The sequence below is a fragment of the Sciurus carolinensis genome, chromosome 12 (assembly GCF_902686445.1).
Source record: "Sciurus carolinensis chromosome 12, mSciCar1.2, whole genome shotgun sequence".
Lineage (NCBI taxonomy): Eukaryota > Metazoa > Chordata > Mammalia > Rodentia > Sciuridae > Sciurus > Sciurus carolinensis.
The window spans coordinates 72081066-73234498 of NC_062224.1; the positions used below are offsets into that span (position 1 = coordinate 72081066).

A 1153433-nucleotide genomic window follows, 5' to 3' on the forward strand; every position below is an offset into this window, starting at 1 on the left:
AATCTTAATGATCTGCCAATTATTTCTTTCCTTGTGGGTTACATTAAGATATCTTCAATCCATTATTTCTGCTCAGAGATAGATAATTGCTTGATAGTATTCCTATGTGCCAAAAGAATAGATATTTTTATTTCTTAAATTCCATCTGAAAATGCAATGAAGGTGTTTCCTCTGGATCCAAGATGGCTACATACAACTCTGCCCTACATATGGGTATGAAGCTGTCCTGGTCCATTCGTAAATTATGGGTCCAGGAAAGAATTTATCGTGTGGAAGAAAGATGCAACTTTTAATTTGTCCAAATATGTGATTTGGATCAGCAATGGCCCTAGATAGTGAGACCATTCCTCCCATTAATTTTGGAGTTCATTTAATCCTAATACATCAAGAGTTCCATTTTTGTTTTTAATAGTTTCATACATTTGATTGTTGGGCATATGACTCAATTTCAAATATTTTCTCTTATAGACAATACTGTATTGAATATCTTTGATCATGTGTGTATCTTGTTCTAGGAATAAATTCCTCAAACCAGGGTTGATGTATCACAGAGCAAATGTATTTGCAATTTTGATAGGTATTATAAGTTGCCCACTCCATAAATGTTGGGTGCCTGTTGGCCATCACCTCCGACAACCAATGTGTCATCATACATCTTTACTAATTTGGTAGGTGAACAGCTCCTTCTAAAGTAGTTTTATTTTTAGTCACTCTTATGAGGGAAGGATCTTCTCATATGTTTAAAAACTAAGTTATAGTCTTGTCTTTTTATTTATATGGTAAAATCTTTGTACATTATTTCATTTCAACCTATCTTCATCAGTGTATTTTAAGAGTGTGTATGTATTATCTATGTCATATGACTGGATTTTAAATTTTGATAATATTTTTATATGCTAAAAGAATAAATTTTTTTTTCTTAAATGTCATCTTAAAAAGCTATGCAGGTGGACTTGGTGGTGCATACCTATAATCCCAGTACTGGGGAGGCTTCATCTTTTAATAGGAAAGTGTGTTACATTTATATTTGTTGATATGAAATATATGTTTCTGTTATAGTACTCTTCTTATTTTATTCTTATTTTGTGGGTTTTTCAATCTTTAACTCTACAATTCATATTTTCTTTAAACCTTTAAAATACAAGTCTCCTTCTGAATGTTTATATACTGTTTCTAATCTTCCAGTGCTATGTTTTTAGAAATTATAAATTTAGAACCAAATTTTATAAGATATAATAAACTCCCTATTTTTGAAGATAATTATCTATTATTTACCTATTCAAGAAATAGCACAATTACTATATTTGTATTTCTTCCCATCTCCCATCCTCCCCAGTTTGAGTTTAGCTAATATTATTATTACTCCCTTGGCTTAGCACTTCCTTGTGATTCTTGAAAAGCGTTTGAACATATACTACTTAATTTATTTCACTGATTAAAGACACTCAGCTCTCCCTCTTTCCTATGATAAATCATGAGGAAACCAAGCTACATACATTTCCCCCTTCTTTCCCACCTCACTGGTATTTGTGGTACTGCATTGTTTCTATTGCAGTGATTTCAGAAAGGAAAAGAGGAAAAACACCTCCACTTAGTTGGAAATCTTAATTCATCTTTGCCTTTTGCATGGTGCCAGGTACATTATTCTGCATGTAATAGTTACTCAATATATTGAAAATACCATGACTAACTTTCCATGGTTAAACTGGCCTGGAAGAGCACTTAATCCATTTGAACATATCCACTTGGTATAGGCAGCGTTAGATAATTACAAGGGTTCCTTTACAGAGATACAATATTTTTGCCTGAGCTTAACAAGTGGCCGAGAACAGACCAATGCTTACCCTTTGGTAAGCAGATAGATCTTAAATGTGACTCTCAACAAGGGCTGAGTCATATAATCCCAGTTCCTCCTCCCAATGTTACATGATGGTGAGGAAGAGAGTAGGAGTGTGCGAGAGAGACCAGGAGGGATTTAACTAGAGAATTTTTCTCCATATAGAAGGAAATATCAGGAAAAGGAAGTGTGTGTCCCCAATCTTTGTCCTAACATCTCACCCATTTCATATAGTTTGTATAACACTTCCTAGATAAACTAGGAAGTAGCTAATAATCAATCACAAGTAATTCTAGAAGAAAGATAATTGCATGAGACTGCTTGATATCATAATTACCTGCCTTTTGATGTTTGGAATTGCAGTAGGCAGAATAAAGGTCCCCCAAAGATTTCCATTCACCAGAATCTGTGAGTATGTCAGGTTGCATGGCAAAAGGGTCTTTGCAGATGTGATCAGGTTACAGGACTTTAAACAGGGAGATTATCCTAGATTATCTGGTGGGCCCAAACTAATCACTTGAGCTTTTAAGAGGAAAGCAGAACAGTTAGCCTGAGATGCTGCATAGGAGAGGAGGGAGGTGAGGTTGCAGCAGCATGAGGGCAGATAACTGCAGATAAGGGCTGGAGGAAGGTCTTCACCTCGGTCCTACAAACTGCATGGAACTGAATTCTGCCAACAACCAGGAGGAAACTGGACGTGGATTCTTATAGACTCTAGAAAGGAATGAAGCCCCGATGGCACCTTCATTTCCACCATGTGATATTCTAAGCGGAATATTAGCCTACTGTTCCTGGACGTAGTAAACCTTAAGATAATACATTTTGTCCTATTTTAAGCTGCTAGTTTGTGGCGATTTGTCATGGCAACAATAAAAAACGAATGCAGGAATAATTCAGGCAAAACAAAACTCACTTTGGAATCTGGTGGTCTATACTAGCTGTGTTTGAGATCTGTGCATCCCTTCCTACCTGTGGTAAGCAGACATTTGACAGACAGGCACTTGCAGCAAGCATCATGTCAGTATGAGTGAACTTGAGATCCTGCACTCTAAGTGATCTTGCTGAGACTAGGAAACAAAATAAAAGAAATTTATTTCCTCCATCCATTTGATAAATTTAAACACTCAAATCAGTTGTTGGTTTGGTTTTCCCAGTTGTCTGCAAAATTCAAATTTACAATGTAACTTTCAACATCCTGTCCTTCTCTGTCGCTAGGCATACCAAAGGGTATGAAAGAATAAGAGGGAGGAAAGAATAGGAGCAGACGATATCTTCTGTCTTCACTTGACATCCTGTGTTTCCTCATCTGTACTATTAGCAGTGAAACTGCATTCTATCAGCATTGTACACTGTGAACTGCAAATTTCAAGACCAAGTGGACATAGTCTAAGACAATAAACTAAACAAGTAGATGACTTGTTTAATCAGATATCTAAGCAAGAGTTACAACCTAAAAGTAAATTAAATGAAAAAATTTCCTACTAGTCTCATCTCTTACCCTAGTATTAATATTAATTATGTTACTGTACATTGAATTATCTAGATGCTTTTCTTTGGGGATACTGTTTTCATTTCACCCTCCTAATACTCCCTATGTATAGATTACATATGACTCTGGAAGCACAGAGAAGTTAAGAGAATAGGTTAAGCTGACACAGCAAGTTCCTGGCAAAATTGGGGCTGGTACACGTTTTCTTTTATTCTTAACCACATTTCCCTTTGACACACTGAATTTTTTCCAAATAACTAAAATCCCTATTGTCCATTAAAAGTCCAATCGGATGGCCCTAAAAATCTATCCATTGCCTATACAATCATCTAGTATTTTGCCATCGTTCCATATTATGATTTCTCACCATGCAATGTTTATTTTGAGACCAACAGCACTTTTCAAAAAAAGATTTTCCCCTAAACTTTAGCTGTCACTATTTCCTCCTAGAACAATGAAAATTTGACAGCATATGGGAAATCAGTCTCACTAGTCCTTTTCTTCTACGTATTATTTGGAAACTCAAGAACTCAATAACTTTTAGTTAGTTTCTCTTTTGCCTATGAAATGCAATCCATGTACTGGTCTCTTATGCAGAAAAGAATCTATAGTTTTAAATGAGAAGATAGATGTATAAAAATAAATCAGATGTACACAAACCCAGAGATTTGGTGAGTTTTGTACCATGCAAAATCTGTTCTTACAACATATTTCTGAAAGGAGATGTAGGAAGGAGATTTTTCACCCTATATTCTTTTTGAAAATTTGAATTTATACTGTATGTAAACTCCACCCATCTCAAATGTAAACTTGAATTTCAAAGACAAAAAAATTAAAATGAAAGTAGAATTCATAGAAATAAAACAAGGCAGCAAAAGACTAAAGATTGAAATACAACTGTAATGAACAACATGAGTGGTCTACCCGGATGCCCAGGGTCCCTTCATGCCCTTTTAACGCACCCTGATCTCAGCACACCTACTACACCATGCTTGACCTTCTATGGACAGTGCCTGAGAATTCTTTTCCAGAGAATAAGCTCTTGGACCACAAGAACCAGTTTGCCCACCCTACTCAGCAGGACAGAAGAATCTAGGGGTGTATTGTCCAATTGGGTGACTACTCTTACAAGACAGATGCTACAGAGGTAGCAAAAGCTAGCTCCTTTATTCAGGTTGGAACAACTCTGAATGTCAAGATCTGGCTGAAGTCTACCTTCTGAGGCCTTTTGCCCAAGACCACACCCATGCTGGATTTCCTTCCGGTCCTTAATCCTGTCTTCCCGTGCATTTCCTAGACTCCTCAGAATTTTTTTTTTTTGTATTATTTTCTAAAATCATACAAATTCTCATATCAGGGAGAACTTCTGCAGAACTCTTACAAGATAGTTTGTATCACAGTTGATCCTAGGAAACTGGAAATCCAGAATGAATTCTGGAATTGGATATTTGATGGTCACCTGAAAGCAAAGGCCCTTGTATTGGTGCTAAGTGGGGTAGTAACTCTCCCTATGTTACTAAGATTTTCATCTCTGTCAGGTTGCATTGGGACACAGATGGAATGGATATTTTTGCCTTGTGCAACATTGTTTGCATTTGCAAGAAATGGGCGCAAATCGTAATTACAAGGATGACGAAATTGGTTGTTGCTGAGTGCGCTGATTGCATCAAAGAAAGAAAGACACTGGTTTAGGTCCCTCATTCACCTACATAAGGTACAGTATTGAGGTCAGAAGAACTTTAAGAGCATTTAAAGACTTAGAAACACATTTTTCAGCCAAAGGACAGAACATGCTAAAGACTGGACACATGACTCAATGGTAAGGGTAACACCTATTTCAGAGAAGTCTTGAACAACCATGATAAATGCTCCACCACCAAATTGTGGTCTAGTTCGGAAGGAGGGGACCCTAAGAATCAAGATAGAGTCATCTGCGTAGATGTGCTATAGAGCACATTCAATCACGATTGAGCACTCTGAGTCTGCAAAATTTCCAAACTCTCCTTTTCTAGAGTGAAGCATTCCCCTGTGTGTTTGGGGAGCCTCAACTAATGTGGATACACTGAAAGGCAATATTTTTTCCTTCCTTGTGATCTTCCCCCATGTTTTTTCTTTAATACTAGACAGATATGTAGTTTCAGGTCTCAGTGTGATTCAACTGGGGAAATTTGGCCAAGTTAAGGGAGAAAAAAATGATTTTCCAAAGAATCTCCAGGGCTTGAGTAGTGTGTACTCTTAGATACTGGGAATGTATGTCTGGAAGTCAATATTGCAGGATGCTGGGCCGTGATGGTGGATCAAGGAGAGTTTACTGATGATATAGGGACCCTTGCCTATAACTCAGTATTTAACACTCACAAGATCACCAGATTGGAGCTGGTCCTAACATACCACTGCAATAACTCCTTGATATTTTGAAAAAAATATGATCTGGCAGAGTATTAAGACACAGATCAAGGGATGTAGAGGTGGTTACATAATTATGTCCCTCATGAAAACCTGGAGGAAAGCTCCTTCACAAAACAATGAAGAACATGTCAATGACTAGGCGTAACGTAATTGCTAAATTCTATAGCAGTTGAGAGGCATCTAGAATGGTTAGTGTAAGAGGGGGTGATGAGATATCATCACTTTAGGACCAGTTCATGAGCAGAGACCATAGCTTCTCTGACTAACCCTTCACTTCCCAATTATTCTCCTGAAATTTTGAGCACCCCAACCTTAAAGGATTGAAGAATTATTCCCAGGAAAAGGGGTGGTCTGTAACAGAAAATATTTGTGTTTTGCACAGATCCTTTCAGATTTCTTGTGTTTTTCATGCACAACCTCCACTGGACCCTCTGCCAACTTCTATGTATTTGTAATGACTGGAACTTTAAACTCTTCTCAGGAGGACTGGATCACTCCTATGCCAGAAGAATGGACATACATGTTTAGGGTTTGCTTCTCCCCGACAGTGGCCCTGACAAAGGACTGCTGGACACCAGAAGTGAAAGTCCAGCTCCCAGCCTGTGGGGAGTACTCTTTCCTGACAGAGCGTCTTTGCAGGATTTGCTTCCTTTCCCTATCCTGTGTCCCTCACTCCCGTACTAGTCTCCCCAGGACGCATTTCCTGAATAATCACATGTATAAGGGTCTTTATTACAGGGTTTGTTTCTAAGGAACCCAATCTATACCTTCAAACTTCAGTCTTCTATAGTTTTGATGAAAGAAACTGTTAGTATATCATCTTTTTGTCATTTCGTTTGTTTGTTTTAGTTGTAGGTAGACACAATACCTTTATTTTATTTTTATGTGGTGCTGAGAATCAAACCCAAGGCCTCATGCATGCCAGGCAAATGCTGTTCCACTGAGTCATAACCCCAACCCCAGTAAATCATTTTGGATAGCACTGTGTCCATTTCCAAAGATAATCAACAGACTTCAAAATGTGTATAAGGTTCAACGATTCATAACTACCCACCCCACATAAACACTTATGTACAATTAGGTTTAATACAGTGTGGTATATAGTAATAGTGAAATAGAATGAATGTTTCTATAGAATAGAATATATGTTCTATAGAATAGTGAAATAGAATGATTGCTTTTCTGTTTCCCTTGTACTTAAGTTTAGCCATAGGATTGAGTTCTTCTCAATAGAATGCAAACAAATATAATATATAATTTCTGGGTGATGATTTCCAGAAAAGGGATGTTCTTTCTTCTCATTTTCTTAAGACTTGGAAAATGGACATGTTGGTAAATCATCTTGGTCTGTGCAAAAGGCAAAACAATCTAAATACAGTGATAACAGAGTTAGTAAACCAGGACACATTCATATCATGGAATATTAGTCAGTGAGTGAAATTAAAATTATTTAAGAAATGAGAAAAATAATCAAATGAAAAGATTATTCCCACTTTTTTTCAGACTGATTTTCATGTTACAACTTGTCTCTCTACTGTCTTTATTATGGGAAATGAATTTTTTTAAATCTCAAAGTGATTTAGAGGATCACTTTAAGCCATCTGGTAGATAAGTAGAAACAAAACTGCACTTGTAATGCCAGAATTTCAATTCATATCCCAGTTCTCCAGTTCTTCTATTTACTACCTATGGAGGCTTAACCAAGTCATTTTGCTCCCCTGATGATAAGAAAAATGTGTTCCTTCCATTATGAAAGCAAAAAACAAACAAACAAAACAAAACAAAAACCTAAGGTTAATCAACAAAAGGATGAGCTGGCTTCATCACATAGGTGCCAGTCATCAAGAAACCAAATAAGATGAAAATATTAGCCTCAGTCAGTTGTGGGGCATATACATTTATAGTTCCTATCAAAGAACAAAGAATGAAAAAGAGGGGAATGTGGGAGAAAAGGAGAAAAACTTTGCCCCAACAAAGCAGGTAACATTATCCAATGGTTTAATCAGAAAGGATCTAAATAAAGCGTCACAACAGAGTTATAAACATCAAATATTTGATTTAGGAATGTCCAAGACAATTTGAAGGTATGGGTATTGGAAAGATGGACTATTGTCCTCAATATGCATTCTTTCCTCTTTTGATGGTCATAGCACTTCTTTGGACAACATAAGTAAAGATTGTTTTTCTGTTTCCCTTATACTTAAGTTTAGTCATAGGATTGAGTTCTTCTCAATATAATGCAAACAAATATAATACATAATTTCTGGGTGATGATTTCCAGAAAAGGGATGTTCTTTCTTCTCATTTTCTTAAGACTTGGAAAATGGACATGTTGGTAAGTCATCTTGGTCTGTGCAAAAGGCAAAACTCAAAGATCTCCCATGTTCTTGGACAGGCAGAATTAATATTGTCAAAGTGGCCATACTACACTATTTGGAGTCAATACAATTTCAATTAAAATCCCAATGATGTTCCTCATACAAATAGAGAAAACAATCATGAAATTCATGATTTAATAAGAGACCCACAATAGCCAAAGCAGTCCTGAGCAGGAAGAGTAATGCAGGAGGTATCACAATACCAGACCTCAAACTATACTACAGAGCAATAGTAACAAAAATGTCATGGCATTGGCATCAAAATAGACAGGTAGACCAATGGTACAGAATAGAAAACATAGAGACAAACCCACATAAATACAATTATCTCACACTAGACAAAGGTGCCAAAAACATACGATGGAGAAAAGATAGCCTGTTCAACAAATGGTGCTGGGAAAACTGGAAATTCATATGCAGTCAAATGCATTTAAACCTCTCTATCACCCTGCACAAAACTCAACTCAAAATGGATCAAGAACCTAGGAATTAGACCTGAGACCCTGCACCAAATAGAAAAAAAAAGTAGGCCTGAATCTTCATCATGTTGAGTTAGGACTAGACTTCCTTAACAAGACCCCCAGAGTGCAAGAAATGAAAGCAAGAATCAATAAATGGAATGGATTCAAACTAAAAAGCTTTTTCTTGGCAAAGGAAACAAACAATAATGTGAAAAGAGAGCCTACAGAGTGAGAGAAAATCTTTTCCACATGTACTTCAGATAGAGCACTAATTTCCAAAATTTATAAAGAACACAAAAAACTTTACACCAAAAATATAAAGAACCCAGTCAATAAATGAGCCAAGGAATTGGGCAGACACTTTACAGAAGACAATATACAGGCAATCAACGAATATATGAAAAGTGTTCAACATCTCTAGTTATTAGAGAAATTCAAATCAAAACTACCCTAAGATTTCATCTCACCCCAATTAGAATGACTATTATCAAGAACACAAGCAATAATAGGTGTTGGCATAGATGTGGGGAAAAGGTAAACTCGTACATTGCTTGGTGGAGTTGCAAATTGGTGCAGCCAGTCTGGAAAGTGGTATGGACATTCCTCAGGAAACTTGGAAGGGACCCATCTTTGACCCAGTTATCCCACTCCTCCATTAGTACCCAAAGGACTTAAAATCAGCATACTACAGTAACACAGCCACATCAATGTTTATAACTGCTCAATTCACAATAACTAGATTGTGGAACCAACCTAGATGCCCTTCAATAGATGAATAGATAAAGAAACTGTGGTATATATACACAATGGAACATTATTCAGTCATAAAGAAGAATAAAATTATGGTATTTGCAGGTAAATGGATGGAGTTGGAGAATATCATGCTAAGTGAAATAAGCCAGTCCCAAAACAACAAAGATTGAATGTTTTCTCTGATAAGTAGATGATGATACATAATGGGGGGGGGGGTGTAAAAGAAGAATGGAGGAACTTTGGATTGTATAGAGGAAAATGAGTGGGGAGGGGTGGAAGAAGAAAAGATAGTGGACTGAGACAGACATTATCCTATGTACATGAATGGTGTGAATCTACATTGTGTACAACCATAGAAATGAAAAGTTGTACCCCATTTGTGTACAATGAATCAAAATGCAGTCTGTAAAAATAAAAAAAAAAAAAAAAAAAAAAAAAAAAAAAAACTCGAGGCCAGGTGCAGTAGCACACACCTGTAGTCCCAGCAACTTGGGAGGCTGAGGCAAGAGAATCTTGTGATCAAAGCCAGCCTCAGCAACCATGAGGTGCTAAGCAACTCAGTGAGACCCTGTCTCTAAATAAAATACAAAATAGGACTTGGATGTTGCTTAGTGGTCGAGTGTCCCTGAATTCAATCCCTGGTACCAAAATAAATAAATAGATTTTTTTAAAAAAGATACACTGTAGGGATATTTTAAGTATTCAGTGAATATTGACTCTTTGGGGGTGTATAGATTCTGACTCATGGCAGATAATAAATAGTAATTTATATTTCTATTAGTTGATTCAGACTGCCATATAATAAAATACCACATACTGAGTAACTTGAACAAAAGAAATTTATTGTCTTACAGTTCTGGAGGCTAGGTGCTAAAGATCAAGGTACTGGCAAATTTATTTCTTGGTGAGGGCTTTCTTCCTAGTTTGCAGGCAACCATCCTCTGATTATGTGCTTACATAGGCCTTTATTCTTTGCATGGAGAGACAGAGACAGCACCCACTGGTTTTTTATTATTACAGCACAAATGCTATTGGATTAGGGCCTCACTCTTATGATCTCGTTTAACCTGTATTAACTCCTAAAAGGCCCTGACTTAAAATACAGTTACACTGGGAATTAGAGCTTCAAGATGGGAAGGGGGCACAATGTCATCTACAATGGTCTTGTTAATTCACCAGCCCGTGTCTGCATATGTAGTTATTGTAAAGAAGAGACACAAATAAGAAGATTCATATTAGTAGAACATCTGAATTTCCTGAACACTGATAAGATGCATGTTGAGTGATTTGTGTTGGATATTCTGAAAGTCATAGCCTGGTTGTAAAACTATCTAAATACTTGGCATCCTATGTTGTAAGGGATTCCATTGTAAATAGATTTAATTGGTAATTTTTTTTGTGTTTATATATTTATATATATATATATATATTTGTATATATTTATACAATATATATATGTATAAATATATACATATATATAAAGCTATATGTATACTTATAAATTTAGAATACTACTATTTTTGTTTCTGTGCTCATACAGTATTCTAGTTGACTGATGGTTATGGTCGAAAATTCATGTCTTTTTTCAGAGTATATAGCTTTGGCTAGATTCTAATCTCTGCAAATGTAGAAATGATATTTTTCTAGTTCATCAATGTCATGTAATAGATGCTCAAAATATTTATGAATAAATAAGCCTTGATTTTTTTTGTTGTCTGGACTATAAGCCCTTACATAGAGCAGGTTCTGTCTTATGATTTTTTGACACTGAACTATACCTTACTCAGTATCTATCATGTTGGTACCCATTGAGGAAACTCTTTATAAGGCTAAATACACATTACATGATATAATACTAATGAAAAAAGAATCTTAGAAGATCAATTGGCTACTCTTTCCTCATTTTAAGAAAGATTTTTTAAAGTATGTATATTTTATGGAATTAATAAGACTATTTAGCAATGATCGTCTGGGCTATTTCTCAAAAAAGAAATAAATATACACATACAAATGGAGATGTAACCAACTAATTGATGTTATTTGCAAAAAATATAAATATCTTTTCTAAGACGTCGGTGGTCTCTAAGGGAACATTTGTTCAATTTTTAATCATTTGTGAATGTTACAGCCCTTTTTAATAGAAAAAGCCCTGAACTATCTGTAACTCAGGTGACAAGGACTCAGAAGTGGAAACACAACCATAGACTCCACCACATGAGAAATCAGTTTTCAGGGATCCATGTGCCAAGTCATCTAGAAAGTGAGGGCAAGAGAAGACTGGTGGGAAAGAGAACTGTGGGGAAAGAGGTCAGAGGTGAGCCTGGGCCTGGGGGGGCAGCATGTGAAGTCAGTGATAAGCCCAGCCTCACGAAAATGGAGAGAGAATATCTCTGTAATTTCCTCAACAACAAGGAAGAAACTTTTCAACTTAATAGGTGAAAAATTACAAAGCCCATGAAGGTGACACTCATCTTGTGTCCATATAAACTTGAACTCTATCATTGGGTTGGATTCAAGCTTCTACCCTAACATAGCACCACAAACACACATATAGACAGACAGACAGATACACACACACACACACACACACACACACACACACACACTGGATTCCACAGGTCCCTCTGGCTACTCATCTATCTCTTCTTCCCCTGGCAGTCACTTGTGCTCTGATACCACAAGTTAGCACCTACTTGTTCTTCCATTTCATCTCAAAATTGTCACCTTCTTACAGGACAGTCTTGGCCCCCACAATTGACAAATCCCCCTATTACATGCTCTCATTCACTCATGTACTTCTGTTTACCATTTAGCATGGTTATAATTTCATGTATCTGTACCAGACAATCCAATTAATATCTATAACTTCACTAGACTGCAAACTTAATTATTTTCATTATTATTATTTCTATTTCCCAGGCTCTTGCAGTTAGTGGAGGAAAAAAAATGGCCTTAAGAGTAAGGAATTATGAAAATTTAAGATGGGCCCAGTCCCCAAACAACTCCTAGGTGTCACGCGAAAGCTATTATTCCAAATAATTAGGCTTTTCGATCCCTTGACGTCCTCTGGCACTTCTTGAGGTTGGCACTCAGCATGTCTGTGACTTTCTTTCCTCATCTACCTACAGTTCTTTGATTTGTCATGTGCCTGCACTGCCATGGACACTTCTTTCCGTGTTGAGCTTGCCCTTAGCCTACTCCCCATGATAACCAGATGCACTGTGGTCACCACAACAGGACTTGAGACTCACTGGCTTTCCCCCATGCAAGATGTTTCCATTGTGACAATGTTTCTTCCATTTCCAGATTGAGAAGTCACTGTCAATCTACTTAAGATTAACCTGGACATTATTTCTACTGTGACTCCCTTTTCTGGGACTGACTTAGCTGAACTGATGGTGTATTTCTAGGCCTCTTACAAGCAAGCTGCCAATGAGGCCAAACTGTCTGCTGGGGAATTTGAGAAAAATGTTAACTAGGGCTGAGTAGGAGCTTGCCAAATTCACAGTTTGCCCTGACATTTAGTGGAGACATTCGGTGTACTTAGCACAGTCTCCCAGTCTCCCCTCTGCTTTATTTAATATGATGATTAATTCCTTCCTTGCAGGGTGGAGTTCACTGAACCAAAGTGCATGCTCCTGGCCTACATCTGGCCAGGGAAAAGATTTCCCCATGCAACATTTATAGAACCTAGGCAGTTGGCCTCGGGGGACCCAAGGCCTTCTTGAAGTTCAGATGCCTGAACTTACTGTTTGCCACGACATCTTTGGCTGTTATCAACCCTCTCATCAGAAAAATGCAGGGGGACTTTGGAGTTTGCCATTAGGTCGCATGCAGCTCTGGCCTTCACGGTGGTTCAATGCGTATATAACCTCTGGTAAGAACAATTTAAATGCACCATTAATCCCTCGATGGTCACGAGTAGCCGTACCCTCTGGGGTTTCAGTGGCAGGTACACTGGCATCTATTTTCTCATGATTTAGCAATAAAGCCAACAATAATTGGCTTTGCATCTTGGTCCTTTTCCAGTTTTATTCCTGATTCAATCTGTTAACCTTTTTTTTTTTTCATGAGAACTTTCTTTTGCTTCCTGTACGTGAATGCCAATGCTTGAACATGGCCATGTTTTTACCTCCTTTAGTTGGTGAGTGCAGAAAAGAAAGAACTAGATCTTATCTACATTTCCAGTACCTAGTACAGCATCCAGAACATTGTGGGAAAAAGTATATATGAACCAAATTCTTTTAAGTCTCCTAAAATTAAAGCTGGGTATTGCCCTACTGTGTTTTTTCCATTCTTTAATGGGAAATTAGATGCTAATGGTGGCCATTGTCCTGGTCATTGTTTTGGATATTGTGCTTTTCACCATAGAAAGAAAAATTTCTAAAAATAGTTTTGCTGTTTGATATCTTTTGAATGTTGTATCCCTCAAAAACTCATGTTGAAGCGTAATCCCCAGAGGCTCAGTATTAGAAGGTGGGTCCCATGGGAAGTGATTAGGTCACTGGGAGCACTTCTTTGCCTGTTCCGTCCCTTCCGCCATGTGATGCCATCGTGGAAGCAGAGACCTGGCTCTCACAAGGCACCACGCCTGTCAGTGGCTGGATGGCGGTCTTCCTAGCTTCCTGAACTGTGAGAAATAAATTTCTGTTGTTCTTAAATCATCCAATCTCATGTATTCTGTTAGAGCAACACAAACAGTCTAAAACATTGCTATAGAAATAGTTTTCAAGATTGGGAATTTTGCTGTGGATGTATGTTGCCAGAAGCACAAGAGAATTAAAGAATCAAACCAAAATATGAATGGTTAGGTCTTACTAAGGTGGCAGTGTGTGTTGGGGATGTTTGAAGAGGGGACTCAGATGTCACATATTAACCAGGTGGGACTCAGGGAGAGGAGCAACCATGGGAGTTTCCTCAACAGAGATCACAGAGGAGGGAAATACATTGCACATTCCAGGAACCGTTACCCAGTGGATTATTGAATAGAGTCTCCTCTCCCTGTACTCCATGGAAAGACTCTGGTCTCTCTCTAGAAGCACTAAAATCTAAGGCTTGCAGGAAACACTAGACTTCATCTCATCTGATTCTTTGATTTTGCAAGTGAGGAAACTGTGACCCAAACTGATAAAATGACTTGTCCAGGGTAATACAACTGGCTGGTAGCAGCACTGTACCTAGAATGCAGATTTCTGAAATTCAAAGTTAATATATGTGAAATACCTGGGAGGAGAACCTGATACATAGATTTAATAATGTTCCTCTCCACCAAAAAGAACAGTCCTTGTCCCCATTCCTGGAACCTGTGAATGTTATATCTTTGCAGATGTGCTAAAGTAAAGTATCTTGACATGAGATAATCTTGGTCTACCTAGGTGGGCTCTAATTCCAATGACAACACCTTTAGGAAGACACTGAAAATATGAACAGAAGAGGAGGAGGAAATGGGATTATGGAGAGAGAAACTGGAGAGATGTAAACACAAAGAACGTCCAAAACACTGGAAACCAGAAGAGCCAAAGAAAGGATTCTTCCCTAGAGTCTCCTTCAGACTCTAGACTCCAGAACCATAAGAATAAATTTCTGTTGCTTTAAGCTGCCAAGTTTCTGGTGATATGTTATGGCAACCCCAGGGAACTAATACAGTAGATATTGAAGAAGTAAATCCTATTCTTTAATTCTGCTTCTCACTGCTTGCCTCTTCTTGAATAAGAATGTTCACAGATCACTTGTTATTTTAAGTAAATGGCAGTTAGAGCTACCAGGACCCCTGCTTAGCACCACGGCCTCCCTGGGATCCAGGGTAATGTAGTGAAGAGAGAGACCAGTTTGGCTCATTGAATCTTAGGAAGTTTTATTGATCTCATGATGCCTACTGGCATCTTGGGAGCAGGCAATAAAATATCACAAGTCCAATTTCCTGGAAGAAATTTTCATAACGATTTATATAGTTTCTATCTCTGTTCATGTTATATAATTTTTCCCAATACATCGCAACTGCCAATTACCATAACCATCCACATTCCACAATATGCTACAGATGATTTATCAGGATAGTTGGAAGAAATAAACCTCCAAGTACGATCTTAGCTTCCAGCTGAGAGAAGATTATGATTTAGATCCTGTCCGGTAAACTTAGTTGCTGCTTTTGAGAAGTTGGCATCATATGGAAAACGTACCAGCTTGCAAATCCTGGAAAAAAACCCAGGTAGATCTGGACACCCTCAACATTCCTAACATAGTCTTGCATGTGCGTCTCCCCAGTGGCCAGCCTTATTAAACAATAAGACATACAAATACAGATCTCACACAGGCCAAATTAGGGGGTAGAGAAAGGGCACTACTCTTATTATAAGACAAAAGGGAATGCCTGCAACAACTAGAAAGGGTGACAGCAAAGGAGAGATCACATTTTAGAGAGCAGTAGAAACCTTATCCAGGGAGAGAAGGAGCTGAGAAGAGCCCAAGGCAGCCGATCGCAAAACTGTCTTCCTCATCTGAGGGGGTACAACCTGACACAGTTTTGAAAGAAGGTATTCCCTCCCTCACTGAAACCAGCGGCTGCCAGTGAAAGGACTTCAGAAAGAGTAAACATCCTGCTGGTACCTAAGAGGTCCAGAGGGCTGTCTAAATAATGGCATGCAGCTTGACAAAGGCTCCTGACTAAGGTCTACTTGGTGAGCCCCCGGGGCTGCCATTACCACGCAAAACAAGATATTCCGGGGAATACTTGTTGTTTTAAATTTTCTTGATTTTTCCTGACGGAATGTAATTCTGTATAAAAAGGGCCCTGTGAAAGGGCCATCTGTCAAACATTTCCAGTACCTCTGGTAGATTTAAGGACTTTCTTCTCTGTTACTATAGTCCTAGGTTCATAGAATTAACATAGCGCTAGTCGCATGGTAAAATTACATAAGCTTCTATCCCTGGAGCAGCCAACTGGCATGATAGATAATTATAATAATGAGTGATGAATAAAAGGCTAGAATGGACGTGTGGATGAATCTAATATTGTTTCTTTTTGACTGTACATAGGAGTTTTTCCCATGAATCAAGTCGATCATGAGGTAATCTTAAGTCACAAAGATACGAGAAACTTGTCTAAGAGCAGGACAAGTGTCTTTAATATATAGATGACTATTGCCTCTTCCCTTAATATCTAAGGGGTAATCTTGGATAGTAGACTCAGTTTCGAGGGAACCCTTAAATCTTTTGGTCAAGTAGTTCTGGCAGTTCAATTTCACCCTAAATAAAAAGCTGCCTAGTAAATTGGTATAGTTCATTTTCAGACTTTCCCTAAAGACTCTTTCATTCCCCGATGGACTCAGCAAGCTAAAGATGTTCATTAAATTAAGATTACTATTTGGCTTTGACAGACAAATGTGTTTCCTGGAGCAATGTTGCTTGTACATTTAGAGTGTTGTATTGCTTTGTTTTAAAAGACATCAGACTGTTTCTTGGGATATTACCAAGAAAGCAACATCAATCCTTCTGGTCTCAAGTAGGAATATATATATATATTTTTTAGCAAATGTTGCAGTGGAATGACATCACTCTGGAATGTACATCAACAAATCATGCTGTTCTAAATCTAGGTTTTCACAAATGTTTATACTTTAACCAATGAGTAGCAAAATTCTCTAAGATTTGCTGATTCATTCAGTCATATCTTTCATTGCACTCAACACTCAGTGCATTATTTATTCTTCTGACTGTTTTTCCTCCTTTAGTGCTAGAGAGAAAGATCCTTAAAGTCTTTTGATGATAATAACCTGATTGGCTTCTCTCCCATGAGTGAAGTTTACCATGACTTGCCTGTTTCCTTTACTTGGCTCCTAATTTCTTTTGGAACTACTTTTCTTATCAAACTTTTGGAAACTACTTATCAAATACCTTTAAAACACTTTCCTAAACTAAAAGGAGTAATTGGCATTATCCTTTAAATAATTTCCAGAAGGGCCTTAGTAACCATTAGTTCGAGCTAAATTCATCTTCCCTTTCTATAGCAGAAAACAAACTCATGCAATTTCCTAAGGTCTGCATTAGTGTTGCTCTAGTGTCCAGGGTAGAGTTACCTATCCATCAGATATTTAGGGCTAAGAAAAAGCAGCTTTAGGAATGAAGGTCCTTTCTAGCCTCTTTGGTTCTAAGGTCACTAAGAACAATATCATTACTACAGGAGCTTCTGGTGAAGACAGGATCCCACCACTGGCTCTGAAAGAAAATCTCCTGACCTTATACAAATCAGTGAATTAGCTCAAGGGGACTCCATCTATGGACTGACCCCTGCTTAAATTCTCAGGAGTTGGTAATAAAGTTTTGGGGTGAAGATGTTGGATATTTTAAATGTAATAGTTTTAAAAGTCAAGAAACCACAATGAGATATCACCTCTCTCCAGTAAGAATGTATGTGATCAAAAAGATAGAAGATAATGAGTGCTGGAGAAAATGTAGCGAAAAAGGGGACTCTTGTACATTGTTGGTGGGAATGTAAGTTAGTACAACATTATGGAAAACACTACAGAGATTCCTTCAAAAGTAGAACTACCAAATAATCTGCCAATTCCACTAGTGGGTATACATCTTAAGGAAATGTTTATTGCAGCTCTGTACATAATAGCCAAGATATGGAACACCTGAGATGTCCATCCAGTATGAATGGATAAGAAAATATGGTTATGTATACAAAATGGAATATTATTTAGCCATTAAAATGATGAAATCCTATCTTAGTGGCAACATGGACAGAACCGGAAAACATATGAAGTGGAATAAGTCAGGCACAAAGAGATAAATATCATGTTTTTTACTCGTTTGTGGAAGCTAAACAAGCTGATCACATAGAATTAGGGAATAAAATTAAAGTCACTAGAGGTCAGCAAGTGAGGAGAGGGTAAGGTGAGAGGGCAAATAATGGGCTCCAAAGCACAGTTGGAGGGGGAAGTAGTTTTAATTTTATTTAGAGAAATAAGAAAAATAGCATCTACAACAATTAATTATATACTTCAAAATAACTAGAGAAGAATTTGAAAGTTTTTAACACATAGAAATGATAATACTTGAGGAAATTATTTGAATCTGATTTGATCACTACACGGTGTATGCATATATTGAATTAAAATACTTTACCCCATAAATAAGTACAAATATTATGACAATTAAACAATTTAAAAGAGAAATAAATAGAATAAGTAGTCTTTGAGTAACTTGATTTCTGGATTCGAAAAATTGGGGTTAAACCCTGGAAAGTTTAAACCAGTGTAGAGAAGATAGCACAAATAAGAATTGAAAACAGGATAAAGGAGTGCAATTAATGAGGCCAATTTAAATGGACTTTTGTCAAATAGCCAGAGTAAAAGAATACTCAAATAAATCAACTGGCCTCACTTTTATCAGAGACTGACACCAAATGAGAGCATTGAACTGGACATCAGTCAGTCCCTGACAGACAGAATCCATCTTGTTTTTCCCTTCCTAAAATGGTACTCAGACATAGTCCAGCACTTGAATAGTCTTCCTCATTTCACTTGAACCAATCAATATTTATTCATCTCTTTACAACAGAGCTCAAAATATTACCCACAGGTGCTTAAATATTAACTTAAACTCATGCCTAATCTCCTACCTCAGAGGTGTGTGTGTGTGTGTGTGTGTGTGTGTGTGTGTATTGTGTAGACAAAGTAATTGGAAAAATGACTGTTTGGAGGGTTTAAGATGTTGTTTGTGTGGGTACCAACATATTCAGCAGTGGTAAGGTCATAGGGAAGATTCCAAAACAATACTCCTTTCTATCTCTTACTCCCTATGTCAAACCAAATACTAGCAGTTCTGGTTAGTCCAAAATATCTGTTTGACTGTTCCAATGAAGTAGTCTTCTTTCCTCTGAAATCTTATAACACTTGTCAAATGTAAAACTCATGATGGATTCAACATACATAACATACTAAGCTGCAGCCTGTTTGTTGGTGCTCCATGTGTTCATGTGATTTACCATCTCAATGAAACTGTGAGCTACTCAAAGCTTGGAATGAAGGCTTAGACCTCATTGTCTCCCTACCTAACAGAGATCTAGGGACACACAGGGTTTTTGATTGAGTAATTATTGTTAATTATTCAACATACTTATTTAATTATGAATAATACAATGAATTAACAGTTAATAATTAATTTACTCTACAAATGTTAAAAAATGATCTACTTGCTATGTGCTCAATAGTATTACAAGTGACAGGGATTCAAAACAAAGAGTGCCTTGGTCCTCATGTGGTATGTATTCTACTCAGAATGAAAGGCGATCAACAAATAATGAAGCAAGTAAATAAAATAATGCCAGATTGTGATAAAGGTATGAAGACAAATAAAGCTGGATGAGGAAATAGAAAAAAATTGGGCTATTCTAGAGAGATCACTAGAGGTGATCTCTTTCATATTGAACCATCTCTTATTTATTCAAACCTAAAATCACTAGAGATCACTAGAGGTGAGCTGCAAATTGGTATAAGTGAAGCAAACACCATGTGAATATCAACATCTAGGCATAATCTTTCAAGCACTTGATAGTGCTTGGTTTATGTAAGGAACAGCAAGAAGACTCTGGTAGCTAGAGGAGAATAAGTATAAAAGAAACCATTAGGCTAATATTTATGAAATCAAATACTTGTTTTGATATCATTTTGGAAAAAACCTCAGAAAACTTTGTTTCAAGAAGTTTCTTACTCTTTTGTGTTTATTATATATGCTTTTTGTCCTCATCAATTTTTCTTGTGCTTTGGTTCCAATCTCCTAGTCCTTTGTCTTCTCCCATATTTACTTCTTAAAGCTCCTTTAAATCCAGACAAACCACCTCAACTAAAGAAACACTAGCAGACTAGAATCTCTTTCATACTGACCCATCTCTCAGTGTAAATACATATTTCCAATGGTTGATTTTAAGCTACTAATGTGACCTCACTGGGTACAGAGTCAGAAAGAAGTACGTTCAATTGGCTCTTAAAAGACCTGTGAGAGTAAGCTCAATTATACCACTGACCAGGCTGCACATGGTGTATTCCATTGAGCTATCGCAAAAACATGCCTACAATAAGTTCCCTCAAGAGAGAAGGAATTTATGGCCTTGACTCCTTCTTATTTCCTCCTCCCATTCATCATTTCATCTTATATGAAACTAGCTACCTTGCACTTCTGAGCATATAATTGGGCCCCTTTGACAGCTGCTTAAGAAACTAGATTCTTTCCCAAGGGGTGGTGTTTCATCCCATCTGTAAAGGAGAGAAATCAGAAACTGGCTGTTTAGTTGTTAAGGCTCAGTTTGCCAGAGATTGAGGTCAAAGTGAGAACTCAGGTAGAGCAAATAGCTGAGGTTCTAGAAGATAGTGAGCCTGAGAGACTCTGAGTAAATAATATGTGAATAAAGTTATGCTTTGGTTGCTGGTGGGACTGCAAATTGGTGTGGCCACTCTGGAAAGCAGTGTGGAGATTCCTCAGAAATTTTGGAATGGAACCACCATTTGACCCAGCTATCCCACTCCTTGGTTTATATCCAAAGGACTTAAAATCAGCATAGTACACTGAAGTGGCCACATCAGTGTTTACAGTGGCCCAATTCATAAAAGTTAAGTTATGAAACCAACCTAGATGCCCTTCAACAGATGAATGGATAAAGAAAATGTGGTACATATACACAATGGAATATTACTCAGTCATTAAGAAGAATGAAATTATAGTATTTGTTGGTGAATGGATGGAGCTGGAGACTCATGCCAATCCCTAAAAACTCAAAGGCCTAAGGTTCTCTCTGATATGTGGATGCTGACTTAAAATGGGCAGGGGAGTGTGAGGAAAGGAGAGAGGGTTCACTGGATTAGACAGGGGTCAGTGTGTGGAAGGGAGGGGTGATGAGAATGGGAAAGACGATAGAATGAATCGGACAGAAGTTTCCCACGTTCATGCAAGAATACATGACCAATGTAATTCCATATCATATACAACCACAAAAATGGGAAGTTATACTCCATGTATGTATGATATGTCAAAATACATTCTATTGTCATGTATAACTAAAAAGAACAAATTAAAAATTAAAATAAAATAAAGTTATGCTTTGGGCCACTGGAACACACTTACACCCTTTTAGTCTATGTCCAGTTCCTGTACTTCAATATTGAGTCTCCATTGCGTGTGTGTGTGTGTGTGTGTGTGTGTGTGTGTGTGTGTATAAGGCCCTTTATTTCTTCCTGAGAGGAGAGTCACAATCCCAGTTAGTTTATTAGTTTCCATCACGACAATAAACCATCTCAAACTCCTGAAAGACCTAAAGCCTGTTGGGGTGACCTGGACCTTTTTCCACAAAAAGTCTGAAAAGGTAGTTACCCTTCTTTTTTTGTGATGCACTTGCTATAATTGTCTATAACAGTATTACTAGGCCTGGAAATTAAAAAAAAAAAAAAAGATTTTCCTGGGATCTAGACATGCTCCCATCTAAATGCATTGAGGAGTAGCAGACCGAGCTTCCCACGGTAATCAGGGTCAAGTACTCTTCGTGATAATCAGTGACAACGATGCTAGCAACTCCTGCTGGTGTGCTGGTATGAGAGAGCCAAAGTGGCCAAGTGCTAGTCAAACTTCCAGTTTAGAGCCATTCTGAGTGCTTCCTCTGAGGGCGATGTTCCATTTCTGGAAACCAGGACTGTAGCTTGGTAGAGCCTAAGACTACAGGTGTGTTTAGGATGTGATGGTGAGAAGAGTCATTCCAATTGCCATTCTTTGGGTCCCAAACTCATCTATTCTAATTGTGGAGATACAACTCCACATGTCATCCTTTGGTTCAAAGCTCACTGAAAGACAACACCCACCCCGCCAAGATGTCTCCCAGCTGCATATTTACCTAAGCCTTTCACAGCTGTTTTTGAATAATGGGATACCTGGTAAAACCAGTGGATCTTATGATCATGAGCCCACTGTCACCTCTTGGCTTCAGAAACAGTCCTTTAATCTGAGTCTATATTCTGTGGTTTATCACATCAATGTTTAAGGTATTTTGTAAACCCTTAGATTCTTTAAGAACTAAGAGAAGGGAAGGAAAACACATAATTCCTTACAAATCAATTTGAGTATGAATGAATTTTAGCCTTTTCAAAGTAGAAGGACCTGTTGGAATTGACCTACTACCAGATGGCTGGTTAGTCAGTGGTATATTATTAGGGGCTTAGCGCCATAGTATACCATTAGCTTATTGGGAACTGAGCACCAAGGAGAATGTACTTGACCATGTTTCTATTTATTGCCTGGTTCCCCTAAGTCTCTACTCTAACAAAGGACCACAGTGGAACTGCAGATATGATGGGGTTGAGAATAGTTTAGTCTCCTCCATTGAAAGTACTTAAAATATTTGGGCATTCCTCTTTGCCTAGACTTGTCAGTAAATGGCTACAGGTCCCACTGAGGAAAAAATAATAATTTAAATATATTTATTGCTTATGCTTGTGCTGGCATCTAAAAACTTCTTCTGGGGAGCTGGACCTTCTCTTCAATCAATGGACTCCATGAGTTAAATTTGGAAAATGGATGAGACAACAGGATTTTCCTATGCAGTGACATTAGCCCTCTGCTTAGCTCTTGAATTTGTTGTTACACAAACTTAGTAACACCTTGTGAGCTGTCTTTCTGCTCTCCCCCTAGGACTGCCATAGTTCCTGTATATCAGGCACTCTGACCTGGATACTATTTTAGTAATTGCATGTAGTCTCTCAGGAATAACAGTTGCCAGCTGGCCTCTGCCATTCTACTATGTCATTTAGCATTGTGGATATTAATGGGCTCATTTTATCATGGACTTGGCCTATAGAGAATAATCACAAGTGAGCTTTTCAAAAATACTGGTATCCTCATCCCTCCACAAGTGGTACATTCTCTACTAACTCTCAGAGAATGTAGGTGGTGAACTCTCAGGTCATACATACTTATCCAACATGCCCACTTCCCCAATACTCCAGCCTCACTTCCATGTTAACAAAGGAAGTTCTGGCATCTCCAGTTCACTGGATGAGACACCAGGATTTTCCTTTGTGGTTACATTAGTCTTCTGTTTAACTCTATTATAGGCCATCTTCGAGGTAAGGCTTCAAGGAGCTTTCTTGGTAAACCATCAGGTCTAGTGCCAGTGTCTTTTCAAGACATTGAACCCTGAAACCTAGTTGAGTGCCCTCATGTCAGTGAATTCTTTCTCACTTAGCCTTATTATTCTTCCCTCCTCTCTCTGATCTAACCCTCAAGATACAGTCCTCTACTTTTCACATGTGTTCCTTTGATTCCTATAATTCCTTTGGCATGTAGACTATTTCTTCCCAGAAAAGAGCCTGGACTTTCTTGCTTGGGGATGCTGAGACATGACTGTTCATCAACTTAGAGGAAATAATGGATAGTGTGGGTGGATCTTGAATATCATAACATCAAATCACAAGGAAACTACTTCAAGTGAGGCCATCGCATGGTCTTCAGGAAAAGGGAGGCTATTTTTTTTTTTCCAACAAAAAGAAAGTCTGCTTCTGTTGGCAGGATGATTAAGGGAATCTTGGGACTCAATATTCTCAGGCTTGTCTAAATGTTTTCATATGAGGTCTTAGGGTCTTATTTTTTCTCTATAAGAGACAAGGCTTTGTCATAGGAGACCTGTCAAGACTGTTTGCATTTAGTCTTCTGTAATTCTCCCACTTTAGAAATCAGATCTGTCCCATAGCTGATTGAGACCCTTGTCTCTGAAATTTTTCATGAAGACTTTGTGGATTTTAAAGTGTGCCTTAGGTTATCAGCTAACTACCTTGAACTTGTTATTTTATTTATTTTATTTTTGTAGACACAATACCTTTATTTTATTTATTTATTTTTTTGTGGTGCTGAGGATAGAAACCAGTGCCTCATGCTTGCTAAGCAAGTGCTCTTTCACTGAGCTACAATGCCAGCCCTATTTTATTTATTTATTTTACAAGTTTCCAACTCCATCAAAACCTTGCCCTCCCTGGTCTTTTTAATTTCAACTCCTCCCATAACATTAATTGCCTTAGTGAATTGATTTCCCAGTACCTTCTCTTCTATATATACTGATCTCAGCTGACCCCAGAGTGTTTATTGTGATGCTGGTGCTTACCAGGATTAATCCCACCCACCACTTACACTGGATTCCCTACTGCTTTCAGACAAGCTGGAAATCTCACTCTAAAGTCCCTCCTCTAGGTGGACTTTTGAAAATCTAGTAGCAATTATCTTTGACTTGGCTTCTTAGAAAGCAGAGACTAAGACAAGTATCAAGTTTTGCTGCTTTACAGTGGAGATGAAATCCAGGGTGTTGGAGGGAGGGGGCCATGAGATAGGGAAATAAGGGAACCAGATGGAGTGGCAGGTTACTGTGCAGTCAGAACTTCCAGAAGGGCTGCAAAGAAACAGCCAATCAAATGGAACCATAAAATATTCATACTCAGTGGGATCAAGTCAGACATTAATAGCTTGAGGTCAAGTCTTGCCATCAAATGAGTTCAGTTTAGGTCAAGTTTTGCTCTCTAAGAAGTTATGAAAAAAAAATAAACTTCCAGTTTTAGATTTTGACATTGTAGATAATGGGTAGTGGGCCTGCACTTCTCTCACAGCACTTATCTCATTTAGTATTTTAAATGAGTATTTTGTAGCTTATATTCTAAAATAGTTTACCTGATCTTCCCTACTGTAGTGAAGACGCTGACATATGTTTGTATCTTCAACATAGAGTAATATGAAATACAGCAGACCCTCAGTAAATGTTTTTAGAAATTTATTGAAAATAATCCTGAAATGATAATCATATCAATAAATATGACCACTTGTGATTCTATTATATGCTCAGCACTATGTGTGAAGTCTATATTAGTTTTCTGATGATACCATAACAAAATACCATAAACTGGTTGATTTAAACAACAAAAATTTATTTGTCACAGCACTGGAGACTGGAGTTCTCAGATCAAGTTGTCAGCAGGTTTGGTTTCTTCTGACACCTCTCCCTTTGGCTTGCAGATAGCTAACTTATGCTTACTGTGTTCTCATGTGGTCTGTCCTCTGTGTTTGTGTAGCTGTATGTCCAAAAGCTCCTCTTCTGGTAAGAAAAAGGTCATATCGAATTAGGGCCCTACTCTGAAGACATCATTTAAAGACTTTATATCCAAATGCATTCTGAATTACAGGGGGTTAGGACTTCAACATATGAAGTGGGGAGGGGGGACGGGTGACACAATTCACTTCAGAACAGTGTCTTAAGTTGTATTCTAAAATCCCATTGTCATAAAATAATTTTCTAGAAAACTCAAAATTCCTAACCAGTTCATTTATTTTGGCTTCTCTTTCATTCAAAATAAGTTCATTCATAAATAGTCTAAATAGTTCTTAATTGGACTTATAGTGTATATTTTTTTAAAACACCAGATGGTGCATCCTGCCTAGTTCTTGATCATTTTCCCTTGAATTCTCTGGGTGCATGCTTGTTCAAATGCAGTGAGTCTGGGTCAGTGTGAGCACATGGTTTTTCTAACATCTGGGTGTTATAAAGTCATGACTGAGGGATCCCACAGATGATGGTCCCAGGTGTTCCTGAAGCATTCGTTCCTGTGCAGTTTTCCCTAGATAGGCAAGTACTGCTCCTGGTGTTCACGTATGTTAAGAGAAGAATCAAGTCAATTACCTGCATAATTACAGTGTGAATGAGTCCTTCTTTTACTTATCTATTCCAGGAAGATATTTGAGGGCAGGACCCTTTTATAAGATGGCTGAAAAACTTTTCCTATTCCTCACTTTGCTTGGGATACAGACACGTTTTCTATATCCATGATTCTCAACATGAGGCAATTTTGCCTCCTGTCCCTGGCCCCAGGTATATTTAACAGTGTCTGGAGACATTTTTGATTGACACAACTTGAGGATGTAACTGGAATCTAACAGATAGAGGCTGGGGATGCTGTTAAACATCCTATTATAATGCACAGGACAGTCCCAATTGTAACACAATGTTTTCCAGTCTAAACAGCCAGTATCATCGAGGTTAAGAAACTAAACCTTGTTCTATCCATATCTGTATCTGTGATGGTTACACCCAGGAATTTGTTGGGAGAATTGTGGCTAGTTGATAGGGTTAATGACCTTCTTCTGATCATTGCTATTGAAGTTATAAAACAAAATCACTCCTGCAAAATGGAAAGGAGAGAAAATCTAAACTCTCTAAATTGAAGTAGGACGGCGAATGCATGTAGGAAACCCAGGCAAAACTTGCCATTGTGATTTTGTTTTTAATAACTAAATCACACATTTGAATCATAGCACAGCACTACAAACATCAATCACCTCTTTGGTCAGACTTTGGTCAGATTTCAAGCTTTTCTGTTCTACAAAGACTTCATGTTATGTACCTGAATTCTGTACCTTCAAAATCTTAATCTTGAAAAGAAACTACCATTTCAAGAAAATTACACATTGCGCAGAGCAATAATTAAGATAACTGCATTTTTAAAAAAAAAGTCGAAGAGCCAAGTAGAAAGTCCAGAAGTTTTCGTAAGATATTAATTTCCCCTTAATGAAATAGGAAAGTATTGTTTTGCCCATTGCCCATCTTTCCTGTCATAAGAAATGTAGCTGTGTGTAAGAGAAAACTAATAGTGCTTAGTGACTTCCAGCTTCACAGAAATCAAAGTCAACCAGAAATATGCTTTTGAGTCCTGCCTCATATCACTGTGAAAACAGCCCCTGGTAGAGGAAAACAGTAAGTTTGATATTTTCCTTCAGGGTTTCCAAATTTGTCAGAAAATAAGCATGGTCAGATGTGCTTTTTTCCAATGTAAGTTGGGTAGGTGTGCTTATTTCAAAACAAGCTCTCTAGTTGATTCTCTAAAAAAAAAATTAGTTGTAGATGGACTCAACACCTTTATCTCATTTATTTATTTTTATGTGGTGCTGAGGATCAAACCCAGTGCTTCTCATGTGCTAGGCAAGTGCTCCACCACTGAGCTACAAACCTAACTCTCCAGCTGATACTTGATGCTTATAGGAATGTTGGAAAATATTATCCTAGAACATGACTCCACAAACTATTACCCATGGGCCAAAACTGGCTTGCAACTTGTTTTTGTAAATAAAGTCTTATTGGAACACAGTCATATCCATTATTTTACTTATTATCTATCACAACCATCATGTTATAACAGCAAACTTGAGTACTTGCACGTTAACAGCAAAGCCGAAATGTTTAGTCTTGGACCATTTATAGAAAAAGTTTGTTTTGACCCTCTGCTTTGGGTAGGGGTAAAGTGGATAGGCAGATATGAGCAAAATAGACTGTTCCCTGTCTAAAACTGCAATATAGCACTTGCTCCAAATCAAGAACAATCACTGGAAATCAAGCACTTTCAAGGAATTCTTTGCTTCTTCAATTAATCAAGCCTTATTGAGTCCAAAAATGCATTTGGAAATATTTTAAAATGTGAAGACCCAATTTCTTTAGAAAAATTGCCAAAGATAACATATGTAAGTCAATTAAAGCAAAATTCTGTGCTAAACTGTATGGTACTGACTAGAAAATCAGAAATTCGAAGAAGAGATGAGTTCAGATAGAATTAGTCTGGGCAACAGGAGATAAGGAAGGTGCTGAGGTTAAGTGTGAGATTATGCTGGGCCTGGAAGAAGTAGTAAAAACATACTCAACTGGTTGACTGATTGATTGACTAATTTATTGATTGATACGTTTCAGGAGAGTTTGCATCTTGATGAGCAATGGGAAATAAAATTGGATACTGAATTCATTATCTACTGCTGCATAAGAAATTACTCCAAAACTTAGTGGCTTTAAACAACAAATATTTGTTATCTCCTGTTTTCTGAGGACCCTGAATGTTCAAACAGCTTAATTAGGTGGTTCCAGTTTAGGGTTTCACAGAGGGTGAAGAGATAGGCTAAGATTGCAGTCAAATGAAGGATTGACTGGGGCTAGAAAGTCCACCTCTCAAATGGCTTAGTCACATGAGTGGAAGCTGGAAGCCTCAGTCCCTAGCTGACTACAGTCAGAAGAGTTTGTTCTTTAATGCAAAGACCTCTTCATAGGGTACCTGAGTGTCTTCATGACATGGGAAGTAACTCTCTGCAGGCAAAGTGTTATGGATTGGATCTTAAATGTCCCCCCAAAGGTTCATGTATTGAAAGCTTGGTCCCCAAGGTAGCAATGTTCAGAGGTAGGGCATTTAGAGGCAGTTGGATCATGAGGAATCTGACCAAATCAATGAATTAATCCATTTATAGCTTAATGGGCTTGCAGGGAGGGCTTTGTTATGAAAGCGAGCTCTCCTCTTTGCTTTTAGGCTGCTATGAGGTGAGCAGCTTTGCTCTATCATGAGCTTCCTGCCATGATGTTGCACCTCACCACAGACCCAGGACAATAGAGCCAAGTGACCACAGATGGAAACTTCTGAAACTATGAACTGAAAGAAATCTTTCCTCCTTATAAGTTTCATTTCTCAGGTATTTTGTCACAGCAATGGAAAGCTAACAAACAGGGACTAAAAGGGGAGAGAAAGCAAAAAAAAAAAAAGTTGTAATGCTTTTCTGTGATCTAAGACAGATCTGTCATCACATCTTCCATACTCTATTTGTTAAAAGTGAGTCAGGGTGCTGGGGAGATAGCTCATTGGGTAGAGTGCTCACCTCACAAGCACTAAGGCCCTGAGTTCAATCCCCAGCACCGCAAAAAAAAAAAAAAAAAAAAAAAAAAGTGAGTCAGGAATCCAGATAGCCTGATTCCTTTCCAGGAGATGGGAATTAGGCACCTATTTTTTAAGGGGGTGGGGGTATTAAAGAATTTATGGGAATATTTTAAAACCAACATAAATACTGGTATTAGACGTAAGTCAAGTAAGAATCTGAGTCTATACTGAAGAATTGATGTTTTCTCTAGATTCATGACATGTGACTTGCTTCTACCTGTGAAACCCCAAAGCCATCATTCATCATTAATCATTATCTCTCTTGTATTCTACAACTGGGCTTATCAAAAACCAGCAGAAGAATGTTTTCTCTTGATGTACACAGGATAAAGACAGTGGCTCCTACAGTCTCCTCTCTGTGTATGCCTTTCTTCTATCAGAGGAAAATCATGGCCATGTGGGGGAGAGTACAAAACGTAAGTTTTTTTCCTTTCATTGCTCTAGGGAGTATATTTCTAAACCATGCCAAAAAGTCAGAATCTTAATGTTAAAATACTGTTAAAAAAAATAGAAACCTCAGGCTCTGAAGTCATTTCTAACAAAAAGTATGAAATCATTCTTATAGGTCTTTAATAGTAAATTTTATTTGTAAGTAAAATTGTGAGTTGAACAAGTTTGCTTAACTTTAGTTTCACTTGTGGTATTGGCCTAGTGTGTATATAGTTGTGTCTTTATTCTTACATACAGAATTTTTAAAATGTTATTCATTCATGTGTGCTTAATATGATAAGCTTCTGGTGATAAAGCATGGGTGTAGGCCAATTTTACCACATTTTACAGACAGCTTTAAGAGTAGCCTTATCCAATTTAATCAATCATTCCTTAATTCCATTATACCTGCCTCCTTCTCTGGTTTTGGTCCTAAAGTACCCCCTCACCATTCTTGAACCATAAGCATGACAAACAGAAGCCTCAAATGACAAGCCCCTCAGGGAGACTTAATGTTATTAAAAAAAAACAAAAAAAAAAACCCATACTTTCCTATCTCAAGCACATATAAAAATGAACTCTGTTCTGAGAAATACCCCTGGAAGATACTTCAAGACTTTCCTGGGGTTGATGCCATTCTTGATGCCCTAAAGCTATTTCTGTGGTCCTAGGCCAATAAGTACCTCCTGTTCCTCTAGCCACAGTTAGGAATGACCATGTGACCCTACTTGGGTCCCTGTTCAGGAGTCAGGACCTGGACTCTTTTTTCAACTATTGATGGAAAAAGCCTTCCCTACTTTCCTTGAAAGTGTTTTGCTGTTGCATGGAACACCTTGCTTCCACATAGAGATTAAGGATGAAGTTGATCTTGGGGGAAGAACAGAAGGAACCAGAGTAGATAGAAACATCGAATGAGCCTCTGCATTAAGACTTCCTCAAAGCCAGGACTGCGTGTCTGTCACTTGAATACAAAACATCCTAATTGATAAAATATTTGTATATTTGATTTAATTAACCTTTTCAGTGTTGTTATTTGTGTATTATCTTGTTTCAAAACTCTTTGTGTACAGACAGGACAAATTATACCACTGGGCACTGACTGGACTATTTCTCAGGACTGCAGTTCAAGTAAATATTTTTTAGTTGGCTTATTTCCTTTTTATATGTGCTTGTGATGGGAGAGTATGGTTTAGTTTGTTTTTTTTTTTTTTTTTTTTTAACATTAAGTCTCCCTGAGGGGCTGAGGGGCTTGTCATTTGAGGCTTCTGTTTGTCATGCTTATGGTTCAAGGCAAAAACACTCACTAAATTCAATCTTTGAATTAAGCTGTAACCAAGCTTGTATATTCATTAGAGGAGAAAAATTCTCCTCGAAGAAGTTCAAATTGTTTATTGATTTTCATTTCTGTGTTCAAAGGAAGCCTGAGTAAGTCTGTCTCAGCACAGTCCCCGTGGGCTAAACGGCCAACAAGTGCATCGCATTTAAACCCAACTGAGCAGCTACCAACCACAATGGGAGGATTCTTCTAAAACTATATTAATAAATGGCGAGAGGATGAGATTTCCAGTTCAATAAAGCTGATTCTTAATGAGAAATAATAAATTTGCCACCACTGGCGATAAATGACAATTTGGCAAAAAACTTGAGGAAAAAAAATGAAAATCAAAAGTAAGGAAAGGAGAAAGTACATTTAAATGGCCCCTATTGCCTATGTCTGGGGTAGGGAGAGAGCTTTTTTAAAAAAAACCCTGTCTCCCTTAACTGTGATGATTTCATTATATTGGCGGATACTCCATTCCCCATCATGGGGAGAGTGAATCTAAGGGTTCATGAAGACACAACCATGGTGTTCTATTTGTTAACTATCACAGGTATCTTATAGGGATATGAATTGGCTCTGAGGCATCTCTGAAAGAGGGAGATACCAGTTCACAAAACTATGAATATTTTATGCATCTTTTTAAAATTTTAAAAATTTTAAATTTTTTCTACAGACTGCATTTTTGATTCATTGTACACAAATGGGGTACATCATTTCCTTTCTATGGTTGTGCACAATGTAGATTCATACCATTTGTGTACTCATACATGTACATAGAGTAATGATGTCTGTCTCGTTTTACCATTTTCATACCCCCTCATTTCCCTCTATGTAATCTAAAGTTCCTCCATTCTTCTCTCACCCCTCACCCCCTAACCCCCACCTCCATTAAATATCATCATCCACTTATCAGGGAAAACATTCACTCTTTGGTTTTTTGGGATTAGCTTATTTCACTTAGCATGATATTCTCCAATTCCATCCATTTATGTGCAAATGCCATAATATTATTCTTCTTTATGGCTGAATACTGTTCCTTTGTGTATATACCACAGTTTCTTTCTCCATTCATCTATTGAAGGGCATCTAGATTGGTTCCACAATCCAGCTATTGTGAATTGAGCTGCTAAAAACATTGATGTGACTGTGTTAGTATAGTATGCTAATTTTAAGTCCTTTGGATATAAACCGAGGAGTGGGATTAGTAGGTCAAAAGGTGGGTCCATTCCAAGTCTTCTGAGGATTCTCCACACTGCTTTCCAGAATGTCTGCACCAATTTGCAACTCTACCAGCAATGAGAAGACGAAGTAGACCAGAATCTTCATCATGTTGGCTTAGGATCAGACTTCTTTAACAAGACTCCCAAAGCACAAGAAATCAAAGCAAAAATCAATAAATGGGATGGATTCAAACTAAAAAGCTTTTACTCAGCAAAGGATACAATCAATAATGTGAAAAGAGAGCCTACAGAGTGGGAGAAAATCTTTTCCACACGCACTTCAGATAGAGAACTAATCTCCAAAATTTGTAAAGAACTTACAAAACTTTACACCAAAAATACAAATAACCCAATCAATAAATGGGCCAAGGAACTGAACAGACACTTTACAGAAGAAGACATACAGGCAATTAATAAATATATGAAAAAGTGTTCAACATCTCTAGGAATTAGAGAAATGCAAATTAAAACAACACTAAGATTTCATCTATTTTATGCATCTTGAAGCAAAATCTAAAAATGAGCTTTTAAAAGTGGATGGGATTTTATAGCTTTGTTTTTTTTCCCCCTGTACTAAGGATTGAACTCAGCGATGCTGTACCACAAGCTATCTCTCTAGCCCTTTTTTATTTGTTTATTTAGAGACAAGGTCTTGCTAAGTGACCCAGGCTGGCCTTGAATCTGTGAGCCTCCCAAAAAGCTGGGATTATAGGTGTGCACCACCACACCCAGCTTTTTAAGTCTTTTGATAGATGTTCAACATCAAAAAACTCACCATACTCTGATACATGCAGGGCTATTTCATTCTGTTCAGACTGTAAAATATTCTTTTTTGTCTTTCTTTTAAATAACCTTCATTTTAGAAAACAATTTAAACATGTTTTTTCCTCTCAGTACAAAGACAAACTTATGAAGATTTATCTTCTCTAATTTAACGTTATGCCTAAAGATTTTTTCAAAAATATTTCCACAGTTTAGTTTTTCTATTCTCCCTGAAAGACTTGACAATATAATGGATGGGAATCAGTTTTAAAATCAAATCAAGTTTTGAATTAGAAAATTTTGTGAACTTAGTTTTTATCTTTTTTGTGTGAAATAGGAGAGGAAGTTCCTTGCCTATAAACCTCTTGAAGATTGAGTTTTTGCTTCAGTCCTGCCAATGCTATCTATACACCTGGGGGAAATTTCTTCATCTCTCTGTTTAACAGTTTCCTCATCTACAAATGGGATAAATGTTATTTGTTCTGCTTCTGAGGAAGATGGGGGTTGTTCTGGGGATTGAACCCAGGAACATTTAACAACTGAGTCAGTCCTTTTTATTTTGAGATAGGTTTTCACTAAGTTGCTGAGGCTGGCCTTGAACTTGTAATCCTCCTGCTTCAGCCTCCTGAGTTGCTGGGATTACAGGCACGTGCCACAATGCTGGGCCTTCTGAGGGATGTTTGAGGATGAAATAACATTGACAACAATATTTTTGCAAAACTATAATCACATAAATCTATAAAGTTTAATAATAGGAATGATGTTCTATGGAGGCCAGATTGCTAGAAGAATAATTGTTCAGACTTGATGGCAGTGTTATCTGACACAAATAGTGTCTGTTACTCAAGACAGTTACCATCCATAAAAATAATGGTATAGGGAAATCCTCAAGTAAATAAGTGATCCCTTCTAACTATATCAATAAGCAGGAGTTCTTGGAAAGCTACCTGACAGGTCTAAGTCATGTTTCTCCAAAACTTTGAACACTTTAAGACTTGATTCAGTTTTTAAGGTTGAGAAAAGACAAGATTTAATTACAAAATATAAAAATAAGCTCATTAAAATGAATAATCAAACAATCAGAATATTAATCTATACAAAGTTATACAATGTCTAGAAACATATTGGCTTTGATCTGGGTGTTTAGCACTGGAGAATTTGTCCTGGATCTAGGCTCAATTCTGAGCAAAAATTTCATCTCTGTTTATTAACTTCAACAAACTTAAGGTTAAAAAAAAAATCAGACTGTATCCAATAAAGAAATTGAGAGTGAACTGGCTCATGGGAAAGGTAGCAATGTTCAGGGCTATGAATTATCTCAACATCGTGACAGTGGTGAAAATACTCAGGCCGAGAGAGTTCTTTAATTTATCAGTGAGGCTCCATTAAGTTGAATAATTATAATTCTAGCAAGATAATTTTCACCAGTAGTTTTGCATTAAAGGGAATAATTCATTAGTGAAAAACATCATCTGAATGAGAAATGTAATTTTTAGAAAATGCAGTGTAGTATAACAAACTTCAGGCAAAATTTTTGCATTTTAGTGTTAGATCAAGCTCTGGTTTACTGTGCATGCTTACGTAATCTGTTTCCCCTTTGGTGTAGGCACAGCAAACATCCAGATGAGACAAGAATGAGGGCCTTCATCCATGAGTCCCATATGGGTAAGGACTTCAGGAGCATACCTTTCTCTGGTGGTTAGGAGGCTCCCAAAGGATTCCCAAAGGGAAGTGGATGTTTTGGGGTCCTCTGCTCTGCACAGAAACTCTCACATTGAGTCCCTTGCTTAGGCATTTGTCTAAGCCAAGTTTTGTTCCTTCATAGAACTATAGCTAAGTGATTTCCAGGTTATTATCTCACATATGCTGACTGGTTTGTAATCTAACTTTTACTTGTCTTTTTTATTCTACCTCCTATCATATTTAGAAACTGCAATGTACATGAGAACACGCCAAACAGTACTCCTTGGTGACTGTGATATCACTTCCAGGTCCTTTGAAACCCTGGACCTCATGAACATTCTATACCTACTCCTCCTCTTGAGCAATTTCACACCAGACTTCTCAACTCCAATGCCTCATTCTAGTCTATTTCATACTCTCCTTGAGCTCTCTCACTGCTTCTTTTTTACTTCAGAGAGAGAGAGAGAGACCTATTCTTTGGTCCCAGAAATATTTTCCAGTCTGTCTGAACCCTCCTGGCTTCAAGTACTTTGCTGCTCAGTTCGGACCTCCTAATTGATCACCTGGTGTATTTTTTGGTCTGTGTGCATCAGTAGGGCTCTCTAGTCTCTGTTCACTCCTCTGATCTCAACATCAGGCTCTGCTTGCCTTTCTTTGCAGGAAGGATATCAACTCACAGTTCTTTGCAAATATCACATAGTCTGTTTTATGTCCTTGGGAAGATTTGCTTCAGGCATCCTTTTACCTAGGATTCATTCCTTGACACTTTCTCCCAGGACTCTGGCACACTGAGGCGAGAGCCCTTGTCCCCACACACTGTGCTCTCATGACCATCATGATCCTGACCACATGCTAACATTACTATGTTTCCTAGTAAACTACAAGCTTGCTGGAGGACTTTATTTCTTCAATCCTTGACTCCTGCCAAAGTAGCTGGAGTATAAAGATGCTCAGTGAATATTTCTTTTTTTGTGGGGTAGGGTGGGTGTTTGCCAGGGATTGAAACTACTCAGGGGCACTCAACCACTGAGCCACATCTCCAGCCCTATTTTGTATTTCACTTTGAGTCATGGTCTCACTGAGTTGCTTAGTGCCTCACTATTCCTGAGGCTGGCTTTGAACTCTTGATCTCCTGCTTCAGCTTCCCGAGCTCAGTAAATATTTCTTAAAATTAAATACACTAAACTTTTTCCCTTCTTCCATACCTGCTCCTCAAATGTTCCAAGCTGGAGCAATTAAGCAACCAGTTTTCTTCATTCTCATACCATATAGACTCTCAGTGTCTAGACAATGAAGCACATATTAGGCACTCAAATATTTTTGGAATTTCAGTATTTCATCTAAATGTATATTTTTCCAATACTAGGTGGGCTCAAAGCACATTGAATTTTTTTTCTCACACTTGAATAGATTTTTCTCTTCTCTTCTTTGGCGATTACTTCAAAACTCTCCAAGTGTCCTCAAGCTTTTAAATACATCTCCAGCTAATGACCCAGCTTCCCACTTCCTTGGACAAGATGGGACTATCAAATGTATACCTCTTCAATCCCTCTCACTGTGATGTGCTGTGGCTTTGTATCTACACTAGAAATTAAGAATTTTTTTCACAAGAATGCAAATGCCAACATTTTCATCAATTTCATTACTAAGGCTGACTCTAAATCTGTGCCTTCAAATAAGCAAAAATAAGTTTGTCAAAAAAGTTCTTTTGAATTTTTGCTAATAATTATTTGCTTTATTAAATCATCTTGTAATAATCAATGTTATATTTTAACATTTTTATAAATAAATAATTCTTGTAGCCCTCACATGAGGATGACTGATCATGTGACTTACTATAGAAAAATACTTAGGAGAAAAATCATAGAGATTTTTAATCATTCAACACTCTTCTCATTAAGATAAGCAATAATTTCCATTGGAGTTGGGGTCCTAGAAACACTGGGTGATAGTTCCAGAGGATTATTGATCTCACACAGAGTAACCTAGCTAACCCTCTGGCATGGCTGTTTACTCAGAAAACATTCTGATAAAAATGAAAAAATTAAAAATGCATTTGATCTTTTTTCTATATTTAATCTACGTAAATCACAAGTCCAAGTGTTTTATAGTTTCCAGTGAACTTTAATTTACTCCTTCCCATATACACACTGTGCTTTTAGCTCAAGTTCTGTTCTAAACATAGCTTTTAGAAAAACTATAAATAAATACATTTTAACAAAACACTCAAGAGATCAACCAAACTTTCCTTGCGTTAGGATTTCATTGCACCAAATAGTACTTGAAATGCAGGAAATAAGAGTTAAAAATCTTGCTCTAAAGGAAGATTTCATTGCAATATGACTTGTTTCAATGTAATTTAACCTGTTTGTAAACTATAATCAAAACAAATTAAGAGGTGCAACGTATCAACATGCAGAAGCTTTATCGCTTAAATTACAAAAGATTTATTTATGACTTAAAAATTTTAAAGTTAATTTTTTAAGGTATTGAGCTGAGAAATAATGGGTTTAGAACCAATTAAACTAATATTATTGACTTCAAACTAAAAGCTTTTTTATTGTCATTATTTTTGAATTATGTCAATTCAATACATGTTTATTAATTAAGTTAATTGTCTGTATGGAAGAAAAATAGACTTTACATTAATGTCATCATTTATTTCAAAACTTCAATCAGATTTTTCCCCCATACTTGGAATGTATTCTATTGGTTTGCAAACTATTGGTCCAATTTTTCAAGCAAATTCTTTTTATCACAAGGATCATTATCATATGCTCAGATCTAAATAACTGAATAAATTAAAAGATTGGAAAGATTAAATGTGATTTATACTAACAAATATGCTTTTCCTAGACTAGACTATTCTAGTTGAATTGAGTTGAATGATTAAAAGAAAGAAAGTGAACAAGAACTATTTTTTTGGAAAGAGAAATAATGTGCATGGAGGGGTAGAAGCAAGAAAGGGAGAAAGAACTAGGAAAGGTGTGCTGGCAGGTAACACACCTCACATATATAAACGTTCATGAGAGAAAAGCAGATTTTTTAATTAATTAATTAATTATTTTATTTTTACAGACTGAATTTTGATTCATTGTACACAAATGGGGTACAACTTTTCATTTTTATGGTTGTGCACCATATAGATTCATACCATTTGTGTAATCATACTCGTATATAGGGTAATAATGTCTGTCTCAGTCTACCATCTTTCATACCCCTGCTCCCTACTCACTCTCATTTCCCTCTATATAATCTAAAGTTCCTCCATTCTTCTCTTACCCCCCAGCCTCCAACCCCATTATATATCATCATCCACTTATCAGGGAAATCATTCAGCCTTTGGTTTTTTGGGAGAAAAGCAGATTTTCACACATGGAAGTCTATTGTTAAAATTCATGTATTTTACACAATAATCCTTCCAAAAATATTTCCTATGAAGAAAATTAGCTCAGAAAGCCTGGTGATTGAAAATCTGTATATCAACATTCATTCATGCATGCTGCTAGAGAAAAATTCCTCTGAATATGTTCATAAAATGATTGTGACTGGCTTGGTTTTAGCGTGACTCAAGTCATTAAGAATTTGCCAAGTTTTGTGATGCCTTTTGTTTATAATACAATGGGTGATATTTGGATTTCCTGCCTCTTGAGACGAAAGCACTAAGTTAAGTCATATTCACACATGACTGGATACTACCAAATTACTCAGAGGTAGCTGAGATCCAGCCATATGATCAAAGGAAGGGGAAACATTTTTGGAGAAGAGTTGTCGGTCTATACCACACTGAATGCATATGAGCCACCATGCATAATCTGAAAATATGAACTTCAAGGAACTTGCATTCTACTAGGAAGACAGATATAGAAACAGATCATTACAAAACTATACAAAGATGCAATAGGAGAGATGTGTTTTGATAACCATACAGCTCTGGGTCTCCCACTGCCAAGTGTCAGTGTAGAAAGCATATCTCTCTTTGCAAGTGTGACTTTAAAAGCTAGTCTGTGAAGCAAACAGGTTCAAGAGGTTTATGAACTTGACCCAAATTATCTTGGTCAAGACTTTCATGGTAATGTGAGAAAATAGTTTTGTATCTATGAAGCACATTGGATAATAAGGAATCTAAGATTTGATTGTTTAAAACTGGCTTGATTTTTAGATGGCTAAGAAAATGACTTCATTCCAATTCAATACCCCGTGCTGTTTAGAACCTGTCCCCAACCTTCCTTGGTATGCATACTGGTAACAGATCACTTGCTGCAAAGTAATTTCAACTTAAATTCCATTTGGGTGCAATCTTAGAGTTTATGAGAAAAAGGTTCTTGCCAGAGGCCCTATTATAATAGTTTTTACAAAATAGGCTCCTGTTGATCCTTTCATGGGAAACTTGCATTTGATTACTGCCTTTTGAATGGTGTCTGATGTGCCCAGAGTGAGCCCCTGGGTGTCCACATGCTAATAAAGCTTCAAGTTCTGCCCCTAAATCTCACCCTTTGGACTTAAAGCATTTAATAAGCCTTCTATATCAGTTTTTTGAGTTGTGTTCAAGTTTTTTAAAATTCCTGCCCTGAACTGGAGCATATTTGTCTGAAGAACTGGTCCTCTGCCCAGTTCTGCTTCATTCTTCTCTTTCAGAAAACAGATCTTACTACTTCCTTGAGGATCCATTCCAATCTAACAAAACTCCCCAGAAAAATGGTTACAGACCCAAACTCTAGAGATTCTCAATAACAACCCTTCGCCAGATTGGAATCTGGATAGCCACTCTCTGAAGGACCTGTGTTTGTTATACTCTTTTGGAGGAGACAGCAGTAGTACTAACAACCTCAAGCTAGACTTCCCAACCAGAGCCCACTGGGCCCACATATCTTGAACTCTTTCTATTGACTTGCTTTATTTTTTTAGATACCCTCGTAAAAATCCATGAAAATTATAACAAGCATCTATGCTGAAATTGGAACAAAATGTTCTAAACACTGTTCTTTTATCATTTCTTAGACCTGCACAGAAAACCACAGTAGGAAAGAAACTTGGTTATAGATGTCTAACATGGCAAACGTGGTTCAAAAATATTTGAGTCCCTACTATTTTGCCAGCATGGTGCTAGGCAGAAGGGATCTTATAATAAACCAGATACAGAACATATCCTCACACACACACACACACACACACACACACAGAGACACACAAATGCTCATGATCTCATTGGAGAGTTGGGCAAGTGAAAAGGTAGTAACATTACGGAGGCATGCTGTCTGAGGTACATAGATAGAATGTTATGGGGACCTATGAGGGATTCTTAATCCAGTTTTAGGAGTTGATGCAAAACTCTTAATTGGAAATGAAAACCATAATTTGATATTAAATATTAGGGTGATTGATGGTAAAGCAGGAACAAGTAGAGAGAGACTTGTGGCAGGGAGCCACAGAGTACAATACACGAAAAAGAATAGAGATGAATGCAAATATGGTGCATTTATATAACAAAGGTACTTCTTTCTCATTGGATTATAATTGATAGAAATAAGTAGTTAGGTAAGTCCTAGAAGTAGGCTTTACAATTAATTTAAAATACCCACCATAACAATCTCACCTCTAATTTCTCCATACAGGACAGGACTACTCAAAATATTTAATTTCTCTGGCAAATGGACATAAACTCTTGGACTTTCCCTATGACAATTTTTTTTTTTATTTCCAGTGTAGTATCTTAGACTTCATTCCTCTTTTGTCTCTTTGCCTTCTAGGTCTTTAAGTCTATTATGAAAGGAAATATGGAAATCCAAAATGAAATTCGGAAGCATAGCTTGTATTACTACAACACAATAGCAGCAAACAGTCTTGATGGGTGTGTAATAAATACAAATGAGGGTGGAGTAAAGTGTAATTGGCAGATAACAGTGAGGAATGGTGGACTGGGAAATGTCTTCAATAATAGTTTCAGAACACCTGTTGACAGAGAATAAAGGATTTTTTTTTTTATCTAGAGCATTGTATGCATATAGAATATAGGACTCAATTTGTCCCCTACTCCCTTGATTTTCTATTGTCAGTTGCTACTGTCAAATTAACTAGAACATTTCAAGTTAGTCTTAGACAAAATAATAAAATCACCTTTTAGGAATTTACTTCCTTCATAATATTGATATTAGGTAACCAGTGTATTTTTTTTTCCTTTCCCATTTTCCTTTATAAAAGTCTCTCAGATCCTTCATTCCAACCTAAGAACAAAGGTCTGATAATAACTAATTCCCTCATGGGAATTTATATTTTGATGAATAAATGCCTGGTTCCTGAACTTCTGAGCATCAGTTATCAATGAGGTATGAAGGATTTCAGGGAGACACTGCACTTCCTGCCTACCCAGAATCCACATCAATAGATAGGCATCTACTCTGCTCTAACTCTGTGCCTCTGAGAAACTATCCAAAAAGTGTCCTCTTCAGGCAGTAAGGTCATTATATCTGAAAAATGTGGATATAGATGAAAAGTTTGGATCTAGGAAGCTTTTTAACTTAGGAAAGGTGACAGAAGAAGGTAACATAAGAATCTAGCAGGATTAAGGAAGGTAGGAAGGTAGATGGTGCCAGGGACATCTCTGGTAGCAAGTTTTTAGATACCAAAATGAAACTAAGGGATAGGACTGAAGTCAGGAAGAAAGCAGATGCTCAGCAAATGACTAAGTCAGAGATCAGAGCTGTTTTTGGCAACAAGATTGGCAATGTGAACCAAATACTGTCTTGACCTATAAGCCAAATACCCACATCGACAAAGTACCCATAAAAGTGCTGAGGTAATAGTCAACATGCTCCTCGCCTCTTATTGACATTCAAGCCCCCAGGTGCCTGTCCCTTCTATGCATACCTTATTTGTGATCTTGTCCTCACCCTCTGCATTTCAGTCCCCTGTCCCAGACTGGGACTCCCACATTGCTGTCCTTATTTGTTGATCACCTTGGGTATTCCCTTCCCTGGCTAACCCACTGTGAGCCAACCCTCAAGATCTGGAACCCGATCTGACTTTTCTACTTTTAAGGAAAGAACACTGAGACATCAGGATCGTCCCAAGAACCAGAGACCAGACTGAACTTACAAGTGAAGGAATCCAGCAGTCCTCACTTTAGGAAAATAATGTGAATAGCCCGGGCTTAATTACTAGACACACCTCTAAATACAACTTCTCAGAAAACACCCAATGTGTCTAAGATACAATGATAACATTTTGAAGAGGTTTCCCAACATGGATTTATTCTGTTTTTATCACACCATAAAAAGTCATAACTTCTATATTAGCCTGTGTGGATATTTCCCTTTTGGTGTTACCTCTACCTTCAATTTTATGGCTTCTGAGTTCTTTATTAATTTACTCATGTTGTATCTGCCCTCAATCATTGAATTGACTGTGTGTGTGTGTGTATGTACACACATACATACATACACACACACACACACACACACACATATATCCTAGTATATATATCTAACATTTCAGTCTTTTTCAGAGCAAAATTAATTTGATTATCCATATTACAATCTCATATAGACAATCAAATCATATTTTTAAACTCTTGTTTTGAACTGTTATTATTAACCATGTGCTAAGCACCTATGTAATTTTGATTTTCAGTTGCTTTTCCATAACATCTGGGAGCATGATCCCTTCATTCTCTACGTCAATGATGAAAATCTTCACAAAAGAAACAATGGATCTAAGATCCATTCCTCAAGAAGCCCTCTCATCTCTACTCGGTAAGTCAGCTCACATTTGTATATTTCCATTAGTGGGAAATATTTCCATTCCCATGAAGATTCTAATCTGAAAAGCTGCTTTTATAGTATGTGACTGGCAAGTTGACTTGCTGGAGAGCATTCTAATCAGTCAGGTTGAAAGCCTTCCATAAACGAGACGACTGTCACCAAGGTTCCTTTTCTCCTGTCCCAGTGGCAATAAAAAAGAACAAATAAAAAGAGAAAACCATAATTGATCTGGTAATTGAGCCATGAAAATATACTATAAAAAATGGAAAGCTAAAGGAAAGCCACAGAAAAGGTGGCATTCCCAATAATTCAACAAGCATCTGAGGAAGACGCCACTTTGTCCTGGCGTGTGTATCTGAAAACAAGTGGTTTTGTTTTGGTGGTGGTTGTGGTTGTTTTTCTCACTTTTCAACATTAAAGGAATGTCAGCCACACTTGGGAGAGGAACAAGATTCACTTAGGGATTTCCTCTCTTCACTAGTAGCATGTGAAGACATTTCTGAAAAGACTGTCATTTCATTCAGAGCCTCATTAATCTGACCCTTTGTCCTCATATCAGTTGAACAAAGGAAAACTTTTTTTATTGTTACTGGCTGAAAATATGATAATCTGACATTTTCTTTCCTTCCCTTGCCCCCAAGTCTTTGGGACTTTTGTTATTGTTTTTGTTTTTTTACTTAATCCATTATTAATGGAAACTTATTAACAATTTATATTGTGATATCATTCTGCAATTATGACACATCCTCACATAAGGAGCATTTCTCTGCCATACACTGCAAAAGAAGAAATAAAAGAAAACTCACTAAGCTGGACAATTGATACCATCCTTGTTGAGGAAAAAAAAAATGTCTAGCCAAAGGATAAATGAAATGCTTTAATCCCAAAACCTTATTCATGATGCTTTTGAATTAAAAACTATGGGTATACAACAAGTAGCTGGAATATTGAGAATCAGGGGTATACAGGTGGGCAGGAATAATTGTAGCTGAAGGTAACAGGCAGGTGAATAAACTTTTCCTGCTCCAAGATCCACCTTCCCATTAACACAGATGTTGGCACTAGACAGCTAAAGAGTTTAACAACAATGGATAAGGAACACATGCACAGGGTGAAGTCACCTGTTTTCATAGTCAAACCTGCTGGAGTGACTGCAGATTCTCCAGTCGTTCACTCCACACTCCAGCAGCTGTTTGGAAGTCAGGATCAGCTCTGTAATAAGCTCAGTGGTAGTAATAACTATTCCCAATAAGTCCCCCAAATCAGCCAGAGCATCTATTGAACACTACTAGTTTTTAAACACAAGTAACTGGGGATATGGTATTGAACAAGAGAGCCTCCACCCTCAAAAAGCTCAGACAGTATTCTGGTGGGTAGTTGGGGGGGACACACTCCTCTTAATAAATAATGTGTCAACAGACATAAACATAATTTGTCATGTTCATGTGTATTTTTTAAAATTTTTAAAAATTATTTTTATTTGTTCTAATTAGTTATATATGGCAGTAGAATGCATTTATACATTTGGATAAATCATACATAAATGGAGTATAATTTTTCATTTTTCTTATGGTACATATTGCAGAAAGATGATGAAATAAGATAATATAGAAAGAATGACGTGGAACTGGAAGCGGTTGTTTTAACTAGATTTCCAATGAAGGCCGTGGAGCAAGTAGAAGTTGATATCTGAGAAGACAGACATGATGGAATCTGGGGGAAAGTGGTCCAAGCAAAAGCAAGATTGAATGCCAAGTCCCTGAGATTGGAAGAGAACTGAAATGTTCAAAGTGTTCAATGAGGGCCATGTGGCTGGAGTAGGCTAGGCAAGAGGGATGGTGGCAGGTGGCAGGAGAGTAAGAGAGGAAGGATAAGGTCAGGACTTATGTTGTTTGAGAGTTATATGGGGGCTTTCCTAGACAAAATAGAAAACAATTTTTAGAAGGTACACTAGCAAATACAGTGTTGCCTAGCAAGCTTTTCTGGATTTCCCTTCAATAGACTCTTTCAGGCATTACTACAATCTAACAATCCAGAGCAAAGCAACCAACTTTTGATGATGGTGGTGGCTTTTGTCCCTGTTCAAGGTGGATGTTGAATTCTGATCTCACAGGTGAGCTACTGGGACTGAATTATGTGATACGACTTGGAGGGTGGATTATTTTTTCCTGAGTGACTGAGAAGGAGTAGGACATTATTGTGGTAGCAAGCATGTGGTTAAAATTTTATCAATTTTTGGACATTTTATTGGTGTAACTTAAATGAAATAAAATGAACACCACTCTTATGGGTATATAACCCAATGAATTTTTGCTAAAGTATACACTGTGTAATCAACATTGAGATCAAGATAATAGAGCCTATCCAGAATCCTAGAAGGTTAGCACATACCCTTTCCCAATCAATATTGCCTTTTATTATAGCAGTCACTTAACTATTTAATTTAGTTATTAAAAGAAATACAACCTAATTTGACCACATATTTGGGTCAAAAATACATACAACCTTTTTTTTCCCACAAACTGATCTGTGGCTTTTTCACCTATCATTATCATGAATATTTGCAGTGTATACAGGCACATTTTACAGAGTTAATAGTTATATAATATTTTAGTAGATAATACTATATTTTGTAATTAATTATCAGTGACTGTGTGTTATGATTATAATCCATTTTAAGCTATCTTTAAACAAAAGAACCATGAAAATCCTTATATTGATATTATAACCTCATATTTAAAACTCAGGATTCAGTCATTGATTTATGTTAATTAAACAAGTACTTTGTCTTTGATGGAGTCATAGAATCTAATGCTGTACCCTTGGCAACTATTATCTAACACACAGACAAAACTTTTTAGTCTGTAAAAGACTAGCTACTAAGAAAAAGAATGTTTTACCTATGAATATAGGCATATGTCTTACATAATACCCAGAAAAACAAGTTAATACATTTGATAATAATTAATCCTTCAAATGGATTATCCACCTATTTGAAAAAATAGAGTGAGCTTTTATGTTTCCAGCAATGACATGGTAACTAATACTGGACTAGTAAGACTTGTGGAATTGCCCTCCTATTGAAAAACAATGACATATTTGGACAATATGTAGTAAATAACTATTTTCAGGCATTAACACCAAGCAGAGTAGAACTTCAACCTTTGAGAAAAAGTGAGCCTCTTAATTTGCTCTGGTTTTCTGTCTTACTCATTTTTCTGCTTTGGTGAAGAAAGTTCAATTCCAAGTAGAGCAAAGGTCTTCTGAGGAGGCAGAAGTTTAAATTCAAGTCCTTTAAAGAAACTGGAATTATCAGGACAGAGTACTGGAAGGAAGGGAGTTACCCAGAAATCTAGGTAGGAATTCTCTGCAGGTCCTTGGCTGACTGCTAGGATAAACATCTACTGGGCAAGACTTTGTGAGCCCTAATAGGTACTTTTTCCTAGGCATCTTGAGAACTGAAGTAACATCAGAGGTCATGCTGCATGGAGACATTAAATTTCTGGTCAAGTCTGAGTGAAAAAATCTCACTGAGCACTTTGGGCATTCATCTGAAACCCAGAAGACCACAATTTATAAGCAAGGATAAAGCCTAAAACTAAGAGCCTTATCATAGAGTTATGTTCAAAACTGAATTAGACCTACCCTAACAAAAAGTAAAATAGCTGTAAAGGACCAAGAGGATCTCACAGAACAGTATATCATTGCTTTAAAAATATAAATAAATCAACCTTATGAATTTTATCCTTTACACTGTCCAGCACTCAATGAAAATTATTGAATATGTGAAGAAATAGGGAAATATAACCCATATTTGAGAAGAAAAAGCAACCCAATTACTGAGTTAAATCAGATGTTATAGTTAACAGACAAGATACATATAGCAAGTGTTACGAATATGACCAATGACATAGAAGAAAAGATGGCAATAATGAGAAAGGGATGAAGAATTTGGAAGAAATGAAAATCATAAAAAAGAACCAAATGGTAGGGAACTTAAAGGAACAATGATTTGAAAGAAAAGAATTACTATATGGACTGAAGAATAAATAAAAATTATAAAATAAAGAACCAATAATGTGAAAAGTAGAACAATTAAGATGATCTAATCTAAAATAGAATTATAATTGACATATCCGTGATGACCAATGGGATCTTATCAATCCGGCTAATGTTCAGGTGATTGGAATCCTGGGGACTAGTTGAAAGGAAATAGTGTAGGCAAAGGTAACTGAAGAAATGATAGCTGAAAATTTCCCAAATTTGGTGAAAATATCAAATTACATACCTTAATAAATGTTTATTGACATTGGTCTTAATAATAACTTTCTGTTTATAAAATCAAATGTTCAAGCTAAAGTAATCATGAACTGAAACCTCTGAAACTATAAGTCAGAATAAATCTTTCTTTCTTTCTTATAAGTTGATTTATCTCAGATAATTTGTCACAGTAATGAAAAAACTGGCAAATATACTCATTATGATGGTTACAAAAAAACAAAACAAAACAAGCAAATAAGTAACAAACAGAAAACAAGTCTGGGCAACTCTGTGGAGAAGCTGGAACCCTTGTGTCATGGTGTAGAGAATACAAAATAGAATACTTTGGAAAACAGTATGGTTATTCCTCCAAATTACAAATATAATTACCATATGACCCAGTAATTCTACCTCTAGGTATATACACAAAAGAATTGAAAGTTGGGTCTGGAAGAGATAATTGTATACCCATGTTCATATCAGCATTATTTACAATAATCAAAGTGGGGAAGCAACCTGTGTCCATCAGTAGATGAACAGATAAACAACTATGGTATATACACATACAATTGAATATATTGTTTAACCTATAAAAGAAGGAAATTCTAATTTGAGTTTCAAAGTGAAGGAACCATGAGGGCATTATACTGAGTGAAATCAACCTGACACAAAAAAGAGAAATACTGTATGATTCTACCTATATGAGCTAGTGAGTCAAAACAATAGACACCGAACTTAGAATGGAAGTTGCCAGGAGCTGAGGAAAAAAGTGAATGGGTGGTTGTTTAACAAGTACAGAGTTTCAGTTCTGCAGGATGAGAAGAATACTAGAGATTGATTGCACCATAATGTGAATTTACTCAAAACTGTTGGATTGTACATTTAAATATGGTTAAGAATGGTAAATTTGATGTTATATGCATTTTACAGCAATTTTGTAATTGAAAAAACATATAGATGCTGTTAAAAGATGATTAGAATAAAATTTACAGCTTTAAAGCCTTCTAATATAAAAGAAGAAATCTATAATCAATGAACTAAGCTTCCATACTACAAAGACAGATAAAGAAGAGCACATTAAAGTCAAAGAAGGAAAATGAAGTAAATAGTAAGAGTAGAAAGAAATGAAATAATTTAAAAAGAAATACAGAGTTGGTTCTTTAAAATAAATTAAATTAGTAAATAAATTGATAACTAAATTGATAACCCCCTAGGAAGATTGACAAAGGAAAAAAAGTGAAAACAGAAATTCCAATATCAGAAATAAAAGAAATATATCTACCAGTTCTATAGATATTAAAATAATAATAGGGAAATATTATACATAATTTCATACCAATAAATTCTACAACTCAGGTGAAATGAGTAAATTTCCTGAAAAAAGATGCAATGAAGTTTGAATAGACCAAAATTTGAATAGACCAATTCAAAGTTTGAATATCCATCAAAGAAACTGAGTAAGCAATAGTCCTTACACAAGACAGAATCAGACCTGGTTACTCCACTAGTGAATCCTACCAAACATTTAAGAAAGAAATATCACATTGTTACATAAATGTTTTGAAGAATAGAAAAGGGAATACTTTCCAACACATTTTACTATGTCAACATAACCCTAACACCAAGGTTGTCTAAGATATTTTAAGAAAAGAGAATTACAGTTGTATATCTATCATGAACATACTCATTAAAATCCTTCATGAGTTCTTAGTAACTTTAATCCAAAGCTACCTAAAAAGATTAAACATCATAACCAACTAGAATTTATTCTAGTAATGCAAAGTTGGTTTAATATTTGAAAATCAACCAATGTAATTTAGCACATTAACATAAAAAAGGTTAATTTATGATCTAAATGATCATCTCATTAGATGCAGAGAAAAGCATTTGATAAAATTAAGCATGTGTTATGATTTTTTAAAAAGTTAAACCCGGAGGAATCTAAGAGTAGAAGTGAATTTTCTCAGTCTGATAAAAGGCTTCTATGAAAAACATTTGATCAGAAACTGTAATTATGAACCACTGAACACCATGTCTGTGAAAACAGAAACAAGAAAGTCACAACTATTTTTTACCATCATATTGCATTGTATCACAATGATGGAATGCAAAAAAAAAAAAAAAAAAAAAAAACAAGGAAAAGATAAAGGACACATAGATCAAAAAGGAAGAAGCAAGACACTCTTTATTTGAAGAAAAATATAATCATCTATGTAGAAAGTCTTAATAATCTGCAATGAAAAACCCTACTTCAATAATCTAATAATGAATTTACCAATGCTATATTATACAAAGTTAATATATAAAAATCAATGGTATTTCCTTAACACCAAACTTAGAAAATGAAATTTTATAAGTTTCCATTTGCAGAAGCCTCAGAAAACATAGTGTTCAAAAATAAAAAATTTCAAGATGTTTAATAACTCTCTAGTTGAAGCTATAAAAATAAGTGAGAAAATAAAGGAAGGTCTTAATAAATGGAGAAATATGAAATGTCTATACCTTGGAAAATTCAGTATTGTTATCATTTGTTTCCAAATTGATCTATAGTTTCAGCACAACATCAATCAAAATCCTGAGAGGCTTCTTTTTTTTTTTTTTTTTTTTAAGAAATGGACAAATTGATTCTAAAAGTTATATGGAAATTAGAAGGCTTGAAGTGACCAAAATAATCTTGAAGAAGAACTTTGGAAAACTCATTCTACCTGACTTTAAAACTTACTATAAAATCACAGTAATGAAGATCACGTGGCAACTAAGTAGGTAAAATAGATGATTGGAGCTTAATAAAATTAAAAAATACACCCATACATGTTTTCAACTAATTTTCAACAAATGTGCTAAGGCTCTTCAATGTGGAAAGGACAGTTGATACATGATGCTGAAACAATACATAACTCAACTTCTCCATCATACTATACAGGGATACTAATTTAAGATAAGTTGTTTATCTAAAACTAAAAGCTATTATTCATGAAGCTTCCAGGGGAAAAAAGAATACAGTTGTCACCTTGGGATGGACAGTTTTCATAGTAGGAACACACAAAGTACTAACCACACACAATATGGACATAATGAAGAAAGACTGAATTGGAAGAAATCACACATGAGTGACAAAAGACTATCTAGAAGATAAAAATATTTCAAATCCATTACAAAACGACAAGTATTCAATAGAAATACATACCAAAATCTTGAATGCTTTATTTTTTAAGTTTTATGAAAGGGAAATAAATATATGAAAAATTGACCAACATCACACTATCAGGGAAATCCAAAATAAAATGACCTTTCATTCATACCCACAGGAATAGTTAAAATTAGAAAAATAGAAAAAATGTTGGCAAAAGATGCAGAAAACCAAAACCGACAATAAAATTACTTCAGAAAACCAATGGTTTCTCAGAAACTCAAGGTTTACCCACCTACCAGAATATCCACTCATGAATAAATACTAAAAATAGATGAAAATATTTGTCCACTAAAAGGACAAATACACTACGTGTATTTTACAAGAATACACTTAGTGGCTTCCTTTATAACAGACACTGTAAAGAAACCAAATGTTCATCAACAAGATAATAAATAATAACAAGTTCTTTTTATTTATATAATGGAATACTACTTAGCCATAAGAAAGCACTAACTACTAAAATACTCAACAATATAGATGGAGCTGTAAAACATTAAGTAAAAAATGCCAGACTCAAGTCTATATTGTATATTACATTTCTCTGAATTTCAATAATTGATAAAAGGGGGCAATCCAAGATGATGGACTAGAGGGTGACTGCATCTACTGTCGCTCCAGAACCCAGGATTCAAGAAGGGGAGGCATTGAGAGACTCGGACTAAAATATAGCCACGGGGTGAGTCTCCCCCACCGGGTGAAGCTCCACCCAGATGGCAGGCCCGGACAGGGGCAGCTTCTCAGAGCAGGGTAGGGCAGTTAGAGTCTTCCCCAGGTAGCCATGCTCCCTCCGGCGGTGGGCTCCTTCCACACGGCCAGCTTCTCGGAGCAGGCCCCCCAGTGAGAGCCTTTCTGCACAGAGCCAGCTCCAAGTCCCGGAGCCAGCAGCGAGCTCCGGCCCGCAGGCAGCTTCAGGGACCAGGACAGGGCAGCCAGGGACTTCCCCAAGCAGCCCTGCTCCCTCCGGCGGCAGGCTCCTTTCATGGCCAGCTTCTCGGAGCAGACCGCCCAGTGAGAGCCTTTCCACACAGAGCCAGCTCCAAGCCCTGGAACCCATAGCAGGCTAGGGGCAGCTTTCTTTAGAAGAACTGCATTATCAAGTTCCTCAAAGACTGCAGGCTACTCAAGGCTAGGAGGTGATATACTGGAAATCTACAGGGACACTATAAGCCAATAGAGGAAATCTGCAATATCTCAGAGTCCCACTGACATCTGACCAATATGAGAAAACAAGGGAAGAAAATGTCCCAAACAAACCTAGATGTTATATCAATAAAACCCAATGACAGCACAGCAGAAGAAATGTCAGAAAGGGAGTTCAGAATGTACATAATTAAAACAATCAGGGAAGCAAACGAGGAGATGAAAGAGCAAATGCAGGCATTAAATGATCGTACCAATCAACAGTTAAAAGACCAAATACGGGAAACAAGAGATCATTTCAATAAAGAGTTAGAGATACTGAAAAAAACAAACAAACAGAAATCCTTGAAATGAAGGAAACAATAAACCAAGTTAAAAACTCCATAGAAAGCATAACCAGTAGGATAGAACACCTGGAAGACAGAACCTGAGACATTGAAGAAAAAATATTTAATCTTGAAAACAAAGTTGACCAAACAGAAAAGATGGTAAGAAATCATGAACCGAATCTACAAGAATTATGGGATATCATGAAAAGGCCAAATTTAAGAATTATTGGGATTGAGGAAGGCTTAGAGAAACAAACCAAAGGAATGAACAATCTATTCAATGAAATAATATCAGAAAATTTCCCAAATCTGAAGAACGAAATGGAAAACCAAGTACAAGAGGCTTATAGGACTCCAAATATATAAAATTACAACAGACCCACACCAAGGCACATTATTATGAAAATACCTAAAATATAAAATAAAGACAGAATTTTAAAGGCCGCGAGAGAAAAGAATCAAATTACATTCAGGGGGAAACCAATACGGATATCAGCAGATTTTTCAATCCAGACCCTAAAAGCTAGAAGGGCCTGGAACAACATTTACCAAGCCCTGAAAGAAAATGGATGCCAACGAAGAATCTTATACCCAGCAAAACTTACTTTCAGATTTGACGACGGAATAAGATCCTTCCATGATAAACAAAAGCTAAAGGAATTTGCAAAAAGAAAGCCAGCATTACAGAACATTCTCAGGAAAATATTCCATGAGGAAGAGATGAAAAACAATGATGCAAATCAGCAACAGGAGGAACTAGCCTAAAGAAATAGCCAAATAAAGGAGAAACCAAATCATGTCAAAAAACAAAAATGAGACAAATGACTGGGTATACAAATCATATCACAATAATAACCCTGAATGTTAATGGCCTGAACTCATCAATTAAAAGACATAGACTGGCAGATTGGATTAAAAAGAAAAATCCAACAATATGCTGCCTGCAAGAGACTCATCTCTTAGAAAGAGATACCCATAGACTAAAGGTGAAAGGATGGGAAAAAACATACCATGCACATGGACACAGCAAAAAAGCTGGAGTATCCATCCTCATTTCAGATAAAAGGTGGACTTCAAGCCAAAACTAGTCAGAAGGGATAAAGAAGGACATTTCATACTGCTTAAGGGAAGCATAAATCAGCAAGACATAACAATCATAAATATCTATGCCCCGAACATTGGCTCATCCATGTACATCAAACAAATCCTTCTTAATTCCAGAAATCAAATAGACCACAACACAATAATACTAGGCGATTTTAACACACCTCTCTCACCACTGGATAGATCCTCCAAACAAAAATTGAATCTCAATAACACAATCAACAATTTAGACTTAAGGGACATATATAGAATATACCATCCAACAAAGAATGAATACACTTTCTTCTCAGCAGCACATGGATCCTTCTCTAAAATAGATGATATTTTATGCCACAAAGCTACTGTTAGCAAATACAAGAAGATAGAGATACGACCTTGTATTCTATCAGAACACAATGGATTGAAATTAGAAATAAATGACAGAATAAAAAACAGAAACTTCTCCAATACCTGGAGATTAAATAATACGCTATTATATGATGAATGGATAATAGAAGACATCAGGAAGGAAATAAAAAAATTCTTAGAAGTAAACAAGAACAAAGACACATCATATCAAAATCTCTGGGACGCTATGAAAGCAGTACTTAGAGGAAGATTTATTTCATGGGGCGCATTCAACAAAAGAAGTAGAAATCGACAAATAAATGACTTAACACTACAGCTCAAAGCCCTAGAAAAAGAAGAGCAGACCAACACCAAAAGTAGTAGAAGACAGGAAATAGTTAAATCAGAGCCAAAATCAACAAAATTGAAACAAAAGAAACAATTGGAAAAAATTAATAAAATAAAGAGTTGGTTCTTTGAAAAAATAAACAAAATTGATAAACCCTTAGCCACACTAACGAAGAGAAAGAGGTAGAAAACTCAAATTACTAAAATTCGGAATGAACAAGGAAATATCACAACAGACATGAGTGAAATACAAAACATAATTAGAAGCTATTCTGAAAATCTATACTCCAACAAAACAGAAAACCTCGAAGACATCAACAAGTTTCTAGAAACATATGAATTAACTAAACTGAACGAGGAGGACATACACAACTTAAATAAATCAATTTCAAGCAATGAAATAGAAGAGGTCATCAAAAGCCTACCAACAAGGAAAAGTCCGGGACCAGATCGGTTCTCAGCCAAGTTCTACAGAACCTTTAAAGAAGAGCTCATTCCAATATCCTCAAAGTATTCCATGAAATAGAAGAGGAAGGAACCCTCCCAAACTCACTCTATGAAGCCAATATCATCCTGATCCCTAAACCAGACAGAGACACATCGAGGAAAGAAAATTTCAGACCAATATCCTTAATGAACATCAACGCAAAAATTCTCAACAAAATTGTAACAAATCACATACAAAATATATTAAAAAGATAGTGCACCAGGATCAAGTGGGTTTTATCCCAGGGATGCAAGGTTGGTTTAACATCCAGAAATCAATAAATGTCATTCACCATATCAACAGACTTAAAGTTAAGAATCACATGATTATTTTGATAGATGCAGAAAAAGCATTCGATAAAATACAGCACCCCTTCATGCTCAAAACACCAGAAAAAATTGGGGTAGTGGGAACATTCCTTAACATTGTAAAGGCCATCTACGTTAAGCCCATGGCCAATATCATTCTAAATGGTGAAAAACTGAAAGCATTCCCCCTAAAAGCTGGAACAAGGCAGGGATGCCCTCTTTCACCACTTCTATTCAACATCATCCTTGAAACTCTAGCCAGAGCAATTAGACAAACCAAAGAAATTAAAGGGATACGAATTGGAAAAGAAGAACTCAAACAATCCCTGTTCGCTGATGACATGACTATATATTTAGAGGAACCTGGAAATTCCACCAGAAAACTTTTAGATCTCATAAGTGAATTCAGTAAAGTAGCAGGTTACAAGATAAATGCTCATAAATCCAATGCATTTTTATACACAAGTGATGAATCTTCAGAAAGAGAAATTAGGTAAACTACCCCATTCACAATAGCATCGAAAAAAACAAAATACTTGGGAATCAATCTCACAAAAGAGGTGAAAGACCCCTACAATGAGAACTACAGAACACTAAAGAAAGAAATTAAAGAAAACCTTAGAATAAGGAAAGATCTCCCATGTTCTTGGATAGGAAGAATTATTATTGTCAAAATGGCCATACTACCAAAAGTGCTATAAAGATTCAATGCAATTCCAATTAAAATCCCAATGACGTACCTCACAGAAATAGAGCAAGCAATTATGAAATTCATCTGGAAGGATAAAAAACCCAGAATAGCTAAAGCAATCCTCAGTAGAAAGAGCAAAGCAGTGGGTATCGCAATACCAGATCTTCAACACTACTACAAAGCAATAGTAACAAAAACGGCATGGTATTGGTACCAAAATAGACAGGTAGACCAATGGTACAGAATAGAGGACATGGACACAAACCCAAATAAATACAATTTTCTCATACTAGACAAAGGGGCCAAAAATATGCAATGGAGAAAAGATAGCCTCTTCAACAAATGGCGCTGGGAAAACTGGAAAACCATATGCAACAGAATGAAATTAAATCCCTATCTCTCACCCTGCACAAAACTCAACTCAAAATGGATCCAGGACCTTGGAATCAGACCAGAGACTTTGCATCTTATAGAAGAAAAAAGTAGATCCAAATCTTCAACTTGTTGGCTTAGGATCAGACTTCCTTAACAGGACTCCCATAGTACAAGAAATAAAAGCAAGAATCAACAACTGGGATAGATTCAAACTAAAAAGCCCTCTCTCAGCAAAGGAAACTATCAGTAATGTGAAGAGAGAGCCTACAGAGTGGGAGAATATCTTTACCACTCATACTTCCGATAGAGCGCTAATTTCCAGAATCTATAAAGAACTCAAAAAACTCTACAGCAAGAATACAAATAATGCAATCAACAAATGGGCTAAGGAAATGAACAGACACTTCACAGAAGAAGATGTACAAGCAACAACAGGTATATGAAAAAATGTTCAACATCTCTAGTAATAAGAGAAATGCAAATCAAAACTACCCTAAGATTCCATCTCACCCCAATTAGAATGGCGATTATCAAGAACACAAGCAACAACAGGTGTTGGCGAGGATGTGGGGAAAAAGGTACACTCATACATTGCTGGTGGGGTTGCAAATTAGTGCAGCCACTCTGGAAAGCAGTATGGAGATTCCTCAGAAAGCTTGGAATGGAACCACCATTTGACCCAGCTATCCTACTCCTTGGCCTATACCCAAAGGACTTAAAGTCAGTATACTATTGAGATACAGTCACATCAGTGTTCATTGCTGCTCAATTCACCTTAGCCAGATTGTGGAACCAACCTAGATGTCCTTCAATTGATGAATGGATAAAGAAACTGTGGTACATATATACAATGGATTATTGCTCCACCATAAAGAATGATAAAATTATGGCATTTGCAGGCAAATGGATGAAATTGGAGAATATCCTGCTAAGTGAGATAAGCCAATCTCAAAAAACTAAAGGACGAATGATCTCGCTGATAAGCGGATGAGGACATATAATGGGGGGTGGGAGGGGTTAGTGTTAGGGTTAGGGTTAGGTTTAGGGTTAGGGTTAAGGAGGGTGGCAAGAATGGAGGAAATAAGGACTGTATAGAGGGAAAAGAGGAGTGGGAGGGGTGGGGGGAAGGATAAAAAATAACAGAATGAATCAAAGAACATTACCCTCTGTAAATTTATGATTACACAAATGGTATGCCTTGACTCCACGTACAAACAGAGAAACAACATGTATCCCATTTGTTTACAATTTAAAAAAATAATTGATAAAAGTAACCTATGATAATAGAAATTAAAATAATGGTTGTTTATGGTTAGTAAGAGATTGGGAGGGGACACAAAAGAATTTTCCAGGTTGATGGAAATAGTCTTTAATCTTGATTAGGCTTTTGGTTATACCAGGGCATGTATTTGTTATAAGTCATTGAGTTGGACACTTAAGATCTATGAATCGCATATATAGAAATTTCACCTTAATTATAAAAAGTTAGGTATTAAAAGATAAATAAAGTACATTTATAGAAAAATCTTTCACCCAAATAACTTGCGTGGTAGTCCTAGAAAACAGAGAACACTCTAGGGTATGTGCTCAGGTTCAAGATGTTTAACATGTTTAACAATAGAACTCTTTATGGCTTAGAATCTGATCTCAAGTCTTCCAATACGACAGTGTAGTTATTTACTAAAGGTGAGAGGATTAAAAATAGATCCTTCTAAATTTCCCTAGAACTGGACCTGCCTGTGAAGAAGCAGCAGCAGCAGCAGCAGTTACTAACTGAGGCCAGGGGCCTGACCCGGTTCCCGTCTTCCCTCAGCCTTGCTTTGGAGACTTAAATGGGTCATTTGGTCTCTGTGGTGCTCACAGACACTACCAATAAGAGGGTTTGTCAAATCATTGGCTTTCTAAGCCACATCTTCCAAAAAGCACACTCAGTGTTTCTGTCCCCATAGACATGGGTATTTGAGGAGAAGTGTGCCCCCAAATTCACCTGGTTAATCACAATGATAATGACGTATTTTCATGCTCTCACCCAGTTGCCCAGCTCCTCTACAGAGTAGTAGGAATTGTGTGAAGTGTTGATATGGAACTTGATATAAGGATGCTCATTTCCTGTCTCACTCCTTGCCTACTCACCAGTGAGTCGTGTAGAAGAGGGAGCAGGTTTGGTTGGAACCACTGTAACAACAACTTTGTCCAATTTCTCAAGGCACAGTAGAAGCACATCCTTATATTGTCCAGCTGTCACCCTTGATCCCACAGAATCTTAAATGTCAGATCTTGGCACAAACAGGATTCAAATGTACCCTGAATTTTATTTTAATTATAAACTGAAAAGTCATCCGCCATCTGAACTATATTATCCTGGACCAAAAAGATGACTGTTCTCAGGGGTTATCAAAAATTTTTATTACTTTTCTATCGGGTGCATCTGCAGTCATAAAATTTTTTAAAAATTTAGTATCTGAGCATTCATTTAGCTGAATTGCATAATTTAAACTGCTCTTAGGTAGCTGTTTGAGTAGAAGGTGCTCTTGAAACTTGAGACTGTAGGTACACTTTAGCGACGCCGACAGAGGTGGTAGAGAAATCATTTGCAAATACTGAAGCACAAAATACTCTCCAGGCTTTACTTCCCTTGTAGGACCTTCTTATCACCCATTTTGTCACTTAGCCCAATGCTCTCTCCAAAGCAAACTGTCAGAAGCCAGTGTCTGGCTTTTGAAAGAAGACTCTATGATAATAATGTACTGAAAGAGCATTTCTTGGAGAAAAAAAAAAATGCACACACACACACACACACACACACACACACAACCACCCAATAAGACCTTCCATCATTTCTTCATGATCTAATAAAAGGGACAAAGGGGAAGACAAACATTTATGGAGAGGGAGATTTTTCTCATAATGGCCCCAATAAATATGTTTGTTGTAGAGAAATAAATGTGGAGGGAAGACATGCGAGCCTGATGTTGAAGAAAAGCTTGTTCATGCCTAATACATTGGAGAAATTTTCAAGAGCTGCTCATCCATGTTAAAAAATATTACCCCTGTAATGCTGCCAAGGACAGGGAGACCTATGCTGGCCAGCTGAGTAAGTGCTGGCCGTTCACGTTAAAATGCCAGGGGGCAGAAATAATTTACGTACCCAATTTTTCCAGCATGTCGACAACTGAAATTTCAAGGAGGAATACATGTATCACTGGCACATGGGCTGCTTGTTTATAAACACACGAGAGTGCACACATGTGCGCACATACACCAGAGAGTCCCTAAAAGTTTCTTTTTGTTTTCATAAAGAAAAAACTGGAGCAGAGAAAAATGCCTTGTTCACTTCCTCTGACAAGAGCCCAACTACCTCTGCTATATCCCAGCATTATCTGTGAAAACTATCTGAAAAACAATCTAAAGATCCAGAATAATTCTAGAATAGGAGGTTGAAAAAAGTGGTATGCTTCAGTGGTGAATAATAAAAAGAAAGGCTACGTATCTCTAAGCTACTTCAAGCCTTATCCTCAAAGGCAAATTACTACAATTATTAAAGCCAGAAGAATTGAATAAGTTTGATATCCTGCTTATGATTTCTATATCTACTTAATTATCTAGCAAAAAGTTTGGGAAAATGGATGCTTAGGTCACTGTGTGTGATACGGGGGCCGATGCTGGAGAATCTCTCATTGTAAGCTCAAATGCTAAAATAGTATTTTAAGCACTTTCTAAATGTATTAAATTATTGGGTGAAATGTTCATTTTCAAGAGCTCTTCCCTCCACACCCAATAAAATGCTCCAGACAATTACACATTCATCACTTGGTTTCTTTCTTCTAAATGAGACTGCTCACCAGGAATAAGATAGTTAAAAATTCAAATTCCACAATGGAATTGGGATGGTACAAAATCCCTCTCCGTCTGTGGTAAAATTTATTGCAACTCTGAAAGCTCTCTGCCAATCACAATTATAATCACGAAACTGAACTAGTATCACAGGTCATATAACCAAGTCTTCAAGGAGAGGATGACAAGATGGATAGGAATTTAATGGATTTATGGTATTAGACAATGAAGAAAAATACCTGTCTGGACTAATCATAAACTTTTCTTTAGCTGCAATTAACCTCATGTTGAAATCCTACGTGGAGGCTATGTAACTGATAGCACTTAGGGAAGCAATGAATGTATAATTGTCTGGAGCTTTGGAGGGGGAGCTGTTGAAAAGGAACAGTTTTCATCAAAGAATATAACATTGTGCTTATATTTAGAATGTGCTCAGTATACTATTTGAGAGTTTATAAGGAGAGATTCTCAAGCATTGGTCCCAGTACCAAGGACGGTGACCAAACAATCCATTTCCCTGAATTTTTTGCTGGAGAATTGAGTGGATGTGTAAATCACAAGAAGGGTATCAATCAAGCTTATTGAAGCGATATGGTCACATTTGAAATATGAATACAGGAACAGATGGAACCCAAAGTTAAAGGACTGGCCTGTAAGCTCCTTTCGGACAGCAGTCTCAGTTTTTGTTTTCCTCATTATAGGTTTTTGATTTCTCCACACCTTACATCCAACCCTTAGCACAAGGCCTAGAACATAACAGGTACTCGAATACTTTTTATAAGTATATTCAATAAGTAAATTCATGCCAGACGCTGTCTTTGGTCCCAGACTTACACTTAAACCATGTTATCTATATCTAGTTACTTTCCCCATCCAGTATTTAGTCCTATAACCATCAGAGATGTTTTTTTTCCACCAGGTTGGGCAGAGAAAAATAATCAGTTAAATTTGTGAAGAAGAATGTTTCAGCTTTTATATTTTGAATTCCATGTCATGTCTAAATTCTCAGTCTCTGATTCTTTACCTGAATTTTCACTTTGACTACTCCAGTGACCTTTCCAAGCAGGCAGCTGTAAAAGTGACACCTCTTACCTATCTGCACATCAGCTTTGGACTCATGGTTTTCTGTGATCTCGATCTTCCACATGGATTTGTCTCTTTGGTGTCTCTCCCTCTCTGCCTTCTCGACTTTATTATGACCCCTCGTTGCCTTTAGGATGCCAGACCATGGTGCAGATTTTGGTCCTGAGTAATATGATAGAATTGGAGAATAGGGTTCCATTAAAATACATTATTCAGCAGAGCTATAATTATTTATTTGTTTCATTGTAATGAATGGCTCATTTATTTTTCCCATATTTTTATTTGTGCATTGTGGTTGTATATAATGGTGGGATTCATTGCTACATAGTCATACATGAACACAATATAACAATATAATTTGGTCAATATCATTCTCCAGTATTTCCCTTTCCCTCCTGTCCTCCACCCTCCTCATTCCTTTCCTCTAATCTACTGATTTTTAGAATAAAAAAAATCTTTTGTTTTAACTGTAGGAATAAATCCAAAGACTGCATAATGGAATGCACCAAGCAAGGAGTAAATATGATATATTGATTCAATTAGAAAATTTAACTCTAAACTTTTCTGTCACTGTTTTGATATTTAAAGCAAATTTTTTTTTTCCAAAATCAATTGTTAGAAGTGGGATCTATGTTACTTGAGGGTGCTTAAATTATTCACCATCTGCAATTTGCTAGTATTCACCAACCCCCGCCCCCTCAAAAAAAGAACAGATCTTTACAGGGATCTTTCTGTCTTGAGTACAGATAGTTCCCTATCCTTGTGGCATAAGATATTGCAATAGGCAGGATTCTGATATGGCCCAAAGACTCCATGCCCTGTGCAATTCACTTCACTTAAGTGGTTAGGAAATGTGAGTGTGATAGAATATTCAGTCCCTTGATTGGGCAATACATATGACATAGGTAATGGGATAGTCATTTTCATGATGAAATTTCTGGAAAAGCTGGTTTTCGAAAAAGCATAGTACAAGGACCAAAAATGGACTTGTTAGAATGTTCTGAATTAAAAGAAATCTCCCAGTCATACCAAGTGGTCAGAAAACCAAAGCTATACCATTATTACAATGCAGTGGAGCAGAGAAGGCATTCTTTGCACAAAACAAATCCCAGAGAAGCAAGGGTTCAATCGAGAATGCTCACAAATTGTCTGAAACTCACTAATCAGGTAGCTGTCAGATTCCACTCTCTTGGTGAGGAGCTGGAGTAAGAGGTAGAAGGTAACTCTGGAGAGCTGCCTATATATGGGACAATGAAAGCAGAAGAAAACAAGTTTTCCCTCTGTCAGAGAACTGGTGATACACCATCAGCTTTCTATTTATTTGTCTTGGGTCTATCTACCTTAAATATAACCTTAAATATAACCTTCTCCTGGCCAGATGTGGTGGTGCATGCCTATAATGATAGGGATTTTGGAGACTGAAGCAGGAGAATTTCAAGTTTGAGGCCGGACTCAGTATCTTAGACTCTGTCTCAAAAAAAAAAAAATAAAATAAAATAAAATAAAAAGGACTGGGGATGTTGCTCAGTGGTAAAGCACCCCTGGGTTCAATTCAACTATATATATATTATGATATATGTATATCATTAAAATATGCTAATTAGTCATGCACATGAATTTCCTTAGGATTAACTAAGGAAATAAAAATTGAAACCACAATGAAATACAAATACATACTCATTATAATTGTTGGTAAAGATATATAGCAAGTAGAACTCTCATATGTTACAAGGTGGACTTAAAATGGTACAGTCATGTTGGAAAAGAATTTGACAGTTTCTTGTGAAGTTAAGAATGATATCTTAAAATTCAATAATTCTACTCCTTGATACTGATCCAAGAGGAATGAAAACATTGTCTCATATACACACAGAATAATTGTACTTGAATGTTCATAGAAGAACTTTATTCATGATAACCCAAAGCTGCAAATAATTGCAATGACTATCAACCTGTATCAATACATAAATAAATTGTGGTATATCCATACAATACAATACCAATCAGCACTAAAAAGGTGTAAACTATTTATCTCTTAGTTATTGTACCACGTAGAAGCCAGCTATAAAGGAACATGTTTTCTCATATTTAAAATTCTCAAAACATAGTGACAGAAACCGTTTTCAGGCAGGTGGAAGCCAGAAATGGGGAAGGGGTTGACTAAAAGGGTGCATGAAGGAAATTTGGGTGATGATGTAAATGTTCCATTTCTGATATTTGTGGTTGTTAAATGTTAAAACCCATGAAACTAACACATAAAATGAGTGGGTTCTATTTTATATTAATGATGCCTGTTATGGTTTGGATGTGAGGTGTCCCCAAAGTTCACATGTGAGACAATGCAGGAAGATTCAGAGGAGAAATGATTGGGTTATAAGAATCTTAACCCAATCAGTGAATTAATCCCCTGATAGGGATTAACTGAGTGGTAACTGAAGTGGTAGGGTGTGGCCGGAGGAGGTGGGAATTGGGGCGTAGCTTTGGGTATGCATTTTGTATCTGGAGAGTGGAGTCTCTCTCTCTCTCTACTTCCTGATGATGTGAGCTGCTTCCTTCTGCCACAGTCTTCTGCCATGATGTCCTGCCTCACCTCAAGCCCTAAGGAATGGACCTGGCCTTCTATGGACTAAGACCTCTGAAACCGTGGGCTCTCAAATAGACTCTTCCTCCTCTACAGTTGTGCTGTTCGGATCATTTAGTCACAGCAGCAAAAAGCTGACTAAAACAATGACTTCATAAGCTGATTTTTTTTAATGCAATAAAGATTACAGTTTTGCTTTTGAAGGTATTTAACCCTTCAAGACACTGGAGAATGATAATCAGGGCCTCTGCATGTCATTATATAAGTTGTGTTATATAATATAATATATATTATATTATATTATATTATATTATAAAGTTATGTTATATAAGTTGTGTAATATAATATAATATAATATTATATTATATAATTTCCTAGCTGAATACAGAGACCCACTAAGGGACCCCTATAATAACTGCAGTCCACTAGGACAGAGACCATTCAGAACCTGAACTGGTCATTAAATTGCCTTCTAAAGCTTTAGTTAGGAAATCTTACTCAAAAAAGACAGGAAATCTCAACAAACTACCACATTTTACCACATTTATACTTGGACAGGGATTGGATTAATATTAATACACCAGGCACATCTTATTTGTCTGACAGTACTTTGTTGAGATTTCTAAGTTTTTGAGGATAAGATTTCCCTCCTAACTCTTAGAAGGCAATTTAATGACAATTGACATTTTGGATGGTTTTTGCCCTTGTTTGGGTGAGACAAGATTAGGAAAATGATCCATGCTGGAATGTAGTGGGTATTATGAGGGCTCCCTAGTGGGTCTTTGCATTCTCTGGGAGGTTATGTAAACATAGTACTCTTTGACTTGTGCACTGTGCCTCCCTTGGGCTATAACTCCCTTTGAATCAAATGTAAACCATGTAGGATTGATGTTGTCCTTCCCCTCCCCAGGTCCCAGAGGTGGCCTCATAACCAAACCCAGCCAGAGTGTTTCATCTCTTTAGCTATAATGTTTGATTCATGGGACCCAAACAGGATTCAGAAGACACATTCCTCAGAACTTTGAGGTAAAAGGACCACATAGGCCAGGTGGGGTTTTGCATGCCTATAATCCCAGCTACTTGGGAGGCAGCAAGTTCAAGGCCACCCCGGGCAACTTAACTAGACCTTGTCTTAAAATAAAATACAAAAGAGGGCTGGGGATACAGCTCAGAGGTAGCATTCTTGCCTAGTATGTGCAAGGCTCCGGGTTCAATCCCCAATACTGAAAAAAAGAAAAGAAAAGAAAGAGAGAGAGAGAGAGAGAGAGAGAGAGAGAGAGAGAGAAGGAAAGAAAGAAGGAAAGAAAGAAAGGGAAAAATAAAAGGGAGAGACAGTAAAAAACTATAGCTTTGGGGAGTTTTCTTTATGCCTCATAGAAAGAGCCTACCTGGGAATTCAGTCAAAAGCTAAAAGCAAAAACTGAGAGATGAACAAAATCAGAGTTCAGACAACACTGTTTGGGCATGGGAATCCCACCACATGCCGTTTCTAGAGCCATGCAATTAAGCAAGTCTGAGTTGAGTTTCTGTCACATGCAACCAAAAGGGTGCCAACTAATCCAAAACGAAGAATACAAGACACTTCATGTGACAGAACATGAACTTTTTTTTTGTAAAAAAAGTTGATAAATCGAGCATCAAATAGAAGTCATGAGCCTCGCCCTAATTGCCACTGACTTATCTTGTAACACCGAATCAATATTTTTTACTTTTCAAGAAGCAGTTGTCTTAAATCTAAAATGAAGCATTGAACTAATCCACTTTGAACTCTCTAAATGCCACAGGGATTCATGACTGGCAGAGTTAGAGCCCCAAAACTGTTCCTGCTAACAACCCTCCTCCAAGGCTTCCCAGTCTGTCTTAACAACTATCAATAAGCACAGATGTTATTTTAAAACTGGTAGAGGAGTTTCTGGGTAGGATGAGGCAGAGCGTGGCAGGGGTGACACTGAGACTTCCTCATGGGGTTTCACAGGCAGTGTGAGATGACAGGCATGAGAGGACAGAGCAGCCGAGAGAACCCTGCTAGGTGGTTACAGGGTGCAGACAGGTGGGAGGCCACCCTATTATGAGTAATCTAAGAAGTATAACTGAGATGAACTTCATGAGGAGTTAGGAGAAGAAACAGTGGTAATAATCGGGCCAGTGGTGGTTCAAGTGTTTCATATATGCTCATTTAAAAACAACCCAAAACAAAAATATGCTCAAATCCATTTATAATAAAAATTAGAATTAAAATTATGCTGAGATAGCATTTTAACATATTTTCTGTTGCTTCTACTCTAAAACCTAGTGGCATATAGTAGCAACAACTTAATACTTCTTATGATTCTGTGCCTTGGCTGGGCTTGGTAGGGTGATTCATCTGGAGGATAGGTTTGGGTTACAGTCATTTGGAGATCTGACGGGGAGGAAACTTCCAAGAAGGCAGGTTCCTACAGCTGGTGGTTACTTCTGCTGCCATCTGGCAGTTTATCTGGGGCTGTTGATGAGATAGGTTACTCAGCTCCATACTTCTTCCTCACCACGTGCTTAGGCTTCTAACTGCATGGGTTCTACAGGAGTGACTGTTCAAACAGTGAAAAAGAAAAAGTTGTTTATTTCTCAAGGCCCAGCCTCAGCAGTTCCATAATGTCACTTCTACAGTATTCTAATGGTCAAAGCAACTCACAGGGTCAAGCCAAATTCAATGGCAGGGAACATGGACTCTACCTTTTGAAGGTAGGTAGACAAAAGACAAAGAATTTGCAACCATATTTCACCCAATACCTTTTATAATAAATTTATATTTATATATAAATCCCCATTATCTAAAAGAATATAAATGCATCTGCACTTTGACCCAGAAATTTATCCACTGTAACATTTTTTATAAGTCAAAATATATTTTATTTTAGGGAAAACTCAATAATATCAACAGGGGATGCATTAAACAAATGATGGTCCATCTGTAAAATGAAGTAATTTTCGTCTATTAAAAACATTAAGAAACTCTATAAAATTATATGAAGATATATCTAAGATGAATTAAGCGTAAAACAATATATAGAACATTGTGAAATATGAAAATATCTTTAAACAAATTGTGTGATAACTAAAAGTGTATTGTTAAATTTATTATAATTTCTGGGACCAACAGGTACAAAATAATAGACCCACATCATAATCCCTTATTTGTAATCATAAAGGTCAGATAACTTTATAATTCAGAATAATTTCAATTTTAGAAATGTATTATTTCTTGTGTGACCGAAGCAGCACTGCCTATCAAATATATTGATATTTTGGTGCAAAATATTTGAAAATTTGTATTAAGTCATTTGGCACTATATATAAATAGTTTTTAGAAAGCCAGGTCAGAAATCGTAGGCTTGACTATTCACATGCATCTTTATATATACAATATACACATAAATGTAAATACATTTATTTAATTTTTTGCTTGAATACAGAAAAAAAATCTTTTGGAGAATATACCACAAAAATAATAACCTTAGTTGTTTCTGTAGAGAGAACTATGTCTATTTCAGTCAGTTTGCATCACTGTGACGAAAAGATCTGATAAAAACAATTTAGAGGAGGAAAAGTGCATTTTGGCTCATGATTTCAGAGATTCAGTCCCTGGTCACAGACTCCATATCTCTGGGCCCAAGTCGAGTCAAAAGATAGCAGTGGAAAGGAATGGCAGTGGAAAGCAGCTTAGAATACAGCGACCAGGAAGCAGAGAAAGAGAGCTCTGCTTACCAGGGACAAAATATAATCTTCAAACGCATGCCTGCAGCGATCTACTTCTCCCAGTCACTCCTATCTGCCTATAGTTACCACCCAATTAATCTCTATCAGTGGACTGATCCACTGACGAGGTTATAGCTCTCATAATCTAATCATTTCACCCCTGCACATTCTTGCATTGTCTTACCCATGAAACTTTTAGGGGACACCTTATATCCAAACCATAACAATGAGACTAGATAAAAAGCATTGGATGTTGAATAATTTTGTAACTTCTATATTTTATGACTGTATTCTTATTCAAAAAATAAATGTACAAATTCGTATTTTTCAAAATCCAAATGGAGCATAGAAATTCCCCATCTCGGCATCAGCTCCCAGAGGAATATAAGGAAGCATGAATAAGAATATTATTGCAGCACTGTTTGCATCAGTATAAAAAATGAAAAAACAAATGTTTACTAAGATCAGAATGATTAATAAATCACTATCTAATCATATTATGAATGCTATGCAAAAGTTTAAAAGTGAAATCTTTTATGTACTTATATGTACTAACATGAAGAGTTCTCCCAGATATATTATTGAATGTTTAAAAATAACACTTCTAAACAGAAGTGTGAATTCTCTTTATTAAATACATAATCATACAAATACATACATATACAAAGCACCCAGAAAAGAATTGGAGAGGACTAGGGAGCTTCAGTCTCTATGTGGTTGATTTTTTACAATGAAAAAAAAAAAATTATATTATGTATACAGTTCTATACTAATGAAACTAAATTTTAAATTAAAAATAAATGCCAGGCCCACACAGCCAGCTTCTCCAGGTTCTCGGAACGGAACTGGCCCGCTAGTGAGAGCCTGTCTGAACAGAGCAGGCTCCGAGTCCCGGAGCCGCTGCAGTGCAGTGTACTCCTGCAAAGAACCAGCGGAGAGCCTCGATCTGCAATCAGCCTCAGGGATAAGGGCAGGGCAGCCGGAGACCTCTTCAGGCGGCTCTGCCCACTCCGGCTGCGGGCTCTCTTCACGGGGCGATCCAAGATGGCGGCCTAGAGGGAGACTGCACCCCCAGTCGCTCCAGAACCCAGGAATTAAGAAGGGGAGGCATTGAGAGACTCGGACTGAAGTGGAGCCACGGGTGAGTCTGCCCACTGGGTAAAGCTCAGCCCGGGTGGCAGGCCCAGATAGAGGTGGCTTAGCAGAGCCGGGCAGGGCAGCTTGAGTCTTCCCAAGGTAGTCTTCCACACTCCGGCAGTGGGCTCTTCCCACACGGCCAGCTGCACGGTGTGGCCCACAGTGAGAGCATTTCCGCACAGAGCCAGTTCCAAAAAGTGGAACCAGTAGGGGGCTAGGGGCAGTATTCTTCGAATGAGCTGCTTTATCAGATTCCTCCAAGACATCAGGCTACTGAAGGCTGGGAGGTGATACACTGGAAATCTACTGGGACACTATAAGCCAATAGTGGAAAACTGCAATATCTCAGGGTCCCACTGACAACTGACCATTATGAGAAAACAAGGGAAGAAAATGTCCCAAACAAACCTAGATACTACATCAATAAAACCCAATGACAGCACAGCAGAAGAAATGTCAGAAAGGGAGTTCAGAATGTACATAATTAAAACGATCAGGGAAGCTAATGAGGAGATGAAAGAGCAAATGCAGACATTGAAGGAGGAGATGAAAGAGCAAATGCAGGCATTAAATGATCGCACCAATCAACAGTTAAAAGACCAAATACGGGAAGCAAGAGATCATTTCAATAAAGAGTTAGAGATACTGAAAAAAAACCAAACTGAAATCCTTGAAATGAAGGAAACAATAAACCAAGTTAAAAATTCCATAGAAAGCATAACCAATAGGATAGAACACCTGGAAGACAGAACCTCAGACATTGAAGACAAAATATTTAACCTTGAAAACAAAGTTGAACAAACAGAGAAGATGGTAAGAAATCATGAACAGAATCTCCAAGAACTATGGGATATCATGAAAAGGCCAAATTTGAGAATTATTGGGATTGAGGAAGGCTTAGAGAAACAAACCAAAGGAATGAACAATCTATTCAATGAAATAATATCAGAAAATTTCCCAAATCTGAAGAACGAAATGGAAAACCAAGTACAAGAGGCTTAAAGAACTCCAAACATACAAAATTACAACAGACCCACACCAAGGCACATTATTATGAAAATACCTAACATACAAAATAAAGACAGAATTTTAAAGGCCGTGAGAGAAAAGAATCAAATTACATTCAGAGGGAAACCAATAAGAATATCAGCAGATTTTTCAATCCAGACCCTAAAAGCTAGAAGGGCCTGGAACAACATATACCAAGCCCTGAAAGAAAATGGATGCCAACCAAGAATCTTATACCCAGCAAAACTTACCTTCAAATTTGACGATGAAATAAGATCCTTCCATGATAAACAAAAGCTAAAGGAATTTACAAAAGAAAGCCAGCATTACAGAACATTCTCAGCAAAATATTCCATGAGGAAGAGATGAAAAACAACGATGCAAATCAGCAACAGGAGGCGCTAGCCTAAAGGAATAGCCAAATAAAGGAGAAACCAAATCACGTCAAAAACAAATATGAGTCAATTGACTGGGAATACAAATCATATCACAATAATAACCCTGAATGTTAATGGCCTGAATTCATCAATCAAAAGACACAGACTGGCAGATTGGATTAAAAAGAAAAATCCAACAATATGCTGCCTGCAAGAGACTCATCTCATAGAAAGAGACACCCATAGACTAAAGGTGAAAGGATGGGGACAAACATACCATGCACACGGACACAGCAAAAAAGCTGGAGTATCCATCCTCATCTCAGATAATGTGGACTTCAAACCAAAACTAGTCAGAAGGGATAAAGAAGGACATTACATGCTGCTTAAGGGAAGCATAAATCAGCAAGACATAACAATCATAAATATCTATGCCCCGAACATTGGCCCATCCACGTACGTCAAACAAATCCTTCTCAATTCCAGAAATCAAATAGACCACAACACAATAATACTAGGCGATTTTAACACACCTCTCTCACCACTGGATAGATCGTCCAAACAAAAATTGAATAAAGAAACTATAGATCTCAACAACACAATCAGCAATTTAGACTTAACGGACATATATAGAATATACCATCCAACAAAGAATGAATACACTTTCTTCTCAGCAGCACATGGATCCTTCTCTAAAATAGACCATATTTTATGCCACAAAGCTACTGTTAGTAAATACAAGAAGATAGAGATACTACCTTGTACTCTATCAGATCATAATGGATTGAAATTAGAAATAAATGACAGAATAAAAAACAGAAACTTCTCCAATACCTGGAGACTAAATAATACACTATTATATGATGAATGGATAACAGAAGACATCAGGAAGGAAATAAAAAATTCTTAGAAGTAAACGAGAACAAAGACACATCATATCAAAATCTCTGGGACACTATGAAAGCAGTACTTAGAGGAAGATTTATTTCATGGGGTGCATTCAAAAAAAGAAGTAGAAATCAACAAATAAACGACTTAACACTACAGCTCAAAGCACTAGAAAAAGAAGAGCAGACCAATACCAAAAGTAGTAGAAGACAGGAAATAGTTAAAATCAGAGCCGAAATCAACGAAATCGAAACAAAAGAAACAATCGGAAAAATTAATAAAATAAATAGTTGGTTCTTTGAAAAAATAAATAAAATTGATAAACCCTTAGCCACACTAACAAAGAGAAAGAGGGAGAAAACTCAAATTACTAAAATTCGGAATGAACAAGGAAACATCACAACAGACACGAGTGAAATACAAAACATAATTAGAAGCTATTTCGAAAATCTATACTCCAACAAAACAGAAAACCTTGAAGATATCAACAAATTTCTAGAGACATATGAACTACCTAAACTGAACGAGGAGGACATACACAACTTAAATAAACCAATTTCAAGCAATGAAATAGAAGAGGTCATCAAAAGCCTACCAACAAAGAAAAGTCCAGGACCAGATGGGTTCTCAGCCGAGTTCTACAAAACCTTTAAAGAAGAGCTCATTCCAATACTCCTCAAACTATTCCATGAAATAGAAGAGGAGGGAACCCTACCAAACTCGTTCTATGAAGCCAATATCACTCTGATACCTAAACCAGACAGAGACACATCAAGGAAAGAAAATTTCAGACCAATATCCTTAATGAACATCAACGCAAAAATTCTCAACAAAATTTTAGCAAATCGCATACAAATATATATTAAAAAGATAGTGCACCACGATCAAGTGGGTTTTATCCCAGGGATGCAAGGTTGGTTCAACATTCGGAAATCAATAAATGTCATTCACCATATCAACAGACTTAAAGTTAAGAATCACATGATTATTTCAATAGATGCAGAAAAAGCATTTGATAAAATACAGCATCCCTTCATGCTCAAAACACTAGAAAAAATTGGGGTAATGGGAACATTCCTAAACATTATAAAGGCCATCTACGCTAAGCCCATGGCTAATATCATTCTAAATGGTGAAAAACTGAAAGCGTTCCCCCTAAAAACTGGAACAAGGCAGGGATGCCCTCTTTCACCGCTTCTATTCAACATCGTCCTTGAGACTCTAGCCAGAGCAATCAGACAAACCAAAGAAATTAAAGGGATACGAATAGGAAAAGAAGAACTCAAACTATCCCTGTTCGCTGATGACATGATTATATATTTAGAGGAACCTGGAAATTCCACCAGAAAACTTTTAGAACTCATAAGTGAATTCAGTAAAGTAGCAGGTTACAAGATCAATGCTCATAAATCCAATGCATTTTTATACATAAGTGATGAATCTTCAGAAAGAGAAATTAGGAAAACTACCCCATTCACAATAGCATCGAAAAAAATAAAATACTTGGGAATCAATCTCACAAAAGAGGTGAAAGACCTCTACAATGAGAACTACAGAACACTAAAGAAAGAAATTCAAGAAAACCTTAGAAGATGGAAAGATCTCCCATGTTCCTGGATAGGCAGAATTAATATCGTCAAAATGGCTATACTACCTAAAGTTCTATACAGATTCAATGCAATTCCAATTAAAATCCCAATGATGTACCTCGCAGAAATAGAGCAAGCAATTATGAAATTCATCTGGAAGAATAAAAAACCTAGAATAGCTAAAGCAATCCTCAGTAGCAAGAGCGAAGCAGGGGGTATTGCAATACCAGATCTTCAACTCTACTACAAAGCAATAGTAACAAAAACGGCATGGTATTGGTACCAACATAGACAGGTAGATCAATGGTACAGAATAGAGGACATGGACACAAACCCAAATAAATACAATTTTCTCATACTAGACAAAGGTTCCAACAATATGCAGTGGAGAAAAGATAGCCTCTTCAACAAATGGTGCTGGGAAAACTGGAAAACTATATGCAATAGAATGAAACTAAACCCCTATCTCTCACCCTACACAAAACTCAACTCAAAATGGATCAAGGACCTCGGAATCAGACCAGAGACCCTGCATCTTATAGAAGAAAAAGTAGGTCCAAATCTTCAACTTGTTGGCTCAGGATCAGATTTCCTTAACAGGACTCCCATAGCACAAGAAATAAAAGCAAGAATCAACAACTGGGATAGATTCAAACTAAAAAGCTTTCTCTCAGCAAAGGAAACTATCAGAAATGTGAAGAGAGAGCCTACAGAGTGGGAGAATATCTTTGCCAACCATACCTCAGATAGAGCGCTAATTTCCAGAATCTATAAAGAACTCAAAAAACTCTACACGAAGAATACAAATAATCCAATCAACAAATGGGCTAAGGAAATGAACAGACACTTCACAGAAGAAGATGTACAAGTAATCACCAGATATATGAAAAAATGTTCAACATCCCTAGTAATAAGGGAAATGCAAATCAAAACTACCCTAAGATTTCATCTCACCCCAATTAGAATGGCGATTATCAAGAATACAAGCAACAATAGGTGTTGGCGAGGATGTGGTGAAAAAGGAACACTCATACATTGCTGGTGGGGTTGCAAATTAGTGCAACCACTCTGGAAAGCAGTGTGGAGATTCCTCAGAAAGCTTGGAATGGAAACACCATTTGACCCAGCTATCCCACTCCTTGGCCTATACCCAAAGGACTTAAAATCAGCATACTACAGAGATACAGCCACATCAATGTTCATTGCTGCTCAATTCACCATAGCCAGATTGTGGAACCAACCTAGATGCCCTTCAGTTGATGAATGGATAAAGAAACTGTGGCATATTTATACAATGGAATATTACTCCGCAATGAAGAATGATAAAATTATGGCATTTGTAGGCAAATGGTCGAAATTGGAGAATATTATGCTAAGTGAGATAAGCCAATCTCAAAAAACTAAAGGACGAATGATCTCGCTGATAAGCGGATGAGGACATATAATGGGGGGTGGGACGGGCTAGCATTAGGTTTAGGGTTAGGTTTAGAGTTAGGCTAAGGAGAGCAGTAAGAATGAAGGAAAGAAGGACTGTGTAGAGGGAAAAGAGGTGTGGGAGGGGTGGGAGGGGTGGGAGGAGTGGGGGGGAGGGGAAAAATATAATAAACATCATTACCCTATGTAAACGTAAAAAAAATAAATAAATAAATAAAAATGTAAAAAAAAAATAAATGCCAGCTTTTGTCTCAAGATGTGAATCAGGAATTCTGAAGTGGTGGCTGTTGTGTTTGTCTATCTCCAAAGGTCCACTTTTACTCTTACTTTTTCTGGCAAACCACACTCCACCTGGTTGAAATACATGATAGAACGCAACAAGAATAGCTAAATTAAACAGTAGTGCTAAGCAAAATGTGGTAATAAGTAACAGGAAGAGAGGTTAGAAGAGAGAATAAATAAAAACAAAATAACATCACTCCTGCTATCAAGATTACAAGAAGTTGGTTAAAATATACTGTAAAAATAATTACTTTATATTAAGAAGTGTATGCAATTTGAATCACTGAAATGCAGCTTCATTAGCTAACTGTCCTTCACATATTCTGGGAAAAAAATTTTAAAACCATTTTCCAATAAAAGTAAGATTGATAATGTGCTATAAATTGTCATAAGGAATCCTTCCTGAGTTGAAATGAGCATGAAAAAAAACTGCCTTATTCTACATTTACAGGAGTCATAGAAGGTTTCCATTTCCTCCTTAATTCATCCAAAGATAGGTCCTGAACCTTCCATGTGAAAAAGAGAGTATGCAAACCTTCCATGTGAGACACAGATTCTGCAGATTCTGCTTGAAAGTCTGTAAAAGAGATAGATATTCAAGAATCTACTACAAGCAAGTCTCTGGCACTAGGTGTGATAGTCTACTTATCTGGAGCGTGGAAGAATGATTAAAAATAACTACTAAAAATATTGTAACTAATATTTTGAGCCCTTACTATGTGGGGAGCACTATACTATGAGTTTCCTCTTTATTTCTTCTATCATTCCTACTGTGTAGGTAGCATTGTTATTTCATTTTTCTGGTGAGAATTCTGTATTCTAAGGACATACAGTCAGTCACTGGTAGAGCATGTATTCTAGCCCGTGTCTATCCGTCCTCCTTGTCTCAACCTTTTTTTTAGGAGTCACAGAGCATCACTGGTCTTCAAGGATGTTTCTTCAGTTGACTCCTAAGAGATTGGTAAACTGACTCAATTCCATTTGGGGAAGGTTTTAGACAAGGTAGTATCTTTGAAGACCTATAGTTGGTTAAACTTGGTTTGAACTCAGGCATTGTGAGGGAAAGTAACAGGACATGGAGCTGGACAAATAGGCATACCCTGAACCACAAATGGGTTATATACCCATAAAGGAATTTGGATTTCATTACACAAAGTATAGAAAGACATTAAGGAGTAACGACAAGTCAAGAACCATAATTCTGTCAGCACAGAATGCAAGATGTTCACAGGTGTTCGAGAAGCAAAGAGGAAAATGTTTAGAAAGTCTAATCAAGACACAAAAAGGACTTAGAAGTAAGAGTGGAAAGCGAGTCAATTGAAAATTCATTTGAATTCATTTGTTGCCAAGGTTTTGAGAGAAAATAGAACTGTGCTGAACAAACTATGTTATTACCCTTCTCGTTCCAACATGGTGGCCACAGTCATAAATTGTGGTTTCCTGCCTCATTTTAATTCTTGGGCCACTGACCCCAGCCCATGAGCAATTCCTATATTCACATAGCGCTGAGAGAAATTTGATTTGGGTCGGTAAGATTTTGTAGCTCAGAAGATTGACAGATACAGTACAGAGTTGAGTTATTTTTCAGTGACTTTCTAAATGCAGGGTTTAGTCTTTGCTAAGTACCACCTTGTTTGCTAATGCATTGATTGATCTTCTCCAGAGAAACAATAGCTAGCACATGTGTGTGTGTGTGTGTGTGTGTGTGTGTGTGTGTGTGAATAACATGAGGACATTGATTATAGGAATCAACTCATGTGATTATTAAGGCCAAGAAGTCCCAGAGTCCAAAAGCTGGAGGTCTGGGAAAGCCAGTGGTATATTTCCTGTCCAAGATCTTAGATCTGAGTCCTGATTTGAGGCCAATAACTTGAAATCCAGGAGCACCAATATCCAAAGAGAGAAGATCAATATCCCAGCTCAAGCGAAGAGAAAATTCACCTTCTGCCCATTTGTTCTATTCTGTCCCTCCCTGAGTTGCTTGGTGACCACCCATGTTTATGCAGTCCACCAATTCAAATACTAATCTCTTCCAAAATCATCCTCACAGAATTACTCAGAAATAACAATTTACCAGCTATCTGGGCATCTCTTGCTCAGTCAAGTTTGCACATAAAACTAATTGATACAGTTACTATACAAGGTGTTTGTGTTTTATATTAACCAGTGTCCCAGAGAAAAGTTCTTAATAGGCCTTGAAGGGAGGAAATAAAATTCAAGTAGGTCGATTTTGTTTCTTAATTGCAGCTCTCACAAAAGGATTGGTACATGAGGAGATTGAAAAGATTAAAGTGAAAATTGGGATTATTTGCTTTTTTCCAGTTTTCCACAATTACACTTTAGCCAACAGCCAGGGAAAATCAAAAGTCAGTCATACTGTTAAAAAATCTTCCTATGAATGGAACACATCTCACGTAAATGAATGCTATAGTAGATTATTTCACGTTGCCTTTTCAAATTGAAGGGTGTCAATACTTAAAATGTGTCAACTTTTCAGTAGTATTATTGCTACTATTTGTCACTCTTCAGGTAAATATTTGAGAACTTCCACAAATTTTAAATATAAAAGACAATTCTTTTCACTAAGGCAAACTATTGATTATAACCATTACATTAGCAGAGAAAATAATTTTGAATATTTTTAAAATTCTGAATGCTAACAACAATACTAACTGAAAAAAATATTGCTTTGAATACCTCTGTCACAGAAGAGGCAGTCTGTGCAAGGAGTGATTCTGTGGACCAAGGACTGGGAGAGCTGCCTTCCTTCTCACTCAGCACGCTGGAGATGTGTCCAACACATCCCAGGACTTTTGTTTCTCTAGCTACAAAGTGGAGGTTAAAATGGCTTTTATATGGCTTCTGGGGAAGATAAGTAATAGTTAAGCAATCTTTTGTTTTCTTTTAATCATGGTAACAAAGAAAAGATCTGGCTTAACTGACTCTAGTTTCCCTGAAATAAGGGAATTGGTTAGTCACTTTGACCTAGATGGGTCCCTCTTCCTATGAATGCTCCAAGGTGAAGACCTGCTGATTAAACATGTCTCCAATTAGTCTGTTCCTCCAACATCCATTGCATTTCCCTGGCTCAGGGATTGTTTTTCCACAAATGCTGCAATAACTTTCACTCATCTCTATGCCTCCACTTTTGTCCGAAATTTCCTCCTCTGGGTCATTTTTCTTTTCTTTTTTTTAGTTTTTTTTTAGTTATCAATGGACCTTTATTTTATTTACTTTTATATGTGCTGCTGAGAATCAAACCCAGTGCCTCATGCATGCTAGGCAAGCACTCTACCACTGAGCCACAACTCCCTGTTCCTCTGGGTCATTTTTTAAAAACTCAGTCTGACCACTGCTATTTCCCATGGGATAAAATCTATGCTCCTTCGCCTAATTTGCAAGAATTTTCATGAACTTCCCCCCTTTACTTAGTCAACGTTTGCTCCTTCCACTATAACCCACCTTGTGTGTCACCCTAGTGATAGCAAACCATTTACAATGGCTTGCATACACCAGGTCATTTTCCCCCTTGTGATTTCTGGATGCCTTGGGGCATTAATCCTGCCTTTCTTCCCCAAGTCACATTCCTCATTACTCCAGACTCAGCTAGTCATTCTCTTCCCCTGGAAGACTTCTCTAAACATTTTATTTCATTTGAGCCTTCACTACTGTTTTCATAACCCACCAAGCTTGCTTTTTCCAGCATAATTATCTTTATATAGCATGATATTTTCCCATCAGGCTGCAAGTTCTTTAATGGCAGAAAACATATCTTGATCATCTGGGTCTCCAAAAACCTGGAAGAGGGATGGTTTGTGGTACTTTCACCAAGGTCCCTTGTGCTGAACCTCTTTTACTTTTCTGCCTTTCTTTTATTGTTATAGAATTCTTAAATGAAATTAGAAACCACCCGGTCCAATACTTTTCTCTCCCAACCCATTTACAGTAGAGCAAACTGAGGTTAGGATTATGTACCCAACATCATACAATTAAATAATGGCACAGCCATTTATGCTCCAGAGTTTGAGGATTAAACTAAAGTTCTGATGAAGGGAAATGCAAATTGAAACTATATGGAGATTCCATCTTACCCTAGTTAGGATGATTATTTTCAAGAAAACAAAAAAAATAATTCTGGTAAGCATGTGGAAGGAAAAGGAATGCTTATATACAGGTGATGGGGATGTAAATTAGTATAGTCGCTACAAGAAAATAACCTCCAAAAACTAAAAATGTAACTACCAGTACTGGGTAAATACCCAAAGGAAATGAAATCAGCATACCAAAGAGATACCACATACTCATCTTTTTTGTTGTTGTTGTTAAATTATTTTATGTTGTCATTTTCTGTATTCTCAAATTTTATTTTGTAATAGGATGATAATCTTTTATATGTTAGTAAAAATATCTGATGGTTTCATCACACTAAGGTGGTAATGTATTTCTTTTTTATTTTTTAAATTAATTAATTTATGTATTTTGATTCATTGTACACAAATGGGGTACCATATACCCATCTTTATCATGGCAGTATTCATAACAGCCAAGTTGTGAAATCAGATGGCCATCAGTGGATGAATGGGTGAAGAAAATGTGGTAATTATATACACACACTGGAGTATTATTCAGTCATAAAGACGAATGAAATCATGTCATTTGCAGGAAAATGGATAGAACTGGAGATCATCATGTTAAGTGAAATAAATTGGGCACAGAAAGACAAATATCTTTTCTCTCATATGTGGAATCTAAGGGGAAAACAACATGAAAGTAGAAAGGCAACCACTAGAGATGGAGAAGAAGACTGGGAGGTAGAGTAAGAAGGGGAATTTGGAAGGGTGGACATATTCCAAGTACATCATATATACATGTGGATTAGAACAGTGAAACCCATTATTTTGTACAATTAATATATGCTAGTGATTATAATGAGAAAAGTTTTAATGAAGTTCTTCACAGAATGCCCTAGCACGCAGTAGGAGCTTAGTAAACGATGGACTATTTTTCTTCTAACTCCAATTATCTATGATACTGCACTATCATTTTGCAGGGGGAAATCTTCCATTGCTTTCTTTTGGCTCTTCAATCTCTTGGGTAGATATAGCTACAGAGACTAGAGCTTTGGAAGCATTTTAGAACACTAAAAAATGTTGCTGCATGCTGAAGATACTCCATTAAAAATGTTAACTCACCAGGACCAGAAACACCCCAATGAGGGTGCAGAGTTTTCCAGTTACATTTAATTAAAAGATCATTTTTATGACAACATCATATGAGGGGTGATAAAAGGATCATAAATTGCTTCATGAGGTCACCAAGAAAGTTCCAATGCCCCATTAGTTTTCATTGTCCTGTCCCCAGATATCGACACTCACTTTTATCACAAAGTACATAAAACATACTGACCTTTCTGCTTGCAGTACACAAATGTTCCCCAAAATCATATTGAGCTCGTTTCACATCTTAAACTTATTACTGCCAAGGGCAGATGTAAAATGTGACTAATATTTTATATGCTATAAAATGATGAAGTTCTGGAAAATTACAGATGTAAGTGCTTTGATCTCTAAAACTTAACATGTTGTTGGATAAATATCACAACTTTAGCCTCCTATTTTAATTACATAACTGCAAACTGCAACATACGGTGGAAAACCATATATAAACAAGAATACTGCTAAGCAAGTATGATAACTGTTTAATTGAAGCACAAGTATTTGTTTTTCAGAATTCAAGAGAAGATTATTTTAATTTTGTTATATGTGGAAATTCAGATATTATTCTGCAAAATTGCATGTTATTAGGTTATTAAGAAATGGTTTTATATGGTGTCAAAAGACGCTATTAGCTATGATTTTTGTGAAGAAGCAACTATTTTCACCAGTGACCAAATCTTCTGTTGTCCTTACTTTGGTTTGGGCATGCATACTTACTATTCAAAAAATCACAGTGCAGAGGAATTTCCAGAAGTCGGGTTCTCCAAAGTGATTTTACAAAGCACTAATTTCTAAAACCTTTATAAAATGATTTTATTAAGACCTTCACTGAAAACCTTGATTCTTTTTTATCACCTGGTTTGCTCCTCTTTCCAAAGGAAGTGACCAGCCAAAACTGTCTGTATGCAACAAAAAGATAAAAATTTCAATTAGGCTCAGCGCTGTCATAAGCAGACCACATGAGAAAGCTTGAGATAATCCACATTACATATTGATGTCTATCAGCGCCGAGACCACAGCCGTGATTCATTCCAGGCCCCTTTTGTAGGTTTGGCAGCCACTGCACCCAATAAAGGCCTAATCATATTAATTTATGCCCCTATCAATTATACATTCAGATTCCCCAGATAGCTTGTCAGTTTTTATTCACTATTTTCCAAAATATACGCCTATTACAGTTACTGTGCAAATAGTAGGACTGTCAGAAATGGAGATTTAAAGAATATTACTTAAAAGAGGTGGGCTTCCTTAATTTATAAATGTTGTATTATGTGTCATACATGTGCTAGTTTTAAAATCAGGGGCAGTGTGAAAGATGGATGTCACATGAAGGACTTTAAAGATAGGGTGTGGGTCTTCTCAATCCCATTGTTGTGCTTTAATAGTTGTTTAAACCAAACAATCTTTGGTCTATTTGTAAAATATCCCAGATTTGTTATGGGAAGCAATCACATATCTTTGCCTCTCAAACAAGAAGCCTCTCTCACATGGAACTTTGGAGGTACTATTTTCATGTTCTATTTTGCAATGTGGCTGAAGGTCTTTTAAAGGTACTTCTTGGAGTGTCTCTGTACTCTTTTTTGGGGTGGTATCTAAAACCTGTCTGTAGGCAGGTATGGGGTGCTTCAGCATAATGGGGAGTTCTTCTGCAAAGGCAAGGAAGTACCAGGACCTAGGACCCAGGAGCATCGTGGGCAATTCTGCCTTCAAGGGTAATTCAAATCAGAAGATCCTGGGAGTTTGTCAGGGAATGAAACTGAGCAGGGTGTAAATCTAGCACTGTGCCCTTCTGCTGATTTCACTCTCTGAATCAGTTATCCACTCATGTCTATGCTTGCACAACTTTGCTCTCCTCCAGATGACAATTAGCTCTTGATGACATTAAGTCTGAATTGGCTCAAAGATGAATGTTCCCAAGAAGAGGTGCAGCAAAGAGTCTGTATGTGGGTTACCTGAGTGATCTCCTACACTCTAGGCAAAGAGACAGAGATTGAATCTGGTTAGACCACATTGGACAGAGAAAGTCCTACATTCATTGAACAAAAGCACATAGCAGTTTACAAAAATAAAAAAATAAAAATAAATAAATTATGCAGACCCTGACTCATAGAGTTGAGATTCTAGAGGGCGAATAGAAAATCAACAAATAAGGATAAAATTATAAATTGTGTTGTCATAAAGACTAATGTTGGATGTTACAAGAAAAAAAATAAGACTCATTTTGATGAGAAGATTCAAGGAGTTTTACCTGAAAAAACAACGTTGAGGTTCAAGGTTGAGTAGAGTCTATAGGGGAAGAAGAGCAACTTGAAGACACATGTTACCTCTACTCCCTCACTTCACCGAAATTGCAACAGGAATTTAAAACTCTAAATTCCCAGGACAAAAAGAATAAGAGAAGAAACTGCAGCAAACATATTAACAAGGCATTGGATTTGGAAAGTGTAATTGGAACTTTGGTTCTGATAAAAGCAGAATAAGAGATAAAGTCACACATGAGAAATGAACGAAGACAACAGATAGGAGAAGGTGGGTGCTGTGGTTTGGATGCACATCCCCTAAAGGGCCATGTATTAAGGGCCTGGGCCCTGGTGTGGTACCATTGGAAGTTAGAAGAACATTTAGGAGGTGGGCCTAGAGGGAGGTCCTTAAGTCACTGGAGGCATGCCTGGATGGGGATAGTGTGACCCTGGTTTCTCATCTTCTCCCTCTCTCCATTTTTCTTTTCTTTTCTTCTTCTTAGTTTCCTGTTACATGATGTAAGCAGACTGCTCTACCACTCACCACCATTGCCATCTGGTGCCCTAACCAGAGGCCCAAAGCTTGGGACCACTGGACTGGGAATCTCCAGAGTCATAAGCCAAAATAAACCATTTCTCTTTATAAGTTAATCACCTCACATATTTCATTATAGTGATGGAAAACTGACCAGTTTAATAGGAAATGTGGGATAAGAAAGGGAGTCCATGAGGTGGTCTCTGCAGTGCATAACTGGAGCCCAGTTCCTTGGGGCATTTTCTGAGGAATCATAGAACTAATTGAGAGCAGGCTAGAGTATTTATTCCTGTCCCCCTCCTGCAACCATGAAGGGCTGCCTCCAGGAGTGTTAACACTTTTTTATTTCTGGGTTGCTGCCAAGCAAGGACTTCAGACTAAGCCCGGGGGCAGCAAAGCAAAGAGAGGCTGAGGCAAATGTTTGAAGTGAGTTGCAGACAACACACACGAGACTGTCTACCCTTGCATTGAAATCAGCTGGACCAAGGGTTTGTGGCCCATGGTGGCCCACAAGGGCTGCTACAGACAGAAAACTTTAAAAATAGAACTCTGACTGCAGGGGGGACACCAACAAGAACAAAGGTGGCTCCCATCACAAACCCCCCTACCTGTGAATGCAGGGAGGTGAGGTGGACTTGATAACAAGAGCTTTAAAGACTGGGCAAGGAGTATTTACTAACCTGAGCACTCCTTCTCCAGCGCAAACAACCAAGCAGTCCTTGCCACACCATAGCTCCCACCACAGAGGGGAGGCTCTCTTCTAGGGATTCCAATGGGGGCCATTGCCGAAAAACAGCCATTCTTGATAATAATTGCTCCTACTCTCTGCCTATTTTCTCTTTTATTTTGCAGGTTACTGAGAAGTTATATGAAGAGCTATAGGCTTTTCTTTAGTTCTCTCATGTCTTATTTTATTTGGTTCTGTTCTTCTTTAATGAGGATCATCCTCTACATTCTGTGAATTCCAAATGAACTTGTATGTAGATATCACCAGGAGCTACTGTGCATCAGATGAACGCTTCCTAAGTTCTACTCCCATTCCATGGGAAGGAAAGTCTGTCAAGTTGTCCTTCAGCCAGTTACCTGGTCCTATTCTCTTCATCTAGATGGATAATCCCCAATTTCATTCTTCAGTTATCAAGTTCCTCCCTACCTTGCTGCCCCCACCTTAGTGCCAGATCTGAAGGTGGTGTGGATTATTCCCAAAAATATATCACTGGGCAGAAATCATCATACGACCCCACCTAAATGCCAAAAGGACACTGAGAAATGAGGGCCTCTAATGCCTAGAGGAAAACAGAAATCACAGTTAAACACACAGCATTGCCTCTGCACAGTGAATTTGGTCAAGGACCAAGTTCAGTATTCTAGAATGCCAGGAATATTATTCTTCCACCACCTCACCCTTCCCTGTTTATTTGAACCCATCTATATTTGCATTCATCTGTATTTGTACATTGACTTGAAGGAACCAGATTTAATGTAGCCAACACAATGCCTGGGAAGGTCTCTGCCTATTGCCCAGAGAACGGAATTTCCCTAGGGTTTAAAACAGGAAGTTGATAAATGCAGGAGTAGAATAGAGAAGACAAGCATTGTTTCATTTGAGAAAAGCGAATGGTGCTGGAGCAGACAAATGAATCTGATGCAAGGACTAATCAGAATGTACAAATGAAACAAGTACAAATATTCCCTGGAAGGTCGAACCACTAAAACTGGTTGATCCAGAAAAGGGGACTCAATGAGAAAGAAAAAGAAACTGGGAAAAAAGGAGAGGAAGAGTTGTCTTAGTTCAGGCTGCCATAACAAAATACCACAGATGGGGGTGACTTAAACAAGAAATTTATTTCTCAGTTCTCGATATCCAAGATCAGGATGCCATCTTGGCTGAAATCTGGTGAGAGTCCTCCTGTTGGGTTTTGGAGTAAACTCCTTGCTGTCTTCACATAGAAAAGAAAAGAAGTCTGGTATCCCTTCCTCTTCTTTGGAGCACAATAATCCCATCATGAGGGCTCCATCCTCACTACCTTATCTAAACCTATTTAGGGTAAGGGCTTCAGTATAGTTGTTTTGGGGAGGGGGACACAAACATTTAAACCATATTAGCAGGTCAGTCAAGAAATAAAATTATTAATGAGTACACAACCATGTTTAGAAAGGACAGAAAATAAACATTAAGGATTTCCCTATTTATTTGTAGGGTATTTAGCTTATTATTATTATTATTATTATTATGTGTGCATGTGTTGTACTGGAAATTTAACCCAAGGCCCCATCCATATGAGATAAATGTTCTACCACTAACTATATCCCCAGACCTTGACTACTTATTATTAACAAGAATAGAGAAGTTCAAGAAGAGCAGCTGGTAGGTTACTAATTCAAGGACCTGGGCACCATTTGTTACATCTGAGTCATATACCTCTGAAGGAAACCATTTAAAAAGAAATTTGACATTGCAAATTCCTTTAAAAGATTTTATCTGAGTGTCTAACAGGCAAATTTTTTAAATTAAAAAAAAAAAGTTTTCTATTGTTTTATCAACTTTAGTTATTCAGATTTCATATCAGCTTTAGCTGAACTGGGGTTATTCTATTGCAGTCAGCTCTCAGGTTTCCAAATAGGAAAGCACTTATCACTTGGCATTTGAGAATTTTGACTGTTATTTAAATATCCGCTCTCTTCCAGGTAATTTTCTTGGGGTGCATACAGTCTCTGCTTTCATAGAACTTGCATTCTTTTGAAGAGAGACATACACACGAACAAGAAAACAAAGTAGGAAACTCAGAAGGTAAGAAGTGATAGGATAAGAATTCTACTAAAAAATAAACTAGAGAGTGATCAGGAGGTCAAAAAAGCCTCTTTTTAGAAGAAAACGTTTAATATAAGGTCTCAGTTAAGAAGAGGTGCCTACCATACCAAGATCAGGGAGGAGGAACAGCCCAGAATAAGTTCTAGGGAGCTAAGGTACAGCCTGGTCTCTGAAGTTAATAATACTGTATTGTGTACTTGAAAGTTGCTAAGAGAATAGAGTTTAAGTGTTTCCACTGCATGCATGCACACACAACTATGTGGGTAGATGAATGTGTTAACTAACTTGGTTATAATAATCATTCCATAGTATGTGTGTATATCAGTCATCACACTGCATGCCTTAAATGTATATGATTTTGTTTTTCAGTTATAAATTCACAAATCTGGGGGGGAAACATTCTGGATGAGGGAAGAAAAGAGTCTCTGAACCAAGAACAAATCCATTAAATTTAAATTATAGAAGAAAAATGTTTTGACTTAAGAATTGGGTTTCAAAAGGTAGCAGATTTTGGGGATGCTGATAATAGGGTAGGCTATTCATGTTTGTAGGTAGGGGGGATAAGAAAAATCTCTGCACCTTCCGCTCAATTTTTCTGTGAACCTGAAGCTGTTCTTAAAAATAAAGTTTTTATTTAAAGAGAGAGCAAGAAGAATGAGAAAATGTTGAAGAAGTGGGTAGGAGTCAGATCATACAGAAATTTGAGAGCCTGAGTAAGGATTCAGAATTGGCTTCTAGGAGTTATTGCAATTCTTCCCAGCCCCTTTGTATTGTGCCTTTGCAGTGGCTCTCATCAAGAGATGTGGTTTATTTCTGTACCCCTTTGAATCACAGGCAGTTCCTGTGACTTGCTTTAGCCTGTGAAACATTAGTGGATATGACATAAACAAAGACTAGAAAGTTCTTTGGCATTGTGGTTTGAATTTTCCAGCTCTTCTTCGGAATTCTGAATTCACCATTGGTGAAAGCCTGGGATATCTTGCTCGAAGATGAGAGAACACGTGAGGAAGAGAGGAAGCATCACAGCCAAACTCTCCACCCCTTGGCCAGTTAGCCAAACATGAGACATTTTGGACAAGGTCTCATCCCAGAGCATCCAGCCCCAGATGAGCACCCGAGACCAAGTAACATTCAATGCACCCACAGAATCAAGAAAGAAAATAAACATGTATTTTAAATTGCTAAATTTTGAGGTAGTTTGTAATACAACAAAGCTACTTAATTTGGTGTGATACATTATCCTTTGGGGGGTGGTAAATAGAGAAATTGCCTGATCCGATTTGCATGCGCATCTTTTAAAACCACTTCGGCAGCAGTGTGGACAGTAGATAGTGAAAGAACAATGGAAGCAGGCAGATCTTCTGGAAAGTTAATGAAGTTCAGGTAGGAGATGAAAGGAACTTGAATGAGTCTAGAAATATTAGCGATGGTTGCTGTGATCTCATCTGGTTTCAAGTTTTTAAACATCACACATTTGCTGGTGAACCCACAATTTATATGTCCTGGATCTCATCCATGATTCCTTACTTATATACCCAAATGTGCCTTCTGAGCATCTCTACTGTGATATCTAACTGGTATTCCTAATTTAACAGAATTTGTGATTGCTACCAGTCCCAGCTACCAAAAAGATATCAAGCCTACTCCTCTCATAGTCTTCCCATTCTCTATCATTAACCATTCCAAACTTTCAGTTGTTGAAGCCAAACATCACAGAGTCTTTCTTGACAACTCTCACTCACACTCCACATCCAATTCATCAGCAATCCTGTGGTCATCACAATACATACCATTACCACCCTGATCCAAATTCCCGACATCTCCCATCTGGATTATTGCAAAACCTCCTAACATGTCTCTCTGCTTGCCTCCATCACTGCCTACTGTATTAGTTTTCTATGGTTACATAACAAATTGCTACAAACTTATTATTTATTACGTTTATTTGTTTATTATTTATTGCCAAAACAAGAAAGCTTTATCTCACAGTTTCTGTGGGTTAGGAGTCTGGGTATTGGTTCACTGGGTCTTCTCAGAATTTCACCAGGCTGAAGTCAAGGTGTCAGCCAGAACTGCAAAGTCATCTGATGCTCATAATCCTCTTTTCCAGCTCACAGGGTGTTCACAGAATTCTGCTCCTTATTGCTGTATGACTTAAGTCTTTATTTCTTGCTAGTTGTTGGACAAGGACTACTCTTATCTCTTAAAGGCTTCCTGTAGCTCCTGACCACATGATCCCCATAAGCATTTCACAATATGGCCCTTGGCTATCTTCCAGGCCAGCCAGAGTGCACCTGCTGCTGCTTCTCCTTTTAAGGGACTACCTGATCAGGTCAAATCAGCTTTTTAGTAACCTAACCACAAGAGTGATATTCCATTATATTCTCAAATTCCACCTACATTCAAGGGCAAGGAGTTATGGGATGTATACACCAGGGGGCAGGACTCTTGGAGATCACCTAGAATCTTACCTACCACACCAACTTTAGCTGGACTTTCCAAAGAGAGCAGGGAAGAATAATCCTATTTTTCTTGTTTTGCATTTTAATGAGATCATGTCAATCCTCTCCTTGAAACGCTCTGAGGACTTCACATCTCAGTGAAAGGGAAAAGTCCAATCTTTATCAGCATCTACAAGGCCCTTTAAATGATGTGGCTCTCCACTGCTGATATGCCTTTGTGTCCTCCCATTTACCCCTGCTTCCAGATATCTTGGCTCCCTTCTGGTCCTCACGCTCCCCAAGCATGTTCCCATTCAGGGTCTCTGCATGTACTTTTGACTCCATCTGAAACACACTCCCTCCAATACTGGCATATCTCGCTCATTAATAAATTCACAGATTCTGCTTTTTATTTATTTATTTTTTTTGGAAAGGTATTCAGAAGGCACCCTATATATCTCTGAGTCACTTTCATACTCCATTCTATTTTATTTTTCTTTTTAACACTGAGTCAGTTTGGGTCCTCCCAGAAGCAAATGCCAAGATGAACTTAGATGTATAAGAAATCTACCAGGTGAAGTGCCTTAGAAAGATCACAGAGAGAGGAAGGAAGATAGGTGGGCAGAGCCTTCAGACAGCACTACAGATCTGACACCTGTAAAAGAAGAGGAAAAGAAGGAGGGTCAGGTGGGGCAGTGGGCAGAGAGGGCCTCAGGTTATAGTGCAACTCTTAGGAGGCCTGAAACCAGACTGACGGGGAACCCTCAAGCAAAGGAGCAGTCTCGTGGTAAGTCAAAATGATATGACCCTAACACCTCTGCTCAGTCACTGACTAGAATCAGCCTGTAGAAAGTGAGGCCTTAGTGTGAACATGGTAAAAGGTCCGATGAGTGCTTGGTAGATGTCATCAACCAACTGTGCTCCTCATAGCAATTTCACTTAAAGAAACTCCATAGTAACCTAATGTCTAGCAACCACAAGCATTATCATCTGATGTCTGTTTCTTCATTTCTATCACCATCTCCCCATCCCATTAGAATGTAGACTCTCGAAGGACTGGGTCTCTATTTATGACCATGTCCCCAATATCTCCAACAGTACCTTTTACCTTTTAACTACTCTGTAGCATTTTGGAATGAATGACTAAGAATAGCTAATGATGTTTTGAGTGTGTAATATGTACTAGGTATTGTTAAAAGTGTTCATATTTTAACTGGATTAATTCTTACAACCCAGGAGGTAGATGGTTTTTGTTGTTGTTGTTTATTTGTTTTTCTGGTACTAGACTGGCACCCAGCACCTTGAACATGCTAGGCACGAGCTCTCCCCACTGAACTGTATTCCCAGCCCAAAGTAGGTACCCCAATTTGAAAATGAAGAAAAATGATATACAGAAAGTTTAAGCAACCAGGCCAAGGTTTCACATTGAGCAAGATGCAGAGGCAAAGGTGAAACCCAGATAGTGAGCTGAGTGCATATAGCCCAAGCTACTTGGGAGGCTAGAGTAGAAGGATTGCTTTAATCCACAAATTTGAGGCAGGCCTGAGCAACATAGGGAGACCTCGGCTCAAACAAACCAACCCAGGCTGTATGACTCTGGAGCCCAGGTTCTTAATCTTTGCTCCATATTCTTCCCCAAAGACAATAAACACATAGAACTCAAGATGTGGTTGTAAGTAGAACCAACAGAATTACTAATAAATTTACTGTAAAAAATAAAATTAAACTGAGTACTCTTCAATATTTGTCTTGAGCAATTTGGTAAATGGCAGGTATCAAATGAAAACAAAATCAGCTTTCTCCCATTTTTTTCTGGCTTGGGGAAAAATAGTTCGGGTTGTGTTAATTTTAAGAAATGTGTTAAACATCCATGAAATCATAAAGCATCTGAATATTCAAGACTGGATTGATTTGGAAATCATAAAGTAGATATTTAAAACCATGAAACCAAAAGAGGGGCTACAAAGATAGCAAAGGCAACAGTGTTGAAATAATATGAAAGTCACTAAAGAAATTAAAACTACCACATGACCCATCAACCCCTCTTCTGGATATATAACCCAAGGAAACACTCACTGTGTTGTAAATGTTCCTGTAGCATTATTTAAAATACCCCAAATACAGAAATGACCTAAGTATATATCAACAGATGAATAAAGAATCTGCGGGTGTGCAGGTGTGTGCACGCCTGTATGTGTGTGTATGTGTGTGTGTGTGTGTGTGTGTGTGTGTGTGTGTGTCTGTGTTATTTAATCGAAAAACAGAAGGTGATCCTGTCCTTTGCAACAACATGGGTGAATCTAAAGAACATTATGCTAGCTGGCCACAGTGGCACACATCTGTAACTGAGGCAGGAGAATCGCAAGTTTGAGGTCAGCCTCAGAGACTGAGAGAGACACCGTCTCCAAAAAAGGCTAAAAAGTGCTGGGGATGTAGCTCAGTTGTAAAGTGTAAGTGGGTTCAATACCCAGTACCAAAAACTTAAATAAATAAATAAATGGCATTATGCTAAATGAAAGAAGCCAGACATAGAAAAATACTGCATGATTTCACTTATCATTGAATCTTAAAACAAAATCCAAGCTGGAACACATAGAAACGGGGAGCAGAATGGTGTTATGAGGAGAGGGGATGGGAGGGAACAGAGGTCCAGTGGTGCAGGATGAGTGAATTCTAGAGGCCTAAAATACAGCCCAAGGACTGTTCATCACACTCTATTGCATACTGGAAACTTGCTGAGAATGTAGATTTTAGGTACTTTTGCCAACCACACAAGGAAAAGTAACTATGAGAGATAACGGGTGTTAATTTGCTGGACTAAATTTGCTGAACATAGTAGTCATTTTGCTATGTATATTCAAGTTAAAGCATTACGTTGTGCACCTTAAACTCATTCAAAAAATAAACTAAAAGAAAAAGAAGTTTTTTAGAATATGAAGGAGAGGAGGAGGAGGAAAGGAGGAAGTGCAGAAGGAAGATCAAGAGGAGGAAGCAGCAGCGACTCAGGCAAAGCCCTGGCTGGATCTCAAGGGCATTACACTGAGTAAACAAAGACAATCACAAAAGAATGCAGGAGAATTCCTCTCCTGTAATGTTCTCAAAGTGACAAAATTATAAATCACAGATTGAAGGGTTCCAAAAGTTAGACTGGGGTAGGGGGAGGAGGAAAGTATGACTATATGTGATAACCAGAGTCTCTTAGTGGTAATGGAAGATTTTTGCATTCTGATTGTGGTAATGATTGTGCAGAACTACCTATGCAATAAAATCTCTTAGAACTATAACAAAAAAGAGTGTTTTTAAAATCTTATGAATCCACAATACATCAACTGCATCATTATTATTGCTTATATTGTGGCAAAGTCCATTTCTGGGTTTGGACAATGCTATTTGTAAGATGCTCTCCATGGGATAGCTGGGAGAAAGGTGCAGGGAAATCCCAGCAACTTCTCGTGAGTGTTAAACTATTTCAAAATAAAAGCTATTTACAAATCTAAAGATAGTCTGTTCTTCAAAAGTGATAGCTGTATGCTTATTTGGACAGATGTCCTTTGATATTTTTCAATAGTTTTACAATTTTTGACAACCAAAAGAAAAGAAACATATTCCCTTGTGTTCCTAGATTGAAATATTATAATAAAAGAAATAGACTTCAGGGGGGAATAATTTATAATATGGGGAGTCATTTAATTCATTTATTTACTCAAGGAAGTCTAAGCACCTATTATGTGCTGTGTACTGTGCAAGGTGTTAGACACAGAGAGATACAGAAGTAAACAAGAGCCCACAGTCCTTCTGTCATGTGGGTACCATTCTGGGTGGCAGGGTGGCAGGGTACAAACCACGTGGCTAATAACCACATTGCAATATTGTACATTGTGATGATTTTATTATAGGAGCTATGGAAAGGAAAGCAAGTACTAGTTTAAAACCCTATAAATACTTACATTTTTTTAAAAAAGGCAGAGACATTAACCTTGTATTAGTCTTCAAGGTCTGAGGACAAGATTATTTTGGTTTCAATTTTACCAGACTTCGGCTTCTAATACTATTAAATCGTTTCCTAAGCAAGAAAAATGACTTGGGTCAATAATAATTAGGCTATCCTTCTACCTCTCAGACCTCAGAAGTAAATAAGCCAGTAGAAAGCCTGCCTGTACACATTGTGAAGTTGGAACAGGCAGGAAGGGATCCCACTTCTGGTGACAGGAGAGGGCAGAATTATAAAAGGACTGAGTTCTGATCCCAAGGAGGTGCTGCTGGGGTTGGTTTGTTCTTTTCACTGACACTGAAATCAATTCATTCAATTTTCTCCTATAAGAAACCCAGCACAAACAAGTGAAGATTCAAAAGGAAAAACCCCCAACAATGGGAGTGACCTACCTTGGCATCAACGAAATAGAAGTAACGGAAGGTTAGTGTCATTTTTCTTTCTACCTTTTTAAAAAATGAATTGTCTTCTTTTCTTTAAGAAAAAATGCCTGCATTTTAATGAGGAATAGTGTATTTACATAGTGTCAGAGTATCTTCTACAAATTACTTATAAACTTAAAATAGCAACTTTGTAATAGAGAAACCCAGCAGACACATCTTAACCAATGATCACAGTTCAATCACCAATATCAAGACAGACATCACATGACAAGTGAAAAAAAGACACCGAGAAGACTGTGACGTCATTTCTGGTTTTCCTGCCAAAAAAAAAAAGAAGCAGCTAAAACTAATCACATAGAAACATCAGGCAAAACCATATTACAGGACATTTTACAAAATCAGTGTCTTGCATGCTTCAAAGATGTCAAGGTCATGAGGCAGAAGGCAGAGGAAGTGCTCTGCATTAAAGGAGACTAAAGATGGTTCACAACGCAGGATCCAGAATTGGAAGCTAGACTGAGGAGGGGGATGGGAGATAGCTATTAAAAATATTACTGCCACAATCAACAAAATTAAAGATAGACTGTGAACTAGATAATAGTCCACAATTTATTTTAAAATTTTGAGTCAGAGTATTGCAATCTATTGTATTGAGTATTGTGTTCTAAGTATATAAAAAGTATATAAAAGAATGTCCTGTTCTTCAGAAATAAATGCTAAAGTTCTTAGGAGAAAGCTGTTACAATGGCTCCAACTTTCAAATAACAAGATGAAAATGAGAGAAATTTATGCATAAATACATGTGTGTATATGTATAGATATAGAGAGAACGATAATGCAAATGGGGCAAATTGGTGAATCAGGGGGAAAGGGGAGTATCGAAGTTCCTTGTATTATTCTTGCAACTTTTCTTCCTAAGTCTAAAATTAAATCAACATTTATAAAACTTGGAAAATATGAGCATAGCACTGAGTGCTGAATTTGATCAGTGTGCTTGTGTGCGTCAGGCTGAGGTAGGTTTGTTCCAACAAAATGAGAAGAGTAATAATAAAGATTCAGAGCCCAGAGACTCTGAAAGCAAGAGGAGAGACCCCTAATCCAGGCTTTGGGGCATTCTCAAAATGTCTGAAAGAATGAAGAGTTGACCAAGCAGAGGAGGGCTTTCTGGTATTTGCAGAGGTGGAGAGAATTTGGATCTCACATTTCTCCTAAGATTACTCCTAGGGTATTCCTTCTCTGTGTCTATAGATTGCATCATTTGAACCCCCTTGCCCTTGGTCCTCCAAAAGCCTGACCAAAGAAAATTCCAGTAGAGATGCCCATCCAGGTTGGGAGAGAAGTGGGGTAGTTATTCTCATTGTAGTCCATAGTATGTAAAGCGACTGCTCCTGTTGGTTGACCTCCTCATGTTTCAGCATTCTCTGGGCTTTGGTGTCATTATTTATTCCTCTTGCATCTTCAGTTCTGGGGTAGAAATTCCCAGGTAGCTCACCAGCCTTTATTGTTTCCCTAACTATCCACTTTTCTGAAAATAATTTCTCATTGAATTATAGTTAAGCTGTTAAGTATGACGAGTTTCTTGACAGGATTCTTCCTAAAACACTAACTATGGCTACAACAGAGGAATGGTGGGAGATGAGGTAACATGGGAAAGGAGCTGTACCAGAAGAGCATAGCTTTAACTTGTGTCCCATTTCTGTGACAATCCAGACATTACAGAAGGACAGCTGGGTGAAGGAGAGATCTTGGTAGTGGGATATATCTCAACCCTAAGATCTTGGTAAAGAACTCCTTCTGCCTGGGCTGTTTCCTTATTTGTGGGAAGAGATTAACCTCACAGGGTTAATGTGAGGAATATATTGGGAACATAGCAAGTTCATCTCCTTTCATAACTACCACACAATATTTTAAAGCCCAATCCCAGCACCACCTCTTTTCCAAGACTTCTCTGGCTATGTTAATCCCTAGTAATGCCTCCCTTTGAATGTCTGCTGAGCATACAGTTATAATCCAGAGCTTATTCTTCATCACATCTAATCATTTTACACATGTGCACATTCGTTTGCTTTGACTCCCCAGCTAAATTTTAAACTATTTCATATAAGGGACAATGTTTTATATATCTTTGAATCTCCTGGTGCTGAGCAGAGTAGGAGTTCATTAGGATTTGTTTGATAAATGGATAATAATGATTTTGAGTGTCATACCACTTAAGACTATATTCCTAATCCTCTTCTGACCTCTCCATCCCTACTATAATATTAATCTAAAACCAAAACAAGTGAAAATTCTTTCATCCTTTCCTTCTTTTATTCATTCACTCAATCCTATCTTTTAACACCTACTATATATAAATATTCACAGATATTTTTGATTTGTTTTATTAACTACAATCATTTAGGAGAGAGGAGTTTGAAATGAATATAAAGTTCCAAAATTAAGCTATATTTATGTTCCCAAAAAAGGGCCAGATGAAATAATACTTAGGATATGATAATTTCAATTGGGCATAAGAGAGTCCCCTCTGTGACTGCATAAATTTGCTACTTCCTTTGCTAAAGTTGCTACCTCATAACTGTTTTCTTTCTCCATCGTCCGTAGTACTAGGTCTTTCCATTTGACAAATTTTTCCTTAGTGAGAAATAAGAAGTTTATTTTAAAATAAGTAGAATTGTGACTAACATTAACATATCACTTGAAATTTTTCTCACATTGTCTCATTAATGCTCAGGGCACCCAGGAGGTCACTAAATATGATGATTATCACTTTTGAACAAATTAAAATACCAAGGAACAGAGGGGTTCACCAACTTCCCTACTCCCTACACACGAAGTTTTGATTAAAGCTTAAAAATGGAGCTCATTCTGATTCAGCCTAATTTTCATGGCTTCTTATGCCCTCCAAATACTTTCTCTAGGAAATAAAAAAAAAGTAATAATTAGAAGAAGAGATATCAAACCAAAGAGATCTAGAGTTGGTTTTTCTCAGTCTGAGAATGTCTACCTCTTCTTTGTGCTAAGAACAACCCATCACAGCTCTGACCTTGGCTATTGGCAGATATGGAATTGGTCCCTTGCACAGGCCTGGGGTCAGGATAACATTGGTCCCACAGGCCTTTGCTTTGGTATTCTACTTCCTGGAACCCCTCAGAAAATGGGTCTCCTTCCCTCTAGTCTTGAATCCTGGCTCCAGGAATGAGGCCTTTTTTAAAAACTTCTTTCTGTGCCGAGAATGGGACAGCTATCCACCATAACCAACAACACCAAGGAAGGAATGATTCTCAGTCTGTCTCTGCATTTATCCCCCATATGTATTGGTGACAAAACCCATAAATCTAATGTTCATGACCAACCAATTCCTACAAGGATAGGTGATGTACATAAGGAAGGAGAGTAGACTATCTATCCATGTAATCGCATTCCTAAAGTAGGTTGTCTGGTCTGGGCAAGCTGCAGAGTGCAAGGCCAGTTTAAAGAGAGTTGTCATCTCTCAGCACCAGCAGGCCCCTGAGGAAGATGTGGGCCCTTGGGAATAAATAGGCCAATGTTTGAAGAGAAGTAGAGAATCTAGATTTCTGTGGGAATAGAGTTTATAAAATAACTTAAATTTTATTGAAAACATTGTGCAAAGCAAGCATCCATGAATAACCAATTTATGACCATTTTGATATTCAGATTTCCAACTGCATGGGATTTGGTGACAACATACATGATCCAAAGTAAAGAGAAAAATGAGAGCTCAGGATAACACACAGTTATTAGGACTGTTCTTATGAGTAGGTCTAGCTAGGAGATAGAGGCAGATGACATAAATATTCTGGTATAGATTGCAGTTTAAATGAAAGAGGCAGAGGAAGGAGGTGTAAGGGAGCAGCATTTTTCTTTGCACATTTGAAGCTAGTGGTTTCTACAGCAGTGAATGGATTAAACTTGTGTATGGCCCAACATGTCTTGAGAAGCTTAAAGACATGCTCTGGCGCAGGAATCTTATTTTGTAGAGGGAAGAAAAGTTGACTGACTTAACAAAAATAATCAATTTCATAGGAAGATACAAAGGAACCCTGAGAAGTCATCAATTCAGTTCAACAAGTTATTTATAAAACACCTACATTAACCATTCTATTCCTGTTGTGGTGGGGGAAGTCTCTGCTCTCATTTTAAGAGGTGCTTTAGAGCTTCAGTGTGCACAATAATCAACTGGGGAGCATGTTAAAGGGGGACTTGAGGAATTTGGAATCTGAGTTTTAGCAAAAAGTTCACAGGATCACAGTGTAAGTAGTTTGGATGACACTTTGAGAAACAGACCTCATACCACCTCCTCCTGCCTCTGCCTCCAGTCCTCAATGACAGGATGCACTTGATAGCTTCAATCATCTTGTTGACTCTGAAACCTGAATTTCCTTGGACTTAAAAATGTTATATGAATGAGTATTGATTGCAGATATAGAAAAATATGCACATTTTTACTATACAACTTCCAAAATAAGAACAGGTGTTTAAACATCCTGATCTTTCTAAGGCAGACTGTAAGGATGTGTGTGTGTGTGTGTGTGTGTGTGTGTGTGTGTGTGTTTACATGCATTCAGTCAGTGGTATTAAGATAGGTGGGGAACCAGTGATATAAGAAGCTATTTTCATAGGAAGGCAGCATCAATTAAAATCAAGTGCTTAGTTTTTTTGTAAACAATGACATGTTGCTATGTGAATTTTGGTTTTGTGTTTGTTTTGTTTTTAAGAGAAGGGTTGCCATTAGTTTAAGGTTAAGTTCTGTTGGACTTTCTGAAGGAAAGTTAATTTTTCTTTGTCCAGTAACTCGCACTCAAAACTTCCTCAATATTTGTAGCTTTTAGTAGTTCATAATGAATTATTTTTATCCCATATTTATGTTGGAAACTCTGTCCAATGAAGATAGGGTTTTTTCCCCACTCCATTTTGTGGAAACTTAAGTCCCTCTGATAAAGTGCTAGAGTTGATCCGTTCCTTGAACTTCCTCCAGAGCATGTCAACTGAGATTATTGAAGGCTGGAACAACAATCAGTGCCAGGAAAGGGTAAATCATATTCAGTAAGTTGGTTCTAGGTTGTTTACTTCACGTGATGGGCACCTGGGTGATGTGTGACTATAGCCTGCCTTGTCTTCAAGAGCCAGACACACCTCTGTCCATGGAGGGCAGGAGCAGTTAATCATTAACTGGAAATGACTAGTCATGTTTTGTTTCCACCTTGTGTTTCAGAAGCAAATGTGTGTGGAGGTTGTCTGCAGAGTATTCCCAAATCTGTCATCCTTCCTGCAAAACAAAAACTCACTTGAAGAATAGTGAGAGATCATGTGGTAGTTTATTTATGTGCCTTACAAAAATTCTTGTCTGGCTTGTAGTGCTCTTGAACTGGGTATTCACATTTAATAACTTTTTCTAGAAAAAGAACTGCTTCAAGTGCCCCTAAAGAGATTTTGTCCTTGGCCTCTTAAGATATTAAATGTTCTCATGGTTCAGATGGCTGCTTGACTTCTACAGTGGCACCACTGAGGCCAAATAATGTAGTCACCCGAGAGGAAGAATGAATACAACTCTCCCACCCCTGGTAAGGACTTCAGTGACTACCCTTCCTCTTTATGTGTTAAAGATTTGAGCAAAAGTGTTCAGGCAAAGTGAGAAATCATATGGACAGAGGGGGAAGAGCATAATATAACAATGGTTACTGAATTAGTCTTCCATGACAAAATACCACAGACTGGTGGTTTAAACAAGGAAAGTTTATTTTCTCACAGTTCTAGAGTCTGGAAATTCAAAATCAAGGTACTATCAAGGTTGGCACCTGGTGAGATCCCTTCCTGGCTTATAGATGGCTGTCTTCTGATCTCCTGTCCTCACATGACCTCGTCTCTGTGTGTGACTGGAAAAAGATAGACCTCTGATCTCTCTTCCCCTTCTTGTAAGGATTCCAATTTTGTCAGATTAGGGCTTATATGACCTCATTTAACCTTAAATTAGCTCTTTAAGGCTCCTATCTCCCAATAACAGTCATCTTGGGGGCCGACATTTCAACACATACATTTTGTGGGGACACTTTTTATTAGAATTTTAATTTTTAAATATGAATACAATTAATCAATTTTTTATTTATGAATATTGATCAAAACTACTTTATATAAATAGGAAAATAATTCCTCTAACAGAAATCATTTCCATAAATATAATTTTTTCTAGTTTCTCTCTTATATAACAATCTAGCTAATCCTCTAATAATCCTTTGGTTTGTATACTTTATAGATACAGTGTATCTATGCTATGTGTATATGATTTGTCTAATTCTATTTATACTTATATGTAAACATCTATCTATACATATAAGTGTATGTAACATAGATACAAAGGCAGATACATACACTTGTATGTATTTATCTAAACCCACCTACCTATATATAATACCTCTATATATAATATATGCACTCTATCTTCATATATCTATGTACAATGCCTACCTCTATAGATAAGTGGATAAATATAGATTATTATGTAGTATGTACTTATACTGAAACTTCAAGTTACCTCTTCTTTATCCATCAAATGAAATATAAATGTGTCAATTTGTACTTTAAGACTTCCCATTCTCAAACTGTCAAACTATGGTCATTTTTCTGGAACTAGTCATTTTTCTGGAACTTACTCTTGGCCCTAACCAAACTTGGCCGACTAAATGTGCCTCCCTCCAACATTCCTCTCAGCCTGTCTGAGTTTTATTCTAAAATCTAATCAAAAGGGAGTTCGTGTGAAGGAAAGAACAAGGAGGGGAGGTAGGGAAGGAGGTGTCAACCTCCCTTCTCTGCCTCCTTTCCCTAGAAATGTCTCCCCCAAATTCAGCATCTTGTCAGCATCACTAATTGGCATTTTTTTTCCCTTTGGGTGTTCTTAAATATTTGTTGGTACTTCCTCAAAATACTGGTACTAAGAATGAAGTTAGAAGATGACAAAAAAAATCACCCCCCAAAAACTTAAGCAGGAAAAAAAATTAGTAAGAGAGGAGAATGGCACACATCTGTAATCCCAGCACCTTGGGAGGTAGGAGCAGGAGGATCACAAACTTGAAGCCACCCTTAGCAACTTGGTGGAAACCCATTTTAAAATAAAAGAATAAAAGAACTGGGTATGTAGCTCAGTGGTGGAGCATGAGGTAGAGCATTTGCCTCACATGCACAAGGCCCTGGATTCAATCGCCAGCACCACAAATTATTCAAACTCTTTGCTTAACAGAATCTGCTATCTACATGACAGAATGACTTTTACTTCTGCCACTTCATCTGGATTCTCCTACAACAGAGCACATCGCTACAGTCTATATTCATTAGGTGCTCTCTGAGAATGCTGACACAGGCGATGTCTATGCCACAGAAAACTAACTGGTTGAAAGTGAAATTTTAGGTCAATAAAATTATCTGCAAAATGATCTGAACTTGCAAGCTTGATTGAATTACTGTTGTGGAATAAGCATCTGATTTGCAGGATACAGAAAGAATACGTTTTTATCTCAGAATAGCTGCATTCTGTGTGTACATATGTGCATGTGTTTTGTATGCATGTGTATATATTTTCTAAGTAAATTGGAAGAACCATGAATATCCATAGTCCTCCACACAAGATTTTAAACTGATATAGTAAAATATATGAGAATTTTTATGTACAGAGTATCTTCTATAATCAGTTTATCTTAAATATTACAAAGTTTTATTCACACCAATGTACGTGCTCACAGTAAAACCTCATTTATTAATCCACTGATAGTAAGCAAATAAAAAATATAAGGAATTTCAGTGGCTTGGAAGACTGAAGCAGGAAGATTTTAAGTTCAAAGCCAGCTTCTGCAACTTAGCAACATCCTAAGCAATTTATCAAGACCCTGTCTCAAAAGAAAAAATAAAAAGGGCTGGGGATGTGGCTCAGTGGCTAAGTGCCTTGGGTTCAATCCCCAGTACAAAACAAAACAAACAAAAATCAAACAAAAAAAGATAAGGAAGAGTATAGTTCAAATTTTCAGGACTTTCTCACTCCAAAATTTTACATTAGGACCAATTATCACTGCTAATTTTTTTCACAATCCACCAAAGGGCAGGTTTTTATTTTGAATCTCCAAAATTGTGCCTCACTAGTGGGTGTGCAGTTTGGTTCAGTGTGATTTTACCATCCTCTGTAAATTCTTATCAAACAGAGAAACTGGTCTATTATGTCCCTACAATGTGGGGAAAACAAACAAAAATAAAGAAAGGAAACATTGGTATTCAGAGTAGACCTTACCACCAATCACCTGGGGCCAGCTGCAAGTGAGAAGACAAGACTTTAGTTGAAACCCATGTGAAACAGGATTCAACTCAAGTGTGCCCTACAAAGCACCCGTCAAGTGAGCTGCTTTATAAGAAAAGGATTCTATGGTTAAGAAAGTTTGGAAACATTGACTACTATGTCTCCCTCCAGAAAATTCTGAATGTTCCTTAGACTATAAAAGGTATCACAAAGCCCTAGAGTAAAGAAACCCATTTAACTTTGTTTTAACCAATATTCCTAAACACAGGTTGGTTTAAAAAAAAATCTTTTTATATAACATTGCCCTGGGAAATGGTGTATAGAAATTTAGTTTCATCTTAAACCAAGAAAACTGATCAATGATAAGAAAATAGCCAGCATACTTATATTTTCATGGCTGGTTAATGTAAGAAACCACAAGGTTCCTCAAAAATTCCTAGGGAAAGTAATTATGACCAAGATCCTTTATTATCCCTCCAAAGAATAAAGGCAATAAGTTGAATGATACCAGACATTTAGTAGAGCCTTACCTTTCCCCAAGGGCATTAGTCTACCTTTCCTGCCCATTCAATCCCGAACCCCACAGACTGACCCAGATTATAGCATATGAATTATTAGGGTAAAATTCTGGAGAGGATCCACTGTGTACATTTACACACCCAGATTCTGCACTGAAGAGAAAAGTATGCTGTACTCTCTAAGTAATGGCCCTCTGGGAGCTCTTATTTTGTCTTTTGGGATTGTACTTCCTGCCAATGCATCTTAGAGATGATATTTTACTGTGAGAGTGGGGCTGTGTGTATGTGTGTAAATCTCATATTTTCCATCTAAGAAATACAAGAAAAGCTACTGCATTCAAGACCTGTGGTTTTTCTGATCCTGTATTTTATCTGTCCTTTGTTGTACCTAGAAAAGGTGGGATGAGTAAATGTTCGACCCGTCCTTTGCTTTCTTCCAGGTAGTATGTTTTCTTGGCTTTACTGTCATCTTGAGCCTTGTTTTGGAGGGCAGAAGAATGCTTAGGTCATGTTTAGTTTTTATAGCCTCATTTAGTGGAAATGGATCCTTTGGGCCCAGTCTATGCCCATTGCCTAAATTTAAAGTTCTTTTTCTTGCAGGTGGCTTAATTTATATTTGTTGATGGCACAGTGAATGCAAATAACCACACAGGTGACCTTTAGGAGGCTATAAGAGCCAAGCCAGTTATGTGAGTGACTGAATTCAGAAAGGGATTTTGATATATGTTTAGCATTTCTACAAATACCTTTTGAGGAAGGAGAATATTTAATCACCCAGTAGGAGGTGTTTTGGAAGCATACAGTGAGCTAATCTGTGGTACATGATCAGGTATTTCAGTATCATAACACTAGGGGAGTGATACAGTAAAAGGAAACCTGAACGGAATTATAGAATCGTTAGAGTGAATTGATCTTTGTGAGAATTATCTGTTCACTTCATTTTATCACATTCCTTTCTATCCTGATAGGCTGCACCTATATCTCAAATGAGAGTATAATTGAGACTGAGTCATGACCTAATATGAAGTAATATATGACTGAAATAAATTGTTTGTTCATCTTAAAGCTATCATCAGGGAGATTCTGTCCCCAAATTTGTCCAAAATGATGCTTTAGCCTACAACTTATAATTAAATCAGGTAAATTAAATACTCAATAATTTGCAATAGATGTTTCTAAAATATCTACTGGGTGATTAAACAGTATCCTTCATCAAGAAAAACATTTGTAGAAATGATGATCATGAACGAGATCTTTTTCTTGTCAGAAAGCAAAGTTGGAAGTTACTCAATCCTCAAATCTTGGCTTAATTTGATCAATAAGGCTAATTCCATAAATCTACATGTTTAAAGCTAATAAGACTTATTTCTAATATTAGCATCTCTAATTTAAAAATCAATTTGAGAATTAAAAAGATCCCTCTGCACTGTCAGGAGAAAATAAAGCAAGGGGTGGGGATGTCTAACTGAGACCTTCTATTCATAACCAGTACTCGTGAAACCTGCGTGGCTCACACAGCCTGCTCACCCTCCTCTCTCCACAGTGGTGGCCACTCCCTCCACCCACCACTATTTCTATTCACTATTTGAGGGTCAGTCTTGACTTTAAGTAAGAGCTCCAACCCAGCACCTTGGAATACAGGATAGCCACTAGTTCTGAAGACCAACCTTCAATTTATTTCACTGTATCTACCTGATTCTCTGTCTTAGTATCCCATCTTTATCCTAATCTTGACAATGAGGAGGAGGTTTCCCTCTGCAGTAAAATTATCTATGCCTCTTCAAAGTTTTGTAATTGGTAAATCTATTTCTAAATATGTATATTATCATTACAGCTGGGCACAGTGGTGCATGCTTATAATCCCAGTGACTTGGGAGGCTGAGATGGAAGGATTGCAAGTTCAAAGCCAGCCTCATCACAAGTGAGGTGCTAAGCAACTCAGTGAGACCCTGTCTTTAAATAAAATACAAAATAGGGATGGGGATATAGCTCAGTGGTCGAGTGCCCCTGAGTTCAATTCCCAGTACCAAAAACAAAACAAAACAAACAAACAAGAAAAATAATCATTTATCAACACATTGTTAAACAAAGAAAAACAAATGTAGTGTTTACATTTTATCAACAATCTCTTATCCAAGCACTTTATGCCCTAAAAGTCAAATGCCACCAAGAATAAGAATTACTCCAGTAATTCAAAGAGATGAACTATTGTATAAATACAGAATGTTATATCAGAGGACATTAGAAGTTAAACTCTGATCTCTGAAGTGTACCCTTGTTTTCTCACTGTTGAATTGACTTGGACTTTGTTTTTCTTGACATCTGCCAGGATGGGGCTTTGATCATCTCCTGATTGTGGTTCCTCCATAATTCTTCTTTACTTGCAAGGTGATTCAATTAATTTAACTATGTCCAGATGTATTTTGTAACATAGCAGGTGTCTCATTCATAAAAAAAAAAAAATTAAACAAAAAATCCATAATACCTTAGTCTTCTTAGAAGATAAAGTAATATATTCATTAGAAAAATACCAAACTAATGGGAATTTCAGAATTGCTGTTGATTTATTAGGATCATTTTTATATATTTAAAGATTTCAAGCTAGGCATGGTGGCATATGCCTATAATCCCAGGTGGTAGGGAGGCTGAGACAGGAGGATCATAAGTTCAAATCTAGCCTGGGCAACATAGACTTTTTCTAAAAAATAAAAATAAAGAGAGTTAGGGGTATAGCTTAGTGGTAGAGCACTTGCATGTGTGAAGCCCTGGTTTCAATCCCCAGTGCCACCAATAAGATAAAATAAAAACATCTAAATTATGATTTTTAAACTTTTTTAAAATAAGTATAAATGCAAGTTGCAAAACAGAGTAAGTGGTCCTATGTACCCATCATTCAACTTTCCTCAGGTAACATCTGGCATAAGTATCATTGATTTTTAAAACCAGGAAATTGACATTGACACATTTACCCAGACCACAGAGAAAAAAGGTAAAGATGTGCATTTAAGGAGCAGCAGGCAATAGTCACACAAGGAAGGAGAGGAATCATTTAGAAAGTCAAAGGGAAACTTTGCTGTTGTATAGCTTGACTTTATTAATGGTTACAAAAATTTACTTATGTATCAAAAAGGGCTATTTTATTCGCTATTTAATCATTAAAAATTAAAAAAGCCACAATACTGAAATTTCATGTTAAAAGGAGCATGAGCATATTCAATGCTTAATATATTTTTATAACAGAAAAATACCTCTTCTACTAGAGGAATAGACTTCTAACTCCTAACTAAAGTATGAAACTAAGTAACTGATTTAGTCTTATAAATATAAAATGATAGCTTACTACACAATGAATTGTTTGGGGGAACATCTAAAAAATTTTTTTGGTTCATCATGTATACATATGCTTAATCTCTTAGATGTATAAGTTATTTCATTTCTTGGGAAGGTTTTATTCATTCAGATAAAAGTAAGTGAACTTTCAAAAATAAATTGTGAATAAATTTATGAATCTGTTCAAATGCTTGAAGGAATTCAATTAAATCTGCAAAATAGAATGAACATTTTTGAAAACTCCTTCTAAGTGACTGATCAAATCTGCAGATTTAAAAATAACATAGTATGAAGGTGAAGGGGGAAAGTCACATGTCTCAAAAAGGTGGAGATGTGGAGTGATGGACCTAAAGAATTTCACACATAGTGAAAGTGTCATGAAGACAAAAAAGATCGTTGACATTCACAGCTTGTAAATTTTTTCAGGACACTGTTACTGTTAAAAGTAATTCTTTTTTCCCAAGCAAAGACAAAGCAAAGTAAGCAACTTTGGAGGGTTTTGCTCCTTAAGATAAAAATAAAATTTTGCTCCAGATAAACATAAATTCTCAACTTGGATATTCTAATAATATATGGTAAAGCAGGAAGAACACGTGACTAGGAATTAGAAAATGCCAGTTCAAGTCTTAGCTTCTCCTGAGAAGGTACACTCATCTTGTCTGATCTACAGGGAATAAAGATTGCTGTATTGCCTGTGTCACAGAATTTTTATGAAGATCAAAGAGATAATAAATGTGAATTTTGAAAACTGTAATTCACTATATACATAAGGTAGATGCAAATGAAGAGCTCCTAAGAAGTATTAATTCTGTTTGAATACATTTTATCATTAGAAAGTCAAGACTTAATTTTCATGAATATTAGAAGTATTTGTACTTTCGATTACCTCCTTCCAGTCTAGCTGAAAAGCAATCTTTTTCTTATTTTTGTACTTAAATCTGCTTTTCTTCCTGTCTCTTCATGCACCCTATTGCCCCTCTACAAAAGTAGTTAACACTCTGAAATCTAAGATAACTCCTATAATAAAAATGATAATCTCTCCTACCCAATATCTCACCCCCAAAATAATTGTGAGTTATAGAATTATATCCAAGAGTTCAGAAACATTTATATTTATAGGTAAAAATGAGCCGTCGGTGAGATAAGTTTTTATCATGTGTAGGTCTTATTTTTTTAAAAATTTTTATTTAATATTAACTATATATGCAAAAGAAGTTGCAAAACATAGCAGAGAGGTCCTGTGCATGTCCCATCACCTAGTTTTCCCTGGGTAACGACATCTTACACACCCATACTACATTATCAAAACCAAGAAGTGGCTAGGTGTGGTGGCACACACCTACAGTTCCAGCTACTTGGGAGTCTGAGACAGGATGATCACTTGAGCCCAGGAGTTTGAGGCCATCCTGGGCCACATAGGAGGACCCTGTCTGAAAAAATAAACAAGAAGTTGACAATGGCACAGTTAACCAGGCTGCAGAAGCCAAGCAAAAGACACAGGTTTGAGGAATGACAGGGAATGAAAGGACACTATTTAAAGAAAGACCCAGCAACCAAGGAGTCCATTTCCAGAGTGCCCTGAGCAAGTAAGTATTCTACTTGGTGGAGTTAGGGTTATTAGGAGAAGACAGAGTTCATAGGCCAAATGAATGAAGGAGGGAGGGACAGGTGGGACCTGGAGAAATGGGTTTCCTTCCATTTTCCAGTAACCAAAGATGATGCGAGAAGTGTCTTTAGGTTGATACTGGAGGTTTTAATGAAGAACAAAGAAAGAGTGGTTTGAATGTACACTGCATTGAGAGTTGCATTGAACTACATAATACTTGAGATTTTCCCACTCAGATCTTGTCTAGCATTCATAGACTTTGTATCACCATTGGAGTTTCACCCACCAGCGGAAGTCTGCAAAGTTGGACAGGATGGGGAGGGGTAGCATTGCATTGTAGGAAGGTATATGGGGAGGGAAAGGGGGAAATGCTAATACCAAGAGCCCAGGCTTGTGAGGAGAAAATCCTAATCCTTTTGTGGCAGGTGGTGAAGTAAAATTCATTTTTCCAAACAGAACATTTTCTGTTTGCCAACCACCAAGGGGCCTTATTTCCTTATAACCTCAGCAAGGATTCTTAAAGCAGCCCAGATCCAATTCTATTCAACAAATTAAGCACAACCAAAAGGTAATGAAAGCAAAGACTGCTTCCATCTTCTGGTACTATAAAATAATTTGAGCTTTATTCTTATTTGTATTATTCTTTTTAGTCTGATCAAATCACTTATTCAATTGATAAATAATCTCCAAATTCTTCTGCTCTTCTTCTAATCATTGTCCCCAGAGTTAGACAAAGAGCTAAAGAAAAGATTAATTTATGTCTTTGATGTACTTTGCATGATCTTTACATTTTGACCTTGTTTATAATTTCAGAAGCCATGTGTGGAATTGTGGAGTTAGTCAATAGTATAATCCAATCATCAATAAGATACAAACTTCTTGTTTATTAATACATGATTAAAAATGTATATGATAAAAAGATATTGACTGTACCAAGTGTATGGATGACAAGAACAATTATGGTGCAGACTCCTAATCACTGTGTGAGCTGAGTACCCCAGTGAAAGTCAATAGTTGGTTTAAAAGTCACAACACATCCTTCTCTTTTTAATCGTCTTCTTTCTTCTTTTCAATATTCAAAGTCTAGCAATGAGACTTGATAGTTTTTATTTCATATCTTGATTTAACATTGAAGATTTAACTCACAGAAGAAAACTACCCTGGCTCTGGTCCCTCAGGAGGCTCTGATGTTTCAGAAAATAATCCTGCTCACAAAGAGCCATGCTGACTGGATGCGAAATCTTCACACTGAACAAGAGCACATTAGCATCTCCTTATCTAACTGGGTGGGTGGTACATGCCTGTAATCCCAGTGACTGGGGAGGCTGAGGCAAGAGGATTGCAAATTGGAGGTCAGTCTCGGCAACTTAGCAAAACCCTATTCCAAATTAAAAAAAAAAAAAAAATTAAGGACTAGGGATGTAGCTCAGTGGTAAAGCACCACTAAGTTCAATACCTATTAAAAAAAAAAAAAAAAAAAAAGAAAGAAAAAGAATCTCCTCATCTGAAGAGCAGTTGTAAAACATGTGAGCTCTTATCATTTCAGCAAGCATGAGCTAACTTGTTACTCCTTCCAGAGGCTGTGAAGAATGGGGTTCACTCTGTAACCAGGGAGTTACATTCCAGTGGTTTTAAAATAGTGAAGCTGAGAGCCCCTGTGTGGTGGCAACACAAAAGGTGGTTATGATTTATATCAGGCATAAGGAGAAATTTTTATTTCTGTAAGATGGAAGGCAGGAGGGAAAAGTTACTGTTTTTGTTTATTCCATTCAGGAAACCATTCTTCTGGGCAAATTATACAGTGTGCCTTCACACTGTCTAACTTCTATGCACGGGCCCCCAAAACAAAACAACAAAACAAAATAAAGAACAACAAAAAAAGTAGAACACAGGAGAGAGAGAGACAGACATAGAGAGACAGAATTGTAATGCCACACAAAGCAAAACTATTTCCCCGTAATAAATAGCTAGTGGCACTCACTGCACAGAGTCCACTGAAGGAAAGCAATCCTCTTAAATGCTGGCTTTGAGCAGATCTGGAAAGTAGCTATAGCTTAGCAATATGGTTGATAAAGATGGGATGTGAAGTGTGAACTTTGGAGAACTAATGCGAAGATTTGAGAGCCTGGGCATTCTTTGCAATTATTAGTAAAAGCCCTTATACAAGGAAACTATTTCAATCCACCCTGACATGACAATTGGGTGCACAGAGAAAAAGGATGAAAGAAGAATATAAAGGCATTTCTCTAAACCCAGCCATGGTTAAGAGTTTCAAATCTGTGTAATAATTAGGAAAAAAAATTGTGGAAGTTAATGTCCCCACTTTATGCCATTTGTGATTGCTTGTATTATCTTTTTGCTAATGCTAAATCATCTCCATCCATTCTCGAATAATCTTTCTGTAGCTATTATGAAATTTCTGCTTCAGTTTGAATAAGAGCACAGAGAAGGATAGAGGCAGCACTAGAAAAGGTTAACCTGCCAAGAGACCTTCAAGGTGATGTTTTATAGACCTAGAGAATTTTCCAGGTCCAGAATATGGTCCTTCATTAACTTGATTTTAACATTATGTCAAGACTATCCCCTTCTGAGGGTTAGATTCGTGTTACTACAGCTCATGGAAGATTGACATATAAAACTAGGGTAGTGCTTAAGAGTGAGGACTCTAGGGCTGGGGAGATAGCTCAGTTGGTAGAGTGCTTGCCTCCTAAGCACAAGGCCCTAGGTTCAATCCTCAGCACTGCAAAGAAAAAAAAAAAAAAAAAAAAGAGTGAGAATTTAGGTGAAACAAACTAGTGTGTGAATCCTGGCTCTGACATGTGTAAGCAGAAGTATTTTCTCTGCTTGAACTATACAAGTCCTTTTTCTTTTTGTCTGCAAAATGGGCATAATAACTTGCTTTAAAAATTTTTATTTTACACTTATTTGGAAAGTTCAACATAATGTTATTTTTTATGTAATTTGTTTCCTAGTTGTATAGCACATTGTTGTTCCATTAAAAAAGAATACTAAAATCTTTCAAAATATGTTGTTTTCTGTTTTGGAAGTATTTCTTAGAGTGAATTTTCTTGTATCCATTCAAGCATCCATGAAACTATTTTAACACTATTATATTCACATTTCCTTATCTTTATTTTATGGAAATAAAAATTTTGCTGGGTCACAAGACCTAAGGCCTAAGAGTTAGAATATACTACTAATAACTTGCTAACATCATGACAAATCATTGACTTTTTAAAATTATTAATCAAGGAATTTACTTTAAGCAGCAGTTTTAGGTTCCCAGCAGAAATTATGATTACCTTATACTTCCTGTTCTCATGCACCCATGAAATCCTCCAATATCATCATTCCCCAGAGTGGACGTTTGCTACAATCCTTGAGTCTAAATTGAGGCCCAGAGTTTACATTAGGGTTCCCTCTTATGCTGTACATTATCTGTGTTTTGACAAGTGCATAATTATATATATGCCATTGTAGATATATATAAAGAGGGGTTTCACTTCCTTGAAAAGCCTGTGCTCTGATCATTCATCCCTCCTTATGGCCCAACTCCTAGGGACCAGTGATATTTTTTAGAGTCTCCATGGTTCCAGAATGTCATATACTTGGGATCAGAGCATGGAGCTTTTGCAAATCCACTTTCTTCACTTGGTAATATGCAGTTAAGTTTCCTCTATCTCTTTTCATGACTACATGGGTCATTTTTATAACTTTATAGTAATTCTTAAAGTTGGGTAGCATCAGTCTCCTGACTTTGATGTTCTCCTCCTCCTTTAATACTGAATTGGCTATTCTAGGTCTTTTGCCTCTTTGAATAAACATTAGAACCAGTTGTGGAATATTGATTACAAAATCAAAAACTTGCTGGGATTACACTGAATCTATAGGTTAAGTTGGGAAGAGCTGACATCTTGAAAATATTGAGTCCTCCTGTCCGTGAACATGGACTATCAGTCCATTTATTAGTTCCTTTTAATTTTTCTTCAGAGTTTTGTAGTTTTATGTATTTTGTTAGATTTACATGTGAATACTTTAATTTTCCATGTGATTTAAATGACGTGTGTTTTTAATTTCAAATTTCATTCATTCATTGCTGGTAGATAGAAAAGTGATTAACTTTTTCACATTAACATCATATCCAATAATCTTTCCATAGTTGCTTGTTAGTTCCATGAGTATTTTTGCCTATTCTTTCAGATTTTTAACACAATCATATCATCTAATAATAGTTTTTTTTTCATTTCAATCAATATCTCTTATTTCCTTTTCTTGTCTGATTCTACTATCCTATTAATTATAATGCTAGTTGGAGTTTTGGGTAGATATTCCTTATTAAGTTGAGGAAGTTCTCCCTCTATTCCTACTTTCCTGAAGGGTTTTTTTTTTTTTTAATCTTGAATAGATGGTCAAATGCTTTTTCTGTGTCTACTTACACAATCACGTGATTTTTCTTCTTTAGTCTGTTGATGGGATGGGTCACAGCAATTGATTTTTGAATGTTGAAGTAGCCTTGCATACCTGAGAAAAATCCCCCTTGGTTTTGGTACATAATTATTTTTATACATTGTTGATTCTGTTTGGTAATATTTTGTCATGGATTTTTGCATCTGTGTTCATGAAAGTTATTGATCTGTAGTTGTTTTCTTCCTTTTCTTCTTCTTCTTTTTTTAATGTGTGTGTGTGTGTGTGTGTGCACTACTGGGGATTGAACCCAGGGTGCTGTACTACAGAGCCACAGCCCCTCCCTTTTATTGTTTATTTTGAGACAGGTGCTCACTAAGTTGCTGAGGTTGTCCTCAAACTTATGATCCTCCTGCCTCAGCCTCTTGAGTAGCTCAGATTATAGGCATGTGCCACCATGTGCAGCTTAGTTTTCTGCTGGCTTTTAAAGATGGTTTTGATATTAGGGTAATGCTGGCTTAATAAAATGAGTTAGAAAGCATTCTCTCTACTTTTATCTTCTAAAAGAGATTTTAGAAAACTGATAAAAATTTCTTCCTTAAATGTTTGGTAGAATTCACCAGTGAAGTCATCTGGACCTGGTATTTTCTGTTTTAGAAGGTTATTAATTATTAATCCTATTTGTTTAATAAGCAGAGTCCTGTTCCAAACCATCTAATTTTTTGTAAGTATTGGCGGATTGTGTATTTCAAGAAATTGGTTCATATCATCCTAGTTATCAAATTTGTGTCAACAATTGTTCATAATATTCCATTATTATTTTTAATATCTAAGGAATATGTAGCAATTGTCTTTTTTCTTTGCTGATATTAGTTATTTGTACTTCTGCTTTTTTCTTTTCTTTTTAAAAATATTTTTTATTGTAGATGGACACAATGCCTTCGTTTATTTTTGTGTGGTACTGAGGATCAAACCCAGTGCCTCACATGTGCTAGGAAAGCACTCTCCCACTGAGCTATAGCCTCAGCCCTGCTTCTGTTTCTTTCTTAGCCTGGCTATGGGCTTTTCAACTTTACAGAGCCAGGTGTGGTGGTACATGCCTATAATCCCAATGACTGGAAATGCTGAGGCAAGAGGATCACAAGTTCAAGGCTAGCCTAAGCAACTCGTGAGACTCTAAGCAACATAGCAAGACCCTGTTTCAAAATAATAAATAAAAGGGCTGAGGATGTGACTCAGTAATTGAGCATCCCTGAGTTCAATCCTCAGTACCAAAAAAAAAAAAAAAAAAAAAAAAAAATTATAGAACCAGCTTTTGGTTTTGTTGACTAAGGATTTCCTACTTTAAATTTCATCAATTTTTGCTGTTGACACATTTTTCTAATTTTTTAAAAATTTTTACAGATTGCATTTTGATTCATTGTACACAAATGGAGTACATCTTTTCCTTTCTATGGTTGTGCACAAAGTAGATTCATACCATTCGTGTAATCATACATGTACATAGGATAATGATGTCTGTCTCATTCCACCATCTTTCATAACCCCCCTCATTTCCCCCTACGTAATCTAAAGTTCCTCCATTCTTCTCTAACCCACCACCCCCATTATATATCATCATCCACTTATCAGGGAAAACATTCAGCCTTTGGTTTTTTGGGATTGGCTTATTTCACTTAGCATGATATTCTCCAATTCCATCCATTCAGCTGCAGATGCCATAATATTATCCTTCTTCATGGCTGAATAATATTCCATTGTGTATATATGCCACAGTTTCTTTATCCATTCATCTGTTGAAGGGCATCTAGGTTGGTTCCACAATCTGGCTATTGTAAATTGAGCTGCTATAAACATTGATGTGGCTGTGTTACTGTAGTATGCTAATTTTAAGTCCTTTGGGTATAAACCGAGGAGTGGGATAACTGGGTCAAAAGGTGAGTCCGTTTCAAGTTTTCTGAGGAATCTCCACACTGCTTTCCAGAGTGGCTGCACCAATTTGCAACTCCACCAGCAATGTACAAGTGTGCCTTTCTCCCCACATCCATGCCAACACCTATTATTGCTTATGTTCTTGATAATAATCATTCTAATTGGAGTAAGATGAAACCTTAGAGTTGTTTTAATTTGCATTTTTCTAATTACTATAAATGTTGAACACTTTTTTATATATTTATTAATTGCCTGTATATCTTCTGTAAAGTGTCTGTCCAGTTCCTTGGCCCATTTATTGACTAGGTTCTTTGTATTTTTGGTGTAAAGTTTTGTAAGTTTTTTACAAATTTTGGAGATAAGTGCCCTATCTGAAGTGCGCATGGAAAAGATTTTCTCCCACTTTTTAGGCTCTCTTTTCACATTCTTGATTGTATCCTTTGCTGAGAAAAAACTTTTTTGTTTCAATCCATCCCATTTATTGATTCTTGCTTTGATTTCTTGTGCTGTGGGAATCTTCTTGAGGAAGTCTGGTCCTAAGCCAGCATGATGAAGATTTGGACCTACTTTTTCTTCTATTTAGTGCAGGGTCTCTGGTCTAATTCCTATGTCCTTGATCCATTTTGAGTTGAGTTTTGTGCAGGGTGAGAGATAGAAGTTTAATGTCATTTTACTGCATATGGATTTCCAGTTTTGCCAGCACCATTTGTTGAACAGGCTATCTTTTCTCCATTGTATGTTTTTGGCTCCTTTGTCTAGTATGAGGTAACTGAATTTATGTGGGTTTGTCTCTGTCTTCTATTCTATACCATTGATCTGTGTATTTTGGTGCCAATACCATGCCATTTTTGTTACTATTACTCTGTAGTATAGTTTAAGATCTGGTATTGTGATACCTCCTGCTTTACTTTTTCTACTCAAGACTGTTTTAGTTATTTGAGGTTTCTTATTGTTCCAGATGAAGTTCATGATTGCTTCTCTATTTTATGAGGAATGTCATTGGGATTTTAATTGGAATTGCATTGAATCTGTATAGCACCTTTGGTAGAATGGCCATTTTGACAATATTAATTCTGTCTATCCAAGAACATGGGAGATCTTTCCATCTTCTAAGGTTTTCTTTAATTTCTTTCTTTAGTGTTCTCTAGTTTTCATGGTAGAGTTCACCTCTTTTACTAGATTGATTCTCAAGTATTTTATTTTTTTGAGGCTATTGTGAATGGAGTGGTTTTCCTAATTTCTCTTTCAGAGGATTCATCACTTATGAATAGAAATGCATTAGATTTATGCATATTGATTTTATATCCTGCTACTTTGCTGAATTCATTTATTAGTTTTAGAAGTTTTCTAGTGGAGTTGTTTGGATCCTCTGAATATAGTCTTTTGATTATTTTTTTACTGAATTTGCTTTCTAGTTTTCAGAGTTAGTAACTTAATGACTTCGGGTATAGTCATTTCCCCAAGAATTACATTTGATGCTAGATATTATCCTCTAAGTACTGCTTTCACTGCATCTCACAAAGATTGATGCAGTCTATTTTCATTTTTATTTAGTTAAAAATATTTTAAGTTCTCTTGAGACTTCTTCTTTCACCCACTTTTAATTTAGAAGTGTGTAGTTCAATCTCCAAGTATTTTGAGTTTTCCAGCTATCATTGCTTTTATAGTTTAAATCCATTGTGGTTTGAGAGCAGACATTATATATTTTCTGTTCTTTTAAATGTTAAGTTGTGTTTAATAGTACAGATTTTGGTCTGTTTTGGTGAATGTTTCTTATATATTAAGACGTTATTTATTTTCTGTTCTTTTAAATAAGTTGTGTTTAATAGCACAGATCATGGTCTGTTTTGGTGAATGTTTCTTATGAACTTGAAAAGAATGTATAAGCTGTGTTCTATAGATATCAATTAGGTTCAGTTGATTGCTTCAGCTACTGAGCTCAATTAAAGTCCTTACTGATTTTCTGCCTGCCTAACCTGTCCAGTTCTGCTACAGGAGTATTTCAGTGTTCAAATATAATGGTGGATTGTAATAGTGGATGAATCTATTTCTCCTGCACGTCTATCAGTTTTTGCCTCACAAATATTGATGCTCCGTGATTAGATACATAGACCTTAAGGATTGTTATGTCTTCTTGAAGTATTACCCCTTTATCATTGTGTAATGTTCCTCTTTATCTCTTGTAACGTTCCTTGCACTGAAGTCAGCTGTGTCTGAAATTAATGGAACTATTCCCACTTTATTTTGATTGGTGTTAACCGAGTGCATCTTTCTCCTGCTTTTTTTTTACATTTAATCTGAGTTTCATACAGGCAACATATAGTTGGGACTCATTTTTTGATTCACTCTGATAATCTCTTTTAATTGTTACATTGAGACCATCAACAGTCCATGATTATTGATATACTTTGATTAATGTCTACCACATTTATTACTGTTTTCTGTTTGTTGACATTGTTCTTTGTTTCTGCCTTCTTCTCTGTGTTGTCTTCTGTATTTTAAACATTTTATAAACATTGTTTTCTTTCCTCTTACTCTGTTATATTGCCTAAAAAAATTTTTTAAAAAGACTTTTAGTGGTTGTCCTAGAGTTTGCAATATACATTTACAACTAGTCCGAGTTCATTTCTAAATAATACTACATGACTTCATAGTGCTAATTCATTGTAATGAAATACTCGTAATTCTTCTCTATCCCTAGAATCATTGCTGTCACTCATTTCCCACATGCATAAACATACATAAGTGTGTGTAATCAAATATATCATCATTATTTTGAACACAATGTTATCTGATTAGTATGAAATAAGAAAACATGTTTTTATTTTACCTTTACTTATTGCTCCTCTGACACTTTTTTCTCTATGTATATACAAGTTTTTTACCTATATAATTTTTCTTCTTCTGAAGAACTTTTAAAAATATTTCTTGTGAGACAAGTCTACAGACAACAAGTTCACTCTTGTTTTAGTCAGCTTTTTCACCACTGTGACCAAAAGACTTGACAAGAGCAATTTTAAAGGTGGAAAAGTTTATTTGGCTCTCAGTTTCAGAGGTCTTAGTTCTTACACTGTCAACTAAATTGCTCTGTGCCTGAGATGAGGCAGAACATCATGTCAGAAAGGTGTAGTAGAGGAAAGCCACTCAGGACAAGGCCACCGGGAAGGAAGGAGAGCAAGAGGCAAAGGGAGGGAGAGAAAGGGAGAAGAATTTCCCTTCTTCAGGGACAAGATATATGCCCAAAGGCATGCTCCTAATGACCCAACTCCCCTAGTCACACCCTATCTGCCTACAGTTACCACCCAGTTAATCCATTCAAGTGGATTCAAGCACTGATTAGGTTAAGGCTCTCATAAACTTGTCAGTTCACCCCTGAAATTTCTTGCATTGTTTCACATATGAGCTTTTGGTGGACACCTAATATCCAAACCATAAGGTCTCTATTTTTATTTGTTGGAGAAAATATTTCTTCTTCACTTTACAAAGTACAGAATTCTAGTTTGTGAGTTCTCTTTCTCCCTCTCTGCACACCTGAAATATTTCATTCCACTCTTTAAAAAAAAAATTATCAGTTTTTTACTTGTTCTTTTTAGATATACATGACAGTAGTGTGTATTTTGACATATCATACATACTTGGAGTATAACTTATTCTAATTAAGATCCCATTCTTGCGGTTGTACTCATTTTACTCTTCTCTTGCTAGCCTGGTTTTTAGAGAGAAATAGGATATAATTCTTATTGTTGTTGTTGTTCTAATTAGTTACACATAACAGTAGAATGCACATTGACACATCATACATAAATGGAGTATGATTTCTCATTCTTCTGGTTGTACGTGATGTGGAATCACACGGGTCATGTAGTCGCATATATACATAGGGTAATAAATGTCTGACTCATTTTATCCTTCCTATGCCCATATCCCCTCCCCTCCTTTCACTCCCCTGTCTAATCTAAAGTACCTCTATTCTTCCCTAGTTTCCCCCACCCTAATTGTGAATTAGCATCTTCATATCAGAGAAAACAAACAACCTTTGGTTTTTTTAGGATTGACTTATTTCACTTAGCATGATCTTCTCCAGCTCATCCATTTATCAGCAAATGCCATCATTATCTTTGATCCTCTGTAGGTAAGATTCCTGACCTTGCCTTCTTTAAAGATTTTTAAAAAAATCTTTGATTTTATAAAACTTGATTATGGTATACATAGGTATAGTTATTGGAACCTTTAATATCCTCAAGCTTAGAGATTCTTTCCTAGGTCATGTTCAGCCTACTAATGTGCCCACTAAAAACAAATCTTCATTTCTGTTGCAGCAGTTTTATTCTCTAGCATTTCATTTTTTATGGTCTCTTCACATTTTCTTACCTCTTCTTGCATTCTGCATCTGTTCTTGCATGTTTTCTACTCTTTCCATTAAAGCATTTAGCATATTAATCTTATTGTTAAAAAAAAAAAATCCTGATCTGATTCTTCCAACATCCCTGTAATATCTGACTGTTTCTGATGTGTGCTCAATCTCTTCAAACATTTATGCCTGTTAGTATGCTTTGCAATTATTTTAATTCAAAGACAGAATTTACTGGGTAAAAGGAAGCAAAGTAAATATGCCTTTGCAACTAGTGGCACTATGGTAGTGCATTGTTCTGAAATCCTGTGATTAGGTCTCCGTCCTTTGGAGAAGCTGTTTCCTTGGACTATGAATTTCATCTGTGCTTCTAAGGACTCCTTCATCACCTTGGGTGAGACAGGATAGTCAGATGAATCTGGAGTTAGGCATTTAACTTTCCCCATGTGGAAGGCTGGAGGGATGGGGGTGGGAATGGAGCAAGGTTCCTTCCCTTAGGTAAATAGGCTCTGATAAAAATCCCAAGGAGACTGACAAAATAGAGGTTAAGTCTTGTTAAAAACAAATCAAAATAAACAAATTAAAAACCCAAAACAAATGAATACCCTAGTACATTTCAATATAGTGTCTTTTCCTTTCCCCTTTGCAGAAACTGAGGACCTGATAGGATTTTAATGAAACACAAATGTGTGGGTGTCCATCTGTGAATGGGTTCCCATGGAATTTTTAACTCTTAGACTTGTCCACACTGAGCCTCCAGCAATTTCTCATTTACAGTTCAGATTGTCCTACCCTGGCACTTGTTCCCACAGAGGTTTCTACTTTCTACTCAAAGGTTCTTATTCTGTTAAGTTGTGATTTTTTTTTTTTTTTAAGGCAGTACTGAGGATTGAACCCAGGGGCACTCTACTACTGAACCACATCCCCAGTTCTTTTTATTTTTTTGAGACAAGGTATCACTAAGCTGACCAGGTTGGCCTTGAACTTATGATTCTCCTGCTTCAGATTTCCAAGATGCTGGAAATACCACTGTGCACCATTGTGCCCAATTTGGTAAGTTGTGATTCTCCTTAACTGCCCATCTCTCCAATTTTGGATACAGTGGTTAGCCCTGTGACCTCACTTCTCTATCAGATCTAAGGAGAGTCACTGGTTTTTCAGTTGATTCCGTTTTCCACCTGTTGTTAGCTTTGAGCGATGACTTCTGAGCTCCATACGTACCAATTGCAGTAACTGGCTTTACAATAGACTCTACTTAGCTCATACTGCTTTGAAATGAATACGACTAATAAAGGAACGTAGAATTATGTGCCAACTTAACAAAGCTTCTTTCTGCTTTTTGATTTGGATCTGCTGAATGAAGGGTGATCCATTGTAACAGTTCAAGTTTTATCTTTGTTTGCCATCATATTTCAAAGAGCTTATGATATTGTGATTTTTGACAAAGCCTTTCAGAAAGAAATAGAATTACTTCATAAACATAATCAAGAAATGAATGGATAAGCAATTTCCTCAGATCCCCTACATTCTAAGCTGACTGATACCATTAATACTTCTAAAAATGTTTAATATCAAAATCCAATCTCAATGCAAATTCTCTTCTTACTAAAAATAAAGTGGACATACACTGAAGCAATAAAATCTCATATATAGGAGTTTTGAGTGATATACAATACCAAGGTAAGTACAGTAGTATTTATCATGCCTAAGCTCTTCTTGTAGGATCACCTGGATATTCTTTGTTCTTGTCTCTGCTCCTCGATAGGTCTTGCTAGAGAAATTTCATTTGGATTGTAGACATATACTCCTCTATTTAATGCTGTAAATAGTACATGCACTTAAGCATTTTAGGGGTGTGTGTAGATTCATTAACATTCTTGATTGGCCTTCCTGTCACTTCCAGCATACAATTGTCCAGGGCTGATCAGGGTTTGGGAGTGTAATACATGACTATGGAATTTGGACACAATTAACCACAAGATCAATTCTGTGCCATATTCTGATCTAAACTACTATGCTTACTATCTTCTAATTATCACTGAAATAGTTGATTGGTTAAAATAATGAATCTAGTAAAATTTTCCATTATAAAATATTAAGCAACTATTTTTACTTACATGTATACTATACTAAATTTTTGTTTTAGAGTAAGGTTTAAAAACAAGCCAAGTAACTTCCCTCCAATGGAGGTAAGAGAAAGTTCTTTCATGTAATACCTAAAAACATCTTAGGATTCATCTGAATGGTAAAGATCTTAGCAAATTTTTTGGTTAGGTCAAATCAATGCACTGGTAGTATTTGCAAACATCTGGAAACAAGACATAAAAATAGATTATCATTTAGACTCATGCATATTTATGTGTCATTGTGCATGCACATTTGTACAATAGTGCATTTTTGTTTCCAGTAGACAAAAAATAGATTGTAGCATTTTACTAATTATTGTCATTCCATTTTTTTTTCTAAATAACTTGTGACCTAAAAGCTACAACTAATGGAAGAAAAGTCATATCTCTAGTAGACATTTTCATTGTTTCATAATCCTGATAAGGATTGTTATCTGTTTGCTGTGCTTGTGTGTATGTGTAAGATTTTCATTTCACTGTGAAATATATCCATACTTTGAAATTTAGCTTGGTCAAAAGTCTGAGCATGATTCAAATTACTCTCAAATAATTCCATAAAACATTGACTTTGACCAGAAATGAGAGGTGATTTTCAAAATTGTAATTATGTTCAGTTTCTTGATTTGAGGGGGGAGCAGGCTATGTACTTCTAGTTACTCTGACATTTAAAAGTACAGTTTTCATTTTTTAAGAAAAATAGTCTTAGTGACTGAATGAAATCAGAAAAATGAGAACTCAGTTTCCTTCTGATTTCAGTAAGACATTCTGGGTCTTGCTGTTTACACACTACTGGAATTCAGGTGGAATCAGACACCTGAAATATGACTGAATTGGATGCAAACAATTACTATGAAATAATCCATGGGCCCTATACACAGCTTATACAGTGTGTAAAAACTAAACATCCTTCAGAACTGCTATTTCACCCTCTGACACCATCTCTACACACTGGCAAGGTCTTAGCTATCTTGATTCAAAAGTATTACCTCTATCAAGTATCAAGTGAAGACTGAAAACATCAAAAAGAATTAATCTAATGAAAAGTTTCCCTGGAAGGTTATTAAGCAAATTAGCAGGGCATTGAAGATGATACCTATTTATGGAATACAGGGTTGAACTTCAAATCCTTTTTCTCTGAATAATTATTTTTTTGCATGTTTCATATATTGTTCATTATTTTAATTTATAAAGTAACCAGGGAGGTTTGCTACTTCATATATTCCAAAAGCTTCCACAGAAACAGGTTGTTATGGGACACTTAGGTGCTACGGGCCTGAAGGACATGGGGCTATTTATGCATCTTTAAAGTCTATATGGTTTTCCTACAAGCCACTTACCTACTTTCTTTGAGAAAGACAGAAGGGGGAAGAAAAGATAAATGCTCACAGGAACTGATGATATAACACCGTGCAGCTGCTAATGCATATGGATGTGTCATGCAAATGTCCCCAGCAGAAACACATTCTTTAGTTTAAACCTGCAACCATATTCAGCAATAAAAGAGTTTCCAAATCAAACTGCTGACTCCTTTTTTTTTTTTTTTCTCCTTATCAAAACATCCCAGCATACATCTTACCAGGCAGAGTAAATCAAAAGAAGAACCAGCTGGAGTTACCAACTCTTGTTTTCCCCTAGATATCAGGTGTGTGCTGCAATTTTGCAGATCAATTTGTGAGCTGAAACAAGAACTGTGGTCCACTGAAACTGAAAGCTGTTTGGGCAATGCTTGTGCTAACTTTCCAAAGGCCTTATCTTTTGCAAAGGGACATTGTAATTTACCAACTGATTGGTTTTTCCCTGTCCAAAGATGTGCTTTGATTATACCTTTATCTGAATATAAAAAGATCTGGAGGAAGTGAGAGGAATACTGAGTAATAGCACTTGGTTCTCTTTATCTTTTCTATTCTTTTTGTCTCCAATTTTGCAGATTCTCTGATAGGTGGGTAGGAAGGAAGAGTAGATTCAAGGGAAGGACAAAAAAGGTGTAAGAATAATTAAGAAGGAATTTGGAGATCAATCTTGTCTCAGTAAATTTTTCAGAGCATGGAGATAGAGCATATTGCTGTGAATTTATTGTTATATATTATCCCTCATACTGGTTCTGCGTATATATTGAAAAGTTCTGTATTGGGGAATGAAAAATGTCAAACAAAAAACTTCAGCTGTTACCTGGAGGGGACATTAAACGGTAACTGGGGAGTGATTCACTCCAACTTCTTTATGGCTGGGAGAAGGAATACCACTCTGACATTTTTTATAGGCTTGTACGCGGAAGTTAAGCACTTAGAGGAGCGAGGCAGTTGAGATTAGATTCGGAAAGAGAAAATGAGTACGTATCTGGGGATTAACCCGCATTTGTGCTCTACAGGGAAGCAGGCTAGGCACTCACTTTGAAGACACCACTCCAGTGAAACGCCATCAATTCTGAATGAAATTACCTGGGTGAAATTGCATATCTGCAGGTGGCTTCGTCTTGGCTGCTTTCAGTTTCTTTCTCCAACAGGTGTTCTACTGGCCCTAGCTAGAAAACGTGGGCTCCAACAGCCCACATCTCTGGGAAAGGGCCTAGTGTCCTAAAAACAGTCACCTATTTCCTTTGACCTAGCCTGGCAACAGCGCGCTTCAACCAGCAAGAACATCCATTCCTCTTTCTCCGATATGGGGTCCTGGAGCTGGTGGTTTAGTCTCTGAGAGGCTCGGGAGAAGGCCAGGAGGTTTGAAGGAAGGCGGCCAGAACCTGGAAAGGCCCTTTCTCTCTTTCCACCAGGATTCTTGGGCATTCCTATACTTACTATTACAGAACTTGATCCATTCAAAGAGCCCGGGCTCCAGATCTCACTCAGCTCAGGCCAATATCAGGTTAGTTAGAAAATGACTTTGGCGGGTCTTGCCTCCCAATTCCCCTAACTTCCGTGCCCAGGGTCAAATCGCGCTAAAGAATGTAAAAGCCTGCTCCAGGAGCCGGCCATTTACTCTTTTTCTTTGTTGTTTTCCTAGAGGTGAGGCGAGAAAAGCGTTCAACAGAAAGAGAGCGAGCGGTTGCAATTTGCACCCCCTCCCGCCCCTCGACGCAGGCAATTCCTTGCACGCATCTGGCGGCGCGGGCCGAGCGGCTTCCACGCGGCTAATATACATATTTCGAGGGGGAGGCTGGGCGGCTGCATCTTCGCCAGGTCAATGTGTTAATTAAAAGTTGGTCGGAGTTGGTCAGCACGCAGTCCCAGATGTGCTTAACAGCATGCAATTAACACATAAGGCAAATCTTTTTGAAGATACCAGAATTGAAAACCCCCCAAAGAAACTCCACCCCACCCCCGCCCTTACGTGAAATAGCGATGGCAAATAAGGGAAAAGTCATTAAAAGACGTAATTAAATGTGGGCCACGGTTCTTGAAGGCGGTCGGGTTGGGGGGAAAAAAAAGTACTAAATCTATATATTTCAAAAATAAATAGCAAATTGATTTTTTTTTTTTTTCTCCTACAGAACTGACAGGCACGGAGATCCGCTTCCCTTGGTTCCCACCCCATGTATATTAAACAGCGGGCGAGCGGCGGCCGCGCAGCGCGGTGACCTAGCGAGCGCGGGAGTCCCCGGCCACGGGGAGGACCCGCGCGCCGCCGCCGGCTATTGCACAGGGGCCTCTCCTAGCCAGATTGGTTTCCATATCCAGGGTTAATTACCGCACGTTCACTTGCCTAGAGTCCTTTATATTTTCAAAAAGTGTAGGGGAAGTGGAGGGGCCGGGGGCGGGAGCGAGGTGATAGTCATTTTAGATAAAATATATTTATAAGAAAAGTAAAAGTATTCATGGACCTAATATCATCGACATCATCCGTAGAGCCAGTCCGGCTTCCATGCGCCGGAGGCTGTATCTGCCAGCTGCTGCCTGCCCGCAGTTTTCTACCTTAGCCCTCTGCCCTCGGTTCTCAGGCCTCCACAAGTCCCTTTGCTTCTATTTGCTTTCATTCAAATTGACTAATTTAATTTTTCCCCATATCTCAGAATCAAACAGAGACCCTGGGTAAAGACTGTGGGGTTCATTTTCTTTCTCTGAAATCATTTAGACCCCCATTCTCTTATCTACACACTTTAACCAGGTACGCGTACTCACACTGCCCCCCCCCCCCACCTCCATTGCAACTTCTTCATCTCGCTGAAATCAGGTCGGGACTTGATGCCCATTTGGGCACCTGAACGTCATGCCGAACTTCTAGACTTAGGTTTTAAGTCGGCTTGGTTTTCGTGGATGAAAAGTGATTTCATCACCAGTACCAACCAAAACCGGGGCCAGGGATAGCAATTCTAACCAATTAATTATGTGTGTCGTATCTAAAGGGCGTGCCTTATTGATGACACCTAATGAAGCAAATAATAGATTTGCAGTATCTTGGCTATTCATCTACTCTTCTAGTAACCTGGGTATTAGGGAGAAATGGATAGTGATGGATGAAGAGAGAGACAGAAGGGGGTGGGGAAAAGAGAGAGAAAGGGTCGGTTACAGATCCTTGGAAACCGACCAGATTTGTTGAGTGTCAGCTTGAAGAAGGCAGTCTGAGCCATGATTTAAACCCGGGCGGCATCATTGTTAACTAGTGTCCGACGACTGCCCCCCTCCCCGCTCCCGCTCCCGTCTTTTCTCCCTTTTGTAGGATACAGAAGGTGAATAATGAAACCATTTTGCTAATAGTTTATGAGCCATGAGATTGGAAATGTATATGGATAGACCGAAGCACCAGACTAAAATCATTTGAAAGAAGCGTGAGGCTTGGCAGAGAAAGAAACCCACCGTGTCCTTTCTCCCCAGCCCGGAGGAAAGGGACGGATGAAGTGGCCTCGTACCTCCTCCTCTCCGCTCCATCCTAGGGCAGCGGCATGGCCTGTCCTCCCACCAGCTCCTCACCCTCCTCATCTCCCCGAGGGGTTGGAGCGAAAGGGAGATGAATTGGGGTGATGGAAAGATAACGCGAGCGGGAGATAATCGTTATCACCAGGATTTTTCTTCCAGTGATGGGATCTAAAAAGATCTATCACGCTGGGCAGCCTTCCCCTAGGCATAAAACAATATAGACGTGAACCTTGAGTTTAAGACAGCCAGTGGGGCGCTGCCTCTGAGCTATTTTTGTCCCATAGGGCCTATTCCCCTATAAGGAACACCCAGAACCTGCTATCACACCACCCGCACTCCGCACTTGGTCCGAAAGATCTTCCCACCCGCTTTCTTTGCAGAGTTCTATAGTTTCAAAGCCTGGGCTCCGTTGGCGGGATGCAGGAGGATCTGGGGGGGGGGGGGGGGGGAACGGTGGAGGCTAGATAGGATGAAAGGAGAGGCGCTGAACTGGACCCACCAAGGGGCCGCACAGCCTAGGGAAATACAAGAAGCTTTTTGAGAACACTGGCCCAAGCCAATGGCCAGGGGAGAGACCGCCCGCATCTGGTGGCGCGTCCTAAAGAGCAAAGGCGCGAGGGGGAGGAGGAGGAGAGGGCGAGGGCAGGCTCCGCAGGAGGCGGCTGGCTCCAGGCCCGGCCAGCTATTGGAGCGGGAAGGTCAGGACAGGTACGTGGGTAGCCTTGGACGCTCAAGCGTGAGGGGTGCCCGGGACCCCTGGGCTCTGTCCAATCCCCGTCTAGGAGAACCCTTAAGAGCACTCCCGATGGGGCCAAGGGGTCGCACCGCCAACTCTAACCTTTGGGGGGGAAGTCGGGAAGAGCAGTCAGACGTCGAAGCTCCCAGAGCGCCTGGTTACCAGGGTTGGATGAGAAAGCTCTCCCGCACCCGCCACCGTGGAGTCAGGGGCTGCATACCCCGAGCAGAGGGTTGCTGCCCTAACCTCCTTAGCTCCTCTGCCTTTTCCCGCTCCTTCCTAACTCGGCGGGATTCTGGGGCTAACAAGATAACTTTTGCAATTTTGAGGAGATGACTGGAGGGAAGCAGTTGGAAAAGTGCGATTAAGGCACCAATGCCCTCACAGTAACCAAGTCGGAGATCTCTTTGGTCTTCTCTGGCGGCTGCAAGTCGGGTTAGGGGTTTGACCTTTTCCTGTGTGGGGCCTCACCGGTGGTGTTGCGCCGACGTGGGCAAATGAAAGAACAAGCACCACCATTCTCGTGCGTCCCTCTTCCCCTTCCAGCTAGAGGCCTCTTAGGGAGGGCTTGGTCCCCCACTCCCCAGGCCTGGCGAAGAGAATCGAGTCTTCATAGGGGAGCGGCACAAACTCCCTTCACCTGCAGCTCCTCGCTTCAGCTGCAGCGTCCTAAATTTGTCCAATCCCCACAGCCACCTGTGTTGATTCTTCTATTGACCCTGTTTATTTTTGTTAGCAACATCCAGGATAAATTTAGCGAAACAACCTCCTGAAATGGGTTGTTTGAAGTGGAAAGCGAGTAGCTGTTGTCCTCAGGGATTTTATTTTGAGGACCTAGAATGAAAATGAAAAACTAACCCAACCACCACCCACAACTCGGCCCTGTCCCAAGGAAAGGGGGAGGGTGGACTGCGAGTTGCGCCCGGGACTTCCAATCATTTAGACAGTTCGCTTTCTTCTGGGAGGCAGGTGTGAGGGGGCGCAGAGAAAAGGCATCCCGCCCCCGGGGTGGGGAGGACTAAGTGAGGAAGATCCCGTGGTGCATTCCTCTGGGTGAGCTTCTCCCAGATCTTGCGGGCCCCACGCAAGCAAAGACACAATTCAGGTGATTGCCTTGGCGCTTCGGGTCGGGCCCCGGAGGAGGGTTCAAGCAAAGTAATCGAGAAAGGGGTTTGCTAGCACTGGAAGGCTATTGTCTGTGGGAAAGAAACCTGCAGTCCAGGTACTCTTGCGCCACGTGAATTCACCCTTTCGCATTTCCTCCCGAAATGCGGGATTACCAAATTCCTATCGTGGCACTTCAACAAGATCCCAAACCCTGTCACTGTTTTCCTTCCTCCCTATCTCCCCTCCTCCCTATCTCCCCTCTCCCCGCGCCCCAGCTTCCGTCGCTCCGGTAGTCCCGGGGAAACCCGGCTCGGGATCCTCCTCTTCCTCCTCTCCGCGTCAACAGCCAACCCCTTTGGAACTCCGCTCCCCTGGGTCTTTGCCCTTTCTAGCTGGTGTGGAGCTGTGGGCCGGGGTTGGGGTTAAGAGGGAGTAGCTGCAAAGGTAGGTGGGTGGGGAAGATCAGAGACGGTGTGGTTCCTTCTTTGCAAAAGTAACAAAAACTTCTGTAAATTCTACTAAAATTAAATTCCACCCCCCCCCCTTCAAATCTGTCCCCTCCTCCCTCTTAAAAGAGAGTGTGTGTGGTGATGGTGGGGGGGGGGGGTCGGGCTGTCCCCGGAAAGGGGGGATCCTGCGCAAAATTACGCCCGCTCCTCTCATTTGTTAGTTGATTCAGTCCAAAAGTTTGCTATTTATAGGCTACACGAGGCAGCCCGAATCCCCGCGCCCGCTTCCTTGTGCCAAATGAGAGCGGTCCCGGAGGCGCCGAGCGGCCCGTCCCAGTCGTGTCCCGTGATTTTTGTTTTGTTTCTGCCCTCACGCTGCAGGCAACCAGAGAGAAGACCGCGGGGAGCCCCCCAAATCACCCACTCGCTGTAGCTGAGAGCCGCTCTGCACTCCAACCATGTGAGTTTTCCACTGACCCCGCGGTGCGCGCGGGCGGGAGGGCGCGCAAGAGGCGCTGCGGCTCTGCAGCCTCGGCGCTCGCACCCCTCAATCAGTTCTCCCTCTCCGCCTATGCCCTCTTCGACCTCCAGCTCTTCGCTCTCTCTCCTCCCTCTTTGATCTCTCCCTTCTCTATTTCAGTGCATCTTGTACTCTTCTTCACCTCTTTGGCTCTACTTTCAACTTCCAGTTGAGTTTGCTTCTAGACACAAAACGAGAGAAAACTGGCCTTTACGCGGGAGGCGGGGTGGGCGTGTGTGCTTCTTAAAGGAGAAAACTGCTGGGTTGGACGAGGGAGGGCGGGAGGGGAAGGCGCGTGCTGGAGCCGATCGGGAGCGCGGACCCGCGCTCTGGGGGAGGGGACGAGGTGCGTCCGGACCGAGACCTTTCTCTGCAGAGGCTCTGACCGCGGGATGAAAATGCAGTGCTGGTGTAGCCCAGCCATTTGGCGCAATCCCGGTGCGGCGCAAGAACAGATTTGTCTTAATCAAAATCTCGGGACCGCTCTGGTTTGAAAGGAGCGAAAAGGGAGGGAGAACGTGGGCATGGGCTGGAGATGGCCGGAAATAGAGTCAGGGTCAGGTCTCTAAATTCCAGGTACACTGGGCGCTGCGATCTTTTTTTCCAGTGACTGCGGACAAGGGACTTGGTTGAGCAGAGACCAAAGATGCAAGCGGATCGGGTGATAGGTCCATCCCTAGGCCTTGACCTTGCCCTCTTTTCTAAATGCCAGAGCCTCAACCCTTGCTTCTACGTTTTAGAAATCAAATGTCAAGGGGGTGGGAAGTACGACAGGCTGGAAAGGTTCCCTGAGCCCGGAGTGAAAGGAGCTTAAGGCGCGCCTCTGTGGCGCAGGGAACAGCTGTGCGCCGCCAGGAGCTTTCTTGCAGGCGCACAGCGGCGGGCTTGAGACTCTCTCACTGTGGGTCAAAGTGCACTTTTCTGTCAGTGCCTAGGCATGACTATGAAGGGAGTGAGAATGGGAAGATTATGACTGAAAATAGTTGCGGGCTTGAATACTTTTGGTCGAAAATGAGAGCATAGTGCGGGGGAGGGGGTAGACATGGGGAGTAGTTAAGAACTACAGAGGGAAGGAGCTGACTTTGCCTCTCTGTTGGCCCTGGGCCCCGTGCCCTGGCCAAGTGCACGCATCTGGATTAACTTCTTACGTGCCATCACTTTTTCCCAACACAGTGAACGTCACAGTTAGAAATGGCCACATTCCCCCAAAATCCCAAGGGTCCTTTGCAGATAGACTTGTGGGGAGAGTGAAGACCAAGCTCCAGTTAGTGATGCTGCCACATCCAGAGGACATACTTCCCAGGGTGTGTGACCAGAGTTGCCCTTCACTGAAACAGTACCAGGTCGGTTATAGTGTGTTCCCAGCCTGTATCCCCACCTCCCTCTGGAGTTCATACTGCAGGAACAGTCTGGTTCAGACTGGGCCAGGGGTATCCACACCTGGCCATGACCTATCTAGATTCTCACCCTTGCCCACCCAATACACCTTGTAAGCCAACCAGCAAGCAAAAAGCAAGAGCATTTTACTGCTAGTTTCCCTGGGCCACAACTGGGAAAATGGGTAGATGTGAATCTTAGAAAAACTTCATAGCTAGAAACTAATGGCCTTTATGCTAATTATTAAAATTTGGGAGCTGGAGGTGCTGTGTCTTAGGATCTCTCCCCAATCCCATTATGGGACAGAAAATGCCATTGAACTTTCCCTGGGTTTATCTGGGTTGCTTTTCCTTTTTGTAAACCTTCAGGGAAGGAAGGAAGAAAATAAGATGGAATTAAACAGGAAAAGAGGGGAATGGAATGATAAAAGGGAAGCCACAGTAAAAAAGAATGACCCCTGCTAGCTGTTTTTTCCTCCTTGTCCCCTTCAGAAGGAACAGAATCTTTCCAGAGGGAAGAAATCAGCCCAAGAAAGCTACTCTTCACCTCCAGGTTCCCTGATGATAGCCAGCCAGTGGGCATGTGTCTGCCTGTGCAATGATTTGTCCTCAGCCCCCACAACTCCTCATCCTTGGACACACCTTGCTCAGGCACTGATCAAAGACAAAGTCCAAATGTGCCCTCCTGGCAACCCTCTGGAGTTCTATTTTGGCATAAACGAGGTGTCCTGAAGGTAGAAACTGAGGTGCCAAGCTTCTGGGCTTTAGTGGGAAAAGAGCCCTTTCTGAAATCATTTTGCTTTTAGGACTTTTGTAAACCAAAAGGGCTTTCCCCCGCCTTTGACAGAGTCTTAGAACTCTGAAGCTTCCTTTGCTCAGCGAAGTGAAATTAACTTGCTCCAGCAATGAGCTGTGGCTCAGCTCTCTATGCCACTGTGCCTCGGGAATCCTAGTTCGTTCTCTGCCAGAACAGATTCCTTTCTGGCCTGTCCTTCCTCACTCAGTCTCTGTTAAAGTGGCTTCAATCCCTGGGACTTTATGTGCAAGTTGGGACTCTAGATTAGAAGTTTTCATTCTCAGTGTGCATAAAGATGACATTTCTACCTTTAAGACAAAGAACAAACTTTCTCTGAAGGGAGTTGGTGACAGAGAACAGGGAGGTCTCTTTGTTTCCAAATTAACCAAAGGAAAAGAAAACTTCTTTTCTTCAAAACAGCTCGTTTTCAAGGAACTCTGGAAAATGGCAGGAAGAATGGTCCTTTTCCAATTTCTTCAGGTCTGCCTCCTGAAAACCCATAGAAGAGGCAATGAGAGGGAAACCCATGTGCAATTGAGCTAAACCACCTGTGCCCAGCTGTTGCCCCTCCTATTATATGGCCTTAGATCATGGTTATGAACAGTGGTCACTATTTTACCTTTCATAGCAGAAACACCCCAACTGTCTGTAAGTGATGCTTTTTGTGACTGCCGAATGACCTCAGATGGGATGATCAGCTTGCACTACCCCAGACCAAGGACTTTTTATTAACCCCAAATTTCTTGTTGGAGCGTTATAGTTCCTCCCTTTCTCAGCCCCACCTCCAATGCTTGAACCACTATCCTGGCCTCTTTCCTAGTTTAATTGGGTCATCTGGGAGTGAGAAGGACCTTGGAGACCCTACTTGCCCCTCTTCCTTCCCCAGGCTAGACCTTTGACAGAATAAAGAATTTCTGTGCTGAGAGTGCATGTTTGGATGAAGACAATGGCCAAATGCATTCCTCAAAGCATAACAATTCCTTTGGCTTTCTCCTTTCCTTTGACTCCAAATACCATCTTTCTTGGTCTGTAATCCCAGGGCTCCAGCAATGTGGTCTTCTTAACTGAGGTGTCCTTACTTCTAGGGGTGATTTTGTTTTGTTATTTATTTTTGTTTAGAGGGACTGAGTGCAGTCTTCTTCCAGGATTTCATTTGATCATTAAATTTACACATTTCCAGGCCTGAGGCCCAGATGGTAAAATGGAGGGAATTAGGAAAAACTCAGAGAGGACCTAAGGGACTCTATTGGACAAGGAATTTTAGTTAACTTGATGTTTTCTTGTTATATCACATCAGTTTTTCTCTCTCAAGTGAAGGAAATGGAATTGTTGAACTGTGTAACTGTTTTAGCCACACATACAGGTCTATATTCTGGCTGAACACGTTTAGAATTTGACCTTTGGCTACATATGCAACCTGCAGAGTTTTCTGTACCCTCTTCTATGCCACTTAATTTTGACATAAAATAAAAGGGTTTACTTTTCATCAGGTTCCTTGTTCACCTTCAACAGGTTGGTTTCAGTTTCTGTATTTCTCAGATTTCTTTAAAATAACAGGACATGAACCAGATATGTTTAGTTCTACGGGACTGGATTACTTGGAGCACACTTCTCCAGGTAGTTCTGGCTAAAACCGCCTTTACTCTCACCTGAAGTAGACAGATACTTAAGATGAAAGAGAGGGATTTTTTTTTTAATCTGAATTATTCAATGCCGTCTTTTTTTTTTTTTTTTTTTTTTTTAAATTCTACCTGTTTGGAATAAATCTAGTCATATTAACATTTAAATAGACATGTCATAAAAGGTAAGCATAATTTTTTATGTGGATAATTTCTTTGAGGTATTTTAAAATCATAGCTTAGGTATTTAACATAACTTCAGGAAGCTGTACCTTTGAAATTAATTGACAGCTGCTTTTATTTTCAGAACCTTCTATCTTACTTTACCATACTTTATAATTGTATTCTTTGATCCAACTGGATCTGCAATCAACAGCTTTAGGCAAGTACACTTAAATGAGATTTTTCCCAACTTTTTAATTTGTCCAACTTTTTCTCCTGTGTAACTTTACAGTTCAGAAAAATTAAATCTGGGACATAGTTTATTTTACTGGTCTGCTTATTTAAGCTGCATTTTATTGGTAAATATGTTTCTTTGTGAGAGAAAAATATATATCATCTTTTTTAGGAAGTCTTTTTAAATAGTTTGTCTCCAGTGTTCTTTATTTTCTCTATGAGATACAGTGCTATTTCTGGTTCATTTATCTCACATCAACTAAGGAAAAATTCAAATTACTGATCTCTGAAAAATCATATCCCTCCCCTTACCAGAGTAATTAATGTGTAATTATTTTGAATTACACATTTTATGTAATTGTGAAAGGAAAAGGTTTCACACATATTCTTTAATCACTGATGGCCAAGTTGGCTAAACTATTGACAGGGAACATTTGGAAGTAGAGATGTAACATTAGAAAAGTTGAAATTTCTACTGGCAAATCAACAACCCAAAAATGCCATTCAAGAGCAAAGGGATAATAACAGATGGTACAATGGAATATAAGGAATGAGGACAACTTGTCAGCTTCTGAAATTCAGGATGCAGTATTTCACTCTTTGAAAGCTTTTGGGATGGGGCTGGGGTGCTTCTCAGTGGTAGAGGGCTTCCCTAGTATGTACAAAGCCTGCGATTGAACACAGGCACCATGATACTTGTGCGTGTGTGCACATACACACATTATTTGGGTGATATACTGCATTAAATTATTTTGTATGAGAGGAAGAGACTTTTTGCATCTTTCACTTGGGGTTCAAGTGAGTATTTTAAAAATGTAAAATGGACAGAACATAAAATTCACCATTTTAAAGCATATGACTTAATGGCTTTTACTACATTCATAGTAATGTGCTATTATCACCACTATTCAAATCCAGAATATTTATTACCCGCCCCCCCCAAAAAAAAAAAAAAACCAATCTCATTTAAGCAGTCAGTGCTCATTCCTCCCTCCCCCTCTCCTCAGTGCCTGGCAACTACTCTCCTTTCTGTCTCTATGGATTTGCCTATTCTAGATATTTCATATAAAAGGAATTACACAATATGTGATCTTTTTGGTCTGATTTCTTTCACTTGATAAAGTGTTGTCAAGGTTCATCCATGTTATGACATGTATTAGTACTTCTTCATTCTTGTCTGAATAGTATTTAATTGTATAGATTTACATATCATGTTTACTCATTCATCAGTTGATGGGGATTTGGAGTGTTTCTATTTTTTGGCTATTAATAATGAATGCCACTATGAACATGTACATACAGACTTTTGTTTAAACTTAAGTTTTCAGTTCTTGGGTACAACTTTCGTGGGAATTACCATATAGCTTTCCATAGCAGATACCTAATTTTATATTCACACCAATGAGGATACAATTTTTCCACATCCATTAACATTTATTTACTTTTAAAAAGTGATAACTGTAATAGTGGGTGTAAATGGTATCATATTTTTATTTTAATTTAAATTCCCCTAATGACTAATGATGTTGAACATCTTTTCATGTTCTTATTAGCCATTTGTACATCCTCTTTGGAGAAATGTCTGTTCAGGGCATTTGTCCATTTAAAACAATGTTTTCCCTTCTTGTTGAATTGTACAAATTCTTTATATGTTCAGAATACTAGACATAGATAATGTACAAATATTTATAATTCTATTTTTGTGGGTGATTTTTCATTTTCTTGATAGTATCCTATAATCTGAGTTTTAATTTCAATAAATAGCAGTTTATCCATAGTTATTTTTAAAATTTGGTGCATTTTATATTCTCAGGAAGACTCAAGTACAGCGCGCACACACACACACACACACACACACACACACACACACACAAATTAAAACTCCAAATCCTAAAGAGAAAACTCTTTTGTACTGCCTAAATAACTTTATGAAATGCAGGTTACCAGAGAGTACATGAAGTTATTGCTGTTGTTCAAGAAAAGGAAACAGGGCTACATTGACCTTTTTATTCAAAGAAGTCCTGACTTATTCAGATAAGGTGTCTATCCTGGTGAATGAGATCTTTTATCTCAAGAGGACGGTCATTGTTTTTTTAAAAAATTATCACTATCAAATTCATCTACCAAGAAATTTCAAATAGTCTTCTCTGTTTAAATAACATTAAGGATCTGCCTTAAACCAACAAGAACCAGGAAAATCAAAGTAAAGGTTGACAGGGTGTTCCTAACTTAGCAGTTTCTATCACTCAGGCCTGGACAGTCAGGTGACCTGCTCTTAAAGTCCCTGGGAGAAAGGTCTTGGAGTCAGAGAGAAGAGAAAGTAAATTATTACAAAACATTGTTAAATCAAAAGTTAATAAAAAAGTCAGATTATAAATGGACATTATGGAATGTCAAGGATTTGCCTATTATCTCAAGGTGGTTACTCTTGAACAATTCATTTATTGATTAAAATAGCTCACAATGGTTTGAGTCATATCTTTATATAATTATTTAGTTATTGAGAAAGAAACCCCGTGGTGAATGCTGGTTTGGAGACCTCTGATTTTGTCCATCTGAGTTCTTGGCTCAGATTTGTATATTTGTCATTTTCTGGAGTGTACTTTTGGGCAAACCATTTTGTAAATGCCTATGCCCATTGCTCCCAAATGGCTGATGAGTACATGCAGCTGCCTCCCTAAAGAATTCCTGACGGGCCCCTAGGGAAACTCAGTGTCCTTATCTGTGGAGTAATATGGTCATCCCACAGTGGGGATCAAATGGAATAATATATGTGAAAATGTTACCTGCCCATGAGTTGTATTTATAAAGCACTTTGAGGTTTTGTGTGTTTCATTGTTTATGTAGCACTTGCTATATGTCAGGCATTATCCTAAGATTTAAAAATAGTAAAAAAAAAAAAAAAAGGTGGGGGGGTTGGTGGTATAGCTCAGAGGTATAGCACTTACCTGATACCCATTGGCCCTGGGTTTGGTCTCTAGCACCACAAGGGAAAAAAAGTTAAAAATGGAGTTCTCAAACAATCTTAGAAGGTAGGTGCTATTATTTATTCCTGTGTTACAGGTGAGAAAATGGAGATGCAGAAGTTTTATAAAACTTGCCTAAGTTCCTACAGCTGATTAGTGGCACAGCTAGATATTGACTCTAGGAAGTCTTGCTCTAGAGTCCATATTCTTACTTATTATATTAAACTGCTTAAAATGAAAATTCTACAAAATTCAGATGAAAATGAAAATCTCTGTATTAGTTGATGTAAATATTTGTCAAGTCCCATTAGGTACCAGAGTGCTCTTAAAACATTGGAAGATCTATCAACACTAGGGTTGTTTTCCTGCATTCTCTCATGGGTATAATTGGCTAGAACTGAATTATCACTGTCATCTTTTGGCGGTTGTCCAACTTGGCTTGATTATTCACTTATTAGTTACTACTAACATATAGGCAAGGAAAATGGGTCATAGCCAAAACCATGATGATAAAGGCAGCAATAACCAGGAAATGAACACTGTGCATGAATTTAGATCTGCAAAGTTTTCTTGCTGCTAGTGCTAATCCCAGAACAATGGGCCATCAATTTTGTTAGGTACCCACTCAGTGCTTGAAAAACTCTGATAATTTGTCTTCTAGGCAGAGGTCTTTTATTATAGAATTTGTTTTCTTGTTTTATGCACAGGAGGTAAGTACAAGACATATCTGATCTATTCCAAAAGCAGATTTCAGAATATATCACCCAGCTGGGAAACAATCCTATCTTTAGTGTTTTCAAAATATTCATGTTATGCAGTTGAACTGTGTGCCTAGCAATTACCCTGAGTACTGACCACTCTAGAAGGGTCTCCTGAATGGAAAGACAATCAAGTATGCAGAGTATATTATCATTATATGTATTTTAATACATTCTAATTTTTGAATAATAGTTAATTATTAGTGATAAATACTTGTTAGAGCCTTCCTTTTGTAAATATGTCAATGCCTACTGAAGAGTTTACTTTAGTTATTTGCCTATTTAAGATTCAAGAGTCTGCTTTTTGAAAGTCTGATATCAAGCAGAAGAAATATTTCAATGTTCTGTGGTTTGTGGCCATTGTCATGTAGTGTTGCCCTTATCATGATTTGGCCAATGTCAGATCCATAAGCAAGAGCCTTTACAGTTTACTGGGTTGATTGACATGATATGCACCGTAGATTGCTTCATACCTATTTTGTCTGTCTTGAAATATCCAACAGAAACCTTTTGGTGCTGTCATACTTCTTTTGTTGTGATGTGGTTTGTTGAATATATGTTAAAATAACTGCAGATTTACTGACTTTATTGAATAATATATGTTTGGTACCTACTAGGTTTCAAAATAGAACTTTATAAACACTTTCTCCTTTATGAAGTGTTATGAGGTAGATAAAGAAATTCCAGCCAGGTAGGTTATGAAATGTATGATGAATCCCACAGAGAGGAGAGTGAGGCTTAGAGATTACTGTCCATGACCACGTGACTAGTGAGATTGCTGATCAGCAACTTAAACCCAGGCCTCTGATACCAAGTCCAGAGTTTCTCTACCATGATCTCTTCATCAGCTTTTCTGAGAATGGATTCTACCTGAATACCTGTGTCAGAATGGCCTAATTATTTGTGTAAAGTGTAGCTTCCTGGGTCCTGCTCTGGAAATCTTGAGGACTCAGAATTTTTAGTAATTCTGAATCTCTGGAAATATACACAGTAGATAGAAAGCTTTATTGGTCTAGATCCTTGAAATATTTGGTTAAGTTAGTTTGGCACCAACAAAAGATAGTTTGAGCTGAAAAGAGAAGTTTCTGATCATATTTGGTAAATTCTTAGTACTTACTTTACAAGTTGGAATTTATTTTTTTTGCAGTACTAGGGATGGAACCCAGGACCTTGCCCATGGTGGGCCAGTGGCCTGTCTCTGAGCTTATGCCCCTAGCTCCAAGGTGGTATTTAAGAGGTTCAAAGTGACTCTGAAGTTTGGGAAGGTTGCACTTATTTAAAGTATTTCATAGAAGTCTGATACTTTTATTACATACTTTCACAAAGCAAGCTCTCTGGTTTTTCTGCTTTACTGACTGTGTGGTTCTTTCCACATTGTTTCTCTGCAATCCCCTGAGGTGTTGTCTCATTTGCATAGTTAGAGCTAACCCAACTCTGGGTTATCTGAGAAGAAATTCAGGACAAGTGATTTCCTTGAAAGCAAGTGGCACAGAAGTGCCCTCTTCTCTTAGGGACTGTCAAGAGCTCAGTTGTATGGCCACACCTAGTTGCAAGGGAGACTGGGCATTGTGGCCATTTTTAGGTTGTCATGAGCTCATCTAAATCAGCATTCTGTAAAAGAGGAAGAAAAAGGACTTTGGGGGACAGCCATCATTCTGGAATAAGACTTTGGCTCTTAAACATCAAACCTTGCTGAGTTTAAAACCACATTCAACCATCTAATGGAATCATTCTCATCTTGTACCCTCTAACTTGTACACTAACCTCCTCCCATGCTCCCAGGGAACAGAGAGATGGCCTTTGACTCTTTCTTCCCTTACTCTTTTTTCCATCTCTTTTGAAACTGCCCATTCCACTTAATCCCCTACTTTTGCCTTGGTTCATGCCTCATCATCTCTTATCTGGGCTTGTAAAATGGCCTCCTAACTGGTCCCCCTGTCCCTAATACCAGCCTATCAAGGACATCCTTCACACTACCAGGAGAGTGATTTTTCTAAAATGCAAATCTGATCATCATTTTACTCCCTTTTTACAACCCTTCAGTGATTTCCCATGGCAAACATCCAAATTGCTTTGCAGAGCACAAAAGGCCCTCTGTGGTTTAGTCCCTGAATCTCTCCAGCCTCACTTCTGACACTTCACTATTTCCCTCCCCCAGGCAGATCACACCCACAGCTTCAGTTACACTGAATGATGGCAAACTGTTTTGCTTCTCTCTGGCTCTGCTCATGTGCCCCTTCTGCCTGATAAATGATGATATAGCCTTCAAGACCCAACACAGCTGACCCCTGTGCTGTGACATTATCCCAACCCTTCAAGACCCAACACAGCTGACCCCTGTGCTGTGACATTATCCCAACCCTTCAAGACCCAACACAGCTGACCCCTGTGCTGTGACATTATCCCAACCCTTCCCCAGGGAATCTTCATCACTCTTGCATTTATTCCACAAACTTTATTGGATTGAATACCTATCTTTTTGGCACTGTGCTAAGCATTGGTCATGAGGACAGAAGTAGATCTGTTCCTGCCCTTATAGAGCTTATAGTCTCCTGGCACAGTTGAACTTTGATCAGATTCTCACAGTAAATGGGAAATTGCAACTGTGGTAAACACAATGAAGAAGAAAAAAAAAGGGGGGGGGGCATGATGATTAGATCAAGAAGAGAATTTGACCTAGTAAAGAAGCACAGACAAGACTTTCACCAAGGAAGTGTGCTTGAGCCAAAAGGTGAAAGATGAATTAACCACTTGAGAAAAATTAACTGTAGGTAGAGGAAATAGTGTATGCAAAAACCCTGTATCAACAGGGATTTTAAGATATATGATGGAATTGAATAAAACCAGGTTCAGTGGGGTTCTGGGTAGGGGTGTTAGGTACAGGAGGACACAGAAGCAGTAGGGGCCAGACTCTGAAGAATATTATAGGTGATGTTAAGGAGGTTTCTCTTTATTTTTATTTATTTATTTTGCACAGGATGCTTAACTACTGAGACATATCCCTGGCTCATTATTTTAAAAAATATTTTTTATTTAGAGACAGGGTCTCACTAAGTTGCTTAGGGCCTTGCAAAGTTGCTGAGGCTGGCTTTGAACTCAAGATCCTCCTGCCTCTGCCTCCCTAGCCACTGGGATTACAGGCATATACCACTGTGCCCGGTGATTTCTCTTAATCTAAGAGGAATGAAGAGATTTTAAGTGAGAGAAGCGAGGATCAGTTTTTCTTATTCTTTTTTTTTTTTTTTGTTCTTTGTTCTTTGTTTTAAGAACTCATTGTGACTACTGTGTGCATAATGAATTTAAGGGTTGACCTGGTACATGATGCTAGACTTATTAAGCAAGATATTCTGAGATACTGAGTTAGGGTCGTGATAGTGGAGATGAAGTAAAACATTTAGAAATAGGTATGATATATGAAGGAGAAGACAGTTCTTGTATACCTGGATGAATACAAAGCTGGATGGCGAAGCTAGTCATGGGGCTAAGGAACATGAGAAGAAACCTAGTTTGAATGTGAGAGACTATGTTAGCTCTGTGTTTCTGTGACAAAATACCTGAGATAATCAACTTACAAAGAGAACAAGTGTATTTTGGCTCATAGTTTTAGAAGTTTCAGTCCATGGTTTGGCCTCTTGACTTTAGGAACATGGTAAACCAATTCATCATAGTGGGAGTGTTTGGCAGAGAAAATCACCCACCTTGTGGTAACCAGGAAGCAAAGATAAGAAGGGGCTGGGATTCAAGAACTTGGCTCCAAGGATCTAAGTTCCTCCCCCTAGCCCCTACCTCTTAAATGTTCTACCATCTCTTAACAGAGCCCCAGGTGGCAACCAACATGGCCTTAAGGGGAATGTTCAAGAGCCAGACTATAGCATGTGTTTTGGAGAAAGCCCAGAAGAGTGATTCATGTTATATTATACATATACCTATTACTTCATATTTACTGTATTATGATTGCCTTTATGTGTATGTGTGTGTGTGTGTGTGTGTGTGTGTGTGTTGTCAGACTGTGAGCTCCCTGAAGGAATAGAGCAACATTTATTATTATTATTATTATTATTTTATTTTTATATCCCCAGTACTATTCCTGTAACCGTTCATAGTATTTGCTCAGTAAATGTTTGTGAATAAATGATGTAACTGACCCCAAGGCCCACACAATTTCTCCCACACCAGTAATGGGAGGGGAAAAAAAAAAAAAAAAAAAGAACTGGAAAGGCAAGTTGGGGCTCAGTTGTAGAGTGTTTTAAATCCCTGGCTAAGAAGTTACATTGTGACATAAAATGTAATTAAACCTCAAGTTTACATTTACTTTCCAATCCAACCTTTGTTTCAAATAATACTTCTGTTATTTTTAAAATCATATAATGTTTACTCAAGGGACATTCTCTCCTAAGTAAATCAAAGCCAGCCAAGCTCTGAGAAAAATAGAGATCATGCTATAAAAACCAGCTATGCTTTTAGGCTGCAGGACCAAATGAAATTAGAATAAATTCACATGAAAAAGGTTCACCGATACAAAAGAGATGGAACTAGGACTGTTTATATTTTGGCTTTCTCCCTTTTCATTTTGTATTGGAGGTTAGGATTCAATCATTAGGGCAGATCTAAAGAGACATTCAGACATTTACATGGTCTGTTGCTGGGTTATTTTCACAGCATGTATCTGAAGAGATTAATGTTGAAGGGCTACCACTGTTTCTTGGAGTCACAGTGATAGAACAATATTTTGAATGTGTTGAATTTAGTCATAACCACACAAACAGCCTCTATCTGTGGTGAAACAAAGCTAAGTCTATAAATGGCCTGTGAAGTGCTTGGAATTAAAACTGACTTGTGCAGAACCTAGTTTGAACTGGGTTTGTACACAGTAATGAATGGGTCTGTTTTAGGTTTATTAATCCAGACTCAGATGAGAATCGCTTGTACCATAATCCTGAAACTGGATACATCATCCTGTATTGTTTTATTAGAAATTTTATTTTTAAGGGCCCACACCTATCTCCCACACAAAATATGCAAATATTGAGGCCAAATAATGTATTTTTCCCTCTTGGTATGCATTTTATTTTTGCACATACAACTCATTCTATTTCTTTGAAAGATTGTATTTTCCTTATCTCTTGTGAGCAGAGGGAACAGTGGTTGTCTTGGATGAACCCTGTTTTTTCTTGTTGATCTTAATGATGAGAACATGAATTGAGTATCATGCGACTGACAGCCCAATCACATTGATTTTAATGACTGACTCACAAGTATGACTAGATACAGTTACAGACTATGTGGTTACATCTACAAAGTACAAAGTGTAAATCTGATGGTTTTCCAGTAACTTCAGTCCTCAAAGACAACCGAGCTGAAGGTAGATCTTAGAAATGCTGATATTTGCATTAAGGAGTTTAGCAGAGTGATTTAAAGTCCAAGATCCAGAATCAGAATGCTTGGGTTAATTTCTTCTTATAGCCATTTATTAGCAGTATAACCTTGGGTTAATTATGTAACTTCTTGTTTCTCAGTTTCCCCAAATGGACAAAGAATTATTAATATACTTAATGCATTGGGTTGTTGGGAAAAATAAAATTGTTATCAGTAGACTGTTTAAAACCTGGCACATAGGAAGCACCAAATAATTTCTAATGACTATTAATTAGATTAGGAAGATGCTTAAGAGATGGGTTTTATAGAGACGAAGATTGGTGAAGGCAAAGTCAGTGCACCTTTTGGTAAAAGGAAAGAATTTTGAACTTTCTGGTGAAGCATTAAATATATATCATCTGCTTGGGCTTTTAAACAATTATTTTAGAGATTTCTTTCTATAAATACTCTCCAAAAGTATTGGGAGTATCAAAAAATATTGCAGAGAACCTGAAGATATAAGTGTCATTTAGTGATAATTAAAGACCTTGAGATGATTTAGTTTGGTGACAAGAAAGTAAAAAAAAATAATATCACTAGCTTGGACTTGGAAATGGATTTATTAACATGTGTAATAATGTCAAGTATTTATTGAGTGCTTATTACATCACAAGAACTTTAATTTCATTTAATTATTTGATTTCATTTAATTCTTTAGTCATTTAATTTCATTTGCCCTTATGAAACTCGGAAGTATTGTTATCTCCATTTTACATCTAACTAAACTGAGCCTTGGAGTAATGATGTGGTTTTTCAAAATTCCCAAAGTTGGGTACCAGGATCAGTATTTCAATCTGGTTGGGACAAACTTGGAAAGCCAGTTCTATTATTTTATTTATTTATTTAGTTTTTCAGTGCTGAGGGTGGAACTGAGGGCCTCACATGTGCTAGGCAAGTGTTCTACCACTGAGCAAAAACCCTACCCCTAAAACCAGTATTTTAACATCTATATTTCCTGATGTATACTGTTATTTATATTAACAACTATCATCAATATGGTATTTTTAGTTTTACAGGGCACTTAAAAAGCCTTATAAGTTAAATATTCTTTAAGTCTCTGTTCTGCTGGTAAGGACATTGAAGCCTAATGAGATGGATTGATTTGCCTAAGATTATTCAGTAGCTATGTGTTTTAGTCAGTTTTTTCACTGCTATTACTAAAGGACCTGACTGGAGCAACTATAGAGGAGGAAGAGTTTATTTGATGGCTCACAATTTCAGAGTTCTCAGTCCATAGATAGCCAGCTTCATTCCTTGGGGCTTGAGATAAAGCTGAACATCATGGTGGATGAGTGTAGTAGAGGGAAGCAGCTCATATGATGATTAGAAAGCAGAGAGAGAGGTCTCCACTTGACAGATACAAATATATACCCCCAAAGCCACACTCCAATTGCCACCTCCTCCAGCCACACCCTACACTTAAGTTGCCACTCAGTTAATCACTATTAGGGGATTAATTCACTGGTTGGGTTAAGGCTCTCACAACCCAATCATTTCACCTCTGAACCTTCTTGCATTGTCTCATACATGAGCTTTTGGGGGACACCCCACATCCAAAGCATAACACTATGAATCCCATTTTGATGGCTCCAAGTTTTCTATTGTAGACACAATCCTCTAATCGTGGAGATTCTTGCTAACTCCAAATCTACCATCAACCCAGTTGACTGATGTAGCAGAGGAGGGGTAGGAGACAAGAGAGATGCCAATAGGGAAGGGATTCATGAAGGAGGGAAGCAGCCAGGATGTAGGAGAAAAGCAGGGCTCTAACTACACTCACACTGTCTTTACAAGTACATAGCATCTGAGTTTTCACATTCTCGGCAACATGACGACTGACTTATTTTTCCCCCTTCATTGACAATGTCAAAATTATAACTAAAAATGTCTAAATTAGACTGAAGAATATTTTGATAGTATGGATATTAAAATGCTAGGGGAACTATGGGAATTTGCTCTCCCCTTAAGTTATGATACTCATTCTACCTATTGCCATGTTATATTTCAGGTAGGCACCATTACAGTCAAAACATTCCGCTTTTTGATAAAACACTGCCTGCAAGTCCAATAGATACTGCAGGAGCTTACATCAGGAAAACTCATGGGCTTAAGCACATCAGGAAAATCATGGATTATTAGTTGGGTTGAATTAGTAGCAAGTCATTATACCCTATCTGGGAATTTGCCAATGAGATGACAACCAGAGTTAGGACCTGCTGGCAATTGCTCCTATCCATTGTGATGGCTTTATACATTCCTCTCAAGATAATTAAGATATTTATATCCATAAAATGGAAAAGTGCCTATCTTAATCTATTTTATCTATAATGTCTACCTAGAACCTAGACATTTTAACAGGCTGAATATGAGATCAGGATCTTTGTAAAAAAAACACATTAATCAATCTTTCATTCAGTCTTTTTCCCCTTCTGTATGCACTTATAATAAAAATTACCATTGAGAAATATCTGAAAAACTGGTAGTCAATGGATTGGAAGTCAGCCTGCTATACTCATTCATTTATTTATTCATTCATCAAATTTATATTGAGAAGGCCCAGTTCTGGGGGCTAGGTAGTGAATGAAAATGCAAAAGTCCTGGGGCTCCTGAAACTTAGGTTTTAGGTGAGAGATAGTGAGCAGGTACTATGTAGAATATAAGATAATTGTATGTTTTGTGGAGAAAAGGAGGAGGAAGGGAATATGAAATGATCAGGTGAACAGAAAAGGCATCTATGAGAAAGTGAATTTGAATGCAGTTGTGCAGGAAATGAAGGAACCTCACAGGATCTGGGATTAGAGCATGTTTTAGTAAGTTTTTTACTTACTGTTGTAACCAAAAAGACCTGACCAGAACAATTAAAGGAGGAATTTGGTGCTCACAGTTTCAGAAGTCTCATTCCTTAGGTCCTAGGACCCTCCCTTCTGCAGGGTCTGAGATGAGGAAGAACATCATGGCAAAAGTGTGTGGCAGAGGAAAGCAGCTAGGAACATGGCACCAGGAAGCAGAGAGAGACTCTCCTCAATCATGGACAAAATGTGTATTCCAAAGGCATGCTCCTAATGACCCAGTTCCTCCAGCCACACCCTGCCTGCCTACAGTTACCATTCAGTTAATCCCTATCAGGAGATTAATGTACTGAGCAGGTTAAGGTTCTTATAACTTGAGCATTTCACCTCCTCTAAGCTTTCTTGCATTGTCTCACGCATGTGGGGTGTCCCCCAAAAGTCCATCTAAACTATAACAGCATTTCAAGGAGGGGAACAACAAGTACAGAGGGGTTCAAGGATGCCCAAGCAAGGACAATGAACCTGGAACACAGGCACAAGAGGGTGAGCATAGGAGATGGAAGAGGGGTTATGGGAGATGGAGGATGGGAGAATGTGTACAGATCATGTAGTGTCTTAGAGTTCAGAGTGGGCAGAATTTGACTTCTTGTCATTCTAAATCCAGGAGGGTTGGGGCAGATAGGGAGGGGATAGATGCTTTGAAACAGGTACAGATGAGGCTCTTCCCGTGTCAATTGAAATTTATTGAGCATCAGCCACATGGTAAGTACTGTGTTATGCTCTGGAGATCCAAAGAAGTAAAGATATTTTCCCCTAAGTTATTCAGTTTGGTAGGAGAGATAAACAGAATCTGGTAGAGAACACAGAGTTCACTGTTAAATCTTTTGGACATCCATGTACAATTGACAGGTGTGCCCCATACTATGAAATAAAAATGTTCTTGAAAACTTGTAAATAGATTGAAATTGGGTCCAATGAATAATATTGAGAATGAACTCTGGGATATTAAAATGCCAGTAAATCTATGATTTATCATCTTGTGAAATGAAAAAGTACCTTGCATTTATCAGTCTAAGTGTTCCTACTCTTGTTTTGGCTTAAAGTTTAGGTAGAGCTGTAATTAAACACCTTGTTCTGGGAGGATTAATATTTTTCGGCCTTGCCCAAGTTATATGGCCCAGGAAGGTACGCTGTTGCCTCTGTCACTCAGGTTGGGCATACGAAGGACATGGCATAACTCAAAGTGCATAGGGCTTCGTGACATTTCCAAGACCCAATACAAAATTTATTCTTCATTCACTGGAATTTTTAAAGTCTTGGTTATTTTATTCTACCTATTTGTGTTAGCTTTTCATCACTGTGACCAAAATACCTGACAAAAACAACTTAGTGAAGGGCTTATGGTTTTAGAGGTTAAGTCCATGGTCTGCTGTTTCCATTACTCTAGGCCCAAGGTGTGGCAGAGCATCATGGAGCAAAGATGTGATAGAGGAAAGCTGCTCAACTCATGGTGGCCTGCCCTGAAGCAGAGAAAGAAAGAGAGAAGCAAGGGACAAAATATAACTCCCAAAGGCATGCCCCCAGTGATTTTCTTTCACCAATCATGTCCCACCTGCTTACAGTTACCACCCAGTAATCCATTCAAATTATAAATCTGTCAAATGGATGAATCTCTGATTAAGTTACAGCTCTTCATAATCTAGTCATTTCACTTTTGAACATTCCTGCATTAACTAACATGGGCTTTGGGGGGACACCTCATATCCAAACCATAACACTAGTACTCATTTAGTTTCATACATCAAACTAGCAGGAAACTTCAAGCCTGAACACTTTTTACTTTTTCTTCTACAAGGCAAGAAAATACCCCAAATCCATGCAGTGAATCTATTCTATAAATATAAGTGTTCTGTGGTTTTGATATTACTTGAGAATGTCCCCCAAGGGACATGTCTTAAGAGCTTAGTACTAAATGTTGCAGTATTGAGAGGTAGTAGGACCTTTAAGAGGCAAGACCTAGTAAGAAGTTCCCCAACTGGTCCTTTTTCCTCACTCTGGCTTCCTGTATTGCCATGTGATTTCTCTTGCTCATATTCCTGCCATTATGATGCCCTCTGCCATTAGGTCTCCACTAGAGGTGAACTGATGTCAATGACATGCCTTTAACCTCTAGAATGGAGAGTTAAATAAGCCTATGTTTTTATAACCTCAGGCATTTCATTATAGTAACAGAAAACTGATTAATACAGGGTCCCCCTCTTTCAGTCTGAATTCTTCAAGGGAAAAGTAGCAAGAACTTGGTAGATACCTCTAATCAACCACAGTTGATTTGTTAGCCTTCTGGTAATAATTATTTATATTTTTCCAAAATGAAAACTACTCTTTCCCAAGGCTCCCATAGTTTCTTCTTTTTAAGTAGCAATGGTTTTAAAATTTAGGATTTTGTCATTTAAATCAGGTCCAGATATGGATAGGGCTTCCTGGGCATAGTTCTTTGAAGATGGGTTCTCTTAATCTGAAGATAAGTTATCTGCCATCCCCCCCACACACTCCATTTAAGATGGGGGTAGAGACACAACTTCTATAAACATTCCCATTCAGAAAAATGGGAGGTGGGATGGGAAGTTAAAGCAGTTACTGATCCACAGCAATTATCAAAATTGAGCTTGTCACATGGTGCTAGTTCCTTGATGAGAGTCCAGTCTTGCTTCCTTAGAAAATCTCTGGAGTTCTTGTTTCTGTTCTCATATATATATTGATTCCACCTTTGATTCTGTTTTCCTTAAATTGAACAAAAGCTCATGTCTGTAAATAAGTAGGTTTCTCAGCTTCTGTCCTTGTATTAGAAGATTGGGAGTCTGAAGGCTTCATTCTGCACTGTTTTTCAAGACAGGTAACTCTTCTTTCAATACAATTCTCTTAAAGATTTTTATGGATTTCTCATGACTTATTGGCCTCACCTCCATATCTCTTCAATACGTTTTTCTTTATCTCGAGCCCTCTATTAGGCTACTTATAGAAAAAAATACACTTTGGATATTTAGAGGTTTTCTTAATTAACAGTGTTTCTATGAAGCTGGTCTGTGGGACCTTAGAAAGCCCTTTTGTAGTGGAAAGCTTCTGTAGGTCATACCCTCAAGTCTAAGTGAGGTCAACCTTCTTTCCTGACCTTTGTCCATCTATATTGGGAATGAAACCTAGGACTTTGTGCATGTTAGGTGACCACTGTGCTATACTACCCGAACCCTTTCTGAGGTCTTAACAAAGACTTAGGATTTGATCTGTATTAACCATTTCTTGCTTTGAGAATCCTTTTTGAGAGAGACTGGAGGTAAGAAACAGTTTATTTTGATACCCAGTAAATCCTGGATCCTTTGTAATTCCCCTGAATTCTGTTTACATTTTTTTGAACAGTCTTTTTAAAGTTTATCTTTCTCTTCCTGAATTTTATTAAAGGCAGCTACAAGAAACGTTTTCAACATTCTACCTACAGATCTTCTTAGTCATATTCTCAAAATCATTAGATACTCGGTGTCTTCCATTTTCCATGTTACTCTAGGCAAAAATTTTGCTAACTGTTCTGCCTGTGTTTAACTTAGGTGCCTTTTCAACAGCCTCCCCCTATATTTTTCTCTCTATCCTTCAAGTTCTCATTTCCATTAAGCTCTTCAAGCTTTCATTAACCATCTCCTCCAGGTCCTAATAGCTTGTGTCTACCTCTTGGTCCCCAAATCAATGCCGTATTTTTTTTTTAGATTTTCATGACAGAATACCCTTTTGATGACAAATTCTGCTGTACTTTTATACAGCCATGTGAAAATCCCATGAAAACTTAGTGGCTTAAAACAACCATGTTATTTTGCTCATCATTTTGTGGATCAGGAATTTGGGAAGAGCTTGTTGGACATTTCTTCCTTTGGATCTCTTCAGTATTTGCAGGCAGATGTCAGCTAGACAGCACTGTGGTTAAGGTTAGGTCTGAAGGCATGCATGGACTGGAAGTCCAAATGGGTCATTCACATAGCTGACAGTTGATACTGACCATTGTCTGGGAATTGAGAGTGAGGTTTTAGAGTACTGTGTTGAGAAAAAACCATGCGGCATGGACTTCTCATAACATGTGGCTGGATTCCAAGAGGGAATGTCTGGTGAGAGAATATTTCAAAAAACCTGGATAGAAGCTTCAAAATTTCTCTTGAGTTCACCTTGGAAGTCTCAGAATGCCACTTTTACTGAATTCTAATAACTCATATTAAATGGGTGGAGATATTGATTTCTCAATGAGACCAGGAACAAATAATTTGTTGTCATCTTTAGTTTTCCATAGTGACTTTCAGAGACTTCAAAAACTATGCCTCTCTTGAGAAGATTTTGTTGACACGAGAGCCAGTTGTTTAAAAATTGGGAGATGATTCAGGGGACTCTCTGGATCTAGGGGAAGGACTTAAGGAATTTCAGTCCAGAGAACTCTTCTTGCAAAAAGCTTCTGTTCTGAAAAGATTCTCAAGTTTTTGAAATCCTGCAAACGTTTTTCTTTGGCTCATTCATATTGTTCTTCCAGTTTTGAATGCCCTGGACTAATCTATACATACATTTTGAAATTGTGTGAATCCCTGTCAGAATGATCCATTTGTTAACTTCAGCTGAACACTCCACCCTATTTTACAATCTGCAGCAGGACTCAGTGACCTTCAACAGTGGTGTATCAAAAGTCTGACCTTCATTTTGGTGAGCTGGGTGCTGCGGATGGTAAGGCAGTGAAACGGTTTGTCACATCTTGTGTGTGAGGGGATGCTGTAGGTTCCAGAGCTTACAGCAGCCATCGAGGTGTAATGATTCTCAAGGTGTCTGAGTTGAAAGGGGTGTAAGAGAGGGGCCAGGAAATTTCAGTGAGTCTCCTAGGCAGTCAATCTCTCAGCATCTTGAGCTCCAAGTCCCCAGTGACTGATGTCTGTTCTAAGGATGCTTTTCTGTATGGTTCATACTTGGAGCAAACAATACTAAATGAGAACTCTTCTAGAATGACTGGATGTTTGCTTCTAACTCTGAATGACATTCGTAAAAGGATGGGGGTGGAGGCAGGGCTAACCCTCATAGGAAACTAAAGCCAGGAATCACTTGGGTAAAATTCAAGATCACATGCATGCACGGCTTGGAAAGTGAGAAATCATAACTAATATCAAAGTCAGTGACTCCCTGTCATCAATAAGCTAAGTTTGGAGGATGAGATCAAGAAAGAGACAAAGTGAGATTTCTGTATCACAGGGATGGTATCATGGTTTCAATTCACACTGATAAATTGGGAGTGAGGTTTTAGAGTGCTGTGTTGAGAAAAATCCTGAGGTTATGTTTGGAATGGGTATGAAAGGGTACCATGATCGGTTGATACTGTCTGCCATGGATCCAGAGGCTGGATAGGACTGTTACACCAGACCTATTCATGCACTGTGACCATTTTCCCACTAGCCTCTTTGACATTTTTTTGGACTCTTTTCTACTCGTGTTTTTTTTGTTGTTGTTGTTGTTGTTGTTGTTTGTTTTTCTTTCTTAAACTTTGCCTACTTCACCTGTCTACAATCCCCAGATTTTGTCTTGAGTACTGGATGACTTCAGATTTCCTTCCAACTGCGGTATTTGACTCCCTTGGCTAAGACAATGGTTGGGGTAAATGGAGGCAACCTCCCCTCAGGGCAGGAGTGTTTTTGAGGGTAGAGGGAATGTGTGTTTTAAAACAGTACTTAAGTTGACTGAAGTGGATGATGGCACCTGGCAAGAAGTTCCCTCTCCAACCCTGTGAAAAATGGAGAATGTTGACTGTTTCCTCATCTCCTTGGATGGCTTATCTAAAACGTGGGTGCTTCGTCTAGTTTAGTCCAGAACATAAGCAGAGAAGCACATCTAAATATATTCGATTGTAAGGAAACAGAAAAAGGCCTCAAATCTCTTGCCTGAGATTAAGGTGGTCTCTGGATTTATGGCTGTGGGTGTTAAAAAGTGTGTATGGAATAGAACGTAGAGTTTGTAGTCAACTTCCTTGTTTTTCTCAGAGCCTATTTAAAGTGGCTTTGCATAACATCTAAATGGAAGAAAACTTTTATTCCCATTCCATGAAGTCCTCTTGCAATATTCTCTTCACTGGTTTCTACAAATTTAAACCTGAACACTATGGTAGGAAAATCAGCAGATATTCTGCTCTTCTGCATTTGATGTTGTCCCAAAACTACCATATAGATAAAGCCCATCTATCATATAGATAAAGATAGTCTTTTAGGCTATCCTGGTTCATGTTTTTGTATTGATTATCAAACATCATGATTTTAACCGGGACCAATATAGCTTGTTGTAAATCTATTATTATAATGATTTAAAAAATATATATATAAGGCCCATTTGCTTTCATTCAGCAGTTTTATCTTTTATTTTTTGTGGCACTGAGGATCAAACCCAGGGGTATTTTATCACTGATCCACATCCTCGGCCCTTTTTATTTTTTGAGACAGGGATTCACTAAATTGCTTAGGCTGACTGGAACTGGCAATCCTACCACCTTAGCCTCCTGGGTCACTGGGGTTACAGGTGTGCACCACTGCACCTGCTACTTATATTTATTTATCCCCCACCCAACAACTATTTGTTTTTTGTGAGGTTGGGTTAGATGCTGCAGTCTGCAAAGACTTCAGACACTCCTCTATCCTCCATCCTATCCTCAAGGACTATATGAATTTATGGGAATAAGGATAGAGCACTCTCCCCACCCCCACCAAGGGACACCCATAAGTACAAAGTAGAGTTATGGCAGATACCATGAGAGAACTGTAACGAACTATGAAAGTCCAAGTGATGGAGAAGTGATACTTACAAGAGGAGGTGGAAAATGACTACAGGGAAGTAGCATTTAGGAAGAGATTTGAAGGATGAATAGGATTTTGACATGTGGAAATAGTGGATTTTGAAAGAAAATTGGAGGTTGGGATATACTGGCAACTTTATCTGGTCTCTCTTATCTAGGTTAAAAAGTTGTATGGTAAAGGACTAGGAGAAATGGCAGAAAACAGTAGAAAAAACTGCATAAATTTGAGTACCAGTTTAGGGTATTTGTTTGTAATTTGGTAAGTTATGGAGAGAACTGATTTTTTTAAATGTAGCAGTAATATCATCAGAGTCAGTAACGACATGCTTTAAATAGAGTTCATCTCAAATGGGCCACTCTGTTTATGAAGATTTTTATCTATATATGCACATAAATATGTACATATAAATTTTCACAGCCAAAGGAAAAGGTTGTATATTATGGCATCAAATTATATTTTTTTGGCTCTGACTCAGCAGTCATAAAATCTAAGTATTTCCAAGCATAAGAAAGATGGAAAACACTCTTTATAACATCTTAAATAATTGTATGGAGGCCAATCCTACAGCCCTTGCGCATAAGTAGCTCAGATTGAATTTTAGGAGAGTTTTTTGAACATTTCAGCATTAACTTTGGGCATAGAAACAGACCATATATCTAATGGGTAACTTCCTTGTGAACTTTTAGTCCCAACTACCTACAATGAAATGTTCATATATGCATTTAAATGCAACCATTAAGAAGAACTGGAACCCTTTTCTATGTCTGTTGCCTAATAAAACAAACTTTCCAAACTAACCCCGAGGGAGAAAAAGTGCAATATAAGTTTTCGATTCCAAGCAAAAGGACATAACTGGAAATCACACAGGATTCTGTCAGGGAAGCATTGACATTTGATTCATCCATGAATAAATTATGGTTGTAGTTTGAATGCTGGGTAATGCCACTACTAATAAAAATTAATGTAAGCTAAACTGTTTACCCAGGACAGGAAAGTTGGAGTCATGCAGAATGCAGTGAACATTAGAAAGGAATATCTTATAAATATTCTAAGAGAATTAGTAAATACTATTATTTGCTTATCTTTAATTTTTCTAATGTAACATAATAGAATGGCAAATTTCACTAGTTTTTTTTTTTTCCTTCTGAATTTGAAGACTAAGCCAGGTTATTATCAGCCAGAAAATACTGAGAGGAGTCAGAGTTTGAGTTCTGCTGTAATATATCTGCTTAGCTTGCAAAACAGATTAAAATATGGAAAATAATCAGTCTAATCAATATGTCTAGATCTATTAAAATTGTCTTCATCACTCCAGTTTAAATTGTTATTTTTTCCAGATAGATGCAAACAGAAGAGGAGAGATGGAGGACTGACTTTTAAAGCATGATAGGCTTGTAGGTGGTGGTAAGAACATAAAATCAGGCAAAAATCTATTGCGTACACTGAAAGTTTTACAGTGTTGGGCACTTGAGAGTGATAGGAGTGAGTTTGGAAATGCCCACAGCCAAGTAAAGGAGGTTGCCAAGGTCAGAGGCAGTGGGGTTGGATTATGGGAGTGGAAGCAAAATTCAAAGCCAAGTGTCCCCGTGTCAGCAGGATGGCAGGTTAGCCAAACATCTGGTAACAAGAGAGGTGATGTTACCAAGAAGCCTACTATGGGAATTTTGTTTCCCAAAACCCCTCTTGGCTAGTGATGCTCTTTATCCTGGTCAACTTCGTGCTTTTCTTCTTTCGTATCTGAAAGTAAAACTATTGATGTTTTTTTATAAAATTTTTGTGAAATTCACACAAAACACTTTCAGGAATTAGTCATATAATCCCTTAAAAAAAATACTGAGACCAGATCCAGTTTTTGTGTGTGCTGATATGTCTGTCTTTTTCAGCAAGGGGCTACCTGACAGGTCTCCCTGACCGGAACAGGACAACCTAGAGGAGATATGGCCATCATTCTTCCATTCAATTAGAGATTCTCCCCTTTGATTTCAGTTCTATATTGAGAATCCAAGTAGCATTCCTTTCAAAAACAGTGGCGGGGCTGGGGAGATAGCTCAGCTGGTAGAGTGCTTGCCTTGTAAGCACAAGGCCCTGAGTTCGATCCCCAGTACTGCAAAAAAAAAAAACAAAAAAAACAAAAAAAAAACAGTGGCACCCTTGTTTGGAAATTGTTTGAAATCTGTAGCTCAGAGATTATTGTATTCATTATTCTCAGAATTTTAGTATGTGTATATATATATATATATACACACATATATATATATATTTGACTTTGAAAAAAACACATTTTTTTTTTTTATTCATGGCAAATCAAATCTATCATTTTGGTTACCAATTTGGGAATGTTGCATTGACCTTTGACTTCCACCCAGACAACTGAATTCACTGGTCTAATATAGTCATTCTGGTTTGGTTCTTAACATGATTATACAGTTTAAAGGTTTATTTTGTTTCTCTAAAAAGTGACATAGGGTGTAAGTAAGTGAGTATGTTTATTGGTATCTATGTGATGACCTCTAGCATTGCCCCCTAAGAGACTCCAAGGTCACACAACTAACAACTTCATGTGCTTAGAAATGACCAGCTGGAAAAAACTAAAACTTGAGACTAGAGGTGGGTACTAAGATAGGGCAGATGTTAGGTTGATTGTCCACTTTCAGGGTGGAGGAGAAAAATCTAAGCAGAATAGTGTGCAAAATCTGCTACCATGGAGACAGGCTGGTGTTCCTGCAGGAGTCAGCATCAGGAAGTCCAGCAAGTGGTAGGTAGTGCCTTCCCAGCTATCCAGGAAGTCCAGGTGAGACCAGTTGGCAGTGACCCAGATACAGGCTGTGGGCTTTAGAGAGGACTCCCACACAGGGTCAACATTCAGGAGCCAGGTGTGAGCCCCCAGAGCATTCTGACTAAGGCTGGGGAGATAAACAGCTCAATTTGAATGCTGGCCCCACCACTAACTACTGACTCTTGCCAAAATATTTAATCTCTCTAAACTCCAACTTCTACAAAGTCTGTAAAACGAGATAGCACCTACTTTGGAGGATTATTGTGATGTTCAAGTGCTTAGCACATGCCTGAACCACACTAAGAGTATAGCATTTAATAACTGATTTTTTAAGAATTGGCTACTGGGGTTATTTTTAGAGCAAAGTACTGAGGTGATTATAGAAACGGAATTTAGTTATTAGAGTTAGAATATCTGGTCAGCATAAGACCAGAAGAATAATAACCATGATTTAATATTCACCTTCTTGGACTGGAGGCATATTGGCATGAAACTGAATTTGTATGTGAGTCTGATGGGGTCATCTTTAGGAATGAGCAGGTCATGGGCAATAGGGAATAGATAGAATGTTGTACTTTAATAATCCCACTGAATTCACATGGAACATGCTTAACCCATGATCATCCTAAAGCTTTTTCCTATAAGTTAACTCATCATTGAAGTCTTTCCCCAGATTTTTTATTGACTGTGGCATCTTCATCCATAGTAAGAGCTTTATGAATCTGAAATCATACGGTTTATCATATTTTTATTGTGAAATTCAAAATATTGGATAGGAAATATACTATAACTGAGAAAAATGTGACTTCAAAGAGACTATTTTCTTCCAGGTTTCCTTAAGTTTTGAGTGATGGAGACATATCTAGAAACCAAGTTTTCTGAGTCTAGGCTCTAAGACTTTTTTTTCCCTCATCACTATGTTGACTGCATGATGGCTTTCTATTTGTTCTCTCCCATTTCATTTGTGTTTTAAACAATAGCCTATTAGGCTTTTCCCAAATGGTTAAACCCTTACTAGGTACCAGAAATCTAAGCAATTCAGGGTTCATTCCAGCACTGTTTTTAAGAGGCTACAGGAGACACACAATATAGTCTCATCTTCGACCTTGGTCATATTTTATTTTGTTTGAGCCAAAGTTAAGTATATGAAAGAACAGATGTAAGAATTTTTGTGGAGCTTCATAAGGAATAGGTGCTGTGGAAAAAACAGGGCTCTAGAGAACATTTTGAGTATAGAGTCCTATTCTAGAAATAGTTGTAGTGTATTTGTGTTTGATAGCATCCAGGATTAGAGCAAATGATGATTCTTGTCAAAATGATATCAGGTTGCTCCTCTGTTGGGGACCCTCCAATGACTCTGCTCTCTGCTTTCCTCTGGTTTTTCCAGCTCCCGACTCTGTCCTACTTTTGATAATGCCTCAGTCTTTGGAGACTACTTGCAGTTTCTTTTTTTCTTTTTAAATATATTTTAGTTGTAGATGGAAACAATACCTTTATTTAATTAAGTAATTAATTATTAATTTTTATGTGGTGCTGAGGATTGAACCCAGCTCCTCACACATGCCAGGCAAGCACTCTGTCACTTAGTCACGACCCCCAATGCTACTTGCTGTTTCTTGAATAGAGCAAATATGCTGATTCCTCAGGGCCTTTGCACCTGATTTTTCTTCCTGGAGTGTTGGAGAGGTTAAACAACCTTAGGACATGAGGAAGGTGCTTTAGGATTGTGTGGCTGGGAGTAGCATTGGTCATCTGAGTATTCTTGGGAATGCATTCAATCATGTAATTTCCTTTTTAAAATATCCTTTAACTACTGCCCACTGCAGCATGAAGTCCAGACACCTCAAGCCAACTGGGAAGCCCTCTCTTTCCCCTTTCTCTGCTTCATACTTCATATCGTAGTAGCACTAATGGGGGTGCCACTTCTGACCACAGGAGGAAGATGCTTTAGCTCCTATACATTCCATCAGTTCCCCATTTCCTCCAACAAGCTCCAATAAACACGTAATAAAGACCATGTCCTTATGTGTTAACCAAGTATCCCTGATCGACATGACTAAAATTAATGTGCACATGGGTGTGTGTATTTGTTGGTGTGAGAGGTAGAGTAAGATAGGAGAAGGATCTGAGATCAGTTTTCCCCTTTGACATGGAATGGCATGGAATTATTGACATGGAGTTTCTTACAGTCTCCTACTCACAACAGTCTCTGTGTTTGTACTTCCCCTCCACCTCCAAGCCTCTTTCTCTTTTTCCTCCTCCTCATCTCTCCACCCTCAGCTGCCTGGCTGACTCTCTAGGTCTCTGATCTTGTCCTGAGTGGTCTTTGACTCCCATCATCTCACCCCATGTTGCATTAGAGGCCCTTTCCTGGGTACCTCTACAGGACCCATATAACAGTAGAAATTATCTATTTATGTGCCTGTTTCCCCAAACTGTAAGGGATTCTTATGGGCCAAGGCCATGTTAGATTTATCTTGAATGTGTGAATGGTGGATTAGAAAAACATTGCTTTGAATATAGTTGGTCTTCAATAACTATTTGTTAAAGAAAAAATAAAAGACAAGGACTGAGTTTTGGGAAGGTTATTCTGAAATCTGAGGGTGAAGCAGTTGGGGAAAATTTTAACTTGGAGATATAGAGAAGACCTGGGAGGTAGTTTCATTAGGTCAGATAGTTCACAGTGGAGACCTGAACTGGATAAATGGCAGCTCATACTCTGGGTTGAATTTCCTAGTCTGTAAAAGTGGTGTTTTTGTTTTGTTTTATACTAGGAATTGAACTTAGGGGAGCTTTACCACTGAGCTACATCTCCAGACCTTTTTATGTTTTGAGATAGGGTCTTGGTGAGTTGTGTAGGGCCTTGCCAAATTGCTGAAGCTGGCCTCGAACTTGCAATCCTCCTGCCTCAGCCTTTTGAGTCATTGGGATTACAGGCATGTGCCACCACACCCAGCAAAAGTGGGATTTTAACAGCATTTACATCAGAGGATTTCTATGAGAATATGTCATGTTGAGAATGCAATACATTTTAATTATTATTACTTGAAAAATCTTAACAGTGCTGTGTAGTTGTGAAGACAATGCTCTGGGGCCATTACTGACAGAATTGACTGCAGGTTTCCAGAGTTATTTGCTGATTAGACCTCTGCATATTTCCTAATTTCTTTTCACCTAAGTTTTAAAATCTTTATAATGGAAATAACAAATAGCACCTAAATCATAAGATTATTGTAAGATTTATATGAGCTAATGCATGTACTATGTTTTGACTTGGCATGTAGTAGTTTAATAAATGTTGTTTCAACATACACACACATGAATGGAAAGAAAAGTTGTTAAAGTAGAATCAACATGATGTTGTTGATGCACATGGGTGTGTGTATTTGTTGCTGTGAGAGGTAGAGTAAGATAGGAGAAGGAATCTGAGATCAATTTTGTTTCAGAACTGAATCACCCTACTATATGATACCTTGAACTAAGATCGGGAACTGAGAAGCTAGAAGATTTTGGAAAGTTGGGCCAATAATTAATTGAATTTTGTATCCAGTCAGTTTGAAATGTTAGTGAGCATCTATGTATTAATATTAAGGAAGGAAGGGAATTTCAGATCTAGAATTTGAGTTAAGGAACATTAGCACATAAGTATCAAAAGTGATAATAGCTAATATGTATTGAAACCTTTGAGCACTGTTCTAAACATTGTATATACATTATCTCAATCCACTCAGCATCCTGAGGAGGTAGGTACTATCAGTAGATACATTTCACAGATAAGGAAACTGAGACACAGAGCAGATGAGTAACTTGCCCCAGGTCACTTGACTGAATAATGAGTAAGGGTTTGACTTCAGGCAATTTTATTCTAGAGCTTCCACTCCGTTCTGGGACTGTCTCCAAATAAAAGGTTGAAGCTATGAGATTGACCCAGACAGCATCCAAGAGAGGGTGTGTCCAATGGGGGTATGATTTTGAGCTTAGCCATCAAGACTTGAGAAAAGGTTCCCCTTTATAAAACCAAGAGCAAGAGTTCCGTAGGTGATGTGTGACAAATGAGCGGGTATTAGAAGTTTAGACTTTGAGGTCATTAACTATTCTAACTGGCTCAGGATGGTGTTGAGACACCAAACCCAGGCATTCTAGCCCATAGTCCACAACAAAAACTGGATATCAGGGATCATTCAAAACAAACTCCCACTTTTCAGCCCTGACTCTACTACTGAAAAAAAAAAAAAAAAAAAAAAAAAAGTGTATTGGGGTCAGTCTGGTATGCTGTGTCTCTAATACATACCTTGGAGAATCAATGGGCGGCCGGCTTGAGACCCACAACACTGACCAACCCAGTTTGCTGGGAATTGAAATGTGGTATTTTCGTTATATAAAGTTCAGCCATAAAGAAATGATATTGCTTTTCTGTATGAGTCCTAAACCAGCTATGAAGGTGATTTTAAAAGAGAAATTCCCAAAATGTTTAGAGCAATCACAGGATCACTGAGGTAATTACATAGCCTCCCCAAGTGACTATTTCAAAGGGAAATGCTAGTTTGGATGTGTAGTTTCTAGTGTATTTAATAAATACCACTTTTATTACTAAAAGAACTTCCTTCATAAATGTGGTTTTTCTGGATAAAAAGGGAAACGTAGAGGAACGGAACATTCATCCAGCATTATTACTATGTATTCTCCATTTCATTGTTACTCTCTGTGTTTGGAGTGGACTCGGTCAATTGGGTCATTTTCTGAGCCCGATGGACCATCATCATCCCTGCTTATATTTGAATTGTTCACAGCACTTTGACCTTTACAAAAAAGAACTCTACACGGACGCAAAGAGTTGTTATTATATATCAGAGCCCATGTGAAAGGGAGGGGAGGCCCCAACTCACTCCTGTGTTACAGGCTGACTTCCATTAGAATTCTACAGAACACTTTTCCAGAATATGATTTGACCCTATGGAGATCTGAATCCACATTTTTTATGCCAGGGATCTGCTAAATTTTTATATATCAGCTTGGTCTGGTTTTGGTGGATAGATGGTAGTTTCCTGGGCTGATATATAGTAGGTCTCTGTGCAATTCATGACTGACCACATTTCTGTGAGGTTTCACATCTGCTGTTGGAAACAGCCATTCTAGACGCTTTCTCTCATAATAATTACGCAGAAAATTAAAAGGATCAATTCAAATTTAACAATCATTTTGCTTAACCAGTGTTTTGCTCTGCTTACAGATCGAATTGCTTTCTCACTTCATTAGATCATTGTGAGGGATAACTAGAACTGGAAAACAAAGGTGCTTTTAAAGGGGATCTAATTATGGAACTATTGCCGTCATTTGATTTTTTCCCATGGTGCCTTTCTCTTTGGTTAATCACTCATTTTTTTACCACACATTTACTGAACACCTGTTCTATGACAGTTACTTTTCTAGGTACAGGAGATAATACTGCGAGAAAAAAAAGTCAATGTTTTGGTCAGCATTTTCATTGCTGTGACCAAAAGTTCTGATAAGAACAATATAGAGAAAAAGTTTATTTTAGCTTATGGTTTCAGAGATGCAGTTCATGGTTGGCCAACCCTCTAGCTGTGGACCCAGGTGAGGCAGAACATCATGGTAGAAGGGTTTGGCAAAGGAAAGCTGCTCAGGATATGGCAGTCGGGAAGCAGAGAGTGGCCTGCTCATCGAGGGACATAATATAAACCCCCAGAGGTAGGCACCCCAGCTGCCCCACTCCCTCCAGTGAGCCACTTCCTGCAGTCACACCCTACCTGCCTATAGTCACCACCTAGTTAATCCACGCAGATGGATTAATCTACTGATCAGGTCAGAGTGCTCATGATTTAAACATTTCACCCTGAATGTTCTTGCACAGTCTTACGAGCTTTTGGGGGACACCTCATAGCTAAACCATAACAGCCAGAAAATGCTCTGCTCCCATGGAGCTTGCAGACATAGAGGGTGAGGAAGACAATTCATGGAATAAATAAGTAATTTATCAAGTATTTGAAGGTGTTGAGGGCAAAGGGGAAAATTAAAGCAGGTGAGTAGGAGGGGAGCACTGGGCTAGGGACAGACGATGTTTCAGTTTTAAATAGGGTGGGGAGGTGAGTGGGTCCTCCTAAAAAGGGCGACACTGAAGGCTGTTTAGAAGGAACTGAGGATGGTAACTGTTATCCACTGGTGTTCCTTGGGATGTTGGTCCTGAGAAATGTGAGCAAGAAAGAGTTTCACCACTCAATCAGTTTAGAAATTATATGTTTTAGACATGTACAGTGCTTATTAGCATATTAAATAATTTGCAAAGGCCTGATAAAATTAAATCTGTTTAATTCAGATACCTTTAACAATATTTCCTTCCCTCTCTTTCCTCCCTTCCTTCCAGGTATGTTAAAGAAACTAGACCATAGCTCTGAATCCACCCTCAGCTGTGGATGTGATCTTGCTGAGTGGTGATTAGTGGGGTTTACCAGACAGGATGGTTCAGGTAAAGAGCATTGATTCCAGAGTCCTGGGCCTCAGTAAAACCCTTGAATCTGCCACTTTGTCCCAGAGCAAGGTGAACTTCCTTGTAGTTTTTGATATATTTTTTAAAATCTATAAACAATAATAATGCCAACTATGCAATGTTATTGTGAAGATTAAATAACACTTAATAGCTCTTGGTAAACTAAAAAGTACTACAGACATGGGTGTTTTGTGTGCTTTTTTTTATTTGCTGTTTGGGTACTTGGGATGAGTCGATTCACTGTTCTTCTGTCTACTGTTCATTTACAAAGAGCTTTGCCAGAGGATCATTGAAAAGGAAAAGGGATTGAATTAACATTCTGGGTTTGTGCAAGAGCTAAGAACTATCCTGTTCTGGATCCGAGTCTAAACTTGGGTCCTGTTACCATTAGGCTCCAATTGCTAAATTAGCCAGCCACAGGCCATTTCTCCGCATTGCTCAAACTTTGCTGTACACTGAAATCATGTGGGAATTTTTCAAAAGTACTATGGCTTGATTCCGAACCTCGGACTTTTCTGACCTAATTGCTATGGGGTGTGATTCAAGCATCAGGAATTTAAAAATCTCCGTAAGTGATTTTATGTGTGGCCAAGTGTGGCAACTACTGACATAAGTTAGTCCTTGTGTTCCTCATTTTTAGAAGTCTGGCTATGTTAAATTGTTACTGTAACAAAACCCCTGAGATAATCAACTTAAAAAGAGGAAAGCTTTATTTTCATTCACAGTTTGGGAGGTCTCAGTTCATGGTTGGTTGGACTGTCATTTTGGGGCCTGTGGCAGGCAGCACATCATGGAAGGAATGTGAGATGCAATAAACTGCTCACTTCGTGACAGCCAATTAACAAAAGAGAGAGCAAGGGAAAGTGTCACGTACCAATACCTTCTTCAAGGGCATGTCCCCAGTGACCTAACTTCCTTCCACTGGACCTTACCTTTTAAAGGTGCTACCATTTTCCCAGCACCACAGACTAAGGACCAAGCCTTCAACACATGGACCTTGTGGGAATATTTAATGTCCAAACTATAGCAGTGGCCAAGAGAAAAGCTCACAAGTTGATTATGGTTACAGACTGATGAACTTGAGTCTCTTGTTCTCTAAGAAGGAAGAAGAGGAAGAAGGGAGGAGAATTGTTTATCAGCTACCTACTTTGACAAAACATGGCGCCATTATATGCATTATCTCATTTAAACCTCCCCCAAACCCTGATACTTAAAAATTATATTTTTCATTTGAAAGGTAAAATATATAATCCTAGAAGACTAAAGAAAATTCTTTAGGAATTTGAAAATGGGACATTTGGAGTGCCTTCTGTGTCCTCTCCACAGTCAGTGAATTCTCCTATAGGTTTACAGTATTTTTTCCCATCTTCTTCGTTTTTCTTTCCTCAGCTTTCTGGAAAAACCTGAAATAAAGCATGTTTATATCAGTGTCATATGAAACCAGTGTTAACATTTTTTTTGAGGAAGGGATAATAGGATTTGCATTTTAAGTTTAAATCTGTTTGAGAAATGAAGGCCTTTATTCCCCTATAAGAAATTCTAAGGGAATTTTTAGGCCAGTACACAGTAATGTAGAAATTTTATGATAGAGAGGCCCTTCTGAGCGAAGCACTCTGGTCTGTGGCCCATCAGTAAGGCTGGCCCAGCGTTTCCCATTTTCCAGCTTACCTAAAGCATTTTCACATAATGGGAACATGTGCGGACAAGTGTTCTCTGATAATTGTTTATTCATTTAGCACTTATGGTGCATCTACTGTTTGCTGGGCTCTACAAGTCAAAAGATAACTAAAACATCTGTTACATTAAAGACAGCCAAGACCTCTGAGCAGACAGAGTAACAATAATTAAAGTATGAGTATAGTCGCATAGGTCTCTGTGTACTATAGGTGTGTCGGTGGCAGTGGAGACAAAGAAGTGTTCACCACACTGGACTTACAGTGGAGAAGCAGGGAAGCATCACTGTGGAGGAGTTCAGAGAAGAGGTGACTTTTGAAGCTTGTAGTGGGCCCACTTATGCCAGCCTATTGGGGATCTCCAAAACAGTGTAGGAATCATGACCCAGAGATGGTAGGGCAATGACTAAAGAGGAAATCCAGACAAGGAGAAGTTGAGTGGATGGCCACCACTGCAATAGCAGTAAGAGGCAGGAATGAGACTCACCCTCAAGGGTTCTGACTCTAAGTTTAGTGTTCTTTCCATGACACGAGTTTCCTCTGCTGCTTCAGCAACTGGCAAATCCACAGAGGTGAAAACATAGTCTGTAGCTTGTGGCATCGGGTGACATCTTGATTATTTTTTCCAGTTGAACCTGGTTGCCAAGGAAAATTATCTTTCCCTTCTACACCCAGGCAGTGAAAGTGGTATCTGAAATGGAAAATTGTGACTTGAAAGAACTCCGGAAAACCTCATGTTGGAGTAGAATTCTGAGGTGGACAGTGCTTTTTCAGAAATTTATGGTACAGTACAGGTGTCTACAAATACTTAAAAATCACTAATACCATTTGCCTTGGGTGTTATGTAATTTTACATTCTGCATATTAGATCTTATTCAAATAAATACAACTTTATGTCAGACTCTCCTAAGTAATTTATGTTCGTAATTTTTCATCACCTTTATTACCAGCATAAGCTGACCCCAATTCACTGATGATTCCCAAATAAATTTCTCCAGCCACAAATCTGTTCTTAATCTTTCCCAGGGCTGGTGGAATTGGGCTGTTCTGAAGGGCTTTAGATGCAACATATCTCAAACCAAATTAATTATTTTCTTAACCGTTTTTTTGTATCTTTTTAATAACATACCCTTAACTCCATTGTCTAAACCAGACACGAAAGTCTGTGGATTCCAGTCCCCTGCCAAATATCCCTCCAGTTCCTCCCCGAGTACCATGATTTTGCTTCCAATCCTCATTCTTTGCCACCTCACAATTGCAGTGGACTCCTAACTACTCCTCGAAACAATGACTGTTCTCCTCACTCTCCTACATTAATCCACCTTGCCCAACCAGCTTAGACCAAAACAGAAACCTCATTTCAATTCAGTGTTCAAATCTTTAGAATAGGCTGCTGTATTTTCCCATTGTCAATTAAAGGAATTTCTTTGAGGATTTCATTGTGTCTCAAGGTCATCATTCTGAATACTGATGATTATTTTATTATCTATGTTGCAGCCAGTATGATGTTTGCCTTAAATTAATATGCATCTTTTTAAAGTTCATTTAAAACAAGTTTTTAGATAAGTTGTTCTTAACCTTTCTGGAATCATAAAGCAATGTGATGAACGTGATGGATTTCTCTTGAGAACAATATACACACACTCACATGGCCTACAACTTTAAGATCTTTGTAACTCAGCTATGGATCTCCAGGTTTCAGCTATCGTGACACCTGGTTGAGGACCCCTGCCTGATATGAAATTATTTTTATGTCAGAGGTATGCCATACATTCCTATTTTAAGTAAATGTTCTAATGAATTTGGTTCTTTGTTGCGATGTGATTAGCCGTCTGTTTTCCCAGAGTCTGTACCACATACTGTGGACAGGGCAATTGGTTCTTCCAAGCTCTAGGACTTGGTAAAGTCCTTTTAACTAGTAAACTGTGGTAGGAATCAACTTGGGTTCTCAACCATGGGACCTGAATTCCTGTCTCCACATGCTCTACTACCTTTGGGCAACATTTTAGAAACATAACTCAGGTACACAACTAAGCACATCTGACATAATATTCTATTTGAATTAATGGCATCCTTTTCATTTCTACTATATCATTTTCCACAACAAAAACTTGGATAGAAAATGAATAGAACCATTTGATACCTAAGAATAAATAAGGAGGACTGGGGATTAGCTGACTGGTACAGCACTTGCTTGGCAAGTATGAGGTCTTGAGTTCAATCCTCAACACCACAAATAAAACCACATAAAGTAGGAAGAATAAATAAGGAAAGGAATGCAAAGAGAGGCTTACTGAAATTAGTTCCAATCAGGAAACATGCCAAAAGTTCCCTTCAGGTTCTAGCACCCAAGTCTCTTCATTGGTAGATCTCTGCTTTTCAACTAGCATCAGGATTCAATTCAAACTACCTGTAAACTGAAGACATCAGGCAACATAGACTGAATTATATCAAATTAGGTTCATACAACAATGTAGTCATGTTAGAAAAGAAGTTGTAGGCTAGTATGAATACTAACAACATTTTGACTGAAATGATAGGCTGCTGCTATATGTGGTCATTAACAATTTTATCTTGTCTAACAGGGACACTTGGAAAATACGAATTTGAATATGCTTTTGTATATGAACTTAGTTTTTCTGAGCTACCCTTAACTATACTGTGGATTAGAATATGAACTTGGCTAACTTTACCTGAGTTCTCTAGAATCTTTGTAGTATCCTCCAAAAAAATCAATCCCACCATGGGCCAAATATTCTTGCTTGCTGTTTCTCTCCTTCTAGCTGAGCCTTTGCAAGAACCTTGGAGATTAGTTCCATCTTGCGTAGGCAGGGAACTGAGGCCAAACGTGGGTAAATAATTTGCAGAGGTCACACATTGCTGACCAGTTGCCAATTGAAGGTGAGCTTACACATCTTCTGGCCATAAGTTCCCACTTGTTCTATCTTTTAAATCAGAAAGCATTAGTTAACTCAGAAAATGCAAAATGGATCAGACAAAGGCTCATCAGCTAAAACCCCCATAAGGATTAATTTTACGATAGTTTTCCAAATACTACAATTATATACTTGTTCACCCTCTTCACCCCCACATCCACTTCTACTTCATAATATGCTTTTCCAGTTAAATAATTTTGTCATTGATCTGACTTGATTGTTTTCAAGGGACTGTCTGAAATAGGCAGAAACAGGTTTATAGTTTCTTTAGTTAAAAGGATAAAGCCTTTGTTACATAAAACTTAAAAATTTTATCAAATTGAAAAGTAGCATCCTAGCTATCCAAAGGGCAGTTTTGTGTCAATTAATGTATCAGAAGCTATTTAATGAGAGCCAGTGCTGTACTTGGCACTATGGTAGGCAGACAGGAAAAGACAGAGAAAAAAATGCATAATACTGTCAGAAAGGAATTGAGAGGTGAAGAAGGGATTGAAAAACAAACCTCAGAAACAATTAGAGAACAGTGATGTTCTATGTAATATGAACATTGTGGAACAACGAGAGAGAATGATCAATAAACCCAAGAATAATAAATAACAGCTTTGTGGGCAAAGTAGGATTTGAGCTTGGCCTTGACCAGTGGATAGAATTTGCCTGGAAAATAGAATTTAAAGAGGCAGGAGGAGGACATCGAGTGCTTGGGCAATGGCATTGGAATAGGAGTTAACGGGGTTTGTGAGATGAACAATGGTTGACCACCCAGATGGACCCAGAGTCCATGATGCCAGTAGTTGGAAATTAGGTTGAACAGGAAGGTAGGTAGGTAAGCAGAAGACTGATGGAGCTGGAAGCTCCTGAATTTGAATCCCAGCTGTGCACCTTCAAGCACAAAACTTCTCCATGCCTCAGTACCCTAGGTAACAGGAGATGATAACAGTCTTCCTGTCTTATTGTTGAGGAGATTTAATTCCATTCACAAGTTCTGAGCACCAGTAAGGTTTACTACATTGCTTTCTATGTGTTCTATCTACCTTAGTAAGCATTTTCATGCCCTTTGGTGTGGTTGGGAAGTTAAATTTAACATGCTACAACAATATTAAATGATTATATTTTATGCGAAGTCAGACAATAAAGACTTGAAAGTAGTCAGAGTCTGAACTTGAATAAATAACAGAGAGCTGTTCTTAAGTAGAGTTGAACTGAGAGAATCTCAGTTTAAAAAGTGTCTATTCAGACCTCTGGAGCACTTGAATACTCTACTCTGCTCTCAGACATCTCACCCTGGGGAAGGAAACCATTTGGCCGCCTGCACTGGCATGTGGATTGGTGACAAACAGCAGGGACAGCATTTGTCTGAAAAGAGAAAAATGAAATTGGATTTCAGGGGATTAAAGTTAGTCACATTTTTGTGGTACTTTCCCTTTGCAGTGGGTCTTTAAGAGTCTGATTCTGAGGTGGTTAAAAAAGTTGGAGAATGAGATTGAATATTAACAAGTACCTCTTGGTTAGTTATTGGAAAGTTACCCATAGCATCTATAGAAGGTCTCTGCTGGCATTCTGAATAGGCCTTTGCCCTCTTAGAAACACTAACTCTCGTAACCTCTAGTCATGGGCTTGACTGCACAGTTCATCCTTGTGGTATTCCAAGGAGACTGATAAGCAGAGGCAGAGGAGCCATGTCCAATTGTCAAGGGTGGAGAGGCACCGCTCAAGTCTTGGGATCTGGCCATTAGTCAATAGTCCTCTGACCCTCTTAGACTACTTCAGCCAGGCTCTTCTCCAATTCTGATTGTCTGGCCTTTGCATAATTACAGTGTCTTCCCTGTGGGATTTGCTAGTGATTCTTGGACTGTGATGCTAAAGCAAAGAGGCCCAACAAGTTACTTGCTATTTTCATTAAACTTAGCCAGCTCTCCAATAGTTTACCTATTTAAGGTTAACTATGTTTAAAACTACAACAGTTGCAGATTACCTTAGATGAGTTAAAAAGTTTTTCTTTCAAGCAGCTCTGCTTTTTCAGATTGAACATTCTCCTTGGCACTTTATTTTTTGAAACCTTGGCTTCTGCTGTCATTTTTTAGGAATTTGGAATCGAGTGGGCCTGTGATTTTACCCATAGGTGATAGTGACCAAGGTCAAGCAGGAATTTTGGGGGGAAAAGTCCTTAATCCATTCTGCTACTCTATAAGGGTGATTAGTAATAAAGAAGGACAAAGTGTTAGCCAAACCTGGTGCTAGATATTTATTTATCAGGAACATACACATGGTGAGTAAAATACACAATGTTATGATTAAGAGAAGTTACATAAAACATACCAGACAGTATACAAATAAGACAAAGTAAATATTATAAGAAGTTATCTGTGCTTTACCTATCATGTGGTCATACCATCTAAAATACATTATTTTTGCTGAAGTAAATATTAAGGACTGTTCTTGAGACCTTTCCTACTGATTCTGAAAAATAATTATAAAAGTGACAAATACAGTAAATAGTCCACAGTAACATCTTTGTATTTTTTAAAAAAAGTTTTCCTGCCACTGTAGGATAAGTCAAAAGCTGGCTATCCTTTCTGCCCTTCCAAACTCCCCTGGTGGGTCTGATGCTAGGAGGCCCTCCTTCCTGAATTTTAGGTTTGTCCATAGGGCCCCTCAAATAGGAGCTTGGACTTCGCTCTTTCTGTTTCTGCTTCCTTCCCCTCCCCATTTTTAAAAGGCTTTAAAGAACATCTCTGGGAGACAAAAATAGCCCCAGTTGTGAGAGGCCTGCACACTGGGAATGCAACCGAGACATGCAAGTCAGCAAGTGCAAGCCGCGAACATGAGTGTCTGGCCCTGGGTGGATGCTCCTCGCTGTCTTGGTGCCGATTCTCTGCCTGGGCCCGGTGGGTAGAAGGGAGAAGGGTTTTTCAGGGTGGGAGGTGGGTCGGGTTGGTTTGGGATCCGATCGCCTAAGAAAAGGAAACCCCAGCATTCGGGCTCAGGGGGCTCTTCGTTCCCCTCCCCCCACGTTTTTCAAATTTATTTTGCCCAGGCGGGGATTGGCAACGGTCAGAAGGGAGCAGTTGGTACTGAGTGTCACCCTGAAGGTAAAATGAAAGACAAAAGATGAACGCATGCTTGCTTTCCTTTTGCAGCGGCTGCGGCGGCGGCAGGAGCAGCAGGATTTAAAGGGGAAAAAAAATCACACGCACATACACACATATATACACAGCCAGAGGCGTCAATTATGCAAACGCAATAATGCGATCAGATCATGACAGTGCCGGGAATTTTTTTAAAAAATATAGATATTTATTTTTAAAAAGAGAGAGAAACGCATGCAAACAGAAACGTGCACATACCACGTAACCACCCGAGGAGAACCTGGCAGCCTCTCTCTTCTTCTGCCAAGTTATCATTGAGAAAACAGACAGGCATCATGACGTCCTGGGTCACAGGGAGTGCGGACCGACGCTACCAAGAGAAAAGGGAGGCGCCTCAGCGCTCCAGCTAGCCGCGGGCGCCCCTCTGCCCCTCGCAGCCTGGCTCGGTGAGTGCACAGCCGCTCGGGACGCGGACCCCCGGTGACAGGCCGGCCCCGTGCCCGCAGGGGCAGAGCCGGGGGCCGTGCCCTTGCCACCGGCGGGCCGGCCAGCACCCCCTCGCCTGCTGAGGTCGTGGGAGCCCAGTTAAAGGAGGCGTGTGTAAGATGTGCAATGTTCCTGCATGGGGGTTTTGTAGACTTTCATAGCCAAAGAAACCGGCTTCGGCTTCTTTAAAATCCCCGACGACTCACCTGATTAACCTGCTGCAGTTCTGACCCTGCCAAGGTAACTGCTCCAAATCCTTATCATCAACATCTGGAGACAGACATTTGCATCTGGGGCATTCTTTATTTGCAGTCCTGGTTGAAATCTGTATTGCTCCCCCCTTCCCCCTTCACTTGCTTAGAGTCTCTTAGAGGAGAAAGAAAAAAAAAAAAAAAAAAAAAAAAGAAGCAACCCCTCCCTCAATAACACAACCATAAGTACTGCCCACCTCTTGTAGACTTGCCTGACCATGACTGCAAAACTGTCAGCGTGCGTGCTAGAGACACAGATAAATCCTAATTGCAATTAGATTTGTTCTTCAACACCCCTCCCATCCCCCTTCCTGAATAGAGACTTCAGTGCTTGGTAAAGTGGCAAAGAGTGAGGGCAGAGTTCAGCACAGGCACTGGGAGGGGTTAGGGGCAAGGGGATGTGGAGCAGGGGTCTTGTGGGAGAGGGTGGTGCCAGGAGTTGAGGACTGCTGTCACGGGCTGGAAAATCCTTCTGGTGACTGCAGCTGCTGTAGTCCTAGGTGTCTTCCTCCTGTCCTCTATGCCTCTTTCCCTCCCGTCTCCCCAACCCTTTCACCTTCCTGAGGGAGTCGCTGAAGTTGCACAGAGGTCACCCGACCCTCATTGAAGTATTTTAAACCACCCCCTCCCTTCTGCCCCTGAAGTGTGTGAGAGAGTCTTCAGGATAGAGTGCCCCCCTCCCTACCCCTGTTTGGTGATGGGAGATTCTCAGGGAGAGAAAGACACCGAGGGCAAAGCTCCCCTTCACCCCTCCTCCTCTCCTCTTCCGGCAACCTTTCCCTAGCTGCACCCCCTCCCCCTTTCAGAATCTTAATGAGCAATTCTGGAAGAGTCCGGAAAGGCCTGCAGAACCACTGCCCCCCCTTTCCCTGTGCCTCAGTGCTGTGGAATGATTATGTATGTGTTTATTTATTGTGCTTGCTTGGGTTATGTTGTGAATTGCCACATGGGTCTGCTTTTGCTAGGGAAGCACGTTTGCTGTGTTTGTGTTGTTGAATCAGAACCAGTGGCAATGTGAGAAGAGGGACACACAGAGAAACCAAATAATTTGGCTAACATAAACCAAAGGGCAGTGTTGAAAAGGGCACCCTCTTACCCCCAACCCCTGCAAAAAAAAAAAAAAAAAAAAAGAACAAAAAGAACTAGAGAAAGAAAGAAAAAAGAAAGTCAGCGAATGGGTTAAGAGAAGCCCTTAGGTCCACACATGACCACCCACTACTTTTAAAACACTCCTGCTTAATACTTTAAAGTCAAGATCTAGAGACCTGCTGATGTTGTGAAGTGTGTTTCAGAGCAGCTGAGTGACTTGGTCTAGTTTGAAGAAAAACTTGTTTCTCATGCTGCCCAAAGACCCAATAGGGGAGTGTGTTTGGAAAATGCCAAATTCAGAAGCAGCAGGCAAGAGGAAAAGAGTCAGAAATGTCTTAGAAGAAGACAGGGGATGGAACTTGGGAGTGGTTTCAGGATCTTTTTTTTTTTTTTCTTTCCCCCTCCTGTCCAGTAGATTTGATGTTATCAAAATGAGTTAACCAACCTGAGAAACAGTTCTGTCATTGCGAGAAAGAGAGGGAAATTTGAACAGTTCTCAAATCTGAGCTGAGGAATGACTGACAGAAGGTACACAGACGTGCTGATGGAGATGAATTGACACTGATGGGGTTTCTTTTCCTTCATATTTGAAAAGAATCAACTATAAAATGAAACGGGCCTAGCTGATCTTTGAAACAGATTTGTCAGTTATGCACAGCTTTGTTATTTTTCCTAAAGCAATTCTCATAACTGTTTAAACTTGCATTGCATAGAATTAAATGTGTATATATTGGGAATGGTATCATATTGCGCATCAACCTTTCCATTGACTGGGGTGATATATGTAGATAAAAGATGGTTCTTTTTCTTTAATAAATCAAAATAGCATGTAAGTCTTCGTGCATGATATGTACTAAAATGTGCTGGTTGTCTTTAGCGGGAATTGCCTGGGGAGCTGAGGGAGTTTCTGATGGGTGGTGTTTTAACAAAATAGAGCAGATCAATCGATTAGGTTTCCATGTGTGTGCGGCTCAATTTATTCTGTACAATTTTTCCAGAAATTAAAAGGTTACCAAGAGAGTACCATGTTCCCATCTCCAACTGAGCACCACTTATTACTGCAACAGTATTTCAATATTAAGTGATCTTCAAGATATTTCATCTTTCATTTGAGTTCTGAATTTGAATCAGCATGAGAATGGCAGAGCAGCAAGATAAGGTATAACTCACCACATGAACCTCTGAGGGGCTCCTGGGAAAGTGTTGCTGAGAAAAATATCCAGACCTGTTCTTGGTCACCTTGTTTACAGGAACATTTCAGTTGAAGCTAGAATTCTAGTGAGAATCTGCCAGAGGTAATGGACTTATGTTTGAAATTGATCTTAAGTGTCTCTTTTTTCCTCCTTAGCAGACGTGCTATGCACCTTGGCAGAGAACACTCTAGGCAAAACTTTTCTGACACTCCACGACATTTTCTAATACAGAGAAATCCTTGGATTAGTGTGCCACAGGAAAGGGGGTTATTTATGAGGCTCTCCTTTTGTTTACAGATGTGTTAGTACCAGTAACTTGAGTCTTTTTTTTTTTTTTTTTTTAATGTCTGTTTGCTTGGTTCTGTTAAATGCAAACCAGATTGTATTTGGGGGAGGTTCAAGTATGCCTTACAGATTGACCTATGCAATTGGTTTCAGCTAGACATTGAAGATATTATCACACTAATGAGGGCTCTTTATGGTATAATACAGATATTTTGTATTTGTTTCAGAATTGTTGGAAAACTGTTGAAATAGAAAGATTTTGAGGGAAATGCCAAAAGCCACATTAATGAAGAAAAACACTGTTGAGATACTTTTGAATAATAGATAGGATATGTAATGGTCAACCACAAGATAAAATTTTTACACAGTATTTTTATGGCTTTAAATTGGCTGCATTGTAAACTAAGCTTACTACTCTATTAAGTCATTATACTTTTCAATTATTTAACATTTCTGGCGGAGCTATCTTCTGTGGTCTTTTTCCGTACACATCAGAAATGATATGTACAGTAGTAATTGCTTGTTGTTAGTGTGAGGACTTTGCTGTGGAGCAAGGTTTAATTTTAACTTCTAGGGACAGACATTATGAAGAATGCAAAGAGAAAAATGAATGTTATAGAAATAACCCTCACCCTATGAAATGGGGATAGCTACAGCATTGAAATGCACCTAATACAATCTGAGTTATGCTCACTAAGAAACCTTGACAGTATCTGCCTTCTAGGTACTGTGCATTTGAAAATAGTATATCTCCATTTAAATGCAGATCTTCAGTTTTCTCCAGGGAGCAGTTGGTGAATCTTTCAATTGAACCACTGGTATGAGAAAACCTACTGAAATTTCTCCATGAACAATAGAATCGGTCGTTTTGAAATAACAATTACCAAGTATCATAATGTTGTGATTTTTAAATTCATTGAAAAATCTCTTTATAAAGTCAAAATAATGTACCGGGCCCTCTTGTGCAAACAAAGAAGTTTTCTCCTGTCACCTTGTTGTCAGTTGGTTACAGCTCTGAAATATTGTGGCTCTGCATTTCAGGGTTTAGGTTAGCCATCCCAGTAGTGTAAGTGAAACTTCAGGTTCAGAGCAAGGAATTATGTATAAATTTGACCAGCTCTCATCTTCTCATGCTGGCAGGTAGGAGTGAGGAGCTGTAGGAGAATTTAAGGATCTTTCTCTGGGCCAATCTTCTTTATGTTATCTTGAACCTAACTTATCATGGTACTTTGTACTGGAATGGGTGGTGGTGGTGGCGGCTAAGGAGAGCCAGAGCCTGAGTGGTCTTTTTTTAAGAAAGTCATAGCTTTTTGAAATACAATATTGACAACACCCCCAGGGTTCTGGTCCCCTAGAACAAAGGGAATTGGACAAATCCTTGCACATCTTTAAATAAAAATTCCTGACAATGTGGCTGCGATAAGATCCCTGTGATAATGCTACAAGTCTCTATGTCTTTATCACATAGATAGGGAACTTTTCTTTTTCTGGGAGATAAGTTTCCATTCATTTATTCAACACTGATTATTTTCAGTTGGCAAAGGCCACCTCCTTAAATTATCTCTTCTACAGTACTGGTGTAAACTCCTCTTCCTATTCAGACATGCATACAGACATTTAATAGTGCATTTAGAACATTCTCAATAACCACCAGTAGTTGTGGAGAAGTATCTCTTACAGTTTTAAATCAGGCCTTTATTTATATTTCTAAGGTGGAGAATGTGTTATTCATTTAAACCAGGTAATGATGGTGGTTACCACCAAAGACGGTTGTTTTTGGCAACCCTGTGATAAAATGCTGGATACTGATGATTCAAAGATATTTTATTTACTTACGGACAGTTATGACTGGTTCAGATGGCAGTCTGCTACAATAAATAACCTAGGACTGGGGATGTGGCTCAGTGGTATTATGCTTCTCTAGTACATATGAGGCTCTGGGTTTGATCCCCAATACTGAAATCCCCCCAACTCCCCAAATCCCTGGATAGGAATATAACAAGGATACTAACACATTAATTTACTTCCCTTATACAAATTATTTAACTTGGAAAATCTGCATATCTGACCACGTTTTTTACTGTTTTGAAGATCGAAATGCAAACTACCAACAGGATATGAAGCATAGCAAAACTTGTATTCCTGTTCTGAGATACACTTACATGGTAAGAAAAATAGTGCTTTCAGATATCTGTGTTACCAAAGTGGCCCATTTAAATTTGCTCTGGCTCTAAGATATATTACGTTAATAAGGCTGATTTTTTTTGGCCAATATAATTTATATTCACAAACACCTATTTTATTAGCACAATTATAGATTGTGAAGCACATTTTCATATATGTTAAATACTAACAAAAATAACATTTGTATAGTGAGTTAGTTTATAACAATATATCATCCATAAGCTGAATTTATTGCACTTTCTCAAGAAGGCTGTTGCTTTTTACAGTGTAAACATTATATGAAACTAGATTCATTTATAAGAGTTTCCTCCTTTTCTTTCACTTTTCCTCCTTTTTTCTTCCTTGTCCTTTTTTTTTTTCGTCTTCCTTTAAGGGGGAAAATAATCTAATGATATTTCTTTTGATAAAGTATATGTAATTGGTCATCACATATTTCTATTGAAAAAGGAGATGTAACAAGCAAGCCCACATGATTTTTGGACTATATTTTCTGCTCACCATTGTTCTTGAGGAAAATGTAAGGTTGCAAAAATCATTTCATGCCCTGTATGTTTTCAAACATAAATCAGGAAAATTGTTAGCGAGTTATAGCTCTTCTTAGAGACTGTAGCTATCATGCTATAGTAAACACAGGCTATATATTTTTCCAAGTTATTATGTGTGGAGAGAAATCCAAAGTTGGCTATTTAGATGAACACTTTAATTCAGTTATTAGAAATTCATTTTCTATTTATATGAGCATTTATTTTCTGAATGTTGTGGAATTGGAGTATAATACCTGATGACTCTTTGGACCAATCTCCAAGATGAGATGTTAGAGATGTTAGAGATTTGCTCTTTATGGCTAATGTGTATACTACTGAATGTTGGTTTTCAGCAAAAGGTCAGTCCCAGTGATGGTAAGTAGAGTGAGCAGTGTGACCAGATTGTCCACTTCATCTGAGAACAATAGCAATCCTTGCTTTTTCATTTCTTATATGAAGGGTTTGACTAGATAGTCTTTGACTTACTTTGCCCCTGTGATTCTGAGTTAAGTGATTGATTAATAATGAATCAACCAATTAATCATACTCCTATTTGTTTCAATTCTATAAACTAATTATTAAGTATGACCTTATGCCATGACTACAAATATTAGTGTATACAGCAGTAAATGAGCTCAGGTTCAGTGGTTTGAAATGAAAACCTCATGAAATTTAGACAGGTTTGCATTTAAATGTTTCCTTTGTAGATCAATTATCAGATATTCAAAGCATACCCCCCTCAAAAAATCTTAAATACTGATTACTTTCCTTTGCTGGACTATAAAAGCATATTGTTACCCATTAAAGTGAAATTTTGTATTATCAGTGATGAATAAAATGTAAAGAACAAGTTCTATTATGATACTAGTGATAAACATAACATAAAACTGAATGCTAGTTCATCATTTATCTAGACTCAGGAGGGTTGATGTTTAAGAGAATGCACATAACTGGAAGTCGAAAAGATAGATGGGAAGTATTGCAGAGTAGCTGAAAGGGATTTTTAGAAACTTTCAGGATTTTTAGTGACTGGTTGCAAAGTATATGACTTTTCTTTCCCTTGAAAGAGTGAAACATTAGCACTGCTGCTAAGTTTATTACCTGTGATAAGATTTCTTTTTGACACCCAAATTCACTGAAAGGCAGGAGGAAGGATGTGTGGAGATAGAGAAAATAATTTTCTGAAGCCATTTGTCAACACGTGAGAAAAGGTGGAAGGTAGAAAGGTGGGGGGGGGGGTGCCCGCGCGCGCGCGCGCGCACCCGCCCACCCGCATGTGGAAAATGGCCTGGTGTGTATTTAACTGAGCTGTAGCATGTGAAACCAAAAGGAAAAAAGAGGGAAACTAATGCATGTAGATTTCTCATGAAGGGAGAGTACAGTGTGTTATGTGGAAAAGCTTTGGAAGTAGGTTTTGAGCTCTTGTCTCAAGTTTTCTACTGGGCCACTGACTGCCTGTATGATTTGGGGAAATTATTTAATTCTCTGAATTGTCAAAATGTGAATAATCAAAAAATCAATTTTTCAAGATGATTTTGAGAGTCAAGTGAGAATCTTTAAACTGTATATAGTTTTAGGTGATGAGGAAAAGTCATAGGTCTATCAGTTCTCTGCAGTGCACAGGTCTGACCATTTCAAGGGGAATATGTTTAGCCCTCGAGTGGTCTTTGGTGGGCACATTTCTTGCCCTCTGAGGAACAAGCACTGAGGTAGGTACTTTACATAGTATTCTATTTAGGGAGGAAGCAGGAAATAGTATGCAGCTGGGCAGTTGGATGTGGAAGATGTTCCCAAACATGATAATTCTAATGTATGCAGTGCCAGTACTGGAGCGTATTTACTTTCCTTTACAGATGGCCAAGCTTGTCTAAATAAACAAGTGAATGACTTTGGAAACAAAAACAATGTATTTGGTAATTGTTTTTTTTTTTGTCTCAAACATTGCCTATCATTTGCACTCTTGCCATGACATTGATAGTAATCTAAATTTCCTGCACTTTTGTGAAGGCTAAAGGAATTATGGTTTGGCAGTAAATGCTTACAAGTGATGATATAAATCCCATTAAAAAAAAAAGATTTCTAAGATGTAACATTTGCAATGAATGTAATACATCACTCCAAGTTCTAGGTACCACACAGATTTTTCTAAAGGGTATTTTTATATATGACTGGCTGATAAATATCTAACCAGTTTATCCACTAGAAATGGAAAATGGACTGTATTTCAAAACAGAATGAAGTAGCAGGTCAAAAGTTATTCAAGAAATTTGAACTGTACAGAGAATATATTAAAAAACAGATTAAAAATTAGCTTGAATTGTATCTGAAAATGCTGTATGCTCTGCTCTGATTGACAAGATGATGATCCACAGAACTGTCTACTTTGTGATCTATTAAACTTAGAAACTGGGTGAACCTAGAAATCAAGAGATGTCTTAGTATCAAGTTTGAATATAAAAGCCAATATTTAACCATTCTTACCCCCCAGTCTTTAGGTTCTCATACAGAATACATGCTAAACAAATTAAGAAAACAAAATTCAGGGAGTTTAATTATGAATCAATGTTAAACACTTTGAGATGCATATGATTATTTGGAGGTCATTGAGAACATTGTATGAGGACTGGAAGGTTACAAATAACCTCTAAACCATCATTTATTAAGGCTCTGGCTTCCTTTGAGGTCGAGCATAGATAGTAAAATTGACTCGGCTTGAGTTTCTTTTCAATTTAGAAAAATTTATTGAACATTTAATTTGTTTAATATCAAGCTAGGTGTTAGTGAATTGAAAGTAATTTCAAGATACAGTGTCTCTAAGAGATTCATTCTACCTTTAGGGAAATACAGTATGCCCCCATGAAACTATTAAGGTAACAGTACCAAGTGCTGGTGATGTAACTGAGTGGTAGTGTGTTTACCTAGCATATGAAGACTCTGGGTTCTGTCCTCAGCACTGAAAAAACAAACAAATGAAAAACAGTCCTATACAAAATTGTGCAAAATATGAATGCTGCATGGCCAATTCATATAGTTAACTTTAAACAGTACTTGGAAGAATCTGAGAGCTTCGGTTGACATGCCCACTGTGATGTACTAGCTGGTCAACCTTTACCTCTTTGAGATGTGGTTTTCCCATTTGTAAATTCGGCATAGCTTCATCTATCTCATAAAACTATTGGCAGAATCAAATGAGACAGCATTTTGTTTTGTAGTGTCAGGGATTGAGACCAGGGACTTGCATATGATAGCTAAATGATCTACTACTGAGCTACATCCCCTACCCCAAGAAAATGGAAGAAAAAAAATTTTTTTTTTTTTTTTGCATGTGATAGAGACTACATAGATTATGGGAGGGAAGGAGGGAGGACCTAACACGTATGGACCTGTACTTGAAGTAATGTACTGTTTCTTAATCAACTCTGTGCCCCCACTGTCTGGCACTGTGCCTGGTTCTGCCGGGAGACTCAGTAAATGTTTTTGAATGAATGCATGCCAGGCTCTGTGGTTGGTCCTCAACATGTGCTATCCTTTAAATAGTCACAAGAAAATCTTGTGAGGTAGATAAGCTGTCTCTACTTCAAAGATGAGGAAATAGAAGTTTGGAAATGTTAAGCCACTCCCATCCTTGTGCAGGTAGAGTAGGAGAACCAGGAAAGGAAGCAAAATCTGGCACCCGAGCCCAGATTCTATTCATTACACAACATGGGTTCTCAGATGTAAGGAAATCATCATCCTGCCTGAACAACAGGAAAATGCAAAGAGATGATCTCGGATGGTTCACCAGTCCTCCAGGCAGCTTGCTCCTGGACCCGTCTCAGAGGAGGAGGAAAGCAGCGCTCTGAGCTGCCTGACACATTTCACATGGCCTTTGTTAAGCTGCCGTTGTGATTTCTGCCCTTTGAAGTAAAATGCACAATGGTGAGAAAATGCCAGGTTATGTACTGCAACCTGGATTCGTCCTAGGGGCAGGAGAGAGAAGTAGAGAAGAGCAGAGAAGAACTTGAGGATAATGAAGTGGTCAACCAACAACTTGGATACTTGGATTAGGTTTGTTATAGGCCTTAGCAGACCCCCTATGTCTCTATTTCTCTTTCTTTTATGCTCCTTTAACATTCACTTCTGGAAATGGTGAGGTCTCGAATTTTCCTTCTCTTCCATGTTAAGGGTGATAATTAAGAAGCTATTTCTATTGCTACTCGGCACATTCCATGTTCTCTGTAACTTGTCTGCTCTTGGTATCCCTAGTCTTATGATAAGTGAGTTTTACTGGAGTGAAGGTTTGTAATCACCCTAATTTATAGTGAGCAGTAATAAAATGGCCCCAACAACACAGTCATTTTAAAACTCCAGCCTCTGATTTGGGAGGCATAGTGTAGAATTTGGTACGTATTACCCAATCTTACATTATTTTTTCTCTGGGTTTATTTCTGAAGAACCAGAAGAATCTTAAATATGAGAAGCAGAAGGACATATATTTTGAGAATTTGAATTCATTTTTAAAGTTCTGTTCAAATAATAGTGCACAGAAGGTCAGGACAGCAGACAGAAAGTACATTTCAGACAAGTCCAGGGAATACCTTACACCATTGTCCAGGTCCAGCCGGTAACTGTGGTTTCCCAGGTACTGTGCTAACATACCCAGGGTGAAAGCTGGCAGGGAGGCACCTTCCACTCTCCTCCCGACCTGTGGTAAGTCTGCTGGGTTGAATTGTGTGAAGTTGTCAAAGGTTGCTCTGCTCTCCAGCACTTGGCACGGGCTCCACTGAAATGTGATGCCATTGGTTTTCAGTAAAGGTTCCTTTCTGCAGGGCTGCAAACACAGATCAGCTGCTACTGTGTATACACAACCAGGGAGCAAATCAACCAGCACATTTAAAGCAGCCTTTTTAACCCTGAGACTTTCCAAGATCTCCTCTTCACGCAGGAAGTTTCCTTCTCTGTTGTCAGATTTAGCACTGTGCTCCTGTCATCAGATCCGAGCTAGGCTCCCTGCTGCACAGTAGAGAGGCTTCCTTAAGACATTTGTCCTTGAAACTGCACCAAACTCTTGGAAGAACCCAGAACGTGTAAGTATGTATGATTTAGGCAGCACTAGTACAGGGCAAAGCTGCAGTCAACCATTATACCATATCCGATTAGCAGTGCAGGAGGGGTTTTTCCAACGTTTTGTTACATTCATTTTCAATTCGTTCTGAGGAAACAAATCAATTCTAGCTTCTGATACAGTGACTTTGCAGTAGATGGGGTTGTAATATGTTAGCTTTAACTATTTGCTGTTCTCATTTAGCATTTAGATGTGACTTGTGGGACAATTACTGTGGGCATTAAACTATAAAACTTCTAAATTTTTATTAGGAATTATAATTGTTGGTCATGTCTGTCTTGAGAAACAAGTTAGCTTTGGGGAATGTTTAAAGAATTAACTACATAAATTCATGGACAATAGAATGAATTTGTACTGTTTCTTGCTCTCAATAAAACATATTAGTTTGCAGTTTTAATTTACTCATAAAGAGCATTCCACTGAGGTTTTGTCTTAATTGAATTCTACTCAATGCTGTCGGTTTGGTGTTTTACTGTCTTGTATGTGTCTGTTTAAGTTACTTTGCTGGGATTGCAGTCTGGGTAAACCTGTATTTAGGTACTATTTAGATTCTAAGAACATTCAGGTGAAATAAATGCTCAAGGAATTTTGGGAGGTGGTGGATTTGTTTTTGAGGGTGGTCGTATTACCCTTGAAAGCATTTTAGATGCACAACGTGAATGGCTGTCAGATGGAGACCACAGACCGAACACTCAGAGGCTCTAAGTCAAATCTCAGCTTGTCCACTTTTCTAACTCCAACCAATAAAAGTCCGTGGCCCCTTTCTATCAATTTTTAATATGCGACAATACTTATGTTTATAAGATTAATTTCTCTCAGATTAGTCTGATTGATAGCTGGATTGTGGTTTCTTAAGAGCTCGCTCCCTGAAACCCACAGCAGAGCTGCATTCCATTTAACTAGTGAATGTAAAAACGGGTAACCATGGATTCAGCCTCCACTAACTGCCAGAGCGGTGACTTGTTGTAAACAATACAAATGAGCCAGGAGAGCAGAGGCAACCAGACATGAAATGATTTTAATAGAAATTACGGTAAAAGGTCATGTGATTTGGTATCCGCTTCTGTTCAGTTTTAAAGGGGAAGTCTTTCTTTTCTAACCCCCCTCCTTCCCTCTTACCTATTCCCAACCAACCCAAGTAGGTATCTCCTTAAACTTGGCAGGTCCCACTTTGTGCTTCCATGGAGAAGGGTGGCCCATGTAATTCTGGGCAAAATGTGGTGACTTGTGGATTTTCACTGGTAAGTACCATTATTTTAGACACAGATAGAAAGTCTGTGTATTTCAGGGCTTCCTTTATGGAAGGTCATGATAATTACATCACAGAAGTTCTCAGGCCTAGGTGTAAGAGGGTCATAGGTCATTTTGTTTCTTGGTTAAAATGGTATGACTGTCTTTCTTCTCCCTTCCTAAGTCTCTGGATTAATTTGTAATCTTGATCTTTCTGAAAACTGGTATTTGCTTTAGAAACAACTTCTGCAATGTGGTAATAAGCACATATAGATGCTATGTAAAGGACTGTGCTTAATCTAAGGGTTTTCACTCACCAGATCATTTCTGAGTTCTACAAGGACCAGGTCTTACAATAATGTTTGCATTTCTCTGGTAGAGATACTTCTATATGTGAAAATGATTGTATTCATAAATATGTCTTCAATCAAGAAAATGAGCAAACTGTATCTGTTAGGTGCTAACCTCATGGTTTGTTGCACTGTCATTAGCTATGTTTAAGCAAAGGAAATGCAAGAAGAAAGTCTAGTAGTCAAAGTTGGGGGACTGGGGAGCACTTAGAAGCACAGCTGTGTCTCTGTCCAGATTTGGGGGGTATACCTATTTGGCACATAGGAATGAGGATTTTAAGAGTCATGGCCTCACACAAATAGGCATTTTAAGCAAAGGACTCTGTCTAGACATGTTGTGTTATATGGTAAAACAGACCTGAACTGGTTTTGTGGGCTAGGTTTCTTTTCACATGCAGATGGCTTATATAGTTGGAACAAAAGATGATGATGGATTTATATTTTGCCTCCTTTGATGTATAGATTCTTCTGAATGGACACCTAATTGTACACATACAGATGACACAGTGAGTGATAGAACTTGGGGTGTGTAGTTTTCTATTAATACCTTCACTAGGATAGAATCAATCAACACATGAAAAAAACCTGAGGGTTATAATTTAGCAACTCAATAAGATGAGCATCAACCCTTCCCAAACACTCAAAATTTGTTGTAACAAACTCTTTGTTTAGACCTGTTAAGTGTGAAGTGTTAACAGCGTACCCATATTTGTAAGCTTTCTTTCTTTCTTTCTTTCCTTTTTTTTTTTTTTTTTTAATCTTTCTGGGGTTGAGGATATGACTTAGTGATATAGTGCTTGCTTAGCCTGTGTGAGGCCGTGGGTTTGATTCCCAACGTGCGACATGCATACACGCACATTTTTAAGATGCTGGAGAACTTTTCTACATGCTTAGACTGAAAAATTCTTCAGAATGTCATGATTGAGGGTGTAGTCTCATAACTTGTTTGCTAGTCTAATACCAGCTATGCTTCTCAAAAAGAGTTGAAACTCCAGTAATTAATGCTGGGAGGAAAAAGGAAAAAAAAAAGAGGCAATTTCAAACAGATGTGGGAACACCAAACCCAAGTGAGGTTCTCAGTAAATTATAATAAAAAACTTTTCTTTGTCTTGATTCTCCAAACAGAAGAGCAGCACAGAAAGTCTCAGCCACAGAGTAGTTAGGAGCACAATCTTTCATGTTTCTGACATGCATTAGAGTCTTTGCTCTTGATCTAACTTTGTGTAAAGGATTTTAGGCAAAGCGATGTCCCCTCTCTGACCTTGCACATCCTCATCTGTAGATTGAGAAAAATCATGCATGTCAGTGGGTGGTTGAAATGGTTATATGATACTCTATGTAGAAAGTATTTAGCACCATGTCTGGCATAGTAAGTGCTCAGTAAACTGCTGTTAATTTCATTATTATTTTTGATTGAAGAAAATTATAGTTAGGTAGAATCCTGTCTGGTGGTGGGGGGCAGAGAAGGACAATATCACATCATAGATTGGTCCTTTCCTAGTGACATTTGTACCCTGCAATAATGTGTCATCACTTTGGAGACGCCGATTCAGTTTAAAGCATATCATAGTGCTTTATATAACATTTTATTAAAATTTAAAAGTAATATATATATTTTCATTTTCATGCAAATTACATCTGAAAACTAAGGATGTTTTTCATTTATGATCTTTGATATTGTGATTGTTGAGGCTGTATGCATTTTTACGTTTGATCTTGTCTTTATAATTGTAGGCAGAAGGATACTTAAAGGTGTAAGATATTCAAATTACACCAATCCTAAAAGTTTAAGACCTGGTGGTCCCAAAGATAATCATATAGAACAAAGAGCTGTAATAACAGGTTTGTAAGCATGAGATTATGTGCTACCAAAAAAAAAATCTTGGGAATATTATATATAAGTTCACTTTGTCTTTTGACCTTTGCCCTTGACCTAACCCAAAGGTCTCATTTCCTCAACCGTCCTTCCTTGGTCCCTCCCTTCTACTCTTGTCTTCCTTTCCCTTCGTCCTTCTTCCTTTCTTCCTGCCTTGTTCCATGTCTCTCAGCTGCATTGCATTTTCTTTTTCTTTGTGAATCAGAGTGCTCAGGGAAGGGAAAAGAGGGACAGGAGACCCACAGTCTTTTGATGCCAGCTCTGGTTTTATAAATGGAAACTTTAAGAGAAGTCAGAAAAATCCGTTTTTCTTTCTCCTGCTATTGAACTGAGAGCCACATCTGAAGTGACCTGCAGACCCCAGGGAAGCCTTGCTCAGTAACTATTTGTTGATTCATTGATTAAACGGCATGAAGAGAAGGGGCATCAAGCACGGAGATTCCCTTAGTAGTGAAGGCTTTGAAACCCCAAGCTGCAGTGTGCAGTAGGATGGCTTCTCTGTGACCTTCCAACAACTAATCTCCTTTAAGAACTGAATCAAAGCAGTTTAGGGATTTTGTCAGATGGATTTTGTCTACAGTTGGGTTTTTGGCAGTTGTGTGTATAAGGCAATACATTCTTTACAAAGATATGAATTTCTCTCTCTCTTTTTTTTTTTTCAGAAAGGAATGAGGACAAGGGGCCAGCAGAGATCTCTAGAGAGGGACTCTTGTTTATCCATGGTTCTGTGCAGGCAGGGACAGCTGCAAGGTAGATGCCTTTCTCACACTTCCAGCCAACCTTCTCCTTAGCCTCTCTTGTCTGATGGTCCCGCCAACTAGCGCACCAGCCCAGTAGGTGTGCTGTAGAATCTGCTCTTCCCAGGGTGGAGAAAAAGCCCATGGTCAGAAGTAATATCATCAGTGGTGATGGGTCTCCAGAATCGATATTTATGGAAATCATAGCATGTAGATTAGTGCTGGAAACATTTCATTTTAATAGATAAGTTGTCTAAAGTCATAGAACTTGTGACTTATAAAGCTGGGGCTACATTTTGGAATTTCTGATTTTTAGGTTGGCACTTTTTTGAAAGTCCCTGCCTTCTAGGGCAATAGACTATGAAAGGAAGCTTACATCATGGGAATTTAGGAAATGGTGAGACTATTCTAAAGGGATTGCTGAAAACACTTGTGTTTTCTGGTTCAAACCCTGAAGCTATAATTTAGCAATTCTGTAGTCCTTAGGAAAGATACTTAACCATTCTGGACTGTGTTTTTTTAATTGAGATTAAGAATTCTAATACCTACATTTTAGGTTTGTTGCACACATTTAGTAAAATTACATATATATAATGACTAATCCAATGCTTGATGCAAAATAGATAGTAAATATTATTGTCAATCCTTTTCCCCTCTTGGGATTAGTGGTAGAATCATGCATGAGAGAATGACAAAATAAAGGTTTTCAGTGTGTATCTGAAATGGTGTAGCTCAGTGGTTTTCAACATTTTCTTCCGGTTTAGCACATTATAGAAGATGTTTATAGAGAATCATCCTATGCCTCGCATAGACTGATAGGTAAATAGTGATGATGATAATAGTGGTGGTGGTGATGGCAGAAATTTAACGCTGGTGGGTGATGTGAGCATACCACAGATGAGCCCAGGACTCTAAGCAATTCCCAAACCTTACCTTGGATTGCACTGCTTACTTGTGACAGGAGAGGGAAATCAGAATGTTGGTGAGCAAGAGGGGAGCAAGAGCCATACTATTATAGGTGCAACTGCACTCATTTAAATTAAAAGGAAATAATCAGTAGACCAGCACTTTTTTACTGGAAATGAATACTGACAATGTACTGCCTGGTTCTGAAGGTGACATCTCTCCTGGAGGAACATGATTTTGGAAGATCTAGATTCCATGTCAACTATCTGTGATGACCCAGGGAAGTAGCTGACCCACATTGTTTCTATTTCCTTATTTTGAATTGGAGTAATAATGGTAGTCACTGAAATGGTAGGATTGAATGAATGAATGCATGTCAAGTCCTAAGAAAAATATCTGTCTCACAGTAAGTGCTCAGTGTACATTAGTAATTATTAGAGGCTTTTGTTCTCAGTCTGTTAGGTGGGCAAGCATCCTATCTTGAGATTCTGCCCCCAAAATTGCCACTATTAACATTAGCCATAGTGTCACTAGTACATAAAACTGATTTTTAGTTTTAACATAATAATAGCTATTCTTTATTGTGCACTTACCATTTAACTAGGCATTATGCCATGTGTTTTATATGGTGTCCTAAGTGATCTAATTCTCTCATTATTCCTATGAGATGGATATTTTTACCTCATCTCACAAATGAGAAAATTGAGCCTTCAAGAGGTGACAGCTTGCCCAAGTCCACACAGCTAATAAACTCTGGAGCCAAAACTCAGTTTTAAAAATCTTTTCTACATATTTACATACTGCTTCATTCAGTTGTATACAATTTGTAGGATTTATAGGAAGGGTAAATTTTATGGAATGAAAAAAAAGTGAAGAGGAGGAAGTAGAGAGAGGGAGAAGGAGGTGGAAGAGAGAAAGGCACTGGGTCTTTGATTTAATACTCAAGCAATCCTGAAAGTACATGGTCTAGGAGCATCATCCTCATTTTAGACTTTATTTAGTTCAAAGCATCATAACTAATAATGATGCATTTGGGATTTATATTATGGTATTTTTACCTTTAAAAATCCAGTCTTCCATATTATGTTACCCTCTTTATTTTTTATTTTATGTACTGTAAATAAAAAAAATTATACTACCTTTAAAAAAAATATTTGTTTTAATTATTTGTACTATACTACCTTTTGAAACATAAAAGATCCATGCAGAGATGCAGAGAAGCAAGTACATGTACATTGACATGAGCAGACACATAATAGAACCATCTTTGCCCTTCTTCAGATATTAACATTGAAGATTTTCCAAAACCCTGTTGTGCTTTTGCAACTATAGGCATAAACTAATCTATATGCAGAAGACTAGGTATTTGATATTGTTTTAATTCTTCTCATTTAAAAACAGCTTTTAATTTTCTTATTTAGTGGATTTTTTTAAAAAACATCTAGCTCAACATGTTACATTTTCATCCCAGTTTTACAAATGAAGAAATGAGTTATGTAGTTTCCCTAAATTATTTCCCTGAGATCATGGTGACATGTAGCAGATGAAAGTTGTTTTCTGGATTTTGATAACTCCAGAGAAGGATTTTTCTCTCTACCGTGGTGACCATTTCTAATTGGTGTGATTGCCACCTAATCAACTTCGAAGAAGTGAGGGACATGTGGATGGAGAAGAGTCACACCTGTGTACATAGTGAGGCCCTCTGGGAGGTGGAAATGGAAGAGTGACTCTTTATCCAGGTCTGCTATCGCCTTCAAGTCCACAGTGCCATCATTTGATCTGTAAGGATGATGTAAGGGCTATGGTTTGCCCCATTCTGATTTTCATAGAATCCAGGCTGGGCAGAGGACAGAATATAGTGCCTTCTTGTGTTTAAGCCTCCTGGGGTCCACCAGACGCCATGGCATCTTCCCCAGACAGTTGCCTGCTGCTCCCATGAGGTGGCCGACTGGCACTGTGTTTGTGGAGCAGATGGAGTTCCTTTCCGAGAGGTACTTCCTGCTCTGCATGCTTGTTTTGAAGATGTGGGTTTGGTAAGTACAGGAAACCAGGAAAAGAGAGGAGATACCAAACTCTTGTGTGAGAAATGAGATGCAGTGCAAGGCAGAGGGGAAAGAAGGGACTGGGAAATCTTCATAATTTCCAAGGTTAAGGTCAAGGTCAGACTGCTTTCTTATGTCACTTTAAACATTATACCTGAAATTAGCCCACTAGTCACTTTTTTCTTGGGGGAAAGAACTGGGAGTTTCCCAGTCACCATTTTTTAGTTTTTAAGTATTGGAGGTGAAGAGGAGAAATTATAAAAAGGAAAAGGTCTTGGATTTTCACCTTTTCCTTTGGAAGGTCGTAGAATCATAAGAGCAGCTTTGAGTAAAGCTACCTGAGCATAACTGTGTTTTGTTGATAAAACAATTGTTTTCTTATTGCTTTCACTGAACTAACATGCAAAACGAACTCCCTTCTGTTTCTCTAAATGTATTTCTTCTAATAACACATGATATTTGTGTTGTGAAAGTTTACAAAGACATAAATTATCGTTTTCCTTTTACAGTTGAGTTAACTTAGCAAGATTAAGTGGCTTGTTCAGAGTAAGACAGCTTGTTTAAAAAAAAAAAAAAAGCAGAATACTAGAAATTAGGTCTTCTGACATTTAGATCCACCTCTCAGAAGTCCTAGTTTTTAAAAAGGGTTGATGCAGGGGGGACTGAAGATTGAGTGTGAATAAAGTTGGGAAGGGGGAAGACAGCCTCAGTATGTTAGAAGAAAGAACTGATAAGGCCATTTTTTGAGTTGATATGGTATCCATGGCTACAAGATGATGTAAAATTTCTGATTTCCTCCTTAATTGAAAAATGAAGACAAAAAGCACAGGGGATGGAGCAGTGTCCCATGAAGGCTTACACAGGAGGCAAATCACCTCTCCCCGCTGAGGTCTCCGGCTTCCCCTTCATTTCAAGTTTGCATAATAGAATGGAGGATGGAGTTGAAGGAGCTCTAAGCAAAAGAGAAATGACCTTGTACTTGCAAGTTTAAGTCCCATGTTTATCTGTAGTCCCACCCACTTTCCCATGTAACTGGAGAGTAATCCCTGTCAGTAACATCATCTTAGAAAGACAGGGACAACTTAATGAGATCTAGTGTGTGTGTAGAAGGTGCAACATTCTTTCATCAAAGCAACTAATACCCTCAAGAAAAAAATGCATTGATCTAATGCTTAGCTAAAATATGGGTGCTTTTTTTTTTTTTTCTTCCTTGGGAATGAAACCTTTTTAGTCATGTGGATAGCAGAAGGTGAAATGAATGTGTATTCTCTTTGATATGCTTTATTTTATTAGTACCAGGTAAATAAGATCCTAATACAGCTCTGTGTATTAGGGTGAATTTCTTGACCTGGCTTAATTCTAAGGCTAAGACAAATAAATTATCTTTTTTTGATAATGGCTCTGAAATCTTCAAGTTCATCTGGCATAGTCAGTATTTGACTATAGATTCCCGGTAGAAAAGTCCATTCTAGCTGTCGTTAATGCCTCAGAAGTACAGTATGTTACTGGCAGACAGAACAAACTGATGTCATAGAGACATCAACTCTTTACCCTCAAAACCATCATTAACCAGGAGGAGATACCACTTAATATTTCAGTATTATTTTTAGAATGTCAAACTATTATATAAACAGCAAATGTATTCAGTTAAAGGATACATGCTTTAAGCAAAGTGGATCTTCCTTTGGTCTACTTCAATGTTGTTTGTACGCTAGAGGTTTGCTGTATTTCCCTCCATTGGATTATTTAATAATCAATTTAATTTTAGTAAAGTTTCACTTTAATACTCCTAGAAATTAGAGGAAAATATTGCCTACATTCATTTGCTATGTTACACAGACACAGTACACAGCAAAGGTAAAAGATAAAGGATCAATTCTTATGGATCTCATAGTTCCAAGCTTTTAAGGCTGTATTATAGAAACTTTGTAATTATTGTGTGTAATCTTGCAGAAAATTAAATGTTGAGTTTGCATATATGAAGAAGTTTGGACTGTTTTGCTCACCATAGCTTGTTAGTACTGAGCACCTCACTGTCCCTGGCAGGCTTTGGGTTTTGCTTTACTGCTAGTAAAATGCTATTTGTAGCATAAATGAAATCCTCAGCGGGGGTGTATCATCTTATGCTTGAGATGTATTTTAGAGAATGTACATCTATAGTTCACTTGCTTGTTTCAAAATGATTCTAGACAAGTAGTTCTCAGCTAGGGGTAATTTTGCCCTCTAAGGCACATTTGGCAATATCTGGACATAGTTTGGATTATTATGCCTAGCAAGAGGGGTTGTTGGCATGTGGTGAGTAGGGCTCAGAGTTATTGCTAAATCATACTGTGCACAGGGTTGTCTAGTCTGAAAAAGTATCTAAACTGAAAAGCCCCCATTCTAGACACTTGCAAAATCTAAATGGCAAGAGAGAAAATAGGTAACTTAGTTTCAGATTTTTAGAATGGATGATTTCATGGAAAGAATTTTCCCTTGGGACAGAGAATAGAAGTGAAAACTACAAACATGTCACCTAGCCTCATTTTCACTTAAAAAAAATTTAAATTGTATTAATGTGTTGTGACTAATTGAGTCTTAAAATAACTACCATCACTACCATATCAAACGACATGACTTAGAGCTTCCTAAATGTACTAGGTACCATTCTAAGTGTCTGTCCATTTATCAATTCAGTTAATCCTGAAAGCAACTTCACTGGGGAGGTGCAGTGACCGTGTTCTTCAATCCTGGGGCCTGTAGGAATATAGTGATGTGGTCCAAAGTGATAACAGAATATCTGGAAATAGGGAGTCATATTTTTCTAAATGACTCTGGATGATAAAGCTTTTATTCCACAGTGCTAGCACTAAAAGAGTGCTTCTCTGGGAAATTAAGATCACCCTCATAAAGTAGGTTTATATTTGCTTCTAGAAGGAGAAAGAAGAAGAAGAAGAAAAAAAAAGACTTTGTAACTTTCTGCTTGCCAGTTCTGCACCTGGTCCTGTGTCTGTCTTTTCCTCTTTAGTGCCCATTCCTGACTGAACTGGTCTTTGGGTTGTGTGTAAATGATAAAGAGTGAGTGCCCATTGGAGCCCAGCTGAATCATAAAGTGACTGTTCCTATTTGTGGCTGTCACTTTCTAATCGGCTGTCCTCTGAGTCTTATTCTAAGTTTGCAGGGGGGGAGATGAGGATCTCCCTTTATTTACTTACTTAGTGGGGCTAGGAATCAAACCAGGCTTCTTGCATGGCAGGCAAGCATTTACAACTGAGCTACATCCCCAGGGAGGGTCTTCCTTTAAAATGTCATCATCAGGGTGGGTTCAACCCACTTTAATCTCATGTTTGAAAAAAGAAGAGTAGGTAAAATTTCTCTAAGCAAGTCTCATGGGAGATTCTCTAAGAATGCATTTAACAATGGAATTTTCCCTGGAAATGCCACATCAGAAGTCATATTCCCAATGGGCATTTCTGTGGGAATTGGGAAGCTAGCTATATTTGCTGCTTTCACATCTCCTGAGGGTTTTGGTTCTGGGAATTCGGTTTGTCATAGCTAGACGTTTTACCTTTGCCAAATCGGTCTTTTGTATTAAACCTAAGTTGCCATCAAAAACCGGAAAGGAAAACATCACAAATCACTAGAAATATATCAGCATTCTGAGCAGCAGAATTTATGAGGCACTAATGGATATCCTTGGCTATTTATCTTTCTGGTGGCTGTTGAAACACCTCTGCCTTTTTCTTAATGTAAAAGGGCTTTCTGTCTAGGAACTGTAGAGTCCCCAAGCCCTGTGCTGCGGTAGGAGGGGACATGGCATTCCAGTGCTTGTTTTCTTTGCAGGGATGGTGGTGGAGAGTTACTTTCTTGTCCTTTTCTCTTTTGTCTCTTTTCCTTCTTCATTAAAAACCCAAAGTAAAGTGCAGTCTGCATATATTCAGGTTTGGGGTATCTATGCTGAACCTGGCACGACTGGAATAGGATGGAGAGTGGCCCGGTCCACCTGTTCCCCACTCCCTTCTGATTGAAGAACCACCATCATTTATTTATTCATAGCAGGCTTCTCTGTGTCTAAAGGATGATCCCTGTGTGCAATTATATAGTCTATTTTGTTCCTCAAGTTCAAATAAATTTTATAAGGAATGCCCATGCTTTGGGGAGGACTACTAATATTTTGTACATATTAGTTTAGCCCTGTCTTAATCTCCTGGCTTCATTCACTCTTGTCTGCTATGGAAGAAAGGCCTGGAATACAGGAGAATTACACCTACTCAGGAAGGACTGCAGTTCCTCTGCGACTTCTCCCACACAGGTCTGCGGTTCCATTTGGGAGGGAGATCTGGGTTCTGGGCCTGACCATGCTACTTCTTAACTTGTGACTTTGGACCAAATTATTTGACATTGCTCAGCCTCAGTTTGCACAGCTATAAAATGCATCGAGTTACCTGTCTATAATTAGGTGTGTTGTGAAGATTAAATGATATAAAATATATGAAGCACAGAAAGGATTTAGTGGTTGTTTCTGGGATTGTATGTACATACTACTGGAGTTCTAAGAAACTTGACTTCACCCTTTCTCCTTTTGAAAAAATATGTTCTGGGAACAACAAATTTGAATTGCCTGTGCACTCATTCAAGAACAGATTCCAGGCCTGTACCCCAGTGCTTTGAATATGCCTCTGGTGGGTGGAATCTGCTCGCTTGTATTTTCAGAAATGCTTCTGGTAACTTGCATTGTTAAGCACTCCAGAGTCAGCAGGTCACTGGGACCAACAGTCTCTTTTCCCTATGATGCTCTTGATCTCCTGAGCTGAAGGGTGGAATCTAGAGAATTTTAGCTCCTCTACTTGAAGAATCTTCTTACCCTGGTGGAGTCAGTCTGAGTCTACTAACTCACTATCCCACTTTATAAGCAGTGCTTTTTATGGTACGCCCCACGTGGTTGGGTAACCTAAATGATGTGATAATGAGGATGGACTAAAGGTCACAAGATTGTTAACATGTGTGAGGAGATTGTAGGCTTAGCCTATCAGGTGAGGGAGAGGTTAGCGCACCAACTGTATCCACACTTCAAAGCGTATAGCCGGTTTGCTGCACTAACTTAATTATCTGGGCTATTGATATCTTTGAGGGACATATCTATACCCCAGATACAGTTACTTCACTGTAGGAGATAGCAGGAGGTGGCTTGTTCAGTTGCCAACTTCCTAAAATGCTTTTTAGAGTCAGCTGGGTTGCTTAGTCCTCTCTTGCTCTTGGATTAAATATAAAAATAACTACGTAAAGCATATCAACCCTCTTTTCCCTGTCTGCTGAAACTGCAATCTCCTGTGCTTTTTCTAGAACCCATTAAAGAGGGAGGAGAAGAGGAGGGGTAACAATATCCAAAAACCCCAAAGCCCCAGATCAGATAATCTCCCAGAATCAATCCTGCAGTTAGATCTCAACCGAGGTGGAAAATAGCTGGTCACGTTGGTACCTACCAGAGTTCCTTTTTGATTATTTGAGGGTTGATGAAGTAGCATGAACTTTATCCTTATTCTTAGGGTTCTTCTTTCTCTCTATAGCCATATTAGTTTTATTAACATCTCCACCAGAAGCCTGGAAGGGACAGAAATACAACCCAAACCAGGCGATGTTTTCATTTCCAAGCCATAAAAGTGTTTGATGTTAAGAAACATTTGAAACTATAGACTGAAGGGAGGTATTTGTCTCTACCCGGTTTTCACTGATCCTAACCAGCCTCCTTCCTGTTTCCACAAAAAACAGTAACTGGTTGCAAAGCTTTCCGTAGAGAAGAACTTTCATCTCTGACACTGGCTTTTGGCTTTTAGCTCAGAACAGGTTTTCTCTGCCAAGCATTTCTTACCTCCTCACAAGCAGTACTTTGTGTCCACCTACCTGAGCAGTGGTCATTATTTGGAGCAGTTGATTTTGTGGACTTTTCTGTTAGCAGGAATGATCTGAAATGTAAAGAGAAAGGATTACCCAAACCCCTCACTGCACTGCAATCGAATACAGTGCCCTGTTCTTTGACACCAAAATGTGGCCTGCTGTTGAAAAGCTAGGGCATTTAATGGGCAGAGACCAGGGGAGAAAATTTCAGCTTTTCATCCTTCCCACTCTTATAAAGTCTCTCTCACAGTTTGCCATAGCTTTCAGAACATGGTCATTTTAATGATGAAAATGCTGTGGAGAGGGTGCTGGAGCATCACGCAAAACCAGCTGTGGCATCCTGCGTGACGTTCCAAATATTAATACAAATAGAATTAATTCCCACGCCAGGGGTGTCTCGGGAATCCATTTTAAGTTGGCACTTAACTTCGGTTTGAGATTTCCCCGTGACTGCCCATGTTGAAAAATGTTTGCTAAACAAGACAGTGCTGGGCCGCCCTCAATCTATAAATTCACTCACACTAATTCATTAACACTTGGTTTGAACTAGAAGCAAACCAGGTTAAAGAGTAGATGGCTGTTACATGTCCTTGGTTAGTGGTGAGGTTGGTACAGATGTTTTTTCTGCATATCACTCCCAATTGATCTCATTTGTTTTACTTGGGGGAAAAGAACAAAGCCGATATGTTTATCATTAGTGTATTGTTTAATTGTATAATTTCCTAGTTCATTAAAAACTCTTTTAAATATATCTGGTTTATAAACACAATGTAGAGGTGTGGATTTCTTGTATCTTGCAATTAAATTCAGATCGTGACAAAAGTAAGACTTTTGGTGTCTAGTTCTCCCCTAGACTTGTCTTTCTATTTCTGCACGGTGAATTTAATAAAGAAACTATCTTGGAGTAATAATTCCTACAAGCCCTGGACATTCCTTTGGGGGAAGAGGACTGACCTTTCCCTGTTTTTAATAAAACCTCTGTGAATTTGGGCTTGCCTCTTCTATAGTCCAGTGCAACTGTCTTTTTATTCCACATTTAAGGGTGGGGTGAACCTTTATTCTTCTGATTTGGAAGCTCAAAAGCAGTCCTGGGAGAGAGGGCTCCTTTGAGGTTTGTATTACTCAAACCTGCTCATTTAGTACTTATTTACATGCATTTAGCTACCTTAGCTTATATTATCTCCTTTTGGGGGTAAGGGGTTAGATTTGTAAATTTGTGATTCAGTACCCCACTTCTAAAAAACACAGGAAATAGTGCTTTTATAATATAGGGTTGAACTATGCTCTGGTGATTGGCAGGCTTTTTTAAATCCTGTGACACTGGCAATTTTAAAAGCCTCATTTTTGTCTTTGTCTTGAACAAGGAGCATTTTACACATTATTAAGTCCTGAAAATCCCACTGGATAGATAATTTGGAATGAAAGGACTTAAGACCATTTGGGGGGAAAAGGAACAAATCCATAAGATCCCTCATGATTATTCTTTATGGTCACTAAAAATATTTAGCACACTAAATAAAAAGACCATCCATGAAAGTTTGATATGTTTTGAAATAGAATAATGGATATAAAGTCATCTTTTCTCAGGGATATCTTCTCTACAGTCACAAGAAGATTCCTGTAAATTTGTTTTGATTGCTCAGACACCAGGCATACTCAGAGGCATTTATTCCCTGGTGTCTGTCTGTCTCTGTATCTAGTGTTCAATGTCGTTTTGATTTTATAACTCAAAGTTCACTCTTTTCTCTTGGGTCCTAGCATATTCCCTGAGAAATGGAGTAATTCAGATGCTTGAAAAGAAAAAAAAAAAAATCTCTGGGTAAACTTAATCTAATGTACATGGCACAGAGTGTAAGTTTCTATTAAATCCTAATAAACAGGGTTAGGGTGGCTTTACTCATGGAAATGGTTCCAGTCCATGGCTCTTCACCTACCTAATGCTACAGTTTATAACCTAAGTTTACGCTGCATCATCTTTCTTTAGCTCTCTTTGCTTAATTATACAAATATGAGAATCAAGTAAATGATGGAGACATTAACAAGTTCAGAGGAAAGGGGGAATCACTGGACTCATAAAATCTTTATGTGAATCAACTTTGTCTTCCAAATTAAATATAACTTTGCAAAGACATTTGCTGCCCTTCGCAGTATGACCTCTATCATCATTTGCTAGCATTCTTTTCCACTTCAGGCATGCACTTCACATTGCCTTCTCAGGGATTGGATGGCTGTGAGAAACACATAGTCTTTTTAAAAAAATATTTTTTTTACTGTAAAAAACACAGAGAAAAACCACACGAACCAAATGTATAACCTGACATTTTGTATATTCATCTTTTGTACTGTAAAATTATTGCATAATACATACATATGTATTCGTATTGTGTATGCATTCTATACCAGGCAGGATAAGATACAGGCTTTCAGCATCTCCCAGATCTCTTCATGTGCCTCACCCAACTATAGCTCTTTGTCCCCCTTATAAATCACCATTAATCTATTGTAGCAATCACTTCTTATATTTTAAGATATATTTATTATCTATTTGCATCTGCAAACCCCAGAATCCAGTCTTACCCACTTAAGAATACTGAAGTTTTAAACTCTCTTTAATCTGTAAATTCCTCCTTAATCTCACACATGTCCTTGTAATTTATTTATTGAGGAAACAGGCTGTTTGATAGGTGGTTTCCTTGAGCCCATGTTCACAATGTTCCTCTGCCTCCTGCATTTCCTAAGAATTGGCAGCTGGATCACACTTGGGCTTGTTTGATTCTTTTGGCAAAACTGTAGTTGGTAGTTGGCAAGGCTACAGCCATTATTGAAGCTCCAGTTGTTCCACTTTAGCCAGTGGGAACCTCTGCAGGTTGGTTCTTGAGTCCTTTTGTCATCACCTTAAGAGCCTTTGATAGCTTTCCTCCTACCTGGTAACAAAAGACCTTAGTGTTTGTCTGGTATATCTCCTGCCCTAGACCTAGAATCGGCTTCTTTTTGGAGAAGTTCTGACTCTTGGAGGTGAGAAATGTGATGTGAAGGCCACAGTCTAGGTGCTGGGGATGTTCATTGGTACAGGATTGGTCGTTGTTTCTTAACTTTTTGCAAATGACAGTTTTGAGAGGTCTTATATATAAAGATATGCATATATGTATGTATACACTTGAACACATTTTATTACATTTCATGAACTTATGAATTTGCATCACTACCCTAATTAAAATTTGTGATTGTAGTTTTATTTAACTTTTTCTTTGTTACATTTATCTATTCTTCCTTCCTTAGGCATCTTGACTCTCAAGGACACAAGGGTTAATAGAATTAGGATATCCCAATATTACTCACTTGTTTTATCACATAGTCTTTGCACAATAGTCTCGGGAGAATTACACTCATACTGCTACTAATGCAGTAATTGAAAACATTAATGTTTTTTTTTTTTTTTTAAATATAAGGTTCTCTCCACCTGCCCGCATTTTAATATAGTGCTCTGTCTACACAGCCGATAGATACTACTATCTCTTAGTCCCCTTTCAGTCTTACATCTACAGGTAGTTGTATAATTAATATTTACCACCCATCCTTATGGTGATAGTCTCAGCAATCATTTTGATTATCTGAAATGTGGTCCTCAGAAAGGACTCTTAGGAACAATAGGAGTTTTTACCTGTATCCATACCAGTTTTTTTGAGCCCTTCCTACTTGCAAGTCAGTTTTGCTGGATATAAAATCGCTTTGTCTCCTCCGGAAAGAGTGAGCTACTCCATTTTCTTCTAACACAAATGCTTTAGAAAATCAGTCCATATTTTCTTTATGCCATTAGCCATGCATTTTTTTTCTGTACTGCAAGTTGAACCCAGGGATGCTCTACCACTGGGCTACATCCTCAGTCCTTCTAATTTTTTAAATTTTGAGACAGGGTCTTGCTAAGTTCCTCAGGCTGGCCTCAAACTGTCAATCCTCCTGCCTCAGCTTCCCAAGTAGCTGGGATTACAGAAGTACGCCACTGCACCTGGCAAGTCATGCATTCTTTTGGCAAAGGAAAAGAATTTTACTGGACTGTGTCTTGCTATTGGTCTTTTGGGGTCAATATTCTCAGGTGCATGGTGTAATTTTTCAATGTGTCATTTCAATTTTTTTCTTATATCAGTGAATTTCCTTGAATTATAGTTATTAGTATTGTTCTCCTGTTTCTGTTTCTTCTTTAAAAACTCTTGTTATCCATGTGTTCAATTTTTTTACCTGTGTTCACAATTTGTCTCTTTCTCTTAAATCTGTCTTCTCTCCTCATTTCTTTTTGATTTTTAAGCTTTCTTCCTTTTTGCCTTTTTAATGTTTATGAAGAGATTATCTGTTCTGCTTATTTGTTTCTAGGTTAGTTGCCATTTCTGAAATTATTGTTTTTATTTCTGATTTTTCAATCCTGTCACCATATTTATGAGCTTTTCTGATCTGACGCTAGTGTACTTTCATATTTATATCATTTCTTAATGTCTTGAAGCTTCTTTTGAAATGATAGTGTACAGTTTTGATCTGTTTTGTGGAAATACCTTTCTGTTGGGCTTTTATTGTCTCTAGGGATGCTATTCTGCTTTTTCCAGTTTGTAATTGTAATAACTTTGTGGGATTTGACCTTGACCTTGATACTTTTCTGTTATTTTTATGTGAATTAATTTTTCTTGCCTTTTGAAATGAGGTGTGGTTCAGGAAATCTTACTAACTTTACAGTGTTACTAACTTGTGTGTGTGTGTGTGTGTTGTGTTAAAAAATTTGGTACATTGCTTTCTGGAATTCCCTGACTATATCCCCCTCTCCCATTTGGTCAAGAACTTCTCTTTGTTTCTGTTCTCATATCCCATGTGACTCAGGTTTGATGCCACTTGAAATTTTTTAGTGCTGGCTTACACTGTAGGGGAGCCCTGGTGACTTGATAGTTCCTGGGGGCTAAAGTGCTCCATCTCTCTCAGTTCCCTTACCAAGTGCCCCTTGTGTACTTAGGTGTTAAGGAAGATAAGAGCCCCTCCCAATTAGAGCTATTGTTTCCCATTGATCCACTGCACTTTCCATTTGAATAGTGTTGGCTTTTTGGGGGTTCTCTTATTCTCAGGTCCATAGATGCCTGGCTGTTGTTTTCTTCTTCCCATTCAGGTAGTGATTCCACGCAGGATTTCTAGGTGTGGGTCATTTGTCCCTTTTAACTTGTATTTGGGTGTTCAAGAAGAAATTTTGTCTTCTAGTTTTGTCATAAATGTTGTCCTTGGTTTTGAGGTTTTATTACCTAGTTGCTTTATTGATATAGTAGCCAAAAGATTGAAAAACTATGCTTTCATTGCTGCCAACATCTTTCCAGAATTTTCTACCCTCAGAATGTCTTAAGCAGTGCCCTTTATGGTGAGTGGGATACATCAGAAGAACAGCAGCCCAGGAAAAGGGATGCAGGTAACCAGCAGAAGACTTTCTACTGGGCTTATGAACACGGTCTCAGTGGCACCATGTTCTAGACAACTAATCAGTCCAGAAAAGGAAAAGTCTTGAATAGTTTGTTTTGTTTGGCTATAAATTCAGTTTCTTTCCTTTAATGAATTTCTATTTATACCCAGTCTTCTGTCCCAGACACATGTATAGGTGACCTATAAAAATAAGCAAAATAGTAAAACATAAAATATAATTCACTATATCTGGTTAAACGCATTAATCAAAGTTGACTACTGCTGAAGCAAACACCCTAAACATTTTGGTGTCTTAAAGTAATTCTCACACCATAGTCTAACTTGTTGACAGGGTTTGGTAAATAGGGTACTCTCCTCCACTTAGTTATTCAGGGATCCCAGTGCCTCCTTAAGGGTCTTGGCACTGGAATCATGAGAGAAAGGGAGAGAGATCATGGAGGTTCTCCAGGAGAGAATTTTAGTTCTGTCTTGAACCGTTACCATGTACATTTCAATGGCCAGTGTTGAGTCATGCAGACCTATTAGACAGCGAGGGAGTTTTGGAGGGTAGTGTGGTTGTGTGACCAGGAGAAAAAGGAAGTAGGGTTTGGTGAGTCCATGATCTGCTACAGTGAGAAAATGGGACAAAAGAAGGATAAGGAATACTTTACTAGAGGGCTAGAAATGAATTGTAGAAAACAAGACATATGGGAATTCAAATGTGAAACTGAAAGAAATTTTGGTATGGTTAAAACTCAGAGGAGATCTGAAAAAGAGGCTGAGGTGGTCTTAGAAGGGTCATGTATATTAAAGATTCTAAGCCTTATTCTGCTTGATAAAAAAACAAACAAACAAACAAAAAAAACCAAGAATATTGGTGGTTTATAGGAAAGTGTTTGGCATAATCAGACTTGTGGCTTTGGAAGATAATTTGGGCCCCTAACTATTATGAGCAGTGCTTCTGAAACTGCAGAAGAATCTCATTCCAAAGCTTTCTTGACCACACACCTGGTTCACCTCTGCTGGTGCCCATCTCAGTCACACTGGTAGGCTTCCACTAATGTGCTACAATCACAACCAGAGTCTGTAGTGAGTTCTATAAATTCAGACTGGAAATGCAATTTCAGATCTTGCAGGCCCTGTGTTGTTTCAGTGGTATTATAATCAATGATTGTAGGTCTCTTCAAAGCTCATAAAGTGACCTCTTTTGACATTGATTTCTCATCTGTTTTTTTCCCTGACCTTTCTTCACCTCCTATGTTTCTTTATTTGCTAAGGCATGGTGTTTTATTGCCACGCACCCTTATAATAACCACAGTAGCCATACATTTAGCTTTGTTCAGGTCATTACTACCTAAATAGACACTGTTGTGGCAAGAACTAGTCCAAGGAACTGGTATTGTAACCTTCTCAGGGAGAGACTGTTTGTTTTTTTCCATTAGAAGATACCCAAGTGTGCCGTCAGGTATTTTTGCTTAGGCTAGCATCTAAGAAGATTGTCACATATGTTTTGTTCTTTCTTTGGAGTAGATCCCCTAAATGAGATAAGTTCTGGAAATGATAACAAATATTATACCAAACTTCATGTGGGCATTTCCAAGACATTGCTGCATCTTGATAAAAACCTGTGTGAGGTTAAATGGGAAGGTAAATGAAATGTGTATCTTCCTTAGAGAAACATGTGGTTTGTCTGGCATTTACGCTCCTCCCAGTATGACCTTTAGAAGAGAATATGATCAATAGCCTATTGGATGGTCTCTAGTCTAGCTATCAAGGTCCAGAAGGGGGAAGGGGGAAGTTGAGAGATTCTGATGAAAAGGATCTGAAATGACTAAGTGCAAGCTTAGTAGGAAAATACTTATGCTTTTCCAATAGTTTCCAGAAAGTTCTGAAGCACCTGATATATGATGGGCTTTTGCATTTTGGGCATCTGCTATCTTTGCCTAGCTCAACATTCCAGGGAGGACTTTTTTTCTTTTCTTTTTCCCAGAGCTCAAAACTGAACATGTCAGCAGTGAGCAGCCACCCAGCTTTGTAAAGAATGCCACGGCTGACAACTTCACAGCTGCTGAGGAACTGGCTGAGCCTTTCTTGTAAAGCAGTACCATACACAAGAGCCTTTGTGCCTTGGGACCCACCATGGAGTTTCCAAATGCCCTGATTCCTGGAAAAATGTGCCAACCCCTCCCTACCAGGTTGCCCAATGTCTGGTGATAACAACCATGACTAGAGTCAACTCTTTGGTGGTTCTCGAAAGGAAACAAAGGGGCTATTCTGTCCTTTTTATTTTTTAATTTTTTAATTTTATGCACACACACAGTCACCATATTTTAGGGACAAGATTGGTAATTTATTTGTCATACCACTCAAATTGTTTGGAACAAAAGACCAAAACTTTGGAAACACTTATAAAAATGTGGAATTAATATTTATTCTTTATGAGACAATCTGTGTCTCATGACTAAAATAACAGTCACATAATTTTCTACAGTGTTTTGAGTTTGTTTTTGGAAACCACTTAAGGTGTACAGTTTTGATATGAAGAAGCAGGAATGAATGGAGGAAGATGAGAGAAAGGTACGTCTTGATCTCTGTGGTCATCTTTAGGTGGTCTATTTTAATGAGAGCTCCCCTGATACATAGACACTCTCTTAGTGATTAAGGTGTCTAGTTGATGGACCCTGTCTGGAAGACCCAAGATTTTTTAACCCAATGCCCCAGATTACCTCTGAGAAACCACTTAAACAATGCCCTTTATTGTTAATTATCATAAGATGAAATTATAATCAGATGAAAATCCTCATTATCCTTCATCCTAATAAAAGAGTACAGACTGTACTCTTCTAAAAATGCTGATTTACTCCTCAGTAGTTCTAGAAATGTCAGTCAAGAAAAGCTTATGACTTGTTCAAAGGACTCAGTTATTTTGCTAGAAATGTCATTAACTACCTGGTTTTGAATACATATGTCTCTTTGATGGCATTTTTGGAAAGAGAGGAAGCCAGAGTGTGGCTTTCTAATGTGAACATAATATGTGGTTACTGCTCAAGATGTAACAGAGTTTGGAAGAATATTTAGATGGAGAGTCCTTGGATATTGATGTCTGCCAACCTCTGCCAAACTCCTCAGCATCTCTTGCAGGGTGCCCAATGTGTCTTTGGGTATGTGGACATAATTTTCTGAACCAAGTCTTAAAGCTGATCAGTATGGAATTATCCTTGTTTGTTTCGTGGCACTTCCTTGGAAGTTGCGTAAATACTTCCTTCGTAGTTTTAAAATTCAAGCTCCAAATCCAAGATGCATTTCTATTCTATACATTGGAATGCTTCTGAGCAGATACTTCATTCAAAGAGTTTTTCTGCTCTTGCCTTTTTTATTTTGTGCCTTTTATGAGTGGGAAATAGGGCTCTTGATGGGTTAAGTTATTTTTTGCATAAGTCCACTCAGCTGTGCAAAAGCATGGTCAAGACATAAGCCAGGTATTTTGTCTCTCAGGCCAACTCCTCTTCCATATGGCTCATTTCTCTCTCACTACTTGGTGCATAATATGTTACAGTGATTGTTTCAGGAACATAAGTAAAGGATGGCCCATGCCAGTGGGCATGCATTGACTCATGATCATTGCCCTTTTAATTTGAGGCTCTAACAGATGGAAAATTATTTGGATGTTGCAGAAACAGCAAAAAGAATGTTGGCGTCCTCTCAGTTTTTGCCTGGAGAAGCCCAAGAAGCCTGTTTCTTATAATTAGAAGGTGCGTGTGAATCTGAACAGTAGCACAGAGTCAGCCATTGTAAGCATTAACCGATTCACCTTAGATGTGACAAGTGAAGAAATCAGCCTAAGGTTGCCTGGAGCTTTCTTCAGGAAAATACCCGAAGGGAAACCCTTGAAGGTTCAAGCCAAGAAAATTATCAAATGACCCAGTCTCACTCCTTCCCCAGCCCACATGATCCACTCCTTTCTCTCTTGTCTCAGAACCACCTGAGGACATGGAACTGCTGACTTCAGCTTCCTGGCCAGTGCCTGTCTCAGATCCTGAACGTGAAATAAGATGGAAAAAGCTCTTTCACAAAATCTATCTTCCATGATTTCATTTTTCCCTTTGTCAGCTTATATATACACACCTTAAAAAATTATTCTTTCCACCTTGGAGTCTGTTTTGTTCACTGACTTTTTCCCCCTTACACCTGGCTAACCCGAATGGCCAAAGTAGTGTTCCTTGACTAGAGCAGCCACCTCGGGGGGCACAAGGGGACACAACTTTATTTTTTTAATCATTGTGAGTCTTCAAAGAATCTTCTGATAGAGGCTGCAGATTTTCAGAACCAAAGAACACACAGAGTTAGGCCATGACTGTACTCAGACTTTCTGATTATTAGTTTAGTGACTTGTTTATTTTGGTGGAAGTCTCTGTTGTGGCCATTTGTAAGTAAACCCATTGAGGAGTAGCAGTAACTGATAGAACAAAGGAGGAGATGCGATGAAAACAGTCCACATCTCAGTCTGGATAGTGGATGGGCTACTTCCTCCTCCCCTGAAGATCTAGTTCTTCCAACCATATGGTCATTCTGAGAGTGTTGGTTATGGGAGGTTGGCACTTCCTAGATTGATGCTCAGTTGTCTGCCTCTCTCTGGAGCTTCTTTTGAACTGGAAGAGATGCTTGACATCCCTGCCAGCAGCCTCCAGGTAAGGGGTCATTCACATGCAGTCTGTCTGGCTCCTCAGCTGTTTAAACTTGAGCTGTCCCCAAATGACCCAAGATCCCAGATGATGAAGCTGTACAGGTTATGTGGTCTGTCCCATAGAAAATAATGTCATTTTTCCTGGGAAGGGCTATATTTTATCAAGATCTTTCTCATGTGTAACCTAATTTTTGTTGGACTGCATCTCGTTTTACTACTTCAGCAACTTCCCTGGGCCAAAGAATCCATTTATTAAGCTGTGTTGCCAGAAGTTCTTTTTCACCCCTCTGGCTCAGATATCTTGGCACATCACTGGATGATCTTTGAGGTCCAGGTCAGAGGATCACATAGGTAAGATTGCCTTCTAATAAGGTTCTTTGACATCTCAGTTATTAAATTCCCTTGAATGAAGTGAAGACACGTCAAACTTACAGTGATGTTGGCCCCATGCGGATAACACCATTGGTCTTCTGTTGTGAAGTGTTCTCATGTTTTTGCTCTTCTTCATAGATTTACCTACTTATCCCGAATAATGCCACCTCCGTCTCAGACTACACCCTCTCCAACCAGTCTTCCCAAATGGGAGCAGAGAAGACCAGCTTTTACTCCATTTCTGCTCCATTCTGACTTACCTTCTTTTCTTACAGCATTTTCTTCTGGCTGCCAGGAAAGCTGCTGTTGATTTCTCATGGGTGGCACTGGCTTGTCTTCCTGGACTGGAGCCAATTCTAGTGCAGTCTGTTGAACAAGAAGAGGGTTCTTGGAGTTTAGGTTGAAGCTATAGGCCTAGGACTTGGGTAGAGAACACTTGCTAGTAGGGGGAACATGAATATATTATTCAGGGTGAGCTTCTTGTACCTCAGGACTTCTTGACTGAAGAACAAAACAGTTATTCTTTTTCTGTCCTCTGCCTTATCACCTTCTTCAAAGAAATTCAGTTTATGTCTATCATAGAAATGGTATTTTTTTTTTCTCTTCTCCAAGAAGCCTTACTGTTTTTAGTTGATTTTTGTTCTTCAAAGATATATGATTCTTGGTTCTGTGATTTTCATGTCAGGATTGACCAAATAATTTCTTGAGGATTCTAACTCTATAAAATGGAGAAAAGATGTGCAATAGGGCTGGGATTATGGCTCAATGGTAGAGTGCTTGCGTAGCATGTATGAAGCACTGGGTTTGAACCTAAGTACCACATAAAAACAAATACATAAAATAAAGGCATTTTCTCCTGCTACAACTACAAAAAATAAAAAAATCACGAGAACTTAAGACTTAAAAAAATAAAAAAAAGCTTTGCAATAGATTGGATAACTGTCCCCTGAAGGCCTGTGTATTAAAAGGCTGATTGTCAGCCTGTATCCCTCTTGGGAAGTAGTGCAACCTTCAGGAGGTGGGGCCTAGTAGAAGGAAGTTAAGTCACTGGGGCTTGAATTTGAAGGGGAGAGTGGGAATCCAGTTCTTCTGCCTCTTTTTGTTTCCTGGGTGCCATGAAGGGAGCAGCTTCCTCCACTGTGTGCTCCAGCCATGAAGTACTATCTTGCCACAGGCCCAAAAGCAATGGAGCTGCCAGGCACAGTGATGTATGCTTGTAATCCCAGGGGCTTGGGAGGCTGAGGCAGGAGAATTGAGAGTTCAAAGCCAGCCTCAGCAAAAGCAAGGTGCTAAGCAACTCGGTGAGACCCTGTCTCAAAAAAAAAAAAAAAAAAAAAAAAAAAATACAAAATAAAACTGGGGATGTGGTTCAGTGGTCAGGTGCCCCTGAGTTCAATCCCCTGTACCCTACCCTCTCCGCAAAAAAGGTGGGGATATGGCTAAGTGGCAGATTGACTGCCTATTATGATAAAGGATCTGGGTTCAGTCCCCAGTACCACAAAGAAAACAAGCAATAGGGCCAACAAACCATGTATTGAAACCTTTGAAACTCTGAGCCAAAATTAATCATCTTATAAGTTGATTAGCTCAAGTATTTTGTTTTAGTAACTGAAAACTAACACACCAGGCAAATAAACTTAGGAAATTGTGACTATTCTTACTGGAGATTCAATGTAATATAGTAGAGATCAGAATTCCTGCAGTAAGGAAATTAGTCTGTGTAACTTAAAATTTCCCAGGGTTAAAAATCCTGGTCAGGGAAGTCTTGCCTAAGGAAGAAATAGCTAAATTCTGACTTAAATGATGAATGAAATTTTGAGTGAGGGAGGAACTTTGGAAGTAGCATTCTGGACTGAGGTGATGCAAGTTTAAGAACCGCAGAGGATACCAGTGTGGCTGGAAAATAGCACACTGAATTGACAGAGGAGTTGGATGAGCAGGAGGTCTGATTAGGGAGGGCTTATTAGCTACATTAAGGATTTTGTTCACTACTCAGTGACCAAAGGAAACCCTGGGAATAGTTTTCACAATTTGCAAAGTATAATTTCATGTGCATTGTTAACAAAAACACTCCAGCTCCAAGTTGAGAGCAGATAAGGGGTGGTGGAGTTTAAGGATTACTCATACATATTCAGATGTGTGAAGGAATTGTGAGTGTCTTCATTTTCTATGACTGCTCTGATTTTTCTTGAGTTCCTACTTCAGGGGGTAGATGGGAAATGTATTAATCTTAGACTCTTCAAGTTACACTCAGTCTCCTTTCATATAAAATGGCTCTCTTCAGATAGCTTTCGTGTCAGTTGCACATCCAGTTGGCTGGGAGCACTTTTTGTGCCTGAGGTGTGGGTGAAAGGGGCCTGGAGTGACATGTGGGTGTTCTGGTGGCTCTTTGGGTCCCTACTACTGCCCTCTGCAGGAGTGGTAGCCTCATCCTCAGCTTGGACACTACTACCTTGCATCTATTTACTATGAACTCTGTACCTGAGGAACCAATGTCTGTTCTAATGCAACTTGGGTAGGTTCGGTGGATACTTTTTGCTTCCACATTAGTGCCTGAACTTTTTGTGACTCTGTGGCTTTTTTTTCTTTGTGACTTTGAACCATCATTGCAATGACTCTGTTCCATCTGGAATATAATGATATTCTCCAACTTCTAACCTCAGCCTCTAGTAGGCTCCTCAACCTAGAACCATTGACTGCCCATGTCCCTCCACATTGCACACAGGATCTTCTGGATCCTTCTCTAATATACGGACACAAAGGGAGTAACTGGGAAGCTAACTTTGGGCTTTCTCTCTGCTTATTCATGTTTTCCCCACATTTACTCTGCTGGGCTCCAGGTTGTGAGGTAGGATATACCCTCCAAGATGGTTCCAAATAGGGAGTAAAGAAAAACTCCCAATTAAGGCTACTTAATCCAGAGTTGTGAATCTATATCTTATGACCTCTTTTTGCTACCTCTGCCCACCTTCTTCCTCTGTCACCCTCCCTGGAAACGTGGGCTATGTCTTTTCCAGTCTAAAGTCAAACACTATAATCTGGCATAAAAACTGAAGAATTTAACCTTGGGATGTAAATTCCTTTTTCTAAAGTCAGTTGTTTGAGATTTCTGTCTAGCTATAAAGGTCAAGCAAATCAGCTCAAGACTCAAAGATGAACAGGTTCTTCCTTCTTCTTAGCTGTCTGCATCTACTTCTTACACTAGGACAGTAATCCTCACCGCTCAGCTCTACAAATGGATAGGTACAAGGGAGTATAATTTAATACATCTAGCTATTATTTCCAAAATATTCTATTAAAATTAGGATCAGGGTCTGCTGAGAGATATTTGTACCTTGGACTTGGGTGATGACAATGAGGGTAGAGAGAAACTAATAGATTAAAAATTGGTAGGATTGATAGTATTTGCTGCTTGATTATATGAGATGAATTGATTAAATATGAGAGTCCCAGGTTTCTGATTGGTGTGCCATTTCTTGAGATGCAGTATACTGGAAAAAGAATTGGTTGGGGGAATAGATCATTTAGGGACATGCTGAATTTGAAGTTCCTGTGAGATATCCAAGTGAAGATATCTAATAATCAGCAAGACATACAGGTTCAAAGCTCAGAAAAAAATGGAGATTTCTGTAGGAAAACACATCATAATTATAAGGATGATTGATAAAGAATGAATTGAAGAAGCAATTCAGAAAGTCAAATATAAATAATTTGATGCAACCATTTCACTTTTAGCACAGGCTTACAATTGAGTCCAGATGATTAAGTATATTGGCTAATATTTCTTTTGCTGTGGCAAATCTCATGGTGGACCATGCTGCCTCCCCTTCTTATGGATCCTTCTTGTGTATATATTGATATGTTCAACTAGATTACAGCAAATTTTACCAACCAGGGAATAACTTTGTCTCTTTCCAGTGATGTTGCATATCTCTATTCTTATCCTATGATGCATTACTCTTAAGATTTTACTCTTGTCAATGTTATTTTTTTATTACTACATTCTTAAGATATCTGCACAACAGTTGGTGAGAGGTAAAGCTAGAATGTAGGAAGGAGCACAATTAAGTCAGATATTTGGATTTTACCTTATGGTTGGTAATGAAAAGCCGTTGAAGGGTTTAAGTCAGGGAAGTGAGTAACCTAATTTGGATATGCTTGACTAACAATGGCTCTCCTGATCTCCTGCCAGCAGGCTGATTCAACACCTGTTTATTGATCATCTCTTTTGTGTTAGATACCCTACTGCATGTTTCAGGGCTATAAAGTTATAATTTTTAAAAATGTGTCTCCTGTTATGCTAGTATCCTTTTGGGGTATAAATAGACAAAGCACTAATTTTATGTTTTCACTTCAAAGGAATGTGTAGCATAGGATCTCAGTGGTTCTGATGTAATTCCTTTTATTGGAGATATGCCGTAACTTTTCAGCAAGTGGAAATGCCAACCTTCTTGTTCTTGCTATGTTTGTCTTGTCATTTAGCAAAATTATTTGATTTTTCTTCAGATACCTAATGGAAAGGCTTCTCAATATATACTGTTTTTAAAATTTTACTGTTAAAAACAAAAACTAAACAAGCAAATAGGCCAAAGACTTTTGTGTGAAGATGACATATTTCAAAAGAAACATAGCAGCATAGGGCAGTGTACCTCAGAAGAAAGGTGGCAAAGTGATTTTTTAGGGTTGGACTTTAATATCTCTGACCAGTTGGGCAAAAATTGTTTTGAAGATGTATTACATTCCCTGATCAAATGGAAAACATGACACCTGCCATGGTATCTAGGAAACACCCGGCTAACATGGCCAAGAGCCACACACTCTTTCCCACATGGCCTCGTTGTGAAAACCTTCCAATACCCCATCCTTGGCAACTGGGGCAACCTTGTGCCTCCTCGCAGAGACTGGCCTTTTCAGATCAGGAAAAGCTCTAGACTTACTATTTTCCTTTGGAAATTCCCGAGTGGAGTTAATGAGTGATTTTTTTTTCTGTCTAATATTTAACCTAGCAGCCCCCCCCCACATACCTTTTTTTTTTTTGCCACTTTCACTACCACTCAACTTTGTAGATACTTGCACATTCAATATATGAGTCAGGAGGTTTTGTGAAAATGGTGTTATATTAGAAATTTCTGCAGGATGCACTTCAGTGTTGTATATCAGTGGTTTCCTGGATTTTGAACTTCATCTGACCTGGCTTCTGGTTTTTTGTTTTTCCAATTCTGCAAGGGTTAATTTTCTTTGCTGCTTTTAGGGCTTGATGTGAATCCTCCTATATTAATGTGGTTTTTGAAATGAAAAATCTCTACATGCACAAAGAGTGCCTTGGATAGTTTTGCATTTACAAATAAAGCCCTAACAAATGCTCATTTAAAAAAATATATTTCCCCAGCTGAGCACATTAAGGCTATATGCTGCATCTTTGTATTCACTTCAATAAACCAGGTGTGCTTCAGGAGATTAGCTATTTTTTTATAAAGAATGATTTTGAAATAAATGACAATGGGCTCATTTCTCTTTATGCTGAGGATAACATTAAAGGAAAACTGCCGTGATTAGTTTTAATATCTCAGATAGCTTAATGAGTACTTACTAAAAATGTGAGTGTGTGTGTGTGTGTGTGTGTGCGCGCGCGCGCGCGCGCAAGTGTGCGAGCCTACAAGCACAGAGGGTAGATATATGTGTACACATGTGCCTGAATTATTTTCTAACATCTTAAGTGATACCTGTTAGGGATTTTAATAACCCAGGGCCAATGAATTATTCTGGTGGCTGTTTTTGCTGAGGCTTTTGATAGGAAGTCCATTTTCCTATGGAGTTTTTTTTTTGTTTTGTTTTATTTAATTTTTAAAGTGCCAGTCAGAAAACATGAAAATGAACTGAGACTTTATGTGTCACTTATGGTCAATGATTGTGTGCCTATTTTTAAGTTATCTGCAGGTTATTATTTCTTTATTTATTTTTTGCACTTTGTCTCATTGGAAACATGAGTTGGAGTGCAGCATAAGGATTTGGGGTGTTAGGGTTGGGTTTAGAAAACTTAGTGTGAGTTACAGTAGGAATCAATGAGAGATGAGTCACAAATTTCCAGAAAGGAGCCACATGAATTTAATTTAATACAGCATGAACTTGGGGCGGGATGGAATTGTGTCTTTCTGTGGATCTATATAGTATAGTCCTATGGCTGATGAATAGAAAGAGTATCTACGGGTGGTAGCAGGGCACTGTGATTGAGAAAGCAAGGGAGGCAAGATTGCCAAGGTATTAGTGAGGCTCATGTTCAAGTGGTTTGTCAGAGAAGCCAATCTTGGCAGGATTTCCATGTAGCCAAAAAGGAGGATGGTCAGTGACAGTGATTTCACCGGAATGTGTTTCTAGCTTGTGGAAGGGGATGAAGGGCCTTGGACTCCTGCACTCCAGGGTCTGCTCCTACTTGAGCAAACTTGAGAAGTAATTACTTCTTTATTAAACAATTGATTAAGTCTTGATGACTTAAGGACAGATTATCCTGGGTACAGTAGTCAAAGGACCCATTGTTTTTTTTTTTTTTTTTTTTTTTTTTTATTTTCTCTTGCTGTTGGCTATTTTACTGCTCTTATATCTTTTCTAGAACTTGAGAAAGGTAACATGAAAATCTTGGCAGTTTTACTTTTTTAAAAATTCCGAACTCTAGATAGTGCTGTAAATGAAGAAATAAGGTTGCTTCACCTGTCCAAGCTATTCCCTTCATGGGTGAATATTCAGAAGAGACAGTATCTCTGTTTTCTGTTATCCCAGATTAGTATCTTTAGCTCTGCCTTTGCATTCTTGTTTTTGTCTTTTCCTGTATGGGCACAATCTATATAAAGAACATTAACACTTTGCCTTTAGAAATAGGACTTAAATTGTTGTCAATATGTCTTTTTAAAAGCTAGGATACAGGTGCAAAAACAAAAACATAACCCAACAGCATTATTCTTTCTAGAATTTTTTCAATTTTTTTTTTTTATTTTTACAGACTGCATTTTGATTTATTGTACACAAATGGGGTATATCATTTGTTTCTATGGTTGTGCACAATGTAGATTCATACCATTCGTGTAATCATACATGTATATATGGTAATAATGTCCATCTCATCCCACCATCTTTCTTACTCCCCCTCTCATTTCCCTCTACGTAATCTAAAGTTCCTCCATTCTTCTCTCACCCCCACGACAACATTATTCTTTTGTCTCTTTTCCTGAGACACTGGCTTAATACAAGAGTAATAAGAATAAGGACAAAAACAGTCAAATTTAAAACTCTAGGTGAAGATAATGGTTCTTTAATAAAAGTATGCTGTTAATAAAAGGAATGCTGTTGTAACAATATTCTTTTGGGGCTATTGTCAGCTTAAACAGCATCAACAATATTGTGTTTCATTTTAGGAAGCATGACTGAGAATTTTGGTTCATTAGAGATAAGTTTGCAACGTTCATTTATTATTGATGGGCTTTGAAAATGACACAAACTTTTCAGGTTGACTCTGGTGATTTTATATTGCTCGTGTAAATGGGAGAGAAAAGCTTCCTCTTTGTAACTGAACCCAGCTTCCTTCTTTCCATTTATGGAAAGCGCCTTTGAGCCCAATTTAGCTGCGATCGGTAAGGGCGGCTCACTTTGCTGGGTGTAGGATTGGAATGGGGTGTGAAGGTGCTATAAATGTATAAAGTTTGTCTTCTTTGTTGAGTTTCCTGATGGATGTCAGGGCTCGCACATCTTTTCGTGGGTTGGTATGGAGTCGTGCGTGTGCGTGCATGTGTGTGTGTATGTCTAAGAGTGCTAAGATAGGTTTAATGTTTGGCATTAAATTTGAGCTGGGAGTTAAAAGAGAAATAGCAGTTCGTAAGAGTGCATTTTAACATGTTTTTGAGGATACGCTGGGAGTTACCAGGCCATGAAGAATGGGGACATCATTAACATCCTTTTCCAGAGAAGATAGTTAACCTGATCATCACATGACTGCAAATTGTGACTTTCTTCACTAGGAACTAGGAAGTATACCTCACCCTGCAGTGGAGAAGTTGACAAACAGCAATTCGTTGGCTCTGTCACCAGAGTTCATGGTTCCTTGCCAAATCCTAACTGCTTTCATTTAAATAAAGTCTTTTGAAGAGTTTTTTTTTTTTTTTTAAATCAACAGATCAGGAGTCTAATTTTAGTTCCGGCAGTTTATAATTAAAATAGAAACATCTCCAAACTTACTTGTTTACAAACACCTGCACCAGTACTGTTTGCTGGTTTAGACTGGACCTGTGGGGCAAGGGAAAGGGAGGGAGACCTGGGAGCAGGTATAGGAATCCTCCTGTGCTTTCACTTACTTCTGCTGGATGCTGGAGCCCATGTGGTGTGTGTGTGCTTCCATCTGTGTGTGCACCTGAGTACCTGTGTCCGTGCACATGCATTTTTTTTTCCTTCCCTCCTAGATGAGTGCTTCAAGCCACATATAGAATGCTCTGCACCTGAGTCACACTGCGAAACTCTTCCTACTTGAGAATCAAAACAATTGGTGGTCAGTTGTTATTTGGGACAAGGTTAGATTTTAAATGACACCCTAGAGAGAAATTTTAGTGACTCATTTTAGCAACTCAGGATCTGCATCAGATAAAATGCTTTCTCTATTTCCATAATTTCTATATTTATATGTCATTCAGCATACTGTATAGCTGAGTGATTCAAGAAAAACAAATAGAGCTATCCATAATATAAATAATTCTACATTTTATCAAAGCAGAAATACATATCTGTGGTTAGCATGAGCCCACCTAGTGAAGTGATGGGTTCTTTCAACCTGAGATGGAATGCTGTCAGAGAGCATGAAAAGATGACAGCGGCACAGTGGGATGATAGATCATAAAATGTCAGTTGAGAACCTACTGGGTGCATTGCTTTGAATATAACCTTGGTGATTTCTGAGGACGAGCATGGTTATTTCCTTCAAAGAACGTAAAAAGATATTGCATGCCAAAGCAAAATTTAAAATAAAAAGTAAAATTAGAACCCATACAGACCAATATCTAATTCTAATTAAATTGAGGATTCTGTAGGAAACTGAGCAGGTGTGGGCTTTAGCTGTGACACTTGAATCTGCCAGCTGGTAGGGTGACTGTCAGATGCCTGTTTACTCTCTGATATCCAAGACAACTTAATGTTCCAGGGAAGAAACAAAGTAGAGGCAAGAAACAAATAGTCTCTATACAGGGCTTGTTGTGGAGACTGATTTTTTTCCAGAGAAGGCAAGAAGGGAACATTTACTTCTCAAATCTAATCTGAGCATAGCTTGCTTCTTCAGTGTTACACATGGAATCAGATAGATTAAATGATTATTTAAGTCTCTACTGAGCCTATTTCTTTTAAAACCGTGGACTGTATTGTACATGGATGAATGTGCACATGTGTGAGTGTGTGGATACGGACATTCTTTCACCTCTTAAAATGCACTACCTTTATACCAACCTGCAATGAATGTTTAAAGGATTTAATGCATTTGCTGTCTTGTATCAGAAGAATGATGGGGGATTAGATGAGGAAAAAGGGCTTTTGGCACAGCTTGCAGGCTGTTATTTTCACCAACTGTGATGTCAGCTATGATCTTTTTACAGTGCTTCTGACTAGGGGGCCTCTTAGCTAGAGATCCCTGGGTCTCCGTGATTTCTTTTTTTTTTTTTTTTTTTTAAGAGGATGAGAATTTTTTCCATGCTTCCATTGAGTACCCTGTAGACACTAAACTAAAATCGAAGGGGAGAGTGGAAGGCTAGGATATAAACTACATGCAAGAGACTTTCTTAGCTGTTGAGATTGTCCAATGCAGAAGAGAATAGGTGAATATACTATAGTACAGTGGGATGTATTGCCAGAAACTACAAATAAAACTAAATGCTCTCTGGTGAAGTAATTGATCTGGGATGTATTTCCCTCAAGCCTAGGACATTTTTGAGCCTTCCTTTTGTTTGAGTGGGGTGAGAACATCACTTATTGAGTACCACTGTGTACCTAGCATACATGGAGGGAGAAGGGTTTGGAGTCAAGTTGGTGTGTTTTGAATCTCAAACCAAACCCTGCTGACATTGTGTGACCTTGGGCAAATTACCTCGCCTACCTCGTTCATGGCTTTTTCATAATCAAAACAAACCATCTTATAGCAGTTTTTTTTCTAAAGATAAATGTATACTTAACATTGTGATGATATTTCACAGAGATGGAAAAAATTGAATCCTTGTTAGAAAAATCCTGAAATATTCCCAAACTAAAACTCTCATCAGAAAAAAAAAAAAAAAAAGGTTTTTGATTGCTAAATCACTGCCATAAAAGTTTAAGGCAACAGCTTTATTTATTATATCTCAGAGTAACATAATGAATAATTTGAAAAGAAATATAAAATTGCAGTCTGTGTTTGCCTCCAGCATCCTCTCTGTTCCCTTCATTCATCTGGACTATTGCCAGAGAGACAAGATAGTGAGTTCTGACTGTCTCAGCCATGGATCAAGAGTCAGAACTTGAACTTGGTTCTGAGTGGCATTTTTCCTTCTATGACCAGTCAAAACATCTGTTCTTTATACAACCCATTTAGAAAGCACTGTCCAGAAGATGAAGACTACAGGGCAATAATGTATGCTGTGGGAGGTATCACAACATGAAAATTGAGATTTGCAGTTCTGGGCGTCCCTCATATCTCTCTCTCTCTCTCTCTCTCTCTCTCTCTCTCTCTCTCTCTCTCTCTCTCCTTGTGTGTGTGTGTGTACATGTGGGTGGGTGGTGTTTATCTTTATTTCTGCATGTTCCCATGGAGCCAGCCTACAAACTTTAAAACAGAGATTCTGAGGATATGTTATTCACCCTGCGGTCATGTATAGGATACTACTATTCACCAGTGTCAGATAGGGATAGAAAAAGAATGCCTTCAAATTGTAGGTATTCCCATTCAAGGTGGAGGACCCTATCAAGACACAAGCACTTGGAGAACATGTCAGCAGCTTTTGAAAATATGTACACATTGGGAGCATGAAGCATATGTACCTAAGTGCTTTAAAAGAGAACTTGCAATGGACTTAGTTAAATCAGAAAAAAAAAAAATAAGGTCTTCTTAAAGTCTTCTTTTAAAAAGGGGATGTGAATAAATTATATTGTTCTTTTGTATGTGTATATGAATATGTAACAAGGAATCTTACCATTATGTCTGTTAATGCACCAATAGAAAAAAGGTGTGTGTGTGTGTGTGTGTGTGTGTGTGTGTGTGTACACCTGAGTGTACCTGATAAATATCTACACTATCTGGGTCATAGAGAGAAATCTTAGAAGACCAAGAATCCCAAAAGGGAAAGTAAAATGTGTATGTGTGTGTGTGTGTGTGTGTGTGTGTGTGTGTGAGAGAGAGAGAGAGAGAGAGAGAAAGAAAGAAAGGTGGGGGAGATGGGTGGATGGATGGATGGATAGATAGATATTCAGGCTCCTTGAGACCTTTGTCCATACCTTACCTAGTTTCTCCAGAACATGTGAACTTAGCCTTGTAGTCCAGAGGTAAGCAGCTTGGCAGTGATTCTTTTGGCTTTAGAGTGGGGAATTCTTCTCTGTTGATCTGCATTTTCAAGCAGGATTCAAAGAAAGGGTGGTACTCAGCACTCAGCCCTGGCCTGACTAAAGAAAGTTCAGAAGGAATGAGGTAGATACCAACTTGGGAGAGGTGTTCTGAGGCTGACTAAGGACTGGATTCCCCTCTAGGGTGATATGCATTACGGGGCACAAACTTTGACCAGAGGCACAGACATGACTAAGGCTAACATGGGAATCTTAGATCTCCTTAAAACTCTGACAAGTCATTTAGGTGTCCTTTGAAATAGGACAGTTTCACTAGAGTATTTCATTCAAGTTTTAGACTTTTGGATTAAGTATAAATATCCTTTTAAACATTGCAGGGACTGGTGGTATCTTTTTATTCCCATTTTTTAAGAATGTATGTTTATCTTCTGTGGCCAGAGATATTAGGAAGGGACTAGCCTTGTAGAGAAGACTAACTGGGGAGGGAGGGGGACTATAAGTGAGGACACAGGGACACAGGCCTGCTTCGAGACTGACTGTATGGAGAAACCTTGGCCTCATTCATCACCTTCTGATTTCTTATGTAACCACTAGAACTAGAAGTAACAACAATGGCTATTCTTGTTAGCACTTGCTAAGTACTCCTTGTATGTCATCCATGTAACCCTCACAGCAATTCTAATGAGGCAAATGGTATGACTCCCACTTTAACAACGATCAAACGATGGACAAGTAATGTGAGGAAACCTGGCTGACGTCACATCACTTATTGCCTGGGATTTGAGCTCAGGACCCTTTTTGCTTCTTGGACTCCAACCGTCTTGGTCTCCATCGACAAAAAGGGTTTGTCACTCAAGTAGAAGAGCTTTTAAAATGATTTGAACATGTTAAAAATGAAGTAATATGTGGATAAGTAGAAGGTATTATTCTATTTTCTATACGACACAGGATATTCTAGTTATTGACCCTCTAACTTAAGGTGCGTTGTTCCATTGTGGATCGCTTGTCCTAACTCCCCATTATTAAAGGTACCGTTTGTGTTGCACACAAGCACAGTGTGTCTGATTCCTCCCTGTCCTCGTGGAGCCTCCGAGCATGACACGCAAGAGCAGGAGAGTGGGAGTGAGTCAGATATACCTCGATCCACTGCCTTCTCTTGGCTCCCATCTTTGTGTAAAAAAGGTTTTGTGGGAGAATTTTGGCTCCCATCTCAGGGGAAGCAGCACTTGTCCTGGTGATTCAGAACCCTGTACCACAAAAAATGTGTTCAATTGTTTTGTGCCAGAGTGAAACTTCCTACAGGGTGTCAGGTCTTCTAGTGGTTCATGGGACTAAACTGAAGGGGTAGAAAAGTCCCTCTGGGTATATCTGAACTGAAAAAAATGGAAGGGTTTGTGACCAACCAAGGGAGACGAAGAATATGCACAATATACGTGTACCAAAACATGCATGATTTATAAAGCAAAAAACCAAGCAAACAAAAACCCTCCGGGGTGTGACTTTGACAAAAGGAATTCAGAAGATAGGAGAGAGAAGTTCAGGAAGGTGGGAAAAAGTGGAATGTTTTCAGTATCCAGAGTCCATGTCAGCTATAACCTCCTGGCTCAGCGGCTCAGCTCACAGAGGGAGAGAGGCCATGCTGGTTGATTCTTAAAGTAAGAAATGGCCTCTGAGACTTGGAGGTCTAGAATGGGTGATACCTGAAGCAAGGAAGCTAGGGGACTGGGGCATAGCATAAATGGGATAGATGCTTCTGTGGGAAGAAGATATAGGACACAATAGGATTATTATTTTTTTTTTTTTCTGTTTATTTTATGTCTGTCCCAGGCATGAGCCACTTTAGCTCCCTAGACAGGCTGCACTCTGGGCAAAGCCCAGGCTGGGGACTTGACACAGTGCTCAGCTATTGCTAACAAGGTTTCAGGGGTGCTTTTCTAATATAAATAAAGGATTGTAGGTGTACCCCTTTTAATCTCTCCTCCCTTGCATAAACCTTAGTCATGGGTTGCTGCAGGCATGTGGCCACAGGGGACTGTCTACGCCTGAGGCTATCAGTGGAGATAGCTATTTAAGAGGTTTTACTTTTACATCTGAGCAGCCAAATTGTGCATATAACAATGGGGACCAATTATTGCACAATAGAGCATCCCCAATGAAACAGAGAGAGTGTGTGTTTAATATGCAATGAATGACACCATGGGCTCCTAAACAATGAGAACATTTCAGTACCCTTTGGGAGAGGGGAATTCCATTCTTCAAGTTTCAATTGTTTGTGGAAGTGATATGTACTATCTTGGCATCCATGGTTTTCAAAACAACTGTTCCCAAATAATGAATGAATAATAAAACAGCATCTATGTAGGTTCATATGTGTGGGATACATGACTTTCTGGGTTTGCAGTTTCATTTACATATCCTTTTCCTAGGAAGCAAGATTACACTGGGTTGTTTTATCTCTAATTTAAGCAATTACAGTATTGGACAGTTTAACACATTATTGAATAAATAATCTATCCTGTGGTTGGAGGTAGAGAGCTTACCTACCTTGCAAAAGGCCTGAGTTACTGTCCCCAGCAAAATACCATGTACACGTGCACACAGGTCCATCCTGTTGACTGCTGTTGTCCAGGTATCTTGAATGGAATGTAATTTCTGAATTGAGAATCATCATTGCCCTCAAAGTTCTTAAAAATCTACGGCATTATTTTCCATCAGAAGTTACTAAGGAAAATGAATTATCTATTCAGTATATTTTATAGAGGGAGGAGGGAGGCCCAGAAAGATGGAAGGATCTGATCCAAGGTCATAAAATGACGGAAGTGAATAGTCAGTGGAGAACTCACTGAAAATTTAATTTTCAGTAATTAAAAGGCAATGAAAGTAGAAAAAGGCAAAAATTCAACATGTAGTTTTGTTAAGCAAGATTTTTCTATTAGAAAACTATGAGTAGCTTTGCATTCTTTAGATAATAAAATAGCATATTTTTTTGTTGGTTAGATTTAAAAGTGAACAGTTCACCCTGTTTTGCCCAGAACTGTCCTGATTTTAGCTCTTTAGCAAGTCCCACATTCCAGGAAACCTGGTCTTAGAGAACTGGGACAGTTGGTCACAAAATTTGGCCAAAAATTTATGCTACTGTAGTAGGTTAAATTTTTCATGTTTTGCCTCAAAGGCTCCATTTCTTCATTTTAAGCTGTTTTCTTGTAAGAGGAAACCTGAAATCTGTGAGGTAGAATATTGGTAAGCTTTGCTGCTACTGAGCTTAGGCAGGGGGAATATAAGCATTGAGAGTCTGGACTCTTCTTCTCCTTCTGGATTCTCTTAGACTGTCCCACCAGACTTTAGAATAATGGAGGAATTATGAAGATTGGTGGGGAAATTCTCTCCCAGTATTTTTTATTTTTTTTTTTATGGGTACTGTGTTCAAGACTTGGTATTACCAGAACCCTCAGAGGAGAGCAGTGAGGCGAGGTTGACAAACTTTTTAGTAAAAGACAAGACCATAAATATTTTAGCTTTTGCTGGCTGTGCATGGTTTCTCTAACATTGTTTTTAAAACATTTGGAAAATGTAAAGCTATTTCAGCTTTCGGGGTATATAAACACAGGCAAGGACCAGATTTGGCCATTGTTTGCCCGATTCTCCCATGGCTGTCACTCTGCAGCAGAAATACAATCTGAGTCACATGTTTTAAATTTAAAATTTTCTAGTACCCACATTAAAAATCTCTAAAAGACACTAACTTTAATTTTTAATAATTTATCCTAAATATTACTGTTTTAACCGGTAATGAATGTAAAAATCATTGAGATCTTAGGCCTTCTTTTAGTACTATTTTTTGAAATCAAGACTAGCCATATTTAAAGAACTCAGTAGCTGCTACACATGGCCAGTGGCCCTGGTATTAGACAATAGAACATCTTTGGAGTGTATAATTTGACAAATGCTTGGCCTCTCTTCTAACACATTAACATATCAATGAGCATAGAAAAAAATGACTATTTTAGAATTGAGGGAATGTAGAGGTCAACTAGTCTAACTATTTGTAAATATTGGAAGCTGAGAATCAGAAAGGGTCAGCAGTTTGCTCAAGGTCACACAGCTGAATTAGCAGCAGAACTGATATTATGACACAGATCTCAACCTGCCAGTGACTTTACCAGCATACAGTCTCTTAATTTCATAAAGTAGCTTTAGAGATCTTAGACTTCAGGGTCATTAGGAAAATGGTTGATTTCCTGGTAATGGTGGTGTGTTTATCCCATGCATAACTCAGCATGAGCTCCAACTTATGGTGTGTAGTGCATGTGCAAGAGCTCTGGTTGGGCAAAAGTCTGTTGTCTATGACTGTGGGTAACCCAGCTATCTCACTGTTCCGTCTATACCCAAAGGACTTAAAATTAGCATACTACAGTGATGTAGTCACATCAATATTACAGCAACTCAAGTTACAATAGCTAAACTATGGAACCAACCTAGATGCCCTTCAACAGATGAATGGGTGAAGAAAACTTGGTACATATATATAATGGAATATTACTCAACCTTAAAGAAAATGGAAGTATGGCATTTGCAGGTAAATAGATGGAACTAGAGAATATCATGCTGGGTGAAATAAACCAATCCCCCAAAACCAAAGGCCAAATTTTTTCTCTGATAAGTGGATGCAGATCCATATTGGGAGAGGAAGATAGGGAAGGAACTTTGGATTGTGTAGAGGGAAGTGAGGGAAGGGGTGGGGCAGTGGGGATGGGAAGGACAGTAGAATGAGACGAATATTATTACCCTATATATGTGTATGATTACACTACTGGTGTGTGACTCTGCACCATGTACAGCCAGAGGAATGAGAAGTTGTGCTTCATTTGTGTATAGTGTGTCAAAATGCATTCTCCTGTCATGAAAAACTAATTAGAACAAATTTTAAAAAAAGAGCGAAAGGCAAGGAAGCCGGTGCTTTGTTTCCCTGGATTTTGGAAAGGTGGATAAAAGTGTGTGTGCTCACGCACAGGCATGCACTTGTGGGTCACAGCTTTTGTGCTGCCTTATTCTATCTGACCTTGGCTGCAACCTTGACAGAGGCTGGCATCAGGACTGGAGTCTGGTGTCCTGGAGAGGACGCTGAGCTTCAGTTGTTCTCTTTTCTTGGCTTGGGAAATACCTGCCCCCATGCTCAGGGGAGGACCAAGCTGAGTAAATATTAGTTGTGTAATTGGAATTAAATGGAGTCAAGAGCTGTTTGGTTGCTGAATGAGTGGCTACTCCAATCCAGGCCTTTCCTAGGCATTCCTTTCTTTTTGATCAGGGTGCATTTTCCTCTTTTGGACTTGACTCCTTTTCTTTCCACTTAAGGGAGTTGCAGACCAGCTCAAGAATTTTATGAATAAGAAAGCCCTGTAGTGCATTTAGCTTGGGAAAATGTCCCCTAGAATAGATTGTTTCTGAGTCAAGTGTATAAATATTCTGGCTCAAGACTATACCCTTTTTTCTTAATGAATTGGTCTGGCAGTTGTTAAAGCCAAGTGTGGTCTAGCAGAGTGCTCCAGAGAGAAAATTGAATGGACACAAAACCCCAGCCATGGTTTTCCATTTTATATAACGCGTTTCGCAACATATTAGAAAATTAACTTTATGACAACTGGCAGGACCTGTTGTGTTGGTCCGCCAGTTTGGAAGCCGTTTGGTGTCTTTTCTTTCTTCACCTGAGCCTTCCTACCTAGTGGATTTTGCAAAGACAAACAGCTGCCGTGGGACCTGCCTGGTTTCCTGGTAAGCCATTCAAGTTATCTTTCCTTGTAGTCAGTTTCTGAGCTAGTGAGTATAAAAAAGGAATATTTCATGGACTACTTTAAAAAAGGGCTGCTAATCAATTTTTCTTATTATTTTATGGCCTCTGCTTTTACACTACCCCCACCAGCTGGTTAATCATGCAAAAGCTGAACACTTCATTAGCCAGTACATGTTCGCCCGTGGGCATTTCTGTAGTAAATTAGTTCTTTCTATTTATACAGGTAAGTCATGGCCAAAAGTCTTCTAAGGTGCCAAAGGTAAGGGTTAGAATTAATTTCTTCTCCTTTTTTCCCCCCCCAGATTTTTAGAAAACTCGATTTAAGCTCCAAGCTGTAGTGTGGCACACGACTACTTTTGAATTAAAGATGAAATGAAGGGGAGGGGTTTATTTTGCAGGGTCCAATGTTATGGGACAGGCATGGCTAATGCCATTTTTGGCACAAGTCTTGCTTTTCAGAAAGAAAGGGCATAGGCTACAATATTTAGTATTTTTTTTTTTTTAAGACAGGGCCTGGAAAACTTGTGAAGAGTCTCATTCAGTGCAGGCTCAAGATGGACTAGAGACAAGAGTCACCAAAACATTCTGCTCAAGGGTTGGAACCCTATGCCTGTGTAATTGGGTGTATGGCCCGTGCACAAACCCATTAACTACTTCATTTTTTTCCCTTTTTTGCCATTTATTTAGTGCAAATTTTCAGGAATTGGGAAAATATTCTTTCCCAAGTTGACTTTGTCAGTGCAACTACTTGTATATTTAGTGATGGCAGACTCCTGAAATTTTCTACTCCTAATGACACAAAGTTGAACCCAGAAGTTTTTCTCACTTTCTTCCTGGGAGGATTTGCTTTCGTTAGGGGTTCTAGAATTTCGTAAACTTGGCTACCAGGCAAAGCTCATGCCCTGCTGAACTTGGCATCGAATCTCTCAGAGAGTCGTCCTGCACAGGAGTTTTGGTCTTCAGTGTCTCCAGCCCAAATTCTATGCAGGTTTGAGTAAAACTGTGGTCTCCAGTGTGGGTTCTCTCAGACTTTCTATTTTCTGCAGAGCCTTCCCAGCGGAAGAGTCGTATAACAACATCTCTGCTAGTTGCTTCCTGCATGGATCTTTTAGTCCTTCCTGGTCTCTGAGTGGGGTGGTAATGGTGATAGAGGCTGAATTAATTCCTTCCGTAAAGCTGAATTAAGATGTCATTCTTTAAGGTCTCTATCCATTAATAGATTATATTGAGAAGCTATATGAACCGATGGAGGTGATGGGGAAGGGGATGCATGGAATCCTAGGAATGAAATCCAAGGGTAAATACAAGGTCAAATCTGCTCATCATTTAGGTTTTTGTGATTCTTGGTGCAGTTTCTAGAAAATGGAGATAAATATCAGTTGATTGTTCTCTTTCTTATTTCTGAAAATAAGGCATTAGTTTAGGAAGCCTTGATTGGCTGAATTGGCACAATGATTATGCCCAAGTGACACTAGAGAGGACTTTTTTCATTCATTCAGCCATTAAAGGGTGAGTGCTGTCCTTTGTTGGAGTTTGTCTTCTTCACTCTGTCATATTTTTATGCCTGAGGTTGCACACACCCCAGCCTGGGCTGGGAACCCAAACTTCGTCTCCTATGTTCTATCTCCCTTCTGCTCCCTGGGGAGCTTCTTTTTTACATCGTGGGCTGGTGATTGCTGGGAGTGAAACTTTTTGCTTTTCACATATAGCTTTAATTCCCATTTAATGGTGTGGTTTGTGGCTCTCTGCTTGCAGTTTCAGTTCCTGTTTAAATACTAAAATCTATTGTTTGTCTCCATTTCTAGACAACATAATTGCATTGCTAACTGGCAGGAGCAATTAAGTGTATAGCATTATGAAGAAATAAAGGTTCCAGGCCCTAAGATTTAACTCGATTTCTAATTACACTGAGTCCGCTCTGTGAGGACGGTTTGTAAGGACTGAAGAATGCTTTTAACAAAGAAGCAGGGTGTAAGAAGAGGGGACAATCATTCAGTGAGCTGGTCTTCTCTAAGGGGCCATTGTTGTGGGGGAGATTAGTGACCATTTCTTCTATTTATAAAGTATTCAAGCTATGTTCATTCTCTTTTGGGTACTGGACATTGTAACAAAAATCACTGGTTTATCCAGAATTATCATAGTATTAGAAAGTTCTTGGGGACAGTCTGTTTGTGGATGAGGATGAACATGTGACCTTTGTGGTAGGAAATTTAAAAAAGAATTTTTTTTAGTATTGGGGATCAAACCCAGGGTGTTGGGCATACTAGGCAACCATTCTACCCCTAAGTTTTGCCCCAGCCTGTCTTAGATTTTATATTAAGACAGGGTCTTACTAAGTTGCCTAGGGTGACTTCAAAGTTGGAATCCTTTTGCCTCAGCTTTGCTGGTAGCTGGGATTATAGGTGCATGCCACCAGGTTGGCCTAGATTTTTAAATTTACCTCAATAATATTTAAAGTTCTTACCTTTTAAAAAAAAAAAAAAAAAGGCATTTTTTCAGCTGTTTTGGGGGACTTGGCCCACAGTAAAATCTAGAAGAAAAAGAGATGTTGTATGGTCAGAGAGAACCTGGCAATTGATTAAGATCATTAACACCCTGAACTGGGCTTGTTTTTGGGGTGAGGGGCTCTCAGTTATGATTGACAGGGAGGGCATCCCTTTTGTGGGAACATTTTTTTTCCCTAGCATCAGGGCTCTGTGTGGGATGTTTTTTGTTAAGTAAGTCATCCATAAGGCACCGTAGACTGTGTGGGACGGTATGTTACAGGCTGTGAAGTTAATGCAGTTAATATTCAACACACTTTTGGGGAGTTACTAATCCTTTAGGCAACTTTGCCAGAAAAAGCTACACATTAATAGCACTCCAAATTAGACACCCCCAAGTGGATAGCCACATATGTGACCAAATTTAAAACACCCCATTGTTCCAGCCACACTCAGGCCAGAGGTGCTGTTTAATAACCCGGAAGCTGGAGCTCTGGTCTTCCTTGAACCCATAACTCTTTGAGAAGAAGTGAATTATCTTGAGTATGTGTACAGTTTAATACTCTTTAATTAACAGTGAGTGGTGTTTTTAAAACTCTTTGCCATTTGCAGTTTCTTCCAATAAGTGTGGCCGATTGGATTCTGAATCTCTGCTGAGTTTAATTGAAGCATTTCTTGGCACATCTTCCTCTGCCTTAAAGGGAAAGATGTTCCGTCGCCCCATTTGGCCAACTGGCTGGATTAGGGAGGGAATCTAGTCACAGGTAGAGCAGCTGCTGTCACACAGGATACACGTCAGTCTCTTTCCATGCCTCCAACTCAGGAATTAGATCACGAGTTGCAGAAAGTTCTGTGGGGCTCAGCAGGCAAGATAAGAGGTCAGGAAACTGAAGGCAAGGTGTAAAATCACCATGCTCCACCGAACTTCATGGAGAATAGTAGGACAAAGGTTGTTCTCTGCTGGGGGTCATGGGCTTCACTTCTTATTGTTTTATAAGAATTTGCATTTTTCAGTTATTTCCTCTCTCATTTCAAGCCATGTATTATTCTAGATAGAAATAATACATAAAAGGGAGAACAGAGAAACACAATGAAAATGACCTTCTATGACTATGGAAATTAAATGGTGGTGAACTCTAGCCACACATTAGATGTTTTCCAGGTGAGGGCTTTCCTGGGAGGTTCGCATTTCTTCATAGTGATTCGTTAGTATAACATGTATTCATCCAGTATTTTGGGGGACACTTGACTTTGGGTATATTCTGATCCTGGGTTTTACTATAGATATGGACTGCAGACCCATCTACATAAGGGTAGGACCAAGGAGTAGAGGTCAGTCTTGGAGAGATTGCTGTTTTCCTGGTGAGCAACCTTGATAGGCGATTAGGAAAGCATGAACATTTGAAAATGACTAAAAGAGAGTTTTTTCTTATCTGTGGATATTCTTAACTCTTCTCCCTGTACTTTGACCAAAAACAGTTAATTTTCTTGTGCATACACATTTTTTCTCCTATAAATACTGGTTTACCCTGGAAGTTAGAACCAAAAACTCTGAACTGATTTTATTTAGTTGTTTTTTTTTTTTTTTAAGGCTTTATTTTTGGCTGCAATGATTTGAAATAGACTCAGCCTACTGAGCTTTTATTTTTAATGACTGAAAACTGGCAAAATCATTTTCTAAGAACATATGTTAAATAAGTCTTGCCTTGTTTTCACAAAACAAAAACACTGTGTGGATGCCTTCTTTATGTTTCCTAGATTTCTTAATAATTTTTTGAACCCCATAATGCCACAGACTCCAGGCCTGATCAGGCATTACTATTTGCCTTGAACATTGCTCCTGGTCCATCAAGACTTTGGGTCTCAAGCAGGATAATGAAGGTGGGGAGTGCTTATGAGCATGGGCTCCACGGTGGGATGACCTGGTTCAAGTCTGGGTGCCTCTTCTTACTAGTTGAGTGGCCTGGGGCCTGTCCCTAAAACTCTTTGTGCTTTGGTTTTCTCAGATGCAAAGCAGGAAGGATGTTTTCAACTATATCTCTGTTGCTAATTGACTGAGTAATTTGAAACAAGTCACCTCATCTTTCTGTGCCTCTGTTTGCTCATTTACAATAACATGGGAATAATTTTAGTACCTACCTCACAGAGCTGTTGTGAGGATGAAATAGGGAGGTGAATATTAAAGCACTCAGAATAGTTCTTGGCATAATAAATGCTATATAAATGTATGTCACTATTATTTCTATAGTTGCTAGGAAGGAAGCCCTAGGTATTATGAGGGAGAAGTAAAGATGATGAAGATTAAAGTGGGTGAGTAGAAAAAGAGGGGATAGGAAAAAGGAAAGATAGGGCAGAGAGAAAAAAATAAATGTTAAGATATTCTAAAAGTTATATTTGATGGGGTGTGATTGATTGGCACTCACGTCCCCAGGCCTTGGTGTCTTCGTCTCTTTACCTGGGTATTGGAATAGATGTCCGTGTGTGGTGTGAGGTAGGTGATTGCCAAGGTCTCTCCTGACTTGAACCTCTGGTGGAGTCTACTGAAGCAACCACAACAAAGTCTGTACACATCTCCTAGATTGAAGTGTGTATAGCTCCAAAATTTCTTTGAAAACCACAATATACTTCTATTGTATTATTGATTATAAACTGTTTTGTTTCTAATTATAACTTTCCAGTTTTTAATATCTTTTTTGTTGCACCATGACTGAATCTTCTAGTTATTTTCTCTGTTGAGAAGGTGCTTCATCCACTCACCCTTCGCTGTGCATGGAAACTTTTGATAGACAAGTCCGGAACTAGTCAGTCCTGATGGGTAGTCAGGGAGAGCTGAGGTTTGATCACTTTTGACAGAGTGATGGTTTTCACCAGATTCTAGATTGCTTGGAGGGCAAATATTTCCCTTTCCTGTCCCCAGTCTTAAGCTTAGGACTAGAAGATAGGGAGTGTAGGAAATAAATCCCATGACTCTTGTCAGGACAGTGGCACACCCAAGAAGTTTATATCTCTGTATTTGTTCCAGGAAAGCATTTTAAAAGAAGGGGATTTCCAGAGTCTCTGGGTATGGGTAAGTTTGTAATTGATGTTTCATAAATGGAGTTCTTAAGTAGCTTATTTGCCTTCCTTCCAAGTAGTTCCAGAAACAGTAAAAATTCACCCTCACTCTGACTGGTGATTTCAGTGTCTCCATGCTCTGTCTCTGCATTGAGAACCTGGCTTCAGGGCACATCAGAGTGCCCTACCACAAGTGGGAGTAATGAAGTTCCAGGAAACTCCCTCTGGATGCCACATGGGTACAGGCAACAAGAAGGAACTCCCAGAGTTCCCGTGAACCTTCCTTCAGCGCCCTTCAGGTCAGCGTCATGGGGTCTACGTGTCATTGATGTAAAAGTGCAGCTGATCCTACTTCTTAATGAAGCAAATTGCAGGAAAGTCTTAGGGAATCTTTGTCAGGCATACTGGGTTTTGTTCAAGTCTACTGCATGTTTTAATAGAACAATGTGCTAAATTAAAATATCATGTTTACTTCTTTTCTCCATTGTGAATGGATCTTGGGGCCAATGTCGAAAAAAGTAATGGTTTGATAAAAGATAACTGATTGGTGCATTTCTGTGCCTCCACAGTAGGTTTGCTTTTAGAACTGTGTATATCCTAGCATACAAAGAACATACTTATTTAGAAGACAGGATGGGTTTAACACCTAAGTCCTAGGTGAACTATTGAACTAGCAGCCTGCCTACTTTTTCTCCTCTCTTCCTTCCAAAATATTGGTTGAGCGCCTACAACAGGCAGACACTGCTGGATTCTAGAGATGCTATGTTAAACAGACCAGGCTTACATTGCTTCCTAAAGCCCTGGAAGGGCCATTTTATTTGATCATGAAATTCTACAGTCACTAGACATACCTGTTGAGGTGCCACACAAGCACAGGGTCAGTGGCCCCATTCAGCTGGCTCTTGCTGCAGCCTCCCAGCCATGAGGACCCTCGGGAAGAACTCATTTGCCATAAAGTACAATCAGTGTTAAAAGAAATGACTGCCAGTAAATTGAGGAAGTCTTCGTTTTAATTTCATCCCCTCACTGTGTGCATATGAGCAGCCTGCCATTTGCATATGGGAATCCTGTCATAACAGTTTCGGGAAGTGATTTGTTAATAATCAAGTTCTCCGAATGGCCCTAAATCGGTAATTGATGTGGGTCTGGATAAAGCAACCCTTCCACCCTCCCATTTTGGGGACCATTTTTTTTTGGCAGAATCTGAGCCAGAATGAAAACTGGCCATCAGAACAAAATTTAGGACAGCTGGGATGCTTTGCAGCAAAGACTTTTGGCTCCACAGTTCAAATAATCACAATAGCAGCTCAATTTAGCCTTTGGCTGAATGACTTTGGCAGGGCACAATGAAAAATAATTATTTCATGGCCTGCTTATTTTTCCCTTAACCAATAAACTCTCAGACCTCTTCAGGCTTATGTAAATATTCTGCCGTGGATGAGGCTGAACACACCATAATATCCCTATTTAGGAAATGGTTGTATTTCACCCTTGTCGGGTGAAAAGCAAAACCCAACAACTTTTCACGATCTCTGTTTAGAATGGGGAAAGGAAAAAAAATGGGAGGAAATTTCAGGGCTGGAAAGTGAGCTCATAGTCACAGCTGCAGAGATAAAGAGGTTGAGTCCCAGACCCTCACTTAGAAGGAGGGATTGGGATGAGAGCTTGTATCTGCTGCAAAGGGCATGATATTGAGGAGCATGCAGAGTGTGTTGTAACACTGAGCAACAACAGTCTACTCCTTTGTAGCTGTCCCTTTTTAGACTCTTTGACGGGTCTCAAAACTTTCTGGGAAGTGCTTTCCCAATTTGTTCTCTTTACATTCAGTGTGCTGTAATTCTCTGTCCCTGTTTCGTAAGTCCTTGCTTTCACCCTGGGTGATTTGAATGGAGTCAGGGAGAGGTGCGTGGGATAAATTAAGCATGGCAACAAGCCTAACAGCCACCCTAGACCCAAAGCCCTTCAAGGTTTTTGCTCGAATCCCATCAATCTCCTGTATCTTATATGTGCCTTTTCAGGTCAGCTGCATCTTGGGGCATCGTTGCCACATGATGACCAATTCCTATTCAACGGGAGTCCAAGGCTTTGCAGCTCAGTTGGTCAAAGTGGAGTGGTAATGAGATCGGTCATGGGTTTGATTCCTGCAGGAGCCAGTTAACTCCATTCTGTCCCATTAACCCCTGCCAGCTGCCTCAGGTCATGGGTGGAATGGGGTGAGAGAGTGTGAATGGCTCACCGCAAAGCAGCCCCACTACTGGGTGAGGAGCTCATCTTGCCAATGGTGGCTCTGGAGTGTTCTCCGTGAATACAAGGAACAGCAGATGGATCATTAGAAACAGAGAAACAACTATGAGCTCTATGCTGCCTCCTCCCCCTTGTGTGAGTGAGGGAGTGAGTGTGCTGGGGGTGGGGGAGTTTGTGTTTCTCCATTAGGACAGGGTAGGTTTTTCTTCTTTTGCAAAGCCTCCACCAAATCAGACTCGTACTATGATCTTCATGATCCGGGTTTAATGAGTGGCATTTCTTCTGAAAGTATCTTTAAAAAAATCGGTAGTCATGTCATGCATCAGGATGAATTTCTAAATGTAAATGAGATTCTCCCAGTAATTTATTTACATTTGTTTTCAGCACAACAAATGAGACATCACGTAGCTTCATAATTTTCCATGACCGAGTCACCAGCATGCAGTGTGTAATTTACCATGATTTAAGATGCTTATCTGTAGATTTTTCAACAGTACCTTATAAGGCTTAAACAAGAGAAAGAGGTCCACTGTCCCCTTTCACTTCTTGCTTTCTGTCCTTGCTACCCCTAGCCCTATAACAATTGATCTGGGGCTTATTAAAATCTATAGTCTTGCTTGTATCATTGAAGACCCTTATGGGTTATGTGAAGGGTAGAAGATATCCATCATTTTTCCATTTCAAACAGGGCTGTTATCACTGACAGAGCCCTGAGAGAAAGGAGAGGAGGTCATGTTTCCCTTTGACTATTAGAATATGTGAATTTGCATGAGTTACTGTCCATGACTGAGTTTCCTCCTTGTACAATATTATAGGAGATAATTTCTACAGTTTACTACTCCTGGCCAAATGGAAGGCCAGGACTGTGTCTGGTGGATAAGTGAGTATAAACTCCACCCAGCTGTTTTGCAAATTTGTTATGTTTTCCAGAAATTCTACAGTATTCCAGTGTGTGTGTGTGCACACGTTTTTATGTAGCTTTCCTTAATGGGTTAGCATCCTATTTTAAAGGAAAGAGGAGAAAATTTCCTGAAAATACAGTGTGACCACTTTTGTGCCCTTTCTTCCAGGGATTTATTTATTGGGGGTGGGGATGGTACTGAGGATTGAACCCAGTCATGCTCTACCACTGAACTATATTCTCGGCCGTTTATATTTTTTATTTTGAGACAGAGTCTCACTAAGTTGCCCAGGTTGACCCCAAGCTTACAATCCTCCTGCCTCAGACTCCTGACCAAAGGGATTTTTCACTCTTCTTTGTTGATTTGAGCAAAATAATGTAAGCCCATGCCAGTACACTTGGGATTTAGGGGGAAGAAGGGAAAGGAGATGCTACTTATTTGGTCACACAGAGTAAGCGTCTGCCTGAACACCCATGGAGAATGATATCAGGGACACTAGAGTTTCGTTCACTTTATCTGGTCCTTGACCATGAATTATCCCAGTACAAAAAATATGACCTTGTTCTACTCTAGTCACCCAAATCAGTAAATCAGAAATACTTTCTAAGTAGAGCTAAGATGCAGAAAGAGATTTTTTTTAAGGTTTATTTTCTAAGTGAAAAATTTCTAGTTTTGTTTAATAAATGAATATTTGGAGTTTTCTGCAGGACAGCCACTGTACTAGGAACCTACAATGAACAAGACCCGGGCATGCACTTCTGGAACTTGACCCAGATATTCACTTCTGGAACTTACTCTGTTCCTCCTAATAAAACACAAAGTCTTGTTTCTAGAAAAACAAGGAGGAGGAGGAGAAAAAGAAGACCAATAGGCTCAATGTTTCTTAATACATAATGTATGTTCTTTAATTGTCCCAATAAATTTAGACTGTACTCATCAGTAGCTTCTCTGAATAATATTTGAGTGCCTCACATACATGTTTTGATCCTGGTGGGCTATTCTGTCAAATCTCCTTATACATGCTAAGTATCACTCTGCTTGAAATGTTTTTCATCTTACCATGCTTGTAAATAGGTGTCAGGGTACTCCTGTCATTGGCACAATGTGGCCAGCTTTCTATTACTGTAACAAAATACCTGAGTTAGTCAATTTGAAAAGAGGAGAAGTTTATTTTGGCTCACAATTTTAGAGGTTTCAGTCAACAGTTGTCCTGTTGCTTTAGGGCCTGTGGTGAAACAGTGTATCATGGTGGGTACTGTATGGTGGCTCACTTCATGCAGGCTGGGAAACAAGAGAGGAAGAGGAAGGGGCTGGAGCTCCCACATCTCCTTCAAGGACATATCCACAAACCTAACTTCCCCTTATTAAGTCCTACCCCTAAAGCTTCTACTAGCACTTCCTAATAGTACCACACTGGAGACCAAGCCTTTAACACGTGAACCTTTAGGGGGCCATTTCAGATCCAAACTATAGCAGGAACATAGAGCAAATGTTATCAACACACAAAATCACTGCTTTGAAAATTATGCATTTGTGGAAAATTCTACAGACCCACGTTCTCCCTCTGCATCCTTACCAACATAAAAGATTTCCAATTTGAAAGGAATATCTCACTGGATAAAATTTATCTTTGTCTAGTATAGATGATACCCTTTTAAATGCTTTGTATTTAAATGCTTTGTATTTCTAGTTTGGTTAATAGATTAAGGTAAAAAGCAGAGAATTTCATTCACTCTGAACATTGAACCATTTAGAGTTCTTCATGAGAACCACTATTAAAGAACAAAACTAATATTTTTCTTAGAAACAAAAAACATCTGAATTTCCCCTTACATAAAAGTTAGTGAATACTGACTTTCATATACCTTTAACAATTAAAAATGTTTAAGTAAAAAGTATATGAAGTTAAGGAAGAAGTACAAAAGCACTTTTTGTTGTGAAACTGAGGCTTCTAAGTACATGGTTTTGTAAGACTGCTGGGAATGGTTACGTGAAGATCAGGGAAGAACAGTAGCCCAACATTGTGGCAAGTCATTGTGATATAATGTGGCCCATGTGGAAATGCAATAAACACATGAAAGTAACAGGCTTAAGATGTGGGTGATCAGAGGAAATGTGAAGGGATCAGGGTGGATTTCAGACATTAAATTTTGTTTAAGGGAATGTACAAAGGTAGATCTGGTTGAGAAAGGACAGTCTAGCAAAAGGGCTACTGTGAGTCAAAGTACAGAGGTAAGAATTTGTATATCCAAAGATCTACAAGTCATGTGGCTGAACTGGAATGTAGGCTTTGTGGATCAGGAGGGAGTGAGCAGGAAGATGAAGTTGGAAAGAGAGGCAGGCTCACAAAAGGCTTTGTGCATGATATTAAAAAGTTAGACCTTTGTTGAGTAGAATTATAAAAGGGCATTGAAAGGTTTTAGCATATGGGTGACATGTAAAGTTTCATTTTAAAAAAAGCACTCACTACTGAGTAGAAGGTGGATTGATTGGAAACAGAAGAATCAGTGTAGAAAGCTGCCAGGAGAGAATCCCCCTTCACATCCCATCTAGGAATATTTGTCTAGAGAGAGAGCCTGGCCTAACAATATGGAGACAATGCAGAGTTTTCAAAGAAGGGCAGTGAGGTGGTGAAAGAATTGGGATACCAGATTAAGAAGGAAAAAGAAATGAAAATAATTTAGATGAGATGCAGAAAAGCTGGGGAGAAATTGAATAACTATGATTTCCAGAGTAAAATGTGGCTCATAGATTGGTTTATTAGTTCAAATGCAAAATCTATTGTCCACAATTCTGAAATCCAAACAAGTTGTTACTGGCTTTTATGTTTTAATTTATTTTATGAATTTGGCCACAAAACTTAGTTGGCAGCAAAAACTGACCTTTGCTGACATCAAGCTATTTATATTCTTTTGTTGATCACATTAAGTGTCAATATTTATATCTTTGGCTGCAGAAATATTAGCGTATTTGATTATGGCCTACTGAAGGGTTACATAAGCAGTGGCGTATGCCTTTGGTACTGCTGATGTGGCCACTGTACCACTTTGAGCTATTAATACTGACTAACATTTATATAGCATAATGCAGTTTTCAGGATATCTAAAATATTTTAATTTCAATTGATAATTTTTGTTCAGAAACTCTCTGATGGAAATACCATTTATTATCTCATTCTAAACACATGAAAAAAATCAAGGCAAAAAGTTAGATGACTTTTCTAAAATAACATATTTAGGATGAAATCAATCTAGAAATTAAACCCTGATTTCTCTTCTTTCTATAACTTTAAGGAAAATAAGCAAAATACCTTAACAAACCAACACTGAAAACAGTGGAATGGGCCCCCCATTTCTTTTTTCTGAGTTCTGTAGACTCTCTTTCTCCAGGGATCTTGTAAATAAAAAATCAAGATAGATTCCATTGTGTCTGATGTGACTCAGATGTGATCCTGTCTGACAGCAGCATGAATAATAACACTTTCATTTATTCTCAGTGTGAATGAGGCTGAGAAGAGTTGTTTTTATTATATTAGCTGCTTCTGCATTTGTATGTTGGTAATTTATACTATAATGTATTGAATTTTGCCCCTCCCTGGGTAAGAACCTGTAGTGAAGACTATATATTCTACTTCATGAGAGAGTACAACTGTAGAGCTAGTCATTGCATAAGATAACTGATGTCTACAGTTCTAAAATAAGAAGCTTTTTACTTGTGTATCATAGAAGAACATTTTGTCCTAACTTCTGATCTATAGCATGCTTATTGCTGAAGTCAACATCCTAATGTTACCAAAAAGTAAAACCCTACATCACTTATTGATTTGTACTCTGTTAAAGTGACAACAAGCTTTTTGGTTATGTCCCTCAGTAAAGGAGGTCACTTATTGGATTTTCAGTTTTCCTGTATTGTGTGAGGATAAGCTATGTGAACATAAGCTTGTATGCATAGGTATCAGGCACAAAGTTGATAACTACTGTTTGCAAATTAATTCTGTAAATATGGATAGCTTATCCAGATTATTAGTTTAATGGCAGTGGCTAAACTGGATTCATTTATAGCAAAATTTAACAGAACACTTAACTTTGGAGATGATTAGTAGAGCTGAAGAAAAAGGATATAAGGAAAATCTCTTGAGGGTGCTTTTCCTGAATGGGTAGATAAATCACGTATAAGCATGTGACTATAGGAAACAAAGGTAAAACTGGATTTCCATCCTAAATATTTCCCCCACATAACGAGATGACAATGATGATGATTAGGATTGGAACAGAAGTTGGGAAATAAAGAGGGAGAGAAGGAGGAGGAAAACAACCATGTTAGGTTGAATTTGAAACTTAGTGTACTTGCCTGAGGTCACATATCAAATGACTTGAGAAGTCATATTCCATCTCATCTCACTCAAAGTTCAATACAAACTGTCCCCCAAACTATAATGGTTTGATACAGAATGACTTTTCAACTTAGTGGTGGTGAAGAAGTGTTCCCTTCCAACCATTCTGGTGTTCATTTTCTGAATTACATGAGGCATTCAATACTTCATTATAAAATAGGCTTTGTGTCCAACTATTAGATGTGTTTGTCCAACTATAGGTTAATGTGACTGTTCTAGGTACATTTAAAGTCAGGCTAGTCTAAGCTCTGATGTTTGGTAGGTTAGGTATATTAAATGCATTTTGACATATGATATTTTCAACTTACCATGGGTTTATCTGGATTATCAGCCCATCATAATTTAAGGAGCATCATAATTATTCCACTGGACTATTTTTTTTTTTTTTTTTTTGTGGTGCTGGGGATTGAACCCAGGGCCTTGTGCTTGCAAGGCAAGCACTCTACCAACTGAGCTATCTCCCCAGCCCTGGACTATGTTTAACAGCAAAAAGACACCTATTTTTATAAAAATACATGGTATAGTACTTGTGACCAGTAAGTTACTTAGCATCTTAGTCTGAGTATGATAGTTCTTATCTCTGCCCTGCTTATTATTTTCTTGATTGAAGATGCTGAGATAGTATTTCTTCAATAGTGTGTCTTGGAATATCATTTGTTCCCTTTCCTGACCTTTTTCATTTTTCACCATTTTTATCCAAGATTTGTACTAACTGAACTTATTTAGACCTTTTATAGTAAAGTCAGAAAAATACATCTCTCCTCCAGTTTATCCCTCAAAGCAACTGTTGCCACCATGAAGAGAAGGTAAGGTATACCAAGTCTGCTCACTAGGATATTTCTTCCCTTTCTCATTCTAAATTTAGTTGGAAAAATTCAAGGTCCCTGAAATGTCAAACCATGCTTTGCCACACCTAATTGGCATCCCCTTTAATCTCTTGGATCTTTTATAGGTATTTGCAGTTGTTGAGAAAATACGACAAATATTTTTAGTTGATTAAGTGAATTTTCTTACCTCAAGATGTTATTAACACTTAGAGCTTTTGCATAGTAGGAAAATCAAATCCTCCTATAAACCCTCTCCAATGAAATGAAAGAAGAAATTGTGTGCATTTGAGTTAGGTTTCAATAAAATAGAAGTGTATTACTATATATTATTCTTCCTCCAAACTATGAATTTAATTTTTATTTAGGTAGTGCAAATCTGAAGCATTACCAAGGGGGAACTTTGCTTTTCCAGCGGGGGTCTGGATGATGGCCCTTAACAAATGCAAAATTTGACATTCATATAAAAGAGAGCTAAACAAGAACAATAAAAAGATGGCAGAAATTGACTGCAGCCAGAAAAATACAAAGAAATGCAAACTCTCAGCCCCTGAACTCTATTCAGAAATTGAGCTGCTGACCTGTCTAGAGTCCTGTGCTGTGTTGGTGTGTGGGGTAGGATAGAGAGGTACTTGTTTAAAGAAAATAGATGATTGAATTCAGGTTCATAGGAAGCTGAGTGTAGAAGAGGGTCACTCTTCATTATTTGCAGAGCAGATGATTCCATGGGGTTTCTGCATTTGTGTTGTGGGTTTTCTTTTCTTTCTTTCTTTTTTTTTTTTTTTTATTAGTGATTCTTGGAAAGTATTCAGAATTCAATTGCTCTTTGGGCTATAATGAATGTCTGGAGAATCATAGTCCTGAGAAGTAGGGGATTTGGGTCAGATTAGGATTTTGTTGGGAAGGTTTGCATCTTATTTATTCATATACCCCACTTTCCAAGACAATACTACAGGTATAGAAGAAATAAATGAATAGAAACAAGAATAATTGAACCCAACTTAAATATTAGGTAACTCATCTGCTCCTCTTTTAACATGCATGCATTTTCTCATCTCCTGAATTTCTTCTTTAAAACCCTAAAAGTCAAGCCAGGCATGGTAGCACATGCCTGTAATCCCAGTGACTCGGGAGGCTGAGGCAGGAGGACTGCAAGTTCAAAACCAGCCTTGACAACTTATCAAGGCCCTAAGCAACTTAGCAAGATCTTTTCTCAAAAATTTAAAAAAGGGCTGGGGATGTTGCCTAGTAGCTAAGCATTTCTGGGTTCAATCATTGGCATAAAAATAAATAAATAAATGAACAAGAAGTCATCCAGTAGATACAGCATCAGGATGGAGCTGGTAGGCTGCCTAAGCCCATAGCTATATAAGTTGGGAATTTCTTTGGAAAGTAGTTTTTCTTACTTTCTTTTCCTAACCTGTACAATTTCACAGGGGGCAAGTGTCAAGGGGCAAGGTAATGAACAAACAACCAATGAGAGAAAACAATGTTGGAAAGCAGTAGTTTTAAAGCAAAAAATCGTGAATACTTATACAGAGCAGAACAGTACAGAATGAACACAGTTGCAGGTTCTGATAGGTATGTTAGAAAAGAATCACTGAACAGGTTCCTATTAATTCCAGAGCACTTACACTATTTTAAAAATATCCCACAAACCTTTGCCTGACAAAAGAAGCGTATGAAATAAAGCCTTAGTCTCTGCAGTGACAGCTATTTCCATAGCAACCTGCCTGTCAATCAACACCCACTTCATCGAGCTTCAGAAAACACCCCCAGAAATAAATGTCAAAAGTCTTATGTAGGTTCCAAATTTAAATCAAACTTTAAGATAAATTAAAATAAGAACCCAAACACCCACAGCAGTCACCAAAAGTAAATTTTATTTTGGAAGGAGGGAAAAGGAGGTGAAAAACAAAGGCCAAAAGAATCCTATAAGCAGATGCAAGGAGGAAAAGAAAGGAGGGTAGTCACCCTTGACTCTCTCCTACCTGATGGAGCTTTATTCACCTGGAGGAGCACCTGTTATTGGTGTATATCTTTTCTCCCTTGCTTTGATGGTTAGCTTTCATTTTCATGATCATCACATTATATTTACTCTCTGGTATACGAATAGTTCAGACTCTCATTTTGATAGTAGGAGATGAGACAAGATGCTAATTGCCATTCAGGTGGATCAACATGCTTGGTCACTAAGGGAGATACCATTTAACTAATCTTGAAGGGCTTTCCTGGCATTTAAAATGATCTCACATGTCACATTAGGTCCTTATGTTGCTGATGCATGCTCCACGAATTTAACACTAAACAATTCTCACCTCTTTTATCTAGAGATAAAATACATCTAAAACTTTATACTTCACTTCAGGGGTAAGTGATCTGACTTCCCTTCTCTTTTCTGTGATCCTTAAATTACCTAGCAGAGGGACATTTAAAGGAACTATAGCTTATCTCAGAAGTTATAGAATGCTTGTTCTTCAAAAAGTTAGCAACTTAGCAGGTCCCGAGTTAACTTGTTAAAATGTCTATGAAGATGGGAGTAAAACAACAAGAGTTATACAATTTCATAGCATTCACTGCCAAATTTAGTATCATTGTCACTCAACATCATGTCAGTTTTTAATCTTCAATTTTTTGCTGTTAATGAAATGTATTCTTTAAACACTCCTTTGGCATCCTAAGGTTATATTGGGTTGCTCAGTGAACTTATTGATGATCACCTCAACTGCGCATATTTTTTCTTGGTGTCTAATAAGGAGAACTGGCGATAGTCTAGTTATAGATTGTCTATCCCCCACCCCAAAATATGTTGGACTCCTAACTCAGACCTCAGAATGAAACCTTATTTAGAGATCATCTTTACAATGATATTCACATTCAAATGAGGTCATCAGGTTAGATCCTAATCCCAGATGGCCCTTATAAAAAGGAGGAATCTGGACACAGACAAATAAGCACAGAGGGAAGACAATGTCATGAGACTCAAAGAAGAAAGTCACCTGCAAGTGACAAGGAAGGACTGATTAGACCCTTTCTTCACAACCTTTGGAAGGAACCAGCCCTGTCAACACCTTGAGTTTGGACTTTAAGTACCAGAACTGAGATAAATAAATTTCTGTTGTTTAAACCATCCAGTTCATTAGAGCAGCCCTAGCAAGCTAATAGAAATCCTTAGAGTATATTGCAGTGGTGCTCAAAGAACTGAGGAAAAGAAGCCCTGGTCCTTGTTCTTGGGTCAGTGTACGAAATTGGTTTGAGAACACCCTGCCGAGTGTAGTTTCTGAGGGAGAATGTGGGGAGCAGGGCATGGAATTGAGGGAGGCAGCTGGAGGATCATGTGGGAAGAAGAAATGGGAGAATGTTCCCAGACTCTTCACTCTCTTTAGCCTAAACTTAGCCTTTGAGTCTGCCTTCTCTAAATCGCTAGTATCTGTGTCAATTTCTTGCTATCCGTAACTCTAATAAGGGCTCTCTAATGCTATCAGGTTAGGAGCTGCTTCAAATGCTGTCAATGTAGATGTGTATCAGTAGCTGTTTTTAAGAAAATAATCAGGTTCATGAGCTTCTATTTTTCTCAAATTTTATGCATTGGAGGTTTGGGGCCCCTCTGATCCCAGCTCAGCATCACTTGTATTATTTACATCAGTGGCTATTGATTGCATGCCACTTATGGGCATAAACACATTCAGGTTTTATTAAATTCTCAGGAAAACAAAATCTTAAGTACTGTAGAAATAGATAGGCTTCTTAGAAGATTGGCCAAAACCTTTAATGGCAATCTACTAGAATAATGGAGTTCCAATCAGACGTATATTTATTGAGGAACTGATGAAATTCAAGGAGCAGGTCACCTCCCTTGCACTGGCCCCCTGAAAAGTTTTGTTTATAATTTTACTTTATATTTTTGTATTCTTTTCCTTAAAGCAAGTTCTTCTCTGATTGTGTGGGTTTCAGATGCCTCAAAACTGTGGTATGTTCCTGGTTTCGGTGATGCTGGGACTTCTAGGAATCTGGAAATCCTGCCTTAGGGGAAGGAAGCCAGACAAGTTAGAATAAGGTGGAAGAAGACACCAGGGTGAAAGATACCAACAGTTCAAATGTGCCAAATACTCAGAAACTAGCGATCAAGGTGGAGCTGGGAGAGGGTGGGGTGTGTGCTGGCCAGGCTTGGGAAGAGGAGGAAGGCAGTGGTAGTCTACAGTGGGTAGCCATAGATCTCAGAGGAATCCCTGGAGGATTTAAGTGAGGAACTTGATGTAAGGTACCCACAGTGAGGGGTGAGTGGGTAGGCGGTGTACATGCCTGGTGATCTCTCATCTTCCTTCCCCAAATCAAAGAGAAGAGGCAGTAGGCTCTCGACAAGTATTTTTGATCACTTTGGGAGAATGTGTAGCAAAGGTTTTGTGTGTAGACACTCAATGAATCAGCTAACAAGCAGGATAGTTAGCAACAATTTAAGCCACTTGCAACCTCTGTTATCTCTAAAGCTAGTGCAATAATTCTAACTTTTGCCACAGTTTACCAAGTCACCACTCAGATGGGTTCAGAGGAAGGCCAGCCTTGCTTCTGGGAATTGTAGTGCCTACCTGTAAACCTGAGTATTGCATACCAGAGACTTTTTTTTTCCCCCCAGTTGGACCTTCCTTTTATGTTCCCAAAGCAACCTAAAATCAGGAGAAACCACTCTGAAAACCTGATTTTATACATCCCTTTCACTTGGCTTCTTTCAGTGATAGGCAAGCAATGTGTCATTTTCTCTGTAGAGGATATATGCAGCTGGGAAATGAGTTATTTATAATAAGACTTTGCACGTATGTAGAAATTTGCATAGTAAGCAGATCATATGGTACTGTGAGTTGACAGCGTCTGGTGGGTAACCTTGGAATTCTCAGAATATCTAATTATTTAGCATGGTTTGTTGGAATTTGCAGGCCATTGCCCGTGTATATGTTAGCCTATTGGTGCTGACATCTGTCTACCAAAGATTAAAGGCATTTTCAAATCTGGTCTGTCTCTAGGGATGGGTAAGGAGGCAAGGGGCTGATATTTTAGAGAAGAGAATCAGATTTCCCTATCTTCCTTCTTTCTACCTGGGTTTCCTAGTTGTCACACTTATTCTAATCATGATTTCCCATAATTTTCCAATCAAGATCATCATTTCCCTGCTCTTTGGACATTTTATTTCAAATCTCTTAGCCTCTCTCATTAGTCATACAGTGACTTCTCTTTTCACAGGGTAAAATTTGGTGTGAGGTTCTATCTCCATTGTTCATTTGGGACCTTTGAATGAAAAGATAACCTTCGACATTGCTTAGTTTTTTATGAAGATTGCTGTTAGCACATTGCTTGGCGGGTGGCACATTTGTGGGAGAATTCATTTGAACAGATTTTCTATCAAAGAGTAAATACACCCCCAAATCACAATGGTAATCAGAGCCAGCCGCCTAGTTTCTGATGATTTTACAAATCAGCTGGGCTTCAGAGATGCGTCAACATGTCACTGTCCCCACACTGAGTTGTTCTGGCTGCAGGGGTGGCTCATCTTTTCCCCCTGCCCCTCTCTCTTTCATTCCAGCTGCATTTATGAATGTTTCTCATCTCATCCTTTGCTAAAATATGTTTTTTCAAAAATGTGATTAACAGCCATTTTCAGATACAGATACTAGCTCTCCTTCGCCAAAGAGACACAGCATGTGAGGATAGGCAAACATCAAAATAATGCAAACTCATTGGAAACTGTGCTGATGACTACATCTGCCCTCTCATTTTGGACTGGCTGGGATCATCTCTGCTCTTCTGATTTGTTGCTGTTTCTCCCTACAGTGAATTCTTTTTCACTTTTTTTTTTAACTCCATAAATCAAAATGTTCCCATGGATAGTTTGATATTTATGCTCTGAGTGTAAGTTAGAGTCATTTAAAATTTGAAAACTATACTACATGAGACCTTCTCAGGGGTCCATGGATATCGAGGTCTGATACTCTGAGCATTCCTTAAGCAACTTTTGGACCTATAACATTCTTGCCAACACCATTAGCAATAGACAATGACCTGATGGAGCAGAGCAACACAAACACTAGGAAGCTTTATGTTTATTTTATGGCCTGTCTTTTTTAATGTTTATTTTTCAAAACAGATAAAATAGTGATCTTATTTGAGTTCCTTGAGATACTGTGTCTCTGGATCTATTTCATTTGAGTCTTAAGTCCCATAGCTGATAACTTGATTCTCCCAAGGGGTTGCATGTACCTTAGGCCCATCTCAAAATGTGAACACTATCTGTAGTCCTGTGGAGTGAGTTTTGAAAAGTAGTCTTTAAGATCATATTTTAAAGAAATAAATGAACCAATATATAAAATCCAGCTGTGAGCCTTGTGTTGTGCTAGGTGCTCTGAGAGAGGAAAGTGGGTAACTCCTAGTCTTAAACATATAGTACGTGGTTCAGATTGATTTGAGTAGGAGGCATTTTAGTAATGAGGAAGCAAGAGGAAATAACAGAGAAGGAAATGAATGTAACATGTTGAGACATAAAATATCTCTTTCCATGAAGTAGGGTGTTTTAACTGCTTCTAAACAAACAACTGGCTGTATGTAAGAATAATCCTCCCAGATGTGTGTGCATCAGGTGACAGACCACTAAAGTCTCTGGTGAAGATCCAGAAAGTGGTTATTGAAGACACTGGTCCATCTAAGTAGGAGTCTTCATCACAGAAGGAAGTGGAGTGAGTTTGAACTCAGCCACAGTGCAGAACCTTGGAGGTGCAGACTTAATTGGTAAATAAAGAGCTACTGTCCCTGATTAATAAAGGAAGACTTTTAAGATTTCCAGAGGTAGACGTTGGGATGCTGTTCCACGTGGCAACTTGTCACAGGCATCTGTGATGCCTTCGGGGTTCAATCCATCATCTGTACTCATCTTTCCTACTCCCTGACTCCCCACTCCAAATGTTCTCACAGGCACAGACACCACCAGCCTCGAGGTGCAAACAATCTAAATACAAATGATGTGTTTCCTAGGCAGCTTCAAGAAATCTTCTTTCCTTATTAGTTGCCATCAGCCTCCCATCATGCAGATGTTCTAGAGCAGTCACTGGAAGCAAGGGCTCGGATTCAGTTGCCAGACTGCACTTTCACTAAGCACATACTCTGACTGTGGAGAAATAATTAAGTGTGAGGAAAAAGCTCAGCATTTGGAATGTGAAGTCTATTCAAGACTTTAGCTGTGCTATTTCGCTCTGTAACCTTAAAGAGTCCCTATGCTTTGCTGAGGTTGAAATTATCCTTCTATAAAATGGAGGGAATGCTACTTCCCTCGCCCTTGTCAAAACAGTGACTATGAGGCACACAGGAGTTAAAAGGTATGAGTGGCTTGCAGAGGTCAAGATTTCAATGTCTGCTGCCCTGGACTTGGGGCTGCTGATGATGTAGCTATTGTAAAGTGCCCAGTTCTGCTTTAGGATATGTTTGGGCACAGTGGGCTAAGGTAAGACTGTTATGGGACTACATCACTGTGCAGAGGGTCTGAGGTCTTTGACATCCTCAGGACACCATTCTTGTTGACATCAGAGCTCAGTTCTTGGTCACGCTGCATGTCACTCAATACTCCTCTCTTCCCTCCTACCTCTCCTGCCCTGACCCATGGTTGGCCTGGACATTTTTTGTCTTATTTGCTTCTGACTCTGATACCTGGAAGAATATTTGCCACAGGGTAAATGCTTAGTACACATAAACTCTGAGAGGAGGAAGAGAGGGAGAAAGGAAGAAAAATGGAAGGAAAAGAAGTCAGTGCAAGTAAAAATTTCTTGAATAGGTTTAGAAAGCTTGGTTGCATTGAAGAAAGTAGCCTAAGAATAAAAGAAGGGGAAGAATTTTATGGAGAAGGCTCTGATAAAGATATTTACAAGACGGAAGCTTTTCCCTCTCTTATCCTCCAAAAGGAAGTCATAAATGTTTTTTGAAAATAATCCTTAGAAGTATTTTCAGGCATTGAGCTGAAGATAAAAATGGTCTTGAATTATCCAGTGGTGGCACACTAGCAGTGTTATAAAGTTTGTTATGAAAATGTTGTTGGCTTAGCATTTCTCTCCTCCTCCCTCTCCCCTCTTGGAAGGAGACACTGATGTTGTTGAGTTAGCAATTATGTGGTTGTGTAGGAAAATAACTTAAAACTTTTAGACTAAAAATATATAATGATGGCACTCTCTCTCTTCCCTGCTCCAACATTCCCTTCATAATTTCCAGGGGAATCTTAATATTGGGGGATGGTAGAATATTCTACTCCTTTAGAATACTATGTGTACATGTATATGGGGTGAGGAAATACTCTATTCGCTCTTTTTAAAGATCTAAGGAAAAGACCCTGATCAGTCATTCAAAGGATTAAATCACATAGAATTAAAATAGTTACTATAAACCTTATACTGGCAATAGGATTTCCAAACACTCATGGGGAAGCTAGTCTTTATCACTGATGACAACAAATAGAATGCTAGTACAGTTCAAAAAATTACCCTGACAATTGTTGTTTACTAATTAGTAAAAATCAACTATTGTTATTATGCCAATTCCAAAGTATCTGGAGTGCAGTATCATCTCCACATAGTCTTTGAGGCTTATTGAAGCTATATGTATACTGTAGTGTTAAGATGGATAAATTGAGTCAGGAGTGTAGCTTAAGTGGTAGAGCCTGTACTTATCACAAGAGATCCTGGAATCAGTCCCCAGCATGAAAACAGACAAACCCAGAACAACGAAATCATCAATGGTGTGGTTAATAGAAGAAATGTGTGTGTGTGTGTGTGTGTGTGTGTGTGTGTATGCATGTGTGTAACAATCACTTGGATGAACATATCACCAATAATTAAAGACTAGGTTTTCATACTAATTTATTGTTATATTAAGGTAGTCATATTTGCTTTTAACATTTTCAAATGATTTATAAATTTGATTTTAGCTTGATAAAGTAGGTTGAATATTAATCATGGGTTTATTTTTCTACACCACTTTAGTATATATAAGAGCAAGCCTGATAAGTGAGAAATACTCAGTTCTATGGCTTAAAAGTCATTTCATTTCAAACTGGACTTGTCCATGGGAGTTAGAAAATAGTTTTTGGGTTTAACACTAAAACTGTTCTGTCCTTAATTATTGGTTATTTCTCTACTGAAAATAAGTTGTGACATAGGATAAAATATCCACCAATAAAGACCTCCATGATGGCTGGCTCTGAACTTGACAAGTTAGAAGTATGTAAAGGAGTAATATTCCTATGAACTTGCATAGGCTTCTTGACTTAGTCATGCATAGAAAAAGAAAGAAGACAGAATTTTGATATAGAAAATTGTAGATTTAATTTACTCTTTTTTCAGAAGAGCTGTTGAAGAACCCACTCCAGTGTTAGTGTATATAGGGAGAATCAATGGTATTGCAGATGTCAGGTTTCTTTGGAGTTGAGTATGATAAACAGCAGCACTTCTCTTTGGTTGACACATTTGGAGAAGGAGAACTGCATGGAAAAAATTCTTCTACAGGTTGCTCTCTTGATTTAGCATTATTCCACATGCCCTGAGTTTCCTGTCCCTTGTGGGGGACTTATCCTTGAATACCAGATGACAATTGAAATTTCTATGAATTTGACTGACTGAGCTGGTTGTGGTCATGAAAACCCACAATTATTTTAGCATCATGGAGTGAGAGCCACCAGTCTTGGGTGTGATATTAATTTCCCATCCTACTCATTTCATTCTGAAATTGTGTTCTTGGGCTAATCCCAGAAACATTCTGATCTTGATTCTCTTTAAAAGGAGTTGATTGTATCTGAGCAGTTCTCCCTTTAGAGTCCTTGGGGGAAGTAATTTGGTAATGACCCATTTTTGGGATTTAAGATGCATAAAGAAAATAATGTGTAAAATTATAATGCACACATGCTAACTGAACATATCATTGATTTTGCTTTTGTTTAGTATTATGTGAATTCCTCTCCTCTTTTTGGATCACACTGAATTATCTTAGGATGTCTCTCTAATTCTCCTCTCTTCCTTGTCCTTGCTGCAAGTCTCCTGGCCTCCTGGCTGTTTCTTGAACTTACCAGACTTATTTCTGCCTCAGGGTCTTTTCTCTGGCTGTTTCCTCTGCTTGAAATATTCTTTTACATATCCTCATGATTAACTTCCCCTGTAATTCAAGTCTTTCCTCAAATGTTGCCTTTTTAATGCAGTCTATATCGGCCACCCTATTTAAAAACTCTGCCTGGAACAGTGAACCTGGGAAATGACAGGTGCTGCAAAATATTGTGTTATTGGATGAAGGAATTATCAACGAAGGCATAGAAAGCTTCTCTTGCTGCCTTCTGTAGTCCAAGGTGGTTTGGAATCGTCCACTGACTTCTTTGCAGACACTGGGGTTCTCAAAGGACCTCTAAGGACCACAATCGAGCGTGAATGTGTTTTATTTCTGGGAGAGATTTCCTGTCATTCAAAAGCTCGTACTTCTTCCATCCCTGTATCTTTAGAGTTCCAACATTAAAAAAGGAATAGAAGAAAAGAAAAGCACTTCTACTAAAGTGTGTTATAGGGGACAGGTTGGTATTACTTAAAGGAGGAAATTAATTGAACCATTTCTGTACACATTAGGCAAATTGTTTCACTCAGAGTTAAAAAGCAGCTCGGGAGTATTAAAGTATAGGGTGCCTGCCTGCACTTTATGATGGGCTTAGCTTATGACCTTATATTGCTTTTATTTCTCTATTAAATCAAGATAGATTTCATTGAGGCTGCCATCCCACATGACATTTGTTCATTTTGGTACATGTGATCAGAATTGTCCCTGACTGAATGAAAAGGTGTTATCTGTCTTTACCATGTATATAGCTGGAGTTTTAACTGCTGTGGATCTCCAACTTTGCTCAGCTTTGCTGAGCTCCTGTCTCTTCTAACCCTGATGATGTGTCTCACCTTCTCTGTGGCTTTCCTGTGAGAGCACTCCTACAGAGCCCTTCACTTGGAATGAATTTAACAGAAGAAAATAGAACCTATACAACTTATGAAGCATCTGAAGAAAGCTTTATATAAAATAAATTATGGGTTGAATTGTGTCTCCCTAAGAGATGGGGAGAGGTCCTACCACCTAGTACCTCAGAATATGACCTTAATTGGAAAAGATATTTATAGATGATCAAGTTAAGATGAGGTCATTAGAATGGGCCCTAATCCAAAATAAATGGCATTCTTGTAAAAGGGGGACGTTTGGATATAGAGACACAGGAAGAACGTCACATGAAGTTTGCTGTTTTGGTGCCATAAACAAGCAAACTTCAAAAGATTGCTTGCCAACCACCAGAAGCTAGGAAAGAGGTTTGGGACAAATTCCCCCTCACAGCCTTAAAAAGGAACATCCCTGGTGACGTCTTAATTTTGGACTTCCAGTGAGACAAATTTCTATTTAATCCACCCAGTTTATGACACTTTATTACAGCATCCCTAGCAAACTAATACAATAACTGTTCACTTACGTGTAACAACACAAGCATTAAGCAGCAGTCCACTTAGCAAATTTTACATGGGGAAAAACTGGGGTAAAAGCAAAGATGTATGGAATAGATTGTGTGCATGTAATGAAGCAATTGTTTACCCACTTTTCCACGGAATGCTGTTTGGTAATTACAATAGCTTGGTATTAATAGGCCTACTACAGAATCACTGTAGCTATTATTTGGGAAACAGAGCAGATGTATTGTTAAGTTTCTGCCTTTAGAAATGAACATGGAAATGAACTAATTTCTTATCATTTCAGAAGAAGGAACTAGGGTACTTTGTCTGCCGTAGTGGGAACATGAAAACTGGGAAGGAGGGTTATCATGCTGTCTGAGAATCAATCCAAGATTCCCATCCTTTTTTTTTTTTTTTTTTTCTTTTAAACATTTCTTATCACAAACTCTGAATCATCAGAGTATTCCACCCATGTTTGCCGAATGAAGAGCTAATCTAGAGATTTTAAAACCAGAGTTTAGGTAAAATACTGGATCTTATTTCACTAGTTTTTTAAAAATATTACCTCTCAGACTGCAAAGAAAAAGGAAGGCTTTGGAGTCAGATGGACTCGGGGTAGACTTGAGTCCCATGGAACCCATACCTCACTGTGTGAAAGTGGACTAATCTTTTCAAGTCTCAGTCACACCAACTTAGGAACTGAGATAAGAATATTGTGCACATTTATTGCTTAATGTAGGTAAAGTGATGAACACAGTTCCTAGAATGTATGTGCTTAATACACAGTAGCTCTTTCTATTTAAATATCCTTAAAAATATTAGACATAAGAACTACAACCTTACATTCACCTAAACTCTGCTGCCAATATGGAAGGTGCCAATATGGAAGGTGTACTAGAATTGACTTTCTCTTAATGGTGAGATATGAACCAGGTTCCAGATCTTGTCTTCCTCCAGTCCTGATTTTATCCAAGATCTAGCCATACTTTTGCATGTAGTTGGGGATGGACTTACTATTTTTGGTCCAGAAAGGACAAAACAAAATATTTCACATAAGATTCCAACCCACAGCCTTCTCTATTCTGATTCATTGTACTCAACACAGGAGAATCTTTTTTTTTTTTCTTTTATCTTTTTTTATTTAGCTTTTAACTTTTTTACAGACTGCGTTTTGATTCATTGTACACAAATGGGGTACATCATTTCATTTCTATGGTTGTGCATAATGTAGATTCATACCAGTTGTGTAATCATACATGTACATAGGGTAATGATGTCTGTCTCATTACACAATTTTTCATACCCCCCTCCCTCTCATTTCCTTCTACATATTCTAAAGTTCCCCCATTCTTCTCTCCCTCCCCACTCCTCCACCCCCAAGGAGAATCTTTTAAAAATCACAAGTCATGGGCCTGTATCACATTCCAATAGTATGCAAGAGAAGAATTGGCAGACTAGCTCCAGCTGTAAGTCATGAATTTCTTGGCCCATGCAAATGTGTCTGTGTTTGGTTATCTTTTCTGAAATCTACTTCAAAGGCTGGGTATCACCCAGGTTCATTTATGAGTTTTGTCATAATTTTTAAAAATAGCATAAACTTATCAAAAAGCATTAGAAATCCATTTATATTTTTCTTGTTCAACACCTGGGGGACTATGAGATTTAAAAATTTATTTCATGGTATATGAAAAAATATTTCTAATTCTCTCTTATAAATAGAGTGATTAGGAGTATACTCAAATATGCACATTGCTGAGACTAAAATCACCAAAATTTGGTTCTTAATTGTGATAATTAAAATACCAGAATATCAGTAAAATGCTTAATTATGTGGGGATAATGAAACAGTAGATAATATTGACTTTATATTTGCAGAAAAGTAATGTCTGGGTAAAATATTTTATTTTCAAAACCCATTTTTAGATTGGTAACACTCCATGAACTGAGGATGGTATGATAAAATAATAAAAATATAGTTGTCCCATGCTGACAGGCAAAACTGCACTGCAAAGGTGTAGAGAAAACATGTTGTTAACAACTGAAAGTTTGTTTCTCTTTTTTTTTTTTTTTTTTTTTTTTTGTCATTTTCTGTGTCCTAACTTTTCCTTCAGCTTTAAGAAGTGAAGGATCATAGAGGATGTTAGTGTCTATTCTTTAGATAAGACATCTATTTTATGTTTTAGGTATTTAGCTTTTTTTTGCATTTTATTATCTGAAACAATTGCTTGAAAACAAGTCTTTGTTTTATAAGAGGTTAGCTGCTTCTACTTGAAATCACAATCCTTTGTGATATTAAAATCAGGCTCCTTTGCAGGGACCATGATGTCACCAAGGTGGAGAAGCAGCAGCAGTAAAAAGAACTGTTTTCATGCAAATACCTTTAGCTATTTAAAAAAAAAAAATAGTGGAGGATGAGTGGAGACTGGAGCTGGTAAAACAGCTATTGGTGCTACATTTTTAGGGAAAGTTGTTTAGTCACACAAACTGATAACCTTTACAGTTCTCTCAAGGTTAGTGGGACCCAGGGAAGTGGAATATAATAATTTGGGTTTCTTAGAAGTTTCCTAACATGTATGTCCCTTAAATTTGCGAAAATTTTATGATGGAGGGGGATACTATACATTATAGACTCCCTCTATCCTTATTCTAAGCTCCTCACCATGTGAAATCATACAAAATACTTAAGAAAGATAGCCTCAGAGATGAATTATGTAAATTCTCCCTCTATTCAAATTAAATGGGAAGCTACCATTGGTAACCCAAATGTAAAATAGTACAGTATATTCGTTATAGGAAACTTGTAATATAATGTAACAACTCAAGGTCTAAGACATTCATATTAAGACACCTCAAAACATGGCAATTCAGTAGAACTGTGTTGCTGAACTATGTAACGAAGAAGGTCTCTCCTGATGGGCAGAAAGAAGCTGTTTGGTTCTCTGCTGTACATCCAGCTGCACCTGGGTCTATTTATATGCAGGGCCACCAAAGGAAGTGGCTGCTGGGTCTGCACAAGAACAGCCTGCTGGAGCATGCTCCCAGGGCCGCCTTTAAGGAGCTCTTCAGAGGCCAAGTGTTTTGGTGTTATCAAGAGGGGCTCATTACACCAAGGGAATCAATTTAGAATGACTTTAATGGGATTGGGAGTCAAACTGCAGTATAGCCCTATGACAAAGAGAATTTAAAGTACCCTGTATTTATTATGCCTTTCTCTCTTTAATTATGTCTGTCTTTAATATTCCACTGTTAGCTCCTTTAATGTTTTTCTTCTCCACATTTTTGGCATTTTTATGATTTGCAGTTCCATTCTAAATGGGCACATGTCATAATGTCATCTAATTCTATTGAGAAAAAACGCCCCTGTTTCCTGTGGCTTTTGGCCAAGTCATACTATTACTTTTGATTCTGATTTTTTTTTTCCCACAGATTATGTAGCCTGGATGATACAAAGTAAGGGATTGTTTCCAACTTGAAAATGAGATTTAATACTTTCTTTTGCAATCTCCTTGGAAGCATGGCTGATGGGTCTTAGAGTTGGATTCTTAACACCTAATACAGTGTCGGGCCCACTGAGGGGTCTTAGTAAATATTGGTTGAATGAATGAATGAATGAATAATACTAGCTTTCAGGGTTTTTGTTATATAATAGGGATTTGCTCTTCATTGACTTGGTTAAGAAATAGCACTTTGGGGGTATGATGAATACATAACATGATAGAATGAAATCAATGTCTACATATTTTCACTTTTGACTATTCCTTGACATTTTCCCACCTTTCATTCATTCACTTACCTATTCAACTACCAAAATAAGGCCCTACTCTGTGTAAATTACTATGTGTACACTGTACATACCTTCCCTGACTCCTCTTCTTGCCTACTCTTTCTCCCTTCTTTCCCTCTGAGTTCTCTATACTTTTACATATGTTCTTCTTGTTGATTTTTCCTCTCATTGCCTCATCTTGTCCCTTTTATCCTTTGCTGTTCTGTTCTCCTTTACTTCTTAGTGTCTCTACTCTCAATCCCCTGCCTATGAAATCTCTTCTTTTTTAAAAAATTCATTCTACCCTCTCAGCATCTACCTCTTCCTTTCCTTTCCTTTCCTTTCCTTTCCTTTCCTTACTTTCCCTTCTCTATAAATTCCAAAGAAGCAGGGTCAGATACAGTCATGTAAGAAATCATTCTAGGCTCTTCTCCCTCATTTTAAAGCCATGGTCAGATTTGCTTATTGTAACCACTGAGTCTGCCTATTCCATTATTAGTAGTTAAGATCAGGCCTAAAACTCGTCAAGCAGGGAATCAACTGTTTGTTTATTAATTGTTATTATTTTTAAGGAAAGCCATCCTGAAAAAGCCATGGTTTAGTTTTCCTTACTTACCAGCTTTTGAATCCTGACTTTGGGTGGAGATTCCAGTCCCCTTTTCATTCCTGTTTGTTATGGTTCGGATATGAATTGTCCTCCAAAGGCACATGGGTTCAAGGCTTGGTCCTCAATATAGCCAGGTTCAGAGGTGGAGCTTTTAGGAAATGTTTGAATTATGAAGGTTTTTAAAATCTTATCAATGAATTCATCCATTGAGAGATTCATAGCTGAATGGACTGTTGAATGGTGGTAGAAACTGTAGGAGGTAGGATCTAGCTGAAGGAATGCTTAGGGGCATGCCCTTTGGGGCCAAATATTGTCTCTGGTTCCTTTCTCTTTCTCTTTGCTTCCTAGCTGTCTTGGGTTGAACAACTCTGTTCTGCCACACCCTCTTTGCCGTGATACTCTGCCTTACCACAGACCCAGAAACATGGAGCCAAGTGACCATGGACTAAAACCTCTGAAACTCTGGGTCAAAATGAATCTTTCTTCCTTCATGTTGTTTTTTTCAGGTATTTTGTCACAGTCATAGAAGGTCGACTAACACACTGGTTTTCTCTGCTTTTATGCAAAGGGGGCCTCTTGTGAAAAAAGAAAATAACAGAATGGGATTAGTATACAAGTTTCATTTATAGTAGAACAAAAAGGATAGACAGAATATGCTCATAAAAGAGAGGAGATGCTGTGAGTCATTCTTCAAATTCTGACCTTATTTATTCATGTTATTAGAATCTAGATACCATATTAATGACTAGGGATTTGACCGTGAATGAGACTAAGATCCTGCCTGAAGAAGATAACATTCCAACATAGTGTGGTGAGTGAAATGACAGGACTATGAGAGTAACATCCAGTCTAGAACATGGAAGGATCAGATTCAGTCCTTCAAAGAGATAGCAGTTCAGCTGAGTCAAGAAGGATAATTTAATAGTAACTAGAGAACATAGTGGAAGGCAACACTCCATGCCTGAGAGTGGAAGCATGTTCATTGTAGGAATGACAGAAAAGGAGGCTAGAAGGGTGAAATCACAAAGGTCTTATTGCCTGTGCTAAGACTCATCCACTGGGGTGCCATTGAAGGGTTTTCAACATTTTGGGGAGATGCTCTGATAGTACCCTGGAGAACAGATGGCATAAAATCACAGACAGATTATGAGGAGGTTATTGCAAGAATCAGGATGAGAGATGGTGATGCTGATGATGGAATTAAAATGAATTCAGGTGTATAAACAGGACATATGGACAGGCCATGCTGATGAAGGAAGAGTCAGAATCAAGAATGGCATTGGGTCTCCTGGGTTCTAAGGAAAGGTACTATTTCTGAGGAGTCATCTGAGTTTTCTTTGATCTTTAAGTGCAGGATAGTGCTCCTAAAAGCTTCCAGATTGACATCCCTGAGGACTAATGCCATCTTCTGTTTCATCACATTGAACAGCAAGGCAGGCTCATGAAGATATACTCATCTATTTGCAGAAATACTGCACAGCAAGAACAGAACCACAGAGGGTCGTAGGCAAATCCATGAGTCGTGGAAAAGCTTGAGCTGAATTGAGTGTTGTCAAATAAAAGGTATAAATATATTTCTTGTGTACCTTATGAACAAGTTCAGTTAGAACATTTGTGCCAGAACACGTGCATGTGTGTTCATATGTGTGAGCATTTGGGTGCATGTGCATGCAGGTAACATCTCTTCCAGGTTCCCCATCCCTGGGAGGATCTCCTTTAATGTCTCTGAGATAATGGTGGCACTTGAGAAGTGGAGACTGAGGAAGTAGGAACCTGAACTAGGAACCAGAGAAGTGCCACGACCCTTCTTCCATAAGAGTAAGCCAAATAGTTGTCAGTGGTAATGATTGTGTTCTCTACTTGAAGTCTGGACTAAATTTGAACTGGTGACTTCAAAATGAGTGACTCCATAGCCCATTACCAGTCCCTTGAGATATGTAATCTACTTTAGACACTCATTTAAAATAACCTACTATGGGAAATAGAGTTAGCAAGCTCAGAGATATGCTTACATTTAAGAACTCTCAGAAATGCACTTTCACATTTAAAAAAAAACTGCAAGGAGTAAAATGCGAATGAAAGAGATGATTCATTTTATTAGTGCAATTAAAACATTGGCTCCTGTTTTCATCCATCATGCTCATGAAATAAAAATATATTGGAGAAAAAGTGATATTTACCTGGAGATAAAATTTAAAATATAAGAAAGATAAAAGTCCATTTTTCTAAAAGAAGTAAGAGAAAACCTGCTGTAGGTTATAATTCAGGCAGAATCTCATCATTATGGACCAGGAGCTGGAGTGAGATCATTGTGGAACGGGAGCCAGAGCGAGCGCAATCTCTACCCAATATTTTTTGAGGCACGAATGTAGCCAGGAGTGAGTCATTCAACAGGGTACCTCAGAGGTGGAGGGTCTTGGATACAAATGGGCAAAACTGCAGTACAAGGAAACGCCCGTCACCTTAACCTTGGATCTGCCCTCATCGTCTCCCGGTGAGTTCAAAGAAATCAACTTCTCTGATTCTGGTCTGTGCTTTAGGCCACTTCCGTACTGCAGGGATGCTTCAGGTGACTCAGAAATGGCTCTGAAATCTGACTATCTCTGCTTCCAAACTCCAGTTGATATAACCTTTCCTTCTTGGGGCGCAAATAAGTTATATAAAAGTAGCATGGGACCTGATTAATATGCATGGACTTTTTCACACTGTGCTCCCCAGTGAATGGGCAAGTGAAGCAAAAACGGGAAACTTTGGTTCTACCAGACAGAGGTGGGAGAAGGTAAGGGGAGGGATGGCTTTCCCTCTCTTTTTGCTTATTCCATATGTGTGGGTCAGCATGGGGTACCAGGAAGAGAACAGGACTTAGAGAAATATGGATCTAGTTTCCTGGGGCTAGATGTACTACTTTGCAGAGTTGTTTTAAAGGATGAATAAAGTCATTCGCTCACTTATTCATTGATGCATCCATCAACTATTTATTGAGCTTTTAGTGATTGCTAAAGATCCAAGAGTGAACAATGAAGATAAAGTTTCTACTTTCATGGGACTTGCATTCTGGTTAGTAAAGCTAGACCTAGAAAAACAATCGGACAAATAAATACATAAAATATTGGTGGTGATAAAGCAAGGGAAGAAGTAGAATGGATCAACTGGTGACTAGGGGAACCTCTTTGATGGAGGAGGTGACCTTGTGTGAATGAAGAGGAAAGAGCATAAGGAAACACCTAGCACAGTGTTGGATGCATGGTTAGCATTTAATCAGTGGTGATTATTATTGTAATTACTGTCCTCGTTATCCTTATACATTAAGCCTGTATGGCCTTCATAAATTTTGGGACTCTATGAAGTATTATAGGGAGTTTGATTCAGAGCACTCTTACAATGGAATTCTGTATCTGTATATATAAAGAATTTTTGTTTTCATTTACAGTTTAATTTTGGAGATAGCTAATAATGTTAAAAGGAAAATCAACAAAAGCTGAGTGTTTAATGTAATTAAATATCTTGCAGGTTTTTTTCTCATCAGTACAATGAAACATCTCTGGATCTCTTACCTGGGTCGGCCACTATGCTGGACACTGGGGAACCAGAGTCTTTGCCCTCGGGGAGCTTATAATCTTAGTTTTCTCCTAGTAATTCACTACTTCTTCACTTGGTTTTAATAGACACTTGGTTTTAATAGACATGCGAGAGGGATTTATATGCTGACGAGGCTCTGAGAGTTTAGAAAAAACAAGTTGCACTTGAGTGTTAACTTTGATGTTTGTTTAGTTTTATAAAATATGTAAGAGGCTTTTCCATTAGTGAATAAGACTTTCAAAAAGCTTTCAGAATCTCATGTCACAAGTAGTTAAATATTGCTAAAGGGGAGTCACAAAGACTGACAGCTTGGAATCTTAAGCACTGTATGTGGTTTAGGATGTGTGGCCAAAGTGAAGCCCCCATTCCCATCTTAACTGAGGTCATGCAGGTCCAACTGATTCATTGGCTCTGAAAAATCCAGACTATGTGGGAATCCAAAATCCACTTGGCAGCCTTCTATTATTCTTTGGCCTTTGTAAGCAGCGTATCATACCCTGTCTGGGAAAGAAAGGTTAGACATAAAAATCAGCCCAGGCACATCCTACTGATGGGATGAAGTAGAACTTGGGAAAAAATTGTCTATACTTGAGGGGTGGGTATGGGTAAGTGTCATGAGCCAAACATATTCAGAAATTACTTGCTAGAGGCAATTCCTATTCTTTGAAGTCTCTATACAATGGAACCAGACAAGACAACTCTTCAGTGGCCTACCTTTTCTTTGACATTGCCATAGTTTATTACATTCTTCCTTCTCTGTTTCTTCATCTTCAGAGGAAGATTCCCTTTCCTTTCATTTGATTCCCTTCTGTGGTTTTCTATTGGGTATATATTTACTTATTCTTTAGCTGTCTCCCCCATTAGGTGGGTAAATCTCGTGAGGGCAGGACCTTTGTCGTCATCTTCTTTGCCTGGTGCTACTGGTAGAGTAGGTACCCTGTGAATATTTGCTGAATCAATGAATTTTAGTTAAGATGGATGATAGCAATGGCAGCAACATGGCAGGGGAACTTGACTGTGGAATCAGCGCAAGACTTCTCTTTGTTCAGATGAAGTACTACTTGGTTCAAGTGAAATAGTGAGACCTGAAATGAACCGCTTTCACTGAACTTTTTGAGATAAAACCAGTGCTGTATATAATGCATAAGAGAAGTAAAATAAAAATACGGGTAGGGCTAACACTTTTTTTGCACTGACTGTTCAATGGATTCTTACCTTCTTTTTTGCACTTTGGGTAAGGAGCACTATTATTCAATTTTAATGATAGGATCCATTGGTCCAAATTATGAAAACATCCATGTTTCATGGTGGGGGTGCACACTGACACCCATATGTCTAGAAATATCATCTGTGTCATTCATGAACTACTTTTCTCAGAAAGTAAATTCCAGAAAACTATTAAAACAAACCTAGCAACCAGTGATACAAAAGAACTTCCCAACAAACACTCTCCAGTGGAAGTGGAGAAGGATTTGTACATCTATGGCAAGGGCACAGGAGGAAGTCCATGGAAACATACAACATGCAAGTCATACAACAAGTTGTAGAAATATACTTTTTCTATGAATATGAAGGGAAACGTGAGCCATTACTGAGTGGTTGGGCATAGGTGTGTAATGAGCATATGTATATCAGAATGGGAAATAGTATGAAGGAAATTGGGAACTATATTTTGATGCACACTTGCTATCAAATCTTTGGTTGGGTCTTTTGATTAATGGTATCCTAGAAAGCACATTTGCACTTACTGGTTGATAATTTTAACCTGCAAAAGAGTGAAGCATTAGATAAATTTCTCTTTTTGAATTATAAGGTACTCATATCTAATGTTCAGTTTTGTCTTATGATTAATTAACAACTCCCAAATTTTCAGACAAGTCAGTAAATGCAGACACTTACACTTATGTGGACAAGAAAGACTGTTTCTGTATTTCATCTGCCTTCATATCTCATTGTGGAACTCTGCTGCAATTCCAACAAAAGACCTGCAACAACTGTAGTTAACACTTAATCAACCATTGCAGTGAAATTGAACACTTGAGGCACTCCTTCAATGCATATAAAGCTCTTTCTATTCTTTATGCACTTATTTTCGCATTGAGTTTTGTTTGAACAATTGTTCCTAACAGATTCTCCTTGAGGATGTGGTAAATTAATGGGGTTAAACAGAAGCCATCCCCCAAAGTGTCCAGTGCTTCTCTTTCAAATGCACAGATCATCTAGGAAGATACCCCAAGTAGAAGTTGAAGGGATTAGAATGGAAGCCAGGGAAAGGTACAAGCGTGGGGTTGCCAAGCCCCAAGAGTTACAGAAAGAGAAGGCAATGCGAACTGAATGGTCAAGTCACTATATCAAAACTCACTGGATCTGAGGGATAGGGTTCTCAGACAGGGTTGGAAAGTGAGAATGTGTTCATAGAAAAGTGTGAACTAGAAGGACAGGGAAGCGGAGGAAGGAATTCCATGAAGCAGGCAGGAAGACAGTACAGTAAATTTGCCACTAAGTTCCCATGACCGGCAGTAATCATACCCTGAGCATTGAGAGTTACAATAAGGAAAACTGGCATATAAGGAAATAAATTCTGATATTAAGTAATTCCCCACCCTCCAGGCCTCTTATTCAAGGTGACTAGAAGGAGAGATGCTGAGGCTTCTGGACTTAATGATAATAAGCAGAGTAATGGTAACTGTGCTGCTCTGGGAATGTCTTCACTTCTCCTAGTTGTTTTCTCTGATGAGGTTTTGATATTCCAGCCCTCATTTCTGCTTCTCACAGAAACAGACCCCAGGACAAAGCACCAACATCAAGTAGTTTGTTTGGGAGGTGATACCAGTAGAAAAGTAAAGAAGTCAGAGAAGGAAGGCAGCTAGTAAAATGTTCAGCTCAGTCCTACAGGGATTCTTTGAGGGTCTCAGAGTGATCCCACCAAAGGATGAAGGAGATGGAGCATTTCTAGCTAACTCTTCTGTCCCTCATTAGTTAGCACTTCAGTGGGGGGGAGGGGGTGATACCTTGGCACTTTTCCATTGCTATCCAAGCAGAGAGACAAACCATGATGATGGCCAGAGATTGCCTCTGACCAACAGTTCCAGATGATGGCACCTGAGCCATCCTGATATGACTTCATAAGGCAGAAGGGAACCGGGTGTAACACCAGCCACTGCTGTTGCACCTAGGGAGTGGCCTTGTCTACTCTACTGTACTGAGTTTATAGGGCAGAAGAGGTAGACAGGAAATGAGTACCCTCATCAAATCCTTGACTCAGATTCCTCTACAGGGTCTAGATGGAATGCTTGGCTGAAACCCTGAGCATTGCTTCTTCCCCTGAAATTAGAGTTCCCCTCAGATTATTTAGTTAGGATTACAGTGGGATCACATCCATTACTAAAGTGTAACTATTCAGAGATTCCTAACCTTTAGTACTGGAAGATATTTCCTAACAGGAAAGAGAAGCTGGACCAGGCAGCAGCAATGATTATTCCTTCTTGCAGAGTTATGGGCATAACCACTGTAGTCGTCGACTTTACTGTGGGTTGATGGGTTTCTTTCTGTTTTAGTCAGCTATTTTGTTGCTGTGACTATAAGACCTGATCAGAACAACTGTAGAGGAGGAAAGATTTATGTAGGGGCTCACAGTTTCAGAGGTTTCAATCCACAGACAGCAGCCTTTATTCCTCAGGGCTCAAAGTGAGGCAGAACATCATGACGGAAAAGTGTGGCTGAGGCAACCAGCTACCTGATGATCAGAAAGCAGAGAGAGAGACTGCACTCTCCAGATACAAAATATATACCCCATAGCCATGTCCCCAGTGAACCACCTTCTCCAGTCACACCCCACCTCCCTGCAGTTACCATTCAGTTAATCCCATTAGGGATAATTCACTGATTAGGTTAAGGCTATAACCCAATCATCTCTCCTCTAAGCCTTCTTGTGTTGTCTCACATGTGAGCTTTTGGGGGATACCACATCTAAACTATAACACTTTCTTGCTTTCTTTTCCCCTTTCAGTACTGGGAACTGAACCCAGAGCCTTTTGCATGCTGGGCAAGTGCTCTACCTACATCCTGTCCTGAGATTTCTTTTTGAATGATGCCACACGTGGATGACCACTCCTTCTTCTTAGCTACACTAGAGAAAGGATATAAAATTAAAACTGCAAATTAGGAACAAAAGTGAATATACATGTTCAGAATAAGAGGAAATCATAAAAGTGATTTTAAATTTAGGAAAGCTTATAAATATCACAACATTCAAAAATTCAGAAAAAATATAATTTTAGTTAGCTCTGACACTCCTCTATAAAACATCTCCCTCTCCCTTTTTCTCTCTTCTGTTGCATGTTCATTGATTGCCTCTTCATGTGACAACAAAGATTTCATAATCTCATTTTCTACAGAGAGAATAGAAAATTCAGTCTTTCCTCTAGCATGTTGATTGAAATTTGTTTTTTGTTATTGATGGTTTTAAAAGGCTTCTTTCAGTTGCACTACACATTATTGGCAATGTGATGTAAATTTTTAGGATTGTTGTCAAATTTTTTGGAAAAACTCTATCAAGCTTCCTTCATCTATGAGTGGTGAGATTAGAAGAATTTTCCAGACTAGGATCCTGCTTCATTCCTTTCAAACCTTCTTTCTAGTCCATGATGAAATATGTTTGGCTCTTGGCCCCCAAAGGACTTGTTTGCATTTTTGTTTGATCTCTGGCCCTGCATTCTCCACTCCCATTAGTAATTGATAGAGTGGGAAGAGCATTCCTGCAAGTTATTTCTACAGGGAACGGCTGATAACAATTTAACTGTATGTGGAAGTGATTATGAACCACATAAATATAAATGCAAATTAAACTTATCAATGACTTTCCCTTAACCAAATTCTAAAAATGCCTGTAGCCACTCCTCAGTCACCCAATGAAGGGGAGATGTGGAGGAAAAGTCAGAGATCAATTGTGGTTAAAATATCTTGCTTTAGGAAATGTCACCAAAATACACGCCAGGTGTACACAGGGCCGTGGTGAAGTCCCGCATAGTGAGAGAACCTGAAGTTTGGACTCTTTAGGTTTACATCAACCTCTGCCTGCAGCTCAGTTTCAAGAAACCAGTAAGGTCTTTACCTATTTCACATCCTACATAGGAGATCTGTATTTTTATCTCCCAAGATTCAATATGCATTTATATGGACCGTGCTTAGCTTTGCTTTCCAGTTTCTTGCCTGTCCCCATATGACAGATGCCATCTACCCTGGCAGCCTCTCCATAGCCAACCTGATTTTTCTGGATCAAGTAGAAGGACATTGTTTGACTACTTTTAGCCTCTGAGAGCTTGATTATTAGCTGTTGATAGTCTTCCCATGAATGATAAGATCATGGTAGATTATGAATGACATTAGGCAAATGACTTTTAAGCAAAACTTGACCTTCCACAGTATTGAACAGTAAATATTATCCAGTTTAACACTATGGAAAGGTTATTTCTTAGCTGAAGATGATAATCATACCATGTATGAAAAGTATAGAGGTGGAGAGGATTAGCCCTTGTAGGGAGTTATAAAGTCACTTATTGGAACCTAGTCATCAGAGGAGTAGTTATGCCTTGAAATGTTTGGAGGCAACTTTTGCCACTTCTTTCTTCTCCATCCTGGTCTGAAAGTGACCTTTCTAACATATTTCTCTGAGTTTTCTTGGTTAGGCATTTGGAGGTTCTTCTGGGAAGCACATCTGTTGGTTAAACATTTTTTTGCCAGTAATCCTTAAAAATAGGACTGGAAAAATTTGGAAGGTGGTTTATGAAACTGTTCAAAAGAGCTTCCATAACTTCAAAAGATATTGATAAATATTGACAACTGACCCACCCTTCCAGCTTCTGATATTTAACAGTATCTTTTGAAGTTCAGAGTTAACTACAGACTCTCTCCAGATGATCTTTTACAAGTTAGGTTTTGTAAAAGCCTTGGGATTCAGACCTGCCATAAAGGGGTTCCACACTGGCAAACTCCACTGTGACTCTGAAACGGCAGGCTCCTTTTTGCCTGTGAGGAAGCCATTGTAATAATAAGGAATAATAGTTACATACACTGGTGATTTGTATGAAATTATTCTTGAGTTTATTGTTTAATAAAGAATATTCAGAAATAGGCAAGTAAAACATGTCATTGATGTCACAGATGAAAAAGCTACATATATGTATTAATGGTATTCATTCACTGGTTTATGGACCCCAACTTCTCCTGGGACTCTACAAAACCACATGCATATAGACCCCTCTCAATTTGACAGGAATGCAGATTAGTCACCAAATATCTTTGAATAGCCCAGGATTTTGCAAAGAATTCTCCAGTGGCTCAATATAGGGTTCTCTTACGCAGCACATATCCTAGAAAATATTGAGTGGAGACAACCCAGAGACTTTCAGCAATGTTGATTGGTTTTACTTTTTGCTGAGCAGACTTTTTATAGACAGACACCTGGGCCATCCTCCCTGCACAAAGAATCTTTGTAAACATTTCCTCTAGTCAGCACTTTCCCATTTTAGGAATGGTTAAAGTTATCAGGTGTCATCCCCAAAACAGATGTTTGTTTCTGCCAAAACATTGTGAAAAGCATCCATATTGGAGATGCTAGAGAAACAAATACTTAACTGAAATATGTACTCTGCTTGTTAAGACTTTGCCAAATAAAACTTTTATGTTTAGGGAGCTATTTGCATGAAGTTAGTGTCAGCTAGGGTGGGCAGGTCATTTCCTAAGTATAGTAGGGTGCAGCTTGGGGATTAGAAGGTCTTAAAGTGGTCGTGAGGATTTATTTTGAGCTCTCAGTTCTTCAAAAGAAAAAATATATAGAAGAGTGTACTCCTGCCAGGAACTCTGAGAAACCTGGATGTAGCCCTTGTTTCTTTTGTTTCAGGAAACAAAGCATGAGATTTGCTTGAATCCTCCACATGGGAAGTTCTAAATGTAGTCATGTTCTTTGGTTATTTATAGCACATCAACCTCCACCTACCCTCCCTTCCTATTATCTCCCTCCCCCTCCCCCAGCACTGTGACCCTATATTTAGATCTGAAATGTCATCTTCTGTGGCCACAGCAAGGTTGAGCCTGGAAGAAGGATGGCAGGATATGGGGTTATTTCACCAAATGGAGGAGATATCTGTTTGGGACATTTTTAACTTCTGGAAGATAAGACTTTGCTCTATATAAGAAATCCAATTAGCAGGCAGGACCTTTTTGATACAATTTTATGGAAGGTAGCATTTTTAGCATCTGGAGATGAAGCTCAGTGGCAGAGCACTTGCCTTATCCCCAGTACTACTAAAAAAATAAAATAAAAAGATAGCATTTTTATGATAAACTGATATACATTGCAAAAAAAAAAAAAAAAACCCTCTGCTGTCATTGCTTATTACCCATTGTTTGGAGAAGATTCCTATTGTATTTATGTATATATTTATATATCCACAGATGGAAATCACTGTGTTCATATTTTGGTAAGATAAGAAATTTTAGTTTATTAACCATAACAGGACTTTTAACCAAGGAAGAACTTTAAAAAAAGAAATAAGTATTTGAAGAGGTCTTAGAAAATTACCAAAAAAGAAAAAATAGTCAATGCCACTAGGTTGGTACTAATTCTAATGATAGCTAAATTTATGCTAAGCGTATTTCATGACTTATTTACTTTAATCACCATGTTATATATCAGATGTATAGTAAGCAGTCCCACTTTACAGATAAAAAAAGCTGAGGCTTTGAGGATTAAATAACCAATTCAAGTTTTAAACTCAAATGGTCCAACTCCTGAACCAGAGCTTTTAACCATTATCCTAATTGCTCATAGATCTGACTTTCTGATGCCTTTTGTCTCGTGTGTATGAAGATAAAGTTATTGGTGATTATGACCAAAGCATCTGAAGGTGAAGGAAAAAACCAGTGTCACCTTTATTGGCAGAGTCCTCACTGCTGGTTAATTCAGTCAAGAGAGTCTATTGCTTATTGTGGACTTAACCCCTCCAGTTCTCTTGCTACTGGAAACCGAAAAATCATGTGGCTAAAAGTGCTGTTTAGAAGCCCATGACTGGTTTTTAGTAAGGTGTTTGTTCTTCTCTCCACTATTGCATTTCATTGGAACAATTTTCCTTCTTCCCCTTTTCTCCTGAAAGTGCCTCATGAGAGCACAGGCTATGCAAAAATTGCCCTTGTCGCCCTGCAGAGCATCCCTATACTCTAGTACCACGTCTGGATGGGCAGGTGCCCTCTGCGTTGGAGAAGGAGTGAGGGCTGCACTCTGGGAAGGAGAGTGCTTTACTTACAGGCAGGAAAAAAGCAGAGTGGGTAGACCAGCTTGTCATTGCCCATCCAAAACAAAGAAAACTTTTGACTTGTTTCTTAGATATATTAAAAAAAATACTTTCGTAGAAAATACCCAACTTATATTTATGTGTTTCTATGCAGTGAAAGGCAATATGGGGGTATTTCGTGTAGAGAATTTACATTTTATTGTTTTGTTTTGTTTTTTTCTTAAAGTGACATTGGGTACAGCTAACCTCTTAGGAATGCGATGTCAAGATTCTGCATTTAAAAATCACCTATTTTCTGAAAAGGGGGAAAATGTCCTGGCATTTGGGGGAAAGATTTTTCTCTGAAGAAGGGAGGAAAAATATGGAGAATAATGAATTCATCAAGCTGAAAATGCACGAAGCAGCGAAGCGCTCAGGCTTCAATACATGGCAAATGGAAAGAGAGCTCCCATTACTGTCGAGATGCACAGACACAGCCCCGCTAATCGCTTGGTCATGCTTGGAAGACACTAAGTCATCTCGGGCCATGACATGGTGAGAACAGGGTGCCAGGGGTTTGTTGTAAGAAAAAATTGTTTATTTAACATCCATAACCAGCAGCACTCCCTTCTTCAACCCTCATCCTCAGATGACAAGCCTTGGTTGGAAAAATGCTTGCAGGTGTGTGTGTGTGTGTGTGTTTAACTCTTTAGGTTCAACACAATTGAAAATCACAGGGGAAGTAAAAATTGCAGAGTAAGTGACTGAAGCAAGGGTTTAATTTTTACTGCTACAATTTCTTATCTCTTAAATGTGTACCTGTGCCATATTAAATATAAAGTAATAAAAGGTACATTTATTGCAGAGTTGCTTTATGCTAGGTGCTGTTTTGAGATATTTGTGTGTATCATCTTGTCTGCTCACATTTGCACCATGAAATAGGGTTCTAGTATTGTCCCCATTTTGTAGATTATCATCTACATGTCCGAGGTCACTGAATTCTGAATAGGGGAACTGAGTTTAGAACTGAAATTGATTCCAAAACCTGTGTTGTTGACAATAATGCCTTGCATTAGATTATGTCCATTGAGAAATCCAATAAAACCAAAGGACAAAATAGGCGAAGTGACAATGAATAGGTTTTCATTCTTTCAACACATATTTTATTGAGTTTTATGCTTGTGATAGAGTGGTATGGCAGGTATACACATGATTCCCACTTAATCATATTCTTGCTGTCATGGAAAGATGCATTGGGACCAAGGGTTGTGTGGAGGAAAGACACACCTGTCTTTGGAGATGACTTTAATTTGCCTTGCTCTGTTAATAGTGACTTGCATGGGACCTTCCTTAATAGATACTCAATAGTTAGCGTATTCAGAAAAGGATGCAGATGGGTAACATTTATCGGAGACTTTGTGAACAAAATAATAGTTTCTCTGTGTATAAGGTAGGCAAAGGTATTCTTAGGTGAGATAAGAGTATAATATATAAAGTCCAGTGACCACCTGGCATGTTCTAGAAACTACTTTCTATGAACTATTGATTCTGTATTGCTGGAGCATAAGATGGAAGATATTGAATGGAGGCATGAGAGGGAGCCAAGATTATTCGGTCAATAGGCAGAGTGTGATGGCATTATATGCCATGCCATAAGGTATGGGTTTATCTAAAGGAGTGGGGTATATGGTTCAATGTAAGCACTGTGAGGTGTGGTCCAGCTGGTTATTAGAGAAACAGCACCATAGGTGACAGAGTAAAGAGGGTAGGAAGGAGCCAGGGCTAAAGACTATTGTAGTGGTTCTAGATGAATTGTGCAGTGTGAACTGGCAGAGTGCCCGGGAAGTTGGAGAAGTCCAGTAGATTAACCAGTGTCCAGAAGACAGCATAGACAAGGCTGATCACTCATTAGATATGAGGAATGAGGAGATGGGAGAAATTGTGGATGGATTTCTCATTTGAAAAAAAATATAATAACATCATTATTTCAGATAGGGAATAAAAAAAGTAGAACAGGCTTGGAGTTAAAAATTGTGTTTTGTCAATTTTGTCAGATTGGAGGTTATTTGGGACAATAGGTTGAGATGTCTAGAAGGCAGTTGGATGCCTGTGATTCATCCTAAGCAACCTAAGCAACAGGGCTGCATTTGATGAAGCATCAACAGCAGATAAGAGGTCATAGTAGTAAATTTTACCAACCAGGATTATCATTCTATGCCTAGTGTAACATAAAAGACAAGTATTGGTGGCAACATGCATTCATAATAAGGCAAGACAACATAGGATTTAGTAATCATAGATGGGGTTATTAAATGAACTTCATGAAAGAAGAGATTTGGAACTAGAAAGTGACAATTTAAATTGAAGAGCAAGAAAAGAAAGGGGAGAGAGAACAATTTTGGTTGGAAGAATCCTTGGATTTCGCAAAATGTTTTCTAAACCTCCCCTCAGAGGTATTCATTTCAAATATTGCATTGTTTGGTTCTGGAGGTGATGGTACTTTAAGAATTATTCAAAAAAAAAAAATAGAAAACTAGCAGAAGAGTGAAACATGTGCATTTTAATTAAATCATTAGTAAGCTCTTTTTTTATTTTGACATTGGTCAGCTGACTACATGTGTAATGTATTAATGACAGTTTTTCTTAAAAATCCAATTTCAATTTTCATCCCAATTATTAAGCACCTATTATGGTCATTACTTGTGGTGCCAGTCATGGTTCCATATACTGTACATCAGTGAACCCATGGAAATTTTAGACACTCCTGTTGAGGTAGGGATTATTACTGTCTCCATTTTACATTTGAGAAAATAGAGGCATAGTGTTTGAGTGATTTACCAAGCAACTAGTAAATGGCCAATCCAGATGTTGTTGCTTCACTGTCCTAAATTATTTTGTCTCCCTGATATCATAGCCAGAAGACACATGAATCTAATAATCCTGACCATGACCAAGCTTTCCACCTCTTGGAAACCCCAAGGTATATTTATAAACAAGAAAGGAACTAAAAAAATGGCAGATGAGAGTAGTGGGTAGAGGTGAGGTTGTGGCTGGCTGATGCCAAATTCCAAACTAGAACCCTGGTATGTCAGGTGAGAGTTGGGAGGAGAGCCAATATTGTCCCTTAAGGACAATCCTGCATAACATGTTAATACACTGAAAGGAAAGGCCTGTTCAACATGTTTGTAGCATGGTCTAAGAAGCTGGGCAGAAAGACATAGAACCAGTAAGAAAAAGTGCTAGAGGGGTTCTCAGTTTCTGAAATCAATCCAGTCTATGCTACACATGTGAGTATTCCAGGCTAGCTTCCAGGAGTAAAAGGGGAAGAAGGAGAGAACATGGAGTGACCTTCTATCTAAGGCTGGTTGACTCTAATGGAGTGAGTGGATGAGGAGAGCCCTACCCCAATGTGCATGTGGCCACTGTGGTTTTCACCTCTTGGAGTGTGTACCCTGATTGGCTTTAGGAATTTGAACTAAGAAAAGAGGGTGGAGAGAAGAGGACAACAAAAGAAGTCATTGGTCTCTTGAAAGAAACCAGCATGGCCCATCACACTTCTTATTTCATCACCCGATAGTTGAATACGTGATAGGCACACACAGTGTATGCACTTTAGTAGAACATGATTGGGTGCTTGCATAGAGATAGCTCTTTCTGAACGGTCATTGAAGAGACTAGCATTCTGAAATCCTGGCCACAGAGTTGGGGTACTGAGATGCTGGGTAGGCCATGGGACTAGTAATGTGGATTGAAGTTGAAAGATGGATAATGGATGCTCCTTGGCAGAGTTGAGCCCACAATGTCTAGGAGAACCTTCTGGATTCGGGTAGGTTTAGGGTTAGTATATTCAACCAGATTACATCTTTTTCCCTGGTTAAAAAGAGATTTTCTGCATCCTAATACCAATTTGATCCTATCTGTAGATGTTAGGCTAGGACTGGCAAATTTGTTCTGCAGGGTTAGGTGGTAAATATTTTCTGCTTCACTGGTCCTGTGACCTGTGTGTCAGAATTACTCTGCTCTGCCATCATAGTGCAAAAGCAACCGGAGGCAATATAGAGATGAGTGAGTGACTCCATTCCAATAAAACTTTATTTAGAAAAGCATATGGAGGTGGCAGGGTGGGAGTTGGGGGCAGTACATTTGGTCCACCATCTTTGTTTATCAACCCTTGTTTTAAGCAAATGGCATCTCTGTCTCAGTTTTCCCAGTCTTCCAGTTGGTAGTTCCGCCTTCCAACTCGAGAGCTATTGCAGACATTCAAAAATAAATTATGCATCAAAGAAAAGCACTGGGAGAATAGTCAGGGCATTTGGGTTCTGAGAGGCCCAGGAACCTGCCAGGTGTGGAGTGTTTGCCCTGAATTTATTTTCTGTGCTTCAGGTTCCCATAGGTAGTGAGGGGTCATCTTTAAGGATCTTCTCAGCTCTCACATTTTATGTAGAAGGATTTGAGAAAGTGTTCTACAAAGGTGGAGGAAAATAGAGACAATAAGTATAGCTAAAATATACTTCTAAAATTTAGCCCACCGCCTACCTGAAGTTTAAAAACAATGTATGAATTCTCACTGGAAAATTTGTATAGGTCTCTTTGGTAAGACTTTTTTCTTCTCATAGTTAGATTATATTAGAACCTTACTCCTAAGGGCCTAACAGGTAGGATCAGTGCCCCCAGGGAAAATGTACTAGTCCAAAGAAAAGAAATTTCCACTTAAAAAATGTTTTAAGTCAATCATGCTGCAAGTATGTAATATTTTGCTGAGATTCCCAGGATTTCTCTAAACAATGCAAGGGGTAGAGAGAGGGAACCAGGGAAGGGGAGATAGGGAAATACCACTAATTTTTGCCCTTTTGTAAATATAAATGGCAGTGAGCCTGAGTATAAGAAAAAAAGTGACTCCATTTCTGCTCTAGATCCTCCATATTCTGAGATTCACCATAATTTAACTGGAAGAGGGAGGAAGTTCTAGATTTTCCTGTATCTTCCAGTGTGGTGGATATAGACCAGCTATGTGCCTAAACTCTCTCTCTCTCTTTCTCCTTGCTTCTGAAAGTCTTAAGTGTAATAAGGAAGAAAAACAGACTCATTTGAGCACGATCCATGGTTTAAGCTCAAAAGAAAACACAAACCTCATTATTGAAGGGTAATAAAAATGAGTCTAACTAGTAGTTAGGTTCCTACAAGAAGAAAAAAAAAAAAAAAGTCCCTGGTATGGCTTCCATTGCCCGTCTTTGTAAAATAAGAAATGAATGCTACCTTTGTTCAGTGAGCCCATAATTAAGAAGTGTTTAACATTGAAGACTATTGCTTTAAAAAAATATTGTCAGGTAAATGTCAGACCCATGGAGACACTGGGTTATGAAGATTACACCTGCCGGAGGAAAACTTAATAAAACAGCCAATGGCACTGACATGGTTTGGAGACTCACCGTGAACTTTGGTGTTTGTAACTGCATGGAAAAGCATCCTAAGTTCAGTTCTCTCCTATTTATTTATTTTTATTGATTTATTTTTATTACCTAAAGTTTAATGTTTTACATATATAACCTAAAGTGAGTTATTAATTTAGAGTTATTAAGGTGATTTATATTTTTCAGATTTACACATCTTTGGCACAGTGTTTTTGAACTTTTTGTACTAACAAAGTGCTTTACCAGTAGTTTTGTTAGATATACTTTTCCAAGAAATTTGGAGTAGAAATTTGTATTAGGTGTTGGATACATTGGGAAACCCACTCTGAAATAGACTTTGGTTCAGGAGGTACTGTGAAGCTAATCAATGTCCACAAGAGTTGCCTCTATCATGGAGAACAGTAATGAAATATTTGTTGTGGATTAATATAATTTTATACCCCAAGGTAATTTGTTTTGTGTATCTGATTCTTAAAATGGTATATGTAAAGAATTCCACCCAAGGTAGGCATGTAGTAAGTGCTCCATAAATGTGGTCCTTTCCCACTGGCATAAGAGGTGGCCTGGGGTGTTCAATGAATTGCCTTATTTTTAACCTCCTTAATTAGGCTCATTTTATGGAATCAAAGAGATAAGATCCCAGAACAGTTTTTTTCCAGCATCTCCCTTTATGGCTTAAAAGTGGAACAACACAGTTTGAGTGTAGAATTAGATTCTTTCAGATTCTATGAGTACTTTTTTTTTTTGTACTGGGAATTGAACCCAGGGACACTTAACCATTGAGCTACATCCCCAGCCTGTTTTTATATTTTATTTTGAGACAGGATCTCACTAAATTGCTTAGGGTCTCACTAAGTTGCTGAGGTTGGCTTTGAACTCACAATCCCCCCACCTTGGCCTCTCAAGCCGCTGTATGAGTGCTTTTGAATGAGTATGGTGTATGTTCAAAAGGCCTGATGTTCATTTGTCTCTGACTTAATAGACACCAGAATCAGAATAAGGAAGGATCCTTCAAGATCATCCATGGAGTTGGCAAGGCAACTATATTGCTGTAGAAGCGTTTGTGGATCCCATTGCCTGAGCTCAGCCCTTGTACCAGGCTTACTGGACTTTCTGACTTTCCTTCTTTTGATACTTGCCTTACCAACGATTAAACCGAAGTTGCTTCTGTCTTTCCCTTTCCATATTTGTCCTTGATTTGCCCAGCCTGTTGTATTAAAGTCCTGGAAAGTGGCAGGACACTGAAAGAAGAATGTGAAATAGAACAATGGCTGTCCCTTGGTTGGTAAAACAATCTGATCTCATTTCCGAGTTCCCAGTTGATGTTTGCTTTTATTAAAAATGTCTGTAAGGATAACTGTTCTGAGTACACTATCCAAGATAATAACATTAACTGGCTTTGCTGTGGAATCAATAGGAGTAGCAAAAATATATGTCTGTTGATTAAGAATGACATAAAGCAAATTTGTGAACTAAAATAGATAGCGTCAACAGTTTAAGCAGACATCATCTGATGTTTAAATCTTATGCGCAGTTCTTAATTTTAGAAAGAAATTTATAAATTACTTTTAAAAATATGTTTGTAGCCTTCTGAGTAAAGATTCTGGTCAGGGGGGTGGGGAAGGAAGGGGAGCTCAGAAACTGCCCTCCCTATGCTCTGAGGGGAGAGAGACAGAGAAAGAACAGGGTGGGGGGATGGGAGGAAGGAGACCTGTATACTTCATCCAGGGAAAGTAATTGAAAATGCTAATTCTGTGCCCACAGACGAAAACTTTGAAGGACAGGTCCTTGTCATTGGACTCCTCGAGAAACAGCAGAGCAGAAATAAAAATAGATCATTGACCAAAAATATCCCTTTCCAACTGAGAAGTTTTAAAGTGCTGCAGCCCATTTTTCTGTTTAAAAATTATAAACCAGCCTTTTTATTTTTTACCCTGAGAACTTCGGAGACTAATGTATATGTGGTTTAGGAATAAAATATTGTAGATCTCAATTAAAGGAATGTTGAGATCTTTCTATTGATATGTTTCACCCCTCCCTTTGGAAAATGAATATTCACAAAAGTCAGGTCCAGATTATGGTGAGATTAGGAATTTCAGAGGTTCAAGTGAATTAGAAAGATTTTTGGAAAAATGAACACAGATGAAATTTGCCTACTTTTGTTCTTCTAATACAGTAGTGTTGGTGATAATGGTTCCGGTTATGGTAATTATCTCTTTCTACTTTAATTTAAAGCTCAAGAGTTATACTAGGGTTTGTGCCTAATTTGTGATTGTGATTGATTGATTTATGGCAACATGGTTTTAGAGTGGGGATATAGTTACTGGTTGATAAAAATCAAGAATAATGTTAGAAAGCAGGCTATATTTGGAATTCATTCATTCGTCCTTTACTTCTTTAACATACATTTGTTAATCCGGCACTGCTCTGGGCATTGGGACATAGCAGTGACAGCCTCAGTCAGCGTAGAGCTTATATTCTAGTAAGAAAATAAGCAATAATAAGTAGCATACCCAATGGTGCAAAAAGCAGAACAAAAGGAGGTAGTTAGGGTTATAACCATGTAAAGAGTGGTCAGGAGAGGTCCAGAAAATGGTATTTGTAAAAAAAAGACCTGAAGAAGTTGAGGGAGTGGTTTTGTGTGTATTTGGGAGATGCATATTTCAGGCTGTGGGAATGGCAGGTATGAATGTTGTGTGGAAGGGACTTGCTTGTCTGGCATGTTCCAGGACATCGAAGGCAGTAATGGGACAGGAGTGATGTATAATGAAGAGACAACAGTAAGAGGTGATGTCAGGAGAAGAGAGCCGGGCAGGGTTGTGTTGGGTCCTTAGGTCAGTGTCATGGCTATGGTTATTACCCTGAATGAGATAAAACCATTATAAGATTTTGAGGAGAGGAATGACAATATGTCACTCACATTTTTATTTTTGGCGCTGGGATGAAACGCAGGACCTCTGCATGCCGAGCACGTGTTTTACCATTGAGCCACACCCAACCCTGGCTTCAGTTTTTAAAGGATCATTCCAGCAATGTTAGAGAAGAGAGAAGGACTGTAGAAGAAGCTGGGAAACCCTGAGAGGGTTGACGCCATCATCCAGGGGAAAGGGGGCCGGACTCCGGGGTAGACATGGGGAAAAGTGGTTGGAGTCCCTGACTGCGCTTTGAAGGCAGTGCCAAGAGGATTTGCTTTAGGTGGTTTAGATGTGAAGTAAGAGAAAAAGAAAATCTGGGACTCATGGATTCTTACATACGACTTTAAAAACCGTAGACCATACCTACCTTTAATATCAACTAGAACAACACAAACTTAGATACACCTGTACTGTACTCTAAAAACCGAAAAGCTTTTTTTTTTTTTTTTTTTTTTTTTTTTTTTTTGCATTAATCTAGTTGAACTTATGCAGAAAAGATTACTCATCTTTTATACTAAATACAGAGAAGCCTGGTCATGTTCAATACTCTGGCCGTGCTGATATCGCTAGTTGCAGGTGGAACAGAGACTTGCATTCAGGCTTCCTGCAGAATTGGCATCACAGAAGATAATCCTCCTTGTTGAGTGTCGGGGTCACAGTTTATGGGGTTCCAGCATCTCTGTCCACTGAGCAGCTGAGTCGATGCAAAAGAACTCAGATAATATTACTGGACACTATTACAGGATGTGAATGTGGATTGTCTTTTTTGTATGAAGGGTGGAAGTGCTGACTTACAGTGACGTTTGCTTGACCATACACTTGGCATTCTATTATCCTAGTAACTAGTGATTAATTTACCCAGTTTTAATTTACCCAGGACTGCATACATCTCTAGTGACTCTTGCATAGCTCATTAACAGTTTGTAGTTCGGATATGCCTACTGGATTGCAGGAAGAGGGCAAGACTAATTAGCCTAACCAACAGTTTTAACTAGTTTGACCCTGATTAGGTGGTTAGTTTGCTAACCGTCTGACCAGGCCATTACATTGCCCTGTTTTTATGAATGTAGGTGACAACTGGCATTGTTTCAGTGTATCAAGTGCTTTGTCAGGGTGAGAAAAACTGGCTCATCTATTGGTCTGATAGGTGGATTCAAGGCTGAAGAGCATGTGGAACTATCTATTAATGGAAAGCAATATAAATAGCAAAAAACAAAATGAAATCCTACCAATTTAGTTCTTCAGACGTAATAATATCTAAACACCTTAACCTCAAAATCATTAGTCTTAAATATCTCAATCAATATGGATTCTCTCAGAAATCAATTTGCTGCTACAAATATGATTGTTTAATAATTCACAAGTTATGGGCCTTCAGGCTAGAAAAGATTAGTGTAGCAGAAGGAAAAGAGGTAATCTTCACTTCAGATAAGATTTCAATTAAAAGAAGAGAATGTCTATGAGATAGAGTCTAATGTTATGCATGTCAGTCTTTTATGTGTGTGTATTTTGAGCTGTGTGTCCTACTGGGGGGACATCAGTTTAGTTCAGTTTCTTTGTTCATTTTTAGATCAGAGTTATTTAGCTCTTTTCCTGAAGTATCATAAATATTTCATTAAAATAAACCATTGCAAATTTCGGTTTTACTTACTAGATTAAAAACAATAATTTTAAATAGCTAATGACTTGTGCCGAATCACATGAACATTCTTTCCTGCAGTATCTGAGAGGAAAAAGGTGACTCTTGTAAGACGTTCTGGTAACCATTTCTTGACTTTTCTGTTTTATATCAGTGAAAGTGAATGCTGTTTTGTAAATTTTGCCTTTGGAGTGGCGCTTACTCAGTGTCATCAGTTTGGATGACATGAATTTCCAATGCTTATAATTCATTCTAACATGTTACTTTCATGATATATTTGTTCACTGTAAAGATGTTTTATTTAAGCCTGGCTCTACGAGTGCTCTCTCTCTAGCCTACAGTTATGCAATGTGCACATTCCAATTATTAATGATTCTTCTAGGTTGCACTTTGACTCTCTTCTTCACTATCTATCCTCCATCAAGAGTCTCTGGCCTAAGAATCTCTTTAAGCCGTTATGAGAAGAGAACATTTTTTTTTTTCCTCAAACATCAGTTTCTGCAGCCACTGACTGAAATGTTCTTCTACATTATTTTATAATGGAATAGATAACTGTTGGAATGAGGGCTGCAAGGGTCACTGCTGTACACCCAGGAGAATGTCCTGTCACCTGAATGACTTGGTTCTGCCCCCACCCTGGGCCACACCCCCATGTAGGGCTGGGTGACCTTTCTGTCTATTTGCATAATCTTCCTTCCTTGGATTTATTCTCTGTGCCTGGGTCAAAAAATGGGGCTCATTAATAAACATTTATTGAGCACCAACAGGGTATTATGTTCCAGATATATTCCCCTCCCTGTAGGCCTGGAATCCACAATTTTGGCTCCCAGCAGTCACCTCTGCCCTGATTTTGAGAAGAGTAAGTTATCTAAGCAATTGAAAGGACATTCAAATATTTGTGTACTTCAAAGAGAGACAGTCCTTCATCTAAAACGTCCTTTTAGATGGTCAAAACTTTTAAATATTCTACTTGTCTCGGAAAGTATAGTGCACCATGAGTTTCTGAGATGCAGATAAGCCATGATAAGGTTAAAAATATTAACACTCTTAGATAATAATTAGGTTCTCAAGTTAAAAGCATCTGTGCAGTTAGGTGTGAGGACTGTAGAGAGAGAAAAAAGAACCTCATAAAAATGGAAGAACGTTGTCAAGGTCGTTGGCATATAATTTTTAAAGTCATTTGGGCTAGGTAGCCATTGTGCTAAAAATTCGATCAGTAGGCAAAGTTGAAAGAGACACTGTTGTTAGGATGTGTGAAGCTTTTTACTGAAGCATGATAAATAATTGAAAATGCCTTTAGCAAATTCCTGCTTTAATGGGAAAATACTTTGTCATGCAGTTTTTCAATTAGTATTCACTAATTCAAATTGGTTTATCATTTAGCCAACTGCACATTAGATTTTTAGCGATGCATTTTCTCATCTTCATTTTTATTTGTGGATTTTCTAGTTGATAGTAAGACTTTTGTGGCTTTAATAATGTTTCTAGTGGTGGTTCTTAGCATTTTCCTGTCTGATAGAAATAAGCAAATGCTAAACAGTGTCTCATGAACTGGACTCTGACGAAGGGCTAGAGGTTTGTAACTGCTTAAATTACAATCTAGGATGGAAAGAGGAAGAAGTTTTAATGTAAAATAAAGGAGGAGGTGGTTCATTTATGTTCCCTTATTTCTTCCTCTTATATTCAAGGCTGTCCACACACATGAGTTTTGAAAAGCATCTCTCATCTCAGATTTAACATTTTTGTTTGAAGATTTCCATAGAAGGGTTCATAGTCCAAATTGTGTCTTGTAAAACATCAGCCAATCATTTAAGTATTTATTAAGTGCTGAAGGTGAACTCATCATTGAATTCCATAAGGAGCTGCAGTTGTAGAGAATAGGAAATCTCCATCTCCATTTTTATTTTTACTTTGGTGAAGGAGAGAGCTAACTGAAAATGAAATTTTTTTTGGATACCAGAAGAGACAGAGAATGTCAACATTTATTTGCTTACTCATTTAGTGCTTGACGAGTATCTCTTCATGTGGTTGACTGGCAGAAAGGGTTTCTCATGTTTATATTTATTGGTTCCCCATCATTTAAATATAAATTCTATGCAGGTAGAAAGTTTTATGTGTCTGACATCATCTCATAGTTTAGGGTAACAAGTGGAATATAGTAGACATTAATTAATTGCATAAGTGAATGAGTTAAAGATTAAATATGTGCTTTAGAAATATTTCCTGAACAAAATGACAAGGAATCTGAGACCTGAACATCCAATAGGAATTAGTCCAAGAAGAAGGAAAAATGGAAGTAGAAGGAAAAAAAAATCCTTGCCAGAGAAAATATGGAAGGCAGTCCCATTTATTTTAGCACCCAAGAAAGTGAATTATTTAGGTATGCATCTTAAAAAATGTGTGTATATATATATATATATACATATATATATATATATATGGTCTGTGTGAATGAAAATGAAACTCTGATTAAAAAACAGAGAAGAACTAAATGAATGAAGAGCTTTTCTATGGTCATCAATAGGAAAATTCAATATTGTCAAGATGTCAGTTCTTCCCAACGTGATCCATAGATTCAATGCAGCCCCAATCAAAATCCCAGCAAGTTACTATGTGAATATTGACAAACTAATTCTTAAGTTTATGTAGAGAGGTAAAAGACCTAGAATAGTCGACACAATATTGAAAGAGAAGAACAAAGTTAAAGGATTGACATTACCTGACATTGAGTCTTAACTAAAACGTGACAATAGTCAAGACAGTGTGTAATTTTTAGTGGCAAAAGGGTGGACTAATAGATGAATGAAACAGAACAGAGAGGCTAGAAATAGACTCATGGAAATATAGTCAACTGATGTCTGACAAATGTGCATAGGTGATACAATAGAGAAAAGAAAGTCTTCAATAAGCAACAGGACATTCACATGTAAACAGTAAATCTATACTTAGATCTGATACGCTACAAATATTAATGCAGAATGTGTCATAGACCTAAATGTAGAATGCAAAACTATAAAACTCCTAGAAGATAACAGAAGAAAATGTAAATGACTTCTGATATGGCAGTGACTTTTTTTTTTAAGTATTTTTTTAGTTGTTGAGGGACCTTTATTTTTATATATTTACATGTGGTGCTGAGAATCGAACCCAGTGCCTCACATATGCTAGGTGAGTGCTCTATCACTGAGCCACAACCCCAGCCCTGGCAGTGACTTTTTGATAAAACACTGAAAGCATGATTCATTAAAGAAATAATTGATAAACTTGCTTCATGAAACTTCAAAATTTTGTCTGCAAAAAACTCACTCTTGTAGAAGAGTCTTGAGAAGATAACCCATACATTGGGAGAAAAATAGTTGTAAAAGGCATATCTGATAAAGGATTATTATCCCAAATGTGCAAGGAACTCTTAAAACTCAATAATAAGAACATGAATAACTGTACTAAAAAATGCATGAAAGACCTGAGCAGACACTTCACCAAAGAAGCTGTACAGATGGCATATAAACATATGCAAAGATAGCCAACATTATGTGTGATTAGAGATGTTAAAATTAAAACAACAATGATTAAAGCAAAATATCTTGTTCAGGAAAATTCTAATAATCCAGTTAGATGGGAATGTACATAAGGTTGGAGTGCTGAGAGATGTGACCCAGGACACAGACAGGGCCATCCAGGGGAAATCTGTGAGCCTCAGGGTTTAGGATTTCACCCTTTTCTCTTAAGTGCATACATTTTTGCTGTTATAAAGGAAGCTACCTTCTGTGGGATGGATGGATCTTGATAGCTGCAATATGCAATTAGTATTTTATTATTTTTCAAGACAAAGGCCGAAACTGGGTCTGGTTTTGCTCAGAAGTAGATGGATAAATAAGTCCCTGGGACCTCAAGAAAGATGCTGGAATAAGGAAATTAGAACCAGAAGTTTGAAGTTTATGAGGAAGAAAGGGCATGTAAGGAGAATCTCCTAGAATGACTAGGGGTAAGGCTGCACCTGCTCAAGATACATTCCTTTCTGGAAGGAGTGGCAGGGTTCTACTCTGGTTTCCCTGGTTTCTGTTTAGAAGATGCCTCTTAGAATTAGAGGTAGAGCCTGAGACCCTGGGGTAGTGAAGACAGGTAAGGCAGGGTTGCTGCAGGAGAAGTCTTCATTGTATTCACACCAACAGAAATAGTATCTCTGGTCAGGTGCAGGGCACTCACACCTATAATCCCAGTGACTTAGGAGGAAGCTGAGGCAGCAGATTACAAGTTCAAGGTCAGCCTCAGAAACTTAGTAAGACTCTGTCTCAAAATAAAAAATGGGGGTGGGGGAAGGACTGGGGATGTAGCTTACTGGTAGAACACACCTGGGTTTGAGAGAGAGAGAGAGGGAGGGAGGAATTATTAGTATCTGTGGGAAACCTGGGTAACTACCTGGGACATTATGCGGGGCAAAGTTAATGAATACCAATAATCCTTTGTCAAACTTTGTACTCCAACCAAAATCTTTCCTTAAGTTGAGCTTTCTGTGGAAAGGGACAGATCACTCTGAAGAAAGAGAAAGGCCACGGGTCCCTCTAGGATAAGAATACAAATAGAGACCCACAAACCATAGTTACTTAAAAGCTACAAACCAAGCTAACAAATTGTTAAATAAAATGTGTATGTTCGCGTTCCCTCACGGTCCTCTTTACTCAGCGTGTGGCTCCCATGGGGGCAGTGTCAGCATCATCTTGGAGCTCACTGGCTGGCTAGACTTTCAGCCACTAACCTAGACTTGCTGAGTCTGAATTTACATTTTAACAAGATCCCTGGTACTTTTTAACACATTAAACTTGGAGAAGCAGAGTTCAGAATGACCTGGAAAGCTAAGTTCTGATTTGGAATTCTCAGACTTCTTAGAGTACCACACCAGCTTACAGCAGCATACTGGGAACTCGTTCTCAGCCCCGGGCCCTAGCTTGACCCTCTTCTCGCCCCACTCCCAGCACCTTCCAGTGTCTTCCAGCATCCTGGGGATCTTCATGCACACTTGTAGGAATTCCCTAGTCTACACACTCGTATCCTTTTGAAATAGCTACCCATTGGCCTCCCCTCAGGCCTGGGTGCATCTGATTAAACAATCAGCCACGGGAAGGATGAATTTGGGTCTGAAGTAGGTTTAGGACAGTTTGAGTAGGGAATTCCAGGCTTCCAGGTACTTCAAAGGTCTAGAAGGGAGCACTGATTCTAGGCAAGGATAGGCTTCTTATACCACAGAGCACACCCATAGCTGTGTCTGCCAAAGCATGGGACCTATGTAAGAACCCCTCTTGCTCCGATCTAAAGATTGTGCTGGACAAACAGATCTGTTTTTCTGGATATGAGATTATTTCTGTGATGACATTCATACTAGGATGTCTACAACTAAATCAGTAATGAATAGGTGGAAACTTGTATCAGAAAATTCATCTATGTATTGAAAAACACGGAATACTGAAAGGCATCCAGGATCATAGAACACCTTAGGATTGACTACTCAAATTGAGGGCTGGATTTCCTGCCATTCAGGATGGTGTAGAGGAAAGATGCGTCATGTTGAAGGGACTTAGGAGATTGACAGACTAAAGCTGAGGAGCAGGGGAAAGGCACGTGTGGAACTTCTCAGTCGCATTATACTTGTCTGTGATACATTTGACTCATGTGTTCATGGTTAGGCAAAAAGTGCTTCTCAAAAGATGTTTTGTACCTTCTTTCAAAATCTGACTCTCCATCAAATGGAATTTCTTTGAAAACAAAATGTAATGAAATGTGATTAGTGCAAATGTCTGTGAAATTTATTGTACTATTAAAATCCTATTGGGCCTTTGTTTATGAAATGTATTTTTCTGTATTTGAGGTTTAGGAAGGCTTGATAATGAGGCTGTGAAGATTCATGGCCTCTTTTCTATGGCTTAATTTAGGCTCTATATCAAATATGTAAAATAACATTATATCTTCCCACCACCTCTGTGGATCATACATTTTGTTATTATTTCCTTGCCAGAGTTTTTTTTTTTTTTTTTCTTCTCCTGTTATAAATACAGAACTACTAATGGTAGGAACATTTTTAATATAAAGAGTCATTATCTAAACCAGAAAGAAGAGTAAGTTTGGATGATAATTTCTCTTCGCAGGTCCACCTTTAGGGTTAGGCAGAGACATACAGATTCACATTCAGGGTCTGCCACCACCCTCACCTGTCTGTATACTCCTTCCTTTTTAGGAAATGCATCATACTCTGCCATTATCAAACTCTACAGCCCATCCTCAGCTTCTGCAGGGGCAAAAGACTTGTTCAGCAGAGTGGCTCATGAGGTACAGAAACAGACATGGTCAGGCTACACAGTACATGATGGAGAGGATCGGGGGTGCTGCCTGCACACTTGTGATTTAAGGAAACTTCCAGAAAATTTCGGTCCATCTTCTTTTCATGGCAAAGTGGTTAAGACCATCCTTTAACCCTTCCACATGCAATTCCTAGGTTTGTTCCATGATGATCTTGTTACCTGCATCACCCCAGTAATTTCACATTACCATGAGGATGAAGACTGAAATCTGAAACACGGCTCGAAGTCCCCGTCTCGTCTGCTCAGTCCCACTCACACCTTATCTCTACCCCATGAGGCTGCCCTGCTGCTTCTGTTAGATCCAGAAATTCACCATGTTCCTTTTGGCCACAGGTTCCTTGCACTCTCTGTTCTCTCTGCTTAGAAATCTCCAAGTCCTCTCTTTGTCTAGTTAATACCTACTCTCTTTCCTTAGATATCTACCCCATCTTCGCATCCTCAGATAATTTTTGTCTGACTTCTTTTGGTTGCTCAGATTCCTTTATTGTCCCCTTTCACATCATTTATTTTCATAATGTGCCTTTAAATAATGTCTGACTCTTCTACTGGACAGAGACTCCTTGGGGCAGGGTCTGTCTGCTTGTTTGACCTGTATTCCCAGGACATACCATAGAGCCCTGCACTGAGCAGGTCCTCAGTGTCCCTTGTGGGAGGAATCAGAGAGCACAATGTGATTTTCTTCTTCTCTGGGTTTCTCCATAGATGGCCCTGCATGGTTTAATATTTGGCAAAATGCCATCAATTGTTTTTTTTAATGGGTTGGAGTTTTATTTTAAAAAAGCTTCCTTTGGGGATAGTGGTGGGGGTTAGGCAAGTTTTCATTCAACTTTGACAAGAGGGAGCCTACAGATGCTGTGGAAGGACATAGTTGATGCCATTAGATTCCTTAGGGTCCCAAGAACCATGGGGTAAGTCTGTCTTTAGAAGACTGAGCTGGCTAATGAATTTCATTAACTTTGAGCCCAATTCTGGGCAGCAGAAGAAAGTGTCACATGCTCTATCCCTTGACTTCCAGGCAAGATTGTTTTAATTCTCTTAAACAGTGGTGGTTTATAACCTCAGAAAGCAACTCTGTCGCCTGCCTTATAATGAGTGTCACAGTCAGGATGCTTCTCCTGCTGCCTAATATAAATTCCTTTCGCAATAATTTAATAAACCCATTTCCTTTTGTTCTTTCCTCAGGGAGAATCTGTTTTGATAATTATTCTTTAAATAGATGAATCACATTTATATAGTGCCTTACAGTTTACAAAGTGTTTTAAGTGCGTCAGCTCATTAAATTTTCGAACAACTCAGTGAGTTGAATATTATTTTCTCTCCTTTCACAAAACAACCAAGAAAGATTATAGAATTTGTTCAGGGGATGTGGCTTATATGTAACGCAGATGGGTCTCACATCCAGGTGTTTGGGTTTCTAAGCCCCAAGTTGTTTCCACAATATTGGGAGCAACCATCTGTATGCAAAAGTGATAAAGTCCCCAGTCCCAGTTCTTGCTTGGGCTTATCACTATCTCCTCATATTCATGTGTATATTTTCTCAGCTACTGTTTTCCACCCCTGTGTTCATATTCAATATTTTTTTCAGAGTTCTGTGTCTTCTGTGTGTAATATTGGAAATGTAGCCCCCAAATGCAATGTCTTTTTAGAAAGCTTTAAAATCATTCGGTTTCAATGATCCCTTAAATAATGCACTTCTGTTCATTATTCATTCTGGTATTTTGCTGGCATTGTGTTTTAGCAACAGGACTTGTTAACGTAACAGTGAGTTTTGCAATGTAACACACGTGTACACACACACACACACACACACACATTAGAAAGGTCTCTACTTGTCGGAACCCACTATCTAATGGTTGAGACAACAGATGCAGGACTTTGCAGATGAAATTTCCAGCCTGAGATGTTCATTCACACCCCTCTCTCTGCCATGCTTTTAAGTGGGAACACATTTTTAAACTTTCACAGATAAAGGAATTTTAGGCACTTAGCTACACTAAGCCCTATCTTCTTGGAATGAAGACGGCGAGGAAATAAGAAAAACTTCAACAGAGTCTCCAGTTGGGAGGAAATGACATTTGAAGGTGCTCAGCCAATGTCAGGGCTCCTGCTGAAGTCACCCACTTGCTACCATGTTGCCCACCCATGGAAAGTCTGCTCAAAGCCTCCCGGACTGCTTCCTGTATCTTTTCATTCCTCTGGGTTTATTCCATAACAAAGAACTAGAACCAAACTTAAAAATTAGACTTTCTCTTTGGGGTTGCAAATAAAGGAAAGGAAAGCACAGCTATGTTTCTTAATATGGGTTATATAAATTATGCCATGTTTGACTATTGCTTTAGAATCCTTAAAAAAAATTCTTAGGGAAAAATAATTGTAGTAATGATCTTATAACAAGGACCATACTGGGCAATTCTTTCAAATTGAGTAATCCAAAGTAAAGATTAAGTCACAATTTATTTTGTGTGTGTATATGTGTGTGTGTTTTTCTCCTTTAGCCAAATGGTCTTCAATAGCAATTACTGAGGTGTCAATGACCTTCCCGTTCAATTGAATTAAAAAACTTAAATGAAGTTTTACTAGTATCAGTCTTTGCTGTCATACAGGTAATTGAGAACATGATATATGCTACAACAATGCCACCTATGGTTAGTAGCCTTTGTTTAAAACAAGGTAGAATTTTAGAAATGCTGCAATAGAAAACAGCCTAAAATAAAATTCTGTTAACAGTGAATTGGGTTCCCACTCTTCAAGCATAGGAAGAAATAGAGACAATAAAAATAAGGTACTCAAATTGTGACTGGCAAAGATAGGATTGCACTTCAAAAGGAAATCCTTAATAAGAAATAGATAATATGTATGTTTTACACATACACATGTATGTGTGTGAGTTTGTGACTTTTGCCCTTTATTTTCTTCATAGTATCCTTTGATGAAAAGAATTTTTTAATTAGAATTTATCAATCTTTTTCTTCATGTTTGGCATTTTTTTGTGTTGTCAAAAATAATTTTTCTTTTTGTTAAGTGAGAATTTGTAAAGATATTCATTTGTATTATCTTCTTAAAGTCTTGTAGGTGTGCTTTTCACAGCATTTAATGCAGCTGGAATTTGTGGTCCTGTGTAGTTCAAGGTAGGTCCCTTTGAAAATGAATCAAGTATCTTAGAACCATTTACTGAAGAATCCTTCCTTCCCCACATATCTTCTTTTGTTAGGTACCCAGTTATTGCCTAGTATAGTCTTATTGCTAAGTTCTCTATATGGTTCTATTGATCAATTTGTTTCTCCTTGTATAAATATCATATTGTCTCACAATAACTTTATGATACATTTTGGTTTCTGATGGAAGAAGTCAACAGAAAGATAACAAATAAATTTGGTATGTTCCTACAATGGAATATAGGAAAGTAGTGAAATCAATGATCCACAGCTAGGGGCATCAACATGGATGAATCACAGAGGTATAATATTTAATGAGGAAACAAAAATAACCAGAGAAGACTACACATAGTACGATGCCAACTTTTTCATTTTTTGATTCTAAGGTTTGAGCCCTGGGGTGCTCCACCACTGAGCTATATTCCCAACCCTTTTCATTCTTTATTTTGAGACAGGATTTCACTAAGTTGCTGAAGAGTTCTTCTTTCTCCACAGATTTGTGATTTGCTTTTGTTAGATACCAAGTTACCATCTGGTGTGGTCTTGTTGCTAAACTTTGTATTTGGCTGGCCTGGAATTTACCATCCTCTTGCCTCAGCCTCCTGAGTCACTGGGATTATAGATGTGTGCTACCATGCTTGGCTGTATGATGCCATCTCGGAAAATCACATGGAAATAAAAAATAATAAATATTATTTATGTGCACAAAAATTTCCAAGGAAAACCAAGAATTATACAAATATAATTCAAGATGTGTTTACTTGTGGTGAGAAGTAGGCTTGTGTGTGCTTGAGGAGTGTCCACAGCAGCATGAGCAGTTTGGGTAGTTCTCCTTATTTAGACTGGACCGTAGGTTCATGAGAGTTAATTTTATTATTTTGTTTCATGATTTACATTTATCATACATAGGTACTTTTTATTTTAACTATTTCAAAAAGGAATTTTAAATACTGCAACCATGTACATTATAATTTTATAAAAGCATGACCAAGGAACTAGAATTGTTATGCTTTTTTCTACATTACAGACTTCATTTTTGAATGTTCTATTTCTAATTCAAATTAAATTTGCATACCCAAACATGTACACATGTGTACATGTTTAATATTTAGGCAGGCTCATACAATTTGACAAAGTTTTAATTCTGACTATGGAATTGACTAGTTGTATGAATTTAACAAGTTACTTAAACCCTCTGAAACCTCAATTTCCTAATCTATAAAGTAAGAATTCTTCTTCAGATTCTTATGAAGATTACTAGTTGCTCGCACTTAGTAGTTGGTACAGGTTTGTTTATTTATCTTTGTTACTAAACTTTACTTAACACAATATAACATATATGATATATATATACATACATATACAGATGAGTCTTTGGTAGAAGAAAATTCCTGCAGAGGTACACTGAGTGGTCCTTCAGAGACTGAAGGATGCTGAGATGTCTGAAGCCAGCTGATTAGGACTAGGATCACAGTTACCTGGCAGCAGATCATGTGGTACCTTCATGAATGTTGTAAAGATTTTGGCTTTTACTAGGTGATCTGAATGCTAGTGGGTATCTCTGAACAGAGGAGTAACAATATGACATATTTTAAAAATTCACTCTTTAAAAATGGACTAAAGAATAAATACCTTACAAAATAAAATGTACAAATGGTTAATAAGCACATGGAAGCATATCAAAATCATGAGTTATCAGGGGAGGATGAAATCAAATCACAAGATTCCATTTCAGGCCCTATGACTAAAATTAAAAGAAATAACAACAAAACTCCACTGACAGTAACCAAATGCATGTAAGAATATAATGCAGTCTGAACTTTTCTCTGTTGCCAGTGAAATAACACAAGACTTTGGAAAATAGGCGGTTTCTATGAAATTGATAATTTCTCCCAAATGACCCAGCAATCCCACACTCAGGTATTGATTAAAAACAATGAAGGTATATGTCCACAAAAAGGCTAGTACAGGGCATTCATAGAATTTTATTCTTAAATATCTAAAAACTATGAACCAATCCTAAAGTCCACTAACAAATAATGAGCAAATTGTGGTATATTTGTGCAGTGGAATACTGCTATTTAATAAACTATGAACTATGACTACACTCAGCAATGACAAACTCATAAATGTTAGGCTGTACAAAAGAAAACCTAGGCACTCATACAACAGAATAATATCATGTATTCTCATTCATGTGGAATTTCTCAAACAGGCAAAAATTAAGTAAGATTTGATAATAGAAATTGGAACAAAATCAGAACATGGTCTTTCCTATGGCAGGTGATTGGATAAGATCATAAGGGAAACTTTCTGGGGTGATAAAAGTATTCTATAATGATCAGGATGGTTTTGAGGATATATACATTTGTAAAAATTCAACACATTTCACTTTTTAAATCTGTGCATTCTGTTGTAGGCAATGATTAATAATTAGTAATTGAATATTTGCTTTTAAAAAGAATATACTATCACTCTGGCTTCTCTGTGGAAAACAATCTTAAGAAAGCAGAGTTGGACTCTGGGAAACCATATGCAATGCCACCACAGTGATCCAGGATAGAGATGATGGTGGTAGGGACTGGGATGGTAAAGATGAAGAGAACTAACGGGTCAGTCCTGGGTATATTTTGAAGGAAGAGCCAAATGGATTACCTGGAAGATATTAAGGAAAGAGTCAAGGATATCTCTAAAGTTTTTGATCTGAGCAACCAGAAGATGGAACATATGGAGGAAAGAATAGATTTGGTTAAAGGGTGGGAATAATCAGGAGTGACTTTTGTAAATGTCCATTTTGAGATGCAGATTAGATGTCCAAATAAATGTGCTGAGTAGGAAGATGGATAAATGAGACAGGAGCTCAGAAGAATCACCTTGGCGAAAGTCAAACTTCTGGGGTATGTGTGTGTGTGTGTGTGTGTGTGTAGTATTCAAAATTGTCAAATGTAGCTGTGACCACCTGGGGAATGAGTACAGAGAGATGAAAGAAGATATCCAAGGACTTAGCTTCTTAAGCATTCAGAGGATGAGGAGCAATCAACCTAGAAAATGGAAGAAGCTACCAGTCAGGAAGAAGGCAAAAAAAAAAAAAAAAAGGTGGTATCCCCAGAGAATTGCTTTTATTCTTAGTACCTTTTTTTTTTCTTTTCTTTTTTTATTACTGGGGAACAAACTCAGGGACACTGTACCACTGAACTAGATCTCCATCTTTTAAATTTTATTACTAGTTTGAGACAGGGTCTCCCTAAGTTGCCTGGGCTTGTGATCCTTCTGTCTCAGTCACCTAAGTAGCTGGGATTATAGACATGTGCCACTGTGTCTGGTTTTTGACAATTACTTGTGATTTCATGATGATGTGGTGCTTTCCATACCTGTATTTATGATCTTGAACTTTTCATCATCTGGAGGACAATTTCAAGACTATTGCAGAATCCTAGGGTTTCATCTATTTTTTGTTTGTTTTTATTTTGTTATTTTTCCTACTTGGCTAAACTTTGGGTTTTGTTTATTGCTTGATTGAAAGCCTTTGACTGATAAATGATTGGCACATGAGCGGCAAAGTAATTGTTCACACCAACCTCTGTTAGCATTGAAAATTCTATAATTTCTTGTGAAAGGCTTGGCCATTTCTTTTGTCTGTAACTGCATTGCCAGGCATGTGACAGACTAGTTCCTATGCACACAATGGCTTTATTTCAGTGTAGCACCACAGGGCAATCTTCTCTGAAGGCACTTTAAGAGATTCAAATTTAAGTTAAAACCAACTTCATGTGCCGTTGCCAATGCAAATAATATCAGCGAGGTGACAATCAGATGAACAGCTAAGTTCACACATGCTCAGGCAGGATCGCTACTGAGATGTCACAACTTACTCCTCTGCCTGTCAGTTGGCAAGTGTCTTAATTGAGGAAATACAGCATATATGTTAACAGGAACCATATCCATTTATATGTGATAGCCTTGATATTCTGAGGCATGCATTTTATGTACATTTACAACCAAATGAGAATATCAGAATACTGTGCGACTGATAGAATGCACAAACTATGATCTTTGACTCATTTTCCCTTATTTACATGTGCTTAGATCATGTAATTACAAGCTTTTGGAGGCATTATATTGATGATTGTATAATACATTCTGCTCCTGTTTGCCTAGAAGAGGCCAAGATTCATCATGTTAAATTAAGCATCAAGAAGTGGGAATAAAGATGATATTTCCAGGGTGTAGAATGAAGAAAACTGAACTTGATTTTGATAGTTCCAGTGCTAGAGTAGAGAGTTCTTATAGAGTATCTTTTCAGAACTTTCTGGAAAGTGGTCACCAAAATGTGTGAATATTTCTTCAGGGGAGAGGTGCTGTATTGAGGTTTAATTTTTTTTTATCATGTAGTTATTACTTAAGGCATTTAAGAAGAAATCCAGGCAGTCCTGCAACTAAAAAATTACTGATGGGACTTGTATTAACAAGCCTGTTATCTCATAATTTTAAAACATGTTCAGAGGTAAGATACTATGATACAAACTGACTTATAATCTAAAGACCCAAGATGACAATTAGTTGATATTTAGGGATTATTTTTCTTCTTTTAAACAGTTCAAGAATGAGTATGGAGTTCATAGAAAATCTAATAATAGCAAAATATAGTGTCTGGCTCATTTTTCATTTTACATGGGCTGTTTTATGTTTTCCTTCTAATAGTCTCATGATATTCCTCCAAATCAATGAATCGTTGATGATGAACCACATTATTACATTTAGTATTTGCCATTATATCTGTTTAAAAGGGCACTGATTTATTTATGTAGGTTTATATATTTATTTAGACAATTTTAAGACATTAAAAAATAATTGAGCTACACATATATAATTTTAAAATAATTTTAGCACTCTTCCCACTGCAAGAGGCGCTTTTACTGGTACAGCTCCGTGATTTATGATGACATCACGTCCTTTCAGAGACAACATTATTATGTCACTGAACCTGAAGTGGTGAGGTCAAAAGTACATGTGAAGTAATTATGGGCTTGGAGAACCATGCTTCAGTTCAAAGGAAAGCAAGCAGGGATGGGAGGGAGGGTGGAATCTGCACAGAGGGGACAGAAAAGAAGAGGAGGAGAGCAAATCTCTGAAATATGATCATTGGCATGAGCAGAAATTTTGTCCTCAGCAGTTTCATACTATGCTTTGGGAAATGAAAAAAAAATAATAATAATAGTGAAGACGGGGAGGGAAAAGCCAGCAGGCCTTTAAAACTTTACTCCATTGCATTACTAAGAAAGGCTTTGGAAAACGGGGTTACGTAAATGAGAGCAGGTGCGGTGGTGCAGAGGTAACTATTCAGCATATGTAAGTGCAGTTGGAAAATCATTGTCTTGCAGAGAATACTTGAAATTGGTCCCTAATGGCCTTGGTTTTTGTCATATGGTCTTGATTATAAGGCTAAAATTGCATTGCCATGCCTTTAGTGTGAACGAGATGGATGGATAATTATTACGTGCGCTGAATACCTTTCTGCATGGAGGAACTAGGACATCCTCTGGTCACTGTAGCTACCATTTCGACTGGCTGTCAGAAAAGCTCTAAGCGGCCAATTCATCACCATATTTATGTGGGAGAGAAATGGAAATGTGCCTCTATGGTTGGGTGTACACACTCCCTCACATATATGCATATGCAGATTGTAGACAAGCTGAAGTGACCCAGCGCGAGGGACTGAGAGGCAATGTTCAAAGAAGCAGTTGGATTAGTGGAAGTGAGGGTAACAAAGAGGAAACAGTGAGTTCTCTAGAAAACTAATGGCTCCTGGTTATGTCCACATGCTAGTAGCTGGCAGTGATGCACTGTCAAGAAAGATCTGGGGGTTCAGTTTGATATGTTGCAGGAAGATGAAAAATCTCAACAGTAGGAGATAACAAGTAAACAAGGAACATTTGTGGAAGACCAATGATATTTGATATACTGAGAAAGAAACATATCTTCCCTTTGTAAATATTTTTATTAATTTAATTTTATTTTACAATGCTGGGGATTGAACCTAAGGCCTCACACATGGTAGGCAAGTACTTTACCATTTGCCCAACGTTGTAAATATGTATTTTTTTTTAACCGATTCTGCTTGCATAGCTTTCAGGATTCACTTAAAAGGTGAACTTAATGATAGTAACAAAAAATCCAGTTACAGTTGCTGTTGAGAATAAATTTCATGCCTGTTTAGCAGTTGCTACCAGCATCCTTGCTGGTGAGGACATGAAGGGAGGATGTTCTGAGGAATAAGAGCAAACCCAGAGCTTTGTCATATCTGAGTGGACAAGATTCAGGACTGCACTAAGATCCCCAACCATGACCACACAACTCATTCATCACAGAAACATTTATTATGGATCTTGTCCTTGTGGGGCTGTGGCTTCCTCTTTTGATATAGCCCTTTGCAAAATATGGGTAATTAGTTTTGAGGGCCACTGTCCCTTTCACACTGAACCTTGAACTTTGAGGCCAGCACTGAGGAGAGAAACAAATCACACTTTGCTGAAGAGCTCACAGAAAGTCTAATTTGAGAAGCAGACATGAGTTTGAGAGAACAAGGTTTTGAGTCCAGAATCAGCATTTAGAAATTTTCTGATTATGATTTATGTAATTTGTCACTCAAAACCTAGTGTGGGGCAGTTTTACAAGTTGATTGAGCAGATTTGGGCAATCATCCAGCTGTTCTGCAGATGCTGTTTTGATGTGTATTTAAGATAACGAGTAGACAAAATGTTAAGGAATTAAGGATAGATGTTTCTTTATAAATTAAAGAAAAAGAATATAAAAGCACAGAGCCTAGATATAATCTGTATGTGTATTTATATGTAAACGAATTTAACAAAAATCAGAAATCAGTAGTAATTATTTAGCATATTTAATACAAGCTCTTATTTTCTGATACGTATTGATGCGTATACATATATGGTTCTGTTACACTCAAAATTATGCTATACAGTAGTTAAATCTGGGATTCTAGGGCAATAAAGCATGAGTATTACACTATTTTGGTGCTGTTTTTAGCTTTCATTTCTATTGAAAACTGCTAAATTAGTAGCATTTTATGATTCCCGATTTAGCTCTTTTAATAAGAAGCAGAAGCTAAAAACAGCCCAACCAAGCAGTTGAAGTCTTATCACAAGCCGGTAAGATCAATAAGCTAAAAAAAGTATGAAAAGTTTTTGAGTGACAGCTTAAAAATGGAAAATTTAAATATATATCGCTGCCTTCTGCTCCATTGTGTAAGGCATAAAGCCCATTTTGGCAGTATATTTTTAAGCAGTCAAGAAAGTGATTTATTAGTATCCCTGGATTTGTGTTTATATTCCATGCTGTAAACTGTGCTTATAGCATTGTATCTATATTAAGGCACTAATACCCAGAGGGGTACCTAAGCTTAACATTGCTATTATTGTACACAGTGCAGTTTATTGGGCTATACATAGTAACATCAGTATTGACACTTGCTGCATCATCTAAGTCTCTGAATAATCTGTGTTTGATGCTAAATGAACATACTGCTGCTAGCAGGATATAAGACACAAATGGTGTAGGATCCATGGTATGCCATGGCCATTGCTGGTATCTCTACTCCCCTTTGATCTGCAGCACAGCACTCCGTATGCTGATATGTAAATAGATTTTCCCAGTGTTAGAGAAAATGACATCTTGGTTTTGAACACTCTCTTTTCATAAGACCACTAAATTTCACAATAAACATCTTGTGAAAATTCTATGACCTTTCATTAGGTGGAGAGTGTATATTAAAAAGAATAAAAGAGATGTATGCTTGTAGCATAAGTCTAATAATATGAATTTCTGGATGCATTTCCTACCTCTTGAAGTGATGGCAACAACTATCTACCCTGGTTTTGTGCTTACAAAGCTCAGTATTGTGCTGTTCTTGTACATCAAACTGTAGTTCCCTTTTACTCAATAGGATGAGCATCTTTAGTAATTGAGCAAAACAGTCTGTGTTGCAAATAAGAACATTTACTGCCTAGCATAGTGGAAGGATAGTTAGCAAACCAAGCATTGGGTTTCTCTTTGACCTTCTACACTTAGTACTGGTCTTCACTTTGACATCCAATTGGTTTTTATCTATTAGCTCATTTAAGTTTTAGTTGAGGATTGATTCCTATATCCTACATTGTGGACACTGTTTCCATACACATGTATATTTTCTAAGCTTGATTTCTTTTATTGAAAATCAAGACAGCATTTCAATTCTGTTTGAATTACACCAGGTATACTCTCCTTTATTAAAGGCTATAAACAATGAAAAAGCTCTTTCTTAAAGTTACTTTCAGGATAAGGGGCAAAACAGTCACATAAATCATGAATGTGCTGATTTATCTAGTTGTTCCTAACTTTACATTGTAAAGACTAATGGCATATATTAAATCAAGTTTTGAGATCATTAGAATTGAAAGAGAATACTCATACCTATTAATTTATTTCTTCATTCATTAAGCATACTTTCATGGAGTACAAAGCATGTGCCAGAAATTGTGTTGTTTGTGTGAAATTACAGTTTTTCCTCCATATATATAGATTTGTTCCAGGACTCTTAAAGACACCAACATCAACAAATCCCCAAGTCCCTTATTTAAAATAGTATAATATTTTCACCTAAACTGCACACATTCTCTTATGTAGTTTAAATCATCTCTAGATTACTTAGAATACCTAATTAATGGACATACCATGTAAATAGTTGTTACATTGTGTAATTGAAGGAAAATAACAAGAAAAGTGAACACAATCAGTAGAGATGCACTTTTTCTTCCAATATTTTCAATGTCCAGGTGGTTGAATCCACAGATACAATTCCTGAGGACATGAAGGGCTGATGGGTAATGGTAAATGAAACACACTCCTTATTCTAAAGGCAAAGTCAAATTATATATCTTATGGAGGGAATTCTAAAGAAGTTATAAAAAAAGTCAATTTTCCACCAAAGTAGCAAAAGAGAAAAATCATAATAGTGACAAATACATTTTTCATTAGTTTATAATTTCTTGCTCATTTGTTATAAGAATTTGATAGAAACAAGCTCACTGAAATGCTAACAGACTTACCTCTTCCACCTCAAATGTCATTGTTTTTGGAACTAATTAGGTAGTGACAAGAAAGAGACCACTTTTGTTTTCAACAACAGTTTTCAACAAAAGTTTAGGTGACACAAAACAATAGCTTATGACTTAAGACATCAATACTAGGTATGCTAACTCTGCTGAACATTATTAGTCATGTTAAAATATGGAAAGCAGTATGGAGATTCCTCAGAAAACTTGAAATGGAACCACCATTTGACCCAGCTCTCCCACTTCTTGGTTTATACCCAAAGGACTTAAAGTTAGCATACTACAGTGACACAGCCACATCTGTGTTTATAGTGACTCAATTCACAATAGCTAAGCTATGAAATCAGCCTAGGTGTCCTTCAACAGATGAATGGATAAAGAAAACATGGTATATATACACAATGGAATATTAATCAGTCTTAAAGAGTGAAATTATGGCATTTGCAGGAAAATGGATGGAGCTGAAGAATATCATGCTGAGCAAAATGAGCCAATCCCCCAAAATCAAAGTCCGAATGTTTTCTCTGATATGCAGATACTAATTCACAATAAGGTGGGGAGGGGCTAGGGAAGAATAGAGGTACTTTAGGTAGAGGGGATGAAGGGAGGGGAGGGGTTTGGAGGTAGGAAGGATAATAGAATGAATCTACATTATTACCCTATGTACATATATGACTACATGACTGGTGTGGTTCCATATCATGTACAACCAGAAGAATGAGAAATTATACTCCATTTATATATGATGTGTCAAAATGCATTCTACTGTCATGTATAACTAATTATAATAAATTAAAAAAATGAAGGTAGCAAGTTTTTACTGTCTTTGTTTCAACTGAATAGTGGTAAGTACCAGAGCAGACAGGGAGCCAGGAGAGACATAATGTTCTCATCAAGAAAATAAGAAATATGGACTGTTTATTTTCAAAGCCAGGAAAGTTTGTGCCTTTCATTCTCCTATAAGAAAACTTTACTATTCTTATTTTGCAGTAAATAAACCTGTGGGCCTTTGCAGTTTGCAGATAGTGAGTGTGTGTTTAATGCATTGACAACCAAGAATGGGGGAAGTCACATGAAAATTTTCTTTCTTTCATTTAATGCAGAAGGAGGAAGCTGGGAGTGAATGTGTCTAGTCCAAACAGCTTATTGCAAGAGCCACTAACAACAGGAAACACATTAAATTCTAGAGTTTCAGGATGGTGAAGAGGTTGGGGCAGAGTGCTTTGTTCTTTTCTAGTTGGTTCACTGATAGCATCCAGAACAGCACTTGGCCCATGGTGGATGCCTCCTGCTCAAGAGTGTATGCATGCTCCAGAGAACTCAGAGCATTCCGAGCCTATGTCCTTGTTTCTTTAGTCCTCCATACATACTTGGAAAAGTGTGCAAGACAGTGGCAGAGTGAGGGGTGGAAACCCAGGGACATATGAAATCCAGTGTTTTTTTTTTTTTAATTTATTCTTTCTTGCCTCCTCTCTGAGTTGAAATATTCAGCTTTGGCCTAAAAAGAAGCTAAAAACCTTATGCAAAGAGCTTGTAAACAAACACCCACTTGAACCATCTGGTTTTGTAGCACATACAAGTGATTAAGCTTCAGAGCTGTGATTGTTAAAATTTTAAAAACACAACAATCCAAAACACCTCCAAATAGATTCCTTATGCAAGTTTATAGGGGCGAGACATATGATGCTTTATATAGTAAATAATCTGGAAAAGTTAAAGGAATTTTTTTTCCCAATTTCCTTCCCTCCTTCTCTCCCTCCCTCCATTGTTCCTTCCTTTTGGATGTTAGGGAAGATACATGCACCCAAAATATGTTTATATTTCCACTGTCCAGAGTCTGTGTCATTAACTGCATGGCATGGTTCCTGATTTTTAACTTTATCATCATATTTGTCCTTGATAGAGAAACCTGCATGCTTGGATGTATGTGCATGTGCACACAAGAGGGTGTCTCAGTTCTTTCCAGAATATATTAAGCAATCTGGGCTATTTGCAAATAATGAATTCATACTTTTTGTCCATAATGACTGAAGAAAGTCAGGTCAGGGGGAAATTAAATATGTTAAGAGCTCTCATTTTAATTGTATAATATCGATACTGTCTTTATAGTTAATTTCCTTGACAAGTCGTAGGGCATATGGATTGGATTCTTCATATATTTCTAACGTGGAAATGATTCTAAATTGGAACATCTCATTTAGGTGACATCACTGAAGGGAGAAAGAGGAAGCTGCCCCCTGTACTGCAAGTTTATGGGAAGAGCATAGCTTTATAGCTGATGAGCGTGGGAATGAATTGCCCAGGCACACAGAACCAAAGATTCTTAAGTGAAATAAAAACTGTAGGTGAGAAAGCAGTTATCCTATGAGACTCCCTAGGTCTGTCTTCCCCAGCTTGACCAGTCCTCACCCCTGGATTTATCATATCCAAGAAAGGGAGGAAAGAAAATAGTTGGAAAAAAGAGGAGAAAGAGTTTTGAGTTATAGTTATGGTGATTCTGGTATCAAATAAAGCCCCCAAATATCTCATGTTTCAAAAATAATAAAAGTTTTCTTTTTCTTCACATAAAGTTCATAATGAATGTTCCTGATGGGGATGAATCTCTTTCAAGTGGCAATGTGAAGGTGACTTTGGTAGCAGAAAGGACACCATGTGGGATATGGGGCGAGGAAGGGTTTTATGTACCACCAATGGAGAGACTCCCCTCACTCCTCTTTCTGCATGGAGGAAACTCAGTCCCATGACAACAGAAGTTCAGGGGTGGCCAGAGAAATGGTTGTAGCTGTGTGCAAGGTAACAAGAAGTTTGGGGAACCACTGGTTAGTCTTCATCATGTGAAACAAAAGAAAAGATGGGTATTAACGTGGGACACTCCATAGTACTTCTTATTTGCCAGGAGAGAAATGATAACATCAAAGTCTTTTCCAGTGAAATGATAGTAAACTGGCTTTTTCACAGGGGTGTGTGTGTTTTGGGGAGGGGGAACAGCCTCATCTGATTTCTGTTTTTTGCTGAGTTTCTTCATGTAAATACTAGATAGTTTCAAGCTACAGACATGAGTTCACTGAGTGTGGAACTGGGGAGAGATGCCGAGGCCTAACCCTGCAAGCTGGAACTAACCACTCTGGCTGTTCATTCTACTGATGAATTCTGAGAAAACACATATGAGGCAGCCCATTTGTGGGAAAGAAGTGTGTGTGTGTTTTCCCCTTGATATTTGACGCAGGGGAAGATATGCTTCGAAGTGGATCTCTTTAATCTCTGAAAACACGTTGATATGATGTACTCATATCAGCAACAGATGGGGGGATACACTTTTGAGTCAGAGAAGAATAGCACCAAGGGCACTCATGAGGTGTCAAGGTCGCCCATCTGTACTGAGCCGTGGTCCACTCTTGGGCTGTATTTACAGTGCCTAGAACAACTTTCCAAGGACCATCCTGAGAAGTCAGATGCTTCTTCTGGAATATGTATATATATTGTATTAATAATTTTCTTGGAATTTAATGTGTCCATTCCCGTCATTGTTTTCCAAGAAGGGAGAAAGACTTGGAGATGGGATGGATCATGGTGATGAGAGAAAAGAGATGCCAAGGATGTTCTTTGTTTCTGCAAAGATATGACCTGAGCCAATCTGTGAGTTTTGCTTTTTCTTTTGAGGTGCTGGGGATTGAACCTGGGGTCCCAAGTATGTTAAGCACATGTTAAGCACATGCTCTACCATGGAGTCACATCCCCAGCCCCTGATCTGTATATTAAGACAACTCTGAAGCTCAAATAAATGCCCAGGTCTCAAGTGGCTAATTAAGATGATAATTAATAGATCAGTGACTGTACCTGTATCCTTCTGAAATTTTCCTTTATTGCTTCTCTATTTTTGCTGTCCAAAGAGGCCATGTTTTGATCAGTTTCATTTGCTCTTAGCATTCTCTTTGATCTGTGTAGATATAAAGTGGTGTTTTGGTGTCCCTGTAGTGGTCCAGGGGGGTCAAGACTCATGATGAACTAGGCATCAGCCCAGTGATTTTGCTGTGAGTGGTCTTGTTCTCAGAAGTTCTAGAGACATGGCCCTCTTGAACTGAGTCTGTAATCCACGTCTTCACTGTAAAGACCCAGGATTTTGTTTGAGGTGTTTATTATTTATATGAGGCAGGTCATGTCAGCATCATGAAGATTCTGGTCTCTCTATTAATTATTTGGAATATAAGCCCAGGCAGTACAAAACCTAAAGGGGAATCAAATCTGTGGTGTATTTGATTCCATTCAGTTACTGGTTTATTTTAGGCTACTTGCTATTTTTAGAAAGTACTAAAACTGGTAATGACACTCAGGTATTGAGGTCTCTCCAAAAGTTAATTCATTTACTTAGTAAATAGTAATGAGCCATCCCAGGAAGCAGGTCTCCTCCTGTATTTTCTAATCATGGTGAAAATTAAACATCTCTGAAACTAACTTCCCTCATGCCAACCCACTCGATTGAATTTTTTCCTTAACTGAGCACTGCCAAAATTCAGAACTAGGGCTTGGCATACCCATTTTGATCAGACCAGCCATCAGAATCATAATGTCCTAAGTACAAAGCCCACTAATTGAATTTCATTCACTGAACTGAAATACAGCAGCCAAAGGCAGAGAACACTGTCGGCTATTTTTTATGAGGTCCGGAGTCTAAAGTCATTTTTTAAATGTGAGTGATGCAATTTCTTGTATCTTTCATTTAAAATGCTACTTGGTAAACAGTGTTACAGATTAGTGTATTTGTAATTTAAATGAAGACAATACATCAAGCCCAATCTGAAAAGAAAGGAGAAGTTTAGGAAATGATTCATTCCTCCTTTTGTGTGCGATCTACTGTAGAAAATGATAAATAAATAGGTGAGGAGAGTGGGGGGAAGGTTTGTGGATTTTAGGAGCCAAAATTGAACTATTTCTAAACAGAGTGAATCCCAATAGCTAAATCTTTGTTTTCTTCAAGTACACTAATAAATTCTGCCTAATTCATTTTTTATTTTCTCTTGGGGTCTGCTTGCAGATTTGCTTCAACGAAGGAAGCATCATGTTACATCTTTTAAATAATTGATTGCTCTCAGTCCAAGTGAGCTTGAAGGAAATTCTGAAAATAGGTACTGATTGAGCAAATGCCTCCTTCCTCCCCACATTCTCTCCTCAGCACTCTCTGCTCTTATCTTCCTTTAAAAAAAAACTTGCATTTTCCTCTTTTGTTTCTTTGCCTCCTTGATGGAGCAGCTGATGCTATCGAACTTTATCTAGTAGTTAGTACCTCTCATTTATTTTGTATCACACTATTTTACTATAGGGGGAGCTGTTAAAGTAGGCCAATGTAATGAAATGTTCTTAATCAGTAGAAATGTCATAATTACCACCAGAGATGGTTTGTTGGGACAAATTAGCTCCGAAGCTTGCCTCTATGAAGTTGCAGTGTGTACTTTCCAAGGTTGAGGTGACCCTGAAAGCTGTGTTAGCTCTGGCCTTGTCTAACTCCAGCTGTTCCTGCAGGTTCTGAGGCAGTGAGCTGATCTGTGTTTTCCCCAAGAGAAAGAAGAGCATCTCCATCTTATCTCACTGTGGGTGTCATTAACCGTCATCTAAGGCTTGGAAAAGCCATTACTGTTTTCAGGCAGCTGTGGTTGGTAGAACATTTGAGTGACCCACAGTGATTCTGGCTTCAAGTCAGAACTTTATGAGTCACATTCCCTTCCAGAACCTCCTCCTTGCTTGTAAAATGAGGGCTCTGGGGAGAATCATCTCTAAAGTCTCTATCAGCAATGGTCTTCTTCCATCCTCCATGGAAGGGGATGATAAAATAAGGGAGGTTGGACTCCATTTGATTTTGAGTATATGAATGGAATTCCAAGCTTGAGTGAATGGAAGTTATGTGATCCCTCTATGCTAACCTTCTTGTTTCTTTCCATCATTTTCTTAGTCTTTCTCTTATTTCTCCTACTTGTTCCCTTTCTTTCCCCTTCCTTACTTTTTACATTCCCAGGGTTAAAGTGGAAGGAGAATATTTTTTTTTTGAAGGAGAATATTTTGCAAAGTGCTAGACTCAATAATCTTGGCTGACTTAATGAAGAAATCATTTATTTAAAAAATACTCTGCCCTTACATAAATGTTTTCTCTAAGCTTCTCTAATTGCAACAGAGAGTAGGCAATGCTACTGAATTTGGGAAGATGTAATTGTGGAATGGCAAATATTGGGAGAGCTAATTGTAAGAATTCTAAGTTTGAGCTCAGTTTCACCGGGAGAAAGCCTTACATTGTGTCAATCACAGGAGGAGCTGCATCTGAATGGTTGGATTATTGTCTACTTTCAAAACTATCACAATCTCTGACCCACTCTTCCTTTCAAGGACCATCATGTAGATACTATCATTCTATTTTCTGTCTTGTTACAGCTAGTTCCCTGGGGTCTGAACACATCTTTTCTCCACATCTATCCAGCAACCAGTAGCTCACTTATATGTCCTATACTTGCCCTGGGTAAACTTTTAAAATGTCTGTAACTGAAATCCTTAAAAAAAAGTCTTCAAATATCCAAAGCTATTTAGAACCACTTGAACAACATATGGTTGGGAATCTAGAAACTGAAGAATCTATTGTGTGTTTTTTACTATCTGACTATACACTAAGATTTTATTTCAAAGGTTCAAAGGAACTGTTTGGCTTCTCCTTTTACATCTGCTATAATTTAATTTTTGCAAGTACACGCTCCTAAGACTTTTGGACCTGTGCATTGATTAGACTATAGGTAACTCATCCCAGTAAGATATATTTCAAAGGTTTTAGAATTCAAAATATGCTTTTCTTCAAGGACAACTGTGTTGTTAATGGTTGTGTTCTACTATAGCACTACTGTATTTCACATATAGGATGTTCTAAAGGCTTCATTTTTTATTGGAATGTTCATTCTTTGTACATTCTGTAGAGAAAGATCTGTCCACATCTTCAGATCTTTCTACCTTCTGAAGGTAGAGAGCTAATTCCCCTTTTAAGGAATTATTTTAAACTGTATAGTTATCTTTAACAATGTAGAGGGTGATGTGATGGTGGTAGGAATTGTATAAGTCCTGTTGCTTTTGGGTCAGTAACTCTGTGGTTGAAGGGTCGCTGATAACTTACTTACCTAGATACATTGTAAAAATATTCTCTGGGAGAGGTAAGGGAATACAGAATCTTCCTCTTGTAACCTCATACTGTATAGCCATGGTGGAATGGCACTACTCAAGTTATAAGCTATGTGACAGATGCCCCTAGATTTGTGTGATGCAAAATCTAAGGGACTAGAATTAATATCTTTGTTGTCAATTTATGTCTCCAATCGCAGTATTTAATTGGGTATAGGTAATTCCCAGTTTACAAACCAGGTGTATTCCAGTGCAACTATGTTTAACAGTGATTTTTCTATATCACCCATAAAAATCTTCTCCATCATTTGGTAGCTGAACTTTTAAAGACAGTTTACAGTAGCATTTTTTCCCTATTCTTCAGTAAATTATCCATAGTGTTGAAATCTTCCACCTGGGTTGATTGTCACAATCTAAAACAATTAATCTAGGGAAATGTATACTATATTTTATCCTAAGAGGCCATCGTAGCAGTAATAGGAATTAGTTCTACTTGCTCTTCTGATGCCCATATCATTTCCTTACCCATAAACCCTGAATCTCCTGGGTTGAATGCCTCTGCTCAGAGAGTTGCAAATGTGGAAATCAAAAAAACTGGTTCCCAAAGCCATTATTGCAATTCTAACATCATTTTTTATTTTCATCAATTTCAGAGGTGAAATTTCACAATCTACAGTCACATTGGTTATGACCATTGTCAGTATTACCCCAACAGTCACACACCTGTTGAAATCAGCACCTGCAGGATTTTGTTGACTTATGTCCTTCTTTTGTCCCTCTCAAGTCCTCAGCTTTCTTTAAAAAAATAAATAACAACCTAAATTAGCTCCTGTCAGGCATCTATCCCAGTAGTGCTAATTTTTTAATATTTATACAAATTATAGTTTTTTTTAAAAAACAGAACTCCTGTGTTCACAATCCTAGAAAATAAATGTTTAGATTTTCTCATTTGAGTCTTCTATCTTATTCATGAATATATCCTAACTACCCCCTACTTTAATCTGCAAAGCACTCTCCTATCTATTCTAAACTCTGTCAAATTCTAATCTATACCAGGAGCTTCCTTGGTCTCTAGTCTTAGTTAATCCTTGACTCTCATTCAGTGCAAGAATTTATTTCAAAATCATTCCTTTGTTTTCTAGTACACAAATAGTTTCCCTTTGGCATTTTTAAAGCAAATGATCAAAACATGATTCTGGTTGGGTTTTGTAGCATTGGGGTGTTGAGACAAAGTTGGGACTGAAAGGTCAATCTTATTTGTCAAGCATGCACCTTTCTTATTCTTGAAAAAAAAATGGGCAAACTCTGGGTTTGGAGGGGGCCTTAGTGAATAGATTTTGAGAGCCATCTAATGGCAACACAAGCATCTCTTTAAAATGCTCACTCCATGGTGTCTAGATTTACCACATTCCTGCCTCAAGAAGGGTGATAGGAAACGGCCAGATGCCACCTGGCTGATTAATTCCACCACCTCTTTTATGTAATAAATTGCACCAAAGTGTTCACCAAACCAATTGTTAGGGTATTTCTGTCACTTCTTGTTCACAGCCTTCTCCCTTCTTCCTAAGCGGCAAGTTCAGCACAGAATCCCCTTGGATATCTGAAGGATCACTTTGTTGCTCTGAACAGTCCTTGTATATGTGGGTGAAGATAAGAGAACTAAGTTAAATCATATGGAGTTGCCATTTTTGTAGGTTAAATTTTGAGAAAATAGTGACAATGAGGTTCAACCCAGTAGCTTCCTTTGAAAGACATTCTTCCTAAAACAGCATGAATGCATGTTGCTTAAAATCCACTGTAGTATTATTTGAAACAGAAACTTCAAGTTCTTCCATTAGAAAACTTGTGCTTTTCTTCCTGTTCCCTTTTGTCTTTTCCAAGAATCAGAGCAATAGGAAGCAAAGTCCTCATATTTGTAGAAATGCATATATTTTGAAACTAATGTGAAATAAGTGAAAAATACATTGGTCTTGGAAAGTTTTTTTTCCTGAAAGTTACAAATGTTATAATGGAAAATGCTTTGAAACCCTAACCAGAGCATTCACTATAAAAAAGAGAGGAGCGGAAGATTAATAAATCTGATAAAGAAGAAAAAATAAAAATGAGGATTGGACCTTTGTGTGAGTGTTAATACAGCCCCAAGTATATATATAGGAAAATCAAAGACTTGCTAAAGGCAGAGCATACTAAGTCATAGCTATTAATGTGTGCTTAACTCTATTGCCTGGGAGATTTTATTAAATGCAGTAGTCAAGAAAATTGACCTCACTTTTTTTTTTTTTTCCTTTTTTGGGTTGGATCCTTGCTCACGTCACATAAATGAATAGAGCTGCCAATTTACTGGTTCATCAATGAAACAATATTAAATTATGAAGATGTAAGGAAAAAATCCTACGCTAACAGTGTTGCAGTTTGAAAGGTAAGCTGTTCCCTATAAGATAGGAGATGTTAATATTCTTCACAAATCTGTATAATATGCCACATGATTCACACTAAAGGGTTAAGTGGCCTCCACGTCCTTGTCTCTCAGTGTTGTGCTAACAAGTGTTTCATTAGTAACAAAAATGAAGAGACTGTGATATTTCCTCATTATGCCTTTAAATTGCAAAAACATTTTTAATGCTTTTAAATTGTTATATATTATGAAACAGTCTGACAAATTGTACTTTACTGAGTGTCTGTTGCCTGATCCCACTGTGATTTTGCCTTTGTTTTTGGTGATTGACTAAATTGACTGGTAAGCAGTGACTGATTTCTTGTTTTTTGGTTATGTGTAAGCAGTAAAATATTATTTTTCTTCATATCTTATCCTGTGCTTAAGAAGCCCTGTCTTCTGATTCTAGCCTATGTGAACTTGCTGAACGTTCTTTATGTCATTAGTTACCAATTCAGTACTTTTTTTTTTTCTTTTTTCTAAGAAAAGCTGAGTTTACTGCATTTTTTTTTTTGGTGGTGGTGGGGAGTTGTTGGGGATTTAACCCAGGAGCGTTTAATCACTGAGTCACATTCCCAGTCCTTTTTTTTTTTTAAGTTTGAGACAGGGCCTCTCTAAGTTGCTAAGGGCCTCACTAAGTTGCTGAGGCTGGCTTTGAGCTTGTGATCCTCCTGCCTCACCTCCAGAGTTGCTGGGATTACAGGTATGCACCACCGCTCCTGGCTGCATTCCATTTTTGAAGGAACATCGTATAATACCTATTTTCTCAGGTTCCCATCAACAATTCAGTCCTATGAATGACCCATATCCTCCACATGGATCTAGGAACTCTGTGCTAACAACTGTCACAGGAGGATAACAGTATGTTGCGGTTCTTGGAGAATTTCTCTGCTTCCCTAAGACCCTCGAGTGGGTGTGTAAGTCAGCAAGGGTGGACAATCACTGCCTCCTCTAAGGCAGGATTAGTGATTGATTGGTTGCACTGAGTGCCTGTTGCGGTATCCAGCAGAGCGGCATATAGGGATCCATTTGTACTTATTCCCAATGGTATTTCTCCATGGTGTTTGCTACCAAATTCTCTGGAATAAGTCAGATTTCTGAACAGCATTCAGCAGATTCCTGCTTAAGTGTTGAAAAGAGTGTTGGAAGTGGTATTACCTTTTTCATGGCACCCAAGTTGCTTAATTCACAAATTGAGAATAACTTAGGCAGTGGGAGAATATGTTTCCATGTTTGCAGTGGATTGGAATGAATGTGGTGTTCATTCTGTTTAAGCTCAGACTATCCTAAAATGGAATTCTGGCCCCATATCATTCAGTTACATGATTCTGGGATATCATCTGTTGTTTTGTGTAGGCATCAGTTTTGGTTTTAAATATTGGTGGTACTTAAATCTACTTGTTATAAACTACAGGTGTGCCCTGCTTTTAAAAAACATGGATGTGCTTCAAATTCACGGTTGTTGTGCTATTGCATGAAAGGGCAGTTATTTGCACACTAAAAATGTCTTGGTTTTATAAAATAATTTATCACCAGATTCCTCTAAATAACCAACTGTCTCAGAGCATTTAAAATATGATTTGATTTGAAAAATCAATGACTACTTGCCCAACTTTCCAAGAACACATCACCTCTAAAATGTGGGGCAGGTGAAGGGGGGCAATCAAGCAACAAGAAGTGAGGATCTTTAGTAAGCTAACTAGGAATTAATTTTTTAATTTAGAAAAACATTTACTTTTCTAGAATTTCCAGGGGGAAACACCTTTACCTTTATCACCTCCAGAATGCATAAGGAAAAGAAAAAGGGGCAGGCCAGTCTGAATTTGGAAAAGAGAAATCTATCACTCTGGTGGGTCGCATTCTGCATTATGCATGTGTGTACAAGCGAGGTTTGCTTTGATCCTGACTATTAAAAGTTTATTTTTAAACTCAGACTGGGCAGGAATCCAGCGATGCTCTTTCCCCTGCAACACATCCTGGGTTTCAGGTCCCCAGCCTGGCAGAATGCGACTAAGCAGCAGGAAGTAGTTGGAAAGTGTGGAGACTTGATGGGTGCTGAGGGTTTGTTCCCCCTTCCTCCCCTCCATTTTTGAAATTCAAATTGAATGCAATTTTCAGCTCATTTGAGCCAGAATATACTGTTGCTGAGCTTCAGTGGCTCTTAAATTCAAACTCACAGGAGAAAACAGATATCATCTGTCACAGAGGGTGGGAGAGAGAAGACTCCAGCATTTATTCAGGGCAGGCAGAGCTCCAGTAACTAATTCAAAGCTTTCTGACTAATCGGTTAATCATTCACCAGCAAACTGATCAACTAATCAATGAATCCTTTAAGACAACCATCCTATGAAGTCTTTGAGTAGTTTCCCCGTTGCTTTTTTAAAAAAAATTTGTTCACATCTATTTTTATATTGTTGATATTTTTATACCTATTTTGCAAACTGAGATGGAAGATCTAGGCGGTCTTTATTCTGCACTTCCTATTTTTATTGTTTCCTTCTTTAATGTCTTTGTCAATGCTATTTACTTATGACTGAGAATTAGCAGAAGGCTTAATGCTGGCTAAATAGTGCCAAATTTTGCAATTTTTTTTTTTTTTTTTTATTAACAGACTCTCTGAAAATATGCTTATTTCTCTAGGCAAATTAAAAAGGGAAGACCCACTCATATGGTTCTGGAGTTTGCAAGTGTGGCTAATCTGCAGGGTGGATGTTTCAGAGACCTTGAGAATGCCTCTCGATAAATTTCTGCCCCTGGGTATCTGTCCAGGGAATGCAAATGAATTTGAACAATGATAGTCGAAAATTTCTCCTCTGATTTCAGGAAGGATGTGATGTGGCAATTTTGATCTTGAAATGTAGGTTATAGGCTTATGCATGACTGTTTTAGTGTAAGTCAAAATTTCCATAGGAATATGAAGGCTATTAGCTTTCTCTTACTATTTTACCTTTTACCCCCTTTTCTCCTCAGGATCCATTTGAGACAATTAATTATGTTATTTAAAAGTGAATAGGAGTAAAAAATTGATCTCTAAATACTGTTATTTCTAATCAAGTCAGTTTATAGTAATGCCACCTGCGGTAAGTATGTGATTGACTATATATATTTATGCACATACGCTTGTGTGGTGTTTACATGTCTTCAGGGTCTCTAAGAATGTGACAGCAGGAACCTCCAAATGTTCCCTTTCACATTAATAAAGTCATCAACCCCTTTATCCTCTTAATGGTAATGTGCTTATGCATTAAAGTCCTGGTAGAAGACATTGACTTCATTTCCTTTATAAGGAATGATACCTTGACATATTAACCTATTTTTCTCTATTATGCCTCCATAAAGCTATTGACCTATACTATAAGAAGTCAGAAACTACTGTGAAACTAAAGGCTGTGAAATTGTGATTTATAGTCAGAAATACATATTTGGTCTCTGCCCCCAGTTTCTGATGCTCTCTTGGAACTCCTAATCCTTAGGGATTTCCTGTGTGACTGACATGAGTTTCTTTTGTTCTAATGACACCACTCTTATTGGTCTCCTGGATGGAAGTGGGTCACCAAAAAGACCAAGCCAAGATCAGAAGCACTGAACTTTCAACCTCACCTCCCATTCTCCAAGAGCAGAGGGGAGCTGGAGAGTGTGTTAATAGCCTGTTGTGCCTGCTTGAAAAAACTTTCATGAAAATCCCTTTACAACAGAGCTGAGAACTTCCAGGTTGCTGAGCACATGGAGGTCCTGGGCAGGTGGTGCATTACAGAGAGTGGGAAGCTCTAGGCCCCTTCCCACAAACCTCTTCCTATGTACCTCCTCATCTGTGCATGTGTCTCCTTTGTAGTAGCCTTTATTAACATAATGAACTGGTAAAAGCAAGTCATTCCCTGAGTTCTGTGAGCCTCTCCAACAGATTAATCAAATAAGAGAAGGGGGGTCATGGAAATCTCTAAATTGTAGCCAAGTCAGACTGAAATTGCAGGTAGCCAACAACTCTTGACTGGTATTTGAAGTGGGGGTCATCTTTTGGGGCTGAACCCTCAACCTGGATGATACGGTACTCTTTCCAGGTAGACGGTGCCAGCCTCAAGTCAAACTGTGGGTCAGCCAGTTGGTGACTGCTGAAGAATTATGTGTATGTAATATCCAAGACATCCGAATACCGAAGTGTTTTGTGTTGAGTCAAAAAAGTAGGAAAAATAATTTGACTTTTCCTATGTTAATCTATCTACCTTGACAAGGGATCTACATTTTTAGCTAATTACTGAAGTAATTAAAGAAGATTTAATTTTTCTATTTAAATATCATCTCTTCCAGTTTTGAGTAGTAATACTGGGGATTAAACTCAGGGGTGCTTAGCCACTGAGCAGCTTCCCAGCCCTTTTTTTGTATTTTATTTAGAGACACGATCTCACTGAGTTGCTTAGGGCCTCGCAAAGTTGCTGAGGCTGACTTTGAACTTGCCATCCTCCTGCCTCAGCCTCCAGAGCTGCTAGGATTACAGACGTGTGCCACAGAGCCTAGCTCAAGTAGTTACTGAGTACTTACTATGGCAGACATTCACTGAGCTAAGATTTTTCAGTAGTTGTTTTCAACATTAGTGACATAGACAGTGGAGGTGAAATGTCAAAACTGTCTCAAACGTACACTCTGTTCCTGCCTCTTTACTACGGTTGATAATTAGTGGTATAAAACAGATATTGGAAGAAAGGTTAGTATGCAAAATAGTTAGGGGTTAAGATAATAAAATGTGCACACTCAAATGTTAAAAATGCTAACAGAATTGTGCAAAGGAAGGACCAATGAGGTGCTGTTATCATGCAAGAAGGAACTGAGAGGTAGGTAGGTCAGGGATCAATGGAGGGAAGGAGAGACCGTTCCAGGAGGGAGGCACAGCAGGATCAAGAGAAAGTTCCATGGAGAAAACTGAGTGAAGAACAGCCTAGGGAGTGAGCTCACTAGTACACTGGAGCCTATTCCTCCCAAGAAAGGCAGTTATTTCATTTCTAGGAATTATGTGAGCCAGTATTTATTTAATATTAAATATTAAATGATATAAATTTACAAAAACAATTATGTTAAAACCAAAAGTAATAAATACTCAAAAGTTATCACTCTCTAATTATATTAATACATTTTGCTGGTACCTGTGCTCTGGAGGCCTCTCTCTTGCACCCGCATGGTGGGAACACTGTATCCTGGGACACGCATCTCTTTACCAGTTCCAGGTACCATTGTCAGATTGGGAGTGGAAATCAGCCATCTGGGGAGTATTTAAACCATGGAAATCGGCATGTGTCAAAAATTGGGACTTTATTCATTTGAATGCCAATTGTTCAACACACAAGCATGGGGGTGGGAGTGGAGATAGAGCTAAGGAACTGGAAAATATAAATAGAAAAATATCAGAAGATAGCATTACCTTGGGAAATGGTTCTATCAGTATAGAGCAGGATATCAAGTTACGCAAATGGGTTACAGTTGATTTAGAAATAATTGGGAGACAACTTTCTCTAAGTACTTTTACATTGTAATATACCATTATATTCTGAAAATGCATCCTTAGGTGGTCTCATTGTTGTGAGTATATCATAACACATACTTACATAAACTGGGATGCTATATGTCAATCACTTGACATGGCCTGTTGATGCATTTAAGAGACATGGTAAACATGAGATATAGGAGTTGGCTGGTAGGGAACACATCATTCTGTTTTATAATAATTTTCTTAAAAAAATGAGTACTCTCTAAAATAACAATATATAATATAGTCAATACTACAGTCCTAGATTTTTATTATCAAGTATTATATACAGTACATAATTATATTGCTGTGCTTTTAACATCTGGCAGTGCAGTGGGTGTGTTTACAGAAATATCACCATAAACTCGTGAGAAAATGCACATGTAGCAGCATCATTAGAATTTTCAGTACCATTATAATCTTCTGGACACTGTGGTATATGCTGCCTATTGTTGAATGAAACAGTGTTATGTGGTACATGATTATATGGTTATTATAGACAATTTGTAAAGTAGAATAATAGCTAGCACTGCTATAATATTTTCCAAGTGCCCCATACTTTTTAAGTATTTATAATCATTTAATATTGGAAGAAAGACCTATAAAGTAGTTGCTATTATCCCATGCTAAAGACAGTAAAATTGAGGTTCAAAGCTGTTCAGAGCTTCGGCCAAGTGGAGAACTATGATCTAAATGCAGGAAGGACCCACCTTGGAGTTCACACTGTTATCCTACCACTCAATAAAGAAATTGACAATGAGCAATAATCCAACCACCCAGAGATTCTGTGAGACACTGGACTAATACTGGTACCATCTGTGTGGGAGTGGGAGTGGGGGGCTCAACTGTAACAGAATTTGAGGCGATGGGAGATCTAAGTGATGAAGCTCTCGTGGCACTTCCTCAACCTTCTTCTAGTAGTGTACCAGGATAGAGAAACAATCGTCTGTGGGACAGGAGACAAGGCTAAACTTCTCAGGGATTAAGCAGAGAGAGAAGAGCTTTAAGGAAAAGTCATTTGAGGAAGAAAAAGAAAGTAACTTGGTGAGTGAAAGAAAGAACAAGTGGAAAGGGAAGAGAAAAATTAAGAGGGGGTAAAGAACAACATCACGAAGATAAGAAAGGAGAGTTTTGGGAAGAGGTTGCTAGTGAGCAATGCTGAGGGCTTCAGGGAAATTTTATGAGGATGACCATATCATTTATTGTCCAAGCTAACTTTGTAGTGAAAGGGGGCGCTATTGATCATTAGGCTGGGAAACAGACATAGCCCAAAAAATAATCTGTGGTCATACTCAGTTGTCAGATGTTGAAGCAGGCAGATGCTGAGTTAATGTTGGTCTTCAAAGAACTTCTCTTTAACTAACATTTCCTGAGCTACTGTCGTGAAGAAGGCTAAATGTACTGAGGAGAAATGTACACATGGCAAGACTTAAAAAAATAATAATAATAATTGAGGGGGGAAGATAGCAGAGGGACTTGGTATAGAACACACTCATTTTTTGCCATCTTGTCTACACCTGGAAAGAGTCACTATTCATAATTTGTTGCTATATATTTTTTGATAAATTCCAGATTATCTGTATATAACTAGCTAGTTTTGTTCTCAACTGAAAAAAATGTAGCCATATTATTTGTAGGCATGTAGCCATACCATAAAAAGATCTACAGTATACATATTATATATATATTTTTTTTTCAATTGAGGACCTACTTAGTTTTCCCTTTAAATGGGTATATAACATTTAAATTCCCTTATTGACATATATTTAGCTACTTTATTTACTTAGTTTTGGCAGTTTCCAGTAATGCTAGGTAAATATTTTTATTCTTGTGGTCTTATTTCTGAAAGATAGATGTCTAAAGTAGTACTAGCTAAGCTGAAGTGCTTGTACATTTTCTATTTTATAAGGAACTGCCAGTGGATCTAATGCAATTGTACAAATTTTCAATTCCACCAACAAATCCTAGTTAGCCATGATTCTCTTAGACTGTATTTATTTATTTGGGTCAGTCATTGGGAAATGGTATCTTACAGCTATTTCAGTTCACATTTAAAAATCATTAATGAAACTGAGCTTTTATACTTTTTATTGGTATATCTTTTATACTTTTTATTGGTAATTTGAGACTTTTTGAGTGAACTTACACATTACACATTAATATTGCCTTGCCAAGTTTTTTTTCTATTGAAATATTTGTCGTTTTCATTTTCCTTAGTTGTTGAAAATACTTCTTTTTTTTTTTTTTTTTCCACAGTACTGGGGATTGAACTGAGGGCACTTTACCAACGAGCTGCAGTCCCAGTAATTTTTATTTTTTATTTTGGGACAGTGTCCCACTAAGTTGCTGAAGGTCTCACTGAATTGCTGCAGCTGGCCTAGCACTAGTGATCCTCCTGCCTCAGCCTCCAGAGTTGGAGGCAGTACAGGCGGTACAGATGTATATATACCACTGTACCCAGCAAAACTCTTACATACCAAGGAAAGTTAACCCCTCTTTTAAAAGGGGTTACAAAAATGTCTTCTTTTTAAGTTTTTCCCTTTTAATTTTTCTTCATATTACTTTTAGTCATAGAGAGGTGGTCAAATATGTTTGTTTATTGTTTGGCATTTCATTTTCCTGCATTGATTAGATTGACTTCTCCTGGAAAGTAAGAAAAATAATATTTACTATTCTAAATTTTTTCATGTATTTTTCAACATGATCCTTGGTTCCATAGCTTATAGGCTGGTGGGGAAGATGACTGTGGAGTGCAGGAGTTTCTGCTTTGTAGGGTCAGTGTCTGCCTGAGGGACTCTCCAGTGCCATGAGAAGCCAGTTGAGGGTGCTGGGACTAGCTGGGGTAGTGGAGAGGGACGGAGGTCAGCTGGGCCTCCTGGGGGCTGATCTTTGAGTTGAACCTTTCAGGCTAAGGCATCAGGGGTAGGGAGGACTTCCATTTGTAGAAGCGACAAGTCAAGGAGACTGAAAACCGGAGTCGATAAGTTTTCCAGAGCAGGGAAGAAGAGTTTTCTCTAGATGGGTAAAAAAAGTGAGTCTGAGGTCAGGTACCTTGGTGCATGCCTGTAATCCCAGTGTTTTGGGAGGCTGAGGCAGGAGGATCAAGAGTTCAAAGGCAGCCTCAGCAAAAAGTGAGACACTAAGCAACTCAGACCCCGTCTTTAAATAAAATACAAAATAGGACTGGGGATGTGGCTCAATGGTAGAGTACCCCTGATTTTAATCCCTGGTACACCCTACCCCACCGTCAAAAAGAAAAAAAAAAAAAAAAAAAAAAGAGTAGGTAACTCTGGGGATGTGTCTCAGCTGCTTGTCCAGCAGACTCAAGGCAGTAGGTTCAATCCCAAGCACCACCAGTAACTAAGATAGGTCAAGAGGGGAGACATATTTTCTTGAATTATTTTTTTTTTCTGAGTTTTCAACAAAAAACAATTATTATTACTTCTGTAACCAATGAAGGAATTTTAAACTGAAGGAAAATGAAACTCTGAGATTGGGATTTACAAAACCAAATAAGTCAACAAGGATAAGAAACAACTTCTTCTAAAATTGTTAGGGATGGGTCAAAGGGAACAAGGATCCTTATTTGAGGAAGAAAGTTCACGTTATCTTTAATATCCATATCCATGTCTCCTAGAACAAAGTGGCTCAGACAATTCAAAAAAGTAACAATAAGGGCATGGGAATGCTGGTTATCCTGATTTGATTGGCATACATAAATAGAAATATCATACTCTACCCATAAATATGCAGAATTATTATGTACTAATAATTTTTTAAATGAATAAGGAGATAGAAATGCTAATTGCCATGATTTGATCATTATACCTTGGATTCATGTATTGAATTATTATACTATCCCCCATAAACAGGTAAAATTAAAATTATAATAATAATTTTAAAATCCACATGCCTTCCTCTAGTTGCTTTGGGACCAGACCTGACCTAGAAAATGTGTATGTGGAGGAGAGCAGAAGAGGCAGAGATGAGGTTTTTAAGTTGCAATCTGGAACTTGAATGGGAATTAGGCAAAAACCAAGCAGTATGCAATATACATTCCAGAGAGAAAGAATAGTACATTTGAAAGATGATACAGGTACCTTCTATCTGAGACCTTCAGCTTCTCAGCTTTCAAACCTCACTACAGGCCCCACCAGAATAACATCCCTTACCATGTTAGCTTTCCCCAGAAAAATCACATAGGTTCCCTTTATCTGTCTTGTTTGGCAGTAAAACTCTCCACAGCATTGTCCCATCAGATCTTTCTTATTTCTGCTCTTTACTTTAACAAACAATCACTGTGAGACTATGTGCATCCCAACCACTGTCTTTCCAGCTGCAGTTCTTCTGTCTAAATCCTCTTCTGTGACCTTTGTCAGACTAGCTGGAACCCACTTATCCTTCAAAACTTGGCCTAAAAGTCTCCTTTCTACAGTCTTCCTGACCTTTTTAGCTAGAAGAAACTTGATGTTGAAATATATACTGGTGCCATGTAAGAGTCATCCTAAAACAGCAAAGTATCATGGTGAAATAGTCCTACCTGTTGTTAACTAGTTTGACATTTCTAGAAGCACAAGAACCATGTCGGACGATTCTTTAGAGTTCTCATCTTTAACAAACCATTGTTCCTAACAAAGACTGGAAGACCAAACCCATCTCAAGAAGTAGACCCAGGGACAGCAAAAGTGAGGACAAAGAGGATGCGCATAGAATAAGTAGCCAGAAAATAAAGTTATTCTCTGAAATCAGAGGATGGAGCTTGAGGAGAGATTAATTCTAAATAAACCTCTGAAGGAAGTGAGTCCAGGTATGCTCAGGGAATGAATAAGTAGATCACCAGGTATTCTTGTGGAGGATGATGTTGAAATTAGAATGAGTAGGAAGTTGCATTTTCCTTCACAATTGGAAACTCAAGACCAATACGCGGATGGAAGAAATTTAAGAATATCTGAAGGAGAGGGAGGAGATTAGATGAGAGATTAACAATGCAGGAGAATGAGCGTGAAAAGGGAGAAGTGAGTCAGAGAAAGGTTCTTGAGAGGGGACGTGAGTCAGAAAGGAACATTACGTAATCAAGTTGGCAGGATGTATCTGAAGTGGGAATGGAGGTGAGGGTTGCCGACCCTGGACTCCGAGATGAAAATGTCCAGTGAAGCCATGTGTCACCTCATAATGTGCATGAGTTAAGAGTGGATGGTGTAGATGGGTTTTTGTGTGTGTTGGAGGTATCCCAGGAGAGTGGGAATGAGGTACAATTTCTGTGAGGACTCAGGGAGTATGATGGCCTTATTGACAAGGCCGTTGTGCTTGGGAAGGAATGGCATATCAGTGTCTTTTTTTTTTTTTTTTTTTTCATTATGTAGAGAATACTTTATTAGTTTCTGTAATAATCAAACCCAAGTAGATTAAGAGCTTACATATTTAATACAGTGTTACCCCTGTACAAATGGGAAAAAAATTTAAGTGTAACGTTTCTAGACCAATATGCCTGCTAATTTCAGTACAATACCAACTCAACATGGTAAACTGGGATACTTTTTCCAAAGTTGACAGCACGGCTCAAGTTTCCAAAAATTCAAATTGTAACTATATGTGTGTGTATATATGTTTATATTTATATAAAAAGACCAATAATAGCAGTATGCTGTGCATCAATAATAGCAACAATCCTTCCAGGTTCTGCAGCCATCTGAACAAAATTAAGAAACATCTAGCATACTCCATTAAGAAGTGGAGGCAGGGGACAGGTGAAAAAACAAAACAAAACAAAACCTGAGAAAATAGCAAAGTTCTGTTACTGTTGTGATACCTGGCACCATTTTTTAAAATTAGCTTTTCAATCATCATCTGAAAAGAAAATATTCTAGAGTAACATCAGTAAAAACAGCTCTGATAAAGCACAGTCACTACTAAGTATCATAAAGCAGGGCAGACCAGCATCTTAACTGACTCACATAGTAGGGAGGAAAGGACCTGGAAGACCAAGTCTAGTATTCTCTTTGGGATTTTAGGGAAAAAATCTAAAAGATTGAATGTCATCTCCTAGACCCTTATTATTTACTCCCTGCCTGTCTTTTAGGTTGACTACATGCCTAGCCAAACTACCCACGATATCCTAAGTTTTACCTTCTCTTTCTTCTCCCCTTTTTGTCTAGAATGTACATTACATACTGCTTGGTTATTGCCTATTAAAGTTCTAGATCTCAACTTCAAAGCCTTTTCTCTGGGCACTGTCTGCTCCACACTCCTCCTCATACCCAAAGTCTAGGTCAGGTCTTCCTTGCTTGTTTCCAGGCAGCATTTTCTGCTTCTCAACTTTTCTGAGACATAGTATTACTTCTTGACAGTCCCTTTTCTCTTCTCGAGAATTCTGTTGCTACCAAATCTTCTAGGACAGTGTCAGACACAGAGCAGTTGCCTAATACATATATCTGGAAAGAAAAAAAAGGAGGAGGGGAGAGGAGAGGAAGAGAGGGAACTTGACTTTAAGTGACAACTTTCCCCACTGCTTGTTGATAGAGCCTGACATGTATCCTCTGAAATAGTCAGGCTTGATCTGCATGTGACTTGAACATTCCATGCAGATTTGGGGGACCAATTTTTTTCCCCTAGTATTTTTCTTTTTTGATCATGGTAAGAAACCTTACCACTTTAACCATTCTTAAGTGTACTGCTCAGCGGCATGAAGCACATCCACATTGTTATGTAGACATCGCCACTGTCCATCTGTAGACTCTATCATCTCAAACTGAAAATCTGCCTATTACATAATAACTCCATTTCCCCATTCCTCTCCCCTCCACCCTGGCATCCTCCTTTCCACTCTCTGTCTCTGTGAGTTGGACTAACTCATAGATGTGGAATCAGCCAGTATTTTACTTTTGTGTCTAGTTTATTTTCCTGATCATAATGTCTTCATGGTTCACTCATTTGCACCAGGTATCAGAATCTACCTTTTTAAGGCAGAATAGTCCATTTTATGTAACTAACAAAATTTGGTTTTCCATTCATTTATCAGTGATGGACATTTAAGGGTATTTCTATAGGAAGCCATTGATTTACATACTTAAATATATAATTCCCCATGTCATTGGTAACCTGGGGCATGACCAGTAGCCAGTGGATTCCAGCAGGGAAAGAAAGAGTATACTAATAAATCAGCTCCATGCTTTGCAAAGTCATCAGTAATGTCTAGGAACATGAGGACTTGGGAGGAGGAGGAAATGCTCCATTCAGGTCACAAAAGGGTTGACATGAAGAGGGTAATGAAGACAGGTGCCATGCATTTCACATGAGAGTAAATATTGAGAATTGGGATTGAGAGACAATCCACTTCCCCACTTCCCTCCATGTTGAAGTGGAGGAGAGAGATGAATGAGAAGAGGTAGAAAAAAGTGAGACATTACCCAAGAAACGACACTGGGGAAAAGAAAAAAACTGAAGAAAGGTGAGTTTGACCATAATCTAATAGGTATTCCACAGGACACAGGGAAAGACATAGTGGCAAAGCCAATCCATCTTAATTCTCAGCCATTCTACAGAATTCAGGTAGGAAGCAACTTGGCACTACAAGACCCATGAAAATCCACCTATAGTTCATGACAGTGTGAGGGAAGATATTCCAGAGCCAACACTAGGTACCAGTTCCTTATATTCAAGACTCTTTTTTTTTTTTTTTTTTTTTTTTTTTTTTTTTTCCAACTGGACCAGTTTGGACTCTTTCCTTCTCCTTGACTTCTCAGTAGCTAGAAAAAAATCATTGAACCTCACCCCATGAAAATCCCTCACGTGCCTGAATTCCTTCTCAGTTAAAGATTGGAACTGGATTAAACTCTTTTTTCTCTTAATGACTTCTAAGCTACAGTTTTCTAAGCCTTTAATGCCCTTTGAATTGTCGACTCTAAGTTCTCTTGGGTCAAAGCAGGTAGGAATAGTCAGATTTTGTTGAATCCTGTTAGAAGCTGGTGTTCTCCTGTCACCCCACTGAATAGGGCCATATCCATTGTGGCCTCAGCCTCGCCTTGGAGTGAAATGGTGCCATATTCCTGAAAGAAGCCCACTGGCAGGGCCATTGTGTGCCACCCCTTCGAGCCCCACCTCTCAGCCTAGAGGCAAAACAGGTAACTTCCCAAGCTATTGATGGCCCTGAGATTGTGTTACCTTTATGGAAATATTACTATTTTTTTCTTTCTACTTCAGACATGCAGCACGTTGGCCCATTTCAAGTTGCCTCTGATCTTTAACTGCTCCTCCTCAGCCCCTTGAATCCATCCCTGGGGAGCTTCTCACTGGTCACTTTGCAGAGCTCCCTCAGGCCAAGAAAGCCTCCCTCACTTTGTTTCTACTTAACCCTTGCCCTTCAGGGTGGTGAGGGGCCTTCTCTGGGCTGCCTCCCTTGTAGTCTGTTATTACTTGCAGGTGATTAGCAGGTGGCTTCTAAGCAGAAGGGAACATTGCCCCGGGCACTGCTCTCCCATAGGCTCTTGCCATTTTGCTACAAAAGAGAAAAATGGAACCTTTGAAGAGTGTATATACACTATTCATGTACTTAGAAAGAGAGGAGTGTCTATAAAATTCCAGGAACAGTATTAGATTTTACTCAGTTATCAGAGAGAAGAACTCTCTGGTTATGGCTTGGGATCTTTTCGGAATTAAAAAGAAAGAGTTGCCATTTCTAAGCATCCAGGCTTTTAGTAAAAGCTTATTTGAGAATTTCTCTCTAGACACTAATCCCCCAACAAGTTATATTCCCCTGAGACAGTGTCCATGAAATATAGTAATTGGGACTGCGTTGAACCGTTCTTGCAGGGGAGCTGGCTTTGTGACAGCACACTGTGACCAGCATTGCACATTTCTGCCCTGCGCTCTGGCTGCACATTTGACCAGATGAAAGCTCCCTTCTCTACCTCCATCCTCCAGGCCTTTTTGTCACCTCCACTTCTACCTTCAGATCCCCCAGGGGAAATATTATGTTTCTTTCCATATCTTGAGGCCCTGTCCCCAGAATTAAATGAAACATTCACTTTTTTTTTTTAATCTCTAAACTAATGTGAGTATAATATCCTCAAACAGAAAAAGGAAAGGAAAAGAAAAAAAGAGAGAAAACCAAGAAAGTAACTACTACTTTTTCCTGAGTTTTAAATAGCTAATTTTTTTCCTGTTATTTTCAGTTGAAAAGTAAAACTTAAGAAATAAGACTAATCTCCTCCCTTCCTCTGCCAAACAAACATTTAGGGAGACATTTGCTATTTGGCATCAAGAGTGTAAGAGCTGCTTGAACATACCATGGGGTAGTTTTCTCTCGCAGGTGTTCTCAGCTTTTCTGGAAGGGAGGCTGGTTGTGTCAAAGAAGCTGGGTGTGGTGTAGAATAGGCTCAAGAACAGCTCCTCTACCTCCTCAGGTTCCTTGGCTCTGAATTTGACTTCTTAGTTATGAACACGTGATGTATCTCTCAGAGTACCTGGCCATGTTTATCCATTCCAGTGTTTCCCAAATGTGTCCAGACCTGCAGAGCAGAGCCTCCAGGGAGGGACCTGGTACTCTGTATTTTTAACAAGTGTCAGAAGTGCCTCTTTGGACCCAGCAAACCTGGGAAACACTGATCCATTCATTCTGGCTTTTTGCCAACAAAGCTGTAGCTGAATTGCAGGGTTGTCTGGGGCTGGGTGGGGCTTGTGTATAGAATAGTTTTTGTGGCCTTCTTTTCTTGCTTTGGCTTAGATTCTTTTGTCCTGAGGGGATCTTGAACATTGAACAGCAGGTCCACTTTGAATGAACCAGGAAAAGAGGAAACTTATTTACCAAAAAACAGGATACCAAACCCCACCTCCACAACAGTAAAGCTGAGAATGACCTTAGAAGGTATAAAGTTGGAATATTCCTCAGGGTGACCGCTACTCTCCTGCTTTATATGACAACAATCGTAAAAGCTGTTTAGCCACCCTGTTGAAGTCACAAAACCAAGTGGATTCTTTGTTTCCCTGCATGAAAACTGCATGTGGTTCCTATTGCCTGATAAGGTGGCTCAGAAAAGTGACCTGTTTCAATGACCTGGAAATCTTTCCTGAATATAATCCTCTAGATAGTGGTAGATGATAGAGAAGAAACCCAGGGAGCTTTGGGGTTATGCTGGGGCAAGCCTCTGGCTGTAAATATACATAAGGAAGACAGGGCACTTTTATTATCTGTTGAAAGAAGCAGACTGGGCACTGAGGAACAATTGAAAACAGTATCTTGGGTATATAATGGAGTTTTAGATTTTCTCACCTCACCCAGTGTGGCTTCCCTGTTTGCCCAAGTTACATTTCTGCCCTGCCACAAATAAAACTCAAGCTGGGACTACAGACTATATCAACACTAACAAAAAGCCATGACATTAGCCTTTCGTATATTTGCAATACTCCTTGGATTGCCATGGCAACAATAGTTTTAATTATGGAGAGCCAAAATGATAACTTGTGTATCAGATGTGGCTCATTTTTCCCTGTGGACAAAACTCTGATTCGAGGGAAGCTTTGTATGTGGTTTTTTTCTTCTAGGCTAGATTTTATTATCTGCTTCCACAGACAGCTCTTTTGCGTATGGAACGAACCAGAAGAAGCTGAAGCACTGGCTCAAGGGCTGCTGGACAGAGGCCCTTGTGGCGACAAACTGGACCTTTTTTCTCTTGGAGACAAACTGATGTGCTGGGCACTGCTGCATTTAAAAACCAAACAAGCCTTTGCTCTGGAGGGCTGCTTTTGGCTTCCCCTTTCAACCAGTTGAAATCTGCATGTTAGGATAGAGACTTGCATGAAGTATCATCTGGTAATCATCCTTGACAACACTCAGGATTATGCTGGGGGGGACAAACAAGTAATTCCATTGCTGTGGCAGTCATGGAAATAACACGAATCACAGCAGCTTTCCAATCAGAACTATAGAGGGGAAAGCGGGGCAGAAAGAACTCTTTCCTATCAGTTTTCCCTGCCTTTTATTTCTGGTTCCGCTTGCTCATTCTTTGAATTCCCCTTTAGGTTGGGGGAGGGACCACACCATATCTGAATATTTCTGGGCTCCCTCATTTTGAAAGCTCTTGCAAAGCTAAATAATCATCCCCTTAGGTAAACATAAATCATTGTCTACCTTCTTTGCTCCTTGAGTAGACCTTTTGATACATTCATTAATTATGGCCACTGCCTGGTGGCACAGTGATGACTGAGTCGCTGCCGTGAGCATCTTTCTTGGAACGCCCTGTTTCTGACACTGAGCCCTAAAATCCAATCTGGTGTTAAAGAGGCCCCTCTTCTTTGAGATGGACAGTCAGATGGTAACAAGTAAAAAGAACCATGCCTGACATGTAGCAGCCTGGGTGCCAAAGTGAGGGTCGGAGGAGAACAGCACAGGGACTGTCGTTGTCCTTAAAACCTGGTGCAACTGCTCTTATCTTGGGCAACCCCTGGAATAAGATCTTGATTCTCTGCTCAATAGGTTTGCTGTCTCCACCAACAGTTCAGTTAATCAAAATCCCAGCTTTTGAAGACCAGAATGCCTATGCAGAACTGTTTAGGAAAAGCACCATGATTCTGATTTTTAATCCTTTTCCACATTATTTAAAAAAAGAAAACGACAACAGAAAAAGTCCCAATTTTTGGTAAATCTTGCTTAACTAATGACACGTCTCTGTGTTTGTTTTCTTTCCACATTCAGGAAGCTTTGCGGCTATGATTTTGATTTTGGAGTTTAGGCATGTTAATTAAGCCTTTGTATGAAAGCAGAGGGGTTCTGTTTCTTGTTTGTTAGTTTAATAAGATTTTGTGTTAAGAATGGCACTGAGAATCTGTCAGAATTAGCTTGGCTGCATATGTGTAGCTCAGTGCTTTGAGACCCTTGAAATGTCTGTTTTTAGGACATCAGCAGGGGGCTAATGAAAAGGCTTTGTTGATTTTAACGAATTGCAAGCCACTGTAGCCAAAATAAATATAATCTGCTTTTTGGATTAGTTGTCACAGATGATTTTACCTACTAACAGTGATTAAAGAACCCGAGTGGACCAGAAGCATAGCTGCTCTCTGGTGACTCTTGCTAAAATAGCAATAAACAGAAGTAAATAAAGACTTAGGGCATTAGTTATCTTTAATAAACAGTGACACCAGATAGACGGTGAGCAGGCGTGAAGGGGTGAGAGTGAAGGCTTAGGGAAGATCAGGGTGTCAAATACCTGTATGGTGTGCACCCGCGTGGTGCTTACTGGCACAAAAAGCATGCAATTGCTGAAAGTACACTAACGTGCTCACTGGTCATGTTCGTATGTTGTAGTTGCACCTCATTAGGAAGTGGTAAGAAACCAAGAGCCGTCTTCTCTTTTCCTGCTCCCTCTCCAAAGCCAATCAGATGGATTCATTGCCATTCTCCTCTCATCTTCCCTTGGACTCTGGGACCAAAGTTGAAATCCTGCAACTATAGGATTAGAGTATGAAAATGAAGGAAGTGCTAATTACTTGTGTAATTATTAACCTTCTAGCTGCAGTCATTCTACCCAGGTAATGAATGGGAGACCAGCCCTGTCTCCTTTCCTGTATATTTCTACTCTGATGAAAAGAGTAGTTTGCCCCAGACAGTATACCTGGTCCTCCTATTACCCTGGAAGTCTCGATCTAGATTTTCCCTTGTTACTGCTTAATTTCAACATGAAGACAGAAAGGTTCTGGCTGAAATCCTTTTAGCCCAGACAAGTAAATGCCAGCTAAAAGATGCCTTTAGTGGTCAGAACAATGATCAACTGTGAGAAGCTATGGTTTCTCCTATTATTTTAAATTTTATCCAGTATATTATTAAATAATGCTGTGGATACTTTAATCACTGGTGGAAAAGCAAGTCACAGCTGTCCATAGCTTCTCTGCCTCCTGCAGGCAGTTATTTTTCTGTCTGCTTACAGATGCAGAAACTGGTATGCTCAAAGCCCAGGAGTAGATCATGGAGACAATCAGAACCATGTGTGACCCAGTTGGGCTGCTGACTGGGCCAAAGCAGCAGTTCCAGAGAGTATAACCTTACTATGGTTGTACACCTTAAGAGCTAATAACTGTCATTTATTAAGGTCCCCCCATGTGCCTTAGGCACTGTACTGTGTTTATAGGTAACATGCCATTTGATACCTCACAACAAATCTCTTCATCCTGTGAATATTTATTAAGTCTCCTCAAGTACCAGGCTCTGCTTTAAAGATACAACAGGGAATAAAATCAATATAAATTCCTGTCCTCTTGAAGTTTCTATTCCATTGAAAGCAGCTAAGTCAATAAAAACAATAAATTCTAAAAAAATAATCATTACATTCGAAGGTGCTTGGAGTTATGAAGAGAAAGCAGAGTAGAGGGGCTGGAATTCTAAGTGAGGTGAATAGAAAAACCCCAATGCACAGGTGAGGCGGGGTGGAGACTTGAAGGAGGTGTGTGAACAGCCACATGGGGAACTTGGAAATAGTGCAAAGGGTTGCTGCAGCTCTCAGGCACGTGCGTTTGTTAGAAAAGCAGCCTGTTGGCCAGTAGGGAAGGAAGAATGGCAATGTCAGAGCTAATAAGAAGTCAGGTCCGTGAGTTTGTAGCCCATTACCAGGACTTTGTCTTTTATTCTTCGGAAGATAGAAAGCCCTTGGGGACTTTCAGGCCGAGGAGTACATGATATTTGCCTCATCCCAAATCCTAAAGGTAGGTTTCATAAACCTCATCTCAAGAATGGAGCATGAAGGAACTGCAGAGTTCTGGTAAGTACTTGGAAAATGTCACGTGTGACCGAGAGACCATCTAACTCCTCAACACTACTGCCACTCTGTGCCCACGGAAGATGGACAAGTCTGATATTTGTGTGATGTCCTTCTTATCAAATGAGAAAAATCTTACCTACTTTGTAAAGACTAGCCTTTGAATGTCTGAATTTTAAGTCAGGTTGTAACTGGATCATTCAGGATACCATTTGCATCATTAAGTTCAGTTTCCAAATGAGGCAGAGTACAGTGAAATCTATAAACTGAAGATTATATTAAGTAGGCAGCATGGAATTTGAATCTAATTCTGCGGCCAGGCTCTGAATCTTGTGTCCTGAGGCATCATGGTTCCTCCATGGCACTGGTAATGTTACATACTAATATGTATTCAACAAATGCGGAGAGTGAGATGCCTATAGTAGTGACCTTTTCATGAAGCTTCTTTCTTTACCCTCTTCCTCCATGATCCAGGACAGATCCATGAGCAGATAGCCAATTATCCACTGGACAGTACTGAAATGCTGTGGCTAGGGCAGAAAGCAGTGTTCAGATTCCACAGTACTTGAATATAGTTTTGCATGAAAATTGTCTTTTGGGAACACTTCTTAGATTTCAGTTATATTTGGGAATTTATTTTCTAAATCCTGTAAACTGCTGCCAGGTGCTTAGAGGTCTCCCTGTACATCTGTAGTGGTCTCTTCTGTCTTCTTTTGTGGTGAATTTGAAAGGTAAGATAACCACTATTGAATATTCTCAAATTATTACAATGAATGTGAAAGGCCATGTCCAGGCAACAAAGGCAGGGACACTGCTGTGCACATGGACAAATGCACACCCAACCGGAGTTCTCTGTTTTCCAGGTCTTTGCCTTGTTAATTGTCTTGATCACCTCTTTAAAAAATCTAAATTATTATACTCTCTTCTTTGAGACCTGCTTTGCTTGCATCAATCCCAACTTCCAGACAGGTCTTTAAAAGATGACTTTACATCTAAAATCTTTAGAATTTCAGTGGACTAACTGCTATTTTCCTTCTCTCAATAACCTTGCATTTCAACCTTGTATTTTCCACTAAGGGAGCACAGCTCCATGAATGAATGATATACGGCTTCAGCTTGCTTCTGCAAAAGTTTCTTCTCACTGTATCTCTAAAGTTCTCATATACTGCAGTTCTACCTTTTCATGAGGTTTATGCAGCATCTGCCAGCATTTCCCTGAATAACGTAACAAGATGCCAGTGATACTCAGACTTATTAGAATAAAATTTAATACAGGTGCTCTGTTCATTTTCCATGGAAGTCTTACTTGGGTGTCTGGCATTTTGAAATAAGAGGAAGTAATTATCTTGTTATACCACTGTACACTGACAGGTGGGACGGACCTGAGCAAAAGCTTGGTTCTGCTTAAAATTCAAATTAACAGCCGGGTCAGCTCTATGGTGGTAGAGAAACATGATATTCCTCCTCCATGCAAGACTAATGTGGGCAAGGAATGCAGGTTGCTCTTGTCTCCTTTACAGAGAAGGGGCCTAGCTATGGTGATAGCCTGTTTGTTTTCTTTCCTTATATTCTTTGATAGGAATAAACAGACTGTATTCTGCTTTAGTAAGTTATTAAAGAAACAAAGTGTTTACTAGAAAACATTGTTAACTTAGCAATGGATTTCTACTGATTGGTGTGTGATTAGACTCCTTGCCACAGCCTTTGAAATGAGATGTTTCTTAGCCCAGACCCCTGAAGTGCTGTTCCCAGAATGATTAACATCTTGACAAATTGAATGTAAAGGTGTCAGTGCCTCAGGAATGGCATTTTCTCTACAAAGGGACAAACTAGTATCTTTTGCTTAGCAGGTGATTAGGAGTTAGTACTAGAAATTAGGAATCGGTTCTAGGAGGAAGAACATGGGACCAGAACGTGTGGGGCTCACCTTTATGGGCCTCAAAGCCAGGGAATAATGAATCCCATAGATTTGTTAGTGGCTACACATAAAACACTTTTACTCTGAAATGGGGAATGAAGCAAATTTACACCAATTTATATTTTAAACAGATTAAGATAGATAACGGTTCATGCCACATGTTTAAGTATTACCACCAATGTTATTTGTAGTTCATAAAATATCATTCAATACTCAATAAATATGTGATATGAGTAGAATAGACATTATTATCATTATTTTATTTATTAATAAATTCCAGAGTTTAATTTATGCTTCTGGAGTCACAGATCTTTGATTTTCAGACTCTCTCACTTCAAATATAGGGCTTTTTAAATCACAGAACATTGGGACTGGAGTGTGGCTTAATGATAGAGCACTTGCCTGGTATGAGTGAGGCCCAGGGTTCAATACTCAGCTTCACATATAAATAAATAAAATAAAAGATTCATTGGCAACTAAAAGTATATTTTAAAAAATTAGAGCATTGACTTTTATACATTATTTTTCTTTTTAGCCAACATGCTGTTTTATTAAAATATTTATTTTAATCCAAAGTACAGTTGATCACAGAAATTTGAGTTATGGAAAAGTCCCATTTGATTGTTAATACTTTTTTTTTGAAAAAAAAATCTCATAGTGGGAAAGTTAAACAATAATAGAGAATAGGAAGAGCATTTGATGAAATTTGAATGTCAGGAATAAATTGAGAATACAGTATGTTTATATAGAGAAGCATAGAGTTCTAGAACTGTAGAGAAGGAAATTTGTACTTTTTTTTTTCACCCTTACAGATAGATGACAGATAATAAACTTATGCCCTACCCTCCATCCCGTCACCTGCCACCTATTTATAGAGCTGAAGCAGAATGAATGATAGAGAAAAGCATCCTTTGATTGAGACAGCAGTTTGCATATTGGCTTTATAAGCCCTCTGTGGATTTTCATTAGTACATTTAAAATGAATAAGAGAATTTGGGGTATTCAATATAACTTTAAAAGTCTGCATCTGAAGAAAAGAATTCTCCCAGGAGTAAACAAAATTAACTATCCCAGAAACTGATGTTTGGAACAGAATTACAAATGCCTTTAAATTTGGCAAAATGTGTTCAAGCATCATTTAAAAATAACAACTTTAAAGTGCTCATAAATAAAGACATAAAAGGCATTTTGACATTTAATACAAAAACAGCATTTTGATGAACTGGGTAAAAATGAATCATAGACATATGGATTACATATTTCTTATAGTGTGCCTGAGTTTTTAAATTGAGGCAGTAGAAATCTGGCAAAATATTTTTGGGGAATTTGCTATATATACTATATTTAAAAAGAGGTGAAGATGAACTCCAGACTGCTATGATTGCTCATGACATTGAATTTGATATCTTTTAATTTGCGTATAAGGCATTCTTTGGAAACAGCTCAATCTGTCCATGTGTGGTAGAAGTGATCAGTTGGAGACATTGTATACCAGTTCATTTCACACATAGTCAACAAACATTTGTTTCTGGTTGCTCATTGAATGACAGACTCTGTACTAGACACAGAGACAGCTGAGATAGTTAACATATGTCAACTCTCGTTGAAGGGGCATATAGTGGTCAAAGAGGCTCGTGAATTTCTGGCTACTAGAAATTCCAAGTGCTTTGGGATACATAAAGGGACTTTACAGTGTATTTGTTTTATGCTGGTAACTGTGCTAATCACTTTCTATTCATTTTCATGATGAATTGTTAGGTCTCCATAAAATAGGAATTATTTTCCCGCTTTAATGGATGAGGAAACTGAGGTCACATCAAAGTGTGTACATTCAGTGATTGGTTAAGAGCTTCCTTGGTGGCATTTGGCATATTCACTCTAGTGTGTAGTTACTGCCCCTCAAACTGAGCTTCCTCAAGATTTCCTTTAACCCACTGATTGTGGCAGAAATGAATTTGTTCTATTTCCAGACTGCAGAGTTAAGCAAGCCTCGCAGCTTCCCCTTTTGTAGTATTGAAAGTCGCGAGTCAGTTTTAAGAAAATCTAGTTACCTTGCCCAAGAGGCCATGTAGAAGGACATAGGGAAGGGAGAAACCCTGAGGCTACAGGAAGGTGAGAGAAAAAGCAAGAAATCCAGCCAGCCCAGCATCCCTGGGGGGGCCCAGACCCCAAACAGTAAGTGAGTTGAATGTACTTATAGGGAACTGAATCAGTGAGATCACCAAAAAGAAAGTCCAGCTGAGCCCAACCCATACCATAGTGTTGTGAAAAAACACAACGGTAGTTTATAACCAAGGGATTTGGAGTGGTTAGTTATACAGCAAAAGAAGACCAAGACAGTGAATTGGAACCCAGTTCACTCTGACTCTCGTGTTCTTTTCTCACTGTTTACTCATGAGATGGGGGCTAGAATCCAGTGGTACCGGAGCACCTCTCCAAATCATCCATACCTGACATGAATGAAATGTGAAAAAGTTAGAGGGTTTTTGTTGTTGTGGCTTGTACTTTAGAAGAAGAGACAAAACCACCAGTGGTGGAATCCATCCCCAGTGCCTTCTTGCTGCCTGTAACTCATGTGTGTACCAGAAAGAACATGAACCAGGTGTCCAGCAACTCTCATTCCAGGTCCTCTTTCTGGGCAAATGCTAGGTAAATGTTTGTATTGACTTTATTTAAAATTATCAAACTAATAACTGATGCTAATGAATTTCCACCTTTCACCTTGGAGTTTACAAACCCATCACCAAAAGGAGCTTTAAAAAAAGCACCAGTGCAACGCCCCCCTCCCCCCACGGGGGTGTGATGAACAGTGACATGAGACAAACGGTGATCAAAAGGTATGAAGCAGGGACAGCGTGCAGCGGTCAGGGAGAGTTGAGGGTCCCTGGCTGATAACACAGGGGAGCACTTGAAAAGATCATTTTCTAGCAAGTCCACGTTTGAAGTGATGTCATCTTTTTTATTCTCTCAACTCAATTGCTTCTCTGAAGCTCATTCTTTCCATCCTGATGAGGAGTGCAAATGTTACATCAAAGGTTAACACTTGAGTGGAGGTTGAGAGAGAGAGAGGAAGGTGGGTGGGCACAGGCACGTGTGTGCACACACACAATGGTAGAGAAAGAACCACAGATGACTAAAAGTTCTTAAAAATATGTTATAAAAGCAAATAGCTGTCTTCCTCCCCTGGCAATAGTTCACAGGATTGCCTAGGGTTTGGATGTGGATGGTCACACTGCATACCAATGAGGGTACTGTCACTAGCTGTTTCCTTTGGAAGCTGGCGATGGTCAAGTGTATGACAAAAGGCAGCGTATACCATCAGCGCTTCTGGTGTGTGCGGCAAGCTCGGGATTTGCCAAAGTAGCTGTCACTGAAATTCTTTTCTCAGCATTATCACGGTATGAGTTGACAGTTCTCTTTTTCTAATTCCCTTTGGCAAACTCTCTTCAGTGAATCTACCCCTGCACTCTGTGTATGCAGGACCATAACAGCAGTTAAAATTTCTCTTTGTTATCAAGTACACATTTCAGTGATTTTTTTTCTCTTGGTACTAGAAATTTAACCCAGGAGTACTTAATCACCGAGTCACATCCCCGGCCTGTTTTGTTTAATTTATTTATTTTGTTTTGAGACAAGTTCTCACTAAGTTGCTTAAGGCCTCACTTAATTGCAGAGCCTGGTTTTGAACTTGTGATCCTCCTGCTTCAGCCTCCCAAGTCGCTGGGATTATAGGTGTGTGCCACTAAGCCCAACTTTTTTTTTTTTTTTAATTTTTAAATCTTGGTTGGTTATCTAGGGTTGGATGGTAGATTGATTTTTTTTTTTTGTATTTATGCAACCTGCATGCTGAAAGAAGACATTTTCAATCTGTGTTCTCTTTCTTTCCTCTCCACCCTATTGACAGCCTCCTTAAGGATAGTAGAATGTGTGGTTGTTTCTCTTAAAGATGTCCTAAATTGTGGCATCTTTGTGACAACCAAAGGGTGTGAGGGCCAGGAGCCACTGGGCTCCTGGGTGTCTTTGCAGAAGTGGAATGGAGGTGGCCTTGCTGTTTTCATCTCTGTATTCTTCAACTAGTCCAGCAATGTGGTGGCCCAGAGCTTCCTGGGTAAATAACACCCACAGATGAGCACTGTAACTCTGAGGTGGTGTGCTGCCACCCCCAGAGAAACCAAGTCAGTGGAGAAAACCCCATGTTTGTTCAGTGTTGGAGGGAGGAACTTGGAAATAGTGTACATAGGTTTGCCTACCCTGGTGACTGGTGCTTATTCTCCCTCTAGTTTCTTCATCTTATATTTGAACTTTTGAATAAAAGACATGGAAACAGTACTTTGAAAATAAACCCTTCCTGTCAAAGAACCTAGAATTGCTGGATTGGGTAAGGCAGGGGGCAAGGGATGTGCTGCCTGTCAACCACCTATTGGTTCTGGTGACATTGCCTGATAGGCTGCAGTAGAGCATAAGAGATGGTGACGTGCATATGGCCACCACAGCCAGTCTGTTCCCTGGATTAGCAGGAACATCAGCACCAGGCACCTTCTTGGCTTGGTGAGGATGCATCAGGGAATAATATGCCCAAGAGCAAATTCTTTGTACTGCTGGTTAAGAGAGCCCTTTTGGAAATTGTTCAATTCTGATTTTTAGTAATTTCAGCTGACAATTAGGCGTGTTTACATGGTCAGAGCCCTTTTTCATACTGAAACATTTTATGTGAGTGCTCCTTCTGAGAAAAGCTGGAAGTTTTTGAAAATTGCAGGGCCACTAATGGTTTGAAAAATGACCTTTTAGCAATGCGTTTAAATTACAGGGGTGGAACAAGTGAGCGTTTTTATAAGTAACATTTTATTTTGTTTGCGTAATGAAGCTCATATAATAATCAATATTAAATATGCACTTCGATGTGGGGGCCAAGTACCCATATGGGTATGCTGCTAATACTCGTTAAAAAAAAAAAAAAAAAAAAAAAGAATTTTCCTCTTCAGAAACATTACAAATATTTGTTTATTAATCCCCCGTGTGAGAGCTGAGATTAGAACTCAAGCTTTAGCCTGCCAACAAATTCTCTTTATCCTCTGAGGGTAGCAGACAGAGCTCATGGCCCAGCAGCACAGGAAGACAGTATAAAGTTAAAAAAAAAAAAAAGTGGGGGGAATTGATAGGATTTTTTAGGAACTTGAAATGGGTTTTTCTTGGCCACAGCCTATTGGAATAAACTTTTCTGGCACTTTCCATGTTGTTATTTCTGTTGATTATATATAGCATTGTTGTTTACTGTGGTTTGTATGGAAATGGGATGCATTGATTCTTTATTTTTTCTCCTCTCCCTAATTCCTCAGGATACAAATGAGGACCTTTCAAAGTCATAGAAGTGTGAAACTGGTGCAACTCCTGCTTTAATTATAATGATAGTTAATTTCTCAGGCTTCCACCAGGCTTATAATTATCACTAATAACAATGACTTATAGCATATAGAGTTTTATACATTGTAAAGCATTTATCACATGCATTATATCATTTGATATTCGTAACTGCCTTTCAAGGTAGACAGGGAAGATAGTTTTTATTCCCATCTTAGAAATAAGAAACAGGCTTAGCATGCTGGAGGGATTGTAAAGGGCCATAGAATAAGAAAGCTTGGAACAAGGTCAGTGTCAGGGTATCAGGGCTTGAACCCATCCCCTGACTTCAAAGCCATAATCCACTGATGGTGTGGAATATTAGTGACATTTTCAAAAATTCTAAATGTTAAATATAGCAATATATATATATTTTTTCCTTTCCTTTAATGGCACTAGAAAATTACAAAGATATGTAGTACCATATGAACACACATCATAATTTTTAAATAGTTTCTATAATAGTATAGACTGAACATATAGTAGGTGGTTATTTAAATATCAAGTACCAGTATGAATAAAATTACAAATGCGTTTGTGGAGAGAGATAAGTAAAATGAAGACATGTGTGTGTCATCTAATTATTTAAAATATATAAACAAGTGCAAGCAGAAGTGGACTTTGATGTTGCAGAAGTGGACTTAAATCGAATCCTTCTGCCACATGTAAATGAATGTAAAAGTTTGAGCAAATGACTGTTCTTTTTGACCTTTTCTTAACTTTTTACATTTATTTATTTATTTACTTATTTATTTATATTTTGGGCAGTGCTAGGAATCAAATTCAGGGTCTTGTATGTTCTGGACAAGCACTCTATCTCCATTAGTGCCATCTCCAATTTTTAAACATATACTTTGTGTCTTCAGGAAATTTTAGATTCCCGGCCAAATTTGAATATTGAGGGAAAGGTCCAGAGATTTCCCATAAGCATACTTCCCCCACACTTGTATAACCTCCCACCAGACGGGTTTATTTATTAAAATCGATGAGCCTACTTGACACATCATTATCACCCAGATCCACAGCTCACAATAGGATTCACTCTTGGTGTTGTATATTCTGTGAGTCTGGGAAAGTATGTAATGACATTTATCTATTATTATATCATGCAGAATAGTTTTATATAAATGGTTTCACTACTCTAAGAATTTTCTATGCTCTACCTATTCGTCATTCCTCTTCCCCGTGGCAACCACTGATCTTTCTACTGTCTCCATAGTTTTACCTTCTCCAAAATGTCATATTATTGGTATGAGACAGTGTGTGGCTATTCAGATTGACTTCTTCCACTGAGTAATGGGCATTTCAGGTTCCTCCATGTCTTTATGTGACTTGATAGCTCATATCTTTTTAGCACTGAGTTATATAGTCTGTCGTATGGATGTACCAAAGTTTATTTATCCATTCACCTCCTGAAGGACATCTTGGTTGCTTCCAAATTTGAGAAATTGTGAATAAAGCTACTATAAACACTTGTGTGTAGATTTTTGTGTGGACTCAAGTTTTCAACTTTTGTTTACTTTTTCCAAGGCTGTTTTGTTTTTGCAATTATAAAATGACAATGAACCATTAGATAAGAGGATGTATAGTGATGAAATTAATGCCAAATAAATGTACATAAAGTACACTTTATGTGAAAATATTCAATAGATGATTGCCACTAATAAAAGCAACAGATATTTAGGGCTACCATTTTTTTCAATGTATCTAGTATTTGCCTGTAGTCCTCATGGTTTTCTTAGTAATGGTCTTTGTTATTCACCATTTTTTCAGGATTCAGTTCATATCAAGGTGTGTAGGCATGTTTTTAGTAAAGTAACAGTCCACCATCCTGTTGAGTGCTTTACCTCATGCATTTGGTTTGCTCCAGGCCAATTGAGTCTCCATATATAGTCAGTAATATATAATGTACCTCACAAGGAAAGCATTGTCTGCCCCATTTCCTGACATCAAGAGTATAATAGTCTTCTGTCAAACTTACTCAGTAGTGTCCTAGTTATTAGAAATGCCAAATTTTTATCCTCTATCTAGTCCTGTGACTTGTGCTGAATTGATGTGAATTGCTTTTGTAAGGTCAAAACCTTCGTGACAATGTAGTGAAAGTTTCAAGGAAGGTAGTGATGACGGATTTTTCTTTAATTCATTGGAGTGCTTGTAATAAAACTAATGAATGGAAAGGACTGAACATTTTCAATTAGCCGCATATAGTAAAATCCTAAAAATAATTAGTGGCTGAGATGGTGTGCAGTTATTTTAAAATACTGTTTCTAGTTTGTGAGGATCTTGGTTTAGTTTGCTTTGGAATCGAGCCATGTGGGAAAGAGGAAAAACCTACAGTTTGTGTGTGTGTGTGTGTGTGTGAGAGAGAGAGAGAGAGAGAGAGAGATTATGTCTCAGCAGAACTTTTGTATTTCTGTACATAATATAGTAATGGTGCTCATATTTTTTAGCATTTTGTAATATAACTAACTTTTATTGAACTTATTCCTCACAACATCATTTTGAAGTTAGCATTATTATTCTATTTATTTTAATTTGGGAATAGACTATGAGTGAGGTTATACCTTTAAGTTTACATAGCTTAAAAAAGATTTAGGGAGTTAAGCCAGGTCTTCTGGTGCCAGTTCCAAGTTTGCAGGGTTTTTTTGTTTTTGTTTTTGTTCCTGTGTTTGCTTTGTTGGTGTTGATGGTGGTAGTGTCTCTGCCTGTCTGTGTCTTTCTCTCTCTTGTCTTTGCAGTGCTGTGAATTGAACCCAGGGTCTCACACATGCTAGGCAGGCTCTCTGCTACTGAGCTACATGAATGGCCCTTTTTATTTTCTTTGGAGACAGGGTCTTACTAAGTAGCTCAGGCTGGCCTTGAACTTGTGTTCCTACCGCCTCAGCTTTGATTACAGGCATGTACCATTGCACCTGGCATGGTGGTCTTATTTTTTAAAATGGCCTGTAACATTTGAGTGCTTTTAGGTTTGATCATATCAATATCTGGACCTGATTTCAACAAATATGTATTCTAATATTTGCTAAGTACCTAATATGTTGAGTGCCTAGTACTATTTGTTGTTCTAGGAAGTAAAATACACTCGACAAGGGCTTTTTTGTTTTTCTTTGTACTCAGGATTGAACCCAGGGGTGCTTAACCCCTGAGTCATATTCCCAACTCTCTTTTTTGTTTTATTTTGAGACAGGGTCTTGTTAAGTTGCTTAGGGCCTTGCTAAGTTGCTGAGGCTGACTTTGAACTTGCAATCCTCCTGCCTCAGCCTCCCGAGCTGCTGGGATTACAAGCGTGAACCACCAAGCCCAGCAACAAGACCTTTTTTTTTTTTTTAAGGAGAAATACACAGGTATTTGTAGTTTCATTTCTTTTGCAGTCTAGTTTTGCCCAGTGAGAAGTGGGTACTGTCCATGGTGTTATGCTTAGTAACTAATACCACCCAGGCCTTCTGTACTCTTACTTTCTTAGGCAGAAGAAGACTGTACAGTTACTGGTGAAAATTGGAGTTTTGTGAATCTGGATCACATGTGTTCCTGATTGAGATTTTATAACTATCAGTATTATTCATCTGTACATTTATCTTACTGAATCTTCCTGGTAGCCAATGAAATATTTTTTATTACCCTCATTTTAGACATGAGGAGTCTAAAGCTTAACAGCATTGAACTTCACTTTCCTTGTAATCTAACTGAATGTTTCTCAAAATGTCCACCCAAGTATTTCAAAAGCACCAGTCAAGAAACATATATGTGTGATTTGTGAGGCTATGGCCTAAAGTAACCAGTAGCAATCAAAACATTATTTTTGAGACCAGCACAGTGGTGCATGCCTACAAAACCAGCAGCTTGAAAGGCTGAGGTAGGCGTATTGCAAATTCAAAGCCAGCCTCAGTTAAAGCAAGCGCTAAGTAACTCAGTGAGACCCTGTCTCTAAAAAATACAAAACAGGGCTGGGGATGTAACTCAATGGCCAAGTGCCCTTGAGTTCAATCCCTGATACCCCCCCCAAAAAACAGTGTTTTTTCTTTAAGTCTCTGCCTTGTCTTTAGTATACATATAAAATTGGCATTCTACTCCATAATGTATGTTTTAATACAAAAAGTTATTTCTCAAACCCAAATCAGAGGGTAAAATCTAAACCACTGGGGAATGCCCCATGTTTTTTTTTTTGGGGGGGTAGGGTGTATTCCCATAGCATATGGCCTTGCATCCAGGGCTTGCCCAATGTGATGAGGTAAATTTCACATCTTTCTAGCTTTAATAATTCAGCTATGTGATCACATGTTTTACCCAAGAATTTAGTTTGTCTTTCTTGGTGCACGTGTGTGTGCGCACATATGCTTTCTCCTCTCCTCTCTGTCTCTCTCTGTCTCTCTCTGTCTCTTTCCCTCTCTCTCTCTCTAATTCGTTTTATCTTCCTTCATTCCAAGATGATCTGAGGGGACTCTTATAAAGATATATACAGTTCAATACAAAAATCTGTGAAAATCGGGGTGAAAAAGCCCATGGTGTCCAGCAATATTAAGTTGGGGTGTTTGTGGGGGAAGGGAGAGATTCCACAGATTTGCTAGAAACAGGTATTGAGTTTTGCTTTCTTAGCCCCCTGCCCAGACACTCTCTGTCCTGCGTTTTGCCTTGTGTGTATAATCCACATTTAGGAGAAGCCAGGCTAGACTAGTCCTGAAGTCAGGGAAACGAGTGCTTGGGGCCTACATGAGATGGTCACACTCTGTGATTGCCATCCGTCCTGATTAACACTCCCATGGCAAAACTCACGCGGAGTGTTGTTTGGCTGCCTATTACAGCGTCCCTCAGGACAGCTGGAGGGTATAATACCAAAACACAGTGTGACTGTGGCAGGCCTCAACCCTGGTTTTCTGCCTGCAAGTCCACTGTGATTTCTGACTAGGATGGATTACTCTCATTTCTTTTCCATCCAAATAGCATTCTGGATAGAGTTGAGAGAAATGTATAATAATATGTTCAATGTAGTGTTTTTCTCATTAGGAGAGAACATGACTATGTTGGAATTTTAATGGGGAACCTTTTAAATAGCATTGCTTATGATTTACTATTCTCCTTGGGATTTTATTCAGAGTTTTAAGATCTTAATAAAAATATATATTAAAAAAGAGATTTGGGCTTCTCCCTGTGGAACAGGTTTAAACAAGAAAAAAGAAGGATGAATTTGCACAGGGGACTCAGAAAGGGTGATCTTCATTCTTTGTATCCCTTTTCCCTTTAGCTGGATATAAATGAGACCCAGCAAGAATATGAACTGTGCCCACTGACATGGTTCTGATTAAAAGGTTCTTTGTAACTTCAGATTTGAAGGCTTTCAGGTTACACACATTTAAAAAAGATGTGTTTTCGGAGTTTACGTATGTCTGGTGTGTCCTTTTTGTATACCTAGCGTGAGCCACATGATTCTTAGGTCAGTGAGATGTCCCAGTACAAAGAGTTCTTCTGTTGGTGACAGGTCCAAGGGCTTGAAGGAAGGGGCTATTCCTTGACTAGAAGGGGCTATATCCTTGGCCAACGGAAGTGGTAATAAATTAGACTGGATTGCTCACATCATACCTGTTCATTTTCAAACAGTCTCACAAATTGCTGCAAAGCCCTCTGTGTTCCTTTACAGTCCTCTTCTGGTTCCAGACGTTTGATCACAAATGCAGCCTCTCCCTCCTAATGCTGTGCAGGTTGATAAAACAGTTGCCGAGCCGGAATCCCTAAAGAAATTATTAATTATCTGGTTAATGTGCATCAGGCTGTGGGAGTGTGAGATTAATCACCAGCAGTGGGATGAGTTGCTGAAGTGGATTTTGGTTTTTTGTCTCCTGTCACTCGGTAATGGCTTTTCCTTCCTTCACCATCAGGTGAACAGGTGCAGAGCTGCTGTGTTTTCATTTTCCCAGAGTCAGTAACAGCCGGTGGCCAGGCGATGCCTTTTCCTCAGTCCTGCTGCATGAGCACTTTACAACATGGAGTATTACCTACTCAGAACGTTCCAGCTCTTGGAGAGTCTCCCAACGTGACAGGGCCTGCCTCAACTTTTTCAATTTTCCAAACGAATGCACATGTCCACACACATCCCTCCACATTTCTCTCTTTCTCTCTCCCTCTCTCCCTCTCCCCTCTCTCCCTCTCCCCTCTCCACTCTCCCCTCTCCCTCCCCCTTCCCCCAACCTCCCCTACACAGTTATAAATGTATTATGCTATGAGTGAATCTATGCATAGGACTTTATCTCATTTCTTTCTTTAGAAACATGGTCTTTATCTCTAAATGTACAACAAAACTAAACTGAAAGCAAAAAGATGTTTTTAGTTACTTCTGTAAGAGAGAGAGGGAAGTTCCACACTTATCATTTGGTAGTTGATAAGATAACACAGGTATTGTATGAATTCTCTGGATTCTTCCTTTGCTTTGCCTCTTTTGGGTGCTGGGTCCCCTGTCCAAGGAAAGTCTCAGGATTCAGGTAGATTACTCATGTGTGGCATACTCTCATCATTATGGAAAGCATATTTTAAGAATGTCAGTCTTTTGTTTCCAGGATGTTAGGGTGTCTTGGAGTTTTTGGCACCATAGAGCAAGGCTGGCGAGCTTGGAATGTGATAGAAGGCGGGGCGCAACCTCAGAGGGTTCCAGGAGAGCTCTGTTGTCTAGTTAAGGCTGAGATTTCCTGATCATCTGTGCAGTGAACAAAGGCTCAAGTAGATCAGAGATGCCTGAGGATTCTGTAGGTGAGGCCATGTAACCATCAAGCTTCTTTCTTTACCTTAGGCTGGCGACCGAGGGTTTTCCAGAATATTCTCTGCTTCACAGTGATGCTAAGGATGTAAAACCATTAATAGCACTATTGACTTTTGTATTATATTTATCTAGAGTTTGCCAGTTTTTCAGTTTGAATAGGTAAAATGGAATAGAAGGCATATATCATGAAAAGGTAACCAGGTTAAACTAGGAAAAACTGAAATATAAAGTTTAAGAAAGTATGATGTTCTAATTTTTCCTTTAAAAAATAAATATTTGTTGGAAGTCTTCTAATTTCCAAGCACTGTTCCTTATAATGGGGCCTGCAGAGGTGATAAGACAGACAGGGTTGGGTGCTCACAGACCTGGAAGTCTTGTGGAGGTTTTCCATTGTTAAATATGTATACAAAGACAGTTGTCTGGAATTCCATGGAGCAGTAGGCATTAGGAGGACAATCAAATGGGGATGTGATCGAAAATGACTGGACAGTTAGAGAAAGTTTGAATGTCAAGGGGTCAACTTTGACCTGAGACAGAACTAAATAATAAGGAGGACCTGACCCTGTGGGGGGGGGGAATTTTTTTTTATATGGGGATTGAACCCAGGGGTGCTTAACCACTGAGCAACATTCCCAGCCCTTTTTATTTTGTATTTTGAGATAGGGTCATGCTACGTTGCTTAGGACCTTCTAAGTTGCTAAGGCTGACTTTGAACTTGCAATCATTCAGCCTCAGTGTCCTGAGCTGCTGGACTTATAGCATGTGCCACTGTGCCCAACCCCTGAGAAGATTTGAGGGCAGAATGTTCTTGGTATATTGAGGATCAAGTGCAAAGGCCTTGAGTTGGAAATGAGCTAGGCTAGTTCAAGAAAAAAGAGCAGCACACAGGAACCTAGTGAATGAACGTTGGACTTGAGGATGGCAGGTAAAGTGACCCAATCACGTTCAGCTTTGCAGCCCTCTACCCCAAGGGGCATGCAGTGCTTTCTGTATGTGATGGGTACCTCTCAACATCTGTTTGCATCTGTGAAAACTTTGAAGTCCTTTTGCTTATACTCCCTATCATGTCTACTGCATATTTAATTAGATAGGCTAATCTTTATTTACAAGGGATATAAAGAAAAATGCAGCCTATATTGGATTTTCATAAGAATTCTGTTGTGGCTCCAGTTTGCGTGAAATAAAATGCCATGTTGTGTTGGATGGCATTGAAATGGATGTCACCAGCCATTATCAGCACTGGGCCCTTAATCTCGTTTGGGATAAGGAATTTTCCTTGAGCGGTTCAGAAGGAGGTAGCTTTTGTTGGGGATATTCTCTTTATATCTCTACTCAGTGCTAAGATACCAGAAACCTCTTATAGCCCAGCATGTCTGACTTGCCATCAACTTCCAGGCAGTGGCTGGGATTGGCAGCCATGCAGAATTCTGTCAACCTATTTGTGTTCTAAGAGCTGAACCTGCCTAGTGATCTTGTGGCATCTGGGGGTGGATGGCATTACGCTGTCTCTGGGCTCCTCTGAACATGGCTTCTCTGGTGTTTGAGTCTTTCCTTCTCCTAGGGCTTCCTGAGCTCACTCTGATAAGTAAAGTCAAGTTTACTTTGGTAAACTCAGCAATTCCCAGCAGTAAAGAGATAAGGCCCCAGAAAAATAAGTATCTTTAGGAGAAAAGCAGCTGTATCTGTGTATGTAAGGCACTAAGTGCGATTTTAAATGACTTTAATTTTAGCAGTCTCACAGTATGTTTGCTAGAATACCTGCAATATCCTATGAACTTTGAAGTCTAACAAAGGGTTTGATGAAACTGCTTGTCTCTGGTAGAACTGCCTTGTGTACAAGTAGAATCTTCTTGAGTTATTTTAGGAAAGGAAGTTAGTTGCAGTGTATCAGTCATGAGAGGGTATGTTGTTGTTTATCCTTATTTAGGACCTTAAGAAATTGAAACAAGCAATTATCAGTAAGGAGGTGGTGGTGATTGGCAGCAAATACTCTAACTGGAAGTCCTCCCTTGAGTTTTCAGAGAAGTTACTACTGACTACTTTGTGCCGGGGGCTTTATCAAAGTCATCTTTAGTGCTTATCGCAACCCTGCCAGGCAGGTACAATTGCTATCCTTGCTTTGCAAATGAGATTAAGTGATGTGCCCTGAGTGGAGATTCAAACCCAGGTCCTTTGTACTGGGACCTTGGGTCCAGGAAAGGAGGGTCTTTGTGAGTCCTTCTTGAAACAAACATTCAGGTGACCAAGCGAAAACATAAGTGGATCCTGTGTGGAGTTACCTCTTGTCTTTTATCACAATAATAATTCATACCTGGTAGCGTACTGTCAGAGGTACACAGGGCGTAGCCATCAATGTCATGCAAACAACATGTCCTTCAACCAGGACATCCACTGCCTTTATCCTCAGTTCCCTAAGGTACTTACTCTTCTTGGTGGGTTTTTATGTTACACACCCCTGAGTATTTCTCCAGTTGAGGCCCATTCCATCCCCCTGAGTATACAGGCCGCCAGGGCCTAGCAGTGCAGGGTTCCATTGCCTATTCTTTCCTCTGGGGGTGATGTTCTCTGTGTTCCTTACAGCTGGGAAATCAAAGCCTAAGGATATCGCCTCAATGTATAATCTCATTCTTCCCATTCATTCCTCCATAGTCTCCCTGTATACATACATACATACACACACACATACACACACACACACACACAGTCTTCAACATGCAAATATCCATCTCTTTACAAAAATGCCTTTTAAGTTAAAAAGATTGACCCTAGTGCTAAAAAATCATGGTCTTTCAAAAAAAAGCACCCAGGAAGAATTATATGCTAGGTGATGTCTATAGACATTTCCTATGACAGGGATTTACCAGCCTGCAACATTATGTAGCACTGCTAATATGTGCTATATGACATGGGACTTGGACACACAAGAACTGAGAAAGAGAATAAGAACCCACATGACTCCAGGTATGTTATACAAAGTTGATAGTAACATGTACACAAAACATGCAAATGTTACATACAATTATGTGCAGGCGGGCCCTTAAATTTGAACTATGAAAGCAACCCCAGCACTCTTTCTCAGGCAGAGACCTTTAATAAATACTCAATGAAACAGTAGTGGCTTTGTGCCATTTTGACAATTGGGAATGTGAAGGCAGAATGAAGTTTAGTGACCACTGTGGGTCACAAACCAAATGTGTCCGCAGTAAAGAACCATCCACCAAAAGACTGGCAGCCAGTGCTGTACATGCAGTCTTGTAACATCAGCTCTCTCCATCAGGTGGAACACCCTCTAGGCTGAATTTTGTTTCAGTCATTAGTATTGCTTTCAGTATGGAGCCACATAATCATTTCAAATGTTGCATACTTTTTTAGTGGGTGGAAGCCTCAGAAGAGTTGGGAATGGTCACCTGTTCACTACAGAGTTGTAGAAGGAGTTAGGAATAGTTTCAGTGTGGAGGGGTGTGAATGGGAACACCAGAAGGTGGACAAAGCAGACTCCATGATTTTCCTTTTGGTCATGGAGGCAGAAATGGTTATCATTATTTTCAAGGTCAGAACCATCATGGATCACAATGAAGGACTTACATAGAGGGAAGCAAGGTGATTCAGAAATTAGAATTTTGGGAACTATAAATTGGGAAATAAGCCTTGTGAGGGCATGCTGATGGACTTTAGATGTGAAAAGAAGTATTGGTCACTGATTTTTTTTGAGAGAACAGTTATGCTGCTAAAGAGACTAAATTTAAATTTTAGAGAGAAAGGACTTGGGATCATATGTAGCAAACTGTATATCTGAATGTTAAGAAGAGGAGGAGTAATAATTCTCTGTAGGTGAATTACATATGCCATGTAAATGCCCAAGGATTTTTCTAGTTTCTGACTCTCTGACTCTGTTCCCACCCCTGCCACCCATGCACAACAAGGTTGATGCATTTTTCAACCATCCTAGCCCACCCCCACCTACTCTTTCATTTCCAATCATGTTTTCCTAACAGATACATAATCACAGGACCAGGAAGCAAACCCCAGCAGCAACGAATCTGGGATCGCTTCTCATTGTCTAGCCTTAGTTTCCTCTGGCCTGACAGCTGGGAGCTAGCAAGTGAGAAATTGGGCTCCCTGCATGAATATTCTAGAAGCTTATTTCACTTGGCAATGTGACACCCTTAGTGCACTTCTAACTTCTGCTATTTCTCTTCACAGTCATTATCTGAGATTCACGAGAACTAGATATGGTTACATGTTCCGGAGTTCTCTCCAGTGTACACTTTGCAATTTAAAGATACAGATATAGTAAATGTATTATGATTACCTGTGAGCCCTTAGTGTAACTAAAGGGGATCAAGCTGCCGTGGTTTAAAATTTTATTGCATAATCTACCCTTGGTCCACTCCTTAAAGTGTCAAGGTCCTTATGATTTGGGACCATGAGATAAAATGTGAGGCTTACTTTCAATATAAAGGTTTGAGATAATAGGGTGCGCAGCTTAGGATAAAGTTACACACTAGGTCAATGCTTTCTCCCCAGAGCAGCGTGAACCACATGCACGCACTCATGCATCCACGCCCCAGATGTAATTTTTGTTCAGTTCTCTAACTGCCTCTGAGAGCTTGTTCCCATCACCACTTTCTTCGGGGAGGTTTCCAATGTCAGCAATTTGAACACCAACATGAGTGGCAATATCTTTTCCTCACTTTTCTGGGGAAACATACGCATGTTGTATTAAAACTGAATATTCAGAGTTTCTTGTTTGTCTTTGGCAAAACTTTAAGATTCCACATTTGGGAGCTGTCCGCTGGAAAGTCCTTGCATGTTATTTGAGGTAGCTCACCTTTACATTGCCTCTGTGGCTGCTGACCAATTTGAGGGCCACATACAGTGCTGCAAATGCTAATATATGGGGGATTCCATGCCTTATTATGTCAATCTATTTTTAGTAAGATTACCAAATCTCCTGATTCTGAAGGATAAAAAAGCTCAGTTGAATTTCTTAAGTGACTTTATGAAATCACATAGAGTAGACCAAAGTGTTAAATTTACAAAACAAAGAGATGAAGGGAAACACCCCTTGGCTTACTGGAATGAGCACTTTTAATGCACAAGCCGGTGGCAGGAGACATCACAAAGGACCATGAGGCAGTGGGTTAAAGCTCTATGTTCAGAGGCCTGGGAGGTAATCCAGCTACTTTTGGGGTAACTGTGGCTATGAGTGCCTGTCAGGCTCACCTTTTGGGTGGGTTGATTGGTTTCTTCTGTTTTTGTCCCCACCTCTTGTTTGGCCTGTCTCCAGACTTTCCCTGTCTTCCGTGTAAGCAGATCAACATTAGCATCCTCTGTATCTCTGACAGCTTCTTACCTCTCTGTGGGATCCATATAGCATTGCCCTATGCAGTTGGGGAGTGAAGCACACTGAAATGGTGGTTCAGGGCCCCGGCAGTTTACATCATGACTGGCAACTGCTCACTTCAGGTGTTCACACATTGAAGTCAGAGAGGAATGTCAGAGATGTTCTGTTCCAGTGCAAATTCTAAAATGACCTCCTAGGTCTTCTAGAATTGCAAAGTGTAAACTAAACATTCCTTCCCCTCATCCTCAGTGGCCCTGAGCACTTTAGAGCCTACTTTGAAGCCTTTGGCTTCAAGAATAAAATTAGTAATTAGAGAAGAAATGACTGCATGAACTCATTCCTTTTAAATCGCTTCTCAGTCGTATTGGAGAATATTAGCATGTGGACATTGTCTATAACATTTAAAACCAATAAGAACATTCAAAGAACAGATTCCATGTGTCCTAGCAAATACTATTTATGAAAATGTGGTCAGGTACTAATATGGAAACAAAACCTAGGGATTTAATTCATGCATCATTTGTGCATAACTCTGGAACTTTGTTTCCATTATCTCTATAAAGTTTTTTTTTTTTAACCATTTGTCACCAGAAAGAGTCCGTATGTTTTTTTTTTAATAAAAATGAAATTAATAACATGTATAGATGACCAACATATTGCACCTTCTGATTTCCCTTGGAAACCTTCAAAGCTCTATCTAGCCCTACCTGTGACCCTGATGGGGATTAACTGAGTGGTAACTGAAGTGGTAGGGTGTGGCTGGAGAAGGTAGGAATCAGGGCGTGGCTTTAGGGTGTATATTTTGTATCTGAAGAATCTCTCTTTCTGTTTCCTAATCACCATGACTTGAGCTGCTTTCCTCTGCCACACTCTGCTGCCATGATGTTCAGCTTCACCTCAAGTCCCAAGACATGGAGCTGGCCTTCTACGGACTAAGACCTCTGAAATTGTGAGCCCTCAAATAAACCTTTCCTCCTCTATAATTGTGCTGGTCAGATCATTTAGTCACAGCAGTGAAAAAGTTGACTAAAACAACTTCTGACCCCCAAAAAGTTACCTAAGGCAAAAATGGTCAGAGGCATCTAAAGGGTCCCCAACTCCACGAGTAATTCAGTGGTTTCGCTGTAAGTACTATCTTTGTATGACAAATCCAGTTTCCTTCTCATTTGTACGCCCCCCACTACCCCTGTTCATTTCTTCCCAGAGTTACTTTTTCAAACTTCCATGCTCTTCACAATGGCTGATCAATGAACTTAACATAAAAGACAAACTTAAACTCTTCTCATCTCTTTTCATCCTTCCACGGCAAATGCCCTTTCATCTTCCCAGACATTCCAAAATGTGGCAAAAAAGATTGCTCTGCAACAGATGCAATTCTTTCTAGGTCTCTAGGTAACATTTTAACCTGTGTAATGTTCACTGCACAGCATCTTAAGTAATATTCCAGGAAATACACTGCTGCTTGTTAAAAAGGATGGGACCCCAGAGATGTCTTTAAATATGCCTGTAAAGTGAGAGGTGCCAAGAGAAAGATAATATGGCTGATTATAGTTATTTACCTTACATTTTCATTCGCTTTTAACTGGGTGTAATTTAGGGGCATGAAATCTCTTATTGGAAGTGTATTTGCATTAAACAGCTCTAAGCAACCATGAAAGTGCAGAAACTGAAAAATTGACAGACTGGGTTCCCAGAATCCCAAAGTAGTATTTTTGTAATAGGCATACAAACAAATCGAATAAACATGTTTTGCTTCAGCGATTTAAAGAATATGGTCTTTGGAGTAATTTGTCTTTTTTTAACTATCATTTCTAACCTTTTCATTGCCTATCTCTAGTTTGCAGTTCCCCCTAACAATCTGCGGCAATTTCCCAACCAGCTGTTGATGTTCTAGTGCTTGGTGTTTTGTTTCGATTTCCTGGAGCTATCAAATCAACCTATAAAGGGGATTACCTGAGTGCTGTTGTTTCCCAGGTTTGCATTTAGCAGTGGGTTTGTTTTTCTTGTGTGTGTTGTTTTGTTTTCATTTTCTCAAGATGTGTCATTCTGTGGAATGTATGCTTGAAAAATTGCAATGGCCCTCATCTGCAATGCTCAGGCCACGTCTCAGAAGACACTTTCAATAACATGGACTCCTCTTCCTTCCCGATTAACAGCAGCCCACCAAAGCTTTGATCGGTTGAAATTTTAGCTTAGGTTTTCACAGGTATGAATACAGGTATGCATAGAGTTTCTTTGAAAGAGAATGCATGTGTATTTCATCGGTCTTGATGCAAGGTGAAAAATCAATCATTGGTATACTTGTTCCCCTTTGTAGAAAATGAGGGATAAACAAAGTCAGTATTTGCCCTTGGATTCTGTGAAAGAGAAGCTTCTTATCTAGTTAAAGAGCTTCTGAGTGAGAGAAGCTTCTTATTTAGTTAAAGAGAAAGCAAGGAAGCCTATTAATAGTTGATGTTCTTTAGAGGAAAGTTCTAATGTCCATTTGAATGCACTTTGAAACCTGATTATTTGGTCTGGTAGTGAGGATACTGCTACTTGTCAAATTATTAAATAGAGGAAAAGACAGAGAAAAAAGAGGGAGAAGAGAAGCATTCTCTTTGGTTTCCTTTTTTCTTTTCCGTACCTGCCCTGCCACTGACATTTTAATTAGTCTGTCTGGCTATAGTTGGCGAATGTGCTTTCAGTGACATCTCCATCATTAGGAGGAAAAGTTGACTCTAAGCTTGTTTCCTACATTGCGAATAAGATTTGCTCATCTGAGAAGTCCTTTTAGTTTATTGGAACTTGCTAAGGTGGAAGAACATTTGTATCTTTCAGAGGAAAATTTTATCTTCCAATTAGGGTCAAAGAAGAAATTCTCAGAGACTTACTGGGTTGGAACTGACTTCCCTATTTTCCCATGATTCTGATAAAATGACAAAAATGTCCCCCCTGATTGACCCTGTAAGTTCAGCTCCCTATAGATGTCAATAGGTGCTTTCTATATAAAAATAAAAATGAAAACAAACAAAACCAGATCAGTGAGTCTTAATTGGCTTTATGTACTTGCTTTTAGATAGGCGACATATTTTTAAAAGTTAAAAAAAAAAACATGAAAAAATGTTTTCCAAGTAATTTCTTTTATACTGGGAAGAAGTTGAGAGAAGGGTCTTATTTGCTGTCAGTAGCATTTCTTTTGTGGTTAACTGTCAAAGAAATTAGATCCATTTTACATCCCTAGGAAAAGTGATATTGTTTTATAAAGTAAAACTAGAAGGAATATCTATCTAAATATCATTTTTTTAAAAAAGCATATTTCCAGTGTGATGTATTTATGCCTGCCTAATTTTTATGGTTTGTTCTGTTCATTGAAAGAAACAAGTTATATAGAGAGTTATCATACAAATTCATATAGCAGGGCTATACCAGGCTTTGAAAAAAATACATTTTTGTAGGTTTTTTTTTTTTTTTAATTAATGGGATTTAGAGGGGGAGTGGTCTGAATAAAATGGACTAAAAATAAACAGCTGTATACTACTTCATTAAGCTGCTGCTTGGAGTGATTTTCCCATTGATTAGTCTCAGGGCTAATGCTGGTTCATTCCTCATTTCATTGCTAATTAACATCGGCGCTGTTCCTAACCACTTGACCGTGTTCTCTGGTGAACATGTGCTGGTTTGGCAAATAATCACTCTTTTCTCCTTCCCTCCCCCTACAATCTTCTTTCTCAGTCTCCAGCTTCTCCCTTTTCTGCCTAAAAATAAGGGTTTAAGTGAGGAGGGAAAGAATATTTTCTTTAGGTACAGGCTGCTAGTTCCTCTGTAAGGACAGAAAACTTAATAAAGAGATTAGAAGCAACCAGGAGAGATAAACATAGCTACTCTACCCAAGCATTTGATTGGGGGGCTGTGTAAATATAGATGATTCACCGAGGCTACCATATGAATTGACTGGCTTGGTTCATTTCGCATTTGTCTGATTGACTCAGGCTCTTTCAGAATATTTGCAGGACAAATTACCTGGCTCAGGGAATTATGACCAAAGACCTTTAAAAGAGAAATTGGGCATTGGTTTTAAGGCATCTATTTTTGAACACTGTGTACCTTTTGGTTCCTGAGTCCATGAAATAAAATTCACTGCCAGGTCATAGTTTCCCAATATGACACATATTTACAGCTTTTGCTAGGTGATCCACAGTCAAGCAGAACATAGGTTATAATCGGAGCAGAATACTCAATTTGGCAAACCAGGATTAGAGATGAGAGAAATCCTCAGTATAAACATGATGAAAATCACTTGCTTCTGTTCCAGGTCAGAAGGTCAATATTTCCATAAACTCAAGCCAACATGCATTTTGGAAAAGCCTTTTCAGAATCATTGAATAATGTGTTGTTTTGACTCACTTCCAAATCATAGCATCTCTTTTAATTGAATCAAACATTACATTGCATTTAGAAAATAATTTCAAATTAGTTTTGATTCTTGCAATTTGGTGCATTACATTCCCTAAGTAGTCATAAAGCAGATCTTCCTTCAACTCTACCTTTTAGCAGCAATCACTAGACAACCTTCACATTTCTTCTGCTTTGAAGCATGTTATTTTCCTTGCCATCATCATTTATCCAATAGAATGTATTTAACAATGTGTTTAAACTTTATCATTTTGCTAAGACTATAAGCTCCTCAAAGGGAAGAACTATGTGCTGTTTTTTACAGTTCAACCAATATGCACATATTGGTGACTTCTTGGCAAACACTGTGCTCAGGAGAAATGACGAACTCAACTGAGTGAAGATAAACGTAGCAACGTCATTTCTTTTTTTTTTTTTTTATTTATTTATTTATTTTTTTTACGTTTACATAGGGTAATGATGTTTATTATATTTTTCCCCTCCACCCCACCCCTCCCACCCCTCCCACCCCTCCCACCCCTCTTTTCCCTCTACACAGTCCTTCTTTCCTTCATTCTTACTGCTCTCCTTAGCCTAACTCTAAACCTAACCCTAAACCTAATGCTAGCCCCTCCCACCCCCCATTATATGTCCTCATCCGCTTATCAGCGAGATCATTTGTCCTTTAGTTTTTTGAGATTGGCTTATCTCACTTAGCATGATATTCTCCAATTTCGACCATTTGCCTACAAATGCCATAATTTTATCATTCTTCATTGCGGAGTAATATTCCATTGTATAAATATGCCACAGTTTCTTTATCCATTCATCAACTGAAGGGCATCTAGGTTGGTTCCACAATCTGGCTATGGTGAATTGAGCAGCAATGAACATTGATGTGGCTGTATCTCTGTAGTATGCTGATTTTAAGTCCTTTGGGTATAGGCCAAGGAGTGGGATAGCTGGGTCAAATGGTGTTTCCATTCCAAGCTTTCTGAGGAATCTCCACACTGCTTTCCAGAGTGGTTGCACTAATTTGCAACCCCACCAGCAATGTATGAGTGTTCCTTTTTCACCACATCCTCGCCAACACCTATTGTTGCTTGTATTCTTGATAATCGCCATTCTAATTGGGGTGAGATGAAATCTTAGGGTGGTTTTGATTTGCATTTCCCTTATTACTAGGGATGTTGAACATTTTTTCATATATCTGGTGATTACTTGTACATCTTCTTCTGTGAAGTGTCTGTTCATTTCCTTAGCCCATTTGTTGATTGGATTATTTGTATTCTTCGTGTAGAGTTTTTTGAGTTCTTTATAGATTCTGGAAATTAGCGCTCTATCTGAGGTATGGTTGGCAAAGATATTCTCCCACTCTGTAGGCTCTCTCTTCACATTTCTGATAGTTTCCTTTGCTGAGAGAAAGCTTTTTAGTTTGAATCTATCCCAGTTGTTTATTCTTGCTTTTATTTCTTGTGCTATGGGAGTCCTGTTAAGGAAATCTGATCCTGAGCCAACAAGTTGAAGATTTGGACCTACTTTTTCTTCTATAAGATGCAGGGTCTCTGGTCTGATTCCGAGGTCCTTGATCCATTTTGAGTTGAGTTTTGTGTAGGGTGAGAGATAGGGGTTTAGTTTCATTCTATTGCATATAGTTTTCCAGTTTTCCCAGCACCATTTGTTGAAGAGGCTATCTTTTCTCCATTGCATATTGTTGGAACCTTTGTCTAGTATGAGAAAATTGTATTTATTTGGGTTTGTGTCCATGTCCTCTATTCTGTACCATTGATCTACCTGTCTATTTTGGTACCAATACCATGCCGTTTTTGTTACTATTGCTTTGTAGTAGAGTTGAAGATCTGGTATTGCAATACCCCCTGCTTCGCTCTTGCTACTGAGGATTGCTTTAGCTATTCTAGGTTTTTTATTCTTCCAGATGAATTTCATAATTGCTTGCTCTATTTCTGCGAGGTACATCATTGGGATTTTAATTGGAATTGCATTGAATCTGTATAGAACTTTAGGTAGTATAGCCATTTTGACGATATTAATTCTGCCTATCCAGGAACATGGGAGATCTTTCCATCTTCTAAGGTTTTCTTGAATTTCTTTCTTTAGTGTTCTGTAGTTCTCATTGTAGAGGTCTTTCACCTCTTTTGTGAGATTGATTCCCAAGTATTTTATTTTTTTCGATGCTATTGTGAATGGGGTAGTTTTCCTAATTTCTCTTTCTGAAGATTCATCACTTATGTATAAAAATGCATTGGATTTATGAGCATTGATCTTGTAACCTGCTACTTTACTGAATTCACTTATGAGTTCTAAAAGTTTTCTGGTGGAATTTCCAGGTTCCTCTAAATATATAATCATGTCATCAGCGAACAGGGATAGTTTGAGTTCTTCTTTTCCTATTCGTATCCCTTTAATTTCTTTGGTTTGTCTGATTGCTCTGGCTAGAGTCTCAAGGACGATGTTGAATAGAAGCGGTGAAAGAGGGCATCCCTGCCTTGTTCCAGTTTTTAGGGGGAACGCTTTCAGTTTTTCACCATTTAGAATGATATTAGCCATGGGCTTAGCGTAGATGGCCTTTATAATGTTTAGGAATGTTCCCATTACCCCAATTTTTTCTAGTGTTTTGAGCATGAAGGGATGCTGTATTTTATCAAATGCTTTTTCTGCATCTATTGAAATAATCATGTGATTCTTAACTTTAAGTCTGTTGATATGGTGAATGACATTTATTGATTTCCGAATGTTGAACCAACCTTGCATCCCTGGGATAAAACCCACTTGATCGTGGTGCACTATCTTTTTAATATATATTTGTATGCGATTTGCTAAAATTTTGTTGAGAATTTTTGCATCGATGTTCATTAAGGATATTGGTCTGAAATTTTCTTTCCTTGATGTGTCTCTGTCTGGTTTAGGTATCAGGGTGATATTGGCTTCATAGAACGAGTTTGGTAGGGTTCCCTCCTCTTCTATTTCATGGAATAGTTTGAGGAGTATTGGAATGAGCTCTTCTTTAAAGGTTTTGTAGAACTCGGCTGAGAACCCATCTGGTCCTGGACTTTTCTTTGTTGGTAGGCTTTTGATGACCTCTTCTATTTCATTGCTTGAAATTGGTTTATTTAAGTTGTGTATGTCCTCCTCGTTCAGTTTAGGTAGTTCATATGTCTCTAGAAATTTGTTGATGTCTTCAAGGTTTTCTGTTTTGTTGGAGTATAGATTTTCGAAATAGCTTCTAATTATGTTTTGTATTTCACTCGTGTCTGTTGTGATGTTTCCTTGTTCATTCCGAATTTTAGTAATTTGAGTTTTCTCCCTCTTTCTCTTTGTTAGTGTGGCTAAGGGTTTATCAATTTTATTTATTTTTTCAAAGAACCAACTATTTATTTTATTAATTTTTCCGATTGTTTCTTTTGTTTCGATTTCGTTGATTTCGGCTCTGATTTTAACTATTTCCTGTCTTCTACTACTTTTGGTATTGGTCTGCTCTTCTTTTTCTAGGGCTTTGAGCTGTAGTGTTAACTCGTTTATTTGTTGATTTCTACTTCTTTTTTTGAATGCACCCCATGAAATAAATCTTCCTCTAAGTACTGCTTTCATAGTGTCCCAGAGATTTTGATATGATGTGTCTTTGTTCTCGTTTACTTCTAAGAATTTTTTTATTTCCTTCCTGATGTCTTCTGTTATCCATTCATCATATAATAGTGTATTATTTAGTCTCCAGGTATTGGAGAAGTTTCTGTTTTTTATTCTGTCATTTATTTCTAATTTCAATCCATTATGATCTGATAGAGTACAAGGTAGTATCTCTATCTTCTTGTATTTACTAACAGTAGCTTTGTGGCATAAAATATGGTCTATTTTAGAGAAGGATCCATGTGCTGCTGAGAAGAAAGTGTATTCATTCTTTGTTGGATGGTATATTCTATATATGTCCGTTAAGTCTAAATTGCTGATTGTGTTGTTGAGATCTATAGTTTCTTTATTCAATTTTTGTTTGGACGATCTATCCAGTGGTGAGAGAGGTGTGTTAAAATCGCCTAGTATTATTGTGTTGTGGTCTATTTGATTTCTGGAATTGAGAAGGATTTGTTTGACGTACGTGGATGCGCCAATGTTCGGGGCATAGATATTTATGATTGTTATGTCTTGCTGATTTATGCTTCCCTTAAGCAGCATGTAATGTCCTTCTTTATCCCTTCTGACTAGTTTTGGTTTGAAGTCCACATTATCTGAGATGAGGATGGATACTCCAGCTTTTTTGCTGTGTCCGTGTGCATGGTATGTTTTTCCCCATCCTTTCACCTTTAGTCTATGGGTGTCTCTTTCTATGAGATGTGTCTCTTGCAGGCAGCATATTGTTGGATTTTTCTTTTTAATCCAATCTGCCAGTCTGTGTCTTTTGATTGATGAATTCAGGCCATTAACATTCAGGGTTATTATTGTGATATGATTTGTATTCCCAGTCAATTGACTCATATTTGTTTTTGACATGATTTGGTTTCTCCTTTATTTGGCTATTCCTTTAGGCTAGCGCCTCCTGTTGCTGATTTGCATCGTTGTTTTTCATCTCTTCCTCATGGAATATTTTGCTGAGAATGTTCTGTAATGCTGGCTTTCTTTTTGTAAATTCCTTTAGCTTTTGTTTATCATGGAAGGATCTTATTTCATCGTCAAATTTGAAGGTAAGTTTTGCTGGGTATAAGATTCTTGGTTGGCATCCATTTTCTTTCAGGGCTTGGTATATGTTGTTCCAGGCCCTTCTAGCTTTTAGGGTCTGGATTGAAAAATCTGCTGATATTCTTATTGGTTTCCCTCTGAATGTAATTTGATTCTTTTCTCTCGCGGCCTTTAAAATTCTGTCTTTATTTTGTATGTTAGGTATTTTCATAATAATGTGCCTTGGTGTGGGTCTGTTGTAATTTTGTATGTTTGGAGTTCTATAAGCCTCTTGTACTTGGTTTTCCATTTCGTTCTTCAGATTTGGGAAATTTTCTGTTATTATTTCATTGAATAGATTGTTCATTCCTTTGGTTTGTTTCTCTAAGCCTTCCTCAATCCCAATAATTCTCAAATTTGGCCTTTTCATGATATCCCATAGTTCTTGGAGATTCTGTTCATGATTTCTTACCATCTTCTCTGTTTGTTCCACTTTGTTTTCAAGGTTAAATATTTTGTCTTCAATGTCTGAGGTTCTGTCTTCCAGGTGTTCTATCCTATTGGTTATGCTTTCTATGGAGTTTTTAACTTGGTTTATTGTTTCCTTCATTTCAAGGATTTCAGTTTGGTTTTTTTTTCAGTATCTCTAACTCTTTATTGAAATGATCTCTTGCTTCCCGTATTTGGTCTTTTAACTGTTGATTGGTGCGATCATTTAATGCCTGCATTTGCTCTTTCATCTCCTCCTTCAATGCCTGCATTTGCTCTTTCATCTCCTCATTAGCTTCCCTGATCGTTTTAATTACGTACATTCTGAACTCCCTTTCTGACATTTCTTCTGCTCTGCTGTCATTGGGTTTTATTGATGTAGTATCTAGGTTTGTTTGGGACATTTTCTTCCCTTGTTTTCTCATAATGGTCAGTTGTCAGTGGGACCCTGAGATATTGCAGTTTTCCACTATTGGCTTATAGTGTCCCAGTAGATTTCCAGTGTATCACCTCCCAGCCTTCAGTAGCCTGATGTCTTGGAGGAATCTGATAAAGCAGCTCATTCGAAGAATACTGCCCCTAGCCCCCTACTGGTTCCACGTTTTGGAACTGGCTCTGTGCGGAAATGCTCTCACTGTGGGCCTGCACCGTGCAGCTGGCCGTGTGGGAAGAGCCCACTGCCGGAGTGTGGAAGACTACCTTGGGAAGACTCAAGCTGCCCTGCCCGGCTCTGCTAAGCCACCTCTATCTGGGCCTGCCACCCGGGCTGAGCTTTACCCAGTGGGCAGACTCACCCGTGGCTCTATTTCAGTCCGAGTCTCTCTATGCCTCCCCCTCTTAGCTCCTGGGTTGTGGAGCGACCGGGGGTGCAGTCTCCCTCTAGGCCGCCATCTTGGATCTCCCCGTGAAGAGAGCCCGCAGCCGGAGTGGGCAGAGCCGCCTGAAGAGGTCTCCGGCTGCCCTGCCCTTATCCCTGAGGCTGACTGCAGATCGAGGCTCTCCGCTGGTTCTTTGCAGGAGTACACTGCACTGCAGGGGCTCCGGGACTCGGAGCCTGCTCTGTTCAGACAGGCTCTCACTAGCGGGCCAGTTCCGTTCCGAGAACCTGGAGAAGCTGGCTGTGTGGGCGGGGCCCACCGCCGGAGTGCGCAGGACTGCCTGTGGATGACTCTAGCTGCCCTGCCCGGCTCCGATAAGCCACCTCTATCTGGGCCTGCCACCCGGGCCGAGCTTTACCCAGTGGGCAGACTCACCCGTGGCTCCACTTCAGTCCGAGTCTCTCAATGCCTCCCCTTCTTAACTCCTGGGTTGTGGAGCGACCGGAGGTGCAGTCTCCCTCTAGGCCGCCATCTTGGATCGCCCCCGCAACGTCATTTCTTCTTGGTTTGTCTTTAAAGTTCATTTTATTCATGTATTTGGAGTTCACATTTATCCTCATTTATTTGATGGGACTCTGGTACTATGTTAAACATGCTGAATTTTTTTGTCTGATCTGATATAGAGTTGGGCTAATTATTGCTGAGCAGCAAAGGATAGTTTCAATTTAGGGGAGACTACAAGTGCCCTGAATTCAGGAACTGTCTACTTGTCCCCCACCCTATATCTCTGAACTATGATATTGCCAGGCAAATTCCTTGCTAACATATGCTGTCAAATGAAGGAAATGGATGAGGGAGCACAGTATGAACAAAAGCTTGAAAGCTGAATGAGTATATATTTTCAACAAAGAGTTTACTGAGTGTGATATATATCCAAAGAAATACAGAAAACAAGTTTGGAAGGGTTGCCTAGGACCAGCCTGTGAGTTAACCTTAACTGCATAGCTAAGGAATTTGGACTTTATTCTTGTGAGCAGACAGATCACACTGTAACCTTTATTGGAAGAAGGTAAAGTTGGTCACCACAGATGAAGAATACGATGGTGGGGGTTGGGGGAGAGTTGGGCCTTTACGCTGGTTCTAGCGGTACCAAGCAGGGCGGGTGGTGGGGAGGGTGATTAAATAATTTAGATGTGCTGGCTTTAATTGCCATAATAGCTGAGCACTGGGAAAGGATGAGAGGACGGTGCTGTGTTCCTTGCTATAGATCAGCTTGTCCTTTCTTGGAATTTAATTTCTCCTTATTTTCTTTGCTTTATATACCACTGGTTCAAGAAGAATCCCACAGGCTCAGCTTGTATAACCTGAGGGCCTCTAAACCCCCAACATCCACGTTACCTTCCATAAAGAGGACAGAAGGAGCTGGAATATTCCCTCAGAGCTTTAAACACCACAGCTAAACTCCCCATAGTGTGATTTCTGTTAATAGGGGTGAGTTTCCTTTCCTCTGGTGGAGGTCATGTGTAAACCCCTAGGGGACCTTCAGAACAGAAGGCGGTGCTCTTACTAAGAATCTAAGGTTTCAGGGACTGAAAATCAGAAAGAGTGACACTTCCCCTTGGAAGTATAAACAGATCTCGAGTAAGGGATCTCCCCCTTAGTGGGTGCCCCTGATACGATTCACCCCTGAAGTATCATTTTGTAAGGACAGAGTTTTAATTGTGTTTTAGTTATCAGAATACTGCAAGAGACATGCTGGAAGTTTTCCATTAAACAGTGTTCTCTTTTGTAAATTACATAACTTCAGGTTGAAATACCCGCTCACAGAGAATATACAGATTTAAAAGTGAGCACAGTACTGAGAATGTATTTATTTTCCTTGAAAACTCCTATTTTCCCTTGATGCCTTGATTTCCTCTGCCCCTGAAAGAAAAAATGGTGCCTGTGAATAAATAGTAAGAGACTAAATGGAAACTTTTTTAAGAATTCGTCTTAATTGGCCCATGTTTTGCTGTCTCCATGGTGTTTGTCCTCTCTAGAATATAAACTGATGAGGATGAGCAAGTGGCTCTTGCCAAGCTTCAAGGCAGAAGCAGGCTTATTATTCATGCTCATAAGTCAGCCACCTATTATGTGTATACTCTGTGCATGTGTACACAGACACCCTCATGCATGTGCATGGAGGAAAGGATTTCCTTATTGAGGTTCAGGAGAAAAATAAGTTTCATTAGTTGAGCATCAAGGGGAAATTCAGCCATAGGATTGATTGTAATAAGCCTCACCATTTTACTAAAAATCCATTTACTTTTTGAGCTATTAAGTGATGAAAAGGATTAAGAGAATAAAAAAAGTCTAATAAAGATGATAACACTGGAGCATTTTGCAAAATTTGCATGTGAATTTATAACATTATAATCTGTCGGCAGACAGCGTTGTTGTTCAGCAGAAGGGAAAAACTGTACCATACACATAGGCATAAAAAATGCAGCAGCAGAGTTTCCGGCCAGGAAACCTTTTTTTCCATATGGGCATCCATATGTTTTATCTTGAAATCCATATTTTTGGCCTTGATACCCATATGTTAGCTTTTTGCCCAAATAAGATTGCGTAATCATTCTTTATTATTTCTTCTTTCCTAGAAGATATTACTCCAAGATTCGGGGGTGGACCAGGATGGGGGCAGGAGAGAAGTAAATGAACTCTTTTGCATATTAAGGATCCAGACATGTAAAGGAAACAGTGTGGTGGGAGAGACATATATACAACTTTATGAATTGTGTGTGTGTGTGAATTTGTTTTCAGTACTAGGTTCATGTTTATTTGGTCAAGACAAGCCCCCTGCCCCCAGGGGTTGAGTTTTTATATCACAGTCCATCTGTCCCAGATTGATGTATCCATATATCCAGCTGGGCATTGAAGAACACTTTAAGGGTGGGAGGAGCGAGGGAACATACCTGACTGAGTGTATACTTCTTCTGCACAATGGAATTGCCCAATATATATTCACTGAACATCCCAGACTTTGCTATTTCTATCCCAATAGAAGTAGGGACAAGGTCACATAATTCTTATGTCATAATGTCCAGTTATATGTAAGACTTCTGCTTTAGACAGTGAACTCCTAGAGAATAGAGTTGGGGTTGTATTTTTTTTTTTTTGCTGTTCCATCTCTATCTCATAGCTTATGTTTGGATTTCAACTAAAGAGACTTCAGGCCTATTAATCTATACAAGTTCATTCATAAGGAAAGGTGATATAGGCTTTATAAAACTGTTCAAATCAACAAGTCCTCAAACAAGCAAACTCTGTTTATTGCAAGTTGAGATTTAATGCAGAGATAAAATTGACTTCTTATTGTATGTGTGCTGAGCTATCTCCATATAAGTTTCCAATATTTTCAATCCTAACCAAAAGTAAACCAGAAGGGTCCTTTCCATCTCTTTGCTCCACCTTCCATACACATTTAAATAATTATTAGATTTAAATATCCTCACGTAAATTCAAGCAGAATTCACTCGATTCATTAAAAATTGATTTATTAAGAAAACAAAGTATGATATACTCTTCCCAATCAGAAATACTGTTGGAAAATGAATAAAGAAACAAAAAAAGTAACAAAATTATGAATATCAACTTTGTGGAACTTTCTAAAAGTAGAGCCATGAAGAGTGCCTTTTCCTTTGCTGGAGGCCCCATTTGCCTTCTGGAGGTGAAAGCGTAGGATGATGTACCATAGATTTACAAAAGGAGACCAAAAAAGGAGAAATTCCTTTTAAAAATAATTTTTTTCATTAGGGACTTTCTGCTGTCAGCCACTTTCTCCTTCCTTTGATGGCCTAGCAAGGTCAGAAGTGGGTATTCATGGTCTGTCAGCCTCAGGACCTTTGATTGACAGTTTGCTGAATTGCTCTCTGCAAAAGAGGCTGCTGCCTTGTGCCTAGCAAGTGCAAAAACCCTCTACATTGACCATTTCCCAGGCATTTTTTGGCTTGAAATTGGTGCTTCAGCAACCTTCTTGGAAACATCCCGTCGAAGAAGCATGTGTCAGGGCCACCTCTGCTGGATATCTGTCAGTGTGGAGAGTCAGCATTTTGACCTCCCACCAAACTAGAAAGGTGTCAGCAATCTTTCGCTTATTACATTCCTAGGAAAACATGCTGAGATAACTCTGTAACTACTCAGGATGTAACTTCACTTGATAGGCAGAGGAAGTAAAAGTTTACACTTCTCAGTTGTAAGGGTTTTAAACTCTGAAATTCTGTCTCTTGCCTTTTCTCATTCTTCTGAGGATTAGGATGCAAGTACGAGCTTATTTTAAGATTCCTTAGGGCTCATTTCATTCCTTGACTCTTCTATTCTCTGCCGCATTACCTCACTGCATTAGTGCTTGTATCTCCCTCTGATGGCATCTAGTTTCCTTTCCATTCACAGTGGTAGGGGATCATATCTCTGATCCACTTAAAAACACAGTGAGCTCTGCTTCTGAGAATGCATGCTTTCTCACTCACATTAATTGATCTTCAGGGCTCTATTTCTGGATTTCCATTCACACACTCATTTGGCATTTCGAATATTGTTCCTTTGAGGGACAAGAGTTGGGTGCTAGGAAGTAGATAAAGAATATTTCTTTAATTCTGTTGAAGTGTGTTTTTATATAGGTATCGATAAGAGTCTGTGTGAATCCCACATTCCAGAAGTAAAATGCAGAAATGTAAAATGTAATGAATTCATCTTGCTGGGCCTGTTGAAGGAAATGAGCATTTAAGGAAAAAAAAAAAAAAAAAAAAGAAAGAAAAGGGAAATTTTGATACTATAGTCAATAATTCATTGACACTTACCATTATAGTACCTAAATATGAAATGCATGAATAATTAAAACAAACAAGCATTTAGTCTCAGAAAAATAGTGGGTTATTCCTCAATTGAAAGTCCTTTTTCTAAAGATCCACAGAGCATATTCCTTCTAAGAGCCAGTGGTTGCTACAATTTGGAGATAACACATTTTATGATGTTATAGGAAATAGGAAATAAGGGAAAGGAAGCCCAGAATTGGATTAAAAAATTCTATAGCTGTAATAATGAATTGTTGCCATGAGAAAAAGACCTAAATTAGAGGAGAGTGACTGTCTATCTTAATAAAAGCCAGAGTGGAAAGCCCTTCTTGAAGTAGAAGTAAAATAAGGGAAAAATTGCATTGTTGCAGGGCTAATTTGATGAAAGAACCTCAGTAAATTGTGATTGCACAGTTAATAAACCCTAGAGCTTTTTTTGGAAGACAAAATTAGTTGTTTAGTGATAAAAAAAAATCAATTACAAATTGTGTTGTCTTCTTTAACCAATCAGGCAGAGAAACCACCATAATAATGAATACTCAAAGTGAATAGAACCTCATTGCAGCTAAGATTTAGCCTATTTTCAACAGGAGCCTGAAAACTAAGATTCCTAAATGTGAAAAATGTCCCTTCTTAATGACTCTGAAGGAATGTTTCTTATTCTTTTGATACAACAGGTCGATGGAAAGATAGGGGCATGTTTAGGTTTATCTTTCAATACGGTTCTGTGATGATGAGTACCTTGTAGTTTGTCTAGAAAAGAAAAACTAGCCACTCAAAGGAAGCAAGTAGGTTTTTCTGCATGTGGCTGAAAATTTTAAAGCACATATGAATAGGTCTGTTATGTTAGTAGACAAAAAAAAAAAAAAAAAAAAGTAGGATCCTATAAACAAAGCCATAACATGTATGTTCTTATAAATAAAAAAAATAAGCAAAGCAACTCAAAGTTCATGCCAACATGCAATGTTACTGTGGTATGAAAGTGATAGCCTGGGTATTGACTAAGAGTAAATCTTTCCATTTTCTTGACCTAAGTCTGACATATAGTTGTATAAGAAGTCTTGGAATTAAGGGTACTTGTGTTTTGATAGTTCAAGTTTAAATTAGTTTCTTGAAAAAAGTATTTTCTATAGTCAGAATGTAACCTATGGCAGATGGACTCCTCTAGGAAACTCTACTTAAATAACGTGTTGCTAAAGTTCTTTGTATGGTCAACACTAAGTTAAATGGGTCCGAGTGCCCCTGTTGGAGGATCAGGGCTTTGGAATTGACCCAAAGGAAGTTGGAATCTTATCTTCATAAACTCAGGGATGTGGGTGGACAAGTTACATTGCCATTTGGTCCCTCAGTTTTCCAATTGTGGATTGTGGGTAACTGCCCTAAGAATGAAAGTGGTAGTTAAAATATTTGTAGATTCTGGCACTACGCAATTAAGAAAATAGAAAAACGAAACACTAATTTTCAAATCGAACAATGGTTCTTTGCTAGTAAATGAATTCTTGAGGAAATACAGGCTTTTAGGGGAATTGGAGAAGTTTTTAAAGACCTGTTGGCAACACTTTCATGGACTATGATGTTGACCAATCCTTTATCACATGTTTTTCATAAATATGACTTCAATTTTTCTCTCCTACACATTTTACTAAAGGATATTCTTCCTCTGTCACTACATCTTCCACAACATTTAAAATATTTGATTGTAACCGTAGGTTTATATGAGTACTTCCCACCTTGACCAAAAAGTATTCTTAGATTATCCAGTCAGACAGATTTATAGATGTAGAATTGTCTTTGCTCAGGACAGTGGCGCACAAGGAGGGACAATTCCCTTTTCCAGCTCCAGGTGAACCTGAAGGCATGTAACTGTATATCATCACAAAGGAAATGTGAAATGGAGTGAATGAAGCTCAGGTTGGCTGAAATGCAGTAGGGAAAAGGATCCAAGTTGTGTTCAGCTGGTTGTTGAGTCTGAAGGGACATTCATACTCAGAGGTCTTCCCTACTAGGCTCAGTTTGGCAATTCAGAAATAAAAATGAGATAGAAAATATGAAAAATGCCTTAGAAACTCATGATGTTGAGCTTAAAGGTAAAATAGAGGAAAAGGAATTAAGAAAAGGGATGATGGTGTTATAGGGTAGAGTTTCTAGGCAGGAATTTATGTAAGAATGGGGCATGACCTTGTCCTTAAGGAATAAGTAGTAATTGAGTGGAAAGAAATAGCCTTGTGATTAAGCATAGTTCCTTTTACCAGAGGGGAAAGAGGAGGGCCTTATGGGGCCTAGATGAAGAAAAGGAAGCCTGAGTCTTAGAGAATCAGTGAAAAAGGAGACCAAAAAGGTAGTGAGGAAGAGGAAGTCTTTTCCTAAGCTAAACCTTACTTGGAAACTTGAAACCCTAATTTATAGATGGTGAAATGGAACCACTCAGGTTAATGGTTCCAAATACCCTACCTACCTCTCGGCACTTCTTACCCATGTTTCCTCTCTCCAGACAATCAGAGAAACTGTTTCATTGTTCTATACAAGTGCATATTCATACATCTATATAGTTAATATATATCCTATGTATGTGTATACTATGTACCATAGATGTTCATATATGTATTTTCAGTGATTAAATAATACATATTAGATGAATGCACAGTGAGTTTTATATTCCTACTTATATTTAAGTGAATCAAGCCTCTTTCTCTTTCTGTCATGTATTCTGTTACCTTTCTGAAGTATCTGAACCCTAAGTCATATGGTCACCTTTATCCTCCCACTTAGAATAGTTACACTTCTGAATGGTCATTGATTTTTTTTTTCCTTTCTTTGAGGAATCCAGTAAGGACTGAGGGGAGGGGATTAGCTGAGTGCAAACTCGTTTGATTTCATCTTATTTTCTGTACCTCAAAAATAACAACAGAATCTATGGAGTGTAGCCAGCCTCTTAATTTATTGCTGAACTGTGTGGTCATCCTTAAAAATAAATTTAGTTAATTTATTAGGAAATTTTTTATAAACTAGAACTAAACAGGTATAAATCTCACTACAATCAAAGCAGAGCCCAATATAGAAAGCAGCCAACATCACTTCAGACCTGTTCTAAGTGAGACTTAATGTCTATTTCTCTATCTGAATCCCTGACAAAAGGTTCCAGAGATGGGTCTCATCCTAGACTATAGAAAAGGAAGAAGCAACTCCATGTACTGTAGAACCCACAAAGCCAAGATTTTTGAGAAGTTTTGAGGGCCTCCAAGAGGCCTTCCCTTTGCTTAAATGATTGTTCCAAAAGATGGAAAGTTCTGGCTGCTGTTACACACAGACCAAAATAAAGAAGTGGGGTTTTAAAGATTAAGTTACCAATAGCTGGCACAGTGTCTTGAACATAGTAGGCTCTTAATGAATGTTTCATGAATAGAACATTATAATGGATAATGTTCATCAATAAATGTTTCTGTAACCCAGCATTCTGCATACTTACTATATATTCAAGAAAGCAACAAATGTATTTCTCAGTCTAAAACCAAATCAACAAACCTAGTTTCCCTCAGCAGTGTTAAGTGACTTTTTGATGGGATTCTGGAATATTTCTCTCACAAGCCAAAAGGGGAGCCAAAAAAAAAGAGTAAAACTTTAGGATGGTGTAGTCAACAAGGTAAGAAGTCTGATAATGCTGATTTATAAAGACAATGTAACTTTTAAGCGTGTACTTTCAATCTGAAGGACTGCAGTGGGGATTTAAAATATGACTATTTAATTTTTTAAAATTACATAAATTAAGTGAACAGCCCATTAGCAGGACGCCATCAGGATCACATGGCCAATTCAGATCAAGTTATATTATCTTGCCTGCCAGATTTGAATAAGAATTAAGAAATTACTATTCCAAAGTGGTGTTGGACATTGATCCTCATTTGCAGTGATATTCTTCACGGTAACTACCTGGAACTGACTGCTCTTACAGACATGCCCCTGAATGGTCCTGGTTCTACCATTAGGAGGTGTATTCCTTGGCAAGCAGCAGCTAATTAATTGTTCTACCTGTCTTTGATGAAGCCTTAAACTGCAGGGATCTCATGTTGGAACGGGAAACCATACCGAATGGAAATGAACTTTGGTGTGGCAGACAATAGCTTTACGTTTTTGTTGGTTGCTCCTGGACTGCATCAAAGCAATAGAATTCCTCATTGTACTCACTACGGACTCTTTTCTATACCCCATGTATTCAAACTCTATTTTAAGCAAGTGTGTCACGGCAATCTCATTGAGCAGTGTATCTCAGGAATAAGCTCTACTGAAGATTTATCATGCCTCTGGACTTGAAATTGTCTTTAACACGGTGTCAGTGCACTCTGTACTTGAAATGAGGAAAGAGGTGTATTTCAGTCAATATAGGCTTATGCTATTAGATAGCATTATTTTTATTTGACAATGATTTCAAAATTGTGACTCCCCTAAAATTACTAAAAAGTATTAATACATATTCTGTCTTTTGGGCTCTTTAACAACTGACACAATGTAAAAATGATTAGATTTATTAAACTTAGAAATAAAGATAAAGCAAATGTATTCTTACTTTTACTGATAGCATTTTTAATACTGTGTTTAAAAAGCTATTATTTTGCTTCTGCCTTATTTTTGCATGTTTAAAGGCCACTTCTACCCCCATCTTTTTGTCTATCATTAATAAGCTAGTTGTTTTCAGACACATCTGAAATTCTGACTTCTCCATGAGACATCCTTGACTCCTCTAGTTATGCTTTGTATTAAATAATTTGTTTTTTATAATAATGCATATGTTGCTCTTTCCATTTTGCCAGCCTTATTAGGATAAAAACCTATATTTTGTTATTTCCAGCATCTGTCATGTTGATAACTGCATTCTAGGTACTAGGAAATATGTAGTGTTTCTTCCCTCATTAATTCATGCAACAAGCCTTGGTTGTCCTACTGGGAAAGGTACTTTGTCAGGCACAGAATTCTTAGTCCCTCTTTTTTCTCAAGGACTTTACAACCAGCTCAAGAGCGATTAGCCAAGGAGAGGAATGCTTTGATAGCCAGTAAGGCTCACCTGATTCAAGGCCCATAGGCACTCTATGGAAGTGAAGAGAGCAAGGAATTCATAGGTGAAAGACCTGACTATGTATGTAGCCATCACCTGGGTAACCTTGGGAAAGTCACTGAAACCCTTTCAGACTGAGTTACCTCCTCTGTGAAAGTAATTATAATTATAATAGCTCCCTACCCATAACATCCTGGTGAGGGCTGAATGACTGTATGAGATGGAACATGCTTATGTTAACTCCTAGGATACCATACAGAATTTTATTTAGAGGTCAAAGTCAAGCCTTTTATTTAGGATTTTTTTTTTTTTTTTTTTAAATTCTGCATAGCAAACTCCTTGCATCCACAAGACTCTCATCAGCACAGTTTTGGAATTCTGTACTTTGAAAACATGACAACAGATGCTAATGTATGGGGCTATATAAGTCACTTACCAGATGGTTCACAACACATCTTTCCTATTAGATTTATGCAATAAATCTTCATTCCCCTTGAAACATTTGCCTGAGTGTGTCCATAACTTTTTAATCTCTTTTCATATGTTTGTGCGGTACACATCTGGCTTCTTTAACCTCAGATTTTAGTGAGGATCAGGTATTCTCTTCCTTGACCTGTATGGACAAAATTGATTCCTAATTTTGGTGGTGGGGGGGTGGTTCTAGGAAGAAGTAAAAGGATATAAATGATCATAATGAGAACTATAGATATATAGGCAAAGTTTTTCATGATTGATATTTTTGGTCCTCCTTTGGTACAGCTACCACCTCTCTCTAGCCCCACCCACCCCTAAATCTGGTGTCTCACCTTTATCCCTAACTTCTCTGCAATATTAGAAGAGGACCAAAGGAAGTTGTGTGACAATTCATGGGCAGAGGAAATGTATTATAACAGATGTAAATCTGTTAACACCTTTGAAAAATGACTTGTCAGTGTCAATGATACAACTATAGTTAATTTCTTCAGAAAAGAATGCTGTATTTGGGGCAGGGATTGTAGTTCAGTGGTGGAGAGCTTGCCTAGGGTGTGTGAGGCACTGGGTTTGATTCTCAGCACTACATATAAATAAATAAAATAAATGTTTGTCAGCACCTAAAAAAATTTTTAAAAGAATGCTGTATTTGGCAAGTTACTAAGCTTTGTGGTTGTTATGAGTAGATCTGCATCTTCTTTCTAAAACCTTTATAGATCTGTAGACTATCTGCAATAAAGGGAAAATTATGAACTGTGTTGAAATATTTGTGAGTTTGTTGAGGAAGTGGTTTGCTTTAAATCTTACCAATATTTTTTCTTTGGTACCACATTTGTTCATTCTTATTATAAGAATTATTTAATGTACATTAAAGTAGAAACATTTGAACTCTGATAGTTAAATTTATGCATTTTTTTTCTTTTATGTTGTATTTTACGGATTTTCCCTGTGGCTTACTGCTGGAAAATTCTGCTTCAATTAATATTTTTTAATCTGTAGGTTCAATCATTTTAGAATAGGAAGAAAGCATGTTAAAAGGGAATAATCATCCTAGTGTATGTTTAATAGTAAGAGGTGAGCAATGCTTTTCATCTTTGCAAAATAGACATTGTCTTTTATTTAGTACTTCTAGAACCTATTTTGAGAATTCCAGTTTTCTCTTGTTTGTGGATTCATACCTCATGTTCTTTAATAATATAGTTTCCTACCATCTTGTTCTTTACTATCATATGATTGTAAATCAGTAGTCAAATATCTTCTAAATTCATTTAAAAGAAGGATAAATGATGTTGGTGTTACAAATGTAATTACTAAAGTTAGCATGCACCTGAAAAAAATCAAGTAAAACTAATTTGTTGGAAAGTCACGAATATAGATTTGGAGCTACATTTGGATGAAGCTGATAAAATTTGCTTAGTAGAATCTGTAGGTGACTGCCTTAAAGATTACATTAAAGTCCCTTCCCTTTACTCCGCTTTATTCTCCTCACCTATAAGATAAATGCCAGATAAAGTTATCTGTGGTTTCTTTTGACACTAACACATCAATTTTAAAAATACTAGTAAATGCTCCCACAGTATTTTATTGCATGAAAATGGTTCAACCTTTTTAAACTACTTTTATTTTCAATAATTATAAATAAAGATAAGCATCACTGACACATTTTAATTTCACATAAATAACTGTACAGGCCATAAATTCAGAATTTGGAGACTCTAATGAATGAATTTTTTAATTCCCTTGGTGAAACCAAGACATTTTGCCAGTTTAAATGTGATGCAAGTATAACTTATTTAGAAAGAGGCACTGGGAGAAGGGAATGGATTCAGAGTGAGAAAGATTGCTGCTAAATCCTCCTACTTTAGGAGGAGAACAGCATTGAGATTGAGGTAATTATGGAGGGGAACCATTTGTTCAGAAAATTCCATGACAGCGCTTCCATTAATGCTCTAGTGATATTGTCACTAAAGGAATAGGGGAAAAATAAGAAACACAGAACTGCAAAATAGACATCCTGTTTTCTCTCTGCTGTGTTTGCATTAATGTAGCCTCATAGCAGCTGGTGTCTTTTTCAAAGAGCTTTTTTTTTTCCTCCTAGTGGCCTTTTTCCCCCTGAAGAGTGAGGCAACCAGATTTTCACTTTACAAAACTGGGACAGCCTAGCAGGGGATGAGAATTTTCATGAGCCATCTTCTGGGGATAATAATATCAGTAATCAGAGACTGTCATGGCAATTGCAGAGCAAGACGAACTGCAGTGGACAGGAAGTCAAGAGTGTTTTGTTTGTTTGTTCTTTTATAAGTGAGTTCATTGCTCTCTAACCATTTACCAAAAAGTTGAGCTTGAGTGTAACCCCCTGTAAACTCTTGAACTCCAAGTTATTTAGAGAGAAAGACAGATGGCAAAGCAGATTTGCTAAAGAATTACATAAATGGACCAAATTCCAGTGGCTATCTGTTCACCTATTTGCCTTTGGAACTAAGCTATTTGTGCTAAAGCCAAAATTGTTGGTTTAAATCTAGTTTCTCATATCTTGCATGTGGTTTTTGGGCTCTGTGTTCAACTAGTACACTTTCTGTATACTTACTTAGTTATAATTTAATCATTTCTGTATTCAAAAATGTATTCTGTGAACTGTTTGTCCCCAGGCACTGTGCTCTGTGATGGGAAATATAAGGATAAATAAGATGAGCAAATCTAAAATACATAGGGAAGAATAAAGATCTCCTAGCACGTTATCCATACTTCTTATAAATTGTTCAACATAACAACCCATTTAAATATTTTGAACAGACAAGAGGTCAATTGTATAGAATAAAAGTGAAGAGAAACTTAAATTGTGAAAACTTAATATGGTCATGAGCTGCATAATGACCTTTCAGTCAATGACAGATGGTATTTATGACATTGGTCTCATAAGATTATAATGGAGCTGAAAAATTCCTGTCACCTAGTGACACTGTAACTGTCATAACATCATAGCACAGTGCATTACTCACGTGCCTGTGGTGATGCTGATATAAACAAACCTACTGCACTGCCAGTCATATAAAAATGAATAGCCCAAACAATTATGTGCAATATTATGTAATACTCAATGGTGATAATAAAGATCTGGGTTACTGGTTTATGTCTTTACCGTACCATAATTTTATCCTTATTTTAGAATGTACTTAGAAAAATATAAGTTTACTGTATAACAGTACACTGTGTGACCCTGGCAGCAATCTCATGCATTTTATGTTTACCATGTCTCTTGATAGCATCAAGAAAGCATGTCCAGTGATTGACATATACCACCTAGGCTTGTGTAAGAACACTCCATGTTGGTCACACAATGACAGAATCCACTAAGGATGCATTTCTCAGACCATGTCCCTATCATTAAGCAACACATGGCTGTATAATATCAAGGAAAACAAGCTTGGCATAAAACATACTCTCTATGTGGTTCTACTTATATAAAGTTCAAAAACACATAAAAATTCAAGCTATTAGAAGTCAGTATAATGACTATTTGTGGGGAGGAAGGTAGAGATGGTAATTTAGAGAAGTCTAAGAGGACTCTGAGGTGCTAGCGATATTTTATATGAGGATTAGTGGTAGATAAAAAGTGTATTTGTGTTAAAATGGTTAGTTAAGTATAGATCATATAGGTATGATCTATACATTTTTCATATAATGTTTAATTTTTAAAAAGTTTATCAAAGTAATATTGTTCAGAGTTATATCCTTGAGTGGTAAAACTATAAAGGACGTGAGAAAATTATTGCCTGTAAGATCAAGTTCCTGATTACCTCCATGTGTGAGAGAGGAGACTAGGCATGGAAGGACACACAGAGGGCTTTAAGAGGTTAGATAGTGTGTTCCAGTTTTTAATTTAGAGGAGGGAACAATGATATTATATTATTCTCTAAACTTTCCATGCATGGTTTATATTTTGTGTATGATACATTCATTTCACAATTTAAAAAAATGTTTACTTAAGATTCGGTTCAGGATAAAATGGAGTAAGCACAATCTACCTTGTACCTCCCACACAGTTCAACTAGCAAACCTGAACAGAATTCATGGAGTTACCAAGTCACTTGTTTGTCTGCAAGGCAAACAGCAGAATATCAGAATTGGAAATACCCCTAAACTGGTGGTGAGTTTGCCAAGGTTTCCTCTGACAGCTCCTTGCCAGATCCCATTGTATTCAAAACCCAGAAGTGGACACCAGATGGAGAGTTCCAAGAAAGACTTCTGGTTTGGTTTAAGAAGTAGTAAAGGCAGAGAGAGGTCTCTCTCTCTCTCCCCCTGTCATGTTTATTCACTTCCTTCCATCTAACAAGTTTCATGAAAGTGTCAACATGAATGGCAGCAGGTATTTGCAGGTGCCAAATATCTGAGAGAGGGGAACCTTCTTTTCACATCAGTGAAGTTGTGATCCCAAGAGGGTAGAGCACATCCCTGTTGCTTCCCCACCTGTTGTTGCACTGTGTGACCACTATATGGGCATACGTGATTGAGTAAGATAGCTAAATCCCAAAAATTATGGATGAATAAGTTAATAAGGGCAGCCAAAGAAAATAGAAAATGCCAGAGACAATACAGTGGATAAAAAAATTGGGAAAGTGACCCATAAAGATGTTTAAAAATTCCCAGGATCCCCCCTAGAGTGAGGATCTGATCATAATTCAGCATATCAAAAATCCTGAGAATTAAACTAACAGGCACACCATTGCCTACGTCCATCCTGACCAGTGGGTGGCACACATACAGGAAGAATATGAATAGCACTGCAAGATCTTTGAAAACAAACGTGACATTGGAACCATAACCCTCAGAAGGCCAGTGGAACTTTTGGTCAAACCTCACTAGTTTGATGTCTTGGTACAACAAAAACATCACATACTCCACAGGAATTAAAAAACATAGTCTTATAACACCTAAAATATCCAGATACCATCCAAAATTATTTACCCAAGGATGAACCAGGAAAATCCCAACTTCCATGGAAAACCCAGCAAGAGTCACCAATGCTGACAAGATACAGATATTGAAATTAATGTCCAGAGTCTTTTATGAAAATGATTATGAAAAGTAACAACAAATAATCATAAATACTCTTAAACAAAATAAAAATTCTTAGCAAAGAAATAGTAAACACAAAGAAAACTGAAGTGAAAATTTTTGTTCTGAAAGATACAATAACCCACGGTCAAAATTTTACTGGATTGACAGCCCGGGTACAGAGGTTGCTTACTTCAGGGCCTGGCAGATTTGTTTTTGCAACTTGGGCCAGAGGCCTCTGTTGCAAACATGCTGTTCCAGATAATGTGTCAGGTCAAGCAGCATCCAAGCTTGATCCCTCTCTTTGTATTTATTGGAGCAGGAGATTCTAGAGCAGTGCTGTATATGATAAGTCTGGCATTGTTCAATACAGATGTCTGCTGGCACAGGAAGAATAACCCAGGACCCTGGAACAAACTGGGTCCCATGATCAATACGAGTTCTACTCAATGAATATGGAGTACAGCACACTGAAGAAAGAAGGTCCAGATTTATAAATGAATTGTTTCACTGTAAAGCTACTCAGAATGAAGATCTTTCAAGAAGTGATCCACCTAATTTTCCACTTAACCTGCTAATATAACTCTGTTAAATGCAAGATTATGTTGATCTGTTGGAGTTCATTGCACTGATTAATAAATCTCTAAAATTAAAAAAAAAATACTGGATCAACTCAATAATAGAATGGAAATTAAAGAGGATGCATCAATAAACTTGAAAATAAATCAGTAGAAATTATCCAACATAATAAACAGAGATTTTTGATTATGGGAAAAATAAAGCCTAAAAGACCATCTGAAAGACTGGTGGGACCATGGGGAAAGAATCTCATAGTTTTGTCATAGGCATTCTAGAAAGAGAGAAGAAAGAGTATGGTACTGAATTCTACTTGAAGATATGGTCAAAACTTTGCACACTGGGGGAAAGAGAATAACCCATAGATCCAAAAAATTCAGTGAAAATGTAATAGTTTAAGCCCAAATAAATACATGTTTAGACACATTAGATTTGAAATTCTACAAAAATAAAAAAAGGGTAAAATTGTCCAGAGATACATTATGCATTTCCTATAGAAGAACAACAGTTTAAGACTATGGATTTCTCATTAGAAACCATGGAGGGAGGAGAGAAATGACACAACATTTTAAGGAGCTAGAAAGAACTGCTGAGCCAGAGTTCTATATCCAGGAAAAAAAAAAAAAAAAAAGTACTGCTTAGAAATATAGATGAACAAAAGGAGAACTGAGAGAACTTGTTACCAGCAAGCCACCTTAAAAAGAAATTCTAAAGATAGTTCTTCAAATAACAAAATAATACCAGGAGGAAACTTGGAATAAGAATGAGAAGAGCAAAACAAGGAATAAATATTTATCACTTATATTCTTCTCTTGAGTTCTCTAGAATATGTTTGACAGTTGAAAGCATAAATTTTAACCTCGAGTGATAGTTTTCAATGTAGAGGTCATATATAAGGCAGCTACAACACAAAGGGCAAAGGTCAAAGGGGACTGTAAGGTGGAAAGTTTCTACATTCCATATGATAAAATTAATTTAAAGTAGACTATGAAAGGTGAAGTATATGCATTATTGTCCCTGGAACAACTATTAAAGAAAACTAAGCAAGAGATAAAAGTATAACTGAAAACTTAAAATGAATTAATTAAAGTACTCAAACTATGAAGAGGACAGGAAAAGAAAACTGAGACTTAAATAACAAAGAGATTAGAAAACAAACAGTGAAATGGTAGCTATAAATCCAAATGCATCTACAAGTAGGTGTAAATGGTCTAAGTGTAATAATTTAAAGTTGAGATTGCCAGAAACAAGTAAAAGAAAACATGACCTACCTCTGTGTTGTCTGTAAGAAACTTATTCATGATGTAATGATATAGGTAGACAAAAAGTGAAAGGTTGAAAAAGGATGTTCTGTGTGCACTCTAATCAAAAGCTGGAGCAACTATGTCAGAGAGGGAAGACTTCAAAACAATACAAAAAGGAATATCCGTACAAGGAATACAGAGTTCATTAACCTGGGATGGAGCTCAGTGGTAGGATGTTTGCCTTGTATACTTGAGGCCTTGCTTTGATTCCTAGCACTGACCTTTTTCCCCAACAAAAAGAGAAAATTTTTAAATTTACTTAATGATGAAGGGGTCAGCTCACCAAGAATATGTAGCAATTCTAAACATATGTGCACTCAAATTACATGAAGCAATAACTAACAGGCCAAAAAGTAGAAAATATACAAATTCACAATTATTGAACATTACAACATTCCTCTCTTGATGGTAGGTAAAATTATTAGAAAATCATAATTATAGAAGAACTAAACATCAACCAATTGGGTCTAATTGATGTTTTTACATTATTTCACCCAACAATAGTAGAAACAGAGGTGCTTTTCAAGGAAACATGAAACATTCATCAAAATAGGTCATATTCTGGGTCTTAAAAACAATTTTAAAAAGGTAAAGAATTGAAATATCATAAAATATGTTCTCAAATCATGAAAATGACATTTAAGTGAAAAATAGAATGATAATAGGAAAATACCCCAACTTAAACATTAGCCAGTGTATTTCTAAATAATCCATGATCTAAGAGATTTCTTGATGGAAAGTAGCAAATAGGCTGAACTGAATGAAAATGAAAACATACTATCAAGATGGGTGTGATAGAGCTCAAGTGATACTTGCAGAAATTTTATTAAATGTGCTAACTGCTTGTATTAGTACAGAGAACAGATCTTCAATCAATACCTCTTAACAAACTAGAAAAAGACAAGCAGAATGAAGGGTATAATAATAAAGGTATGTACAGAAAATAATAAAATTAAAACCATAAAGATAATAAAAGCAATAAAATCAAATCTCCTCCTTTAAAAATAATCAATTCAATTAATAATCTTCTGGCAAAATTGAGAAAATACACAGATTATCCATCTTAGACATAAGAAGATATCACTCTAAATCTTACAACCACTGAGAAGCTAATAAGAGAATACTGTGATAAATTTGATGCATAGGAATTTGACAGCTTAGAAGGAATGGACACATTTCTTGAAAACCATGAACTACTCAAAGTCGCTCAAGTAACATAAGTTACCTAACTTCCATTAAATAGATTGAATTCTTGTTAAAATTCTGCGAAAGAAAACTCTAGGCTCAGATATTTTCATTAGTGTGTTCTACCAAACAATTAATGAAGAATCATGGTAATTCTGCAACATCTTTTTCAGAAAATAGGTGGTGAAGATGGAACACTTTCCAACTTATGAGGTCAGAAGAGTAACTTTGGCCTTCAGAGTGTAACTCTGATAGCAAAACTGGGTAATGATGAAGGGAAAAAGAAGGAGAGGGAAAAAGAAAACTGCAAACATTCCTCATGACAATAGATACAAAAATTCTCAATAAAATGTTTGCAAATCAAAGTCCTGAGGTATAAAAAAGAATAATATCTACAAATTGGGTTTGCAAAACTGGGTCAGTGTTAAGAATTGATCAATGAAGTCTGCCATATTAATAGTCAGCATGAAGAAGACAGCCACAGGCTCATATTCTTTGATGCAGAAAAAAAATTGCCAAACCTTAACATCTCATGATAAAAATCCCCTGCCAGGAAGGAATAGAAGGAAACTTCCTCAGTCTGATCAAGTTCATCTATAAAGTACCTATAACTTATATAATTCATAATGAAAGATTAAATGCCTTTCCCATAAAATCAGGAACAATGCAAGGATGTCTACTTGAAACACTCATGCAATGTTGAAGTCCTAGTTAGTGAAGTACATTAAGGAACAAAATAGGCAGATAGATTGGAAATAAATAAAATTGTTCTTCATGATTCCCTTTATAAAAAAAAAAAAAAAACTCAAGATAATCACCTAAAAACTCCTAGTTTAAAAAGTGAATTTAGCAATTTTTCAGGATACAAGATCAACATATAAAAATCTCTGCATTTTTGTATACCAGCAATGTACAAGTGGAAACTGGACTTCCAAAACTTTTAAAACATTCACAACAGCTGTAAAAAAATTAAATACATGAATATAAATGGAACAAAATATTTACAGGATATATATGCTAAAAATTACAAATACTAATGTAAGAAATCACAGAAAACTAAAATAAATGTAGAGATACACCATGTTCATTAATCAGAAGGCCCAACACAATAAAAATGTTCAACTGAATCTAGATTTAATGAAATTTAAATAGAATTCCCAGGAAAATTGTTTTATAGAAATATTCAAGCCAATGCTGAAGTTTTTTTGGAAGGGAAAAGGGACTAGAAGAAGAATAAACAGAGGAATCACACTTCCTTATTTTACTTTACAATGTAGTCATAGTAATAGACATTGGAGAAGGAATAGACAATTATCATTGAATTCCAACAGAGAATCCAAAAATAAACTCACAGATGTGGACAATTGATTTTTGACACCAATACAAATGTTGATGTAGTATAATTTATAAAATAAAAATGTTAATGTTTATACATAAAAAAAATCCTGCCATCATTAAAATTAAAGAATAGAGGGGAAGAACAGAAAGAGACATGCAAAAAAATAAGTTGCTAAAACAAAAAGAATTAGGACTGGATGTAAAGGCATGCTAATAGAGGTGCTTTGAGGCTCCCTCTTTTTTTTTTTTTTATACAAATTCAGAATAATTAGCTCATCATACTTTTTGTAGTGATATAGCTGCTTCTAAATTAGCAGGGTCCCATAAAGCTATTTTATCTTAAGTAATTAAACATCTCTTATACAGATTTGTTTTGCTATTCGTTTACTTAGAGAAATCTTCAGAGATACATGAAGACAGATTTCTGTCCTAGCCACAAAAATTATTATAAATTAAAACAATGATATTTGAATAGTTGTTTATGGAAAAAAATTTGGCTGCAAAAGTGAAAGGTAGAAAAATAAAAAAAGGAGAATTCTTTTGAAATGATTTTGATTTTTTTTTTTTTCTCTCAGCTTGTTTGCTTGTACATAATGGTCTTTACAGGATGGTGGATAATTGATTTTGTTCTGTGCCTCAGTTTCCTCATATGCGTAACGTAAGAATAGATATTCTGACTGTTGATAGGCTTCCTGAGAGTCTATCCCATGACATACATATTGCAGTATAAGTTTTCAAGGTCCTTGAAGAAAAACACCAATATTGCAAATGTACATCATTTTACTTCTTAAAACCAAATATATCTTTTATTCATTTGACTGTTGAACACTGGTGAAGAAAATGAAAGAAACTTGTAATTAGGGAAATTTTAAATATTTAAGGTTAAAAAAATCTGTGGAACAGAAGAAAGGAAGAGATTACTTTATGCATAGCCTCTTTTAAGTTTGAAAACGCACATCAAAGAATTAAAGGCAATTTAATCACAGATGCTGGAGTTTGAAGGCTGTAAGGAAGCCATGTGGAAGAAGAAATACAGACTTACCTTACATACCTTTGGAAGATACTATGAAACATAAATCTTTCTATTACATGGGACAGCTGGCATATATGATTTTAATATGATGGTTCTAGGAAAGTTTAAAGTGGAAATTCTATAGAAACCAATATGTATGCTTGTAACTTTCCCTTCATAATTACATATTTCAATATTATCAAGGACATGCATACTTAAATAACAATAAGAGCATTCTTTAAAACATTTACCATATCGGTATCACTGCACAATACAGAGGGTATGTGTGTACATATCTTCTTATATATGAACACATGAACGACAGCTACTTATACCCCTGTCTGATAAAATGCATGTTTGTGGATACATAGCTTATATGGGGGACCTTTTAGTAAATATATTCTTGATGGTGTGTTCTATAATATTACTTTTCATAAAGTGGTAGGGATGATATTTACTGCTGTTAAGCAGCATGTTCACAATGTTTGCATTTACTGAGCAAGAACTAATGGTAACAGAACTTCTGTGTCAACCCAAATATCGGAGCAGCTATTTCAAGGATAGTTTATAATTGTATATTCTAAAGATAAACTGGAGACTCTGCAAAATGTCATGTCTTCTTTAGAAGACCTTTCCTTAGGCATTTTTGTTGCTGTTACTATGAAGTGTAAGACTCTGGAACATGTACAATATAGGAAATAAGTATATTAAATATGGATATAAAAGATGCTAATGTTACCTCGTATAGACACTCAGCATATAGGAAATGCGAAGAAAATTTTAGCTCTGATGTCTCAAAAGGAATGCCACTGTATGAAACATTTCGGTGTCGCAGGAGAAACTCAGAGTTTTTCTTTCCATTTTAGCATTATTAGTCAAGTGGTAAGAGTAAAAATCTTGAAAATTAAATATTGTATCGGGATATATTTTTAATGTGCATTGAAATTTTGGATTATACCAATTGCCACAGCAATTGAATCATATTTACTTTTTAAGTGTAATCTGTTTGTTCCCCTCCTCTTTTAATTGTAACACAAAGTTTTCAAAGACAAAAAAATGAACAAAGGCCTGCTATTTCATACGTGCTGTGAAACCAGGCAGGAAGCTTAGCTACTTCCCACTGCAGCGTACTTTGTAAATGTGTTTCTGAAACCCTTAAGGTAAGACTTAAAAAAAAAAAAATTGGACAATTGTCAAGGATGGTTGATTTTTAAGACTTAACTACCTGAGCAATGTTCATTTAAAATAACATATGAGTCTCAATCAAAATGATCTAAGCTGAGCAAACGGCCGCTTTGTCCTTCCCTTTCAAGGAAGTTCTGAGGTGCTACAAAATCGTGAGAGTGAAATTTCTTTGGTTAGTGCTCTTTATTCTTTTGTGGGAGAAAATTTTCCCTGCATAGCTTTAAAAATAGTCAAGCCTACTGGAAACCTTGTAAGAAACTTTTCTAGTTACAGTTCAACTTTTTTTCCTCATTCATCAAAACAGATCTACCCAGAAAGAATATGAGGTAAAAATATTTATCTCAGAGGAGTGGAGAGCTTCTCAGGTCATTTCTTGTGGGGCTGAGGGCTGGGATTCATTAGGCTCTTTGTGTGGGGTCTCTAATATGTGAAAGTGGTGGAATCTGGGAGTCAAGCACCCCTTTTTGGATCAGCTGCTTCCCCTTGGCTGGGCTTATGCAGTAGCAACTTGCATTCCAAACATGGCCCATCCTCCCAGAGCATCCTGGGTGTTCTCCCAAGATGTTGGGCCCTTGGACAGTGTCTTCCAAGTTGAACAGAGACTGTTAAGTCTATCCTGTTTCTGTGTCCCAGCTATAGTCCCCAACATGTAAAGAGATCACCATGGTGTTCCTTAGAGAAATGTCTAGGTGGCCCTTACTCTGCTTGGCCTTCTTAACATACTCTTGCTTCTGGTCCAAATGAAATTTTTCAGGAAGATTTTTTTTCTGTATCATTTTTATTTTATCATTTCCTTAAATATTTGTTTTGGGCTATTGTAGCAGCATTACCCCCAGATGTCTAGAATCGTCAGAAAGAATAATCAGGATCCTTATGTGTTACCTGAATCCATGAGCAGACATTTGTAAATGGCTCTTGTAAATGTGTTAAATGTGTTAAAACAGCACTAACCTCCTCATAGGTAATTCTGTTAACAGGATTGGGCTCTGGTTGCTTTTTACTGACTTGTTGATTTAGGGACCAGCTGCCTCCTAGGAAATTGTGATCAAATGCTATAAAAGCAGAACATAAATATGTCAAATGCATGAGTAGGAATTGGGAAACTTGATTTGTCCTGTGATCCAATCTGGATTCAAGATTGGTGCCACTTGAAATTACTCTCCTTAGAGAACTTGTTAACCCCCACCCTAGATCACTTGCCTGTGTATGTGTGTGTGTTATACAAGTATAATTTCATCCCATGTCCTTCTAATCCAATTTTTACTATTATGGATTTTTGGGTCCTGTTCTTTTCTCTCCCAAACACTCTGTAACTCAGAGAGGGTCAGGGGTGTTGGAATTTCCCAGATGCTATTTCATTCTATTAAAAAGACATAACGTATTTGTTTGAGAAGTAGAAATAAATAAGAATGAACATGGTAAAATGATTTGGAAGAAAACACCTGAGCACAGTGTTGAGGGCCCTGAATGGAGACATACAGTGGAGAAGAGGAGAGCAGAAGAGATGCAGAAGCGAGGTAAAGAAAGTCCTGCCAAAGGGCTCGAACTTAGAGGAGAAATAAGAATGAGCGAGAGGAAAGCAAGCCGGTGAGGATACAAGGCGTTGAACTCAAAGGGAGCAGCAAAGAACAAAGCTATGATTGAGAAAGATATATTAGATTTTAAATCTTAACTATTCTTATTTGTTTTTAACTCAAAATATAGTTTCTATTTCTCAAAAGGATATAGGAGAAAAAACAGTTGAAGTATGGCAAAACATGGGAATAAAGGGTCTGAGTGGATAGACACACCTTTGCCTGATTCTTAATTTACTCCCTGGTTTTGATATTTAATTGCTCCCTGAAGTGTTGGTAATTGTCTGTAAAACACTGAATTCTGCACTGAGCATGAAATCTGTTGAAAGGTGTGGAATTTTCTGTAGGAATGTAGTAAAATTGTGAAGAGAGAAAATTCTCTGAATAAAATAAAATTGCATTCACCTGAATTTTGTTGTATTTCAGCATGACCTTATGGAAAGATAAATAAAGCTTTTCAAAAGTGCTGTAATTTCATTTTCTAAACTGAATTTTCCCATTATGTTGTCTATTCTCACATACATAACAGTGATCTTAAAGGTGTTATTCTAGGACCAGCACCATCAGCATCATCTGAGAACTTCTTAGAAATGCAAGTCCTTAAGCCCCATCCACAGACCTGCTGGATCAGAAACTGGACATTTGTCCTAACAATCTGTTAATTGTCTCCAAGTGCGTATGAAATTTAAGAATAATTGGTTCATATTCTTATGCTCTGTATGAAACACTTCATATTGTCATTAAATAAATTAATTTTGTATTCATGTTTTGTTTCAGTAACTTTTACATTTCCATGGACAGTGATCTGATCTTTGTTTTAAAAAGTTCTGTTGATCTATAACTGGCATATATTAAACTGCACATTGGATGTGTACCATTGATTAGTCTTCACACACACAAACACACCCAAACACACCCATACCCATGAAACCAATGCTGTAATGAAGACAGTGAACAAGTATCTCACCCCAAAAATTGTCATGTGCCTCCTTAAAATCATTCCCTCTGACCCCTCCCACTTACCTGCTTTCTGTCTCTATAGATAAGTCAGCATTTTCTAGTTTCATGTAAGTGGAATTCTACCGTGCACTCTTTTTGGATCTAATTTGTTTCAGTCAGCCTGATTATTTTAAAATATATCCATTGTTGCATGTATCAGTAGTTTTATTGCATTCATTATTGAGCTCTATTTGATTGTATGAATATACCATGATGTGTTTATTCAGTAATCTTGCAGTGGACTTTTATGTTGTGTCTAGTTTAGTCTATTAAAAAAATGAAGCTGTCATGAAGTTCTGTGTACAAGTCTTTATATGCCCACAAGCTTTCATTTCCCGTTGATAAAAACCTAAGAGCATAGATCATATGTTAAGGGTATGTTTAACTTTTCAAAAAACTGCCAACATTTATCAAAGTAGTTGTACTATTTCCTGTTCTCGGCAGAAGTCTATGAATGATCCATTTGCTTTAAATCCTTAGTATAAAAAAATTAGTATATTCATCCTTTTTAGTTCAATTCTTTCTAACAGGTGTGTAGCAGAAGCTCACCTTTGTTTTGTTTTGCATTTTTGTGGCACTGGGGATTGAACCCAGGGCCTCTCACTTGTTAGATAATTGCTCTACCTTTAAACTATGTTCCCCAGCCATTTTTACTTTATTTTGAAACAGGATCTCACTAAATTGCCCAGGGTGTTTTCCAACTTGTGATCCTCCTGCCTCAACTTCCTGAGTAGCTAGGATTTCAGATGTGTGCCACTGCTCCTGGCTTCTCATTATGGTTCTAATTTTCCTGAATGACTAATGATGTTGAACATCTTTTCATGTGCTCATTTGTCATTCATGTATTTTTTTTTTTTAAGTGTCTCTTCAAATTTTCTTCCCTCTTTTACATTTGGTTTTGTTTTCTTATTGAGTACTGGTAATTCTTTCTATATTCTAGACAAAAACGCTTTATTAGATTTTATGATTTATAATATATTCTGCCAATGTTGGCTTGTCTTTTCATTAACAGTGTCTTTGAAGGAGCATCAGTTTTTAGTTTTTAATGAAGTCTAATTTATTAATTTGATCTCTTATTAATCCTTGCTTTTGTTTTACCTGAAAGAAAACATTTTGACTAGCTTAGGTCACAAAGATCTTGTGTCTGTATGTTTGAGAAAGATATAGTGGAGTTTTCATTTATTTTACTCAAAACTAACAATCTCTACTTTTTAAATGGGATATTTAAACCACTTATGTTTAATGTGGTTCTCTATATGGTTAGTTTTAAATCTAGGATTTTGTCATTTCTGTTTTTCTCATGCGTTCTTTGTTTTCTTTCATTCCTCCCTCTTTTTTATTTTTTGCTTTCTTTTGGATAATTGAATAATTTTGTTATGATCCCATTTCGTCACCTCTGTTGGCTTTGTTTTATTCTTACAGTGGTTGCTTTAGGATTTATTGTGCATATCTGTTACTTCTTACTGGATATATTTGAATGTAATTATACCACTTCATTTACAGTTTTAGACTTTCAATGGTATACTTCCATGTGTTCTCCCTTGGATTTTTTTTTCCTGTGATTGTTACATTTTATGTTTGTTACAAATCCCATACTATATAGTTGTTACTCATTTTTGCTTAAACAATAAATTATCTTTTAAAAAGATGTAAACAATATAAGAAAAATATGTATGTATTAACTAATTGACTGTCATTTATGGTGTTTGTCACTACTTTGTATAAATGCAGATTTCTATCTGTTATCATTTTCTTTCTGTTTCAAGGATTTTTAACATTTTTGTAGTACAGATATGCTTATGATGAATTACTTCAACCTTTGTATAACAGTAAAATGTTTTGTTGCCTTTTTTGTTTGTTTGTTTTGTTTTTGGTTTGTTTTTGTTTTGGCAAGGTATTTCAAATTCTCAACTGACATTTTTGTTCTTTCATTACTTTAAATGAATTGCTCTACTTTTCTTACTTGCACTGTTCTCAATGACAAACTGCTGTCATGCTTGCCTTTGTGTCTCTACTTTTGTATCTTTTGTCTCTGGCTGCTTTTAAGATTTTTCACTTTAACAGTAATTTTGAACAACATGATTCTGATGTGACTTGGTGTGGTTTTATGTTTTGTATATTGAAGTTTGTGGATATTCATTGATCTATAGGCTTATAAATCTCCCTTGCTTTAACTTTTGGAACATGTAAAATATAGTTATTATTCTATTTGTCCATTTTCCATTGGTATAATAAATACCTGAGTTTCAGTAACTTGAATAGAAAAGCGGTTTATTTAGCTCATAATTTTGGAGGCTGTAAGTCCCAACAACATGGCACCAATTCTGGCAAGGGCCCCCATGACTTTGTCTCATCTTGGTGAATGATTTCACGTGTAAGAGGGACATATATGGCAAGACAGGAAGTTGGAGACCAGGGAGCAGCCAGGCTCACTCTTTCATATTAACACCTCTTGGTGGGAACTAACTCGCTCCTAGGAGAACTACCTTCATCCCTTCCAAGGGTAGCACTACCAACAACCTAACCCCCACAACCTTTTCAAGGTTCTACCACCTTTTAACACTGCTACTCTGGGAACCAAGTTCCTAACTCATAAATCCCTGGGGGTGCATACTCAAGCTATATCTAAAGGATATCAATTATAATAAAGTATTTTAAAATTCTTTTCTGCTAATCCTAACATCTGAATCAATTGACTGATTATTTTCTCTTCATTTTGGGTTATATGTTCCTGCATTTTTTTGAATGATGGTTAACTTTGCTTATACTCCAGTTATTGAGAACTTTATCTTTTTGTATGCTAGATAGTTCATATTTCTTTTAAAGTCCCTGAGCTTTGTTCTGAGATGCAATTGAGTTATTTGGAAATAGTTTGGAATGATCTTTAGGATTTTACTTTTAAGATTTGTTCGGTGAACTACAGCAGGACTCAAGCATTATTATCTACTAATAAGTCACAACCTTTCTGTGTACCCTACTCAATGCTCCATCAATCGTGAGGTTTTCCCATCCTGAGTGATGGGAGCAGCACTCTTTTGAGCCTTGTGTGAACTCTGGGCATGGTACCTCCAGTCTTTTTTGGTTGGTCTTTCTGCAGCCTTGGATAATTTCCTCACATGCATGTGCTCATTAGTATTCAGCTGAGTACTTGAGGAGGACCATCTGCAAATCCCCAGAGTTCTCTTGCATTCTTTTTTCCTAGTAGTCTATCCTTGGGACTTCAGCAATCCTGATCTTCTGAGCCTCTCAGCTTTGTCTCCTAAACTGAAGGAGTTTGCTGGGCTCTGCCTGACTTCACGTACCAGCATATGGCCTAGAGCTTCTCCCAAGGAAGTAAGCTGAAACAATCAGGTTATACCTCACTTTTTTCTGAACTCTCAGACATCACTGTCTCTCCTCACCTCATTCTAGTATCTTGTGAATCATTCTGAAATTTCCTTTGTGTTCTATTTAAGATGTAGGGTAAACCTGTAGGCGGAATGCAGGAGTGACTAATCCTATTTATTCTCATTCTCTGTGTTAGAGCATTTTACACAGTGCTGGAGGAGAAGGTTAATAACAAGTGTTCACATTTATCAAGTACGCACTTTTCTTAGGTGTTTTCCTAAATATTATACATGGATGAGTTTATTTGATCCTCACAACAACCGCAGGAGATGAGTGCTGTCTGTATTTTACAGATGCAAAAGTGAGGGATGAATGACTGGCCCAAATTCCAGTGCCAGTAAGTGTCAGAGCCAATATATCAGGAAGGTGCCCTCAGCTCATCCCTTAACCTCGATTCACAGAACTGCTGTCTCATACAAGAGGCTCACCAGGAGAAAGAATGGTCACAGCCTGGAACATTTAGTGAGGGTGTTTTATGTGTTCACTACAGTGATTCAAATCTGAGTTCTGACACTTAGGAAATCACTGAATCTCCCTGAACTTCAGTTTCCTTGTTTGTAAACAGGGAATTACCATCTCTAACAAGGGAGGTCTTGTGAAAATGAAATAAAATAGAAAGTGTAATCAACCTATTACACTACATGATCAATTTATTAAAAACTTGCTGATAAAAGGTGAGAGGTGGCTATGGCCAGCACTTGAGAGGCACTTGCTACTAAGCAGAAATTAAAACTTCTGGTGCAATTCTAGTGAGGACCTTATTTCAATCCCAGTGTGTAGTGGTGTAGCCTTCCTACCCATCTTTGCATCTCTCCTTTACAATCACTATCGAAGAAAGAGTTGTTTTCCCCCTTGTCTTACAAATGGAGAAAATGAAGCAAAGAGAGGTTAGAAGATTGGGGCAAGACCTGAAGATTAGCAGGTGGCAGAGCCAAGCTTGCCACTTAGGTTTTCGGACTTATTCAAGTTCTTATACTAAGGACAGAATGTCAGTCAAAATCTGAAAAATTCTTTGAGAAAGTTCGTGAACTTTTAAGCCGGTTTATTTATGTTGTAAATGTTGCAATTAAATCCCAAACAAGTAATATATTCCCAGTAAATGGATGTGCGTTTTGTTGAATGAATCCTTATATTGCTGAGAAGGAAGAATGGGTTTTTTTGACTCCAGCTTTTGTGCAATATTAGCATCTGGACTAGACTTAGTGTTCAGAATGCCCTCTGACTCCCCAAGATCCCCAGAGATGATGAGATACACAGAGTTGCAGAATTAGATTTTTCTTTCTCCTTCTAGACTTTTATATTGTGTGCGTGTTAAAGAACACTTTTAATGTTTATTTTTAAATGTGATACTATGTGGGTGATATTGGTGCATTTCTTTTGATGTGTCCAAAATTTAAAGCTGCAGGCAATAGGAGTGTTGAAGCAAAATTGGCCCTAGACAGATAATAAATTCTAAGCGGGGATGCATAAATCAGCAAAGGGTATTTTTTAAAGCCACCCCCTCCCCACAAAGGGTAGTTAAGGGAGAACAGGAAAGAAATGTCTTTGGAGAATTGTTTTCTATCAGTTCAGAAAATAGAGGAAAGCATCCAGCGATACCCAGTGCTGGTTAGCAGATTGTCATTTTTAGGTTTGATGTTCCAGGGTTTAATTGTCTTTCATGTGAACAATAGCAGACACTCTCTGGTGTGCTATGCTAGCATGATAAAAGGGGGTCGTTCTTGCATAGCAATGCCTTTTTTTATTATTAGCGTAAAAAATTAGCAAGCTGGAAGTCGTTAGAAGGAGTTCCACTGGCATTAATTGTAATGCAGCCTGAATTTGTTTGCAGACCAGTGCAGCAAGACAATAGCAGGGAGAAAAAAGAGCAATATTAATAGCCTTCTACTTATTGTATCATTTTAGTGGGCCTTAATAAGGTGTCTGCTGTCAACCGGAATTTATTAAAAAAAAAAAAAAAGACATAGTAATTGATGTATTGCAGTAAGTATGGAAGAGGGCTCAACTTGATTAATGTATGAGTTGGCTTTTTAAGGCATTTTAAAAAGGCTTCTTAACTGGGTCTTAAGAGACTGGCACAAGCCCACTGTAAACTACCTCTTTGCCGTTGGAAAACAGCCTGACAGCTGCTGACGTCTCTTGTGGGTTTTTCTCTTTTTTTCCTTCTTCCTGATCAGAGAAAACTGAAGTAATATACTCCTCGTCAATAATTGCAGTGCTTAAAAATCTTATAAAGGGATTTTGACTCTTCTCTCCAGAGAGAACTTTCCAAAGGTTAAATTAGTTTTACTTGTGTGTGCTTCAAATATCACCACTTTCAATAAGGAGTGGATTTGGTTTTTAAATAAGCCGCTATTTTGTGGGTTGCCAGAACCTTGACCCTTTTTGACATAAACTGTTTTGATGTCAGAAATGGACTACATCCAAAAGCAATTTCAGGTCAAGATGAGTTTCTTCACTGTAGCATGGATTGTGTTTTTTCTGTGTGTGTGTGTGTGTGTGTGTGTGTGTGTGTGTGTGTGTGTGTGAGAGAGAGAGAGAGAGAGAGAGAGAGAGAGAGAGAGAGAGAAGGAAATAGATATAAGAGAGGCAGATTGATTAAGCAACTGGTAATACCTATGTGAAAAAGTAAGGAACATATTTCCCAGGAAATTTTCCTTCATATCAGTTTCAGATCCATTCATTCACTTTTCCTTTTGCTCTGCACACTGTGTATCAACCCTACTCGATTTTCCTGTCATTAAAAGTTTTTTTTTATGAGAAATAAAGCACCTGACTCATAACCCCAAGGGAGATAGGGAGAAAAAAGAAAAAAGGAGAAAACTGAAATACTTTACCTCTTTGGTATCCATAGGTGTCAACACAATGCCCCAGGTAGTAGGGCACCTCTTTTGATAATAAGAAAAAGAAGACATTTGAAGAATCCCAAGCTGGTTGAAAGGATCAGGCTATCACGGTACAGGGTTAAAGGAAGCACCTCATTACTATTCAGCACCATTTCTTGAGTTGAGATAAAGTCCATAAACATGAGAGAAGGAAACAATACCGGAAAGAAAGGAAGGAAAAGCACACTTCGCACAGACCTCTGCTCACCTGGATTTTCCCATCAGTGGCAACTGTCAGGAGGCATGTTCTGCACGTGCGTTGGCAGCATCTTTGCAGCTGGGCTTATCTGGTTGGTTCACAGGTGTACGGCCTTGTTTCCCAGCTGGGATGGGACTTGTAGGGCAGTGGGCGTGGATGACTTGCAGATGTGTCTCAGAGAGAATTCTGCCTCCCACATGTCACTTCTTCAGACTTTTTGTGACTGGGGTAGTGCCTTCTGGATATTGAGTTTACAGAGCATTTTGTTTCCTACTTTAGCTGGTTATGGTTCCTAACTCACTTTTTGAATTTGTACACATTTCTGAATCTTTCAGAGTGATTTTTCTCGTTTGTGAACCAGAGAAACAATGGTAGTCACAGAGATTTTTCTAAGAATTAAATGAGATCTTTCACAGAAAGCACTTATCCCAGGGTCTGGCACCAAATAAGCATTCAAACCAACTATAATCACATCAGCAGCAACTCTAAACTGAAGGCAGGGCTCTTGTTTGTTGTTTCCCTGAGGTGCTGTTTCCAGGAACATGGCTTTGTCTCTAAGCTTTGTTATTGTTCAAGCCAACTTTGATGGGAATGTTTTTTGTTTTGTTTTGTTTTTCTTCTTTGTCTCACAGTATTGAATTCAAATGTATCAGTTACTCATAGGTCCTAAGTGATTTGGGGGAAAAAAAAAATTACAAGCATGACAAATTCTTACAAAATGGTGCCTCACATTAACCCAAAGAGCATAAGCCTAACCTGACATATTCTTCAGCTAGGAGCTTCCTGTTGGCTCAAGGATATTTTCAGACGATAGCACTTCTTGAGACCTGAGCCACGTAACTGGCCATTTCTGATATCCGTTAGCTGAGACTGCCAAATGTTCACAAGTAACCCCGTTGGGCACCATGAAGGCTACCATTTCCCACCATGTGCACCCATTTCTTTTTTTTTTTTTTTTCTGCCCAGAGAAATTAAAGTAGAAAGGGTGAGTATGCTTAGAACAGACGGTTAATTCAATTGCACTTCAGTAAAATTTATTGGGTTCTCGTTTGTGTTCATACTTGTGTATACCTTTGGGTGTCTACAGGTATTTGATGATCTAAGATGCACAAAGGTGGATATGACAACACCCTGATATTTAAGAAGATCCCATCTAATAAGAAAGACACATGGGGAGACTTCGTGACTGCTGAAGAAGCAGCCAACTGAGCCTAACTCCCAGCTTCTGCACAAAGTAACTGAGGACATTATGACTGGGCTTACCCTATACATGAGCATTATCACACTGTTTCAGGTGAGATAGAAGACACACATGTTCTAGAAGGGGTAGACAAACTTTTATAATTGTAAATGGTACAATATGTCTATTTCTTAAAATGGTTCCATCAGATAGTAATAACAAAGTCTCTATTTCTGTATCCAATGAAGCAATATATAAGCCGTTGTATCATTTCATCAAGAAATTATTCTGAATTGCTTAACAAGTAACAGATAAAATAAAAAGATTAAAGCTAGAGGTAGCGCTCAAAGCAGCTCACTGTGGAGTGTTCCATTGAGAGTTTTTAAAGGGATGGCATCTTGGAGGACCGACCAGTTTAGCTGGTCTAGAGAAGACAGGTAGAATGTGATGGGTGAATGTGTTAGGAGTGGGGACAAGGGAACACAAAGTGAATGTGTCTGTGAAGGAGGAGGGTTTAGGATTCTGAGACTGCCTGAATAAACACAAGGAGGAAAAGCTAGAGTGGGGTAGTGAATACAAACCCAGTGTGATTACTAAGTAGAACACTAAGTCACCAGCAAAGTATGAAAGATCTCAACTATTATACAAAAGAGCCTGGACTTGATTATTTATTATGTAGGAGTATGCATTGATGAACATTTTTGAAGTTCGTGTGACATGATCCACACTGGATACTTGAAAGCCAATTGGCAGCATGTGAGGGGTGGGTTGATAAAGACATGGAGTCTACTCTGAAAGCTAATCCTCAATCAGGACAACCGTCGTTTCCCTTTTCTACCAGTCAGTTGGGCTATATCACTGGTTCATAAAGGAGACTTAGCTGTTTTTCATCCTTTAATTGATTCATTTTTTTTGGCATAACCAGGTTACAGACATTTTAGGTAATGTGTCTGTGTCCTGGACTGAGATGCTACCAGGTTTGGTTGCAAAGGGCAGGTTTCTCATAGGCTGAGATATTGTAGGTTAAAAGCACTTCTATAAAATCCTATTGACAGAAAATGTGTGAAACAGTGAGCACCTTTTATATTCTCATAGGACAGAAAGAGGGTGAGCTAGTTCTCTGGCCTGTTCTAAGGCCACTGATCCCATCTGTGAGGGCTCCACCCAGTGGCAGTTACCACCAACAGCCCCACCTGCTCTCTTCACATTGAGGGTTAGGCTGTCAACATATGTATTTGTGGGGAGCATAAACTCTTAGTTCATAGTGAACAGTTCTCTGGTAAATTGCTGTATTCCAAGACTGATTTAATGCCAAATGGAAGGGGAAGAAAGCAAATGCACCTCAATGGTTTCAGGTCATGCTGATTCAGAGCAGGCAGCCTTTATTAACAGGCAGACACTTTGAAAAGTGTTGTTATTTCTTTGGTACAAAAAAAATTATATTTCTAAGTTGGCATAGATCTTTAAACTTGTGTGCTAGTCTGGTCTTGCCAGGAAATCCAAAAGGAATTCAGAAAAATATTGTATCACAATATCTGATCATGTATAAAATATATTTTGTAAAAGCAGGGGTTTACTTTTATTGTATTTAATAAACTACTTATATAAACTAGTACATATAATCCAAACTTTTTTATATTTAGTTACCAATTTATTGAGGGTCATATCTTTAAGACAAGATGAAACACTCATCAGATTATCGTCTTGATAAAATATGGTGATATTGTCTCAGTAAATCTCTTAACTAAGGGATATTTATATGGATCTTTTGTCCCTTTCATTCTTGGTAAATGCTTCCTTGGTAGATTCAGATGACCAATAACATCAATCTTTCTCATTTCTATTTTGGAAAACAGCAAGGTATTTATTGCAGATTATATGAAGAATTTAACTCCTAAGGAAAATAATATATATATATATGTGTTTTTCATATTAAACTGTTGTTTTAATATTGCACACATTGAAATGCCATCAAGAAATGCACCTTTAAAATTGAATGAGGTGGTACCCACCTGTAGTTCCAGCTACTTGTGAGGCTGAGACAGGAAAACCACATGAACCCAGGAGTTTGAAGCCAGCCTGGTCAACATAGCAGCATAGTAAGATTCCATTTAGGGGAGAAATTGAAATCCTAAAATAACTAATGAATTAATGTTTTCTTCTGGAGACAAGGAAAGGTAAGAGGTAGCATTTATTATACACTCTATTCAGATCAAAATCAGGTAAAAAGTAAAAACCCAGCTGTCATTTAACAAACATTTTCACAGTGCATTTCATTTGTAGAGAACTACAATACACAAAAAGTGTTTTTAAAGAAATTATTTATTTGGAAGATGCTGGTGATTTAACCATCTCCAGTTTAAAATTGCGTGTATATTTCTGGATGAAGTCTCAATGAAAATATTTAGTTTATGATAAGAAGAATAAGATGTTCTGTAAAACTAGTAAAAGAAATTGTATCTTGAATAAGGATGTAAAATTAAATACATTACACTTTTCAGAGTCCTCATTTATTTAGAACAAAACTTTGAAAGTTTAATTACAAATGTTTGTAATAAATCATCCACTAAAGCAAGAAACTTCACAAAATTCTTATTCCTGAAAAAAAAATACTTTCATAAAAAATCATGTCCTATCTTAAACCCAGGACATAATCTGGAAAACTATGGTGTAGACAGTTCAGTGTTGTTGCTTTGTGTAAGCCACCTCGGAAGAATCTAGACAACCTTCCTTAGAAAGAGGAAGGCACTGAAATTTCCACTAAAGCAGTTGCCATTTCTCAATATCTTAGGAACTTGGGCCTTTCTATTTTCTTATTAATTTGTTTTCTGAATAATCAGTATCAAAGCAAGTGCTTAAAGCAGATTGTTCCTGATAGCCAATGCTGAAATGAAGTGGGAAGAACTCTTTTGATCTCTTGGGAGTAAACTCTGTTTGCAGATAATACCTCACAAGAGCGGTTCTGTTCATTCACTCTCCAATTTAATAGGAGCAAGTGGAATTTGAGTTTAGCAAGAGATAAATAAATAAATAAAAGCCTTATATAGGCTTTTGAATGCATACCTTTAAATATCAAAAGATAATGATTTGTATAGCATTGCTGTATAATGCATTTCTTGTCTTCTATTGGGTTCATGTGACAAATTCCAGTTGATAAGCCTCAGACTCTGGAGTCAGTTGTCTGGCTAGTTATTAAGATTAAGATAAGTACTAAGAATGAAAGATATAGTGCATTGTACTACCTTTATGGGATTGGGTCACCCAGGATTCTGAGTGTAAACAATGAATTAGTTCACCCTGACTCTCTTTTAAACCTGAGGCAAATACTGTAAATACTGGTGAAGTATGATTAAAGATTATTTTTAATAGAAAATAATTTTAAATTACAAAAAACTCTAAAATATGTATAAATGTGGCAATAAACTTACAGAAAAGAGATTTGCTGTCCAATTTTTCCTTTTATATTGGTATTAAGAAATAAAAAGATAACTAATGGACCATAGATAGTTCATATCAAAAAGACATTATATTCTCATAAAATATGCCAGGAGGAAAAAAATACAAGGTATTTAAGTGCAGTTAGGGTATTTTTAAGATGAAAGATATATTAGTAAATAATATATTTCTAATGCATATTCAAAACTAATATTGCCTGTTAAAGGCTTGTCACTAATTTTTCAATGAGTGGAAAAAAGTGCATGTACTGTTTCCCAAGCTGATGGAATGTTCCAGAGGCACACCAAACAGAGACAAATATTTTTTAAAGTTCAGTCAATGATTCACACTAAATATAGTAAATATGAGCTTTGCTGCAAATTGGTAGGCAACATTTCCAGCACTGCAAAGTTTAGCTGTCTCTGAGATTGCAGGAGGAGTGATAGAAAGGGGTAATTTAGCAAGCATACCATAGCAACATGCTGCGCAGTGTAGAGCACTGGGTAGCTATTAATTTTTGTTAATGAATTTAAAACTAGATGTATGGAAATGGTTATATGAAATGTATACACTGCTAAACAGTTAACTAGTCCTTAGGGCTTAAGTTTAATTATCTATGTGTAAATCATTTTGAGCAGGGCGACCTAATGAGTCAAAAAAAAAAAAAAGGAAGCCAAGAAACTCATGTCTAGCTTTGTAATGACTGCTGAATACAAGGAGCAAGTAAGAGAAACCTGCAGATAGAGAAAAAGTTCCCATGTTCTTGGAGAGCTCAGGCCTCTTGGAAGTTGGTCAGGGTGGTGTCACTTGCTGTCATTCACATCCCAGAACCCTTTTGGTTAGACGAGATGGTCAAGCGCTTTGGGTGTTTCTGGGTCTTCTCCTGTCTTCAGGTTACTCTCATCTGCCCATCCAGGGGATATTTAGTAACGTCTGGAGACAGTTTTGTTCATAATAATTGGGTGACTGTCACTGGCATCTCATAGGTAGAAACCAGGGAGACTGTTGTTAACTGTCCCACGATGCACAGGACAGTCCCCAACAGCAAGGAATTATCTGCCCCTAAATGTTAACAGGTTGGGGACCACTGTCCTATGTCATCATTTTTTGACAGTCTATGTTTATGATATTAAAAAAAAAGCAGCTATTACAAAAGAAGGAAAGAATGGGGTGTTCCCCTTCTGCTCCCTTAGTATGCTTTTGTCTTAGACTTTTTGAGATAATAACCACTGTCACTGTATTTTGTTTGTTGCTAGGGCTTGAACCCAGGGACTTCTGCATGCTAAGTGCATGCTCCACCACTGAGGTACACCTCGGGTCCCCTAGCCACTGTGTTTCTTGCCATCCAAAAACCCAGTATCTATATGTGAACATGGATTCTTCAACTCAGTGGTACTAATGCTCTGAAAAGAGGCTATGAATGATGAACAAGTTTACCTGGAATTTAATACAACCTCCTAACACTAGAATCAGAGAACTGAACACGCCCAATTTTGAGAGAGAGTATACTTAAGAATAATGAAAACAGCTCTGCTGACTCAAGAACCTGGACTAAAATGACTCATGACATAATTCCAGCCCCACCATCTCTGATTGGTTGTAGGAAAAGGGATGTATTTGTATAGTTAAGAGCAAAACATGACAGAATGCAAAAAAAAAAACACTCACAGTCCCCAGAAGAAAGTCATTTTAGGAATTAAAATTTATCCCTTTTCTTTCTACTTCAGTTAAATCATGGTGCCTTTTGGACTCCCTTGAGAATGTATTGAGATTCCTTTTCTGCTAAGAATAAAGATAAATAGCAAATAGGCTCTCCACCCCTGTACAGTTTATTAAGTAAAACTAAAACTGGAACATAATGCCATGTGAAAGCAGATTTATAGTGAAAATACTAAGCATTACCTGAACACTTTAGATAGAATTTGTTTATAGTCTCACACACTTTCAAACTTTAGTAATATAGAGCCCCTTGTAGCAGGAATTGTGCACAGCAGGCCTTGATGTACTGTAACGGGTGTCGTCACTTCTCCTTTGTGGCCTGCATGGTCATCATGATGTATGATTAACAACCTTCCTGTCTTACTCACTTTGAAATAAGGCAGCAGCAATCATCCCGATGCTGACTACCTTTGAATTACTTACCTGGTGGGAATATGGAGTGAGCAAAGCCAAACCCTTGAGAATTCAAGAAACTGGGTGGTTTTCTTTTCTTTTCTTTTCTTTTTTTTTTTTTTTTTTGGTTTCTTGGCTGTACTGTTGCAATCAGTATCACTGGAAACTTATGATACTGAAACTTTTCTGCATCTGAATCAGGTATAAAAAGTCTGTCTTTGAGGAGAACTGCATAGATGAATGCCAAATGAAACTGAAGCCCAGGCTCAGCCTCATGAGTACTTCACTTTCCCTCTGTTCTGGGGAATGTTAATAGTGTCAAGACTCCTTTAAGTCACTAAATTATTTTGTTACTGTAAATACTCAAGCAAAACAACCATATTTGAGATCACTGGATATTTATAAAAAGATCTTTTGTTAAAAACGTTCACATCTGGGCTGGGGATGTAGCTCAGTGGTACCTAGGGTGCCTGAGATCCTGGGTTCAATCTCGGGTACTGCAAAATAAAAAAAATTCATCTTCTTTCACTCAGTGAGTCCATTATTGGACACTCTGATAAAATACTCAGACATCTAGACCAGTGGTCTAGATGACAAACTATTGCCCTTGGGCTAGATCCTGTACAATACCCATGGTATGAATAAAACATTATTAATGTGTAATTACAGATATTTATTTTTATGTATTATCTATGACTGTGTCAAAATTGAATAGTTGAGACAGATACCATATGGCTCATAAAGCCCAAAATATGGAAAAAGTTTGCTAAATCCACTAGACAAAAGGCATATGTTGTTTCCTTGTTTATAAGTTAAAAAGTGGAATAATCATTATAGGTAAGTGTTAACTAGGTGGCAGTAAGTCCCTGTCATAAAGCACTCTGTCCTGCCCAGAATGTCTATCAAGCATTTTTTTCTTGGTGGTGCTGGGGATCTAACCAGGTCTTCAATTCATAGTAGGCAAGAGCTATACCACTGAGCTACATCCCCAGCCCTTTCAGCAAGAATTTCTCATCTCAAGATTGGAAATATTTCCACAATATAGTAAGCAGGGAAAAATAAAACAGATTTAAAAACAAAATATAGATAACAATATCAACTATGTAAAGAGGCCCAAAGAGAAGAGACTAAAATGAAGCAAACTATAAATATTTAGGTACTTCAGAAGTATGCATAATTTAAATTTTCTTCTTTTTACTTGATCACGATTTTCTTCTGTGTTCCTAAAGAATTTCTTATGCTATCAGGAATCAAAAAATCTTAAATTGTTTCTGTAATAAAGAAAAGACGAAAGATGCACCTGCGGGAACCTTCTGTAGATTGTTCCCTTCTTGGTGCAGTGGAGGGCAGCTCCTCTTTCCTTTGCTCAGAGCAGGAGCAGGACTAGCTTGGGTGGAGGACATACGACTTTTCCAGGAGAGTGAGGTCAAGTTCACAACTCCTTCCAGCTGCTGCTTCTACAATATGGGATTTTATCACATTAGAAAAGACCTGAGAGAATGTGGTACCTGAATTTGAATGTTTTGGCAGAAGGACAAGGATGAGTCAGAAAGTTCCAGAGTAGGAGTGCTTTTGGAGGAGGGGAAGACCAAGTCTGGTTCAGCCTTAGAGACCACTGAATGCTTCAGGGTAGAATCAGGAGAACAATACAGTCCACCAGTGGCAAAAGGGCACAGGATAGAAGAGGAGGGAAGCAGCTTCCCCCTCTTTCCCAGCTCTGCCCAAGGCCACCCTCACGCTGAGTCAGGCTTTTTCTTGAGCTCTTCTGGGTCTCCCTACCAAAGTCAGTGATACCTGCAGCCACCAGTCTTGTTTTCTACAGGAAGTGTAATAAATTAAACTCTACAAACATTGATCTTTATATTCCTTAGATCTTTATTGTACCACTGATAAAATTAGGTGAAGAAAATTTGTGTCATTTATAACACTGTTCTGATAAAGCCTCTTGTGTGTTTGCCTCTGGTTGAATTAGATTCATTCACACCTAATATTCATAGCTCCCCTTCTACATGCCAAGTGCTATTCTTAGCACTTAATATACCAAAGTGAGCAGGATGGAAAAATATTTTTATGAATAAATATTTTTATGAACTCATGAACCTTAAAGTACTAGGGTGGGAAATAGACAATAATCATATATATACACACACATACATAGGTATACATGCACATTCATGTAATATTTCAGACAGTGATAAGTGAAAGGAAGACAGTAAAGCAGGAAGCTAGTGACATGGGAAGAGGGTAGGGAAGGTGTTACTTTAGATAAGAATCATCTAGGGGGTCCTCTGTAAAGAAAGCTTTCCACCTGAGACAGGAATAATAAGGCAGAATCAGCCATGCAAAGATTCAGTGCAATTCAACTAAACAAATATTTGAGTTGTGCTAGGTATTGTTATGTTCACTTGGGTTATATCAGTGAATGAAACAAAGTCCTTGCTTCTAAAGAGGCATCGTTTTTGAGTGTGTGTGGTACACATATTACTAATTTGTGCACACTTGCACACACATACTACTGCTGTGAAGAAAAGGAAAGCACAGATAGCCTGAGTAGAGTAAGGTATGTGAGTCTTAGTTATAACAGAATTAGGAAATTCTCTGTAAGACTGTATTCAAGTGGGAAGTGGAAAGGAGATAGAGTCTCAGAGTAGAGTGTCTGAAGCAGATGGCGCCAGTGGAGGGGAGCTCAGTGTTTAGATGATAGAAGATCAGAGCCCAGGGTGCAGATTCAAGAGCAGAAGACTAAGAACATCCGAGCTTGGCGGGGCGTAGCACATAAGGCCTTTAAAGTGAACAGTTGAGATTTTGATTCACTTTACAATAAGCTAGCTTTTGGGGAGGTTTGGAGTTGAGGAATGATGCTATGTGATTTCCCCTTAGCTGAGAGACTTAATAAAAGTAGGCAAGATGGTAAAAATGCTTAAACTAGCGTTTAAAATATCCGGACAATGACCATCTATTAAGTTCTCTAATCAGAACTTTTACTTGAACTGACCTCAGAAAGAATGAAATTGGGGGAGGGTCTGGTTCTTAATTCCCAGCCCTGTAATGAATTTCAAGTGCTGTCCTCTGCATTCGTAAAGAGATTCCTGTGGCTGGAAGGAAGGGGAAGCAGAATTTTTCCTCTCCCTCTTTCCTTCCCTCATTCTCTTGAATTTATTAAGAAAAGAATTGTATTTTCATCTTCTGAGCACTGCATATTAAGATAACAAGCTCAAAGAAGAATGCACCCAAACAGTGCATAAGGTAAAATTAGGACAATACTTGGATTCCTGAGGACTGTAATTAAAGCTATCTGGATTAAAAAAGAGTTATTTCACTTCAGATTTATGTTCCAAGGAAACAAAAAGGGAAGAAAGAATGGGAAAGTGAAATACAGCAAAAAGAACTCTTAATTCCAATGTATTCAACTCACCCATCAGAAGAAATGGCATTAATTCAGGTACCCAATTACAGTAATGTGGTTCAGAGCACCTCAATAGGTGTTTCAATCTCAAGCCAGGACTAACATTTGTAATCCTTTAAATGCACTTAAGAAATTGATGTTACAGCCCCACAATCTGTTAGCAGCCTTGCTTGCTGGATGATTGCAAAGTATCCCACCATTAATTGGATCATCAGAATGTGATCCGCGTCCTGGTCCCTGGATTATGGAAGACTGACTCTGCTCTGATGTGTTGAACCAGAAGCTCCTTTTGTGAGAGATTTTGACCCTTAATGTAGATAAGTGGTATTTTTCATCAATCTTAGCTTGCATTAAAAAAGGGGAAATGTCAATTCAATGTGGGGCATTTAACGTAATTCAACATCTTTTAATTTAATACCTTGGAAAAGTTAGTCTCTCCGACCTGCCTAACACTTCTGCTGATGGAATATTTTGTTAAACCCTGTTGAAAAAAGGTTGTCTTCCATTTGTTAATAAAAATCACAATTTTGAAAGTTTCTATGCCATGTGTAGTTGTAAAAAGACAAAAGACAAACAGAAACCTTAGAAAACTTATATAAAACATAAGGGAGCAAAATTAAATTTCTTAACAGCTCCCTTTGTTGGGAAGTTGTTGAAAAGATACATGGAGATTTTTAGAAACTCTCTCTAGTTAGTTTCCTGTTCACTAGTGTTTGGGCTATGGAGAAATGAGGTGTTCTGGTTGCCTGATCATCTCAAATTAGGGAGAAGGCAAAAAGAGTCATTTTTTTTTTTTTCTTTAAGGCAAAAAGAAAGAATTAATGCAGACCAGTGTTTGTTCATATTCACTATGTTTTTTGATGGTATGTATTTCACAGGTATGAGTCCACATTCCAATTTAGTGGGGTTTTATGGAATACTACCAGTTAGAAGCAGAATAACATCCCACCATTAATGTATTTCAGCACATATCTGGTATCTGATGCACTGAAGTTGTCTTTAGCAAATCCATAGTGCCTTTGCTTCTTGGCTTAGTGTTGCTTCCCTGCCAATGGGAAGATAATGATACATATCTTTCTGTGAAAAACCACTGAAGACTCAACAAACGACCAGGTCAGTCTCTGGCTGGGTTGCTTTAGAAGCACATCACATAGGATCTAATTGAAGCCTGACGATAGTCTGGTTGCTGCTGCATCTCCAGGAAGAAAGTATATCTGCCTTGCTTTTTGTAGAAATGTTACTTTTTTTTCTCTTTCTGTGGTGCTGGGATTGAATCCAGAGCCTTTTGCGTTCTAGGCAGGTGCTTTACCCCTGAGCTATACCCCTAGTCCCATCGGTTTCTTGTTTTATGATTGCTAAGGATTGGACAGGGAAGTGGAGTTTGTGATGGAGTACAGGTACCAGCTCCTGATTCTCTGAAGACGAATGGATCCCAGCCGTAGTGGCTGCAGCCAGCATCCTGGTGCTCCCGGTCTGACAGCTTTGGTTTCAGACTTCAGTATGCCCTTCTTTCCTAATGGGTCCCTTGGTAGTGAGTGCCATGCAAGCACAGGATGGATGAAATACCCTATGGACCTGCGTTAGATGTCTCTTGTGAGCAGTGTCTTCCTGAACTGTGAACCAGGGTTCTTCTAAGCTGCAGGAAGAGGATATAAATAACAACTTTGAGACAAAAAATGAAGTTAAGAATCTTACATAGGACTGGCACAATTAATAGGTTTATAGTGTAGATTTCCTAATTATGAGTGTCTGGCATTAGTAATGAACTTTGGTTTATTAGATATTTAATTTTAGTCTTTCTTGCCAGTATGAGTAGTAAAGAAAAAAATATATTCTGGCCTTACTTTGTCCAATCTGGCAACAGACTTCTAGGCAAATTAATTTTATTATCTCTGATAGCCAAAACTTTCTTTATTTTGGGGGGTTAATTTAGCTTTGAAAAAATGAAAAAATAAATGTGAAAACTGGACTTTGTCATGGAAAATAATCTTTTATGTAAATCCTCTATGCCATATCAAGGCCAGATATTTTTTCTTCTTTTTTTTTCTTCTTTAAAATATAAAGATTAATAAAGACTTGATGCTTGCTTGATTTGCTGAACCCGTATGAACTAACATGTACATTTCCCAAAGGTGTTTTGCTAGAAGGAGACACTTACCTTTTTGTCTTTTATTCCAAACCATGAGCTACATCTGACCCCACAGGCTCGAGGGGAGGTTAAGAGGTGCTGGTGTGATAAAGTAAACTTGCCATAAGCTACCTGTCTTATTGTTTCGGGTTTTCACCTGACTTGCCACTGTCCCTGAGCAGGCATTATTCTTAACTGCTCTCCAAAGTGGGCTGAAAAATGCTCCTAGACCTTGTTCTTTCATGTTACAGTTCCACCCTAAATGAAGTTGGCAGCTGTTTTTGTCCAGTGCTTGTGTACCTCTGCAGTTTCCTTCCTGATTGAATTCCTGTAGAATCCCCTAGGACAAGGATGGTGTGCAAACCAGTGCTGGCCAGACTGCTAGCCTCTGGTGTTAGGAGTAAAATGTTTACCCTGAAAACAGGTCAGTTCTATGCTCTAAGACTTCCTAAAAAAGAAAAAGTACTGTTGAGAGACCAGGACTTGGAATGTATCCTGAGTGTGTGCAGTAAGCATGCAATGGGGCTCATGTGTTCTCTCTCTTCTCTGCCTCCTCTTCCTCCTCCTTGCAGCTTCTCCTTTTCTCACTCTTTCTTGAGACCTTTAGAAATGTCTCTGGAAATTAGAAATTATATTTTAATTTAAAGATCCAGAGTACCTGTTAATTTTGGGTTAGTTTGAGTAATAACTATTTAACAATATTTCAACCCAAACAAGTCTTGTTTAGGGTTGTTGTTGGTTAAAATGTGTTAAACTGAGGACCAAGTCACAGATACCTGTTGTTATGGTTTGAATGTGAGTTGTCCCCTAAAAGCTCAAATATGAGACAATGCAGGAAGGTTCAGAGGAGAGATGATTGGGTTGTAAGAGTCTTAACCCAGTGAATTAATCCCTGATGGGATTAATTGAAGTGGTAGGGTGTGGATGGAGGATTGGAATTGGGGTGTGACTTTGGGGTATATATTTTGTATCTGGAGAGTGGAAACTCTCTCTCTGTTTCCTGATCACCATGTGAGCTTCTTCCCTCTGCCACACTCTTCCGCCTCACCTCAAGCCCTGAGGAATGGAGCCGGCCTTCTATGGACTAAGACCTCTGAAACTGTGAGCCCTCAAATAAACCTTTCCTCCTTTTCAGTTGTCCTGGTTGGGTCATTTAGTCACAGCAGCGAAATAGCTGACCAAAATCCCTGTCTAGGCCTGCTGCTTCCATTCTTTGATAGTTCCAGTGTTGCTCTAAGACTTATCACAGGTTTCAGCCACTGCATTATCAGAGGAGTGTCAAGGTTTCAAAGTCATTATGGAAACCAAGGAGAAAATGACAGAATGCATGAATGGGATGAACTTTGTGCATTAAGGACAACACTTTCATAGATTGAAAAACAAATTTAACCATTTTTGTTACCACATTGAGCTTGTTTGATCATTGCCAAAATAAGAACCAATTACCACTCAATGATATAGAGAAGTTATGATATGGGTAAACAGGAAAACATCCATCTCATCTTTCCCTCTCAATACCTGCTTTCAGGAACTGTGCCAGGAGGATGTCATGGGAGGAGCAAGGTGTTTCATCTATTGGGTGTTGACTAAACACCAAGGCTAGGCTCGGCTGTATTAGTGACTTCAGTCTGCATTTCACGCCTTCTTCATTACAGCTGTAGAAGTGAAGGGATACAGTGGGGGAGACCCGGTGAAGCTAAGCTCATTTCCAAACCTGTTGTGATAGACTTTCAGCTGTATATGAGTTTAGGGCTTTTAGTGGCATGCCCCTAAATCTACTTTCCTTATTGGAGAAAAAGAACCCCATGGTATGAAACTTTTGATTGCTGGCTGACCTCGTGACCTACTTTTGTAAGAAGTCTGCACCCAGAGTTGTTTGATAAAATTAATTAAAGCCCTTTTGTGCTGTTAATTTCACAAAGGACAATTCCCCAACTGATCTGTGGGTCATCTTTCTGCACACAGGAAGCCATTGCATGGCAAGTGGTGGTCAAGGTTCATGGCCAGGACCCCATCAGTCTGCTTTTTAGCTCCCTCTTTCCCCTCAGGATGAATTCATCTTCTTATCCAGCCTATTACATCAAATACTCCTGATGACCCTGTGACAAGAAAATCTTTGGACTCTGGGCACAAACCTATTGGTTTATCATTAGCGTAGGATTTGCAAGTCCTAAACCAGTGACTTCCCTGGCCGCACTTCTTCCCCATAGTAATGACTATTGGACATCTATATATTAATTCAAGCATGAGATGACAGTTTTAATATTCTAAAAATGAGATTTCCATGGAAAGGTCTACTTTTGTTTTGTTTTTTGGTACCAGGGATTGAACCCAGAGTATCTAATCACTGAGCCACATCCCTAACCCTTTTTATTTTTTATTTTAAGACAGGGTCTCACTAAGTTGTTTGGCACCTTGCTAAATTGCTCAGGTCATCTTCCAACTCACAATCCTCCTACCTCTGCCTCCCTAGTCACTGGGATTACAGGCATGTGCCACTACACCCAACGGAGTTACATTTTTTTTTTTTTTAATTAAATACAGATCTTTACCTGTAACTGGCCCAATCTTTTACCAGATGCCATTTTATATGGTAGTTATTCTTTTTATAAGCTGGTTTCATGCTTGTTCTATCCAGTTCTAAAGCTTGGAAGCATTTGTTTTTCCCCTCTGATTTTGAGTGTACATGTATACATGTCTAGAAGAGAGCAGCCAGTTTTATCTGGGATTATCATTCTCAGTTATTTCTCTTCTTTCCCCCTTTTGTCTCTGCCACTCAAACCAATTTCAGCCATCTACCAGCTCTCATTTGGGATAATAGCCTCTCTTTTTGCCATCGTCTTGTCATGTTTGATTTGACCGCACGAGGATTTTAAATTAGCCAAAACGTTTGCATGCTGGGCTCACTCTGCTGCCCCAACACATTGTGGAGCCGCTACTCCACTTGATGCCGATATTGATGATTGCTCAGAAAAAAATAAGAAATGGTTGGTGGCTGTCATAAAATTCATTCGTGCCATGCCCCTTTTATACAACAGAGAGGGAAAAGCAGGGAGATCACCTGCTTTCCTGCTGCCTTGCTGGTCATCCCATTGTGCTGGTGCCTGGCTCCCACTGGGAGATTACAGTCTTGCTAGGCCTGTGATTGTAGAAATAAAAACAGTAAAAAAGTGATATAAAATAATAAAAGAAGTGCAGTTAAATTCAATGACTTACTGCTGATGGATTTTAACTCACTGGTGAGAAAGCAATCTGATTTTCTTCATTTGATTCTTCCTGCCCTGAAGTTTGCTTATTATAGACTAACAGTACTGATTCTTGCCAGACAGAATCACAGAAAGGAAACTAGAGGCCTGGAAAGATCTTTAGGTGGTTGTTTCTAAAAATCTTGCTGTTAATATGTCTGAGTTGAGTCTTTGCATTCTCTAAAATCTACTAATTTTCTTCAGTATTTTTGTTAGGTTTATAAATCAGACTCAAGATAGCAAATATATTTCTAATTTATAATCCCATATTTTTGTTAAAATAGCAGCATTGACTGCTTCCTTTGAATAAGCAGAACCTAAAGCTCCTAAAATATTTCACTTGTTTGAGAGGTAAATACATAATTAAGCTTGTAATTTTTTTAAACACACTGCTTTTTGAGATAGTGTGATGCTGTTGAGCAAGGTTCACATGGTTCCAGAACAATGGGATTAAAAAGTAGAAGGAAGCGTCAATAAACCAAGCAGTTTTGTTTGCAAGACATTGTAAAATTCTTTTAGCTAAGTTCCCTCATTAGATGTTGTAATATAAATATTACAACCCTCTATTTTGTGGAGACTTGCTTTGCTCTTTCACCTGACTCCTGTTACAGGTAACTTGAAATTCTTTCAAGAGGCTGGAAGTTGTCACATACTTCATCTTGCTACTCTTGTCTGTTGTCAAGTTCAACAGGCTTTTGGTGTCTTCTTTCCACTCCCACCTCAGGTGAAATGCACTTCCTTTCCAGAGCTGATCCCAGTGTTTTAAGGTTCTCTAGGAGTCAACTTTATCAGTTAGGCCTGCCATTTTTATACATCCTGAATTCCTCTAATTCCAAAAACAAAAACCTTTCCCATACTTGGGTAATCACTCAGAGAACTGTCTTCCTTGCTTCTCTCATAATTTCACCATCAATTTTCTCATGAAAATGTTTCATGGATCTCATTTCCACCTAGCCATCAGGACCATTCCTTACCCTGCCTATATCTCTACCAAACTTTCATTGCAGCCTCTGAGGTCACCCCTGACTTTGCCATCTCCAGATTCATTGATCTTCTCTTGGCCTCATGTTCTTGAAGTCTCTGCTGTATTTAAGAACCCTTTTCTTTCATAAAAGATCATTTTATTAAAAATTTTTAACTGATAAATAAGAACCTAAAAATTATACCTACTTACGGATACCATATGATGTTTCAATATGTAACATCTTGTAATGTTCAAATTGGGTCAAGCATAACTGTCTCCTCAAACATTTATTGTGTTTTTTAATAATGAAAACAGTCAAAATCCTTTCTGCTAGCTTTTTGAAATATACAGTAGATTGTGATCTGTAGTCATCTTAATGGGCAGTAGCAATGCCAGAACTTCCTACTGCTGCCTCTCACTAGTACCCGTTGATCAACTTCTCTGACCCACACTCTTGTTCTTCAGTTTCTGTGACCTTTGGTGTTCATGCCTGAATTTCTCTTCTCTTTTCTTTTTTTCTTTTTTTTTTTGTTGTTGTTGATGGATCTTTATTTATTTACCTATTTATATGTGGTGCTGAGAATTGAACCCTTTGCCTCACACAGGCTAGGCAAGCACTCTACCATTGAGCCACAACCCATCCCTTTTTTTTTTTTTTTTTTTTTACAACATTTGTTTCCTAATTGCCAGCTTCCCTGGTCATCATTCTTCCATGAGTAAAACTTCAGAGCTTGTGTCTGTGCATAAAGTACTTTGGATTCTTGAACCTTCTTCCAATTTCCAACAAACCTTCAAATGCTGATCAGAGCCACCTGAATCTGCAGCCAGAAACTCAACATACCCATTTTTCAAAGTTTTTCATGCCTTCTGTTCTTAGTTAACATATCCTGACTATGATTTTGTTAATAGGCTACCCTTTCCAACATCCGCGTTAAAACGACTCCAAGTCACATTTTTTTTTTTTTTTTTTGTGGTACTGAGGGGTGCTTAACTACTCAGCCACGTCGCCAGTCCTGTTTTTATATTTTATTTAGAGACAGGGTCTCACTAAGTTGATAAATGCCTTGCTAAGTTACTGAGGCTGGCTTTGAACTGATGATCCTCCTGCCTCAGCCTCCCAAACCACTGGGATTATAGGTGTGCACCCAAGTCCAAGTTACCTTTAATGCTACCTTGGTCTTATCCAGTTTTATAGATTACAAAATTCACAAATTGTTGCAAAATTTTATTTCATCCTCATTGCAGTACTTTTAGTTGGACAATGCTGTCTCCATGCTTATTCTGCAAATGAGGAGACAGAGACTAATGTTGTCACCTCTACTTGAACATTTGATGCACCTTAACCCCCATTATGTCGGGAATAACTCTATGATGTGACAGATAGGGCCTTCCCAAGGCAGCCAGCCTCAACATGTGTGCTAACTGTACTATTTTATTACCACTTGCTCATTCTGAACAACTATGTCTGGGCAACACAGTGCTGGCAAGTTGTCCCCGGCAAAGTCTCTGAAGAATACTTTTTTATATGAACAGTGATACACAGTAGCCTGAGGGCAGCTGTGCTGAGAGAAATTTGGTAATTGGATTAACCACCTTGATTTAGACAGATGATCTTTCTTTCTCCCAAATTTAGCTTTAAGCAGTGTCTGCTGATTCCTCCTTTAAAAGAGGAGTTAAGAAAAAAAAAAAAATGAGGGTACTAATTAATTTTGTGTGTCAAAATTTCACAGAAAAGATGAGTCCAGATTATGAAGACTGACCAAGCATTGTTATGCCGTAAAGCCTGCAGAACTGCAAACAGAAACCTTGTATTATTATTAGGACAGACCTAGGAAATTCCATCCAGGGCTCATAATAGTAAATACAGTCTTGGAACTAACTCCCAAAGAAGTATGGATTTTAGGATTGAATTCTTATGATCAAGTAGATTTCCTTATCTTCTGTTGTTTGTAAAATACACATTTTCACAATACTGTGTAGCCAAATAACTTACAAAACTTGAAGTGTAACATGTTATTTTGATAAAATATGCAGTTTTTGCTGCCAGAGGTTAATCCACAGGTAGTTTTTTGAGTGCTTACATTGTGCAAGGGCTTGGATGAGATAGACAAGTGAAGAGGTTCAGGCTGATCCATTCTAGGGCTCCTGGAGAACAGCGAAGAAGAATCCTCACCCACTGACCCTGCTCGGGCTGTGACTATGAGTACATCGTTGCCTCTCTGTTGTTTGGTGCTTCTGTTGCTTCCCTAAATTTTGATGGATGTCCCACAGGAGAATAAAATGAAATCCAAAGACTGAGGGTAGTGAAGGAGTTTTTAAATGAAGTACCTCTGTCTTTTCCCAGACTTCGGCATGTGGGAATATTCCATCAGATGGGCTGCTTGACGGTTAGAAAAACTAATTTTGCCAAATTAGTCTGTAAGCTTTTATTTCCAGGGTTGTGAGATGTAAGATGCTCCTTGGGCTATTGCTGTTTATATAAAGAGTTATATAACATGACCCTGCAGCAGGATGACATTTCAGTAGGTAACTTGTCTCTCTCTCCCTCTCTCCTGGATTAGGAGAATAATGCTAGTGTTTTTCACCTAGAGGAGAAACCTGGCCAAAACTAATAGTCAAAAGGAAACTTCTGTTCATCTGAGGAGCTTCTGTTAGTGTTGAACAAGGAATTCCCTGAAATCTATGTTATACTTTTCTATTTGTCCATATGTTTTACTTTTTGCTAAAATAGCTGCTTTTCCTGAATAGAAATAATAGTGGCTTTACAAATAAGGAGGCAGGTGGAAAAAAAAAAATCAAGAGTGTTATATGCACAATGGAGTCAAATAAGCAATTGTTTTAGTGCTTGCTTGGGGAATCGAGGCCCCACCTTGCTTTGCCTTAGCATGTTGCCACTTATACAGCATACAAGAGCCCAAAGGGAACTGTGGGCACCCTGAAGTCCACAGAGTCAAAGTGTGAAGCATCATTTGTATACATGGGCAGGTGAGGTGTGACAAAACTTGAGGAAGCAGAACAATGGATAAAAATCTTCTGCTTTTAAAACTGTAGTGCATGTGGATACAACGATGTACATCTTGTGAACATCTTTCTCATTATGAGTGAGGTCTATTTCTACCCCATCTGACCACACACTTTACATTTAAAGATCAAAGAAGTCCTTAGTAATAGTGAGTTCTGATTTTTCTCATTTCATTGCCTGGAAAATTATTTGTAGCTGATAAAGAATTGATTTTATTCAAATATCATATTGCAATGGGTAAGAATCATCTAAATTTGTTATGTAATAGTTTTCCTTAAATACTACCAAATTTATTTACTATATCTATTAGTTTTTGCTAATAACGCTTAAAAGTCCATACTCTCTCTGTTGAATGAGAGGCAGAAAACCTCATGTTTTCCCTAGAGCTCTGTTTCCTCAGGCTTCGTTTGGTAAAAGCAAGTTTAGATTAGATAATTTTAGTTCTTTGTGTGAAGCTATTTTTAAATGTAATTTTTGCTAATAATGCAATTAGTTGTGTTTTTTGCATAATTTGAAATAAGGTGTTGAAGTTTAAGAAGCTTCATTTTATTTTAATTAACAACTGATCGGTAATAATAACCAAGCCACTGCTAACATCACCGGTTTTAACTCTTGAAAAAAATATGCATCAGACTCATAACTCCTCCTTTCCCTCCCCCGCTTTGAAATATTTAATAAGAATGCCATGTATAAAATTACCCTGCTGGAGGGAAGCAGAGCTGCATGCCAATATAGACCACAATGGAAAATCACTCAAAACTGCCTCATGTGTTCTGTCCCCCAACCTCTCCTCCCCTCACTCTTTTCCAACTGTCTATCTCATAGTTCAGTCTTAGGGGGTGGAAGCATGCACAGGGTTGGGGGGATTGTGACATTTTAGTTTACAGTTCCTAACAATTCCTTTGCACATTCCATTAGCACATTATTTATAGCTTCATAAAAGTGTCCCCTTTTTTTTTTTCTTCTAACAATATCCTTGTACCTCTGATGATAATGCTATCTGAGGATTGTATTGTTATTTTTAAAAAATCTATTTCACAGTTTGCTTCCTCATTGGCCCACTCTCTTCAGCCTCCCTCCTGTCACACTTAGAAGTCTGCCCACAAATCCTCTCAAGAGACAGGGCTCCAATCTAGCAGTTGGAAACAAGTCTGAGAGAGGCTCAGGCTGATGTCCTGCATCTTCAGCCTGCAGTTTCCGATGCTGCCCACAGCCCTGAGCTCCAGATGTCTGTATAAACAAGACTTTCTAGAAGTCATTACCTCATAACTCCTCAGAAGCTTACCCCTGACAAGCCTCTCAAACCCGGAGGGCTATGTTTTCCTTAATAAATTCCTTTTTGAGCCCACTTGTTAGTCAAGCGTTGTGCACACTAACTACAGAAAGGACCCTGTGTCTTGGGCATAAATTACTCTTCTTTACCACTGTCTCCGAGCACCCCCCAGTTATGGATTACTTCGTTCTCGACTTGACAGGAACATAATTAGAACTGTTGATGAAATCTACCAAATTGTTCCTCCGTGGCCTCAGTGGTCAGGAAATTTGGCTGAGTCGTATTTGTCACTGATGTGGAGGCTCTAAACACTTCATATTAACTACGTTATTAATGTGCCCTCTAATCTGCCCATGAATTGGTAGCACTTGAAGTGAGCCCGGCCCTAATGGCACCTTGCAATGAATACATTGTGGCGCTGCATTAAAAGTTTCAGCCAGGAGATGTTAATAAAATTCCTGAGAGAGAGAGAGAGAGAGTGTATGTGTGTGTGTGTCTCAGTGGCACATTGATGCTTTCGTTTTGAAACACGGCTTTCTTTAGGCCTTTATGGATGCCTCAGTTTATGCATGTTCAAGTTTGTTATTATTGCTGCTGCTTTATCCCACATGTCCTCCTTGGAAGGTCAGAAGACCGTGAAGTAGAGTGGTTAGGAAAGTGGTTTTTGGAGTGAGGCAGATCTGGGTTGAACTTCTTGCTTCTGTAATCACAGGCTTCTTGAACATGTTTCTTAACCTTGTGCTTCATTTTTCCCATCAGTAAAATGGGAATAAAAGCATTCACCTTGCAGGATGATTGTAAGGATTCAATTGAACATGCCTCTGAGTGAATTTAACACAGCAACAGGTCAGTGGGCAGTGGGAGTTAGTGTAGCCCTCCCATCTTCAGGGATGCCTCCTTGCTAGTGGGTGTATGTTTACAGACATGACATGCTCCCTGGTGGCAGGAGCTCAGCTGTTTTTTAAGTAATGGATGTAGTCTTGAAGAAAGAATAAACTTGATAGGTTAATAGCACAAAAGGGGCAGTTGATTTCACATCGAATTCCACAACGGTTTTATCAGTATGCCTCATTTACTGAGACAGTTTAATCTTTTAAAATAAAAGTAAAATAAATGTCATTTAAGATATACACATATAGCAAGGTATGGTGGCACACTCCTGTAATCCCAGTGACTCGGGAGGCTGAGGCAGGAGGATCAGAGTTCAAAGCCAGCCTCAGCAAAAGCGAGGTACTAAGCAACTCAGGGAGACCCTGTCTCTAAATAAAATACAAAAATAGGGCTGTGAGTGCCTCTCAGTGGTCACGTGCCCCTGAGTTCAATCCCCAGTATCCTCCCCCAAAAGATATATGTATATATAGACACATATATTTGTCCCATTGTTTTTCATTTCTTTACCAATGACCTGTGGCCTCTGTTTGTGTGGGTATTCCATAGACTGATTCTTAAGGCTACGTGTGTATCCTAACCATGGGGCACTGGACCGGGGGTTGACAAATGTTCACTGAGATGTGTTCCACAGTCAACTATTATACATACAGTGTAGACTAGGATGATGGGAATTAATAAAAGAGAATGGTTAAAAGATGAATCACTGGTGAGAGAACATCATTTTTCAGGTAGAGTTCAATATTCCTGAAAGCACAGTAACAAAGTTACTGGTTATTGAAATATAGCCCTTTGTTTCATCTGTTAGGCATGAAAAATTTTTAAGAAACTAAATTTTCATATTACCAGTTGTCTTTTTTGGTTCTGTGCCCTGCCTGAGTTTTCTACTTATAAAAATTAGAAATGTTAACACACATTAAGAGTCAACAAGTAATCTCTACAACAATAAGGGAAAGATCTGGAGGGGGTTGTGTTCTGGTAACATGATTTTGATATTCTCTCATTTAAAAATTTATGAAGCTCTATCACTGCATTTTTAATAATAACACCCTAATACAAGTACAATTGGCATCCCCACTTGGCAGATGTAGAAGCACAGGTTAGAGCACATGGTCTCTCCCTCTGCCGCTGCATACCTGCTTTCAACAAAAGCAAGGAGTGCTTTTCCAAACACTGAACCAACCAGCCAACCAAGCAAACAACCATGTAAATAAGTCCATACATTAAGGAGTTGTCAGAATTTTAAACCCAGACTAACCAAATAAAAATAGTACTTGCTCTCAGTTCTTAAATTGCAGAGATATAGAAAAATTGGCTCTATGACAGGACTACTGTCAAGTGTCACAAGAGTCTGTTTCCTGCCTAGCTAAAAGGGCTATGCATGTCACAGGCCCCAGTCCAGGGCTCCTCCCTCTGGGAAATGTCCCCACAGAAGCTTGGATTCTGTCTAGAGTTTTTTAATCACTGCTGTGTAAGCAGAGACTAGTGGACAGTTAAACAGTAGGAACTGATTTGTACAGGCATAACACTAACAGGTAGACATACATGTAAAGAGAATTCAGAAGTTCCTAATTTTTCTTGAATATGCATCCCCAATTTCCAGCTTATGAAATTCTGCTCATCGTTTAAGGATCCAATTAAAATGCCACCTTATACGTGAAGCTTTCTTGGTTCTGGTTCTATTTGGAATTGACCTCCTGCTTCCCTGATGTGCCTTATCATTTAGTTTGTTCTGAGGTTGGATATATGGATCTACTGGGTCCTACCTGATCACTAGTGACCAGGTGTTCTTTATTTTTTCTGTTTTTCACACATCCTTCTTGATGCTATGTAGACCCTTTGATTCATTTTACTCATTTGATCTATTGGTGAAATAGAACACATACTCAGTGTCAATCCAAGAAAAGCTAAATGTCAGTGGCTTGTTTGAAATATACCTTATATTTACCAAGAGGAAACAAATTATGGAGGATTAGACAATTTTAAGGAACTCTATCTCATCACAAGGGGATGAGTATCATTCCTGGTTTTATAGTCAAGGGAATGGAGAGGTTCTGTTATTGCAGGTCTTGTAGCTAATGAGGGGCAGACCCAAGGTGAATCTCAAATTTCCCCACAGTGAATTCCATGTGTTAGAGATCAAAGGAGAAGGCAGAGAGTAATGGGTGAATACTGTGTGACTGCAGGTCACATCTTAAAAACTTTTATTTAGTTTAATACTGGGATTGAACCCAGGGGTGCTTATCACTGGGTTATATCCCCAGTCCTTCTTAATTTTGAGACAGGGTCTTCCTTATTTGCTCAGGCTGGCCTCAAACTTGCATTCCTTCTGCCACCGTCTCCCAAATCAGTGGGATCACAGGTGAGTGGCACCATGCCCAACTTGAATGAGTTTCTAAAACCAGAACAGAATAAGGAGAACCTCTTAGTATGATAAGAGAGAACATTATAGAGACAGAGATCTTTTAACTAACTTAACCAGACCCGTATATCCCTATGTTATTTTTGATATAAGTTTTGTTGGAATAAAATAATTCCTATCTATTGTAAAATATTTTAATTATACAGACAGATCTAAAGAAAGTGAAATTCCATTGTACATAAAGAGCCACTGTTAATATTAAGCATAAGTCTACCAGGCTTTTTTAAATGGCCATAAGCTATAGAACTGAGTTGTATTTTTCTTGTAGTTTTGAAGCCATCAGTGCTTCAATGTCAGTGTCTGTGATGGACAGTGGGGATCACCCCTCTCACCTCCTTCTGATATAGTTGTGAAAAAAAGAGCTAAAAGTGTCCTCATGAAAATTCTGCCCAGATGATAGATATGGAAGGTCACTTCAATTGGTCAATTGAGCACTGAACAGCTTTACAAGCCCTTCTAATTCCAAAAGATGGAAAAGTATGGAGGAGATATTTCAAATTCCTTTCTGAACCAAATCTCAGAAGCAAAAATAATTTCATTATATTAGAGACTCTGAGACAGAATCTGAAATTGGAATTCATGTAGTATGATCTAAAATTAAGAGAAGACCTGTGGACTTGGAAAGACTAAGTCTCTTACCCTCAGTTTTCTTGTCTGTAAAATAGGATCAATAATATCCACCTCAGAGACTTATTAGTATCAGGATGGAATTAAATTGTAAAATGTTTATAAAATAATCTCACATGATATGCAATAATATTATGTTAACACAATAGAATGATTGTCACTAACCTCTGCTTATCACCTATATTAGCTTCTAGCCAGGTTGTAAACTGTGGTGCATTGGATACAGCGGGCAAGACCAGATCTCATGACTAGTTCTCAAGGTCACTAGGTGTACTAGCTCCTTTATTCCCCACTGTACATTTGATCCTGATACTACATTTCATTTTGCCATTTGTTTACATATCCAGATAAATATATTATATTAAATTGTACCTTTAGCCAGTGTTCACTGACGCACTGATTGCACACTGACTATACGTCTCTGCATGTGTGTGTGTTTGTCCTTAAATAATTTGCTTGGATCATGGTGACTTGAGCACTTTATCACTAGAACTTAGTTTAAGCAATTTTCAAATATGTAAGCAATATTTGAAGTCAGTCTACTTGCCCTCCCTTTACAACTTGGCATGTGAACATTTTTAAATAAATCTTGCTGCTTCCATAGTTATGTTAGCAAAGAAAAAACAAGTAACTTGAGTGGGAGCTTAAACTCCCAGCTAGATACTACATAATCAGCACTGATTGACCTCTCAAGTCAGACCATGATTAGTTTCATTGGTTAGGAAGTTTTTAGCACAGAAAAACTAATAGATTGAATTTAAAATTTGGGGAATTAGAGAGTGACTGGAAGCCCATCTGCCTGTACTGCTGCACCTTTTACTACTGGTGGATTGAGTGAGGATATACTAGCATTACCTTCCAGAAGGTTCTTGTTTGGAAGTTTATACTGGAGTCATGTTATCTTAAGTCCATCTTAGTCCACACAACTTTGTAGAGTGTAAGCAGCAAAACTGATTGGCATCCCAAGGCTGCCCAGCTAACCACTGTATATTCTTCCATCGTCAGCAAGAGTGAATAAATGAAGTAAATAAATAAATAAATAAATAAGGCACATTTATTTGCCTTATGCACTTATTTCTTTTCCATTTAGGTTATTATTAATTAAATATAATTTAGAACCCACTGTCTCAGATCTTCTGGCTCTCTCCTTCTCTTAGCTTCTGAAATGTTGCTAACAAACTTGATGGTCTGGGCTGGGGATATAGCTCAGCTGGTAGAGTGCTTGTAAGGCAAGCAGAAGGCCCTGGGTTCTAATCCCCAGCACAAAAAACAAAACAAAAAGAACTTGAAGGTCTGATTTTCCTTTTGATAATACTTCACATTTGCAAAGTTCTTTATAGTTCATGTTTGCCAGTGGACACTTATAACCACCCAGTGTAGATATTATTCTTTTTTTAGTGTTTTCTGATTTTAAAAAAGTTTGAATTTTACTGGAGTCAGAATTTTAGGATGAGAACATGTAACAGAAATCAGAGATATAACCAATAATTTGTGGAGCTCAGTCCTGAACCCTGTTCTTTGGAGGCTCAAGCCAATGATTCTTTCATTCAAACCTTGCCTTAAAGGGCAGGAAGGATGTGGAAGGATTTGTCTCCAGGCCCAGAAGCGTTCAGAACTGATAGGTAGAGGTAATGATACCTGCATTTCCTACATTCCTTGTCATGAAAAGTGGGAGAGAGCCCATCTCTACTATCATGATTTTCATGGTGTGGAGCCAGAAACAGATGGTAAAGGAAGGTTCTAGTTAGAAACAAGCAGATTGATCACCTTACCAATTACAGGCCTCTAAGTCACAGTGAAACATTCTGTAGACTACTGACCTCATCTAGCACATAATCTGTCTTCAAGCAGGACCATATGCAGACAAACAGTGACTATGTATTTTTAAAACATTATTTTTCATTAGTAAGGTGGGCCAGGCAGACAGCAGATTCAATATGGTTCATGGTTTGTTATTTCCCATCTTCATTTCTCCAACAAATATATGCTCCAAGTCCACCATAGTAAGAAGCTAGTTCGGTAAATGAGTGTATGCCTTCAGCATTTCTTGTGTGGAGCATATGATTGCATTTGAAAGGGTGACTCACAATTAATCATTATAAGAAATAGGTTTACCACTTCATAAACTCTAAAAAAGACTTTTCAAACATTTACTCAGCTATTTTATGCATTAAAACCCAATTATAGGAATATGAAAGATGGTGGAATGAGACAGACATCATTACCAATGTACATGTACGATTGCATGAATGGTATGAATGTGTATTGAGCACAAACATAGAAATGAAAATTTGTATCCCATTTATGTACAATGAATCAAAATGCAGTCTATATCCCCAGCACCCCAAAAAAAAAAAAAAAAAGAAAGAAAATGCAGTCTATAAAAATAAAAAAATAATAATAATTTAAAAATTCAATTATAACTTAGAATGTCAGAGAATTTCTAAAGCTATTCCCTGTAGGACAGCCTAAGACTACATTTTATCATTCAGTAGTTCCCACTTTCTCTAGTATAGGTTTTTAAAAAATTAAATAATTTAAACCACAGTGAGACACTTGACAAGACATTGGGCATTATTCTCTCATGGACCTTGGAGAAACATGGGAGAAAGTGTAGTTTTGCAGCTTCTCTGAACTTTCCTCCATTGTCATACATGGTTATATCAGAAAAGGAATAAATATGGGAAACATCTTGCAGTCAGAAAAGGATCCCCAAGTCCTATAGAGTTGCAGCCATGCCTATTTTGTAACAGGTGTAGTAAAATAGAATTACTTTTATTGAAGTGAAGGGCCATCCATCAGTTGCAAAAAAATGAGTGTATTACTTTAATCCTTTCTGCACTCTAAGTTATAAAATCATAGGCCAATAGTCAGTGGAAGCATCAAGTTACCTTGAGAAATCTCTTGCAGATTAATGCCTTGAATCCTGTAAAGGAAGCTTGCATTCCCACCTGAAACCTGGTGGCTCTACCCTTCTAGAAGAGAAGATTAAACAGGTGGGTAGAATTAGGAAAACTAAAAGTTGGGAAGAGCTAGATTTCAATTTATTGGTCAACCTAGACTGGAAATAAGGGGAAGTGATTTGAATTTCTTAAAAAAAAATATGCTTTCTTTTTCATTTTTCTAATAAGATCATGAAATTCTAAAGGCAGTATAAGGAGTGCAATGTTGCAATACTATCATCTCCAAAAAGCATCAGAGAAACATGCACTTAGTTTCTAAATGTAAATGAAACAGCACAAATAATGCATTGCCTCCACTTGGTAATATTTTCTATGATCTTACATGCAACAGTACCATGCCACACTTTGTCTACCTACCAATAGGTCGATCAATTTTACCATTGTAACTATATTAAATAGTAGAATAAATGGCTATTAGTAGTGAAAAGGGTCTTTGCTACCAGTCATATTCCCTGTTTTACAAATCAGAGACATGGGGCTCAGGGAGGGTTTGTGACTTAGACCCACACTTTCAGATAAGGGGAATGCTGGCTGAAATCCGGGTACCCGAATGGCAATCTAAGGTTTTTATCACAAGACTCCTCCGAACGTCCTGTCAGTTTGGGCAGGAGTCAAAAAGCTAGAAGGCTAAGAGGCAAGTCAAACACTTTCTCTAATCGAGATTCTCAACAACAAAAATTAAAGTAAGCAAATTATTAGGTGGCAGTATTTTTTGAACCTTGTCTCAAGTCAAGACAGTGTCTTCTTTGTGGAGGCTAAACTAAGTTAAGTATCTGGGTTGTGTGGCTTTAATAAATCTGGAAGACTGAATTCAGGTTCCAAATGATGCTGAGATTTGCTAAGTAAAGTCCTACTTGTCAATAGCTCCTCTTGTTGGATATTTAAAGTTCAAGAGCTTTGTTTGCTTTAGTTAAGTGCTCTGAAGTGTTTCAACAGCCATTGGCCCATTTATATAAACAAATGAAGGAACACGCTGATAATCCATGACACCCGGAAGCAGCCCTAGTCTAAGGAGAAGCAGAAATCCTTTATGACTTAACAATAAGCCTTCCTTCCATACACCTGCCTAATTCACTTCGTTAAACAACAGGTGTGTGCTAATGGCTTTGACTAGTTTCAGAGGAAATGACTGGGGGAAAAAATTCCAGATTTGACCATGTTTTTGTCTTTTTGTTGATTTGTGAGCATCTTGCTAAGAAGTGCAATGGCAATCTTGACATAGTATTACTCATTTTCAAAATAAACTTTTTTTGGTGGTCATCCCTTTTATACTGGAGACAATTTTAGTTGGGTTAGTTAATAGTTTTCTTCCAAGTGTCAGTTATTTTATGTACTTATCATTCATGCACACTTTTTACAGAGTGGTACTATTTGTTTCTTAAGGAAACTCCCTGTTAGAACATTTCCTTTTTTAGACTTTTGAGTAAAGTTGCCTGTTTACACATAGGCCAGGCAAAGTACATTTCTATGTATTGGCTAAAATTTACTATCAAATCATGTCATCTTCAAAGAACTCCAAAAAAATACAACTCTGTTTTTATAGAGAGAGTTGAATGGCCCCAGCCTGAGATCTTGGGGTTTATCATGCCAGAGTTTTCACAAATTCTGATGGGTGTGTCTGTAACAAAGCTCTAACTCCCATCCGGGCTGGCCAGGTGGTAGACAATTACTGAGTAACATCAAAACATGGAGGTTAGCAATCTGAGCTTTGAAGCCACAGAGATCCAGTTTTAAACCCCAGGTTTTGTGGAATTGTAAATTGGTAAAACCACTATGGAAATCAGAATGGAGGTGCCTCAAAAGACTAAGAATGGAACCACCATATGACTAAGCTGAGCTACTCCTCGATATTTATCTGAAAGAATGAAAGTCAGCATACTGCAGTGATACATGCATACCCATGTTTATTGCTGCACAATTCACAACAGCCTAATTATGGAATTAGCCTAAGTATCTGTCAACAGCTGCATAGATAAAGAAGATATGATATATGTACACATGAAAATTTATTCAGTCATAAAAAACATTATGTCATATGCAGGAAAATGAATAGAACTTGAGAGTATTGTGTTAAGTGGAATAAACTGCACTCAGAAAGGCAAGGGTCATATGTCTTCTTTCATGTATTGAGGCTACAAAGGGAAAAGGAGAAAAGAGGGGTGGGAAGAATCTCATGAAAATTGATAAGAGATCAATAGAATCCAGGAGAGAACCAGATGGATGGAGAAGGGGAGGAAAAGAGGAAGCACCGGGGAATGTAATTGACCTAATTATGTTGGTCAAATATGATATATAACAAATATATAACAATAAATCCCACTATTTTGTACAATTAAAATGCATTAATAAAAAATAAATTAATAAAACCCAGTTTAGCCTGTGGGTGGTGTGATACTGCACTATGATCATAAAATGGAGAAAATGCCATGTACCAAAAAATACAATTGTGAAATTCAAATGAGAGAGTGTATTAGGTTAACTCATAAGGAATTTTCAATACTTGACTATTACTAATCCTTCAATAGAACCATGACAATTTCAAATGGTTCAGTTGAATGGGTAAAACATTTAGAATAGTTCTCAGCAAATAGAAAGTCGTACTGAAACAGCAACTTCCACAAAAGGAATAGCATAGGCTAGAAGGATGAAAATCTGAATTTATTGGGCAGGATAAAGAACACATCTCTCCCAGGAGAAGAGAGTAGGCAAGGTAAGAGGCAAGACAAGCGCCTATGTCGTCTCTTTTCAGTGTCTGGGGTTGGCCTAATCCTGCTTTATCCTTGTTAGCTTATGAATTAACATACCTATAGCTGAATTTATAAGACCAAGTCAGGCTCTAAAAACTTCATAATGTAGTTTATGCTTTAGAAACATTTTCAAAAACTCTTGATCAAATATAACAGCCCACAAAAGTAGGGAAAGGAAAACTCATGAAACCATAAAGAGAGAACAGTTAGACAAGGGAGGGAATGCTTTATGGGAAAGGTAAGACAAACTTTCATGATTGGGCTTGGTAACTAAGCATAGAATTTAAAGGTTAGCAAACTTACCCCTTTCTCTTTCCCTTCATAACTGACACCTTTGACCTGTTGTCATAAATATCAGGTAATTTATTAACCCCAACAAGTCTAGATGGCTAATTTGAAGCAGTGTATTGTTTGTAAGAGGCTCTAGCCAAATGCTGGATATACTCGGCAAAGAATGTCACAGCAGCTGAACCACCTGCTTGGGGTTGACACATCTTGGTTCACACAAGAACTTGAGAACACTCCTGAATTCTTGAATGAGTGCCTAGAGTCAAAAGGCTTACTAGCATGGGAATTTGAGCTGGAAAAAAAAAAAAGAAAAAGAAAAAGAAAAAAGAATGATATCACGCTGTAGATAAGATCACTGTGTCAAAATCAGAATGGAAGGCGGTTTGCTCAGATACCAGGTGGAGGGGGTGTAAGAAGATATTAAGCTCAGTTTTTTTCCTACAATTTATATCAGATTCAATAAGTTATTTTGTCCTTTTTTCACCCCTTTTCACTTTACTTTAAATACTTCCCCCATCAAGTTTCTTTAAAGGGAAATGAAGTAATAAGTTTAAAGTATTCAAGAAAGAATTGGATTTTAATTGGATAGTTCTCTGCTTGACTATGGAATGTATCTGGAGGTTGGTAGCAATTGGTGACACATTACTGATATGCAAATGACAAAGAGTGGTTGGCAACAGATTTTAAGAACTGTTTTTTGGCATGCAAGAATTTCCTTAAAGCTTTGCTTCTCATTTAAAATCTCACCAGGCCTTTTTTTTATACTTAACTACATTTGGATGTGGGGGCATCTCTCCCCTTAAAGAAACTCTTAAGTTTGTCTAAGTGGAGTGAGGAACTCTTCTCTCTTCTACATGTACCTCTTTAATCTGTTATATGTCTTTCTCTTGTTTGGCAGTAATGGGGACTTTGTAAAATTTTATTGTTTGTGTCTGTTCCATACATAGTCAGTACATTTTTTCATTGGTCTGCGAAATTGCGTGCTTTCTCTTCTGTTAGGCTTGGAGTTTGAAGTAGTACGATGTGTTGGCTCTCTCCAGTTTGTTTTCTAAGGAGGTATTTTTTATCCCTCTGCTCAAGTTTATTCATGGTTCATATTCATACCTGGTAGATTTGGCTAATTGAAACAGCAAACTAAAAAACAGTGTAACAGTCACAGAAGCACTTAATAAAACTAGTTTAAATCAATTCAGTGGCAATGACAAAATTTTTACTTAATACCACTAGGCATAAAGAACTGTGATGAGTATTGCAAGAGCCTTCCCCCTGAAAGGGACATGTTTATAAGCTAAAAGGCCATATACAAGGCAGAGTAGATTTGTTGTCAACATTGCACAAAAGGAGGGGCCCATTCCTTTGGGTGAATGGAAAAGAACACCTCTAAAAGAAGAGATATATGGGACTTTAAAGAATAAGAAGCATTTTAAGTATTTTCTATTTTCTTGATTTTTTTCCTCTTTGTTACAAGGCAGTAAGTTCTCGTTAAATAAAAATAATCAAAACATAAAAATAAGCTGAAAGAAGATAGTTTAAAAGCCCCACACCTGCTGAAAGATGGCTACTGCTAACTCTTGGTAACTAAAACACAAGCTGGAGGGACCATGCACGCACCTCACTGACCTGCGCACCTGACATTCACCTTTCCCTGAGTCCCAAGTGCTTTCCTGAAAGTGCCCACACCAAACCAGTTGGCGTTGCCTATTCCATCACAATTTTCTATTCCTCCCGACAATATTCAATAATGCCCCAAAGGTAGTCTCATCTCTCTGCAAGGGAAGGTAAACAGCAAAGCAGAGAGGAAATACCAACCTTTAACTCTTGCTAGTATTTTCATCCCATATCATATTACAGTCAATCAATTAATTGTTAATTAAGTGACAAACACATCACTTCATTCCCCCTACGAATGAGGACAACTTTCCTTTCCCCCAGAGGACTATTTCAAGAGTTTTTATGGAATGAATAAATGTATTTCTTTTAACACTTGTGTTGTTTAAAAATGCTATTGTTTCATTTGAGGTGTGAGGAAATGTGCTAACCTTGTCATCGTTGGTGCAGCAGTGCAGAAATGATAACTGTATATACATTTTTTAATAAAAATAGGGAGAAGCAGGAAGGAGAGAGACAACTTATTTAAATCCTGAATACAGTCAGACCTCATATGCATTGTTAAAAAAAAAAAAGCCCTAAAGAATTGCATATGGATTAGAGGGATGAATATTCTATTATTTCAGTCTGTTCTGCTGATCTTCTTATTGTGACTTTGTGCTTCAGAAATCTGCTAGGAATTTGGCTTTGCCGTAGTAGGCAGTAATTTTAAATGTGTATCAAGCACTTGATAGTGTATGATTTGCGTGCTGTTGCATTCCTATTCCCTAAATTTTCCACCAATTTATTACTTTTTTCATACTGTTTTAATATTTCAGGATGATGAATATATACAGCATCATTAAAGGTAAATAAAAAATGCATGAAATTAAAAAATGGAATATTAGATGTTTCTTTGCTGTAATCCCTGGCCCAATAGGAATGAAATGTCTCTGTTCTGTCGAGTAATCCCTAAACATGATTAGGAACCTGGTAGTGTCCACACAGCCCACATAATATTTGTATCATCTAAGCCTATTTATGTAAGGTTTGAGTAAAAGTTGTTATTAGAAGACCTATAAACCCATTTTACAATTTTGAAAGATATGCTTGCCCCTTAATCTTTTCTACCTTTATTATTTCTCCTAGAGTTGATGACAATGTGTTCTTAATTCATTTTTCAGAATGCTATTACTGTACATCTTTTTCATATTCGATGATACATGGGTGATTCTATTGAAATACATTTTTAAGACTAAGGATTGAGTTTAGCAGTTCATTTGCATCATGAAGCTGTTTTTCTTGGATTTGAAGGAAGAAGAGTTAGTTTCCTAGGGTATTTTACAACTTCCAGGTATTATTTGATGTGTGTCTAGGACCAGTTTTTCCCAAAGCATTTCCTCTTTAGGATGTCATAAACAAAAATAATTTGCATTCTTTGATGTGTTGCCAAAAAAATGTTTAATGATGGTTGTGAGTTTTGAACCCAAGAAGGCAGAGTTTTGTAAGAATATCTAAATATAAAAAGACTAAGAAATATTTTCTCTTTTTTAAAGTTGTATGGATATCTTTTTTTCTCTTTCCTCCAATGACATTGTAGCAGATACTAAGGTTCTCCTAATCCAGTTTAGTTCTTTTAAATTTGCAAATATTGATCTAGCAATTGCATGTAAAAACTATGGGATGTTAGGAAAGTTAGGGTGCACTATTTGCAACCTTATTTCAGATATATTCAGAGTACTGGAGCTTTCCTAAAAGTGTGGTTCTTTTACTGTGGCATTGTTATTTATTGCTAATTTATTTTTGGCCTAAGCACAAAAGCTATTATTTTACTATTCACTACTTAACCAAAGTCATGGAATGTGATGATTATTAACTCCTTTTCTCCAATTGACCATTATAAATTCTATATATTTATCCCATGTGTAGCATATTGTTTCGCAATATGTATGCATTGTGAAATGGATAAATTGAAATAATTAGTATATGCATTCCCACAAATTCTTGTCATTTTTTTTTTTAGGAGCTCAAGTCCACAGTTAAGAGCTATGTCACTATTAAATGACCTTAGTTTCTACTAAATACACAGATGTGGTATAGTTTATTTTTTGACAATGCTGGGGATTGAACCCAGGGCCTTGTGAATGTGTTCAATTTTTAAACCATGTTTCTTTACAGCACTCCAAAGATGTGATGTGATGAGACCTTTTAAACCTTGGATCCCATTTTGGCAAGTTAGTTCTGATGAGCTAAGACGAATCTTAGTAGTGAAAGAGGCATTCCTTTAGCATCTGTGTAAGTCAAGTTCAAACTTGCTTTTTCTGCAGATACTAGTTGAAGCAGAGTAGTCGCAGCATTGCTTTCTTTATACTTTGCAAGTGTGCCATTTGGTCTACATGCTGTCAGCAATCATGAACGTTTTCCTCTGGAAGCTGGTTTCTGTGTGTGTTCCCCAAGATGCAAAAAAAGTGACACCAAACAGCTTGTGGCCAATAGACCCCTAGGTGAACTTTACCCCTAGGAAGGCATTTAAGAGCCAGGGATGAAACAGTTTTAAATAGTCCACACACTTACGCTACAAAAATTAGCCAGTGCGCCTGTGCTTTCGTAATGGTCCTGTGACAGGGCTGCTTCATTGTGTTCAGTTCAGCGGAAATCTGAGCCTCCCTCCACCAGCTGCGCTGAACTGAACACAAATGTCTCGGGTTCAGTTGGCAGATAAAGCACTGCTGTGTCACAACTGCAGTATGTGGGGGCTACCAGGTGCAGCCAAGCCAGGGAGGCCTGAACTCGGGTGGTCTTTTTCCCCAGGCAGGTGGCACAGAGCCGAAGAGAAGAGGGAAAATCTGGGCCACTCTTTTGGAAATTTTCTGGATTAGGTATGTAACATATCCTATTCCCTTGCAGAGAATGCTGAAGCCAAAATTGTAGACAGCAGTGTGGCCTATGGGTTAGAGCTCGACCTTCGCAGATAGTTCCCAGCTGTGTGACCTTGTGCCTTTTACTTACATCTCTGTGCTTCAGTTATGTTATTTGTAAAGTTAGGATAATAATATTATCTACTTCAAAAGATTAAACAAGATAATCCTTTTAAAGCTCATAGCTCAGTGTCTGGCACATAGCATTTCACAATATTATCCCTGTGAAGCTCCCAATTGTGGTGTGTGCAATACTTTCCATTTTATAAATGGAGAAACTGAGGCTGTAAATCATGAGTTCACCTAAGACTACTTGGCCAAGAATAGAATTTGCATTTCCTGGCTCTCGACCATTAAGCTAACCACCAATCTATGCTCCTTCCCTGTATCAACTCTTAACATTCCTATTCTTGATTAAAGCGAGAGGAGGACTTCAGAAAATAATGGTAAGAAATAGCCTCAGAGATTAACTTAATCTGCTGCATCTCATCCTTGTAGTTGATCATATTCAAAATAAATAACGATTTGGTTCTAGTCAGTATCTCCCCACAGCTCAAGTAACTGACTTTTAAAATTGAAGATTTATGTTCTTGGTGAAATTGGCAAATTTTTAAAATATAATTATTTTTTGATGACTTTGGACTCTGTGTGTTTCTGAAACTACCCACAGACATTTAAACGGGCTCTGAGCCTTGGGCAGAATAAGGTAGAAAAATGTTTACAGTTCATAGTTGTGAAAGTACGCTGCAGTATTTTGCCTTAAGCAATACAGAAACTCCTGGGATAAGCAAAAAAGCACATTTTCAAAGTAAAAGACTGAAGAAAGTATCAGGAATGTTACATGGTGAGGTTAAAAACAATTGTAAGACTGGATTAAAAAGCATAGACAGTGTGGAGTCTTTATGCTTCTATTAATATCAAGTTGTGTCTACATTCACAAATTAGCTTGCAGGTTAATATTTGGATTTGGCTAAACAACTGGTTATTAATTTTTTGAGAAAAAAAAAAAAAGAGTTGAATTTGCCAGTTATTTGAGTGGTATGAACACACAATTCCCCAAAGAAGCAAACAAAACCATTTGCAAATATAGGCATCATATAATTCAGCTCCCTGTAGGTTGAACTTCATTCTACAGATGGAATTCCCTTTCAACCCCAAAATAAATACTAAATAAGCACAGGTCTGCTGCTCATGTCCACGGCTCAGTCAGGCTGCTAATTTGGTTTGATTACTAGATATGGCCCAGTGGTCCGGGGGTGTTACTTCTCAGCAAATGACAACAGCATTGTCGTGGGTAGAGAAAGAGCTTTTTTTGTTTGTTTGTTTTTTGTTTTCATCACCACAGAGCGAAGCCTTTTGGGCACATTAATGCTACTTTTAGCAGTAGGGCAAAATGGGAAATAATTGGGTTGAGGAGCTCTTGGGATATTAGTGGTGCTGCGGGCAGGAAAGCAGGCATTGGAAAATAAATGACAAATTAGTATGCTTAATCTCTTTATTGTGAATCAGATGCCATGGCAGAGGTTCATAATACATTAATAAACACCAGTTAATGCAACTGAGAACTATTCCTCAAATTCACAAGAGGGCTAACAATGCTTTCCCAAGAAGGTCAGCGTGTTTACCAAGTGATTTCCTTTTATCTAAGGAGGGCTTCATGGTATAAACCGAGGAAAAGAATAGATACCATGATGTATGTAAAGTTGTATGCTCTGATGACACGTGCATGCATGTCAACCTGCCTGAGCTTCCCTACTGTCTAGGACGTCCCTGTTGGGGCAGGTTTTTCTATTTCTCTCATTTTATAGACAAGCTCCCTAAGGCTAAGAAGAATTAAATGTCTGACCAAATGTTGCTCTGTATTAGCCATCCAGGGACTTTAATCTTCATTTTCTCACTTCTGAATTTGTTTTCTTGCCACCCTATCACCCCACCTATGTAAAACCCAATTCTGTATTAAGTGTAGTTCTACATAAATTTGATATCCTGAGTTGAGCTCTTCCCTAATCCATTATAACTAAGATCTGTAATATTACAAGTATGACTAAATTCCAAAATATTACTAAGTTACTGATATTGCAAAGTCTTCCTTTAACGTCCTTTCTGACCTGTGGCCTTTTTGACACGACCTTTTATAGACAGTCCTTTATGTTCTTCTTGACATAACCTTTAACATATGGAAACTCCGAGATGCACAGAGGGTCACAGCTGAGCCACTTCTGTCCAGAAGTATCACTAACTAGACTTGGCAAGACCGAGTGCTCTGACTCTGGGCTGATCATATCATGTGTTTAGCAAGCAACAGTATCTGAGTCGTGGGTTTTCAGCTCCAGCCTCTCCAGAACCTGAGTCAGTCATCACCGCTCACGGGATCTGTTAGTGACTGGGCACCTTTACAGCAAGCCCTTCCAACTTAACTCTGCTTACTCTGCTGTCTTCTACTCAGCAGTTAGCTGTTTACCTGTGCACTGTTCCTTTGTCTTTGTGAACAGGATGTTCCAAAACAAGTATACCTCTTGTAGCAAATGCGAATGCCGATTCTTTGTGGTCAAAAATGGTTGTTTCAGGGCTGGGGATATAGCACAGTGGATAGAGTGCTTGCCTTAAAAGCATAAGGCCCTGGGTTCAATCCCCAGCACTGCAAAAAAAAAAAAAAAAAATGGTTGTTTCTTTTTTGCTTCACTCATTATTCAATCTGTTTTATGAACAAATAGCCCTGTAGAAATCAGAGGCTGTCGATTCCCTACCCCAAATACGTTAATTTATTCTCATACTTGTTATGAGGGTGATATTTTTATATATAGAGTCCTTGTTATTTTCACTGATGTCAGCCCTTTCTTAATTGCTATATGGCATAGAAAACAGGAACTAAATGTCTATTTAAATGTTTATTGGTCAGTTGACCTAGGGGCTTTGATCAACCATGATCCAGCTTATTTGTTCATGCAAGAGTACCTTTCTGATGATCACTTAGGATGTGATCACATTAGTAATGGGAGAGAAAAGCTGATTCTGGCCAAGGTCATGGGAGGATGTACAAGAGGACTGGGGTTGTAACTTAGTGGGCCCTGGGTTCAGTCCCCAGCACCTGGGGAGGAGGCACAACATGTACAAGGGATGGAAACTACAGGAAATAAGGTTTATATTTGAGCCAGCATTATCAGAATTAATTTCTAAGGAAGAAGAACATTTGGCTAAAGACAACAAAACAGTACATAGTGAAGAAAACCCAAAACAAGTATACCTCTTGTAGCAAATATGAATGCTGATTCTTGGTAGTCAAAAATGGTTGCTTCTTTTTTGCTTCACTCAATATTCAATCTGTTTTATGAACAAAGAGCCCTGCAGAAATCAGAGGCTGGTCAACTCCCTACCCCAAATACATTTAATAGAAAAACTATCCCCATTCAGCAGTTATCTAGATATAAACTTATTTACTTGTATTCATCCATCCTTTCATTTATTTATGGTGCTAGGAATTATACCCAGAGCCTCATGCAAATTAAGGATGTTCTCTGCCACTGAGCTTTAATGCCTAGCCCCTTTAACCTTATTGTTAAATTTAGTTTATACAAGACATTAAGTGCTGTCGGATAAAAGAAAAAATCTCATTCTTTCTCATTTTAAAGAAATAGGTTAAAATAGACAAGTTTAAAAAAATCATTGATTTTGTTCTTTTATATAATAATCCAAGCACATATTCCACACAGTAACTTGATTGTTCTTCTAGTATCTTCTCTTCAGAGTGCGATGGGGAGGCTTCCAGGTAATTATGCCTCCTACCTTTCTAAGACAGTCTGTTACTGTTTTCTCTAAATAACCTGTGATCATGTAATGGATAAACAGTATTACCTCTGTTTTAATGACCCCCCTGATTTGACAGTGGCCAGCAGTGTGCCAGAGTCAGCTCCTTGGACACTGTTTTTGTTCTACATTCTTCAGTACTACGACAAAAACTATTTACGTTTTGCTTGAATAGCTTAAACACCATTTTAGAAGACTTTAGATTGCTTTTGAACATATTTGAATGCATCTTTAGCCATCACTGGGCTTAAAATGGAAACCCTTTTTTCAGCTTATCTGTATTAAACACCTGTAAAAATCAATGGTACTGTACTTTTTTTTCTTATAATGCTCTGTTCCTTTAACTAATGCCAGAAATAATGCACAATTTATTCTGGCGTGTTCTTTTCCCTTTGCCTGATGTTCTCTGGTAGTAAGTGGCATAGTGTGTAAGAACTCACTTCTGCTGACTTAATAGTAAAACTGCCAGGTTGATGTTGAAATTCAACCAATTGGACCCTAATCCTCAAGAAATTTGCTGTCTCTCCTACTGATTATCATCCGTCGTCTTTATAATGAATATGCAGAAAGTTTATTTTATGTTTTGCAAGGTGCACATACTTGTACGAATGACCAATAGAAGAGGTTAGAATTAACTAGTGATTTTTTTAGCATTGTTATTTTTCCCTAAAATCAGAAGTCATTACATTTATATTGAAAATATTGAGTAGTTTGTATGAGCTTTATGCCAAACTAAGATTCGTGTGCTGTAGCCCATTACAAATGTGAAAGATTGACCATTTTTTATGAGTTAGAATAAAAAATATGATAATAATGTCTTCTCATCATCATAAAGGGATGATAACGACTAAATGAAATATTTATATTATCTCATTTTATTTGATAGGTTCCATCTTCTCCCATACCAAACACTTCCTTAAGAAATCACAGCCTCCTATTAAAAAAGAGAGAAATCTTTGTCGAATTCAGGTTGTTCATATTTGTGCTAATACAATAATCCAGTATTTTACTCATTTTTATTCTCTTAAATTTCTTCTGTACTTGTCTGCACCCCTCAAACCAGAGCCCAATGATCTAGTACATTTCGATCAGGGTTGTGCAAAAAGATAGGTTACATTTTAGCTTCTTTATGCATTTCCTACTTGTCTTTTCCCAAATACTGCTTTTTAAAAAGTAGGGTTCATTTTTAAAACAAAAATAGGTGTATTTGTGTATGTGTGTACACATGTGTGCATACTTATATATGTGTTCACACAGAGATAGCCCTCTATATCCATGGATTCTGCACCCATGGATAAAAAATATATTTTCCTCCTTGTTATTCCTTAAATAACACAGTATATTAACTATTCAAATACCATTTACATTGTATTGGGTGTTACAAATAATCTAGATTTTTTAAGTATATACGGGAATGTATACAGGTTATATGCAAATAGTACATCCTTTTATATAAGGGATTTTAGCATCCCTGGATTTTGTTATCCAAAGGGGTCCTCAGAACCAGTCCCCAGAGAATACCAAGGGACAACTGTATATACACGTATATCACCATGACACACACACACACACACACGTTGTATATATATATGTGTATATATATAAATTTTTGTTTAAGAATTACCCTTTATGGGACTTGGAATGTAACTCAGGGATAGGAAATGTGTTTAGCCTGCTTGAGGCCCTGGGTTCAATCCCTAGTACCTAAATAAATAAATAAATAAATAAATTGCCCTTACTTTCCAAAATGTATATCATACTACATGTACATTATAGTGATATATATGTGTGTGTATGTGTACACACATTGTATATATAATTAGTCCTCAGTTATTGAACAGTATATTCTGTGAGCAAACCTTTTCATCAAGTGCAGTTTGAGGCTTCCCAGACTGTGTCTGTGGGACTGTATGTCTTGCCCTCCTGTACTAGCTTTTCTTTTCCCCTGCAGGACTCTTGCAAGACTTTTACATTTTCCTTGAGTTGTAACAGAGGAACAGTGACGTATATGCCACTGTAAAGTCCTATAAAGACTCAGTTATGACCCTGGCTGCTCTGAGCATAGATATACAGGTTGTAACCAAGTACATGAGGAACAGAAATGGCATGGAAGGAAGGGTCAGGGGTTTCTGCCATTTGCACAAAGTCTTCAGTGCATGCCTTGAAGTGTTCGGTGAAAGGTTAGGGAAGGAATTCAAGCCCTGGTGATCTGAACGCAGCAAAGTGGGTGACCTGGTCCTGCTGCTGCGCTGTTTTCACTGTCACCAGGCATAAAAGATACCAAGACTTCCCAGGAACAGTTTGCAGGCATGTAGCAGTGTCACAGTGCTTTCATGTGAACTGCTCTATCTTTCTCTTTCCTCCCATCTCCATCTCTCCCTTCCTCATTCCCTGCGATCAACTCATTGAAGTCAGAGAAAAGAAGAAAAGATTTGAGGCTTGCCCAATTTGTTCTGACATAAAGAGATGTCTAGCTCTGTGAAAGGTGGTGGTGGCAAGCCGAGGGCCTGACTGACATTTCAACAATGTGTCTGCAGGGACTGCTGGCTCCATACTCCTCCCCTGTGCCACCCCTGGCCCTTACAGAGATCTCGCTTTTGTAGCTGCATGCAGGAGAGGTGACCAACCCATGGGCTTTGGTGCAGGATGCCTAGTTAGATCCGCTGATTATGAAGTTGGTTTCATTGAGTACTTTTTGCAGGAGGTGTTCAGGTTTGCTTAAAGTCTAAAGAGAATCTTCTGAGGAATTTTAGCTTTTAAGGAGAATAAACTATCCTGTGTTCTAAACATTCAGTTTTGCTTTAAGATTCTCTTAAATTTCAAGAAAACATCCTGGATTCAGCATAAAAATGTAGCAATCACCGGCATTCCTTTAATTCCTCTTGTGCAGGCTTCAAATGATAGAATACAACTCATCCTAAGTCTTTATAGTATGGAGCTACTTATTACTCCCAATTTATTTTGCTCTGTTTCTAATGATGATGAATTTGGGTCTTTTCACATGCATTTCTTGTAGTGTAACAACGCACACTGAAAAACAACAGGAGGAAAAACACCAATCAGCCCCGCGTGGTTGGAAGATAGAATTTTAGAGTCCAAGTTTGTTGCAGGGATTTGGCTTAATTAATTATCTTTTGTGAGTCTTCTTGTCTTACTAACATTAGAAAAAAAGACATTGTTGGGAAAATATTACCTGCCTTGCAAGATACCTGTGAGAACTTAGGTAATACATAAATGTAACTTAGTGCCTGGGGTGTAAGTATTATAGACATGGAAACCAGTACAGCATCTGACAACTAAGAGTCACTTGACAGTCCTCTTGCCCTTCTCTCCTCCTTCCTTTCTAGCTTCTTTCCTTCCCAGTTGATAAGAAAAAAAAAAGAAAAGAAAAAAATCTTTTGATAAAATTAAATGACATGAAACTTGATGTTGAATAGAATTATTTTATGAACTGAGGAATGGTGGTTAAGGACCTGCCTCTGAAAAATAAAATTACAAGTCAACCTGTATATGCAATTGCTATTAAACCTGATGTGGTAGTCTCCAGTTTTTAAATTTTAGATTCATTGGTAACCTCTGATCAAGACTCATCCAGGTGTCTATATTTCAGGCAGGACATTTTTTTCCGCTAAGTAACTTGGTATGGGTTTTTCTTTCGTCCTGCGGAGTATTGATAGCTCAGAGATTGTGGTACTTTGTGTTATCTCACTTCCAAGTATTGACCAGGCCCTGCTTAGCTTCCAAGATCAGATGAGATGGTAGTGTTTAGGATGGAATGGTCATGGACACCTCACGTGATCTATAAGCCATGTTGTATCTTTAGAGCAATAATAGCATGCAAACATCAAGAATGCTAAATGTTCTTATCAACATGGATCCAAAAACTTTTGGAACTTACTTAAATGTTTCTCTAAATTCTACCAGAAGGTCTCCCTAAAAGATTTTTAACCTGTCAGGACAGGTGCAGAGGGATTCCACATTGGAAGGGAGCTTGAATAAGTACCTTTTTAAGATTTCATTCACCTGTGGGGTCCTATGACCTTTTGATTCTAAGTTAAGAATATGCCAACTCCTGGAGCCTTCGTGACTGGCTATGAACTTAGTAAATTTCTTCTGTAACCTAGCTACCTCACACACTAAATCTGTGACTGTTACTGGGCTTTGTCGTTTATCTGAAACTTAGCAAGTTATTCTGTACCTGGCACCTCAAAAGCACTGAGAAATGATTAGCTGTTGTAACTATTTCATGAGCCAGAGTTCTTAGGTAGCCATCCTCATTTTGGTTCTTTCCCTTATCTGCCTCCTTTGAAAACTATAATCATGCCAGGCATGGTGGCATACACCTGTAATCTCAGTGGCTCGGGAGGTTGAGGCAGGAGGATTGCAAGTTCAAAACCAGTCTCAGCAACTTAGCGATGCCTTCAACAATTTAGCGAGACCTGGTCTCAAAATAAAAAATAAAAAGGGCTGGGGATGTGGCTCAGTGATTCAGTGCCTCTGGCAGAAGAGGGAGATGCTGCATGGAAGAATGAAAAGGGTATCAGAACCTCATTGTCCTTGTCCACCTAGCACAGCTGGGAACTGCCTCCGGTCAAATACCTGTGCCCCAAATCTCCTTACTCTTCATCATCAAAATGAGAAATCCATGCTCTAAAACAAAAAGCATTGCCTCCCACCCATTTAGTATTTTTAGATTACATTTTAAGTAGTTTTAGGGACTTCACACAAAAAAACCAAAAACCTCTGTTGAAAAATGGAAACAAAGTTGGACAGAATGTCCACTTGGTAAACTAAACTTGATACTCCTCGGATAGTAAGGCATTTTTTCTGACTCCAGAGAACTATTTTGACACAGTTATAAGACCTGAACCATATCCTGAGAAAAAATGGAAGAAAAGAGTTTTTGAGCACTCACAAAATGGTGATATACTTCATGGGAAGATGATGCATGCCCAGGAGTCCTGCCCACCTGCTTCTGCAGGGGGAACAATGCTGTCAGACAATGGGACATTAATTTTAGAATTCTTGGAAACCTTCAGCTTGTTCTCCAAAGCAGCAGCTAGTTTACTAATATACACATGTCGGACTGTGGCTCAAGACTACCATGAACTTGTTAATTGTTGATTTCAGATTAGAGTTGCCCTCAGAACGTATTAAAGCTCAACAATACAGAATTGGTTCCTTAATCAAGAGTGTGGAATTGCCCGGCTATCACATAGAAGAGGAAAATGTACAGGAGTTACTGAGCTCTGGCCTCGCAGATAGGATTCCTTTACAAGCCCACAGGTGCCCATTATGCATTCCCTCTCCACCATAAAGAGGTAAAGGCAATAACATCATTTGATGATGGGTTTATTCTCTCCAAATTTCAAGATTGAAATAGAAAAACAACACCTGAATGTCATGGCCAGGGCAGCTTCCTGCTGTCCAGCCCTCCGGAGTTGCACAAAAGCAAGGGAATCCTGGAAAAAGAGCATTAGGGGATTTGTTTGTTGGAGCTCAGTATTTCTTACATTCCAGGTTTACTCTATACTTAATTTAACTCCTCGAGTAATATCATACACTAGGGCAGAACTAGGAGGAGGTGAACGGTACTGCAGCCTGCACATTATGCCTGACCTTGCAGCTGAGTATTAATTTGAAGTAGTGGAATTAAATTTTTCTATTCTTTTGCATTGTCATGCCTCACGTTGATAAGCACAAAGAAATGTAAATAAAAAAGACCTATTTCAAAACCTTCCATACAACCTTTTTGTTTTATGACAAAAGACAGTTAATTAACATACTAGCAGTAAGCAGCCTTCCCAAACTCATGCTAATTATGTATTCTGTTGACCGTGACTCTAGTCATACGGTAATTGGCTTGCAGCAACATGACATTTCAAATCATCTCTTGAAATTACATCAAAAAGCCAGCCTGTTTTGTTTTGATAGGGGAACAATCAATTTGATAAGTGGTAACACAGCTCATTGTTTCACATTAATTAGACTAATTGCTGCATGTTAGCCTCTGAAATAGACAGAACTTGGAGAAGACAAAGGCTGCGGCCTTTAGCATGCAGTGCGTGTGATGGTTCCACTTGCTTGCACATACGGTAGGCAGAAAACAGAGCTGTTAGGAGGCAGCCTTGCGGGAGGCTGGGTGTTAACAGTAGTTTGATGTGTTATGCTTAATACACTGGCTTTCAATTATAGCATCCAGGTTCCAAGTCCCACAGAGGAAAGAGAGGATGGCTTTGAAGAAGAGTTGTTTCCCAGCTAACCAGGTTTGGGTTCCGAGGGAGTTACAGCAATCTTCCAGTCACCTCTCTCCTTCAAACCCATCCACTCTTCTATGCTTGCCTGCCGGGGAGATCCTACTTATATCCCTTTGCAATATTCTGGGCATAAATGCCTTAAAAAAAAACAGAGGGAAGCAAAACAAATAAGTCAAAGCAAAACCAAATACCTGAAGGAAAAAAATCTCTCTTTTTTTTTTTTCCCTCCCTAATTACAACAGTGTTTTAACCCACAGAGGTTAAAACTGACATTATGAAAACCTAACACTTCAGCACTACACATGCCTTTCACTTTGACAGACTGTACCTTGGCTTATTCTTGAGACCACCAATTTGGTCAAATTGGACAGCGTGATCTTTTTGACAGCAGCACATGTCAATCTCAATTGGCAGCCGAGAGAATTTTGCTTGTGACCCGCCCGGACTTCTGATGCTCACATAGGTTGATGATATCGTGTTACTGGGCGTCTGATGCAATGGAACAGAATTCCTGTCCAAGCAAGAGGCATCCGGCACTTTAAAAACCCAGATGCACTGCCTCTGTTGCTCTGACATTGTCTAGTTATCCACACGCAGCTTGGGAATCTTCCTATCTAACTGAACCACTGTGCTAACCGGGGGCCTGTTGTGTGTACCGACTCATGTCTATACTGTTTTTACCTGTGATGTGGGAAATTAGTCTACATATTTGATTCTGCAGTTGCATATCACCAAATTCACTGAGGTTAGATGGTAAATCATCTTGATGGCTTTGGGCTGAATTTGATCTAAGAGACAAAGTGTCAAACAACAGACTCTGCTAACTGCTTCTGCAGCTCGATTTCAAAGGATAGTGTCCACATGTTCCTGGTGTGGAAAGGACTCTGTTTCTCACTAGTTTCTTCAGCTATGCCAAGAGTGGTGTTGTCTTTGAACAGGAAGGACAGCAAAAATAAACATAACAGTTTTTTTGATAAGATACACAGCTGCATTACACATCCCAAAATTGTAAGTACGATGTTTCTCCATTTGTGAATGCTTATGGGCTTTCATTGAAATTGCAGAGGGAAATTCGGACCTGGCTTGGAAAATGAATTAGAAACATTTAAACCAGAATGATTTGCTTCTGTATATGAAGGTATCTCGGGTGGGGAAAGGGAGGTGTGCTGACATTTGTGCCAAAGGAGAGCATTTCAATTCTTCTTTTTATCAGTCCCTCAAAGAAATGATCCTTTTGCAGGAACTTCAAAGCACAAATTTGTGCAGCAGGTTTAATTTGGTCATTTAAGAAAAAAATAGTGTGTGGTGTAGCAGAAGCAAGCAATTAAATGATTGCTCCTACAAGTTAATAAATCTTCAACAGCCTTTTTAAATGGTACAAGGATTTGTGATGTAAGTGTGCTAATGTGCTGGTTTTCCTCTAAAATCCCAGGGTTTATTCAGAAGTTAAATGATTGGGGAACAAAAAAAGTACCAAGATTGAAGCCCCTTAACATTCAGTTTAAGTGCTGGTTCCACTTGCCTGAGCACAAGTTGGAAGTTGCTTTGTTAGGATTCTAGCCGGCATCTTCGCTGTCACTACGGGTTCTTGTACAGTCAAGCCCCACTCTGTGCAGAGCAAATCTTTGCTCAGTTAAGCGAGCGTCAGTCACTGGTAAGCTTGGCTGCTGGCCCAGGGTTGTTAGGCTTTTCCATGCTACACCTGAATGAGATATTGACAAAACATTGCTATCTACACAGAGTTGAGGAACTGGACAAATAAATAAATTAATTAAATTGTCATGGGGCTGACAGAATAATTTCGAAAATGCAACTTACACATCCAGTGCCCAAGCAGAACAAGGAAGCAACCACTTGCTTGGTGTGAGCTGGTGTACCATTTGGTGGTCTGGATGCTTTCTTTCCTTCCTTCTGTCCATCTGTCCATCCGTCTTGAAATTGTGGGTTTAGACTTGGAGGGTGGTTAGAGGGAAAGATGTACTGGCAGAATATTAACCTGTGTAAAACCATTTGAGCCAGTTACTTGTTTAATTCCTATAGGCTTTGCCCAGTTGTATATTTAACAAAAGCTCCCCCAAAACACTGTGGAATAAAGTTACCAGGATTTGGAGTGGGGAGAAAACTCTGATAGTAGGTAATTTCTGCTGAGGAGAAAAATAAGGATCAGAGAAAATCAGGGACGAGTAGAAAAAAAGACATAAAATAGGAGTAGTTTTTAAATAGGAATTGCTGGCAGGGCTATTAATCACACAGAGTGCTCCCAGCTACAAGGGTGTGTGAGTACAGCTAAGACCAAAGGACAGAAGCTTGACAGGAAGCTCTGAATATACTACCAAACACCCCCTACAAGGTGTCAGAGAGATGACCTGTTCCAAGAAGCTGAAAGGAAAATCTAGAAAAATCCAGGGAATTTTTATAAATATTTAGATTCTTTAAGTAATACTGCAAATGAATACTCTGTTGTGATTGTGGCCATTCTTATTCTCAGTCCTATGAAGAGAAAGTGGATTTCATTGATGGCTGTAGATTGGCTACTCAGCAGGATTTGGCGATGGTGGTGCAGGGAGTAGTGTCAAGTACTCATGATCCTGAACATTCGTGTGAACTTTTATTTCAAGAAACTCTTAAATTGAAAGTTTGCAAGGAGAAATCAGGAATCACTGTAGATGCTAAAGATTTAATAACATCTTCAAAGGTAGATTTGGTATTCCTATAGTGTGTATTTGCTATTTTAGTGCATAATTTCTCCTTATAATTATGTCTGTATTGAAATGGGGTAGTTTTGAAGGGGTGGCATTATGCCCCTGCACACTCACCCCACATTGCTACCAGAGCTAACTGTTCTGGGACTCCATGGGGCAGTGTAACTGGCATGGTGACTTGTGATCTTTCCCACTCAAGTTTGTCACTCACTACTGTAAACACAAACACTCTGGTTGACCTCACAGAATCTGGACTTTCGTGGTGCAGGCAAAGACAAACCCAAAGAAATGAAAACACCCATTCATAAGTCACTTTGAGCTCATGATAACAGCATGACATACGGCATTGAAGAATATTGTTAAGACGGATAGGATCACTTTTCCCTTTAGTATTGCTTTCCCTCTCAATGTTGGATTCATAATCTGTAAGTGGAGTTAGTAATATCCACAGCATAGGGGTGCTGAGCAAGTTAAGTGAATGTAGAACTCTCAGCCTAGTGCTTAGTACCTATTAAATGAGCACTGTTTTGAAAATGTGGAATATTTATCCAGTAGCAAAGGATAGGCATAAACTGCTATGTTTGTAATTATTTGATTTCATCTGTGCCTTCCTATTCATTTTCCTACTAAAACTTTGGTTGGATATTTTAAGCTAGCTTGCAGAATTAGGGGGCAAAGGATAACCATTCAATTGATTCTTCTGTTTTGACTTTGTTGCTGCTGCTTTCCTTCCATTGAGGCACAGAATGCTCCAACATCCTATGGTTCTTACCATTCTTTTGCTAGAACGCCCTGTTTCCTTGGAAAGATGGACTCTGCTACTTCTTCCTGCCTTGGATAAACCTCACTTGGCCTCCATTAAAGTCAGTTTCCCCACTTCCCAGAACAGAAAAGACACCTTGGGGGTGTCTTCTTAGCACCAGTTACAGGCTTACTGGAATGCTTCCCCAGGCACTGCAAGGGGCAGGACACTCTTTGAGGAGAGGGACTTGGGCTCTTTCGAATACCTTGCATCTCCCCACTCAGACACACTGAGTAAACGAACATCTGGATTACCAGAACTGCCCAGAGTACAACTGAATTATTTTTGTCTTGTCTTTTTTATACCTGTTCTCTCTGCTTTACTTATACAGAGTATTTTTGAGTAGCATGATGCCTCAAAATGTATGGGGTTTGGACTGGAAGGAAATACAAATAGGCAGGAGAACCTCCAAGATAGAAAGGAGTTCCTATTTAGATATTTATTAGGAATTGGTAACATGAACTGGAGATGTAGCTCAGTGATAAAGTATGTATGTGCCTAACCTGTGTGAGGCCCTGGGTTCCAGCCCCAGCACTACCATACAGACAAACAAAAACCAAACCAAACCAAACAAAAAATAATTAGTCACTCATATACATCAAAAGCAGAAAAATTAATAACCCACTTTTTAAAAATTGGGCAAAGGACCTGAATAGACTTTTTCAAATAACACACAAAAGTGGCCTGTAAGGCTATTAAAAGGTACTCAACATCACTGGTCATAAGGGAAATGCAAATAAATACCACAGTAGAATATTACTATGAATCTGTTAGGCTGGCTGTTATCAAAAAATAAAAATGACAACAAAATCAAAGACATATACAGGTAAGGATATGGAGAAAGGCAAACCTTATACAGTATTGAAGGAAATTGACCACAGTGAAAAGAGTACAGAGGATCCTAGAAAATTAAAAATAGAATTATCATATGACCCATCAGTCATACATCTAGGTATTTCTTCAAAAGTATTGAGATCAGGCTCTCAAACAGATACTAGCACTACCATGTACTTGGCAGCACTATTTACAATGGCCTTTATATGACTATAACCGAAATGTTGACTAATGGATAAATAAAGAAAATGTGGTATATATGGACAATGGAATATTATTTAGCTAATAAAATAGATGAATTCTGCCAAGTGCAGTAACATGGGTGAAAGAAGTGAAGGAAGCCAGTCACAGAAGGACAAATGCTGACAATTTTACTTAAGAAGCATCTAAAGTCATTCAACTCATAGAAACAGAGAGTTAGAATGCTATTTTCCAGGGTCTGAGAGAAGGAAAAATGGGAAGTTGCTAATCAATGGGTATAAATTTCAGGCAAAATGAAAAATGGATGAGTTCTAGATAACTGTTGTATAACGTTGTGCCTGTAGTCAACAATACTGTGTTGTCCACTTAAAAAGTCTGTTAAGAGGCTCAGACTGGTGGTATAGCTTAATGGAAGAGAGTTTGCCTAGCATGCAGGAGGCCCTGGGTTTAATCCAAGTACTGAAAAAAAAAAAATCTGTTAAGATGGCATGTTTCATGAAGTGGTCTTAGTCTTTTTTTTTTTTTTCATTTTTTTAAAATTGTAAACAAATGGGGTACAACTTGTTTCGCTGATTGTACATGAAGTAGGGGCGTACCATTTATGTAATCATACATTTACATAGGGTAATGATGGTTGATTCATTCTGTTATGTTTTTGGTCTTAGTCTTACTACACTAAAAAAAAAAATAGAAGAATTGAAATAGAGAATTGGTAAAAATATTAAATTGTATACCACACAACCAGTGATATGAATCTCATTTTTGTAATAAGATAGTTATGCTCTTGCCCCCAAATCTTAAATCATGCTTCTTTAGCAGAGGGCTTTATAAATTCATGGTTTCGTAAACTGTTAAAACATGGGTCCACAAGACAATAGAGATCCTGTATAGGGATGGGCTTGATGGTGGGCAGAGATGTGAGTTAGCAAACTCTGAAACAGAATGCTAAATTTGTGAACTTATACAGTTATCTGCAGAGAAAGTTCCCAGCTTTCAACAGAGCCTGGAAGGAGTCTCTGGCCCCAAAGTAATTAAAGACCCATGTTTTGGTATTTTAGTTTGTAAAAAGGATGTTTCTTACTGATTAAAATAGAAGACTATATATAATGATTCATCATTATTAAAGAGATGCTTTTATGGTTTATATACACCCCTGTTTATCAACTGTGTATTTAGAAAGGGTTTCTTAAGTGGTCTTAAGCATTGATTGAAAAATATCGGTGCTTGCTTTTTAAAGTTTTCTGTTTTTCTACTAGGAAAAGCCTGGAATCTGATCACTTTGCAAACTCTTGGGTGCATGGGGGTACACCAGGAAGTTTGTGCACTGTTGGCTTCATGGTGTGTTCCTTCTGGTTTTCTGGTTTCTTTTTAGAATTTGTATCATTATGTGCTTAGAGCATTTATGACAAGATGTTAATGGTTTCCTGACTGGGCAGACGGCTATGCTGCAAGGTGTTATATTTTCAGTAAAATCATCTATTTTATTAAACTTTTCCTTCAATGTTAGCTTATTTGCAACTTAAATTCTGTTTTTTTGTTTCACTTTTAGCACTTCTATTTCTTTGTTTTAGTGTAATTTCATTTGAAAGTACTGAAATTCTTCTCCCCTTCCCCTTTGATAAGTTAGTATATTTTTACTTATAAATATGGGAATATTTTGAAGAGGATTCCCCCTTCTCAAGGAAATTTCAGTTAGCCCTTCCTATCATTTGGTTTCACATCTGTGGATTCATCCAACTGTGGATTGATGATATTAAAAAATAATTGTGACTGTACTGAACATGTACAGGATTTTTTCCATGTCTTTATTCCCTAAACAATACAGGAAAACAATTATGTGCATGTTATTTGCCTTGTGTTAAGTATTATATGTAATCTAGAGATGATTTAAAGTATACTGGAGGTTCTATGCTAATCTTATGCCATTTTATAAGACTTGAGCATCCACAGATTTTGGTATCCTTGGGGGGACCTGCAACCAATCCTCTGTGCATACCAAGGGATGAATATTTATGGTTTGAGGGCTATATAAATTATAATTCCAAATTACTGGCAAATGAAACATTTTAGTTATCATTATAAACAAATTTGCTGAGCTTGGTTAAAGTGCCTGGGATGTTTCTGTTTTGCTTCTAGTTTGTGTTTGTGTTGAGGATGTGTCTTGTGCCAGAGGTTGATAGAAGTGAAAATTTTCCCTCTTGGTTGAGAGTTTGAAAATGTTTTATTATATAAAAGCCTCCTTGTGATACTGTATCCCAGTGTTCTTGGCTCTATCATTACACAGTCCTCATCCCCTTTCCTATAGAGTCTTTCCAGGTGACCTCGAGTCTTCCTTGAGAAATCATGGATAACTTCTAGTATTTCATATTTAGTTCTCCTGTGTATGAACTAGCCTCACCTCCCTAGGTAACTTGAAAACTCTGGGAGGACAAGGGCCATCTTCTTTGTGCCAGACACATTTTTAACCTCAATGAGTCAATGGCTGTGTTGTCCCCTCCTCTCCTGGGTAGACCTGAGTAATCCGACCAGTCGCTTTAGCTCTGATTCTGCAAGAGGCGGGTGACTTTGGATGTGTAAAGCTTGTTGAGTTAGATTCTTTCCTGAAGTACTTTTTAAGCATAGCAGAAAGAGCAGAATAGGGTCACTGGGTAATGGGTACAAATGGTAGAACAAATTCTATGGGTCTTGAATGTGAACTATTTTAAGAATTTTTGTAAAAATCAGCTTCATTCTGGTCAGAATGAAACACTTGTTTTCCTATTGTCAGGTGAGGTGTGTGTGTGTGTGTGTGTGTGTGTGTGTGTGTATGTGTTGGGGCAGAGGATCTGATGAGCATAACAGTGGTGAAGGTTACATAAGAGGAAAGACATCTTTTATGGAGTGAACTCTATGTAGTGGAGCATATCCTTAGACTCCCAAAGAACAAAGGCTGGGAAAAGTCAGCGTTTAGGGTTGAAGAGGTCTTGGAAATTACATAACCACACCTGATTATATTGTGATCTGGGGATTGTTTCCTCAGTTGATTTAGATAGATACCTATTTCTCAAGATTTAACTGATATTATTAATAGATACTAATGCAAGTCAGGCCCTTATTTAAGAGCTTTGTATGTATTAACCAATTATCTCACAGCAACTCCATGGAGTTGAAGTAGGTATATTATCAAACCTCACCCCCCACCACCACCCCACAGCTTTACAGGTGAAAAAACTGAGGTAAAGAGAAGTTAATCCATTTACCTAGGATCACATATTTCTATCTACCTCTCGAAGCTATCCATTTTTCTCCCTCTTCACCATACCTACTGTTATGGTTTGGATGTGAGGTGTCCCCCAAAAGCTCACATGTGAGACAGTGCAGGAAGGTTTAGAGGAGAAATGATGGGGTTGTAAGTCTTAACCCAATCAGTGAATTAATCCCTGATGGGAATAATTGAAGTGGTAGGGTGTGGCTGGAGGAGATTGGAATTGTGGCATGGCTTTGGGGTATATACTTGGTATCTGGAGAGTAGAGACCCTCACTGCTTCCTGATCAACATGATGCAAGCTGCTTCCCTCCACCACCCTCGACTGCCATGATGTTCAGCCTCACCTCGAGCCCTGAGGAATGGAACCAGCCTTCAATGGACAAGACCTCTGAAACTATGAGCCCTCAAATAAACCTTTCTTCCCTTACAGTTGTGCTGGTTGGGTCATTTAGTCACAGCAGCAAAATAGCTGACTAAAACACCTACCTTGGACTAAGCTATCATTGTTTTCTCTCTAAACTTCTGCAAAGGCATCCTCACCAGTTGTCCTGCATCCATTCCTGTTTCACTGATAGAGTCTGCCTTAGACTGGTTTAACAATGTGTTTAAAATTCCCACCTGCTCATGACACTTCCTTGCTTTTGGTGACCACATATGGGAGGTAGCCTATCCCTTTGTGGAGGCCTCTTTCATCCTCTGTGTTATACAGCTTTCCTTCACTCTTGCAGATCAACTGAAATAATCAACCTAAGAAGAGGAGTGGTCTGGGTTGGGTTTCAGAAGTTTGAGTCCATGGTTGCTTGGTCCTGTCACTATGGGCCTGTGGTGAGGCACAACATTATGACAGGGAACATGTGGTGGAGCATCTGGAGATAAAAGCAGAGTAAGAGATCATTGACCCAATATCCCACTCAGGGTCACCCTCCCCCCATCACCTAACTTCTATTTTCTAGCTCCACCTCCTAAAGGATCCACCACCTCCTAAAAGTAACTGGTGACCAAACCATTAACATAGACTTTGGGGGACACCAAAGATCCAAACCATCATCCTCTCTTTCTTGCTCATTGTATCACTTCTCCAAACTCTCTCATGTATCCGAACCTTGGCACATGCAGTCCCTCTGTCTGTAATGCTCTCTTTTTTTCCGGTATTTCTCCTTATAGATTTCTACCCACCATTCAGATGATAACTCAAGTTGACCTTTGGACTGGGGCTATAGCTCAGGGGTAAAGCACCCTCCCAGCATGTGTGAGACCTTGGGTTCAATCTCTAGTTTGTTTTTTTTTTTTTTTTTTTTTTTTTTTTTAACCACAAAGTAAAAAACAAAACAAAACAGTTTACCTTGTCAGGGAAGCCTTCTGACTCCCTAACTAAATGGGATGCCACTCTTGCAAGCTTTTGAGCCCTCAGGGACTATCTGTTTGACTTACTGTTGTGTTTCTAAAGCTAATACAGTGCCTAGTACACAGCAGACAATAAGTATTTGTTTAAAGAAGGAAAGAAGGAAGGAAACCCTGAGGAGCCAAGGAATTATTAATTGCTCTCCTGGTTGGTCAAGGTTTTGAATTACAGAATCTGATTTGGAACCCTGCTGTACTGCTTATTTATGAAAAAAAAAATGGAGGAATTGGGGTCCAAGGACAAAAGAGGAGTCAAATGCAATTCTGAGAATTCCAAATCATCTCAGTAGACACTCTGCCCTACAGGAGGTGGAACATAACTCCCCACTGCCTAAGTGTGTCCTGGGGGGGCTGGGTAGAATCATGTCCCTCTCCAAAATTATACAGTATGGAAGAAGGATGGAAGAGAGTGACTTTACAGTGGAGTCTGTCACATCCTCATTCTCCTCTTCAGGTGATAAAGATCAGTATCAACAATGATCGTTTATGTTGGTAGTACATATATTTCATAATGATACAATGAACAGTACCTGTCTTATGTGGTCTTACTTCCCCTAACTCATAACCCCTATCTAGTCACCAGAAAAATATTTCCACTGAGGAATTCTACAAAAATACCTGACCAGTGTTCCTCAATGCTCCCAAGGTCATTAAAAACAAGGAAACTCTGAGGAACTTTTATAAGAGGAGCCTTAAGAGTCATGGTAGATACTTATAATGTGGTATGCTGGATGGGAGATTAGGACAGAAAAAGAGCAATAGGAAAAAAACTAAAGAAATTCAAATGAGTCATTGTATCTCTGTTGGTTCATCAGTTGTGACAATTGTATCATCCTGATTTTAACAGTAGGAGAAATTTGAATGGGGGAAATGGGAACTCTGTACTATCATAATGACTTTTTGTAAGTCTAAAATGATTCTGAAATTATAAGTTTATTTTAAACAAAGAAGCAGTGCTGAGGTTTTGCACACATGTGACTAGGAAAAAGTATCAAAACAGCAACAGAAGAATCAACTTTGAGTGTGGGGAAGCAAACAGTGCAGCTGATGTTAAAATCAGACCCGAGAGTTCAGCAGATGCCAGGAGACAAGGAAGGGGAGGTGCCAGAGGAGCTGGGTAGGGAAAAGCAGGAAGAAATTGGACAGAACCAGAAGAAACAATAGAAACCAGTGAATTTTTTCCCCCATAATTTGGAGAAATGAGTAGAAGAAATTTCTATGAGCTCAGAGGCTCGGTCCATTCATAATGAAGAGTGCAGCACTGAAAAAGTGCCGATTAAATGCATGAATGAAGGCTGTCCATGGGTTGATTTTGTAAGAAGGCAGTTTTTGTTATTGTTGCTGTTTAGGAAATCCCACAGTATCGTCATTTCTAGTCCTTTTCCTAGAACTTCCATTTCTCCAGTTCAGGGTCCTACCTTGGAGATATACAATGACCTGGGACCATTCTGGGAGCTAGTGGGTATCTAGCTAGTAGCTAGTAGCTGAGGGTATCAGGCTTTTCTACCAGGTTCTCATGCCAGCAGGGTATTCCTGGTACCCCATGGCTTCCCCCCTTGCCCTCTCCTTCTATCCTTGTCGTCAGAGTTTCTCTACCTCAATTTTTCCTAAGGCAAAGTGTGCATGAAGAGTGGTTTCTATGCTTTTTGGGAAGTAGGTAGAGGATGTAGGGGGCAGAATGTCAGCCCCTGCATTATACCATTATCTGGTGCACAAAGCCATTGAGCCTTGAGCTTTCTGGGTAGAGTCTGATCTTTGTTGATGCCCAATCAGTCTCTTGTTCACTTCCTTTTTGCTCAGTTATTACTCTATGCTCTGCAACATTATCTACCATGGTTCTGAGTCCTGGAGGTCTCCTGTTTTCATCAAAGATGGAGAGTGTGTGTATGTTTCTTTTTCTCGCTGTTTTACAGAAAATTCTGAGATGAAGGGGATAGAAAAGTCTTTCCTTTCTTAATGTCAGAGTGCTGTGATTCAACATTTAAATGTACTTTTGTTTCTTATTCATTCAAGTTTATATTTTTAAAATGTTAAAATATAAGATATATCTTAGTCCATTTATTTTACTGAAAAAGCAGATTACATCAAGGAACAGAACTGTCCATTTATTTTTCCATCGAGTCTGGTTAGTTTAAGTAAGTTTAGTCTTTAGAGCAAATTACTTTATGCCTTTGGGGCAATACTCATATTTTTGAGAGGTAAGCAGTCTTTGTCAAGTGATGGAAGAATCAAAGCTTATTTTCTTGAATGGAAATTAACTGAACCTGAGGCCCTTTCTTGTACCACCGCCATTTGGTTTTTTTTTTTCTTTTAATATTTTAGTGAATTTTTAAATGACAAAAAAATGATTCTGACTCTTGACTTCAGGAGCTACATTCAGTTGTCAGCTGGTTGAGGGTGGAGGAAAGGAAGACAGCTTTTCCTGAGTCTTTCTTTTCCCTGAGAAGGGAGAAGCTTGGAGATTACCCAGGTTCATGGTCTCTGAAGCTATAGCTCAGGCAACCCAGGCAGGGAAATAATTTCCCAGGGAAAGGCTGTTCTTTTCATTCATGGAACCTGAACTTTCCTTTGGTAAAACTTCAGCTATGCTGAGTACAACCTTTGCTTTCCTTCTCTCTACTCAGTGAACCCTTTTCACTAATGGTCTGAAGCGATAAGTCTACTAACTCTTTCCCAGAGGAGATCACTATCTAAGAAAGGGGCTTAGTCAGTGGGAAAAAAAGAAATGTTGCCCTGTTAGTAAATGTCAGCTCAGACAAGTATAGCTCCTGGGAAGTTTCCAAATGGATGTATCTTTTCTTTACATGGTAATGGGATTATTTTACCCATTTATGTACCTATGTTTTCCCAGTAGGAATGCATTAGAATATGAGGGTTGGTGGATTTGGAGGATAGATACACTGTGAAGTATCTATCAAATCTAACCTCTGGTACTTTGGAATATAGTGCCTACCTACAGAAGATGGAGAAGCTGTTCCCTGATTCTCTGGAGATCATTATGTTAACTGAAATACACCAGGCATAAAAACACAAGTACTGCATGATCTCACCCATGTGTAATATATAAAAGTTGATCTCATAGGAACTGAGAGTAGAATGGTGGATACTGGAGTGTGGGGAGAATAGAGAAGAGGGAGTAATGAGGAGAGGTTGATCAAAGGGAACAAAGTTAAAGTTAGAAGAAGTCTCAGGGTGCTATTGTAAACTGACCATAGATAAAAATTACATACTATATTTTAAAAGGTTAGAAGAAATAGAAGGATTTTGAATGCTTTAAAGAAATGAGGACACAGACATGTTTAACCCAATTTAAGCATTGTATAACATATACATATATCAAATCTTCATATTGTACCACATCAATATGTATATTTTTATGCTTTATGTATCAGTTAAAAATAATAAAATAATTGTAAGTTACTTACCATTAGGAATGTCTTCCCTAAGTCATATTGTGTAGAAAATTCTACTGTCCCCTAAATCCAAGACCTACAGGAGTTTATTTCTTTTATACTTACGTCAGCCTTTAGTCTTTCCCATCATGCTGTCATGTCTTAGTTGGTGAGGCCAAGTTTTAGTTTGTAATCATGAATGCTTAACAGGCAGGAGGCCAAGGCTTCCTAAATTGCTCACTGAGCCTCATTGTAAATTTATATTGAACTCTTAATGGTGGGAGCATTAAAAAAATTGGAGCTTCTGAAAGGTGATCTCATTTCAGATTTTTTTCTCTTCTATATGCTCTCAGTTAAACCACATTATTAAAAAAAAAAAAAAAATCCTTAGTTAAGCCAGAAGTCTGGAAGTGTAATTGTCATTGAATTTACTTTAATGATAAAAACAGGAAGGAGATGATCATTCATTCAGAAAATGGTTATTGAATCTGCTATGTCCTTAGGCACCCTGCTAATCCTAAAGATGAATGAGATATGGCTTCTATCCTCAAGTCACTTAAACATTGGAAAAAAACAAAACAAGAGCAAAAACCTATAGTACCTTATGGTCTGTGTTAAGCTGCACTAAGAGATAACCTGAAAACTCAATAGCTTAAAACAACAAATAACTACAATCTCACAGTTTCTGAGAGTCAGATTCTGGCTCAAGGTCTCTCATTGGGTTGCTTTCAAGGTGTTGGCCTGACTGTAGTTATCCAAAGTCTCCACAGGATAAGAGGATCTGCTTCCAACAGGCTACACATGGCTGTCAGTTGGAGCTCTCAGTTCCTTACCACATGGACCTCCCACATGACTGCTCCCAACATGGTTGCTGGCTTTGCCCAGAGAAAATGACCTGAGAAAAAGAGAGGGGCCAAAGCAGAAGCCACAGTCTCTTTTATGATCCAAACTTAGAAGTGACATAACAGCACTTCTGTATTCTATTGGTCACACAGACTAATCCTGGTACAATATTAGAGAGGTCTCTTCAAAGATAGGCATATTGGGGAAAATTTTAGAGTCTTACTACCACCAACTTCCATTCAAATACTATGAACTGTTCAGTTTCTAAAATTAGTGATGAAGAAACATGACCAGACATATTCAGGTTTTGGCCACCCCCATGGGAAGAAAAGAGCAGTAAAATTTAGAGGTGGGGTGGTGGACATAGAAGATAAATATGAATCAGTCAAAAGGGAGACCAGGCTCAGATATTTATCTAGGAAATTTGTTATATAGAAATTCTGAACTCTTTCTGACATGATTTTGATTTTGCAGAGAAAAGGATTTAAGGTTTCTAATCACATTCCTATCAGAGGCAGTTCAGGAACAAATTTTCACTAAGTGATTATGGTGACTTATGATAATTGAAACAGGAATAGCATGAAAGGCTGTTTGGGTGTTCTATGGCTACTACAGTAAGGCATAAAAATAAACTAGCTAGCCAGGCACTTCCTAGTTAATGTTTAATATACAGGCAAGGTTAAGAACCACTACACTAGAGCTGAGGTATACACCTGTAGTCCCAGTTACTTGGGAGACTGAGGCAGGGAGATCATAAGTTCAAGGTGAGTCTGGATAACTTATCAAGACATGGTCTCAAAAATTTAGAAAGGGGTTGAAGTTGGGGATGTAGCTCCTAGGTAGAGCACTCTAACTTCAATCCCCAGTAAAACACACACACACACACACACACACACACACACACACACACACACATTTCTACTGGATGATTTTCTTATGGCTATACAAATAGTTTTTATTCACCTGTGGTATAATAAAATTGATAGTACTTATAAATGCAAAGTATCAATAACAAAAAAAATTCTTCCCTATAAGTGAATTTCAACATTACTTTTATAACTATAGCTTTAGAGTGGTGTTTGTGAGGATGGAAAGATGTATGGCTCCCAAATATGGATCATGAAGAACACATATCTGAGAAATTATGGTGATGGTCTTGCAGGTAATATTTTCTCTCTGGTAGTGTTAACTGTCTACAACACTTACTCTTTAAGTTGAGAGCACTTTTAACTTCAAGTAACAGAAATACCAATTGATTTTGGGGTAAAACTAAGCATTTAATTATCCCATATCCCATATCACAAAAAGCTTAGAGATGAGTACATCAGGGTTCCCTGAGCTGCTCCAGAGTGGAGATACTGTATTGACATCTCTCTGATTCTTTGGCCCTTCCATTAAGAGCACAAGGTGACTCTCTTAGATCCAGTCAGTGCATCTCTTCTGACAGTATCTCAAGCAGATCTCTCCTCTTCCAAGTGCAGGCAAAGAGGATGGAGTTACAACTGAGTAAGATCGATCACAATTCATTTTTCTAGTGTTCCAACCTTTCTTATACTACAATCTGACCCTCAAATTTACTTTTACAGCCTTATTTTCCATCACCCCTTCCAGATTCCTTTACTGTAGCCAAACTGTCTTCTACTATTTCCTGAAAAAATGAATTATATATTTTCAATTTTGCACTGTATACTTATTCCATCCTTATACATCCTCTTTGCAAGTTGAAAATCTTATCAAGCATTGCTAAGACTCATCTGAAGTTCTCTTTAATCTTCTCTTTTATCTCCCTCTAGCTGGAGTGACCAACTGAAAGCATTTGTTCTTTCCTTTGTCTTCCTATATTAGTTCATAAATTTGTTATTGTATAAAAATATTTTATAGAATGATTTGCGTCCATATTCCATTAGGTCAAAAAAGACAAATATGATCATGTCCATTTTACAGATGGAGAAGGGTAAAGTGGCGAGTGGTTTTCTCAAGGCATCTTCCCACCCAACACTGAGTTTAGGACCTGAATGAATTGGGGGTAATAAGCTTCTGTAGCAACATTCTTCAAAATGATATGAAATGAAAAAATACAAATGTCAGTTTCTCTCTTGTGTGATAGATCCCAGTGAATGCTGTAGGTGTACAGGTAGCTCTGCTCCTCACCATTTCTTAGAAGACCCAGACAGACTATTTTCCCATCTTCATCTGTGGTTTTCAAGATGTACCCATTTTTTTCCAGCCAAGGAAATGAATAAAGAGAGAAGCTCAGGTTGGTATTTTTTTCTCTTGAGGATTTGAAGTCAATGTTGCAATTTTGCATTATGCATGGTTGCCATAGACCTAGAGTACAGATCTTATACTTCCAAGTCTGGTGACCTTTCTCCTACGTGATACTTCATGTTTTTAATTTGTACTAGTCAAAACAACATGTGATTGTGAAGAATACTGTGTACAGGGATCCCTTTTGTTCAGCTTTGCCAGAGATCCAGAAAAAGACACTTCATTCCCAGACTTTGCTTTCCTCTTTTGTTAAAGGGAGGATATTAAGATTCCAACATCCTCATCAAGTTCTAAAGCTTTTTGGTTTGCTGCTTGTGATAAATTCTCTCAACAGATAATTTTGAATGTCTAAAATGTGCAAAGTCGTGTGTGAAATACTGTACACATCAGCTTTTCATCACTGACAAAAATACCTGAAAGAAACTTATTAAAAGGAAGAAAGGTTTATTTTGGCTCATAGTTTTAGAGGTTTCAGTTCATCACTGGTTGACCATATTGATTTGAGTCTGTGGCAGCCTAGTACATCATGTTTGGAACACTTGGCAGAAGGGGACTTTTTACCTCATACTGTTTTGGAGGCAGAGATAAAGAAAAGGAAGGAGGTAGGGTTCCCAATATCCCCTCAAGGGCACACCTCCAATCACCTTTCTCCAGCTGGGTGGAACTCTTAAAGATACCACTACCTCCCAATAGTTCCACAGGCTGGTGGTCAAGACTTGAACATATGAGCCTGTGGGGGACATTTAGGATCCAAACCATAACAGATGCTTATGTGTTCTCTATTACGTAACTATCACTGAACCTAATATTGCAAGGCAATTAGTATTATCTGACTCCAATGACACTATAAGAAATCAGGCTGGAATTTGATGATTTTGGTGCAAAACACATATGTACTGGCACTATTAAATCAATGTTTTGTTATTTTCTTTCTGGGTTATTTAGAACTGCTTTTATTATTAGCTAACATTAAGTTTTTGAATTATATGTAACTTTACTCATGCCTGTTGTGTGTATTTCTGTTAGTTTTACTTTCTCAATGTATTTGCTCACTCCGTGAGAACAGAAACTTTTTTTTAACTATTTCTTTGGTGTTAACACCATATTTCCTAGTCCACAGCTAAACACATAGCAGATCACTTGATACACATATAATAAATTACTTGTCTTTATATGCATATATTTTTATGTGTGATTTCAACTTCTGAGGTTATATTCAATGATATTTAGCATGTTTCCCATTCATGTTATTTATCATTGTTCTTTTGTTCCCAATGGGAGGGTTTTATCCATGCAGGGCATGAATCTCTAGGTGAATTGCAACAATTAAACAGTTTAGTGGAGTGAATTCCTTAGTGCTCCTGGGCCACTCACATCCCATTTTAAAAACTCTGAACAGCAGTTTTCTTTTACAGACATAAGAAAATAGTACACCAGACATTTTCCACCTCCCCGGTGGCTGACCTTTAGGGAGCAGCAGATCAAACATGTTCTCTTCCATCCCATTGATTGTACCATTCCTAAACTCCCACCACTAGATCTAGGCGAGCTCTGTGCTATTGTCGCTCCAAGCATGCAGCAAAACATGCAAAATGTTATGATTTGTTGCCATGCTGACAGTGTCAACTTAACTACAGCTGACAAACAGTTTTTAAATAGAACATGTCAGTTCATTATAGTATTTTCCATCTGTGTTTTTTTTTTCTCTTTCCCACACTTAACACCAAACATTTGAAGAATGTTGCCACAAAGGTTTAGTTAATTCTTCCAGCCCCTTATATTAAAGATTGCTAACAATGATATGTTAGACATGAGCAAAACAATAAATAGTATTTATTTTTTAAAGAGACGCTTGCTTCTCTTGCTTGAGAAGGCTTTTCTCACAAGCATTTTTAGTTGTTTAGTTTTCATTACATAGCTGTATACTTTCTCTTCTCGCTCTCTTCAGTGGCTACCCCAATAAGTAGCTTTTTCTCTTCCATTTTGAGCAAAATATCTGTGAAGTTCAGAGGGCTGTGTGAAATACTGTCCAGGGCAAACTCTGCCCTGACCCTGTGCTTTCTGGAACCTTGACCATCATCACAATTCAACTCCAGCACCTGACACTGCTGAAGGAACAAGCTGCCTTCCTGCCCCTATACTGGCTCAGAGGCGATCCTTCCCTTCTTCCTGCTATTTACTGAACAGAGGCTGACATTGCCCATTAGTAACTTTTAATGCCAAAACCGCATTAAGCGCCTTAATTGTGTTTTAAATGATGTCTTGGGTCTGTGTGCACTTATAATGAAAATATAGACTGACAACGTATGTCTTTAGAGGCTGTTCCTGTGATGGTTCAATTTTGCTAGCTTTTGTGTCACTACAGATTTTTAAATTCTAAAGAAATTTGATTTTTTTTTTTTTTAAAGTCGTGTTAATACTCTACTTTTCATTCTGGGCACTGAGGGTATTCCTTGCTGTTTTCGTCCTTTCGGCTTTAGCTGCAAATGTTTGGACATCAGCTCAGAACATCGTCTCCGAGGGAACATTTTGCGAGTGTTATCTCCTTGTTCACAGGAATCCAAGGTGGACCTAGTGGAGAATTGTTTAGTGATAGAAACTGAAATAGCAATAAAAAGAGGGATGGCCAAATTATGTAAAATCAGAGTGCATGAATAATTCAGTGCTCGCTTGAGTGTGATTTTTATTTTTATTGTTAAATAATACTAGCATTTCCATGAACTAATAACACAGAGACTAACCAAATGGTAAGCTTTTTGTTGGGGGTTTGGGGTGACAGGAAAAAGGAAGGAAGAAAAGAAACTAGAGCCAAGTAATCAGCTTTTTAAAAAGGTATGTACTCAGTAAAGCATTGAAACAATTACCTGTTTTATAATTCTTCAACTATTTGGAAGGTCGGGGAGGTATGTAAATGAAGCAGCAAGAAATTCATCTTTGTTTCTTGATCATCTGGAACAATCATGGTGTTTTACGAACTAACCTCTTCCCAAGTGAACCCCAGAATTTGAATCTGGGGTATCTACTTTTTACTGTACATTCTAGAATTAGTGTATTCCCATGTTCATAGAAATAAAGTAAATAAAGGTTTCTTTTACTGTGATTCATGATATGTGATTTAAGTAATAGAGTACTGTGGAATAGAATGAAGGCCTCTTCGAGGGACTGTAGAAGTTATTCTTAGCTAAAAGGATAAAAATCTTGACTATAGTTAAATCTAACAACATGGATATTTTAAACAGGCGCGCAATGGAAAATATGTGAAAGTTGACATTAACTTATTTTGAGAAAACTAAATGCTAGAGAGAGGAAAAAAATAAAAATTTTATTATAGAGGAAAAGCTGTCAGAGGAATATTATGCAGTGATAGGAAATTTTAGTTTGTGTATGAATGGACAAACACAGCTCTTATTTAATTTATTCATTTATTGGTGCTGGGGATTGAAACCAGGGCCTTTCACATTTTAAACCTGTGCTCCACCACTAAACTACACACCCAGCCCCACAAACAGCTTTTAATGACCTCATTTAAATAAACAAATTTGTAAATAACTCAGAGAACATGGTACTAACCAAGAGATCAAGAAAGAAAAGCAAGAGGCATAGTGTAAAACAAGTACATAGTCCCCCAAAAGATGGCAGAATCATTCAGAATTGCCAAAAAATGCAAGTTAGTGTGATTTTTTGAAACCCCAGCTATGGTGTTTTTTTGTTCTAATTTTGTGAGAAAGGGTACAAGAAATTGTATAAACCAATAATGAGCAACATTTAGAGCAGAATATAAACTAGGAAAAATCAGGAAGTCAGGGCAAAGGTCAAACCAGGAGTCCTATGGGAGAAAGTCTTGGGAGGTCACACTTGATATCACAGAGTATTCTGTGGAGATCCTAGAAAGGAACATCTAGGCACCTGAATCCATCAGGAATCTGTGACGCATTGAGGCAGAGGTAGATTAACTGCGATCAGGAAACTGAGTATACAAGCAACTATTCATTTGGGATGAGAGTATGTATTTATAGATGCAAAACAAAAACTAAAGGTGGGATCGGGAAATCTGATTTCCTACAAGGTAGAATAATCCAAGCTATTTTTTATTTTAATTAGAGATTAGTGATGAACAAATTGGGCCTTTTTGTTAAAAGACAGTTTCTGCAGGAGCTCTGTGTTATAAGTCCGATTGTGCCATTGTTAAGTATGTTAATCTTAGTAATTGTGCAACGAACAAAGTAGCATGGCTTTTACAAACATCTCAAGTATGTGGTAGTTAGAATTAGCCACATACCTCAGAGGTAGTCACTCTACAGACTTCTGGTGAACGAGTTGTTCTGAAGGAATAGAGATTTGAGCCATGCATAATGTAACTGAGACAGATGATCAGACAAACCCAAGAAGTCCATGCTAAGTTCTCAGCCCAAAGATATATCTGAATCACCTGAAAAGTATTTTCAAACTACAAGGCTCACTTCTTGCCCACTCAAGCACTAACACCCCAGGAGATTCTAATATGTCCAGTAGCTATTTTTAGGGGAAATGGTAAGGTTAGAATTATTTGGTTCCTTCTTTAATCTCCCTGATAACTATACATGTGATTTTTATAATGAACAGGGACCATTCAAATAGGATATTTTTTTTAAGGAAGAGAACATAGAATGAGAAAATATTTCCCCAAATTTCTCTCTGACTCAAAAGATTGAATACCTGTTAATATAAGGGATATTTTTTATTTTCAACCACACATTTTCTGTCACTTTCTCTGGCATGCTTGTTTTGTTTATTTGTAACACGGTAAATGATTACTATATAGCTGTTTTTGCTAGGATCCCATAGTTTAATAAAAGGAATAAATTGGAGATTTCAGACTCACATATGGCTTTCTTTAATGATGATCATTAGCCCTGTTCTGAACTATTGACAAAATGTTATAGCATTCTTGAGAGCGAACTTATATTCTTTTAAATAAATAACTAGTTAATTAAAGGCTCTTTCTAATGAAAATGACCTAATTCTGCTGCTAAGTGCTAACTTAGGGGGAAAAAAAAAGAAAGCTAAAAGATAGTTTGCAAAAATGCATATTGATTGACATAAATCAATGTTGGAACATGATTGAGGCTTGAATTCCCCTGGAGTTCCTGAAATGCCCTCTATCTTCCCTGTGCAATAGCAGAAAATGTTTGCCTGCATTTTGATAACCAACATGGAAATTAGATATTAATATATACAGGGAAAGACAGAGACAGAGAGAAAATACTTAACACCCAAGAAAGAAGAAATCGTGCCATTACTCACAAGTGGCAATGCCATGAGTGACTTACTCAGTCATCCTGTAACAAGTGCAGATCTGTTCCTGTGACCAAAAACAAGAGGAATTTAAAGGGCAGATCAACCAGCCTTGTTATATTTTAAGTGCTCTCGCGTTTTGCATAAAAACCAAGGCCTTTGTAATCAGTCTGTAACTCTTTACTCACACAAGGCTTGCAAATAACAGAAAGATATGTGAAATCCATTTTTTAAAAACTGAAATCCATTTTTTAAAAACTGGGGGGAAAATGGTGCATCATAATTATTTGCTTTAGAAATGCTTATTAGGATTTTTTTTTTTTAAATTTGTTCTTTGTCAACTGAGGGGAAAACAAGGCCAGGTAACCCCAGGTGAGGTTTATTGACCTTCAGACTCTTCAATCTTGTCACCTTGAAATCATCAGCCTTTGCAGGTAGCATGTTTCTACATGTCTGTGCAGGACATAAATGTGAATGTAGCCAATCTGCACATCAACAAATCCTAGGAATTGTCTGGAAATGAACTAGTGTTAGACTTGTCACTCCTCTGTGATTCTGTCTTACCTGGTTACAGGTTACTGCTTGACTTTACCAGGTTGCCACATAAGGAGACAGAAGTGAAGAGGGGTGTATTTGCTTGTGTAAAGGTGGTCTCTTCTGCATTAGGGTAACAGGGTGGTTTGTGTATTGGTTGATTCCTTTTGATTACTTTAATTAGTCTACAAAGATATAAGTTCTTTGGAACTGTAATCATATTTTTGGTTTAGCAATTAGAATGTAAAAGACATTAAATAAATGTTGATGGACTTGTCGATGGACTCTTACTGCATAGGATCACATGGTTAACTCCATTGTTGGACATTTAGAAATAAGAATTTGTTGCTTCTTTGAGGAGCTTACAAATAAATATATTTATTATTAGCTATTTTTACCCTCTGTTTTTGGAGAGGGAAAAAAACTAAATTTACCTGGTTTCCCTATACCTCACTCTGCAACAAAGAGCAAGGCAAGAGATGTTTTTAGTTATCCTTCCCTAGTGCATCCCTAGTGCTGAGTACAGTGTCTGTCACATAATATGTGCTCAATAAATATTTGCTGAATGAAAGAATGAAAATGTTGTGCAAATAATAACGAAGTTAAAATAGTTATATACTATCCTCATCTTTATGCCTATTGTCGACTAACCAGGTATATTTCTTATTTGCTTTATATAAGACTGTAATATTGTTTATTACTTTTAATTTAGGTTTAAAAAATAAGGGCTTAGTTACCCGTGTTGGGCTGTATCACAAAATTGTTTATATTAAATTTTACTACACAGTTGAATTTTGTAGTGAAGTAGAAAAGTATGGGACTCACATATATTGTTTAGAAATGATCAATCTTAAGGAAAGTCATAGTACACAGTATTATATGAACATATAAAGCTTTTTTTTTTAAACAGAAAACATTCTAATCTCCAGTGTCAGATCCAAAATCCACAGAAGACATGAGGTACATGAGAAAAAATGTGAATGTGGGAACTTATTTCTGGTCTTTACTTGATTACTAGCCATGGAACCCCCCCCCACACACCAAAATCCCTTTCCTCCCTGGAGTCTATTTTCTCTTCTGTAGCAACCCACCCCCACTGTGTGGCAGTTATTTTTGGAGATAATATAGATTACAGGAGAATAAGGCACACAGCCCCCACACTCCTTCCATTCCTATTTTCTCTTTGGCAGAATGAAGATAATGATAATCATGGACACACAATTTCTGTGACAATTAGAGAGATAATTTCTACATAGCACCTGACTTATTGTTTAGCAAGTTTCACCAATTACTTGCTGTTCTTTTTATATCCAAATATTTACAATTCCATAAGAAATCATCTCAACCTATCAATAATTCAACTTAAAAAATGTCCAGGCGTTCCCAGGGTCCATCCTGATAAGTTCTGTCAGGTAAAGAGAAGAATTGCTGGGTTTTCCATTTCAAATCTTATACTTGGAGCATTTTCAATTTTGAAAATGTCAGCACTTTGACAGTACTCCTTTAAAAGCAGCTTTGTTGTTTTTAAATTACATTTGTTAAACTTGGAATCCATAATGTGAATGATAGGCCCTAGTGGTATTTATATAAAAATTAAAACTGTCAAGTTGTATTAAGGTTTAATCATCAGTTAGTGCACAGAAGTCACAATTCTTTGTATGAACCCTCTTGATGCACTTTTTGTTTGTTTGTTTGTTTGTTTTTGCTGCTGTGAATCTGAGCCCTCAAACATATACATGGCAGGGTTTTTTTACTTGTGTTCTTAACAAATTCCTTAATTATGTGATGTCATGACAAGACAGAAGAAACTAAAACCAGCCCTGCTTCCATGCTAGGTGCATACAATATGGTGGGTGCTGGTGACTTCGTCACCTCATCTGATCTTTAATATTAATCCAGTGGCACATTATTATGCTCTTTGTACAGATGAAGAATTTCAGGGAGATAAGTCAGTTGTCTAGTGTCAATCCCTAAATACCAAATCGTAACCCTTTATTATGTCCTTCTAACATCTGCCTACAAGAATCCTGTCTCCCCTTCTGTGACCTCTAAGGTATTTTTAATTATATCAGTACTTTGTCTAAATTGCCAGAATGATATGTTAAAATAATTTTAAATCCATTATGGTTCAAAGAGTAAAACTGTAACCAGTAGTACTCTATCAAAATACTGGAAGTTTTTCTAAGATGGGTTGGATAAACATACTGCCTAGTGGTTTATATGCATATAATTCAAATGTTTAATGCCTCCACATAATAACAGAGGCATAAACAGAATTTGAGAATCCACTAATGAGATTTCTTCACAGTTCAGGTTTGGTTCTGGCATTGTTTTCCTATTGTCATGCCAGAGTGGAGTGACTTTGAGTGGAAGACCTTGAAGCTGCAGATTAACATGGCTACCTTGTGGTGTCCCTCTCAGGACCTAACAGCACAGATAGGGGTTTCCGTTGAAAAGCTCAGTTCTCTCTCAGCTCCAGTGTGTGTATCTGATGTTAGTAATGATCCTCAAATGGTAGTATTTTCTTCTTTCAAGATTGACATTAGATATTTCTTCCTTATGGGTTGAATCCTAACTAGATGTCCCTCAAAACAGGAAAATACGTTATTTTTATCCAAGCAGGAAAATTTTTAAACAGATGTACTCTGTATTTCAGCCAGAAGTATGGCTCCTCCCACATGTTTACAGTTTATTGGGGGCTGTTCCGTACTCCTTCATCAGGAATTGCTTGAGTGTCACTGAGAGTCCAACTCCTGGCTTCTGGGGTGGGCTAAGAAAGATAATTAGAGGCTGCTACTCTATTGCCAAGTGACCCAGGGATCTGAGAACCCTGACGGTCAGGGCCTGACATAGCATCTCTGGTGTGCTGCTCAAATTCCTTCAAGCAATTCACTCTCACAGCTGCCCAAAGGGATGGCCCACAGTTGCATCCCTCCCCAGGAATGACCTCCTTCCTTCCTGCCCAAGGACGATCCTTTCCCAGGGCACCAATGACTGAACTGCATAGAGTTCTAAGAACTAGTTCCTTTGCCTCTAATAGAGACAATGATGAAGGGCCGTTGGAGCTTCGAAGCTCCTGGTAGGATCCACCACATTTCACTTCAACTCCTCTACCTGTCCATTTCTGCTTCCCTCACCATTCATGTCTTAGGAGCACTCTCAGGTAGCCACCCTCACACAAATCTCCAGTCTGTTTCCTGAGAAGCCAACCTACGACAACCTTCAACAAGTTATAAATTTCTTTAAAGCTGAGACTAGGTACCCCCAAATGGCTCCTTGGTAGCTTATTAGTTAATCTCAGCATGTTTTTCTTCTGATAGTTTGCACTGACAGGTACCAGGTCATTGGTACTTCATAGGAACTGAAGGCAGCCATTGTTCAAATTTAAGGTATCAGGCAAGGCTAGGTTTGACTATTGATAGCAGCCCTGGTTATATTCATAAATCAGAGTGGGAGGGATAATGAAATAGAAACATGTGTCATTCTACAATAAAGGATTATAAATTGTACAGTGTATCACCCTTTCAGAGAAATATTTCTGCCAGGATATCAACTATAGTAAATGTCAAATTGTATGCGTGTATGTGCTTATGTGTGCTGAGGACGGGGAGAGAGAGAATGCAAATGATTTGTAATAGAACTATTGCATTTTGTTAGCATTTGGGGCTAGAGAGACGATTAAGACAAGATCCCCATTTTAAAGATGAGGAAACTGAGTCTCCATGATTATTGAATTAGAATATAATTACTCAGTGATGGAGTCAAAATTGAGACTCGGATTTAACTCCAGTGCTGCTGTTCTGTATACAGCACCTTGCTGATTCTTATCCTTGTTTTCAGTGGTCTAACATGTTACAAAGAGAAGCCTACTTGACCAGAATGAGTGTGAATGAAATAAGTGGAAAGAAAATGAAAATAAACGCTCTGGATGTTCCATTCGGGATCATAAATATTTGTGGAAATTCTTCATGAACTCATATGGAGACCATCTTCACATGGAGCAGGCTGGGAGCTAGACTGGTGGGATGCCTCTGGGTGAGGAGATGAGCTGCTAGGCAGAATTTTAGCTTCACCTCAGAACGCCATCACTCACAGACTTAAATCCTGGATCCTCACAGCTGGAGGAGACTATCTGTAGTGCTTTATATTCTATTACCCCATAATATACAATGCATTTTATTTATGTTAGTCATCTTTTATACAGAACTGTCACAAAATACGTCACTGCTGATTACAGCCTGTATAGGCAAGCCACACGGGTGAATTATGTCCCTGACCATAGATCATGCCAATCGTACCTGGCTGGGAAGAGAGGAGGATAAATTCAAAGCAATGATAGATATACTTCAAAAGGTTAAGAGATGACTGGGTGTGGAGGGAAGCCTACAGTGCCTTGTGCCCTCTTTTATTTCTGACTTCTTAGGCCCACATTCATCTTCTTAGAACATGCTGTTCCCAACCAGTGTGGGCATTTGCAGTTCCTCCTCCCATCTGTGCACACTCCTTGTCCTGCCTTCAAACTGTCCTTCAACACGGTCCAGACCAGCACCACTTTCTCCTTTAACTTTTTCAGGTTTACCCCCACCACACACACACACACACATCACTTATAATATTTTTTGGAAGTCATGGAGTGTTCTTTTACCTCCTGAATGCTACGGAATTTCTGACTATCAACCTTTTCGAAGGGGGTTTCCATCTAATGTTGTCTCTACCAACACAATGGATATTCGAATAGACCTTGGCCTTTAGAAATAGCCATTCAGCATCTATTTATTCTGTAACAAACCATAGGAACTGTGCTGGAGTTACATGATGAAAAGTAAGACACAGCCCCAACCCTCAACGAGTCTGAAGTCCAGGTAGGGAATGTAATCCAATGGACAGGCAATTTTAACAATGTGATAAATGCTGGAACAGGGATAGAACCAGGATCTTTGGGGTTACAGAGAGCAGAACAGTTGCCATATTGTCCAAAGAACAGAGTATGATTGGAGAACTGCAGGCCACATATCATGGTTATTGTGGTTTGTTATTAGGTTGGTAGGGAAGGGAAGGTGACGGCAGCTAAAAAGGAGTCAAAATGTAGGCTTAGGGCAGGACGAAAAGGATCTTCAAAAACGTGGTAAACGGTGCACCCTTAATCCTAGGAGTAATAGGGAAGTATTGTAGAAACTTACAGAGAGGAGTGATAGGAAGAGCTGCCTGTTTTTAAAATGATCACTCTGGCTTTGTTGGACAGAAGTAAGGTGAGAGGAGAAGCTGGGAATCATTCATAGGGGTCTTTGCAGTGGTGTTGGTGAAAGGTCAGAACAGCTTCAGTGAAATCAGCAGTAATGGGTAAAGGTAAGAGTGATCCTGGGGTGCTATTACAAAAATAAAAAATACATGTAACCATGTGCCATTCTATTTATGTAGGAAAACTCCATGTGTCAGGTTGGAGCAACCGGGAATAGAGTGGTTTGTTTCACCAATGTGAGGAGTACAGGAAGAGGAACATTTCGGGGAGCAGGTGATGGCACGTGAAGTCGAACTGCTTACTAGATAGGATGGTTCGGATGTGTTGTTCATTAGGCCACTGGTGAGAGGAGCTAAAGGTAGAGACCATGGAGGAAACTTAAGAGAGGGCAGCTGCATCCACACAGGGAGAATCCCAAGGCTTAGAAGGGGCCAATCTGAGAATCTGGGGGAAGGCCTTGCTGTATAATAAATAGATAAACAACAGATTACAGAAAGCAAACTGGATATATGACAATATTTTTATGTTAATATTTTTACTTAAGCACAAGTACCATTTTCAACAACAATGAAAGAGAAAAAAAGAATCATTCACTCCTCAACAACTTAATTCATCGTTTCCACATTCCCTTTCAGATCCTGTTCTGGTTTGGTCACAGTTGACACTCACTTTAACCAGAGTGTGGATTTAGTACTGCATTCGAGCCTGCTCATTAATATCTTAAAAGCATGTTTTGGTGTTATTTCAGGGTCTTCATTTATGAACAATGGCTTTGAAACATGACAGTGACTCGAGTGTGCCCTCTTTGCAGGGGTAGGGGGAGATTCAGAGGGTCGAGGAACAAAGATTTTCATTCATAAAGTGAGAGTGTAATACGATGAGAGCGCAGCATGACTGATATACAGAGGAGACTTACGTTTAGGATTTCATGTGGCTTTTGCAATTCATAACCTCCCACCACACTGTGTAATGGAACATCATGTGCTTCGACATCCGTGACAGGCGCAGCACTACAGGGTGAGCTGCACTGTGGCCCCTGCCACAGACTTGTGACATGGGGTAAATCATCCTCTTGAAAGGAACCGAAACATTTTCTCCCCTGCACCGATGGTGCCAACACACAAAGGCACAAGAGGCGGAGAGGGTGACAAAACACCAATTTCATTTCCTCCGAGAATGTGTTCTGACCAAGCTCTTTAAAGCAGCACAGACATGAAGTTCACGATCCTAATGTTCCAAGGTCTATATTTTGGTTCAGATCTTGGCTTTCCCACTCCTAAGCTGTGTGAGCTTTATGGTCAGTAATGGATTTGACTTTAAATTGTAGCTAGTGATTTTTTTTTTTTACAGAATTGGCAAAAAGACAGAATGAAAATATATACAAACAAACCAAACTTCAAAATATTAGTTACTGTTTCATTATTTTTGTTATTATAATCATTTAGTACTTATGCATAAAATCCCTTTAGTACTTCAGCTTATTATGACTGGAATGTTATTTATGATGATAAAAAAACTATAGTTCTGCACCCCTGGATTTGCAAAGATCTTCTCCATTTCCCAATGTGCATGATCCCATTAATACCCACTACTCCCCACTTTTCATCTTATCTTTTTAAACCTCAAAACAAACTGATCTTCATCTGCTTTCTTGAAAAGATCCAAGTCTGTTTTCCCTTATATAAAATATAGCCATATTCTGTTTCTTCATGAAAGAACTTAGTGGCTGCATGTGGGAGATTTGTGAATGTTTTCCTATCTTTTGGATATTTATGGAATCCCTAACATCATCTTTTTTCTTTTTTTTCATTCCTTTTGATTGTGTCTGTCTCACACCATGTATACAAAAACGTTTCATAGTCCACTATAATTAACAATTTTGTCAAAAGTGGAGAGATCCCTAAGGTGTTCAGTAAACTTCGGTGGAAACAGGGGTAGAGAAGCAAATTCCTTAAATAAGATAACATATCTACATCAAGGAAATTCATAGAGGAAATAAAACTAGATGTTGTTTAAGTTGGATAATTGTATTTCTGATGAAACTTTTAAAGCCCAAACAAGTTGTATCTGTGTGCAAGTTGCAAGAATTCCATGGTAAATCTTTTATCTGCTTGGAAAACCCACTCAGGTTTCTAATTCCTCTCTCTTAACACAAAAACTATTTATATCATCTTTTTATTAGGAACACTACAGAAGAGCATATATATTTAAAGTCTAAATTTTTCTTAATTCATTGGGGTTCCTTGGTTGAGATATTTTTCATGCCCTGGCTTTCTTGTTTTACTTCTATGTCTAAACAGTCAGATCAAAAGCAGGGTAAGACCTGCAGAAACCATGTTAAACATTAAAAGGGATGCCCACCTCCTATATCCTACCTAGAGGAAATAGCAAATAAAAACTGGCAAAGTACAATAAAGTTCTGATGTTTCCTCCAAAGTTTACCTCATGGTTTCTTTTTTGAAAACATCAAATATCAACTTCTTTCAAAAAATATTTTTAAAAAGTGTGAGTGTTCTTGATGTGCTGCTGCCTAAGCACATTTCTTAGCCTCTCTTTGGGTAATCTGACACTGGGTCAGATCACTAAGCTCTTTGGGAATCTAGTTCCAAAGCCAGGAGATGTTGGTGAGCGAAAAATAACTCACTATGTCTTTCTATTTTATAAAACCAACTTTACCGAGGTCACTGGTAAATAACACATACCTTTCAAGCTAAAAATGCTTAAGTATTGACAAATTACAAAGAATTTGTTTTGATAGTTTAAAATATGTTGGGGAGAAAAAGCTTAGGTCCTTCAGTATTCATATCCTAGTGTTGGAGTAATTGTTTATCACATTCTGTTCTAGCTACTGGATGAATGTAGACATGTGTAAATCTAGGAGTCTTTCAAAGGCTGTGGTATTGAAGAATCTTCTGGAGCTAGTTGTGTGTAGCCTATGCAGAAGCTTCTAAACTCCTCTGGGATATTAGAGTAGAGGGATAGCAAAGAACTCTTTTGGGGAACTTAACATCCTAGCCCTACCAATTTAGAGCAGGAAATTACCTGCAATCAATGCAAATTTTGGTAAGTGGCTGTGTGGGGACTGCAGATTTGTTTTACTTGTGTCTTTGTTGTAGTGAACAGTGAGTGAGAGTGGTTTTAATTAGAATTTGAAGGCATGTAGATAGTGTTCTCCATTCTTTAGCTCAACCTGGATTCCTCTACTCCATGTCACTTAAACCTGGCTGGTACCTGCCTGGTCCCAAATAGGCACCTGAATTTATGAAACTGTCACTGTTATAGAATTGCCATCAGTTTATGCTGATGCCATCTCCTCTTTGGAAAGAGTTGATTCTCAGGTTGTAAGAGTGAAGTGTTCATCTAGGGTCTTAGGGAGAGAGGAGAGAACTCAGGCCCCTGAACAACTAGATCTGTGTCATTTTCACCACATGATTCAGGGACTGATATTTAAGTTTTTACCTCATTAGCTATGTCTTTCAAAAAAGGAAAATATAACTTTAAAAATACAATAAATTAATTTACTTCTTGCATTTTTAATGGTATTGCAGGGGAAAAAAATACCACACTACAGTAAATAAACCTACCAGGGCTTGCTGTCCCACATTATTTTCTTAAGATATTTCTAGTCATTTCCAGGCCTGTTAATTGTTTTTCTTGCAGTACATAAGGAGGTTTTTAAATACAGTATATGAGCATCATGAAATAAAGACGTATTTTTTCCTGTGGCAGGAATATTTTAGACGCATACTTGGACATAGTTATCAGCATCTCCCAGTTACAAAATTTTGACAAATTCTGACTTTAGATGTATATTTCACACACCATTAGAATACATTAGAATATATTATAAATTCCCTTAGGGCAGGGCTCTTCTTCCTTGTTTTACATATTTTACTTATTAGATAACTGTATGCACACGCTATGGCAAAGATAATAAGGCATTAAATTAGAAACGTGCCTAATCTTAATTTTCCAATTGAATTTCTTTACATACTGCTTTAAGCATATTTTTATTTACGTTAAAGAATTATCGAGCATTTCTATTAGATGAGTAAAATTAATAGAAAAAGCAAGTATTTTCTTTTCTTATTTGGACTTTAAAAAAATTCTAATTAAAGTATGGTATTTTGATCCATTTGAGCAAAAAAAAAATTATCTATGAAATTATTTGTAATGATGTGAAATTGATAAATCAAAGCTGATGCTTTATCTTACCCAGTACCCAGTATAGAGTAGATATATTTAATGAATCAGGGAAGGAAGGAAGGAGAGGGAAAGAGGGGCAGATGGGTTTGTGGGTGGATGGATAGATAGAAGAAAGGATGAATAGATGGATGAATGGAAAGAAAGATAAAAGGTTGTTTAGCAGGATTTACATAGTGAATCTATTATCAACTTTTTTTAAATGAGCGGGGATTTTTTTAAGTACTTAGATACAAAATAGAATCCAAAATTAAACAAGTATTCTTCAAAATGTGGTTTTTAGACATTAGATAAATTATGTAGTCTTGTGTACTTAATGCTTATCATTGTACCTACTATATATGGTTATCATATTGTTATTTGCACCCTTGTTCTGATAATTGTTTTAATGTTTTAAATGTTTGAGAAATGTATGTATTCAGAAATGTGGTCATCAAAAGAAAAAAATGTTGATCTTCGGTGACTTGAGATTATGTGGGGAGCAAAAAGAAACAGCTGACCGATTTCCCAGTGTTAAAGACCTTGGCACGTGTTCGAAATATGTACTGGTGAGAAGTGCTAACTAATGCAGAAGAATCCAGGAAAACGGAATTAGTTCTCAGCGTACCTCCTCTTCTTATACATTCAAGTCTCCTAGTCCTTATAAAAATTTAAACCCATCTACACCCACTGTGCTCTTCAGCAGTTCTATTTCTTCCTTAGACCACCCCCAAATTTCTTCATAGTGATTGGTACTCACTCAACTGTCAGCCCACCAACAGACACCAGTGTTTTCTTTTTATCAAATTGGGAAACTTTGTGTTACTTGTGGTTTATCCTCTCCCAGTCTGCAGTATTTTATATCATGAACCCTCTTTTACCCTCTTTCCTAGCTTCCCTTTGCTTCTTTTCCCCTGATCAAACTCTCACTTTCTCTGCTTCCTAAAACTAGCCTCATCCTTTGTTAAAATCTTTATTAGTTCTCAATTCTCTTAATGCTGTTTTCTATCCACTATCCCTATGCAGGAGAAATCTAAAGTAATTTCTATCACAACTCATGCCCATATTTAATTTCCATAATTTTTAAGTGAGCTCATACCTCTATTTAAACTCCATACTTTCAAATGTCCACCAGAAACCTCTACACAGATGTCCCTTCAACATTTCAAATTTGACATGTCTAAATCTATACCTCTGTTACCAATCACTTGAAAGTTCCTGACACATTGTCCTTAACCCTGCTTCCTGCATTTTCATCTGTTTCCATATCACCATGGCTAGGCCACCTTCCTTCCTATTTAGAACACATGCCTATTTAGAGCACAATTATCATTATTAACTACTCTACTGTGGTAACTTCATAACTGGCTTCTTGACTAACATTGAACATTACATACCAATTCACATGTGGCTAATTTGGGTATGGCATAGATCATTCTCCTCACATATCCTCTCTGGCTAAGACCTCCATATATGCCTATATTTTTTAGCCTATAAGTTGAGATCTTTGATGATCTTAAATGATCTTCATGTCATTTTATACTGCTTTTCTACAATACAACATATTGAAGCTCTTTTGGTTCAGTCACTCTTTCCCGTCTTTCCATAGTTTCTTATACTGTTCATCTACCTAGAATGTGTTATTCAAATCCAACATTCAGGAACTACCTTTTTTGGACTCCATTTCTCAAAACATCTACTTCGTGCCTCTCATGTCAGTGATGTATATTAAGCATTTAATGAATTATTTCATAGTACAAATGTGATTTAAAATAAGTGAATTCTCTTTTAAGGCTTAAAATACAGTGGTTATAAGTGAGACATTTGGGTATTTAAATTTTGGCTCCTATTCTCAGGAAACAGTGATCCTAGACAAGACACCAACTTTTCTGAGACTGAATTTCCTGTGTATTAAAAACAGTTATGTAATATTTACTCACAGGATAACTATAAGCAGCCAATAAATAAAAATGGTTCCTCCTCTCTCAAAAAATATTTTTAAAGAAGGACTGTTTGAGGATATTACAGACATCATTGGTGTGTTATAGCGTAGCTCATTCATCTGAAATTTCAAGGCAGTCCTTTCTGAATGGTGGGTGAGTATTTTATAGGTCATGAGAGGGTGGCATAGCTGCAGGATATAGCCTGGACTTTGGAGCAAGACTTTCTTGAACTTGAGTAGGAATTCTGTACATGTTAGATATTTGATTTTACACTGAGCTTTGCTTTTCTCAACTGGAAAGTAGGATTGTAATACTTTTCCTAGAGGATTTTTGTGAGGATTAGAGATGATCTATGTTAAATGCCTGCCACAGAATAGGCTACCCTCAAAAATAAAACATACCATTTGGTTAGGTTCAAAGACTTTGTTGACTTTTTACCTTAGCTTTCAAGTTTTCTTTAGTTAATGATCTTAGGTGTAGCTTTCTCTTGGTTTACTGTCCTATCGTGGAAGAATTGTTACGTGAACAAAGACAACTGGCACATTTCAATCACCTTCTTCTTTGATCAAACTCTTCCTGTCTATCTGGTCATCAGATGTTTTCCCAGGATCAAAATGAATACTTAAGTTTTGAATACCATAAAACAGAACTGCCATATTGAGAAAATTCATCTGCAGAAGGAAAACTTGTAAAGGGCTCCCCTGTGCCATTCACACCTTCACCTGGCTGCTGGCATGTGACCACTTCCCACCTAGGTTATCGGCTCGGCATTGCACAACTCAGGTATCTGCTTAAGTAAACTGTTCTAGTAGCAATCAAAGACTTAATGATTGCTTATATTTTTCCACCATGAGATATATTGAAAATCACAGACATCATGGAGCTATAGCTGAAAAAATCTTGTTGTTCAAATAGCTTTAAAGTCACTCTTACCATAACCCATGATAAACATTGTAGGTGATTAGATTACTGGTAGCCCAACTTGGTGGCATTTTAGGAAGTAGTCTCAAAAACTTCCTCCTTCTGGAAAGGACATATATGAAGATGTCAATAGGTGCTTGCTCAGAATCTTGATATTAGGGGGTATTTTCAATTTCTTCTTTGTTTTTTTATGGTAAATATTATCTTTATAATTTTAAAAAAGTCCCCTTCCTTCCTTTTGCCCTTAGTTTTCAGAAATAACGTCTTTGAAATTTTGGCCAGTTACCACTTCTCTGTGTGCGTTTTTCTTTTCTTTTTTTAGAAGCCAATGTGACTTATAAAATAGAAGGAACAACGAAAGAAGGGAAAACCTTGTTAACTTGGGATAACTTGCTGAGTCAGCATGAGAAGACTTAAACACAGCATCTCCAGTCAGGTTCACTGCTTTCTGTGACCTTGGATGAGTGCCTTTCCCTTTGTTGTACCCCAGTTGTCTCCTCTGTTAGAACAGGGAGTTGGATTTTGTGGATTTAAGATCCCTTCCCATTCTTAAGTTCAGTGATTAAAGTAATCAGAGTTTCATCAAGTTTTATGTGTTAGGAAAAGGAAATTGGTAAAGATCAGAAAACAGATTAAGTAATAACCACAATCAAATATACAACATCTACTCTAAGTGGATGATGGTCGAGAACACTGGATCTACAGCCAAAAGCATTCGGTCTGAGTCATGTCTGACCCCAGAGAGCAGAATCATTGAGATCAGTGATGGATAAAATAGAACCTTCTAAAGAGACGCCGACTCTCTTTTTATATAAATGCTGGCAATAGGTCAGTGTCTGTGGTGTAACTTCTGATGGATGTTAAGGACTTCTTGGTGTTTAATGAAGTACTCTGGCATCACATCAGATATCAAGCTGGGTTCCCTACGAAGTCAAGTAAAGATTTTCAAAGTGACAAGATGTTTTAGTACTGAAGCCCAGGAAGTGTGCTGCTATGTGGTGCTGGGAGAGTTCCACTAGGTGAAGGAACAGTTTCCATGTCTCTTTTTTTTTCTTTTTCAGTCTTAGTAATCTCCATATTTGGACTAGGCTGAGAAAATGACAGGGAGAGATAGGAGGCACAGGGGCATCAATAAGAATCAAGGAGCTGAGAAGAAGCGAGGTTGTTTTTCATCTCCTGACTCTGAACATTTTCCTTAATCCTTCTTCCTGTGTAATTCCCTTCGCACATACATCTTCTTTGCATAATTGTTCCTCCGGAGCGCCCCAACAGGAGCAGTGCTAAACTCAGGTATCCTGTGTGGGGAGTTTTTATCTTCTTCCTTGTGGAGGGCTGAGGATTGATTGAGCAAGAGTGAGACATAATACTAACCTGATCATAGGAATTGGGTTCTTTTTTTTGTCACCACTTTACCTGTGAGCACACCTCGGCGAGGGCAAGTATGCTGAATGAAGAGATCAAAACCCGACAGGCTCATTTTACAAGATTTGTGCCGAAGATTGCTCTGCTTTACTATTACGTTCTATTTTTACCTCCACTGCCCTGAGATATTTTGAGTTTGTGTTTCTATTGCCACCAATATAAAAAGTTATATCAGTAGCAAGAAATGAAAGGTGAAAAAAGAACCAGGGATCCTTACTGCTCCATTTGTGAGTAACAATAAAGCTGTCTTCAGGCTCAGCATGCCGAGTTCAGCTAAAGTCCAGGGATTAGCTCAGCGCCCACGTTGTAGGAACAGCATGTCCAAAAGCTTTGCAAGGCAGTGGGGCACCCCACTGCCTGCTAGGAGAAAAAGCAACTCCAGAGGCGGGTGCTGGGAGCTTCCTCCTGTCCCCACACTGTCTGCCCAGCCACGTGTTTGATGTTTTCCTCACATGCTGGGCACTTTCATGTCTCGTGTTCCTTGGAATCCAGGACCCCCTTTCCCTCCCAGAGCACCTTTCGAAAGAGCAGGACAGAAGGATGGGAACACTAGGACTATTCACACAGTCCCAGGGGGCAGCTTGCCTGGATAAACTCAATTTGCTGCTAAAATAACTATAAGCTTAGGCAGGTAAATTAACCTTCTCTGCCTTGAGTTCCTCACTGGAAAGACTGGGTTGATAAGAGGACCTGTCTCATAAGGCTAAGTGCTAACTACTGTCTGTGCATAGTGAAAACTTCAAATAACTTCATGTTGGAGGGAATTTTAGTTGGGAGGACACATGCAAATCATCAGATGGAGTCAGGGTAACTTTGTAATATTGGAAGGACATAATTGATTGTTAACTAGCTGAAAATGCCAGGCATCCATTAATTTTGTAAGCGGTTTTCTCTTTGATGGCTTATTTTTCAGGTTTCCCTGTCATTCTCCTATTTTCTTGCCTCTAACTTCTTGCCTCCACTGTACCTTTTTGCCTCCACTGTACCTTTTTGGTCAGAAATGTGAACTAAAATGGAATTTGTAAAAGAGAAAACATTTGAAATTAGCATGACTACTACAATTGAAAGCAAAGGCCTTTTTTTTTTTTTTTTTTCAAAATAGTAAAGATTTTGTTTTTCTTAGGGCTTTACTACTTCCTGAAGAGGGACCACCACAACATGCTTTGGCCTGAAAATATTCATACTCCACACTTTTTTAAAATTAAAAACTGTGTGAAAGTTTATTCAATACATTTAGGAAGAAAATTCAAATGAAGAATTAAGGGAAAGGAACTTAACTAATTTTCTTGCATAAATACCACTATATATTATCTATATATTTATATGGGAAATATTATACTTCCCAGTATACATGGATGCCCAATATAATTGTAACCCTTTTTGCATCCATTAGCCCAGATTTTAAGTTGCTGTTTTAATCTATAAATAATAAGAACTGATCAGAAAAAAAAATCTATAGGATTTCATGCTCTTATATAATGTGTGAGTTTAATTCAGAGAGCATTTATTAAACCCCTGCTGCATATGCTGTCAAAATGTACAAGTTTGAAAATTTCACTCAAATAATAAACCAGTGATTTGTTTGTGTAAGATACTTCTTTATATTCTCATTCAATTTCTACTTTGGGGAGAGCATTTGGGCTCAAGATTGAAGTTTGTAGACCTTAGAGTTGTTGGAAAAGTGCTCCCTGACCTGATCCATTACTGTGGTTTTTTAGTTCTTAACTTTCTGGCCTTGGACAATTTGCACAGAAGTTCCACTTCTCCCATCTTCGTTTCCTTCTCTGTAGGAAAAAGGGGTACTTAAATAACATAACACCCATCCTAGAGTGTTATTGTGAGAACTAATAAAGTGATGGATCTAAAGCACTTGGCAGAGTGCTAGTATTATTATTGTTATTGTTAATAGCCACTGCAAGGTACCTTTATTGCAGTACTTGACAGTCAGATAACTGGAGAACTACATATACACCCTCAGGCTGTAAAGCATAAAGCAGATTCCCTGAAAACTGGGCAGTGCATTGAAGAGCTGCACGGTTCTAAATTGTAGACCTTAAGTCTGGAAACAGATTGCAGTCCAATGGAAAGGAAGAAAGGATTTGTAAATGAGCTTAATCACTTTTTCCTTTACTTGAGAAGTATTAAAGCTATTTCAAAGTGCAGTCTCATTTAAGCCTTCGCAAGAAGCATAGGCTTTTAAGGCCTGATCACACAGGTAAGGATTAATTTTATTTATTTTTCCAAGTATTTTATTATTGCTATTATTGTTTTCAGATATTGTTTTCTTAGAATAGTAGGTACTCTTAGGGAAAAGGAGAATAAAATGAAATCAAGTCAGCCCACTCGCTTACTTATAGCCACTGTCCTTTAAGATTTGCTGGGGTAGCTAGGTACAGTGTTATACATCTGCAATCCCAACTACTTGGGAGGTTGAGGCAGTACCATTGCAAGTTCAAGTCCAGCCTAGGCAACTTGATGAAACCCTGTATCAAAATACAAATAGTAGAGCATTTTCCTGGCATGTGCAAGACCCTAGGTACTGAACTGAAAACAATTTTTATTTATTTATTTATTTTTTTTGCTGGAATCGATATTTTTGCATGAATGAAATTGTAGATCATTTATTCACTCAACACATTTAGTCAATCAGGAAATAGATTACTTGTAAGATTTTCCTTTATTTTGTTTTCTGATTTCCATTACTAAAAGTTGCCACTTCTAAAAATTTTTATTGTGAAGACCAGTACATTCTTCTCATTAACTGTATAAATTAGGAGATAATCGTGTGACTCAGAGCTGACTTGGTAGACGTAGAGTTTATTAGAGGAAAATGCCAGCTATAAGTAAAAAAGAAAGAGTATATAAGGTGGCAGAAAACTCACTTTCTCACTTTCTTGAGTAAGAAACCATTATTAGGTTAGTATAATAGGAATATTATGAAGCAATAATAATTGTATAGAACTCCTTCTGGATCTTCTCTTTCTCTTCTAGGCTTACTGTCTCTTCCCTGCAGGTGACTGAAGTGGACTTTGGAACAGGAGATAGGGGATGGAAGTACTAGATTGAGCCTCTGATCAAGGGATTCTAAGCAGATACTTGGAACACTTCAAAGGAATTTCTTTGTGTCTTTGCTATCTTAGCCATTCTTGCTTTTCCTCTGGACATACAGTCTTAGAATTGGTAGGTTTTAGTTATCTGTGACCATCTCGTAATTCCTAGTACAGTGCTTATCCTATCAACTTCAGCCAGTAAGTATTTGTCAAATTGAATTGAATTTACATCTTAATAAAATATTGATTTCCCTGGTCAAAATTGCAAAACACAGAAAGTATACCTATCTGTCTTCTGATTCTTCTGAAGTCTGCCCTTAACTCTCTTTGGGAAGTTAACTCTACCTAAAACATCCTTTATTTCTTTGCAATTCTAATGATAGAACAGCAAAGTCCCAGGCCATGGATATCAGTTGAGTTCTATTCTTTAGGACATGTGCGTGTGTGTGTGTGTGTGTGTGTGTGCACGCGTGTCTCCATTTTAAAAGAATTTCAGATATTTTTAATTGGTCATGAGAATAAAATAATTTATTGTAAGTTAGACACCTGTCCATCTATCCAATCATCATCCAGGAAATATTCATTGAGTGCCACTTCTGTACTAAGCATGGTGCATCACTGTTGAGGAGTCAGTAGGGAACAAAGTAGCCCAGTACCCATCTTCCATGGTGCTCACAGACTTGAGGGGGACATGCTCAGGCTATAAATGCTGCAATGTGGGAAACCCCTGGGTGCTGCGGGCTCCTCTCAGAGGGACGTGTTCCCCAATTAGGGGTGAAATGAGTGGGGGTGTATCCCTGAAGAATGACATCTGATCTAAGGTCTGATGATTGAGTAGGAATTAGTTAAGTGAGGAGAGGGATGATTATATACTGTATATGTAAATGCTTGGGGGCATAAGTGCTCATCCCCTCTGAAGAGCTGAAAGTCATTCCAGAAGCCTAAAGCAAAGGGACATAAATAAGGTGTGACCTTCTGATTCTCTCCAACAAATTATTAGATCAAGAAGAAGTTGTCATATTAGTATAGTAGTTATATCGGGAAGCAAATATTAGCATACCTGGTACGCACACAGCCTAGGACTTGGAACATAACAGCCACTCAATTCACATTTTCTGCCTGATGGGTTACATGACTATTCAGTACTATGTAATAAGGGCCATACTTGGATTTCTGTCATCCCGTGTCTTTTGATTTCATGATGGGACTGATGGAAATTAAAAAAAAAAAAAAAAAAGCGTTTTCAAAATCGAACCAGAAGTCAGCAAAAGGGCATCTGAACCCACAGTGACCATGAGGTGGACCTGGGGAGGCTTACTGGCATACAGTGCCATGACTGGGACCCCAAAATTTCTATCTGTGAAGAATGGGAGAATTTGGCCCCAGTCCCTCTCTGTTAAGCTCCAGTGGTGAAGTTATTTGTTCTAACTCTGATGTAATCTCCACTACCTGGGACTCAGCAGCAATAGGCAACCTTCTATTCATTCCTAGGAACTCCAGCCTGGGACCATAAGGGTAGTTTCCGCTAAAAATCTGGGACACATCATTTGGCAGAGGTACAAAAATTTACAAACTAGAATATCCCAGGAACTACAGATTGTATGATTGTTATAGACATACATTGTTCAAATGGGTATGAGAACCAGTTTTTAACAGGGCCATATAGCTGGGAACATATGCTTTAAAGACAGTTAGACCCTGTTTTAAATAATGTTGTCTGTCTGATACCAGCAGCGTGACCCTGGTAAGTTTCTTCTCTTCCCTAAGCATCGGTTACTTTATCCGAAAATGAGAATAATAATACCTTCTTAGGGATTATTTGGCTGCTTCAGCAGGAAAAAATTAATATACAGTGAGTACTTAGGACCATACCTGTGATAAAATAAATACTAAATAGTGATATTACTGTTAAGAGAATAGTAGTAATAATACTGAGCTCAATATGCGGGGATAATTAGATTCTGCTGGGAGTTTATAACCCCTGATGTCTTTGACTTTCCAAACACCCATCATTCCCAAGTCTGTAAATGTGTTTTTGTTCTCAGTTTAGACTTTTATCAGGCAGGATTCCCAACTCACTGATTAAGCTGGCTTGTAGGCGCCAACCTGAAAAAGAATTTGACTTTGTCAGTATCGAGAAAATATTTGTAAAATAGTACAGTCAATAAATAAATATAGTGCAGACTTCAAGTCGCTTAAAAAAAATTGCCCAGGGTGAAAAAAAAAAGAAATTCTGGAAGCACAATGTTAACTGAGTTTGGTTTAGTATTTGGACAAAGAAATCCTTGCTCTGAACTGAGCAGAGAGATAAGCGCCTTGACTTGCAATAGATTAAGAGAACTGCATTGGTGAGAACAAACCAGTCTGAGGCACTCCCTGAGTGCCGCCACATTTAGATTTAAGATTAACTGCAGCCGAATGGTGGAGCGGCTGTTTGTTTTATGAAACAATCGCTAATGACATTAAACAGACGGAGCCCCTTCCAACATGATTGTTCATTTGCGATAAACTGAGAGAAGCCCACAAGAGATTGAAAAAGAAAACTCATAAGTGCTTCATTTTGAGGCTCTTACAATATTCTATTGGAGGTGACAATTAATGGAAGTGAATGGGAATCTAATTCAGAGCACATTATACCAAGGGAGGAGGTATGGCAGCAAAGAATCAATATGAATTTGCTTGCTTTTATATTTATATTAAAGAATTGAGTAATCATAATTTCATGACAAGTTATCCAAGGAGGATTTTCTTTTTCTTTCTTTCTTCCTTCCCTTCTTTCTCTTCCTTCCTTCCTTCCTTTCTTTCTCTTTCTTTCTTTCTTTCTCTTTCATTTTTCTTTCTTTCTTTCTCTCTCTCTCTTTCTTTCTCTTTCTCCCTTCCTTCCTCCCTCCCTCCCTCCCTCCCTTCCTTCCTTCCTTCCTTCCTTCCTTCCTTTCTTTCTCTCTTTCTCCTCTTCATTTCAAAAAAATTAATACTGTTCATTTGTTCATTTCTCCTACCACTATATACTCCTGGCTGTCTAAAGCCAGCACTTAGCATTAGCTATATTAAAGAGTGCTATCTCTTAGTGCAATTAGACATTAGACATTTACTTTTCAATGTATTTGAAGCCCGATTTGATTTGGGTCCAGTCATTTAAAATTAAGAGAGCAGAACGGTGTACAGAACTGTGTACAGATATCTGTAGCTCTGAAGTCTTAATTGCAAATTCAGATAAGGATTAGACAGAACTGTATCTCTCTGGACCAAAGGTATTTGCTAATACCTGGGATGGAAAGGTTGTGAGATTCTGTATTTACTAATTCATGCTTCTGCCTTTGCATTTTTATTGAACTTTAATATTTTGGTCAGAAACAACACAATTTGCACCAGTATTAAGGGTGTATGTGGGTAAAATTCCAAATAAGCCTCGCTCGCATTTTCATTATTTCAGTCTAGCTCAAAATTGAAATAGTGTTTATTTTTTAAAAAAATTGTCAAAGGCCATGTTGCAGCATTAAGCTTTTGTTTTATACACAAAGAAATATATTAATGAAAAGTGTTTTAAGTGCTTATTATAGAGATGGTTTGTTTTGAAACATGGGCTTTTTCACAGCAGTTTTACACTTCATTGTGTGCCATGAAAGACATTCTAAGTAGAGGTTGTCAGTCTCCCATCAGAAGTAGAGTACTGCTGGGGAATGGAGCCATTTAGGATGTCACTCAACCAGGACTAATCTAGAGTAGATATCTTATAAATAACCGGTAACGAAAAAACAAATCATTCCTCTCCCCACCAGAGCAGAGAGAATTACTGCTTAGGAAAAGGAAATCTTTATAATAAAGATTTACAGTTGGAATTAGTGAATTGTTTAGAGCAAAGCATGGCAAAAAGTTGCAATGACAACCTTTAGATAGGAGTTCAGGGAGCTGTGGAATTGCCTTTCCGAGGAGGGAGGGTGAGTTTAGGAGGGTTCTTGTATACCTGTCTCTCTCCCTTTGGTGTTGGGGAGGTTTGGGTGGATACCCCAGAAATCTTAGAGTTGTAAGAAATGAGTTCATGATCATAGTTTTCGATGTGTACTCTACTACATGCACTTCCTTGTGGATCCTGAAGATATTTTCAAAATTAATGGATGACCATTCTTAGTATGGAAAATTGTTGTGTACCATGTAAGTGACAGCAGACTGCAATGGAAGAATTAAGAGCCTTCTCTTTTAAGCTTTATGTTATTTCACTTGTTATTATTTCAGTCTTGAATTTCTTGAGATAAACACTGGCTTCTTTAGATATGTGCAAGTTCATGATCTTTGGAAATCTTGCCCATACCTCCCTTCCCTTGCCTTTTCCTCTTAAGTATCTGGAAGGATCTCTTTCCCAGTACCCAAGTGGGGAAAGAAGCTCTCTCAAGATTCATTCTAAGGACTGCATCTAAGAGAGAGGAAAAACCTGAGTTTCTTGACTTCTCATAGGTACAAGTTCCTCTTGTTGATGCTCCTGTGCAGGTTGTAGTGATATGAGAGAATGACCAGGAATGTCTTGCAAGTTAAAATAATCTCAAGTCCCCCACCCCAAAGCATTCTCTTATACCAGGACCAAGAAATGGCATATTTCCAAGGCTTTTAACCTGTCTGTCTATTAGAATACACACACAAAAAAGAGGTTAAAAAAAAAAGATCCCTAATATTTATATGTAGCTTTTTTTCCCAGTAGTTCAGTTTTGAGGGGGTTGGGGGAAAATGGATTTTATTGAATGTCTGAGCTTTCTATTTTATTACATCTATTTTCACACATGCCTGTAAGTAGATAGAACAGATGCTATCTACATTTTTCAGATGAGAAAATTAAAGTACATAGACTTCCTTTAGATCTGGCAACAGGAAGTTAGACTTATCTGGGGTACATCAGAGTATTGGGAATGCACATTACTTGGGGATCCAAACTACTTTGGGTTTGTGGGGCAAGTTAGTCTTCTTAGATTTCCTGTAACCTGCAGTGGGCTGGGGTTAGGCAGCACCTCTGGATTGCTCCTGTCATTCAGGGCTACAGGGTTCTTTATTCAACTAGAATTCTTGAAATGAGCAAATAAAAATAGCCCCTGGTATAGAAGAAGTTGAAAATATTTTCAATACTTTATGTTACGAAGTAATTCCTGAGCATAAAACTGCATGCTCTTCTTTGTTGTCTCTGTTACTAACCATCTGTACTGAAGAGAGATGTTTCAGTTCTATGAACATCTGAGTGTCTGCTCTGATCCAGCCATCTGAGAATCTACAGAATTTGGAGTCTGGGTTTAGGGAATTAAAAGCATGTGATGAGCCAAATGTCATTCTTCCCTGATATGTGGGGGCGAAGTGAGGTAAATATAAGTAAAATAGGAATTTCATTTTCACCAACAACTATATATATATATATATATATATATATACACACACCATGCAGTATAATAAAACATATACATGTATGTTAACACATATATATTTTGTATATATATATATTATATATAATCATACAGGATAAAAATTCTGTATCAAGGATACAGGATACAAGCCAGGTGTGCTGTAAAGTGCTTATAGTCCCTTCTGCTAGGGAGGCTGAGACAGGAGGATCACTTGAGTTCAAGAGTTCAAAACCAATCTGGGCAACTTATTGACACCCCATCTCAAAAAAATAAAAATAAATAAAAGAATATATGATACAGTTATTTTGAGAGTTCATTTAGTTATTTATTAAGGCAACTGTTCCTTTTCTTATAACATAACATGAAGTACCTGAGCTTTGGAGGCTTCAAGATTTAGGTACTGGTCTGGGTGGAATGAAGAAAAACCATGACTCCAATTATCGAATTCATTTCTGCTTCAAAGACAAGTCATGCAATTTGCTACTACTCTGCAAGGAGTAAGGTTTAATATAAAACTATAATTTGGAAAATTTTAAAACATCAAAAATTCATCCATTTGGAGATTTGAAAAATGTAAAGTCAAATTTCATTAAGAATATCTTATTGCAATCAAAGAAAATAGAAGATAGGATAAAGATGTGAATTGTTCTGGACCCCATAATATATTCTTTATGTAGCTTCTTTCTCTTCATTGTTGCTTATAAATGTGTTCATGGAATGCCTAAAATGTATAAACAAGCAGGCTATCCTGTCTTTCTTCCATATTGTCATAATCTACCTCTTTTAAGGAGGCCTGGTTACATGTTAGCAAATTTGATGTCCCTGTCATCATCTTGAAATATTTGTTGAATGAATGGATGGATGCATTCCCCATCTGTGTAGTCAGTTCTCAATTATCCATTATAATGGAGCTGAAATAGGAAAGGAACGTTTGAGAGTGAAATCCACAAATCATTGAGAAAGTTCATGTGACCCATTACTTTCAAAGTTCCCCACCAAACCTTTTCACAACTTGATTAAAATGTGGCTAAAATGGCTACGTGCAATTTCTTTTTCTTTTGCCTGACTCTACTGACTTGGCTGTTAAGTAATAAAATTCAAAATTAGGAATTGAAATATATGTCTAGATACAAAAGGCTGAATGTTTTTCTCTAGATAATCACAATAGCTTAGATCTGATTCATTGTCCCTATACAGGAGAATTTTTTAAAAACTGCTGGTAAATCTGAACTAAAGGAGCAAAAGGAAGGTGTCCCCAGAGGGATATTATGCAATGAAAGTGGACTGTCATCTTTGCAAGGGGATAAAGAGGAAAAAAACACAATTTCAGTTATCTGAGTTTCCTAAAAAGATGCTAGACTCCAGAGTAAAAGTTTTAGGTATTTATGTTCTTTTGTAAAGGTGAATCCCAAGATAGGACTCTATGTGCCATCCTGTGGGCATAAGTGCCTTGGGGGAAGGTGTGGGACTCCCCAGGGCCTAGGCAGCTTGGAGAAAGGCATAGGTTGGATCAAGGTCATTTTCATTCTTGGTTTGTATGTTTAAGCATATTTGAAAGGAAAGGTTTTTTTTTTTTTTTTTCCTTCTCTTTTAAAATGTCTAGCTGCTTCCCATTAAGTTACTTTTGAAAGCTCTTATGGTTTGGAAGAAAAAAGTGGCAGTAAAATCAGCATGGTTTTTGACTAAAGGCCTGCAAGCAACAATGGTAGAATAACCAAGTGCCAGGTGGAGTTGATCACACCGAGTGGAGTCACGGCTGAGGAGCGCAAGCCCAGGACACCCAGCTTTATGTTGCGTACAAGATCACTGGTGACTGGTTTTATTCCTGATCTGCAAAATATGTAGACGGTACAGACACATCTAGTCTTCCTTACCATTCCCCACCCCCGCTGTCCTGTGATCTTTGTAACTCGGTTTCTTAGATTCTGATAATAAGTCATAATGTGTACTCTTTAATATCTTCAAATAGCCTTCATTTTTCAGCTAGGAAATTAGGTGTGCTTCCATTCTATTTGGATTATACCTTCATACACTATATTAAAAGACAATCCTATGTGAACATATAAATACACTGTTTTGCACAACTATTATAAATATGCAGAAAGCACAAATGCTCTCCTGAGATTGTCTATAAACAAAGCATAGCCCATAAATTTATACTCTTATGGGTTAATGAAAAATAAAACTAAAAAAAAAATTTTAAAGCAACACATAGACTTTATAAAACCTATGAGCAGTGGTAGTATTCGTTTGTTGAGCTTCTTTACTAATATTTTCTTGTGTCTTTTTTTGTACTTTGAGGGAAGGTGGCAGAAATAGTTAATATGGATGTTAAAAATAAACTTGAATGGCTTTCCTTTGCCATGTCTCATAAATACCAGTCTTCTTTGATTATGAAAGAGTCTGATACTACAGCTTGACCAAAGTTTCTGAATATTATTTTAAAGCATCCTATCAAATTGTCATATATATGCAAAAAAATAAACATAAGACTGTGTACGGATTTAATTTTTTTTTGTACTGAGGATTGAAGCCAAGAGCACTTTACCACTGAGCCACATCCCCAGCCCTTTTTATTTTTTGAGACAGAGTCTTGCTAAGTTGCTTAAGGTCTTGCTTAGTTGCTGAGGCTCACCTCAAACTTTCAATCTTCCTGCCTCAGTCTCCCAAGCCACTGGAATTATAGATGTACATCCCCATGCCTGGCTAAATTCTTAATACAAGAATACTAGGGACTAGGTTATGTTTGAATAGGAACTTCTTATTAATGATACTATTCTGGGTGTGTGGGTGTTCCTTTGCCTTTAGGGTATCATTTGACCACGCTAATTGGTAATGTCTGAGATTATAAAGACAGAAAGTCAAATTTATTATTTTGATTAATGAAAATGAGACACCACAATACCATACTGGTTAAAACCTAAGCCTTGCTTCCTAATTTTGCCTTTTTTTTTTTTACTTTGATAAATTTGAAACTTGAGAGAAAAAAGAAACAACGAGAAGGCAGCAGAGGATTCATACTGGAACAATTCTCTCCTCTGCACTGTTATTCCTTTAATTTTCCCAGCAATCCAGTGAAGCAGGGACTGTTACAGACCCATTTCATAGGGAAAGAAACTGAAAAACAGTGAGGCCTGACAAGGGCAAAGATGAGACCCAGACCCCTGTTCCAGGAGAAATGCTCTTTGATCACTGTGCTGAGGTTTTTCTAAAGTATGTTAATATGAAAAACATAGATAGGAAGAAAGGAATGTGAAAGACTCAAGAAATTAGTAACTCCCATTACACTGAACCCATGCTCAGCTAAATTGTGATTGTGTCAGTTTTAGCTTGAATGCTCAGAAGTGCTTTGGGGAGAGGACAGTGGGTCTGGGGACGTCCAGTGGTAGAGCAGTTGCCTGGCACTTAAGAGCTCTAGCTTCCGTCTCCAGCACAGGGTGGGGGTTGCGGGGGGAGGCCTGAAAAAAAAAAAAAATAGGACCTCCAACAGTATGTTGTGAACTGCCTTCCAGAGATAAAGACGATCATGTTTTTCCCTTTGGCTTCAGGGGAAAAATATACATAAATGTAAAGAATTAGTTTCTATCTAGCATTTTATTAACTTCACTAAAAATTTTATTTTTTCCCCTAGAGGCAGCTAAGGTAAATGATAAAGCACCTCCCTGTTCAATAAGAAATCCATTTTCTCCTGTCACTGCACCTATAGCTTCAATTGATAGAGATTTTCAGAAAGTGGAAATGTATGTGAAATTTCTTATATAGAAAGAAAGGGGAAAAAAGAGGACTCTGCTCTCTTGCTGTTGAAATAAAGAGCAAATCCTGCTTTCTTGGTTCTTAAAAACCATTACAAATAAAGCAGTTAAGTCTTATTTCTCAGTTTCCCCATCTGTTAAATGGGAATAATACCCTTTCCAGGTGCCCAGATGAGGCTATTTGAAGGTTGGGAATGTAGCTCAGTGGTAGGGCATGTGCTTAGCATGCCTAAGGCCCAGCGGGTGGGAGGGGTTCAATCTCTAACTCAACAAACTAAAACAAAAAATGTGATCTTGGAATGAAACCCATCTATTTTCTTTCAGTACTGTGGCCAAGGCCCCTTAAAGGAACCAAGCCGCAGAGCAAAGATGATGGCCTTTATCATGTTGAGAGTAGATGACCAGATGGCAGAGCCCATTCTACATAATGACTCTCACTCTGGTGGTTTGTAATTTATGAAGTAGCCTTCTAATCAAAGGCACCGTTGGCTGCCAGAGAGCCCAGCCACAGCATGGAAACAGCATCTTCCAAAAGGAAAAAAAGAAATCCACCTAATTGTCTTCCCCTCACTCGTTAAACAGTCTAACACACCAGACGAATTAACAAGACCATTCTGAATTCTGTTTTGTAAATCTTGAGGAAAGAAGATATGGCACAGGTCATCTAAGGAGAGACCTTTTCCTTTGACTTTGTAAAGGAAGAAACAGGAAGTATTGTAGCCACACTTGTAACTTGTGTCTTTAGGATCTGCTGGTGACTCCCAGGCCCTGATGCCGAGGCAGGGAGGAAAAAAGAAAGAATCAAGGGAGCTCAGGAGCAGACAGAGAGAGGGCAGATAAAAGTATCAGAGCAAAGGATGAAAAGGGTTTGCACAGCTGGGCGAAGGCAAAAGATCCCCACCAAACGTCAGTGAATGCCTTTCCCACTACAAATCATAGACATCACAAAGACATGGGAGGAATTGCTTTTATTTCCGTAACTGGAGTTTTCTTTAAATCAGAAGTATGATGATCATGATAATGATTCTGCCACGTCTTTTCATGAACCCTAAGATGTCGCCCCTTCCTCTCCTCTGCTGGAGCTAGAATTCCTATCATTTGTGGTCCCAGGTCATCTTCTAAAATGACAAAAATGGCCTCACTAATCTAGTGATAGCTGAAGTCATAGCTTCCAAAGAACTTTGCTTGATATAGAGATATACACTGCCCCATTTTTTTCTTAAGCATGTAAGGAGACTAAGAATAACCTATCCACTACTCGGTGTTGGGTACATTTTCAATCTGGCATGCCAAAATTCCCAACTCCAGGGTGAGAAATAAATCTGTTTCTTTGAATAGCAATGAGAAAGATGGGTAAGCATTTTAAAAGGGTAGATGATGAGAGCGGGTTACAGTGCTAAATGGAATTTTATGTTCTTATGAACCATTCAGTGTAAAATGATAGAGTGTTTTCTGATTAGGTGATTTTAGCTTTTATGGTGAGAAAATGGTTAAACACAGAGCACTTTCCTAAGGTATTTCATGTGAATGCTTTTCTTCTTTACTGAAAGCACATCAGGGAAATGGATGATGCATCTCATTTGATTCAAGTGAAACAGTTTAAATTGTTATGGCTTTGAGTTTTTTTTTTTTTTTAAAGCAAATAATTCTCTATAGTAAAAAACTGTATCACAGTATGTTCTTCTGCAGATAGTGCCCTGGTGCCTATCACCTTATTAATTTGTGACATTTGGTAAACTATATCACTAGCTGTCGGGACATACATTTTTAAAGGGTCACAGCCTATGAGACTTTCATTTTTTAAGCCAAGATACTAGAAGTAGCATGATCTTGGAATAAGTTGCATTTAAGTGGAGGTAGGAAGAAGAAGAGCAAGGCACGAGGAAATGCTTTGAGGACAGCCATTCATAATCCAAAACGCCAGGAGATATTAGAAAAAGATCATGAGCTATTACCAAGCAACAGCTTTGTAAAGCAGTGCTTTGAAAACTGGGAGTAGAATATAGACTAATAGGGAATGAATAAAGGTAGCTTTCTTAGAAGAGAGGAGATGTCTATAGCAAATGGAAAGTGGTGTGGAGGTAAACTAGCTGGGAGGCCAGCCACAAACAGAAGAGCGCTTCTATTCTGTCTCAGGCAATGTCTGCCAGATTAGAAGCATCAGTGCCCTCTATTGTTCACAGGAGAACTGCAGAAGAGCCCAAGAACACAGGCCAGGCATTTTGCCTTATAAACAGACTTCCTCTGTAAACTGTGATTGACAACAATCAATGAAGTTGGAAGGAAGGAAGGAAGAAAGGGAAGGAGGGAGGGGGGGAGGCAGATTGATTTGTCATCATTGTATTATTTCTGCACTGTTGTCCAAACACTTAAAAAATGAAATGAAATGTATCAAATAGGGGTTTTTTGTTTTGTTTTGTTTTTCTGGCCTAGCTCTTTAGTTTATTAACTAACAAGTATTTCTCAGAAGAAAGGTACAGTTTAAATTTAGTAATGATGAAGGCAAGGCTAACTGTGGAAAAGTTCTGTTAACTTTTCTGGCTTTCTATCTTTGCTTTACTAAACCTTTTTCCACATCAGGCTTTAAATTCACTTGGGGTAAGAAAATGCTGATAATGATTTCTAGTTTTCTCCTTTACCTCATTTATATTTCTCAGTTATGTGTTGTTGTTGTTGTTGTTGTCAATATGGCAAATATAGGGCTTGGAACTTTTTTTAAAGCTAAAATAACATTTAAAATAACATTGCTCAGCTATGTGTTTTACTAAATTAAAGATTACTGCAAGAATGACAACTTCATTCAAGCGGATCATTTGGAATTACATTAAACAGCTGCTGTTAAACAGCTGACGACAAAGGAGACCATTTTGATCTCCACAGCGCAGGGAATCTAGCAGGGCGCTCCCTGCATGGGGTTATGAAGAACACATTGTGCTCCTGTAGACCCACACACAGCGCACTCCCCATGGCGCTTGTTGCCAAACACTGGGCTTTCTAATCACTTTGTATTCAGTCAGAGATCCAGGAAGTCCAAATCCAGCCAGACAAATGCAGAACAGCTTAGCAGAAGCAGCTTTAACAGGTGCCATTGGTATGATCTTAGGGAACCTGAGAGACAGGACAAACAAGGAGAACGGTGGTCATCTGTGTCTCTTTGCTCAGCACACAGGATGGCACAGGTCCCTGAACAGCAGTTGGCCACAGAGGCTGCTTAATTGATCTTTAAGTGATGGCATAACAGTGCAAAAAGATATTTAGACACCTTTGCTCTGCATGTCCCCTGCAAATAGTTTGTTGCCAGGGTTTCTTGCCTGCCTTCCCTGTTCCTCAGAGTGCCAGAAACAGGTTGGACTGCAATAAAGAACTTGGACCTGTTAAAAACTAGAAGGGATGGATGAGTGATTTGATTTAAGCAGGTGCTGCCTTCCTATGTTGACAATAGGCTACTGAAGATTGCCTCCACATAAGCATAAATATAACTGGATGGGTCGTTGTCCTGTTCTGTCCCCGTCTGCAAGGACAGGTGGTGCACCCAGCAGGCCACACTCATGGACCACGTCTCATGATTATTTCTAGTTTGCAGGGCCTACTTCACTCAGTTATGGATTTGATCTCTTTGCCACATTCTGGATCACCCGCCAAAATCAGAGCGCTTGATTAAAGTGAGTTTGCCAAAGTTGGCTGACCCTACAACATCCTTCCAAATCTTTTCACTTTATAAACACAGAGACAACTTATATTCCCCCTAAGTAATAGGAAATTGTCAATTGACAAAAAGTTCATGAACTAACTTGCATACCTTGAGCAAATGTAAAGAACTTAAGAGGATTCTGCATGTATAGTTAGAGCAAATTGCAGGAGAAATTTGAAACATTTGCATTAAGGTGGAAACAGTTGGTATAAATAGTTCTATTAATATTCAGACTCTTGGTTTGGTACCGATAATAAAGAGAAAGAGAGAGAGAGAGAAGTGCAGCAAGACCATATTTTAAGTTCTTTGAAATTACTGGCAAAGTGTTTGTGCACTTGGGATAACATTTGACTCTCTTGTATGTTTTCCTTATTCTTCTTATACTAGTTAAAAAACAGGGTCCTAATCAGATTAATTGGTATTTGGGTGCCAGGAAATAGCCATTTCTGTCCTTCCAGGTAATGTGGATTAAAAAGTACACGTGAGTTGGGTGTGGTGGCACACACCTATAATCGCAGCCACAGGGGAGGCCGAGGCAGAAGGATCACGGGTTCACCTCCAGCCTCAGCAATTTAGCAAGGCCCTGGAAGCTTAGTGAGCCAGGCAAGCAGTTGCACATGCCTGTAATCCCAGAGACATGAGAAGTTAGGGCAGAGGATCAGGAGTTCAAAGACAACCTTAGCAACTTAATAAGGCCTAAGCAACTTAGGGAGACTCTGTCTCTAAAAAAAGAAAATAAAATAAAAAGGAGCTGAGGATGTGACTTTGTGGTTATGTGACTCTGGGTTCAATCCCTGGTACGAAAAAAAAAAAAAAAAAAGAGGAGGGGAAGGAGGAAAAAATGAAGCTTAATAAGATCCTATCTCACAAAAAGTAAAATGGGCTGGGGATGTGACTCAGTGGTTAAGTGCCCTTGAGTGCAATCCTCCATATCAAAAAAAAGAAAAAAGTACAAGTGATACTTAAAAATTGTTCTGAACAGACATTGATCAAGGTTGTGCATTTACAAGTGAAACAGAACTCTATCACTTATGATAAATTTCCACTTTGCTTTTCTCTTCTAGAGCTGGGGATTGAACCCAAAGCTTCATACATGCTAGTCAAGCACTTTCCCATGGAGCCACACCCACAGCCAAAGTCTCTGCTTCTTCAAGCTGTATTTGTAAATATGTAATTATACCCCAAAGTAGTCCTGTCTAAAAAGACACACAAGTCTTTTTTAAAGTATTAAATCTGCTTCAGTGGTATTTATCATTCAGTGGTATTTATTGTGCTTGTTAGCAACATCATAGAACTAATATTACTTCATTATATTCTCCTTTCTAGTTCAGTTGCAAGAAACTGAGCAGAATGGGTTGATAAAATAAGCAACACTATATACAAAACAAGGATGAATATTTTAATTGGATTCTATGTGTTAATCATATTTTAGCCTCCTGAGCACTCATGTTCTTTGAATCATAGCAAATACCATTTTCATAGATTAATAATATTTGGGGGTTTGAACAGAGTCTGCATACATTGGTCCGTTTCCTTCCCTGGAGGACCAAGGCTTAAGGAGAGTGAATGATTTGCCCAAGGCTACACTATTTGTTGATAGTAGAACAGTATTCTATACAGACTAACCTTAGGTATTTTGGTAGTAAGTGAGTATTGATTATTTGACAAAACATACTTTCTAGTTTGGAAGGAAGTGCAATAATTGCATTCCATATATTCTGGTCTCTTATATCCCTGTATCAGGGGACATCTGGAGAAATCAGGAAAAAGCCATGTTGCTATGGATTGGGGAGGGAAGAGGATTTCAAGGCTTTCATTACATTGACCTGATGATAAAAAGGAGCTGGGCGGAGGAACAGAGTGGTATGGATGATCTTATGAGGTCTCAGAACCTGTGACAGAGTGATATTTAACACTGGCCTTTACCTTTTTATTTCTGTGTCTTGCTGGAGATTGAACCCAGGGCCTAGCACATGCTAGATAAATGCTCTACCACTAAGCTACATCCCCAACACTGGCATGATTTTAATCACATGGTATTGCCCCAGAGGTAGAAAAATGAAGAGGTAGCTAGGACACAGAGGAAGCCTGATGATAGTTTGGGGTATTAGCTCTAAAAATTTGTCTCTGCCACTTACAGATATCATCTCATGCAATTTAAATAACCTCTCAGAATCCTAGTTTCAGAATCTGTAATACTGGAGAACTAACATCATTTATCTTGCAAATCTGTAACAAGACTAAATCAGATCATGTGTTTACAAGCATTTTGGAAGCTTTAAAGTAATATGTTTGTGCTGGAAATTAATATGATAAAACAAGTTAGTATACAAAATCTATCAAATCCATTTAATCTCTTTTATGGGTTCTTCAATGAGATTTCCTTTGGAAGTCATACTGATAATTACTGGTAATAACCTTAGGTCTTTTGAACATGTTGAAGAAAAAATTTAAATTAGTCTGTTTCAAGGAAAATAGCCAAAATTTCATGCAAACAGATATAACATAGAACAAGGCAGAAGAATGTTTGTGTGAGAGAGAGGGAGAAGGAGAGGGAGAGAGCGCAAGCTGTCATGTGTACATATTCTTCATTAATTTGATGAGTAGACAGTTTTTGGAATTAGGGGCCAGTCCCTCCTTACTTAGCTTTTGGCAACTGCCTGTGATCTCCAAGTTGGAGGATGAAGGATTAGTGGAAATTTTATTATTTTATCTAAAGTTTACAGGTTACACAATGATCAGCTATAGAAATTTTTTTAAATGATGTAATGTTTCAAGTGATATCTTTGAAAATGAAGTTTGTCCACATGTTTAAATTTGATACAACTTTTATTCTATTCTTGGACCATAAAAATTGCTATGAAAATTAAGAACTTTAAGTGATGAATTCTTTTTAAAAGTTGGCTTTGATAACTTCTGCAGTTTGCAACTGCATGGATGCCATCCTATTTAGGTTGTGCAGAGGAAATTAACATTTTGCCAATTAGAGTATTTTGCCTATAAATGTTTTATCAGTTTGGTATTGTTTTTCTTTTAATTGGTAAAATAAGAACAGAGTTTTTAGGCAACTTTCTCAGGGACAATTTCTAGTAAGGGGCAGAACTGACAGGGAAACTTACCCAACCACCTAGCCAGAAGAATAACCAGTCTGCACGATCTATGCCCTGAGATAGTCAACAAAAGGAAATTGAGGGAATGTCAGCCTTCCAACTCAAGAGGGTAAAATCCCTAACCTAGCATGGTACCTGGAACAGAGCATATAGAATAGATATTTCTGAAGTGAGTGAAAGAAGGAAAAGCAAAGTTCAAAAGAATACCACAGAGTGCTGTATTTTAGAGACACAACACTAAATGACATCCCAACCTAAAAGGAGAATGGAGACCCTGGACTGAGTTCTCTGCTGGCCCAGCCAGCAGTTTCTTGAGGAACTTTTGAGTCTGCTTTCTACCCTAGCAAAGTAGGCTGCAAACTTTGGTAAATAGAGCGGAAACACAGACATCTCCTAATAGTGAACTGAAATTAAAACCTGCTTAGAGAACTACAGAAAAACATATATGCCTGCTCTCACCTGGAGGGTAAAACAAATGGGGACCAGGGAAAATCTAGTCAAATGACATCATGAAGGCTGATGTAGCTACAATGGCAGTAGGCCAGCAATCTTCCTAGAAGAACAGATGGAAGATGGGACACATTTGTAGCCAAAAAGAGACTGCTCATAGGTAACACAGCATGCATTGCCAGGAATGAAGATGGTAAGATATAGAAATAACCTCTATAAGTCCTATGTGTGCACATTTCTTAAATTCAGTTTTTTATAGTGGTGTGCATTTTGAAAGTTTTTGCCTAAAATCTGTACACTCTTGGCATCATTGAATCTTTGCTTTAAGGAATGTGTACAGAGATGCATATGTGTGCATGTGCACATACCCAAGTGTGTGGTACTAGACTCAGATGAGAGATGTGATTAAAACATCAAATGAGTTTCCCCATGAAGATTGTACAGGCGATGTTCGATGTTTACTTGCTAAGGAGAGGATATGGCTTGCACTTCCCTTTTATGTAAATATTTTGTTTAGCGCCTACTGCGGTGCTAACAACAATGTGATAAATGCTGGCCAAATATAGTGTAGATAAATACATTGATTTGACACCAAGAAGTTGAGTACTCTTTATTTCATTGCCATTCTTTTGGTACAAAATAGAAGAGACTAGCCGATGATGTAGTTCTAACTCCCTCATGATCCCTTATCCATCTGAGATTGATCTCCTCAGCTTTGTTCTCTTAAAGCACTTAACCCTTTCAAGCTTTTCTATCAACACCTTTCTGTTCACCACTTAGATGAAAAGAGGGGATACAGCAGATAAATGAGCAGAACTACATTCTGTGTGGTGCCATGTTCAAGGGAATCTCAAATCATGGTTCCAAATGGCAGTAAATATGATGGCTAAGAGCAACAACTATGTCCCATGGACAGGGATAGAACGGTTTCTGTGAGTTATTCATAGTGGAAGTTGTAGTAAGTTATTAAGTCTTTTCCTTATCAGTAAGATTGGAATATCATTAAGATTATTATGAGGATCAGATGAGTTAAATGATATAAAATGTTGAGCATTTTATAAATATCCTAGCATATTGTAAACTCATGATACTGATCAACATTGGTCATGGTGATAATGACAGTGACAGTGATAACAAGAGATGATAGAGCACTTAGTGGCCAGCAGCTTGCTAAACAAGCAGACCAACAATGACAATAGTGAAACTCTTAAAAGGAACCATACCAGAATCTAGTTTCTAGTTTGTGTTTTGGGGTCTACCACTTTCCTACAAATGTGCTCTTCATTTTTGGAAAAGTTTTACTAGTTCTCTAAATTACCCTGAAGACTAAGAAGTTCCTATTTTTCATCTAAGGGATAGTTTTTAAACCCTGTGTCATAAAAATATAGTTTTATTTCTAAGATGTGCATTCCAAGATTCTCTCTCCTGGACCAAGAGTCACATCAAATATGGTGTATGGTTCTATTTCAGCCACCTTGGCATGCCATCCTACCACTAATGCAAATGAAGAGATTGCTCCTCTGTTAACTTGTGTGCTCTACCTACTCAATGGAAATTTGGGGGAGGGATATTTTTTCATTGTATACTACTGTTGCAAAGTTGTATCTTCCTGAGTTTAAAGCATACCTTTTATACACAGAGCCTGAAGCACAACTAGCAGCCTCATGCCATTGGTCTCTAATGGCTCTCATGGTGAGGCAGCAACTTTTGACAGAAGGAGGAATTCGCTCCATTAAGCAAATATACTGGAGGTGCCATACCTTCTTGGAGTTAAGGATTCAATTCTTAACAACTGAAGCAAATTCGAAAGACACTATACTTCTCACTCAATGCTCATTTCATATTTATCATAGAAAGCAGGATGCTCCATTTTTAGAGGGAAAATCCTCCTAAAATTCTTAAGCTTGAGGGTTTTTTTTTAATTGTCTGGGAGAGTCCGACACCAGAGGGCGATGTGAATACAACATTTTCTCTAGTTTCTATATACAGTTTATTTTTGATGTGTAAACAAAATAAGTATATTTTGTATTAATTACCATTTTCTTTGTAAGAATTTTTTTTTCAACAGCTGAAATCTTAGTGTTCTTCTCCCTGCTTTTGGACTTAGGCAAAGGATGGAAAGATTAAGAAGTGTTTTATTCATTTGATTGGCATTTATTGAGTACCTACTATATGCAGGGTATCATACTAAAGGTTTGGAGGGGGTTAGTACATAGTGGATAAAGACTCATTAAACGAATATTTATTGGTCGACTGTTGACACAAGGCATTCTGAGAGGGGCTGCAGGGATGACTAAGATGAACTAGCTAGTTGCTATCTTTAGGAAACGTATCTTGCACTGAGGAATTCTAATCCTATTCTTCTCTTCCATGATTAAAGGCTATCTCACCATGTGAATGGTTCCTCCCCAAAACTGCCTTTAGAGCCTTAGCTCAGAAAACCCATCTCCTTCCTCCAGTCTCAAGTAGAACTGGCCATGTCCTTCTAGAAGGCTCTCACCTGCTTTGTGAAAGACATATCACAATAGGAAGAGCATTAGAACTGAATGGACTTCACCTACACAATGGTGGGAATATCTGGAGCAACAGTCCTGGAACTAGGAATATATTCAACGTGTTCAGATTAACTGGGGATTATCATACCCGCCTGTTTGAAGCAGAATTATGAGAAATAAAACTAGGAAAGAGGCTTTGGGTCAGATGGTGAGCAGACTTGAATTTCAGGTTCCAAAGATCTTGATTTTGTTCTATAGCTGTGGAAAAATACAAGGAAAGTCCTTGTATTCCTTGAGAATAGCAGATGGGATGAATTAGAAAGAAATAGAAAGATGGAGGAAGACTAAGGAAAACACTAGTTAGGAGATTCTGGCAGCTGGAACTTTAAGAATATAAAGATGGGGGAAGAAAAGAATGTAGAGATGATTATGGTCAGAAACAATAGGACTTAGAAGCTGACAAATTTATACCAAGCACCTATGTACAAAAGGGTGTGTTGTTTTGTTTTGTTTTTTGATAACTGAAAGGGTTGCCTAAATCTTTCTCATAATCAAAAGCTCAGAGGGCAGGGAACCTGAGTGCTTGCTTATATTCATTCATTTCTTTAGTAAACAGCTATTGAGCATCTATCTACTCTCTGTGGAACCCTAAGCTGTGATACAAGCATTCAGGGATAAGACAGGTTTCTGCCTTCAAGTAGCTCACAGTTCAATGAAAGAAATAAAATGGTGCATAAATAGATTTAAGAATGCAAAATAATGGCAGGATAAGAGATGCCTCCAGGAAGGGGAGGCTATTTTTGAGTTTCTATATGAAAAAGAGAGAAGTATGTAGGTGGGGAGAGGGGTGGGATGTGTGTAGAGGTGTAAGGGGGTAGGTTTGGGAGGGCCTATGGGGATAGAGTTATAACGTGAGAGACCTACATATATAATGATGCTGGGTTGTGAACAGTTATAAAGAAATAATTATAAACTACACTGATCCCAAAGAGCTTTCAATTCTTTAATAATGGTTCCTTTGTCCAATGCTTTTTCCATTATGTTGAATAGTCTCCCCATATGGGAACTGGGGTGTGGAAGAAGAAAGAAGACAACAGGTTAGGAACTGTGATGACTCAATACCAGTTATATTTAGGAATCAATCTCTTATATCATTTAAAAAAAAGCAAATTTGACTGACAGTCCAATGAAATAGTTAAAATCAGATGATGGGAAAGTCAAAGAATATTAATATCTATGAACCCCCATTTTGATACATATGATGAGGTAAATTCAAGGTCACTCAAATAAATATCAGGCCTAATACAGCAGTATTGTTTGAGGAGTAAGGAAAAATATTGTATGTAAAAGATCAAACCCTTTAAGTTATTGATAATTTTTTAGATACCTTGTCAGTTATATAGAAAGCATTATTTCTCCACAAGTGTCTAAGACAGGGTTACTGTTTCTTTTTCTCTTTCTTTCTTCTTTTTTTTAATGTTAAGCACGTCCCTTTGCAGGGCTTAGAATTCTCTCTAGTCCAAAATTGAACAAAAAAGGCCTCCCCTTGTGCTATTTTTTTTTTCCAGACTGATGAAGCCGTATAGAAATGTAAATGTGATATAAGGAATGGTAGCTGGAAGCTGGTGTTGTGCTCTATGCTCTCTTGTAAGAAAATTCCCTGATTTTGCTGTGTGTGTGCATCTTGTGTATAAGGGCATTTAATTAGCTACAAGTTACAACAAAGACTTTTGAAAGGAAAATATATCTGTGGTGCAGATGCCTTTATTTTCAACTGGCGAACAGTGAGGTGTTTAACTCCCTTATCGAGAGCTGCATGAACTGCCCAGGCTAAATTGGGAACATCTCCACACTGTTTGACAAATAGATTTTTTGTAAACTGATTTAGCTTTTTCATTGTTTGCATTTCATTATATAGCGGACTTCATGTCACAAAATCGGTATTCATTCAAAATAGAAAATTTAGAGATAGGACGGTAGCCAGATAAAAAAATATTGCACAGGTCAGGGCTATTAAGCATAGAATAATAGCAAGTCAGTGATCCAAGGGCTTGTTCTTCAGCAGCAAAGGGACTACCATAGCTGAGGTCAGGAGTCAGGTTCAGGACTGAAAATGTGTCTGTGGCCACATTTATAAGACAATCAGCAGGAAGAGACAAGAATGAAGAATTCCTGTAGGATGAAAGAGACACGTCTCTTCTTTGCACCTTAAACCTCATCCTCCTCAGGGGCTGGAGGTGGGAATTTTAACAGGTTAGATGCATCCTGGTACTGAAACGTGCTCATCAGAGTTTGGGGTTCTGTGGCACCTACTGAAGAGCCTTATTAGGGAAAGTGATTTGGAAAGAGATTCAATAGTGAGATTGCTTTTCATTTTTCTTCTAAATCTTTCAGTTTACCAGCAAGTCTTGAACTTGAACATGTATCAAAATCTCCTAGGTGTTTTGATAGAACAGATTGCTGGACCCCAGCCCCACAGTTTCTCCAGGTGGGGGTCTGAGAATTATTAACAATTCTCATGTGATATTGATGATATTGATGCTTCAATTTGAGAATCACTGGCATGAACTCCATACACCGTCATTGGAGTACCAAATTATTAGCATTTTCAGAGTACCGATCAGTTAAACCCACTGACTGAGCAATGGCCCTGGGCAGCTTTTCACTGTCAATCTCAGTAGGAAGTCTGAAAGATTGCAGAAGAAAGTTTATAAGATTTTTTTGTTTTATTTTATTAAAAAAAAAACAAACACAAGTGGGACAATAATTGTATGACATCTTAATCTTGCCTTTTTAGGAATTCTTGCCTGTTTTCCACAGCTAGGTAGGTTTTTGGTTCACTACAATGAATCACTGGAGGTTGCCTTTTATGTACTTTTCCATTAGTGTTGGGATTTTTATAATGATAAACAGGATGCAGTTTTACTTTTGGTAATCTTACAGTCATGGAGGAATCAGATTAATACAAGTAAAGCATCAACAGCATTTGGTTAGTGGGAGGACGGGATGCTGAGGTCTCTGTGTCTTACAGGAAGCCTTCCCTGACCCCTATAGGGCAAACCAAGTATTAGGCATCAGTAGGACTTTGCTAAACCAAAGGAAACAAGAAGAGCAGAGGGAAGGGGAATAATTGGTGTGTGATCAGTAATCTGCCATCAGTTGGAGTTCTAGATATTTTTACTGGTAAGTGAGCCATTTTTTACCTCTTTCAGGTCTGGCACTTACTTCACTATATCTTGATTTAGTATTTTTGCCCCACTCAATCTACTGTTTTCCCCACACTAAATTGCTTTGTTGTTGTTGTTGTTGTTATTTTTTTGTTTTCTGTTAGAAAAATAATCCACATTCATTGTAAGATCATTCAAATGCAGTATTAAAATATAAGAAAGTGAAAAGTCATGCTGCTCAATGGTAGAGTGCTTGCTGGGTATGAAGGAGATGAACAAGACCCTGGGTTCAATCCCAGTACCACCGCAAAAAAAAAAAAAAAAAAAAAATTTACTCAACTGTGTTATCTTATGAAACCAAGTTTTTTGTTTCATCACTTCACATTGGTTTTTACTCTGAAGCACAGTGTTAGTATACTGTTTAGCTGGGCCACAGTGGCACACACCTATAACCCCAGCTACTCTGGTAGTTGAGGCAAGAGGATGACAAGTTCAAAGCCAGTCTGGGCAGCTTAGTGAGACCTTATCTCAAGCCATATTTTAAAAAACAAAACAAAACAAAAACACCTAGAGACATAACTCAATGGTAGAGTACTTGCCTGACATGCACATGGCCCTGCATTTAATTCGCAGTACTGAAAATATATATGGTGTGTGTGAGTGTGTGTGTGTGTGTGTGTAATTATATACACATATAAATATATATGGATGTATATATATACACACACACATATACATAAGCACACTATTAAATTATAGCACTTCATTGATCAAAAATTTTGTGGCTCATCTTTTTTTCCTAGATGCTTGTTTTTTAGTTAAATTCCAGGAAAATTCTGCTCCTTGATATGACGTCACTACAAAAATCTGAGGCCCACAGATGGTTTTCACCTTCCCTTAAGGCACTTCCTCAGTGGTTAACATGACCTTTTTCTTTCTTCTTTCAACATTGCTGCAGTTTAGAATTACAAGTGGCCCTCACCCCCAATATGCCACTGTATGGGCCCCACCTCAGAGAATCTGACTTAGTGAATCTGGAATCCATAGATTTAAAAAGTCTGGAGATGTTTCCAATGCCAAGCTGGATTAGCTGATCCTGTGATTGCTGTTGGGCTTTGGGGTATTCCCATGGTCCCAACCACAACAACAAAGTTGATGCCTCATCTTTCATACTAGTCAAGGTCTAGGAGTCAGTTGTATTTAGTGACACCATCTAACACAGGCCACTGACACTTTGCAGGCTGGAAATGATTTCTATGGGCTCTATGGAAAGAATTCTCTTTCCTTACATGTATCTACTTCATAGAAGCTTGGATTAAAATTACACATTTTGTTCACAACTTTATGAAGTGAATGGAACTCCCCCCCTTCCCTTTTGCTAATTATAATTCTTAATAAATGATAAAACCAAGACATAGGAGTTCGGGTACTTTCTTAAGATCGCACAGCCAACATTCTGTAAAGCCAGAATTAAAATGAGACCATCTGATAGCCCAGTTCATGCTTGAACCCAAGTTTTCTTTATATGGTCCAATAGTGTAAAATGATAATTACGGGCCCTGCACTCAGGCCCTTACCAGTGGTTCTCAGTATCACCCTTGGCTGCATATTGAATTAATCTGGGGAACTTGAAAAAATCCTGATGCCAAAGATTATGAATTAATTGGCTAGGACTAGGCCTGGGGATTGGGATTTTTTCAAAGATAGAAACCACTGATATACAGACCATTTCATTTAATCTCCTTAGCAACAGTATGAGGTTAGAGTCATACTGTTTTTTTAAAAAAAATGAGGAAAATGAGACTAGAAGTGTTTGATCGACTAGCTCAATAGTCCACCAGCTGGCAAATGGTAGACCCAGACACAGCAAAATAAACCAGTTTCCAGCTCTTTTAGCCACTATATCTGTCCCTCACAATGTTAAGGTTTTTTACTTCAAAATTTTAAATAGTACAATTGAGTGGATCAGATGTGCACACAAGAAAGAGCCAAATACAGAATTTTCTAGACATTTAAGACCAGATCATTATTAACTGGTAACTGTTTGTTTGGTTTGTTTTGATGTTTCTTGTAGGATTTTATTCATAAGGTTCCATGTGTTGAAAAATGAAGTAAAAGAAATTCATGGGGTAATAAGTGAATATCAAAGTGAATTCTGAGTTATTTGTGTTTAATACAGACTCTGTTCCTGATAATGAAACTCTAAACTTTTAGAGCAAAAGTGCTCTATAGAGATGTTCTCCAGCCAGTGGTTCTTTTACTTCCACATGCTTCAGAATTTTCTGGAGAAGCCTGTTAAAACAGAGATTGCAGGCTGGGGATATAGCTCAGTTGGTAGAGTGCCTGCCTCTCATGCACAAGGCCCTGGGTTCAATCCTCAGTACCACACACACACACACACACACACACACACACACACACACAAAAGACAGATCTCTGGACTCTGTCCCTGAAGTTTCTGATTCAGTAGGTCTTGATAAGGCCTAGGATAAGGGTAAGGCCTAGGATTTCCACTATTTTTTTCTTTGCAATGCTAGGAATTAATTAAACCCATGCTTGCTAGGCCATGCCTACCACTGAACCACATTCACAGATCAGCATTGGCATTTCTAGTTGATGCAGGTTCTACAGGTCTGGGATCCACACTCTGAAAACCACTGAGTTCCATTCCCTGAAGCCCAGTGAGATGAGATGCCTGGCTCCAGTGCACAGGTGACCCAGGAGAGCCATCACTTCTCATCTGTCCTTTCTACTACATCTCACTTCTCTGAGTAAGACAGGGACATTTCAGAGGTTTTATTTTAGCCCTTACCTAAAACTCAGCTTGGCTTGAACTTGAGAGCATAAATTTCAAAGAGAAAATTACTTTTTAACTCCTTAGAAGCATCAGATTTGGGATGGGTTATACAGTCTAGAAAGATTACTCATTAATAGAAACACTTGGGTTACTTGTTAATCCTTCTTGCTCTTTTCTTTCTCATATGGAGTTGATACTCAAGACCCAAGAAAGTGAGCTCTCAAATACATCACTCAGTGAATTTAGTCGAGTCAAGGCCACCTAAGCATATTGATTTACTTATGAATATGATGTTATGGATTGAGGACGGAGAATAATTGTTCTAGAAGTTCTCTCATGCATGGCAGAGACTGCTTCAGAAGGGCAGGGTTCTGTCATCACTGTGCAATGCTATGGCAAGAAAAAAGCGAATACTGAAAAACGTAGTTGTAATTCTTCTTATCCACGGGGGGGGGAGGATATCCAAAGATAACAACACTCCTTTCTTTCTAAGTGGAAATATGTTTTATTTAGGGAGTGGTGAACTGTGAAAGAGTAAATATCAACCCCATTAAAATGTTGAGAGAATTTCTTCAGCGACCCATTGAAGCTCATTTACCAAAAAACAAAACAAAGCACAAGTTGCATGAGTATAAATAATTTTTTGCCCAAATCAACAATTATTTGGTTATAGTGCTAAGCACAGCAAGGATGATCAAAGACTCTCAAAAGTTTACTAAATGAAAGACAGGGGGACCCAAGCACAAGAACCTTGACATAAACCAGTAAGACCAGTTATACTGCAAAACATTATGGGACACAAAGGATGGAGCCATTGATTCGAGGGTCTAGTGACCCTCGAGGGAAGCTTTACCTGGAGGGGACATTGCAGAGTGTTCTGTCTATACTGTGGATTGTTTTGCTAAATATTGGAGCTGGCTAAATGAGAGCCAGAACACAGGGACAGGAACACTTTCTTTGCAATACTACACATTTTATTTATAAATATGGAATTTTGTCCCCCAGAGAGGGCACATGAATTAAGTCTGTTAAAAATAAACAAAATGTTTACATTTATTTTCTGTACATCTCAAAATATTGATTGGGATTGAATAATTGAATAGGTCTAACTGCACAATCGATGGCAATGAGGCCAATGGTGGGATAGAACTTGGACAGTACTGGAAAGCTCTGACCACAGAAGGAGCCCATTAAAACTAATATTGTCTCATTTAATCATTTTTGCTAATAGAGGAAACAAAATGTGGCCATGTTTCCTTCCAAGATCTTCTTAGCAACAATATGACCAGGCCCAATAGTACCTGGCACTCTGCTATGAAATCTTCTTCTGCATTCTGGAAAGATTAGAGAGGTGATATAGAATAATTCTGAAGGAAGAACTTATGTTTATAAAGCTGTTGCATTACATGAGTTGATCATAGTTTTTTTTTTTTTTTTTCTGTTTTTTGTTTTTTTTTTTAGTTAAGGAGGAGATCCTGGAAAAATTCCAGGCCTCTATGGTTGTTTTAAAATGTAATTTAAATTCTTCTTGGATTGTTGTTACTTCTGTTTTATGGAGAATGCTTTTGCTCATTCTTAGTCCTCTCTCTCCTTTGGCATAGATTTCTAGAATTATTCCCTGGTTGTATGACTGTGAATCTTGGGGAAGAGAAAGGCAGCAACAGAGAGCCATAGCAAACCTTTGTGAGTTAAATCATGATAGAGAAGGGAAATAGATACTGCAGTGCTTCCTTTTTGAGTCTTAAATCCTTAGTATTGCATGTGTTGATCCCTGAAAACTGACACAGGGCCTGGCACAGTGTAGGCATTGAAAGGTGTATATTTCCCAAACAGTGAAGGGAGAATAGGATATGAACTTGGTAGGACCTGCTTAATTGCAATTTCCTAAAAGAAAACTATTTGTTAATAGTCAAACATGCATCCTGTTGAATGCTTTTTCTGTACTACTTTTGTGTCCTTCTTAAAGGATGCATGATTTATAGGAAACAGTTTGAGATTAGGAGTGCTAAAGATGTAGAATCAAAACAAAACAAAAACTGGGCATAGTAACAGTCTGGGCTACTTAGGAGGCTGAGGCAGGTGGATCACAGGTTTGAAGTGAACCTGGGCAATTTAGCAAGACCTCCCCTGCACCTAAAAAACAAAAAACAAACAACCAAAAACAGCTAAGAAGGCTAGAAATGTAGCTCAGTGACTGAACATTTATCTAGCATGTACAAGGCCCTGGGTTCAATCCTCACTACTGCAAACCCAGAAAATAATAAAATCAGGTCCTGGCTTTGCAACATAAAAACTGAATAAATTCTTTGGGTCTCAGTTTTGTCATCTATAATATGGGGATGATGATGGACAATTATAATACATAGCTTCTATATGCTACATATGACTGTTTTGAGGAACAAAAGAAGCAGGTAAGCAGGTATGACACTTCTTATGTCATAGTCCCAATATAGATACATATTTGACATATATATATATATATATATAGATATAGATATAGATATAGACATTCTCCTTATTAGTTATAATTTTAAAATGTTCTAAACAACTAAACTTTTCCCCCTAGCTATATCTTAAAATCACAAAGTTTTAAAAAATCTTCCTTCGTTAAATTTCACTTTTGTTTATAGTTCTAATTTATCCAAGGGTGAATTAAGGTTCTCTTCTCACTAATGAAAATTTTCTTAGTTTTCTAATTCAAGTGGTAACTGGATTTGAAGAGGAAAGATGGGGTCTTTGATTATGTTATTTGCTTTGGATAAACCTTCATGACAAAAACCTTCATAAACACAATACGTACAATCAGAAAAATGAGAAATTATACTCCATTTATGTAGGAAAACGCATAAATGAATTCTGTCATGTATAACTAACTCAAACAAATAAAAAAAAAATTTAAAGCCTTCATAAACAAAAAGCTCTGCACTTAGCCACAGACTCTAAATGAGACTATAGCCCCCAGGTTTCAGTGTCTTACTACTGTCCTCACAAATCCCCTCCCCCATCAAGATTCATGTTAACCTATTAAGGAAATGGGAAGGGAAGTCTTTCTCACTCTTTTTCATCCCAAGTGTGATTTTCTAGAAATAACATTTGGCTCTCTTCAATGTGCTGTGTTCTCTTCAGGGTCTTACTCTTGGAGTGAAACCCCCAAATAAAACATATAGGACTTGGTTAAAGAACTGTAGGGAGTAAAGAGAGGAAAGAGCAGACTGAAAGGGGAGACTTTGGCCTTTTCTGCTGATTGATTAATTCCCTTCTTCCTCTCCCCCTCAGAGAACTCTGCCTCCTTTCTGCAAGAATTCAGTGTTTGCTGCCATTCCAGCATAATCCCTCATAGAGAAAGGAACGATGTGGCCATTCTTTATGAGATCCTCATCAACCCTTAACCAAGAAAACGTTTATGAATTCAGAAGGATCCTTAATACAGAAATTTTTATATGCACACAAAAGTCAACTTGTAGGCTTTGATAAAAAATTATTTGGTTTTAGGACATGTCTGAGATCATGGTTTTTTAAAAGCATTTGTTGTCCTGTCAAGTGAGAAAATGTTTCCATGTTATTCTGCAAAGTCATGGTTCCAGGCACTGATGTGGCAGCTTTAATAAGTTTTTGTCTTAATAATATTTTTTTTCATTTTCCAATACTTAGTGTGAATATTTGGAAAACAGAAATAAAATGAAGAGGAAGAAAGCAATCATTCCACATTGCTCTTTCAAGAATAAATGATGATAAAATGCTGAAGTACCTTTGTTTATATGTAGGCCTTGTGCTGACATCCTACCCTCTCTTTTGCCTTTTTCTACCAACCTCATCCCCTCCAGTTATCTTTTGTTTTTTAAATCACCTTATCTTTTTAAATGTGTTCATATTAGTACTAACAACTTGGCAGCCTCCCTTAAACTGAAAAATAATAAACTAAGTAATAGAATTAGTTATTAATTCATTCATCCAGGACATGGTCTCTGTACTCCTAGAACATGACAGAAATATTTAGCAATTTCAATTAGTGGTCCTGGGGACAGGGTCAGACCCCACCCAGATTACAGTTAGATAGGGTTTGGAGTAGGGAGTGGCCATTTAGTTAAAACTGACTTTGTAGGGCTGGAGGTATAGCTCAGTGGTAGGGCCCTTGGCTGGCATGCTGGAGGCCCTGGGTTTGAATCCCCAGACCTGAAAAACACACAAAAAGAGTCCCCAAACACAAAATTCTGAATTCCTAAAGGAAAGGAGAGTTCAAATGCACTTTAAAAGGACAACTAATTAGCTGGGGAAGAGAGAGATGATTATCTTTGCTAATTCATCCCTACTTATTTTTATATATGTGCCTTTTTAAAAAAAATTTTTTTTTCCTAAGCTGTTGGAGAAAGTAGAGGACAGCCTAGCATATACCCTTGATTATTTGTCTCAGGTTCAGATGTCTTGGCTCTTATCAGCACCTTTGTGCTCAGAGGGTTCAGATCTCAGGAGTTCTGTGCTCAGGTGTGTTGTCAACAATTGTGAGATTAACATTAGTAGCTTGTTACTAACTAAGCACCAGAAAGGGGAGGAATGTAATCTTTTCTAATATAAGCTTTCCTCCTACCTGGGTGTGTAACCTGGGTTAAGGCTCTTAACTATCCTTAGCCTCATTTTCTCCACTTGCAAGGTAACCAACTTGGACTCATAATCCCTATGGCCTTTCCCTGCCTGTAATTCCCCATGGCCCAGACTTACTGTTCTGCCATAGATTAGTGGCCATTCAATGTAACAAGAGCAAAACCTGTGAAGAAATTGAGTTCTTGGGATATCTGATCAAAAGAGCTCCTGAGTGAATGAGCTGGTGCTTGGGATAGTAATAAAATCAGCAGCATTATTGACTGAACTGCTAGGGTAGAAGAATGTGGAAGAAGGGTCTTAAAGGAAGAGAAAAGGACTAAGAGCAATTTCTCTCTCCCCTTCTTTCTGGGAAACAATGCACAATTGAATTCTTGGGAGAGTCAGCAGAATTTAACTTCCCCAAGACTGTTTTCCTCATTGAACATGATGGTAGTTTTAAGGGGAACATCTTTCATTGTTCCCTGTCATTACATTGAGCCAATGTATATGTGGCACTATCCTAAGCATTTCATAACATCTTTTTATAAAATACATCTATTTATTTATTTATTATGTGGTGCAGAGGATCAAACCCAGTGCCTCACACATGCTAGGCAAGCACTCCACCACTGAGCCACACCCAGCCCCTCATAACATGTTCTGGTAAAAGTTATCAATATTTTCACTGGAGAAAACTTATACCTAATTTTCTTCTTTGTATTAAGTTCCTTGAATGCTCATTCAGAGTTGGAGTCCAACTGAATTATAAATGCCATTCTCTTTTATCTCTTCCTTCAGTTCATAAGATTTAAAAATAATGTGGCTAATATTTATGGAAAGTTCACTTCGTGGAACATGACAATAAAATTTATTACCCAAAATGGTATACTTTTGAGAGTTTAAAGAGGGGCCACCATAAATTATTAGGCTATGACAACTGGCCCAAAATAAAATGGTCATATGGTCCCCGAACTAGGGCCAGGTACTGTGCTAAGTTGGTTTAACCTGTTTAATCACCATAGCAAAATTGTTCTCCTTATTCCTGTTTAAAATCTGAGGAAACTAAGACTTTGTTGAGTGAACTGACTCTATTCCATAGTTTTACCCCAGATAACTGGAATTGGAGATCAACATATGCCTCAGAAGTGGCCGTGGCCCCTTCCGTGTATCCTTTTACATTCTCCTGACTGCTGCCAGTTTTCTCACACAGACCCACACACACACTCATAATTAATTAGTCTTGGTTGGGAGAAGCAGGTTTTTAACAAACATATTCATTTATAAAATGGAACCTTAGAAGTGAGTCAGCTGTAATGTTAAAAAAGAGTAATATATCTTTAAACCTGTTTATGTGACCACGAGATATGAATATCTCACCCATCTTTTATTTTTTTAACTAGTGCTTTGAAAATGTGGACAAAGGGGTTAATGGAAGCAATAGGGAAAGAGAACTTTCAAAGTATATTGAACATTCATACACATCAGTAAAAAGTAGTCTGTATTGGTGCTGGGGATGTAGCTCAGTAGTAGTAGTGCCTAGCATGTGTGAGGTCCTGGGTTCAATCCCCAGCACTGCAAAACAAATAAACCCTCTGTTTTTCTGAAGTTTCATGGAGATATATATCTCCTCAAATATATTTGTTTAATGGGGTGGTTAAAGTGGGTAATTTGATCATTCTACTGGTATCATACCGTGTATTGCTTATTCTGAAATCTGTCATATTTGTTCCACTTCCCCCTCCTCCTCTATTCTCCACTTCTCCCCCCTCCTTCCTCTCAGAGGTAAGCTACCCTTTATTTTGGACAACACTATCACACACATGATTGAGTCAACAATTTATGGCTTTTAAAAATAGGGATTTTGTCCTCTCTTTGGTTTATTGTTTATCATAATCATCTTTCAAGTGAAAAGGCTAATTTACTCTTTCTATAGGAATATTTTAAGCTTGATTATCATAATATTACAGCTGCCTGAAAAGGTCTAAAATGGGACATTGACCTTGAATGTTTTCTGCATTTAGCTCGTGGTGCTTAACATTCAGGAAAGAATATAACTGCAACTCATTTATTAATGTATAATCTCAACATGTTAACTATTGCTCTGTAAATACATGCCAGGCAGATTATAGAAAGCTTGTAAGATACCATAAAATGCATTTGATATTTTACTAGGGTAAGTTTGTTGGAAATACAACATAACTAAAGCCACTTTTCCCATTGGAACTTCTGTAGTTTATAATTTAATTTTTACTGACATTTCACCATGTATATTATTAGCTTGACAAAATGAAAGTGAAATAATCCTGAATTAATTAAACAGAAACCAAATTGCCTCTATTTTTTTTTTTTTTAACTTCCATTTTCACACAAGACTAGGAAAAGAGTTTAGTGTGTTATGGAGGTGACATAATTGCTCCCCAGAGAATGGGCATTTTTTTATATAGACTCCTTAATTTGAGAATGGGATAGATTTATAGGACAAGAAGTTTGTCAAAAGGCAAGATTTTTATTAGGGCTTCTGTGGAAGCGATCACTTTCAGCAGAAATGATTGCTTCTTGCCAATCGAGACAATAATTTAAATATCAAAGCCTGTGCCCTAGAAATGAAAGGCAACAGAAAATGAGATATGATGAATTGATAGAGGTTTGGAGTAATATAAAGTAGTCATCCTGACTTAGAAATCTGCCTGTTCTTGGTGGGAAAGGTGTGTTCTTGAGCAGGTTTATAGCACAATAGAAATCATACCAATCCAGGACTAGGAATGTGGCTTGGTAGTGCTTGCCTACCATGCATGAGGGCCTAGGTTCAATCCCCTATACTGCCAAAGGAAAAAACAAACAAACAAACAAACAAACAAAAAAACAGATTACAATTTGCAAATGAGGGAACAAGTGACAAATAAGTGAGGGGACCTGTCCAAAGCCACACAGCTCATGAGGAGACAGAAGAGAGTATGGTGTCTAGGCCTCCTTGCTTGTCATTTAGGAATCCCTTCCCAGGGAGGTTCATTGTGGATTTTCTTTTGGAGTTAAAGATAGTAGTTTGTAATAGTCTTGGTCCACTTTTTGTAGTATGATATATTATACCATACATGATACATCAAAGACAGCAGGGAGAACATTTCAAAAAACTAAACAGCTTTTCAAAGGTTTATGATCTTGAGGAAAAATCTGTAAAGGCAGATTACAAGGCAATTTGAAAATCTAAATTTGTGATGACTTGTTTAGTTTTTAATATTTAACACATGAGTAATGTGCAATATAAAATTAAATTGTTTCAAAATACAATGGTGGATTTGAAATATTTAAATATAGAGTCATCCTGTTAATTTTCAGAAAAGGTAAGAGTGAAAAATAGTTACTAATATGCAATAATAGCAAGACTGCTTTTCTCCTCACCTTTTACCAACATAAGAATTCACAGAATATTTTAGGCAATTATTTTTACTAAAATGCAGGACCATTTCTGGTGTATACAACTCCGAGGAATTCACCTTTTGTTTCCACTGGAGTTTTGCTGGTTGCCATTCTAGTCTTTCAAATGGAAATTAAGTATAATCTCTGCTTGGTGCCTATGTGTTAGTTGGAGATGAAGTTGTTTGGCGATTTGTGACTGCTGAAGCTGTGCATAGACTGAGGGCCTGGTGCATCACAGACTGGTATTAACTAATTTATTTATACTCTTTGTGAAAGAGTCAGAAGAGTCCTTTTGTTTGGCTCAATTTCTTCTGATTTGGGTAGACTCCTTGTGGTTAGATTGTGAAATGTATAGAACTGATTAACAATATGTGTTTATTCTAAGTTGTTTATCTGTTTTCCCCCAAAACTCTTTATAGCTGAGATTTTTGAAGGTATAAACTCATTATTGCCCATGGTGTTGGTTTTTTTTTTTTGGATTATCCATTCCTTTCTCATTCAAGGTAAGGACACTGACTGGGGAAGGCTCTGGAGATGACTTGAGCCGTGTGTTGATAAAATATTCTGAAGCTGTATTGCAAGTTTAGTGCAATAGATATTATTTTAAATCTGAAGTTGGTTAAACTGGATTCAAGACAGAGGTGGATCTTAGGTCTTGACTTATGCAGGTGACTCTGGCTCCTAAGGGGAACATATTCAGCCCTATACACCTAGTACATCTCTGGTCATTCACAAAGCAGCCAGATCATTAAACACTGTACCTTGCAAGGATGAAATAGGATAGTGAGAGAGCAGGGGGATGACTGTGTGCATGTATGTCTGTGGATACAGAAAAAAGACCAACACGTGAACATGAGCCTAAATATTTTTAATAATATAAACCAGATAAGTCAAATGGCTCTTAATGAGGGCAAATAAGTGCCTAAAGGAAAATAAGAAAATTCTGGGAAATAAAATATCACTCGTAGGCAATGTGGTGACTTAAGATGCATTGGTAAACAATTACCTACAAATCTTGTCTTTAAAAAATCATTTCAAAGGAGTAATAAACAGGTTCTGCTATAGCATGATAATGCAAAGAAACTATAGAATGCTACACAAGTGCAAAATCTGAGTGTTTATTGAGTACATTATATGTGTTTAGTACATTAAATAATTTTTATTTTTTAAAGAAATATTCCCAGATAAAAGTAATAATGAAACTTTTGGGGGGAATTTCTTTAAAAAATATGTACAACTGAATCTACTAATTACCTTGAGAATTTTAGTTTATTCAGAAATCAAGATAGTAATCATATGAACCAAAGATGTTTTTCTGTCCTTTTAAAACAGTATTAGCTTCTGTATTTCTTTGATTGTACTTTAGAAAAAAATCATGTTTCTTTTGCAAAGTGCCTTTTTTATTTATTTTTTTAATTGTAAACTGATTACATGTCTCATTTTAGATTGAATAGACAAATCTTTTTTTTTTCCCTGGGTGTCTACAGAATGCTTGGATTTTCTTCTACATCTCAAAGCTCTTTTAATTCACTGCTCACAACCAAATTTACATCTTAATTGCAGAGTTCACATTTAACAATATAGACAGCATAATGCCACTGGTAATTAAGCTTTTACTACCTGCTTTTATACTGTATTCTCAAGCACAATTTTTTTGCTATGTGAGTTCTGATCTAGAAACTTGTATGCATTTAGACCACAAATAAAGGAATCAGGCCCATATCTTAGATATAGCTAAATACATGGCAGGGAAATTGCTTTTTTCTGCGGGGGGACCAAATCATGTCTGTCATTTTTATATTCTGAATTTTAATGTGGCTGTTCTATTTTAGTGTTTTGTTTTTTTAAAGGCCTAGAAATTTGAGAGGGTTGAGAGAGAGTTGAGTTCTGATTTAGTGAATTTAACACATGCGGAATATCTGAACTGATTTATTTTGATCTCGAAGATTATACTATTTCTATCATGTAAGACTTAAGATGCAAAAGGTTGGTAAGCAGTGGAGCTGAATTATATTAAAATTGTGGGTCTTCCACTCTCTATAAGGTAGCAGTTATCTCTTTGCCATAAATAGCTGGTATCTATTCCAACGTGCATTTGCTAGTATAAAAAATCCTGTAGTTTAAAATAGAACCTAAGCCTGCTCTCAGTTATATGGAAATTAAAAACACACTCTACACCATTTTATGAGGAAAAACCCAGTTTCCCTCTTATATTCTCTTGTTTTTTGGTTCCCCCCCCCCAACACTTTTAACTGAGAATTCATAGTTTGGTGAATTATTATCTGTTGGACACTATTCTTATAGTGACTAGGCTGTGTGATGTCTTATAAAATGTGAGTTGATTTTTTTTTTTTAAAGCATATAGTATACATTATGTATAGAAACAAATAGGTACACTGTATTTTATTTGAAAGGTTAACATTTTGGGTAAAATCTTATATATGGATATATGTCTTCCTGTTTGGAAGCTTATATTGAAATAAATATATAATTAAGAACACTTTTCATGCACTATATAGTAAAGCTCTCCCTACAAAAACTGCAGTCTTTATTTTTTCAAAATGCACTGAGATACACTTAGCACACTGAAGACCCTCCCAGTTTCCCGCTGGAAACTGAAGGGGACAATTTGTCCCGCAGTTGTTTACCTTTGTTTTGAAAGGCTGCATTGTATGTATCTATATATAGAGAACCCTGGAGCAGGTATAGAAATGTTAAACGTAATTTGCATAGCAGTCTCTTAAATTGTACTGATGCACACTATTTCCTCTTCTGTAGTTGGGAACAACTGCATTTCACCTTAGGGATGAGGGTCGAAGTTCACAAGCTCCAACAATTTAGAAGAATGTCTTTTTATTTTTTTAAATGCCCATAATACACCAGAACAGCAGGAAAAGACACGATTAGGAAGAAACGGAGAAAGTACACCACCAAAGAAGCCGCCGCCCCCGGTGGACTCATAACACAGACAACCGCAGGACAAACTTAATTCTCTACCTTCCGCAGAATCCTTCCCCAAATTAACTGAGAGTCTGCATGAGTTCTTCCTTTCAAGGCGAAATGGATCTTAGATTAGAAAACCAAAGACAAATCCCTCCAGTGCTTAGAGAGTTAAGTTAGTTATGTTTCTTTTGTAGCTTCCCAGAAAAGGTGGGGGCGGGGGAAGAAAAAAGAGGGTTAAAAAAAAAAAAAAAAAAAAAAAAAAAAAAAAAAAAAAAAGGGCCCAGGGTATCTGCTGGGAGCTTCTCACTTGCTCTGGTCCTGGCTCGCTTTTTCTCTTCCCACTCTCAGTTCTCACCCCCTTCGGTTCCTTCTCTGCACCCAGCCTACCTGCCTGGCTCCGCTCGCTCGTGCAGCCTCCCGTCGCCTCCCTCCTGATTGGGCAGAGGCCCCCCAATCGGCTGCGCGCCTGGGCCGGTGGGACTGCATATGTAAAGCCCTACTTCATATTAATAAGCTCCAATCGGGGCTTTAAGTCCTTGATTAGGAGAGTGTGAGAGCTTTGGTCCCAACTGGCTGTGCCCATAGGCTTGTCACCAGGAGAACATTTGTGTTAATTGCACTGTGCTCTGTCAAGGAAACTTTGATTTATAGCTGGGGTGCACAAATAATGGTTGCCGGTCGCACATGGATTCGGTAGAACTTTGCCTTCCTGAATCTTTTTCCCTGCACTACGAAGAAGAGTAGGTACCTTTTTCTTTCCTTTTCAAACTCGGCGTGGGGGTGCGTGTGTGGGGGGTGGACAGAATGTATCTTTGCACACTGATTCAGGTAATGCCCTGGGTATTTTGTGTGCACCAGTGCTTGTTTGTGTCTGTCTTATGCCTTTTGTGTCGAGGGTGATCTCCTAATTCAGTAAGTCGAGAATTGTTCTCTGACTACAATGTTACCTTTGAGGCAAAGCTCAGTGACTGTCAGTAAAACAGCTGTGTGACAGTCACTTCTTATTCAGGTGCTAAGAATAGGCACTTGGCACAAATGCTTAGTGAACTGTTAAAATGCATCTTTTACTAGGACCCATTTTCCCAAGAAAAGATGTTTTAAAATACAATATTCAAAATGATTTATACTATTGAGTGCCTCTTATGTATTTGCAGTTTGACAGATATTTTCAGCTCCCTGTCATTTCTTACCGCGCAGAGTTAGAGGCAAAATTGCACATTTACTAATTCTCCTTCAGAGAACAATTTAAAAACTAGCCCTATGCAATTCAGAGCTAGAATAATGTTATTTGCATGGTTAGCGTTAAGTCAGCACTTAACTGACAAATCAGTCCATTAAGTAACATGAGATTTTTCACACATTATAAATATTTAAGGGGGAAAAAAAACTAAAGAAGAAACAGTAGTGACTTTTAAAATTCCCCCTTAAGTAGACAATGCTCAGATTGTGGATGTGTTTCCTATATTGTGTCCAGAAAATAGAGAAAAGTACTTTCATTCTTATATGCAGTTAATTCGTATTTATGAATATCTTTATACACATAGAAATGTCTATTTAGATTATTAAAGATGGGGGGAGTGATTGGGGGTAGGGGAAGTAAATTAGGCATTCTTGTGTAAATGAGTAGGTCATAAACTTAATTTCAACCCACTGTTAAGATAAAATATTAGTGTATCACGGGAGCTGTCACTGGTTTCTCTCTTTCTGTTGAGTCAGTTATATTGCTTTGCTTTCACATTACAGAAATACCAACTGTTATAATTCTGAAAAGAGTGCTCTTGGCAAACATTTCTCTCTATAGATTATGAAGAAAATATAAAACTATGGACGATGAGGTAGTGCATTATAGGTAGATGTCCACTAGCTGTCCTTAGTGACTGCATATTGCATTGCTTTGTAATTAAGTAAGAGATGAAAAGTGACTGGCAGTGTCAGTGGCTGCTCGTAGATGTTTGAGTGTTAAGAGTGTGTGTGTGTGAGTGTGCATATATAGAGATACGCTCACACACATGCATACTCTCACACATACCCACATGCACACTCACACAGGAAATATTAGCCCAGAGATGAATTTAGGAAGAACTGAAAGATTGTAAACCTGTGTTGCATCATTTTGAAAGCACTCAAGGGAAGAAACAGCCTTAAAATGCATGAAAATAAAAATGAAAAATAAACAAAGGTAGGACTACCCACTCAAGTGTAGCCTGAAGTTTAGTGCACCTGGGGTTATAGGATCGGAGAATTTGAAATGTCTTCATGTCAGGAAGAAAGCCCTACTCAAGCTCACCCAGAGTCTGAACTTTCTTTCGTAAATAAATAAACAAAATAAACTTTCAAAACCCCCTAGAGCCTTCTTTTAAAAGTAGTTTCCTTGAATTTAACTTCTTATAGCTAATTTGAATAATTAGTTTAGATAAGCCTCTTAAAGCAGATGCATTTAAATGAAATCAGGGCACATGTCCTTTTGGCTTTGGCGCAAGATTCAAACTAGCTTTCTTTTTGGTTCAATTAAAAATCATCTTTTAAAAATACAGATTTATTGTCTGGATGCAGTTCTGATGGTTACGTGGTTCACTGGACAGACAGAAAGATCCAGTGCTAAGCAACGCATCTGCCTCTCTGTCTCAATTAATAAACCACAGAATTTATACATGCTATTAATATTCATAGTAATTGTACTGGGTTAAACCCCATCACGTGTGTGTATACATAGAAATGAAACCAGAGTTATGCAGTTTGAGAGGAAAATATTGGACAGTTTCTGCTTTGGAGGCTGTTAAAAAGATTCATACAATTTATTGACCACCATTAAGAGAGCTTAGAATGTTAGCCTCTAACTATGTGTTTTTTTATTTTAGGACATGTGCCAGCACATTAAAGAACATAACATTTGAAAGCTTGTTTCACGTTTAATAGCAGTAATAGCTGATAGCATAAATAGATGAAAATAATATATCTGCTCATTCTGACATATGTGTCAGTCTAATCATTCTAAATGAGTGTGCTCATCACATGAATCCCTTTCAACCTCTGATTAAAATGTAACATTGACTACAGGATTATAGAGCGGACTTAATTTTACTGACTGTTTTAACAGTTGTCACAGCTGTTGGAAGAAGGAAAGGCAATTGAAACCCTCCAAAACAGACAAGGCAAAGAGGGAGCAGTTTAGTAAATTTCAGCCTGATCATTGAAATCCAAACATTGAACATTTAACAGTTGCATGCTTTAAAATTCCTGCTCGGGGCTACCCAAGTTTTATTTTGTATGATTCACTCTTTCTGTTTCAGGGTTTTGATATTTTTCCCCCCTCTGCTCCAACTCTTGTTATTAAAAGCTAACTTAATTGAAATGCAACTATCTTAAAGTAATACTATGATGTCAAAATATACGGGCTAAAAATAGGAAGGAAAAATTTATATAGTAACAACAAGAGAGAGCCTAAGTTAGACTGGACACTATCTTTGAAGAAAAGATAGGAGCTTGCCCAAGTCACTTGAGATGTGATATTATTTGAGAACTATGAACAAGATACTTGAAGTTTATTTTTCTAAGAAAGAATGCTTAAACTCCAGTCTTGGAGCTCCTATTGCTTTTCTTCCTGTTTCTTCTCTATCTGTTGAAAACACCTGCAGCCTTAAAGGTAGGTGGTGTAGGTGAGGTTTTCAGACGATTTCTCTGTAAATTACTGGAAGTGACAACCAGCAGCAATTAGGGGTGAGCATGCTGAAGCTGTAGAATCTTGTAATCTTACCCATCACATCAGTAAATCGAACAGAGTAATTCTATTTTTCTAAGAATTAAATATCCACAGTACGTGTCCCAAACTATAGATAGTTGAAAGAACCAGACGATGTCTGTTATGTAACATATGATTTTTCTCCTTGAAGTAAGGGGGGAAAAAAAGTGTTCCTGAGTTAATGGAATAAATGTTAAATGGGAGTGGTGAGTTAGTGATGGGCATCTACGTTTCACTAGCCCTTTGTGTTAGGGTATTTATGTATTACCCTATATACATTTGGTGGTAAGTTTAAAAATCCTCCTTTTACAAGGAGAACTGAAAAACAGCTTTCCATTTCCTGGGCAGAGGCAAGGGTGATCATGGTGTTGGCTGGTTCTTATAGTGATGGTTTCTCATCTTAATGTGTTTATGGCACTGCTGCTTTATTTACTGAGCCTAGTGTGTTGCAGCGGTAATTAACCCATGTTATTAGCAAAGCCCTTGTGGATATGCATTAATTCTCTTGCATGGATGATCATTTTTCTAGTGTTTTTCCCCCAATAAGGTATCATTGTTCTTTTTTTTTATATTCTAAATTGATGGCCTTTGATATGATTCTTTGATTTAATCTGACTTGTTATATATATACTGACCATATCATAAAGAATGGAATTGTAATTCAGCTCTTAATAATGCTAATAGGAGGAAAGATTTTTCTGCTGTTGTTGTTCTTTTCAAAGTAAAAAAAGACAAGACTAGAAATTCAAGCTTAAAAAGGAAATAATATAGGAAATCAGTTTTAACTCTACATTTTCCAGATCTCAGAATTTATAATTTGTATCTTTGAGGTCTTTTAATCAGGCTTTTATTTAGTTAATAACACTTTAGGCATTTTTGTAAAATATTGAGCCAGCAGAAAAATACTTGTGCTTCCTGTGCTGAGAAAAGATAAGGACCATCTCATTAGCCGGGCCATACTTTTGCAATTAATTTTAGATACCTGGTGCTATTCATCAAAGAGGGCAGCTAACTTCTCTATGATTCTATTTAACAATACTTTCACAATACCTCACTCCTGCCAGAATTACAGACAAAGAAGGAGCGGGTTCTTTTGGAAGGTAGACATAATGCCCAATCTCAAGTCTGTATCACTTGTGAAAAATTCCTCAACATTTGTTTTCAGCTAGTGACTAAACAAAATATTTCTTTGTTTTACTCGTAAAGTAACACTCATCACTGAAGGTTTTCCCTTTTATTATTTCATACAAGAAATTAAAATACATGCTTATGATTGATACTTTACACACAAGTGGCAATTAATAGCAATGATTTTTATTAAACCAATTAATATCACATAAACTTTAGAATCGGCTATCAGGCCTTTAGAAAGAAGAGGAGAACATTTGAGGTATCGTGATCGAACTTAAAAGTCATTGCAGCAGATAAGCCTTGCTCTGAATTTTGCTTCATCGCAAATTCATGGGTAGGAGAAACAATGCAATGTTGATCTGTTATAAGTGCATATGAGCTCTGGCCCTTGGCAGCTCTCTGGAGAAAATCTTTGATTACATTGGTCCAGTTTGCTCAGTTTTTATCTCTTTTACATCCACTGGCATTGTATTAAATTGTCATTGTCCTAAAGCACATGAGATAGAAATGAATTGCAGTTCTCTACATTCTCTGACAGTGAAATATTTAGCCTCTCTTTCTCCAATCATACTTATGTGTATATTTGATAGTGCAGGGATGACACCAAGCATCTCTGCGGCTTCACATTCTTATTGCATTTTGTGTGTTTTGCCATTGATTATTATTTCCATAGTCATGCAAATCTGAATGTACATCATCTATACCATTATTATTAAAATAAATACATGGCACTTTAAAATCCAAAACAGTAGATAGGATACACACACGAGTATGTTCGCGTGCATGTCTAACATGCGTGTGAAATATGCATATATGTGGGGAAAGGGATATATGTAGCATATAGGTGTGCTGTTAAGATTGTCTATTTACATTTGTATAATAAAGTAGATCTCAAGTACTATTCTAACTAGTGGTCAGTTAAATTTGCCAAGCATGATTGTGACCTGGAATTAGTATTTCTGGTATTTACCAAGTCTGATTTAAAACTGAACTGATTTAACTACTGTATATTAGACAGGTAACAGGTAACCTAGTAAGTAAATTTGTTTCTGAATTAATATAATTTTAATTATTTTCATTCATGTATTCAATATATAACCATAAATAAACTGTAAAATAGGAAATAAACTACTGATATTAAATGCATAATTTAATGGGTTGGGCCCATATCCAAGAAAAAAATTTGAACTAGCTTCTGGCTACATCTTTCCCTATACAATTGGGCCTGACAAATATATCTTAATGCAAAGCATGAGAGCTTTCAAAAAATGCAAAATGTGAATTTAATTTGCCTGTACTAAGTAAATAAGTCATTTGCTTTTTTTTTGCTAAAAGCAAATATGTAAAATTAATAAGTATTATGTTCATATAAAATACATCATAGATTTTAGAACGATTTAATTTGATCCTATCAGGTAAGTTTAGAGGTCTGTTATTTTACTTTGGTAAATCCGAGTGTTGGACAAAAACACTTACAGGATTGCTCTGTCTATTCTTCTATTCTTGTTCCAATTCATATTTTTGTTTAAATTCCTAGGTTCATTTCCTATCTTTGTTTGTATAACGCTTTAACAAATTTAGTGCTATTGTGCTAAAAAAAAAAAAAAAGTGCTAACTGCCTCTTTATACCACCCATCAGATCAAAGTTAGCTCCCTTATTATTTGAAGGTGGTAAGTGACAGCCTTCTGTCTTTTGAAGAATTTACCTGGCCTTTTAGTCTTGTTTCAAGTTCCTGTTAGATTTATACTTCCTAAGGTCTAGGAAACCTCAGCTAATAAAATAATTTCCATTCAGTTTTAGTAAACATATCTTTCCTCTCTGCTTTTTCTTTCCAAAAGTACAGATGTCTCTTTTTCTCAGATTTGAACAATATTTTTCAGTATTTTCTAAATGTATTTTATAATGAATTATCCAAAACCATTGAATTGAGAAGCTTTAGATCTTTAGTGAGACCTTTAGGCACATGTATCCCCCTCATAATTTTTGAAAAATATTTTTCAGTGTTTGGAGGAAACTTGCTTTTTATGTTTTGATTTCTTCAAATGAAATGCCATTTCAATTTATGGTGATGCACATATATTTGGAAGGTAACCTACTAAGGCAAGGCAATAAAAAGAAAGGTTCAGTTTTTTTAAAATTAGGTTTCTCACTGGTCAATTAAAGTTCATTTAATATACTGGACTATGTGCATTTGGCTATAGATATGTAACAACACTACCATTAGAAATACAACTTATGGTTATATGCAATTCTTTCACACAATATAGTAAATGAAAACACCAACTTTTGGCATTCAGAATTTCTTAACTACTTACTAAAGTGTTCAAACTCATGGAGCATCTACTTAAGTTTAGATTGTATTCTAAAAAAAGAAAAGTGAATTTCTGTTTTAATTATAAAAAGCTGGTTTTGTCACATACTGTCCTGTGTGCCTTCTCATATTGCTTTGAGTGAAACAAAATTACATCTATACCTTTCATCATTTTGATTGGAAGTACAGATTATGTGTAATATGCTTTGGCAGCACTTACCTAGCCAAAGAAAACAAATTAATATTGGGCATACTGAGGACTGTCAGGCATATCACAGACATGTCAATTTAACTTTGCTTCATCATACACCTTCTCCGCAAACAGTTGGTAAAGATGGTACTAAATAAAAGGCAAGCTACCAATAAATCCTCACATTATATCAGAGATTGATGGCTAGTAGAAGTGTAATGAAAACCAGCTTGCTTGCTTACTTCTCTTTCAAAACTAACTGTGGGAATACAGAGAGCATAGGGAATAATGAGTTTTGTATAACTGAAGCTCATTCAAACCTTTCTACCACCCTGGAAGTAAAATGGGATGTTAAAACAAAGTCTTTGACTTGGTAAACCTCAGTTGCTCTTATTTGTGAAACAAATAAAAACTTAAGGAAGTGGAGAATCAGGGAGTCTGGGGAATTCACTTTTAAAGGAAAGCTTTGTATTGCACTTTGCATACATTTTCTGGGGAAGAGAAGAATCTTCTTTTTGTGTGTGTGTGTACCTTATTTAATTCCTCCCCCACCCCAGAGAGAGAGAGAGAGAGAGAGAGAGAGAGAGAATTTAAAAAGTAAATCAAAAATAAAGCAAGAATTTATGCACAAAAAATAGGCAGAAGCACATTAATTATTTTCCTTCCTGATCAGAATTATATCTTGGCAAATGATAATTCTTTTTTCATCTACTCTGGAAAAATTTTACTCATTTTTAATGGCTTTTGAGAATTTAAACAAAGGGTTTGTTAAATATATTCTCTTTCCTTTTAATACATTGTGAGCTAAAACATTTTAAAAAGTATACTCTTCAAGGCAGTTAATATGTAATAATATTTATAAGAATTTACTTTGATTTGAAAAGAAGTGTAAAAGCAGACTACTCATATATCCAAAAATTATATCCAGAGTTAGCAAATCTAGCAGATCATGTAGAAAAGTATAGACTGGGGTCCTTAAATTTTAACAGAAAAAAATCAAAGGTGGAGTTGTTCAGTCCATTGTCCTTTGCCCTCCATAATTCCACATTATTGTAGTATTTTCACTTCTCCAAAAACATTAGGTGGTCATATTAAATTGTGTTCCTTTAGCCCACAAATGGAAGAACATTTGGATGATTTTTTTTTTTTTTTTTTTACAGTCATTCGTCTATTAAAAAATGTCTAGATCAGATATTTGGAGGAGGACTATTGTAACTGTTCATGACCAGAAAAGGAGAAAGGTATACATGGTGGATGAGAACCATGTCTGTGTCCTATGAGAAAGTGGCTGTATACAGTTGGTGCTGGGTCCTGTGAAATGACAGAAGCATCCCTTTTATCCATAGACTTGAATGAGACCTGCCTCATCAGTCATGGCACCATAGTGTCACAGATGGGAAAGCAGCCGTCAGCTGAATTGTACTGAACTACACACTTGGCTAATTCATCTTATTGCTCTACACATCTAAAGGAAGGCTCTCTCTGTTCTTGGAGTCTAGACAGCATCAGGAGTTGGGCTCAGGTGGGAGCAAGTGACTGCCTTTCTCTCCTAGCTAGTCAGCAGAGGGAGGTGAGGAACAAATGGACAATATGTACACAAGCTCAAGCAGAGAATCCTAGGGTCAGGAATTTGTTGATACCCAGTTGGCTAAGTAAATTTCAGAGGACTCCCATGTTCTAGAAATGTCATGATTGTCTTTCATGCTCCAAAGTACTATCCCTAGAAGAGGTGTGTCTCCCCATTCCTAGGGACCACGAACTGGTATAAGCATTTTTTAATAGATAGAAATGGAGAACAGATAATCTGTGTTAATCTGGATGATGTTCTTTTTTTCATACTTTTATGTTAACTATTCAGTTGGTTAAGTCTGAAGAATAAGAAAAATAATGAGGTTAAAAACTCAAATTGTATTTTTTTTATTTCTTTATTTCCTTATAGTGAACAAAACTTTAATGTCTAGAGCATTTATGAGGGTTTTAATGATTGGAAAATCTATCCTGAGAATGTGGTCACCATATGTGATAGCCTTGCTTTCTATCTTGTCTTCAGTTTATGGGGTAAGTTCGGTGATATTGTCTATTGTCTTACTTTGCTTGCATTGTAGAACCTGTGTGCGTTCACATTGAGATTATCCGAAATGTGGGGCAATGCCTGCTCAGTTCTAAAACAGTTCCCTGTACACTTCCCCCTCCTCAATCCCAGCGATTTATTCTTTTTAAAATTTCTGTTTCTATTAATCTGTTTTGCTAAAGGATCATTTACTTGGGTAAAAAGGTAAGTGCATGATATTCAGCTATATTTGCACACAAAGTACATGTTATTTTCCCTGTGAATTCCAAAGAGATTGCCTTCAACTTTTAATATTTGTTTTTCTTTTGTTTCTGTTTGTTGTGCATTCTAGTTGAGTGCTTTTATAGTGTTTTCTTGATTGTTGTCAGTTTGGGATACTCGCAGCTGACATTTTTGTTAAGTTAATGTCACAGCAGAAAAACCTATGGCAAACTGGAATGTTGCTAGAGTGCATAGAAGATACAACTTATGTTTGATTGTGTGTAAATACAGTTAGTTAGTTGGGGGTTTATCAGATAGCTTGGCAGAAAGAGAGGAGCAGTACAAACTGTTTTCAGTAACAGTGCTGTTCATACACCTGATAAGATTGAGAGAGCTTTTCGAAATGCTGATAGGCCTTGAATAAGAAAAGAATAATCACTTCTACTGGCACCAGCTTATCGGGAATGAAGTAAAATGCCAACACTTTTACATTAGCAAAAGTAAATGTTTTAGACACTCTGGGCCTTTTTTCATGCAAGTCAAATAGGAGGGGTGCTTTAGAATGTACTGTAATGAATAGAAGGATTTTTTTACCTTGACTAAATTACAGGTGAATTTGTTGATAAAGGAACTTTCAGCATCAAGAGCAGCATCTTTGATAAGCAGGTACATCTATGCTGGACATTCTCTGGAGAAATTAAGCATTTGCTTTTCCCTCCAGTTCTATTAAACATCATTTCTGATGTTAGAAGATGCAGCTATGTCCTATGTCAATTGAGTCTCCTTGTTTTTCCAGCAGATGGGTGACAGGCATTTGAAACTTAGCTTATCAGACATAAAATGCTGGTGTGCTGTGGTTAGTAAGTTTGGGCACATCACTCAGTTTTGAACAGTTGTGCTGAACTGGCAAACTATAAAAGCAATCTCTGGGTTTTTTTCAGGAGTGGAATGAGATTAATTATAAATTTAGAATGCCTTAATAAGAAGATAAATGTATTTTTCCAAGTTATAGTCCATTTTAAGATGCCTCCCTTAGAGAGAAAGATTGGCCTTGCTTTTCAATATAAACCATTAACTTTCCCAGTTCTACCATTTTCTCTTCTTTGTAATTTGACGCCTACAAATAATTTGGCGTATTCAGATTTGATAAATGATAGTGCAAGAGCAGATTGATTGATTTTGGATTACTATTGATTACTCTCAATGAGATCACTGTGACACACTCGAATCAATAGTATTCGATTAAGCGAGGCACCACCGTTCTATACATTCAGGAGCAGTGGGGAATTCGGGAACAGAATGTTCACAAGCTGATAAATTGACAAAGCGTTCAGCTTTAAATAGCCCTTTGTTCAGCACGAGTTCCTTAAAATATATTTCATTGGAAAGTTCGTTTTTGCAACTCGGGGCCTTCTGTGGAAGAAAGGTCATCAGTTTAAGGTTTATTAAATTTTAACTAAAAACAACTGGGCTCCATTTAGGTGTAAAATAATTTAAGTACTTACTGCAGGCAACCTTCATGCTTTTGAGCTGTCGCTCAAAGGTTTCATTCTTTTATGAAGATGTCAATTGTAAACATAAAAATGCATCGCTGGAAATGGAATGGTTTAAGATTCAAACTGAAATAAAAATTCCTGCCTCAGGAAAGCACTATAATCAAAATAAGGTGGTCTTAACTTTCCTCAGAAGTGGGCATGCTTAGGAGCAGCGCTGGGAGGCAGCAGCAGGTGGAGTAGCTTGATCAAGCCTGCTCATCTTTTCTTTTTTTTCCTTCTTATCTGAGGGTGTTCACTGTGTCACCAATACTCCATGCAAAATGCTAAATATCATTTGATCTGAAAGCATGTGATACACTGAAATCTTTCTGTCCTAAGCAAACTTACAAAGTCATTAGGAAAAAAAAAAAAAATCATTCATGTTTCCAGTCCAGCCAGGCCCTCAAGGAAAAGATATCATATTCCACCCTTATGCAGTCTTGGCACTTGGAATGAAACCTTTACTCTTACGTTATATGGTATTGCCGAGTTGCTTTCCCAAAAGGTGAACTGTGTTATAATCACTCCACTGACAATGTTAATGTTCTTACTTAAAAAAATCTGGTTGCAAATGAAATTTTGGCTAGTAAGACCTGTTTATTCAAGGCCTTAATAGGTCGAACTTGTCTTCTTTCCCTTTTTCTATTTTTTTGGAGGGTTGAACCTATGGCCTCACCTGCCAGATGAGTGAATTGCACGCCCAGCTCAAGTTCAAATCTTAAAATATAATTAGATAAGTGCTCTCATTTTGATACTAATTTTTAAAAGAGAATCCCCCCAAACTAGAGAGATTATTAAAAGAAAAGTCACGTTTAGAATCCTAAAATTATCTATCAAAATATTAGGCATTTTTTGCATGGAAGCAAGGTAATGGAATTCTAATTATATGAAGTTGAATCATATGAAGTTGCATTTTGGTAGGTCAAAAATGTGTTCAAATATCAGCAACTTCATAGGATTTAACCCAATAATTGAATTTATTTCTGTACTTTTCATATTTCATAATAAAGTGGGAGTAACAACTAGTTTTTATTTTCTGATGGGTTGTTTTATGGAAGACACATGAATTCTATCTATGATTATCGCAAATATATTGTAATATCATTTCGGGCAACTGTGTCTTTTTTGTTTAACACCACTAGTGAGTTGCCAACTATAGTGTCTTGCACGCACTGAAAACAGTGTGCATTTATCCAGTATCTGTCCTATGGGAGCTAAACTGCTTCTGAGAATCTGTGTATGCTTTTTCATCTTCTGAGGAAGACCTGGTCACAAACAAGACAGCTGCCTCATTGTGTCAGGAAATAGTACTAACACCCTCCCCACCCCAAAGAGCACATTGCAGAGAGTAAAGTTTCAAAGGAAATCGAGGAGAGATGCCAACACCTCAAATATTTCATCCTCACGTTCATTTGTTAAGAGAACCTTAATATGCTAGTTAGCGCTTTGCATGCTTTCCCCAGAGAAGTATTAAAACTGTACTCCATGAAATGTGTGCACCACTGTGGAGTAGGCAGATGCAGAGTGCCCCGAGTTGGCACTGGAGCTGTCGATGCTTTATTGACCATTGCAGTCAGGAAAGGGGCTTCAGGAGATGTAATAAAATGATCCCAGAGCCACCATTTGACCCCCCAGATGTGAAGCTCCTTAATAGGAGCTGCCTGTGCCGACCAATAGGGGCTTTCTGTGCCCACCTGCAGGCAGAAGCTGGCTCCCAGTTACGAAGGGAATTGGCTTGTCTATAGGTTGGAGGGAGGGGCTCTGGTGGCACGGCTGGAAATGTCAGCATGTAGTGCATCTTGACTTGGGGTCACGTCAGGACTGGGTAAGTTCTTGTTACTCTGGGTAAGCACACGACAGCTTACATCTCGTTTTGGAGAGGAGGGTGGGCATCGGTTCCTAGAACTTGATTGAGTGAATGCCTCTAACTGGTACCACTGTCAGACTTAGAGTTTTCCCTTAGTAGTGCTTTTCCCCCCTGTCTGTGGCACTGAATTTGATTTATCGCTGGTACTAAGATCAAAAAAGAAATCATTCCTTTTGATGTTTGCTATTAGGCACATGCAGTGCAGGGGGCGCAGGGGCACTGGGAGGAGACCAATCTTAGCATACATGTCACTGTCCTGGCCACACTGTGGCTACTGATGGCAGACTATATCCTCTGTTCGTTTTGATTGTAAAACTCTGTGAATAAAGAGGTTAGCCATAGAGTGTTTTAAATTAATTATGTTTAAGTACAGATTCTTTTGGTAAAGACACAAAGCAGTAGCTCACATATTATACCTGATCAGAATGACATTTTAAAGCTGTATTTGCATCACTTTTACCAAAAGACATAAAAAGCTCAGGAATATAAATAACCCAATGGGGTTTAGTTTTTCTGTCAAAAAAGAGCAATTTTTTTTTTTTTTTTGTTTTGTTTTTTGGTGGATGGCAAACTTGGGACATCAAAGCCTTATTTGTGAAAGAGAGGTAAGATTTTGTGGGGTCTGCTTCTCCTGGATCCGGATCAGCCTTTGTTTCCAGCTCTGTACAGTAGCTTTTGTCCGGCTTCTCAGTTAGTGGGATTTCTCTGAGCAGCATGAGCCCCAGCCCATCAGCAGGCTGCTAGTCAGCAGCAGGTGTGAACAACATAAAACAGGATTAACACTGAACCAAAGTGTGTACTAAAAACAGAACCCCTGCCTTGCTTTTAAAAGGACTGCAGAACTGGAAGATAGAAGCCACTCTGGACCTGTACACTCCTTGTTTACTAAACAGTGTTCAATGGGCTATGTAAATGGCTCTGTTTAGGTGTGGAGGAGGCAGGAGAGGGAACATGTCCTCATTCTCTCTTTCTCTTTTTAAATATAAGCTCAAAACTTATGGAGAAAATCCTTCTAGGACTTTCAGAGGAAAAAATAAAGCAAAAATTTCCTGGGTAAATCTTGAACCACAATTATGGGTTAATATTGCAAAGATATTGTCCTTGCTTACAAATTAAATGTTGAAAATCATTTGATATGCTTTATTTCTCCCTTGTAAAAAAAATTAGAGATTGGGTTTGTTACATTTTTATGTTTAATTACATGACATAATTTTTATTTTTACCTAAATAATAAACCAAAAATAAGTAATTTCACTAGAGATCATATAGCCCCACAACTACCCTATTTTAAAAAATATAATTACTACATACTTACAAACAAGAAAGCTGTCAAAAAAAAATCAAAGTTAATATAGGGATCAGCAGGAGTTTAGCAAATGGAGTATTTTATTGAATTTATGGCATCTGAGTCACTTGATCAGTATTTTGTGTAGGGAAGATAAAGGTGGTGTTTCACATTGTTTTCTCTTTTGAGTTTATACTAAATCCAGTATATGTTATATATCAGATTAAAATTTGGATATCTGTTTTCTTTATTAGGTTTAGACTAATCTATATTTTGAGACTTAGGGCTTGGTCACATCCAGTAAGAGGTTTAAAATGAGAAAACAACAATTCAATCAGATGGAGAGATTGTATTTTATATACACACAGAGATACACCTGCACACACATTAACAAACCCTTCTTTCAACACATGCAGAGTTTTTTGCATGTGTATATAATGTCACTATACTGATTTTGATTACTCTAAAAATATGTTCAAATATAAACATTTATATAAGATAGATCTCTTCAAGAATATCATGTATACTTATTAAAAATATTTTTGACATGTCAGAAATCAGAATTGTGATCATCATTTCCTTTCAGCAGCATCTTGGTAATATACGTTGCCTTTTTTACCCTTTATATCCAAGGCTTAAACTGTAATTACTCAATCCTTCACCCTTTGCTTATACTTACTGTTTTTTTTTTTTTTTTTAATGGTTATTTTTCTAAGCTTTTGCTACTAATTTTATTTTAAAAGTAACCTTGTCTGATAGTTTAATTGTGGCGGTCTTAATACCCATTGAATACACCCAAGAATATCCAAATCATTATGAAATATATAAACTCTGAAAATTGTATTTTAATTTCACTGTTACTTTCTTAAAAAGTTGATTTAATACCATTGGCCTTCTAGTGTCTTTCTGCTTGAAAAATGCCCATTCCCTTCTGTTTAGTATGTTTAAGTACCTCTGTTATAAACATCAATTTGGGTTGTGGGATCATAGCTTAATGATAGTTAATGAAATCAGATTTAGAAGATATCAGTTTAAGATTGATTTTTGAAGTTGTATTCCTTATATTGCTGGCTCTCTGGTGTCAAATTGATTGCTTATAGTAACTTCTCATGTTGCATCAAAGAAGAGTGCATGTATTCCTTTACAATTTTTAAAATCACTGAAGTCATCAATTTAGTGCTTAAATGTGCATTTTCTTGATCATTCAATCATTTGAATATATATAGGCACTGTTTTAGGCACTAGAATCCTGAAATAAATAATAAAAGCATAGAATGTTCATGAATGCTTATAAAATATTTTAAAATGGAACTTTTTATATCTAAGTCTCCCATTTAAATGGAGCCAGTCTTGAGAATATAAATTCAGGAATCTGGGTAGTGTTATTATTTACATAACACTTGAGCAAATTGGGAGTTTCCATACAGATTCTCTGGTTCCTTCTTTTTAGAACTGAAGTAAGTTAGTACTATGAACATAAAAGGAAGTTTACATTTAGATCCGATCCCTAATAAGGATGTGATTGGGGTCTTGGCGTTCAAGTCCTGTCTTATTTTTTCCACCTTTGGTGCTGTGGTTGCACCCAACGCCTGACCCTGCCAGGTAAGGGCTTCACCACTGAGTCACACCCAGCCCCATGAAAGCTGGCCTTGTGGGTGTTCTTTCAGCTAAAAAGTGGGCTGAACTCTCCCTCTTTGAAAAGCCTTTGAAAATTTGATCAACAAAGTTATCCTTAAATCTTAGAATGCTGGAAATTAATTGCATGTGATTTTTGTCTTTTAGACTGGTAATAGAAAGTGAAAAAAAATGTTTTCAAAGATCCTTTAAGAAAATGTATTTCCCAGGTTTCAGGAAAGCAAAGGGGTTTTACTTGAACTCAAGAAAGTTGATGTTGTTTGACTTTGAGGGAAAGATTTGAATTAGTAAACTCATTCTAATCAAAGTAAATGACTGTTGAAGGTAGTTTTTATAAGGAAACCTTTCCCTTAATCTTGAGATAATCTCTCAGCTATTGTCTTTGTCCAGCATTCCTGCAAAGCTGCCAGGTAGAGTTCCCAAATGCCTGGGATTTCAATTTGCCTGAGGACTTGAAGATTGAATTCAAAGCAGTTCTCTCTTTGCAGCTTCTCATAAGTGGATGCATTTTATTCAGGTGTTTTATGTATTTATTTTCTTTTTTGAAGATACAGATTGCTTTGCTTCAGGTCATTAAAATTACTGTCTTCCACATTTTTAGATGTTTATAATTAGATGATTAGTGAAGTTAGGCAGTAAGATTTATATTAGCATCAGTTAAGTTTATAGAAGAATTAAAATCATAGTATCATGGTACCATTGCCAATCAGAATATGCCAGAAATATCTCGGGAGAGCTTTTGTCAAGTGTTTATGCTCAATTAAAATTTATACTACATGTTACTGAATGCCTGTCTCCCACAAGTTTCCAATCACAACTGACATGCAATACTATTTTTGTGTTTGTGTGTTATGGTACTATAGGATTACAAACTTTGCTAGGCAAATGCCACACTTTTGGAAATGACACCAGAAAAACGACACAAAGAATCATCCCCACTTGGGCACAGCTTATATTTTCTGCAGCACCAAAAGGTTATCAAAATATGCTTTTGTCTCCTCTACTCCATATATGTAAGGGACTATTTTCCTTTTTTTTGTTAGCTGGGCAGTCAGGAGCTGAGCCTCCTCACCTATTTTCTCTTCATTTGTGCTTTTTTGCAAAATATTCCTGAAAGTACTTCGTTTCCCCATAGTCTTCCTGACTCTACCTGTATCATTTCCCTTGAATCCTCTTCACTTTTTAAAATTGAGGTGGAATGTTTAAAATAGATGCGTCTTTATGCATAGTGCCTGAATATGTATTCTAAAACCTTCCCCATAGTGTTCAAAAAGAAAAACCTACTAGCAAAGCAACAGCATAAAACGTCGGGGGTTGTTGTGGGGGGGTGTGTAGGGAGGGAGAGGGCAGCTGGTAATTTATGATTCTTCTAGTATTGCATGTAAAGGATTTGCCAGTGCCCCACTTCCACCCCACCCCCAAACTGCACACCGCTCAGTGTTAGGATGATGATAATGTACCTGGAAGGAAGAGGCAGTCCATGCCCAGGCAGCAGCCTCAGACGGGCGCCTTGCCATCTGCACCTCCTGCTGCATCCACCAGTCCATCTGGTGACTGCAATAGCTCATTGTAGGCCTCTTCTGAGGAACATTCGGGCTGAAAAGCAGGCAGTGTGAATTATTTAGGTAGCTAGTATAAATAAATAGAGGGAAAAGAGAAGAATAACAGGGGAAAGAACTAAAGGATCCTGGTGCTCCCTTAGTCCTTGGTGCTTTGGAATCTTCTAGTGCACCAAAGCATCCTTTTGCATATAGATTTAGATGTATAGATCCCTGTGTAGATTGCAAACCAATGAGTTTTATCTAGATCGAGATAGCACTGGCCCTGTTTTTCACTTAAAATATGGACGGCTTCAGGTAGGGAATCTTCGGAACTATCAACCTAAGTGAAACTGATAAAATGTTATATTTTTTAGGCATTAATTTAGCAGAAGTGAAGTAACAGTGTGTCCTTTTTTTGTGGGAACAACAACTTTGACTTTTTAGTGAATTATACTTTATATACATTTTGGGTTTTTTTTCTAGTAGATATACAAAAATTTTAAAACAAATTATCTTTATTTGTATGAGTGGCTGGCCAAAATACTTTTGTTAGCTACTATATACAAAAATCACTGTTACTATATCAGCATACACACCCATATACATACGTATATACATATATATACATATTAAATATTGAATGAAAGTCTTCAAACATAGATATCTGTGATTAACACTGTAGATTTTGTAGCTAGATAGACCATATAGACAGGCATTAAAGTCTTAGGAATTATGTGATGAAAGCCAAAAAGAAATACTTGAAGAAATTGTAGACTTGAGTGAAATAAATCATGTATACTAAAATAGACTCTTTATTGAAATAAGGAAAGTTTAAACAAAATGGTTTTTAAAGACTTATTGGCATTTTGTATCTAACAAGATAGTTTTATGAGGCTATAATTGTCATGAAGTCTGGGAAGAGCTAGTTTGTATAAAAATGATTATAAATTGTAAATGAAGTTTGGAACTCTGAATGGAATTGGCAGTATTCAGACTTTAAATAAACAATTCCTGTGTTCTTTCCTCAGTCATTATAGGATAGTAACATTTTCAGGTGATGGGGCTTCATAATTAATTTATAATTCTTTTTATCTACTCTCATTTTTACTTTATAGATTAATTCAGATATACAAATCATGTCATATATTATATCTTGCCCATTTAGTTTTTGAAACTTTGTTAAAACCATGAGAAAGAGAATGGGCTTATTAATATTTCCCCTGGTTCCACATGTCAGAAAGGCACCTAATGTTTTACATTCTAAAATAAACTAGGTTCTTAGGGTTAGTTTTCTCTATCCATTGACTTAGTTTGGTTACAAAGTAAATTTAATTGATCTTGGGGGGACCAGTGAAGCTCTAACTATCATTTAAATAAGCAACATTCATATCTGGAGCCAAATATGCATAAAAATGAATCACATTGCTCATTCTAAAGGTAACCAGTAATGTCTTCATATTTTTTCAGAGAAATGCTTTTTTAAAGAAATTATTTTTCATATATATTTTTAGTTGTTTATGGACCTTTATTTTATTCATTTACTTATATGCAGTGCTGAGAATCGAACCCAGTGCCTCACACAGGCAAGCGCTCCAACCACTGAGCCACAACCCCAGCCCACCAAAATACATTTTTTAATTTCAAGAAAATTTATCCTCACTCTTTCCTATTTTATTCAACTCCTTTTTATCTGTATTTGAAACTGTTGTGCAGCATCAAATAATATATTTGTCCTAAGTCAAGAAACTCTAAAATTTAAGACATCCAATAAAATTCATGATTTAGGCAACACTGAGTTTATCTCCTAAACCAGTCTTTCTTCCTAATCCCACAGTTTCTCCTGTGACATTCTAGCTCCCTTTTTCAGCTTCACATTAAACAACAAAGCCCCCTAGCCATTCACTTTTAAAAATACAAATTTACATTTATACAGAATTAGAATTAGGGACCAGTACTTCTTATTTTTATATTATTTTTTCCTGGAAATCTGTCTGTTCTTCATAGAGTCAATGCGGGTAAATTTTTCCCCCTCTAGCCCAGCAAAGGACAAAGGTGAGGGACATGGCCTCATTAAAAGTAACCAGTACTGGTCCAGAGACTATAGAGTAGAGGAAGGGGACTAAGGAAAGGGAGGAAAGTAGAGAAAGGGGGAGGTACTGGGCACATTGTGTGCCTTTAGGAATATGTAAAAACGAATCGCACTCTTAGAAAATTAAAATTATAATGCACCAATAAAAAACAAGTAACCTGTCCATGTTCTTGAAGTTAGCTACAAGCACAAGAGTGGCTTCATTGTTTAGTTGACAACTTCAGGGAGTATCTACAGTTATTTACAGGCTCTTAGATGTACAAGGTAATTAAATGTTTCAAACAATCTGAAAACCGTCTATCAGAACACTTTTTCCTTACTGCTTTGTTTTCACCATGACTTGCTCTGATAGTTTTTAAAATTCTGTTTTTGATTTAGGATTTACGGGGAAGAGGCCTCCTGAGCATTGTCCTATCTTCTGTTCTGGTGTCAGGGCATTAGGGGTTTTCTGATCTAATGTGGACAGGACCAGGATAATGCACACATGTGTGATTTCATCAGACCATGTGCTTATGGCAACCTTGCTTGGAATAGGTAATCACTTACATTCTCTTAAGATTGTGTCAAAATGTATTCGTTTCAACAGGGGGAGCCTAGAGTATGTTTCTTTCCATAAAAGGACAACAGAAGTCTAGTAAATGAACATACATCAGCAAATTATACTGATAGTGACCACCTCTTTTTAGCATTTATAGATTTTTCCCTTCTAGTGTCATAAGACTAGAGAATCCATAATCTGGATATTAATTGTAGTTATATTTGCTCAGCATATGTCTTGAAGATGTTCTTCAAAGACACAAACATCATCTCTTAAAGGAACTTATGTGCCCAAATATTTGTTAGGAATTTTAAAAGAGAAATTTTATCACTAATCAGAGATACCCAGAAGGAAATTAATTAGTGTTACTACTTGCTTTTAAGAGTGCTGACTTTATAATTATGTAGCAAATTGGTGAGCCTAATGATTTCATTAAAACTAAAAAATAAATAAAAAATAAATGTTAATAAAAGCCTTTGTGTAATACATTATATGTTTCAAAAGTCAGTCTCCTTTTAGTGGTTCTTATTGAAATTTGCCATTGACAGTTTAGTCAAATCAGCTATATTTATGGTAGGCTAGCTGCTTTAAATACTGCTCTCTAATAGCAGTTATGGTGTTATTAATTATATGGGATAAGTAGCAAAGAGTAGCATCCATGTTGCTTCTTAATAGCCTCCCATAAAGAACTTCATTACCCCATTCATAGGGAAGAAGAGGGATATAATAATAAATCAGTAGTATTTTTATGGCTGCCTAAGTAGGGAGGTAAGGTGACCATTTGGGGTTTCCCCAAAGCAAGGCTAATAAATAGAATGGTATTTACTTAAGCACTGAAGACAGTGTGTCCTGGTCATCATTCGTGTGGGGATATCACGTCTGGTCCAGGCATGATGCCAGATTCCTTTATCTTCTTAAAACATAGAGATAAACCCTGGTTGCATTTGGTGAGAGAGAATCCATGGCAAGAGGGGAGACAGGTCTGCTGATGAGTGCAAACAGAAGGAGCAGCATCTGTGCACAGAGAGATGAGGCAATTAAAAGAAATCTGCCAGAGCCTTTCTGCAACCATTTCCTGTCAAGATCTCATGGGCTTTTGGACAGTTCTTAGGCTTTGAGTGTCATCTTGGGTGCAGGTTTTTAAAATAATGCACTTTATTTTGGGAAGCAAGATAGTATGGTACAGTCTGTGGGTTTGAAAGCCAGAGAAGTTTATGCTGCTGCTTAAAGTATGTTAAGCAAAAAGTGCTTGGCGAAAGCGGGCTCTCAATAAATATTTCTCCCCCTCACTTTGCTCTTAATAATGGGGTTGTTAGTAGCACTAGAGGGAAAGTACAAAACTGAGATTTCACTTCTCAAAACCAAATTAGCTTCTTACCTCAACCGACAAATTCTGAAGTCGAAATGAGTCATAATAAGGATTAGTCAGGGAAGCTTGAATTGAACCTATTTCTCTTGCATGTGTGAGTCCTTATCAGTCTCCTACTACTTATAATTGCTGGATTCACTTTCTGAAATTAGCAAAGGGGAAAGCAAAGTAAAGACAGAAACCCAGCCCCTTGCTGGTTTCTTCCCTGCCTAGAATGTTAGCAAAAGAGTAGGGCTATAAAAACAGAATAATTATTGTCATTAAAGGAATGTAGAAATAAGTCAGAGTTGTCTTCTAAGTATACTAAAGGAGATAGCCCTAAGTTAAAGAGATTTGAAGAGATTCTCCTATCTGTAGTTTCGTCTCTCTTTTGAAAAGCACAGGAATTAGTCATCTTTTATACTAATCCCATAAACAATAGCACCTGGATTTGGTACTAGGCATCCCTCAAAAGCCTCAGTAGGAGAGCCCAGCTCACATATTCAAGAGTGTGAGCCAGTGAGTGTGTATGTGTGTGTGTATATACATGTGTATCTGGGAGGCGATCCTCAATTTCAGGTGAGTTTCTCACAGGAAGGTGTACATCAACCAATTGGGCTGATTTTATTCTCCTGTGGTGATACTTTATGTATTATTTTAAACGGATAAAATGCTTGGCAAGTGATTAATTTGTCAGGGGAACATCTTGTTACTGTAAATTTGCTGAATGTGTAATAAAATTGCCATAACACAGATGGGAAAATGAAGATTTAAAAAAAGCTGAAGTAGCCAAAGAGTCTTCCTTTCAGTTTATTTTCACTCACTTTTCTCCCTTTAAAATAACAACATCACAAGATTCCCAGCAGTAGTGAAGTCAGGCAGCTGAGCTAGGAAGGAGGGAAAAGTCCAATGAAAACCTGGAGGGTGCCGTAATAGGAACAGCAGATGGGGCAGGAGATGCTGGTGCCTTGTCCTCTCCCTGGACCAATGATGACTGATACATCCATTACTTTTTAGCCCAGGCTGATTGACTGAGTGGATTTATATAAATTAAAAAATTCAGGTCATATACCTTTTCTGATAGACTGTAAATGAGAAATAGGAATTCCTTTAAACCTCAAAGGAGGAAATCCTGAGGCAAGGTTTCCTAGTCAATAAAGCAGTACAGCGTCCCTCTTCTTGCCATGTCTGTACAATAAGTTTTAGTTAAAAGATAGATATTATGCCAGACTTTCCCCGACTTTTTCTGCAAAAGGCAATTTGTAAATTAATTCACGTGTCATTGAAGATTTTCCAGCTTTTCTTGCAGTTTGAATTTGTGCTTTCTAGACATGAGGTGTGTGGGGGGGGGCAGGAATCATCACCACCTCCATTTTTTTTTCCAGTGTAACAAGTGAAAATGGCATTAGTTAAGGAACAATGACTTTTATTCACACTCATTCTCTCAGCTCCATGTCCATTTGTCCATTGGAATGAGCCACTTATCATTCTTCCAGGTTTTTCCTCTTTCAACATCAAGAGTTATGAAAGGAAAATTCCATTTTTTCCTGGCCCTCCATGACAGGCAGACTGAAGATTGTGGTCATTTGGATTAAAAACATATCCATCACCACCAGCCGGCAGGTTATTATGATGTCTCCTTTGAATATATGAATTTCATACACTGCATGTTGGAAGTCTAAGAATGCCAACTTTTTAGATAAATAATTATCCCATTGGTGATGTACAGCATACTGTTGCCATATTTTCTCACTTTTACAGCATTCTTGCCCTTATCACCCATAACATAAATCTTTTGCTTTCACATTTAATAAAACTACTAGGGTAACAACCCCCTGTACTCAGTACAGTCAGCCAATCACACACCATCATTTGACTATCATTATTTGTTTTCTCACGACAGATATTTTTAGTAGGTTGCCTAGTTTAAATTTGACAGCATATTTGATACAGCAATGCAGGTAAATAAGCAGGTGACCTTATTTATGTGCTGGCTATGACCTCAGCACACAGCCCTCAGCTTTGTGAGGTTGCATGGATAGAAAGATGGATGAATGAATAAAGTTCCCAACATTGATCAGCATTATTATCTGAGCCTGCTAATCTGTCAGCTCAATTTTGGAGAGTGAGGAGAAATATATGTATATGTGGAGAAGGCTAGGGCAGGAATGACCATTTCTCAAGGGATCGAGATTTCCCTAAACCTTAGTTCCCTGAGTCCCAGAACCTTTGGGAGAGAGGCCTTACTGCATCTCATAGTGAGAACTGAAAGTGATGAACCAGTCCTAACTCCACTTTACAGTCCTTTCTCTGATCCCCCTAAGTGTGTTTCTGTCAATCTGAGCTTCCTTATGTGTAAAGTTCATACCCATATCCTGACCATCATGTCTTTGGGTTTTCTAGTTATTAGCCTGGAGTCTGAATGGGGACTGTGTGTTCCAGGAGGAGTCTTGAAATCTTAGCTCTCTCACTAGTTGGACTCTGTGTAACAGTGTCAGTGATTCATGAGATAGATTATTTTAATTTCCCCTCAATAACCCTTCCTTGGGTTTGTAGAAGAGAAAGAAATATTCCTGCCCAAATTCCTTTCTGGAAAATGGACAGATCACTGTCATGGAAGAGCATCACCTTAGGGGCAAAGTGTCTTGGACTCTGGAGGGTGACCCCACAGTTGCTGAGGCTGAGAACTGTTCTTTTGCAGGGGTCCAGAAAGAAGGGTTTAATGGCTCTTGTGTGAAGACTCTTCATTCATTCCTAGGAATCACTTTTTGCTGGAACTGGTGACACATGCTTTCATATACTGTCTTGTCTTGTTTTCCTTGTGGTCTGTGGCTGTGATGGTTGAATGTATTTAAGCAGTTTTTGAAGTTGGCACTAACTACATTTTTTTTTTACCCAGATCTCTGTTAAATTGTTACCCATGTGGTGGGGGGCTCCAACCTCATTAATTTCTTGCACATCTTCCATACACCCCTACTTCCTAGAGTGGCTATTTTGACCTTCCCTGAAACTCACCACATTTACCTTTGGAAAAAGACCTCTTCATTCTTCACAGCCAGCACCAGGCCACACACATAGAAGATGCGAGAGATGTGCGAACTGACCGAGTTAAAGCTGCACTGTAACAGTTAACATCACATCTTAATCTCAGGTACTGAGTGAGAAGTTAAGGAAATCATTGTGTAGAATATTGTGAGTTAATGTGAAAAGCTCAGACTATATTACCAAAGTGTTTTAACAAACACAAATCACAACAAATCTCCGGCGTTAAGTATCTTTTTTGCCACTACCCTGGGTAAGTATGGATTTATATTTCAAAATTAGATGCAGATTTACTTTAAGATCTGATTATCCCCAAGATTAAAAATAATGTTGTCCTTCAAATTTAGAGTAATCATTTAGTTTTGCATAATGCTTTAAGCTTTTTAAAAAATTTTAAATCTATTTTTTTTCTTTTGAGTCTCAAAATTCCTGTCCTTTAGATAGGATAGGTATTAATACTAGATTTTAATTATCAGATACCTAAGGCACAGCAAGTTAATGTTTATTAATCATACATATCAATAAAGCTAATTAATGACAGCACCTAACTATCTAGGAACTCCTGATATCTAGCTCTAGTTTTCTATGCTATGAAATGTCTCTTTCTCTTTATTAGAAGATTAATCAAATCAATAATAATCATGCTTCTGCCTTCTCCTTTCCATTATATAAATAATCCCACTATTTTTTAAGTTGCTTACTAATTTTGACTTTTCTACACTATTATTTTTTGACATTTAAGAAAAAACTAGGTTTTTTGTTTTGTTTTTGTGTTATTTTGGTCACATTTTGTTATCTTGGGTTCAAATAGTTATGAGAAGAACATAATAGCACTTAGTACATATACAGTTGTCTAAGAAAGCTAAACCAATGAACAGTAAAATCTTTAGAAGATTCAAGTACTAGTGGTTATACATGTGACCATAACTGACACATTAAGCTGATTTTATAAAACATTGTTATTATATCTTGTGATGCAGTCTTTGGTAGTTTAAAGGATTCAAACATTAAAAACTGAGGTTCCAATTCTGTACCTAACACAGTTCTACTACACCTCATCTGTAAAATGGAAATAAAACTTAGCACAAAGGGCTTCTCTTAATAACCAGTGTAGGACTATAATTTCTTTCCTCACCATATTGAGGAAAAGCAACAACAAAGTACTTGTAGATATCTTCTTGGGTTTTATGAAATCTCATCAGTATTTCTTGAGAATGCTGGCTTAACAATTTACCATTCTCTTAGAAGTGGCAGAAGAGAGCTTTTATCTGTCTCTCCCGGCCAGCATCTTCATTACCTTGATTTTCTGGGATCCAGAATCAGGTATTTAAAGTAATGTGTACAATCAGACATAAACTTGTACATGATCAGTTTAGAACAACATTAGTGGAAAACAGTGATATCTTCAACTGATGTAACATCTTGTAGTTTATTCATTTATGTAACACACATCTATTAACTGACAAATTTATGAAGTAGCACAAGTTCATCATAGTACAAATTACTGGAATACAAATGAAATATGATACTACTTGTACTTTTAAGGAAAATGCTAATTTTTAAAATATCTTTTATTTTGAGATAATTATAGACTCACACGCATTTGCTGTATAGAGAAATTCAATGGAAACACCTTGCATAATTATAGTATAATATTGCCACCAGGTAATTTATATTGACACAATCCATAGAACTTTCATATCTCAACAGTTTTACAAACATTCATCTGGAGGCATGTTTAGTTCTATGCAATTTTATCATATGTAAGATTCCTGTGACTATGAACAGAATCAAGAAAAAGAATAGTTCTATCACAAAGTATTAATTTGTTTTGTTTTATATTTTATTTAAATATTATACTTGTGTCAAAGAAATTTTGACTTAAATGATGATTAAATATTACTTGTGGATCTCTAGGGCTGAAAACCTTTTCTGATGAAGGCTAAATATTTCTCTCTTTTCCCTCTTTGTTGTACTGGGGATTGAATGCAGGGCTTCATGCCTGCTAGGCAGGTGCTCTTGACATTGAGCTGTACTCCAGCCCCTGTCTCCCTTCTTTACATTTTCTTTGCCCCCATCCTAGTTCAGGGTTTCCTCATGTTTTATCTGGATAGAATAGCTTCATGGTTGGGCTTTAAACACTGAGTTTGAAGATCTGACCTATTTTGTTTATAAAATTGTAGGCCTAATACATAATAGGAATGTATGAATGAACACGGCTGGAGCCAGATCTGTGTTTAATAAAAACACACATTTGTTCATTTCCCTTTTCTCCCTAGTTACTTTAGTAGCTTCCTTTTGGTGCAGTGTGATGTCTAATCCATGTATTATGGTATTCAGACATTCCACAGTCTGGTTCCAATTTATTTCCTGAAGCCTTTGCTGATTCCAAGTCCCTCCAGTATTCTGTAGAACCACCTCCTTCTTCATTCTCTTAGCCTGCCCTGCAATCTCCCAATTCTGGGGACCTCCTCCACCATGACACAGTCTTTTTTCTTCTTCTTCTTCTTGCTCATTGATATCCTTCTAAAGTCAGTGCTCTGTCTGCAAATGACTCTTCTGTAATCCTCACACAATTCACAATAAGATGCACTTTCCATTTAATAGATTAGGCTTGCAGATAACATATCAGAGGTCACCTTTAATAAATGACAGTGTTAGTAAACTCAGAACTAGATCTTCTAATTCAAAATCAGAATTATTTTGCTACTTCACCTCACAGACTTGTCTTGTTTTGTTTTGAATCAGATCTCTTGGCAGGCTTATTGTGACCTAAAAGATGTAAAAATAGCTTTTCTGTGCTTAATGTTTTATCTCAGAGATTCTTGAGATTCTTGTTTTATCTCATAGATTGTGTGAACAACACTCGAGGATATGTGTGCTCCAACATTTAGAGTCCACAGCTTTGTGTGTGTGAATCCATGGTTGGTTCACTTACTTAGCAACCCAGGCACAAAGGTAAATTTTAGGAATACAAAATTTCTAATGGATAGTCTTTCTCCTCCAGTGGGAGATGGAAACATAAGTGTATTTATTAAAAATCACATTTTAAAGTGTGAGTGTAGAAGTTGGCCCATAGAGCTGTAGGAAGTTCAAGGAGTGTCAGGAATGACTTGCTAGACAAGTGGTACTAGGCTGGGCTTTTATTGATGAGTAGGAACTGATTGGAGGATGGGACCCAGGACAAGGGGGATGCAATTTAGAGAGAAAGAAAAACAGTCTGAAAAGCAGTTTGGCATAGGGAATTATAAACCATTAAGTAATATATATATATATATATATATAATATATTTAAATATGTATAAATTATATATAATATATAAATGTTATATCTTTCTTAAGGGCTTACTGTATTTATAAGATATCATATATAATCTATTCATATATATCATATATATTTATAATATGTATCATATATATGCATATATGTGTGTGTGTGTGTGTGTGTGTTTGTGTGTATAAATGAAGACTGGGAGAAGTAAGATTTGGATTTCAGAGAAAGGCTGGGTTGGCTCAGGCCATGTCTGGCTTGCCTGGTATAGAGGCTTAGTTTTCATCAACAGGGAGAGTGAGGCATTTTAAGAGATAGATGGCAAACTTGGCCAGATTTGTCTTTGGGAATAAACATAGTTTTATTATTCTGTGGAAGTCTCCTTTTAGGAAAACATGAATTAGCTATGTAATTGTTTCTCCTTAGCTAGTACCTTCCTGTGTGTGAAAGTTGAAGATGGGACAGATGTGCTCTGTGACTTAATCCTTTACTTGCCAGGTAGTTCTACTTGAGAAGCATCTGGCAAATTGGTGGTGAAATCATTTGTGTATTTGTGTAAGTTCCCTTGCAAATTCTCTCCTTTTCAAATATATCATTTTGCCTACTCAGGTTTTATATATTGCACTTTTTTCTCTAACATTTTTACTTTGTGAATCCCTGCTTACAACTGAACTATATTTTTGAAAAATCAAATGAATCTCTTATTTCCACTTCCTAAAACTTAATTTTTTCTTTATTTTACCTCCTATAACATCCACTTCCTTATTTCAACAACCAAAGCAACCAAATTTTTAAAGCCCACCCTGAATTATTCATATTGACACAGTAGGACTACCTGAATGTCGCCTATTTGCTAAAGTCATTTTATCATGTTTTGGGGGCAGAAATGAAAAATAAAGTCAGATAAGCTTTCTTTTCTTCTAAAATGTACACACAGATGTTTGGAATTATTCTGTGGATGGTCACAAGTATTTTACAAGTTTTTTTTTTTTAAAGATAGAGAAAAGACTTTATCCTTCAAATCAATAGACTATTCTTCACCATGGGCCAAAGTTAGAAAAAGATATAGTCTAAGAGAAATCTGAGCCAGGTGTGGTGGCACATGCCTGTAGTCCCAGCGGCTCAGGAGACTGAGGCAGGATGAGGACCACAAGTTCAAAACGAGCCTCAGCAACTTAGTGAAGCCCTGAGCAACTTAGCGAGACCCTGTCTCAAAAAATAAAAAGGGCTAGGGATGTGACTCAGTGGTTTAGCACCCCTGGGTTTAATTTCTGGTACCCCCCCAAAAAAGGGAGATCTAGAATTTGGACTATGTTCTGCCTGTAGTTCTTGGGAGTCTTTGAGTAAGTCATCTCAATTCTCTTGTCCACTGTGTCCTTGTGTATGAATGAGAGAAGAACTAGGTGCTGATGAGGAATACTCTAGATCTGGTTATTTAAGATCTGGTAGAGCACATAAGGATCAATGGAAACTTCTAGTAATAAAAAGTTATTACATTTAGCCTGTTTTCCAAATTTTGTTTAGATCAACTTTATTAAGATAAAATTAACCTACCAAAACATTAAGATATTACATACAAAAAGAACAAAGATATTTTCTCTGTACAGTTAGATGTGACAACTGTGATAGATAAACACCATTTTCCTTGTGCCCCTCTTTAGGCCATTCCCATTGTCTGCTCTAGGCAACCATTGGTGAGTTCAATCATGATAGATTAGTTCAGCTTGTTCTAGAACTTCACAGACACAGCATGTTACAGAGTGCCCTTTTTTTGTATCTAGTGTCTTTTGGTTGACAGTGTCTTTGAGATTGAGCTATATTCTATTTATCACAGTTCATTTCTTTATTACTGTTGACTAGCATCCTTTGTGTGTTTATGTATGTGTGGGTATGTATACACGTGTGTGTGTGAGTGTGTGTGCATGTGTACATACGTATCACAATTTGTTTATGCTTTTGTCAGGGATGGACATTTTGTTTTTTAAGCTCAGAACTCTCTTGAATAAAGCTTTGGCATACATTTGTATACAGCTTTTTTTTTTTTCAGGAACATGTTTTCACTCTCAGTGAATATGTAAGAGTGGGATTGTTGTGATTTGGTAAGTGTTTCACTTTATAAGACACTTCCAAACTTTTTTTTTTCCAAAGAGGTCATGCTGTTTACTGCAATGTGTGTGAGTTCTGGTTGTTCTGCATCCTCACCAGCACTTAGAATTATCAGTTCTGAGAATTTTAGTCGCTCCTATGTGTGTGAAGAAATTAAAACTTTTCTTTCATTTACAACTGTAATAGAAACTGTAAAAACTGTGTAATACAGATCTCTATATATAGTTTACAGATATGAGAATTAGCATGTTCCTCAAGGAACACTGAAAATTTTAACAATATTTTCTTATATTTATTTTATCACCTCAATAATCCTGACTTATATTTGTTTGTGATACCCATTGATATTTTTATAGTGGTGTATATGTAGTCTATATATGATTCTGTGTGTAAATATTTTCTCTGGTCTCCAGTTTTTTGGTTATAACAACCTTATAAAACAGTTTATTTTCTTACATACTCTCTTGTATCTCTCAAAAATCAAGATGTTATTGTTACTAATAATTGGCAATATCTCTATAGCTAATCTATAGTTAGATACAAATCTCTATAACCATTCATAAAATGAAAAATTTCTTCCTAAAAAGTGAACATCTTCATGCAATAGTTGTGAAACTTTAAAAAAAAAAAAGGACGTTAAGATACTTATCAGATCAATGATAGACTTTATTTAAAGTCTTCTGTACAAAAATATATTTATGGGTAATAATCACACCTATGATAAATATAAATATTTTTATCACAGCCTGTCCACGTATTTACTGAAACTAAGGGAATGACACCATGTCATCCTGCTAGTGTTCTGCAGTACCAGACCAGAGAGAGGACAATGGATAATTCTTCTAATGTTCATAGGAGAATTAGGTAGTAAGCCAGTTGACTAAAAGCATAATCAAAACTCATGGCAGTGTTCAAAACATACCTTTTTCTCATTTTGTAATGTATGCCTGTAGATCTTTATGTACTATTGCCTTTAGAGATAACAAATTTTCACAGACTCAGAAAGCAATAAAATACATTTAACACTAAATCTTTACTGAGCATAGTTTAATCTTTCTCTGATGCAGAAAGCACTTTATAATTTTATAGCTCTGCAGGCTCATTATTGTGAATGCCAGTTATTATATTGGCTAAGAGTGGATGCAATGGTGAATCAGAAGTATGTGCTAATAGAATCTTAGATGAAGAGAGGTTAATGTGTATTTACCCATATACATCTCTTTATTTTAAAATATATTTGTTTTTCTCCACTTTCATTTATCCTGACTTTCCCCTGCCTTTCTCTACTCTTTCTGATTATATGCATCACCCTCTTGTATTTTCTTAACAAAAATATAATTTCAGTCTTTCTCTATGTGAAAACCATGACAAAGTGATTTTAGAGCCAGTTCTGAAAGTGACTAAACTTGACAACAATTGTATTTTATGACAACCTCTGCTTTCATGTCCCCGGCCTACTTTTATATCATCATTTTTTTTAACCCCAAATATGAACAATTTCATATCTCTGCATTGGCTGAAAACAAATCCCTTTACCAGGGATACATTTTAATGGAAGAAAGCATGCTTCACTAAAGTCACCCAAGCCCTAACACCTTAACTCTGTAATATTCAATTTCTCACTCGCCAAGAACAAGAATTCTTTCTTTTTTTTTTTTTTTTTTTTTTTTTTTTGGTAGTTTGTGTTCATAAAGATTGGGGAAGAATTAGTATTATGGAACTAAACCAGATTAAGGGGGAATGTGAATTAGATTTGGTAACAGATGGTGCTGTGGAAATTAAAGGCTCTTTGCGAATGGCTGCGACAGCAGCTTGCCTCTGTTCTCTCTGTCTCTCCCGTTCCTGCACTTGATAGACGGGTATAAATCACAACAATCCTGTCTTGACAGCCAATTTCGAGAATTTGATCTGGTTAAAGACATGGCTTTCCTGCTCCACTCACCGAAACCTGCTTCTATTTTATTTTTACACAGCACCTTGTCATATTTAGAAAAACACACTCACCTGCCTCGCCTTAATGAAATTTTTCTTAATTACAGTTTTAGCTCTTTAGTGTTAATTACTTTCCCATTCAGCCTGAATTTTCGTGATATCACTGAGGGATTTTTTTTTTTTCCTTTTTCTCCCCACCCTTATTGCTCACACCTATGTTTTTATTTTTTCCCAAAATGCTGTTCCTTGCCAGAAGCTGTTGTCAGAGGTCCTATTTGAGACTGTTTGAAAAAGCCTAATGACCAATATCATTATTTTAAGGAGGAAGAATTATTTTAAGGAGGATGTAATAAAGTTATCAAATCAGAAAAAAAATTTTTTAAAGGTATCAGATACAATCACCAAAAATAGCAATTAATTTCAACAAAATGGCATAGACTAGGAGAATACCTACTCCATCAGCGAAAACAAACCCCACCAAGTTTTAAGTTGTGACCATGATGTGCCAGAGCCAGTTTGCTGCCCTGTTTGACCTTGTGAAAATCTTGGACATTGGAATTAAAATGCCATCTTCAGATGTAGGGCCTCTAAACAAGAGGCTGGAAATATTGAACAAATTGTACAGACCCCTTACATCCAGGCCCTGAGGTCTGACAAGCTCGGGGAACGAGCAGTAAGGTTGCCTCGTACAAATCCACGTGGCATTTGAGCTCCTGACATGTCAAGGAAAAGGAAATAGAAGGAAAAATCACTCCAAAAATGAAGAGAAGATTCTTTGAGCGAGCAACTAACAGTTGGTAGAAATGAAGCTTCCTACTGGCAGTCAAATCAAATGTAGTAACAACTCAACGGCTCCCTGCCGCTTGCTGACAGCATGGTGTCACACACTGGGACAAACATTCACTTAAACACTGATTGCAGGGAATTGCCCTTTCCGCCAGCACCTCCCACCAAAAAACGTAATGAGCAAAAAGAAAACCATTTCTAGGAAAAAAAAAACCAGGAGTCTTGCTCCCTAGCTCCCCAGAATGATCACTGCTCTATTTGTCCTTTTGCAGCCCACTGGGAATGATTCCTGAGTGTGGCGGCAGCAGTTTTACCGTTTCGTGACGAGTTTATTTCTTCTCCAGTAACACACACACACACACACACACACACACACACACACACACCCTCCCACCTTCCATGACTCTTTACAAATCTGATTGTAATTTGTAAAGATCAGTGCATGGACTTTCTATGAACTAGGTGTGCTTTAGTGCCATTGCCCCAAAGATCTAAACTGAGCCATAGGCCAGAGTTTTGTTATTGTTTGTTTTCTTGAGGTACCAGGGATTGAACCCAGGGGCATGTACCACTGTGCTGCATCCCCCAGCCCTTTTTATTTTTTCATTTTGAGACAATCTTCCTAAGCTGGCAAGGCGGGCCTTGAACTTGCAATCCTCCTGCCTCAGCCTCCCAAGTCCCTGGGATCATAAACACATGCCACTGCACCCTGCACCAGTGTACTTTTTCTTTGACTAACTTATATACTTGTAACAAATGGCAGAAGTACTTAGGGGAAGCAGGTAGCCAAATCCTGTCATTTGACAAGGGCAAAAACAGAAAGTCAGGGTGGTGGGGTGACTTACTATATAGCGCCAAATGCAGAGACAAGGGACCAGGTCTCCCACTCTGTCCAGTGCTGTGAGAAGGTAAGTCACCTGGGAATGGAGAAGACAAGCACAAGGGAGAGAACTCCGTTGATGCCTTTTTTAAAAAAATTATTGCACATTATAATAGTGAGATTTGTTGTTACTTATGTGCATATGTACACAATAGAATATAATTCAGTCAATTCTGCTCCCCAGTACCTCTACTTTTCCTCCCCTTATCCCTCCCCCTGGTTCACTTCCTCTGCTGACTGTTTTTTTTTTTTTTTTTTTTTTTTTTTAAATCAGTGTTTTAGAATGGCAAATAAGATTTAGAAAATTTTCTCTGTATGTTTATATTTGGAGCTTTCAATGTGACAAACAGCAAGCAAGTTCCTCTCATCTGAACTTCTGGCTCTTTGAAGGCTTCTCTTGGCTTCTCTGAATGCTGTCTCACTGCCCAATAATCCCTTTTTACAAAGCCCGTCTTAGTGCAGAACAGATCCTTAGTCATTTCCATGGCTTGAATTAAATTTGTGTGTAGATATATGTAACTTTTCCTTGCCTGCAAATAGTGCCTTGTGTGTTTTAGTTTCACCTTCTCTGCAAGCTGCTAGCTCACTGAAATGTTTAAAAAGAGAGGACAGGGAGGATTCTTAGAATTAATAATCAGTTGCTCCACCGCCACCCCACCCCCAACTCTCCTACTTCAGCTGGACAACACCTGATACCAACAGAATATAATCATAACCCCTGCTGTCATAGATCACCAAGACTAGCAGCATTTGCATCCAGATGTTAACTGTTGCAGACTAAGCTATTAAGTTAAAAAGTATAAATATAGTCTAACTGCTGTTGGACAGATGTGGTTTGTTATCTCCAGTTGTACTGCAAATCTCCCTGTAATATGGAAATTTTCATATGTGCTTAAAGCAACCTTTTTTTTTTTTTTTTCCCCCTCCCAACAATGATTCCTTCTCAGCAGTTAGATTTTTCTCACCACTGTAATTCATCCAGTTTCAGAGTAGGTTTCAGAGTTCCACTTCAAGTGAACTAGCCTAGCTCAGTGGAGGCAGCTGGTTTATGGGTAATTGTAATTGCTTTTGCAAAACATTTTCTTAATGAGTAAAGGGTGACATCGATACGGTGATCTCAATATCCTTACATCAACTCCTGATAGCATTCTTATTTCCTGTTTCAATGTAGCAAACAGAATAGGAAAGGGAAATTCAGGCAGCCAGGGCTTTCATTGACCTGGATTTGATTTGTGAACTCCATCACCAGAGTATGTGTGTAAAGCATCTATATTCGATTGTAATTTGTAAAGATCAGTGCATAGACTTTCTATGAGTTGAATGTCTGTTTATTTCTTCTCCAGTGAGATGCCGTGAGAAGGTCTTCATTTAGCTGTCAGTCCCCTGTTGTGTCGACTTCCCTTCAGTATACCCCTTGACTGCTTGAAGCCGGAATTGTCTGAACACAAGTTCACTTTATTGATCCATATTTCTGTTTGAAAGACCAGAGATTTGTAGAAGTAGGAGACTATTTCTTTCCTCTGGAAAGCTTACTGCAGAGGAGGTCTGCTCATGGCATAGTAAATCTCTAAGACCGAATAAATGTTACATTCAGCATATATCGTAAGCTTCATTTTGATGATTTATCTTATGCAGTTTTTTACCCTCCAAGAACCTTTCTTTTTAGCGGTGCTCCCCACCCGCTGCCCAGGGCTGTTTTAGTCCACCCTGGGGATGGTGACCCAGTCATCACTGGGACATTTACTACCCAAGTAAGTTGACTGTAGGGCACGCTATTCTGAAACCCTTCTGGCTTCTTAGGCTTTGGGTTCCCAGGAGAGTAACTTGTGTAGAGTAAGAAATATTCCTAGGAATCAGAGATAAAATGCTTGTTTTCCCATCTGTTGTGCATCTGAGCTTCAGACTCGGCATTTCTTAAGATTTTCTTTTAAGATCTGTAGGTGTGTAGTTGGACAGTTGTTAGGACATAGTTAATTAAGCTGCATTAGGGCAAATGTACACACTTGTTAAACACTTAATTTGCCTCAATAGTATTGATTACATGGCAGAAGTTTGTTTAAACTAAATGGTATTTCCCCCCCACTGTTACAGTGCTTGAATGCAATCTGTATAATAGCTAATAGCCATCATCAGTTAAATATCATGTTAGTTATAAAGTAATGTCATAAGAATTGATTTGGACTTGGCAGTGGAGAAGAGTGCTCCCTTCAAAGCCAATGCCGATGATTAGCCAGAGTTTTAAGCAGAATCATGGTTCATATAAACTGTGTATGTTTTATAGACTTATAGCTACTCTGTATTACATGAGTGCCCATTATATTAAAGAAAAGCTCAGACAGTTAATTATGCAAAACATCATGTATGCAATTACCTAGCATTATTATGCATTTAACAGTTTTATTGATTTGCCAGTAGCTCACTTACTGTATTTAGAGCTGTAAACAAGAGATGCTCACCCCCAGATTGAAATAGGTCCAAGAAAACCAGCTAAGGATAAATTACACTGCTAAGCGCCTCTGCATCAGATCGAATCCTTAAATACAGAAACTGTCAACAATCATAATGTGCAACACATTGTGATATCACAGGACCATTTCTTTTCCCATTAATAAAGTTTATCAACCAGGAAGCATAAGAAATCACCTGGCAGTACAAATTGAAGCAACCGCAGTTTTCTACATCTAAAATAGTCTGGGTAACTTAACAAGGCGATCAGCAGTGACTTCGGGCCCTTAAGGCGTGGAGAAAATGGATGTCAGTAATTCTGTGTCACTTCTAGCATTGAGTACGTCACAGCACCCTCAGTCCTCATTAGGTTGGCACTCTTATTAGTGCATTTCTCTTGACATCTCTCTGGACCTTCATTGCTGAACGTAATCTCCAAACTTCCATTGCTTTAGGAATAACAGCAAAAATGACTACATAGAGTCTCTGGTATCTCTTCTGTCTGATTTGGAGATCAGCCATCCTGGAAAACCTGGAACGAAGGGGCTTTTGAGTTTTAGACCAGGATAGCTGATGAACCTTACTTCAGAACAAAATTGAGTAAAAAAGGTTCGTTGAGCTCGAGGACCCTAAAAGCAGATAAGGGTTCTGTCAGTCTTTTTAAATAAGTGTTTAGTCATTAGGTGTGAAGTTCTAATTTACAGGCACTTTCCTTTCAATGACTGCCCAGACGGGAATTTAATGTCCCTTCTTTGTTCTTAGTTTCCTTTTCTGGTGTAGTAGACAGGCCTTCACAGAGTTGGGAGAGCTTTCAGCTTAGACAGGAGCTCCAGTTCATTTTTTCAGGGGCTGGCCCCTTGTCTTCACACTGCGTAGCCACCTCTCTTGTTAGCAGCTAAGCACCAGCTTGGAAAGCAGCTGTTTTCTTTCTCCTACTCTTGATGGAGTGAGCTGGAAAGAGTCTTTGGACTAACTGCACAAGTTATTTGTTCAAAATACCAAGAGGCAGCATTACTGAATGATCATGATCATTATACAGAAATCTGTTCTATTAGATGGGCCTCAATGTTTGTTAGAGAAGACCTTCAAATTATACATAAGTATGTGTGTGCCCATGTGTTTTTATCTTTCTGAGCATACAGGTCAGGATTAACAATTCTTCTTTTACAATTAATGATCTCCTTCCATTAGGTTAACCAGGCAGACCTTAAGATATTTCTTATTAAAAGAAAAAATCCTTTCTCTTCCTTCCCCAACTAAGCCAGTGTACCTTAATGCAATGATGATATGTTAGACCCAGCAGTTGTCAAAGCATCGTATTACTGTGATGCCATAATGACACCCTGTCTCTGTAAAGTAGTCATGTTTTCTCAAATCACACGTTGCACGGTTGATTTCTGACATGACACTTCATTCGGTTGCCTTCCCTTTCTTCAGCATCGCCATTCTCTGACAATAGCAGCTGGTGCCCATTTTGTTACTAAGTGATTCACATTTTGCCACTTTACGAGAGTGCAATTAGTTGAAGCAGGGGGGTGGGGGGAGCTCATTGTAAAGTAGCATGCTTGAAGTTGTAACTCAGGCTGCCATGGGAGCTACTGGGGTCATAGGCTCTGAAGCCTGCACCTCAGGGAGCTGCAGTGTGTCCTAAAGGTTTTCTCCTAAAAGCATTAAAAAACAAAACAAAACAAAAACCCCTCTTGGATACTCAGATTTTATATAATTTTTTAAACAAAAATACTTAACTCTGGTGATTTCAGAAGGTAGTAAACCAACCAGTCCCCTTAGATTCATTCCTGTGTTGAACAGGTAGTAATTAGGTGGCAGATTTAATAATCTTTCCTTCCAGCCCTAAAATTCTATGATTTGGTGAGAGGAACTGTATTCTGTAAATGTACAGCTTTGCTGGCTTCCATATCCGTGTACAAAATTGTCAGAAAAACATTTTTAAAGTGTTTGGAATTTGTAATGACGATAAGACCTTTTCAGGACCTTGAGGATGACAAAGAAGCCAAAACGGCAACTTTTCTGATTGACACCTATTTAGCTGTGAAGGTGTCTGTCATTGGAATAGGTATAATAAATGTTTCAGAAGATTTTGCCTTAGTATAATCATCAGGAATGTCTAAGATGACCTGCCACAGGTGTCTAATGAGATGTCTAGAGAATTTCATGCACTGATAGGAAACAAAAGTTATGTGTAAAATTCAGTTGATGAGAAAAAGAGTTGTTTAAAAATTTATATTTTGAAGAAAGTGTTAAAAATGATGTTATGAAATGTTATTGTCATCTTAGTGTGAGAAATAAAAAGTATTGCCTAAGCTTAAGTCCTTTCTTTCAAATATCGACCACTGGACATCTCCACATGTGTATGAAAATTCAAATTCATGGCTGTTCATTCAGGCTCATACATTTACCTGAACCTAGGTAGAATCACTGAAAACAATTAACCTGATAATTATAATATAGATTGAATATTAGCTTACAGATTAACTTATTTTTCCTTATAGCAGCAACTTGAATTGATTCTTATCTTTCACTTTCTCCTTCTTTGCACACACATACAGTTATTTAACTTCCAAGAATTATATTTTTAAATAGCACAGCCACTGAGAAGCTTGATTTGCCATATCTATAGTATCGAACATCAAAGATAAATTTTATCTTTGCTTTCCCTGAAGCAAGGCAAGGAAACAGATTCCTCTGTTGGAGAAAAGTCAGAATTGAGACACTGTCATCAACTGTATTGAAATACTTTTTACAGCACTGAAATTTCAGGAAGTCTATTAAACTCCTCAAATGTAATGTCTTACATAGAAGCCAAATGTTATACTTGTTTTGTTTTGTTCTTGTTTTTGTTTTTGTTTTGTGGTCCTGGGGATCGAACCCAGGTCTTCTGCAAGCTAGGCAAGTGCTCTATCACTGATCTACAACCCTGTCCCCCTAAATACTGATATAGTTGCTTTCCCGTCCAGTTTATTCTGGGGTGTTCATTCATAGACTTTTGGAAAGCAGTTTGTGTTACTCCCTTGTCTTTCTCATCATTTTTCTTAAAATAATAAAATAACCTGTATCAAGTCTTTAAAATAAATATTTCCCACATATTTCAACATGTGTTATTTCTATTCATAATTCTTAACTAAATTTAGATTTTTATTAATCCAATGTGACCTAAAATTTCTGCATTAACAGCACAATGTGGAATTGGGCTTATTCTCTTTGGCTACAGATAAAGCCATCATCTTGAAAATGGCTCTTTCTGACAAAAAGGTGTTCTTTTGAAATAAAGTCTTATTCACTACATTCCTCTTAGAGTTAATGTGAATTTTAGTGCCTCTAATTTTAGATTGAAGTGAAGTCTAGAATAAAACCCACCAGCTGACAATTGAATTTATAGATAGTTGTGAATATTTCAGGCTTGAATAATAGAGCTGTAGAATTTCAGAGACAGAGAGCGAGAGAATTAAGACTCGCTGTAGTTTTAGGTTATAATGCAATGGTGTCTAGGATGTGTTCAGTGTAATAAGCTAAGTAGTAATTAGGAGACAACTGTGTTCTTTCAGGGATTCTGTTGAGGCGTCACTCCAAGCCATGGGAGTGTGACTCAATAGGGCAGAACTGCAGCCTCTGTGGTCTCCCCTTCGGCCCCTCTCCACTCATGGGCGAGTGGGAGATGTAATTGCTGAGAAATAAAAGCAGTAGATCTCTGTGTGTGCCACCTCTACCCCTGCCTATACATCTACATTTTTTTTTTTTTTTTTAATGATAATTCTGTTAAAAACTCAGTTGGCTTCAAGGTATTTCTCTTCTAGACTTTGGAGTGAGACGTGTTCAAATCCTGCCTTTACCACTTCCTAGCTGCCTGACCTTCAGGAAATTTCTGAATATCTGAGACTCAATGCCTGGCACATAAACAGCATTCGATAAGTGCCCTATTAGTATTTCCAGTGGGCAAAGGTATTAATTAAGGAAGCAGTTCATGTTGGAAAAGAACCATCAACATCTTAGAGCACAAATCTAGTTTGCTTGCATTCATTTATAGCTAAAGTGGCCAGATCTTATTTAGAAGGTATTTCCACATTTCCTAGAACTTCCCTGGCAGTTACACCTTCTGAATTGCCTTGCTTGCTTCCAGGATACTGTAAAGTATGGACTGAGATTTTGGATGAAGAAACCCCATTTTTCTGAGACTTGAACAACATGCATTTGACACATACGCTTTTGGTGACTTGGCAAATAACTCTTCCATAAATGAGGGGGTAATTTCTGACCTTGTTTCCTAAATCAAGAGTTCTGCAGTCCATGAGAAAAAGCCCAAGGGGAAGAAAATTGGGATGAAAATGATCCTAGAGAATGCAGAAAAAGAGAAAGAGAACAGTGGGAGGGGGCAGGGGGCGGGGGAGCCTGAAGTATGTTTTGTTCTCAAACAACTCAAAGCATCTCCCCTCTGGGGGAAATTTTTTTTTTTTTTTTTAAACGGTGCCTTTCAGGCAGATGGTGAAAGAGTTAATTGTCATAGCTGTGAGAAATTCAGTGCCAGAGAGAGGAAAGGGGAGCAACCATGGTTTAGTAGCCTAATAACTTCTAACTCTAGTCTAAGATCATAATGTATGTGCGCGCAGTCCGGTAATTATAAGGTAATAAGTGAAGTGGTGGTATAAGAGCTCTAAATTAAAAGGAATTCACAGGCCTGCTGTAAGTCAGTGCCGACCCGCTTTCTTTCAAACGTTGACTTGAGGAAAGTGCTCAGCCCAGAGTGCAAGCAGGGAGACAAGGAGAGCGATCTATTAATTACAACGCTCATTAACAGTGACGGGTACAAGGCAGCAGATGCAGAGGAGAGGACTCTGTAGTTGGGGTTGGCGAGGGGGATATTTTTTCTTCTGCTAGCTCTGGAGGAAAGGACAACCCAAGTGGGTGGGTGAAAACAAGGAGATATTTCGGTGGCTTTCTTCTTCCTGTTTGCATTCTGCACATCCTGATATTGCTTGACTTGCGTGAGCAGAGCACAGTTTCCCAACTGAAATGTATTTGTGTAGAAGCAATCCTGTCCTCAATGCTTTGCTCTTGAGACTGCTCTCTGGAACAGTTAGGTGAACATTGCTGATAGAGAATTCCATCTTGTTCTCTGTTTGAAAGGAGGAGAACAGTTGGGGGAGGGAGACCTGGGGACAGCATGAAATTTGTACAATGATAAAATATCATTAGATTTATAGTGAAAGAGATAATTGCATCCCTTTGGTTATACTGTGACTACTCCCCCAAATTCTAGTGAATGACCATTACACAGTAGGATTCCCATAAATCAGCTTTACACAGGGAAGCAATTATCTAAGTCCTTTCTTAACTGTCACCTCTTCTTTCTATGGTGGTCTCTCAGAAGGTTCTCAGAGGGCCTTGCTAAAAGGGGTTTTACCCTATGGCTAAGCAGAAAGACAATAAGACCAACTATATCTTTGCATCTAATTACCTTTTCATAAATCCAATCACTTATGGGTCCAACAAAAGAAGAGGAGTGAGGTTTCTTCTAGATAAGAGAAGTAGTTTGTCAGATTAGATGCTTTGTCATATTTCTTTCAGGAGGTATGGTGTTAATGGGGAAAAAAAGTACAGGGAGGAGTATAGGGACCATTACAAATCTCATTTTTTCCAGACAAAACTTGATACATTTCTATACTACTCAATGTGGGAAGTATTACATTTGTGGACTCAGGTATACTGAAGGTAAAAATGCCTTTTACTAATTCATCTATTAAGATAATGGCAAATCACACACAAAAGTCGCAAATACATGCACATATTTATTAATCAGTGCTGGTGATCGTTCACGAAGTTTTGTGGGCTTTAGGAAATAATCCTTAAATATTGGATAGAATTTCGTGCTTGATATCTTTATACGTTGTGAAATGGCTATGAGATAGAGCAATTTAAATAAAGAAGCAAAGCAATTGAAGATATATTCCTTATGTGTTTCAGTCAGATCAATAAAAGACACAGTTATGCTTATGGAAGCGTGCTGACAAACAGTAATTACAGAGCTAAGGATCATCTGTTCAGTCTTGAAAGATAGAAGTTTGATTCTGCTCATAATAAAATGGATGCAGAATGTACCAGAAGGTGGAAGGAAAGACTGGGTGAGGATAAATACAGTTTTAGAAATGATTTAGACTTTGCAAATCACTACCTCTTCTACTGATAAATTTAGGATCCAGAGAGCTGATTTATATATTGACAGTGGTTCTCCAAGAGAAAGGTAAAATAAAAGCAATTGGACCCTTTAGAGCCTTTGTTTATGGCCTGTCTGGGTGCTCTGATGTAACCCTGTCAGGCCCTTACACTGATTACCTTCTTGTAGAACAAGAGATATTGACTAGAGAATGAATGATGTGCCTCTCTCAGTCCTCAGGAAGCACTCTCAAAGAACAATGTCTTTAACGTACAAATTCTTCTGTTTTTTTTTTTTTTTTAAATCCTTTCATCTTTCTCTTACTTTTTTACCATCTCCATATTTCTACCTCTGTTGGCCTCTGTGTCTGACTCACTCTCTCCCTCTTTCTATCTCCCTCCATCTCAGGCTTCTCTGCAGAATGTCAAACAAAGATCGACACATTGATTCCAGCTGTTCGTCCTTCATCAAGACGGAACCCTCCAGCCCAGCCTCCCTGACGGACAGCGTCAACCACCACAGTCCTGGTGGCTCTTCCGACGCCAGTGGGAGCTACAGTTCCACCATGAATGGCCATCAGAACGGACTGGACTCGCCACCTCTCTACCCTTCTGCTCCTATCCTGGGAGGTAGTGGGCCTGTCAGGAAACTGTATGACGACTGCTCCAGCACCATTGTTGAAGACCCCCAGACTAAGTGTGAATACATGCTCAACTCGATGCCCAAGAGACTGTGTTTAGTGTGTGGTGACATCGCTTCTGGGTACCACTATGGGGTAGCGTCATGTGAAGCCTGCAAGGCTTTCTTCAAGAGGACAATTCAAGGTTAGTACTGGAGCTGCTAATACCTGCCTCCTTCCAACTTCCTGTGATGTTTTTGTTTTCTTTCCCCTAGTTCTTTTTTTTTTTTTCTTTTTTGGCGTACTAGGAATTAAACCCAGGGACATTTTACCACTGATCTAAATCCCCATTTCTTTTTTTTTTTTTTTCTTTTGAGACAGGGTCTTGCTACATTGCTGAGGGCCTCACTGAGTTGCTGAGGCCGGCCTCAAACTTGTGATCCTCCTGCCTCAGCCTTCTGAGTCACTGGGGTGGGAGTGTAGGCACGCACCACTACACCTGCCTTAGTTAGTTTTGCAAGTCAAGTTGCATGGCATTAATTCTATCTTGAGTAGAAGACAGAAATAGATTAAAATTGATAGTGGGAAATTTATAGAATAAACTATCCCCAGATATGCTCCCTGTCCATTAATTCTGCTTTTGCTATTATGCTCACATGATACAAAGATAATGAAAATAGGGTGGAGTTTAAAAGAGCATAACTATGATTAGAGCAATGTGGGTCTGTTTAACTACTAAGCAAATGCACATTAGATTAATAAGGCTTTTTATCCCTTCGATTCTTACAAATGCATGGAAGTAATGAATAATTTAGTCCAGTGGTTCTCAAACTTGAATGTAGATCAAAATCACCTGGCAATCTGGTTAAAATGCAGATTACTGGGTCTTATCCCCAGAGGTTCTGATTCATTAGATCTGGGCAGGGGACCTCAGAAGTTTTACATTTCTAATAAATTTCCAGATGATGCTGTTCCATCCAGGGACCACACTTTGAGAACCACTGTTTTAGATACATTTAATCACCTCCTTATCTTCTTCCTTTCCCTGTGGCTAGATTTGCATAAGAGATTTCTAAATTAAACCAATGAAATTTCATTGAATTATAAAATATACCTCCAATACATACAAGTGATGCATATCCAAACCTTTATAAATCACCAGATTTGTAAATAATGTTATTTCTCACACAAAATATAACTACAGTTTATATGCGCTCCTTTTAAACTGGTAATCCATAAATATAGAACTCAGCTCACTTTTAGAACCACAGATATATTCTAACACAAAATTAGATTTCACTTTTTCAATCTCTTGTGATATACTTTTGAAGAAAATGAGGAAAGGAAAATAAAATTATTTAATGAGTATCAACAGCAAGCAGTGATTCTGTTCACTGGCTTACAAAATACATCCTTTTTTTAATTTGTTTTTTTCATGCTGGGAATTGAACCCAGAGCTTTGTTATAGGCTAAGAGATATTCGCTTTACCACTGAGCTGCACCCTGGCCCCCCAAATATATCTTCTTAACAACCAGTTGTGGGGGCTGTGGTTGTAGCTCAGTGGTAGAGCACTTGCCTAGCCATGTGTGAGGCACTGGGTTTGATCCTCAGCACCACAAAGTAAATAAATGAATGAATAAACAAATAAATAAAGGTATTGTGTCCATCTACAACTAAAAAAAAAAAAATACAACCACTTGTGGACATGCAGAGTCAGTCTTCACTGACAATCAGTGTTCTCAAGCTTGTCAGCCTTGAACTTAATTTTTTTTTTTTTTAAATATTGATGCCAGGGTTTGTACTTCCAAATTCAGAATTAATTGATCTTAGATGTGGCCAGGGCAAAGGAGAGATTTTTGAAAGCTTCCTAGGTAACACAATGTAAAGTCAAGGTTGGGCTGGGGTTGTAGCTCAATGGTAGATCACTTGCCTAGCATGTGCAGGTTCCCATGCTCACACACACACACACACACACATTGTAGCTCAATGGTAGATCACTTGCCTAGCATGTGCAAGTTCCCATGCTCACACACACACACACACACACACACACACACACACACGAATGAGAATAATAATACAAAGCCAAAGAGCTATTAGACTAGTGGGCATGATGGTGCGTGCTACTGGGGAGAATGAAACAGGATTGCAAGTTCGAGGGCAGCCTGGCCAACTTGGAGAGACCATGTCTCAAGATAAAATTCAAAAGGGTTGAGGATATAGCTCAGAGGATATAGCTCAAGGCAAGTAGAGTGCTTGCCTTGAATGTGCTAGGCCTTGGGTTCCATCCTCAGTCCTTCCCCTAATCCCTAATCCCCTCAAAAAGAAAAGAAACATGCACCAGTCTGTTCTATATTCTACACAAAGGGTCCTTAGTTTGGTGGTTTGACCAGCAGTATCAGCTTGCATTTTATTAGAAATACAAATTCCTTGGCTTCATCCTGGGTTAACCAAACCAGAATCTCTGGTGGTGAACCCAGTGATCTGTATTTCACCAATTATGCCAGGTGGTTCTGACGCTCACTCCAGTAGAATAGCCACTGCCCTCCACATTGCTGCTGATTTACCACTGACATCTGAGCACTGTCAACTCTTGGTGCCTTACTGAATATAACTAAAATTAGTTTATTTGAAACCTAAATAACTGCATAGTGTCCTGATTTTTAGGTTGCAAAAAAGGTACTGTTTGTTAAACTCTAATGCTTTTAAATATTTTAACAAAGTTGATACTAGAACCCTTTATGTGTACACAGAGTATTCCTTACTCTTCCCTTTTAAGAGTGTCTGGCAGGTCGGAAGCAGTGGTGCATGCGTGCAATTCCAGTGGTTTAAGAGACTGAGGCAGGAGGATGTGAGTTCAAAACCAGCCTCAGCAAAAAAAGCAAGGTGCTAAGCAATTCAGTGAGACCCTGTCTCTAAAAAAAATACAAAATAGGGCTGGGGATGTGGCTTAATGGTTGGGTGCCCCTGAGTTCAGTCCCTGGTACCTACCCCTCCCCCCCACAAAAAAAAAAAAAAAAAAAAGAGTGTCTGGCAGTTCAACTCTTTTAAGCAAGTTCTACTGAAGATTTTGGCAACTGTCAGTTGTGTATTCAGCAGTGAATAGGTCCTACCGGCTCCCCCTTGCTGTTTGTTTTGTTTTGGGTGCTGGGGATCAGACCCATGGAGCTACCACTGAGCTCCACCCCACACCTGTCCTTTGCTTATGTGTAGTTTATTGGATAGCACAGTTGATCTGTGGTTGAGAACACTGTTTACTTCAAGAGCACAATTTTTCAAGTCATTTTAACTCTTACATAATAGAATGACTGTTTCAGCTTAACCTTTTCACAGCCTTTTGTAGACTTCACTGAAGAACTCAAAGTCAAGTGAGTGTGCACTAAAATGTTCTTTAAGTATTTTAGTAGCAGTATTTTAATTTTTCTGACTCATCATTATCTTATTTCATTAATATTTTCCTAGAAATCCTCATCCTCTGGATCTTTATCTCCTTCTGTAAACTTAAGGCTTTCATACCTGAGAAAAATTCCTGACAGTTGTTTTTAATAATCTTATTACTTAGATATTAACAGCTATGCAGTAGTGATTTGCTGAGCAATAATTGTAACAGAACCATTGGAGTTCTATGCATGATTATTCTTTCGGTTGCTGCGATGCTACCAAAAGCTTAGCAGAACAAAGCACAGGGTGATTCTTGGCATTGATGTATAGTGCTCAGTTTCCCTCCATATTGGAGAGAGCAAGTTGCAAGGATTCTGAGCAGGAGACAGAGATGTCACTGTCCAGATTAGCACTCTGGACTTGCCCACCTGGCTGTGCTTGTAGCTGGCAGCTGGGCAGCACTCAGTAAATCTACCCTGCGAGCTACATCATCAGGCATCACACTGTGGTGCTTACTTAGCCCCAAAAAGCCAGTGAGGCAAATAAAGGGATTAAATTGTGAAAGTATAATGTAATAATTAGGGCGGTAATTGTAAGGAGGATTGGAACAGCCCCTCCTTTTGGTGGCCAAATAGTGATAGCGATTGAACTCCAAAGATGTTGAAAGTAGCCTGAACATATTGTACCATCACAGACTCTTGTTCCTATGTGGAAGGGGCTGTGAGTCGGCTCCATGCCTCCAGGAAGCATTGTAGCCAAATTATTCTTGACAGATAGCCTCTCCCTCCCCTCCCTTGAAACTCTCCAGGGAAGGAGAGGAGATTATGTAACTCCCCTTGAGAACAAGTCCTTCTCAAGTAGGACTTAGCAAGTAGAAACTGTCTCACAGCTCCTGTGGCCAGGACATTATATAAGTGTGACTTCTGTCTCACCAGGGCCTGGTTCTGCTCTCCTAGACTTGACTAAGGGACACGTGCATAGTGTGGCAATAGTGCCTCTTGAGAATCTTTGTTTCTTACCATGTCCATTTATTTTTAGGATTGGTTATTGAATGTGTAATAAATATAAGTGTAAAAAGTTGGACAAGGGAACACTTATTTTATGGTATAAAGTATTGCTCAATTCTCACATTTAAAATAAAGCCAATTCAGATCCTTAGACTAAAAAAAAAGTTTTCAATTAAAAAAAAAGGCAAAATTACTTCTTAAACATGGAGCTAAAAGAACACATATCTAAAACTTGAGAAAAATAGTAATAATTGTTATTTTCAAATCTGAATGTGGCATCTTGTTTTGTGAAAATCAGTTAATCATAGATTTTGGTAAAGTCAACTAGAAAGACATATTTTATTTATTTGACTACAACTTCATTGGCTCTTTGCAAGTTATCATTGAGAAACAATTGAAAAGGGTTAGTAGTTAAGTAGAATTTCAGACTGTAGATTTTACCTTTTTTTTTCTGAACAAAGTACCTTCCCCCACCCCACCCCTCCCAGTTCTAGGGATTGAATGCAAGGCCTTGCATGGGCTTGTTAGCATGTGCTCCACTATATAACTGTATCCCAGGCCTCAGATTACTTTAAAAATACTTTTTAGAGGATTTTGACAGTCCTATCATTAGGTAGGATTAGAATGTCAGCAATGATTTCATTGTCATGTTCATTGTCATTTTGTAGGAATGTTAATTTGGGGGTGCGGTATAGTTCTTCTGTATAGGCCTCAATTCATAAATTAATTGAGATTTGTTTGGGGGCTTTTCCTTAATAGTTTCCCTGGACTCTGGTTAAGGAGGTAGGAAAAGGAAAAGATCTTTATACCCCAAATAGGTCAATATATATTTCATTATTTAATACACAAAACATGAGTCCCCTGAAATTTTTAATTATATATAAGAATAAGGAAAATCTCTTTCATTTTTTTTATTGTGTAGGTAATAATAATAGCCATTCCAACTGCTCATTCTAGTGCTAAAGCATTCTTCTTCACCCCACATTTTTAAAAAAGGAAATTATATATTTAAAAGATATGAGATTTTTAAAAAGATATTTGTTCTAGCATGGGTTTGGGATTCATGTGAATTAAGGTCCAAGTCTCAGCCACTTATCAATTGTGGGACCTTAACCTGGCTGCTTCTTCCTAGGTGATGAGGTTTAAATGAGAGAATGTATGTCACAGTTCCTTACCCATAGTAAGTGTTCATAATTTTGGTTGATATTGAGAATATGTCTGGGGAAATCATGTTCTGAATGGATCAGATATCTAGCACAGAGAAGGGTCTGCCCATGGTACTAAACTAGAAGGACATGAAACCAATCTTCCTAAACTCACAGCAGCTACTCTTTAATGATGACAATGAACCCTCTCTGTATATGGCCTTTTCTCTCTATTGTTACCTTTCATAATGGGAGGCATTTTAGGTGGACTACCAGGAACTTTGTTTGATTTTGTTTTGTCTTATGATCATCAGTTAACTTTTTTCCCCCTGTGAATATGAATGGAAAAATGGGTAGATCTAAAACGAAGCCTGAATCTTGGAGCTTGCATAAAACATCAAGTTGCCAGTTAAGCTTCCTATGTGGGATTTAGGAACTGAAGAAATATCATGAGATATAGGTGTGAACATTGTGGGAACAGAATCTACTCTCAACACTGCGGGACCTAGGAAAGGAGGTGTGGATACCCACACGCCATATATAGAAATATGTTAAAGTTATATATCAAGATAGACTGCTAAGTAAAATATGTCCTATTCTCTCACTTAACCAAATATGCCTTCCATGGCCTGTGAGGTCCATTTTGCATTTTTCAGTCATAAACTCCTAGGAGTTTTGTGTTAGTACAAGGACAGCTAGTCCTTAGCCTGTGGGCTACCCCCTTTCTCTTCCCATCTTGTTTTGTACACATGTGGAAATCCTCGCCATCACATCTGTGGCCCAACAGAGCCCCTTGGTCTTGTAGAGGTCCCATAATGTGCACACAGCAGTTCACTTGAGGATGCACCCAGGAGACAAGCTCTCTCAGACCCCGGAATAGTCTCATGGTGATTTAGCCAAGGAATATGAAAGTTACAGGGACTCAAGATCATGGTGTAGACAGAAAATGACTCCAGTCCATTTCCTTAGAAGCTTGAATGGGCTGTTTGTACTGTAGATGTCTTCTTATGCCCAGGGCCCACAGGCAGGACATACTGTTGTCTGTGTCTAAAGGTGGCATTGGTAAAAGCTTAAATCTCAGCTGGGCACTGGGGTGCATGACTGCAATCCCAGTGACTCAGGAGGATGGATGAGGCAGGAGGATAGCAAGTTTGGGGCCAGCCTCACCTACTTAGTGAGGTGAGGCCTCTAAGCAATTTATGGAGACCCTACCTCAGAAAGGACTCGAGACATGAAAGATTAGGCATCTTCCTGCTAAGCCCCAACCCTTAGATCCGATGCTGCCAGCTACCTTTCTTCACTATGAATTGTCTTGAATGTTTCCTGAAGCAGGTGGTGTAGTCCTGGGGTATCTCTCCTGGTTGAAGCATTTTCTATGCTATCATGTGCTATTTCAGTCCTAGAATAGAATATTTGCAGAAATGGAGAAAATCACTTACAAACTGAGTGTCTATATAGCATATGAATCTTCTAAAGGAAAATAATATTTTCTACTTAAATAGTGTTTAGAGAAAATAACTATTCCAGTTTATAGTAAATGTCAGTTTTAAACTTCTAATATATTCTCAAATTAAAATCCAAAATAATATGGAAATGTCTAAATTGACTTGATGAATCTCAGTGATTATCAATTTGAAAGTAGCATTAAACTAAATATAGAAGTAATATTTTCTAAAGAAGTGTTATCTATAATTCACTTGCTTTGGCTCAGAATTTGCTTGTTATAAGTTTAATTGACTTTTTAACTTTTTCTTGCATTTGATGCTAATTTGGTCTAATTTTTTTTTGAAATGCATTAATGTTGCCTAGTATTAATGACAAATATTCTACTTTTCTTATTTTATTTGTTAGACTCAGTGTTTATTTTCATAGTAAAATTTAAGTGACAGGTGTGTTGGTACACACCTATAAAGATAGTGACACAGAGGCTGAGGCAGGAGGATCACAAGTTTGAGACCAATCTAGACAACTTAGCAAGACCCTGTCTCAAAATAAAAATGAAAATAAAAACAGCTGTGAATGCAGCTCATTGGTAGAGCACCTCTGGGTTCAATCCCTAGTACTAAAACAAGCAAACAAAAAAAGTAAAATTTAGTATTTTAGATTTTCTCTAGTAAAGAAGAAACATTATGTGAATAGATCCCTAAAACAGCATAATATACAATTTTATTTCTCTGGGTCTTAACTTAGTGAAACCATTTCTTGGAACAAATAAGTAGCGATTCCTCTTCCATAGTGTCAACTGATGAACTGGCCAAAACTATCATACTTCTTGGGTTGTTTTTTTCTTGTTTTGGTACTGGGGATTAAACCCAGGGTTGTTCTACCACTAAACTACACCCCAGTCCCTCCTTCCCTCCCTTCTTTCCTCCCTTCCTTCTTCTTTCTTTCCTTACTTATTTTGAGATGGGGTTTTGCTAAGTTGGCATGTTTGGTCTCGAACTTGCCATCTCAGCCTCTGGAGTTGCTAGGATTTTTTCTTTTCCCCCCTTGAAAAGGACCAGGTAGTAAACTAGAGCTTTTAAATATCTTAGGATAAACAACACTTAGGATCTGTAGACTTCATGCCTTCTCTGTTTCATATTGTCTTGTAAGTTTTTTAAAAATATGAAACTACTCTGAGCTTGGGAGGGCTGGATTGGACCTGCTAGCCATAGATGGCTAATTTCTATACAGAAACATTCTCTCATTATCTCCCATGTAGGCAACATTGACATACAAGATTTTTACCCCAGAGGATTTCCTAGGCAGTTTTGCATACATATAATTTTAACTGAAATCAAGTTCATCACTTGTGCAATTTTTTAGTCTATTACCTCAGTTTTTAGAATAATTTTTCAGGGATCAGAATTTTCTGGTCTCTTTTGGTATTGACATATTTTCAGGCTTTTTGAACTACACACCTAGGGGCACTGTGATGTATTGGGTGTGTGTACGTGTACACGTCTGTGTATATGTGTGTAAGTGTGTGTTGACTAGCTAAGCAGAAAACAGAATCAGTGTAAATTAAGATAAAGTCACAAATGGCTGATTTTTTAAATTTGAGTTCTAAATTACAGAAAATGAGAGTGACAATTTTTAGAGATTAAATTGCATGGTTGATCTTTGATCTAGGAAAGGAAAATAAAGAAGATTTGATGAGTTTTACTACATTGTAGTTCTTCAGATGTTAGAAACTCAAATTTGCAGACACCAAAACCTCTGTGTCACTTACGTGTTCATTAAACTTAGTATTTTTAGTTGTTACTGTATTTTATTTTGTTTTTACAGTACTGGGGATTGAATCCAGGGCCTTGCCCATGCTAGGGAAGGACTCTCCTGCTCAGTTATATCCCCAATCCTATGTTACTGTCTTTTAAAAGTCACTTATATTAGTACGTCATTTTAACATTTGACTTACAGGGTGTATTTCCCAGTTGAATGCCACTGGATGAGAACTGTCCTGCATAAGGAGTTTGTGACAGTGGCATTCAAGAAGGAAATGAATTTGCTGTCAAGTTTTTTCATTTTGTCTTTGGTACTGTGGATTGAACCCAGGGTTGCTTTACCACTGAGCTACATCCCTATTTTTTTTTTTTTTTTTTAAATTTGGAGACAGGGCAAACTAAGTTGCTAAGGCTCTTGCTAAGTTTCTGTGGCTGGCCTCAAATTTGTGATCCTCCTGCCTCAGCTGGGATTACAGGAATGCACCACCATATTCAGCTATTTTAAATTATTTCTTAAAAGGCATCTTGGGACTGGGTGTATAGCTTAGTGGTAGAGCACTTGCCTACCATGTGCAAGGCACTGGCTTTAATACCCAGCACCAAACAAGTATACCACATATACAGAAAGACATCTTATAACAGCAATATCACTAATTTATAATAATTACAATAAAGTGACCAAACATTTTGGTAATTTTTTAAAACTTTAAGTATCTCTATACTTTAACTGAAATTCTAGTGTATGTAATGTAAGCATTTTCTCCATTGATTCTTCTGTGATATGGCTTATGTTATAGAATATGGAAAAAATAAACGTTATTTTGAAATAAAGTGTCTTTACATATGCATATTTAATCAGAACATATGTTCCTGTTTATTTTTGTAAACTTTTTCTTTAATAAAGCCCTTAGTCCTCAGAAAATGCAATCAATTCCCCAGGGCTAGCCTGAGCCAGTAGTCTAAGAAGTAGCCACCTAGAGGGAACGCTGCTCTTCCGTAACTAAAGGTGGACATAGCCTGCTCCTGACCTGGGGCCTCTTTTGCTTTCCTTATCCTCACCACCCAGGCCACCCAGATACCCTTGCTTCTGATCCAGTCATGTTCCTTTGGAACAAAAGCCCTAACACTGCCATTTCTTCCAAAGATTTTGTTCCTTATTCTCTTAAATTAGCCCTCCTTAGTCTTCAAGTTGTCAAATCCAGATGTCCTAGCAAGTATTTGTTAAGAAAGAAGTTTGTGTTTATGTGTTCAACCCTCACAGACTTCACAAATCCTTTCCAATTTCTAAGATACTGCCTCTGAGGGCTGGGGATGTAGCTCCGTTTTAAGGGCTTGGTTAGCCTGCTTCAGGTCCTGGGTTCAAGTCCCACCATCACACACACACCAGGGGGGGGGATAAAAAAGAGAGAGAGAGAGGACATTGGCTCCTCAGTTCTCTTGTCTTTTAGCAAAGTAGAATTTTACCTTTCTGATGGAATTTAGGTGGAGTGTGGTTGCTAATTTGTGGGAAGACTTTGCCCTGAGGGCATGTGACCCATAATCAGTAATATCCCATGACTAATTGTTTTGATGAAGGGGGCTAGAAACTACTTTTGATTACAAGATTAACTCAAAGGTATCAGTGCCTCTCTTTTATTTATTTATTTATTTATTTATTTAGCAGTGCTGGGAATTGAACCTGGGGCCTAGTGCTTTCTAGGCAAATGCTCTGCAACACCTTCATTTCCAACATTCCCTGCCCCCAACTCTTGTTTTTTTTTTTTTTTAATATACTTTGTTTTGGGATAGGGTGTGACTAAATCATCCATCTTGACTTCACTCCTGATCCTCCTGCCTCAGCCTCCAGACTTGCTGGGATTTTGGGTGTGCACCGCCCACCAGCCTCCCAGTACCTCTTTAACCTTTTAATTCTTTCCTTCAATTCTTCTTGCTTGTCCTTATTTGAGAACCCAGTTTGGACAAGTAAGTCCATTCTATTTCCCCCTTGTTACAGTAGCCACAGAACAACACTTTACAGGTGTGGGGACAAAATAGTGGAATGATAGCTTATGCTGTGTATTTTTCCACATGCATGCTTTTTTCATAATTGCACAATAATTCTCTTCCTGCATAACTATCTCAAAATTAGTTATGACTAAATACAGTTAGAGAAGATGAGATGAGAATATTCATTCTTTTTTGTTTTGTTTTGTTTTTTGGTGCTGGGGGTTGAACTCAGAAACACCCAACCACTGAGCCACATCCCCAGGGTCTCACTGAGTTGCTTAGCACCTCGCTTTTGCTGAGGCTGGCTTTGAACACAAGATCCTTCTCTCTCAGCCTCCCAAGCCACTGGGATTACAGGTGTGCACTACCATACCCAGCCCAGAGTATTCATTAAAAAGGCAGGAAACAAAAAAATGAGTGATAAGAATTCTAATATTTCTGTTGATGTGGTTAGCTTTTTTTGATAATGAGTTATAGAAATAAATGGCTTAATATGATTTGCCAAGTGAAGAAGAAAGGCAACACAGGTCTTGTTAAAAGTGAAGTCATGGGGCTGGGGTGCAGCTCAGTGGTAGAGGCTTGCCTACTATGCTTGAAGCCCTGGACCCAATCCCTAGCACCACTAAATAAATCAATAAAAATGAAAGTCCAGCTCCAGAAGCTGTGAGACCAGTTTTGAAGAAGGACAGGGTGGGGTTCAGAGACAAAGCTCAGAAATTTTTTTTTCTTTATTTGTTAAAGCCCAGAGCAATGATTAATTTTTTCTGATGTATTCTTTTTGATAAACTAGATAGTATCTTAGGGCTTATAAGGTATATTCACTCATTTAAGGTATAAATTCACTTTCTTTTGAAATTTCCGATAAAGAGATTTTGACAATACCAAGGTGACACCTTAGAACTCCCTTTCAGAGTTTTATTATTTTTTAACTTAATTTTTGGCACTGGAGATTTAACCTATGGCCGCTTAACCATTGAGCTACATTCCTAGCCCGTTTATTTCTTATTTTGAGACAGAGTCTTGCTGTGTTACTCAGGGCTTCACTGTGTTGCTGAGGCTGGCTTTGAACCTACGATCCTTCTTCCTCAGCCTCCAGAGCTGCTGGGATTATAGGCATGCGCCACCACTCCCAGCTCCTTACAGAATTTTGAAAATTTTACATAAAGCAAAATGAGGTAAAAGATGCTGGTAAAGTATTGTAGTATTTATGGTGAAAAGAAGCATGTTTATTTGTCTCTTTCTTTATGTAAGCTGAAGATTGAACTCAGGACCTTGCACTTGCAAAGCATATGCTCTAATATTGAGCTACATTCCCAGCTGCTAAATTTATATTTAATAGAAATTATAGATGTTTTTCTTTGTTAGTTTTTTATTTTTATTTTTATTTTGTTTTGTTTTGTGGTGCTGAAGATTGAACCAGGACCTCATGTGTGCTAAGCAAGCAATCTGCCACTGAACTGCATCCCCAAATCAGAGAAGATGTTTAAACCTCAACTTTTATTTATAGTGATTTAAAAAAAATCACATACCATAAAATTTATCATTTTGATCATTTTAAAGTGTATATAGTTGAACAGTGCTAAATATAACTCCCAACTATTGTTGTATTACAGAGCTCCAAAACTTTTTAATCTTACAAAACAAACTTTATATTTGTTAATCTGCAGCTCTTCATCCCACTCCCGTCCCTTGGCAACCACCACTCAAATATTTATTTCTGAGTTTGACTCCTCTAGATGCTTCATATAAATGGAATCATGCAGAATTTATCATTTTCTGTCTTATTTTACTTCAGTATCTACAAGTTTCATCCATGTCCTTATATGTGACAGAGTTCATTTTTTTTCATTGAGTAATATTCCTTCTTATGTATATACCACATTTTCTTTATCCCTTCATCTGTTGACAAGCATTTAGGTTGCTTCCACTTTTTCATTATTGTAAATAATGCTGTAGGATACATGGGTATGCAGAGGCCTATTTGAGATCCTGATTTTAATTCTTTTGAAAATACACCAACAAGTGAGATCGCTTGTTCATGTGATTGTTCAATTTATACTTTTGTGAGGCACATCCTTTTTGTTTTCCATAGCAACTCTACCACTTTATAGTCCCACCAACCCAATACTTTCAAGTTTTTCACATTCTTTCCAGGACTACTTTTATTTTATGAAGCTTGGGATTGAATCCAGAGCCTTGTGCATGCTAGGCAAATAACTCTACCACTGAGTTATAACCCCAGCCCTTATTACTATTATTTTTTATAGTGACTATCCTAACGGGTGTGAAGTAAATATTTTTCAAGGGTTTCAGATATGCCCCAAGTTGAAGTTCTAATCTTTTATTACCTTAGACTGATCCATGTGTAATAACATTTGGGCAATGTACATAGATGTTTTCAGTCTGAGTTCTGTACAATGCCTAAAACTAATACAATACTAATAATAGATAAATATTTGTTAATCTGCAATAGTAATAATGAAGATAATTAGTTTTTTCAGTGTACCACATACTGTTCTAAAATGCTTTACATTATCTATTTCTTTCATCATCCCAATTAAATAGGTACTATTATTATTATTTTTTAATTTTTTAATTATTTTTGAGACTTGGCCTGACTATGTTGCCCAACTGGTCTTGAACTCCTAGGCTCCAGCAATCCTCTTGTTTCAGTCTCCTGAGTGGTGGGACTACAGGTACAGGCCTCTGTGGCAGATTCATTATATTATCTGTTATACAGATTGGAATTTGAGACACAGAGAAGTAATTGCCCTACCAGAAATTAGGTCCCAGAAAATCTGAACCCATAGCCTGTACTCTAACCCTACTAATTATACTGCCTTCAATGTTTTAAAAGCTTTTAAAAGCACTGAATAATTTTTAGACTATTTTTCTTGAGAGATTTAGTCCATGGGCAAAATTTTCCATTAAGTTGTTAAAATAAAAATGGGGAATTAAAAATAACACAAAAGTTACACTTAGGTAATAGTAAAAGTTTTTAGAAAGGAGATAGACCTAAGTTTTAAAATACCTAATGTTTTATAATTCATTTTCAGAAATTCTTACTTGTAAAGCTTGAAAATTCAACTCTTTAGTATCACTATTTTTCCCCCTCTTCCCTGGGTTTTTATCTGCCTCTCATTTTTCTATTCAGTTTTTGATCTCAGATCTGAGAAGTGTGTCTCCACACTCACTAAATGGTCATATGGTCGTATTTATAGACTTTTTAATTCTTGATTTGAGGAGGAGAGAGGCTTAGTTCTCTACTTGTTTTGATATGAGACTGTCCACTTATATAAACTTTGAGATCAGAAAATAGGGCAGCTTGGAATTGATTCCTTTACTTTTTCTTTTTTTCATAGGCTGAACATGAGTCAGAAGGAGGGAAAAACATATTCTTGCTTTTGACGAAAAAGATCTATATACTTTGGAATTAAATCTGGTTTTATCTTGATTTGTCTTGGTGGACTGGAAGGAATCATGTTTTGTATATTTTTTAAAGGGCATCTCTGAATAATACCAGAATGATAATAAAAAAATTTAATGCAAAGAACTCCTGATCAATTTAGAATTTAGAGCTTAAATTCTCAATGTACCTTAACAATGACTCTGAAAGTACATCCCAAATCTGCATTCTGATAGCCGTTTTTTTGCACACTATTTACATAGTTCCCAGTCAAGGAAGATCAGAGATAAGTACAAGAATCTTCAAAGGAATGACCGTAGCCCCATATCTTGTCCTTGAGCACTCCCGCTTTTTTCTTTTGCCTGGGAAGCATCTTCCCCACTCCCAAGGTACTGCCTGGCTGCTGGAATGCCTCTGTTCCCCAGAGTCCTCAGACTGCTTTATATGAGCAGCAATTTCAAGTTTTGCAGATACTTAGAGCAAAAGATCCTTAGCTCATTATCTCATTTCTTCTTTCTTTTCTTTTTCTTTTGAGACTTAGTCTTGCTGTGTTGCTCAGGCTGCTCTTGACCTCCTGGGTTCAAGTGATCCTCTGCCTCATCCTCTCTAGTAGCTGGGACAATAGGCATGTGCCACCATGCCTGCTTTTTTCCATTTGTACTTTTCAAATATTTCTAATTTATAAGAATTTCTTCTTTAATTGCTGTACCTTACTTGTGGGAAGCTACCCTACAAGTTGCAAACAAGAAAGGAAGTCATGGAGAAGAGATTGTAAAGTGTTTTTATTTCTGCAGAGATGGCTGAACTAAGGCCCAGAGGCCATTAGGGTAAAATATTCCATGAGGACAGAAAGCATCTCCTTCCACTTCCCCTGGACAATCACAGAATGGGAAAACTCCCATCCCTTGCTAAAGTTTCTAATGTACTGTACTTCCTTTTCTTACTCTTCCTCCTATGCAAATTCCAGGAACTTTTCTGCAATCCCTATCATAGCAGATATTTCAGATGGACATATTTAATTCAGAGGGGAACAACTGCAGACACAAACTTGGCATGAAGATCTTTCATTGTTCTCTAGGCTTTCCTTGTCTTGTTATAAATCCAGCCAGCAACTCTGCCTGAGTTCTCTGACCCTTGGGGTAATCACACTTTATTTCATGTTCCTTCTTTCATGATGAGGTCCACATGGTGGTCATTCGGTTGCTTTGTTTGCTTGTGCTTCTTCACAGAATTCCTTTTGATTTGGACATGAGGTCTCTGCCTTTTGGACAACCAGCACAAAGTCAGATGAAGTTTTCTTGCCAGCACTTCTTTACTTCCATGCTGAGAACTACCCTTTCATCCACTCACAACCTAGCAAGTCTTGATTCCACTGAGTTTTCTTGGACCATCCTGAAACCCTTCCCTGAGTATAGTTATTATGTTGTAATTATTGACTGAATTTTTTTTTGTAGTGTTGGAGATCAAATTCAGGGTCTCCTGCATGCTTGGCAAGTGCTCTGCCCCTGAACTACACCCCCAGCCTATAATTATTGTTAATAATCAATGTTCTCTGTCAGGTGCTCTGTTACATATCTTAAATGCATGATTTTGCTTTATTTTAGCATCAACCCCATCATGTGTAATAATTCTTCATGGGTAATAATTCTTACCCATCCTATTTCATTCATAAAGAAATTCAAATTAAAAGCTTTCTTTGTCTCCACAGGAAGTGGTAGGGGCAGGATTTGAACCTGATTTGACTCTAGGATGTTACCTTGGAATCTGTATGTTATAGTGCTTCCTACAGGGTGCCTTCTGGTGAATTACTGTCACTGTGTCAAGCAGGAATTCACCAGATCAATACGGGTTGAATACCCCTTTATCCAAAATGCTTGGGATCAAAAGTGTTTCAGATTTTTTTTTTGTATTTGGGAATACTTGCATGTACATTGTGAGATAAGGATCTCTCGAGGATGAAACCCAAGTCTAAAAGTGAAATTATTTATGTTTCATATTCACCTTATACACATAGGCTGAAAGTACTTTTATGCAATACTTCTATGGCACCTGTATCTGGACAAAGTCAACGTGGAGTTTTCTACTTGTGGCATCAAGTCAAAAAGTTCTAATTTTGAAACTTGGGTTTAGTATTTTCAGATTAGGAGTTTTTGACTTGTATTAATTTTAGAGGATCCTGATATTTGTTGAACTTGTTCTTGGAACTCCATGATACCAATGTCTCTGTTCTGACATAGTCCTGGGCAAATCAACAACATTCCAAAACTGAGGCATTTAGGGACAGTCTTAGGAAAGGCTTTGCTTGTTTTTGCCTGTTTAGGAAAAATCTTCAATAAGTCAAATTCCTATTTAGGAGTCAGTTGCCTTTGTCACCTAGGGTGTGATCCAGATACCTCCAGCACCTGTCCTATGGCTTCAGTTACCAGTCTGTAACTGTGAGAAATTTATACATCAAAACATTTAATTTATTTATTCTTTAATTTATGGTACTAAGAATTAAGCCCAGCACCTGGAGCATGCTAGGCAAGTGCTTTAACACTGAGCTACATTCCCAGCCCATTGTAGTTTATTGTGAGATAAGGTCTCACTACATTTAAGTTCTAGGCTGTCCTCGAACTTGTGATTCTCCTGCCTCAGTTTCCAGAGTATTTGGGATCATAAGTGTGCACCTCAATGCCCCATCCTTTTTTATTTTTAATTTTTTGTAGTAGGAATTGATTTAGGGATACTTTACCACTGAGCTACATCCCAAGTCCTTTTTATTTCTTATTCTGGGACAGGATTCATTAAGTTGCTGAGGTTGGCCTGGAACTTGCAATCCTCCTGCCTCTGCCTCTGTAATTGACGGGATTATAGGCATGTGCCACTGCTTCTGCCTATTGTTCTGTATTTTAAAAGAGAGACAGGCCAACTTGTTTAAAATTTGTAGGTAAAGAAAGAACATATAAATTTGTCATTGGATACTGAATACATTAAATTTGGAGTTTCCGATCAGCTCAGCTTTGACACCTTTCTTGTGGCAGTGGTCACCTTTGATCACTTTTTGAGGAATTCTGTGACCTTCATTTTAAGAATTTCAAAAGTGACCAAGCACAGTGGTGCATACCTGTAATCTCAGCGACTAGTGAGGCTGAGACAGGGAAATCACAAGTTCAAAGCCAGCCTCAACAATTTAGCCAGGGCCTAAGCAACTGAGCAAGACCCTATCTCTAAATAAAATGCAAAAAAAGGACTAGGAATGTTGGTTAGTAGTTAAGTGCCCCTGAGTTCAATCCCTGGCATCCCCTCCCCCAAATATAAAGAACTTCAAAAGTAGGATGAGGGCTTGGGGTCCAGGTCTGGTAGAGTCCTTGCTTAGCACGTGCAAGACCCTGGAATCAATCTCCAGTACCTCAAACAACGATAACAGAATTAAAACAAGATGAAATGGACACATTAGGTAGGATATGCATTCTACACTGCAGGAGAGGAGTGGCCTCTCCACGAAGGTACCATCCCATCAAAACTCAAAGCACTGGCTTTCTGCTTTACCTTAGAGGAGAGATATTTATAGATGCCATTATTTTTATTCATGTTTATATTTTTATTATACACTTCTCATACCATTTAGTATGTATTTCAGAACACACCCTCATGATTACAGATGACTTTTCCCTCTATCATGAACAATAGCATTATTTTGAGATTGTTAAAAGGCATTGTGTACCACCTGACACCTGTTGCTTTGGTGACATGCTCTGTTTGGTTTCTGTGGATTTAAACAGGCCACAAACCATAGTGGTATGGAGACAAGTTGAGGGATTTCTTTTTGAGGTGTTGAGAGATTCCATTCTCTAAAAGCAACCCTATCCTAGCCCACAGCTGCCTTGCACTATAAGTCTGACAGCAGCAAAAGGCAATGCCAAGATCCACCTCATCCTGGCACTCCCAGGCTGCTGAGCCAGGCCCCAGGTTTCCTTCCCCACCAGCAACAGTAGCAACAACAATAGCTACACAAAGAGCCGTTTCAGAAGATAGGGTTTTCATATTGTATTTCTATTCTTAACAACAGTCAGTAATTACTCTTAGAAGATTAGAGTTGGGCAGCCCTGCATCATAGTTAAAAGCACAGGCTTTGGATAACAGACTGGCCAGGTTCACGTCCTGGCTTTGACACTTGTTAGTGGAGGGATTCTGGGTGTGCTACCTGTTCTCTCTACCTTAAAGCACCTCCCTGCCATATGAATAGGGTTCATAGGTACACAGCACATCAAAGAGTATCTGGCACTATTAATGTTTATTATTAGGCTCTTTGGTATTGACATCTAAGATTTCATGGGTCCATTTAGAAAGCATTGGACAGGAAGTCAGGGTATCTTGTAGAGAGGGTTGAGTGATCAGAGGTTAAATCGGTGTGTATTTACCATTCTGCTGCCTACTAAAACAAGGGACTGGAGCAACTGGAATATAGAATCTCTTTGAAGTCTAATATAAAGCATATATTATAAATTTCATTAAAAATTCATTTCAATGGTATGAATTTGTTCTGTCAAATGTGTTATTACTGAATTGCTTTTAGTTTTATGCTAAATTTTTTTTCATGATCCTAGAGATTGAATCCAGGACCTCAAGCATGCTAAAGAAGTATAGATCTTTTTTATTTTATTATTATCATTATTATTATTGGTGCCAGGGATTGAACCCAGAGGCGTTTAACCAGTAAGCCACATTCCCAGCCCTTTTTTATTTTTTATTTTGAGACGGGGTCTCATTGAGTTTCTTAGGGGTTTGCTAAGTTGCTGAGGCTGGCTTTGAACTTGGAATCCTCCTGTCCCAGCCTCCTGAGCTACTGGGATTATAGGCATGTGCCATCACGCGCAGCCTTTATTTTATTTTACTTATTTATTTATTTATTGGTACTGGGGATTGAACTCAGGGGCACTTGACCACTGAGTCACATCCCCAGCCCTATTTTGTATTTTATTTAGAGACAGGATCTACTGAGTTGCTTAGCACCTCACCATTGCTGAGGCTAGCTTTGAACTCACGATCCTCCTGTCTCAGCCTCCCGAGCTGCTGAGATTACAGGTGTGTGCCACTGTGCCTGGCCTTTATTTTATTTTTAAGATAGGGTCTTGCTGAATTCCCAGGCTGAGCCTAATGCTGGTGACCCTCCTGTCTCTGCCTCCAAAATAACTGAAATTTTAGGCATGTTCACAGTGCCTTGGCTCTAATACTTTTAGTAATTGATGGTTAAATACTAAAAGGGGAGATCGAATAATAGCATCACTAAAAATCAAGTTGACAAATAATGAATACTTTCAGTGGATCATTGACTTAACCAGGCACTCTGCTAGACACGGGATTCTGAAGGAAGTACCTGCCCTTTAGGAATATATAGCTGAAAGGCTGCTGTTGTAGCTCAGCAGGGAGAGTGCTTACCTAGCATGCAAGAGGCCCGGGGTTTGATCCCCAGCACCAGCAAAAAATAAATAAAATAAAAATGTAAGGTTGGGACAGTAGGGGGCCAGTTCAGTAGACATAAAGAATAGAGCCTGGGCTAAGTGCTAAGAGAGAGGCTCATCTGGAAGGTGAGTGTGAGAAGGAGTGTCACCCGTAAGGACCTCTCCCATGGTCTTGTGAGCCCTGGAGAGCTTCCCTGAAGACATATAACAGTGGAAACCCACGCAGAGGACCAGAAGGGAGGAGAGTGCTGCTTTCTAGGAACTTCCAGGCTTCAGTGTTGGTGTCAGACAAGGTGGTGGCCTTGGGAAAGGGGTAGAAATTGACCTGGGAATGTAGAAAGAGATAAGGCTGGGGTAAGATTTTTAAAGAGCTTTGCAAATGCTTTGCTCTGTTATAATCAGATTGCACCTGGTGATAGGCAGTGTATTAGCTCCAGTGCAGCAACAGAAGCATTCTCGGGAAGATGTGGCTGATATGTTGGAAATGCACTTCTTAGGCAATTGCGTCCTTTAACAAATGACTGAGTCCCAAAATTATACTTCTTTGCCGGCATGTATAAAACATAGCTATATACCCTCTGAAGTTGTTGGCAAGACAAAAAACAAAACAAAACAAAAAATCCTCTTTCAACTTCTCTGAGTGGCATGTTCATTTTGAGATCCATGAATAAATCTGAGAAAGTTTTTCTTTTTTTTTTTTTTCCTTATGATATTCCCAAATACCAGATTTAGGTCCTAGAGTCAAGGTATGTAGTAGCCAATAGAATCTTAATATGTTTCCCTCCTTTCTTCTCATGTTTCTGTCCTTTCTTCTCAGAAGGAAGAACAGACTATGTGATTTTAATATCTTTATTTCATATAACTCGCACACACTCATTAAATAGATTATTTCTCCTTTGTACTTTATATTTTGTAGTACTGGGGACTAATCCCAGAGGTGCTCTACCATGGAGCTATACCCCCTCATCCTTTCTGTTTCGTGGTTTTTTTTTTTTTTTTTTTCCGGTGCTGGGGATTGAACCCAGGGCTCTGTGCTTGTAAGGCAAGCACTTTACCAACTGAGCTATATCCCCAACCCCTCTATTTCGTGTTTTGAGACAGGATCTCCCTCAGTTGCCGAGGCGGGCCTTGAAGTTGTGATCCTCTTGCCCCAGCCTCCCATGTTAGTGGGATTATGGGTGTTCACCCATGCACTCAGCTCCAGTCCTTTTTCATTTTTATTTTGAGACAAGGTCTGACCTTAGTTACCCCAGCTGGCCTTGAACTTAGGATTCTCCTGCCTCAGCGTCCCAAGTTGCTGGGGTTACAGGAATGCAGCCCCACACCAGCCTCCTCTTTTGTACTTTAGCAAACTGAGAGTAATAAGGCTAACTAATTCAAATTCATGCAACTAAATAAAATGGGAGAACTGGAATCTGAACCTAGGTCTGCCATTTTTTCTCCCCCATTCTCTCTCCCACTTTTCTCCTCTACTCCCCTCACTCATTCCTTCTCATGTATCTTCCTGGACCATAGGCAAGGTAAACTCTTAATGATGGACACAAAATGGGTATATAAGAATTTTTTTTTATCACTTTCTCTTTAAGGTGAACATGTATCATGTTCACTGTTTAGTTAATAGTGAGAGAATTAAAACAAAAAAGAAATAGACATGTTTACAAACTCAGGGGAAACCAGGTTCAAACACACTCTTATTTAAACTGGAAAAAATAATTAAGGCTACATAATTTGTCCTCTTTTTATAGCATTTATTTTCTTGCTAACTGTTTCTCATTTAATGTAATGGGGATGTGTAATCTTATGGCTAGATATTTTGTACAGAGGGATGCTGCCAATGCTGGTGTGGTCTGTGGGTGCACTAACCCTTCCAGACAGTTTGCTATGGCAAGGAAGCAGAGTGTGTGGTCTCCAGGCACATTGCTCAGGGTTAACAAGCCTACCTGCTTGTGGATTTCTTTCTGGTCCCTTTTTCCGAGGTGCCGGGGATTCGAACCCGGACCTGGGCACACGCAAGGCAAGCTCTCTGCGTGCTGAGCTATTTGCCCACTCCCTGTGGTCCCTTTTTCTAGAAGGCAGGGCATCATCCATTCCCACTTGGCAGTTAGGCCTGGGTTTACCGTTTAAAGTACAGCAGTGTACTGCAGTGCTGTTGTGACACTCAGAGGCTACATAATCCTATACCTTTAAAAAATAGAATGTCAGAAGGTCCTTTCCATACCTACCTGTCTCCCAACTCATTTTTAGCGGGTAGAAGATTGGCACAGAGGCAGAGAGCAGGAAACTTCAGTGTGACCCCAAGTATGAAATTGCTTTGATGAGAGCCCCTCAAAACCATCATCCTGATCTGGCTCCTGTCCTTCTGCCTCAGTGTGCCACAACCTGCACTCCAAGGCCGTCCCTTTGGTCCCACACTGCCACTCCTTGGGGTACTTGGAATCCTGTATTAGAGACTGAGGTAGATTCTTGCAACAGTTGGGCAGTGGCAGATCTCTGACCTTTCAGGGTAGATTTGAAACTTAATAATGAGCGAAGATCTGCTGGCATCATGACTTGTGATGAAGAGGACAGTCACAAGCTTTGGGTGAAAATGAGGTGTAATGTGACCCCATACCCCCCACTTTATAGTTTGTAAAGTGACTCCAGTGACAGTTCTAAAGAAAACTTCTAAAAGGTGTTTAGTGATTCTTTGGGACACAGGTATGGCATCCATGTGTAACTTAATTTGAAGCCTAGCTTTGGGTATATTCTTTGAAAAAAAAAAAAAAAAGCCCCCTTAATCTATGTGTGTGTGCATGTGATTACTATATTTAAAAAGTTACAGATACCTAATAAATTATTAGTACATATTATGTAACCCAAGCTATAGATAGTGTTATTTTCTATTTTATGTGGAATGGGTTAGAAACAAAGAGTATTGAAAAAAAGAAAAAGGAAAGAAAGAGAAGTTGTATGTCTTTAAAAATGGGAAGACCTTTAAGAATACAAAATAAAAGGTTTTCTTTCTTGCTTGCTTGCTTTTTGTTTCATTTCAGGGAATTTAAGACAAAAATGCTCCAGATTATTGCCCGCACATTTTCAGTGTTCTGTAATTGTGTACCAAGGCAAATCCCATTATTTTTAAATCACTTAATGTTGAAAAACAATTGGATAAACCCCACTTGGAGTGCCCTGTGGGTCATCTCAAGCCATTTGGTTCTGTTAATAAAATTAAAACAATTGTGGGAAATATACAGATGCTTTCAAATTGGCTTTACAAAAAGAGGGCAACTCTCAGAAACCACATAAATCCAAATGCATCGTTACCGAGTGGGAGTGATGTGAATCAGGAGTAAAGATCTGACATATATTTTTATTTTGAGATGCCACGCTAATTTACATCATTCAGCCCTTTCACTGCCAAACTGTAAAAGTCCATTAAGTGACTGAAAGGAATATACAAATTATCCACTGGCACTCCGGGCTGGAGTTTTACATACACCCTGTTATTCTATCCGCCAGCGAGCTGCAAGATTCTATTAAGCAGTAAGTGAGAAAATTATATTGCCTGCAAACTAATTGTACAAAAGACTCTGAAATAAGTAATCAGAGCCCGGGACTTTCTGAAAAGCAGCCAGGAGATATTATAAATTGCTCCATCATTCTTGTCAGCCTGGTTTAAAAACGGAGAGCTTCCATGTTGATTTGGTTCCCTCTGCAGCACAGCGCACTACCCCAGCTATTGACAAAACTGGGAAAATTCCAGTTGTGACATCAGTAGCTGCCCAATTCAGTCCCTGGTGCCATCTAACAAATGTGTTCCAGAAAATAGCAAGCTATAATCCAAGAAAATGCCGTGTCTGAAATGAGAAGCCTGTGCTGCGAACAATAATTTCTGCACCTTCCTGAATGACCGTCCAGCTAACGTTAACATTGCAAGTGCCCGCAGTTGCTATTGGAAATATTTTTGTCTAGTTTTCACTTTCAGTGACTCGAAGGAAAACAAGTGCCCCATAGAGATGCTATGGTCTACTGGGAGTAATGTCTTTGAACCATTACCAAAATAGATGTAACATTGTTATCCAGGTGCTTGGGGCAGCACATTTTTAGGTTAAAATGCTTTCTTTCTTTCTTTCTTTTTTTTTATTGAATAGAAAAAAAACAACAGGGAAGGTTTTTCAAGGGCAGAATCTCCGTAGACTCTAACATGGATCAAAGACTTTCTGGGGTTGGGTGATCATAGCCAGCAACAATGAACTAAGTTACTCAATGGGAGGGCTTGGAAATTAGAGAAGTTTTCCTCCAGCAAACAAGTTATTTAGAATAATGTTTATTTGTTTTTCAAGATATAAACTAGAATTACTTAGTGAAATCAAGGTTATCATCCCTATGTGTCAAGACAACCTTATTGAAACAGAATGTTTGTGAAGAATACCTGAGCCATTGCAAACAATTTCCCAACACTTAAGTAGAAAATATTTTTGTGAAAACATGTAGGACCAGTATGTTTTCCATCCATTCACAGTGAACTTTTTAGAAAAATGCCATTGTGTTTCTGGTAGCTTTGGGAAGATTCTTTTATGCCAATGTAGTCATTTATTCATTTCTCACTCCATAGTTCAAGCATGTTCCTCTGTGTGAAGAAGTTACTGACTCTCCCAACCACATTCTGTGTGTTTGTGTATACACGTACATTCTAGTCCCGCATCCAAAACTACTGCAATACACACTCACTGTTATTAGTTGCTGTGTCTTGTCTCATCTTTGTGGACCATGCCAAGGAACAAAATTTCAGGTTTATTGGTTAACACTGAAGATTCAGCAACGAATAAGATAGAACTCCTTCAACAAGAATTCATGGAGGAACTTTATATTGTAGAGAGAGAAATGAGAGGGAGGGGGGTATGAAAAATGGTGGAATGAAACAGACATCATCACCGTGTGTACATGTGTGATTACACCAATGGTATGAATCTACATCGTGCACAACCATAGAAATGAAATGATGTACCCCATGTGTGTACAATGACTCAAAATGTAGTCTGTAAAAAATAAAAAAATTCAAAAAAAAGAAATAGCACAAAAAAAATTCATCTTAAGGCACTATTAAAAATTTTTTTGCCTTTACATTTCTCTTTGTCACTAAAGAATTATGGAATGCAATGGTCAGAAAGGAAATGAGAATACTTTTCTATGTGTCATCTGAAACTCTGTTGTGGCAATTTGACAATTTCCCTTCTGGTATTTATTGTTTGTTTGTTTTGTACTGGGGATTGAACCCAGGGGAGTTTTACTACTAAGTTACATTGACAGCCCTTTTTATTTTTTATTTTGAGGCAGAGTCTCACTAAATTGCTGAGGCTGGCCTCTGACTTAAAATTCTCCTGTCCCAACCTCCTGAGTTGCTGGGATTACAGGAATTGTTTTCCTTCTCTTTTCTTGAAGAAATTTAAAAATCTTTACACCATTACTCAAAGTCATTAGATTTAGGTACTATCATGGAATCACTCCTAAATATTTCTCCATTGTGGCTCCAATTTTTTTTTTAACCAGATATTGAACCCAGGAGTACTTAACCACTGAGCCATATCCCAAGCCCTTTTTATTTTTTATTTTGAAACAGGGTCTTGCTAAGTTGCTGAGGCTGACTTTGAACTTGGAATCCTCCTGCCTCAGCCTTCCAAGTCTCTAGGATTACAGGCAAGCACCACTGTACCCAGCCAATGTGGCTCCAATTCTGATCACATTTATTTTGTCAATAATAACCAGTATTAGAATAACATAAAAAGTACTTATCTCTTAATACCATTCATCTGTATTGCCTGTTTTTTCAAATCTCATTTTCATTTTTTTCTTACCCTATCAGTATCAGGATGTATTTTTATTTTCTTTAAAGTTCTTCCTTTTCTTTTTTTTTCTTTCCTCTCTAGAGTGTTTTGTAATTTTTTTGTTTTTTAACTTCCCCTTCAGAATCTCTCTGTCTTTGGTCACATTGTTTTTTTCTCACTTTCAAGACTTTCAGGAAATCAGATTTCTCTCTACTTTTTTTTTTGATCATTTGTGCAGTGGTTTTCTGAGTGTTCTTAATACTGTTTCCTAAAGGTACATCCAAAGCTCTGGTCCTGTGGCTGCCACTACATTACAGCACCATGATAAATGTTCATGATAATAATGACCTTGAAATAACAAGAAAATATCAACTTATTATAAGTATTTTCTTTTACTTATATGCAACTTTTTGGTGGAGTATTTTTATACTGAATGAGAAATGGTCCTTGTCTTCCAGCATCTTACCATCTAGTAGGTAGTGTGTATACAAAAAGGTCTAACAAAATATGGCCTATCTGTATGGGATGAGAGTACCTGAAAAGATATGAGAATCAAGAAATCATTTTCTGCTAGGATGGTCTGAGAAGTTTTTATAAGATTTCACTGGAATTGGAGTTGAACATGGAGCCTTAGAAATAATTTTAAGAAGATAAAAGGGGCAGAGAGACATCATTCTCAGAGGGAAGTCTGAAGGACACATAGCAAAAAAAAAATGAATAAATCAAATTGGCTGCATCAGAAAGTTCATCTAAGGTAATAATTGTAATATTGCTGTAAAGGTAGATGAGAGTTGGATTGGGAGAGAAACTTATTTGCTAATCTAATATTTTATATTTAATTCAGGAGGGCATAGGAAATCTATTGATCTTTCTTTTTTGGGGGGAGTGGGAGGGGCTTGCTTATTGCCCAGGTTGACCTTGAACTCACTATTCTCCTGCCTCAACTTCCCAAGAAGTGATTTGAAATTTTTTTTTCTTTCTTTTTTTTTTTTTTTTTTTCCTCAGTGGAAGGGAATGAACCAAGGGCTTTGTGCATGCTACACTATCGCTCTACCACTGAGCTATACCCCCAACCCCATATTGATTTTTTTTTTTAAATTAGGGTAGAGACATGATGGAAAAATCGTAGGAGAGGAACTAGATAGCAGTGTGCAGCATGGCCAGAGTGGGCGAGAATGGAGGAGGTAGCTGTCCTGGTCCAGGTCTGAGCACCCATACTTGATTTATATTCCTGTCATAAGTGCCTTGCTATGAAGTGTTGGGATATAATTTCCAAGGAGGACGAAGTACGAGTTTAGAAAGAAAGATGATTGTGTTAATTTGTGGTGATAGGTCATCCAGGAGAAATTTCCAGGCTGGTGTAAGGGTGTGGGACCAATGTCCATGCCTCAAAATGGGAAAGTGGACAAAGTATTACTTTTTACCCCTGTTCAGGCACATAAGAAAAATAAATGCTGTTTTAGCAAACTTTTTTTTTTCTAGTCCTTCTAAGCAGTCATTGTTCAGTCTTTCCTAAGACAGCAAAGGCCTACGTTTCTTTTTAAATAAATATAGAGAAAGTCACAGAGAATGAAAGAATCTGATAGTGGTACACTAACTCTTAGAAAATTACTAGCAATAGTCTTTTGATGCAAAATAAATTTTCAGAGATGGTTTTAGGAACTCTGCAATGAAGAGTGGTTCATCTAATGTTCAGATTCTAAATCCTTTTATTTTCAGCCATGACCTAGCAAGTCTGGTTCCTTTGACTTATTCTTAGATTTCTATGAGTGTAGCATTATGAATATTTTTGAGAAGATGATGGTCAGTGTTCCTATTTATGTGAATAACATCAGTCTTATTGTTTAAGCTCATGTTAAAAGCAGTTGCTTTTAATATTATTTATCCTAAATTAGAATGCTAATTTAGTCAGTTATGATAGGCTTAGCTCTAGTTATAATGCACAGACTTTTTTTTTAAGTCATGCATACTTAACCAATTTTCACTAGTTATAAGTGGTTAGGTATTACTTCCTGTTGAATTAGCAGTTGCTGAGTAGTTGAGTCTGTACAATCCTGCAATCCACTAATGTGATATTTAATGAGGAGACATCAGTCTGGAGAAAGGTAGTCAATATAAATCAGTGTTTACAAAGTGTGATTAACTCTGAAATATTTCATCAATGCTGTGGTCCCAGGCAGCCTCTATGCTAATTACTAGAATCTGCGCATGTTTCAGGGGACTTGGAGGGACCCTGAGTATTGCAAACATGGAGCAGCAAAATTGCAATTATGCTCGGACCGTCTCTGATGACAATTTATGCATTTGGTGTGATGACCTCCCCCTTCCCAAGAGGGCAATAAACAGAATGCATTTTCATTAAGATACTAATGCACTTAATCACAAGGGGAAAGGGTTAGGAAGTAGCGAAAGACCTTCAAGCTCTGTGTGACAGAGCTGATAGAGGAAAGAAGCTTTATTTTAAAGACAGTTTCTTTACAATGCTGTGGGCATATACTGGCATTGTCTCTGAGAAATATTTAAAGTATGGATCTTCTCCTTGTTGCTTATTTACCATTTCTAATGTATAGGCACTTCCACAAGTAGTGTAAAGTCTAATATTAAAAATATAACTTCCTAGCGGTTTATTTTTAATTATTACATTTTCATGGAGCATAAGTGTTTGGAATTAATGATGCAAATCATGTAACAAACCTGATGATGGTGTTCAGTAGTGGTGACCAACATCCTCCTCCTCATCATCAGTAAACATTTACTGAGCAAAGAAACATTTACCAGCTCTGGTAGCTGGTAAGTCTTGCAGGGAGACCTATGTAATTCCTATCCCTTCCCTCTAGGAACTTGCCATAAAGCTCTACATTGACCTCCTGATCATTTTGTACTATAAGGTTTATGTTGTTCAGTGTCGGAAAAACCATAAGTCTGATGCATCAAAGTGCTAGTCCCCTTTGGTCCAAATGTTGTAAAACAGTGTGCTTTGCACAGGTGGACTTTGCTTATTGCTCCTTTCCTGAGTCCCTCCATGCAAAGTAACAGTCTTCCAAAAATTTAGGATCCAAAATAAATGTCAAAGAAGTTTATTATCATAAAATCCTCATTTTAAACTTAAGTTTTTCAAAAGCTTCAGTATATGTACTCTTGTTGTTCAATGCATCCTCAGAGGTAGTAGCAGATTCATTTCTCACATTCCCAATGAGAAGCAACTGCTGTGACTTTTGGGGGAGGAGGGAGCAGGAGTGACAGAGTTGACATTTTCTTTGGGATGCTGATATCTCCTGGGTCTTGCAAGTCTAATAGCTTCTTTTCTTCCAACTCTGTGTTTTAGGTAACATAGAATATAGCTGCCCTGCCACGAATGAATGTGAAATCACAAAGCGCAGACGTAAATCCTGCCAGGCTTGCCGCTTCATGAAGTGTCTAAAAGTGGGCATGCTGAAAGAAGGTAAGGCACTTGTCTAGTGTCCCTGTGCTTTAGGTTTCGGGGGATGGGATTTGGAGGTACAGGGAATTCCACTAATTTTAAAAAAGCCAGAAAAAGCTGGGGTAGCAGTAAGTGCTCCGCATTTCTTGGCCCCTGAACTTTCTGATGCGTCATTGCTGACTGCTTGACATCAGCCAGAAGGACAAGGCAGGATGCATCTGATTTGCAGTTGAGCACACCAGGTATGCTTCACACTTCTGGTCTTGTCCTCTTTACAGTTTGCAGAAGGAAAAAGATGACGACAAACAAGCAACCTAACTGATGTTGTCTTTTTGCTTTTTATCTCATTACCGTGTTCACGGATTTTTAAAATTTGTTCTAATTAGTTATACATGACAGTAGAATGCATTTTAACACATCATACATAAATGAATTATAACTTCTCATTCTTCTGGTTGTACATGATGTAGAGTTACACAGGTCATGTAATCATATATGCACATGGGGTAATAATGTCTGACTCATTCAACTGTAATTCCTACCTCCATACCCCCGCCCCTCCTTTCAGATGCCTCTGTTTAATTCAAAATACCTCTATTCTCCCCGCACCCTTATTGTGAATTGGCATTCACATATCAGAGAAAACATTTGACCTTTGGTTCTTTGGGATTGGCTTATATCAACTAGCATAATATTTTCTAGTTTCATTCATGTACCGGCAAATGCCTTAATTTCATTCTTCTTTAAGGCTGAATAATATTTCATTGTGTATATATACCACAATTTCTGTATCCATTCATCTGTTGAAGGGCACCTAGATTGGTTCCATAGTTTAGCTGTGGTTCACAGATTTTTTTTTTAAGTCAATCTTGTGTTTAAAGCACTCTTTATAATTTCCAACCTTATTTTCTACTAAAAAGAGTTTGTGATATGATATTAAAATTGCTTTCCATTTGCTTTTAGTCAGGGATAACAACAACAAACACAAAATATGAACAGTTGAACATGTATCCTGTGTTAAACAAAATGCCTAAGTTTACCCAGTTATAACAGCTGGAGCCAGGAACTGAACCCGTGGATTGCTGGATGCCTCTCACCTATTCTACACATTTCAAAGGAGCTGAAATATTTGTATATTTCATCATGTTTATTGAGACAAACATTTCAGATTAGAGATAGAGAATAATTGTTCTTTTCTTTAGAAGACCTACCATTTAGTGTTTTATTTTTTAACGTGTCTCTGTACATTTGTGTGTTTTGAAGGTATGCATTTAACAGGTTACATTTGGACCTTTCTGTTTCTTCCTCTTCAGAAAATTTATCAGTGTTTAAAGTAAATATGACAATATATAAAAAACAAAGACAAAACATGGTGAAGCTTGGAAAATATTAGGTTAATTAAATTTTTAAAAGTATAGATTCTGTTGCATCACAAAAATATGCTTTATTTCTGGGATTTACCTTATTAGTTTGTATATTTTGTTGTTACTGGATGTCCTCACTTTTTTTAACTTCTAAGTCTGCATGGGTCCAAGTATTCATTCACCAAGTTGAACTGGAACTTTGGGTGTGTCATTACTAGATCTCATAATTTTACCTAGTTTATTTCACTTCCAAGATTTCTCTGGTGCTATGATATAGAATTAGTACATTAGATTTTGTTCCAGTACATGGAATTTATACCATACTTGTCTGCCCCTTATTTGTCCACTAGGAACAGTGCACACCCTCTCAAATTCTTCTTCAGCTTTGCTTATCTCTTGAAAAAGAGCTATATACAAACATAGATGTTTATAATTAAAGCATCATGAAAGGTAATCAACACCCATTACCAAGCAAAAGATAAAGTAAAATGCAAACTGTTCTAGTGTATGACTCAATTTATATGTATGTCTGTAGGGGTTGGGGAGAGGGACATGGAAAGAAGAAAGAATGGGAGAAAGTAGCTACACACCACTGATGATATATGCATGGAGAAGTAGAAGGAGGGATACATTAAGATTGGTGTCAAGGTTACACTGGTGAATAAAAATGAGGACTTTGGCACTGTTAGGATTTTTCACAGTTAATCATGTGTTTAGTAAATATTAAGATCCTCCAATGTGCCAGGGACTATTCTAGGTTTCAATAATGTAAAAATGAGAAAACAGACTCAGTTTCTCTTGCTAGTGAGAATTTATATGAAAATGACAAAAGGACCATTTTCAACAAAGGCAAACACAGACATAAAAACTCAACAACGACAATCTAACCCATAAGAGAAAAAATTTTCCTTTTAGTTAAGATGATGGTAACTGTGTACTGTGGTTGAGGTGGAAAACTTTCTTGGCCTTAAAATGAATAGCAGAATGATAAGCAAAGTACAGTTCAGAATGTCAATTTGATTCCCAGCACCACACACACACACAAAAAATCAGATTGTAATAATAATTGATAGGCACTTTTTAGTCTGCATTATATTTATATTGCCACTTCGTTAGGCAGTAGAGATTCAGGCTAAACTTATGCTTATAAGGAAAGCTTAATTAAGAGCCATTTCAAACTCTTGAAAGTTGAAGAATCATGATTTTTAAAATGCAAGTCAGTTGTTTTAAATGTTATAGAAGTAATCTGTCAATGTATATATCTTAAATGAATGTGTCCTAGATTTGGAATATCCCCCACCTGCACCAAAACTAAAGTGCATAGAGACTCACCTTCATTTCCAGGAATATAGATTTTTTTGATGAGTTTGATTTTACCACTATAATTTACTCACGTGATTGTCCTTCTAGATCTAAAGAGGGAAATAAAAAAAAAATTTCCCTTAAATAATTTTTCCAGTTGTAGCTTCTAACAGTAGCATTTCCTGAAGAGTGGCAAGAGTGAACAGAGAGGTGTGAACTATGTTTAATTAAACATTGTTGGTGAAAGTAAACGGGACTCTGCTTATCTATATTTCACACCTCTTCAGTTGCTGTTATCAAGCCTTTAGAGGATCTGTTTTCAAGGGAATTGCTGCCATTTCTGATATGCTCAAATAATAATTTATTTTCCTTTACTTCTTTCTGCCCACTTGGATAGTAAAATCTCAGTTCTCTGAGCCTCACTTCCCCCTCCTCCAAACAGAAAGGTTGGGATAGTTATGAGTAAATATGGAATATTCCTTTTTCTTTTGTACTTAAAAAATGCAGTGAAATATTGCATTACACCCTGCATATAAATGCACAATTATGTTTGGCCATCTTCTTGGCCCAAGACTTGCTTTCTAAGCCTGGAGAGAATGATACCGTCTTAAACGTATCTTTATGGATGTAGAGGGATTTCAGTCCCACGCAGTATGTCAGAGATCATGATGTAGTAAATCTATTCAAATGTAAACCTGTTCAATTCAATTACCAGTCCATAATAAAATTTGCTGCTACAACCCCCGTGTTGACCACAGCAGTCCATACAGGCTGATGGCACAGCGGGTCTGGAAATTGACAGACAAAATCTATTTAAACAAAAAACAGCATTAGTTCTAGAATCTGAAATGAAATCAGATTTCAACAGCTTTGATGGGAACCTTCTTTCCTTTAACAGGTATTTTTATTCAACTCGCCAAACGCATCGTAGATAAAGGGCTGCCTGAGGGAAATGAAGTTTTCATTAAAAAGGTGGTTTATAGAAAGCTGAGGCCTTTCCCATTTTACAAATAATAACTCTTAGTTATATTGAGTGGCATTTCTCCTAATTGAGGCATATCCTTTTGAGAAGCTGAGTGCAGTTTGGAGCATGAAAGGGAAGTGATGACTTAGTTGGAGAATTCCAGTTGTATCGCTGTGTGCAGAATTAAATTCTTATTAGTTATGCCTTCTCATTTGTTGGCACCAGAATTATATCTGAATGAACAAATCATATTTGATTTTTTTAAGTTGTAGGTGTACACAATACCTTTATTTTAATTATTTTTACATGGTGCTGAGGATCAAACCCAGTGCCCCACACATGCTATGGAAGCGCTGTACCACTGAGTTACAACCCCAGCTCCTGATGTTTGATTTCAATGTTAGCATTCTTAACTTTGTGTGTGTGTGTGTGTGTGTGTGTGTGTGTGTGCATGTGTGCTACTGAGAATCAAACCAATGTCCTCACACCTGGTAGGCAAGTGCTTGCTCTACCATGGAGCTATACCCCCAGCCTAAAACTGGCATTTTTGAATTAAAAAATCATTACCAGTTAAAGCGAAAACAAAACAAAATGAACAAAAACCTTAGAAAACCACATCAAACCAACCGAACAGAATCCCTCAAGGAACAGTTGTGTTGGAGAAAACAACATACTGTCACACCATCACCAAACTTTAAGCAGTGCTGTTAGCAAACAATAATTCATTTAGGTCCAAGTGGTAGGACCATTCAGCATCCTGAAAAATCCCCTCATCTTTCTCCTTGCTCTACTTTGCTGGTAAACGTCTCAAATGATGGGCCAGCATTATTTTTTCAGCATTATACCATACTGTATGTCAGAGAAAACCCATCTATTACTTGATATCTGGTCTCAACATTCCCTTTTCATTTTTTTCAGGTATTGCTTATTTGAAGGAAAAAACAAGAACTAATCAAGGTGTACCTATAAATCTGGTCAAGATTTATTTTTATTTTGATCTCTCTCCTTGGTTATTTAAAGGCTACTGTAGGACATACTGGTTCAGTTTTCTCTTTGTCAGTAGCAAACAGGGACATTTTATGAAAGCAATAATTATTTTATGTAGGTATAGAATTCAGTGATCAGAGAACTGAAGGACGTTTTGATATTTATTGGCACAATGGGTTTCACTTTGGCAACTCAAGTGTTTTTCTCCTAAACTCTTGCAGGTGAGCAAAAGAGCTACATTTACACATGACATTTCTGTTCCCTAACCAGGTCAGCTTCCATGAAAAAGGTAGATGAATCAGGCAACAGAAAAAAACAGTTTAATTATTTGGTGCCAAGAAATTATTTTGTGACATTTACTTGCCTTTAAGAAACTACTACTTAACCTTTCTGATCTTTGTTTTTATAATCTGTAATATGATGATATCACTAATATTTACAAATAAAATGTTGTGAATATTGGATAAAATATTGTGTGAGGGGACTGGACATGTAGCTTAGTTCTAGAACGTTTGCATAGCATGTAAAAGGCCCTGGGTTCAATCTCTTGTAAGACACACACACAGATACACAGGACATTTCAGGTTAAGTGCTCACCATGCCGTGTGACCTAGAGTGACAACCAGATCAAAATTAGTTACTGTTGTCAGAGACAGTAAGAGTTGGCTAATTTTGATCTGGTAAGACTTTTGTCTTATTGTCAAGGTTTGCTTGTCAGATGGAAACCCTGGACCTGAGACAAGTTTGTAATTGCTTTAAGCTATGTGTGCTTAATTATACCCATTAAGGTGAAAATTGTTCCAGTGTGGACACTGGGTCTGGGACATGGTGAGCTGGAGATAGGAGAAGTTAGAATCTGGGTATCATATATACCCAGATTGGTTGCTGAACCAACCCAAGGTCTCTTAAAATTTTTTATGCTTTGACAGCACCAGTGGCCTTAAAAGTGCTTTCCAAAGTTTTTTATAGAAGCACATCAATAAGTGAAAATTTATTTGGAAATTTACTCTTCAATATGTGACCTTATGTCAAATGAAGAGAAACAACAGCATGAAAAGAGAAAAAAGGACTTAAGCTCAAGAAGTTTTCGCCAACATTAGAGGCTAATAATGCTTTGAGCTAGTGATTTAGCTCCAGAAAGAATTTACTCCTTTATCTGAAAAGGAAAAGGAGGAGGAAATAGCAGCAGCCTGGTAGGGGGAAAAAATCACAGGATAGAAATAAATTTAAGTAAATCTCAACAAATAGTAATTAGCTTCCCCAAGTGCCTGGCAAAATATTATGGTTTAGCTTTTAATTCCAATTTTTCTACTACTTGGCACTGTGATTTTGAGCAGGTCCATTGGACTCTAAGAGTCTCCATTTCTAAGTGTGTAGGGAAGCAGTTAGACTACATTCTTTCTTTATTGAATCATGCAAGTTATATTTTGAAATGACAGAATGCCTACAGAAATCCACACTAATATATGGCACAAAGGTGCTATAGAGGAGATGATGATGATGATGATGGAGATAATGGAGATAATGGAGATGATGGAGATGATAGAACCGTAGTACAACCGTGGTTTGATAGACATGGATAGTGACTCTTGCTATTTTGTAAATTTTGTCTTAACTGAAAACTATATACTTTTCACATTTGTAGACTATCAGGAAATGTTATATATTTCAAGTTAAGTGAGAGTTGAAGAAGCAATAGAGCAGTTAATAGGTATGTAAATACTTAGGAATTGAAGTATTGATTATATATTTTACCTGTGTTCAAAAAACTTCCACTCTTTATTTCCTCACTTTTCCTACCTGCCATCTCTGTCAATATATTGAGGTATAGTCAGTATAGTTTTATTTCTGTGGGCATCTGAAATCTCATATGTCTGCTATTAGTCAAATTTTATCTGAAGTTTTGCTGTTATATTTTTAAAATAAAAATCTTGATAGCAGTAGGAGAGGAGAAGAGGAAGGTTATTTAATTGTAAATGCCTTTTAAATATTTCCTATGAGGAGGAAAAATAAGTTGTTAAATAATATAGTTGCTATGTATTTATAGATATTCTTATTTGATTTTTATATATGATTTGACTTCTTCAATGTATGTTTCTGTTACAGAGATGATCAATGCCATCTATGCTTATCCCCCCCCCACTTTAAAAAATCTAAAAATATCAAGCACAAAGATTCCAGGTAGGAAATATGATCAATATAGTAGAATTATGATCATCACAGGATAAAGTAAAAACAGAAACTGGGAATCAGCATTTGCAGTAAGTCACTGTTGAATATGGAAAGGTTATAGGTTATTCATGATTAATAATCACAATAATCACAATAAAACCCCATTCAGTACAAAAAGGTGGGATCCTGGGTGTTGGATTTTAAGCACATAAGAAATCCAAGGTTCAGAGAGTTTTAGTGACTTGTCCCAGGTCCCACTGCAGATAAAGAAGGGATGGGATTAAAAGTCAGATGAGGTCACATTCCTAGGTCCATCCTATAACTTTATTAAGCTTGACATAGCCTCAGTCCAACAAGGAATCTTTCCTGCTCCATACTGGGGTCATATGCACACATTTCAGCAGAGACTGGACATAGTCATTTGGATTTGGAACTAGGAAAGGACACTGGATAGCCCAGGAATCAGCCAAGTTAATAGGTTTAAGCAGGGAGTTTGAGCCTGAGGTATACATGCAAGTGACAGTCTTTAGGGAGGGGCTTTGCCTTAGCATTCAGTCTGAGGAAACCAGCCTCATACCTGGAGTTTAATGGGGCCTCTGAAGACACAGATAATGATGGGAATCAGTGCAGAAAAGGTCTTCATTGGGTAAGTGAGCAGACCAGAGTATCTCTCACGGATGGTGAGTTGAAGTCTATATTAGAGCTAGGAGGTCACTGTGGCAAAGTTGAAGACACTGTCTGAAAAGGGTCATGTCATCTATGCCCAGCTTCAATCCTTTGGCCTGACAGATCTTAAATCCATCAAGAATTGCCTGTCTCTGTGTAACTTTTTCTCTGACTCATGGATTAATAGGGCTGACCTATCATTTAGGAAATCTTTAAGTTAGAAGAAGTGAGTACAGAGGGTGAGGCAGTCCCTCTTCTTCCACAGTAGAGGACTGTCTGTCTAGAGGTCCTATTTATTCTGAGCTATCTCATTACAACCCATAGGGTATATGTCCTATTTCCACCTGTTAGAGATGGCAGTTGTGTGTGTGTGTGTGTGTGTGTGTGTGTGCATATACATGAGAGAGAGCACAAATTATACATTGACTCATTTAGCTGCCATTCTCTCTCCAGCCAGTTGTCCAGAGCCCCCAGGATATAAAGAAAAACTATCTCAGACCTGTTTTGCTGCAACCACAGCTTGAATCTTGATTTCTTTATGGCAGTGGGAACTCTTGAGAGTCTTCTGGGTTTACTCTATCAGCAGGGGTAGCAAAGAGCAACTTACTTGTCTAATTACCCTTCTGTTTCATATTTCCCGTTTTAATAAAATGGTCATTTAAAGGGTGTAGCATTTTCCAAGTAGGCTCTCTCTAAAAAATATAAAGCTACTCAGGTCACTTAGGAACAAGTGGATTTGTTTTTGCTTACTTAACGAACCTGCTTCTTAATTTATCCGAACAACATCTATTTTGTAAAAATCTCTGAAGAAGACATTGCCAAGGTGATTTTTTTTTTCTTCCCGAGGATCATTATGCTGCCAAGTCAAAAACAGAAATTATTGGTAGCAAAATTTGGGTTCCTACTGCCTTCAAAAAGCAGAACAAAGAAAAGGAGAAAGCTTTAATGGTATTCAAGGAAAATATTTCTGTGTTAGATGACAGTTAATAGAACTGCGTTGACCTCACTGGTATTTCTTGCACTCTCTGTTGTAATATTATTCTAAGAAGTTCCCTCATTAATGCAGAGCATTAAACAAAATTCCCAAGTTATAACATAAGCAATAGCAAAGAGCAACTTCTTTGTGAGCTTTGTCTTGACATTAAGCCATTTGGGAATGTGTTTAAGGTGCCACAAAAAGTTATTTCATGTACAGATATTGCATTAGCAGATGGTGACTTTTTCATGTTTTGTTGATATGAAACTTGAATAGTCTGCTTCAAAATGAATGGCCAAGATTTTGAAGGTAAGACTAATAACACATTCTTGAAAGTTTAACATGCATTAGACTGTGTACTATGTGCTTTAGTTGAATTTTATTTTTGTTAATTCTTACAAATGACCCCCCCAGGAGTAGGTATTTCCCCACTTTACAGAGAAAACAAAGCTTAGAAAGATTATGCTTGTGTTAGGTAGTTTTTCACTACTGTGACAAAATACTTGAGAAAATCACCCTGGAGGAGGAAAGATTTATTTTCGCTCATGGTTTTAGAGGTTTCATTCCACGGTTGACTGGATCCATTGTTTCTGGGCTATGGTGAGGCAGAACACCATGGCAAAGGATCACAGTAGAGCAATGTGGCTCACCACATAGCAGCCAAAAAGCCAAGAGAAAGCTTTACAGAAAGATGCCAGGGAAAAGGAGTTGTCCTCAAGTATGTACCCTGAAGACCCACTCCTTTCCGCTAGATCCCTCCTCCTACTGTTTCCACCACTTCCCTGTAGTCTGTTCAGCTGTGAATCCACCAGTGGGTTAATCCATTGATGAAGTCAGAGCCTCATGATCCATTCCCTTCCCCAAATCCCCACCTCTGAATATTGCTATGCTGGGGATTAAACCTTCAACACTTGAGCCTCGTGGGTGGCATACCAGATCCAAGTCATGACAATGATACTTGCTGAATTTCTCCCGATGCATGAGGAAATTCAGATTCTGTAACAGGTGCTTTGACTCTGCTGCCTATACTCTGTATTTGCTTACTATAGTTTCTCCTGGTGAACTATAGGAATATTCAAATGCATATTTGGCTTGTCATTCTTCATAGGCTATGTACATTATGTGTCAGTGAGCTCTTGAAAGTTGACTTAAGCACCTTCCAGATTTTTTTCTTTGAAACAGGACTCATTTCAGTGCTTCAGGTTCTTGACCTTATGTCCCAAAATAGCTGAACTATGTGCAGTAAGTGACCCACCATTCTGACAGATATTTTAGGGAACAAGTTCAAGTATACTATCAGGATGAGACTAGATCTTTTGTGTTGATTTCCCACTCTGAGATTCTTGTTATCCCAACAAAACCCTTGAAATAACCTTTCTTCCCCTTCCCTTTGTGGTGCTGTAGATTGAACCGAGGGACTCCTACATGTGAGTAAGCACTCTTACTACTGAGCTATACCTCCAGTCAACTTTGGAATAACTTAACAGTTATGACCAATGTGAATAAACATCAGCAACACTCAAGGGGTCTATGTTTTTGTCAAACAATGTGTGGCATTTTGTTTAAATACAAATTGGAGTATGGAGGAACATTTTTCTTTGTGGCATAGTTTCATGCTCTGGCTCAGTTTTTAGGAAGTGAACTTAAGAAGAACATTTCTTTTAAGTTTTGAATGCGTGACTTGAGCATCTTCTACCCCAGTTGTTTTGAGGATGTGGCTATAGTGTGACACTTGGGTGTTATTTTAGTCAGCTTTTCACCACAGTGGCCAAAATATTTTGGTTCAGGTTTGTAGAGATTCAATCCACAGTTGGCTGACTCCTTAGCTTTTGGCCTAAGGTGATGCAGAACATGGTGGAAAGGTGTGGTAGAGGAAAACTGCTGAGGATGTGGTAACCAGGAAGCAGAGAGAGTGAGCTCCATTCACCAGGGACAAAATATAAGCCCCAAAGCCATGTTCCCCAGTGACCTACTTCCAGCCACACCCTACCTATCTATAGTTATCACCCAGTTAATCCATTAGTGGATTAATCCACTGATTAGGTTATAACTCTCATAAGCTAATCATTCCACCTCTGAAAATTCTTGCGCTCACACACGAGCTTTTGGGGGACACCTCATATATAAATCATAACAGGTATTATAGTCTTACCCATTTTATAAATGGGGAAAATTAAAATACTTACATTTAAAGATTTGTCCCTGATTCTATATATAATCCATGTGGCTTCATGGGCAACATGTTCCCTTGTACTCTTAGATGTCTGAAACAGTTTTATATTTATATTTTGTTTTTTTAAAAAAAATCACAATTGCATTAGAATGAGGTAGATAAACTCTTGCATGAGCTAACCAAATGTAGCACTAAGAATTCTTTCAATGAAATAAGTCTCCCTTTTCTGCATTAGTGTTACAGAGGATAGAGAAGACTGAAATCACAAGAAATAGGTCTTTTATCTCCCTTCCTCCTGATTTAATTGGAATACTATTAAAAGTTAATCATTTATTTGATTGTCCCCATTTGTCATTTCCATTTGTGAACTTAAAATAGAAAGCCAGCATTTAGCTAATATGTTACAACTTTTTATTCCTTTTGAATTATACAAAAATCCCTATGGATTTAGCCCCAAGGGAGGGAAACCTGCTTCGACATTTGCTCAGACATTTGAAGTCCAGTGACAGCACAATAAGTGGCAAGGGACGAGGCGGAGAGGCCAGAGCATGTAGGACTCCAATGTGGAATTTTTTCCCCACCTGTCTCTAAACAACAGAGTTTTGTTCTTTGACACAAATACATACATTAACATAGTGTTGATGTTTATGATGTTGTGCTTAAATTTAATGTCAAGGAATTATGGTACACATTTGAACCAAGCCTTTTTAATGAAGTACTCTTTTGGGTTCCCTTCTTAACTTTTTTACCTCTCTTCTTAACACTATGAGGAGTTCAACTCCTCTGTGTTGTGTATTAGACATGATTCTGTTCATCCCTAAGTCTCCTTCAACTGAAAGTGAGTACTGGTCATTCCTTGAGATATTGTTCTATAGTATACTCATGTTACTATCTCTCTCTCCTCTTTCCTGCTTAGTAGGTTGAAGAGCCACCAACCAGCTTCCCTAAGGCAAGCTGTCTGCAAAGGAACAAGCCAGCTGGCTTGGCCAAGGTTGATCAATGATGAGAGGCAGGCTGGGTTCCAGGTTCACAAAAGCCACTCAGTGGAGAGTAGGTCAGCGGCTTCCCCAAAGCCAATTAGCTGGCAGAAGTCTGAGGGGCCTGGTGCTAGCCAAATTCCCTGAGCCTGATGGCACTGGTGGGGAGTCCATCCTTGGGCTTCCTGGCAAACCAGACTTAAGTGAATGGCAGATTGTGCTTTTTGAGCACCAGTGTGTCTTTGTGGCTACTAGAACAAATATCAGGGCCCTGCCACTCCCACTCAGCATTACCCAAGTAGACTGCACAACTCAGGCATAATAATAACTGACCTTCAGATGTGATGGGCCTCAGCAGATTATCCACATCATGAACTTATTTTTTACCTTACTTCAGCTGAAATGCTTTTTGACATTGACACAAATATGAATCATGCCATTAAAACAAGGTAACATGGAAATGGTTTTAGGAACAGGAAACATTATAGAGATCTTTGACAGGAGCTTTAGGATTTCTACTATTTAAAAAGTCCCCCTTGTAAGTTATTCTTCTTTTATGAATGACAATCTGGGATCAAATGGGACCTATGGCCAAACCCAAAGGCAGTGGTTATTAGCAGTTACCTGGGTCAATCTGTTCCTCCAGAGACTGTTTGTATCTGGGGTCGCAGTCTCTTCCCTGTTTTGCTCAAGTATTAAATTTCATCTGTTAAGTCTTTTCTACATAGGTTGCTTAATCATAATTTAAAGCCTAGATTATTAAAGTCTCTACGTATCTTGAGGATGTGGAGAATTTAAGGAGTATGATATGTGAAAGTGAGGTAATTTACACTATACAACTTAATATATGTTTCTAGTTCAATCTGGTTTCTGTTCTAAATTCAGTTTTGTGTCTCAAATTGAGACATCACGTTGCCCACTTAGGAAGTCAAGTCCATTTTGCCAGCTCTATTTCTCAGTTCTCTAAGTATTGTTTTTTTTTAAGTCCACCTGAGTCCTTGCTTAACAACTTCTCCCTAGATTGTCCAAACAATATTCAGAACGAAGTTTCTCTCTCACATATAACTTTTGGAGCACACACAATTTCTTCTCCCTCTATTGAGTCCCCTCTTTTTTTCTTTAATTTTATTGTTCTAGTAGTTTTCTGTGAAAGCCAGATTTATTCACAAGTTGGTGATTCCCAAGCTGTGATCTCTGTAATTATTCCCTCCCTACCCCACTTCCCATGGACACCTCTCTACTCTCTTAGACATTTAGTCTCTTAGACTCCAGGCCTATTAAATCTCTTCAGCATCAACATTATCATGATCATTAGTATATTTGAAGCCAATTAAATGGCAATTACTCTGACCTCAGCCAGTCTTAGGCTATTATCAATTCGTGCATAATTTGGAAATATTTGGAAGAAAAATGGATTTTTGCCTTATGGTTTGACCTGTATAAATATTTCTATCTGCTATCCCAGAAATATACACTGTTCTTTATCTCATCTGAAATCAGGGTGAGGGAATGCCTCCCAGGAGCTGCTTTCTATCTACCTGTCTATCCAAGTAATACCCATTTGTAAGTTCAACTCTTAACATTTATTCATCCATCTTTTTTTCACCTATTCAACAAGTATATTTTGAGGATATAATCCTTACTTTATGAAGTGCTAGGAATATAAAAGTGAACATGAGGCAAAGTGGTATATGCCTGTAATCCCAGCATCTTGAGAGACTGAGGCAGGAAGATCTTGAGTTCAAAGCCAACCTCTGCCACTTAGCAAGATCCTAAGTAACTTAGTGAGACCCTGTCTCAAAATAAAATATAAAAAAGGGCTGGGGATGTAGCGCAGTGGTTAAGTGCCTCTGGGTTTAATTCCCACGCCGACCAAAAAGTGAATATGACGAAGTTGGGCATAATGGTGCATGCCTATAGTCCCAGATACTTGGGGGATTGAGGCAGAAGGATTCCTTGAACTTGAATTTGAAAGCAGATGGGCAACATGATGAGACCCCCACCTGAAAAAAAAGTAAAAGTAGACATGATGGATGAGTTTTTTGCCTTCATAAAATTTATGATCTGATCCTTCAGAAACCTGATGACTTAAAATTGTAAAGGTCTTACCCCTTTCTGAATTTCACCAGTATTTGCATTCTGTTTCATACACTTTAACTTCATGTTTTCCAGAGTGGGAAATAGAGCATAAAGAAAAAAGCGTGGTTTGTGGGATCAAATGGAGTCTGTCGATATTGATTGAGCACTTGAAATGTGTCTGATGCAACTGAAGAATTCCACTTTTAATTTTATTTAATTTTAATTAGATAAAATTAAATAGCCTCATATGGCTGGGGGCTACCATACTGGGTGGTGAAGGGAGGGAGTCACAGTTCAATCCAAACTTTATTACTTACCACCTGTGTCATCTCAAGCCAATTACTCTACCTTTTGAAGCTTATCTGTGATTATACATACATCAGAGGATTTTTTTGTGGCTTAAATGGAGTAATGAATGTGATATTATTGGCACAGCCTTTATTGAACAATAGCACTCAGAAAATGTTAGGAGTTATTAATTTTTGATATTCTCTTTTTCACTTTAATATGTTTCATAGAGCAAGCATCAACAACTTGAGAGAAGGGGTCATATTGGTTTCTGTTGTAGTCCTTCATGAACTTACACAATGTACACTTATATAGTGGTGATTACTGAATATAGATATTCAATAAACTATAACGGATTTTTCTTTCTTTAGCCTACTTTGGTACACTTTCTTTGTATGCCTGTGGTACTGAGGATTGAACCCACGGCCTCATGCATGTTAGGCAGGTACTCTACTTTTGAGTTTTGAGCTAAGTTCCTTGCCCCACTCCTCTTTTATTTTGATTTGTTTGTTTAGTTGCCACAACACACAGCTAGAAGTTTAATTTTTATAACTTGGATGCAGGAATAACTTTTTTCATAAATCTTTTTAGTAAAAAAAATTATACGTAAATTATGAACACATTTTCCTTTATTCATGGGGTGACCATGACAGAATTGTTATTTTGGAAGTCATGTTCTATTGAATTTTATGTTGACTACTCCGACAATATGGCAGTTGGTATCAAAAAAAAAAAAAAAAAAAAAAAGGAAAAAGAAGAAACAGTGAAGAATGACATTGTTTTTCATCTAACTTTCCCATAGATGTTTGGTAATTTAGTGAATATAAATGAGAACACAAAGACCTACTTCAAATCACTTACATAAATAACTTGCTCAAGATCAGATATCTAGTAAATGGTAAGACCAGGATTCAATGTGACATTCACAGACTCTGTAGCCCATATACTGGAGTGATATTTATAATGAAGTCTTTTGGTTCTCCTCTTAATTATTCTTACCAAAGTGTTGAAAGGTGAAATACTGAAGCCACACGAAGCTGCTGTTTTTTTTTTTTTTTTTTTTTTTTTTTTTTTTACTAATACTTCCTTTTGTGAGCAAGATCTGTATTTCAGGGAATGTTTTTGGTGCCAGAGCTGTTGCAAGTTCCAGAATCATTGCTTACTGTAGACACTAACACAAGAGGACTTAGCCATACAGGAACATTTTCTGATTTCTGCTGGAATTGCTCTCTGCAGAACCAGAATATTTCTTGAATTTTCTGTGCAGAATATTTCTGCCATGTCTTAGATATGGTTTAAATAATGCGTGAGCATCTCCTATTCTGAATAGCAACCTTTCTATGTATAAGAATCATAGTCTATTGTCTATGCTAGGTGAGTACTTTACCACTGGGCTACATCGCCAGCTTTTTATTTTTTTTTTCCCAGCAGAAGAGATTCTGCCAGTGTCCAGCATCTGTCCCCGAGAGGCTGCCCAGGTCATTGTCTGATGATTTCATTTTCTGTTTGTAGCCTTGCTTTCATTCTTTGCAGTCAACAGGTCCAAATTTGTGGTCTGTGAACAGATGTATTTCTCACTGATGCTGTATGTGTCTGTAGGTCTCCCCAGAAGTCATTCATTAGGAACTAAAGCAGATAGTGTAGAAAAAATAAAGCTTCACTAATGGTGACAAAGTGAGAGGAACAGAAATTCAATTCAAACGTTGTGTGCCTAAGAAATGTTAGAGAATCTCTTGGTTATCTCACAAATCTTTAACTATTTGGTTATGTGCTCCAGAGGAGAAAAATCCATCAAAAGTTTTGTTAAGGTAGGAAAGAACAAAATCTCCCCAGCTTTTACAAGTAATTCTATTTCTATTTTAATGCCACTCGGGAACTGGCCTCTTTGAAAGTTCTCAAGCCTATAAAGCTAGGAATTCTTCCCTTCCTCACCTTTCTTACTTAACTTGCAGTTACGGAATCTAACTAGCAGCCTCAGTTAATGCATTGATTTTAACTGGAAACCCAAAAGGAGACAGTGCTGTAGTCAGCTGAACTCTGAAACCAGTCCTGGGAGACCAGAGTCATTTGCACATCGGAAAACAGCTAATGGGCCAGGGAAGCAGAGGTTAGTTGCAGGACCTTTCCTCCTGTCTTCTTTCCATCACCGTGAGAGCTCACTGATAAAAAGTCTTCTAACACGAGGGGCTCAGGCATATATATCTTATTCTTTTTCTTTAGTTTTCCTTTCATTTTTCTTCAGGGCAAGGTATTTCAATGAAACTCAAGGCAGAGGGAAATGGAGGAAAAAATGATCACCGTTAATTTCGTCTCACATTGCAAAATCCTAGTAGGTACTATGATATCTTACAAAGTTGTAGGTTTAATATATTTGAAAAACAAAGACAGTACATTTGGAAGTGTGTTATAAATGTGTCATTCTGTATAGTGTATTATCAAAATCTTGACATTAGCTAATAACTCAGTTGTTATATCACCACTTACTAGCAAGTCTCTTAATGTCTTTGGTAGCCTCAGTTTCTTCATCTGTAAATTATTGCTAATCACAGTGCCCATTCTAGAGTTCTCTATTAAGATTAAATAAGATAATAGATTTTAAATGCTTAGCTGAATATCTGACAAATTGAAGTCCTCAGAAAATACTATTATCATCACCCCCATTACATTGTTGCCCAATTGCTTAGGACCTAGCCTAGCTGCACCCAAGACAAATCAGTTCTGCTTGGTCTCAAATGTCATCTCCCTGTGTTTCTTTCTCTCTCTCTCTCTTTTTTTTCTTTCCCTCCAAAATGACCGAATGCTGTGTTCACAGCAGGCCTGGATTGTCTTCACATTGCTTTCTCTCCTTGACTCGCAGGGGTCAGAGGTCCCTGATAATGCTCTGTGTGACTCCGGCCTGAGACCCTTTTCTGTGCTCAGGAGACCTGAAGGTGACAGGCAGGGTCAGCAAAACCTGCCAGAATTCCAGAGACCCCTCGGTGAATTGTAGGTGGACAGCAAGAAAGTCTGTCACTGACCAAAAGCAAATGACCTTGAGTCCAAGGGATCACTTTTCATCCGGACGCTGCTAACTTTTTCCAAGGTGTAATTTATGGCATCTACAGTTACTTTTGCACATGCTAATGTGTTCATCCAGTTCTATCAGGATAAAAAATACAGGAGTCATGGTGAAGAAAGGGTTTTCACAAAACTCCACCTAAAATATTCTATAACTGTGTTGTCCCGTTGTCCCTGAACACTATTTTGTTGTTATTTTTGAGTCTCTAGACAACTTAGGTTTGTAGTTGCAGATAGCTTGAAACCTGAGTTCTTTATTTGCCTTCCTAAGTTCTACCTTAAAGCCACTATTCCAGGCAGGGAAATAAAGAATAAGAATTATTCATGCATAGTAGTTCTTCATAGTGATCCCCTCCTTCCTTTCCCCTACCTCCTTTCTACCCTAAGACTGACTCTAGAACATTAAATAAATGTTATCCTCTTAGAGTTCCGTGTAGCACTGAGCACTTTAATGCTGGGTTTGTGCCTGTACTGAGTCCCATGATAATGGTTTCAGTCTCAAAGTATGAATGAAAGGTAGAAGGAGAGAAAGAAAAGAGAAAAGGAGGAAGGAGAGAGAACAGAGGGGAAACAAAGAAAAACAGGCTTACACAGTGCAAATGACTCGGTTGTGCTTCACTTCTAACTTTGCCATCTTTAGCACATGTTCTGTATATACAGACATACTTATGAGACCAGAATGATGTTTGAATCTTTCTATTGTACCAACCCATGGGCTGGGGATATAGCTCAGTTGGTAGAGTGCCTGCCCCACAAACACAAGGCCCTGGGTTCAATCCCCAGCACCGCGGAAAAAAAAAAAACAACCCACACCCCCACTTTTCTTTTGGGGAAGGAGGACATGTATCAGTGTCCCAGTTTGTCCCTTTACGGGTTGCCTGAATGAATCGGAGACCGTCCCCCCCTGAGCAGTCTGCTTCCTAGGTGGAGGCTCACTGCCTGCTGAGTTGTTCCTGCATTGGCGTCTCTAATTAAAGTACTTGCTATGAACGATTTTTAAGTACTGGAGCTTAATGAAGTTAGAAAAAGGATTTGGATGCAGTTTGTGAAGACTTCAAATTGTTTTGAGTTTTTTCTCTAGGGAGAACTGTAAAGTCTGGAGGCATTCTGAATTACTTACAATGTATTCCATTTTGTTCTTTTCAGAAATTCTCTTTTAGTGGTAGAGAACTGAAAGAAAAGCCCACTGCCTACCTTTCTCCCGCAGAACACCGTAACTCTTGCTTTGCAAAGTGGCTTCTTGGGAATTTATTAGTCTTTGAATACTGTTACCTAATTAAAGGGATGCCTGTGTCTTTAATTCTCATCGGCAGTTCTATCTTTGACCTTATAGGATCTAGGAGTTGAAAGTAAAAATGCATTCATGCAAGATAACTTGAAGCTTATACATTTGGATGCTTATCCCTTCATGATGCCTGAGCTGTATGCCTTGGAGATACTGGGCCGAGCAGGAAAAAGATCATCTACATAGTTCTGTGTAGATCTATGGAGTGAATTTCTCTGTCCATTGGTGGCTTACTGCCAACCAGTAAAATGCTGGCTAATACCTTCTGTTAGAGATCGGAGTACCAGTAATTTGTCATCAATACTTGTAATTAGGTTTATCTACCCTTTTAACCAATACCATAATCTTTACCAGATTGTTATTGTTTGGGGCCATGGAGCAGAATTCTGAAAAAAAAAAAAAAAAATTTTTTTTTAAAGATTGACTTCAAAGCAGTCGAATCCTTTGGGGATCATCTTATTATCCATCCCTTATTCATTTTCCTCTCAAATATTCAAATGCTTTCTCAGAACAAAATGTCATGAAAGCCTGTCATGTATCTGAAAAATAATTAATATAATTGACAGGAATGTCGGTTTTCTGCTGAGGTGTGTTTCTCCTAATCCCAGTGTGCAATCTTTAATATTGATCCAATTGTTAGGAAGTGTTATCATTCTCCACTCACCATACCTGGGCTAAATATTTTCAGGATCAAGGATCCTTAAGCTAAGGAATATTTACATCTGTATAATAATAATCATTAAACAAAAATAGGTTTCCTTTCACTTATAGGCCGGGGCCTTATGTACATAACGTCTGTGTGTGTCAGAAGTGTCTGCAGGCTAGATATAATGTTCACCCGGATTTGACAGTTTATTCATTGTGTACATTGCATATAATATTGCAAATGGCACATCCAAGTGTTGGAATCTAGGCGATGGGAGTTCAGCACTTAAAGTGTCCAGGTTGCACCTGAACTAGCTGGAGCCTGCCAGCCCCTGCAAGCCCACTGAGAGCATCTGTCTCGCCACCACCTTGCTCATGCTGTCTCCTCTGCAGGCCCTCCGATTCTTCTGACTATGAGCATAAATCATCCACCTGTCAGGAGCTCTTGCTGCCTGGATTATGCAATGTGCCTGCCTTCATTTGGAGGTGGTGTGAGCAGGAGATTGCTGCAAATGGTTTGCATTCATTTTAATGTCTTTCCAGCATTTCTTTAGCTTTAATGAGGGGATTACGATGGTGACAATGACTTTCAGAGACAATGAAAGTCTTCAAGATTCTGAACTTTGCTTTGTATGTTGGGTAGAGCTCAGTTTGAGATCTTATTATTTTTTTTTTAATCCCAAATAAACCAGTGGTTTAAACATTTAGGCAAAGGAGCAGGATAGTGCACAAAGCCAGCTGTCTAAAGCTCTACTTATCGGCTTTATAATAGCTCCCCCCGAAACTGTTGAACTTAAATCAGCCACATATATTACTGATCTTTAATTAGTTACTTTTACCTTTTCTCAGAAGGTGATTTTATACATATTGTGAAGCCCCTTTACCTTTTTTCCCTCCTTTGCTACCCTTTCTTACTCTAGAATGTGAAACTAAACAAAACAACAACAAAAAAACCTTGAAACTCTTCAATAATTTTAGCTTTACTAATTATTGGCTAATAAAGGTGAATCATACATTTGGAAAATCTCTTTTGTGTTTTAAACTTTCATCTGCCCTGGTATATTTGGGGTAAGCTCTACTGCAAAGACTGAGATTTCCTACCCATGACCCACCATCAAAAGGTATCAAATTTCAATTAAGAAAACTCTGTAGCCACGATAGCTTTATATATGTATGTTATACTAAAAATGTAAAATTATTGTTTTCTTTAATTAATAGGCCCCTTTGGCATTTTCAGGCCTCAACTCAAATGAATTCTAACTAAAGCTGTGTTTATCTGAAACTGGGAGGGTGAAGATTCTGATGATCTCTCCACTTGTGAATAGTGAGAGTTTCACAAATTCTCTAGTTCACATGTATAAGGTGCATGGATCAGGTGACTGGAAGAAAAGATTGCTTTAAAAATGGAACTTGTACCTGTGAAACACCAGCTAAAGTTTGGAGAATGAAGCATGACATTATGCATTTTTTGTAATATCTTTTGAAAAATGTTTGGATATAATTTAATATAGGAATGTGAGTGAATTAAATCACCTGGTGGTATAATTGACAGCCAGTGTGTGTTTTCTAAAACACACATTCTTAGGTTCTTAGAGCTTGAGGTAAAAGCAGGCATTAGATTTAAATTTCTATATATTTTTTTTCATAGACGCCTCCAGGACCTTCTGCATGTGTTTATTTGCTTAAGGTGGTATTCAGGGCACCTCAGATGAGAGAATGACAGTTCTCTGCTGACTTCCTGTCCCCCTGCTTCAGCACTCCAACTCTTTCCACTTCTTCCACTGTCAACACCAAAGAGCTTCCCAGTTTTCCTTGGCTACATGTGGGTGAATTTTATTAAAATTTTATTAAATCATTCATGAAGAAGAGACACTTTCATATTTGCATTTTGTGTGTGTATATATATATATGTTACATGTGTACATGAAATACATGAACCTATGCATGTACATGTAGTTTATATACTTATATAATATACATTTCTGTATATATATATGTATTTCACATGTACATATATATGCATATACACACATGTATATGTGTATCCCTTTTCACAAAATGCCTAAATTAGATTTTATATTAATGCTGAACACACTGAGATTTCGTCTATTTTAGGGGAATAAACAAAGGAAGAGAATTAAATAGCACTTTAGAGAACCTGGATTCTTTATAACAAAATTTTTGATAATTCAAATTATATTTTCCTCTCAACAATATTTTCAAACATCTTAGTTTCACAAAAATTCTTTGGGGACTTGAAATGTGATTTTAAAAAAGAAAAAAAAAACACACACACACTTTCCTGGTATTCAAACCACAAATAGTTTACCAAGGTAATGTGTAACCATCAGATCCGGAGAAGGGAGCTTTCTCTATGCAATTAATGTGGTGACAGATTTTTGTGTTCACTGAGGAAGTGACTATATGGAAATGCAGTTTGAACATATCAACTTCCTGTGGGCATTTTTGGGGACACAACTGAATTTGGTGAATGGATGCATACAGAAGTGAGTTTCACACTTGGAAGTTTATTGGGCCACTAGTAACAAGTTAGCCTCTCCTGGTTTTTGCCTGTTTTTAACAGGGAAAAAGTATCATGATTTCTTCTTCTCTTCCTCTACAGTTGTAACTTTACAGAATCAGCTTCCTAGAACAGCAAGTATGTTTCATCATCATTTTTCCCCATCACTGACAAATCAAAATTTATGTATATTTAAAAAAGAAAAGAAAACAGGAGCATTTGAAGAGATAAATGCAACACAACACTGACAAAATCTGATGAAAAATCTCCCTCTTTTATCTATGGAGAAATTAGGTTTATCATCAGGAAAGCATTCTCTTTTCATTTTCTGAAAGGTGCTTTTTGACAGACCCTTTGCAGTGGACGTCACACTCACAAAACATGCTGTCACAGGGCTATTTGAATATGGTGACAGGCTCATTATCATGTTGAAGACTCCTGACAACACTGCAGAGGGGAAATGGACAGGGCTGCCAATCAGCTGTTGAAAAGACTGTGGTTGAAATAGGGTTTTTTGTTCCAAGAACAGTAGTACAAATTGACTGCATTAATTCTTTTTATTATAGCCGTGCACACTGTAGTTAAGGGCTCCGGAGGGTTTCCATTATCAATCCCTGTTTTCAGCAGGTTTATTAGCTGGCCATAAAAATTTGTTCCCAGCTGAAATTTGGCAGAGGTCGAAGTCTTTTCCTATAACATTTAGTTGTGTAGTTTGTGTGTGTGTGTTAGTTTTACTAACGAAAAAAATTTGCCAAAAGGAAGTTTGATGAGCATCTATCTAGACAAGACTTCCAAAGTCTTACTGTATAATTCAGTCATCACTATATGTTGAAAGGGAAAAATAACTCGGGTTGATAATCTGTGATTGTGTTTTAGGGTGTCAAAAGTCTCTCTTTTCACAGAAAATGAACAAACCTGATGTGCTACAAACCAAAATTCACAAAAGTGGTGGCCATAAAGCAAGCAGTTTCTCATGGCATTCCTCAGTGTTTGTCACCTAATCCTGACTTCATGTCAAAAAAGCAATACGTGCTTAAAAGTCATGTTATTTCCATTGTTTTTAGTCATTTCATTAGGATTTTGCTTACATGATGGTGTCAGAGTTCTCATTTTTGTGCACATTTGGGGGGAAGGAGTTAGTCTCAAAATTGTGTTGTGTATCTGTAGTCTTGTTTTTTAATTTGTTTTAACTTAGTATCAGGGACTGAACTCAGAGGTGCTTAACCACTGAGCACCACCCCAGATCTTTTTAATTTCTTATTTTGAGAAAGGGTTTGCTAAATCACTGAGGCTGGCTTTGAACTTGGAATCTTCTTGCCTCAACCTCCCAAGCTGCTGGGATTACAGGTGTGCACCACCATGACCGGAATATATAGTCTTTTAAAAATTATTTTTATTAAAATTTTTCTTAGGAGAGAATTCACTCACTATAATATCTAAGATAAAAATGATATTCAATTAGTGTTTAAGATCAACAATAGACAGTGACAGGAATTGTAAACTGTTGTTGTTTTGTAATAAATTTTTTTAAAAATTTTGACCCTTTGACAATGGGTAAGCCTTGTTATTTTACCCAAGTCCCCACTCCATGAGCACCTAAGAGATCATCAAATTCTTCCCCCCCACCACCACATTGCTTTTCATTGGTACATTATGGTTGTACATAATGGGATTTGTCAGATATTCACATATGCACACACTAAACAATGTGATTTGTCCAATATTACTCCCCAGCACTATCCCCATCATAGATCATTAAATTCTAACCTTCACGTAAAACAAGGATATTTCTGTTCATAGGCTTTGCATAGCTGCTGCTAAGGATTCCTTTTCTATTCTTTGCCTAAGTTACTTCCTAGTGGTAAGACACTTCAGGAACCCACAAGAGGAACATTAATTTTCCTCTGCCATTTGGTGTATTGCAGCATTTATACACTTGATTAGACTCTGTTCTGGTGAAAAAAAGTTAGCATTCCTGTAGAAGAGCCAAATTCTCCCCTGGGAGTGACTTAGATATTGGAGCTAATAATTCCAGTAGGGAAATTCTACTTATCTTCCAGAGCATAGTCCAATCTGATTTAACTTGCTATGTCTTAAATTTGCTTTCTCACAGTGGTTATCTTCTGTCCATGTGCACAAATTAAGCAAAAATCTTGTGACTTCTAAACATTATATTTAAGAAGAAAGACTCTTTTTAAAAAAAAAACCCTGGAAGGTCCAGAGCCAGCTGGTTGGTTTCCTGCTGAGGCTTCCCTGGCATGCTATTTTCTTACCTTCTTCTGTTCATTGATTCATGCAGCAAAGGTGTTGTAGACGACCTCCTTTGTTCCAAGCAGTATTCTAGGTGAGGGGGATGAACAGTGAACAGGAGGTGAAGGAATTTGTTGTTTATTGGTGGTGAGGAAGGAGGGCATCAGTGGCCAGGTGGCAAGGGAGCACGTAGGAGGAGCATCTGACCTAGTCTCATGATATGCAAAGTGGACCTGATGAATGAGCAGACTTAATTAGTGAAGGGCGTGTGTGGGGGGTGGGGGAGCAGGTGTTCCAGGTAGAGAGGTCAATGGATGCACAAGCTCAGAGGCCTAGGGAAGAAGTTTGCTCCTCTGAGGAAATCAAAGTTGCTAAGAATGGCTAAGGGGTTATGAGTGGTAAGAACATGCAGGTTACTAAGGATGTGGATGGAGTCAGCGTCCTAATAATGAAGGATCTTAAAATCCAGTTAAGGGTTTTGGACTTTACTCTGGGTTAATGAGGAGTTTTTAAGGTTTTGTTCTTTCTTGTTTTGAATCAGGTTAGAATTTGTGTTTTAGGAAGAACACAGTGGCTACAGCTTGGGAATCAATGAACTCGTGAGGATGGGGTATACTTAGTCCTGTGATTATTTTCAGAATGAATTTTATTCCTTTTCTGCCTAGTTTATTTCTGTGATCTTTTTGTCACAAATCAAGTTTAAACATGTGAATTTTATTCATATTGTGGTACTAATCAGGTACATGCTCGTTCTTGTACATCTCAGCTCCAGAGAAGACCATAAGGGAGCCAACTCCAAAATGGCTTTTAGCTAGATTCTTTGAGATTTGATCTTGTCAGGTTCAACAGTTATTTGTATTCAGAGAGTGTTAGCTATGAGCATAGAAAGGGCATGGATTAACATTTGTGGCCAAAGACTCTGAGAGCCTGTCCAGTCCTGAATATCCATTGTTCTAATCACAGGGATATGATCCACAGACTAACTAGAGTGTGTCTGAGGACAGTTCACTATCAGGCTCCAGATTCACTGTGCAGCCCACAATCTGTGGACATTGTACAGTTCCTCACAAAGGAATGTGTGTTTTCAGAGATCCATACTCACACCTTTGTGATGAAATTAATTTTTACATGATTCCCAATATACCTCACATTCTATAAATACAAACCAAAACATTGAATAAATTTTTTCTAATATTTCAAACTTTTACCATCTAACACTAAGGAAAAAGGCTTTTAAACACTCCCTAGAGAATATTTTTACAATTATCGAATAACTTTTATTAACAAGTTTGTGTTAGTAAAACTCCCATAATAGAGGAAATAAACATTTCTTGTCTTTTATTTATTTATTTTTTTTGACTGAATAGCCCTTACTGAACTCAGGCATTATTAGATTGAACACATTTCCTTTTCTATTCAAATAAGTGTCCTATCAGAATGCTGTTTCTGTCCAGGTATTTGGGAACCTGGACTATGAGATTTAATTTATCTAAGCAAAGTAAAGGTTTGCATACCTGTGTCTAGACTTTGTTTCCCAAGTTTACTTCCTAACCCTGCACAGAAAAGTGTTTTGTTTTTTTAAGCTGCCACCACAGTGTAAAAATCAGAGTTCCACTAGATGGAGCAGAGTGGAAGTAGAACTAAGTAGGAGTGAGATGTATTGAGAGAGCTGAATTGGCATCTGAGAGAGTGAGAACCAGGTACAATGTAATCAAAAAAGAAAGGAACTCAGAATAGAGAGTGTAGAGGTAGAGGGAAGGGATTAGAAAGAAAGGACTACAAATGTACAAAAACTTCTAAACTTTACAAAAAATGGCCCCTAGGAACGAAGGGATTTTCAAATTTTCAGTTTTAAAATTTATAGCCAAAGGCTAGCTTTAAAAAACAAAAACAAAAACAAAAACGTGGATTAGAAGCATTTTATTTATTATTGACATTCATAAGGAGCAAGACTTTCCATACGAAATCATGCCATCCTAAACATATAGAACATTTATTTTAGTTCTGGAAAGCAGTGAGTTAAGAATGGGTTAGAAACCTGCTCTTGATGTTGCCCTTCAATGTTCAGTAGTGGCACAAACTCCAGAACTGCTGCTTTTCTTAGGCTTTGAGTCTTTTGGGTTCTGGCAGAGCCACATGTCACAAAGATATGAAAAAGGAAATCTCAGTCCCGTGGAATAAATTTACAGTACAGCATTGCTACTTTTTTCTTTCTTTCTTTCTTTTCTTTTTTGGTAGTGGGTACTGAACCCAGGAATACTTTACCATTGAGCCACATCCCCAACCCTTTTGTTTATTGATTTTTTTTTTTTTTTTTTTTTTTGAGACAAGCTCTCACTAATATGCAGAGGCTGGCCTTGAAGTTGGCGATCCTCCTACCTCAGCCTCCTGAGTCACTGGGATTGCAGATATGTGCCACCACACCGAGCAGCACTGCTACTTTTAATTTCAACCTATTTTCTGTCCTTGCCCTGACTGTCTCTACTAGAAATACCTTGCTGCTTCCCTTAAGTATGAGCTGATCAACCTTACTTGTACCTGTGGAGCCACACAGAAGTCTGTGCTGTGCACAGGATGGTTCCCCAAAGATCAGAAGCTGCTTTTCTTCCTTTGTGTCTTTACAGGTTAAATTGTATCTGTCTTTAGTTCTCCCCTAAAACTACTTCCAGGCCTCTTACTCTGCTTGCTCTGCTTTCATTATGTTTTAATTAATAAATGACCTTCATAAAAGTGTGGTTCTCAGACCTGTATAAAATAGTGCTGTTTTATGACTGAATGTTGCCTGCCCAGATCTGTGGGCTGCTTTGAACATTACAGCAGCTCTTCCCTTACTGTTCATGCTACTATACTTCATCAGCTCCAATCCTTTGGTGTTTTTTCATGAATAATTAATAAATTATGAACTTTCTCTTTATTTTCCTAATTGATTTCTCAGTCTAATTTTGAACTTGTCATTTAGCCTTATTGCACATAAACAAATCTGCTTGACTCAGATCCTATAGAATCCCTTTGGGATCCTCTATAAGCTATATAATTGTTTTTTGGATTACCTATAAATATAATAAATTTGTATTCTTCAAGTCATTGAAACTAATGTTGAGAAGGACATACAATAAAAATATCAAGTCTACCCCTGGGGGTCTCCTTCCCTACAAATTGATATCAATTCATTCATATACAGTATTTGAAAATGATAGTACATGCTGCTGTGACTTTTCCTAGCTCTAATGTCATTTAGCTTCACATTCTTCTAAATTTCATATCATTTATTCTACATTTCTATCTTGTCCACAGGATTTTCATGAGGATTTTGTTAAGTACTTCTTCAAAAGCTCTATCAAAATAACTGTGGTATTTCACTCATATGATAGGAGACTAAGTTCAGCAACAACAAAAATTGGGTGCAGTGTTTTTATATGATATGCTATGATTTGAACTTTAAATATTTTGCTTCTACTTTTGAAGGTTTAACTCCTCACTATAAGATATGATTGTGGAAAATGCAGAATAAAAGAAGGAAGAAAAATGTACCACCAGACTACAAGTACTGTTTCTATTGTGTGCTTGAGTGAGTGCTTACTTGCTCATGGGATGCTGAACTAATTCATCCTGAAATTTGATAAGGGATACATGTGGGGATCCCTATTTTAGAAATTCCTGTTTCCCCTTTTCTGGAGAATCCTTTGAAGATCACATCTACAGATGTGATTCTTCTATTCCCATGGCTTCTTAAAGAGTAAGGAAAACACTTCTTCAGTTTCATGAGTACATTATGTTAGGAGTCTGAATGTGATTTCCTGAGTTTAGAAATTTGATTTTAACTAAAGCGTATAGGTTCACTCTTATTATTTATTTATTTTGTGTGTGTGTATGTGTGATTTAATTCCTTTTCACTCTGCTCTAGTTAGAAGATCATTCTCTTTGATGGAAGAAACAGGAAAAAAAATCAGCAAAGTAGTTTACTATCACTTGGCCATATGTTCTGTTACACTATTTCACCAGCCAGAGTCCATGGTAATCAATAGAAATCGATTGTAGTTAACTTAAGCAGAAAAGCAGTAGACATGGGCAGCAAGATTGGTTGCTCAACGGTCAATGGAAATCAGAGAAACAGGCTCAGAGAATGGGCAAGGAGTACAGGAAGCTGAGTGACTGAGCCATGTCTGAGCTCATGTCCAGGAACATCTTCTTCAGGACACTGCTGTGACCACAGGATGGTTGCAGTTGGCCCTGGTGGGATTTCTCAGCACTTTCTTCTTTCATTCCTCTTCAGAGAAGGGATTCTAATTGGCTGACATGTCCCCATTTCCTCCTCCTGGGGTTCAGGTAAGTGAACACCCTGAGTGTTAGTGTTTTGTGATATGCAGTAGGTCTTTCACCAATAAATACGTGAGTACATACTTACTATGATCATTTTGGCTAAGCAAATGAAAAGCAAGACAGGTGAAACAGATTCAAAGATTCTTGTCATTTTGACCTCTTTTATAAACCATAGTGAATTTGGGATTATGAATTTCTTATTTACAATTTCTTTCCTTCCTTTGGAATTTGTTTCATTTTCCCTTCCTTTACTTCTGTTTTATTTGTTAAAATCAAATTTGTGAAAGAATGGCTAGCAACAGGACTTGGTGTTAGAGAGATTCTATGTCAAAACCAAGGCAGATTTGGGTTTGACTTTGTTCCACTTAGTAGCATTGAACCTTGGATGAACCACTTAGCCTCTCTGAGATACAAAGCCCTCATCTATAAAATGGAAATAGCAGCTGGGGACAATGGTGCACACCTATAATCCCAGTGACTCAAGGAGCTGAGGAAGGAGGTTTCCAAGTTGGAGGGCACCGTGGGAAACTTAATGAAAATAAAAAATAAAAGGACTGGGTCTGTAGCTCAGTGATCAAGTACCTTTGGGTTCAATCCCCAGTACCAATAGATAGGAAATAACAGTGGGTACTTTGTAAAGTAAATGTATGGACTGAAGATAAAATATTTTAAAGTACCTTGTCTAAAATAGCTGTTCAATAAATAATCACTATATCTTACCCTTAGCTACACTGGATTCTGAACACACTGCATTCCCTTCTTCTCTTTGAGATTGTTAGCGATTTGATGATTATATTTTAAAAACAGAATTCAGTGTATATAAAACCTGATTTTCCTGTTGGTGCCATGCTATGTTTATAGTCTTTTAATTTTTCCATTTTGAAAGCAAATTTACTGCAAATGTAATTTTTTACTTTTCTTTCTTTATGGTCCTTTTATTGGTATACATATTTCATAGTTGTAATCATGGTGGTTGAAGTAATTTTTACATATACTTTTGTGTTATTTTAATGCCATGTCATTTAATATTAATGCCATAATTCACCTAACTGCTTCATATGACCTTGTTTATTTCTAGTTTTTGTTTTTATGAATAAGATCTTAAATATCATTTTTCCTCCTTTGAATAATTTCTTCAGAAAAAAAAAATTGCTAGGAGGAAAAACTGGGTTAAGTTCTATAGTTCTATGGTGTTTTGTTTGTTTGTTTGTTTGGTACCAGGGATTGAACCCAGGGACCCTCAACCACTGAGCTATATCCCTAGCCCTTTTTGTATTTTATTTAGAGACAGGGTCTTGCTGAGTTGCTACGGGCCTCAATAAGTTGCGAGGCTGTCTTGGAACTTGCGATCCTCCTGCCTCAGCCTCCTGAGCCACTGGGATGACAGGCATGTGCCACTGTGCCTGGCAGTTCTATGGTTCTTGATATAACATATATTTCACTCTGAATTTTGAAAGATCTGTGTCTCTATATTTGGACCTATACATGGTTGAGCATTCCCAGTGTTTCCTTTTTGCACTATGATAAACTACAAGATGATATGAATACTTCCCCTGAGGTTTCTTTCATTCCCATACTCAACAATATACAGCAGTTCTTCCTTAATGGAAAGAGTGGCCTCTTAATTCTCTTGATAGTATCTTTCTCCTGAGACATCATATTATCACACAAGCTGGTCACGAATTTAAATATGTATTCTTTTACAGCAAAAATATTATGATGATGCCCCTTATGCATTGAGAACTGCAGTTAGGCTCATTCAATTGTTCATTTAATAAATTCATATTGAACAACTACTAGTCACTCTGCTGTGTGCTGGATATAGTGATGAATTAGGCATGGTTCCTATCCCTACCAGATTCTGGCTATGTGAAGGAGGCAAAGCAATTATTAGAAAGAACTGAGATATTATGAGTATGCAGAAGGTGCAAATGAAACATGAAGAGGGCTTATCTAGTTCAAAGTTGGGCAGTCAGCAAGGACTTCCTACAGAGATGATATCCACATCTAGCCCTAAATGTTATCCCTGCACTGGAAAAAGAAAACAGAGTCAGGAGGTAGTAAGAGAAGGGAATGGGCAGAACGTGGTAAGTGGGATGCAGGGCAGGGACACACATAGGCATCTCTGATTTGAGCCACAGGGTAAATGAGTGGTGCTACATGTTGCTGCCCGGGAGAACTCAAGACAAAGAGCAGAACGTGGGAATAGAAAGAGAGAGGAGTTGCTCATAGTTTCACCAAGCTGAATTTGAGGTGAGATAGATGATCAGAAACATCTAGTAGGCAGAGTAGCCTGGTAGAAGAGATCTAGAACATAGGTGGAATGGGGCAGGAGTCAGGGAGCTTGTGATGGCACAAGCCATGGGGAGATTTGTTCAAAACTTAAGAGGAAAAGTGAATTCAGGACAGGATCCTGGTGTTGCTGAGAGTAAGTCAAAGGTAAAGGAAGCTAATCTGAAAGAGGTTCAGAAGATCAGAGATATGGGAGAGAAAGCCAAGAGAATGTGGTATAGGGGAAGGCAAGGAAATGGAGATTTAAGGAGGAAATGGTATCGTGTACAACCGTAGAAATGAAACGAAGTACCCCATTTGTGTGCAATGAATCAAATGCAGTCTGTAAAAAATAAAAAATAAATATTTGTTTTTATAAAGGAGCAGATGGTAAAGGAAAAAATGGAAAGATACAGAATGGTCAGTTTAAAGAACTGGAAAATATTGTGTTTGGCCACAAAGAAGGCAAAGCTGCTTTTGATGTAAACAATTTCATGGGAATGGTATGGGCATGACTCCTATGAGGCGAGCATGAGATGTCAAGAAGAAGAAGTAATGAGGGTAGAAAAATATTCCCTCGATCTTGACTGTGTGATGGGGTGGGAGAGAGAGAGACAGGAAGAAGTAGAGAGAGAGGAGGGAGGTAGGAAGAGAGAAAGAGAGAAGGGAGAGAAAGAGAGAAGCAGAGATAGAATGAAGATGAGAATAGTGACTATCATAAATAAAATAATAACTAATAGTAACTGAGATATTAGCCATGCCACGTAGTTCTCTAAGCACATTCTGTTTACACACACATGCAAACACACACGTAAGCTTATTTTATTCTTACAACTGTATGAAATAGTTAGTGTTATCCTCATTTTCTCTGTGAGGATACCGAGACACAGAAGTGAAAAGACTTGCCTAAAGGTCACATGAGTTTTAAGTGCTAGAGCTAGAATTTGAATCCAAGCAGTCTTCTCTGGAATTCAGATGGTGACCGCTATAGTATATTGCCTCCGATATTATCAACTCTAGTGGTCTGGAATTTCATCTTTGTGTAGGAAAGCAGGATATAACTAGCTGAAAACAATTAAAAATCAGACAATATTATAAGGATCAACTTCATGTGGAGAAAAGTATTAATATAGATTTCTTTCTTCACCAAACCATCAGGAAAGCATTTGCATAAGTAAAGTTAGGACAAAATTGATAAAGGGATGATATGAGGAAATTCCCTCTGTGATAAGGAGTGATTGGTGGGGCGGACCCAGTTTAGAGAAATATCAAATGACAGATATGGTAATTTAGAGTTTTGAGCAGGCTTGTGTTTCTATGTAAGGAGCAAAGCTATTATTTTATGAATACTAATCCCATAGTCAGATTAGATGAAAGGGGAAAGGGATTGCTGATAATTGTACTAAACCAGGAGACATTCCATGGCCTATCAGTTCTGAAAGTTGTAGCATTCGAAGAGATACCTGACAGTTTGAAAGAAAAGATTGAGATATTTGGGAAGTATTTGAATGAGGACTGAGGGAAGGGAGAAACTTAGAAATCAGTTATTTCAAAGAAGCATAGTAGAAAACCCACAGCCAAGAAAACAGAACTGGGGACTTGTAGACAGAAAATAGGGATGAGACTGAATCTCAATATCATGTAACTCCACAAGACTAGGATCCTAATGTTTTTAATGAGAATAAGATGTATTACTCCATGTCTGTATAAACATATCAAAACAGATTCTTTGGTCATATATAACTAAAAAGAACAAATAAAAACTTTAAAAAGCAGATATAAGAAGGAACAAAAATTCACTTATTAAATATGTTGAGTGCTTTCTCTGTCCTATGAACTGAGACCTCTGATAAGTGCCGAACATGGACTCCTCATGGGTTTAGTTAAGGGGTGCTGGGTTTTAGGTAATGATAGGGTATTCAAATCAAAGTGACTTCCAAGTAATAAAATGAAGCTGGAGTCATGATGAGAATTTCAGGGATGGTGATATGGATCTAAGAGCAGAAGCATACAGATGAGAGAGTTGGGTCCTTTATTCATGAAAACCCTAAACTGAAAAAGAATATCACTTTTTTTTTCATGTACCTGTGTGTAAATTTCCATGTGGTACTGAAGGCAGGTATGCTGAATATTCATTTCGAAGTATATTATCTGTTCCAGATAGGGCATAAAGATGATGTCTTGATCAGCTGTCATCAAATATCTCATGGCACTTTTTTTGAGTTAACACTTGAACCTCAGGGTCATGGCCACAGTGTACTGTAGGTCATTGTTTTTTTTTTACCTCTGGGAAATTTTGACAGGTTTCTTAGAGGTCTGGAATTATTTCTGTTCTAAACTCTCTGCTATTATTAGACACTGTTAAGTATCTGAAGGCTTTTTCATCATTGACCTGATAAGTGAACAAAGTAACACAAACTCACAGTATTACTGGAAACGCCCAAAGGCAAGTTGCTATTCATGGTTCTAGGAATGCATCCTTCAGGTTTGTAGTGTTTTAACACCCAACTGCCTAGGATTTGTGAGAGGAGACCAAGGCTAGCCTTTGGTGGTCACTCTTGGGGTATTTGTGTCTTCCTGGGCTTTTTGCCGGGTCTTAGTGGAAATGATATTGACAGCACATTTTGGAGAAAAGGAGTAGTCCAGATCTTTTCTATATATTATCAGTCTGGGAATGTGAACTTGATTTGGAGAGTTTGACTCACATTAATGATTCCTGCTGGACTGGTATACTTCAGCTACACGAATATATTTGAACCCAGTAAATATGTGCTCTCTGTAGTTCTCCCTTTGTTCTGTATTTGTACTTCTGTGCATCTTGCTATATATGCACGCACAGCTCTTTATGCTCATTCCTACTCCATCCAACTCCAGCGAATCTAGTATTTAGTTGCAATTAACACCATTCAGAGGGTGATGTCTGCTAAAATGGTCAGCAGTTTAATGTGACATGGGAAGTTTGCAGTTCTGAAGTCTAGGGTTTTTATTTTTATTTTTTTTCTGTCCATACTTTTAAGCTTCTGCCTAGCTTTAAGAGATCTATTTTCTTTCTTTGCACCTCCAACAGTTGGTAATATAACTCTTGGACTTCCTTTGTCCCTTGATAGCCGAGCTTTGTAACTGGTACTTTTTCTGCTTTGACATAAGAGCAAGGGGAGAAAATATTTTACGTTACTTTGTTCTGGTCACAACATTGGGGTGTGTTGATTATAGGATGCAAGAAGTTAGCTAGGTAATAATGATGTCATGGCTAATGCTTATCTACATAATGCTGCAAGCAAGATTTTCCATAGTCCTTGTATCATATTTGTTCTTATAAATTAGAATTTAATCATTTTTTTCTTCCATAGTAGGATTTGAACCCAGGGCCTGATGCATGGTAGGCAAGTGCTCAGCTTCTGGCCTATATCCCCAACCCTTTTAATTTTTCAATTTTAATTTTGAAACAGTCTCACTAAGTTGCTGAGGCTGATCTCAAACTTGACCATCCTCCTGCCTCAGTTTCCAAGCAGCTGGGAATACAGGTGAGTCACCTTACCTGGCTGAGCTTACTAATTTTGACTGATGTTAAGTTTAGTCATAAGTTGCATTGGACTCTTGACCATAGAAGTAAATATTTGGAGCTTCTAGAGAAATAGGAAGAATATTTTTTAAATCATGAGATCTTGGATTGGAAGTGTTTAGATAACTTCACATGACTCTTATCTCCCTTCTTCCTTTGTTTCCAGGTCTTTAAAAGCAGACTTTTTAAAAATCTAAAAACAGGGAGAATTCTTTCAGAAAACATAAGTAATTTATTTACTTTGAGACTTCAGAATGCTCAAGTCAATGTAGAGCACCTTGAAAAAGAAATCTAAAGCCAAAGTGATTGATATATATAGAAATTTCTTCTTCAGGAAGATTCTGAGCTTATAAATTGAGGTTGAAACTGATAAAAAGCCATGGCCTGTGAATGAAATAATTATCACTATCTTATATGGACAAAGCATCTATATGTGCATGCATGTGTATATATGTCTACATATATATATATATATACATACATGTATTATTTTAAATATAATTTTCTTTGTTTTTTATTGGAACTATTTAATAAAAAATGAACACACATTTCTCTCTCTCTCTCTCTCTCTCTCTCTCTCTCTCTCTCTGTGCACTTTTAATGGAATCTAAGATCTTTCAAGCGCATACACAGTGGTTCTATCACCGAACTGCATCCTCAGCTCCACATTTCTCTTAATATAATAGTAAACACATTTTCTATTATATATAGGCCACTCTAATGTGTACAGAGGATTTCAGATGTAGTCTGTGACCCCAACGGGCCAATGATCCAGCTGAGAAGTATTTTTAAATGCCTAAAAGAAAACAATTCAAGAGTGCATAGGTAAGATCCCATAGGCAAATGGTAGACACCAGCCGATTTCAGTTCTTGAAGGGATTAAAGATGATCAGCATATTTTTAAGTCTTTTAGACGTAGCATCTTTACTGTTTGTGAGCATGCTCGTTCTTAGAACTGTACAGGTCAAGAGGAAAGGCTTTCTCCACAGAGGTCATTGTCATCAGCAGAGTGTCCTTGCTGTCACTGACTTGGTGTCATAATGGCACAATAGTTATCATTTGAGCCACAGGCATGTTTTTGTAAAAGACAGAATATGTCGATAAGGATGGAGAAGTAGAGAAGGCCTAGTTCATGGACCATAATCTTAAATTCCAGGCCCAACTGTAGACAGTTGTCATCTAGTTCAGGCCTTGGTGCAGGGAGACCATGGGTACATCATGTGCGTGTGATGGCAAAATGGAGGGAGGGATGGGCACTGGTCAAGAGAGAACAGAGAACATTGCTGCAGGTATTTCAAGTGTCAAACAAGGAAGGCCCATGTGAGATTGGTGGCAATGGAATTATAAAGAAAGGTGGACTTGAGAAACATTCCCAAGGCTGAATTATCCTGACTGGATTTGGGAATATTGTTGGAAGGAGCAATAATCACTTCATCAGGAAAATCAGTGCCACCATCTGTTGCGATAGATTAATCCCCTTATGCCACCAGTCTGCAATTCTGAGAAGCAAAGCCAACATAACTTTGGAGAGTGAAATGTTGTCTTCTGTGGTTGATGACCTGCCCCAAATGCCCTGATTAATTATGAGGCATTTTCTCAAGATGACAGTGTGGACATGGTTTTGTTGAGAACTTCAGGTGCTGACTAGAGATGAGAAATAGCTGAAGGAATCCTTTCTTCCAAGGGGAGTGGCTTTACCATCATACACCATGAACATGTGAGTTAAGAGCTTTCTTCATCTTTTCCACAACCAATGGCCATCTTTTTAGTAGATGTATGGAACTGACAAAATTAGAATTACTAGGCATGGTCTTTGATATTGCACCTCTTTGTGAAAAGTCTTTGATCACATATTGTTAGGATGTTTCTTTTAGTAGTGCCATGAGCTAGACAGCCATAATTTTCTAATAAAACATAAAGAAAAGAAAATTTTCTAAATTGAATAATAAATTTGATTTTTGCCCACTTGGATAGGGTAGGTCAAGGTTAGAACTTTCAGTGTGTTAGCCTTGAATAAATAAGTAAAATTTATACATAAATATCACTTATATGCCACTTATATTAAGTTTCTGCTGTGGATACATATCCAGTGCTGCTTCAAGTATCTTTTCCATATTTATTGCCGATCGAAAAACAAAATGGGATGGGAATCTTCATTGGAAAACACCACAGATCTTGATATCCAGTGTCCAAACATGATGCTAATATTGATATTACCTCAAGGGATAGCAGACTTCAGACTGATAAGCCAGACATATTTAAAGATCAGTCCCCTTTTCTGAATCATTCAACATACTGCTCTCCCTTGAACTATTTTCTTAAAATGCAGAGTATTTAAATAGAAAGATGCTCCAATTGATATAACAGGCTCAAGTCAAAGGAGAGTGATAAAGAGAGATTACCTCCTTTTAGGAATTTCTATTTTTCTTTTCCCCCAACATTTGGATGTGTATTTTGTATCCCTTGAATGTTAAATACACACTCGTGTTATATAACATATAGGATAGTATAATTTACCCAAACCTATTGAGATTATTTCAATATTAAACGTAAAGCATAAATAATGACTTTTAAACCATGCATGAATGGTACATGCAATTTGAGTCAGTGATGACTATATAGCAGGGCTATAAATAAAATGTTTATAATAAAAGATAACCAATTAAATACTGATAAATTTTTATATAACTTTTCCTCCCAAATACAGTTTGCTTTGTCAGGAATGTACAGTCTTATAAATATTTACATTTTTTTCCTACAAGTCAAGTAAAATACATAATAAACATTTTCACATATTAGTGATTAAACCCCTTATTCTTTGGTCCCTTTGTTTTGTTTTGCAGTGCTAGGGATCCAACTCAGAGCCTCATGCATGTTAGGCAAGTTCTCTACCATTGAGCTATATCCCCATTCTTAAAAACCCTATTTGTTGTGTGCAAGCAAGCAATAGAAATGAATTAAAGGTGGGGAGGCTTGGCATATAATATTCAAATAGTGGCCTTCACTCCCCAGTATTCACACTTACCTGCCAGGAATAGGCCTTATTGTTTCCTTTAATTGGTTTGCCATTCCTTCCCTGGTATGGCCTTCTCTAAACTATTTTTTTTAAGAAAATTAACAATTGAATGAATGAGTGTGTGAAAAACTAAATAGATCAATAAGACTCCTTGAAGCAGCATAGCATTTAAACTAGCAAATTGGTCCAGTGAGAAGAACTGATCTAAATTGTATTATAGAATAATGATGGTTTAAAATTAGTGCTTAGCCTGCATTCTTAGTACTTTATGTGTACTGAGTCATTTTGTGCCCAAAACAACCTTGAATTTGGTGGTATTTTTAACCCATTTTGTGGATGAGAAAATTGGGGAACTGAGTTATTAAGGTACCTTGTTCGAACATGTGCAGCTGAACAGTTACAGAGTTGTAATTCAAACACTGAAACTGACTTTTGAGCCAACATTCTCAAACTGCATGATGCTATTTGCTATCATAGAGTGGAGGGCTCAAAGTTATATGAAAAATTCCTTTTCCACATGTACTGAAATAGATTTTCAATATCAGAAGGAATTTTAAAAAAATTTTTTTGGAATTGTTGAAATAGAGCATAGATGGAGAAATTGTGGACTTTGGATCTTCTCAGCTCAATGTTAGATACTTAGAACTTCCCTAATTCACATTAAGCATTTCAGTTTAGAAACAGACTAGGTATTTCTCATTAAATTTGGCTCCCCTGGCCATGTATATGGGGTCTCTAACCTGTGGATTATTCAGTAATGGAGTCTGTTTCCCAGGTACATAGTATCTCTTCAACTAAATAAACCATTCTATATTGTGAAAAATGGAATTGGATTTTAATATTAACCTCAAAAAATATGACTGGGAAGGTAAACATGCTTCAGAGTAAGGACCCAAAATATATTGCAAAATCTTATTTGTGGTCTTTTGTCTTCAGATGTCACTATTACATATATATCAGAATATGGCAAAATTTGTAGCTTAATATTAGCTATGGTTTTATAATAAAAATAGTTCTTGTCCTAGTTGTAAAACTCACATAGCTGCCATATAAATTGTTGCTCAAGCCCTCTTACTTGACAGCAGATGAAGGTGTGAAACCTTAATTCCCTTTTCTTTGATGAGGTGAAGAAGGAACAATGGAGACCATGGACTTTTTGATGAATTTGTTATCCACAACAGAATGAAGGTGGCCCCAGATAGCTCTGATTTTTTTTTCTTTGCCTATTTATATAAACTTCTGAAACATGACTTGGCATTTTGTTTTATAGTTCATACTTTTTTTTTTATAAATATCTGATGATATGAATCTCTATAATTTCCCCCTCCTATACAGGGACACACATGTACACATAAACACATATCCCAAACATCAGGATTGTCTGGAATTAGGAAATTTTACACTTCTTTGATTTCATCATATTAAATGTTTTGTAAAATATTTATAGATATTTATAAATATTTTGTAAAAGCACTAAACAAAGAAAAGAGCCAAAGACTTATATGGGTATGGCTTTTACGCCCCATGAAATTCTGCGGAGTCAAACACCAAATTAATTTGCCACTCATGAGGCTCCAGTTCTAGTGAATGTATTTGCAAATAAATCACACATCCCAAAGAAACCAAAGTGACCTATGTCAGTGGCATGGCTGTTCTCAGAAGTTTGGTTGTTGACCTTAGGCCACCCATCTTCCTTGAGTGCCTCCATATATCTCTCCTCAAGAATTTCTGCTGACCTACTGTTCACTCAAGTTCATTGAATTTACAGTGCTCACTCCTAACCTTAAACATATAAGGCAAAGAAAGCAAATCCCACCAGTTATTCTAGGTTTATGTTATACCCTAGGTTTGTGCAAATTTTGAGAATCACAATTTTGAAAATTACTTTCTTTAACATTTTGAAATGCTCTGAAAAATCAACTTAAGTATACTAAATATCAAAATCCTGAAGTACTAGAACTTGCATAGACTTTACAATTTTGAAAACAAAAGTGAACTACACATATGTATGTGTGTATGTGTGTGTAGGTTTATCTATCTACATATATGTGAATAGTTAAATGCCTATCACTTATTTATATGTAAGTTAAATTAGGTGGAATACACTTATGAGTTTTTAGCTGAACAGAGTAGGACATGATACCAAATGAGGCTAAGGTTGTAGACTTAATTTCTTATAGATTGCTTAGTTCATTCTGTTCTTTCCATAGATTGAACCCCTGACTCTTGGTCAGATCTTGTATAATGCAGCTGGTCCAAAAATGCAGAATGAATTCATCAGTGCAACTCACCCCATTACTTGGATAACAAGCAAACCTAACAGGGTAGATCCATAATGTAGCTGTTCTTTTAAGGGCACATTTAATTTTACTCTCAAATTCAACGTAATTTTGATATTACTGTGTTAAGTCTCTCGTTAAAATATGTAAATAGGGCATTTGCTAAACTGTCTTTATTTAGTGTTCTTTTAAGTGATCATAAAATTTTAATGACTATTATTACTGATACTCTAATAAGTACTTCAATGAATTTTTTGATGGTTAAATATAATTTGTATGTGACTCTAGAATCTCAATATGGAGATTTTAATATTGAAGCATCACCGTAAAATATTCATGCCATCAGCCTTCCATATTGCTATTCCATAGAATAAATGCATGTTGATTTGAACTTAAATCTTTCTGACATTCAGTGGTTTGAGTATCACAAAATCTTGTAATGCATTAGCCATTCAGTTGAGGGAAAGTGACTTGCATTTTCAGAGTATTTTTAAATGGATGTTAAAAACCTGTTATTTCGTTTTTGTTTTGCAGAGCAGGCTCTTGCTTTACTGCCTAATTTTGGACGTATGCAGGGTTGTTTAAATAGAGAGATAACATTCATCTTTCTGGAGCAACAAGTGCTGGGTGGGGTCAAGGTCAAGAGATTAGCATTCCAGTTATCAAAATGCTTTTGTTAGACTTAAGGACTACAATACAGGACCATTGCAGATTGATCAAATAATTAGGATGCTTTTTAACTGTTTTGTGATACTGCCTGTCCTCACAATAGCATCCCCCCACCCCCCAACTTTTTGTTTGTTTGTTTTGTTTTAAGAGCAGATCAGCAGTTAATAGGAAATTCTTCATCTTCCATTCTAGTGATTAGCAGGAAACCAAACAAAGCAGCTCATGATTTTATATTCATGCTGCTATTTATATGGACATTAGGTAGGGGAGCAGGTTTTTAACAATATGACTGCTTGGGCCTTATGTTACACTTCATGACGCATTTTGTTTATGCTTTATAAATAGTGTCACCTATTTATAACCCGAGCCACTATTGTTTTAATGGCATTCTCGAGTGGCCTCTGGTTCGGTTGCTATCAGCCACTCAGGCACTTTTGTTCTGATGCTTGAGAAGTTAAATGGGAGTAGTTGAATTTTAACTGGCCAGTCTAATGAAGCTTTTGGAAATTGTTAGGGTCAAGGAAGTTAAGATATAATTGACATCAATATAACAAACACTGAAATGTAGAAAAGAAACAGATCGGCTGAGTTTTATATTACGAAAATGTCATCTGACAGATGCTGTATAGCAGTTTCATTTGAAAAGATCTCTACCTATGCTGAGAGTCTTATATTCCATTAAAAGAAGAAAAAGAAGGAAAAAACCTGAGGTGACAGGAGATTCCTATGGGGAAAGAGCTGTCTCTGCCTATCTCACAGAATCTTTGGGGAACATTTATTCTCATCTTGGAGGAAGAGGGAAGATTTTAAAGTTAATAATATTTCTGCTCCCTTTCTCTTTCCTCCCCTTGTGCTTACAGGCAAAGGTGAAAACCTGCCCTGTGTCCCCTGTGTCTAATAGAGAATCTACATCAAAAGCAGGAAGTGCTTTTAGAGATAAGGGAGCAAAGAGGGAGGAAAGTGAGGAGGGCAGATCAGCTCAGTGGTTTGTGGCAGCCTTAAAAATCAGAGACAGCCTTGGCAGAACTAGGAGCCAGGCAGAACTCGCAAAAAGTAGAAGGAATCTGTTAACAAATTCAGGCCAGTTGGAAAGCCTGAGCAACTAGTTAGTCATCACAAGAGGAACAAATCCTGACACATTTGCATTTATAAACAATGTAAAGAAAGAAAATGAGAGGAAGGGGGAAGGTATCCGTCTTTCAAAATTTTTTCATCTGATGCTTTTTGGCTAGACAAGAATTAATGTAAAGAGAACTAAACCAAACCTGTATTTTCTGTATCCCTGTACCCATTCCCTACTGGTTCCCAGAAGAACATATACCTGCAGTTTACACCCAGTCTCCTGGTAACCTGTCAGTAATAACAAAAGCTCTCCTCTTCCATCCTGTAGGCAAGGGTGCTTTGTGGTCAGTACACTTTAGGTTCCTGTGGGTGCATGAGGGGCCGGCGGCGGATTTTCTGTGATCAATCACTGTAGTACCTGCCTTAGCATACTGCTGAAAAAATAGAGCTGCTGGGCACAGGCCCTGGGGCCTTCTTATGGGCGTGGAATACCATTTTCTAGAGTATGTAAATGCATAGTTTTTATAATGTGATCAGAGTGGAAGCAGAGACCCTATCTTTAATAGGCAAGGTCTTTAGGTCATATGGACTCTATTCGACCTTTCCACATACGGGTAACAATGGGGCGATGACAAGCAGTAAATCCCAGAGAGGATAGAAAGGTCCATCATGATAAGGGTAGATTAGTGTCTATCACAGTGCCACGTGCCAAAAATGGAGTGACTTTTCATCCACACTGATTACTCTGAGATGCTGTGTACTGGGGTCCACTCTGTGGCTAGCTGGGTTTCTGGGGAGCATATATTCAGCAGGATAGTTACTTTAAAATGTGTGTAAACATAACTCAAAGTGAAGGAAAGGAACCAGGATGCAGAGAAGTCCCTGAGCTTGCCCACATGCATAGATCACACAGTAGAAAATAGCTTCTGTCCGAAAACCTTAAATGTATAACTCTATTTCTTTATAAAAGAAGTGCTCAAAGAATCTAGATATACTTTTATTCTTTGTAAACAAAGTTATTTCAGAGTGATTTCCCCCAAGGTTGACGTTAACCTGCCTGAAGGTTTGTGGTCAACAAAAGTCTTTGGGGAAAGATCTTTAGTCACTTTGAAGTAGAAAGTCAATGCCTGTTCTAAAATGTGACAGGCTCATCACCCCAAACAGGACTGAATGGAGTGGAGATATGAGAATCAACTCTTCCTGCCATTCAAGTAGTAAAAAATATTAGATACTCTCCTCCATTGGTCTGTTGGATTTTTTATTTTATTCTTTTATGAGTAAGACACCTCTTATTATCCTGCAGATTATACAATTAAAACACATGAGGGTCCCTTTGATTTCTGAGCTGTGGGTTCCATCTTGCATTCCTCAATTATTTCCCAGAGTCAGTATTTTTTTTTAATTTTATTTTTTTAACCTGGCAATGATGTCAACTTCAGTAAGTTAAGATGCTCTGCTCCCTAGGCTGTTTATGCTTCGGTGCCTTATTAAATGCACCAGCTAAACAGAAAATGCGGTATAAATATGTTTCATGAGTCATTTAAGGATTCAGCCAAGAGACATTACAATTCACTCTTGAGTCCATTTTTAGAACCAACTCTTTCAAGACTCTTCTCCACAGGAACACTTCCCCCTGCACTAGAACTGACAAGACTGTATGCATTACTTTATTTTGATACTGACATTTAAACAATAAAATAAAGCCATTTAAAACAAATAGTAGTGCTTTAAGTGTCTGGGCTGTCAAGATATCAAATTATATAACTTGGAAAAAATCAGAATTCATTGTTAATGGTATGCACTTAACACAAAGGGTCGCTGGAGTACTCAGCAGATATATATTCAGCTACCATGTTGGAGCTAACAGGCTGTATTCCTTTAGATAGAATTGACTATATTCACTTAAATGGACTTGACTCTGGTACAATCACTGTATTCAAATGTCAAGGAAAAAAAAAAAGGAAGGAGAGAGAGAGAGAGAAAGAGGATGTCACAGAGGGTCACAAATTATGTTGGATTTTGACAGATTGTAGCCTTGCTTTACAAGAGCAGTAACATCTCATTTGTCACCGTTTGATCTGTAAGTGCGGGAATGGGAGCGGAAGGCCCTCCATCTCCGCCACAATTTAATCGCTCTGAGGCCGACAGTGGTGGTGGGAGCCACCTGCCCATGCACCACACTGCTGATCTGTTTTAATTTAATCGTCCGTCAGCTGGATGAAAGCATAAATCGTCTCTCTTTGATCTGCAAATGGTGTGTTTTTGTAAAGCAGGGTGTGGAATTCAGGGAGAAAGGACCTAGACTTTTAGTGCAGTCTGGACAACATGGCCCTGTGAAGACACCTGAAGTTGCAAACAGGGAACAGACTGTCATGAAACTTGTGACAAAGCAGGGGAAATAGCAGAAGTAAACCTGTTTTTATTAAGTGGTTACCAGTAAAATAAAAGCTCTGGGCAAAATAAGATACTGCGCTTAGAAAAATAAAACCAAGTTCTCCCGTTCATATCCATCATCTTTCAAATATGTTTATTTCTTGTTAGCTTGTGAACTTGGGTGGCAGGGGAGGTGATGGAATGTTAAAGGAAGTTTTATATCAGCCCTGAGAATGGACAGCATTGTATGCAACCTGAAGTTTTCTAAGGAGAATACAAATAGCAAGATGTGACTTTGTTAAAATTGGTATACGTAGAAAGACAGGCTTCTGAATTCAGTAAGTGATGTAAATCTTTAAACACAGTTAGCCTTACATCATGGTAGTTATTTTGAATCTTTACTTGGTCTCATAGAAAACATTTTAAGGTGCTTTCCACATCCTTTTGTAATCTGTTTCCCAGAATCATAAATAATTTATTTTTTATAAATAAAAAGGAAAAAAATTCATAGCACCTGTGCCAAAAATAAACTGAATTATGAAGAATTGTCAAAAATGCATCCCATGCCTGTAGTTTCTTAAATAATGACTTCTTGCTGAAGAGATTATGGCAGTAAGATGTGGTTTATCATAATTAGTAGAAGCACTTTCACTATTATGAGATGCTACCATTTCAATAACATTTTTACAAATCCTGTAAACAGAACATTGGGGGAATGCTACAAATCTTTGTGCAAAATTTTTACAATCTATCTTTTAAGTTAATGACCAAAAGATTTCTAAAGAAGAATCATTTTAGGAAAATCCCCAACACTAACCCAGAAGTTTCCAGAAGACTTTCCCCAGTCCACAGGGAATCAGTCTACAAACCATAGAAAAAGTTCCCCTGAAATTCCTTACAGATACCATGGAAAGCAGAAACAATTTACAGTTCAATTCAAAAAACTAAAAATTTCTTCATTGGTAATGATTCTAATAAAATTACCAGCAGAGAAGAAGGCCCCTGAAGACCAGTGGAGTCATCCTGCTTATTCTGGCCCATGTATTTAGTTGGCTTTCGCCTTCCATAATTCCCATTAATGGCTTTTCTAAGCAGTATTTACATAGGAAACATAAAGGTGTCTCTGCCACTTCCATTTATTAAGTTATTCCACTGTGCTGCTGCAGGCTCAGAGGTAAACATCGCTGAGCTTTCAGGTTAAATAAGTCCCACAAAGCAGTTTCAGAAGAGCTTGAATTTTTATAATGGGATTTTGAGGAGTGTAAGGTAAACTGTGGTTGTGACACTAGTGTTACTGTGAGTGAAATGGGAATGCAGATTATATAGATTCTTTTCCTACCCCGTATGCCTAAGCTCTGCTGGTGTGTTTGGGGCTCAGACAGAACACAGAGAAGGGGAAAGGAACCCAAGAAAGGAGAGGCAGAATGTAGGAGAAAGAAGGAAGGAGAAAGGGACCATAAAGATTGTTATATATGTCTACCTAACAGTCCACATCATCAGAGTCTTCTGTTCCCACCAGTCTTTGTACTGCATACGATCAAGTCCAGACTCCTTAGTAGGCATGAGGTACCCATTTACAAGTAGACACTGGCTTTTCTCATTAGCCTTCTCTAGGCACCATGTATTTTAGCCCCCTTGCCTGCTCATAGCTTGTATTTTATGCTGTATATTTCTGCTTATTCATTCTCTCAACCTGGAGTGTCCATCTCACCTCATTCATTTGTATTTTGTGTCTTCTTGAGCTGAATTTGTTTATTGCTCTATGTTTCCATAGGATTTCTTAAATACCTATAACATAGCATAATTTATATTTGAGTGAATTCTTAAAAAACTCTCCCAGTGGATCATTGGCCCATGAAGGCAGGTGATAAATCTTATTTTTGTCTGACCTCCTCCACTCATTACCCTAAACCCAGCATAGTATTTGTGACCTGAGACGATGTTCCATCAATATTGATGATAAACTCATTGACAGTGGATATTCCATGAGACTTTCTTGGAAGGCTTTCTTGAAATTTTTGCATGTGTCTGTGTGTGTATGTGAGTGCACAGAAACACATGTGGGTGTTCATGTTTGTGTTGTATTTCTAGTAGGCATTACATTTATATATACTTTTATAAGATTTTGTGCCTAGTGATTCACTTTGAGAATCTGTTTTATCAATTGTATTCATTCTTCAGGCTACTGTAAGAGAATTTGATTATTGACTCATTTGAAAAGGAAAGGCAAGAGAATTAGAAGAACCTTCCAGGTGTATCAAGAAACTACTGTGTGCCAAACTGTCTCAGATCATCTTAGTTAGACCTCTCAGAGGCAGCACAATGCCAAGTTCTTGGTTCTGCCATTTTGGGTTGAGCAAACTTGGATAGATACTTACATACTATGTGCTTCTGTATGCTCTGCTCTTTTCTGTATAGGGTTGTTGTAAGGAGGAAGTTCATACACATAAAGCGCTTCAGACATTGCTTTACTCATGATAGGTGCTCAACATCGTCAGCATGTGTATATGTATGTATATGGATGTGTGTGTATAATTTAATAGCACTTACATAGAGCACTTAATATTACTTTTGCAAATGAGGAGGTTGAGACTCAGAGGGTACTTGTGTGTACTGCTCCAAGTCACATAACTAGTAGATGGCAGGGCCATGGGGTGGATCAAACTCAGTTTTAGGTTCTTGTTCTTGGTATACTCCAGGGTACCTCCCTCTCAAACACTCGCAACTAGAGACCAGGTTAGTCTTACCACACTAAAGCTTAGTCAAATAGAAGAAAAAAAATGCTCCTCTATTCTTTAAATGCCTTCAAGTTCTATAAGTTGCATCAACTTAACTTATTACAGAAATGGAAAAATTAGGCCAGGATAAAGCTGGTTGTTGGGGGCATTATAAACCTCTACTTCTTTAAACTCAACGTTAACCTGCCACCAGTAAGAATTCTGATTTGGGAAATGGCAGCATCTTTAAGTTCATTTTGGAACCTGAAATAAAAGAAAATACTCACATTGAATTTTGTACAGTTATCCAGACTTTACTCTAAGGGCACTTTATGTTATTAAAGATTACAAGTCGATTTTAACAACTTATATTTCTATTGCTAAACGTGTGACCTCTAAATCGAAGGCACACCTGCTATCGTGTACTCCACTCTGCACCAAATACTGTATAGAGAAATAAATGAGGGCTAGGCCCTTCTGTGACAGTGAACTTCACGTTCGTGGAGACTGATCGCTCTTGAGTGGTGATAAATGCCAGTGGAAAGGTGCAGTAAGCCATCATATATTAAATATGGAAAAGTACTTTTAAATAATACTGAAACAGGCAAAATACCAGCTGACAGCCGTCACCAAATAGAATCATGTGCCAAGATTTGGTTTGAAAGAATTAACTCCTAAGAAAGAGTTTGACAGAAAATACTAATATGTGTAACATACATATTAATTAATATTAACTAATGTGTCAACAATAATGCTGTTTTTATATTTACAAATTCTGTCTTTATCATGGCAGTATTTGTGTGTGTGTGTGTGTGTGTGTGTGTGTGTGTGTGTGTTGTGCTGGGGATTGAACCCAGAGCTCACATGCTAGGCAAGCCCTCCAATTAATAATATTAATTAAATTAAATTGGCTTCTTGGGGAAAGTTCTGTTCTCATCAATTGAGTGTGTATGTGCCAGACACTGTGCTAGGCTTTAAGTATATAATCATAAACAAAAGCTGGTGTAACTCATGTTCCAGAAAAGTTTATAATCTAAATGTGTACAGACAACACAAATAAAATCATCTCATGTGTGAATGCAGTATGAATATAATTATGAAAGTGTCATGAAGTATGTGTAACTAACAAACACAACTCTTATGAACATCCAGTGCGTACACATTACTAAACACCTATTTTTGGTAGACTTGTTACAAAAGGGTAGCTTTCATTGGAGATTTTAGAATGTACAGGAGAAGGTGAAAGACAATTAAAAGCCAGTAACTAGGAAAGATGCTTATGTACCAGAATTGCTGCTGAGAAATACCAAAGACACATGTCATTCATTTGTCTAGCTTTCACCAGAGAATTCTTCCTCTTTTTTTTTTTCTAAATTATTCTGAATATACTAATTTTAGAGGTGTTTCGTGGACTATAGGAAATTGGTAAAGCTGTTTTTCTAACAAGATGCAATCTGATTGCTTCATTAGGTTTTAATAATATGCTTGGTGATTTCTGCCTACTTTAAATGAGCACAGATTCCTGAGAACCGTCAGACTTGGGAACTGAATAACTGTGCCTCTGGTCGGGGAGCTGGATTAAGCTAAAGGTGGCAGCTTATCAGTAGTAGAGCCAAAAATAGAACACTGGCTTCTGAGTTCAGTGTCTGGGCACTAGACTATCCCACACATTCCAAGCACAAGGGCCCAGCCCTGTTGTCCACCCCCATGTTTCTGGGACTTGGACACTAGGCGCTCCAGGGAGGATTAGGTTATGATTTGGTCAATCTTTGATTCCCTAAGATGGTCTTAGGAGGTCTAAAAATACCTTCCTCTTCTCTCTTGACACCTAGAAGGAATCTGCTTTATGATCACCTCAGAAAAAAAGACTGAAATGAATTTATGATCTGAATGCCTATATTAAATATTTGCCCTAAAAGCAATGAGACCAGGGCTACTATGCATACATAAAATACAGATTGTTTCAGGAGAACATTTTCAGAATCTGCAGTCATGACAAAAGCAATAAAGGAGGATAATATTTAAGTTGATAAAAGATGCAAACATGGCTTTATTGGGTTTCCAAATTCAAATTAAAAGAATAAATATTTCATCAGTGATACTAATTAAAGATTGGTCAAAGATTTGTCTGTGTCTCATATAGCAAATACCAATCAGAACTGATTAAGAGAAGTAACATTTATTGGACTGCTCAGTTGTAGAAAGATATGATTACTGTGATGTCCATTTTACTGAGTAATGATTATTTGATTATAACTTGACGTTCAGACGACATTAGTACTTCCTTGATATCTTGCCACCCTTTTCTTTCTACAGAGTAATATTTTGATGGGGGTGTCAATAGTGCTCTAGAATGTTTGATTGTGTAAACTGGTTTTTGGTGGTTTTGTGTAGCTGCACATACTTTCAGTGTTTTCATTTGATGTCATCCTTGCTTCTCAAAAAAGCCACTTAAAAATTGATTGCAAGAGCTATAATATTCAGCCCCTTATCATTTGATCATGTTCGTCACATATTTCTTTTCCATTTTAAATATTTATATCTTTCATTAGATGCAAAATTCTGATAAAACTTCATTTGTTCTCAGTAAAAGCAACTGAAAATATTGAGGTTAAAGAAGAGAAATAATAAAGTCGTGTTTACTGGCCTGGGTTCTCTACTGTATTAGGGAGCCCTTCTGTGCTGTGGTCCAAGCCGTGCTATTTCAGAAGCTGGCGCGAATATGTACAGATGTGTTTTATGCTGTGACATCCGTCCATTCAGCTTCATTCTTTAAGTTTCTAAGTCTGTAAATTGCATACAGTTGCCCACTGTGTCTACCTTTCCTGACCGTTGTGCTTGCTCTGAACTCCACTTGCTTTTATTTTGTAAGTTAAGCTGATGCCAAGTATTCTTGCTTGTCTACATAATAAATGTAAACAAGTGGCACAGAGATCATCATGGTCAAGCCTGTACTGATGTCATCCTTAGTGTCCGGTTTTTTTGACATCTAACTTCATCCACTTTTATCAAGGCCAGGGTCATGAGGGAGCATGGGGGCTGCAGACAGCATTCAGAGGAGCCATCTTTGACTGTCAGGAGTCTGCATGTGATTGGAATATCAGCAAATTCTTTATACTTTCTAGGTAACATGTTTTCATGAATGTGGAAATTCTTTGCAGTTTCCTAAAGATAACAAAACCATTATGGATTCATTTGCTATTATATTACAAGAGAGTTCTCTGTGAACAGCCTCCTTCAGAGATTCCCTGGAAATCTACAGATCAATCTGTGGGTTTATCTAACGATAAATTACCTTTCTCTGTTAACCAGAGGAAAAGTCCTCAAGCACTGTGACATCTTCTCCCACCCCTCAACAGTTGTGCTGCACGTCTAGACAGACGCATGTCTACTTGAAACTGTTTTCAGTAGCAAATATGAGAAACAATGAAGAGTTAAAATAATTCTCCACCCGACCTATGAATGCAGCTTCCACACTGTCTCTTTTTGTATGTACGTGTTACATACCAGGTACATTAAAATTCACATTTAAATTTCAAATGAGTTAAATACACCATTGCTTTCAAATAAGTGACTGATTTTTGTTCCTCTCATGTTATATTAATATTAATATTATGGAATCTTCTGTACCCTTGCGTTCCTTGCTGACTATCTGATAATTGGGTTGGGGGAGAGTACTGAGGGTCATCTTGTTTAGCTTATCTCTGCAAGAGAAAGAGTGGCCAGTAATAAGGGAAAGCGGCAATAAAATGGTAACAAAAAATTGAAAAGAAGATTTAATCTCTGGCCAATTTGAAACATATCCCAGAGAATCCATAGAGAAAAAGATAAAGTGTGACTATGAGTAAGTTAACTAAACACATTACACTGTGTGCGAGCAAATGGAGTTAGCCCATTGTACATGTTTAATTTCCTATTAGTCTCTGGCGTTTACTACCACGTCTGAGTTGGGGCATCTGTAAATTCAGTTAAATACAGTGCATTGTCTAAACATATCACAGCTCCAATCAGTCACCCCAGCTGCTGATAAGAAGCCTCTTGTATTATTGAATCTACAATGGGGAGGCTCTGCAGGCACCGAGATAACAGCTAGGTATTTCACTTTTAAGTATGAGGGGAAAAAAAGGAAACCTAGCTGCGCCTCTGCTGTTACATCTCTGACATTTATTACCGCACTCTGATTTGCTTTATGCTAGTGATGTGGTTTTGGTTTTTGACTGTATCGTGATTTTCTTTAGTTTTAACTTAAACTCTGTGAATCAAAGAGAAGGCAAGCAGAGTATTGCGAACAAACAAACAAAAATCAGTTTTCCTATTAATACAAAGACAGCAACAGTTTCTGTAGAAGATTCTTTTATTTTCTTTTTAATTTAAGCTCTCTTTATTGATTTTTGCTTTTCTTCTTGTCTGGGCACATAAGGATGAAACTCAGTCTTTCTTTTATTTTTCTCTTTCATAGTTTCATTGAAATTTTTAGGAGTTCCTCTAATGATTGATCCTCAGAAAGCAAATCATGTTGCCTCTAATGAACCTGAGGGCAGGCCTGTGCGTACTACAGCAAACATCTTTGCCAAGTTCTGCATATAACTTTTCTTTCCTGTTGTTTTTATTACTTTATTTAATCCTACATAATTATATTGGACCATTCTCCTATCGGTGAAAGCATAAACAGACACATCGTATTATTTTGAGATGTAATTGCTATTTTATATTTTTAAAATTTCTTCTTGCCAGGGAGATGTTAGCCATTCTCATTCCCATGAAATATTTGCATATCATTTTCTAAAATTTTATTCAGATACTGACTAATACATTGTGTGAAGATCATAATGTTACCCACTTTACACTTTGTTTTTTAATAGAATGATTGATAATCTTCTGCAAGCGGCTCCATATGTCTAGTAGCTGCATATTTGTGAAAGTGCAGATCACATTGCCTTCATTTGATTTTATGAGTTTATATTTCCTCTTTCCCAAACAGATGTTTTACTACAGCTGCTATTTGTTTAGTAAATTGGTTCACATACCATAGTTCTGTTTTCATATAACACTGTGGATATGACCAGCAACATTAGGGAAAAGAGAAGAAGAAAATAGAAAACTTAACTCCTTTATCAAGTTCAGTTGAAGCTCTGTTTCTTGCTTACTTTTATTTTGGTGATGGGGACTGAAACCAGGCCCTCACGCATGCTGAGCAGGCAGTCTACAACTGAGCTATGTCCCTGCTCTCTCGTTTTGGGGCCTAGTTTTGTGATCTGTTTCTCCGTATAATCACGGGCTTATTGTACACATAGAGTCATACCTCTCTCACACACAGGCATCTCCCCCTCCTTCCACGCACCTGTCCACCTGGCAATGAGCCAAAAAAGCCCTAGGGCCAGAAGGGGGGCTAGGGTTTCAATATTTTCCAAAGGTGTGTGTCACCCCATGCAAAAATACTATTGTGTGTTTGGTGACAAATTATGATATAATTTGTCCTTTGAAAATTGAAAGGTCAAGAATTAAGCGTTTAGATCATGGAAGAGCAGAAAGAAAAAGAAGGTAGACATGGGCATTAGGGGCTGGACACTAGGTATAAGCAACAGTATACTAGTAGCTGTCTAATGCTATACTATGCACTTTAGAGGGGTTACTATTTTCTGTAGATGAGGCTGATGATCCAATAATTAAAGTGCTCTTAAGCCCACATAACCTCCACAAAGGGACTGTCTCTCAGCTCTGAGCTCACTCCTCTTTGGGATGTGGGGACCAGCCCTCAAAGCATGAGGAGGAGAGAAGGGATTTCATCTTGATACTTGCTTCCGGTTGCTTATTCCTGACAGTGCTGCTGCATGAAAGACCTTTTGCCCTCCTGACAGGTGATTCAGTTTCCAGCTTTTCCTGGTACTCTCAGATCATAATCCCTTGCACACCTGGGAAGTTTCAGCCCCAACCACTGCTATCCACCCCTTAGGTCTGAGGCTTGTTCCCCACCCCAGGGCCTCCTTGCTGGACTTCAAATTCTGATAGTGCTATCTCTTCCCTTGGTCTACACAATTTCCAGAGGCAACAGTTACTTCCTTCCTGTTCTGCTTTTGTTCTTAAACTTTCCCAGTACCCTTTGAGCCAATTTACAAATTTTCCCTGTTGAAATGCCTACTGTGGTTTTTCTTTTAGTCTCTGGACTCCCATAAAGATGCAACAACAATTCCTTGATCTTATATATGTTACTTTTTATGTCACTTCATTACTGGGTGCTAGCTAGATGTGTGAGTAGGATGTCATCTCATAAATTTAACAGTTTTGATCTTTGTGTTTTCACTGGGAATCCCAGAGTTCTAGAGAATAGCTGGAAAATTACTGAAGTCAAGAAACAAGTGCATTTTTGTTATTGTTTATGCCTACACTATTGAACTTTTGTGGAATAATCTTGGCATCCTTAGCATTCAAGAATGTCTTTTTCCAGCAAAAATTGAATAGAAATTTGTCTTCATACTTTTAAGTCAAACATAAGTAGGTAAATTTATAGCAAATATTTCCAAACTACTTTGGTGAAAATTAGGGTCAATTCATCAATCTTTTAGAGAATGAATGAGTTAAGATGAATTTTGAGAAACTCTGTGTAGAATATGAACTTTGAATTATATTTTAATGTTAGCAATGGAGTTTAATGATCTAAATGAATAAAAGTGACATGATTTGAAAATTAAATATTTTTAAAACTATATAGATTAATTTTTTTGAAATATTTCAGCATACTTTGTGATTAAGTAATATCATATATAAAAATCAAGAAAATTGATGTGGTTTTTCTGGTCAATATAGATGGAAATTGATTTTAGTAATCCAAGTAAAGAGATAATACTTTTTGATCTCTATTATCAGATTTCATTATCTATAGAAATCAAATTAAATGGAGTAACTATCTCCACCTATTTTTCATGGTCCTGTGTAGAAGCAGCTTAGCATTAAGTTGTGTTGGCCCTGAAAAATTATTTTCTCTTAATTTTTTTCACATAGACAATGAAGAAATGTCAAATTATTGATTAGGTATCAAAGACTAAGATAATTTAAAGTGTGTTTGCTTTTTTTTTTTTGAATCTTGAAAATAATTTCTGTATTCTCTTATGTTGTGAAGATGTTGCTAGGCTACATAATTTATTGAATTATAATTTTGAAAACTTAGTTTATATATACTGTGTGTCAGTTAAATTTTAGAATAACCCCCCCCCCCAGAAGATTTTTGTATGCATCTCACTGAATCAGTAATCCATTTGGGAACATTTAACTTGGAATTGATAATCCAGGGAGGCCAGGTGTTAAAATGTCCAAAGAGTTCCAGGTCAGTTTATGGATTATACAGACACAGTGGTTCATGGAAAATTTTTTATTAGCACCTGTTACAGTTGACCCTGGTTCTGATTTTCTTACCCCAATTTTATTGTGTGAAAAGTGTAATGAAAAGGTCTATAATTGGTGTTGAGGAATATTTGCTTTCACAAGCAAAATTTTATTTTTTATGTAATGTTTCATAGACAAACTTGTATGTGCCTGGAGTAAACACAAGTCTTCACTCAAAGCCTCCTCTGGAAAATGTAATAGAAGCAGAATCATATGTTTAGCACAGCCAGTTAGTCCTCATTGTCCTCCCTAATCATTACAAGTAACTGCAGATGTCTAAAGCAGCATTTAGGACAGTACTTTCTTTGCAAATGTGGACAACAGCTTCAATGCATGTTAACCAGTTATTGTGTTTGAAAGTATGAGAAATGTAAGCAGAAAGTATATTTTTAATCTGTGCATATTTCCTACTTGTATGACTAAGAACAAGTCATTCAACCATTTTGAGCCTTTTTGTAGTTGTTGTTATTGTAATTGAAGACATTAATAATTTTCCCAAAGGCCCATTTCAGTTGTAAGGACTTTGGATTTCAGTTTTTCAAGATATGTAGGTTACATAGAAAAAGTTCTAGAAATTCATAAAGCATGCTGTAGAAAGCCTGGCAAATAACTAATAATAGTTAAGGAGCCATATAACATGATTTTTTTATCTTGATGCAAGCCACTTCTTCCTGTGTTTCTATTTCCCCTTGTAAATTGTAGGTAATAATATCTGCCTCCTGTTGTGGTTATTAATGAAATAATCTTCCAACCTATAAGCAAGAGGAGAGTGGGCACAACAGCTATTACAAGGGACATGGGAAACAAGCCACTAAAGACAGAGCAATGGATGATTAGTTATTTGCACTAAATATAAAAATCCCAAGCCCACTACTTTTCTGCCTGGAATAAAGGCACTCCCTTATTTATTTACTCTCAAGTTACTCAGAACCAAAACAACTCATAATAATTAATACTCTTCAGAAAATGCTTTCAATAACCTACTGGTGTATGTCTCCTTAACACTCAAGATGTGCTCTACACAGTTCTGGTCTCTAGTTTTATGAGTAATCCCCTCCTTGGTGGTTGTGGCATGTGTTCCTGGTTTCTGTGAGGACTCCTGTACTGGCTCTTGATGCACACAGCATACTCTCTGGTGGCCCTGAGGAAGTCTCTGGAAGTCTGAGTAGGGAGCCCCTGGGAGAAGCGGGGCAAGCTGGCTGCAGGCCAGGTGTCCTTCATGGGGCAACCCTTCCACCCAGCTGCTCTGCTCTGGTGTGCTGGGCTCTAAGCCTCCTACAGGCGGCTGCAGACCAAACTGGCAGTGGTGACCAACTTCCTCCCCACCCACATCTGCAGTACTGCAGCCTCCCCACAGGCTTCTAGGCCTCTGTAAGGCCCTAACTACCGGGGGGAGCCAAATCCCTGTGAAAAACTGGGGAGGATTGCAGAAGCAGCTTTTTCTCTGTCATAATTTGAGATATTATTTTATCTTTAACAGTCTGTGCTCAGAAGGGAAAGATTGGGCTGAATATATGTCAGTGAAACAGGACACAGGCTCACAACCAGAATGTCAAAGTTATGTTTTCTGTGACCTGCTTTAAGGCCCATCATTCTGCACGGACTACTCTTAACGTATGTACATTTTATTAAAAATTGAATTAATTAAGGAAATTCAGATGAAAATTACATGATCTATAATTTTAAAGTGCTTCCATGGAACTTATAATAAATGTAGTATTCTTGTAACCTCAAAAGTGAGTTTATTAAATTTTTAAAATTCTGTTCTTTTACTTATTTTCAATACTGACAATTGAACCCAGGGCTTCATTTATGCTAGGCAACCACTGTACCACTGAGCAACATACCCACCCTTTTTAACTATGCATTGAGCCAGAGTCTTACTAAATTGCCCAGGCTCCTCTTCAGTAACTGGAATTACAAGCATGCACACATGGCCCGAAGAGTCTTTGTTTTTTTGGTACCAAGGATTGAACCCAGGGTTACTTAGTCATTGAGCCACATCTCCAGCCCTTTTTTGTATTTTATGTAGACACAGGGTCTCATTGAATTGCTCAGGGCTTTGCTCAGTAGCTTAGGTTGGCTTTGAACTTGTGATCCTCCTGCCTCAGCCTTGCAAGCCACTGAGATTATAGGCGTGCACCACTGTGCCCAGCTGAAGAGCTATTTTTTAAACCAGTTTTATGTTCACAGCAAAATTGATCAGATTGCACAAAGTTCCCAAATATCCTCTGCTCCCACATGTACATAACTTCTGCCATTATCAACATCCCTCCGCAGAGTGGCACATTGATTACAATCAGTGAACCCACATTGATACATGTCGACCACCCAAAGTCTGTAATTTACATTGAGTTTCATTTTTGTTATCCATTCTATGGGATTTGACAAATGCATAGTGATGTGTATCCACTTGTTATAGTTTCATACAGAAGGGTTTCCTGGCCCTAAAAGTCCTCTGAGATCTATGGATCCATTCCTCCCTACTCTTAACTCCTGGCCAGAAGTGGTATTTAAAAATAATGTCTCAGATCAGAAGTTTCTTCCTAATTAGTTGCTTGTTTTCCTCATGGAATGCTTGCTGCTCATAGGGAAGACATTGTAGCATGAAGTATTCTTTCACAGTTTAGGTTTTGTTAACAGGGGCTATTAGTGTGTGTGACTCCCTAATCCCCCTTCTGCTGAGGGGCATCTCCAGCCCAACCAGTTTTAATTAACAGGGAAATGCTCATATTATTTTGGTACACTGATTATGGGCAAAGCCAAAGTGGAAGTCAGTTTGGGTCCCAAGGGATCTCTGTGTTAAAATGCACAGGGTACCTTTTTCTTTTCTTTTCTTTTATTTCCCCCACTAATTCTCCTCCTCCATGAACTCCAGATAAGCAGCAGGCCTGAAGGCCTGAGCCAGATTTCATTACTATCACGCACTCTTCATGGTCATCTTTTAATATTTGAAAGGATCATTTGTTAAATGGAAATGGTCAATTTTTTTTTCTTTAGCTTTTGAAATATAATTTTCAATTTTTAATTTGATTCATTTAGATGAAATCATTAATCAGGGTTGAAACTGAGTTAATTTTCTGGAAAATAAATGAGGTTGTTAGAGGGAACATTATTAAGTGGGCTCTTTGTAAGAAAGGGATAATAGCTGAAAATATGGAATACTTGGAGAACTGTAGCACTGGGGTAAAAATCGAAAGGTTTTTTTTTTTCTCTCTCTTGTTAAGTGGAATAATTCATTTTAAAAATTAGATTGGAGGATTTTCAGCATTAAGCATTATAAACACCCCATTAATTATATCAGAAATTGTAAATAGCAAAGTTTCCAGAAATTATAAGTGAAGCATACCATATGGAATTCTTCCTTTTTTATTTTTTCCATGGTGCTGGGGTTGGATCCCTGGGCATTATCCATGGCATTGTTAGAAAAGCCTTCTGCCACAAAGCCATACCCCAGCCCAGAGTTCTCATTTTTTTTAATGTTTTTGTTACTATATTATATCTATATGTAATAGTAGGATTTATTTTGACATAATCACATGTGCATGGAATATAAATTTACTCCATTTCAGTCCCTAGTACCTCCTCCCTCCCTCCCCTTCTTCCTTCAACCCCCTCCCCTCTGCTCTACTCCACTGGCTCTCTCCCCCCAAATATTTATTGTTTTTATAAATGGCTACTTTATAGGTCTACACAAAGTGGAATTTACTGTGGTACATTTACACATGCACACAGCCTAATTTGGTCAACCAAATTAATTTGTGTGATGTTAGCATATTTCATTTTTGATATGATTTTATTCTTTAAAACAATTCATGAGCCAGTTCTAGCTTTATTCTACTTTGTCTCATGTCTCTTCTCAGGTTTTCAAAATCTTTAATTGTGGTTTATTGTAAAAGAAGAAGGAATTCTATAGATATCCAGCCCTGTGTGTTTAGTTCCCAATCCTTCCTTTACAACCTGATTTTCAACCAATCTCCTCCATGTAATCTTTCTTAACCCCATATACTCTGCTTATCACGTTATTCCAATTTCCCAGGTCCCTCTAGCACGCAAGGATTCAATTTAAGATATATTATTTTAAATATTAACTATTTGTTGATTTTACTACGTTGCCCTGTTTCTTCCTCTTTGAATGTTTTGTCTCTTTTAACTAGGGTTTAAAAGCTTTGAGTTTCAGGATTGTCAGTTTCTTTGTATGCCATATCCTCTTCTCTGCACCCAGTAGGCATTCAGTTAATTCTTTTTGACTGATTAAGTCAGTGAATTATGGAAATGTGATAGGATTTTAGAGGAGCTTGGAATCAGGCCCTAGCCCATATCAGACTTCCTTTTCATCTGAACTTGTATCAAATTTTAGCCATTAAAGAAGGAAGTAAATTTCACTAACTTGCTGTGAAGAACTGCATGTCTTTTAAGTGATTAGGATGGTGAGCGAAATACCCTTCCCAAGGAAACAAAGAGTGCAGATTTGGCCAGACATCCAGTTACCTCCATTGGCCTTTTTGGTGAAATGCAGGTCACTAGAGAAATCGCTGCTCATGATTGCTTCCAATCAGTGCCTCCATTTGTTAAAGTTTCATAAAGGTGACTTTCCTTATGGACAATCTCATTCAGAGTTTTTGCTTGAATGTTTTATGTAAAGAAGTTCCTAGCAAGGCAGCTGAAGTGATTTTTATTGGCATTTCCATGAATGCCATATTGTGTATTTGCTGATGCATGTAGCAACCACAGTCAACTCAGCGCTCAATTTCCAAGATAACCTGCTTAGGACTTAAGTTTGGTTGGCAGGTGCATTACACCATTGATTCAACCTCTCTGTGTGTTTTTCTATAGCTTTTAATTCACAGTTCTTCATTTCTAGCCCTATAACATAATATAAATGAAATTAAATTGAAATATTGACCTTTAGGAGTTAACATGTTTCTCTAAGGCATCCTTTACCTCCTTGATTTTAATGAGTTAATAATATGAAGTATCTGGGGTCGTGCCTGATCCACAATAAGCATTCAAAAGGGTTAATTATCATTATTAGTATTCATTGAAACAACAATAAAAACATAGATGGTTGGTATTATGTGTGTGGAATAATGTGTGTGAATATGGATGTGTGTGTGTGTGCAGGCTACCTTCCACGTGTAGTTTGAATGAAGCTTTTTTTTTTTAAACACAATTCTGATTGATTTATCTATTTTCTCTCATTTATACACTCTACTTATTCTGCTACTTAAATGCATTGTTTTCTCCTCAAGAATTCTAAGCAAAGGCCTCCATTTCCTTCAGTCATTTCTCAGGATCTAAAGGACTAGGTCCCTTCATACATTTCAAACTTTGTAGCTTGTCACTTCTCAGTAGTCTACATCCCCAAATCAGTACTTTGCAATAGACCTTTTTACAGACCTATCTGCTCTGTTCGATATGGCAGCCACTAGCCGAGTATGACTTTTGGGCATTTGAGACCAGTATCACTGAGAAGCAACACCTTAAAGTTTGTTAATTTAACTTATTACACATGTAGTACACCATGGTTCCAGGTCTTGTTTTGACTTCCCTTTGCCACAGCTATTCTCAGTGACTTAAATGCCTTTCCGTCTTCTTCATGTGCATATAAACCTTCACAGTTTAATACAGCAATGCCCAGGTATGTTCATTTCCTCAGGAGGAGTTAAATTGTCTTATGCTATTCTAGGACTTTCCTTGTACTTTTATCGCAAAGCAAACATTTCAGAGCTATTATTATTTATCTGTGTCCCTTCTGCACTACTAGACTGTAAGGCCCAGAGGGAATACCCTGTCATTGCCCCATGCCTAGCGTAGTACAAAGCATATATTAAGCACTTCACACATATTTGAATAAATTGAATTGAATGGCCAAAAGATAGAAACAGTTCCTTTTAGATATAAAAGATCATTAAATATGTGTTCTGCTTATTACTACTACTACTATTACTATTATTAATTATTATTATCATCATCATTAGTGGGGAAAGTTTAAACATTTTAGAAATACAGAGAAAATCCTTTAGATGGTCCATAGCTTTTAACATTATTACAAACATGATAGATATCCAAGGGTTCAAAAAACCTATGTCTAGCCTTAATTAGTTAACCTGTCCCCCTCTGGTATTTGCAATAAACTTAACACTAGGAATTGTATAGCCTTGGTACTCAGGATGTCATGGCCAGATCAGATTTGGCCCAAGTCATATTGCAGACAGATGCAAACATATGCCACTGATTGCAAAAAAATTAAATTTAGTTACTGTTTGGACGAGGAAGCCTGAGCTGAGATTCACTTATTTCAGAATTGACTGCATTGGGATGGTTTGGCCATCTGTCCCACATGTGAAATGTTCAGCTCACATATACTTGGAGCATTGATATTGGCTAGTGGTGTTGGCCAAAGCGAATGCAAATGTTTATTGTTCGCAAACAGAAATTGGTTTAGAGATAGCTGATCTGTTCTCCTCCCACACTCCCTCCCTCCACTCCCAAGTCTTTAGGCATTGTGAAATAAAAGTGAGACCAGTGGAGAATATAATGGCTCCACTTCAATGGTCTTCCAAAGGAGGCTCCCAGATCAGTTTCCATCCGTTTCAAACCTCCTCCTCTGACTTTGAAGACAGAGCAATACCCCCACCATCTCTGAAGCTGGGCAATGGCCCTTTTTGTTTTCACGCACTGAAAATAAAGTGTTCACGTGAGCTCATTTACAGAGAAGTGGAGTTGGCAGTCTTATCAGGAGAAGAGAAAGGAGCACTGGAGATGAAAAGCTCTTGCAGTGACAGAGGTCTTTATTACTTTGGGCAGTAATGGAATGCAGTGTACACAGGGTAAAGTGACGGCTACCTACAGCATTTAGGGAGAACTAGAGCGGTAATCGTGTTTTATGTTGTTCCTCATCTGACTTTCTCGCTGAGCCAGTTGACCCCAGGGATGGGGCTTGTACAAGTTGGAAGCAAAGTACGCATGTTCTTCTCCAGAGACAACGAAACTGTGGATAATCCCTGATTGCTCTTTGAATTGGCTCTGGGGCAGCATGCGTCAAAATCATACATATGAAACATGACAGTAAACTCTTGTCTTTTCTCTGACACTACTGAGAACACTCAACTTGTTGCTGATTTTTATTGTTAAGCTCCTCTTTTTCTACCAAAAGTATGCAGAGAAAAAAACACTCTTGATGCTTTGTATAATTGTTTTCATAATCCAGCATTGCAGAAAATGAAATTGGCACTTGATCCCAAGGGCTTTGAGATGGTTTAAGCATAAATACAGCATTCTCCGGGATCTGAAGTTGAGGGAAACAGTCAGGAAGGCCGTTAGCTTTTTCTCTGAGTTGTACTTGAATAGACAGCTAATTAGCTACACTCAAAATTTATTTGTCTCTAGAAATAGAGGAAAGGTGCTAAAAGCATAATAGAAATGAAATCTACAGTGTACCCTTTCTAGGAAATTGACATTTTATGCATTTGACATTTGATACTAGCAGTTTATTTTTTAAATTATTTGAAATTTATTTACTTGAAATCATTTAAATGGGTTCTTACTGTACATGCTTCCCAATGAATTTGCACAACATACGTTAAGTGGGAAAAAAATAAATCCAATATGATTGACTATATTAGCATATACCAGTTGTGCCACTTCAGAGTTTCCTATCTCTGGAGTATCATGGCCCTGTCATTTTTGAGCTAACTTAGTTCTTAAAGTGAGAAGTGCTGAGTGCCATGCAGACTGGGGAATTGGAAATGTCAGTGAATCCTTCCTAAGTAATAAATGAACCTTGAAAAAGGAGCCATGTTTTCTATCATTAAACATTCTTTTCAGACGTGCTATGTAAAGCTTAGTTTTAATTACACTAGTATCCTTTTCAAATACGTATTTCAAATGTTTGTCTAGAAAACAATGTCCCTGTCTTCTTTCATAGAAGGGAAAATAGACTGCCTACCCTTACACAAGTGCTTACAGGGTTTTTCCTAGTGGAGTTCATGGAAACATCACCTCTAGCCATAATCTACTGTCTGCAGGATGGATTCAGGGGTTGTCTATTGTGATATGACAAGTGCTAGAAATGCACCAGGCCTCACAATATTTTCCCTACCAAGGTACTACTGACTCCAGAAGTTCCACCAACAAAGACAACTTTCTTTGTATTGCAGCTGCTTCCTTCATACATGCATCCTTCTAAGGAATCAGATGAAAGCCATAGGGAGTTAATATTCACTATGTGTTTGCTCTATGGCAGGTATTGTGCCTGATATAAATCTTTATCCTAACTCTACAGAAGAGGAAGGAAATGATGCTCAGTGGTGTTAAGAAATTGTGCAAAGTTCCCAAAGTGAGAAAATGGGAGAGCTGTGATTCAAACTCACCCGAGTTATTGTTTGTTTCACCTGATTATAAATTGAGTGATCAAATTTTATTAACTGATTTCAGGATGCTGAGCTTTCTGGTCAGCAATTCAGGTGGAGGTGGACTGCTTCAGAAAATTAGGTGTTAAGACAGTTTGCTAAAGTTCTTCTCTGCAGATTAGAACTCTGATCACACAGTAGGGCAGATGGGATCATTGAGCAAACAAATATTCCTGGGCATTTTGCTAGCCTCAAAATATTCCAACTTGAATTAATATTCAAGTACAAATAAAGTTATCCTTAACATACATTAATTATGTTATCCTTAAAATACATTAATTTCTAGAAATGAGGGAATTTCAAAAAACTAAAATCAAGCATAAAGGATAGGAAAGTAGATTTATAATGCAAATGTAAAATGCTAATAATAGCTAACTTTTTTTTTTGTACAAGAGACACATTTCCTTTAGTTATCGTGTGTGTGTCTGGGAGACATTTACTGTTACAATCCTCATTTTACAAATGAGCAACGTAAGGTCCAAAGAGGTAAAGGACACATATCTGGGAATTGGAGGAGGGGGACTTGACCCCAGACTCAGGAATCTGAAGTTACAATGCCACCATTGTTTCTTTCTTTATACCAGTTAGAAGAGGTTTCCCTTGTGTTTCAGGATTCTTACTACTATTAAGATTCAGTTTGTGCAAGTGGAATAAATCCTAGAATTATTCACTGGGAATGTATTCAAACTTATTTATAGTTCTTTTGATTTCATGTCTGCCAACTCTATCAAATTACTTCAAACCAGATAACTGTCCAAACTTTACAAGAGTGTGCAAAGTGATAGACTTGTAATTAGTTAGATTTTAGAGGAATAATTAGAATGCAGATAGTTACATACAATTGGCCATTATCAGATTCCAATCTTCCGAACTGTGGTTAGCTAGTTGTTGTAGATTTTCCACTTTAAAAAGATCCGGTAGTGTGTGTGGAGGAGGGCAAAGTCAAGTTTGAATTGTCCTTTTAATGTCCTTGAAACAATGAGCCTATATTTCCATTTAATTAAAACAGTAAAGTTGTGCTTCAAATATATGGAATTCACCACCAACTTGTAATTGATTTTGTTCATTTTCTTTTTTGTTCCTTTCACTTCTTAAAAAAAATCACAATTAGCAATAAAGGACTCTCCATTTTAGTTAAAAAAGCAAAGCAGCATTGAAAAAGAAGATAGATTACTACAGTCTTGAATACGTTAATTGAGATGGCATGGTGACTGTTATTCATTTCACAATGAGCAACCTGAACAATACAAACGTATTTTAGGGGCAGTTTTTTGTCTAATTGATTTCTTCTTCTTTTTTGTAATGCTGAAATGCAGACAGTTACTGAATATAAGGAAAGCAGGCATCTGGTACTGATGTTGGAAGGGAACACTGAGTCCACAAACCTTGAATCTGCCTCCATTTTTTCATTTGTAAAATGGAAGCCATAATAATAACCATCTTAGAGTGGATATGAGGGTTAGAAGAGGTTAGCCAGGTGAAGTGCTTCAGAAACCAAAGAGGAGTATACAATTTTTCTTCAAATCACCACCTCTGATGGACTTTACAAAGATAGTAAGACCATTCAGAAATTGTAGTAACTCTAGATTCATTAACATCAATTGAAAATTGGAGGGTACATAAGTATTTTGGCAGTACTTCTTCCAGGTAAGACTAACATTTTTGAGTTCAGGGGAAAGGAGGATATGGGAAAAGGAAGAAAGTGAAAATAAAAACATTCAAAGGTATACTAAAAACTCTAAGTCCAGTATTTTTCCATTGGTACAAATTATGAGTTTCCAATTGAATTAACATTCTTTTGTTTACTTTCATGACTGGCAGTTTTGAAGATTATAAGCCAGTTATTTAGTAGGGTGTCCTTCAGTTCTGGCTATAATGATGTTTCTTCATGATTAGATTCAGATTATGCATCTTTGGCAGAAATATTACAGAAGTGATACAATGTCTCATTGCACTGTAGTGGGTGGTCCACTACTGCCATGTGTCCCCTGACTGATGACTGATTATTGGTGTCCATCAGGCTTTTCCACTGTAAAGTTGCTCTTTACCTCTTTGAGAGAAATGAAAAAATTGTGGTGTATTAATTTGAACCTATATAATTATTTCATTCTCCCTCAGTTTATCAGTTTATTTGTGGTAGTATGGACTCATGGGCTCCTATTTTATTCAGTTAGTTATAACCCATTGTTATCATTATTAATTTTGATGCTCAGTGTGTCCCAGATTTATTTACTAGAAACCCCTTCAAGATGGCTTCTTATGATATATTTACACCTTTGTCATTCTTGGTTTACTTTCTTACTTTTTTAGCACAAAAAGATTATCCATGTTCATTTTGTATCTTGAATGCCTCAGCCTTATGGCCAGCCATAAAACTCCCAAGTTTTGTTTCTTTGTGGTATAAAATGATATCAAGAAATGAAGATCTTGATGCCATTGCTATTTCTTCATGTCATCATGGGGTATTTTCCAAGACCAATAACCAACCAGTTGTTTGGGCACCAACTAGGTATTCATTAATTCAGTTCAATTCCATCTATCTGTAATTAGTATCCTGTCCCACAAGTTCAGGGATCAGTCCCGTAAGACTGACAGGGAGGGGCACAGTTTCCATGTCCCCTCTGGGTGTACCACCCTGCTAGACTCTGTGTATTCACTGGAAGCTCTCTGAACCCCACTGTGTAGGGGGTGTTATGGAGGTTTCATTACAGAGACACGATTGATTAAATCATTGGTCACTAGTGATTAAGGATTCAGCTCCTTTCCCCTCCTTGGATGTCGGGAGGGGTAGAACTGAAATTCCAAACTTCTAATCAAGGCTTAGTGTTTCTGGCAACCAGTCCTATCCTTTGGCCATCTTGGGGCCTATCAAGAGTCAGCTCATTAGAACAAGAGAGGGTCCTCTCATCCTCATCCTCAAGGACATTGCAAAGGCTCTATAAGTGCTGTGCCAGGTACCAGGGACAAAACTCAAGCATCTTTCTGTGATATCACAGTTGTTTTTATAAATGGAGCATCACCTTATCACAGTTTAGTGCTTATGTGTCAGGAAAGGTTAAGTTTTAGAAGTCATGTGTCAATAGAGTGTAAACTTTAGTAGAAGGAACAAGTGTTATCATGCCGTCCTTCAGTTACTGAATTGGGATCTAATTGAAACATTGTCTTGTGGCTCATACTGAGGTTGTAGGTGTTATGATTCTTTTATATACTGTCTAATAATAAATACAGACAATACTGTATGTGTTTAAAGACTTGAAGTCACAGAATAGCATTCAGTGCTGTGTTTTCATCTTTAGAACCAATTCTACTGCCCTCAACCTCCATTTATTTAAAAATCTATAACTACATCTTTAGCCCAGAAAACATACTGCTGTTCTTTGTAAGTGAAACATAGTTTTACAAGGTGTAAGACTGTAGTATACTTATTTTCCATACTCCAGACAGAATGGGAAGACGCCAATTCAAACTTATTTTTATATGCACATCTGCATTCTTTTGCCCATTCTTAACATATGTAACATTCTTTTATAAATCTTTCATTTTAAAGTTCATAACCATCAGAGTATTTTTAAAGCACTGTAAAGTGGTATCTGATATGAGATTGGTTCTTTTCAGAATTTAACAATAAAACCCCAGAAATACACAAATTAATCCAGGCCTATATTGTGAGTCTTAGAATTGCCGGTAGCATGAAACTTTGTGGTTTTTCTAGAAGATATTAGACTAATAAAATTATCTACAGTTTAATTGTGTACTGATATAGACTCATTTGAACTGCTCTTTTTCCCCTAGTGTGTTAAAGAAAATACAAGATGTATTGCATCTCAAAAACTGAAGATTACCTTTAAATATATACAAATAGAGCAGTAAGTTAGGATGTAATAGTTTCCCTGTTGAAATGATGTATGATTACATAGTAATGTATTGGTCACACTTTTAATACTCATTACTATTAAAAAGGTTTTTGGCTTATATAAAGATTGGTGACAATATATTTTCATCAGGTTGATTAAAAAATCTTGAAGAATGTGCATTTATATCATTTTTGAGATATTTAGTTTTATCATCCCTTTCCATAATATTGTCATGTTTTTCTTACATTGTTACTGTATGTTTTTCCAAATTTTATTGTTTTAATTCTTTTGGCTGAATTTACATGAATCTCTCTTCTTATGGTCACTACTTTTGGTTTCATCTTAATGGTTTACATGGCTCAATAGTCACCAAGTTCCCCTCTCATACATTTTTAAAATTTTTAATATTTCCTTTACAGATTAAGCCCAGGGCTTCATGCATGTGCTCTACCACTGAATTACATCACTGGTCCTTGTTATTTTATTTTATTTCACTTTATTTTATTTTAAGCCATGGTCTGGCTCCATTGGCTTGTCTGGCCTTAAACTTGGGATCCTTGACATCAGTCTGCTTAGCAGCTGGGATTACAGACATGCATGACCACACTCAGCCTCTCTCCTACTTTTAGAATTACTCTCTTAGTGTTTCCTTCTCTGTTTTCACTTATTACTTTCTCTCTATATATATAAGTAGTCCTAAAATTGATCCTGTTGTGCAAAACAAATCTGTGCTTACCAAATATCTGTGTTAGTGATTCAAATTGACAGTGGTCCTGGGTTCTTTGAGAGTCTTCTGCGATATACCTCGGCTCTCCCAAAGTCATCTTAAACTTGGCATGCACAAAACCACACTACTTATGTTTCTTTACAAACTGTTTTTTTTTTTTTCTGGATAGAAGTTTTGGTCAAGAGCACCACTTTCCTTTCCTTTGGATCTAAAATTTCCTTTGGATCTATCTTCTTTTCCCTCCCACATATTCAATACACACTTAGTATCTTAAAAATCCCTGCCTTTCACTTTGTTCCTATTGATTGTAAGAACTCAGAGTACAAGTAGATTATCAATTTGGGGGCTGCAGGGAGTAAGTGAATGGATTATCTGCTTTCCTTTTTCTTTCCTTTGTTTTTTCTTTATTTTCTTATTTTAAAAATTCGGATTAGAATATATATGTGTATATGTATATATGTGTGTGTATATATATGTATGTATGTATATATGTGTGTGTGTGTGTGTGTGTATATATATATATATATATGTATGTATGTATTTATCTGTGTGTCCGTGGCTATGAAAACACTAAAATCAAATAGAATTTCTCTCCTTTGGAATCCTTCTCACATACCCCTCCTTGCTGTTGCCACCCTCAAGCAATAACTGATCTGCTTTCCATCATAATACATGATGCTCTACAGTTTTATATAAACATAATGCTGTTTTCTAATTTTTTTTTACCATTTTATATTCCAATAAGGAACACATGAAAATAGAGATATCTATATGTTAATATAAAGAGAACTTGGAATTAGAAAAACAAGTATTGGGTATTGATAAATAAGTTGCTTAAATTTTCCAAACTCATAGACTGCAGATAGTAATCCTGTACTAAGCGCACTGGGTAGTAAAAATTTAAATGAGATGATCTGAGTGAAAGTCATTTGTAAACAATAACAATTTGCTTATGTATTAACAACTGATTGTATTCCACAGACTTTGAAACAATAGTGATTAATCTGTTTAAAATACCTGGAACAGAAAGGCATTAAAATTTTTATTACTTATTTCTATTTTATATCTGGCAATGCCTGAGTTATTTCATTTAAAAAATTTACTAATAAATGATCCATATTACCTTGCCTTTTTTGTTGTTTGTTTACTGTAACATTTCTACACTCTCCTGTCTTTGCATACACAAAGGTTATAGAAAAAACTGTAGCCCAAGTGGACAAGAGAGATAATAGCAATAAAATTTGCAAGTTTGCTAAACTCAGCACCAATTTCTTTTGCTAAAATCTGTACTGATCAATGGATAACAATAAATTAAACCATTAGATTGAAAATAAAGGTGAAATCCCAGATATCATTCACTTATTTATTGATATTGGTCCACATAATCGTTGAATGAACATTAGTCAGGGGAAACACATGTTAATGTCTTATGTCCCCAAAGACACAGCGGCATTCACATATCTGCGATATGTTTTGATTTTGTACTGAAATTGCTAAAATAGGATCTTACTCAGTTAAGAGCTCATGCAGTTTCAGAAGATGTTTAATGCAAAATTAGGATTAATGGCTCAATGTAACCTTTCTAGACAGAGAGTCATGCTTAAGAAATAGACATACCTCAGCAATAGAATACTATGTACAGGAACACTAATTTTCATGCATTATGTTCATATGTTCATATCAAGCACTGTACTTAGCCTGCAGGGTATCCCTGTTTTAAAAAGGTTTATTACCAAAGGCGAAAAACTACATGTTTCTTGTTCCTTAATTATTTCCTTGCAGATTCTTTTCCTTTTGTTTTTTTTACCAATAGTTTTATTTTAAAATGTGGATTTTTTTTTTTTTTTTGTGAAACTCCAAAACATAAATGTTTTTGAAAGAGGGGGAAGGGAGGCAAGCCTTCTTTAGTGACAACAATTATTGTCCTTACTTTTTTATTTATTCATTTTTGGGTTAATTTAGTCTGGCTAAAATTACATACATATTCATGTTTCTTAATAAGAACAAAGCTTTACTCTTGGTTATTTTCCATAAATTTGTCCTCATAAGCAATTTGATAGACATCTCCTTTAACTATTAGAATCAAAGTTCACAGTGAATCCATGAAACCTAGTTTCAGATCTATAATTCATTAACTCTTTCCCTAAAGGTCCAAATGCTTCTTTATCAGATTACAATAAAATTGCTACTGCTTTCTTTTTAAAGTTCGGAGTAGGCACATATTGTAATTGAGGTATAAATTGTCTGTTGTTAAATGCACTAGAGTTTTTTAAAAACGTAATTCCATTTGGGTCTAAAGCATTAATTTCAAACAACCTTATGGTTTGTTAAATAAGTTACAATTTTTTAAAATTATATTACTCAGAGGACCATGGACTATATATCCAAACTTCAGACATTAAGTGTACAGTTACTTTACTACCATTGTCAAGTTATCATAGATAAATGTGAGGTTTACAGTATTCTTTTTACATTAAAGTATCATTAATCTGATTATTTATTAAGTTGTCACTCATCATGGTTGGATGGTTGACATGGAAGTTAAGGATAAAATGTCATTTTAAATATTATCATGATTCTAATAAAAGGAGGTTTTGAAAGGCCAAAAGGTGCTTAGACTATCAACTTCTTCATACAAGCAGACATTGACATAGAGTTCTCTATTATTTCACTTCGTAGTTTTGTAATTATTACATATTATATTTCTGAAATAATTAGCACAACCCTCTATTGGTCAAAGTTAATATGCTTTTTAACTTTGGCATTAATTTTCTTCAAGCTTAATCTAAAAGAAAACATCAGCTATTGCTTTTAGAAATGTATCTGTTTATGGCAAAGGTATCATTAGATACCTTTATTCTCAAATGTTTTTAAATTTTTTTTTATTCCCAAGTCCTGGAGAAATTAACCAATTTTTTTTGGTAAGAAAGTCTAAACTTCCTCCCTCAAAAGAAATATAATTAAATAAAAGTCAAAACCCTGGGAACTACAGAAATGGGGCTTAGGCCGTACAGAAAAATGGAAAGATTGCCAAGATGAGGATTTTAATTAGAGGAATTATTATTCTGCTTGTAGCTCATTTGTACCTATTTCCATTTCATTGTATAAGAAGTAAAATGTTACTTCTTCTTTAAAAACAACTTCTTAGATATGAAAGTTAGCTTTGTTTGCTTATACTCTATTGGATTTAGTTCTTAGGATTGTTGAAATTTAGAAAATTGGTTCCATATTTCTATGTATGACATGGTGACTTTTTTTTTTAACTTAAGCTCAACTGCTCACAAACATTTATTTTGACATTGCTTTAAAGAAAATATTCTGCTTTTGAAAATTTTTTTGTTCCTCAAAAATTTTAGATCATGTTTTCTCCCCTATTTTGTTTACTTGTTCGGTGAATATTGGAGGATTTATTTATATCCTTTTACTTGACTGGATTCCTTGGTTTTAAGGGAAATTTTGCTATTATGTTATTCTACATTCAGATCTCTTCACCTGTTCTCTATTAAATAGGCAAAATATGATTCACATTTAGTTAATATAATTCGAATTTAGAGCATACTTTACACTGTTCAGTGCAGTTCCATGTTAAAAACTTCTATGTGAAAATTTAGAATATATTGATAGTTTCCTAAATGTCACAATATTGATTTATATGCTATATTCTTTTTAAAGATTTTGTAAATATATGTTTTTAGTTATAGATGGACACCATGCCTTTATTTTATTTTATTTTTATTTTTTTAATGTGGTGCTGAGGATTGATTCCAGTACCTCACAAGTGCTAGGCAAGCACTTTACCATTGATCCACAACCCCAGTCCCTGCTATATTCTTTTTTATCTCATGTTACTTTAACTATATCTCATTATTGACAAACAAAATCTATAATGTTCACCAAGGAAATATGGAAAATCCAAAGCAGTGTTTTCTGTAGGTGATTTTTTTATCTCTAGATCTGGCCCCTTACAGCATCTTATTTAACATTTTAAACTTATCTCAGTTTGGGACTGAATACATATTCATAGATTAATGAACTCTCACTTTAGTAGAATGAACGATTAAAGTAATTTGTTATTTTTACTTTATCCTTAATAACAATGAGTTGTTACTGATTCTTTTGGTACCAAAGGGAACATTTTAATACCAACATTTAGCATACACATGGTGTTAAAACTGTTCTATACATGTTGATATTCTTCAGTCATCCTCTCAGCAATAAAAAAGTAAATCATATTATGGAGAGATGTACAGGGAATTACAGAGCTGAGCTTTGTTTTCCCATCTGTAGCACTATTAATACTGGGTTCATAGGACATTTTGTATTTTCCTTGATTTTATAATCAAGCCATAAAATACATATAAAAGTGGTATGGACATTTTTAAGAATACTCAAAGGGTTCTGTTTATTATTACTGGGAAATTTTTTGAAATCTGAAATAATTTGAACAATTTGAAGTTTTTAATAAAATACAGTATATAGGATGATAAAAACTTTTAGAAAAACTGATCTCATGCTATATATATATATATATATATATATATATATATATGGTAACTATATATGTGTGTGTGATTAAGTTGGTTGGGCGATAAGGGAAGGAAGGGAGGATAATAGGAAAAATTTGCTTTTTTATTCCCGCCCCTAAAACACATAAACTCTTGACTATGCCAGTTCTCTCCTTCAGGATGTGGTTAAATGCATGAGCAAACAAAGACATGACTAAACCATTTTTTGAAATTTAAATATTGTACTTTTTCCAGTCTTAACCTTGCAATAGAAATGTTATTATGACATTAAAGTATGTTCCTGGGCTGCTTTGGTGGCCCAGTCGTTTCGCTTTCTGACCTGCCATGTGGTTCCTTGGGTTCAATTTCACGGTCTTTCATTTCCATGGTCAGCAGGGACTCCGAGTGTTGAGAGGCCAGCCATGAAGCCCCTGTAGATATGGGGTTTGCCTCCTGTTGCCCAACAGCAGCCTTCTTGACTGATTAGTGTCCTGCCATGGCAGCTTCCAAAGGGCTTCTGATCCGATTCTGTTGATGGCAGCAGGGACCAGGGGCTCTGAAGAGTGAATTTGTGACATGGGTACATTGGAAGTAGCCAGTAACCCTGTCAGAGAAGCCCATGTTATTGGAGTGATTGATGTTCACAGGAATTATGAAATAACCATCTATTTTAGCAGATATACACATTTGCCTTTCATTTGATGCTAAAAAATTCCTTTTATTTATTTATTTTTTACTTATCCTGGCTCTCATGGTACTGATACTTGTGTTGAAGTGCCTACTCCTGGCTGTTTTGTATGTGTCATGGCCTACATAGACCCACTTTCCAATGTATTTAATGTGTTATTTCACAAATATACAGTTCTTCATATTGTGCTTGTATATTCTTGAAAAGTTAATAGAAACATTTTTACATCTTCTTTCAAACTTAAGTGTTTTTTTTAAAACATTCAAGAATCTTTTCTAATTAAGTTTCCTTTCCTTTCCCTTCTCTCATAATATCTTTGATAATCACATCTCTTGGTCATGTCTATTCCCTTTATTTTTCTAATCTAGTAGCATCTTCTGTTTATTTCTACCCTTTGGCCCACTAACCCAAAGGAAGCACTGTTAATTCCTGGCTCCCCCTAGGACTATTCCCCAATGTGTTTGGCTACTTTAAAGTCCTTCTTCTTTTGCCACTTTAAAGTCCTTCTCTTCCATATAATGAAAGAAGTTGGGGGAGGAAGGGTCTAGACCAACAGAAGAAAAAATTTTATCAGATGTTTCCCAGTAATGATTAATGTGGTGTTATCTTAGTGACAATGGAGACATACAGATTGAACATCAAGAACTGTCTTGCAGGTTCCAACCCATGTCTCTGAACTGGAACATTCTTTCCGAAGGTAAACATACTGAAGCAGACACGATGGATAATTTTAAAGAAAGCCTTTGGTGTTATTCATGATAAATACCAGGGGGGAACAGTGCTTAGCAAGTGATTCTTTAAAAGAGGTCTTGTTTGGACCAAATATGTCAACATTCTTAAGAGATAGGTGCTAAGTCTGGGTGTGGATGATTGAACTTACATACTAGCCTGAATTATATCTAATGAAACCCTGATATTTTATGTATTATTATTCTACCTGGATCCCTAATAATAGCATTTGTTAGAATTTCAAGATGTAGCCTATAGAACAACATAAGCACTTAGGTCATTTAATTTATGCATCTGTAATGAGGGCATAAGTAAAATTAAAGGATCATTTCTAAATAGCTGCCAACCTAGCATATGATCATTTAAACCAGCCAGTTGTCCAACTTGGCTTCTATCAGGGATTTTCTTACAGTTGGTCCCTTTGAAAAGGATACCAAAAATTATAAACTGGCAGTCTGAGGGCCACATAATTAACTTTAAAAATTTATACAAACCATCAAACATTGATGATTTCATATAAAGATTCTGATTGCTGGTTTCTTTGGGGAATGGAAACTCAGCTAACACTGAGTTCATATTCAAGCTTGCTTACCCCACTCCCCCAAGGCAGTATCTGGTTGGTGCTGAGCAGAGACTGTGTTGTTCTCTGTTCACTACAGTTTATACTCCTCATTTTTTCTTAACATAGTCCACTTCTTACCACATAGTCCACTTCACATGAAGTTTTTGTGTCACTTTATGTTGTCACCCTGTAGTTTGAATTTGCAACTGTTGATGTAAATGTTATTGCAAACTCAGATAATGTGCATTTTTCTTTGGAAGAAAAGATCTTGCAAATAATTCTCATGAAATATTTTGGTCAGGTCAAATGTCAGAAAAATAAACTGAATAATGTGGTATTGGTTTAGAATTGTTTGTATGTATATCCATATCTGTGTATATATGTATATAGAGTAGTTACCCCTAGCTGCAGATTCACTATCTGCAGTTTCAGTTACTCATCGTCAGCTGGAGTTTGAAAATATTCAGTGAAACATTCCACAAATAAGCAAGTCTTAAGTCTTCAGTAGTGCTCCATTCTAAGTAGCATGTTGAAATCTTAGACTGTCCTGCTCCTTTTGCCTAAGATGTTAATTATCCCTATTTCCAGTGTATCTATGCTGTATATGCTTATCTTGCCTGTCATGTAGTCTCAGATCACAATGCTTGTTTTTGAGAACTTTATTTTACTTAATAATGACCCCAAAGCTTGAGTAGCAATGTGGGCAGTTTGGATATCCCAGTGAGAACTCGTAGGGTGTTTCCTTTAAGCAAAAGTTCTCAACTTTGTAAGGAAAGAAAAATTCTGAGGTTTCCAAAATCTATCATAAGAATGGATCTAACTATGAAATTGTCAAAAAGGAAAAGGAAATTCATGCTGGTGTTGCTTTAATACCTCCAATTTTGGAAATCACAGCCACAGAACATGATTAGTGTTCATTAAGATGGAAAAGGTCTTAAATTTGTACATGTAAGCCTAAAAGAAGCACAGTAGGGTTCAGTACTATCTATTGTTTCAAGAGTTTCCTGAGAATCTTAGAATGTATACTCTATAGTTAAGGGCAGGGGTGGGGCTGCTGTCTGTGTACATATGTGTATAAATATACTGAAAAGGAGGTGACTACAGGTGTTGAGATGGAACATACGCCACTGTGGTGAACTGAATGAAATATGGTCATATTTAGCCAAAAGTTTTTTTAAAACCCTAGGTAAAATTCAGTTTAAAAACAGACTATCTCACTGCTTACTGTTTTTTTTTTTTTAATATCCATTATTTGACCATATTTTACTCAGTATAATCTGGTCTATATGTGTTCAAATGCCTGCAGATCTGAAGCTATTTATGATTTCCCATTCTTCATTCTCTGCAGTGATGTGCAACAGACATTGATCTTTTCCTAATGCAATAATAAGCGAGAAGCATTTTTCAAACATGGGCGCTTTATTTGCTTTATTATCATCAAGAACAAAAGGAAATGCATTTGGCCAAGGTCAGGGTGAGGGGAACACTAAGGCCCGTGCCAGAAAGCCTTCTGCTCCCTGGTTCATTAGTGCTATCCATTTGGCTCTGGTCTTCCCTGATTTAAGATATGAAGTATGTTGATGCTTCCAACTGCCAAGGCAGTTAGTTGTAGGACTCTGAATCTGTGGGTCAGTTCCATCTTTTTAAGTACATCATTTCATTCATAGAATCCTAGAACTGGAAGAGAGCTTAACACGTGATCAAACTCATTCATCTGCTTCCAGGCAGAAGAGCAATAAAAATGTCTCAGGAAGAGAATGGTTTTCTTCATTTGTCAAATTGCCCAAGTATAGGAACCTATGGTCTTTCTTGTTCAATATTCAATATCTAAATATATCCTCATCTGTCAGTTCTTTTTAATATCTGAGATTTTTCTCAGCAAATCCAATGCTGTTTCCTCTTAGATTGTCTGGGATGAATACTGAAAAATTAAACTCTGAGGTTCTACTTTCCAGACAATTCCTGTTTTATTCCAATGCTTCATTGTGTTTTGTTATCTTCAAAATTTCTATACTTTTCTGAAGTTATAATACACTAGCACATTAAGGAAAGCGTGCCTGTTGGGTGAAGTGGTGTGCACCTGTAATCCCAGCTTCTTGGGAGGCTGGGACAGGAAGATTGCAAGTTCAAGCCAACATGAACAATTTAGAACCTGTCTCAAAAAATTTTTGACAAGCCGGGTGGGCACTCTGGGGATATAGCTCAATGGTAGAATGCTTGTTTCGAATCCTTGAGGGCCTGGGTTCAATCCCAAGTACTGCAAAACAAAACAAAACAAAAAGAAAAGAAAAATATTCCAAACAAGAATTATGGAGAAGTTGGGAGTGGTGACACACATCTGTAATCCCAGTAACTCTGGAGGCTGCCACAAGAGAATCATGAGTTCAAAGCCAGCCTCAGCATCTAAGCGAGGCCCTAAGCAACTTAGTGAGACACTGTCTTTAAATAAAAAATAAAAAGAACTGGGGATGTGGCTCAGTCATTAAGTGCCCCTGGGTTCAATCACTGGTAGGTACAAAAAAAAAAAAAAAAAAAAAAAAAATATATATATATATATATATATATATATATGAGAGAGAATTGACAAGAGATGCATATCTTTTTGTGTGTTCTTTTAAGATTTAGAAGTACTGAAAGAAAAACAAACAAAAGCCTAATTAGTACATGACTATAAAACATGCTGCAAATTTATTTATTTGTTCATTTCCTCAGTATTTATGATTCATCCTGTATGGCAGAACTGTGGTATATGCTGCATATTTCATGATGATAAATATATAATTAAAACATACATCAAAATCATTTGGCTTTATTTTGATCCTTTGCAGCTGTTTCAATTAGTATGTCATTTCTTGTGATGCCTACAACCCTCCACTTTTTGTGGAATTAAGCCATGTGCAAAAAATGAAATATCTTGACATTTGAGTTTAGGCCAGGCTGTGTTTCAAATACACATAGAGATACAATTGACAGGAAGACTAATAAAGTTTGTATGGAAAACTGCAAGGAGATTCTTGGGAAATTCTGCCTTCTCCCACATGAGGTACTGACAGCTGGAGTTTTTCCTCCCAACATGTAACCTTGAGCTGCCAGTGACGAGAAAAGTGTTTTTTCTTCACACACTTTGCAATTTAAAGATTCCTTTCATCAATTTGGACCATTTTGAGTAGCCCAGCAGTTACTTTCTAACAAACCTCTCACGTAGCAAGTGAACACAGCAAAGTCTGTCAAGAAATTCTTGATTTGGTACAAAAACAGGCTTCCCTCAGCAGAGATCCAGTATGTTTGGAATTGGGAAATATCATTGCTGTTTTCTATAGTTTCACACATTCTTCACTCATCCTGATTTAAGAATTAAAATATTGGCTTTGGAGCTGGGTGTGTGGCTCAGTGATAGAGCGTTTGTCTAGCATGTTCAAAGGCCCTGAGTTCCATCCCAGCACACACCATCCCCCCAAAAATTATAGGCTGTGGAATATAATAGCAGAGAAATTTTTAAAAAAAGTTTTCTTACTAACCTTCAGAGTATGTACCTCCCCAGTTGATGCTTTCCGTGACAGAACATTTGAGGTTTAGATTTACTTATCTGTAACTTTCCCCCAATTCTTTAACATTTTATATCAATTAAACCTGATTCCTAAGTCATTCCTTATTAAGACCTAACTACTCAGAGTAGTAAAGTAAAAGTATCAAAGATTTGACTTAAAAACCAGATGTAAAAAATTAATGCCTTTTCATATGTGTGTAGTTTATACCAAAGCAAAACTGAATTTAGTGTCATCTTGCTAAAACCCAGCAAAACAGAGGTTCTGAAATGTTCAGGAGATCAAAGGATGGTAAAATGAAACTAAACATATAGGAAACATTACTTATTTAGAGTTTGTCATTGATGCTGTTTTCTTATGTATCTTTATTTAATTTTAGTGAATATGTCACTTATGTAAATGTGATTTCTTATTGTCACTGCCACTCATGATTCCCCTACATCAGTTTTTCTCATGAGATCTTAGATTCCTCAGTGGTCTCATTGTCAGCTTTCGTAGAAAAAGCTTACATTAATTTGTTTGAAAATGCACCCTCAGAGGGAGTTCACTATTTGAATATCTCAGGCTCCAGGCGACTGGGAACACCCTCTGATTCCTTTGTGTTTTTCTCCTCAACTTTAGAGTTTCTACAAAACTTTCAACTTCCATAATCTCACATGGTTTTTCTTTTCATTTTCTTCTCTAACTTTCTTACATATATTTAAAAGCACGATTGTTAGATAAATGGGGGTTAGTAATGCTCTACATATAAAGAGTTGGTTGAGAAGGGAATGGAAAACTATTTCTTTTATATCAGACCCTGAATCAACCCATTTTAAAGTAGCTAACTCCTTTTTAATGTGCCCTCATGATTTCTTGTTTATTCCCCAAAAGACTTACATTGGAGTCATTACACTAAATGAGTTCCCATTGACTAAAACAAAATGACTGGATCACAACCCAGCCACTTGAAAGTCAGCTTAGTTAATTTCATATTTAGTTCATCTTTATAGGGTATTGAATTCTGAATAAATAATACTTTTCTGTTTACAGGAGCATCCCCATGGGATACTGTGTGTTGTTATTACTATTATTATTATATTACACTTATTGCTGCTGTTGTCACAAGAAATAAGAAATGTGTCACAATGTTACAGGAAATCTTTCACTTGCATGCAATTTGGGCATTGTATATTAATATTTACATGTAATCTCTATCGGACTGATTTTTTTCCTACATATTTTATGTGTCAGGTATAATTCTTTTTACATATGATCTGGAAATGTATACTGTGTTTTTTGTACTAGATTCACATTATTTTGAATCTCAACTTTGCCAGATTATAATGATCACCAGAGAAATAGTATGCACTTTTCTTGGTATCTTATAATTGGTTCTCAGATTTTATGCTTGAGTTTGGTAATGAATTTTTATTGTCTTTGACAAATTACTAACACATTGTCTAGGCCTTATAGTTTTCCCTTCCTAGAATTTCCATAGACTGCTCTTTGAGCTTTGTAAGCCCTTCCTGGGTTGTGCATGTGATACTGATTCACACATTCAGAAACCAAATGACTTCCAGACTCATGCCCACTTTCTCGGCCACCCATTTCCTTTTTTAAAAAATCTATAGTTTCTTTGAAATCCATATCTGCTTTTTCTTTTCTTTTTTAAAATTAGATTCCACTATATTCCTCTCAAATGAAACAAAGTGACTCTCGACCCAGCAACGTGTAAACCAGCTTGGTTGATTTCATGTTTAATTCATTTTTATAGAGCATTGAATTTTGCATAAATAATATTTGTGCTTTTGTTGATCCAGAACATCCCCACAGGGGTACCATGCACTGCTATTACTATTATTATTGTGTTTAAACTTATTGCTGTCATTGTCACATGTAATTGTGAATTAGTAGAATCACTTTGGTTGATGTTGATGTATAACCATATTTCATGCCTTTACCCAGTAATTCATACTTCATTGACATGAGGCAGCAATTTCAAAAGGAATAAAGGGAATAATCCCTAGTGTTAAAATAGTAACAGAAAAAATATAGTGAAGTCAAGTCATAAACCACAGTAATCTTTTTCAATAGTTTATGAAATTTTTAACAGAGAAAAAGAAGAAAGATTTTCCTTTTTCTTTTTTTCTTTAAAGACAGCCCCTATATGTAGCAAATGCAGGCCGAGCATGCATAAGCATGTTTTTTCTCTCTGTGTTTCTGACATCAAGCAAAGTAAGAAATAGTGCCTTTCGAATAGGAGATTTCCTTTAATTACATTGGGGAAGTGATAATGGTAGGTATTGCATGTTTAATGTAATGTTCTGGATGCCTCTTTTTCTCTTTTTTTTTTTTTTTTTTTTTTTTGCCCCCTTCACAGCAACCTCATCTTGAGCAGAAATAAAAGGTTCAAGGCTTGTCAGCCTCAGTTTATAGATAGCTGTTTAAAAATAATGAGATATTAGGTATTGTAAGGCTCAGGGCTGTCTTGCCAGACTCATTTATTTCCATTCACCTTTTGTCAGAATTGCAGACAGAAGACATTCAATTAAAACTTGTCACCTGTTGCAGATGACCTAATTTGTACTTGTATGTGTCATAGATTAGGGCTCCATGCTTCAGATGCAGCTACTTTACCTCTGCTGGAAAAACATTTCCCTGTTAAACATTTTGTTTATGGTTATTTCAAATTTCTGTCATTTCAGTTTTGGCTCCAAACCAGATTATAAATTTAGTGCATGAACTTTGGAACCAGCCAAGAGCAGCTGATCACACCTGAGTGGGGGAGAAGGAACTTCTCTGGGGTTACATCCTACTCACAGAAAAGCACACATATATTTTGGAATGCAACTTGAATCTGAAGCAGAGGGAAGCCTTTGTAATTTTCTATGCAATCCTTACACATTTAATAGTCCAGATAGCTATCAGGAGACCAAAATGAAAGACTTCCCCTTGCTAATTGTTAATTCATCTGTAGAGCATGGAATCTTTAATGTGAGTCATGACTTTTATCTCTCTTAGTGACTGAGGACTTGGTTAAAAAAAAAAAAGGGAAGAAGAAGAAGAAAAAAAAAAAGCCAACCTAATGGATGTGCATTTTTCTCTCCCTGTGTAATTGTTTTCTTTTATATCAGTGGACAGTTTAGTATTTCCACATGCAACCAAGCAATTTCCAAAGTTCCTGAGTTGTAGGCATGATATTCTAACATGAGTCAAGGTAATCCTTGGTGAGGAAGTCTAGTGAAATCCAGCTGCCCAGGGCTCCCTTCCCAGTGAGTTTTGGTACCGGGGATTGAACCCAGGGGCACACAACCACTGAGATACATCCCTAACTCTTTTTATTTTTTTATTTTTTAAATTTTGTGACAGGGTCTCACTAAGTTTCTTAGGGCCTCACTAAATTGTTGGAGTTGGATTTGAACTTGGGATCCTCCTGCCTCTGCCTCCTGAGCTGCTGGCATTACAGGCATGTGCCACCATGCCCAGTGATTGGTTAATTGATTGATTGGTACTGGGGATTGAACTCAGGGGCACTCAACCACTGAGCCACATCCCCAGCTCTATTTTGTATTTTACTTAGAAACAGTATCTCACTGAGTTGCTTAGTGCCTTGCCTTTGCTGAGACTGGCTTTGAATTCTCCATTCTCCTGCCTCAGCCTCCTGAGCCGCTGGGATTATAGGCAGGCACCACTGCACATGGCCTTGCAGTGATATTTTAAAAAGGAACCACAAGTAAGGAAATTTACATCTCTGGGTCCTTGCCTCAATGGAAGGGCAGAGAACCCTTTTTTTTTAACCATTAAGTTTGTTCACAATCTAACAGATGCAAACTTTTTTTAGGGAAAAATAACCTAAGTAATAGATGCAAAATCAGTAGAACAATGCTCTGCTTCCCTTCAGGAGCAGAAGTATCTAAAAGGATACTTATTAGAAATATTTTGCAAATGTTGTTTGCTTCAATAATTGTTGTTATCTCCCAATTCCTCTGCTTTTCCAAAAATAAACTTTGATGGTATGGTAGAGAAGCAGTCTCAACATACAGCTTAAGAGCATGAGTTCTGCAGCCATTCTCCCCCAAATCTACTCTTGGCTCTGCCTCTTATGAATTCCAGTTTTCTCATCTGTCAAATGGGTTAATAATAGCAACTGCGGCTTTGGGGATTGCTGTAAGGATTAATTGTGTTAATACATGTAAAGCTATTACCCAATGCCTAGTATGTGACAGACTTTCAATAACCAATATTTTTGAGTTTTTGCATTTTGGTTTATTCAAGACGCTTTATGCACAGACTGATTCTTTCAATCAACAATAAAGACATTACTCATTAGGGGAAGGCAGGCTTGAGGAGGCAAAGACTGTTGAAACAGAAAGAAAGGAACTAAATCATGAAGCCACATTTAACAATACCACTGTCTATTTTGAGAAAGGGTATAAGAAGTTAGAGAAAATATCTAGGGGTTAGTTTGTTTCATTGTCTTATATGATCCTCAAGAATTTAATGTAGTTAGATTCTCCCTGGAGCATACATGTGAATATACAAATAATTTCCACTCATCCCCTTACTGAGAAGCCTATAAATATGCACATCTACTCTGGATACAATCCCAAAGGAGAACCCCATCAGAGGCTGCCACTAAAATTCCCGCTGCTGTGTTTGATACTGCTAATCTGCCTGTGCTTCTTTTCCTGCAGCTCCTCAAAGGGATTTTCTCTGTCCTCTTGTTAATGATGGTTCCCTAACAGTAATCTCAGGCGAATTCAAGGGCGTTGCTCCATAGGTCTCTTCCTAAAGGGAAGCAGGGCAGTGTTCTTAGGCAACCATCGGAACCACAGTATTGGGGAGACACATGCAGTATCAGAGAGGCCCCCACTCTTCATCTCATTGTTTCAGAAGTCTTCTTTTTCCACGATGCTCCCTGTACTCACTAATAATCCACGTGTAATAAATGTACTTTAACACAACTATTTATTATTTTTGAATTGTCTTTTTAAAATTATCATTACTTCTTTGTGACTGTTTACCTCTTCAGTATTCCAGGGGTGTGTATAATTAATGTTTTTTTAGCCAACTTTTGTTTGAGAACAACATAATCAATGAATTATCTTTCAACTAGGAAAGTAGGCTAGGGTATCCTTGTGTAATTCTCTGAAGGGGAGATTTTTTATTATCCTATGAAATGCCTCTAACTTTGTGCTATTAAAAATGTGAAAAATACTTTTGACTTTGTACTATATGATATTATAAAAATTTGCATTTGAGCATAAAAGGTGGACTTAAAATTAGCTGACCTAAGAAGACCTTGAGCTGAGCTGTTTTACTTTTGTTAGTGTTTATATCCCTCACAGCAATTTTTTCCTCCTTGCCCTACTCTTGGGTTCTCAATTTTGTAAATTCTGACAATGTAAAAGATTTGTAATCCCCTTGTGGCAATGTAGGCACATGCAGTATTTGAAGAAGCAGCAGTGTGAAACCTTCTATTAGGTAGGTAATGCCAACTATTAAAATCTTTTATTTTTTTAAAAAGATAATGGCAGTCTCCACATGAGCGGAAGATCCAATTGCCTAATTAACTTCAAATTCTGTCACACATTGTACTTTGTGGGCATCATATTTCCTGGGGAAACTCTCATTCTGAAACTTTTTCAAAAGAGATGTACAAGTGAAGTCCAAGCAGAATTTGTTTAAGATTGTTAAAGTGTAAAAAGAGACTTTGTCTGAAAGTCTGAATGGATTTTGATGGAAATATTCAAATTAGATTAATGCTCATTTATGACCAATCTGGATTTCCCAGGTCCTGATCATGAATATTATTGTTGTGTGTTTCTACTAAAATGATTAGTTGGAGTTTTTTTAAATGTAATAAGTTAGTTGGATAATTGTAAGTTCTGTACTTAGCTTTGTATTTTATTCTTATACTTAAATTCTGGGAAACCATCTTTCATTTAACAATTCTTAAAAATTTTTTCCTTTCTTCTAAAATACTCATATATAAAGATATTATTAGTGACAGGAATAAGCAATAAATAAAGTGGGATACAAGATATTTCTATAAATCATTCAGATCAAATAGTATCATTACTTGGGTTGTATCCTTTGAGTTATCATACCTTTCCATCATATCTCAAATCTGTCTACCTACAAAATTGATATGGGTTAGATTGTCAAACTCCATAGAGATAGATAATAAATGATCATGATAAAAAAAGTCAATATAGTAAAAGCAATATTTCAACAAAATAATGACATTTTTTATTTTCTATTTTTACTTAGTATTTTAAATTTAAGAACTATTTTTGTGTACATTTGCATAATACCCATGATATAATTTTATTGGATGATTGCAACAAAACATCAGGGAAGATAATCTCTTTTCATCTGTCTTATATTTGGAAAAGCAAATAGGTTAAGGGAATCAACAAAGTTTACAGAGCTAGTTATTGAAGTCATCAGAAAAAGAACCAGACCATTCTAATATGCAAACTATGCTTTATTCTCTTTGGCATATTCTTTGTGTAATAGTTAAGATTATACCATTATGTTATTACAGTTGGAAACATTAAAAAGGGAAGCAACTTTTACTCACTCACTATTACAGGAAATAGACCAAGCTCAGAAGAATTTAACTTTCAGAGCTATGTCACTTGTGGTAACTTGTGTCACTATGGGTAAATGACAGAAAGATCAATGGGGGGAAGGGAGCAGGGGGTAGAGAGAGGGAAGGGGAAGGAGAGGTACTGGAATCTGAATTAAAACAAGATGTATTCCATGCTTATATAATAATGTCAAGATAAATTCTACTGTCATGTTTAACTAAAAGAACCAATAAAAAAGTAGTAATAAATATTTTGTGTTTGGAAGCATTTGAATTGTTGATATTCACCTAATCTTGACAGGGAATAAATTTTTTACACGTAAAAGTTACTACAATCTTTTAAAATATATTGACTTTACAGAATTTTGCCATTAATTGTTATCTAAACTTGGTGGGAACACTTTTCTGCATATTGAGTCTCTGTCAACTTTTACTATGAAATGATTAATCTGATTTTCAATGAGTGTCGATATCTAATCCTTTTTTATAGTGACTGTCATATAAATAAAATTATAAATCATAAAATAATGCTTTGTCCAATTGATTTTTATTTTAGGAAATTGAAAAATTATGGTGTGTATAAGAAGTTCTTGACTATTTAGAAACTGGATAGCTATATGGATGGGAGGAATGTAGAGGTGGATGGGAAGGATGAGATGGATGTAAAGATGGATGGAGAGACTGTTATTGAATAATACACATAGGAAGGGATGGCTGAGGAGAGCATAAGAGAGCACCCCTTTAGATTTATATGGAGCATGGAAAAAATAATATGAATATTTTATAAATCAGTTTTCAAAATTGAAAGGGAAATGCATAGTAATGACTTTTATTTGACAATCCTTAAAACACGTGTCTCTACAAATACAAAAAACAACCCATAATACATAATAAATGTCCTGTCAATCGATGATGTGTATTTTTTCTTCATGTGTAACAACAATTTTCAGTATTGCACTTTTTCTATTGACTTGACCAGGTTGGCTAAGCTGATTAGTGACTTTAATGTGCTGTGACTGTGTCTAAATTGTCTCTAGCCAGACCTTGAGTCAAGTCCTTCAGCCAAGTTCTCTTTCCTAGACCTTCCTGATGGACAGATGTCATTGTCAGAATTCAGCAGCTGTGACTTCATAGAATGTTGTTTGATATGTGAGAATATATTGCTCATAAACACATTCTCTGACAAGTACCAAAAGCAAATTTAGGTGTCCCCAAACCCACTCAAGATTTTTTCTGTAAGCGTTCTTTGTTCTAATAATTTTTGAGATATTCAAAAATGTTCCTTCCCTCTTTGGCTTTTGCCTGTCATTATTTCCCTGTCTCTGCTCCCTCCTCCTGCACCTTTGCTTCCCCATTCTAATATTAAATATCAGATTAATTGTTTTCATTAGGTTAGAATTGGATATAACTAACTGTCATATGCTTTCTATAGTCTAATATGATTTTGAATTTTTAAATTCTTATAATGAAACAGGTTTGAATGTATATTAGATAATGAAAGAAAATGTAACCATCTTATATAAACTGAAAGAAGAAAAAAAAACATCTTAGAGAAAGTTTTGAAGAGGAAGAAATGAAAAAAGATAAATGGGAAGTGGAAGGTGTTAAACTTTAAAAAGTATAGATGCAATAAAACAAATTTAGAAATTTGAATAAAGAAATGAAATTTTACTGTGGACATGAAATGTTTTAAAAGAAACAATAAGGAAATACAGTTTCCCCGACATATATGGCATTTTTCAGTGATTACTTAAAAGCTGACATCTGATTTTTTTCATGTTGCTTTGTCTAATCCGTTTATTTGCTCTTGAAGTTGTAACTGATTTTGTTTATACTCTGATGTGTCAATATGGCAGTACAGGCTTTTTCTTGAACCACATTTTTGTGTGTTCCACTAAAAGATAATCTCTTCAAGTAGTGGGGTCTAAATAATATGAAAAATTGTGGTTTCCTTTATGTCACATACCCCTGATAATCCTTAAAGTTTGAATAAAATATTCATCTTAGAGATTTACATAGAAATGCATTGGCCTTTACCAAACTATTTCATGTAACTCAGCTAACTCAAAACTCACTTATTTGACATGATATTAATAAATATTCCAAAAAACAACATTCCTTGGTTTGCAAAGCCTTGCATATGATCTATATTTCCCTCTTAGAGTTCTATAGACTTCATTTGCATATTAGTGTCTCTAGAGAATTTACAGTAAAATAATAATACCGCTGATGCTGTTAAACCAAATCTATTTTCTAAACAGTTTGAGAAATGCCAAAATATGTATAATGCAGTATGTGGTTGAATATATAATGGATAATGTTATGCCGTTTCATTGGTTCAGTACAACCAAATACCACAAACAGTCTCTCTTCTTGCTTCTACTCCCTCTGTATAACAAAGTATTAATTTGACAACTATAGACTGGAAACTGGATGATTAACAAACTCTTTCCCACTACTTCTCCCATATAAATGAAACTTCTCTGCATTTTTAATTCCTTTGTTTCCTTTTTGCTTTTCCCTCTTAATGTTTTAAATTTCATGACAGTAAGACCTCTCTGACATTGGACCCAAGCATCAGTATTTAGGAAAAAATTTTAGTAGTGCCAGTCTATCCCTGTCTACTTTCCCAGCTCACCCTCCAGCTGTGCCCTATTCACACCAACTTTCTTTGATCCTAGCCTTCCAAATTTTTTCTTTAAGAAGCCCATCTATCTGTCCTGTGTTCAACCCAACCTACTCTCACATCTCTCACATATTACAGGAAATACTAATGTGTGTCAGACAGTCAAATGTCATTCCTCTCATAGGACACAAGGATATTTTAATGTGAAATAATTCTTATATCACAAAGGGCTAAATCTTGCATAGTATAATCTTAACCCCCAGATGTAGGTTCTTTTGTTTCCTTCACACTGAGTGTTCTGGTAGGGTTGGTTACCTTTTGATCTCCTGGTCTTCTGTGTCCTACACATTTTTAGGAGTGATTAATGATGAGGAAACAAAATACAAATATCTTTAATTTGATAACCTGTACTAGCATCAAGAAAGTAGTTTCTTTACATTAATTCACATGGAATTAATCTGTTGTTTCTTTGGTGTATAAGCAGTGACTTTGATGGCTGTGCATACAAGGTCTTTCAGGTCTCTTATCTGGCAGTAGATGTGGTTTTCAACCACTGGCGATTTTGATTTAGCCATCAGTTTTTTACATTACTCCTGTATCCCTGGCCCATTCTGTATCTCCTTTCTGTCTCCAGAGCAGTTCTAGGGGATACTGTCAACGTATTTGATTGTTCTCAAAGATCATTACCTAAACAGTAAGCCAATGCCTATTTTTGCCCACAGGGGTGCGTCTTGACAGAGTCCGTGGAGGTCGGCAGAAGTACAAACGCAGAATAGATGCAGAGAACAGCCCATACCTGAACCCTCAGCTGGTTCAGCCAGCCAAAAAGCCATGTAAGTACCACAGATGTGCCTATTTCCCAGAACACGAAATTCTCCCAGTTGGCTCTAAGTATATCCATGTTGGCATGCTCTACTGACTCCAAGGAGACTTCTCTTTGTTGGAGAATAGTGGTTCTCTTCCCATGAACTGTGAGGAGCATTGAAAACTCAACTAATTATCTTTTATTTTTTCTTTTAAAATAAAAGTCTTTGGTTTTTCTCTCCCTTACCTTTTACATAGTCATTTTGTGGAAGTATAAGCATATTAATGCAGAGCTTATATAGTATGAATTTTACATTTACTGGTTATCTTTATTTGCGGAGGTACATAAAATGGATCATACTGTGATCATTAGTTCATTGGAGCTGTTAGTTTCAGATTTCACAAGAAAGTGATTTTTGTAGTTTTCACTAACTAAATGAGTTTGGCTGCTCAACCTCCCAATGAAAATACATTAGGGGCCTCATTAATTTGGAGCTATAGAAGGTTAACACTCTAGCTAGCAATAGATTAAAACAAGAATGAACCCTACTAATAACAAGCATAGGTTGGTGGTTCCATCTCAAATGCCCTTATGGGCATTATGAATTGTTTTTAAAGAGCCCATGGTTTTATGATGCCAGGTTCCAATTTGATAGGATGACTGGTACATTGCTAAAATGCAAACCCCATTCTCCTTGTCATTAACTAAAAAGAGCTGGAATATAGATTGAAGCAATAACTGCATCCCATTTTCTGAAAAATCAGTTAATAGCTGTAGTGCAACAGAGCTGGCAATTTAGGGTGTTTATGCAGAGAGTTCATACTAGGCAGTGGGAAGTGCTTTGGGAGAAAGAATTCTCACGTTTAGCTGTCTTTGTCACAGAAGACATAACACACACTCATCAGAGGAAGTTGCCTCTGCAGTATTCTAGAAAAGGAGTGGGGAATTTTTGATCTGCTTGCAAGGGAAGACAAAGTGTCCACTTCTAGTTCAGATTCTCCAGCAGGGGTCACTGCTGTGCATCATCCATGTGAGCATATGGGAATCTGTTAAATAAATAAAACAGACCCTGAACTGTAAATGAAAGGACATTTTAGCTATGTCAAAGGAAAAACAACCAGTTTTACATAAAATTAAAGCTTAAGTGAACATATGGCATAGTTTCCTTTTGCCTTTCCAAAAAACATTATGTTGATTATACCTTCAATTGTCCAATCTGGCATCCTCTCCTCAGCCTGCATAAGCTGTTTGGCATTCTGCAAATACAATCTAGGACTGCATTAAGCAGATTTTGCACATTATAATAAAAAACTTTCTGATAATACAATAAAATGCAATAAACACTAATGCTTAATTTCATTAGAGGTTTAGGTTTAGTTTTCCTAGATTCAATAATACACAGATTGCCCATTTCTCATTTATTTTATGCTAACATTGACTGAAACCATTGATAATTTCCTTTATGGAAAGAAAAATGAGCTCCAGCCCATTTGTAAGTCAACATGATAGAGGAATATCTATCGTTTTCTATGTAAACCTGAGAAATTGGGAAGTGGCTTGTCAAGTACCTTTAAGAAGATTACGGCAATTTCAGTGAGCTCCATTTGTCTGAGATAAAGAGGACTCCTAATAAATCATTACTCATTATCTAAGGGCCTCTGTGTTAATTTTCCTCAGTCCATCCAATTAGTGTGTTTTTGTAACAAACATTTATAAAACTTAATTTTCAGATCCTGTCAGATAAGTGTCAAGAGACTGTGCGTGGTCTCTGCTGAGAATGTGGTTGGGGAGATTTCCATATCCTGACTGATGTTTGTGTACTACAAAGGCCCAAGATTGAAAATTGGGTTCTATTGATTCTAATTAGGGAAACATTAAATAAGATTTACCTAGAAACAGTGCTGCTGGCTATTCCATTTTCAGAATGCTGGGAATTTCTAAGCTTCCACGAAATATCTCTGATCCCCTGATTCAAGTATCCATTGACTTGGGTAAAACAGAGTTTCATTTTCCATGTTCTAAGAAAAAAAGAAAAGAAAAGAAAATCATAGAATCATGTTTTCCTTCAGTTATATTTTTGTGCCCTTTACTACTATTTTTTCTTCTAATCCTGAGAATCTAGTGGTTGCTGACAGGTTTTGCTGCATTGTCAGAGCAATGAAAGTTGAAACTTTTCCAACCATAACTAAAATTACAGGGTGTTGTTTCTGTAGCATACACAAGACACAAATGTCATTCTTTGTAGATCCTATAAATTAAAAAGAATCTATTTAATTTTTAATTTTTCTACAATGAATGGCATTTGGGACTATTCCTCAAATCCGCATATTCAATTTAATGATCATTGACTATTGCTGTTAATGATGACTGGTTATTTGGTGACTTTTTGAAAGAAATATAATTCATATGGCCATATTAGTAAATTTTTAAAATATCATGGTAGAAAAAGCCCCAGTTGTAGCTTGGGTAAATCTCCTTGTTATTTCATGAAAGAAGATTCAAAGAATGCTGTATTTAATTCTATACTATGTGCAGTATTGTCATTTTAGGTCAAAAAAGTTAAAAAACTTACAGTGAAAGGCAAATGGTCTCATAGACACAGTGGAAACTTTGACTTTGTTCATAAATAGCCCATTAAATATCCTGGTTTTCTAGAATAATAGAATATAGAATATTTACATAAATGGGTTTATTGTCACCCATTCATATCTGCACACTAAGAAGAAAGTATAAAATCTAAAGCAACATATAGAAATTGAAAATGGGTCCAGCAAGAAAAATCATTCTGTTAGCCAGGCTTCCAACCCCTTCCATAAACTCTCACATGCCCCTGAGCAATAAAACACATTTGATGTGATGCTTTCCATTTGTCTCTAGTGTTTATTTTATGAAGGATTCTTAAAACATATATCACAAATTTCAGACAGATAAATCTGAAGCAGAGAATGAACTAAGGACAACAGATGAAAATGGAGGATTAAAGAATTAGGCACTCAGAAGAGGAAATACTGTAACATTTAAGTAGGAGTGTTTTTATGGAAAAAAAAATAAGCTATATTTGGAAGAGTGACTGGGTGTTTGGGAAGGGGGAGAAAGGAAAGACATTCTATTGAATGCATCCCACAGAGATAGAGTTATATAGTTAGTAATTCACCCAGGCAGAAGGGCTCTGACCTTTGCTCTGCTTTAAAGGAATTAAGACAATTAATGACTTTCATACCCATTATGACTATGGGCATTAGTAGTTCTTTGCCTTCTGCATTACAGTCTATATTTCAATGGTTCACTGTGGGTTTTTATTTTAAAGCTGTTGCATACTATTTAATCTGCTTCCCTAGATCCCACTTAAGAATCAAAGAGCAAACCCAGAAAGCATCTAACTTCTTTTATCTGTTTGCTATAAAAATTTTTGCTACAGGAAAGATGCTTCATTCCTGCAAAAGCAGGTAAAGTAAAGAAGAAGAAAATGCAATCCATTGTGACTGCAGTGGTACTTTCCTTGCTATGACTTTTCCTGAACACTGTTTAATACCTGTATATATTAAACAACAAATATAGTATTTTGAGCTTATTATAGGCTATTTGAATTATTTTTCAAGACAAAAAATACTTTAGGGTTTATTAAAGAGGGATGATACTGCTAGTGATGCTATAGTGCTCTGGTCTGATCCTGCAGATAACAAGATTGTCTCACATCTGTTGGTGGCTGAACCGGAGAAGATCTATGCCATGCCTGACCCTACTGTCCCCGACAGTGACATCAAAGCCCTCACTACACTGTGTGACTTAGCCGACCGAGAGTTGGTGGTTATCATTGGATGGGCGAAGCATATTCCAGGTACATTTTCTGAAAAGAAAAGAAAAGGTTGCCTTTAATTCCCTGGGTTATGTATGTAGATTTGGGCAAATTCATCATTTTCTCATAAGATTTTTTTTTAACCTCCCTTTTGTTTTTTTATTACACTTAATTTAGAACTTTGCTGATTTGATGAATAGAATCATAAGCCTTTATGTATACCACCTTAAGCTCTTAATTATTTTTCATATATGACAGTAGTATTGCCAATATAAAATAAAGACAATTCAAGTTTTATAAACATTTCTTTATCCATTTTAAATTCTGAGCTTTTACCTAAGGTAATGCTTCTACTTTTTCTCTTCATTTGAAAACTGTTATTGTCAGCATTAGTCTAATTATCATTCTTTCCTTTTAGGAATTACTTGTTTTGTTGCTCATGGTGGCTATTTGCAATGAATTGCCCTTCCTATGCTTGAACTTTGCTTTGGTTTACAATTAGATATTTACCAAGCATATATATAGAAATTCTTAAAATAAATGTTGAAGTGACATAGGAAATTTTCTCATGTAGCAATTTAAAGTTAGTATTTTAAAATATTCTATTAATTTTCTTTATTGTCTCATCCAATTATGACAATAAATATATACCTGATCACAAGTTTTGAGAATTTTAGCATTCCACTTGAATTATTTTTTATTTGTTTGGACTTTGATCTTCCAATAGTTTATAAACAAGTTTTTGAATGATGAACAATGTTTTTCTGGTACAGTTAACTTATTTCTGTCTCCTTAAACTAGTTTGTCTTTATGCTTTGAATGCTACAGTAATTTCTTTAATCAAATTGATGGAAGTCCCTTTCCCAGCCCACACTGAAACCAATTTATTGGTCATGATACGCCAGCTATGTTGCTAACAGTCGTAACGAACTGTCAGGCGATATCGCAGTGAAGCTAATTTGAAGTCATTAGGTGTGCAGCGTTCAGGCGACAATTTGTTACAGTGGTTAGGAACACAGCTGACATTTCTGAATGGCTTTGTTCAGTGTAGTTCTAGATGAGGCCAAGCAAATTGTAAACTAATTTAAACATCACTCTGTATTATACCAGCTACTTTGTCTTACACTGTTTGCTAATAAAGCACCCCAAATTAAGTCAAAACTAGTTAAATAGGTGAGCTTGAGTGTATTCTTTAGAAAATACCTATGCAAGCATTAGTATATCTATAGGAAGGATGAGAATTTGATAATGTGGATAGGTGATAATGCATTTGGATTGTAATTGTATCTCTCATACAAAAAATTAAAAAATGATCTAAAAGATATTAAAATGTTTGGTTACCAGGACAATGTGAATATCCAGAATTTGCAGAACAGTACATGAAAACTTGTTTGGAAGGAAAGTGTTATTGAAGTTATTTTATAGTAGAAGCAAAACTAACATCTGTTGAAGTATCCTTAGACATTTCATGTAATCAATATACTTGATTTATATTAATATAGCATATCACTATTACATACATGTATCCATGCACATACATATATACACATATATGTATTTAAAATAACATTATTCTTACCCAGGGTTTCTCAATCTTGGTACTGTTGATATTTGGGACTAGATAATTCTTTTGTAGGCAGCTTTCCTGCTCATTATGGGATGTTTAGTGTCATCCTTGGCATCCACCCACTAGATGCCAGTGGCACCCCTAATGAAAATGTCCTCAGACATTGCCACATGTCCTCACAGGTACAAAATCACACCAGCCTATCCCTCCTCCCCACAAATGAACCATTGTTCTAACCCAGGAATTATGTATGATTATCCTCATTTCAAAGACAGATTTGAGGCAGAAAGGTAAAAACTCTTGCACAAGTTCATCAGTGTGTCTAGTGCCTTCAGAACATATATTCAGCATTGCTTCCTGGAATAGAATCAGGACATTTTCGCTTCCCAGTCGATTACATTTGAAAGAACTATTTCAAAATATTAATGATGATAGTATTATTGTTGTTAGTGACAAGAACATGTCACTATGGGTCCAGACCACCCATTATCTCTGCAAACTTTGTTCAAGTCTCCCTGAAATAAGAGATTTTTCAAGCCAGTTATTTTGATCACCCAGACATTTCATAGTAAAGACTACTAAAAGTTAACAACTTCTTCCAAACCTTCTGGAAAGAAAAAGTCAGTGATAAACTTGTAGGTCTGATTGTGCATCTAAGTAGAAATGTCAGCTTACAAAGGAATTTATTAAACAAACGGGGCTCTAGTGACTTTTGAAAAGATGGTAACTTTAAATAACTATGAGTAACACTATTTCCAGTGGTGGAAACAATTACTATACGATTATGTGCTCAGTCTTAAGCTGAGGCTTAGTGTTTGTGGGGACTGACGTTATTCTCTCTCCATGGCAAATGCCAGAGGAGGTCACTGTGGAGTGACGATTCACAGCTCTGATTTTTGTAATACCCTGAGGGTGTTTTAAATGATTGCAAGGAATATCTTGGCTTTTCAGAAGGGGATTAGCCAAACAAGAATTAAACAAGATTCTTTTTAATTTTTTAATACATGTACCATCCACTGTTTTGAGGTGGTAGAGAGGGTGCTCAGCCCTCAAAATATGGTGCCTTACCCTGGCTTCATGGAAACAGAAAACTACACAGAGGTATGTGCAGCACTGGACAGGGAGGTAAAAGTAAAGAGACTATAAAGACTGAAGTCACATTTCTGCCTTGATAAAAGTAAAATCATGTTCTTGATATATGAACCAGTCTTAATAAGTTAGGTCAGAGTCAGAATTAAAGATAAGCAGAACTGAAATTTCCCATCTTAGTCTTAACTTCACAACTTATTGTTTTTGTAGAGCTGACACTGAAAGGAAAGCAAACTCTTTTTAAAAAAAAATACACTAAAATTTGAGTCTTTGTTATCTTTCGGCTGCTTTCAATTTGTGTATGCACGCACACACACACACCCACACTCTTTAAGTTTAGCATCTCACATCAGATCAGTAGCCCTTCTGACTGCTTTTGTATACTTGCTTTTGCTACAGAAAAAAGTGAAGAATTCAACAAAAGAAAACATTGAAGAAAAATACATATGGAGTGGGTTTTTTTTTTATCAGTAAATAGAATTAGTTGACTTACATTAATAAATCACATAAATGGGAAAGTGTGTTGTTATGAAACATGACCGTACTTTATCTATAGAAGAAAAAAGATCACAAGGGCTTTAGAAAATGCTTGACTTTAGCTGGAGGAGCATAAGGGCACAAGAACAGATGATGGTGCCCTAATAGCCCTTTTTAAGAATGACAGGGCCCCGCCATTAGCATCCTTTTATATCCTTGGAAATTGCTCATGCCTCGCTTTTCTGGTTCCTATCTGCCTGACTCTTTTTTATTTCTCTTTCAATTTCGTCCGCGCTCGGATAAGCGCATGCTAACACAATATGATTGAGCTGTAAAATGGAACGCTGTCGCCTCTAATCTCTTTTATGTAGATACGGAGGTACTGCACACTCGACTTCATTCTCTCCCCATTGTTGGCCTTTTTTAGAATGGGTTGCCAAGTAATGGAGGCTCCGTCAAATATTAGAGCTAGGTTTCACAGGATGTGATAAGACGATTATCAGCCCAACAGTCAGATTTATTATTGTTCTTGGTGGTTGATTAAAATATTATTATGTGCTGGAACTTTGTTAGCAAAATGCAGAGTGTGCTTGGTCAGATGGTGTTTCTTTAAAAAAAGCGTAACCCATATTAGCTGACCTATATAAGTGGCTTAAATGTATTTACAGATCTTGTCAGCTTACTTTAAAAGAACAGAAAGGTATTTGAACAGTTAAGTGAATAAATGTGTTTTAGAATTTTTTTTATCCTTTTTCAATATAGTAAATGTTCAGACTGTCTTATTTAACAGGACAAATTCAACAGTGACCTATTCATGAAAAAGAACTTAGCTCAAGTTTGGGAACCTCTTATTCACATTATTAAAGGAATGTCTATTATGATGCATTAAACAGGAAAAGAAAAACCTACAATTTTTCTTCATATCAAGTGGAGGCAGGAAATATTAAGCTCTAAAAGAAAACCACACTAGTAAGATCATGTGATAAAATAGTCTTTAAGTATATTTCTTCATGTAAGAAACAGAAACCTAAACTATAGAAACCAATATTTTCCATTTACCCTGAAATGCTTTTTTTGTAAAAACATTTAGTTATGAGAATGTATGAAAAATTACTCATTGACTTGTCTCTTTATAGTTTTCTCAGCAGGGGTATTTAGTCTTGCCTGCAATGATGAAGTCTATAACGAACATGAATTAAACTGACTGTTAGTTTTTCAAAAGAATAACCAAGAATGTTTGGACATTATTGCTAATGGTACTGTTCAGAGTTATACTTATTATAGAAAACAAGTTTTATGTAGAGATTAACTTTTAACTTTATATTATCCCCCAAGTTAAGTTGTAAAAGTTTCATTTTAATAGTACACATTTCCAGATATTAGTGGATAAAATACCCATCTAAACTACTTGAAGCATCATTAAGTGGTTAGCATGTACACAAGCACAAGAAATATGGCAGAAACAATTATCATAAGATTATATTCCCATTTGTAATGCAAATTATATTTCCATGTTTTCCACATGGGATTATGGTTTGATGGATAAGAAGCAGGGAATGGTTGACTAAGTATGAGTCACACCATAAGAAAGTAGCATCTAATAGTTTATTTTGAATCTGTATCATTGGAACTTGATAAATGTTTATTAATTAGTTGATTTACAGTTTTCATTGCACTGAACTTTGTCCCATAACTAAATTTACTTTAGTTATAATTTCTACCTTCCTATGAATAAACTAAAGCAATTGCCAACTTTTTTCTCAGAATTATTTTTTCTTTTGTTTATGTAAGCTCAGTGATTTCAGAGCTGTAAAGTAGTTAAGTCTTCCAGTTAAGTGGAAAAAGTCAAATGTCAGACTCAAAGCCCTGGCAATTAAAGACTATTTAGATTATAAGAATATGCAATTATTAAATACATAAAAGTTATGGTTAATATACTTGGTTGTTGTATACCTGTGAGACTGTAGGGTAGATTGATTCTGAAAGTAAAATCAGAAAACCTGAACTGTAGCTGAGTGATATTTATATTACTCACTGTTCTAACCATTAATTATATTATGAAAATCAAATGAGAAAAAATACACATGCAAATTATATACTATGTATAATTAATTTGCAAATTATAAACCATGATTTAACTGTAAAGCATTCAGTGTTCATTTTTATTTCCAAGGTACTGTACAGATAGTCATTTTATTACAATGAAAACCAAGTGACCCAAGAAGTTAGTATTCATAAAAGTGAATCTAAGATACATTCAGAGATGAGACCAATTTTCATTGAGAAGAGGGGAAAACTTATTTAAATAGGAGGATCATTGTATGGTATTGTCATTCTGTTCTAGATGAAGAGGGAGGGGCCATTTTAGCCTAAGTAATCTAGTTCATCCTGCATGACCAAATCCAAAATAACTGAAAGTTTATCCATTTCTGAAGTTCACAGCTGTGAAATAGAAACAGGAACCAAGAAGTCAAAGAACATGTTGTGGGGGAAAAAAAAAAAAACAATAATTTGAAATGTCAAGCACCTCTTCATTTCTGGAGTTACCCTTGCTGGAAATGAAAAGGGAAACCAGCAGGGGTTTCCTTGGCAGCCAGCCATTTCAAGGGACAACCCAAAGGTTGTTAAAGAGACTCACTGAGACCTATCCCTTCTACTGAGTGCCATTGCTTGTGACCTAATGCCCCATTCTGTCACCAGACTGAATTTCCTGTGTTCATGTGATCTCTATCCAGGGTAACTTCTGCTATTTACTAGGTGTCCAAAAATATATTTGACATTCATACATGTCAATGCCATTGCACCTAAAGTATTTGAGTGTCTGCCACATACCTTATGTTACACTTAGTACTATAGGAAATTTTAAAAATGTGCATGACATGAATCATATATCTGTGTCTATAAGGATATATACACCTGTGTGTGCATATATTTACAAGAATCTTTGTAATTTACAACTTTATTAGTTCCAGACCTGATTTATTCATCTTTATTCTTTTCCATGGAATTAAACTTTAAATATAAAAGCAATTAACATCTACATTGTTCTTGACTACTCACAAAACACTTTTCTAACCTTTTATTTGATGTGCACAACAACTCTGGAGACAAGTTTTTCTGATTAACCATACTTCATAGGTGAACAACCTGGAGAGTCGGAGCTTTAACTCACACTGCTGTTACTGTTACTTAAATGTATTTTTACTGGAACTTACATGACATTTTTAGCAGTATCTTCTTTGTGTCTTCCTTCCTACTCCTCATCTTCTTCCACCACGTTCTTTATCATTTATTCTAGGTTATCTACTTGGACTTCATAACAAGTGTAGGCTAATGTACAATAGTTACCCTATCTCTCAATTTTGTGCATTTGTAAAATGAAAGGTTAAAGGAAAGGAGAGTGAATAGAAAAGGAAATATATAACACATCTTTAAATAAATAAAAATCAAGATGTTTATTGATAGTCTACCCTGGACATTCCTGATCAACAATTTTAATGAAAAAAGTCAATAATTTTTTAGCTACTCAGGTGAATAGTTGTAAAAAGCCCTTCAATGATTGGTTGATAAAATTGGATGCTCCATATTCCTAACTCCGTTAAGATTCACTGGGTTTTGATTTTGACTGAAATGTATAGGTAAACTAGAGCAGAAGTGAATAGTTGTAATAGATTTTGAACCACATCGAAAATGTTAGATCTGTGCCTTAGTTTTGAATCAATTTCTGCCTCTTCCTTCTCTCCTTTATTTCCTTCCCTCATTGCATAAACATTTAACGAGCTCTGTTTAGGCCCTGTACACAAAGGGTGCACACAAGTATATAGCACAGATTCTGCTTCAAAGACTTTCCGGGTGCACTGGGTGATATAGACCTATAACCAAATAATGAAAGCCATATGGAAACATGGAAGGAAGACATGATTGGATGCTAGAAACCTAGCAAGGACCCCATCATAGAGAAACTTGCATTTCATGCTGAGGAAAACTAATTTCCTACTGAAATTTTTAATTGAGAGTTACCTGGTTATAACTTTGTTTTGAAAAGGTTAAAATCAGAACTTTTGAGTCAATTTACCTGAGAAAGATTTCTGGATACTTTTGAAAATAACATTACATTCCTGGGGGTTGAAGATTTCTGTATATACTATGTCTAAAAATATGCTATCATTTTCAGTCAAGTTCATCATGGTCATTGCTAAGCTTTTTTTTTTTTTTTTTTTTTTTTTGAAAAAGTAACAGGATGTGAGTTCGATCATTCAGTTCATGATACATAGCACAATCTTTCAGAAGCCTGGAATACCCTGAAATCTACTTAAGGAGTACTAAAATATTGGCATCCTGTAGACCTGGCACAGGTCTCCTCTTCCTTTTCTGGTATTCTCCTTTTTATTAATGGATCTGTTGCCTCTAACTCTGGGGTCATTCTTAACTTGGTGAGTTAAAGAGAGAAAACTGTTTGGGTCTTACGGGAAATTGTTATATAAAAGCTGGTATAATTAGTATAATCCACAAATGCTTAAGTGCATGATTAAAGTAGTGCTTGGCCTCTAAAAAAAAAAAATTTGGTAGGAACCCAGAACACCATGCGTAGTGTTTTCTTTTTTCCTTTGCTCCTTTTTTGACCCTTTTTCCAACCCTAGTCCCACTGCCCTCGGTGGCTGGTTGCTCTTTTTCCCCTGTGTCCCCCTTTATCTGCCTCAGCCAATCTCCAAATGAATGCATGTCTATCCTAGCCTTGGCTTTGACACTCTGGATATATTGATTAATAGTTGCCCTAAGCTCCTTTTAGCAAATCAAATTTTCACTTTTAGCAAGGATTTCGCCTCTGATTTATTCAGCAAAGTGAAATGCACTAAATTGACTTTGACATTCAGGGAAAATGGCTGAAAAACAAAGAGCAGAGGAAAGAGATATAAATTGTATGGCAGCTGGAGTCTTCAAGCATCAGAGAAACAGTTTTCCATGGAATACAGAGTAATTTAAAAACACTTTTTAAACACATGGAAGTGATTTCTGTTTTAAAAAGATTTTAATTGCCAAGTTTTCTTTTGAAAAGAGGTTCAACTCAGAATTTCTGGTAAAATATTTTGTATTTTGTAGATGGCAATGACTTTGTAATCCCGGTCTGTACATATCAAAATGAGTTTATGGAAGGTAGGAAACATCCTAATTGCTTTGGAAGAAAAATACTGCAGTCATCTTATACAAACCAGAACAAATAACTTGAAAGTACTGGTGTCTTGTAGTGGTGCCAGCAGAATTTGTGCATGTGTGTGTTGTGTGTGTGTGTGTGTGTGTGTTCTAAATAATGGTGTTTTCTCATCACCATCAGAACAATTGGAAAAAAATTTTGAAACACAAATTTCAGTATAGAAAATTCATGTAACTCTGCTCTTTGGTATGTTTATTCCCCCAAAGAATATCATCCTAGGCTGTTTTCTTTTATGTAAGTTAGCTTGCTTCCTTGTTAGACCAGGTTCAATGGATAAATAACCACCATGTTCAAGATACAAAGTATGGTTTCGATGTGTCAAAATAAATGGTGCTGGTGTGGACAGAGAAAAGTGGAAAGGGGGTCGAACTCAAGATGGGATCCTGGGAGATATTAAAGGTGTGGGGAATATGGAATATTTTTTGATATTGAGATCTCATAGACTATTGCATGCCTCTGTAAGGGATTATCTGAATCATGGAAGAAGAGGGAGCGGGCAGCTATAGCTGGAATTGGCTGTTCATTTACTTCTTTCTTGTTCAACATTCTCTATTCTCTAACTGTATATTTTTATTGCTCCCTTTATTTTATGTTTCAACAAATCTATCTGGAAAGCTATACTGATATCAAAAGTGACCCATTCTGGCCATAACAGAGGCATTTTATAAGTCAGATAATACCTGTGTCAGACACATTTGCAGCACTATGCCCTTATAGGCATATTATTTTACTAATGTAATGCTGCTTCATCCCCAGTTCAGGCCAATTTTTAACTTTCAGAAATGACCTCAACTAGAAGAATCCAATAGAAGAACCCCCGACCTGTCAAAGCCACTTTCATTAACAAGACTTTCTAAGCAGTTTATGTTGCATGGTAAATTGACATAATAGCACTATTTGTTTATAAATTTCTTAATATTTCTCTTAAGAAGAGATGTTCTGTCCCCTGCCCCAAGAAAAAAACACTATGATTTTTTTTTTAATGAAGTAGGAGCCTATAACTTTTATTTTTTATTTACTTTTGCCAGGTTATATTTTTTCCTCTGGCAAGAATCAGGAATGATGTACATAGTATATAAACTTTTAGAGGTTTGTTTCATCTTTTCTTATGCTTTTGGATCTCTTTGGGTGCAGTTCAGAATTATTTTTACATGAATTAAAAAGTACTGGTGCATGCAGTTTAGTTAAAGAGAAAATTATAATGGATAAATTCTACCCCTTGCTAATTCTGAGCACTGTTATCAGTTCAATTTAGTTAATCCCAAAATTTTACCAGTCTCCATTAGCCACATAACTTTCCTCCTAATAAGGGAATTATATTTCCATTGACAAGAATGGGCATGAAGTCCTAACCACAAATTTTTAATATAGTAAAATCAAGAAGGAGAAAAGATCAGTTTCTTCAACTGGATTTAGATTAAGCAAGTTGATAACTGAATGTGCAGGTCAGCAGCAGAGCCTGTCCAGTTTCTCGGAATTATCTGAGCCCAATTAAATACCATCACTCTAGAGGTGTCTCCAAAGAGCAGCTAGCTCCTCTCTGTGTGAGGGAGGCTTCACACCTGCTTAACCTACATTAGGAAAGGATTAATTACCTGAAGCACCAGTCCCTCCGCCAGTCAGCACGTTTGTGGCAGGGCACATGGTGGCCTGGGCTGCAGAGGGAAGAAGGGAGGTGGAGCAGCTGGGGGTTCAGAGGAAGACCAATTCCTCCCAGGGTGGTCAGCACTTTCTGAGGAAGAAAAAAAATTTAAAAAGTCAAGCAGTTCTTGTATTGTGATCTGTCTATGTCATGACAGAGCCCATGGCAGGGTGCATTCCCACAGATTTGTACACCCGAAGGAGGAATACACTCCAAAAGGCTGTTTCAACTGTAAAATTTTTCACATTAACCTTTTATAGAAAAACCTGGAATAATTATTTTAGATTTACTTCTAGGAATTGGTGTTATTTTGAAGTAAAGGGTTCTATGATAGATTTTCCCAAAGCTTCTTTTTAAATATGCTTCTTTATTCAGGAGCATGCCTAGAGGAAACTTTGTGACACTCTTTTTCAATATATGGAATAATAGCAAAGCAAGATCCCCTTTCCTGAAAAATCAATTCAGAGATGATAAAGCAGTGATGGGCCTTAGAGATCATTTTGCATTTTAAGAGGAGGCACTATATTGTAGTGGGCAATGGGCCATCTTTGGAGTCAGAGACCCTGGTTCAAATTCTCAGTTTACATGTCTATCAGGTAGAGATGATAGTGCCTTTTTTCTGTAAGCTGATGTTGGCAATCTTGGTGTGTGGTTTTAAGTGTTCAACAAAATTAAATGCCTTTACTTATGTATTCTTGGATAAAGACACCTAAAAGCAGGAAAGTTGAATGATATACCCAAAACCAGAGGCTAGTCAGAGACAAAGTTGAGACTAAAAGTCAGGTCTTTAGCTCACAGTACAGCACTATTGATCTTTATCATTGTCACTAACAGTATACATCCTTATACATAGTTTTAGTAGGAAGCTATATGTTAACTTTATTCTGTATGATACATTATATTATACTACATATATCTGTGCGTAAATATTTAGATGAATGATATATTTCTTGAAAGAATAATAGTAAAGAATTATATAAAAGTTATTTTGATATATTTAAAAATCATATGTCTCAAATTATAGGCAATAAATTCATGTTATTCCTTGATGTAGCTGTAAATATTCCATATGCACATATCAAATCACATCCTTTTCAGAAGGATTATTAGTCTGTTTATATGTATCAGAATTATTCCACACAGGGGAATAAAATAGAGACAAACAGCTAAGGTTCGAGATTGGGAAACATAGCCAGCAAACCAAGATCTACCAAAGATCTTGATACAGAGCTAAGTAGGCCAGACAAGAGAAGGGATTCATGAGGTTTACTTAATTTATAAACATGTTGAACTTACTGTGTAGACACTAATACTATCTTTTAAAGAAATGTTTCTGGTAGTATCCTGAAATTTTAACATTTGGTTAAAATTAGCTTATGAAAAATCCTTGGCTTTTAATTTACCTGATCAGTTATCTGAACCCTTAGACTCAGCAAGGATCTTCACATGTCTGTATTTGCCGTGAAGCATTGCCTCAAACTCCCAAGGCAATTTTATATAGTTGGATTAGAATTATTATTTAATTTGATTGATGGGTGTGGGGGTGCTGGGGATTGAGCACAGGGCCTTGTGCTTGCTAAACACACACTCTACCACTTAGCTTACCATGCTAAGCTCTGCTCCTAGTCCTTGAATAAATTTTATATGGGCCAAGAACGGGTAGTATCATTATGATCACAACATCAATAGGATACTATTTGAGATACCTGAATATAGCAATAAGCTTTATAAATGCGGCTTGACATGTTCCTAAATCTGCAATATTCAATCCCCCAACAAAAGTACCATATGTGATATATTTTTGTAGCCCACTAATGCCTATTCATTCATGCTCTAAACAGAAGTGTATATTGAGAGCCTTCCATGTGATGGGCCTTATACTAAAGCTGCTCTATTTGGACGACTGTCTCTGTCATTATAACTTTGCTCTGTAGTTTAGGTATTATCAAAATACTTTTGAATTTTTCTTTCAGCAATGTTTTGTAGTTCATTCAGGATTCGGTGTCACTCAAGAGTCTTGAAGAGATGTTTTATTTTTATGTTTAATTGTATAGAATCTTTTTGTTCTTTATTGGTTCTTTTTAGTTATACATAACATCACGATTCATTTTGACATAATTAAAAAAGCATGGAGTTTAATTTGCTGTAATTCAGTCCTCAGTACTACTTCTTTCCCTCCCTCCCCCTGCCCTGTTTCCCTCCCTCTACTCTACTGATCTTTCTGCTATTTACTTTTAGTTTTTTTTTTTGTTTTTTTAGTGTCTTGTGAACTTACATATTATTGAGATTTACTGTGGCGTATTCATATAAGTACACAGGAAAGTTCGGTCAGATTCGTTCCACAGTTTGTTTTGAGAGTGATCCAAGTGAAATGTCAGTCATGACTCTTGACCTAATATTTCAATATTTTCCTCTCTACAACTCTCCATCCTGTGTTTTATCAGTGAGGTTATTTGGGCTAAATTGAGGGCTAATATCTGCTGAAAGAGTTTTTTTGGTTTTTTTTTTTTAATGTTACTTTTAAACTATATACCTGTGTGTGGTAGTTCTGAAACTATTTGAATTCTAAGTGGTTAAACATCCTCTGAAACAGAGTCCCTTTGTGAACAGAGACCTCTTTCCTATATTACAGAGGGTAGTGTTATTTTTACTTTCAGAAAAGGTTCTTCCTTTGCCGTGCCTTATATATGGGAATGTGGAGCTGATGGCAGCTGTAGTTTTTCTTGATATTGTTGAGGTCCTCCTACTTCTCCTGACATTAACTTTTGTTCTGCAAAACACAGTTCAGAGGCACGGGCTCCATGTTGCATCCATACTTGGCTTGTTATCCTCTTATCAAGCTCTTAGCATCCCTTTGTTTATTTGAGGCGACAGGAAGACTGTGTAAAGGCTGCTTAGTCAGGGATATCAGCCTTGTTGGCAGGGGAGTGATTGCCAGTTGAAAAACAAGGCATTATTGCTCATTTTTTCCCTCTTATTAGTTTGATTACATTTGCAAATCAAATCAATCCATCAGACATGATCAGGCCTCGTCCGCATTTTAAGGAATAGTAATCTCCGTCTAATAAGATGCAAATGTGTCACATCGGTAAGTAACCAATAAATCATCGTCTTGTCTTTGGCAATCATTAAATATCAGAACCAACAGTCAATTTTTAGTATTTTCAATTTGCGATATGCCGCTGGAATATAAAGATAGATGGACGTAATTACACAAACCAAACACTATTTCAGTTCATTCCAGACAGCAAATTTAGTGGAAGGTATAACTGGCTTGTCATCACACTACATTATTCCTAGCGGTTCATGCAAAGTTCACAGACAGCTTCAAATGGACATTGCTTTTTTTCAACTTCTAACAACGTCCCCACAATGGCAAGCAAACTTTGATGTAAGGACTTGAACTGACTTCCGTGCGGCTCTTGAAGTCAGATGCCAGCATGACAGAAAACATATGTTCTCTCCCATCAGAAACTGCTGGCAGTGCCAGCTCCAATCTTCTGTATTTTCTTTAAAAAAAAAAAAACATGAACTCACAAATGTAAAAATAAAGAAAAAAAAACAAAACAAAAAACAACCCATCCTTCAGATGATTTATACCATCCTCATCTATTTTGATGGAATGGTTTCCTGCAGGGGCAGAAATGAACAAAAACTTTGTTTTTCTAAGTTTCACATTTGAGAGTTTCTCTGTTTGGGCATTGTATTCTTTTGCCCTAAACCATGCTCTGTGAAGATGTGCATGTCTGCAGTGCCCTAATAAGACTAGGGAAGAAAGTGTGTTAATTTTTGGCACATAGTGGAATCTTGGTACATAGAAGATGTTATAATTCAAAGGACAAGAAATGCAATTGTTTGGATGGAATATCTGAGCTGAATGTCTTTTCCCTAATTATGCTTGCTTGGCAACTCAATGTCTGCTGATTAACTGTGACACTTGCCCTTTTATTTATTTATTTATTTGCAAAAATTGTCCTGTCATAAATGGAGGAGGCTTCTTCAATCTCTTTTTGGTTCTTTTTGAAATTTCACTGTAATCAATATTTGTACTTTTCCCTCCATTTCTAATATATTCCTCTTGGCTATTTCTCTTGTAAAAAACTCTGATATAAAATTGTTTAAATTTTTCATTTTTTGATATGGGATCTCATTACATTACCCAGGTTGACCTTGAACTCATGATCCTCCTGCCCCAGGCTCCCAAATAACTGGGATTATAGGTTGTGCCACCATTCCTGACTTTTAAAAGCTCTTTTAAATCATTGATCTGATACTTAAAACTTGTAGTACCTCTCTGATTTTACTTTTCACCTGAGCCTGACCTACTTACTGATGTCACTTTTATTCTTTACCTTTCTTCCCTTCTTTAATATTAATTGCTAAATAGGATGTGATGAACACACACACACACACACACACACACACATGACTTTAGTGCACCTGCTACTTATTTTGGTGATTCTTCAAATAGTCAATGATTGATTCCAGTGTGACTTGACAGATTTGTCATATTCTATATAGTTAAAATTAGAGCTTAACAGTTGGCAAAGCCAATCCTTTGACCTCCTGGGCCCCCATTTGCAAAGCAAACTCTTTAGAAGATGACTTCATAAAACTCTCATATAAAATTGACCAAATTAAACTTTTACTGCATTATTTACTTATTTAAGTGAATTGAGTCCCTTCCTGCTACTCACTCTGCAAGGAGGTGAAATAAAAATTGAACAGGGTACATGTGGGCGTGGTGTCGTAAAACTTACAGTCTGTGGGAGGATACAGACAAGCCGAAAGGAGACTATGACACAGGGTTCTAAGAGCACTGATGGGGCAGCACAGCATACCATGGGTGCACCCTAGTGGAAACTCTCATCTTTTAATTAAGGGTGGTCTTCTTGAAGAAGGTGACTTCTCAGCTGTGTTTGCAGGAGGGCTACTAATCTAGTGCAGATTCATTTATAGGCAGTCATCAAGTAGAAGTTTCATTTAGTATTAGTTGTCTTTTTGAAAATGAGACCTGTAGTATAGATTCAACAGGTTCATTTTCAGTACCTCTCTGTTAGCAGAACTGAAGGGCATCATTTATTGCAGAACAAAGAACTTTGTTTCAGATTTTAAGACATGATTAAAGTTGGATTAGATTCTGGTTATAGTTGTCTTGGAGATTGCGCCAGGAGGTTTCAAGTTTACTAAAGGAAATATGCACTCTGTTGAAGTAGTGGTCTAATCAATTTCTCAAATGTCACATGCATATGCCTGTTGGATATACTCTACATGCCATGCATCTGGGCAAGTTCAATGTGACATCACTTTATGAAAACAATTTTATGCTGTATCTTTTTACCTCTTCATTTCTCCACATCCATTCAGATTTAGTAAATTTCCAGCATTCTTTTCCTTTCTGCAGAACTGTTGTGAATTTTAAAAATACAGCCCTGGTCTTTCCAGGTGATTATTTTGCCAGCCAGCCCAGGTCTCTCAAGGAATCCCATTTATAGCAGCCATTGCCAGGAACCCCTATGAGTTACAGCTGATGAAAGCCATATAGCTCATGCCTTTGAAGCTTTGCACCAGAACCTTATGCTCTCTCTAACCGATTTACATACCACCATGGTATGTTTAATTTGCTTTTTCATCAAATCAATAATGGGTCTAATTGAAAAAATTGGCAGTGCTACGTGCAACCTAACTACTGATCTCAATGTTTGCCGGCTAAAGGGAATGTTGCACAGCTCTGTATCAGACACCTGTGTTATTGGTGTACTTCTGCTACTAATGCATACAAAAACAAACATTAATACAGGTGGAGCATCTGTACCAATTGATCACTATGCTATGAGAATTAATCACCTGGCTTTCAGCTTGAAGAATAAAATTTACATCTTTAATGTATGAAATGTATTAACACACACGCTTGCACCATTGACTTGGGGTGATGTCAGCAGATGTGCATGTGCAGCCCCATTCAAATGTGTTCCTCTGCACATTTGGACTTGGTTGTATAAATCTAGGGTCAGGTTTTCATTAAAGACTTGATAGATTTTGAGAATTTAGATGTAAGACTTTTTGGTTAAGAGTGATTAGGAAAAAATTGAGCAATAAATTCAACCTGAAGGACTAGCCCTCTGGAAATCTGCCTTCAAAAACTATATGATGAAGCTTTCAAGACTGAGTTTTGTTTTCTCATCTCAAACCAGAGTGGATTTTGACGACCATCCACCAATGACAAATAGATTCACTGAGCTCTTATTAGGTGCCAGGTCTGCTACTGTGTTATGTATATTATCTCAATTAATCTTCAAAACAAGTCTGTAATTAAGGATTGCCTCTGACACCATTTTTATAGTTGAGAAAATTACATCTTTGAGAAGGCAAACAACTTGCCTAAGATTCCAAAGCTACTAAGGCAGTGGAGGTGAGATTTAAATTTAAGTCTATTGGATTCTAAACCTTGATCTTTATCCACTCAGCTATCTCAAATAACTTGAATAAATGGGTCTTTTTTTAAAATCCCAACTAATTTTTTTTTTTTTTTTTTTTTTTTCTTTTTAACAAAAGGATCTCTGAAGTTCTGTTGGCAAAACAGATTTTATCAATCCATCCAATATTGTTGTAATAGTCATTGCAGGACTGGCTACATAATTAGGGAGGTCCAGTACAACATCAAAATGAAGATCCTCTTATTAAAAAACTGTTAAGGATTTCAAGACAGGGAAAGCAGAGCGTTAAAACAAGTGTGGCTTCCTGCACAGTTTGCATGTCCATGAAGCGAGGCTGGCATTGCTGTGAGAGATGGATATTTTGCTTGCGGACAAGTTTAGCATATAGAGGAAGCCCCCTTGTTCAAGTTTGTGGATGGTTGGGTCTGAGAAAATGCTCCATAGACCAAGGCAAGCTATTTTTGATAGCATCTTTCTCTGCAACTAATAATTCATTTAGGAAAGAAAGAGATTTTATATCATCCTTAACCAATGGTTCCTACCTGGGGGCAGTTTTGCCTCACAGGGAATGTATGGCTATATACAGCCATTTTACTTGCCACAGCCAAGGGGACAGCATGTAAAGGGTAGAAGCTAGAGATGCTGCTAAATAGTGTACAGTGCACAAGACAGCATCCTACCTCCTGCTCCCCAAGAATTACGTTAGTAGTGTTGAAGTGGAGAGGCCTGTTTTAAATCCTCATACTTATGAGGTTTTTTTAGTTTATTACTTAATTTTGCAAATCTTATAAATTAATACATAAATAAAGATGGTAATTACCATCTCTATGGCTTCTCTTGATAAGAAGCACCCCCCCATACAACTTCACCAACAAAATCAATAAATATTTATTGGGCAACCAGGGTGCATTTGTACTCACCCTGTGTGGCCAAGCAAGAAGTTTTAGTTTTGGTATTTAAAAATAAAACAGAACAAATAGTGAACTCCAAAAAGTAACCATGGCACATTTGAAATAAGTTTTCCTGGAAATTTCATAGGTCACATTTATTATGGAGCTAAGTACATATTTACGTAGAATGATGGCAAAGAAACCATAGTTGCACATTAAGGGAGCAATATGCATTTTAACAACTATGCAAGTATTTATTTACTCACCAGACATTTTCTAATTATTTAGATATAAATGATGTTTGCAAAAATTCATGAACAAATAATAAACTTTCTGCATCTTCAAATAAATGCTGTGTACATTTTTAAATACTGAATTTTTGATAGAAATATTTTATGAACTTATACAAATATCATCAGAATAACTCTAAATGTTAGTATTACTGTGAAGATAAATATATATATATTTAAACATATATGTATGTGTGTGTATATATATATTTACGCTTATGTACTTTTTTTTGTACTGGGGATTGAATCCAGGGGCACTTAACCACTGAGCCACATCCCTGGTCCTTTTTTGTATTTTATTTAGAGACAGGGTCTCACTGAGTTGCTTAGGGCCTTGCTAAGCTGCTGAGGCTGGCTTTGAATTTGCAATCCTATTGCCTCAACCTCCTGAGCTGCTGGGATTACAGGCATGCACCACCATGCCCAGCTAATCTGGATATTCTTAGAATTCATGAATGGGGGTGGATATGTCACAAGCTTGACAATGAATTATGTAAAGTTTATATGAAGTCTTTCTACATTGTACATTGTTACATTGCATAAACATTTTGGCAATTTACTTTATAAACATGTAGGAGGCTATGTAATCTATCTCATTGGCATTTTCTAATTCTTAGAGTTTTCTAATCATCTAAGAAGAAAAACAGCAAACCACAATAAACATATTTTTATACAGAAATTTCAATTTAAGTCAATATGTTACTGCCTTTCAACTTAGTTATTCTCCACTTTTGAATAATATCACATAAAAAACTGAACAACCCCAGCTCCCTAGAGCATTGTTCAAAAGAACAGAAATATATTTTTCCTGAGTAACCTGAAAAGATACTATATTTATTGTAGTTTGAATGTTTTTTTCCCCTGTGTTTTCTTTTTTAATTATTTTTTCTTTATTTTGTACAGACTGCATGTTGATTCATTGTACACAAATGTGGTATATCATTTCATTTCTAGGGTTGTACACAATGTAGATTCATACCATTCATGTAATCATGCATGTACATAGGGTAATGATGTCTATCTCTGAATGTCTATTAATGGTCTATGTAGCTTGGTCTCTAGGTTACTGCTATTGGCAGATGATGGAACATTTCAGAGGTGGGGCCTATGGGAGTTGTATGTACCACTGAGTGTGTACCTCAAAAAGGATCATGGAACCCTGACCCCTCCTCACTTACCCCAGCCCTTCCTCACTTACTTGGTTCTTGAGGTGAGTGGTTCTGCTCCTCCATGAGATTCTGACCTGATGTGAGTCTTCACCACAATTCCAAAGGGAGCCAGTTAATCATGGCCTGAAACCTCCAAAACTGTGAGCCAAAATTAACCTTTTCTCTTTATAAATTAATTATTTCAGGTATTTTGTTATAGTGATGGGAAGCTGACTAATACTATTGTAGAGGATTCCATCAACCCCTTTACTCATACACTGTTTGAGCAGTTTTTATTTACCATTTTTTACTAGCTTACTTTTTCTTCCAATATACAGCAAAGTTAAGAGGGCATGATGCTAGGAGGAATCTCATGGGTAGCAATGGACAGTCAGAGAATATGTATTAAAAAATACACAGTGCAGATCCAGCACTAACAATCCTATCACTGGAGACTTTGTAATGTAGGTTTGGCACTGCCATGTTCCCCAGTAACCTCTGAGGGCATCCCAGTGCCGCCTTGCATCTCCTGAATGCTTCCAATATTATGCTGTTTCTGATTCATCAGAAAATGATGTGTATACTTAATAAACTTAGTTTAGGAATAGTAAGAAATGTTTACTTTTAAGGAATCTAACCAAGATCACCAAAATCTTTTAAAAAATACTTTGGAATTTTTATAATGACATTTATCTTTGTGGTCTACTTCCTTCACTTTTTCCTTTAGATGTGAATTATCAGTTCTATTAATGAAGAATAATAATTTATTGTCATCTGTGCAGTGATGTTCAGATTATAAAATCATTTCAGATAAACTCCACGCTCCCTTGCATCTGATACTTACAATATTCTTGTGAGTTTGTTATATGTATGAGCCTATTTTATTCAGATGAGGAAACTGAGACCCAAAGATTAAATGTTTTTTTTCAAATGCACACAGTTGACTCTACATGTATATTTATTTCCTCAATAATATTACCCTAGTGATTGCTCTTCACATTTTACAGAAATGAGGATGAATTCTTTTATTTTGCTATTTGAAACAATTATCAAAGGTTTTTTTTTTTTTTTTTTTTTTAACATGATTTGAACATGCAAAAAAGGATTTTTATTGTCTCTTTTTTTCTGGTCTACACAAAAAAAATATTTAAGTAACTTTACTTGTTACTGTGATGTTAAGTACAGATAGAATCCTGCCAAGTTTGGAATGGTGTTAACAGAACTCATCATCAGATGGTGGGCATTATTTGCCTGTTCAAGAGACAGGTAATCATAGTCTTGAGACTGAATCGATAGAAATGCATGAATCAATGGAAATTCTATTAATAGTAATAATACAGATCAAAATGCTTTGTATTTCTTAATCCAGATTTTAGTGGTAATCATCCAAGAGGCAAAAAATAAACACTCCCTTGGAATCCCAAGCCTGTGTCACCAAGATAATCCTAATCTTGAGGTTCAAGGCTGTTAATTCTTTTCTCTTCTTTAGCTGTCAGGAATTAGAAGAAGCATAGAAGAAGTTTCTTGCATATTGTATGCAAAAGAAAATATATTTGTATCTTCTGTCTTCTTAAAAAATAGTAACAGAGACCTTAAAAAGTCTCAGTTAAAAAAACACACAATGATATTCTTGAAGGCAATTTGGGAACAATACCACCACCTGAGAAATAGTGTAGTTCTGCAAATTTGGTGGATTGATATCATACCCCTATGAGAAATTTTGGAATACTCAATTTTCTTGTCAGTGATCTGAAGATGGTCCTGTGTGCATTATTGCACATGGCGACCATGTAGTTAGTTTCCAGTTTCATTCTCCAGCACACTTAACTCACAGTGTTTTTCAAGGGGGTACTATTGCCATTTTGAGTAGGAAAGTATTTGTTTGCAGGGAATTTACCATTCTCTGGTCCTTTCTCTGAAAGTTTCATTTCAAAAACTCTGCCCCACATTTCCAAATGCCGTCTACTGGAAAAAAAAGGAGACAGCTGGTGATACCCTTACTCGAAAACTATTTAAGTGCAAATAAACACTGAATTAAAACCAATGCAAATCTAAATGAATTTTCATGCATGGCACATGCAGGACTAAATTATCAATACAAAATATGAAACTGTGATTATGTTAGTAAATGAATAAATAAATTGAAGAAAATTTCAATCCTATAATATTTTTAAGATATTTTGTATGGGATGTCCTATTTTAAAACAGTACTTTTGGTATTTAAGAGGTTACATCTAATTTGCAAAAGCATATACAGATGTGAAAGTTCGACAAAACAAAAATTTAAAGGACAAATTGAGGGATGTGTAGTAAATGCTCTGTGTTATCCAAACCCACAGTGAAAACAGTGGCATCGTTGATATCATTAAAGTGTACGTTTCTGTACAGCTCTTCAAGATTTCCTCATTTTCCCATTTCATTGAAAACTGATAGAAAACTCTAGGAAAATGTATGATACGTCAACTAGCCTTGTGTAGATATGGCTTTTCATCGCACAACTGCCTTGTGATGTCTTGTTTCTATGTGTACTTTAGAGCTATAGCAACTTTTAAAAGTTACTTTATAAAAAATCAGAAAGCAGTATATATCCTTTTATTCCTCCAAGAAAGAAAGAAAAAAAAAGCCTGAATTCTAATGAAGTCTTTACACAAGAAGGCCCATATCTGGAAGGGAGATAGAAAATGCTTCAAGACCCAGGTGCAGTGGCACAGGCCTATAATCCCAGCAGCTTGGGAGGCTGAGGCAGGAGGATTGCAGGTTCAAAGCCAGCCTCAGCAACTTAGTGAGACCCTGTCTCTAAATAAAAATATAAAAAGGGTTGGTGATGTGGTTCAGTGTTGAATGCCCATAGGTTCAATCCCCAGTAGCAAAAAAAAAAAAAAAAATTTTCAAGAAATGGGGGGCAGGGGTGGGAAGGAGTTCAACAGTATGTGAGCATTAGAAGGGATATCCTTTGTAAGTTGCATAGGAAGGAGAATAATTCATCACCCAGGATTAGTAGTAGAATCAGAAATCATTCTCCTATCTGTTCCCTCTTCCCTTCCCTTCTTCCACACACCTCTCTCTCTCTCTCTCTCTCTTTCTCTCTCTCTCTCTCTCTCTCTTTTTCTCTCTCTCTCTCTCACACACACACACACACACACACAATGTAATATATCCAGTTCATGAAAACTCACCAGAGAACACATTTTAGGTTAATTCATTACCAGGGAATTTTCCTGGGTGAGGTTTCCAAAGTGTGGTCAGGATGAGAATCCCAAACCCTTAGTAGTTAAAGCTCCCAGGAACCTATTGTGTGATCACCCTTAGGGAGGATGTACAAGAAAGTTCAGTGTAAGGGATTTAGGGATAAAGGTAAATGAACTATTTAAGAAAAACTGAAGATTTGATCGGAGGTTTTAGTCTAAAAATGTTTATAGACATTGAACAAAAGAAAAGTTAAACATGTTTGCAATCCCCATCCTGGCTTTGTTTAAGGGACAGAAAGACTTAGAAATATTCACTATAACTCTTCTTACTATTCTTTCCTCTTACGCTCATAGAATAATTGATCATGAAAATAACCAACAGACCCAGAAATATCTCAACAAGCTTTCTTAAAATATCATCACTTTCAAACTTATTATTAAACTGAGGTTCACACTCTATAATGTGTAACAACACACATGAGATGATAATGCCATTGGCTAAGAGATAACATTGAGCTCTCAATCCTTCTGTGATCCTATTGAATTTGCCTGTTAAATTCTTGGTGTAATTAAAGCAGATAGAAGCATTCATACATTTTGTTGCAAATTGATATGATCTCTTTTGTCTGTGATCTAAGTGAGATTGCCCTGTAGTTTTTAATTTAGCAGGTTAAGAAGCACAATTAAAATATCATGAAAAAGATCATAATCAGTAACCGTCTTTTGGGTTGTCCCTGCCAAGTAGATAAAGGGATCGGTGTATTTAATAATTACCTTCTTTGCTGTACATTTGTTCTATTTGTGGGCTGAAGTGTTAATAAATACCTTACACCATTCCGGTGGGAAAGGCTTTCCACCTAATTAATAAAACTTGTAAGACTACCTACCTACAATACCGAACTCTATCTTTCTTATTAGTGCTGCCTGATTCAAAAGAGGATCCCTGTCTCTTCAGTACATTAGTAAATGTCATCTTCCCTGATTATAAAAAAGCATCTTAAGAAACTGCTGGTTTTCAATAGAAGTAAAAAGAAAATTCTGTGATTTTTTTTTTAATAATTCTGTTAAATTTTAAGTAGTGAAAAATCCTAATCGTGCTCAACAGGAATTTTTCTTTCTAACAAGTATGTCTTAGTTATAAGCAGCACAAAAAACAAAAGACTCATTTGGAACAGAATTGACTTTGAATTAGTCTCTATTTCTAGTTATTGTTTCTCTGGTATTTCAGCTACTCAAGTGCCTTCTAGGTCTTGATCCTGGAGAAACTGAAACAGAGATTTGTATGTACTCTCTATACCTTTACTGTTAATTATTAATGCCACATCACTTTCAAATATTTTTATTTACATTAAAATTGAATTTTGCAATGAAAAATTTGAAGACATCATTATTTCAAATATAACATTGGCTAATATAGACAAGTTGCTCTTGTTAAGTTTATATATTTAGTGACTATATGAACACCTTTGTGGTGTAAAACATAACTATCAACAAATTAAATAAGGTCCCCTGTCTATGGCCACATCTGAGCTTCACTGGGAGGTTTAAATTATGAATTAGGTGGTATACCTTTTTGTTCTAATTAAAAATGTGTGATAAATGAGAAAATATGTGTAAAAATCTACAAAATCTTTCTTTGCATAGAATATGGAAATTCGTACCCATTTCACTATATATGAATTGCTGAGTCAATTGGCTTTGATTCTTTAAAATTGAAAATAGCAATATCTTAATTCTATGGGAAATATTAATAAGGGAAAAGGCTCACCAGGTTACCTCTACCTTAGGTTTGTGATGAGATAGAAATATTAAAGCACAAAAATTCTACATGCAGTTTGCCCAGACAAAATGATTGGGATAGAGAAAATAGTATATATATTCAAAATTTCTTTGTTAAATTATGGTATTTTTCCTGTTTCTAACTTGACTCTGAATATTCTTGTAATGAAACTGGATTTTAAAGTAATCTTTTTAGACTGATCTTTAAAGATAAATCATTAACTATTTTGGAAGGAAAAAATTTTTGTATGTATTTCTTATATCTCAAATTAAGGTAATTGATCTTTGCATCAAAGGCAGAATAAGAAACTAGTGTATTTTGAGTATCTCCCATTAGAAATCTACTAAATTTGTGATAGGATACTGTCATTCACTTTTTCATTTGTTTTCTTTTCAAATATTTTACTGCATTTAACATTATATGAGGTTCTGCTTTCTTTTCAAATATTGCATTTAACATTATATGTAGTGATAGAGTTGCAAACTAAAGTAACAAAAAAATCCCTACCCCTGTGGACTTTGAACTCTGTGAGGGAGGGGTGTGCAGAATGAGCAAAGGTTCTTAGGCCAGGAGGGTGCTAGGAAAGACACTGACTTCATAGGCTCAACACAATATGGCAACAGGTATAGACAGGGCCAAGCAGTAGAGAAGAAATCAGAAGAGGAAACATCACTCTGCTTGGGTTCATTAAGGAAATGCTAAAAGAAAAAAAAAAATATTTCAGATACATATGGGTGGTTTAATAGACATTTGCCTTGCAGAGAGGAAGGGAAAAAGCATTTCACACAAATGTAAAGAAGTATCTAAAGCACAGAGGTACAACCAGCATGGCTTGTTTTGGGGAAAGATCCGTGATGATTGGAACACAGGAAGAGCAATAGCACCACATGGTGGTTGAACTCCAAGGTCCTATACTCCAGTGGCATGGGTGAAGATCCTGCCTTCAACACCTTGAGTTGAGTTTATTCCTCACTGTGCTCAGGTGTAAAATGGGAAAGAAAACAGTCTATGCTCCAAAAGGTTTCAGTGAGAATGAAATGGTTGTAACTGCTTTACTCTTCCACACCCAGTGGGTTTTTCACATGCGAGGCAGACCCATTTCCTGTTTGTTTGAAGACCCCAGTGTCTTCCCATCTCATTCAAAAGAAAAACTGGAAAAGCTTACAAAAGGTCACAAAGCCTTTTTGACCTGCCTGCCTCATCACCCAATCAACACCAAGTCCTACTATTCCTTTCCAGCTGCACCAGCACTGTGTGTGTGTGTGTGTGTAGGGGGGGTTATAGTAGAGATTAACTGAGCTACATCCCCAGACCTTTTTATTTTTTATTTTGAGACAGGGTCTCACTAAGGTGCTGAGGACCTAACTGAGTTGCTGAGGCTGGTCTTAAACTTGTGATCCTCCTTAACCTCCCAAGTCAATGGGATTGCAGGCATGAGCCACCATGCCAGGATACACTGGCCTCTTTAACACTTCAACCACAAGAAGGCTACTTATTTTTTGGGGGGGAGGGGGGTTTGCTGGGTATTGAACCCAGGGCCTTGTGCATGTGAGGCAAGCACTCTACCAACTGAGCTATATCCCCAGCCCCATAAGGCTACTTCTTTAGCATGTGTGTCTTTGTCCTTCCCTCTACCTGAAATGCTCTTCCCTTGTGTCTTAGTGCATTCAGGATGCTATTAACAAAAGTAACAAAGACTGATTTATAAAAAACAAAAATTTATTTCTTATGGTTCTATAAGGTGAAAAATTCAAGTTCAAAATATGCTGGCAAATTGGGGCTGGGCATGGTGGTGCAGGCCTATAATCCCAGCAGCTCTGGAGGCTAAGAGAGGAAGATCAAGAGTTCAAAGCTAGCGTTAGCAAAAAGTGAGACACGAAGCAACTCAGCGCAACCTTGTCTCTAAATAAATTTTTTTTAAAAATGGGGCTGGGAATGTGGCTCAGTGTGGTCAAGTGCCCCTGAGTTCAAACCCCAGTAATCCACTCCCCGACAAAAAAAGATGCTGGCGACTTTGTTGTCTGTTGTAGACTAGCTTCCTGGATCACAGACAGAGGACTTTCACTTTGTCTTCATGTGGAGGCAGCTCTCTGAAGTAGCTTTTAGAAGGGCACTAATCTCATTCATGAGGGCTCCACCTGCCTCACTCAGATCACCTCCCAGAGGCCCTCCCCACCTCTTCATACCGTTACAGTGACAGGTAGAATTTCAGCATGGTCCCTCGCACCCACATAGATGTAGACTGACTTTCTCACCTCCTTCAGGTCTCTGCTGAAAGGTCAGATGTCAGTTAGGCTTTCTTGACCCCCGGCTTCCAATGGCAGCTCCTCCCTTCCATCCTGGGGACAATTTTGTTGACATGTTGTTCAATTGCACTCCCATACCACAGTCTATTTTTATTTATTACCCTGCCTGATTATTGACCCCCCCCCCCCGGAGGAATCACACTGACTTTTGTTGTATAATGCTTGGTTTATAATAGGCACTTGATAAATAGAAGTGCTCAGCATGGTGCCTGGCACTTAGCAAACCCTTAGTGAAATTGGTAAATTCTTATCATCATCATCATCATCATCATCATCATCATCATTCTTAACAAGAAATAGAGACAAGTAAATGAGACTCTTACTGTGAAGGATTCTGTGGATCTTACACAGAGAAACCATCTCAGCTGGGAAAAGATGATCTGTGCTCCGTATAGTTTTACAGGAAGAGAGATATGAAATCAGAGAAATCATGAGTTAGAAGGCCATTGGCTGAGTTCAGGTAGAAGATAATGAGGGATTTAATTAAGCAGTGTGACTAGAAATAATAGAAATCTCATAGGAAGAAATGGACATAGGAACAATCACAGGTAACTCCATATTTACTTTTTTTTCCTACTATTATTTCTTTTTAATGACATTTGTTCAGTCGTCGATGATGTTTAATATTGGATGATGCTTTTAGGTAATATATTTGGGATAGTTTGTTTTGTGGGAGGAGTTGAATTTTAGATGTTTTGAGATGCCTATAAAACATTTTGATGGGAATGGTTTGAAGAGAGTTGAGAATATAGAAGTCTAACTATTTTAGCAGAAGTATGTGCTGATGATACAGGTTTTTTTTGTTGTTTGTTTTTTTGCATCCATAAAAATGGGGAGAAGGTAAGGGAAAAAGAGAAAAGGTTAAGAGAAAATTATTGAAAATAACCACACTGGAAGAATTGGCAAAAGAGAAGGACAAAGACCAGGAGTAAGATGTGTTACAAGTATCAGAGGAGGAAAGTGTTTGGAGAAGGAAAGTGAGGGACCACAGAACTAGATAAACAGTTTACAGAGGTCAAAAAGAACTGAAGGAGGCCAGGCTATGGAAATTGGTAATTAGGTGTTGGTTGGTGACCACCACAAAGTGAGGGAAGACCCAGATTTCAGTAGATGAAGGGTAGATGAGATGGAGAAACTCCCATATACCATTTTGTTAGGAATGTCATTGGTGAAGGCATGCAGGGAGCAAAGAGGGGGACAGACAGGTGGAATAAAGAGCTAGCTATTGAGGAGGAATTTTTTTATCAAAATAGAGAGGTGAAGGAATGGAACAAAAGGAGAGATTAATACCAAAAAAGAATCAGGGTGGAGAAGAAAATGGATAAAGCATTGTGTCTAGAGCAGATGGGAATGCAAACGTAGCCATGACCTTCCTTGGAAAAAAGGAGCAACCTTTCTCTTTAGACACAAGTGGGAAGGCAGTAGAGTTGGTCCTGGTACAGTTGTAAAGGGAAAGCAGGTCAAGGCCATTTGTAACCAACATCTCCCACTTATCTAAATATAGGAGGTCACATCACATTGGTGAAATGAAATGTAGTCAATCTAGAAAGGGATTCAGGTGGAGAGACAGTCCGTTTGTGTAGGCAGTTGTGTTTTAGGGCTACATTTCCCCCTGCCCATATCAAAGAACATGAAAGAAACAATGGAAGCTTCATCTGGAATATACCATAGACCAGAGCATATAATTTAAGAACATGGCTTGATAGGTGAGGAAATTGAGTATTTCGGTGACTAGCTCAAGGTTAGACAGCTAGTTAGTATCCAAGATTGCACTAAAACCAGTTTTCCTCACTCTTAACCCATACACTTGGTGAAGTGTCTCAAGCTGTGCTTTCCAGAGTCTTAATGCCACTTAAGCCAATATTGCTTCCTTCTTTATGTGTAGTTCCCTCCCCTTACATACACATCCACCCTACCCCCTGCCAGTCATCAACCTCAAAATCAGCCTCATTCATCCCGCTACTTGCCTGGTCTGCCCTGCATGGTCCATTATTTGAGCTTACAGGCTGAATCAGATTGACCCTCAAGATGCCACATTGCAGACTGCCTGTCTGGTCATATTCATGAACCAAACCAGCGTGAGGCTGATGCCATCGTAAGGACCAAGGGCATTAGCTCTGTGAAGTTGCTGCCATATCCCAAAGGCAGAGTTGAACTAGATACTCCCTGGAGTGTAGCACTTATGGTTGTCAAATGAACCTCCTAGATAGCCCTTTTACATTTAACTCGATATTTAAAAGGACCTACAGAAATGCTTAATTCCCCGAAAGGGATATTATGTTGGAAATGTATTAAGCAAAACCTAGTTGTATCAGTTCTTAGGCTGCACAAGTCCTTACGTTCCAAAGTCACTCAATAATTATGAGCTCTAAGCATTTTAGTTATATATAAATAAAATTTGTATTTTCCCTGTCTTGTCATTTCTGCTTGGGTTTTGTTGTTCGTGAATTACTGTTTTAAAAATGTTGCTTCCTATGAAAGATACTCAGGAGCTATCATCTAATTTGCTGCAGAGTATTTAATTTGGATTACTGTATTAGTGCTCTTGCAAGGAATAAAATCCTATATACCTAGCTTCTTTTTTTCTCCCCACCAAAACAGATGTTAGGATAACTGAGTAGTTTCTGCCCTTTAAATAATGCACTCAATACAATGCTCATGGACACCCCTTTCTTCTCTCATTTGATTTCAAGATACAGAGAATAAATGAGATGTTCACTCGGGTTTCACTGTCTTTTATGAAATTCAAGCCACTCTGGAGCTAACGAGCAAGACGCGCAGGAGGCCACCTTCGTGGGAGCAGCTACCTTTCCCAAGCATCTCATCCTCTCTCCTCTGTCATCCCCAGGCGATGTGCCTGCATTTGTGTGTGTAGATTTATAGTTTATCTTTATCTATGGCTTCATCTGTAGGTAGCTATTATAGCTGCCTCGCCTGGATATTGTTTGGGCCTGATAGATCTGTCTGTAGTTCATCAAAGGGGAGCCGAGTGCCTAAAAGCCATCGGGTCCAGCTGAGGATGAAATACGAGCCATCAGCCTTGGTAATGGCTGTAAAATTTCATAATTACACGGCCTTTATTACATTGCATAATGATCCTGAAGCAGTATGGAACAATTAATTAAGATTTTCAACCGTGGCTCTTTCAGAAATTAAAAGGTGCTAGTAGCTGAGAAATGGGAATCTGTCTTGTCCTAAAAGCATTAGGGATGCTTAAGAAATACTTTCCCACACACTTTCATTTTTTGTTAAGAGGAATATTTCCTAGTTAGGGAACACACATTAGTGTACTATGCCTATTAACAACTTTTCATTTCAACTTAACAACTGATGTTTTAAAAGAACAGGAGTAAAGGAGAGAGCTGAGGATCTATATAACTCCCCAACTTCCTTTTTCCATTCTTGGAAAAATTCTATTCAGCGTCCTGCTGTAGCCATTTATCACATTTATGGTTGTTCATCTCTACACATTAAATAAATGCAGGCTCTGAGATAGGGGGTCAGTTAACTGCCTACGATAGTCTACTGACCAAGGAGTTTTTCTTATATACTCTCTCATATCTCGAGGCATTAAAATTCTTTCAAGATCTTTCCAGTTGTGACAGTCATCCCCAGAGGAAGACTTTACTGTTTCCATTTATTTTCCTGTGAATGTAGCATGTCACATCTAATATGTGCCTTTTATTTATTTATTTTTATCATCTCATCTTCACACCCCATAAAGAGTAATTAAATTTGGTGCGGGCCTGTAAGAGCCACTAAGTTGCTGTATTTAAAACAAGCAAAAGAAAAAAAATTATATACATGCACACGTAGGTGCATTCACACATACAAATTATGAACCATCTTGACCTTATTTTTTATGTCAAGGAAATTAGGATGAAGATGATTGGATACAATAAAAAATATTAATGGAAAGACAGTGAAAACGAGCCTGATATATTTTTCTGATGATGATTCCACGCTGTATCCCAACTTCCTTCCACGTAATTCACAAGAAACAAACATGCTTCAAGGAAGCATTATCAATGTGTTGTCAATTTAAATGAGAGAGTGTAAAAAAAAAGAAACCTCCCAACCTCATTGTGATGACACAGAACTCCTGGATATTTGTTCACGTCAAGTATTATTGTTTTTAAATTGACAATCATCATATAACATTTTACGGATCTAAATATTTCATGGGAGACTAAAACTTCCCTTGGGCCTCCCCAATAATAAACTTTCAACAGAAAATTTGGAAAGGATTATGTGCTTCAAGGAGGAGCTGCTGCGCAGAGTAAATTCTCTTGTTGAGGCATTTAGTCCCTTAATAGGAATTTTCTGATCTGCTGTCATTCTTGTTCACACACCGAGTGTCACTGCCTCTAAAACACTTGTCATTCTTTAATGGAAACAAAATAGTCATTGCAGCCAGAGCCGCAATGTCATTCCACTACCCCTTGCTGTGTCGGCAATAGTGAAAATGACAGAGCGGCTCTCAGTAGGGGTAATTAAAATGTAAATATTGATATTTTATTATTTGAAATTACTTTCCAGTGCGGCATTTAATATCTCTCCATCTGTGCGGCTCTGTTTAGCGGTCACTTTAGTGCAGCTCTGGGATACCAAGCAGCGGCTTGATCCCCGTTATGTCAAAATGCTTGTTGCTGCTTAATTTTGATATCTAATTAAGTGGAAAAGTACAGTCCACACTGTAATCCATGGCATCTTAACCAGCTGCTTGGGTATATTTAGAATTAATCTCCACTATGGAATCATCCTAATGTATGCAATTAAGAGTCTGCCGATGGCTAATTAGGTGTATTAGAATCAGTCGGCTCCCCCCCCTTTCATTTTGGACTGTTGCAGACGTAAGAGTCTCTGCCTCCAGAGGTATTCTTAATGCTACTCAAATCGAGTTTGGAAAACAGTGCAACTTCTGAACAGATTCATCCATGGATAGTGACCTTTGTATTTTCTTTTGCTTATTTCCTTGAATCAACCTTATACAGGAGTATCTAATATTATCTGGTTTTATTTGTAGGGTCTCAGGACCCCAAGAAGTACTGGTCACAGCAGAGGAGTAAGGTGGGATACAGAGATAAATATACTTTCCAACAGCTCAGAGCAGGAGACTGTGAGGTAGTGCTGGGTGCTCTTGTTCTTTTAGGGAGGAGAGGAATGGAAGGGCTTCTCAGAGAATTACTGTAAGAGGCACAGGTTTGGTTTGTATATCGTGTATCTGTGGTCAGCTTGACAGGCAGGCTTTTTCTACTGATAATGATTCTGTGTTTGTGTGACTGAGAAATTTTGAGAGCTGTGTTGTCCTCTGCTTTTGTTTTTGTTTTAACTTGGCCAGTTATCCAAATTGGGGACAGCATAGAAAGGAAGAAGGCAGGGCCACAAGGAATCGAAGGGGTTGCCTCTGTTGTCAATGAGAAGATAACTGGTAGCCTCCCAGTGGAACCCATGCCAAGCCGTAATGACTTAGCTCCGCTTGAGCCAGCAAACCCCAGCCGTGAACTTGGGAGTAAATATTCGTAAACAGATCTTCATTAGCCACAGAGAAAAATAGTGTGAGAGCCTGACTTTAAACTGAACTCTCAGAGGTAGAAATTCAGAGAAGCTGTTTTTCCATGCTGTCCAGAGCACAAATTATGTCCAAGACTTTAAGCATAGATAGTAAGGATTTCTAATATTATGTGAATGTGAAGTTTCCGGGTCAGCTTGTTATAATTTCTTATCTGTGACATGTATCTCATGGATAACATATTTCTTGTACATACTTTCATGAATACATATGACACTTTGTTTTTAATGGCCTGTGCTGTAAATCCTTTCACTTACATTTATGCAGACCTTCTGATTTTTTTTTCCCCTGCTTCTCCTCCTTTTAGGGCATATGTTAGACACTGAGTAATAGTGTCTTTCTGTATTAAGAAAATCAAGAGCAGTACACCTGAAGAATTTTCTTTCTTTCTTTTTTTTTTTTTTTCTCTGCTTTACTTGTAACTAGTAAAAGTGAAAAAAGGCAAGATATCAATGTTAACTCCCCAAGCACTAAGCCTCTAATAATTAGTGCTCTTGTTAGAATTTATGTTTTTATATCAAGGGGCCAATTAGCTAAATTTGAAAAGATTTGAAGATAAGTTATTTAAACTCAGTAGAGATTTTAACTGATCAGTAAAGTTATAAGTGATTTTCTCTTCTAGCTCACAGACAGAATCAGTTCTTGGTCACTCCAGTGAACTTACACAAGACAATCACAACCGTTTATTTTTTTGTGACTGGTAGCTAAAATCCTTTTTTTTAAAAAAATTAGGTGAGCTCACATGAAATTACCCAGGTTTTCCCTATCTCTGTCATTCTGTTCTTTAATGTGGGTATCAGTGTGGACTTTAAAAAATAGGAGCATTATAGCAAGACTTTTGTGACATGAGATGCCCTGAGCCTCATAGACAGCAGGTCTGCCTTCATTAGTCCCAGTGATGACCTTTCACCTTCCATGACTAGGCAAATCAGATTGGGGTACACTGAGTACTTCTCTTTCCTAGGTAATTTTCTCTTCTTTAATACCTCAGTAAATTAATAGATAGGCCTTCTTCTCTGATCCATGCTCACTGATTCCTAGTTATCCAAAGTGGATAGATTCTTATAATATCACAATATTATACTGAGTTACATATAACAGAGATGAAGTAACCCTGGCTAAGTTACTCTTCATAGATTTCCTTTACTTGTTGAATGTTAGAAAGAGAAGCAGTTCACATTAAAAAACATATCATTGTTAAGGTCATATGTAGGAAAAAGAAAACTCATAAAATTTTATTTTTAATTTTAAATACATTAGGGTTAGAAACAGTGAAAAATCAAACATAAGAAAGTATAAAGTAAAAATAAAAAGGTACCAATAATTCGTTGTGGTTTTAGAAAATTTAACCAAAAATTACAGTAAGGACTAGCTTTCGAACCATTTTGATGAGTTTTAGGGGCACATGTAACTCTTTCTAAAATTTGGCATCGTTTAGTAATAGTTTGTTGGTTTATTTATTGAATTATTTTTAAAAGTCACTTTTTGAGTCTAAAATTTACTTTGGCAAAATTCATCTTGTGTTTTTCCCTACATCTCTATTTTAAGTGAAAAATTATGTTCTCCCATGAACATAATTTGTTTGCTCATAAATCTAGACTCTCTGCTGAGTACATACAATAAATGGGAAATCAAGCTGTACCAAATTCATGTGAAATTGCTCCTAATTTATTAAAATGTTATTTTGGGCCCTTTCTTAATTTCCTAAAGGTCCTACCTGGTTTCTTTTATACTTAAATAGATCCTGCTTTACTTGTCTGGAAGGACTGCACAGGGCTTTATCTGTAACTGTGTTCATGGCTACAGCAGGTGGAAACAGTTCTTCCTCAAAATTATTTTGTAAGAATGGACATACAAACTAGTTAGATAAGCCTGAAACACGTCTAAATGGCATTTAAATTACATTATGTATTCAGACACTATGAAAAGTCATAACTGAAAAGTACCATCTTTGCTGTTAGTAAATATCTAATTTGCTGATTTAAAATGGGAAAGCCTCTCACTCCCTAAGTTCTGTTCAAAGGCTGTACTGTTGCAAATGCTTCTGACAAGCGAGTATTTACCTAGTGAAGATCCATCGCTCTAAAATGAACTGAGAAGGCAATGGTGAATGAATGCATTTTTATTGCTGCCGTCCCTGATGTTTTTGCTTCAGGAAGAGGAAACTGATAATGATTTCTTAAAAAACAGTGTTTCTCAATATGCCATTTTTTCCAAACTATGGAAAATGTTCTCATGAGCAATTTTTACTTTGGCTTTACAAAAATCAGATTTGGAATTTCCTAGAAATTTATGCAAAAAAATAAGCATATCAGATTTTATTCCTGTTCCTGGAAAGAAGCAATGAGCATTTGCTTTCATCTCTGACATGATTAGGTTAGAATTTCAGAGGTTTAACATCTTAGTTACAGAAAATAAGTGTATACATTGTTAAATAATTATATAACTAAGATAAAGTAGATAAATTAATTACAGATATTTGTTAATCATTTTTAAAAGTCATTGTGACTATCATAGAACCTGTTGTGAATGCTTGTTTATAAATATGAGTAACAGGCAATATAATTAAAATGTCAACTTTATAATTAAAGAGGAACATGCTAGGAAATATTGGTAGGACTTTATTGAAGTTTAAGAGACTCCAAATAAAATTCTATATGCTCTATAGGTAGTTAGAAACAAAAACCTTCACACATACTCAATGCCTTAATAAACATTCACTGATTAATAGAAAAACTTCAGACAGTTTTTTTGTTATGCGTTCATATCTATTTCGTAGGAGTAGCATTGATTTCCAGAATGGTCTCTTTGTTCCTAACCACCCATTATTTGAAAATCAATCAGTGAAGTGGAAGGACTTACCCATTTTTTTTTGTTCATTTAGTACATATTTACCCAGCATCAACTATGTCCCAGGCCCAGTTACAGGTGCTAGAGCTACAACAGGGAACCAAGCAGAGGGGTGTATCCTCTAAAGAGCTCATAAGACATGGTAAGAAGGGTAGGGATAGCTTCATCTGGCTGCTCACCATCCCATCCATTCTCTGGCCTCACTTGTCACCTATGCTTAGATCTTCATGGTGCTTCTTGTTACTTTTCTGTTTTACAACTGATCCTTCATGCTATAGAATAGCACAATGATGGTTGTAAAAATGGAAACCAGTGTGCACATTTGTGAATGATTTCAGTGATATAAAAGAGAAAACTTGGTGGTAGGCCAATGAAGAGCTAAGAATGAGGTGGTGGTACTTTTAATTGTGTAGGGATATAGTGGAGCTATGGGTACTGACATTGGGATTAGAAAAATGAGCTCAATGTTCAACGTGCTAGGCATCTACAGAGGAGCTACTTGAGGAAGATTTTTTCAAGAAATAGAACATGAAAGGAAGAAAAGGAACAAATAGTGAAAGACATTTTGTATTGTGCCCAAGAGTTTGAGTTTTGTCCTATAAGATATATGGAAGCTAAGATAGCATTTTGGTCAGTGGACGGCTGCTAGAGTTCATATTTTTAAAATGACTTGAATAGCCATGGGTGGGATGCAAGAAGGAAAGAGCAGACGTAAGCATTTTTGATTTTAAAAAAAAAAAGGATGTTAAAATTAACTTCAAAAGATGATGTTTACATTCAAGTACCAATCCTCCTCCACATACACACAGACACATACACAAACACATACACTTTGATCTGTCCTTATGTGGTAGCATCTCTTTTCTTCATTATGGGCTAATCTATTTTTACTTAATGTAAAATCTCAGGAGGCAAGGGTTATATGGTACTCATTTTGTATATTCTCATAGTACTAGCACACCAGTTTTAACAGATATCCTCCTGTCAGTTAATTTGAATTTCATTACAGTAGAAACACCAGAAATCTAGTAACTCAGGACTGGAACAGACCTTCAGGAACATCTTTTCCACCTTTTCTATGTACAGGTGAGAAAGTAAGAACCAAAGAAGTTGAGTCATGACTCAAAGTCTCACAGCTACTTGGTAGAACACAGGGCACTTCCTTCTAGGTCCATTCTACTCCCAGTCCAGTGACTTCTGTCTGAGGGACTTACCACAACCCAGACAACTTTGTGCTTTGAAAGTAATTCTCAGTTTGTTCCTCTGAATCTGAAACTGTTGGAACTGGAAGATTCTTCAGAAGGATCTAGTTAATTTTTCCACATTGGACTGATGAGGTCAAGTGGGGTCTATATTAACTTTCTAGGGCTACTATACCAAAGTACCACAAACTGCATGGATCAAGCAGCAGAGATGTATCTTCTCACAGTTCTGGAGGTTGGAAGGCCAAGAACAAAGTGTCATCAGGCTTGCTTCCTGGGAGGGCCCTGAGGGAGCACTTATTCCAGACCTCTCTCCTAGCTTCCCGTAACTTCAAGCATCCCCTGGCTTATGCATGATTCTCCCTTATGTTTATATATCATCTTCCTTTTGTACATATCCATTTCTGTGCCTTAATTTATCCCTTTTTATAATGATATAGTCAGATTAGAAAAAACTTTATTTTCAAAGGTCACTGGGAGTTCTTGGGTTAGAACTTTCACTTTTTTTTTTTTTTTTTTTGAGGGGGTATACAATTCATAAGATGACCTAGTTAATACCATTGGTTGTAGCTACATGGGAACTCCTTGGGTACTTCCTGAAGAGAGTGGAGTCTACATATCAGATGTCCTTGGCTAGTGTTAATGCCCTGTAACAGCCTCTGATACTTCTTGACCTGGTCCTACTAGTCATTAGCTCAAGCAAGTCAGATCCAAGCACAAATTATTTTTCTTTTAAATGAGAAACATGACTTCAAAACTGTGCTCTTCCCTACTCAGTATCCATCAGATCCCAAGTACCAATGACAGTGCCATTTAATAAGAAACAATTTAAGAGTTCTCTATTATATCAGACTACTTTACCTTTCCCTCGATAGTCAAACCAATTTCGACACTTCAAAAAGGAGAGCTTTCCAGATAGAACTTAACTTGTTTTCAGCTAGTAGAAAACAAAGATTGTAGGAGAAGCAAGCTACTGATTTCCCACTTTTAAGGCAGCTGAGCCCATACTTGTCTCCATACCCCTGACAATTTTTCTTTCTTCTTGGCTTAGATGAAAGGAGAGAAGAAGTTAAGTTGAGGCCAGGTAAGAAGGAATTTGGGGAAAGATAAGGGAATTATTTCAGCTTCTCTATAGTCATTCAGAAGTGGTATCTAAGTAAGGGTAAGAAAAGACTTGTGGGGTATAACTGCTCACTCCTCATGGCCATCTTCTTCATTCAGTCCTTTCTTCAAGGCAGGTAGGCAGTTGTTAAAATGTCCCCAACTGGTAGGAAAACAAACAAAAAACTATTGTCATCAGGTTGAGGGATTCCTGTTTTGCTATATGGAATATTTCTCTGTAGTTATTGTTATAGTTTTAATTTTTATAGCAATCTAGATGGGAAAATAAGGAAAAATTGCTAAAGAAAGTCCACCATGCCAAGGGGACATGTTTCCAATTTCTGTGCCATAAGTTAGCTAATAGTTAACTCATTAGGCTGTTTATATAATCACCATGAATGGTCAGTGGTCAGTTACACCTGAACCCACAATTAACAGCTTCTTGTACTGACACACATCACCTGTGAAATTCCAGTCTCTTCTCTTTAGTTGATCACAACTACTCAGATCATTTGCTCCATGTTATTAAGATAGTCCATTCTGCCTCACATAAATGTGTGTTTGTGTGTGTGTATGTACAGTAATGTTTTAATGTAAGTTCTGCCTTTCAGAAACCACAAATGAAAAGTGGGTTTATTTGTCCTGTGGAACCACATTTTAACATAGTGGTTTCATAAAGCCTGTGTGAAACCTACTTGATAGTATAAAAACAAAGCCACAAAAACATACTTCCTACAATGTCCAAATGATCAAATTAGACAGAAAGGGGGCTCTTCCCATTTTTGTCAGTTATGTTCACATTCCAGTTGTGATTGAATGTAAATTATTGAAATGTGGATTACAATCAGACCAGAAGAATAAAAATTCAGGGAATGGTATTTATAGGCATTGTTGTTTAATGCTATAAAGTCTAATATAGATGAAAGAAAAAATTTTAATAAAATACCTCTGATAGCACCACATGAATATTCCAGTTTTCACTTGGGCAGTTAACCATCTGTAACTGCTCCTCTCAACCTTGTGGTCAGTTCTAGTTTGTGAAATACATAAACATGCATGTGCACACACATACATAGAAAATCTCTAGGACCCAAGGCTGTGTTTTGTGAATCATATGTGAAAAGAGCAACTGGCTTAAAAATAGAGTAAGTTTATATCCCACAAGGGTTACACATGTGGGCTTTTATTGGTAGCTAACATCAAATCATAGTGCCAGCATTTTCCTTTTCTTCCCTAGTTCATGGAAACATTAGGTTTATTGTATGGGGGAGAGAGAATCTTGCCAATGCTACATTGCTCAGTCATCTCTAAATAAACTTCGTTCACGCTCTCAGTGAGTCATTGAGGCACAATTACAATTCTAGCACGATATGTTATTTGTTGAGAAGTGTCAATTTTTTGTGGAACAGAGAAAGTACAGTTCAAAAACTGTGAGCAGGCAAATCGATGCCATGATTAACTGATATTAACAGACACTCTGAAGATTTAAAATGCTTGCTCTGTATTTCAGGAGAGCAGCTGAGAAGAAAATGCCTAGCAGGGGTTAAACCCAAATGCCTGCACTGCAGCCTATTTCTGTCAACACTCCGTTCAGGAAATAAACATTTATGCTTTCTGAAATGAAAGTGTATTTTTGAAGACTAGCCGTCAGATATTTTTTGCCCTTCACACTTTCAGATGCTTAGCCTTTTTTGTAAGTTGACTGCAAAGTGCATCAGTTTGCCAGTCTGAAAAAAAAAAATGTGCTTGACGAGTGCCCATGGCACCCCTGTCAACCTCCAAAGTTTCCGGCAGAAGAAGGCAAGAGAGTTGGCACAAAACATGCTTTCTTCAAGCCTGTTACCTCAGGGGTACCTGCCTCTTGAGAAGCTTTTCAATCCTTCCAAATGATGTTATTCCCAACTGTCATCTGGTTTATTTGGAGCACACTGTGTTGCAGATAAACATGCTATTTAACTGTGGGTCAAGGTAGAGTGTCGTTCTGCTAAGCAAAATGCCGAGATACATTAAATGGCACTGATCCCTGGACAGAGATGAAGAGAGATCAGAGTTGTCAGTGATACACGTGGAATGGGCTACAGCCAGTGAAGAAAAAAAACGTGCCATGGTATCAGTGCATTTTAAAAAGCTGTAATACGACTGAACATTTAAAACTATAACCTGTCACACACCAAGGATTAAGATCCCCGGATGTACAAAACATGAAGTTCAAATGACACAACTGCAAAGCATATTTTATTTCACTTGGGAAAAAGGTTTCTTTCCAAAGATAGCTAAATGTAATAGATGATGAGGACCTCTCACTTGTAGCCTGATAGCTATAAAACACTATTAAACACCTGGTAAAAAGCACAAACTGGTAATGATCATTAGGATACAAGTACACAAGGCAAGAGAGCCATCGGTATTAGAAGATTCTTTAGACTCACTTTATTAAAACATTCATTCTCATTTAAGTCTTGGTCATTTAGGTTTTTATACTTTGCTCAGGTCTGTAAAAGGATATTATTTCATCCGTATGTATTCAAGGATGTGAAGTATAGCTTGCAATTCTAAAATCAGGTAAGAGAATTTTATGAATTAAAATAAAATCTCCGTTATGTATTTGCCCTCTTTAGTGACCAGGCGAATGTGACTGTCTCCTAATGAGGCTGTGTAACTGCTGCTCAGGAATTTGGGCAGGAAAGCTCTCTGTGCCTCCTTTGCCTTTCAGATTGCAGAGTTGTTGTATAAAGGGTTAAAATGTGAGACAGCTATTTATAGACCACAAAGAGGTAGAAGTCCAGACTTTTATTTTATTTTGCAAAGCATGGCTCTTCCTTTTTCTGTGCTTTTGCCAAAATTACACTTCCTTGAATCCACTGAGAGATGAGGATATTGAGCAAGCAAACTTGTCATATCTCTTATGCTATAACCATCTCCCCATGCTTCCTAACCACAATTTTTTTAAGTGCTTGTTCTTTACCCTTTTTCCTTCTCTTTATTTTATAGAGAAATGAAATGAAAAGTTAGGTTTGCTGGAGGCATAAAACACATGCAAACACACAAGTCATCGGCACAGAAAAAGTAAATTGCAGGATCAACATAAAAAAATGAAATTTTATTGCTTTTTACTTAATTAAAACCCAAAGAAATGTGTGAAACATTGTTGTGGCTGAAAAATTGTTAATTTGTAAATCACAGGGACAAAGGGGCCCCAATGCAACTTTAAAGTTTCCGTGCACGTAAATGTCGATAGCGTGCCTTCTCCATCATCAGCACTAAATTCACATTGATGCCTCTTTTCTTCTCTGTATTGATCCTTCCATGAGAACGTAGATTTGTATCTGTTAATTAATGCGTCCTGAAACAGCGCTTGTATTAATCAGGCAGATAAGAAAAATTGGATGCCTGCACCCCCCTGACAACCGTAAAAGTGCTGGCCCTGATAAAATCGTGGATGGACCTCAATAAAAAAGTTCCTCCTTCCACTCAATAAACTAATCATCCTGCTTTTAATTATTCGGCAGAAAGATGTGTGGAGATTGGAGAATGTGTAAATCTATTTACTAACAGCAGTGTCTGGGAGGGAGAATTGGGCTGTCACAGGAAGGTGCTGCGGGCTACGCTCTCTGTCCATCTGCTGCCGCAGAAAACTGCTGCTTAGGAGCATGAAAGGAGGAAGAAAATCAAGAGAAATTGAAAAACCCTTTCCTTTTTGCTCCCAACTTCCCAGATGATAATTTGTTTTTGTTGCTGTTGATTTAATTTACAAAAATATCAATAGGTAGTCTCTTTCCTGAAGTTAGATATTTGGATCTGTACTGCACCTTTTTTTTTTTTTTTTTTGTTAGAGGAGATAGAAAAAAGAAAGAAAGAAAAATAGTATGGGTTTTTTTGTTTTGTGAGTATAACATTCTCCAAATCGAAAACACCTGAAACCAAGCCTATCAGGTTAGATCATTTTTTTTTTCTCCTTTCAATCTTTGTTTAAAATATTATCAGTTACTGTATCTCTAGTTCTAAATGGATATTTATTAAATTAATCCTAAATTGCAATGACAGAGAAAAAGAGATGGGGAAAAGAAAACTCGCAGAGCCAGACCAAAACGAGCCCTATCCTATAACATGTAAGCATCTTGTCAGTGAAAGCAATGGTTTTCATACTTGCATAAAGATACCCTTAAGAAAAAGTGGACTAATCTTCTTCAATGATTTTATTAAGCACTTATAGTTAATGTTTTCACCAATAGGTCAAGAAATCATTCCCTTTTCTTTATTGTACTATAGCTTTTGACATCATATGGAATAGGAACAATTTGATATGAATAAAAATGACAGCAACAATGACCTGAAGCAGGAGCCTAAGAGAGGTTGGGCATAAGTGGATATTTATAATTTGTGTACTATTTGGGTAATAACATCTACAAAAGGAATAAAAGTGGATTTCTTAAGTTGCATTATTAAAAATGTCCCACCCTTTAGTGGAGTTACTAATGTCAGGACCATATATTATGGTGCTGTTGTCCTCAAAAACCCATGGGGGGTAGGTGGTCATCCTTGGAATTCCTAGATATACCCTTGCAATGAAATTTTACTTTTTTCAGACTCTTGGAAAAAGCATCTGATGGTCAGATATCATTAAGACTTCCTTTTAGAATACAGAGGTGGATCTTCTGAGATGCAACTATACATGTATATTCTTCAGAGTATGCTTAATTGTGCTATTTCATCTTTTCTTATTGATCATTTTTATTTTAATTTTTTATAATTTGTTTTTTCAAGATTAGAAGAGACTTCATGCTTGTGTGAATGAAGCCCAGTTTTCCAGTAAAGAACTGAAGCAGTCAACCAAATATTTCAGATAAAAATAATATATAGCATAGCAACAGTTATCAAATACATGTTATAAATGAGGATCTGGATGGATGTTATATTTCCCACATGCAAAATTTAAGATACAAGCTAATTGACCTGCTCAAGGTGAAACAGCTATTACCAAAGTGGAGCCAGTATTTCCATTCTGGATCTTTCTTTCATTTCCTTTCTACCAAACCCTATTATTTTTATATTTAACTTTTAAAATAACTGAACTTTAGTAAAAATTGTGACTTTTTTACTTGGTGAGGAAGCCAAGCTGCTTAGTATTCTGCTTTCTTTTATACCACTAACCACCATTTTAAAAAGAAATGTATGTTAAATATCAGTGGGAACAAAATATTCAATTAAGAAGACTCATGTGGTTATAGCTCATTATGCACTATTGTGTGGCTATTTACAGAGAAATGTTTTCAAGTTGTAGTCTACTTTGTGGCCTACATTATTTTCCTTTTTGTTGTTTGGGGGATTTTGTTTATTTATTTTGACTTTTATGTTGTTTGTCAATATTAGTTTTTAAAAAATCATGTAGCTGAAAATTTGACTTCCCATAATACATTCCTAAAAACTTCACCAGTAATAAAGTATAAGGATTATATGGTATTTTCTACATAAATAAAAGAAAAAAAATGTGTACCTCTATTATATTTCCTTCAGCTGAGTCTATAAAACCTATAAAAGCACCAGTCAATTGAAGCTGGTTTGTGACTTTTACTTTGCTGTTCACAAAGTGATCAGGGGAAAATTTTAAGAGCTTCTAATCAAAGCTCAGCATCATTGTGAGCTCCGATGCAGAAGCTGACTACCATATGAAACTAATGTTGCATTATGAAATTATGACTTTAAAGTAACTTGATCTGCCCATCTTTCCATGCAGGCTTTTCCACGCTGTCCCTGGCGGACCAGATGAGCCTTCTGCAGAGTGCTTGGATGGAAATTTTGATCCTTGGTGTCGTATACCGATCTCTTTCATTTGAGGACGAACTTGTCTATGCAGACGATTATATAATGGACGAAGACCAGTCCAAATTAGCAGGCCTTCTTGACCTAAATAATGCTATCCTGCAGCTGGTAAAGAAATACAAGAGCATGAAGCTGGAGAAAGAAGAATTTGTCACCCTCAAAGCTATAGCTCTTGCTAATTCAGGTTGGCATATTGACATGGTTTTTGCTACATTTTTAATATGTCAGTTTTACCCCTTCCCTTAACTTCATCAGAGATTTGTTAGACCTAGTTTGTAAATTCTGCATGAGTCAGCAAAATTATAATCAGTGTAACTTCCGAGTGAAAAGTTAAAAATGAGAAAAATACACTTAAAGAGAATTATTTTCATTTTCCTTGCTCATTGAAAGCTGTGAAACTTTTACCACCCAATATATATATATATACTAATTTGGATCAGAGCAGAGCAAAAGCTCTGGTATGAGCAGCATAAGTTGACACTCTGGGGACAAAATTAGCTCCATTGTTTTTTATGCGTAAGTTCATGTAAATGAGTTATGGAGCCACACAAACCACTTTCCCTCAGATATACAAATTTTGTATTAGGGATACTATATTCATTGTTGCTCCTAATTTTGATTATCATGCAAAACTCCATTTATTACATTCTGAAATCCTCTAGAAGTCAAATTCTGCTGAAGGAGTATGTCCCTGAAAGGTACTACCTAGGCAGTAAGGGTTAAGAATTATGGGAATAAATGTTCCTTCCATTTGAACTGAAATGTGCTAAAATAGGGAGCAACCTCTGATAAGTAAAAATCGTTGGTGCTTTGTTGTTTTTGCCTTTGTGCCTCTTCTAATGCTTTATTGTGGTCTTAAGTCTCTTTTAGCATTTGCATAAAGTTCAGGATAGATCCCTCCTTAATGACGTGCCGATCATTAGATACCTGCGTGTCAATAACATGCTCTGATGCTATGTACCATTGACAGTCACACCGTGCCCCTCCATCTGCTTTTGTTTTGACCCTATCTTTGAACTTTATCTTGGTTGCCGGCCAGTAGTTTTCCCTTTAATTACAAGAAGGAAACTGTCAATAAAATCTGTTAAATGGGATGCAATGAGTGGCTTGAATGGGCGGATGGCTATTTGTTCAAATTCTGCAGCATTCAAGGTATTGACAGTTTGTTTTCTGGGGCCATATGTGACGATCAATCTCAGGCTGGGCTCAGCCGCGCTGAAAAATGAAAAACCAGATTGCTTTTGCTTACTTGTGGATGACGACTTTGTGATTTGGCGCGGTCCTAGTGAGATGAGACCTTCTGCCCAAATTGCCCCCATGAGAGCTAGGAACGCGTGACTGTTTTTAGAAATAATTTTTAATTGATTTTGTAATTAACAGTTCATCTACAATATTGATGCATGAATCCTTGGACTGATAGGAGGGAAATTGTTTTCAACAATGAAGTTGTACTTTCCTATTTGTCTTCATAATGGAGTTTAGCATCTCACAGTTTTAACTGGGAATATAACCCCCTTCCTTACCACACTGTTCACTCCTCTTCTCCCACTTCTCTGTGAAACTATAAAATATGATGCTTTACAACAAATGGTTTATTGTCCTAAACCCTCAGAAACCCCTTGCCTTGCTCACTAGAAGATCAAAGAGGGAGATGGGATAGAGATTTTCTGGGAATTTATTAGTTTGTACAACTTCACATTATAGATTCTCTCATATTTAGGTGGAGGATTTTTACAGCATTGTTTTGGGGAGGTATTTTTATTTGGTAATCATGAAACAATTCTAATTTAAAACATTTACTTGATCAGTTGTTTTTAAAATAGAGTAAGTGTGTTTTACATCTTTTATGTTTCAAATTGCTTTTTAAAATTATTAGCTAATCGTGAATGCTGAGCAATGCGAAAGCTTTATCATTAAAATTGCTAAAAGTATATAATTTTATATGTTAAATGTATACTTTATGGCTAAGTATTATAATTTAGAGTACCTTAATTAGTAGCAGCATTTCTGTCTCTGTTGCTTAGAAATATAGTCATTAATATTGTTGATATATAAATGTTCTAATCCCACATACTCTGCTATTGGGGGAAGAAGTGACCTACTTTACAGTAGTGACTGGTGATTAGACTTTATTTAAAGAACTAGTTAGTTTATTTTTCGTGTTTAAAACCAGAAATAGTTACCAAGCTTTTCTGTTTCTCCTGTTATCATAGTTGCTTTGCAGAAAATTTCTTCATGGCACAAATTTTTTCTGCAGGTGATTCTAACTCTTCTTTTTTTTTTTTTTTAGTCTCTTAATACCAAGAAAAATTAATTGAACCAAACTTCATACTTCATACTAAAGAAGAAGTGATTAAGGACTTAAAAACTATTTTAGTCCCTACATTATCCCACCTTTCCTGTATTGGAAATATTTTCCTCATCATCCAACCCACAAGTCCCACCATTTTAGTTTAGGGAAAACCAAAAACTCGGAAAGTCATTTTCTTTGATGCTGTCAATGTAAGACTATTTTATTTCAATTTTTGACCATTATTTGGAAAATGGCCATAAAATTATAGGTTCATCTTGTTAGAACGAACCTAAGTGTCAATATGAAAATATTTTAATACTTTTCAAAAATACTCTAAAAAAACGCCAAGTCTTGCTTTTAGTATTTAGAAATTTCAGATGAACATAAATGAAACTTTATGCAAAAAAATCTAGTGTTCTTTATGTAGATATTTTAGCTATCCCTGTATAACTGTGTGTTAATAACCAATATACAGTTTACCGAGAGTTCATCTTATTTTAAAGTCTTTTTTCAGAAATTTCAATATTGTACTTATGCTGGGGAAATAAGGCAGTTGGCCTCCTTTAATGGCTATCGTATTTTTTGTGGTGGTGTTTATGTCATATGTGAATTCAGGGAAACATGACACCAGAACTCCATTGGTAGTATATTGCCTATCTTCAGGTACATGGCCAGAATAACACCATGATGATCTAATACTGTAATGCTCACAAGTATTTGAAAACCCTAAGTAATCATTCCAATTACTTTTGAACATAAGAAATTTACAGGCTCACTTAAGCTGTGTTTTCTCTTATTTTTGAGTACTAGCACTGAGCAATTAATTATTGCACCCCTGATGCAACTCTGTGGGATCAAATTTAAAAAGAAAAATCTAGGTCACAATTTTAACATAGTAATTTGTAGGTTCCCGTCTTCTCATGCATACACCAAGAGGCAACAAGACTGATCTCTAGAATTCTTTCCATTTTGGGGAACTTCTGTGATTCTATGATTAATTTTATGTCTGTATTGGAGAATATTGTGAAATATTGCTGTAAGCATTTTGGGTAAGGTTATGCTGTGGGATTCTATTCTCTGATTGGTTCTATTGATTCATATATTCAAGAATTTGTTTAAAAGTGTTATCACTGGTCCCAATGTAACATACTCATTTTCACATACTGGAAGATTAAAGGAGTCTAAAATTATGAATCACTTTAGTTCTGATCTTTCTCTTTTGTTCAAGTCACAAGACCTTTATGCGCCATAGTTGCCACTTACATTTCAATCTTTGTCACCCTTATTCTGTCCCCAGTCTGAAGTCAGGTGAGTTCATTCCCTTCAAGAATAAATATTTTTTAAGGTCAAGGATTTTTTTTAACGTATACACAGTATTTCTGCAATGATAACACCTAATGATATACAGCTATGATTAATATTTTGATCAACTTAAACTCTTACATAATTATAACAACCTCATAACAGTATTTCTGTTGCTGTTCTAAAAGGCAAATGGTGTATGTGCACAATTGTGCAATTTCAAGGAATGGAAAGTTTATGATGGCTGTAGGAGACTGGAATGGGGACTATGGTTAATTAGGATATTTGGATCTTGTAAGTTTGACTTTGTGTTTTTCAATCTTTTTTTCATTATTACCCTCTTAGGGAAGACTTTAGATAAGATTATCCTCATAAACCCCAATGAGATATCTATACCAAAAATATATTGCCTGTTTATGTAGTGTATATTTATGCTTTTCATCTAAAAGATTTTTTTCCTACTCTATAATTCTAAATTTCATCTCCTTTGAGAAAGTACATGGTTTAGTCATTTAAGTGTTTTCTTATCTGTAAAGTTAGGTAGGCGAATTAAGTAATGTCTCATATTCTTTTAATGGCTTAAAAGTTTTAGGTCAGTTACTTTTAAGTGATGGCGGTAAGTTAGAGAGAGGGAGAAAAAGAGAGGGAGAGAAAATGAATATGTGTGTATGCTGAATTTAATGTAGAAATAATAGCATCTCCACAAATGTAAACAGTATAAAAGTGAGGGAAAAAAACCACTCTTTGATCTAAAGTATCTACTGGGTTCTCACTTGATTTTACTAGTAGTTAAACTAATTTTTTCTTTGATATTCTGGAAATGAGCTAGTGTCCAATATATTATCCTTTTACAGAATCTTTCTTTAACCATTTCTTTTTTTAAGTCTCTTTTGGGTAAACTCATTTAATTCCTACAATAGACGCTTGCTGTAGACATGTCTAAAATCATTTTGCAAATATCTAAAGTGAGCTAATAAAGAAGTATGGTCTCTGTGAAGCAGAGAATTGGACCCTCTGTCCCTTGCTATCAATAAGCTATTTGTATTCCATAAATAATTATGCATTATATCTTTAAAAGACTCAGTGTAGAATACTTGAGCCATTGTACTTTCATATTCAAGAACCTAAATTAATATTTTAAATTTAGCTTAGGATTTTGTGCCTACTTCTTTTATTTTGCTGTCATCTTGAAGTTATAGTACAGTTGTTCTTCAGTATCTGGGACTTCAAAATCCAATTTCAAGTGGCTTATACAAAATGGAAGAACTTGCATATAACCTACACACACCTTCTGTATAAATTATCTGTAGATTAATTATAATATCTAATACAATGCAAATGCTAATAGAGAGTTATATTGTGTAGGAAATAATGACAAGAAAAAGTCTGTACATGTTCAGAACAAACACCATTTATCTTTTTGAATATTTTCTATCCATGGTCGGTTGAATCTATGGATCTATAATCCTCAGATAGGGAGAGCTGACTCCTATAAAACCACCCAGGAAAATGACAAACAGAATTTAAGAGGAAAAACTCTTAAATTAGTGTCTCATGGTAAATGAGCATACTAGGTCTTTTATGGTAGGTAGATCTGTGTTCTTAACTTTTGCCCATACCAAACAGGAGATAAGAAATCAAAATTATAAGTTTTCTACCCTCTAGTCTGTTTTTTAACTGAAGTCTACCATGGCTTCTTAGAGTCATTATACTTCAGATGATATATTTGGAAAGTATTTTTAATGCAACCATCATTTTCATATATATTGTGATATTGCAAAATTTTAGGCAAAACAGAAGAGCTAGTTCTTAAATATACTTTGTTATACTTAGTGATCATTGTGCCTTGGCACAGTATAAGAAATATTTGCTGTAAATATATTTGTATTTTCAACTAGAGTCGTAGCACACAAAATACTTGGGAGTTACTTTACTTTGAGGTTTTCAGTGACTATAACATCAGTTTCATTTATGGGTCTAAGACAATGAGCAATCTGTTATAAAACTTAATTAGCATGATGCAGATCATCTATGATGTTATGGAAGGTTGAAATGTTTATCAACCAATTTGGCATCAACATTCACTTATCAACTAGAATTATCTTTAACACTTCTACTAAATGGAGTTAGAAAGCTCCTAGAAAAGTTTAAGAGATTCCAACTGGAGGAGGGGGTAGGAAGGCCTTAACAATTGTAGGGAAATAGAAAAGACCTAGCAGAGAAATCCTATTATGCAAGGTAAACATAACAATGATAACAGTGATCTGGGATTTGTGTGGGGAGCCTGGAGGTAAGAACTATAACCATGGAGTTTTATTGTGGTTCAGCATTTCCTGTAAATATAGTAAGAATAATTTGTGTGGTTTGTGTACATGTAGCAGAAGCTGACTTTTTAGCCAGAGCAAGAAATGAGGAAAACAGACCTCCTGAAAAAATAAACGGGCCTTAATAGAAAGCTTTGTAATTGAAAGTTCTTATCTTCTCACCATGGTTGGGAACAAAATCAGAATTATCCTTACCATTTCCAATATTAGAATCATAACTTCTCTGGGTTGTAAAAGACCTAAAATATTTCTTTTTATCCAACCTCCTTCTTGGTATGTGAACAGCTTCTTTGGTATTTTTGTACGTGTTTCTACAGGCTTTATGGATTTCCTATAAAGAAACTGCTTTCTAGAAGAGACCATCCCATCAGAACTTTCTCATTTCCTTTTCTTTTCTCTCTCTCACCATTTTAATGCCAAAGAAGACACAAAAACATGCAATTCCATATGTTCGTTAGCTTCCTATGCTACTCTAACAAATTGCTACAACTCGAGGACTTTAAACCATACGTGTTTATTCTCTTACAGTTCTGGATGTCAGATGTCCAAAATCAGTTTCACCAGGGTTAAGACAGGTATAGAAGGGCTGCCTTCTCTGTGTAGGCTCCAGGGAGAAGCTGTTCCCTTGCCTTCTCCAGACTTTAGAGTCACATTCCTTGAGTTTCTGGGCTCCTTGCAGTTTCCTCCATCTTTGAAGCTTTACTATTGCATTACAACTCAGTGGTAACACTGCTTTCTTCCTAGCTCCTTTGCTTTCATTGTGGACCTCAGATAATGTCCTGTATCAATACCCAATTTAATAACATCTGTAAAGTTCATTTTACTCTATATGCTAAAATTCACGGGTTCCACAGAGAGTAGGACCAGGATATCTTTGGAGCCATTGTTCAGCCAATTATGAATATAAGGTTCAAGAAATAAAACTTTGCAAGGTATCCCTCCAGGTATTCTATCCCAATTCAACCTCCTTCCTTCCACAAAAGTAACTTCTCCACTTTTTAGAGAAAAAAAAAAAAAAAAAGTACTAAAGATAAAGTATGGATTAAAAATAGGGAGAATGGATTCTAGGAAGATAGCAGTAGTGGTGACAAAAAATTTTAATCTCTCTCTCATAAAAAGTAACCACTTGTATGGCAAGTCCTATCCTGACTTTGATAGTCATCACTCCCTTGTGTTTCATCTTATCACCTTATTACTAAATGTAAACATATGTATGGGTCATATCCATTAAAACATATATGTATGGGTGTAGCTCAGCAGTAGAGTGCTTGTCTTGCACATGAAAGGAACTGGGCTCGATCCTCAGCACCCATAAAAATAAATAAATAAAGATATTGTGTCAATCTACAACTAAAACCTATTTTAAAAAATATATGTATACACACGCATTTTTTTTTAAATGCAGTACTGAGGATCAAACCCAGGGGAACTCTACAACTGAGGTATATCCCCAATTTTTATTTTGTTATTTTGAGACAGAGTCTCACTAAATTGACTAGGCTGATTTGAAACTTGCAATCCTCCTGCCTCAGCCTCCAAAGTGGTTGGGATTACAGGCAGAGGCCACTATGCCTTACTTTAAAAATAAATATGGGGCCGGGGTTGTAGCTCAGTGGTACAGTGCTTGTCTGGCACGTGTGAGGCACTGGGTTCAATTCTTAGCACCACATATAAATAAATGAATAAAATGAAGGTCCATCAACAACTAAAAAAATTAAATAAATAAATATGGATAGATTTTCAGGTCTCTATATCTAAATCTACAATTTTTTCCTTCATTTTTGTTTTATCAATTAAAGAAGCCATAGAAATTTGATAGTCTGAATTTTGAAGATTTCAGTTCATTGTGTTTCTCTGCTCTTTGCATTTTGTACAAATTGGTAACTGGACCCAGAGACTAAATCAGACTCAGATTCTATCCTCATGGCATCTAAAGCTGGTGTGTTGTTCATTGGGAAGTACATCATGTCTTATTATGGAATGTTAGCAACTGTGGATGCTCATTACCTGAATTCATTAATTACTGAGGATTGCAAAATGGTGATTTGTAATTTTGTAACCTTTTTTCATTCCGTTACCAGTGACATAGTTTGTGTAGAAGGGGAAGTATAAATGTTTGATTCTTTTTCCTTCTTTATCAGTTTACAGTATTAAAAAAAATGGTACCCTTTCTTTTCATATCATTATAAACACATATCCAATATATTTAATGGATTTCAATCAATAATAATTATAACCCTTTTTGAAGTTCAGGTTGTTGCATTTTTGGTTAGTGGAAACCCTTTCAGGTTGGCGTCTGGCATCTTTTTGAATAACCTGGTAGTTGTAGATAGTATGCATAATATTGATATGACAAGACAAGATGTTTCATATTCATTTTAAATATTAAACACAGCCTAGAATCAGATTATAGCCTGGGTGCTAGGGATACGTTACGGGTGGCCTATTCTTGCTAGGTCCCTTCAGCGAACAAAGTAGGAACACAGATACATGAAGTGTGTGTGTACACGCACACATGTGTATCTTGGGATACCTCATCACTATTTCTGCTGTAAATGTCCGTAAGCTTGTAGTTTTGCTATCTAGTTACTCTGTTTTGTTGTCATTTTATATGCACATTTGGAGAGATTAAAAACTTTTGTTGCCACGACTGCTAGCTTCCTAGAATCCAGTCTACCTAGTTTTCACCAAAACTTTGTGACAGATATCTTTTTTCTCTAAATTTAGAGGCAACTATCTATGTTAATTCAGAGCCCGTTTGTCATGTAGTCAGCCAGTGTTCCTTAGGACCCTAGTTGATTGCTACCCATAGGTTTACTCTGTTGGACTCTTCATGTAGTGTCAAAATTTTGATACATGAATTCTCTATTAGAAAACAGACCTTTGTTCACTTCTGTGTCCTTTCCAGACTATTCTGTTTCATTCCTTTAATGTTTGAACAGAGTCACCGTGACATGCCATTACCACTCTTTTTCATATAGGCAGTGCACAAACACCAAAGATAGTCAACATTTGTGCTGGTTTAGATCATGTACTAAACTTGACTCTGAATGCATTTGGTGAGTTTCTAGCATTCAGGTCCATCTTCAACATGAGATTTAGCACCTTTTTATAAAGTATTGTCAAGAAAGAGCTATACTTGCTAAAGACAATTCCCAAAGAGGATGTGGGCATTTTGAAGTAGCTATACCTATGCCCACAGAAATAAATATTTTAACATAGAAAAGGAAAGTGTTTTACTCCAGGTAAGACATAAAAAGAAAATTTTCTTTCATAATATCTCTAAGACTCATTGAATTTTGCACTGCAGATATAAAGCTATTTAGCTATGTTTCCAGAGTAAGTGATCTGAACTAGGCACATTCCTTTAGGATTCCATTCACAGAATAAAATATTGAAAGTTATGAAAGGATTCTATTTTATTATTAGGATCACTTGCATTCTGGTTATTTTTGAAATCTTGTTTCTTTTAAAAAAAGCACTTGTTTGTTTTATTGTTCATTTTAGTAGTTCTCAATACTGGCTTGGCAGAATTGTGTAGATCTTTTTAAAAAATATTGATGTCCTGGATCCCATCCCAGTATTTTGATTGATTAGATCTGGACCTGGGCCTAGGTATCCAAGTTCCTTAACAGCTTACCCAGTGTTTTTAATATGCACCCACACTTTGTCTAGTTAGTTCATAAACCAATAATCTTTTTTTGATTAAGTTTAACTGGTTTGCATTAGCACAAATACTGGTAATATTTCCTTTGAAGCATAGTTAGAAAGGAACCAGCACTAACAACCAAAGCTAAATAATTACATAAATTAATGCCAGTTCTGTTAAGCCTGGCATCTACATGTAAATTTAGCCAAAAGAACAAAACAGATTAAAGTCATAGAGCCAGAACTTGAACTAGGATCTCTAATGGAGATTAATATTTTCTTCAGCAGTCTGCCAGCTGAATCATGGTCTAATTAAATAGTTCAGATTTAGTGAGTTTGCATTTAAAGTATTAGCAGATCCGAGAGTGGGTAAAGCTAAAATGAGTTAGAATCTTTTCTGTAAATGGGAAGTTAAATTATCATAGTAATTTGATTAAATCATTTTTAAATCTCTCAAGCTAAATCACAGTCTTTAAAGAATAGTTTGAAGTCTTAATTGCTGTTTGTGAGCATATCTCTCTGCTATTTGTTCTCGCCTCATTTCCTGTGACATCCTCTAATATATCTCCTGCTGAGCAGAGTAGTGGGAAAGGCAAGGCTTAGGGTGAGGGCGGAGGTGATTGTCGCTGACATTAAGCATTTTAACGTTCTCCTATAGAAAAGGGGGTCTCTCCTGAATTGTTCCAGTACTTAGAACCAGGACCCAAGGAAAGAGTTTGGAAAGTTTTGGGAATGAACATATGAGGAAGAGATGTCTAATAATGGGTTTTGTCCCTTGCAAGGTAAATATTCTATATATACCTGAAAATGTTCTTGCCAGGGGTGTTGTAGAGAACATTGCTGATGAAGATGGAAGTTTCAATGAAACAAGCTCAGAGGTTGACTTCATCTCATTTTTCACAAAAGGAAATGGTAACATTAGTGTTATACATTCCAGCAACATTTTATTCCAAGAAAACCAAGTTCAAGGTGAACTCTGACACTTAGTATCAGAGCCACCTGACTTGTTGGGCTATTAGAAACTGAAATGAGACCGTTTTCACCCAAAATGGATGATAAATATATGACTTATTCTTCGATTCTAGTTGGAAAACACTATTTGATTTTAATTTTGTTTTGTCTGTAATGAATGTAATTCCCATTTTCCCCATCCATCTATTCTCCTGTGTTTCCACATAAAGGGCTTACCTACAGTCTCAGGACAGGTTAGATAAGTCCACCTAATCTCCATTCCCTTATGCACAAGGTGTTTACTGCCATCTTTTATGTACTTGGAGACTCACCAGTAGGGTATGTCTATGCCCTTTCCCAACTCTTCCTTCTGGCAGCATTTAAGTGCAAAAATAGAGAAAAGAAAAATATATGAGAGCACATTTATGTTTTCACACCTCCATGACTGTGCTTCCATCGCTAACTTTACCAACACTTAGCGACTTCAGAACCTATGCATGCTTGCTTCTAAGGGAGGACACTATGAGAGGTGGAGCCAGACTGGAGAAAAGCCTAGGTGTGGGTGGTGTCCCAGACCTGGTTCACTGTCCTTCACACTTTGAAGAATTCTTTTTTTTGTCAGTATTTTTTTTAACTCTGCCAAGCAGAAATTGAGTCTTGAGCAGTAAATACTTATAACAACTATATTCCAGATTATTGAAATTCTTTTAAAGAGATGTATCATTAATTGTTGAATGTAAATAGTGGCCAACTCACCAATGATGTGGTGAAATGATTCAAAGTGACAACATCAAAGAAAAAACAATAAATGAAACACACAGCAGTTGAAAAAAACATGTTACTGGTTATATCCATCTTTTTTTTTAAATTACTGTGCCTATTTCTTTTTTATTATACATTTAGCCAACTTGATTTTAAATTATGTTTCCTCTTTCTGTTCATTCCTATTTTTTGCGTATATTTGAATTGTATGAAAGATTGGGCTAACTACATATATCTTAGTGCTCAGTGTTCTCAGAGAACTAGAATTATTAAACATGAAGAATCCCCCAAAGACTCCATTATGTGTAATTAACAGATAAACTGTCATCAGAATCAATAAAACGTGCTAAATGATTCAAACTTGTATATAATTAAGTGTCTGTTTTAGCGCTGGAGCTGTAACTTTTATTTTTCCCCCCACATCTCCCATTTCTCTCAAGAATAATTGTGGCAACCTTGTTAACCCTTTCTTTGCCTGATTGAATTAGATTTTCAAATTAGTCAGTTCAGGGGCAAAGTTCACCTTCACAAATGTGAAAAAATATTTCACAACTCAGTAACCTAAAGACACCATTTGTTTTTCAGCAGGGAGATAGAGTATGTAAGGATGCTTTAATGAACTGTTACTAGCACATTAGAAATCCTGAAAGGATAAAGAATTTATTGTGATTTGAATATAGTGCTGGATTCAATGTATTCACATGGAGTTGTTAATTAAGATCTTAGTCATAAACTTTTTTCCCCTCAGGGAAATATGGGCTTTTTACAGACAAGATTGGGATTTTAAACAACTTTATCTCAGATGGCACTTAGAATAATACTTTTAATAGATGACCTCCCATCATTTTTTGTTGAATGAATGAATAGCTGAATAAGACAATGAATAAAATAGCCAAGATTGTAATCTGTTAATAGAAAGTTATGTTTTACTCAGTCTTAGGAAGTAAAAAAAGAAACATGTTTTAACTAATAATCTTTTATAATCATCCGCATGTTTCATTCTAGTGTAGGAAATTACTGTAGTAAAATTTAGAAAAAAAATAACTCACATTTTTAGATATGTGAAACTGAACAAATCACAGCTTTGAGTTTAGAGAAATTCAAGGATACATTTTATTAGTATTTTGTTGAGAATTTTTGCATCTATGTTCATCAGGGATATAGGCATATATTTTTCCTTGAGTCCTTGTCTGGTTTTAGTGTCTGTTTAACTTTTTTAAAACTAAGCGACAAAGGCTTATTATTCATATGATTATTTGTATGTTTTGCTTCCTCGCACAGACTCCATGCACATAGAAGATGTGGAAGCCGTTCAGAAGCTTCAGGATGTCTTACACGAGGCCCTGCAGGATTATGAGGCTGGCCAACACATGGAAGACCCTCGCAGAGCTGGCAAGATGCTAATGACGCTGCCACTCCTGAGGCAGACCTCCACCAAGGCTGTGCAGCATTTCTACAACATCAAACTGGAAGGCAAAGTCCCCATGCACAAACTTTTTTTGGAAATGCTGGAGGCCAAGGTCTGACTAAAAGCTTCCTGGGCCTTCCCATCCTGCACGTTGAAAAAGGGAAAATAAACCGGAGAGTGATGTCGAAGAAACTTAGAATTTAGCTAACAACATCAGAATCAACACAGACTGCACTGATATTTTAGCAGCAAGACTATGAAGCAGCTTTCAGATTCCTCCATATCTTCCGGATGCATTTCTTTCTACTTTATCTCTCATCTCCTCTCTCTTTTTCTTCTTTTTTTTTTTCCTTTTCATATCTCTTCCTCTTTATTTTTGTCTCCCTCCCTTCTTCCCCTTTGCCCTCATTTCTTGACTTCACTACTGATCCTTTCTTTCCCTCATTTCCTTCCTTCCTTTTCTTCCCCTCTTCCCTCTCTTTTCTCATCCTCTCGTTTTAGTCTAAGATTTAAATAGCTCTAATTATAAGGAAATTTTCCTGCCTTCCTCCCTTCTTCTCCTCTCCTTTTCTTCCTTCTGCTGCTGAACTTTTTAAAAAGAGGTCTCTAACTGAAGAGAGATGGAAGCCAGCCCTGCCAAAGGATGGAGATCCATAATATGGATACCAGTGAACTTATTGTGAACCATAACGTCCCCAATGACTAAGGAATCAAAGAGAGAGAACCAACATACCTAAAAGTACAGTGCAACATAAGCGAATTGACTGAGTGCAGTATTAGATTTCATGGGAGCAGCCTCTAATTAGACAACTGAAGCAACGTGGCATTGGCTGCTTCTTATCATTGCTTTTCCATCTAGATCAGTTACAGCCATTTGATTCCTTAATTGTTTTTTCAAGTCTTCCAGGTATTTGTTAGTTTAGCTACTATGTAACTTTTTCAGGGAATAGTTTAAGCTTTATTCATTCATGCAATACTAAAGAGGAATAAGAATACTGCAATTTTGTGCTGGCTTTGAACAATTATGAACAATAATGAAGGACAAATGAATCCTGAAGGAAGATTTTTAAAAAATGTTTTGTTTCTTCTTACAAATGGAGATTTTTTTGTACCAGCTTTACCACTTTTCAGCCATTTATTAATATGGGAATTTAACTTACTCAAGCAATAGTTGAAGGGAAGGTGCATATTATCACGGATGCAATTTATGTTGTGTGCCAGTCTGGTCCCAAACATCAATTCTTAACATGAGCTCCAGTTTACCTAAATGTTCACTGACACCAAGGATTAGATTACACCTACCGTGACTCTGAGCAGTCACATATATAAGCACTGCACATGGAATACAGATCCATAGAATTATCACGATCACACCTCTCTACCTGGGAGGTACAGTTGCCATAGGATTTCTAGCTGCCCTGGTGGTTAGGAATGAGATACTGCCTGTTTGCAAAGTTACAGACCTTGTCTCAGAAGGAGCTGTGAGCCAGTATTTGTTTAAGTGGCAATAAGGCAAATGCCAGAATTAAGAAAAAAAAAAATATATATATATATACATATATATATCTCACAAAAAAATCATCAAAGACAGCAGACGCCTGACCAAATTCTAAAAACCAATCCATACGAGTTTATTCATTTAGGAATGTTCATTTGAATTAATCTGCAGTTTTTACCAAGAGTTAAGCCAATATATGTGCTTTTCAACCAGTATTGTCACAGCATGAAAGTCAGTCAGGTTCCAGACTGTTAAGAGGTGTAATCTAATGAAGAAATCAATTAGATGCCCCCGAAATCCACAGTCGCCGAATAACCAATAAACAGTAACCTCCATCAAATGCTATACCAATGGACCAGTGTTAGTAGCTGCTCCCTGTACTATGTGAACAGTCTTATTCTATGTACACAGATGTAATTAAAATTGTAATCCTAACAAACAAAAGAAATGTAGTTCAGCTTTTCAATGTTTCATGTTTGCTGTGCTTTTCTGAATTTTATGTTGCATTTCAAAGACTGTTGTCTTGTTCTTGTGGTGTTAGGATTCTTGTGGTGTGTGCTTTTAGACACAGGGTAGAATTAGAGACAATATTGGATGTACAATTCCTCAGGAGACTACAGTAGTATATTCTATTCCTTACCAGTAATAAGGTTCTTCCTAATAATAACTAAGAGATTGAAATTCCAAACAAGTATTCATTATGAACAGGTACACATCAAAATCATAATAATATTTTCAAAACAAGGAATAATTTCTCTAATGGTTTATTATAGAATACCAATGTATAGCTTAGAAATAAAACTTTGAATATTTCAAGAATATAGATAAGTCTAATTTTTAAATGCTGTATATATGGCTTTCACTCAATCATCTCTCAGATGTTGTTATTAACTCGCTCTGTGTTGTTGCGAAACTTTTTGGTGCGGACTCGTTTCCAAAACTATTGCTACTTTGTGTGCTTTAAACAAAATACCTTGGGTTGATATTTCATCAACCCAGTGCTAGGAATACTGTGTATCTATCATTAGCTATATGGGACTATATTGTAGATTGTGGTTTCTCAGTAGAGAAGTGACTGTAGTGTGATTCTAGATAAATCATCATTAGCAATTCATTCAGATGGTCAATAACTTGAAATTTATAGCTGTGATAGGAGTTCAGAAATTGGCACATCCCTTTAAAAATAACAACAGAAAATACAACTCCTGGGAAAAAAGGTGCTGATTCTATAAGATTATTTATATATGTAAGTGTTTAAAAAGATTATTTTCCAGAAAGTTTGTGCAGGGTTTAAGTTGCTACTATTCAATTACACTATATATAAATAAAATATATACAACATATACATCGTTTTCACTGTATCACATTAAAGTACTTGGGCTTCAGAAATAAGAGCCAACCAACTGAAAACATGAGATGGAGATACATTAAAAGAATGAGATACAATGTTTAGTTTTCAGTTTGTCTCTCAGCATAACAAAAGAACAAGTATTTCACAAATAGAAAAAAAATTAAAAATTAAAATGTAGATCTAAAAGAACTGCACGGGCTTTAGGGTAAATACTCATCTTAAATCTCGCTTGAGGAAGTTTTTTCAAGTTTCAAGCAAGACCATTTACTTAATGTGAAGTTTTGGAAAGTTTTTAAAGGTGTACGTTTTAGCCATATGATTTCAATTTTTAGTTTGCTTCTTTTAGGTTTGTTCTTATTTAAAGCAATATGATTGTGTGACTCCTCGTAGTTACACTCGTGTTTCAATCAGATCAGATTGTTGTATTTATTCCACTATTTTGCATTTAAATGATAACATAAAAGATATAAAAAATTTAAAACTGCTATTTTTCTTATAGAAGAGAAAATGGGTGTTGGTGATTGTATTTTAATTATTTAAGCGTCTCTGTTTACCTGCCTAGGAAAACATTTTATGGCAGTCTTATGTGCAAAGATCGTAAAAGGACAAAAAATTTAAACTGCTTATAATAATCCAGGAGTTGCATTATAGCCAGTAGTAAAAATAATGATAATAATAATAATAATAATAAAACCATGTCTATAGCTGTAGATGGGCTTCACATCTGTAAAGCAATCAATTGTATATTTTTGTGATGTGTACCATACTGTGTGCTCCAGCAAATGTCCATTTGTGTAAATGTATTTATTTTATATTGTATATATTGTTAAATGCAAAAAGGAGATATGATTCTGTAACTCCAATCAGTTCAGATGTGTAACTCAAATTATTATGCCTTTCAGGATGATGGTAGAGCAATATGAAACAAGCTTCCACTTTTGACTGCTCTTTGTATTTTGTTTCTTTTTTCCCCTCACTAAAGAACCAAATCAATAAACACTGCCCTTTGTTGCTTCCATTCAAAGAGTTTCTCTGAGTACCTGTTCCCGAAAAATAAAGTAGGAGTTTAAATAAGAGCTATATAAAGGCTTGTCAGAATGAATTCTAGGGTGCCAAGAGACATTTTGCATATTTAAGAGTATGCAAAGTGTCTCATGGCACATTAGAATTCATTCTGACAAGCCTTTATATAGCTCTTATTTAATCTTAAAGCATCTCCACATCATCCTGCATTACTCGAAATCATTGCCTCTATGTCAATGTCATAACAGAAAACTTTCCCCCTATTTTAAGATCATATTAAAACCTGCTAGAGATACCTATTATTTCCCTCTATCAACAATTAAATCAGATGCCGGCGCTTGCACAGAGCCCGTCAGCTAGCTGCAGGCTTTGTGGAGCAATGCAGGAGTTACTGACCAGCTTTCCTGAATGGGAAGCCAGCGGTGGAGCTTATAGATTGGTGTGAATTGAGGGAGGGGGGCAGCTGTCTTCAGACTGGAGAGGGGTAAACAGCCCTGCTGACAGCAAATGGCTTCCCCTTGCCTTTTACACTCAGAGAGGTTACAGCCCTGGCTGCTCAGGGTCAAGTTGCAGCTTCCACTGGAGCCTCCTGAAGTCATCACCGAAGTGCTAATATGTGCTTTCTTGGCTTCTCTGCAATCTTGAGAGCGTTTTGTCATTGTGTTTGCCCACCGTATTTCTCACCTTTCAGAGGTGGCTGGTTCTCTGGAGGAACGAGCTGATGACACAAAGGTCCCTCTGCTGCCTGGGTTATAGGAGCATGAGATTACCTAAATCACTCTGATGGGCTCCCTAGCCAGCTAGCTCAGTTTTGTCTTCTCCTATTGTAATATTCTTTGGGTGGCAACTGCTCAGCATAGAATCTGATGTGTTTTACTCTTGATATTTTCAAAGTATTTGGGTGGAACTGAAACAGTGTAAGATACAAACCTGAAAAAGAAAACTCACATGTAATCTGATGAGACCCTCATTTAAAAATACATTACACACACACACACACATTTAAGAACTCAAATATCACAATTCCCTTTTTTATAATTTAGAATTATTGTAGGACAACTTTTCTGGTACTGACATTTATTACGCATGCCTCAGGTATAAAAGAAAATAGCAAAGTAGGATTTGACGTTTTAGCACATTTTATTTTTCGGCATATAAACAAGTAGCTCTGATAATTGGGTTACCTATTGTTTTAAGAAATCACTTTTATGAGTTATTTATAAGTGATTTTTTAAAGCCAGTGGTTCCCAAGCTTATCTCAATAATAAAATAATCTGGAGATTGTCAAAAATTCCTAGTGATGAACATCCTGCCCACGAGGATTGTTGTTTCATTGGTCTGAGATGTGGACTTTGGAATGTTTGGAATAGTTCTCCAGGTGATTCTAATATATAAGACAAAGTGGGAGACATTTTCTTTACCTTCTATGCTTCTCTCCAGTCAGAAGTGTTTTTCTAAAAAATAAAGAATTTTCATACATTGGCTCTGGATTTTCATTAGAATTTCTTTTAAATCAAGAAAAAAGATTTTTTTTTAATGATTCACAAAACCAATAAAATATACTTCCAAGGTTTTGAGCTTTCCTTTCTCCACTGCTACCTCTGCCCTTCCCTTCTCCATCCTTCCCCCAAACACCTGGAGAACACATTTTATTTGATGACTCTAAAGCCACATCTTCTGATTATATTCCTGTATAAGAATGGAGAGACCCACTCAAAAGTTTGTGTGCAGAATATCTCAAAAACTTTTTTATTACTTAAACCTGCTCATTTAGGTTTTTAGTACACTTTAAATTTAATTTGAATGTGGTTCAAAATGCCTTTTTCTCCCCTACTGAGAAACAAAAGAGGCAATAAAATTAGAAATTTTGATTTCTTGGAGTAACTTCTCTTAGCTGTATTTTTCAAGTTGTTGATTTAGGTGAGAGATAAAAATGAAAACTGAGAATATTTTGTTCTTGGGAGTGCAAAGGCTTCAAGTATACTTTTTTATTTAAAAATTCAATCTGTGATTAACCTGTGAAAGAAAAAAGAGACACTTGAAGTTTTTGTTTCATCCACAATGGTTTACAGAGTGAATGAATATGTCCATAGTCCAATAGGTGGGGAGTGTTTATGTTGATGTGTCTGGCCCTTTCCAGTCTCTTACATCTAGCTTCCCATGCCCTTTGGTAGTATGGAGAAAACAAAACGAAACAAGTAGTGGTGGATTGATGGTGTACTGCATCTTATTATAAAACAAAATAGAAAAGAAAGGAATTTCAAAATATAATCCTCCTTTCCCAGGAGTATTTATCTTGTTCTCCATGAAGTTAAAGGTCTGAAATAATGTGCCCATCAGGGGCTCAATGTTGCATGTCCATGCCAGTTGGTCCAAGGGCTTGTTATGATGGTAATGACCTCCTGAAACGTGAGTTTGGATTGCAACAATACAATTGCTACGAGCTCACCCGCTGGGAGAAATATTTTATTATTGTCAAATATCCTCCATAGAGATTTGTTTTGCCTGTTCCTGTTTAAATTAAATTCAAAGCAGAACTGCATTACTATTTCTCTGGAGTATATTTCAGATAAACAACTAGTCTCAAAATTTAGGATTCCTGACTAGTTCAAATTTGTTTATTACCAGAAAAATTACAATAGGTGACACCATAGCTGCAGGAATATTATGATTGCAGCCACACGAGGGATTTACACACTGAGTCCATGGCCTAAAAGCAAGAAGAACTCCCTTTTTCATTACAGATGCCAGCTAGATTAATTAACTGTTTCATCAATTGTGCAACCTTAACAAAAGGGGGGAGAGTGTCAATAAACTAATGAATTGCCATAACATGTCACAGAATTTTGGGCATGGAAAAAAACTTTGTTCCAAGTCAGAAGTGTTTTTAAATTTAAGATTATAAACCAAATGTGCATGTTTAAAAAAGTAAATTGTTTTCAACAGTAGCAGAGTAGATACCAAAGAAGCCTGTAGCAAGAATGAAAATAGTCTTTGATCATAATTTTGAAACATAGTTTTAAAGAAGAATTAAAAAGACTGTGTTGGACTATTTCAAATTATTTGAATGATTTTTCCAGAGGCCCTATATCAATAGCACCTTTGACAAAGAAATCTGGAACAGTGAAACTTTAGTCAATACAAACTTTGTTGCATGCAATCAGATTAGAACTGGAGCTGCTTCTATCAAAAAGGAAAAGAAGTGGGGTGGGAGGGACTGTTACCTTTATAAAAATAATGGTGGCTTGTGCATTCCATAAAGGGCCAAATTTTGTGGAATTGGTTTTAGGAAATGCAAACAAATTTGGGGGAGGTGTCACTAAGACAACCTAACAGGAAAACATTTTAGACTGGCAGGAACATTAAACCACACTATTCACAGTTCAGTCTGCCACATTTCACAATTTTGTTGGGGGAAAAAAAAACCCAAAAATAAAAAAAAAAAAATTAAAACAAACAAAAAAATACTAGAGAAAACTGAAGTCAAAAGAGCAACTTCCAAAAGGAGGTTTGTAGCATGTAAAAGTTGACTTTTTCCATCAAAATATGTGATTTCATATCACAAATGAAAAATAGTGAAGGTTAATGTCAAAAGTTATTGTGCAGATACTTTTATAATAATCTTTCTGAGATTTTTTTTATCTCTGAAAGAGTTTTGTCTTGTTTTTCCTTTCATGAACAAAATGAATGGAAGAGTCCTAATGTATCAGCTTTTTTTATGCTTATAACAAAAGAAGCTATAGATAGCCTATAATTTTTTTAGTGTAAGTGTAGGAAAATAAACTCTTCCTCTATAGAAAAAAAAATAGGTAGTTGACAGTAATTTCTGGGATGGATAATGAGTAAATAGAAGTTTATATATGAGGATATTTATACAGAAAATTCTGTAGCACATGACTGGTTTTGATTTAGTAAGATTTGGTAGTGCTCCAACAGATGCAGGCAAATGATAAACAGTGCACGTACTAGTTACACATGAGAATGTATAAAAAGAATGAGAAATGTGACTCCTGAGTATGAGTTCAAATCCCAGCTCTGCCACTAAGCAATTGTGTGATACTACTACTAGATAAGTTTATTCTGCTTAGATAAATGGTGGTAAATATAGTATCAAAGGATTGTAATTAGGACAAAATTAAATGACTTAAGAAATAACTTTTGCCTAATACAGTTAAATACATTGAAAATTCTTTTTCTTTTAAAAAATTTCCCAACAGAGGCTAAAAACAAGAGTCTAAGATAATCAAACTGAACTTGGGATGAAAAGCCCTTCAAGCAGGGAGAAATGTAGGTATTTGGGGTCTAGATATGTGGTGGGGTGCTTTAAGGAGGTTTCTTTGACTGGACAGCACTAAGTACTGCAGAGTCAGGGTTACCCGGGCCACGTGCAGTGCAGGTTTGGCCAGAGACCAAACATGGTTCTAACTGCATGCTGGATATTATGCTAACTTCTTTGAATGCATTTATAAAATTCAATATACCCAGTAACTTTATGAGATAGTAGTATTAATATTTCCATTTTACAGATGAAGAAAAAGAGTCTCGGAGATGTTAATTTGCTCAAGGAGCAGGAAGTTAGTGTATGACTCATCTAAATATGAATTCAGTTTGTCTCATTCCTGAGCCTAACATCTTGGACCACACTCTCTGAATTGTACAGTTTCTTGAAACTGAATGATAAATCATGGTATTTTCCTTATTTGTTGTATGGAACACAGCATTGAGTTGATTCTCTTGATAAGAAAGAGATCCTGTGTCCTCCCTCTCCACACCTTTATTTCCTCTCTACCATGTCTCCTTGCAAATCTTTGAAATGTATATAATGTTGGTTTGTGTGTGTAAGACTTTTAATATACAGAAATAGTGCTGTGGTCTATTTTATTTTGTTTCTTATTTTTTACCATAATATAAATTTTTAAGATCTATCCATGTTTTGGGAGGAACATTGCCATGTAGTAAGTCATTGAAAGCATATATCACGTCGTTGCAGATCTCCTTACAAAAACATTAAGGTTGCCTTCAATTTCATACTACAATAAACAATGCTACAATGAACATCTTTGGATTTTTTACTTATGGACAAATATAATTATTTACTGGAATGTATACTCAGAAGGGTGGTTTCTTGGTTATTGGTTGTTTATATATTTATTTTCACTGCAGAAATTATCATAGTATTTAAATAGTTTGAACTCCTATGAGGAGTATATTTGGGTTTCATTTTTTCCTCAGTAGCATATAATTTTATCTTGGCCTTAAATTATTCCTAATTTGACTATTTTAAAAATGGTGTATCATTACTTTGCTTTATTATTCTCTGGGCATCTTTTCTAGTTCTTGTACTTGCTCGGGTTCTCCTTTCCGTGAATTATCTATTTATAACCTTTGCTCTTTTTTCTACTGGGTTTCCTATTATTTTCTCATTCATTTGCAAGAATTCTTTGTATATTCCAGATATTGATCCTTGTCAGTTTCAGTTTTTGCAAAATGTCTTCTCCTTGTCTGTCATCCTTTTGGTAATTTTGACCTTTGTTGACTAGAAATTATTAACTTTGATAAAATCAAATTCATCAGTTTTACCCTTACTGCTTCAGTGTTTAAGATGTTTTCTTTTAACTTTTTGCCATTTATAATTTGAATTTCACCTTTAAGTTTCTTTAATCCAGTTGGAATGTTTTTAGCATGCCTCAGAGTCAACTTTATTTCTCAATCTCTTTATTCCCTACCAATTTATGATATCACATCTATCTCATACCAAACTACCACGTATAAAAAAGTCTTATGTCAGCGGGGTGCCATGGTGCATGCCTGTAATCCCAGCCACTTGGGAGGATGAAGCAGAAAGATGGCAAGTTGGAGGCCAGCCTGAGAAACTGAGGGAAACCCTATCTTGAAATAAAAAGCAAAAAGGACCAGGATGTTTCTCATTGTTAAAATGCCCCTGAGTTCAATCCCCAATACAGGGAAAAAAAAAAAAAAAAGTCTATTTCTTGGCTCTTTAGTCTGTTCTTAGGACAATTCATATTATTGCCATAATGCCCTATTTTATTACCATAGTTTTATAGTTTGCCTTACTATTTGGTTGTGTCTTCTCATACCCACAGAGTCTGCCTTATTTTTCAAATTTTTAGTTACTTGGGAAATTTTATTCTTCATCATAAATTTCAAATCTTTTCTTCAAGTCCTAAAAATGATCCTTCTATAAATTTTATTGGGATTTTAATGTACAAATCAATTTGGAGTAAATTAACATGCTTATAAATCAAATTCAATGAATGTATTCTCTCTCAATTTCTTCTTGTATTATTTCTTCAAGAGACAGAGTTTCAAATTATCTCCATAAAGTCTTGTGCTTTACTTGAGTAAGTTTTTAATACTTTGTAGATTGATAACTATGGCAAGTTTCAACTTATTTTTTGTTTTATTTTGTTTTTAAGCAGAATAATGCTGTTTCATTTTGTACATTGATCTTGCACTTGATAGCTTTGCTGAACTTCTCTATTAGTTCTAATCCTTTGGTTGGGGTCCTGAATTTTCCATATAAATGATCTGTATTTATTTTCCATATAAATGTTCTATGTTTATATTACATCTGAATTCAGATTGAAAACTGACCAGTTCATTTTTGGGTCCATCCCTTCTCCTTGTCCCAATTCCACTCTTTTTTATTATGTAGGTAAGAGCAATTGAGTCATTCTTTTAGCATTTGGATGATAAACCATTGTTCCCAAGTCCATGCATTTGGTAGATTCCTTTATTTTTTCTTACAAGTTATTGAAAGTAAAACTTACAAGTGGGTTGCCAGTACATGATATGAACTGCCATTTTTCTAGTCTTTGAGAACTTTTTCTTTTTCAGCTTTCTATAAAAGTTTCCCCAGTACCTTTATTCCAAATCCACTTCCAAATATTTTAGCTTTTGTTATGGCAGCAACTCCATTTCTAAGTGCTGATTTTTTTTTCTTAAGGTCAGTTTTTGCTGTAGAATAGCTATAACACAGATCTCTTGGAATTGGTTGAAGTAGCTGGACATGACTCGATTCAGTGGCTCTGCTTCTGCATGTGGGTCTGATTGACTCAGGTCTGCTCACATACTTCACTCTAGGGTCCAGACTCAGGGGACAGAGCTACTCAGTAGACCTTTTATCCTGCTGATTGCAGAGGTGCAAGAAAGCAAGTCCCCAGGCACAGATTTGAAGCCTCTACTTGTCTTATGTTTATTCACCTCTCATTGCCCAAAAAAGTCATATAATCAAGTCCAAAGTCAAAGAACAGGCAATATATTATTCAGTTTTGTGAGATGAATTTCACATTTGCATGATGGCATCTAGATATAAGGAAAAATAAGGAAAAGGAGACATTTATCCAATATACCACAAATGCTTTGGTAATTTCTTTAGATTTTTTTTATTTTTTTTAATAAATGCATTCAAATATCACAAATTTTTCCATGGTGCTTTATCAATATTTCACAAAATATGACATCCAGTGCTCTTATTAACATTGGTTCTAAATCTTCCACAATTTTCCTTATAATGTTCTCCTTAACCAAGTTTTGTTTAGTAGCAAGATATGTCTATATATGTTTGCAGATATATATTTTAAAATGTTTGCTATTATTGATTTCTGATTACATTTTTGTTATATTCAGATAACCTAATCTGCATGTTTTAATAAACTGTAGTAAAATTTTCTTTGGGGCCAAGACCACAATACAAATTTTGGGAATACTCAAACTGGTGAGTAAAATATCTACTTTTAATACATTACTAATTTTTTTGAAATATTTGTAGGTGCTTGGTTTTTTCTGCTTGACATTTTTTGAGAGAAATGCGTTAGAATCCTGAATTACAATTATTGATTTATTTCTGTTTTTGTCAGTTGGTGTTTTATGCATTAAGATGCCTATGTCATCAATTAGGTATGTGCTCACTATGATCCTGACAGTTTAGTTGGACATTCTGTTTCACAGCTAATAATGTCGCCTTTAAAATATTTTAAGTATAGAAAAGTACATAAAACACAGATATCCTTATTGAATTCTCATGAAGTTAACACCCATGAAAGTACCAATCTTGTCAAGAATCTGAACATTGTTAGCTTCACAAACATCATGCCTATGCCTGTACCCCAAAACAAAGGTAACCATGACCCACTTTTCTTTCTAAGCATGTATCCCTAAATGACATAGTAGATGACAGTCTGCTTTTTTTAAACTTATATAAATGAAAATATATAGTGTATAATATTTTGTGACCATCTTCTTTTGAAAAACATCATTTTTGAGAAATTCATCCCTATCGTGATTAATAGCAGTTTGCTAATCTTTGGGTGGACACTTGCACTGTACAGAGTATTTGCTAGGACAAGTAATATTTATGTGAACCTGTTTCATACATCACCTGGCCTCAATGTATACATATTTATTTCAATAGATAACTTAGAACTATTTTCCAAAGTAGTTAGACCACTATACTTTTCTATGATTAGTATAAGGAAAATTCTAAAAGTCTTAACATCATTGTGGGTTTAAAATTTTAGTCATTCTAATGACCATGTAATGATAATTCATAATGTTTTTATTTTCACTTCCCTTTCAAAGTTAGTTGCTCTTTCAAATTTCTGGTCATTTGAATTTATTGATTTGTACACATTTTAATATATTCTGGGTATGATTCATTTATAAGCAAATAACATCTGTAATTCTATAGCATGGATTTCCACTCTTTTTTGGGGGGTTGGGTTCCAGGGATTGAACTCAGGGGCACTTGACCACTGAGCCACATCCCCATCCCTATGTTGTATTTTTTTAAAATTTAGATACAGGGTCTCCTTGAGTTGCTTAGTGCCTCACCATTGCTGAGGCTGGCTTTGAACTCTCGATCCTCCTGCCTCAGCCTCCCTAGCTGCTGGGATTACACGTGTGTGCCACGGTGATGGGCCTCAATTTCCACTCTTAATGGTATCTTTTGATGAAGAAGTTTGTAACTTAGCATGATCCAATTTACTATTCTTTTTCTGTATAGATAGTACTTTTAATTCTCTGTTCTAAAGACAATCTTTCCCTTCTTTGAGGTTGTGAAAATACTTTCAAACATTATTTTCTAAAATTTTTATTGTTCTACCTTTCTCTTTTAGATTATCAAATGACCTGGAATTGATTTTTGTACATCATGCAGTGAAGGTTTCCGATTTTTTTGTTTTCCTTATGAACATACAATTGTCTGCACACTCTTTATGGAATATACTGACCTATCTTTACAGCTTTGTGGCACCATTTTTCCTACACCAGGTGTTTTTCTTTGGTTGCCCTCTTCTTTTCCATTAATCCATTTGTCAATCTTTATGTCTATCCTACACATTCTTATTTTATTCCAAAATATTTAGAATAAGGCTAATATCTAACAGAGCAATTCCTTCAGTGTCTTTTAAAATATCTTGGTTTTAGCTTTTCTGTATAAAACATCGAATCATCTTGTCTATTTACACACATACACACGCTCCTGTTACTATTTTAATTGGGATGGCGATGATTCTATAGATCAATTTGTGGAAAATTTACAACTCTGTTAGATTGAGACTTCCTACTCCCAAGAATATTACATATCTCAATTTTATTTAGGTCTTCTTGAAATTTTTAATACATTTTATAAAATGATGCCTTAAAAAATAACAAGTTCATATAACATGTAAATATTTTAAATGATATAACATAAATAGCACATTTATAATATTTATGTTCAATACACTATTCATAAATAGTATTCTTTGTTTTTTTAAAAAATATCATGTTCTATCTTTTGCTGATATATAAAATTAAAATTGATTTCATGTATTGATTTTGCATCTACCACCCTTGATATACTCACCTATTAATTTTAATAATTTATCTGTGGGTTCTTTTGAATTTCTTTTACATATGCAAACATTATTTACTCACAATTATTTCTTGTCTTCCTTGTACTTTCATCTTTTTGCTCTAGTCAAGTTCTCCAGTCCCTGTTGAACAAAATTGGTGAGGGGAAACAGCTTTGCCTTATTCTCCATCTCAAAGGAAAACCTATCAACTTTTACCAGTCTAACTCAATGGATACCACTTAGTACAGTATGAAAGTTTCCTACTTTTCCACTGATTGCTAATCATTTTAATAATGTGTGGACTTTGAATTTTATGAAATAGTTTTTCTTGTGTCTATCGAGATATGATTTTTTTCCTCTTCATTTTGGTAATGTGGCAACTTCCTTTGGTTGCTATTTTAATGTAAAATTAATTTTGCATTTCTGAAACACATCTAACTTGATCATGGTCTATTAATCAAATATTGCTGGGTTTGGTTTGCTTATATTTTGTTCAAAAATTTTTTCATCTCTGCTTTCAAATAAGGAAAGCCTATAATTTCTTTTGCATAATATGATTATCGAGATGTTGATATAAAGGTCATCATAAAGCAAGTTGGGAGAATGTCAACTCTAGCTTTGTTTCTCTGGAGCAATTGTTTGAGATTGGTGCTGTTTTGCCTAGGAAATGGTGTGCGTCAGATATTTTCTCTAGGTAAAGTTATTTACTTAAGGTTATATTTTTGAAACAATAGCACCATTCAAAGTTTTTATCCCTTTTTTTTATCAAACTGGTTAACATACACTTTTCATATTTTTATGACAAGGATACTTAAAATATACTCTTAGCAGTTTTCAAGAATACAATACAATATTATTAACTACAATCACCATGTTGCACTGTAGATCTCTTGAACTTATTTCTCCCATTTAACTGAAATTTTGTATCTTTGACCAATAGTTCCCTTGCCTTCTTACCCCTAGGCTCTGGTAACTACCAATCTTTTCTCTGTATCTGAATTCAACACATAAGATTCCACATATAATTAAGATCATGTGGTATTTGTTTTTCTGTGCCTGGCTTATTTCACTTAACATACCTTCCAGCTTTATCCATGTTTCCCAAATGACAGAATTTGTTCCTTTTTAAAGGATAAATAGTATTCCAGTGTATATAGATGACATTGTCTTTGTGTGTTCATCCACTGAAAGACATTTAGGTTGACTCTGTCTTGGATATTTTGCGAAATGCTTCAGTGAACACAGGAGTAAAGATGTCTCTCCAACACACTGAATTAATTTGCTTTGAATATATACCCAGTGGTAGTATTGCTGGATCATATGGTAATTCTATTTTTAATTTTTTGAGGAAGCTCCATACTCCTTTGCATAATGACTGTACTAATTTACATTACCATCAACAGTTTGTAAGACTTCCTTTTTCTTCACATCCGTGCCAATACTTGTTATCTTTCATCTTTTTCATGTCAGTCATTCTGACAGGTGTGAGCTGATACCTCCTTGTGATTTTAATTTGCATTTCACTGAAGATCAGTAACGTGGAGCATTTTTTCATATGCCACTAAGCCACTTTATATCTACTTTTGAGAAATATCTAATCAGATTGCCAGTTTTAATTGCGTTATTTGTTTTCTTACTGTCAAGTTTGAGTTTCTTCTATATTTTTGATATTGTTATGATTTGGATACAAGTTATCCCCCAAAAGCTCATTTGTGAGGCATTGCAGGAATGTTCAGAGGTAATATGAGAACTGTAACTTAATTAGTGGATTAATCCATTTGATAGATTAATTATTTCAAAGGACTACTGTACTGGTGGTAGTCACACTATAAGCAGGTAGTGTGTGGCCAGAGGAAGAAGGGGCTGTGCCTTTAAGGTTCATATTTTGTCCCTGTCAAGCAAATTGCTCTCTCTCTGCTTCCTGCTTCTCATGAACTGAGCAGCTTTCCTCCACCAGAGACTTTGCCATGATGTTCTGCCTCATCTTGTGCCCAAAGTCAGTTGACCACGAATTGAACCTTTGAAACCATATGACTGAATAATTTCTCCTCTAAGTTTCTCTTGTTGAGCATATTGGTCACAGTGACACAAAACTGACTGACAAATACCATTATACCAGATGTAAGGTTTACAAATATTTTCTCCAATCATATAAGTTGTCCCTCCACTCTGTTGATCATTCCCTTTGCTTTGCACAAGATTTATAGTTTAATGGCATCCCATATTCTATTTCTGCTTTCTTTGCTTGTGCTTTGGGGTTCACATCCAAAAGTCATTGTCAAGACCAGTGTTATGGAGCTTTCCCCCTGAGTTTTCATCTGGTATTTTTGTAGTTTCTGACCTTACATTTAAATACTTATTTCAAGTTCATTTTTTATATTGTATAAGGAATGGTCTAATACCATTTTTCAGAATGTGTATATCCAGTTATCCCAACATTATTTATTAAAAATCTCTCCTTTCCCCATTATATTTTCTTTGTAGCTGTTAAAAATAAATTGAATGAGAATGCACAGATTTATTTACTACTCCTCTATTTGGTTCTATTGGTCTATGTGTTTGCTTTTATGCTAGTATTATGCTGTTTTGAAATAGCTTTGTAGTATACTTTGAAGTCAAGTAGTTTGATGCCTCCAGATTTGCTCTTTTGACTCAAGATTACTTTGCTTATCCAGAGTCTTTTGTGCTTCTGTATGAATGTCAGGATTTTTTTTTTCCATTTCTGTGAGAAAGGTCATTGGAACTATGATAGAGTTTGCCTGGAATCTACAGATTGCTCTGGGTGGTAGAACATTTTAACAACATTAATTCTTTCAATCTGTGAACATGGGGATGTATTTCATTTATTTTTGTTTTCTTCAATTTCTTTCATCAACGTTTTGTAATTTTCAGAGCATGTGTCTTTCATCTTGCGTTAAACATTACTTAATTTTGTTTATTTGGTTTTTTGGTTATGATAAATGAGATTGATTACCTTATCTTCTTTCTCTTTGGTATGATTTTTACTTAATGCCCAGAAATACTACTGATATTGTATGCTGATTTTATATTCTATGACTTTATTCATTTATTAGTTTTAATATTTCTCTGGAAGAGTCATGAGCATTTCTATATATAAGATCATGTCATTTACAATAAAATAATCTAATATAATCTCTTCATCTCATGGTGCTTAGCATAATCACAACTGCAAAGACCTGTTTGCAAATAAGTCACATTTATGGGACTTATTATTATTGGGGCTATTATTTGACTTTCTACTACTACAGCCTACTACCACCCTGTTAGTTAGATTATTGTATCTGTGACCAAAAGACCAGATGAGAAAAACTTAGAGGAGGAAGTGGTTTTTTTTTGAGGTTGCAGTTTCAAAAGTTCAGTCCTTAGTCAGCCTATTTCATTACTCTGGGACAGAGGTGAGGCAGAGCATCATGGAAGGAGGGTGTGGCAGAGGAAAACTGCTCACCTCCTTGTAGCCAGAAAGCAGAGAGAGAGAAGGTGAAGTCAGGGGACAATATGGAATTCTCAATGGCATGACTCCAGTCCCAGTAACTCACCTCTATCCATTACTCACCAGACTGCAGGTATCATACAGTAGTCTTCTGAAATTATTCATTCATCAAATGGATTGTTTATTTATTATTTTATTTAGCTTTTAATTTTTTACAGACTACATTTTGAGTCATTATACACAAATGGGGTACATCATTTCCTTTCTGAGGTTGTACACAATGTAGATTCGTACCATTCGTGTAATCATACATGTACATAGGGTAATGATGTCTGTCCCATTCCACTTTCTTTTTTTGATGAAGCAGTGTACAGTGTTATGGTATTACAAAGTTTTAACATTTTGGCAATAAATTTTATTTTATTTATTTATTTTTATTGTAAACAAATGGGGTACAACTTGTTTCTCCGGCTGCACATGAAGTAGAGGCGTACCATTTTAATCATACAGTTACATAGGTAATGGCCTTTGATTCATTCTGTTATTTTTTTCTTTCCCTCACCCCTCCCACCCCTCTTTTCCCTCTGTACAGTCCCTCCTTCCTCCATTCTTGCCTCCTTCCCCACCAATTAGGTTACTGTTGCCACCCGCAGCAACAACCCCGGGAGACTGAAAATCGGAGGCAGAGTGGGAAGGAGCAATATCTTTATTTAGCCCGAAGTTACTTCCTCCTTTGCACCAGGGAAGGAGCATCTTATATACAATCGAACAGCCAATCATCCTAGAATAGCCCGCGCATGATCAGTGCACAGTACAGGCACTGTATAAGAAAGAATAGGGAGCATGAGTTGTCCACCAGTAGGAAGGAAACCTGACCAATCAGAGTAGAGATAAGCATGCCCTACTAAGGCCACACGTGCACCACCTCCTGGCTCTTTGCCAGCCGCCATCTCAGAACTACTTCCTCATATGACTGTATAGAATATGTAATATGTTTCTCACAGGTTACAGTTCACATAATCTAATCATTTCATCTCTTGTATTAACCCAGGAGCTTTGGGGGGCATCTCATAACCAAACCTCCCATTTACTTACAATATTCAGTATTTGTATTCCTTCCTTTTATTTCTTAATCAGTTTCTCCAAGGCTTTTAAATTTTAAAAGTTTTTTAAAGAACAAACTTGGATTTTTTTGTTTCGTTTCTCCTCTGTGACATGATTGCTGAAATGATGATTTCTCTTCTTACTCTAACCTTTGCTATTCACTTCTTAGCTTCATTTTGCTTTAACCTCTCAAGTTAGATGTTTACTCGTTAGTTTTCATCTTTCCTTGTCTAGCAAATGCAATGAATGTTTCTCTGTGTCAGCTTTGGCTACAGTCTCACTATGCACCTTTCCTGATTTAATTTTTCTCCAGAACAACCATCACCATGAACATTTTGATGTATTATGCCTTACTTATTTTGTTTATTGTCTGTCCCCCGTCACAGAACTTGAGTTCCATGAAGCAGGATTTTGCCAGTTTTCTCCTTCCTGTCCATGACATGTATGTATGATGATGCCTTTTATTGCAGATTACAAAATTGAGAGTCCATCATGTGCTTGACACTGTGGGACCTGAGTAGGACATGAAAAATAGGCATGCTCCTTGCTTCTAGGTTAGAGGAAGGACAGGCATTGAGTGAAAGATTAAAACTATAGTGAATCTTGGCAAAAAGGAAACATGGGTGGTTAAGAGTGAAATGCAAGCCCTAACTCAGCTTCTGCAGGCTGAGAAAAGCATTTCTGGACCTTGAGAGCTTGTTTTGAGGTTCTAGCAGGGGAGCGCAGCTACTCGTATACCCTTGACCGAAGAACGATCCTCCTCTATCGGGGAAGGTCATCCTCTTCCACCGAGCGCGCAGTTTCGGGAGGGACGCACATGGAGCGGTGAGGGAAGAAGGGGACACCCGCCTAGCTAGCCAGATCAGCCGAATCAACCCTGGCAATCAATGGGGTGACAGATGTCGCAGTCAGATCGCCCTCACATCCAAAAAAGCATTTCTGAATAAAAAAATAGTCAAAGTAAGAATAACTGTTAGCTTCCCTAAAGAGAGGGTGGAAGGGGATATAAATTGGTAGAGGAGTTCTCAGACGAAGCTATCCACCAAACACTTGCTGAATGACAACAATTAGAGATCAATTGTTTCTCTCCCAGTTGTATCATATTTGATAGCAAGTGAGCCACCTGGGTGCCATGGGTGTCTGCCTTCTGGTTGGTACTTTCAGCTCCCAGTAGCATCAACACACTCCCAATGTAACTTCCTTGACTTAAACTGCCATTTTTCATATAATATGTTTCAAAAGAAATCATAAACATGGAACAATAAAGGTAAAATCTCATAAGTCAGTGTTCATTTTTAGAGTATTTACTAAATTCTATTTCTCCACTTTTACCTAGCCACAAAAATCCTCCATTTAAAAAAATTTAAGGCTATATTTTGTGCTTCCTCACACAAAATTTATATGACATTCCTGTCCATCGAGTATTCCCTGGCCTGTGTCAGAGCTGGGTACCATCTGGACTTGCGACTCTTTTTCTTACGCCAGATGCTTTTTATGGATGGGGAATTTGTTCTCGTCCTTTTTGCCACTCCCTTCAGTGTAAGGGCCATATTAATTTACTTAAGGTTTAAAAGTAGAGATGTTTTACTTGAAAGTTATTCTACCAACATCTAGCCTTCTGTGTGTATGTATGTATGTGTATATACACAGATATATATATATCCTGCAAACTACCCAATGGAATGAGAGAGAGACTAAATTACTTATTCCAGACTAATGTTAATAAAGTTGTGTAGGAAGTTCAAAGTGACATAACTGATAAATTCAATTTTTCACTTGAAATTCACATTTCTTTAACCAAAGCAAGCCAGAGAGACTGAGATTTACATCTTCATCCAACTGACTCACAGTCTATGTTTTATCCATCATCCCAAGTTGCTTCTTAAGATGAATAAGTGAATAAAGCAAGAAAAAAAAAGAAGGGAAACTAGAAAAACAAGAAGGAAATAAGTTTCTTTCATGTTAAACTCTAATTCAACAAGTGCAGTAATTAAGTTACTTTTTGCATATAATGTTATTCTTTACTAGCTTGGTTTTGAAAATTATCAGTTCATTTCTGAGTATAACATTGCTAGATTTTAGAAGTTCTTTTTTTTTTTTTTTTTTGCTTTTTAAATATTAAATTGGAATAACATTATGTTTTCTTTAAACCAAATCATATGCCCCACTGTCTGTGTCCATGAGATGTGAAAACACACCAGGAAAATCGACAGTGAAAAGAAAACATCAACCCAGTGTCAGATTACAGCCAGTTAGGGTCGAACAGGAAGAAAAGCCAAAACTCAATTTCTCCTCCCTTTCACCTTACTTCCTGGAAATAAGAGGCATCTCCCACTGTGAACTTGGTCTAACTCTTATTTTTTACAGACAATAAAATAAAATAAATAAAAGGAGACTGGTGAATTCCACAGAGATCCGTTGGTTGATGAGTGAATACACAGCTATGTGACCTATGGGGTCTGAGAGTGTAGGAAGGGGATCCTACACACATGTATTTGGAGCTCTGAGAGATCAAGAGAGAACAATAATCTTTACCAGTGATGCTCAGGTAAGGTTTCATATATGCTTCAAGTTGACACCACAGTACAGAAAATCAGGGATCTGAGAACAATCCTTTAGTGACCCTAGTCTGTAATGAGGGACCAGACAGGGAAATACATCTAATTTGAGAGCTTTGAATAGTAAAAAGGATCAGAGAACCTGGAAGGTACTATGTACGTATCATAAAAAGGAATGAATGACAAATAAGAAATGGTTTTAGAACTCGGGTCCACCAACAGTGGTTGGAGAGGATGAGAATTAGCTTCAAAGAATTGTATCTGGAAGGGATATCGGATGGGGGCCTAGAATATCAGGAACTTCACTGATGATCCTACCTATGACTTTGCTCAAGTCATGTCTGCTTTTCAACACGGTTCTACTATCTATCCAATGAGGAGATTGCAATGAATTATAGATGAGGTCTCTGACGGCTGTAAAGTCATGGAATTCTAGAAATGTGTAGGATGGTTGCATCTAAGAAAGGTGACAAGAATCCATTCACAGTAGTCAAAGGAGGCAATCAGGTAAAACAATGGGTTTAAATAAAAGGAAAAGAAAGTATGCAATTAAATATATGCTCATCTCTTCTGATTTCTATTAGGTCTCCTTAGATACCATAAAATTATGACTGACAACCATTCACTAGGGATAATAGTTGTTGTTGTTGTTGTTTTTAAATTTGGTGCTTCTGATGGGTCAAGTGCTATATTTAACCCTACGCATGTTGTTTCATATAATAATCAAGATCTATGATATAGGTGCAGTGATTGCTCCCATTCTGACAAGGAGGGAACTGAAGGTTGCAGAGATGAAATAATTTTCATTCAGTCACATATGAACTAAGAGGCTGTAAGGAGTGGACCTCAGTCAGTCCACTGGGAAGCCCTTGTTCTCATTCTTGACAGCCTCCTCCTGTCAGACCGATAATAGGCCAGTTCTATTTGTGAGATCCTGACTTGGATTTTGTGATCATGGAATGGTTGATAAAACTTTGAGTACAACTTTTGTTTTTTCAGATGTTACTGACCAAGGAACAAATATCTAGTGTTTAGAGAAATAAAAGTTCTATTACATTTCCTCATGTCAGAGAATACAGAGGGTTTATGTGCTTCTCTGGGAAGAAAAGGAAATACAGCTGTTTTGCAGGTAATAACAGTTTATTTTATGTCCTATTTTCTTTAACAGTGATTGCTCTTACTTGGAAACTCTCCTGGCATTTTGTAGGCAATAAAAACATAAAAAGAATGCTCTTTGCAGAGAATTTCACAAGCCTGGCCCCCAGTTTGTAATCTATGGCAGAAGGCATCTGTAACTTAACTTCAAAGTGGTTTATCGATACATGCAACAGAAAGGTAGGATCCAGGGCCACTCTCCTGGTATAACTGGTCAACTCTCCCACCACTGGAGCTTCCAACACCACTGTAAGTAAAAAGGACATGTCTATTTGAGAAAATGCTGAGGAAAGTGTTTCTTGTGAAGCAGGAACAGAAATGAAAACTACTATAAGGTAAAAAATAAAATGTCATTCAATGTTAATATTATTTAATTGTTCTCCAATTAAATATCCTTGTCCAGGCTCAGGGCTTGTCCAGAGAAGTTCACAAAGTCTACATAAGGAGTCCTCCTTGCTTGTTCTCCATTGCTTGCTCCTGCTCCCTTAATCTCTGTAAAGTCCTATTCTGAGTGGCCCCCTGTAGACAGGTCTCATTTTCTGAACCCTCTTGTTTCTCCTTTGGGTCTCATTAGGTCTTACTTGCTATTGATGAATAAATCAGAATTTGTAGGCAGGGGTATCACTAAATTATTTGCCTTTTTAATTTTGGAAAAGTAAAGTATCTATTTTAAAATCACTGCTCTGCCCTAAGCATCATGGTAGATAGATGCCTTATTTAGCAGAGCTCTGAGTCTTCCAGCAACCTTTTGACATGGATATTCAAGAAGGGAAATGGGAATTTAAAGAGGCAAAAGGGTTTGTCCAAGGTCCTACAGATATTAAATAGGAGATATGGCAGTAAAACCTGTGCTCTGCCTGTTGTCCTGTTTTTCTTTCCCAAGCCTTTTTAGTCACGACCACTGGGGATTTTACTAATATTGTAGGCTTCCCAGGAGTTAGGCAGATCCATTCTCAAGATGGAGGAAGGAGGAATGCCTAGCAGGTGTGTCTCCAGTCAAAGGAATTAACTCAGGAATCTCTATCCACCTGTTTATTCTCTCACTGCTTGCAAGTAACAAAGAACATATGAATCATACCACATTATACTTGCTTATAATTTTGTGATGCAGTACTTCATTATATTGTTTCCTTTATATCAACAATGAGGGCTTAGTCTCAGTTGTGTTTACTTCTCTTAGTTGCTATTGAAATTCAGGAAAAGTAGTATTACTACTTCTAGGACAGAGAAGCAGTTGGAATTAAGGTAATTTTATATTACTTTATCCCATTACCCTGGACTTTGAAAAAACTTTATGAATATAAATGTTTGATGTGTGTTCTTCCTTCTGTATTTTAAAATTAATTTATATTTTTTGTAGTGCTAGGGATCAAACCCTGGGTCTTGTGCATGCTAAGCCCCAATGTTTGTTTGTTTCCTTTTAATGGCAATGGCCATTCAGGAAAAAGTAGATTAAGAAGATTGACTACAATTTATTGCTATTGAGGTCAAGATGTCCACAGGACAATAGGTGAACTGAGTATGATGCAATTTGTAATGCCACTTTTGATTACATTGATAGGTTAAAGGCTTATCAATTTAATGGTTCATGATTCTGAGAACAGGATCTCCTGAGTGAGGAAGATACTATGCATGTGTATTTCAGCATTTGAAAGCTCAGTTGGATGATCAGATTGCCAAGAGCAACACCCTGGAACACTATCAGTCCACGAGCATCAGCAATGGGCATAAATTGTAGTGTCTGTTCACTGATTGGAACAAGTGTCATATAAAGTGCCCACAGGACAAGCACCAGGAGTCCCAAGCCATTCACAAATGGTGAGCTGGAATTGGGTACCTGTGTACAAGCCAAGGACAGGCTTCAGGAACATTTACCTAGACACAAGCCACTGGGAGAGAAATACAATTGGATTTAAGCATTTACAGCCTTTGATAGACAGCTGGAGGTAAACTGATCTTTTTATCTGTTTTGCATAAATGGAATGCACTAAGATTTAAAAATATGGGCAATGATGTTGAGCGGCAAGTTAGAAATTTGACACTTCATGTAAGAATTTCAGAATGGGTAGATTTCTTACTCTTAGTATATATGGAATATTAATATTGTTGACAACCTACATAAGAAGAGTTCTTTCCTTGCTCAGGTATTTTGTGCTAAAGAACTTTTTTGCATTTTCTCACATAGAGGGGTCATTCATATGATTAAGAAGTGACCTTGAAAAATTAAATAACCAATCCTCATAAAGGGTCTCCGAAACATCAGCAATGTTACTAGAGGTTCAATGTTTTCTTTGTTTCTGTTTCCCTCTACTCTGGAGTTGGTGGTTTGTGGGTTACCCTAAAAATACAGCTCTTTTAATATTAATACTTTTAACAGGTTTTCTCCTGCAGACCAGGTGGTTCTGATCCTTTCAACCTCTAAGTTACTGAGTTCTATCAGTATTTTCTTGGGTAATAGTTGACATATATTTATAATACTAGGTAAGTTAAATGTGACTACAAAAAGTCTTTCAGAAAGGGCCAACCTTGTCTGATGCAAGACATATTTTCTATAGCTTATACAGTACTTATCTATTGGTCTCTCTGTGGATCACTTACAAACATTAGAGAGTTGGATGGGAAAAGATAACTACCTTCTGCTAACTGCATCTGCTATGAGGAGTACTGTGATAGAGATGTGGGGTGTTTACTCACTACGATTAGGATGACTGACAATAGTCCCATTCTGCAAGGATGCTGAAAGGGAAAAGGGAAGAACAGCTTGCCTAATGTCACTTAGTTTGTAAGTAGAATAACCAAGTACTGAAAAAAATATTTGCAACTCCAAATTCTACCTCTCCTATCTCCTCTCCTATTCCCCACTGCACCAGAATGCATCAAATACTGCATCTACTTTATATTTATTTGTTCTATTTGGTCTTGATAATGCACTTCAAATGTTCCTTCTTGGCCCACAATACTTGGTTTTACTGAACGTGTAAGGCAAATGAAGATGAGTGATAGTTCAGAAGTTTAGCGTCTGGCTGTTTAAGTCTGACCTGCTACTGAAAAATGACTAATTTACAGAATAAATCTATAATTATTATCTATTTAATATATAAAACATAGAAACCAAAAAGGACCTTAGTTGCCTTTTCTTTCATTTCGCAAACCAAGTGACTGAGCCTCACAGTGACACAGCTAGTTATAATTCATTAAGCAATCACGTATCAAATGGAGTAGCAGAAATTTTATTTTAGCATTATTCAAGTAGTGATTTGCAGAAAAGATATTGTCATTTGGATTTTTGGTACTATTTTAAAAATCATGTTTGCTAATATAAATACATGTATTCAGAACAAATGAATTACTGGTATGATCTTCTTGTCTAGGATTATGATTTTCCTAAGTGTTGTAGGAATCAAACTATAGGAAAAACAAAACTAAGGGGAACTAATCTTTGCAGATTAATTTGGTTCTTCCACCCCAGTTTATGAGGCAGCAATCTTGCCATGCTTATTGATTATCAGACAAGACTACTAATCCCCTTAAGGTCATTAAGTGTACTTAATTAAAGAGCAGTTAGCAAGCTTCTCTTTACTAAAGTAATGTGGCTGTTAAAAGTGATTTGTACTTTACCAATACGATAGCTATTAATCTGAAGGTCAATTTGTCATTTATATTTTCCCAAACAAATATATTTGGTAGGTCAAGTGAGTGCTGATATTTGTCATGCATCTTCTTGATACTCAGTATCTGTAACTGTCAATTAAAAAAGAAAATGTTCAATTTCCCTATCCATGTAATATAACAGTCATTTCTATCTTTTGAGGCATCATACCAAATATTGTTTGCTTAACACTCCAACACTTTCTCTACTCTTGTCAGTGGTGTTATAGAGAATAGTGTTGATTTGAAAAATAAAACATTTCTCTGTAACCTGCTGTGTTCCAAAAAAAGTTTAAAGAAGAATGAAAGAAACAGATGAATTTACATTATGGAGTAGTTCCTGAGATTGATTTAAAAATAAAAAGTGAGTTACAAAATTCATAGTTGAAAAATCATAGGTGAGCATTTATTATATGTAATTTTAGGATTTAGGAATATGCAGATGATTGCATTTGTTGACTGACCTTCATACCATACTTCATTTGGTACGATTCCCACTTCAATATCTTCACACATGATTATCTCAGGGCTATACCTGTGGTATGGTAAATGTTCAATGACACTGTATTAAACATTCATGTAGATGATCAGCTATTAAGTAGTTCCTAAGGAAAAAGAAGAATAATCACATAAAACAGTGCTGGATGTCATAAAGGTCATAGTGTGTTTCTGTTGGACAGGACTGACATAACGTGTATAACTGAAATCTTATATAAAGGACCAGAGATGTTTCCAGCATCCAGAGAAGGGATGGAAAATCTGGGTGTAAAAACTGGGTTACATTTTAGACCAGTTCCCTTCTCTTTCTCTTCTAGGCTTCATTTCTATTTCTCAATTGGAAAATGGATTCATAAAGGCAGTTATCTCGTTTGAGGACATATTAGAAAACATTCAGCTCCCTGGAGAAAAGAAAACAACAAAAACAACTGAATTTTATTAACAGAGGTTATTTTCAGTCTGTTTCTCCAAATTACAGTTCAAAAGGTTAGACCATGATAAATGGGGAGAGAAGAGACTGTTGTGATTTTGCAAGGTAAGCAGCAGGGGAAAATATATCCAAGTATCATGTCTTTGAATGACAGGGAGATTCTTGACCCTTTCTGACTCCAGAGTACTTCACAACCACAACCATTTCCCAGCAGAATCTACCTTTAGAGTTGAACCAAATGTGCAAAGCCTATATGACTGGGGAATTTGGCATAGACTTTAACCAATGAATGGCACTCTGATCTTCCCTTTGGCTCTAGATAATCAGCATTACAGCTCTGAGTTTGTTTAGTGATTCCAATTTTGGAATTGTGATAGAGACAAATGTCTTATTTTAGGTTGATTACTTGTTTTCCAATCATCATAAATCTAGCATGCATATTTAAGTTTCAGTATGATGGTACTAAGATAACAATTTGATGAACCATGGCCCACATTAGAAGATTCCCAAAAGGTTCAGCAGAAGGTTGAAATTTGGGGTTGGATTAAGTTTGTAAGGCTTAGGAACTAGAGGTGTGATGTGAGAAGGGAGGATAACAGCAAGTAACACTCATTAAGCTTGTTGGTCCTACTGGGTTCATGATTAACTCTCTTATCCTGTGGCCACCTGTGAGATGGAATTCAGTTTCCAAGTTAGAAGATTGAGGCTTAGCAATACTACACTTCATAAATTGACTCCAGGATGAAGTGCTTCTCCCCTATATGAATACTGTAAGAAGAGAGAACAGATAAATGAGCACTTAGAAGGGGCAGAAGAATCATCCCCTAAGCACCCTTGCTACCAATACTCAAATATTGAAGAACTAAAGAAAATAATTTATTTATTTATTGTTTATTTATACATGATAGTAGAATATATTTTGACATATTATACATAAATGGGATACAACTTCCCATCCTTCTGGTTGTACATGATGTGGAGATACATTGGTTGTGTATTCATATATGAACATAGGAAAGTAATGTCTGATTTATTCTACTAACTTTCCTATTCTCATTCCACCTCCCTTATCTTCTTTCCTTTTTGCCTAATCCAAAGTACTTCTATTCTTCCCTAACCCTCTTTCCCCCCTTGTGAGCTAGCATCAGCATATCAGAAAGAACATTTAGCCTTTGGTTTTATGGGATTGGCTTATTTCACTTAGTATGATAGTCTCCAGTTCCATCTATTTATCAGCAAATACCATAACTTCATATCTCTTTATGGCTAAGTAACATTCCTCTGTGTATATATATATATATATATAAGTGGGATATATATATATATATATATATATATATATATATATATATATATATATCACATTTTCTTTGTCCATCCATCTGTTGAAAGGCACCTAAGCAAGTTCCATAGTTTAGCTATTGTGAATTGAGCTGCTATAAGCATTCATATGGCTGTGTCTCTGTAGTATGCTGATTTTAAGTCTGTTGGGTATAAATCAAGGAGTGAGATAATTGGATCAAATGGTGGTTCCATTCCAAATTTTCTAAGGAATTTCCATACTGCTTTCCAGAATGGTTGCACCAATTTGCAGTCCCACCAATGTATTAGTGTACCTTTCCCCCCACATCCTTGAAACATTTACTGTTATTTATATTCTCATTGTAGACCAGTGGTACAGAATAGAAGACACAGAGACAAACCCACATAAATACTGTTATCTTATACTAGAGAAAGGCACCAAAAACATTCATTGGAGAAAAGGTAGCTTCTTCAATAAATGGTTCTGGGAAAACTGGAAATGCATGTGTAGTACAATGAAATTAAACCCCTGTCTCTCACCCTGCATGGAACTCAACTCAAAGTGGACCTAGGCCCACCTGAGACCCCATTCTTGCTAGACAGACAAAAAGAACCCAATTCTCTACCGTGTTGGCTTAGGAACTGACTTCCTTAACAAGACTCCTAAAATGCAAGAAGTAAAATCAAGAATCAACAAATGGGATGAATCAAGCTAAAACACTTCTTCACAGCTAAGGAAACAATCAAGAATGTGAAGAAAGGCTACAGAATGGTAGAGAATCTTTGCCACCTGTACCTCAGCTAGAGCATTAATCTCCAGGATATATAAAGAACTCAAAAAACAAAACCCATGTAACCCAATCAATAAGTGGGCAAAAGAACTGAACAGGCACTTCAAGGAAGAAGAAATATGACCAGTCGATGAATATATGAAAAAATGTTCAACATTTCCAGAGGTTAGAGAAATGCATATTAAATACACTAAGAAAACCATTTATTAGTGATCATGATTCTGTTGTCAAGGTGAGTAGTGGGAAAGAGGAATGGTAGTGGTGCAGGTTTCTTAAGCTTTCTCTGATCCAATGGAAGGGTTGATTCCTGCAGTAAAGTTAACCAAATTCCATAGAAAAGCATCTGATCAGGCTTATGGTATTAGTACAGTGTGGTTATGCATTAAAAGCTTACTGTATTATTCAACATTTTTATTGGACTGAGAATTGATGCATTTGGAGTTGCAAAATCCACAACTTAACCAAGCTAACAAAGTTCCCAACTTTCACTCTGATTTGTTTGCTTAGCTTTTTCTCTGTGTGTTTCTTTAACTTCCTTATGCATGTTCTTGTTTGGCAATGTCATAGCCATATCCAGGACATCTCTTTAATATTCCTTCAGTGACTATTACATTTGATTTAAAAATACATTAATTTAGATATTTTCAAGCTGCTTACCAGTTAGCAGTATTTTTAATGTCCTATTTATCTAATACAGTTGCTTGTGCTGTTTTTATAATCAGATAAGGGTCATTAAACCATTTTTGAGATTAAATAGCACAAAACCATTTTTTTCTGTTTATGTGCCCCATTAATATTGGAGCTTATGCTTACTATGGCTTAATGTTTCCATTTAAAAATATCATTTATGTTAATATGCAAAGGCTCTATTATCTAATTGTGAGGATTATTTTCATTACCTTCCAGCATAATCTCTGCAAATATTGGCCTCCATATTTCTTTGAACTGACAGATTTTTAACCTTGGGCATTTCTTAGGACATTGTTCAAAATACTCTTATTTACTCTTGCTTATTCAACTTTTTATATTTGGTGTTTTATTTTTAGAAAAGTAACAGCTACACACTAATCACAAATACTTAACTTCTTGTTTGGGGATGTCTATTATCTAGAACATGCATAACAGAAAACTCAGTAAACCTTCTTCCTGGAACAAGACAGAGATAGCTAGTCAGATAGAGACAGACTGAGAAAGAAAGAACAAGTAAGTAATAAAGGGAATTGAGATTTACTCCTCTTAGTCTTTCTTTTGATTTGCAATCACTTAGATTGCACTGCTCCAAAACAGGAGAACAAGAGTCAACTGACATTCAGTGCTCTGTATTATGCATGTTACATTGACCCAAAGCCCCTTCTATTATTGTTCATCCTAAAATTTCTAGAAAGCTCCTATTTCAATTATTCTCTTCTATTATTTGTAGACAAACACTATGTGTCCCATAAGTTCCTATTATTAGTTGAAACAGTCACTGTAAATATCATACAACATCACTTTCAATGATGGAAGAGAAGATCTTTCCATGTCAAGACTAACAAAGTATCTCTTTGTCCAACCTGTTGATCATCAGAAGAGGGGTTGCTTGTACACAGTGCACCACTTCTCAGATGTGGACTCCTTAGGTGACTCTGCTGGCTTGGATAGGTCGGTGACCAGGGCACCTATCACTTCTTCTGGTGCACTCTACTCTGGCCCACTTTGGACCATCATCAGTGCCTCAGACCTCTTGCTATTAGTAGTACTTGGATATAGTGGTATTAGTTATGTCTTCCTATCAGGAGGCAGATCCATGTTAAGTATATCTGAGAAGGCAAATGTTATGACAAGAGCTCTGGTTTTGGATTCAGAAATGTAGGTCAAATCCCTGTTACCTCATTGACTGTAGAGGTCCCTTAATCTCTCCAAATCCCAGTATTTCTTCTAAACAATGGTGATCAACATCACCTATTTTGCAAGGTCATTATGACAATTAAATAGATAAATGAAATTGATATGATTTTTAAATTGTAAAATATCATATAAAATTTAGATGACTCCAAACTTACAGTAATAATAAATGTGAATGTAAACATCTTAGTAGCATCTACTACATGCTGTTCCAAATGTTTTATTATGTTATATCTCATTTAATTGTCCTAATTCCTGACCTGAGTGGTGGATACTGTGAATAATCCTGTTTTACAGATGGGTGAACTGAGAGATTAAATGACTTGCTATATAACCACATTGCTAGTAAATGTATGAACTGGAATTTGACTCCAGATACCATGTTCATGACCACTGTACTATGTTGCCTGGTGAATAAAATAATGATGAGTATGATAATGATCATTATATCCAAACCATATATTATACTCATACCTTCTTTATGGATCAGGAAGTTTGACTTTTATCTGATTATGCCTCTCCTTAATCATTGACCCAATTCTTGAATAAATATTTTTGGTAAAGTAAGAAATTGACTCAGTGTGCAGAAATTTAAAATACATGTACCAATACAGTAGGTCAACAATCTCATTTCCTTTCCTGGTGACAGTGTTGTTAAGAACAGCTAAATTTAAATAGTAATATAATATTTTCACTTGATATGAAATATTAATGATGATTTTTAAACTCTATTTTCAAGGAAATTATTGGTCACATCTGTGTCTACACTATATTCTGCTACCTCCTTTATTTTAGCTGTCTTCAATTTGGATAAGATGCATTAAGCTTGTATTTGTCTCTTCTCAGGTATTCATGACACTTGAAAGATTGTTTAGTCACACTTGTGCTTATTGTCCCCAGCATGTAGTTTACCAAGGGGTGTTACAATACATGCTTAAAGATGTGAAACCTTCCTAGTCATAATATTAAACTATCCCTAATGCCACAAAACTTATTGAGTCACTGTTCCTCTCTGCTTCAGTCAGCTCTGGGTCTTCTCAGCCATTTTAGATTTTAATTGAATTAAAAATTCCTCTTCTTTATTCAATCTCCATGAGTAGCATTTCATTCCTGGGTCTCCCAAAGCATTGTGCCATCATGTCCATGATGCCACCTGCTGAAGTGATCACAGTTCTGTATGGCCACCAGTCTGCAGTCATAATCTCAAGAGCATCCTTGTTCTGAATTCAGTGCCTTCATGTATTTACATTGACCAAACCTCAGCGCCTACATAATTCTTTTGGGGACATGGGAAATATGGGGAAAGTATCTTGTACTTCCTGTGATTCTGAGGATTTGTCAAAGTGGAGGTGAGAGAGTTTGCCTCCTGTCTCCTCCACCTGCCCCTGTCTAATTCCCCTGATTTCCACTGCTCCTTTTGCATTCCAGCAGAAAATCTAATTTACTTAATGGTGCTCTATCTAAGTGACCTCAAGGCCTTTCTATTCTTAGGTCATCAGACTTATCTGGGGATTCTTTTGTCCCCTTTAATTCGGTCCCTCTCCCCTCCTAGGAAAAGGATCATATTTTTTTTTTTTCTGACTTGGCATTTGGAGATAGGAGAAGTACAATAGAAATTGGTTCTGTATGATTGCACATTCTTAGAAATCCTTCCTTGTAGGAAAGGTGTTTTCACCTGGACTCAGCATTTTGATGTGAAGTCAAGATGATGATGGTGTTGTTCAAGGACCCCAGTGCAGGTGTATCCCTGGTTTTAGGTGCTTCTGAAAGGAGAGGGTCCAGGTGGACAGAGAGTATGGGGCTGGGGCTGGAGGATCCTATTGGCATCATCTCACCACACCTATTTAAATGCACTTCCTTCTTTCTTTTTCTTTTCCTTTTAGAGAGGAATGTTAGAGCTGTGTGGTGCATTTTGTGTTGCTGAAGAGGACATAGTCACAGTTCCAATTCTCTGCCCAATGGAAGTCCTGCTTTACCCATGTTCTCTGACCTTGTGTTGCAGGGCACTTGATCTTCCCCCCACCACAGACCCCTGTTTTTCTCTCTTTCAACTCTGAACTATATTCTTCCATTTCAATTAATTTTTAATAAGTTATTTACATTTATTTTTATTGGCAACTTAATGTTTATAAAATTCACTGGATTAATATCATTTTAATCAATAAGAATATATAAATTAGGGTTCAAATAGCTAAACAATGTATTTATTGTTTCTTTTCATCTTATTTTTTTTTCCAAATATTTACTAATGTGCCCATACGATTCTTTATATGATCATTGTTCTAGGCAATGGAGAAAAAGGAGTGAGCAAAACAAATAACAATCTTCACTTTATTATAGAGTTTGTAGCCTATCTTGGAAGATGATTATTAGGTACTAACAATAAAAGATGGTAAGTGCTTTGAAGGTGGAATAAAAGAGATTGCCCATATTATGGCCATAATTTTCCAAATTTGCTATGTGGCATAAAAATAGAAGAAGGAAGGCTAATCTTATATACCTGGCATCAAAATAACTTTACATCATTTCATCACCATTTGTGTACGTGTATGTGTGAATCAGAAGTAGGAATGGGGGTCAGGATATTAAGGCAAAATCATCATTACCTATAAAGTATTCCAATTGACTAAGTATAAATTGAATACTCCCTAAGGCATTAAAGAGATAATCACTGACTAAAGAGAGGCATATGAAGAAAGTAAAGCTTCTTTTATTATATAATGTGGATATAGAGTATATGTGAATAGATACACTTTATCATTTTATTTCAACATTAAGCACTATGGGTATATATCCTGCTATTGATGAGTTTGACAAAAAGATTCCAGAATGACATTCGAGATATTCATTTGCAAAAATAGTTCTGACTTCACTAGGATTTGATTTTTTTTTTTTAAAGCCAGCATGTAAATATAACTCACTCACACTCGACTAAAAGTTTTGGTTTGGAAAACTGTAACCATGTAGCAAACAGAAACATTTAGGGAACAGATAGTTTTATGATATTTTATGGTGGCATTTGTACCAATGCTTTCAAAGCAATCACCAGAAATTTGGTTGGCTTTCTATCAGGCAGCCAGCAATAAGACACATTCCTCAGGAGTCCTGGTCCCTGATTGTATTTGTTTTTATAACACTTGTTTCTTAGCGCATCCAGGATATTTTTTAAAAAATAAATGAAGATTTTCTTTCACCAGAATTGCACCTATAATGTGAAACCCTATCTCTATGAACAATGCCAGCCCTACGTCTACCCAGATGAATATGCAATTTGCAGGTTGCTGATTAAAATGAAAGTCTGCATGTGTATATGAATGTCTGGTCACATTTTAAAAGGGAATCTCAAATGCTGACACAATGTCTTCCCCCTTTCTATACAACCCAACAGCTTGAGTTCTTGTATATCCACTAAGCCTCATGCCATATCTTTTAAACAAAGAAAGAACCTGCATATGAAAAGCAGCCAGGAAGACTTTGGCTTCATGGTGCTGCATGAAACAAATGCCCCTTGAGAGCCTCTTTCTGCTTCTCCACTCCTCTGCTTCAGAACACTTGGCCCTTGGTATTTGAGTGATGTCGCAGTAGATGCTCATGGGATTTCCACTGGCACTGAGGAGAAGCCCAGTTTTAGATCATAATAGACCAGCTACTGGTGAAGAACACAAAATGTTATCAGTAGGCTTTTACACTGGCACCTTGGAAAGGGATGCAGGGGACAGAGAGCAAAGAAGAAACTGGGTAGAAGATGCTGTACCCTGTGAGTTTCCTAACTTAAGCTGGAAGACTGTGGAAACACTTGTGCTTAACTATATGAACGGCAGTCATTGGTAGAAATTATTGTTCTTTCGAGAAGTGACAGGTTGAGAACGAGAAAGCTACAGGTGTGTCAAAAGAGGTCATTTTGCTTACTTACATTTTAAAGTATAATCAGAGAGGTAATTGCAAAATCCTTAACAGCTTCGGTTAAATTATGAGAAAGTTCACTATTTTCTAGATTATATCAAAGCTGTATATATGATAAAAACACCCTGCCTTCAAGTTTTGAAACCACCCTGCACCAGGTGTTCCATGTAGGTCACTAATTATTCTTATCACAGAGTCATAACAATAATAACAATAGTTGAAAGGATCCAAAGGCAAAATTTCTTCCCTTATCCAGAAAGGATGGGAGTGGGGCTGATTCATTTGTCTTATCTTGGTTATCAGAATTAAACTGTTCAATTGAACAAACTTTTTTTTGTACTTATGAAGTAGAACTAGGAAAAAAAATCAATAGCATATTTTTAATGTTTGGTGACCACTGAGTGAGGTGCAGGATATTTAAAAAAAAAAGAATAAATATATAGAAAACTGTGATTTATCATCTGGTACTTAGCTGCTAGTCATGTCATGGATGCTGAATAAAGTTTATTAATTGAGGGATGTCTACCGGAGGAATAAAAACCTATTGATAAGTCTAAACAGTGTTTCCCCATATGGGAAAGCCCAGGTATGCTTCTCAGAGGAGATAACATCTTCCTTTGCTCTCTAATCTGATCAGGAATTCATAATTCAGAGAAAAAAAAGGAGAAGTCTTCTTAAACTCGTCATCTTAAATTAACCCAGGCATTATAAAAGACATGAAGTACAAAACCTAGGGCATATTTAAGAAACTGAGAAATGTGGTGTGAATGAAATGTGTACATCATTGAGGCACAGGGGGTGAAGAAAGGGCTAGAAGGAGAGAGAAGGAAACTATCAAATAACAACCAGTAAGACAGGACCTGAAAGAAGAGGGACTGGCTATTTTTGTTCATGGAGACCCTTTGAGAAGTGTTACATATTGGAGTTATTGATTGTAGATTCTTTCCCTGTCTTTGAATTGTCACTTACATAATGCTTGAACATTCTCCACTGGTTGCTGATTTAAGTATTGTGCCATTTAACTTGGCTTAATGAATATCTAAGACACAAGGGTACTTTGTGATAGTTTTCAAAAAACTGCTTTCCTATTCTTTTAAGCTAAGATTATCATTATGTATTTACTAGTACCAGGTGAAAACTTTGCCCCATACCCTAACTTCTCAAAGTTGTAGTATTGACACAGGTATTCTGTTAAAACCAGGCCTAAACCTGGAAGAACAATGAACACATTTGGGTGAGAACATATTATTTTCCAAAAAGAAGCTAAAGAAGGAATGACAGATGTGGAGGTAGGGGGAACCCCACAGATTCTGAGAGATTAGGAAATTTTACATTTTCTTTCTTTTGTGGAATTTTGTGGAACCCTTTCTCTATGGGAATTCATTGGCTACATAGGGAAAGCAGGTGAGTCAAACTTGGTCCCAAGTGGGCATTGGTGCAGCTCTCCACGATTGGTACCACTTCACACAAGTACTCATCTGTGCTGGAATAGCAGGGGCTGTATGCATCTCCAGGACTCTCTTGTTTATCTGATGAAGCTCTGAGGAGAAATCACTGCACTTACAGGCACTGAGTCCTTAGTCAGCCTCTCAGCACAGGCTCACTGTTGTCTTTTAAGACCCGGACAGCCACTGCTGCCCCTTCTAGAAAATCAGGGGAGTGTGGCGCAAAGGGGAAACTAATTAATTTTACAAATAATCACAAATATTAATAAGGTAAATGAGAGCATGGGAACAAATTAAGAAATGCATTGCACATTTTTCCCTTACCACAGAAACTGGTTTTTATAAATTAGGACATTAATGTATATATAAATCCAGTTGCTGCTTACACCATTAATTTATTATCCCTTCCTGAGACAAATGATAGCTATTTAGATTCTATTAAAAGGATTAGTTAAATTTTGAGCTTGTTAAATGTCCAGGTTCCTCCAGTGCATGGCTCTCTTTTTTAGCCAATATTTATATTCTGAGATAGATTGAAAAGATGATTTTACTTCTATTTTTAAAATTAGGGTATCCATAAATTTAGAGATAATACAGTAAAATATTTATGGAAAGATCATTGTCTGGGTATGGAGTTGTTATGGGGTGCAACTTAAGAACAGACCGATCACCAGTGAGAAGTCCAAATTTGAGAGTCTTTATTAAGCTGGCCAGTTGACTGTCTCACACAATGCCCCAAAAAATGGCTTTTTGGAGAACAGCCCTGACCACAGGGTTGTAGGGGTTCTTATACCAAAAATCACATTAATCATAAGTGTCTGTTGCTATGATTCAAAATTACACATTAACATCATGAGATCATCGACAGAGGGGGAAGTGGGTCAGAATGACCCTTACCTAGGTACAAACTAAAGAATGTCTGCTAACATCCACACAATTACTGTTTACATGGTACATTGTTTAGGAGCAATAGGAATCAAAAGAGAGCAATTCTTTACTACATAGGAGTTGCCATTGTATATTATTAAACATGTCACGCTAAGTAACTGATGATGGGTACAGAGGCAGGGTGTTCCCATGGGAGAAGCTTATTTCCTACATAACATGGAGTCTCAGAGCAAAATGGAGTCTGTTTAGTCATTTCCCTTAGAGTCTGGCCTATAACATTCTCATGGAGTCAGATCTGTCAGCCCATCACATTCCCCACTGGTTTTTTTGTACATAATCAAATCATTGATTTATTAGTAGCGTATAGGTGATTATAGTGAGTGTGCAACACTATTAGCTTAACAGACTGGATTTTATCTCTAACATATTTAAGTCCAAATCTATTTGTTTACTTAAAGTTTTGAAATTCTGGTTTCCAGTAATCAGTGCAGTGGTTCCTACAGCTGTGGAGCCCATTATACCTATTTCCACTAGGAGGGGAACTAAGACAGGGGCTGCTTGTTTAGATATTAGCCCCATATGTTCCTTTTATCCCTCCCCATCATAATAGTATACAGAATTTAGCACATTTGGCAATCTCAAAAAGTTGAATGGTTAAGCACAGAGTTATTCCTGACGTAGTCCAAGCAAGAGAAAAAACATGATTAACATTTTTTCAGTCTTATCTTTAGATGGTGGTTGGGGTCTCTGAAGGCTGTCCATTTTTCTGTTGTCTTGACTCACATGTGATGAGCCCATGTTGTGAGTAAGGTCCCTTCCATTTCAGCCAGGTGATAGTCCTTTCTGGAACAATTTGATGTAGACATAGTCTTCTGACTGAAATGGGTGTTGGAAATCAGTGGTTTCTTGGGGCTGGTTTTTTCATAAGTTGAACCTGTTAGAGAGACTCAACAACAGGTTAGAACAGGAGCAGGTTCTTGGTAAGGGTGGAGGAAGGGCTCTGAAAGCATTAACATTTTAATCTCTCAGAGGTCATTTGCCTCCAACTTTCTGGACCCAAATTGGCCCTTATTTTTGTGATTTAACCCAATTTACCTATCTATATTGACTGTCTTTTTAAAATTTTTATTATTACCCCTCTAATTTTAGGGGCTTTTTACTGCTGTAAAGAAAAAGGGTGATGACCACTCTTGCTGCTTCGAGCTGAGAGGGGGCTATATGGGGTGGGGCAAGCAGTAAAAAGTTTCCTTCTGAGGGTAAAAGTCTTGTTTTATGAAAGAAACAAAAAACCATGAGTGCAAAATAAATAGCATCTGGAACATGTCAATGAATATCATGAAGCTGATAGAAATTAATAATCTCTTACCAGAAGGTGGAAGAGCTGAGAGAGGTTGTTCCCATAAAAAGGCCTAACAAAGCCTAACAAGTCTGGAGAGGATCAGGCCTCAATTGTAAATTTTTAACACTGTCGGAGTTAACAGGAATGTAAGCACAACATTTAGTTAAGTTACTTAATGTCACCTTATTTTTGTAAAATATCTTTTTACTGGCATGATCTTTTTGTTTGGTAGAGATCCCTTTATTTTTGTTACTTAGGGTTAGAGAATCATACTAGCAAACATTGATTAAGTCTACCTGTACTGGAGGTTAGATGACCTGTAGGCCTTAAACTGACTAAAAACTTATAACTCTGGCAGCTTCTCTTAATAGTTATCAGGCATTTTTGTCTAAGAATCTTTTTTGTTACCTCTAGTCTTACTTATTTTGCAGGGTGGGGGGGCTACCACAAGTGTACATCTCAAGTTACATTAAAATAACTATTGTTTAGTTTTTTGAATGTCCAGGAATGACTGTGTTTTGGTTTTAACTGTTTTTGCTAGGTATTTAAGATCAAGCTGGTCAAATTGACCTTGTTCCTATCTGCTGTTAAGAGTCAGCTGAGTTCCCACAGGGGTTACTCACTCTTGGGGAACTTGAGAGCAGCTTCTTAGCTCCTTTAGTGCTATTCACCTGGTAGGGTCTCCTTGATGAGGTGGCTTCCTTTGGAAGCATTAGGGATGGCTTCCTTTCCCAAGGACCCTGTTCTGCAGCAGGTGCACTGATTGGCTTTTAATCCTCTAGTGGTCTCATTAATCTCCCTGATTGGAAGGTTGTGTGGCACAGAGTTGCAAAGCTACTTAGAGAAGTTCTCTTGTTCCCTGGGTTTGGCTGACTCTGAGGGCAAGAGCCAAATATTGATTCTCTTTACCTCTTTATTTTAATCTCAATCTTTAGGTTTTGATCTTAAACATCCAGCAAGTCGGTTTCACCAGTCATACAGTAAGAGTACTGGGTTTTAACTTTAATGTCTATGATGTTATAGTCATTTACCCACTTTTATTAAACTGGGATCTATATTATCTGTCCTATTAATTTAGATTGTTCTTGAAGCAGTACCTCTGTAAAACATTAATCAGTCAACAGTTACAGAGTTTACAAGGAAAATACAAAATGTACTTCAAAGAAAGCTGAGAGAGCCTTTAGCTTTCCTTTTGTGTAGTAAAGTGGCAAAATGTTTTCCTGTTTTATGATATTAACTTTTAAACAGATGAGACTTTCATTATCTTTTAGAAGTACATTTACATTTTTATCCCAGTGCAGAAGGTAACATAAGGTTCAGGTCCAGTTACAGAACACTAAATGATATAAATAAATCCCCAATAAAATTTTTTATTCTGATAAGTTTAAAATTACCATTATGACTTTAGGTGGAGAACACCAGCTTGATAAAATGTTATTTTAAACCTTTTAAAGACTTGTACACCTGGAAGATATGAACACATTAATATGTAAAAAAGAGTAATAGAATCATAATTGCATTGATGTTTTTATATTAACCATGTTTAACTTTTAAAGAAAATTTAGACTTTGTAATGTAGTACAATACTCTAAAATAACAGTTGCTGTTTAACCAGAATTGTACAAACCCCCAATTTTTAAGACTAGCTGTTATAGAGAATAAAACTTAACAGATACAATGTTAAGAGTAAATTAATGCTTTCAGAATTATTGGTCATTTTAGCATACAGACTGAAATTTGGTTTATATCAGTACATTAATATTTGACCTTAGGAAAAAACTTTGAATAGTTTTAACTGTTGTGTTACTTATATACATGTAAACCTTTTAAAATTTACTCTTAATTAACATTTTTTAATCACTTAGACACTCTTGTTGTTTACTTAGATGTATTACAGCCTTATTTTATCACATAAAGGCTTTTTTATCTAGAAACATTTTTATTAAATATATTTTATATCTAAAACCTTGTGATGTTTTAATCTGTTGATCCCCCTTTAAAAATTTATATTCTGAAACAACCTTTATACATTTCTTAATTCAGATAAATTACTCCATTTTAATCTGATGAAATACTTTGTTACTTACAGAACTCTATTTAAATACAGTTGAAACTTTTGGATCCTTTATATAGAGTTCAGGCTTCATTTACCAGGGGGCCCTGAGAAGCTACTTCACCATAAATTAGTCTTAACTCAAAGACTACAAGATTTCATCATTTTTAGATAAAACTGACCAGTTTTTTTTTTTTTTTCTCCTTTTATAGAAATCAAACAGGTTTCCTGACTGGTCAAGACAGAAGAACAAGTATTCAGTGAGAAACACATTCTTCCACTAAATAGTCATTGAAGATCTACATTCTAGCAGTTGTGAGAGGAATTAAAATACATTAATGAATATAACGGGTCTCTTGAAGAGTTTTGGAGTTCCTAGTTGACAGTCCACTGTGTAGCAAAACAAGATAGCTATGATATGTGTAAGTAAATTATTTATTTATACCAGATAGAATTTTTAAAAATTAATTCATAATTTACTTATGCCCAGTTTTTAACAGAAAATTGAAGTAACACACACACATACACATAATACCTTTACAAAATTAAAAGTGGTACAGTTGAAAAGAGAGAAATATACATAGTAAAGTGATAATAAACAATGCCAAAGATAAAATCATACCTAGAATTGTTTATCATTTGCAGCTGAAGTTACTAGAGATGGTTGAATTGGTCTGTAAGCTTCTCAGCAGCCAAAGTAAAGAGGAAAACAGAATAATTTACAATATTAAATGTCCTGATGATGAAAACACTATTTCAGAGATGCCATCAGTAGACACCATTTATTGAGCATTTACATTTTTTCAGTGAATTCTCTTGATAACTGAAGAAAGTAGGACACAGAAGTTAAGTAACTTGAATGAGGACCCACATCTAATAAATAGCAGAGCTAAGATTAGAACTCAGGGTTGTTGAACTTCAAAACCTGAACCCCAACTAACACACAATACTGGCCTCTTCTCTGAAGCTTGCTGTTTCACAAAACCCATGGAGGAAATCAGATCATGAAGTCATCGTAAAGTGACATCCTAGAGGCATTTCTGAATGCCATGGAGACACAGAGGAGGAAGCATCGCCACTTGTGTATGTGAGAGGAGGCAGTGAATTTATAGAAACACTGGCATATATGCACTTACAAACTAAATAATTTATATGTTTTTAGAACATAGATTTCACAGTCACTCGGATTCCTTTCTGGTTGTTTTCTTCTAGACAAGAAGTCACACCACCATATATATCATCCTTGTTTTCCTTCTTAAATCTTTTAATGATTCTAGAAGATATGATGTTAATTATTGAGACTGGCTCACAAATCTCATGTTAAAAATAGTTTATTATGCTCAGAAAATATTTACACATATGCCAAAATTTGGTTGCAACTTGTTATATTTCTTTAATCAACAAGACAAGGATAAATGTGTTATTTCAGAGCTGTGTTTGAAGGTTGGTAATCAGTAAAATGGTATTTTTTTTATGAGTTGCATAAATGCTTTGTGGTGTTACTGAAATATCTTAATTGCTTTTATGAATGTATTTAATGAGTTCCATTTACAATGTGATGTTATTTACCTTATGGGACTAAATGACTCACTCCATCCAGGCACCATGCAAACCCAAGGGAACACTGCTTTTTGCCTGCGGTGCAGGGTGAACCAGAAAGCTCTGAATCCAACTGTTAGTCACTCTGCTCTGCCTGTGTGAGCTGTGTGCTGTGCCCACAGGAGTTCTGGGCTGGGGACTCTCTGTCCAGGAGCCTCTGGTCTGGTATCCAGGCTTAATTGAATAACAGCAGGGGCTTCAGCTGGAAGAGATGAGCTGGCCAGTCAAGATGGCTACAAGGTCAAGAAACAGCCTCAGAGGAAGCAGCCTCAGTTGAAGTCACAGAGCCAGTTGGAAGATCAGTGTTGGAAGTTAGCAAGTTGCTGAGAAGAGATTTGCTTTATTGTGGAATGAGAGGGAAAGCAAGGGGGGCATTCTCTATGCTAGAATCCTGATAATCAGTGTAACTGAGTCAAAGTTTTAATTATTTTTAATCATTATTTCCAATTTTTTCCTCCATGATTTATAGTTCTTTCATTATGCTTGTGTCTAAGCCACAATGATAACTAATTCTAATAGCACCTACTGTATGCTAGACACTGTACTTACTAAATAAACATTTTATATGCATTATCCTGTAGAGTCCTACCAGCACTCCATGAGATAGATTTTGCTATTATTATAATTCTGGTTTTACACACAAAGAAACAAGGGTTATATAGATATTGACTGCAGGACATAGACTTTGAATCCAGCACATAGCCACCAGTTGTCTTGTCATTTATGTACTTATTTATATATTTTTGAGTCATATTTACTGAGTTAATATTTAGGTAGAGTTAAACTTCCTCTGTTTAAATGTATAGTTCAGTAAGTTTGGGCAAGGTACACAATCATGTAATCATCATCTCCAACAAGATGTAGATGAGAATATTTCTCCGACCCCCAGAAGTTCCCTTATATTCCTTTGCAGTTAATTCCTTTCCCTTACACACACAGCCCTAATAACCAAATGGATTTTTCTCTGTATAGTTCTGCATTCTTCATCATATCATAATAATTAAATAATACAGTTTTTGTCTTTTGTGCCCGGATTCTTTCACTTAGCATATGTTTTTTTGATTCATCACAGTACACGTTTTAACTGTTTATGCCTTTTGAGTTGCTGAGTAGTATCTGATTTTGGGAAGTTGCCACAATTTGTTTATCCATTCATCATTGGATAGACATTTGGTTATTTTCCATCCTGAGTTACTATGAGTCAAGCAGCTACTAACATTTGCTTGTAGTTCTTTGTGTGATATGTTTTCATGTGTTGAGTAAACATCTAGGATTGGGACTGCTAAATTGTATGATGTGTGCTTAACTTTATTGGAATCTGCCAAACTGTTTTTCAGAAACAATTGTTGCCATTGTCTGAATTCCAGCTGCTCTACTTCGTCACCAGCTGCGTGCGATGTCTTAATTTTAGCCATTCCTATATGTGTATAGTGGTATTGTGATGGGTTGACATATTTGACTCCATGGAAATGTTATAGACCAGGCTACGTGGGCACTGACTAAACAGACTCTATTTTACCCTGAGACTCCATGTTATGTGGAAATACTTCTCCCACGGGAATGCCCTGCCTCTGTACCCATCAACAGTTACTTAGCATAACATGTTTGACAACACAAAATGGCAATTCTTACATGATGAAAAATTGTTCTCTTTTTGATTCCTAGTTTTCCTAAACAATGTACCATGTCAAGAGTAATCTCAACAGTGATTGTCTAGGTGTTAGTAACCATTCTTTAACTTGTACCTAAGTAAGGTCATTTTGACCCACTTCCTCTTCTGCTTATGCTTTTAGATCTCATGATGTTAGTTTATAGTTTTAATCATAGAAACAGACACTTATGATTGATGTTCTGACTTATGGTATAAGAACTACTGCAACCCTATGGTAGGGACTGTTCTCACAATAGCCATTTTTGGGGCATTGTGTGAGACAGTCAGCTGGCTGACTAATAAACACTCTCAAATTTGGACTTTTCAGTGGTAATCCATCTGTTCTTAAGTTGTGTAGTCAAATAATGGTAAAATGGGAGGAGGGGGTGGGGAATCCCAGATTCTTTATGTATTCAGGTAGTCATTTCAGGGAAGAGGGCAATGATAAAAAAGTGGTAAGGTCCACAGTGAATCCCAGCATTGAGCAGCTCAGTGGAAAGAATTTCCTGAGTTGACATGCTAACTCTACATCTTATCACCTGGCTAATATTGGGCATGTTATTTTTGTGAGACTCACCTTTTTCGTTTATAAAATCAGCTAAGAATTGTCTCCTAGAGCATTTTAATTTTAATTTTTAGGATAAATAATGCATTCAAAGCACTTAGTGCAGGTTCTGGTGCTTACAAGTGCTGAGTAAACCTTAATTCTCTAATTTCTTCCCACTTCCCTCATGTTTGTGCTAATGGGAGAGATTGAGAGGCCATCAAGTAGAGACCTGTGAAATGTGTACTATCAAAATCTGTAGTTAAATGATGTAAGAAACACATTTGTGTGTGTGTGCACGCAGTACTGGGGATTGAATCCAGGGTCTCAAGCAAGCTAGACAAGCACTGTTCCACTAAGCTGCATCCTTAGTACTTTATTTTGAGACAGAAAGAATCTAAATTGTTTTGGCTAGCTTTGAACTTGTGACGTTACTGCCTCAGTCTCACAAATAACTGGGATTATGGGAGTCTCTCACCGTGGGAGGCTACACTTTTGTTTTTCATAACTCAGTTTAACTTAGCTCATGGAAGTTCCCCCTAGAATTGCAATGAAGCTTTGTGAAACTTACCTAGCAAAGAGAGAATGACCGGGGAAGTATTTGACCTTTGAGGCCAGCATTCTGTTCTTCTTGTGCTCTTGATTCGATCGTGTTGTTGAAATATCCCTTTTGCCTGTTTTGGTGCAATACCAAATTTGATATGGGACATGACCTGTTGCTTCAGAGCCATTGTGTGGCACCAGAAGGGTCTGTAAGTGTTCTGACCTCCCCTTACCTAAACTCATTCTGTAGCTTTTCCTCTTTGGGGAGTCAAACGTACCTTCTCTAGAATAAGGCACAGAATTGTACTCTGAATCCTATAAAATGATCTTTGGGAGTCTGACCACAGGACCCATCATCTTTTCTAACTTCTAACTCTCAAGTTACGTGGTTTGCGTTTTGTGTGTGTGTGTGTGTGTGTGTGTGTGTTTGTGTGTGTGTTTTCCTCGGTCCCTTTCTTACAACTTCCCTCCCCCAGCCTGTGTCCAAGGTAGCATGGGTTGGAAGACTTGCAAAGGGACAAGCTATTACATTAGGGATTTGACAGGGAGCCTTAGACTCTGTAGTTCTCAGTGCCCCTGCCCACATGTACATTATGACCATCTAGGGAGTTCTTTATTTTCTGAAATGCTTTAGGCATTTTAAGTTGAAATCATAAAGAGAGCTCTTCTGCCCATGATCTTTTCTCTGTCCTCTTATTCCTTTCCTGAAACAACAAGAGGATGAGCTACCTGGGATGGGAGGCATGTGAAGGCAAATAAATTGTGGGAAAATAATTCAGAAGGGTCACCCTATTCCTGTAAATTATGCTGCTGGAGTCAATGAACACTCAAATCTCTTATCTAAACCACAGCAGAAAAAGAATTAGGGATGAAAATTCTGGAAAAAGTAAATAGGTCATTTGGTAGGTCCATAGTATTGAGGGGCTAGCAAGGATTCTGGAGAGGGAAGGCAAACTCCTGATTAAAGTAGTAGACTATTTTGCTTGGTTTCCATATAGAAAGAACTTTTACATCTGTTGAATGGTGAATACACTTAGAGACATGGTGTAGTCTGGCTGGAACACCTACCTGTGTGATGTAGATTCCTTTCTACAATGAGTATGCTCATTGCCTACCTTAGAAAGTCTTCATCATCATTTACCTTCGAGTTCAGGATTTTTTTTTTTATCTTTAGAAATCCCAACAGAATAAAGTAGACACTTTCAAGATCAAACCTCAAGTATGTAAGGACAAATATTAATGTGTTTTTAAACATCAAAAGCATTCTGTTAACCTAATCAATGACATGGAATATAACTGAATTGAATATCTGACTAAAAACTTCTCTTCTGAGATTCACTAAGGTAGAAAGTAGAACCCCTTTGTCCTGTCTGCAAAGTTTGCAAAATACACCTGCCAGGTGTATTGTATTGTATCAAGTCATGGGACACTGCTCACATTTTGTTCTCTATGGGCACTCAAGGTACAATTCTACATATGTGTTATGTGAGAGAAGCAGCAACAACAGAAAAGTTGCAAGTAGGAAAGTTGTGATATGAAAGTCTACAGTAAGAGAATTGAAAGCTATTAAATTAGGGACTTCAGTCAATTTTTCTAAATTTGCATATAAAACAGTAAATTAGTCTGAAAGAGGACTTATACTGCAAACAGCAGAAATAATTCTCAACATTGTACAAAGTAAGGCATTAAGATCAGGAAAAGATTAAAGAAGAGAGAAATAAGGGTGTAACTACCTCCTCTTAAAAATGGAGCTAAAAGATTTTGTTAATAACTTCAACAATAGGAAACTTCTGTGAGAAAATGTTTTGAGACTTATAATTTAAAATGAAAGACTGAGCTCATGCTATTGCCCTGCCTATGCCACCTCTAAATAATGCTTGTCATGAAATAAAAAATAAACTCCATAGCTACAGTGAAAGAAAACGATGAAACTTCAGTGCCAAAGAGAAAATTAAAGATGGTAAGTAGATAGCTCCAGACTGATTAAGTAAATCATATTTGAAAGCTAGATGGGCCCTTCATGCCAACAAAGGTGGAAGTATCTGGGGGCCAGCTGGCACAGACAGGCACCCCACGGTCTGATGGCTTCCAGCTGTACCATGTGCTGAACAAGCAGCTTCCTGTTCCTTAGATTGGAGGAGAGCAACAGAGGCATAGGTGAGGAGTTTGAGCTTGAGTGGAACTGACCGGAAGGCCGTGTACTTAGTGTACTCAGGCTCTTAGATCTTAGGAAGGCAGGGAACAACAGTCACCATAACTAAGCCATCTTGGTTTTCACTTTAAATATGCAAAAATACAACTTTAGTTTTAAGTTTCCCAGACGTCTTTTCAAGCAGGTTGCCAGCAGGAACTGGGGACTGTTTTGTGATTGACACCTTCTCTATGTAAGTTCAGGACACATCAAACATCCGATGAAAACTCATGTGAAGGAAGACAGATGCGAAAAACAAAAGTCCTAACAGTTTGTATTATAAACAACATGACCTTAGAATATAAATAGAATTATTATGCACAGGACAAAATGAAGGCATCAGTGAACTACAGAAACGGGTTAACATCAAAAATTAAATTGTATTATTGAAGCAAAACAAAAAGAAAAGTATAGCTGGATTAGCCCAATGGATAGAAACCAAAAGACCATAAACTAGAAGATAAAAAATTATCCTACATGTTGCACAATATATGAAAAGAAATAAGTATGAAATGTGAGGTATAAATATAATATTTTGTAATTTGTCTAATAAAATTGCCAGAGGGAAAATATACAGAGCATGGAAAGAGAAGCTATTTAAACTATAAATAGAAGATAATTTCCTAGTACTCAATAAAAATAAATGTTTTCAAAAGTAAAGGATCAATTACGCCTAACAGCAAAAATTCTAAAAGTGATCTCACACCTAGGCTCAACATGGGGAAATTTCAAAAAGAAAAAATTGCACAATATCAAAGGTGTTTATACTAATTAGCTGCAAAGGGATAATAATCAGATTCATACCAAGATTCTTGCCAGGAAGATTGACATTAATTCAAGATTAAAGATCTTGGGACGAATAACCTTAAATTAGAATCTATACCAAATCAAAATATTTTAATATGAGAATAAAGTAAAGACATCTTTAACTATTTAAGAACTCAAATCTGGCCATTCACAGATAGTTTCTGAAAAACTATTTCTTCGGTAAGAAGGAAAATTGACGTAGGAGGTAGAAATGGAATACAAGATGAATACATTGAGTACCATTACTCTGAAAAGCAGTGATTTTATAAATTAAGTCTATATGTCTTAATGTTTATCTGGGCACTGTTTCCCATGATGCCTGCTCTTTTGCCATCTTGACGCTGTCTTATTCTAGCTTTATCATACCTTGGTGTCCAGTACTAATCTTGACTCTCTGCCTTTTCCGACTTTTTTACCTTATTTATTTTTTGTCTTCATTATTGTGTTGACTCTTCTTTGTTCTTTTACTTTTATATAAGTTTTGTAATTGACTTGTCAGAAATGCTTAACCACCAAACCCTGCTTGGATTTTGATTGGGATTACATTACATTTGTTGTTTGGTTTGGAGACAGCTGACATATTTATAATGTTGAGTCTTCCAAGTCATAAACATCAACTAGCTTTCCATGTGTGAGTTGATTTATCAGAATAAAATATCATGGTTTCTATATCTTTAATTAAAGTTATTTCTTTAATTTTCTTAAGCTACCCAAATATTCAACTATACAATTTAAGTTTTAATTGTAGATAAAAATGTAATTGATCTGCTTTGATCTTATATTGGGTCACTTTTGGAAGTTATTAATTTGAAAAGTTTATGAAGTGTTTTGAATTTTGCACATATCCATTAATGTTTTCTGAGTACATTGGCAGGTTCATTTCTTCCTTTCTCTGTTTATACCATTTCTTTACTTTAATGCATTGGTCCAAATTTTCAATTTTCTGATGAATTCAAACGATGACATACCTGTACAATTAGCCCTTTGTATTGGCAGATTCATTCATAGATTTAATCAATCGTGGATCAAGCATTTTTTTAAAAAATTATATCTGTGCTACAAACATGCAGATTTTTTTGTCATTATTCTTTGAATAATACGCATAACCACTATTTACATAGCATTGACATTGTATTAAGTGTTAATAAATCTAGAGCTATTGCCTAAATTTTGGTAAATTTTGCTTACCTCATTTTTTTCTTCATCTTTGGTTATTAAATTTATTAGTCTTCTCCAAGAATAATTGTTTCCTTGATTTTTTTTGTACAATTTTATTTGCATTGGTTTGCAGTTATTGGGTTATATCCTTTTCCTTTTTTATTTTATACTTGAGATTTCCTTCCTGAATTATTGATTTTAATTTTTAATCATATGTATTTATGTTATTTATTTTAAGGGATGATTTGATATCATTTTTATTAGTGAACTCAAAATATTTTTATGTTTATGTTCTGCTTTCTTGATTCCTGAATTATCTAGAACTATATTGCTTCATTTCCATATTCTTGAAATTTTCTGAATGTTTCATTATTGATTTCTAGCTTCATTTTACTGTAGTTGAAAATATTCTCTGAATCTTTCAAAATTTTGTGGAAATTATCTCATGGTCAAACATATGAAAACTTTAAAAAAAATCCATGTGTACTTGAAAATAATGTCAATTATATCATGGTTGGACACAGTGTGCTCCATATGCTAATTAGATCAATTCCACTGATTTCCCCCCCCCCCCCCAAAATTACCTCAGTCCTTATTGATATATTTGTTAATTACTAACACAGATGGGTAAAATTCTTTGCAGTGATTGTGGGTCTACTTATTTTTCCTTTGTCTCTAGATTTTTGCTGGATATATTTGGAAGTTGTGACTGCAAACATATCTTTATAATTTTGTATGTTCTTGGAAATTGGCCCTTTTAGCACTATACCATGTACCTCTTATTCTCTAATAATGCTTATTAAAGTCTACTTTTTCTTAATAGTTTATTAAACTATCATAGATTTTTTTTGGTTAATATTTGATGAGTATATTTTCTCCATCCCTTCACTTTCAATCTTTTTAAGGTATTTTTCTTATAAGTAGTACATAATCTCATAACCATATTTCAAAAGTTTAGATACTGGTTTTGGATTTTGAATCCCTTTCATTAATTTTTTTTAATTAACAGGTATTAATTGCACATATTAAAGGGGCTCAGTGTGATACTTATATACATGTGTTCAGTGTGCACTAATGGAATCCAACTACTCCTTTTTTATTCTCCCCCCACCTTTCCCATTCCCTACTAATCACTACTCTTTGTTCATATCAATTTCTTTTAGCTTTCACATATGAGAGAATATTCAGTATTTGCCTTTCTGTCTCTGGCTTATTTCACTTAAGATAATGACTTCCAGTTTCATTCAAATGACAGGATTTCATTTTTGTTATGGCTGAATAATATTCCATTATGTATCCACTCCATACTTTCTTTATCCATTCAGCTGTGAACCAGCATGTAGGCTAATTCCCTGTCTCAGCTACTGTGAATAGTGATACAGTAAATATGGCCATGCAGGTATCTTTTTGATATGCTGATTTAATTTCTTTTGGATATACATGAAGAAATGGGATAACTTTGTCATATGGTAGATCTCTTTAGTTTTTGGAGGAGCCTCCACATATTGCTCTTCATAATGGCTATACTAATTTTTATTCCCACCAGCAGTGTATAAAGTTTCTCTTTTCTCCACATTCTCATCAGTATTTGTTTCATTTTGTTTGTTTGGTAATGGCCATTCTAACTGGAGTGAGATAGTACATCATGGTGATTTCCATTTGCATTGCCCTGATGGCTGATGATAACAAGTACTTTTTATGTATCAGTTGGCCATTTGTTTTGATAAATGTCTATCCAGATCATTTGCCTGTTTTTAACTTGGATTACTTGTTTTGTGGTTGAGTCTTTAGAGTTACTTATTCTGGATGTTAATCCTCTGTCAGATGAATAGATGGCTAATATTTTCCCCCATTCTATAGGTTTGCTCTTCACAATGTTGTTTTCTTTGCTGTGAGATTTTTTTAGGTTGAGTAATTTTATTGGTCAAGTTTTGATTTTTTTTTTTTCTCCTGTGCTTTTGGGGTCTTATCCAGAATATAATTACTTGTAATAATGTCTTTAAGTTTTTCTCCTACTTTTTCTTCTAGTAGTTACACAGTTTAAGGTCTTACATTTAGAACTTTGAACCATTTTGAGTTGATTTTTATATGGAGTGAGAAATAGGAGTCAAATTTTAATCTTTTGCATGTGGATATACAGTTTTCCCAGCACTATTTCCTGAAGAAACCATCCTTTCACCAATGTGTTCTTGGTGACTTTCTTGAGTAAGTTTGCTATAGGTGCAGAGGTTTCATTATGTGATCTCTATTCTGTTCCATTGGTCTATGTGTCTGTTTTTATGCCAGTACCATACTTTTTTGTTGTTGTGTTGTTGTTGGGGGCAGTGGGATTGAACTCAGGGGCACTCAACCACTAAGCCACAGCCCCAGCCCTATTTCGTATTTTATTTAGAGACAGGATCTCACTGAGTTGCCAAGTGCCTCACTTTTGCTGAAGCTGGCTTTGAACCCGCAGTCCTCCTATCTCAGCCTCTGGAGCTGGTAGGATAACAGGCAAGTACCACGGCACCCAGCCCATACTATGACTCTGTAGTATGTCTTGAGATCAGGTATTGTGATGCTTCCAGCTTTGTTCTTTTTGCTCAGAGTTGATTTGGCTATTCAGGGTCTTCTGTGATTCCATATAAATTTTAGAATTTTTTTTCTAATTATGTGAAGAAAGTGATTGGTATTCTAATATAGATTGCACTGAATCTGTAGATTGCTTTGGGCAGCATGGATAATTTAATAACACTAATTCTTCCAGTCCATGAGCATAGAAGGTGTTTCCATGTGTGTGTGATTTCTTTCATTAGTGTTTTATAAATTTTGTTGTAGAAGTCTTTAACTTTCTTGGTTAAATTTATCCCTGGGTAATTTTTCTTCTCTGGTCTTTGTAGTTATTGTGAATGGGATTGTTTTCATAATTACTTTCTCATCGATTCATATTGGTGTGTCAAAAAGCTACTAATTTTGTATGCTGATTTTTGTATCCTGCTACTTTCCTGAATTCACTCATAAGTTCTGATAGTCTTTTGGTGAAGTCTTTAATATTTTTCTATGCACAGAATCATATTTTCTGAAAATATGGATAATTTGACTTTTTATTTGTATGCCTTTCATTTCTTTCTCTTGTGTAATTGCTCTGGCTAAAACTTCTAGTAATATATTGAATAAGAATGGTGAGAGTAGACACCCCTCTCTTGTTTCTGATGTTAGAGGAAATGCTTTCTTTTTTTCCCTATTCCATATGATGTTGGTTATGGGTTTGCCCCATAGAACCTTCATTATGTTTCAGTACCATCCTTCCATACCTGATTTGTTCAGGGTCTTTATCATGAAGAGATGTTGAATTTTGTCATGATCTTTCTGCATCTATTTGAATGATCATGTGGGTTTTGTCTTTCATTCTGTTGTATTATGTTTATTGTTCATGTATGTTAAACCATTCCTACATCCCTGGGATAAAACTAACTTGATTATGGTGAGCGATCCTTTTGATATGCTGTTGCAATTGATTGCTAGTATTTTGTGTCTCTTTCATTAGAGATGTTGGTCTATAGTTTTCTTTTTTGTTGTATCCTTGTCTAGATTTGGTAACAGGTTAAAGCTGGCCTCATAAAATGAATTTGGAAGGAATTGATGTTAGGTTTTCTTATAAGTTTAATAAAATTCAGAAATAAAGCGATCTAGGCCAGGACTTTTCTTTGTTGGGAGACTTTTACTGATTCAATCTTACTACTTGTTATGGATTTTTCAGGTTTTTACTGTTCTCTTGGAAGGTCTTATATATCCATAAATTTGTCTACTTCTTCTGCATCTTTAATTCGTTACTATATCTTTTTTTCTAGTAATCCTTAATGATCCTTTTTATTTTTTTGATAAATTGACATTTTGTCTCCTTTTTCTTCCCTTTCTATTTGGATCTTCTCTTTTTTTTCTTGTTTAGTCTAGTTAAATGTTTTATTGTTGTTGTTTATCTATTCAAATTACAACCTCTTTGTCTCATTAGCCTTCGTATTTTTTATTTTATTCTCTTTAATTTATCTTTACTCTGATTTTCATTATTTTCTGATTTTAGGTTTGGTTTGTTCTTTCATAAGTTTTGAGATGTTTAAGTTGTCATTTGACAACTTTATATATATATTTTTTATGTTGGCACTTATTGCTATGACTTTCCGGCTTGGTACAACCTTTGCTGCATCTCACATTTTGATATGTTGTATTACCATTTTCATTACTCTAGAGAAACATTTTAATTTCCCTTCCAATTTCTTCAGTGACCCACTGTTTAAAAGTGTGTTGTTCAGTCTCCATGTGTTTGTATAAATTCAAAAAAATTTTTCATTGACTTTTAGTTTTATTCTACTGTGACCACAAAAAATACAGGATATAATCTCAATTCATTTTTTACTTTTTCAGATGTGTTTTATGGCCTAATGCATGGTCTTTGTCATTAAAAAATCCATATGTTGATTAATTTTGTATTCTACAGCAGTTGGATGGAATATTATATAAATGTCAAGTTCATTTGATAGTATAGTTTATTTTTGTTTCTTGAATTTTAAAAAATTTTGGTCTGGATAATATGTCCATTGATGAAAGTTGGTGTCAAAACCCCCTCCCCCTCAATTATTGTATTGGAGCCTATCTGTCCCTTTAGGACTACTAATGTTTGTTTTTTAAAAACTGAATGCTCCAACATTAGTTGCATATAGATTTACAATTGCTGTATATTCTTGTCAAATTACACCCTTGATCATTATATAGTGAACTTCTTTGTCTCACACTTCTTATCTTAAAGTCTATTTTTCAGAAGTAAGGACAATTACTTCTATATGCTTTAGGATTTCATTTACCTGGAGTATCATTTTCCATCCTTCACTTCCAGTCTATGTGTCTTTAATCGTGAAATGAGTTTCTTGTAGGCAGCATATTGTTGGGTTTTGTTTTTTATTCATTTAGCTGGTGCATGTTATTAGAGAATTTAGTCTATTTACATTCAAGATTGTTATTGATTTTCTTCTGGTTGTTTTGAACATTTTTGTTTTTCACCCTCTTGTTTTTCTTTGTAGTTTGATGGTTCATTGTATTGATGCCTATTATTTTCCATTTCTCTTGTGCATTTCCTCTTCTAGTGGGATTTATGCTTTTTCATGATTTCATGATAATTATTTTCTTTCACTTCTAAATGTAACACTTTAAGTATCTTATTATAGGGCTCATCTGGTGTCCTGATTTTCCTATATTTTTCTCATTTTGGAAGGTGTTTTTCTCTCATTTCTGAAGGATTGCCTTTACCGGCTATAGTAATCTTATTTAGTAGTTCCCCTCTCTCCCAGGTTTTGGGATACTTCATCCCATGCCCTCATGGCCTATCAAGTTTCTCTAAGAAATCTGTCATTCAAATACAAATGCTCTTAAAATTTGACTTTGTATTTCTGTCTTGCAGATTTAAAAATTCTGTCTCGTACTTTTTACTACAATATGCCATGGAGAAGATCATTGATGGTCATGCCTATTTGGGGTTCAATAAGCATTTTGCACAAGGATATTCATATCATTCCCCAGGTCAGGAAATTTTTCCATTGTAATTTCACTGAATAGATTTTCTATGCACTTAACCTTTCTCTTTACTTTCACATATGTGGATTTTTTTTTTTTTTGTTCACTTAATTTTGTCCCAAAGATCTTGAGTGTTCTCTTCATTCTTCTTTTTTTAGGTTTGAGTATAATATTTCAAAAGACCTACTATCTTCAGGCTCTGGTATTCTTTTTTCTGCCTGATATTCTGTTGATGCTGTAAACATTTTTTTTTATTTGGTTATTTTTTTTTAAATTCATTTTTACTGTAAACAAATGGGATACATCTTGTTTCTCTGTTTGTACATGAAGTAGAGGCATACCGTTTTTGTAGTCATACATTTACCTAGGGTAATAGTTTTTGATTAATTCTGTTATTTTTTTTTCTTCCCTCCCACCCCTCCCACCCCTCTTATCCCTCTATACAGTCCCTCCTTCCTCCATTCTTGTCCCCTTCCCACCCCCCATTATGTGTCATCATCCACTTATCAGTGAGATCATTTGTCCTTTATCTTTGAGATTGGCTTATCGCACTTAGCATGATATTCTCCAATTTCATCCATTTGCCTGCAAATGCCATACTTTTATTATTTTTTATGGCTGAGTAATATTCCATTGTGTGTGTGTGTGTATATATATATATATATATCACTTTCTTTATCCATTCATCCATTGAAGGGCATCTATGTTGGTTCCACAATCTGACTATTGTGAATTGAGCAACTATGAACATTGTTGTGGCTGTATCTCTGTAGTATGCTGATTTTAAGTCCTTTGGGTATAGGCCATTTTTAATGATCTCTCTTTGCTGTGCTCTTGACTGAATTTCTCATTCATACTGCATTGGTTTTGTTTAACTCTTTGTTTCTATTCTCTTGGATCTTATTGAGCTTTTTAATAATGATTTATTTAAATTCTTGTTAGGCATTTTATTCATTTCAGTTATTTGAAATCAATTATTGTAGAGTTATATTCTTTTGGAAGCATTGCATTACCACCTCCTCCCCATATTTCTTGTGTTCCCATCTTGAGATTTTCACATCTGATGGATCAGATATCTCTACTACTTTTATGGAGTGACCTTCTTTTTAGCAGCTTTCTCTTGAAGATGTGTCTTGGGGTCTGTTATGAACTGTTGACTTAGATTCTAGCTGGGCACCACAGTATAGTCTCCCTGTACCTTCTTTGGCTTTGAATAGAGTTTGGGTGCAGTGCATACTGTATCAGGGACAGACCCATTATCTCTGCAGGCCATAGAGCATTGGGGCACTCAACAGTGTAGGCAGGTATAGGGTACTTACTATGTGGCTACTCCTAGAATTGGAGTAGGCCAGTATTGGTTGATGGTAGTTTCCTCAGGCACTTTTGAAACAAGCTCTGTCACTGGTAAGGGCCTCTGATACTCAGAAGTGGTGAGGGGCTGAGGTGGTACTAGGAACTATGCATCCTCTCTTTGGTGCTCACATCCAGTCCTGACAGTGGAATCTGATCAGACAAGGGGTATCTGGGGGTTAGAACTTCATAGATAGGTGGACAGCAAGAACTGTGGTGTTTTTCTCTAATACTTGTTCAACCTAAAGGAATGATATGAGAAATACCAGTATTCTTCTGTAAAGGTGTGATAGAACTCAATTGAAAATCCATGTAATCTTGGACTTTTCTTTTTTGGAAGGCATTGGATTACTGTTTCAGTTTCATTACTTGATATGGATCTGTTTAGGATTTCTATATCTTTCTGATTCAATTTGGATAGGTCAGTGTTTTCTAGATTTTCCAGTTTGTTGGAGTATCAATTTTTAAAATAGGTTCTGATGATTCTATGAATTTCAGAAGGGTCTGTGGTGATATGTCCTTTTTCATCTCTGATCTTGTTGATTTGCATCTTTTCATTGTTTCTTTTGCTTTGTTTGCTAAGGGTTTGTCAATCTTATTTGACTTTTGAAGAACCAACTCTTAGTTGCATTGATCCTGCGTATTTTTATTCTCAATTTTATTAATTTTGCTGATCGTCTACTAATTTTAGGGGTTAATTTGTTTTTGTTTTCCTAAGACCTTGAGGTGGAGCATAAGCTTATTTATTTGGGATAGCTCTAATTTTTTAACATAGGCATTTGGTGCTATAAATTTTCCTTAGAACTAATTTTATACTGTCTCAGAGATTTTGATATATTGTATGTCTGTTCTCATTCATTTCCAAGGATTTGATTTCTATTCTCATTTCTTCTTTATTCTACTCTTTACTTATGAGAGTATTCAATCTTCATGTGTTCCTATTATTTTTCTTGCTGTTGATTTCTAGTTTCATTCCATTATGATAGGATACATGGGCTTATATCATTTTTTTAAAATTTTGTTTTTGTTTTTGATTGTTTGGGGACTTGGTAAGATTTGTGTTGTGGTCTAGAGAGCCCTTGTAACACGAATAGCATCGTTTTGGCATCAAAATAGAAATGAAGACCAATGCAACAGAATAGAAAACACAGAGACAAATCCACATGCTTATAGACATCCGACATTTGATATAAGTGCCAAAAATATATTTTGGAGGAAAGACAGACTGCATAACTATATGTAGAAAAATGAAACTAGACCACTATCTCATGCCCTGTACAAAACTCAAATCAAAATGGATCAAAGACTTAGGAATTATATCAGACACCTTATACCTGCTAGAAGAAAATATAGGGTTAACATTCCACCACATAGGTGCTGGCATCAACTTCCTTAAGACCCCAAAAATGCAAGAGATAAAACCATGGATCAATAAGTGTAATGCCATCAAACGAGTTCCTGCACATAAAGAAAAGAATGTGAAGAGAGAGCCTACAAAATGGGAGAAAATATTGGCCAACTACTCATCTGATAGGGCATTAATATCCAGAATATGCAAAGAACTCAACAAAACTTAACACCCCAAACAAATAATCCAACTAATAAATGGGCAAAAAACCTAAACAGAAACTTCTCAAAAGAAAAAACACAATGGCCAATAAGTATGCAAAATCGTTCAACATCTCTAGCAAACAGGGAAATGCAAGTCAAAACTACACTAAAATTTCATCTTGCTTTAGTCAGAATGGCAAGAATATAAACAACAATCAATGTTGGTGAGGTTGTGAGGAAAAAGATACTTGTGCATTGTTGGTGGAACTGCAGACCAGTACAATCACTCTGGAAAGCACTGTGGAGATTCCTCATAAAAGGAGGATGGAACCACCCTGTGACCTAGATCTTTCATTCCTTGGTATTTACCCAAAAGATCTAAAATAGGCAATCTATAGTAATACAGTCACCTCAATGTTTATAGCAGCACAATTCACACTAGCTAAATTACAGAATCAACCTAGATTCCTATCATTAGATGAATGGATGAAGAAATTGTGACACACACACAGAAACAATGGAGTTCTACTCAGCCATAAAAAGGAATGAAATTATGCCAGTAAATGCATGGAAATGGATAATATCATACTAAGTGTAATAAGCCAAACTCAGAAACTCAAATGTCAAATGTTCCTTTCATGCGTGAAAACTACAGTAAAATAAAGGAAAGGGGAAGGGAAGGATAGAATAGCGTAAAGAACCAATAAAATATAAATTAATAGATGAGTGAAAGGAAGTCTAATAGAGTAAAGGAAGGTTAAGGGGAGAAGGGAGGGAAAATGGGTAGGGAAAAACAGGGATCGTGAAATGAAATTGATTTCCATACAGGTATGAGTTTGTTGGGACAAACCCAACTACTATGTACAACTATAAATCTCTAATAAAAAGAAAAAAAGGAAGTAATCCTTCAGTGATATTCTGAAAAATGTCATTGCATAATAATAAGAAATATGTGGGGCATTTATGAATAATATAACAAAATAGATTTCCAGGGAGTTTGATAGAAGTCTTGAATAAACTCAAAAATGTACCATCTTCATGGAGAACAAAAAAGGACAAAATTGTAAACTGTCATTTATTTACAAATTAATTTGTATGTTTAATATCATTGCAAATTTGTCTCACAAGATTTCTTTATTCAATTTTGTGATTTTTAAAAGACTGTGTAAGAAGATGAATGCCATCCTCAAAGAAAAGGTAAATGGATTATTTATCTTTTGTTATTAAAATATAGCTCTTTAATATTTGTCAATGCATAAGACTAAATAGAACATCATAAAAGACAAGAGAGTTCACAAAACATTGCATATTACATATATGAGGATTTTTAAAAATATGAGTACACAAATGATGCTCTATTAGTTGGTTAACTTTAAATATAATACTTGAGTTAAAATGCTATAAAAATAAGTGCAATGCATAGATAAGTTTCTTGCCAGTTTACATTGCTTTAATCATGAAGTAATAAAGTAATCACAAACCAAAAATTAGGACAAATTCCCAGTTAAAGATCTAAAATTTATGTTAAAATGCACAGACAGTATTTATGCACATCAAAGATGCTGAACATCTCTAATCTTTAAAGAAATGCAAATCAAAGTCACAGTGTGATAGCACTTCACATACATTAAGATGACCATTACCAAATAATAGTAAAGCGTGTTAGCAAGAATGTGGTAAATTTGAACTTTTTTGATTTTTCTGGCAGAAATGTAAAATGATGCTACTTATATGTAAAACAGTATGGTGCTTCCTCAAAAATATACAGAACTACCATGTGATGCTGTAATTTGACTCTGGGGTGTATAACCCTCAACATTTGAAAGCACGTACTTGAATAAACATCTGTACATCCATGATCATGGCAGCATTATACACACTAGCCAAATAGTGGAAGCAACCCAATGTCCACCAATGGATGGATGTATATACAAAGCATATGTGTAAGTGTAATGGAATGTTATTTAGTCTTAAAAGTTCTGACACAAGTGCTACCACTTGAATGAACCTGGATGTGGACTTTACTCAACTATGCCTAGTGAAATAAATCAGCAACCAATAGACAAATATTGTCTAATTCCACTTACGTGATAACTTCACATAGTAGACAAAATCAAAGAGATATAAAGGAGAAATTGTGATTGCCAGAATTGGAGCAAAGGGTAATTGTGTATTATTTGATGGGCAGAGTTTCTGTCTGGGAAAATGAACAAGTTCTGGAGATGGATGGCAGTAATGGTCACATAACTAAGTGAACATACTTAACACTGAACTCTGCACTAAAAATGGCTAAAATAGTAAATTTTATGTATATTTTATCACAATAAGTAAAAGCAAACACACATACTTCCCTCGAAAAAATTTAAATGCACACAACAAACTTGGGAAAATATCGTTAACCTTCTTAATACATAATGTATAATAAACATTTAAAAATTTTAACCTTCAACTAAAACACAAGGAAAGAATATGAATTGGTGAAATAATCATAAATTGCTCAACTTCACTAGCAAATAAATGATAGTTTTAAAACAAGAATGAAATTTTATTCACCCCTTTTAAATGAGTGAAAATTAAAAATTTGCAGTTTTGGAGTTGATGTTGGTACAGTAATCTGAACATTTTCATATGCTGGATAAGATATTATGTTTTTTCTGGAAAGCAATTACAATATATTTCATGACAAAAATGTCCATAGTCTTTGATTAAGTCATGCCATTTTTAGGAATTTAATATAGAACACTTGCAAAGAAGAAAAAGTCTGCTTCATTATTATCATTGTCTAATAATAATGTTAAATGAAAAAAATTCTAAAAATTCTTACCATAACTTTGTTAAGAAACCAAAAAGACTAGAGAAAATGTAGCAATATCTTGTGGTAATCTTTATTTCGAACTTCAGATGATGTTGTTTTTAGTAAGTTTTCTCTTTTTTTAAAAAGGCAACTTAGTTAAAATTAAAAATGTTACTATGTTGATTCAGTTCATAATTTATTTTTCATAAGTGTTCTTACATACACATATATTCTTCATTTAACTTATTTCACTTCTCCTCTGGGCTTGTTAAATCATGTTGGGTAACTCCTGTGTTTGTATAAAGACAGGAGAATTAAGGGACAGAAGTTTAGGACAAGAGTGTCACAAACTTACTGAAGTGACAAAGGACTGAGTACAGAGCAGGACCTGCTTGTGTAGCTTAACTCCGAGGCAAGATCAGTAGACCGTTTTTCCAGATTTTGTCCTGGGATGAACAAGGTGAGCCTGCATGTTTAAAATGAGACAATTTGAATAAAGATATATTTTAAAACATCAACATTCTGTCACATCATAGATTTGGGTCATGCTCACATTCACTCATTGACCATGTTGCTGAGGATACAGTGAGTCCTTCTGCTATTCTTCAGGTGATGCTGGTAGTCCATTTTCTACACTATTCAGTGACTATTTGGTCTTTGTACAACTTGCTTCTTTCACACTGTACCCTGATTTAGATGGGCCATTTGCAACCTCTGTTCTAGTTCTATTTCAATTCTGGGGGCCATTCCTGCAACTGCCTGTGAAGAGCTCCTGTTCTGTGGTCTCAGTGTCCTGTCGAGTTAAGCTATTCTCTTATTACATTCTCATCGCAAGCTCCAATTCAGATAGTATTTATCCAAGTAGAAAGAATTTTACAGCCCCTATAGTGGCACTTCATGTAAAAATTGCAGTCAATTCATTTGCCCCTACATAAAGTGATTCCCTTGATACCAATAACTTCAATCTTATCAAGTACTCATTCAGAGCTCTGCTTTACTCCTCATTTTTTCCCTCCTCATGACTTTTTGTCAGTTGATCTTTTTGAATATGATGTTGGTGTTATTGAACAACATAATTGGAGACATCTGAACACAATATAATCCAAAAAAGTTCCTTCTCAAACCTCAAACGAAGATTTTTTAGTTCCTCCTGAAAAAAAATGTATATGTATCTCTCACTCTCTCTCATATCTATATCTATATAAATTTCTTTCTTTCTTTTTTTTTTTTTTTGCTTAAAAATGACTAGTCCTTAATTTCAAGAGTTTTCTTAGGATTGGTACCCATTAATCAGTCAGTAAGCATTGATAGTGTACTAATCACTATGCTATACTATACTACTATCCAACTAATTTTTAAGGACTACAGTGAAAATATAATAAAATGCCTAACACTAGAATATTCTCTGAGCTTGCTCTTACAAAAGCTCTGTTATTATGTGAAAACATGGATGAAGCTTGCTATGGACATTGTTTTTGTAAATAGTAATGGTTGAACTTTAATAAATTATTTACTGTCCAGGTGGTAGTGTCCCCATATAAAAAATAACAATAGTATTAATTATTGCTTCAAGTTTTTATATAGATTAAGTGACATGGAATTTCAAACATTATGCTTCACAAGTACTATGTACTCAATATTATTAACATTATTAGTATTGCTGCTAGTTCAAAGGGATTGCTTATATAATCATGTCCCTTAATTTCTTTCTTCATGAACATTTTGATACATTAAATAAATTCATGTCTGTGGAATGAGGTAGAAATCATGCTGGTCTGGTCATCATGGGTATGTATTTTGTTTTAAGCACTAACAATAATTAGCCCCATAAGAGTAGAGTATCATATTGCTTCTGTCATAATTTCCTTTTTAGTAAAATACCTTATTTCTCAAATTATCTAGTTTAGTTTTACTGATAGTGGTAGTGTTTGCAAATGTTTTAGAAAGTGTTCTGTAAATGTATTTATTATGTAATAATCAACTTTTACTATCATTTTTCTCATTCTTACTCTTCTCTTTGAAATCTTTGTCTTTGAACCTAAAAATGATATTACAGGTTACATATCTATTATCTGGAGGGCTTGGGACCAGAAATGTTTTGGGTTTGGGATTTTTTCTGATTTTGGAATGTTTGCATATACATCAAGAGGCATATTGGGGATGGGACCAAGACTAAACACAAAATTTGTGTTTCAAATATACCCCATACACAGTCTTTTCATACAGCATTTTTAGTACACTTGTGTTTTGGCTTTGATCCACCATATGAGGTCAGGTGGGGAATTGCTCTTGTATTGTATGGGTGCTCAAAAAGGCTCTAATTTGGAGCATTTCAGATTTTTTGGATTAAGGATGCTTAATCTTAATAAAGCAGATAAGCCAATTACATGGGAGAAGAGTTAACAGAGTCCTTTCAAAAGATTCTATTGATACAGCATATATCATATGATTTTTTTCCCCTTAATTAAAAAAAACTTCACTTATGTTTTTGGCCTTTTCTCCAAAGCAAAACTACTTTCGTTCCCATCACCATGACTTTTTGCCTTCATCTCACTCTAAGTGTAACATAAATGTAACTTTTTTTAACTCTGTTATTCAACTGGATTGTTTCAAAGACTAAACCTACCACCCTCCCTGGTTAGCTCCCTGTTTCCTGAACCTGATATTTTGCCCTTTTTCCTTCCCTCAGTACAATGACACTTTCTGAGCACATCCACATCCCCCCTCTCCCCGGGTTTCAGGTGGGCCGGGTGCTTTCTCATTTTAAGAGAGGGGCCATGTCATTCTCAGGAGCACAGTTCTTTGTAGAAACTTGACCCTTAATTATTGCCGATGGCCTGTTTGGCTGCAGCTGGTCTGTGCTCTGCTCGCCGGCTGTCCTTCTCCACATTGTGTCATTTTCATTGGCAGGCCCTCTCCCACCTATTTGTCCTGCTCGCCAGCCATTAACTTGCCTGCCGCTACCTGTCCTGCACTACTTCGCAGCTGTTATTTCACTGCCAGTCTCAGACCCAGAAAGCCACTCTTGAAATCATCTGCCAGCCTCAGTCTGGGCCCTTGCCCAGGCTGAGGAGAAAGAGCGGACAGGAATTAGATGGCCTGCCACATGCTATCAAAGGTATCACGTTCTCCCCATGTCCCAGGCTAACCTGAAATACCAGTGTGAAGCTTTTATGTCTCTAACAAATACAATCTTGGGTCATCTTAGAGTTTGCATAATTTAGGAAGTATAAGAACATATGTTCAAAGAATTTGAACAAGGTATTGGAATAAGAACTGCTAGACTCTAGATATTAAATAAAAATGAAAACTCCCCAGAATTACTTATAGTATGCTTGTTAACTCTTAGGAGAATTTCAGAAAACTCTGGCTGATTTACTCCAGAGAGCTGAATCCTTTTTCTCTACCTATTCCTATAGGATGTATGTGTCTCATACATGTAGGATAGGCTTACTCCAAACTTGCTGTCTTACCTCAGGTTGAAATGCTCATAGTTCTCTATAAAAGCCCTCACCTTTCAAGTACAGTACTTTATTTATCATGTTCATGGAATCTCTGGTTACTTCAGCTTAGTGTAGGTAATTTGGGCTAATACTAAAGAGACGTTAGGCTTAATAAGGGGAATATGGAATTTAATTCAGGATTGTCATTTATCAAGTGACTCTGAGTGAGCCACTTATTTCCTGATGTTCCTTTCTTAACATGTATGTTAATGGTGATATTGTAGAGTTGCTATAAAGATCAAATCAGTTAATTTATAATGATGTTCAGTAAACTACAATGATAGAGACATACGTGGTAATATTTCCTCCAGATGTGCTACTTCTATTATTCTCACATGTAGAATTACAAAAATAATTTGGTACACATTGAGAAAGTGTACAATGAGAGTAACAGTGGAAATCAGTCACTGATCTGGATTCTCTACTTGTCATCCTTCAGTAACCCTAGGAAGTGAGCATTATTGTTCCCATTTTACAGATGAGGAAACCGAGGCAAAAAAAGACTGACTGACCTAGCCAAGAACATATAGCTAAAAGCTGGTGGAGCCAAGACAAAGCAGGCTGTCTCTGGAGCTTGCATTCTTAACTATTAATGGTTCTTTCCCCCTATAATGCTCTGGGTGGTGATGGGGCATAGTGTCCACTCATTTAATTTCATGTAAAAAATTTATATAAAAAATTCTTCTGAAACATACTAGGTCATCATAGCTTCTCTGGATCTTGTGGAAGCTGGCACTGAGCAGAAGCAGCAAGACAGGGTGCTTCGCTAGTCTTTTCCAGTCACTACCCCTCAGATTGTGAATGAGTCCTTTCCTGTGTCCTGTGGGAACTTTCAGGGTCACTATCTTGAGGGTAGGTGTGTGGCCACCCCATCCGTCAATGCTTTCATGCATTTTATCTGTGTCTTATTTAATCTTGGGTGTAGAGTGTCTGAAGTTTTACAGAATTTTCCAGCAAGCAAACTCTCCATTATCAGGGTTCTAGGCCTGGCCAATGGGAATCAAACCATTCTGACAAGTCAGTTTACATCGGGGTGTGTCTATAACCTGCTCCGCAGAAATGAGGCTTCCTGGGATGGCACACTTGGAGTTTCCTGAAATTAAGGTGCACTTTCTGCCATGACTAACATGTACTGATGCAGTTGGTATACAGGGTAACTCCCTCGATGACACCCTGGCTAGGATGTTTGGCAGGAAGATGGTTTCAGAAACACCACTCCCAGCATTTCTGGCTGTTTGTTCTGTCTCAATAATGACTGTACATCCTTTCTGATTCTTTTGTTCCAGTGATACCTAAGCCTGTAGCTATCTTCCCATGGGTGCTTGTTTGGGATCTTCCCTCTCTCAAAGTTTTTCTGATTAGAATCAATAATACCTATATCCAAGATCCATCTGAATAGATTATGGTTAATTTTTTATTACGATTTTTTTTTCTTTTGGTACTGGGGGTTCAATCCAGGGGCACTTAACCAATAAGCCACATCCCTAGCCCTTTCTTGCATTTTATTTAGAGACAAGGGTCTCACTGAGCTGCTTAGTGTCTCACTAAATTGCTGAGGCTGGCTTTAATTTCAGGATCCTCCTGCCTCAGCCTCTCAAGTCACTGGGATTACAGGTGTGCACCACTGCACTGGGCTGCTTTTGTAAAAACACATTTGCCAACTGATGGTATCCAACATGACTGAAGAGATTCTAGCCTCTCATGTGTTAAATATCTACTGCTTCCTCAGATAAAACCAAAAAAAGATACAATAGCTCCCTTTTGGGCCTTCCAAGTAGATCCTTTCACTCTGCAAGATCATCCCAGCCAATACACCAAAGGAAATATGTTTTTATGGATGCAGATTAGGTAATTAGTGTCCACTGGGTACACCAAACCTTGTTCCCAAGTACCTTTAACACGATTATCATCGATATTCCTTGTGTGGGTATAGTTATATAAGGAAACATAGCAGGTTCTGTCTGTCACATAGGATAGGTACATAGTGATAACAAATGATCTTAAAATCTCAGTGACTGAAAACCGCCGGGGTTGATTTACTACACATGTCACATCTTCCTCATGTTACATGTGAGGAACATGCAGGTCTTCAGAAGTTCTAGGTGTTGTCATTGCAAAGACCTGGATGATCCATGGGCCATCTCAATGTGATCCACACACCAAGGGGAAAGGCCACACTCCTACACTGTCTCTTTAAACTTGCACCTGTAGGTGACACATCACTTTTACTCACATACCATTTCTTAGATATATTCTTCTGTACTTTGTAATATTATCACCCTTAGTCAGCAAGAATTCAGAAAGTTATATATGCATTAATGACATTCAAGAAAAAAGTGATTTGATTTGCTGTCTGAAATTTAAGCATTGAAAAAAAATTGTATCAGTTAGGAAAATTGCCAAAGAAAATGAGTAAGAATGTTTGAAAAAGGGGAGTATTTTGCAAAATTTTTCAGAACATTGAGTCTATTTTATGTAACGCACACTTCATGTTTACGGAAAAAGGTCAAGATTCTAATAGAGGCATAATGGGTGTATGAGATCTTCAATTTTAACTCTACTTGTTGCTTTATAAAACGTTTTTTACAGTGCTAATATATTATGTGTTTAATTTTGAAAGAGATAGAAAATGTGTGAGTGGCAAAGGAAAGAAACTCTGTATTTTCTCACCTCATTAAATATGTCTTGATATACATCCAAAGCACATCATTCTGAATGTGTGACCCTTAGCCTCTCCCTCTTTGATTCTGGGATGTGGCTCACCTTCCTCCTCCTTTTCAAAAGCAATCTGTTAATGCTGGCAGCTGTATTCCTTTCTGTCCTTTTCAGTAGCAGCACAGAAATTTGCCTCTCACTTCTGACTCTCTCCCCATTTCTTCCTCTATCTCCTTCCTTACTGGTTGGTTGTTTTCTGACATTTAAACTTGCCAACCATGTCCTAGCTTTCCCTCCACTCTTATTTAGTGAAAGAGAGAGCATAGTAAATTGCAGGCTGTTATCTATAGCTTCATCCTGATAGTGGCACATGTCACTTATCATATTTCATTAGCTAAAGCAAGTCACATGGTCACCCCTAATGTGACAATGGGTCAAGTAATGTGTACCTGCCAAAAAATAAAATAAAATAAAATAAAAGGGCATCTTCTCAGACACCTAGGTCAACTGTTTGTCTTTAGATGGTGTTTTTCTGAAAGACACATGATATTTGAATAATCTAATCCAATACTTATCTTTTAGTATTTTCCTTATTTTAATTCATTGGCTTCCAAAATGTTAAATAAAACCAGTGATAGTGGAATTCCTTTTTCTATTCTTCATTTTAACAAAAATAATTGAATAAATATTATTTTTAGGATGTTGGTTTTTTTTTTTCCCATGAATGATAGGTGTCAAGATACCAAAGTTTCCTTCTGTTTTTAGTTTAGTTTTTGGGTCCTAAATAAATACTTTATTCAGGATTTTGGTACTAAGTAAATCACATACATTTTTTTTGTGGGAAATTGCATGAATATATTTTATAGTATAGATCCATTTTTCAAATCAGGAGCAAATCCAACCTGATCAGGAGACTTAATAATTTTATATATTCCAGGATTCAGTTTGCTTATGATGATTCATTGGGAATTATTTTTTTGCACTTAAATGCATGAGCTCAATGGGTCTATAATTTTCTTTATTGCATTCTCCTATATTTTTAAAACATATATCAAAATTATAATAGCCTCATAAAGTAAGTCAGGAAATCGTCTCTTATTTGACTCACAGAATATTTTTTAAAAATTGGAATTACATTTTCCCAGAATGTATGTATAACTGATTTACATCATTCTCTGGACTCCTTGTTTTCCTTGCAGGAATCAATTTAACTCTAGACTATGTAATAAATAAAACAATTCATGTTTAGTATTTCCTCTTTTTAATTAATTATTTTGTTTTGTTGAGGTATAATTTGCATAAAGTGCACAAATCTCAAAGTTATAGCTTGGCAAGTATTTTCAAATGTGTCCACAAGTGTCACTGCTACCCACATCAGTAGGTGCAATGTTCCCAGTACTCCTGCACACTCCCTTAAGCCCATTTTCCCTTGCTCCTCTTTCTAAAAGAGATAGCCCAATCTGACTTCTGTAACCAAAGATTAACTTTGTCTATACCTGACACTTCATATAAATGAAATTGTAGAGCATGTACTTGGCATATCTGACCTCTTCTGCTCACTGCTGAATCTGTGTGACTTATGCATGTTGCCTCTTATAACATTTGTTAATTTTCTCTTCATTAAGTTCTATCAATGTAAGGCTATACCATAATTTATTGATGTATTCTATAGTTGTTGGACATCGTATAGATATACCATAATTTGTTAATGTATTCTACAGTTGGACATCTGACTTGTTTCCAACTTCTTGAATCAGCTTTGATTAGAATTGGTTCCAGGAACTTGTCCAGTCTGTTGAATTCAAGTTAATTATCATAAAATTATCTACAATATTGTCTTATATTTGTAATCACACTGCATATGTAGTTTCTGCCCCTATTTTTGTAACTAATATTATTTAGAAAAAAAAAAACAGTGGATGTATACTTAATTATGGCAGAGATTACTCAGTTTTAACAATAAATCTGTGACTCCCAAAAGTCCAAGAATAGGGAGAACCCCTTGATTTTGGCTAAAACAGGAGTTGAGTATCAAATACTTGAAAAACTGAGCTGCTTATAGTCTTATTATAAGACTTATTAAAGGCTTATATGTAAGCTTTCTTGAGTAATGAGGGGAAATTGCTTATAGTTATTTAAGTTAAACATATTTTCTTGACTTTTCACTATGAGGAAGTTCAGATTAAGTGTGGCATCATATCTTTACAACTAGAAAAATAAATCTGAACAACTCTGAGAAATGGTTACAAATTCCAGTCCTTTGCAATGTGACTGCTACTCCCTCTTTGAGAAGGGGAATCAATTTCACAGTCCTTGAATCTGTGCTGGGTCTTACAATTTGCTCTGGTCAATAGAACATTAGTGATAAGATGCATGTGGAGGTTTGGAAAATACTAGTATGTTAAGACCTTTGATCTTCTATATCTTCAAATATTTCTGCTACTATCGGAGTGAGCCTATGGTAGACTTCCATAGCTGCGAATCCAGCTGACATCAAACCATCTGCTAGACAGCAGGGCCAAGTCAGACCATACAGCTCTAGCCAAGCTGGTCTACATCAGAAGGACTACCCAATGAATCCATGGAAATATAAGAAAAAGATGGCACATGGCTACATATGCTTAACTAATCTTTTTGTCATAAACTTTTACTCTTTTTCTTTTCTTTTTTAAATTTCTCAGGCATTTACAGGGGTAGTAAAGTCTTGGTACCTAATGCACATATCTGATGTTCTCAGGATTGATAGTACTGAATTTTAAAAGTTGAGATAGATGTCCATCCATTGTCTGCCCTTGAACATCAAAGGCACAGTCTCTTAATATGGAGCAGAGGTGCTCATCTTAGATTGTCCATTCTGTACTACAAAGTAGGAGTTGTTCTCTGTTGGAAAAAAATATCTTGGAATAATGACCAAAATGATAGGCTATAGTACCATAGTTAAAAACTAAAATAAATCTTTATAAGATATGAAGTCAGTTATAGAAGAACTTTTATGAAAACAGGTTGATTGCATATTTTAATAGTGTGTCTAAATAGTCCATTTGTCTAATTCATCATATTAACATCTCTTTAAAAAATATTTTTCCAGATTCTCAGAAGTCCTTACTTATTAGCTGGTTTTACAATTAAAGTTGTTTTTAATTAAAAATGCCCTTATAAGAATATAATAATCAAGAAGGGATTCTAGGGTATTTTGACAAAAGATGCAAAGTCTAATGCTAGAATGTGCTCATGGGAGAGAAATTAGAAGGAATTAGGGAGAAGATGATTTGGGTTTGTCTCTGAAGGCCTTATGAACACCATAGGGACATTTATTTCTATATTGTGACTTTGTTCTCCATAAGTTATTTTATTTAATAATATATTTGCCTATAATATAGTACCTCATAGAGAACAAAGCCACAATTGACTAGTTGTTTCTGGAAGAAGGTTTTCCATTTTAAAGATATGATTGGAAGATCAGAAATATCTGTTGAATTAGAGCATTTCTCATCTAAAATGAGATACGGTAGGGGGAAGAACTGACCAGAAACATGAGCACATAAATCCACACGTATTCATGTGCAATTAGGCAGCTAAATTCAATTCAATCTCATTGCTTCAGTAGTTTGTTTGAAATCCCTACTTTTCAAACCCAACATTTAGAAATAATATCAGATATCCTTCATAATCTTAAGACCTTTGTGTATTCAGGAGAGGGTATCCTGGGGTGAAAGATACAGTAACAACAGTGACAGAATGGTCAGAAAAAACTTCAATCATTGACTAAACTTTTAGGGCATTAATAGAGTTTAGAATCTCATTTTGTATCCCCTGTAAGGAAAGTGCACTGGAAATTACTCAGGGTTTCTAATGTGACAGTTCATTTTGATTAAAGAATTAAATGAATGAGGAGCATGAAAACAGGAGAGAGAAGGGACCAAGGAGGGATTATAGGATAAGGTGTGCTGCTACTTTAAAATTATGCATGCACGATCCCATCCAGGTCCCTCCCACTGCTTGAAGTTATCAGTTGAAAGCTTGGGGAGCTCAGTTCCTGGAGGGCCAGCACCAAGCAGACTGCATTGTGACTTTCAGGTAACTAAGTGTTTGCTGTGCAAAATACTTACCTGGGCACCTTTCTTCTAGCATTCCTGCTGCTGTGCCCTATTTCCTAAGAGCTACCAGGTTTACGGTAGTGTTGCCAGGCAACGAGGGACAGTGGTTGTGTTGAAGAGCCATTAGTCACACTCAATGACTGGTTGAAATGCAATAAAGAAAGGGTAACTCAGCTTATTTATCAATACAATTACTTACACAGTATTAGGAATCCATATTTAACCTACAAATATGTAGTCATATGAGGAAACACTAACACAAATGTTTACTAAATATTAAGGCATAGGACAGACAGATGGTGTTAGATTTCTAATCAGCTTTACTGTAAGCTTAAAGTTGCTGCACATGCTGGGATAAGGGGAAAGGCCCAAAGTGCTTTGCCAGCTTTATTTTGGGCATCTGCAAGTTAGCTCTGGGTTACAACATACAGTGCATGTGTAAAGAAAATCTATACAATTCTTTACCTCATTAAATATGGTAGACAGTGCTAATGCCCCGGGGGTGGATAAATAACCGAAAGTTGCTATATGTTCAAATATATTAATGATTGCTTATAAGTAGACTGGTTGTCTGGGGGACTTCTGAAGTCCCTGATTTGCTCAATAAAATTGAGATATTTATCAAAGTAATGACTATTTTATTCTATGCAATGTAATTCAAAATGTTTTTGGAGAAGTTCAGTGTTTTGCATCAGGGACTCAAAATCCTTATGCTTAGGATGACGTTAAATTTTAAAGACTCAGCAGGTTACACTTGACATGCTCTGTTTTTGATTCCTAGACACCAGCTCCTCCTCATGTCTTGGCCTTTGCTAAGAACATCTTTGGTATTATCTCTGTGTGAAAACGTGCCTGCTGTTTGCCCAAGATGGAGGAATATCTCAACATTACTTAAAGGAACCTGCTTCAAAGTGTTGCTGGCAAGCGGAGAGGGCTTGATTATTTATTTAGGAATGCCTTATCAAGAGAAGAATGCTTTTTTGTAAACATGAATTGCCTGGCTCTTTCATTGGACTTTGGTTTCTTGTTTCAGATCATTGAAACATTGATATTTGCCTATTTTGCTTCAGTATCATTGGCTGATTCCCAGGGTCTTTTCCCAAGGCTGGAGAATGTGGGAGCTTTCAAGAAGGTTTCACTTGTGCCAACCCAAGCCGTGTGTGGACTCCCAGACCGAAGTACTTTCTGTCACATCTCCGTGGATGCTGAAAGTGTTCAGTTCTGCACCCAGCGATTTTGCATTCAAGGTTGCCCCCACCGATCTTCGTCCCCTACGTACACTGCCCTTTTCTCAGCAGGCCTCAGGAGCTGCCTCATTCCAGACAAGGATGATCTGCATCCTCACTCCCAGAGCAACTCTACAAGTTTTATTTTTGGAAATCACAGGAATTGTTATTCTTCTCTTCCTTCTCCGAGGCTGGAAGTAGCATTTACTTTCACTGTGTGGCTGAAACCTGAGCGAGAAGGTGTAATGTAAGTAGTGGTGTGTTTTTCATTTTCTTAGGACCCTGCAAAATTGGCAGTAGTGGAGATGATTGCAACCTAAAGTCCAAACTAGAAATGAACACTATCACCATGGAATTCATGCAGTTGAAGGACAACTACTATGTTAATCTCTATTCCATGTATACCATATACATGGTACCAAAAAAAAATACCAAAAAATACCAAATATTTTTTCTAAGTTGTTTTGTCTTTTCTATGGATGAAGTGAACTATGAAAAAAAAATGTGTTAAGATGGTTTCAAGGCAGGCAGGTAGGCCTTTTTACACCTGAATCACTTATTTCTGGGCAGGTTAGCTAAACCTTTGGTCTTAGCCTTTAGAGGCTTTATGAGACTCAGCATGAGTTGTAAGCCATGGCCACAACAAATAATTGAAATTTTTAAGTCTTGGTCTAATTTATATAAATGAAGTATGCCTAGTAGGCTATGAAATTTTTATCGGCCAGACAGCAGCTCTCTAAGGGCTTAGGACTGTTTTATTCATTCTTTTTTTCCCAAGAAGGGTGTTTGACACTGAGATGCTCAGCAATATGAGTTGAATAGACGAATAACACTTCATCTCTGAAAGGATATAGCTTTTGGCCTTTTACTTCATGGTGTTTTCATTTTCTAATTAGTTAAGAAATTTCTAGGTAAGTGTGAGAGATTGCCAAAGCTTTCATTCTTTTCATTCCAACAGCAATGCTTTCAAAAGAAGTTCAGGTAGGACTTCCTCACCACCATCTTTTGTTAGCTTATTTAATTACCTGTTTTTCATTCTGTAGTATTTTCTCAATTGATAAGTGATGTTTCCTTTAAATTGGCTAACCTACTTTTAATAAGTAGGATTTTTCTGAGGCTTTTTTTTTTTTTTTTTACTTTGTGTGAAAGTATTGGTTAAATATCTAAAAACTTGGGAAAGAAACCAGGGAAGTATTATAGTCTCATAAGAAAATATGACTTAAATGTCTTGAATGTTTAGTTTTAATTTGTTAAGTGAAAGTTTGCAGTTTTCATTTTGTTTTGAATTTGCAGAAGAAATAATCACAAACCCTTATCCTTATTTCTATAACTCCCCTAGAAGAAAGTCTTGCTTTCATACTTTTGAAAATTCCAGTAAATCTGAGATACTCTGTTTATGTAACTAGCATCAACACAGTCTTAAAATATGCTTTCTTGAAAAATAGGGGTAGGCTAAAATATTTTTTTCAAGTTTAAATGGCATATCTTTACCAGATCCATCTTCTATTGGCATTGCTTACTAAAATGAGGCAGAGGGTTATTTATAGAAGTGGTAACATGTTTTATGGTTTTGAGAGTTTCTTGCTTTTATCAAGGTCATTTTCATTCTCAAAACTAAAATACCAATGGGAATTGGGGGAATTTCGGGGTGTTTGCACTAGATAAGTAAAACAAACAAAACATGGATTATCCAATTATTGTTTATCCAGGAGCAGAATAAATCCAGTTCCTAAATATTTTGCTACCTGCCTTCCTCTCACATTTATTATCTACCAAAGCTAGTATGTTTACAAGCAAACAAAATAGCAAGGAAGATAATCAATAACATATTAAGAAATGCATTTTCAGTAAGCTTGGGGAAATAAGTCTGCATTTGGCAAATACATTCTTGAGTAATGATCAAATTCTCACTTGTAGATTTAAACTCAAGAAAAATGAACCGAGGCAAACTCTTCTTCGATTGTTTAAGACCTGGAGGCAAGGGATACAGAGACACTCTTTTATTCCAGAGAGATAGAAGTATCCAACTATCAAAGAGTTGAAAAAGAATTTGCAAGATTTATTTAAAACCTTTATGTCCACTAAAATTATTTGCCCAAACTAAAAATGTACTTGCTCTCATATATTTATTACCAAAGCTATGTACAAAATGAATTATTAGTGTCAGTAAAAGAGGTGACTACAGATGTTCTTTAATCTTGTTATCTCCCAACTCTCCAAAAAATAGTTGCAAATGAGAAGACATGATTTGTGAAAGATGTACCCTTTAGGGAAAATTTTAAAACATCCTTAACAGTAATTCTTGGTTGGTCCAATATCACCTTGCCTATTGGATGCTTATTTAATTGATCACTTTTTGAGGGTTTGCATATACCAAGCATGCTTCTACCCACGGGATACTAGTGATCTAATGGAGAACACGTTAGGTCCTTGCTCTTTCTTAGCAGTGGTGAGTTAAGTGAGCACAAATGGAGAACACTTAGATGACCTTGACCCAGAGGAAGAGGGTTCCAGGATCTGGCATGAGATGAGGAGGCAGAAGTTAGATGAAGAAAGAGACTCAGAATCGCAGAGTTGTGCCACTGCAATTAAATATAGAAGTGACTTTTAAAAATAGTTTGGTAATTGATCTAACATGATACCTAGAAATTTTCCAAAAATTCTTCCAACAAAATATCATTTTACTGTGGTTTTACAAGATTATCCATTCACCCAAGAACATTAACATTCTATCAGTACCTCAGTTGGGCCATATGTCATGGAGAGGTAGCCAAACATCTTACAGGAACTGGCTTTGGCTTCTGGCCAATTGATGATGGGGTAAGTAGAGACCATAGTTGTCTATTCTCCATTTCATCATGGGAATTAAATTGAGCGATTCTGACTTCAGGGCTAACAATTTAGAGCTTTTCGTGGACACTGAATTCTCTTTACATAAAAAAAAAAAAAAAAAAAAAAAAGATTTGCACTGGTGACTCAATACCCAAACGGGATGTAGTGTTGTACCACTTCCTATAAAAGAAATAGCAGAGGAACTAATGAGCCAATAGGCTGAATGTTAGTTTTGCAGAATGATTCAACCACTTTAGTTTCCATCATGAATCTCTAATGAAGGGTGTTGAGGCTCTGGGGAATATATTGTAAATAAGAATATTACTTTTTCCTGAAATAAAATGACTTCTTCATTGGAATAAAGCTTTCTTTGAATATGACATACAGGCACTCATTCATTGTGTACCATTTTGAATGGAATTTGGGGTCACATTAATACCACTGTCACTGCAAAATGTCTTAGCATGTCTTTTTGGTTAGATGCTGACCTTTTCTCTCTTCTCTGGTTGCTTCCTAAGGTGCATTATAGAAAAGACGGGGGATGGGCAGACTGTGTTCAAACTTACAATATCCAGGAAAGAGACCATGTTTTATTATCGCACAGTAAGTGGTTTGCAGCCTCCAATAAAAGTAATGACACTGGGGAGAATTCTTTTGAAGAAATGGATTCATCTTAGTGTGCAGGTGAGTTAAATAAAAAACATTTAACATTTGGTTAAACACAAGGATCTCTTTTCCTTTCTCACTCGCAAAATGACTTCTACTCACAAAATCAAAAGCAATCATCTTTAAAGATTTCAGGTATGTGTAAATGACAACCAAAGAAGAAAAATATTTCAATGACCTAATGATGTATCCTCTTGATAAGCTAGCAGATCCCAACCCCCTCCAAAACCACTGTAAAAACTCCTCCAGAAGCGTAAGGACAGTCTTTCTGTGGTAAGAGTATATTCAGGAAATTTTGCTTGGTTTGGGTTAGTATATCTTATTTTTCTAAAAAAAAAAAATGTAAGAACCCTTGGCATCTAGTATTAATTTTATTAGTCATGGCAGTGTTAAAACCCTTGCCTGATTCTTACAGCTGTCTTTCTCAGATAGTATCTGATAATGTGAATAAAATTTGGCTGTTACATTAAAATGGTGACCTTAGAATAAATGAACTTTACACTTGAGGCACTCAAAAGGTGTTACATTATTATTTTAGTTGTCAACCACAGTTTGTATGAGCCTTTGAAACTGTTAAAGGCTGAGAGAGCTGTGAGATGGCTGGTATTTACAGTCTCTGGAATAGAGACACAATATTTCCATTTGTCTCTTCAGGGCGCTGGAGTAGCTCAATACTGCCAAAGCCACCTTTGCCTTTTAAACTAGAGATGGAGATGTTGTCTACCACAGTTCCCAGTATGTTTTCCTGCTGGCACCCACTCACTGGTCCATGCACACCCCACTTACATTAGAGGACTTTTGCAACCTTGTTAATTTTATGAAATTTATCTCTGATTTTTCATATATATATTTGTCTTGAACCAGGTAGTAAGGACTACCCCAGAGGGTCTTGAGCATTATTATTTGACTCTCAAGTATCAGTTCAACATAGATATCATTATCGACTGTTTAAATATACTTTGTACACGTCTTTGTTTTACCTGATTATAACTGAAAATATTCTATGTATTGGCTGGCATAGCAGTACATTAAAATACTTAGGAAGAACATTTAGGAAGAACATAAATGCAGAAAGGTAATTATGCTTTATTTTAAAATTTATTTTTGATTCGTTGTACACAAATGGGGTACAACTGTTGTTTCTCTGGTTGTACATGATGTAGAGTTATACCATTTGTGTAATCATACATGTACATAGGGTAATGATGTTTGTCTCATTCTGTTATTTTTCCTATTTATGATTTTTAAGAAGGCATGGGCAAAGTACTGTTCAATCAGCGTGATATACCATTTCTACTCAGAGATTTTAGTTAGGATATGGTTTGAGTGTATGCAGTTGGCAGGAAGAAGCATTTACATGCCAGTAGGGTTGAAAAGACACTGGAATGGTAAATCATGTCTGACATCAGGCCCTGCCTGCAGCACATGATAGTTTCGGGTCTGGCCTCCCAGTTCTTCAGTAGTTAACAGGGAACCCATTATATATCATATATATGTCCTGAAGTTGTCTATTTGTTGCATTGAGCAGTGCAACAGAATTGTGATTTAATGTTAAAAAATATGGAAATACAAACTACTAAAGAGAGGAACTCTGCAGAAGATGCCAAAAAGATGTTTGTTGCATAGGTTTGTATCAACAATGATAAGAAAAAATTTTAAATTTTCTTTGTTTTGCTTTATGTATGAAACTAGGTCTGATTTTGGCAGACAGAATTAGATGAAAAACCTTACAAAGAAAGTTTAAAATCTAAATGCAAAAAGGTACCCATGGCTGAATTCCTCTCCTGAGAGTAAAATACTCTCAGAGTGCCTATTGATATCTGCATTATCATTTCAATACATGTCAAATATGACTCATTGCCCAGTTTAGGCAAAATTTCTTTATAAATTTAAAATCTTCCTCTTCTTTGAAGAAAAGGTTAAGTACTTACAATTTAATGAGCCTACTTTATTTCATAACTGTTTATCATGAGAAAACATCCTTTCCAATTTGTACTTATTTTTTGCATGAATTTTAAACCATTCTATATTATGTATTAAAATTATGGAACTAATCAATTGTAAAGCTTTAGAAAAGCCATTCAGATTAGTCATTTATTCATCTGGTACTTTATTGAATATTTTAGGGGTACCCAGCATCATGAGACTCTGGATTCATCCAAATGAAAACTAAAGAATAATTATTTAAACTGGAAATTGGCATAGGGTTCCTTTACATTGGACACCACTCTGAATGCATTTGAGATATGAAATTTATAAGAATTCATATTACAGAATTTAATAAGAAATAAATGTCCTTAAAAGCTGATGTAAGAAGTAATGAGAGGAACAGAGATTAGTAGTTGGAAAATCCAATTGAAGTAATGCTCCTCTGTAGTTTCAAGAAATTCACTTGACTCAGTTTCCCTACTTTTGTAATAAGATGATTGGGTTAGATGTACGAAATGGGAGCCCTTTGAATTCCACTTGAAAAAGTAAGAGGAATATGCTATGATGCACAAGTAATTAGAATGTGGAACTTTGCTGAGATGGTGAGTGATAGTCACCTGCCTGTAATTAATGATTGGCTCCTGCTTTTTTTATGCTTTCCCATGCTACCTAGTATTTATACAAAAACAATTTTTGTTTAATTTTTGTGTGCAGGATAGAGACAAATGCAACTTGTTACTCCTATATTACACGGTTGCAAAGATCATTTTCAGAAAAAAAGTTTTAAAATAAGACATAATTTACTACTGCATTATGATATAATGTCTCCAAACTGTTTAATTTGGGGATTAAGGACTTCTGTCATGTAAGGTATAGGATAGAACCTATAAATAATGAATGACTGGTTTTATCAAGTGTTCAGTTACAATTTCATACTTAACATATGTGTATGTATTTACCCTCCTCTACTTCCATGGTCAATGAATTTATACAGTGTGTTTTTATGTGTGTTTAAAAATAAAGCTACACCTCTGCTCATGGAATGTTCCAGAAATCAGAATTTAACTTATGAAGATCTGGTTACGTAAGATTATTAAATGAGTCTAATCACATGCTGTACCTCAGTTCACTTAGTATCAGCTTCCCATCAATAAAATTGAAATTCTAATTCCCCAAAATCAGAAAAAAGAGATGGTTTTAAATAATTAAATCCCCAGGCAACAAGAAGTCAGGAAGAGCTAGACACAGTGAACATTAGAGATCTGATTTCCTAAACAAAAATATGTTCAATATTTTTATAGAGATATAACAGCGGTTATTCCAACACTAACATTTTGAAGCAGAAACCTGTTGGAAAATGATTAGTTTTTAAATTAATATTCATTCAGGGACTTGAATCTGACATGATTGCCAATTTAAATTTCACTTTGGGGTTTAATATATTGGCTATTTCAAATTATATCAAGCTTAAATTCCTTATGTTGTATTTATACACTAAAACTGGAAAAATCAATTCATACTTTTCATTATCAGATGGGGTACTGATAATATTAGCAGTTTTTTTCAATCCTTAGTTTTTATATTGGGTCAGCAGGTATCATAGTTATTGAGAGAACTGTCTTTTTTAAAGTTTTAGTGTATATAAAATAATTTTATTTCAGCATTTTGTTATGGATTAGTAGGGAAATAAAAACATTTGGATGTATATGTATTTAGTTGCCAGTCCTTTAAAAGTAGAACCTGGGTCTCTTGGATATGCAGACACTAACACACAATGAGGGTCAGAGGGAAGAATAGAAGTTCATTGGATTAGACAAAGGGGAATGAAGGGAAGGGAGAAGGGATGGGAATAGGAAAGACAATAGAATGAATTGGACATAGCTTTCCTATGTTCATATATAAATACACAACCAGGGAAACCACATTATGTACAACCACAGATTGGGAAGTTATACTCCAGGCATGTATAATATGTCAAAATACACTCTGCTGACATGTATATCTAAAAATAACAAAAAAAAAGTAAGACACCAGTTTTCTATGAAAATAGTTTTGCCCTTACACAGTTTTAAACATTTTATCGGATAAATAGCATCAAAGAATCATCAGTATAGTTACTGGTCTAGTAATTATGCTGAATTGCAGTAAATCAACTATGGTAATTTGAAACCAATGAAATATTTCAACATAGGAAATGATTTAGCAATGGGGTCGTTCACATTTTCTATGCTATTTGGAAGGCTCCTTGAAGCATTGACAATAAAAGGCTACAGATGATTCTAGCTACAACAGTGTAGAAAAAGAGCAGTTCTAATCCAATACAATGAAGGAAAAAAGTATGAGTAAATAAAGTTAAGAATCAATAGATGAAGGATAGGAGTTTTATAATCATTGTTTGTGAAGTATGTTCTTTTGATTTATGTATTCAATCTGTAAAAGGAAAACTATTGATAGTTCTGGAGAAAAAGAAAATGCAATTTAACCAACATTTGTTAGAATAGATAAAACAAGTCTCTCAATTAATCTCTCTAGTATAAGCCCATGTGCACACTTAGTAAGGGTTTTCCACGTCCCTATTCATAGGTGTAACATAAAACATACACGCTACAGAAGCTTTCCTAGTCAGCTGAGAAAGCTCTGTGTCTTGGGATTTTCATAGGAACACTGCCTCAGCCCTCACTCCCTCTCCAAGAGAATCTCAATCATACTATTCCTTTAATGATCATCATTGCTTTTAATGATTAACTGTACACGTGTGTGTATACATAAGTGTGCATGCATATGTATATTAAACATTGTGCAAAGCTTTCTCTATCTAGCCATCTGACTATCACTCAGGTTAGATGGATGGTTTTGGGTTATTCGAAATTAAGAACTGATCAATAGGATTAATGAAGTTTTTTACAATGATCAGATAAAAATGATAATAGTTGCCATTATTAAACACTGATTTATGTGAACGCTAAGAAGCATTCTACATGTTTACTCTGCAAACGCTAGTAATAATTTTCTGGCATTGATGTATATTATCCCCATTATAGAGAAGAGAAAAATGAGATTTTGGGGATTTAAATTACCTGCCTAAATTTGACTATTAAATTTCTCTGATCTTAAATCAAAAATAATAAATTGCCATGAACCTAGGTCACTGTGAAGATAGTCATTAGTTTTCAAATTTTTCCGAACAAAAATCCAAAAAAACTCACATAAACCAAAGACAGATTTTAATGTAAATATAATTTTTGTGCATGTACATATTTTGTACATATTTGTAATGTAAATATTTACTACTTCACATATTTACACAGGGCATGCAAATAGTTAAATTTAATACATTTTGCAACTACATTCCTCATTCCTACTAGTGGTTTAAATGTATAACAGCATGTAATCTTATATAGAGTTCTGTTTAATATTTCTATAATTTATGGTAACCCATTGGACTATAGTAGCTTAAAGAAAGAATATTCCTTTAAGCCACCCTGCTCACCTGACCCATGCCATACAGAACTAACTCTTGATACCTTCAATGGGAAAATGGGGTTCTTCCTACTTGGTTATGGAAAGAGGTATTCTCTGTGCATTTTTTTTGCATGTGACTTTAAAATGTAATATTTAATCAGAAGGCAACTCTTTAATTCTTGACCTTTTAGTTAAAAACTGTGCAATCCAGAAAAATTAAGTAGCTCAAAATGTTAGTATATCCACTACAAACTGGAAACATACACTTGACTGAGCTTATACCATAAATTTGAACAAATAGAAAAATGTCTGATAAAGTACTTCATGACCTATAAACTCCCTGCAATGAGAGAATATTTCTTATGTGCACAGAAATTAGTGAAAATTCTCTTTTGTAAATGGTAATGTGTTGTATGTGAGACACTAAAAGGCCAGTGTGACTCAAATGCACCAGACAAAGTGGATCCTAGTATGAAATGAGGACAGTTGTTAGAATAGGCTAGGTTTGATAATTGGACAGGTTAAGATTTCTTAAATGGAACTCTCTTGAAATATTTTCTGTAAGGGACAGAAGATTAGAGGTGAGGAGAAGTAGGGATAATAATACAAGCAGATTATATTTTACTAAAGACCACTTTGACTTCAGTGAGGGACAAGTTGCCTGAAGGTAAAAGTAAAGAGGTGTTTTAGAGTCTCTGATAACCCAAGTGAGACTTAAGTATATCATGGGTTGCAAAGGCAATAATAAATATGCAAATTGGTTAACTTTGAAATGAGTTTAGGAATTAAAGGGTTTTTTTTGATAGAAGAAATGCAGAATTTAAGGGAAAGAAGATTGTTGATGAATCCCAGCTTTCTGCCTTGCATAATTTCATGGATAGTTGTTTCATTTTCCCAAATGGAAATTACAAAAGGATCAGATTTTTGATATGTTGCACATTTTGTATCAGCTGCAACATATTGGATCATGTCAATAATTCTCTGCTGTAGAAAAAGCATTATTGAGATGCTTTAAAAATATTCTGATGTCCATACACTATTATGTCACCACTGGGCTGAAGTTGGGACCAAGAATTATTTCTTCCTGTCCTCCTGCTGTCATGGACTAAGAAGTATGTAGTAAAATAAGCAGAATTCAAGGCAGGACGTTTCAACTCCAATTTGAATATTGTTAGGACGGATGCATAAAGAAGGTCTAATATTAACGAATTCTTGAAGGTTAAGTGACTTTTTTCTTGGTACCAGCAATTGAACCCAGGGGCACTTAACTACCAAGCCATATCCCCAGCCCTTTTTTATATTTTATTAGAGAAAGTCTTACTGTTGTGTAAGGCCTCCCTAAGTTGCTGAGGCTAGATTTGAACTCACAGTCCTCCTGCCTCAGCCTCCTGAGTTGCTGGGATTTCAGGTGTGAGCCACAGCACCTGGCTACTTAGACTTTTCATTGGAAGAAGATGAAGGATGGAATCCTCCAGAAGAGGAACAAAACAACAGGTGGATGTAAAAATAGTGAAAGGTGTCAGTAAGAGTGGGAAGCATGAGTTACTTAGAAATAACTATATTGTGTGCTATACAAAACAAAAACAAAAACAAAAATCAAAAACTTGAGAAAAGTAGCTTGGAAGTTTATCTAGAACTATGAAGTGTTTTGCTTTTCTCCTAAAAGATAACTCAAGTTTTCTTTCCTACTTCTAATCTCACATGTTTATTGCTATTAAACTGCTTAACGTTTATATCATTAGTTTTATAGGCAACATATCCTACATATACACCAAAAAAATTTTTTTGAGCTAATATGTATAAAAAGAGCATCCGTTATGGTGTTCACCTTTTACAAGTTTGAATGTTATTGGTCTAATATTGCAACAAAATGTACGTCTAGTAAGACCTTTGTTATGGGAATACCTCCAATCAAGACATATAGCAAGCCATGAATAAATTAACATTTAAACTTAGAAACCGTTATTTAAAGACAAATTTAGCAGTTACTTGTTTCTGCTAGAAAATGATTCTCAGCCAATAGCTATAAAATGTACAATATATACCAAAGGAACATATATACAAATATAGTCTGTGTTTATTACATACACTACTAAAATTGAACATTGCTGTAAAAATAAGAGTATTTTCACATTTCCAGTTAGTTTTTCAACAATCTCTTGTCTTGAAAATGCCACTATGGTAATACTGTAAAATTTGTAATGGTAAAAATTTGATGGTAGTGCTTTTTAAAACCTGTTATCTAATGGAATTGTCATTTATATTATGTCATTTTCACCTAAAAGCCAAGTATAATAAGACTTAGATTATTTTTGCGTTTTTTGTGGGTAGTCACTTTTCTGCCCAAAGGGCTAACTGATGCCTTCAGTTATACATGAATGATTCCCACTAAAGTCATAAAGAAATGCGTGCATATAACCTAGGGCAGAGTTTGGCCTATGGTATGTATCACTTGGTAATGGAATGGAGAATATGACTTTATTTAAACATGAACTTGAATAGTTTTATTTTCCCATACTGTTTCTCTTTGATATTTCTCTCTGTAAAATGAAACATTCAAAAGTTTTCCATGTGGCTATATTGTCCTGGGTACATCCAAGGCATTTATGCCAGACACCAGTGGACATATCTAAATAAGGCAAAGAAAAAAACAGTTAAAATTTTTTAAAAAGGAAATAATATCCAAGAATCAAAGTTTTAATAGATCAGCTATTTTTCTAATGATCTAATGAGAGCAGTGAAAAATGGTATTTATAAATTATAACCTCGTTAGATATAGAATTTCATTCTTTCTTCTAAAGATCTAAGGATGAAATAATCCTGAGAAAATTGAACTCTGTTTTAGAAGCAAAAAATGTAATTATATTTTAGCCTAGGAAGTGAAGAAAGAAAGAAAGAAACACCTGGATGGATGGAAGGCATGTGACTTGGGTAGGGCTTTGTGGACAAAGCCCAGGGCCATGGTAAGAAGTCTAGGAATCTGAGGAACAGGGTCATCCATGACAATTTCACTGTGGTAGAAGTTTCCAAAAAAGTGCAGATTACAATATAGTGTATAATTAATATAACATAATAATTAACATAATTATTAATATAACATAATATGTGGTATATAATTGTTTTCTACAGTAGGAACTCCTCATATTATTCTCGTTATTTAGCCAAATGTTACGTGTAACTATTTCAGGGTATTGTCACTTTTGGAATTCATAGAAAGGGATTGGGTTCAAGGTTTGGCTTGAAAATGAGGTTGGGGAAAATAGGACAAAGAAATAAGGTACAAATGAGGTGAATTTGTGGGAGTACATGCAAGGGCAAATGGTGACTATTATAACTAAATTTCCTAAAATGCTTGCCACAATCTCAGAATTGCATAAGTATGTGGGGAGAGATTTTTATAAATATTAAAGAGATATGAGACCTCAGAAATTTGGAAAACTTGAGAGCACTGAGCCTGTAAAGGCCTTACATAGATAATATTTCTTTGTATTTATTATTATTATTTCTGTTGCATTTATTTATGGAGAATGTGATTTCATACATGTATACACTAAGTGATGATCAAATTAGAGTTTCCATCTCCTTTAACATTTGAAATTTTTTGATTTCCATCTCATTACTGTGTATTTGGAGTCACCAGGCTCCTTTCTTCTAGTTCTTCATGAGATATGCAATAGAGTACCATAAACTATAGTTGCTCCACTGTTCTATGGAACACCAGAATGTATTCTATTTGATTTTTGGGTACCCATTGTTCTCCAGCTTTTCTGTATTCCCCTGACCCACTCTTTCAAGCCTCTAGTGATCATTGTATATTCAAATTAACGTTAGTATACGTATATCAGAGGGAGCACATAGTATTTGCCTTTCTTTGCCTGATTTATTTCATTTATTGTTTTCCGGTTCCGGTTACTGAAAATGTTAGAATTTCATTTTTTATGGCTCAATAATATTTTATTAGGTATAAATGCCATATTTATGTCACTTATTGGACATCTTGGTTGATTCCATATCTTGGATACTGTAAATAGTGCTGCAATAAACATAGACAAGTGAGGTATCTTTTCAATATACTGATATCTTGTCCATTGTGTGTATACACAGAAGTGAGATGATTGGATCCTGTGAGAGTTCTATTCCTTGTTTTTGGAACTTCACACTGTTGTACATACTGATTATACTACTTTACATTTCAACCAACCATGTATAAGAGTTTCCTTTGGTCTGTAGAATTTTTAAATTGCTCTTTTAAATAAGAGTCATTTTAGCTTTGGTGAGAGTATATCTTGTCATGACTTCAAAATGTATTTACCACACCCCTACTGATGTTGAGCATCTTTTAAATAAATTTGTTGACCATTGTTTTAATTTCTTTTGAGAAGTATCTATTCATATCACTTGCCCATTTTTGAATTGGACTGTTTATTATTTTATTGATTCAGTTTCTTGTATATCCCAGATACTAAATCAAAATGTCAAATAAGCATCTGGCAAATTTTTTTCCATTATTTAGGTTACTTTTTACTTCTGCAATGGAAATTATGAAACCCTCCTGAAAGAAACTGAAGAGAACACAGACAAAAGGGGAAATACTTCCAATGTTTATGAACTGGAAGAATTAATATTGTTAAAATGTCCATACTATCCAGATTGATTTACAGATTCAGTCACACAGAGCTGAAGAAATAGCTCCATTTGGAGAGCACTCGCCTAGCATGCGCTAGGACCACGGTTCAAATCCCCGGCTCCTCAAAGGAGGAAAAAAAAAAAAAAAAACAACACTACAAAACAGATTCAGTCACACAACTTGACTTCAAAGCATACTACAAAGCTATAATAATCAAAACAGCATGATATTGATATAAACTAACACACAACTAACAGAAGAGAATGTACAGAAATAACTGCATGCATTTATAGCCAAATGATTTTTGACAAAGGTGCCCAAAATCTGTGCTGTGGAATATTAGAATATGGAGAATATAGAAACAATGCCTCAAGACTTTCCCTCTTTTAGATATAAGCATTGACTTCAGCTTAGTGTTATAACTGAAAGTACAACATTTTAGTGTTTTTAAAATATTATAGGTGCATCACAGTTTTACATAATAACAGGATGCATTGTGATATTTTCCCACATGCACAACTCACAATTTGGGCTGTTTCATTCTCTCATACTCTCTCCCTTTTCCTCCCCTTCTCTCTTTCCCAGTCTCCTTCCTCTAGTCTACTGCTCTCCCTCTGATTTTCTTGAGGTGACTTTGCTTCCTTTTCTTTCCTCTCTAGCTTTTACATCTATGAGATAAAACATATAACCCTGGAAAGTCAAGCTTTCCAAGTTTGGCTAATCTCATTTAGTTTCATTGGTTTTTCTGCCAATGACATAATTTTATTTTTCATTATGACTGAACAAAACCTTCATTGTGTATAAAGGCCACATTTTCTTTATCCAGTTATCTGTTGAAGGATACCTAGGTGGGTTCCACAATTTGGATAATGTGAATTGTGCTGCTATAAACATGGGTATGCATATGTCACCATACATGTATGCTGCTTCATTTCTTTTGGATAAATATTGAGGTGTGCTATATCTGGGTCATATGGTATTTCCATCCCTAGTCTTTTGAAGAAACTGTGTACCAGCCTCCATAGTGATTAAACTAATTTATAATCCCACAAAAAAGTATATTAGTGTTCTTTTTCTTCCACATGCTTGCCAGCATTTGTTAGTATTGATATTATTTTTAACTGTCATATTAACTGGAGTAAGATGAAATCTCAGTGAAGTTTTGATTTGCATTTCTGATTGTTAAAGATGTTGAGAGTGTTTTTCATAAATTTATTGGCCAATACACTTATTCTTTTGGGAATATGTATTTAGTTCAGATGCTGATTTGTTGATTGGTTTATTTGTTTTTTTATGGTGTTAAGATTTATTAGTTCTATATGTACTTTGGATATTAATCCTCTGTCATAGAGTAGTTAGCAAAGATTTTCTTCCAGTCTGCTCTCTCCTTACTGTTTCTTTTGTTGTGAAGAAGGTTTTTGTTTGGTGCCACCTCCTTTATTAATTCTTGATTTTATTTTCTGAGCATTAGGGGTCTTACTGATAAGGTCGTTGCCTGCTCCTAATTTATGGAGTGTTGATCTTATGTTTTCTTCTAGCAATTGTAAAGTTTCTAGTTCAATTCTTGGGTCTTTCACTCACTTTCAGTTGACTTTTGTGTAGAATGAGAGATAGAGATCTAGTTTCTTTCTTCTAATATGGATAATCAATTTTTACAGCACCATTTGTTTAAAAGACTGTCTTTTCTCCAATATATATTTTTGGCACCTTTGTCAAGGATCAGATGAAGTGTGAGTTTGTCTTTGTGTCTTCTATTCTGTACCATTGGTCTATGTGCCTGTTTTTCTGTAGTAACATGTAGTTTTTGTTAGTGTAGCTCTGTAGTATATGAAGTATGAAGTTGGAAATTGTGATACCTTCAGTGTTGCTTTTATTACTTAGAATTTCTTTGGCTATTTTGGGTCTTTTATTCTTCCAAATGAATTTTAGGACTTGTGTCTAGTTCTGTGAAGAATGTCATTGGTATCTTGATGGGGACTGCATTGAATCTGTAGATCACTTTTGGTAATATTGCAGTTTTGGTGATATTAATTCCATTTCTCCAGGAACATGGGAGATCTTTCCATCTCCTAGTGTCTTCAATTTTTTGTGCATTATTCTATAATTTTCCCTATAGAAGCCTTTTACTGCTTTAGTTAGTTTTATTCCTAAGTATTTAATTTTTTTTCTACCTCTTTTTAGGAAAATGTGAATGGAGTTGCTTTTCCTGATATCTTTTTCAGTGGATTCATTATTGGTGTATATAACTGTTGTAGTTTATTTGTTCTAATTAGTTATGCATGACAGTATAATGAATTTTGACACATCACACATAAATGGAGTATAACTTTTCATTCTTCTGTTTGAACAAGATATAGAATCACACTGGTTGTGTAATCATATAGGTACACAGGGCAATAATGTCCAATTAGTTCTATCTTTCCTACCCCACACTCCCTCCTCTTCCCTTGCTCACCTTTGCCTAAAATACCTCTATTTTTCCCTATCCCCTGCCCCCTTATTATTAATTAGCATCCACATATCAGAGAAAACATTCAGACTTTGGTTTTATGGGATTGGTTTATTTCACTTAGTATGATAGTTTCCACTTCTACCCATTTACCAGCAAATACCATAACTTCATTTCTCTTTATGACTGAGTAACATTCCATTTTGTATATATACAGCACATTTTCTTTATCCATTCATCTGTTGAAGGGCATCTAGATTGGCTCCATATTTTGGCTATTGTGATTTGAGCTGCTGTAAACATTGATGTGGCTGCATCACTGTAGTATGCTGATTTTAAGTCCTTTGGGTATAAAATGAGGAGTGGGAATAGTGGGTCAAATGGTGGTTCCATTCCAAGTTTTCTGAGGGATGTAATTGTTGTTTGTATATGTCGATTCTCTATTATACTACTTGGCTGTATTTATCAGCTGTTGAAAACTTCTGGTGGAGTGTTCTGGGTCTAACTATAGGGTCATATCATCTGCAAACTAAGACTTTGACATCTTTCTTTCCTATTTATATCCCTTTTATATCCACCTTTTGCTTCAGTGCTCTAAAACTTCAAGTACTGAGTTGAACAGGAGTGGTGATAGTGGACATCATTGTATTAGTCCTGATTTTAGAATAAATGCCTTTGGTTTCTCCCCAGTTAGTATTATTGACTTTGGGATGGTCATATATTGCCTTTGTGATGTTTACATAAGTTTGTTTGGATAAAATTTCTTCAGTGTTTTTAATATGAATGAGGGGGTCTGGATTTTGTTGAAGGCTTTTCTGTACCTATGATCATATGATCTCTGTCCTTATTTCTATTTATGTGGTGAACTGCTTTTATTGTTTTGCATATGTTGAATCATTCTTGCATCCCTGAAATGAATCCAACTTAATCATGGACTGCAATTTTCTTAATATTTTTTGACTATGAATTGCTAATATTTTGTTGAGGCCTTTTTCATTTATATTTATTAAGGATATTGGACTATAGTTTTCTTCCCTTGAATTGTCCATATTTGGTTTTGGGATCAGGGTGATTATGGCTTCATAGAATGAATTTGGGAGTGTTCCTCTTTGTATTTCATAGAATAATTTGAGGAAAACTGGCATTAGTTCATATCTGGCACAATTCAGCAGGGAATCCATGTGTTCCATGTGTTTTGTTTGTTTTGTTGTGTTGTTGGAAGGGTTTTTATTACAGCCTTTATCTCATTACTTGTTATTGGTCTGTTTAGGTTTTCTAGATCTTCTTGATTCATTTTTGGTAGGTTGTGTGTTTATAGGAATTAGTTCATTTCTTCTAGACTTTCTATTTTAATGGCAAATAAGTTTTCAAAGTATCTATAATGATCCTTTGGACTTCAGAGTCCTTGGTAATATTTCCTCTTCATTTTATATTTTATTGGCTACTTCTTTTTTTTAGGTTGATCAGGCATTTTGTTTATCTTTTCAACAAAACCGTTCCATTGATTCTCTTAATTTTTTTCCTATTTCATTAATCGCAGTGCTTAATTCTTTCCTTCTACTTGTTTTGGAAATGGTTTGTTATTTTGCTAAATCTGTGAGATACATCATTTAGGTGTTTACTTTGGATCTTTGTTTTTAATGTAGATACACATAGCTATAAACTTTCCTCTTAAAACTGCCTTCATGGTGTCCAAGAGATTGTAGTATACTATATCTCCACTCCCATCTGATTCCAGGAATTTCAAAACTTCTCCCTTAATTTCCTTTCTATCCATTCATCATTAAAATTATATTGTTCATTATCTATGCATTTATATAACTCCTCTGGTTTTTCTTGTTTCTAATTTCATCCCATTCTGATCTAATAAGATATAAAGGATTATAGCAATTATTTTGGATTCACTAAGACTTTATGTCCTAAAATATGGTCAGTTTTGGAGAAGGCCCATGAGTAGATGAGTTGAATATGAATTTGACTGTTGTGGTATGAAATATTCTACATAATATTCTGTTAGCTCCCTTTGATTTATACTATATTTTAGGTTTGAAGAGTCTTTACTGAGATTATGTCTGAATTACCTATTAGCAAGAGAGATATGCTGAAATCTCCCAGTATTATTGTGTTGTGGTCTGAGTCAATGTTTCTGTTACTTATTGTAAGTTACCTCTACTTTTCTTGACTCAGAAACAACAAAATCAGTTGTTCTGAATTGGTCCCCATAAGCATGATGACCTATCCTTCTCTTCATAAGCCAGATAACAGTTTCCCTGAAGACAGTGCCACCCAGAACATTTTGGATGTTGCTATTTGGTCATTTCCACATTTATTTCAACTTGAAGTCCTCAACCTGTTCTCATCATGAGTGACAGTGGCATACTTGACTCCGACGTTGTGCTTCCTTATAGCTTCTGCAGCCTCCTTGGTGACCTGGTCATCAGTGCTACACATTCTCTATGCCGAAGTCATGTAAGTGCAGAGCCAATTCCACAGAAGGAAAAAATATTTTTTCCTAATCAATTCCCAAATGATTCACATCATATCATCTCTGCATCTGTCACAGAATTGCCATGGATATTTTTACTTCAGTAAACCTGGAGGGAAAGATGCTGGTGAGGAACTGGAGATGCCAGTGCTACTCACATGGGACACTCTACTTGTACACACACAGGCAATCCCAAGCGGGCCCCAGCTGGTTCAGCTTCTCACACCACCTCTGCACAGACCCTTAGAGTTTAATCTTAGTGCTATAAATTTCCATCGCCACTCTGCTTTAGCTGCATCACACAGATTTCAGTATGTTGTGTCTTCACTTTCAGTGTTTTAAAAATTTCCTTCTAAACTTTTTCCATTGACTCATGTGTTATTTAGTTTCCAAGCATTTGGAGATTTTGAAAAATTATATTTCTATTTTTGATGTCAAATTTGAATCCATTTTATTCAGAGAACACACACTGTATGATTTCAATTCTTTAAAATTTGTTCAGAATTTTTATGTAACTCATTTTATATAACTCAAACAGTGCTTGTATAAAAATTCACACAAAATTACTAGTGGGCATACAATCTTCAATGTTAAGTATGATTTTCTCAAGTATTCCCTTTGTGTACATTGAGTGCCATATTTATGTTATTACAATTTTTGCTTCAGTCATCAAATATTTAATAAACTCAGAGGAAGGATAGTCACTTATATTTATTTTATATTTACTTGCAATTTCATTCTGATGTTCTTATTTTCTTAGAATCTAAACCTTTTGTAACCTTTTTTCTTTTTTTAAATAATTTAGTCATTCCCTTAGAGTATATTTGAGAATAAACATGCATCCAAGAATGTCTTGATATTCCCCCTTCATTTCCAAAGAACATTTTTGTTGAATTTAAATTTGATTCATAGTTTTTTTTTAAGTACTTGAAAAAACTTGTGACATTCCTCTTTTTTTTTTTTTTTTTTTTTTTTTTTTGTACTGGGGATGGAAACTTGGGTTACTGAACCACTCAGCCACATCCCCAGCCCTATTTTATATTTCATTTAGAGACAGGGTCTCACTGAGTTGCTTAGCACCTTGTTTTTGCTGAGGCTGGCTTTGAACTCACCATCCTCCTGCTTCAACCTCCTGAGCTGCTGGGATTTCAGGCATGTGCCACTCCTTCTGACCTCTGTTGTTTCAGATGAGAAATCTGCTGTCAATTGAGTTGGTATTCCTTTGTAAGTTTTACCTCATTTTTCTGGATGCTTTCAGATTTTTTTGTTCATTTTGTTTTTTTGTTTTAGAAGGTCATTTGTAAATGCCTTGATATGAATTTCTGTGATTGTCTTCTGTTTGTGGATGTTCTCAGTTTCTTCTACTTGATTCCTAATGTCTTTTGTCATATATGCCATATTTTCAGACATTATTTCTTTGAAAACATTTTCACTACCACTCTTTCCTCTCATTCTACAACTCCAGTTATAGAAATGTTAGCTTTTCTGTTATTGTCCCACCATCTGAGTTTTTTTTTTTTTTTTTTTTAAATTTCCACTTATTTTTTGGCTTTTGTTCACACTGGATAATTTCTCTTGATCTGTATTTGTGTTCATGGATTCTCTTCTCTGTCATCTCTGTTAATTACTGAGCCTGTTGACCAGGGTGTTTTGTTTGTTTCTATGGTTTTGTTTTATACTTTTTAGCTTTTCCACTGCAATTTTCATAGTAACTTCTATTTCTTTGCTGATTTTTTTTCTATCATTTTAAGATAATTCACACTAGGGTTATGGCTCAGTGGTAGAGCTCTTGCTAGCATATATGAGGCACTAGGTTTGATTCTCAACATCACATATAAATAAAATAAAGATCCATCAACAGCTAAAACAACATTAAAAATAAAAGAGTTGAGTTTATTAAAAAAAAAAAAAGAATTCACAATCGCTAGTTGAAACATTTTTAGGCTATCTTCTTTAAAATCTTTGGAAGGTAATTCCAACATCTGATTCATTTCAATGTTCCTAACTCAAACTGCAGCAGATGAGGGGGGTGGAAGTTCAGTTTTCCTCTTTATATCCAGGTGAATGTGGCCCACTTGTTGGTATTGCCTTGTTGCCTGTGAGTGGTAATACAACATTGTGTGTGTGTGTGCGTGTGTGTTTTGCTGGTGCATGATAGTTACACCTAATAATTGGATTCATTGGGGCACATTTGTACATGCATATAACAATTTGATCAGTCTCATTCCACAGTCCCGCCCCTTCCCTTTCCCTCCTCTTTCCCCACTGACCACCTCTATCTACTGGTCTCCCTGAACCAAGCTCCCATCAGAATGGAGGAGAGCTCATTGCTTACACCTCTTTATTGCCACAGGGTAGGGATAGATGGTCAACACCAGGGGATGAGGGAAGTGAAATGTCAGGTAGACCTCTCTTATTCTGCTTCTTTGATATGAGGTATGAATTGAGGTTCTGATTCTACTAGGTCTAGTTCACAGGGAAAGGAAGAGGGAAGTGATGTACTCACTAGCCCTGCCTACTATACCAGTGGGAATCGGGACTCAGCTTCCATACTTTAAAGCAGAATCAAAATGCCACCCCCATCATTGAACTTGGGATAGAAAACAAGGTCCTTACTCAGTCACATAAAAATGAACCCTACAGTCACATTGGAGAGTGACCTGCCTCACCTAGTAGAGGAGGGTGGCAGATCAACTCTAGTTGGATTTGTTAGCCCCACCTGGCAGGAGAATTGAATAACTGACAGCTTCTACCTGTGGAGATGGAAGATTCACTCTCTGCTCATCAACACAGCTGTTTAAGGGCATAAGATACCGCAGCTAACTTCTATTGGGTGGAAGGACATTGTGAGAGACTAACTCTGACAGGTTCTGCTGTAATCATGAGTCTATGTGTGTTTTTCTAATGGAATTTGACTGAAGTAGACCTAGTACTTTTTGCTCAAAAGGTTCTCTGTTGTAAGCTGCCATATTCCTGGTTCTTTTCTAGAGGCAAACTTTTATTGGAGCTGATTTTATCTATGCCTATGGGCAGTTCTAGGTTAGAGGTTTCCAGAATGCCCTGCCTAGGATATATGTGTGGTAATGAAAAAACAGATTTACTGCCTTTTTCTCCAAGTCTGAGTTCCCTAAGTTTTTGCTCTTTTTCACATATCATAGTCTTCCTATACTGGTTTGTGATGTTATGTTCAGGGTTTATTTTACTTGTAGAGAGAATCTGGAGAGAATAAGCCTGCTCCATTTTTGTCAAAATGGAAAGTCACAGAGTATTTTTTTTAAAAGGATTTGTCTGTCATTTAAAAATGGCTGTTGTGGTTTGAATGTGAGATAGTTCCCAAAAGCTCATGTGTGAGACAATGCAAGAAGGTTCAGAAGAGAAATGATTGGGTTTGTAAGAGTCTTAACCCAATCAGTGAATTAATCCCCTGATAGGGATTAACTGAAAGGTAACTGAAGTTGTAGGGTGTTGTTGGATCAGCTGTGAAGAAAAGAAGAGGGAAAAGGTATGCTGGTGAAATACCACAAAATCAGTTCTAGCAAAGTTAGACATGGTTTTATTTACAAAGAGAAAGTTAGCAGTTAGAAAAAAGTTAGAAAATTGCAGTGTGGTCCAGTATACTAGCTAACTGTAAAGTGAATATGAGGAACCTATGTATGAATTTACAGATTTCCTTATGATTTGTCAGCAGATCTTTTGTCACAGTTGAGGATAAAAGGCAGGCTGAAATTGATTCTGGACTAAATAACACTGTGGACATATGTAGAAAAAGTGGATGGGCAAAGAAAATATGTCATTTATTGCCCAGGATTATTGCAACTACCATTGCTGGCAGAGAGCCATTCCTTTCATGTGGGTAAGATTAATTAAAAATTAGAAATAAAGATATGATGCAAGGGCGACATTTAATTTGACACTCACATGTCAACATTTTCAGTCACTTGACCAGGCACACTTCAGGGGAAAGAGAAAGAGTTAACATTTCATATTAAACATAGGAATGGAATTTGGGGAGATAACAGGTTTTGTACTTTTTTTTTTTCCATTTTGTTTCAGTTAATTTCAGCAGTATATCTTTTTTCAACTTTAGTGTTGAAAAACGTCTTGTGGCCCCTCAAGGCTTGTCTCTTTTCATGCTACATTTATAATCACCACATTTATAGATTTGTGAGTGTGAGAAAGTAGAATTATTATGATGCAAAAGTGATTGCTGTCATTATTTGCAGAACTTAGAGTGTTTGTGTGTCTGTGTGTGTGTGAGAGAGAGAGAGAGAGAAAGAGAGAGAGAGAGCTGCTATATGAAGTTTGTTCATTTGTACCATGTGCAACTGGTTCATGTAATGATTAAAAATAATAAGCAATGCTTGATTATGGTTAAAATAAATACCAAGGATAAATTCTTCTATTAATTAGTGAGAGCTTATCCAAATTAGCATCTTTAATTATGAGCTGCAGTTAATTTTGTTGTACCCTATTTGATATTCTGTCCTAAATCATTAACACTAGTACTATTAACTATAGGTGACTCACTTTTTAAATGCACAGTAGAAGCTCCTATGGGAATTACAGACTTGTAAATACACATTTGAGATAATATTTAAAATAATCTGAAAATTCATGTAGAGTTTTAGATTTACTATAATAGTATATTCCATTTGCTTATTGAATTAAACTTCAGACACTACAAACTTGAATTCTGTCCCTATGCAGGAAGTTTTGATTCAAGGTTTCTGACACTTTCATTTTTATATGGTGTTCTGTTTTCTTAAGTCTGTTACATATTATATTTGTTGTTATTATAAACTTTTTATGTATAAACTCTTTATGTATTTATTAAACTGGTCCCCTGTTGTTTATTTAAGTAACAAGTGAGAGGGAAAGGACTATTTCTGAGCCTTGATTTTTGACCATGATGTTTTATACACTGGTATATCTATGTAATTGTGTAGTAGTTGTGATAGTCCGTAGAAATTGTCCTGAGTTTTTATTGTGTTTGTATTTAGATATTTATTGGTATATAATAATCCCTATTTATCCACAGAGGATATGTTCCCAGGGGAACAAAATTCCCAGGGGTTACCCTAAAAGTGGGGATAGTATGAAATTCTACCTGCACATTTTCTTCTATACATACATCATACTATGATAAAGTTTAATTTATAAGTTAGGTACAGGGATAAACTGTGATAAGTTATAAAATAGAACAAATATAACAATATGCTCTAATAAAATTTCTAGAATTATTACTCTTGTCCTTTAGGGTCATTAATAAGTAAAATAAAGGCTATTGGAACATAAACACTGATATTATGATCATTGATCTGATGACTAAGATGACTAGTAAGTGACTAACAGGAGAGTAGTATACTATACTGAACCAAAGGATGATTTTTGTCCTGGGCTGAATGGAAAGGAATAGCACCAGATTTCATTATGCTACTCAGAATAGCAAATACTTTAAAACTTATATATTACTTATTTCTGAAATGTTCCATTTAATATTTTTGGACCATGGTTGACTAGAGGCATCTGAAACCACAGAAAGAGAAATTGTTAATTAGAGGGGACTACTGAAATAGATTAATTATTTTGGATCCAGATTTCTCAGTCTCATCACTATTGAAATTTTGGGCTGGTTGCTTTTCAGATTTCAGTTTGTTTGTTTTCCTGTACCTTGTTTGACGTTTAGCAGGATCTCTGATCTCTACCAACTAGATGCCAGTGGCCAACTTCTTAGTTCTCTATCTACCTTCATTCCTTTCTGTTGTAGTGAAAAATGTCTGTAGACATTTGTTCTTTGAGGGGAAAAGTCATCTTTGGCTATTTTATTTCCTTATAATTTTTATTGTTAATTTTTTTTCATCTGAAGTATAAGTTGTGATATCATACTTGTAAATGAAAAGGCTTAGATTTAAGGTTAGCTGTATTTAATGGAGATAAATTATAAAATCAGAAAAATAGAGGCAAGAAATAAATTCTAAAATGGGCTGTGTGATTACTTAAAATAGTATAAAAATTAGATTGATAAGATTTTTGATGAATATGCATAGAATTATTAACATCATAAGTACTGTGCTTAAGAGAGAAAACTAGTCCTGATCATATGAAAAGGCTTTCAGTAAATTATTCATTTGAAAAGAAGAACAATCTTGGAGTTTCACAGTTTGGACAGTGGCATAGTATTAGGGTATGAGATCTGATGATTATATTTAAAAAGATCTAGACAATTCATTTGGGCCTTGCTTTGGTTTAAGTGTGGTTTGTCCCCCAAAGTTTCATGTGATAAATGATCCCAGTGTGACAATATTGGAAGGTGATATGGAACCTTTAAGCAGTGGGACCTAGTGAAAAGTAATTAGGTCATCAAAGGAGCTACCCTTGGAAGGAATTGATGTAGTTCTCCTGGGACCCTGGTTAGTTCTCACTGGAGAGTTCTTATAGAAGAGCAAGTCTGGCCCCTCCCCGGTCTCTCTCTGTTCTTCTGTCATGCTATGTGTTACTCCAACATGTGACACTGTGATGCTAATCCACCATGACTTCCTCACCAATACCAAGTAGATATGGATAACATGATCTTGAATCTTTAAAATATGAGTTAAGTAAATCTCTTTAATATAAACAGTACACAGACTTTGATATTTTGTTGTAGCAACAGAAAACTGGTAGAGTCTTCAAGTTGAAATAAGTCATCTGCTAAGTTGATAATTGAGAAATATTTGTGGAGAATATTTCGTTTTGTTTTTTTTTTTTTTTTTTTTTTTGGTACTGGGGATTGAATTTAGGGGCACTTTACCACTGAGCCATATCCCCAGCCCTATTTTGTATTTTATGTAGAGACAGGGTCTCATTGAGTTGCTTAGCACCTCACCATTGCTGAGGCTGGCTTTGAACTCATGATCCTCCTGTCTCAGCCTCTGGGCTGAGCCACTGGGATTATAGGAGTGCACCACTGTACCCGGCTTGTGGAGGATATTTCTATGAAAAGTTTGTTAATCATTCTTGTGAAGGTTTTTAAGAGCAAAAGAAAATCATAATCACATTTATATGATACTTTTTTATCCTTCACAAATATTTTATTCATCCAAAATTATTTTTGTAAAGCAAATTATACTTTTGTTGAGTTTTATCAGTTCTGGCAAATGAATACTGTTGTGTAACCACCATTCAACCAGCATATAAAAGGTTTCTCTAACCTCCAAATATTCCCTCATGTTACCTTTCCATCCTCCATCCTCCCTTCCATCTTCCACCCTATCAATCTCTTGTCTGTATTCTAATGAAGAATCTAAAAGAATTTCTAGATCATTTGGTAGGCATATAATTAAAATTAGTAGAAGTTGCTAAACTTTTTCTCAAACTAGTAACATATTGTATTTTTTTATCAACAAAAAGATTACAATTGCTTTGCATCCTTGCCAGCACTTAGTATAGTTGATTTATTCATTTATTTAGCTGTTCTTCTAAAAGATGTGTGGAGTACCTCACTGTGGTTTTGACATTACTCTAATGATTATGTTGTGAATCTTCTCAGCTCCTTATTTGCCTTCCAGTTATCTTTTTCAGTGAAGTGTTTGTTCAAACATAACTGTTGAAAAAAATCATATATTTTTTTAAATTATGGAGTTTCAATGGTTCTTTATGCATTCTGCATACAAGTCCTCTGTCAGATAACTGCAAATATTCTTGCAGTCTGGTTTGTCTTCTCATTCTTTCAACAGGGTTTTTACAGGTCAGAAGTTTTTAATTCCCTAAGTTAGGATTCCTTTCCATCTCTGTTTGCCTTGGTTCACTTTTCAGATTTCTCAGGTTGTTATTTTGTATTTAGTTCAGAGTGCTAACTTGAGAACCAAGAGAGATAGCCTATGATGGGCTGTAGCAGAGGAATGCCTCAGAAGATCCATGTGATGCTTTTCATCAGTGTTCATAAACATTACTTTTGATCCAATAATGATGTCATTGATTTCTATTTTTCCAAATGATAAAAAGAAAACAACCAAGAGTAATAATACTTTACAAAGTGCATAAACAATAAAAAGCCACATGGGAAATGACCTGTGATCTAAAGCAGTTGGAACAACTAAAACCTTAAGATGATAACCCTACTTGGTGTATTTTGACTGTAAGTCCCTAGAATTCATATTGTTTCACTGATGTACTCTTTGATTTATATATTCTTAGGGTATTTTTAGAACTTCTTTGATTTTCAATTTAAATATTTGCCTGGAAAATAAAAAAGTTAAAATTATGTAACCAAGGCTATTAAGAACTTTATTTTTTACAATGTGGATGAGGGTTATTTTTGTTTGATATTCTTTGGTGACACACTAGCAGCAAACTGGAGCAAGTTCAGAATGTCTTTAACATAATATTTGTGTGGAAGCCAGAACTGGCCAATATTTCTTATGTGAATAAATTAACATCTATTTAAAAATCTACATGGTTATTTTCATAGTAAACAAGTACAATGCTTTTTCTGAGAGACTTATAATACTATAAAAGACAATAAAAGACAATATCTACTAATTAAAAGGCACTTAAAAAGAGGTCTTCAGGTGACTGAAGATAGTGAATCCATGATGCATGTCCTCAAAAAGATATACCTAAAAGAAAAGACACAAATACCAGTGAAATATTACACAGACTTTTTTGGAAAGTAATTTTTGAATATAATGAGATTTTAAAAATTATGAGCTTTTGAATCACCATTTAAAAATATTTAGAAAATAGAGAAAAAGACACATCTAACCAAAACCTCCCATAATTTTGCTCTAATGTTAATATAATTCCATGAAACTTTCTATGTGCATATTTTATATAGTTCTAACCATAGTGCATCCTTAGTATATATATAATTTTTATACCCTTTTTAAACATTACATCATTATTTATTTCCATGTCACTTCATAGTTTGAGGGATGAGGGAAGTAATAGAGACTCCCTGAGAGATGACAAAGGATGTTCTAGAGAAGTGACTGTTATGAGAGTTCAGGAAACTGCAACACTCTGGATTGATTTTTTTTTTTTATAATGTAGAAAGTTATGTATTTGTCCTTACATCCTGTAAAGATTTGTCCTTAACTGTGCAATTTGTCTTGGACTATAAGCTCTTAGAGAGATGACAATATTTACATAACATTAAAAATTAAACTATCAATCTACCCATATATGTCTATTGTTTTCTTACTGAATCAAGGGTTTTATATGTATCAACTTATGAACTACTCTTCTGAAGAGGATGCAGATAAGACTACTGAGTCACAGTGATTGAGGATATTTAACTGAGGTGAATCGAGCATCACGAGCAGTTTTAAACTAAACACATTTTTTTTTGTTGAAAATATGTACAGACAGAGAGGGATGGGTAGAAAGTTTGTTCAATATAGGATTAAGACCTGGAACAATACCATATGGGCACCTGCAGAATCTGCTTGAGAGGTCACAGTGCCCAAGGGGAAACAACTCGAAGCAAGTCACTTAACCTCACTCTCCTTAGTTCTTTTGTTGGTAAAACGCTGTGCTTATGCAAACTCAATACATGTCAAAAAATATCTGCAAGGCATTGTTTAAAATTGACCCTCTGGATTTCTTCGTGTATGCCTGGTTATTATTTATTAAGATGTACTGGGGGCAAGTTTCAAATGGAAGAGAAAATAAAAGACAGACCTGCAAAGTGAAGAAGTAAGGTTAAGCACAATGCAACAGAAACTCTTATACTAATCCAGGAGGACTTTGCCTGTCAATCAAATCTATATTCATTATTTTTTTTCAAGATTAATAATGGTTTGTTAACTGAGCAAGCTGGCAGACGTTAGAGCACTGTGATAAGATCTTGGGGCATCTATGACCAGTTGATGACTGACTGACCAATTTCAAAAGATGCTAAGAAGGATCATAAAGTTTAGTTCCATGTGTATTTTGATGATAGTTGCATCTATATTTAAAGCTTTCTGTCACTGGAAGCACTCTTGGTGTTGTCAGACTGTCTATTGGACTGGATGAGCTGCAACTTCTTGCAATTGAATGTCAATAAGACCAAAGCAATTTTGGTTGATTCATAGCACCAGCTTAAGCATATTCACTTGCACAGATTACACTTGACAGATAGTTACCTTCAGCTGAACTCTGTGGTTAGAAGCTTGGGCGTACTCTTGACAGTGAGCTTAGAGTTGATGCCTAATGTTTATTTCATATCCTGTTTTTACCTTCCCTAATACTGCATGTGTAAATCTATATTTAAATATATTCACAGCTGATTTTCTCGTCAGTCCACTTGTTATCTCTGGACAGAATGCTGTAATGATTCAATTGCATTATTTTAATAAAAATATCTTATATTTTCCAGGTTTAATTTTATTAAATCCAATGAGTAGTGATTAATTATTAAGTGTCTCCTTGATGAGCAATTGCAACACTGTGATGCAGGAAAATGCTCAAGTTGGGGTGAATTCTTACATTTTTAATAAACTTAAAATCTTCCAGATTTGGTATGTGATTATGAACACAAAGGAAATAAATTCACATCAATTTACCATGTCATTATACTTTTTATTGATTATTAAGGTCCACAATTCCTTAAAAAATTTAGGTGTAAAATTATCCATTTCAAGAATACTTAATTTATGGGTATAATTTAGGCAGCATATTCTAAAGTGATTTAATTGGACTACTGAATGCATGTCATGGAATATATTATAAAATTTTTTGAAATGGTGCCATTTCTGAATATTTACAATAGGAAAATAAGACTTGGGGTTTTAGTTCAAAGAGAGGTTCTGTTATGGTGTGAATTTATTTATCTTTTTGGTACTACATTCTCAATTTTCATGTTAAATTCATTAAGAAATGTGAAATTTAAGTGATATATAGATTTAATAATCTGGGCCTAAGTCTCCTGCTCTATACAAATAACAGTGCAAAGCTCTGGAATCCCTTTATTTGACTAGGTGAATGGCAGCTGTGTTTGCCTCTGCCTAGACTTAGCTTCAACATGGTGATTTTAAAGCAAACATGTTTTACTCATGCATTTCCATCTTTTCTAGAATGTACGATTTTAAGACATCAAACAATTCAAATTATGTAGTTGTGCATTTCACACAGGAGAAAAACTCATGCTGAAGTAGGTAGAATATTTTTCAAAATTATTTTCTCTACATTTACTGGCATTCTTTCTCTTTCTTACTCTTTTAAAACTGACAGTCAATTTTTTTTATTTTTCTCTTTTACTGACAGCTAGTAAATGTACTGACAGTTGAGAAGGAAGATGTAAATGTAAGTCACTATTATTTTGTCCACCTGATACCTGAGCATTAGTAAAAACGGTTGGCTATATCTTAAAGCAAAATTATTTCCAATGGTTCTGAAGGGAAGATGTATAGAAAACCTATTCTCTGTAAATAAAAATGTGTTTGAGGTCAGATTGCAATGCATGTAGAAATACCATACTTCCCTCATTAGGATGTGGTTGGAATTCTTAATGAAGAAAACAGGCTAACTAAAGTGTACATTTATTTTCTGTTCTGTTAAATGTAAATATTTTCACTATGTAAATCTCTTTTAGAAATTAACATAAACCATATAAGTGAAGAAATGAAAGCAGGTTAAGAAGTTAATATCAAATTAAGAATTTGCATCTCCTGAAATATAAGATTAAAAATTTTAAAAATTGATATAATTATAGAAATCCTGTTTACTATATTTATATCTTAAAGAAATGTCATACAAGTAGTTACATGTGGATAATTATAGTATATTGACAGAACTATGTTGGACCAAAGTGAACCAACACTTTCATCATAGACTGATTTCTTACTTCCTTTGAAAAGTAAATTGTTATTTGTTGCCATTGTAAATTACAGCAAAGTTTCAAAAAACAAGGAGTTAAGTAGTAATGTTTGTTTATTTACTGTTCGGTTATGTTCAGAGGATTTTATTTTACCACTTAAAAAAGTCATTTTCGCCCTATCATTGTTATGTATGTATCAATTGGTAAAGTGGGAAGACAGGATTTATAAATTTTTATATTGAAGTATACAATTATGAAACTTTTCCTCTTTCTACTTACACTAGATATTCACAAAATGGGCGCTCTAGTATCTTTTAATTTTTTATATTCTGCCAATACTTTTTATATTCTTATGCTGCCATTATACATGTAACTGTATGAACATTTGTCAGATAAGATTAAAATTGATTTGCATTTACAGATGGTAGTTTCTACATCCCTGAACTGTTTGAAGAGTATCCACTGGGGGGGGCGGCAAGGAAAGGCGTGCATACTAAGGGGGAAGAGGCAGTAATTTCCTTACAGCAGCAAGAGCTTCCTGGGCAGGAGCTTCAGTAGGTGATGTCAGTAGCTTCGATGTTGCATCAGGCCATGCAGATAAATTGTAGCTCTAGTTTTTTTCCAGTGTCATTCTTTGATTTTTCTCTGTTAACATGGCATTTGCATTTTGGTCTGACTGAGAACAAGGCCCTTTGCAGTGCCTCATGACATGAGTAGAAAACTGCTTTTAGGTTAAAAGTGATACATTATCTCGTTCACTGTGTTCTTAATAAAAAATTCATCTTCTGAGACATAACTCACTTGGCATTCCCTTGTGTATTTTCAATTTCAAAGTCACAATATTAATATATGGAGAATGGAAATTTTCTTTGTAAAAACTACTAAACAACAAAAGCAGCCAAGTTGGTTGGTTACTAACAGCAACAACCAAAATGTAACATCGCTGTCAACAATTAGAGGGTTTTCAACAAAAGAGAAAATCCTTAAGGAGAAGATCAAGTCTTGATTTATAGTGAGTACCAAAGAAGGGGGACATTAAAACAATCCTGTAGAATAAATATTGTTCCTTGCCATATACTTGTTACCTTCTCATTTTTAAAACACTTTTTCGACACCCTTCTCTTACATGAAAACTAGATTTTTTTTTAAAGAGAAAATAGCGGTTATGATTAAACTCGCTGAGTTAAGTTTATTGAAGTCTTGCTTTAAATATTAAATACCAAATAACTAACTGATCACAGGATGTAGTAAAGTACTGAGCAAGGACTTCCCCCACTCCCCCTCTTTAATCATGCGATTCAGGGAAAGCTAGTTACTGTGTGACACATGCTTAATTCTCAGGAGGTTCAGACAAAAGAGGAGGTTAGAGGATCTGGGGAGCCTGATGCCATTCAACTAGATATTTGAGTAGAATTCCCACACCGGATTTTTCCTCATACCTAATGCAGACAGTGTCATGTCTGGGGAAGGGGAGAGGGAAGAAGGGCAGATGGAGATGTCTTTTCAGGTTAAATGTTAAAATAAGGTCCTTTATTTCTGTCTCTGGTGGCACAGGGCATTAAAGACCCTGTGACACATTTTGGAAGTGCTGCTATAAAATAGATTTTAACATTTGAGGAGTTGCAAAGGGTATTATTGAATATTTAATAGATTCTGTATTTGTACACTGCCAATGTCTACCTTATTAATTTGGAAAGCACTTTGGCCCACTTGGAGACTATGGACTATAATGAAACAAATTCTGTGTGTTAAATTTTCATGTCTAATAATTATAAGATACTTAACATCTGAAGAAAATCACCCAAGTGCAACAATATTGTTCCACATAGTTTTACTTGCATGGAATAATCTATGCCAAAAAAATGTGATCTCTATTAAAGACTTTCTCAATTAGGTCTGCTACATCATATTAAATTGGGAAAATGGAAAATGGAAGCTAAATTGCTAAAAATGAATTTCATCATTTGTTTTTATTGTCAAAATGTCATTGTCATTGAAGTCCATTACTCTATGGTTCAGGAAAACCAATTTGGGTATGGCAAGTGATATGTCTTTAACCCTTTTTCTTGTATCCAATCTCTTTATCAAGTTGATATTAGTTTTATAATTATTCTTGATGTTCATCTTTAAATTTTTCCTTTTCCAAATTATGTCTTTCTTTCTTTCTTTTTTTCTTTCTTTCTTTCTTACTTACTTACTTTACTTACTTACTTACTTACTTTACTTACTTACTTACTTACTTTACTTACTTACTTATTTTTGTGGTGCTGGGGATTGAACCCAGGGCCTTTTTCATGCAAGGCAAGCACTCTACCAACTGAGCTATATTCCCAGTCCCTCAAATTATGTCTTATAGAAGTATAAAGTTTGCACATCCTACAATCTTTTATATCTTGCATGTTTCATGTTTTGTACAAAGTAATTAACCATTCTCTTGAAAGTATTTCCTTTTTTCTTACTTCAAAGCCCAAAAATGGCCCATCAGAATTTTTCAGTTGTTCTATGATAAAATTCTTAGTGTTTGAGAGGTTAAATTATAGATTGCATGTTTAAGCTCTTTCCAGAAAATTGCAGTAGCTAGTCAGAAGTTGATGTTATTTTTGATGACTTTTAGTCATTGTTTCTATGTTGTTCATAATTCCTATACAATTTATCTAATTGAACTCTACGTACAATGTGTTACGTTTTGTAAGTGAAAAAAATCATTTAAATAGGATTTTGGTCCAAAGGAATTTAGAGAGAAAAAAATATAAACATTAGTGACTTTAACATTTATAAAATAATATTTATAAAAGATATGAATTGTTGAGTTATTTCTGATTTCTTTTTAATTGTGATCATTTGCTTCATGAAATGTAGAGAATTTATCTGAGAATTTAAGAACTGAAAAGTTTTCAAGAAGTGGAAATAGGGAGAGAAGAATCTCTAGGTAAGGGACTAGATAAGGAAAGTCATAAAGATTACAATGTTTGCGTAATGGTTGGGAAAGAGCAATTGGTCATGTTTGCCTGGAATGGACTGTGTACAAGAACATTATGAGATGAAACCTGGAAGGGATTTTATTTTCGATGGTGGAATCTTGAGTGAGGTTGACACTATGGTTCAATAATTAAAGGGAATGATTTGATCAAAGAAGTTTTTGAGCAAAGAAGGGAGTTATTAGAGAGTCTTTTATTAAAGATTAAAATAGAGGGCATTTGACTCTCTGCAAGATATACCCCAAAGTTCTGGTTGGATTGTGAGCAGTTAATCACAGAGGCTATAACAATCCTGTTGTCCTTGTTATCTGGCATTTGACTCCCTTCAGTTATTTGTCTTCTTACCATATCCTTGCTGTTATTTTTCTGTCCTTCGTTGTTTTACTTTCCTCTTCCAACTGGGGTGACATTTTTGTTCTACAGTTGTTTGTAAACATGCCACCTTTGCTACACTTTCATCTTCTTTGTCAACAGTTCTTTCAAGCCTTGGCATTACTTGAATGCTGACTCTCTCCCTGTATGCACCTCTTTCTTGGCCCTTCCAAGGGGAGCCTGCATCCCCTCCACACACCATAGCCCTCACTGCTGGGAGCTGGTGGAGAGGCGGAGACAGAATTCTTTTCCTTTCATCTTGTATTTGGAAGATACATTACTTTTAAAGTCCTTGCCAACTAGGCATGTAACTTTCTTCAATACCTTTCTCATTTTTTTCCTAATTACTGACCTCTTGGGCATCATCCAGATGCAATGAAAATTTTCACCTCATACTCATTGTTTCTCTACATCATCATCATCTTGTGGACAATGACAACATAGTCTCATTTTCTCTCATTTTTTAACATGCTACTCATTTCGCCATGCTAAAAGCCCTTCTTGGAATGAAATAACCAACCCCAGATAACTTCTAGCTACATACCACTAGTATTCAGCTTTTAGATCCTGAATTGTATTTGGACTTATCAGGTCCCTTCTAGGTGTTTGTCCTTCATTTCTAATTTAGGTTACAAGGAACATGACTTCAATAATCTTTGAACTACTTTCTTTTACTTAATTTTTCTTTATCCTCATTCTCAAAATATTCACAAAACATTCACCTGACTGCCTTTTTCTTCATCTGTTTTTTTTCTTTTTTCACCCTTATTTTTTTATTGGTGCATTATAGTTGTATGTAATGGTGGGATTCATTGTCACATGTTTGTACATGCACACAATATAACAAAATATTTGGCCAATATTATTCTCCAGTATTTCCTCTTTACCTCCACTCCTTCCCGCTGATCCCTTTCTTGTACTCTGATCTCCCTTTAATTTTCATGAAATCCCACCACTGTGCATATTTTCTTTTCTTTATTCCTTTCTAACTTCCACATATGAAAGAAAATACAACCATTGCCTTTCTGAATTTGGCTTAATTCACTTAACATAATGGTATCAGTTTCCATCTATTTTCCTGTAAATGACATAGTTTCATTATTTTTTATGGCTAAATAAAACTCTACTATACATACACCACATTTTCCTTATTCACCCATTCATTGATGGACAGCTAGGTTGGTTCTATAGTTTGGCTATTGTGTATTGTGCTGCTAAAAACATGCGTATGCATGTATCCCTACGTAGAATATGATGGCTATAGTTTTCTTTCTTTGATATAACCTTATCTGGTTTTGCTGTGAGTGTGATACTGGCTTCATAGAATGACTTGAAAATGTTCCATCCCTTCCTATTTATGGACTAATTGAAGTGCATTGGCATTAGGTCTTCTTTAAAGGTCTGTTAGAATTCAGCCAAGAATCTGTCTGGTTCTGGGTTGTTCCTTGTTAGAAGAATTTTTTTATTATTGCTTGTATCTTATTGCTAGTTATTGGTCTGTTTAGGTTTTCTGTGTTCTCTGTATTCAATTTTGGGTAATCATATTTATATGGAAGTGTACTTATTTCTTCTAGATTTTCTAATTTTTTGGAATATAAGTTTTCAAAGTCATCCCTAATAAGCCTCTGGATTCCTGTAATATCTGTAATGATTTCTCCTTTTTATTTTAAATTTGTTAATTTGGGTGTAATTTTCTTTAGGTTATTTTGGTTGAAGGGTTATTAATCTTGTTTACCTTTTTAAAGAACCAACCTTTCATTTCATTGATCCTTTGTATTTTTTAGTAATTATTTTTAATTAATAAGTTTAATAAACATCTAGAATAACAATATTCTAATTACATCATCTTGTGTATTGCATTCTAATGTCTTTTTCAAAATTTTCACATAAGTAACCCAATTTAATTCATCACAGGAAAACATGAATGTCAAACAAATTATATCTCCTATCATGTATAACTAAAAAGAGCAAATTAAAAGAATAAAATAAAATTATATCTCAGAAAAGACTTTCATCATTAACTGCTATGAAAGTGGGCAATCTTATTAAACTTGAAATCTTTAAAAAGGGTGTCCCATGCACTTATACAAAAATATGTGCATGTATTATACATACATGCATTTGTGTGTGTGTGTGTGTATTATTTCATTGATTCACTTATTTTTAGTTACTATTGAAATATACTTGTTTTATAATGACATTTAAGTGGGCAGTCACACTGTACATGAAGATATGCCACAGGTTGAAGAATGTCTTCCATTTGAGGCCTCAGTTGTTCAAAGCTAAATTTTATGCTTTGAGTAAACATTAATTAATGTACAAAAGGCAATCAACAGCATCAAAACTTTCTTCTTACAATTTCTATTTTTTACTTGTTCTTTTTAGAGATATATGACAGTAGAGTGTATTTAATTTCATTGATTTTTGACTCTGGTATTATTTCCTTTTACTAACTTTGTGTTTTTTTACTCCTTGTTTTACAACATGAACTTATCTGGGATCTTTCTGGCTTTCTTATGTAGGTACTCACCTATAAATTTTCATTTAGAACTGTGTTCATAGTGCCCTTTATGTTCTGGTATTTTGTCTCACATTTCCTGCTTGATATTAAAATTTTTCAAATTTCTTCCTTGATGTCTTCTGTCACATATTAATCATTCAAAAGTGTGTTGTTCAATCTCCATGTGTTCGTATAGTTTCTGTATTTTTTTTTTTTTGGTGTTGTTTTGTAATTTCATTTCATTATGATTAGCTAGAATGCAAAGAAGTGTGTGTGTGCTTGCATGTTTGCATTTTCTAACAATTGATTTCTCTACATCTGGTCTATTTTTGAGAAGGTTTGATGAGCAGGTGAAAAGAAAGTGTACCTGACTGTTGTTTGATGAAATATTCTATAGATGTCTGTTAAGTTCATTTGACATATAGTAATTTTTTAGGTCTGAAGAGTCTGTACTAAGCTTATGTCTGGATGACCTATCTATTGGTGAGAGAGATATGTTGAAATCACCTAGTATTATTGTACTGGGATCTATATGAGTCTTTAATTTAAGTAGTGTATGTTTTATGTAATTAGATGCACCTACATTTGGGGTATCAATATTTATTGCTGTAATATCTTATTATTAGACCATTCATTTTACCAGTATGAAGTAACCTTCTTTATCTCTTAAAAATTTTGGCTTGAAGTCTGCTTTTTCAGATATAAGAATAGCTTCTCCTGCTTCTTTCTGGATTCCATTTGCATGGTATATCAATTTCCTTTATTCAACTTTCACACTGTGGCTGTCTTTGCCTGTAAGGTTCATCTCTTGCAAACAACATATAATTGGGTCTTTTAAAATTAATTCTGCCATCCTGTGTCATTTGAGTGGAGAATTGAAACCATTTACATACAATGTTGTTAGATAGAGATGCTTACAAATTCATGCCACGTAGATTCATTTTTTTTTGCTTTCTTTCTTTCTTTTGTTTACTTACAGACTGCATTTTGATTTATTGTATACAAATGGGGTATATCATTTTGTTTCTATGGTTGTACACTATGTAGATTCATACCATTCATGTTTAATTTGATTCTGTTTCTCATTTGCTTATTTACTCTTCAAATGAACTTTTTACATTGTGAACTCTGGGGTATTTTTTATTTCTTTTGTGTGAAGTATTTATGTATTTTCTTCAGTGCTGTCTTAATAGTCATGAATTTGTTTATTTCCTGCTTATCTTGGAAGGTTTTTATTTCTTCTTTGATTTTGAAGGATAACTTTGATATGGCAATCTTTATTGACAATAATTTTCTTTCAGAGTTTGGAACACATCATTATAAACACTCCAGGACTTTAGAACTTATGCTGAGAAATCAAAAGTAGTTCTGATTAGCTTGACTCTAAACATGACCTGATATTTTTCTTTTAAAAGGCTTTTAAAATTCTATCTTTGTTTTCTGTGTTAAGCATTACAATAAGAATGTGTGGTAGAGAGGTTCTTTTTTGATTTTGTTTATCTGGAGTTCTAAATGCATCCTGTATCTGGATGTTCCTCTGCTTCGCAAGGTTTGGGAAATTTTCCGTTACTGTTTCCCTGAAGAGGTTTTCCATGAGATTAATCCGCATCTCACAGCCCTCTTTAATTCCAGTGACTCTTAAAGTTGTCCAGGAGTTCCTGTGAATTCTGGTCATGGTTATTTATTTTCTTTAATACTGTCTCAATGTTCAAGACTAGCAATGTGGTCTTCCAGCTCTGATATTCTGTCTTCAGCATGCTCTACTGTATTAGACTTTGGACTGAACATTTTATTTGATTTAGTGTCTTTCATTTTTCAAGATTTCTATGTGCTTCTTTTTTAATATTGTTATTCCTTTATTGAATTTTTATTCATATCCTAATAATTCCTTCAGTTGTTTTTCTGTGTTCACTTGGAATTCATTGATTATTTTTATAATCATTATGTTGAATAATTTATCTGCTATTTCATCTTTATCTTTGAAGTCAGTTGCTGGTGAATTACAAACTTTAGGTCACATTGTGTTACCTTTTTTAAAAAATATTTCTTCTTGTATTCCTGATTTGAGTTTTATGCATCTATTAGGATAGATCACTCCTCCACTCTTAAATGTGAGTCTTTTAAGGGGATATTCTTCTCTTAACAATGTGCTATAAAGTGATCTATATTAAGACCCCTTATAGGTGTGGTATTCACAATCTTTGTGTTAATTCTGTTTGCTGTAGAACGAGATGTGTGGGACTGAGAGTCCCACCTAGACGTTCCTACTCAGGGCCTGCGCATTAGTTTTGGGGTTTTATCTCTTCTATCCTTTGTATTAATGTATTGTTGAAGTTTGAATGTGGTTGATTTGTGTGTACAATAAGCTGCATTGTCTCTTGGCTGAGTTTATTTCAGCAGCAGATCCTCTACCCTGAGAACTTCTAGTATCACTGTAGATTTCCAGAACTTCAAAGAAAAGGGGGAAAACAATAGCAACAACTGAAGCAAATAATGTGCGGCATTATAATAAATTCCCAGTGCCCACAATGTCTGTCACCCTATTTACCACAGAAACAGGAATGGTGAGGTCAGCAGTTGCCTAAAGCAAAAACAATAAATAGTCATGAAGTAGCTCTGGTATTAAACCATGGATGTTCACTATGCCATCCACAGTACTAATAGCAGCAGCAACATGAATGTTGGGGGCAGGAGTTACATGAACCAAATAGTTCTAAAAGATGGTCAAAATATAATTCTTTAAGGGAAAAGAAAAAGTTATTTGGAGGTAAAAGAAAATTCAGAATATTCAAACTTAACAGAAAAAATGCAGAAGAGATGTAGTAAGTGATAGCTATAAAGAAAAAGAAAAATAGAAAAAGTAAAGAGGGAGTATTAGGGTTTGGATGTGAGATGTCCCCCAAAAGCTCACTTGTGAGAAAATGCAAGAAGGTTCAGAGGAGAAATGATTGGGTTATAAGAGTCTTAACCCAATCTGTGATTTAATGCCATGATAGGGATTAACCAAATGGTAAATGAAGTGGTAGGGTGTGGCTGGAGGAGGTGGGAATTAGGGTGTAGCTTTGGGTGTATATTTGTATCTGGTGAGTGGAGTCTGTTTTTGGTTCATCATGTGAGCTGTTTCTCTCTGCTACACTTTTCTGCAATGATGCCTTGCTTCACCTTGAGCCCTGAGGAATGGAGCCCACTCTTCTATGAACTAAGCCCTCAAATAAACTTTTCCTCCTCTACAATTGTTTTGGTCAGGTCCTTTAGTCACAGCAGCAAAGAAAGCTAACTCAAACAGGGAGAAAGAACAAGAGAATTTGGCAATAAATGCAGAAAAAGGAGAGAAAGAAAGAAAATCAAACAAAAAACTCTAACCATCAAAGGATGAGGACAAATAATTATTATAAAAAAGATTAAAAATAATAAAAAACAATCATGTAAATGTGTACGAGTGTGTGTATAAACCAATCAGCATAGAAAGAAAAAGTAAAAAAGAATTTTTAATGAAAATGAAAGAATTGTATCCACTGACATGATCCAAATCTGTCAACAGGGATAGATTGTCATTACCTCCACTCAGCTGTCCTCTTTTCCTTTTCTTCTTGGGCTAAGTATTGAGGAAGAGAAAGCAAGGCCTTTGACCCTCTTCTTGTTTTTATGTTGATCACTGAGATGCCAACCTGAGTGACTAAAACTGAATCTCATTGAAATAGCTCTCAGCTTTCCTTCTCTAATGGAGGGTGGAATGGGGAGTACTATTGATAGCAATTTTGTGTGGATAGATTGGTGTGGTATATTTCCAAGGGGACTCCTGCAGAGTTCTAAGCAGAAATGGAGAATTCCAGCAGCTAGCTCTTAGGTCTAACCTATGGAATTTGTTATGTGTTATCTTTTCTGGGGAGATTAGATCAACATACCTCTTTGGCCAAGAAGATGCTGATCTCTGCTGGGAATGTGAATCTCAGGACCCTCCCAAGAATTATTCTTGCACAGCAGGGGAACCCATCCTCCAAAGGTCTCACACATATCCACTGTCAATGAATATGGTTTCTGAGGCTTAGTCCCTGAGTGAATCATGCCCGCCTGTTCAGTTTCCTGATCCTCTTTATCTGGTCACACAAGCCAACAGACTCCAAGGCAAGCAAGTAGCTTTCCCCTCCCTCTTTCTGACTGAACTGCCCCTGGGTACAGTCCTCTCAGTGCCTGTTTCACTCATGGTCTGCTACAGGCACCTTAGGCCACCTAGTAAGTACTTGCTGGGACAGCGTGGCAATGTTTACTATGATGCCAGGGCTCCCACGGTAGTAAGTTGCAGCATTACCCCCTCAAAAGGGCTCCCACTTCAACTCGCTTGCCAGTGGGGAGGGGAAGAGAGCACTTCTCAGGCGTCAGTTCACTGTGCAGTTTCTGGATCAATGAAGTTCGGGCTCCTTTTCTGATCTGCAAATTTTTCTGTGCTGAATTTGTCCATTGTGTTTCTGTATTATCCCTCCCCTCTGTGGCAAAGCAGCACCTTTGCCACAACTGATTTAGACTCAACGGACTCTTTCTTAATTTTTGTTGAATGCACGCAAATGTCTGAACCTCTAAAAGACTGTCTAATATTGAATTTCAGTGAATTCCCTCTTTCATCAATTCCTCTGAGAAGCAGTGCTCCTGGAATCTTGAGCTGAGGCAACTGGTTAAGGCAGCCTTCCTCTAATCTGACACCTTGAACTTTCCCTTGACTGCCTTTTTTAATTCCTATATATAAACTGCAGAAAAATACTGAACAAAGCAAACAGGTGTGTGGATTGAGACCATTATGAATTAAGGATTTCCAGTTGGAGCTGAAACTTCCATGTAACCCTAGGGTAAATTTCAAACATGCAAATATTTGTTCAAAGGGTGTGCTTAACTTAAATTTTTTTTAATGTATTGACAGTTTTAAATTACGTTTAGAAAATGTTTGATCAATGTAGTCTCCTACCAAAAGTGAACCAACATGCCTGTTCCTCAAATTCTTGACAATAGAGGGAATTACCTTTTTCATTTTTCTCATGTATTGGATAAAATAATTCACTTAGCATTTCTTATCCTACTTTGTGCATGTCTTACTTATCTTGGTCAACCATATTTACTTTTTTCTTCTGAGCAATACTTGTACGTTGCCTTTTCTTTTTCAATGAACAGGTTTGTATTTTTATTGATAACTAAGAATTTTGTTATACTTAAGTGTATTTTCTCTAATTAAAGGAATTTTTTTTTATTTATCCTAGTGAATATTTAAATTGATACATAAACATAATTTAAACTGTATTCAAAAATTTTAGATAAGAGATTATTTGTTAATTCCCACAAGAAAATAAAGGAGTTATTACACCTTTGCATTTGCAATTTTTTCTTCTTACATTCCAGTTTTTGTTGGAATAAGTAGGGATTCTTATCCCAGTATATTATAGCAAAATCTTTATATTAAAATTGTTATTTTTATTTCAAGCACTATGATAACATTTTATAACTGTTCATTTATAAAGTTTATTAATATTTAAATGAATTCAATACTCACCGAGCATCCCTTTATAATAGTTATCTAATTTCTTAATTTGAGCCTTTTAAGAAGTGAGAGTATTTTCATTTTTTGAAAGGGAAGATGATTGGTGGTATACTTTCTGAATTCTTGCATAGTTGAAAATGTCTTTCTAATGGCTGTACTAATGAACAATGATGAATTATTAGAAAATTCTTTTTATATCCCCTTTCATTTCTAAGCTTTTGATAAACCGCATCATACTTATGAAGAGATTTTTTTTTTTTTATTTTGAATTGGGAATTGAACACAGGGTCACTTAACCACTGAGCTATATCCCTAGTCCTTTTATTTATGTTTTAATTTTGAGACCGTGTCTTGCTAACTTGCTGAGTCTGGTCTCAAACTTGTGATCCTCCTGCCTCAACCTCCTGAATTGCTGGGATTATCGGCATCAGCCACTGAGTCCAGCTTGTGGGATTCTTACAGATTTCTACACTTACCCTTCAAATTCTGGAACAACCAGCATATATCTTGATGTTAATCTATTTTTTTTCCTTAGGAATATGGTAAAATTTTCTTGGATAAATATTTAGGCCACCTTTTCATTCTTTTAATTAGTAATTATTAGTTTCTATTAATGTCTTGAGTTTTTAATCTCATTTATTTTCTTCAGGCTTCCATTCTAGAAGATTAGTGACCAAAATAATTTCTTTCTTTCCTATCCTAGATATATTAACACTTCTTTCCAAAGGTTTTTCTCTTCATAGTTCCTTGCATAACAAGTACTTTTTATTCTGTATATGTCTCTGGGAAACCCCATTGACATTCATGACTTCCATTACTATTTTTATGCTCATGATTGCAAATATGTATATCCTAAATTTATATTGCTATGGTGCTGTCAGTGAACTTTCAAAATTCAGTTATTATTATTCTAAGTTTTAAGCTTCCTTAGCTTGAAACAAAGACACCTGGTGACTTAACTCTAACTTTTGCACAGACTCTGGGGATTAAACTCAATGAGCCACACCCCCAGACCTCTTTTGTATTATATTTAGAGACAGGTCTCACTAAGTTACTTAGTGCCTCGCTTTTGCTGAGGCTGGCTTTGAACTCAAGATCCTCCTGCCTCAGCTTCCCAAAACCACTGGGTTTACAGGTGTGTACTGCTGCTCCCAAACTTCTATAACTCTTGTTGCATCAAATTCTTCAGGAAGATTTAAAAAAAAAAATTAGTCTCGATAGAGATGCACTCAGTCTTCCTGTGAAATCATCATAATTAACTCAATGGTTTGTTGTGGCCCTTGCTAAAGTCTAAAACTTCTAGGTCAAAGATTTTACCTTATTTACTCTTGTTTCTCTCAGAGTTTGGCATCATGTCTGAATGTGGTCAATTCTCAATAAATATTTTTAATAAATGGATAAATACATGAGTGGATGTATGGTGGCATCATCCAGGATTGGGATAGAGTTGGAAATAGGACAATCTATTTAGAAACTCCTGCAAGAATACAGATGAGAGGTATTAATGGGTTGAATATGCAGCAGGAGAAAAAGCAAGTTTATTAGATAAATTAATTGGAAAACTGAATTTCATTACTATTTTGGAGATTAGAGGAACTGAAATGAGTATTACAAAGTTTTGAACAGGTATCTTTACAATATGGCATGTAAGTTGTAGCTAGAGTCTTCCTTAACTTGTGCTTTGTATAGTGTAATATATTTTCAATTGTTCCTTCTTCCTTTGTGTTCTCCAGCATTTTTGTCTCTAAAGTGACCTACATAGTGAAAACTACTTTCTTTCTACAAATGTGATTACATTCTTCCTTTGCATAAATCAACTTTGTGCTCTCTGTCACTTATACCCTGGAGGATGAATTCTTCCTTTTCTTCAGCAAGATGTTTAAGATCCTCTGAAATTTGTGACTACATCTGTAACTCATTGTCCTTCTGTGTACTTTAAACTTTGGCCACAATGTTTTCGAGTGTCTTAAATACATGTGCTTCATGGTCTCCATCAAAGTTCTTTGTAGCTGCCTTCATGCAGTTTCTTCTCCCTTGTACATTTCTTTCTGAATTCTCACTTCCTTTTTGTTTCAGTGACCAGTTCAATGCAACTTCCTTCATAAAAAACATTCTAAAGATAAATGTCCTATGTTTTCTTGTATGTGGAAGCTAGATGTCATAACACTGTAAGGAGGACTATCAGGGTAGATGAGGGGCACAAGTGGAGAGAGAGGAAAAGGTAAGGGGAGGTGATGGGGAGTGAAACTGATCAAATTATATTTACATAAAATTAGGTTTACAGAATTATATTTAATAAGTTTTAATAAGTTTAATTATGAAAACATAATTATTACATGGGTAGATTTTATTATACATTAATAGATTTTGCATTAGGTAGACTTTTTAATTTTTGAAGGAAAATACTTTTATTTCTTTACATATGCAAGGGACATAGAAAATATTGAATATTAAACATAAGTAATTATATAAACAAGTATAAAGTTTGAGTGAATTTGGTAAAAGAGGACAATAATGAGAAGTGCTATGTGGTGAAATACACAGCTCAATCTATTTTCTGAATAATGGGTGAACATTTACAACTTGGCTAAATTCTATACAAATGTTCTCTTTCCCTATGCTGAATAAAAATCTCTTTCTTATTGGTGATGACTTTGTAGTCTCCTCCATTAATGCTGGTTATGTAGTCCATTGTTCTCTTTTGTCTAATTAGTTGTTTTTTTTTTTTTTTTTTTTTTTTAACAATGGTTAAACTCATAGTTCTGGTTTTCTTTCTCTCCTATTTTTATCTTATTCTGAATTCAGTGATATTTTTTCTTCTCCATAGACGTATTCACATTCAACATTCTCTGAAATCTATTGCATCCAAGAAAATGACTAGAATTTCTTTGAAAGTAATATACGTCCTCTTAATTTTTATATGATGTAAGAAACACACAAACCATGGGCTCCCTTCATATTCCTTGGTACTTTTTCCTTCTGTTTTTAGCATCTGTTGTCTCTGTATTTTCATGATCCCAGTGCTATTTTCTGCCTTGTGCTGAGAATATTGTTGTTTCCTGGTAAATAGGAGGCAGTGATAGTATATTCATAAACATTTTGATCTACTAGGGAAGAGACTCTATTTAAAATGTGTGTTCTGAATGAACATCCACTTTACTAGAGGGAAAATCACCCTTAGTTTCTTCCCAGTGTTTAGCCTCTTGTATTTTCTCTTGTCTTATTTCTCAGTGACTTTTGCAGTATCTGTTAATTTGGTGTCATCTTCAGATTTCATTTACAGACTTGAAGATTGTTAATGAAAACTGGAAATAAAACTGGAATTCTGTATCAATTTTCCCCTTAATTTAATAAGTATGTAATTTTAAATGACATTGCTTAAATTCAAGCCCATATAAAATACTATTTCAAGTAAGTTTACATTTTTAAACATGAGGCTCCTTGGTTCAATTATTTGTTTTATTCATTTTGTCCTCAGTTCCTTTGCAGCATCCTATGATAAGCTTGTCCATTAAAATATATATATTCCTTCTAACATCTGCTCAGAGCATAAGTGCTAAAACCCTCTGGGGAGGTTAAATGTAATTTGTTTGATTGGATGCTCCAGCTTTTCGATTGTTTTCTTTTCCTTAGAGAAATAGAAACTTTCCAGCTTCAGGTCAATTGGTGAAATGGTTGGATTCAGATGGAATGACACTTCTCCCCCTTGTAAGACTCTAGTCCCTCCCAGAAATCCTTGGGAAATCTGTTGACAACTTGCTGTCATCTATCTAGTCTGATTGTATAAATGACTTAGACACTGATTCCTGGTGGTGCGAAATCTGAATAATAGTATAGTGAAATTTTGAGATCTCAAGTGTATGATAAATAAAGCACTTAAGTAGTAACTATGTTCATTGCTTATAGTTTATCAGATCTTTATTATTTTTTGCTGGAAAAAGGATTTTTAATTTTAACCTGATTAGACATCAGCAGCTGACCAGATGTGTTGCTATTGTAAGGTATAGAAAAGAGTACAGTTAAAAAAAATAATTTAAGGAATTTATGAAAATGGAAGGTAAATGAATCAGATTGACAAAGGATACCATAGCCCAAAGTATACATGGAGAGAAAAGTCATGGCAGGGAAGAGGACTGAGTTGTGGTTGCTGCACACGGAGAGATGACTGACTCCAGTACAAATGGGGTGACTGCCGGGGACCTGGATTGCAAATAGCACTTGCAGCAACAAGTCTGGGTCAGCTTCTCAAGGCTCTTCTCCATCACCAGTCATCAGGCAATGGAGAAAATCAATTTGGAGCCTAGAGTGTGGGCTCTAAGGCTGCAAGAAGACAGATGAATGGACCAGGAGGCAGCAGAATCTCTTTGTCAAGAAAATGAATTGTATTGCCCACCTACTCTTGTTCCACAATGACTGAATCCACTTTAGGATGAATAGAAACACATTAATAGACAGATACAGTGTCCACCTTGTAGGGACAAGAAGATACAACAGAATGGATAGGGAAAAAAATCATAGAAATTATATAAAATGTTCAAGCTGAATCAAAGGTCTTTGTTCTGGGTGTTAAGACTAATGCACTTAACAGATTATATCATTTTGTGTGTGTGCATATGCATGTTGAGGAACGAGTGAATGGAGGAAAAAAAAACCCTATATAAAGAAACATATTGAGATTAAAAAATAATATTCAAAGAATTAACATAGGATCCTATGATAGAAAATTATTGAATATAATTTAGGTGTGTGTGGTGCTAAATGCTCCCTGACATGGTAATAGTTAAGATCTGAATAACAGATTCCGCTAATCCTACCTCTCTTAATCCCCACAATTGATGGTATTTGTAAATTGTAATTCAAAGGTGAATTTGTAAAAGGTAGAGGTATACTAACACCTCATTATATCTACATGGTGGGAATTTATACCGATTTACAAACATCCATTGTGACAAGAGTGAGGAGACACAAAGCACCAATGCATATGCAGGACAGCAAGCATTATGTGAGGGACAGTGGACAATTCACTGATTTTTACATTAACTATTACAACCATGGTAATTCTCACCCTTACCTTTTAATCATTTCACCCTTTAATACCCATTCTCATTTGCTTTCTATAACAATATTCTGAGAACGCTTATAAGCTCATTACTTTTCTTTTTAATGAATAAAAGAAACACAAATGTTTTTCATAACAAGTATTTTTATCTGGACTTCACATTTCTGAGGCCTGTTGACCTTTGTGGAAGGCTAATCCAGGCTTTGAAAGAGCAAACTCTTCTAAGTATACAACCCCACCAAAATTTGAGATTTTTTTTTGTTTGTTTGACAGCTTTCACTTACTAGGGGGGAAATGGCATAGGAAAAGGAAGACATCTGTAAGAGTTGGATTGAATAGATATGAATTATAAGGTGAAAAAAATGAATATTTTCAAGATAACCACTCAAATCTTGCTAATTGCCAAAGCAAATTTCCTCAGATAATGAAATGTTCAATTATTTTATCCCAATTTACGGTATGACCTAATTTTTTTTCTGGTTTTGAAAGGAATAAAAGATAGGAAACTGTTGAACATTATAAATTTGACCCATAAATAGCTATTTTTTTGTTTAGGGCTCATATATACTTGCCATAAAAGAATGACTATTTTCTATATCTTTTATTTCTTTTATATTGTTTTCAATCCAAATTAAATGTATTAGTTTCACCATTACTAATTAGAAAAAGACTAGACAATTACTACCTGACCAGCCTCAGGACACAGAGGACTTTTAAACAAGGGTCACTATGAAGACCTTATTCTCAATTCTAGCGTATCTTTAAAAATAAAACAATGCCTATCGGATTTCATGATCCATTTCTCAGAAGGAAGTTGAAGAGCATATTTTTCCTTTGGCTTAAAATGACTTCTTCATTTAGTTTATGAAACATTTTTAGTAAATTTTTCTCAGTATGGTCCTAAGATCTAAGAAATATTTGAGGGCACATATGACTAGAAGAGAGATACTTATGAAAAATCAAGCATTGTAAGAATATAAAATTAATCCCCTTGTTTAATGGGATATTTCATCATCATTTGGGATTTTAGCACATATAACTCATGCATACTGTAAGTGGGCATTCACCTCTGTTTTGTTTGTGTGCAAGACTCTCTGCCTATGCTGTTTAGGAATACAGTAATTGAATGCTAATGTGAAGTCTAGCTTTTAGACTATACAGAAACATGATTTTCCATATATAGCTATATGTTGAGGACTTGATTATTAAGTATTCTGAATTGGGATCAGCAGTGAGCTCCGTCTCTCAGCAGAGCTTTAGTTTACTCCCTGAGTGTTCAATTCACCGTTTTCATTGCCCTTCTTCAGGAATGATCGGACCTAATGATAGGAAACTTTATCACTACAATATAAAGAGACAACCCACAACAACAAAAAGGTATTTGGGGAAAAGTGAGAAAGGTGCTTTTAAATTTAACGTTTTAAATCTTCATTTATTAAAGGATATTAAGAGAATGGGAATTGGTAAATAGAACAATCTATTTTATGCAATGAAGTATTGCCTGATTCTAGAATCAAAATGAAAGCCAATCACTCAAGATCTTAAAAAAAAAAAAAAATGGAATTGATCAGCACCAGTTTCAGTTGAAGGCTTGGTATAACCACTGTTTTTATGCTTTCTTTGTGAGATTTTGTCTTGTTCCTCCACCATTCTCATGCTTTGCTAACTCCTGTTTGGTTAGGTGAATGCTCATTCAATGCAGATGACGTGAGCGCCGCGTAATAACTAATTATTTCACTAGGAAATGAAGGAGTGTCAGGGAACAGAACAACAAAAGGACACCAAACCAAACCTCTCATGGAGCTCATATTCTAGGCAGAGAAAGGGAAGTATTGCTAAAGAAACAAAATAAATAAGCAATATGATAGGTATGGATAAGGCAGATAATCTGACAGGAAGCAGGAAAGGAAATTATAAGAATTGGGAGATTGTAGGTTTCAATGGGTAGTTAGGAGAGGTTTAGCTAAAATAAATATTTGAAGAAATACCTTGAAGGAGAAAATACCTTCAGGGAATAAGCCTGCAGATGTCTGTCATAATTATGTCTAAAGAAGGACTAGAAAATGCACAGACTGGAGGCAGAAAGTACCTGGAATGTTTGAGGAATACAAGGAAAGTAGCTGGAACAGAGAGACCACAGGGGCATACTAACAACATAAGCTGGGGAGGTAACAGAGCCAGATTGTATAGGGCTTGGTATATTAGATCTCTTTCTTAGGGTATGAACTCGTTGACGATCTTTTTACAAAGAAGAGTATAAGTGTGTATATATGGATGATCTGCTTTTGCTTTAGCAAGAGCTCTTGGACTGTGTTCTTGAGAGTGAGCAAAGCAAACCAGGGAGGCTGCTTATAGTCTACTGCAGAAGTCCAGGGGAGAGGAAGTGGTGACTTGGGACAGGAGAGCCCCTCATAGCAGGATAAGTGGTGGGCAGTGAGTAGATTCTGGATATATTATGAAAGTAGGATTGCTGGATTTGCTGAAGCAATGGATGAGATACATCAAAGAGAGGCATCAAGGAGGACTCCAGGAGTTTTATTTGAGCAAATGGATGAACACATTTCAAAAGTTCCAAAGTTGGGAGAACTGGAGAAGAAGTGGATTTGGGAGATAAGAGCAGTGCTCTATTTTGGAACATTTATATTTGAAATTCTTAAAAGACTTCCAAGAAGAACTGTTGAATAGAAAGATGGATTTAGTATTCTATATTAGTTGTCTGAGCTAGAGATAATTATTTGGGAATGATAAGCCTGAGGTGGTATTTATATAGTCTTAAGAGAAGATAGTAGGAAATTTTATAAGCAGAAAGGAGGGACAAGGACTAAACCTGGGGTACTTCAGAATTTATAACTCCAGGTCAAGAAAAGGATCTAGCAAAAGAGAATAACAACCCAAGGAAAGGGAAAATTCAGAATTTTGTGTATGGGACCTGTGAAGAAGTGTCTTGGTGGAGGTAGAGGCAACTGAAGATTACTAGGTAGAGGAGAATTAAGTAAGTACATAAATTAAGGGTTATGGGAGCCAGGTATCTCCCTTCCAGAGAAGATAGTTACAGATATGGAAAGAGATAACAAGAGAACAAACTTAGAATATTGAGTTACAATTAGTTATTAATAAAATTTTATTTCATGTATGTTTGTATGTGTGCATAGGTATATATTTACATAGACACACATGGATGTGTAGAAACAACATAGAATTGTGTGTGTACCTCCACTTAATCTTTCTCTGTACTACCATCAATCTCTATTCACATTCTCTACCTCTGTCCACCGAGAGCAAGAGGGAAGTCTCAAGCAATAACATCTATAGAGCATGAGTGGACTTGGCACTGAATCTTTGTTTCTAAATCCCATTCAACACAGTAAGAAACCATGATCCCTTGGAGAAATGGCTGATTTCAGGGCTGAGACAAGAAAGTACAAAGTAAGCCTGGATCACCTTATGTCAGAAAGCAAGAGTATACTTGAAAGAATTTATGGGGACAAGGTTCTATGACAGATTCCATGGGGCGTGTTGGTATGACACAGCTTTATGGGACCTCCACTGTCCAAACATGTATGTTTTTGAGCACTGAAATATGTACTGAGAACAATGTATTATATCTCACAGAATAAAATGGATTTATGGGTCTCTACTGATGAAAATAAATAAAATTGAAAGTTTAATAAGAAAATTTATAGTTTCAATCTGTCCACTCACAAAATGTTAATTGTGAAAGGGAAAATTGTATTTTAATACTGGGGAAGCCTTGCAGATACCCATTAATGCAAACAATTAAAGTTAATGTCATTAATGATGGAACAAATAGAAACGATGTAGCACACAATAAGACGTAATAAGATCACTGTGTCACCTGAATGTAGTCATGAGGAAACATTAGACAAACCCAAATTGACAAGTGATCTACAAAATAGCTGGACTGGGGCTGGGGAGATAGCTCAGTCAGTAGAGTGCTTGCCTTGCAAGCACAAGGCCCTGTGTTCGATCCCCAGCACCGCAAAAAAAAAAAAAAAAAAAAAAATAGCTGGACTGTAATTTTCAGCTGTGTTAAGACTGAGGATGTCAAAGGGAGACTGAGGAATGCTTCCACTTCAAAAGATACCTCAGGGTCATGACAACTGAAGAGATAGAATTGGGACTGGATTCACTTTCTATGAAAGACAAATCTTGGGCAATTGGCAAAAATGACCTCTAAGGATAAGATGGTAAGGATGTATCAGTGTTAATTCTCTGGTTTTGTTTGTTAGGTTGTGCTTAGAAAGGAGAATGTCTTTTTTTTTTTTTTTTTTTTCTGTAGTAAATACCTGCTACAGAATTCAGGGATTATGGATCTTTATGTCAATCTGAATTTCAAAAAGTTCAGAAAAAAGTCTTTGTAATTTTCTTGAAACTTTGTTATTATTGTGAGATATGCATTTTTTAAGTAATAAAAAAGAGTCTGTTAGTTGATCTACTTTATGGATAGAATGGAAGAAGATTGACTAGACAAAGCAAGTACAGACATCTCATTTGAGGAATACCTCTATTGCAGGAAGGAAAGAAATAGGGAAGAATTTGGAGGAGAAAACTTCCAAGTTGATTTATTTTTTCCCGTCTTTGACCCTAAGCACTTTATTCAGTTTATCTTATTGCATTGCCCACCTTACACTTGAAAGTATTTTTATGTGCCTAGTTCCATTATGATTGACATTACTTGAAGAAAAGGCCCGTGTTTTACAGATCCCTTATGTGTAGCATCACACTTAGCACACAATAATGTGCTCATCACATATTCAAACAACAGAACTATTTTCAAAACAGTTACTGGATTTTAGTAAAGGATCTGATGAGTAATTTTCTCCACAAACATGAAAGAAAAAGTAAGTTAACTTCCTTTTAAGGGCAGGGAATTTTACTTGTGTAAAATAAATTCTAGATTATGTGGGTGTTTCAATGTTAACCTTTTAGAAACTGATTAAACTGGGGGCTTGTCTTTGAGAGATGGCAGTATTTGGAGACCTTTCTTAGATACCAAGGGGGAGAACAGCATATCCAAAGCATCAACCCCAGGGTGAAAATGTTACACATATAGGCTTCTCCAGTAGATTACTTCAAGAACTTGTCTGACATACTTGGGAAGAAAATATGAGAGTTAATGTGTATGTAGTTGCTTGGAGTTAGAGAAAGAGAGGAGCAAGGTTTGGAAAATTTGTGTGAGTTCATGAGAAATGCAATAGAAAAACCAAAACAGGAAAAAACCTTGATGATATCTGCATGTGAAATCATTTCCACACAGTCTCAAAATAGTCCAAATAAATGAAGGTTCAAGCAGTTATTCCCTGATTCACATTAGTAGTGGGTATACATGTACTTTCCAAACATTCCAAATATTTGTGGGCAGCCCACATGATAAATTTCTGCAAAAGCAACCTTCCTGAATAATTTTCTCCAGTCCTAATTTTATCATATTTGTATAAATATAGCTTACGAATATTTAATAGACTGGGATTTTTTTTTGTAATTATATAAAAATCCATGTTAGTAAACAAGACCACATTGAAAAATATGTGAAGAATCCTGGTATAATACGTTTTATCCATGAGAAAATGGTGTGTTTTCTTTCTAGTTAGAATTGTAATATATTGTAGTTAGTGTTGGTGGTTTTATTTGAGGTATCAATTAGTCAGTAGATACTGAGCTTCTGCCCAGCATGTAAGGCATGCTCATCAAATTTACAAATGATATAAATCCTGGAGTGATGGTATGTACATTGAGTGACAGACATAGCATCCACAAAGATTTTGACAGTCCAGAGAAATGGCCTAAACCTAACAAAATGAAATATAACACAGATAAGTACATATTCTTGACCAGCCGCATATGTATATGATGGGTATATATAATTTAGAAGTGATGCAGTTGCAAAAAAATTTGGTACTTTAGTGAATAATCAGCTCAATTTAGTAGTCTTAGCTACATGATGCTATTGTCAAAAATCCTAGCAAGTGACTTTGAATTGTATTAAAGTGATAATCCTATAACAATTTGAAAGGTATCTAGAGATTGACCAATTCCTGAAGTCACATTTTAAGAGGAGACGAAAAACTATGACATATTTAGAACATCAAAGAAACTGAACACATCTATCCTGAAAAAGACTTGGGAGAAGGATGACATTCTTCTTTATATCACATGGAAAAGCGATTAGATTTATTTAGTGTGTTCTAAATAGTAAGAACTGGGACTTATGAACTGAAGGCTTAAGGGGCTACCTTTTAGTTCAGTCATATATAGTAATAAACGCTATTCCAAGATGAAAGGGTTCCCAAAGTCTGTAGAGGCTTACTACTAGAACAGTTAAGCCCCAGTATCCTCATCTGTAATATGAGATAAAAACAGTGCAAAGTGAGAGGTCAGTGAGATGATATATGTAAAATGTTCAATGCAATGGTGGGAATGTGGTAAGTGATGATACCATGCAGGAGGGTTCATTACCATTCTTATTGTGGGAGGTGTTGACACTACACCTGAACCAGTGCTGGACAGAATTATAGAGGAGACTCAATGGGTCCAATAAACTAAATGACTGCTATTTCCAAAGGCTAACTAGATTTAATTGACTAATTAAAACTGGTTGTTTCAAACAGGCTCTGGTGCCTTTTGACCTTCTTTATGACCTTGAGTAACTTCTGTTGTCAATTCTCTGATTCAGTGTATGTATAAAGTTGAGATAATAGCAATCCTACCTTGGGTTGCTGTAAAGATAAAAAGAAGGAATATACATAAAGTTTTAAAAATGCTGCCTGACATACTCATTTTTCAATAAATGTTAACCACAGGGCTGAAGTAGTTGACAAAGGATTATTGAAAGAAACAGGACTTGAGATATATGTTTCAAAAATGTTGAAAATTGAGTAAATGTCCATAGACAGAGCTTGAATAAATTCTGGAGACAGTGTTAAATACTGTATGATCACCAGTGAGGATATCTCACCAATTAGGCTGAGGTTGGCTGATGCTGTATGATGGAAATAAAATCAGATGAGATAAGTGAGGAAAAATCTCAGAAGACCTTAGTTTTGGGATGGTAAGTAATTGGGAGGTGGAATTCCATGTGTTCTCAGGCAGGGGAATATAACACACACATGATATTTTAAAATAACCTTGTGGAGTTTTCAGGATAAATTGTCTTGTGCTTAAAAATTACAGATAGTATAGTGGAATCTTTTATGCAAATCCTTTCACTTAGAAATAGAAATTTCCCTGAAATAGAAATTTCTATTTCAGAAAGTCTAAGACTTTTCTCCTCCATAAAGTTTTTCCTTCTGATTCATATCACAGTGTCTTGATTTTTTTTTTTTTTTTTTTTTTTTTTTTTGGTGTGTGTTGAATACCTTAACATTCAAGATGATGTTCTTCTTTATATTCATGTCCTCTGTCATCATCTTTGGAGGCTGAATTTGAACTTAAAATATGTTGCTAAATCACTTCATGTTAAATACATTAAAAAGGTGTTATCCAGAATGCTTAAAATAGTTTTAAGACGAGACCCTTAAGCTAACAAAACTGGCACTCTGAGGAAGCAGGTCGAATAGAGAAGGTCTAAATGTATGTTACATATTACACACACATTCACAGATAAATATGACTTAAAGCAACTCCTTGAAAAAGGCAGTTCCATTGATGATATCAAGATTCAATAAAAATAAATGGCTGCGTGATACACCTCAGTGGTACAGTGCTTGCCTAGCATGTACACGGCTCTGTGTTTGATCCCCGGCACCATAAAATTAAATAAATTAACACAACCATCATCATTTGTAATGATCTGAACACTAGTAACTTCTGTTATCAAACAACATATTATCTCTTGGAGAGAAAGGATACATTTTTCTTGGTATAGCTCATTGAGCCATTGTGGGTACTAGGTTGTTGTTTTATTAAATTCAATTTAAATTAGAAAGATAGAGGGGAATGGGAAAATCATTTTTCTAGGTTAGTACAGGTCTCCCCTGCAAACCCCATCCCAGACTGAGTCAGCAGTCTCTCTGTTTTATTTTTGTGGCCAGCAGGAGTAGAATAGCAAAAGATCTGGCATTTCCATGGAACAGGTGGTTTTAGATTATTGGTCTAGGTGGATTTGATGATATTTTCCTTTTGGTAACTGTTCAGCTATTATGTGACTTTCTTATCTTTTGAATTATACTCCCTACCAATCAGGCAGGCCAATGGGAGGATAGTGTCAGAAATTCTACATCAAAGGAATAAGTATAGACTCTTACAGGGACACACTTGACAAAGAAAGTGATTAAAATAGAAACCCCCAGGGAATAAAGGCTTGAGGATGACCTGCTTGTCTTTATCTTCTTTCCAAGTTATTTTGATCTCTCATGAAGGGGATTTAAAGGCCTTTGGGCAACTGCTTCTGGTTTTGCCAGTTCCCTCATTCAAGACATACCAATAAACATGCACAAGCCACTCTGCTCCTCCGAGGGTTAGAGAATGAGATAGGTGGGAAGTTTCCTTCAGTAGAAGGCTTTCTCCTCACAAATCAGAAATTCTATGGTATATATTCCTATTCCTCTCAATAACTGGCAAGGGGATCATCAGAATGAGCTATTGCAAAAAGCCACCATAGTCTTCTCAGTTTCTGTGTGATAGTGCCCCAGATCAGAATTGTAAAATAGTTTGGAGAATCTTGGGACATAAAACATGGTGCAGAAAACCAAAGAAGATTTAATTTTATTTATAGAAAGGTAGTTGTTAGGGGGCGGGGACAATGGAAGAGAGTGGCTTGGGATCAACATTAATCATTTTTTAAGTACCAACCAAGTGAAAACATCTTATGGAATTCACTGCAAGTGACAGTGAATTCTTCTAAGCAAATATGTGATGAGTTGATTAAAAAAAAAAAAAAGGTCCTGAACTTCTGACTACAGATATAATACAGTGAATAAAGAAAATCAAAAACATGCTTTCTATCTGACTCAAAATAAAGGTACACTTAAACTTGTAAAAGACAACATTTTTATTTGAATGATATGACAGAACTGTCACAGGAGTGTTACCTGCTATAAAGAAAGCCGAAGAATTATTACCTTTATTAGACCAGTGACACTGAGCTTTAGCCATACATTTCTAACTTCTGTCCCTCTACAGAGACAATTTTCTTTTCTTAAATAAACTGTCATGCTAGTGTTAATATATTGTTGGCTCTCTCATGCTCTGAGAATACTGCTGATATAAAACATGTATATGTTAGATTGGTAATAGTATCTTTAGTGTAGCTGACTAGAACAAATGTGTTTCCCTCATGGCTGTGCTAATGTGATAAAGGAAAATTGGCTGTTCATCAGCTTTTGGCTGGGTAAAGACAGTAGAGATGGAACCACATTCTTTTTTATGCATTAATACCACCGAGAACTTTTCACTAGTTATATTTCATGTGCCTGCATGTTGCGCAAAGATGTTGTAAAACATGAGATAATGCTACAAATAACAAAGTAGAAAAGCCTGTATCTTTTATAATGATAACAGTCAAACACCAAATGACAGTAACAGGCTGTAAAAAATGGGATGCAAAAAAAAAAAAAAAAAATCAGCACTACTACTTAGAAGAGAGGAATAGATCCAGGCCTATGAGGAGTTGGTGTATGAATTTAGGTCTATTAAAGACATTATGAAATGAAGTCAAATGCAACACTAGGTCAATGAATTTAAGAAAAACCATGTTCATGTGAAAGCAGATTGCACAGAATGGAAAAAAAATTAGATTTGGTAACTTTTTTTGAAAATTACCAAGTAATTATGCTATTAACTTCTAGGTATTTTGTTTTGTTTTTGATTGGGGGATTTATGAAAGAAGTTCTTAGGGCAAAAATTCACATAATGATTTAAAGATGTCTAAGAATAAATGTTTATTCTCATTAATTATTGTATGCCCATGTTCACAGGAAAGCATTTAAGAAATGTACTCTATTTTTTTTAGAGCAGTTGTGATCTCACAACAGCCAAATGAATGTTAAAGATAGTTCTCATATACAAAATGTCCTCGCCTATCACTGTCCTCCAAAATCCTGTACCAGAGTGTTCCATGTGTTACATCGATGAACCTACACTGATACCTCATGACCACTCAAAATCCATAGCAAAATAACATTTTTAATGATGCAGTTTGGTTTTAATTAAAGTGTTAGTACCTAACCTTTCAATTGTGTAACATTAAATTTGTGTTTCTCTTTCTTCTCCCCTCTCTCAACCCTGCCCTTCTCCAGAGTCTTTTGTATGCTCTATGGGTGTTTTAGTTGGAGTGCAAATGATTTCCTTTACCTACAGCACTTGAACTGAAAGACAACTTTGTAGCAACTAAAGTTGATGTTAAAATGGCTGATTATTTAATTCAGAATTACATACAATCATAAAGATTTTGTTTCAATAGGATCAATGAACTATTCTGCTTAAAAGTTTGAAATGATTTTTGGGGGGAGCTGGTCACATAAACAGTTCCAAAAGTGTTAGTGGAATTTAATTGGTTAAATTCCAGGGAACATCAAACTATGACCTGTAGATCATATCTAACTGGTCACCTGTTTTCTTGAGTAAGGTTTTATTAGAGCACATCCAGGCTTATTTATCTATTTTCTTTGATTGCCTTCGCATTACAAAATCAGAATTGAGCAGTTGTACCCAGGAGTGTTTGGCCCACATAGTCAAATTATTTGACTTTCAAAGAAAAAAATATTCTCTGGTCATTTGTGGAAATGATTTGCTAAGCCCTAATATAAATAGGTATTGAACTGCTTGAGTAATTAGCTTAGAATATGCTTAGCAAATTCTTACATTATTCTACATTGGGAAAGTATATCTGAAAATTTCTAACTAGTTACAGATACCTAAAATGGCTAATATTTATAAGACGTAGTTTTGTACTTAGTAACTTAAATTGAATTATAACCATGTGAAATACATTTTTGGTATATCTGGTTTTAGATATTTCTCCCTGTTGTATTCATTTCTGTTTTATTTCCAAATACAGTCATAACAAATTTAATTAGCATGTAAAGAAACAACATGTCCACAAGAAACTTATGCAAGCATGGTAATCAGTGCTATTACAAGCATGGGACAAATATTATACATTGCTGTGAGCACCCTGGGAGGTACGATCACAGCACAAAACTGCACTATGTGGATTTATATCCAGATCTATTAACATGCAGGGATATCATTGTGCTATGAAAACAAATTGTCTTCACTCTTCCCAACTGAAGAAAGTGAAGAAATGGAGAAATAACTTGAATTTTTTTAAAAAAAACCTATGTGTGGTTATTAGAAAAGTTTATGCACTCAAGATAATAATGGTAATAATTTCTTACAGGTGCATCAGACAAAAATCAACTTCTTTATCAATGGTTTGGAGGAGGATAACACAGCTTTTTATACAACAACTTTAAGTGATTCAATTACAGATATTCCCTCCAGTACTGTGCAAATAGGACAGAGTTCAAATGGTAAGATTCTGACTTTAGAATGCTATTAATTTTTCTCCAATTACATTGTTCCTAGAAAAATGTGTCAAACAAATAATATTCAGGTGTATTTATTTTTCTAGGACTGCTATAACAAATTACCACCAACTGGGTGGCAGATTAATACAATAGAAATTCATTCTCAGGTCTGGAGGTTTTTAAAGTCTGAAAAAAGGATTGAGCCAGTCTGCTTCATCCTGGATGCTCAGAGGGTGAAGTCATTTTATGCTTCTATCCTTCCATGGCTGCTGTGGGCAGACCTTAGTGTTGCTCAATAGCTCCAGTGTTTGCCTCTGATCTCACGTGACCTTCTCTGTATCTTTTTCTCTTTTCTTTTCTTGCAAGGACACTGGTCATTGGATTTTAGGACCCACCCTTATCCAGGATGACCTCACAGTCAAGATCCTTAATTACACTTGCAAAGTTCCTTTTTCCAAATAAGGCCACACTGGCAAATTACAGACAGACATGTCTTTTGGGGGCCACTATTTGACCCACTACACTCAGGAAACTTTAAAATTAAAACTTCTCTATTTTAATTAATTTTTAAAGTAACAATAATAAGTAAGAGGCTATATTTTCACTCCAATTTTGTTTGGATTTTAATTTAGGGCATTGTTAAACTAGGACTAAATCAGATTGAGTAATAATATGCACATATAGTAAACTATATCATATTTTTCCACATGAAAAAGGGATGTATAGTTTAATAAGATAATGCTTACTTCTGAAAAGAGCAGAAGTTGAAATGAGAATTATCTTGAAATGTCTAGCACTATGGTCTTTAAAACACCTACATTTTAAAATGGCAGTGTTATTACATAATATGTGCTCATTATTAGAAAATTCAAACAATATGGAACTCTGTGAAATAGAAAGAATTTTCCATATTTCCATCTTCAGAGACAGTTTAACTTTTTTGTGCTCTTCCATATTTTTAGTACATTCATTTAGAGATATGGTTATAAATATAAGATTTTCCAAAAAGGTAGTTATAATATCTATGCTTTATCTGAGCCCTCTAAAAATAAATAATTCCTCTCCAAATGTTATGGAGCACATTTAATGTCAAGATACCTTGTTATTTAGGTGTACCTTCTCATTTAAAATGACTGCACCGTGTGTAATTGTATAGTTGTAACAAGTTTTGAAAACAAATTCCTATAATGAACATTAAGATTATTTTTAATTTTTCAAAGTTAAGTGATTATTTGATAGAAAATACTGTATCTTTACATTTTATATACTTTTATCTATTTATTTGTATCTAGCATTCACATGCACACATACATATGTATTTGAGCAATTGTCTGGATTGCTCTGTTTCTCAAGACTCTACATTGTTAACAATCTGCCTGAGTTCAAACCCTATCTTCTTACTTACTAGCTGTATGATCTGGAAAAACTTATAATTCCTCTAAACTGTAGTTATTCTAACTTTAAGATGATGATAATGATGGTGATATACTAAATGTCATAGTGAAGATAAAATGAGGCAATGTTATATATTAAATGTAACTGGTTTTCAAGCATCTGGTATGTGGTAGATGCTCAGTATTTATTTATATACGCTTTGTGTATACTGAACCACATTTGCAAATAATACTATTACTAACATTGTTTTAATTATTTCCACAAGATAAATACACAGAAGTTGAATGGCTAGGTATAATCATTTTATATTTTAATACATAGTAAAGATTATTTCAGTGCATAACATCAGATTATTTCACACAAAAGTTTTGAAAATTTACCTCATTAAAAAATGCAGGCAAGTTCTTATTTCCTTGAACACTATCTAACCTCATAAATTAACCATTTTTTTCTACCCTTGCCATTCCTCTAAGTGAAAAATATTATGGAATGTTGACTTGGAATCATTTGGCCATTAATGAGTTTGAGTAGATGACTACATATGACTTGACCACTTGGATTTCATTCGTGAATTCCTTATTCAGGTTATGTTTCCATATTTATATTTATAATTTCTTATTTATAAATAATTCATAAATGGTAATAATATGTTGCATATGTTTTCTCATTTTTTTAAGATGGCCTGCTAATTTCATGTTACAGATATTTAAAGCATTATTTGAAATGTTTAATCAAGGCAAAAACATGCATATAAGATTGTATATAATTATTAAGGGTATAGCTTTGATCAGTGTTTAGTAGTTATGCACCTGTGTGAACATTTCCAACATCTCAAAGAATCTCTCCTAGTGAATATCCACTCTAAAGGTATCTGTGGGTATTTAGTGTAGACCTCACAGAACAGTATCAGTAGAGACCTGGGTACATTAACATTGTCTATTCTTGAACTATCGTGCAAACATAATCATGGGGTGTCTATTCTTGAACTATCATGCAAACATAATCATGGGGTGTCTATTCTTGAACTATCGTGCAAACATAATCATGGGGTGGGTATCCAGGGCTTGTACTGAGCCTGTAAGGCTCAGTTATCCATATTGAACATAGTTTTATCTTTACCTTTAGAAAATAATTTAGAATTGTTTTCTAAAAAGGATGTTCCAACCAGCAATATTTGAGAATTCTGGCTGTTTCATGATTAGCCAAATGTTGTTATTGTTGGCCATTCCTGGGGATGTGTGATACATTTCCTGATGATTAATGGTACCAAGAATTCCTTCATGTACTTTTTTGCCATGTAGATATGACTTTTTATGAAGTACCTATTCAATCTTTTTTTTTTTTTTTGCCAGTTAATTGGGTAGTTTGTCTATTTCTTGTTAATTTGTAGGAGGTCTTTGATATTTTGAAAATGAGTTCTTTGTCAGATACATGGTTGGCAAATATTGTCTTCCAAGCTTCATCTTAAAATTATATTTTCTCAAGTGTTTTCTTTTATAATGAGAACATCCTTATTTTAGTGAAATACATTTTATTACTTCTTTTATACTTAATATTTTTGTGTCCTATTTAGAATGTCTGAACAGACCATGACATTCTCCTTTACTTTTATTGTGGCAGTTTTATTATTTTACTTCTCAAATACAGGTCTATTTTCTATCTGGGATAAATATTTGAATGTAATGTGAGATACAAATTGTTTCAATTTTTTTCTTAACTGAATTTATAATTAACCTAGAAACTTAAAAAAAAATGTCATTTCCACAAGTCTAAGGTGGTAACTTAGTCATAAACCTGTCATCTTTATATATTAATATTTGTTTGCTTCTGAACACTCTGTTCTGTTCCAATGGTCTGCCAATACTTGGGTCAAAACTTTTAGTTTTAAGTAGTGTAACTTGAAAATGTCTTAATATCTGTCACCGTAAGTTATTCAACTTGTATATTCTTTCAAGTTTGTCTTGACTTTTATTTAAATTTTGGAAGCATCTTTTCAGTTTACATAAAAACTCATCTGAGATTTAAATCATTAAGTTGATTTAGGAGGAATGGATATACAACAATAGCAAATCTTCCAGTCTATGAAGAGAATGAATTCTTAATTTCAGCAATTCTTTTCTGTATAAAAGTTCTTATATTTGTTAGGCTTAGGTGTTGGTTTTTAAAAATTTTTCAATTTTAATAGAATTTTTTAGAGAAGTTTTATGTTCATAGCAAAATGTTATCTATCATCCTCTTTTCAGATGTATAGTTTGTGAATATTTTCTCCCATTCTGTAGGTTTTTCCTGCACTTTGTTGATGTCTCCTTTGGTATGCAAAAACTTATTTTATGTAATCCCATTTGTTTACTTTCACTTTTATTTCTTGTGCTTTTGGGGTCTTATCCAAAAGCTTCTTGCCCATTCCAATATCCTGAAGCATTTTGTTTATGTTTTCTTTTAGAGGTTTCATAGACGTCTTTAATCCATTTTAGGGTGATTTTTGTAACTCAAAAGATAGGGATCTAGTTCACTTCTGCAAGTGGATAACAAATTTTCTCAACACCACTTCTTGAAAAGATGATCTTTTCTCCAGTGCATTTTCTTAGCATCTTTGTCAAACATCATAGGGCTATAGACATGGGATTACTTCCAGTCTCTCTATTCTCTTCTGTTTGTCTATACAGCTGTTCTCATGCCAGTACCATGCTGGTTTGATTACTACAGCTTTGCAGTATGCTTTGGAGTCAGTTTGTGGAATGCCTCCAACTTTGTTGCTTCTGCTCAATGCTATTCAAGGTGTTGTGTTTCCATACAAAGTTTACAATTGTTTTTTCTGCTTCTGTGAAGAAGGCCATTAATCATTTGAATCTGCATTGAATTTGTAAGTCACTTTGGAGAGTATGGACACTTAGACGGTTTAACAATATTTGTTCTTTTAAATTCATGAGTGAGAGTTGTGTTTCCATTTTTTTTTGTCTTCTCTTCAAAAAATTTTGTCCATGTTTTATAATTTTCATAGTAGAAATCTTTCATCTCTTTGGTTAAATTAATTCCTAGGTTGGTCTGTCTTTCCTTTTATCTTTTTTTTCTTTTTTGATAGCTATTATAAATGGGATTAGTCTCTTGGTTACTATTTCAGATAATTTGCTACTGGCATATAGCAACATACTGATTTTATGTCCTGCAACTTTTCTGAATTTATTAATTCTAATAGTTTTCTTGGTGGAGTTTTTGCAGATATGTCATCTACAAACAGTGAGAATTTGACTTCTTTTCCAGTTTGGATGCCCTTGTTTCTCTTTCCTGATTTCTCTGGCTATGACATCCAGCACTATATTGAATAAAAGTGGTAAAAGTGGGCATCCTTGTCTTCTTCCAGATCTTAGAAAGTTTCCAATTTTTTCCCATTCACTGTCATGTTAACTGTTCATTTATCATAAATGCTCTTTATTATGTTGAGGTATGTTTCTTCTTTGCCTAATTTGTTTAGAATTACATGAATGGATGTTGGATTTTATTAGTTGCCTTTCTGTATCAAGTGAGATGACCATATCTTCTATTCATTCTGTTGATATGGTATTCTACGCTTATTGATTTTAATACATTGAATCATCCTTGCATTACTGAGATAAATCCCAGTTGATCATGGTGAATAGTATATAATGTGCTGTTGGAATTGGTTTGCTAGTATTTTGTTGAGAATTTTTACATCTAAGTTTATCAAGGATATTGGCCTGTATTTTCTCTTTTGGTTGTGTCCCTCCTCATCTGGTCTTGGGATCAGCACAATGCTGGCCTCCCAGAATGTGTTTGGAAGAATTCCTTCCTCTTCAATTTTTTTTTTTTTTTAATAACTGAAGAAGAATTGGTATTAGCTTTTTTTGAAATGTTTGGTAGAATTCAGCATTGAAGCACCTGGCTCTGGGCTTATTTATTTATTTATTTATTTAGATAGGAACAATTTTATGACTGATTTATTCTCATTGCTTATTATCAGTCTGTTTATGTGTTCTATTTTTTCATGATTCAGTTCTAATAAGAGGTATGTGCTGAGGAATTTTCCCATTTATCCTGTATTAACAAATTTGTTCGTGTATAGTTATTTATAATCACCTCTAATTATCTCCTTTATTTCTGTGATCTCAGTAGTAATGTCTTCATTTCATCTCTGATTTTGAACTCCTTCTCCCTTTCTTAGTCCAGTCAAGGATTTATCTTCTTCAAAGTAGCTGAAACATTTTGTGCTTCACCAGCAGAGAATAGAGTCCTGTTGCTCCACATCCTCACCAGTATTTGATGTTTTCAGTGTTTTGTATTTTGATCTATTGGTTATTTTTTTCATGTAATTAAATTAATATTTTTAAAAAATATTTGATTTTCTAATTTTTTTTACTGTTTTATGTGTTCTAAAAATATATATAGTATGTGTTATATATTATCATTTGTTACAATGAATGACTGCAAAATTCATTATTGATTGTAGTAGTTACATAATTTTATTATTTGTCCAAAAAAGGAACTCAAATCTTTTCATTCATTTGCAATAACTGCATAAAATGGACATGGGTTTGAAGTTGCCACCCCCCAAAAAATATATATATAATTTTGAAATAATGCTCAATTTCAGTTTTGTTTTTCTTTGTGACAAAAATTATTTAAACTTGTGTCTGGTGCAAAGAACGAGGATATATGCATATAAATATATGTGATATTGAAAATACGTTCAAAACACTGGTTAAATTTCCAAGCTCTGGTATCAAACAAGTCTGGGATTGGAACCAATTTAGTTGTGTTCCTTTAATCAAATTTGCCAAAATTAATTTCACTAGTATTGTATAACTATAACTATAGTGCCTAATGAAAACACAAAAATATTTAGTTTAAGTCTCTGATTTCTAATCTACAGGTGGTATTTTAATATATAATATATAAGACTAAGAATTATTGGAGATAATATCTAGAACATTTTGCTTTGTTGTATAGTAAATGTGCAATGACTGTCAACTATTAGTAAACTCTTTGGATATCTATTTTCTGATTATAAAACCATAAAATAATTATAGTTTTTCCATGTGATTTTTAGAGGGATCAAAACCAAAAATATCTATAAGTGACTATTACTTTAATTTGTGTATGCTCTTAGATCAAGCTAGACTTGTGTGAAGAAGCAATAATTTAAGAAACTGACACATTTAGAATTTAGTTTTTAGTAATTGGTATATTGAAGAATTTATAAAGTACTCTGCATGCAGAAATTTTTAATAACACATTAAATCTTATGAACCTTATTTCAATATTTAATTCCTATTAGTACTTCTAAAAGTGTTTTATTACACAAAAATGTTGCTCAAATTATTCGGCAATACCATAAACTTGTCAGTACCATAACTTTGTGCTACAGAGTTACAATGACTTCCTTCCATTCTACTTTGGTATACTAAACATTGAATTAAGGCTTCACAAGGGAAGTTTAGATTGAGGATGATTTACTTCTAAACCACATAAAAATAAATTTCACTCTTGATTAGAAAACATAATTGGAAAGTAATTTATTTCAAATACTATTTAAGTTTTTATTGCAATTTTCTCCTTTACATTTTCTCCAGGCATCTAACAGCTATGGAAGAAAAAGTTGTTTTAAAATAATTTTTATCTTTTACTCTATCAACTTATAGGTGCAGTTGTACCTACTGTATCTTTTCTCTAATTAGAGATGGCATATAGACTGGCTCATTACTTCTGCCTAATGAGCCAGGTTCCATGCCACCTCTCTAATCAGAAAAGAGATAGGTACAGAATGTTCCTCTGGACTTATTATAAATCATTTTCTTTCTCTCGCTTGTTCCTTTTTTTTTAATCAAAAAATTAAGTCACTGTCCTCCATAGTTTTGTCCATATCCAAGATGGTTTCATTCAGAAGGGGTAATTGTGCAAGAGATTGCTGTGAGCTCAATTAAAGGTGCTCTCGTGCAGTGCCAGTTCGACTGTCTGCCTTGCAACAGACTTTGTTAAATGAAGGACTATGGCACACCAAGATGCGTCTTTTCTGTCTTTTTTCCCAGCTTGAACTGGATTCTCTGTTTCTGTAAGTTTTCATAAAAGTGCTGGTTACTACAGAGATCTTTGAGTTTCATATCTGAATAGCATAACTCTCCAGAAAAATTCTTGCCAATGATATGTTCTGTTTCTGTAGGACTTGACTTCTTCTCTTTTAGGAAATTTTTCAGTAGGGGAAAGGAATATTTCTCACTGGATCCTCATCTATACATATTAATTGGATAATCTATACATAATTAGGTTTATTTTTAAATATAAAAAAGAAACACCTTAGAATATCAGTATCAACAAATGTATATCGGCTCCTTTTTCTTGGAGTATTTGTTTCCAGTTACAGATTTATTTCAGCGCTTGGCATTGTACTTTTAACTTTGGGGAGTTGAACTAGCAAATATGCAATTATGAGGAGCCAGTAACATCACTGTGGTCACAGACCCAATCACTCCAAAGTATGGATTTAAAACTACAGAACCATGTACGTCACAACTTTTCAGAACTGTTTCTGAACTAATTTATTAACAGAGTGCTAGTTTCCTATTAAAGGTGGAGATTTCTGCACTATGTGTTTAAGCATGTGTAGTATTCTTAAGAAGGTCATTGGTCATTAAGTAATCAATAAACATTTGTGGAATTTAGAAATAAAAGTACCAGGAAGAAAAAGATAATCACTTAAAGCCAATAACTTGCCTTCCCTTCCATGTTTCCTACTTTATGTACTTCTTAACTCATTTGTTTGTTCTTGATCCTAGAGTTGGAATGCTTCTTGTTTTCTTTTGCTCTGCTAGGAGATGGAGCTCAGGGCCTGGTGCATACCAGGCAGGTACTCCAGGTACCTGAGCCATGTCTCCAACCCCTGAATGCAAGTTTTAATTTCTATCAATGACCCATGTGTTTACATTTCTAACCATAGTTAGGTATAGAAAATTTGTTTTCCTTTTAGTCCAACTGAGATTATGCTAATTTTTTTCTGAGAGTAAATTTCTGGGGAATTAAAAGGAAAAGAAAGAAAAGTATAAAAATTGATGAATTAAGACAGGTAAATGGAATGGAAAAAGATTATAGGGATAAGGTTCACACAGATATACAGAGGGGCTGAATTAAAGAAAAAGTTGGTTTCAGCATTGCTTGAGGATTACATAGTAATCCTATTAGGACAATTGGTCTTTATGCTATTAAAAAAAGTGATGTTAGATGTATACCTCACAACCATGCTAAATAAAAACTGTTGATGAATTGAAGTTTGAATGTAAAATATATAATCATGAGGTAGTAGAGAAAAATTAAGAAGTGCTTTTATAATCCTGGCATAACAAAGACTTTTATTAGAATGATCTTGTTCAGAAACATAAAAATGTTGAAACTTCTGACTAATAAGCTGAGTATTTAAAATTGAAACAGGGTTTGTTTTGTACTTAGTTGTCAAAGAATAAAAAAGAGATTATACCAGTGTTGGAAAGGGTTGGGGGTAATCTGGCAAACTATCAGAAGAAGAAAGTGTGGAAGGTACATGAACCAAGAATGCTACTTTCAGGACATAGTCTCAAGAAAACAAATAAAAAAGGGACTTAAATATGGACTCAAATATTCATTGTAAAATAGCAAATAATTAGAATCAAATAAAAACTTCAGAAGAGAATTGATTAAATAAATTTTAGTTAATACTTACATGGAATAGTATATACCATCAGGAGAAAAAGCATGAATTTTATAGGATCATGGCAGTGGGTTCATATATTATTATATGCAAAAGCATGAGTGTAGAATAATCTCTGAATTTAGCATATGTTTTATGAACATACATTTATATTATAGACATACATTTCATATATATATATATATTAATGTCTTGAAGGATATATGTCAAAGTAATATTCAGAATATCAGGATTTTACCTGGGTGCAGTGGTACACAACTGTAATTCCAGTGCTTCAAGGAGGATTGCAATTTCAAAGCAAGCCTCAGAAAATGAGTGAGACCCTGTCTCAAAATTTAAATAAAAAGTGTGGTGGTAGAGGCAAGAAGGGGACTAGGGATATGGCTAAGTGGTTAAACACCCCTGGTTTCTATCTCTGATACCAAAACAAAACAGAAAACCCCCAGAATGTTAATAATGTTGACCTCTATAACTACAAGTAACTGATTTTCAAATTTGATTTTTGTATAAACTGAAATTATTTTTAGTAAGCTACATTATTTTATAATACAAATTTTAAATATTTTCTACTTTTGGACAAAATGAGAAATGGAAACATTTCACAGAATAGATTCGTTCTTTCAAAATAATTGAAAGTCAGCCAGAAAGGTCTAATTTTTATAGTAGAATGGTAGTATTGACAATTTTGTATATTTCAATCTTATACTAGGTACATGGGTTGAGGAAAATCAAATCTATACTGGACATTTATCTCATTGTGCATACATATTATTGCTATAATAGTGTCAGAGAAGCAAGGCATGAAATTTAGAATCAGACAGGTTGGAGTTTGAATCCCAACTCTGTTTCTTAAAAGCCAAGTAACATTGGCAAAGAGTTTAACTCCCAATCCAATTTCCTGATTTGTTTCCTCATTTGTAAATGTATTTTCTATGCATTTTTTGTTATTATAAACTTATAAACAATGTATTTGGTTCATGTTGGGCTTTGAGTAAAATTTTGGTTTCATAAATATTGTTGTTTTAAAATTATTTTTTATTTTTTACAGACTGTATTTTGATTCATGTACACAGATGGGGTACATCATTTCGTTTCTATGGTTGTACACGATATGGATTCATACCATTTGTGTAATCATACCTGTACATAGGGTGTCTATCTCATTCCATCTTAGATATTACCTTAGCTTATTGACTTTTTGAAACAAATGTTATAAAATAATCATATTTAATTTTTTGCTCAAAATCAAAAGTGACTTAGGTGAGGGAAATAATTTTAATTTAGAGTCATAACATATTAGATGTGCAATGTTTTGTCTAGGTAAATCCATGAAATAATCTTTTCTTAAAGGTTAGTCCTTTCTGGTGCTCTTCAGTGTTTCCTGAAAAACCTGGGTTCCACCTGGTGTTATTTTTTCTCATCCTGAAGAACTTCCTTTTCCATTGCTTACAGTTCAGCCTGCTGAAACAAGTTCTCTAACCTTCTGTGCAAATGTCTTTAACTGTTCTTTACTTTTGAAGTTGATTTTTACTGACTATAGAATTCTACATTGATTATTTTTATTTCTTAGCACTTTAACTCTCTTGTTTCATTGTGTTCTTACCTGCCTTTTTTCTGGTGAAATCATGCACTGTCCATGTCAGTATTCTTGTGTATACAGTGGGTTGTTATTGTTTTGATGTTTTTAAGTTTTCTTTTTTATGGTTTATGATCTCTTTGTGCTGTACCTAGGCACGATATTCATTTTATAAGTTTTGCTTGAGGTTTGCTCAGATTCTTGAATCTGTAACTTGGTGTTTTCATTACTTTTCAAAGTTCTCCATCATTATCTCTTCAAATCTTCCTTTCTCCTCTTTTTCTTTTTCTTCTCTATTTTCTTTCTTTCTTTTTCTTCCAAGGCAGTAATTACATTTGTGCTATGTCACTGACTATATACTCAAGATCTTGGACACATTTTTATTTGTTTGTGTTTTGTTGTGTTTTTCTTATTTATTCCCTAATGCTTCTGCAGGATACATTCTATTAACTTGTCTTGAATCCACTGATTTTTAGACTCTTGTGTCTAAGTTGCTCTTAAACCCATCTAGAAACTCCTACATTTCTAAATCATACTGTCCATTTACAGTATTCCCATTTGACTATCTTTGGCAGATTTCTTCTGTCTGATCAAATATTTCATCTCTTTACACATAGTGTTGACTATTTCCATTCTATAAGAGCGTTTTATCAGATATTTTCAAATTCCTATTTTATAAATTTAAATTGTCATCTGCGTAATGTCTGTATTGACCTTTTCTTCTCTTTACAATGGGTCACGTTTTCTTTTCTTGTGTCTTAAAATATTTACATTGTAGGACAGGCATCTTATATAAAAGAATGCAGTCTTGGGTTCATCTCTTATGAAAGACTTCTAACTATATAAAATTTAATTAATTTGTGTTTCTTTGGGACCACTGTTTTCTGATGGGTCTAAAATGATGTTATAAGTTTTCTGGTTCTTTTTGTTGTTAGGTTGCTAGCCTCATGATATTTTCTTGCAGATTTTTAGATTCAAATCAGAGGTGGAAGTCAGATTATTATTCTAGAATCTAACATGCTTCCCTTTGCTTTCTTTGGCACTACTCTGCGCTAATTGTGCAATCCTCTAGATTCAGTCATGAATGATCTCTACCTCTCTGGACAAAAAATGGAAGTAACTGGTCCCCAAGCTTATTTTAGTAAGAGATACTGACCTTATAGTTATATCTTCTAATTTTTCCTGAAGAATTTTGTGGGTTCTACCTTTATTGCTTTTAAACTTTCATGTCTTTCTTTGGCTTGCCTGAAATCTATTCACTGCTATTATTTAAAACTGAAATGTGTTTTGTGTTACAAATCTAGCAGCTCATTTTGCTAACTAGTAGTCATGTGACTTCTGTGCAGAGCAATGTCTTTTAACCTCAGTTCCTGCGAGTAACTCAGTCTAGAAAAAAAACAACTTTTAATCACTTCGTATAGCACACACATTTAGTACACTCTGTCAGATATATAATTGTATATATCTTTGTATCCTGAGTCCACAATCCTCCAACTCCTTAGGAATCTTCACTCAAAGGATCTCAACTGTCCTTCAGTTCCATGATATGTTTTGTTCCTTCCTAACTCAATGTAAGATTCATGGTCAATCCTTATCATTTCCTTGCACACACCTTGATTCCACTGCCTTTTCCTTGCTTCTGGATTGCCTTGGTAATACGCCAGAATTGGGTAAATATGCTGAGTCAGGCTGACTAGTCTCATCTTGTATTGGTGACCACAGGTACTCTGATGTGGTCCTACAATCATTCTGTGTTTCCCTCCTCCATTCACTTTCCCTGTCTTATGACCATTTATGTTTGCTTCTCTCCCTCAACTTCTTATTCTGACTCTGGGCTGACATCATCTCCTATTCACTATGAAAATCATCCCAAATCATAAAAGAACTTCTATATATTCCTACTGCTATTTATGCCAGTCTCTGGCATATAATATAGATCTGGCTGAGAATATTTTTCCCATTACTCTTCTCTATTTTAAACAATATTTTACATTAGTGATACATTTTCAGAGGCATAAAGACATTATTATTTTTCCTTTTAAAAACATTTATCTTGACCCCCTATTTCTTCCACCAGCCACTACTACATTCTCTTGCTACTCCTTTTAATCCAAATTCCCTGAAACATTTTTACCAGACTGATCTTTAATTTCTCTTTTCCAATTCCATCAATTGCAGTCAGTGCTGTAGCTTACCACTACATGTAAACTGCATTTGTGAAATCTGCTCCGAATGCTTGATGGTTTCTCCATTTCACCAGAGTAAAAGTCACATCATAAATCTCACTGTTAAGTTCAACTCTTTACCTTATTTGACCCAATAGCATCATGTAATGAAGTTGATTGCTAGTCATTCCATGGTATGCTTTATTAACTGAGCAACTAAATATCCATTGCCTCTTGGTTTGTTTCTGAATCTCTAGTGGTCACTTTCAGTTTGATTTCCTGTATCCTCTTTGTACACTTGATTTCTTTTTTTTTTTTTTCCAGTCTTTTATTATTTATTTTTTTCTTTTTTACAGACTACATTTTGATTCATTGTATACACAAATGGGGTACATCGTTTCATTTCCATGGTTGTACACAATGTAGATTCATACCATTCGTGTAATCATACATGTACATAGGGTAATGATGTCTGTCTCATTCCACCCTTTTTCATACCCCCTTCCCTCTCATTTCCTTCTACATAATCCAGAGTTCTTCCGTTCTTCTCTCACTCCTCACACTCCCCAACCCCATTATATATATCATTCTCCAATTATCAGGGAAAACATTCGGCCTTTGGTTTTTTGGGATTGGCTTATTTCACTTACCATGATATTCTCCAATTCCATCCAATTATTTGCAAATGCCATATTATTATTCTTTATGGCTGAATAATATTCCATTGTGTATATATATCACAGTTTTTTTATCCATTCATCTGATGACTTAATATTGAGATCTAGACCTTAAGATGCCACAATCTTCCCAAGTCTATGTGTACTCATCCCTTTATATTCATCTCCAGTCTTGTAGCTTTAAATATCATCTAAATGACTTGACTTCCAAATTTAATTCTATCCCCCAGTGTCTTCCCTCAACTCCAGACTGCTATATATATGAGACTACTCAAAAGCTCCACTTGAATGTTTACCTTATATTTCAAAATTAGATTTATTTTTTCTGAAAGTGAACTGTTTTTTTTTTTTTTTGACCTCTTACTTTGACCTACATTTTGTTTCTTCCATATTCTTCCTCATCTCAAGTGAAGGATTTCACTTACCCACCAATACAGAGCAGAACCCTTAGTGTCGTCCTTGTTACTGCTCTTTCTCTTATATCCAACATTTTATGCTTCAGAAGAAATCTTGTTGATATCTTCAAAATATATCCAGGTTTTGATTCCTTCTCACCACTGTACATGACAAACCTCCCTGTCTGAGTCATGGTGGCTGCTTTTCCTGGATTACTGCATAGTCCTTTAACTGTTCCCCCTGACCCTCCACTTTACATTTAGCACAGCAGCCAGAGATGTTCTAGGAAAAAGGAATTAGACATATTATTCCTCTGCTCTGAATGCTTGATGGTTTCCCCATTTCACCAGAGCAAAGTCACCATTCTTACAGTGGCCTCTGAAACCTCCATGAACTCATTGCAGTTATTTCTCTGGCTTGTTTTCTTACTGTTTCCCTGCCAACCCATGCTCTCTTTGCCTTGCCTCCTTCTTGAATATGTGAGGTACCTTTCTATCCTGTTGAATTTGTGAGGTACAGTGCTAGGGTCTTTATATCATACATAAAGCTGACTCCCTTTCCTACTTCAGGTGTGCTTAAAACAGCTTCTGAAAGGTATCTACCCTATCTCCCTGGTCACAATTGCAAACACCAACTTCCCTCTTTAGGTCATCCTCATGTGGCTGGATTTCACCCCCCCACCCCAATAGCTCCTATCTTTAATGTGTATGATGGTTTGGATCTGGAATGTCCCTCAAAGTTCCCATATGTTAAACACTTTTCCCCCCGTGACAGTGATGTTCAGAGGTGGGACTTTTGAAAGTGAATAGATCTTGAGGGATCTGACCTCATCTGTCAAATAATCCATGGAAAACTGAATGAACTACAGGGAGATGGTGAACAATGTAGCCAGTAGGACATGGTTGTCGGCAGTAAGTTACCAGAGGTATGCCTGGAGGGAATCTCTTGTCCCAGGTCCCTTTCTCTTTGTCTCTTTGCCTTCTGGCTGCCATAAAATGAGCAGCGTTTCTCTGCCGCACTTTTCTGCCATGATGTTCTGCTCACCTCAGACCCCAAACAGTGGAACTACCAGCCATGAACTGATCCTCACTGATATCATGAGTCAAAATAAAGTTTTTCTCCATTGTTGATTTTTGTCACAGCAACAAAAATATGACTAACATAACACGTATCATACAATTTATTTTTTATTTTTTTGTATATGCCTGTTTTTTCCCTCTAGACTATGTTTGGGAAGGTAAGTTTAAAAAAAAAAAAAAATTGTTGTTTTTTGGGTTGCCATTGCTTTCTGATGTATCCCAGGAGCCGGAAGATTGCCTGTAACATGATAACTACTCAATAAATATTTGCTGAATAAATGAATGGATGGGTGACTCTGAAGGACAGAGTACAAGGGATAGAAATCTTTTCATCTCAAATCAGTTCATCAGTCTCATTTCTCTGTGCCTATATTCCAGAAGTGATATCTAATGAAGCAGGTTGGTGAGAGTGGAAAATGTGGTATATAAATAGTTGAGCAGACATTGTTAGTAAGGGAGAACCGGGGTCCAAGATGTTTTCCATCTATACCAAAGTGAAAATAAGGAAATTGTGTATGTGTGAAAACAGGGAATGGAAAGGAAGTGAGAAGGAGGAGGGGAGTGCAGAATAATGGAGGGGAGAGAGTAAGTTGGGGGAAATGAGTGCTCATTCCTTATTTATTTGCAATAGAAAACAAATATCCAAGTAGAAATGGCAAAACACCAGTTGGGAGAGAAAACTTATAATTGAAGCTTGATTTAACACCACCGAATGATAAAAAGATGAGAAAGTGTTCAGAGAAGTTGTTTTCTCTAGAGGCAGGAACAATTCTTGAAGGACGAGATATAGGGGAAAAGAATATATTATTACAGATAGGTGGTTGGGGAATATTGAGTTAGAAGGGAGGTAGCTAAGGAGAGTCCCATGGGGGTCAGAAGGTTCAGGGTATTAGAATCCAAGAGAAGAAAGTTGCAAGAAGTTCAAGAAGTTCTTCAGTATCCATCAGCAGAGTATCAAGGAGAATGAGAAATTATAAAATTGAATATCATACATGGGTTAGCAATTAAGAATGGACATTAAGTGTAGTGACTGTGGCAGAAAAGGGACAACTGGTAATTTTAAATGAGGTTAAATAATGAGGGGAGGAGATTTCAGGGCAGATTTTGGAGAAGTCTGGCTCCGAAGAGAACAGAAATGGGTGAGGTAAACATGGTGTGAGTCTATATTCCCTGATGATTGTTTATTACTTTTAATTATTCTATAAACATCTGTTAATTCTTCAAGGTATCTTTTGCTGATTTTAACTACTGATTCAGGATGTATATTTTTAAACGTTCCTTAATTCAAGGTATTTATTAATAGTATATGTATTGCATAATCATATGCAATTGTTAACTATATGACTACATTGAATGCTTGCATTTTTGGTTGTTTTCTTTAATAAGTGTTTTGTTTTGACCTTTATTTCTTCCTTATGGTTCAGCTACACTCACAGAATATACTTATATTTGCTGTTGATGTCTGAAAACAGCAATAAGAACAAAACCAGAAAAAACATTGTAAATTTTTTTGGCATGAAGCCTTTACTGTAGCAAGCATTAAAAATTAATAAGTAAACTTCTTTGGCTCTTCATTCTAGAACTATCCTATTTTGAAGTTCTGAATTTTAATTATTTACTTTTAATTTATTTCAAAATAAAATGTTCTTAGTGTCACCAATGAAGTAAATAGAGATCAGATAATTAACCTGACCCCATCATGCATGATTTTAATTTCAATTTGAATTCTTGATAGAAATTATGAAAGGTCATTACCATGGTCTTGGTTGAATAGACACAAATTTGCTTTTTATTGTACCACATTGAGAATTTATTTCTTTGCTACATGAATCTATTAATAGTTTTGTCAAAGATCAGTCTTTTAAGCTTTGTTACTTTCAACAATGAAAGTTCTGTTTAAATTTCTACTAGATATTTTCTTCTAAACGTTTTAAGTTATCTTTTGTTATTTATAACCTACCGGTGGATATCTATTGAAAGATATCAATGTCAATTGTTACTTTACTTCTAGTTCTAATTTTTTTTGGTAAGAACAAAGCTATTCTTGACTCATTGTTAAGTACATTTATTTTGATTCAGTATTGATGGTAATATCTGTTAAAATTAGAGACGAGGTAAGAAATATTTATCACTTTGAAATTTTAAAAAGGACTTAAACAATTTTTAAAGATTCATAAAGATCCTCTTCCTTCTCATGTGTTCTTACTATATTTAGTATTAGGTTGAGCCATATGGAGTTGCCCTATTGTATATTAAAAATGGTCAAATATTAGTTATTTAATATTTCAAACTATTATATTTCTCTAGGTAATATTTTACTGTTATCTTTATGTTGTTAAACTTTAAACACATTGTTTCTGTTACATTCGCTGATGTATCTTTAACGCCCCCCCCAAACACACAAAATTTGTTTTTGGGTATTCTCAATTTTGAGATCCAGTTGATTCATTTTAGCTGCTCTATTAATATTCCACTTTGTTGAAGACGCATACATTTTTACTCTCATGTTGAAAATGTGGGTTTTCTGTTTTGGTGATTTATAAAATTCTAAAGTTAACACTGTCTATGTCTCCTTGTGTGCATTTGTGGGATTTTTGTAGAAAAGGTACCATAAATATTTCTGCAGGCTCCTTTGTGTGTTCCTTTCCCACTTTGTTATATTGTCACACTGTTTGCTGAAGTGGTGTAATCAATTTGTATTTCTACTAGCATCAGATCACTATCCATATGCCTCTGTCCTCACCAATATGTTTTGTTTTCAGACATTAATTTCCATCAAAATAATAAGTATAAATTACTCCTTTATTTTTGTTTTATTTTTATTACCATTATTAACTAGTAAAGATTTGAAAAGATATGTTTATTTGGCTTTCAAGTTTTTTCCTCTCTAAAACTGTTCTAGTCTGTCCCTGGTTAAATTTCCACATGAATTATTTTTTTCAGTTTTTTGGTTGAAGTTATGCTTACTATTTATACTTCAAATGTTTTAGTTATGCTGATTCAAAAATATTCCTTTGAGTGGATTGACTTTTTAACTTTTTAAAGTCATGCAGAGTTTTGGATTTTAACATTGGAAAATATATCAATCACTTCTTTAATTGTTCATATATTTTATATCTTATTTAAGAAACTTTTTCTTATACTGACATACTATAGGCTGTTATTTTTTCCTGAAATTAATTTTTGTGTAATATGTGAGGTAGAGATTTAATTTAACTGATCTTTAATTGGCGTGTATGTGTCCCATTGCTTTTTATTAAATACCTGTACTTTTCTTACCTAGTTTTAAAACCACCTGGATCATATCTCAAGCATAATGTTATGAGAGTATGTTTAACATTTTGCTTTAGAGGTCAAGTTGATTAACTTCTTGCCTAGGTTTTGATATCTTGAAATGTAAGTTCTTTCTTCCTGGTGTTATTCAATAAGACTATTCCTTGGTCTTATTCCCCCAAGTGAGTATTTGGATCAACATTCACATAAAACCCTACAGGAATTTTTTTCATTAGAATTGAATTAAAATTATATAACAATTTAGTGAGACTTTATTTTGTTATATTGAATTTTCTCATTCATGATGATGGTATATCATTGTATTTATCTGTTTTTTTTAAGTCTTTTAATAATTTTTTGCATAAAAGATATTCATACATTTGTTGAATTTTATTTATTTCTGGATGTCTCAAGGTATTGTGCTTTTATAAATAGTATCTTTTAATAAGTTTCATTTGATATTTGCTGCTGCATAAAGAAATATGTATTTTTATGTTATTCTTATTTTCATAATTTTAGAATTCATTGATTCTGATAATATTACTATAGATTCTTTTGATTTCTTTATGTAGAAAAACATGAAATTAATAAAACTGTATTTATTTCATTCTAATTCTTATAACTCTTGTTTCCTTTAATTAATGGTGATTATCTAGAATTCCCCGTACCCATGTAAAGTGATAGAAAAGGCACTCTTAAGTTGGTATTACTTTTATGGACATGCTTTTGCATTTTACCTTTAAAAAAGACTTCTGTTATGACATTTCTAGGAAATTCCCCACATCTTCCTAATTGTTTAGTTTTTTTCTTTTTTTATTTCTATATATTTTTCAATACATGGCAATTCTAACTTGTTAATATATGATTTTTGCATCAATGGTTAAAAATGTGATTGTGCCTATAGTTTTCTTTCTCCTAGTTTCTTTAAGAGCATGTTCTGACTCTCCAATTTATGACCTTTGACCTGGTTAAAATTTGTTAATTATCTATATGCTTCAGTTCCTACATCTGTAAAATTAGGAAAAAGAAGGATATCTTGCAGTAATGTTTTTAGGAGGATTAAATAACATTGTGTGTGCATGTAATCATTTAAAAATGACCTTTTTAATATGCAGTAATTATTGACTATCTTTGCTATTATCATTAATATCAAGATCCTTTTTAAAACAACACTACTTTCCCCTGAAATGCATTAAGGGTAAAGAATACTTGGATGTTTATCCTAACATCAGTTTCTGAATGGTTATTTGTTCTATTTCTGGTTTTCTGATTGTTATTGCTTGGGATTGAGTATGATAGACATTTCACATATATAGTCCTGCTCAGCTCTTTCAATTTCCTCCTTGTTCCTAAATGAATCTGGATCAGATCCAATTCATCAGAGATTTTCCTAAGGAAATCTGTTAAGGTTGTCCAGTGCAGTCCTATAATTATATTTCTTATATGATTGTCTTTGTTTTAAATATGTGAAATCTTTGCCCAAGTCAAGACTACAGAATTTCACTATGATTTCTTCTAAATGCATTATAATTTTAAATTACTTCTATGATCTTTATTGAGTTAAACTTTTGTATAAGATAGATTATATGAATTGAGGTATATTCCTGTGTGTGTGTGTGTGTGTGTGTGTGTCTGTGTGTCTGTGTATGTGTCTGTGTGTCTGTGTGTGTGTACTGGGAATTGTACTCAGGGGCACTCTACCACTTAGCTACATCACCAGCCCTTTTTATTTTTTTAAAAGTTGTTAAAATTCTTACCAAGTCTCCAAGGCTGGCCTCAAACTTGTGATCCTCCTGTCTCAGCCTCCTGAGTCACTGGGATTACAGATGTGTACTATTGCACCAAGTTTGAGGTATTTATTTTAAAAATAAGATTTAATAGGTCCAGGACCAATCTTGAAGATTTGTTATTGTTATTTTGTGAAAGCATGGTGGATGTTACATAATTTCATTTTTGGATTTTTCACTGATATTATATAGATATATAACTGGTATTAAAATATTGATATTATAACTTATAAATTTGTATAGGTCATTCATTAGTTTTAATAGGTATTAGTGGATTTCTTAGAATAATCTATCTATAAAAATTTCTATATATTTTTCAATGTTGAAACATTTTTTTTTTTGCTTAATTACTCTGACTAGTACCTGGGCATTGTCAAGTGAATTTCTCATTTTCTATTTTTGTGTTCAAGTGTTAGTCTCTTACTTTCATTTATTACTTTAGACAGTTTTCTTTAATTCTTTGAACATATTTAAAATAGTTCATTTAAATTCTTTCTCTAAGAAATATTCTGGTACCTTATAAAACTGTGTTGAGCAGAACTGCTTACAGGTCACAATCTCCCACCGTCCTGTGAATATTTTGTTTTTACATTTTTTAGAGGTTGATAGACCTTTATTTTATATATATATTTATATGTGGTGCTGAGAATCAAACCCAGTTCCTCACATATGCTAGGCAAGCACTCTACCACTGTGCCACAACCCCAGCCCCTGAATATTTGTTTGATAGCATATAAACTTAAATTCTTCATGGAAAAAAAAGTCTTTGTTTAGTAAGTTTAAAGTTTAGATGTATAATTGACCCAATTTCTATTGCCCATTTTTTCCTTCATATATAGGTTAAACTTTCTAATTTCTTTGGAAGTGTTATAATTTTTCATTGCTGAAATCACAAATTTTAACAATGTAATGTAGAAAATTCAGAAATAAGATTTTTTCCATTCTCAGAGTTTGTTGCTGCAGTTTGCTTGTTTATTGACCTTTCTGAAATAATTCTGTAATGTCCACATTATTTTGTCATAAGTGGACATTGAAGTTTATATTTTGTTAGTCAAGTGGTCAGCCAATGACTAGACAGAGAATTTCTTAAATGCCTAGAACCAGCGAGTTTTTCAATCTTTGCAGAGGGCCTCTGAATGCATGGTGTACAATGCCCTTGACGCTAAGCAGTTTATTATTCTTTGGTCACAACTTCTGTTTGCCTAGAGCCTCAAGGTCAAGCAGAGGTGGGGCCTCTTAGACTCTTCTTGGGTCTTTCTTGAACATACATGCATACCTGGCAATGTACATAGCCCTTTGCATGTATGTAGCCTTCTAGATTTCCATGTATATATCAGAACTTTGCAAAGACTCCTATGGGTTCGTCATTCCTTAGCTTCTCCATTTAAGTTTTATGGTTGGTTTGCTGTTTTTCTCAACTATTAATGGTGCCTTGGTCAACTGCCGGTTTAAGTACTTGCCACTGATTATTTTCAATGACTACCCCCAGGGAAAAGACTGTTCTCTGTAGGTGAATTTTGTGTTAGTTCAAGCCTTACTAATGGTGTTTTTAAGGGTATTCCCAGATGATAACAGTTGTTTTAGGTGTCTTTGAAAGAGTTACAGTCCTCTTCTGATTCTTCCAGGGGCTTCAAAGCTGTTTGCTTTTGTTTCGATTGTAGATTATTTGTTTTCAAAACAACCTTTGCATTTCAGAGAAGAGGATGAGAACAGGAAAAGTTGAAATGTGAGAGAATCTGTTGTTTTTAACCAATATTTGGCCACTTAAAAATAAACACTCCCCACATTGGTTCCAAAGTCTTGGGTTTATTTCCAGAGTTCTGAAAAAGTTGATCTAACACTCTTTGCTAGTGTTAGCATTGCTTTTATGATAGAGAAAATTTTCAATTGTTCTCATGTCTGATGACCACTTGTTATTTGTTCCAACAATATCTTAAAGTTTTTACCCATAGACACCATCATCCTTCATTAGACTTACAAAGAGTACTTCATGTTTTAGTTGCTAAAATGAATGACTTAAAATTTTAAATTTCCATTGGTTTATTACTATTATATAGAAATTGAATTGATTTTTAAAAATATATTGAACTTGTATGCTAAATTCACTTATTAGTTCTTATAGCTTTCATTAAATTAATGGAAATTTTCTTAGTAGATAATCATGCTTTCTGAAAATTGGAGTAATTCCATTTCTTGCCAATCACTCTGACATGTTTTATTTAGCCTTATTGTAGACCTTATTTCCCATGACTTATGTATTAGATTTTTTATCTACAGTTTTCCCATTTAACCCCCTTGATGGTGCCTCCCAGTTGTAATGCAGTACTGCTTCTTTTCTGTCATTACCTACTTTCTGACTAGACAACTATGAGGTCTTTCTTGTATGAGTCATGTCTATTTCCCTCATCAATTTATATAACGTGGACCTATTCAATTTATATAATGTAGACCATGTGAATTTTTTTCAGAGAGGAATTTCTTTATGGAATGCTTATTCCAATGAGTACTGTTGTTAAAAATTTGGCAACTAGCAAAGGCATGGGTAAAATCCATCCCTAAGACAGTGTCCTTGAAATATTTTATAGCATTTCTTTGTAAATCATAATTTTCCTGTTTGGGATGAATGATTCATTTTAACTCTAAGTCTTTGGAAAACTTTCTCTTTTTAAAAATTCTTTGAAATGTGGATCTGTAGTAGTGGTGATGATTGTCCCATCACCGACTCCAAAATTTAAAACTAAAATGATTTTTAAAGGTTATAAAACCCAGCCCTTTTATTTTATAGATGATAAAATAGATTTCATTATCCCTCTGCAGCAGAGTTTCCTTTTAACTATTATTAAAATATATGAAGTGCATTCCAATTTTTCAGCATTTAGTGGAACACCTCCACTCCTAACACCCTGGTCTGACTTCCATCATTTTTCAGCTGGATGACTACAACAGCCTCCTGACTGGCCTCTGCTTCTATCCTATATTCTAATCTCAACACTTTTCAATAAACCTGAGATCATGTCATTACTCTACCCACAGCCCTCCAGTGGCTTCTCATTTTACTCAGGATAAAAACCAAAGTCCTTACAGTGGGCTATAAGGCCTTTAACAATTTGCATTTCCTTCCTCACCAGCCAGTTATTTGTCTAACCTCATCTTCCAGTGGCCTTTTCCTCCTTTATTCTGCTTCACCATGCTGGCTCTGTGTATTCCCTCTTAATGAGCCAAGCACACTGCTTTAGGGGCCTGCACACTCACTGATGCCTGCCTGGGACACTTTGCTCCTGTCTGCATGATTCACTTCCTCTCTCCCATTATCAATGAGGGCTATCTATGGAAAAACCATCTCTGATAAAATCCAACCGTATTTTCTATCCTGCTCTATATTTCTATTTTTGGCATATTTTAATATATGTTACTCCTTTATTATGTTTCCCTATCTGCTTGAATGTAAGTCCATAAAAGCAAGGGTATTTTTTTGTTAACTTATGTATATTTGGCTGCCATGAATGTGTCTGGCACATAATAGGCTCCCAATAAATATTTGTAAATGAATAAATACATAAAAGAATGAAGTTACCCTGACATTTAAAGTCATGGTCCAGGTTTTGACAAAATCAGTGTTCATCATTTTTTCCGCTCTTTCAGAGGTGGTAGGCCTTCCAAAATCATGAATTATTTCCCCCTATTTCTTATGACCTGGTTCCTTAAGAAAAATCATTTCTCTAGAGGGTCTATGTAAACCATTTTAAGGTAATATTTTATACTGATAAAATAAGTTGGATAACATGAAATACATGTTAGAAATATTTACTTTCTTCTTAATTCTTCATAATAACAAAAAGAGAAAATGGTCACTATATCACTTTCCTGTGGCTGAAATGACAAAGTACCACAGAATGGGTATCTATAAACAATGGATATTTGTTTTTTCATGATTCTGGAGGCTAGAAGTCCAACATCAAGGTATCACTAGGGTTATGCTTAATTCGAAAACTGTGGAACAGAATCCCACCACTAACTTTTTGGTGTTCCTTGACTTGTAGCTGCACCACTTCAGTCTCCTTTTCACACATCCCTTTACCTGTGTGTGACTGTCTTCGCATGGCATTTTCCTCTCAGACAAAAAGAACAAAGTCACATTGCATGTGGGTCTTTGTTATGGTTTGGATGTGAGGTGTCCCCAAAAGCTCTCTTGTGAGACAATGCAAGAAATTTCAGAGCAGAAGTGATTGTGTTGTGATTAAATCACCCAATCAGTGATTTAATCCCTTGATAGGGATTAAGAGAGTAGTAACTGAAGTGGTGGGATGTGGCTGAAGGAGGTGGGAATTGGGGCGTGGTTTTGGGTTTATATTTGATTCTGGCAAGTGGAGTCTCTCTCTCTCTCTCTCTCTCTGCTTCTTGACTAACATGTGAGTTGCTTCCCTCTGCTACACTCTTTTGCCACATTGTTCCTATTTCACCTGGAGCCCTGAGGAAACTGAGCCTTTAAATAAACCCTTCCTTCTCTACAGTTGCTCTGATCCAGTCCTTTAGTTGCAACAGAGGAAAAGGTGACTGAAATAATCTTCCTTAATGAGCTAGTCATCACTGGATTACATCCTCAAAGACCCTGATTCCAAATAAAAACATATTTATAAATACTAGGGGTGAGGAGTCCAGCATAGATTTTTTGGGGGATACAATTCAGCCAAGAATAATGAATTTCTTGGTGGACAAGTATGCTTTGAGTGTGGTGGGAACCTTCTTGTTTCATTCGTCAGTGCTTCCAAACTGGTGTTGCTCAGACTTTGTGCATCCCTAACCTACAGTAACACGAGTACTGCAGTTGTTTCAAACACGTGCTTCCTCACTCCCACCGCACTTTCCTTGGACTTCACTGAGATGGTGAGTTCCCTTGACTCCTCTCTTTCTGCTGGTTTATCACCTGTCATCTGTCTCACATTCTTGTCCACTTCAGCACAATGGTACGTCCTCTTCTCTACTACTGCAATCTTACCTTATCTTGTCCCTGTTTTGATGCATGCCACCTGAAAATTCTCAGTCCCAGATACCTCTAATCACTTGATGTTTCTCTTGGGTGGTTCACATGTTCAGGGGAAACATTTAATTTGAAAACTTATGACAATGTGAAGTCATGATCTCTGATTTCATATGACCCTCAGTATACTTCTCAAGGGGCCCTGTATTTTTTGCAGGTCAGTCACCCCACTTGTTTTCAATAGCAGCTAGAACAGCTCTTCATCACCCTCCTTTTCTCCTTGCTTCCCTTCTTCTTTTTTCCATCATTATTATATACTTATTGATCAGTTTAGGGCATGCCAGGAACTTGTCTATGACCAACTTATTTATTGACCAGTAAATAAGGGCAATTACTGCTTTGTGTGTCTTGCCAGGGAATTTTATTTAATATCCTTTCATGTTTCATAAACAAGACTGAGGAGTGAATGGGTATTGGTAGAACAAAATGGGAAGTGCATAGCACAGTGCTACAGGAGCTCATAGGACCCTCCTGAGCCTCAGAAAGTTTTCCATAGGGCATATGTCAAAACAGACATGAAGGACTGAGGTGGGGCAGGAGTATTTAAAACAGGCAAATTCAAGCGTAAAACCTAGGAATAAAATAGCTTGGCAACGTGGGGCCCAAACAATTTAGTCCATAGATCTACAATATAGAGTGTGAAGGACACAGGAGGAGGATGAGGTGTGGGTGGGGGTAGGTGAAGGGAAGAATAAATTGGCAAATTCAGCAACATTCTTGGCACATTACCTGTTACAAGGAAAATTCATACAGGGAGGAGTGGTTTCCTCAGTCTGTCTTCCCTACCCCTCCCCAAACGAAATCCCACGAGCACATGTGACTTAACTGTGTTCATGCTCATTCTTCTCATTTTCCCGCCTTTTTCTAAGAACAGTATATCCTTACTTACTCCCTTCCCTACTTTGTTTATTTTTAGGTCCTGGATTTAGGCCAATGTATTACAAAGCTAGTTATCTGATTGCTAATTCCTAAGTAAATAGTTCACCATGTTTTCCTTATTTCTTTTAGCTACTTAAAAATTTTAAGGTAAATCGTGTTGGAAATAATCTAATGATTTCTACTAAGTTTCAGCAGGTGTTTTGTTTTGTCTTGATAATACCACTTGAAGGAACAATTTCTTGCACTTGTTTTAGTTGTCTGATTTTGGATAAACAGGTAGAGAAACTCTACCCAGAGGAAAGTTGGATCAGGAGGCAACTTAGAATACCTCCTTCCTGTAGGCCTCAGCTTGTAGGGTGAGAAAGACTGAGACCAAGAGGCAGAGAGGGAGAGCCTATGAATATTTTTCTTTAAAATACATAAATTGAAAATATTTATGCTCATGAAGAAATATTAATAGGCAAAATAGTCTATTTTTCAATGTCATTTTAATTTTCTTTCTTTTTTTATTTTTTACAGACTGCATTTTGATTCATTGTACACAAATGGGGTACATCATTTCGTTTCCATGGTTGAACACGATGTAGATTCATACCATTCGTGTAATCATACATGTACATAGGGTAATGACGTCTGTCGCATTCCACCATTTTTCATACCCCACTCCCTCTCATTTCCTTCTACATAATCGGAAGTTCCTCCATTCTTCTCTCCTTCCCCACCCCTCTGCCACCATTATATATCATCATCCACTTATTAGGGAAAACATTCAGCCTTTTGGTTTTTTGGTATCCACTTATTTCACTTAGCATGATATTCTCCAATTCCATCCATTTATTTGCAAATGCCATAATATTATTCTTCTTTATGACTGAATAATATTCCATTGTGTGTATATATCAGAGTTTCTTTATCCATTCATCTGTTGAAGGGTATCTAGGTTGGTTCCACACTCTACCTATTGTGAATTGAGCTGCTATAAACATTGATGTAGCTTGTGTTACTGTAGTATGTTAATTTTACAGCATATCATTTAAATATGAATAAACATGTGAATATAAATAATATAAATGTATGTACCCACACTTGCAAACATCCACACATACACACTTTTTTGTTCCTGAGTTGTCCCCTCATTGATCATTAGGTCCATCCTGCTTCTTGTTCCATTCGTCTACTTTGAGACTACTTTGTGCTTATTCTACTCTCCATCTTTATTCATCAGGTGGATGCTAAGTCTGTGTGGTTTCCTCTAAGCCATCACCAAGGAGCAGCAGCAAAGATGAATCAAACATTCTTTAAAAACTCCTCTTATTGAAATACTATGAAAACTGAATAGTTAAAAAAAAAAGACACATTTGAGAAAATGACCACTTGGTGAATTAGCCATTGCTCCAAATTTAAATTAGAAAAAAGACAATTATTATTGCAATGGTATTGTGTGTTGGGTCTCATTCCATTTTATGTCCTTATGATCCAAACTATCTAGAGTTTTACCTTTCACCAATTTTTTTAAATTTTAAAAACAAAACAAAAATTTAAAGAGATGGTAGTTTTCTTACATTTTTTTCTTTTTGTTTTAAATAAATATTTGCCAAACCAATTAACAAAACAATATTATGTGGATTAAAGTTGATCTGTACCTGTGCCTTAAAAGATCATCTAATTCAATGTAGATTCACCGTTGAACCTGTTTGTCTCAGAAGAATTCTCACAGGATGACGAAATCATGAGATTGAACTAGAATGCTACTGAGATATGTAACACAGAGGAGCCCATAAGCAGAAGCTCTACAATTCATATTAATTTTTTGGAGAGTTTCTAAATGAGCCATTAATCTAGGTTGGAAGAGCATCCAAGCAGACACCCTGGAGTTTGGAGCTAGAGCGGTTGGGATATATGGGTTGTCTGTCTTGATACAAACAGGGTAAATACTCAGGAAACTCTCATTGGAAGCAGATGACAATCATATTTAGGGCTAATTAAATGATATGTTTATAGGTTTATAAATTATACAGAAATTTGATTTGGGAAGAAAAGTCATAGGTTATATTAGTAAATTAACTGGTCAAAGTATTTGCTTTAACTTGAGTATTGCAATGTCTATAGAGATAAATATGATTATTATTCATGTGGAATTAGAAAATAGATATTGAGCTTTAAGAATTTGAAAGGGCAATGATATAAATATGTTTTAAAATTTTATAACTTTAAAAGAATAGTATTTGAAGTTTTGATTCATTTCTTAGTAAACTGAATCTTCTCATATTTAATATTTTTTTCAATGTCTCACACACACACACACACACATAAATATTTATATATATATATTTTTTTTCAGGATTAGAGCAATTTGTTGGAAGAATGCAAGATTTTCGATTATACCAAGTGGCACTTACAAACAGGTGAGAAGATGTGGTATTATAAAACCAAGAGGTATAAGATAAATGCTGAACTCACTTAAACAAGAGTACTATAAAGACTATAGCATTTTTCATGTTTACAGCATTTGGCAAACCACCTAGATAATGTTTACAGTGTTTGCGTTGGCTAAATATGTGGTTGTTATTGGCCAGCATTATTCCCTTGGTAATTCCTTATAATTTGATAAAATTCCTTACAACAGACTTTTTTCTCAGAAAATTTGATTTGTGAATATTTGATAGAATTAGGTCTACATTTGTTTAATCATTATATATGAGAGATTCTCAAATACCTAACAAAACTATATGTGCCTTTTAAAATTACTTTGTTGGAATTTATAACTACTGCAGAAAGTAGCACAATGAAAATGATTAGTTATTTTGGTTCATGGGAAAGTCTCAATATACTGGGCTATGAGACTTAGAGATTAAAAAGAATGAATATTTGAAGTTTTGTTAGATATTTTTCTATTTCCAGTGAATAAATAATAATATAGACTTGAGATAGCTTTTATGAAATTTTTCCTCATCTTCAGAGTCAATGCAACTCTTAGTTCTTAAAGACACACAGATTTCCATTCTACTTAGAAAAGTCCAGGTGAAATTTTGCTAAAGATGACCTCTGAAGTTTCTTTTTCAATATATGATCCGATGATATGATAGTGTAGCAATATATACATAAGTCCATCTCATTTACTTCTACTGAGGAGCTGAAGGGATTTTGTGCATGCTCCTTCAGGGGAGATGTAGGTTAGCATGGTGAAGTTTTTAAATGACAGTTCTGATGGATTTGAGAAGCATTGCTCTTGAGGTGATTCTATGGTCTGTGGCAGTTCCATTATCATTTAAACTTCCTTTTTTGTTAATTATATGCCTGAATAAAGGATGCTATAACACCTGAACACACTGTTGAGGAGACTGACTACCACCAATATTGCTATCTTTCAGATCACCTTTGCCTAAAATGCTGGTGTCACGTTGCAATAGTTCTTTGTGAAGTTTTTCCTGGAGGGCAAAGATTTCATACTGAATAGTGACTTTGGGTCCCATTCAAAGCCTGGTGTCAATTGAAAAATATGGATGTGATTTAAAGGAGAAGGTGTCACTTCACATGGTTTAGTGAATGGAAAAGTTGCCTGGCTCCTTCACTGCCTTACTGTGATCTGAGGAAAGCAGTCTGGTCTCCCTAGTTAGACATGGGTTCCTGGCATTGGCCTACCTGAAGTGCCTGGAAAGGTGTTGTGTAGAAGAATGCCCATAAATAGAATGACAAATTCTGATCTAGAACAGGTATATTTCCCTTAATGGAAAAATTAAATATATCTGCCTGAAATTGGCATTCTTAGTTGACTATTGGCAGATGCCATGTGATCCCAAGCCATTGAAACATTTCAAGGTGCCAGAATCTGCACAAATGAGTCACAGGAAATCATTGACAAATGGCCTTGGCTTCAGTCCATTTACTAAAACAGAAGCAGAAAATGATACTTGCTTTCTTCTTATTTTCCATGGATGAACTAGAAGCCCTAATTTAAGTCTCATTATTTTCAGTATACTATTGTTTGCTTTCAGTGGTAAATTAAACAAACCTAAGTAAATGATACTTTTCTATATTATCACAAATAGGCACAATGGATGAGTATAATATTTATTAATTTATTTTTGCAAGACTGGGAATTGAACCCAGAGCCTCACACATGCTAGGTGAGCACCTATCACTGAACCACATCCTCCAGTCCCTAATATTATATAACATTTCAATAAATGTCTTGAAAAATCACACAAGGGCTGCATGCTTCTCGTTGTGAAGACTTCATACTTAAAAATTTACTGTTTTTGATATGCTTTTATGAGAATGAGGACATTTATTTGGTGAAGGATATGTTTTATGTGCTATTTAGAAAATTGTTAGATCTAAGTGATTACTCATGCGAACTCCAAAAGCATGATATTCACTTATAATAATTCTTAAAACTTCTGTTAGTGTTGTTTGTTCTTAAGTCTCCCTAATGGTTCCCACAGAGAGATTCTGGAAGCTTTCTCTGGAGATTTGCTTCGACTGCACGTCCAGTCCCATTGCCGCTGCCCTGGCAGTCACCCTCGCATCCACCCTGTGGTCCAGAGGTACTGTGTCCCTAATGGTGCAGAAGACACAACCAAGAACAGAGTGTTACGGCTGAATCCCGAAGCTCATCCTCTCTCCTTTATCAATGATAATGACATCAGTACTTCGTGGATTTCACATGTGTTTACAGACATTACCCAGCTTAATCAAGGAGTGACTATCTCAGTGGATTTGGAAAATGGACAGTATCAGGTAAGTAGAAATCATGGGGTTCACATTACTTTTCTGTGACCTCTACAATGATTTCCCACACACTTCGTGTCTTAAAACAATAGAAATGTATTCTCTCACAGTTCTGAAGACCAGAAGTACAAACTCAAGGTGCCCAAAGGGTTATACTCCCTTCAAAGGTTCTGGGAGGATCCTGCCTGGCCTCTTCCAACTTTGGTGGCTCCTAGGGTAACAGTTTTCAGAAGTGTCATTCTAAACTCTGCTTCCATTTTCACAGGCCCTCCCCCCTTGTTTCTTAGTGTGAGTAAATCTTCCTTCTTCTTTCTCTGAAAAGACCCACCCTAAATCTGAAATGATCTCATCTTGTGATTCTTTACTTAATTTTATCTGCAAAGACCCTATTTCCAAATAAGGTCACAATCATGGATATCTGGAGTTACCCCTTGGACATATTTATTTGGAGATACAATGCAACCCTTTGTGTGGAGAAAACTCAATGAGGGAATTAAACATAAACTTAGGTTGCATTCCTATAATATATGGTAGCAAAGTATCTAAAAGATGATATTCAAGGCTTAATTTCTTACATATTTGTATCAAACTATATTTATGAAGTGTTTAAATATTCTTTTTTATTAAGCAGTACAAATTTGTGGAAACTGAGGTGCTTATTCTACAATTGACTAAAGAACTACCTATATGACATTTATTTCATGAAAGCAATGCTCTTTGTTCATGTCTTTTTAGCAAACTTAATATTAATTTGTACTGTGATTTATAAAATCTATGAGAAGAGGGACTAATATAGAATTATGGAATGTATTGCTTTTACTGTAGGTCTATGAAGTTTCTAGATGGTCAATAAATATTTAATAATTATAATTATGAGGAAGTAAGTCATTATATTTGAATCTAGCGATTCCATGGTTTGATTTATACCAGTGTGTCAAATTTATACTTCAATGATAATTAACTTATTCATTTTCAGGTATTTTATATTATCATTCAATTCTTTAGTCCACAACCAACAGCAATAAGGATTCAAAGGAAGAAGGAAGACAGTTTAGATTGGGAGGACTGGCAATATTTTGCTAAAAATTGCAGTGTTTTGGGGATGAAAAACAATGGCGACTTGGAAAAACCCGATTCTGTCAACTGTCTTCAGCTTCCCAAGTATGAACATTTTGAAATTAATTTTAATTGACTCCTGATTTAGTAATAACCAGTAGGTTAGCCTATTCACTAGTCCGACGGAGACTTCCGTCCATCATCAACTTGTTTGAGGAAGATTCTTGTATTTCTTCTCCAAGGAGTTTTAAAGTGTGTTTAAAGTTCTTGTAAAAGAATTTAAAATATTTCTTGTTTACACTCTCACTGTTGTTTTGCCATCTGATTTTAAAATTGTTTAGCAAGCTATCTATATTAACAGAATTTGCATTTTGTTTTCAAGAAAATATTTAGTATGTATGATTTTCTGTGGGTCCTACATTATTTGCGCCTGAAAATATGGAATATATTTTCCCAGAATGAAGAATTTAAGAATTTACTGATAAGCCAGGTGTAGTGGCGCACCCCTGTAATCCCAGTGACTCTGGAGGCTGAGGGAGGAGGATTGTAAATTCAAAGCCAGCCTCAGCAATTTAGTGAGTCCCTAAGCAACTTAGCGAGCTCCTGTCTCAAAATAAAAAATAAAAAAAGGGCTGGATTATAATGTCTCAAAGTTGTGACTTCTGTTTTGTTGAAAGTATGGATAGATTTTCCTGTGATCATATTTCTTTTATTTACAGTTTTACTCCATATTCCCGTGGCAATGTCACATTCAGCATTCTGACACCTGGGCCAAAACTTCGTCCTGGATTCAATGACTTCTATAATACCCCGTCTCTTCAAGAATTTGTCAAAGCCACACAGATAAGGCTTCATTTCCATGGGCAGTACCATACAACTGAGGCTGCTGTCAGTCTCAGTCACAGATACTACGCAGTGAATGAAGTCACCATCGGTGGGAGGTAGTGTACACTACAAGAGTTGCTAATGGAGAGTGGTTTTCACTATAAATTTTATTTTTTGGGCTGAGCATATATCTTAGTTGGTAGAGTGCTTGTCTCCAATGCACAAGGCCCTGGGTTCAATCCCCAACACCACAAAATAATAATAATAATGATAATAATAATAATAATAATAATAATAAAAATAATAATAATTGTTTTTAATTAGTGTTTTTCTTTTTTTTCCGACTGAGATTTCACTAGGCAAACTTATTTAAAAATACAATAAGTAAGATTTTAAAGCAAGACAAATTCCATTTTAATGTTTTGAAATAATTTTCTACTCTAAGAGATTTGGGGGAGATTTTTATATGTCTTTTCAGTATATAATATAGCATTATTATGAAATCAAATTTCAAAAGCCAGTGGGTTTAGAAGCTATGATATTCTGAGGGCTGTAGGCATAGCTCAATCTTAAAGTTCTTGGCATGTGGGAGGTCCTAAGTGGGATCTCTAGCTGCGTGGGGGAGAAAGAGTTACAATACTCTGAATCTGATTTAGATCTAACTTACTACAATGTTTGCTTAGTTTGTTTGGGAATATTATTTTCAAATATTGTTGAAAAAAAAAGAGAAATAGAGCCATTTTAAAATATTTTTGAAAGCAAAGAGAAGGAGTTCGATTTGAGTTTGTAACTATAGTACCAGACAGTTTGTAAGTAAGGCTTGGGTCCAGAGTTCATGACTCTATAGGGAATACTTGTTTTTTTGTAGAAGAAAGATCTACCAGGCTCTTAGCAGTTTATAAATTTCAGATCATAACTTAGAACATGACAAAATATTTTTAAAAAGTGATAACTGCAAAACTATGTCTAATATGGAAACATGCATAAATTATATTCAGAATTTTAATTGTTCTAGAGTAACGATATGCCTTGAGAATAAGGGACACCTTTAAAAACAAACCAGAATATATGAGTTTTTTAAAAAAAATTAGTTATAGTATAATGAAAAGCTGATGTTATGACACTATTTACCATCTGATTTTGAAAAAAGGACAAAAAATTGAAATTCACTATCTTCATTCTACAATTTGTTCTGAGCCTTGCAGTCTTAAACTGTACTTTGAGTAGTTTCAGTAAATGCCTTTCCTTAATGAATTCTCTACATGGTTGGAGTGGATGTACACAATCCCTCTCCCCTTTCCATGGTGGCTTGAGAATTACCTTTACAATCCAGTGCAGTCTGCATATTAATGGCAGTCCTTCCAGTACTTCAGGATTAATTCAAAACTTCCATGAATAACCGCAGGGATTAGAGAGAAACTGATTTTGCATTGATTAAATGTGTTTGTCTTCCTGGTTATAGTCACATAGCATATGTATAGATTCACAGCATAGGGTCTTCAGTATATTTGTGTTGACTTGGTATTTCTAAGTCATTGGTGATGATGTTCACAGGTGTCAGTGCCATGGTCATGCTAGTAACTGTGACACCACAAGCCAGCCCTATAGCTGCCTCTGCTCTCGGGAAAGCTTCACTGAAGGACTTCACGTGAGTTTATTTTATGCATGGAAATCTAACCAAAAAACCTCATAGGAATTTTGTATATTTAATTTTGATTTAACTTCTAGGTGTCTGTAAAAATAAGTTGATATGAACCCAAAATGTCAATTACTCAAGATAAAGTTTTTATATATAAAAAAAAAAGTTATCAATAATGTTGAAAATTTTAAAAATGAAGAGGAATTGCAAATGAAGCAAAACCCTAAGGGTTTCTTTTCCTTTTCCTTTTCTTTCTTGGTTTCATCATCATTATTATATTTTTTCAAATATTGGAATAGTCTAATGCTAAACAACAAAAAATGGTTTGATTTCTACTTCTAAAAGATATTAGCATAAAAGTATCTATAAAAAGAAGAATCTTTAGAAGCAGTCCATCTTTGTATTGTGGAGACAATCAAGATTAATTCATTACTGATAGGAGGAGTTTTATGTAATTAACATGATGTATATAGTAAACTGACTTAGGAGCAATGTTACCTTAGTTTGTCTTTGATGGTCAGGGGACATTTCATAGTTGAGGTGGAAATTTATTTGTGTCTTTAGGAATAACAGGTAAGTGCAAAAAATTAAAATTTGAGAGAGATTAGTTGGTAGAAACGTCCAACATTGACATCACAATAGACAACTTGAGAGGATACAATAGCAGTAAGAATCATACCAATAGTATACCAAAGTAGAGAGTGTAGAGGAAATGGTATTTCAGGCAATTGTCTGGCAATTTCTAAGAAAATGAAGGTAGACACCTACTTCATGGACTTCACAAAAATTAATATGGCATAACCACTGAAATGCAACAATCACTGTAAATTATTATTGTAAAGAAGAATATTTTAAAATTTGAAGTGAAAATTCTTTATAAGCTAAACAGATGAAATTCAAGGAGAAACAGAGATAACTGGAGCCACAAAGAAAATTAATGGATTGACATGTCAGTATCTAAAATTCTGAACAGTGCAAGGATTAACATAACTACAGTGTAGTGACAAGTGATGGATTAATTGAAAATAATTACATCATATTAAAAGGTAGAGTAAAGGTCCCTAATACACAAAGAGCACTTAAAAATATTAAGGAAAACATAACAGCCTAATAAAAGAGAGTAAATATATGAATAAGCAATTTAGAAGGGAAGAATTGATAATATTCTATAAACACATAAAAAGTTACCTGACCTCAGTTTTAATCAGGAAAGTGCAAATTATAATAAAATATTGTTTTTAATTTCTCAAATTAGCAAAATGTTTAGATTGATAACATCTAGGACTTGGAAGAATGTAACCTTGTATACATCATTGATGGAATTGCCTGTCGATATAATATTTTTGGAGAATAATTTTACAGTATCTATTATAACTAAGGTTTCAAGTACAGTAAACTACATTATACAATTACTGTCATTGTCATTTCTCTAGTGAGAAGTGTATAAAATAGTTATGTTTGTATCTTTTTTGTTAACATAAATATGGACTCCTTTATTAGTGTGTCTCAGCTTTTCACATGGTATTATTGTCTCACAGACTTGTGTGCAATTTGCAAAATTCTGTATCTTCTAGACCTTGCCCTCTGCTTGTGTTTTAGCTAATCAGTTCTTTGTGCAGTTCATCTTGGGATATTAGGAAATATCTTATTTTAAAAAACTCATTAGTCAAAGTTTTGGCAAACTACATTTTTGTCCTCTGAGATTCCTCGTCTGATCTAATTTACTTTTGACTTGGCATTAGTTTGACATAGTTTGATACCAGAACACTCTCTCAAGTACAGACTTCCTCTAGCACATCCCTGATGCTATCCGGCTGCTCAGTTTTGCCTCAGGGACTTTGCTTTGGTTATGGCCTCCTGTCTTTCTATATGCTCAAACCAAAACTTTCATGTTCTGTTCTAGATAGCTCTTTGAATTTATTTTCCAGATCACAGCTGTACACTGCTTTTTTTTTAAATTTTTTTATTTAGACATTTAGTCTCCACTGCTAGTCAATGGATGCTTTTTTTTTTTTATTTTTTATTTTTTTTTATTTTTTTTTACGTTTACATAGGGTAATGATGTTTATTATATTTTTCCCCTCCCCCCCACTCCTCCCACCCCTCCCCACCCCTCCCACCCCTCTTTTCCCTCTACACAGTCCTTCTTTCCTTCATTCTTACTGCTCTCCTTAGCCTAACTCTAAACCTAACCCTAAACCTAATGCTAGCCCCTCCCACCCCCCATTATATGTCCTCATCCGCTTATCAGCGAGATCATTCGTCCTTTAGTTTTTTGAGATTGGCTTATCTCACTTAGCATGATATTCTCCAATTTCGACCATTTGCCTACAAATGCCAAAATTTTATCATTCTTCATTGCGGAGTAATATTCCATTGTATAAATATGCCACAGTTTCTTTATCCATTCATCAACTGAAGGACATCTAGGTTGGTTCCACAATCTGGCTATGGTGAATTGAGCAGCAATGAACATTGATGTGGCTGTATCTCTGTAGTATGCTGATTTTAAGTCCTTTGGGTATAGGCCAAGGAGTGGGATAGCTGGGTCAAATGGTGTTTCCATTCCAAGCTTTCTGAGGAATCTCCACACTGCTTTCCAGAGTGGTTGCACTAATTTGCAACCCCACCAGCAATGTATGAGTGTTCCTTTTTCACCACATCCTCGCCAACACCTATTGTTGCTTGTGTTCTTGATAATCGCCATTCTAATTGGGGTGAGATGAAATCTTAGGGTAGTTTTGATTTGCATTTCCCTTATTACTAGGGATGTTGAACATTTTTTCATATATCTGGTGATTACTTGTACATCTTCTTCTGTGAAGTGTCTGTTCATTTCCTTAGCCCATTTGTTGATTGGATTATTTGTATTCTTCGTGTAGAGTTTTTTGAGTTCTTTATAGATTCTGGAAATTAGCGCTCTATCTGAGGTATGGTTGGCAAAGATATTCTCCCACTCTGTAGGCTCTCTCTTCACATTTCTGATAGTTTCCTTTGCCTCTTCAACAAATGGTGCTGGGAAAACTGGAAAACTATATGCAATAGAATGAAACTAAACCCCTATCTCTCTCCCTACACAAAACTCAACTCAAAATGGATCAAGGACCTCGGAATCAGACCAGAGACCCTGCATCTTATAGAAGAAAAAGTAGGTCCAAATCTTCAACTTGTTGGCTCAGGATCAGATTTCCTTAACAGGACTCCCATAGCACAAGAAATAAAAGCAAGAATAAACAACTGGGATAGATTCAAACTAAAAAGCTTTCTCTCAGCAAAGGAAACTATCAGAAATGCAATGGATGCTTTTAATAGAAGAAACCCTTTTCGTTGTTTTGGCTTTCTAATGTCTACTGTCTTTGAAATTGGTTTTATGAGCATATCATGAGAAAAGACATTTGTAAAAAGACTGGTTTTTAATTAGCTTATATGACTTATTGTACTAATTATATACTATATGGATATCATATGTTACAAAAAAGAAAATGAATTGATTGATTTTTTTATTGAACCATAACTGTATTTAAATTTTTTGCCAATTTGATTTGTTCTAGATTTTAAAGTGACATTCTCTATTTCCCAGTGTCTTCTTGTGATGCCTTAAGATGCACACTTTTTCCTTTCTTTGTTTTCAGTGGTTTCCTTCATTAAATTTTTCCTTTCTTCCCAAACCCACCAACAGTCCAAGTATGAAATGCCCTGGAATGAATTTAGTACCTTGAACTGAATGTACCTACTATATGTAAGTTAAGACATCATATGGGCCTATTCTCATGATAACCAGTCAACACTTCCTTATGATAGTTAATTTTTGCTTCTCCTGTTTTATGTTGACTAGTCTGTCTCAACCTGTCTCTCTACCCTTCTTTCTTCCTCTGTACTCCTCTGATGTCCTATCCCATTTTCCCCTTTAATTGCTCACATTGAAGTGCTTCATATTTGATGATTCTTGGGTGATTTCATGTTTTTCCTTTAAAATAGAGGCATTAAATGAATCAAGGTTCATGATTGGTTTCAGAAGTCCAGTTGGGGTTTTCAGACTTGGATTCAGGAGGTGACTGTTGGATTATGAACTAATTAACCAATTAACTATAATTTAGACTGAGAATATATCTTAATGCTTCTTATTTAGCCAGTAAGCATATTTTGAAAAAACAAACAAAAAAAGTAGACTTTTATTATTTCCCTTCTCAACATGTTTTGATCATTCATGAATTTAAGCATAAATAAAGAAGCAACAAACAATTTACCTAGCAAATTTTGGCAAATGTACGTGAAGGAGAAAGTCAATAGACTATTAAGGTGAGTAATTTCTAAGTCCTATGGTATTTTCAGCTATGTGTTAAAACATGAGAAATGCTTTTATAAAATAATTTGTAAGCATGACGTTCTCATTTTGTTATGTTCAACGTATTTTAATATGCATGGGGACTTCTGTATCTGAGAAAATTTGTCTCAATCATCTGAAAATATACTTAAGTGCTTTTTATGTTGTTCTACTATTTTAGATAATACATTTTAATAAAAGTCATTCATTTCCTACTGGAAACCATGTTCTTTTTAAAGACCTGGATAAAATCCAAAAAGAATGTCTTCAATTCACAGTATTATGCCAACCATTAATAATATTACTCAATAAACATGGCTTTTGTGAATTATATTATAGCCATTTGGCAAACAAAAGAAAATGTAAGCCTTGAAAATATGCCAGTTCTTGGCAGTTGTCTTTTCTGTGTTTTTAGGGGAAGTAAAAATGAATGAACTAGAGAGAAAGGAATAGAATGGTGAATTCAAGACCAAGTTGTCATTCTAGGTCATTTTCTTAATGAAACATTCTTCAATTGTTTAAAAAGTTGATGTCACAGATATGTGACTCCAGTGTGGGAACGATCCTTGTACTGTTTTTTTACCGTAAGAATTTTCACTTTCAGATTGTTTTGGCTTCTATTCATCAGAAGATAGTTCAACACTGTGTCCGTTTCTTCCCACGTCAACAGCTAATTGACTCAGGGTGTCAGTTACCTACTCTAAGAAGTATCATGCTCTGTTTGCTACCATATTCACCAGTTGATAGACTTTATATCACACTTAAGTTAACCATCTGTCCTTCTGTCACTTTTTTAGCTTGGGAGATTGATAAATCAAAACTTACTCATAGATTGAGAAACTAAAAGACTATATGATTAATTATTCTTAATTTAGCAAGATCAGCTCCCTATTGTTATAGCTCTACCCATTGCTAACTTGTGTGTTTTATCCCTTCATAAAAATAGGAACTAATAGAGGAAAGAAAACACAAGAACATCTATTAACAAAGACCCTGCAAATTCTAAAATGAACTTAGAGCTAAACATTATTTTCTTAGTTATTTCATTACATTTTGGGTTTGGGATACTAAGAATTGAACTCAGGGGCACTGGACCACTGAGCCATATCCCCAGCCCTATATTGTATTTTTTATTTAAAGATAGGGTCTCACTGAGTTGCTTAGTGCCTTGGCATTGATGAGACTGACTTTGAACTCTTGATCCTCCTGAGCCGCTGGGATTACAGGCATGCACCACCATACCTGGCTCATTACATTTTGTTAGACCTAGAACATACACCTTGGAAGGGCTCAGAAGCTAGCCTCAGTAATATTTACTTAGGAAACCCTAATACATTTTGAGATTGTGTTGGCAATTTAAGGCCTTAACTTTAATTTGTGTTATATACTGTAAAAATATAATGTCATATTTCATCAATAGAGAATACTTGTGATATTTCTTCCCAAGAATGACTGAAGCAGTGAATGATTAATTTACTGATTCTATTTTTGGATTGGTCTAGGCAAAACAAATCCAAAAGATTAAATAGTGTTCATTAACTTACAAGCAAAGTTAAATTTCAAAGTAGAATTCATAATTACATGGTATTGAATTTGTGATTCATTAGATACCTCACAAATGAGAGACAAATATTTTTAAATGATTAATTTTATTTTGATAAATAATCATTGCTGCTGCACATGTATTTTTTTTTTTTTTTAGTTTTCCTATTGAGATAATTGTGGATTTATTTGCAGTTACTAGGAATAGTAAAGAGATTTCATGTACACTTAACCCAATTTGGCCCATGGTAGCATCTTATAAAACTAGGGATTGTTCTTTTTTAAATGATCTCTCCTGATCCACAGTTTGTGTGCCATAATGCATAAAATGTATGCATTTAAATGTCTAATTTGATGAGTTTTGGCATATGTATATTTTTGGGGAACCTCCATATCGATTAGGATGTGAAATGTCACCCTCTTCCCAGATGTTCTCTTGAGCTCCTTTGAACTCAGTACTGTCTACCCTGGACAGCAGAGCTCCCCAATCCCTGGAAACCAACCAGCAATCTTTTATGTCACTACAGATTATTTTTTTCTGTCCTAAAATTTTATATCCTGGAACTATTCAATATGTATTCTTTTAGTACACAGGCTTTTAAATCTCATTCCACCCCATCCCTTTAGATCATTTCCTAACTACTTGCATTATTAGCTTTATTGCAATAAAGTATTCTGGTCCACTTGGTCTTAAAGTCAGTTATGACTATCCAAGTGTATGTTAAGCTCATAGGAGTGGAATAAAACCTAGGAATTGGAAGGTTGGACTTGCATATTATATGATGATGTTGCTGTGACATACCTGCTAACTTTCTTACCCTGATTTCTTTACCAGTTTTAAGATTTCAAGTGTGGTGGACTGTAGCTTTAAGAGAAATGTGATCATGTAAAACTTGCATCCTTCTGGACTTTCATTTTCCTTTAACATCTCTGTTCACCTTTCATGGGTTCTGGCCAAGAGTGACGCGATGACCAGTGCCTCAGCCAACTAGTGGCACTTCGTTGGCTATTTAGCTATTCTTCCATCATCGTGTGACATCATTACCTGCAAGGGTAGCCAAACCTGCACAGAGCAATTTATTAGTGACCATGAATACTTCTCTTATTTTTTGGCTGTAATTTGTGACCCTTTTATAACATTAATCATGGATTTCATGAATTAACTACAATCAAGCTATCGGTATACATTTTTGTTCGTAATATAAATAGCAGAAGCAGCATGAAACATTTTATATAATAAGTTTTTCTCCCATTCAATAATTTGAATGGTGCCAACATCATAATCTATGATGCTTATTATGTAAATGAATATTTCCTGTTATTTCAGAGAATATGTTCCTTTAGAGCCCTGAAGTCCAAAAGTATGAGTCATCATGAATAATTTGCATGATATTTATATTGTATGTCAGTCTTTACCACTACTTATTTTTTCTCTGCTTGCAGAAAGATTTTACTTCATATGAGTTTTGTTTTTGTTTTAATTTTTATGATACTGGTGAATTCCTTTTTTATATAACTAGCATTCAGGCAGTTAATACCACAGAATCTCTTTGATGTACATTTAGTGAGCCAAGGACAGGGATTTAATTTCCTGTCTGACACATGGTGTTATTATTAATCTTTAAAAAACACTTGCACTAGTTCTTTCCCCAAAATAGATTTGTGCATAAATGCATTTAAAATGCAAGTTGAAAATATGACAAAGAAGTTATGAACATTGGGACAAATCAATACTGTCTTACAAAAGACACAATTAGTGATAATAAAACCTAAGAGGTGATATGATTCTTCTGAATTCCAAATAGGACAAGAAACAGAAATACATATATAGGTCCAGCATTATAAATCCAGCGATCACCAAAGTCTAAGATTAGATCCTTAAAGTAGCCAGAGAGAAAAAGACAAACTATGAGACAAGAGTTTAAAAGAAACTGTTGATACTATATTTCTCACAGCCATAAAGCCTGAAGATAATTGTGTAGTGTCTTTGAAGTGCAGGGCAAAAAATCCAATGATTCTATAATAATTGTAGCTAGAGTAACAATTTCAAAACAAAGAATATATTTATTGAAGCAAATACATGTCAATATTATCAATAGTCAACACCTGCAAAAAGAATTATTAAAGAATACATTTCATAAAAAATATAATATTCCCTGAAGAAAGGCCTGATATGAAAAAAGAATTGTGAACTAGTAAATCAGTAAATTCATAGTAACTGTAATAAGCATTGTCTAGATTAAATAATAATAATATAAGTGGCAAGGACTAAAAAATAGCAAGGTATCATAATATAATCCTTAAAAACAGCATTTAAAGGGAAGAGACAAATCCAGCCTCACCTTCTAGCCATCCTGTCTTGACTGGAAAGAGGTGGATACTGAGAAGACTTGTAAAATTTATAGCCCATGGACACAGGATCATTAAAAGCTGACACCTAATCAAAAGAATATAGAATATCCCCCCCTTACACCTTATTACCACATCACTAAGGGAATACTTAACAGCTCCTTTTACCCACTATACCATGTCTTGCTTTTAACAAAAAAATTACAAGTCATATTAAAAGGCAAACACGGTTTGAAGAGGTAAAGCAAGCATGAGAACCAGATTCAGACATGTAGGTTTATTGGAATTATCAGACGAGGAACTTCAAACATCTATGATTTAGTTAAGGGCTTTAATGGGAAAAGTAGACAACATGCCAGAACAGGTGGGTAAAGTAAGCAGGAAGATGAAAATTCTGAGGACCAAAGAAATGCTAGAGATAAAAAACATTATAACAGAAATGAAAATGCCTTTGATTGTTTCATTGTAGATTGGACCCCACAGAGGAAAGAATCTCTGAGTTTGAGGAAGAACATAGGAACTACCAAAATAGAAAGGCAAATAGAAAACTTATTTTTTGTAAAAAAAGAAGACTATCCAAGAACTGTGGGACAACTAAAAAAAAATGTACATATTATAATGGGACTACCAAAAGGAGAAGATATAGTGAAAGGAACAGAAGAGATAGTTGAAACTGTAATGACTGAGAATATCCCCAAATTAATATCAGATACCAGATTTTGGATTGAAGAACAAGAGAACACCAAGCAGGACAAATGCCAAAATAACAATAGTAATAACAACAAACTATGTATGATATGTATTGGTATATCATATTGAAAGTGCAGAAAATTGAAGATAGAGAAAAAATCTTAAAAAGAATCAGTGGTGATGGCTGGGGTAATATCTAACCTATCAAAGAATAAAGATAAGATGTAAACTCTAGTTCTGTTCAGAAAGCATCCAAATGAGAATGAAGTTTAATATATTAGGGATTGAGAGAGGGGGGAAAACCTCATCCACCTAGAATTGTATGAAATGCAAAATTATTCTTCAAACTTAAATCATAAATAAATATTTTTCCCTATTAATAACAAAAACTAGGAGAACCTTTGGTCAATAGACCTGTGTTGTAAAATGTTAAAACAAGCTATTCAGAGTGGGAAAATGATACAGGTCAGAAAACCCAGATCTATATAAGGAAAGGACGAGAAGGACAGAGATGACATAGGTAACATAACTTTAATTTTTCTTATTAATTGATCTAGTTCAATTAGTTTCTTATTATTTGATCGAGTAACAGTTCAACATAATACTGGCCACAGTGTGTTCAGTGGTGACAGCTTAGATATAAGGAACATGAACGACAGCCATGATAGGAGGGATAGGAGGCAGGAACTAGGGATACTTTGTTATTAGAAGGTACCTGTGCTACCCTTGAAGTGGTAAGAAGTTATTTAAAAGTGGACTTGGATTAGTGGTAAATACATATTACAAGCTGCGGGGAAATCTTTAAAAGAGTTATAAAGGGAAAAAAAGTATAATTAATATGAGAAGAAAGGAGATAAAATTACATAAAATGCCCAATTTAAACCACAAAAAGAAAAAAAAAGTGGAAGACAAAAATAAAAACAAAGAACAATGGAAATGAATAAAAAACAATATCTAATATGGTAATATGAATCCAAATATGTCAGTAATTACTTTGAACATCAGTGACCTAAATGCACCAGTTAAATGACAGAGATAGCCACAGTGTGTCAAGACATAACACTCAACTCATTCTATAATGTGAATATTACTCCACTATTAAGAACTAAGATAGTACAAGAACACTCAAGACTAATATCTTTTGTGAACGCAGATGCAAAAATCCGCAAAGAAATAGAAAATCCAATGATGTATTAAAATTACAGTATACCACAACCAAGTAGGATTTATCCCAGGTATGCCAGGTTGGATAAAAATTTCACAATTATCTAATGTAATCTATTACATCAACTGGCTAAAGATAAAAAATCATATGATAACTGATAGCTGGGCATAGTGGCACATGCCTATAATCCTAGAGACAGGAGGTAGAGGCAATAGAATTGTGAGTTCAGAGTCAGTCTCAGCAACTTAGCAAGACTTTGTCTCAAAATTTAAAAAAAATTAAAAAGGGCCAGGAATGTGACTCAGTGGTAAAATGCCCCTGGGTTCAATCCCAGTACCCAAAAAACTCCAAACAACAACAACAACAACAAAAACACATGATAACTTAGATAATTTTCTGCTTTTATAATGATACTTTAGACTGGTTAGTTTATAAAGAAGAGAGATTTATTTTGGTTCTTTGGCTTATGGTTCTAGAAATCCCAGAGCATGGCACTGGTGACCTTGTCCTCTGGTGATGACTTCATCCAACCTCAACTCATGGTAGAAAATAGAAGAGCAAGTGGGTGCATATGAAATACAATGATAGGATAAAGCAGGTTAGATACTTCACTATAACCTACACTTGCAAGAAGTAATTCATTCCCATGAGAATTAATCCAGCTTCATGAGAAAGACATTAATCCCTTGTAAAGTCTCTACTTCCTCACACAACTGCACTGGATACCAAATTTCAGTGTAAGTTTTGGTAGGGACAAATCACATCCAGACCATAGCACACAGTCATGTCAATAAATGGAAATAAAATATTTGACAAAATTCACACCCATTCATGATAACAACTCTCAGCAATTTAGAAAAAAATAGAAGAACTTCCTCAACTTGACATAGAATGTGTACAATAACCTAATGTGAATATCAAGCTTAATGTTGAGAAACTAGAATCTTTTCTGCTCAGATCAGGAACAATATGTAAATGTTTCCTCTTATCACTTCTTTTCAACATTGAATGAGAAGTCCCAGTTAATACAATAAGACAAGAAAAAAAAAAAGGTCTACATATTTGGAAAGCAGAATTGAAACTGTACTTGTTTGCAAATGAAGTGATCACCTACATTGAAAAACTGAAAAAAAAAAGTAACCAAAAGAAAGCTCTTGTAATTAATGTAACAGTTTGCAGCATACATGGTTAATATTTTTAAAAAACTATTGCTTTCCTATATACCATCAATGAACAAGTAGAATTTGAATTTAAAAACATAATATCTTTATATCAGCTCTTAATGAAAATATTCATATATAAATATTATCAAATATGCATTTATATAAGAAAAAAACTACAAAATCATTCCTGATGAAAGAAATCAAAGAATTAAGGGAGAGAGATTTTATATTCATAAATAGGAAAATTCAATATTGTCAAGATGCAAATTTATGTTGATCTATAGAGTCAATGTAATCTTAACAAAAATTGCAAGGAATTATTTTGAGGATATCAACAAGCTGATTCTAAAGTTTATTCAGAAAGGGAAAAATTCAGAAGCCAACGCAACATTGAAGAACAACAACCCACCTTCAATATTATTGTAAGGTTACAGTAATCAAGACATTGTTCTATCAGCAAGAGAGCAGGCAAACAGACCAGTGCAACAGAATAGAGAGCCCAAGAAGAAACCCACATAAAGATAGTCAACTGGTCTTAGACAAAGGAGCCAAGGTAGTACAGTGGAGAATAAGCAATATTCTCAACCAGTGATGATGGAAGAACTGGGCATCCCATGCAAAAATAAATTATACCCCACAATAATTAACTCAATGTATCATGCACCTAAATGTAAAATAAAAATCTATACCATTCTGAGAAGACAGCAAGAAGAAAAACCGATGACCTTAGTTTAATAATGACTTTTCAGATACAGAAAACAAGGATGATTCTTGAAAGAAATCAGTAAAAACCTGAACTTCACTGAAATTAAAAACTTTCAGAGTCAAGGCTATACATAGCTCAGTGGTAAAGTGCTTGACTAGCGTGCATAATGCCCTGGGTTCATCCCTACTACCACTACCACCACTACCACCACATATGCTAAAAAGTAAAAAAAAAAAAAGCCAAAAAACACCTTTTGCTCTATAAAAGACAATATCAAGAGAGTGAGAAGACAAGTCTTATAATGGTGGAAAATACTTCCAAAAGATATGTCTAATAAATGACCATCATCCAAAATAACCAAGGAACTCTTAAAAATCATATATAAGAAAAGAAACAATTTGATAAAAAATAGTCAAAAGATTTTGAACACACTCTTCACCAAATAAAATGCGCAGATTACAAGTATATGAAAAAATGCTCAATATCATATGTCATCAGGGAATTACATTTTAAAACAAGATATCACTATAATAGGTATAATATACCTAATATATTAAACATAATATATTAGGTATAATATACCTAATCCCAAATAGAGATACCAAATAGTGAGGAGGTTGTGGAGCTCAAGAAACTCTAATTCATTGCTGATAATAATACAAAATGGTAGAGTCACTTTGGAAGGCAATTTGACACTATCTGGTAAAACTAAACATACTCTTACCCTATGATCTAGCAATTGTGCTCACTGATATCTACTCAACTGAGTTCAAAATTTCTGTCCAAACAAAAAATAGCACATTGCTGTTTACAGGAACTTTATGCAAAATTGCTAGAACATGGAAGGAACTAAGTTTTGCTTCATTGGGCAAGTGGATAAATTATGGTACATGCATATAATGAATTAATCAGTACTAAAATGAAATGATTTATCAAACTATGAAAAGATAAGAAACTTCAATGCATAGTATTCATTGAAAAAGCCCTGAAAAGACTGCAAACTGTGAGAGTCCCATTTTCTGACATCCTGGAAAAGGCAAAACTATGGAGATGTAAAGAGACCAATGGTTGCAAGGGGTCAAGGGAGAGGGAGGGATGAATAGAAATTTCATCAGAATTCTCCAACAGAGACTTTGTAGGGTAGTGAAATCTTTCTAATACTATAATGTTGAGCACATGTGATTATATATTTATCAAAACTCATTAGGCATACAATACCAAGAGTAACCCTTAACATAAACTATAAACTTTGGAAGGATAATGATGTGCCAATGTGGGTTCATCCCTTATAATAAATATAACACTCTGTTGGAGGATGTTGATGGTGGAGAGGCTGAACACCTGTAGGGAACCGAGACGACCATACTTTCCAATATTGCTATGGAAAACTGATCTAAAATTAGAGTCTATTAGAAAGCATAGCATTTAAGACAATGGTTGCATTTAGAGACCAAAGTTTCTTGAATTATTTAGGAAGAGGGAATGATTTCAAACTTTGAATGAAGTGGTAGTTTTATTCTAAAAAATACACTCTAAAGGAAGATATATAATATGTAACATACCAAGTCATAGAAGATGAACAGAAGTAAAAACAACATCCTTGTTCTGAACTAGGGCCAAAATGGAGAAGGAAAAGAAAAATAGAAAGAGACCCAGAATAGCTAAAGCAATCCTTAGCAGGAAGAGTGAAGCAGGGGGGTATCACAATACCAGAACTTCAACTATACTACAGAAAAATTGTAACAATAAAGGCATGGTATTGGAACCAAAATAGACAGGTAGATCAATGGTACAGAATAGAGGACACAGAGACAAATCCAAATAAATACAGTTTTCTCATACTAGACAAAGGTGCAAATTACATACAATGGAGAAAAGATAGCCTGTTCAACAAATGGTACTGGGAAAACTGGAAATCCATATGTAACAGAATGAAACTAAACCCCTATCTCTCAAACTGCACAAAAATCAACTCAAAATGGATCAAGGACCTTGGAATCAGACCAGAGACCCTGCATCTTGTAGAAGAAAAAGTAGGTCCAAATCTTCAACATGTCAGCTTAGGATCAGACTTCCTGAACATGACTCCCATAGCATAAAAAATAAAAGCAAGAATCAATAACTGGTCTCGATTCAAACTAAAATGCTTTCTCTCAGCAAAGGAAACTATCAGCAATGTGAAGAGAGAACCTACAGAGTGGGAGAAAATCTTTTCCACTCATACTTCAGATAGAACACTAATTTCCAGAATATATAAAGAACTCAAAAAACTTTACACCAAGAATACAAATAACCCAATCAACAAATGGGCTAAGGAAATGAACAGACAGTTCACAGAAGAAGATCTACAAGCAACCAACAGATATATGAAAAAATGTTCAACATCTCTAGTAGTAAGAGAAATGCAAATGAAAACTACCCTAAGATTCCATCTCACCCAATTAGAATGGCGATTATCAAGATACAACCAACAATAGGTTGGTGAAGATGTGTGGAAAAAGGTACACTCATACATTGCTGGTGGGGTTGCAAATTAGTGCAGCCACTCTGGAAAGCAGTGTGGAGATTCCTCAGAAACCTTGGAATGGAATCACCATTTGACCCAGCTATTCCACTCCTATTCCACTCCCAGCTATTCCACATTCCAAAGAACTTAAAATCAGCATACTACAGTGATGCAGCCACATCAATGTTCATAGCTGCTCAATTCACAATCCAGATTGTGGAACCAACCTAGATGTCCTTCAATTGATGAAAGGATAAAGAAACTGTGGTATATATATACAATGTAATATTTTTGAGCCATAAAGAATGATAAAATTATGGCATTTACAGGCAAATGGATGAAGTTGAAGAATATCATGCTAAGTGAGATAAGCCGATCTCAAAAAACCAAAGGCCGAATCATCTCTCTGATAAGCAGATAATAATACATAATGGGGGGTAAGAAGCAAGAATGGAGTAAGGATGGATTGTATAGAGGAAAAAGAGGGTGGGAGGGATGGGGGGAAGGAAAAATAACAGAATGAGACAAACATCATTACCCTATGTACATGTATGATTACACAAGGTTTGACTCTACTTCATGTACAACCAGAGAAACAAGTTGTACCCCATTTGTTTACAATGAATCAAAATAAATTTTTAAAAAAGGATAAGTAGAAAATTAAAAATTCCAAATAAATCAGCAATCATAACAAATATAAGTGTGATGAACCTTTTGGCTAGATTTAAGAAATTGTCATCAAGAATACAAATAACAGCCAGGCACAGTGGTTGCATGCCTGTAATCCCAGCAACTCAGGAGACTGAGGCAGGAGGATTCCAAGTTCAAAGCCAGCTTCAGCAAAAGCAGTGTGCTAAGCCACTCAGCGAGACTTGTCTCTAAATAAAAAAAATAGGGCTGGGCCAGGAATGTGGCTCAGTGGTCGAGTGCCCTGAGTTCAATCCCTGGAACCTCCTTCTGCCAAAAAAAAGAAGAATACAAATAACAGTGCCAACAAGGATGTAGAGGAAAATGAACCCTTATACACTGTTGGTAGAAATGTAAATTTGTGCAGCCTCCATGGGAAGCAATATGGAGGTTCCTAAAGAATATTCAGCTATACCACTTCTCAGTATTTATCCCAAAGAATTTTCATATGTTTAAGAACATATATCCAAAAGTATTACTACAGAGCTATATATACCCCCATGATTATAACAGCACAATTCATAATAGCCAAGTCATGTAACCAGCCTCGGTTTTAGTCAACAGATGAATGGATAAGGAAAAATGTAAATATGCAAAAGGAGTTTTATTTAGCCATAAAAGAATAAAATTAAGTCATTTGCAGGAAAACAGATGGAACTGTAGAGCATCATGTTAAGTGAAATAAGCCAGACTCAGGAAGTCAGAAGTCATATGTTTTCTCTCTTAAGAGGAAGCTAGGAAGAAAAAGAGATTTTTAAAAAGACCTCATATAAACAGAAGGGGACACAGTAGGGTACAGGAAGGGGACTCAAAGGAGGGAATTACTGGAGATTGAAATTGACCAAATAATGCTATATGCACATATGGATGTGCCATAATGGAACACACTATTCTGTTTAATTATTATGTACTAGTAAAAATTTGTCAGAAAAGAATGTAATTATTAGACTGAAAGAGAAAACAAAAATCATCTTCAAAATGGTAATGTCTGAACAAGGCCTGAATTAGGGCAAGGGAATACCTTAGGCACAAACAAACAACAACAACAAAAAACTAATCTAAATAAATAGTATTTTAATGTAATATTATTAAAAGTCAAATTGATAGAAAGATCTATGATAAAAATAACAATTTAAAAGATAGGCTACTGTTATTTGTTTTATGATCCTATGTTATTTTGTAGTAATAGCCCAAGGTTCTTGCCTACCAGTGTTGCAAGGCTTTGTCCCTGATCATATAAAGAAACAGAATAAACAAGACGGGACCTTATATATAGTTATGTTTTTTGAATGTTTAGTAATATTTTCCATTTATTTCCAAATCAAATTTTATTAGCATGTAAACATAGAATGTTATAACATTTTCCATGTATTTCCAAATATGGGGGATAGTTCATAAATACAGAACACATTTCTTAATCCTAATCCTCCCCTATGTCATAGCATGTTACTTAGGCTGAGTGTGAAACAAATCCAAAACACAAGCACATATTAAGTTTGGAAATTTAAGAAAGTTGGCCTAAACTAGATAAATGTTAGGCAACATAGGTTTTAAATAAAAGTTTTACTAGGGGACAAAAAGTCTCATATGAAATGTATAATTATAACCTTATATGCATCTCATTACAGTTTCAAAAGTATAAATCAAAATTTGACAGAACTGGAAGGAGTAATTGACGAATTCCCCACCAGGGTAGAGAACTTTATATCTCATTCAGTCACTGACTAAGCAGGCCATCAAAAACTACCTCAGAAAATCTTCAATAATTGAATATTAGAATATTTTGAAGCTTAAGTTAATAGATTTCCATATCTAAGAATAAAAAATATAATTTTATCAAGATCTCATGGAAAATTTATGAATATTAATCATGAACTAATCAATAAAGCTGGTCTCAACAAATTATATGTAATGTGTAATCACACCATATTGTAGGCATTAGTTGTAAGTAAGTCAATGTATTGAGTCACCCCACTATTATGCAAACTAGTCAAGAAAAATAGAGGAAAATCCCCAGCTAACTTTATGACCCTTTTATTAATCCAATAAAATTTTATTGAGTACTCATCTGCTGAGCACCCGTTCTACATCTAAGAGCAAAATACAGTTCCTCTTGAACTTGCATTCTCTTAGCAAGCGGGTGGGACTGGGGTAGGCAACCAAAGAAAATATTAGATATATAGTATGTTAAGGTTTCTTCTGAAGACATTGATCTTTATTTTGAACTTCACAATGGAAATGTGGAAATCAGGAAACAAAATCAAATGGGGGCAGTGCAAAAAAAAAAAAAAAAAAAAAGAAAAAAAAAAGGAAATATATGAACCAGTTTTACTTGAAAAGTTAAGTCTAAATATCTTAAACTGGTAACAAACTAAATCTAGTAATTCATAAAAATTATATATAGTAATAAAACTGGATTTCTCCCAGAAATGCTAGTATAATTTAATGAGTCTGTTAATGTAAGTCATCACACCAACATATGAAGAAAAAAAAAAGTTGATCGTTTCATTAGATTCAGAAAAAAATGCAGTTGATAAAATATAATTCTAATCAGTATAAATATTTTCAGAACACAATGGATTGAATACTTCCCTGATGTGACAAAGTATATCTTCAAGTTTCTAGTAACAACATTGCATAAAATGGTGCATCTATTGCAGCATTCTCTTTAATCAGGAATAAGAGTGAATGCCTGTGATTTGACATTGTACTGGAGGTTCTAGCCAGTTCAATAAGATAAGAAAAAGAAATAAAAACTGAAGGAAAGAAACTGAACTACTGATATCTGAAGCCAAGATGATTAAGTTAGAAAATGGAAGAAGAGCAAAATGGAGGAAGGATGGATTGTATAGAGGAAAAAGAGGGGTGGGGGAAGGAAAAATAACAGAATGAGACAAACATCATTACCCTATGTACATGTATGATTACACAAATGGTGTGACTCTACTTCGTGTACAACCAGAGAAACAACAGTTGTACTCCATTTGTGTACAATGAATCAAAGTAAAAAAAAATTTCATGTGTGCAAAAAGTTCCATTTTCCATTAATAAAGCTGCTTAAACAATGTACTACTAAATAAAACACCATATGTATGAAATAAAAAAAATGGAAGAAGAAAATCTTCAAATCATTAACTATTAGTTAAGTACGGATGCTTAGATATGGGACATAGAAATCAATAGCCACTAAAATACCAATATAACAAGCAGAATATTAAAAAGAGCTACTAATTATAATATCAAAAGAACAATTTACCAAGAGCTGTGCATGGAAAATTCATTATTAAAAATAATTAAAAGATCTAAATTATTAGAAAATTTACATCATGTTTATGTAGTGGAAGATTTAATATCACAAGGATATCAGTTCTCCCTATTCATAATGTCAGTTCAATCAAATTCCTATCAAAATACCAAGATAGTTTTCTTTCTGTAATTTTACAAACTGACTCTAACATAATCATAATTAGAAGAGCAAAAATAATGGGCATAAATTTGAAGAAGATATTGAGGGGAAGCATCTTGTTCTGCCTGATATTTGGTCTCATTTTGAAAATTAGATTAATAAAATGTCGCTTGAAGGATACACAAAGAAATCACTAATATATGAATAGAGACATTTCAAATCTAGGAAGAAAACAGTGGATGATTTAATACAAGACTGTAGGAAAGTTTATTTTTCATTGGAAAAGTTAGGTTCATAACTGTTATCTTAAAGAACCCATTCCTAACAAAATATAGATATTAAACTTTTGAACATACAGCACATCCGTATGACTTCTGAATACAAGAAGTGTATATTACAAGGGTAGAAGTTGGTGCATGTAGCTACATTAGAGTTTGAAATTTTTTATCATCAGAAGCTATTATTTAAAAAACAAAGGGAAGAAAATAACAGACTAGCATCAATATTGGCAACAGAACACAGATAACTGACAGTTTCTGAGGAATCTCCACACTGCTTTCCAGAGTGGCTGCACTAATTTGCAACCACACCAGCAATGTATGAGTGTACCTTTTTCCACACATCCTCTCCAACACTTATTGTTGCTTGTATTCTTGATAATCACCATTCTAATTGGGTGAGATGGAATCTTAGGGTAGTTTTGATTTGCATTTCTCTTACTACTAGAGATGTTGAACATTTTTTCATATATCTGTTGGTTGCTTGTAGATCTTCTTCTGTGAACTGTCTGTTCATTTCCTTAGCCCATTTGTTGATTGGGTTATTTGTATTCTTGGTGTAAAGTTTTTTGAGTTCTTTATATATTCTGGAACTTAGTGCTCTATCTAAAGTATGAGTGGAAAAGATTTTCTCCCACTCTGTAGGCTCTCTCTTCACATTGCTGATAGTTTCCTTTGCTGAGAGAAAGCTTTTTAGTTTGAATCTATCCCAGTTGCTGATTCTTGCTTTTATTGGTAGATGTTATTCGTAGAGGGGAATGTATAGGACAGTCATTTTTTTTTAAAGGTGATAAATGAAAGTGTACAATTGTTTGTTTTTACGTTTCATATAAATATGTTTACCTAAATGTTGTAATAATATTTTCCCACTATAATATTATTTACTAATCTATCAGGAATATATCACCTGTGGTAAGTATTTTTATACTATTACTAAAGACAGTGGCAGTGACTGTATTCAATACAGATAACCATTATAAATTCATTATTACTGTGTATGTTTATAATTCTCCTGTGACGATTGATCATTTCTTAGCTTTATTCATGCAACAAATATTTATTAAATGCTTTGTATGTGTAGAACATTATGCTACAGTATAACCATTATATTTGGATTACAGATGCAAATATTTGAAAATATTAAAGGACCTTCATTTGTGAAATACAAAGTAGATTCTCTGGCAGACACTAATTACTGTAATAAACAGAGATGACTTTAGTGCAAATAAAAATTCTGACTTGGTAACCACTAATTAACAAATAACATAAATAAAAGAAATATACTTTCTTTCAAAGTATAAAAGAAAAAATCTAATTGCAGCAATTCTAAAGATTTTTTATTTATTAATAATAATGTACTCTAATACTAGAAAAATTTCCAAAATAAAATAACTTTATATCCAAATGGCAACTCAGATGCCTTTTAAGAAAACCAAATTGAGAGAGTCTTAAAACTTAAAGGACAGCATTCATTCATTATACTTTTAAATTTCTGAATTCATGTTTGTATGATACATATTATTTTGAGTAGTAGCATGTAAAGAACCTATTAATATAATGAATTCATTTTTTTCTACTTTGAGTTCCTTTGTAGAATAGTGTAGGTTATCCTTTACAAATGTGATCTCTATTCCAGGACATATATTCTGGAATATCAATAAGGTTAAATTATTATGGTCATAAAAATGTGGTTTTCACTAAGCCATTATTCACAAACTTGAGCAAATCATGAAGTCCTCCTATTGGATTCTTAGGAAACATACTGTGTCCATATGTATTTTTAATATTTAGTCTCCAGAACAAGTATATCATTAAAGAGAAAGGAGGAACAAAGAAGGCAAGCAGTCCAAAGGAGAAATCGAGTACCAAACAACATATTCAAGATTAATCAGTAAGACTCCAGGGTCCCTCCTGCAAATGGTTCTGCCTCATTCAGCCTTTAGACAGACAGATTTGTATTTACCAGCCATATAGTCAAGATCTTGTGCTTAAAAGTACATTGAGATCAGTTACATTAATATATTGGTAGTAAGACTGAAAAAGTATACAATAATTTTGCCTGCAATTTTGCTTTTTCCAAATGTGGATTTTGTTTCACATGTTATTAAAGTTTATTTTGTTGTGTGATTTTTCAGTTCTTCCTTTTACTCTTCCTGTAGAATTACAGATGAGGCATTACTTGGATTAAAAAGTTTCTAACACTATCACATATTACTATTTGAAATGTCAGATGGGCCATAGATATTAAGTATCCATTATTATTGTGATCACCTGTGTCTGATCAATATTGTACAATATTATTAGCAGTTATATAGTTTGTGCTTTTAAATTCAGTACCAAGATATAGATAAGTACATAGTCTCTGGATGTATTATACAAGAATTTCTAGCCAGGGAAAAGATAATTTCTAAGAAAGAAATTAGTCATTGAAGGATAAATGCATCATCATTTCTATCTTCTCAGTGGAAAAATGTAGTAATTGTTTTGGATTTCCTAATTAAAATTACATAATAATTCATAGGTAAAAATCCATAGGTAAAATACTATTACATTTTCCCTTAAACTTTTAATGTTTTGATTTCAATAAATGTTAGTTAAGTTGCTATGTATGGGTAACAGCTATGTACTGTGTATTTCAGGAAGCTGTAAAAAAGGATCCTGAATGTTTTAACCTTGAGGAAATGAAAAATGTTTCAAGAAATAGCTGTTTAACCAGATTTAAAGATTATATAATGCATGAATATATCAAAACACTAGTTGGTACCCCAATAATATGTACAATTTTTATTTTTTTATGTTTCAGTTAAAAATTTTAAAAAGATACAGTCCTGTAACTTTCAAAAGTAAAAAGATTTTATAAGACCACTCATTTAAAAATAATAAACAGAAAATATTTTTTTATTTTATATTGTATATATAAATTATTTTATACTTTTTGTATTTTTATTTTAATTATACAAATTTATGAGAGAGCATGTGATAATCTGATACATGTACACAGTGTGTAATGATCAAATAAGGATACTTAGTATTTTCATCTCTCTAATCACTTTTTAAATTTTTGATTAACCCATAATAATAGTACATATGTATAGGTATAATATGACGTTTCAAAGCCTATATATAATGTATAATTATCAAATTAAGATAATGTTTCTATCTACTATTATGTGTTTGGAGACTTCGAGTTCCTCTTTTCTAGTTATTCATAAAATACCAGGTTATAGTGAACTGCAGTCGCCCTGCTATTGTGTTGAATGCTAGAACTTACTACATCTCTCAGTGTTTGGATGTCCATTATCCACCCTATCACTATCTTTACCCTTTGCCCTTCTCAAACTCTAATAATCGCTACTGTATATTCTGATTGACTATTCTTTAAACATCTACATGAAAGAGAACATCTGCATCTGATATACTTCACTTATATCATTAGATAGATCATTTACCATGTGTAATGCTCTGAGACACTTTCTGCCTAGATTCTCTCTGTAGTTAGAAGTTCTGTCTGTGCCTTCCCCACCAAAATCTATCATTTTTAATAAATTAACTTTGTCATTATATAATTAGAAAGTACCTAGGGAAACTTCCATCAGAAAAACATTCACATGAGTACCTTTAAGTTTTTAGTTTTATGAAGATAATTTCTCAATATAGGAAGGAAAAGAATTACACTAAAACTGTATCATTTGAATTAAAACTGAACTGCTACATCAAAAAAAAAAAAAAAAAAACGTGGGGGGGGCATGATGAGAGCCTGAGGAAAATTACTATTATTACAGAGTTAGCATCTTGTAACTTCTAATGCGTGTGATTGGCTTTTACTGATGAGAAAGAAGAAAACATGTAGAATTTCAGAGGGGCCACTTGGGAATGGGTTAACTAATGACCTCTTTTAGTTCACTAAGTAGTAATATGTGGACCTCTAAACGGAGATTTTGCAATCCCTCACATATAAGCAGATTGCTTTCCTTCCCTTCCCACACAGGGTGACTACCTATGCATCTCTGACTTTTGTGGCCAGGGGTAGAAAGACTCCATCCTTGGGTTTCTAAGGTTCTTTCAACCTTTTTTGGTGGTGCTGGGAATTGAACCCAGGTCCTTGTGCATGCAAAGCAAGCACTCTACCAGCTGAGCTATATCCCCAGCCATCCAAGGTTCTTGTATCTAGATTAGACATTTAGCAGAAAGTAAAGATGAACTGAGCTATATAGAGAATCCACTTACCCCTCCCTCCTCCAAAGAACCTTTTTTATTTTATTTTTTGAATCCCTGGATCCAGTATAACATGGTCATTAGGAGCAAGAAGGACTCTGAAGGAGAAAGTCTAGATATATAAATTGAGAACCTGTGATGAACAAGAACTTCTTGTAGGCATTAGGAATATAGTAATGAGTTAAAAACATCAAACATTGCTCTTCTCAAAAGTTGTTACTATCTAGTTTACATTGTAGTGGATAACCTTGGGTAATTCGTTTCTTTCTCTATGCCTCATTTTCCTGATCTGAAAAAATGGAGTTAATAGCAACTCCTACTTTACAGGTTGATGAAAGATTTAGTCAGCTCATGGTGAAGCATTGGGACCTGACACCATGGGTCTTAGTTAATCGTATGGCATTGGAAGTATTACTTAGGAAAAGAAATTTGTGCCTATTTTATTACTGAGGATAGAAAGGGGAATTATTTTTTTCTCTCCCACCCTCTCTGTTGCCTCATTAATCCATTCATTTGTTAATTCATTACCTCAGTATGCATTTATTGAGCAATTGCAATGTTTTAGGCATTCTGCTCAGATTCATTAGACATTTAAAATCTAGTCCTTGCTTCTGGAAGCTCAGAGTTTAATAAAAGAAACTGGCAAGTAAATAAGCTTTTATTACTATGATAATCACAATGATTTTAAAGGTGAAGACAAAAGATTGTTTTCTCTTTAAATGTTTAACAAAATATGGAAGCCCCCATAGTTTTCCTTTGTGCCCCTAAAATTTTAGCTCATAAGGTATATAAGTAGGTTTCAGAAAAAAGAGGATTATTCATTTGTTTACTATTCTTGGGCAATTCTTGTGACTTTTAAAAAATATATTTTGTGAGTTTATTTATTTATTATTATCTCTGAACTTTTTTTTTTTTACTTTTATAGACTGCATTTAGATTCATTGTACAGAAATGGGGTATAAATTTTCATTTCTATGGTTGTATATGATGTAGATTCACACCATTCTTGTAATCATACATGTACATAGGGTAATACTGTCTGTCTCATTATAACATCTTTCATACCCCCGCCTCCTCCCCCACTCATTTCCCTCTACATAATCCAAAGTTCCTCCATTCTTCTCTTACCACCTTCCCACCCCATTATGTATGATCATCTACTTATCAGAGAAAAACATTTTCCCTTTGGTGTTTTGGGATTGGCTTATTTCCCTTAGCATGATATTCTCCAATTCCATCCATTTACCTACAAATGCCATAATTTTATTATTCTTTATGGCTGAATAATATTCCATTGTGTATATATACCATGGTTTCTTTATCCATTCATCTATTGAAGGGCATCTAGGTTAGTTCCACAATCTAGCTTTTGTGAATTGAACTTCTATAAACATTGATGTGACTGCATTACTATAGTATGCTGATTTTAAGTCCCTTGTATATAAACTGAGGAGTGGGATAACTAGGTCAAAAGGTGGGTCCATTTCAAGTTTTGTGAGGAATCTCCATACTGCTTTCCAGAGTGACTGCACCAATTTGCTACTCCACCAGCAATGTATGAATGTGCCTTTCTCCCCACATCCACACCAACACCTACTGTTGCTTGTGTTCTTGATAGTAACCATTCTATTTGGAGTAAGATGAAATCTTAGGGTGGTTTTAATTTCCATATCTCTAATTACTTTTTCATATGTTTGTTAATTGCCTGTAAATCTTCCTTTGTAAACTCTCTGTCCAGTTCCTTAGCCCATTTATTGATTAGGTTCTTTCTATTTTTGGTGTAAAGTTTTGTGAGTTCTTTATAAATTTTGGAGATTAGTATTCTATATGAAGTGTGTGTGGAAAAGATTTTCTCTCATTCTGTAGGCTCTCTTTTCACATAATTCACTGTATCCTTTGCTGAGAAAAACCTTTTCAGTTTGAATTCTTCCCATTTATTGGTCCTTGTTATCCTTTCTTGTGCTTTAGCAGTCTTGTTAAGAAAGTCTGGTCCTTAATCAACATGATGAAGATTTGGGTCTACCTTTTCTTCTATTTGGGTCTCTGGTCTAATTCCTAGGTCCTTGATCCATTTTGAGTTGAGAGTTGTGGAGGGTGAAAGATGGAGCTTTAATTTGATTTAATCCATTTTAAAAAATCATTTGAAAACAGATTCTTGCCAGGCAAGGAGGCACACACTTATAATCCCAGAGGCTTAGGGGGTTGAGGCGGGAGGATCACAAGTTCAAAGCCAGCCTTGGCAACTGAGTGAGGCCCTATGCAACTTAGAGCCTATCTAAAAATAAATAATAAAAAACAGGCCCGGGAATGTGGCTCAATACCTGGTACAAAAACAAACAAACAAAAACGGATTCTTTACTTCTCTCTATTTTTTTTTTAACTTGTAAATACTAGGGACAAGTCAAGTTGTCTATAATGCTCCTGGTCAATATCATGTACTGAAACTTTCAAAACTCACTGCATCCATTGCACAGGAAGAGTTCCCCTGTGAGTAGTGAGTACCTAGGAAGATCCCCTCTCTTGTTTCCATGGACTTTATGTATCTTTTGAATAAGAGAGATTTTCTTCCTCCTTTCTTTGCAGTTATGCAGTAGGCATTGAGATTGTTGAATAAATGACTGAATGAATGAGTTGTTCCTTTACTTAAATTACTTTACATTTTCCTTTCTGTAAATTTTTACTTTCTCTGAAATGTTGAGGGCATTAAGAAATAAGTGATCAAAATTGAGACTGATGGGAGCAGAGTTGATACAAATGATTTGAGGCCTGTGGATTATCTTTGAAAGATTGTCTTTGCTACTCTGTAATAGTAACAAAAGAACAATTGTATTCCAGTTTAATGATCCAGAAGAGAGAAATGTCATTGTGTATTATTAGAATAAAATGTAATAACATAAATTTCATCAGTGTCTTCTAGATTCAGTGATTATTGTATGATTTTTCTACCTGAACATGTCAAAGTATTTGGCTGCAACTTAGAGGAGTTGATTAGTAGCTTTTAAGAAGCTATCAAAATGAAAGCTGTTAAATGAATCAGTGATAAAGGTCCTTGACCTTGATATAGCCATTGTCTAATCTTATAATTTGAGCATCCAGGGACATATCAGGGGAATCCAGTTGTTATAGAAGAAACTGAAACCTAATTAAAAGTGACAAATGATCAACTAGAGAGGGGAACAACATTAAATAGAAAACTGTTTGCTTCAGGAGTTGCATAAAATGTAAGACATACACTTTTCAGTATTTTAAATGAAATATTTAAATGATTGATAGAAAAAGATGAACATTATGAATATTCAAAAATGTACTTATATTTCACCCATTGTTATTTCTTCCATTTTGTCTTAGTTCTCTGTGTATTATCTGAAAGGAGTTGTGAGAAACCTATGTGGTCAAATTTTTATAGCTTTATAAAACTTTATAATCAGAGGATCAACTACAAGAGTATTTCTTCTCTTTTGTCTATCTTTGTAAAAAATTACAATATGATAATAGCATAGAATTATCCTTGAGATTAAAGGCCAAAATAGATGTCAGTGAGTCATTTAGTTGTATATGTTTCAAATCATATTTTAAACAGAAATGTAGGCAATTGTTTCTGAAGATCTGTGCTTCTGTATGTTAATCTCATTGTTTAGAAAAAATATGTCTTTTAAATATCCTACACTTTGGTGATAACAGATAAACTCTTTCAACCTATATTTTTTACTTGAAAAGAGGATCATTTTACCTGTAGTTTATCATTTGTGTATAATTTAAAATTGGAACATTTAAGTTTTCTAAACTTTTTGTGGTGAAATGTTATACACAAATAAGGTATAATATTCTTGTAACCATCCATGCAATGACAGTTTATTTGTTCCCAATTTTTATTACATTAATAATAAATGTACACTGTGGAAAAACAGTTATAAAAAGCATAAGTCATTTTTAACCCTACCACTCATAGATAACCTTGGCAAGTACTCTTGCTTTATGTACTTTTGTACCTGATATTATTCTTATTGTAAATAAAGGTGTGTCATCTCTTTCTTCTTAAAGTTGTACCTTAATATTTATAGATGAATCCATCTTTATCTAGAAAATAGGATTAAACTCTATGTGTTATTTAAAACTTGGCTTTAGAATTCAAGTTATATTAATATTTTTCTCTCTATATAAATGTTTGCATTATATTTCTTTTAAGCATGTTGTTTTAAACCATTTTCTTATTTTGAAGCATTTGCCTAGTTTTTATTTTTCTTTTTTCTTTGCTCTTGTAAAACCTCATTTTCAAAAGTCTAAGAGCTTTAAATCTTACCTTCGTGAATGTCCAGTGGTATTTCTACATTCAGTGGAATGTGCACATATGTTGCTCTTGGACAAACTGCCCTCCTAGGGATAATATCTGCACTGATCCTCTTTACAAATTCCTCTTATCTTGGTATTTTATAATGATTTTTAAAAATTTCAGTCTTAAAGCTGTAAACTGATAACTGTGGTTATTTTCCTATAACACATTGCCCATATTTCCCAAGGCTGTTAAAAATTCTTCACAAAAAGAAGGCCAGCGATTTTCAATAGCAAATAGTCAGTAGGACCAAATCTACTTCAATAAGTCAGCAGCAAAATTCTTCTTTGATTTTGAACATTAAGGAGGCCAGGATTGTGTATTTGGAGCACTGATATAACATTTAGTCCACTCTTATTTATAATAAGGGTTTTTGATAGTGGCTTTTCTGTTGCCAGAAAAAATAAAATCTCCAATGACAGTTTTTTTAGATCATAATTAAAAAGGAAAAAATGTTGTTTTCACAGAAGTATCAAAGGAATGCTTTTGCTGGATTTGTTCCACTAACTCACGTAGGCAATATCCCAAATTCAAACAGCCAGCAGTTGCTTTGTAGAAGACAAACTGCATCTGTAATCAGTGTGACAGGGCCACAGGTTCCACATCACTTCTACCAACTTTTATTCAAGAGAGGACAACTTGAAAAATAAAACATCATCATTTAGTGAACAAATTCTGCAATAACAATATTTTTAAGGAGAGCACAAAACAGGTTTAGATTATTACAGTAAAATTTTGCCTTTGGTCAAAGTTTTACAAGGGACTAAAGTTTTTAAATATTAGGAATAAGACTAATTGCATGGCTAATTGACCTGGGGAAGCAAATTTAATGAGCTCATTTCTCTCCTTCAAATCTGAGGAGTCAGAAAGTGAGTTTTCATCTTCTCTTCCATTTATTCCATTAAAACATATCTTGCCCACACCAACAGTCACTATGAGAAGTAATGATTATACCTTAATGATATCTGATGGCCCCTAGGAAGTAGGTATAAATAAGGCCTCCTCTGTAGTCATACCTACAGATGATGAAATTAACCAGAAATAAACTTCGTTCATCAATTTTAGTCATAAATTACTCCTTGCTCCACTCTGTAGACCACTTCATCCAAAGCAAATCATGTAACATTACGTTTATGATCTCAGTTCATTATTAATGTTTACAGACGATACATTTCATAAGGACAGTCATTGGTGCCACGCAAATTTAAAAACCGAGTTGCACTTTTACCATCTCCTCTTCCTTTTCCCTCTTCCTCTACCTTATCACTTCCAGATTTTGAATGCATAAGATCTGCCAGGATTTGTTTTGGTTGTTATTTAAATATTACCACTTATGGTAAGATTCTTTTGTGCTTAATAAATAAGATGTTGAATTATTTTCCTTTCAGGGATTATTTTATTTTCAATATTAGGTGTCCCCCAAAATCTCATGTGTGAGACAATGCAAGAACTTTCAGAGGTGCAATGATTAGGTTATGAGAGTCTTATCCCAATCAGTGAATTAATCCCCAGATAGGGATTGACCGAGCGGTAACTGAAGGCAGGTAGGGTGTGAATGGAGGCGGTGGGCATTGGGTGCATGCCTGTGGGGTATATATGTTGTATCTAGCGAATGGAGTCTCAACTTCCTGGTAATGTCCTGAACTGCTTTTCTCCACCAACTCTTCCTCCATGATGTTCTGCCATACCTCAAGCCTTGAGGAATGAAGCTGTCTTTGGACTGAGACCTCTGAAACTGTGAGCCCCCAATTAAACTTTTGTTTCTATCTATAATTTTACTTGTCAGGTTGTTTAGTTACAGCAGCAAAAAAGCTGACTAAAACAGATGAATAAACTGGCATTCATACCAGTAAAAGTGAATTAAAGGACTAACTGTCCAATGACATTGTACATACTATCTAACTTCCTTAGTTTCTAGCTGTGAATGCAGTAAGAGTCAAGGCATAGGCAATGTTCATTGAGGACCAACTGTGTGACAGACATTCTGATAAGTGCTTAGTTTTTAAAACAACCTCATGAGAACAGAATTAGCACTCCCATATTATTGAATGAGAGAGGGGAAAAAAAAAAAAGCCTAAAGAGTTACAGGTAATTACACAAGAACACAGGCTGGCAAGTCAAGACACAGAAATCAGATGTAATGTACTATGCAACCCAAGGCCCAGATAATGCAATTAAATTACTCATTTTATTTAAAAAAAATGTTTAGAAATATAATTATACATATTTATAGTATATAGTGTGATATTTCAGTGCACATATGCAATGTGTAATATCTAATCAGAATACTTATTATATCCATTCCCTCAAATATTTATTATTTCTTTGTGTCAGGAATATCCAAAATCCTCTCTACTAGCTATTTGATGTATATAATTAATTGTCATCAACCATATTTACCCTACTATGCATAATTAAAAATCATTCTTCCTATGAGTGAATGACTGCACTGCTATATTCATTAAAAATTCTCCTTACATCCCTCTTCCAGCTTTTGGTGACTAGTCTTTTATTCTGTTCCTCAATGAGGTCATCTTTTTAGTTTCCACATATAAGTGAGAACATTTATCTTTTCTATGTCTGACTCATTTCACTCAATATATTGTCCTCCAGTTCTATTTATGTTGTTGTGAATAACAGGATTTCATTCTTATGACTAAATAATATTCCATTGCCTATATCTACCAGAGCTTCTTTAGCCTTTCATCTGTTGATGGGAAGCAACTAATTTAAATCCTTAATATTTTAAATGCTCCCTATAGAGTATAGTGCTTGACAGCATGCATTTCATGTTACTTTTCAGAGTGACCCTTTTACAATGTGTAATATTTAATATTAGGAAGTAGCACCAGTTGTTGAACTAAGCCATGTGGCTTGTAGCCTACAGAGAACTCTAACTTTTGAATCTGTGATATAAATTTGATTTGCTTATGATTATTGATGGTGAGGGAAAGCTTAAAGAGGCCATTTCTTCTACTTAAATATATTTTGGCCAAATATTTGTAGCTGATAATGTTCTAATGATTGCTAGCATATCTTTCTTTGTAAAATGAATTTGAATTTATAGCTGTGAGTGGTGATATTTTGCAAATAATCTCTTCACAGCCAATTATGAATTCTTCACATAGCCATTACCCTGTTTGTGAATTGTGCTCGTTGTGTCTCTTCTCTAAATTCTTTCAACTACAGTTTTCTCTGGATATAAATATCATTAATTAGAAGTGATTTTCACTTAACAGCTGAGCAATTGTCTATTATTCTCCTACTGTGTGAATGACATAAGAAGTATAAAAGTCAATAACTTGTACTTCCTGAAAGATACGTTTAAGTAAACTTGTCATTTTAGTTCAAGGCAACAGATGCAAGATTAAGTATTAATAGAATCCTGGGGAGAAGCAAAGCCCAAAAGGTTAGGAATGATATTAGGGACAAAGAATTCTCACCACTCCAAAAAGAATATTACATAAACTTTTAAATTGACCAAAACATACGGTGTGCTTTGTTAACCAATTATTATAATGCAACATTTGCTTGATGTGAAAAGTGTGATCTAACATTTATGTAGCATCTATCTGTATCCTCTTTTAGTCCTAATTAAGTAGAAAAAATTCACATTAACCATTCAATGGCAGCACAATGAACAATTAAGTTCTTTTTCTTTCTCACTTTAAGAATATTAAAGGAAGAAATTGCTCAACTATGAATTACCAGGTATAAATAAATACTGGCAAAAATGCTTTTCACTGTAATTTATTCCCATAAAGTTTATGAAATATGTCAAATTGTCCAAAATATTAAATATTTTACAGAAATTATCATAGAATGCCCTTTACTGTCCAAATATCTAAATAGTTTTTAACAATTTCAGAGAGCAAAGAGCAAAAGACCATTTTTATGCAGATACAGAGACATTATTTTTACATGGTTTGACTCTCCTAGTTTGGGAAATCACACTGACTTTAGTGACATTAGTGATGCACAGCAGGGCTGTATACCTCAGTGGGTAGAGTGCTTACTTACCATGCTTGAGACCCTAGCTTCAATCCCCAGCACTGTGTGAACAACAACAATATAAAAGTATTTCATAGCAAATGAAGTATGAGAAAAACATTTTTACAAAATTTGGTGTTTATTTAGTTATTCTATTTTAAAATCTCACCTTGAAAAAATCATACTTTACATGAAATACAATTTGGTAAAATGTAGTAGGTTTGTGTGTGTGTGTGTGTATGTGTGTGTATACAAAGGAATTTTCATATCATTAAGACAGTAAAAGTTATAAATACATATATGTATTGATTACAATTAAAAGGTGAAAGATTATTTAGAAAATCATTATAAAAACATGGAGCAGTCTCATTTATGAGTATAAATGCAATTCTGTGAATAAATTTTTTTACTTAGCATGACTCACCATTACCCATGTTGAGTTTATCCTAAGAATGCAGGTACAGATTCCATTTAACCTGTTAGTGGATTATATAATTTGTCAGTTCAACAGATTGAAGAATCAGAGTTGAATAAAATTTACAATGTATTTATTTTTAAATAAATACATCTTGTTTATAATGCAATAGATATTTCTTTTTAAAATGTTTAAAAATTGTCTACCTGAAACCAATAGTCAGCATCATTATAAAAGTTGAAACATTAAAGACATTTACATTAAAGTCAGAAAAACAGACAAATATTCTCCATCACCACTATGACACATTAATTAACTATTAAGCAGAATGGTTTATCCAATAAAGTAGAAGAAAATACATTTTGAAAATTGATTTAAATATTCATTGTTTTACAGGTAAAAGGAAAATTGTAGTATCTGATCAGAACTTTAGAATCAATAAATAAAATGAATATGTGAAGGAAAAATGAATGCTGTTTTCAAAAAGGACTATATAACTAAAAAGAAGATAAGGAATATTTGACTTTACTAGTAACCAAACATATACATAAAAAAACCAGTGATTAATACTTTTTCTAAAATCAAAATAGTGAAAAGATCATTTTAATATGGAAAAATGTAATATTTCTAGAAGAAATAGTTAACAAAATCTTTTAAAATGTTTTTATTCTTTGATAATATGATTTCATCCCTTACAATTTTCTTTAGGAAATACTCAGATACATCTGTACTCCCCCAAAAAAATAAATTTGGAGAAAAACAATTTGTAATAATCACAAAATGTTTGAATAAGTTATTTTGTGGAAAACATGATGAATAATGCAATAAATACACTATATTTAAGAATATGAGACTGTGCAATCATATAGGATACACACTCCAAATTTTGAAAAGAAAAAAGGTACACATATGCAAGTTTTGGAAGGAATTATGTCATGTTAATATTTGGACTTGGTGGTCAAATCACCTGTAATTTTTGTTTTCTATTTGTTGATCTTGTATTACATAAGCACACTTAGCTTCTGGCTCTTCAATCCACAAATTACCATGGAAATAACAGATACACATTGTAACTAATGAGCTGTAGTTCTTCTTTCAGAGTAAATTGGTGACTGATCAGAGCACCTTCAGAACCAGTTTATTCACAGACAGATAGTTGGTGATTGTGTTGCTTCTTTGTTATCAATATACAGGTGACACTTTATAAACACCATCACTCCCCTCAAGGGAACTGGCTGACAAAAATTAAAGCACTTAATGTTAAGAAAGAAAATACGAGGTGAAATTGAAACTGAATGGTAGTGGATTTATAAGAAAAAGTTAATCACCGCTGCCCTTTGAGAGACTCTAGATGTACAGGCAGGCTACTTAGAGAGGGTGAACATCCCATCATTGAAGAAAGTGTTTGCCATGCAAAGAATAAGGTGACAATACCCCAGAGGAAGTGATGCCAGCAAAATCCCTACAAGACAGCAAATCTCAGGGATGTTTCACAACACTAAAAGCACAAGAGTCAAAATGTTGAAAGCTGATTCAAATTTTGGAATGAGAATGACAGTTCACCAAGGCACAGGAAAAAATGCTTATTTAGGATAATAAGGGAAGGGACGAGAAGGCAACATTGTTCAAAGTACTGTTGATGAGGTTTTTGCAAAGAAATAAAACAGCTCAGTTCTCCAGGTATATGATGTTTAAAAGTATAGAGTACTAAATTAACAATAGTTTTATTATTTTTGGTTTCCCTTTACAGTTATAATTGAGGATAGGGAGTCTTAGTGTTTTGACATTTTTTTAAAGGTCATAGAACAAGCTTAACTCATGCCTATCATGAGTTTTTTTTTTTTTTTTTTCTGATGTATAAAACATTTTTCAAATACAAAAATCACTGACTTTTAGTGAATATTAGTTTTACATTTAGTGAGAAAGACTGGATTATTAAGAGAAAAAAAAAATCTGAGGTGATGTTTATTGTTCTATTATGACTTTCTCATTCCAGTGTGATCGCTGCTTGCCTCTTTATAATGACAAGCCTTTCCGCAGAGGCGATCAAGTTCACGCTTTCAACTGTAAACCCTGTCAATGCAACCGCCACTCCAGGAGCTGCCATTACAATGCCTCTGTAGATCCTTTTCCTCTTGAGCACCAGAGAGGGGGAGGAGGGGTTTGTGATGACTGCCAGCATAACACTACAGGTAACTAGCAAGTAGTAAATTGCTCACTTGGCCTCTGAAGCCTTTGCGCAACTATATCCAATGTACATTTATTTATTGCTGTCTTACATAAGAATGTGCTTACATACTGTTAAGTTTGAAACCCAAAGCTGGTTCATCAAATTTCCCTAATTCCAAATGGTACTCTAGTTCTATATCTTTTCAGGAAAAGTTTCTTTCTTTTTCTTCTTGTGCTAGGGATTGAACCCAGGGTCACATGCCTGCTAGGTGAGTGAATCATTGAGCTCCATCCTCAACCCGGGAAAAGTTTTATTTTAAAGGGTTCACACTGTTTGACCATATCATAGCTATATTTTGAATAATTCAGAAATGTTTGAAGGAAAAAACAAGTATTCTTTTGTCACTTTTATCTTCCTTATGTCTGTTTTCTCAGGGGTGTTTACATTTGTTCAGATTTGGCATGGACTGGTGCTCTGGAAATACTCTTTTATAAAAATACTAAATACAGAAGGTGAAAAAATTCCTATTTGAAAACATTTTGACTAGTCATTGAAAATTACTATTTTCTGAAGTGGAGTATATTAGAAGCAGAAATAGGCAATGTCTGAATATGTTAAATACAATAGCCCAAGTCTGATGGGTCTGAAAGTGCTGCTATGAAGCATGAATGAATTTATAAGATAATTATTGGTGACACAAGGTATCACAAGGACTTGGCTAGGTGCTAGGGATATGACGATCAATAAGATAATGAATTTTCTTGCCTTTGAGTTATTGTATAGCAGGAAAGGCAGACTATTCAAGGAATAATTCCAAAGTTGTTAAAAGAGTGCTAGGACACGGCAAATACCATGGGAGTTAATCAGGTGAGTATTCCAGTAAGGAAAACATCTGCAATGACCTAGAGGAGCAAGAAATATGACACCTTTGGAGAACTGAGAGGACAAATGGCTGGTGGTTAAAAAAAAGAAGCAAGGAAGGAAGGTAGGGGACCAGATCACAGAGGGTACCAAGGTCAATAAGATGACACTTAAGGGTTTTATATGTTAAAGGGATGTAATCAGTTTTGTGTTTTTCAAAGATCCACGTAGTTGTAGAGTGGAGAATGGATTGGAAAACGGTTGCAAAAACCAGTTAGTTGGGTGCTACAGTTGCCAGGTGAGAAATAATTTTGATGCATTTAAGGTGATATAGATAGAAGTGTATTCAAAAAACGTTTAGAATTGTAAAGGAAGAGCATTTTGTGAGCAGCAAGTAGGTATGGGGAAGAAACAAGTCAAGACTGACACAGAACCTTCCAACTTGAGCAATAGGGTCAATGTTAGCACTGTCTATCAAGTTAGGAGATTTAGGAGGATCACGCTAAGAGAGAAAATGCCAAGTACTGTTTTGGGCATGTTCAGTGTGTGCTTCTAAGAGTTATAGGAAGAACGAGCTAATGGGAAGTTGGAAACATAGTTCTGAAGTTCCTTTATTCTAAACCTTTCATGGTGCCTCAGAAAAGATCAGAATCATCTGCATACTTTAGTGGTGACTTAGGTTTATCACTATTGAGAAGTGTATATCTATTCCTATTATTATTTAAGATTTATCTTACCTACTAGAGTGAAGAAAGCTCTGTGATGAGAAATGGGTGTTGTATATTTTGCTTACTACTACATTTCTCAGTATTTAGTACAATGTTTGGAATATGGCGATCACTTCATAAATATTCATTGAATGATAAATAAAGGAGAGATTTCTAGATTGAAGATATAGATTGGGGAGCCATCAGCATATACAAATGGAAACATTTTAGAAATATTATAAATTCATTTAATTAGTCCATAACCAGTATCCATAAATGTGAATTTTTATTTATTTCTGTAGTCCAATATTGGAATACTTTAAACAATATTTGAGTAAAGTGCATAATATTTAAAGGGAAAATCAATAGCTATGAGTTTTATTTCAGCTAATATGCTACTCACATTCTTTGTACTGTAAGACTTTTTCCATATATAAAATGGGAAGGCTCTTCTAACATTTAATGGGAATATTACTTGGTATATCTTAATTTAGTAAGTTTCTATTTGGATATTTGAGTGAAAAATAATGACCACAACAGAAGCATTTACTTTTAATCAAGTTAACTATAAAATAATTGATTACATTAAAAGATTCTCCAATTTTACAAGTTTGAGTTTTGGTAAAATATTTCTAATGCTACGGACCTACTTCTAAGTATACAAGTATCATCTACCACATGTAGAAATTTCTCTTACTTGGTACAGATGAAGAGCCTGGTCCTAGAAATAAAGTTTTAAGTTTTAAAAGAAATTTTTTTAAAATGTATGGGTCCTTACAAAGCATAGCTTTTTAGAAGTGGAGTATTATATAACAGATGGGAGTTTAATGAAGTAAAGCACAGTTTGTAACAGGTTCATTGTTTCATATGCTCTGGATCACTAAATTGGCAGGTAGAGATGAAAGGTGCATTAAAATGGACGTCCCGAAAATTATAGAATTCCCTCAAAGGAATACAGTCTTTAATTTTGAATTATGCAGCTGATTTTAATGAATTGGAAGTCACAATGCATAACCTTTCTCTGACGCAGGGAGGAACTGTGAACTGTGCAAGGATTACTTTTTCCGACAAGTTGGTGCAGATCCTTCAGCCATTGATGTTTGCAAATCCTGTGATTGTGATAAAACTGGCACTAGAAACGGAAGCCTCCTTTGTGATCTGGTGAGTTTTTCTCCTTATCGAAGATAAAGCATAACTTTCTCTGCTAGAAAGTAATTTGGGAGATACTGTCCCAATGCAATTGTAGACCATATTTTCCAAGAAGTCCTCTGTTGTGTTTGTATTGCAAGGATATTCTGCCTCACTTAAGGAGGGATCTTGTGCAATGTTTATCATAAACATGACTTACAGCACTACTTAGGCTGTGTCTTGCACATAAGAAAATTTCATTTTGGTTTTAATTTTGCAAATGTCAAAAAATTGGAGGATGAGAGTTCCAAGTGAACTGGAATGTGAACCAAGAATATGTCTTAGAATTATTGGTGAATTAATACTAATGAATGATAAATAAGAAATTTCCCCCAAAGTTCCATGGAAGATAGTACAGCAAAGTCATTTATGTGAAGATCCAAATGTAAGTAATGATAGCCCTGCTTCTAATTTTCTTTTTCTAATTTCTTCCTTAACTTGAAAGTTGAATGGATTTTTGTTTTTTAAGTATTCTTAATACCTATATCACAAGTATTGATATATGCCTACATGAATGTAGATTCAAACTAACCTGGGTTCATATACTGAGACTTCTGAAACTGTGAGCCCTCAAACTTTTCCTCCTCTACAGTGTGCTGGTGAGGTCATTTAGTCACAAAAGCCAAAAAGTTGCCTAAAACACTTCGTTAATTTGTTTACTTCTTTTTCTCCTAACATACATAGAATAGTTTCAGTCATATCATAGCACCTAATAAATATTTGTTGAAAAATATTGAAGGAATGAAGAGAGATTCTGCCTGAGGCCTGATGTCATAGATTAAAAAAAAATTCATTGAAACATAATATTGTACATTTAATGGGGTACAGTATGATAACATGATACATGAATATAATGTGTAATATTCAAATCAGGGTAAAACATGTTTCCCTTTTTTAGGTCGTTTTGAAATACAGATTAGTTTAACTACTTATTACTTTATGGTATTGTAGAAAAATAGAACTAATTCTTCCACTCTAACTGTACTGTTGCCCCTTAATGAATTTCTTTCTGTCCTTCTTTAAATCTGCTTTTACGTGTTTCTAGTCATTACTATTCTATTTCATTCTTCTATAAGATCAGTTTATTAATTTCCACAAATGTGAGAATATGTGATTTTTTTTGCTCTATGTCTGACTTATTTCAGTTAATAACCTGCAGTTTTATCCACTTTGCTGCAAATGACAGGATAATGAAATCTTTACAGACAAATATATTCCACTGTGTACATATACCACATTTTCTTTTATTCATTTGTTTTTGTTTTTGCTCAGGATTGCTTTTGCCACTCTTGTTTTCTTGTGGTTTCATATGAATTTAAGAATTTTAAAAATTCTGTATACAAAAATCATTGATATTGATAGGAATTGCATTGAATCTATAGATTGCTTTTGATAGTATGCCATTTTAACAATATTAATTCTTCCTATCCATGAAAATTAGAGGTCTTTCCATTTCTTAGTGTCTTATTTAATTTCTTTCTTTGGTGTTTTATAATTTACATTGTAGAAGTTTATCACCCTGTAGGTTAAGTTTTTTCCTAGGGATTTTATATTTTCAAAGCTATTGTGAATGGGATTATTTTCTGGGTTTCATTTTCAGTGGGTTAATTATTGTTGTATAGGAAAGTCATTGATTTTTGTACATTGATTTTTGTCTCCTACTACTGTGCTATGTTTGTTTTTCAAATCTAAGAGTATTTTTGGTGGAGTTCTTATGGTTCACTAAGTATAGAAACATCATTTGAAAGAGGGATAATTTGACTTCCTTCTTACTTATTTGTATCCCTTTTATTTCTTTCTCTTGTCATATTGCTCTGGCAAAAATTTCAAGTAATGTATTGAACAAGAGCAGTGACAGCAGGCATCCCTATCTTGTTACTGATTTTATAGGACATGCTTTCAGTTTTTCCCCATTCAGTAGAATATTGGCTGTGTGGGTTTGTTGTGTATAGCCTTAATGATGTTGATGTATGATCATTCTATCCTAGTTTAGTCAGGGTTTTCATCATGAAAACCCCATGAATTTTATCAAAGGCTTTTTTCTGCATCCATTGAGATGATCTTGTGAATTTTTCTATCCTTGATTTTATCTATGTTCTATATTAAATGTATTGATTCATGTATCTTGAATCATTCTTGCATTCCTGTAATGAAATCAACTTGATCATGGTGAATGATCTTTTGAATATGTTGTCGAATTGGATTTGCATGTATTTTATTAAGGACTCTTGCATCTGTGTTCATCAGAATATTGGTGTACAGTGTTCTTTTTGTTTTTGTTTTATTCTTATCAGATTTGGGTAGCATGGTATTACTGGCTTTATGGAATAAGTTTGAGAGAGTTCCTTCCCATTCTATTTTATGTATTATTTTAAGGGATATTGATATTAGTTCTTTAAAAGTCTGGTAAAATTCACTTATGGTTTCGTCTGTTTGTTATTTCCACAATCCCAGAGGGTAAAATTCACTTATGAATTCAGCTAGTCCTGGACTTTTCTTTTGTGAGAGATTCTTTATTGTTATTTCAACCTCATTGCTTGAATTAATAAATTTATTCTTTTTATAATCTTTTGGTTTGATTTTGGAAGATCATATGTGTCTATAAATTTGTTCATTTCTTCAAGATTTTCCAATTTATTGGCATATAATTTCTCAAAATATTTCCCAATGATGCTGTAGATTTTACTGGCATCTATACTAATATCCTGTATTTTTGGTCTCTACTATTATTTAATTGGGTATTTTCTTTCTCTGTTTTGGGTACTTTGGCCATGGGCTTGTTACTTTTGTTAACCATTTCAAATAACTCTCTATTTCATGGATTATTTTGTATTATTCTTTTAGACTGTATTCGTTTATTTGTACTCTGATCTTTATTCTTTCTTTCCTTTTACTAATTTTGGGTTTGGTTTGGTTCTTGCTTTTCTAAGACTGTGAGATTGATATTTAGGTTACTTATTTATGATTTCTGTTTCTTTTTTATATAATTTATTTATTTTTGCGATACTGAGACTTGAACCCAGGGTCACTCTACCACTGAGCTATACCCCCAGCTCTTCTTATTTATTTATTTGTTTTTATTTTGAAATAGGGGATTGATAAGTTGCTCAGGTTGGCCTTTTGATTCTCCTGCCTCAGCATCCTGAGTCACTGTGATTACAGACATGTGCCACCATGACTGTAGGCACTTATAGCTATAAAATTCCCTCTTAGAACTGCTTTCACTACATCCAAAGGAATGGATATGTTGTATTTCCTTTTTCATTTGATTCTAGAAAATTTTAAATATCCTCCTAATTTCTTCAGTGACACAACTGTCCATTTAAAAATATAGTGTTCAATTTTCATCTATTTGTATAATTTTTCTATTTTCTCTGGCTATTAATTTCTAGTTTTAATCAGTTATGATTTCATAAGTTGAAACAAATTATTTACTTTTTTATATTTGATAACACTTGCTTTCTGGCCTAAAGTATGATATATTTGGGAAAAAGTTCTCTTTGCTGATAAAAAAACATATATTATGCAGCTGTTGAAAGTAATATTCTGTAGATATCTGTTAAGTCCATTTAACCTATAATGTAATTTAACTCTGATGTTTCTTTGTTGATTGTTTTGGTCTGGAAGATCGATCTATTGATGAGAATGAAGTCTTGAAGTCACCCATTATTATATTGGGGCCTCTCTTCCTTTATACCCTGTAATTTTTATTTTATCAAATTAGGTGCTCTAACATGAGTGAACATATGCTTATAACCATATTTTCTTGAAGAATTGCTTCCTTAATATGTAGTGAATTTTATTTTTTGACCAATTTTGCCTTGAAGTCTATTTTGTTAGATCGGAGTACAAACATTCCTGTTTGCTTCCAGATTCCATTTGATTTGAATATTATTATTAATTCTTTAACTTTCAGTTTGTATATGTCTTTGCCAGTGAGGTGAGATTCTTGTGGGTAGAATACCGTCTTTATTTTTTTTAATTCAATCAGCTATTCTGTGCCTTTTAATTATAGAAATAAAGTCATTTATATTCAGCATTATTATGGGAAGAATTGTACTAGTTTCTGTAATTTTGTTTCTTTTTCTTCTGGTTGTTTTGAATGACTGTGTTCATTTTTCTTCCTTATTCATCTCAGAGGTTTGATGATTTACTAAACCAACCATGCATAATTCTTTGCTTATTATTATTTCTCTGTCTACTCTTTTAATAGGATTTATTATTTTCTATGCTTTCATGATTATGTTGGTCTTTTTTCCTCTTCTGTAAGTATGACTCTTTAAAGTATCTTCTGTAATGCTGTTTTAGTGGGTCATGAATACCTTTAATTTATTCTTATCTTGGAAGTTCTTGTTTTCATCTTCAATTCTGAAGGATTATTTTGGTGGATATAGTAATCAAGGATTGCAGGTTTTTTTTTTTCTGAGCTTGAACTACATCATTCTGTGTCTTCTTGACCATTAGAGTTTCTGCTAAGAAATCTATTATTCTGAGGGTTTGTCTTTATATCTCTTGTACTTTTAATACTCTTTATTTTTTCTGTACATTTGACAGTTTAATATATCATGAGAAGGCTCTATTCTGATCTTGTCTGGGATTCTAAATGCCTTCTTTATCTTGATGTCCATATCTTACCAAAGACTTGGACAATTTCCTGCTATTATTTCACAGAATGGGTTTTCTGTGCCATTAGTCTCTACCTCTACTCCTTCCTCTAAACCTAAGAGTTATAAGTTTGGTCTTTTAATGTTTACTCAGAGTGTTTACATGCTTTATTTTTAGCTTCTTATTATTTCCTGTTACTGTCTGAAATAAATGCTAGTTCATCTACCTTGTCTTCAAGCCCTGATATCCTTTCTTCTACTTGATATATATTATTTAATGAGGCTTTCAATTGACATTTTTGATTTTCTGAGCTTTTTATTTCCTAGATATCCTCTTGATTCTTTTTTAGATTCTCTGATTTTATTGAATTCCTCTTTCATATCCTGTATTATTTTCCTTAATTTAGCCAGCTATTTATTTGTATATTCTTTGAATTAATTGATAATTTCAGCAATTCTTTGAATTCTTTCAAGATATTTTAGAGTCCATTTAAGTCATTTACCTTTGGAAGAGACATGCATATCTTCTGTTTTCAATTTTTTTTGTGTTTATATGTTGAACTTTTCATATCGGGTGGTATGGATATGTCTTGCACTTTTATGTGAGAGTGTTCTTAGTGAATAGCTGTTTTTTGAGGTCTAGATCCCTAGTACCACTCAGAAGAAAAAAAAAATAAACTATGGTGAAGACAAACCAGATATATAAGTATAGTAAAAAACACTTAAAGCCAAAAACTAAACCAGCAAAGGAGTAAAATAACATATAATAAATTAGTAAGATAAAATTGATAAAGGTAAAGTTAATAATAACAAAATAATTAAAAGAGGAGCAGGAGAGGGAGAGAAAGAAGAAGCAAAACTTAAAAAGAGGAAAAGAAAGTGAGAAAGGGAAGGGAAAGGAAGAAGAGAATAAGATAAAAAGTTCAATTAAAGAATAAAAAAGTACATTAAAAATAGAACCTAAAGGAGAGAAAGAAAAATAAGTCCAAAAAATTCTTCCTGCCCAAGATGCTAGGGTTAGAGAAGTTTGTATTGGGGACACATAAAATTAGAATCTGCCAGGTAATATTGTGAGTATTAACTTGCCACCGAGTCCTTTCGTATGTTATCTCTGCTCCCTCCAAAAAACTCGTCCTAGGCAGGTAGAACCCTTTTCCATATTTCTCTCTGGTTTAATGGTATGTTGTCTGTACCACGGCTGCATTCCTCCACAGACTGTGTGTGTGTGTGTGTGTGTGTGTGTGTGTGTGTGTGTGTGTGTGAGGGGTGGGGAGGGAGGGAAGGAAAGGAGAGGAAAGGAAAAGGAAAAGGAAAAGGAAATGGAAAGAAAATTAGAGAAATTATCTGGAACCCTGTCTAGCCCCAACTAGTTCATAACATGGACCAGACAGATAACCATTCATTCCCAACCCCCTCCCACCAGTCTGTGTAGCTTAGGACATAGCAAATGTCCAAGGTGAACTGTATACCCAAAGATGTTAGAGAGTGGGAGAAGCAAACAAACCTATGAATTCTGTGCTAGACCCGGTAGCCTCAGGAACCAAGCCATCTACAAACTCACATCTCACTGGTTTTAATTCTGACCCCATGTGATAGGTCATGCTCCTCAGCATAGAAGGTGGTGCCTCTGATCACCATTTCCTCCATAGCCCAAGTTACCCACTACTTAAACTTTTTAGTGGAACTGTGACTAAACCTTCCCCTTCTCCATTACTGTTGTGGCCATCTTCCCCACAGTCACTGCAATTGGGTGTCCCTAGGAACCCTAAATTCTGATTGTGTTGAGTATTCTGATCTACAGAATAGCTCTGTCCCAAATAATAGCCATCCTCTCTTCCAAAATGATTATTGTTATAGTAGTCTGAGAAATGGATTTTTTTTCTCCAAAGCTAGTCTGCAATGCAGGAAGATTCACTCTCAGCCCAATTCCCTGCTCTGGATTTAAGTCTTGCAGTAATTGTAGATTTCTTCTGTGTTAATATTTCTGGTTCCTTGTTTATCATTGGGGGTGACCTGTACTCTGTAGGGTTGCCTTGTGCTTATGAAATCAGGTTCCCCTCCCTCTGGGGAACTGAGGTTGGAACTTTAGACTACTTCATATTGATCTCTGAGTTGCTTTTCTGCTTCTCCGTGCTTTTTATTGTTCCCATCTCTTCTTATCTGACTCTTAGATATCTTTCTCCCTTCTTATTCTCAGAAATTGTTTCTTCTCACTCACAGTCATGTGAAGGAAACTTCTATTTTGCAAACATTTATTTTCCAAAATCTAGTCTGTCTTTCCATTGGTGAATTCATTTACATTCAAGGTTGTTATAAATATTTACAAATTTCCTCTTGTCATTTGTTAATTGTTTTTCACTGTTTTGCATATTTTTGGTTTCTTCCACCTCTCATTATTATTGCTATCATTTTATAATTTGATAGTCTTCTATCATAGTTGGGTTAGTTCTTTTCTCTTTCTATTTTGTGTATATTTTCTTCTAGTGAATTTTGAATATTTGTGCTTTCATGGTGGTGGTTTTCATTGTTTTGTTTCTAGTATAGAACTTCATTAAGCATTTCTTATAAGGCTGGTCTTGTGGTGGTAAATTTTCTCTATTTCTGCATATGTGGGAATGACTCTATTTCATCTTTATTTTTGTAGGATGATATTGTTTGGTATAGTATTCTTGGTTCTTCATTGGCAGTTTTCTTTTTGTTTTTTCTTTTTTCCTTTCAGTCTTTGGATACACCATTCCATTTTCTTCTGCCCTCTAAACTTGCTGCTAAGAAATCTGCCGTAAATCTAATGAGTATTCCCTTTTATGTGACTATTCTGTTCTCTCTCATTTTAGCAATCTCTCTTTGTCATGTCCAAGTAACATTTTTGCTATAATATGCCTTGGTGAAGATCTATTTTGGTGAAATTTCATTGGGGTCCTTTCAGTTTCTTGTATCTGGATGTTCATATTCAAGTTTTGGGAAGTTCCAACTGTTGTTTTGTGAAATAGGTTTTCAGTGCCTTTCCTGTTTTCTTCACCTTCAGCAATTACTACAGTACAAATATTTGTTCACTTAACACTGCCCATAAGGTTTGTGACTTTCTTTATTCTTTTTAATATTTTTTCCTTTTGTATGACTATATTAAGTCGAAGATATGTCTTCAAGTTCAGAAATTCTTCTGTCTGCTTGTTGTAGCCTACTGTGCATCTTTAATTTCAGTGATTACAGTTTTTAGCTCCAGTATTTTGATTGGTTCCTTTTTTTATGATTTCAATCCCTTTGGTGAATTTCTCACCTATATACTGAAATTTCCTCATTTCTTTGTATTAGCTATCTGTATTATTATCTATCACACAGTTTTCTTAAGATTGTTATTTTGAATTCTTTCAGGCTTTTATAGATTTCCTTCAAATAAGGATTCACTTTTGAAGAATCACTGTTTTACTTTGAAAATGTCATGTTTCATGTTTCTTCTCATGTCCTTGAGTTGATGACTGTGCATTTGAGATATTTTTGTTTGAGATGGGATGTCAGTTGGGTAGGCATTTTGCTTTTGGTTATAGTAAAACCCAAAAGTATAAATTTTTGTGTGATTTATTCATCGTTGATGTTAGCAAGTTCTCTCAGTGCCTCTAGACTGCAACAATTTATGAAGGTCATTGTGTGACTTTGAGATAGACATAGCTTCTAAAGTTATGTGTCCACAGGCTCCTCAGAATTGTGTATTGCTGACACTGGTGCTTGTGGAGGCATCTGCCACAATCTTGGTGGTGTGAGATATGGACATGATTGTTCTGAGGTCCCTATTGACAAACAGAGGTGAAACCAAGTGGTATGATACCAGCAACCATGGTCCCCATGACAAATAATGTAAAAGAGACTTCTCTAGTACCTCAGGATGAATGTGGAAGATGTCGAGGCCTGTGGTACTAGCAGTCACAGTTCTGAATTCACAGGATGGGATGGGAGCTTCCCCAGACCCAAGGGTGTGTGTGTGTGTGTGTTGTGTGTGTTGTGTGTGTGTGTCCACAGGTAATGATGATATCTATGATACCAGTAACTTTAGACTGGAGGTTGTAGAAAACTAAGGGGATTGTCCCTAGGTATTGTGGGGGTAACTAAAGTTGCTGCTAGGGCTTGCAGTACTTTGCTTTCATGGAACTCTGACACCCAGATAGTACTCTCTACATACCCCTAGAGACAAGTACAAGTAATGCCAGTGCTTTGGGTACCAGCATCTTTAAATTTCAAGTCTGTGAACTGTGGAGGAGAACGTCACTCGTTCTTGGGGTTTGAATGTGGATGGTACCAGGTTTATGGATTTGTTATCTGTGGTTCTAGAGCTGTGTATTATGATTGGTAATGTCCCTAGGTCATGCGGTGGGTACAAGGCTTGTGTTATTGGTAGCTGTGGGTCTGGAGTATTAGGACACAAATGAAACTTTTCTCCTGGTCCCCAAGAACAAACATGGGTAATATTTTTTTTCACACCAGCAATTGGAGTCCCAAGGGTGTAAACTAGAAAGGAGTCCTTTTCACTGGGTCAATGCAGATGAAGTCAGGGAATGGGGCTGCTGGTAGATGTGTTCCTGGAACTGTGGAACATAGATGGGACATTTCCTAGCTCCTGATCAGCAGGAGTGAGTAAAACTAAGACTTCACATGTCAATATAGTCTCAGTGCTGTGAGCTGCAGAGGAGACCTTCCCTAGTTCCACTGGGGTAAGTGTGAGTAGAGGTTGAACATGCTACTATGGCAGTCACTGATCCTGAAACTGTAGGATGCTGAGGGTTTGTCTTCACCTAGTGAAATATTCACCATCCCAAGACTTCTTACAGTATCAGAGTACCAGTTGCCAGGTCTATAAATCAAGATGGGTTCTAGCTGTGGCTGTTGTAGCCAGCTTGGATTCTGGGAATTGGGGGTACACAAAGTGAGTTCCTTCTTTGGGACAGAGCACTTCACTCCTAAACCAGCCAGTTCCCAAATTGGGTTTAAAGTCTGTGAGGACTGGCATTCTCCTGCAGTTAGGATGGTTGACTTGCTGCTATCATTGGGACCACTGGCATTTTCTGCTTACATTTTCCTAGTAGTGTGGAGTAATCTACCCTCTACCAGAGAGCTAGGTTTGAAGTTGCAGCTTGCTTTGTTCTTTTCTCTAGATTGCCTTACTGACTCTCTAAGCTGCATAGGGCTCCTGTAACTTGCTTGTTGATTTACAGAGTTCTCCCTCACTCTCTTTAACATAGTTTTTCCTTTGTTACCTTGGTTCTGCTCTGTGACAGAGTCATGCATAGGATACCTCTATCAGCATATTGACCCCACTATCTCATAGATTGTTGTTCAGAATGGTCATTAAATAATCTTAGCATCATGTAAAATTGCCACTTAGAGGACAGTTTTTCTCACTGAAGATGTATGTTTATTCAATGAGGTATTAGACAGTTTGGGTTTTTCTTTGCAAATATTTAGCAATGGAGTACCAAGGCAAAAAATTCCACTATGGTCAATTTCAAGCTATCAGTGAGATATCATTGAATATGGAATTTGAAAGTGGTGTCCTCTAATATGCTATTACAAGCCAGTTCAGACTATTCCAGTATATATCTAGTTTCAGATCCTTTCTCCTACCTCTTATGTGATGGGTCTAATTCTTGAGTGGAATTGTAGAAGTGTAAGTCTAGGGCAATGGCCTTTAAAAATATGAATCTTTTCTGGACCTTGATATCATTAGTTTATCCAGGAAACCCTTGAGATCTCCTTAAAACAGCGAAAACCCTTCCCTCTCAGTCATATGGGTAACCTCAGAAATCTAGTGAAGAATAAGAACTCGCAGCCCTGTGCAGTGGTACAGGAAGACTCATTCCCACTAGGTATCCGTGGAACAGAGTGGGAAAACTGAACTTCCACTTCACTGACAATATAAGGCAGAATTCCCTCTTTACTTATTGGAAGGAATTCAGAGGCCTAAAACAAAAGGTTTTCAAAAGATCCAGAGTTTTGAACTCTAAAATATATGTTTCAGTGAAAACAAACAAACAAACACAGTTATCAAGAAAGAAAAAAATGAAAAAAAGAATAACAACAATAGAACTAACATGATGAGGAGGTTAGAATTATATTGTAGGAAATTAAGACATCCATCATAACTGTGACAGCTTTTTGTCCCTGTGACCAAAATACCTAACATCGACAAAGGAGAAATAAGTTTTTTTGACTCATGATTTTTGAGGTTTTGGTACACAACTAGCTGGTTTCACTGCTCTAGGCCTGAGGTGAAATAGACCATCATAGTGGAAGGGCATGGCAGAAGAAAACTGCTCAGCTCATGGTAGCAAGGCAAGAAAGAATGGGGTAGAAAAGGGGCCAGAGATAAGATAAATGCTACCAGGGCATACCTCCTATGATCTATTTTCTCCAACGAGGTTCTACCTTCCAATAATCCATTCAAACTATTCGATTTTATTTTTAATTTTTTGACAGTACTGGGGATTAAGTCCAGGGGTACTATACAACTGAGTTACACCCTCATTCCTTTCTATTTTTTATTTTCAGGCAGAGCCTCACTAAGTTGTCTAGTCTGGCCTCAAACTTAAAATTCTCCTGCCTCAGTCTCCTGAGTAGTTAGGTTTACAGTCATGTGTCACTGTACCCAGCCTATTCAAATTATTATTTTTTTCATTTTTGATGTTTTTACTAGTGAATTATAGTTACGCATAATATGTGGGTTCATTCTGACAATCATGCATGCATGAAATATGATTTGCTAAACTTCAGTTCCCAGTACTTCCTCCTATCCTCCCTTTTGCCTTCCTTTGTTCTTATCCTTCCACTCTACTGGTCTTCCTTCTATTTATTGAGAGTTTTTAACAGTGGTGCTTTATAGATATATAGAAGGGTAAAATCCACTATGGTATATTCATATATGTACATAGCATACTTTTGCTAAATTCCATCCCACTGTTTTTTTCCATCCTTTCTTCCTTCTCCTCTATCTACTTGGTCTGCTCCACTGATCTCCCTTTTGTTTAGTGATGCATTTCTGTGTCTGGTTTATTTAAATTAGCATGATGTTCTCTAGTTCTATCCATTTACCAGAAAATTCCATAATTTAATTTTTTTCGTGACTGAGTAAAAATCCACTGTGAATAAATACTATATTATATTTATCCATTCATCTTTCAAAGGGCATCTGGGCTGATTTCATAACTTGGATATTGTGAATTGTCAATCAAATTCATTAATCCATGGATGAGGCCAGAGCCCTCATGATCTAAGCATTTCCTTTTTAAAAGCCTCACCTCTGGATGTTGCTGCATTTGGACCAAGTCCTCTATACATGAGCTTTTGTGGGACATTTCAGATCTAGACTATAACAGGAACACACTAGAAAAAACTAAAAAGTAGTCTCAGCAAAGAAATAGAAGATATAAAAGAGAAGCAAGTGGAAATTTTAGAATTAAAAATTCAATGATTGGAATTTTAAGACCTCAATGGGTAGGATCAATGAATAAGTAAACTAAGAAGAATGGGCAGAAGGAAAGATGAAAAGAAAAGAATTAGTGATCTTGAAAGTGACACAATACAAATTACCTAATCTGAATAGCACAAATAAATGGACTGAAAAAAAATGATCATGGCATCAGGAACTAATGGGATAATAAAGATCTAATTTTCAGGTCTTGAAGAGTGTAGAAAAAATGTAAAGAAGATAGTTGTGTTAAAACAATTGAAGACATAATGTCTAAAAATTCTGAAATTTAACAAAATATTCTCAACCTACAGTCTCAAGATTAATGAACTCTCACCAATAAAATCCCAAAGTAATCTACTCTAAACACATTATAGTCAAATTTCTGAAAATGAAATAAAAAGTAAAAGCAGACAGAGAGAAGTAGTGTATTACCTATTGGAGAAACATCAATTTGAATGACAGCTGCTAATTTCTCATCAGAAACCACAGAGGTCAGGAGAAAGTGGAAAAGTGTTGAACAGAAGAGAATTCTCAATCTGGAACTCGATATTAGTGAAAATATTTTTCCAAGATGAGGAAATGCAGATATTCTCAGATGAAGGGAAATTAAGAGAATTTATTTCCAGCCTATCTATTGGCTAAAAGATTTTCTCTAACAGAAACATAAAAGGAGGAAGGTTTAAATTAGGAAATAATGAACTTCAGAGAGAGTTAAAATGTTGGTAGATGACTTTCCCCTTTATTTTTTCTATTTGTTGGTTAAAACAAAAAATATATTATTCTTTCATGTAGTTTCCAACATATTAGAAGTAATATTTAACATAACTATATTTAAAATGGAGGGCAAAATAAATGAAACTGTTTTTACTTTTAACTGGAAATGAGTAAAAAACAAGAGTTTGATACATTAAGTATATATAATGTATTGCCTAGAACAACTACTTAATAAGTCATACAAAAATACATTCTCAAAGATATTCTGTATTAATAAAAACGGAAATCTGAAATATGTTCAAGAAACTCATAGGAACTAAGAAAAAGCAAAAGTCAGAGAAAGAATGAAAAAAGTTATACTTTACTAATATTAATATAAAGAAAGCAAGAGTTGCTATATTAATATTAAATAATGTAGATTTCTAAACATTTCCAAAGACAGACATTACCTAATGATAAAAGAGTCATTTAAGGAAGAAGACATACAAACTCAATGCATATGTATTAAACTGCAGAGTTGACAAATATGTGAAGAAAAAACTGATAAAAACTGAGAACAAACAGAAGAACCCACAGTGAAAGCTTCAACATCCTCCTTTCAGCAATTGACAGGACAACCAAACAGAAAATCAGCAAAAGTAATAGAATTACCATTAAGAATGGTGTGATAATGGACATTGAACAACAGAATACATACCTACAATGCACATATAGACAATATCCTGGGTTATAAGTAAAACCTCAACAAATATTAAAAAAAAAATGAAACCTTAAAGGTTAAAACTTCAATAAAGTGAATTGTAATTGTTCCTCTCCTTTTTTTGTAGGAGATGCAAAACTGGTATTAATTACTCTTAATGATTTAGTTGCATTCTTCAGCAAAACCATCTGGGCTTGGATATTTCTTTTTTGGAAGATGAGTTCAATTTCCTTAGTAGTTGTGGGCTATTCTAACTTATATTTGACATTGGTAAGCTGTGGCAAATTCCATTTTTTGAACAAGACCTCCACTTCATCTAAGTTATAATACATGCATACAGTTATTATTAACATTATCTTTATAATATCTGCAAGAACTATAGTCATACTTCCTCCTGTTTCATTTCTGCTATTAATTATCTATATTTTTTCCTTTTTTGTTAGTCTTGATAGATGTGTGTCAATTTGTTGATCTTTTCAAAGAGCCAGAGTTTATCATTGATTATATTTTCTGTTTTAAATTTTATTGACTTCTGCTCCATTCTTTATTATTTCCTTTATTCTTCTTGCTTTTAGTTTATTTTGTTCTTTTTTTTTTTAAGTGGAAGTCTAGATTATTGGGATATTTTCTGGTTTCTAAAGTAAGCACATAATAGTATAGCATTTCTTATCACTACATTAACAGCATCCATAAATTTTAATATGTTGCATTATAATTTTAATTCTGTTCAATGTTTCTTTTTAATTTCCTATTGACACATTTGTTTGATCCGTGGAAAAATGTTCTTTTGTTGTTGTTGTTGTTGTTTCCAAACAATCAAAGATATTTCTGACCCTTATTTATTTCTATTTTGCTTCTTTTCTAGTCAACATATATATCCTCCTTTAAGGTTTATTTGGATGCTATGCACATTGGTATTTTCTCATGTGGAAAAATAAAAAGTATAAAATTGTATGAAAGACATCCTTTAAAATGTTAATTTTTTTGTTTAAAAAACATTTTCCAATTTAAATGTTTTTATGTTTCCAAATACTAATTTTATAGTGGGTAAAAAATCATTTTCATTAAATCTGATATGTAGTCAGAGCTACATATAGGAAATGAATATGAATGTAAATAAAAGTGATAGATTTATGAATTTAAAACCTTTATATTGTCTATCTATAAGTCATATTTATATTTGCCTTGATCAATATCTTTTATGAATATAGATGCCAAAATTCTAAACAAGATTTTGGCAAGTAGAAGTCACTGACATGAAAAAAAATAATTATGAACAAATACCAAGTTGGTTTTATTCCAAGAATGCAATACTGGTTCAATATTTTTAAATCAACCAATGTAATTTACCTTGTTAGCAGGCTAAAGACAGAAAAAACATATAATCTTAATTGGGGCAGAAATATTTGTTAGTAAAATTTAACACCCAATCATAACAAAAACAAAACATAACAGAGAGCATCCTTCATTTGAAAAAAAATTACCATAAAAAAGTTACCTATAGATCACATCCTACTTTCAAATTACACTAAATGTTTTCTTATAAAATCAGAACTGAGACAAGGATATCCACTCTCAGTACTGGTATTCACTATAGCACTTAGTGGTTTAGCCATCACAATAAAGCAAGAAAAGGAAATAAAAGGCAAAGATTAGAATGGAAAAAAAATACAGTTTTTATTTTTAGGTGACATGATCATCTATGTAGAAAATCACAAGTAATTAAAAAAAACTTCTAGAACTAATAATAATAATAAACTAATAAATGAATTCCATGAAGTTCCAAAATATGAGATGCACATCTAAAAATCCTATATGCTAGTTATGAGCATTTGGACACAAATTAAAAATAAAAATATGTATTGCTTAAATATATATTTGTATGCTAAGCATATATATTTGAATGCTACAACCCACAAAATATAATAAAAGAAACCTATGAAGGTCTCGAGAGAGTTATTTTATGTTGATGAATTAGAACCCAGCATGGTAAAGGTGGTCACTTCCTCCCAAATTAATATATAGGTTATTATAGGAAATTCCAGTCAGTCCCAGGAAAATTTTTTTGTCAATATAGAAAAATTATATCATACTTGATGTGGAAATTTTAAAATGGGTAAAAAAATTTTCACAAGATGGTAATAAAAAAGGGAAGTTTCTAATTTAAAAGCTTGATTTAAATGTCTGATTTAAAAACTTAATATATAGCTATAGTAATCAACATCATATTGTATTTGAGAAGGGATAAAAACATAAACATTATAGAACAGAAAAATGAGATATAGCCACACACAAGTATGGCTAACCAATTTTAGACATAGTTTAAAAGTCTGATATTCCTCAGAGTATTAAACACAGTTATGCTATGCTCCAGAAGTTTCCTTCCTCTGTACATATGCAAGTGAAATATGAACATCTTCAGAAAATCTTATTCATGAAAATAAAAGTCACATTATTAGTAGTATCAAAATATAGAATTAATGTAAATGTGAACTGATGAATGGATAAATAAAATGGAATATAAAGATAAGACAAAGTGGAATATTATTCAACATTTTCAACAGTAGAAAGAAGGGGAGTATTGCTACATGCTTTAATATGTACTAACATCTTAGAAATGAGAACAGGGAAAGGAAAGAAACAAATAGGCTTTTTATTTTTTATTTGGATGCTATGCACATTGGTATTTTCTCATGTGGAAAAATAAAAAGTATAAAATTGTATGAAAGACATCCTTTAAAATGTTAATTTTTTTGTTTAAAAAACATTTTCCAATTTAAATGTTTTTATGTTTCCAAATACTAATTTTATAGTGGGTAAAAAATCATTTTCATTAAATCTGATATGTAGTCAGAGCTACATATAGGAAATGAATATGAATGTAAATAAAAGTGATAGATTTATGAATTTAAAACCTTTATATTGTCTATCTATAAGTCATATTTATATTTGCCTTGATTTTCATTATTTTCTTATGCTCTGGATTTAAAGAGTGTGTGGATCATTGGTACCCACAGAAATACTGTGTCAGGCATAAATTGTGTAGAAATATTATTAAAGTCTTCTAAAAACTTACTGGGACAACAGAATACACACTAAAAAAGTTGTGAACAATGTCAGACTTATAAACTATAAAATTGAATTCAAGGACATTTTTTAAATTCATGCAATTGCAATCCTTAATAATATTAGGGAGCATACAAGGAAATTAGGCAGTAGTTCAAGTCTCATTTTGTTATAATAACTTAGGAATCAAGCCAGCCCCAAATGGCCTGAGTGACTGCGTTGTGCACGGTGTGTTCTGGAAGGGAACTTTCCCTTTGGCACTTGCCTTTTGAAACTCAATCCAATATCCTAAGATATGGTATGTTTGCCATATTCATCCATAAGGAATATTGTAATGCTTTCTTATGTGAATGCCAAGATCTTGAGAATAGCATGAAGTAATTCTCTGAGTCACTGAACCCTACAAATACTCATGCTGAAGTCAAGAACATCTAAAGTGAAACAACAATACTAATAGGAGAGAGGAAAATGAAGAGTAATCATTATTTTTGAGGAGTTCTAAAATAGATTCCAGGGATTTCTAGGACTGCTACATGGGGTTTTGAGTATCTGTGTACCTTAAATTGTATATAAGATTCTGTGTATTTTCCTTTCTGTGTTTTCTCTTTACATTTCTGAAGCGAGAACTTTCAACACTTTCATCAGATCCAAAAGTGATACGTGAGCCAAAAGATGGTAATTCATAGCACTGTGGAAAAGAAGTCCATTTGTCTTGTGAACAGTCAGGGTTTTTAGTACAGGTACATATAATGTGAGTTCCCAGGATGCCACAGCACTTCCCTCTTGGTTCATTGACTCTGTGCTTGAGTTTCTTGACATGCATCTTGAGGTAGATCATCCTTTCCTTTTTCCTCATCTAGTAAAATTTAAGTCTGGATGAACCAGACAGAGCCCCAGAGTGAGCCTTTCTATCAAGCTTAGATTTATGTCCCCCTCCTTTTCTAATTTACACTCTAGGACCTTTGTACCTATCCTTGCAAATCCAGCCCTCTACATTCTCAGATGATCAGATACTATCAGCTACTTTCCTGAATGAGAGACCACATAGTTTGTGCCTAGACCTTCATGTCTTTACCAAGCTCTAGGAAAATGCACCACCTAATATGACTTACGACTCAATTATTGAAGTGTACAAATAGAACTTTTTCTGTACATTGAGGTTTCTTACAATGGATTTATGAACTCCCAGTTAAAGTGCACATAGCTGGAGATCCCAGTCTGCTCCCGACTCAAGAGAAAGCAATCACTCTGGTTCCAACCTGCCCCTCCACTGCCCCTGTCCCTCCATGTGCTACAGTATTCCTGCACTACCTGCTGCAGTTAACCCCACAGATACTGCTGAGGAGGGGAGGAGGTTTCAGTCAAGTGCCCAGCATGCCTCTGGCTTCTTGTAGGAGGCATGGAAGAAGTATTGTAGGAGTGCTTTCCTGCTCGGCTTTCCCCACCCCTGCTGCTGGAACTCCTGACTGTTGTGTAATTGGATCTAGCTGAAGAAGGCACAAGTGTTGAGTCACACAACCACAGGAGCCTTACAGTTAAGATGCAGGAGTCTGCCAGGCAGCACTTCCATGCTTTTAGTGTGCTGTGAATATTCTAAGTATGTTTTTAATAGGCAGATTCTGATTCTGAAGTTTGGGGGTGGGCACAAAGCTTTTATATTTGTTGAACTTCACAGGTTGATGTTATTGTTTCTGGCCTATGCAGCAGTTTTTAATAACCAAGGAACTAGAAAACTATCTATCCAACTTACATTGATGTAAATAGCTAGATGTACATGTGGGGAGGGGAAGGTGTGAGTGTTTACTTATGCACACTCACAGGGAGGAGTGTGCACTTGGTCAGATATGGGTTCATTCTGCCCCATACTTTGAATTCCATCTCAAAAACAAACGATTTTCTGAGTTTTCTACACCACTGAGCCTTTTTTAAATTTGGGTCAAAATGTGCCCTGTAAAGTTGTGTCCTCAAGATGAGAGGGTCTAACTTAAACTATTTTTAAAGAAATGGAAATAGAAAACAATAAATTAGAAAACATAAAAGTTAACTGAAAATGTAGTTGTAAGTATATAAAAAGAGAGAAGAATGGTTGATTGTAATGCTCAATAAGGCATCAATAGGCTGCAGCAGTAGCACTAGAACAGAGAGAAATGATTAAGAGACATTAGAAAATAGATTAATAAGGAAGGAGACTGGGGTTGAAATGAATTCGATGAAATGGAAAGCCATCAATGAAGGAAGTATTTTTAGGTCCAACCCATGGAAGATGGAATCATAAGGAATAGGAACCCTACTCATAAAAATTGATTATTCTGCCAGAGTGATAATTTTCAAGGAAATACATTAATAAATTTGAGCAGAATATACTTTCTATGCATAACGTACCATTTCCTACAGTACATCAGTGCTTTCTCATCTGCTCAGAACCAGGTATTTGACATTAATTACCATAACAGGTCCAAAAGTCACTGTGTGAATTTTCTAGAAAGGTTACACTTGTATGACTCAAATATTAAAGTGTACAAACGAAAAGAGTAAAGCATTAAGTTTCTTTCGCCTATGAGGAGCTTGACCTGGAACTCATGACACAGGGATGTTGGTGATGTGCATTAGAGTGGTGAAGGAAATGAGAGGTCCCTCATTTCCTGGGGAGTTTACTAGGAGCTTACAGAGAGATCTTAAGACCTGGAAACAAGCCATGTGGTCTCTCATTCAGAGAACTAGCTGAGTAATAACTGGATATCCTGAGGAGGTAGAGGGCCAGATTTCACAAGCACAGGTACAAAGGGCACAGGGTTTAAATGAGAGAACAAAGAAAATTTGAATCCAAGCTTCACAGAAACGCTAGTATTGAGGGAGTTATCTAAGTCAAGATTGTAACAAACTGCCTGAAAGTAAAGTGGATGGATCTGCAAGGGAAATGAGCTGCCTAGCCTCAGTTTGAGTTGAGTTCCTCAGGTTTGGACACATCCGTCATCTTATTGGGAACAGTCTCATTTCAAGGGTCAGAACATACACACTTAGTCACATAATATCTCAGGCACTTAAGGTTAGATTCAATAGTGACAGTAGCATTGACAGCAGCACTAGGTAGTGACTAGATGTTAGAAGAATTGATTTAACTAGTAAGTGTCCTGTGATGTGAAAGGTCTGTTGTGTTGTTACCAGTATTAGCTAAGATAGGCTAAACAGAGGTAAAAAACCCTGAATGTCTCATGAAGCAGACAATATAGATGTTTATGTCTTGCTTTCATAACCTAGGAACTAGCTTTTCCTAGTTGCTGTATGTCTCTCCTCCATATGACAATTCAGGGGCATAGGATCATTCCATAGCCTGGCTTTGCCTTCCCCTAGGAAAGGAAAAAAACAGTGTGGAGAAGCAACTCCCATTTTTAAAATGTCCTGGTCCAAAAGAGGCATTTACCTCTTCTGTTATGTTCCCTTTGATGACAGCTGTACATACAGCTCTAAGAGTTGTATGTAGCACTAGAAAAATGTAGTCCCTGGCTGGGTAAGTGCTTCCGGGCTACGGTTGTGTACTGTGGAAGTGGGAAATGGGTCTTGGCAGGTACCCCTCCATCTGTACTCCATACTCATGTGACAGAAATTAGCCCAAGAATGGGAGGAGCATCCTCTTCTACACACACAGCAGACTGGCTTCTCTTCAGTGAAGACCCTGAGAATTGAGTTTCTCATTACCATCTTAGGGTCAGTGGGTCACTCATAGTGGTTATGGTGCCTGCTTGGGGATGAAGTCTTGGAACAGTGGCAGATGCCCTTGTGGAAACCCATACCATAGCAGCACATGTCAGCAAGAGAGCTGGATATGTAAGGAGAAGTATACCTGAAGAACACATGGACACATGAGAGAGGTTTCAGGGACCAGGAAATGAGAAAGCAATTACTGCCTCAACCCAGGTTTTTCCAGAGGAGGGCGCAGGGAAGGAAATGAAGCATGGATAGAAAGAATTGCAGAGGATGTTTTAGGGATTGTAGATTTGAAGGCAGTTTCAAAATGCGAGCATTTAAAGACTTTTAGAAATAGCAGCCACTGTAGGGTGTATATGATTCCTTGGGGTTAGGATTAAAAGATAAAAACATCTTTTACTTAGATAGGCTTGTGCATAAGTATGTGTTTTTGAAGATATTGATTTGTTCAAGAACAGAATATAGTTTATTTCTTTCCTCCCTTGTCTGCCAAATGAGTGTGCTGATCATTTTCAGGGGTAGATACACTTCCAGAACCAAGGGAGAACTAGTGACAGGGTGTTGGGCTCTCTGACATTCTCAATTGAATGGGGTGTGTCACCTTCTAGTGGGTCAAAGTACCTGGCCTTCACCTTGATGGACCTTCTTTTGACATAATGTATGGGAGTGCTAGGTTTTGAAGTGTGAAGACAGACTGGCAGTTGGTAAAAATGATGGGGACCCAAACTGATCTGCATGTTCTCATATATTCTATATTTGTTTTACATTTCCCAGGTGCAGAGAATTATGCCAAGCATTTTTATCAGTTAATTCAGGCCTTACCAAAGTTGAAGAAATGATTAATTCATTCATTGTATTATTTTATCCATTATTTTATCCACTCTGGACCTCAGGGAATTTTTATGTAACTCCTCCAAGATGACACTGTAATAAAGAAGAAGAGAAAAACATAAAACTTGCATCATTTCCAAAGCCCAGGTGCAACTTGAGGTTAGAGACGTGGGGATCTTACCTAAACACACATTCCCATCTCAGTACATATGCAGCACCCTCCATAGCAGATTACTAAACTTAAATTATCCAAAAGTAGGATGGAAACCTATCCATTCATTTTTTCATATACCAAATCCTATTAACCCATGAAGTCCCAAGTTTTCAATTTTGTGAATATTTCAATGACACAGTGTATTATTAGTTTAGAAATAATAATCATTATCTGTAGCTTATGTAATCTTAATTAGCAGAACAAAATTACAGATTGTCCTATAAATAGAGAAATGGGACAGTATAGTATCCTTTACATATATAAGTCATCCTGTATATAGGACATTGGGGACATATTACCTAATATGCCAACTAGTGCCTTTCTTGACCAATTCAACAGTTACTTTTGGTGGAAAAGAACAAAACACTTCCAGCAAAAAGTTGCATTACATTTTTGACAATATTTCATCAGTGTCCTTCAGTATAGTGTGTTTTAACATCACTGTTGTTCTTGATATTTGAAAGTAATATGGTCTCTCACATCAAATCTGATATTGTGTTAACCCATAGTGGGTCCAGGAGTGTTGTGCTTTCTTGCTTCTGGTGGGTTCTCACTGCACCATTTTAGGTATGCTATGTAGTTGTCTCTTTTGGAACCCAACAAATTTATGAGAACTTTCTTGTCTTTGTTCACAGATTTGTGAATAACCCATGTATTTTCAATACAATATCAATTATTTGAGTGAACAAAGGCTAATACAATTTTTAAAAAATCTCATCTACACGTGAAAGTTTGGAAACCTACCACTGAAATCTTTATGAGTATCCCCTGCCTTTGGTCAAGACACATTGGCTTGACTCTATTTCCCATCTTGGACAAGGGTTTCTACCATATTGTAATTTCTTCCACTGATGACATTTATTTATTTTTATTTTTGAAATATTTTTAGATGTTTATAGACCTTAATTTTATTTATTTATTTGTATGTGGTGCTGAGAATCAAACCCAGTGCCTCACACATGCTACATAAGTGCTCTACCCCTGAGCCACCACCCCAGCCCCTGATGACACATTTATTTCTATTTTACAATGAGAATTTCATTATTTGTATTGAATCTGTATCATACAACCCTCCTGCATGTTTTTTCATCAGTGGCATCAGTTCCAGAAGACACTTGCTTAGTTCGTTTTGTCTTGTGGTGCTTGTAGATAGGAATCCTGTATTTTGAAGGTGTAACAAGTCATAAGTAGGGAATAGATTGTACAGAAAACAAAAAATAATGGTATGATTGGGGATTCTCTTCCATTTCAACCATCTGTAGAACCACCTTACTCCTAGAAAAGAAAAGGAAAATGAATTTTGAGTAGATGACCAGAAATATTTACCTATGCATCCTTTCTACTTGTGGTTTATCTTTATTATAGCATTAGGCATAACACATTGTTTATATTCACATCTGGCTTGCTATGAAACCATAAGGGCAGCACACTAACCATGACATCAGCAGTAAAAGAACAGTATACAGAAGGTGTATCTGAAGGGAATGTAGAAAAAGAAACTTTTTATAAAGGTATAGATAGGAATTGACAAACTAACAAGATATGGTGAAACAGGGATTACTAACAGAAGGTAGCAATTATTACCCATCTTCTTCTTTTTATTAGCTGCTAGCAAAACCAGGAAGTGCTGAAGCAGCACTGTGGTGCTGTGTAGGGGTTCAACCTCAGCCAGTTTGCAGCCTCTGTGGTAGGATCGTGGGGAATAAGTACCCTGACTTCCTCTCTAGTTTCTGGCATTGGCTTCCATTGGGTAAGTTGAACAGGAAGGTGGAGGGAAAACAGTCCTATCAACATGGTCCTTAGAGATAAGTATCTTAGAACTCAAGGCAAGTGCAGAAGAGCACAGAAAAATTTTGATGCGCAAACAAATTAACAAGGGCAGGTGGGTGTTATTTTGTTAGCTTGGAATATCCAGGTAGTATGCTTTACATTACTATGCAGTCTGCACTGCCCCAATGTCCTATTTATAGGACAACTATTTTCCACTATTGATAATTTGAAACACCATGCATTCTTCAAAATAAAGTGACCATCCAATTCTAGAAAGTACTCTCATGAGTGGGTTTCTTACATTACATATCAGTTATATACATAATACTTTGTTCAGTGGAGCGTATTTAGTAGAAGTAAATTTCATAGCTAAATTTAGGCCATTTCACAATGAACTTAAAATCATTTTCAAATATTCTAATCACTCATCTATTTTCTCAAAAGAATAAACCTCTACAAACAATATTTTCAAAGTTACTGTTAAGTAACATATTGGTTGCTCAACTTTTTAAAAGGAGTTCTACATTTGGAACAATCAACAAAATAGATGTATTATGCCCAATCATATTCATTTATTCCTAACATTAAAGAATTCCAAATATTTAGGCAATAACAATGTACATATAGTTGAGTGACAAATTGGAAATAGTATGGTTCTTTAATGAAGAGTTGGTTGACATTTGAAGAGTTTGTAGTGTTTGCATATGTTTTTAAGTGCTAAATACATATTAAGGATTCACATCCCCAAAATTTGAATATTATGTGAAGGTACTTTTAAAAATATTCATTTATTTATGATCCCAGGTGGACATCTTCCTCTCAAAATAAATTTGAAATTGTCACTTTTGCTCATTCAATAAACTAATACTGTGGGAAGCAGGCATCATCCTGCGTAAGCTTATAGAAACTTTCGTCACTTTTTCTAAAATTAACCTAAAAAGATTGATAAACCAAACAACTTTCCTAAAAGTGTACTTTTATACAGTATTAACTATAGACATGGAAAATAACATGTATTCAAGTGATAAATAAATGCTACTGTAAGATCTTTCATTTTAGTAAAGTCAGAACACAATTTTGATAATAATCTCTGTATTAACTTTGCAGCTGTTTACAGTAAGACCACATTATACAGTTTTGCCATTCAGATATTTATGAAATGCTATAATTTAACATGGTGACATGTATTACATGCCTCTTTTACAAGTTATAGCTTAAAATCTCAGAGCAAAGTAGACTGACACCAATCCAAAAAAAAAAAAAAAAAACAACACAAAGGAAAAAGATAATGCAGTATGAAATTATACCCCTTTGAGAGCTAGAAGAACAATAATTACATTGCTTCCTCTTAAAACCATTCAAGTATGTAAACATTGCTGGGAATAGCAGTATGTGGGAAACCTCTTTTTACTCTTTCCATCTTGAAAACTCAAAAGATTGAGAAAAATACATTTTGATTCTGCTATGGCTTTGCTTGAGTATGCTTCAGAATTTTACCTTTTTGCACACTCCTTAGAGATTATGGAGGGGAAGTTTGGAAAGCAGTTTCTCAGAAATGCTTTTCAGAGGGGGAAGGGAACTATAAAAATACACCAGCCTGACAAATGACAGGCATTGTAGGCAGGAAAAGAAAAGGCATCTTGGTTTCACACCAATGTAGAAGCTTTTCTTCTCAAATGAATATTTTCGACAGCTGAGCAAGATGATAAACAGCAGTATCACAAAACACTTAAATGGAAACAAGTATTATGATGTACATTATTCACCTGGCATTCTCCAATTCGTGACATTTATATGTGGCAGAACCTACTGCAGATTCATTTATTTATTTTTGAAGTAGAATGAGAACGTTACGAAGGTAACCTGTTACATGAATTCGGACTTTTCTTCTCTAGAGAGACAGAAGCTTAAGAAAAGAACTCATGTGTCTATCGTGGAAATACTTGGTAATCTCAGGGTTCATATCTAGACCTCAGCAAGCTCCCATCAGGTAGAAAATACTGTATTAAATACAGACAAATGCAGATGTATTTTTCCTTGTAATTATCAACAGTGATGCAAATGATTATACATCTCATAAATGTGTTATTTGGAAAAAGCATTGATGAACCCAGTCTATTTCTAGAATTTATATCATGATTTTTTATTTTATTTATTTTATTCATTCTAATTAGTTGTACATGACAGATGCATTTATACATTTTGATAGATCATACATAAGATAAATACTTTAATATTTGCTTAGTTTGGAAAGTCTTTCTTTCTTTGATAGTCAATGGTGAGCCTTCCAATAATTTTATGACTGAGAAGAAAATAGAATGAGATTATGCACCTAGGAATTCATTGACTTATTCCCATAGTACAATGAGTAGCCAATGCTTAAAGCAGTATTTCTCAAATATTAGTGTTCATAAGAATCACCATAGAGCTTTTCTTAAAATTTGTTCTGTTTAGATATACATGGCAGTAGAGTATTTTTACATATTATATACACATGGAGTATAACTTATTGTATGATTTTGTGATTGTACTTGATGTTGAGTTTCACTGGGAACATAGGAAAATTATGTCCAACTCATTCTATTGTCTTTCCTTCCTTCCACTTTGTCTAATCCAAAGAACTTCTATTTCCTCCATGCCCCTGCATTGTGCATTAGCATTCACATATCAGACAGAATATTCAGCCTTTGATTTTTTGGGATTGGCTTATTTCACTTAGCAAGATAGACCCAGTTCCATCCATTTACTGGCAAATGCCATAATTTCATTCTTCTTTATGACCGAGTAATATTCCACTGTGTATGTATACATTTTCTTTATCCATTCATCTGTTGAAGTGCACCTAGTTTAGTTTCATAGCTTAGCTATTGTGAATTGAGCTGCTGTAAACATTGATGTGGGTGCATCACTGTAGGATACTGATTTTAAGTCCTTTTGGTATGTACCAAGGAGTGAGATAACTGGGTCAAATGGTGGTTCCATTTCGAATTTTCTGAGGAATCTCTGTACTTCTTTCCATAGTGGTTGCACCAATTTGCAGTCCTATCAGCAATGTATGAGTGTACCTTTTCCCCCACATCCTTGCCAATATTTATCATTACTTGTATTCTTAATAATTCCCATTCTGACTAGAATGAGGTGGAATTTCACTGTAGTTTTATTTTGAATTTCTCTTATTGCTAAAGATGTTGAACATTTTTTCATGTATTTGTTGCCTGATCATATTTCTTCTGTGAAGTGCCTATTTATTTCCTTTGTTCATTTATTGATTGGGTTATTTGTTTTTTTGATACTAAGTTTTTTGAGTTATTTGTATATCCTGGAGATTAATGCTTTGTCTGAGGTATAGACAGCAAAGATTTTCTCCTACTCCATTAGCTCTCTCTTCACATTCTTGAATGTTTCCTTTGCTATGAAGAAGCTTTTTAGTTTTGTACCATCCTATTTATTGATTCTTGATTTTACTTCTTGTGCTTTAGAAGTCTTATTGAGGAAGTCGGTTCCTAAGCCAATATAATGGAAAGTTGGACCCACATTTTCTTATAGTAGGCACAGGTTCTTTGGTCTAATGCCTAGGTCCTTAATGTACTTAGAGTTGATTGTTTTGCATGGTGAGGGATAGGGGTTCAATTTCTTTCTGCTATATATGGATTTCCAGTTTTCCCAGCACCATTTGTTGAAGAGGCTGTTTTGCTCCAAGGTGTGTTTATGACACCTATGTCTAGTATGAGATAACTGTATTTATTTGGATTTGTCTCTCTGTCTTCTATTCTATTCCATAGGTCTTCTTGTCTGTTTTGGTGCCAACACCATGCCATTTTGTTACTATGTCTCTGTAGTATAATTTAAGGTCTGGTATTGTGATGACTCCTGCTTTGTTTTTCTCACTAATGATTGCTTTGGATATTCTGGGCCTCTTACTCTTCCAAATAAAATTCATAACTGCTTTTTTTATTTCCATGAAGAACATTATTGGAATTTAATAGGGATTACATTAAATCTGCATAGCACTTTTGGTAGTATGGCCATTTTGAGAATTTTATTCTGCATATCCAAGTTCATGAGAGAGTTTTCCATCTTCTAAGATCTGTTTTAATGTCTTTCTTTAGTATTCTGTAGTTTTCATTGTAGAGGTCTTTCACCTCTTTGTTAGATTAATTCACAAGTTTTTTTTTTTTTGAGACTACTGTGAATGGGATAGTTTTCCTAATTTTACTTTCAGCTAATTCATTATTGGTGTATAGGAACACAATTGATTTATGGCTGTTAATTTTATAACCTACCACTTTACTGAATTCATTTATGAATTCCAGAAATTTTCTGGTGGAGTTTTTTGGGTCTTCTAAATATAGAATCACGTCATCAGCAAACAGGGATAGTTTGAACTCTTCTTTTCTTATTCGTATTCCTTTAATTTCTTTCTTTTGTCTAGTTGCTTTGGATAGAGTTTCCAGGACTATGTTGAATAAAAGTGGTGAAAGAGGGCATCCATGTCTTGTTCCAGGTTTTAGAAGGAATGCTTTCAGTTTTTCTCCATTTAGAATGATGTTGGGTTTAAAGTATATAACTTTTACAATGCTGAGACATGTTCCTGCTATCTCTAGTTTTTCTAGTGCTTTGAACATGAATGGATGTTGTATTTTGTCAAATGCTTTTTCTGTATCTTTTGAGATAATCATCTGATTCTTGTCTTTAAGTCTAATGATGTGTGATGAATTATATTTATTGATTTCCATATGTTGAACCAACCTTGCATCCCTGGGATGAACCCCACTTGATCAAGGTGCACTATCTTTTAAATTTGTTTTTGTATGCAACTTGCAAGTATTTTATTAAGAAGTTTTGCATTTATGTTCACTAGGGATAACCAAATGAACTTTTTAAAAATGAAGATTGCTGAGCCTGACATTTTATTTATTTAAATTTAGAATATTTGTTTGTGGACAGTCAAAAGACTCAATTTCTGAATAATAATTAAATGTAGATTTATATGTTCCAAATTTTTCAGTATTTAAGAATGTTAAGTATACTTTATTGAGATAAATATTTTAAAAACTATGACCATAGAGTAGATTTTCTTTTTTTTGCTTGGAGAACAATTTGGGGTAAGTATTCTCCAAAGGCTCTTCCAGTAGTCATAGTTATCTACTTACCAAAGTGATAAAAAAATTAGTTTCTGTTAACTCCTAAAATATTTAACAATGCCTCCTCAACTTATTTCAGTGATATAGTAATTAATTTCAAATAATTCATTTAGTCACTTGAGAAATATTATGGGGGTAGTTACTATGTTCCAGATACTGTGATAGTCAGTGTGTATATAATAGTGAATAAAAGAATAATCAGGAACTGTTAAATTACATTTTCTCTCTGAGATGTATTGCTTACTATATTTTTTAATTTAAATATTTGAATTACCATGTAAGAATTTAACTTTTTCATTGTCAATGAATAATGCATCCTGATTTCTGATCTTTTGTGACCATCTATTCTGTCCATCTCCTCAGGGTAGCCCTGACATGGAATTATGCCCTGGTCAGTTGTTTTGAGTTCAGGAAGGTCAGACTACTGGGTCTTTTCTGTTCCCACTGCAGAACTCTTGCAATCACTTGATATTGAGCAAGACCCACCCAGTTTCAATTGCCCATTCTCAGTATGACCCCTTGCACTGTGGATTCTCCAGTTTGCAGGGCCTTTAAGTTAGATCTTCTTTTACTTCTGTCTGCTTTCCCCTACACAGTTACTTGATCTTGTGACTCTTGCTGGCTTGTTCCCACTTGCCTCTTTTTAGAAACAGCTGATCACCTGGTTTGATTGTAATTATTATTTATGACTTTTTGGGGAGCTTGTTTTCAGTTTGATATATTTGTTTTTATGTTGGGATTTAGGGAGACCTAAGAACTCTAGTCACATAATCATTTGCTCTGGTTTGTATATGGTTTAAACCTGTCTCCCAAAGTTTCACATGTTGGAAGTGTGGTAGCAGTGCGATGACGTTAAGAGGTCGTAACTGTTAAGACCAACTTTAAGAGGTAGAGTTAATTAAGAGTGAGAGGTCATTACTGCCCCTTTCCCTAACTTCCTGTCTGACCATATGATCTCTTCTGCTTGAACTAAACTCCTGCCATTGTGATGCCATCTGCCATGAGTTCTTTCCTATGGTCAACCCATGAACTTGAACTTTCAGAAATATGAGCTAAATAAACTCCTTTTCCTTATTAAGCATCCAACTTCAGGCATCTCTTTATAGTAACAGTAAACAGACCAATACACCATAGGTCTGATTATCCTGGAGTCCCTTTTGACTTCTACTGCCCAACTGAAACTGAACATGTGGAATACATGGTGTGTTAGTCATCTTTTTGTCACCGTTACTAGAACAAAGTTAGAGGAGGAAGTTTATTTTTTTTCATAGTTTTAGAGGTTCAGTCTATGGTCATCTATCTGACTCCATTGCTCTGGGCCTGAGGTGAGGCAAAACATCATGGTAGAAGGGCATAGCAGAGAAAAACTGTTCACTTTGTGGTAACTGGGAGGCAGAAAGAAAGAGAGAGAGAAAGAAAGAGAGAGAGAGAGAGGGAGAGAGAGAGAGGGGGAGGGAGAGGGAAGGAGGGAGGAAGGAAGGGAGTAGGAGGGAGGAAGAGAGGGAAAGGAAAGGAATGGGGCCATAGGAAACCTTCCAGGGCATGCTCCCAGCACCCCACCTGCTCTAGCCATGCCTCGCCTCCCTACGGTTAACACTCAGTTAATCCACTCAAACTCATATAGACTAATTAGATCACAGATCTCATTATCTAATTGTTTCATGTCTGAATAGTCTTATATTAACACAGTAGCTTTTGGGGGATACCTAATATCCAAACATAACATGAAACTACAAGCCCAAGCTCTTTTGTTATTTTCTGCCTATGTATGGCTTCCATTCTGTCCTCTTTCTCAACCTATTTCACCAAATACTGTCTATTCTTTCCTTCATTTTTCACCTATTCCCTGCAACATTCAACTACAACAATATAACATTTTCTATGCTCACTCCAGTCCCTACTGTTTCCTGGGAGTTGAAATCTCTTATGGAACGGGAAGAAGAGACATGCAAGATAAATTGGGATGAATAGAAAATCACTGTGAACAAGTAGCAGCAAGGCATTAGAGAATCTGATTTTTCTGAGCAGAAGGAAAGAAAGAAAGAAAGAAAGAAAGAAAGAAAGAAAGAAAGAAAGAAAGAAAGAAAGAAAGAAAAAACTAACTAAAGGTAAAATAAGTAGAAAAAAAGGATACAATTTTTTAAAAATAGTGAAAACTAGTCAATTAGAAATTGGACAAACAATAGCAAAAATGAAAGAACTCAATAGTTGGTTCTTTGAAAAAGTTAATAAAATTGATGATCTAATTAATAAAAATGAGTGAAAACACCAATGACCAACGTCAGGAATAAAAAAAAAAGTGTTACTATACTTTTCACACACTTCTAAAGGATACAACAGGATTATTAATAACTTTGCAAATAAAATTGACAATTTAATGGACAGATTAACACAGAGCACAAGATAAAAATAGAATATTACTATAAACCTAAGAAGAAATAGAGAACGTAAATAGCTCCATATAGAGTAAAAATTTGAATTTACAATAATAATTGAATTTACAATAATATTACAAAAATCTGTCAGCAAAGAAAACTTCAGGCCCAGATGACCACTGATGGATTCTTTAATAACACACGGGAAAAAATCAGATTGGTGTCATAGAAAATCTTTCAGCAAACTGAATAGGGATGTACTTACCAACTCATTTTATGAGGACTCCCTAACTCTAATCCACTAACCTGATAAAGCACTAACATCCCATAAGAATATTCCATATACACAGTTTTAAAATACCTTAACAATACTTAGCAAAATAAATCCTGCAATATATAATAGGGAAATACCATCATGACTGATTGGTCTTTATCTTAGGAAGGTAGTTACTTTACTATTTGAAAATCAGTTGAAGTCAATTAATGCAATGAGTCACAAAAACAGAATTAAGGATAAATTCCATGTAATCATTTCAACAGAGGCTGGAAAACTTTTGAAAATATTCAAAATGTTTTCATGGTAAATAATCTTTGCATATTAAATAAAGAAGAGATTCTGCTAACTGAAAAGGGACCTGAAAAAAAACCCATAGCTAACATCATACTTAATAATAAACATTAAACATTTCCCCCAAGGATCAATCATAAAATAAGGATATTTGTTCTTATAATTTCCACTCAAAATTGTACCAAAGGTTTAATATAGAGCATCATGAAAAAATAAAAAGTCATGAATATCAAGAAAGAAGTACAACTATTGCTATTTGCAGAGAACAGAATGCTGTCTAGACAGTGGAAACTAAGTTGCTAAGTTGCCACCACCTCCCCTTCAGAATGACACACAAGTGTCATTGTCAGAATCTGAATGGATGAAAATGAGTCTGTTAGCAGTTTATTGAATAGATTATGGGAGAAGAGCAGACTCAGAAATCATTCTGTATACAATTGCAAGCTAGTGACAGCAGTTCTGCAGGAAGGGGCAGTAGAAACTGGGAGGTATTATTGGGGTCGTATAACCTTAGGACATTCACAGGGTTTGTACGACTTCATTGCATGAGGTCAAACATTTGTTGGGTGACAACTTGAATGGATGAGTCCCTCAAGGAAGAATAGTAGTCAAAGACTTTTTACAAGAAAAGTCTATGTTCTCTGTCAAAGAAAAGAGCATTCTGAGGAATGTATGTATTGATTAAACAATTTCATTTTTTGCCTTCATTTGTATTTCTTTCCTGTTCAAACAAAGCCCTCCAAATACAATTTCATTTCCAGGATGGATTTCCTGTTCTGAAAGTTTTGAGTTTGCTCTTCAAATTCTTTCTTTGTTTGGCAACATCTACATTACATCATTGGATTTTAGCAAGTTCTGTTAGAAGATATAAGCTGTAGAACATTAGATTTTCTCTACTACCAGCCAAATGAGTGCTTAAGAAGATGTACATTTATATTTATGCTGTTATAAAGAATTGCTTCAAATTATTTAAAATATAGCAATAGAGAATGCAGATAAGTACTATATTCATTTAATCTTAAAACTCTGGTTCATTTTTTCTTTAAACACAAAAGTATTTTTTCTCACACATATACACAAGAAATTATATGTGGATTATTTGATGCCGTGAATTTACACAGATAGAATTACATCTGTGAAGGCACAGGATATGTGAGAGAGCTCATGAGGATAATCATATTGTTGTCACTAGTATTAATGTCCTTGACAAATTTGTTGTATACTTCCATGATTGCTATATGTCTTGGGACAGCAGGCTTTTGTTGGATGGTACAAAGTAGGTAGAGGTCCTGGGTATGATCACAAACTAATATGTAACAATCATTAGCAAACATGGGTCCTATTTAGAGAAATTCATAATACATAACAAAATACAAACAAACCCAAACACAAGAAAAAAAACTGGACTGCTTGTCTGATTCTTCTACTGTACTTTCTGTTCTCTACAACATAGGCCATGACCTTAACCTTCCTTGGGTCCAGCACTTGTCTTGTTGCTGGTTTTGGATTTGTATCTTGCTCTGAGCAGAGTGAGTGTAACACAGTGGCTATGAGCAAGAATTTGAATATTGGGCCACTTAATAACCATCTGGCCTTCTAAGGTTTGGTTTCTTCTGTAACATGAAGATTCATACCTCTTCACAAATGCTAAAATGACTAAAACTCCTGTCATTCTGGAGCCTACATTATAATGTGGCTTGAAGAGTAGAAGGAAAGTATAATATTCAACAAACATAAAAATTAGTAAATTTGATTATTCAGAGATCAGAGAAGGTAAAAAGTCTTAGGAGTGCTATTTTAAAACAGGGAGTTTTGGTTTGAGAGACTAAGTTAGGGCAGGTTGAGTTGAAAAGGTGACATGGGAGACCTGAAGAACACGAGGGAGTTAGTCACATGGAAATATGGAGGAAGAGACTCAGGCAGAGGGAACAGCCTATGCAAACCCCAGAAGGTGGGTGCATCCCTGATGTGTTTCAGGAACAGAAACACGGCTCTATTGCTGGATTGAAGTGAGCAAAAGAGAGAGAAGAGGAGCATTCAAAGTCCTTAGTGTCCTTGTGCAGGCTGCAAATGAGTGATTTTTTCACTTTGTAAGTCTTTGCCCACCATCCATTCCGTACTTTGGAAAGGTTAAAAAAAAAGTTGGGTAACCATTCATTTGTTGAGTTCTCCTACCCACTATTTGTTCCGTACCAATGTGGAATATCTGTACATGACAGAGTAATAGTTGTCCTTATTGGTTTAAGAACTTACTGTGGTTCAGAGATTATGCTGAACATTTTTACATTAATCAATGTTATTATACTCATTTAATAAATAAACCATGACAGGTAAGATTTAAGTTGTTTAGCATATGATGTACGCCACGGACAGTAATTATGGAACACAATCCAAATGACTAAGCAATTTCCACTGTTTGTTAGGGGAGATTCAGGATGTGTGTTACCTAAATTCTAAGACACGATGACATAGGGACTGGACTCCTAGAACTGCAGTTCTCCTACAGCAGGACTAGAGCCTTAGAGCTTTGTTTCCATTTAGGGTAGGTCACTTAATTTTCCTTTGATCTTGTTAGAGTCAGTTCATTTTCCTATTGACCATATGATACTTAATAGGTGTAGTATTCTTAAATGGGAAAACATGCATAAAGCATCTAAACACTAGGTCAGCAATAATGCAAATGTTCAAAAAGTTATTGATAAGTAAAGAGTGTTAGGAAAAAAATTAAAAGACTCAATTTATAAAAAAATACTTTCATTGGGCATCTGTTACACATAAAAACCTTACTGGATCAGGGGGTGATATGGAGATGCTGCAGGTAATGAACATAGGTAGCTTATAGTATATGCAAGAGAGGTATTTTCAGACAATGCAGAATAATAGTAACATCAGTAATGTGTTGGATGCAGGAATCCAATGCTGCAAAATAGCAGAGGAGGGAAAAATACTTCAACTTGAGAGATGCTTAGTATTGAAAGAAGTCAGAAATGGGTAGAGATCACACATTCTGAAGGGAGGCAGTGGTGCCTGATGAGGCAGGACACAGGCTTGAGTTGTCCCTTTGCTTGAATCCCCACAAAGCTCTTTGCTCCACTGTTCCTCACAGCACACAGATATACTGCCATTTCTTCCATTGATGAACTTTCTGCATCACAACTCCTCTAGATGTCTTCCCATTTCCTTGCTTCCTTTTTCAGAAAAATTCCAAAAAAGACTCACCTATTCCCACGTCTCTGTAACCTGTTCTGTTACCTCCTCTGGCTACTTGCCTCAGGCCTTCACTGTCCTCATTGCACTTCAGCTTCTTCTGGGAAGGTCTCCAAGCACCTCTGTCTCATTAAACCCAAGGGTAACCCCTGGTCTTCATTTCACCTGCTAATTGAGCAGCATTGGATGCACTCAACGTTCTCCTTTTCACTTGGATTCTACCAATGTATTTTCTCCTAAATCCCTGGCTATTCCCTTTGTCTCCTTTGCTTCTTCCTCTTCTTCCCCCTGAAACTATTTTGGAGTACTCCAGAACCCCCTTTAATGGAACTTTTCTTTCTCCACACTCATTCCCTTGGTGATATTTACTTCAAATGCTGGCTCTAAACTGACACTATGCAAATGAATTACAGTAATATTTCTAGTTAAGTATTTTGACATTTAGCAGATATCTCAGATTCAGTGTATCCAAAGTGATCTAATTTCTCCTCTATATCTGCTCCTCCCAAAGCTTTCCACATCTTTTTTAAAAATTTATGTTTTTTTTAAATTTTTTACAGATTGCATTTTGATTCACTATACACAAATGGGGTCCATCATTTCATTTCTATGTACATGATGTAGATTCACATCATTCATGTAATCATACATGTACATAGGGTAATGATGTCTGACTCATTCGCCATTTTTCATACCCCTCCCTCTCATTTCCCTCTAAAGTTCCTCCATTAGTCTCTCACTCCCACACCCCACTATTCCCATTATATATCATCATCCACTTATCAGGGAAAACATTCGGTTTTTGTTTTTTTGGGATTGGCTTATTTCATTTAGCATGATATTCTCCAATTCCATTCATTTATCTGCAAATGCCAGAATATTATTCTTCTTTATGACTGAATAATATTCACTTGTGTATATATACCATAGTTTCTTTATCCATTCATCTGTTGAAAGGCATCTAGGATGGTTCCACATCTTAATGGCAACTCTATCCTTCATTTGCGCAGGCCAAAAGCTATAGTATCATCTTTGAGTTTCTTTTAGCATCTGTACATAATTAATTAGTGAATCATACTAATTCTATGTTCAAAAATATTCATGTTCTTAGATGCTTTCTATATTTAAAGACTCCCTTTGAATATCTATCAGTGATGTGTATGTGTCTGTGCATACACCCAAGTGCAGCTAGACAATCTACACAGCTCTACCGGCTCAGAATGTTCCATCTTTCAATCTAGCATAGACCACTGGGTCTCTGGGTTCCCTGCCTCGCTATCAGTCTGGGATTTTCCCTGTACTTCTGAATCCTGTACTTCTGAATCCCTGTACTTCTGGACCCCATGTCTTCCATCCTTGTTGCTATTCTTCAATCTTCATACTGCAGCCATGTTACCCAGTAGCTACCTGAGACAGCAAGTTAAATATTTTGAATCCTTGCAAATCTTGAAAATGTCTTTATTATTTCTCCACCTATATCTGAAAGATTGACTCAACCTAGAATACTACTTTGAAAACAATTTCACTCACAATTTGGAAGGCATTCCTCCTGGTTTTCTAGTGTATGTATTGCAGAACACTTCAGTAACATTCTGTATTTCTTTTATTTGTGACATTTTATTGGTCTCTGGAAATTCAGGTCTTCTTTTTAGTTTTGAAATTTGAATGTTTCGTGAGGTTGAAACTTAATGTAGCTTTTTTTTCCCTATTAATTTTGCTAGTACCCGATGAACCTTTTTAAACTGTGGTTTGATGTCTGAAAAAAATACTTATTTCATATTCTTTTGTGTGTGTATGTGTGTGTGTGTGTGTGTGTGTGTGTGTGTGTGTGTTACTAGGGATTAAACACAGGCCCTCATACATGCTAGGCAAGTGCTCTACCACTGAACCACATTCTCAGACCTTTAATTTGAAACAGGTTCTCACTAAGTTGCTGAAGCTGACTTTATACTTAGTCTCCTGCCTCAGTCTCCTAAATAGGTGAGATTACAAGTATGCAATAATGTGCCCAGCTATTTTGTAGTAATTTAAAAATAATTTTCTCCTTTAACATTTTTCTCCTATTTTTTTGAAAATCCTATTTTTTTAACCTCTTGACTAATATTATTTCTAAAGATTTTTCTCAGCTTCTTTTCTAATACTTCCAAATTTTAATTTTGTCTATAGTACTTTTACTGTTTAAGAGTTAGTGTTTTATTTTTCTACTACCTGCACTATTTTGTTCTTCCTCTGGGCTGTTATTTCTCCTCTGTTCCCTTCTTCATTGTTTTCATACCTGCCCTTCATTTCAGAAATTTTGAATGACAATCTGATGAATCCTTGCTGTCTGTTCTATTCTGTAGTGAAATGGTAAAATACTTCCAAGCATCAAGAGAGCTTTTCTTTGCAGGAGGTCAGAGGCTCAGATATCAACTCTGGAGTTCATATACTTCATATACTTCCAGCTTTTCTCTGTCAGTTGCCTGGCTCCTGACTTTCTAGAAGCAGTGCAGAAGGGGAATAGTGGGTGTGGGGGAGGCAGTACATTTTGACTTTCAGTTTATCCTCCCATTTCTACCCCATACCTTTCCAATTCCCAAGCAGTTGATGAGCTAATATAATGGAACTGGTTAATTTCAAGTATTCTTGACAATAAGCATGTTCTCACCATAGGTAGGAATAGTTAAACTGGCTGGGTGCAGTTAAGAATGGAACCTGAAAAATCTAAATACTTTCTATGTATAATCCTTCTAACTCATGATTCCCATCCTTGGCACTGTGAGTATTTTGAGTTGGATAATCCATTTTAGGGAGCTGCTATGTACATTTTAGGATGTTTAGCAACATCCCTGGCCTCTACCCACTAGATTCCAGTAGAACTCCTCCCCCAATTGGGACAATCAAAACGTCTCCAGGCATGGACCAGTCCTCTGGAAGCATAATTATCACCAGTTTAGAAACAGTGTTCTAACTTCAAGTCTGTATCCTCTTCCTTCTTTTAAGATTCTGCCATCTTGCAGTCTTAATTGGAAGCATAATTATCACCAGTTTAGAAACAGTGTTCTAACTTCAAGTCTGTATCCTCTTCCTTCTTTTAACATTCTGCCATCTCCCAGTCTTAAGGCATTCAGGGGTTCTGTAGAAAAACTCAGTTCTATCATTTTAAGTATCTAAATCAGCTGGCACCTGTATTGTAGCTTTTCTGATTAGTCAAAGAATATTATCAATATTTATTTCTCTACTCCATTTTCTGCCTTCACAATTTTTGCTGAAATTTAATTCTCTACTGTTTTCTTCATTGGTTTCACTAAATTTGTAGATTCTGCTATTTAAAATATTTTCTAATAGTTGAGTAAAGTTTTGGGAAAAAGAAGTAGACACATGCTTAATCTCAGTTGTATCAAAATTGTACCATTGTTCACACATATTTAAACAAATACTGTTATATTCTGGGGTTGTAACTCAGCGGTTCCCTGTAATGTGTGAGGTCCTGGGTTTGATTCCCAGCACCACAATAAACAAAACAAATGCTAAATGTATACATTTTTAAAACAATAGCCGAACTTAGTCAATACCTACATTTTTTTTCCTTGAGGTAGAAAATAACTTTATTGTGAATTTTATTCCTTCTGCCCTATTATTCATCGTGGATAAATTTTGTCTTAATTTTATTAATCTTTGAATGAAACAATTTTTAGCAAGGTCAATTCTTTGTTACAAAGCAGAATGTATATAGTATATTTATCCCTTATTTCTGTTTTCCTGGACACTGACTATCACAATTATCCTTATACCTAAGGATCAATTTGATTACAACTGAATTTACTGTATTTGGCCTTAACATCTGAGAGTGTATCCTAGACTGAGGCAGAATTTTAATTTGCAGTTCTTGAATGAAGAAAAAGACTATAAATTTAAATTCTTGTTTGAGTAGTTACTACATGAAAACTAATCTTTCTCTTCCCTTCTAGACCACAAGTGCAGCAACCAGTATGTTTCTAAATTCTCCTATTTATGATGCTGTTTCTTAGGCTTCTAAATATCTCAGGATGCCTTGTACCTCTGCTATTCTCTGTCCCCCTTCTGATATATTTCAGTGTTTACCTTTAAGAAAGTGTTGTGCTGACTGGATGATTGAAGTTTCAGGACTCTGATATTGGCTACCTAAAGAGATAGTTCTTGTATAACCAATGGATGGCATTGGATTTTGATGAATGCAGTTCCTTTTTCTTGTATAATAAGAATAAGCACAATAATGATTCCAAATCTTGTTTTGTGTTTTGAACTATACCATGGTAAAATTTAAATCATCCCATTCAGACAACATTCCACACTAATAGTTAAGACATTGTTTATATTTAGCACAGTAATTTGATTATAGATAAATTTATGATACTTCTAGCCTGTAAATCTCTAGAATTCTGTGACTTTCATAGCTCTTCAGTTACCTGTATTGTAAATATGTAAATATATTTTTATTTTATGTAGTCTTCCAAAATATAAGCACTCCTAGTTATATATGGGTTTGAATTATTGATAAATGTTGTGTTTGATTTTATATAAAAAGATTATTAAATTATTTTTGTGGAAAAAAAAAAGATTAAGCAGAGGCATAATCAACAGAGGTAATCCTGCCAAACTTCTTTGGAGTTCTATCTTATTTGGGTTCAGAACTTGGATCTTATGTTAAACAGTTGAATAAATATTTCCCAATGAAACTCCAATGTATGATAAAGCTGATGAATTCTCTCTGGATTTTGTCATCTGGTTTTCTCTTATTTTCAGTTTATAAACCTCCCGCCCCTCAGCTCAGGTTAAAAATCCTTTTTGAGACTTCTACTTCCAACCAAACAGAATAATAGAAACTGGATTTAGCCTCCCACCTAAAACAACCAAAATATGTGCAAAATATATTAAACAGTTGTTTGCAAGAACTTGGAGATGAGGCAATGAGGAAAGAGTCCCTTGAGAGAAAATAAATTATATGAGTTCCTCAACTTCCCAAGATTACTACCTTGAAAGAATCTCTAGACTATGCCACAAAGATGTAGAAGCCAGGTGGAGCCAGAAGATTCTCTAAGTTGAAGAGACACAACTGAGGAGTTTCAAGAGTTCAAAGTTAGAGTTTTCAGAGAGAAGGGAACACAGAAAAATAATTTGAGACTGCAGAGTATATTTTAGTATTCACCTGAATAGTGATCATCACATATGTACAAGACTGGAGAAAACATAAGTTAAAAGGACTAAAGATAATGGTGCTTAACACTCATGAAAAACTGGGAAAGCTGTTTTTTTCCACTAGTCAAACTGGGGGAAACTGATGGTTCACAGGGTATTAGATAGAGGACACAAAGGCTTTTGACTTGATAGTGAGAATAGTCCTAGACTGATAACTGCTCCATCATCACCTAATAAATCTTAAGAACAAGACCCAAGTCACTATTTCCAAATAACTGCTTTCCAGAATAAAACTCAGGAATATTTATAAGAATATTAAACTGTCTAGCACCCAAGAAAAAGTTCACACATCTGGCATCCAATCAAAGATTAACCAAGCTTGCAAAGAAGTAGGAAAATGCAACCCATAATGAGGATAAAAAAGCAATCAGAACTGATACCAAACAGATCAGATATTATAATTATCATGAGGTTTATTACAACAGCTATAAATAACTGAAGTAGATTACCAATTGTGGAAAAGATTAGTGATCTTGAAGTCATAGCAATAGAACCTATCCAATATGAAATACAGAAATGAAAGATAAAAATTTAGAAAAATGAAAACAGTCTAGGTGAGCTGTGTGACAACTTCAGAAGACTTGATAATATCTATAATTAGAGTCCATAAAGGAGAGGAGGGATGGTGTGGCAAAAGAAAAAAAAAAAGAAATAATGGCTGGAAACTTTGAGGAAATGTATATTTTAAAAAGAAAGTCACAAATTGAAGACTCTCAAAAGAATTCAAGAAAAAGAATTGTGAAGAAAATTATAGATGAACACATTACAATTAAATTGCTCCAAACTAATTATCATTTTATCTTTAGTGATAAAGATAAAATATTAAAGTGGGCAGAGGAAGGACATATTGCCTACAGAGGAAAACCATAAGGATGACAACAGATTTCCTGTCAGAAATCATGCAAACAAGAAAATGGAGCAACATTTTAAAATATAGAAAGAGAATAAATGATATACTTAGAATTCTGTAACTAGTGAAAATATCTTTCTAAGGTGAAGGTAAATTTTTTTATGATACATCAAATGAAAGTGCATCCAAATAGATCTGCACTGTAAGAAATGTTTTTTTTTTAAATCCTTCAGCAAAAAGTAAAATAATATCAGATAGAAATATGTCTCTACACAAAGAAATAAAGTGCTCTGACAATGGTAACTACATTGCTAAACATAAATATTTTTCTGATCATTTAGTTTTCTTTAAAAAACAGTTGACAATTTAAACAAACATTACGCCATAGTAAAATGTAGGACAATGATGATCCAATAGTTAGGAGGGGATAAAAGGAAGTATATATCATGAAGTTCTTTTTTTTTGTCTTTTTTTAGTACATTATAGTTGTACATAATGAATTTGTCATTACATATTCTCATATACACACAATATAACAATATAATTTGGTCAATATCTTTCCCCAGTATTTCCCCTCCTCTCCCCTCTTTGTCCCCATGGTCTCTTCTTCTCTATTGTCCCCCCTTGATTGTCATGAGATCCCACCACCATCTTTCTTTTCCTTGTTCCTCTTTTGTTTCCACATATTAGAGAAAATATATGACTCTTGACTTTCTGAGTGTGGCTTATTTCACTTAACGTGTTATTTTCAAGTTCCATCCACTGTCCAAAAAATGACACTTTCATTCTTCATGGATGAATAAAACTTCATTGTGTATGTATACCACAGTTTCTTCTTTCTTTAATTAATTGTTTTTTAAATTTTTACAGACTGCATTTTGATTCATTGTACACAAATGGGGTACAAATTTTCATTTCTATGGTTGTGCACGATGTAGATTCACATCATTCATGCAATCATAAATATACATAGGGTAATACTGTCTGTTTAATTCTATTATCTTTCTGTCCCCCTCCCCATCTCACCCCATTTTCCTCTACACCACCCAAAGTTCTTTCAATCTTCTCTTCCCCCCACCACCCCACCTCATTATATATTGTCCACTTATCAGAGAAACATTTGGCCTTTGTTTTTTGGGCTTGGCCTATTTCACTTAGCATGATATTTTCCAACTTCATCCATTTACCAGCAAATGCCATAATTTTATTCTTTATGGCTCAGTAATATTCCACTGTGTATATATACCACAGTTTCTTATCCATTTGTCAATTGAAGTGTACCACAGTTTCTTTATCCACTCATCCATTGATGGATGCTGGTTGGTATTCATAGTTTGGCTGGTTCTGTAGTTTGACTGTTGTGAATGGTGCTGTAATAAAAATGGGTGTGCATGTATCACTATTGCATAAGAACTTTATTTCTTTAGACTAAACACTGAGGAATGGTATATCCATCTAGGTCTTGTGTTAGTTCCATTCTTTATCTTCTGAGAAACCTTCATACTGATTTCCATAATGGTTATACTAATTTACAGTCCCACCAACAGTGTAAAAGTGTTTCTTTTCCTCCACATCCTCTTCAGCATTTGTTATTGTTTGTGTTCTTGATGGCTGCCATTCTAACTGGAGTTGTTTTGATTTGCATTTCCCTAATTTATAACTATGTTGAACGTTTTTTCATAGATTTGGTGACCATTTGCGTTGCTTCTTTTCAGAAGCTTTCCTTTTAGTTCATTTGCCCATTTGTGTGAATAAGGTTCTTACACTACTTGTAATGTAGTTTATCCCTTAGAGCTAGACTGAGATAAATATGTAAAAGAAAATAATAAAATAATAATAGAGAGTTATACCTATTAGCCAACAGGAAGTTAATATGAAATAATAAAAGAAAGAAAGAAGATAATACCAAAGTAGGTAAAAAGAAAAAGGAAAGAAACCCTAAACAGATGGGGAAAAGGGAAAGAAAATAGCAATGTAGTAGAGCTAAACCAAACAATATCACTAATCATGTTATGTATTCTAAAAACTTAGAAGTCAAAAATTAGAAGATCTTATCAAAATTCAAAGTCTTACGTTTGTCTATGTGCTGCATACAGAAAATACATCTCAAATATAATGCACAATAGGTTAAAAGTATACCATGCAAACATGAATCATAGGAAAACTTGAGTGATTTGTATCAACATTAGAAACAGATTTTAGAGTAATAGTATCTAGAATAAAGAAGGAAATATATTGCAAAAAAGACGATTTCATTAACAGGACATACCAATTATAAACATTTATATATCAAACAAAAGAGCTTCAAAATATACAATGCAAATGTTAATAGGCAAGAAAAGAGAAAATCCACAAATATAGGGAAAAAATTTCAATATCCCTCTCTCAATAGTTAAAACAAATGGACAGGAAATCAATAAGTATATAGATTGGAACAACACTATTAACTACCTTAACCCAATTGACCTAAAAATATAGATAGCCCACTCAACCCAACAGTTGCTGAGTACAAATGTACTTTTCAGGTCTACAAAAGCACCTACGAAAATAGACTAAATTCTGGGCCATGAAACAAACTTCCCACCAAAGATTGAAAAGGATTCAAGTCATATAATATAAGTGATCACAACTAAGTTGGAAATCAACAACAAAATTATCTCATTTTTTTCCTGAATAATATTTGGAAGCTACTACACTTAACCTAAAGATCAAAGAAAAAGTCAAAAGTAAAATTAGAAAATATTTTAAATGAAAATAAAGCATATCAAAACAGTGGGATGCTAATCTAGCACTCAATATTAAGAGATTAATAGCACTGAATACCTGATTAAGTAAGAATTTCAGAAAACATCTTTTACTTCATAAAACTACAGAAAGAAAAAGGTATGACTCAGGTCAGTTATTTCTGAATTTCTGAGTAGAGCTTGCAAGGAGAATCCTTTTTATTTTCTTTGCTCATGTTGGTAAAACTGTGTAAGACCAAGTTTGTGTTTTAAGCAAACTTAAAAAGCAGGAAAAATTCCATGGCCTGAGTGTGAATGTGTATCTGTTATACATTTTAAGATATTGATAATATAGGGAAATTATAACTTATATGTGTTATACCAATTTTGTATTAATGAAACGAGAATAGAAATATTATCTTAAGAATTTTGGCAGAGTTGCCCACATGGAGAGAATTGTTTTTATTGTCAAAAAATACTTTGATAAAATTTAAGTGCATGGAGGAATTAAGGCAATAATGAATACTTGTGAGGGATTCTGTGTGAAAAAATGAAGTGTGTCAAGTATGAAGAGAAAAGTAGATATGCTTTAGGGCAGAGCAAGGAAGAAGGAGAGAGAAGCCAGGGAACAGTACCTAATTGGAGTGCAGAGCCTAGGAAAACCCCTAGTTATAGAAAAACCAAAGGGATATTATGAATTACAAAGTAAAACTCTCATTCCTTCACTCTAATTCTGTGGTAAAGTTTAATAAATCCATTTCTTTTCTTTTTTTTTTTTTTAATAAAAGTTCCTATCCTTGAGATGGAAGCACTGGCCAAGGTGACACAGGGTAGAGCTCTCAGGAGGGAAGAAGATTCCAAAATGGAAAAAGGCAAGAAATTTAGAGTCAGGGCAACTATGAAATTACCAAGTCATCTAGAACTTTTATAAATTTTGGAACCACATTTGTCCTTCAGCATTGTGGAATTAGGGTTTCAGGCAGTCTTATCTAGATTTCAAGGGGCAAGGAAGCACTAGTTGATATAGGTAATGCATTTAAATAAAAATTTTACAAAAAACAGTTTTGATGCAGTACACATTTTTTTCTCTATATATACCCTTCTTTCTTGCTTGCTCTTGATCTCCAAAAGAACACTCTTTACAAGTGGGGAATGTGTATATTTATTCTTGGATAGAAATATAAGGTATGTCTAATACCTAAGGAAGCTTGCCTTCTATTTGGGGAACAGAACTAATACATGAGAAGCACTAGCAATGGGTCAGGCCCAAATTACTGACATTTGAGATGGGAGAATGTACTTAATGTGGGAGTGTGTAAAAGAGGCCTGTTGGACTTTGATGGCTATATGTAAAACATACCCACCAATAAATGACTTTTATTTTTGCAGGAAAAATCAGATATCTCCCCTGAATAATGACCTAGTTTCTTGGTTTTTAATGTTTTACTTTGTTCTTTTTATATATATACATGACAGCAGAGTGTATTTCAACATATTATACATACATGGAACAAAACTTACTTTAATTAGGATTGCATTCTGGGGTTGTACATGATGTGGAGTTTCACTGGTCAGGTATTCATATGTGGGGTGGGAGATGCAGCCAGGCACAAAGGAGGTACTTCACAGTGCCTATTCATATTCCTGTGGATGTCTTGGATACCGAGGTACATTATCTGAGACTATATCTGGTGCACTTATAATCCTTTATTTTTCAGAATCTTGGATATCTTTACATCGGTTGTGTCATTTTATCCTTATATAATGGTTCTAGTGAGTCCCTATTTCACAGATGAGGAAAAAAGAGGCAATTATGCATTTCTAAAAATTCTTTGAGAGCCTTGCCCTAGATATTTATAACTAAATCTAACCTGGTGTGATTTTTTAAAAAATATTCTTGAAATTCAGTATCGATCAAATTATGTCTTTCCACATGTAGATTACTCCCCTCTGATAATCCTGCCTCTGAATGTGAAGAGCTGAATGAAGTCCATGTGAAAGGCAATTAGGGAGAAATGCCAGTGACTATAAGAGATTTGATGTCTGTATACATATGTCTGCATTGAAGTCTTAAGCTATTATTGGATTTCAAATACATATATCCTCTTATGAAGACTTTTAGCTCTTATCCTCTAATGTAGTGTTTTCTGTGTATGTGGTAGATGAACACTGCATATTGTATGCATTTTCATTCTTCTCGAAACAGCAGCCTGAAGAGGAAAAATACTGTTTCAGCTATTTTATATGAAAATGCTTTTAAACAAGTAACTTTTTGCATTATTTACCATAATATAAACCAACTAAATATACTTAATGTGGAATAATGCTGTAAGTGAATGATAAAAATACTGATATATTCCTAAGAGAGAAATTGTGTAAAATATGTGTCAGTCTCATTCAGTTTGAATGAATGCTATTAACAAAGAACTTTAAATAAGACCTTGATGGGACAATATTATATAGAAAGACTTCCTTAATTTAAACATCTGGCTTATATAAAGCAAGTTTCAACCATCAAAATCAGCAAATGGGAGGAATAGAGAGGAAGAAGTGTAAAAAATAACTTCTGGCTCTTTTCTCTTTACAGACTCTGACATGTCTATATTTTGATTTCTTTATTTAGTACTTAATGCTTAATTTTTCATTTCCCTTTTAGTCATATACTACTGACTTCTATGGGGTTTATTTTCATTCAGTTCTATATTTGCAATCTGCTGAAGCTTCCCATGTTTTGTGTCAGGAGGAAAAATACCTTATTACCTTCTTGTCTATTTAACATTTCAAGTTTTTTCTCCCTCCCTCTCTGTCTTGTACCTAATGAGCAAATTATCTAAAAATAGATACGTTCATCATTCTACAAAATGTTATATCTTCTCTAGATTGGAGGCCAGTGTAATTGTAAGAGACATGTGTCTGGCAGACAGTGCAATCAGTGCCAGAATGGATTCTACAATCTCCAAGAGTTGGATTCTGATGGCTGCAGTCCTTGTAACTGCAATACCTCTGGGACAGTGGATGGAGATATTACCTGTCACCAAAATTCAGGCCAGTGCAAGTGCAAAGCAAATGTTATTGGTATGTGTAATGCAAAAGTTTACAGTCACATCTCTATTACCATCTGGAAATAAATTCTGTATTTGATTTCTTAAGCAACGAGTAAAGCAAATTTTCTTGCTCAAGGCAGGCTGTGGGGGAAAAAAAAAACAATTTGGATAAAATTAACTGTCTAAAAATTATTAAATTAATAATTCTATCAAACTACAGCTTGAAGCTTAGTTTAATCAACCCTTTAGAAGTTTCTTTATTCTGTAGATGTATTAGTTCACATGGTCCCATACTAATAAGTCATAGAAAAATATAAATTGCTTACTGCATAGATGTTTCTTTTAGAAAATTAGCACTTTTTCAAAATGTTTTACACTTAATGAGTTCTAAGCAAATCATTTCCATGCTAGTTTCCTTAATAGACCAAAATAAATGGATTTTTTTTCAAAATATTCTGTGCTACAGGGTCCTTTGTGATAAATCTTTCCATTTTTTTCTATTATATTTCTTGAACTGTTCCTATGAAATGCAAAATAAGTCAACATAATTCCACAGATCATGTATATTGCTAAGGTTAGTTATAAAGGGCCACATAATTTTAATTTTGTAATTCAGTACCAAGCTGATTATAATAAACAGCTACCGTCAGTGTTATTTATCATTTTTTTTATACAAGACGTGCTTTTTTGTTTGTTACTCCCACAGGTATTTTTCAGAAATTAGATTTGATTATAGCAATTTATTACATCCAACATTTTTGAGGGGAACCACCGCCACATAAGGACAAAATTTATCAAGTGCCCAAAATGCACTGTGTACATAATGCACTTTGAAATTTTGATATATGAGAATATTATGAGAGGAAAGTTTCCTGATGAAGTGGGTCCTGTATTGTAACTGAACATGTCTTGGTTCACATAGGAAGTTTAAAAAGACCTTGGCCTTTCTATTGTCACTCAAGAAACCAAGTCATTGTGGGTTTTCTAACACTTGACCTGAATCTTACAATGATGAAAATATGCCTGGCAGTGATAGTAGACCGAGACACACATGTACTTCCCCAGATATACATACATACATACATGTACACACACACACACACACACACACACACACATACATACACAAGTACATATCATTCTAATAACATTTTTCTTTCTGTGATAGAACACAATTTCTTATCTTTCATATATGTAGATATATATACATGGTACTGCAAAATTCAGATAGAAAGCATTTCAATTTAATAAAAAAAATAATATGAATGTGCCTAATAGTATTATAGAAACTTTGGTTTAAAGAAAGATCACATCAAAGTGTATACCATAACTTGCCTTTATGTACCTCAAGCATACAAACACTAACTTTTTAGAAAGGAAGAATAAATTATAAGGAGAATTTATGTTATGTGTGAGACAGAATGAATGCTAATACCTTTGAATTCAATCTGTATAGGTTCTTCTGTTCTTTAATGTGAGGTATATTTTAAATTCAAGATGTGAACACAAGACTTAAAGAAAGGCCTCAAAAGACATTGAAAGGTTACTTTTTTATATCAGTAGAATCTTTCCTGTGATGTTAGATTCCAGAGGTTGAGGAAGGAAAAAAATAAAAATAAAAATTTTAATGACCTCCCTGCCATTATCTATGTTACTGGTTGTTCTAGATTGGTTTTTAGAGGAAAATATTAATATTTATTTTGTGAAGACTAAATCATCATTTTAATATTCATATAAATATTATTTTGGCAAATATAATACTTTTAATAAAAATACGAATTTAACTTGCATATATATTTTCTAAATGGGATTAGCAAGTAACTGTATTCAACATTACCTTGTTAACATGAGGAAAAACAAAACCTAGAAAATACAAGGGTATGTTGTATATGCTTCAGAAAGCAAACTGTTAGAGTTAACAAAACTGTTAAATCTTACTAATGATTCTATCACCAGTAAAATACATTAGCACCAATAATTTTATTAAAGTAGGTCATTCATCTAGAATAAAAAGGGAGAAGAATGTGAATTAAATGCCAAGTGTGCTAACTCGCCTGTACTTGTTAACAGTGAATGTGATGCCCTGTAGGCCTTCCTGAGTATCGTTAGGAATAGATTACCTGTCAGGAATATGTATGGCATATTCAAATAAGCACTGCGCATATTTTTAAAACTGATATGATATGAATCCATGTAGACCAATTTTAATAGTTCAAAATGAGTCATAATTCTTGTTAACAATACAGTTATTTTTAAAATTTGCAGCAATAGTGGTCCTTTTTTATTTTCCTTATTGAAATTAAATGATATGCCTTAGGTGAGTCATTCATCACTGTTAAAGAACTTGCCTTCCATTGGAGTTCTTGAATTTTTATCCATATATATACATACATATTATGCATTTTCTTCCAGTTTAGGAATGCTTTTCTACATAGGAGTTCCTTAGTGTGCTTTTGACTCTTATTTTAGGACTAATTTTTTATTGCAATTATAGCTTGAAATAAATGTTTCAGATGCCTTAACTCTGCAGTCAGTTATTTAAATTCATGGATATGAGAAGACTATGTAAAGGATGTATTTGGCATCTAAACATTTACCGTTCCACATTTTAAAAATTCCTTTACCTTGTAATACCCTTTTTGAGACTAACCTGAGTTGTCAGAGATTTAAGCTTTAGGGACCAAACATTTTTCTCCATTTGTAAAATGTATATATATGTATGTATATATAAAATATATATGCACCTTTAAATAGATGTAATACAAAGAACAGAATTTACTTAGTGTTCAAGAGGTATGTTCTGAATCACACAATGTGACAAGCAATGTGATTGCTTTATGAGCCACGGAGAGCATAATTTATATTAATTGAAAATGATAAAATATAGGATCATACAAAAGGATTAAAATAAAAATTGTTCTGGCTATGTTTTATTTATATTAATTATTTAAATATGTAATATTCAGAAATAAGCGTATATGTTCTTGTCACAAAAATAGTTTAATGTTTACTTTTTTGTTCTTGTCACCTTTATTAAAGTTTAATTTACAAATAATAGTTGTATATATTTATAGTCTATGATGTGATATTTTGATACATATATACACACACATTATGAAATGATTAACTCAAGTTAACTGACATATCTGTCACTTCACATACTTATGTTTTATGGTGAAAAAATTTAAGATCTACTCTCTTATTAATTTTCAAATATATAGTTTTTTAACTATAGTCACCATTCTGTACAATAGATCATCAGAACTTATTTATCTTGTTTAAGTGAAATTTAATGTTCAGCTTAATAATACTGTAGTAAACATTTTTAGGGAATTCTGATTTCTAGAAAGCTACCTAATGTGGTAACATGCAATTCTACTATATTTTAAGTGAACATATTTTGTTAAGATAGTTTTAATATTTTCTAAAAAGGAAAGGAGCGCCAGTGTATGTAACAGAAGCACTATTTACATTAAGCATTTTTCTTTGTATTAAATAATAAAAAATTCTATGGAGCACATTACGTGAAAAGTTGTTTATGTGAGCTAAGTTGAGCATTGATAGTTTTTTGAGTCTGTAAACAACCTTCTTTAATGTTTCTCATGAAAAACACCCAAGATTTTGTGTCTTTTTAATACCTATAATAGCATTATTTGTACTTCTGCTATTTTGAATGGAATTGTTTTCCCATCCTCATCTATTTAAACATATTTTATCTTTAGGGCTTAGATGCGATCACTGCAATTTTGGATTCAAATTTCTTCGAAGTTTTAATGATGATGGATGTGAGCCCTGCCAGTGCAACCTCTATGGCTCAGTGGACAAATTCTGCAATCCTCTCTCTGGGCAGTGTGAGTGCAAAAGAGAAGTCAGAGGACTTCAGTGTGACACCTGCAGAGAAAACTTTTATGGGTTAGACATTGCCGGTTGTAAGGCCTGTGACTGTGACCCTGCTGGATCCCTTTCTGGGACTGACTGTGATGCTGAGACAGGGCAGTGCACCTGTAAAGCCAATGTAGGAGGAAGACAGTGTAATCAGTGTTTGGAGGGATACTTCTACCTACAGCAAAATAATTCTTTCCTCTGTCTGCCTTGTAACTGTGATAAGATGGGGACAGTAAATGGCTCTCTGCTGTGTGACATATCAACAGGACAATGTCCTTGCAAATTAGGGGTAACAGGTCTTCGCTGCAATCAATGTGAGCCTCACAGGTACAATTTGACCGTGGGCAATTTTCAAGGCTGCCAGATGTGTGAGTGCGACTCCTCAGGGACATTCCCTGGGACCATTTGTGACCCAATCAGTGGTCAGTGCCTATGCTTGCCTAATCGTGAAGGAAGAAGGTGTGATCGGTGTCAACCAGGTAAGAGACAACTGTGTTACATTTTCAGTGCACGGTGATTTTGCTTTTGTTACCTTTTAACAGGTGATTCCTCTATTCCTGGTTTGGAGCTTCTAAAAATTTTATCTCCATTGCTGCTGTATTTATATACTTATCTAATACATGTTACTATTTAAATTGTTCAAGTAAATCTGGTATGTTTATGTTGCTATTTGTAGGGGAGAGGCACATTAGATGAATCATAGCCCACCAGACTTATTTCATAATTGAGACAATTTCTCGACTTGAAGAAAATCCCCTTTTAATAGCTGGAAAAAAAAGCAAGAATATATTTCATTTTCCAGAGAAAGGAGAACTTAATTTTCTATATAGCCCTGGATATTCAGAGGGTAAACTGAGTTGCTAAATAAAGTTGGCCACATGTTTTAACTGAAATGCATATATGTTCTGGCATCATAGAGAAACATCTAGAATTATTTTTGAATGCCATAAAATCAATTAAATAAAATATTGTTTAATGTCCCTGCACAGAAGTCTATTTTTCCCCTGGTTTCCCAACTGAAGAAAAAGAGATACTTCCTATGGTTCTCTCTTTGCTTTGATATACTTTTAACTGAAATAATATTTTCTTTATATATATTCATCATGACATCAGGATAAATATAAATTTTATCTGGTATATAATAGTTGTGTTAATTGTTGGTCTGCCAACTAAAATCAGCTCTGAGTTATTAGATTCTAAGAAATTGAGTGTGAGGCACATTCAGAAGGTTGATTTGCCTGGAAGGGAAGTGGTAAGACCAAAGTCCTGCTCTGCATGGTAAGGAATTCTGCTCAGGTGAATGCAGCTACAATTTGCTTTTGGTATTGGTGATTATGATGAATAAGTTGAAGGAGACAGGAAGGAATTGATGAATAGCTAACACTTGTTGAGATGTAAGTATCAGAAAACAACCTGAATCACTTTAGGCTCGTGGACCATGTTAGAACTGATGACCCACAAAACTCATGTTCATTGTAGTCAGAACTTAGGAACTAGAAGACTCCTGCTGATGCAAATTCTTATCCACACTCTCTCTCCATTTCTTTCAGTCTCTTTCTTTCCCTTTGAAACAGTGTATTCTGCTTCCCCTTTCCCCTCTAGCTATATGGCCATCCCTGGTCCTGATATCGCTTACAATATTACTACCAGCTACGCAGAGAGACTCTTAGCTGCCTCTTGGCTATTATTCCAAGAGGGGAATTCTGAATGACTTGGTTTTGTTTGGATGGCTACTTCTGAACCAATTTACTGTGACTGGGGTTGTCAGGGTCACATAAAATGAACACAGGAACCACTCCTTCAGGGAGCAGCAGAGTGGTAATTATCCCCAAATACAGAAAGATTGTTGAGAGCCTAATTGAGAGCTATAGTCCATTGTGCTCTTTCAACTTCAGATTCATTGTTCAAAATTTGCAGTTAGTTATTTTTTGGTATCCTAAGATTATATTGTTTTTCTTCTTAAAATATTTTACTTTTTATAATATCTCTAGTTTTAGAAATAAGATACCCATCCTGCACAAATAACCATGCTTTCTCTATCTTTTCTAAATTAACCAGCAAAATATAATAAAACAAAGATTGAATCCTTTTGAATAATTACCTTTTGTTAAAATTGAGTTTTTCAAGTTGAAATTTAATTATATGTATAATATCACATATTTTAAGTAACTTTTCAAAATTCAAATAACACTCCAAAATCACCATAACAAATTATCTACTCCCCGTAGTCCTTTCAATGAAATCCTCAATGCACCATTCAGGTATTTATACCTACCAAATAAATAGGTGAAGGATATTTGCTCAACATAGAGCACCAGTGTTTCAAGAAATGGCTTAATCCGAGTGTGTAGAAAACATGAATATCGTGTACTTTTAAAAATGTGTCCAGGCTTGTTTTTTTCTCTGTGCATTCTTTATCACTTGAAGAGTTCATGTTCAAGAAATAATAATAATTCATTTATCATTGTAAATATTTCTGTGATTATGTTTCTTTTCTCTGAAGGTCCTCTGGGCCTATAGATAGAAGTATGCCATTGTGTTTGTGTACCACATTTTCTTATCCATTCATCAGTTGATGAAAAAGTAGAAATTCTGGCATTTGTGACAACATGGATGAAACTAGAGATCATTAAGTTAAGTGAATAAGACAGGCACAGAAAGACAAGTACTGCATTGTGTCAGTCATGTGGAAACTTAAAAAAATTGATCTCATAGAAATTGAGAATAGAATGATGGGTACTAGAGACTGAAAGAGTTGGAGGAGGAAAGGAACTGGGAGAGGTTGCTCAATGATGCTAAGTTACAGTTAGGAGCAAAAACTTCTGGTATGACTATAGTCTCCTCCATCTTTATAGATGATGAAAATGCACTAGGTATTTCAAAGAGGTAGAAGAAAGGAGTTGGAATGATTTAACCATAAAGAAAACGTTAAATGTTTGAAGAGATAGATGTTTAAATGGATTTTGACATTACACAATGTATGTGTGTTTTGAAACATTACATGTTAACCCATAAATTGGTATAATTTTATGTATCAGTTAAAGGTTTAATTTAAAAATTTAAAAAATAAACTTAAACCAAAAAAGTATTAGGGAACATTAAAAATGATGAAAATATTTCTACTTATTAAAAACCCTCAGTAGCACATAATGAAAGATGTGGAATATATAGACAATACACCAGCCTGAGAGAGGGAAGACATGATCTGGAGCTTTATTTCTTCCATTAAGTGACTCTCTAACATGCTCTACTCTGCCCTCCTCAACAGGCAGACTCCATATTTTCTTACAACTTCCCATTTCTTGCCAAGTGGCAAGAAGCTTTGTTTTTGAGGTAGATGCAAATGGTACCCATATTAGTTCTACTTATATCCTGTTCGTCAGAACTGCTTTTGGTGTCCACACCCAACTGCAAGAGAGGTGGTAAATACATCTGGATACACCTTTGTCTGTTGAAAACTTGGGCCTCAGGTATAAGGAATAAGAATAAATTGATACTTAACAATTCCAGTCTTATCAAGAGGAATAATGTCCAATAGTCAAAAAAACTGACAAGCAGAACTTTAGTTAACCTCTAAATAGATGCTTATAATGACAGTGAGCTTGTACCTTTTGGATAACTGTAATGATTGGTAGTTTTTTAAAAAAAAATTAGCCAAAGACCATAAAGGCATCTGGACCCCTGATGAGAGACGTGAGCAAAAATCTCTTTGTAATTGTATTCTTTCATTCCTTTTCTGAATCTTCTAGAAGTTTCTTCTATGTCCTATATCTCTGGTTTCAGAAAATTTCATCATGATGTGTTTTTTATTAAGTGATTTTTCTTGATACCCAGTAGACCCCTTTGCCTACGAATTAGTGTTCTTACGTTCTAGAAAAAAACGTACAAAACATCTATACGACCACATCTAGACAAATATTTGACCAAACAACTGCATACAAAGCCTACTCACATTGGCACATAAAATTAACCATCACAGGTAGCCTTTTGCATAACCCCTAAGTTCACTGCAGACCTTTGACCCTGGCCCCCAGAAAAGCCATATCTCAAATCTAAATTTAGAAATCTCTGGGGTTTTTCATTACAAACACCACTTTCTGGATCATCAAAGCTCAATCAATTCAATTATTATACTCTCCACTGCAAACTCTTAACTGTTTCTCCTAGACATCTGTCTTTGGCTGACCCTTCTCCTCCTCCTCCTCCTCCTCCCCCCCTCCTCCTCCTTCTCCTCCTCCTCCTCCTCTTCCTCCTTCTCCTCCTCCTCCTCCTCCTTCTTCTTCTTCTTCTTTTCTTCTTTCTTCCTCTTCTTCCTCCTCTTCCTTTTCTCTCTTCATTTTAGCAAATTGGGGAGAGAAAAATTGTTTAGCTGAAAATGCTGCCCTAGTATTTTCTGGATTGTAATCTTGTCAGGTCTAGTCATTTCAACCATCCTTGACCCCACCCCTTTTATTTTAAATCCCACAACCACAATCTTATTCATTAAGATCAGTTCTGCTGGGTTTACTTTTAAATATTTCTGAAATTTGACCACTTCTCACTATCCTTATAGATACTTCCCTTGTCCAAACCACCTTCTTCTTTCCCTTGGACTATCTAAAAAGTCTCCTAAACTCCCTGTTTCTCCCCCTTAATCTTTCTACAGTCACTTCTCCACATGCTGATAAAGGGATACTTTTCATCCTTTAATTAGAACCTGACACTCCTCCCTCTACTTGTTTTCTACCAAGGCTAGTAAAAAAATCCAAAGCAAATAGATGTTAGGTGTTAGCAGCGCTCATGGACTCATGCCTGTGAGCTCTCTGGCCACATTTGTTGCTCTCCAGCCAAGGAGTTGCTTTGATGTTGTTCACAGTTGTTTAATGCTGTATATCAGGCATATAACATGGTACTTCCACAGTGGGTGCTCCCTATTATTTACTAAAGGAGGGAATATTTACACTTAAAAATATCTCAGTGATATTTGCCTTTCTTTAGGCATGGGTTTAGCCTAAAACACATAGAGAGGACATGGTGTTCTACCCTGCAATGAAGAAAGACAACAATACCCTAGGTACCAGTCTATTCATTGTTTAACAAAAGAAGATATGGTATACACATATGCATACTGTATGAATGGGGTAAAGTGTGTTTGAGGATCTTCTTGTTTGTTTCTGTCTTCTAACTTCAGAAATTCTTCCAATTTCAGAAATTCCACTTTAAACTTTGCTTTCTGTTTTTATAGTCTTTTATGGTGAGAGATACATTGAGAGAAGAAACCCTCCTCTGAGAAAGCTTTATCATAAACAGGTGTTTTGCAGTAGCCACCTCTGCAATGTGCACAGTAAAACGCACTGCTGCAGTCTAAAGCACTTCCACTTCTTTAAATACATCTGAGAGTCCTAGATCACATGCTGCAGGGCACAAAACCCACATGGTGTGTGTGAGCAGTGGACATGGAGAGTACAGGGTAGGAGGGGACAAACTAGTGAGCCTGAAGACTCTGCCTGCCTTTTCTCTATGGTTGTAAATAGTACTAACCCATGCTAGACTACCACATAGATTCTTGTCCCACTTCCTTAAAAAACATTATTAAGGAAGGTGCATATAATGAAATCTCATGTATTATTAACCTAACCTTAGTAGGAATGTACAAGGAATAGGCTTAATTCAACTAAAATTTATAGGCAATTTGTTAAAGCAGCAGTGCACATTAGAAGGTACATTAGAGCCACATTGGTTTTAATATGCCATTCAATAACTTGAACAGAGGTTAAAAATGCTGCTTAACCTCCATTAAGTATTTTAAAAATGCTTTAATTTAAAATTATTTGGAGTGTGTGTACATATATGAATGTACACATACCCACACTAATAAATATAGCACTAAATATGTTTTCCCAGTGGCTTTTTTCAGTGCTGGATGACCCGGTGATGTTCAGCAGCTGCACTTAATCAGAGGCCAGGCCGGGAGAGGCAGGGAAGGATGTCAAGGCATCCTGAGCCAGTGACCCTTCCTTGTCCTTGAGAACTAGAGGCAGAGAGGGTTTATCAGGGAGTCTGCAGCTTTGGAATAAAATAAAGGTTAATTTATAAAGAAAACAGCTTCCTATGACATGTGTTGTACTAATAGGACAATGCCTCTTGCTTTCCTCTGGAACTTACTTTTGCTTTTATTTTATAACTCATACAGACTATTAGAATGTAAAACAAAGTATCTTGTTTCATTAAGAAGCATCTCCTATTTGTTAAGCAATAAGCTCGCAAACTAGAATGGTGTGCAAGATCCTGACAGTGGAATTGGAATCAGATGGCTGAAATTTCGTTAAATATGTCAAATTGAGATCTGATTATGACACATCATTGTGTTTAGTGAATCAACTTTCTAAGTTAATGTGTATTTCAAAGAGACGATTTAGTTTCAGAAATAAGAACCTCTTTGATAAATTGTAGGTAGGAATGTTGCCATAGGAAACATGGGCCCAATCTTTGGTGCCTCTAGGGAAAAAGAATATTCCAACAAGTCATTATTTAAACATTAACTTAGAAAAATCTACTTTCTTAGAAAATGTCTTAATAACAATTACAATGACGACAATGCACAATATTTACTGACTAGTCTTCTGTGTACTGGGCCCTGTAACATGATTTTGACTGTAAAAAAAAAATTCCACTAAATATGCATAATGTTTCTGTGAGGGACCATTCTCTCCCCCCCTTTAGAGCAGAGGAAATGGATTTAGGAAATGGATTTAATTTAGGAGAAGAGCCATTTACAAGTCCAGGTTCATCTGATTCCAGAATCTGCACTCTGAAGGAATGAGAATTTTTCTGAATAACTTAATATTTGTCTTAAACATTCATTAAGTAATTGAGGGTGAGTTAAATAGATACTGTGTTTGTAATCCTACCCTACTCTCAAGCTTACCTTAACTCATGATACTGGTTTACCATTTCAGGTCATGGGATATCTCATTTGTTGTAAAAAAATCTGAGTCATGCACATAACATGAAAATTAACAGTGTCCTGGGATGCTGGAATGATCAGACACCAAACTAAATTTAGGGGTCTAAAAAGGGGATTATCTTCACCCACTAACCTGAAAGAATTTTGGAGATGGTTGGTATGGCATAGGAGAAAGACTTGGAAGCATGCCTTTGATAAATGCTGAAACTGAAAAAAAAGAAGAAAGTAAATAAGAATATAAAAGTTTTGCTTTGGATTATGAATATACATATGTTTATACATGAATACATATATGTATATTAATTATAAGGTCCCAAATGTTATTAGCATAGTCATTATTTATATTCTTTATTCTTATTGGATTTGATTCTTAGAAAATATACCTAAGAGACCCTTTTAAGGATAGTCACATAAATAGTAAAAGTAAGTACTCTATAAAATAGAAAAATTCAGTAGCTTCCCCATATTTGAGCATGTTATTATGTCTTTTGTTATAATAACAGGATATGAAATTTGGGGTTGACATTTTCTAGCTCTGTTGCAAGTGCTTATATGGCAAGAATTAAATTTTAAATTTATCAGGCTGGATTCCCATACATCCCTTGCTGTACTCCCTGATAGGCTAAGCCACCCTATTCAGTCACTGTCATGACTTATGTTTACATTTTCCTTTAGTGTTACAGAGATCATCTCATATGTTAAATACAATAGATATTTATATACTCACACATACCACTACCTATTCATTCCATTCATACATTTATTTTTCAACAAACATCTGTGGAAGCTGGGTGCAGTGGTGCATTCCTGAAATCCCAGTGACTTGGGAGACTGAAGCAGGAGGATTTCAAGTCTGAGGTCAACCTCAGCAACTTAGTGAGACTCTGTCTCAAAATTAAAAAAAAAAAAAAATTAAAAAAAGGTCTGGAGATATAACTCAGTAGTGAAGTGTCTCTGGATTCAATCTCCAGTATAGATAGATAGATAGATAGATAGATAGATATATAGATAGATAGATAGATAGATAGATAGAAAGAAAGAATAAATTACTATGCACCAGGGGCTGTGTTGGTCTCAGTTATTTGATTTTAAATATATTAAGGCTTTATGGTTTTGTGGGAGAAACTGACTCTCTTGTAACTGTAATACAATGTGATACATGCAGTATGAGAAGTATAGAGTATCAAGAAGCAGCAAAATGAAGGGACTGATAATTCTTGAAGATGGGGGATATGCCTGAAAAACTTCATGAAGAAAATGATTGTATTGAGCTGGGCTTCAAAAGTAAATAGGAATTTGGGAAGATACTTGATGGGGGACAGCAGCTCAGGAAGAGGGAATAAGGGCAGAGCATTAGAAACATGTAATTAAACTGAAAGTTTAAAATATTTTTAAAGAAGAGAAATTCTACCTTGGTGTGAATAAAATTAATATGCATTCATTTATTGACACCTGGTCTACTCTATTATAATTTTTTAAAGTCATCAAGTGAAGGAAAGGTATTATCTTAATTTGAAAATTAGCACTATTGACTACACTTAATTTCAACAATTTTAATTTGTAAAACCTTTGCTGAAATGAACTTTTGTTGCATGGGATAGAAGCACAACTCGCTCCCTAGACTCGACTCTTAATATCATGTCCATGTTCTGGCTTAAGGTGAGAGCAGTTTCCTCTAAATGGCTTATAATTAGTGCTTAGCCTCAGCATTGCCCTCCTTTTCTGAAAAAGGCCTAGAGGTTAAACTTGTTTTCTTTCTCCCATTTCAAGCCCTTGGTAAAACCTGGTTGTTCATGGTCCTCAGGAGGGACATTGCTAGGAAATGGGCTCTTCTTTTATGCCCAGGACAGGTACTGTGCTGTGCAAATAGCCACTACAGGAGACCAGCGCCTTGCTAATAACTCAGAACACTGTGGGTTCTGGAAGTATTTTTCAGATAAAGAAGCACTGTTTTATGAAATGGGTGGCTCTGCTTTAGTTGGACAACACATTATCTTCCACTTGAGACTCGCCTCATTGGGGACCAGGGATTAGCTGAAATAAAAAGGGAAAAATAATAATCTTCAGCAGGCTGACGTGCTCTCTGCGTGGGTGAACGCGCAGCACTACACGATGCAAGGTAATATTGTGTGGTCCTAATGACCATGCTTAAGGATGTGGTGCAAAATCATTCATGGGAGGAAATCTCAAAAGATCAGTTAAAAAGCAAGCAGATAGCAAGATGTGGAACATGAAGTAGAACTAACAGAGAGAGATCAGAAATGTATTAAGAAATTAAGGTCAGTTATCTTAAACTACACTCAGGAGTTGACTTTTAAGCAGGAGGGAAGGGAAAATGTTGTTTTCTATAGTTGGAAGTAATAAAAGGAAAGGTAATGGTCTAGAATTAGGCACATTCAGGTGAGGCGAGAAGTAATCTTTGAGCAGGAAGTTACCTGAGTCATCCTAATTAGAACTGTTTAAAAATAGGACAACTTAAAATACTGGTGGGATTAACCTGTATAATCATGCTCCTGAGAGGAGGAGGGGAATTAACCCCAAGGCAAATTCCAACGTAGCCTTTTCCTGGAAGCCTCACCTCCACTGACAGCCTCCAAATGTACTTTAATACCTTTTTTGTTCTTCTCTGCTTATATTTCTGATTTTTTTCTGTGGAATTCTTCACTCTCCCAAAAGTTGGACTAACTAATCTCCTCCACCAAATTGCACGCCCTTGTATTTACAGATTTATCTAATAAATCATATCTTATAAAAATTATCCTTAATTGGTCTAGAATTCTCTGTGGCTTGAAGCTATTGCTGTAAGACCAAATTAATTCTTCTTCTAAGTATCTATGCTAATGGGTAATTTATCCAAATTGAAGAGCTGTTAGTACGTTCATGATACCATCATCATGAATTTAAGGAGCCAGAAACCTTCCCAGGAAGAGAAATTCAAAGTGCCACAATCACAGTGTTCTGGAATCCAAAATAGAGGCCTTCTAAATGTGTGACTTTGAACATATCATGAATCGAATACAGGAACATTCGTTAATTGGTATAGCTATACTCTATTTCTGGAAAAAATATATTGCTATCAAGGGATACCAAAAACAAATAACATAATCTGGCTATAAATTATTAGAAAATGACAGCATCAGTCATTTCCATCCTAGTGAGTAGAACAGATTTTGAGCTTCGTTCTTCCTCTTGTGGAGCACACTATTACCTATTTTATTGCTGTTTAAAGCTGTCTAAGAGAGAATATGCTGGGCCTTCAAGAAGGAAAACAGATTAATTGTTGGAGACTATGAAAGCATGGCTTGTTTTGAAGCTAAAGCTTCAAAAGAGTTTGAAAGTTTCCCAATTGCTGCTTTTTCTGGTAGAACTCACTACACCGAAAAGATTCACTTTGTGTTCCTAACTCTCTCTCCTCAATATGACCAATATTGTATATATCTTAAATTAGTGATCATGATAATTGCATAATGGTTTTTTTGCCATAACTTTACTCATTAGATTACTTCTGGGCTCCTCTCCCCCATCACTTTAATAAAATTTCTCAGAGCATTTTGCATGTGCTTCTGTGTCTGTGGGTTTGTGCATGTGTGTAACCAGGTACATGCACAAAAACACATGCAGACACACATCACGGAAGATCAGGGATCATTTCTTGGTCATATACCTGCTCCAACATTCAATTGTCTGATGCCTTTCTAGTTTTGTAACTGTTGACATCCATTTTTTGGGTCTAAGAGATTTTAAGGAACTTGAATGTACTGTTTAATCACTTTTCCTTTCCTTTTGCTATAAGAAAAGAAATATGGGTTTGTAATTAATCTAAAAATCTATAAACTGTCCATTTGTTTTTAAGTATAGTACTTGTGGAAGTCCTTGCCTACTTGGTAATTTGGTCTAATTTTATTAGTTCATTACATGTTTTTGCAGTGCTTACTACATGCAAGCAATGCCCCATGTGTTGGGGAGGCTGATGAGTATGCAGATGAGGTTTCTGCCCTTGTGGAAGTTATAGTGTGGAGAAAATGGGATTGATTATTATTTTCATGAGAACTCAAGAAAATAAACAAGATGCTATGAAATTGTAATGAATGTACCTAAATTGGTCTAGGAAAAGTTACTTGAGGAACATGCCACCTGTCTTACGTAGCACAGGAGTAAACCAAGCAGAAGAGGTGCATTAGAACTATTCCAGAAAAGTCCACAGAAAGTCTGGAGGTGTCAAGAATAAGAAATGTGCCTCTAGTGGACTGAGATGGGGGTGAGCTTGAGATGAAGCTAGAAGTAGGTGAGACTTGAGGCTGTGCTAGTGGTTTGAATTTTTTTCCCTAAAGGGAGCAGGAAGTCATCAAATAGTTTTAAATAGAGAAATGAGACATTCAAACCACACTTTGAAAGAGGTTGTTCCAAATATGCTTTGAAGAATAAATTGGATGGGAACAAGTGGGACGTCAGTGGATGAGATGGCTTCAGGAGTTCAGGAGACTGGGTTTGACACTGAGTTCTGTTTTTTGTTAACTCTGTCATTTTAGAAGAGTTCATTAATCTTCCTAACCTTCAGTTTCTCATTTACATAATGGAAATAATAATAACATCTTTGTCATTTGTATTCTTGTGAGAATTAAATGAGATAATGCTTATGTAATCCCTATTCTAGGGCTGGTACATGGTGTTAGCTGTGAAAAAATTGGTGGTGACATCATGTCCCATTGTCCTACATGTAGATCACCCACAAAAACCTATACAATTTTATAGAACACTTATAAAATTGCTCAGTTTATGTGTTTATAGATGTCCTATGTATAGTACAATAGGACCTCATGGGTTAACTGCAAAGGTGGTAGTGGAGAGTAGAAAAATTCTTAGGAAGCCACGTCCATAGTACTTGATAATTAGTAAAATGTAGGGTGAAAGAAGTAGAGAACTCAAGAGTTTTAGCAAAATATACTTGTGTAAATCTGAATTTCAGATAGTAATCATTTTCAAGCAGTATAAGCAAATACTTCATGACACATATTTTTCCTAAAAATATCATTGCTAGATTCAAATATAATTGAGCATTGTATATTTTATCTGGCTTTCCTACCAAAGATGTCTCTGGGATATGTGACTGAATAGATGGTGTACTACATTGAAATGGAGAAGAATAGCGGGGAACAATTTTCAGTGGAAAGAATATGAAATGGATTTTAAATACACTGAATTTTAGGTTCTTGGAGATACAAAAGTGTCATGTAAATTATTTACTCAGTTTTTCTTTGGTCATAGTTGACATACTCATTAAGAACAACTATAACCATATTTAATCTGCAAATTGGGTAGCACCAATTCCCAGTATATTCTATTTTTCTGTATAGTTAAAATGTTATCTTTTTTTAATAGATGACTATACCAAAAGTATTTATAATTTTTTTTTCTTTCTTTATTTCCAGGTTTTTATATTTCTCCAGGCAATGCTGCTGGCTGCCTACCATGTTCATGCCATGCAACTGGTGCAGTTAATCATGTCTGTAATAGCCTCACTGGCCAGTGCACATGCCAAGATGCTTCCATTGTTGGGCAAAGCTGTGACCAATGTAAAGATCATTACTTTGGATTTGATCCTCAAACTGGAAGGTAAATCTTTATAATAGTGAATTATTAAATATTGTAGTTATTTATGTTTACAATTACTTTTTCTTTACTAACAGTAATTTTGGACAAAGTATTATCTTTTACTAAACATCTTCTTTTTTCAATGTATTTTTATTCATTGACATCTATTAAATATAACTGTGATCTCTATTGCTTGGAGTAGGTTGCTGTGTACTGATAGATGTACCCTGCACTAGAGTCTGAGAATAATACTGAATGAGAAAAAATCTTTTTTATCTCAAAAAGTTTAGTATCTGGATGTGGAGAAATGTAGGGCAAACAGATATCTAGATAAGAAAACATGTACACAAAATATATGTAGGAGTTCCGATAGCTGGAAATGTGTATATTTGTATATTTTGATCTACATGGCCACTAAATTTATTATTTATTCGTTTATTGCATCTATTTGTTTTACTTATATTTCTATTTAGGTTTAAAGATTGACAGATGAGAAACCTAATTTCATATTTTATGATATGATGTTTTTTCAGTGTGTAAAGTACATTTTGAAAATAAATTAATCACTTTCAAAGTTACCCTGTCTTTAATATTCTATTTCTCATTTCCTGTGTATCCAGAGACATTTGCCTTTACTCAGTTGAGTTCATTGTTCTATATTTAAATATATGCTATAATATCAGTTCAATCTCTCTTTCTCTCCCCAACTCCCTTCTCTCTCCTATGTTAGATTATGAGCTTATCCAGAGTCCAGACTCTCTATGACTTCTTTAGTGTTCCTTTAACTGTTCTTGTCTACTGAACTCAGAAGATAGATAACATCAGTTGTGTTATGGTTTGGATATGAGGTTGCCCCCAAAAGCTCACCTGTGAGACAATGCAAGAAGGTTTGGAGGAGAAATGATTGTGTTATAGCCTTAACCTAATCAGTGAATTGATCCCTGGTGGGATTGACTGAGTGGTAACTGGAGGCAGGTGGGTGTCGCTAGAAGAAGGGGATCGTTGGCTACAAGGTCTTTATTTTGTATCTGGAGAGTGGAGTCTCTGCTTCTGGATCATCATGTGAGCTGCTTCCCTCTGCCACACTCTTCTACAGTGATGTTCTGCCTCACCTTATGCCCCCAGGAATGAAGTGGACTTCTATGGACTAAAACCTGTGAAACTGTGAGCCCTCAAATAAACTTTTCCTCCTTTACACTTGTTTTGATTGAGTCCTTTAGTCACAGCAGCAAAAAAAACTTACTAAAACAAGTAGAATCTTTTTCTCAGTATTTGTATGTGTTTAAATATAATTGGTAATTCTGTCTGTCTTTCTGTTGGGAATGGAGCCCAGGTCCTAGCACATGGGAAGCAAGTGCTCTACCACTGAGCTCTGTGTTCAGCTCTATCTGGGCTTTTGTTTAGCACTTCATTCCTGTCACCTCACTTTTGGTCCTTACATGTCTCATGAACACCTCCTTTTGAGTATAGATAGAGTGACAGGGTAATTATTGCCAAAGAACTAAAACCATCTTACTTTGATTTTCTTTTAAATTTAATTTGATTTATAAAGGCTAAATCACTCTAAGTACAGAAAGTCCATGGTACAGTGAATGTTAAAGGAAATGAACTGTAAGAATTTTGATAGTAAAACTGGAGTTGGTTATTGCATTGTACAAAATTTTTATTGAAAGAACATTCTAAAAGTTTACCAGTTGCAACTCTAGGGTTGGTTTGTTTCACCCTGGCTCCCATCTCTCTTTAAATTTCCTATCTTTTTCATCATTCTGACCACACTTACTTAGGAAGGAAAGAGTATTCTCCTCAACCATCTGTCTTTCTTCCCACATTTATGCCCATTAATATGGCGCTGTGTGACAGTCTCATACCCATTTCGTTCTACTGATTCCTCTAGTTATTCTTTCTGGGGTTATTACCAAAGTCTTGCTCAATGTCCAAGAACTGTCTAATTGTCCCAGCTGTTGACTTAACTTATTTTTCTTTGACTGAAACCTTATTTTCTTCCTTATACCATTTCCTCTATTCTTCAATGTTCTTAAATTCAAAGCTGACCTTTACCTGCCTCTGTTTCTCTCCCACTTTCTACCCATCTCACTTTCTACCTCAGGTTAATCCAAGCCCAAGAACTGCTTACAGAATAGTGTTCTATCATCTATCACTCTGCAGTAGGCCTGGCTAGCACTGGAGTTGAACTCCCTGGGTTAGAAGGTAGATTGAAATGTTTACCTAAATTGATGAGGAATAGGAAGAGCCAAAGAAAGAGGTATAAGCTATATTATTGGAAGGTACTGAGATGAACACCAAGAAAGAAGAATTCAGTCAAATAAAAGAGATGACAGCAGGATGGAGTCTAGGAGAGAGAGCCAAAGTATGAAAAACTGGGCACATTTCAAAGAAATAAGAAATCCAGAGTAAGTGTGGGTTTAAAGTGATAATATTCATGATGAGTTTTGAATAAATAAAATTGGTTATCTTTACATATCAGCTGGCTCATTATATTGATTCAGGAAGAGAACTACCTTTGTAAAATTGCAAATTATCTTTTGAAATTACACTTTTCTTCCATCCTTATTTCTCTTGTCTTTATTCTTAGAAGTTTCCATTTGTCAAGTACCTTATTAGGGGAATTGTTATAGTCTGAATCTGGAATGTACCCTGAAAGTCCATGTATGAAAGGATTGGTCCCCAGCTTGGTGCTTTGGGAGCTGGTAATAACTTGAAGAGGTAGGGCTTAGTGGGAGGTCTTTAGGTCATTGTGTGTGGAAGGGTGGTGGAGGGGAGTGTTCTGGAAGGAGATAGTGGGACCTCTAATCCCCTCCTTTCTCCTTTTTACATTTTGGCCATGAGGTGAATAGCTTTGCTCTGCCACAGACTCATACCATGATGTTCCACCATAGTTCTAAAGCAAAAGGGTCAACTGATTTGAAGCCTCTAATCTACTGTGAGCCAAAATAAATCTTTTATCTTTATAAGTTGATTATCTCAGGTCTTTGTTATAGTGACAAAAAGATAACTAATATAGGGATGGCATTTTTTTCCTTTCTAACTTCTGCCAGTGTACTCAACTATTTTGAGATCTACTTATGCAGTTCTTTGGCCTCTTCATTCATTTAATTCCCACTCCAGGGTCATCCTGGTTTCTCTACTTCTGCAACATTTCTAATCTTAGAAATGCTCCTTTATGAACATGACATCTCTTCAATTCTGTCATTCCTGAACCATCACATAACCTGCTACTTAACTTCTTTTACTGCTTAGTCCCTACCCCTACCTGGCCCTCTTTTGGTCTGCCCTTTCCCTGAGCAACCTGATGCTACTAAGATCTTTCCCTTATGCCATACCATGGGCCAGTTGCTGAGATGATTGCCCTCCTTATGTCCTTTTTCTGTGAAAATGGGCAGGAGGATCATGCACCTGTGCTGACTGGAAGCCATGCTGTGCATGTACTTCTCATCACCTCACTCCCTGGCCCCTTTAAACTATTGCCAGTCTCTGAACTTCACTTCCTGCCTTTGCCCTTGCATTATTTAGGCCTCTGTTTTATAGACAAGAGGACCTGGCACATGCTTCTCCAGATTATCTTCTCTCTACCTTCAATCTGCATACATTTTCATACATTCTTAATTTTTCATCTAATCTTAAAAGAAGAAAACAATGTATTTTTTCCTAAAAAAAAATAATAGCCTAATGCCTGTTCTTGATGTGATCCCTCCTAGTTTTCTTCTTTTGCTCCTCCTTTCCTTCTTCCCTCTGAAATTTTCTCCATAAAATCCTCCCCTTATTCTCACTTAATACTGTCTGCTCTAGCTGTAACATTCTACAAATATGCTCTTCATCATCATCTCAAAACCTCATCCCTTGCCTCTGCCCTATTTATATGAGCCCTGAAATTCACTATCTAATCTCTTACTCTTCTACTTACTTACATTTAAGAACAGGTTTTTTTTTCCTTCATTTTGTTCCATTTCCATTTGTTCCTCAGGTTCCACACTTCATTCAAACCTGTAAATGTAATCAATCAATGACTATATCAATGACTTTTTTTTTTTTTTTTTTTTTTTGGTGGATCTCAGGATCAAAGTCAGAGTCTGCTACATGCTGCTAGGAAAATAGCGTATGATTCAACTTTATCCCTGGCTTCCTATATGACTCTAGAAACTCTCATCCAAATCAAGGAAAGGTATATAACAAGATATAATGGATAAAAAGGGTTATAGAAAAAGAGAATTAGATAACCAGGTCTCCCTGGAGGTAATGTAGGAGGGGGATCAATGGCACTTTCCATTGGAGTTTCATCAGAAGATGTTAGTAGGCCTCTTGAAGGCTAATATGGATCTCTGTCGTAGCTGGGTGCGGCCAGTGCATTGATGTCTATCTTAAACCTAGAAAATTTAAATGAGGAGAGATAGTCTGGCCACGGTCAGAAAAGTAAACTGGAAGAAAGTGTGCTATGTAGCTTACACTCCCAGAGTTCATCGGGACAAGTCCTCAGGTGCACCACAAGAAAGAAAGACAGCATTAGATTGTCTTATCATCTGCATAGAGTGCTGTCTGGAAAGTTGAAGAGGCCCGAGTAGAGAAAAAGGTGAGAGTCCTATGGGCTATAAAATTAGTAAGCAACTAATTAAAATAGAGACATATGTGACCACACTGAAAATACAGGGGAGAGAGTTCCAGGAGGGGGCACAGAGCAATCAATGGAGAAATCACAAAAGTTGACTTTAAATTTAGGCAAGGCCAGAGAGGGCAGTCTGCTTTGAGTTTGCTGGTCAAATGAATGCTGGACCCTCTCACAGCCTGCACAAAAAAGGTCTGTAGTAGAAAGAAAAGGAGCCAACCAAGAGACTCCTGTGGTTGGAGGCTTGCTACCTTCATCACATCCTAGCTAGAAAAAAGGATTAGATATTTGATTTTCTGAATCAAATTTGTTTTACATCTTAGGGTAATTCGGTCTTTCTATTGCCTCTGAAAGGCCAAAGAAACATATGACTGATGAATTTTGTATCCATGTGGAAGATGAGGAAATTAGCCCCTCATAATACATTTAATGAGTCAGTGAAAGACAAAATAAAATTGATCTGTGATTGCTTCTCATGATGCATGGATTTTCAATGTGCCCATTCCATTGTCTCTCTCATGATCTCTTCCTTACGTGTCCCTATATACTACTTCTCTGATTTGTTTTCCGTCTCTTGCTGATCACTCCTTATTAATATTCCCCTTCAATTTATGCATCTGTCCCACGGTTTCAACCACTGCACTCATATTAATGACTCTTAAAATGATTATCATCTATTCAAATTCTTCCCATGGGCATGAGCTAACTCTGAGATTTTACCCTTGTGTATCTCACATGTATTCCTTTTTTGGGGGGATACTGGTGACTGAACCCAGAGCCACTCCACCACTGAACCACATCCCCAATTCATTTTCTTTTTTATTTTAAGTCAGGGTCTTTCTAGGTTGCTGAGGGTCTTACTAAATAGCTGAGGCTGACCTCAAACTTGGAATCCTCCTGCCTTAGCCTCCTAAATCACTGGGATTACAGTGTGAATGAGTGAGCCCAACCACATTCCATTCTTAATACAGCCACCATAGAACTAATCTCTTTCATGTTACTTTTCTCAACCACCAACACTCCCCAAATAAACAAATGTCTCATGCCATCCTCACCCTGATAAAAGAAATATAAACCTGTCTGAGTGGGACTCAGAATTCTCTTTGTATTGGCAGAATTGATTCTGATATTGAGTAGAACTGAATCCACAGGCTGCTGCTAGGAAAAGGTATGGAAGGTAAGGGCTGTCGCCGCCTGCGGCAACCGACGCAGGTATTTATTGGAGGTGCCTGGAAATAGACTACTTTTCCTATATTCACTAATTTATAGAGGAAGAGAGACTTTGAGAGAAAGATAGGCTTTGCTTAGAGGAAGAGAAACTTTGTTTGCTTAGAGAGAAAGTTTTAGAGAAAGAGAGACTTCTATGCTTATCAGAGATCTATTTCTTCTTAGGGTTCTGCTGCTTCTTGAAGGTGCGTCCTGCATCCTGTGAACTAGGTGCTATCTATCTGAGGGCTAGCTGCTTCTCTTCTCTGCTAGCTGCTGCCTTTCTCTGCTAGCTGCTGCTTTTCCTAGCTGCTGCTTCTTACTGCTGCTTCTGCTTACAGCTGCTGCTTCTTTCTGCTAGCTGCTGCTCTACTTACGGCTGCTTCTTCTCTCTGCTAGCTGCTGCTTTTTGCCTTCTGCCTACTGCCCGCTTATATTCCCTCCAGGAGGTGGAGGGCGGGGTCACGCCAGTTGAGATCAGGTGAGGAGCCAGCTGCCCTGTCATGGCAAAGGTTAAAACGAGCAGGCCCAAGCAGGAGCACTCGGGAACACCTGTGCACGTGTTGTGTTCATGGACTTAATTGAATACGGCCAATGATAAATCACCTGAGTGTGCTTATGTTAATTAACCTCCTCACTGCCGATGTGATCAAAGCAACCTCTGACTGGCTGCCAGGCGCCATCCCTGCGCAGCCCACATGGCACAGCCCCCAACAAAGGGCCACCATATAAAATGAAGCCTCCCTGAAAAGAATAGGAAGAATACAGCATCCCATGACCACATGGGTCCCAAGGCAGTCAGCAGGATTTGCCATGTGCAATGCTTGCGATTTAAGTTGACCCTTCTATTTCACTGGTGAATTTTGCTGTCTCTTTTCATTTTAACATTGATAATCATTAGAGAGGATATCCTCTAGCACAGAAGGTCAGAGAGAAAAAAATATTTCAAAATGTGACAATGAGAATTGCTTGAGTTTATATGTTTACTCATCATTGAGAAGGGATAAAAATGAACTTTCTCCTTTTTATGTTTTGTGGTTTCTTGAATGATAGTGTTCTTGAATGTCTTTGTTGGCTTCTGGTTTTTATTGTATACAGACTCACTTTAGCTATTTTGAAAGTGCGTACAAAAGTGGCTAAAATATATGGGAATCCATCTAGCATGAGAAATTTTTGTTTCTTGAAGGAAAGAGTTCACTCATAGTCTAAAAGTATATGGACATGTAGTATAGGAAAATAACTATTTCCTTATGGTTCAAAAGATTTTAAATAGGAAGAAATTTACTAATATCAATTGAATTGTCTTTGAACTCCAGGTACTATGGCATATGATTACACATATAAATTTATTAATTACCAGAATCTACAATAAATTGTGTTTTGTTTTTAAGCAAGGAGAAGATAAAATGTCATTGTATTTCTTAATCAACTTTGGAAAACACACTGACTTCCTCTTCTGCCTTTTCCATTTCCATATTCAGAGACTTATTCAGTCCCTCCATAAAGTTCGCACATATTCCTTCTCTTCTCCTTGCTCTCCTTATTATTCATTGCAATGTTGGCTGTATTTTTTCCTCTTGGTTTATTTTCTACAAATAAAATAGACCCTCATCCTAAACTGTAGAAACAACAGCAAAAAGCTATCCAAGACACTAATAATTTCTCATGACCAATCTGTTTTCACCCAAAAGGTTCATTGTTCAAAAGTTGCCAATCAGAAAAAGGAGGAATGTATTTTAAAAAGCTGATCCAAGTTCAAACATTACTCCATTTACCTCTGACACATAAAGCAAACATGATTTAATCAGGATTGAAAACAAGAAGGCAAATAGAAGGGTCTGCCCACTGAAAAAAATCAATAAAGCAAAAAGGTATATTGCATGTATCCAACCCCAAAACAATGAGACAAAAATGGGCCACATTCACTTTGTCTCAGGGCCATATTTGATACTCTGCATTCTCTGGTGCTATCCTCTTATTGACCTGCACCTATGATTCCTTTTCCCAGACCCTAAGACTGCTCCAGTTTCTCTGGTATTCTACCATTTCCTTATATAACATCTGCCTGTTAAAACCCCAAAGATTTCCCTGATGATGAATTCTCTCTGTGTTCATTAGTCACAGTTTGCCTTGTGAAAGCCTTAAGGAGTTAGGAGGATCACTACTTGCTTTATTTACCAGCTGATGTACCTTGAATTGTAATTGTCCTCAGATGACAGAGAATAGGGCTCTAGGCTGGCCAAGGATCCAAAAGCTCAGACTGCTGAAACACAAGGAAAACTTCTCCTGTCATGGGATTCTTTTTGATTTTACTGCAGACATTCTTCATTTCAACACCATGTTATAGATTTGGTTGGGTAATCTTTTCACATGCCCATTTCCAATTGATCTCAATTGGTCTTTACTCTGAGCACCAGCTCAAGTGACTTCAAATGACAGCCGACAACTTTCTTGTCAACTGATCTCCTTTTATGGCATGATAATGGAAAGTTTGGAGGTTGTGTCTCATAGATTCATGCTCCTCTGTGACTCTGTTAGACAGGTGGCTGTCATCTGGGTCTCATCATCTACCAGTCTAGCCTGAGTTTGCTCACAGCAAAAATATGCCAAGGCATTTGAGGCCTTTGCTTGGAACTACTTCAGTGTTCCTTTATTCTATTTGACAAAGCAAGTCACGAGGCCTGCCCATATACAGGAGTGGGAAAACAGATTCCATTTTTTTGTAGAAGGAACTATACAGTTGTAAAGGACATGCTCAGAGGGAAAGGTCAAAAACTGGTCATTTTTGCAGTTTCCCATAGTTCCATACCTATATTTTCTCCCTTATTATAGATCACATATGATCCTGCAAGAAATGTCCGTTTTTTATATATCTACAGTGTGCTTTCAACATGTTGTAATAGGAATAACATGGTGTGGGGCTTAGGGATGTCGTAGTTCCAGTTCAGCTTTCCCACTAGACCAGGTATATTAGCTTCCTTTGCTGATGTAATAAATTACCACAAATTTAGTGTCTTAAAACAACACAAATCTATTATCTTATGGTTCTGGAGGTCAGAGGTCCTAAATTAGTTTTGCTGGGCTAAAACTAAAGTGTCAGCAAGCCACCTGAGCTGCTTCTGGAGACTCCAGGAGAAAATCCATTTTCCCAGCTTCTAGAGGCCACCCACATTCTAACTCACATCTCCTTTCTTCACCTTCAAAACCAGCAAAGTAATTTTTTCTCTGACCTCTACTTATGTACTTACATTTTTTTCTTTCTCTCACCCTCTTACATTTCTAAGAAGACTTATGATTTTTTTGGGTGTTCTTAGATAATCCAGGATAATATCTTCATCTCAAAATCCTTAACCACATCTGCAAAGTAAGGAAAGATGTTGAGAAGTTCTAAGAATTAGGACTTGGACACTCTTATGTTCCATGATTCATCATACTGTGCCAGAATTCAACCATCTGTGGCCCAGGGCTCAAATCTGGTCTGCCACCTGTTTATGTCAATAAAGTTTTATTGGAGTACAGTAATGTCCATCCTTTACATGTTCTCTATACCTGCTTTGTGATTACAGCAGCAGAATTGAGCAACAACAGAGATCATATAACCCACAAAGCCTCAAATACTTTCTGGGCCTCTGTAGATAAAGATTGGAGACCCTGTAACTAAATTACTTCCTTCTTGGGCTAGTTTTTTCATCTCTAAGCATCATAAAATCATAACATTATAGACTTGGAAGAATCTTAAGAGTAATTTTGATTGAATTCTATCCTGTACATTTCTCTGCATAAATTACCTTTTCAAAAATAAATGGTCAATGCCCATTCAACTTCCGCTTCAAAACATGGAACTAAAATGACCCCAATGTCTTGTGAAGTAGTACATGTTTGTTTCCAAAAATGATAATCCTGAGTCAGATATAAATATGTTCTTCATATTGACAAAAAGTTCAATCCTGTGATTTCCTTCTAATTTCTACCTAACTTCTGCCCTTTGGGCCAGAGAGAATGAGTATAAATTAAATGTCTCTTCTACTTTAAAGTCCTTTAAAATTTTGAATCCATTGTCATATCTCAAAATGATTTGTGTGATTAGGTGGAGTATCATAGTAGAAGGAGGGAGGGTTCTCAGATACAGAACCTCACTAAGCAAATTCTTCTCTAGATGATAGGAATGGCTGGTACCATTGAATGAATGAATGTCAGAGTAACTGCCCAGTTCAGTTTTGATGAGTTCCCATATTCATGCCTAGGAATGCTTTGCCTAAAAGAGTGTTTTGTGCATTATTAACTTCTCCCTCTCCTATGAGAGTATACCACCACACTTCCTCTGCTAGTGAGCTATGTGAGTATGACTTTCAGCTCAAGCAAATTGGATCACCTACCTCCAAGTTCTTTATAATTCTGATCCCTGCTCTAAGAGAATACAGATGCTTTTGTAGACTGCCATGAAAGAACTGAGAAGCTCAATAATACCACACCTTCACTGCACACTGAAAATGCGCTTAATTCTGGGAAAGCCACACCCTTCCACAATGCACTGAAACTCTTACTGTATCCTGCACAGGGGAATTGAACAGAGAAATCCCTGGTCTGAGGGAGTCTAAACAGAAACCAGCCCTTAAAGAAAAGCTGTCTATTCCTCAAGGGTGAAATTAGAAATGGTGCAGAGTTATGACAATAAAAAGGAGCTTGAAAGTGCTGAATTTTCATTACAGATGCAGGCCACATTTGTATTTCCATCTGTCATCCTAAGTCTAAAGCTTTCCCAGTGCATTATTCAACAATATTTGTTGAGACTTTACTGTGTGCTAGCCTGTGTGCTGGGGACTGATGGGAGAAAACTCCTGGCCCAATTTCTCCAATTTGCCTTCAAGCCCCTTTATCATTCATTAATAATTCTTGTCCAAAATCCCTCAGCAATTCGATATCTGTTCCTCCTTCATTCTTTATGCTGAATATCTTCATCATCCTTCTGTCAACAAATTAGAAAGTCAGGAATAACTTCATGTCCTTCTTCCCTTCTCTTTTCAATTTGTTCCCCACATTCTATCATTCTATGTATTAACCATTTCTTAATTCTACCCCCTCATTTCCATTACTGATTCCCCTTACTGATGCACTAATTTAGGAATATTTGCCTTCTCCTTACCTTTCCAGCTTTATTTGTCATCATTCCCTATTCTGAATTAATATCCAAAAATTCTAAATTTCTTATATTTTTATATCCTCTCCTGTTTTTTTTTTTCTTTTTTTCTTTTCTCTGTATTTCTTCCCCTCTCTGATTTGCCTGGCTTGTTATTATTCATCTTTAAAAATTCAACCCAAGAATCTCTTACAAGTTTTCTTCTTAATACAGATTGACTATCCTTTATCTGAAATGCTTAGAACAATAAGTGTTTTAGATTTTGTTTTTTTAAAAATTTGGAATAGTTCATACATGTAATGAGATATTATGGGGATGGGACCCAAGTCAAAACCCCAAATTCATTTATGTATATAACACACACACACACACACCCATGGATATGAAACCTATCTTATACACATATCCCAAAAGTGATTTTATGCAGTATTTTTAGTGTACCTGCATTTTGCTTTGATCATGACCCATCTCATGAGCTCAGGTGTGAAACTTCAACTGAGGCATCTCTTCAATGCACAAAGAGTTTTGGATTGGAGGGGGCATGTTTCAGATTATGGATTTTCAGGTTGGGGATATTCAACTACTCCATTCCTCATCTCTTCTCCTATACCAGACTTGGTAGTTGCTCCTTTTCTGTGCTCCTAAATAGTCTGCATACATCTTTTTTAAATGTACTAATTTTTCTTTCATATTAAACTGTGAGACCCTTGAGGACAGGAGCAATTCTTTAGTATTCATTTTTATGTCCTCAGTGTTTATTCCAGTCCTGGAATATAACTGGGTCCTCAGTGAAGGCTATTTATGTCAATCAATGTTTAAATCAACTTGACAGTTCCCATGAGTTGAGGCTTCAGACATAAGAGTGGTGTGCAAAGAGAAATGTCAACAGAGTGATCAATATTTTGAAGTATCTCCCTGGACCCCCTATAGCAACTCTCCCTCAGATGATGAAGTTTCTAATAATGATGTGTATTATTGAAATGCATTCATTTCATTAATAGTTATGTTTCTGCAATAATAATAATTAAGATAACTCTTTCACTTACTGTTTGTGTAAATTAGAAGAAACTTCCAGGAAAGGAAAATACATGAGATTTGTGATTGAAGAGACAGAGGTCAATTAACATCTTTCCCATTGTATCTGGTAGATACTCAGTTACATAAGGGCCTTAATAACTCTAACAGCAGCGTGATGGTGGAGATGAGTGTGCTTTCCTCCTGTTTTGTTTATCATAATGAACTGGTCAATAAACATCACAAATTGTTTATCTATATAAATCTTGACAGATTACTCTTTATGAAATCCATTTAGCAAGTGAGGTTTTCCCATAAGGATGAAAAATGAAGATTTTAAACAGATTGCGGGAGAAGCTCTGGCTGTACCAGGAGAGTCAGTGTAATAAAGGTTTCTTTATATTAATATTACAAAAACCATTTATCCTGGCAAAATCAATATCACAATTCATCTTAGTTTGGTGTTTCTCTTTCTAAGTTTAAAATGTCTTTTCCTTTATTGTATATAATTTTGTTTTAATAAATGTGAAATATATTTCATTTAGGAGGGACTCTCGAGGAGGGATAACTTATAAAATGACATCAAACTTATAGCTTATTTGCTAAAGAGTCTTGGAAATTTTTTAAATTATGTTTGAGTGGCTGAGAAATTTACAGGAATCATTTTACTTAAACCTTAATTACAAAATTATCCCCTGTGTCCTTTGGTCTAGAAACAAACTACAGTATTCAGAGAAGTCTCCTCTGATGTACTTCATTAAGGAAAAATTCTTTTGTACTGAAATTAAGCAATTATAACAAGTCATATACATTCAATATAACAATTGCTGGGAGAAGAGACCATAAAATCAGGCATAGACACATTTAATTACTCAAAGCATTGCATGCTTTCCTAAGAAGTGATTTATTTGTTCCATTTGGATTTGGAACTTAATATCCCGCGGATATTGACATAACTGACTTGGAGTTATGCATGTAGCAGTTGGCTGGAAGAAAATAGAACTACATCAAGGAAAGGAATTATGTTATACACTGGAAACTATTACTCTAAATGTACTGTATGTAAAATAAGTGTGATTGTCTCATGAGTGAATGGTAATAAAAACTGAAATACTCAAGAGATGCTTATTCATGAGTAGTATAGTGATATAAAAATAAATATATATATATGTACACACACACATATATGCTAATGCATTGAGAGAAGCTTGCTTCTTATTGTTTATGTTCACCAAGATTACATTAAAAGCCTATGAACAATATACTCTAATAGCATATAATGAAATTAAGAGCAAATCAAATATTTCATTGCTTCTGTAATTCCATTTTAATTTCAATGCATAATTTTCTTCAGCTATAATACATAACCTAAACAAAATATCTACTTGAAATGGAATTCTGATGTAATTCATGTAGATAAAAGACCTAATATACTTGTTTGTAGGAGAAAAAAAAAAGTCCTTTTATCATGACCATAAAAAGGGCAAACTACAGTATAGTGGTTTTCAAGAGAAACTGTACTTTATTTATTCCCAAGGGGATATTAGTCCATAAAACAAATTTGCAGCTTATTTGGCAGTCTTAGCTTTTATCGGCCTTTTTAAGGGTGTTGAATGATTACCCAAGAGATCACACCGTAAAAATTGCAGTGGGGTAAAGTAACTCTACCCACCATCATCTTTATTAGAACATACAGGTGAATCCATTTACTGTTGTTTTAAATGCACCACATGGAGTATCCCAGTTTAAATGCCCTTCTTGTGATGCTTTTGCATTACTAATACTTTGTGGCACCAAATTGCTCATCCTAATCAATGCCATGGGCATAGTCTGAGTTTGAATAATTCACTCTAGGAATCAGGTTTTGGTTTCTGTCATGCCAAAGTGCCAGTACTGTTTTTTTGATGAACAACTTTAGGTCCAAGAAATTTAAGTTCCACTGGAGCAACGTCAGAATTTCAGTAAATTAACACATCTCCTAAATCAGAATAATGCTCTACTCTCTAACCATTCTGGATAAATGAATTTAGTGCATAAAATAGCAAATGAAATATAATGTCTACTGGGGCATCAATAGTATTTGAACCTGTGTTGCTAAATTTTTTTTAGCAAAATTTAGTCTTTATGAAATGCAATATAGAATTTCAAAAATTTTAGAGAAAGCAGTGATCCACCCCCAATATTCTATTTCACAGTTGAATAATTACTTCAAAAATTGACTTATAGGTACCTAATATAAATGTTTGGCTGACAGTAGAACTACTACTGTAGGAAGGCAAAATTTACAATATCTTTAATTGAACAGCTGGTATTCAGGCTAATGCAGAAGAGGCATCATGGCATGAAAAAAGAAGGAATATAACAATTTGGGGGGGGCATTAATTAGCTTACAAAGCAAAGACATTCTATAGTTTTTATCATGAGCAGCATCTTCATAAATAGCTGTTTTGTTTTGTGTTTGTTTAGCTGAAGCATCCTTTTTCAATATGTCGACTAGAATAGACCATTTACTCCACAAAGTTATTGATAGGTATAACTTATGCAATGAATTCTTAATCAAAATGCTATTCTCTTTGATAGTTTATTTGTCTTGTTTTCAGATGTCAGCCTTGTAATTGTCATCTCTCAGGAGCCTTGAATGAAACCTGTCACTTGGTCACAGGCCAGTGTTTCTGTAAACAATTCGTCACTGGTTTGAAGTGTGATGCTTGTGTTCCCAATGCAAGCCACTTGGATGTCAACAATCTGTTGGGTTGCAGCAAAAGTAAGTGAACTCTGGCCCATGCTGGTGCAGAAAGCACCTGGACCCTGGGAGGGATGTCTCACTTGTGTTTTTGTTGTTTTTTTTTGTTTTTTGTTTTTTCTCCCACTTAGAACCCATCAGAGGTTTAGAAACAATATGAGAAATTTAGGTGAGAATTTGTTTTTCAAAATACACTAAATAAAATTAGTGCGATTTTCCTTGATTAAATAATTGAAAATAATTAAGTGATTATGTATGTAGTAGGAAATTTCTAAAGTTTCATTGGACCATTGGAAATAACTGGTAAGATGATCATATTCCTGGTTTTCCCCTGACTCAGGATTTCTTAGGATTTGAAACTTTATGTGCTAAAATCTGAACAGTGTTAGTTAAACAGAAATGGTTGGTAACCCTATTGCAGGTAATTTTCTATAAGATTTATTCACATTTATTATGAGCTTCATATTTTCCATCCCCTACATTTTATGAACACTATTCTACTATTATTTATTGATATTATCATCATTTTTCATAGTATATTGACTTTTATGATTGATATTCCTTTCTCTCTTTGTTACATTAATTATTTTAAAATCTCTAACTTTATATTTTTATTTTTTATTTTTGAATATTCAGTACTTATTCATTTACATATGCATGAAGCAAATGTTTTCTGAGCACTATGTCACATGTTAAGAATACTGAAATGATAAGGAACACAGTCTCTGTTTGTAAGTTGCATATATTCAAGTGGTAGAAACAGGTTATATATATATACTATGATAGAGGTGTGTGCTTAGTAGCCTCTTGACTCAGCCTGGACTGAGGCATGTTTCATTTAATCAAATTTATGATTTTAATTCCTTTAAGCCAAAGATTCATTTTAGTATCTTTCTATTTCTCAACACCATTCTCCAGGACCTTAAATTGACCTCTTAAGGTCACCAGCAGTCCCACAGTTTCATAACATTGATGTTTTCTCTTTACTTCAAGATCACATAGCCTTACTTTTTCCAGATTCCTAAGACATGCCTGCTGGGAGTGTGTGGTAAGGAGCCCTCTACAATGTATTGTGCTATGATAATTCTCCTTGGGATGTCCTGAGACTGTCATGAGTCACAGTGTTAGGAATTGTCACAAATCATGACAGATCATCACAAACCAGCATACTTGTAACTCTGCTGTCTATTTAAGGGGGATAGAGAGGGAAAGAGAGATAAGTAATGGCCCATTGGGCTCCATAGCAACTGTACTAGGTTTTGAGTTAATGGAAGGTAGAGTATGCATAGTAAGATTTTGTACCTGTGTATTTCTCTTCAGTATCCTGTATTTTATCAATCCCTCTGGATTTTAGTATAACTGTAGGTACTTCTTTTTCTCTTGGGAAAGAACTAGCCTAACTGTCTTTGTATTTCTGTATAAGCACTAATCTGTATTTCATTACCATTTAATATTTGTTATTCATTATTTAGCTATCTAATTGGTTGATTTTTTATGCAGTAAACCTTCCAGCATATTGGTGACTTCTGACTGGTTTTGCCATTAATTCTATATGTAAATGTTGTACCTGCTCCATGCTTTACTTTTTACTGACCTTGCATCTGAGGTAGAGTCTAGGAATCATGCCTCAGGCAAAACTGAGTAATCTGGTCACTGAAGACCTAGCCTCCATTTCTTGGTAGTGATAGATATTTACCTTTATCTTAAGCCTTACTTCTCTGGACCAAACATTCTTGGTCCTTCCAAGTGTTTGATTTGTCATGATTTTAAGAACTTTCATATTCCCAATTATTCTTCCCTGGATAGATTTGTCTTGATTTTCTATCCTTTTAAAGTTGTGATCCTTGATATTAAACATATCCCTCCACCTGTTGTGGTTGTTACTGCTATTATTTTAAGTTTGTATTTTTAAAAATCTGTACTGTGTAAAGTTGAAAGTTTTAAAAAAGCACTGTGTAAAGTTGAAAGATCAGCATCAGCAGAGGTAATTCAATTTTTAAAAATTGGAAAGGTCGCTCCCTTCAGAGGAAATTGAAATCTGGCAAGGGCAACAGACATTGAGAGTAGTAAGGGGCAGGAAATCCTGATGGTGGGATGAGTGTGAAGAAACCCTTCTTTTCAGTTCCACCTTGATTTCCAAGGTATTTTTAATCCTAGCAATAGCCAGATGGAACAAGGCCTTCACAAAGATGTGATGTGATCCCAGGGAATGTCCTTCTGTGTTTTAAAACTATGAACTACTTCATGCTAATATTTGACTCTATGTCCCATGAATGTCAAAAATGTATCCTTAAAAATTAAAAGTCTTCATGGTTCCCCTCTATACAGATTAGGAACTCTGGAATGATGACTATTATAATATTTTCTACTTCCTTAGAGGCCACAAATAATAGTTTAACAATACCACCTCTGTTTTTACTTTTTATTTCTTTTTTTCTTTTTTGAGTGGGGGACAGGAAGTCAGAGTGGAATTCTAGAATATTTCCAACGTGTCTGAGGATTAAATTCAAATAAAATAGTTAGACTGACAGTATGCTTCCCTATTGGGTGGGTTTCTACTTTCCTATCAGTGCACATTTCATACTTTCAAAATGATGGTCTCTTTCCATGATAGGAGCAATAGAAGCAAAACAGGGATTAAATAGTTGAATCCTTTTGCATGTTTCCCTAGTGAATGATCCAGGTTGTCCTAAATGTCTGTTTGTGTTCTTAAATAAAATTATATGTATATATGTATGTGTATACATATAATTTTAGTGAAAACAGTGTTAAGACTTGAATACAAATGAGCTGTGAATGGCTCAATATGCATGCAGGTGTATATACATTGCTTTTTAAATTATTATTCTTTTTTGTCCATACTTTTCTTTACTCATCAGAGAGCCCTATAGTTCTTTTATTAACAGTTTTATTGAAATATAATTTAAATATCATAATTTAACCATTTTACATGTACAGTTTAATGAATTTTAGGAACTTTATGGTTGTGTAAACAGCTATAATATAGCTGTATACTTCTATTATTTCAATAAAATTCCCTCATGCCCATATATAGTTCATATCCCCTTCCACTTCTAACCCCCAACAACTAGATATATGGTTTTGATGCAGCAATTTTTTCCTGGAAATTTTATATAAGTGAAGTCATACAATATTTAGGCTATTTGCAATATTTAAGTTTTTGTATGTAGCTTCTTAGCAAAATGTTTTTGAGATTCATCCATGTTGTTGCATTTCCTAGAAGTTTGTTCTTATTGATTGCTGAGTAGTGTAGCCTTTATGGATGAACAGTGCTTTGTTTATTCATTAATCTGTTGACATGTGGATTGTTTTTAGTGTTGTTTGTTCTATCAACATATGGTTACAAATCTCTGAATATACCCATTTAAAAAAAAACAAAAACAAAAACAAATAAAAAACTCTTGGATATACCTGGGAGTAAAAAACTGATTTGTATAGTGAGTCTCTTTTTAATTTTTAAAAGAAACTGTCAATATATTTCCCATCATGACTATTCCACCTTACATTTACATCAGCAATTCGTGGGAGATCTAATTTCTCTACAGTCTCAGCAACATTCAATATTGACTGTTGCACTATTGCCATTTGGTAAGTGCGCTGTCGTTTCTCATGTTGGTCATTTGTATTTTTCCAAATTAATAATATTGCTGAGCAACTTTTCATGTGTGTTATTTGCCATTTGTTTTCTTTACAAAATGTCTCTCAAATCTTTTGCCCATGTTTTATGAGTTATCTTCTTAAGTTAAAGAATTGCTTATATATTTGAGATGCAATTTGCAAATATTTTCTCCGGTGATGTGAAGTTTTTTTTCATGTTCTTAATGATTCACTTTAAAGAATCCAAACTTTTTATTTTTATGAATTCTAATCTAGCAAGATTTTTCTTTATGGATTGAATTTTTGTATCCTAAGAAATCTTTGATTTGTCTAAGGAACAAAATTTTTCTCAGTGTTTTCACCTTAAAGTTTGATATTTTAAGCATACACACACACACACACACACACACACACACACACACACACCTGTTTCTGAAATATTTTGAATTAATTTTGCATATATCATGAAGTAAGCAAATGAGTTCTTTATTTTCATTTTCTGGCACATGAATATCCAAATATTCTTATAACATTTGTTCAAATTATTATCCATTTCTCATTGAGTTGCCTGAGCTTCTATGCAAAAAAATCAATTGGCACCATAGTTTACATGTTCAATGGTAAAAGACTAGAATTTTTTCCCCTGATATTAGGCACAATAGAAGGATGCCTACATTAGTATCTGCCATTCAACATCAAAATAGATATGTTAGCCAGTGTAATTATACAAAAAAAGAAGTAAAAGGAATTCAAATTGAAAGGAAAATTTTGAATTTTATGATGATTTTTCTATTTTTGCAAAAGAATCAAAATTTTTTGTTTTATAAACCAGCAGTGAACCATCTGAAAAATAAGTTAAGAAAGCAATTCCATTTACTATGTATCAAAAATTTAAGCAACCAAATGAAAAATTTGTATTTTGAAGACTGGAAGGAATTAAAGAATATATAAAATAATGGAAAGAGATTCCATGTTTATGAATTGGAAGACAATTTCATTAAGAAAACAATTCTACCCCAAACAATGTACAGATTTAAGGCAATTCCTATCAGAATCCCAATGCCATTTTTTTTTTTTTTGCAGAAATAGGAAATCTTATCCCCAAATTCAAATATAATCTGAAAGGCCCCCAGAATCCAATCTTGAAAAAGAAAACAGGATTCATACTTTTTGACTTAAAACATGTCTATAAAGCTACAGTAATCATAACAAGGTGGTACTGCCACTATGACAGATGTACAGTGGAAGCTAGTCCAAAATAAGGAGAAGAGAGAGGTGGGAAGAGAGAGGGAAAGGAAAAGGGGGAATGGATTCCATCAAAATAGAGAAAATATCAGTGGAGTAGATGAAGGGGAATGAAGGGAAGGGAACAGACATGGGATAATGGAAGAACAGCAGAATGAATTTGACTTCAATTTCCTATATACATATGTGAATATGTCACAGTGACTCTCACCACTATGTACATTCACAAGACACTAATTAAAAAACAAACTAAGTAGATACAGAGATGAGTAGAGTAGAGGGAAGTATCAGGGGCAGGGTGAAGGGAAGGCAAAGGGGAGTACTAGGGAATGAATTAGAGTAAATTATATTCCATACTTTTCAAATTATGTCAAAATGAATCCTAAGGTAATGTATAGTAAAAAGAACCAATTTAAAAAACAAAATGCCAGGCTTGGTGGCACAAGTGGCTCAGGAGGCTGAGGCAGGAAGGTCATGAGTTCAAAGCCAGCCTAAGCAGTTTAGTGAGGCCCTAAGCAACTTGACAATACCCTGTCTCTAAATAAAATACCAAAACAGGCCTGGGGATGTGACTCAGTGGTTCAGTGACCCTGGTTAAATCCCTGGTACCAAAACCTAAAAATAAAATTAAAAAAAAAAACAATGAAATAGAGAGCCCATAAATAAACTCTCACATATATGGTTAGTTGATTTAAACAAGGGTACCAAATTATTTAATAAGGAAATTATAGTATTTTGAATAAATAATGCTGGGAAAACTGATTATATTTATATTTGAAAGAATGGACTTGGACTTTTATAGCATGCGCATGTACACACACATTCTTGACAATGAACTTATATAGAATTTCTTGTATATGACATTAAAAGCATAAGCACAAAAAAATTGATAACTTTAACCTTCATCAACATTAAAACTGTCCATTAAAGCATACAATAAAGATAGTGAAAGGATAACCCACAGTATGGGAGGAAATCTGTATGAATCACATATCTAATATAGACCTACTATATCTAAACAACAAAAGTAATCTAATGAAAAATGGACAAAGAACTGGAATAAATATCTCCATAAAGAAGATATACATATGGTCAATAAGCACATAAAAAGATGCTCAACTTTATTTGTTATTATAGTACTGTAAATCAAAGTCTTGATACACCCACTCGATTAGCTATTATTAAAGCAAATGAGTTTGTGAGAATGTGGAGAAATTGAACACATATGAATTGTGGTGGGAATGTAAAATGGTGCATTTCTATAAAAAATGGTTTGGTGTGGTGGTTACTGAAAAATTAAACATCAACTTACCATATGATCCAGTAATTCTGCTTTTAGTACATAACTCAAAGAATTGAAAGGAAGGACTCAAACAGGTATTTGTGCATCAGCATTCATGAAGTATACATATTAGCCAATATGTAGTCCATCATGGGATGAATAGATAAAGAAAATGTGGTAATACATGATGGATTTATTCACCCATAAGAATGCAATTCTGATGCATGTTACAACATGGATGAACTCTGGAACATGTTAAGTAAGACAGACACAAAAGGAAAAATACTGTATGATTCCACTTCTAAATACCTAGAATAGACAAATTTATAGACACAGAAAAAGAATATCTTACAGGGCAGATATGCTCACAATGAATTATACATGTTTTTGTTTTCTTAATTAATTGAGAATGTCTTTATTTTATTTCTGATGGGTAGTTTTTTCTAGATTCAGAATTCTTGGTGACAGGTTTTTCTCTTTTGGTTGCTAGACTCAACATTGGGGACCATTCAGTTTGTTTCTACTTGCTATAGTTTGGAATGTCATTGAATGTTTTGTAATTTTATGTTGAAAATACATTGTTAGATTATTTTTAGTAATTTGTATACACTTAAACTGTGGGAAACTATCTCCTCTGCAGTGGAGCAGTGTGCAGCTGTGCTGTCTCTAATCGGTTTTTAAATTTTAATTTTTACTTATAGCCTGACTGCCTAGAGGTCACCCTGTGTCTGAGTCAAGCAATGATTTGGGCAATCCTTGTGCTCAAATACTTCCAGACTTCTGGAAGACTTCCAGCTTCTGCTGATCAATATGCATATGGGTTGGAAATACATTCAGTCACAGTTAGTTCTCAAGCCTCCTTGGCCTTCACTTGTCACTGATTCTCTTGGCTTCCCCCATACATTCATAGTTCCCCAGTGAGTCAAGGATCTATGGAGAGCTTTCCTCAGCCTTAAATGGCTTTCATATCTATAGGATCACCTGGTTTATTCTTTGGTAAGCTTACAACTTCTGCAGTCTGGGAGCATATCCTCAGGCTAGCATAGTTATGAATTTTCATCATTGTTCCCAGTTGAGCTTGCCACTTTGAGCTGGCAAAGCTTTGAATTTTTGCCCCAGTCCCAAATCAAGTCAGTCCTCCTTGGTATTAAAGCTGCTTTTCATCAGTTCTACTCTAGCAAGATGAGTGCACTTGACCATGGAACTGGTGGTAAGGGAGCAACCCCAGACTTGGGCTACTCCTACTCAGAGCTCTACTCGTTTGTCAAGGATAAGTGTTCCCATATTTTTTTTTTCTGCCTTTCATTGATTTAGGATCCTGGAAACAGTTATAATTTTATTGTGCTATCAAAATGTTCTTCTCTAACCAGAAGATCCTAATTTTCTTTTTCTCTGTAAATATGTTTTATAATTTTCTGGTGATTGTTTTCTTTTTAATCTCTTCTTTGGAAGATATTCTTAATTTCTTCTTGTTCATCATGACCAACTTGTTCCCTATCAACAGATCATGGAGCTGGGTTTCAAAGTCACATATTCCTGTGTTACGTTTTTGACCAACATAAAATGAATAGAAGTGATGGGTGGGGCTCCTGGATTGTACCCTGATAGGCACAGGTATGTCCTGCCTTGAATGTGGACTTGACAGTCATTCAACTGAAACTTTGTAGGAATGACTTAAAGGGAATCTAGGCACCTGTACTTAGAAGGCAGTATCCTCAGCTGAGAGATAACTTTCATCTAATATTCCTGATTCTTCCCTATTTCCAACTATTCATCTTTTGAGCAGAATCAGACCCAGATCAGTAGTCCTTCTCATCATTGTTTTCTAAGTAATATAATTACTTAGGATACAGTTCATAAATTTGGGACTCTCACAAAGAATTGATGTCTGGAGCTCCTGCCAACCACTATTGCTATGTATTATCTCCTCTTGTGAGTTTGGATTTGGATAAGAAAAGCATTACGCATTTGCTGTGTATACACACACAACCTATAGTGTAATTACACAATGTTATTTCTATTCATTGTCCCTTTGATACAAGACCATGTACTGTCTGGAGTTCTGGCATTTGACTTAGGAGTTCCATGTACCAGCACTCTTCCATTAAGGTACTAGAACAAAATGTAATTTTTCCATTGTAAATATTATTTATGTGTATCTATTTCCAAAGAATCCCTTAATAATTGTTAGCATGTAATAATCAAGAAGAATTTACTATGTAGTTTGAAGGTAGAGAAAAAGAAAGTGATATTTACTGAATGATTGTACGTATACAACTATATTATATATAGGTGAAAACATACACACAGTTTCTTCTCCAAATAACTCCAAGATAGACTTTATTATGCTCTTATAATAGATGAGAACATGTTCAGAAAGTCCAATCCATTCTTGACTATAATCATACAACTACCAAAGTTCCCAAACTGCCATTCAAGCTCATGGTTCCCAAACAGATGGATCTAGTCACAATGTTATACTTTTATTCCTTAAAAGCAAATCTGCATATGCAGAGATCATTCTTGGCAATTTTGATGAATGAATGTCTAAATGTTTTCTAAGAATTATGCTTTAAGCACATAAGGGTAGGTTAAGTTATCTCATATTCAGGATTTTATAATATTCATTCTTAAAGTGCTGTTGAATCATCTAAACCTTCAGGTCTATGATAATTCTCTTAAATGCCATACAGGTGCTTTTATTTACACTATGAGGACCAGGTTTTGGTTGGAAATGGTTACAGCAAGGAACAAGTTCATGTTTGAAAAGAATCTTTACAGCTGGATGCAGTGGTACATGCCTGTAATCCCAGGAGCTCAGGAGTCTGAGACAAGAGGATTGCAAGTTCAAAGTCAGCTTCAGCAACTTAGTGAGACCCTGTCTCTCTATAAAAATACAAAAAGGGACTGGGGATATGACTCAGTGGTTAATTGACTGGGTTCAATTTCTGGTACCAAAAGAAAAGAAAAGAAAAAACCTATGTGTATGAATGACTTTTGCATGTAATGCAAATCATTTTCTATATACTTTGGCATGGGATTGAAATATCTCTTTTAGTCATCCCGAATGTATTTCTCTGTCATAGAAAATAGTTGGAAGGTCAGTTTTGATTGCTAGAACTCTGAAATCTGTTGTGGGTGTGGCTGCATGCAGAGTTTTTCAATGAAATCATGAAAAATCATTTAAAAAGTTGAATTGCCATGGAGTGCAAGATTTTTTGAGATTGCTACTAGTGAGGCAATTTATACCTCTTTTTGGTTCAACCCAAAACAACAGAATTTAAAACCCTCAGTCAAAATTCAGTGAAAGGACCAAATACACTGTCAGGGTGCAACCAAAGTGACCATGTCAAATATATCACATCCCCAAATTAAAAACAGACAGTGCAATTAAAAAACGTTTTTTGAAATTGCTACTACTCTTGTCCTGTATCTAAATAAACATATGGACATTAAACATTAGTACCAAATAATACACATTTCAAAGAATAAGACAAAATGGGAACCATGAGAATACATCTAGAGTTTCCACTGTGTCTGGCAAGAGTGTATTGAATATTTTCCCTTTAAAAATATGATACAATTTTTTTTCTCATTTAGGATCCAATGACAATATCTTTGGGAAACCTATACATATAATATATGTAATTTTATATATTTCATATTCAGTGCTCTTAAAATACTATGTTAAAATGATATTTTATTATGTTTTTAAAAGGGAGCATATCACTCATGGGTATTGCTAAAGTAGCTGTACCTCTTAGCTAAAAGTCTTTCCTGGTGTGCAGGATGACTTGACTTTACTATTTTGTATTTCACCCTGCTCTGGCCTCCAAGACTCTGCTCTGTATCATCAGGCTTACCTGCTTTTTGGAGTTTAGTTAGTTGACTTCAGCTTCTAGGAGGAACCCCCCTAGCCATGCAGTGAGCAAGTGAGAAAAGAAGTCACAGTATTGAATCCCCAGCTCCCTGTCTCAATGCAGGAGAAGTTGTGCACTAGCTCTATTCTTTCACAGGAGTAATAGCTCTTGTCTGGTGATGTTCCTTATGCAGCCTTTTCTGTCCCTGAATCCTCCTTCAGGCTAGGGATAGCACACAAAGAAGAGTTAATGTAGCAGGCTCTGTGATTATCTTTCGAAAGGGCTGCTTACTAGGCTGGCCCTTGGTTGGCATCTGGAAACTTGAATTTCATGAGTTCTTGAGTTCTCATCCTCCCCAAAATTAATAAGTAGATCAGTACATCTAAACTTTTGTACAAACTCTTTGGTTTATTATTAACATCTGCTTTCCTTCTGAGAGCCCAAAATTTTGGTACATGTGGGATAGAGGCTGTCTACATGAACAGCCCCAGTAGAAACCCGGACTCCTGAGTTTCTGATGAGTTTCCCTGGTTGACAACATTTCACACAAGTTTTTACAAAGTAATTCAGTATGTCCAATGTGACCACTGGCAGAGGACTCTTGGAAGCTTGCCTCTGGTTTCCCTAGACTTCACCAATGACATCTCCCTTTGTTGATAGTATTCTGTAACCATTTGTAGTAATAAGTCTTCACTGTGAGCAGGACTATATGATGAGGCCTGTGAGGTGAATCTATAGTTCATGGTAGTCGTGAGAACCCCAGACATATTCAGTAGAAGAGCTCTGCTTTAACCCTTCTCTGGACTACTGCATCACTTTTTTGTCTATCCTTTTAAAGGGTTCCTTTATTAAGCTCTCCCCAAATTATTTAATTTAACATAATTTCTCTTTATTCTGAGGCTCCTGCATAAGTCGTCAAGTGAATATTTCCTATAAAAATGCTTGTGATTTATTTGATGGATTCATTTCTTTAGATGATTTTTAAAAATTTGTTAAAAGGATTAATGGTTTAAAAAGTAGGGTCACTCAGTAGCGTGCGCCTTTGACATCTTATTCAATAAGAAAATCTGATTAGGTTATGCTGTTCTAAGTGGATAGGGATTATATATACATCTTGGTGCTTGATTGTCCTTTAAAATATTGAGATGCTGTTTTTCTCTGTTGTGTATTCTGTGGGGAAAAAAATAAACTCTTACCCTCGAAAATTAGGGAGTTTTCTTGAAGAAATAGGAAAATTTCTAAGGAACCTCCAATGTTTTCATAATAAATATTTATATTATACAAATTATCATTAAAATGTTAAACAAGTGTTCTTATATACATGATGAGGAATTATGTCACATCTTAAAAGAAACTTTAATAGAAGTTAGTAGATTCACATGGCATATGAAATTGTTAATTGGTGAAATTTACATTATTTAACATTTCTAGTTATTTATACCAGTTAATATTATTCTTTTCATTGTGTTCTGTGAAGCAAGATAAGGTATTGTGTTTAATGGAATGGAAAACTTCCTCATAAAAAGTCCAAAGAAATATGCTACTTAAATTTCAAGTTTCAATGGAATGTATGTCAACTTTGAAATTAATTAAATAGAAAATAAATTTTATGCATAGTTGGATGATTTCCTGAAAAAAAAAAAAAAGAAAAAAGGCCAAGAAAGTAATGCTAGATGTAAACTATTGTGGTTTTCCTTCCAACTATATTTATGTCAGTTGCTTTGACCTACAAATTTGTTTTATGCTTATAGATAAAAAGCTTTGTTTTAGAGAACTCATGATGCATAACCTTTGTTTATTAATGTCTTGGTAAACCACATGTCGTCTTGATAAAGTAATCCTGAATCAGAAAGACCTCTTTGCTGGATATCTTACTTCAGTTCACTTGTGTGCTTATTGATTGCTTTTGCTAATAAATGCTCTCTCCATTGTAATTTAGCTCCCTCCCAGCAACCTCCACCCAGAGGACAAGTTCAAAGTTCTTCTGCCATTAGTCTCTCCTGGAGTCCACCTGATTCTCCAAATGCCCAGTGGCTTACTTACAGTTTATTCAGGGATGGTCTTGAAATCTACATTTCTGAAGATCAATACCCATACAGTGAGTTTAAGGGTTTGGTGATGGAAAGATTTAATATTCTGAGAATTGATACATTAGTCAAGTTCTCTGACATTGAGGATAAATGTTGTGGTTTTTCTCTGTTTAGCACAGAGGGTTTCAAGCAGAGAGGGAAGTACAAATTTTGGTAGTAATCAAATAAATGCAATAAAATGCGATGCATATTATTTAGTAAACATTCAAAGCTTATTAAATTCTCAAGGATTAAAAGGGATTCCATTCAGCATTGTGGAGAACCTGGAACATTCATAAACTTCTGGGATGTCTGTGTGGGTTCACATGGGCAACTTTTCATGTGCAGTAAGTTACTAAAATATATGAAAAACCTTTCCTTTTTGAATACCATTTGATTAATCAAAAATACTTCAGGAAGTTTATCTCAAGTGAATATTCATTAAAAAGACACAAAATCACAAAAGTTTTCATACCTATATTTAATACTAAAATATTAGAAATGATTCATATATTCAATAATCTTTCAGAATTATGGCATATGGCATAACAGACCAAATCTGACATATTTTTAACTAAATCATGCACTACCATAGCCTATAAAATAATATATTTTCAATGAATGAAAAATATTCATGACACTGAGGGAATTAAAAGTTACTAAAAATCCATCTATGAATTATAATGTTTTAAGTTAAAATTCTGGAGCACTTAACAATAAAATGCATCTGTAGTTTTCTCTGTGTGCAAATAGTAAGAAAATTAATCAATTTCTAAAGAATTTAAATTTTTGGTTTGAAAAGGGAGTCTTATCTGGGATCAGAATGTCCAGGCAAATAGTGTAATATTATGCACATATATTGCTATTTTCATAATGATAACAACAGGAACTTAATTTGAAAGAGGAAGGATATGAACAAGCCAGAAGGGACATCTTTGCATCTACAACTTTTAAGAAGATTTTAAAATGAAAGCATGGAGGTCAAACTATCAATAAACTATTGACTTTAAGAACATTTTCTCAATTGTTTTAGGCACAACTTTCCTAAAGACAGAATGAAGAAATAGCAATTTTGAGATTCTTCCATCTCTGTGGTCTCTGATTTTTGCTCTAGTCACGTTAGCTACAGGCTAGTTTAGGAATCTAGTTTAGGAAACCTTGAAATAGCAAATTGCAATTCATGTTTCTTTTCTGTTCCCTTTAAAACTCGACTTTCCAAATTCTACTTTAATGTGCATAATTAGAAAATGTAGAAAACTGTCAAAACACTGACATTCCACAACCTTTCTTAAAATGGCTATAGGAGGATGCTTTGTTGTAAAATATGAGTTGACTTTAAAACTCCTGCATGGCATACAGTTTTTGTACCTATTGTAATTGGTTACATTTTGATCCTAATTTTGTATTACTTGCATCTAGTTTGTTACATCCGCCACTCTCTCATAACTCTAAATGTCTCTTCCGTATTCCACATCTTCTTGAAGTTAATGGAAACTCTGAACTTCATGATGCAGATTGCAAAGGGAAATGAACATCTGTCTACATCTGCCATCTTGGCAAAGCATCCTAAAAACCTGCTACTAAAATGTTTATTTTCTTCCAAATATCAGCATGATCCAGGTGTCCTGAAACTTAAACTTTTGTGATAGGGGAAGAGAAGAGTTATAAAAATATTGAAAATGATTTTGAAGATGACAGGACCACTGGTTGAATTATCTCTGGTGTTGTAAATTAGGGTCACCCTAATTTCCACACAGCTCAATTCAACAGCAAAATTAGATGTAAAACAATAAAGGTTACCATTCAAACCCATGTTTTCCATAGTAACATATTGTGATCTATTTTATAGAACATTATATGTGAGTACAACAGTCTGTCTCTTTTTCATGATTGCACTAAAATAGAATCAAATAACAGTTTGTTACATAATAAATGTCTATTCATTTACTAATCAGACATTTATATAATCCTATTAAATAAGGTATTATTTCCTAAAACTGTATTTTTCATTAAAAATACCATTTCTGGCATTTCTTGACAATCACTATAATTAATGATGTGAAAATTATCTGCATGATGGCATTTAAACAGTAAGAACAATTGGTTAACACTGTCAGAAACTTGGTACCATTCTAATAATACCCTCATGTTTATTACTCCATTTCCAGTGCATGGCTAGCATGTGTAATATGAAAAGGAAACACTACTTATATCCAGCTGAATAGACACAAATCCTTGGGTTAAATAAAGGCATTTGGAATTATAGGTGGAGAAGCATTGAACTTTTCAAAGAAAATTAACAGTGTAGTCTTCCAACCAAGTTTGAGCATTTGGTTGAGATCATTATAGAGTTTTGTTAGAACAGAAACTTCCTAGCTGACCATTATACTACAGGATTCTCCAGGACAATAGTTTCTATCCTAAGATCATGATATACTACTGTATTATCAATTTTAAATCTTTTAAAATTCATTGTTTTTAGTAGCAGTTTAGGTATAGTCAATATTTCCCTCTATAAAATTTAATTGGTTTGCATTCTCTCATGCTTTCAGAAGTAAAAAAGTATAGAGGGCAAGTTTGCATTTGGAATGTATGTAATCAGCAACTGATGTTGCTCCTGCTGTAGCCCCAGTTTGGCTTCCTCAGAGATGTCATGTCATTGATGGGAAGGGAACAGTTTAGAGGAAAATAGTACTCTTGTTAATGTTGCTTCTCAGTGTTACACATTTAGGGAGTGTTCAATAAATCATATTCTTTTCTATTTGGTTTTGAAATTGGAAGAATACTAGATATAATAGTTGTATGGAAGTTAAAAATTATTTTTATTACTGATGAAAGCCAGATTAGGGCATATACCCTCTCCTGTGGAAGGCAGTTTAGAAGACAAACCATGCTTTGCATCCTCCTCCTACCCCTGCAATTCATAAGCAAATGCATTGTTGCTACTGTTGGATGGCATGAATAGGGAAGTCCTTCCGCAGGAAGACTAAAGAATAGTTGTTACTACATAAGATAATTATGCATATCACCTGGGGATATTAGCATAGGATTTTAGGCAAAAAGAGTATCTTAGTAAATCTGGAATTTCATTTCTAACTTTAATATTCATTTCCATCTTTAATATAATCATCATTCATCCTATAGTACATCAAGCATAGCAAGTGGTGGGACAGTTCTGTCAGCCCTGAGAGAAAGGGGCAAAGGAAAGGAAGAGAAGAGAAAGAAAACAGAGGCGGACAGCCATTGTTTTTATAAGGTCCTTAATACTGTTCATTCTTTCTTAATATTGGCTTAATGGAGACCTCCTCCCCATCCACACACACAATGCCACCAGGGAGCAGATAGCAGTCACTCTGACATTTCTGTTTCATAGCCTGAAATCCCCATTTCAGATCTGTGCTGGCTGTTGCTTTAGAGAATGGGGCTTTCAGGCACATGGAGGATCATGTCCAGTCCTTTCTCAGATTTGGACCTTTGGTGGTAGTTTGCTGACCATTGGTCTAGTGTACTGGCATTTAGCAAACCACTTACACAGAAGAAGCAGTTATTTCTGTTTCAGACTGCAAATCTTCTTAGGCCTTCTATCAAAAGGAGATTATAAAGGGAAAAACAAGGCTAAATTTTTAAATTATTCTTTACTATGCATGATACTTCTTTTTGCACTATACTGAATAATGAAAGTAACCAATATTTGCTTTTTTCACTTTTGAAAATGTGAAATGTACTCTTATTCAAAAAAGTGAATTGGCATAGTTTATAGTTAAACGATATAATGGAAGGGAAATTAGAAATGAGCCTGTACCAGTTTGTGTAATATAACGCTCTTCTTTCTGTTCCTTTTCATTTCAGATACTCAACACTACTTAGATACTGCCCTGTCACCGTATACCTCATATTCATATTACATCAAGACCACCAATGTGCATGGTTCAACAAGGAGTGCAGCTGTCATTTACAGGACAAAGCCAGGAGTCCCAGAGGGACAACTGAACTTAAGTTATATCATTCCTGTTAGCTCAGATTCAGTGACACTTACCTGGAGTACACTCTCCAATCATTCTGGCCCTATAGAAAAATACATTTTGTCCTGTGTTCCTTTGGATGGCAGTCAGCCATGTGATCCCTACGAAGGTCAGGAAACCTCAGCCAACATCTGGAATCTGGTTCCATTCACCAGGTACAATTTTTCTGTACAGGCATGTACTAGTGGGGGCTGTTTACACAGCTTTCCCATAATGGTGACCACTGCTCAAGCACCTCCCCAAAGACTGAGCCCTCCTGAGATACGGGAAATCGGTTCCACAGAACTTCATGTAGAATGGTCTCCACCAGTGGAACCAAATGGTAAGAATTCAAGGCCTAGACTTCCTTTCTTGAACAAGAATGAGAATGAAGGCCTTTGGAATTGTTCAGTAAGAGTCTGGCACCATTTTCATTTATGTAATTGTATAATATTATAATTGAGAAATAATTCCTAAAGATATAAGATACTATTTTTCCTGGTTAGTGGAACAAGTGTATTTCTAATCTCATAACAAATTCCATTCAATTAAATTGCCCCTTAAAAGGCTAATATTATGTTTGCTCTTAATGACATCTGCCATAGCACAAATGATGTTTATAATTGGAAGCTCACTTCTGAAATGCATTATATTTGACTGTGTCACAAGTTAGGGCACTCATAAGCAGTAAATTTTCTCTTTTAAGCAAGAAAAGGATATAAAATAATACAAAAAATATGTATATAGGCTTGCTGACTCCATTAAGTTAATTTTTGTGTTCATACAATTGAACCCTTGGTTATATAGGCCAGATACACATTCATAGGGTTTTAGTCATTTATATCATGTATATATTATGACAAAATCTTTTCTCAGATTTTTTAAGTTACTTGGTAAACCGAATAAAAATTAAGTATAAATTTTGTACAAATGGGGCTTACACTAAACAGATAATTAAGCTAAAATCTTCAAATTTGAAAATATACAATAGGACATACAATAATCAGATCCCCCAAAAGAACCAGCCACATTTGATAGAAATTCTAACCATCTACCCTGACAAAGTTTAACTATACCTATGACAGATTATAGGTATTTTGTTATTTGTGTACTCTCTTTCAGTTGATTTTTTCCTATGAATATGACTTTAATACTGTTTCACATATTCATCTGCCCAACAGTTTGTTGTTTTTCATAAATTCCCATCTAGATTACTGAATTACTAGATACTCAAAAATCAACAGGTGAACTAGAGTAATGAAAAACCCTACTCTTCAACTGACCTGTGTTTGTCCCATCCCCAAAATAGCCCCTTTGTCTGAGTCACCTTGGTTCACTGTTTAACTTTTCTAGGAATAATTATAAGATATGAGTTATACATGAAAAGATTGAGATCTACTCAAGAAAGCCAAGTGTTTCAGAGCAGTGGCTGGCTCAGTCCTCACCCATTTGCAGACTCAACCAGTGAAAATGCACTAAAACCTCCTCAAGCAGCAGCAGTCATCACTGGCTTGGAACCTTATACAGAGTACGAGTTTAGGGTCTTGGCTGTGAATATGGTGGGCAGCGTGTCTTCTGCCTGGATCTCAGCAAGAACCAGAGAATCAGGTAAAAATCAATGCTTTGAACTCTGCATTGAAACTCCCTGAATGAAATTGTTACCTGAAATTAAAGTCAATAGTGCCAAAACAGAACCTTTTGAAAAGCAAGTTTTATAAACATATATGGGCCATGGAAAAAATGTAAAGATTGGTTACCTAAGAAACTCAAGGTCATAAAGAATTTGCAGGAAGTTTTAGGGAAAAAATTTCATGTTTTTGTTATTAATTTATGGAGAGGAGGACTTTACTATAGTGAATGCTTTACCAAAATATCCTTTGGTTTCCAGTGCTGTAGTGGGTTGCCCCTTGGCCATTCCTGTTCCATATTCACCACAGTATACGTTTAGCAAAATGCAGAACTGTTACCAATTTGAGAAATCTTTAAAAAAATTTTTCTCTTTTCCAATCAAATCATTTAGATTGTACCTTGTATATAATATTACAGAATCTGTAATTCAGAAGTGTGCTTCTAAGCACTTATCATTATGGCATGGAAGGAGAGAAAAAAAAATCATTTCTTAAGGTATCTTCATTAAGGCAAATGAGCTATTTTTAATCTTCTATCTTATTCTCTATATTACACACCCTTCAAATTTTATGAGCATTTTAAGAAAACAAGTACACTTTTGTTATGATTTGAACCTATAGATATTCATAGAAACCCAGATCCTGATCTAAATATGATCTGTTAGTACTGTGGAGGATGAGGGTAGCTTTAAGTTGATGTCCAAGGGAATCATTTCATGAATAAAATGTGCATTGTGCTTGAGCATCTCTTAATGACTACCAGCCATCTTGGACAAATAATAGGGCCATGATAGCACAAGTGATGAGGCATGGCATTCTGGAAGGGGAAAATCAAGGTCAGAAATGAAAAGTAATGGGTGAAACTGCAATACTGGACCCTCATAATCTTATGGGTCACTGGCTAATGAAAGTGCGATGAGGTCCTTTGATAATACACCTTTGGTTAGCACATTTAAAATCCATATTAAGATCTCAAGGATGGCAGGGGGAAAATGTATGGTGTGTATGTACCTTGAACATTTCAATCGAGACTTACTGAAAACTTGGAGAATTTCTTCGGGGTTATTTAAAACATTTTCAGCTTACCTCTTTCTGCATTGATTTGGTTCAGTGAAATACTTACACACATGAGAAATCCAGTGTATCCTTATGTGTTGTTTGGAATTTTGTGGTCTGAGACATATTCTGTTTTGAGATTTCTTTCAAATATTCACAATATCTAGAGTTTTCTACCCAGGTATGTACTAGCTATCTTTATGAACACAATCAAAGTCCTCTAAGATTTTTATTTTGTAAATGAAGAATATCTTAGCTGATCATGCAAAAATGGAGCTTATCCTTGCCAATGACATTTTTAAAAGTGAATATCTTTCATGTGTATCAGTATATTCTTGGATTTTTTTTTCCAACTCAGAGTATTTTATAAAGAAGAGAGTATTTCAGAAACTAGAATAAATATGTGAGTAAGTTGGAATATTGATAGGGACAGCAGTCATTGTTTTGATGTTGTTATTTTGTCTTTGATAGCTCCTGTGTTCATGATCCCTCCTTTAGTCATTCCACTTTCCTCGCACTCTCTCAACGTCTCCTGGGAGAAGCCAGCAGAAAATGTTACAAGAGGAAAAGTTGTGGGGTACAACATCAATATGATTTCTGAACAATCACCTCAACAACCTGTCCCAGTGGTGTTTTCAAAGGTATTGTTATTTTTAACTAATTTTCTTTCATTTCTGAGTTTGCAGAATTCTGTAACAGATTCTCCCTATGTATTCACTAAACAGGGCATTTTCCTTCTAAACCTGAAGTTCAATGTACAAGGCTCTGTATTATACATTACTTATTTTTTTGTAATATAAGCATATATTTAAACAAAGTTGGTATGATTTTGATTCATAAGACCTGTTTTTTCACTTATCCTTACCCATTTTGTAAGAAGTTAACTTTTGGTAGCTAAGCACTTTCATGTTATTCGGATACAAAATAGTATATTAAGCCAATCTGCAATCGGTTGATATTTCTATTCTTTTAGAGGTCTAAATAACATTGAAAAGAACATCATATGGTATATTTTATACATATTTCTATTTCCTTTGAAAAAATTTTGAAGAATTTATCACAGCTTATAAAAATTATGAATATGTTACAGGTTTTGGATATATACTCATATATTACCTTCTAGCAATTTATACTCCAGCAAGCAGTAATGAGAATACTAAACATAGTTTATCAGTTACTAAGGCTTTACTGTATCCATGAACTAATTAATTTGATACACATAATAGTCCTGGAAGATTAGAGACTCTTGTTCTCTCCACCTTATAGTTGTGGTTGATACACCTCATTAGCCCATTTTTCCAGCATGGGGATGGCCAGTGACAGAGGCTACTTACATCAACTGGATGGGTCATTCTGTGCATTTGGCTGTCCAGTGTGTCTTCTGAGGGAGATGCTCTTTGGTGTGCACTAACTGATATAAAAAGATCTTCACATTTTATGTCTGCTTCCAAAGATCTAGCCACATTTTTCTTTCCCAGACTTCCTACTTTCTGATCTTCCAATCTTTCTCATTTTATACCCATGGCCCATATAGACAAGTGACTATCATATAGTCCACATATATTTACCCCTGAGACTCTTAACCCTGTAGAAAATATAGAACAGATGAATGGGACCCTGCTGTCTGTTGAGAGAATTTCTTTTCCCTGCTGTTTTTTAGGACCTTCTAAGTGGGATTACAGAGTAGCAGTTACCCATTTTGATTTGCAACCATGTATTTAAGACAACCATCTGTGAGCTAAACTCTCTCTCTCTTTTTTTTTTTTTTTTTCTTTTCAGCTCTTGAGGGAACTTCACTGGATTTGTGGGTCATGTCATGGCTTCTTTCTGTGCTTCTACCCAACCCCAGATGTTCACTTACATCTTATGATGAATTTATATTCAGCCCCCTTGACCTTGAGACTTGGAATGTCTGAAAGAATCCAGTTTCTGTGAAGTTACTCTGACCACCAGGTCATTTGACGTTTCATAGTTGGGCATTTTGCTTTTACCTGGTAGCATGCAGGCAGTGTTCAGCAAATGGTATAGACTTTCTATTAATGATAAGCTCTTACTTCAAACACTAGGGATTTACCCTGTGACTCTCTTTCCATAAGGATCTCAAAGCATCTTTTTCAATCATGATTACTTCTAGCACTGTAGTCTTTATTAGGCTTTAGATTCCAAATGGCTCCTCTGCTTGCAGCATGGCTTGGATCTGTGCAGAGCTCTTTCTTGCTCTGGAATGCACTCATAAGTGGCAGAATTTCACATTGCTTATTACCTTGGTCAGAACACTACTTAGGTGTGGAATACGCTCCCTATTGAATGTGAGGAAGTTATTGGACTGTGCTTCCTTCTTAGTGGTGGTAGATGCTAGATACAATAATTTTGTCTGTTCCTCTGAAGTGGGTGTCCTAGTGTTTCTCAATTTAAATTCCTTAAACCTTCACTAATGTGGCAGATCTCTTAATCTTTATAAAGTTATCTCCCACTTTCTGGAGCACATGTCTTACTAAGACCTATACCATACTTTTTGTTTCTTGCTTATCTGATTAATTTAACATAATCTTATTAATATAAAGAACTGAGACTGTCAAGGAAGCTTTTATAGTTTGCCTTAAATTGGTGATTACATATCCTCAGATTGTCTTTCTCCAGTACATTGATAACAATGCAAGAACCATCTGATTATATAGAACTGATAAGTACTACTTTTCCCAAAGTAGTCCTAGTAATTATGAGTTCACTACCAGTGGAAGTTTAAAGATTTTTACCATTAGACAGTTCTGTGGACTCTCAGTGCTCTGTTTACTACCTATAACAAGGTTCTCATTGTCAACCAGCTGGATTGGTGACCAAACTCTAAAATATCATTGTAGAAACTCCTTCCTACGATCATTCCTGGAACCATTTTCATAGGTCAGGTTCCCCAGAAACCATACACTATGCTAGAAGACTAGCATGCAGAAGGTTTATGGGAAAGAGTTCTTAGAAACAACACTTGTAGAGTAGTAAGATATGCAATATTTCATTATTCTTTATGAATAAATAAGACTCCATTGTGTATACATTTTTTTTTTTATCCATTTGTCTGTTGACAGGCACCTAGGCTGTTTCCATAACTTGGCTATTGTGAATTATGCTGCTATAAACATTGATATTACTGTATCATTCTATGCTAGTATGTTAACTTTAGTTCTTTTTGGATTAATATCAAGGAGTGGGATGTTGGAACTAATGACTTGTTAACTAACTCAGGCTGACTCCTTACTTCCTGTTGGGTGAGCAAGGTCAAGGCCTCAAAGGCGGTTTCAAAGGTTAATGACGATAAATCAGACCACCATCAGGCATTGGTTAACAACAGTTCCACGAATGTGATCAGCTTGTGCTTGCCATATAGTCCTATGGGACTCTCGCCTGCGTGAACCCCGTGCCTTGCTGACCTTTAAGCTCATTGGTTCCTGCCTAGCCTCCACCCTCCATAAAAGCTGTGTGACTTCCTCAATAAACGAGTTCCTGCTGTGACTGGTCTCCCTGATGGGTCTGATTGTCCTCTACCCGGAGGGTGCGTGCAGTCAGTCGGCCCTACCTTTCCCAGTCTGGCCTTATTGGGGAGTGCTCCCTTCCCTTGTCGCTGGTCGAGAAGAGTAAGGGGTCTAAAGACCCCAACAGTGGGATAGTTAATTCATATGGTGGTTCCAGTCCTAGTTTTTTAAGGAATATCTATCCTGCTTTACAAAGTGGTTATACCAATTTGCAGTTCATCAGCAATACATGTGTGTACCCTTTCCCCACATCCTCACCAGCAATCATTGTAATTTGTATTCTTGATTAATACCATGCTAACTGGAATGAGGCAAAATGGCAGCGTAGTTTTGATTTGCATTTTCCTGATAGCTAAAGATGTTGAACTTTTTTATATATTTTGACCATTCATATTTTTTCTTTTGAGAAATGTCTGTTTAGATCATTTGCCCCTTTATTGATAGGGTTTTTTTTTTAATGTTAAGTTTTTTGAGTTCTTTATATATTCTGGATATTTGTCTACTGTCAAGATTAGCTGGCAAAGATTTTCTCTCACTCTGTAAGTTCTCTGTTCACATTTCTAATTGTTTCCTTTGCCGTGCAAAAGCTTTTTAATTAGATGTCATCCCTTTTATTAACTCTTGGCATTATTTCCTGAACTTTAGGGATTCTGTTGAGAAAACTGTTGCCTATGCTTATATATGTTCACCCTGTTTTCTTCTAGGAGTTGTATAGTTTCTGGTCTAGTTCTTTAGTGTTTGATTCATTTTGAGTTAATTTTTGTGTAGGGTTGAGATAAATGTCTAGTTTCATTCTTCTATATATGGGTAACCAGTTTTCCCAGCACCATTTGTTAAAAAGGCTGCATTTTCTCCAATGTATGTTTTTGGTGCCTTTGTTAAGTATCAAATGACTGTACATATGTGGGTTTGTCTTTATGTCTTCTACTCCATTGGTCTTTGTGTCTGTTTATACACCAGTATCATTCTGTTTTGTTACTATAGCTTTGAAGTTTAATTTGATATCAGGTATTGTTATGCCTTTAGCTGGTAAATGGATAGAACTGAAGAACACCATGCAAAGTAATAAGCCAGACTCAGAAAGTCAAGGGTCAAATGTTTTCTCTCATATGTGGAGGCCAGAGAGAAATAAGGAATACAAAAAAGGGAACCATATGAAAATAGAGGGAGAGAGGAAGGAAACTGAAGGGGAGGAAAGAGGGGTAGGAAAGGGGAGGATCTGTGGAAAGAAATTGACCAAATTATACTATGTACGTGTATAAATATATCACAATGAATTCCATTTTTTGTATAACTATAGTGTACCAGTTTTAAATGACAATAAATAGGAAGGCCAGTAGAGTGGAGGAACAGGGTCTTAGGGAAGAGGAGAGGGAGAAGAGAAGCTCTGGGGTTTGAAATGGAGCATATTATATTATATACATTTAGAAATATGTCAAACTGCACTATTATATATAAGTATAATACACTAATAAAAACTAATAAAATAGAAGGGAGAACAGCAAGGTAGTACAAGGTGATAAGAGGGAAGGAGAAGAAAAGAGCAAAGGGAGGTACTAAGGAATTAAATTGATCAAATTATTATGTGCATGTATGTATATGCACAATAAAACCCACTACTCTGTATAATTATTATGTACCAATAAAAAATTTAAAACAATGCAGATTAAGGCAAATAATAAGTTGAACTATGATGTAATAATGCAGAAGGCCTCAACTGATCCTGTGCATAGTTCTGGAACTGAAGTTACCCTTGAGGTTGTCCCAAATGGAGTCCAGAGGTCAGACCTTTGTACCTCTGTTGTATTTGCTTCCTAGGGTTGCCATAACATATTGCATAAATGAAATGACTTAAAACAACAGAAATTTGTTCCCTCTGGAGGCCAAAAGTCTAAAATGAAGCTTCTTTGCTCCTTCCACTGACCATAGTGGAGAGTGCTTTCTTGCTCTTTCCAGCTTCCAGCATTCTCTGGTGCTACTTGGTTTGTAGGAACTTAATTTCAATCTCTGCTTCTATTATCACATCACCCTTCTTCTTGAGTGTCTTGTCTCCTCTGCCTGTTTATCCTCATTTCTCCTATAAAGGTACCAGTCATTGACTTTAAGGCTAACAATAAATACAGGATAACTTGAGTAATAACTTCTGCAAAGACCCAATGTCCAGAAAACTACATTCTGAGATCTTCAGTGGTCAAGGGTTTTGGGAAGATACTCTTGAATGCACTATCAATAGATTTGCCATTTTTCTAAGCCTTGTTAATAGAGCATGTATAAACACAAAATTTTATTTTATATATCAGATAGAAAAAGAGTCAGTGATTTGTGATTCCTTGCTGTAGTTTTCCATTATTTTGAATGTTTGATTCATTTACAATTATCTTGTGATAAAATCCTAAGTAGTTCAATACATATCCTTTAGTTTAAATAATGTAGTCAACCAATCTGGCATGTTATAGTATTTAGGATAAATTTACAATTATAACTGATGTTTGGTCTTTCATTGTTACTTTTTATCCTATATTTATCCTTGGTGTTTTATTTGTTTTTACCATTTTTTTGCTTTTATTAGGTTACAAAATTTTAAAGCTAATACCTAGGCAAATACTTCAAATTTGATTTATTGTAATCTTAAAGGAAAATATCTAAAAATTTCTCCAAAAGTTGAACTTTCTAATTATCTGTATTTACATTTTTTTATGGAAGATTAATTTATATGAATGTATACTCATATCACTTAAAGATGGGGACATGTTGATAGGAGATATGTCATGCAAACACCATAAAGTGTATCAGTAGGTGGCATAAGTCAATCACTCCATATGGTCTCTTGATGCAATTGAGACGTACAGTGCACATGAGATGTGTGAAGCTGCTGCTGATGTCACACAGCACACTGCTTTATAGGAAACTTTGTTTTTATAAGTAGAGAATTACACTCTAATAATCAAATGTATAATATAGTAAATATGTAAAGCAGTAACAATCATTTGTTAGCATATCAATATTTTGTCCTATACATAATTGTATGTGCTACACTTTTATAGTTGATAGTTGGCAGCAGAGCAGATTTGTTGACACCCAGGTCCCACAAGTAATTCCTTATTCTACAGCTTGACAATGGCTATGACATCACTAGGTGATAGAAATCATTCAGCTCTATTATATCTTAGGGGACCCTAATCATATACTGTCGGTTCGGTCCATTGTTCACCAAAACATCATTATTTGCCATGTGAATATATGTCAATAGTCCTAAGAAAAATAACTTTGTATTCATGGTTGGTGATGTTCTGTTTTAATGACTTCTTTTCCTTGATATAATTCACATCCACAGCCTAAGCAAATTTACATGACTGCTTTTGATCAATTCTAGTTATAAGGATGGGACCAATTCTCAGTGTTGGCGGTTTAATTACTTGTTTGTAGACTACAGAGTTCCTCTCTGTCTCCTTTGCTCAAATCTGCTATTTTCATTTGGAAGTGCATGATAAAGACATTATTTCAAAAAAATATAACTTTGATCTAATCTGTATATGCTCGTTTATATAAGAAAGATAATTGAGAATTAACCTCATGTGGATACTCACTAACATATTTAATTGTTTTCCCTTTTTGTTCCTTTTTTTTTTTCTTTTTTCAGAAAATGATGGAATTGATTTAACATAGTGACATTGTTTTGTTCTAGTGCCATCAAATAGCATGGGGCATTACCACACTGGGTTACTTTTGGCCAAGTCCCATGGTTTTGTTTGGACTTTTTTGCAGTAACAATGACAATGTCACCATCTTTATCTCTACTATTGGTGACAATAACCATACCACCACGCTGCTTTATGAGGCAATAACTTGGTTTCCTCATTTATCCACTCAGGAACTGGATTATTACCTCATAAAACAGTGTGATTGTACAATTATCAATTAAATCCTGGCTTGTTGAGACTTTAAAAAATCCCTTTTCCTAATAGTAGTTGGCCTTAATTCCCTGTGTCTGGATTCACAGAACTTTGCCTGCCAAGATTATATTTTTTGCACTGATTATCTATTATCTGATGATTATTATTATTATGTTTTGCCTTGAAGCTGTTGCACATGGCTAAATCCCAAGACCTGTCTTATGTTGTAAAAGGACTGAAGCCTTATAGGATATACGAGTTTACTATTTCTCTCTGCAATTCAGTTGGTTGTGTAACCAGTGCTTCGGGAGCAGGACAAACTTTAGCAGCAGGTAAGCAAGTTTTAATGGATTATGTAAAAATAGATTGTATATTTATAAACAAATACAAAGTTTCTCAACTTTGAACTTTGTCCCCTAATGCTTTCTTTTGCTAACTCTGATTGTAATCCACCTTGACATTTTTAAACAAAAAATAAAGTTAGACTTAAGAGGTGCCCAGGAGCTGTGTCCTAAGAGCTATAATTGATGCTGAATGAGAGAGCTGGAGGGCTTAGCCACCTGTGCTCAGAAGGCTTCTTGTGAGGGCTTCTGCTTACTTCTTCCTTCAGACCTAACGTTGTTTGTGGGGTTGGGTCTACTCAGTCCTGTCCCATGGGGATATTCAGGAATTACTGGGTTGACTTCAGATCATGTTTTGTCTTTACTGGATAGACAGTTGTTACTTAATTTTTTTTATGATTAACAAACTCCTAAGTTTATAAAATTAAAAAAGAAACTAATTGTCAAGTATAACCCTCTTCAGAAATAGTGTGGATCATTTTTGCCTGCCTCACTTAGAACCATAGAGCTTTATATAAACTTTGATTACATGTGTCACTAATACCTGTATAATCCAATGATTTAGCATTTGTAGCATATTTTCAAATCAAAGATTTTCTGTCAGTAATTCCATAAGGCTTAGTTTCTCTTTAAGGACATGTCTAGATATAGAGAGGTTAAAAGACTCCTAGATGAATTACAGATATAAGCACCTATTTAACCAAAGTATTCCCTAGACCTCATTCCTAAATATCTTCATCCTAATATTAATAGGTATAATTCTATTGAGTTTTTGTTCCTTGTTCTGGGAAAAAACTTACTTGGCTCAAGTTATCTCACTCAAGTAATTTTGTTTGTTCTAAACTTTTATTAATATGAATGACTGCCAAATTTGTGAAATCATGATTTATTATCTCTACAACTGAACTCTTTGTATATTTATACATCTAATCTTTATTTATTTCAGATATATGAAATACATCTCAGAATGTCTGAGTACATTTAGGGAGTTCTTAGCCTTCTTATTAGACTATTTGTTTTTATACACTGCATTAAGGGTTGCTGAGTGTGAATAACAAAGGAAGAATACTCTTCTCTTTTAGGAATATTGACACAATTTTGCACAAAATTGAAATAATAATCAGTTGTATGGGCTGGAGAAAGTGAAACCAGAGCCTTAGCACATACCAGAGACTGGTCTGAGGTAGTGTTAGGAGAGACAGTAATTGAGCAGAACTAGAATTCCAGCCTCTAAGGGTTATAGAATATATAAAAGTCATCTAGTGTGACTAGATAGCCAGTATCAATATATTCTTCATAACACTCCCTGCAGGGTTTGCCCAACCTGTGCCTGATACCTTTACTGGTAGGGGAAAGACTACCTCTCAGGCAAATCCACACCAACTTTAGATGCCTCTTTCAAAAGTGGTTTCTTAAATTGATTGAAAAAAATCTCCCTGTGGTTTCTACGCAGCATTCTTAATTCTCTTACCTTGAAAGGTGGTGTCAGTCTAATTTATCCTCCTCATGACATCACTCCTTGGAATATTTTCACAGCATTACACCACCCCAAGTAGTCTCTCCTTTAGGCTGCCCACCGTGGTACATCTTCTGCACTTGCATGTCTTGGTTTCTAGCACTATGCGGGCACTCTCTGCTGCGTGATCTGGTTGTGTGGTGAGGAGACTGTGGGTCACTCCTTACCACTGGAGAGACTATGAACTAAAACTAATCTGTGCCCTCTGGATTGTCTCCCTAAATGTTTTATCCTGAAAAATAGGACTTGGAATTGTCTCATTCTTTAAAGGATACCATATGCGAATGTTAGCTTTATGAAGTAAGAGTATATTCTTGTACTTTTTCATAGAGTGAAAAGTACTTTGTACTACTTTGTGCTTATCTTTATTTTTAATATTTAAAATATATTAAGGGGAAAAATTAGAAACTTCTATGCAATGGTTTGAATTTGGGTTTTGACATTTAGAAGCTGGGTGACCTCGAGTGAATTATGTAAATTCTGTTTCTTGGTTTTTCAATTCAAAAATTAAGATAGTATATTTTGTAAAGGTTTCACAAGAATAAGAAAAGTTAATGTATATAAAATAATTTAAAAAATTCTCATTACAGTGTAAATTCTCAATAAAAATTGGTTATGATTATTGTCATAAAATTATATAATGTTTTATTGGTGTATAAATGTTATGGAATTTCTAGTGCTATCAAAATCAAAAAGTTTATTATACAACTTTAATTTTATAACAGTATAGCATATCTGCAACAATGGCATATCTGTTTTAAAACCAATTTTATTGCAAAACAAACTTTAAAAAGAGTCTGAAAGCATTTTATTATTTCTGCAAGAAGTATATTAGTCAGCATTACAACTGTGCATTTCAAAAATTTGCCCCCAAACTACTAGTTTTAAATTTGTTATTTGCTGTATAGTTATTATTATGCCTGAAACAAAGCATTAGTACATTTTCTTGTGAAGGCTCAATCACTGAGCATCTATATTATAGGAAATTCAAAGATAATCTGGATAGTTCTGGGGTCAAGAAGTTGACACTTAATAAGTAGGATTAATACCAGGGAGAGACATGTTCTAAGGTCTGTCAGGAAGGCTAAAAGAAAGCTATAGGAACAGAAAATGGGATAAATGGTTTTGATTTGGGATATTGTAAATTGGCTCACAGAGTGACGCTAGAGATGGACTAAATGTTTGGTCAAGTTTTTGCAAATATTTACTGAGTACAAATCTTGTACTAGTGAGTGTTTTAGATGCCAGCACTGTCCCAGGTACTGCTGTGATGAGAGCTGGGGTTAATGAAGACTTCTCTTGCAGTAAAGTGAAGAATAAATAAGAAAGAGTATGAATAGAGTCTGGTAGTCTTTTCTAAGAGGCAGTAAGGGACTAAATCAGATGAGTAGAAGTGAAAATTAGAAAAAGGGAATGGAGTGCTATCATAGAGAAGAAATCCTTGGGTTGACAAGAGGGAAGACTAGAAAATGGTGGGAAATATTGTGGCCCTCTGTTTAGGGTAGCCAGAACAGAAGCTGGAATGTAGAGGATTGAGCAGTGGCAAGAGGTGATGATGGTAAATTTCAGACGTGTGATACTTTGATTTTTGCCAAAGCTTTCCATCTACCCAGTTTCCATTAAAAAAAAAAAAATGCGTTGATTTTTATTTCCATTTGAATTCCTTTCTTTCCTAAAGGAGAAATTATTTTAGTGGTTTTCCGGGGTGGGTGGAGGGAGTTGGTTTTTATTGTTCATTTGATTTTTGTCTTTTTGAATCTTTTTTGTTGTTATTTATTTTTTTCTTGTGCAGGGCATTCAACTTAGGGCAAAAGTTTGTTTTAATCCCTTAGTATATTTTGTGAGAACTATCTGACCCTTTGTCTTCCAAGAAGAAAATAATGTCATTTACATGAGAGTAAAAGGAAAATAACTTTCGCCTATATTTTATTATATGATGCACCATTTTCAGGTACTTTTAGGTCAGTGAAAAGGAATTTATTTGTTTTATTTAAATATGAGGAAACCCCCATCAAATATAAATTCAGTATCCTTCTTGCCTCCTTTATTTTCAGTAGGTGGGTAATTTTTTTTTCTAAAAATTTCCCAAGATTAAACATCTGGATAGAACTCATGGGCATTACTGAAATAAATGATGTGAAGGCCTATCTTTTTGAATAATCAAGAAGTTTGTAGTAGGAAAGGAATAAAAATTGATTTGCAGTATGATTTTTCCTGCTCCATTGTTTCTAGTAATAACAGTGTAATTTGGAGGTATATATTATTCCAGCAAACTTCAATGGACTGGAGGGAAGTTGAACTCTTATAACTAATATAGTGATACAGGCTCATTATCAGAGATGGAAAGTGGCTAGATACCATCCAAAATTTTTGAAAAATAGTAATGAAAATTAGAAGTGCTATTGAGCCTTTAAGAAGCATTGAATCTTGGGAAAAAAAAAACACATTTCCTCCTTAAATCTTGGTCACAAAATCAAAAAGATACTTGTAAAATTTTATCTGGCTGTTTCATTAAAAAGCTTGAGAGTTATAATTGGCTCTTTTTTGTTTTAAATATTTTATTCCAACTGCCTTTGATTAGAATGGGTTCATCGCGTCCTGGATATTGTACTGCTCTCCTCTGGTTTTGATGCTAGTGATGAAGTCTGAGAACTGATTTATAGAAGGCATTCTTCCAGGACCAGCTAGTGTCTCTCCTTTGCAAAATATCAAATTGGTGTTATCGGTGGCTTTGGATTTGTTTCTGGTTGTATGAGTGTGACAATCTAATGACATGGGCCCTCTTAAAATTTTTATTAAGTTTTTTCATAAAAATTACCCTTTTAATTTAGGAAAGTTATTGTATTTCCCCCTTTTTCAAACAGAGTCCCCTTTAAACCTTCATTTTAAGAAATGCCTTTTGGAGTTTCATTCCTGAAGGAACAACATGATATTTCTTTTGCCTGTCATAAATTGACCTCTAACTCTCTGAGCTTAGGAATGTCCATCTCCCATTAAGCAAGTAATTAGTGGTGCATTAAGTTTTTGCTCTGAAACCTATAGTCTGTTTGCTGCTGGGTTGAAAACACACATTGTTTTGCATGCAGGTACATAAGTCTTTTCATTGCGAATAGGACCCAGAGTGATTAAACAAGCACTCTTAATATGTTAATTTATAATTTTAATTACAACAATCTTGTATATATAGTCATTAGTGAATACTAATATAAATATTTTTCTACCTTTTTATTCATAATGCATAAACCAATCATCCAGTTACTTCTCTGAGGTTGCCTGTTTTCACTTCATAATACAATCTTTGTTCTTAGTTATGAATGCATTTTGTTCGTTCCTGTCTTGAATAATCCCTCATTAAGCTAGTCACTTTCTGCTCCATGCTAAAAAGGAAAAATTATCATGCAAATGTGGCATGCCATATTAAAAAGCACATTACCAAACACTTTTGTTGCTGTCCTTCAATTAGTTTCCCTTCTTTGAATTTAATTCCATTTGTTGTTAAACTACTGACTTGATGTATGGACTCATGAATCTGAGGCTGCTGCCAAGAAAGTGGTGGGAAAAAAATCAAAGCCTCTTGGAAGAGCTGCAGAGGCGAGCTGAAATGAATTTGCTTCACCTTTGACAAGAACACTTGAACAGCACTGGAATCCTCTGATGATTCAACTTGGCTAATTATCCAATTATTTATTTCAAGAATAAAAGCAGCGTTTTACAATTAGAGAAGTGTAAAGCAGCCTGAGAAATTTAGTAATAACAGATGACTTAAGTAACTTCTCAGATAAACTGTATCTGTGCAAAAACTTGTCTCACCAAGTCTTCTCAGGCAGCAGTTCTTGTATCTTAGCGTCGGTGAAACTGAGTATGCTGAAGGTTTTTTTGTTTGTTTGTTTTGCTCTTTCAACAGAAATTATTTTACACTCATAACCACCATGTCAAATTTCCTTGGCTCTTAAGCAACATTTAAGTTGTATTTCTCTTGATTAAAAGCTTTTGGTTCAAAGCAATACTTTTTAATTGCCTAATGATATAAGTCAGTTCTTAGGAAAGAACCGCACATTTAGGAGTTCATTTGCAATATAACTGAAAAATTCATTGCATGGCAGTAAAACAATTTACTGTTAATTACAAGGAGAAGAATTTGCTGTAGCATGCTCACAGATTGCCATGAATCATGCAGCACTCCTAGAGATTTATAACAGATGTGTAAGTGGGATGAATTAGCAGGGTTTAATAACAGAGACACAAATCATGCAGACTTCAAGGAGCTTTAATTGATATACTAGAATGTGACGGGCATGAATCACTCAGCCATTCAACAGCACTGTAACATATGGTCAGCTCAATATGCTGCATCTTAAATCGGTTGGTGAGTCGTTGGTTGTCCCATATGGTGGAAGCAATATATTTTTCATGATTAAAAAAAATACATCCATTTTTTAAAGAAATATGATTGCAAAGCATGTTTGTTATTGAACAGTCACCTGAATGCCAAACTGTTTTTTTTTTATTGTTTTGTTTTTTAAATGATTCTTTTTAAAAACATGGCAGCTTCCCAAAATAAATAGGGGATAGTACTTGTAATACCAGATCACTGGAGGCATTATGGGAACCACATCGGTGCTTGTTGGCACACTTGACCCCCAGCAAGCCTATAGAAAGCACTGCTGATGGTGCCTGTGATTGTCAGGGAAATCCTTCAGACTGGGACAAAACAAACAAAATCAAAGGATGATGTCACTTTGGAGAGTTTAGGAATACACAGCTTGGCAAATAGAATAATTTGCATTGAATGGGAGATCTGTACTTCGTGGGGTAAGACAGTGGCTGTGATAATACTGGGGCCCCTAATGTTACAATTGGATGTACCATTTTATGCTGATTCCTTATTTAAATGTTCAGTCCTTCAGGAGCCTTCAAAAAAATAAACACTGGCACACCAGACAGTGCCACTGGTTCCATGTCATTCATGAAAAATAATTTCCGTGTTTGAGTACAGGTATCCTAGTTGAAGACCATAACCGGTAGTGTGCAAACATGTTTTCATTGGAACTGAAATCTGGCAGCTTTCAGAAAAGCTTTTGCAGCATTAGTAAATCTGACAGACTTGAAAAAGGAATATTGCAGCCTTAGAACTGTGGCTGCCAGGATTTAATGTCAACAATTAAAATTTATTTTGATCCTTACCTAGTGTTTATTACTATTTGTATACACAACAGACCTTACTAATACAGAGATGCACTATTAGATGGAATTACCATCTGTTCAGAGTGAAATGCTGGCATCTGTCTTAGATGCTAAAACTAAAATGATATTATTTCTAACAAAACAAATTAACTGCTTTTTACTCACTGACTTCAATTTTGAGTGTGTCGATGTACCCAAGGAAAAGGTGGTTTTGTGAAATATGTATGACCTTGGTCATCAGGTTTGCTTTTAGATGTGTGACTTTGTCAGGGTATCTACTGGTCTTTTTGTCTTTCAGGAATGGCATTCGGAAATCAGATTTTCAAAAACACAGTCTTAGTTTTATAATGTACTGTATGCACATTCTATAATAAGGCATTTAAACAATGCAGTTAAAATATGTAAAAATTGACTGAATCAGAGTATACACAATATTTTGACAGATGTGCCCTAAAAACTGTAAGGAAAGAAATTAACCAGGCAAAAATTCATCTGAACAAAGTTGCTATAGGTCCCACAGTGACACCTTTAGGAAAATATAAACTGTATCTTCTCTGTTAGGCTATTTTAAATTTTCTCACATGCTGACATATATAAAAGATTTACATTCAGCACCTCTCAGTTTTTTTTTTTTTTGAAAGCCTAAGTATCCTATTAAAAAAGGTCTCTAGCTTTTTGAAGTTAGAGAATTTGGAGGATCAAGGACAATGGTAGTTTCCATGCTGATGTTAGATCACTGATGGTACTTTCTGAGAGGCCAGACTTCAATTCTATATATCACAAAATAATAAATTGTGTGACACCAGCATTTAATGCATGTACACAGTGCATTAACTGTAACTGTAGTACATTTATTTGTGCTGGAGGAGACTTGAAAATGATTAAAAAATCAATACTTTGCTGTCAGAGAAGCAAGTGTTACGATGCATTTAAGTAGTTAATTGCATAAGACCCATAAAAGCTTCAAGTTTGGGTAGCAAGGATGCCATAATTACAGTCCAAGCAACTACCTTTTATTAATGGTGGACTTTAGGGAACAGTGGTTGCTGTCATCATTGCTGCTATATATGCAGTTCAGAAATAATGGATCCCCTTCTCTCTTTACCTGTAGGATGCTACTTAGGTACATACAAATCATCAATTATCACCAAAATGGTAATGAGCTAAGGCTGTCTTTATTCACCCAGCTCACTTAAGTTCTTTAAAAGTAATGCCTTTTTTAGCCTCACTTTATGTCAGGGAACACATAGACCAATCCTAACATTTATATTCCATACTGGGGTAAAGAAACAGTAGCTGAAAGCTGAAGAGAATAAACCAGAGGGCTCCTGCCAGCTTCCTCAAAGACTAAGGAGATCAGTATGTCGCACACCCCTTGGTGGTTTACTAATTGAGAATCACTAGTTTAAAATATTCATTCATAGAATTTGAAACTGAAGAGACCCCAGATATAACCAGTTGTGTCACTGCTTAACAAATGAGTTAACTGAAGAACAGAGTTCAAATAATGGACTACTAGCCAATGTTCCATGAGCAGTGTTTTACAGTGCCAATCTAGAACCTAAACTTTTTCTCCTTTTCAGGTCAGTCCCACTGTGTGTATCCACTCATGAAGGTGACTAGTGAACAAGGAAATGGCAAAATGTATTTTGTTTTCTTAAGTCAGAAAATAGATAGTCAATATGGCAATGTCAGGTGATCTCTGAGTTTGTGGGGAGAATATCTTTCTCTTCTGGATACTGATTAGTGAGCAGTTACAACCAGGCAGATGCCAGTTGGGAAAAAACCATGACTGCATCTCCTGAACTCTTGTATGCACCATAGTCTCAGCACCCTCATGCAAGTGTTCTGATCCAGTAGTTAGGCAAATTGCATTTCATGTCACAGTTCTACATCTTTGAGAAAGTCCTAATTATTTTCTCTTGACAAGGTGCCTAAGGTTGTGTTAGGTTAATCTTTTCCCTACATATCCCTGAAGCGTGGAAGCGCTGGTCACTTCTGGATTTATGTTTTTGTAATGGCAAGTGGATGACATTTTAACATAATGAATGACACAGTCATATAGTCTTCATAGACAACAAATTCTTCCCTGAAAACAAATGTAGAGATTTGATTACAAAGACCTGCATAGCAGTAAGAGTGTCTGCTAGTTCTTATCCTATGATGCTCGAAACTCACACTACATAAATTTTGCAAGTGTAAATTTATTCATTACAATATGCCATTAATCAGATTATAAAGTAATAAATGCTGCATAAAGAATGTAGATTAGCAGAGCATTTTATAAAAGTATCTTTATAAATAGGAGAGATCTACTAGAAATTGGATTACAGTGCTGTTGAAAAAAACTCCAAGAACATGGTAATTTCATTCCAAGTGAAAGCAGACATCATATATTATTCTTTGAAATGATGGATATTGAAGATGCATTTTATGCTTTACATTTACAATAGAATTTTCTAAGTAAATATAGATACATCCTGAATGTAGGTAAATTGCTTTCTTTTACAACATGTAATTTGAAAGATGCTTTTGGTTAGAAGTAATATTGCCTTGTATTTGTATAGAAATTTGCTTTATAAAAACTAAAATAATCATGCATTTTTGTGGTAACAGATGTTATTGTCAAATTGTTTTGCCAAAAATTTATCCTCATGTTGTTCATGGGAAAGCTTAGCCAGATATAAATTTTATTTTTCTAAAATCTTAACAGCATTGGAAATTAAAAGGTGAAATACAATTTCTAAATATCTGCAGAGCCCTTTCTGTTATTTAATATTATCTCTTAATTCACTGTCTTATAATTAAGAAATATAAAGACTATATTTATTTGTAGCTATAATCCCTTTGCCTTTATAATCTAACAAATAATCCTTCATTACCTCAATCTCTCTTGGTGATTCTGTGTGTGTGTTGGTGGTGGGGGGAAGGCATGAGGCAGGCCAGTGGAGTTTAAGTGATTGACAACTTCACTTAATTCCTCCTTCTGGTCTTAGAGTAAAGGATGACTCAGTAAGGCACTCACCCTTTCAAAAAAGTTTGGGTGACTCCTCCAAGTGAAACTGTACAATACACCAGCTGGACTTTCTTCTTCTTCTTCTTCTTTTTTTTTTTTAAAGGAAAAGGATAGCAAATATACTCTAGTTCAACTCATTCTCTGGAGTTGACTTCCTAAGAACAGCATAATTAATTGCTTGGTGAGATAATTCCCCTGGGACAAAGAAAATGCTCCACAACTAGATTTTGAACAGTAGATATTAATTTGTGGACTCCCAATGTAAGAGTGTCTTTATTGATTATAATATTTTTGCCAAAATAAGAGCAAGTGCATACTCTCATTTTTAGGAGGTTGTCTTTTAAAAAATAACTACAGAGTTGCTGGAGTTCCTTTAGATTTTTGACTCTTAATTTATATTTCTGAGTAAGAAATGATTATGGGTTGTGCTACCATTGAGGACAGGATTCTGAATAGTATGGTGATGCAGAACTTCATCGCTCCCCCAATTCAATAAGAGTAATGTAAAGTTGCATTGAATGTCAAGCAAAGGTCAACCTGAAGAAGAGATTGCTCTTTAAACAATGAACCTCTTCCATCATCAAAAAGTACAGGAGGTTGATTCATGCTGCCTGTAAATATTTAGTTCAAATGAAATGAATCTCGAACATTTACTGTATTAGGGTAAGTTCTATTGGGTTAGATGGTATTTTTCAAACTGAAAAAGTTTAGGACCCTAGTCCCAGAACACTACACAGTCTTAAGTGGATAGAAGAACTCAAAATATGATTTTTTTGTGTGTTTCTAAAATGTTCAAAACTGAAAATAAACTTTGTAATTGTTCCTTCACTTGCATCTTGGAGTCCAGGACTGAAAAATCTTGGGCAGCCCTGCTTCTTTGGTTAAGATCATAACCAAGGTAGAAATAGAGCAGAGTGCTTAAGTCTGGACTTTGAAATCAGGACTTAGGTTCTGCCTCTGTTCCTTCTCAGCTGTGTCAATTTAAGCAAGTTAGTTAATCTAACTGTCCCTCAGTTTTCTCTCCTATAACATGGGAATAACAATAACACCTAATTTCTAGGACTGGTCTAAAGATTAAATGAGGTAATGAACATAAAATGAACAGAGAGGCCTGATGAAATTTTAATACAATGGTGGAATTCCAAACTCTAATGAAAGTCATAGTGGGAGAAGAAGTTTATGGATGGTTTATCTTTTTATTTTGTTTTGGATTATTTTGAAGTGGGATGATAGCTTGCAGAACGAAATCTTTGTGAACCCACCATTTAGCTGCTTTTTGGCACAGAATACTAAGAGAAATCATGCATATAATTTATAGATTTATATGTATATAAAAATATCACATGGGTTTCAGTGGCAGAAGATGAACAGAATTGTTAATTATCTAAGTTAATGAACTTTTTGTTCAGTGCCTCTTCTTCTTTACTTAAAGTTAAAATAGAATCCCAAGTAATTATTCTTTTTTAGAAAGCTGGCCAACATCTAAAAGGTAACACATAATAATTTAAGATGTCTTTAGGTAGGTTTCCTTTTATAGTTCCAGCATTTCAGTTCTTGTATTCATATCATTTTGATTTGTGTTTATTGAAATAGGTCATAGCTCAGTGTCTATAAGGCTATGTTAACACAAGTGTAAATTAAAGTCCACAGCCTTATTTTGAGTTATTTTTAAGTAGGTTTATTCATTATGACATTTGTTCCTTTCTTCACTTTCACCTATCAAATCCAGTCAACACACTTAGAGTAAGAATAAATCTCAGCCCACTAACTCACCTGATCAAGGAAAAAGAAAAATCAAAACACTAGCACATTAGTCACAATTTTCAGCAACTCAGGTGATACTCTTATTCCCTTTCCCTCAGGTTGTAGAGAAAATCTTAATTTTCGTTTCTCTTGGAATTTCTTTGGAACTCCCCAAAACTGCCAGTCTCCTGGGACCTTGAAGCACACCAGGCCCCAACATACTTGAGGGCACTGGGCACTTGCTGCTCTGTGCCTGAGGTCACTGCTGGTGGCACTGCTGCATCAGGGACAGCAGTGCTCCTGACTGCTTCAGGATCAGAGCCTGGCCAGTCTATGGTGCCTGTACCAGAGTTTGTCAACTGCTGATCTACAAAAGTTCTATTTGGTTTTCAGAGTGTTTTTACTTATTTGTTTGTTTTGATTTACATCTGTTCTAAGCCTGATGAAAATCAGAAAATTGTATATGAAAAGGCTTTCTGACCAAAGAAGATATAGATTTGGTAAATAAGTATATGAAAAAGATGCTCCACATCATATGTGTTGAGGAAAGTGCAAATTGAAACAAGAAAGTAGCATAACACATTCATTTCTGTGGCCAAAATCTGAAACACTGACAAGACCCAGTACTTGCGAGGATGTGGGGCAACAGGAACTCTCCTACATTGCTAGTGGGAATGCAAAATGGAACTTTGGAAGACAGCTTGACAGTTTCTCCCACAACTAAACATGCTCTTACCATATGATCCCGCCATTCTGCTGCTTGGAATTTCCCCAAAGGAGTTGAAAAATTGCATCCACACAAAAAGTTGCAAATGCATGTTTATAGCAGTTTTATGAATATTGAAACATTGAACTCAAGATATTTTTCAGTAGATTAATAAAACTGTACATAAAATGGAATATTACTAATATGGGCTATCAATAATGAAGAAACCTTACATACTTATTAGTGAAATCAGATTGAAATAAGTCAATGTGAAAAGACTGCATACTATATGATTCCAATATGTGACCTTCTGGAAAAGGCAAAATAAATATTTAAGAGAGTAAAATGATGAATGGTTTCTAGGGGTTGGTGATGGGACATGAACGGCAGGCACAGAGGAATTTGGGGGCAGTGAAAACACTTTATGATACTATAAGAATGGATACCTGTCATTATGCTTTTGTCCAAGCCCTAAAATGTACAACACAAAGGCTGAATCTTAAGGTAAAAGATGAACTTCCTGTGATAATGATGTGTGTATTTAGGCTTATCTGTTATAATAAACCACTCTAGTGAGAGATATCAGTAATGATAAGAAGCTATTCAGGGGTATGACATATGCCACAAAACTCTGTCCCTTCCTCTCAATTTTGCTGTTAACCTAAAACTACCCTAAAAATTAAAGTCTTAATAAAACTACTTTCTGACTTTTCTTTTTAAATGAACTAAGAGATGTGGCATCCTAGGTCCTCTCTTCCTGTATTACCAATTGATTGGCACAAATTAGTGACAGTTCACCCTGCCCAGTTCTTCTCAGATCCTCTACTTCCTATTATTTTCCCAACTAGTCCATTTCAAACACTTTTGTTACATGCTCAGCTCCTTAGTTGTAACACCGAGTTAATGTGATGTTATATCAAGAGACTCTGTGTCTTTTGTTGTCAGAGCTAGCCTTTAGCTGCAGGTTTCACTGAGGAATTCTATAACTCCTAGGTGAGGCAGCTCCCACTCAGTCAAAGGTAATTCTGCAGAAAAGGGGGCAGTCTATGAACCACTGGAGGCTGAAAGGTACAGAAGCTAAGACAATGGAACACATGCTTGCTAAATGGACTCTGGATGGGACATCAGCTGTGGCTACTATAATCTACAATTTATTAAGAAAAAATTGAGAAGTTATTTTCAAGAAAAATAATTATGAAAGATCTTTATTAAGTACTTTTAGTCATTTGTGTTTGGTCACATTGTAGATAAACTCTAGGTTGTATTTTCAGTTCTTAGAACCATGTAGATACTTGTGACCACACTGATTTGATTTTGACGTGATGTGTACAAGTGCATGTGTTGTACATATGTGTGAATATTTGTGTCTAGAGATAGAAACCAGATTCTTGAAAGTAACAAGAATTGTTTTAATATTTAGCACCTGCCCGCCTGAGGTCTCCTGTGGTTAAAGGAATCAACAGCTCGACAATCCATGTGAGGTGGTTTCAACCTGAAGAAATTAATGGTCCCTCTCCCCTATACCAGTTGGAAAGGAGAGAGTCATCTCTACCAGCTCCCATGGCTGCCATGATGAAAGGAATTCGTTTCACAGGAAATGGATATTGTAAATTCCCTGGTACCACTCACCCAGTTGGTATAGACTTTACTGGTAAGTGTGTTTGACACTGTTTTACTTAAGAGATGCTAAAAGCCAAGGTGTTTTCTATTATTTTGGTATCCCTTTACAATAAAATTTTACTATGCTTATTTATAGAAATACTAATTCAGTCTTCTTATAACCATAGCCTGATTGTATCAACACATCTATCTTTTTAGTATTTTGGGGGCAAAAGCTAAGGTGAGTGAAAGAATGAAAAAGAAATCTGTGGAGGAGCAGCCTTGTTGGATCAAAATATGTACTAAAGATGGTTCTAAGACATTATCAACTAGAATGTGTTTCTCAGAATATCATTTCTGAATCTTGGGGGCAAGTACATTGGACAAATGCCCCATGCTATGTAATCTTGTCAATGTGCATCAGGTCATTAAAGAAAGATAAGAAACCTATTTAACTTTACCTGGATAAGCATTCCTAGCATATATTTGATGCACTTTTTTCTTTTTTTTTTCTATTTTTAGTGTAATAATTATTAATATCCCATGTTTTGTGGAGAGCATTGTAGGAAAACTAATTTCAGGGAAAAGAATCTTCTCTGGGCCAAGACTACAGTGAAGCAAGGGAGGCTCTTGCCCAGGCACAAAATTTAAAGGCACTAAATAACTCTGGACTAATATAAATAATATTTTAATGCAACATTTACAAAATGAAAATTAATGCAAAAAATCCACAAGAAAATCTTAATAAAATTTGAAATAAAATAAAAATTGGGCTCTGTACTTTTGTGACCCTACCTCACTTGTCTTACCCTACTTCTTGTCTTACTAGTACTAGAATATTCTGGAAGCCCTATGACCTCTTTAATTATTGCTCCTAATCAAACTATTCCAGAGTAACTCTAGAGAACTGTAACTATTTATGGTGCATACTTTACTTTTTCAATTTTTATTTTATTTTTGTCTTCAATTTTTCCATTACTTTATGGCAAATAATGGCAAATGGTTTATTTAACAATGAGGCTGGCTACTGATGTATGTTTGTAATAGATTATGTTTACATTTTAACCAAAATATATTGAGATTCTTACTTATTTTCCCAGTTACATCAAAATTGTCACTAAGTATTAGTAATTGAACTGTTGAGTTCCTGTGCAATGTACTTCTGCTTAATGTTCTTAAAGTGGCAAAAAGAAAAAAAGTAGGTATATAAAAAGTTATGCATAGATAACAATTAAAACTTTTTCTCACATGGAAGTAGAAGGTAACTCCCTGGCTGAACATTTGGCTCCTGATATGTTTCTTCAAGGAAATACCATTTGTTTCTGTTCAGCAGGATCTACTCTGCATAGATGTCAGCTTGGATTTGCAGGCTAGCCAGCACACAGATTTTTGATGGGATCACCTACTGTTGCTGCAGTGAAAGATAGAGTGGCCCGTCCACCGCTAATAAATTTAGTAGTCTTCGCTCTCTCTCTTATCAACCTCATACTCTGAGGTGCAATGGCTAGGGGCAGATGCAGTGTCTGGGAAGTTTTCCAAATTCCTCTTTAAAAAAGTTAGGCCATAAACACTGGCCTCAGTGAGCAGTATCCTTCTGTCTCTAACAAAGTGCCCAGCTGCACGGAAAATGTGCTTGGAGTACACATCAATTGAAGGACAGGTAGGGAAATCACAGTTTTTAGCTCCAAGTACTCCCTGGAGCCTTGGTGATTCCTGGAGAATATGACGTTCTCCTGTGTTTGGTCACATTATAGGACATTGCTGATTCCCTTTTGACTTTTAAGATTTTTCACTTTTAAAATAACCAGGTCTACATTCAGTCATTAGTTGGATCCTTTGGCTTAACTGCCAGATTGGGTAAAATAATTTTATTGAGAGGTGTCATGGCTTAACTAAACTCACACAATTAAAGAGTTAGTACATGTTTTCAAAATGAATGTGGTAGCTTTGTGTCAGCTTGTATCTTTCATAAGTGGAAAGATAAGTATATAACAAACATTTTACATTTGTCTCACATATATATAATATATATTCATTTTTCCTACATTTTTATTGGTGCATTATAGTCATACACACTGATGGGATTTGTTGTTATACATTCAAACATGCACATAATATACAATATGACAATATAATTTGGCCAATATCACTCCCCAGCACTTCCCCCTCCTTCCCCCTCCTTGGTACCTTTCCTTTTTCATTTTTATGATTATTCTTACCTTCTTTCATTCAACTTCTCAGTCACCCCATAGAATATTTTCACCCTTATAGTACATGAGGAAATGAGGCTCCGGGAAGGAACTTGCTCATGGTACAATAGTCACTGAATTTCAGGGTTGAATCAAGAATTGGACACTTCTGATTCAAATACCAGGGCTGTGCTACAGTGGGGATAGGAGCTTTTAAGAACTGTACCTTGGACGTATGAATATGAGGTGAAATAATTATCAAATATTTCTTACCTAATACTACTAAGTGTTTTGGATTTGTCTTTTAGTTTATAGGCAGAAAACAGTAAATAGAATTAACATTATTTATATTTTTATTTGTGTTCTCAAAGGCATTTTTTTTTTTTTTTTGCGGTGCTGGGGATTGAACCCAGGGTGTTGTACTTGCAAGGCAAGCACTCTACCAACTGAACTATATCCCCAGAGTCCCAAAGGCATTGTTTTTTTTCCCATAGCAATTAATCCCAGAATGCTTCTAGAAGTTAGAGTGTTATGTGAAAGAATGCTTTCAACTCCTATTCCTTTACAATTATATAGTTTTCAGATTCTGAGACAAATCTAATAAAATCTTGGGAACATCTAATTGATGAATTGCATGTTAAAGTAAGTTTATGATAAGATGTTCTTTATTTTTAATTGTTCATTTAAAATCTCAAACATTAAAATGATTCATGAATGTGAATGGAAATATCAATGAACAATCAAAGACAAATATATGGTAATATGTGTTATTATATATATGAGAAAACAAATGAGATTTTTCCCATCAATGACAGGGTTTGTAAATGCAGTCACAACACATTTCATGCTCATATTGAAAATCTCAGTACAAAATATTTCATCTCACTATTAGAAATGAATCTCATATATCTCTTATCTTTCATACTTACTTTAAATATTTTTATCTTATACAATATAATGATAAGAGTTCAAGCCTAACATATAGCACACGGATAGAATTTCAAAGGCTACCAGAGAAAAACGACATGCCAGTTTTAGGGCAAACCAATCTGGATTGCAGCTGATTTCTCAACCCAGATCCTCAAAGGGATCTTAGAATAATATATACCAATCTTTGAAAGAAAATGGATGCCACCTAAGAATACTACACCCAGCAAAATTAAGCTTTGTAATTGATGATCAAATAAAAACCTTTCATGGTAAACAAAAGTTAAAAGAATTCACAACTAGAAAGCCTATACTAAAAAAGTACTCAAATATTTAATAAAGAAGAAATGAAAATAAAAGTGAAAACCAGCAAGGGGAAGAACTACTCTAGAAGAATAGCCAATCAAAGGAGAAAATAATTTAAATTAAAAACCAGAAATAAATCAAAATGACAGGGAATAAAAATCATTTCTCAAAAATAACATTGAATGTAAATGGCCTAACCTCATTAATCAAAAGAGATAGATAGACTCTCAGATTGGATTAAAAAAACAAGACCCAACAATATGCTGTCTCTAGAAGACTTACCTCATAGGCAAAGACATCCATAGATTAAAGGTAAAAGGTTGGGAAAAAACATACCATTCATTTGAATCTTGTAAACAAGTGAGGGTTTCTAGCCTCATACAAGATACAATGAACTTCAAGACAAAGTTAATTAAAAGGGACAAAGAAGGCCATTTCATGCTGCTTAAGGGAATTATATATCAAGACATAACAATCATAAATATTTATTCTCCAAACAATGAAGCATCTGCATACATCAAGTAAACCCTTCTCAATCTTAAGAATCAAATAGACCACAGCACAGTAATACTGGATGACATTATCCCACCTCTGTCATCACTGGATGGATTCTCCAAACAAAAACTAAATAAAGAAGTTATTGAACTAAAAAATACAATTAATAACTTAGACTTACCAGAAATGTATAGAATATTTCATCATCAATGACTCAATACACTTTCTTCTCAGCAGCACTTGGATCCTTCTTTAAAATAGACCATATCTTAGGCCAGAAAGCAACTCTTAGCAAATAAAAAAAAAAAAAAAAACAAAAAAAAAACTTGCATTCTATCAGGTTATAATGGAATGAAATTAGAAATCAATAATAACATAAAAAATAGAAGCTACACTAACACCTGGAGACTAAATAATACATTATTGAATGACCAATGCATAGCTGAAGAAATCAGAGGTGAAATTTAAAAAAAGTACTTACAGGTAAATATGAATAGCAATACAACATGTCAAAATCTCTGGACTTTTGATTCTAAGAGGAAATTTCATTGCATTGAGCTCATTCATTAAAAAATAGAAATATACCAAATAAATAACCTAACATAATATCTCAAATTACTAGAAAAAGAAGAACAAATCAACACCAAAAGCAATAGTATACAGGAAATAATTAAAATCAGAGCTGAAATAAATGAAATTGAAACAAAATAAAAAACAATTCTAAAAATCAATGAAACAAAAAGTTGGTTCTTTGAAAAAAAAATAAAATTGATAAACCCTTAGCCAAGTTGATGAAAAAAAAGAGAAAAATCTGAAGTTAATAAAATTCATGATGAAAAAGGAAATATTACCAAGGACACTACTGAAATACAGATGAATCAGAAAGTATTTTGAAAATCTATACTGCAATAAATAGAAAATCATGAAGTCATTGAGAAATTTCTAGATATAGAAGTTTTTAAAATAAGGATCTTCTGTAACTTAGTAAATTGAAATTCTATTAATTCATTTGCTCTTACATGTACAAGATATATTTGGCAAAATGTTTTATCCCAGGTGAGTAATATGTAATATTCTATATTAAAATGTGATACTTCATTTTGTTATTAAAAATAGTTAATCTACCTCACACTAAGATATTTGGCAGATTACTATTTTTGAGAGTCTAATATTGCTCATGTATTACATAAAGGGTTATATTGGATGCCAATGCTTTGAACCACTGAAATTCCAATTCTGTGAGTACAGAATATTTAAGTAAACCCCTAAAATTCAAAACTAGGTTTAAACCAGAGCATCAGTGAATTTTTTTAAAAACAAAGATTTTTTTTAAAAACAAATTATTTCAATATGAATCTTTCATATAATATTACAATGTTTATAATTTAAGATTAATATAAATTTACTAATGTGAAAACCTTAGTGTTTTAGACCAATTCATCAACATAAAATGAATATTCAGTTTTTGGATTTTGTCCATGGGTCTAAAGAAGCAGAAAATTCTGTACTGTTTCATGACAAAATGAGACAGCATCATAAATACCCATGGTGAAATACTCCCCTGATCATGTGGAGCTGATGATACTTTCTCCTTGGAAAGCAGGGATAGCAAACACAGGCACCACTCTCTTATGCAGCTGGAAGGTGTGATATCAAATCTCTGGAGAAAAAAAAATTGTCACGCTTTTTTTTTTTTTTTTTTTAGGAAAGCAGAGTAAATCCACTTGATTTATGCAGAGAGTTTAGTTCTTCCCATGTAATGCTAGTAATCCAAATGGAACTTGGTAAGAACAGCAACTAAAATATTTCTCAGATTGGCATTCTAAAGGTGACCCTTTCTCTCCTTGTAACTCCCCCATCCCCATTATCAAAAACAGATCTGTGATCATTTGGAGGAGGATTCCACTATTGTAGTGTCCCGATGCCAATCACACCAGCCTTTTAAACTGCCTTTACCAGTGACCCTGCCCAGAAATCAGGAAGTGCCTTTGGGGAGATCTTTGTAGCAAGCCACTGGGGAGACAAGCACACATGTGCACCTGGATGTAATTCCCTTTTATTTGTCTTCACGAGAAATGTGATTACTGATGTTGAATATCTTGCAGATGAGAACTCTGTACCGTTTCTTCATAATAATGCTGTTCAAGGACACTAAATGATTGTCATTCATTTTTGTCTCAGTATTCACCTTCCCCCAAATGGCTAAACTAAAATGCTGTAGGATACAAAATACAATTAATTACCAAGAAATGAAAAGAGCAATGCAGGGCTCCCAAAATATTCTTTAAAAGCATGTCGTTTATATCTGTTACTCTGGTGTTTATGCTTTATTATTATTTTGTATTATTTTTTGTGAATTGGGACATTTAAGCACTTCATTAAAAGAAAGCTGATTATAAGCAGTTCTAGTGAAGGTGCAAGTAGGGCAAACTTCTTCAGATAGACTAATTAGTAAAAGCATATTAATTCTGACCTTCAACACCCTTGGTGTCCCAGTATTTGTTTTCTTCAGAGTGGGAGCAAGTAATATTGCCAGGAAGTGCTTTTAAAAAATAAAAAAAAAAGGCAGAGCAAAAACAACTAAACACAACCCCAAGTCTTTCCAAGGAAGATTAAAATCACAAATTGTGCTCAACCTCTGATGTTAGATTTTCAGCCATAGTCATTGAGGCCTAGCAGTTTGTTGAAGAGACAGTAATGACAGAAGGACAAAGACAAGAACAGAAACATGGAATGAAAGCAAAGTGAAGGAGAAATGGCTTTTAGCCAGTGTGAGACCGATGTGTTTTCTGAGTGTGATAAGAGCAGAAGAAATGGGAACATCTGGTAGAGTTCATTCATACAGACTGACAGGGACAGGGGTCTGAATGCACCCTTCTTAGAATGACACAAGTGGGACTCACCCAGAATAACTCAGGATGCCAAGAATAAACTTTACAGACCTCTAGTTTTTAACAGCATTTAGTAGTGAAGCATAAGTATGTGCTTAGGAAGTGCTTGGGGGTTACATTACTCCAAGGGAGAGGATCATTTTTCCCCATTCATCAAATTGATCATAAAGTCCAGCTTCTGTATGCATGTGTTTTAGCCTTTGTATTTTTAAAGGGATTTTTTTGGGTATACTTCTATAATTTTGCTTTTTGTTTGAAATATTAATTATAGGTATCCAATAAGCTAAACTGTCACTGACCAGCATGCCACTACGGTAGAATAATATTTCCACTGAAAAACAAACTTTTAGTTAGTTACAAACACTCTTTTAATCAACTTCAACATACGTTTTTCCATCTCTTTTGTTATTAAAAAAAAGATAAATCATCACCGTTACACACACTATACACACTCATGTCACGCTCCTAAACACATGCTTTTCATGGTGTCCTAGGGTTCTTACACAATCTCATATTTACCTTCTTGAGTTGTTCATTGGCTTCGCTTCTAATATTTTGGGCATTCTGGATTTTCTCAATGACTTCACTGCTATTTTTAAAAGTGTCAACACTTAATGATATTCTGTACTGTTATTAACACAGATTAATTTGAATTCCCATTTCATCCAGCTTAAATGGATAGAGAAACTTTGAGCAGAAAAAATCCATAATGGTTACCAGTGGTAGTAAACCTACCACCTCAGAAGGGGATTGCTTTTTGATTTTATAAAAATGAATTTATATTTATATATATATATATATATATATTCTTCAAAATTTTAAACATTTAAAGAATTATAGTTATTTTATATCAGTTAGGGTAAATAAAACACCATTTAAAAAGTATAATTTTATTTCCACTCAGAAGATTCCAGTGATATCATTGCAGAGATGCAGTATCTTTCAAAACTGACAGCTAGTGGCCTGAGGAAATGTTTTACGAGATCATGCATTACAGTTCCACTTGAGTGGGGGAAGTTTCAAGTAATATTTTAGACCACATTGAAGGTCTGTACACTGAAGGAGGTCTGCACACATAGCCCTCAGGTATTTGAAGACTCTGGAGGGGAGGCTCAGTTGCTGATACTCTCTTGACTGTAGAGCAGTCTCAGTTTGGAAGTCCTTTGACTTGGAGTGCAACTTTACAGGGGAGGCATTGACTAGGAAGGAGACAGGGAGAAAACACTTGCTTACACACTTAGGCCATCTCCTTCATTCCAGGCAGTGGTAACCATATTATTCCTGCAAAGACAGGGCATCCCAGGAGGAATTTCATAAAGAAAACCTATGAGAATCATTTAATGGTCCTCCCTCACATACAGACAGAATGTTGACAGATATCTCTGTCATAGCTTCTTACCCTCTCTTTCCTTCTCTGAACCTGTTCTATTCTTTCTCCTGTGCTTGCTCTCCATTGTGGGTGTTACAGATTGCCTGAGACAGGAACCAGAGCATGTCCTGAACACTACTCCTCACTTCCCTCCTCACATTCCAACTATTATCCCTTCTCTGGCTGTTCTTCTGGTACATCTCTTAGAACTATGCCTCATTCTACCCCAACCTGTGCTGTGGGCCTTTCTGCCAACAGACTCACTCTTCCCTATGCCTCCTTCAAACTGATGATCTTTCTCATTCCCTTGTTTAATGCTTTTTAATAGATTATCAATAAAATGCCTTGCACATATTCTTTTCTGTCAGCCTGCTACCTTTCATCCTCATCTCTACATCCGTATGCGTCCAGGTTCACTGTCCAGCTTTATGGTCCTCTTTAAGTCCATCCATTTATATTCTCTGAGATGCCGTGGTCTTTGACCAAACCCGTACCCTTAACTCTTCTGCCCTCCCTTATTTGAAAGGTCTTCTCTTTCCTTTCTCCTGCTTAATAACTATTAAATAGATTTCCAACAGTTCTCATTCTCTTCCTATACCAAATCTGAGTTAGGCGTCTTTCCTATATATACTACCACAGAAACCAAGAATTTCTCTATTATAGTCCTTGTTTCCCCAGTTATCTGTGTCCCAAATAGACAGAAATTATGACTGTCTTCTTGACAGTTATAATATTTGTGCCTTACACAACATAAGACACCCACCAGATGTTCACTAAATGTTTGTTGAATGGGGAGTTAACTAAATGAGTGATAGAAAGGGAAAATCTCAAAGATCACTTAACTATGAGAATTACTTAATGGTGCGATTCCCTGTGCTTTAGAGTGTATTATACATTTTTTAAAGCTACCTTTTTAAAAGTTTCAGTAGCTTAGAGCGATAGCTCCATTTGTTTAGTCTCCATTAGCCTTAAATGTAGAAATAGATTTAAAACCCTATGGCACGTAGAGACAAAATAAAATTCCTATTAATGATCCTTGTTGATGGTGATGTTGATTCTGTGTTGATTGCTATAGCTACAATTACATCAGAAATTGTTTTCTTCTTCACCATAGTTATCACACTGGATTGCTGGGAACCAGGTTGTTGTACATCTTTTAGATACAGGATCTCTTTAGGCTTATTAAATTTTGAGGTTAATGAATATTTTGATGCTTTTACCTATACATATCATTAGGCTTATTGCAATAGGTTTAAGATGACAGTCATAATAAACATATATAGTACAATAAAAAGCACTTTTAATCTTGAAAGTGCTTTATAAAGAACAGTGATCAATGCTATGGATGGATTAACAGCATAATACTGATTAAATTCTATTTCAAGGGCAATGGAGGTATTGATGTTGACAATCTAGTTCAAAAGGATGAGGGAAGTAAAGACTGCAGGTTCTGGATTTAGATTTCTCAAGTGTAAAATCTGGCTCTCTGGCACACTGGGGGTGTGTGTCACTGTCCCATTCTGAAGCTCAGTTTCTTCATCTGCAAAATGGACTCTTGCAAGGTTTCAATTCAGGAGTATCAAAGAATTGACAAACAGTACCTTAGTAGTCATCATTTTGTATGCATTTATGGTTAACTTTCTGTAATTCAGGACTTGGATTATGGGTCTCTCCATTTCATATATAAATTTTATGTGCCTAAGCCACATAAAACTTGAAGCTAGTCTTTTATGACCTTCTTCTACTACATAACCCTGATTGTTCATTTCATTTACTCAATCTATGAACCTCTGACCCTTTTTTTTTTTTTTTTAGTTGCCTTTCTTCTTTCTTTAGAGCTTACATGTTCCATGCCTCATCTCTGAACTTCTGGTGGCAATATTTGAAATTCAATATTCATGGGTAAAAATAACTATTTTTTTCTTCATCTTCACAATCAGTCTTCATAAAAAGTAAGTCTGTGTTAGCTGTCTATATTCTTACCTAGCAATCATGCCTTAATCTTCTATCATGTGAATTTTTTCTCCTATGTCTTTATTTTAAATATTTTCTTCAAGATCTTCAATAATTTTCAAGATTATCTATAATTTTTAACAGTAAACTTTAACAAATATTTACCCTCTATGCCAACAAAATGTGTTGGTGTCATTAAGAAACATGAAGAAATAATGTTTCTTACCAAGTTTTCTCTTCTATTTTCTGCAATCTGTGTTTCAAGTCTTTGTATTTGCCTTTGCTTTCTATATGCACCTTCATATGAAGGAATTCAAGTGTTCACTCAGTCCATGTGCAGGTCTTTTTTAATTTATTTTGATTCATTGTAAACAAATGGGGTACAACTCGTTTCTCTGGTTGTACATGAAGTAGAGTTGTACCATTTGTGTAATCATACATTTACATAGGGTAATGATGTTTGTCTCATTCTGTTATTTTTCCTACCCTGCAGCCCTCCCACCCCTCTTTTTCCTCTATACAATCCATCCTTCCTCATTCTTTCCTCCCTTCTACCCCCCATTAAGTATCATCATCCTCTTATCAGAGAGATCATTCGTCCTTTGGTTTTTGGGACTGGCTTATCTCACTTAGCATGATATTCTCCAACTTCATCCATTTGTCTGCCCATGTGCAGGTCTTTTCTTAGTTTTACTCAGTCAGCTGGATGACTGGTATTGTAAAAAATGGATATTAAGCTGCTATAAGCATTGGTGTGGCTGCATCACTATAATACGCTGACTTTAAGTCCTTTGGATGTAAACCAAGAAGTGGGATAGCTGGGTCAAATGGTGGTTCCATTCCAAGTTTTTTGAGGAATCTCCATACTGCTTTCCATAATGGTTGCACCAATTAGTTTTCTCACCAGTAATGTATGAGTGTACTTTTTATCCCGCATCCTTGCCAACATTTATTGTTGGTTGTATTCTTGATAATTGCCATTTTGATTGGAGTGAGATGAAATCATAGAGTAGTTTCAATGTGCATTTCTCTAATTGCTGAAGATTTGAACATTTTTTCTTATATTTGTTGCTTGATTGTATTTCTTCTTCTGTGAAGTATATGTTCAGTTCCTTAGCCCATGTATTGATAGGGTTATTTGGTTTTGTGGTGTTAAGTTTTTTGAGTTCTTTATGTATCTTAGAGATTAATGCTCTATCTGAGGTGCATATGGTAAAAATTTTCTCCCATTCTGTAGGCTCTCTCTTCACGTTATTGATTGTTTCCTTTGCTGAGAAGAAGTTTTTTAGTTTGAATCCATTCCATTTATTGATTCTTGATTTTACTTCTTGGGCTTTAGGAGTCTTGTTAAGGAAGTTAGATCCTAAGCTGACATGGTGACGATTTGGTCCTATTTTTTCTTCCCTTAGGGGCAGGGTCTGTGGTCTAGTGCCTAAGTCTTTGATACACTTTGAGTTGAATTTTGTGCAGGGTGAGAGATAGGATTTAATTTCATTTAGTTATATGTGAATTTCCAATCTTCTCAGCATCATTTATTGAGTAGACTGTCTTTTCTCCAGTGAATGTTTTTGGCACCTTTGTCTAGTATGAGATACCTGTATTTATGTGGGTTTGTCTCTGTGTCTTCTATTTTGTACCACTGGTCTACATGTCTGTTTTGGTGCTAATACCATGTCATTTTTGTTACTATGGCTCTGTAGCATAAATATTTATAGCAGCTCAATTCACAATAACTAAACTATGTAACCAACCTGGGTGCTCTTCAATAGATGAATGGATATAAAGGTGTGGTATGTCTCTCTGTCTATCTGTCTTTCTATATATACACACACATACACACACACACAGTGTAATAGTACTCAACCTTAAAGAAGAATGAAATTATGTCATTTGCCAGTAAATGGGTGGTGCTAGAGAATATCATGCTAAGTGAAATTAGCCAATCCCAAAAAACCAAATGCCAAATGTTTTCTCTGATATGCAGATGCTAATTCACAATGGTGTTGGGGCTAGAGAAGAATAGAGTTACTTTAGATTAGGTAGAGGGAATTGAAGGGAGGGGAGGGAGTGTGGAGATAGGATAGAAAAACGAATTTGACATTATTACCTATGTACATATATAACTATATGACTGGTGAGATTCTACATCATGTATAACCAGAAGAATGAGAAATTATACTCCATTATATATGATATATCAAACTACTTAAAATGAATAAAAAATTTTTTAAAAGGATATTAAACCAAACAAGTGCGGTCCCTAATGGAACTTAAAGTCTAGCAGTAAGATCATGTATCAAACACACAATTAAATAATTAAAAGTGACTTCTGTCTACAGCTATGAAGCATGTCAGAATATCCTTCTGATAAGAAAAATAAAAGCCGGACAAAAATTCTTAAAAGGTAGTAAGGGCATCATTGAGTCACTACAACTACCAGGATTTGGAGGATCAAGGTCCCAGAAATAAGGAACACTGTATAGGTTAACTTTTTATCTATATTTGTTTTTTAGTTATCTTTCATTTTCTAATCTGTATATTGCATAGTCTAAGAAAAGTATTAACAAAAATATGATTTGACAAAAAATTAGAGTTCAGAGTTTACCAAGGAAGAGGGGGACTGATAAACATGCTAGGCTTTAAGTTGAAATCCTAGTATTAGTTCTGAGATAAAGCCTTAATTCAGCTCAACTACTTGCTAGGATCAATGTTATCTTCATACCAGAAATATTTAAATATTTGCTGATAGGAAATTAATCAGAGACCCCAGAGTCTTATTTTTTCTCTACAGTGTTTGGCATTCAGTTCAAAATTATCAGACCTACCAACAAATAGGATGAAATAATCAAAAGACAACCAAAACAAAACATAGAAATGTATGATCAAGTGATTCAGATATATCACATATACACACATAGATGCATGTATGTATGTGCATGTAATGTCCAGATACAATCTTTAAATAACTTGTTAATATTTTCAAGAAAATCAATTTGCAGAATTTAAACTGGGAGCCGAAATATTTTAGAGTAAGAATTCTAGGACTGAAATAGTAGCTGAAATTAGAAACTCACTAGATAAAATTCCAATTTCATCTCTAGGAAAGTAAATGACATTTGCTTATCTTAAACAACTATGAAAGTTGAACAAAATATACAAAAGACTGATTGGCAGTCATTTTGCAATGATAATGCAGAGGTACTGTGTTTGAGTTAAGGGAATGAAAGGAGGTGAGCTACTAACATTTGTTCCAGCTTTCTTCTCAAAGGCATTTTCTAAATTGCATACTGGAAATATGGAGATCAAGCAGAGGCATTAGTATCTCTGGTTGAGGAGAATAAACCTGGAATTCTGGGCTGCAAAGGTAGTTTGGATTTGGTGGGTGGGTTCAGAGAGAACATAGCAATACCAAAGCACAATACAAAAAAAAATCTGCATGAAATTATTCTTAGGTGTTAGGTCAACTTTTAAGATAATATTCTGAGAAACCAACAGAACTTCTGCTTGGTAGTTGGAGCTAAATAGATGTTTCAGAGGCAACACTGAATTGAGTTTCAGTGTGGAGTCAGTTAGCATGGAGAGACCTTACTGAATACATGAGCCTCCCACAAATCCACACTTGAGTAAATTCCATGTGCTAGAAGTAAGGGCTACATCTTCAGTGTACCAACAAAACTGGCAGATACAACCTAACAAAGCCTAATGCTAATCCTGATAAAGTCAAAGAAAGCAACCTGGTAATTTTACTGCCTGAAGAAAAATTTTATATTCTTCAATAAATGATAAGATAATATAGAACCCTTACTAAAGTATATTTTATTATAATTATGATACATAATAATCATACAGATTAATGGGATTCATTGTGATATTTCATACATTATACATAAAGTGTTGATCATTACAAGGATCCATCCATCCTACCTTCTTCTTTCCCTAGCATACTTCCCAGTCCCTTAGTAATCCGTCTTCTGCTTTCAGTTATTTTTTTATTTTTAAAAATTTATATATATATTTTGTTCTTTTTGTTTTTTCTTTAGTCTTCACATATGAGAAGAGGTCATGTGATCATTGTCTTTCTAGGTCTGGCATGATTAGGTGAAACTTGTGGCCTGCAGTTCCATCCACTTTATGCAAATGACAGGATTTCAAAAGATTCTTTATGGCCTAATGTTACTCCATTGTGTATACATATCATATTTTCTTTATCCATTCAGCTATTCACAGGCACATAGAATGATTCTACATCTTAGCTATTGTGAATATTACCAAAATAAATGTGTATGCAGTATCTCTTGCATTCTGACTTCTTTCCCTTCAAATGCATACCAGGAGTAGGATAGCTGGATTGTGGTATTTCTATTATTAGACTTTGAGGAACCTCCATACTGTTTTCATAGTAGCTCTACTAACATAGTAGTTCCCCCAACAGTGTATAAAGTTCTCCTCAACATCCTCACCAGAATATTTTATTTTTAAAATTTTAAATTTATTAATTTATTTTTTGATAATAGTCATTTTAACTGGGACAAGATGGTACCTCATTGTGGTTTTGATTTGCATTTCCCTAATGGCTAATGATGGAGAACATTTTTCATATATTCATTGGTTATTTTATTTTTTAAATTTTTTATTTGTTCTAATTAGTTATTTATTTGTTCTAATTAGTTATACATGACAATAGAATTCATTTATGCATTTTGATAAATCATATAAATGGAGTATAATTTCTTATTTTTCTGATAGTACATGTTGTAGGATCACTTTTCACATTATTCATTGTTTCTTTTGCTGAGAAGTCTTTTAGTTTAAGTCCATCCCACTTATTGATTCTTGTTTCTCTTCTTGCACTTTAGAGGTCTTGTTAAGGAAGTCAGATCCTAGGCTGATGTGGTAAAGATTTGATCATACTTTTTCTTCTAGTAGGCACAGGATCTCTGTTCTAGTGGCATTCTCATTTACCTCTAAATATATATTTTTTTAAATTTCATCCTCCTACCTTAGCTTCCCAAGCTGCTGGGATTGCAGGCATGTGTCACCATGTCCAGTTTTTTACCCAAATAATCACACTATTTGGTTTTGTTATGTTTTTCAAGTTTTTATATATTCTGTATATTAACCCTCTGAAAGATGAATAGCTGGCAAATATTTTTTTTCCCATTCTGTAGGTTACCTCTTCACTCTAGATTGTCTCACTTGCTGTGTAGTTTAGTATAACTCTGTTCGTTAGTTTTTGCTTTTGTCTTCTGTGTTTTTAGAGTTCTTTACAGGAAATTGTGGCCTATTCTAATATCATGAAGTTTTTCATGTTTTCACATAGTAACTTCAGAATTCAGATGTGACATAAACATCTTTGATTCATTTCAATTTGATTTTTGTACAGGGTGAGAGTTAGGGGTTAAGTTTTAATCTGCACATGGATATCCAGTTCTCCTAGCACTGTTTGTTAAATGGTCTATCCTTTTTTCAATGTGTGTTTTTGGCAACTTTGGCAAGCATCAATTGACTGTAGATATGTGAATTTATTTTTGTGCTCTCTATTCTGTTCCTTTGGTCTGTGTTCATTTTTATGTTATTTTTGTTACCATAACTCTCTAGTATTTCTTAAAATCAGGTATTGTGATGCCTCCAACTTTGCCCTATTTGCCTAAGATTGTTTAGCTATTGGGGGGTCTTTTGTGCTTCTGTATGAATTTTAGAATTTTTAAAAATAGTTCTGTGAAGAATGTCATTGGTATTTTGGTTGGAATTGGGGAATTGCATTGAATCTATTGAATCTATAGATTCCATTAGGTAGGATGGACATTTCAGCAATACTAATTCTTTTTATTAGTGAATGTGGGAGACCATTTCCCCCCTTTCCTTTATTATTATTATTTTTTTTGTCATCTTCAATTTCTTTCATCAGAGTTTTATACTTTTCATTGTAGAGGCCTTTCACTTCCATAGTTGCTAAGATTATTTCTGGATATTTTATTTTGTGGGGCTATTATAAATAGGATTGATTTCTTGATTTCTTTTTCATCAAAATTGTCATTGGTGTATAGAAAAGTTACTGTTTTTTGTATGTTGATTTTGCCCCCTGCTTATGTACTGTTGTAGTTTGGATGTGAGATGTCCCCCAAAAGCTCATGTGTGAGAAAATGCAAGAAGGTTCAGAGGGGAAATAATTGGTTTGTGAGAACCTTAAACCAATCAATGAATTAATCACCTGAAGGGATTGAGTGGTAACTGAAGGCAGGTGTGGTGTAGCTGGAGGGGGTAGAGCATTGGGGGCATGGCTTTGAGGTATATATTTGTATGTCAAGTGGAATTTCTCTCTTTCTGCTTTCTGATCTTCATGTGAGTCATTTCCCTCTGCCACACTATTCTGCCATGATGTCTTGCCTCACCTCAAGCCCTGAGGAATGGAACTTGCTGTCTATGGACTAAGACCTCTGAAACTGTGAGCTCTCAAATAAGTTTTTCCTCCTCTACAGTTGTTCTGGTCAGGTCCTTTAGTTACAGCAGCAAAAAAACTGACTAAAATATGTACTGAATTCATTTATCAGTTTTAGTAACATTTTTGGTAGAGTCTTGTGTCCCTGGGCTGAAACCAACTTAATCATCATCTATGATCTTTATGATGTGCTGTTGATTTCAATTTGTAAGTATTTTGTTGAAGATTTTTGCAGCTGTGTTCAGGAGGGATATTGTTCTATAGTTTTCTTATTTCGTTGTAGCTATGTCAGATTTTGGTAGCAGGGTAACCATTAGCTTCATAGAATGAGTTTGGAAGGGTTCCCTCCCTTCAATTCCATGAAATAATTTGAAAAGCTCTCTCTCTCTCTCTCTCTCTCTCCTGTTACATCTAATAGTGTTTGTTTTATAACATTGCATGCTCCATTATTAGATGCATATAAATTTATAATCATTATATCTTCTTGATATATTGATTCCATGATCAGTATATAGGGACCTTCACACTGTTTTGTCTTTAAGTCTATTTTCTTAGATAAGTAAAGTTACTCCTGCTTTTCTTCAGATTGTGTTTGCTTGGAATCACATTTTCCAATCTTTCACTTCAGTCTGTGTGCACCCTTCCCTGTGATGTGGGTTTCTTTTAGGAAGCATATTGGTGGTTATTGCTTTTTAATCTGTTCACCAATTCTGTATCTTTTAACTGGAGAATTAAAATGATTTCTATTAATAGTTATTAATGAAATGTATGAACTTGTTTCTATCATTTTGGGTTTTTTTCCTGCTCGTTTTGAATTATTTTGTTAAATTCATCCTCTGTTTTTCATCTTTGTGTTTTATGACTTATTGTATTGACAGAGTTTGATTCTTTTCTAGTTCTCATGTGTGTATCTACTCTCCAAGTGGGTTCTGTGCTTTCATATGATGGTATTTACCTTCCTTCTACTTCTGAGTGTACGTAGGACTCCCTTAAACGTATTTGTAAACTGATTTGCTGGTCATGCTTTTTGTGGAAAATAATTCTTCTTTAATTCTGTAGGTTAGCCTATTGGTTAATCTTAATTAGCAGTTACTTCTTTTGGGACTTAAAATACATTGTTCCAAACACTCCTGGACTCTAGGGCTTCTGCTGATAAATCTGCTGTTAGCTTACTGGGTCTGCCCCTAAAGGGGTTGTGACTTGACACTTGTCTTGGGCCAAATTTTAAATTCTTTCTACTCTACTTTTGACAGTTTAACTCTTTTGTGGTGAGGATCTTTTCTGCTCATGTCAATTTGTAGTCTGAATGCCCTCTGTCCCTAGATGTCTGTCTTCTCCAAGATGAGGGAAGTTTTCTCCTATTATTTCAATGAAGAAGTTTTCAATGCCCTTAACTTTTATTTTTTCCTCTTCAGGTACACTGATGATGTAGATCTTTGATCTTTTGTGTTTCAAATGTTTTCTATGCTTTCTTTCCCATTCTTTTTTATTTCCTTTATTTCTCTCAGAATATTTCAAAAGAGGAAGCTCTAAGCTCTGATATTCTTTCTTCCACTTGATGTAGCCTGTTGTTGAGGTTTACAGCTGAATTTTTTCTCCTGCTTATAGAGCTCTTTATTCCCAAGGTTTCTGACTGAATATTTTTTCAGAATCTCTGTTTATTGAATTTCTCATTCACATCCTGAATTATCTTCCTAATTTTATTTACCTGTGAATCTATGTTCTCTTAGATCTTATTGAGGTTTAATTTTTTTTTTTATTTTCAGTTCTTTTTTGGGCATTTCATTCACTGTAGTGTATTTAGAATACGTTAATAGAAAGTCGTGGACTTTATTTTTTTCTTTTTTTTTTTTGTACCTATTTCTTCTGTTCCTATGTGAGATTTGTATATCTGATGACATAGATAACTCTACCACTTTTCGGGGGATGGCCTTCTTAATTAGTGGCTTCCTCCTTAAGGTGTGTCTTGGAGTATCAATTTGTTATGCAATCTTGAGTTTATTTCTAACTAGGTACTATACTGTAATCTTCCTTTAGCTTCTTTGGCTGTGATTATAGAGTTTGGGCATAGTCATATTGCATCACAGAGAGACTCACTTTTTCTGTAGGTCACTACAGAAAAGATAAGAACTGATAAGATAAGTTCTGATAAGAACTCTCAAACAGTTTAAGCAGGAATGGAACAGACAGCAAAGGGTGTATGGGTATGCCCAGGGTGGTTACTCCTACAATGGGAGTGGTGGCCACATCCAGTAGAAGTATGTGGGTTTCTGTACTGACTTTGTTACTTGAATAAGACTAACAAATTGACTGTTAAAATAATGGCGAGGGACCAGAATCACTTTCCTCTGATTACATACTGGTTCTAGTCCAGGTACTACAGGGGGGAAAGGCAGGAGTGGGAAATAACAGGATCCTTTCTGTGTCTCTTACACCAATCTTGTCACCAGTGCATGGTCAGACAAGGTTCAGAGGTGACAGTGGCTAGAAAAGTGTCATTCCTTTCTGCTGCTACTGTGGGCATTCCTACCAGGACCAGAACCTCAGACTCCCCCTAGATATGCACACCTAGGAATGGGAAACAGCCAGGAAGCTTTCCTCTTCCTCCATTATTTCAGTTGTAGTGCCCACCAGGGATCCAGTGGTAGTGAGTTGTTGCTGGATCCTGGAAGAATTCCTCTCAGCTGAGAAGAGCTCACAGGTGTGAGACAGAGAAGAACTCAGCCATGACTGGACAGTTTCTCTCCAGACCTTCTTGTGTGGGACCACAGCTGTGGCTGAGGCAGCGTTGCTTGAAACTATACAAGTACACCTCTGGGCCAGGGGAGCAGTGGACAGTTCTTTCTACATCTAATTAGCAACAGGCATCCTGCATGGCACTGGGAGAGGAGTGACAACCTGCACAGGCACCTGCCCTCAGTCCTGGCACCCAGGCAAAACCACACATAACTGTGTCCCTGGTCTCAGAGGTTGGACTCTCTAATATCTGGTCTTTATGAAGGGCACATGCCTCTCCCCTCTGCAGTACAACTCTTATTCCCCACTAGGTAGCACTCTCAGCAGGTTTGTTTCAGAGTCACTGCTGTGAACCAAACCATCCCCTGAGCCAGTGCAGTGAAATGACTGCAGAGTCTGTTATGGTTTACATATGTGGTATTCCCAGAAACTCTTGTGTGAGACAATGCAAGAAAGTTTAGAGGTAAACTGATTGTGTCATGAGAGCCTTAAACTAATCAGTGAGTTAATCCACTAATGGGGATTAACTAGGTGGTAACTACAGGCAAGTAGGGTGTGGCTGGAGGAAATAGGGCACTATGGGCGTGAGCAGACCTCTCTCTGCTTCCTGATTGCCATGTTCTGAGAAGCTTTCTTCCTCCCCACACTTCCACCATGATGTTCTCCCCTCACCTTATGCTGAGAGCAATGGAGTCAGCCACCTGTGGACTGAAATAAATGTTCCCTCCTCTAAAACTGTTCTTATTAGGTCTTGTGGTCACAGGAACAAAAAAGCTGGATAGAACAGGATCTCAGAAATGGTAATAGTTAGGGCTTTCTCACTTCTAAAGCAGTCCAAATTCAGACAGTAAGTCCTCTTTCAAGATTATTTCCAGTTACAGGTTTTTTGTCATAGTAATGGAAAGCTGACTAACACAGATACAGCGTCTGAGATGTGAGCAAGAGGTTAGTAATACTATATGTAATCATCTTTGTGATCCTTAACATAATGATGCATGTTTTTGAAGATATGAAACATTGTACACCAGACACTCCGATTTGTTACATTCTTATCTCTGGGGAAATAGCTAGAAATGTTCATTTTGACCCCTCTAGATCTTTTCTGTTAAACAAATATGGCTACCCTGTGATCCACTTATTCTTTTCAGGGCTATATGTCTTAGATTAAAGAGTTGGTCCACACGAAAGGCATGCAAATAAGTATTCACAGTCCCCATATTCACAACAACCCCAAACTGGGAACAGCACAAGTGTCCATCAATAGGTGAATGAATAAATAAAATGTGGTATATCCATACAATGGATTATTATTAAGCAATTCAAAAATAATATACTGATATAAGCAGATTGGTTAAATCTCAACTTATATACTGAGTAAAGAAAACAGAAAACTTATTGATAATTGCACTTACATAAAGTTCTTATAAAACTCAGCTGCGCAGGGTGGTGCATGCCTGTAATCCCAGTGGCTTGGGTGACTAAGGCTAGAGGTTCGCAAGTTTAAAGTCAACCTCAGCAATTTAGTGAGATCTTGTCTCGAAATAAAAAATAAAACAGGTTGGTGATGTGGCCCAGTGGTAAAGCACCTCTGGGTTCAATCCCTGGTACCAAAATATAAAATAAAATAAAACAAAACTTAAAATCCAAACTAATCTCTAGGGACACAGAGGAGGTCAGTGGTTGCCCAGATTTGAGAAGGGTGTGATATAAACATTTTGTAATTTCAGTTGTGTTGGGGTTTTACAGGTGTGTACATCTATCAGATTTATTGAATTGTATTGCTTAAATTGATACAGTTTATTGTACACAAATTATACCTCAATAAAAATCAATAAAAGAAAGTTCTTCAGGTGATTCTTGCAATATTCAGATATAAGAATCTTAGATCTACAGTATGATGAACAAATTTCTTTAACTTTGTTTAGACAAAAAAATAGCCAATTCTTTTACATTAATTACTGGTCCTGAACTCCTTTAACAGAAGAATAAACAGTGTATGAACTTTAGATTAGAGGTAATGCTCCAAATTTCACCTGAAATCAGTTGGTATCCAGCATATATAACAAAGCTTAAGAAAAATGTGTTCTATGAAAGTATCCTGACAGCAAGGATCTCGTATAATATCAATAAAATAACACATTGTTCTCTGTAAAATAGGGTTTCTTTTGATCTCATTCACATTCAAACAGAAATTTTATAAACAGAAAAGATGGTATTGCCTATTTTTCAGGTATTTTATCATAAGGAATTTAATCAGTATAAATATGAAATACACATTTTAATATGCAGTTGACCAGTTCTTGCTTTGATGCAATTGCACCTCTGTAATGTATTTTTCATAGCTCATATAATTGGTGTTAATAGGGTATGTTATTAAGTTTAACTGTGAGAAAAATAGTTTGCTGAAAACTGATTTCTTCTGCATACTTACAAATTCAGTAGTCAGAAAAAAATTAGAGAAATACAATTAAGGATTGCAAAATCAATTTGACACTCACTTAAAACGTGTTGAGTGGAGGCAGCAAATAGCAGCTTACATCTGATGCTGGGCTCTCCTTGTTTACTTCATAAAATTGTGCAAATTAGAACTTTAATTTCCAGAGCTGTTAATGCCTCATTAAAAACTTTCAGCAAATATCCAATTTTGAGGTTTTTTTTTTATATATCTAATATGCAACATTATCTCTGTTATGTGGACCACTATAAGGCTACCACTATAATATTTAGGAATATTAACCTTAATTAGATATGTAATGAAAAAGAAACTTAAAATATCACATCTCAGGAAGAGAGACTGGCAGTGTCTGAGAATTGTTTTCCTATTTTCTTTGTTACTCTTAGTGGTGTTAGTGTTGGATATGCACTGGACTTTCTACTGGATTAGGAGTATGTAGCTGAATTCAGAAGACGTGTTCCTTGTTCTGATCAGCTGTGTGGGATAGAATCCATGACTGTTTGGCTGCTCTTAACCATAATTATTCACTACTATTTTTCTGTTCAATAGTATACAATAGCCAAAAGCAAGTAATCATCAATAACAATTTTAAAAATCCTCAAACATTAGGTTAGGACTTAAAAAAAAACAGTTGGAATTATAGATATGAATTTAGTGGTGGTTTAAGACATGCTTTGTGCTATAAAGTCTAGGATTAGCCCTTCTTACCATGATGCCCCTGAGTCTGTCAAGGAAGGACACAGGACCATCACCTTTGTACTGTGACCCTTGAACTGCTGATCAAAGTTAGGACAAGTATGAACAGCTGATCCATGCAAAAAGGATCCTCTTCTCAAGGGAATTTGGAATTAGAATTCAGAACTAACCAGTCAGTCCTTTCTCTTGAATGTGACCTCTATAAACTAATTGAAATGAGAGGTGGTGGGGTTAGCTTACTGCTGTGTCAGTGATGGCTGGGAATGAGACTAGGGAGGGAGAGAGAAAATGCAGAAGCAGATAACAAAGAGCAGCAGAGAAATAGGAAACAGATTCCTGAAGGTTTTCCCATGTAAGAATTTTATCCAGGAATAGACTAGTCCTGATCTTAAGTTCCAGAACATACCATCATCTCTGGATAATAAAATTCTTCCTTCCTTTTTTCCTTCCCTCTCTCCCTCCCTATCTTCTTTCCCTTTTTTTTTTTCTTCCTTCTTGAGGTAGTTTAGTTTGAATATACCAGAGATTTTTAACTTTAAAAGAAGCCACCAGTATTTGAATAAAAGTTGAAGTCATGGAATGGATTAAATGACTAGGGATCAAGGAAAGATCTTACAGGATAGAGGCATCCAGGGATAGATAGCAAAAAGCAATGGAGAAGGAATAGCCAGAGAGATAGGTGAAGAAGTAAAGGAGTCTTTGTTCTAGTACCTAAATCTTAAATCCACTTTGAATTGGTTTTTGTGCAGGGTAAGAGAGAGAGAGAGGTTTAATTTCATTTTGCTGCATACGGATTTCCAGTTTTCTCAGTACCATTTGTTGAATAGGCTATCTTTTCTCCAATATATATTTTTGGCAACTCTGTCTAGTATGAGATAACTGTATTTATGTAGGTTTGTCTCTGTGTCTTCTATTCTGTACTATTGGCCTGTCTATCTGTCTATTTTGGTGCCAATACCATGCCATTTTTGTTTTATTGCTTTGTAGTATAGTTTAAGGTCTGGTATTGTGATACCACTCTTCTTGCTAAGGATTGCTTTGTCTATTCTGGGTCTCTTATTTTTCCAAATTAATTTCATGATTGCTTTTTCTAGTTTTATGAAAAATGTCAGTGGAATTTTGATAGTAATTGCATTAAATCTATATAACAGTTTTGATAGTATGGTCATTTTGACAATATTAAGTCTGCCTATCCAAGAACATGGAAGATCTTTCCATCTTCTAATATACATGTATGATTACATTACCAGTATGACTCTGTACCATGTTCAGGCAGAGGAAGGAGAAGTTGTGCTCCATTTGTGTACAATGTGTCAAAATGCATTCTACTGTCAAGTATAACTAATTAGAACAGATTAAAAAATAATAATAATAAAGAAGTAAAGGAGAATCAAGGCAAGACATGGTCACCAGGATAATATCTTACCCAACAGTGAGGCAGATGAACAGTTGAACACAAGCTTTTGGAGTTTGTTAGTATCTGTATGCCATGCTATCAGACCAAAAAAATTTTATTTTAAATTACTTATTTTTTATTTTTATTTTTTGGTACTAGGGATTGAACCCACAAGATCTTTACCACTGAACTGCATCCTCAATCATTTTTATTTTGAGAAAAGCTTTCACTAAGTTGCTGAGTACCTTAATAATTTGCTAAGACTGGCCTTGAATTTGAGATCCTCCTGCCTCAGCCTCCAGAGTCAATGGGATTATGGATGTATACCACCATGCCCAGCTTGATAACACTATTTAAAAAAAATATGTATTTTATAATGTTTAGGTCCTTTCCCAAATTTCTAGTATAATGTAAATTTCCAATGCATATTCATTTACTGAATAATCATAATTCCTGGGAGTTTATTTTCAAAAAACATGCATTTATTTTAGTCAAAGATATTCTTAAAACTTTGCTTAAATGTGTTTTGTTAATAAGTCTCTGTATGTTTTCAATAACAAGTTAAGTTAAAGGTATGTTTCCAAGTATTAAAAATTTCTCCAATCCAGGTTGCTGAATAGGTTCTGGGATAGTTAAAATTCTAGGAGAATACTTTGCTCTTTTCTTGATCAGGTCTTCATTCTCCAAAGGGCTGTATTTAAACTATAGATCATTTCTCATTGGAATAGCTAGGGAAGATTAGCTGTATTGTTACTGATGCTCTTGATATTTTCTTACTGTGTAACATTGTAGCAACACATTCTTAGCCAATCTGATAAGATAAAATGTTCATAATACTTATAGGATAAAAGGGTATCATCACTACTTCAGAACCTTTTAAATCCAATCTCCTGATCTGCATGAGATTGCTTTTTTTTTTCTTTTGGTCTCATTGGCTCTTTTCCCCAAAGGAAGTCCTGATGTGGCTACTGGATTTCTGACTTGTATTTTGACAGTCCAACGGCAGGTTGGATTTTTTTTTTTCCTTTTCTGCTCAACTAATACAATAGAAGATCAAGGCTTCCTGCATTGTAGTCACTGACTTTGCCAAATCATTTCATATTTTCTCTAGATTTGACCCTGGAAAATCAAATATTAAGCAAGTTTGACAGTCCAGCTAAACTCCACAAGGTCATTTATCACATTATATACAGTAATTGATTTTAAGTTAATTGGTCATTAGTTTCACGGTTCGTATTTCTGGTTTCCTGGTGAATTTCCAGAAACTTTCATGTGAAATGGAGAGTTATGTTATGTAAATAAAACCTCCTTTTCATTTTAAGTACTTTTTTTTTCCTCCATGCCAGGCATGGAACCCAGGAGAATTTAACCATTGAACCACATCCCCAGCCCTTTTTAGGTTTTTTTTTTGGACACAGGGTCTCACTAAGTTGCTTAAGACCTTTCTGAATTGCTAAGGCTGGCTTTGAACTTGTGATCCTTTTGCCTAAGCTTCCTGAGTCACTGGGATTACAGGTGTGTACCACCATGCCCGGCTCTAAGTATTTGCTTTTTAAAAAGCTAATATTACTGCGTTCTTTAAGCCATAGACTCAGACATGGTTTTGCACTCTTCAGTACATTTCAATCAAAGCAGAAGATCACATTTTTTTTCTGTCATATTAAAATAATTTTAGAGCTGGGGTGGTAGCTCAGTGGTAGGGCGCTTACCTAACATGTGTGAGGCACTGGGTTCAATCCTCAGCACCACATAAAATACATAAATAAATAATTAAAAGGTATTGTGTCAATCTACAATTTAAAATAATTTTTTTAAAATAATAATTTTAGCTGGGCTTTCTTAGTTGCCTAAGCAACTCAGGAAGCTTAGGCAGGAGGATCCCAAGTTGAAAGTCAGCCTCAGCAGTTTATCAAGGCCTTAAGCAACTTAGAGAGGGCCTGTCTTAAAATTTTTAAAGTCAGGAGATGTAGCTCAGTGGTTAAGTACCCCTGGGTTCAATTCTTGGTACTCCTCCTGCACCCCCAAAATAAAATTTTAAAACATCACCATTTGTAGGTACAAATAAGATTCATTGATTCCCCTCCCAATTTATTAAGTACCCAATGTTTATAAAACACCCCCCTAGGCACTGAAACTAAAAGAAAGAAAGATTAGTAAGTTAATTTTACTAATTGTTGTCCTAAAGAGCTTTACTTTATACCAGTTAACATCTGAGAAAGTCAGTGGTATGATGCTGTTAAAAAGAAAGAAAGAAAGAAAGGCAACTACTACCTGGGTTGTATTAGCAGAATTGTCAAGGATGAAATAAATAAAGCAATTATTGGACTCAGCTTAGCAATCCTCAGCCTTTGATAGGAATACTGTGTTCCATTTGGGAAGGCACACTTTTTAAAACATAGACAAATTTGGCAGAGGTTTCAAAAGAAAGCAACAAAAAATGATGAAGGGCTTTGAAAATGGGGCCTATAAGAAAAGGCTGGGGGACCTGAGGATGTTCAATCTTGAGGAAAGAACACAGAGGGGACACATGATCACTGTTTATGGATGCATAAAGAGGGGTTATGGGGAGAAGAGGGACCCATTTTTCTCATTAGTCAACAAAGCCACTTCAAGAAGTAATGAGTTTAAAACACGTGGGGGGATTTTCAGGTAAAATATTAGATTAAATTAGGTAAAATTTAAATATTTAAAGTTTATGATTACAAGCATAATTACACTGCGAAGATAAAATCAAGTTAGAATCCACGTAGGAATATAAAGTGAAAACAAGTCAGATCTGAACACAGGGGATTAATAATGAAATGAACTTACATTTGCATAAAATGTTGGCATATATCAAAATACTTATATTGTTTTATTGATCTCTGAACATTCTTAAAAAATAGGAGGAGGAAATGGAATTTCAGCAAAGTTAAATATTATTGCTTTTTCAGGACCAGGTAAGCAGGACTGGTAGCCTGTTCTTTAAATTTTCTGTCAGTGTATTCCATTATATCTTTCTGCCTTTTCATTTATAATCTGATTTTGATTGTAGAGTAGTATTGTTTTATTGGTTGAGTTCTTTGTCTCGTTCGGTGTTTAAAGTGCCAACTGTGTCCCATGAGTTTCCTTTTTCACATTAATTACCTAATGTGAGAATTGGGAAATATAAAACCTATAGACCAATGAGTGATTTTGTTTCCATAAAGGAGCAAGAAAATATGATTGAGCTTACATAGGTTTTATCTATATCTATTACATATCTTCTGCTATTTACAAAACTATGAAATAAATTCAACCCTTTTGGCATTACATTTTGACAAACCACTGCCAACCCAAATATGGTTTCTGGAGTTAGTACAGCCTGGTGATAATCTTGTCTCTGCCCTTACCTGGGGGAGGAGACATCTCCATGGCATCTCATGCCTTTCACATTACTGGTGTGTAGAAGGAAAATCATATCTTCTGGATTCTTCCAGGATTACAGTGAGAAGCTAATGAGAACATACATGTGGAATCACTTTGATTTACTCAAAGAAATAAGCTATAAACTGTAATTTAGCATTAACTTTGGGGGAAAAATTTATCGTTTTTGATTTGTTGTTTTACTTTGATAATTCTTTTCCAGTTTCATGTCAACCCTATTTCCTTTTCTTTATCCATACTCCTGAAATTAAGGACAGTGTCTTTGTGCAACTTATTTAAAATTTTCTAGTCTAATGTGGCTATTAAGTAATTGTTCAGTGGGTCACTGAGTAAATGAGTGGATGAATAAATATTTTCTCTTTAAAAAGTTTTTTTTTAGTTGTAGATGGACACAGTACCTGTATTTTACTTATTTATTATTTTTATTTGGTGCTGAAGATCAAAATCAGGGCTTCACACATGCTAGTCAAGTGCTCTACCACTGAGCTACAACCCTAGCCCTGAATAAATATTTTCAATGGGGTACCCCCATATTTTTGTTGTCAAATGTCCCTGAAAGATCTATATTGTAGCAGTTTGGTCCATGGTGTGATACTTGGGAAATGGTAGAAACTTGAACAGGAGAGGCTTAGTGAAAGGTCCTTAAGTCATTAGAGGTATGCTCCTAAAAGGAAATGTGGGCCCTCAGCACCTTCCTCCTCTTCTCTTTTGCTTCCTGGCCATGATTTTAGCAGTTTTGCTCTGCTGAATACTGTTGTTATTGACATGGTGCCTTGCCACAGGCACAAGGTAGTGGGACCAATCTATTTTTTGACTGGAAACTCCAAAACTGTGCCAAAAAAACCCTTTTTCTCTTTATAAGTTTATTAGCTTTGGTATTTTGCTATAGTAATGAAAATCCTACTAACACAGAAACCATGTCTGAGATGTGAGCAAGATGTTAAAAATATTACATATACTCTTGAGGTGTTCCTTAATGTAATGATGCAATTTTTTTCTTTTTATTGGTTCTTTTTAGTTATACATAGCATTAGGATTCATTTGATATAATTATAAATGCATGGAATATAATTTGTTCTAATTCAGTCCCCAGTTCTTCCCTTCTCCTTGTTCTCCTTCCCCCTGTTCCCTTCCCTCTATTCTACTGATCTTTCTGATATTATTTTTTCAAATTAGTGTCTTGTGAATATACATGATGATGAAATTTACTGTGGTATATTCATATATGGACAGAGGACAGTGTATTTTTGAAGATGTAAAGCATCGTATGTCAGACTGGGAGAGCCTGAGAATCTAAGAAACTCAAAGTCTTTTGGAGAATTTGTAGACCATTATAATGCTTTGTATAAAGAGAACTCTTTTTCTCAGCAAAGTGAATTAACTGATGCCAAAATGTTACCAAGGCCACTACATCGGGTGCTGAGAGCGTCATGGACTCTAAACCTTATTGGACTCCTTTCACCATGTGCACAAATTGCATAAAGTAATCCAGGAGGCAGGCTAGATGGAAAGACTGTCAGTATGCTGAGCTTACTAGGGAACAGGGAATGGAGGAGTTTTAGGGAGATGTCAGCTTCTGTAGGCTCCTGCGATGCTCAGCAGGGTGCCAGCCTCTCCCACAGAGCCCCCAGAGCCCCCAGCAGTGTTGCTGCAGGAAGGCTACAGCAGGGAGGCTCACCAGGAGTATGCTGAAGAGCTTAATGGCCCCCCTGTGTATGTCAAAAGAGTTCTAATTTTTGTTTTCTTCTAAGATTATATTGCAGGTTCAAAATGGTAACAGTCTTAATTAGAGTTCCTGGAAGTTGCATAATATACTCAATGTATTACTCTTTCAGAACACCAAGTAACAGATTCTGTTTGCCAAATCATGAAGCTTGGTGGAGAATGAAAACAATAATTTGAGTAAATGGGATCTCTGTCCCCTGATCCCTGGTCCCCATTTTTTTTTAAAGCTCCTCACAAAGTTTAAAATGCAAAGAACTAAATCTCCCAAGGGAGTAATTCTGTTTCATCAGAGGGGGAAAGACATATGTTGTTACTGATGAAACCTCTGTTGTGGAAGCAGAGTCAAAAGTGGAAGTAGGCAGCGCTGCCTTTGGCATCTCTGCAGCCCAGCTCAGTGCCCCAGGTCTCAGAAACCCATGGCAATCCTGTGTATCAGGCCCCTGTGCCTCTTCCTGGGGCTTTTCCCGAAGACCTCCTCTTCCTTCTGATTCCTTGTGGGCAGTTGCCTGTGTCTCTTCAGCAAAAATGTACCTGTCTTGTGCCCCATTCCTTTAGGCCCCTGATGTGGACAATAGACTGATCTGACAGATGTCACTTTGATAGAATGTCATGTTTCTAGACTTCTCTTGACCTCACTAGGCCTGTATATTCACTTCCTCAGAAGCCTTCTAGAAATAATTTCCGAACTCAGAACATGAGGTCAGCTTGTGGTTGGTTCTGTGAGAGAACTACTGAACTAGCTGACCTTATTATGCCTGTACGCACAGGTAGGTGAAAATTTATTTATTTTTATTGCAACAAATATTTACTGAACAACAATGAAGTATAAGGCACTGTGATAAAACATAATACTAGGCAAAAACAAAGCACAATTCATGGACTTAAGAATCTAGGAGGTACAGTATGCCACACAAGTACTTGTCTTCAAAAATATTTATTGAGCATTTCCTATGAGTCAGGCACTGTGTATGGCACTGAAGAGCCTAATTAGACAAAGTATCTCTGTGGGAGCTGCATTCTAGTGAGGTTCAGCAGAAGAGATGAAATCCATGCTAGAATTTATTTTCCACTAAAATAAAAATTCTATTTTGCTATAAGATGTTATAAAATCATTCATCTTCAAAACTTGTATTAAGAAAGCTATACTGTCTTTGATCACATTTGATAAAATTCAGAGACAACCATACCGTTTCATTTCAAATATACTGAAAGCAACCTTTGAAAGGGTGTTTGTGTTGAATTTTTCATTAAGTGAATTAATTGCCCTCTAATTAATTGTGTGTGTGTTGTGTTCACTTAAAGCAAAGTTTTCAGGCCGAATTTGCTATCCACTATAACGAAAATAATTTCCATGTGTGCTTTGAAGATTCACAGGTTAGAATGGAGGTGGGAGCAGGTACACAGATATGATTGAGAAACAACAAGTTGGGAGGAGTAGAGAGACAGGGCATGACTCTGTGGAGCTTTTTAAGTAAGGCATGAGATTGGAAGATCAATGTTTATGTAAATGAGAACTTGGGAAAAGTACTGAACAGCAGGATCATATTATCAAAAATCTGGCTGATAGGTTTTGAACTCACTGAACTGAATCAGTTTAGAAGTACATTTTAGGAAGACAAAATAAACATCAACACCATGGTCTATTCTAATGCAGGATCTTACTTTGTCTATTTTCCAGGTGATAAAGCACTGACTGTTATTAGTGTTATCATCAAGCATATTGAGCATTCAGTCTGTAAGTTTATAGCAATACACAACCATGTAGTCCTGGAACTAGAACAAAAAAAAAAAAAAAAAAAAAAAAAAAAAAGAAAGAAAGAAAAGGAAGAAAATGAATTTTTTTTCCCCCCTATAGAAGGGAAGAAAAATTCAACACCTTGAGTTAGCTGAGACTCAAGGGTCCATTATAACTTCAAGATTTTTAACAGCCTCTTCTAGGGCATGGGAGATGAATTTTGCTCCAAAGCGGCGACATGGGCAAATGTAAACCCCTGGGAGCAATTTCAGGCAAGTGAGAGTCCATTCTAAGCAAAGTGGACAGAATGTGGAAGATGGAATTCCCACACTTGCTTCCTGACCTTGGCTGATATTCCTCAGCAGTTGGCAACTAAAGTAAATTGTGAAGCTGAGAAGATGAAGGAATAAGGGGTGGGGGGAGATAATTCATAGAAGAGTATAAATAGATAATAGAATGAAGCAGGGAATGGTGCCACAGATAAAGGTAGCCACACTTTGTTGGGAAGGTGGTGGGATGGGACATGGAAGCTGTAGGATTGATGTAGCAAGAGGAAAACCATATAATTTTTTTAAAGTTTATTCAGTTTTAACTAAGAAAATTCATCATGCTGTTTGGTTTCCTGTCTGTTTTATTCTATGCCACTCTACCCTAGAATCAATTTCCTGAAATCTTTCTGGGCTTTGACTACATATGACATGTGCTCATTCCTTTCACTAAAGAAGAGTATTCTGCCCTGAATGAGAAGCACAGAGAAAATAGGTGATATAATCTACATGTTATAGCTAGAACAGAGTCAAATAAAAATTAAAAGTCCATCAAGTGATCAGAGAGAAGTCAGTAAAAAGGTCAATAAAAAGCTCAGACGAGCCAAAAGAGAAGACTTGGTATGCTGAAAAATGCCAGGAGAAATAAAAGGCAAAAAACAAAAAAACAAACAAACAACAACAACAAAAAAAAACACTGTAGCAAGATCTTCTGCCTGTGTCCTCAGGGAAATGTGTGATAAAATTAATTGAAGCTCATCACCCATGAGAAAGGGCTGCAGTTGAAGCCATAGCTACATAGCAATAGTGCTTCTTAGGAAAAAGATAACTGATTTTTGGTTTAATTTTTACAAGCTGGTTAACATACTGAGCCTAACTTTTTTTTTCTTTTTTTGCCTTTATTCAATTGAATATTGTGTTTTTAAGCAATATAAAGCATCATCTGGCACATTTGAACAACTGTGTGTTAAAAGGTCTACAATTTGTCAGCCACTATCCTAAATACCAGCATACAAAGTTCAGTGAAGTGCCCTTTTTATTTTCAAAACTCATAATCTGGTAGCAACATGAGATTGATTTTTACATATGGTTCACATAAGACAAACCGATGCCAACATAATCATATTTTCTCTATATCTCATAAAAAAGTGTTTTAGCAAAATATTTAATGGAAACTAGAATAAATGCATAAAGATTTTATAGATATTTCTTTGGTAGATTTGACTCCCCCTTCATATGAAAGCACCTTTCCTGTCCTTCATATTCAAAATATGTTATCTTTGATTGAATAAGCCAACCGCATTAGCAACACATATTCATGTTGAAAACTTTATCAATAAAGATTACTCTAGTAAATGATCTAGTATAATTTGATTCTATAAACATATTATTTCTTGTCTTTGAAATGCTATAAGTAAAATGAATAGAGCAAAATAATCACATATTATTTCAGTTTGTCTTAGTGGTCTGACCTTGTCATATCTCCAAATGACCATAATTTTGCAGTTCAAAGGGACATATTTTACATATCAACAAGGAGCTTTGAGAGAATTGGGTCAGCAATTTTAAGTCAAGGTTGTGGGGTGTGAGGTGGACCTTTGAATCAGTCTTTATTCATGTCTCCTGTTTGTTTTTTCCACATTCCCCAGTGGGGTCTTTCAACCTATAGACATGAGAGTCCTAACCAAAATAAATTGAATAACAGTTTCTCTCTGGCATGCCTCTTCATTGAGAAATAGTTTATTTTTTGAACTTTATGGTATATATACATGTCATAAAGTATGTGATAGATATAGACATATATATATATAAGGTTTTCTACTTTTGAAATTTAAAAATAATTTATTGTGCAATACATGCTGTTCTTATATGGCTTTGATGAAAATACTTGACACGAATTAGTATTTATTTTTTTAATTTTCTAATTTTTTTTTTTTTTGGTTGTTGATGGACCTTTATTTTACTCATTTATTTATATGTGGTGCTGAGGATTAAACCCGGTGCCTCACACATGCTAGGCAAGCTCTCTACCACTGAGATGACCCAAGTCCCAATATTTATTCTTATAATTGCTAAAATATCAGTTTGCTAAGTCCACCGTAACAAATCACCACCAACTGGGTGACTTCACAACAGAAATTTGCTATCTCACAGTTCTAGAGGCTACAAATCCAAGATCAAGCTGTCTGTGGTGTTGGTTCCTTCCGAGGCTTGGAGGGAGAATCTGTTACAGTTCCTCCCTTAGGTCTTTGTGGTTTGCTTTTAATCTAGGTGTTCCTTGGCTTCTGCTGTGGCACTCTGACCTCTGCCTTCATCTTCACATGGTGTTTTCCCTGTGTGAGTGTCTGTATCTTTATATGGCATTCTTTATAAGAACATTAATCCTAAGGATTAGGGGCCCACTGTAATTCAGGCAGATCTCATTTAAACTAACTATATCTGCAAGCGGCCTGTTTACAAATGAGGTCATATTTTGTGGTACAAAGAGGACTTCAACATAGGAATTTGGGAGGGGGTGGACATAATTCAAGCTATAACAATCACTCTGCATAACTGATGAGAAAGTAAAGAACAGGTTTGATGCAGGAAAAGATAACCTATCAAGAAAAGGTGTATTCTCCAAGTAACTCCTTACATTTAATTTAATAGAAAACCATGATGTTGGCAAATATAGCATTGCATAGTATAGAGACTAATGCAATTGGAAGGCACATTAAAAACTCTAATAACTAGTATATGTTGAAATATCCTGTGTGTTTTTATCTGAAATTCATCCTGAAAATGCAATGTAACTAATTGGACAATTGGTTTTAGTGTGAGGTCTTTTTTACTTGTAGAGACAGCATAGCATTCTTCTTTTTAGTTTCCCTGAGAATACTGGAGTTTAGACATCAGTAGCACAGGGACAATAGCTTCATTATCAACTTCAGCTGATTTTAGTACACTTCCAGTGACAACCACAGTTCACCAACTCAAGCTATTGTTCATTTTCCTATGTGACTTTATGAGGGTATTAATATGCAAGAGAGTTCCTTGATATTAATCAAAGCTACACAATTGTCTTCCAGGCTATTACAATATGATAAAGTAATCACATAAAATACATAGCATGATAGACTTCATGTGTATTTTTTCATGAATATACTAAAGGCTAATCATTAATGGAAGGTTTGACAGAAACTCATTGTTCAATACACAAGAAAATCAATTTTGAACTATAAATGCAGAATCCCAACAAGCAAAACTTCTAATCATATTTTTTATTTTTCCACTATTCATGGTTGCTTATATTGATAAGGCTTAGGATATTAAGATGCATGTATGATTTAATCCTGCTAAGATATCAATGAATATATCATTGAGTATATGCCAACAATGTGCAGTTGTTTTCATGTGTATGCAGTCCCAGTGGAAAAGAGCCATTGACAGTAGTCATTTTCTTGTTTGGTTCATTGTCCTAGCTGTATAATATGAGAGTTATAGTGAGTAATCATAAATGCCTCCCTTTAGCTCTAACATGTATGCTTTTGTTATTTATGAGAACAGGTGATTGGCTAGTCAGGTTAATGTAACTGAGATTGGAAATCACAGAAAGGGTGAAATCAGATGTAAATCGGCAAAAGGGTTGAGTTAATGTGGCAGCTCATCCTTGGACATAGACTGCAGTTTCTTGACCTTTGAAATCTTACACTAAGATTATATATGGACAATGTATTAAGTTGCTTCTGTCACTTTTAATTCTATTTTCAAATGTATAAGATAGGTTCAGGGTAGAAGAGTAAACTGCTGAAAGTCATATAGGTAGTTCACTATGAAGATGGAACTCAAGTATATAAATATCTTAGGCTGCAAGACATTCATTGACAGTAGTTTGCCTTTGCTACATGATTGCAGCAGAGGTATACAGTTGCTGTCCCCATCTTCTCAGTATATAACTCATTTTTTGAATGAGTTATAGCTATCCTTATGGTTAGATTGTGATCTATCACTTTGAGAATCCAACTCTTGCTGGCAAGAGAATCACAGTTAAACTACATTTTTAAAAAACAAACCAAGTTAAAGTTTTATGTGTTTGTTCTACTTCACTGTGGGCCTCACCCTTAGGCTCACTTCAGCATCTCTCTTTACCTTCCATCCATTTAAAAAAAAATTTTTACAGACTACATTTTGATTCATTTTATACAAATGGGGTACATCATTTCCTTTCCATAGTTGTCTTAATAACCATATTTTAGAATTCTTACAGGCACAGTGTCTCATCATAATTAAGTCAAGCAGGGTTTTGTGGATATTTTTGACTACTTCTGAAGGCAATGATATCTATTTTATGGATAAAATGTCTTCTTTTTGTGATGTATGTGCATTTAATTTCATTCCACTATGAAAAAAGATATGTAATATGTGGGAGAATTTTTATCTAGTATTTTTTTCTTTTTCTTTCCAAGGTAGATTTTAAGTTGCTTTGACAAAATTGGCTTCATATGAACCCAAATTCACTATATAAGCTTTAAATACTAATTTCCACTAAATTCTTTATCAAATTAATACAGTTGAGAATTTCAGTTTTCTTCTTTATTTCCTTAAAGTAATATCTCTTGCCCTGCTCTGCTAACTAAAAACATTGCTGTTCTTTCTATAGTAATTAATTAATATTGTTTCCTAAATTCATCATCTTAATTTCCCATTTTTCATTATGTTTGTTAGAATACATTGTCAAAGGTTTTTGTGAACTTATTCTTTCATCAAACTATATATGTCCCTTCATTTTAAAATAAAATATGGAAAAAATATGGGAGGAATTTTCATAACATTTTATATCCTTTATTCTTTCCTTTGGGTTAGAAACTAATTATTGAATTTATTCATATTTTAGATAGAGTGTTATAATTTGATAATCAAGAGTTATTTTTACAAAGCACCAAGAACAATTTTTGTCTTTATATTTTTATGGTATTTCTGAGTCAAAACAATCTGCATTAGCATTCACTGGCAAGACAGAAAAACACAATACAGTGCATATATCCTACAAGAAACATGATAGATCCAATCATCTGATTCATTATAATACAAATATTGTAATCAATCATAATATTCAGTGTTCTATAAATCCACAATTCTGTGAAAGGAATAAGAAAAAAAGGAATTAAGCTATCAGTGAGTTTACTGAAAAAGGAAAAGAGATTTCCTGATTATCATCATTCAGAATTAGTCAGACATATACATGGTAATCATTCATATTTTAAGCAATAAAATGAAAATCAAAACAGAGCCCTGAAAAGAATAGCCTTTTATTTTTATTTTCTCTAAGATGTGAAAAAAAAATAGACTTAGGTGCTAATTTAATTCCCATTAAGTTAAGAACATAATGGATTTCTAGAGGATTAAATAGGAAATGCACGTGACCTCATGTTTCCATCCTGGGGCTCAATGCTTTCTCCTCTCTCAGCAGAGGGAATTGACTATCTGTCAACTATGACAGTAAGAGAATCATGTGCTTATACTCTGGTGTCCTGTGTCTTAATACACACTTAATACAGCTTCTCCTTCTGGAGTTCTTCTATGAACACCATCCCTAAGGACTTCCACCTCTGTCCTTTTGTGTAAGTTCACCCAGTTCAGTTATCCCTGTAGGTAGACAGAATATAAGTCTTCTTTGTTGGATAATGATTTGAGAGGGTCATAGAGATGACGATCCTGACAGAAACTACTCTATAGAGTACTGGGCCCTTCCCAAACCCCTGTTCCATAGAAGACGGGTTCAAATGCAAAATGAATTTGATACCAAATAAATTTAGAAATAGTGTGTTAAGTTAGGCAGATTTTTATTGTGTTTATTATCATTTTTGTTATTGTTGTTTCATGATTTCTAGGATATTGAACATGTACATAAATATTCATGGTGAATTTCAAAAATAAGGGGATATTTGCTAAGCTTCTTTGACCTTAGAAGTCTCTTTCTCCATTTCCCATCCCACATTGCATTTATTTTAATATTGCTCTCAACAGAGCTTCACGTATCAACATTTTGGGAATTTGAGGATGAAGATATGCTTTTCCTATTAAAAATGAATTCTTATCCCACTGGGACAGAAAACACATTAAGCTTTTATCAGTCTTTAACATTTTAACATGGATTAGCCATTCTGCTCTTTCTGGATTAAAAGCACTTGAGAGCAGGTTTTCACTCTATATGGGAGAGGAAACGACGAAGTAACCTATGTCTCCATGGAGAGAATTTCCAGATGGAATACCAACAAACACTCCAGAGTTAGCAGAGGACAACTTCATGTCACGTGATTATGTGGCAAAGCTACTGAAGCTAATAACATATAGAAAGTTAGTTTGCCTCAGTTTCTTCAGCCAATAGAAAAAATTTACTAAATAATGTCTATTATCTCTATTAGTTCTAACTATACAGTGAATCTGTTTACATTTATGGCCAAGGGTGGGGGGAAAAAAGAGTTACAAGGATGACGGAGACTACAAATTGAAACAGGCAAGACAGAGATGAGTGTGGCCTTCGATTTGCCAAGGGCTGGCTCTGCAGGAACCATGGCATTCATCTCCCAAAGCAACCCAATCTCACAAAAGCTATGGAGAATTCATTAAAGGCTACACCTGTTCATAAAATAGATATGAAAATATGCATGACATGTTTCTGGCCTTCAAGGAATTTGTAATATGAAAAAAATAGATGAAAAACTATAAGCCAGCAAAACAACCTAAGCATGGGAGAGAGTAAAATACTCATTTTTTCTTTTCATTCAAAAGGCAGTCTTCCCAAGAAAAGGACAATGAGATAATGCCTTTTCTCTTAAGTTTAGGAGAAGATATAAAAGTAACATATAAGAGCAGAAAAGTAACATATAAGAGCAGTGATGACAGACATGGATTCTATGACAGCCCACCAGCTTTCTGGGTTGAGCTCTATGAATTCAAATCTCATCTCTGGCACAGTACTTGTTTGTGATGTCCATTCCACCATGTGTGGATGGTGGTCAAGCTGATGATTGTCATGCCTGTCTGAACTGTGGTGAGGACTTGTGTCAGACATTAAGAACAGCACTTGATATACACTAAGGATTTAAGTGCTTATTATTATTAATTTAAAACTATACCCAATTGGAATTATCATAGGGTTTTAAGAAGAAGGTATCAAGAGATAACCTGTGAAGAATATGTTTCTTGAGATCCAAATGTATCAAGCATGATATTCTAAGGAGAGGAACAATCCTGGATAAAGGCATGAAGAAGGGCAAGTTTGAGAAATGACACACAGATCAGTTTGCATAAAGCACTAGTTCTCTGCTGGTTATTTCAGTCATTTTCATGGAGGGATAGTAGGAGATAATTAGGGAAAGTTTATAGTTTGGAGGTTTTTGAAAGATACATAGGAGGAGGTATTTCCATCCAATTTGATTTTATATGGCACCTAGTCAGTGTTTGTTCAGGGGAGTTATATCAAAAACATTGTAATTTTAGAAGCTTAATCTCAAAGTAGTACATAAATTTTTTAAGCAGCCCATTATATGACAGTTAAAAAAAAAGTACTTGAATTGGTCCTGGGAGGACATGGTTTTCTACCTACCCTTTATACCTTTGGAATCAAACACTCAACCTCAGTTTCTGAATCCTAAGGAAAGCATATCTCAATCACATAATCATTAAAAAGTAAGTTAGATGAAAAAAATCTCATGTGATTCTGAGCATATATGGATATTCAATCAACTTTTAACTATATATTATTGTCTCATTAAGATGGGAGAAATAAAACTGGAGAAAAAATTACTGCAATGACAAGGAACCAGTCATCACCCTAATAAAAGGCATCTACAATTTCCTCATGATAGTTGCTTCACCTGCTCTGTTCACTGTGCTATTCAAATTCTTGGCCCTTAAAGTTATCAACTTTAAACATCCTATCTCATTTCTAGGTTATAGTGAATTTCTCAAAAGTTTCCAGAGTCCCTGAGGTTATTCATCCTGAGTTGCATCTTCTGAGTTGACAACTACAGAAAGTTTAAAAATACACTGACTTCTGAATCAGCATCTTTTTCTTAGAATATAGATAGCAAATCTGGTTGTCAGTTATTTTCCAATCATTCTTCTGACATGCTGAGGCTCTGTAATGGCTCCAAGAAAAGGAACAGAAGCCATTCTACAAATAAAAGCAAAAATTAATAAAAGAATGCAGGGTAATTGACAGTTTTGCTACAACAGCATTTAATTTGGATTTATTTTGATACTTATCTTTCACTCACTGATTTTTAGGTTCACCAATGCTTTGTCTAAATCTTCCCTTTTACTTCTGGATTATGAAATGATATATAATTTGGGTAATTTTCTAGAATCACCCTTTAATATTTTGTAAGTGGCATGCAGCACAGATGGATATTAGCGAGGTCTCTGTATAAATGCCAGCAATTGGGGTGGCAACATTGTCCTGAGAGTTTTCTCATGAAACAAATCAGATAAAGAAGGGAAAGGATTGCCAAAACTGGCCATGACAGATGAGATGGATCCAATAATCCACATCTCAATGGAGGCATATATATGATTCAATATGTGTGACCTTCTTTCCAACTCACTTCCAGGAAATATATCCTAAAGAGGTGCCCAAGAGACTGGTCTCTACTCCCACTTTCTTGCCTGAAAGGAAAAAGTATTCCTCTGCATCTCATCCATCCAATAAGTATTCATAAAAAGAATTTGACTGATATTAGAAAAAGATAACTTTCATCTTCATACCATTAAAAAGAGCTCAGGCCTGGCCTAAGCTTTTCCCTCCTCTTTCCCCCTACTCAGTTATTTCTTTGAAATATATTGTTAGTACCATGATGTGACCTCCAGTGACTCACAGAAAGTTCACAATAATTTGGATTGTCAAGAGATTGAGGCATTTGAAATATATCTTACTGTAAACTACTGCTCTGGAGACCTATATGCATAGCTAAGATAGTTGTATCTGAAAAACTTTTGCATGTTCTTCTCTGTCATGCCATTTGTAAACAATGGCATGGGAAAAGTGATAAACTTTTATGGAATCATCTTTATCAAGCCTACATTAGGAAGTGGAACTTATTCCAACCCAATCACATTTCCTATATGCCTTTGGATTATCATAATTAACAACAGCTTCTTAAATAATAAATATCCCCACACACTAGACCAATGAAATACTGCCTGCAATGAAGGCTTCAACTGTAAGTAAAACTGTTTAATCAAATTTAGTGAGATACTCATGGATCTTGTGCATTTTTCATGTTACATAGCATTTTTTTCTAGCATAAATAGGGAATTCTGCTTTTGTGAGCTTACAAGAAACAATAACTTTTATTTCCGTTAGATATATCTCTCCTGGCTTCAGTTTCCTTTAACAAAAAAATGGAAATAACATGGTTATTTGGAGGATTCCTAATTGAATGCATAATGTCTGACACAAAACTCTTAGTTGAGGGGAAAAAAAGAATTGAGTCTCCAAGAATTAGCAGGACTATCAAAGGAAGCCTAAAACTTAGATTATATGTATTTTAATTCTTAGACTGTATTTCTATTTCAGCTAGGGGGAAAAGCATCAAAACACATTTTTGAAATGTAAATTTCTAAAGTTGAAAAAATTAACCTAACACATCGTATGCTCTTTGATTCAGTTAAATTGGCAGCTGTCTTGAAGAGATGAAAGATCGAGGCCATTCTTAGATGATGTCCACACAATGCCAAATAGTGATTGAATGAAGCCCTTGTGGAGGAGATCAGCTAGTCCCACTCCTAATTCCCAAGATGAGGAAATGGAGGCCAGGAATTTTGTAGTGATTTATTTACATCAAGAGTAAAGTCCCTGTTGCTAGTCAGAATTCCAGCCCAGTGATTTTGCCACCTTCTCTCTTTGTCCTGAAATTTGGTTTCTAATAGCTATATAATAAAGGACATAGAATCATTAAAAAAATAATAAATAACTGATGAGATAAAAGTGTTGATTCAGAAGCTACTTTTACTGCAAATCAGACTATTTGCAGTATGGCTGAAAACTGTGGTATTGGGTGAAAAGCCCTTTGAATTATCAAGTTAAATATTTGAAGTTTGCCTACCAAAATGTGTACACTACCCAATGTAATATTCCTCTTCATTTTCCTCTTTAGAATTTCCCTAATTTTCTCCCAGCATGTACCCAATTTTCTCTTACTATGGAGAAAATGTTAAGATTTTATTTCTGGAACATGGAAGATTAGAAAATTATAACTCCCAGGAAATCAAAAAGGGGAAAGGATCTGATTTGGTCTTTTCTGACAGAAGAGGGAAGCCCAGTGCTTCTGGAGGATTAGATTGTGTTTCATGGTCTTTCTCACTAAAAAATCTATGAGGGTTTTTAAAATCATTTGCTTAAATAAAAACCGATGATGACAAGTGAAGTAACAGGAACTGTGAAAAACACAGATATCCTGATTCGTACATTCCTAGAGCCATTTTGATATTCAGGTTTAAGATCTGAAAATTTCTTTCTCATTCAAGAGTGCCTAAAATTATTAGTTTTACAGGAGCTTATTGAATCATAAAAAGCTTAAAGCATAGTCATCATAATCTAGGAAACAAGGAAATGTGTCATACATTTGATGAAATTTTCATTAAGGTTATTAAAATAATTTTATTTTTAAAAGAATATGGTTTTGTTAAATAGAAACATGTGCAGGCAGCCTGTTTTATCACCTAATGATACCAGATAAATGAGGTGTCGCTGTCCATGGTCTTGGAGCAGAGACATGAAAAACCCCTCTCCACTCTGGTAACCCTTAATTATGCTGAGTTTTTGGTGTGTCCCTTCAGGAGAAGGTCATGGGGTCAACAATAATTAGGGGAAATGGCATTGTGGACATTACTGGGTGAGATGTGGTATATTTCTTACTTTCAATTATTGCCTCCTTGTTTGAATCATTAGCATTTGGCAGATTTGTTGCTGAGTTTGTTGTTCTGATTTAAAACTTGGTGTAAGGTTGAATATGTTCTTATCTTGCTCTTATATTTCTGCCATGACTTGCATTTCTTGCTGAGTTTCTGACTTGAATGGCTTTCTCCCTCCTCCCCCCCCCTTTTCTTTTTCTTTCTTTTTTTTTTTTTTTTCCCTGAAATTTTTATTTGCCTTGTATTGCTCACTTCTCCTTTTTTTTAATATGTGTACTTTGGCCTATTGTATTTCTCTGGCCCATTCATTAGATTTTTTTTTTTTTTTTTTTGGTTATTCTCCTACTCAGTAAATATGGCGCCTGATTGATACACTTCCTTTTTCACTCCAGGATTTCCAACTTATTGCGTTTCCTGTCAGTTTTGATACTGCCTGAGTAGGGTTTCTGTGCTTTGGCTAATGTGCTGTTGTCTAAATTTGCAGTGTTTCAGCTCATTACACTGATTTTAATTTTGATGTATTTGTATTTTATCCAGTTCAAGTCATGTTTCTTTCCTCTATCAATTTAATTACTTTCTGCCTGGGCAACATTGTGTTTATACAATTGCTGCTAAAGTCACAAAAGATTTCTATTTAAATTACCACTCAGAACATCAGCAATTCAGCCTAGAGGATTCTCAGAACATCTCTGATTGATGTCTTACCTTTGTGTGGGTAAAGAAATCTAGAATACTATGAAAGGTCTTCTTTATGGAACTTAGTCAAGCCTGGTTTATGACCGTGGAGTCATTAACACAGGAAATGAGTGTAGGGCTATCGGGTCACTGTACTGCTTCTTGGTGAGGAAAAAATATACGACCCATCTCTATTTTGTACAAGTCATGCCTTTACAGCAGGAAAAAAATATTTTTATAGGTGTTTAACTTATATTTAGCCTGGCTCTTCAGACTCCAGTGTCTCTCTTCCATGCATGCATGTATGTAATATGTAAGTTACTGAGTTTGAATCTTGTTCTTTCTAATGATTTTGCACTTAAATTTGGAAGTCAGCAACATTGATTGAATTCCCATTGTGTATACTGCACTGTAACAACTGGGCTAAGAGCGAATGATATGGTAAAGATGGTAACTGCACCTGTTTTCAGACTTCCAATAATGAGGAAGAAAGGAAAAGCATACAAGAAATAGGTTTGCAAATAGAAAGAGTGAAAGGACCTCAATAAATACATAGGGTTTAAAGTTGTACATCTCCTCAAGGAATAGCAATGGGAATAGCTCTCAGAAATGCTTAGCATACAGGACTCTAGGTTTTGCTGAATCTATGTCTCAAAGCTCATCCACTGGCTACTGAACATGATCAGCAAATGCTTTATTGTTCAGTTCTCTTTTACAGAACTTAACGTGTGTACACAAGAACTTACTCTTTGCCTACTCTGTTTGTATCATTCTATATTTTCTGTATCCAACAGTTATTGAGCAACTGCAACAAAACTTTGCAACTGCTGTTGACCAAGGGGAAGGAGACAGGATGAAAAAAACTGTCGCTTCTTTTTTTGACATTGAAATGACTGGACACTGCAAAGGAGCAACAAAAGGAAAATAACTTCCATGTAGGGAACTCTCGCCATGTGACATGTGCTAAGCCAAAATTTTATTTGTATTTGCATTCATTTATTTGTATTTGTATATATTTATTTGTATTTATATTTGTTTCTTCTCCAGTATTGGCTCATCTTTCCAAGCTTTAGTTTTCTCATGAGTGTGACAGGCATCAGTGAAATGTGAGAAACAAATACAAGGCCTTCCTAATGTCTTGGCTCAATACATGTTAGACATGCACTGAGTTCCCTCAGGGTAAGGGATTGTGCTTTCACTGCCTTCTTTTCAGTGTTCAGTTATTTCACTGTCAACTAAACCTAAAGGTCTGGATTTTTTCACATCCAAGATTATGATGACATTCCTGTATTTGACCTTGACAGAAAGTGTTATTCTATAGTTTGATTGAATAATAATAGGTTGTCAAATTCTCTGATCCCTGCTCTATACCCCTCCTCTTTCCAAGGCTAGAATCAGTAAACCTCTACCTTTAGGCCCATTCTATCCTGTTCCCCCAGTTAAGTGCTGAATTCACCCAGAAGATTCAAATTCATGCTCTAAGACTCTCAGAAAGCCAGTCTTTTTGAAGAATCTGGCCTTGACTTTTGCATACTTTGACAAACACTTCTTACCACCTTCCCCAAATCCACACCCATCACTCCAGTTGTCTGTCTTGGCTCTGATAACTGACTCCTTTCCCTTCTTAGACACCTGCCCACTACCCTAGAACTCAGATAACTGTTTTCTGGTTCTTGTCAAGCTGTACTCCCAGACTGAATTCTAACTCTGTACTCATCTTTGGATCCCAGAATCCTATAGCACATATCCCTTGTGCTTGTGCTACCTACAAATTGTACTCACCTGTCTGGCTTTCCAAGTTTTAGCTGTTGTGTTCATCTTTCAGTCCAAATTGGTCTAATCCAGCCCTATCTCTTTCCTCTTTCTTTAATCTGTGCCTATCTGTTGTATCACTGCTATATTGGAACACAAGCTCATCAGTGCCCCTGCTCAAATGATTGAGATTGGTACTTTCCTCCTGGGCTTGGAGCTGAGTGTAACCTGCCTATCCATGAAAAAACATCTAGGCTCAGACCTACCTTTCATTCCAGGTCTGATCTTCCATACTACACAATTTTATCCATGATATGATACAATTCCTGTAGACTAGCTAGACTAGCAAAGCATTACCATTTTGTTCTTGTGAACAAAATTTTTTGTTAAGATATTTTGTGCTCGAGGTCTTCTCCCTAACAATTCCTTTTAGATGGAATTTTTTTTTTTTTTTTTTTGGCACCCTTTTGGTACTCTGGAACCTCACTGGAGTGCAATCAGTACAAACATGTCTTATTGCACACTATGTTCAACATCAAATGATGTGACTGATATTTAGGTCAATAGGCAAAGACTATAGAATTTTTATGAAATATAAAGTGACACATACTGTTGTGAGGAACAACCTACATAAAATTGTATAATACGTGAGTTTCTTATTCCTTAAATAATCTAATTGATTGTTCATTGGGCTCACTCAGCCAAAAGTAGAGAGAAACTTTGTACAGACATCATTAGTTTTTCTCCATTTAGAGATTAATCATGAAGAGCTCTGGCTCTTTAATTCTGTAATTTGTATATTTAATGGGCTGCTGCAGAATCTATGACAGTAATTAGCATAGCCTGAAAACTCATTAATACGCAACAACATGATTAATGCAGCATTAATGCAAACATGACTGAAGTTATTTGGGTTATGTAGTAAGAAGATTAAAGCTAAAATGTCCTGTTTGTTTTACCAGTGGTGAGTATAATAGGGTGGCAAAAAAAAATAAATAAATAAAATAAAATCAGGTATCAAATTAGTTGTTTTAAAAAAGAAAAAAAGGAACAAAATTTAAATCAAGTTGAGTTCCATCTTCATTTTGCTCTCAACTTTATCAGATTTGGTTCTCTACTTTGTATTTATTCATTTATTCCTAAACTTATCATTACTAAAGATAAGTCTACATTCAACCTTTTAGTTTAACCTAGTTAACCTTTTTGCAACTTTAACATATTATTAGTTTTACATTGAAAACATCTTGAAATTATACTAATCTTTGACAAAAGAGTACACATTTTTTTGTTTTGAAATCAGTGTATGTTACGTACCATGCCAAATAAAGGGCTTGTTTCTAATTATATAAATGTGATATATCCTCTTCTCAATACATTCACTTCTTAAGTAAATACTCAAATATTTTATAAGATGCTACTATCAAACTCATATGACTTAATGAAACTTTATCCAATACTACATTTAAAAAGTGATGTTTTGGGAGGTAAAACTGTAGAAGTTTTGCTTGTTGTTTTTGTCCTTTAATAGAGCCATGTTAAAGTCCTTTTATTCCTCTTTAATGTGATACTCTTTACTATCTATCTTAAGCTTTAAAAGACTTATTTCTCAATATTTCAGTCATATGTCAAGCCATTTATTACATCTGAAACAAAATTTCCATTTTCAGGTGGATACATCAGTTTTCAGATCATTTAATCAGACCATTACCAAATGGTGCTTGTTTTATTCTAAATTAACATTAGACAAATATTTATGATTTTAGTTTTTCAATAAAAAGTCAGGTGGATATAAACTAAGTACCTAATTCTTGTTTAAGGCTTATGCAGGAAAAGTAAATCTGTTGTGGTATTTGAACTTGGAAATAAGCATTTTGGAGGGGAGACTCTCCTTCCAACCTAAGGCCTTCAGTAGATAGGAACAAAATTGCATGGTGGGAAAAAAAACCACATAGACATTACCTGCTACCAACAGATGGCACTATTAGTGGTGTATATCATGACTACTTGGAGGACCAATAGATTTGCTAACAGACTCTCAGAAGATGGTCTGTAATGAGAAGCACCTCTGTTAATGAAATGAAATATTATGCTTGCTCTTCTTTAAGTATCTCCTCAAATTTTCTCTAAAATTTCTTTAAAATCCTGTATGTAAAATATTTCAATTAACTCAAATGATTATTTTATCCAGATTCACATATGTGAAATTGAATTATAATAGAAACTTAAAGAAACATTTTTAGAATGTCTATTGTTTTGAAAAACTGGTCTTTGTGTATGATCTATTCAGTAGTATATTATACTATCCAAGTGATCCTTAGAAAGCTAAACAACTAAATTCTACTGAAATATACCAACTTTAAACTTATTTGTAAAAAGGGATTCCCTAGAAACAGGAAAAAATTTATTGTGTAAAATCATTATCTTTCAATGTTTTATTTCACTTGTACATTTTTTAGTGTACTAGAAGACAATTTAATCAAACCACTACCAAATTGAAGAACTGGCTACTAAGTGATTACTGGACTATTTATTTAGTGATGAAACTTTGTAGACCTTCTTGTTATAAATAAACTTCCTTAGAATAGTGCATATAAGAACATTTTAATAAATGAAATGAAACAGAATATATTTTCCATATAATATCTCAGTTTATTCTTTATTTCTATAGTGATGAAATGACCAGACTTTCTAGAATATAGATAGGTAGATGAACTGGGACTATAAAGTGTAGAATTATAACAATGGGATGACAACAGCAGAATTTGGAAGGCAAAAATTGCATTGTGTTTAGATCCTGGGAAAACAGAAATAAACGTATTATTTAAGGATTAAAAATCAGAAAACACACATCATCTCTAAACCCTGGGCTCTTGGAGAGATTGGGAGCAGTTGCCATTTGCTTTCTATATTTGTACCCATTGGTGAGAATCATCTGCAAGGGATGATTAATATACATTTCTTTAACAAAGGAAGAACTTCCTGTATTTTGTTACAAAACTAAAATTCTGTCTCATAAAGGACTGTGTCCATGAGAAGATAAATTGTGTTGGTGAGGGTGCTATGGCTTGTTCTCACAGGAAAGTCTAGAAAGTGCTCAATTTGGAGCCCATGTCATTCTTGGAGCTGTGTAAATATTCAAGGAATATTTATTGAAAACTTGGTTCTATAATGGGTAAAAGTAGAGGACAATATAGTCTCTTGTTGTTGATACAAAATTGAGGGCCTCTGAAAACAAATGCAGAAGATGGACTTGTTAACACATAGGGCTAAAGGGTTCTAAGTCTTTTTCACAGATTAACTAATGCAGTTAACTCATTTTGTGAGGATTACTCCCAAAAGACTTATGAAGGAAGAAACTCTCATTATACCACTTATAGAGGAGGAAATTTGATACAGAACAGTTGAACAGTGATTTTGCCCAAAGTCACACATAAATTAAGCTAGTATTTTATATCAGGAAGTTTGGTTCTAGAATTTGTTGTTGTTTTCACCAATAAGTCAAATACAAAATCCCTTCCCCTAACTCCACCGCTCTTTCTTTCTTTCTTTTTTTTTTTTTTAATTTTTTTGGTTACACAGAAGTAATGCTTTAATAACCTTACAACATTTTGGAGTAGATTGATATATCTGTAGTTTGAATTCTCTCACTTGCTGTTAAGTTGGAGGATAAAGAAAGGACCAGGTAGTGCATACTGTGTAGCACACCTGGGGAATGAAGTTTTCATCTGGGGTTTCTCATAAGTACATAGTAGTTACTGTAAATTACATCATAATCTTTTTCTTATTCTTTAAGTTGTTCAATTGAAAGCAGATGCAATTTTATTAACTAAAACAAGAAAAAGTTTGTAAATAGACTTGTTTGCAAAAGGCCAAAAGGCATACATTTCTCTGATTTTTAAAAAACAAATTTGACTTATTTTACTAAACTGAATTTACTTGCTATTTTAGTGTTCTAATTATTAAAATATCAGAAATGAATTAATCACCAAATTCAAATAGATGCATTGCTATTATGAAGATCTGTTGTCCTTAATTCCCATATTAAGGTGGCCTAAAGATAATGAAATTAAGTTGTGGCAAGAATGTGCTCAGTTATGTATAAAGATTCACTTTTTTTCTGTTTCTTTTTTTTTTTTTGATACCGGGAATTGAACTCAGGGGCACTCAACTACTGAGCCACATCCCCAGCCCTATTTTGTATTTTATTTAGAGATAGGTCTCACTGAGTTGCTTAGCACCTCACTTTTGCTAAGGCTGGCTTTGAACTTGTGATCCTCCTGGATCAGCCTCCCTAGCCACTGGGATTACAGACATGCGCCAATGTGTCTGGCAAGATTCATTTCTTGATAAAAGTGATTATACAATGATATGACTTCCAAAACAATTGTAAGAGTTTGCTTTCACTCACTGAATTTACTGGAATCTTAATTTTTTTCAAAATATATATTTGGAGACTAAGTATTGCAGTGTAACTAATTTATGACTTAGTACTCTTTGATTTAGAAAGAGGAGACTGGTCCATTTTACTAAAATATTCTCTACAGAGCTCCCCTCCTCCATGTACCATTTTAATAAAATACTTTATCTTTCTAATCTATGATTATCCAATTCATTGAAGGCTATCAGAGACAAGCTGTGATTCTAGGCAGCCAATAGACTTCTTGTCCTAATTCTACTCCTGAAAAGCAAAATAAAGAGGGGTGGGGGTGGAATGGCCATAATTTTAGTCACTCCATGGGTATGCTCAATTGGCATCTGTAAACTCATAGGATCATCTCCTTTCTTTCCATTCCTATTTAAATGAAAAGGAGTATGATACAATTGTTCTAGCACACTCACAACTGGATTCATGATCAATTGTTGATCTCCAGAAACCCATACTACATTCTGATGTTCCATGTGTTTGTTTTATTTTTCTGCTATTTTTTGTTTGCTTTACACAGCATTTTTAATTTTAGACAGCTCCTTCATTTTATATGCTCTTACTCTGACAGGCAGGGTTCTTCCATATAAAAACTGTGATGTTACTATAACCTTATCTTCAAACTATAGGTTCAATATTGGAAGTAGATGCTGTGAGTCATTATGAGCTAATAGTAGAATATTTGAAAGTGAAACAAGAATAATTATTCTTTTTAATTCCATTTCTGGGATCCTAGTATGCTCCATAGGAGTCAGAAATAGTTTCATATTGGTTCAACCACCTGAGAGCCACTGAGGTGGTTACTAGAGAGGGCTTTGATGTAAAACCCCAAAGTTGATTTCTTTAAATATCTTGATCATACAAACCACCTAAGTCCTTCCATGGTCAAGGTTATTCAGCAATTGTACAAATGCTGCAAATTACTGGAATTGTTTTTTCCATGATGCTTGTTTTGCAAAATAAGTCATAGGATATTTTAGTGAATTGAAAAAAAATTTTAGAAATCTCATGCATTGGACATGAATTAATACAAATTTAATCTCATGAAATATATATGTTTATGTGTATATGTAAATATTAACTGCATGTGTTGAATTGGATATGTATGTACATAGATATATGCATGTACCTAGATCTTCCTTGAGATATAAAACACAAAGGTAGAACTGATAAGTTTCACAGATATATGTCTAAAGTTTTATTTTTTTAATTTTATAGAAACAGTAATAATAAATATTAGATTTAAAGATACTTTCATAACTAACACTTTTCTTTAAGATTAAATATTTCATTTACTAGAGTCATAATAAAATACTAACCATTTAACAAGACAATGAAATAAAGCAGATATTTCAGAAAACCAAAGTGTGTCCTAAATTTTCTATTGTTTGCTTCATAGAATGCACAAGTATTTTGAATATCTTACAATTCATACTTAGATTAAATTGTGGCAAAATTAAATGGCATTCAGGTCACATTTTAGAAATCATGACTTCAAGACACAACATCTTTTAAAAGACAAATTCAAAGTGGATTATATTTATGCAATAGATAAAGCATTTATATCAATTAAGGTGATTGAAATTGAATATGTACAGTATATATAAAAGAAAAGTTTGTAACTATTAGATATTGGTGGAAACTATTAGATATTGATTAAAATATACCTTTTTAGGTAATAAGTTCAAGTCTTTCTTGTGAAATCTTAATTTTAAAATAATGATTGCATAAATATCTTGGTGCAGAACATCAATTTGTGGGAGTAGTCTGGAGAAAGTTAAAATTGATATCTGTTTCTAAATAGATCTCTCTTGATATATACATACAGATATAAATAGATAAATATATGTATATGTAAGCACATATATATCTATGTAAATATCTATGTAAACAGATGTAGATATCTATCTTTATATCTATCTATATAAATTTTTACCTAAAACTTCCTGCACATATGGGCCTATAGTTCTATATTTATAGTTAAAATTAAAGCTGTTCAGAAGAGGAAGCCATCTGAGCTGCTCTTTGATGCCAGTTGGTGGCATTTTAGAGCACTGGAGTTATTGGTTACTCTTGATGGTAGTGTTTGAATTGGTGGTTCCTTCTACTGGGAATCCCATTTCTCTGTAGTGTGTCACTCACCTAAAATGTTTCTTCTTCTGAAAATATCCCCTGAATGCTCCTTCTCCCTCTTTTAGCCTAAAGCTTCTTAAAAATGTGAAATGCATTGCAGTCATTTGTAGCTCTGCCTCACATCCCTAGAATAGCAACTCAAGAAGCATATGCTAAGAGAAGGAATAAAAATGTGTAAAAAATGGACTAGAAGCATAGTTACCTAAGACAAAAATAATAGTTAGACAAACCAATAGTCAACATTCTACATCATGCTTTAGAAACTGTATCAATTATCTACCTTTCTGTATATCTATAGAGCACCAATTAAAAATAAATGAGTGAAAGGCAGACCAATAGAGGAAGGAGAACAGGAAAGGAAAGGAGGGAAAGGAAAAGGTAGAGGGGAACTGGGAACTGAAATGGAGTAAATTAAATTCCATGCATGTATGATTTTGTCAAAATAAACCCACTATTAGGTATAACTATAATTCACTAATAAAAAGCAAGAAAAGCTATCAATTCATATTAAGTCAGGAATAATAAAATAATGCTTATATCCACTGTTATATTACTCTGGAGTTTATAACCATGTGTTAAGACAGAAAGAAGACGTATTATTAAAAAGGAGTAACTTATGATTTTTTAGAAAACAAATCTATATCTAAAAAGAGGAACACCAAAGCCTATTCTAAATTAAAAAAAAATACAGCAAAATCGTCAGTTTCAAATAATTACACAAAATAAATATTTTACATGACTTAGCAATAACAATTCTGAAGATGACCTGATTTTTGGTGGTAATAAGGTTATAATATCTATTAAAAGTGACTTGCACAGGATCTATTTAAGGAAAGTAAAAATCTATAGTAATTTTTTAATACTAATATAAAGTGAGTTCAGAGATAATTTAAAAACAAAAGAATAATACTGAGAAAGATAGTAAATTGTCAGATGTTGGAAACAAAATAAAAAAATGTAAGTGGAAAACTAGCACAGAGACTGACTCATGAAAATATATTTTAATATGCTAAAGGTGGATTTCATCATTAAATATTGATTCAGCAAATATTTTGTGGCAGCCATTATTCAGGATGTTGAAAATGCAGAAGTAAATAAAACAAAGTTCTTGCCTTATAGCATGCATTTCTTGGTAAATTTTTAAATAACTAGGAAAAAACTAGAATATATTTTAATCTTGTATGTTAAAATATAAGTGGGATATAGTGTTAAGTGGATGTAATATATAACAATGAAATAATACCCTAAATATGGTAAGAGTAATTACAAATCAATAATAAAGTCGAAAATCCCAAGTGTAAGGAATGGCAAAGAAATAGCCAAATAGAGAACTCTAATGTGAAAGAAGTTCATATGCAGTATTCATTCCGGAAATAGAAATTAAGAACTAGAATTATATGATGCTAGTTTGTCTCTCCCAGAAATGTCTGGCCAATTCTCCTCCAAATGCTAAAAATGATTAGCCTGAAAATGATTGTAAAACTATGAAGTATGAGAAGGAAGCAAAGCATATGAACAGTCACTTGAAATGAACTTAAAAATAAAGATGGTTAGATGAAAATTCCATTTTATTTATAAATCGCACACTTCTTCAGTTTTTAGAGATCATCACATTCAATGTCACCATATCAGAGTAGGAAGCTGAGGCCTATTCTGTTCAGAAAATAAGAGCCATAGCAAATGCATGTTCCAAAAAATATATGTGATTATTCCTATAGCTTTATCATTTGGAGACTGTAAAACAAACAGCCCTGATAGTATTAACATTTAGACACAGTTTTTTATTGTTCCAAGGAGGAAATGGAGGATTATTTTAAAATATTAAAGAGAGTATTTTTTTTATTTTATCAAGTTTAGAATTAGTTTTCTCAAATTCCCTATCCATTAAAACTCATTATTAATTTTTCTCTACTTTACCCTACATTTTATCCTAATCTATTCTTCCAGTATAATTTTTAGAATGCTGATTAAATGTTTCCCTAATTATTTAGTGGCAAGCAACTTGAGAACAATAACATTTTAAAGTTAAGAAATAACATATGCTTCAATTAATAACAAAACTTTGGTATTCTGTAAGGTGTTAGTCATTTGGGAAAGAATACCATGCCATTCATAATATTTTTAGACCAGTTTTCGGTTGTTATTTTGTTAGTATAATCAATGAAGATTTTGTTATTCATGTATTTAGAGGGCTGGTTAGCCCTAAATATTTAATGAATGGAGACATTTCTAGCACCACCTAATGGCAGTCAAGTAAAAAGAAAAAGCTTTTCCAATTTGGAAACTAATTTGCATAATTCAAATTAAGCTATATAGGCAGAGTTACTTATGTATGAAACTGAACTTTTATATTCCCTCATGTACCAAATAGGCAACTGTAAATACATCTAGCAGTTGAACAGAATGGGAATGAAGCAGAAGGAATATTTGATAATGAAGCAAAGGGGTTTCTGCTGTCTTTACAAGTACAAGAATAAGAAAATATGAGTAGATTTATATGAAGATTTTCTTTTTACTGTCAGGAGTTTATGCACTGAGACTACATCTTCTATACCCTAGTTAATTTCCTGAAAAAATGTATCTTGATTATTATATTTGCATATTTTATTTGCATTATTTTCTGGTAGTTGTTTATAAATCTTTGACCAGTTTAATCTACTAGCATCATAAGGTATCTGTTATCTCTGATCTCTGTTTTCTTTTAAACTGGCTCCTATCGTCCTTAATATAGTATTGGAATTTTCTGTTGATTATGAGTTAAAAATGATTTAGATCAGGGATAAGTAACTCTTATTTCAGGCTCCACCTAGTTATATCATATTTCCTAGCAGGATTTGAAAAAAATATATCAACTGTTATGCCCTTAGCATTTATTTAGACCAATGGATTTGGTTAATGTGCCTGAAGGAGAATTTAGTAATAGTGCCGGATTCTAACACCTTTTACCTGCTCTCAACACTTGGCACTCCCGTCTAAGATATGAAGAGGGGACACTAAGCAACTGTAGAAGCAGGTGGTTTTAAAAAAGGAACAAGAAAAAGGGTCTGGTGGGGATAGCAGTAAAGAAAGTTTGGGGGGAGTGCCTTCTCTTTGACTATGATTTCACTCTGTGAACATTTATGTAGGTGGATCATTTGATGTTCTGTAATACCCTTCACTTCATTGTCTACCTGCTTAATTCTAATTCATCCTTCACGATCCAGTGAAGGAGTCTGTGAACTTTGTGAACTTTCCCGGTCACTACTCTGCTCTTATCTGAACAGAGTCAGTCACTTTTCTATAAAAACTATGTTACACCTGTGAATTCCATTCCCCTCTTGTATTAGGTCGTTATAATATATTATATTCATTTGGATATGTCTGACTCTTCCACTATGGAGCAGGTCCCTGAGAGTAAGGATTCTGCCTTTCTTATTGATATTTATTTCTGAGGAAAATAGTATGTTTTGGTAAAAAGGTAGTAAGTTAGTGGAACTAAGGTTTGTTCAAGTTATTTCTGCTGTCTGCTTTTCTCTATTTTTAATATGTTCAAGTGGTTGATGTTTTTTATATTTCTTTTATGTCAAAAGTTGATTAATAGTTAAAGTTGATTTTTTAAAACTCATATACCTGATTGACTTATCTCAAGTCATGAATCAATATCTAGTTTAAAGGAATAAAAAAAGGTTAACCTCTTATTGAAGGCTAAAAAGAGCCAATTTCTGGCTTTTAAAGGCTAGCTTTAATTTTCAAAGGATTCTTAGGAGTAGTTGTTTATACAGAATATACATTTAAAATTATAGGCATATTCTTAAGCAAGAGAGATTCAAGATTTAACTCAAGAAAAAATTTTGACTGTAAAGACCATAATTGAACAAATAAGTAGATAAATAAAATATGAATCTTTAGCAAAATATAAAAATAGCTTTATAAAAAGAAGGATCTATTACCACAGTTGTTCATCACTGTTTTAGAGATCCTATCTATGCAAAAAGAAACAGGAATTTAAAAACCTTATAATTAAATTGATCACCTAATCATTATTTTCTACTAGCATTATTTCATAAAATCCATGACAATCATTGAAAGTGTGGAACTATGGAACAGACTATAAATTAACTGTTCAAGAAAAATATACATGAAACAGATGCTTTCCTATTCTTACAAAATCACACGTAAAACAAATAGGAACTTCTGCTTCCAATTTGGATGTAGAAGAGTGAGAAAGATCTTCAATTGCATGGTAACAAGAAAAATCAAGACTAAAGTAAATATATTTTTCTTTGAGTCTTCCAAAGAACTGCAATGCAGAAAACCCTGGGTGAACTGAATTTTAATAAGAATAAGTGTTTTATAGGTGATGAGAGTATTGTGTCAGCTTCAGTATCAGAGGCTGAACCCTTGTTCAGGAAGCAAAGGGGTATGTCATTATGGATGGGGAGAATTTTTGTGTTCAAGAAGAAATCATCTGAGCCTTAGACAATGGTGTGAGCTACTGAGATGAAACCCAGTAAAGGTCCAAAGTTCAAAACAAAGAGTTAAACCCTAAATCCTATCGTCCTTTGAACTTAACATTCTCCAAAAAATTATCTGTTATAAAGAGCATTACAGACAACTGGGAAAAAATGTTTGAAACATCTATGTGGACAAAAGTTCACATCCAATGACTCCACAGATATTTATTGACTGCTTATAATAAATCAGACACTGTTCCAGACTTACATTTTAGGGGGTGGAGTTATGGAGTAAACTAAGTAAGTGATGAAGGCATTGCACCTGCTGGAGATGATGATGATGCTGTGGAGAAGGGAGAAACAGAAGGTTGGTTGTAATGGTTACTAGAGCAGTCATAATGGGTGTCCCTGAGGAGATAAATTTGAGAAAAAGGAGATAGGAAACCTTGAAAATGCCTGGGAAAGATATTCCTGAAAAAGTGAAGAGCAATTACAAAACTCCTGAAGTAGCTGGAATGAAAAAGGAAGAGGAAACATAGCAGGAAGTGAGGCACATAGTGGAGGTTAGATTATTTGAGGGATGTTACACACTGTGGTGAAGACTTTGGATTTTACTCAGAATAAGGTAGGAAGCTTTGGTGAGTACCCAGAAGAGTTAATTGATCAGAATTGTCTTTTGGTGAGGTCATTCTGTCTACTTTAGGATTGACTAAAGTGTTGGCAGGGAGGAGGTTAGGGAAAATAATTGCATAATCCAGGACACAGAGAATGCTGCATCACAACAGGATGTTCCACAACATATAAGGAATTCTTATAAATGACATAGAAACAGACATACACCTTTTGAAAGTGGGCAAAGTTATGTGCATACAACTCCCTGAAAAATAATTTCTAATGGATAATATATATGAAAAATTTACCATTACTAATAGTGTAAAAAGTGAATTAAAACAGTGCTAAATTCTCATCCTTTGCATTTCAGATTTTGAAATGTCCATTATTGGCCAGATTCTAAACATTTATAATGTGGAAAAGCATGTGAATTTATCCTTAGATTTTGAAAGGCAATATCAAAGTATCTGTGAAAGTTTTAAATGTTTATTCCAGTATCTTGGAGCCCAAAACAGGTTTGCAGAAATGTATCAGCATTCCTTTTAGTAGAAAAAAAATTAGAAACCAATTATATATGATAAAACAATAAAAAAAAACTATGGTAATTGTATTTAGTCATTAAAGAAAATTGTGTATCTATGTGAGTTGATGTGAAAAGATATCTGCTACATGTGAGTAAATTAAAAAAAAAAACCTTGTAGAATAGTAATGTGATCTTTAATTTCTGTAAAGAAAAACAATGGTGTATTTGTGTGGGTGTGTGTGCACATAGGCAGACAGTTTGCCAAATTTTTGTCAGTAGTTTCTTCTGAGGTGGCAGGTAGGACTGTGGAGAGCATTCACTTTCTGCTTCAAAGTTCTACAGGGTTTGAATTTATGTAACTATTTAGCTTAGAATAATTTTTCAATTTAGGGATAACATACAGATAAAAATCTAAAAATCAAAAGAGTGTGGGTTGACTGATTTTGCAAACCAAATAGATCTATAAAACCAGCACCCAAATTACTGAACATAATACTCCTGACATGTGTCTTTTATAAGCCCCAGCCAGGAATACCCCTACCCTGACTTCCAACAACATAGATGTTTGTTTGGTCTAGTTTTGAATTTTATATGAATGGGCTTATGCAGTATATATTCCTTCATGCCTACTTTCTTTTGTACAATATTGTACCTAGGAGATTCTTGCATGAAGTTAAATGTAGCCTCAGTATATTCATTCTCATTGCTCTGTTAATCTTCCTACAGTTGATGGGCACTTGTGTACATTTCATTTTGATGGTATAATAAAATGTTTTGCTATCAACATATATCTTTTGAATCTAAGTGTTTTGGGGAATTATATACCTAGAAATAAAATGACTGAATTAATAAGTATGCATATGGTTAAAAGATACATGGATAACTTAGTAAATACTGCCAAACAGTTGTTTATAGTGGTTGTAGTAATTTATAATCCAACTAGTGGTTTATGAAAGATACATGTATATATGGTTTTATGTATATCTCATATATTATAAATTTAACATTTAATTCATTATTTTCATACTTATTTAATATTTTATATTATATTTAGCCATATAAGTATGCATCTCTCTATATATATGCATACACAATTCTGTACATATTTAGTTATGGTTTTGTATTTTCTATCTCATTTTAGCTGTTGTCCAAGATATTTAGTAGTTTTGCATTTTATTGTTCATTTCTCTTTGACTAATGACATTAAGTATCTTTGCCATATATTTATTCTGACTTTCTATCTTGTTATGAGAATACATGTCATGAATGTGTTCTCCTACTTATTGGTTGTCTTTCCACTCACTTATTTATTTTATTTTATGTGCCAGTGATTGAACCCAGGTATTCTTAACCACTGAGCGACAACCCCAGCTCTTTTTATTTTTTAAATTTTGAGTCAGGGTTTTACTAGGTTGCTGAGGACCTCACTAAGCTGCTGTGGCTGGCTTTGAACTCAGATCCTTCTACCTCAGTCTCCTGAGTGGTTAGAATTACAGGCATGCACCTGGTCTCCACTCTCTTATTCCTGTCTTTTATTAGAAAAAAAATTGTTAATTCTAATATAGTCTAATGTATCAATATTTGCCTTTATTGTTTCAGAACTTTTTTCCATTCTGTGACCTTGTAAGTACATTATTTTATGGATAAATTTTTAAACTTTCAAACATACTCAGACAAAATCTAAATGTTTCCATGCAGAACTTGGATTTTCAGATTTTTAGAATGTTAGGTCACAAATATATGTCTATTTTATATACTATTTATCTGATTAGCCTAGAATAGTAGTTACATAAACTTTGTTCCTCAAATATTTCTTGAATGAATGAATAAAATTAGAGATACAAGAAATGCCCAATTATTTCTTTGACCACACAGCTGCATTCAAAGCTTCTGCTGTCACACAGTTCTGCATATCTGTTCATCCCTTTGGTCAAACCAAGTCACATGGCTGAGCCAAAATCAGTAGATGAGGCTCTATAAATAGATAACCTTCTTACATGAAGAGAGGTGTTAATAATTTTGAACAATTATCTATCTTACCATTTTTCCCCATGGTAAATTCAATATTTTCTTCAAAGTATTTTATACATTCATCAAAAGGTTGCTGTGTTTAAATACACTTATTTGTGAATTTAGTTTATTTGAGGAATTGATCACATGATTTAAGCATGAGGTTCAAAGATAGGATTCATCTATGCCCATAGCAATAATTAACTAATTGTCAAGAATACTTTTGAAGAGACATGTGAATTTTCAATTTCCTCATAGATTCCATGCGAAAGAAAATCACTTGCTATTTATCTTGGTGATATAAAGAGATAAATGGCAAGATTGAATTATTTGAAAAACCTGAGGGAAGTCTACCAGAAAATTTCAAATCAAAGTGCTTTCTCCTACACGAAATAAGAAAATTTCATTGATCTGTGCAAAATTTTATACATTAATTAAACCAAAATTACATTTCTTTGCAATATAAGACTTGGAAAATAAATGTTTTTGGAAAACACATGCATTTGTATATTCCTCAAATAGTATATATAATTAAATGTATTCCCAAGTGTAACTTGTCTAAACATATTTTTTATTTTTTCTTTTGGTTCTAGTATTAGAAATAATGGGGAATTTCTTATATCTATATTTAGTCATTCATTTAAGAAATATTTAAGGAAAAATAGTTTATGCAACCACCATTCAAGGCTAATCAGATACAGATATAAAAACAGACATACATTCATGGCCTAACTCTGATTTATTTTCATTCACCAAATTTCCCATGCATTAAAGATGGGTAGTTGTTTTCCTAGTCTGGGTCATTCTTGATGTCTTCCCTCACTCAACGCCTTGCTTTTACTCTCCCTTCTACTACCATAGAGGTGCCTCCCAACACAATAGAAGAGTTTTTCTGCCATCATGTCCCAAAGGATGAAATAATCCTGAGCTGTTTAATTTTAAAGTAATCCTCTCAATTATAATAGGTTACCAAATGAAAGATCAAAAATGATTTCCATGTCTCCCACTTCTTTCTCTATCATATTTTCCTAATGAAGACTCTGCACCCACTTCCTGCTGTTCCTTCTCCCGTCCCCCGCCCAATCCTTTCACCCAGGTGTTTGGACTTGTGACCATTCCACACATCTGAGAAAGATTTTCATTACCAGCTCCATAAATTCTCTTCCAGTTCTAATTCTTCTGGACATAATGGAAGAGTTTTCACAGTTAACTAAGATTCGTAAAGTTCTCTCCTATGTAGACTTCCATTTTACAGTATTATCTTTATTGTTCTAGCTTTAGTATTCTCTGTTTTCCCTTAAGTATGGAGATTTACCCCAAATGTTTTATTCTCTTTCTCTTAATTCTCTCTGAGACAAGGATTCTTGGCAGGTGATTGTCAATTCATTTTTCGAGTCCCATCTTCTCTCCTGAGACTTAGTTTCCAAAAGGTAAAGTTTTCCATATCATTATTTTAAATGCAGTGGTCTAAAACTGAATTCATATTCCCACCCCCAAATTTCCTTCCCTATCTGACATTTCTATTTCTGTTGATAATGATGCCTTTATTTCAATGATTCGTGAAGATTGTCCAACAGCATCACCTCATGTTTTAATTAGTCTCCTCTGAGAAATAGTCCAAGTTTTCAATCTATTTAGTCACTTGTCCATCCTTAATTAAAATCCTTATCATCTTTCTCCCAAAGTACAGTGATCCTCTTATTCTTCTGTAACTGAATTATCTATACCTTCTATACATTCAACCATTAGTTTGCTTTCCCTAATCCTGACTTTAAGCATCCTACTCCTGTCCTTCAACCAATCTTTAAAAATATTCCTTTGACTTACCTATAAATTTCACACTGATGGCTCAGCTTTTTCAATCCATTTATTAGGGGAGACGATAGCAATATAGGTAGTAGCAGGGATTCAAGTGAGCTTGACAAATGAAAACTTATTTCTTGGGGCAAACAATCTTCTGTGAAGAGAAAGAGGTACCATTAAGGAGAGTACTAAATCTAACAGCAAGAAAATAATATCCAAGTAGGCATGAGCAAGACAGTTATAGAGTTGAGGCAATGATAAGCCAAAGTGAGGAAGACCAGTGTGTTGAAATGGTCAAAATTTTAGAACTTAGAAGATGGAGATGCAAAAGCTAAGAAAGTCAGGACAAATTTGAGTTGCTTCTTGATTGGGTAGCATAATACTCAATAAGTACTAATGTTCTGTAAGACCCTAATGAAAAAAGTAACAATCCAATATTCATCAAATGACTTCTGCATTCCTGCTTTCAAACTTTTGCCAAAGCTCTCCCCTTACCATTAATGCACCTCTCAATTTCTTTCTCCTCATTTAGAGTCTAACATATTCACAAAGTACATCTAAACACTGTGTTATGTACTGCGGTGGAAAGATGAAATAGACATGGTCCCTGAGGGAGCTGTAGTCTATTGAAGCCAAGCTCAATCCCCTCACCTGCACAGGTCCTCGGGGGGTCAGTCCAGGCTGAAGGGAGTTAGATCTCTTTCTGGTGCTCATATCCTGACTAACTTACAACTACTCAAATCAGAATTCATTATTCAGCATTCTGTGTTTGAGCTTTTATTTGATTCTCATGTATTATGTCCAGTTCTTAATTGATTCTCACAGTAGGATTTGTTCCTTGATTTTATATTTTCAATGAAACTGGGAACTCTTGGAAATAGGAGATGGTACCAGTCTCAAAACACTAAGTGAAATGCCTTAATTTCACAGGAAGAGCTCCATGATGTGTGTGGTGGTGAGGGATGGATGTCCCATAGTATGGAGGTAGGGCTGTCTGGTGATAATGATAGGGCGTTTATAGGACCTTCACAAGTCATCCCTGCTTTTTGAACTAGAAATTCTGCTGAGACAAGAGTATGGTATGTCCTATACAGTGACCCAAGGGTCAGTGGAAAGTCTTAAATTCTGAAGGCTGCAAACAATTTGGTTATAGTATGCTGTTTCAGGAAATTAGTTCTAACAGTCTTCTTCATGACAAATCTAATTTCAGCATCTATTACTGGACTGATTCTTTCAGCTTCATAAGTATTTAAACAAGACCCCTTTGTTTCTTTCACTTATGTCAAAAACCCATTTATTTTTATGACTTTCTGAAAATGTTTTCACATCAATACTCTTGAGTATCCAATTTTGGGTTGACAACATGTCTTTTTAGGTTGATGAGTTTTGCATACATTTAAACTTCATTATATATTGATTAGCAGGAGTGCAGGCTTAAGTTTCCAAGTACTGGTTGGCATTTAAAATGGGATATATTTTAAAACAAATGGCTGGGACCATCCCAGTACATCGCTGTGTATAATTTCCTGACTGTACTCACTACATCATAAATAATAATGAAAGTAAATGTACGTTTATCAGAAAGAATCAACAAAACCCCAGCACTGATTTGCTGATCACACTTGTCTCACCAGGCATTAAGGCCAGCTTTCGAACAAGGGTGCCTGAAGGTTTGATTGTCTTTGCAGCATCACCTGGCAATCAGGAAGAGTATTTTGCACTTCAGTTGAAGAATGGCCGACCTTATTTTCTTTTTGATCCTCAGGTAAATTATTAATCATGAGAGTTGATATCTTTGAGAGTTTAGTAGATGCCAGGTAGTGAGGTAAGTGCTTATATTTTCATGTTGAATCTTCATCAAAAACTCATGAGGAAATAAGTATAAGTACTATTATTATCCTCACTTTACCAATGAGGAAAATGAAAATTACAAAAAGTGATGTGACTTGCCCACAGTTAAGATAGCAGAGCTAACTTTCAAACCCAGGTATTCTGACCAAGAATCTATGTGCTTAACCATCAATATACTACCTTATAAGAAACATTAAAACTTTTAAATAAAATTGAGTAGAACTATTTTTATTTTCCTTGAGAACAAAAATTTAATTTTTGCCTTTAATTTCTTTCTTTTATCCTACCTGCAGCCTTTCTCTCTTTCCATTATTTCACCTGTAAATATGTAAGTGAAGTAGCTATGAGGTACTATTGTGCTGCCTGTTTCAGACTCCAATAGTTTTAAAGTTAATGACTGTTCCCTATAAAACTGGAAAGGATACAGTAAAACAATTAATTTAAAATATTCATGAATGTTATGAAAGTGAAGGATGGGATACTATGCATCATGTGAACATAAAATGAAGGATCATGGTTCTGAGTTGTCAGTCTTCTCTGAAAATGGGATATTTAACTGAGATGCAAAACAATGGGGAGAACTGGGTCAGGGTAAGCATGTCTTTATCTGAGGGCATGTGCTTGAACTAAGGCAGGGCAGGGGAAATAGTAGAGAGAGATGGGGAAAGGTATTGAAAATAAAATTTCCAGGAAGAAAAAATAGCAACTGTTATATGCTATAAATAGCTGAGTATGGTGATGCACACTGGTAATGCCATCAACTCAGGATACTGAGGCAGGAGGATCAAAAGTATGAGGCCAGTTTCTGAAACTTAGAAGACCCTGTCTCAAAATAAAAATAATAATTTTTAAAAAATGAACTTGGGATGTGGTTTAGAGGTAAAGTACACCTGGGTTCCATCCCCAGTACCCCCCCCCCCAAAAAAAAATTGTTGGAGGGAGAAAACAATATGGCATGTTAAATACACTGACTTAAATCTAATATGACCGGAGAATAGAAAATAAAAGGAAAAGTGGTAAGTCGAAAAGTAGATAGAGACCAAGTCATTTAGGGACTTGTAAGCAAAAGTAAGGATTTGAATTTTTCCTTAGGACTATGGGAAACCATTGAATAAGTTGTCTTCACTTTAGTTAAACAACTGTTAGCAAACATTTGATATTAGGCAATCTATGGGGCATGTCAGTAATTGAGAAATGAGACTAAATAAAAGTCTTAGCTTTGCATTTCTTCAACTTAAAACTGTTGATCTAAGTCATAAATTAAGCTTACTAAATAAATATTTTACAACATGTTGATAAAACTGGTAGTTTGTCCCTCTGTATCCAAGTTGCATGTAGGATCATGGACAAAGAACTCAGGGTAAGGATCACCATTTTGAGTACCCTGGAGGCCCAATGACCTTGGAGGGGCCAAGCAAAGCCTGCTGGGCCAAGTGTGTGTGAACCTCATGCCAGGCTCAACAGGCAGACTGAGTCCTTTCTGCCTAATGAAACTGGCAACTAGAAAGACCAGAGACAGAATGGTTTTCTCCTGGTTTCTTGACAAGGGCCTGACAACTCCCTGGTTAGGGTAGTGGAGGTCCTCAGTCACAAGGACTTCTGAATGCTCCCTGGAGTTGCACTCCCTATGGGATGCTAACATGGGGGCAGTGAGTAAGCAAAGAAAAATAATATTACACTTAAGCAGACCCAGCAGCCCGAGAGACAGAGAGAAGATACAGTCATCACAGAAGGCAAGGCAGATGGCAACTGGGAAAAAAATCAGTACACTACAGTCGATTCAATTACAGAACTGAAAATATTATTTTTCATTTGAAACCTTTAAGGAGACTAATTAGAGGAGAGATACATTCAACTTCAGATTGGTAGGTTGGAAGGTAATATTGAAGGCAGTTCTCAAAGTATATTGTCAAAATATGAAAAAAAATAAAATAGATGTTACCACTATTAAAGGATCCAAAAGGATAACAAATATATGTACAATAACAAAATAGGTGAAAGTACATGATTTAAGAAAGGACTATGAATTTATTGAAAGAATCTTGATATGCCAAACCTTATTCCAAATTCTCTGTACATACAAATACACACACACACACACACACACACACACACATTAGTATATCTCAACAATTCTGTGAGGTAGGCACTTTTATTTTTCTCATTTTATATAGGGGAGGAATCTGAGTCACAAATAAATTAGTTTTCCCAAAGTCACACAATTAGTAAGGGGCAAATTTTTAAACTCAGGCAGTTGATCTTCAAAAAAGATTCTAACAATCATGCTGTACTCCTGCTTTTTGGCACAAAAGAAAGATGTTGCTTAACATTTGGAGACTTTAAAAAAAAAAAGTTCTACTCATCCACCCTATTGGAAGAGAATATTTTAGCAAAGCATCTAACCAAAAGGAAAGAAGAAGGTCAGAAATATACGATGGAGAAGCAGTGGTGAATAATAAGCCTAGCAATATTAAGTAAAACCTAAATATTTAATGGCAGAGTGACTAGAAATTTGCTTTACAGAGACAAATAACAATCTTTGAGATAGAAGAGAAGTAGAGCAAATGTCCAAAAACAAAAACAAAGCCACACACAAACACCAAAGAAATCTGCTAATAATTGTTTACTGCTAAAATTAGTTGAAGGAGAGGGAGAGATGGGTGAATGGGTAGTTTTTTTGTTTTTTTTAATTTCAGCTTAGTGGGAAGAGGTAGTAAGGAAGTAGATGAGAGTGATGTCATGTTTTCATAAAGTAAGTAAGGAAAATGTTTGGTTTTAATTGTAGAAGAATAAATTATTTACTAGTTGGATGAACATGTTCCACAGAACATCCAAATAAACAAGGTGACAAAAAAGATCAAATGCTAAATTGTGCAAATCAACAAATAAAAAGAGAAAAGGAATAGTACCATTAAATAGAAGAATGTCAATAAGATAAAAATCTGGCTCTACTTTTCTGCCTTCAACTTATCAATATTTGGGGATGTTTAAGAAGTCAGATGGAGAGAACTCTAAATCACATAAATATTTGTTTATGTAGCTTTATACAATATAGGTTCATATTTTAGTGATCCCATTCCATTCTTGAAGTAGCCCCTTGAGTTAGATATTGTTTCCATCCATGTGCTTTAGATAAAGTGTCTTAATTTGGGTCACACAGTGGATTAGTAGTAGAACTAGCACCTAGTTTAGTTTATTTCATTCCAAGAAACTTTGCTAAGACTGTATTACACTCCAGGTACAATATGCCGTTAGCTACTGGGAACACGGAAATATGAAATGAACAAAATGTCATTCATAAGAACACTAACCATAGATGGTTTGTTGCAGACTTTGAGTAGTTAATAAATACACATGCATGTGTGCACACTTACATACACACACACACACACACACACACACACACACACACTAAACATATGGAATAAAGTCTTTGGACAATTAACTCAAAAATGATGTCACCATATCTGAAGCACGATCACCATCTGTGTTAGTCAGCTTTTCATTGCTGAGACCAAAATAACTGACAAAAACAACTTAGAGGAAGAAAAGTTGATTTGGGGCTCAAAATTTCAGAAGTTCAAGATGTGGTCAACTGACTCTTGACCCCAAGTTGAGGCAGAACATTATGTTGGAAAGGCATGACAGAGAAAGCTGCTCAGCTCATGTCAGCTGGGAAGCACAGAGAGGGAGGGAAGAAGGGGCCAAAGAGAAGATGCATCCTTCCAGGGCACGCCCCTAGTGACCCACCTCCTGTAGCTTGCCTGCCTGCCTGTAGTTACCACCCAATTCATTCAACCTAGGGTGGACTGATTAGGTTACATTGTTCATAATCCAATCATTTCACCTCTGAATATTCTTCCATGAACCCAGGAAATTTGGGGGAACACCTCAAACCATAATGTCATCTGTTAGAACATGAGTGTTCTTCTTTCTAAAGCATGTGATGCTTTCAGACTGCAGAATAGAAGTGAAAAGGAATCAAACAATACCTCGCTCTACTCAATCACAGTATTCTTATGATCTTGAGAATGACTGCCAGGGCCTCATCTCTTGTCTCCTTGATAGTGATGAGAGGGACAGGTCACTGCAAAGTGATAACAAGAGTTCAGGGAAACATCCACTGGGCATTGTTAACATTTCTGTCCCCTTACTCTTCTCTCTCACGCAATTACTTCCACTTCTCATTCCTACAATTATCCTTCCCAGCTGCTGTGTCTCTCTACTCTGTACAGCCAAATCCCAACCTATATGTGGTTGGTAGGTGACAGCCAAATATTAATAAAATTATCACAGCCTGAAGTTGGAAGCTGAGGGGACTAGGAAAAGTTTAATGGTATTGGGAAAGTGAATTTTTATTTAGAATAAAAACCTTTCTCCACAAGGCAAAAGCAGTATGCGTTTTTAGCACAATGACAATTTATCTTTTAAGAAGTTATTAGTTGAGTAGGATTGTGTTGGGAGACATTTGAAAATGCAATCAGAGATAGTATACTAAATGCTCATGAGTCATGATGCAATCCTTGCAATGATGAGCCTAAGCTGACAAGGCTATATCCTTTCTTATCTCTGAGGAATTTGTATCTAAAGCAGTTAACCAGACCTATTTGTTAGCTTTGTAATGAAGACTCCCCTGCCCCCTTATTTGTAGATAATTTTGAAACTGATAGAGAAAATTTTGAACTTTTTTTCTTTTATTATTTGTTCCCATTAGGGATAGGAAAATGAATATAGTTTCTTGTACAAAGTTAGAGCTACCTTAAATGAAGTTTAAAAGCTTGTTTTATAAGCCTCCCTTTAGTACTGAAATTATTTAGATGGTAGATACTTTAGGTATCACTTTAAACCAATATTATTACCTTTTGTCTTTAAATGAGGTCAATATTATCTAGTGAATCTTACAATCCCCATTCTCATTCACAGATAATTATGTACTCAATGTGACTTTCCTAAGAGACCATACAATACAGTGCAGACATAGTCTATGTTTTGTCTATAATACATCCTCAAGACTTAGCACAAATCTCCAAACATAGTTGATGCTTAATGAGTGTGTTTTGATGGGTTGACCAAGTTGATAACTGTTGGTGAAATAGTACTCTACATAATTAAAGAAAATTACCCATTTTCTGGGTTAAAATTTCCAGTTTTTAATTACTTTGAAATAATGTAGTGTTTCTTTATTTTAATATTTCTATTTCTTTTAATATTTCTATTACCTTTGTCAGAAAACAGATAAGATGATTGTTTTAAAATTCCTGTTCCTGGGGCTGGGGATATAGCTCAGTTGGCAGAGTGCTCAAGCACAAGGCCCTGGGTTCAATTCCCAACCCTGCAAAAACAAAACAAAATAAAACCTTTAAAATTCCTGTTCCTAAATCCATTCAAAATAATTAAACTTTGAATTTAATTAAATTTTGAATTGTAGAAAGATTATTTTCAGGGAATTTTATTGTTACTCTCCAGCACATAGTTTTGAAGTCATCTTGTACTTTCTTCTTTTGAAATATCTTAGCAAACTTGAGCAATAATTCCATAAATAACCTTAAACAAATAAATCATTCTACATAGAGGACAGTGGTGTAAAACCAAATATGATTACTCTTCCAATTAGCCAATGCATTTCATTGAATAAATACTTATGGGGAGGGGAAAAGATTCTTTAATATTGGAAATATTTTCATGTATGGTAGAGTCAGCATTGGAACCATTGCTAAGAGACTCAAGAAAATTAACTGGCAACTTTAATTGTTACAATTTGTTTAAAGTCTAACAATTTGGTATAATCTTATCCTTTATTTGGTAATTATAATTTTGAATATTCTTGATTGGATAATATTTTATTGACTAGTAATGATCCATGGCTGTCACTTAAGTGTTCTATGTTCAGTGACATTAAGAGAAAATTCATACAATATTGTCTTCACTTAGAAGGAAGCTGTGAAAGTGAAGACTTGCAAGTAATTCTGAGTAGTATCTCTTTAATGTGTCTGGTATTTTTCACATGGAAAGAGCAAAACTTCATATGATACCAGAAATGATCACAGAATTACTACGTTGGGGAATGGGGCTAGGAAGAATCTGAAAATTGTCATCAAAGAATAATATTATATGCATAAAAACAAGTTTGGCATACTGTGCACATAAGTTTTATACTTGGATTTGTCTCCAAAAAATGTGATTTCTGACATAGGGAAGTATTAATGCTTCAGAATGTTGCCAAACAAAATATGAAGAACCACTTATTCAGACACCTGATCTTTAGAATGCAGCATCGTTTGTAACAATTTTAACGCTAACTAAGTACACTTTGATGAGACAGCATTTAATAAAATGCTCATTAATTTCATCATTAGCAAGGGTATGCTAAGAAGTAAGCCAGTTTCTTATGTCACGCCCAATTAGCATCCCATGCTAGTAATCCCATTAGTATTGTTGAATTCACTAATGGAAAAACTAATGGGCATGCTACCAGGGCACATTAATTGGGCACGACACCAGTTCTGGTTTTAATTATTAAACTACGATAATGAAATGTGTGTTTGTAAAATATTAAAATGTTGAAATAGGGCTGAAGAAAATAAAAGAGTATGTAGAAGAAAACAGATATAAGGAAAGTCAACCTACAAAAATTCAAGACTAGAAAATAAACTTACCAAATGGTGATATTTCTAACTGACTGAGTTATCTCTAAAAGTTGGGATATTGTCCATGTGAGAAGCACCCCACTCATACCCGTGGGAAATTAAAAACCGTTTTTTTTTTTAACTTTGATAACATGGAATTCTGTTTGTCATACATATTGTCAAGTCCATTATGAGGCCTGACAGGAACCAATTAAATGTGTATAATGGACATGTTATATCCGAAACTATTTTAGGGAAATATAAACAGATATGTTATAGTAAAGATGCTGTGATTAACACAGTAACTATTGCAGTGTGAATCTTTAGTTCTATTACATCAGATAATTATCAATATTCTCTTATGCAAAGAAATGTACAGTGCAACTATTAGATTTGACTAAACATTCCAGAAAATTTTTAAAAATTGTCATATTTTACCTAGCTTATTTTAGTTTTTAAAAAAAATTTATTGCGATGAAGTTTGTTTTTGCCAGGTAAATCTACTTTATTCAGTAAGAAATTTATTTGTGTTTAGAAATTTTAGAGTAATTTAGTTTTTTCTTTAAATGTAATAGTGAAGAATGTTGGTGATAAAGTTGGAGTTTCTTTTCTAGTCTTGTTTATTTGCTCAAACTAAAATGATTACCATTGTATTTACTATAACCTAATGAAAAAGGATTTACTTAGCTCTAAAGTGCTAAGGTGGCAGTTTTCCATTTTTCTTTGTTTCCTCACTCTTGCCTCCTCTTTGCTTATCTCTCTTCATGATATCTGCCATTTCTAGGTCTTATCCATGTAGGAATACATTTTTAACTATGGTACCATTACCTTAATCAGGGCTATAAATGTTAGATTTTAAATCACAAAGTTTTGTGCACGAAATTTAACTTCACACTTAAGTTTAATGTATTAATTACTCACTAATTTTAATGTGACTCTCATTCTGTCCTGTTATTAATAGTTCAGTGAAGGTAAGAGTAACTAATTTGCCTGATGTTTCTCTATCTTCAGAACCAGTTTTCAGTGTTTTCTAAATAGCTTTTAAATTCTTGTTTTTTTCATAGTTGTGCCAAGAAAATTAAAATCTAAAATTTTAAATGATAAAACTGAGTGCATTTCCAATGAATATAGGGTTCTCAAAGTGGCAAGTACCTTTATAAGAGATTCCTGTTCCAAAGAGAAGTTCTTTTCAGATGTGGGTACTATGGTATAGAGATGTGCACAGGAAAATTGGAATGATGGTAGACATCAACTTTAATTTTCTATTTTTGAAATATAAGCCTGCTTATATCAGGATCATAATGTTGAAATTTATAAAATGGTTTCCAACAAATGTACAAGTGTTTCTGTGTTTTTGCAGAAATATTCATTTATTCATTCATTCATTCTCTTAAGGGATCCTCAGTGGAAGTTACCACAACTAATGATCATGGTAAACATTATAGTGATGGCAAATGGCATGAAATAATTGCTATTAGGCATCAGGCTTTTGGCCAAATCACTCTCGATGGGCAGTACACAGGTAAGCACTTCTTTGATATATACAAGTATCTCTATTGATAATACTAGTGTTGCCATAGTTTGGGGCTACTTGTATTTCTAGGTCTCTCCTCTAACCATAATTTCACTAAATTTCATTTAAATTGCTATCAAAATTTACTTCTGAATATTCCTGAAACGATTAAGTTTATCAACTGGTTTCTCTTTCATAGAGGGGCTTCACTAAAGCAAAAATAAGAGCTAGATCACGAGTGGTCACTGTGTCTTGTCTGTGCTCTAAATTTTGTAAGGGCTTTTAGTTATGTTCTCTTACATGTTTTAGTCAGTTTATTTATTTATTTTTTTCTGTTGTAACTAAAAGACCTAACTAGAACAATTAGGGGAGGAAAAGTTTATTGGGGGCCTCACAGTTTCAGAGGTCTCAGTACACAGAAGGCTGACTCCATTCCTCAGGGTTTGAGTTGAGACAGCATATCACTTGCAAAGAGTATGGTGGGGGAGCATCTCAATACATTAGGAGGAAGCGGAGAGAGACTTCACTCACTAGATACAAAATATATACCCCAAAGTCATGCCCCCAATTACCCACCTCCTGTAGCCATACCCTACCTGCCTTCAGTTACCACTTAGTTAATCCTTATCAGGGGATTAATTCACTGATGGGTCAAGGTTCACATATTCCAATCATTTCACCACTGAGCTTTCTTGCATTGTCTCACACATGAACTTTTGGGGGACACCTTACGTCCAAACCATAACACTTGTGTGACTTTTGACTTCCAGAAGGCAAACAGAAAAAAACAGTTATCTGCATTTAGAGATGAGGAAACCAAGGCTCAGAAAAGGTAAATAATTTCTCCCAATTTACCCAGTTGATAGGCAACATTCTTCACACACACATATCCTGTCTCTGCATATTTTAGTTTTCTTTCCAACCTACTTCCTCTACTGTCCTCATATAACTGTAAAATTATTTTAACTGAATAATGATGCAGGCTTTTAATTAACTCATTTAGAATATATGTAATTTTTGTGAGTGCCTACTATGTTCCAGGTACTATTCTAGGTACTCTGGATAGAGCAAACAGAACTTCTTGGAGTTTACATTTTGGAGGAGAGTTGGGTAAGGATAGAATACAGACTAAATAAAGATTAAACAAGTATCAAGTGGTGATAGAATCTGAGAATGAGCAAGCAGGGTAAGAGGGAAAAGTCTACCTGTTTTTATGGGTCTGTGCATCGTGTTAGGTATACATGTGTGCTGGGAGGAGCATTAAATTTTATATAGAACTGTTGGGGATGATCTCTTTGAGAATGTGACATTCAAGTGGAGACATGAAAGGAAGAAGCAATGACCCCTGCAAATGTTCAGTGAAAGAGTGTTTTGAACCAAGAGCACAGCATATATCAGGGCCCTGAGATGAGAGCCTACCTGAGGAGGGATGTCCAGGCTCCAAAAGGTGTGGGGAAAAGGGACTAAAATGATTAGCAATGCAACATGAGGCCACAGAGGCTATTAGAGGGCAGATTATATAGGATCTTGCGGGTTTTTACATTGAAGGAAATCTATGAAGGATTTTGAGAAAGGAGTGAAAAAAATATGACATATCTTTGGAAAGATCAGTCTGGCTGCTCTGTTGACAATTAGGGCAAGAACATGGGGATCAATTAATAGGCTTTTACAACAACTTTCAGTTAATTCAGGCATGAAATAATGGTGACTGAAACCCAGGAGGTCATCGTGGACAAAACAAGTGGTCAGATTACATTGTACATGTCAGATTAACCAGATTTGATAATGAAATTGAGGGAGAACAAGAACTCACAAACTACAACTGTGGACTAAATCAGCTCATACCTGTTTTTATAAATAAAGGTGTATTGGAACACAAGTATACCCATTCATGTATGTGTTACCTATGACTACTTGATGCTGAGTACTCTACAAAGATACCACCTGGCCCTTGATGACTGTTGCTGGTCCTGCAGGATTTGGGGTCTAGATGACTGAAAGGATGTAGCTGCCAAAACTATGGTATGCAAGAGGGTGAGAGAAGGAAAGCTTTGAGATGTGCAGTGTTCAGTTTTGAGCATGTTACATCCTAGATATCTGTGGATATACAAGTGGAGATATCAAACAGGCTGTTGGGCATACAAGTATGAATTTGGGAAAGAGGTCCAGACTTGGAATACAAATCAGGATTTGTTGGCTATGGATAGTATTTAAAGCCAAGGGATCAGATGTAGGTAGGGCTAATTCATGTGCATTGGTATCTGCAAAAACTACAACAACAAACTTTCTCTTTCCTTCCAAAGAAGAAGGGAAGCAGAAAAAAAATTTAACGGGGATTTAATATTATTATGAAAAGTCGGGGATCTAGGCCTCTCTGATCTTTGACCCTGGTAGTTTGCACTGGTGTTCAATCTGCTACAGTCCCCTAAACGACTCTGGGAGTCATCCTTTAGAGAAAGGAAAAGGTCCTAGAAGGAAGGAGATGGTTATTTCAACATCAGGAAGGGAATCAATGAAGAAAGTAGGAACAAACAGACAAAGAAGAATGAAAACAGGTGGTGTCCCAAAGCTGAGTAAAAGTTTATCACTTGTTAAATTAGTAGAAATAGTTTATCCTGCTGACGCTGGGATTCCTATTTCTTTTTCTGCAGGTTCCTCCACCTCCCTGAATGGTAGTAGTATAATTGGAGATAACACAGGATTGTTTATAGGAGGGCTGCCACAAGGTTATACTATCCTCAGGAAGGATCCTGGTGAGTTTAGTGAGATATAGAATTATATGTTGTCACCAAAACTTAGAGTAGAATCAATGTACATTATTTCAAAGTGAGAATAAGTATTAATTTTCTATTTCATGCTGTATTTTTAATATCCATGTGTCAAAAATTTCCTTTAGGCTTTTCCTTTGTTAAAGGAACCATGTATTTATATTTATCTTGTTAGTATCCACTGCTTGGTATAAAAATAGAAGTTCAGTAAATGTTTGCTGAAATGAATTACACTAATTTCAGTCAAATATATATCATTTTAGGACTTTAGTATGAATTTTTCTAAGATTTTAAATTGATTGTGAACAATGCAAATGTACAAGTGTGAGCCTGATTTGAACTCTAAATAGGGTGAGGAAGATTCACTGAGTAGTGTGATACCATCACTAAAACAGTCCCTATTTATAGACAATGGTATTTATAGACAATGGACATATGGTCTTTGTCACAAGAGAACATATTGATATATAAACAGATAACTCCAACTGAATGCCACAAGTACTATAATTGAGGTTTTAACAAAGTAATTTAATATTTTTGGGACAAGAGAATAAAAGTACTCTTTAAAAAGAAAATAATTGAAACTAACATGAAATGAACCTTAGGCAGAAATAATCTCCCTTAGTGGTTCTATGGTCCTTCCCATGTCCTCATTAAGAATCACAGCGTGACCTCCCACAAAAAAGTCTCTACCAGAAAGTTATAACATAAATGTCACAAAAAAATTCAGACACAGGTAAGTATAACTTGTTCATGGAATCATGGAGAAGAAAAATCAAAAGGCATAAAAGAACTTTTGGTGAAGTGTGGGGAGTGATATAGTTTCTTTGAAATGCTGTAGAGGAGAGAGGATATTCATTACCTAATTTAGACTGATAGAGAAATTCCTCTAAAACACACATACATACAGTATTTTTTTTTTTTTTTTTTTTTTTTTTTTTTAGTTCTTTGCCTTTTAGGGCAATGGCAGGTATAGGTACCAAAAGGAAAGAATACCAGAGTACCAAATTCCTCTGCCATACATGATATATTTTCATTGTAAATAATAGATTTCATGTTATATATAAAAATTAATTAATTAATTTATTTATTTATTGTGCTGGGATCAAACTTAGGGGTCTCACATATTTCAGGCAGAAATTGGGCTCCAGATCTTTGCTGATGAATACTTTCCCTAGAATGAAGTCACAAATTCAAAACTGAGATCAAAACTTGTACCTATGCAGAAGCACATAGCTTTCTGGAATGTGACTTCATTGACATGTGCCTTTTACTGTTTTTCTTTCTTTCATTAAATCTCTCTTCTGCTCATTTTCTCTCAATCTCTGGTTATCACAGATTTGATATATTCACAAACATATTCTTGGTCTGAGCAGTGTCAAATTTAGGCTCGGTATTATATAAATTCTTTGAATTGTAAAGAAATCATTGAGTTACTTGGATAACAAACTGATTTGGGATGGTGTGGGAACTACACTATAAATTATGTATTTAATAGAAACACTTCTTCAAACCTTAGTTACTTATAAACATTGTTATAGCATTCTTTAATTCTTATGGAAGGTGAGATTTCTGTATTACTTCGAAAGGAAATATTCTTTCCAGCACTGTAAAACCAATATTTTTATATAAATATCTGTTGCTGCAGATTTGGTGGATTTGAGCCAGTTTTAAACACATAATAGCTACTATTTACCATAGCAGATTGTGTGGTGCTTACATGAATTATTACAGGTTTACAATAAATAGTTGGTGAGGGCTATTGGCTATTGCCTATTTCTTTGATATTAATGACACATAAAATTAATTTCTTGAAAGGAATCTTTCAAAATATATCATGTGCATTTCTTAATACTTATCAACTTTTGCAGAGATAATCCAAAAGGGTTTTGTGGGCTGTCTCAAGGATGTGCATTTTATGAAGAAGTACAATCCCTCTGCTATTTGGGAACCCCTGGATTGGCAGAGTTCTGAAGAGCAATTCAATGTGTATAATAGCTGGGAGGGATGCCCTGCTTCATTAATTGAGGGTGTTCAGTTTCTAGGAACAGGTAAGGTTCTAAAATACACATTGATGGTTGCTTAGCATGTATATTAGTCTGTTTTACATCATTAGGACAAAATATCTGGGATCACCAACTTATATAGAGAAAATATTATTGTGGCTCACAGTTTTAGAGGTTTCAGACCATGATCAGTTGCTCCTGTGTGTTTGTACCTGTGCATGTGAAGCACCAATCATGGTAGGAATATCTGGTGGAACAAAACCACTCACCTATTACCAGGAAGCAAACAATGAATAAGGAGAGGCCAGGGTTCCACAGTCCCTTTCCAGGGCACCACCCCTCCAAGTGACCTAAAAACCTCCCACCTGACCCCAACACTTAAAGTTTTCACCACCTTGATTTTCATTGCTCTGGGGAAACAGCCTTTAACACTTGGGCCTTGGAGGATGATCAAGATCCAAACTATAGCACCATGGTATTCTATTCTCGGCATAATTTACTTTGACCTCATATGAACTCAGTATCCCAGAAATGCCTAGCTGTGTCATAATGCTCATAAATATATTACCAGTCTGGATATGTAATATAAATTATAAGATTTGTAAGTATGTACTTACATGTAACATCTCTGGTGGCACACACAGGGCTTGGTTTACATATGTTAGTGTCACAAATATCCAGTTGCAAATCAACTGTTTGAAAATAGGAATGCTATTTTTCTTTGGAAGATGTTTCAAAAGAGATTTGTTAACTAGGTGCATTCAAAATACCTGTTTATCTCATATAGATGAGCAGAATTCCTAAAGTGTAAAATGTCTGCTATGTAAGACCTAAGTAGGCCACTGAGAGAGAGAGCTAGCAAATTGAACTATCAGTGTAATTGCTTCAAAGGCTGCAGTGCAAGGTGAGGTGTACTGTCCATGACATGTACACCACCTGCCCCGGTCCCTGCCAAGATGGCCATCGAGGGGCTGAGCAGCAGCCATTGACCTGGATCATGGTGACTTTTGCGGACACAGCTTACTCTTCAAATAAAAGTGCATCTCAGCCTAAGTTGGCTAGTTTTTCAGCTTTTGAAACTGCTTTCAGAACAGAAAAGGACATGATGCTAATAATAGGAACTGTGTACTTGTTTCTTTTGTCTCATCCATGCCATTATTCTAAGTTTTTCTTAGTGTAACTACTTATTGTTACATGAAACAGTAATATAACTAAATGACACACAGACTATTACATGATTTAGAGAATTAATGGCTTCTTCCTAAAAGGTCTAAGTTCATTCTGCCACTTACGTAAAATTACAACAGGGATTTTATAACGATGATTTGTACGTTCTTTTGTGAGACATTTTCACAATGACAGTATGAGAGCCTTACAAAACTTGTAATACTAGGGGTGCTGTTTACACCTACTAATATGTACACATTCTTGTCTTTAAAGGGTTCCTGGAACTTTATTCACACATATTTCATGGTGGAATGGACTTTGAGATTTCCCTGCAGTTCAGAACGGACCAGTTGAATGGATTGCTTCTTTTCACTTACAATAAAAATGGATCTGATTTTCTTGCCGTATGTTATTTAATTAATTTACTTTGAAACTTCAGACTGAACTTTGAATGAGATAAAACATGTCTTAGCATTAGACCAAATTGGGGTTTCTTTACTGTTTTATTTTTATTTTCATGTTTTTCCTCAAGTACTTTCTAGTTTTAAAGTCCTGTGAAACATTTTATACTTCAGGATTATGATCATTTTAAAAAAATGACAATTAGTACTGTGAAAATTTTAATTTAAACCAAACAGATATATAAGGTATTAAGAAAATTCAATTTTATTTCACAATATAAAAAATATAATTATCTTCATTGTCTTTTGATAAAGTTTCAAAAGAATTTACTTAATCTGTATTTCATATTATGCCTATATATGATAAAGTATATAACACAACAAACATTCATGAGTATACCATTCAAACCAAGAACTTAATTATTGTACTTCTTTTGTATCTACTAGGGTCTCTCCTATCTTGTTTCTCTGTCTCCTGCCAGAGGTGCTGTGCAATCAGAAGTGTGTGTTTATTATTACTTTGCATTTTATAGATTGAATATCATATACAGATGTCCAGAAAATATTGTTTTTTTGAAATTTATAAAAATGGTTTAACTCTAAGCATTTATTGTTTGCACTTCACACTGTTTCTGGATAATTCATGCATCTTCAGGACCGTGTAATATACCTCTGCTCTTTCCAATGATGCTTTCCTTGTTTCTATGTATCTGTTATAATAAATATGACTGTTCTGAGCATTTTTATACATTTATCTAAATGCATTAAGCAAGTGCAACTGCTTCTACTTGCCTTTGCTAATTTAATCAAATGCCAGTCAAAAATAACTCTTATTAAAAATTTAATTTTATAGAAGTTCTTTTAAAGTACTGACCTCTTATTTCTAATAAGAGGAAATTATGGACATCTTACCCTTAGATTCTAGTTATCTGGGCAAATAGGCAATAAAATATGTATATTGGTGATTTTTGGATTCTAAGGTATTTTTAATTCATAGATTTTTGTCTTCTAGTTTGTATGTCAATTTTGCTAATAAGGTGAATGGAAATTTAAGCATTCATGACATTTCTTAAAAATTACACTTATTTCAAGTGTTGTTCTAATGCTTATTGTTGGCTTCTTCCTCAGGCATGTGGTTACTATGAATATATAGACCTGAACTCTCTTCATTACAGTTGTGACCTCACTACCTAACTCCTGTCTCTTACTATGTACACAATAAATATCGTTGAATGGATTAATGTCCCCATATGTACTCTCTATCTTATTTCCTCTTTAACCTCATATGCTCATTCCATTGTGCATGTTAATTCTCCTCCTTGTAGAACCTGCACTGAATCTTACACACTTCTTTAAACCTTACTTTAAACCTTACTAGAATTCTAGGGAATAAAAGGCATATCTGCTTTCTGCTCCCATGGTACCTCATCCATATCTTGGTTATTGAATGGGTACCACATGTTTATCTCTGCTATTAATGCGATACTTAGGAACCTGGCTTGTCTTATAGCAGCAGGTATATGAACATAGATAGGGACTCAGCAGTTATTGAATGAAGGGTAGTTAAATTAATGCTTACCTGAAGTACTTCATGAATATGATAGTTACATAGAAAAGCATAATGTTATCTGGTATTTGTTTATTTGCACAATATCTTAACTATCCTATGGTTGCCAATTCAACTTCTAATGGAATAAAAAACACGAGTTAAAATCATTATCATATGACATTTGAAGGAACACAGACAAATATATTTCCTTAACTATGAAAATTTGGGTGAGATATGTTTGCATTAGGAAATGTCAAATTACTCTGAAAGAACACACATAGAAGCAATTATGTTAGAGGTTTAGAATAAAGCTGAAATATTGAATCAAAATATATCTTACAAATTTGAAATTGAGTTCACTAACCAGTTAAAATAAGCTTCATCAAGCTTGACATTTCATTTTCTTATTGTCTTGTCATATTTTCCCCCAAATTAAATTGATATATGAAGTAGTATTTTCCCATTTTCTAAAAACTCAAATATAGAGTCATAGTTCAGACTGTTCTGTTATCTTCAATCATTCAGTCACTTATCCTAGGATTTAGTCTTTTAACCACACTTTCATAAAAAAACTTAGTCTGACAATATCATGTCACATACTACAATCATTAATGGGTATGCATTTGTTTTACTCAATACAATATTGTTCATGTCAATAGTAAATTTTAAAAGTATTTCATTATATATTACTCCAGTTCTGCTTAGGATGAAGTGAAATTTTTTTGTAGAGTTATTTCAGGGAAAGTTCTTCCTTTTCTTCAAGAAATTGACCACCTATTCTCTCCCACACTGCCATTTCTGCAACCTCTGTAAATATCTATTTTCTTTTTTAATATGGAATACAGGTGGAGCTGAAGAGTGGAGCATTGAGCTTCCGGTCAAATGCCAGTCTTACCTTTACACAAGTGGATCTATGGCTGGGATTGACCTACTGTGATGGAAAGTGGAACAAAGTCACTATTAAAAAGAAAGGCCCTGTCATAGCAGTAAGTGTGAATGAACTGATGGAGCAGTCAACAGAATCCAGAGCCCAGTCGCTGCTGGTGAATTCACCTATCTATGTGGGAGGAATCCCACAGGAGCTGTGGAACTCTTACAGACAGTTGAATTTGGAACAAGGTAAATTCCTTCTAGAGAAATCCACAGGTTTGTATGGCCCTGGTTCTGCCAGATTTTGATGGTTCTGTGCTTCAAGATATGGCAATAAACTCAAACTTACAGTAAAACCCACCAACACCCTCTTCCTTTTATGAAGAATTTTAAGTCCTAAAAACAATCACATAATACTTCTAGAAATAGTTTTCTGTAGTATTCTGTATGCCATCATATTATTCATAATCAATGTGTTTATTCTAATATGTCCTCCCCAAATAGAATTGTTATATACATACGTAAAAATAATTATATACATATTATATGTCAGATGTATAACATTATCTAAAGCAATTTATATTATTTATATTATTATGTGGATATAATTGTATATATTATACATAATACTATAAATATATTTCCACACATATTTTCCATGAAAACACATGTGGTTCTAGTTTTTTTGGACACTGATCATTATCCACATTTTCAGATTTAAAATAAGAAGTTGGTATGGACAACTAGGAATATGGCAAATTCATTGTTTTTTGGGTTTTCTTTGTCTCTGAATAAATGCAAATTGTCTACATCTTTTCTCCACTACATCTTTCATGCAGAAAAACCATATGAATGGGTAGGTTTGTTTGAATTCCAAATGCTTATACAAAATTTACATATTGTTGATTATTAATAACCATCAGAGAAAGGAAAGGGCATTATTTATAACTAAAGAAAGACTTTTACTCATATGTTTGAAGGTAATTGAGACATTATTAACTTAAAAAGCTAGCCATGTCTGCATGCATTCAGTGCGGTAGACATGGTTCTGAGAGCTTTGATTGAGAAGTGAGTCAGTTGTTCTTAAGAAGCTCATAAGTTAGGCACTGTTATTCTTATCACTATTTTACAGAGGAGGAAACTGAAAAGCAGAAAGGAAAATAGTTTACCTAAGGTCACGTGTCTACTTAGCAGACAGTGAGACAGTAAGTCTGTCTCAGTCAACTGGGTGTTCTCCTGGTTACAGTTAAGCATTCCTTTTCAGAGACTGGTTGGTGCTCCTTCTCTGTCAAGTGGAGAAAGCACTGTAATATCTAGCTTGTGACCAAGCATGCTCTCATGTAGAAAATATACTCCATGTCTTTTAAAATCTATGTACCGTGAATGGTTAAAATTTCCATGAAGCAGTCTTTGCCTATTTGGTAAGTACATAAAGATTTAAATGCCTTTGAATAGAAAATATATGGCAAGCTCTAAGGAGACTTTTAGAAGGGTAGTAGTAAGGAGTTAATGAATAACTGGGGTGTAAGACAGTAATGACATTTTCAAGGCACTTAAGATGTAACAGCAGCTAAAAATATTACATTCATATAAGAGTTTCTCCAGGTTTTCAGGTTTCAGAGGTTAGAAAGAACTTGAAAACTCTTTGTATAAGTGAGATATTTGATCCTGTTTACATCTAGGGAAAATAAAAAACCTTCTATCTAGGCTTGTGCTTTTGAATTACACCTTAACCCATAATTATTGATTGTCCTGGAGACATGGATAAAATGAAATTGTAAGATAATAACGGCAGAAGTTTAAAACATCAACATAGATCCAAGGGGAATAATTTACTCACACTAGGACTAAGTCAATGATACCAAAAGATATTTTATTTATAGGTAATACTAAATTTTCATCATTGCAGTATCATTCATATCAGTGACTCTAAAACCACTGATAAAATATTAAAGAATGGTAGCAGGAACACAGGAAAAACTTGAAATTAGCTCTTATTATTATTACTATTCAAGGTACACTGGAATCACCTGGAAGGATTATTTAAAAAGGCAGATTTTGTGACCCCTGTCCCTTAGCATTCCCACTGAACTGTGAGAGAGGCTGATCTTTTTAGTAACTGAATGTTTTATATAGTCATCAAGGAAAATATTCACAATATAGAGGTGGAGCATGCAGGTAGTCAATTGCAATTAAAATGAATCATGTTCACTTAATGTATTTCTTTCAATCCACTCTCAATAGCCTTCAAACCCTTGCTTGTTCCTTTTCTATGCTTCTTAATTAGCACCTTTTTCTCAGCAGCTCTATTTTGTTATCATATTAGTGCTATTTTTTTCTTAGCAATTAATATTGTGATCTTCCTTTTAGTCAAATGCAAAATTAATTTTATCTACATTTTGGAAATGTTGACAACATAATTTGCTGAAGATGTAAGACCTCAGATCACGGGTGTTTGTTTTCTTAGAACTATCACTTAGGACAATCACTGACATTTGATTGGGCCATGGCATACAGTGTCACAGGCTATGCTCTGCCCAAAGTCCCTAAAGGACAAGAAGCGAGTGGGGACTGGAACTCAGTCTGCCTTCTAAGCCAAGTGCAGAGCTACCTTCCCTGAATAAGGGCTACTATTTTTCTGATTTGCCCACCCAGAGTTCTTGATTCTTACAAAGGCAGGGGAGCAAAAAAAGAAGTATCTATTCCCTATTCCTCTCACAAGCATGCCCATGCCCATTTCTCTTTGCCCCACTGCTTTCTTCTTTTTATTATTATTATTATATATTTTTTTGGTACTGGGTATTGAATCCCAGAGTCACTTTACCTCTGAGTTACATCCCTGGTCTTTTATTTATTTGTTTAATTTATTTAATTTATTTTAAGGGGAGATAGGGTCTCACTAAGTTGCCCAGGTTGACCTTAAATTTATAATCCTCCTGCACCAGCCTCCGGAGTTGCTGGGAATACAGGTGTACCCTTTCCTCACTTCTTATCCTCTTATCTCACTCAAATTTTGAAGTCATTTGGGGACCATTTCTGTTCATACAGATTTGAAAGAGCAGTGCAAAGTTCATTTGACTGAACTCTGTTCCCCACTGGAAGGATTCCACAGGAAAGACCACACCAAACTCTGCAGCAGCATCTCCACGGTCTGAGGCCAGAGGACCATTCATTCAAGAGGATTCATCCTTACCATTTTATAACCATCTGAACTTTTTCTCTTCAGCTGCAAGACAGAGACTACTCTCTGTGGCCTTCTTAAAATTTCACACTCCATCTTGTGAATTAATTTGCATGACATTTTGCTTTTAATTCTCTAATTTTAAGAAATTGTGTGGAAATACAAATAGCATGAAACTTACCCTTGTAACCAATTTTAAGTGTTTGGTGGCAGTAAAGACATGCACATTGTTGTACAACCCTCACTGTCATTCATCTCCAGAACTGTTTTCATCTTGCCAAACTGAAATTCTATATTATAAAGTGACATTTCTTAAAATAGCACTTACTTGTTTGCCAAAGTTGCCTCTCACTGGTCTCTTTCTGTTGGTAGGAAAATTTGGATACCAAGGCATTAGGTAACTCAGTTATGTGCTATCAGAAAATTACTGCTGATAAAAGTTTAGGAATCATAGCTTCTGGATTTTCCAGCAAATGCTTTTGTACTGAGCTTCACTGCTTTCAATTCAATTCACCCAACTTATTTAGTGTCTACTGTGTATCTAAGCTAGACTATCGATATTGATCGGTGGGGCCTACAGGAATGTGAATAATAGCAAAAAGCATTTAAAAGGAACTAGCCTACAACTTAATGTGTTAGAAAACATAATAAGACATTATGTAAATGCTGAAGAGAACAATATGTTCATTTTAATCTTGAAAAGAGCTAGCTATATTTAGGACCTTGTAAACTTGACAATACTTTGTTCAGAAAGAGCATTGCATATTCTCCAGCAATCTCAAACTGAGTTCTGTTGTCCCAGTTTTGTGCAGATGCTGGAGAGAGTTGTATCAAACTTCACTGACCCAATTTGTTTAGATAAAATGGCATGCAATTCAAAGCAGGTGCTATTCCATCACTAACTCCATGCACTGCACATAGTCAAGGTGTATATATTTGAGTCTTGTATGTTCAAGATGATGAACCTCAGTGAAAATGGTGGAATCCAGCAATGCCTCTTCAATACACCAGTTTAACAGGACTGCATTTCATACCTCTGAAATGATTATTATGCAATTCATGGCAATGTCTAAGGATTATAATGTATTTTGAAGCTATAGTCCACCTATCCTGCATAACATCTTTACAGTGTGTTTTCTTTCCACTGAGCTTGTTGCATAATCATGCTAATTCAAATACTATTTTTTGGCACTTAAGAAATGCTGATTTATATAGTAACTTAATTTTCCAGAATTGAAGGGCATGTGGATACTGCCTTACCAGAATGTGTAATAGGCTAAATTTTATTTCATGACAAGAAATAGAATTTAGAAAATGTGGGCCTAAACAGGTTTAAAAAAATGCTTTCTAGTGCCAAAAGTAGAATTGCAATTATCTGTGTATAGGTTTTCAAAGTAGCAGAAATATGAATATTTTCTTGTAATAACTTAGCCAGATAAAAAGCAGAAGGCATAAAGGATTTCCAAAGCAAGACACGAAAGTTTAATAATTGTCTCTAACCACCTCCCTCCCCCAAAATGTAGCACTGCAGAGGACAAAAATGATTGGTAATTAATGACTCAAGCCCTTTATGTGATACTAATCCCTTACTATTTGCTAGGTTTCGGTGGTTGCATGAAGGATGTTAAATTTACACGGGGTGCTGTCGTTAACTTGGCATCTGTGTCCAGCAGCGCTGTCAGAGTCAATCTGGATGGATGCCTATCAACTGACAGCGCTGTTAACTGCAGGGGAAATGACTCCATCCTGGTTTACCAGGGAAAAGAGCAGGGTGTTCATGAAAGTGGTCTCCAGCCCTTTACAGGTAATGTGGAAGTCCTATAAATTAAATGCTCGTGTCTCCTATTTTTCTCCTCCCCCTGCCAACAGCCCACCAGTAGTTAATCTGAGAACTAATTTAATCTTTCTATTTCTTTTCTCCACTTAAGAACACCTGTATCGAGTGATAGCCTCGCATGAAGGAGGGTCAGTATATAGTGACTGGAGTCGGGGACGGACAACAGGAACAGGTGAATACTGGGTACCTTAAAATGTGTATGTGTATACATATGCACAAATCTGTGCATGCACAGCAAAGGAAAGGCTATTACCATGAAGTAGAAATATTTTTGTAATCTTGTAACAGAGAATACCTTGGTTTAGAAATGTCAATGGCTAAACTCTCTAGTAGATCAGTGATTCTTATTTTTATAAAATTTACTATTTGCTAATGCTGGGTTCTATCATATTTGGATGCAAACCCCACCAATGGTAATATGTCTGAGGATAAGGAAAGCTTGCAGACTGCATAGATCTCAAGAAGCTGAGGGCGGAGGCCAGGATTACCGTTAGATGGCGTGATAGCGTGACTCTCTTGCAGTGAGCGCATTTGAAACTGAGAACCGGTTGGAAGCAGACACATCTGTTATCACATCTTTGAAGATGTTTGCTATGGTGTTGTCTATTAGGATCTTAGAATGACTCTCATGGGAGAGAAACTGTTGATCAGTTTAATTGTTTTGAATTGGAAGAGAAACAGGAGATAGAATATTTTAGATCTAATCTGAGACAACTAACTAGAAAGTGTTTTATACAGACTGTAGAAACAGAATCTTTTGACATAATAACATCACAGAAAGGTGTTCAACACAAAGAGTTTTTTTTAAATCAATAGGATTCTACCATTTTGAACCAGATATTTGTCAGAAAGTCAAGCATATCACCAAATGGGTGCCATTTATGTCTCCGAAAGAAAGATTGCCATCAAGTAACAATTTTTCTAAAGATATGTTTTTTCACATCTTTTGAGGAATCTTCTTAATTTAAAAGATAATTAAATACTGTGGTGGGCTACTAACAATTTTCAAGTCTGTCTTCTGGTTTCCCAGAAGAGGACAACTTGAGACACTTTTCCAGGATGATTTAAATTATCATCTATTTATATGCAGGACAGTGAACCTAATGATTTCTTAAAAATCCATTTCAACTTCAGAGCTGGGAGAAATCTCTGGTACAAAATATTCGTTTGTTACTGACATATTTTCTGCCCCTGTTTCATAGTTCTCTATTTTCTTAGCAAACATACTATAAAGCCTGCTTTATGTATGTCAGTAATTTAAACAGGTGTCTAAATTGTGCATTGTTTACATGGCTTTCGTCCCCACCGTGAGTACCACTGAGAAAGTACCCAAGTTGAGCTCTGAATTATAGTGATGATCTGACCACAAAGCCTTATGCCATAAATTCATATTTACAATCTGACCACAACACTGAGCAGCTACATGCTCCCAAGGGTTGGAGAATAATTGCGCTATTTAATTATTTTTGAGTCAGTTTTGTTCTGTCCCTTATGAGAAGACCATCTGTTAGACAGTAGCGTACTTTGCCCTGTACCACATTTCAGAACTAATAAAATCAACAACTCTCCCATTGTCCCTTTACCTGCAACTCCATCGTGTGGACTGTGTTTCCTGTAGGTGCCCGTGGTGTTTTAACTGCACAGAGAGTGGCTCTTTCCCTCTCTGTATCCTCTCATGCTGTATGTTCACTTTGTTTCCCTGAAAGCTGTCCTGTTTTATTGGTCTGAATAGTAAAGTCAGAGAAGGAGGATATTTGATGTGGGAAAACTGGAGTGATCCTCCATCGATGGGGCTCAGGAGCCCATGAGGAGTTAGAGCAGGTCTCATCCATCATCCTGCCACAGAGTTCCTTGGGCTCTTTGTGTCCCCAGTGCAGTCAGCTGTGATGAAGTTGTTACTGATCAGATCCGTAGAAATATCTAATAAATAGTTAAAGGTTATGGATTTCTGAAATAGGGGGCTCAGCTTATAGAGGAGGTTTTGCACCTCCTTCAAACTCTCTCATTTTGTGTTATTGTTTTGAAAAGAATGACTCTGAAAAGATTTGGGAGGATCTCCAGGGCACCAGCTTCCCTAACCCCCCCAAATGCAATTAAAAATGTGTCTTTTATATCAGAACTGGTAGAACTTTGCTTCTTTAAAATTAATTTGAATAACAATTGAATATGGACCAGAAATTTCAAGTATAACACAATCACATGTGTGACATTTGGGGGCCAATACACAGAAGATATAAAAGTGTCAAACCATTACGTATAATAACAGTCTAATTATCTTGCTTCAGAGGGGTACCTCATAATATTGCTTGAACTTGTTATCTGCCTACCAGCCACCTCCTTCTTTATGAGTGATGTTTAAACATGTCGGATACATTAAATGTTTTTGGAAAACCTGGACTAGACTTAAAAGAATGTTATGTCGATGGAGTTTTGATGGTTTTGAAATATCGCTTAAACTGAATGGCTCAAGATGTGCAGTCATATTAAATCAATGCTGAAAAGTTACAACTCTAATAAATTGTATTTATGCTAATGGTTGGAGTCTGATTTACTGCAGCCATTAAAAGTGAAGAATAGGGGCAATAGTCTTCTCAGAACTGCCATTTTCTCTATTTTCTCTTTTATTCTTTCATAGCTCCACAAAGTGTGCCAACTCCCTCAAGAGTCCAGAGCATAAATGGATATAGCATTGAGGTGACCTGGGATGAACCTGTTGTGGTTAGAGGTGTAATCGAGAAGTATATTCTAAAAGTCTACAGTGAGGATGACTCCCACATACCCCCAATGCCCTCTGCCAGTGCTGAGTTTGTCAATCTCAGTAACCTCACAGGTAAAGGTGATTATTCTACAATGGAATAGATCTCATTAACTTCCTTTTTGTTTGAATTTTAAGTAAAATTGTTCTGCAAGCTCTTTTCCCAAAACTACATTAAATATTCAGATAGTTTGCTTGCTTGGAAACAAGAACCACCATCTAATATGGTAGAAACCTGGATCTATCTACCTATATGAAAAGCATAAAAGCATAATTCTATAATATGCATGGGCTCTCATGGACAATTCCCTTACAATGTTGATACTTTTTCCTTCCCCAGAACACCAGGTCATAGGTAGTTATAGCTCTTGAAATAGCATCTTTTGTGGATCCTGTACATGCATGCAGGACCAGCTTACCTATTTTACCATGCAAAACTTTACTCTTTGGGACTAGCCCAAGTTCACACCACTATTATTTATTGTAAAATTGCTGATTAAACCTAATTATCCTGAGGTGGAGGAGTGTTTGAGCCCCAGCAGCTTGACTGGCAAATCAGTGAATCAATTTCTCACAGTGTTGCATGCCATGAAGAGGATTAGAATAAAATGCACCCATATAAACCACTTACATAGCCCACAATGAAATCTTTGCACATCTAGTAAACTAGCACTTTTCATTCTGAAATGCTAAACACACATTTATATGGGAAACCAACTTATGACTTTGACCAAAACAATAAATAAAAAAATAAAAGCATTAAATCTGGTAGAAAAAAATTTCCATGAAAAAAATGTAACTTGAGTAATATGGAAGTTAGAATGCCTTAAATATATTTCTTCTTTCCAAGATTTTTATTGCTTGATCCCCTCAAGTCTTTATTCCTGCTTTAGAATTTTTAGAATCTATAACCCGAATCCCTGGATGTAGTCAATTAAAAAAATCATAATCTCCACTTTCTTTTTCCCTTTTACTCTCCTAATAAAAATCCAAGCTGGTGAAGTCCCAAGCTTACTTTTTTCCATGTTGCATGTGGCAGCAAAGCAAGCTGACAAATATCAAGCAGTTTATCATTGAAAATGTCCCATCTCAATTTCAAATGTGCCTTCAATATTGACCCCAATCCTACCATGCTTCTATCATAAGCTCCTTGCCCCATTCCCCTCTGTAAATATCTTATATTTCTCCAAGCTATCCAAATGTTAACCTTCCTTCCTCAACCTATTCACCTGATGGTTTTATATTTTAGATCAAATTAGATACTGTGGAAGAAAACAGAATCTGATATACAGGACCTTTGTTAAATTCTTTTTACCAAATGTATACATTAATGATATTTCTGCCCAATGAAATTTTTTTAGGGGTTTAATGAATCAATAAATGCTAAAAGACATAAAAACCATTTTTAGCATATGATAGATTTTTTCTATCATTTTATTTTCATTATTATTTTTTTACTTTTTGGTTTTTTTTTTTTTTTCTTTCTCTATCTGTTTTCACAGAGTTCCTTTTTCCTATCAAAAATAAAACCTTTATAAATCTCCTGGACCAACTGTCATTTCAGAGATGTTACTGATAGCTAATCTTCCTTTCACTTATATTTTTAATCTCGCTCTGCTACACTAGAGCATGGCCTTAGGACTATCATTAACAGCTTAGTATTATTACTAAAATTATTATTAAATGCATCACTTTATTATTAAAGCAAATTCTCTGGCCCCCATCCCTCCTGCTGAATTAGAAACCCTGGGTCGTAGCTCACCAATACTTATTTTAACAATCTCTTAGCTGATTCTGATGCACATCAAAGTTTGAGAATCATGGCTCTGGTGATTCTTCACAGGATCATTCAAATTCTATTATCTCCCATTGCTAAAAGCAAACTCACCAAGCCATCACATAAACCTCTGTTTATATAAATTCCTCTCCAGTTTTGCTCCCTCTCTGTTCTTCCCGGATTTCCTGCTAGGGCAAGGTATGTAGGAACATTGATCCTGTTCTTTATCTGGCTTCTGCTTACTCCTTCAGCGGTTTTTACATAAGCAAAAAGACTTTACAACCCTCATCCTCACCACTCAACAGCATTCTACATACTAGATTTCTCACCATTGTTTGAACTATTTCTTTACTTCTGTGACTCCTCTTTGTTCTTGGTGCCCCCTATCACCCCTTTTCTCAATGTTCTTTTCTCATTCCTTGACTGCATTTTGGAGAGTCTCCAGATTTGGAACTGGGCCCTGTCCTCACTCCCCCCACCCCTCCTTCTCCAGATTTGCTCGAGAAACCTTATGGATTCCCGGAACATAGAGATGCTACTTACTCAAAACTGCAAGTCACCTAGACATCCAAATGTCTGCATTCAACAGGCATTTGGACACATTGATATTACCAGTTGGATGTCTCTCAGTGTCTGAATTTAACATATTGAAACTTGAATGCATCCTCCTCCTGCATCTGCAACATCAATAAATAGCACCTTCAGTCAGCACTTATTCAAGTTTTAGTTATTCTCAATGTTCGACCTTCTCCTTTCCACCTCATATTCATACTTGTAGATTCATTTTCTGAAATATTTGTTAAATTCATCCATCTCTTCTTTGTCAAGGGTTCAGACCAAACCCCTGCAACTCTTAACTGGACAACTGCAATACTCATATTTTGCAGCTCTTTTTTTTCTTTTATTATCTTAGCCATGAATTCACCCTGCAGAGCAACCCTGCTGCTCTACTCAAAATCTTTCCACTGACTTTTCCTCAATCACATTTTATCTCAATCTCCCTTTATCTTCTGAACTTTCAACTTTTCCTGTTATAACTAATATGTTTAAAAATATGTGTATATACCACGATATATATATATTTGCTATACATATATACACATTCAGGGCAATTCCTGACCATGATCATAGATAAATTCCTAGAAATGGAACAACTGGGTCAAAGGGTCTTAAAATTTTGTACAGTCTTGGACCAGGAAGTCAGGCATTAGTACAAGTGCCTGCTGCATACTTTCCCTGTGACCTGGGGACTCTATACATCATTCTGGACCCTTCTTTAATACCTTAGGTTGTGAATAAGAGACTAATACTTAAATATTACAAATATTAAACAATATCCTATTCCACTTCTAACACATTTCAGCTATGTAACTTGAAGAAATAAACTAAACTCTGTGTGCTTCAGATTGCTTTTGGGTAAACCAGAATGAACTATAACTGCTTACATCATAGGGTCACCAAGAAGAGAAAATGAGTCCAAGTATGCATAAAGTACACAATACTGTGCTTGACATGGGCACTATCAGATGTCCATAAACTGTGTATCTAGTGCTTAGCTTATGGTAATATTTTCAAGAAAAGGTTAGTGATTTTTTTGGTTATATTACTGCCAATTATTTCTCCAAAAGTGTGCATAAATTATGTTCTTCCAGCAAGCAGAATACAGTATTGCACATTTAATTTTATGCTAACCAACATCATACTTTATAAATGTAAGAAAAATATGTCAGAATATTGTCATAATTTGAATTTAGTAGAATACCATAGAGAGTAAGCATTTTTCAATATGTATTGAGCACTTACACTTCTGTAACATGCCTAAGTAGGTTCATTGTTAATTTTTCCATTGTATGATCACATTTTTTTCATTGACTAAAAGTACCTCTCACTCTATGAAGAATATGCAAGTTTGCCTCATATGATGCAGACTCTTCAAATGTCAATTTTCTTTTATTTTAATTTGCATTTTGCACAGATTTAAAAAAAATTTATGTAGTTAATATACCATTTAAATTTTGTGTTAATTTTCTACGGGTGATTTGAAAATTTTCTGTATGCTTCATTCATGATAGACTATTTGTTTATATTAAATATATCATGATAATATACAGTATAGTCTCTGAAACAGTAATTCTAAATTTATAGTAAGATCTATTTAGAAACTGGGTGCAGAGAAGCATTTCAAATTAAACCAGTCTCTTCCAAGATTCTGAAAGATATCTCCCTGGAGGAGAGACCCCACCAGATTGAAAACCAGTATAGTGTATTATTGGATGTTACAATAGTGCATGTGAAGCATGTAAATAGTGTATAGGGAGAAGAAAATTAGAGAACCATTGACCAATTTTTATCTATTTTTTATGTACCCAATCTGTCAAAAACTGGGGACAGTATCTCCACTCTGAATGCAATTTTGTCAATTTCTCCTTGAGATATTCAGTTTCTTGCTTGCATTTAAAAAAAATACTTGTTACATTCATTATTTATATTTTAACCTTCAGAGTCATGTTGTTTTAGGAATCTCTCTGTAGCTTGTTAATTTTATAATTCATTTTAGAATTTGCTGTATTTTAGAAGTGGTGTGTGTCCCTCTCTCATGTGTTTTTGTAATTGATGTAATTGCTTGTATTTCTACTATCATGTTTTTGGCTTTCCAGTTTGATCATTGTTTTTTATGTATTACATTTTGCTATTTATTTTTTAATTTTGCCAGTATGGACTAGGACTGCATTAACTTTATTCCTCACAAGGAATTATAAAGGTACATGTGTTGCTCACAGTTTTAAAATGGGAAGGCAATGACATGTGTGGAAGGTAATCTCAAAACTTAAAGAAAATGCTGATATGGTCAGGTGGACTTACACTGTGAAGAATAAGGAAAATGGGACTATATGTGAACTAAGAGTCAGCCATCAAAACCATCTTGGGTAATCATAAAAGCGAGATAATTTCACAGTGAACAAAATAAATACTAGAAAATGAGATGAAAGGGGTGACAATATAGAGAAACAGAAGACAGTTTGGTGAAGATGTTAAGGGTGTGAACATTAGTTGGTGGCAACTGCTTTGTCAATTGGTTAAGAAAATAAGGTATGAAAAGAGAAAAAAGTAAGTAAAGTGTATATCAGAAATATTTGCTGTTGGTCTTGAAAGTAACCCCCTTTGGAATACTTGAGGTGACTTTTGTCAATATTTTAATATTTTAATTTTGCTTGCTAGTGTCATATTTATTTGACTAAATAATGTTTAAATAATGTTGATGTTTGGTACACAGGCAGTTTAGATTCCTTGACTGATAGAGGGTTCTTTATTAATTTAAAAACTCATCAGAAAATTTGATTTCTTTCCATTGATTTTTTTTCTGTTCAAATTGGGTCTTTTACTCTTCAAATTGGGTCTTTCTTCAGCTCGGAAAATTTACTCTTGCATATATGATCATTCTTTCTGCTAAGAGATAACAGCTTTCAATGTTATATATTCCTTCTGAGCTTATCTACTCACTTTTGTAGTTCAGAACAAAGCTTGTAGAATCAAATCAATCTAGGTTTCAAAGTCCACATATGCCACTTATTTGCTGCATATTTTCAGTCAAGCAAATTTTAAAACATCCCTATATTTGAATTTCCTCCTATATCCATTGGGAATAAACGTCCTTTATATTAGGCAATTTTTATGACTATAAAAATGAATTATTTACATAAAATATTTTGCTCAGAAAAGGCACACAGTGAATGTCCAATGGATTAGTAGCTATCTTTATAATCTGTTAGGGAGAGGTTTTGAAATCTAGGTTATTGTCTGAAAATTACTTCTTTTCATTTTCTGATTTTTGGACTGTTGATTCTGCCATTTTTCAGTTGATTTTCCATTCTTTTCTTTACATCTGTTATACAGTTTACATTTGTTCCCCGTCTTACCCAGCTCACTTTGTTATCTGCTGCTTCTCAGCATTCTCAATTTTCATCTCCATCTCTGTTGATTACCACTTACCTTCTGTCTCTTGTTTCACAGATTCCAAGTTATTTAGATCTTACTTATGAGCAACTGATGATTTTCAAGTTTATAGTTTTCCTGAATTAAATCATCCCTAGAGCAGGATAGTTTTCTGGAATTTGAGTTACAATTTTCCTATCAGCTACAATACATTCCCCAGCCTCTCCTCCAAGAGTTCAACTGCTCCATTCCTAAACTTGTCTTCAGTTTGATTGTTTGCACAAGAAAATTAAATTGTTTTCAAATTCTTTCATGGGACAGCCAGTTTCTGCTTATAAAAGCCTGCATAAGGATGATGACAGGGTAAATAGGGGTAAATTTGCATTAGCCTCACTGCAATCTTGCAGCCTCAGCTCCTTTCTTTCCAATCTTGGATGAAGTAGGACTGCTGAGAGCTCGAAGGCATTTTGCACCCAGTTAGGGTTTAGGTTTGCCTGAGATTCTGTCTTTGCCTGATATCTTTCCAGGCATTTCCAAACATTTGATCCTTTGGTTGGGATTCTTACAAAATGGTAGTGCACAACCTATGTGGCCACTGAGTCACTGGGAAGCTTTGAAAATACAGATGCCCTTGTGTCCTCCATCCAACCCATGTACAAAGCATCTGATGTAATTGGTCTAGAATGTAGCCTGGCACAAGTAATTTCTAGAATGTAGCCTGGCATGAGTAATTTTAAGTGATCTCAGGTAATTCTGTTGCTCAGCCAGTACTGAGAAACGCTATTAAAAAGAGAAACCAGGAAACATTATTAAAAGGAGGAATTCGACACCAATTGATCGAGTTTCAATTTTATCCAGAAATTCTATGACAGCTTCCACCTCCCAACTAAAACTAAAAAACTGCATATTACCTCATATAATGTGTAAAATACAAATAATAAAATATTAAAAGTAAAAGATAATATAAGCAAAGGGGCATAGGACAACAAAAATTAAGTGCAGTGATTATTGGGAAGAAGTGGGAAATTACAGTCAGACTTAAACACAGAAGGCAAAAGAAAAGCACATGATTAAAAATGAATATCAATTAAGCAAACTGGAAGAATAGAATAGTGAAACAGAATATTTGCCATTTATGAATTTGGTTACCAGAGGATTAAATGAGATAACTCCCAATAGCAATGCAAAGTCCAAGGGTTAACAGTCCCACTCAGGAGCAAATGGGCCCCTTTGGGCCACAGGGTCTAGATTCTGTGCCCTCCCAAGGCCAGAGTTCAGAACAAGGAGCTCTTGAAAGTTCATTTCCTCAGCTGGAGGCTCAGGGTAGAAAGCCCTGCAGTTATCACTCCTTTTTCTATAGACTTGTTGCAAAGGGCTCCAATTAACTCTGTAGCTTTTGCTGATTTTTCCCTGCAGCCCTGTTAACATGCAAAACCACTGCCCAGGAGACCATCCAGGCCTTTTCCCTCAAAGAGGGTGCTCAGAAAGTGTCTTCACAATTTGTTTTGAAATTATTTCCAGAATGAGTGGATTCAAGTACTTGCACATATATAATTGTTTTTATCTTTAAGATGTTTAAATTATTAGTATAATTAGAATAGCCCATAGCACTTGGCATTGTGCTAGGGTATAGTTGGTCCACAGAAAAAATATTTTCTCCTTTTATTATTGAACTAAAATCTAAGAGTTATGTTCCTTTCTCAAGCAGAAAAAAGCACTCTTTATTATAGTTTAGTAGATGAACCAATAATAATTTTTCAGATGACTTAAATCTCAATTTATGTAGAAAATAAAAGAAATTTTAATTGATAAGGCAATTGATATTATAACTTTTGCTTCTAAAACTTGTTCACTTATCATATACAGTAGACTTTAATTTTTACCTGAAAAAAAAAGTGGGTGAATACTGAAAATCTTTCTCTAATTGTTCTCTCTCTTCCATACCATTAGTAATAATTAGGTGAATCAATTCTATTGGTCATAGGTGATTCACTGATTGCTTATAAAATGTAGATTTCTGGATGTCTCACACAAGATTCTGTGCTACATGGTAGAAATCTGCATTTTACCCAGTTCTCCAGCTGGTTCTTTTGCAGAAGGTTCAAGGACCACACATTGAAAAACACTCATGTCAAGGAACAGTCACGTGAGAAGGGATCATTTTCACCTGCAAGCCTTAATTTATCCCTGCTTTGTTCTTTCCTCTTGGTCCATCTGCATTACTTTTGCCATCAGAAAAATGCTAGGACAAGTAGAAGCAATAGAAAACAATGCAAGTAGAGCTTCTGACCTTCAAGGACAGTGCTTCTGAAAGATCCCAGTGGAAAGGAGATGAGAATTAGCTGGGGATCTTGGTAAAATGCAGATTCTGATTTGTTAGGTCTGGGGATAAGGTGAAAGGCTGCATTTCTAGTCAACCAGCCCCTACCCTGCAATGTCCAATAGAAAGGCAAGAAGCTCATTATTTATATCAGAAATCGGGGGTGGGAGTTCTAAATTACAGAATGCCCATTAAGTTCAGAGCAAAGAAAGACCACTGCAATTCAAAGTATGACATAAAACTGTAATGTCCTGCATTTAAATTATAAATATTTTATTATAGACCTTGGAAGTAGGGGAAGGTATGAGGACAAAAGTGAAAAAGAAAAAAAAAAGAGAGAAAACTTAGAATAACACCACAGGCAAAGAATGTTGTCCACACCCCCGGAACTGATAATACCTGTTAGCAAGAAATAATATGTGAATGATTTTAGGGTGTCCCAACCACTGACAAAGATGTAGAACTCGCTGTTGGGGTCCCTTCGAACAGGGTGAAGGCTCAGCAGCCCTGAAGAGTCATTGATTAATGAGGAGCTAGAGACATACACAAAACTAAATGTACTGTACTTTATGGGCCATATAAGGAGTTGCCAGGGGACTTTAAATCATAACTTATTTTTGCATGATGCTTGACTTGATCTTAAACCTGGACATCAGTCCACTAATAAAATGCCACCCTGTACATGTATGTGAACCTGTATATAAACATACAAATGCACATTATATGCTTAAGCTATATATAATATATATTATTATTATATTTATCTGGAAAGTCTGTGGAGAGATATCTGTAGTTTAATGCCATGCAATTTCTTTTTCTATATAGCTGAGAATCCTTATCCTACAGTTGTTAAAATGTTCTCTGACTCCTCTTTGTACCCCACTGTATTTCTTCATTAGACAAAAGTCTGCTAAAGAATAGGTATTACATTTTATTTTTATTTAAGGTCTGGTTCAATACCTTCCTCAAGGAAGATGATCAATATATATTTTTAAAAGAATTAACAGAGATATGGATAAATACATGAATTCAGCTTTCTGCTACTATCCCTCAGTTCATACAATGTTCATATTGTATTATCATGCTGAGTTGGATGGTATATTGAACTGCTGGTCCTAGTAAAGTCTCATCAGACCTGTAGTTCTTCAAAAATATTTTATGAAATAATATAAGAAACTATCACAATTATCATATTATATATGCATATTGCATATTATATATGCATAATATATGTGAAAATAATACATATCTTCTCCAAGGGAAAAATGTTGGTAGAGTGAATAGAATCTGAGTTTAGCTCCAAAATTTATACCTCAGAATGGAACTTCAGCAGAAGTTAAAAATAATGGAAGCCAACACTACTGCAATGCCGATGATTACACATGGGTAAAATTATTCATTTAATTTAAAAAAATTTATTCTGTGTTCTAGGCTAGTGCTAAATCCTACATTTGCCATCTGGTTTTTCTTTTACTTTTTGAGATAGAATCTCACTATATTGTCCAGGTTGATCTTGAACTTGTAGGTTCAAATGACCCGCCTGCCTCAACCTCAGCTGGGTTTACCGGCATGTGCAACCATGCCCACTTGTCATCTGCTTTTATATACTACCAAAATATAGGCCAAAAACCTCCCTCTGAAGTATAATATTAAGCAGAAAAAAATGAAACTTTTATCAAGGACACACTAACAAAAATAGGTTTATCATTTTTCATTAGTTTCACTTGAGAAACAGAGAACCCAAAATAACAGTGATTTAACCAACGTGAAGCTTTTTTGTTCACTGCAGTTAGTCACTGCAGAAGTGGGATGTTCATAGTGCCCGGGACCCATCCACTTTATTTTTGTGCAGTACCATTCTTAGGGATGAGTCTTCTACCTGGTATGATTTTCAGCCATCCATTCAGATTTCCACCTAGCAGGAAGGAAAAATGGTTGAAGAAAGATACAAAAAGGCATATTTTGAAAATTGTCCTTCCAAATCTGCTTATGTTCTGTGGTCAGAACTTAGTCACAAGCTATACCTCCCCGCATAGCATGTTGGGAAATGTCTTTATTCAAAGCAGGCATTTGCCCAGCTCAAAAAATATGTTTGAGGAAGAAGAGTATAATATATAATAAAGACCAATTGGTGGTCTCTGTCACCAGCACTAAACATTAGAAGAAATGGAAAATAAAAAACTTTATATTAACGGTACTGTTAAAAGATGAATTTTGAGGAAATCTTTGCTAGTTTTTATAATACTCTATAAATTAATATTCCATAGTTGTAGTTTATTACAAACTATTTCTTTAAATGTAAATATTGAAAGAAATTAGTCTGAAAAAATTCACACTACAAAAATATGGCTTATGACATAAATAGTAAAAATAGAAATGATGTAATGTCCCTGCTTAGCTAATGTAGAAAAATTTCATTAGGTAATGCAGTGTTGATGAGTTAATAGCTTTGTTTTACTCTCCTGAATACGTAATGTGCATGAACTACTTACATATTGTGAATTTCTTATGAGTTTATTTTTTTCCTTTTTTTGTTTTATAATTTATTTGTTATAAAAAATAAGGATTTGCAGGACAGGATTTGGATTTCTTTTTGATAATGTGTAACCTGGTTAAAAATGATAATAATGTGTAGATTCCATGGAAAAGTGGTAATCAACTAGGCATGTCCATAATGTCTATAACTTTCAATACAAATACTTTAAGATTATCAATCAGATTTGGTAAAGAAAAAGAGCAGTTACTCTAATTGTCTGTTTTCTAACTTCTATCATTTTTATTTGTATTAGAATGTATAAACTATTCATGTAATAAAAGTCCAATGTAGTAGTAAAACAAGCAAGTATATATGCCTATAATATTAAACATATTAGTCAATAATATACACATGATGCAACCACAAACACATTAGTGTGGAGTTTCTTATAAGTCACTGTTTTTGTAAAAAAAGTATGATAGTAATACACATTTCCATGTCTGGGTTCTCAAGCATGCTACTTTCTCTTTGTAGACAATAGATTTTAATATTAAATTTGAAACTCTAAACACATTTTAAATAAACTTTTGGCTATAAAAAATATGCTATTGCTTTTAGTAATACTTTGTCAATAGATCTCTTTCTTTCTTACTAACCTGGGGCTTCAATCAAGGGGGAAGAACAAAGGTCAGAATATGTGAGTTCAACTGTTCTCTAACTATGTCACACCCTGCCCCACAGCAGCCCCTCTGAATGGGGTAATACCATCAAAGTCTTGTAGCAAGGAACATGGGGCACTGGTCAGTAGGGAGGACTTTCATTTCCTTCTTTTCCTCCTGTCTCCTTGCTCACCTCCTGCTTAGTCAGGTCCAATACTGTGTTGGAGACAGTGACGTCATTGGGAATCTCCAACATGTAAGATAAAGAGTTAACACAAACATGTGACTTCAAATTAATTTAGAATGAAAATGACAGGAACTCTGTAGTTCATACCATGAAGGCACTGATTAAAAATTTGAGGTTAGATGTAAGCCTGCTGAGAGACTCTTAACTGGATAATGCTTTGAGGTCAATTAAAATCACTGGTTAAACCATGTGTTAAGACTGGGATTAGAACCTGAATTTTATAAAGGAAATAAAAGGATATTATTTTTCCTGTTTAGAAACATCAAAATTAGCATAGTCTTTGACCCAAGGTATTCAACTTTCTGTGTTCCCTACTGAAAGTTTTTAAAACCAGGTCAAAAAGTCAATCTGAGGTAAATTAAATGTAAGAAAAATTAATTTTAAAGTTTCAAAGAATCACCTTGAGTTTGAGGTGTGTTTGCTATTTCATCTTTTAGGTAAAGTGAAAATTGACTTTTACTTTCTAAATATTAGAGATCCTTATTTTTATTTAAAATGCTACCAAAACCACAAAAACAACAATGCCACCTTCCTTGGTTTCTAAGAACCAGAAAAGAAGCATCCTGAGTGTGTTTCCACATCTCTCCTAGACCATTAAATTTTCATCCATATTTAACAAATGTCATTATTCAGTTTCATGGGGTCACTGTGTCAAAATGTCTGTGTTAGGACTTTAATTTATTTTCTGAGGGTCCTTAAGTGGGCAGAAAGCATGGCACGTTGGATTGATTTACTCTCTTTAATCCATCCACTTGGCTGGTTTGGGATGTATACTTAAAAATTAGAATTTATCAGCACTGCAGCAGAATCCTGAGCCAGAAAAGTTGCCTTCTCTTCTGGTCTCCTCCCCCAGGCCGGTTCTCTTTGAAGAGGTGGGTTCTTCCATTGTGTCTCCAGGTACAGTAGCAGCTCTGCCTGTGTGGTGTCCCTTACCAGATGGCCCTCTTAATAAATGCCTTGCTCTGGCCCACCCTCACTTTCTTGATCCAAATGTGAAATGCCAGCAAATAAATAAGAGCATTGCACTCTGATGAGTTCTCTTGAGATGGATGAAAGCCCTGGGGAGAGGAGAGTAGAAACAGCTTTTCTGTTTGCCGTGACTGCTCCTAATTACTGGCCAGTCGGTAGAACACACCGCTTAGATACTATAAAAATAGAGAAAATAAATCCTCTATATGATTCCAGATGACTTTGCTAATATGAAAATACTCTTGGATTGTTGGAGTCCATTTGAAATATCATGCGTGATCTTTGCAAGGGGCTCGCTGACTTTGGACTCCGGGTAGACAATTGCCGTGTGCAGATTTCCCCGCCAGACTCAAAGTGCAACGGAAATGAGTGGGTAATGAGAGCAGAGCAGCCAGTTCTTTAATTGAATTAAAAGCTGGGTGACATCAATGCAGACACCTGTCCAATTACAGACAGGCCAAGGTGTTTACCATTGCTGTACAAGCGATTCGAAGATGACAGAAATCTTTCCGCCCACAGATTAACATAATGAAGGAGAACAGATTACAGTGGATGCCGGCCAAACACCTAGGTTGGCAGCTGGGGGTGGGGCGGGGGAGAGAGGAGGAGTCTGCTGAAGTATGTAAATAGAAACGGAGAGTCCTTTTTTCTCCTCTCCAAAATGTGTTTGGCTTTTAAAAGGATGCCATTTCGCTTTGTGTCTCAGGCAGGGTTTCCAGGCAGAGCATTTATACTTGTCTGCATTTAGTCAGAGGAGTTAATCATAAAATTTCAACGTCAAAGCAGACTGCTCTGTTGTTTCATGCTTCTCGGCATCCAAGAGTCCTATTAGAGGCACAAAAGCTTGTGCAGCTGGTTCAGCCCCACAATGATTTTCTCTAAGGTAGTAGGGCTGCCTCCAATTATTGATATTCTCATTGGCGCCTTTGAAACTTGAGGTTAGAGCAAAGGAAAGAAAGTGTTAGAGATATTAATCTATCAGTCAAAGGATACAATGCCTGTTACTTTGGTGGCTCCCTGGAAGGGGCAGGGTGTGGTGGGGCTTTTGTAAGAAGGAAGTAGCCTAGCAGTACTAAGAGAATGAAAGGTCTTCAATTTTTCAGTCAACTCTCAAGTGCTAGTTTTTGGCATAATAGTAATACCAATATAATAACTGCTGGAGAACAGGACATGTGAAGAAGTCTATACCCTTTGCATTCAAGGAATTCTGTCAATCTTTGAAAGGACTTTTATGTTGCATGCTTCTCCAGACACAGATTCTTCCCCTCTGCTAGGCAAAAATCCTCAGAGCACAGAGTTTGGAGCCATATACGAAATGCAGAAGAGCTCTTAATTTCCTACCATGATGTATTTCCTTCTCCTAAAAGGAGTTCTGCCTTGCTCTTTGAGCTTGGGCTTTCTGTACCCACTGTGGCCCACAGGACTGCAACTCAAACGGAATCTACTTACTTGACTTCAAACTCCCTTGGTGTGGCATGTCAGGATTTCTCAATGTTAAGCATTAATGCAAAATGCATTATCGCTTTGCAGTGAGAGTTATGGTCCTGCTGGTGCCAATGATTTTAATCCAGATACCAATGCTCCTGTGTTTCATGGGTTACTAACACTTTTAAGACATCAATAATGCTTACTTTATGCTTATTGAATGGTCTTCCCTCACTCCCCAGCTTGCCTTCTTCCATTATCAAGAAAGACTGGCAGGTTTCCTGACGTGGTTGGGACCATTTTCTGATTTCACAGAGTTCTGTGGCTGAAAGGGAGTTTAAGAGGTCATCTTGCCTGCCTAGTGATAGGGACACTCAAGTTAAAGAGAAAAACTTTTCTGTGATAACTCCCAAACAAGACATTCACATCCAAGCCAATATTAAAGTTCTTACTGGAGGAATAGACTTTATTATGGTTATAATAAAGGAACATCACCCCATTTTCTCTTAATGGGTTTTCAAAGGACACATTTTTATGTCTAAGTTTCTTTTGTAAATATGGCATATGGTATATTTCTCTATTTTTAAGATAGAATACAGACACAGATTTTCAGGAACTATTCATTTTGAAAATTAGTCCTTAATTAAATATAGGTCTCTTGTCATCTTCACCTGGAAAGTCCATATCTGACAAATACCCCTGTCTACTTGGCATGTATGCAAACATTCTGCTTTCTGTATTAATCTGTGTAGTAGTGTAATCATTAGGGTCTTTTTAGTTCTAGCATTTTCTTATATTAAAAGCTTTATAAAAATCATTTGTCTTCTAGAGTACTGTTCCCAGAGGCAGATCAAGAAAAATTGATAAATGCTTTTTGATGTTATTTTGTTATCATAGTATTTTTTTCTGCAGAATATATAATCTAAGTATGACTTTGATACCTAAAGCAATGCCATTAGGAATAATCACTCAAGGATCTCAAAGGAGTATCCAAGAAGGGCTGCCTTCCTCTGTCTTGGAGAGATTGTACTTCTCCTCCTTCTTTGATAATAGAACAACTTTTTACAAGTATCAACTTTAATCTATCCTAGTAGAAACAATCCATTTTGAGAATCGAAAGAGGAAAACCACATGTCCCAGAAAATAGAATGACTTCATTATTATTCTGGTTTAAGAGGAACAAACAACCCTTTCCCCTGCCCTAATACTTCATTGTAACCTGCCAAGAGGGGAGAAAATGCTGGATTGTACTCTGATCTTCTTACTGAAGTTGATAATACTAACTTGTATTTAAGGGAAATTCTTCAGATGGTTTGACCAACTATGTCTCTGAGATACAACATGATGGACAAGTTCTCCCTGGGAAAGAAATGACACTCTAGTCTCAGAAAGGACAGCACATTTTTTGAAAGTGTGATTTATGTACTATCCAAAACCTTCCACCTGGGATCCAAAGTTGGCAAGAACCAAAACATCAGCTCTCTTCCCCTTTTTTTCTGTTCTAAGTTTTGCAGCTCTCATTTCTCAGTGTTTATTATTGTTTCACCTGGCTTGAAATGGGAAATGTGAGCACTTTGATAAATGGCCTGTAAGATGATCTAGTTTCTCTCTTCTTTCTTTAAAAATCTCAAGATCTTTCTATGAAATGTAATTTGGTAAACTTCTCTACCAAAGCACAAAGCTGGGGAAAGCAAGTTTGCTGAGAGTTATATTGCCTTGGTGAATATCCTTTTAAAAAAATATTGTCTTTAAATGTAGGCCTCTTACCATCATATACAAGATCATATAAATGCCCCTGTCTAAATGAGGGTGAGAATTAGTAAAGGAATTTCATAATACATATATGCACACAAACTCTTCCACTGAAAGCAAGGTGGGTTAATTAAAACCTTGAAGATCATTTAGTGCATGCTAACTTGGTATCTGTTTGACATGATTCTTCTTAGTCTACATTAATACCTTACCTAATTAACTGATAAAACAGTTGCAAGGCCAGAATTACACTTCAGTTATAATCAGGAAAGAAATAATATCTCAGGATAAAGTATTTTGTAAGACCAGACTAAAAAACTGCAAAATGATAGAACTGCTTTTATGTCCTCTTACCTGGAGGAGTGACAAATCTTTTTTTTTTTTTTTTTTTCGGTGCTGGGGATGGAACCCAGGGCCCTGTACTTGTAAGGCAAGCACTTTACTAACTGAGCTATCTCCCCAGCCACTGTGACAAATCTTTGTGCTGAGGATTTCATATCACCAAACTATACACAACCATTGTGCCTTTCTGGACACAGTATTCCAAGGCCACAGTTAAAGCATGCCCATCTGTGAAAGGCATTGCCTTTTCCATTTGTCATATAATTCAAGTGATGAACAAAGGAAACTAACCTCATATCCCAACATGAGTTTCTTGCATGTATCAAAATTAAAAGTTTCATTGACTGGGGGCTGATTCTTTTCTTGATAGTGTGGCATTATACTAATTCAGCTTATGCAAGTTGTTCTATTTAGAATCTTACAGTAGGTTCCAACTTACCAACAGGACATAGCAAATGCCAAAGATTTTCTAAGGATACAATGACTGGAACACATATTGTCATAATGATGTAGATTGCAGCCTTCAGTTTGAATATCATGGTAGAGGCATCAAGAAATGGGAATATAAAGTGCTGGGGTGTGGCTCACTGGTAAAGGACTTGCCTACTATGCTCAAGGTCCCATGAGAAGGGTATAACACAGTTGTTATTTCAAAGGGACACTATTAAAGTTAATGAGTTTAAGAATCTAGAGGAGTAGACACAGAGCTATATAAGTAGAAAGCTTACAACAGTACTTCTAGGAAAAAAAAAGAAGGGATGAGAAATAAAGCTTAAGAGTGTTGTGTGTGGATTGAGGCATGTTGAGCACGAAGTCTTAGTGGGACATCCAGGTCGGGTCACTAGTCTCTAGATAGAAATGCAGAAGGAGAGCTTTGGGGAGATGTGAAGTCTGTAGATAAGCAGGTTATCACTGAGAGGTGAGGCTTCATAAAGTAACTGAGGCAACTGTTTAGAAAAAGGAATAAACCTGAAGCCCCAACCTTATAAAAAACAAGTTATTTAAGGGACTGTAAGAGAGCATCCAGTAAGTGTAGAAGGGTAAAGATTCAGGGTTATTTGATTTGGTACTTAAAGGAAGACTAGTAATCTTTGAAAGATAAAAATCTTCTAGTAGCCTACAGAGACAAAAGCTGGGTTTCAATAGTAGTGTGACTTGGACTGACATACCTCTGCAGTAGAGCTTTCAACCTTATATAACTCTGTGTGGACTCTTCTGTAGTCTTAGACTCATTAACCTTGACAGTGACCCTTTTGGGTAAGTGCTGCATTATCCCCATCTCACAGGTGAGACTTGCGAGATTTCTGCAAGTTAGAGTCTGTTGTTGGCTATGTACAGATGAGGAAACTAAGGCACAGTGATCAGAACAACCTGCCTAAGTCCATACAACCTATCACTAACATAACTGGTATCTGTGTGCAGGCATTCTGGTCTGAGTGGCTGTGCTTTTCATTACTATGTGATGAAGCTGTGTGTGTGATAACATGAGCTTGCTCTTAAGATGTTCTTAAAGTGAACTCAGTACAGTTCATGGTCTGGGGGATTCAAAAGGAAATGATAAACACAGTGGAAGGAAGGAAGGGAAAACAGAAGGTAGTAACACAAGGGGGTTTTGAAATTAGAACTGAACTTGGCATGAGATGGTCACACGTGTACACATATTAGTTCATTGGCTTGCTGTCTTCTTTGGCCGTGAGCTGAGAGGATAGTGCCAAGTGGATGGATATTTTCATGTAGAAACATAGAAGAGAGGGTTCAGTAGCCCAAGAATAGGCCCGGGAGCTGCTGGAATGGAGACTTGAAGGCAGTGTGAGGCATCGAGGGCAAATAGGAGGTGCCAAAGCAAGCAATGACTTACTGTCTTTGCTTCCTTCTGGCTCTTTGCTGTTTTAATTTTGTAAATTTTCTAATTGGGGAGGGCAAAAACAGAAACATGTTTATTAAAATTTGTGTTTGAGTGATGCAAGCTGTCAACAATATTGGCACCTTAAAACAATAATATATTCTCTAGGCTATTGAAGGTTTAATCAATAAAGGGATACCAGGAGTGGGTCTGTCATTTTATAAGAATGATGACAGTCTCTGGTTAGGATTAAAGATTGCTCTAGAAAAGTTCTTGAGGAAAAACAGTGGTGAGAAAAATGCACAAATTATATTTTTGATAATTGTTTAATTCACAGGATTAACTAAGTAAAGAACTTCTGCCTTGATTATGAACACTGGTAAACAAAATGTGTTTTCATTTCTACAGGTACTTTTAATTGCTGAACAAATTTTATATATCCTCCACCCAGCCAGGTTAATTCAACACTCCCGTGTGCAATACTTCCATTTAAGACAGGTGTCTTAATTAAATAAACTAATAATTTTGCAAGTAGAAGTACAAAGGCATAATTATCTAATTTGCTAATTGTTCGACTATGCTAATTTGCATATTTGTTAACTGCAACATAAACAAATAGTTTGTATATGTGTATCCTGCCGTTAAAATAATGAAGCCACTCTTGGGAGTAACATTTCCTAAAGTGTGTTAATAGACACTGCCATAAAAAAGGACTCCTTCGTTAAATATGGCTGAAAAATGCTAGGTTCAAGAAAATTGAATAGTTTTGTTTCTGTGGGAGGCCTGAGATTTGGAATGAGATAATATGCATTTTAACTATTGGATACATTGTGGCTGTGTTTCATGGGCTATGTGTAGATCCTCCCCCCAATTCTTAATGGTTGAAATATCAAATACTGCTTTAAAGCTGTCTTAACAATAAGTAGGTCTCACAATTTTTTCTTATGAGTTACCCCATTCTGCAATTGGTAGACAAGCAGGAAAATGAATTCAAGAGTCATATATTTTCATTCTTTATTCTCTCTCTGTCCCTGTCTGTCTCTGATTCTCTGCCTCTCTCTGAATCTGTCTCTGTCTTTGACACACACACACACACACACACACACATACACGTATATACAAGTCTTTACAGATGCTTACAGTAAACATGCAAACCCTATTTGTCCCTTCTTTTATTATAGGCATATTGACAGGCTTGCTACCCTTCAAAAACTATGCAGTAACCCTAACTGCTTGCACTCTGGCTGGCTGTACCGAGAGCTCACATGCATTGAACATCTCTACTCCACAAGAAGGTAAAGTAATTTCAAAGGTCTTGACTTCCACATTTCAGTCATGAATAATAAAATAGGAGAAGAGCTAAATGCTGCAAGGCCATTTGCTGGAAAACCCCAACCTAATTTGATGACAAAGTGCATTGCCAGGCCATAATTGCTCCATTTTTTGGGGGGGTGCGCAAATGAATCAAACTCCATACCCTTTAATGACATGCATCTTTAATAGCTGTAATGCAGATTAATGGGCTTTTTAATTGCTGTTACATTGTTCATGCAAGAGCCTTGTCATTAATATGAAGCATCTGAAAGATTAATGAAAGCTTCCTCATTTTACTATGGCTCAGAAGTAAATCTAGAGACAGTCTGACTAAAAAGAATTGATTGTATGGCACAGTATGAAATTGAGAATCAAACGGTTGATTTCCATGGTCCCTTTTAACTGCTAAACACCAGCACAGGCAACAATTATTTCAGTATGATGGAGCCTCCAAATGCCAATTGAGGCATTATTAATCACTGCTCAGTTCCTTCTGACTTAAGACTCACTTTTGTTGTACTTGGAACTTACAAACTATTGGCATAAATTAATGTTTCAGAAAGCACATGTTAAGAAAGCAGTGGGAAAGAGAAAATATTTTAGCACTCTGGAGTTGAGAGCTTTGCTCAAGCATCTGAACCCATCACTTCAAGAAATAATAGCTCTCAAAATATTTGAAGCATTGTTACTTCATATTTCTATCCCCTGGATGAGAGGAATCGTACATTTCTTATGCTGTCTAGTTGTAAAGTTATTTAGGAGATTTAAAGGCTTGATCTCTAGGGGAAAAGAGTCCATTGCTCTCTTTCTTTTTCCTAGTATCCATCCCTACACTCCTCCTCTTTCTTCTCCCCCTTTTGAATCCTTCAGCAAGCACCATATGCATAGAAGATATTTAAGAAAAAGGAAGACAGAGACCCATATGACAAAGCAGTGGCAAGGAACAGATTTTGTAAGATCCTTTTTTCTGGCACTTTTATTTTTCTGTTTTATACCTGATCTAACCAGATCCCTGTACTATGGGCTATATCATCAGTGACCCATCACCTTTATTTTCTCAAAAATTTCCCCATCTAGTCTACTAAAAATGGCAGCTTTTCCCCCAGGGTATCATTGTGTCTGCTGGAGTCCATGGTCATCACCCCCTTTTGCATGTGCTTCCACCAGCCTTCATTGGGACAAAGTGTCCCACATCTCATTATTTTCTGTATATCCACTCCACCCTCTGTCTAGATTTTACCTGGTCCCCTTCACACCTATTTCATAGCTATGTCCCAGAGGGAATCTTTACTCATTCTGTTCACATCTCCTTGTCCTTATTTAAAGAATTCCAGACTTCTAACTTTTCCAAGAAGTTATTCTTAATTTACTAAAGGATGTTTGGTTTTAGGGTCAATTTTTGAAAATGTTTAGTTTCTGGGAGTCCAGTACTTTGACCACTATATAAAATGAACAAATCTTATTTTTAAAAATTATCTGCAATGTAGTTTCTAGATATAGTTCATTCCATTGATTGTCCCTTTTCTAGCTATTTCAATAGTTATGCAGAGATTTTTAAAAACATTGTGAACTGCTGTCAGATTGTTGCCCATCTCAGATTGTAAGCTCCTCAAGGCTAGGGCACTTTTATCTGTTCAATTTGCTTTAACTGGCACTGTCCCACATAGACATTATGGGTTAATAATACTTTTGATGAAGTAACACAAACGTCAGTCAAGTGAACTACTGTAAGGACTCCCCATCCATCACTGATGCAAATTCTCATAAATTCAGGACAGTTATTTAGCACTGCTCCTAAAGCAATTACTGACAAGCTGCCCACGAATCCAGAGCATTTCCATGCAAGGGATTTCAGGTTTATTTCATGATTTATGGGTTTGGATCTAAAAAGTTTGAGTTAGAAAAGTAAACTAAAATTAGACTCTATAAATCTTTTCCTTTTTCTTCCTTTTTTTCCTTCCACAGCCCCACAAGAGGTTCAGCCACCAGTAGCCAAATCCCTTCCCAATTCTTTGTTACTTTCCTGGAAGCCACCCAAACAAGCAAATGGTATTTTAACTCAGTACATTTTATACATGGATGGAAAGCTGCTCTATTCAGGCAAAGGGGAGAACTACACAGTCACAGGTAAGACTTCTATTAATCTGTTAATAGTTTTTATATGCCAGATAACTATACTGTGCAATTATGTGAAAAAGTGGGTTTTTGAAATTGGGCTACTTATTTTTGTCCTCTCATAACTATTCCTGTTCCATGATCTTCAAGGTCATATTAGTATTATGGTAAAGTCAAAGCTGGAAAATATGGAAAATTGTCTACCTTCCGCATCACTTCAAGGTGTGTGTTCTCTACTGTAGTTCCCCCACCATGACTCATCCCAGTCCCTTGCACCACTATGCCTTTGCTCAGGTACAGAGGGGACCTTGGGGTAGACCAGCACGAGGGCTCAGCATAGACAGCTCTGCCTCCCACTGATCACAGGAGTGCAGCTGGGTCCAGTGTGGTCCACTCACACTGCCAGAGCCAGATTGGATCAGTGACCTCCTTTCAACAAATTTATGATCATGTGGCTAGCTACTGTAATATCTTCATGAATGTGGAATAATCTTAAAACTCTGATGAATGTTGCTCACTGTGGTCTGAATTTTAAATGGTTTGAGAAGAACATAGTATATAGGCCTGATCACATAGACAGTTAAGAAAAATAAATTGTTGGAAAGCTTTCTAAATACAAGAGGCCTACATTAGGTTTGTCATCTGGTGTCTGCACAGGGTTTGTATTTGTATAGTACTTATAATCATCCTATATTATATGACTTTATATACTTGATTTGTCTCTCAGGTTTGATATTATTAATCAAATATTGATTGATTTAAAAACTAAGGCCTGGAGATATTAAGTTCTTTGTGAAAGGGCACGACAAGTTAGAATCAGAGGTAGAATTAATTATGTATGTATTCACTCATTCACATTAATGCCAGGTACGAAGATTATAACAGGGAATCAGCCAGACATTGCCCCTCATTTCTTGGCACTCCCAACTTCATGGGGACACGTCTCGATGCTAAAATGAGGCACTGGTGGAGAATCGTATTCTCAGCTCTATTATTTGTCACCTCTTTAGTCTAAGAACCTTAAAAGGACAAGAACTATTATTTTTATATTTTGATCATCATGATGGGACAGAATTCTGTAGTATTTATTCTAGACAATAGATGTTCTTACTCCTGTTTCTTAAGTGAGGAGACTGAGGCATACAGTGCTTGTGGTCACGTGGTCTATGAGTAATAGACTTTGACACCAAGCCTAAGTCTGGCTACACTGAAGTGAGTGTGAACTTAAAACAAGTTACTTAACTTCTCTGAGACATAGTGTCTTAATCTGTGAAGTAGAAATAACTACACTCTTAAGAATTTTCAAGAAATTACATTGTATGAAACAGCATGTGGGCACGTGGCAAAACTGATAAAAATTGTTTTCTGTAGAGTACAGAGTTCAGATTACAAGCTAAACAATAGATTAATTTTACCCTAAAAAAATTGGATCAAAAGATTAAAGTCAATGGCATAATTTTAATTAAGAATTATAGGCTAAAGAAATTATTTTGGAAATAATAATTATTAAAATACGACAAAATGAACTTTATGCATGTGTTAATAATAAATATACAAAAATCTTCTAGAATCAAAATATATCATTGTATGGGCTATTGTACATTGTAGATCTAGAATTCTCCAATATCCGGGCATGACTTAAGTATGCCCCTGTATGTTCACTGAATAGCGTTATAGCCCACATCATTTGTTTGTGGGCGTTCTCATGAACAAGATTGCTTGTTTGTGCTCCTAAACCATAAGTGTCATTAGAACTTGAGCATGTCTGCTTGGTTCATTACTGCAACTCCAAGACCTATCCCAGAGTGGGCAGTGAATCCATGGTGGTGGAGGAAATTATCCTGACTCCTGGGAAAAATAACAAAAAAAGAAGATAGCAAGGGGAACTGGAAGTGGGATTGGGAATACCAGGAATAAAAGGGAAAAAAAAATCATCCCTTCCATGCACAGGGAGAAATGCTGAATTTGTCCTCTGGGAAGTGGTGCCACTTCAATATTACTCAGAAGTGATAGAAGCTTTTTCTATAAGCTTCATGGCTTCTCACAAATAGCCCTTGTCTCCAAAGAGCTTAAGATATGAAGCATGTTGAGAATTTTAGTGTTGGTCAGAAGGAGGAAACTAAGCCTAGAAAGTTAAGATGGAGTTGAAAGATGTACAGTACTCTCCTAATCTATAATAGCTAGATAAACGAAGCCTGGATAAGTCAAGATATTCTAGTCAGTAATTGAAGGAACCAGTTCAAATATAGGTCCGTCTTGTCCCAATGTCTACACTTTTCATCTCTATACGTTCTCTTGTTGAACATGTTTTATTTTAGTGAGAGCCATGACTCTGAAGGGGAACCAGGGACCTTATTATAAATCTCAGAACAGCATCATTAGTGGGCTGGGACCACCAAAAAAAAAAAAAAATCACAACCTGTTTGGCTTCAAAATAAATTTATTTCTCACTGTCTGAAAGTTGTAATTTCAAGTCATGGTGTCAGCAGGTTTGATTTCTCCTAAGGTCCTTCTCTGACTTGCAAATGACCACCTTCTCACTGTCCTTAAATGACTTTTCCTCTATGCAAACACATGTTTGGTGTGTCTTTTCTTCTTTCTCTAAGGATATCAGTCATATTGAATTAGGTTCCCATCTTAAGAGCTTGTTTGGAGGTTCTAGCAGAGGAGCACAGCTACTCATATACTCTCGACCCAAGAGTGGTCCTCCTCTATCGGGGAAGGACATCTTCTTCGCCTGAGCATGCAGCTTTAGGAGGGATGTAAGTGAAGCAGTGAGGGAGAAAGGGACACCTCCCAGCCAGTCAGATCAACTGAATCAACCCTGGAGACCAATGGGATGGCAGATGTCACAGCCAGATCACCATCTCTCCTAGGTCCCCACTCTTACCACCTCATTCACTCTTAATTATCTCTTTAAAAGCCCTGTTTCCACTGCGGTCACTTTGGAGGTTAGAGTTTCAACATGAATTTGGGGAGGACACAGTTTAGTCTATAATAGCACCCTAAAGTGAGTGCCTTTCCTATAGCATAAAGCAAATTCTGCTTTTGCTTCAGAGACTCTCAAATTGCATGTAAGTTGAATAAAATTGCCTTTAAGATCATTTTCAAACTCTAAGGTTTTATTCCTGTGATATGCACCAAATTCAAGTCACTTGTATCTTCAAAGTTAATCTGTCCACTAGGACTCATAGAAAAGACATAACAGAAAAGGGAATCTCCCTGATTGAAGTTATATGAGGAGAATGTGGTAGGAAACAGTTTAGCCACTGAGAAGGGCTTCAGTCTCTATATGTCAGGTTACATCATGATGTATAACTATGATGCTATTTGGTAGTCATTGCTTGTCTTTGTGTTGGGGTTTTTGTGACCTAATATTCTTTCCATGTTATGTGGTTTGTGAGTGGAACTTCTGCTCATGAGGCTGGTAATATCAGGAATGATGGTAATTTAGGTCCATTTAAATGGATCACTACAGTGCTGAAATGTCTCTTTACAGAAAAACTGAGAAATGTAGTCTACTAGATATTTATAACATTTTTAATTTTATAAAAGTAAACTATACTTATTGGAGTTAATTTAAAACATGTAGATATTTAATATCTGATTATTCTATCACACATGAAGAAACTCAATATTTGAAGTAATTTCTTCTAGTACTTCATTCATTTTAACAAAATTGAGCTAGAATTCATGTATACTTTTGCATCTTTGTATATTGCCTTACTATAACTATATTCCCTTATAATTATATTTTAAAATTATCATCCTTCATTTAATAGATGTACATTCATGCATTTAACACTTGAGCATTTATCTCTATTTTAAATATATCATGATAAGTATTATTTTATATAAATCTTTATTTGGTAGGTTTTCAGAAGGCACAGCTGTCAAATGAATGTTTTTAAATGATATTTTTAACAAGTGAAAGTATTCTTTTATTTATTTGCATTTTAAAATACTGATTATATTGATAATTTCCTTGTGTGATTATGAGCCATTTATATTTTACTTTGATTCATGTGATCACACTTGTAATGAGCATAAATTTAATACTGGGAAGGAATAATTTTGAAATTTCATCAATAGTTATGTTGATTTTCCCTGGTTATCATCCCAACACTATTTAAAATTCTTTGCCTTCTACACTATCAAAAACTTCTTTAATAACTTGGTGTAATGTCTCCTCCTAAATATTCAAAGTGTCAACATTTTTTTTTTGCAATCCTCTACTTATTTGTGGTTTCCTATTGCATCTTCACATACAGCCAACATCCTCCTGTTATTGAGCAAATGGATCTGGCTGACATGGTGGATACAGGAAAAAGCACATGCATTTCAATCCAGAAGCCACTTTAGCATCTAGGTGCTTTGAATTTTTTTCTTCTTTCTCTTAAATATGAAGCATTAGAAGTCAAAGGCATTGCTGCACCTTGAGTTAGTACAAAATATATTTAAAAATGCATACAGTTCAAATTTTTGCCTTGCATAGGCCATAAGCTAGTAGTATGCTGGGTCAGTTCTGACACTGAAAAATGAATCCAGTTAGAGAACCTCCCGAAGGCTGTTGATGTTTGCTATAATAAATAGCACACACTTTAAGTCAAACTTTTTCATTCTGTATTCAAAGGTAATGGATTTTTCGTAACCATAGTAACCTTGGTGTATTTCTGGATAAATACATGAGGTATATACATTCTAGTTTTATTTTTGAATATAAACTACCACATTATGTATTACTAATAATATGAAAAATAGGATGTAGGTTAGTATAATGACAGCTTAAACTAGTATGCATTTTTCTTCTGCAAAAAATAAATATTTATCAAAAGTATAGGTTCAATTAATTTTTCCCCCAGTTTTGTGGTATTCTGGTGGTGCCATTTATCTTTTTTTGCAAGATCTCCATTAATCTCTTATTTCTGTCCCATAACAGATTTTTAAGAATTTCGAGGTAAAAACAATTGTGCTTTAAGGCTTATGATTAAAAACATTATCGAAAGATTGAAGAACCTACATTGATATCAGTAGTAGAGTTTTGTTGATCCTTTATGATATGTGTATATAGTCTGTTCATAAATAGGGAGAAAGAATAAACACATTGTGAGACTGTTCAGCATACTGGGATTGTTTCAAAGTTCAGGCTAGAAAGCGTCCTGATTGATGATGACTATCCAAACTGTAGCCAACCAGATCATTCTCATTTTAAATGAGCACCCTACCAGAAACTGGCAATCTTTAAGAAGTTTGTGAGATGTTTCAGAAAACCAACAAGGTTTTGGGGAACAAGAATAGCAAGATGGTGGTAATGGGGAGAAGTACATATCAAACATGACAGGAAGGTGATTGTGAGTTGTGCCTTCCGTTGAGAACAGAAGAACGATGCTTCAGACCAGTTCAATTTTTACAACATAAATTGTTTTTGGTTAACCCAACCTAAGTTCTTATTTTTGATAATTTCTAGACTCTCAAAGGGGTAAGACCAGTAGGGACTCTACTGGGAAAAAAACTGAATACCTGACACCAAAGCATGAGACAAGACATGTATGTGTTCATATATCATATAAATAATCTATAGTAGTCTTATGGTTGAACATGAATGACTGATTTCTGTAACTAATGGTAGCACCTTCTCAGGACTAAAGCATCTAGCAATAAGACTAAAGCAGTCAGACGTAAATAATAGCATATATGGAGTGTGTGTGTGTGTGTGTGTGTGTGTGTGTGAGAGAGAGAGAGAGAGAAGAGAGAGAGAGAGAGAAAAGAAGAAGAAAGGGCAAAAGAGGGAAGGGGAGAGGGAAGAAGAAGGAGAGGAAAAGAGGAAAAACAGCTGAAATTCTGATGAAATCAGAAAGGCAATAAATATTTATATCTTTAACCAAGTAAAAGTGCTAAAACTTTTTTTGTTGTTGTTCTTATTTGTCAAGGTCAAAAAGAACTATGTATAAACAGCAAAATAGAAATGTTCATCCTGAACCTTCCAAACACTTAAGTCTTACGATGAGAAATTTATTGAAGAAGAAGCTATATTGCTTATGGCACAATAAAAAGCATTTAAAGGTTAGGTACTTCTAACCAAGCGTTATAAGGAACCTTATCAACACTGTACAAATTTGAGCTAAATTATATTCATTCACGCTGATGGTTTACAATAGGTCCTTTCATAGCAAAATAAAACTTCATTTTAGCTTAGATGTTTTCTGTAATTTTGCAGTTTTGAATACCACAATGCAGTGCCTGGAAAACACTTCCCTTACATAATATTACCAAGGGGCATCCTGTTAAAATACTTGTGCTTTAAACTGTAGGCCTTATTAATAAAGCAGAGCATGTGAGGGTTTTCAGGTAAGGCCATGATCTCATCCTTGAGTCACCATGTGCCCTTTTTATGTCACAGGGCATTAAATTACACAAAGTCTAAGAAACCCTAAAGGGGGAAAGTTAAGCTACGAAGAGAAGTTAGATTTTTCAGAAGCCAAGTTATTAAGCCCTACCTCTGAAACCAGAAACTCCTCAATAGTTGGACAAGGTTGGGTGCAATACAGTGGGTAAATGCACAGCAGATGCTCTATTCTCAAGAGTCAAGTTTATTTGTTAACAAGGTTCAAAAGAAATGAGATGACTTGTGTGGAATGTTTAGCTATCAATTGTGCTTAACTATAAAATAATACACTCAAAATGTCATTTTTCCATCAAGTTACTTCTACCGTGCACCAATATGTGGAGAAATAAAACACATTTAAGTTTGTATTTTAAGATCTGTGCCTAAATATACTGGCGATTTGTTAACTGGATCTAGGACTATTACGCTCTCAAATGGCAGAAAAGACTCTGAAGAGATTTTAGATAGTTGATGGGAATGATGTTCAGTTAGAAAAGCCGCAGAGCTAAATGCTGAAGAAGGCGATGGAATGTGTCTGACCATCGAGAGCTGGAAAAACAGCAACTGCCTATTATTATTTATTTTTTAAAACTCTTAACTTACAACTTTTCACAGAAAAGTGAATGCAGCTTAAGGGTAGAACTTGATGAATATTTACAACTCAACACATCTCTGGAGCCATGGTCCAATCCAAGCAACAGCTTCAACAGCACCCTAGGAGACCCCAGGCTTATGCCCTCAAGATAGTTAATGGCATAGATTCCCTGTGCTATCTTTGTATTTATTGTGGGTGGAGTCAAATGCCATATCTCTTTTTTCAATGACTTCTTTCAGAGAATGTGAGAGGGAGAGTCCATCAATGGAGCTGTATTTTTTATTGTAGTTCCTGAACATCCTGAACCCTCTGACGCCCGCCAAACAGTGGCTAAGGTAGCATCAGTGGTTTAATTCCTACCTTTCAGAAAGTCATTGAAGACTTATAAAATGAATCATCTGTCTCATTCCACCATCTTTCAAACCCCCACCCATCCCCCCTCTCATTTCCCTCTATGTAATCAAAAGTTACTCCATTCTTCTCTTGCTCCCCACTCCCCACCTCCATTGTGTATCATCATCCACTTATCAGGGAAAACATTGGGATTGACTTATTTCACTTAGCATGATATTCTCAAATTCCATCCATTTAACTGCAAATGCCATAATTTTATTCTTCTTTATTACTGAATAATATTCCATTGTGTATATATACTACAGTTTCTATGTACATGTATGATTACATGAATGGTGTGAATCTACATCGTGTACAACCATAGAAATGAAAAGTTATATCCCATTTGTGTATAGTGAATCAAAATGCAGTCTGTAAAAATAAAAGCAAAACAAAATGAGCATCTACCTCTTTTTCAAGTCCAAACTGGGAAATAAGTACAGAACTATTCCCTCTATGCAATTAAAACTCTGTTCATTAGATCACTGACCTGTGCATAACAACAAAAATTCCAAACCTGCCAATCTAAATGTCCAACAATGAAATATTGTGTGACCATATAGTTTATAATACTTTAGATGAATATTTAATGTAGAAAAATGTTAAAAGCAAATATTTTAATAAAATATAGTTTATGAGTATATTTAATTCAAATGTTTGTATACATCACATATATATAGACATGTATATATGCATATACACTTGTATATGTAGACATATACACCAAAGTGTTACATGTAATTATCTCCTATTAATGGGTTCTAATGCTTTCTTTTTGTTAAGGGAGTATTCTTATGATTAAAATTCTCTGCAGTTTGAACATTAGAAATCAGAATTTTTTTTGGTATTTTTTCCATTTACAATGTATGTGATAGAATTATTGTGAAGGAAGGGCATCTTAGGAATCTTATCTGCACTTGCCTATTAATACTTAACTCCCAGTCTTCCCAAGTCTTTATCATGTTGATCACCTTACTCATTCCCTATACCTCTAGTACTATATGCTACTATCAAAATGTTATACATAACTGATGATTTGCTTCAATTCCCACATTCTCCTTAGGTTCACAAATTTTTCTGTATTGTTATCCTACACATTTATCATTCAAGAATAGTCTTATAATATTAATTAATTAATTAATTTTGATACTTGGGCTTGAACCTAGGGGCACTCAACAACTGAGTCACATCCCCAGTCCTATTTTAAATTTTAAATAGGTACAGTGTCTCACTGAGTTGCTTAGCATCTTACCGTTGCTGAGGCTGACTTTGAACTTGCAATCCTCCTGCCTCAGCCTCATGAGCCGCTGTGATTATAGGCATGTGCCACCATGCCCTGCTAATGTTAATTTATTTTAAAGAGAGTAAATCTTGACTCCAAATAAGAATTTGGGGGCATTGAGTACAATTATTATGTCACTTATTTTTATGATCTTTAGAGTGTAGTACCCATCGCATAGGAAGAAGTATACAGCATCTCACAAACTTTTATTGAATTGAGTTGAAATGAATTAAATTGAAAAAACACTGAGAATCAGTAAATTAATATTTTAGAGTAAATAACAAATACTGATGCATAATTCAGATATAATTAATATGCTAAACTTGGTAAACAGTTTTAATGAGGTAGGCTGTTCCTGTAGCTTCCTAGAAATTTTCATTTAATCACCCACTGGGTAGCAAAAAAAAAAAAAAAGATTCTTGTGTTAGTTTGCTAGGGCTGCCAGAGCATAGTATTGCACTTTCTTAGCTTAAACAGCAGAAATTTACTGTCTCACAGTCCTGGAGACAAATAAGTCTCAGATCAAGTTATTGGCAGCATGGATTTCTTTGAGGCCTGAGGGAGAAGCTGTGCCACACCTCTTTCCAGGTATCTGTTGATATGCTGGCAATATTTTGAGGTTCATTGTTTTGTAGGTGCATCACCCCAATCTCTGCCTCATCTTCACATGGTGTTGCCCCTGTACACTTGTCTGTGTCCAAATATTCCCTTTCTGTAAAGATAGTGGATTAGGACCCACCATTATGACTTTATCTGAACTAATTACAACTGAGAGACCCCTAATTCCAAGTAAAATGACATTCTGAGATCATATGGCCTAGAACTTCAACGTATGAATTTGGGGGGAACACAATTTAACCTGTGACTCTGTGTATGACTGTGTGTTTGATGATATGATTAATGATATTGTAAAATTTCCCTCAAAGACCTATAACACATTAGAGAAGATGAGGCATCTATTTCAAAATCAGTCTGAAAATCAATGCATCTCACCACAGTAAAATTGAGAAAATAAAGATAGTTATTTTGGTCCAAAATAGTTCATTCAATGAGTATTATCTGTTGACTACCATATAGACTTTCAATATTTTCTCAACATCTTCTAAGCATTGAGGATACAATGGCAAACAAAAGTTTCAAAGGCCTTATAGGAAATGGTTTGAGAAGGGCTCATACTCTTCATGATTTATTTTTTATTTTGATTCAGATTTGGGAGAGGGTTAGCATCCTCTGCTTCATTTCCCCCATACATCACTCCAGGTTATTACTTTTCTGTCTTCCTTTAATACTCATCAATTCCATAAGATGCATGCACTCTGACTAATCTTTACCAAAATCCTGACCTGTTTTCTGATTCAGTAAACACTTGAACCCCTAGATTTCCCCCTTCCTTCCTTACTTTAGGTTCTGGGAACATCCTGTGTGATTTCAACTTCCACCTCAACAATCCACTGGACAACTCCACCTCCCAGATGCTTTATGGTCTCATCCATAGGAAGGGTGACAGTGCTTTTAAGTTACTTGCTCTCATTTTAGTATCTGGAACCTTGCCATCACCTAGAAATGCTCCATATTTAACACAGTCTGTTCAAATGTTTCACTATTCAACAACAGTCACCAATTTTTCCAGCTCTTTCAGAACTATTTACTTGTTCTAAAAATATTTGTGTTTTCCTTTGAAACTCTAGTAACCTCTCTACCTTTTGCCCTCTCTTCATTAAATCCTGTCTTTCCCTCTCTCCTAAACTAGCTCCATGGTATACAACTTGAAATATTTCCTGTTTAATTATCTTGACTCTCTTCTATCATCATTATTATAATATATTCAAATGAAAATTCATCAAATATAGATCAATCTAAGAATGTTTCTCATGACTATGCCTGGGGTTTTGAGTTCAGCTGAAGTAAATTTGATAAGCACACAGATTGGAAACATTCTGATATCTGATGTCCTTTAATCTCCAATATGTTTTGTTTTGTTTTAGTGGGGAGTACCAGGGATTGAACTCAGGAGCACTCGACCAATGAGTCACATCTGTAGCCTTATTTCATATTTTATTTAGTGACAGGATCCACTGAGTTACTTAGTCCCTTACTTTTGCTGAGGCTGCCTTTGAACTTGTGATCCTCCTGCCTCAGCCTCCCAAGCTGCTGGGATTACAGGCATGTGCCCCTGTGCCTGCCTCCCACATGCTTTTGATGTTTGCTGATCATCTTTCTTTATTTCTGTAATCTGTTTTACCTCCCATTTAACATGACCAATTCTTTACTCATTGACTATAGCTCTTCACAGCAATGTGGCTTTATCCTAGTTGATGACTTCACTGACCACCTCAACTGGATACACTTGGATGGGATTCCTCAACTTGCTGTCATGAAGTCTATTATCCTTCCTAGGTCAGAATCAGTGCCTCCCTCCTCCCTTAGGAAACAAAGGAGTGTCCATTTCCCTACAGATGCTAATGCCCCATGAAATTCCATCTTCTCATATTTTGGTGAGGACTTCTTTATCAGTTAGCCTTACTTTTCTGCATCTTTACCTTTCTTCTCTTGCTAGCTCCTTCCATCAGTATTTGTATTGACTCGAATATGTGTTTGTTAATCAGCTTGGTGTTGCTGTGACCAAATTACTTGACAAGAACGACTTGAAGGAGAAAAAGGTTATTTTGTCTCATCGTTTCACAGTTTTAGTAGATGGTTGGCTGGCTCCACCTCTTTGGATCTGAGGTGAGGCAGAACAACATGGCAGAAGGGTGTGGCACAGGAATGCTACTCAACTCAGCAGCCAGGAAGCAGAGAGAAAGAGAAAAAAAAAAAAAAAGAGGAAGGGGCCAAGGATACGAGAAAACCTTCCAAGCCCCCCTGCCCATGACCTACTTTCTCCAAGTAGGTCCCACTTCCTAGTAGTCCATCACGCTATCAATAGATTAATTCATTTCATTAATGACAAATTCACTGAGAGGTCAGAGCCTTCAAGATCCAATCATTGCCTAAAAACTCCACCTCTGAACCTTGCTGCATGTTTTCCATAGATGATTACATACGTACATAAGTGTATTCTCTCAACATTCTGGGGGCTATAAACTTGAAATTAAAGTCTTGATAGGACCATCTTCCCTCTGAAAACTGTTGGGGAGATCCCTCACTGCCTCTTCCAGGTTCCAAAAGTTACTGACTATCCATAACATTCTTAGCTTGCAGTTGCATCTCTTTGATCCTTCTTCTGTCATCACGAGGAGGCTGTCCTCCATGAGTTCAAATATCTCTCTTCCAGTCATATTGGATTTACAGCCCACCTTGATCTAGTATGATCTCAACTTAACTTTGATTATATTTACAAAGACTTTATTTCCAAATAAATCACATTCACATGTACAGGGCTTAGGACTTGAATATCTCTTTGGGGGGAAGCATAAATGAACCCATGACACCTACATTGTCTCCACAGTGACTTCACCACTCAATTGAAACTGTTCTTCCCTAGGCTGTCAAAGTTCTTGCTTTCCCCAATTCAGGGACAATGTGGAGTCCTTATAATTCATGATCCCTCCTTGAATCCTGAACCTTTCTTTTCTTGGTGTCTGTGACACCATACCTTCCCAATTTCCCTATTATTGCTACAGGTCCAGTGTGTTCTCTTTCTTTTATTTCCACCCACCAACATTGATTTATCATGAAGTTCTTGGAACACTCATGCAGTATCTGTATAACAACCTAGTAATCCTTATCTTTAGCCCAGGCTTTTCTTTTTCTCAATCCATTAACACTTCTAATTGTAAACTGGGCGCTCTTACTATAGGCATTTTTGCTCCAATTCCCCCAAATCAAATTTATTTTATCTGCACATCCTACTGGTTTATTCTTTGTCCTAAGTTTCTCATCTTAGGAACCAGCAATGCTATTCATTCTTTTGCTTGAAAAGAAAACCATGGATTTAATCTTGGAGAATTTCTCCTTCATCCCTCACATCTCATCTTAAAATAAAATCCAAATGCCTTATGTTGGCCTTTAATACTTATTATCTAACTCTTCTTTCTTGGTTTTATTTTATTTTCCCCATCCCCGTTTATTTCTACAATGCTATCTTTATTTCCTTTCTGTTTGTTTGTTTTTTGAAATGCAAGAAGTACTTTTACCTTTCCCACTTCTCTTTTCTCTGACTGGAATTCACTTTTTCTGGTTCTTTCCATGGCTGAATCATTGTCTTCCTTGAGTTCTCCAATCTTATAAAACCTTTTCTATGTTAGTTAAGATAACCCTAGATGAGGTACACACATACACACGCACACACCCATGTTTCTAATTGCAGAAAAACAGTAGAAATTAATTTCTTGTTCATTTAGCAGCACTGAGCACATGAAGAGTTTGGTGAATAGAGTCTTCTTCCTTTACATATTCAAGGATACATGTAGATGCAGTTCCTTTCATATTTAATACATGACTTCCAGTTTCTCTAGAATTACCTCCATTACTACAGCAAATGTGAAAAGAGAACAGAGGATCATTGTTGGAGATGTTTTATGGACCAGGCCTGGGAGCAAAAATAAGATTCCCACCCACCTTACCTGGCTTTAACTCAATCTTATGGGCCTACTAAATAAAGGGAAGTCAGTTTAAAGCAACACTCACATATTTGACTCAGTTCTGTATGTCAAAAGTTTGGATAAACTTCCTAATTTGGTTACCAGAGTAACCAAATGCTGAAGGCCTGACTTTGGGGGAGCCCACCAAATCAGGTTCAACTACTTGCTCCCCAAAAGAAACAGAAAAGATAATGGTAAAAAGAAGAAAAAGAATGTTCGTCAATATGGATGGCCATATTAGGAAGGCAAAATGAGATCCAGCATCTCAGACCTATTTTCAGGGTTGTGACAGGAGATTCAGGTTTAAATATAGGAACAACTGGGGCAGGAGTGAGATATATCCATAATTATGGGGTCTTGATCAAACTGTGGTTCACTTGATTGTTGTCAGTTCTGGTTCTGTGAAGTAGCTCCAGAGAAGTCCTTTGTAGTAGTTCTTATTACTTGAGGGGTCAGTTTCCACTTTTTGCTCAGGATGTTTGTCTATCAGACCTGTGATCCTGGAAGAGGACAATGATTGGAGACTTTTAGGCACCACTTCAGTCTGGTGCCTGAAATGTCCCTATTGAATAACCCTGCAAATCTTAAATCAGTCTTGAAGGGGAATGAGATAGATTAGGTAAATTTAGGGGTAATAAACCTTGTATTACTTGTTTTTAGATGAACATTCCTTGAATAATTAACATGCCTACATGCAGAGCTGGGCAGGGACCTGACCAAAATTTTAAGGTAATGAAAGAGACATACTTAGTGCAGGCAGAGACATCAAGTTTTGTTCTCCTTTTTGTTATTCTTTGGGCCTCTGCAAGTCTACATCCCTCTTATTTTTTAAATGAATTTTTAAATTTGTTCTAATTAGTTGTACATGACAGTAGACTACATTTATGCATTTTAATAAATCACACATAAATGGAGTATAATTTCACATTTTTCTGATTCACATATTGTAGGATCACATCAGTCATACAGTCATATGTGTAGATGAGGTAATAATGTCTACATCTCTCTTATAATTTGGACCTAATAAAGCAAAAATCAAGGTGTTGGACAGTTTGGGTTCTTCTTTGGAAGCTCTTATGAAGAATTCACTTCTAGATTCATTAAGATCACTGGAAAAATTCAGTTTCTTGTTGTGTTAGGCCTGAGGTCCTTGTTCTTTGCTGGCTGTCAGGTTCTTTCACATGGCCTCTCTGTCCTGGAGATAGAAAACCTCCATCATGTTAAATCCCTGCAATACTTTGGGTCTCTCTGACTTCTGCCACCAGATGGAGAGAATTATAATAATCCTTATCCATAGTTTCACTTTCCAACCTCTCAGTTACCCATGATTCACTATGGTCCCAAAATATGAAATAGAAAATTCAATAAACAATTCATAAGTTTCATATAACTTATATCATAGTATATTATTGTGATTATTCAAATTCTATTTTATTATTACTTATTAATTTCTTACTGTGCCAAATTTTTAAATTGTTTTATCTTAAGTATATATATATATATATATATATTACATGTGTACACACATATATGCATATGTATATGTGTGTGTGTGTGCATGTGTGCATGTGTGTATAATTTGTTTAT

General features: G+C 36.4%; 2 protein-coding genes, 1 long non-coding RNA gene and 1 pseudogene across 13 annotated transcripts in view; 3 read left to right on the top strand and 1 right to left on the bottom strand.

Annotated features, from left to right (window-relative positions):
- The first annotated feature begins 124449 nt into the window (after positions 1 to 124449).
- On the top strand, positions 124450 to 714230 carry Esrrg (estrogen related receptor gamma). Of its 10 annotated transcripts, XM_047520873.1 has the most exons (9): positions 496331 to 496381; positions 504360 to 504535; positions 504953 to 505071; positions 538160 to 538575; positions 567076 to 567192; positions 653476 to 653586; positions 657235 to 657396; positions 699840 to 700109; positions 712487 to 714230. In XM_047520873.1, the coding sequence occupies exons 3-9, from the start codon at positions 505067 to 505069 to the stop codon at positions 712729 to 712731; spliced, it is 1326 nt and encodes a 441-aa protein (XP_047376829.1). In that variant the 5' UTR covers positions 496331 to 496381; positions 504360 to 504535; positions 504953 to 505066; the 3' UTR covers positions 712732 to 714230. The 10 variants fall into 10 exon arrangements, with proteins under 10 accessions (XP_047376831.1, XP_047376836.1, XP_047376832.1 ...); XM_047520875.1 differs by lacking the exons at positions 496331 to 496381; positions 504360 to 504535; positions 504953 to 505071 and adding exons at positions 124450 to 124555; positions 296171 to 296262; XM_047520876.1 differs by lacking the exons at positions 496331 to 496381; positions 504360 to 504535; positions 504953 to 505071 and adding exons at positions 167447 to 167542; positions 296171 to 296262.
- On the bottom strand, positions 156673 to 165092 carry LOC124961837 (uncharacterized). 2 transcript variants are annotated; one of them, XR_007104340.1, is made up of 5 exons: positions 162708 to 162831; positions 160830 to 160952; positions 159023 to 159226; positions 158799 to 158941; positions 156673 to 158265 (listed from the first exon to the last, which is right to left on the bottom strand). It is a non-coding gene; the product is annotated as an uncharacterized LOC124961837 (long non-coding RNA). The 2 variants fall into 2 exon arrangements; XR_007104339.1 differs by lacking the exon at positions 162708 to 162831 and adding an exon at positions 164816 to 165092 and having other exon boundaries at positions 156674 to 158265.
- On the top strand, positions 360945 to 362811 carry LOC124961836 (cytochrome c oxidase subunit NDUFA4-like; annotated as a pseudogene).
- Positions 714231 to 783766: 69536 nt separating the features above from the next.
- Ush2a (usherin) overlaps positions 783767 to 1153433 on the top strand; it is a 746720-nt gene continuing 377053 nt past the window's right edge. Inside the window, exons 1-31 of the mRNA XM_047521110.1 lie at positions 783767 to 784251; positions 787355 to 787520; positions 842026 to 842158; positions 870455 to 870518; positions 872559 to 872853; positions 873821 to 874005; positions 874620 to 874841; positions 876280 to 876373; positions 910127 to 910322; positions 912899 to 913029; positions 959080 to 959275; positions 962967 to 963608; positions 975505 to 975688; positions 990243 to 990406; positions 1002330 to 1002488; positions 1006309 to 1006803; positions 1007814 to 1008068; positions 1009616 to 1009785; positions 1016752 to 1016896; positions 1030491 to 1030721; positions 1092547 to 1092677; positions 1100785 to 1100911; positions 1103554 to 1103655; positions 1105542 to 1105721; positions 1107117 to 1107247; positions 1109639 to 1109912; positions 1114445 to 1114648; positions 1114773 to 1114853; positions 1117317 to 1117511; positions 1136361 to 1136474; positions 1138459 to 1138620. Of these exons, the coding sequence (XP_047377066.1) occupies positions 783767 to 784251; positions 787355 to 787520; positions 842026 to 842158; positions 870455 to 870518; positions 872559 to 872853; positions 873821 to 874005; positions 874620 to 874841; positions 876280 to 876373; positions 910127 to 910322; positions 912899 to 913029; positions 959080 to 959275; positions 962967 to 963608; positions 975505 to 975688; positions 990243 to 990406; positions 1002330 to 1002488; positions 1006309 to 1006803; positions 1007814 to 1008068; positions 1009616 to 1009785; positions 1016752 to 1016896; positions 1030491 to 1030721; positions 1092547 to 1092677; positions 1100785 to 1100911; positions 1103554 to 1103655; positions 1105542 to 1105721; positions 1107117 to 1107247; positions 1109639 to 1109912; positions 1114445 to 1114648; positions 1114773 to 1114853; positions 1117317 to 1117511; positions 1136361 to 1136474; positions 1138459 to 1138620 (6313 nt within the window). The remainder of the gene's footprint in view (positions 784252 to 787354; positions 787521 to 842025; positions 842159 to 870454; positions 870519 to 872558; positions 872854 to 873820; positions 874006 to 874619; positions 874842 to 876279; positions 876374 to 910126; positions 910323 to 912898; positions 913030 to 959079; positions 959276 to 962966; positions 963609 to 975504; positions 975689 to 990242; positions 990407 to 1002329; positions 1002489 to 1006308; positions 1006804 to 1007813; positions 1008069 to 1009615; positions 1009786 to 1016751; positions 1016897 to 1030490; positions 1030722 to 1092546; positions 1092678 to 1100784; positions 1100912 to 1103553; positions 1103656 to 1105541; positions 1105722 to 1107116; positions 1107248 to 1109638; positions 1109913 to 1114444; positions 1114649 to 1114772; positions 1114854 to 1117316; positions 1117512 to 1136360; positions 1136475 to 1138458; positions 1138621 to 1153433) is intronic.

Excerpts from the sequence above, each read along its gene's own strand:
- Esrrg (XM_047520872.1), top strand. The coding sequence starts at position 496,326 with ATGGATTCGGTAGAACTTTGCCTTCCTGAATCTTTTTCCCTGCACTAC. Across the intron at positions 653,587-657,234 it reads TCAGCCAGCCAAAAAGCCAT|ATAACAAGATTGTCTCACAT; the intron begins GTAAGTACCACA and ends CTGATCCTGCAG. Across the intron at positions 700,110-712,486 it reads TATAGCTCTTGCTAATTCAG|ACTCCATGCACATAGAAGAT; the intron begins GTTGGCATATTG and ends TTCCTCGCACAG.